Source organism: Chiloscyllium punctatum, chromosome 39, assembly GCF_047496795.1.
Source record: "Chiloscyllium punctatum isolate Juve2018m chromosome 39, sChiPun1.3, whole genome shotgun sequence".
In the NCBI taxonomy this organism is placed as follows: Eukaryota; Metazoa; Chordata; class Chondrichthyes; order Orectolobiformes; family Hemiscylliidae; genus Chiloscyllium; species Chiloscyllium punctatum.
Window position 1 is genome coordinate 35,859,963 of NC_092777.1, and position 1,153,433 is coordinate 37,013,395.

The 1,153,433-nt window shown below is 40.3% G+C and overlaps 4 protein-coding genes and 1 long non-coding RNA gene across 16 annotated transcripts in view; 2 read left to right on the plus strand and 3 right to left on the minus strand.

Annotated features, from left to right (window-relative positions):
* Positions 1 to 73,925: 73,925 nt before the first annotated feature.
* Positions 73,926 to 790,422, plus strand: tnrc6c1 (trinucleotide repeat containing adaptor 6C1). Of its 10 annotated transcripts, none has more exons than XM_072558454.1 (27): positions 73,927 to 74,048; positions 85,539 to 85,893; positions 165,232 to 165,279; positions 215,293 to 215,367; positions 392,745 to 392,809; positions 631,514 to 631,613; positions 631,704 to 631,725; positions 662,246 to 662,596; positions 693,818 to 696,430; positions 711,524 to 711,730; positions 715,971 to 716,158; positions 716,296 to 716,376; positions 727,786 to 727,843; positions 735,215 to 735,360; positions 739,097 to 739,246; positions 746,522 to 746,662; positions 747,169 to 747,288; positions 748,880 to 748,963; positions 754,290 to 754,512; positions 759,126 to 759,293; positions 759,976 to 760,167; positions 762,752 to 762,901; positions 764,945 to 765,061; positions 780,422 to 780,622; positions 781,607 to 781,677; positions 783,253 to 783,392; positions 789,960 to 790,422. In XM_072558454.1, the coding sequence occupies exons 4-27, from the start codon at positions 215,296 to 215,298 to the stop codon at positions 790,318 to 790,320; spliced, it is 6,021 nt and encodes a 2,006-aa protein (XP_072414555.1). In that variant the 5' UTR covers positions 73,927 to 74,048; positions 85,539 to 85,893; positions 165,232 to 165,279; positions 215,293 to 215,295; the 3' UTR covers positions 790,321 to 790,422. The 10 variants fall into 10 exon arrangements, with proteins under 10 accessions (XP_072414559.1, XP_072414555.1, XP_072414554.1 ...); XM_072558453.1 differs by having other exon boundaries at positions 739,073 to 739,246; positions 789,960 to 790,421; XM_072558458.1 differs by lacking the exon at positions 764,945 to 765,061 and having other exon boundaries at positions 73,926 to 74,048.
* On the minus strand, positions 560,650 to 583,639 carry LOC140463956 (uncharacterized). The gene is made up of 3 exons (XR_011954826.1): positions 583,525 to 583,639; positions 574,532 to 574,717; positions 560,650 to 560,894 (listed from the first exon to the last, which is right to left on the minus strand). It is a non-coding gene; the product is annotated as an uncharacterized lncRNA (long non-coding RNA).
* Positions 790,423 to 817,874: 27,452 nt separating the features above from the next.
* On the minus strand, positions 817,875 to 819,460 carry rasd4 (rasd family member 4). Its single transcript, XM_072558464.1, has one exon. The coding sequence runs from the start codon at positions 819,108 to 819,110 to the stop codon at positions 818,484 to 818,486; it is 627 nt and encodes a 208-aa protein (XP_072414565.1). The 5' UTR covers positions 819,111 to 819,460; the 3' UTR covers positions 817,875 to 818,483.
* Positions 819,461 to 1,032,170: 212,710 nt separating this feature from the next.
* LOC140463958 (SEC14-like protein 1) lies at positions 1,032,171 to 1,083,547 on the minus strand. Its single transcript, XM_072558465.1, has 16 exons — positions 1,083,129 to 1,083,547; positions 1,082,817 to 1,082,902; positions 1,054,991 to 1,055,140; positions 1,053,148 to 1,053,279; positions 1,047,940 to 1,048,068; positions 1,046,067 to 1,046,310; positions 1,045,606 to 1,045,715; positions 1,043,471 to 1,043,660; positions 1,042,088 to 1,042,176; positions 1,037,687 to 1,037,757; positions 1,036,989 to 1,037,160; positions 1,036,750 to 1,036,884; positions 1,035,494 to 1,035,628; positions 1,035,081 to 1,035,332; positions 1,034,699 to 1,034,877; positions 1,032,171 to 1,033,100 (listed from the first exon to the last, which is right to left on the minus strand). Exons 2-16 carry the CDS (start codon positions 1,082,877 to 1,082,879, stop codon positions 1,032,995 to 1,032,997), a joined length of 2,157 nt encoding a protein of 718 aa, XP_072414566.1. The 5' UTR covers positions 1,082,880 to 1,082,902; positions 1,083,129 to 1,083,547; the 3' UTR covers positions 1,032,171 to 1,032,994.
* Positions 1,083,548 to 1,146,463: 62,916 nt separating this feature from the next.
* Positions 1,146,464 to 1,153,433, plus strand: part of LOC140463959 (alpha-1,6-mannosylglycoprotein 6-beta-N-acetylglucosaminyltransferase B-like) — an 864,396-nt gene continuing 857,426 nt past the window's right edge. The window contains exons 1-3 of one of the 3 annotated variants that reach the window (XM_072558468.1): positions 1,146,464 to 1,146,550; positions 1,146,789 to 1,146,835; positions 1,149,522 to 1,149,649. In XM_072558468.1, the coding sequence (XP_072414569.1) occupies positions 1,146,545 to 1,146,550; positions 1,146,789 to 1,146,835; positions 1,149,522 to 1,149,649 (181 nt within the window). In that variant the 5' untranslated portion in view covers positions 1,146,464 to 1,146,544. Of the gene's footprint in view, positions 1,146,551 to 1,146,788; positions 1,146,836 to 1,147,010; positions 1,147,677 to 1,149,521; positions 1,149,650 to 1,153,433 lie in introns of those variants that run through there. The other 2 variants (XM_072558467.1, XM_072558466.1) reach the window with 2 other exon arrangements.

The window sequence follows — 1,153,433 nt, forward strand, 5'->3', positions numbered from 1 at the left end:
AAGGCAGGACCATCTGCGCCAGTATATCCTAAATTGCCTGTGGTACAATCCCCACCCCCATATCCTGTAATACAAATGCCACTTATGCATGTTCAAGAAGGGGTGTTAGATGTGCAAGAAGTAGGAACAAGAGAGTATAATGTAGTAAAACAGAGACTAGCAGAAGTTTTAGAAGAAAGTATCAGAAAAGTAGAAAAGTTAACATTAGAAGTTGATCAGAGGGTTAAGGAAGTACAGGAGTCGAATAGGGTGATGATGACGCAGAGTAGAAATAAAGAACAGCCAAAACAGGGGAGATGTTTAGCAGTACAGGAGCCAGAGGCTCATTCGACGCCGTATAGTCCTGAGAATGAGAAGGGAAGGTCACATGATTCAGGTCAGTTATTGGATGATGGGTTTTCAGACAGAAGACGGAGAGATTTGAGGGAAGAACGGGATAGAGAGAGATTGGATGGGGAGGAGTCCAGAAGTAGTATAGATATTGAGGATGAAGAATCCCTGACAGATGATGATCCAAACACCTATCCAGTCACTTTGAAAGGCTCACTCACAATGCATACCGAACATGGCCCTTTACTGAAGTCTCGACCTGAATCAAGTTACAACCTGCATCAAAGGGACACATTACGACAACCTATAAAGTATCAGCACCAAATGCCATTGATTTACAGAGGCTCTTATCTGGGGAATGTTTATCAGCCTTTCACATATACTGATATGAATTGCATCCTGGATAAAATGCCCCCACCCATGGAGGGAGGTGGGCCCTGGATGACTAAATTTTCCCAATATACATTAGGTTACAAGTTAGCTATGGGTGATTGGAGAGCATTGTTGGGTAAGCAATTGAGTATGTGGGAAATACAGCAGATTGAAGTGTCTGCGGGGACCACCTTATTACCTGATTCTGACCCGTTTGCGCAGCATGCTACCTGTGTGGGAAGGGCAATGAGGGAGAGATTCCCGATTCCACCGGGAGCGATGCACTCACTCACCTTCACAAAAAAGGAGGGTGAGGATATGTCGACCTTTTTGACCAGATGTAAGGGCACGTGGACAGATACTGTGGGGAGCCATCCAGGGTCAGGTCAGCTACAGACCACATTATTTAGGAATGCTGTTATGGCAGGGATGCCTAAGGAAGTAAAAGAGGCAATGGAAAGTAATCCCGATATCCCAGGTTGTTCTACAGAACAGTGGGAGAAACATTTGACGCACCACATGAAGTGTTATAAGACGAAACAGGACGAAGATAAACAGAGTAATGAGTCCGCTCAAGTACAGTTGTTGAGGTTACAGCTCGATGAGGCTAGGAGGAAGGCTAGTGATATAAAGAAGGCCTCCCAAAAGACGACTAGTCAGATGGTTCAGCGATCGTCGCCACAAAACAACTTGTCGAGTTCAGACACGACATTTGATTGGGTGTCACCCTACCCCCAATATAGGGGCAGACCTATGGGTGTTCCAGGAGGAATACGTGGTAGAGGAAGGGGCCGTGGGGGATTCAGAGGTCAGCCATCCAACACCTGTTTTGAATGTGGCCAACCCGGGCATTGGAGAAGAAATTGTCCCCTGTTGTGGGGACCACAGGGAGGCCCGGGATTGATTCGGGGACAGTATGTCCGTACAAGTCAGCCTCCTGTCCAACAGGCTGTTCAGCCTTGTCAAGTCCCAAATGCCGCTGTACTCCCGGTGCAAGGACAGTACCCCCAAATGATGCCAGAAGAGCAGGGGTGTGAATATTGACAGGGCCCGAGAACCCAGGGGCATGTGGGGTTGGCAGACCCCTATGTGTCAATGAGGGTAATGGACAAAAATCTGTCTTTTTTGGTGGACACAGGTGCAAGATTTTTCACCATCACTTGTGATATACCTCGGTCCAGCATGTCATCCTCTAGCGTTGAGTTAGTAGGGTTCTCGGGTAAACCAGAAAATCTGCCTTTGACATCGCCACTGATCACATCAGTGGCCGTACAGACTTTTCATCACCAGTATATTTTATCACCTGCATGCCCCGGGAATTTGATGGGACGTGATTTGCTGGTGAGATGTGGGGTCTCGGTTCTGTGCGGACCAGACGGACTGGTGGTGACTTTTCCAAATGGCCATTCTGTCAACTGTTCTATGACAATGACACACACTGGATCCCAAATTATGCTATCGCCGGACATATCACCAATGGCAGAAGGACAGTGGGCAGATATATACTGGGGACTGCTTGAACCTGAAGATGGGCAGAGTAACGGCATACAGTCTTTATACAACCAATGGCGACCCTGGGTTCAGATGCTGCACCCCTATGCTCCTCCTGCAGATCCCCTTCATGTTACCTTATATTATGATCGAGATGAGAATGAAATATATCAATATGCATTTTATCAGCATCTAGAAGGGACTCAATGGGAGATTTTCTCTAGTTGCATTTTGCTCGGAAAAGAAGATGTGGCGGCTGTGGTTGAATTAACCACAGAACAGTTGGAATGGTATGAGATGTCTGAGGAAGCCATACCTCATGTCACATTGGCCGTGCAGGCAGAATATCAGGCCAAGGATCTGGGGCCTATGTGCAAGCGCTTGATGGTGGTGACAGACTGGATGTGGACTCAAGCACCCGGTTTACAATATTCACCATCACAGGAAGCCTATAGAATTATGTGCAGAACAACTGATAAGATACTGCTGGAACATAGGCAGATTGAAAGGCTTCATGGTAGGGAAAAAACAGACCATCCACAGGCTGCAGTGATGCTTGATACTCTACCAGATACCTTGTGGTCAGCAAGTTCAACGGATGTTGGTTACTGCAAATACGTCACACCAATTACGTTTGATTTAATAGACCATACTCCGATTTGGCAGAGACAATATTCACATAAACCAGAGGCTGAAGCTGGCATCGCCGACACAATTGAAGGATTGTTAGCAGCAGGGATGCTGGAACCCTCCCAGTCAGCCTGGAACACTCCTATCTTGCCTGTAGAGAAGCAGCATACAAGCAAATATAGGATGGCGCATGATTTGAGACGGATTAATACTGTCGTTTCTACTCCAACGGTTCCGGTCCCAAACCCTTACACTGCAATGTCTGTGCTGACACCCGACCATAAGTGGTTCTCGTGCATTGATCTGGCCAACGCATTTTTCTGTTTACCCCTAGCCGATCATTTGAGGGACATTTTTTCGTTTACGTACAAAGGCCAACAATTACGTTATACAAGGGTCCCTCAAGGGTTTATTTTGTCACCTGGGGTGTTTAATCAGGTATTGAAACAGCAGCTCAAGAGTCTGACGCTCCCAAAGGGGGTGGTATTGATCCAGTATGTGGATGACATTCTTTTGGCAGCACCCGACCATGTTTCCTGTTTGGAAGCCACAAAGTCGTTGCTGTTTCACCTGTATAGTGTCGGTTTCAAAGTGTCACGGGTTAAATTGCAATGCTGCAGACAAACGGTGTCTTTCTTGGGTAGAATGATTTCTGCTAAGGGAACAGGTGTGTCTCCGTCCCATAGATCCTCCATTCTGCACCATACCAAACCAGTCACTGTAAAAGACATGCTCTCATTTCTTGGGTTGGCAGGGTACAGTAGACAATTCGTTGCATCATATGGGGAGCTCACTTTCCCTCTCAGGGCCATGGTAAATGAGCAAGGCATGAGAAATTTGTCGGCCCATTTGCACTGGACCACGGAGGCAGACGAAAGTTTTATATCTCTTAAACAGGCACTAACGCGGGCTGCTGATTTAGCGGTCCCGGATTATAAAGAGACATTTTTCCTGGATATTTCTGAAAAATTACACACAATAAACGGTGTTCTTTTTCAGAAAAAAGGGGGAGCCAGGCAGGTGCTGATGTATGGAAGTGTTACCCTTGACCCAATAGAGGACAAACACCCACCATTTACAAGACAAGCAGCAGGGGTAGCAAAAATTCTTCAAAAGGTAGCACATATAGTCATGGGCCATACACTAACAGTACTGACAACACACAGTATAATGGCCTATGTGAACGCAACGGCCTTTACGATGACATCACTGCGGCAAACCAGGTTAGAGAAAATTTTGAATGCACCACATATCATTTTTACACATAAAGGAATTCACATAGCTGATAACATGGGAGAAGGAGAGCCACACATGTGTGAGGAAAGGGTACAGAGAGATACCAAAGTTAGGGTAGATTTACAGGCAGTTCCATTAGTAGATCCAGAAGAAGTGCTGTTCACAGATGGTTGTTGCTACAGACATCCAACTGAAGGACTTAAAGCAGCCTATGCAGTGGTGCGATGGACAAGTGAGGGATTTGAGGAAGTGTTGATGGGAAAAGTGACAGGCAAAGAATCAGCTCAGTTGGCTGAATTACAGGCAATGATAGCTGCCTTAGAGTGGTCAGAGGGAAAAAGAGTAAATATTTTTACTGACTCTGCATATGTGGTAGGGGTTATACAGGTAGAACTCAGTCAATGGATCAGGGCAGGATTTTTAACAGCAGCAAAAATCCCAATTAAACATGAAAAAGATATGAAAAGACTAGCGAAGGCCCTAATGAAACCTGCAGAAGTGGCAGTGGTCAAGTGTAGAGGACATGATAAAGCAGACACAGTTGTAGCGAAGGGTAATCAGGAAGCAGACTTAGCAGTAAAGAAAGCAGCAGGATATACAGCACAGTATATAATGATGCAAACAGAGAGAACAGTGTATGACCTGCTGCCTGCCTGTGAGGCGAATGTGTTAATCAAAGAGCAGCAGAAAGCCTCTCCTCAGGAATTGACAGTATGGAGAGAGAGAGGGGCCACAGAGTCAGAAGGGATGTGGAGGTCGCCGGATGGTAGACCAGTCCTACCGCCAGGGTTGATAGCTTCCATGCTCCAGGAAGCTCATGGGTTGACTCATTGTGGAAAAATACAGATGCAGAGGTATCTGACACATTGGTGGCATCCGTTCTTGCCAGCAATGATTGAAAATTATATCAGGGAATGTAGAACATGTACAGAATACAATGTGAGACCAACAGTGAAACCACATGAGGGAAAATTCCCTCTCCCAAGAATGCCAGGTCAGGAAATAGTGATTGACTACACTGACATGATAGAAAGAGTAAACGGATACCGGTACCTTTTGGTAGCAGTGGATGCATATACTGGTTGGCCAGAAGCAATACCTGCAAAAAAGGAAGACCCAAAGACAGTGATTAAATTCTTGATAAACCACTATATTCCAACGCATGGGTTTCCAAAGAGAGTCAGGTCAGATAATGGCACACATTTCAAGAACAAAGACCTGCAAGAAGTTGAAGCAGCTTTAGGACTGAAACATGCGTTTGGAACAGTGTATCATCCTCAGTCACAGGGAAAAGTGGAAAGAATGAATCGGTCCATTAAAGAAAAAATAGGAAAAGTGTGTGCACAAACAAAGTTAAGTTGGGTGGATGCCCTACCTTTAGCTTTAATGTCCATTAGGAGCTCAGTAAGCTCTATCACTGGGTTCACTCCGTATGAGTTAACAACAGGGCAGCAGTTCCCGGGACCAGGAGCGGGAGTACAGATCTTAGAGGGGGGAGGAGCCTCTCTAAGGTACAAACCTTATTATGACCAACTAACAGCTCTGGTGTCAGCTTTCTCCAAACAGGTTGGATCGGAAAAGGGGGAACTACAGACTCAGACACCATCTACTACAGACTGGGTCCTGTTGAAGGTCATCAAACGGAAGTGGTCGGAGCCGAGGTGGACAGGACCTTATAAAGTGGTGGAGAGGACATCGCATGCGGTCAGATTACAGGGGAAAGGAGAAAGCTGGTACCATTGGAGCCAGTGTGCAGCCACGGAACCGCCAACAAGAACTCTGGAACAAATAAGAACAGAAAAAGAGTAGAAGGGTTTTAAACTTTTAATGTTTGTAGGAAGAAGGTTCTGGAAAAAGGAGGGAGAGGTCCTAAAAATTTCTAAGCAAAGTTGTGTGGGGGATATAATGTCTATTTTTGTAACCAGCCCACATTACTTTAGGCTGTGGAGGTTGGGAGTCTTTGTTATTCTTATCTGTATAAGTGTTATGCTACTGTTAATAGGAGTATTAACCACGAGGGACAAACACACAGGCGAGGGAGGAAGGTTCAGGAATAAAAGATCAACAGGACAAGAGGCGGATAAATGTTTAAGGGAGGCGAGGAGCCAGGTACATATCAGACATGATAGGAATCATGGTACCACATACTAGTTTGATTTATGCCAAGTAATTGATTGTGGTCAAGATACAGGGACCTGGAGGGATTATGATGTATATCTTTGCTTCTATGCCATTTATCATGACCTATGCCCATCGTGGGATAATATATTAGCATGGACGGGGGTGGGTTGGACCCCCAAGAGGTCGTCACTTTTAGATAAGAGATGGAACATTCGAGGTCATGTGAGCCTGGCGAAGGGGCAACTAGACCATTCTTCAGAGTTAAGAAATCCACTTTTGTTGACCCTGAAGAAATTTGACATTAATCCTAGTTCAAAAGAGGTACAGATTTACTGTGGGAGTGATGACAGAAGTTTTTATCTTGTAATAGGTATAGATCAGTCTGGTGTGGATACCATGGGATTAGTGAAGGTAACTTTACTGGACCCTCCTATGCGCCAGCCACAAACTGAAAATACAAGCATGGAGGTAGAACCAAGTTCAGGAGTTGTGGTAATAGATCACAACAACCTTACAAGACGGGATATTATTAGATTAGCTACCGGGTATGGGGATAAGAACTTGTGGCTGGACTGGATGACAGCGACAGCAATTTCGATGAATATGAGTAATTAAGTCACGTGTTCTTCAGCAAGACCGACCCTGTTTACTACCCCAGCGCCATTGTTCCCAAATATAGACCCAATAGGATTTTGTTGTATGATGGCCCTCACTATGCAGGCGGACCCTCCAAATTGTACCACATTAAGTGATATTTTTCCACCTGTAAAGAATTCCACGTTACCTCCAGTGTTTACACCAAGGGCCAACAAATATACGTGTTTTGTTCGTAGGTCTAAGATAATCTTGGGAGACATGCCTGCTGACTGGTGTCAGGATATAATTAATATAACCGGCTGGCAGAACGCTAGCACAATGGTTTGGGCCAGAGCCGATCTTTTTTGGTACTGTGGAGGTAGAACACTGCATATTAGTCTACCTCCAGATTGGTCTGGAACCTGTGCAATGGTCAGGTTAGGAGTACCCTTATTTCTTTTAGGAGAACGACGACAGGGAATGAATCTGTATACACGAATGCGTAGGGATTTGTTTCATGTCACATCCGGCTCAACCACTTACATAGATGCAATAGGTGTTCCCCGCGGGGTACCTGATGAATATAAATTGGCAGACCAGATAGCAGCAGGATTTGAGAATCTCCCAATTATCAGTGTTCTGTTCCCAGTTACGCCGAATAAAAACGTTGACCGAATTAATTATATACATTACAATGTACTTAGGCTAGCTAATAGAACTAGAGATGCGGTGGCGGGACTCTCTGAACAATTGGCAGCGATTTCATTGATGACAGTCCAAAATAGGATGGCTTTAGATATGTTGTTAGCAGAGAAGGGGGGAGTGTGCTCTATGTTTGGGGACCAATGCTGTACGTTTATCCCCAATAATACGGCACCTGATGGCTCGGTAACCAGAGCCCTGGAGGGTCTAAGATCTTTGTCTGAAGAAATACATGAACATTCCGGTATTGACAACCCTTTAGGAGGTATTTTTGACTCGTGGTTTGGGAAATGGAAAGGATTAATTGCCTCTGTGTTTATGTCCCTCGGTGGTATGATTATTGTGTTAGTGTTGTGTGGATGTTGTTGTATTCCCTGTATTAGATCTTTGTTGAACAGGGTAATTATCACAGCAATTGAAGGAAAAGCTCCCCCGCCCTATCAGATGTCACAGATGGAGACGGAAACCATGGCTTTGGCGAGAGGGGAAGACTATGCATCGGAGAGCGAATGTGATGAATAGAACTGTTGGGTTGGTTTGTCTCATTTTTATGAGACCAAAAGGGGGACTTGTAAATATATGACTTACATAAAACAAACTGAAGGCTAGCTGCGACTGTGAATCTCTGCAGCAGTCAAAAGCCTGTGAAGACGCTGTTTAATACACGCAGGAGGTAGTCACGTGACATTCCGTGTCGCGCTCGGAAGAATGCGAGGCGGTCACGTGACTTTCTGTTTCGCGCTCGGAAGAGTGCAAGGCGGTCACGTGACGTTCCGTTCCGCGCCCGGAAGAGTGCGGGGCGGTCACGTGACGTTCCGTTTCGCGCCCAGGAAGGGTGCGGGGCGGTCACGTGACGTTCCGTTTCGCGCCCAGGAAGGGTGCGGGGCGGTCACGTGATGATCCGTTTCGCGGGCAAAAGAAGCTCACGTGGGGTCGGACATCCGGGAATGCGAGGAGGCGGGGAATGGAGTCAGATCAACAGCCAATGAGAAGATAATTCTACCTCAGTGTGTGTATGACGTTTTTTATGGTATAAAAGACTGGGGCAGGGACAAAACGAGGTCTTACTTTTTGAACTGCCACACGTGGTAGTTGGTCAGGGAAAAAAGGGTTAGACCCAGAGCTCTGCATGCTTTGTCCACTTACTGTTTAAAATAAATCAAGAGTGTGAGACTGAATATCTTCTCCTAGTGCTTCATTTAAAAGAACACGCAGGACGAGGCTCACACATAGAAGAAAGTAAATTGGTAGATTGAGCCAAAGTCCTACAAGGCATTCTATCTAACATTGATAAACACACTTTTTTTTTATTCTATAAGGGATGAAGATGAGATATCTCTTTAATTGCTTTGTGTTATGTGGATGGCTACACAAAGTGTCAGAGTGGTGTTTGAAGTATATCTTTTTCAAAAAGAGTTTTTGTTTATGATGCAGTGAATGTGTGCTCTCACTTTTGGCCAGAATAACAAAATAAAGATTATAAACAGGCAAGCATTGTTCCAACTCCCTGTATAAGATGCAAACAAATGGAAATTAACCAGATCCACAAGAGCTTCATGGACAGATATTTGTTTAGGTGGCTTGATTCCTCTTGTAAACTGTCCTAGAATATGTAAAATGTGATTTGTTATTTACAAGGAAATAATACTTATTTTTCAAATCTAAAGTAAAAATGGTCTGAAATTAAAAAATAAAAATGGAGGTTATTGATTTGTGTGATAGGGGTTTGAAATGAACTAGAGAGACCGAGAGTATTGATTCTATCCTATATGGTTTTACAAGCAGTAGTATATTCAAACTGCATCTTTGAAACCTTGCTTGTTTCACAGTGAATCAAACGCAAAGTTAAACTCCTAAGAGTATTTTACCCTGAAGCTGAAACCTATTTTAAATATTCTGATTAACATTGTATTGCTATCAAGGGACTGGTAAGATTGAGAGACCCAGTAAACTGGGGCAAAGTGCTGGTGAATAATGCAGTTAAGAATTAGTTTGAGGCAAAAGACCTTGCCTCAAGCTAGTTATTCCCCTAGTGCTTTAGTTAAATAGAAATTCCTGCATCTCTTAAGGGAAGTTTCCTCTCTTCCTTATTTGAGAGAACAATTATGTTGAATGATACCAAAAGAGCTTCTCTGACTGACATTAGTGTTTAAACATTACTCGGTCAAAAACAATGTAAAGGTATAACTTCACCAGATTCATAAACAATCTCTTCTGTTTACATAATGCACTTCTTATCAAATTCATTTTGCCTATTTTTGAACACAATTTTCTCCTAATCTCTCTCAAATGTCGAAATTATTACTGGAAGGAAAATTTAAATTTAAACTGCCAGCTCAAACCATTGGCATGCAGATATTAAATAAATGCAGTTATGTAATATGCAGACAATTAAAGTTATTTTATATATCTTTTATATTATTGTAAATGTTTTCTTCTAGCAAATGCTGGATGCTCTGAGATTGCTAAATGATTGAATGCACAATAACCATGCAGACCACACCTGGAAGTGTAAAATCAGAATGATTTTGGACACCAGAATCTATCCGCATTCACATAATAAATATTAGCATTCTGATAGCAGGTAGTGCTCCATGTACATGTATTGTGATTGTAAATGCACAGATAGCTGTTCAAGTGTAAATGGATGGATAAAATATGTTGGAAGTGTGTATTTGAGTCTGGTGTGATAAACATAAGTAAAGGGACGAAGGTGAAAAAAAACTGGGAAAATGTTGAAACACATGAGAGTAAAAGATTAGTGACAGTCATTTAAGGAATTACTACATAACTCAGCAAAGAGATATTCCAATGTGAAGGAAAAGCTCCGAGTAGGATATACAGTTCTTAGCTAAGTAAGGAAATTAACGATAGTATCAAATTGAATAATAGTGCATGTAATATTATAATATATTGTGTTGTCAGCCAGAAGAATGGGCACTTTATAGAAACTAGCATTGGTTGATTAAAATAAATGGAAAAAAAGGAGCATTGAGGGAAACCTAACAAAATCTCAATTTTAATTAAATCAGGGTAAAACCCTACAATATAACTGAACAGAAATGAAGATTATGACTCTAGATATTAGGTGAAAGTAAGGACTGCAGATGCTGGAGATTAGAGTCAAGAGTGGGGTGCCACAAAAGCACAGCAGGTCAGGCAGCATCTGAGGAGCAGGAGAATCAATGTTTCAGGCAAAAGCCCTTCATCAGGTAATGCCATTGCTGATGAAGGGCTTTTGCCCAAAACGTCAATTCTCCTATTCTTCAGATGCTGCCTGGCCTGCTGTGCTTTTCCAGCACCACACTCTCAAATCTTGACATTAGATGCCCACTTACAATGGCTGAGTCAAGGCAAAGCAGGTAACAATGGATGTTTACTTGCTGGGTAGCATCTTTCTCCATATACATCTACTGCTCATGACGTAACTTACTTCATATTGGCATCCAAATGCCAAATTGATGATTTAGATTTTTTTTAAAAGTAGGTTTTCAACAATATTAGGCTGTTTTTGGTAACCAAAAATACATTAATAACCATAGCCATCACATTAACTATATCAGCCAGTAGATTTGGCTTGATATATTAGTCCATGATATTCTGTAATATCATAAAATGCATTAATCTGCAGAAATGTTTGCCACACTAGAGTTAACCTTCATTCTTAAAACTCTAGAGGTGGTCCTTAATTTGTTATTTGTTGAAAGAATCAATGCAGCTGATTAAGTATTTTGTTGTAACCTATTCAAAGTTCAGTTATCAAATAGAAAAAAACTTCCAATCTCCCGTCCAAATGCTAATTTTGTGTCACCATCTTTGATATCTAAATTTATTTTCAGGTTCTTTAATACACACTTCTCATCCCTTAAGATGTGGAGATGCCGGTGTTGGACTGGGGTGTACAAGTTAAAAATCACACAACACCAGGTTATAGTCCAACAGGTTTAATTGGAAACACACTAGCTTTCGGAGCGACCCGAGAATGCAACTTTAAAAAAAAGGGTTTTGTGATTTACACATGAAAGAAGTGAAACTATCACTGTATTCTAACAGATGAAAGGCTTAACAGACAATCAATTCTTCAATGTATAATTTCAATTGCATCACACTGCAAATTTTTGCTATAAATTCTGTGTTACGATCGAGCCCTCCACTATCACCTGATGAAGGAGCGTCGCTCCGAAAGCTAATGTGCTTCCAATTAAACCTGTTGGACTATATAACCTGGTGTTAGGTGATTTTTAACCTCATCCCTTAAAACATCTATCGTTGTCTTTTTTGCAACTTAATGCAGGTTTAGTTCTGTGTGTCCTGTTTCATGAAACAGAAATCTAAATCCTAGATTCCTTCGTCTCAAACATCAATAATCTCTTCAAGGTCAGGTCAGCATTCCATATGCGAGTTATACAGCGTTAAAGTAACCTGCTTCCAATTGTATTGAAATGCAATCCACTGCTTGATTAACTTTGTTGATAACAGTTTCACATTGACTGGATTTTCTTTTCACCGGTTGATAGTGTTATCCACATCCTTTGTCAATTTAGCTGCAATTCACAGCACTATCTATTCATTGTGTACCCATGTCTTGTGTTTCCTCTCCAAAGTGCATTAACTTTGATTAATCTGCCCTGAAATCCATCTGCCATTCTTCTGTCTATCCACTTGATTAGTCTGCAACCTTTTGAATTTCATCAATCTTTCTCATACTAATTATCTGTCTACATGGCTTTGTTAACAGAGAAACCTTATAAAAACAATGATGAATTTAAAAGTTGTAAATATTTGTGAGGAGGTAATTATTTAATGCTAGAAATATTGCACGAGTTTTATATTTAAAGAATCAGGTTGCATTTATTAGAAGTTATGTAGTCATCATTGAAAGGAATTTGTGTTCACACTCAACCTGAATTTAGCACATCGAGAGTCAGTTTCCTAGCACCTTTTTACATTTTGCCTCATTTTGATCATTAAATATATTATTTCACTAGGTTACAAGACCTTAGAAAACTTAAAGTAGAAAAACGTGCTCCACCCTCTCCGGTTGAATTTTTTTGGCCTGTGATTTGATATTACAATGGGCAATTCATATTGTATTGGATGGTGAAGTAGATTCAACAGGTCACATTGTCTATTCCTATTTATTATGTTCTTACAATAACAACATTATCACCTTTCTTCCTTAAATTTCTTCCATCCAAATCAGTTGCTTTCTCCTGTGGCCCCTCTTCTCCTACAGGCTCAATCATAGACAAAACATCCATGGCTACTTTCTTTATTCCCTCACTACGCTTCATTCTCCCATCTCCTTTTAACTTCATTTCATTCTGTGTCACCTACAAAAAAAATCTCCAATCACATTGAACTGCTCCTTCGAATTCCTAACTTTGATCTTTCATGTACTGTAGTGCTTCTGTGCCTCTTTAATTTTCTCCAGCACTTTCTGATCTTCAATTTTGATGCAATGAATTTCCCCATCTTTGCTTTGTCTACTCCAAGTCTTGCATTAATGAACTGACCTGGTACGCTACCAGTTTAGCCATCCTTCACCAGCTCTGTTTGGATTATATCAAGGTGTATCAGACCACACTCTTCTGACAAATCCATTCAGTAATGTAGAGTATTGAGGAGAGCAAAGATAAACCCACATTTATTTGGCCCACTATTAATCACCATTTTCATTCCTTATTCTTTGCCCTCTCCACTCTCCTCTCCAACATGAGGCAGGGGCTGTTTCTTTGCATTAAGATTGAGACCGTCTATTCAACTGCCTCTGCTGTTATCCCTCCCATGTACTTGGCTGCCCTTGTTCAGGGTTAAAAATCACACAACACTTTGTCCACTCCAGTCCAACACCGGCTCCTCCACACCTGGTTCAGGGTGTGTTTTTTATATGTGTTGTTTCTTACCTATGTGCAGGCTCTGTTTGTCCTCATCCCATTCATGGGATTCACTTCCTGCTCCGTTGACATAATTTTCGCAAAATATTTCACCAGCCAATTCCACTTTCTGGCCTCATGACATTGTAAGTGTTTCCATTCCTTTCAGTTAGATCAATATCACTTAATGACTGCTCAACACAGAGCAACAACAATTTACCTATCCTAGCTTTCCTGCTTGATCTTGCATTTGTTCACCCTTTGTAACTTTAACATCATCAAAACCTCTAGCCCAGGTTTTCTCCAGGACAGCAAGACTTTCCATCTTTATGGAAGTGGCCAGAATTTGCAATTCATGAGAAGGAAAATGAGATTTCCCATTTTTGAAGTGACAGGAATGGGTTGGCTTGGTGTTTATGTATGTGTGATATACTTAGTCATTTGGCAATTTAAATCATCAACAACCTCCAATTCTGCATCATTTTGGTGTGATTGATGGCTTAAAGCTGCAAAATACAGGTTAAACCAGGTAAGAGCAAGTCTGAAACTTGAGGATTAATTTGGATTGCCAGAATACCATGATGGAAAGATAGGTACACATTTGAATATGGTCTTGAAATACATTTGGGAGAGGTGAGGTACGCCTTTGAGAGATGACAGCTGTCTTTTGGGATTGCTAAAAGTAGAAATGCATTTGTGTAAAAGTATATAAGCTGATTGGAACTGTCAGGCTGTCAAAGAACTGTCACGGGACCTGTCAAGACTTTTGAGCATATAAAATGAAAACTCTTTTAATCAACTCAAGCCAGTTTAAAAATGAATGCTTTCTATTTCACTTCCTCTGTTGGCTTTTCCAATACTGCATTAGTGCAATTTGACAGATTATACAAGGATTCACCTTTACAGTAGGATACCTTTCAGTTCATATTTTGATCGACAGTTACAAATTGTTTCGATAACTAATGCATGTTGTACTTGATTCATTAGTTTTTGTGTGTCTTTGGTTGAAGGAATTTAAATATAATTGATTTTTTTTAATGTTTGAGAGTTTTTCTCCCCATCCATGCCAAGTAATGGCACCTCATGGCCTTCACCCACCTTCATGGTACACTCATGCCCTGGAAAATTAAAATCCTTATTTCAGCAACCATATCACAATTCAGTTTTTCTTGTAATTTTTGTCTTGAGTATCTCATCATGATTGGCCTTTTATCTATAGCTAAGACCGGAGTTCACAGGTTAAGCCATCTAAACTCATGGCATTATTAAATTTTATGTTGCTACCTGTACAAGGTTATTCTTATCATATTGATAGTTTCCCCTTTTTACAGGAGAGGTTTTGCAATGGACTTCCTCACCGGTGTAACTGTTAAGACAAATGTTTGAACTGGATCACATTATTGGGAAATTAGCAGCTAATTATGAAAGAGCTACAGTTCCAGGGTTTATGGACAAATTGATGTTTTGTGATACGTTGGTGTGAAATATTAACTAGGGTAAATGTCTGTTTTTTATTGTGAGCTCTGTCATACTGTAGCCTGTAATAGCTTGAAAGATTGGCTCTATCAGTTAAATGCACAAAACACAATGAGTTAATTCAACTCAGAAGAATTATTTAGAGTGCAGTATATAGCCCCTAGATGTTGAGCTCCCCATTTCAACTGCTGGGAATTGCCCACATGCCTCCTGCAATTTCCCATTCTGTCCCTGAGTGGACTAGCAGGTCACATGACTGCTTCTGCAGAGCTCATTCTTAAAGGGGGCCAACAACTACACAGCCTATACCCACAATTTCATCATGAATCTCCTACATTTTCCATTAGTAGACCAAAGTTGCAGTCTCTGAATTGACAAGTAGCAGGTTATATATGTCTGCTCAGTACAATTCCACTTTACCCAATTTGTTGCAAATACCTCATTTGTGGTTCACTACAATATTTTTGAGATAATGACTCGGTTTTCACAATAAGAAATTTGGAAAAATACTGGTTTTAGAGGTTGCAGAGCATCTCAAGATAATCAGCTGCCCTATGTTTGGATGTAGGTTTGTTCGCTGAGCTGGCAGGTTCATTTCCAGACGTTTTGTCACCATACCAGGTAACATCTTCAGTGGGCCTCCAGGCGAAGCGCTGCTAATAATTCCTACTTTCTACTTATATGGTTCGGTTTATTTGGATTGGTTATGTCATTTCCTGTGGTGATGTCGTTTCCTGTTTTTTTTCTCAGGGGTGGTAGTTGGGGTTTAACTCGATGTGTTTGTTGATAGAGTTCTGGTTGGAACTAGTTTTGTGGCTATGGTGTTCATGTATCCTGGTGGCTAGTTTTCTGCCTGGTTGTCCAATGTAGTGTTTGTTACAGTTTGTGCACAGTATTTTGTATATGACATTAGTTTTGCTTGCTGTCTGTATAGGGTCTTTCAAGTTCATTAGCTGCTGTTTAATGTGTTGGCAGGTTTGTGGGCTACCATGATGCCAAGGGGACTGAGTGGTCTGGCAGTCATTTCAAAGATATTTTTGATATAGAGGAGAGTGGCTAGGGTTTCTGGACGTGTTTTGTCTGCTTGTTTGGGTTTGTTGCTGTGAAATCGCCAAACTGTGTTCATTGGGTACCCATTCTTTTTGAATACACAGTTTAGGTGATTTTCCTCTGCTCTGCATAGTTCCTCTGTGCTGCAGTGTGTGTTGGCTCGTTTAAATAATGTTCTGATGCAACTTCATTTGTGGATGATTGCCCTATGTTTGCTCAACAAAGTCAGAATAGAAGAGATGGGACTATTAAAGAGCAACTGGGTTTAGTGAACTAAAAAGCTGAAATGTGATGTCTGCAAATCTTGCAAGAATGAGGGGACCCTAGAGAGATGCTTTTGTTTTGAGAGTTAGAGCTAAATCAATTGAAAACATTCAGTAAATACCAAAAGGTCTTAAAATCTATTTAATTCATCAGATCAAAGAAGGAATTGTAAATGAAGGATAATTAAACGAGAGGTCAGCTCAGACATATTGTGGAGCATTGTGTCCTTACCAAGAAGGGTGGAGTTTAAGAGCATTTTCTGATTTCAATATATCTGAGTGTTTGAAGATAGAGTTAGTTCCACCCTCAAATATTGTGTGAAATTTTCAGCTCATTGAAAGAAGTTAGCCAAAATAAACATTAATTTACGCGACCTGCACTGTAAGTGGAGTAAAAAGTAACTTCATTATTGACCCTGTCAGTTTCATTGAGTTCCTTGAAGGGTTTCTGACAACAAGGCCAAGCGAGATCTCTTGACATATCTGACTAAATGTACCTTGTTAAATTACCTATCATACTCCCATTGTGCGCCTCTCCTTGTCTGATTCTAGCCTGATCTTACCAGGTGCTGTTCACAGAAGAACTCACCACTCACTCGGTATAAAATTGCTGGTGCCCATGCCATATGTAAATGACAGCTGTGCAGTTAGACCAATACAGGCTTTCTGAAGCTGCACTGCTCGCTAGTAGGCATCCATTCAGAAGATGTTGAGGAGTGAAAATAGTGCCAGGTTGTCTGACAGGAATATACCTATTCTGCTGGAGGGATGTCCTTTTCTCAGAGAATGGGTAGAGGCAGCCATGACGTGAGATCCATAGGCTCTGCAGTTTGGAGGATTGGCCAGCAGTGCTGCACAAAGGTCTATGATCTTCACTGCTCTCCCAGGGTAAGTGCCACATTCTTCTCTCTGCAACTGCACCCACGTCCCTTCAAGACTCATGATGTGTCACTCTGCCCATTAGCTGCAACAGCTTCCCTCACTCGCTCTCGTTTGCCTCCAGCCCAGCCTTCCAGGCCATTAAGCCTGCATGCACTGGGTGCTGCCTGCTCACTAACCTGGGATGCCTCACTGCCTATTAACCACCTGTACCAGCACTACCAGATGTGTCATCCACTTTCTTCACAGTCATTCTCATTCTCTAATTTCAGGAGAAGAGAGCCAACAATACGGTTGAAAGGGCTTGGATGGATAGATGGACCTTCACCCCCTAAGCAGAGACTCCTGACCCCTGCTGGGAAGATTAGGAGCATTCCTGTGGGAGGATATTGAGTCCAGTATTACCATCAGCTGGGATCATAATATTTACAAGAGAATTCTTTTAAAGTGAGAAATAAAGTTGAGTGCATAACATATGTAGTTACACACTATGTAGTTAACAAAAATTACAAAAACCACTGGTATAATTAATAAAAGCTTGTGTTTTTTTTTTAAGCACGAGTTGTGAGATTTTGCGGTAGTTCTATTAGTTAATAAACTGTTTGGACTTTTCTTTAAATGTTGCTGGTCCCTAACTAGAAAATAATACCACAGCCTTGCATTTCACCAGTCCCCCTTTTTTGATTCTTGACCTGCCTCTATAAAATGGAATTTCTGTTCAAGAAGCAAGAAATGATTTCCTAGATATAAAAAAGTAATGGAAGAAATGGAATGCCTCAAATATCACTTGGCAAGGAAGAGTCTTGGTTCCATGGCTATAGAGTAAGATGCATGCTTTCATTGTTTCTGCACTTATAGGAGTAAACTTGGAACTGCTAAGACATGGCTACTTCATAGTGTTGTATCAGTAGCATCTAAATTTTATGTATTTTTCATTTAGCTGGAGACACAAGTTGTTAAGTAATACTTAAGATGAGTGATGTATTGGATTAGTAAATCACACATCTCATTGTGCACGTGTTACACACTTTTTTTGGCTTTTCTTTCTATAGCAAAGCATTAACTATGACTAAATAGAACATGGACAAATAACTGACACCAAATTGAATTCAGATCATGAACTTCACCAATTAACGCATCTGTTTGCCTAACATCAGAGCTAGAAAAATTTACACAGTCAACCTAAGCTATTCATGAAATTAACAAGGTATCACAATAGAACTACACAAAATTGCTACTCAAATTGTGGGAGAAAAGCAGACAAATTAAACTGCATGCAGCTTATTCATGTTTTCATTGTGCAATATGGCAATCCACCAACGTGTGAGATAATACGCAAATTAATCTGAGTGATGAATGTCAACAAAAGAGGAAAAACTGCAAATTAACTACAGAATAAAATATCAATGTTAAAATAGATTTCAAGCTAAGCAGCCTTGCAAGTGTATCTGTCAATTGAAACTGAGCAATAATAATTTCAAGGATTTTAATACAGTACAACTTGGTAGAGCACAAATCACAATGGACCATGTTCTGCTCTGAGCCCGGCAGCCTTTTCTTATCACTGCAGAGAAACGTCTTTAGAATTAAAAAGAGTTTATTGAAACTATAAAATATTATTTACAATTAATTGTTATAAACTCTGTGTATTTATTTTAAAATATCACATGCAAATTATTGTCATACCAGATGCAAAAGTATATTCATTTTCCTATTATATATTAATATTACTACAGAACACATACATCTGAAAGATCCTCATGTTTTGCTAAATCTCTACCATATTTTGAGTAGCCATTAATCATCCTACACCTATATTAATCAAACAAAATCAACAGTGAGATAAATTTTGCTATAAGACTATACTGCTGCTTGCATTTATGATCATTCATATCACAAATGTGGGAGCTATTTTGATTCTGATGTTGCTTGACTGCTGGGTTGAATCTATTGTTCTCTTGTAAGGCCTTCATTGTGGTGTTGCACAAGAATAACTTGTATTTTGGACATGCATACAGACTAACTGTAAAATATCCATGCACTGCTGAGAACCTTTGAAATATAACTAAATTCAGGAAAAATAGTAGGCTAATAAATAGGATTCATTGTATTTTGCATGAATATCTTAATGCATTGAGTTAACTAAGCTGCGGCATAGTTCAAGCATTAAGAAATTCCCAAGAGCAATCTGGAATCCTGTGATCCCAGTGATTGATAAGAGATATGGCATTGAAACAGAGTCAAAGTGCCACTGTGAAAGTATACATTGGGTTTCAGATCACAGAGTAGTTGGAGATAAATTTTGAGTTCATATCTCATTAGTTTCAGTGATTGCCAAATATGATAGCATTGTCTTGCTGATGTTACATTGAAGAAGGCACTTAACAATCTCATGACATCTTGCAAAATGAATGATACAAGTCCATTTGTGATTCAGGATGTTAGTGAACAGTTAGGATTAGTTTTGATCAACATGGAACCCTACCTACCACTGAGTATGACCAGAGAGAGGAGAGAACAAAGAGGCCTTGGGTTATTTGTGACATTGCAATCAAAGGATAACAGTGTGATATGACTACAGCTTTAAGAAGTATATTTTATGCTTTATTTGCTGAAGAAAAGTTGAGATCGAGTGACGAGCCAATAAAGTAAGCAGCTTGTGAGGCTCTGGGTTTTTTCTTTTAAGTTGGAACAATAGAAGCACCCTAAACCTATGCCCTCCAGTTTTGGACTCACATACCCTTGTCTATTTACCCTATCCATGCCCCTCATGGTTTTATAAACCTCTATAAGCTCACCCCTCAGCCTCCAACCTCCAGGGAAAACAGCCCCACTCTATTCAGCCTCTCCCTATAGCTCAGCCTCTCCATATAGCTCAAACCCTCCAACCCTGGCAACATCCTTGTAAATCTTTTCTGAACTCTTTAAAGTTTTACAGCGTAGTGTATGAATAAAGTGTAATTTGTTTCAAGTATGATAGTTTAACTGATCGAGTTGCATCAGGAGCACATGCCTTATACTTACCTTTAAAATAAGGAAAAGTTAAGGTCTAGATGATCTTCCTGAGATATTTTGAGGGGGTTTGGTCTGGTCCATAACAACAGAATGATGAAATAGATTAAGATTAAGAGGATGGAGTGATTAGAGGTTGAGGATGCCAAAGATGAGTCGCAGGCCACAATCACAAAGAATATTTCTCAGCAAATATCTCAAAGCCCCTGGATAACTGTTGATATTCTCTGACATTGCCTCTCTCTTGGAAAATGTCTCAAAATACTTGGGTTGCGAAAGTAGTAGCTGGGTTGAAGAAAACAAATATAAACAGAGAGGGAGGGATAAAACTATTCCCAGACAGCCCCAATGAAGCTTTCCTTATTCAGGAATTATCTGTCCTGGGGCCAGGACAACTGACTTTTATGTTATTCATTATATGTTAATATACGTTATTCTTAACATATAGGGGCAAGATGTGAGAGCAAGAGCAGTACTTTTCATAAATGAAAGTTGCACTCATCACAGAGAATGGGGATCATGAGGAAGTTGAGACAGAGGTAGCACATGCAAGAGTGAAGGAGAGAGTTTTTAGATTTACTTAAAAATCCCTGCAATTTCTCTAAAGAGTGCTGTACTAAAGTAGCACTGCTCAGGCAGGCATTCCAATTGCATTTGGGAGTGTCCACCCCATTTAATTTTTACATTATATTTTACCTAATGTGTTTCAAGCAAGTTTGTATGCAGGCTTGCAACATCTTCACCTTGCTAACTGTATTACGGCATATTTTGCTGGCAGCTTCACTTTAAGTTAACGTTTTTAATGTGTGATTACTCATCATACATACATAGTTTTAAAAAAAATTCCCAATGTTTGCAAACAGAAAAGAACAGTCAATCCTGATCAGAGAGGTCAAGGTAATGTTCTTCATTCTGCAAAATACACTTCACCTTCTGTTAAGCAGGAAATAAGATTTAAGATGAGAAGAGCAAACAAGTTCTTCTGAGGCTGAGAGATGTCTTGGCTGAACAAAACTGCTGTTTTAGTTTTATAATATGCTGCCTTGTAATAAGTTTGGTCTGGAATGATGCAGAAACCTGTGCATATCACACAACCTGTCATGTCTGAACAGTTCAGTATACAGAGTATCCTTGTGTGTTACTTCTTTGCAGCATTATATTGAATTGTGGCTCAGTGGTAAGCACTGCTGTCTCATAGTGCCAGGGACCCAGATTCAATTCCAACTTTGGGTGACTGTCTGTGTGGAGTTTGTACATTCTCCCCATGTCTGTGAAGGTTTCTTCTCACAGTCCTAAGATGTGTAGTTTAGGTAGATTAACCATGGGAAATGCAGATTTACAAGGAGAGGATGGGGGGTGGGTGAGGGGGGCGGGGGTTGAGCCTTCTACTATTCTTGTTGGGCTGAATGGCCTGTTTCCACATTGTAAGATTTCTATGAGGAGCAGCTTATTTAAGAATGATAAAAGTGTTCAGTACAAGAGCAAACTTTTGTGGGTGCAGTGATTGTCATTTTTAGCAACAATGTAAACTTGTCCAATGACTGACCACTCACATGTCTTTTGGTTTGTCACATTTGATAATGCTAGGTTCTATAAATTTTACATTTCACATGCAACCACAGAGTTCACAGTTTTGTTGGAGAGTATCAGGGATTTGGATTTAAGATGGGTGAATGGTGTTTTTAAAGGTCACCTATGATGCAGTTGAATAGTGGAGCTGAATATTCTACTCCTGATCATATATAGCAAGCTACTTTAAGAGAATTGTCCATGTATTTTACAGTTCAATGTTACAATGAACTATATTTCACATTGCCTACTTGTTGCCATACAGTTGAATTTGAACTGAACGTAGATGGAGATGCCTACAAATCAACAGGATGCCACGATTTCAAATTTGATACCTGATCCAATTTTAGCAGAAACATCTTTTAGCGGGTAATATGGATTTTATTCAAATATTTGTACTGAGGTGATGCAGCATGAATTGCCAGACCAGACAGGTTTTTAGTTATTCACTTTGTCTGTAACAAATGGCCAATTGTTGAAGTGTGTGGCACCAAGTGTATTTTCTGTATGTTAGATAATGGGTTGCTAATACAGACTTGGATAGGTTGCAACTGCATTAATCAGGCCTTGGTGGATAGTTTCTTCAAGTAGAAACAATGTGATGTAGACTGATTCTGACAGCAGCCTCAGGCTACTTTGGACATGGTAGGGATCGATGCTGAAGGAGTTGCCTGACATCGCCAGAAATACTGCAGTACATGGCATTCTTATTTACTTCACAATAATTATTTGTACTTCTCACACATTTATTCATATCTTATATGCTTTTAAACTATAAGACCATGTTTATTTAAATGCCTTTTTGCTTGTTTCATTTTGTTTCTTTTTACAAGGACGTGTAGTGTTACAAACTGGATATATGTCTTCTGCAAGTTAGGCTTCATGTAATTACTGAGAGTAGTATAAGGTCGTGGATTACTGAAGTTGAATATCTCCCACTGGCAGATCATGACATGATTTTGGTGACAACAATAAAGAAGTCAAAACCGCTCAGAACATCCATAGTCCTGGCAGCAGTAGTTTGCATAATTAGTGGGTTGTGGGAAATAATTTAGGAGAACGCTTGAACAAAAGTTTAAAATTAAAATGTATGCTTAATGAATTTGGAGCACTTTATGATTTTTTTTGTGTGGAGACATCACAAAAATGCTCTTTGTTTTGAGGAATTGGGTCTTGTATTAAACAGACATAAATATTCTTCCAGATGTGAATTCCGAATGGCATTGGAAAGTGAATGAAAAATTTCTCCCTTCTCACTTGAAACTTGCTGTAAAGTTATCAAATTATAAATAGATTTCAAAACATAGTTTACAAGGATGGTACTAGAACTGAGAGGCTATACTTATCAAGAAAGGATAGACAACTTGCCTCTCCGCTTTGTTAAAATGAAAGGCTCAGTGCTGACATAACAGAGGTTACTAAAATTATTAAATATTGTGATAGAATAGACTAGAAGGAAATATTGGCTTTTTAATCCATTGTTATGGACAGAGAGAGATATGGATAATTTTCTATTTTTTTCTGCCTCACAACTGACTGCAACAAATTTAGATTTGAGAAATATATGAATATGTAATGGGACCTCTAGCAGCAGGTAGTGTCAGTGATGGTGGTCCTCGGATGCTGCCTGACCTGCTGTGCTTTTCCAGCACCACTCTCATCTTGACTCAGATCTCCAGCATCTGCAGTCCTCACTTTCACCTGGTGTCAGTGATGGTGGTCATCGAGCAAGGGAGTTGTGCAGTTCTCCAGGATCTCCATCAGGATGTGGTAAAGATAAGCAAGGGCGTCTGAGGTGGTTGAATGAACTCTGAGTGGAAAATGGAGTGTCTTTTGTGGTAAAAACATTGCTGGGAAAGTAGAGCCGACAGAGAAGGGATTTCCTCAGCCCAATGTAACTGACATGATAACCTGGTGCTAATGGAATAAAAACTCACAGCTGACACAAATTAGAAATGAGACAAAAAAACTACAGGTGCTGGAATCCAAAGTGGATAGGCAGGATGCTAGAAAAACAGAGCAAGCCAGGCAGCATCAAGAGGTGCAGAAGTCGACGTTTCAAGTGTAACCTTCTTCAGGACTGGGGGTGGGTGTTGCAGACAAAGGGGGAGGCAGGGGCAGGGTGATGAAGTGTGGATAGGTGAAGACAGGTAGAGGCTATAACCTGGTTGGTCAATGGGAGGAATGGATCTGGTTGGTGGCAGAGAGCATGGAAGCGAATCGGAGGTGCTGAGAAGGGAGTCGGGGGATGGAGAGAGAGGTTTTGAAACTGGAGAACTCAATGTTGAGTCCTCCGGGCTGTAGGGTGCCCAGGCAGCAGATTAAGGCGGTTTCCTCCAACAGGAGCTGTTGGAGGGAACAATCTTTGTGGAAGGCAGAGAGGAGTGAGGAGAGGATGATGTTCTTGGTGATGGGGTCAATTTGGAGTTGGTGGAAGCGTTTGAGGATGATGTGTTGGATGCAGAGACTAATGGGGTGAGAGGTGAGGACAAGGGGACTCTTTTTATTGCTTTGGGAGGGGATTTGGAGCAGTGGAATGGGGAATAGAGGTGGTGCAGCGGAGGACTGTCTGGATGAAGGAAGGAGGAACAGCACGTTGTTCAAAATAGGTGGACATCTGGGATGATTGCGAATGGAATGTCTCCTCCTCTGAGCAGATGTGGCAGAGGTCTAGTCCAGGTAGTAATGGGAGTCTGTGGGTTTGTAGTAAACATCTATCTGGAGACTGTCACCGCAGATGGAAATGGTGAGGTCAAGAAAGGGGAGAGAGGTTTCTGAGATACTGATCCTGATGAATGAATGATACTTCATTCCTGATGAAGGGCTTTTGCCCAAAAAGTTGATTTTCCTGCTCCTCAGATACTGCCTGACCTGCTGTGCTTTTCCAGCACCACTCTAATCTTGACTCTAATCTCCAGCATCTGCAGTACTCACTTTCTCCTAGGTTTCTTAGATAGACCAAGTGAATTTGAGGGCAGGATGGAAGTTGTGGGCAAAGTCAATTAACTCCAGTTCAGCCTGGGTTCAGGAAAGTGCACCAATGCAGTCATTGATGTAACAGCAGAAGAGTTAGGGCACAGTGCCTGTGTAGGTACTGAAGAGAGACTGTTCAATGTAGTTGACAAAAAGGCAGGCATAGCTGGGGCCCATCTGGGTGCCCATGGCTACCCCCTTGATTTGAAGGAGATGGGAGGAGTCAAAGAAAAAGTTATGCAGGATGAGGATAAGTTCAGTGAGGTGGAGGAGGGTGTTGACGTATGAGTCTATTAGACAGGAAGAAGTGGAGGGCCTGGAGGCCATCCTTGTGGGGTGTGGATACGTATAAGGACTGCACAACCTTCCAGTTCCCTGGGCAACAGCATTTCCCTTCACTATGGGCTCTCTGACTCTCAATGTTCCAAGGATGAGCATAAGTTTGGGGGATGGCATCTGCAGTGGACCAGTTGTGCTAGTAGGTGAATTGCAAAGGATCAATACATTTTGGTAGGCTGGAGTTGATGTAAGCTACCACTAAGCTCTCAAAGCACTTATGGAGGTCAAAGACATTCTCTGAATCTATGACGGAATTTTGTGGTAATTCCCATTGTTGACTGATTTGGGCTACTACAAGTCATATGAACATATGACTAAACAAAGTAAGAGCAAAAGCAGGCTATTTACTCCTTTCATGCTGCTTCACCATTTAATAATATCATGGCCAATCTGAATGTAACCATGAAATTGCATTCCTGCCTATCTTTGTTGACAACCCCTTCCATCATTTTGTTGATGGTCGAGAAGAGGCTGATGGTACTACAATTGGCAAGTCTGTATTTATCCTGCTGCTTGTGCACAGGACACTTCTGGGCAATTTTTCATATTGTGGGGTAGATACCAGTGTTACTTGAACAGCTTGGCTATAGCTGCAACCAGCTTGGAATACCAATCTTCAGTCTACCAGCTGACATAGTGTCAGTGCCAACAGTCTTTCCAGTTACCAATGTCTTTGGTTGTTTATGATATTATATGGAGTGAATCAAATTGGACAAAGTCTGGGATATTGAGAATATCAGGAAGAGGTGGTGTTGATCAACTGCTCAACAGAATTGGCTGAAGATGGTCACTAATGCTTTAAGCTTGTCTTTTTCTATTGATTGGTGTGTTGCAATGTTGGTTGGGTCTAGTGTAGCTGGCAGCAATGTGGCAGAGGAGGGTTGGTGGTGCAGATGTTGTTGACGATGAGCTGACTAGGGATGATGAAATGTCTTTAAGCTATATCTCTCTTTTACCCTTATTCTTAAATTATTTAAAATGACACAGAGTCAGGGCAACAAATGAAAGTTTTTCACTGCATTTTATTGCATTCATACATGTGACAATAAAATCATTCATTTATGTGATCTGCTGGGCTCCCACACTGTTATGTATAGGGTTGTTTGTTGATCTTCCATCTCCAGTTAGTTAGTTGTCTATCACCATTCACAACTGAAAGGAGCAAGATTTCTGAGGATTGATATCGGACTGATATGGTTAAGAGGTCCCTTAGATCTACCATTCTCTAATATGCATGTAGTATAGAGTTCTAGTTTCAATGATCTGATATTTAATTGTACAAAATCAAAGAGATCAGAGCAGAGGAAGGCCATTTGGCCCATTGGGTCTGATTCACCATTCAATATGATTGTGACTGCTTTTGAGCTTTAAATCCATTTTCCCATCTATTCCATATCCCTCAATTTTCCAAGACAGCAGAAGTTAGTTTATCCCAAATTTTAATGTATTCGATAATGGTGCATCCAGAGCCTTATGTTGTAAAGAATTCCAAAGATTTGCAACCTTATGAATAAAGAAATTTCTTATCTTAACTAAGAGGAATGCATAGTGCTGCACCTGGTGGTACCCATTCATTTGGGATTAATCTATTGGTTTGATAGTAGTGGTAGAGTGATAGATATTCTCAGCCATAAAGTTATAGATTATGGTTGAATTCTGCTGTTGATGGTCCACAACACCACATGAATCCCCAAATTTGAGCTGCTTGATCTATCCTAATCTAGCCATGATTATGTCAATCAACATAATGGAGACTGTCTTCTGTGTGAAGGCCGGGCATAATTGCCAAATTGACTATGTAGCGATCATTCATTTCAATATTTCTTGAGAAAACTCATTTTGGTTCTTATCCACTTGTCACATGCCCTGCCTGCAGATCCGTCCTTCAGGAATTAGCCAGTTCAGTCAGTGGTGGTGCTATTGAAATAACTCCACAGAGGCCGATATTCCATCACCAAGTCACCTACATTTACACGTGGAAGGCCTTTGACATTGATGCAAAGAGGAGAAAGTGAGGACTGCAGATGCTGGAGATCAGAGCTGAAAATGTGTTGCTGGAAAAGCGCAGCAGGGCAGGCAGCATCCAAGGAGCAGGAGAATCAATGTAGTTGAGGATACTTTTCAGGGTGTGCCTTGGTCATTTCTGCAGCCCAGTTTTATGCTAAGGTGTTCCACGCTATCTCATTCTATTCAATTTTTCTGTAATAATTTGATATGATTCAGTGGCTCAACTGGCCACTGAGGGCTATTTACCAAAGGTCAGGCTGAGTAAGGCCTACTGATTTCCTTCCTTAATGTTTGTTATTGAACCAAATGGGGTTTACAATAACCTTTATCTTAAATATATTCAATGATCTATCCTCCACTGCCTTTTACGGCAATGATTCCCACAGATTCACTACCCTCTGGCTGAAGGCATTTCTCCTCATCTCAGTTCTAAAGGGTCATCCCTTCAATCTGAGGCTTTGCCCTTTGGTCCAAGTCTCTGCTTCTAATGGAAATCTCTCTCTGATTCATTCTATCCAGGACTCTTCTTTGGGACAGAGGCATTTGCTAGCTGTATATCCAGTTGCCTTGTGTTTGTAACATACTCTCGCGACATCCTTCAGCATGTCACAGTCATAGAGATGTGCAGCATGGAAACAGACCCTTCAGTCCAATCCATCCATGCCAACCAGATGTCCCAACCCAATCTAGTCCCACCTGTCAGCACCCGGCCCATATCCCTCCAAATCCTTCCTATTCATGTACCCATCCAAATGCCTCTTAAATGTTGCAATTGTACCAGCCTCTACCTCTTCCTCTGGCAGCTCATTCCATACACATACCACCATCTGTGTGAAAAAGTTGCCCCTTAGGTCTCTTTTATATCTTTCCCCTCTCACCCTAAATCTATGCCCTCTAGTTCTGGACTCCCCAACCCCAGGGAAAAGACTTCGTCTATTTACCCTATCCATGCACCGCATAATTCTGTAAACCTCTATAAGGCCACCCCTCAGTCTCTGACACTCCAGGAAAAACAGTCCCAGCCTGTTCAGCATCTCCCTCTAGCTCAACTCCTCCAACCTTGGCAACATCCTTGTAAATCTTTTCTTAACCCTTTCAAGTTTCACAACATCTTTCCGATAGGAAGGAGACCAGAATTGCATGCAATGTTCCAACAATGGCCTAACCAATGTCCTGTACAGTCGCAACATGTCCTCCCAACTCCTGTACTTAATACTCTGATCAATAAAGGAAAGCATACCAAATGCCTTCTTCACTTTCCCATCTACCTGAGACTCCACTTTCAAGGAGCTATGAACCTGCACTCCAAGGTCTCTTTGTTCAGCAATACTCCCTAGGACCTTACCATTAAGTGTATAGGTCCTGTTAAGACTTGCTTTCCCAAAATGTAGCACCTCGCATTTATCTGAATTAAACTCCATCTGCCACTTCTCAGCCCATTGGCCCATCTGATCAGAATCCTATTGTAATCTGAGGTAACCCGCACCTCCAATTTTGGTATCATCTGCAAACTTACTAACTGTACCTCTTATGCTCGCATCCAAATCATTTATACAATTGACAAAAAGTAGAGGACCCAGCACCGATCCTTGTGGCACTCCACTGGTCACAGGCCTCTAGTCTGAAAAACAACCCTCCCACCACCACCCTCTGTCTTCTACCTTTGAGCCAGCTCTGTATCCAAATGGCTAGTTCTCCCTGTATTTCATGAGATCTAACCTTGCTAATCAGTCTCCCATGGGGAACCTTGTCGAACGCCTTCCTGAAGTCCATATAGATCACATCTACTGCTCTACCCTCATCAATCCTCCTTGTTACTTCTTCAAAAATGATTTCCCATGCACAAAGCCATGTTGACTATGCCTAATCAGACCTTGTCCTTCCAAATACATGTACATCCTGTCACTCAGGATTCCCTCTAACGACTTGCCCACCACCAAGTTCAGGCTCACCGGTCTATAGTTCCCTGGCTTGTCCTTACCACCCTTCTTAAACAGTGGCACCACTTCTGCCAACCTACAGTCTTCCGGCACCTCACCTGTGACTATCGATGATACAAATATCTCAGCAAGAGGCCCAGCAATCAATTCTCTAGCTTCCCGTATAGCACAGACTGGGAAAGCTTCAAATTCTGACCCATATTGGTGATAAGGTGAACTTTATTTGGGTGCTGATGTACTATCATTTTTCTCACACATCGATTTATTTTTAAAAAAAGCTTGCCATGTGAAGCTTTGTTTGAAGGATATCCTTCTGCCAGCAATCTCAAATATGTTCTTCTTCTCCTTTATTTATCCAGGAGCAGGTAACAACAATGGTCAATATGCAAAATGGAATCAGCTATTTTATATTATTAATCTCTAACAATAAAGATATTTAATGAAACATGGGGGGTGACTATGATTAGGTACAGACATAAAAACGGCAGACTCAGTCCAAGATATTCTTAATAGTTAGACTTCAATTTAAATCCAAATTAAAATTCTTGTTAAATATCAATAATTACCACCATAGCCTTGCCCCACCAACTCTTCGAAGTCCTTTCTGCTACCAATAATGCCAGTTCTGATTCTCATCTCTTGTAGTTCCCCCAGTGCTTACTTCACACTTTGTACTGGGACACTTAGTTGATTTCATTTGATCTTTTGGAATTCCCTCTGCAAACTCCATTGCCTCCAATGGGCATTTTTAACAGGTGCCCAAACTTCTAATTCGTATATTCAAAGGACTTAGTTTTCTGTCTGCATGTTTTTATGAGTGATATCAATTTTGATTAAACAATAAGCAACTTGCTTACTGCTGCATCTATTTAACAGAATATGCGCCTGGTTTTCATACAAATACACAGTGAGGAACATAGTATTTTTTTATTGTAAAATTATGTTTTGTCAAAACTCACATTGGTATTGATAATATTAATAAATTATAGGGCATCAAGAGTGCAGCATATAATAAACTCTATTGTGTAATTCAAATGGAATTATGTAACACTGCATTCAGCATTGAGTTTTAAAAATGGTTTCAATCCTCCTAACCTTTCGTATTTATGTCAAAAAATAATGACCTGATCGATGTCACAAATGCTAACATTGAAGCTTCTTATATTGTATATTGCTTGTCAAATACATTGTCAGTATAGATAAAGCAAATAGAAATTAATAATATTTTGAAGTCTCTGACAGCAGGAAGCAAATTCAGGAATAATACACTGGCAAATTCATGTTTCTTATGTCTTTTTTGTAAACTAGGTAGAATCTATTCACTTTTAATTTATAGTAACTGGAATGTATTAGCACATCATTGCACTCATTGTTGCCTCCTGAGTCAAGCTCTGTTTTTCAAGACATGAAAAATGACTACTTAATTGGTGCATTTCCATGTATTTAAATTCACCACCATTCTCTATTTAAGAAACACAATAGAAAGTTGGAGTTTTCACACAAGTTAAATTTGCTAATGCATATTCTAGGTCTTTTAATGACCAAAAGGGATTCATTTGTTTTTGGTTTCTCTTGACCTGTTTTTCTGTTCATGTTTGATGTTGCTTGCATGATGGTGCATTTTAAATAGTATCAGAATTAAATGAAGTATTTCAGAAGAAGTGTCATAGTTAAGTGCAGGTGGTTGCAAGAGCACTGCAACATTATTTCTATTGTGTATTGAGGTCCTTTAAGGGATAACACATCCTTTAGAGTGAGGAAATGACGCAATGTCAGTTTTCATCAATGAAGCATAAGTAAATTTCTCATCCAGATTATTAGCCTCAAGAAGTGCAATACGGATTGCAGTTTCATTTTCTTAGGTGCTACTTTTTGATTTTGTGTATTATTTTGGTTTTAAGATTTGTTTTTTGAGTTGTACTAACTCCTTCATTAGGAGGTACAGTCACTTATTAACCTTACCTTCTGTATTGTTTTGAAATATGAGGGATTTGTATGCTCTTTGAAGCAGAATTCGATTAATTCATCAATATCACCAATAATCATGACTTCTTCATTAAGCTTAAAACTACAACATGCACGAGCAGCATTAGTTTCCAGCACAGAACAATATAATAACTGGCACACCTCTGTATGCAGAAAGCTGTCATCCTAAATACGCACTCCATGGACTGATGAGTGTACAGCTAAACAGTTTTTTTTATTGTCTCTAACACAGCCATTAAACCTCAAGTAATTCATAGTATATGAGACACTTTGTGATATAACACACAGATGCAAATGTTTGAGGTAAAGCTGTTCAACATTCTAATATTGAGGCAGCATTTATTACAAAAGCATCTAGTATATTTTCTTCTATAAATCTACAGGCCCCACATCAATGTGCAAGGAAATCATCACCTTAGTTTTATTTTTTCCAGTTGCTGTGTATTCCTTCATTGAAAAGTTTAAAATTGTTTTCTCCCTTTCTCCCCTTTCAGACTTTCCCATCCTCTGCAGAACCTTTCCACTAGATTCAGATCCTCACCTACCCTTTCCAACTCCTCTATCCCATTCCATTTTATAGGTCCTCTTGTCCTCTCCCACCTGTAGCAGATTCCCACTCACTATTGCATTCTCAGCGATAGCGGAGGTACTAGCCACTGTTAGGAATGTACAGGATTCCTGATACCATATTTAAAGCCCAGATGTTCACCAGTCCCAGCACTGCCAACAATAAGATGTCCTTCACAATGCACATAATGAGAAAGGGACAGAAAAGACATGCTTCTGGGGGGGCATCTGACACACGTGACACTTCATTGCAAATGTAAGTTCACATTTGTAACTGTATTCCTAGTTTACTTGTTATGACACGGGTAAATTCTCCTGCTTAATTTAAAACCAGCAGCACAGAAAAGATTTATCCCATGCAGTAATCTGTAAAAATTCGAGTGGCCAAGAACCATTTAAAGTAAAAATTAACAACCTTTTTCCTAAAGTATAACAGAGAATAATTAACTATCAACTGTTTACAATTCCTTCCTCTAACCTATCTGTTACCTTCCCTTTACAATACTAATCCAATAAAATCCCTAATTAAGGTTTACAAATAAGACTTCTTATCTTAAAATCAGACAACTCTTGGTTCTTCTATTTGGATCTTCCTGTGTCTTCTTTTCTTCTTCTTAGGGATTCTGCTTCACAAGTTAGTGATCGACAAAAGTACTTTTAAGAGAGTTATTTTTTAGGCATCTTTTACATGCTGGGGCTTGGCAGTTCTCCTCCCAATTGTTCAAATTCTCTGCGGTCTTAGACCTCAGAGAATCGGATTGTGTCATTGGCTTTTAAGATTGTCAAGATACTCAATTCAAACTTGATTAGAAATAGGTTGTTTGAGGGGAATAGTTTAAACTGATTGGCCTAATTTGAATCTTTTTTTGTCATTTCTGGGCAACCAGCTACTTCAGTTCCTGGAGCACATGTTACATTGTGTCTTACTGAGAACACTTGGTTCTGTCACTGCCAGCTTTTAACTCTCTTAAGAGGTATAGGTCACCAACATCTTCATAACACATCCCCCCCGCCCCCCCCCCAAGACAAAATGAACCATCATAATGAAAATATGGCTTCATTTTTTCTCTACTTTTAAATATATTACCCTAACTTTAATACAAATACAAATTCACCTTAACTTCTTCCCATCTACCAATCTCACCTAAACTCTATCAATTAAATCTGTGATAATGCATCTGCGATTACATTCTTTTGATCAGCAACATATATGATATTTAAATTCAAATTCAAAGACCCAACAACTTAGTCTCATATTCTTATTGGTAAAATGTTCTAAGAATGTAAGCAGATTGTGGTCAGTGTACACAACTGTCTCCGACACGTTGTTCGTGACATACACATTAAAATGTTGTAAGGCCAGTACCAAACTCAATAGTTCCTTTTTGATTGTGGAGTATTTCCTCTGGTGGATGTTGATTTTCTTTGAAAAGTTACCAACTGGCAGTTCAACCCCATCCTCGTCTTCCTGTCGGAGTACAACTCCAACTCCAATGTCACTAGCATCAATGGCGACTTTAAAAGGTTTTGAAAAGTTTGTTGGAGCTAAAATTGGTTTGGTGGTTAATATTGATTTCAAATGATTGAATGCCTCCTGGCATGGTTCTGTCCACTGAAACTTTGTGTTGTTCTTCAGCAAATCATTTAACGGTGCCACTACACTGCTGAAGTTTGGAGCAAACTTCCAATAGAATCTGCTGAGTCCTAAGAATTGAAGCACCTCTTTCTTCAAGATTGGTCATGGAAATTTCTCGATAGCTTTCGTCTTTGCATTCCGTGGGGTCAACCTTTCATGATCAATGTTATGTGCTTTCGCGAATTCTGTTTTATTTAGGTTTATCACCAATTTTGATTCTCATAGTCATTCAAAGAGGTCTGCCAACTGTACCATGTGATCTTTCCAGGACTTACAATAATCACTACATCGTCCAAATAGACTGCACAGTTAACCCAGCCATAACCCTGTTCATGAGTCTTTGGAATGTGGCAGGTGTGGTCATCATTCCAAAGGGCATCACTTTATATTGATATAGCTCATTTGGGATGACAAATGCAGAAATTTATTTTGCCAGCTCTGATAAAGGTAACTGCCAGTAACCTCGCATTAAATCCAACTTGGTGATATAACTGCCTTGTCCAACTTTCTCTATCCAGTCCTCCAATTGAGGAATTGGATATGAGTCCAATTTTGTAATGGCATTGACCGTCTGATAATCCATGCAAAATCGTTGAGTCCTGTCTAGTTTCGGAACTAAGACGATCAGTGAACTCCATTCGATCCACTCGATGTCCTCATCGAGCAAGGTCTCCATCTCCTTCTGGACCTATCTGGCTTTGAAAGGATTAAGCCAATTGGGGTGTTGTTTTATCAGAGCAGTATTCCCTATGTCGACTTCATGTAGAATAGGATTAGTCCTCCCCCTTCTGATTCTTACACATATCCTTGGACTGCAGTAACAAATCTTTCAACTGTATTCTAGGCTCCTGAGACAGATAGCTTACTAATCTGTCACAGTCCTCAAGAACATTTTCATTTTTTAATCTATTTTGAGGCACCTGAAAACCCACACCATCCGGATTTGATTCCTCATTCTGCGGGGCATAAAGTAACACTTGTTTCTCCAGTTCTTTCTCTCTAATATAATACAATTTTAACATATTCACATGACATAACTCGATACCTTTTTTCTCTATCTGGCATCTTTACTAAATAGTTCACCTGACTCAACTTTTTTTCAATTTGATAGGGACCACTAAACCTGGCTTTGAATGGACCCCCTATCACTGATAACAGTACTAACATATTATCCCTTCGGGAAAACGTCCGAGTCTCAGAGCTTTTATCTGCCACCTGCTTCATTCTATACTGTGCCTCTTTACGTGCGGTTTAGCAAACTCATCTACTTAGTTTAATCTCTCCCTCACCTCTGCTACAGAATCTAGGTGTGAGATCTCCGACTTTGGTCCTGTCAATGTTTGTTTAATTAATTTCAAAGGGCCTCTCACTTCATGACTGAATATTAACTCGAAGGGAGTAAACTGAGTAGCTTCATTTGGGGCATCTCCAATGGCAAACAATACGAATGGGATACCTTTACCCAATCATTCGGGTAACCCTGACAGTATGCTCTCAGCATGGTCTTCAAGGTCTGATGCCACCTTTCAAAAGATCCCTGGGATTCAGGATGATATGCACTGGATTTAAAGCGCTATATACTTAAGCTATCCATAACCTCCTTAAACAGCCTAGCAGTAAACTTTGACCCTTGGTCCGACTGAATCTCTCTGGGTAGGCCTTACGGTGTGAAGAAAGCTACTAACTCCTCTACTACCCTTTTTGCCTTGATACTCTGTAATGGAATTGCCTCCGGAAATCTGGGAGACATATTCATTATGGTTAACAAGTACTGGTTCACACTTTTAGTTCTCAGGACGGGACCTACACAATCAATTATAACCCATGTGAAAGGTTCTTCAAATGCAAGAATTGGCAACAAAAGTGCTGGTTTTATAACCACTTGCGGTTTGCCTATCATTTGGCACGTATGACATGTACGGCAAAAGTTAGCCACATTCTTGTGCATTTCAAGCCCACAGAAATGTTTTTGTACCTTAGCCTGAGTCTTTTATACCCCTAGGTAACCTCCTACAGGTTGTTCATGTGCTACTCATAACATCTCCTGTCTGTATGCTATCAGCAAAACAATCTGGTGCACTTTGGCCCATTTCTCCTCTGCACTAACCTGTCGTGGTCTCCATTTCCATCTTAGGATTCTACCTTTCAGATAGTAACCTTCTGGAATATTCTCTCCTCCCTTTACAGAGTATACATCCACATATATATCTTTTATTGTCTTGTCTTGCTGTTGCAAGTCTCTTAGCCTTTCATGGCTAAGCACTTCTGTCTGACCCTCTGCCTGTTCAGATTTTCCCTGCACTATTGCATCAAACAGGATATCTGCTAACTGAACCTCAACTCCTTCATCTTTCTTTTTACTTTTTGCTTCATGCTGTGACTTATGATAGTGGGATCTGGTTACCACACAGTCAGGGAAAATACCAGGATAGTTCTGTTTTAATACCTCAGCTTCTTGGTTTTCCTTGGGCTTCTCCACAACATGGGTGTCACTCACACCTTGGATCCTGCCAAATCATTCCCAAGGACAAACTGAATTCCTGGAACTAACAATCTGTCAATTATGCCCACTGTAGCTTCCCCAGTTTTAAGTTGGCACTCCAACCTGATGTTACATGGAGGAATGCTAAATTTCTGTCCATCTAACCCACAAGTTACAACAGTCTCGGGTAACATATCAAAAAGAGTGCATATGCGCTCATGTCTTCCTATCAGTGACTGGTTAGATCCTGTATCTGTCAAAATTATAACTTTGTGTCCTTCTTCCCCTATTCTTTCTGAGTAAACTTTACTCACAGAGGCAAATTCTTTATAGAGATCAGGTACTAACTCCAAACCTAGCCCCTGCCTAGGATGCATACTCTCCAGGAGCTCCTCGGCTCTTCTTGGGGTTTCCTTTTCTACCTTCACTAATGCCTCTGGTTTAGCTTCCTTTACCATATCTTTTCCCACAGCGTCTTTCTTTGACAACCAGCACTGTGACTTAATGCGTCTCACTTTACCGCAGTGAAAACACCTGAGGCCTTTCACCTTCTTGCTACCCTCTTGGGCTTCTTTATTATCCTGTGGTAAATTCTTACCAGTGCTCTCTACTCTTGGTTTCGTAGTGTAGGATCTCCCCTTCTCCCATCTTCTATCCTTCACAGGACAAAATACTGGCTGGAAGCTTGTCTTATGCATCAACATGTCCTCATCTGCCCTTCTCACTTCCTGAACTTTCTGTTCCTCCACATGAATTTGTACCATCTCTGAAAGTGAGTTTTTAAACTCCTCCAGCAGAATAACCTCTCTTAGAGCCTCAAATGTCCTATCTATTTTTAAAATGCTGATGTTTAATTCTTTTGAAATCAACATAAGTCTGACCTGGTTCCTTTTTTGTGTTTCTGAACCGCCGTCTATACGCTTCTGGTAATAATTCATAAGCACTTAAAATAGCCTGTTTAACCTCTTCATAGTCTCTTGACCCCCTCATCTGACAGTGAGGCAAATACCTCACTATCTCTGCCTACCAGTTTAGTCTGCAGTTATATTACCCATAAATCATTGGACCACTCCATCTGCCTAGCCAATTTTTCAAATGAAATAAAAAAGGCTTCAACATCTTCCTCATCAAAATGTGGCAGAGTTTTGACATATTTATATGTATACATCTACCTTCTCTTTTCATCTCCATCCTGTTAACTTGACTTTGCTGACTAAGTCGCAACTTCTCAAGTTCAAATTTTCTCTCTTTTTGTCTCTCTCTTTCTCGTTCTTCTCTCTCTCTCTTTCTCTTTCTTTCTCCTTCTCTCTTTCCTCTCTCTCTCTGTTTATCTTCTAACTCCATTTTCCACAATTGTAATTTAAGTTTTTCTACCTCCACTGACTTGTCTGTTTCTCTGACACCTAAGTGTTTGAGTAATCCTTTTACAATTTCAGCTTTATTTTTGTCCCTGGTTAAACCCAAATCAACTTATTCCCTAATTCTAAAAGTTTTCTTTTCTTCTAAACTTTCTTGGCAAATTTGAGAATCATATTCAAATCCCAGAACCTCTTTCGCAATTTTAAGAGCCATTTCTCTCATTATTAATTTAATCAACCTCAAGTCACCAAAATTAAAGAAATTGACACACCTACATTTTATTTAAAGATCTAGGACACTAACCTGCAGGTGCTTAAATCTGCTAGGATTTTTCATACTCCTAAATCTATTCAAATCTGTCTAAATCAGTTCAAACCCGAGACCCCAAACTATTATGACACAGGGCAAACCCTCCTGTTTAATTTAAAATCAGTAATAAAGAAAAGATTTATGCTGTGTAGTAATCTGTAAAAATTCAAATGGCCAAGAATTATTTGAAGTAAAAATTAACAACTTTATTTCTTAAAGTATAACGGTTAGCTCAGATGATTAGAACGTGGTGCTAATAATGTCAAGGTCGTGGGTTCAATCCCCACACTGACCAAGAGTCGTGCTGCGGTTGGCAAGTGTGTGATGTTTGGGGTGGCACGATGGCTCAGTGGTTAGCATTGCTGCCTCACAGCACCAGAGTCCCAGGTTTGATTCCGGCCTCGGGCGACTGTTTATGTGGAGTTTGCACATTGTCTGCGTGGGTTTCCTCCGGGTGCTCCGGTTTCCTCCCACAGTCCAAAGATGTACAGATTAGGTGAATTGGCCATGCTAAGTTGCCCGTAGTGTTAGGTGCATTAGTCAGGGGTAAATGTAGGGGAATGGGTCTGGGTGGGTTGCTCTTCGGAGGGTCAGTGTGGACTTGTTGGGCCAAAGGCCTGTTTCCACACTATAGGGAATCTAATCATAACAGAGAATAATTAACTAACAACTATTTATAACTTCTTCCTCTAACCTATCTTTCACCTTCCTTCTCCAATACTCATCCAATAAAACCCCCAATTAAGATTTACAAAACAAGACTTCTTATCTTGGTTCTTCTATTTGGATCTTCCTGCGTCTTCTTTTTCTTCTTCTTAGGGTTTCTGCTTCACAGGTTACTCATTGAAAAAGGTACTTTTAGGAGAGCTATTTTTCAGGCAGTCTGTTTACATTCTGGGGTTTGGCAGTTCTCCTCCCAATTGTTCAATTTTGCTCGGTCTTATACCCCAGAGCATTGGATTGTGACATTGGCTTTGAAGATTGACAATATACTCAATTCAAACTTGATTGGAAATTGGTATTTTTCAGGGAATAATTTAAACTGATTGGCCTAATTCAAATCTGCTTTTTGTCATTTCCAGGTGACCAGCTACTCCAGTAGCTAGAGCACGTGTACATTGTGTCTTATTGAGAACACTTGGTGCTGTCACTGCTAGGTTTTACTCTCTTAAAAGGTATAGTTCACCCACAACTTCATAATATGCTTCCTCACCTGACTGACTGATATGTCATTGTCACTATTTTGGCCATTCCAAATACTTACAACAATCTCGATAAACACTTCTTTGCAAACAAAAAAGGAAAAGTCTTAAATAGGTTCTTACAGGAGAGATGTCAGAGAGAGGGAGGATCAGCATGGTCCTGCTTCTTTGGGTCCAGCAGTTTCAGAATGACAGCTTGCTAAAACCAAACCAAACCAGACCAGGGAAAAGCTAAGCTGGGAGTAGTGGCCACTCCCCTTTCATTTTTAAAACTTGTAAGCCTTTTTCTTGAGGCGGTATCTGTTAGTTATAATCAAACTTACCTTGTAACCCTTCAAACCTCGACCTTTGAGAATTGCTGCTTTCATGACCTCTCTGAAAATAAAGGCAATGACAGCATAAACTTGTTAAAGGAGCAGCATTGTCACAACTCACAAGTATCAAGCTATACAGGTTCACACTTTCTTGAAGCCCCATCTAAGGGAGCACTGTCATTTCCCTAAAACCCAGCATAGCATGTTCTCCCTGTTCAACGTGGGAGTACCGCATGCTGGAAAACCTTCAACTAGTTAAAAATGTTAACTTTTATCTAAAACCAGCAAAAGCAAGGAGGCAACGAACAAAAATATCTGCATTTGCTTTTGTGAACAAAAAGGCACCACCTGCCTTTCAAACAATAAATTTGCAGTCAATGGAAGCAGAGCCAATCAAGTCCTGTCCCGATTGCTGTATTTGATGCTGCTCAGCATGTTGAAAGTGATGTTCCTCCTTCTCAATGTCATTGTGTTCCATGTTGGAAGACCACCTGATACTCTTGCAACTCTTCAGTATTCATCACATCCCTTTTTTTTGTCTGCTCCAGCTCAGCAGAGCACAGATTACATTGCAGCCTCTGCCTGGAATGCACTTCAAGGCCACTCCTAGACTGGTCCAAACATGATCAGGCCTAACATCTGATCCAGTCTGGCCTCGGTTGAAAGGCAAGCAGTTGTGTAACAGAGTCAACATCCATCGTTGTCAAGAATGGTGTCCCAGTTGTTCTCCTTCTCTGGCATCCGATTCTTGAAATGAAGCAGGAATATGACAGCTCTCAGGACACCTGGTGCAGACTTCAAGCATGTGTACTGATGCTCAGAGGTGACTTGTTCATTGATGTAATGGAAACCATTTCTGTTGATGATCTCTGCTGTGTTATGGTATGGTGCTCCCAATGTGATGTATGAAAAGTCTATGGTGCTGTTCCAATCATGAGAGCTGTGTTGGCAGATCCTACTGCCCTGGGCTGCAGCACTGATCTTGGCATGGGGAAATGAAATGGAGGGGTAGATTGTTAACAGCATTGTTACATTTGTGGATTCAGCATTGGGACACACCTCAAGTCTCCACTGAATCCTTGGAAGCAGCCATTTGCATAGAATAAGAGATTGTTACCAATTCATCAATGTTTTGGCCTGGTATTAGTAAGGAAATTGATCAACTATTCAAGTCATGTGAAACACTTCAATTCTACCAAACTCAACATTTGAAACAATCTCTTTTATTTCACATGAGATTCCTCCTATGTCATGATGCAAAATTGTGGCTCATATTTTCCATGTCCAAGGACAGAAATACTTTCTGGTGACTGATTATTTGACAAATTGCTTTTTATTCAAACACTCACAGATAAAAATGCAATGATTGTTGGCTCATTGACCACGATCATTATGATGGTTGGTATACCTCATCAAATTGTATCTGACAATGGCCTGCAGTTCACGGGAGAGCAATATCTGTGTCCTGATCCCTGACTGCACAGAGAGTTATGCAGCAGGTTAGATACTGTACTTATTGGACTTTAGAGGTTGTAACTACTGCTTTGCCTTCATTGGGGAACTTTCATTTATCTTGTTCAATGTTTAAGATCATGTGGTGTCATTCTAAGTTGCACAGGGAACAGAAGATGTCTGAGGGAAGAAGGAAAGCTGGAGTGTAATGAGCATTGGGCAAGGAGACTGGCCAAGGGTCGAGGTCTGTCTTACTAAGAATCAACATGTTGCTGGGGCAGAGAGTCACGTTGATCAAAGAAGAATCTGAATATGCCATTGCAGTTTTCTACTCTATGTCCCAAGTGATGCTTCTGGCCTGAATACCTTTGCAGATAGCCTTGAAATATGCCACCAGGACTTTTGAGTGGTGTCAACTTTCTACCCATTTACCATGGGATTCCATTGTGCTCCTCAGATATGCATGTAATAAGCTGACAATTGTATAACTATGAGAAAAGCTGACATTTACATGTGGATGTGACTGCTAGTTCCACACCACAGAACAGAGAACCATCGACCTTCAAAAGGTAACTGTATGTTGGAGTAACTATGGAATGTACAATCCAGGGTGAGACACCTAGACTCCAATTAATGATTAGTCTGTAACAATTGCATTTGTTACAATTGAGGGACAGCTTAAAAAAAAGATATGACCAGGTTCTTCATGCTAAGAAGTGTGAATAACCAAAGTGAATTCATTATCTATTGTGCAATGTAAGTGTAAAATTAACCGAGGTGAACACCTAAGTAACTATTACATGGCATGATTAAATATGATTTAAAATATTGCCTTCACCCAATATGGGAGCATAACAGTTATGGACAGCATGGTGGCTCAGTGTTTCGCACTGCTGCCTCACAGCACCAGGGATCCGGGTTCAATTTCAGACTCGAGTGACTGTGTGGAGTTTGCACATTCTCCCTGTGTCTGTGTGGGTTTCCTCCAGGTGCTCCGGATTCCTCCCACAATCCAAAGATATGCAGGTTAGGTGAATTGGCTAAGGTAAATTGCCCTTGGTGTTCAGGGATGTGTAGTTTAGGTGCATTAGTCAGGGTAAATATAGGATAATACAGTAGGGGAATGGGTCTGGGTGGGTTACTCTTTGGAGGGTCGTTGTGGACTTGTTGGGCCGAAGGGCCTGTTTCCACACTGTAGGGATTCTATGATTCTTAAGGACTTGCCAAGTCGTGGAACAATGGTCTGGAGACCTGAGTCCAAATCCTGTCATAATTGTTTTACAATTTAAATTCAATTAATTAATAAATGTAGAATAAAAATGCGCAATCATGGAATTGTTGAACTATCATGAGACTACCATATAACTAACCATAGTTACCTTCACTACAGCTCCTCCCATCCCATGTCCTACAAAGTTTCCATATCATTCTCCCAGTTCCTTCACCTACGTCATATCTATTCAGACAATGCCACCTCCCAAAACAACACTGCTGACATGGCTTTCTTCTTCCATAATTGTGGTTTCCCAACCACGGTGGTTGACAGAGCCCTCAACTGCATCTGACCTATCACCTGTGCTTCCCCTTTTACCCTTTCCCTTCACACACAACAGTGTGATCTTGCCCCCCCTTGTTCTCACTTTTCACCCCACCAGCCTCCACATTTAAAGAACCATTCTCCATCATTTCAGACAACTCTAGTAGAATGTCACCACCAAACACACCATCCCCTCACCCCTCCTGTCTGCATTTCACAGGGATTGTTCCCTCTGGGACACACTATCCCCTTCCTTCACCAGCAACACCACCCCCACTTTCCATGGCACCTTCCCATGTAAAGGCACCTTCTCCCTGCTCACCATCCAAGACCCTAAACAGCCTTTCCAGGTGAAACAGCATTTCACCTGTACCTTCTCCAATCTTGAGTATTGTATTCGCTACACCCAATGTGGCCTACTGTACATTGGAGAAACTAAATGCAAACTATGTGACCTCCAGTCCTTGCACAAGTATAAAATAACCGGTTATTTTAACACACCATCCTGCTCGCATACCCACTTGTCAGTCCTCAGCATGCTGCAGTGTTCCAGTGAATCACAGCGCAAACTGGAAAAACAACATCTCATCTTCAGACTAGGCGCTTTACAGCCTTCTGGGCTCAGCCTTGTATTCCCACCTTCAAATAGTGAACCCATTCCTTCCCTTTCTTTTAGCTTTGTTTGTTACATTCTCCCTTCTCCCTTCTCCCACTCTACTCCTCCTAGTCCAGCAGTTAGACACACCATTGTTCTGCTATTCTCACATTCTGATCACTTAATCTGAACTATCAACATCCTTTCTTCCCCAGCATTCCAACCATCCCTCCACTTTAGCGTGCCCCCCCTCCACACTTCACTTCAGCTTTGAAGATGAGTCATCTAGGCTCAAAACGTTAGCTTGCTTTCTCTCATGGATGTTGCCTGACCCACTGTGATCTTCAACATTTTCATTTTCAGTTCAGATTCCAGCATCTGCAATAATTTGCTCCAATCATAAGACTAGGTTCCTTTAGGGTATGAAGTCTGCAGTCCTACCCAGTCTGACTTATATGTGACTCCTAACTCACAGTAAAGTTGTTGACTATTAACCACCCTCTGAAATGGCCTGCAAAGGTCGTTGTGCCATTAAAGTGATTCACCATCACCTTCCCAATGGCATTTGGGGGTGGACAATACATGCTGGCTTTGTCAGTGTGTGGTGAATGAATTAGAAAATACAAACCTGTTCAGACTCCTAAGACAATGTTATAGTTTCACTCTTGTCAAATTAATGCAGCAAGGTGATGGAACATGCATTTATTCCATATTTCCATAAGCAATTTGTTCAGTGTATTAATGAGGATTTAACAAAAATCAGAATAATTACCTTTCTTCATGATCATATGAATAGATTTGTGGGGTTGGGCATAATATATTTCTTTTAATCATCCATGAGTGTCTGGAGGATTTTCTTTTACTTAACTTGAGAATAGTGAGTCCTTAGGAAAGATATAAAACAGTAATTTGATCAAACTTTTGATCAGAACCATCTTTTGTAACATCAAGACAATTGTTTAGAAACAATTTCCTGGTCAATTTTTCCATGAAAATATATGCAGACTAGATGGTCTATAGTTTTATTTTAATTTGGTTTCTTTGCACTACTTTTTTTCACTAATATTGTTATAGTATTGATTGTTTACTTTGTGCCAATATAGAGTTGATACAGTAGTTCATCACTGGATAGATGGCCAGTATTATATTGGTGTTAAAATAAATCATCTCAAAGGAAAAAATGTTGCTAAAATTTAATTCTAAATTCATAATCTTTTCATAAACTAGTTGCTCTCCTTTGTCTAAAGTGGGGCTTATCGTTTTATGTAGTCAGTATCTCATCATTGAAGTATCTCTAGAACGTATATTACAGTGTACTTTGTTACCTGGCAATAATTAAAGAGGCAAACCTTATTATATTAACAATTGCAGAAATTTATATTAAATTTAGCTATCAGACAGGTGTTTATTTATTTTGAGTACTCGTTAATATTAAAATGAAAAATGAATCTTCTGAATAACCTCAAAATTTAATTTATAGAATTATTTTAATTTGATACCTCATCAATCATCTTAATCACCAGGATTTTATTCAATTTAATAAAAACCCAGTTAGGACATCAATTTAATGAAATGAAACCGTAATCAAAAAGAGCTTTATTTCAGAAATTTAAATATTTGAATAATTATGTTTGTATGTTTTAACATTATTAATATTGAGACCAATTAAACATATTAGAGTTTAAAACAATTGATTAACTAAAGAATAATGATATCAGGAGTGATGACAATAGTGTGACTTAGAAGAGATTTGATCGTAACATTGAAATCATTTCATGATATCTTTTTTTAATGTATCATTTATTGCAATTTAATGCAGAAATCTTATTCCATCTGTTTTTAAGTCAGCGGTTATCATTGCTTTGGAAGCAGCTGTGAGGCATAATACGCAATTAATGTATTATGATTTCAACTCAGCAAGACCAACTTTTGTCATATGATTTGAGTGTGTTTTAACAATGAACATTTGGAAGTTTTGTGTCATTCTGCCAACAAGGTATTCCTCAATAGTGGCATGAGTCAGTGCTGAGAATGTCAGTGACAGTCAAGACGTCACATACAGAGTTTCCAGAGCAATCTGTGAGCTCTTTGCACTGGGAAGGGTGCTAGTCCAGGCAAGCAAAGATGCTGTCCATTTTCTGGATACTTACACAATAGATAGTTTATGATATCAAATAGCCTCTCAAATGAAACTAATACACGTTCAGCAAACCTGGACAGCACAGATCAAGTAAACGCATTGTGCTAACCACTCACAACAACGCTAATATTTGCCTACCTGAGAGACTCCTCCTAATTATCGTTATCGGACAGGCCAGTCATTCTGTTTGCAGATGAGCTGCTTTTGATTAACTGTTGTTCTGTTTGTGAAAGCACTAAGCTGTGTTTTGGAGGAGTTCCAGTGATTTGTTGTATTTGAAAGGAATGTTGAGAACTTGCTGACTAATTTCATCAAGTAATATTGAGATAATGTGGGAAAGTGGAATTAAGGAAGACATGAGCCCTGACCTAATTGAATTGAGGAACAGATATACAAGGATGTTGCCAGGGTTGGAGGATTTGTGCTACAGGAAGAGGCTGAATAGGCTATGAATGTTTTTCTGGACCCTTGGATATTGAGCAGTGACCTTATAGAGGTTTATAAAATCATGAGGGACATGGATAGGATAAATAGACAAAGCATTTTTCCCTGGGTTGGCGGAGTCCAGCACTCGAGGGCATAGGTTTGGGGTGAGAGGGAAAAAGATATAAAAGGGTCCTTAGGGGCAACTTCTTGACATAGAAGGTGGTACGTGTATGGAATGAGCTACCAGAGGAAGTGATGGAGGCTGGTACAATTACAACATTTAAAGGACATCTGGATGGGTATATGAATAGGAAGGGTTTAGAGGGATATGGGCCAAGTGCTGGCAAATGGGACCTAGATTAGGTTAGGATATCTAGTCAGCATGGACAAGTTGAACCAAAGAGTCTGTTTCTGTGCTGTACATCTCTATTGACTCTACGACTCTATGACTGTAACAGGTTCAATGGGCTGAATGGTCTATGTTCCTGTATCTGACAGAATTGAGGACAGAGAGGAATGAGGAGGAGGTAGGGACCCTGCTACAAATCTAAGAACTGAAATAAAATTACAAAAAGAATGCAGGAATGAATTGCGTCAAAATAATTCACCATTGGGAAAATGGACTATTGATCTTTTGGATTTTATCTTAAGACAAGGATTTAACCGAGTTTTAAAGACTGATCTATGAATAGTAAGTAGTGGTTTTTTTCCTCTTACTAGTAATACTTTTCACACTTTTTCTCAGCACTTCAATTTATGCTTATAGCAGAAAAGCAATTTTAATGAACAAACCTAAATAACACCCTACAAACAAATTTTCTGGGAGTGAATATATGACACAAAATTAATTACCCATTAATAATAGTACAATGCACTTAGGGTTACATGCCTGCCTCCAGCATGTTCCTTATTCCAAGTCCAAAAGGTTGTAAATTCAATGCTTTCGGGTGACTGTGTTAAGGCTTAAACTAAGACCGTACCTAATAATTAAATAATTAAATAGTTTTGTTTATTTGTACTAACCTTTTATATTGTACTTCAGAATGAAAGGAGACTGGGCTATGGTGAGTACAAAGATCTAAATGGATTTTGAAAGTGTTCATTTGTACAGTTGTATTCATTATGTTTAGTCCAAAGTACCAACATTATTTTATTCTAAATATAATAAATATGATTGGAAAATTAAACATTAAATGCATTTAATATCATCTGTTATAAATAGATCATGAAAAATTATGTCAGGCCATTGTAAACACTTTTTGGTAGTTTACAAAAATATTGCATTCCAGTTGTGATTTTAAAATAATGGCAGTGTTATTGAAATAAATTAGCTTATTATGTAAGTTTTGCCTAAAATGCTTAATTGTTTAATTATAGGATGATAAATTTTTACTTAAATTAATTTATTTGTTAAACAATGACCAATTTTGTTATATGTAATAACTAAAATTTAAAAGAAAAAAAAATGTGGATTTATTTTTTACCTTTACCTTTAAATGAAATCACAAACATTCCTTTACTCAAATCTACTATAGTAAAAGTACACAGTGAATAGAATTATTCTTTTAAATAATAGTCAATTAGCCATAAGTTACAGGAGAAACAATGAAGAAAAACTGCTGTTTCTATTACTTAGTGAAATAAATGCTTCAGCACATTACATACTGGGAAAGGGCCTTTGAGCTCAGTAAATTATGAAGTGCATATCTCCCAGTCTGTATTATAATGTAAAATGAGCTACAACATTAATTTTACCATACAAGTGTCTTTTATCAGTTTCTACTTCTCTACTGTAGAGTATGCTTATTACTAACAGGACTGTTGGCAGCTACTGCGATGAAATGATATCTTCATTGTAACTTACATCATGTCGGGTACTTTGTTCTGGTGTTTCTGGCAGCTAACTACAACGTTCATGAGAGCAACTGGGGGTGGTTGAGAATACCATTTACAAAACCACAGAATTGTTATTGTGCAGAAGGTGGCTATTTGGCCCATTGTGCCTGCACCAGCTCTATTATGTTGTGTTAAATTTCCCTGCATATTCTCCATATCCCTGCACACTATTTCTATCCAAGTAATCATTCAATGCCCTCTTGAATGCCTCAATTAAAATTGTCTCCACCACATTTTCAGACAGTGCATTTCATAAAATAACCACATGCTGTGAAAAAAAATTCTCACATCATCCTTGCTTCATTTAAATATCACTTTAAATAATACCATCTCATACTTTTTTCTTTAATGAGTGGGAACAGTTTCTCCCTATCTACTGTATCCGACCTGTTCAAAATCTTGTAACCTCTATTAAATTTCCTCTCAGCCTTCCTCTCTCCAAGGAGAACAGTCTTAACATGTTCAATCTATCCTCATAACTGGTTTCTCATTTCTAATCTTGTAAATCACCTCTGCACTCACTCCAATGCACTCAAACGTTCCCCAAAATGTGGCACCACAACCGTACACAAATTTCCAGCTGAGGTCTTAACAAATCTCACACCTCCTTGCTCAAAGCCCTATTAATAAAGTCTAGAACTCTCCATGTGTAATTAACTGCTCTGTCCAAATGTTGTACCACTGTCTTATCTGCATGCATAGATAAACCAGTTCCACTGCTCCTGCACTTCCTTTAGAATTATACTCCTTCAATGTTCTTTGAATTTTTTTTTAAATGTTGTTTCTTGACTGAATTTCAAAAATGTCAATGTGTGGAAGACTTACTTTATAATACTGCTCACCCAATATGTTTCTAGAATTGTAGCTGCATTCTAGATTTCTGGAAGTTATTGTTTGATTTTTTTTTGCAGGTATTAACTGATACGACATGCTGACTAATTAGCCCCATCATCTTCTGCTTTGATAACTTTTTATGCGATATGTGTTTATCTTTCACATTTCATAAACATTTGTCTACATAGTTTTCTTGCCAATAAAGTGATCTTCAGCAGTGATGGTGATGTTAAGTACCAGGCATAGCATAATATAGTTTTTAGGTCTCTTATAAATATAGATTTTATGCTGGAACCATCTGGAATATCCAGCTAGATTTGATACCAATCTTTCTTGTTGGTATTAGTCTAGGCCATTGGTACTATATGGGAAGCCTACACAGTGTGCCGGCAGAGGATAGGCTCATCCTTAATGAACTGTAAATACCTTTATTGCAATTACTTCATCACAAGCTACATGAAATGTGAAAGATATCAGGCTCCACTTAAGCATGAAATTATCTTACAACTCAGAAAGCATTCTCACCATATTGGTAACAAACATAGAGCACTAGTAATTATCTAGAGAGATGGTCAGCCTCTCGCAGGATAGTCCTTATAATTTAACAGACAGACAGACTACATCTCACCATTTCAGATCCAAACAGCCTTATACACAGCTCCACCCACAAGCTTTTATATAATTATTTCAAAGAGGTAAAGTAGGTTTAACACTACCCTATTGTTCCCCCAAGTCTCTGACTTTATATTTGCCTGACAACTTGAAAGTCTGTAGCTGAGGACAATAGATTAAGGTACTGTTCCTTGCCGTACTGGATTCGTGGTGGAACTTTCATTTCAAAAATGTTCTTTGCTCACCATATCTCCTGGGGTCAAAGTCACAGGTTAACATATTTCCTTCTTTGGAAGGTCTTTAGCTTAATGGTTTTTGTTTTTATTCATTCATAGATGTGTGCAGCACTGGCTGGGCCAGCATTTATTGTCCATCCTTAGTGGCCCATGTGAAGGTGGTGTGAGCAGTTGCGAACCCCTGCAGTCCATTTTGTGTAGGTATCCCACAATACCTGAATGAGGGAGTTCCAGAATGTTGACCTAGCGACACTGAAGAAACAGTGATATATTTTCAAGTTAGGATGATGAGTGGAATGGAGGAGAACTTGCAGATGTTCACATGTACCTACTGGCCTTCTAGATGGTTGTGGGTTTAGAAAGTTCTGTCAGAAGAGTTTTAAATATTGTCGGCAATGCCACTTGTAGATGATACCCACCTGCTGCTACTGAGAGTGGAAGGAGTGAACGTTTGTGAATGTAGTGCCAATCAAGCAGGCTACTTTATCCTGGATGGTGTCAAGCTTCTTGAATATTCTTAGAGCGACACTCATTTGTTGAATTGTATAATTCTTTGGACCCATGAAACCAGTGGTATCTTCTGATCTCTTTGTATAAAGAGTATGGGACAGAAATGAAGTCAATGTCAAGTGATTGTGATTCTCTTCCTTGATTCAGAGAACAATCTTCTGAGAAAGTTAGAAGTGCATTGGAAGCAGTTGAGAAGATTCACTAGAATGATACCAGGAATGAATCATAGAATCTCTACAGTGCAGAAAGAGGCCAATCAGTCCATTCAGTCTGTATTGGCTCTCCGAAGAGTATCCCACCCAGACCTGACGCCCCCACCACCATCCTTTCCCCGTAGCCCTGCATTTAGCATGGCTAATCCACCTCGCCTGCACATCTCTGGACACGACAGACAATTTAACATGGTCAATCTGCTTAACTGCCAACCAAAGCACACAGCGGAAAGCCACACAGTCATGGGGAGAACATGCAAACTACACACAGATAGTCACCAAAGACTGGAGTAGAGCTCAGGTTGCTGGTGCTGTGAGGCTGCCGTGCTAGCCACTGTGTCAATGTGCTGCCCTAGGCTTTGTCTGCTGAGGATATGTTGGGTAAGCTGGTCTTGTTTCTACTGGAATGTAGAAGAGAGGGGGTTACATGATTATAAGATTTGACAAGGTTAAAAATCACACAACACCAGGTTATAGTCCAACAGGTTTAATTGGAAGCACTAGTTTTTGGAGCACTGCTCCTTCCTCAGGTGGTTTGCATGTCAAAAACATTTCCTGTTGTGGGTTAGTTCAACACTAGAGGGCGCTGTTTTAAAATTAGGAATCACCCTTTCAGGACAGAGATGAGAATCTTTTCTCTGTTATTTGGAGATGCCGGTGTTGGACTGGGGTGTACAAAGTTAAAAATCACACAACGCCAGGTTATAGTCCAACAGGTTTAATTGGAAGCACACTAGCTTTCGGAGTATCGCTCCAAAAACTACTGTGCTTCCAATTAAACCTGTTGGACTATACCCTGGAGTTGTTTGATTTGTAACTTTTTCTCTGTGGGTTGTGCAACTGTGATGCCTCAGAAGGCAGTGGAGGCAGTGTATTAACTATTTTAAAGGCAGAAGTAAATAGATTCTTGTTAGGCAAGGGAATTCAAGGTGATCAGAGGTAAGTGAAAATGTGAAATTCAAAACACAAACCGATCAGCAGTGGTCTTATTGAGTGATGGAACAGGCTTGCAGGGTCAAATAATCTACTTCTCCAGTTTCTTGTGTTTGGATCCTTTTGTTGAGTAGATTTACACTGATCATTGGGATTCTGAGGTGGTTGAGGTTCTTTAATATACAATAGAATGTTACCAGTGAAGCAAACTTTAGTGCTCAGAAGAAAGAAATTTTTTTTTGATGATGTATATGTGTTCCACAGTGTATTGGTCTCTGCATTTTAAGAGTGCATTCTGCATTTCTTTGCAACTGAGTGGGGATTCATTGGCACCATTCAGTTGGAGCTTCAGTTTCTCAATTATCTTTCTTAGATATAATAATATTGTTTGCCTCAATGTCAAGGTTGAAACCAGTTGCATGACTGTCATCTACTACCCCGAAAAGAAGTTGATTTGTATCCACCATAGGTGACCTATCACCATGTAATGATTCTCCTAATGCAGATATATCTTGGTATTCTGGGTCTTCTTTCTTGTTGCAATGTCATAGCTTCCTTGTGCACATTAGCATTCTTAATTCTGTTGTTCAGTGGTTATTGGGAATCCTGCATATTCTCTGAAAGCGTCCAAATTTCTTTCAAGAAATTTCTTTCAGTTTGTGATTATTTTAAAAATTCCACAGCAGGCGTAGTCACTCCAAAAATCAAAAGATTTAAATTTTTCATTAGTCATCATGTGACATTTTGCTACCTTAGAATTTTGACTAAGCTTGATAAGCTCTTTGAGTGAGGTTGACTTTCTGTTCTCTTTATAAACTTGTGCTGTTTTCAGATTAGAGCTTCTACTATCATCTGAATAGCTCTTCTGATTATGAGGTCTCAATTGATCATAACACTTGACAATAATTGTATCAAATTAACTCTAGTATATCACCATAATCAAAAATTCTGACAGTGTGTTAAAATCACTCGTAAGGTTGTCAACACTTAATGATAAGGTCCTGGGGAGTGTTGCTGAACAAAGAGACCTTGGAGTGCAGGTTCATAATTCCTTAAAAGTGGAGGCGCAGGTAAATAGGATAGTGAAGAAGGCATTTGATATGCTTGCCTTTATTGGCAGTGCATTGAACGTAGGAGTTGGGAGATCATGTTGTGGCTGTACAGGACATTGGTTAGGCTACTTATGGAGTACTGTGTGCAGTTCTGGTCGTCTTGCTGTAGGACAGATGTTGCGAAACTTGTAAGGGTTCAGAAAGGCTTGACAAGCATGTTACCAGGGTCAGAGGGTTTGAGCTAAAGGGAAATGCTGAATAGACTGGGACTATTTGCCCTGGAGTGTCAGAAGCTGAGGGGTTATCTTACAAAGGTTTATAAAATCATGGAAAGCATGCATGGGGTAAATAGACGAGGTCTTTTCCTTGGGATGGGGGAGTCCAAAACTAGAGGCAAAGGTTTAAGGTGAGAAGGGAAAGATTTAAAAGGGATCTAAGGGACAATGTTTTCATGCAGAGGATGGGGTGTATATGGACTGAACTGTCAGAGGAAGTGATGGAGGATGGTACAATTACAACGTTGAGAAGGCATCTGGATGTGTAGATGAAGGGTTAGAGGGATAAGGGCCAAATGCTGGTAAATGGGACTAGATTTATTTCGGTTGGCATGGATGAGTTGGACAGAAGAGTCTGTTTCCATGCTGGATATCTCTATGACTCTAGAACAGGCTCCCTGGTATGTTGTATCTTCTGTTACATTTTGTGCTCTCCAATATATGATTGATATTTGATGTACAGTCATTGTTATTCCGATCAAAGGTAAATTTGCTTACATTTTCTCATTCCAAAATATGACCTGCAACTGATCCCTGAGCAAAGAAATGTATTTATTTGTTTTTCTCTGGGTTTTTTGTAAAATCCTGAAGCAATTCTGTATTGTACAAATTACCTTTTGCATATAGTCTAGTTCAGTTTTCTGTCTAAACAATTTGTGATTATAAACGCTGCCGAGAGATGTAAGATTCTTCTCATTGACTTAACTTTTGACTGCTATCGGCTCCATTATTTAAATGATTTACTTGAAAGTTGTTGGAGGAATTTATTTTTGTAGATAGAATTGACTTTGCTGTTCAGTATTTTTAAATTGCTGAATCACTTTAATTACTATTCAACATTCAGTTCACTTCCGCATGTTTTCTTTAATTACTTGGAAATTAATTAATTAATTGGAAATTAAATACTTTAATTATTTGGAAAGGCAAGGACTGATTAGGAATAGTCAATGTGGCTTTATACATGCGAAATCATGTTTCACAAACTTGATTGAGTTTTTTTGAAGAAGTAACAAAGAGGATTGATGAGGGAAGAGCAGTAGATGTTATCTGTGTGGACTTCAGTAAGGCATTTGACAAGGTTCCCCATGGGAGACTGGTGAGCAAGGTTAGATCTCATGGAATGCAGGGAGAACTTGCCATTTGGATATAGAACTGGCTCAAAGGTAAAAGACAGAGGTGGTGGTGGAGGGTTGTTTTTCAGACTGGAGGCCTGTGACCGGTGGAGTGCCACAAGGATCAGTGCTGGGTCCACTAATTTTCATCATTTATATAAATGATTTGGATGGCAGCATAAGAGGCATAGTTAGTAAGTTCGACACCAAAATTTGAGGTGCAGTGGACAGCGAAGAAGGTTACCTCAGATTACAACGGGATGTTGATCAGATGGGCCACTGGGCTGAGAAGTGGCAGATGGAGTTAAATTTTGATAAATGTGAGGTCCTGCATTTTGGGAAAGCAAATCTTAGCAGGACGTATACACTTAATGATAAGGTCCTAGGGAGTGTTGCTGAACAAAGAGACCTTGGAGTGTAGGTTCATAGCTCCTTGAAAATGGAGTCACAGATAGATAGGATAGTGATGAAGGCATTTGGTATGCTTTCCTTTATTAGCCAGAGTATTGAGTACAGGAGTTGGGAGGTCATGTTGAGGTTTTACAGGACATTGATTAGGCCACTGTTGGAATATTGCGTGCAATTCTGCTCTCCTTCCTATTGGAAAGATGTTGTGAAACTTGAAAGGGTTCAGAAAAGATTTACAAGGATGTTACCAGGTTTGGAGGATTTGAGCAATAGGGAAAGGCTGAATAGGCTGGGACTGTTTTCCCTGGAGCGTTGGAGGCTGAGGGGTGACCTTACAGAGGTTTATAAAATCATGAGGGGCATGGATGGGATAAATCGACAAAGTCTTTTCCCTGGGGTGGGGGAATCCAGAACTAGAGGGTTTAGGGTGAGAGGGGAAAGATATAAAAGAGACTTAAGAGGCAAATTTTTCACTCAGAGGGTGGTACATGTATGGAATCAGCTGCCAGAGGAAGTGGTGGAGGCTGGTACAATTGCAACATTTAAAAGGCATCTGGATGGGTATATGAATAGGAAAGGTTTGGAGGGATATTGGTCGGGTGCTGGCAGGTGGGACTAGATTGAGTTGGGATATCTGATCGACATGGACGAGTTGGACAGAAGGGTCTGTTTCTGTGTTGTACGTCTCTATGACTCTACTTGATAATAGGACTGAATTGCTAGTAAAGCTTTCTCAAGAGCAATTTTAACTTCTATCATCTTAGTTCCCTTTTCAGTTATTTTCCTTAATTTATAATTATTCAGAATTGAAAATGTTCAAAATGTTTCAGAACTATCAGAAAAACTCATTTTCAGGTGTTTAAAGGTCTTTTAATTGCTTTAAATATAAGAAATATAGCACTATAATCTTTTGAAGAAAATTTCTGGAACTGTGTTTGTCACATTGTTTTATGCCTCTTTGGTGACTTTCCTGCACTTTTTAGTGTATAGATCATTTGCACTCTTTTTGCTGCTTATTCAAAATTTTTGTGCTATTTCACATTTGGAAAAAAAGGTGGTGTGCTGATAATGTATTTTTGAGGAATATTTTCACTTGAACATTAAAAATTAGTTTGCTGCTTCAAAACTTTCTTTAATAAACTCATCATCCGCAATCAATTTTTTCACACTCATTCATCAAATTACCTTGCTATTTTCCCAAGTTTCCTAACGAGTGTCATTTTTTAAAAACAAATGCTTTTCTCTGAGCTTTTCCAATTTTAAAAAGTGCTTGTTTATTCATTAAGCATTTTTAGATTTCCTGTATCTTAGATGTTTTTCTTTAAATGCAACACAGTTCACCATTTCTCTAAGACATTGGGTGACCGATATTGGCGACAGTATCCCAGAATTATAATTTAGGCATTTCCCCTTCCAGCTTTGATGAGACGCTACTGGGTCGGCATGAACTTTTTCAATCTTTTCACTGATTCTAGCTGATTTGAATCTTTTTTACAGACAAGCCTAATTCTATCTGTTTCCTTTTTACTGCTGGCTATTGCTTTCACAGAGGTTGTGTGTGTTTCACATTCTGTGTGTGTTTTTAAACCTTTCAATATTTAAAGTTACACTCTCAATTTTCTGATTGAATATTTTTTTCCTTCTTTCTTCTCCATAGGTGGCTGTGGTTTTTGTAGAGCTGAACATTTCTTCAGGCTATCACCACTGCTAGCATATTTTATGAGATAATGGTGCCAACTGCTGCTACTGTCTTGCACAGTACAGCTAAATCAAATCATAAGTTGTCCACCACTATCACCATCATAGGTTCACTGTTTTCTGCTGGAACAATCTGAAATGTACTGGTCAATTCTCTGCCACCTATTCTTTTTGTGAATAATAGTCTAGATTACTGATAGCATTCAGAGATAGATGAAGAGTAGAGATGGAGAATTAGGCAGAATTTATATTGAATTTTGATAAACAGTACATAGGTTAATTACATTTATGTTAAAATTAGTTATATAAGTTGCATGCATCTGTGATGTAACATTTGGGCCACGTGAGAGTCAGCTAATGACCATGTCCATCAAGAGAAAATCCAACAATCACATCTTGATGTGCAATAGCATTACAATCACTGAATGCTCCACTATCAACATCCTGGGTGTTACCATTAACCAGAAACTGAAATGAGCAAGCCATATATGTACTGTGTCTATAATAGCAAGTCAGGGGTTTGAAATTCTCCCATGGGTAGCTCACCTCCTGTCTCCTCAGTGCCTACCAAGCACATAGGTTAAGGTTGTGATAGAATACTCTACTAGATGAATACAGCTCTAAAACAGCCAAGAGGCTTGGTACCAGCTAGGTCAAAGCAACCTCCTTGGTTCACATACGTTTGACTGCCTTCAACATTCCTCTTTCAACCACAAACATACAGTGGCAACAGGGTGTACATCTACAGGATGGACTGCAGTAGCTCACCAAGTCTTCTTTATCAGCATCTTCCAAATCCGTGGATTCTACTACATAGATGGACAAGGGCATCACATGCATGACTATGCTAGGTCAAGTTCAAGTTCTCATCCAACTGCAAGTTCTACTCCAAGTTACATGCCATATTGACCTGGAACTATATTACTGTTCCTTCACTGTCATGGGTCAAAATCCTGGATTCCCTTTCCTTCAGTACTCCAGATGCCCTTAAACTTCAAGGTATAGTTCAAGATGGTAGCTCATCAAGACCTCTTCCAAGGCAATTTGAGCTGGGCAATAAATGTTGGCCGGTACTGTGATACCACGTCCAATTAATTAAAAAATTGAAAATATTATATTGGTTTCTTGCTTGATGTCAGGCTTAACATAGGAGTATGCCCACATTATATTTACTAAAAAAAATCTAATTCAGCACTGGTAACAAGCATACACATCAAATAACTCTCCAAAAAAGTCTATATAATTCTTTGCACATACAAACTGTAGAGGAAAAGGAACTGAGCACACATGCCAGTAAGGTAGATTGGCACTTTTGAGCATTATTTAGGATTGCTACACATGCTTGTGGATCAAAGTCAGTTGTAATGTGTGTTGCACGTCACAGAGGCATCATGCTGAAAATCAAGCCCTGCTAACCTCAGAATCATCATGGAAGATAAAGATTTTAAAATACACAATGTCCCAGTTTACTTGAATTTCAGACACAGATTGACAGAAAGCGCAGATCAGGTACTGTACCTCATAAGAATGACTATTTCTTACAGATAAATACTCTTGCCACAGTTTAGCAATCTGTACTACCGACCAGCCTTGGGCGACTGTCTGTGTGAAGTTTTCACATTCTCCCCGTGTCTGCGTGGGTTTCCTCTGGGTGCTCCGGTTTCCTCCCACAGTCCAAAGATGTGCAGGTTAGGTGAATTAGCCATGCTAAGTTGCCCTTAGTGTTCAGGGATACATAGGCTAGGTGCATTAATCAGGGATAAATATAGGATAATAGGGTATGGGAATGGGTCTTGGTGGGTTACTCTTTGGAGGGTCGGTGTGGACTTGTTGGGCCAAAGGGCCTGTTTCCACACTGTAGGGATTCTATGATACTCGTTAAAACTCAAAGACAGTGTACTCACTTGATATAGGAAATACACAATGCATAACAGACAAATACATCTTCCAACACGCCTAATAATGTATCACTTTCATAGGCCACAGTGGTATGTCAATGCTGCTATATTTGTTGACAAAAGTAGTGTTCTGTCTTTTCGCAGATGCATTTGCAATATATTAAAGTAACATTCCAACCAAATTGTGTTTTTAATTTCTTAATTCAAGAGATGTTAGTATCCTTGGCAAGGTCAACATTTATTGCCCATTTATAATAAAGAAGAAGAGTGTGAACAGTTTTCTTGACCTGTTGCTGTCAATTTCCAGCATTTACCCGACTCACTGCTCTTCTTCCCCCCCTCCCCCCACTCCCAACCACAATAGACAACTTGGAGATGCCAGTATTTCACTTTAACATTCAGCAGTAAAGAAGAGTTTTGGTTCAGTGCTTTCTTTTAGTTAATGCATCAGGTGACAAAACCCTCCTTCAGAATGCTCCCTGAGTAGGAGAAAGAATCGGGTGAGTGGTTATTGTGCTTAATCAAAAGTTGTCAAAGTCATGTCATTTTCATTCTGTTGCAAAACTGAAAACCTGAACATTAACCTTTTCATGCAGTGCGCAATTTCCCTTTATACAGGATTGTGCCACAGGAATTGTACCATCTGCAACCATTTTCTTTGGCCACAGCATTTGTCATGGAGGTAAGGTCTCCCCTATCAACACAGCCAAAGTTCTGGATTTATTTTATCTTTGTTCATTTCTAACTCTATTTTCAAAACCAACTACCATGCCTCTGTTGAAGGCAGTCAATAGTATGCAAACCAAGGAGGTTGCTTTGATCTAGCTGATATCAAGCTTCTTGTCTGTTGTTAGAGTTGTATTCATCTAGGACACTGTTCTATCACAGTCTTAACCTGTGTGCTTGGTAGACATTGAGGAGACAGGAGGTGAATTACCCATTGGAAAATTCCAAAATCCTGAATTCTATTATAGACACAGTACTTCTTTGGCTCGCTCATTTCAGTTTCTGGTTAATGGTAACACCCAGGATGTTGATAGTGGAGGATTCAATGATTGTAATGCTATTGCACATCAAGATGTGATTGTTTGATTCTCTCTTGATGGACATGGTCATTGGCTGACACTTGTGTGGTCCAAATGTTACATCACAGATGCATGCAAGTTATGTAACTAATTATTACATAAATGCAATAAACCTATGTACTGCTTATCAAAATTCAATATAAATTCTGCCTAATTCTCCATCTCTACTCTTCATCTATCTCTGAATGCTATCAGTAATCTAGACTATTATTCACAAAAAGGATAGATGGCAGAGAATTGACCAGTACATTTCAGATTGTTCCAGCAGAAAACAGTAAACCTATGATGGTGATAGTGGTGGACAACTTATGATTTGATTTAGCTGTACTGTGCAAGACAGTAGCAGCGGTTGGCACCATTATCTCATAAAATATGCTAGCAGTGGTGATAGCCTGAAGAAATATTCAGCTCTACAAAAACCACAGCCACCTATGGAGAAGAAAGAAGGAAAAAAATATTCAATCAGAAAATTGAGAGTGTAACTTTAAATATTGAAAGGTTTAAAATACACACAGAACCTATCAACTTCTGCAAAAGCAATAGCCAGTAGTATAAAGGAAATAGATAGAATTAGGCTTGTCTGTAAAAAAGATTCAAATCAGCTAGAATCAGTGAAAAGAAATCACATCCTCCTGCTTGTGTCTCCTCCAGCCACTTGTCTGTAAATTATTAGAAGGTTTGATTCCTGGTTGCAGCAAGCTGTTGTAACGCATATTAATAGTGCAGGTCCCTTCAGAAGCCTGGGTGATAAAGGCTTTTTTCTCATTTCCGAATGAGCTTACGCTCATTTTCATTCTCCTGTTTTTTGAAATGTTGTCCTTTACAAAAAAAAATGTAATGTTTGTTTCATTCACCATAATAACATTATTGATTTAAAAATAACTGAAGTGGGGGATGGGATATTTCAGCTGGTGTTTAATCAAAAAGGAGAAAAGGTTTTTCTTCTTAATCATTAATGATTTTAGGATATTCATAATCAGTCCTGCTGGTGAATACTTTGAAAATGAGTGGAAAGTAAAATGATGAAGTTGAAGATATATTTAATATTTGTATTCATCTCTTTATTAGAGATAGCTTTTGCTGATTCTATTTGCTGTCCTTTCAGGCTGCTTTCCTTCATGTCAATGTAGGTCCTCTTTAAACCTTGATCCTTTCAGCAATAGAGGAGTGGAGAATCCCTTCTTTAATTGTGAATTCTTCATGTCAATACGTAGGTGATATCAGTCATTGGGAGGTTTGCTCATTGAGTGAAAATTATATTTGGAATAAATTATAAATCCTTTGAGCACTCTACAAAGGTTTCCCATTCTATATTTTAAAGTGCAAGTTTCAAAGTGATTCATGAACAATTGTAATCCCATAGCCAATTATGTGGCCTGCAAACATCCTTTCCAAACCCTTTCTCCTATAAAATAAAACAAAAGGAGGATATTACATGTGTGAAATTCAATTTGAAATTATGATTTTGGAAAGAAAAAGGGGAAGAGGATTCATTGTGATGAATATAATAACAAGCAGGAAAATATTAGCAGGGCAAAATATGTTGGAGGGCAAAGAGACTTGGAAGAAAATCCCACAAAAGCACAGGTCAAATATAATTGGAAATATTAATTCATTATTTTAATCAGTAAATCAGATAACATACAAATGTATTTAAAGCAAAGAATGAGCCTAAGATATAAAGTATTCTGAGATATCATTTCCAGCCAGTAACATACCTGCTCCAAACAAGCATAACTAAAACAAAATTAATGACTAACATAATTGAGATTAAAGTGCTAGACTAGTTTAAAGGGCCTATAAATGATAAATCCAGGAAGAGATTATATTTCCCTTGGAGTTCAGAGAGAGACTATAACAGAGGTACACAAGTTCATAAGATATACGAGGATAATTAGGCTATTCAGCCTATTGAGTCTGCTCTGCCATTCGATCATGGCTGATATGCTCCTCACCCCCATCTTCCTGCCTTCTCCCCTTAACCCCTCAACCCACTACCATTTAAAAATCTGTCTAACTCCTCCCTAAATTTATGCTTTGTCCCAGCATCCACCGTACTCTGGGGTAGCAAATTCCACAGATTCACAGCTCTTTGGGAGAAGTAATTTCTCCTCAACTCTGTTTCAAATGAGCTGTCTGTAACCTAAGATAATGCCCTCTCATCCTAGAATACCTCACAAGAGGAAGCATTCACTCTATGTTTATTTTATTCATACCTTTTATTATCATGAATACTTCAACCTGATCTCCACTCATTCTTCTAAATTCCAAGGAGTATATACCTAAGTTGTTCAATCTCTCTTCATGTGACAAACCCCTCTCAACTCTGGGATCAATCTCGTGAACCTCCTCTGAACTGCCTCCAATGCCACTACATCTTTCCTCAAATGAGGGCACCAAAACTATGCACTATACTCTAGGAGTAGTCTCACCAATGCCTTGTATATTTGCAACAATAGTTCCTTACCTTTAAATTCTATTCCTTTAGCTATAAAAGCCAACATTACATCCACTCTCTTTATTATCTGCTGTACCTGGATGCTAGTTTTCTGTGACTCATGTACAAGGACACCCAGATCCCCCTGCACCGGAGCACCCCAAAGTCTGTCCCCATTAAGACAATAGGTCACCTTCCCATTTTTCCAACCAAATTGCATGACCTCACACCTATCCATGTTAAACTCTGTCAGCACATTTTGGCCCATTCTCCTAAACTATTTATATCCATTTGTAAAGTTTTTGTTTCCTTATTGCAATTTACATTCCTAACTATTTTTGTGTCATGCGCAAATTTAGCTATACAGCCTTCTATCTCTGTATCCAATTTGTTAATGTAAATTGTAAGTAGCTGGGACATATGGGGTAGGTATGTATGTCAATGATAATCATCATAGATCTGACTGAATGCTTGAGCAATGCAGTTGACTGAAAACACATTAATGCCATATCCACATTCAAAAGAAGTTGACAAAACATATACATCCACCTAGATTTAATTCTATTAATTTCCATTCAAGATATTTGAGCTGATTATAAAGAGAAAACTGAAGAATATCTGGATGACAGAAGCAAAGAAACTGCCAAGCAAAATTCAAGGAAGGCTTTTGAGTTTGCCACTCCCATTTCCTCTACTGTCTCTTACCCAACATCTCAGACAGTCTTCTCTTTGTAAGGAGTTGACGATTACTGTCTAAATAACATGCGCCCTGTCTACAAGGTGCTTGTTTTGATCACATGATCAGATCTCAGGCAGGCAGGTAGCAAAAGTGCACTGCTTCAAAGGCAAGGCCAAAGGTAGAGAGTACAGATTTAAGAGAATCGCTGAAAGAACCAGAGGCAATAAGAAGAAATATACTTTTTGCAATGAATTACTTTGACCTGAAATCCATTGACTGAAAGCGTGGAGGCAGGTTCACTAGAATTATTCAAAAGAGAATTGGATAAATATTTGACAGGGAAAAATATTAACATCACTGTAGTAAAATAGTGACACCATGGGAATTAATTGGATATTTCCAACAGTCATATTGAGTTAAATGGCTGCCTTCTGTATCATTACATGATTCTATTTTAAAATATCATAAATGTTTATGCCATAGCATAAATGGAGTGTGGAGATAAGTAGTAAGCAAGTGCTTTGTGTTGGCAGCATGTTTGATGTTTATCAGTTTGCAGGTTAAGTGGGGCACAGGACTATTGTACTGTGATGGCAATATTGCAGAGTGCTCCTTTAGAACCTGCTCAGTTACATTGTCCTGTAAAGGTAACATTGAAAATTAAGCTAACGGTGAGACTAGTAAATTTCTTACACCAAGTCTTGTATTGTGCATCAGAAACTCCATGAGATTATCTTAATGAGTTAATCTGGCACTATGTTTTTTATCTTTGGACCAAGATATTGGCTGCAGAAAAAAAGAGATCTTGTTAGAACTTTAAGGAGAAGATTATTTTTAAATGAAAAATTATCAAGACTTAGAATGTGTTCTGGAAAGGACTGAAAGTAAAAATTATAAGGTGTATTGTTAGGGTATGTTGATACAGTGGTCTGTTGTTCTGAAGAAGGGTCGCTGGCTCAAAATGTTGACACTGTTTTCTCTCCACAGATGATGCCAGACCAGTTGTGTTTCTCCAGCAATTTCTGTTTTTGCCTAAAATAGAACTTAGAACTACAGATGCTGTAAATCTGAAACAAAACAGAAATTGTTGGAGAAACTCAGCAGGTCTGGCAGCATCTACACAGACAAAATAGAGTCAACATTTTACATCCAATAACCTTTCTTCAGAACAGGCTACACAAAATGTTGATTCTGCTTTCTCTCCACAGATGCTTCCAGACCTGCTGAGTTAATCCAACAAGTTTGGTTTTTACCTCTGTTTTTGCTTATTGTTCTGGTTGCACCCCAGCAGAGTCCTTATCATATTACTGGGTACCTGACTGAATGTTTTATTGCCCTGTCTCGGACAGAGGTCAAAACTAACTTAGATATTTGCATGGGTAGAACTTTCTTCTGAGATTAATGACTTACATGTTTAAAAGGAATGGTAAATCACCACGTCCACACATTGAAATTAGCATCAGACAGGTTCCTGGAGTCTAACAGGGATCCCCTAAATCTATTAGGTAAAAACAATGACTGCAGATGCTGGAAACCAGATTCTGGATTAGTGGTGCTGGAAGAGCACAGCAGATCAGGCAGCATCCAAGGAGCTTCGAAATCGACGTTTCGGGCAAAAGCCCTTCTGCCCGAAACGTCGATTTCGAAGCTCCTTGGATGCTGCCTGAACTGCTGTGCTCTTTCAGCACCATTCATCCAGAATCCCCTATATCTATTGCAAACTGGATTTAAAATCAATTGGAATTCCATTCAAAAAACAAAATACTGTAGATGCTGAAAATCTGACATAAAAACAGAAAATGCTCAGAATACTCAACAAATTTGGTGGTACCTGTGAAGAGAAAAAGTGGTCATGGACTAAATTTAATAGTTATAACGGTAGTCCCAAAGAGCTTCCCTAACTCCACTGAATCAAAGGAAGTCACGATAGTGATAGACTCTCTACTCCATTTATTTCTCCTGATTATAAACTACTCACCATCTGGCAGGTTCACTAGAATTATTCAAAACAGAATTGGATAAATATTTGACAGGGAAAAATATTAACATCACTATAGTAAAATAGTGACATCATGGGAATTAAATGGATATTTCCAACAGTCATATTGAGTTAAATGGCTGCCTTCTGTATCATTATATGATTCTATTTTAAAATTTTGCCTGATGCAAACATTGAATTCTGCCGAACTTTTCACATTTGTGACCTGAACAAAAGCCAGAACAAAACAGGAGGATGGATTTTCTAGTTTTGGATGTGCTTGGTTATGGGTGGCAGCCTGACCTGGAAGTGCTTGGTTGAATGACCATACAACACAACCACCCACCTGCCAACCCCTCCTCTATTCAGATTGATTTCTGTAGCAAACTGAAGGACTAGAAGTTCTTCAACACAAATTTGTAATTTCATCAAATATGATGCTCACTACAAAACCTATATTTTCCAGTTTGGGAGCATTTTCCAAAGGTGATACTCATCTGGAAACATTGGGAGAATGAAACATTATCTAACTCCTATCAAACCACCTGATGAAGGAGCAGTGTTCTAAAAGCTAGTGCTTCCAACTAAACTTGTTGGACTCTAACCTGGTGTTGTATAATTTTTGACTTTGTACACGCCAGGCCAATACCGGCATCTCCAAATCATTGTGGTAGGTTAAACATTGCCAAATGGATCCATGACAGTAGGTACTGTTTTCAGTAATTAATTCCAGTAATTAATCAAAGAAGTGGCTAGGGTGAGAAAATTAACCACACATTCACTTTTCATTGTACAGAAAATGGTGGAGAAATCAGCAGGTCTGGCAGCAATTGTAGAAAAGAGAAACAAGGTTAGTGTTTTGAGTTCTGGATGACTTGATTCCAAAACAGAGTAACAGCAAACTTAAAACATAAAACTCTGTTTCTCTTTCCACAGATGCACCAGTCCAGTCAAGTGATTTCTGTTTCTATTTCAGAATTCGAGGATCATTCACAGTATTTTGCTTTTATTTAACTTTTTATTATGGTTTTGACAATGTCCACCAACAAACAAGAAAACTCTTGCACGTTTGTGGGTTAATTTTTAATCCCTTCTTCAGACAACTGAAGACTGTTTATTCAATAAGTAGTTTTATATTACACTATGATTCACCATTAATGGTCTGTTTTTATCAGCAAAGATAATTGTAATTCATATTTTATGCATATGCTGCAAATATTATAAGGCTGCATTTGGTGTTGCTGTTAAGCAATTTCTTTTTGAAAAGTGCAATCTCATACTGTTACATTTTGATCCCATGGAAGTGATAATCTCACACACATAGATGCCTGAGGCTGGAAATTCTGTGGTGTTTAACTGTGGTGATAAAACTCCCCAGTGTGTTTCCACCATCTCCAGTACAAGTCAGGAATTTGATAAAATATCTTCCATTTTCCTGAGTGAATGCAGCTCCAACAACTCTCAAGAAACTCTACAGCTTGCAGGAAAAAGCGGCCAACTTGATTGACACGTCATTCACCCACTGTAAACATTCAGTCCCTCCATTACTAGAACACACAGAAACAGCAATGTGTCCACCCTACAAGATACGCTGCAGCACCATCCGTTGCTCCTTTGACAGCACTTTTCAAACATGCAACCTTTACTGCCTAGAAAGGCAAGGGCAAACTTATGTGAACACCACCATCTGAAAGCTACCTTCCAAGGCACATTAAATCATGACTTGGAATTATATCATTGTTCTTTCTCTGTTACTGGAGCAAAATCCTGGAGTTAGCTTTCCAACAATACTGTGAATGTACAGACAATATCTGGTCTCTAATAACTTAGGAAGGCATCTCACCTTCACCTTGTCAAACATAATTAGAAATGGGCAATAGCTTTGCAGTGATAGCCACATATCAGGAAAAATGAATACAATATCAATGTCAATGTGAAAAAGATGGAAGCCAGCTGGGAACATTAGCTATGGGGCTAATAGCTGCAGTGCAAAGGCAGACATATATGTCCAGTGCATTCAAATCAAATGATATGGGGCATATTATAACAAAATGGCAACAGTGAATATAAAAGGACCTATATTGGGAGTGACAGATCCTAACAGCTCTAACATTGGTAGGTGTCTCTTTACCTGCTCTATGCCTGTCTTCTGGAACTCCTTCCCTACTTCTCCCATTTCTCACTCCTCCTTCATGTTTCTTCACATTGACCAAGCTTCTAGTCACACTTTCCTATCTCTCTCTGTTTGAAGGACTTTGGAACATTTCCTATGTTTAAAGAGATATGTGAATGTAACTGTTGCCATTATTAAATAGGTTTAAAATGAACATGAAGCTGGGGAACAGGGTAGAAATGGCCACGGCATTTATCAGTTCAGATTTTAAAAGTCCATTTCATGCCCAGTTAACATACTGTCTGCAGATCCAAAGAATAAATAGTAAAATGAAAAATATAAGTCAATGAGAATAGTGACATGAGAGGAAGAGAAGAGAATACTGTGGGGATAAAAGGAGTATTAGAGTGAGGGTAAGAGAGTCACTGCGAGACCAGCTGAGGTCTCCAAAGAAAGTCAATGTGTGACATCACAGGCAACTGAATTAATGTTTAACTGGTGAGTATTTTGTTTATTTCTATTGAAGTTCAGATATTTGTTTCAAATTAGGAGCTGGAAAATTAAGAATTTTAAAATTAAGAAAATTAAGAAAATAAAAATTAAGAAATTAAATTATGGTTTTCACAATGTCCACCAACATTGTAGTAGCGAGTGAATTAATAAGGTTCAGAGCATATTCAGGTTTTAATTGAAATTAATAATTCACCAGTGGCAACAGCTAGGTTGCTAAAGATGTAACAGAGGGTTTGTTTTTGTATCATGGATGAGAATCAGGTTAGTAGATATGTGGCTATTAGGAATAGCCATTTTAAGAAACATCCAAGCTGGAAAAGGGCAAGGAACAGTTAACTACGGGAAAGTCAAATTCAATTGGATGAAAATGGACAAGATCAACTGAAATAAAAGGCTAGTAGTTTAAAAACAAAAGCAGCAATGGACAGCCTTTAGAGAAAAGATAGTTTGTGTACAGACAAGGTATATTCCCAAGAAGTGGAAAGACAGGCCAAACAAATTCAGAGCTTCCTGCTTGGCAAAAGCGATAGAGATGAAGAAGAAGAAGAAAAAAAATGTGACAGATGTCAGGTGGACAATGTAACCAAAATCCAGGGTGGGAAATAAGAGTTTCAGAGAGGATGTGAAAAAGCAAGTAAAGTAATCACCGAGTATAAGAAGAATACTACGGGTCCTGAGGCAGAATTGAGGCCTGCCAGTGCTGGGCCATGCTCCCCCCACATCGCATCTGAGTGACATGCATCGAGTGGGTGTGGAGTTGGGTTAACTGTTTGCACGCCAAACAACCTTGCTAACGAGAAAAAAATTTTACGAAAAATCGTTTTGATTTCGGACCTTTTTGGATTCGGGATTTTGGATAAAGGTTTGTCTACCTGTACTTCCAAATAAACTTATTGTGTGATTTTTAACATTGTACACCAACCCAACACCGGCACCTTCACGTCACTTGTGCTAAGTGTTGTACTACTTGTTATGGTACACTGTTGGAGCAAGTGGAATTTAAATCTTCTGACTCAGAGGTAGGGATACTGCCACTGCATCACGAGAACAAAGTCTTCTCTAAGCATATATAATAAATGAATAATTAAAGGACAGGGGACAATTAGAGACAATTGAGATTAGGCATGAAGGCAAGGGACACTAATTGTTATTACCTCGGAAGAAAGTTACTGTCCACGATGGAAAATAAGGTAATTCAAACATTGGAAAATTTCAAAATTTATAAGGATGAAATATTGGATAGATAGTTCTGCACTTCAATTTGATAAGGCCTCAAAACCTGAGGGGATGCTTTCAAGCAGACTGAGGGGAGTGAGACTGGAAATTGCAGAGGTATGGGCCATTGATGCAGATGGATATTGTCAGACTGAAGGTTTACAAATATTACACTCTAATTCAAAAGAAAGTATCAAGAGAATTCCAGAAATTACTGTCAAATCAGTTAAAATTTAGTGATGGGGAAGCTTCTAGAAATTATATCTTGGGACAAAATTAATACTAATTTAGACAAATGTGTTTTTATTAAGAAAATCCAGCATGGCTTTATTGTGGAAAATTATGTTAATTAACTTGCTAATGTTTTCGCTGAGATAGCAAAAATGGTTGATGAGCATAGTCCTGCAGATATGGTATACATTGATTTACAGAAGGCAAGCACCTGTTATGAGCACTTGGGTAACATTATGGCTCATGGAATAAAAGGTACAGGAGCAATATGGGTACAAAATTGACTTAATGACAGGAAATAGCAAGTAGTAATTAATGGATGTTTATCAGACCGGAGGAAAGTTTAGAGTTAAAATTCTCCATATGTCAAGTGTTGGTTCTTCTTGATGTACATTAATGACCTAGGCCTGGATAACTGGATTACAGTGTTAAAGCTTGTAGATGATACAAATGTTGTCAACTATGTGGAGGACAGGGTAGACCAAGGTAGCTTGGTAGAATGGACACCCAGGTTGCTGATGGAATTCAATGCAGAGAATTGAGAATTGATTCATCTTGGAAGAAAGAACAATAGAGAAACAACATAAAAATTCCAGAGGAGGTAAAAAAAAGGTAGCGATCCGGACGTATATGTGCATAAGACATTGAAAGTGGCAAGCCAGTTTGAGACAGCAGTTAATAAAGAAAACAGCATACAAGGCTTCATTAGCAGGGACATAGCTCATTCGAACAATGAGGTTGCGCTAAATTTGTACAGACAAGAGTTCTACACAGTGCTCGGTGCCACACTTTAGGAAGCATGTGAAGATTTTAGAGAAGTGCAGAAAATATTCACAGGATTGGTTCAGGAGTGAAGAACATCATTTAACTAGATAGATTAGAGAAGTTGACACCATTTTCCTCGGTGAAGGGAAAGTTGAGAGGAGATTTGATCAGGAATTTTGAAATCGTAGTGATATGCATGGATTAGATATTGGGAATAAGAGGGCAGAGATTGATGAAAGTTGGCAAAAAAGGCAATGGCAACAATAACAAAAAAACTTTGGGGCAGTGGGTTATTAAGATCTGGAATGGACGACCTTGAAAATTTGGTGGAGGTAGAATCATTCAAGGAGTTCAAGAAAGTATTGGACAGTTATTGAAAAGAATGTACAAGGCCATGGGGAGAAGGCTGTTGAGCAGTAATTGGAAAATTGTTCCTATGGAGAACCAGCCTGGACACAAAGGGGCTGAATTACCATCTTCTATGCTGGAGCAATTCTGAGATTCTGGAATTTGCTTAACTACAGGCTCAACTAATTCTTGAGAAATTAAGAACGTGCATCAAAATCTTCTGTATTGTGAAGGTAAGAGACACAATGGAAAATATATTCTGAGATCTTTATTATGTATATAGGGTGTAAGGTAAATCTCACCATTTTCCAAAAGTAACTTTTTGTAATGAATATAAGATACATGAATTTCAAATATTAGACTCTCACTATATTTTTCCCACAAGACAGCTTATATTTATAACATGCTTTTAATAGATCTGAGCACTGAAACCTTTTGTGTGATCTCCTGAGTAACTCCAAATCAAAACAACCTTGTTTGACCTACACGATCACCAGGCAACCATTTCTACAAAGTGAATGTCATCAAAGTTCAACATATAGTCAATTGTGTAGGAAGAAAATGTATTAATGCACCTATTAATTTGCATATAGGCCTTTGGAGTCCACATAAATAACAGAGCAGCAACCTATCTTCCAGAAGCTATTTTGAAGATTAAATGCCAGTACTCTTATTATTGTAATTAGTCCTATGGCATATGGATCCAGTTATTCACAATTTGCTTGATTTCTTTATGTAGAATCATTATTACTACTTTATACTGGTGTTACCTTTGCGTGATTTTAGTTTGTTTTCAAAACTAAAGTTAGGATGACAGACTCTTCCTTCTTTCCTGAGCTTAGCTACTGCTCTAATTAAGTAATGTGAATTGATATTTATCCCTGGGTTGTGAATACATTCCATTCTGGAGTCAATTCACAAGTCAATTGGTACATAATTCAGAACACAATGCAAGACAATACAAAATAATAGTTCATAAGTATGAAGAAACACTCATATTCCATATCTTTAAAACTACGCCCCTGTGTGAGATTGCATTCATAGGTACAAGCATAAGTTGGACATTTGTAATTCAGGGACCCTCTGTACATAGATTAGCAATGCATGTGTCCAACAAACTTGCATTTTATTTTCAGTTATGCACTCACTCCAAAGGTGGAGACAAATGCTGAGTGCAGATTCACAGACACAACAGAACCCTGGGACCTTGCATATAATGTCACATTTGCTCCTTACTTTCAAGCCCTTTGATCACTAAAGGACATGTGTGGATTACTCCAACCATCACAGTTAGGTATCACACTGGTGAAATGCAAATTTAATGTTGCCTACAACATTTTCGGTTGGTGTGTGAACAAACATTCCAAAGAGTTTGTGCCAATATGGGGAGACATTGCAAAAATGTTTGAAATTTACATGCAGGATTATAGTTGACTTTAACACAAGAGTCTTTTGGAGAAGGTGGAAGAATTTGTTAGTATTGCAAATCAATTTAATAATTGTTTTGAACCTTCCCTTGGACATTTTGTTATGGAAATGCACTGAGATAGGTGTCAAGTGAATTTTCTGCACCTTAGTATTGGACCTGGATACAGATGTCTCTAAGTGTATTATCTATTCTGGAGAAGGTTCCTACTGCAAACAGGAAGGAAATGATGAGGAAACTGGCTGGGGACTGATTCATGCTATCTTTCAGGAAGTGTCGACCTTCAACTGAACAAGATTCTATGGGAAACGACATCAGCAGCAGGACAGAAGGGGAGGAGAAAGCACCATTCTGCCATAATAGTGTACCAGTGGTGGGTAATACACTCCCAACAATGTTAGAATGCCAATAGCTGAGGAAACTGTTTCACTTCAAGGGCACTGTCACATTATGGATTGGCTGAGGAGATTGTGTTAGTGGACACTATACATGTGGTGCAGAAGGTCACAATAGCATGCAAGTTTTTGGTGATGTGTTTCTTCGTGGCTGCGTGGTAGCACAGTGGTTAGCACTGCTGCCTCACAGCGCCAGTGACCCAGGTTTGATTCCAGCCTTGGGTGACTGTGTGGAGCTTGCACATTCTCCCTGTTTCTGCGTGGGTTTCCTCTGGGTACTCCAGTTTCCTCCCACAGTCCAAAGATGTGCAGGTCAGTGAATTGGCCATTCTAAATTGCCCGTAGTATTAGATATATTAGTCAGAGGGAAATGGGTCTGGGTGGGTTAATCTTTGGAGGGTCAGTGTGGACCTGTAGGGCTGAAGGGCCTGTTTTCACACTGTAGGAAGCTAATCTCATTATCTGGAGACCTTCCTGGGATCCTGTAGCCAGTAGTTTATAATCACACAAAGGTTTTCATAAATGAAACATTCAAGTGTTTACTTCATTTAGCACTGACAACATGAGTCAAACAAATTGCACCAGAGCCTTTGCTAATATTGTATGGTATCTAAAAATACAAGGAGTCATAGATTACACACGTGTGACAAATAAAACTCCTTTGGGAAAGCCAGGGGCATTCCTGAACAGAACATTCTTCCATTCCATTGATGAGCATCTTGTATGTGATCATGTCAAAAGATGATGCATATGCACTCTCAATATGGTCGTGCCTACATACTGAAATGCTTACAGGTGCCAGGGATATTATTTATTCTGAACTTTTGGTGGCATATGGTGACAAGGGAGATTCCCTGAAGTGATGGTAAATGACTCCAGTTAGAAATCTGTGTACTCAGCCTAATAAAAGTTATAAATATGTAAGGCATACATGAAAGTAGATTTTGATGTTTGGACCAGTCAGATGATGTTCTACAATGTTCTCCCACATGAGTCTCACTTGGGTTGTGGTATGGTGTGCCTTGCACAACTTGATTTTCCCTGTCAGAGTGACGAGTAGAATGAGGCCCATCATTTAATGGGGATCTGAGGATGAGCCAAATAATGAGGAAGCTGAGCCGTGCCAGCTACCTGCACAAACCAGTGCAGATGATGCTTTGCAAGCCAGGGAGATACAATATTCGCTTATAATGCAAACTTTTTTTTAACTCATAATCTATCGTTTGGTCTGTGAAACTATCTTATCTGATTTTCTCTTGGAATTTCCCAGTCATCAACACTAGGACTTCCTGTGCATGTGCGAATTGTGACGGTCAGAGTGGTCCATTTCAGTACAAACTCAAAAGCATACAGTGGATACAAATCAAAATTAACATCTTCAGTTCAATCCCGATCTATTGCCGGCTTGGACGGGGTACAATTTAAACAGCTTTTTGCCCATCAGCCTTCGAGAAGTGAACAGTGACTGAACATTAGGGAAAGAGAATACTCTCCAGATTAAAAAATAAATAATGTGGATGTTTTCTGTCATAACTGCTATTACATTAGTCCACGTTTAATAACCTTTCAGCTATTTCTCTTAAGGTATATGCTTTTTTTCAGTGGAAGACAGTTATAGCAAACAAAAGTTGCAATACTCACCAGTCAATTAACTCATAGCCTTCCTGTAATGTATCAATTTGATTTTGTTATTGCAAGTTTATAAACTCAAATATGTCTCCCACTGTTCTAGCTTCTGTCTTCCTCTCCAAGTAAGTAAAAGTTCCCAAAAGTAGGTTAGTTCCCACTACTCTTGCTTCCTGTCAGTTTGTGCTGCTGACTCTCTCTCTCTCTCCATGCAGTTGGCAATCACCTATCACATAGTAATCACACTCTCAGAGAATAAGTACCCTGAAGAAGTGCTGAGCAGTCTCTCAGTGGCCAGTGCTGGAGCTCTTCAGAGTGACTAATCAAAAGCTTTCCAGCTTGTCAGTTTCACTGAAGGAGGCCTTTGGGCTATGCACTCATCTTGCTGACCCTGCTGAGTTGCTGACAGTTTTAAAAAAACACAGGTTTTACAGTTAGAAATCCAAAACTTGAGGCTTATGCTCCTTATATTTGGTTATTCAATAATTTCAAAAACTTCTTAATTACTTCGCCATCAAATCCAACGGGGTTGCTTACTTTCCATCAATGAGAGCGAGGGGTGGTGTCACATCAGTATCCAAACCCAATGTCAATTTCTGAAACTTTCCCAGTATACCCACTCCAACCTGCCTCCAAAGGCCTGAGGAAACTCTGCCTATTTCATTGACAAATGAAAGAAAAGCACCTGACATGCGACCAAAATTAAGATGCAGCTGTATATATTTTGATACTTTATTGAAAATAGAACCTTATAAATGACAAGATATTTGAGCTTTTGTGAAAAATACAAACTAGATTACTTTGTAAGATCTTTAATGTATGATATAATGGAAGAATAGTTGACAATGGATGACTGTGTAGATGGTACGTTTTATGTAAGGGGCTATGACAAGCTATATGAAACCCACAGATGTAGGGTGTGTGTGTGTGTCTGTGAGTGTGTGTACTAATTTGACAAAATCACGCATAAAGATCTAGTGAGAAGTATTTTGTTTCTTACCAGCTGCTTAATCAGAATATTCATTGGTATGTTTCAATCCATGGAATATGAACTAGTTCTCAATTCTAGAGGAAAAACAATCCATTGTTTTTGTGCAGAGTTGCAGCTGATCTCAGCTGCCTCAACGATTTTTGGAATAAAATTGGCATAAGGTGGTTCATTATTTAAACAGCAGGAACAAGATACCTGTCAGATTCTGAGAATTAGACTGTGCTAATTGTTGAGGTTTGTCAACAGAAAATGGTCATTCTCATGTTCAAGAGAATGGAGGCAAGTATCAGGAATTAGTGAATGAGCTAAGTGGCAAGTATGAGTTAGATTTTTCAGATTTACACACGTCAGGTAATGTGCAAATTTAGAAATAGTGCATGTTCTGAGATATATCAAATGTGATAGGTTGTTTGAATACACTAAATAAATTGACAAAATAACAAATTATAGGTTAATGGCTGGATGCAAATTATTTCATGTTTTTTAGTTATGTATTGAATTACCAATCTGGATCATTTTTTCATTTCAGATTTAGTTTGTTCTTTACCAATTAAGTGTTCCTTTAATATTCCCCCCAGACAAAAGCTCTTAATATTTAAAGTCACAACATGATACTGGAGTAAGAACGGCATGATTGTGTTCCACTCAGGACTTTTTGTAAGTATTTCATTTTTAATTCATTCCATGCAATTGAGATTTGAATCAAAATTGCTTCCTTTCTTAGCAGATTGAAGATCACTGCTATTTTTGTTTGTTTGCCTCCTTCCAATACTGATGTTGTAGAAGTCCTAACATGCACATCATCATTGAAATTTGATTTTTAGAATAACCTTTGCATTGTTTGCATTAAGAACCCTTCATTGTTTAGTGTTATTCTGTTTATAAAATGGCTGCTGCATCTCTCCTCATTTCTGGCTTGACAAAATGAGACGTATGGCATCACGTCTCATTTTGTTCTGTGCACAATCATTAACAGTATCTGCTTGCCTTTAGGTTAGCCACATAGATTTGCCAGGTTTGTACTGTAACTTCCAGTGGGAGAAACAAAAGAGTCCCCTCTCGTTCATTTACAAAGTGGTGCTTTGTAGCTTCATATGATTAATTAACGTACCGTTCAGCACAGTACAAGGCTGGCATACTACAGGTGCACAAATATGCTGCAATACAGAGCGGATTACGCACAAAACACTTTTTCACGGAAGCATAATTTGTCACTGCTGGGAGTAATCAAATCCCGGACATAACTATGGTAATTGCTAATTTGCAAGCAAACAATCATTTTGGACCAAAGTTAGGCAAATTTCCAACTCTCATAGCGGGTCACTAGATTTCCTTGAAAATAGCCGCGTTGGTAACAAAAAGCTTAAGGAGGCAAGGACTTCCCGATGGCACAAAAAATTAAAAGTGTGATAAAATGGCCAACATCATTAGTATTTTCGCAAGTGTGTTTCATCGAATATTTTGATGGTGTGAAGTAAGGATGTGTGCTGTGGCTGCGTCAGCCTGTTTGAGTGTGATGTATTCATTTTGCAGTTGGCTGTTGCAGCCTGTATTGCAGAGCTTATGACCTGCTTTCACATGCAGCAGATTCTCCCATAAATTCTGATTCATATCCAGCAGCTGAATCCTGGGTCTTGCTGGATATTCTTTATTCGCTTTGTTTCGATTTTGTCGCCTTGAGCTGAATAAACTTCACGAAGCTGATGCCTGGCCGATCTGTGAGGTAATTTAGCGCTAATTAATTAGTGATGGTTGTAGAGTGCGCAGGAATTTCAGCCTGGCCTCATTTTTTTTTGTTTTTGTTTGGTCCACTTTTTTTGTACAGTATTTTGCATCTGTACTTCAGTTGGTGATTACTAAATTCCTTCCCGCACGGACAGCAAGTCGAAGATATAGAAAGAATGCAAAAGTGAGAGTTTCAACAGTCTACGCGTGCTTTCGCTTCTAATTTTCCCACCCTTTGTTAATTGTTTCACCGTTTTGAGTGAGGCAGTTTTGCAGCATTCAGCTGTTTCCACATTTTCACCTCAAGGCCCTATGTTTGGCTATTCAGTCGAGCAGTAGGCTCATTGCCAAGTTAGCACAATGAAGAATGGCAGTATGCAGATTTGTCTTGTCTTCATTAATGGCAGCTGTAGAAAAAAAAATTGTTCAAGAGCTGATTACTGATTACTTAGTATAAGACCGTGGGAAAATCGTTGTCTGGTTAACGTATCCTACTGTGTTTGCCATAAGCCTTGCATCCAACATGGCTGACAAGGTTACCCTCCTCAGATGATCTCAATGCTGCTCTTTAAGTAGATTCTGCACTGAGGCTTTTTGTCGCTTTAGTATTTGAGATCCATTAGGTAGGAGCTGGTTGCCTTCTCCATTACAGTACACTGTTGAATAACTGCACGTCTTACTGATGCGAGCTGCTGGCGTGCACTCCACTCGCCTGTTTTGCATGTGTAATGCGACTGCGCTTAATGACTGTGAGTAATTATGCCAATCAAAGTTTGTCTCGCCTGTGATTTTTGAAAGTTAGCCAGTGCTGGGGTTAAGTTGGCACAGCAACTGTTGTTAGGGGAGCAGTGAGCCTCTCACAGCAGCAGCCAGCTGAATTGTAATAAGAGAGTTGGCATCATTCCAGATTCCACAGCATTCAGAGGTATGGTATATTGTGCAGGGGGAACTGGCTAATTAATCTTCCAGCAGGGAAGAGTGTAGCTTCAGACAATTACAAAGCAGAAAGAAAGATTAGAATAGAAACTGCCAGCTAAAGAAATGTTGACAATTTCTTATGATAAAACTGGCATAAATAATGCGTTTGTGTTAATTTAATGCAGCCGTCCTGATGCTGTTCCATGCATTGACAAACTTTATTTTATTATTTTTATAGGCAGCAATCAAAAAGCAGGAAAAGAAAGCATACTCTAAAAACACTCAATCCTTATTTAACCTGGCTTACATGATTAGATTGTTTTAGAACCCAGCACAGGATTGGGATACCACAACAATGTCTGGAGGTGTGTGGGCTTGGTAGAATGACTTGGTCTTCTATACAATCTAAGAAACTTTTTCTAAGAAATTATTCATTAAATAGTGATTGTTAACACTGACGACTGAGATCAGTTTACATACGTGATTATAGACTTTGATAATTTCCCATGGCTAACGAAAATTAAACATAATTTTTAAGTCATTTTCAAAGAGATGATACCGCAGTGATGTGCTGTGAAAAAATACAACAGGCATTCTGAGAATACCTCATTTAATATTTATGTTATTTATTTAAAAGGCAGTGATTATCCATTCCGGTGGCATACAGTAATAAATTAGTATAGTAGGAGGGAACAAGCCTGAATAGGGGATTTGTTTTAACTATGTCAATCAGTGGAGCTCTGTTCAGTTATATGGGGCCCAGCAAAATGGACAGTCTTGCTCCATCATCTTGGTATGTAGAATTCGACAAACTAATTAGCTTGCTTCCAATGTGTAAATATGAAAGTAGATCAGCCTGATCGAACCGCATTTATTTTAAAAGCACATTGGTCTTGCATGTTTTCAATAGTTTGCATGCCTGATATGGAGCCAATTGTTTACAATGTTGTCCTAATTAAGTTGTGTGTGCAGGAATACACATAAGTTTTATCCTGTAGTTTTTCAAAGAAGTATCATTTGTCATAGTTGACGCAAAACCAACCTTTTCAGGTCACAGATTTTCTGATTGCAAAGGGCACAGGGTTGCTAGCAACTTCCTTGAACTATAATTACAGTGAATCAAACTTAATTTGATCTTTCTCACTACTGGTTATGTTTAAACTTATGTAGCAAAAGAACCATGTTCTTTTGATTTAGATATTTTATGTTTGAGAAATGTCATCTATTGAGTCCCTTTATCTTCAAAATTGATGTAATAGAATTCAATATTCAATATATGCCAGATTGAATATTTGCAAGGATAAAATTAGTGATTCCCACTCAATGTGTGTTTTGCAATCATGTGTTTATATATATAATTTATCAATCATATTTTAAGAGATAACATGTGGAAATAAAATGAATGAATGGTGTAATAAATATAGGTGTCACTAAGTATGATTATTTATGGTAAGTAGAAAGTTCATTTAATGTAGGACATGTAATATAAGTTGGCCCTATTAAAGAAGAGATATTAAACTCCATTATACTGCTGAGTAAGTATGGTTATCCTCTTTTCTATTTGTTGCCTTGTTTGATGCGAATATTTTTAAAAGAAAAATTAATTAGCTCCACTGAAGACCTGCTCTGATTCCTGTGACCTGACAGGTGCTGATTGTGAGGAGAAGCTGGCTGATGAAATGAGATGCGTTAATTAATAAGCATCACTGCAGAAAGCATTTACACAGTGCAGTCTTTGTACTCAGAAAAAGTGAATAGATTTGACTTTGAAAACATTTCCGTTTTGGTCTCTTAACTTCTGGGACTGCTATTACACATTCACAAAGAAAATTTCAAGACATGGTGAACAGTACACTTGAATGTTCTTTAGGACTCCTGTGTTAACAAAACTGTAGAGAAACAAACAAGATCAAGGACTTTTCAGAGAAATTTTACACCTCATTGTGTTTGCTTTCTTGATGGAAACAGGAGTTCAAGATCTAATTTAGGCGGCCAACTAGAAAACATATTCAATGCCACTGTGGTTCAGGTGCTCTCGAGTCATCTCTGGCAGCTTCCTAAACAGTTCTTTCCTCCTTTTCACATTCTGATAAGGCTTCTTTTGACAGGAGTAAGAACCCCTTTATGAAACTGGCAAAAGCCTTGGCAAAGCTTTAGACATGCATCCCTCCCTCTTGACAGTATGATCATTGACCTACAAACTATGCTTAGCCAGGCCACAGAAAAACAAGTATTTACTTGTGTCAGAATTGTAAATAGCCCATTTCTAGGAAAGTCAATAAAATTAGTCTTTTATTTTCCTTGCCTTGACCTTTTATGTGAAAAACAGGGTAAGAGAATCAAATGTAGCAAAACACTGAAGTAGCTACTTAATCTTCAAGTTCTGTGTGTGGGAGTCTTTAAAGTTTAATTCTATAATTCTAACCTTTATATCTGAACTCAGCTGGTGAAAATTCAATGCAAATGTCAGTGTGGGTAAATCCTGTAACAGCATACCCTGAGGCATTTTGCATTTTATAGCAAATTTGAATTTTTTCTGGGCATTGATGCATTTATTTTGTGTCAGTGCCAATTAGGTGCCTTTTCCCAATTAATAATTCTATTGTAAATAAGCAGGCAATTTTAAAATTCAATTTATTTACTACAGATTATCAAATATAGCGATAAAGTTACAGAAGTCATTCCTTCCTGCTTCCTTCCTTAAGATCTTTCTTCAGCTTGATTTTATTTTATATGAGCATAGAAGAATCTTCTATGGATTGAAACAGAGTCTGTTTTCTCTGTACTTGCGACCATAGCTTAATTAACCCCACTCCCAGCTCATCATTTGCTGAAGAGTATGTAAGATGCCCACTGAACCTCCTTTCACTCCAGATAATGAGGTTGATTTAATACAAGTTAATGTGCTGTTCCAGATTCATTTGATTTTTCTTTTGTTCTTAGAATGTGTACAATGCTGAAAATTGCCCTTTTGATTGTGGTGGTGGTGGTCTTTCTTTTTGATCAATATCAGTCCGTGTTACAATAATGCTCCAATGATGGTATCAAATCAAAACATTCCAGGTAATTAACTCAGTGTCACCAAAGGAACATTGATACATATCCAGTTGAGGCTGGTAAGTAAATTAGAGAGAAATGTGGAAGTGTTAATATTATCACAAAATCATTGAATTTCTCACCACGCAAGTCCAGGCAATAACCATTTCAAACAAGGAGGAGTCTAATCATTTCTTCTTGACATTCAAGGCCATTACTATGCTGACCACATCCTGTGGTTGCTACTGACTAGAAACTGAACTGAACAGTCATAAAAATTCTGTGGCGACAAGAGTTTGTCAGAAGCTAGCAATTCTGCAATGAGTCACTCATTGCCTGACTTCCCAAAACCTATCCATCACATCCCAAGGCTCAAGTCATGTGTGTGCTGGAATGCTGTATTTTCCTGGACAAGTGTAGCTCTAATAACACATGATAAACTTGTCACCATTCAAGTCAAATTCAAAAAGTGTGGTGTTGGAAAAGCACAGCAGGTCAGCCAGCAGCTGAGGAGCAGGAGAGTCGAGGCTTCGGGCATAAGCTCTTCATCAGCCATTCCTGATGAAGGGCTTAAGCCCAAAACCTCGGCTCTCCTGCTTCTCGGATGCTGCCTAACCTGCTGTGCTTTTCGAGTGCCACACTTCTCGACTCTCCAGCATCTGCAGTCCTCACTTTCTACCATTCAAGTCAAGGCAGGCCATTTGACAAGCACATATCCATCATTCTAAACACTTGCTCCCTCCACTGTGGCAACATCAAATACTATATGCAAGGTTTATTCCAGCAATTCAACAAACATCCTCCAACAATGCCTTCCTAATCTTTACAATTTAGGAAAACAAGAGCAGAGGATGCAGTGGAATACCACCAGCCATGAGTTTCCCTTGAAGCAACCCAACATCGTAACTTGGAACAATATCACAATTCCTTCACTGTCACTGGCTCAAATCCTGGAATTTCCTTCTAGACAGCACTGTGAGTGTCCCGGCGCAAGCAGGAGCACAGTAATTGAAGAAGGCACTTTGCAAGGACAATTAAGGATGGGCAACAAATGCTACATTATCTAGTGAAACAACTTTCATGGAAGGATAAAATAAAGTACTGATAGGTTAAGACATGTTTGAACTTTTGTAGTTAGGACAATTCTGGTCCATTTTCCATATTGTTAAGTAAATGTTTGATTTAAAGCTTTACTGGGCCAGATTCGCTAAGAAAGATCTAGTTCTGGTGCCCAGGTCTTCAACATTGCAGCTATGATATTAGATTTTGGTCTGTAAAGGGAACAAAGGCTAAATAAAGGTAAGCTTTGCATCCAGGTCCTTCTCAACATCTGTGACTCTGTTGATCATGCCATCTTTCTCCAACTTAAATCCTTCTTCCTTGACCACTTCCGTCATTCTTTACGTGGTTCAAAGTCCCACTTTGTTTTATAATTGTCCTCTAAAGTGCATCAGGACATTTTATTCAGTTAAAGGTGCTATATGAATTTAAGCTGTTTTCATTGAGTGCATGCAGCCTTGGCAACTGGCCAATTAGCATCTCACACTCAGCACTTTGGCTGAAAAGGCTTGCAAATATTTAAACCTTATCTCTTGTCCTCGCATGTTGAGCTTTATAATGATTGATAAAGTGGATGATTGTAGAGGCTCCAGTTATTTAGCTGCTTGAATACAGCTATCCTTGACTAGTTGCACTAAGGCAGAATAACTTTGCTGTGAACCATTTGTTGGATGACAGTTTAGCTCTACTTGAGTCTGCGGTTTTTGGTAGTTAGTTGCAATTAATCACTCATGCAGTTTTTGTGGGTTTGGCTATTTCAAATTGTTGTTTGATCAATCTGTGGAATAGATCTTTCAATTTGGCATGAGCCTGCAAATATTGTGATGCAAGTTGCCTAGGTCTGAGTTTAATTGATGCCAATAAATCTATCCAGTTTTGCTGGTATTTTTTAACCTTCCAATTCGCAACTAACTGGTGAATCAAGCCACTTAAGTGGACATGAAGCATGCCATTTATGTTTACTATTTTCTTACTTTGCTTGACATTTAACACTGACAGGTTCTTCTTGAGCTCTCTGAGGTAAACTTAACACTAAATATTGTCACAGACTTACACACAGTGTGGGTCCTGTGCTCCCTCATGTTGCCGTACATTTTACACATAACTAACTGACTATACTAACTCCATTACACAGATTGATAGAAGGCACAGTAGTACGTTTAGCCAGAACATCACGTAGTGTGTTGTCACGTCGCTGTCTTAAAGGAACAGTGCCTGTCTGGACTGCAATCTCTACCATAATTCAAGATGAAACATCAAGCTCATACTGTGGACTGAAGCCATGGACATGCCAGATGAGATGGCATGACAAAGTCCCTTATCTGAAAGACATTCAAGAACCAATTGGATTTTATGACAACCCAGCAGCTTTTATGGTTATATTTTGGAACGATTCCACAAATTATTCAAATTATTGATGTTTTAAAAAATAATGAAATGATATACTCAAGTTAAAAAAGGCATCAGCGACATGATCCAATCCATAAGGCTGCCATTCTTACTGGGTCAAGCATCTAAGATGTTCCTATTATTATCTATTATTGTTATTAAATTAGGGAACATGTATATAATTTGTGACCTCATCCTATTGAAGAGGTCTGGGCACTCTACAAATTTGAGAAACCTTTTGCTGCCATTATTTTCAAAACACTTCAGCAAATCAAAAGTTAACTGTTTTCTCCACTTGACAGCTAATACCTTTTCAAAGCAGAGAAAAATGGAAAGATGCATTTCTATTTGACAAAATACTGCAGTCATTCACATTCTATTTATTCTGCTAACACATAATTCTTTATCAACTAATTGGATGCAGGCAGACAATGCTCTAGACTTTGTGTTGGATATAATGATGAGGCCAACACAGATTGTTGATGTTATGATGTAAATTGAACAGCAACTTCTGGTAACTACACTTGCACAGTTTGACTTGATTGTTGTGCAAGACACCCTATTCTTCCAAAGGCTGCAAATAAGTAGGGGAATAGCATCACATTGAAAAATTCAACATCAATGTACAGAAACAGTGTGAAATTGCTGATGTTACATGATATATACCAACTAAACATACACAAAAAAACAAACTGGGTCTGGTAAGAGTATGTTTACGATGTGCTAAGTCTTGACGTCTGCTAAGTGCCATTCTAGAACTGAAAATTAACTTTGTGTAAAGTTGGATTCCTTCAAATTTTATTTATACTGTTATAAACCTTAAAAAGTATACCATTAAATAGAATAATTTTAATTTACATTTTCTTTGCTTCTTTTACCTCTATCTTAATCAAGTTCCTTTTCCCTATCTTTATTTTGCTTTCTATACCTGATTTGACTTTGGATTAAATATCTTAACAACCATTCTGCCAATGAATAATTCTGATTGGTTAAGGTCTGGCAACATCTGTGGAGAGAACAACAGAGTTCATGTTTTGAGTCCAGTGACCCTTCATTGTAAGAGTTACATAACATCAGAGACATTAACTGTTCTTCTCTCCACAGATGCTGCCAGACCTGCTGAATTTCTCCAGCACTTTCTGTTTTTGTTTCAGATCTCTAGAATCTACGTCTTTGTTTTATTGTACAGTTTCTTTTTACTTGTTCATGTGTCCAAGATATCTGTGGAAAACACTGAGCTTTTCTGATGGTTGGTTGACAAGAATATCTGACACAAAAGCCAATGGAAAATCTATAGGCAAGTGCAAGTATAGCTGATGTCATGTGCTCATGATGACAAAAAGCAGTCCAATGTATACGATTCCATCATTTTGTACATCGTGAAAAGAGAAGTTTCCTTGTATAAAATTAATCAAGATTTCTAGATTTGTAATCTGTTTGTTTCCCAATCTACATCCACATATAATTTTCTGTCTAAACCATCTCTTCCTACTTAACTAACATTTTAATGAGTACTTAATTATAATTTTAATGAGTACTATTAAATGTAGTATCTCTCTTCGTTTGAGTATACATTCTAGTCTCCAAAGGTCATGCCTTATTTGTTTATTATTAGACTAGAACTTCCATGAATAGAATTCTTATCATCTTGTTTCAGTGGTACCATCTTACTCTGACATAGAATCAGATTTTCCTTTAGTGGATAGGAGCCTGATATTAGGATCAAATGCATTGCTGAGTCCACATGCTACTGTGTTTAATTATCAGATACAATTTCCCTTGGAATGATTAATGTATGATCATCATCCAGTTAAGGATTGTGGCCTGGTTTCCAATGCTGGTGACCCAATAGGAAGCATTTCAACACTTAGTTTTCAAGCCTGGCAATGGAGGTGCCATCTCAACACTTTGAATGTTTCAGAAATAAAAATGGCAACAGTATCCATATAGGGGTGTCAGGCAATACTTAAAACTTTATGGATCACTGGTTCTGTAGTCTACCCTGAGTCTGCCTCATTTCAGTCATTGAAAGGGACCCAGTTACCTAATAGGAAAATTCCCACCTGGTGCAGGAAAGGGGCCAATTTGCTTGCCCATTGCTTGTGGCTGGAAAGATGTTTTGCAGCAGACCCACCATACTGCAAACCATTTCTGAAAATATAATATACGTTGTTGTAAATTCAAAGCACACAAAGAAAGTGCTTCAACATGCTGCCTGAATTTTCTTCTCCATTAACTGAGTAAATCATGAGATAGTGTAAAATGTTTATTGATTCAGTATTATTTGTTGATGTACAAAGAATGCTGGATATTACTTAAAAATGAAGGCCACAGTTGATGAAAAAAAGAGCTACCCTCATAGTATTAATATGACACATCTACTTTATTCATGATGCATGAATCACTATTGTAGTGGTTTCATAGAAATCAGTGTTTTTTTTAGATATTAGAATCTAAAATGGTACCAAATGCATTGAACCAAAGAATATGATCAATGGGATCATGTTTAAATTAACTAGTTTCAGGGATTACAATAAGCATTCGTTTGTAATGTTCAAACTCAGATTCCTATGTGAAAAAACATCTGATTTATCACTAATGTGTAAAATGTTGCATTTCTTTCACAATCATTTATACATGTTTAGTAAAATTACTGGAAAGGTTTCCATTCTAAGATTATGTACATAATCTATGAAACCAAAATTGATACCACAGATACTCGTACAATCTATCTCGAAACAGTGACTCATGTATCCTTGCCAGTTTGAAACTCAGTAGGAATTTTGCGCAAGGACAGATGACGGGGGTGGATAAATTGCAAGATAAAATATTAATCTATATGTCGGTGTGTGTTCTGTCAGTTTTATTTTAATGTAATGTCATTCTCCTAGGTGAGTGAGATAAGGTCTAAAGTCACAGTTGATAACTCGAGTATAATTCCCAAATTATGCAGAAGAGACAGATAATGAGAAGACTCCAAGTACATGTTTGACAGTTGAAAAATGATATTCAGAAATTTGCACTTTCCTGTGGGGGAGGGAATATCATAATGTAACTCACAGAAGAATTTTCAGTGTTTGGTTGGATGTTGTATCCTTCATAATTTGGCAATGCACTGCAATACTAATGTTGTCCTGGTGGATGACAACAACAGTAAATGCAAGTTGGAAAAGCAAGGGAATGTGGAGATTCTGGTTATGTAACCTCCGTAGATGTGTAGCAAACTGCTAGGATGGTACGATATCCTATGATTTACTTTTTTTGTCATCCGAGCAGTAATTCATAGTATTGGTCAATCTGGATGCATTACAGTGGGTTCAGCTTGCTCCATTTTCCAGACCCGGGTCAGAAGGCTTTGGGTTCCAGTCCCATTCTCGGACCTAAGCACTTAACCTAAACTGGAATTTTAGCAGAATACCAAGGGAAAGCTGCGTTTTCAGTTGTGCTGTCTTTCAGATGCTACACTCCATTTGCACCCAGCCTGCCAAATAAAAAAAAACGCAAGAACTGCAGAAGGTGACCAAGGAAGTGGACGAGGGTAAAGCAGTAGATGTGGTGTATATGGATTTTAGCAAGGCGTTCGATAAGGTATCCCATGGTAGGCTACTGCAAAAATTACGGAGGTATGGCATTGAGGGTGCATTAGAGGTGTGGATTAGGAATTGGCTGGCTGGAAGGAGACAGAGGGTAGTAGTTGATGGTAAAGGTTCATCTTGGAGTGCAGTTACTAGCGGTGTTCCACAAGGATCTGTTTTGGGACCATTGCTGTTTGTCATTTTTATAAATGACCTGGAGGAGGGGCTTGAAGGCTGGGTGAGCAAGTTTGCGGATGATACGAAAGTCGGTGGAGTGGTGGACATCGAAGAAGGATGTGGCAGGTTACAGCGGGATATAGATAAGTTGCAGAGCTGGGCAGAAAGGTGGCAAATGGAGTTCAATGTAGCTAAGTGTGAAGTCATTCACTTTGGTAGGAGTAACAAGAAGATGGATTACTGGGCTAATGGTAGGCTACTTGGTAGTGTGGATGAGCAGAGGGATCTTGGTGTCCATGTACACAGATCTCTGAAAGTTGCCACCCAGGTAAATAGTGCTGTGAAGAAGGCATTTGGTGTACTGGGCTTTATTGGTAGAGGAATTGAGTTCCGAGTCCTGAGGTCATGTTGCAGTTGTATAAGACTCTGGTGCAGCCTTATCTGGAGTATTGTGTACAGTTTTGGTCGCCATACTATAGGAAGGATGTGGAGGCACTGGAACGGGTGCAGAGGAGGTTTACCAGGATGTTGCCTGGCATGGTAGGAAGATCGTATGAGGAAAGGCTGAGGCACTTGGGGCTGTTCTCATTGGAGAAAAGAAGGTTTAGGGGAGATTTGATAGAGGTGTACAAGATGATTAGGGGTTTAGATAGGGTTGACAGTGAGAACCTTTTTCTGCGTATGGAGTCAGCTGTTACTAGGGGACACAGCTTTAAATTAAGGGGAGGTTGGTATAGGACAGATGTTAGGAGTAGATTCTTTACTCAGCGGGTTGTGAGTTCATGGAATGCCCTGCCAGTATCAGTGGTGGACTCTCCCTCTTTATGGTCATTCAAGCGGGCATTGGATAAGCATATGGAGGTTATTGGGCTAATGTAGGTTCGGTAGGCTTCGGTCGGTGCAACATCGAGGGCCGAAGGGCCTGTACTGCGCTGTATTTTCTATGTTCTATGCTGTAAATCAAAAACAAAACCAGAAATTGCTGGAACAGTTCAGCAGACCTCGCAGGATATGTGAAGAGAAATCAAAATGTTGGTTTATCTGCAGAAGTTCGGGTGGGGGAATAGGTATTGGTAGAGCCCAAGCAGAGAGAAGAACAGTTGGACAAACAAAGGAGTAGATAACAATCTGGCTTGGAGGGTGAATAGCTGTTAACAGAGACTGTTAGTGGTGAGCAATCTGTCCAATTTTTTTCTCTCTCTTAGGGCTCTACCCATACCTACTCCTTACCTCCTCCCCTATCCTATCTTCTGCATATAAAACCGACACTTTCCTAGCTACCATCAGTTTTGAGGAAAGGTCACCAAAATGTTAATTTTGATTTCTCTTCACAGATCCTGCCAGACCTGCTGAGCTGTTCCAGCAACTTCTGTTTTTGTTTCTGCCTCATGAAGATCTGTGGGTACAATTTAACGAAGATAAGGGAATTTTCATGGCAACATTACATACCCCTCTAGAGGTGCAAAGAACTGAGTAATCGATCCTTCACCTTACTGGCTGCGTGTGAGTTTAAAACGTACTTACCCAACAGTGGCTGTACTTCAAAAGAAATCCATATTGGCCATGTGAATTGGAAGAGGTTTTCCGGGACTACACCAGAACTAGCGTGACTGAGTTCAGGAAGACCAGGTCTACGTATAGCCTAACGAGTAGCTATTAAAGGAGCTTCTACATGCCATGACCAAAAAGGTAAAGACAAAATGCTGCCAAATTAAAGATATGTGGACACTGCTAAATATTGATTGACCCATCCACCTTTCTGATAGCTGCTACATTCCTTCACCCTGTTACCCACTCCCTTCAAGGTCTCCACCCTCCAGTATTTTCCCAACCATATTAACTCCTCTTCCTATTGCCCTCTTCTCCCAATCACCCAAATACTTTGTTGTAAGACCAAACTGAATTAAATGTAATATCTCCGAGTTTTCAGATGGCACAAGGTAAGGTAGGACAGTGAGCTGTGAGGAGAATGCAGAGATGGTTTGGTGTGATTTGGATAAGTTGATTGAGTGGGTAAATGCAGATGCAGTATAATATAGATAAATGTGAGATTATCCACTTTGCTAGCAAAAATAGGAACACAGATTATTGTCTGAATGGGAAAAGGGGAGGTGCAACAAGATCTGGATGTCCTTCTACAGCAGCCACTGAGAGTAGGTATGAAGGTGCAGCAAGCGGTGAAGAAGGTAAATGGTATGTTGGATTTCAAACTAAGAGGATTCAAGTTCAGGAACAGCAATGCCTTGCTGTAGTTGTATAGGGCAATGGTAAGTCCACACAGAAAATAGTATGTGCAATTTTGATCTCCTTATTTGAGGAAGGACCTTCTGGTTATGGAGGTGCAACAAAGGTTCACCAGACTGATTCCTGAGATGGCAGGGCTGACATACTAAGAGAGACTAGAATGGTTAGCATGACATTCACTCGAGTTTAGAAGAATGTGGGGAGATCTCATAGAAACCTATAAAATTCAGGACTAAATAGGGTAATGCAGGAAAAATGTTCCTGCTAACTAGTGAGTCCAGAACCATTGGTCACAATCTAAGGATATGAGGTAAGCCTGAAATGAGGAAATATTACTTCACCCAGAGAGTGGTTTGCCTGTGGAATCTTCTGTCACTGAAAGTGGTGAAGCTAAATATTGAATATTTTCAAGAAGGAGTTATATATTGTTCTTATGGTAAAAGGTATGGGGCAAAAGTGGGAATAGGATATTGAGTTGAATGATCAGTCATGATAATATTGAATAGTGAAGCAGTCTCAAAGGGCCAAACAGCATACTCCTGCTCCTAATTACTACATTTACAGGTGCTTTGTTTCAATTCCTTTTCCAGCATCTCTCGAGTTTGTTAGTTGTGGTTTATTGAAGCAAAGGGATGGGTTAGTCACTGGATTGTCATTGTGTACTTGGATTAATGAGCATGCTGGGGACCTCAACACTTGTTCTTCTCTGAGATAAGTTATGGATAGGAAATCGACTGTCTCTCACTCACACAAATGCCTATTCACACTGAGAATGAAAATGTAACAAACTAGGGAAAAAAATTGTCATTAATACAAAACCCTCTGTCGGTCCCCTTGGGTGGGGTCTCACATTGACTAGAGATTACCTGGTTTTATAAAAGAAGCTGTTGGCCTTGTTATCTAACCACAAACAGTTCTTTCTTAAAAATGTATGATTTAATGACATATCTGTCTATATATAATATACAGTGGTTAGACTAATCCATAAAATAGGGGGAAAGGGCTTGAAAAAACTCAAAGATTTTTCTCTGGCAAGAAACACATTTAAGTAAGGAGGCATGTGACAAATTAAAACTTAATAGAATCAGTCAAGTGTTTTATTCTTCTTATAAATCCAGCAGTGGGTGAATGGCAACTATCTTTGATAATAATCTGCTTTTATCTTTTAAAAATTACTAACCCATGTTCAGCTGCCTATTAGATCCATTGCAAAGCTAATAACATTACTGATTGCTTGCAAACCCGAAACTACATATCACACATCTGCCAGAATAATATTTTCATTTAAATTATCCACTCCAAATGAAAAAATAGAAAATATATATTTAGAAGATTTTTAATCCCCAGTGAACATGCAACTGGATAGACTGGAAAATTAACTTGACACTGTCTGCAAAGCTAGTGATTCAGATTTGAAAACATTAATGTGTCCAATATTGTTAGTTGTACCTATTTCTTTATACTATAAAAAAAGACAATGCTAGTTTACGTTGCGCATACACATTTTCTTCAGTAATAACAAACCAGAACACTAAGCTGTCTTGTTCTCCACCCTATGATATTGATCATTTCAGGTAGAAATTCATGACAACAGCTCTAGAATTGCATGAAATGGAAATTCAAAGTTCCTGATCTTTAATTCCTCTTTGTGAAACAAATGAATCATCAGTATTTTGTTTTGAGAAGGTGAAGAACATGCTCATAGCCACAACACTGCTGTTAAACACTGTTGGTATGTGACTGTTGTTCATTGCAGAACATCTGTTGACATTTCATGTTGGATGATACAAGAATGCAACAAAAATTGAAACACCGATGTGATTTTCTAAAGGTTTAAAGGACTTGATTAAAATTGATCACACTTTCCATTCTCATTAGGAACCTCTTCCATACTTGAGAATTCTCACAGATGCAACTTCAGAGTCCCTTTAACAATTGATGCCTTACAAAAGGTTCTTGAGGGTAATGAGAAGGCACCTTTTGTTGAGCAACTTTTAAAAAAAGACATTCCTATTCAGAGCTCAAATGCCCCAGGCCCAGAAAATTTGCAATTCATAAAAAAATTTGGCCTGTCTCAGCTTGTTTGAAGTTACAAATGTGTGAGAACACCTTTATTTCTGTTTGCTGTCTCACCTGACCTGAAAGTCTCCGAACAGCTTCATTAATTCATGTGAAGGGTAGGGATCCCCTCAGTCCTTGCTTATACAGATGTATATATATTCTCATTAAATGTTGACTTTAAGCATTTGCAAAGATGTTACCAACTAGTCTTAAGGGAATACATCCCGCATTGATTAAATCTGATCAAATAGGATTTATATTTTTCAAAATGATGTGTGAATTTATCAAGAAATTCAGCATGGTGAGATTGATGGATTAAGAGCTTTGGTGGTCTCCTTAGATACTGAAATATCTTTTGACCTTGTTCAATGTGAGGTCCTGTTTGCCATGCTGGATGGATTAAGCCAGGAAGACAAATTGCAGAATGTTTACAGAATCAGAGGTCTAAGATATGAACAAATTATTCAAATCTCTTTGAATGCTCAGGGCTAATCTCTGTCTGTAAATACGAGGGGGGACATCGGTATGTGTTGAGTCCATTTTTATGGTTTAATAATGGCACAAAGCTTACCAGTGTGGCACTGGGAAAGACAGCACTCAATCTGTATAGGTGTTGGTCCCAAAGCAAACATGTAAGGGTCACTTTGCCACCCATATCTTGATTTGTCAACTGTTTTTAGGAAGTTAAGCAAGCTTCAGTTCTCAGAACTTATTATACACCTTCCAATTAAATGAAAAGTTATTATTTATAAAAGAAATAAAATTTTGAAGATGCTTGAAATCTGATATTAAAAACACAAAATGCTGGAAAACACTCAGTTGGTTGGGTAGCATCTTTCGAGACAATCTGAATTAAAGTCAAGTCAAGATCCTTTTGTCGAAATAGAGCACAGCTGTCTCATTACTTTAAAGAGAATTACGTCAGGATGAAATGATTTACCTAAGGATATGAAGTGGAAGATATAATGCTCTTTAATAACAACAAGAAAATATAGGTCCAAGTTTACTGTCATCTAAATAGTTAGTGAGAATACCTTAAATATGCTGGGTAAAAGTATTCAAAATGTAGACATGGAATTGAAAAATTGACAACCGTTGGTAAAATAATGTTATGAAAATAATAACTTTACTCTTCATTTTATTTACCTGAGGATGCCAGTAAAAGTACAGCAATTCCTGACATTCACTCATCTTTAAATCATAGAGTCATAGAGAGGTACAGCATGGAAACAGACCCTTCGGTCCCACTTATCCATGCTGACCAGATATCCCAACCTAATCTAGTCCAACTGGCCAGCACCCAGTCTAAATCCTTCCTATTCATATTACCATCCAGAATCCTTTTAAATGTTGCAATTATACCAGCCTCCACCTCTTTCTAAGGCAACTCATTCCAGACACGCACCACCCTCTGTGTGAAAACGTTGTCTCTTAGGTCTCTTTTATATCTTTCCCACTCACCCTAAACCTATGCCTTCCAGTTCTGGACTCCCCCACTCCAGGGAAAAGGCCTTGTCTATTTATCCTATCCATACCCCTCATAATTTTGTAAACCTTTATAAGGTCATTCCTCAGCCTCTGATGCACCAGGGAAAACAGCCTCAACCTATTCAACCTCTCCCAATAGCTCAAATACTCCAACCCTGGCAACATCTTTGTAAATCTTTTCTGAATCCTTTCAAGTTTCACAACATCCTTCCAATAGGAAGGAGACCAGAATTGCACACAATATTCCAAAAGTCGCCTAACCAATGTCCTGTACAGCCGCAACATGACCTCCCAACTCCTGTACTCAATACCCTGACCAATAAGTGAAAGCACACCAAATGCCTTCTTCATTATCCTATCCACCTGCAACTCTACTTTTAATGAGCAATTAATCTGCACTCCAAGGTCTCTTTATTCAGCAACACTCCCTAGGACCTTACCATTAAGTGTATAAATCCTGTTAAGATTTGCTTTCCCAAAATGCATCTCCTCACATTTATCTGAATTAAACTCCATCTGCCACTCCTCAGCCTGTTGACCCATCTGATCAAGATCCCTTTGTAATCTAAGGTAACCTTCTTCGCTGTCCACTGCACATCCAATTTGGTTTCATCTGCAAACTTATTAACTATACCTCCTATGTTCACATCCAATCATTTATACAAATGACGAAAAGTAATGGATCAAGCAGCAATCCTTGTGGCACTCCACCAGTCACAGGCCTCCAGTCTGAAAAACAACCCTCCACCACCACCCTCTGTCTTCTGTCTTCAAGCCAGTTCTGTATCCAAATAGCAAGTTCTCCCTGTATTACATAATATCCTGTAAGCATGCTAACCAGTCTCCCATGGGAAACCTTTTCAAGTGCCTTACTGAAGTCCATTTCAATCACATCTACCACTCTGCCCTCATTAATCTTCTTTATTACTTCTTCAAAAAACTCAATCAAATTTGTGAGACATGATTTCCCATGCACAAAGCCATGTTGACTATTCCTAATAAGTCCTTCCCTTTCCAAATGCAGATACATCCTGTCCCTCAGGATTCCCTCCAACAACTTGCCCACCATCGATGTCAAGCTCACTGGTAGATAGTTCCCTTGTTTGTCCTTACCATCTTTCTTAAATAGTGGTACCACGTTAGCCAACCTCCAATATTCCTGTACCTCACCTATGACTATCAATGATACAAATATCTCAGCAAGGAGCCCAGCAATCACTTCCCTAGCTTTCCACTGAGTTCTTGGGTATACCTGATCAGGTCCTGGGGATTTATCCACCTTTATGTACTTCAAGATATCCAGCACCTCCTCCTCTGTAATATGGACATTTTTCAAGATGTCACCATCTATTTCCCTACATTCTATATCTTCCATATCCTTCTCCACAGTAAACACTGATGCAAAATACTCATTTAGTATCTCCCCCATCTCCTGCGGCTCCACACAAAGGCCGCCTTTATGATCTTTGAGGGGCTCTATTCTCTCACTAGTTACCCTTTTGTCCTTAATGTATTTGTAAAAAACATTTGAATTCTCCTTAACCCTATTTGCCAAAGCTATCACAAGTCCCCTTTTTCCCCTCCTTATTTCCATCTTAAGTATACTCCTACTGCCTTTCTACTTTCTAAGGATTCACTTGATCTATTCCATCTATACCTGACATAGGCTTCCTTCTTTTTCTTAACCAAGCCCTCAATCTTTCTAGTCAGCCAGCATTCCCTGCACCTACCTTACTTTCCTTTCACCCTAACAGGAATAAACTGTCTCTGGGCTTTTGTTATCCCATTTCTGAAAGCTTCCCATTTTCCAGTCATCCGATTACCTGTGAACCTCTGCCCCCAATCAGCTTTTGAACGTTCTTGCCTCATACCATCAAAATTAGCTTTCTCCAATTTAGATATTCAACTTTTAGATCTGGTCTATCCTTTTCCATCACTATTTTAAAACTAATAGAATTATGCTGGCCCCAAAGTGCTCTCCCATTGACACCTCAGTCACCTGCCCTGCCTTATTTCCCAAGAATAGGTCAAGTTTTGCAAGTCAACCATCATGTGAAAATGCTGTAAGAAATTGTATTTAAGTTGACATACTAAAACATTCCTCAGTTGAGGTAGAGACATCATACAGCTAACTCCATCATTCCCAAAACTATTTGCCATGTTTTGGCATACTTTAATTACTTGACAGCATTGAAACTTTTAAGGTTTAGCATAAAATGACTAATTGTCATTTGTGTCCATGTTAGGTTCAGTTGCTAACATGTTAAAGTGCAAAAGAATTGTTTGGACTCGTATGTGCAGTGACTACCAGTCCCTAGAATGCTACATCCCATTTTAGCTAGAATGTAAGAAGCATTGTAGTAAGAAGACAATGTGGCCACAAAGATGGTTCTGTCCAATCTTCAAGGATATTACCAACAGTTGACACAGTGTGAGCCCTACGTATCAGGGCATCAGCTGATCTGAAACTAAGATTCCACTTCATTTCAATGATTATAGTGAGCTGCCAATGCATGTCACTCCTCCTGAGACAGCTTGTGCATTTCCACAAAGCAATTGAGGTCACTTCCACCAGAGGCGCACAAGAAGTGAGTTTTATTTTTGAGTTGGGCACTATGTTGTATGGGGTTGTAGGACTTGAGGTTATAGAATAAAGGAACTTCAATCCAATGCTGAGAATGTGACCATTCTGGTTTCCATGAAACTGCACTCAATGCAGGACACTGAGAACTGGATTCAGCAAGATTTTGTGTGCAACATATTTGCCATTTAAGATGAACTGGAGTTCATAGAAGGATATGGGGTAACAGGCAGGGCTGTACCTTGCGTTTACAATTCAGGTTCGATATATAAAAATGTGAGACTAAACTGCATCAATGGGGAGAGAATATGACAGTGCAATAATGCAGCTGTGCTGTTGGTTTTGAATTAAGGGACCGATTTAATGCTGGACTTGCTTTTGTCTAGTTTGTTTACAATGCAAATCATGGTTAAAAAAATACACTTTGTAGCTGTTGATCTCAAATTTATTATTAACCTTGGTAATGATTAGTTGATGCTCTACATATGTATTATGGACAGGCAGGAAACCTGCCCTTGTTTGCAGATATGCCAGCTGGCTCCAAGCAGATTTACTGATAATACTGTTTCAGTTTTAATGGAGAAGACTTAATTTGAAAATTAAAATTCATTAGCATGAATAAACCATGTAACCGATGAAAGATGTCTAAAAATTGCATGAGTATCGAGGAAAATGCATATGTGGACTGCTGGTCTAAATTGCTTTTGGTTCTGAAACAGCTGTAATTTTAGGCTCTGCTTTTTTTTCCAGATAGAACTTGTTGCGAAAAAGTCAGTTAATTTGAACAGCATCTATGTTTCTTTTTGTTAATTCCTGTCTTCATAAAAACATTTTGAAGCTGATATGGTACCCCATATTCTCCAAATTGCAAGTCATTTGTTTCTTTTAAGTCACATTAAATATATTTTTTCATTCAGTCATAGATTATAAAGAATTGTATAACTGAAAGAACTTGTCTGCTGCCCATTTAAACCTGCCTTTTCTAAAATGAGCAGTTCCACATGTCTTTTGTTTTCTGGAGAGGGTGGCTCTGGTTGTCCATGTCCAGCAATCCTAGATGGGAAGTATGTGCTCCCACAACTATAGCTGGGACCTTCTAAGACTGCTCAACACTTCAGGGCACAAAGGTACTTTCAGTCTGAAGTGGCCCTGCACATTTTGCTACTCAGTCTGAACGATCACTATGTTGGAAACTGGGCACCAACATCTCAGGCCATGCTCCAGGGATACTGCCACATGCACCCCATGCCCACAAACATTGGCATCTGTCATGTAGCAGCGTCTAACAACCCTCATGGCTCATCTCTCATCTACTTAGATGGTGCTTCTGCACTTCAATGTTGCACCTTGGGTTAACATTATTAGCTATCATCGTCATGCTTCTGTGTTCAGGGACATCCACCAAGCTCATGAAGTGAACTTGACTGCATCTGTAGCTTATTTTCTTGCTATCATAGCACTCACTCATTCTAAATTGACCTGAATGCTCACAGCATCCCTGCCTTGTATTGCCTTGCCTTGCATTTTTATGCTTTGCCTCCTGTGCCATAGATACAATGGTGAAAGTACTACTGTATTGCCATGCTGATTAGCAGAGACACAAAGACAGGAAGCTAGTCATGGCCACCAGCAGTTCTCAGTCAAGCCAAGAGAAATCACCTTTAGTCAGGGGGTGCCAGCATGGTAAGTCAAGTGTAGCCTCCAATACCAGTCCCAAGCCTTGGACATGGTCAGTCATCTGCTCAGCATGGTCAGTCAGGATATTCTCCACATAAAGTTGAAGAACCAAACGCCAGTAAGCACACATCCATTTTGATTCTTTCTGCCCCATTGTGAAATATTTTTCTCCTGAAATGAAAGAGATACAGGTATTAAGAGAGTTGAAAGTGGGTGGCAGCTGTTATTTTTGGTGCAGGTGCAGAGGTGTCCCGAGTGAGTGGTGAGGCAGCACAGTGGCTATGCAAGTTTAGTGGTGTCATGGAGTGGGGTAGGTAACAGCAATGATGTTGTAGTCAGTCGTGAAAATGGTACAACTTGAGCCCTGATAGGAGGTGAGTACAGCTGCAGATATGGGGCATGTATGCTGGCAGAGTGGTGATGGTCACTTACCTTTTTCCTACAATTCTCACCAGTGTGAATTAGGTGTGTGTGGGCTGATACAGGTCATGAGCCTGCAACCTGCAATCCTGACATGGTCAGATCCATTTTGGGGATAGGCTTATCTGAGTCCTTCTCAATACTTGAGCTAGATTTTAAATGACACATGGTGCTTGTCCCTTAGTGGTATCGTGAACCACACTCTTGATGAATCAAGCATTTAAAAAGTAAGCGCAAAACAGCTTTCCAATATCCCCATGGCAAACAATGCCACTCCAGTCAGCCCCTTTCTTTTCCTTCATTCATTCACAGGATGAGGGTGTCACGGCTAGGCTCGCATTTATTGTCCTTTCTACTTACCCAGAGGGCAGTTAAGAGTCAATCACATTGCTTTGAGTCTGGAGTCACATGTAGGCCAGACCAGGTAATGAAGGACATTAATGAAACAGATGGGTTTTTCCTGACAATCAACAATGAATTCAACAATCACATCATTAGACTCTTAATTCCAGATTTATTTTTAATCAAATTCAAATTCTACCATCTGTCTTGGCAAGATGCAAACCTGGGTCCCCGGAACATTAGAGCTTAAAAATGTGTTGCTGGAAAAGCGCAGCAGGTCAGGCAGCATCAAAGGAACAGGAGAATCGATGTTTCAGGAGCTTATGCCTGAAATGTCGATTCTCCTGTTCCTTTGATGCTGCCTGACCTGCTGTGCTTTTCCAGCAACACATTTTTAAGCTCTGATCTCCAGTATCTGCAGTCCTCACTTTCTCCCTGGAACATTACTTGAGTGTCTAGATTAACAGTCCAGCAATATTACCATTAGGCCATCTCCTCCCTTTGGTAGCACATATGCTTCATGCCAAGTTGAGGCACATTGATCTCCATTCACCCATTGTAATTCCATGAATGAACCTTATGCTAACGTTAGAATGCACAAAAATCCTTTCAAAAAAAAGTCATTCATTCATAATTTTTTCAAAATACATTTTTTCTACAGCCCTGTGAAAATATCAATCACCTAGACCTCCTAAATTACAAGAATCAGAAACAGCAAGCATTCTACTCTTTTAAATGAAAGCAAAGTATTCTATATATCTCCACATTGTGTAAATAAATATTGTTCCATTCACAAAAAATATCACAGTCCAAGAGCAATCAATGAAGGAATATGTTCCTTGGGATGTAGCTGTTTCTACACCAGTATGAATGTCTGACCTCTGAGCCAAATTTCATTATGCAGTTATGGCTGAGAGTCCAGACATTTACAAGGATGCTGGAACAGCTATGTTCTGAAGAAAATATTGCTTGATTGGATCCTTTTGGTCTGTGATCATTTCTGCCAATGTTCATTTACACAAAATAAAATTAATTAGGTGCTTGCAGTTTCTGCTATCGATATTGAATGATATTGATATTGATATAACATTTTTAAATGTTATAGTAAAAGGAGATACCTTTAAAGAAACATTATATTTTTTAACCAGCCTTTTAAGCAGCCTCTGTGGCTGCCTCCAAACTGTTTCTGGGAGTGATGGACCTGACTTCAGTCACCACCTACCTCTCCCTCAGAACTAAACTCCTGACTTATGAAATTTCCTCTTGAGGCAAGCCAGGACATTTACCGACTCCCATTAACTGTCTCTAGGATAAAAATCCAGCTCACCATTTCCAGCAAGGATCACAAGTGTGTCAATACTGGCCTTTTCTTAAATTACCCCCATCCAGAGTACTGTGGCTAAACATAGATTCAAAGTTGTTAACTGAGCTAACAATGAGACCATCTGGTCTCTCTGACTTGGTACTGAAGTAGCAATGTGTTATAATTTATCCTGCATTACTAAATAGCACTCATGTCACAGCTTACTAACACTGTTTAATGATGATGAAAAAAGAAACTTTTAAACACAATGATGTAGATGTGGCATTCAACATGTTGTCAGTCTGGCATAAACTCACATCTCTATATCTTTGGCTCCTAAATTTTTATCTTCCATGTCCCTGAAGATAAAGTTGTGGCTTGATCAGTGCCAGCAGTATTTTTGGTCATGACCCAGTTTTAACATATGATGTACACTGATTCAGACACCAATTTCAGACAAGTATCTGCAGAATAGCAGCATAATTATTAACTTTTACCAGGCCTTACATTTCTAGCAAGGGGTGTTTCCTTTTTATAGAGTTGGTTTGACATTGATGCAGTTCATGATAAAAATACAATCCTGTGCAAAATGTCGGAGGGATATGCCAACTTATTAAATAGTGTTTTTTTCCTTAAGCCCCAAGGCATTTAATGAATTTGTAGTTATATTCATAAATCCTATGACCAGCATGGCATCTAATTAAAATCTAAATGTCAGATAAACCAGATTTGTTTCATTTGAACTATTTCACAAAAAATAGAGAAAAAGCATGCTTCACTACAATACACAATATGCTAATTTTTCTCTACCATAGGTTATTTGACCCCTTGGGCTATTTTCCCTTTGGATATTATTCCTTTGACATGAAGTAACTCTGTGCCTTTGAAACAAAAATAAAATCAGGATGGACTAGAAAATAGGTTTGCTCTGCTTGCATCTGATATAGGATAAGGATTTATGATACCTTAAATGTGTGCTTCTGTAAGAGGCACTAAGCTAAAAATAGGGGAAATGAAGTTGCCCTCCACATGAATTGTATCATCGGTGAAACACTTGTCTCAATTCAGTCCCAGAGGAGCAATTACCAGAAAGAGAATGAATTCAGCAATAGAATTGTAGGGACTGGGAGGCTCTGACAAATGAGAACAAATAGACAGAAAGAGGGAGAATGAATTTGTGGTCAACATCAAGGTGAGATTCATAGTGGAGGTAATCTTTGTAATGTTGACCCTTCTCTTAGAGAATCTTTAAACTTATTTTCATTTTGCTGGATCAAATCTTAAGGAAGGAGTCAGGGATTGAGGACAATGTTCATCTGCTCACTGTTTCATTCACACTGAAATAAAGGATGCACATTTTTTTAATCCCAATAACTCACCGACCTAGTTACCGAGTAGCATCAAAATGGATAGTCAGATTTCCAGTCAAATGTCTTAACCTAAATATTTTGACTTGGATGCTCTACTGTTTCTGGAGCTCCAAGACAATGTTGATGGAATAATGGGTTAAACAGTAGTGCTCCAGACACAGAGTGGTCTAAGCAGCCATCAATAACAGGAGCTGATTCCCCTAAAGTCAGGATGAACACGTAGCTGTCAATGAACTGTGCGGGGCAAAGATGCATCAGAGCTGCTCCTCCACTGACAAGAATCTTCTTCTCTACTACCAACCTTTCAATAACCTTTGTGGGCAGCATGGTGGCACAGTGGTTAGCACTGCTGCCTCACAGCGCCGGAGACCCGGGTTCAATTCCCGCCTCAGGCGACTGACTGTGTGGAATTTGCACGTTCTCCCCGTGTCTGCGTGGCTTTCCTCCGGGTGCTCCGGTTTCCTCCCACAGTCACAAAGATGTGCAGGTTAGGTGAATTGGCCATGCTAAATTGCCCGTAGTGTTAGGTAAGGGGTAAATGTAGGGGTATGGGTGGGTTGCGCTTCGGCGGGTCGGTGTGGACTTGTTGGGCCGAAGGGCCTGTTTCCACACTGTAAAGTAATCTAATCTAAAACCTCTATCTCATTTCTCGCTATCCCACCCACTAAGCCTCACTATTCCCAAGAAGATCTACTTGCCCTCATTAATGTTTTGCCTCCAGTTCAGGTCTCCTGCAAGAAGAATTTGGCATCACTAGTGGGCAGGAGTTATTGTTATCGCTTTGTTAACCCTCTTTCCGTCAGTCGTGGCAAATTATTTTACTTTTTGCACATCGCAAACACACTTCAATTCAACCAGATCAAAAATAAAGGATAGCCATTGTTGAGGTTTCTTTTGAGTGAATGGGTGAAGTTTTGTTAACTATTATGCATGTAAAAAACATGAATTTGTGACTCTTAACAAATACGCGCAGCACAGCTAATAGCATTTCAAAAAGAAAAGGGTTCAAGAGAAGGGAATCTAACACAGGCAGAGCTGATAGAATGAAAACATACAAAGTTCAGCTGTTTAGCGACTGTCTCATTTCCTCCATATTGGCAACACAATAGATATCTTGAGGTTCTCAATAAATTATTGTTGTTTCAAGTAGCTTTTCATCCATGCATTGTTTTCTGAGAATGAGAGAGAGAGAGAGAGAGAGAGAGACTAGCAGAGTGAGTGTTTTTCATTTCCTATTTATTTACAAGTCCATTTCCCTTCTTCTCTGATCTGTTGCTTAGAGGACACATTTGGGAAAGGTCAATTTATGTATTTCTGAGACTCCTTACTGCCTGTGGAATTTCCAGCTTAGGAAAACAATCTGCCAGCTCAATGCAGTGCTTCCTGAAAGGTACGAATCATTCAGGAGATGGAGATCTGAGTTTCAGTGGCCTTTTATAGCGAAGCTAATTTTAGCTTGGATTAATCCTTGTTTACCAATGATTTCACGAGTTCGCTAAAACTGGTCAGGTGATCATTGCAGCCCCTTTAAGTCTGCATTTGTCCTTTATGCACCCATTTTTATTCCATGTAAGTCAAATGATAAAAGTTGGAGACAGTAAGGAGTGCAGATGCTGGAAGTGAGAGTCAATAGACGTGAGGCTGGAAAAGCACAGCAAGTTAGGCAGTATCGGAGGAGCAGAAAACTCATTTTCCTGCTGACCTCCTGTGCTTTTCCAACGTCATACCTGATAAAAGTTAGACATTAATCATCCACTTTCATGATTGTAACATCATATTTTCCTTACAATATTACAGAGCAGGAGTAGAATATTCAGTCTCTTAGCATATTCCTATGCTATACCTATATTTATTTTATCATCAGCAGTCAGAAATCTTTCAATCTCTGTCTTGAACATATGCAATGGCTGAGTTGCCAGAGCCCTCTGGGGTAGAGAATCCCAAAGATTAGAATTAAAATTAGGATTCTTTTTGACACCTGTACTCAAGTATAGGGATACGGGACGACAGTGAAAGGTGTATAAATTCACCATTCTCTGATGCCATCTTAGGTACAAAGGTACCCAGGTACAAAATCTTTGGCATAAAGTGGAAAAATAAAGTTAGAAGTGAAACATTGCAGTCTTTTTTAAGTGCTTAGCCATGGGCCTGAATGCGGGCTCTTCCACCCTGACACTGAGACGATCACTAGCATGAAGCAATTGGCCAGGCACCCTTCACCCAACACTGCAGAACCATGTCACCATGCTTTGGAGTCATCTTGTCTCAACCGACAATGCCACCGCCATGAGACCATGCTGGTCCCGTCACCTTCTGTCTCTCTCATCATAGACAGTTTCACCATCCAAGGAATCAGTCTAGCAGGCCTCTGCTGTACTTCCTCAGTGACCTTAGCTTAGGGGGCCAGAACTAGCCAGAATACTCTAAATGCTGCTTCAGCAGACTTCTTTAAATCTGAAGGAAGAAGTATTTGCTTCACACTTAAAATCTTCTTGTGATTAAGGCTAACATAGCATTTGCCTTCCAAATTGCTTGCTGCAGCAGTGACTTATGAACAAGAACAACACTTTCCAATCTCATGCCGTTTAAAAAAATACTCTGTTCCTCAGTTCCTCAGTTCCTCCTGCCAAAGTGAATAAATTCACAATTATCCACATTGGATTCCATCTGCCATGTTCTTGACCATACACTTAGCCTGTCCCTGCTTTGCATCCTCTTCATGATTCACATTCTCACCAAATTTTGTATCACCTGCAAATTTAGAAATATTGAAGTTGTCCCCCTCCATCCAAATCATTGATAGAGACTGTGAAAAACGGAGGCCCAAGCACTTATCCTTGAGATACATCACTGGACATAGCTTGGCAACCTGAGAATGATTCATTTATCCTGAGTCTCCGCTTTCTTTCTTTTAACCAATGCTCAATCTATGCTGGTGGGTGGCCCCAGTTCCATACGCTTTAATTTTATTTATTAATCTTCTGTGTGTGTCTTTATCTGAAGCCTTCTGAAAATCCAAATGCACCACGTGCACTGTTTTCCACTTGCCTCTGCCAGTAACAACCTCAAAAAACTTTTTCAGGTTTGTGAAATATGATTTCTTGTTTATCAGCTGATTTTTTACCCTGTCCATTAAGACAAGTGTTTTCTAAATATCTGAATCTAAATATTTCCTTAAAATTGCATCAATTATGATACATCCCAGACTTTGTACTGTTACTGATGTGAGGCAAACAGCTCTGTTGTTTCCTGTTTTCTATTCCCTTCCTGTCTTAAACAATGGGGTTACATTTGCAATGTACTAATCTGTGGGTATTGTTGCAGAATTGATAGAAATTTGAAAGATGATCAACAGTGCATCCACTAATTCTATTACCAACATTTTCAACACTCGAGGGTGAAGGTCATTGGGTCCTAGGAATTAGTCAACTTTCAGTCTCATTACTTTTTTCCAATACTACTATTTACTAATACTAATTTCTTTCATTTCCACACTTCCACTAGACCCTTGGATCTTCATTATTTCAGGGAAACTTCTTATGTCTTCCTTTGTGAAGACAGACACAAAATATTTATTTAGCTTCTCTATTGTTTCTCTATGTCCTGTCACAAATTCTTTTGTCTCTACTTGTAATGGATCCACATTTGTTATTGTTAAACTCCTTTTTATATACATTTGGAAGCTTTACAGAATGTTTTGATGTTTATTGCTACTTTACATTCATATTCTATTCTCTCTTTCTTGATCAATTCCTTTGTTGTCCTTTGTTCAATTTCATAGTCTTCCCAATGTCCAGGCATACATTTTTTTGGCAACTTTACAAGCCTCTTCCTTTAATCTAATACTATCTTTAACTTCCCTTCAGAGTCATGGCTCTCTGGATTTTTGTGTTGGTTATTTTGGCCTCAAAGGATTTAAGCTTTCTGAAAACCAAGTTATTTTTTTAAACTCAGCATTGCCTGTCTATAATGAAAACTTTTAATGTATCTTTTCCAATCAACCATGGCAAACTCCCTCCTCATACCTTACTAATTAGCCCTGTTTAGATTTAAAGCCCTAATTTCAAAGTGAACTACACCTTTGTCAAACCTAATGGAAAATTCTATCATATTATGGCTTAAAGGTTCTTTTACAACAAGATTATTAATTTGCCCTCTATCATTGCTTAATACCAGATCAAAAATAGTTTGTGCCCATATTGGTTCTTCAACATGAAATGGGATAGTTCTGATAATTATGAATGGGATCAGTAGGTGGCACAGCGGTAAGCACTACTGTCTCACAGTGCCAAATGATTTTCTCAGCTTCCAACATGGCAGGCAGGAATTGCATATACTATTCACTACTGGGCCGAGCTACCTGCACTACTAGCCAAATGGTTAAGGAGAATAAACATGCAGTCTTCATGCTTGAAACAAATGTTCAACCGTATACCTATGTGTGAGCATGGGACCTTTTTGAAAACTCCTCTTCCAGTTTGGTTTTCCCTGATGTAAGTTTAAAGGGGCCATCTGATAGCCTGTAATCAACAAGACAAGGTTTCAGAATATATCTTCATTAAAATAAGTAAGTGAATACAGATATCACAGATACAATATTTATGTTTTTGTGTAACCCCACTTTACAAAATTTACTGGAGTTGTAAGTAGCTTATTTTTCCCTCCTAAAGCATTTTATTTTTCAGTTGCATTCAATACAAAACTCCCTTCTCCTTCTGAGATATTTGTTTAGGAATTAAAGATTCCATTTCCCTTACAGGGCAAGTAAGAACTCGGAGTTGAGGCCACTATCAGATCAGCTATGATATAATGAAATGGTGGAACAGGTTCGATGCACTGAATGGTCTGCTTCAATTTACGTGTTCATATGTACTCCACATTTTGGGTTTGCAGTTCTTGTGGCAATTTCTGTCAATCTCTTTGCCCGGGTTAGGATGGTTGTCCATTGTTTAGGATCCACATAAACACCTTGAGCAAATTCACTGTTCCCCTGGCTTGAATGCTTCCAGAGGCACATACATTTTCAGACAGATTTTCAACTTACAAGCTAGGTGTAAAACTGACATTTCAGATCAGCATCTCCTTTATAGAAATCTCACAATTTTCCATTTGTTATTTCTTCAGTCAGAAAAAATACATCACAGACTTGACAGCAACTCCCCATCACTGCCAAGCAAATAGCAATGTAACTAGACATTTTGCTCGCTCCTCAGCACAGATGGTGTTGGTACTATTCAAAAACTGTTAATGTAACACAGGAATAATAAATAGGCCAACATCAGTGGATATAATCAATGAATAACTTAACACACATACTGTCAAAAGAAGAATAATGAGGTCTTTTTGCAATAAGCGGGTGTTGAAAATCAAAGAAATAAGGAGAAAACCGGTTCAGCTACGCAAGATAGAAATTGCAGGCATGTCTTACACATTTTCAAAGAGTAGAATGGACCAATTCAAAGGCATGTTGGAAAAATGCTGAAAATGCAATAAAACCATTTTGGGTGTTCCCAACAACCTTTATTTCTATCAATGACTTTCCACATTATCTCGCGAGCTTGTCTTAAATATTTATGTAAACACATATAAATATAAAACAATTTAAGAGATCCACAAAGAAAATGAAAAAAAAAAGTTATATATGTTAATATTTTGATATCCCATCAGGCTTAACAGAGGAATTGATCTATTTTCCATTGTATTGGCTGGTAAAATTGTGTTGATAGGTTGCATTTAATTTTATGATGGATTACTATTAATTATTGCAGCCAAGTCCTTAAATATTGATCCATATGGATTTTTTTTTTCCTTAGCTTTCTAAACCTGTTGATCCACTTAATTTTGAAAAATTGCTTTTGGGTATCATTCAGTAATTTCTTAAATTTAAATTGGTCCTAAAGTGTTAAAGTCGGATGATGGAGTTAAGTTGTCATTTTCCATCGAGTAGCTGTGCAGGCTCAAGCAATCAAGTAGCCAACTCCTGTTCCCAATGTTTCTACCCTCCTAAATCCTAACATGTGGATTAACATATTACAGCTTCATTTCAACTACCTGGAGCTGATATTGTCTGCATCAAGTGGCATCACATTAACAGGGGTACTGTTGTACAAGAATACACCACAATATAATATAATTGAGAGTCAAGGATTAATTTAATAACGACAGTAACTTACACTTTTCTTAAGTGACCCTAAAATCTAAGGAGGTATTCTTCTTTAATCATGTCTAATCAAACATTATTAAATAATATATGATCAAACAGTGTTAAATTATGGGTGGCCATTGCTCAGCAGTAATGGATTTGACTAAACCTAACTGATCTAACCTTTAGAAAGACTACAAAAAACATGGGCCAACTTTGGAATGTGTTATTCTTCAACATCCCCACATGAAAAAAAGGAAAGAAAATTCCAGGCAATTTAAAGATGTAGGTTTTCTTTCATAAAGTGATCATTTTAGTTTGTAATGGCACCTTCTTTCAAAATGGTTCCAGATTATCGAAAACAAGTCCTCAACCAGCTCTTTTATTGATGCAGACTTGTGTCATTGCAAAGCTGTTCTGGAAAATTCAAGAAACAATGAAGGATTCATGCATGGTTTTAACTAAATAAATTGTCAGTACACCTAATTGTACATGAAATGCAAAGATAAACTCAAAACTGAGTACTGGTGAAAAAAACACATTTTGTCAAAGCATTTGACTTGGCAGGACAAGTTTCACAAGAAATGTAAAGGGGAAGTAGCAGCTATACTGTATTCAAGGAGAGTGCTGAGTGGTTGACAAGTGAACTCTGCTTGGTAGAGTTTTTGCAAAGGGAATGAACCACTTAATGATGACTGGCAGTTAACTATGAAGCTTTGTTTAAATTTTAAACAAGATAGATTGACTCTAATTGCTCAAGGCATCGTCCTGAGAAATGTACCAGAAAATGGCTGTTAGCCACTTGATCATGTTAAATCAGACATAGTGTTTGTGTATGTTCTTTCTGCAAAGAATAGGACACAATATAATCATATATGTAGCTTCCAGTACATGCTGGTATGCCATTCTCTGAACTCAACAGACAATCCTAAATTTTAACAAAATAATTGTTGCATACTCAGGATGATGTGGAAAATATAGTCTAATTCTTGAGTTTCATCTAATGTCAGACATTGTTTTGGGCATTCTGCAAGCACCAATTGATTGGGTATGGCCAGTCTTTTGCCTGTTGTGATATGCTGATTGGTTCCATCTGCCATTGTCTGGCACATAAGGTTTACATTATCTAGCAGAGCAGCTCTGAAAATCATACACAACATTTTTCATTTGTGTGATAGGCAGAAGGACATTTACACTTGATGACAGCATCCTATTAGCGGTGAACATCACTCATGGTGTTACCGCACAGTAACAGCATGAATTAGCTAGAATCACCTATTGCTCAAATCTCTGAGATATCTCTGAGGTAGACTAGACACTTTTCAGGCTGATATGTGACAGTTTTGAGTCCATTCATGATTTTGCAGAATATATGGGAAGAAATTATCTGATCAAGGTAGTCATCATTTTGCAGGCTGGCTTTGATGCACTGTAAAATGTATCCTTTGTTAGCGATACTCAAGATCCATTCTACTAAATGCCTATTTGTAAATTTTAAAAAATGAGATTTCCTAAATTTTGCACAACTGTCTCATGACACTCTTTAATCTTCCACTAAAACTTATCACATTCCTTAGTCTTTTACTAAAACCATGCTGAACTTATTTTGTGCTTTCATCTATGGTAAGCAGAAACTGAGGTCTATTATTTTTATTAATCCTGTTGAAAGAGGAGGCATCTTTATGTTAGATGAATAAATCTTTTCAAAGGGTTTTTGGAGACAATGGAGTGACCAAGTAAAGTTCTAGTTTTACAATATGTTTGGAAAAGAGATATAAATTATTGTCTTTGCATTGTTTATCTTTATTACATTGTCTCTGTTTCCCCTGGATCTGTCCAAATCTATCTGCGGTTATATCTTAGTTTGAAAGTACTCAATCTCTTGAGTTTTTGTGTCAGTGATTGTAAATTATATATCTCTAGGTCGCTAATGGAACCACACAGATTCTTTCTCAGTAACTAACTGAATTTTTTCAGCCAGTATCCTGAGATTGGTAAGAATATAGATATACCTAGGACTGTGTTTAGACCTGAGTATTTCATCTAAAGTCGTGTTGTTTATGGTGCTGTAGGCAAGAGCAGTAAATTTATTACAAAGCAACTTAAACAGTTTATAACAGTTAATCTCATTGTGGACTGCAGATAACACACTGCAACTGCCTTGCAGTACATCTCCAATAAGTAGACTTACGTGGACACAAGTGTCACTGGATATTTTTTTGCAGATTTATAATAATCTCCTTGGCCTTTTATTCAATATTATCATTGATGTTTATTCTTTATTATCTTTCTACAACAGAAAAATAAGACAGAGAATATTTTGCAATTGGCCTTTATTATACATCAATAGCTGATCCAACAGATGGCAGACACTGAGTGTCATGCAGAGATTAATCTTGTTTTTTTAATATGTAGAGATGACTGAGTTCCCTAACTACTCAATCACTAGTTAATCCAACAACAACAATTATTTGCAATTCTATTCTCGTGTATCCCCATATTTTGCCACTGGAATGACTTAATTCAGATCGGATAAATTTTAAGATTTCAGTAACACGACAAAAGTTATTTCGTAATTGGTCATTGCTGTAGGGAACCTCCTCATCAACTGCTGTCACAACAGTGAGAACCTTGCTTATGCTTCGACATAGGATTTCTGCTAATCATCTTCCCACCTTGCAATCACTGATAAGGTGAAAACCCTAAGGAAATTCTAAAGTTGTACCTTTTAACCATGACTGACTGGCCTTTTGAATAGGATGAAGATTTGAAATCTTGTTACCTACAATGTGTACTGGCCTGAAAAAGAACCCAGGAAATTCATTCAGCTAAAGCCAACTGATTCTGCAGCTTGAGATGCATAATTTTGACCTATGAGGCAAGACATTTTGCCACTAAATTATTCAACAACTGACAATTTTCTCAGTTTAGTTGTTCCAATTACCAACATACTCAGAAATGTTTACTAGTAGGATTCTTTAGCAACTGAAAGTTGAGGTTGAGTTGTGAGCAATTTTAACAAATTTCATCACAAAACATGAAGGATAAAAAAAAAATCAGGCATTTGAATAATTGAATTTAAAGAAGTGACATTCAGATAAGTATAAATTGTGGCACAAATTGTGGTTACTTCATAGTCTGTGGATGCCATTTAAATCTTCCAGGCTGCCAGGGATAAACTCTCAAGCAGTTTCTGAGTCTGAATTGATGCAGATTGGTTCGTATTTATGCAAATTTTCTCAACCCAGATCAATTCAGCCTTGGGATGCCGAGTCTTCTAATTCTGTGTAAGTAGAGTGACAGGTGTTGTCACAGATAATGACTGGAGCTATCTGTAAAGCCAACTGCACCATTATGAAATTTACATTGCAATTTAGAAATGCAGAAATTAGAATTCAAACCCGTATTTAAGCGGGTTTTGGTTCTTCCTACAAAGCTACAAGCTACAATCTATTGGTTGCAACTGAGCACTACAGCCCTCAGATCTGGCAGTTTTTATGATTGGCAGGCACCAACATATCATGAGCACCCACATTGCCCAAGAATATTAACTTTGGTTCCATTCATAGAGTATCATTTGAGACTGAGGTGAAATGTTATTGGTCTGTTGATACTCCTCTGAATAAAATGGGGACAATTGAGTTAAATGCTGATAAGACAATGAGAAGGCAGCACTGTGCATGACTTAATTAACACACAACAATGCCACATAATGGAGAATCTTTCAAAAAACAAACAATGACTGTCTCTTAGAGGTGTATTCCTACCGAATTTTCTGGTGTTAGAATTCTGTGCTTTCTTTTGTTCAAATGTGGGACTATGTGCACAGTTAGGGTATACAATACATACTAAGCCAAGTTCTTCCGAGAAAAATAATACCACATTAGTGATGCATGCAGTTATTGATGCACTAATCAGACAGGGAGATTAAGAGACAGACCATGAGTTGTGAATCTCTAGAACTTGGTGGTTGGTTGATGCCATTCTGCCATTTATTTCTCACATATTCAATGCATAATGCTGTGTGTAGTAATTAAGTTCACAGGTATCCAGTTAGTGATTTGTTTGTTGTTCATGCAATACCAATCAAGCTCTCTGATTCAGAAAGGGAATCCTTTAAATTGTTGTGCTTCATTCCTCCACATAAAATGTTTCTACAGAATTTTAAAATTTGTTTCTTATTTATCCTTTCTGTCTTTCTTACTCTCTCTCTCTCTCTTAGCACAAGCCTTCCTTCTCTCTTTTTATTTCTGTACTTCTTTTGACCAATCCAAAAGGAAAACATTGAAAAATCACTTTTCTCCATTATCCCTTTAATATTTTTCTTCAGGTTTTAACTCCTTTTAGTGAAGGAGATGTACAGATGATGCCACTGTTCCCAAATATCAAAGAGCCAATATAGCACGTAATGAGACCATTAACCCCTTGAGGCTATACCATCTCTCAGTTCTAACGCACTTGTCACAAGGTTACAAAATCTCCAGCAGGCTGTGGTGTATGGTGTGTTGAGCTAAATGATGCAAAAATAGTGGGTGGAATCTGATAGGGGTCTGAGCAATAGACCAATGATGAGATGAGTGGCAGAATTGGATGAAAAGTCCATTTCGATGTCGAGATCATTTTGCTCAATCTTTTATATTTTTCACAAGCAGCTTCAAAAACACTCAGCAGCATCAAGATGCTAATTGAATGGTCTAGTACTTGATAAACACCTTGTTAGTATCACAACTTGCATCACTAATACTCAACCTTCTGTTTTAACAAACTCACCAAACAAGTTAGATGTCAGGAAAATTCGACAAACAAACCATAGCGTGTACTTTGTGTATCGAACTCACTGCTTGTTCCAAACAATCTCCTTGTTGTTTATGAGCAAACTGTAACCTCCAGCATAATCAATGAACACCAGCCAAATGCACCCCTCCCCCATGGACACTGGGATCCAGCATCAGCCAAACCCCCACTACCATCTTAGCACTTCCACTATTCACTGGCAGTGACCTCTGGAAGCACAGCAAGTGACATTGAAGACTGCAGTAGAGACACTGCAAACAGACATAAGCAACCAGCCCACAGAGTATCTCAGGGATGCTCACTTGCTTTCTTGGCACTCACAAAATCTACCATTATGCTCACAACATCCTTGTCCTGCCTTGTCTTTCATTGCCTTGCCATGCCTTGCTGTGCTAATTAACAAAGTGACAAAGACAGGCACCTTGCAGTCGTCACTCGAGGGAGTATATATTTTGCTCTACAGCAATGTGTCTCAGTCTGATGATGCAGCAAGCAGCCATGTCTCAAAGTCTTAGGGGAGTAATCCTCACTGAAGGCCATGGAGGCACCCACCCAGTCAGGGGGTCCTGGCATTGTAAGTGAAGGGCATTCTCCGATATCAGTCCAAGAAGTAGACTATAGTCAGTTCATTGGCTCCATATAGGCTAATCTGGAGAGTTAAGGCTGACATGGTTGAGGAGATGTATAAGTCTCTCACTGCCAACATCTTAGGATCCTCTCCTATCTGGGTCCAAGCAGATGCCTTGTCTCCAGCAGTCTTCCACCCACGTCCTTTCTTCCTGGTCCAGCTGTGGAGACATGGCAGTGAAGTGCTCACCAGAATGTGTGCCCACACACACTATGTCTATGGTTTCAGTCCATTCCTGAGGTGTCAGTATCTGCATTGGTCGGAACTGCAGGAGGAAGGGACCTACTTATTCTCATTCCCAGAGTTCGAGGATAGTGCTTCTGGTGGAGCCGATCATTTCCATCCAGAGTTCGTGAGCAGACTGGTGCAACCTGCAAGACCAAAGGGAGACAAGATGTTGTGACCAGTGGTTAGAAGTGGTGGGCAAAGATTGAGCATGACAGTGGGATTATTATGAAAGTTGCAGTGGAATGAATAATGATATTACCTTATTTTGCAGGATGTGGATGTTTCCACATCCCTGCAGGAGCAGTCCTGGTTTCTCCTGTGAGAGCCAGCAGTTCTCCATGTAAAGCATGAAGACACAGATATTAAACACTCTCCCTATAATGGCTCTCTCTGTCCTGTTATGGACTGCCTTCTTCCGTAATGAGCAAAAGGAGCCAATGAATAACATTATAGTTAGGAGCATGGCTGTTAATCCTGTTGAGTATGGGACAGGTTGGTGAAACATGCCAATAGATTCAGGAGACAATACAGAATCATGCAGTGTCAATGGTGGAGAATGTTGGGGTAGAACCTGAGCAAATAAGAGAAGATATAGCAGACAATGGTTGGAGGGGCAGAGCATGAACCTGGGTGTGAGGTGCTGCAGTAGCAGAGATAGGGTAAGTGAAGGGGACAGAGAGAAGAGTGGGGCACTTAGTCTGGCACAGCAGGAAAGGTAATTGATCTTCTTGCTGCATTGATAGCTGTTTATCCATATCTCAGAGAGGATATCAACCTGGGTACTGACATCCAGCAGGCTGGCAAGGAGAGGTGGTGCCAACTCCACTGCCAATCCTTCAAAAAGTGGGCACCGCTATTTTGGACCAGCCTGTCCAGCAGAACCTCCAGGACCCACAGAATCACTGTGCCATCTTCCCTTTCTCTGACTTGTTCAGACTCTGTCTTTGACCAGTCAGGGCAGCTTGGAATATCAGTGCTCAAGCAATGGCAAAACAGGGACCTTGATCAGATGGGCCAATGGGCCAAGGAGTGGAGGATAGAATTTAATTTATAGGAGTTGCATTTTGGTAAGGCAAAACAGGGCAGGACTTAACTGGTTAATGATAGGGCCCTGGGTAGTGTTGCCCAGAGACCTGGAGGTGCAGGTCCATAGTTCCTTGAAAGTAGAGTCAAGGATAGACAGGGTGGTGAAGAAAGCACTTGGTATGCTTGCCTTTACTGGTCAGTGTATTGAGTATAGGAGTTGGGATGTCATGTTATGGCTGTACAGGACATTGATGAGACTGCGTTTAGATTAGAGCATACAAATCTGGTCTCCCTTCTAGAGGGAGGATATTGTTAAACTTTTTTTTTAGAATCGCTACAGTGTGGAAACAGGCCATTTGGCCCAACAAATCCATACCATCCCTCCGAAGGAGTATCCCACCCAGACCCATTCCCTGTTACCCTACATTTTACCCCTGACTAATGCACCTAACCTACACATCCCTCTACATGATGGGCAATTTAGCATGGCCAACTCACCTAATGTACACACCTTTGGACTGTGGGAGAAAACCAGAGCACCTGGAGGAAACCCGAGCAGACTCGGGGATAATGTGCAAATTCCACATAGACGTTCACTGAAGACTGGAATCGAACCCAGGCCCCTGGTGCTGTGAGGCAGCAATGCTCAGAACTGAGCCACCATGCCAGAAATATTTACAACGATGCTGCTGGGACTGGAGGGTTTGAGTTACAGGGAGAAGCTGAATAGGTTGGGGCTTTTTTCCCTGGAGTGTCGGAGTCTGAGGGGTGGACTTACATAATCATTAGGAGCATGGATAAGATGATTAGACACGATCTCTTTCCAAGTGTGTGGATGTCTAAAACTAGAGGGCACAGGTTGAAGGTGAAAGGGGAAAGATTGAAAAAGGACACAAGAAGTAGCATTTTTTACACGGACGATGGTGCGTGTATGGAACGAGCCATCATAGGAAGTAGTGGAGGTGGATATAATTACATTTAAAAGGCATTTGAATGGATATATGAATAGGAAGGGCTTAGAGAGATATGGGCCAATTCCTGCCAAATGATATTGTGTCAGATTGGGATATCTGGTTAGCATGGACGAGTTGGACAGTGTATTGTATTTTTAATGATGCAGTCACTTTACTGTGGAGGAAGAGAAGAGCTCAACCTCGCACATCTTTTCCCACACTGACGTTGTATACAAGAGACAATTTAACATTTCCTAAATGCAGTTGAATATTTTTAATAGGTATTGCATCATTCTGTGAATTTTTTTTTGAAAATGTAATGCTTTATTTCAAACAAAATTCAATTTTGTAAGGATTTCTAAAATTACACATTATTTTAAAGTGATTAAGCAAAGGGGAATTAGGATGACAAGTAGTTGTATATTTATAAATAATAGAAGCTGCAGTAAAACTTGAACTTTTTTATCATGAATGCATTAACATGATTTTAGGCACGTGTAATATACATTTTTCGTATCTCCTGGAAATTTATCAGTGTAAAATCATCTCCCCCACAAAGAAACTCACAGGGAACTACTTTGCAAATTGCTGTTATACTTACATAGTATCTAAGTTTCTTTCCCTAAATACTGTATTTTATTTTAGGCCTCTTCTTTCCCTTATAGAGAAATAGAATGTCAATGAATCTGAGTGAAGCTGTTATCTCTAAGGATGCTGATGTTTACTGTGGATTTTGGCAGGAGATTCAAAGGGGAAAGTGTTTTCAGTTCACCTCTGAGAAAGTCTGCTGTCAGAAGCAGATGGATTCCTTTCTCCTTTGGTATCTTAGTGGTTGCTATGGCGGTTTCCTAGGAAATTAGCTTTTAGAAACTGGAAGCAATTCTGGGGGCAGTCAGAGTTCATCCGCGTCACACGGGCCATTCGAAATAGTCTTATGTTGGCTTTTTATAGATAGTCCGAATCCATTTCATAGAGGTTAATTTTGTTCGATAAATAGAAATAACACATTACTATTCTGCTGGTTTAAAATGGTTGATCAGTGGCTAAGTGAGATGGAATAAAGAAATGCTCAACAATTTTCCATCCACACCCGTTATAAATTTTCATTTACTAAATTATTCCATTTTATTGAGTTTTTGTTGATATTTTTATTCTTAATATTTTATTTACTATATTTCTGATTAATCCAGTTGCTGTTGAAAGAATTGCAATAGTTCATTAACGTACCAAATAACAATAAGTAATGATAAGATAACCAGTGCAACTCTGCACTAGAAATTTATCAATGTTGTTTTGCCCTTGTTCTTTTAGATGTTCAAAATGTTTCTGTGGAAAATGATTCAATGTATGAGCAGATAACATGCAACAGGAGAATCTGAGTAAACACACCAAGCGAATCCATTTTCAGTCAAATTGGCAGATGTAATCTTTAGAGCAGAAGGACTGAGAAAAGAGTACAAAGGAAGTGAATTTAATGTTAAATTGGGCACAGATAAGGAAATAAAGATGGAAAGAAAAATAGCATTAAAAATCAGAGAAAAAAACAACAGAACAAATAATAAAAAAGGGAATGACTTTTACAAGCCTTTAAAATCAATTAAAACTTAAAGGAGTGAGATCCATATTTATGATTATTCAATATCAGTATCAGATCAATATTCTATTGCAAGTTTGGTTTCTACATATTGTACAAATACAGCACCTTCTTGCCATTCGATGCAATTCTAGTTTGTGTCAGACAGAAAGATGTGTTTCTAAGAAAAGTAACATCGATACGTCTGTAACAGCAAGTTTTGAAGTTTTGTATTTTGACTGTGCACCAGCCATGTCTGATGTATTTATATCCTTTATGTGTAAATAATGGTGAGCCCTCTTAGCTGTACTGATATTTTCAGAGAAATTTTTATGCATAACACTCTGACTGATTGAGAGGTACCAAAATCCCTTTTATTCATGAGCATGTAAGAGAGAAAAAGGACAAAGTTTACTTCAAGCAAGAAGGACAGTATAGTTCTTCAGGCATAACTAAAGTTCTTTCTTAGCTAAAGGTAAGGGAAGAAGACTCATAGAAATAAATCAAGTTGGAGTCTTGATAAGCTGGGATCTGGTTGAATAGTGGCTAACTGAATAGGTTCATGAGCCTAAATGGCATACTTTGATTCTTATGTTCAGGTGGTGGTGAGATTGTAGAGGTGGGGATTGATAGTGGACAGTGAGAATTCTGGATAAGGTATCTCTAATGCAGATATATTACCTATGCTGTTTTCATTGGCTGAAACCAAGTACAGTGGCAGAGATATTTAGTGAAGCAAGTGCTAAAATCACTGATTTTCATTATTTTTATTTTTATTCTTCAATCAATTTTGAATTGCAAGCTGGAAATAACTCGTGGACTATGGAACAGCTTGTGGAAAAAGGAAAATAACAGAACAAACAAGCTTTGTTTATTTGTGAGTCTAAGCCTGGAGACTAATTTCAAACTGAGCCTTGATTAAAAAAGGTTCAAACAGGCACAGCAATCCCAGGGAAGAACAATGTTTTTAAACAGATCGCAGAAATTGGCTATTGATGATGAGAATTGGTTCTGGCAAGTCTGGAAGTGATCCACTGTTCAAGCTGATGGTAGTTGTTGAATGGTATTTGAGGCCCAGAAACAATTGATTTGTCAGTCAGGGCAGAACTATACTTCAAGTTTTTTCTAAATTATATTTTTTGAGAGCTCGTTCTGGGCTGTGACTGAGACAGTATGAACATTCAAAGGTTCCCTGTCTCATCTGTTTCTGGAAGTGCCAAGAGACAGAAATATTGCTGCCTTTGTCGGGGTGAAGTGAGGAGATGACCCTGATCAATGATTCAGGAAAACGACCAAGGAATCCACATTTATGCCTGTGAAACGAAGCATCATGAAAGTCATTTAAGTAATCTTCTCAGTTTGTTATTTTCTCTTAACTGTGTTTGTCTATATTTTGTGTGAATTGGCCTGAAAATATATATTTTGCATTTACAACACAGACATTAATCAGCTCACCATGTTGTTTAATTTTCTCTCTGCTAAAGTTTTTGTGTATCTAATAATTGCAATAAATAGTTATGATTTGGAGATGCCGGTGTTGGACTGGGGTGTACAAAGTTAAAAATCACCCAGCACCAGGTTCTCGTCCAACAGGTTTAATTGGAAGCACACTAGCTTTCGGAGCATCGCTCCTTCATGAGGTGGTAGTGAATGGGTTACGATGCCCAACTCATCGACAGCCAGTTCCGACGTGCCACAGCAAGGAACTGTGATGACCTCCTCAGGAGACAGACACGTGCTGCAACCGACAGGGTACCCTTCGTTGTTCAGTATTTCCCAGGAGCTGAAAAACTACGCCATGTTCTTCTTGACCTGCAACACATTATCAATGAGGATGAGCACCTCACCAAGACCTTCCCCACACCTCCACTACTTGCCTTTAAACAACCACCAAACCTCAAACAGATCGTTGTTCGTAGCAAGCTGCCCGGCTCTCAGGACAACTCCATACAATCCTGTCACAGTCGGCACTGCAAGACATGTCAGAGTGTGGGCATAGATACCACTATTACACGTGGGAACACCTCCCACCATGTACATGGCAGGTACTCATGCGACTCAGCCAGCGTTGTCTACCTTATACGTTGCAAGCAAGGTTGCCCTAAGGCATGGTACATTGGGGAAACCGAGCAAAGGCTACGACAACGGATGAATGGGCACCACACAACAATCAACAAACAGAAGTGTTCCCTCCCAGTTGGGGAACACTTCAGTGGTTCAGGACATTCAGCCTCGGATCTTCGGATGACCATCCTCCAAGGTGGACTTCGGGACAGGCAGCAGCAAAAAGTGATTGAGCAGAGGCTGTTGGCTAAATTCAGTACACATAGGGAGAGCCTCAACTGAACCTTGGGTTCATGTCACATTACAGGTGACCACCATTGCACTATACACACACACACAGATACCCCTACACACACACAGGCACTCCTATACACACATACACCCAGACACACATATACACAGAAGTGCACACAGACACCCACACACACCCTTACAGACATACACACTCCCACACTCACACATGCACCCCCTCACAGACTTAAGACATTCTGCACTCACTACACACACACATACGCTTTCTCACACTCACAACCCCCAACCCAGACAGACACACACACATACAGACAGACAAAGACCCACATGCACACATATGTTTTGTGGGGTGAATTTGTACTTTCAGGGTTATTTTGGACTTTGCTCAAAAACTGCATGCATTCATGTAGAACTCTGAGCTCAAAAACTGCGTGAATTCATGTAAAACTCTGTTATCTCAGTTTTTAGATTAGAATCAATCTAAACATCATGGCATCGACAAGAACACAGGGAGCTAACACCTTCAACATATTGTCTAGCTATCACCATTGTTAACAGCTAACCTGAGAATGCAGCTTTTTAAAAAAAGGGTTTGTGATTTACACATGAAAGAAGTGAAACTATCACTGTATTCTAACAGATGAAAGGCTTAACAGACAATCAATTTTTCAATGTATAATTTCAGTTACATCACACTGTAAATTTTTGCTATCAATTCCGTTTGTTAGGATTGAGCCCTCCACTACTACCTGATGAAGGAGCAACGCTCCAAAATCTAGTGTGCTTCCAATTAAACCTGTTGGACTATTACCTGGTGTTGTGTGATTTTTAATAAATAGTTAATCCTTTTTTTCTGGAAATGCAAATCTGGTGTCTGGAAATTAATCATTCACAAAGACTGGGATTGATTAATCAAAAGTCTATTAAGGAAGCATTAGAGAGACTACTTGGGGGGGTTTTTAATAGTTTAGTTTTCTACGTTGTGAATACTCAAGTATAAAGGCTGGTTTGGTTCACTTGTCTTCAGCTCATAATAAAAATAAAATAAAAGCAAATTACTGCGGATGCTGGAATCTGAACCCAGCAAGGAGTGATCATGGAGAGCAGTGTGATCATAGGGAGATTAGGTTTGTCATTCACAGCTCTGAATCTCCCTATAATCTCTCTATGCACTGTCATTATCACCTCTTTAGTGTTACCTTTGCTTCTGGAGCCATGACTCACCTTCTCTCAGCCTAGTATAAATACCTCCCTATTTCTCCCTTTTTTTAGCTTTGACAAAGAGTCAGTTAGACTCGAAACGTCAGCTATTTTCTCTCCTTACAGATGCTGCCAGACCTGCTGAGATTTTCCAGCATTTTCTCTCTTGGAATAAAAATAAGGCTTTGGGATTTCACTTTTGGCTGTTGTATCTGTACCATTGCAGACAAAAGTGAGGACTGCAGATGCTGGAAATCAGAGTCTAGATTAGAGTGGCGCTGGAAAAGCACAGCAGGTCAGGCAGCATCCGAGGAGCAGGCATATCAATGTTTTGGGCAAAAGCCCTTCACCAGCCTTCAATGGTACAGATACAACAGTCAAAAGTGAAATCCCAAAGTTTTATTTTTATTATGAGGTGAAGACAAATGAACCAAACCAGCCTTTATACTTGAGTCAGGAATGATGAAGGGCTTTCGCCCGAAACGTCACTTTTCCTGCTCCTCGGATGTTGCCTGACCTGCTTATGCTTTTCCAACGTCACTCTAATCTAGACTCTGTACCCTTACTTTGTACCCTTGAAGTCCACTTACTAGTACTGCATTACTTTGATATGATCATTAGCAAGTATTGAACTTGTTTGTACTTAACACTGAAATGGTAGTTATTGTAATATTAAAGAAAAGATTTGACACCACAGTAGCAACAATATAATCATAGTAACAATCTACAAAGAATATTCTAAGGTTTATTAGAGCGCAGCTATTATTTATAAATTTCATTGTGAGATTGAAAATCTGACAACTTTATTATAGTAAGAATGAAGAACAGGGTGTATGAGATTAGTAAGTAATTTATTTATTGGGCAGATTCTATTAGTGGTGCTGTTCCATGTGTGATGCTGCTAATCTCATTAACCGTTATTTATGTCATGAGATGTCTGAGCAACAAAGAGTTGACATGTTGTTAGAAACGAATGATTATTGCAAAATTGAGAACTTTAAAAGAAAATTTGACAAAAATAACACTTGAGGATTAGACTACCAATAAAGATGTGTGAAAAGAATGAAAAAAGTATGGGTGTCAAATTGGCTCTGCTGAATTTAATAGGAGGGCCCAATTGAATTTTGTCCAATTGTTTTCCCTGTAATTTTTAATACTTTGCTGTTGCACATGGGTTTGAAAGGATTAATACTGAGGAGCACCACAGCCATTGCCCACGACAATGATGTCATATGGACTTGTGGGGAGACCAGCTTAGGATGGGATGAAGTGAGTGAGACCTAACTTCTAGCCCTAAAGTCTCTGTAACTATGTTCATTGGATCAATGTAACATGTAATTAATTGTTAATGTGAGAAAAAAACTGGATCCTGTTAACTACAAGAGACCTTTTTTTGTTAAGTCAGGAAGCAACTTTCCTTGACCAAAGTTGACTGATGGGGCTGTGCACATTCCTACACTGAAGCAGGATGGTGACTGCAGCCCTCATGATGAGTGATAGCTTGTACAGTGTAGTGAGCCTGCAGGTCCATACAACATTTTTCACACCTCCTGTCACATTCTCTCCCCCTCCCTCCAACCCTAACAAATAGCTTGAGTGACTGATTTGCTATCGGGAAGGTGGGAAATCAAGAAGCAAGAAGTGGACTGGATGTGAGTTGGAAGTAAGGGAGTTGAACATGGATCAATTAGTGAGGGAAGAGCATAAAACATCAGAGGTCAGGTGAGGGAGTTTGGCATTGAATGTTGGGGTCAGGCAGCTGGTGGACAATTTTAAAATTGAGGCATTGTCAGAGCAGAAGCCAATGTAGGTTCAGTGAGCACAGAGATGATGAGTGAATAGGAATTGGTAGGGGGAGGATATGGGCTCCTAGTTTAGGATAAATTCAAGTTTATATAATGCGGAAAATGCTTGGCTGACCAAGGCATGATATGAAGTTAGTTATGCAGTGTACTGAGCACCAGTTTTACCATTGTTACTGAATTTCAGTAATTAAGTGGCCAACTATTGTAAACAAAATATCAATAACAATATAATGTTCCTTAGTGGGAAATCTAATTTGACATTTGCCAAATTAGAAAATGATCCAAATACCTTCTGAACACCTTCACTTGCCAGCTTTGCATTTGTGGAAGATCCAGCTCAAAATTGTGAGAAGAATATGTTTTGCCAAAGGTCCTCAATTAGTACATATATTCAAAGTAGTTTCTCTACATAATGCAGTTGCATTTGCATAAGATATTCTGCTCAAGGTGAGACAGAAATTAAAAGGTGGGGGGGGGGGAGCGGTGTGCTGAAGTGTGGAATTGAGGAAGATGTGTATATGCTGAAAAAGTTGCAAAAATGTTTTAACATAGATAGTGTAACTGCAACAGAAATGCATTAACTAATTTCTGCAATACAGATGAAACTAATAGCTTTGACAGTCTCAGTACCTTTTATCTATAGAGGCTAACAAGTGGCATCTATCAATATTAATCGCATTCTTATATTTCAGTCACTTGGTTGCACAAACTTGAATAATGCTGACAAGAAATAGGTGAGTTGCCAAAAAGGAATTTGGTTTTCATCAAAACAAATGCAAGAATGCCAAACTTGGAAAGATCACAGCAATTTATACTACAGAGGAATAATACTTAGCAAGAGGACTCTGGTTAGTGAAGCATTATCATGGTACTGGGAAATATAGGCTCCCCAAGCCCTAGAATAACTTAAAAAATGCAAGGTTTGAACATATTCCTTTTATTTGCAGAGAATGGGTCCTTGCCAATTTATGCATGTCACTTCCATCAACTGTAAATGAGCTAGATTACAAGGTTAACTGAATAACTGAAACTGGTTATTAGTGTAGCAGTCAGGATTGTTCACCGAGTGTAGCCCAATCATGGAAGCACAGTAGACAATTTGTTTTGGATTTTGCAAGTGCGGATTGGTTAAGTGCAGCCAACACTTTATGTCTTGCAAACAGCCATGGGAATATTCTCTTTGATTTGATCAGGCAATTATTAGGATGTATGGAGCATGTATATGACATCACGCCAGCACTGGAATTTGTATATGATAGTGCCTAATTATGTGATAGGCAGAACATTTCTTTTAACTGAAAGATCCTTAGAGTGATGGAAACATCAATGCATCACCATTGCTTAGAATAGCAGGGAATGGCTTCCTTAAGCTGTTAATAAAATATTCAGATTTGCTCTTTATCATGCACTCTCAAAATTTATCGTCATATTAATATCTGCAAAGTAGAGGTCTACCCCAAATTACCCTGAAAAGACAAAGTATGTAAAAATAAATAATTTAAACTATCATTTCAAGGTTCCTACTATGTATGGTATTTTCACAAACAGGATGCTTATGTCAGTCCAAGACAACAGTCTGCTTACCACACGATTAAACAACATAGTGTTGGATTTTCAGTGCTGGTATTCAAAGACTGGCCCCAGTGATTGGTTGAATCAAAAACATGTTGCTTCAGTTGTGTTTAATATGCAGAGTACTGATCATAATCAATCAGCCCTCATTTGTGAAATCCAATGTATATTGTTAGATGTGATTTCATGATTAGGCAGCACTCACTGAATAATCCTGAGTGCGCTACAGGTTACAACAAATTTAAGATAATCAGTCAATTTCATAATATGAATCACTTATACTTCTTGGAAGTAGCATACATTCACCGGCAAGGGCCCATTCTCTACAAGCAAACGCAGTCTGTTCAAATAAAACCAAATATAGCAAAATGTTCAAGCCTTGTGACATTTTGAGACTTGATTTTATATTTTCAATTCTATCTTTGGCTGCAGCCCTTAATCCAAATATTATCTTTATCCTTAAATAAAGTATTTCCATTGTTCACAAACATCAGCAATAGATGAAATGTAAAAGCTTTTGTGATCCCAGCTCCAGAGTAGCAAGCTCTTGAAGTTTTATTGTGCACCTTGTTTCATTTCTGTTTGGATTGGTGCTCAATCCATCTTCTTCCTCTGTACAGAATTTACTAAGATAATAGTACTCATAGAGTCTGTTTCCATGCTGTAAGAATCTTCGGTCCAACTAGTCCTCACCTACCATGTTCCCAAACCAAACTAGTCCCACTGCCTCTGTTTAGCCCATTTCACTCCAAACCTTTCCTAGTCATGTACTTATCCAAATGTTTTCTAAATGTTGTAACTGTACTTGCATTCACTACTTCCTTTGGCAGGTCATTCCACACATGAACCATTCTCTGTGTAAAAATGTTGCCACTCACTTCCTTTTCCTTTCTCCTCTCAGCTTAAAAACATTCCCCAGTTTTGAATCCCTCCACCTTAGGGAAACATCCTTGCTATTCTATTTTACTACACTCCTAATGATTTTATAAACCTCTATCAGGTCACCCACTTAGTTTTCTGTGCTCTAATGAAAAAAATCCCAGCCTATTCAGCCTATTTTTATAACTCAAACCTTCCATTTCCAGTAACATCCTGCTAAATCTCTTCTGAACCTTCTTCAATTTAATAATATCCTTCCTATAACTGGGCGAACAGAGCCATACATAATAATCACAAAAGGCCCCACCAACATTCTTCTGCAACCTCAACATGAGTAGTTAATATTTACAAGCTAGACAGAGAATATATTACATGGAGCTATGGGGATATGAATCATAACCTATAAATCTTCATCATTATGCCATACTTTAAAAATGAATTAGTAAAGAGGTAAAAAAAACAACAAGGTTTAACAGAGGCATCGTAGTCCTTTGTGAGTTGATTTCAATGCAACTGAAAGGGGCACCAGTGTTAATTAAACTATCACTGTGTGGTATGTGTAATCTGTGCTTGGATCTCTCTTCAGATGAATCTTCAAAGGAAAAGTAGTTCCAGTAACTGGAATGTGGGGTGAGATTATCCATATTTCATGGAAGTAATACCATGTAGAATATAAATTATATAGAGACAATAACAAATGTGAAACCATTACCTGTCAAGAGTGCATTTATTGAAAAAAATACAGTCTTTCTGGGGGATTGGAGAATTCAGGACTCATGTTCGTTATATAATTCATACACCAGTTTTACATTTGTTCTTGTGCATAAAATATAACCATGGCCCATCTAGATTGACCCAGAGGCTTTGTTTTCAGCATAGCAATTTAAGTTTGCTACTTACAACACACATTGCCTACTATTAGAGATCTTGGCCAAGAATTTGGAAACAGATAATTTCTGCATAGGCCTAGAATGTTCGGCAGCTGCAGAACTTGCTTGTATATCACTGATACTGCATCAGTCATGATGGGATTGTGAAATTGGGCAATTGAAGACACCAGATCAGAGCAGCAGATAACTAAAAGAGCAGAAGTCTAGGTAGGTGGGAGGTAGGTGGTTGTCTGGAGTCTGAAAGGGCACTGCTGCAGGTATATATCATATTTTGTCCCTGAAGATACAGACTGGGATTGCTTGCTGGGCTTCTAAGATCACGAAGTCACAATCCAATTTGACAATAGAGTTGAAACAGGCGCAAAGATAGAAACATAAAAAATAAGAACAGAAATTGGCCATTCAACTCCTTGAGCCTGCACCATCATTCAATATGATCACCAATAAACATCCAACTCAGTAACCTGTTTCAGCTTTCTCCTCATATCCTTTGTTCCTGTTAGACTTAAGAACCATATCTAAATCCTTCTTGAAAACATTCAATATTTTGGCCTCAAATGCCTTCTGTCAAAGAATTCCAAAGGCTCACCAGTCTCTGAGTGATGAAATTTCTCCTCACTTCCATTCTCAATGGCCTACCCCACATCCTTTTACACTCAGTTCGTATGTTTGCCACAAGCTTACCCTCATACTTAATCTCCCCTCTTAATTAACCCCTTTTCTTCCTTTGCTGAAATGTGAACTGCTCCCAATCTTCAGAACTAATGCTTTGTTTGGCTAATTTGTGAGCTTCTTCCTTGGATCTGATATTATTCTTAATTTCCCTTGTTAGGCATGGTCACACCACCTTTCCCATTTTATTTTTGTGCCAGACAGGTACGAACCTCTTGCAGTTCCTCCATGTACTCTTTAAATGTTTACCATTGCACTGTCATTGTCATCCTGTTTAGAAATGTTCCTCAATTTGTCAAAGCCAACTCATGCATCAAACAATCACAGTTTCCTTTATTTAGATTCAGGATGTCAGTCTCAGGATCAATCCCATTACTCTCCATCTTAATGAATAATTTTATCACATTATTGTCACTCTTCCCCAAGATGCCTCACACCACTAGATTGCCAATTATTGTGTTCTCATTACACAATAACCAATCTAGGATGGCCTGTTCTCCAGTTCCTGAATGTTTTGATCCAGATATCTGTCCCATATATACTGCAGAAACTCCCCCACTATACTAGTTGGTACAAACTTTATTTGCCCAATCTATATGTAGATTAAAGTCACCCATAATTACATCTACACTTTTATCACCTGGGTCTCTAATTTTCTTGTTAATTCCTTTACTCAAAGATTATCAACATCATGCATGTATAATCCTCACGAAAGTATTCTGCCTCTCTGTGTTTCAAAGCTCTACCCACATAGCTCCCACTAGAGGTAATATCCTCCCTCACTGGGAAGTAAATTTTCTTTAACCAGCAATGCTACCCCACCTCCTTTTCCATTATATCTGACTTTACTTAGATGTTGAGTCCTCCTAGATGGTCATTTTCCACCCTGGTCACTCTGCAGTATCTCCATAATCTGTCATACCCATTTGCGTGACTACTTCATCCACTTTGTAATGAATGATCCGCAGATTAAGACACAAGGCCTTCAGGTTTATCTTTTTAATATTCTTAGTCTCATTTGCATTATTTTGCAATTTGATCCTTTTTGATTCTTGCACCGGAATTCTCTGCCAATCACATTTCTTATTTCACATTCTGTCTTTTCCTATTGCCCTTGTTACAGATATTGTTTAATCAACCTGATCAGCTATGTTATAACACATCTCTGGAGCAGACCCCCTGGCTCAGAGGTAGACACACACTAGCACAGTGCCAGAAGAGTTGTTATTGTTCTTGTTACAGATATATTCTAATCAACCTGTTGAGAGATGTGAAAACATGTTCACACCCAATGAAGTACATTTGAATAGGGAATTGCGGGGCCCACAACACACAATACAGTCTCATGAATGATAATAACTATCTCTACAAATTCTGTGATTTTTTGAGTGTTTTTTGCAATATTTCTTTTTGTTTCAGAATTCCAGCATCTACAGTATTTTGCTTTCATGATCAGGTCACTGTTCATCAAATGATGCTGCAAGTCTTTTAAATCTACCTGATAAAGTAGACGTAAATCCAGGTTTAATAGCTCATCAAAAAGATGCCAACATCAATTTTACTGCACTCCCTCAATATTATACTGGTCTGAGCTCTGATGAAGAGTCAGCAAGACCTGAAATGTTAACTTGCTCTCTTCACGGATGCTGCCTGACCCACTGTGATTTCCAGCATTTTTTTGTCTTAATTCTGGCCTTAACCTAGACTATACTTTCAAGTTTTAGGAATGGGGTTTGAACCTGCAAATTTTCAACTTGGGACAAAGGTCCTAACCTTGAAACAAGACTGACATCATTCATGCTTTAATAAGAGCTAAAATATCCTTGAGGATATGCTTGTTGGAATCTAAAAATTCAAGATCATATTAGTGAACATAGTATATTTCATGAATATAAAGGTTTAGCGATAAGAAGTTTTTTTGTAAACATTTATGCTGTTTGATAAATAGGCAGCATTCCTCACAAAGTTCCCCTGATATTTGGCAGTAATACTGTGATAAATCATTTGTTAACTAATGTTTTAATGATGCAGAATTTTATGGTTCATGAATTACACTCCATTTCACATGTGGAATGAATATCATCGTTATTATCATCGCTGATATGAAACAAAAAAAAATCTCAAACTTTTTTGTCAGGATATATCTGCCTGGGTTTTCTGTCCTTTTACAGCCCCAAAGAAAGCCTCTGTTTACCTGCTACGGCTGAGTGGGTAAGCAGTCTGTCCTCAGGCTTCCATGAGTATCATGACAAACCAAATCCAAGGTAGTCATAAGTGACTTCTGAAGCAGAATCTTTTCAGCCTCTGAACAATGTGGGCAATAACAAGTCAGTTGCTGAAATATGGCAAGATCAGAAAAATAAGATTCTCAATTGCAAGAATAAACTTCCAAATTTCCACCTAAGGTTTTGACACCCCTGGGATTGTGTGCACAAAAGTCACGGGAGTTATCCGGGACCACAATTGTGATAGCAAAGCGGGGTAAATAATCGTTGTGAAGTTTGGACACAGTGTACTGGGATGCAGAGGGGATAAAAATTCTGGAGGGGGGGGCAATTCAACATATAAGGGGGAAGATGAAAAAGCATGGTTAGTAAAGGAGTACTATAGTTGGGGGGGGAGATGTGGGCTGATTGACAGTCAGAACCACCATGGCTTTGATGGGCAGATAATGCACTACTACATCTGGCATGACTACACAGTATGCCTGGAGCAGAGGGCTGAAGTAGGAGATGAACAGTGAAATAGATGGGTTGGATGGGAAAGTGAAGAAGATCAAATCTGATAATATTGACAGTAAGAGCAGAATTTGAAGATTTAGGAGGTTGTTTGGACTGAGAGGCTGAACCCATGACTCCCTTCTTGAAGTGCAACCGTTGTTGCCTTCTGTCGTCACCCAAATTGCAACGGAGATGGAAATGGCTGTTACCATACCTGGAGTGAATGGAGTAAGTGTATCATTTTCCAAGGGAGGAGTGGTCCATTTTTGTCAAAGACATCTGTGATTACAAAATGCTACATAGCTACCGTGTACTATGCCAGCTAAAGGTCCTGACACCAAACACTCTCACCCATATCATACAAGATTAGGAATCAATCCTATTAATGGTTATAAGGCACAAATAATGTTCTGTGGACTAGAATGATTTCTGTTTGTTGCCAAAGTAGCAATCACTTTTCAAGATCCCATCTCTCACATGGGCTGTTCACTTCACATCTTGGAACATAAAACATCCACACCAATATCCCACATGCAGCACTGACTTGATTGTGGACTGTGACATCGTGGGTGGGGGGAAGGGAGTCTTCACTATTGCTGTCACATGTACAATCTGATCCTGTAAGCGCATCAAAAAGTAGCAAATGGCCACATTACTGAAGAATGGTGTTTCAGATATTTCCCATATAGGCTTATTTGAACCGATCCCAATGGATCCAGTAACAGAAGCTGTGGTTAACCCCATGTTGGCTACAATAAGGCTGCTACACAAATGGATGAGGAACGCATTGGTCTGAAGGAGACAGACTGGCAATGCATTCTCTGAGGGATCTGTGGCTTCTGCCTCAGACATGGGGAAGGAAATGTTGCCCAAAGAGGTCTGTTGCTTTTCAGGATGGAGACAATGTAGATGTCACTGAAACCTGCAGGAAAAAAAGCGAAAGAAATAGGTTAGAACTTTCTGCATGTTAAGAATACTTTCAGAGTTGGGGGAGAACCACTGAAGGAAGATGCTGTATGCAACTGCAGCTATAGTAAACTTTGTATCTTGGTGGGAAGTGGAGCCAGTAGCAGAGTTAGTGTGTGTGGCAGCAGAGAGAAGATAGTGGATACTCACCATGGTGCTATGCTGAGGGTCATTAATCTTTCTGTGATGTTACTGGATGTTCCTCCAGACCTTGGATATCTATAAAACTTGGGTGACTATTTTGCACTAGGAATACAAGGTCAGGTGGTCCTGAAGAAAGAAGACAGTCCTCTCCACAAACCCATTTTCCAGAACCTCCAGGTATCTTTCGGGTGAAGTTGGGTGCTGAATTCTCTTTCTCAGCCATGTCCTTCAGAACGCACTGTGAAGAGCAGTTCTTGGCTTGCAGAGCTTGACTTGCTGCAGAGCTTGACTTGCTGCACAGCTGGAATTGAAATACAGTACTGGTGGTGCAAGCCCTGGAAGATAGTAGCTGCTGTGAATTGTTGGTGAACGCATAATAATACAAGAATCTTGTAGTGCATTGGTAGTGTCCCTACCTCAGGGACAGAACACCCAGGTCCAACTCCCATTTGCTCCAGAGATGTTTGAAAATATTTCTAAAAGGTTGATCAGAAAATATCTAACACCAGTTGGATGCCATTGATCTGTGGTGCATACATAATTGAGGTGAGGTGCAGAATATTCGTCAATAATGTTGTGAGCTCATAGAAGGGTACCCTCCATTAAACTTCAAAATGGACAATTTGCTGAATTTTGTAAAATTCAACCCATTTCTCTTTCTTCATAACCAATACCTGCACAAATATTTTGTCTATTGATAGAGGGGTGTACTGTACATTAAAAAAAAACATGCCCACAAGCTTTTACAATGAGTTTGAATGAAAATGTTTTAAATGTTACATTTGAAGAAAAGCTGCAGGCTGCACAGTTGAAACAAGAACTTTTATTAACTGGGTGTTCAGTCTACAAGGCAGCAACCAACAATAAGCACTTTTCCTCCAAATTAGTAGATGACCTCATCATTGTGTCATGTGATTGCACTCTTAAAAGGCCAGTCCAACATACACAAACACTAAACATAAATGAGTTTGTATCGGAATGAATGAGATTTACAGTGAAAGAAGTGAAAGTAACTTTAATGAGATTAAAGTAGCCATCAATGGCTAAGCTTCAAAACATTGCTTCTGCACTCGGTTTTTTTTGTGAGCACTATATAAATAGTAATCAAACTGTTTACCTACGTAGTTCATATCATTTCAGCTCACAGCATACCTCATATCCTTTGAGATGGAGCACCCAACATCCAGGAAGTAATGCAAAACAAAACTTTCTAACAAAGAGGTCAGAAAATGGAGTTCAATTAGACCAATGTCTTGAGATTGTTTGTTGTAGGTTTAAAATCAATATAATTAAATACAAGTACATTCCAATAAATATGTGTCTTTGAGTCTGTGTCAACTCAAGGTAATAATCACAAGGCCTATCCAATCATCCCAGATAGTGAATGTAAGTGAAAACTAATTTTTTTTTATAGAACTGACAATTTAAACTATGTTAAAAATCACACAGCACCAGGTTATAGTCCAATAGATTTATTTGGAAGTTCTAGCTTTCGGAGGGCTGCTCCTTCATGAGGTAAGTCTTGGAGCAGGATCATAAGACACAGAATCTATAGCAAAAGACCGCAGTGTCATGCATGTAACTGATATGATCCTGCTCCAAGGCTACCTGATGAAGGAGCAGCACTCCAAAAGCTAGCATTTCCAAATATGGACGATAACCTGGTGTTGTGTGATTTTTAACTTTGCCCACTCCAATCCAACACCAGCACCTCCACATCCAGTTTAAGTAGCAGAATTGTATTCTTGTTTGCATATATCTGAATGAACTGAACACAACAATATCAAGGATAATTCATGTCAGCACAGAAAGAAATTTGGAGGTTTAATATTTCAGCAAACATAGCTCAATAGAAATTATAATTACTGTTTAAATTAATAACATGATTGTTTTAGGATTGTCATTGGTGAAGAGTAGTTATATGACTAATGTGTTCTTGTTGCAAATGAACATGTGAACAACTTTTATTTTCTCTATTCTGTCTTTGATTAGTAGATCTCTAGTACCAAAGAGACAAAGATTCATGAGTTTCAGTATTATTCATTTCGTGCTCATTGTTCTGGGCATCAGCAGTTTCAATTTATTGTCTTGAGATATGAAAAATTCCTTTCAAAAAGTGCAGATCTGGATTAACAATATAGAATTGATGTACAGTGTAGATAATTTCTCCTCATTATTAAATTAATAGAGATAAATAAGTAAAAGGATCTAAGAAATACCAGAATACAAAAGATACATTTTATAATGCATCAAACATTGCGCACAATTCTCCAGGAAGAATACTGTGGGAAATTGGCCCATTCTGTTGCGCAGATGAGCTTGAATTGTTTGGTATCTCTTGTGCTGATTTCTGGTTTATATAAAACAGAATGCAAAATAATTCCCATCCAGATTTCATGGAGATATTCAACATACAAAAATTGTTGTAATGTTTCTTATGAAAGAGAATCTGTGAGAGAAATAAAACAATTGCAATACTTGGAAAGTCTCAAAACATCACTCTCTGAAAGCGTTCTGCAACCCTTGTAGTAAATCCTTGTGAATAATGAATGAAATGGTGCAGCCTGAGTGAAAACAAAGAATTTTTACGGTTGATTTCGTACAGAGCAAAGATTGTTCCAGTAAATATGTGTTGGCCTGAAGATCCCTCTCTTAATCATCTTTTCTTTGAGGAAAAGCAACTCAGTTCTATAGGTTGTTGAGCTCTAAGGTTTGAAGACATCTTTGTTACTCCTTTCTGAAGTCACTAAAAAGCATCACCATCCTTGCTGTTGGACCTTAAACATTATTTTATTATTCTTTACTCAAGATTTTCGTTACAGCTTTCACTATTTTTTGCCTTCTAATGGGGACAGATCTTCCAGGTGGAACCTTTATCCTAAAGAATCTAATCACTTGCCAAGTTAGGAACAAATGAAGAACCATCTCCACTTTTGGGTTCATGTATCTGATTCTCTTTGTGTTTTCAAAGGTGATAAAATACATAATGTTTAGATTACTTACAGTGTGGAAACAGGCCCTTCGGCCCAACAAGTCCACACCGCCCCGCCGAAGCGTAACCCACCCATACCCCTACATCTACATCTACCCCTTACCTAACACTACGGGCAATTTAGCATGGCCAATTCACCTGATCTGCACATCTTTGGACTGTGGGAGGAAACCGGAGCACCCGGAGGAAGCCCACGCAGACACGGGGAGAACGTGCAAACTCCACACAGTCAGTCGCCTGAGGCGGGAATTGAACCCGGGTCTCCGGCGCTGTGAGGCAGCAGTGCTAACCACTGTGCCACCATGCCGCCTAAATGTTGATTTAGGCTATGGATAATCAAATGTGTGCACATTTAAAGAACTTTTATTTTTAAAATAGATATTGACTAGACATATATGCTAACAAATTTCAGATTAGTTGTCCTTACATTGTATGAATTAGCCTCCCTTTTGGACATCAATCACAGATTAAAATTTAATAACTCTTATTAGTTTAAGCTAGGATAAGATTTCTGTGAATGAATCTGGTTTTAACCCTTCCTTTTTTTGTACCAGAATAAAATTAAATAAGCCAACACCATGAAACACCCTGAACACATTCTTGCCTCATTTTTATCAGCCGTTCTGATGGTAACTATGGTAACCGAACATTGAAAATGACTACTTGGCAATTCTGATTAATGAGCTAGAGGGCAGTGGTGGCCTACATGCTGAGATGTCTGGAAAAAAGAAGTATGGAATAAATTGTGATTAAAACTATCTTCTAGGTTATCTCATCTGGCAGTAGTACTTCTGTCATTACCTAAGTTAATGTGTGAACATGGGAAGGTGGATATGCAAAAGCTGTCAATGAAACCAAATATTCTTTGCATAGAGTGTGACCAAAGGACAGGAATTATCTACCTTTTCTCTTTAATAAGTTATTGGTGTCCACAATTCAGGATGAAAGAGCAAGGCTGCTGCACAGTATAATGAGAACCATAATTAGAATCTAATTCAAATTGGCATGACACGTATTCAAAAATATTTGCAGATGCATGGATTTAATGCAGAGCTAAGGAACTGGAAATTGATTACATTCATTTTTGGGTTGATTTCATCATAGCCAGTTAGCAAATATATTGATATGATCACTTAATCTGAACTATCAACATTTTTTCTCCATCAGGACTGTACACTCACTACCCCCATCCCACCCCCTCCCAAACTTAAAGCATAAATACTGTCCCCATCATATTTCATTTCAGCTCAATAAAGATTAATCCAAACTTGAAATGTGAGCTTGCTCTCTCTCCATAGATGCTGTCTGACCAACTGTAATCTCCAGCATTTGTTGTTTCCAGTACAAATCCATGTACGTCTTTCAGGAGAGATATTTACATTAATGTTTTTATAAAAAGAGACTGCCATAACTAATCAATGATACCTTTCAACTAATATGGTTAAATTGGGATGTCCTTACTTCACCCAGCATCACTGAGGAAAGCAAAAATGGTGCATCAGATTCCTTAGCTAACAAAAAGTAGCCCTTTTGCTACAGAGAACTGCAACCCCCTTAATGCAAATTCTAGCACGCTTCACGCATTGTAAAGAGTACTACAATAGGGAAGAAGAAAATGTCCATTCTGGCATTTCATTCAATAGCTATCTGAGATCCCACAATAGGTCCTAATAGACAGGGAGTTAGAATCATAGAAATCCGACAATGCGGAAGGAGCCCATTTGGCCTCACAAGTCTGCACTGACCGTCCAAAGAGAATCCCATCAGACCCAGGCCCTCCATTCTATCCTCATAACCCTGCATTTCCCATGGCTAACCCAACTAGCTGACACATCCCTGGACACAGTTGGCAATTTAACATGGCCAATCTATCTAACATGCACATCTTTGGACTGAGGAAGGAAACAGGAGTATCGGGAGGAAACCCACACAGACAAGGGGAGAACATGCAAACTCAACACAGACAGTCACCCAAGACTGGGATTAAACCCAGGTCCCTGGCACTATGAGACAGCAGTGTTAACCATTGAGCCATCATGCCAACCTATGGTATATGTTTTATGGTCTGAAGCCACAATCACTCTATGGGTCATCCCTAAACTTATCATCTTTGAGAAATCCAGCCATGTCTGCTGTTGGGTCAATGAAAAAGTGATTTTTTTTATAAATTAAAGTAGTTGGTAGAAGAAGCAAAATCATATCAACAGAAACATTTTCACACAGCACATGGTTTGGGTCTAGAATGCAGTCCCCAAGAGTCTACTGGAGGCAGGTTCAATTTTGGCATTACATGGTTATTTCAAAAGGAAGAATGTATAAGGTTAGAGGGAGAAGGCAGGAGAATGGCACTAGGTAGGATACTCTTTCTGACAGCTAGCACAAACACAGTGAAGTGAATGGCCTCCTTCTGCCCTGTAATAATTGTGATTTTGCATGCTACTTGCTTTCCACAATTCCAGCCAATTAAATAATGGATTGGCACAAACTTCATGAACATTAGTTATTGTTTCCTAGATTAGATGGCATAGTTTTTAAACATGTTCTAGGTGTATTTTTTTTCAAATCTCTGTGAACTAAGAGGTCAGTGTTACTTATGACTGGAGAAGCTTTAAGCTAGGTTGGCAGGGGGGTGAGAACCAGAGTTTCAGGTCAGAAGATGCAGCAGTTGGTGTAAAGGTAGAAGCAACAAGCAGAGAGACTGTGATGAAGGACAGACAAAAATGGCAAAAGGATGGGAGTGCAGGCAGCAAGGCAGAAGGGAGCAATACAAAGACCAGAACAGAAGTTAGAAAAGAAAAAAGTAAAATTGGGTGACAGAACCAAATGCAAAAGACAGGGAGGTTGCTAGATTCTAAAGGGATAATGAATATAAGGGCACTTTATCTGAATGCCCGTAGTATTCAAAACAAAGTCGCAAATCTATTGTGTAAATCAATACAAGGCGGTATAATTTAGTTGCCATTCCAGAAACATGGCTGCAGGGTGGTGATGACTGGGAATTAAATATCTGAGGATATCAGGTAATTCGGAAGGATAGGCAGGAAAGTAAGGGAGGTGGGATCGCGCTTTTAATTAAGGATGAGATTAAGGCGATAGTGAAAGACCATATAGGATCTAAGGAGCAAAATGTTGAATCCATTTGGATGGAGATCAGGAATAGTAAGGAGAAAAGGTCACTGGTGGGAGTAATCTATCAGCCACCCAAAATTAATGCTACAGTGGCACAGGTGAAATATCAAGAAATATCTGACGTATGTAAGAATGGAACAGCAGGAGACATAGGGCACATTGATTGGTCTAACCAAGTCAGAAGAGGAGTCTTAAAAAGGACTTTGTAGAATTCATCCATGATAACTTTCTTAAACAGCATGTTACCAAACCTACAAGGTTAGATCTGGTCCTGTGTAATGAGACATGTAAAATTAATGATCTCGTAGTTAAGCATCCTCTCGGAAAGAGTGATCACAGTATGATTGAATTTCAGATACAAATAGAGAGTGAAATAGTATCATCTAAAACCAGGATGTAATCCTTAAACAAGGGAGACTATAATGGGATGAGGAAGGAGTTGGCAAAATTAGACTTGGAACACAAGTTATATGGTGGAACAGTTGGAGGAACAGTGGAGGACTTTCAAAGAGATTTTTCACAATGCTCAAGGAAAGCATATTTTGGTCAAAAACAAGGATAGCAAGGGTAGGAAAAGCCAGTCTTGGAAAACTAAGGAAATAAAGGAAGGCATCCAATTAAAAGCTCCAGCTTACAAAGTAGCCAAGAGTAGTGGGAAACAGGAAAATTGGGAGAACTTTGAAAAGCAACAAAACAAACCATGAAGCAAGCAATAATGAAAGGAAAGATAGATTATGAATGCAAACTAGCACAGAATATAAAAACAGGTAGAAAACGTTTTTCTAAATATATAAAATGGAAAAAGGTGGCTGAAGTGGACATAGACCCTTTGTAGGATGAGAAAGAGGAATTAATATTGGATAATACTGAAACGGCCAAGGCCTTGAATAACTATTTTTATGTGAGTCTTCACAGTGGAAGATTTCCAGAAAAACACAGCAGGTCAGGCAGCATCTGAGGACCAGGAGAATCAATGTTTCGAGCATAAGCTCTTCATCAGGAATGAAGACCTTATACTCAAAATGTCAACTCTCCTACTCGTCGGATTCTGCCTGACTGGCTGTGTTTTTCCAGAGCCACACTTTTTGACTTTGATCTCCACTATCTGCTGTCCCCATTTTCTCCGCAGTGGAAGATGTGTCTAAAATGCCAAAGAATTATGTTAAGGATATGATGGGAGGTGAGGACCTCAATTCAATTGTTATCGCTAAAGGGTAGTGTTGACCAAACATGAGGGCCTAAAGATAGATAAGTTCCCTGGCCCTAATGGAGTGCATCTCACGGTGCTGAAAGAAATGGTAGAAATTATAATAGATGCATTTAGAGTCATTTACCAAAATTCACTGGACTCCGGGGAGGTTCAGGCAGACTGGAAGACAGCGAATGTCACACCTCTGTTTAAAAAAGGACGTAGGCAAAATACAGGTAACTATAGGCCAGTTAGCTTACCATCTGTAGTCTAGAAAATGCTGGAGGCTATCATTAAAGAAGAAATAATGAGACATTAGATTAGATTAGATTACTTACAGTGTGGAAACAGGCCCTTCGGCCCAACAAGTCCACACCGCCCCACCGAAGCGTAACCCACCCATACCCCTACATCTACATTTACCCCTTACCTAACACTATGGGCAATTTAGCATGGCCAATTCACCTGGCCTGCACATCTTTGGACTGTGGGAGCAAACCGGAGCACCGGGAGGAAACCCACGCAGACACGGGGAGAACGTGCAAACTCCACACAGTCAGTCGCCTGAGGCGGGAATTGAACCCGGGTCTCAGGCGCTGTGAGGCAGCAGTGCTAACCACTGTGCCACCGTGCCGCCCACTAATCTGATGGAAAGGGTTCCATCAGGCAGGTGCAGCATGGATTCAGGAAGGGAAGGTTGTGTTTGACAAACTGGAGTTCTTTGAGGATGTAACAAGTGCGATGAATGGAGGGGAACAAGTGAATGTTGTATACTTGGATTTTCAGAAGGCATTCAATCAAGTGCTGCATAAGAGATTCACCCATAAGGTAAGAATGCACGGAGTTATGGGGAATGTATTTGCATGGATAGAGGACTAGTTAACCAATAGAAGGCAGACACTTGGGATAAATAGGTGTTTCTCTGGTTGGAGATCAGTGGTGAGTGGAGTGTCGCAGGGGTCGGTGTTGGCCCCACAACTGTTCATTATATTCGTAAATGATTTGGAAGAGGAGACCCAGTGTAAGGTATCCAGGTTTGCTGAGTGGAAAGGCAAACTGTGCAGAGGATATGGAGAGTCTGAAGAGAGATTTAGATAGGTTAAGTGAGTGGGCAAGCTTCTGGTAGATGGAGTACAATGTTGGTAAATGTGAGGTTATCCATTTTGGAAGTAAAAATAATAGGACAGAGTATTATTTAAATGGTGAAAAATTGCAGCATGCTGGTGTGCAGAGGGACTTAGGAATCACTAAAAGTTGCAGATGCAACAGATAATCAAGAAGGCAAATGGATACTGGCTTTCATTGTGAGAGGGACTGATTTTAAGAGCAGGAAGGATCTGCTGCAATTGTACAAGGTGTTGGTGAGGCCGCACAGTGCTGGTCTCCTTACTTGAGGAAGGATTTTCTGGCTTTGGAGGCAGTGCAGAGGAGGTTAACCGGGTTGATTCCGAAGATGAGGCAGTTACCCTATGAGGAAAGATCGAGCCATCTGGGACTATACTTGTTAGAATTTAGATGAAATGAGAGGGTACCTCCATAAATACATGGATAGACAAGATATAGGTGGGCAAATCATTTCTGCTGGTGGGACTAGGAATAGTGGACATGGCCTCAAGATTAGGGGGAGTAGATTTAGGACAGAGATGAGGAAGAACTGCTTTGCCCAGAGAATAGTGAATCCATGGAATTGTCTGCCCCAGGAAGTAGTAGAGGCAGCTTCATTAAGTATATTCAAGGCAGAGTTGGCTGGGCTTTTGCATGGTAGGGGAATTAAGGGTTATGGGAATAATGCAGATAGGAGATGAAATGATAGATAGATCAGCCATGATCTTAATGAATGGTGGAGCAGGCTTGCCAGGCCAAATGGCCTACTCCTGATGCAATGATACTAATGACATATTCCATCTCATTGATCACAATTGTTTTATAGTGAATGGGTAGAAGGGCAATGTGGCCAACACTGGGAGCTGTGATCCTGACACTGTTCTCATTGATGGCCGTTAACTACGTAATTTAATGAATACCTTGGAGAAGTTAGAAAGTATTTGGGTTAACACTGGGAAATTAACACAGGCAGGTCTTAATCTTATTACCGAGAAATTACAGTATGTCCACAAATGTAGGGATCTATAAAGTTGTCACAATTTATGCACAAATGTAGTCATTTTGTTAAGTTGCACAAATTAAAGCATCAAGGTACATGCAGAAAAACAATTGCAATGTTAAAACCTTTGAGAAGTGAAGATTTTGTGAGTAATTATTGTCAAAAATACTTTATATTTGTAGTAAGTCATTATGGCTATTTTGAGTCAAAGTTGGAGCAGTAATCTGTAGTTTTCTATTGGAGGGAATCTCAACAACTATTGACACTATCTCAAGGTCATGTCAGCGTTGAAAGGTTCTCAGCGATTCTTGCCTAAATTTTGAAAGGGCTGCTTTACTTGACTTGTCTATTATTGCAGAAAATATTGCTATCCATGAACTCCAAGAGGGCATAATATAACAGTTAACTTCATATGTGTTACAATCCAGTTTGGGATCAACAAACATATGAACAGTGATCACCAAATGAATACAGTCAAAATCAATAAGCAGTAGATTGGTAATTCAATAGCAATCTTGCAACTATTGTCATTTGTTATAAAAACATGTCTAGTTCACTGATGTCCTTTTGGAAAGGAAATCTGCCATCTTTATATGTCTGGCCCACATCTGGCTCCAGATCCACGGAAAAGTAGTCAATTCTTAATTGACTTCAAAGATGGCCTAGATAGCCAATTGATTTAAGGCAATTAGGGATGGACAATAAATGCCAGCCTTCCCAGTGACATCCACATCCTATGTAAGGATAAAGAAGAGATTTCAGCTTTTAGTTGTATTTTGGCAATCAAATCATTGTCAATATGAATCCACATTACACAAAGTATGTTACAAGATCATGCTTTATCCTAAGTTTGCATGCTCATAATTAGAATGCTTTGTAATTACAGCAACTCACAGGCTAACTCTAGAGAACAAGGAAGAAAATGAAACTGTGACTTACCAAAAATGCTGAGGCAAAAGATTTGAATCCCATCATCAATAGTAACTAAGCAAATCTCCTAAAAATATTGCTCAGGTCCAAACCAAACACATCTCTCAAACCAGTACCAGTTGCAGGTGAATGCTGATGTCCACACAAAAACAAGTATCCCAAGCAAACTGGCAATATCACAAACTTATAGAACGCCTGGTGATGATAGCTTTTCTGCAAAAGTAATCAATGTAGAGAAAAGTCTTCAGCATAGCCTTGGAACACTCAATCCAGATACCAGCCCAACTATTAAAACCTATACCTCTGTCTTTATCATTTAAGACAATTGAGAATATTTATTGCAACATAAAAGTACCAGATATTTCAGGCGTGACAGTCTTTCATCCATCTGATACTACACATCAAGCATAAGGTAAAAGGAGATCTATTTACAGCAGGAAAATATCTCTACTAATCTCTGTTGGACTTATTGAATTTAAATTCCCAATTTGTGCATTTACCTAACATGGAGTACGTAGCTTTATAGTGTACTTTCATTACATATAAATAAATGGATAAACCTTTGATGGCACAATGACAGAAATGTGATGACGATCTTTGATTCATTCCTGTACCTACTACGCAAGGGATTCATGTTTGAGAATCTACTTTGTAATGAGAAATTGGTCACAAACAGGGGTCAGCCACAAGGAATGAACATTGTGATAGATCTATGTGAATAGTTACATTTTGATTAACTTGTGCGAGATTTGAATCTTGTGTAAAAGACCTCTGAATGGAAACTGGGAATTGTTGGAAATGAGATTTAAGACAATGAATCCACCTAAAAGTAAATAATGCTAATTGTGGACTGCAAGTATCTGTTCTTCTGGTTAGCCCCTCTGTGAAGTGAAATAGCTTAATATATCCCTATGGGAAATTAGAACATTGCAAGGTCTTATGGGGAGAAACCTGTGTTCCAATTCACAGCAACTGTGAGAAATATTACACGGAATGGCTGAGAGAATAGATTCACTAGATATTGGAAAAATACCATACATATGGCTGTGCATCAATTTCAAGCATTTTTCAATTCAAAGTAAATTAATTCCACATTAAAATGATATGAGAAATTAACATACCAAAAATATAACACAAGTTGCTCATGCTATTAGTTGAAATAGAAGAAGACTATCACAAAATCTGAAAGTGAAATATCACACAAATGTCCATCGAGAATCAACATTACAATTACAGGTGACATCGTGGCTCAATGCAGGTGGGGTGGGGGTGGGGGAGGTGCACAGTGGCTCAGTGGATAGCATTGCTGCCTCACAGCACCAGGGACCTGGGTTCAATTCTACCCTCAGGTGACTGTGTGAAGTTTGCAGATTCTGCCCATGTCTGGGTGAGTTTCCTCTGGGTGGTCCAGTTTCCTCCCACAGTCCAAAATTGTGCAGGTTAGGTGGATTGGCCATGCTAAATTGCCTATAGTGTCCAGGGATGTGTAGTTTAGGTGGATTAGCCATGGGAAATGCAGAGTTACAGTAATGGGGTTGGGCCTGGGTGGGAGGGTCAGTGTGGACTGGATGATCAAATGCTGTTTCCATGCTGTAGGGATTCGCTGGAACACTACAAAAGGTGGATAGGACAGTGAAGAAGATGTTTGGTAAGCTTTCCTTTATTGGACCAAACATTGAGTATAGGAGTTAGGAGGTCATGTTGGATCTGTATATGTTAGGCCACTTTTGGAATATTGCTTGCAATTCTTGTTTCCCTCCTATCGGAATGATGTTGTGAAATTTGAAAGGGTTCAAAACAGATTTTTAAGGATGTTGCCAAGATTGGAGGGTTTGTGCAATGGGGAGAGGTTGAATAAGCTGGGGCTATATTCCCTGGAGCACCAGAGGTTGAGGGGTGACGTTATAGAGGTTTATAAAATCATGAGGGGCATGGATAGGATAAATAGACAAGGTCTTTTCCCTGGGGTGGGGGAGTCCAGAGGGCATCAGTTTAGGGTGAGAGAGGAAAAAATTAAAAGTGATCTAAGAGGCAACGTTTTCACACAGAGGGTGGTATGCGTATGGAATGAGCTGCCAGAGGAAGTGGTGGAGGCTGGTACAACTTCAGCATTTAAAAGGCATCTGGGTGAGTATATGAATAGGGAGGTTTTAGAGGGATACGGGCCAAATGCTGGCAAATGGGACTAGATTAGGTTGGATATCTGGTCAGCATGGATGATTTGGACCGGAAGGTCTGTTTGTGTGCTATACATCTCTATGACTCTATGACAGCAAGCCCAACTGACATGGCGAAGTCCAAGGGAAGAATGTAATGATTGAAAAAATGCTTCTTTTTCCAAGTTATTTCTTTATTTTATAAATGAATGCAATGCTTTAGTGATCTTGACTGGAAAAAATAGGCAAGTGATTTTATGTCAGATCTAACAATGCTATGAAGTTGTGCAATTTAGCCCTACCCACTCCTATTTTGCTTCTAGTAATGTGCTTTTCTTATACTCTTTCAGATAAGTTAGTACTGTGATCACCCCTATCTGACTAATAAGGGAGAAAAATCTATTCCATACATGATACAGTTGCAATGTGTCAGGAGCACAGGGCTGCCTCAAATCTTTTCCTGAATGTTCAGAGGCATTCATTATTGAGCTGATTGTATGCAGAATGCTCATATTATCATCACCTGACCTGAAGATATAAAGGTCACAGACTCCAAATTAACTGGAGCTGTTTGAACACTGACATACATGATGCCACTATTTGTGACAAGGCAGCTTAGCATTAGTCCAGATACATATTGCACATGTCTGCAATATATATATTTATATCAGGAGCTGAAATAAACATCACTTAAATCTTTCAGTACTATGTTACCCATACTTACTTCTCATGTTGTAGTAGTTAATGAGTATTGCCTCATCAGTTACAAATACTCTGCTGGCAGAAAAAGTCCACACAGAGAGTCAGATCACTTAGCAGCAATAAACTAACATCTAATCAGGTGACAGGAGGCAAGTGAATGAAAACTTGCTGAACTTTGTCTGTCTCTGCAACCAAGAAGAAGATTCATCTGGATGTCACATTCTGTGGTATCTTCACAACAGATGCTGCTAGCAATGGATCTGCAGCTCTATTAAAAACTGAAAGATCTGTGGATGCTGTAAGTCAGAAACAAAAACAGAAGTTGTTGGAAAAGCTCAGCAGGTATGGCAGCATCTGCAAAGAGAAATTGGAGTTAACGTTTGGGTTTGGTGACCCTTCTTCAGAACTGAGGAAGGGCTGCCATACCCAAAATGTCAACTCTGATTTCTTTACACAGATGCTGCCAGATGTGCTGAGCTTTTCCAACAACTTCTTTGGATCTATACCTCTACCCTACTACAGGGACATTTGCCACATATTTCAATTTAACAGTTGAATGTAATTTCACCCATTCTTGCCAACTTGACAAAAAACAAAATTTGTAAAATTGCTGACTATGTCCAAATGTTGTTAGCACTAACTACCTCACCCCCTTCCCTGACTGCCAATCTTTCCTGCCTGCTGAAGAAAATAGAATGCTAAAAATTGATCAATATTATGTCACTAATTCACATAGTCACTAAGCATCTTTTCAACAAGAGATATTTTCACTATTCACAACTGGTGGTTTAAAATTATTGCCCAGCTATACAGAAAATTGTAGTCCTTTTTAAAACACAAATATGAGTTTTAATGCTGTAACTTTGCCAAGCTAAAGTAAAATCTGTAATTGAGATTAAACCTTAAAAAGTGTGCTTTCTTTGAACATTGCCTGATTTTAGAACAATTGTTCAACTCATTTATTGCCAGAAACCATAACATAATCTTTGTTGCTGTATTAAGCCTGGCATAAGACAGAACAAAAAGTAAATGCTTTAATTGCAGCATCCATAAATGCACAAAACAAAAGGTTGACAGAATTTTTGAATGCTAATATTTGACTAACTGGATTGAAAAAGTAGTGAATATAAAGTACCTTTGAGTAGGTAGAACTTATGATTGGCTTATAAATTTCCATAGTAGCAAATAATGTTAAAAGGTAAGATGATCAGGAAAAACAGGAAGGTACATATGCAACAAATAAATCTGTACTTTATGATTCTGTATGATCACTGGAAATCCCTTGGTGTGTACAGTACATGGGCCAAATAACAAAGTGGTCCACTGTAATCCAACATTCCAACAAATCATAAGAGAATAACAGATTATTTAGGCTTTGAATTTACCAATATTTTGCTTGTAAATTTTCTCAGGCCAGGTTTTCGTCACTTTAAGAACAACTGCAATGCTATCCTTTGTTCAGAACTGTAACTACACAAGCAATGCAGACCAAGTGGATGGAAATTATGCATTAAAAGAATTAATGGGACTAGTTAAAACCAAAGCTTTCCTTACACAGAACAGTTAAAATGGGAAACTATCTGTCACAAACATTTGTAGAAGTGCAGCCAATAAATATTTAGAAACAAAAAGGGAATTAAAAAGCTGCTAGAAAATGAAAAGTATTAAAATGACTGAGAACCAAATCAGATAGTGAATTATATGATGTGGCTTATGTGGAGAAATAAACATTAGAACATGCCTAATGGATTTTTTTCTGCACAATTCTTGTTTACCATATATTTAATACCACACAGGGACCTTGACTTTTTTTAATGTAAATTATGCTGTCCATGTTTATAACAAAAAGTTGCCATGCTGTAATTTTATTCTCCTGTCAGTGATAATACTGCAGTAAGTCAGTTTTGCATTTCCACCTTCCTAGCCTATCCTGTTGAAAAACACATACGCTGCAACCGATTAGGGCAGACATAATGGTTTAAAAATGGGATCTCAAATATATCAGCTACAAATATGGTGGACCTTTATTTTTTATCAGAGGGAAGATGTTGCAATAATATGGTTCATAGTTTATGGGCTAAATCTCAACCATCGTATTTTTTGCAATGTGTAATTTGAACCAAGTTTCATCGAAGATTTTTCTCCACTCGTCTTCTTGTCTTTCAACCCAAACACACCTCATTAGCTACCTATCAGGCACCTATGGGGTCCATCTCATCTGATGCAATCCAGAATCTCCCACTCAACATAGCCAGAAGCACTCACCGCTACCTGAGTAGCTGGGATCCTGGCACCAGTGCCATCTTCTGCAGCTGATCGAGCACTATCAGCCTGGGGGCGGCGCTGAGTGGTTTGTGACCAATGGCTCCTCTGAGATGCCATAAGGTTCAACACATAGCGCTCAGCATTCACTCACAGGTCACAGCGTTGAGTTCCAGTGCCGGAGATTGCTGCTGCAAGTGAACTTCAGTGGCTTGCACAGCCAGGAAGAAACTTAAAGGACTACTGGTTGTGATATTTGCCCTGGATGTGGCAGATAGAGGGAATTTTGTGGACAGAGAGCTGGATGTCCTCCTGAATGGGGTTGTGGAGGACGGCCATCATTTCTCCTTCCTGGACTGTCACAGGAGGCCGTAACTCCAGACTCTGCCAGGTTGTTACCCAGATAGATGCGATCTCAGCCATCTGGAAGTATGGGGTGTTTGCCTCAGTTTTCTCTCTTCCGGTCCTTCTCCAAATGCCCAATAATCATTCTGCATTTTCTTGGAGATCTTTCTCTGCTTCTTTGCTATGACTCAGTCAGGATCCACAGTTCCTTTTAACTCCTTCTTCTGTTCTGAAAACATCATTTTATGCCTTTCCTTCAGAGTTTCATCCACCCTGCAAGACCTGCACTGTTTTAGCTCACAATTTATAGAGGTCTGACCTAGTTGCAAAGTTAAAAATCACACAACACCACTTTATATTCCAACAGGCTTATTTGGAAGTACAAGCTTTTGAAGTATTGCTTCTTCTCATTTGTATTTGCAGATATATTCTATTTTGTTCAAAAAGCACACAATCTGTAGGCAGTCAAGATTAGAGTGGTGTTGGAAACGTACAGCAGGTCAGACAGCATCGAGGAGCAGGAAAATCAACATTTCAGGCAAAAGCCCTTCATTTCAGGCAAAAGCCCAAAACGTTGATTCTCCTGCTCCTCAGATGCTGCCTGACCTGCTATGCTTTTCTAGCACCACTCTAGGCTTGACTCTTATCTTCAGCATTTGCAGTACCCAATTCCGCCTACAATCTTTAGGCAGTCAATCCATGTGACATTTTATAAATTTCTACTTTGGAAATAGAACCAGTCTGACTCAAGGTTGGAATACAGACAGACTGTAACCTCACACATTTCATGCATCGTCTGAGCTGAGATATCACCTTTTTTTCATAAAACTTTAAATTATCTCGGGAATGTAACTTGAAAGAAATTCTGGGGTTTGCACATTAATGAATCAAAACTTGCAATCACATTCTAAGTGATTAAAGATTTAACAGCAATCTAAGTTTGTTCAATACATCTCATCAGTGTATGGCACTATGATCTTCTGCTATAAATTCTGTATCCTGTGATCCTGCCCCACGAGCTACCTGACAATGGAGCAGTGCTCTGAAAACTTGTACTTTCAAATAAACCTGTTGGATTATAACCTGGTGTTGTGCGATGTTTAACTTTGTCCACCCTAGTCCAACATCAACAATTCAATATCATACTTGCAATGCTTCAGCTTCCTAACCCACCAGCATAGGTCTGCCTCCTCACCCAGTGCCTTCTGTTCCCCTTTGGTCTCTTTACCTCTCACCTGCATCAGTCTGCTGAGCCTAACTCCTCTACTTATGGGTGGTAAATTTAAAACCTACCGCCCATCTGCAGTGTCAATGGTAGCAACATGAATTGAGGTCTTGCAACTATATAAATAATGACTGGAATAGGTTACGATCATTTATTATAGTCCACGAAAGGAGAGCTACTTTAGACAGTCAAAGAGGGTACTCTAAAAGTTGACAAGTGTTCACTCCTTGTGTGTACCTATAATCATTACTCATTCCTACAACTTACAATCACATGCAGAACAGATATCTTTGGCTTCAGTTCCTTATTACAAGGTGTACATGCACCAGGGATTAGATTCCCTATAGTATGGAAATAGGCCCTTTGGCTCAAAAGTCCACACCGACCCTCCGAAGAGTAACCCATGCACCTCTGATTAATGCACCTAACAACTATGGACAATTTAGCATGGCCAATTCACCAGACCGGCACATTTTTGGAATGTGGGAGGAAACCAGAGTACCTGGAGTAAACCCAAACAGACACAGGGAGAATGTGCAAACTCCACACAGACAGATGCCCAAGGCTGGAATCATACCTGGGGCCCTGGTGCTGTGAGGCAGCAGTGCTAACCACTGAGTCACCGTGCCACCCCAGATGGTTATCTTCCATGCTAGGCTTCCCATAACTCAGGATTTAGAGTCTAGGCTGCTCATTTCTCTTATCCTCTCTCTCTGCTTGTACTTTTCATAGAATCCTTACAGTTTAGAAGCATTTGGCCCATCAATTCCACACGAAACCATCCAGAGTCACCACCACCCCCCCTCCACCCCCTCCACCGCCCCCCCCCCCCCCCCCCCCCCCCAAACCTATCTCAGTAATCCTGTACTTCCATGGCTAATCGTCCTAACTTGCACATCTTTTAACTATGGGAGGAAAAATGAGCACCCGTAGAACACCCGTACAGTTTTGGGGAGAACATGCAAACTCCACACAAACAGTTGTCTGAGGGTAGAATCTAACCCAAGTCTCTGGCACTGTGAGGCTGCAGTGCTTAACCATTAAGCCACCATGCTGCCTCTTTGATCATTTTATTCCTTTTTTTGTCGAGAGTACATCTGACAATCTTCTGTTCTGTTCTTTTCTACTTTCATCTTATTTTACTGAAAGACACCTAACTGCAACCATTTAACTCTTTCACTCTTACTATTAGTTTATACTTCATGTGCTCAGGCTTCTACCACTATTGAGCAACTTGTGGTCATTATTTTCTAATGCAGAAACCTGCAAAGCCTTCACTGTATAAAGGCTAGACTTACTCCATTAGCCCCTTCACCATCTCTGAGGATGGGATTCCTGATCTGTCAAAAATGCTCAAACAAGGCTTTCTCCTGCACCTTGCACCAGCTCAGAGACTTTCACCTTGGCGGGTTCTCTATCTAGATCAGATTCAGGGGCACAATCTGGGGTGAGCATTTCAATGCCATGTCTCTGACCTTAGCTGGGGAAGACATACCTTAGTTTGCTCTAGCATTCATGCAGCTGACAGTTTCCACAGACTGGTTGATAACTCCATGGAAAGCCAGGCTCAGCATAATGTTTAGTGACTGTGAGAAATGCATGCAGACCTTTCACAGTCCAGCATACAGTCATAGAGATTTGCAGCACAGAAACAGACCCTTCAGTCCAACGCATCCATGCTGACCAGATATCCTAAATATGTCTAGTCCCATTTATCAGTATTTGGCCTATATCCCTCAAAACCTTTCCTATTCATATACCCATCCAGACACCTTTTAAATATTGTAATTGTACCAGCTTCCACCATTTCCTCTGGCAGCTCATTCCATGCAGGTACCTCTGTTTGAAAATGTTGCCCCTTCGATCCCTTTTAAATCCTTCCTTTCTCACCTTAAGCCAGTACCCTGCTTTAACCCCCCCCCCCCCCCCCCCCCGCCACCAGTGGGAAAAGACCTTGTCTATTTACCTATCCATACCCCTCATGATTTTATAAACCTCTAAGGTCACCCCTCAGCCTCTGACACTCCAGGGAATATAGCCCCAGCCTATTCAACCTCTCCATATAGCACAAACCCTGCAATCATGGCAACGACCTTGGAAATCTTTTCTGAACCCTTTCAGGTTTCATAACATCCTTCCTATCGGAGGGAGACCAGAATTGCACTCAGTATTCCAAAAGTGGCCTAAACAATGTCCTGTACAGCCACAACATGACCTCCCAACTCTTATATTCAATGTACTGACCAATAAAGACAAAGATCACTGTCCTATCTATCTGCAACTCTACTTTCAAGGAACTATGAACCTGCACTGCAAGGTCTCTTTGTTCAGCAACACGCCCGAGGATCTTGCCAAGTATACAAGTCCTGCCCTGATTTGCCTTTCCAAAATGCAGCATCTCATCGTTATCTCAATTAAATTCCATCTGCTATTCCTTGGCCCATCTGATCAAGGTCCATTTGTACTTTAAGGTAACTTCTTTGTTGTCCACTACACCTCCAATTTTGGTGTCATCTGCAAATTTACTAAGCATATGTCATATATTCACATCCAAGTCATTTATATAAATGATGAAAAGTAGTGGACTCAGCATCGATCCTTGTGGCACTTTCTGTCTTCCACCTTCAAGCCAGTTCCATATCCAAATAGCTAGTTCACTCTCTGTTCCATGTGATCTAACCTTGCTAACCAATCTACCAGGAGGAACCTTGTCAGATGCCTTACTGAAGTTCATATAGATCGCGTCCACTGCTGTGCCCTTATCAATCCTGTTTGTTACTCCTTCAAAGAACTTGATCAAGTTAATGAGACACGATTTCTAACACATAAAGCCATGTTGACTATCCCTAATTAGTCTCTGCCTTTCTAAATACACTTAAATCCTATCCCTCAGGTTTCCCTCCGACAACTTGCCCACTACTGATGTCAGGCTCACTGGTCTATAGTTCCCTGACTTTTCCTAACCACCTTTCTTAAATAGTGGTACCACGTTAACTAACCTCTAGCCTTCCGGCACCTCATCAATGGTACTGGCGATACAAATATCTCAGCAAGGGGCCCAACAATTACTTCCCTAGCTTCCCACAGAGATCCAGGGTACACCTGATCAGACCCTGGGGATTTATCCACATTTTTGCATTTTAAGATGTCCAGCACCTCCTCCTCTGTTATATGGGCATTTTTCAAAATGTCGCTATTTGTTTCCCCAAGTTCTCTATCTTCCATATTCTTCTTCACAATAAACACTGATTCAAAATATTTGTTTAGTATTTCACCCATCTGTGGTTCCACACATAGGTGGTCTTTGTTCATCTTTAAGTGGCCCTCTTCTCTCCCTTGTTACCCCTTTGTCATTAATGTATTTGTAGAATCACTTCAGATTCTCCCTAACCCTATTTGCCAAAGCTATTTCATGACCCCTTTTTGCTGTCCTGATTTCCCTCCTACTGTCTTTATACTCTTCTAGAGACTCACCAGATCTCTGCTGTCTATTCCTGACATATGCTTCCTTATTATTCTTAACAAAAAGCTCAATTTCTCTTGTCATCCAGCATTTCCTACACCTACCCATCCTGCACATCAGCCACAGGAGCTCAGCAGCATCATCAAAGACAAGGTGAGGAGGCAACAGGTGGTGAGAATCTCAACTTCATTCGCTTGCGCCCATTCCATACAAGATGACTCACACAGCAAGTCACCACATAGCTCACAGAGGCACTTCCTGTTAGGATACTCCAGAAGTGCTGAGCCCCTTCACCTGCTCCCTGCCTGCTATCCCCAATTCTGCAGAAGTTGCAACTGAGGAGGGAAAGCCTACTTCTGGGCAGAATATTCTCAACAACCCCATGGTCTGAAATCAGATGAGTCCCTCGACTGAATGTCGTGGCATACCTCATTGACATAGTTGATTTGCAGACAGTCATTTAGAGTCATAGAGTCATAGAGATGTACAGCATGGAAACAGACCCTTCGGTCCAACCCATCCATGCCAACCAGATATCCCAACCCAATCTAGTCCCACCTGCCAGCACCTGGCCCATATCCCACCAAACCCTTCCTATTCATATACCCATCCAAATGCCTCTTAAATGTTGCAATTGTACCAGCCTCCACCACATCCTCTGGCAGCTCATTCCATACACATACCACCCTCTGCGTGAACAAGTTGCCCCTGAGATCTCTTTTATATCTTTCCCCTCTCACCCTAAACCTATGCCCTCTATTTCTGGACTTCCCGACCCCAGGGAAAAGACTTTGTCTATTTATCCTATCTATACCCCTCATAATTTTGTAAACCTCTATAAGGTCACCCTTCAGCCTCCAACGCTCCAGGGAAAACAGCCCCAGGCTGTTCAGCCTCTCGCTATAGCTCAAATCCTCCAACCCTGCCAACATCCTTGTAAATCTTTTCTGAACCCTTTCAAGTTTCAGAACATCTTTCTGATAGGAGAACAGAACTGCACGCAGTATTCCAACAGTGGCCTAACCAATGTCCTGTACAGCCGCAACATGACCTCCCAACTCCTGTACTCAATACTCTGACCAATAAAGGAAAGCATACCAAACACCTTCTTCACTATCCTATCGACCTGCGACTCCACTTTCAAGGAGCTACAAACCTGCACTCCAAGGTGTCTTTGTTCAGCAAGACTCCCTAGGACCTTACCCATTAAGTTTATAAGTCCTGCTAAGATTTGCTTTCCGAAAATGCAGCACCTCGCATTTATCTGAATTAAACTCCATGTGCACTTCTCAGCCCATTGGCCCATCTGGTCCAGAACCTGTTGTAATCTGAGGTAACCTTCTTCGCTGTCCACTACACCTCCAATTTTGGTGTCATCTGCAAACTTACTAAATGTACCTCTTATGCTTGCATCCAAATCATTTATGTAAGTGACAAAAAGTAGAGGACCCAGCACCGATTTTTGTGGCACTCCACTGGTCACAGGCCTCCAGTCTGAAAAACAACCCTCCATCACCACCTCTGTCTTCTACCTTTGAGCTAGTTCTGTGTCCAAATGGCTAGTTCTCCCTTTATTCCATGAGATCTAACCTTGCTAATCAGTCTCCCATGGGGAACCTTGTCAAACGTCTTGTTTGAATCATATGCAGAGGTTTAATATGTAAGTTGCTGGCACATGCTGTAGGTGTGACATTGAAACATCACACTGCTGTACAGCAACCTATTTATTCCCATGACTGTTTGGTGTTGGCAACAAGCTGCTTGGTTTTCTGTCCACACTAAGTAACAAGTCAGGCCACCAGATAAACTGTGACCCTGTAAGTTCTCATTGAACTAAATGGCAGGGTAAGCTAGACATCCATGTTGGGTAAAGTGCATGAGTCCACGAAAGTGAGCTAAGAGTTATAAAATACACTTGATGCAAAAGACGTTAATGTTAACCCATCTTGGATTCAACCCAACAAACTTTACCAATTACCAGGCTGAATGAAGCTGAGTTTTCAAGATTCGGCATCATGACGGCAAAGATTAGATGGACGATTTACATCATTTAAAGCTAGAGGAAGAAATCTACATTGGTCCTCATGGAGGCTTATGGTGGAAAGCAGTAAACTTGAGTTGTTAGCTTTCAAAAAATGATACAGAAGCTGTAGAAGCTGAATGCAAAAAAGAAACAGTCGAAGTATATTCATATCAGGGCAAGGAGCTAATAAGTTCAGAATTGTGAGATCTTCATGAAAAGTTTTAGGCTAACTTAGCCAGAAGCAAATGGAATTACCCCCAAGTTATTTCTATCTTGAGGAATAGCTGGAATCCTAAAGAGATTAGAGTCAATTTCATAGGATTATATCATAACTTTTAAGGTTGTTCCAAGGAAACATGAATGGACCTTGAAGTTTTCTTACCATAATGGAAGAAGTAAAAAGTAAAAATGAGTTGATAGCATAAGTTTTATAAGCTGTTAAGTTGCTTTTATTAGATTTTCTTCATATACAGTTTTTTTTTGTTATTCAAAAGAAATGTAAAATTTTGCAGTATACTTCATTTCTGGCTGCTCCAATTTCTTCTTTAAACATTAACCACCTCTATCAGGATTATCACATTGCATTTAGTTCTGTTCTTTCGACCTTGACAAAAAGGATAGACAAGAAAGCTCAGAAGAGCAGCAATTTTGACATTGATGATTAGTTATTAAGAAAAAGCAAATTTCAAGATTTTACGAATTTCAGTAGTTTAGCGTAAACATGAAGCAAAGCAGAGAAGATGCCTGATGTTCACTGAAGTAAAAACAATTTGCCCACCAATGAAGAAGCAGCCGGTGATCTTGATTAACTGATATCAATTATTGGAGGTGTGTTTAACGAGACATCCTCCATGTGACCTTAATGTCCCAACAGAAATTACAGCTGAAAGAATGGCAGACGCAGGTTATCAGGATAAAAGCTGCTATTGGATGTAATCTGAACACTAATTTGCCTTGAAATTGCGCTGTTTTATTTCTGAAACAAAGTTACGATTTAGGTTTCTGACTAAACCTATTTGCATAATCACATGCATAAAGATCTTTCTTGAAGCAGAACAATTACCTCGCGTAATGTAACATAATTGTTTACTAAGTTTACTTAAAGAATATTCATTAAAGTACCCCAGTTAAAATGGATTTGCCATAAAAAATAAGGATTTTTACGAAGTGTCTGTCTTCCGTGCATTAAGTAACATGTAGCCTGCTCACAGGAAACCTCTCGAGGGCCCCAAAGCCACCAAGCGAAGGGGGAAGAGACACCTCCAAGAGGAGGATACAGGCAGCTCCTCCGAGGGTGAGGACGGGCGCAAGAAGGGTCGCCTCCGGAGGAAGAGGCAGAGCGCCGTGGGGAGAAAGGAGGGCAACACCGCCCAAGAAGGAAAAGACGATCCCTCTGAGGGGATGGGTGAAGGCCTCCCCCGACCCGGTGAGAACCAAGGGGTACCCACCGGCCCACAGCTCCAGGGAACTGGGAGCAGCGTCCCAGTGACAGCCCTGATGTCAGATGGAGAACGGGGCGATGCGGACCCTGGGTCTGACACGATGACACCAGAGCGGGGAAATGACTCCAGCGTGGAGCCGGACAACTACCTCAGCCCTGGGAAGGTCCAGCAGTTTGCTGTCACCACGGGGATGCACGCAGCTACCCCACTGGAGCAAGACCAGAAGAAAATGGACACTGGTAACCCCGCAAACTGTTAAAATGGGGTTTAAAATTGCCAGCATAAATGTGCGTAGCATTAAAGCGGCTACGCGATGTGTTTCAACGCTGGCCTTCCTGGCCAACGTCAAAGCCGATGTCCTGTTTCTGCAGGAGTGCGGGATACCGCACCTCAGCAGTTACAGGAGATGGTCGAGCTTGTGGGCCCACGGGCCGTCAGTGTGGTCGGGGGGCAACGATAGCCGCGCCTCCGGCCTGGGTATCCTGTTGCGGGGAGGCAACTTCACCATCTCCGAGGTTAAGGAGGTGGTGGGCGGGCGCCTCCTCGTCGTGGACGTCAAATACAGAAACGCTCCCGTGAGACTAATCAACGTGTACGCCCCAGTGGGTAAGAGTGAACGGTTGGCCGTCCTGCAACAGCTTCCACTGCTGCTGGCTACGTCCAGGCCGGTCATTCTGGCCGGAGACTTCAACTGCATCATTGATGCTGATGGACGATCCGGCGGGGGGGACAGTAAACCGGACGCTACGTCCAGGGCCCTGATGGAAACGGTCAAAGACGCCAAGCTGCACGACGTCTTCAGCGCCCCTGCAGATGGAGCGCAGCGTAGATACACCTGGTCACGGGCAGACGGGTCTATCCGCTCAAGGATAGATTACCTGTTTGTGTCCCGAACGCTCTCGGTCAGATCCACCGACGTCAAGCCGGTGTTCTTCTCTGACCACTGCCTCCTGCTGGCCGACTGTCACCTACAGGACGAACAGCGGGCGGGCAAGGGAACGTGGAAACTGAACACTAAGCTGTTGACCCCGGGAAACATCGAAGAGCTCAAGAGGGATTACGCAGGTTGGAGAACCGTGAAGCCCCTCTTTGAGTCTCCAGCGGACTGGTGGGAAACGGTAAAAGGGAACATCAAGAGGTTCTTTATCCTCAAAGGTGTCCAGGAGGCGAGAGAGAGGCGGGGAAAACTGTCCCAGCTCCAGGAAAGTATGCAGAACCTGCTCCTGCTGCAGACGATGGGGGTGGATGTCACGGAGGACCTCAAGGAGGTGAAGGGCCAGCAAGCCTCGCTCTTTGCCTCGGAGGCCTCCAGGATAATCTTCCGGTCCAGGGTCCGCTCGGTGGAGCAGGACGAGACGTGCTCACATTTCTTCTTCCAGAAGGTGCACAAAGAGAGCTCCGTGCTCAGCAGCCTGAAGAAAGAAGATGGCTCGGTAACGTCATCTCAGGCTGACGTCATGAGGATCAGCAAATCCTTCTACGCCAGCCTGTATGACTCGAAGCCGACCGACAGCGCGGCCTCCCAGTCGTTCCTGTCCTCTATCACGGAGGTCCTAGATGACGGAACACGAGAGAGGCTGGACCAGCCGCTATCTCTGGATGAACTGACCAAGGCCCTCGAGTCCTTCGAAAAGAATAAAACTCCCGGAAGCGACGGCTTACCGGTCGAGGTTTATTCCGCTCTTTGGGACTTGATCGGCCAGGACCTGCTGGAGGTGTATGTCAGTATGCTCCGGGCAGGTACCATGAGTGAATCCATGAGGAAAGGCATCATCACCCTCGTCTACAAGCGGAAGGGGGAGAGGGAGGAAATTAGAAATTGGAGACCGATCTCACTGTTAAATGCAGACTACAAAATCCTGTCAAAGGTCATCGCCAACCGGGTCAGGTCTGCTCTGGGATCGGTGATCCACCCGGACCAAACCTGTGCTGTACCGGGCAGGAAGATCTCTGAGAGTCTCGCACTCCTCAGGGATACGATCGCCTACGTGCAGGACAGGGGGGTGGACACCTGCCTCATCAGCCTTGACCAGGAGAAAGCCTTTGACAGGATATCGCATACATATATGAGGGATGTCCTCTCCAAAATGGGCTTTGGGGAGGGAATCGGAAATTGGATCAGACTGCTCTACACCAACATTGTCAGTGCAGTCTCAATCAATGGGTGGGAATCAGATAGCTTCCCTGTAAGATCTGGAGTCAGGCAGGGATGCCCCCTCTCACCCGCCTTGTTTGTGTGTTGCATAGAGCCATTTGCCGAATCCATCAGGAAGGATGCGAGCCTGAGAGGGGTGACTATTCCTGGCAGCGGGGGCCTGCAGGTTAAGGCCTCCCTGTACATGGATGACGTCGCTGTTTTCTGCTCGGATCCGCTGTCCGTGCACAGACTCGTGTGCATCTGCGACCAGTTCGAACGGGCCTCGGGGGCCAAGGTAAACCGAGGCAAGAGCGAGGCCATGCTCTTCGGGAACTGGGCCGACCAATCCTCTATCCCCTTCACCGTCAGGACTGACCACCTGAAGGTGCTGGGTATTTGGTTCGGGGGGGCTGGGGCGTGCGCCAAGACCTGGGAGGAGCGGATCAGGAAGATGAGACAGAAACTAGGCAGATGGGGGCAACGGTCGCTCTCCATCGCGGGAAAAAACCTGGTCATCAGGTGTGAGGTACTCTCAGTATTGCTATATGTGGCACAGGTCTGGCCTATCCCCAGGACCTGTGCCGCCGCAGTCACCCGGGCCATCTTCCAATTCATTTGGAGATCAAAGATGGACCGGGTCCGAAGAGACTCAATGTACAAAGACCGGTGCAATGGGGGAAAAAACACGCCCAATGCCACCCTCACCCTTATGGCCACCTTTGTGTGTGGCTGCATCAAGCTGTGCGTGGATCCCCGGTACGCAAACACCAAGTGTCACTACGTACTGAGGTTCTACCTGTCCCCGGTGTTGCGAAGGATGGGCCTGGCCTCGCTGCCGCGGAACGCTCCGAGTAGTTGGACCGTTCCGTATCACCTGTCCTTCGTGGAGATATTTATGAGGAAAAACACCTTTGACCACAAGTCCATCAGGAAGTGGTCAGCACGTAGCGTCCTTGAGACCCTTCGGGAAAAGGAGAGGGCGGATCCTGTCGAGCGGTTCCCTGAGCAGACTGTCAAAGCCATTTGGCAGAATGCCTCATCGCCAGAACTTTCCAACAAGCACCAAGACGTGGCTTGGCTGGTGGTGAGAAGGGCTCTGCCTGTGAGATCCTTTATGCACGCCCGGACTCTCTGCCGCACCGCACGCTGCCCTCGAAGTGGCTGCGGGGGGGACGAGACTGTCACACACCTCCTTCTGGAATGTGCCTATGCAGAGGAAGTCTGGAGAGGAATGCAGTGGTGCTTGTCGAGGTTCGTCCCGAGCAGCGCCGTGACGCGGGACTCCGTGCTCTACGGCCTGTTCCCCGGGACTCACACCGAGACGAACATTAACTGCGCCTGGAGGATCATCAACTCGGTGAAGGACGCTCTCTGGGCGGTCCGAAACCTGTTGATCTTCCAGCTGAAGGAGTTGACCCCGACCGAGTGTTGCAGACTGGCACATTCCAAGGTCCAAGACTACGTGTTGAGGGACGCGCTGAAGCTTGGGGCAGCTGCCGCCAAGGCGCGGTGGGGAAAGACCACCGTGTAAGATCGGCCTGCCGAAAGAAAAACAGGGGGCCCATACAGACGTTTTTTTTGGGCTCTGCTGATGCCTCAGCCAAATATATGTATATATACAAGATTGAAAAAATGCACAGGATTGTAAAGGACAAGAATAAAGTCGAATCTGTGTTTGTAAATATTGACATATGTATGGCATGATCCAAATGTACAGACCATCAAATCATTTATGAATAAAGTATATTTTTGAAATAAAAAAACATGTAGCCTGCTCACTGTTAAATGCAGACTACAAAATCCTGTCAAAGGTCATCGCCAACCGGGTCAGGTCTGCTCTGGGATCGGTGATCCGCCCGGACCAAACCTGTGCTGTACCGGGCAGGAAGATCTCTGAGAGTCTCGCACTCCTCAGGGATACGATCGCCTACGTGCAGGACAGGGGGGTGGACACCTGCCTCATCAGCCTTGACCAGGAGAAAGCCTTTGACAGGATATCGCATACATATATGAGGGATGTCCTCTCCAAAATGGGCTTTGGGGAGGGAATCGGAAATTGGATCAGACTGCTCTACACCAACATTGTCAGTGCAGTCTCAATCAATGGGTGGGAATCAGATAGCTTCCCTGTAAGATCTGGAGTCAGGCAGGGATGCCCCCTCTCACCCGCCTTGTTTGTGTGTTGCATAGAGCCATTTGCCGAATCCATCAGGAAGGATGCGAGCCTGAGAGGGGTGACTATTCCTGGCAGCGGGGGCCTGCAGGTTAAGGCCTCCCTGTACATGGATGACGTCGCTGTTTTCTGCTCGGATCCGCTGTCCGTGCACAGACTCGTGTGCATCTGCGACCAGTTCGAACGGGCCTCGGGGGCCAAGGTAAACCGAGGCAAGAGCGAGGCCATGCTCTTCGGGAACTGGGCCGACCAATCCTCTATCCCCTTCACCGTCAGGACTGACCACCTGAAGGTGCTGGGTATTTGGTTCGGGGGGGCTGGGGCGTGCGCCAAGACCTGGGAGGAGCGGATCAGGAAGATGAGACAGAAACTAGGCAGATGGGGGCAACGGTCGCTCTCCATCGCGGGAAAAAACCTGGTCATCAGGTGTGAGGTACTCTCAGTATTGCTATATGTGGCACAGGTCTGGCCTATCCCCAGGACCTGTGCCGCCGCAGTCACCCGGGCCATCTTCCAATTCATTTGGAGATCAAAGATGGACCGGGTCCGAAGAGACTCTATGTACAAAGACCGGTGCAATGGGGGAAAAAACACGCCCAATGCCACCCTCACCCTGATGGCCACCTTTGTGTGTGGCTGCATCAAGCTGTGCGTGGATCCCCGGTACGCAAACACCAAGTGTCACTACGTACTGAGGTTCTACCTGTCCCCGGTGTTGCGAAGGATGGGCCTGGCCTCGCTGCCGCGGAACGCTCCGAGTAGTTGGACCGTTCCGTATCACCTGTCCTTCGTGGAGAAATTTATGAGGAAAAACACCTTTGACCACAAGTCCATCAGGAAGTGGTCAGCACGTAGCGTCCTTGAGACCCTTCGGGAAAAGGAGAGGGCGGATCCTGTCGAGCGGTTCCCTGAGCAGACTGTCAAAGCCATTTGGCAGAATGCCTCATCGCCAGAACTTTCCAACAAGCACCAAGACGTGGCTTGGCTGGTGGTGAGAAGGGCTCTGCCTGTGAGATCCTTTATGCACGCCCGGACTCTCTGCCGCACCGCACGCTGCCCTCGAAGTGGCTGCGGGGGGGACGAGACTGTCACACACCTCCTTCTGGAATGTGCCTATGCAGAGGAAGTCTGGAGAGGAATGCAGTGGTGCTTGTCGAGGTTCGTCCCGAGCAGCGCCGTGACGCGGGACTCCGTGCTCTACGGCCTGTTCCCCGGGACTCACACCGAGACGAACATTAACTGCGCCTGGAGGATCATCAACTCGGTGAAGGACGCTCTCTGGGCGGTCCGAAACCTGTTGATCTTCCAGCTGAAGGAGTTGACCCCGACCGAGTGTTGCAGACTGGCACATTCCAAGGTCCAAGACTACGTGTTGAGGGACGCGCTGAAGCTTGGGGCAGCTGCCGCCAAGGCGCGGTGGGGAAAGACCACTGTGTAAGATCGGCCTGCCGAAAGAAGAACAGGGGGCCCATACAGACGTTTTTTTGGGCTCTGCTGATGTCTCAGCCAAATATATGTATATATACAAGATTGAAAAAATGCACAGGATTGTAAAGGACAAGAATAAAGTCGAATCTGTGTTTGTAAATATGGACATATGTATGGCATGATCCAATGTACAGACCATCAAATCATTTATGAATAAAGTATATTTTGAAATAAAAAAAAACATGTAGCCTGCTCAGTGTTAATCCCATACTGTGTTGGGTTTTGAACACTTTTTCATGACCCACTCAGATCATACTCTGTAATCATGGATGAATATATCATTCTTAAGACAAATGAAGCCTTCAATTCCTACCAACATGTTTGACATTATCCTCTGGACTATCTTTGGTGTTGCAATCAAACGAAGAATAGGTGGTCAATACAATAATATCCAAATGATGAAATGAAGGCTGTTGGAAGATTTGACTATTTATCTCATGATAACTGACAGAATCCACTGTTTGTATCCATTTTTCTAAAGATGGTACTATTTGTATTTTTTGCATTACTGAAACCATTGGGTGTACTTCACACTTGCAATTCAGTCAGGTCAACATAAACTCTGATAAGCTATTTTGTTTGGGAACAGGTATTATAACAGATCCCTACTGCATTTGTCTGTTTATTGATTAAACAACCCCTTGTTGAAACGTTCTATTTTACTTCTCACTTTCTTCTTGGGCATCGGACTTTCCTGGGTGGAAACAGACAAACGTGTTTTGCATTATGTGTGACATAGCACGCAGTTTCCAGTTCAGCCAACATTTTGAAAACATTTGGAAATTTAGTTATGAATTCATCATTTTGGTCCTTTTCACCAATTTTGTCCATTTTATAAATTTAGTTTAGATCTTACATGCACTCCTACTTAACAAAGTGCAACCAGATTCTGGATTCTGTATATGATTTCTAAAATTTCTCTCTTTGCATTTCAGATTTGCAGTTAGTTGTCCTTTGATCTTCAGTGTGTTTCCTCCTGGACCTTATAGACTAATTGATGAAAGTTGCAATGTTATCTGATATGGCTATTCTACTTACTCAGAGAGCACTGAAACTGCTGCTCTCATGTCTGAGTTAAAACTGTTAGTTATTCCATTGACCTCTATATTAGCATTCAACTATTTGCTTTTTAGTTTGTTAGTTTCTCCAAGGAATGTATAAACTTTTCTGGTTTCATAATTTCTTGGAAAATTCTATTCTTTAAAGACTTTCACTCTTATTTGAGGATGAAAAGTTCTCAGTACATCATACAGAATATAAGTGTCTGACTTTAAAACAGGCTTGGTAGTCTGTGGTTCTGGTGAGGCAATTTCTTATTCACCCATGGGAGGTGGGCTTCACTGGCTGGGTCTCTGGTTATTGCCTATCCCTAACTGCTGTTGAGGAGGTGATTGTGAGTCACTTTCTTGGAATGCTGTAGTCCAGTATCTCAGTGCTTGGGCCTCAGTATATAAATGACCTGGATGATGGAACCAAATGTAACTTTTCCAAATTTGCAATGGTACAAAACTGAATGGGGTTGTGAATTATGAGGAGAAAGTAACTTTGAGTTTGATTTTTAAGTTTGATTTTATTGTAATCACATGTACCTAAGTATAGCAAAAAGCACAGGCAGATCATAGCAAACAAGGAGGTACAGATCATAGGGTGGTTAGACAGGGCGAGGAATCCAAGCTTATGGCTGCACAGTAGGTGCACAAAGCAAGATCAACATTATTTGAAGTTAGAGAGGTCCATTCAGCAGTCTAATGGTGGCAGGGAAGAAGCTGTCCTTGAAGCTATTTAGTGCACGTGTTCAAACTTCTGTTGTGACTGCCTACGGAAGAGGTTGTAGGAGAGCATTACCAAGTTGGGTTGAGTCTTCAATGTTGGCAGTCTTTCAGAAGCAACAAGAAGTGTAATTGGAGTTGGACACAACTTTCTGTAGCTTCCTACTGTCCTGGACAGAGCAGTTGCCACACCAGGCCGTTATGCACCTGGATAGAATGCTATGGTGCATCTAGAGATGTTGGCGAGGGTCCTTATGGACTTGCCAAATTTCCTGAGCCACCTGAAGAAGAACAGGTATTGTTGTGCCTTCTTGACCAACACATCTACGTTGGAGGTCCAGGACACGTTGTCAGTTATCGTCACTCCTAGGAACTTAATGCTCTCGACTCACTTCACCTCAGCTCCGTTGATGTAGGTGGGGCATGTTCTCTCCCTTCTTTTGCCAACACTGAGAGAGAACTTGTTACCATTGTACCACACTACCAAGCATTCTACCTCCTTCCCGAATTCTGATTCATCATTGTTTGATATCTGTCCTACCACAGTGCTGTCATCAGTATACTTGTAGATGGCATTCATTTGGAATTTTGTTACACGGTCGTAGTTGTAGAAGGAGTATAGTAGCGGTCTTTGGACGAATCCTTGCAGGACGCCAGTGTTGAGGGTTATCGTGGAGGAGGAGCAGTTGTCTATCTTCACTGATTGCAGTCTGTGGGTCAAGAAGCTGAGGATCCAGCTGCGGAGGCCAGAGCAGAAACCAAGGTCTTAGAGTTTTCAGATTAGTCTGGCAGGGACTATGGTGTTGAAGGAGGAACTGTAGTTGATGAGTAGGAGCCTAGCACGGATGCCCTTGTTATCTAGTTGTTCCAGGGATGAGTGTAGAGTCAGGGAGATGGCACCTGCTGTGCACCTGTTACGCGGTCGGCAAATTATCAGGGATTGAGACAGGCTGGGAGGCTAGAGTTGATGTGGGCCATGACCAGCCTCTCAAAGCACTTCATGATTATTGAGGTCAGAGCCACCGGGCAGTAGTCATTAAGGCATGTGTGTGTGCTTTCTTAGCTACGGGGATGGTGGTGGCCTTCTTGAAGCAGGTGGGGACTTTGCCTTGTCGGAGGGAGAGGTTGAAGATGTCGGTGAATACCTCTGTCAACTGGTCCACCCAGGATCTAAGTGCACAGGCCGGGACTCTGTGTGGGCCTCTCGCTTTCCTTGGGTTGACTCCCAGGAAGACCGATCTGACGTCTGCAGTGGTGACAGAAGGAGCAGGTACATCCAGGCCTGTCAGGGCATGTGACATTACGCCACTGGCATTCTGCTAGAACCGAGCATAGAAAGTATTGGGCGCCACAGGGAGGGATGTGTCTTTGTCCACTATCTTGTTCTGCTTCATTTTGTATCCTGTTATGTTGTGTAGGCCTTGCCACAGGCAGTGGGTGTCCTTAAGGTTGGTCTGGGTCTCTAACTTGGTCTGGTACTGTCACTTGGCATGTCTGATGGCTTTGCAGAGTTCATCTCTGGATTTTCTGAATAGGTTTGGATCATCTGACTTGAATGCTGCCCACTAGGTCTTCAGTAGGCAATGGATTTTCCAGTTCATCCAAGGTTTCTGGTTGGTGAGCACTCAAATTAACTTCTTTGGCGTGCAGTCCTCCATAAACTTGCGAGTGATGTCTGTGACAGTGGTGGCGTATTCGTTCAGGTTGTCCACTGAGTAAGGAGGCTTCAAGGTGATTTAGACAAGTTGAATGAGTGAGCAAACACAAAACAAAAGCAGTATAGCATGGAAGTTATTCAGTTTGGTATGAAAAACAGAAAGGCAGAATATCGTTTAAATAGTGATACGTTTGGAAATGTTGTCCTTGTACACTAGTCAATGAAAGTAGACAGCAGGCAGTTAGGAAAGCCTTTTCGTTAGGAGAATTTCGAGATCAGAATTAAGGGACATCTTACTGCAGTTGTTCAGGGCCTCAGTGAGACCATACTTAGAGTGTTGCATGCAGTTTTAGCCTCCCTACCTAAGAAAGGATATACTTGACATAGAGCGAGTGCAGCAGAGGTTCACTAGGCTGACACCAGGGGTGGCAGAACTATCCTGTGAAGACAGATTGGTTCAACTGGACCTGTATTCACTAGAGTTTCAAAGGGTGAGGGAAGATCTAATGGAAATGTGTAAAAAACCAACAGGACTGGAAAGACTAGATGCAAGAAGGATGTTTTCCCTGTTTGGGAAATCTAAAACCAGGATATGCAGTAGGGCATTTCGGACTGAGAACACATTTCTTCACTCAAAGGATAGTGAATCTGTGAAATTCTGTACCAGAGAAGACAATGGAGGCCAGGTCACTACATTTATTCAAGAAAGAGGTATTTTAGGTATTAAAGCCATCAAGTGTTTTGTGGAGAAAGTTGAAATATGAGGATGAGATAATGGATCACACGTGATTATTTGAATGATAGAGCAGGCTTAAAGGGCTAAATAACCTGCTCTTAGTTGCTGTGTTTGCATGTTTCTGTTTGATGTTGGCAACCCCAAAATGCTATTGGGAGGCACCCAGCAACACTGAAGTAATGGCAATGTATTTCGTGGTCAGGATGGTGAATGGCTTGGACAGGAAACTGGCAGATGATGATGTTCCTATGTATCTACCATGCAAGTCCTTCTAGATGGTAGCAGTCGTGAGTATGCAAAGTGCTGTATAAGGAGGTTTGGTGTATTTCTGCCATGCATCTTGTAAATGTTACACACTGCAATCACTATGCAGCAGTGATGGAGAGAGTGGATGCTTGTGAATGCGATGCCAATCAAGTGGTTTGCTTTGTCCTGGATGGTATTAATATTCTTGAGTTAGTTGGCGCTGTATCTATCCTGGCAAGTGAGGAGTATTCCATCACATTCCTGACTTGTGGCTTGTCGATGGTGAACAGGTTTTGGGGAGTCAAGAGATGAATTACTCATTACAGGATTCCTAGCCTCTGACCTGTGCTTGTAGCTATATTATTTATGTGGCTCAATCTGTTCAGTTTCTGATCAATGTAATGAAATAAATGCTGAGAAGCTGATGTCCCATCACCAAGTCATCCTTTATTTATTTGTGCACAGTACTGTGGCCAGCCAGCTCAGAGTCAGTCTCTGAACTGAAGAGATTCAAATGTCCTGGTTATATACATATTCTAATCTCCTGGTTATTTTTTTTCTCTGGGGAGATTCTTATCTTTATATGGTTTGATTATATTCCCTACAGTATGGAAACAAGACTCTTGGCCCAACAAGTCCACACCAAACCTCCGAAGAGCAACCCACCAGACCCTTCCCTACCCTATATTTACCCCTGACTAATGCACCTAACACTATGGCAATTTAGCATGGCCAGTTCACCTGACCTTCTTTTGGATTGTGGGAGGAATCTGGAGCATTCGGAGGAAACCCAGTTCATATTTTTTCCCAACCCATGTTGTGTGTGTGTGTGTGTGTGTGTGTGTTGGTGTGAAACACAATGAAAGACGACAGATGTACAAATCTTTATTCAATTTCCACCACCAGGAAGAAAGGAAACACCAGGGTGGCCAGTGACAAGCAGTGTCCCTCTCATCAGAGGGCAATGCTGCGTGATCAAAAATGTGAAAGGGAGGGCAGGGTTAAATCAAAATAGAGTTGGAGGGGGAGTCTCCTGGTTTTTTTTTATTATATATAACGCCCCCAAACTACAACCTAACTGAGGTGGTGCTAATATTTTCCCCAGCACCCATGTTGTGTGTGTGTAGGTGTGAGACACAGTGAAAGACACAAGGTGTACAACTCTTTATTAGATTTCCGCCACCAGGAAGAAAGGAAACACCCAAGTGGCCAGTGACAAGCAGTGCCCTCCTTAGAGGGCAATGCTGTGTGATCGAACAGTGAAGGGGAGGGCAGGGATTAAATCAAAATAGAGTTGGAGGGGGAAATAATACACTCCACTCCCTGTGGCGCCCACCTCTCCCTGAACAACTCCAGGGTGTTGGTGGACACCGCGTGCTCCTTCTCCAGAGACACCCGGGGCTCTGACATAACTGCGGAAGAGGGGCAGGCAATCTGCAAGTCTCTTGGTTATTTTTTTTTCTTCTTTTTCCAGCTCCCTCAGAGGCAGCTCTCAGAGTGAGCAGAACATCTGATACTCCTGTTTGTTTTTACCCCCACACTACCACCTTACTGCAGTAGTGCTTATTTTCCCCAGCACCCATGTTGTGTGTGTGCGCAGGTATGAGACACAGTGAAAGACACAAGGTGTACAAATCTTTATTCAATTTCCACCACCAGGAAGAAATGAAACACCCAAGTGGCCAGTGACAAGCAGTGCCCTTCTTAGAGGGCAATGCTGTGTGATCAAACAGTGAAGTGGAGGACAGGCATTAAATCAAAATAGAGTTAGAGGGGGAAATAATACACTCCACTCCCTGTGGCGCCCACCTCTCCCTGAACAACTCAAAGGTGTTGGTGGACACTGTGTGCTCCTTCTCCAGAGACACCCGGGCGTTGACATAACTGCAGAAGAGGGGCAGGCAATCGGCAACTCTCCTGGTTATATTGGTCAGCCAGAAACTTCCTGACTGGCCCAGGTTAACAAATCAATGAGGGTCAACCTTGTCCCAATCATGGCAGGTAACAACCCCTACCCCTGGATTTTGCCAGTGGGGGATTCAGTGATGGTAATGCCATTGAATGCAACGGTTAGATTCTTTCTGGTTAGCAATGGTATTTGCCAGGCACCTGTGTGGTGCAAATGCTACTTGCCACTTACCAGCTCAAGCCTGGATAATGGCCAGGTCTTACTGCATTTCAACATTGACTACTGCAGCATCTGATGAGCCATGAATTGTGCTAAATGGTTCTGTTCTTTTTTTGTCTTTTCCTTCATGTTATTTTCTTTGTCTTCTTTTTTCGTGAAACCAACGAGAATCTCCAGCCTCGGCGCAGACTCCCAATCTCAGTGAGAACTCTCGGCCTCAGAGCAGACTTCTGGCATTTTGCAGACTGCCAGCGTCAGTGCGAGCACCACGCCTCAGTGCGAGCACCTAGTCTCAGTGCAGACACCTAGTATCAGTGCGGACACCTTGCCATACGTGGAATCCCAGCCTCAGCACGGACACCTGGACTCAGTGAAGATACTTGGCCTTAGTGTGGATACCTGGCCTTAGTGCGGATACCTGGCCTTAGTGTGGATACCTGGCCTTAGTGTGGATACCTGGCCTCAGTGCGGATACCTGGCCTTAGTGTGGATACCTGGCCTTAGTGTGGATACCTGGCCTTAGTGTGGATACCTGGCCTCAGTGCAGATACCTGGCCTTAATATGGATACCTGGCCTTAGCATGGACACGTGGCCTCAGTGCAGACACACGACCTCAATGCAGACATCTGGCCTCAGCGCGGACACGTGGCCTCAGTGCAGGCACCTGGCCACAGTGCAGACATCCGGCCTCAGTGCAGACACGTGGCCTCAGCACGGAAACCTGACCTCCGTGCAGAGACCTGACCTCAGTGTGGACACCTGGCTGCAGTGTGGATACCTGGCCTCAGTGCAGACACATAGCCTCAGTGCAGACACACAGCCTCAGTGCAGACACGAGGCCTCAGTGCGGAAACCTGGCCTCCATGCAGAAACCTGGCCTCCGTGCAGAGACCTGGCCTCGGTACGGAATTCCTGGCCTCTGCGGACACCTGGCCTCAGTGTGGACACCTGGTCTCAGCGCAGATACCTGCCCTCAGTGCAGACACCTGGCCTCAGTGAGGAATCCTGGCCTCAATGCGAACACCTGGCCTCAGTGCAGATACCTGGCCTTAGTGTGGATACCTGGCCTCAGCGGAGACACATGGCCTCAGTGCGGACACATGGTCTCAGTGCGGACACCTGGCCTCAGTGTGGATACCTGACCTTAGCGTGAATACCTGGCCTCAGGGCTGACACCTGGCCTTAGTGTGAATACCTGGCTCAGCACGGACACGTGGCCTCCGCACGGACACGTGGCCTCAGCACGGACACCTAACAGCATGGACAACTGGCCTTAAGTGTCTGTGTAAGGCCAGGTATCCATACTGAGGCTGGGGTCCGCATAAGGCCAGGTATCCCAGTAAGGCCAAATGTCCATGTGGAGGCCACGTGTCCGCATAAGGCCAGGTGTCCATACTGAGGCCAGGTGCCCACACTGAGGCCAGGTGTCCGCACTGAGGCCAGGTGTCCGCACTGAGGCCAGGTGTCCACTCAAGGCCAGGTGTCCATGCTGAGACCAGGTGTCAGCTTAAGGCCAGGTGTCCATGCTGAGACCAGGTGTCAGCTTAAGGCCAGGTGTCCATGCATATGCCTGGTGTCCATTTAAGACCAAGTGCCCATGCTGAGGTCAGCCGGCCTCACTTTGGACACCTGGCCTCAGCATGGACACCTGGCCTCGGTATGGACACCTGGCCTCGGTATGGACACCTGGCCTTACGTGGACACCTGGCCTCAGCATGGACTCCTGGCCTTAAGAGCCTCACATGATGTCATTGTGACTCCCGGCCCCAGCACAGACTCCTGGCCTTATAAGCCTCAAGTTGAAGCCAGTGTGGACTCCTGGGCTTAGCTCAGACTCTTGGCCGTGAGGTGATTCCAGAGTAGACTCCCAACATTCCTGGCCTCGAGAGCCCTGACATTAAACCCAGCACGTACTGAAGGGACTGTTATTCTAAATGAATTATTTCTTTATTTCTCAAATATATTTCTATGATTTTTGCTTTTATACCTAAGATGATGTGAAGGTCTGAAATGCTGGACATTTTATTTCTTTATTTTTCTAATTTTTCCCTAAGAATTTGTACTTACAAATCTGTACTTAGGTACATTTGTATCGAAGATGGCGCCATATGTGATGATTGGTAAACTTTTGTCTGTACTCATGTGAAAATAAAGCTAATTTTAATTGTAATTCCAGTTCTAACATTGAGCAATCATCCTACTTTTAACCTATGATGATGGGAAGGTCACTGATTAAGCAGCTGAAGATGGTTGGGCATAGGACAGTATATTAAAGAACTCCTGCAGAGATATCCTGAAGCTAGATGACCTACTTTCAAGAAAGCATGACCATCTTGCCCTGTAAAACATGTGGGGGGTTTGCATTACAGATTAAGGACAATATCACAGCTGTTTAAGAGAAGTCATCTTTGAAGGATCATCCAGCTACCATCTCTCCAGTCCCACTAATGTGTAATACAACTAGTGTTACGTCCAAGAGTACCATTTGAGTAGTCACTGCATTAGAATTTGGCTTTTCATAAATTCACTAAAATAAGTTGAAGCCACTGAATACTACTTTTACTGCTGGAATGGCAACGTCTGTTCTTTTGTGCATTTAAGTGTTATGTAATGTTATTTATGCTTTGCAAAAGCACAAAAGAATTGAGGAAAATATATCGTTCATCTTCCAATCATGGTTTCTTAAAAGTCTATATCAACAATTAGCATTTTAACCATCATGCTTTATTTTTACAGAATTGTAAAAAGAAGGAGACATTTCCAGGAAAGTAATCTGATCTGAAGGTAAGAACACCATTTACTTTTCAACTGGATATAATGCAGAAAATAAACTGTTTACATATTCTAAACAGTAACTGTGAACATATCAAATAAAGCTCTGTAATGTCCATTCATTGCCAACTGAAGAACACTATTCCGATTGGAGAAATGGTATAGTTTGTCAAGATTTAAACATATTTTATCTTGACCTTGCCACTTTTCTGAGAAGCACTACAAGTTGCAAGCTTGTCCTTAATTAAGAAATTGAGAGCTACATTAAATTTTCTTTCGGATCTATCCCAAAGTTTGACAGTTATTGAGTATTTTCTGCGCTTCATGCTTATATGGTATGGTTTTCTACTTAGCCTTTAATAATGACCCTCTTTAAAACCCTGTAGGAATAATATGAAGTGAAACTGGCAAAATGTGAGGTACTTTTAAGAACACAGGTATTAAAATAGGTATAAATTCACTGACTTTCAGAAAACAGAGCTTTCGATTACTTACTTGCCTAAATAGGTTGAAGCTGCTAGAAGCAGAGATTAGAAAGTACGATGAGGCCGTTCAAGCTGCTGTATGCACAGTTTGGAAAATATGATGAGTCAAATGATCTCGGTGATGTGCCACACTGACCAATGTTTTTCTGTGCGATGGAGAAACATTTGAGCAGTTGTAAAATTCAGGATTTTGCCGATTCCTACAAATGCCATTTGCAGAAATAATGTAGAAAAAACTCATGAATTTTATAGAAATCTAACACAACTAGAACAGGGTAGATGCAGAAAGGATGTTCCCAATGGCAGGGAGTCCAGAACCAGAGGTCACAGTCTAAGGATACAGAGTAATCCATTTAGGACTGAGATGCAGAGAAATGTCTTTACCCAGAGAGTGGTGAGTCTGTGGAATTTGCTATCACAGAAAGCAATCAAGGCAAAAACATCATATGATTTCATGAAGGAGTTGGATATAGCACTTGCTGCTAAAATGATCAAAAGATATAGGAGAAAGGGTGGAGCAGGCTACTGAGCTGGATGATCAGTCATGATCATAATGAATTGGGAAGCTGGCTCAAAGTACCAAATGACCTACTCTTGCTCCTAGTTTCTATGTTATGTCCCCCTTATAACTGGCTTACTAATAATATCTACCAATATTTAATACAAACTGCATGGCAAAGTCTTCTGTCTCTATAAATTCCCAATGCTTCATACTTTGTTTTTATTTCTGTCTGAAGCCTTATTAGCAAAATATTGTGGACAGTTGCGCCCAGCTCAATGAATGCAAGTATCATCTGTACGTTCCAAAAGTGATTTCTCTAAATCCAGGTCCTTAACATTGAACAAGATAGTATAACATAGTGAGAGAAAGAGGCAATTACGTTTGGTAAGATACAGCCCAGAATAGTTTCTGAACAATTTCTTAGTCCTGCAAAAACCTGCAAGAATTGTAACTATCATTTGTGAATAATTCACCCTGAGGGATATGGTCCATGTTGTGGGCAGGTCCCACTTCTGGAGTGATTTTTTTCCCCAAACATAAGCTAGCACAATAGACTGCGGAATACAATTTCTCTTAAAATTCTGCAATCTTTTGTGCCAGTTACAGATTTATAAGGTGAATTGTGACAGAAAAAAACCATGCACAATCAAGCAGAAATTCCAGGTCAGTGTGTTTGATAATTGGAGCACACTGTCGTTAGCATACACATGAAGGTAGTTCCACACCTGACTGCAACACACAAATTATTTCCTCATCAGAATTCAACCTCTTTTTCTCAGAAAAATGCATTTATTTGATGCAATCCAGTCAGATTCCTTGCACAGATTGCTTCATGATTTCTCCTAATGCATCAGCGGAGCATAAATATTCATTTAAGAGCAAAACGTTAGCACATCTTCGTAAGCGAGAAATGAAATGTGTTACCTTAAGTCTGTTGGTATTGGAGCCTGATCCAAATGTAATTTACAGCAGTGGTCTTGTACACTTTTCAGGGATAGAAATATGCAGTGTTTATTTAAGTTAATTGGATTCAACGCTTGATTGCAGATTTTCATTTCACAGGTACTCAAGGACAGCTCCTTGGGTTAATAGGTGTCCCACAGGTTTTCAGGGTAACCTTTCCACCCTTAAGTAGTAAGAGTGTGAGCTGTGATTTAATTATTCATGGGGAGCTGTTCCCTTTATCTTGTTCCACGTGAGCTTCCTCTCTTTCTTTGATACTTTTCCCCCTCCTTCTGCAATTGTTTGACTGTTTTCCTGGTAGAATTCAGTTTTTCAAGCCTGTTCCACTTTTCAGTGTTATCAGGACTGATCTTAGCCATGAATTTATGTACTTGCCTTTGTCTCACATTCCTTAACAAAACTCTGTCTCTTTCTCCTAGTTGTGACCAACCTCCCCCAAGAATTCCATCCACCAACAACCCATTTCATGCACACATTGTATAAGATGTTTCATTGTTTTTGAAAACCCTGAGAGCTGGCAATTAGCCTACATATGTTCCTCAGATTTCTCAATGGCTGATGCACTGCACACAACTGCTTCCACAGCCCCAAAATAACTGCGCAAGGTGCATTTAACAACTATGAAAATGATACACAAAACAGGCCAGATATTTCCAGAGCACAGCAAATAACTTGCACTTGAACTTTTAGGTTTTGAAGTATTGCGAGGCAAGTTGTTGTAAGTGCAACGTGATTATTATGCAGTGAGAAAAGGAATTCTTCTGGAAAAATGGCAACTTATACTTACACACAAACCATAATGCAGTAAACATCCTAACCTGCTTTGCAGGAACAATATAAATGAAATATGATAATAAACCACATAAGAAATTAAATCATATGACCAATAGCTTAGTCAGAGAGGGAGATTTTAAGGGCCTTAGTAGCAAGGGGATCCATATAATGTCTTACTGGTTTGCAAATTTAAAGGATAAGGTGCTAAAGGACAAAAGTAACAATACAGGAAATAACAAACAAAGGGTAATAGGATACCAAGCAGATAACTGAAGAATGCACCATCATTTAAAACCAGAGTTGGGAAAATGTTAAAAATGCACAATTAAACGCTCTTTAACTGCATGTGCAAAGTACATATGGATGAATATGGATGAACTAATAGGACCATCCATAATAAATGAGTATAACAAAAGTCATTGCAACATAGTTGCAAGGTGAGCAAATCCTGGACCTGAATATTCAGGATTTGAAGATGCCATTGTTGGACTGGGGTGTACAAATTTAAAAATCACACAAGACCAGGTTATAATCCAACATGTTTAATTGGAAGCATTAGCTTTCAGCGCGCTGCTCCTTCATCAGGTGGTTGTGGAGTACACAACTGTAAGACACAGAATTTATAGTAAAAGTTTACAGTGTGATGTAACTGAAATTATACATTGAAAAATACCTTGATTGTTTGTTGAGTCTCTCATCTGTTAGAATGGCCATGATAGTTTCACTTCTTTCATATGCAAATCACAAAACCTTTTTAAAAAGTTACATTCTCAGGTTAACTTTAACAATTGGTGTCAGCCCAGATTATAATGTTATTGTATTAGCCCCTGGTGTGCTGCTGTCTGTGCCATAATGTTTAGACTGATTCTAATCTAAAAATATAAATTAACAGAATCTTACTTGGATTCATGCAGTTTTTGAGCAAAGTACAATGTAACTCTGCAAGTACAAATTCACCCCACAAAAGTATATACGTATGTGTGCATGTGGACTTGTGTGTGTGTGTGTGTGTGTGTGTATGTGTAGTGGGGGAGAGGTTTGTGAGCATCTGTGAGAGAGAGAGTGTATATGTGTGTGTATGTTGAATCAATAAAGAATACCTAAAAAACAAAATGGATAGGTATTGGGGAAATTTAGCAAGAAATTTAAAGTCAGGCAGTAAAAGCTTCGACAATTCCATAATTAGGAAAAGATTTGCTCAAAATAAATTTGGTACCTTGGAGAATAAGATTGGATATTTAATATTAGGAAACCAGGAAATGGTAGAGATGTGTATGGATGTTTTGTATCTGTCTTCACAGTAGAAGATTAAAAAAAAATGGAAATACAAGGCATGAATGGAGGAAAGAACTTAAAACAATCATAATCATTAGAGAATTAAAAAAAAAGAACTGGATGGAAAGCAAAAATGAAATTGCTGGAATAGCTCAGCAGGTTGTTATGGCCAGATCTGACACCTCAAAACATTTTGAAGTAGGTAGCCCATACCGTAACTTTGCTATTTGTTTTTGAGAAGGGCATAGTGGATATTCCCAGAAAGAATGATCTGGTCCAATAGTCAAGTTATAAACAAACAAAATTCATTCACAAAATTACAGCATGAAGCACAAAGAACAGAAAATAGAATACCCGATAACTTATCCTATACAAACCCAACAAACTATCTCCGACTTAATGATGCTGTTTCAAAGATACTTGCAACAATCCCCATAAATAGTCTCCTGAGCACAAAGATTAAAAATGACACAAACACCTTACAGGTTTCATGTCAGAGAGTTCAGAAACCTTTTTCACACATTCTCTGCTGCAATTAACTCTAATTTAAACAAAGGCTAGCTACACAGCTAGCTGGCCACTGCCCTTTGATTATACCAGTTTTTTTCAAGACACGAAAGGCTTTGGCCAGAGGCATTATCTGTTAGGGGTAAACAAAAAAAAGGCCCCAATAACCCTTTCAAACTGAGCCTTAGGTCATTTAGAAGCTCTCTGAAAAAAGCCAAGGACAATCTAACCTTGTCAAAGGAACAGGTTTGTCACAAGGTCTGGCAGCATCTGAGGAGAGAAATCAAAGTTAATGTTTCAGGTCCAGGAACCCATCCTCAGAATTGGTAATCAGAGGTGATAATCATTAGAGAAATGATATTGGTAAAACTAATGAGACTAATGGCTAACAAATACTCTTTAGGTGATCTTAAATAAGTGTCTATGGAGATAATGAACAAATTGGTTGTAACCTTCCAAAATTTCTTAAACTCTGGAAAAGTCTCAACATATTGGAAGACAATTAACATAAAATCTCCATTTTAGAAAGGAGAGAGACTAAAAGCCTGAAATTATAGGCAGTAAGCTCTATATCTGTCATTAGAAAAATGCTAAAAATCCATTTTAAGGAAGTTAAGCAGTAGATTTAGAAAATTATAGTGCAATCAGGCAGAGCCAACATTATTAAGGGAAATTACATTTGACAAATTTATTATAGTTCTTGGAAGAAATAACAAGCACGGTAGTTAAAGGACATTCAGTTGATGTAGTGTATAAGGATTTTTCAAAGGTATTTGATAAGGGTGTCACATAAAAAGTTAAGGTATCAGATAAGAGCTCATGTTAGCATGGACTGATTAACTAACAGGAAGCAGAGTTGGGAATAAATGGATCAGTTTCAGGCTGAAAAACTGAAATCAACAGAATACTGCAGGAACTCATTTGAGGACCTCAAATATTTATAGTCGATCATAAATGGTTAGATGAAGAGACAAACTTCAGTGTGACCACTCGGGGTAAGTAAGATGTGAGGAAGATACAACAAAGCTTTAAAGGGATGTGGCTAATGTAAGTGAGTCAGAAAAGGTGTAATATATCAAATACGTATGAATTTGTCCACTTTGACTGAAAGAATATTACAGAATGTTGTGATAAAGAGAGATCTAGGTATCCTTGTACATCAAAGTATATCTGTGGAAGCATATACACTCACATGCATGTTATAGCTTGGAGCTATGGATGGTGATGGATAAGGACTCCAACTTTCTTCCTATCACATGGTTGACAAGGAATCTCCCCCACTCCAAATGCATGTGATTAACAGTGTTGAAAGAATTTGCAGGTTGATACTCAACCTGTTCAGCCCATTGTGAAATTACCTTCCTTGAACATTGGTTCTGGCATGGGGCCTGAACCCAGAGCAGTAAAATTATGACACTAGACCACCTAGTGTGGACGTGCAACAGGAAGCAAATGGAATGTTGGACTTTATTGCAAGAGGCATATAGCTTAAATGTAGGAAAGTTTTGCAACAACTAGAGGGCATTAGAACCACAACCTCACAAATACTGTATACAGTTTTGCATTGGACATGCTTTAAAGATGGTTCATGAAGCTTAGCTTTGTAATGAAAGAGTTGCCTTTTGAGAAAAGGTATAATTGAGTTGGCCCTGTACTCATTTGAATTTTTAAAAATAAAAGATGATCTCATGGAAGTAAATAAGATTCTGATGGTGCTTGATTGAGTACTCAGTGTATCCCCATACATCAAAGGTTATGGGAATCAGCAGTAAAATGAATCAGTCAGATCATCCATGAGTGACAGAGCAGGCCTGTGAGACAAAATGGCCTGCTCCTGCCTCTATTTCTCATGATTGTAAGATCTTTGAAGAGGAATGCAAGGTATTGAGGCAGAGAGGTGTACGAAGAGAATTCAAGAGCTCGGGGCAATTAGGCTATGAGGGAAACAACCCACAGTGACAGAGGAGGATGGATTAAAATTCAGGATGCTCAAGAGGTAAGATTTTGACCAATTCAGATTGCTGTGAATTGTGGGTCTGGGTGAGATTATAAAGATGAGGACAAATGAAATGATTTCAAAATATGGTTAAAAATTTTAAAATTGAGATATCACTTGATCGTGAACCAAACTAAGGCAGTGAACGCTGATAGAGGAACGGGACTTTGTGAGAATAAAGACATGAGCAGAAAAGTTTTCAATTATTTCATTTTATTGAGGGCGGAAGGTGGGAGGCCAGCTTGAGGTGCACTAGAAAGATCAAGCCTAGAATTAACAAAGCTATGAGTGAGGGTTTCATCAGCAAATGAGCTGAGACAGGGAAAAAGTCAAATGTAGACATAGACAGTCTTTGTGATGGTTTAAATATGTGGATAGAAACTTTTCTCAGGTGATGAAGGGCTTTTACTTGTAATGTCAATTCTCCTGTTTCTTGGATGCTGGCTGACCTGCTGTGCTTTTCCAGCACCACATTCTCGACTCTAATCTCCAGCATCTGCAGTCCTCACTTTCACCTAGTCAGGTTCAGTTATATCAATTGTGATGACAAATGTAGTTTGGTTTTCAAAATATTGATATACAAGGGCTAGCTACTTTTGTGAAGGGGTGTCTTTAAAAATCAAGATGATAAAGTTCTTCTGGAGTAGTGACTTGCTCTTGTATTTGCCAAATAGCAGTTAACTGCAGACCACTGAAATGTTAATGGAAAGATCTTTATACTGTAGTGTTTAAAAGAAGTGGAATAAACATAAGGCCATTATATTTCATTTCAGTTCAGAAGAATGTAGGGAGTTTTGTTTAAATTCGGTTCAGAGATAGTTTACTTTCGAAGGAATTGTTGTTTCATTTAGAAAACAATTTACCTTCTCTCCTATAAACGGAAGCATTGTTTCTTTCTTCAGAATGTAGGTTCCCACATTATTCACCATCGTTTGAATTTGGAGGCAATGGAAAAGATTATTATTGGACTTCAAGAACTTTCCATCTAAGGTCAGCTTCTGTGCAATGCAATCCAAGTGATACCATTTACCCGATAGCAGACACCTGCCATTGTCAGCCCAGTCTGTCACCTGGTGGGGATGGTGTTGGGGAAATCATCAACAGATTGACATCCTCCTTCCTCCTTCCTTGCTGGTACTCCCTCAGGACTGAGGAGGATTTTCTCCCTGTCTGGAGGGGTGGGTCCTGAGGTGATTGAACACTCTCATACAGGATCCTGAGACCCAGCCACAGGGGGAGTAGGTGATATTTGGTGGCTGAAAATGGGTTATGACTGATAGCAGTCTATGTGATGACTAAGCCACAGCTCACAATACGTCTGCTCTACTCTGGGGAGATCAAGTGCCATCTGTGTAGCTGTTTCACACAACACCTACCTTCTGAACACAAAACAGACAATGAGTTCCCAGTTGCCTGCCATTTCCATGGCCAATATCCCAAGCTGGAAGAACAGCACCTCATTTTCACTTGGGGACCCTGCAGCCTTTGGGATTCAATATCAAGTTCAACAGTTTTCCGGCTTGAGGTAACTTCTCCCATGTCCTTACCCTCACCTCCACACGCCAAGGGCTGCTACCTCTCTAGCTCTGCTGTGAGCCATTAGCAGCTATTCCTTCTCCTTACCCTTTACCTAATCCTTTGTCTGTCCAATCATGTTTCTCTCTCCCTGAGCTCCACCCCTCCCCATCTTCTGCATAAATAGCAACCTTTTCTGAGCTACCATTGGTTCTAAAGTAAGGTCACTGGACCCAAAATGTTAACTCTGTTTCACTCTACAGATGCTGCCAGATTTGCTGAGTTTCTGGTTTTGTTTCTGATTTCCATCGTCTGCTGTTCTTTCAGTACTTTTCCCCCTTTCTGTCCATCCTGTTCATATCCAATCCCCCAGTCTCCTGCTCCAAGAAAAACAACGACAGTATGACCAATCTCTCTTCATAATTAAAACTCTCCAACCTAGCCTAAATCTCTGAAATGTCCTTGAAGTGTTTCATTATCCTGGCACAATGGAAGTTTTATTAATGACTTGGATGAGGGGATTGAAGGATGGGTCAGCAAGTTTGAAGACGACACAAAGGTTGGAGGTGTCGTTGACAGTATAGAAGGCTGTTGTAGGCTGCAGCGGGACATTGACAGGATGCAAAGATGGGCTGAGAGGTGGCAGATGGAGTTCAACCTGGATAAATGTGAGGTGATGCATTTTGGAAGGTTGAATTTGAAAGCTGAGTACAGGATTAAGGATAGGATTCTTGGCAGTGTGGAGGAACAGAGGGATCTTGGTGTGCAGGTACATAGATCCCTTAAAATGGCCACCCAAGTGGACAGGATTGTTAAGAAAGTATATTGTGTTTTGGCTTTCATTAACAGGGGGATTGAGTTTAAGACTTGTGAGATCTTGTTGCAGCTCTATAAAACTTTGGTTAGACCGTACTTGGAATACTGCATCCAGTTCTGGTCGCCCTATTATAGGAAAGATGTGGATGCTTTGGAGAGGGTTCAGAGGAGGTTTACCAGGATGCTGCCTGGACTGGAGAGCTTATCTTATGAAGAGAGGTTGACTGAGCTTGGACTTTTTTCATTGGAGAAAAGGAGGAGGAGAGGGGACCTTATTGAGGTATACAAGATAATGAGAGGCATAGATAGAGTCGATAGCCAGAGACTATTTCCCAGGGCAGAAATGACTAACATGAGGGGTCATAGTTTTAAGCTGTTTGGAGGAAATTATAGAGGGGATGTCAGAGGCGGGTTCTTTACACAGAGAGTTGTGAGAACATGGAATGCATTGCCAGCAGCAGTTGTGGAGGCAGGGTCATTGGGCACATTTAAGAGACTACTGGACATGCATATGGTCACAGAAATTTGAGGGTGCATACATGAGGATCAGTGGTCGTCACAACATCATGGGCTGAAGGGCCTGTTCTGTGCTGTACTGTTCTATGTTCTAAAGAAATACTCAAGATATGATCATCATGACACAAGGAAGTTGAAAGAGCTTTTTAGTGATGCCCATTAATTGAAGGAAATGATTGAAATGATTGAAAATTAGATTGACTCGTTGATAGGGTGGATGCTTTACAGTGACACCACTGGTTATTTGGAAAACTTCAACTGAAAATAGAATGGATCAATCTATCAGTTCTGTAGGTTTTAAACATAATATTTAATTATCACCAATCCATTGTGTAGTTCCTCATATCAATCATCCAGTCAGTAAATGTGAAAAATAAAGCTTATAATTTGTATTCTTATATAAGCATGATTATTTATGCAAGGGAGTGGATCTGTATATCTGCTACAGTTCTTTGGTTGGTTAACTATGCTGCATGGAGCAGGCAGTAATGCAAATAGCCAAACAAATGTGAAATTGATTTTCTCCTTGTGGTTCACAGGAAGAAGGAGGAGAAAAATATGATTTATTTTTTCTCCACATCACTGAATAATGTGTTTTGTTTAGCATTTTGAATTTTGCATCTGCATGCTTGTCAATTCATCAATAAGATTTCAATTAGTTTGGTGAAATAAAAAAAATTGGGCTATGAAAGATCCAATTTTTGCACATTGGTTATTTTGCTAATTGAGAGTACAATCTATAACGCAACTATTCCTTCACAAAATAACATTCCTTTCGTTGTGTAGAAAGCGAGCAGTTTAGAGAAACTTTAAACATTATCAAAAAGAACATAATGGAAAATTCATTATTGAAGAGTATATTTTGTTTTTAAATCTTTACATTCCACCTGCCAGCCTAAGGTTCCAAACAATGCTCGCAACACAAGATCAAATTGTTCACGTGATGGTGGATGCACTTGCATTTCACTGAGCCTATCTGTGTGCAAAATTATGGCTACACTCTGTTACCAGCTTGAAATTAAACACAAACGTTGTTTGTTCTCAATTGTTATTGTGATGATTGGTTATTAGTGGGACAGCACTACTGGCAATTTCAGAAGCAGTGATGTTGAATTAATACAGATAGCTCCTTGCAGTAATAAAATATATTCATCTTTTTAAATGTTTATCAAGAAATCAACAAAATCAAGAGTCTTCTAAATTATAACTACTCAATACAGCTTTATTTTGTTCAGATTTGCTTCCTTTGTAACTATTTCCAATAAATAATGTCTGTGTTTTTATTCTTTTTTTTATAAAACAAACCCCTATTTCTCTCCAGTTCATGTTGCGCACACTGAGAAAGGGAGACAGCCTGTATGTACAGAACAATATCTGAAGGGCAGAGCTTTCGATCAATCTCTGACCTAATCCCTAAGTGAAATATGGCGTGGATACTTTACATTGATACTGATACAAATCAAGAATGTGAAAATGTTCAGGTGCCAGAAACATTAAATAGGATGGAGGAAGCACTGATAACATTGGCTAATCAGCAGGGAACAATTGAAGAAACATAGCCCTTTTTTGTTTTTATATCTTGAAAACATAATTTCACTAGAAAATTATCCATGTGACTTAAAATATACAAGAGAGATGAACAGCCCTCCAGTTTTTGGTGCTGCCTCAGCTCTCCAGTATCTTCGGTGCTTTCTGAGAACATTGATGATTCCAGCTGCCTGCCTTACACAAGGGTAAAACAATCAATTCCTACTGGAGCCCAATCCTATGAAGTTCACATTAGAGTTTCAACGCTTTTACGATGAATTGTTCCACTACCCAGAGGGATTGCGAGAGGACAGTACAGGGCAGTTGTTGAGGATAAAATAACAAAGTAATGCTGGGAGTCTTATTTTAGTTATCTATGCTTAAACAAAATCTGGATAGAAATATAACAACAGGGTGTATGCTTGGTTTCATTTAGATTGACATGTTTTAGACTGTATCACCATGGGAGAATATGCATTGAAAATTAGAATCTGACTGCTCTTCCTTTATTTTAGCGCAGCCAATTGTGTCTTTGAGTTTTGCTGCTCTCCGTTGCCCCCTTCTGTTACTGTGTATGAACTATGAAGCTGTGAGTGTTCATTATTCAGATGAACAGATTGCTTAAATCAAAATAATTTACTGGCAGAGTAATTTATGCCTGTGGAACATAGCAGTTGCCATTACACAACACTTTTTTCTCTTTTGATTTTTCTTTGTTGTCCTTTTACAGCTTTTGAAATAGGCAGCAGGAGCCTATCACATCACTGACAGCAGGTTGCTTTGTTGATGCCACTTATGTTCCGTTACCACAAAAGCCGACCAATTTAACCTGCTTTAAAATAGGATTTTAATCAGAAGCCCTTTTTAAAGGTAAAATATTAAGGTGTCTGAAATGTTGATTTTTCATTAATCAACTTAAGAATGCCTAAGGTTATTGGCTTTTGAACAGTATATCAAATACTTTGAAAGAAAATAGCTTAAATTATTTGGGGGAACATGAGAAAAGTGCTGACAAAAACAGTTTATTTCAGCAGACATATTCATAGTAAAACAACAAAGTGGTTCCTCCTTTTCAATCCAAAAGGCCCTGTCACTAAAAATTCCTAAACCCAAAAGATTATACTTTGAATTTTTTTGTCATAGAGTCATAGAGATGTACAGCATGGAAACAGACCCTTTGGTCCAACCCGTCCATGCCGACAAGTTATCCCAACCCAATCTAGTCCCACCTGCCAGCAACTGGCCCATATCCCTCCAAACTCTTCCTATTCATATACCCATCCAGATGCCTCTTAAATGTTGCAATTGTACAAGTCTCCACCACTTCCTCTGGCAGCTCATTCCATACACAGACCACCTTCTGCATGAAAACGTTGCCCCTTAGATCCCTTTTATATCTTTCCCCACTCACCCTAAACCTGTGCCCTCTAGTTCTGGATTCTCCCAACCCAGGGAAAACGACTTTGTCTATTTATCCTATCCATGCCCCTCTTAATTTTGTAAACCTCTATAAGGCCACCCCTCTGAAGCTCCAGGGAAAACAACCCCACCCTGTTCAGCCTCTCCCGATAGCTCAATTCCTCCAACCCTGGCAACGTGCACGTCAACTCCAATTTTGGTGTCATCTGCAAACTTACTAACTGTACCTCTTATGCTCACATCCAAATCATTTATATAAATGACAAAAAGTAGAGAACCCAGCACCGATCCTTGTGGCATTTCAATGGTCACAGGCCTCCTGTCTGAAAAACAACCCTCCACCACCACCCTCTGTCTTCTATCTTTGAGCCAATTCTGTATCCAATTCGCTAGTTCTCCCTGAATTCTGTGAGATCTAACCTTGCTAATCAGTCTCCCATGGGGAACCTTGTCGAAGGCCTTAATGAAGACTATATAGGTCACATCTACCGCTCTGCCTTCATCAAAAAACTTCTTCAAAAAACTCAATCAAGTTTGTGATACATGATTTCCCACACGTAAGCCATGTTGACTATCCCTAATCAGTCCTTGCCTTTCCAAATACATGTTCATCCTGTCCCTCAGGATTCCCTCCAACAACTTGCCCACCACTGACATCAGGCTCACTGGTCTATAGTTCCCTGGCTTGTCCTTACCACCCTTCGTAAACAGTGGCACCACGTTAGCCAACCTCCAGCCTTCCGGCACCTCACCTGTTACTATCGATGATACAAATATCTCAGCAAGAGGCCCAGCAATCACTTCCCTGGCTTCCCACAGAGTTCTGGGGGTACACCTGATCAGGTCCTGGGGATTTATCCACCTTAATGCATTTCAAGATATCCAGCACTTCCTCCTCTGTAATATGGACATTTTTCAAGGTGTCACCATCTATTTCCCTACATTCTATATCTTCCATATCCTTTTCCACAGTAAATACTGATGCAAAATACTCATTTAGTATCTCTCCCATTTTCTGCGGCTCCACACGAAGGCCACCTTGCTGATCTTTGAGTGGACCTATTCTCTCCCTAGTTACCCTTTTGTCCTTAATGTAGTTGTAAAAACCTTTGGATTCTCCTTAATTCTATTTGCCAAAGATATCTCATGTCCCCTTTTTGCCCTCCTGATTTCCCTCTTAAGTATATTCCCACTTAGGTATACGCCTTCCCTTTCACCCTAAGAGGAATATACTTTCTCTGGATTCTCGTTATCTCATTTCTGAAGGCTTCCCATTTTCCAGCCATCCCTTTACCTGCGAACATGTACCCCAATCCAATTTTGAAAGTTCTTGCCTAATATCAGAAAATTGGCCTTTCTCCAATTTAGAACTTCAACTTTTAGATCTGGTCTATCCTTTTCCATCACTATTTTAAAACTAATGGAATTATGGCCGCTGGCCCCAAAGTGCTCCCCTACTGACACCTCAGTCATCTGCCCTGCCTTGTTTCCCAAGAGTAGGTCAAGTTTTGCACCTTCTCTAGTAGGTACACCTACATACTGAATCAGAAAAGTTTCTTGTACACACTTCATAAATTCCTCTCCATCTAAACCCTGAACACTATGGCAGTCCCAGTCTATATTTGGAAAGTTAAAATCCCCTACCATAACCACCCCATTATTTTTACAGATAACTGAGATCTCCTTACAAATTTGTTTCTCAATTTCCCTCTGACTATTAGGGGGTCTATAATACAATCCCAAAAAGGTGATCATCCCTTTGTTATTTCTCAGTTCCACCCAAATAACTTCCCTGGATGTATTTCCGGGAATATCTCCCTCAGTACAGCTGTAATGCTATCCCTTATCAAAAATGCCACTCCCCCTCCTCTCTTGCCTCCCTTTCTATCCTTCCTGTAGCATTTGTATTCTGAAACATTACACTGCCAGTCCTGCCCATTCTTGAGCCATGTTTATGTAATTGCTATGATATCTCAGTCCCATGTTCCGAACCATGCCCTGAGTTCATCTGCCTCCCCAATTAGGCCTCTTGCATTGAAATAAATGCCATTTAATTTATTAGTCCTACCTTGTCCCTGCCTGCCCTGACTGTTTGACTCGCTTCTGTTCTCAACTGTACCAATCTCATATTGATCTCTTTCCTCACTATCTCCCTGGATCCCACCTCCACCCGCACCCACCACCCCCACCCCCCCCAACCTTACTAGTTTAAATCCTCCCGAGCAGCTCTAGCAAATTTCCCTGCAAGTATATTAATTCCTTTCCAGTTTAGGTGTAATCCATCCTTCTTATACAGATCACTTTTACTCCAAAAGAGATTGCAATGATGCAAAAATATGAATCTTTCTCCAATACACCAGCTCCTCAGCCATGCATTTATCTGCTCTATCCTCCTATTCCTGCCCTCAGTAGCTCGTAGCACCGGGAGTAAACCAAATATTACTACTGTTGAGGACCTCCTTTTTAAATTCCTGCCTAACTGTCTGTTATCTCCCTTCAGAATCTCAACCTTTCCCTTCCTATGTCATTGGTTCCAATTTGGACAATGACCTCTTGCTGGCCTCTCTCCCCGTTGAGAACATTCTGCACCCTCTCTGAGATATCCTTGATCCTGGCACCAGGGAAGCAACATACCATTCTGATATTTTGCTACTGGTCACAGAAACGTCTGTCTGTCCCTCGGACTAGAGAATCCCCTAATAAAATTGATCTCTTGGAACCCGATGTACCCCTCGTTCCAGTAGAGCCAGTCTCAATACCAGAAACTTGGCTGTTTATGCTACGTTCCCCTGTGAATCGATACCCCACCCCCCCAACTACATTTTCCAAAACCGCATACTTTGTTTAAAATGGGGATAACCACAAAAGACTCCTGCACTAACTGCCTACCTCTCTTACCTTTCCTGGAGTTAACCCAACTATGTGACTGTATCTGAGACTTTCTCCCCTTCCTATAACTGCCATCCATCACATACCGTTGCTGTTGCAAAATCCTCATTGCCTCCAATTATCTCTCCAACCAATCCATTCATTCTGATAGGATTTGCAACCAACAGTATTTATTGCAGACATAATCAACAGTAACCCGCAAACTCTCCTTAAACTCCCACATCTGACAAGAAGCGCATATCACTCTACTAAAGGCCATTTTTGCTCCTTCATAATCTACCAGATTATGAAGATAACATCATCTTATTCCTCTACAAAACACTGCTCCAGGTTAAATGAATAGTTATGGCTTATATTTTTAGTTTAATCAAGAGACATATCTCAAAAAATATGTAATCAAGAAAGAACCCACTCGACTCACTACTGCAGACTTTCTGTAGGCCACACTTAAAACCATTCACTTCCCTGATTCTGTCCTGTGACTTCACCCAAGCAGTTCCTCCAAGATTAGTTGTGAATTTCACTGTTTGTTAATTTTCCCAGACGCACTCCGATGTCCAGTGATACATGAATTCAAACAACAAAGGCAGTAACTGTGGTGGTGTCAGTTTCTTTCTTTCTTTCTCTCTCTCTCTCTCTCCCCTGCACTGACCTCACCATATGCTTCCTTCATCCTCTCTTCTTCCTTTTAAAAGTGTTGTTGATTTGACTTTTTTTTTCTAAATTTCCAAAACAATGCAACAGCATATGGAAAAGTAATTGCTGCTCCTGGAATTCAAAAAAATAACCTCCAACATGTAATATACCTCAAAAAAAGGAGCAGCTGTTACAGCCAGAAATTTTTCCCATCCTCCATCTTGGATTACCCTGTTGTTTGCATCAAATTGCCAGGTAATGTCTGCTAAATGTTATGGTTTTATTGTTTCCTTTCATACATTTCTCTTCCAGCCATTTTGCTTGAAGACTAATTTTTTAACTTGCTTCATTGCTTGTAACTTTTTCCAAATGTTTTTCTCCTTGTCTTTAAGAAAAATCAAATCAGCCTCAAACATTTTGCTTGTCTTTCCTATCACTGCAGATGGCAAGAATGGTGTTGTGATATTGCTACTGGTCTAGAGATCTGAATGAATAGTTCTGAGATGTGCATTCTTATGGCAGCCAATAAATGTACTTTCAATGAATTAAATAAATCAGACCTAAAACACTAGTATCGATAATATGAGGAGGCAGTAACCTACTGGTATTATCTCAAGGATATTAATCCAGAGATTCAGTTATGTTCTCGGGACCCATATTTGACTCCTGCCACAGCGGATGGTGGAATTTAAATACAACAGAATTCTGGAATTATGAGTCTAATGATAATACTGAATCCAGTGTCAGGTAAAACCTATCTGGTTCCTCAATGATCTTGAGAAAAGAAACCACTCTCCTTAACTGGTCTGGCTTACATCTGACTACAGATCCACTGCACTTGTAACTGTCCTCTGGGCAATTACAGATGGGCAATAATTCTTGGCCTAGCCAGCGATGCCCATATCCTGTGAATGATTTTTTTAAAAAAGGCATGTAACTATTGGATTGCAATTAAAAACAAACCTATTAAGGTCCTTTAGCAAAAGGAGCTTTCCATTCTTACCTTCCCTAGTCTTGATGTGATTGTTAACTGCTCCCTGAAATGGTCTAAAAGATATCGCCATCTTCTCAAAGTCAATTGGTCAATAAACATTCAGGGCACCTACACCCACATCCATCTCATAAAAGCTTATTTATACTATTGTTTTGTGCCCAGGATAAGAACTAGTTAGGACATGGTGAAAGAAAGAACATGATACAGGTCAAAGAGATAGTCAGTCGGCCAGGTTGAAGGGAGGAGACTGAAAAAGGGAGCAGTTTAGAGAGAAGGAAGAAATTGGGATAAACCTTTTTAATGTTTGAACAGAATTCAGTAATTACCATTCCCACAATAGTGGGTGAAGTCAGAATATACTTTAAATTTAATGACCGAAAGAATTGCTGATGCTGTAAATCAGAAACAAAAACAGAAATGGCTGGAAAAACTCAGCTGGTCTGACAGCATCTGTGGACAAAAATCAGAGTTTATGTTTTGGGTTTAGTGACCAGTTCTGAAGAAGGTTCACTGGACCTGAAACTTTAAATCTGATGCTGCCAGACCTGCTGAGTGTTTCGAGCAATTTTTATTTTCTTTAATACTTTAAATTTAGTCAGATTTTTGAAGGTTATCTGGTGAGAAGAGTTTTCATCACATCCAGCTTGGTCTTTCCTAGTTTTGGATTTTCTCATGAGTTCTATTATATTTTGGGAAGAAAATAATCCAAATTATTTCCCAAACACTTTGGGCACAATTTTCCCCTTCCTGGAGACTGTAAGAAATAATTCGGCGAGTTGGCTCTGGAGAATTCTTCTCACCAGTTCAGCAATTAAATGCTTGGTGAGGAATATCATTTATGACTGTCCTGGTTTGCCAGCAATTGAAGTCGCCTTGTTGTCACTTTAGGTCACACTACCTGTTTCCCAGCAAGTAAGAAAGGTGGCAGGACCACGACACTCTGCCAACTAGGTTAGGCGGGGCCTTCAATTGTCCTAATCTAAGACCAACCCAAAGCAGCCAATCGGAGGCCATGAGGTGGTGCTTAAAAGGTCCCTGCCCTTGTCTCTGACACCTATGTTGACCCTCTTAATTCTAGCCCCCCTCCCCGCCACCTCTCCCCACACACCCCATGAGAAATGAAACAAAATGATTTACATAGGAGATGCTTGATGTCTTAAGACGCATAACTGTGGATAAGTTCCCCTGGATCTGATCAAGTGTACTCCAGAACATTTTGGGAAGCTAGGGAAGTGATTGCTGGGCCCTTTGTTGAGATATTTGTATCATTGATAGCCACCGTTGAGATGCCAGAAGACTGGAGGATGGCTAATGTGGTGCCATTATTTAAGACAGGTGATAAGGAGAAACCGGGGAAGTATTGACCAGTGAGCCTGATGTCAGTGGTGGGTAGGTTATTGAAGAGAATTCTGAGGGACAGAATTTACATGTATTTGGAAAGGCAGGGACTGACTGTGAATAGTCAACGTGGCTTTGTGCATGGGAGGTCATGTCTCAATGACTTGGTTGAGTTTTTTGAAGAAGTGACAAAGAAGGCTGGTGAAGGCAGGGACGTAGACATTATTTATATGGACCTCAGCAAGGCTTTCAACAAGGTTCCACATGATAGCTTGATTAGCAAGGTTAGATCAAATGAAATCCAGGGAGACCTAGTCATTTGGACACAAAATTGACTTGAAGGTAGGCGATAGAGAGTTGTGGTGAAAGGTTGTTGCTATGACAGGAGGAGTAGTGTGCTGCAAGTATCGGTGCTGAGTCCACTTCTTTTTCTCATTTATATAAATGATTTGGATTTGAATATAGGAGGAATGATTAGTAACTTTGCAAATTACACCAAAATTGTTGCGGTAGTGGACAATGAAGAAAGTTATCTCAGAGTACAATGGGACCTTGATCAGATGGGCTGAATTGGCCAATGAAGTTTAATTTCAATAAATGCGAGGTGTTGCATTTTGGAAAGGCAAATCAGAATAGGTCTTATACACTTAATGTTAGGTTCCCGGGGTTGTGTTGCCAAAGAAAGAGATCTTGGGTGCAAGTCCATAGTTCCTTGAAAGTGGAGTTGCAGGTAGATAGATAGTGAAGAAGGCATTTAGTATGCCTGTCTTTATTAGTCAGTGCATTGAGTACAGGAGTTGGGATGTCATGTTGTTCTGCACAGAACATTGGTGAGGCCATATTTGGAATACTGCTTTCAGTTCTGGTCTCCCAGCTATAGGAAAGATATTGTTAAACTGGAAAGAGTGCAGACAAGATTTGCAAAGATGTTGCCGTGGTTGGAGGGTTTGAGCTATAGGGAGAGGTTGAATAGGCTGGAGCTGTTTTCCCTGGAATGTCGAAGGCTGAGAAGTGACATTATAGAGGTTTATAAAATCATGAGGGGCATGGATAGGGTGAATGGTCAAGGTCTTTTTCCCAGGGTATGGAAGTCCAAAACTAGAAGGCGTAGGTTTAAGGTGAGAGGAGAAAGATTTAAAAGGATCTAAGTGGCAATTGTTTTCACATAGAGGGTTATGCATGTCTGGAATGAATTGCCAGAGGAAGCAGTAGAGGCTGGTACAATTACAACATGAAAAAGACATCTGGAAGGTATCTGAATAGGAAGGGTTTAAAGGGATATGGGCCAAATGCTGGCAAATAGGACTAGATTAATTTTGGATATCTGGTCAACAACGATGAGTCGGACCAAAGGGTATGTTTCTGTGCTGTACAACTCTATGCTTCTGTGACTGTATTAACCTCCTTATTGTTTGGTCCCCTGAAGATGATGTCTCCATTACAATGCATAACTCTCAGGTCAGCACTGAACAAAATGATTGCAGCTCCATTCAGCCAACTTTCTTGGTGGTTGATTGGAGAGTCAGTCATTACTGAACACATTTGCCCCTATACACAGGCCACAAAATGGAAAATCTCCACCTTAAGGTCTTTAATGAAGGAAAGACAATCAGTCAGGATAATTTCTTCTTGGGTACCACAAGTTGAATATTCCCAAAATTTGGGTAACTATCTGTCTTGGGATATTTAATGGAGAGTTTCCTTCTGGGGAACTTTTTTCAAACAATTTCATACTACTCAACCATGAAATATACTCTGTGCCTGCATGGTGCTGCACTTCTGCAATCTAGCATTGAAGATCTCATGGTACTCAAACTACCAGTACATTTTAAACCCCAGCTGAGCACCTTTTCAAATGCTACTAGCTTGATTTGAAGTTAGTGCTGTGTCCATGGTCTCAGGATTGTGTAGCTTTGGTGCAAGAAAGTCAATGACCTGCATGTCATAAGGGTAAGTGCCACTATCTCCCCTCTGCTATACCACAATCACTATCTCTGCCATTGCGAGATCCCATCAAGGTTTAGGTTCTATCACGTCCACTATTACATGCAGCATCTTCCCGCAATGGCTGTCACCCATCAGGATCTCCCCAAAACTACTAATGTTTCCTGTCCTCTGAACTTCTGACTCCCTCACTTGTGAAACCCCACCACCTTTCCTGACTGAGCACAGTCCAGCCCTGTGACTGAACATAGCTACCTTCGAGTGGACTAAGGACTACTTCCCTTTAGACTTTCAGACTGGCCATATCATTGAAGTGCAGTCCTAGGGTTGTTCCTGTTCGGGTACTGGCACTTGCAGTTGTGTTCACTGCACCTGCTATAGATGTGACATTGATGGCAAGATGTCTTACACCAGCATGTCTATCCCTTGATCATTCATTGCTGGCAAACTTAACAGCCATGTCTGGCTTTGTCTTTGTATTAAATGACAAGACAAGCAAGTTAGAGATGTTGTGAGCATCTAAGTAAGCACAAAATGAGTGCATGCTAAGTGCATTATGATCCCTAAGACACATTCTGTTCCAAAGTGTAAGTTAGATGCCCCTGCCTGCAAGCAAATCAATCTCACAGCGGCATTTCAGCAGAAGGTGTGGGTGGATGAGCTCCAAAGTGCACTATTCAACTGGAGAGCCGTACTTTACATTAGTCTGAAATGTATCATGATCGTTTGATAGTGCTGGTGCTTTGCTGATATCAACCGCTGTGGACAGAGGGTGCAGGCAGTTGCTGCCCACAGAGTATACTCTGAGATGTTGAACAGTGCTGGTTAAAAGGAGGCCCAAAGGAGACTCTAGCAAGCCGCAGCTAATAACTTTGACTTTTAAGTTGGAAATGGTGCTGTCTAGTGTCTTTCCGGTATCTGGGAAAACAGCAACCTGGATATAAATGAAGCATAATAAGGTTAATAACATGATACTAATTATATGCAAATAGACGCCCCACATCACTAGAGAGATTCTTGACCAGCCATTGAAATCTTAAGTGATAAATTGGGCATTTTTCTCAAAGTCAAAAATATCTTTTATTTAATCAGTCTTACTATATTTTCAGAACTGTTTCACCCATGTCATTCAGAGATTGAGAAAGTTCAGTCCCATGTATAACTGCACTTCTTGCATTCACCTTGTTTATATGTATGACTAAGGGGAAAAAAAATGAAACAAGAAAATCTTTCAAGGTGATGAAATTAAGGTAGATTTCTCCCAGGCCCCTAAAACCAGTTGATTAAAATTGCCGTATATTGCTTTGCATTACAACTTACCCAATGGAAATTTGACAACCATTAATGTCACTTTCATGGCCCTAGCAGTCTAGAAACATCACTGTTGAAGTCAACTATTTGATTATTGATATCTCTTTGTGTTACAGCTTTCAAACTATTCCTCAAACTGTCAAAACAGTATTACTTACATTTGATGAGTGTCAGTTCCACATATCTACCGGTGCAAAAACAAAACTATTCTAATTTGTCCATTTGTTGAGGCTCATTAATTTTTGGTTGTGTCCTCTTCCTCTGTCAGGGATAAAATGAATAATGAATTACCTGTTTACGTTTTTATTATGCATGCTTTTTAGCATTTTGAAGAGTTAGCCATCCCCAATTTTCTCACCAGTATAAACTAGATTAACATAATGAGCTTCATAATTTCAAACCTTTAAATCCTGAATCCTTTTCTTCTCTGAACTCTCTCATGCACCAGGTTGGATCCTAAATTTAGATATGTTCAAATGAAGTGATAATGTTGCATTTCAAAATTAAATAAAATTGTCCTCATTGTGAAAAAAGCTAAGTGTAGCCTTTCTCTGAAGGGCAGAGAGTTGCACGTAAATCTGGTCACTTATCAACCTGTACATTTTTTTAAGCATTGTTTCTATTCTCTGCAGCAGTTTACAACTATTAGCATGAACCATTGGCTGTTAGTCCTCACACTGTGGGTTATGTGGATTCTGTTTCATGAAGGAGGGTGCCTGTCAATACAGTTATGGATAAAGAAGTCTTTGCACTCTTGAGGATGGCTGTGTCATTTCCAGTCCAGGAGCATAATCAGAATAACTATGAAACGCATGGAAAGTCCCAGCACAACTGACTGAACAAATTGATCATTTTGGAGTTTTTAAACTGAAAAGCTGTTGTTGACATAACAGAATTCTAGTTCCTAGATTTAGTTTTGTTGTTGGTGAGTTAAACAGGACTGGTATCCCAGCTGTAGCTAAAATAAGCAAAATATTTTCCTTAGCTGAATTTCAATAGTTCTAGCACCAGCTTAATGTCCTTTTAAATGTAGGACATGAAGGATGAAATAGACTTTAAGGGCTTTCATTTGGAAGGACATTTTTGGGCAAAAATTGTCTTCATGGCAGTTATGTAGCTGCTGACATCTTCCTTACCATCTGCGAAAGGTCTGGATTATAACCTGAGGATTTGGAATTGATACAGTTTCTGTTGAATAATAAGTCAAAACTTACTTCGGTTTGCATCCAGTTGTGAAAGTTCTATGTTCATACCAATCAAGTACATTAGTATGGAAAAGCGAGCATGAACTAAATACAAAATGGTATGTGTCATGCATACTTAAGAACATTAAAAGTTCACCATGCTGTTTTGATTTTATTGTTGTAAGTGCTTTGACCAGGAATCATTATCCATTCACCTTCAAAATTTGCAGAAGTCATTGGAGTTTCACAGAAGAAATAACTAGACTATCCAAAACAGAGAAACCATAAGAAGAAAGAGAAATCTAAGAAGCTATGAAATATATGTGGCTTCTTTTGTTCGGAAATCAGATGTTACAATAGCTCGTCTGAGCTGATGTCAGTAAAACAGATCAGCATTGTAAGCTGACAGTGGCTGCGTTTTGACATTTATGTAGGACCTGGCAAACTGTATTTCAGAACCAAATTGGCTGCTATTAGATGTTTTGAACTGAAAGCAGGGCATTGAAGTACTTTGAAAAACAAAACATCCTTAATGTATGGGCTGCCAAAAGGAAAAAAAGAGACAAGCTTTACATAATATAAAAACAGACAATTGAAGCTTTTCACTATATTTTACTGTATTATTCACTGTAAAATGCAAGTGACAATAAATTATTCAAATTCAAATTCAAAATGAAGTAGGCAGCCACACTGATCTCCTCTTAACATTTGAAAGGGTTTGCGATATGCCCTGAATGATGCAAGTATGATCAAAGAGTATAAAGGCAATAGAAGACATGGTTTTAACTGAAAGGGGTTTAATGTCTTCAAAATTATCTGAGTTTGAGTCTTCTCCATCAACTGATTCATTGCAATTTGCATTTTCGCTGATTGGTCCTTTCTTCATCATGAAATGTACTTCATTTGAAAAGCTGCCAAATGCTGTATTGCTTTATGCCATCCTTTTATAGTGCAACCACCAGGCTGAGACAAGTATATGCAGTATTGGTTCTAGCTTCATTTATCACACCATCTCCAAATGAAATGCTTCTTCCTGAAACAGAGTTGAAATTTTAATGTTTTCCTTGTGTCCGCAGTATTTGAATCACAGTGCTCAATGTGGAAAATAGCAGACTGCCTTCTGCAAGTGAGTCTCAAGCAGCTTTGGCTCAATTACTACTTTATGTAAACGAATGGGTTTCAAGCCAACAAGCATATAAACATACAAATTAGGACATATGAGGAAAATTCAAACCTTGAGCCTGTTTAATAAGATCATGGCTTATCTCATTGCAGCCTCCACTTTCCTGCCTATTGTCTACACTCTTTGAATCCCTCGTCAATCAAGAATCTATCTAACTCAGCCTTAAACATATTCAGTGATCTTGCCTCCACTGCTATCTGGGAAATACAGTTCCATAGGTCTGACCTTTCCAAACTTTTCTCATGAGATAAACCCTTCATCCCAGGAATCAGTTAAGTAAACCTGTGCACAATGCAACTATGCCCTTTCATAAATAAGGAGAGCTAAACTTTATACAGCACTCCAGATTTGGTCTCTCCAACATAATGTGAAAAGAATTCCCAAAATTTATATCCCCTTCTCCTTGCAATAAACAATACCATATCACATGACTTCCTTACTACTTGCTGCACCTTCATATTAAGCTATTGCAATTCATTTGCTATGCTGGGATACCCAGTCCTGAATCTTTCCCTATTTTGGTGAAGTGTCAGTTTGAGGAGTTTTGTGGAATGTTTTTCTAAGTGAACCATAGCAATTTTTCTCACACAATCTTTTGCTGTTATTAATTAAGCTCCTTTACTATACATCCAGGATCACTGCACCCTTCTTATTGAATTATGTAGTTGTGGAGGTGCAAGTGCTGACTGAAGCTGGAATCTTTCAGTATAAAAACTAAGGGTGTCAGGCTTTAAACCTTAGCTGCATACCAAAAAGCCACAAATGTCCATTCCAAGTTTGTGTTTTCATTTTGAAAGGAGGTGGGTGAGGAAGGAAAACCATGATGTGGAGGTGCCGGTGTTGGACTGGGGTGGACAAAGTTAAAAATCATACAACACCAGGTTATAGTCCAACAGGTTTAATTGGAAGTGCAAGCTTTCAGAGCACTGCCGCTTTGTCAGTCAGCTACCTGGACTACAACATGGTGTTGTGTGATTTTTAACTTAAGGATGTGTAGTTAGAATGGACAGGACCTGGAGGTCCTGATCGATGGGATTGTGGAGCGACAGGCCATGATCTCCCTCAGGACCACCAGTGTAGGCAGTGGCATCAAACCCTACCAGCCGGGTCAAAGATAACCCTCAGGTCATTGCCATTTCCAATGATTGGAAGGAGTACATAGCTGTGTCACAAGAAGCTCAATGATTTTCCGTGCTTCACAAGAGTAAATGCGACCATCATCCCTCTGCTACCTGATACTTATTCCAACATTTCTATTACTTGGTAATCAGCAGGTTTCCTAGCCCATGTTTGACCCGATGCCATGAGACTTCATGGTATCTGCAGTCAATGTAGTGAACTCCCAGGTCAACTTTATCCTCTCTGTATTCTCAGCAGAGGTGGTGGCACCGTAATCCAAGATCAAGTTTGATAGCATTGGGAACAGAGGATGGATAATGTCAAATACCCTATTAGCATCCAAACTCTGCTGCTAATTCATTCGTTTCATTGAAGACAGGTTTAAGCACTGATTGTATAATTTCCAGCACCCACAGTATTTTGTCTTCATGCCTGACTATTTACATCAGGAAGCAAGGCAAGACAGAGATTTCTTACCTGCAAGTTCTAAATGAAGTGGCAATGTGCTCAAAGACCAGACAAGGCAGAGGTGTTGACAGCAGGCAAGGAAGCACAAAGCAAGTGTGCATTAATAAAGGAAGCTAAGAGCCTTGGGATGGGTCCATGAGGTGGTTTTGTCCCTGTACATAATGCAATCTGCCAGGGCATTACAATGTAGGGTGTCAGTATGCTTCAAAATGCAGTGCTGAAAAGCTGAGTCCTGAGGTAGTTCAAGATCTGCCATGATAATGCAAGGAGGCTGGTGGTTTGCCAAAGCCAACTTCCTAAGATGAAAGGTGGAAGCAATTGCTACCCATATGGTGTACCACAAAAGAATAATGGCCAACATAGAAGCTTAGAGAAGACATTGGTTAGCTGCAACCATCAGGTAACCAAGGCCCCAGGTGACTGGGGATTGGCACCATTTAGCTTTTCACTGGTACCTGGGAGAATTGTAAACCGCATTTGATTGAGGCAAAACTAGCCAATAATGAGATGCTGATGCATGCAAATAAGGTTCTTGACACATACTAACAAGATTCTTATGTAGTCATTGAAACCTTAAGAGGGAAATCAGACATTTTTCTCTGTGTCAAAATTTCATTTCTTATTCTTGCTACATTCTTCCAAATTTCTCGCCATTACCCATGCCACTCAAAAGCTAGAATAATTGTGCTGCTAGATTCCTCTGTACCTGAGAGTTCTCAGTTTTTATTCCATTTGTATAATAGGCAATTTTTCTATTCTTCCTGCAGAATGGGCAAGTTCAGATTTTACCACCTTATACTTTATACATTACGATGGCACTGGAGATAAGTTCTCTTTGAAATCAGGACTTTGCATATCCACCCAAATAGGAGTTATTCTGTTGTTTGCTTTAATTTTGTCTGGTACAGGCAAGTGCTGTTATAAAGCTAGAGTTGTCATAGTTCTAGCAAATCATAGGACTACTCTCTCATTACAGGGAGATGTCTGGGGGTAGTTTAACCTCAGGCATGATAACCTCAGCTGGAGTGGGAATGGTATGCGTGCTGATGACATCACTCTGCATTGTAAACCAGCCACCCAGCTAACTGAGCTAACCATAGGAGTCAGTTAGGAAAGACCAAATCATGTTTCAGACAATACCGTAAATCACATATTTTAAGTTAGAAGCAGTTATATAAATATATGATTAATTTTGTTTTTAACAGGTACACATAATTTACAGGCATAATTGTTGGCATTTTTAAAATTCACACATGGGACATTGGCATCAGTAGCTCGGCCAGCTTTTATTACCCATTCCAAGTTGCCCTGGAGAACATGATGGTGAGCTGCCTTCAAGAACTACTGCAGTCCATGTGCTGGAGCCTTTAGGTAGGGAATTTCAGGATTTTGAATCAGCAACAGTGCAGTAACAATGATATATTTCGGAACCAGGATGGTGAAAGGCTTGAAGGAAATTTACAGATGGTGCTGTTCCCAGGTTTCTGATGTTCTTTTCCTTCTAGATGAAAGTGGTTGTGGCTTTGGAAGGTGCTGTCTAAAGATCTTTGCTGAATTTCTGCTACTGAACATACATGGTGCAGGGAATGGATGCCTGTGGTTGTGGTGCCAATCAAGTAAGCTGTTTTCTCCTGGATGTTGTCAAGCTTTTTGAGTGTTGTTGGAGCTGCCCCCATCCAGGCAAGTGGGAAGTATTCCATCACACTCATGGCTTGTCCCTTGTAAATGGTGGACAAGCTTAAGGGAATCATAAGATGAGTTACTCACTGCAGTGTTCCTAGCCTCTGACCTGCTCTTTTAGCCATTATATTTATGTGGTGAGTCCAGTGAATTTTCCTCAATGGTAACTCCCAGGATGCTGATCATGATGGATTCAGTGATATTAACACTATTGAATGGCAAGGGGTGTTGGTTAGATTATCTCTTATTGGAACAGATCATTGCCCAGCATTTGAGTGGTGGGAATATGACTTCCCACTTGTCAGCCCCTGGTCTTGTTGCATTTGAGCATGGACTGCTTAAATATCTGAAGAGTTGCAAATTGTGCTGAACATTGTGAAATCATCAGCGAGCATCCCTATTTCTGACCTTATCACTGAGGGAAGGTCATTTATGAAGCAGCTGAAGATAGTTGGGCCTAGTTCACTGCTCTGAGGAACTCCTGCAGAGATGTCCAGGAGTTGAAATAACTGACCTCCAACAGCCACAGCCACTTTCCTATGTGCCAGATATGACTCCAATCAGCAGGAAGTTTATCCCTTGATACACATTGATTCCAATTGTGCTAAGGCTCCTTAATGACACTTTTGGTCAAGGGCTTCCAAGGGCTTCACTCACCTCGCCTCTGGAATTCAGTTCTTTTTTTTTCTATGTTTTGAACCAATACTATAATAACATCAGGAGCTGAGTGACCCTGGAGGAACCCAAACTGGGTGTCACTGAGCTGGTTATTGTGAGCAGGTGCTGCTTGATCACACCTTCCATCATTTCCATCATGATCGAAGAAGACTGATGGGGTGGTAACTGGGTGGGTTGGATTTGTCCTGCTTTTTGTGTACAGGATATACCTGGACAATTTGCTACATTTTCTGGTAGATGCCAATGTTGTGACTGTACTAGAAGAGCTTGGCTAGAGGAGTGTAAGTTCAGTGCTATTGCCAGAATGTTGTCACTGCCCAATACCTTTGCAGTATCCAGTGTCTCTAACTATTCCGTGATATCATAGGGAATGGATCAAATTGGCTCAAGACTGGCATTTGTGATGGATCAATCACTCAGCACTTCTGGTCTAAGATTTCTGCGAATGCATCAGCCTTATCTTTTACACTGATGTACTGGGCTCTTCCATCATTGAAGGTGGGGATATTTGTGGATCAAGTATAATTTGTGCCCTTGGCATCCTCAATGCTTCCTCCAAGAGATGTTTAACATGGAGGAGTATTGATTCATCAGCCGAGGGAGGATAGTATGTGATAATCAGCAGGAGCTTTCCTTGCTCACATTTAACCTGATGCCATGAGACTTCATGGGGCTCAGAATCAATGTTGAGGACTCCTGAGTAGTTCCCTCCTGACTGTATACCACCGTGCGACTACCTCTATTGGGTCTGTCTTGCCAGTGGGACAGGACATATCCAGGGATGGTAATAGTGGTGTCTGGGACATTGTCTGGGAAGGTATGATTCCGTGAATATGACTATGTCAGGCTATTGCTTAACTTATCTTTGAGACAGCTTTCCAAATTTGACCTAGCCCCTAGATGTTAACAGGGGGTTGCAGCATTGACAGGGTTATTTCTACTGTTGTCTTCCTATTGCCAGATGATCTGCCCGCTTTCGTTTTTTTGTTAACACACCATAGCAAATGATACAATTGAATGGCTTGCTCGACCATTTCAAAGGGCAGTTGTGAGTTTGGAGTCACATGTAGGTCAGAACAGGTGAGGATGTCTGATTTTGTTCCCTGGTAAGCTAGTAAGCTAGACATTATAAGCTAGATGTGTTTTTCTGACAATGGTTTCTTGATCATCAGTAGATTTTTGTAGTTTTTTAGTGGTTGTGGATAATAGCAAAGAAATTCTAGCGATGAAATCTTTAATATCTGTTAAAACTTCTGGCTCTATGCTCACTATATCACATGTTAGATTAGTTTCCCCACTGTGTGGAAACAGGCCCTTTGGCCCAACAAGTCCACACTGACCTTCCAAAGAGTAACCCACCCAGACCCATTTCCCTACATTTACCCCTGACTAATGCACCTAACACTTTTGGCAATTTAGCATGGCCAGTTCACCTGACCAGCACATCTTTGGATTGTGGAGGAAACCCACGCAGACATGGGGAGAATGTGCAAACTCCACACAGATAGTCTCTTGAAGAAGGGATCGAACCCAGGTCCCTGTGAGGCAGCAGTGAGCCACCATGCCGTCCGTATATGGCAATGGAGATTCGTTAAACATATGACCTACAGAACATCTGTATGGTATAGTTCAGCCTAATTGCAAAATGTTATCATTTTGACGTTTTCCTCTCATTCAACCAAAGAGAGACTAATTGTAGTCTGATAGAATATTTTACTTAAATACAATGAATTAGTTTCATGATCCAGCACAAAAATGGTGGAATTCAAAGGAAGAAAACTGCTTCAAATCCAATACACCATCGATTGTATTAAGAAAATAAATACTTGATTGTATCTTTAACAAATTGCATATGGAATTGACACTTTCGTAGTTCTGTATGAACATTGCTGCTCTCTGAGCTTTCCAGAAAGAGGAAAAAGACATCCTTTTCAACAAATAAGAAATTGTGTGTGGGAGTACAAAGGGAGGCCTAAGAAGGTAACACAGTAGTATTTTAAATTATGTCATTTAACATAAGTACATTTTAAATACTATGATTTGATTAGCTCTTATCTGTGGTCTCTGACAATGCATTAATTTTAATCATGCTCTTTGACATGGATTCTGCTACTGATTTGTGAAGTAGCAGCAGGTCCTTATCACTGTGGCAATTAGAGCATATGCTGGATCAGGTGTCCTACATGTCAGTTTTCCACGTTCCTAGAAATACATCAGATATGCTGATTAAAAAGAAAGAAATTGTTCAGGTTAACCAAATCTATTATATATGAAATGTTAAAATAAATGACACTTGTACTTGCAGCTATTATGAACAAAACATTGTCGAGGAATTATGTCTATGTAATGTGAACCCACACTCCTGATGTGAACCCTCACTTCAGCAGTGACATGCAGATACATTGGAAATTAATGCCACTTTATGTAATTCATTTAATGTGATATTTGCTGATTGCAGATTGAATTTTCAGTATGTTTTGTGACCAGCTCCATTGGCCCTAAGTCAGACCTGTAGAAAAAGTCCAACTTTTTTTTAACATGTGGTTTAATCTTATTGTTTATCTATTAAAATTCGTTTTCTGAAAAAAAATACTTCTACTGTAAGAAGACAGAGGGTGGTGATTGATGGGAAATATTCATTGTGGAGTTTAGTTACTCGTGATGTACTGCAAGGATCTGTTTTGGGACCACTGGTGTTTGTCATTTTTATAAATGACCTGGGTGAGGACGTAGAAGGATGGTTTAGTAAATTTGTGGATGGCACCAAAGTTGGTGGAGTTGTAGACAGTGCGGAAGGATGTCGCAGGTTTCAGAGGGACATAGATAAGCTGCAGAGCTGGGCTGAGAGGTGGCAATTGGAGTTTAATGTGGAAACGTGTGAGGTGATTCACTTTGGAAGGAGTAACAGAAATACAAAAAACTGGGCTAGTGGTAAGGCTCTTGGTAGTGTGGATGAGCAGAGAGATCTCTGTGTCTATGTGCATAGATCCCTGAAAGTTGCTACCCAAGTTGATAGGGTTTTAAGAAGGTGTACAGTGTGTTAGCTTTTATTGGTAAAGAGATTGAGTCCTAGAGCCATGAGGTCAAGTTGCAGCTGTACAAAACTCTGGTGCGGCCTCGCTTGGAGTATTGCGTACAGTTCTGGTTGCCGCATTACAGGAAGGATTTGGAAGCATTGGAGATGAGATTTACCAAGATGTTGCATGGTATGGAGGGAAGATCTTATGAGGAAAAGCTGAGGGCCTTGAGGCTGTTTTTGTTAGAGAGAAGAAGGTTAATAAGTGACTTAATAGAGGGATACAAGAAGATCAGAGGATTAGAGAGGGTGGACAATGAGAGCCTATTTCCTCAGATGGTGATAGCTAATACAAGAGGACATAGCTTTAAATTGAGGGGTGATAGATAAATTACAGATGTCAGAGATAGGTTCTTTACTCAGAGAGTGGTAAGGGCGTGGAATGCCCTGCCTGCAGCAGTTGGACTTGCCAACATTCAGGGCATTTCGATGGTCATTGGATGAACATATGGATGATAATGGAATAGTGTAGGTAAGGTGAGCTTTAGATTGGTTTCACTGATTGGCACAACATCAAGGGCTGAAGGGCCTGTACAATGCGTAATGTTCTCTGTTCTATATTCTACTGCTGCAGGAAAGAATTGAAACCTCAGGTAGTGAAAGAAACAATGTATATCCGATGTCAAAGCAGCTGAATGTCAGTAAATCAGGGTGCGTTTGGGCAGATAAAATCTGAAGTTATATTTTCTAACTCTACCCCTGCCTCAGTTGAACTATTGATAAAATCTTCATTCAATCTTTTGTTATCTCCAGACATAGTCTTTTGGCCATCCGTCCATTTTCAATGCTCATAAAATTCAACTCACCCCAACCTCTGCTACCTATATCCATACTCGCAACAGCTCTCAGTCACCTATTATGTCTGTGCTCATTATCCTACACAGACTCATGGCCAGAAATTGTTTTAAAACTATCCCTCAAATGATCAACACTCTCCATGGGTTTGTCTCCTCCAGCTCTACTCAGTTCTAGATTTCTGCACTCCTCCGACTCCAACATCTTGCACACTCCCCACATTACTCTATTATTAATAGCCATACCTTCAGCTAAGAGCTGCAGACCCTGCAATTTCCTACCTAAAACTCTTCCTCCTTCAAGACATTCCTTAAAATCCAACTCCACAATCAAGTGTTTTGTCATCTATCTTAATATCATTTCATGTGGCATGAGTCAATATTTTCCAACAATGCTCACTTTATGGACACTTTGCTATATTAAAAGAGCTATTTAAACGCAATTTGTTGTTCTGACCATATGTAGCTTATACTCAAAGTAGGAAATTGTGAAACAAATAAATAAAGTGTTTATTATTAATATATCAGAATGCGAAGCAAATAAACATATTTTATATTTATTAATGTTTCCTTTAACATTATTGCATCATTTCAATTATTATAGGCATTTTCTTCTAATTTTCATTTCTAGATTTTTATTAGCTTCTGGACGAATCATTGCAAGGAAAAAAATGTTATTTCTTATAGAAGACAGTCTGCAGGGTAATAGTACAGCAGCATTGTTTAATGTTTTAATTTTTTCAGCCTGCTGTTTTCTTTTCAGTTATTTATTTTCACTGGAGCATGCTTTGTGGCTTAGATAGACTTGACACATTCACAGTGTTAATCCAAAATTTCAATAGGCTCATATTTTCTTGCGTAAAATGAGTAAACATTTCTCAATAAGTTTAAGCATTGATTAAAAATTATTAAAAACTTACTGAAAGCTCCACGATAGAAAATTTATCCTGTAAACTTATTGTGCTTCATTCAATTAACTGAGTTTGACTAATTAAAGTTGGTTCTTAAGGAGGAATTTGTATTCTCAGAAGTATTTCAGCTTTTTGACATATGAATGAATTTAGGAAAATGGGTTGGGTATCTGGGCATTTTCAATCACTTGAGTGTTCCATCATAATATACAGGAGCTTTAGCAGCTCACTAAGCCCAATCACATTACAGGTCCACGTGTTATGACCCCAGCTAATAGTAATGTTTGACAAATCAAATCCCAGAGTGAAAGTTGGCTTGGTAGGTCTTGAATTTTATTTTTCTTTTGTTTACAATAGAAATTGGTCATTGAATACATTCACAAGAGGCAGTCAATGTATTTTTAACAAAAGAAAAGAAAGTTAAGAAAAACACAAATTACACCACACCACAGAAGAACTAATGGAATAATTTAATTACAGACCTCAGCGAAAACAATTAATTCCTTTTATCTCAGCAATAACCTTACAGACATTTAAACCTCAGTGAACAGTCACCCCTAGCTCCACACTAAGTTTCTTGCTCAGCTTACATGGCTGTGATCAGATTATTTTTGACATATATCTTCACCTATTTAGATGCTATTTTCTTCATGTAATTCAGGTAGTTCTTCAGGTAAGACCTTTAAAACAAGTGGATAACTCAACTCACTATTACTTAACATGGGTTATCTAATCATATATCTTAAACAGTCTTGTAGGATATGTTTCTCTTTGACAACCTTCTGCTTGTAAACATTGCTACCCACTGAATCCTCAGCTATTCAGGACCTGTCCCCAGCTCTTAGTGTATCTCTGTTGTTATGGACCTTTTCTTTCCATATGAACTTGTTTTTGCCAACCCCACTCTTTCCAGCCTCTCAAATCATGTCTTGCTAGTCATTTCGTTAAAATAACATGACTTCCTGAAAATAATGTTTTGAACCCACTATTCAAAATGAATCTCTGACCATTAAAACAGCAAATCGGACCTCAACAGAACTGGAAATTAAAATCCATGGTATGCCTTTGTACATAAAGCACAGAATGTTAACATATAGGTACAGCAAATAATGAAGAAGGCAAATGCAATGACAGCCTTTATTGCAAGGGGATTGGAGTATAAAAGTAGGGATTTCTTGCTATAATTGTACAGGCCACTGAGACACACCTAGAGTACTATGAAGAGGTTTGTTCATCCTAATTAAGGAGGCATATATTTGTATTGAAAGAATTTCAAACAGGTTCTCTAACTGAGGAAATTAGGGCTTCGGATCTTGAGGAAAGGTTGATCAGGTTGAACTGAAATTTGTTGAAGTTTAGAAGAATCTTATTGAAACATGGTTGTTTTGAAAATTTCAAATGAGCCTTTCTTCGATCAGACAAAGTAGATAATGATGCTTAAGTCATTTTCTGTCTCCTGTTCTCTCAGAAGCATTGAATTACCAAACCTTTAGAAGAACCCATTGCGTTGTCCAAGGGTTAATCAAATTCTAAATGTCTCACTTTGTGATTGATACTGGGATAAAACAACAAGAACCAGCCCAACATAAGAAATGGTTGTCGGCTGTGACACCTTGAAAGGAATTTTAAAAACTTAATTTAGGGGTTTTATTTTCCCTTGCTACAGATTTTAAACTGGAAATGTTATTTTAAGTTTGTTTCTTAAAAATTTTCAATATCAGAACTGCATGGTATTGACATTATGCTTCAATGATTAACAAGGGCTTTTGTTTCATGGCCACATTACTTCAATTGCCAGGCAAGGACAGACACAAAGGTACAGAGAGTTTGAATTCACTATTAAGATACTAGAGATGAATTAATCAAGTGTAACATGGTTAGAAACTCTCTTTTCAGTTTGAACCCAAGACTTATAACTAATCACAAATTTGACTTCACTATGGCTTTGGTTCTAAATTGTCATAAATTATCAACATTCCTAAGTTTGACAATTTTGCAGATCCTAGTTAAACTCACAGGATGCATGAAATATTGATGTCTCTTCCAACTAACATCAGCTGCTGTTCACTAATCCTTTACAGATCTTGGAATTCACTTCAGGTTTATATAGTAGTGTGTGATTCTTTTTGTGCCCTGTATGTATTATACACTATATAACAGCAATTCCTACCTGTATAAGACTGCAAGTATCCCATTAGGGAATCATTTAGCAGAACATTTCAAGAAACCAAAATATTTTTATATGTTTGCAAATGTCTGGGAGAGAAGGAGATGACATTTTCTGGAATTGTTGGTATTTATGGTTACCTAATCCCAGCTGCATGAAATTTTTGTTTCATTTTCCCATTCAATTTACCTTGGATGAATGTGCCGTGAAGTTAGCGTTAACATTTTTCATCATACACATTCATGTTTGCAAGCTGCGTCAGGAAGGAGATTTTTTTTTGCATATCACTGCAACTTTATAAGTACTGGTTGCTAGGCAACTGCGATACTATTTTGGGCCGTCAAACTGAGAGGCTTGATAAACATTTTTTTTTATGTGGCATTTGAATATTATGGGAAGAGAAAATTGGAACAGTAGAATGCGTAGAATTTAGTTCAACATTGCAAGTTAACGTATGTTGTTGGATGGTTACAAGTTTAAGACCAGGGACTGAAGGACATTTACTATAATCAGTGTGAGTTTTGATGGGTTCATCTGGGGGCTTTGAGCAGAATGTTTAAATGAAATATCTAGCATTGCTCGGGAGCATGGGATAAAACCTGTCAGAACTGCTCATGTTCCATGCAAATCATGCCTTTGTCAGTCATGTGGGGAGGAACAAAAAACTTATGACCTAGATCAGTCCCCCATAGGGAACTGAAAGGAAACTGGTTTCTTTCTAAATATCAGTCTATAAAGATCATCTTTTGTTTTTATCATTATGTTACTGAGAAAAATCTAACCATTAAGGCTTTTATCGCTTGCTTTTTCCCCACTTTATGGAGCTCTAATAGGCCACCTTCTTGTATTTTTCATCTGTAACTTCTTTTGGGCTACACGATTTGCTCATGATTTATCTGGCAGTCATCACTGAATTCCAATCCTAGAGCTGATGAGAATATATATGTCAGAACAATGAAAAGGACCCTCACAGATTCAGAAAGTTGCTGAATTGGTCCTGGGCCGCTATTTGGTGAGATTATCTTAGTTGATACATCAGTGAGGTTTCGCAGTTGGCCTCCATATTAAACCAGGCAAAAGACCTTCCCAGTGTTCACTATCAATCCAGCACACACCATGATCACTTAGCTTCCTCAAGATTGCTAAATGGTCTCTTGATAGGATTTTGTCCATTTACCAGCCAGTTGTGTTTTCAACACTCTCCAATGCTAAAAAAAAAGACAGAGGGTTGTCTCAAGGTACTTCAGTTCAATTTAAGACTGTTGACCATGTATGCCACCTGTAGACTGATTTTCTTACTGACTGGTCAAGCATGATAGGCCTCATTAGCACAATGCTTTCCACCATTCTTCACCATGGTCTGTTAATGATAATGATCTAACAATCTCATTCATCAATGATTGATTTACTCTATGGGTTAGCTTCTATGAAGAATTGATACGCATTACAAGTTCTAAAGCAGATATTTCAATAAACTAGTTTCTAAGTGTGCAGGGTGTAAATCAACAGCAGACCAACTGCCAGGTAGAGTCGCAACATTGTTTATACACAACACACAAAGTCCTTAATAGCGAACACACTTAAAGATGCACATACAATAGGGAATTGTTTGGTTCAGCCTGAGACATCATATAGAAAACACCAATATGAAAATTCAGTATCATACTGACCTAAGCTGCCAACAATTGCACCCTATGTATCAGAGGAAAGAAGGAATCAGCACTTAGCCATTGTGCTAAGTGCTTAGTAATTACTGAGTAGAGCATGATAATCGTATAATCAGTGTTTTTTTTTTAATGGACTCAATATGAAAATGTTCAAAGGGGTTTAGGTAAACTTCTTTGGTGTATAAATTGTCATTAAAGTGGCATTGTTATGGCTTTGGAAGGCATCTGGAATAAGTATTTGACACATAAGTCCATAATTTTGCATTACTGTACCACAGCTAATGCCTCATTCTCGACATTTCTCTATGTTCCCATATTGACCACATTAGAAATTTACTTTAGTAACCGTAAGCTCTTGAAGTTGTGGAAGGTGTTACACAAATGCAGCTTCTATTTTTTCATTTTTGTCATTTACATCCATTTACCCTTCTAGTATTTTCCTGCAGTGCCACAACTTCATTTGACAATAACATAGAACATCTTTTATTGTCACCTGTATTTAATAGAAAATGCAGTGAAAAGGGTGTACATAGTGGAGATCTCAGGGTTGCAGCTGATTGTACAAAGTTTCTGAGACATTTGGAATATGGAGAGTTCTTAGGCTGTAGGACTATCATCAGTCTTAACAGGGGAGCTAACGTCCTAATGGTATTAATCCAGAGATCCAAGTAATATTTCTGGGACTCAAGTTCAAAACCTGCCATGGCAGAGGGTGGAATTTGGATTTAATTTGAAAAATAATCTGTAAATAAGAGTCTAATGATAACCATGGATGCATTGCCGATTGTCAAGAAAAACCCATCTGGTTCATTAATGCCTTTTAGGGAAGGAAATTCCTCACCTGGGGTACCTTCTATGTGGCTCCAGATCCACAGCAATGTGGTTGACTCTCAACTGCCCCGGTACAGTACTCATTCGTGCTTTTCATAAGATTTTGGCACCACCTTCCCTTTTTCATAGTAACTTAGTGTGATGATCTTGCAGTTACACAGATTTTTTCTTCCATAAGATCGCTGTCGGGATCTTGTTTAGCATGGGGACTTGTTGTGACATTCATTGTATTCTTTCCTCACAGGGCTGGTTGCTGAAGTCACAATGCTGTCTGTCTGACAGTAATCTTCTGTAACACTGCTATTTCTCTGCATTGACGCACTACTGCATTTTCATTGTGTCCTGTTTTTCACAGCAATTTTCATACAACACTTTTATTTCCTACAGTAATATGTCCTGTCTTTCCAGTTTCTCACAGGTGTTGACTCTGATCATAGCTCTGCACCAATTTGGCAAAATGCTATTAGGGATTCATCACAACAGTCTGGTTTCTTAATTCAATTGTGATAATCGCAGTGGTCCTGTCCTTCATTCCCTGCTACATTTCAGTCCCATACAAAGGTTCACCACAAGGCTCTTGTTTCTCATACTGAGTTATAGTTTCTCTGAGATTTACCTCCCGGCTCTTGTTATTGCCAGGCTTGTCACGTTGCTTCTAGTCTCACTGAGAGATTCATTGCTCTGCTTTTGTTTTACACCACAAGGATTCAAAGTGACCCGGTTTCACAAATGACTGAGGATTACCAAGGTGCCGTTGGTCTTTTTATAAATTATATAATTCCGTAGGGCCATTTGCAAAGTACAAATGAAAGAACAAAGCATAGTGTAAGTGTAAGTGACTCACATCATTAGCTACATTGCATGACATTTTCCTGTGAGTTTTGCGTTGACCCTTGCCAAAACAATGCACAGATCATTATCAGAAGTTTGCTTGATTAAACTCCATGGAGATTGCAGGTTTTCTGAATTAACCCTTTTTTTGATCAATCCTGCAACCTAAGCCCATTTACGCTACAATTGTCATTGAGTGTTGCCCATATATCTTTTGCAAAAATTGGATGTATTTTCTTCTTCTGATAGAATAAAAACCTTTGTGCAAACTCACTTCAAGATTCATCGTTATTGTGAAACAAAATGAAGAACTCAGCACACATTCCATAGAATTACAAGCTAAATGCTATCAATTGACATAAATATAAAATTCTTTTTCACCAAATTCCGAGCAATTCGAATATGATAAATTTCTGTTACATACACTCAGTTTTCAAAATTTTGTTTTAAATATTAACAACATTGATCTGAATACAACAACATATGAGTAACTGATATGTGTACATTTGTGAATCCACAGGGAATTCAGTAACTTGGCTGCGGAGGAGGGAGCAGGAATTGAGCAAGTTAGTAAGCAGGTTTGAATTAAGGTTCCATGTATCAAAGATTTGTACCTGTCGACTTTCCATTTATAAGAACATAAGCAGTATACGAAAGTTCTGATCTAATTGACTGCCTTGTTATTCAAAGGTTTGTCTACCTGCCTATCTGGACATTCTGATCGAACAATGAATGCAGTTTTCATTAATGATATCAAAAAATATAAAATTCCAGCTTAGCTGTAAACTGGCAACAAAGCAATATCCTTTCATTGTTCCACACTTGTTCAATGTAAAATTGTTTATTTATTTTAGCAACCAAGTATCAATTTATGAAAGTGATGTAATTATCTTCCCTTTAAATAGGTGAAAAGTGGTAAAGTGTTGTTTCTGCTCAACGCATGAAAATTGTGTCTGCGCTATTCCATGCAATTGTCCCAACAAATCTAGGAAGATGCATTGCACTATTAAATAATTGACAGTTTGCAGCTACTGTTTCTTCTTTGTAATAAGCTAATCAAGTTAAATGCTTCCATTTCACAAACATGTTACTTCAGATAAGATACCTGGTGTCTACATTGTAAGAGAACTGATGTTTATTTCAGAAAAAGCTCAATGTGGGATAAACTGTTAAGTTGTTAATAATTAGTCACAGTAAAGTATATTTTTCAGTTATTTGTGCCAAGTATTTTGGCAGCAGTAATGGAAGTTATGATTTCCGTGAGACACAAAATTATCTTAATCTTATATAGTTAGTGCTGGCTACTGGAAAAATAGCGATAGAAAATGGTAATATTGAGTTATCCCCAGCCTTATATTTACAATTGAAAACTTGCTTTTCAAAACTATAGCCTACAACACAAAGTTATTAAAATCATACTCATTAATTATTTGCCTCATTTGAATTAATTACATGGAAATGTGTAAGTGGAAAGAAATAACACTCAAAGGCTCTGCAAAAACACAGTAACTGAGACCCAATTCAAACTGACCGGCTATTGAAAAGAGGCTCTCCATGGTCAACCACCGTGATGCCATCAGAAAAACCAAAAAGCAGGATAGTTAACTCTTTTTCCCTTTGTACTTTGAACTCTGATCCTCAGACCTTGTTCCCATTTGCTATATTTTCCATCCATGATATATGTGTGTGCTTGGATTTTAAGGGGGCATTATTTTATACAAATAATCTGTTTTTACCATATGTTAGAAGTAAATTTGTTATAATAAATAACTTTATTTCTTGTTCATTGATGAGACCTCATGAGTTTATTTTACCTTCAATCCATCCTTGAGATTAAATTCACATTTGGAATGACCCATGGAATAGCGGGACTTAATTTCCAGTATATTTTCCCCATTCGAATTGTGACAAATGAATGCCGGGAATTGTGAGGTGATCTATTTTGGTGGGAAGAGCATGGAGCTTTAGTATAAAATAAAGGGTGCCAGGCCGGAAAGGATTTGTAGGAGCAGAGAGACCTGGGTATATCTGCATAAGTGAATAAATGGCTTACGGTAATAGGACAGGATCTAGTGATAAATGAATAAACTATACAGTATTCTAAGCTTTACATGGTCATCCTGAACATGTATAAGATGTTAGTTGGATATTGGCTGGAAAGTAGTGTACATTTCTGGGTCCCACTCTTTAGGAAGCATGTGAAAACATTGGAGAGAGTGAAGAAGTGGTTTATGAGAATGGTTCCAGTGATGAGAAATTCAGCTATGAAGTTAGATTAGGGAAGGTGAGACAGTCTTGCTTGCGAAAGGGAAGGCTAAGGAGAGATTTGGTAGAAGTTTACAAAATCATGAGGAGACTGGATAGAGTTGATTAGGAGAAACTGTTCCTTCTTTTAATGGATCAAGAACAAGGTGACATTGATTTAAGTTAACTTGCAAAAGAAGCAAATGTGATATGAGAATAACTTTTTCACCCAGTGAGGGGTTAGGATCTGGAAAAACACTGCTTGCAAATGTGATGGAGATTATTCAATTGAAACATTGGGGAGGACACTAGATTATTATTTAAACATAAACAATGTTCAGGATTACAGGGAAAAGACAGGAGAATGCAAGTAACCAGAATACTCATTCAGTCACCTGGTGAGGACATGATGAGCCAAACAGCCTCATTCTGTACAGTATTAACTCTGCCATCATCAAAAATTATTATATTCTGTAATTTTTAATATTTAAGTGTTGAGTGTTTCAATATTACTGAAAAAACATATGCATTTAATAGGAAGGCTTGAACAAAAGTTATATGTCTGAACGTGTACCACATGATATAGTTTCAAAACTGTACGCATTTGTTAGAATTAATTACTGCCAGTGTAAATGTTTACAGTTATAGTTTGACCCAAGTTTTTATTCAGCATAATGATAATAAAATCTTATGTTTATATTATTCCTTTAATGTAGTAAAACGTTGAAGGGAGCTCTTATCAAAATAAAACTTGGTACAAAGGCCCATAAGTTGATGTTAGGATAGATGATGAAAATGAGGCAAGTTTTTTTTAAAAAAGTTTAAGAAGGAATAAGAAATGATGAGGCAGAAATATGGATAAGGTAATTCCAGAGTTTCAAGCCTTGCTCCTTGCTGACAATAATAGAGCAGCTGAAATTGAGAGTGCTCAAAAGAATAGAATTAAAGCAGTAGAATTATCTGGAAGGATGGAGGAGAGAGAAAGGAGCCCAAGGATCAATTGTAAAACAGGAATCAGAATTCCAAAATTGAGGCATTGCTTAACCAGAGACCAATAAAGATCAGAGACCGCAGGGATACAGGCTGGGAAAGACATGGTTACTCTTCTGTAAGGTCATGGTTCTGAAAGGGTTAATGTTGGAGACTGCGTTAACCTTCACCCAATCTGATATTATAATAACAGCTGAGTAGGAATAAGGTAGAACATCTTTGGATCTTGTGGAATGCAGTCTGAGATCCACAAGTGGTTTTATCATTTTAGTAACTATGCCTAACAAGGTATTATTAATTGTATCTAATTGCTACTATGCAGTAAACTATATTGTGTTAAGACAACACCGTTTCCTTTTGAACACTCAGGAATGGTTTATCGCCTACTGCTATAAATTAAATAGAGTGTGCGACACAGTCAAGGAAGGAGAAATGGTGGCACAAATAGCATGAAAATAAACAGCAAAGTTCTGGGTGACTTCAACTGTACAGATAGTAGGATGTTAGAGGCTAGCCAGGTGTACATTGGAGTAGTCAAGCCTCGAGATAGCTTGGATGATGGTTTCAGGAGAAGAGGGATAAGGTGGTTGAGAATAGGTTGTTGCTATCAAAATGGAAATAGATAGATTTAGTGACTGCACAAGTACATGGTTGGAAGCTTATCTTGGGGTCAGATATGACAATATGTTGGGAATAGCCTGTTTGTGCCTTAAACAGTAGCCAGTGGGAAGATGGAGTCAATGGTCAGGAAATGGAGTTTATGGTTTGAACCAAAAACAATGGCTTCTGTCTTTCCAACATTTAGATGGAAGGCATTTCTGCTTATTCCAGAATATATGTTAATCAAGCAATTTGATAGTGTACAGATGGCAAAGGAGTTACAAGAGGCAGAATTGAAGTCAAGCTAAGTGTTGTTAGTATATTTAGAAAATAATTCATGTCACCAAGGAGCAGCTTCCAGGTGAAAAATAGGGGGAGGCAGCAAGGATAGACCCTTAAGAGAAACCAGGTGAAAATATATGAGTGAATCAAAGTAAACCATTGGACGTGATCTATGGCTATGATTCAATAGATAAAAACATTACAATCAATGGTAGTTTGATGACAGAGGACATAAAAGTTGCTTTAGCCTCAGAAGGCTCCAGTCTTATTAGAGAGAGATGACTGATGATGGTTTAATTTGAGGGTCACCACTCCTCAGGAAAGGAAAGAGGTCGAAAAGGAGAGACCTTCATGATAACCTCAACTAGTGCAGGAATCAAATCCACATTATTGGTGTTACTCTATATTACAAACCAGCCATCCAGACAACTGAGCTACCTAATCCCCTATTTATTGGAGGAGAATAGAGTATTCAACAATATCAAAAGTTGCAGGTATAGCAAGAAGAATGAGAATAAGACTATTGTTCGTCTTTTATATTTACAGCACATGGCTTTAATATGTGCTGCTGTAGTACCTTGGTGCAGAAATTTGACTGCAGGAACTCAAACATCTCCTCATAAAGATGACAATGGATTTGAGAGGTGGCAAATGTTTGAGGACTTTTGAGGGTAAAGAGATTTTGAAGACTTGGCGTTAGTTTGCAAATACAGTTGGGATCTCGGATTTTTTTAAAAAGAAGGGTGATGATGAAAAATTTGATAAAGGAGAGTACAGTGGCAAGAACATAGAAATATTAACAATATCAGCAAATACTGAACCTAGAAAGGTAAGTTGAAGGATTGGTTGAAATATGATTGTCTGAACAGGAGGAGAGTCTGGTGGACCATTTGTTCTTGAAGAGCGAAAAACAGTAGATGGAATAGAATCTAGGGACAAGTGTAAGTCCAGGGCACTGGAGGTAACTTTAGGATGTAGTTTGGCCAGAGAAGGAAGTGGCAGAGGCAGATGAGCTAAATGGCTTTTGATTTTGTGACTCAAAAGGCTATGAGCTTCCTTCACTTGATGGAAGTTAGAATGGAGAGGATGAGAAATGGTGGTTTATAAAGATAGTTTATTGGGAGAATAAGTCACATATGCCTAGATGATCTTTGAAGAGTGAGCAGTTTCAGTGATGGAGAGCAGGACCTTATGATGCTCCGTATGATTAAGTCAGATTGGACTATAGATATTTACACCAATTGACCACCAAAGACATTCAAATCTGCCTTGGACATAAGGCAGCCGAGATGTGGAGTTTATTCCAAGGAAATGACAAGGATTAGAAGTAATGGAATAAGGCATTAGAGGTGGTGGAATGGGAGTTATTCAGTAAATTAATAGCTGCAGAAGTATCATAGAGTCATAGAGTCATACATCAAGGAAACACACCCTTTGGTGCAACCAGTCCATGCTGAACATAATCCAAAACTAAACTAGTGACACCTGCCTGCTCCTGGCCCATATCTCTCCAAACCTTTCCTGTTCATGATGACTTATGGGCCAAGAAAATTGGCAGAGTGCAGAGGTAAGTAACTTGAAGAAGAGGTTTTATTTCCAAGGTAGAAACATAAAAAAAGTGGGTTTGAGACAGAAAGGAGTATTTTGGTGGAAAGTGATGCAAGGAAAGAATCCAAAATTGCCTCACCAGTGACAATAATGATAGGGGTACTGCAACTGCATGTCATGATCAAAGGGGTAGCCATTTATGTGGGTAAGAGAGTTCATATCAAAGGAAAGAATTAGGGAGGAAAGAATAGTAGTAATATTAGGAGAGGGAGAAAAGGTTTAAGAAGGCTATTGAAGTCGCTGTAGATGTGTAGTCAATCAGATATTGAAAGAGGATGATGTTGTTCAATTGCCAAGACACCAGAGATTATAAATGGGTAAAGTATTGATGCCTGCATCTCCAATAGCATAAATATTTCCTGTAGCTATATTAATGCAGCTATTGGTGGGGCCTCTCTAAGAAACCACATAACAACAAAATAGCCACTGGTGTCTGAGGATGAATCTCCTACTGATCAATGCTGATAAATCTAAAAGTTGAAATAATTATGTACCATTGTTTCAATTATTAAACTGAAAACTAAGAAACATTTGAGAAACATCGATATTTCCTATTCATTTAAATTGTTTTTAAAGACCAATATATTACATAATGTAAATTAATTAGTTCCTAGCACCATTGCTTCAGCCCTCAATATGATAGAACCCTTGGTGTAATTCGACAGAGAGGCAGTTTGAAAATGTGTTTTATGTCCTTGAGGGACAGCTTCTTCTGTTTAATCTTCTCCAGAAGAATTGTGACAGCTCGTTGAAATAGACTGAAGCTGTAGGGCGGATGGATGATGTTGGCAATCTCCTCAGTATTTTTTTCAAATGTGGACATTGAAGTGCATATGATTGATGGATGAAGATGTTTCATCCAAAGGATATTCCTGATGTAATATAGCACCGAGCCAGTCCTCTCACAATCCCAGACCTCCCTGTCTCACACCCCACCCACACCCCTTTTAAAGCATTCAGTTTTGCTAGACAGATCCAAGATAATGAACAAGTGTAATGATAGCTGAAAAACACCCTCACAAATCTCTGCAGCCATGTTCATTAGATAACATCTGAAGGTGGTAAGAGTAAGAAAAATGATGGGAGTGGGCAGCACGGTGACTCAGTGGTTAGCACTGCTGCCTTGCAGGGCCAGGGACCTGGGTTCAATTCCACCTTCGGGCAACTGTCCGTGTGGAGTTTGCACATTCTCCTTGCATCTGTGCAGGTTTCATCTGGGTACTCCACTTTCCTCTCACAGTCTAAAAATGTGCAGGTTAAGGTAAATTGGCCATGCTAAATTGCCCACAGTATCCAGGGATGTGCAGGCTAAATGGGTTAGCCATGGAAACTGCAAGGTTACAGGGATAGGGTTGCTCTGGGTGGAACGCTGTTCAGAGGGTCAGTGTAGACCCGATGGTCCAAATGGCCTGCTTCCACACCGTAGGGATTCCATGGAGTTATTGCATGTGTGGGTTTTTTGGAGGTAATATTTAGATATGCAATGTAAGTTTAAAAATTCATAGATCATACTAAACTCAAGGGAGTTGAGGAACTACAGGAGAAAATGCAAGTTGGCTGAACCGTGGCAATGAATTTTAAAACCAATTTGTATTATATTTTAGGTAATGGAAGAAGAAATAGATGATGGATAAATGTTATTAAGCTGGGTACAAGAGAGACCATTTAGAAATGACAGATTTTCCTGGATAGACTTTTCTGAGTCTCAATCTGAGTGCACATGTGACATGGTATAGCTGAAATGTGTTTTTAATTGCATTCCAATAATGAATTTTGGTGTCACTGACATCATAAAAATACATTTTTTTTAATTAAAGTCCAACCAACTCCCTACCACTTTACAGACATCTCCTTTCCCCTACAATGTTCCCAGTACATTCTGGCACTCTTCTGATACAGTTTGCCTTCCAGCCCATTGCCACATTGAACCATTCACATTGACCTACACATTGCTGAACCCAATGTGGCCTGACCATGTTGGCAAATGGAATATGAATGAGATCTTAATTGGCACCATTTCTACCAATAATTAACCTTACTTAGCTGACCAATTTTCCCCACTCATATAATCTATTGATATCCATCTGCACACTCCTTATATCTTCACAATATAGATTCTTGCCAATTGTTGTGCCTTCAACTCATTTATTATCTATGTCTTCACGCCCATCTGGATCCAGACAATTGTCATCCTATCATCCATCAGTTTGCTTAGTACCACTTCCTGGAGATTCTAATTTTGTGAAGTTACTCATTCCTTCCACCATCTGATTTGTAACAATTTCTGGAGTGATTTTGTACCCTCTAGAATGAGGACAGAAGAAAAACATCTGTTTATTTCTTCTTACCCTTTTCCATTTTCAATCACCCTGTCAAAACACCTGCTACAGCTTTCTGCTACTCATAGTTGTTTCATCCTGATTAACCATTTAGTCATTGTCTACCATCTCCACTCTCTCCCATACTCAATGCCTCCTGCTTTTGCTATCCTCTCTTTGTTTCACAGCGGTGCTCCACAGTTACCTGATGAAGGTACAGCGCTCTGAAAGCTAGTAATTCTAAATAAACCTTTTGGGCTATAACCCAGTGTTGTGTGATTTTGTTTTTAGTCAGAAATTACTGACATTGTGAAGCTGTGATGGTGGTATTGAGAAAATTTTGAACTGACACTTCTTGCAATAGTTCAAGGGGTATTAAAAATCCCAAAAATGAGAAAACCGATCAACATTCCTCCCTTAACCAATCATTGTCCCAGTAATGTTTAGGTAGACTTACATTCAGCAAAATTGCTGTTGTGTTCATCTATAATATTTATCCCTCAATTGCTGTCCTTTAAACAAATTATATGATCATTTATGTCACTGTTTGTGGGAGCTTACTGAGTGCAAATTGGTTTCTATGTTTCTTGCATTACTATTACGATAAGTCAAGAAGATACTTTTTTGGATGAAAATCCATTTAGGAGTCTCTGAAGTTGTGAAAAGCAGTATATAAATACAACAATTGCTTTTAAAGCACTTAACTGCATATGGAAACATCTTGAGACTTTTCGAGAGGTACGGTGAAGTACTGTACAAATGTAAATCTATCAGCCTGAGATTCAAACTTTAATCTTTCTTTACCTTAATTCTTAGTTTGAACTCATTTTTCTATTAATTTCTCATTCACTTCTCGCTATTTGTCTATGACCCATTTTCAGAAATTATATTTTTGTTTCTTCTTCAATAAACTTGTTCGAAATTTGGCAGGATCTTAAAATGGCTCCTCATTCAATATCCATATTTCAGTAGTTTAAACAGTGTGCTGATTGGAAATAAAATCTTTAAAATTTAATACTCCCATACACTTTGGACTAAAGGTGCACTTTTAGCCTTTTCACCCCTGCTTTCATATATACTGCGAAGCTTTCACTGTGACAAATTCACATCAGGGCAGAAAATAACTACAGGTTCAACTTTCAAAAAAGAAAGGAAAATCCCATAAAAATGTCTCTTATGCATGTGGCAGAAATTGTGTTATGCTTCAGGGTATCCATTTATCACCACCTGGATTATTCACCTTGACCAGTCACATTTCAGGGGTTATATTTCTACAGTCCCCACAGGATTGACTGCCAAGCTATGTGTGCTGATCGAACCTTCCAGTGCTTTCTTAACCAGTGAATGGAGAGTTGACTGAAGTACAAAGAGATAGCCAAGTGCTTCTGTCAGCTGGTGAACACTTAACTCAGAATGGAGTTTATTGAAGACTGACTGCAGCTATTATTAAATTGCTTCCAGTCCCACTTTCAAATTTAAATTCTGTCGTTAAAATGCAAGGCTTTATCACCTGCTGTCTATCCAGTCAAACTAAAGCAACTGGTATTCATTCTGATTTATAAAGCAAACAGTTTTTAATATATCACGTAATATCATCTCACGTCTCACAGCAACAGAAATAATGGGTTTTCTATTCAGATTGAAGCCTGGTTTTCCATGTGCGTGCATCCATTCCATGTTTGGTAATGTAGTGTGGTCGATGATTGACAGTGGATGTGTTGAGAGATGGTGTGAGCTGGAAGCTTGTGTCTGTGGAAGATTGCGCTGTTTACTGTACAATGTCTTTAAGCTATTTAAGAAGCGTCCTTTATTCACCAGACTGTATGTGAGCCCAAAACCTGCTATAGGAAAGTCATGTTCAAAAAATAATCTCATTATATTTAACAGCAGGTAGGCATTGTAAAATCCTCTGTAGCTTCTCTTGATTTGAATTTCATTGTAAAGGATGTGAGATGGCAAAAACTGGTGTCGGAAATGTAAACTGAAAGACATTGGATGTGGTAACTAATTTGCATTGGTGCCATTCATGAGTTACTGGCCTGTCATTCTGAGTGGTGAGTTTTCCATACACCATTAGCTGCCCAATTTAATTCTTTCTGCACAATATATGAATTTAATATTTTAATTGTTTTCAATTTTTAAAAAAATTGTAGCACAATGATGCCACCTAGGGGCTGTTGCATTAGAAATATTTTCACTGTCCTGTATTACCATGAAATGTTTAGTGGAAATGTAATGCTTTAAATAGCACAATATATTTGTCACTATCACTGACCAACAGCAGATAAAGTGAGATTCTGATAGTTTAAAATGTATGTAGGTTTTAAATTGTTGCCAGAAATTCTCAGCCACCTTGGCAATTTTTTTCAGGGATGAAAAGAAATCTATCCAGAATTTAAACTGTTAATAGACTGTGTAGATATTTCTAGGGTAAATTAAAGGTCATGGTATATCTAATACTTATAATTTGAAGCATCTGAACCACAATAAAGGATTGTGATACCTTGCAACCAGATGTTCTAATGATAATGTGAAAATTATATACTGAATTTTAATTTCCCTCGATGACTGAAGCATTACAATGAACACAGTCATCCACCTATATAGTAATTTGATCTGCTATGAGTTTTCCCCTTTGTGCAACAGTTCAAACATATGGGTCTGTATGGGAGAGCAGGAATGAACGTGGAGAGCATGGAATTTCCTGACACTGGCCAGTATTTTGCTTCCCAGCCATGCTTCCAACTCCAGACCATTATCTATGAGTGGTGGAAAGCTTGTTAACTCAATTATCTGGCTAATAAGGCCACTTTACAGTCAACCTTCTGTGGGGTTAGTAGTATGGCAGATGCCTGGAAGCAACATCCCAGTGGTAGACCAGTGGGCTAGATGCCAAGATAGCTTTTATGCCCACCACAACCAAACCCCACCCTTCCACAGATGCAGCTGACATATTTACTTGGTCTTCCAGCTAAGGGCATTTCTTTTTGGTTCTGTATGATTCTTGGGAAGCTTGACAGTGTAAATACAGAGAAGTTGTTTCCCTTTGCAGGAAAATCTAGGATCAGACAGCATAATCTCAGAGGTTCAGGGATTGCACTTTTAAAACAGGGATGAGGAGAAAGTTCAACTCTGAGGGATCTGAATCTGCAGAATTCTTTACTGCAGTGGACTGATGAAGCTGGGACATTAAGTATAATCAAGGCTGAAATAGACAGATTTTTACTTAGCAAGGGAAGCAAGGGATATAGGGAAAAGGCAGGAGATTGGAGTCGAAAATTACTGAATCAGCAATGATCTCATTGAATGGCAGAGCAGACTCCATGGACTGAATGCTCCTGTGTATTATGGTCTTACTAAGAAATGGTGGAGCCCTGGTTTTTCATTCTTACCTGAAACTGTAGGCCACAGCTCCTTTAGTGCTAGAGAGCTTCTCATTGACCATCCGGCTTCTAAAGCCACCCACCTTCCTTAATTGGACAGCCAGCACACCCTCTGGTCATTAATTTACCAATACCAAAAAAAAAAATCACTGTCAGGTAAGTATTCCTGACATGGTGCGGTTTGGGTCCTGAATTTGAACTCTAGCTCAGGGTCTTGGCCCCTAATCAGAAACTCTGCCCACGGAATCAACAGGACGTAAGTGATATTTAATGCAACTTTATAAGAACAGGAGTAAACTTCTGGACCCTTAACACTGTTCTGCCATTCAGTGCCAGCATGAACTCCATGTTAACTCAATCGTTTCTTCAAGGTTCTTCTTGGTCTTAGCCTACAACATTATGAAAATGTTTCAAATCTGCAAATAACTGATAAATTACATCAGATGGCAACAGTTAATGCAAATCCAAATTGTTTGAGTTGTTTTCATATTCTAAACATGATCTTGTATCATTTAAATGACAAAACATACAAAAAGACCAACTAGTAATATATTTCCTGTTCATGAACATTTTTTGTTAAATTATGCCTTATTATTTGGGACAGGAAATGGAAGAAATTTCACATGATCAAAGGAAAAAGGCCAAAGAAGAGAAGGAATCTGTTGACAAGACAAAAGTGGTAAGAATTTATTTCTCCAACCCAAAAGATTGAAATTGATTTTGTATGTGGTCCACCACTGTTGCTGTGCATTAGGATAATTAGTAAAAAGTAATAATCACGAACAGTCCTGGAGAAAGATCTGCTGCTGGTCAGTTTGCACTCTCAAGAAATTTGTTTTCCTAATTTTCAATGTGGTTCTGAATCTGAATTTTTTTTAAAGTATTTTAATATAAAATATTGACAGTTCAATGTGAGTAAGCGATTTCTTCATTACCAGTTGGAACACTGGGGTAAGCAATGAAAATCTATGCTTTTCGGTACTGTATCTGGCATTTGCTTCATTCTTGATCACAGCACCTCATTGCCATGGAGATATTTTGTTTTATGGTATTTTATTGACAGAGACTAATACATATGCCAATATGAAATTTGGGAGCAATGCATATTAATTTGAGAAACTTGCAAAAATAGGCTGTTCAAACAAGCTTGACAACTTAATGATCTTGAATGACATATACTTATAATGAAAGTACAGTGGGACATTGACTTGAAATGTGAGATATAAGTACACCCAATTTTATTCACCAATACTGGAGGAAATTAAAGGGGTAACACATGCTAAAGGCATTAAAACATATTTTCTAGGATTCTGGAATTTTGCCTGGAAAATACTGGTTTGTATACATTTTCAGGTATTTTGCAGTCTGCAAAGATTGCATGATTATTTTATATGTTAAGGAAATTTAATCAAATCAATTCATTTCAATTCTGTCATAATTTATGAAAGAAATATTTTCTTTATATTGTAAAACTTCTTCCTCTCAGAAACAGGTAATGATATGTTAATGACAGAAGAAAGAATTCATTTTCTTGAAAGTTTCTCTATCACTAACTATGTACTTACAATCTTCCCAGCTTTTGAGTTCAATTTTGAATATTGTAGCCAAGGTTAGAATTATAACGACTTTCAAATATATTTCCCAGCTATCACTCAATTATAAAACCATGTTCCTGTAATACATGTTTAAGGATGTTCAAGAAAATGATTCATCCTAAAAACTTCATGTTTTTTTCATTATGAATGATGCATTATTATTAATTATGAACACAACATGCACAGCTATCAAGTCTTGAAGTGGAACTTGAAACCAGAGCTTCTCACTGCACCACAAGATTACACTCTCAATATCTATCTCATCAAATCTTTTCATTAACTTAAGGATAGTAATCAGGAAACCCTTCAGTGTTCTCTTTTCTTGAGAACACAACCTCAGTCAGATCCATTTTTCCATTTCATTATAAGTTCTCAGATTGTATTATTCTTATAAACCTATTTTGCACTTCCTTCATTTCCTTCAGTTATGGTCTTTAAAGGAGATGTGATAGTATAGGAATTCTGCTTTTCAGTATTGTTGTGCTAGAAATTAATCTCAGTACAATGTTTGGTTTATAGAGTTACAGAGGTCTATAGTACAGAAAAGGCCCTTTGGTCTATTGAGTCTGTGCCAGTCCAAAACAACCATCTAATTATTCTAATCCCATTTTCCGTCACTTGGCCTATAGCCCATGCAGGCAGTGAGTTCCAGAATTCCATCGCCCTCTGGGTTAAAAAGTCTTTCCTCACATCTCCCCTACACCTACTGCCCCTTACCTTAAATGTATGCTCTCATTCATTGATCCCTCCACCTTCCTAGTTAACTGTCTATGCCCCTTATAATTAGACACACCTCAAGCATGTCCCCTCTCCTCTGCTCCAAAGAAAACAACCCCAGTCGATCCAATCTTGCTTCATAACAAAAATGGCCCAAGCAACATCTTGGTATATCCTCTCCTGCACAATCTGTTTGCTCCTATAATGTGAATTCGAGAACTGGCTTAAATAATTTTTTGTCCAGTTCCAGCATTACGTCCCTGCTCTGCAATTCTACAACTCAAGCAATAGAGACATGTATCCCATATGCCTTCTAATTAATCACTTTATCGACTGTTCCCACTACCTTAAGGGACCAGGTAATATTCACACCAAGTTCCTTCTAATCCTCGATGCTTTCCAGGGTCCTACCATTCATCATGTATTCCCTTGCCTTAATTGTCCTGTCCAAGTGCATAATTTCACATTTATCCAAATTGAATTCCATTTGCCATCAATCAGCCCATTTGACCAGCGCATCCAAATCCTCCCATAATTTAAGGCTATGCACCTCACCAAATACTACCCAACAAATTTTCATAACATCCACGAACTTACTAATCAACACTTCTGTGTTTAATATATTTGTATATACCACATTTACATATACCATTTATATTACCACAAACAGCAAAGGTACCCACTCCAATCCCCACAATTTCTTAATGGTCTTATTACCTTGCATTATGAATTTTGATAATTTATCTGTACCCTAGCTCTGTCCATTTTTTAACCATTTTCCATCCATTCATATGATATGGGGGTTGCTAGGAAGGTTTGCATTTGTTAACCATTCCTATTTATCTTTGAGAAGGTTGTGGTGAACTACTTTCTCGAAACCCTGTAAGCTGTGTGATGAAGGTATACATACGATACTGTTAGAGAGAGAATTCCATGAGCTTGAATGAGGATAGAGGAGGTTTAGTGGCATATTTTCAGTCAGAAAGGTGTGTGACTTGAAAGGCAATTTATAGGTGATACCTGTGGCCCTTGTTTTTCTTGTGGCACAGATTATGTGCTTGAAAAGTGTTATGATGTTGAAGGCATATACTGTACCTGTAAGAGAGAATGAATACTGTTTTGCATTGAGAGCATACAATCACAAGTCATATGACTGACTAGCAGTCCCAGAGTGTCCTGGAAAATTGAAAATATGTTGCATTTGGGTATGAAATGGATACCTGAATTGGTTGATGTTCTGGCAATTCAAATTTAGTCAATCAGTTTATATTATGCCCCAGGATACTAATCCAATTGAGTTCGAATTTTTTTTTTGCCAACATTGAACTAATGAAATGACCCAATGTTGGGGATATAATAAAGGCAGGCAGTTTGAAAGTCAGACAGAGCAACTGTCATTGAAAGAGCAACTGCTATTTGAACCCCTCCCTATCAAAGCTACCTTTTCTTTTGAAACATTTTCACAGGAAACACAAAGCAGCTAACCTGTGAAGATCTTCAACTGGAAGAAGAAAGATGCTGAGATGACAGCCACTGTATTGTTTTGAAATTAAGTTGATGTAATTTTAATAAGTGTTTTTTGTAGAGTTGGAGGCAGATAATAAGCAGTTAAGAGAAAGGAAGGCCGAGAGTTGTGCATAGTTGTTCTTTAATGTTCACTTATTTCTTTATTTTCTTTAGACAGTGGAATTTGGGAGTTCTCTGTCACTATATTTTAACCGATTATGAGGTGAGGTGAGCTTTTCTGACTGTTGGTTTAATCAACAGAAGGATTCGCTGCCATGTTGTACAGAAGGAACTTTGGCAAATTGAACCTGTGCAATTTGTTTATGGTTCAAATGATAGTCATGATCAGTGTCTGGCAGAGGCTATGAATGTTTGATTTGAAGTGCATGCCAATCAAGCAGATTGGTATTGAGTTTCATTTGTTTTGATGGAGCTGCACTCATCCATGAAAATGAAAATTATTCCAACATTCTCCTAGTTTGTTCATTGTGGATGATAGTGGGAGACAGGAATTGGGATTGTCTCTGCAGAATTCCCAACATATGAACTTGTTCTTCTAGTCACAGAACTTGTGTGGCAGTTAGGTTTCTTGTCAATGGCACTCTCTAGGATATTGTTCATGTGGTGGATGTGGGAGGAGGATTTAGTGATGGCAATGACATTGAATGTAAGGGGTTCCTTTCTGTATATTTTTTATAAGTGTATGGCCTCCATATGGTTTCTACTTGTGCTAAAGTTAGTGGGCGGCACGGTGGCACAGTGGTTAGCACTGCTGCCGCTGCCTCACAGCGCCAGAGACCCGGGTTCAATTCCCGCCTCAGGCGACTGACTGTGTGGAGTTTGCACATTCTCCCCATGTCTGCGTGAGTTTCCTCCGGGTGCTCCGGTTTCCTCCCACAGTCCAAAGATGTGCAGGTCAGGTGAATTGGCCATGCTGAATTGCCCGTAGTGTTAGGTAAGGAGTAGATGTAGATGTAGGGGTATGGGTGGGTTGCGCTTCGGCGGGGCGATGTGGACTTGTTGGGCCGAAGGGCCTGTTTCCACACTGTAAGTAATCTAATCTAATCTAAAGTTCATGGAATCATACAGTGCAGAAGAGATCCTTTGGCCCATTGAGTTTGCACCAACAAATGAAAAACACCTGACCTTCAACCTAATCCCACTTACTGGCATTTGGCCCATAGCCTGAATGTTACGATGTACTCAGTGCTCATCCCGGTACTTTTAAAGGATGTGAGGCAACGTGTTTCTACTACCTTCCCAGACAATGCATTCCAGACTGTCACCACCATCAAGGTAAAAATGTTTTCCTCAAATTTCCCCAAAACCTCCTGCCCCTCACCTGAACCTATGTCACCTCAGGACTGACCCTTCGACCAAGGGGAGCATCTCCTCCTGATCCACACTATCCATGCTTCTTACAATCTTGTACACCTCAATCAGATTGCCCTCTCAATCTTCCCTGCTTCAAGTAAAACAACACAAGCCTATCTAACCTTTCCACATCACTTAAATTTTCCATCCCAGGCAGCATCCTGGTGATTCTCCTTTTAACCTGTTCCAGTGCAATTGCACCCTTCCTGTAATGACATGACCAGGACTATTTCACAGTTTATTTGTCATTTACTGCAATTTTTATCTATTACTGATGTGTATTTTGTCACAGTTTTCCTCTATCATACCGGCAGCACTCCATCCTCACCCCAACTCTCTATTTGATGCCATTTACAAAATTTTCAATTGAAAATCATTTCTCAAATCTGAATTGCATCTGTAAATAGTCATCAGCAGTGGTCCCAGAACTGATCTTCATGGAATACCAGAGCTTTTAGAATTCACTCATGGAATGTGAGCACAACATTTATTTCCTGTTCCTGGTTGCTCTTGAGAAGGTGATGATGAGCGGCCTTCATGAACTGCTGCAGTCCACCTGCTGTAGGTTGCCCACAATGCCCTTAGGGAGGGAATTCCAGGATTTTGACACAGTGACACTGAAGAAACAGCGATATATTTGCAAGTCGGGATGGTGAATGGCTTGGAGGGAAACTTGCAGGTGGAGATGTTCCCACATATCTGCTGCCCTTATTCCCCAAGATGGAAGTGGTTGTGGATTGGTAGATGCTGTTTAAATTTCTTCAATGCATCTTGTAGATAGTGCACATTGCTGTTACTGAGTGTCATTGGTGGAGGAAATGAATTCTTGGGGGTATGCTGCAAATCAAGAGAGCTGCTTTGTCCTGTAATCCAGCTCAGTGGATTAGCTATCCTAAATTACTCATAGTGTCCAGGGATGTGTCGGCTATGTGGATTAGCCATGACAAATGCAGTGTTAGAGGGACAGGATAGGGAGGTGGGTCTGGATGTGATGCTTGTTGGAGGGTTGGTGTGGAATCAATGTCACGCTATTCAGATTCTATGACTTTGTGATTCTATGAATGCTGTTGGAGGTGTACACATTCAGACAAGTGAGGAGCGTTCAACCACACTCCTGACCTGTGCCTTGTAGATAATGAACTTTGAGAAGTCAGGAAGTGAGTATTCCTAACCTCTGACCTGCTTTTGTAGCCATTGTGTTTATGTGGCAAATCCAATTGAATTTCTGGTCAGTGGTAATTCCAAAGATGTTAATAGTAGGGTTTCAGTAATGGTAATATCATTGAATGTCAAGTGGTAGTGGTTAGATGGTGATTGCTTGGCATTTGTGTAGCATGAATGTTACTTGCTACTTGTCATACCAAACCTGGATATTGTCCTAACCTTCTTGCCTTTCAACATGGATAGCTTCAGTACTTGAGAAGTCTTGAATGATGCTGAACATTATTTAATTATAGGCGAACATCCCCACTTCTGACTTTGATGGAGGGAAGGTCATTGATGATGCAGCTGAGAATGGTTGGACCTAGGCACTACCCTGAAAATCTACTGCAGAGATGTCCTGCAGCTAAGATGACTGACTCCAACAACAATGCCATATTCCTAAGTATCATGTGCAACCCCAACCAGTGGAGAGTTTGCCTTCTGATACCAACAGATTTCAATTTTGCCAAGACTTCTTGATGCCACACTTGGTTGAATGCAGCCTTAATGTCAAAGGATGTCACCTAACTTACCTCTGGAATTACTTTGACCATGTTTAAACTAAGGCTGTAATGAGATGAGCGGCTGAATGGTCCTGATGGAACCAAAACTGGACATCCCTGAGCAAGATACTGCCTAGCAGGTGCTGCTTGATTGCACTGTTCATGATACTTGCATCACTTTACTGATGGTTGTGAGTAGACTGATAAGGCGGTAATTGGCTGAGTTGGATTTGTCCTGGTTTTTGTATACAGGGCATAACTGGCCAATTCTCCATATTGTCAGGTAGATGTCCATGTTGAAACTATACTGGAAGAGCTTAGCAAGGAAAGCAACAAGTTCTGGAATGCAAGTCTTCAATACTGTTGCCAGAATGTTTTCAGGGCCTATAGCCATTGCAGTATCCATTGCCTCCAACCGTTTCTTGAAATATTTTGCCAGTCTGTGTACTTTGAATTCCCACTTCCACTCTGCAGCCAACTTGTAATTCATTCATTAGAAAGGTATTTGTACCTCACTTGGTGGAAGCTGATTGAGAGAATTTTTTTAAGATTAAGATTAAGATTTTTTTTAGAATTTAGAAGTCCAATTCTGATTGACTTTTAATAAGCTCCTCATTATGCTATTCTCTCTAGTAATTTTAAATTCTTGTTGGAGCAATTTTCTAACCAACCTGCTCATAGATGTTATTAATCATTATTAAAATCTCTGAAACAAGTACAACTTGAACCTAGGGTTCCTGGCTCTGAGAGAGGGACTCTATCACTTCATCATAAATGTCCCTTGAACTTCCTGTCCTATTCAACAGCTACTCCAATCCCTTTAACATCTACTGTAGCCCTGTAACAATCTATATAGTAAAACCTGCAAATTGCCATTGGTTTAAGCTTTTCTTTGCCTCAACAGTTTTCTTTGGAGTAACCTTTCCTTCTGATCCAGCCATTACCTTTCATCTTCCTGCATCACCATGATCTTTTTTACATAACATTTATTTCTCCTCATCTTTGAAAATTGATTATATGTAAGAACTGATTTTACAAAATTCCAGCCTTCACAAGAAGCTTTGCCTACCAATATCACGTGAGGGGACTTTATATATTATTTTCACAGTTTTCCATCAGTTAAAGTGAACATAAAGCTTGGTGAAGTAAATTCACAGTTCTCATTCCTTATGGAAAAGGTCTCCTAGAAGAACACGGTTTCAACAAATCATTCTTGTATATACATAACAACCTTGGTTATCCAAATGTCAATAATCTGAATTTCGGATTATCCGATCAAGATCTCAAGGTCCCGTAAAAATGTTATCCGTTATCTGAACAAACAATTATCCAAACAATTAGTTATCCTAACAAAATACACCTCAGATAATCGATGTTGTTCTGTATGTATTTCAGGGCTGTTTTATAAGTCAAATTATTATATTTCGTTCAGAAATGTCTGTTCATTTGAACTAAATAAAATATTATAATGCAGGCTTTTTATCAGAAAATAGGTATGCGGTTTTGATAACTTTCTCCCAATTTCCAAAACACTCTAAAGTGTGTTATTTTTATTCCAATAGTTTTGCTTTTCGTATCTGTAGATATAGAACAAACCAAAAACTGTGCATTTTTCATACCACAATTCATTTTAACAGTTTATCTTTGCTCCATTCCTGGCCAAGTGATCCAGTCAGGGGCTCAGCCAGAGGAATCAGGGATAGTTTCAGTTTCCACATTTGACTCATGCTGCATAAACTGATTTCATCTGAAGCTGTATAATTATTGAGTTTTGAGAAGATTTGTAGCTTATGTTGAGGTTCTGGATGTAGGTTTGCTTGCTAAGCTGGAAGGTTCATTTTCCGACGTTTCATCACCATACTAGGTAACATCTTCAGTGAGCCTCCAGACAAAGCCCTCCTGATGATTCCTGCTTTCTTTTTACATGTTTGGTGATGGCTGGTGATGTCATTTCCTGTAATTATGCCATTTCATGTGGCAATGTCATTTCCAGTTGTTTGCCTTAGAGGATGGTAAGTAGGGTCCAAGTCAATGTGTTTGTTGACAGAGTTTCTGTTGGAATGCCATGCTTTTAGGAATTCTCATGTATGTCTCTGTCTGGCTTGTTCTAGGATGAATGTGTTGTCCCAGTTGAAGTGGTATTCTTCCTTATCTGTATGTAAGGATACTAGTGAGAGAGGGTCATGTCATTTTGTGGCTAGTTGATGTTTATATACCCTGATGGCTAGTTTTCTGCCTGCTTGTCTGAAGTAGTGTTTGTTACAGTTCTTGCACTGTACTTTGTAAATGACATTAGTTTTGCTTGTTGTCTGTATAGGGTCTTTCAAGTTCATTAGCTGTTGTTTTAGTGTGTTGGTGGGTTTGTGGGCTACCATGATGCAAAGGAGTCTGAATAATCTGACAATCATTTCCGAGATGTTTTTGATGTAGGGGAGCGTGGCTAGGGTTTCTGAACGCATTTTGTCTGCTTGTTTGGGTTTGTTGCTGACAAATTAGTGGACTGTGTGCATTGGGTACCCATTCTTTTTGAATACACTTTATAGGTGATTTTCCTCTACACTGCATAGTTCCTCTGTGCTGCAGTGGAAATAATGTTCTGATGCAGCTTCGTTTATGGATGTTGGGATGATTGCTTTTGTAGTTCAATTTTTGGTTCGTATGTGTTGTTTTCCTGTGCTGGTTTGATGTTCCCCATTGGCTGTTCACTCTACTGTGACATCTAGGAATGGCAGTTTGTGTTGTTTTCCTCCTCTTTAGTGAATTTTATGCCCATAAGGGTATTATTGATGATCTTGAAGGGTTCCTCTAAGTTGTTTCAATTAGTGATGACAAAGGTGTAATCCTCATAGCGGAGCCAAAGTTTGGGTTGAATGGTTGGCAGAGCTGTTTGTTCAAGTCTCTGCATTACTATCTCTGCTAAGAACCATAATATCGGAAATCCCATGGGTATTCTGTTGGTTTGTCTGTAGGTTTTGTTGTTGAAGGTGAAGTGGATGGTAAGGCATAGGTCCATTAGTTTGATGACAATGTCCTTGCTGATGAAGTTGGTGGTGTTTGGTGTATGTGTCTTTGGGTCTTTTAATAGCGTAGTCAGTGTTTCTTTGGCCAGGTTGATGTTGATTGATGTGAACAGGGCTGTTACATCAAAGGAGACCATTATTTCATTCTCTTCTGTCTTAGTGTCTTTGATGGTCTTCAGGATTTCTTGGGTGAAGTGGATGGAATGGCAGAAGTCTTCTACTAAGTGTTTTAGTCTTTGGTTCAATTGGCTCCTTGGCCAGTCTGTAAGCTGGCATTCCAGGTAGTGAGACTATGAGTCTGAGGGGGCTCCTGGTTTGTGATTTTTGGGTAATCCATGGAAGAATGGTGTGTTGCATCCGTCTGGTTTCATTTTTTGGATATCAGTCTTATTTACTTCTCAAGATTTCTGAATTTTTTTGAATAGGGCTGTGATTCGGTTCTCTAGTTGTGGGGTCGGCCTATCACCACTTGTTGGTAAGTGTCGGTATCTGCAAATAGTGCGTTCGCTTTTTCAATGTAGTCCCTTTGATTTAAAATGACTGTCAAGCGTCTTTTGTCTGCAGGTGGAATAACAATGTTTTTGTCTTTTTTTAGTCTTTCTAGTGCTTTCCTTTCTTGTATATAGAGTGTGTTTCCATCCTTTTTTTCTGCTTAACTTTGGTGCGACTACCTGTCTGATAGTTTGTTCTGTGAGTTCGTTGTCTTTCAGTGTTGTTTCTAAAACTGCTAAGAAATCTTTCTTGTCTGCATCCTGGAAGTTGTACTTTAATCCTTTTTCAGTGTCTGTTAAGGGTTGGTCCAATAAATTTTTTATCCATGCTTCTGTGTTGTCAGTGTTGTTACTTTGGGTAAGTTTATCTAGGTTTTTCTGCAATTCTAGTTTTTTGTTGTACTGTTTCTGTCCATTCATGGTCTGTTGCATGACTGAGTAAAGATTTTTGGTACAAAATTTCCCAGTTGTATTTACAGAGTATATTTATAATTGTATAATAATAATTGGTGTTGGTTCGGGAAAATTAGATTCCCACCTCTTGATTACCATCCAATAACCCTTGCTGAAATTACACAATGGTGAGGTCAGGAAAGGTTGGGCTTTTGAGATTGCTTAATCCAGCAACATGCCTGGTCTTGCTATTGGTCCATAATGACTGGATACTGGAACACAATCCAGGCTCATGGACTTGTAGCCAACGAGGATCTAAAATCGTCAAAGGAAGACAGAGAATTGGTGGGAGAGGCAATATTTTAGAAAGGTAAACTTTATTGATTTTTTTATAACCGACACAATGATTTTAAAATTCCTAGCAAGCTTCCAGGTAAAGTGAATATTAGTGAAATGTTATAATGAAACTGTCAACATGCTGTGCATTCAATTTGCATGCACTAAACACCTATGATAAGTACAGATGATGCTAATCATATGGTATGGTTAACTGCAAGCAATTGTAATTATTTTAATAAATGAAATATAATGTACTTCTTTCTTTATTAATGTACAGCTGAAAGAAATTTCCTTCTACTGTCAATGTATTTCGAGCTCATAGCATTAAATGTTACTAGCGGGAGATTATCCATTCTAAATTCAATTAAAGTAGCACCTCCTGCGATTTCTTGCTCATTTCGAATCTTCTTTGTAAATGATTTTTCTCATCAAAAATCAGAACAAACCCCCATTAGTAATTTAGATTAATTATTATGACTTAATATGTCCCAGTGGAACCTTTTGAATGAATTCATTATAAACATCAACAAAATAGTGTTAGTTTTCCCCTGTTGGCATTATGACAACATTAAAACTGCAGTAACTCATATTTGAAAAGTTAATTCCAAGAAGATGCCGATATAAAACAATTAATTAAATGGTGAAATAAATTACACATGTTAAAACAGATGGTTTTGAATGAGGCAGCTGTAAGCTGTGAATATAACAAGGGATAAAACTGGGAAAAGTGGTGATTAGATAAAGCGTAATGAAGATCAACATAATTTCATTGAGAAAACTTCAGCATACAAATGCAGTAGAGCATCCATTAAGACAAAAGATTAATTTTGTTTCGGCACCAGTATGTGCAAAGCAATCAGTTGGATAGATGTATTTTTTATTTAAACCACAATCATTGTTTACTTCACCAAGCTGCAGAATATATTGTAATGGCTTTCCTTCATTTAAGCATACTTTTGATATTTATTATATTGTATTTCTTAAATTTGGCTGTCCTCATTGACATCAATTCCTATTAATCATTCACACTGATAGTAGGTTGTCTAAATTTATCCATTTTGATTGCCTTGAAAGGAGGTAGAAACTGTGGGGGAAGGGAATATACAGATGACACCTTTGACTTTCGGAATCACAAAAGTGAGGAAGTAGACATTTTTTGTGAAATGCCGAATAGGTTCTGTGCAGTGCCATTTTTGTAAAAATACAAAATTGATTTAAATTATATTTTGTGCATTATTAGTGGTATTAAGCCTACAGTCAACAGTGTAACTCCTAAAGAAGATTAAGCTCCTATTCTTTGAGCTCCTTACTTAAAACTTTCAACTTGGTTTAACACTTGTCAGTTAAAAAGGCATGCAGATATCTTATGCAGTAATGCCAATTTGTAGCTCTGAACATATATAAGGTGAAATAAACAAGTTCAGGAATAAAATAGCTGTCAAAAACATCAAAGCATAATGTCAAAACATTTAAATGAGTACACCCTTGACATTTAAACAGTTATTAAGTGACACATAAAACACTTTTAAATTGAATTGCTGTTTGTATTGACTCAGTTTGACATTTTCCCCTGAATTACTGAAGAAATGAGCACAAATTCCAAATTAATATCTAGAGTCATATTTATCTTTAAATATCTGTCTGAAAATGAAAAAACTTATAAAAAAGGGAATGTTTTCTAATTTGAATGAGAATGCTTCATTTGCTCGCATACAGCAAATATTTTCAGACATAATTTGCATGTTTTTATGAATGAATCATCTCCATTAGTTCCAGTCTCACATTATGCTATTTTACATAATCCATGTGCATTGGATATGAATATATTATTTCCATGCCAGATTTTTTTTTTTGTGTGGACATGCGTATTTTATGGATCACAGCTTTAAGCTCAGGGGACCAGAGGAGTTGGTTGATGGCGAGTGAATACTCTTCTGAATGCCACCTCTGAACTACCACAACCTCTCTTCGTAAATACAGAGACAATCATTAAAATACGATAATCTAGTAAACCAAGTTTAGAAACGTATGAAATAGTATTATGGCTTCTGTGGCTTCAGTCCAACCCGTCCATGCTGATCAGATATCCCAACCCAATCTAGTCCCACCTGCCAGCACCTGCCCCATATCCCTCCAAACCCTTCCTATTCATATACACATCCAAATGCCTCTTAAATGTTGCAATTGTACCAGCCTCCACCACATCCCCTGGCAGCTCATTCCATACACGTACCATCCTCTGCATGAAAAAGTTGCCTCTTAGGTCTCTTTTGTATCTTTCCCCTCTCGCCCTAAACCTATGCCTTTTAGTTCTTGACTCTCCGAACCCAGGGAAAAGATTTTGTCTATTTATCCTATCTATGCCCCTCATAATTTTGTAAACCTCTATAAGGTCACCCCTCAGCCTCTGACACTCAAGGGAAAACAGGCCCAGCCTGTTCAGCCTCTTCCTGTAACTCAGATCCTCCAACCCTGGCAACATCCTTGCAAATCTTTTCCAAACTCTTTCAAGTTTCACAACATCTTTCCGACAGGAAGGAGACCAGAATTGCACAAAATATTCCAGCAGTGTCCTAACCAATGTCCTGTACAGCCGCAACATGACCTCCCAACTCCTGTACTCAATACTCTGACTGATAAAGGAAAGCATACCAAGCGCCTTCTTCACTATCCTATCTACCTGCGACTCTACTTCATGAGGTTAGGAAAAATTCACATATCAGAATGCACACATGTGGTACCATATGCTGGATTTTCTGGGCCCCATGGATCAGTTCACCACTGATAGTCCAGAGATGGAATTTCTGTTCTTCCATTACAGAGTGTTCTGCATCGAGGAATTGCCCCATTGTTGCTACAGCACCAAATGACAGCAGGCGCCACTGCTTGAACTATAGGAAATGCCCAAGTAAAAATCATCACTAGAGCCAGGCATCAAAGTGAGTGAGATGGAATTTCACTGGAGTCAGACCCTGGCAAGGGGAAGAGAGTGGCTGGAAGCATTATAAAGGGGAAATTATGATTTTTGGATGGAGTGTGGCCCTAAAGGGTGGAAGGACCTGCAAAAGAAGTTGCCTCCTTGTCCAAATGTAGCCAGTGCAACAAGAGCTGCCAAGATCTCCTGGTCTCTGCTACCCTTTATTTTGAGGAAAATAAAGACAGATGATGGATGAAGCCCTTAGATAACTAAATACGCCCAAAGGCATGCAGGCTGTTCAGTACCCCCACCATCCAATGTAAAATTTCATAAAAGTCAGGTCAAGGGTGCAGGCAGGAAAATGGTCAGAAGGCCAGATCCTAGATTTTATGATCCCTGTCCACCTTCAAACACATTAGTGGGCAGTACTAAATCCAGACCACAATCTGGACTGTGAATGTAAGTGAAATAACTCCACAGAGGCTGCTATCCATCACAAAGTCACCCTTTATTTGCACATGCATAGTTCTTGACATTGTTTCAGTTCCCTCAGAGCTAGCTCTCAGAGTTAACAGAACCTCTGGCACTCCTGTTTATAGCTGTCAGCTAGGGTTCCCTGATGGGACCAGACTAACAGCCCAAATCAGGCAACTCATATTCCATGAGGTCCATCCTGGCTGACCTCATTACAATCACCACAGTAAGAATGTAAGATCTTTCACTTTCTCTCTCATGGATTTGTTACTTGAGTCTCCTACAATGGTACCTCCATTCCATACAAGTCCATCAGAGGTGATCCTCACCCAAATGGCACACTTCTGCAGATCCTCCTTAGGTAAATTTACAGGGACCTGCTATCAGAGATGCCCCAAAGACTCCATTCATAAACCCCATTAAATGATCTAATCAACTTGGGCAAAATTGAAGTAGTAGCAATAAAATTGTTCAAATTACAATCCGTGCCCCGTTCAAGTAGATTAAACACACAGACACACACAGGCCTTCTTTCAAATATATCTTCTCTGATCTCTTTTGTTCTTTTCTCAAAACAGACTATTTGTTTGTGTTTTCTGTGTCTGGCCACACAGCTTTGTGAATCTTAACCTAGCTATTCTGCTTCCAGATCATTGGCTGCCAGGTCACATGAAACAAGATTTCTTATCATCGAAGAACTCTTTAAAAATGATGCAAACTCTTGGAAGTCATTTTAAAATTTGTTGAAACAGAAATGTTTTCCACAAATAATTTAATGAAATTTTAAAATCGACAGTACCAGCAGTATGGTACTCTCCACAGAGGTCCAGGATTTGTGTGGACAGAACAAGCAGCAACATATCTCCCCAACCAGTCCCAACTGCAACGTGAAGAGGAGGAAATTAGCCAAACTCCACCCATGGGTCTGGTGATCACAATATATGATTAACCCAGGCACTCAGACAGTTTTGCAGTCAGTACAGTAAACTTGAGCTACCTTCTGTTCTACATGATTTCTTCCTATCCCTTGCATTCTCCATGTTGTTCATTGCCTCCAAACATTAGCATGGAGCCCAATAGTGTAGGTCCTTCGTGTCATTTGTTGTATCATCTATATCTTGTAAGGTTTTTGGCTTAGTGTGTCGATGACAGCCACTTTTTGGAATAAAATCTTGTAGAGTAAACAAGATGAGGTTTATTGCTTCTTTGCAATTATTTACAGGCTATAAGAATCGATTTTAATCAGTATAAGACTATTAGGAGGACCTAGCCTTCAGTCTGTGTTTCACAAAATCCTAGATTTCTCTCCCACCAAGTCTTCATGACATCACCACCTTACTGCATTTAATCAGGTAATAAATATCTCAAACCCTTCAAGATCCAAATGCAATATCACCTTTCTGATGACTGTTTGTCATGCATTTGTTTGATAATTACATTTACCACCCTCCCATCTCCCCTGGTTTTTGACTTTACAAATTCAGATGATCTTGAGGTTTTGTTCTTCTCCCTAAATGTGTTCTCTTCAGACATGGAAGAATAGTAATTTGTTGTGTTGACGGTAGTTGTCTCGGCTGTCTTTCTGATGGCGTGAGGCCTGAAGTTCTCTTCTGAAATGGAGGACCTTTGCTCTCATGTATTTCTTTCATGGAGCAGGGCATCCCTACAACATCAGACACTTTTTTCTTGGCCATATCTTAATCATTAGATATTGATTGTATCTGCTTAGTGCTGTATTCAATAGAATAATATGCAAAGTGGACACCCAATCACTCAACCTCACTAATGTACAGCAGGCCACATTGTGAGCAATGAATATAGTAAAACAAATTAAAATCACTGCTATGTCTGGAAGGAAACTTTAGGCTTTAGATCTTGAGAGAGAGGAGATAGCAAAGCAAAAATTGCACCGTTGTGTTTGAATGGAGAAGTGCCATGGGAAGCAAAGAGGGTGTTGGTGATGTTTGTGGGAAAACCAAGGTATTGTGGAGGGAACAAGCATTGAAAATGTTGACATGGCAGGGTAAAAATTTTGGTTTTGCTTTCAGAAAGTGTTGATCATGATTCAACTATTGACAGTCATTCTTTGCTACAATGTTTACCTTTTTTTCTACAACATCTTTGCCATTTAATCTCTGCTGCCTTCTATGCTAAACCACATCTTTCTTTTTGTTCTTCCTTCTCCTTGACCCCCTTTCAATAATATAAAATCCAACTATTTCCACTTTCTTTTAGATCAAAATAAGAGTCATATTTATCTCAAAATGTTACCTCTGTTTTTCTGTGCATAATTCCTGCCAGACTCACTGAATATTTTCAGCACATTCTGTTTTATTTCTGATTTCAACCTTCTGCTGTATCTATGTTTCTATAAATGGGACTATTGGTGAATGGAAAATTGTAGCTGAGAATTTTCATGTTTTTCCATATCCAAACACACAGCATAAGGCTGCCTCTGAAGTAGCCTTCCTTCTCTCTACTTCCAGATCATATTGTGTTTCCTCATCCTCAGCTTCCTGTTTGATAGGATGTACTGGGTTCTGATTCCTAATAATAGTGAGGTTGTGTAGTATGCAGAATGTTACCACGGAGCATGATAACTGCTCAACTATGAAGGTCTCCTCCATAGTGATCCATTATACACACCAGATATTACTGTCTGATTTACTCCAGAAATAATGATGAACACTAGTATCACACCATTATTTCTAGAGCAAAATCCAGGGCATTAAATTTTTCAGTGTGTTTGCAATGTTCTTAATTTTTACAGCTGAGGGCCTTTGCTTTAGGTACTTGGTTGCGGATATTGACATTTCCATCTAATTAATCACCAGGACTGAACAAGCTAACCTACCAGTGAACATTAGCTGCAGACAATGCATATTGATTAACTGTACTGCAGCCTTAATCTGCAGCTGTAGCTGCCACCTTGCACTGAATTAAAAATGAGATTGACTGGTAAATATGCAGCATTGTTGTAGTCACTGGGTACTGTCAAGCAAGACGTCTGAAATCGAGCCAAACAATAGAGTGAAATTAACCTGGGTCTTTTGCCTGTTATTCCTTCTGTCTTCTCCATTCATTTTTATTCCCCACCCTGCTGATCCTTCTTTCTGAAACGGTTTGACCAGGCTGAAGTGCTTCCCACCATTTCACTATAGGTCAAAGTGATCACAAACCTCATTTTTTCAATTCAGATGGGACAGCTGTTCACCAAGAAGTAAATGCTTTGTTAACACTTTCTGAGTGAAATTCACAAAAGAGCTTAATGCAGCACAAAGCTTACATAACTAATCTCTGAAAACATGGGCAATTTCATGTTAGTTTACTGTAAAATTTTGATGCCTTCTAAGTGACAAAACACAAAACAGATTTTTTAAGTATAGATTACAGGTCACGTTTATCATTAAAGTGATAATAATTTTAAAATATTTGTAGCAAGCAAAGTATTTTTTTTAAATTGTGGTTGTTGGAATCACATGCTATGAATTTCCATTGTTTCAGTACAAGAATATTTGGATGGGAAATTCCTTTTGTCTGTAGCTCAGATATTTAACTGGTTGATTTGAGTTTGTTGTCAAGATCATGCACAATGACCCTGTTGTGCAAATTGCTCATGTTATATCGCTGGACGAGTGATATATAAGGTGATAGTTTTCTTATAATTCTATTAATAAATGACAACTATACCAGAAGCCATTTAACAGAAGAAATAGAATATTATAAACAGAGGAAAGAAACATGTTACTTCTATTTACACAATTTTACTTGACCATGATTAAGACACAGAAATGTGCCAGTCAGATAAATGTATTCCCTCACACTCTCAAAGAATTCAATTGTTTGCACCATTTTCAATGACCATTCATGCCCGCAATTAGGAAGTTACCCTCCATTGGACTTTCTGAATTTCTCACACATCTTAGATACGTTGTTACAACTCCAGACTAGATGGGGAACTTTAGCTCCCAGGTAAGAGGTTTGAGCCATTTGTCCAGGAGTTGCAGTTAGGGTCAGATGTGTTTAATGATCGGCCCTCCTCTGTATCCACCAACAGATTTTCCTCTTCAAGAGGGTAGCCAGAGGCAGCTTTCTGATTTTGAAAGGCATAGAAATGGTTATAGTCATTGGACAGCTGATTGCAAGTTACTGGGGTGGGTGTTTGAGAGGAATTTGTGTGTGGGATGTTAAGAGTAGTACATATATTCCTTGTGGGACCCTGCTACAACAGGTTTTACATTTAACCTCAGAGGAGTCCAACTGGGTATCTTCCAGGTATCTGTAACAGACACCAAGCTGACATTTAAAACACTTTTCATTTTCTGGTAAAAATCCCTTATCTGATAGCCTTAGCCTTCAATAGCACAGTTAGTATGTGACCTCATTCTCACGTGACTGCCATTTAGGGTCATCCTATCTCCCTGCCCTAGCCTCTCTGCACTGCTGCCCAGTCAGCTACATTCTGTAATCTAGCCTGTAAAGTCCACAGGGACTCAATATCTGAACTGCCATTTAAGAGGAACAGATTGAATGGCAGTCATTCTTCTTAAAGGCTGCACTGTTTTCAACCACTGACTCAGGGGCTTCAATTTTCTCTGCATCTGAAACGAAAGTGAGAAATAAGAGTTTGTTTGTGGTGCATAAGGAGAACAGAGAGCGAAATGTAAAAGCAAAATACTCTGGATGCTGGAAATACGAAATAAAAACAGAAAGTGCTGGAGAGACTCAGCAGGTCTGGCAGCACCAATGGAAAGAGAAACAGAATTAATGCTTTGAGTCTGAGATGACTCTTATTTGCAACTCTTTAAAGAGGGAGAAGTATTTGGTGCTTGCTGGATGATTGTGGAGCTCGTCATGCAGAGTTTTTTTGTTTTGAGATTATAGAAAGCTCTGTGAGATCTGAATGATCAGTAATAAAAACATCCTGCATGATATTGCCACCAGTATTGTCAGTCACCACAGCCTTGAAGTTGCCCTGTCAGGATGGCAAGCTGCCTTCCTTAAAGGGAAAAGAGTATGACTGGACAAGCTGTTCCTCCTTCCGTGCCAAGCTGCCAAGAAAGCCAAGAGCATGATCATGTGAATCCTATGACGTGTTTCAGGAACAGAGGCTTTATTGTGAATCACTAATAGCATGTGTTGTGGGTCAGTGAGGACAGTGGTGAATGTGTGAGAAAGAGGACCCAAAACATTAACTCTGTTTACTCTGCTGCCTGACTTGCAGAGATTTTCCAGTAATTTCTGATTTTGTTTGAGAACCAGGTTTATTGAAGTATGCTGCAGTCATTAGGTGAATGAATGTTCCTGGTCTAAGGACAGATACTCTCTAAATTCTTCACCTTATGAGCAGAGTAGCTGCCTACAGGATCTCCTGCTCCCAGAACTAATGAATCCTCCTAGCCATTACCTTCAATGCAGGATCGCTGAAATTTGGTGCCAAAGCTATATAATCAGAACAGATTGCCTGATGTGTGAAGCCAGAATCCATTTCTCCTCTTAAGAGCTCCTGGCTGTCTTTAAGTGCTGTCAGAGAAGTCCCAAGTTCAGTTTAATTCCAGTGAGACATCCTTTCTCCATTTCAAGAAATGTTGGGAGTTCTGTGTCATTTCCATGCAGGAGGCCCAACATAATTTGCATGCACAGCAAGCACTTAACTGGCCAGCTGTATGATTGACAACCCTAGAGGGCGAACATCCCAGGCCCAAGAGATGCTGATTGGTCAGAGGTTGGCAGCTTGCAACTGGTGACAATATTGCTGGAAACAGTGGCTGCTCTGGATAATGATTCATAGCCTTCAGCAGAGTGCCTCTCAGGTGGATAGAATTGGTACTAACAAGACCGAGAGGGTGAATCAAATGCAAGCGCAACTTTCTAGAAGATCCAAATAGGGGTGAGTCCTGTTAATTCTTTGATTCACCACTAAATTTGAGTTGGCTCATTGACAATTGGCTTTTACTATTTCTCATTCACAGGATGAGGCATCACTGGCTAGTCCAACATTTATTGTTTACCCTTATTGCCCAGAGGGCAGATAAGAGTTATTACTTGGGTCTGGAGTTACATGTAGGTCACCCCAGGTAAGTACAGCATCTTCCTTCCTCAAGAATATTAGTGAACAATATGTGTTTTTCTAACAATCAACAATAGATTCTGGTATTCATTAGACTCTTAATTCCAGATTTTAATTAAGTTCAAATTCCACCATTTGCTACTTGAACCCTGGTTTCGAGAACATTAACAGGTCTAGCAATAATACCATTAGGCCTTCGCCTCCCCTAAGTGATTCCTTGATAAGCTTCAAAGACAAAATACTGCAGATGGTCAAAATCTGAAACAAACACAGGGAAAGCTGGAGAATCTCAACAGGTCCAACTCTAGTGGGCTCCACTAAATTCAGGGCATTATATCTCACTTTGCCACATCCCTAATGACCAGCAGTCAATGAGTAGCACATCTGCATGATAAGGATCAAGACTCACCAATATCGCATGTTTGCTACATTGTTATAGTAGGCATGGGCACTTACCCTCCTCAGTCTCTTTGTGGGCATAATTGGAATCCTGAACCATGGTTTTCAGAATTTAAGGCTAAAACAGATGTATTTTAGATGGGATGTTAAAGTTTTGAATTAATGAGGCTGCACCATTAGATTTAACTCTTTCATCATCAGCTGTCTCCTATGTTACAACATGGACAATGAAAGCTGTTTGACACTACATGTCACAGTGTCAAATTTAGCCCTGCTCGCAGTGATAATTCTGTGTGCAGCATTCACCATGAGAGTGCCAACTACACTGTTGAATAATAGGCTTTTAACATCTTTGAAGTGATCAGCGACTGTAATCTCAATTTGCGCAACACTGTCCGAAACTAGTTTCCCATCTTCCAGTATGATTGGATCTCTTCCTTGAAGAAAAAACTCAGTCTGTGCTTTGACTTCTAGCATGAATGGCTGAATAATTAGTAGCAAAGAATTAATCTATACTAAGCAATATTTACTTACGATGTCTATTCACTGAAAAACAGGCATTTGAATGTAAAAATCAGATAATATTTGACCTGTCCCGTGATAATTAAAATAGAAACATCCTCATGAATGTTCATTAATAATTGTGTTCACACTCACTATGGATTTTACGATAGGAAGTGGAGAAGGACTCCTACATGTCTTAGATCAAAGCTTAAAAGATATAGCAGTTGGTAATTTCAAACACTGCTATTTAAGTACACAATGCTGGCATGGGCTTGTGATGGTTGATTAAACATACACATGGAAGAAATTCCTTTAATCTGATTTGTATGAACGTGTGTTAGTCTAGAACTCAGGGGTCACTGTGACAAATCCAGAGCACTTTTATCTTGTTCTGGTCTGGTAGCTGTCATTTTAAATCTGGCACCAATACTTCAGATTTGAACCAGCCATGTGCAGACTCTGATCTCATGGCTACGTTATATTTCAGATTGTTTCCCTAGTAACCAGACTGAGAAGGAATGTAACAGAGTATTTTCAATATTTACTGACTTTTAATTAGTTGATTTTAAAAAATGAGACTGCCAGTTATGCATTTCGGACAAATCTTGAAAACAGGCTGAAAACTGGAAAGAAGAAAATACACAACACTTCTGAGTGCACTTGAATCAAACCGACCGGGAACTTTGGAAAGAATCAGTTGAAACTGAGCTCAATAGATTGCATGAGGCCAGCAGGAGGGGAACTACATGCATATAATATGAGACATGGGTTAGCTTTTCAATTCTTGACTCTGCAATTTCCACCATCAAGGAGATATACATTAAGATTTAGCTTATAATTCAATATTCTTATAAAAAGCACCAAGGGTGTACCTGAACCACATATTACACCACTAATTGCAGCAATTTAAGAAAGCAACCCAACATCACCTCCTCTAGTGCAATTAACGAGGGGCAAAAAAGATTGGTATTGTTAGTAATACTTACGTGCCACGAAAATTGTTTGGAAGTTGCATATTATTGTGTTATTTTCCCAGGTGACCATTCTTAGTACTTGTGGTATATCCCATCTCTACCTGTAGGTGATGTTAGGTAAGGGTTGTTTTGATGTAGTTTGTTGCTAACAATCTTCTTTTGTCCTTTCTTTGTTGTGGGGCTATCTGTGGTTTGTGGTAAGGGATGTTTCACTCTGGAATATTCAAAGGAAAGGAACTGTTCTCAGAGAGAAGATGATTTACTGCAGGCAAATAACTACATTTGTTCATGCATGATTACTTGGACCTTAGGGAGCTGGTGCAGAAAAATCCGATTCCTCCAAAAGCTGAAGTGAAACTCCACCTACACACTGTGTGTGACATCAGTAAAATGGGTAGTGTCAATGTGATGGAAACATCAACACCATCAAAAACATTGGGCTGAATTTTATGAGTTTTGACTCAGCTTCTTCCTCCTCAATGTCTTCCTCCTCCTCAGAGCACTCCAATTTCCTAATTCCTTAGAATCCAGAAAATACCTTGATGTCCACTCCAAATGTGCAGAGCACAACATGATAGGATAATGGGGCATACATTGTCTGGACTACACTGGAGTGCCCTTCTCCACCCAGATCAATCTGAGCAATGGAACCACATCTTCAGCATTTATTGTATCCGTTACTCCCAATGCGGTCTCCTCTACATTGGGGAGACTGGGTGCCTCCTAGCAGAGCGCTTTAGAGAACATCACCGGGACACCCGCACCAATCAACCACACCTCCCCGTGGCCCAACATTTCAACCCCTCCCACCCTGCCAAGGACATGGAGGTCCTGGGCCTCCTTCACCACCGCTCCCTCACCACCAGACGCTTGGAGGAAGAACGCCTCATCTTCCGCCTCAGAACACTTCAACCCCAGGGCATCAATGTGGATTTCAACAGTTTCCTCATTTCCCCTTCCCCCACCTCACCCTAGTTCTAAACTTCCAGCTCAGTAACTGTCCCCATGACTTGTCCGGACTTGACCTACCTGCCTATCTCCTTTTCCACCTATCCACTCCACCCTCTCCTCCCTGACCTATCACCTTCATCCCCTCCCCCACTCACCCATTGTACTCTATGCTACTTTCTCCCCACCCCCACCCTCCTCTAGCTTATCTCTCCACGCTTCAGGCTCACTGCCTTTATTCCTGATGAAGGGCTTTTGCCCGAAACGTCGATTTAGAAGCTACTTGGATGCTGCCTGAACTGCTGTGCTCTTCCAGCACCACTAATCCAGAATCTGGTTTCCAGCATCTGCAGTCATTGTTTTTACCACATCTTCAGTAGGTCTATTGTCTGCTCCGTCACAGCCTTGATCAAAGTATGGGTAGCATTGTATCTGCACTCCACATCAGTCAGGGAGTTGTTCGATGGTATCTTGAGCCATGGTCACAGTGGTAGCCCTTATCCCCCAGTAACCAATCTCATGTGGCACTTGGACTTCCGACACACTCAGCACATGCGAAGGATTCGGGATGTAGAGGGTGTAGCAGTTACCAGGGCACACACCTCTATGAAGTGGTAATGGTGATCACAGATCACCTGGACATTAACTGAATGGAACCTCTTCCTGTTTTTGAATTCTGCAGTGTAGTGACAAGGTCTTCTCAGTGCAACATGTGCAGTCAATGGCACCCTGCACTTGGAACTACCCAGCTACCGAATCCTAAGCTGCAGCACTGACCTTGCCATTTGGGAGTAAAAGAAACCAATGTGACCTTACACAAATAGCATTGGTCAGTAGCCTGTTGTATTGTGGGTGCATGACTTGGGTACAGACCTTAAACAACTTCTACCCAAGCAGCACCACATATTGTTAGAAGTGGGAAATAGTACAGGTACCTGGAGTGGGCATCTGGGAAAATATGGGGTCAAATGTTTGGCTCTGGAAAAGCACAGCAGGTCAGGCAGCATCTAAGGAGCAGGAGAGTTAACATTTCAGGCATAAGCTCATCACAAAGTAAAATATATCTAGAACATGCAGGGAAAACAAATAAAAATCAATAAGTATGCTTATTCCCTTCAAGAACTTCTACTGCCTAACGAAAGGACTGAAACACGATTACAGACAAAAGAGAGACATCAGCAACTGTTGAGGCAGCAAAACAGGTGAGCTCAGCACTCCAAAAACAAAAAAGTGATTCAGTAGCTGGTAAGAAGCATTTGGGCGAAAGTGGAGGCTCAGAAAAGAGAGAGAAGCCAGCTGCACTTAGATGGCCCAAGAACTGAGATAAGGAGGAATTTCTTCAGCCAGAGAGTAGTGATTCAGTGGAACTCATTGCCACAGAAGGCTGTGGACTCCAAGTCATCGATTGTATTGAAACAGAGATAGATAGATAGGTTCTTGCTTAGTCAGGGGATCAAGGATAACAGGAGAAGGCAGGAAAATGGGTTCATAAACATGTCAGTCATGATTGAATGAATGGCAGAGTGGACTTAATGGGCTGAATGGCCTAATACTGCTCCTATGGCTTATCGTCTCATAAGAATATAAGCAATAGATGCAGGTGTAGACTATTTGCCCCTTCAATCCTGCCTTGCCATTTAACAGATTACTGGCTGAACTGCCCCAGGGCTCAGTATAGCTATCAACTCCCTGATATTTCAAAATTCTATCCCCCTCCTCTTTCATCAATCTAATCCCCATACATTTTTGGGGAGAATTCCAAATATTTACGATCCTCTGGGAGAAGAAATTTCTTTGCATCTCAGTTTTAAGTGAATGTCCCTTTATTCCCCCTCACAGCGCAAGAGACCCGGGTTCAATTCCCGCCTCAGGTGACTGACTGTGTGGAGTTTGCACATTCTCCCCGTGTCTGCGTGAGTTTCCTCCGGGTGCTCCGGTTTCCTCCCACAGTCCAAAAATGTGCAGGTTAGGTGAATTGGCCATGCTAAATTGCCCATAGTGTTAGGTTAAGGGGTAAATGTAGGGGAATGAGTCTGGGTGGGTTGCGCTTCGGAGGGTCGGTGTGGACTTGTTGGGCCGAAGTGCCTCTTTCCACACTGTAAGTAATGTAATGTGACATATCCCCCAGTTTGAGATCTCCCCATCAGTGGAAACATCTTCTCAATATCAAACCTGTCAAGTTTCCTCAGAATTTTGTATGTTTCAACTTGGTTGATTGGCAAGTGGATTCTGCTCAGAAAAGGTTTTGCCATGGAGAATGCATTACCTATCTGCTGACAGACAAGGTTTTGTTTAAAGTCAAACCAATAAAAACTGAAAGAACCAAGGATGTTATAAATCAGAGACAAAAATAGATGTTGCTGAAAAAACTCAGCAATTATGGCAGTGTCTGTAGAGAGAAATGAGAGTTAACATTTTGGGTCAAGTGCCCCTTCCTCAGTCAAACCAATGCCTTTTTCTCCCAGACAAAGCTTGGGGATTAGCCACTTGCTGATGCATCCCCAGGTGGATGACACTGTTGGAGCTGTTGTGGAACAGCTTGGACTAGGCTGTTTTGAAAGCACAATTTAGTTTTGAAGAGGATGATGTGGATTGGAAGAGAGGATGGAGGAAATAACAGAAGAACACAGGGTTTACTAACGTTACAGGTCATAACTATTTTTGCTCAGTTGTAATTGTGTTTGAAGAAGCACTTATCACTTACACCAGAGATTGCTGGGGAATTATGCTGAAAGTTGGAAAAGTAGTTGCAGCCCATGTGGACAAGGAGCAGAAAAATATTATCAGTGGCTGCTGAGATTCTGTTAGGCACTGATTCATTCTAGATTAGAGTGGTACTGGAAAAGCACAGCAGTTCAGGCAGCATCCGAGGAGCAGGAAGATCAATATTTTGGGCAAAAGCCCTTCATCAGGAATAGAGGCAGAGTGCCTGCAGGGTGGAGAGATAAATGAGAGGGGGTAGGGGTGGGGAGAAAGTAGCATAAAGTACAATAGGTGAATGGGGGTGGGGATGGAGGTGATAGGTCAGGGAGGAGGGTGGGGGTCGGTAGCAAAGAATACAATGGGTGAACGGGGGGTGGGGATGAAGGTAATAGGTCAGAGAGGAGGGTGGAATGGATAGGTGGAAAGGAAGATAGGCAGGTAGGACAAGTCATGGGGACAGTGCTGAACTGGAAGTTTAGAGCTGGGGTGAGGTGGGGGAAGGGGAAATGAGGAAACTGGTGAAGTCCACATTGATGCCCTGGGATTGAAGTGTTCCGAGGCGGAAGATGACGCGTTCTTCCTCCAGACGTCGGGTGGTGAGGGAGCGGCGGTGAAGGAGGCCCAGGACCTCCATGTACTCAGCTGAGTGGGAGGACGAATTGAAATGTTGGGCCACAGGGTGGTGTGGTTGATTGGTGTGGGTGTCCCAGAGGTGTTCCCTAAAGCACTCTGCTAGGAGGTGTTCAGTTTCCCCAATGCAGAGGAGACCGCATAGGGAGCAACGGATACAATAAATGACATTGGTGGATGTGCATGTAAAACTTGATGGATGTGGAAGGCTCCTTTGGAGCCTTGGATGGGGAGGTGAGGGAGGAGGTGTAGGCGCAGGTTTTGGAATTCCTGTGGTGGCAGGGGAAGGTGCCAGGATTGGAGGGTGGGTTGTTGGGGGGCGTGAACCTGACCAGGTAGTCACAGAGGAAATGTTCTTTGCGGAAGGCAGTAAGGGGTGGGGAGGGAAATATATCCCTGGTGGTGGGGTCCATTTAGAGGTGGCAGAAATGTCGGCGGATGATTTGGTTTATAGGAAGGTTGGTAGGGTGGAAGGTGAACACCTTGGGGGGTTCTATCCTTGTTACGGTTGGAGTGGTGGGGTCTGAGGGTGGAGGTGCGGAATGTGGACGAGATGCATTGGAGGGCATCTTTAACCACGTGTGAAGGGAAATTGCGTTCTCTAAAGAAGGAGGCCATCTGGTGTGTTCTGTGGTGGAATTGGTTCTCCTGGGAGCAGATACAGCAGAGGCAGAGGAATTGGGAATACAGGATGGCATTTTTGCAGGAGGTAGGGTGTGAAGAGGTGTAATCCAGGTAGCTGTGGGAGTCGGTGGGTTTGTAAAAAATGTCGGTATCAAGTCTGTTGTCATTAATGAAGATGGAGAGGTCCAGGAAGGGGAGGGAGGTGTCAGAGATGGTCCAGGTAAATTTAAGGTCAGGGTGGAATGTGTTCGTGAAGTTGATGAATTGCTCAACCTCCTCGCGGGAGCACAAGGTAGTGCCAATGCAGTCATCAATGTAACGGAGGAAGAGGTGGGGACTGGTGCCAGTGTAATTACAGAAGATCAACTGTTCTACATAGCCAACAAAGAGACAGGCATAGCTGGGGCCCATACAGGTGTCCATGGCTACCCCTTTGGTCTGGAGGAAGTGGGAGGATTCGAAGGAGAAATTGTTAAGGATGAGGACCAATTCAGCCAAACGAATGAGAGTGTCGGTGGAAGGGTACTGTTGGAGACGTCGGAAGAGGAAGAAATGGAGAGCTTGGAGGCCCTGGTCATGGCAGATGGAGGTGTAGAGGGATTGGGTATCTATGGTGAAGATGAGGCATTGGGGGCCGAGGAAACAGAAGTCTTGGAGGAGGTGGAGGGCATGTGTGGTGTCTCGAATGTATGTGGGGAGTTCCTGGACTGGGGGCGATAGGGCAGTGTTGAGGTAGGTAGAGATGAGTTCAATGGGGCAGGAGCATGCTGAGACAATGGGTCGGCCAGGGTTGCAATTCCTGTGGTGGCAGAGGAAGGTGCCAGGATGGGAGGGTGGGTTGTTGGGGGGCGTGGACCTGACCAGGTAGTCACAGAGGAAATGGTCTTTGCGGAAGGCGGTAAGGAGTGGGGAGGGAAATATATCCCTGGTGGTGGGGTCCGTTTGGAGGTGGTCAGGCTTGTGGATCTTGGGAAGGAGGTAGAACCGGGTAATGTGGAGTTCCTGGACTATCAGGACCTCCTCCTACCGACCATGACCCCACCCCCACATCACCAAACCATAATCTCTCAGACCATTCAGAACCTCATCACCTCAGGAGATCTAATTTCCCCAGGGCAGGGGCATCCAAACCTTGAGGGCATAGGTTTAAGGTGAGAGGAGAATGATTCAAAAGGGACCCGAGGGGAAACATTATTCCCACAGAAGGTGGTGCGCATGTGGAATGAACTGCTAAAGGAAGTTGTAGAGGCAGGTACAATTACAACATTTAAAAGACATTTGGACAGATAGATGAACAGGAAAGGTTTAGAAGGATATTGTCAAACACAGGCCAATGGGACTCAGTTTGGGAAACCTGGTCAGCATGGAGGAGTTGGGCCCTATGACTCGCTGCTTGTGTGACATGTCAGGGTGGCAGTCAGGTGAGCTTGTATGCTGCAAAGTGGGTGAAGGGGTGGTGTGGCAGACAAGTGTTTTGGGGTTTGATGTTGGGTGTATGAGGGGGGAGGATGGAGCAGGAGGGTGTCAGCTCAGGATGGGTGTTAGGTCACACACTGGGGGAAGGTCAGCTCAGATCGATCAGGCCAGAGCTGTCCAGGTGTTATAGGTCAGGTGTTGGGTTGGGATGGTATCTGGGAGAGTTAAGAGAGTATGGGGGAGAGTGGATGCCTCTGAAGTCACAGAGTTTTTGGTGAGATGATGGAGGAGTTGAACTGTGTGTCAGCTTACCAGTTAACCAGGAATTAGACCAGCTTTTAGTCTCTCTAACCTTTCCTGGGGGGTTGTTGCAGTGAGTACAAACCATGGGAAGTTTCCAACTCTCACTCAGAATTAGAATCTATTTCATGTAATAGCCCATCAGAAGTCCCATAGTGCAGTTTTCAGAATACAATGCCTTGATGACAATCTTCACATCTGAACCCATGGGCCATAGTCACATGTTGCATGTTGGACAAAACTACAGTTCACAAAGACTCATCATTTTCAAGTGCAAATAAAAAGGATGAGGCATTTTTCTCAGAATGTGGGCTACACATCATCTTATAGCATAATGTGATATTCCTGAACTATCTCACCCAAATCTTTGAATAGCTTTGGAAATTCATGTTGCGATCCTCTGCTATATTCACTCTGGAGTGCTGTATCTCTCAAAGACTCCTAGCTGTATTTATGTATTTCCATTCAATAATGAAGAATTCTGACTTTTCAGTGTGTAAAGTGAAATGCTAAGATCTTGTCCTTTGTAACTATGTTTTGTGTTGAATTGGCCCAGCACCTGAAGATCTGTGCCCCATATGTTGAATTTTCATGTTTGCAGGTTAGACTTTCACAATCTTTCACAGGCTTCAACATTGGGAAAATATTAGTTAGTATTGAAACAACTCCTCTAGTGCTGAGTTTAATTTCTGTTTCAAGACCTTGTAGCTTAAGGTGATGGTCCAGAATTTCTGTTGACATTTTCTTAATCACACCTAGAAAAGTTGTCCTAATTTTCTGTTGTTCATCCTTAATTTCTTTAACTTTTTCCTGGTTGTATGGTTTCCACCTTTCTAGAAGTTGTTCTTTTGAGGGACTTTTCCTTTGTTTCTCTGGTAAGGAATGTGCTTTGACTTGAAGATTTACTGAGGTTCATCCAATTGGCTCCATCTAGAGCAGTCAGCTCCCCCTGCTGGACACTCATTATGTTTGTGATCAAAGTTAAAAATCACGCTCCGAAAGCCAGTGCTTCCAAATAAACCTGTTGGACTAAAACCTGGTGTTGCATGATTTTTAACTTTGTCCACCCCAATTCAACACCGACTTCTTCACATTATGTTTGTGATGGTACTTTTACACATGTCTTGAACAACCTAACATGACTGATAACATGGATTCTTATTTTTCTGGCATTTTAGTGGGCTTTTGGGAGGTATTGTTGCCATCTTGGAGCTTACACACCTCACTGTTTCCTTGAGGCACAGAGTGATTTTGAGCACTGATTTCTGCTTGAGCAGCATGTTGGATTGCCAGTTTCCATGTGATGAAAACCTGACATTCAACTATCAATCAGTTTCTATTTCATTAATCCTTTAAGACTAACCTCCCACTAGGCAGTATAAATCCTTCAAAAGTGCCTCAATCAATTCTGCCTGTCACTGAGATTGTTGTTTGAATTTTGCAGTTTCAATTACTAAATTTCTTTCGGGGCTAAAGTACACATCATGTGTTTTAAATGATATGAAATAATCTATGGTAGATGGGTCCATGCCTTGTCTTACTAGAATGTTATCAGCTGTATGGCCTAACGTACATAACAATGTGTTGACCTGGTGTCACTGCTCCTTTACATACATGTCAGATGCAGTATTATAGAACTGAAAGTGCCATTTCCAAAGCTCCTTCATCACCTTTGGTTGTGGTCCCTCACATATCTGAGAAACTGTGACTAGATTAAAGTCTGTACTGGAACTGGCTTCTCAATCAGATGTTGTGCCTTACTGACCAAAGTGAGTCAGTTAATGTGTTCCATTTCTGTCTTTACACTCTCTTGACTATCCCTAATGTTTGACATGGCTTCAAAGTCTCTGGAGATTTTCTTCCACTCTTCAAAGACTTCCTGCTCTGCTACCTTGTGTTCCTCTCTTAATCTTTGGGCTAAGAGTCTTTGGTACATTTTCTGCTTTGTATTCAATATCTTCCGAAGATCTGACCTAACCTTTGGAGTATTCTTGCTTTTGTGGACTGTAACTTAATATCAGATCCTCATTCAGAGGTTTCCTCAGCTGCTACCATGCTTTTTTCTATGCCTTACGCTCATACTTTCATTAGTATAATTGCTTACTACTCTTTATTATCACTGCACGGGGGTTTTTATGCAGACATTCTGCGAGAATTTTGGCACTTTGTCCTAGAGAAAGGCTAATCTACTCCAAATATGGGAAAAAAATGGATTGTGATATACTTTTATTTACATCAATCTATTACTCATTACTCAATATAGCCATCTAGGTAGTGTCTCTTTATACGCTTCTTCTAATCTAAGACTTATTCCAACCTGCTTTACTAATGTCAGGGTGATATCATCAGTTGTATCATCATCATTTGCATATACTAGAACACATCTTATTGTTTACAAATGCATTGTTGCTCCTCTATCACTGTTAGTCTTCTAAAATAGACTCTTAATCTTAAGCTTCTCCATCAAGAGTTTGTTTTTAACTTTCTCACGAGCCACAGATCACTCGTCCTCAACCCTCCCAGTTGCTCTTGATTATTGTTGGTCCATCTAGTTATTTGCCAACTGTCTTGTTGCTCTTGTTGACCCAGGTGTTTATATCTGGGAACTGATAGTCAAATTAACAACTGCAGGTGAAGTTGAAGCAGGAGGTATAACAGCAGTGACTCACCAATGAGAGCAAAACTCAACTGGTAATTCCTTTTTAGGAGGGTTAATTATTGAATGTCAATTTAACCATGTCTAATTTAATAATGTTAATTTAGAATGCTTTGTATGTCTCAAGATTATAACTACTAACTGTAATTATGAATGAACTGTTCAGACATGCTTTTACACATCTCCAGGGCAGGTGGCAGTTGAACCCAGACCTTCTGCCCCAGCAAAATGGACACTACCATTGTAAGCTATCTTTACCATAGCTTGATCCTAGTAGTTTACCTTCTGAATCTAATCTCCCAAGTTCACTTCTGTGTGTCTCCTAAGAGCGTCAAATTGTGTTGATGTTCTCAAGACAACAGTCTGATGCAGTCTATGACTTTACTGAAAATTGGCTACAAGATTTCAATCCAAGAGCCACATTGGTACAATATTATATTTTATCACAAATGAAATGCTTCTTACACTTCTGGATGGTTGAATGTTCCTCGCCTCCCTCAGATATTCTGTGCAACTCATTGTGGGTGACCTTTGTGTTGGACAGATATGATTTCTGCATGAAATTAATTTTATGTAGGTTTGTTAATCCATATCATGGTGCTATTTCTTTCATTGCTGGACAGCAATGATGATCTCCCCCATGATGCTTACCCATCTATTATGTACTCAGGGAAAGCACAATTATGGCTGTATTCCCAGAATCTAGAAAGCTTTTAAGGTCATGTAGGAAACTAATATGTGTATAGGAACAGTTGATGTTCTTGCTATTGTGGAGTCTCGAATTTTTTAAAAATTAGAGCAAGACCTTTCAAGAGTGAAATTAGGAATGCACAGTGGTTTATGACTGGGACTCACTTCAGTGAATGGTAATTCATGCTAGGTCAATTGCAAATTTTATATCTGGAATTGATTAATTTTTGCTCATTCAAGATATTAAGGGGTATCATACAAAGGTGGTTTCATGCTGTTTAAGTCACAGACCATCCATGCTGTCACTGAAGGTTGCATCAGATTCAAGCGGCTAGATGATATCACCCTGTTTTTATGCTCCTACGATGGTATGTTCACAAAGGTATGTGGGCCTTATGCCTGAAATGTCGATTCTCCTACTCCTTGGATGCTGCCTGACCTCTTGTGCTTTTCCAGTGCTACACTTTTCAACAAAGATATGTGTATATATATTGTTGAGTCATTTTTAATATAAGCATCACATTCACTTATTACTGGCATGTAAGGGCAGTTTAAGGGCTTTTGCCTGAAACATTGACTCTCCTGCTCTTCGGATGCTGCCTGACCTGCTGTGCTTTTCCAGCACCACACTCTCGAATCTAATCTCCAGCATCTGCAGTCCTAACTTTCGCCCCAATGCTCACATCTGTCATTCTTTCTTTGCTTCAGAATGAATGACTTTATTGAACATTGTTCAACTGCATTAGGTCATTGAATTATTTTCTATGGCTTGTGGTTTTTAAAGGAGTGGTGAAGGTGGAACCTACTGCTTCAGCCGTCTCCCTCCATAGTATCTGCACAATTCTTTTAACAACCTCCTTGCCTCTCTGACCTTTACGAAAAGTATCTTAACATTATTTCTGTTAGTAGGCAGTCTCCTCCTGCTGCTCAAACTCCCTCTGGCTATGTCTCACGCTGACATTTCCACTGACCGTCCCTTCCTTTTGTTCCATTCCTTTCCATAACCATGCTCCTTTAACAAGCTGCAGCAGCATAACAGTTGTTCTTGTTCTGAACTCTGTATACCTCATACATAATTAAGAATACCATAGGATATTTTGGTAGTTTTCCATTGGTATCACATGGACAGGCAGAAGTCTTGCACAGCCAACTATCAAATAGCCTGAGGTAACATACAGGTTGTGAAAGTATCCTTGGATCACATTATTTGGTTCTAAATAAGTAATATGTTGTTAAAAGAAAGGAATTTTTGTAAAGCAACAGTGAAAGGCATTAACAAATTACAATAATATCACTGGAAAAGGCTTGAGTTTTTTTAACTACTTTCAACATAAGTGTATTTGTAATTACCTGAGGTAATTAATTCTTGGTAAAATGATTAAATCAAATGCAGTATCTTTAACATAACATGTTTGTCACAAAGGGGATTATAATAACTATTATCTGATTTGTCCAATCAGAAACTTGCCTTGACAGTATCAATGGAAGTTATCTCTTAGAGTGTATACATACAGTGAGTTTACAGACTGACGCTCCTGAAAATAAGAACAATTACAAGGTATCATTGGACAAAAGAGTTTCTGAAGCATATTAATGCATTGAGCACTTGAAGACCACTTTGCAGTTTTCTTGTCTCAAGAACAAGTTAAAGATAAATAACTGGTACAATACCTGTGAAAGGATAGCAAGAGATATTTATGACAGACAAATAATATACTCTACATGAATAAAGCTGAAATGAAAAGTATTGTTCTTCAGCATTTGATTTCTACCTCATCACATTAAGGCAAAGGTCAGGGTCAGATTCATGAAATTTTTCCTTAATCCAATAGATATTTATTTGTTGAGTATTTCTGACATTGAGAGTATTAAAATAAAGTTAGGTAACAGATGTGGATGTTCTGCAGAAAGGAAGAAAGCAAAGAAAATTAGAAAATAATTGGAACAAGCATAAGAGAGGACAGAAGTTTCCAGGTTTTGCAGAAGGTAAAAATGTTCGGGGTTTCAGATACTCATGCTGCTCAATGACTGGTCTATCTTTTATTATCTGATTGAGAGAATAAAGAAGGGCAAAAAAGACTTCTGAAAGAGAAATCATGTTTGACAAGTCTATTTTTCTTCAGGATGCAACAACTACGATGGCTAGGAGAAAATCAGTTGTTGCAATGTGTTTGGACTTTCAAGATACATTCTATAAGATACGAGATCAGAGATTATTGCACAAAATAAAGATTAAAGCTTTGGAGATAATATGACAAAATCAGAACTGTTATAACACAGAAGAATCATTTGGAGGTACGGGTGTTGGACTGGGATGGACAAATGAAAAATCACACAACACAAGGTTATAGTCAAACAGGTTTATTTGCAAGCACTAGCTTTTGAGGCACTGCCCCTTAACCACCTGATATTTAACACAGAAAAAGACATTCAGCCAGTCAGGACTGTGTCAGCTCTTAACAGCAGTAATTCACTTAGTGCTACATTACCATCTTCCTCTTATAGCCCTGAATATTCATCCTTTTCAAATAACATGGGATTCATTTCAGATCTATTGATATTGATTAAAGATTGGTTCAGGAGATCAACAATAATTGAATCATCTCCCATTCAGCAGCTCATAATTAGTAAGGTACCACAAGGGGTTTAGATCAGAGCGGTGCTGGAAAAGCACAGCAGGTCAGGCAACATCCGATTTTCCTGCTCCTCGGATGCTGCCTGACCTGCTGTGCTTTTCCAGCACCACTCTGATCTAAACTCTGGTTTCCAGCATCTGCAGTCCTCACTTTTGCTTAGTTGAAGGTACCACAAGGGTCAATACTTGTGTCCCAGCTATTTATATCCGATATCATCAAGTTTGGAAGGGTGAATAAGTTTATTTTCTTCCAACCTTGAGATTGGTTTAAAAGAGTTTGAATATTTAAAAGTATATGATTTGTCAATTCAAGATGGACTTGACAGTGTATAAAGTTAAGAAGAAATGCATCATAAGAAGAAACTTATGAAATTCTGAAGGGATTTGACAATGTACATGTTGAGAAAATATTTGTCCTGGTTGGGGCATCTAGAACATGGAGTCTCAATTTCAGAATGAGGTGTCAGCCATTAAAACAGAAATGAAAAGAAATTTCTTCAATCAAACAATGTGAATCTTTAGAATTCTTTATCCCAAAGGACTTTAGATGCACAGTGAGTACATTCAAGGCTCGGGTTGTTAGATATTTGGGTGCCAAAGGAATTAAGGGATAAAGCGAGTGTGGAAGTTGAGCTAGAAAATCAATCACGATCTTGCTGAAACGTGGACAAGACAAAAAGGACTTAATAGCATAGTCTTATTATTTCTTATTCTATCAAGTATTTGATCCTCTAGATCCATTATAAAATGCTGTCCCCCAGGGGAATAGCCTGCAGAGAAGAATTCACACTTCCTAAAATCTAAATTATTTTATGTAATTCAAACAACTGGGATAAATGACTATGTTAAAATATTGTTCACTGGAAATTCAACATTCACCATTTCCTCTGTCACATCTATCATTTTCACTGATGGTAACCTGAACATTTTAGAAGTTTTGACCTTGATGGAAAGCAATACATTTAAGGCTTATTGAATAATCACACATCACATGCTCAAATATCTAAATTTATATGCCAGGTCATTCACTTTTAACATTAATTGTTATTGATGATTTAGTGGTGTACATAGAAAAATTGAGTTAAAATTTACCTGACATGCAAATGTTTGTAAAATGAGGAGCAAATTTGGGACAAGATTTATTTCATACTTTAAAAGAAGGCATTGCTTTCAAATAACTTGAGATTGAGTTCAAAATAGTTTTTACTATTGTAAATTCTATAGTGTAGCAATTCTTTCAGTAATGAGTGACAGTGGAGGCTGATCAGAAGAATTCTGTAAACAAGTAAATATAATTAACACGGTTTAGTCAATACTCTATGTGAAGAACTTTCTAAGATTAGGCTTACATTTACATTGATTTTGTGCCCTTCTTTCCCTACTTAGCAATTTGATTTAAAATAATCAGGCTTTATCTTTTACATGAATAACCTTGTGTATCTCTTGACATTCGATATCCAGGTTGGAAAGACAATTCTTTTGCAGTCTTAATTTAGACATTTTCCATTAGGAATCAACATTTTTCCTGCACCTTGCCTTCAATGCTTGAGTGTTTGTCTCTTTATATGAGCAGACCTAAAACAAATACTAAGGGACTAGTATTAGAGGTATTTCTGGTTTAATCACAAGTTTCTATGACTGTTTATGCTGTATAACTGAACATTTTATTAGCTGTATTGACTGGTTCTGATTGGACATGTTTAGTTTTATTTGGGTCCTAGATATCATTCAATTGATCCTATGTTCCTTCACTGTCATTAATCATGAATGTAGGTTTGCTCGCTGAGCTGGAAGGTTCATTTTCAGATGTTTCATTACCATACTAAGTAACATCATCAGTGAGCCTCCAGATGAAGCACTGGTGGCATGGCCCACTTTCTATTTATGTATTTAGGTTTCCTTGAGTGGGTGGTGTCATTTCATGTGGTGATGTCATTTCCTGTGGGCTTGCCATTTCCTGTTCTTTTTCTCAGGGGGTGGTAAAAGGGATCCAACTCAATGTGTTTGTTGATAGAGTTCTGGTTGTAATTGCACGTTTCTAGGAATTCTCATGTGTGTCTCTGTTTGGCTTACCCTAGGATGGATGTGTTGTTCCAGTTGAAATGGTGTCCTTCCTCATCTGTATGTAAGGATACCAGTGAGAGTGGCTCATGTCTTTTTGTGATTGGGTGATGTTCATGTATTCTGGTGGCTAGTTTTCAGCCTGTTTGTCCTTTGTAATATTTATTATAGTTCTTGAAACCTACTTTGTAAATGACATTAGTTTTGCTTGTTGTCTGTATAGGGTCTTTCAAGTCCATTAGCTACTGTTTTAGTGTGTTGGTGGGTTTGTGGGCTACCATGATGCAAAGGAGTCTGGATAATCTGACAGTCATTTCCAAGATGTCTTTGATGTAGGGGAGCATGGCTAGGGTTTCTGGACGTGTTTTGTCTGCTTGTTTGGGTTTGTTGCTGAGAAATCGGCGGACTGTGTTTATTGGGTAGCCACTCTTTTTGAATACACTTTATAGGTGATTTTCCTCTGCTCTATTTAGTTCCTCTGTGCTGCAGTGTATGGTGGCTCGTTGAAATAATGTTCTAATGCAGCTTCGTTTGTGAGTGTTGAGATGATTGCTTCTGTAGTTCAGTATTTGGTCAATGTGTGTTGTTTTCCTGTAGACACTGGTTTGAAGTTCTCCATTGGTTGTTCACTCTACTGCGACACCTAAGAATGGCAGTTTGTTGTGTTTTCCTCCTCTTTAGTGAATTTTATGCCAGTAAGGGTATTATTGGTGATCTTGATGGTTTCCTTTAATTTATTTCATTTAATAACAAAGGTGTCATCCATGCAGCGAACCCAAAGTTTGAGTTGGATGGTTGGCAGAACTGTTTCTTTGAGTTTGGCATTACTGCCTCTGCTAAGAATCCTAATATCGGAGATCCCATATGTGTTCCGTTGGTTTGTCTGTAGGTTTTGTTGAAGGTGAAATGGTGGTAAGGCATAGATCCACTAGCTTGACGACAATGTTCCTGCTGATGAAGTTGGTGGTATTTGGTGTATGTGTCTTTGGTTCTTCTAATATTGTAGTCAGTGTTTCCTTGGCCAGGTTAATGTTGATGGATGTGAACAGGGTTGTTACGTCAAAGGAGACCATTATTTCATCCTCTTTATCTCAGTGTCTTTGATGGTCCTCAGAAATTCTTGGGTGGAGTGGATGGAGTGGCATGAGTCTTCTACTAATTGTTTTAGGCTTTGGTGTAGCCCCTTGACCAATCTGTAAGTTGGTGTTCCAGGTAGCCCACAAATCCACCAACACACTAAAACAGCAGCTAATGAACGTGAAAGACCTTATACAGACAACAGGCAAAACTAATGTCATTTATAAAATACTTTTCAAAAACTGTAACAAACATTACATTGGACACACTAGCAGAAAACTAGCCAACAGGATACATGAACATCAATTAACCACAAAAAGACATGACCCACTCTCACTGGTATCCTTACATACAGATGAGGAAGAACACCATTCAACTGGGACAACACATCCATCCTTGGACAAGCCAAACAGAGACACGCATGAGAATTCCTAGAAACGTGGCATTCCAACTGGAACTCTATCGACAAACACATTGAGTTGGATCCTATTTACCACCCCCTGAGAAAAAGAACAAGAAATGACTAGCCCACAGGAAATTACTTCACCACATGAAATGACATCACCCACCTAAGTAAACCTAAACACACATATAGAAAGTGGGCCTTGCCACCAGTACTTCATCCGGAGGCTCACTAACGATATTACCTAGTATGGTGATGAAATGTCTGAAAACGACCCTTCCAGCTCTGCAAGCAAACCTACATCCAGAACCTCAACCTGAGCTACAAATCGACTCAAATCTCGCTAGCCACTAATCATACAGATCATCCATTTTCTTATTTTACATTTAGATGCATTCATTTTCTTCTGTTCTTTTTGTCCAATTACATATTTTGTTGAGCTCATTACGTAAATTCTCCTTCTTTTATTTCCATAGTCCTGTCTAAGTTGATGTCACCTGTAATTTTGTTTATTTTGTAACTGAATTCCTCAATGCAAGCCATTGACATAAGTTAGAAACAGTAGAGCTAAATTCAATCCCTGAGTCACTCCGTTTAGGCATTCCCCTACCTCTCCAATGTAACTGCTCAAATAAGTAGTGATTATTTTTTCCTCTATTGCAAATTCTTTATCTACTTCCAAGATTTATTTTGCATCACCGGTACAGTCAGATTACATAATTGCCATGCTTTCTCAAATTTGGGTGTACCACATTGCAGGGAAAGAGTCTGCAGTGAGCTGTCACTCCCTTAAAGTTGTCAAAGAAAGGCAACATGTGTTGGCGCTTAAACCTGGAATAGCAACCCATTTCTTAAAGGCATTAATATTATCTTATTTTGAAAGCTTTCTTGCATTTTTTTGATAGTTTTCATCATCTATTCCCAAGAATGCATGAATAGTGGATTCAGATCCAAATTTTGACCTTGAGTACCTGTTTCAACCTTTAGGGTTGTCTGTGACTGATTCATATAGGCCTTTGATGGGATTATTTCCATGTTTCCTGTTCATACTGCCTGAGGCATGGAAAAACCTGAAATGCTTCTAAGATTATATGCCTGAATGTTACACAATGTTTAAGAGATATATTAATGAACACTGCCTAGGAACATATTACCGAATGTTTTCATAACATTGTAATGCTTTCTCCCCATTCAACCCTGAATGGCAAAGTATTATGTTTCTATCAAGTTATATTGTTAGTCTTCTCCCCCCATTAATTATTCCTTATCCATGAAAGCTAGTTGATATAGCTGCACAGTTACAAGTGCAAGTATCATATGGCTCAGAGGTGACCTTAAGTGGTGAGTGTGTCCTGAAATTTATTGCAATTTTGTGCAGTGTCTATACGTCTGTACTTCTATTGTGAGCAAAAACTCAGACTTTATCTTTCTCAACTTTCCTAATTCAAGATGCTGGGTAATTATATTGTTGTCCCACACATAAATCATGTAACCTAGTGCAAATTAGTCACTGTACTTTCAGGGCTTTATGGCTTTGTGTTGACGTTAGAAGAATTAAGTGGCAGAGTGCTTCAAGGTCCACTGCAATCAATTTTAGGCTTACAAACAGAAATAGCCATTTGGAAATGTTTCAGTTAGCCTTGCATTGCACGTTGGTCATAATAGCTTGGGTTCAATTCCTGAATCAGCTAAGTTCCCACATTCTCAAATTCACTTCTCACCTGAGGTGTGGTGGTCCTCGGGTTGAACTCACCACCCAGTCGTTATTCTCTCTCAAATAAATCAGCAGCTTATGGTCGTACATCACTCCAATGCATCTGCTCCTGCTTCTCTGTGATCAGCCTGAGAACAGCTGGAATGGATTTAAGTCAAAGAAACATAGAAATAAAATTGTGATTGTTCTTGTATTTTTGAGGATGCTGTAGTCAGTAAATAGAAAACAGCTTTGCAGTCGGAATTTGTTTTTTTTAAAAAAACTATGACTCCTTAGATAGAAACAGAATATGTCTGTCCCTTTTATATCCTTTTAAATTGTAACAAGGAGAAAATACATCAGACTTGCATTTGAATAAAATATTTAGTACCTGAAAGAGTTAACTGACCTTATGCAATAAACTACTTCCATCAGGGTACCACAGAATGATCTTGGAGAGAGCTTCTGGGTTTCTGTATGTGTCGTTCTAAAGCAAAGTCAATGTACCCAACTCTTAGGTTGAGCCTGATAGGCACACAAGGACTGATCATGTATCTCATATATATTGTCATTAGCTATGAAATACTATGAACAAAACCTTTACTGTTTGTTAAAATTGCTGACAGAGGGGTAGATTTTGCCACACATATCAAGTACATCTGTAATGATGACCTCCTGCTGTGACTGTGCTGGCTCACCATAGGAGTAATTTACCTCCTGTCACTCTGCCAGCACCTTACTTAGCCCTGCACATTCTTCTTTTCCACATATTATCAGATATGTTAGCATTGATTTAAAGATAGGTTCATGAAAACACAAGTAAGTTAGTTGTTTTCTGGCTGACAAGTTATAAGTAGCGATGACACAGGCTTTCCACCAACTCATCATCCAATGTGTGGGAGCCTATGTCCTCAAATAAATACTGTTTATGAGCAAAGTCTATATACACAAAAATATTTTTAACATATTCCTAAATTGCAAAGCATGTTTGGCATTATATTTCAGTGAGGTAAACATAATTGGAATGTTCCCAAACCTTGAATGACATGGACATTGGCCCGTCAGTTGGGAAATAGGGTGAGGTAGACAGAAATTTGATTCTCAATATCAAGAGGAAAAAGATCAATTATCCAACCAAGTTATGAACATGGGATGAGTGATACCAGTGAATAACGAGAGGCCTGTTTGCATCCATTTTAATGCTTCAGTATGTTATTCTTATCAAGTCTTGCCTCCATGGTATACAGTTTCCCATTTTCCCAAACACCAGAAAGAAACTAGAAGGTGGTAATTTCCGACATGAAAATCAGAACAAGTACCTGGCAACTCCAGCTTGTCATTTGTTCATCTGGGTCAGCAGTCACAAACATCTCAGCTCACATTCCATGATCAGTGAATGCCCACAACCTTGTCTGCAGATGCTGGCATCAGACATGTCTGAGCCTCACCACAGCCAAATGGCACACTCCAATTCTCTTTCGATAAGGTTCTGCACTTCTGTGTTGCATTTTACAGCACATAGCTCCTACTATTGGAATACTGCTGTCAGGACACTGCATGCAGGGATAAGCAGTCATGTCATGGATTGTACTAGATTGCATCTTGGGACTCTTCACTTACTGTCTTAGCATTCACTCGCTTTAAACCTAGTTAATGCTGACAGCATTTTTGCGTTGCCTTGCCTTTTTGCACTTTTCATTCTCAGCCAAAACCTGAAGGCTTAAAGCACTTCTGTCTTACCTTGCCTTTGAGCACTGACATAAAAGTTTGTTGTGATTGTCAGCAGTGATTTGTCAAAGGGTGAACCTGTTTCTATGCTACATTGGTTTCACATCTACAGTATGTACCACAGCTTAAGCAGCAAACATATTGCACATGCTTCAACCAAATGGTCATGTCTCCAAGTCTCAGAGGAGTAGTCCATAGGCATCTCAAGGTGATAGCTTTCAGTCAGGGGGTCCAGACAAGGGCTCAAATCAAGGGCTTCATTTGCTATCAGTTCAGGGGCTTTGCAATGGTCAGCCAGCTGATTAAGTCAGGAGACACATATGTCTACAGTCCAGGGAGTCAGTCCTGCAGGTCTAGTGCAATCAGTCTAGGGAGTCATCTATAAGTCAGTAGGGAAGCTACACATAGATCAGCCAGAGCTGTCCATCAAGGACAGTCAGGGGAGTGAGCCACAGTCATCTCTGAGGGGGTGGGGCGAGCTCAATGAAAGTCAAGGAGGGGTTTATCAGGGATCACTATTCTGGTAACGAAGTTGGGGAACACAGTTCTGTGGATGGGAGGCAGAAAAATAGGGATTCCAAGGGGACAATAATTGTGAAGGGTGGAGGGCCAACTCAGCATAAAAAGAGGGCAGATGACAATAGTGCATTGCGTTACTGTGAGAATGTATGTCATTGATGCTCACAATAACCCTGGCTTCGACAGGTGGATAGTGCAGGATGACAGTCACCATGATTACATTGTAAGCTACACTGAACAATAATAGCACTCCTCTCAACAATGTTCTAAAGTTCGAGGCTATGGACAAGTAATTAGTGCAGCTTGGTTCTCAAATAGCAATACAGTCATGCATGTACATTTGTGTTCACGATGAATTTTCAGCCATATCACTGCTGTGTCCTGAGAAGTGTTTGCTTTTGGTGCACAGTGAGTAGCAACTCCTGGCTGGCAACTCACGATTTGATGTACAGTTGGGCTTTTAAAATGGCACCAGCAATGGGAATTCTGGGAGTTCAGGGCAGCAGTGAGTATATCTACCTCAGTTCAGTATAAAAATAGGACGACAGCAGTCCCACAGATGCTTAGTGTCGATCTAATGAGGCAAGTTTCGGAAAATAGTATAGCAAATTTTGCCACATATTATACTTCTATTCCATTATCTAAAAGAAATGCTACTATTTATCTGATACACTACAGTTGGGTGCCTTAACATACAGAGAGGAACCCTCCATGAAACTTGACACTTAGCCAATTTCTGGTGCGCATTGTACCTTAAATAGACATGCTCCTGACAGCATTACTACAACATAGCATGTGACCTGAAGATGTAAAAGTCTCAGATTCCATTTTAACTGGGCCACTTGGAGCATCATATGCTGATTAAAACTATAACTTGTAACCAGAAAGCATAATATTAGCCCAAACATTGAAATGTCTGTAATTGTAATATTTGTAAATATCAGGAGTTGCAAAAAGCATCTGTTGAACGTTTACCCATATCCAGTTCTTATGTTATGGGAACTAATCATTAGAGAATAGGCTGTAGGAGCAGAAGTAGGCCATTCAGCCCATAAGGTTTTCTCTGCCATTCAATGAGACTATGACTGATCTGATAACACTCAACTCCATGTTCCTGCCTTTTAGCCAAGTCCTTGATTCCTTTACTGTCTAACTCCACCTTGAATATACTTAATGGCATGGCCACTATAGTCCCCTGTGGTAAAGAATTCTATAGATTCACTGACCTCAGAGAGAAGAAGTTCTTCTTCAGCTCTATCTTAACTTAGCCCTCTGGTCCCAGACCATCACACAAGGGGGAAGAACAACATAAACATTGCCCCATCCAGTACAAATACCCCACCAGATCCAAAACCCACTGCAAAGGCAGTTCACATCATTGCATCCAAAGTGAGAAAATCAACTTAAAAATTGGATACAGAAATAAAAACTGTTACTCCAATTTACAAACACAAGCTACAGATCAGTACATTCAACACAGCTTGTGTTTTCACTCTCTTTTAAGATTCAGTATGATTTAAGTTAATGCTTATTTGATTTATTTAATGTTTGACAATCAGATTCATCTTATAAAATGTAAGAGTTTATTGTTTGAAAGAAAAATAGCAGGACAGTGTACATACTGTAACAGACAAAGTCATCTAAACAAAATATTTAAGGTGCCTTTTGGAGTAAATGTGGATGCTCCTTTTAACCAAAGGCTCTCATATTTCTTTCAAATCTATATGAACACAGATTGTGCTCAGTATAATTCTTAGTTTATAAAGAAATCTTACTCTAGATCTTGCAGATTTTGTCCAAAATAGGGACAATGACAACATTGTGTGAACAGTCTTACAACTTGGAATCAAATTAAAGTTAACACATTGTGTGGACCATTTGTGTTGAGTAATTGAGGGTGTATCCTGTTTAATCTAGACTAACTGATATAAGCTATTTAAGTTCCTATATTAATTAATTTTGTGATTATGAAATATTTTGGATTAAATCTGCATAATTAACAATGAATTATGAATGTTAAGGCACCCAATTGTGGTGTGTCAGATAAATAGATGCATTTCTTTTAGATAATGCAATAGAAGTGTAATGCTATTGTGTTCCCTATGACATGAGTTGACTTCATGTGAATGTTTGAAAAACAACCATTGAGACATATTATTTTCAGAACTATCTGCTGTATTCTTTAGTTTATTTCATGAACCTTATTAATAATGAGAATGAAATAAACCATTTAAAAAGATTCATAGTAAATCTGGTGAATATAGACCCTTTCTACATAGTTATGGAATGTGAAAGGAATTCTTCCTTGAGTACATTACTTAAAAGACTGACAGATTATCATTTTGAAGTTACATTTTGAAACAGCTTTGCCAACTGCTCTAGGCTAACTTGCCATGCTTGGCAACCTGTGAATAATGATGATGCATTCTAAATGGAAAGGAAGAGTTTGCATGACCCACATGACTGACAATATTATGCAGTATGACTGAATGAAAGCTAGGCACATTTTTATATTCAAAGTTACTCCTCAAAGCCATTGAGCAAATTATAAATGTGCTGACCTTGGGGTGGCAAAAATTTGATTGAAGCAGATGTTGAGAATAGTAATGAAAACTCACAAAATATGTAAGCTCAAGTATTTAAGGTTTCTTTTAAATAAAAAGACAGCATATTTGCACAAAGTTTGAACTATCATTGTTGTCTTTACATTCAAATATAATGCAGCAACACTTACAAAGATGCCTGGTAATTGTAGTTGTTCATAGTTGAATGATATATTTCCATTTGTGCACAGATTACACAACCTGTTGTGAATTTTCTTTAAGGTTCACAATATTAAGGGTCTGTTGAAGAAATGTTTTAACAAGGCGTTCAAATTTTCATTTTTAATGCTTACAAATACACATTTGAACTCATTATGAAATACTTCCAGATGTCTGCATTGCTTATCCAATCAAAATTCATTTGGACCAATACACTGGGTGTGTTTGGTCAGTTGTCTGCTAGTGTCCAAACAGTAGAGTGCCAGAAAATATGTGCAAGGCAGTATGTCCAAAACAAGATTATGATTGGTGAATTGCCATTTGGAAAGATCTCAGAAAAATAGGAACTGCTAAAGTGAAAACTCAAAATCTGTATTTAAACCCTTGTGATTCATCAGAAGTTAAGCTGCACAATGCAAATTCTGGCACAAGTAGAATTCTCTTACAAACAATGATAAATGCTCAAAAATTTTTCTTATAAATGCAGAAGTTCTAATTTAAGTATTAGCCATTACTTGCTGAACTGAAATTATGGGACAGTCTGAGACATTGATGAAAGAAAGTTGATGCGATCATCTAACAGGACATGGTCAGATGAGTTCAAAAGGGACATGCAAATATACAAACAAATGAATTAGGAGCAGTGTTTAGTAATTCAACCTCTTGAGCCTACTCTGCCAATCATTGAGACCATTGCTGATTTGACTGTCATCTCCAATCTTCATTCCCACTAATAACCTTTCTCTGCCCTGCTTAACAGAAATCTATCCAACTTTGCCCTTAAAAATAGTCTGCTGCCACCACCTTTTCAGAGTGTTGCAAAGACTCATGACTTTGTAAGAGAAAAAAAACTTGCATCATCTCTGTTCTAGATTCTCCCATCAGAGGTAACATTCTTTTCACATCTATGCTGACAATACTTCTCAGGATCTTATATGTTCCACTCAAGTTGTGTCTTATTCATCTAAACTCCAGCAGAGACAAGCCTAGACATGTAACCTTTTCTCAAGTGACAACTGCCATACCTTTCATCACCCTGTCCCCTTATATTCTGATATATTCGAGTAAATCTTCTCTGAACTGCTGTCATGCATTTACATCTTTCCAGAAATAAGGTGACCAATGATGCACACAGTACTTCAGTTTCACTCTCAACTGTGCCCTGTCTGACTGAAGCATAACCCTCCTCCCTTTGTTTAAATTCACTTTGTGATAAATGTTAACTTTTCCTAATTACTTGCTGTACCTGCATACTATCTATCTTTATGAGATCAGCAAATTTGGTAACTGTACCTTCCATTCTTTCATCTATGTCATTTATATAAATTGAAAATACTTGAAGTAGCAGCACTAATCCCTGTGACAAACCATTGTTACATCTTGATTGCCTGAATAAGGCCCATTTACAGGTACTCTCTGCTTGCAATTAGCTAAGCAATCTTCTAGCCATGCCAGTATCTTACACCTACACCATGAAGTTTATTTTCCACAATAACCTGTCATGTGGCATTTTATCAAATGCCTTCTGGAAATTCAAGTAAAATATATCCAGCAGTCCCCTTAATCCACAGTGTGCATTATTTTGAAAAGATTGGTCAAATATGATTTCCCTTTCACAAAAGCATGATGACTTTTTCTGATTTCCTTGAACTTTTCTGAGTGATTTGCTGTAACTTCTTTAATAACAACGTCTAATATTTTCCTTATGACCAATGTTAAAATAACTGGTTTGTAGTTTCATGCTTTCTTTTCTACAATGTCTAACTACTTTGCTCAAATTTGTTCTAGTATATCAATATAGTCAATCACTATGTTATGTCCACAAGTCTTCAGGAAGATTTTGGGTGACTTTCACACAAAAAAGCCTATTTATAAGACATTCAGACATTCAACATGGAAATGGCAGTGAAGCAAGCGCATAAAATATTGTAGACAAACAGGAGGCTGGAAGAACACAGCAAGCCAGGCAGCATCAAGCATTAAGTAGAGAAGGCAACATTTAGAGTATTAACCTTTCTTCAAGACACCCTTTTTTAAAACCCTTCTTGCAGCCTCCTGTTTGTCTACAATGGATTCTAGCATCTGCAATTGTATTTCTCTAACTACATAAAATACTGTGATGTGTAATAATGAGATCCAATTAAAACGGGCTCTATTTTTTCTAATAATTATATCTACAATGTTGTATTTGGTCCCATCTACCCCTGATAACTCTTGATTCCCTCTCTGATAAAAATCTATCCACCTCTATCACTTCCACTGCCTTCAGAGACAGTGTTTCAAAGTTGTTCAACACTCTGAGAGAAAACAAATTCTCCTCATCTCTGTGTAGAAAGAGCAATTTTAAAATAGTTGTCCTCTAGTTCTGGATTTACCCACAAATGGAAGCACTTCATCCACTTTCACCTTGTCAAGATCATTTGGGATCTTGCACACTTCCATCAAGGCAGTGCTCATGTTTCTAAAATCCAGTAGAAACAAACTCACCCTTTCTCTTCTGGATTGTTGTGATCATTTTGAAATTTTTCATACAAGCAAAATGTAGAATTATTCAGAAAGAAGGGAATAACTGTCAGCCTTGTCCCTGAATTTAGAAAGATGAATTAGAACAATTGACTCTCTTGGGTCTTTGGTTTCTCAAGGAGAGAAGGATAAGGAAAGAAATGTTAAGAATCTTTAAGATCTTCATTAATGTGGAGAACTTGAATACATAAAGGATCATTAATGGGCATTGGACTCATGTATTAAGGAATACAAAGTAAGGTTAAAATGATTGGGAAGAAAATTGAATATTTTGGCACTTTAAATTAAAATTATAAAACAGATTGTCAGTAGGGACAATGGCTTAGAAAGCAATGGCAGAATGAATTTCCATTGGGGCTGGCTCAATCATTTGCTGCTCCATCATGGGTAAAGAAAACTAATGGATGGAAGAGTTAGCTGAATGGATCAATGGTCTTCCTCTGCCTCAAACATTATTGTGTTACTGCAATAATGTGTTAAGTTTTAACACCAATCAGGTGTAAATGTTTTCACACTCTCCGCAATGTAGGATGTCAAAAAAATAAACTTCTCCTTGTTAATTTTTTAATGCATATCTATTCAGTCACATTACATAAAATTTATCAATACTTGCATAGTCTGAAAGTTAACTCTCAGCACTCTCCTCTCATACAGTACACATGATGTTTTCATTTTATTTCAGCAATTCTTGCAAATTATCCTGCTTTTGAATGGTAACTATTCTGTAGAACTGTAGCTATTTAAATGGTCAGCCTTCTGAAAATGGGGGGGGGTGGAAATGCCTGCCAGGGTGTCTGTGAGAATTGAAAGAAAACTGTTCCAGCAATTTCAGTACCAGTTTATTGACATGATTCTGTGACATAATACTTGGCTGCTTTCCACGCACAATCATTATCAGTGAGGGAAGGGTGTAGTGCTGAGTGGCTTGTAAGTTCACAGTTTGATTGAAAGCTCAGTGAGATTGTCAAAAGATTAAAAGCAAAATACTGTGGGGAAAACTCAGCAGATTTTGCTGCATCTGTGAAGAGAGAAACGTTAATGTTTCAAAGTTAGTGTTTAGAGTCCAAACTGATTTCTCTTCTTCCAAGTTGACACCAAGTTGGATTTGGAATTATAAGATGTCATGGGGTTGGGTGGGTGGAGCATGAACTGTCATGGAAGTTTGAGAGGCATCAGGGTGTTGGTAAATGTTTGTATTGGCATGATGGTCATGAGAGGCCATTAGTGGATGTGTACTATGGATTGATGTGAGTTAGCATGTGTGGGCATGATGTGAGGTTAAAGATTGTGATAGATAAGTATCACAGGGACAATGGCCTTTTAAACAGTCCACAACAGCCCTCAGCAGCCTGAATGTCCACCTGCATCTGGATGTGAAGGATCTAATTCCGTCTTTCATATGTATGCAACCCACCTCCATCATTCCCCCACACCTCACCCAGTATCCCCATCCAGATTGACGTTCCTGCAATTCTGGACACTTTGTCCAAAGAGGGTTTGAAAGCTGAAAGAATTCCCAACTCTCTCTGCATGACTTGGGAAAGATATCCAGGCCACAGTATCCGGGATCTGTCAGAGTGTAACTACCATGAATATAGCAGAGAAGCATGATGACTGAGGGAGGAATTAGTTGACATATTTGAGAAATGATGAAAAAAGATTCATCCATGTCGCATGGAATTGCTATTGCCATTGTCAAGTGGCTTGTATGACCAGTGTGTCAGAAGACTCCTGAAATGTGCAGTGCTGCCTCATCCAAATGGTGTCAGGTTGATCAGCCCAACTACAGCAGCATCATTTGAGGCATTTTGCAAGCATTGTGAGCTGACCATTCATCCAGGATGAAAAGACAATGATGTTTGAATGGTCTGTCATCCCTCACTTTTTCCAGGAAAACAGGACCATAAACTGTGGTGATCCTCAGTGATGCCCACTTCTCAATTGTTCTCCTGTGTGAAGATGTCTGATTTCTCAATGATTCCATTGACCACATGCTCTGGCAATCTAAAGGAGACTAAAGTATGGCCATTCAATCTCCTCAGCTCATAGGAATGCTGCTGTCTACGGAGTTAAATACCTGTCACTAGGGTGACACTCATTTATTGAGATCTTATCAGGTCATTCATGACATTGGACGCATATTGTCCTGACCACTCTTCTTTTCCTAGCCTGTGTAGACATACCTATTGATGTCCTTCGGAGTTTCTGAGTAGATTTCATCAACCTGACACAGAGAAAAATAACTCTTGCCTCTCAGCAACTGAATTGGTTATCGCATCAAGAGACCAATGGAGCTTCTGACTGATGGCTGCCCATGTCAATGCTGGGCCTTTGCAAACTCATCTGTGTCATTTTGTTGATGGAAAGTAAATGGTAATGCCAACTGATGAGTTATTGGACAAGTAATCCAGAAATCCAGATTAATATTCTGGGGACATGCATTTGAATTTCAAAATGGCATATGGTGAAATTTGAATTCAGTACAAATGAGGAATTAAAAAATGTTAGCCTCATGATAACCATGAAACCACTATTGATTATTATAAAACCCATCTGGTTCACAATGTCCTTTAGGGAGCGAGATATGCTATCTCTACTTAGTCTCACTACAGCTGATCCCAGACCTACAACAATGTTGTTGACTCTTAACTCCCCTCTGGACAATTAGGAGTGGGCAATAAATGCTGTTCTAATGGGTAATGCCGATATCCCATGAAGGAATAAAACAAAAATAAACCTCCTGACAGATGCTCATCTTTCCAAAAGGCCGTTGATGACTGATGACTGGATGCCACCTCCAGGCTCCACTCCTGGCACTTCTGATCAGGCACCCCTGAGTCACTTAGGCACTATACATTTAAAAATAATGTCATGTAATTAACCCTGATGTGACATAGTGTCAATACCAAGAACTGTTTCCTGTGTCTGTCTCCCAATCCCCTGCTAAAAACCTAATCAAAGTCTGAGTATTGATGTTTATTTTCTATTATCGTTTTATGTCTCAACATCATCATTGGCTCACAGTAGTTGCTAATGACTGGGCTGAAATCAGCATCCTCATGTTCTTACACTGCAAAATCCTTACAGTTTTATTCGACATTTCTACTACAAATTCAAGCTTTTTGTTCATTACTGTTCTGTTTTATTTGCATGTTAAGTTTTTAGGCTAAAATTGATGAAGACAAGAATTTTTCCCCTTTTGTTTAATATCTTTCATGATCTCCCTAGTCAGTTTAAAGGTCTTTAATAGATATAAGCCCTTCAATTCAGAGTCACAGTGACAAGAGGGTCAATGATATTTTGTCTCAGTTTTGCAAAACCATTGATCTTGTCCTCTAGATATTCAGACAGATGCTTTTGTATAATTGAGAAAAAGGGCTGTCTCGCCAGTATCTGTAAATGGAAACTGCTAATAGTACCATACATCCAGACTGATTAGTGAGATTGATGAAGAATTGATGAGTGGAACAGTTCCCTACTTGTACAAATCAGAGCAAGTATAATACCTATTATTAGATTAACATTCACTATTATGCTTGGTTGGGAAATCAGTTATTCTTGAAGTCCTAAATGCTTGATTCAGTCATAATACGTGGACTAAATTTGCACTAAAATTGAAATCATCACAACATGTTAAAAATGACTATTAAACAATCATATCAAATTATTTCTCAGTTTCAGTTTGATTGTGAATTGTATATGGGCTCTATTATCTGGCAACAATGGAAACATTTCTGGTCATTGTTAATCCCAAATGTTGTTATCAATAAAGGCAAAAGGAAATGTGATATTTCAGACTGGATTTCAGTCTGAAAATAAATTTCTCTCAGCAGAAAACTGGTTAAAGAACAATGTTTTTAAGTATACCTCTGGGCATTGAAATTCCCTTGTGTGTTCCTTTTTACCGTTGCGTGTCATTAATCAGTGAGCTGAAAATAACTTGCTAGGTACTGACATGTTAAAAAAATTGACGCAAGGGTAATTGACCAAAATTGTCATTCAAAACAAGAAAAGTTAAATCTGCAACAGTACTCCTTTGAAATTTTGCTGCTTTAAATCTGGAAAATGTGTTTCACTGGAATATCACAGTAAGGCACTCTAACAGAATGGTCAGCTCTTTAGAATCTCTCAATACGTATTGGTTGTTTTGACTGTTCATATTGTCATCCTTTTTCAAATCCAGTGTTTGTTGAAGTAACAGAGTATTTCTACTGATCCACAAAGATTAATCTGTTCACTGAGTTTAGTTTAATAGTTAATATCCATACTTTCCTAACTTTAGAATATAAGCCTGTTGAATTATTGTTCAAATTGATCCAAAATTAACAATATACAAGGCTCCTGATGTAATTTTCTCTCCCATGGTGGTGGTGAGAAGCTAAATAATTGGCTGAGTTGACTCTGGAAAGAAACCTCACCTTTTCTCACCATCTCACTGGTTCATTTCTGGGCATGAATGTCCATGGGTGATCTTCTCAACCTACCACTAGGTAAGACCCTTTAGTAGTCGATTAATGGCCGTATAAGTGCCTCAGCATGCTATTTCCTTGATCACCTAAAAAGTATCTAGATTCCTGACTGGGAGACCAGGGATGCCTGCCAACTGGGTTAAAGGAGGGTTTCAAAATGCCCCAATCCAGAGCAATTGGAGGCACAGATGGAAGGCAAAAGGTCTCTGAAAGCCTAACTCCTGCCCTTTCTTCCCGTCCCCACAAATCATTTTCTATCTCTTCAACAAGTGTATAAAATTATTTAATCTTTGACTGCTGGATCCCTTGAGCAGCAGACATCAACCAGCAGACTTTAGATCCCAGAATGTCCTGACCTTTGATTGGCCAGCAGCTTCTCCTAATCTACAACTCAAGTATTGAGGCCTGTAATTTATTGAGAAACTTATCGATGTTTGCCTGCCATCTCTGAATGAGCTGATTGGTGGGCAATTGGACTAACCTTTGCAGCAATGGGAATGGTGTATTAATGGCCACCTCACCTGCCAACCCCCATACCTCTCAACGACTCTAACGTAAAGGACATTGGACTGAATCTTACATGCTTATTTGACTAAGAATTACTTTTGTCACTATTTGCAGACTGTTTCTCCCCATGAGGCCTAGCAGGTTTATCAAACTCATCTCATTGAATTTGTATTCTGTCCCTCTGGGGCTACTCTTGTCTGATTCTAGCCCCATTCTATCACTCGTCACACTGGGAGAACTTGCCACTGCCAGGATATCACAGGGTGGACTGGCATCCCTAATACTGGCGCCATGTTAAACAGCCATTCTGCACCCAAACAAGCACTGTCAGTCTGGTGCTGCCCTGCACGCTTCCAGTATTTGCCCCAGACATGAAAAAGAAGGAAATCTGTGCCCTGCTATGCAGGCAGAGATCTTGGTGCTGCAGTAGAAGGTATGGTGCAAAGACAGAACGTTCTCTTCCTCACGACCAGACCACAGTATCAGACCACAACAACCTGATCTGAGTTTGCCATCCAGGTCAGTGCACTCTTAGCCATCTCAAGGAGTACGCAGCACTGTAGGAAGAAGGTCGATGACCTCACTCTATCCCTGTTACTGCACTAACCTCCTATCCAAGCCTCAAGCTCTACCACACTTGTGAATGCCTGCAACATCTTCCCCACTCACCATCACCCACACCAAAACGTGACACCACTAACCTTGTCAGCTCTCTATGCTGCCTACTCCCTCACTCATTCAGAATACATCTCCAACAGCAGCAAAAGTAACAGCTGACTCACCCACTTTCATCTCCTGTAATACTTGCCACTCTCATTTCAGAAGGAGCATAATAGAGCAGAAATGTTCGATGGGCTCTCCAGTATTCAGCTTTTCACTCTTTATGAGGAGAGCATCCTGAGTGGCTGATAGACCATGTGCAAGCCCCTGGACAGGTACCTAATGCTACCCTCCACTGTTTTTTGTCAGGTCTGAATGATAAAGTAGTACAGTGAGCCCAGTGCTGAGGGGGAAAAGTGCGAAAAGGAATAGCAAGGCAGGGTTACTGTGAGCATCCAGGTAAGGACAAAGTGAATGAGAGCTTAGAGATCAAGCGACCAGTCTGTGGATACAGACTGGTGCAGTACATGAGCTGGGTGCATCATCCTGCGCACAAAATTTTTAGTGGTGCTTTACATTCTGAGGTTCAGTATTAAAATGCAGATTCATATCATGAGTGGATTGGAGATGTGTCTGAGCACAATTCATAGAATCCCTAACTGCAGAAAAATGGCAATCAGCTCATCCAATGGTACCCTCTGAAGAGCATCCCTTCCAGATCTAGCCCCTGACCCTAACTCTGTATTTCCCATGGCTAATCCACCTAACCTGCACATGCCTGGACATTATGGGCAATTTAGCATGGCCAAGCCACCTAACCTACACAACTTTGGACTTTTGGAGAAAACCTGAATACCCAAAGGAAACCCACTCAAACACAGGGAGAACATGTAGACTCCGCACAAACAGTCATCCAAGACTGGAATCGAACCTGGGTCACCTGGTGCTGAACCACCGTGCCACTCTGGTCAATGTCTATGAATGTGGGTTGTATGAGGTCAATGTTCAAGGATTAACTGTAACTCTGAGATGTTGGTTCCTGAAGGTATGTTCAAGCAATCAGCAAGCAGAATTGTCCTGATACCCACTCTGACCACTAGGTTGAAAATTCTTAGCATCCAGTTTGTTTGCAGCAGACAGTACAATAAAAAGATGCAAATTGATGAGACATGATGTGTAGTTAATAAGCAATAATTCCCCATAACAGACAACTTACCACTGCATCAGCAGTATCTCACCTTGACTTCCAGATGAGTTAAAAGATGGAGCAAGTTGTTTCTGACAATGAGATAGAACGTGAATGAAATCTCCAATGATTCTGACACTTTTAAGAACCTAAAAGTTAGAAACTATTTTGGAAGAGGAGGTGTAAAAAGAGGTTTTGCAGATACTTAATTGATTTGAAATGAATAAGGTGGAAGCAATAGATATAATAGGTAATAGGTTGTATATATATTGGTAAGGCATCAGAATTAGAAGAGATACATCCAGGTATATTAAGGGATATTAGGGTGGAAATTATTAAGTCCTGGACTTAATTTTCCAATCCTCCACACGGATGCTGTCAGAGAACCAGGCATTTACAAATGTTGTACCTTTTGTTCTAGAAAAAGGAAGCAAAGATAAATCCAACAATTAATTTAATTGTGAGATTTTGAAATTTTTACAAATAATAATTTGGAACAAAAGTACTTGGACAAATGAGGGTTAACTAAGGAAAGCACAAGTCATGTTTGACAAACCTCCTTGAGATTTTGGTTAGATGTCAGAGTGGATTGATGATGTTTGTAAAGATCACACCTATTTATTTTCTTTTTTCAGATGGTTGAGCAAGAAGAGAAAAGTGTCAAAAGGTGCGATGCTGCAAAATCACAGCCAGTCAGGCAGCATCCAAGGAGTAGGAGAGTCCATGTTTCGAGCATGAGCTCTTCATCAGGAATGTTTCTGATGAAGAGCTCATGCTTGAAACATCGACTCTCCTGCTCCTCAGATGCTGCCTGACCACCTGTGCTTTTGCAGCACTGCACTTTTTGAGTCTGATCTCCAGTATCTGCAGTCCTCACTTTCTCTAAGATGAGAAAAGCACTGTTTTAAAACAAGAATTGTGCAAAGAGTTGCAACGCTTTTAAAACCAAGTTGCTGGAACTCATTGTGAGTTGTTTTTACTTTGTCCAAGCAGTGTGGGAGGATGTCTGAGATGCCATGATACTGTGAGTATGTGTTAAAAGCGTGCTTCCCTCAGAAACAAGTTAATGATTGGTCTCTGTCTTTCTGTCTCTGTCTCCAGCAGAGTAGCCAAAATCTGGAAGATGGCTAGATATTCTCTTGCTCCATTTAGAGTCATAGAGTCATAGAGATGTACAACATGGAAACAGATCTTTCAGTCCAACTCTTCCATGCCAACCAGTTATCCTAACCGAAGCTAGTCCTATTTGCCAGCACTTGGTCCATATCCATTTAAATCTTCCTATTCATATACCCATCCAGATGCCTTTTAAATGTTGCAATTTTATCAGCCTCCATCACATCCTCTGGCAGCTCATTCCATACATGCACCACCCTCTGCGTGAAAGCGTTGCCCCTCAGATCTCTTTTATATCTTTCCCCTCTCACCCTAAACCTATGCCCTCTAGTGCCGGACTCCCCCACCCAAGAGAAAAGACTTTGTCTTTTACCCCATTCATGCCCTTCATGATTTTATAAACTTCTATAAGGTCAGCCGTCAGCATCCAATGGTCCAGGGAAAACAGCCCCAGCCTATTCAGACTCTCCCTATCGCTCAAATCCTCCAACCTTGGCAACATCTGAATCTTTTCAAGTTTCACAACATCCTTCGGATAGGAAGGAGACCAGAATTGCACACAATATTCCAAAAGTGGTCTAACCAATGTCCTGTACAGCCGCAACATAAACTCCCAACATTCTATGCTCAATACTCTGAACAATAAAGGAAAGCATACCAAACACCTTCTTCACCATCCTATCTACCTGCAATTCTACTTTCAAGGAGCTACGAACCTGCACTCCAAGGTCTCTTTATTCAGCAACACTCCATAGGACCTTACCATTAAGTGTATAAGTACTGCTAAAATTTGCTTTTCCAAAATGCAGCAACTCACATTTATCTAAATTAAACTCCATCTGCCACTCATCAGCCCATTGACTCATCTGATTAAGATCCAGTTGTACTCTGAGGTAACCTTTTTCGCTGTCCACTACACCTCCAATTTGGTGTCATCTGCAAACTTACTAACTATACCTCTTATGCTCACATCCAAAACATTTATATAAATGACAAAAAGTAGTGGACCCAGCACTGATCATTGTGGCACCCTACTGGTCACAGGTCTCCAGTCTGAATAGCAACCCTCCACTATCACCCTCTGTCATCTATCTTGAGCCAGTTCTCCTTGTATTCCATGAGATCTAACCTTGTTAACCAATCTCCCATGGGGAACCTTGTCGAAGGCCTCACTGAAGTTCATATAAATCACGTCCACTACTCTGCCCTCATCTATCTTCATTATTACTTCTTCAAAAAGCTCAATGAAGATTGTGAGACATGATTTTTCACACACAAAACCATGTTGACTATCCCTAATCAGTCCTTGCCTTTCCAAATACCTGTAAGTCTTGTCCTTCAGGATTGCCTCCAACAACTTGTCCACCACCGATGTCAGGCTCAACGACCTATAGTTCCCTGACTTGGCCTTACCACCTTTTTTAAACAGTGGCACCAGGTTAGCCAACCTCCAGTCTTCTGGCACCTCACCTGTGACTATCGATGATACAAATATCTCAGCAGGGGGCCCAGCAATCACTTGTCTAGCTTCCCACAGACTTCGAAGGTACACCTGATCAGGTCCTGGGGATTTATACACATTTATGCATTTCAAGACATCCAGCACTTCCTCTTCTGTAATAAAGACATTTTTCAAGTTGTCACCACCTATATCTTCCATGTCCTTCTCTGCAGTAAACATTAATGCAAAATAGTCTTTTAGTGTCTCCCGCATCTCCTGCAGCTCCACACAAAGGTTGTCTTGCTGATCTTTGAGGGACCATATCCTCTCCCTAGTTACCCTTATGTCCTTAATGTATTTGTAAAAAACCCTTTGGATTCTCCTTAATTCTATTTGCCAAAGCTATCTCATGTCCCTTTTTTTCCCTCCTGATTTCCCTCTTAAATATACTCCTACTATCTTTATACTTGTCTAAAGATTCACTCGATCTATCTTGTCTATACCTGACATATGCCTCCTTCTTTTTAAGCCTCCTTCTCTAGTCATTCAGCATCCCCCACACTTACCAGCCTTTCCTTTCACCGTAACAAGAATATACTGTCTCTGGATTCTTGTTATTTCATTTCTGAAGGCTTCCCATTTTCCAGCCGTCCCTTTACCTGCAAAGATCTGCCCCCACTCTGCTTTTGAAAGTTCTAACCTATACTGTCAAAATTGGCCTTTCTCCAATTTAGAACTTCAATTTTTAGATCTGATCTATCCTTTTCCATCACTATTTTAAAACAAATAGAATTATGGTCACTGGCCCGAAAGTGCTCCCCCACTGACACCTCAGTCACCTGCCCTGCCCTATTTCCCAAGAGTAGGTCAAGTCTTGCATCTTTTCTGATGGGTACATCCACATACTGAATCAGAAAATTTTCTTGTACACACTTAACAAAGTCCTCTCCATCTAAACCTTAGTGGTATGGCAATCCCAGTCTATGTTTGGAAAATTAAAATCCCCAACCATAACCACTCTATTATTCTTACAGGTAACTGAGATCTCCTTAAAAATTATTTCTCAATTTCCCTCTGACTATTAGGGGGTCTGTAATACAATCCCATCAAGGTGATCATCCCTTTCTTATTTCTCATTTCCACCTAAATAACTTTCCTGGATGTATTTCCAGGAATATCCTCTCTCAGTACAACTGTAACGTTATCCCTTATCAAAAATGCTACTCTCCCTCCTATCTTGCCCCCCTTTCTATCCTTCCTGTAGCATTTGTATTCTGGAACATTAAGCTGCCAGTCCTGTCCATCCCTGAGCCATGTTTCTGTAATTGCTATGTTATCCCAGTTTCAATTTCCTAATCATGCCCTGAGTTCATCTGCCTTCCCTCTTGCGTTTAAGTAAATACAGTTTCATTTCTCAGTCTACCTAGTTCTCTGCTTTGTCCCCTGCCTGCCCTGACTGTTTGACTCGCTGCTTTTCCCAACTATTCCAGTCTCAGATTGATTTCTTTCCTCACTGTCTCCCTGGCATCTCCCCCCCACCCCCACCTTGCTAGTTTAAATCCTCCTGAACAGCTCTAGCAAATCTCCCTGCCAGTATATTAGTCCCCTTGTAATTCAGGTGCAATCCATCCTTCTTGTACCGGTCACTACTTTACCCCAGAAGAGATTCCAATGATCCAAGATTGTGAACCCTTCCCCATGCACTAGCTCCTCAGCCATGCATTCATTTGCTCTATCCACCTATTCCTACCCACACTAGCTCATAGCGCCGGGAGTGATCCAAATATTATTATACTAAAGGACCTTCTTTTTAAATTCCTGCCTAACATTTCGTATTGTCCCCTCAGAATCTCATCTTTTTCCCTTCCTATTTGTTTCTGTGTGTACAATGACCTCCTGCTATAACCTGGTACCTCTAGCCACTGACCAAAAGACTGTACAATTAGTGTGCTGACTACCCTATGTCTTCAGCATAGAACTGCAAGTCTCTGGTAGTAAGGAGATTCAAGAACAGAAGGTTTTGGAAGAAGAAAAGCAAACATGTCATTGAATGGTTCTATTGAATTGTGTTTTATCAGTATTGTTTTCTCTACCCATAATATTACAGCCATTTTTTAAAAATTTTTTTGTCTGTGTGTGTCTGTATGTTTGTGAAGGGGTTTAGAAGGGGAAGTTTCATTTAGTGGATCTATGTGTTGAGAATTGATAGTTTTATTTGCCTGCAGTTAGAATTGTTTCTTTGGAAAAAGTAGGAATTTATTTTCAGTCCCTTAATGACATGGTCATAGATAAATCAGCTGGGATCTTATAGTAAATTCAACAGAAATGAGATTCTCAACATCAAAGAAAAAAGTACAATCTGCAAACAAGATTCTCAGTAGATGGAGGTGTAAGGCTTACTTGCATACATTTTTATGTATTGCGTGATCATTACCTAATCTTGCGTTGTTGAAATGCCATTCCCTATTCTCCCACCAGCCAAATAGGAATGAGCTGATGACATTTCCTTGCATGATCATCAAGACAAATACTTGGCAATTCCAGCTCAATGCATGTTTCTCTGGGTCACCACCTTGGCCAGCATTCCCCAACATGTCAAGAAACACTTCAGGGGGCAGCAGCTGCTGACACCCCATGTCAATGGACATTGGCATCAGACATGTACCAGCCTTGCCACAGTTTCATTGCACATCTCAGACCTAATTACCATATCTTACTGCATTCAATGCTGCACTTTGAAGCACCCAGCAACTATCATTGCCATGCTGCTGTGAGAACACTGTGTACATTGGGACTGGTATCAAACTCACGGATTGGACCAGACTGCATCTTAGGGTTCCATGCTTGCTTTCTGAGCACTCTCCAGTTTGCACTTACTTTGATGCTCAAAGAGGGGAGCAGTGGCATGGGGGGGGGAGGGGGGAGGGGGGGGGGTTGGTGTTGGTGAGGGTGGGGGGAGCAGAGCAGCGTGATTGTTAGTATAATTATGCTGTAGGACCATGACACCAGGGTTATGATGGAAGACAAAGTAATAATTTAAAGAGCTGAACAGAAATGTTTGGAAGCTTAATACCGATGGGCTCAACAGGGATGACAAGGAAGAAAGGACCATTATAAGTTTGAGGGTGTCGGGGAGCCTCTTAATTACCGAGCTGACCGTGCACCTCCCTTTGCCAAGTATGAACTATGGTGCCTGCTATCCTCCAGACCAAATGCAAAACGGCTGCAATTACATGCGGAGTGAGCAGAGCAAGTTTTTTCCTCTGTCAGAGCATGCAGCCTCTATTCATAATTGATATGAGGCCATTCAAAGACAATTGCGTTATTCACACACTTTCACAATTTGGATTGACATCATCTGTAATCATGGTACCCTGCGTGTGAAATGCTTGCAGTGTCCAACCATACAGGATACAAATCCTGGTCACAAGCAATCTTCACCATGTCATTGGTCATTACAGGTTGATCATAATCCACAACTTTCAAAAACAACTGAAGATACCATAGGTTGTATAAGGGCACAGGAATGATATCTTCTCATCTTGGTCACCAACTTGCTCTAATGTGCAATGCTGCCTTTCTTGAGTAATGTCAGAGTGGGGGGAAACAAGGAATCAGGTAATTATACAGAACTTTCAATCTCCTTCTGAATCATAAGAATAGGGTCGCACATGTTAAAGATCCGTGTTGAGACAGTCTATGGCCCTTGTTGTTGGAATGCTCCCCGTCCCCCTCTGGAATACGTGCCAAACCATCCTCTGTGCGTGGTGTGAATACTGACTGCTCACATTACTAAGAACCTGTTCCGTTTCCCTCCAAACCATTTATTGGAAAGTGACCAATGGATCCAGCTACTACAGGGGTTATTGTTACTGTTGCTGCAGTGCATAGGGATGGAGAGATTAAGGACAAATAAATGCACCAACAAACCTTCAACCAGCAGCAACCTCCTGCAGTTGCTGAACAGCATGCTACTGAAGCAGACCAACTGAGGGACCCCTCAGGATGCATAGAAGGTACAGGAGGCCCAAAATCTATTGTTCCTGATGCCATTTCTTCCAAATGAGCAAGGCACACTGTCATCCCAGACTGAGGATGTCCCAGGACACTGAATAGCTAAGAAAGTGTTTGCAGTCTTCTGAGGAGGAAGATGGGAACATTGAGCAGGAGGAACATCACCTTCAGCATTTTTGAGCATTGTATTGTCAGGCACAACCAGCCGATCGGAGTTAAAATCAACACCTGGGTCTAATAGATGTGATGTGATGGTGTTGGGATCATTTGACTGTAAATTTGTTGCTGCTCAAAGGAAAATGTCCTTTATGTATTACAAGAGGCAAATTATGCTTTTGTTTCTTTTCCTTTCCTTCTGCATTTGTTAAATAAAGGCTTTCTCGTACGTACTGCTCCTACATTGAACAATCAGAAGATGTTGGACTACGCTTGGCATTGGGGAAAGAGTACAACTTCCTTTTCATGGGGTTCTAAGATGAGATGATGCTAATATATGGTTAACTTGTGTAGCTTGGTTTTGAAATCGCAATAAATTTACACACAACGCAGTGTCATTTGTACCCTGAGAGACATTTCTTTATGGTTCCCCTCATATGTGCTCTGTGAAGGGTGACTCCTGGCTGGCAGTATTTGACCTGATATGTAATTGGGTGTTAAAACAAGCTAATCCCAGCAGATCCTGACCAAAGAGAAGATAGTACACAAGAGGTGGTGTTAGAGTAGTGGTGCTGAGGTAATGAGAGATATTTCAAACAATTGTATGAGAAATCTCACTAGGACTCACAGAAAGAACCTTTCATGAAATGCACCAAAACTGACACTTTCTAGTCAAATTCAGGCCATTGTCATGAAAATGAAAAATATTTTGGGTTAGGGGAAAAAAAAATGAGTGAGTGGCACTTGGTGAATTGTTCTCACAGAAAGCCAGTCCGAATGGGTAGAATGGTCACATTCTGTGCTGTAACTATTTTTTAAGTCTCAGAGTCTATGAGTCAAAGAAAATAGTTGGAAATACTGACCCTAACTTTCAAAGAAGGAACCGCACCAACAAGGCAACAATTTAATCTTTACTTGACCTTTTGGCGAGTTATACTTACATTTTAGGATAATAGATTACGTAGATCTCATTATATTTTTGTACAGAGCGTCCTGTAACCTCATTTTTCATTGAGATGATCTTTGGCTACTCAATAAGTATCAACAATGATACGTTGCTGTCCCAATATTTCTCACCTAATGTTGTCATGTGAACTACAGTTACAAAGCCTGGTCATTGGTTTGTTCTATGGTGGATCACGTAATTCTGATTCCATCTCGTATTTAAAAGAAATACTAGATTGGAGTGGTGGGGAAGTATCAAGTATACTGGAGTAATGGGGAATATCTCTGTTCCTCTTGTCTTCATAGGATTGTTTTTGAATCTTAGATTCAAACCTGACATTTTGATGATAATCACTGTGTTGCTATAGCCTATTCTTCTCATCATAATGTCATTCAGGAGAAGGGTCTAAAACAAGCATTAAGATCATGCTTTATTTATTTAAGGTGTGCAGGAGATCTGTTCTCAAAATTGTCCTTTATTATACTTGTCAAACGGGTATAATGTATCCAATGTTTCCTTTTATATATCTGAAAACCACTGAGCATTAAATCCAGTGATTATTTATAAAATGATATAAACTAACTTAGTATCTCCAAAAGGGCTGAATACAGTGTTTACACATAGTTTGAGTAATCAAACAATTCCGTGTAAGGTAAAACTTTTAATATTACCACATCAGCAATAAAAGAATTAGAAAAGTCACATAATCTGATATGATTGAGCACCTTCTGCTGCATTGCAATATGGAAATATAATATTGACAGTGATTTGAATGTTGCTTTATTCCTTTTATGCATCATTTGCATAAACCTAGAACATTATGTACCATGTACAGGAGAATAATGTATGTGTGTGATAGATGTCATATAGATGCATGAAAGCAGATGTTAAAAATTCATGACTACTTCTTAAATAATAGCATTATTTGTGTCATTTTCAAATAAAATTTGCTTTTAGATGATCTCTCAAAATATTTGATCAGGTATTAAGTGAAAACTCAGCTTTGACTGCTTAAAATGTTGAATTAAAATATTATATGTCAGTGAAACATAAAATGACTTTTCAAGAATGCAGAGGTAATACCGAATTAAAATGTTTATTTTATCTAAAATGATTAGTTCTTAAAGCAAGGTTGCTCAGAGATTTGTTTTTCATAATATGCATGGATATATTATTTTGCTTCTACCTTAGCTGCAGCACTAAACATTGACTGATCTGTTGTGACGATGTTTAATCATTGTGAAGCTGGTCTGTGCTCAGAAACCATGGAGAATGGTTCCCAATTACCAAGCTTTAGATGGCAATGAAGTGCTGAGAATGGTTAATCAATAAATTGAATGGAGACTCGGCTATCCATTCTACCAGGACTTTAATTACATCCCCAGGAATAGAAATGCTGAGATTTGGATTTTTCCATTAAATTAAATTAACCCTATAATTCCCACAGTCTACTGGCTGATAATAAATATTTAGCACAAAGTTCAGTCTATTTCAGTGGATGCTGGAGAATTGGATTACTGGATGATGAATCCAGTGAACCATTTCTTTGTTACTAAGGCATCCATATAAAATGTAAACCTGAGCTGTGTATATTGAACTGAATGTTTTATAGCCCATATAAAATATTTACAGCTCAAGTCATGGTGCTGTACTGGGTGGGATGCTTTCATGCTCATTTCAAGGGCATTGGGAACATTATATTTATTGTCTTACTAAGCAAAGCTGACCTATCCCAAATCTGAAGAAAGAATTTGTCATTTTACGGCATGTGCATTGTTTACCAGTTGTTGTTTGACTTACTGTGGAATCGATATGAACAATAAGGCACCTTAAATAAATATCTTGAGAGAGTTTATTAAAAAATGAAATTCTAATCAAACTTTCAACGTTATGAAGTCTGTAGCCGCTTATTGATTTCTAAATATCTAAATATTAAGGAATAGAATTAGTTTATGTAGAACTTATTATTTTATATCCAACACATATTAATGAATTTCATATATTTGAAATACTGCCAATATATATTGAAAAGGAGATAAAAAATATTTGACAACATAAAGCTGGAATTATGCAGATCATGAAACTTGTACATTCTCCAGTTTATTCGCCTCCAAACTTTCCATTTTTCACCTTCAAATGTCTTTATTTTGCTATATCGTTCCTGCATATATTTCTTTTTTTTATTTTGTTGGTATCTCTGTTACCTACTGTCCTTCTTCATTTGCTATTGCTTTTACCCCTTCCTTTGTTTTCAACCTCTATAGAAGTTACATTTCTGCTATGACATTTTCTGACATATTCTTATATGACATATTCATTCATCCATGAATATAATCTTCTCATAGATCTGCAAGATATCAAAAATTGTAGGTCTGTTTCAAGATAAAAAGGTATACACACCAATTTCATATGCTGACTGGGACCAAGAAAACAGCCACGTGAATGATAAACCCAGACCACTATGTGACCATTTTCAGATGTGATCAACATCTAGGTTACTGGCTTTGTTTAATTCAAAAGATAACAAAGATGGCAATCTTCATACATTATGAAAATAATAAATCACATCATAAACAAAGACTTTTTTCATCAGAGTTATTTGATACCCCGTGGAGTCAAGAGAGGGAGGAAAAATTCCTATAAAACAAATTTGAGTAATGAAATGCAGAACACTAAATTACTGAAGATCACCAGAAGATAGGGTATGAAGATTGTAGACTGATCTGGATTATGATTGTGTTCAACATCTTTGTCTGTTTGATAACAGAGTGCAGGCAGCTAAAATGTTCATTGTCAAGACATTGCAAGCACAGAAGTAAACCCAGCAGGTTTATAGATTGCTGATTCTGATGACATCGAGAAGGTAATTTTCTCCAACCAACCTGGCATTGAGTTGTTATAGGAAAGGCCAATAGAGCAGAAAGTTTGTCACAATTAAAGTCTTGATCATTTGGCCTTTGCTGGTTATCAGTTAATATAGAAGAAAATTATCCCACTTATTTTGTAGTCAAGAAATCAGTTGCTTTTGATTTGAAATTCTGCAAAAGTGATGCCAGAGGCAGTTTACTACTTTAAATATCATGAGGAGTTTTATATAAAAGCTTCTATCAGAGGTGGCTCTGTGCTGGTGAATTGAGTTGAGTATCTAATTAAAACTAAAGCTATCGTAGTCTCTTGGAAAACAGATATCAATAACTCTTATTCCCAAGAAAGGGAAAGATCGCAAGCAATGCTCCTAAGTATTGACTGACTATGCTTTTAAATTATCATCACATTTTTCCATTGGTACTTGCTTGATATGCACCTGGAGACGCTTCCTAAAATAATCAAGCAGATCAAACAGCTTTATTCAGGTTGGGCACTCCATTAATACTGTCAGGAGATTGTTCAATATAATGTATCATTCTGCCCAGGCTAATGATCTAACCTTGGTTCTCTAGATGCTGGAAAAGAATTTATGTGTTGGAATAAGAGATTTTGTTTGCCATTCTCAAAGGACTTTGCATCAGGAACACTTCGATCAAATGAGCTGCTACTTTACATTCAGTGACATGTGCATCATTGCTCACGAAAGCCTTCAAAAAACCCTTCCAAAAATATAACAAGACCCCGGATATTGTTGCCTTCAAATGATGTTACTGTTTGATTGACAACAGTCATTTGCAGATGCTGCATCATTAAATCAACGTGCATATGAGACATTTCCTTCACCTCAACATACGATAGATAATGCTGTGAAGCCTGCAAATCCTACATGGGAAGCTTTCCAGAAATGTGACCTCGAAGAGCATGCTATATGAACCTTTCCTATGCCCTACACAATGTCACCTTGCTGTCTCTTTCCAATTAGTTTTCTTCTGTTGTCAGCACCAATTGCATTCGACATTGGCTTGACGAACAGGACTGAGCAGAACTGGCTGCGTAGCTACAGCACTGCCAGATGATATTCTGCATGAAAATTATTAAGCTCCACTTGCAGTTCTGCTTGACTTTGGCACAAAATAAACCAACTCAATTTCAATTTACCCGATAACTTAGTTTCAGCATGTTCACAGATTATCAGGTTTTCTTCCACCCTGGGGTGATCATGGTCTGTTCCTTGAACATAAATCTGACAGTTTATTTTTTTCAAGATTTCTACCAACATAAGAAAGTATTAACTGGAAAGGTGCCCCACGCGATTCTGTGGGAAATGAAAAGGAAACCAAAGGCTTGTCATCTGATCTATTCCAGTGCTCCATGGCTGGAGATTTTCTAATTGACTAGTTAGGAAGAAAGATGAGTGGCCACTGGGGAGAGCATTGTACAAATTTCAGAGACTTATCTCCAGTACTCCAATATGTCAAAAAAAATCACTTCAACATTTTCTACTGAATTTTTAATGCCCTGTTGCACCTGTAAATTTTATTTCACTCAATGTTCTGGTTTCTTAACTTACACCAAGTCCCAAGAAGGCTCAGTAACCAAGAATACCTAAAGTAGAGATAACCCATATTTTCAGACACTGACCGTTGTGCTTGATGTCCCAGGAGGTTGTACCCTGGAGAAGACCCTCAAGAAATTATATATGCTGTCTCAAATTCAGACTATTTACGAGACTGTCATGGCTCAGTAGTAGATCTCAGAAAGTTGTGTATGTAAGTCCCAGTTGCAATTTGAGAGACAAAATCCAGCCTGACACAATCTGGTGCAGCCTTGAAAGACTGCTGCACAGCTGAAGGAACAATCTTTCAAATGAGAGATTGAACTGAAGCTCTAACTGTCGTCACCACTTCTGTGGTACCATTTCACAGATGAGCAGGGGTATCCTGCATGCAAACTGACTCTGTATTTGAAGACAGTTGAGAATGAAACAATTAGTTGTGCAATGCTCTGGATGCTCTGAGACTTAGAAAAATGCCGTTAAAAAATGCGTGCACTTCCCTTATTTCCTGATTTTTTTGGAGGAAAGTTAAAGAAGAAATTTATCATAAGGCCTACATATGGAATCATGCAGTTATACAGCATGGACACTTCAGTTCAATCAGTCCACACCGACCATGTCCCACACCAAACTCCTCCCACTTGTCTGCATTTGGCCCATAGCCCTCAAGTGTTTCTTGTTCATGTGCTTATCCAAATGGCTTTTAAATGTTATATTTATTTTGGACCATAAAAGTTGCAAACCAAAAAACGTCTCTCCAGAGCCGTCAACACTCAACAAACATGTGGATAGGTATTTCCCACAAAACTCCTTATTTTAAAGCTCCTACCAAGCGTAATCTTAGTCTGCATCTCCAGATGCGCTATTCTGTGAATTTAAGAGCCAGAAAGTCTAGGTGACATGGTGACTCAATGGTTAGTTCTGCTGCCTCACAACGCCAGGGTCCCGGATTCAATTCCTGCCTCGGGCAACTGTTTTTTCACATTCTCCCAGTATTTGTGTGGGTTTCCTCCCACAGTCCAAAGATGTGCAGGCCAGGTGAATTGGCCATGCTAAATTGCCCCTATTGTTAGGTGAATTAGCCGGGGTAAATGTAGGGGAATGGATCTGGTTGGGTTGCTCTTTGCAGGGTTGGTGTGAACTTGTTAGGCCGAAGGGCCTGTTTCCACACTGTAGGGAATCTAATCTAATTTGTTTGCATCTCAGTGCAAATAAGACTGTAAAATGCAAGTTATTATTCTTCCATCTGAAATTGTACACAGGTATCAAAAATTTGGAAATGTGATAAGCTGCATTAAAATTACACATTAAGAGAGTTTTCCACTCTGCTCACCTTGAAGTCTTTGTGTGAGAAATTTATATGACAGATTGAAGTTCATAGAATCCTCTCAGTGTGGAACCAGGCCATTTGGCCCAATGGGTCCATACCAAACAGCATCCCAGCCAGATCAATCCCCTACCCCTGTATTTCCCATGGCTAATCCACCTAGCCAATATAGTCCTGAACACCTCAGGCAATTTAGCATGACCAATCTGCCTAAATTGCACATCTTTGTGCTGTGGGAGGAAACCTGAGCACACAGTGGAAACCTATGCAGACACAGGGAGAACATGTAAATTCCACAAAGATGGTCACCTGAGAGTGGAATTAAACCTGGATCCCTGGCGCTGTGAGGCAGCAGTGCTAACCACTGAACCACTGTGCCGGCCGCTAAAACCATGGGAAATTTGATCTGCTTTTGGAAAGCACGTCACTGGGGTCAACACAAAAGTCTTAGAAAGCAACCAGAAGTGGCTGTCGGGAAGCATTCTTGTTTTGGATAGAATCAGTCATCCAGGTGCAAATTGCATCCAATATTGCTTTTGTTGTTGCAATTTATTTTAATTCTCATGTCTCCACCGAAAGTAGGCACAATACCAAATGCTAAATATGCTATAAATCAGCACAAACATATATATATTGCTTTAAAAGTAAGTCCTTGTCATACTTAAAGGTGTTTTGAAAAATGGGTGTATCACTTTTTGGTCACTTTGTGAACCTGCCACCTGTATGTAACCTGAAGCAAGCTTCATCCTCCTGTGAAAGTCACGGACCAGCCCACCTCCATTTAGCTGGCTCAATCTGAATCCATTAAGCACTCAAGGTAGCACTAACTGGTTTGAGGCAGGCTTTCTGTCTTCAGCTAAGGTAGATATTCTACCTCTGAGAGCTACTGGCTCATCAAATGGCTGCTAGCTCTCTGGTCCCAGTAGTGTCACCAAGACTAGTGGCCAGTTCTGGGACTGCGGGCAGTCCCAATGAGCGAGCTCAGTGATGGAGCTGGGCTTTGAGTTAAGTCTAGCATTTTGCTGAGGCTAGGTTAGACGGAACTAGTGTTGAGGATGGTGGGCTGGAGTGGAAGGGATGGAGATAGGAACAACATGGCTATGAAAACTTTTGGGGGTTGCATTCAAAGGATACAGAGGGATCATAAAGGAAGTATAGCCCCACACCCCAACTCGGCTGGCCTTTGAATTAAACACTGCTGAGTTACAGGCTTGGCGTGGGCACTCCATCCATGGGCTAAATCCCAGTGATGGCTGGTGGAGGCAACTAAGCAGCCATAAATTAGCTATTTCTGACCCTCAGACAAGCAGGGTTACCCAATGTCATTTCCATCGCTGGTATATTTGTAGCAAGGGCAAGCAGATACATGCTAATAATGGTGCCCCAGCACAGTACCCAATGTCTTGGTACATCTCCCCATCTGCCAATCTGTCACTGGAGAGGTCTGTAAAATCCAGTCCCTAATTTAAAGTTTTGATAATATACAGAGTAACTTACCAGTTAGATTGGGGTAAAAAAAATAATCATGAACAAGAAAGTAATACATTGAATATGCACTTTTTTAAACATTTTTTTGGCTTTGTGTTTAAAACAGCCAAATTAATTTTATGGAGCCTTCTTAAATGGGCATAATTAATGTAAGCTCTCAATAGAAATTAATTCAATTCAGCAGCAGGTCTGTCTTGTGGGGACATATGACTCTTGGCTTGCATGTTTTTTTTAAAACTAGCCTGAAAGATTACAAAAACTCAAAATGTGACTGAGGTAACTTTGAGGCAATTTGCAATACAAATTCCAAATTGTTATTGAATTTCAAGCTAAATGTGCCAAATTAAACCATACAACCATACAAAAACACTGGTCAGTGTTTGTCATTATGACTTCTAATATTTGATTCATTCAGTATGAAGGAGTGACACTGGTTTGACTTTGATCCTTATAGATAAGTGCGATGTTTGTATTTTTTTCACATAGATCTGTCTGAAATGGGTAAACGAATGGATTAGTCACTTATAGCACCAAGCTTTAGGATTCTGAGCTCTAGTGTTATTTGGTCCGATATCTTTCCTTAGACAAAGGTTCAGAAGACAAATTTAATCTCTTTGCTTCAACTGATTGAGTTGCTGCATTTAAATGAGACTTGGTTAATTCACCTTAGAGACCAGATTGGTTTGTACTGGATATGAAGTGCAACACCTTCTTTTAATCTGCTGTTATCAAAAAAAGGTCTAGCCCAATATTGAATACAAATTTTAATATCTTTCAGCAATGCTCATTGTTGTCAGGGAACTGATTTAATAATGTACCTATGGTGAGCTACTGATGGCGGGATCTTATTTACTCAAAGTAACAGAGACATGACCAGAAAAGTGAGCAGAGAGAGATGGAGTAGAAGTTAAACAGATGCTGAAAAAAGATTACCAGAGGCAATTTTAAGGATAAGAGAGAGAAAAATCAACTGACCTAATCTTTGTCATCTTAAAAATGCAAGTTTGAAGCAGTAGGTTCTAAGTGTGCATGGGATGGATTGTCGTAAATATCATAGCAGGGATGAGAAAAATGGGTATTTTGCATGGAAATATAGCTAGTCTAAAGCATATAAGGGGACCATTCAGCCCATTACATTTGTATTAGCGATTTTTTAATACTGTTTCTCTGTTGACTGATCTCTCTGCTAAAAGATGTAATTCCTGTCTATTCACTCTTCGTAGACCTGTAATAGTTTATATGTTTAACTGAAACTGCCTTCAATTTTCCCTGCTTTTCAAATTGTTCTTCATAACTAAACATCTCTACTCTAGCCAACATACTCAAACATTTCCTCTGTATCCTCTCTAATGTGATAATATCTTTCTTGTAATGTGGTGACCAGAGTTATAGGCAGAGCCACAGTAGTGATCTAAGTATACTTTTATACAGTTCAACCAAAACCTCCTTGCTCTCATATTCAATGCTTTTGGTAACAAAATAAAGTGATCACATATACCTTCCTGACCACTATATGTATCTATTCCTGCTATCTTCAGAGCTCCAAGTACATGCACTTCTTTTAACAAATCTATGCTGACTGTCTTTGGTTAATCTGTGCCTCACTAAATGACAATTTCTGTGTTACCCTCAGATTTTCTTTCCTTTGCTCACAACCAAGATTAGGGTCACTGAACTATAATTATATGGGCTATCCCCTATTTTGAAAACATTAATGCAGTATTGATAGTCTTCCAGCCCTCCAATGCTATGCCTGCAGCTATTAATTGGAAAATAATGCTGAAAATTTCCAAGATGTCCTCTAGTACCTTGCTTAACAATATCTAAACAGGCACATGAAGTACTGTAACCTACACAACTAAAGGCAAAGAGTTGGAAAATGTAATGAGGCTAGATGGTTCAGCTAACATAGATGTAATCGGCTGAATGTTCTCTTTATGAGATACATTTCATCTGGCCTTTCAGATTTTTGAAGGTGGCATATGCCTTAACATTTCCTACTTCACTATGTTTGTCCCATTCAGTATTTAACACTCCTTCATCTTAACTACAGTGCCTGCTTTACCTCCTCTTTTTGAAGACAGTCACTGAAGTATTTAATAAAAACCACGAGTACATTCTTCCACCTCCCACACACAAGTCATCTTTTTGGTCTCTAATCAGCCCAATTCTTTCCTTGGTTACAGTTTTGTTCTTTTGCATGAGTGAAACAACTTTATGTGTCCTTGACTCTGCTTACCAGAGTATTTTTCACACCCTCCCTTTGCTATCCTAATATTTCTCTTATCACTTAATAATTCTATGATTTAGACTTTCTATAGCATTCCGTTGTCAGTTTCTGACATAAACATGCCTTTCTTATTGCTTTATCTTACACCCCATGTTCTGTTACATCCAAGTGGATCTATATTCAGAAACCCATCCTTTTTGTTTCTGTGAATGTATAATTTAATTCTTCTTTATCTTCCCCTTGAATACTTATTCCTGCTTTGCCACAAATTTATCTTCAAGCATCTGTTTCCAGGTCATTTTGCCAAATCACATCTGTTTAGTAAAGTTGGCCTTCCCCCAATTCGGAACAAACAACTTGAAACAGTTGTACATCAACAAGAAATGAACATGTGGAAAAATCTACTACAGAAAACATACCTTATTTGTGCTACATATAAATTTTGGAGCCATTTTATTGTACAAGCAGACATTGGAAAAAAGACTATTTATGTCCAGTTGTTTTTGACATCTGGCTCTTAAAGTGCAGGATTTGTATTTAACATTTATTTCACAACATTAACTTGTGACATGCTCAACATGTAAATGCTTGGAGGGAAGGACAATAATTATACTGTTACAAATTATTTGATGATTGTTATGAGTGGTTGTTATGAGTGTCATGGTTCTAATACTAATGACAATTTTGAAATTCTGATGCAGGTACTGTACAGCAGTAAAGGTAAAAATGAACTGAGTCAATTATTCAGAGAACAGACCTAATTAAATAAAGCCTAGCTTTCTTCCCAATCTTGATGTTGTTTATTAAATGTGTATTTTAAGGTAAATTTGGACAATACCTTGACCAGAAGTCCAGAGCCAATGGAATTTAAGTGTTAACAGGCAACAAAATATTTCAAATAAATTTGAATGTTGAACAACCAGACCTTTTTTTGTACACAAGTCTTGATTTAAACACTAGTTGGAATATTACATTTTCATTGTTGACACTCCCAGCAAAGAGCTATACATGGCAGGAATGTATTTTGGGGTTTCAGGAATGTAGCCAATGCAGGGTCCTCTCCTATCGCTGTATTAATGAAAATTCACCCCACTACACATACTGTAACTGTAAAATTATTGTGCTTTGGTAAGTGTACATATTGGTAACTAAATAGATACAAAACTTCTGTTAAGAACATTATTTGTCTAATACGAGTATAAATAATTCCCTGTGAATGCAAGACATGTTGCACTCAGGGTAACCCAATTACTTGAGTGACATCGAAGCAACCCTCTCATTGGGATTGTTACAAATTGTGGAAATCCAACATGGAGCTGTATGTTGTTTGTAGATGTCCTCACCTGCTGAGTTGGACATTCTTATTGCTGTCTTTTTTCACTTGGAAAATGGATGCAAAGATGCATAATTTCTATTCCATGTTGGGTTATGCAATAAGCTCTGTAAATCTCCAAATCACCCAAAATCTATGTTCTAATTTCACTGGGGAACAAAAACATCAATTAATTTTGAGATGGGGTTAGTCTTTAAATTAACAAATAGAATCAGACAAACATAGGAATAGAAGCAGAGGTAGAGCATACAGTCCCCTGGGCCTGCTGATCTATTTTAGCATTAAATTCCACATTCCCATCTTACGATAACCATTGATTCCCTAAAAAAAAATCAATGATCCTGCTTCCATCACCTTCTGAGACTGAGAATTCCAAAGTCACCCAACCTTCTGAGAGAAAAGAAAGTTCTCATCATCCCTGTCCTAAAAGAACAAATCTCATTTTAAAATAGAGACCCCCTATTTCTGGATTGACCCACATGTAGAATAATTCTTTCCACACCCATCTTGCAAAGACCATTCAGGATCTTTACATATGTCAATCAAGTCACCCTCACTCTTTTAACCTCCAATGGAAACAAGTCCAAAACTATCCTCATAAGATATCCCTTCCTATCCATATACCCATCCAGATGCCTTTTAAATGTTGTAATTGTACCAGCTTCCACCGCTTCCGCTGGCATCTCATTCCATATGCATACCACCCTCTGGGTGAAAAAGTTGCCCCTTAGGTCCCTTTTAAATTTTTCCCCTCTCACCCTAAACCTATGTCCTCTAGCTCTGGACTCCCCAACCCGAGGGAAAAGAGCTTGTCTATTTACCCTATTCATGCCCCTCATGATTTTATAAACCTCTGTAAGGTCGCCCCTCAGCCTCCAACACATCACCATGGACAAGTTGGATGGAAGAATCTTTTTCCGTGCTATACATTTCTATGATTCTCTAAGACTCAGGTTTCAAACTAGTAAATCTCCTTTGAGCTACCTCTAATGCATTCACATTGTTCCATAAATAAGATTCCTTCAATAAAGATACCAAAAACTACACACTGTGTTTGGGGTGTGGTCTCACAATGCCCTGTAGAAGTGGAGGATAACATTCCTAGTTTTATGTTCAACTACTCTTATGATAAAAGATAACCTTTGACCAGCCATTTTGATTACCTGCAAACTAACATTTTGTGACTTATGCATCAGAACACTTACATACCTCTGTACTTCAGAATTCTGCGCTCGTTCTTGTTTAAGCAATACCCTGCTTTTTTTTTCATTCTTTCTTTCATAATTTCACATATTACCACATTATACTGCTTCTGTCAGTTTTTTTTCCCAATTACTCAACCTATCCATATCAGCCTGCAACTTCCTTTTGTCCTCTTCATCACATACTTCCCCACCCATTTGTCTATCCTCCCTTCACTCTCTCATTGCTGTAAATTGTGAAATGTTGGAGCATAAGTACAGATCCCTCTGGGACTCCACTCATCACACCCTGCGAATCAAAGGAAAAGTGAATGAACTGCAAATGCTGTAAATCTGAAACAAAAACAGAAATTGCTCGAAAAACTCAGCAGGTCTGACAGCATCTGTGGAAAGATATTGGAATTGACATTTCAAGTCGAGTGACCTTTCCTCAGAATTGTTCCAATCAAAGACCTATTTGGGTCAATCAAAGACTCATTAATGCATACTCTCTGTCTTCTGCCACCCAGCCAGCCAATCTTCTATCCATGTTAATATGTTAACCACTATACCATGAACTTTTACATTCCATAGTTACCCTTTTGTGTAACCCTTTAGTACATGCTTCTGGAATCCAAGAATAGTATGTCCACAGGTGCCCCTTTATTCATAGGGCATATTACTCCTTCAAAGAAATCCAATGAATCAATTAAATTTTTCTTCAATGAAGTTGTTACCTCTGTCAAATTATCTTTTTTTTTCTTAAAGGTACATCTGTAATCTCTCTAATCTATTCTAACATCTTTCCCACAACAGATGTCAAACTTACAGGCTGATGGCTTCCTATTTCCTGCCTCCATTCCTTGTGAAGAGATGGGTTCATTTTCTGGTTTCCAACTCACAGGAACTTATCCTCAATCTAGAGAACTTTGGAAAAATAACACCAACTCATCTTGTACCTCATTAGCAACCTCTTCAAAGACCCATCTGGATCTGCAGTCTTTCCAACCCACAACACCACCTCTCTCATTATTTTAAAATAAATCACAAATCACCTTCACTGTTTTCCATTTGCCCCTTCTGCAACTTTCAAATGTGTATTGTGTTTCTTTTTTCCTTGTCTAATTTGCTTCTCAAAGAAAATTCCTGCAGAGAGGAAAGCCTTTCAACCCATCATGATTATACCAGCTCCTCAACTGGTGTTTTGATCCCGTTTCCTAGTTTTTCTGCATCTTCCAACGCCTCCATTCCAAATGTATATTAACTTCAATTTTAAAATATCTGAATGTCTCAACATCAAAAGTTACTTGTGGATGGCATTTTGAAGATGATTTTGGTTCACATCAGTGGAACAAAGCTGGCTGACAGTAAATCAACAGCCTATTTTACGCTGCAATCAATTTTGTTTTCAGTTGAAGTCAACAATTTTAAACTGCTGTCAGCAAGGAATTTTACTCCCTCCATGTTATAATGACCAGCTATGTGCAAATATTTTTCTTATCTCAATAAATGAAATGAACAATCTGTTCTGAAAAGTATTTTGCTTGTCTTATACTATCTATTTTCTAAAAGTCACATATTGTGGATTTCTAAGAAATTTTTCATGCAAAATTAATGATGAAGAGATGGACTGTTCATGTGATGCACCAGTACACTCCAAACTCTTAGCTCACTGTTAGTTATGAGTTCATAGGAAAGGTGACAATAGTGACGGTTAATTGGGCAACCTTGCATAAAGCAGCTAAGATGCAATTGAGTGTCCATAATTGACTTTTCACAGGGCCTGAGTTTCTGATCTAGCAGGATTACTCATCATTATCTGGATATTTAATGCCTGGTAGAATTTAATATTTTTGCAGTTGTGAGATTTAACTTACTTGGCAGAGTCAGGCTGCTAGCATTTTCAAGAACATATGCCTCATTTTTTAAAGAAATTCCATGGATCCTATCCATAAATGCTGCAAATCTGATTAGATAATTTAATGGACCATCAGAAGTTAATAACCACCCATAAGGTGGGGTGAGAGTGACTGCCTTTGACATCATGGCCACATTCACCCAGGTGTGGCATGAAGGAGCTCTATCTAAAGTAGAGTCAATAGGAATTGGGGGGAAAATCTCCATTGGTTAAAGTAATACATGGCACAAAGGAAGATATTTGTGATTGTACACAGTCAGTCATCTTAACTCTAGGACATCACTGTGGGAGTTCTTTAAGGTGATATCTTAGGCCCAAACATCTTCAGTTGCTTTATCATTTATCTTCCCTCCATCATAAAAGTCAGTAGTTGGGATGTCTCAGATGATTGCATAATATTCAATACCATTAATACCTCCTCAATCACTGAAGCAGTCTATGTTCAAATACAGCAAGACCTCAACAATATCCAGGTTTGAGTTGATAAGTGGCATGTAACATTCATGTGCACAAGTGCCAGGTAATGACCATCTCCACAAGAGAATCTAACCATTGCCCCTTGATATTCAATGGTATTACCATCTCTGAATTTCCCACTCTTAACATCTTGGAGATTACATTGTTCAGAAACTGAACTGGACTAGCTATTTAGCTACTATGACTATGAGAGTAGGCCAGAGGCGAGAAATCATGCAACAAGTAATCCATCTCCTGACTTCCCAAAGCTTGTCCACCATCTACAAAGTACAAGAGTTGGATGGAGCATACTCCACTTGCCTGGATGAGTGCAGCTCCAAAAACACTAAGAAGCCTGACACCATCCAGGACAAAGCAGCCCACTTGATTGACACCACATTTGCAAATATTCACTCGCTCCACTGATACTCTGTAGCAGCAATGTCTAACATCTACATTTTACAATACTGCAGAAATTAATAATGCTCCTTAGCACCTTTCCAAACACGTGACTACTCCCACCTGGAAGGACAAAGACAGCAGATACATGTGGAAGAAGAACCCATGCAAGTTCCCCTCCAAGCCATACACCATCCTGACTTGGAAATATGTTGTTGTTCCTTTCATATCATTGGGGTTAAAATCCTGGACTTTGGTCCCTAATGGCATGGTGGGTATACCGACAGCACAGGACTACTGTGGTTCAAGAAGACTGCTAACCACCACCTTCTCAAGGGCCATAGGAATAGATAATAATTGCTGGCTCCGCCAGCAACAGCCAGACTTTATGAGTATAAACTAGTCAAAACATAGGTATGTCCCAATTGTCTATTAATGTCCATTTTTCATTGTCAGGGCTCCTCCTCATTTTAGCAGAGATTTCAATGTCTCTAATGTGGCCTTGAATGGTGTAGCCATCATGACACATGACACATGACCTGCTAGTCACGCAACTGCTAACCAAATGGTCACTGTGTACTATGTGTTGTTGCCAGATGGTGGTTTTGAACAGAGAACTGTATAATGGAAGTTCCAGTTGCAGGTGGTAATGGTGAGGGAGGGAAGCTGGAGCTGTCAAACAGAAATCCCTCTGGAAAGAAAGGTGTCTCTGGGGGTAGTAGGAACAGAAAGACAGAGGAGTCTTTAAATCAATGTAAACCACAAATTTTGTTCCATGTGACTACATCCTGTTTAATCTTAATTTCCTTCCATATTTGTATTGACCTGATTTGTATTGACAATGGAGTAAAACATACCTGCTTAATGATCTTTGAGCCTTCTGAATGTTTAGATCTTATGTCATGTAAGTTTAAACTGAAACTCTAGGGTAAAAAAAACATATTTCAGAATAGATGCATATAAAGCTGGAATTGCTGCTGACTCGAAAAATTTGCAATTTAGACATTTGTACTTACAAATGTGCTAGTGGAACTCAGTAGCACTCTTGCTTCTGAGACATCAGGAGGTTGTAGATTTGAGTCTTTCTCCAGACTTGAGAAATATAACCAGGTAAGAATCTAAAGAATCATTCCAGGAGAAGAGTTTTGTAACCTTTGCAAACTACCATCTAAACCATCCTGAACTATTCAATCCAAGGCACTATTTTGCAGACCTCCATTGTTGCTTGGTCCAAATCCTGGAACTGCCTTCCCATTGGCACTGTGGATGTATATACAATCCAAAGCCTTCAATGGTTCAACAAAGTCAGGTCATCACTGCCTTCTCAAGGCCAATTCGCATCTACAACAAATGTGGGCCCAACCAGTAACATCGACATCCCATTAATGAATAAAGAAAAACTTGGTTTCAGTGCATTTCAGAGTAATTTAAATAATTAAGTTGCATAATAAATCAAACCAAATGGAAAATATTGCAAATGTTTGTGATCTGAAATAAAAATAGAAAATGCTGGAAACATTCAGCAGGTCTGTTAGCAGCTGTTGAGAGAGACACAGAGTTAATTTATCAGTCAAGACCCTTTATCAGAATAGGAATTATATTAGGCAGGCACTTTTGCATAAATATACCGCCTAAACTACTAACATTAAAATGGCAGTGCAATTGGGTCTTGTGTATATCATAATATAGCCAAGGTGATTTGTTCATTGCATACTGGTTGTAAAGCATTTTATTGTTTCACATTTAACCTCTTGTCGGTTAATTTACTGAGGCGGATAAAGCAGTGGAATTTGTTACAGTGTTATTTTTGTACAAAGCTCAGTTATTTTGGTTGGCTTCAGGGATGCAAGAAATTTAATCAGTTTGAAACCAAATACGTTTAAGTATTTGCCCAGGTTTCCATCCTGAAAGGTCTAGCTCATAAAACTGCAGATTAGCCTTTGCTGTAACTTTATTACTGTGTAGCTTTGTAGTGGAGCTCCATAAATAATATACTGATTCTTAGGAGCTGATTAAATTCTGTGTAGTAAAATGTGGAGGAAGTGAGAAGAACCATGACTTAAAAATAAGTACATTAGAGTTCATTTATTAGATAGCAGCCTGTGGCATCGAGCAGATGGGTTCTACCTCATGAAATCTAAACACGAAAATCGAAGCTGCATATATCATCTCATCAAAATAGCAAAAACGAAAAGATGGCTTTTGCAGTACATCTACATTAAATCAAGAAATGTTCACATGGGTTATTTACAATGACATTATTACCATCCTGCTTTCATTATCACATATGCTGAGTAAAGAATTTGTACAGTTTCCAAAAGCTTTTAGAGTTTCTGACACCAGAAGGAGAACACAAAGAACATGAAGATTGCTAAAAATGTTGAACAGTTGTTATGAACAGAAATGAAAGAGCAAGCTGTCTAAATGCTGTCCAAAAGAAGCCACAGTATTTGGAAATTTGGTTGTCTTTTATTTGTAATTCATTCTATTTTTATTCCCCCATTGTTTTTCTGGGTGTGTGACTTGTTCGGCATTTTTGTTGCTTTTCTTCATCTTATACTGACACACTTCTTTCTCTTGAAATCTGTCAAGAGTGCCTTGCCTAGTCTGTTTATTTATGTGAGCCATTGTGTTGTACTGAGAAGAAACTGGCCACGTGACCTGAACAAAGCTAGCAGCCAAGACCAGTACAAAACATTTGTTCTCCTATCTCATTCTATACCTCTCCACTACTGATACCCAACTCATCTGGCTTTTTCTCCATTTTCAATGTGATTTTGGGAATTAAAATTGTTCTCTTCAAATCAAGTACAGTGTTATGGTTGCAGCAAAGGCAGTTCAATGGTCTGTGCTGAATAGGGGATTTTAAAACAAAGAGAATGAATGAGGTAGATGCATATTTCCTCCCAGGAGAGCTGAAAAGAAAAACTGTTAACAAATTTTACTTGAAAATTGGGCAGGATATACGAGGACACACAAATGCTATTTGCCTGAACTGATAAAATTAGCATGCAGGCAAGATAAAGAATGAGGTTCTGTTCACTTAAGCTTTATGTGTTGTGGATTTGGTGCTGGCTAGACTGGGCCATAAGATCTCAAAAGAGCAAGTGACCTGTTACAACCGAGGCTGGAGGAGTTCACGGTTGCTCTAGCCCACTACTTCATCAGCTACTACATAAAATAAAAATCCTCCTTCCACTCACCAAGATGACCATTTATGCTCCTCATCTCAGATTCCAAATGAAATAAACAATCAAAGAAGCTTCTTAGTTATCCATTTATTATCAAAACAAAACTTATTCAATAAAGACGCACACATTGGTCAACCTTTTCCGCAAGACACTCATTGTTTAAAACAGCCCCAGCAGTATCTATAACAAAGTTAGTTATCATCAGTTGTATCATTTTCAGAAAGTTTTCTTCAAACAAACCTCCCATGTGTTTTAAAGAAACCACTCCAGTTATGTCTACTGTACTCGAAATGAATTCTGTTTTTCAATATCTTTCAAAACTTAAGTCCTCCAAGCAATATTAAGCATGAACATAATGTTCCCATACTGGTTCAGGTCCCATCATCTGAACTTCTCCCCTCCCCTGAGGTATGGTGATCCTTAGGTTAAACTCACCACCGGTCGATTGTCTCTAATGAGAGACTGTCTCTGGGTCTATGGCTACTTTACCTTTAGCTATTAAATATAACTTAACTTTGTAACAACCAAAGTTAGAGAGTGCATGGGACTCTGCAAGCAAATGGTTGCAGTAACTAGAAGCCAGAGGCTTTAAACTCTTTTCTTAATTAATAACTTCTTATTTACTTTATTGTAATATTCCATAAATTTCTTGGATGTTCAAGAACTACTCCCTTGAACGATGGCAGGAGTTTGAATTGAAGATTTGTCCTGTTCTCCTCTACTGAAATTTCCCTGTTTTTTTTAATTTAGTGGTGGGACATGAGCATCACTGGTTGGGTAATCAGTTACTGTCATAGTGTCATAGTCCAACCCTTCTGCGCTGATCAGATATCCCAATCTGACCTAGCCCCATTTGCCAGCATTTGTTTAAAGTCTTGGAAGACATCAGACCTTCAAACAAGGGTCCAAATTTAAATCATTGTCTTGATTGACAATTGAAGTCCATTACTGCTGAAACTAAGCTATCATGATGGCAAAGTTAATGGTCACTCAGTGTTGCATCTCTTGGAGAAGAAAATCGAATGTTGTGAAGAGGTTTCCAACATTTTATTGAAAGGAAAAACAAAACAGCAATAAGCTAAAAGTACAAGTTTTGAAAAATGAAACAAGAATTGCTGGGAAAACTCAGCAGGTCTAACAAGGTTTGACAATGATTTGGAGATGCCTGTGTTGGACTGGGGTGTCCAAAGTTAAAAATCACACAACACCAGGTTATAGTCCAACAGGTTTAATTGGAAGCACACTAGCTTTCGGAGCTTCACTCCTTCATTAGGTGATTGTGGAGGGCTCGATCGTAACACAGATTTTTGCTATAAATTCTGTGTTACGATCGAGCCCTCCACAATCACCTGATGAAGGAGCGTTGCTCCGAAAGCTAGTGCTTCCAATTAAACCTGTTGGACTATAACCTGGTGTAGTGTGACTTTTAAGGTTTGAGAAGTTGATCTAACCTGGTAATGAAAAATATTTATTGGCTTTAATTCTTGAGAACTGTCAGCCTAAATAAATTTTATAATATTGTTCCTCTAATTAAATAATTCTTGAGAGTAAGATTATTTTAGTTATTCAGGTCTAAATAAAAAATGGAAGGAAGTAATTTATGGAGTTTATATTTGTGGAACGCAAATAAACTATTTGTACAATAAAGGACATTTGGACACTAATGCAGGATCAATTCTGCTTTCATTGCTTATTTGTTCTCAAGTTTGTGTCAGAGAAATATTTAACTTATTACTGTGATTAATTACTGAAATCAATTGTATTAAGAATATTAAAGAAAAATATTTTTCATCTATATTGAAGTTGTTTTAATGCATCTAAACATTGAAGAGTTTTGGATTAAGTGAACTTTTTATAAAGGTATTGGACAGATACGTATGGACTTTCCTTTGTAACAGCCTAAAACTAATGCTTTTATTTATAGCTAATGAATAAAACATAAGGATAGATCTTCTGACCAAGTGGGATTCATCAAAACAGGTATATGAGAGGCAACTAATGGGGTAGTAGTCCAAAAGATCCTTATGCAGTTTGCAATGGGCTTGAAATAATGGTTGGCTTTTAAGTGAAATTGCACAAAATATTATCATAATCCATGCTTTGTAAAATATTTCTCACTGGACCTTACTGTCCTCTCAGTCCACCCAAATAAAATGAGTTAAAGCAGTATCTCCATGTGTAATGGAACTTTTACAAGAACAAACCTGATGTCAACATGCTTATATTTAAACAAATATAAGTGTACATTGCAGGACAGGTCACAAAAATATCAGTGAAAATGTTTACAAGAGATCAGCACAACACATATTGAGTGAAATTTTATCAGTGGCACACTGTTCCTGATAGCAAAATCAGACATGTGAATCATTTCCACTTTTATTTCTTCCCCATTTCCCAAGCAGTCATAATTAAAACTTGAAGCATCATTGGTGAGCACTGTATCCACTTGTGATGCTGAGGCGAGAGAGGCTTTTAATGTTGAAACTGCTGCCAACTTGCAATGCTGCTATTAAAGAACCTCCCGTCTCCAGCATGGCCAAAACGTGCCTGCCCATTAACATGTGACAGAAGTGTTCTTCAAATTTAAATTTCACTTGTAGATATGTCACATTGGACTGGTTTTACATATTGTTACATGTTGAAATGAGTGGGTGACGCAAATATACTGGCATGCCTCAAAGGTAGTATAAAACGATGGTTATGGGAGTGTGTTTAAGATCATTTCTTCCTGGTGGAAGAAATTTTTTTTTGTTTATTCTTTATTGAATATTCATGATAGAGTCCTATGTTGTACTCACCATTCTATGGGAGATGGCTCAGCTTTCAGGCATGGAGTTTCCCTTCTATATATTGTGAAGGACATCATCTGAGATCACTCTCAGCAGGAATAATAGAAATGTTGCAGGAAGCTCAAACCCTGTAAGAATTCTGATAACAAATGTCCTGGCGTGGATCATCCTTAAATACGTCCACCAACTCCAACTGGACCCCACCATCAAGAACATTTTCCCCTCTCCACCCCTCTCTGCCTTCCCCAAGTGTTTAAGGATGGTGTGTTGGATGTAGAGACTGTGGAGTGGTAGACGAGGACAAGAGGGACTCTGTCTTTATTGCATTTGGGGGGCTGATTTAGAACAGTGGAATGGGGAATGGAGGTGATGTGGTGGAGGACTGTCTGGGTGACAGAGGGGGGGAAAGCACATTGTTTGAAATAGATGGACATCTGGGAGGCTTGGGAGTGGAATGTCTCCTCGTCTGAGCAGATGTGACGGAGGCAAAAGAATTGGGAGAATGGGATAGAGTTCCAAAGTATCATCCTTAAACATTTCTGCCAACTCCAACTAGATCCCACAACCAAGAACATCTTATCCTCTCCACTGCTCTCTGTCTTCCACAAGGACCGTTCCCTTCGACAGTCCTTGGTTTATGCCACTCTCCCCATCATCTCACCCCAAACCCCCAGGGACCTTCCCCTGCAAGTGGAAAAGGTGCAAAACTAGCCGGTACACCAGTCCCCTCACCTCCATCCCGGACCCCAAACAGTCCTTCCAGGTGAGACAGAGGTTCACCTGCCTCTCCTGGAATCTAGTTTACTGCATCCGGTGCTCCCAATGTGGACTTCTCAGTATCAGGGAGCCCAAATGTAAACTTAGAGAAAGGTTCACCGAGCATCACAACTGGGCCTACAAGGGCTGACCACACCTTCCAGTCACCACCCATTTTAATTCCCCTTCCCACTCCTTTTCTGACATGACCATCCTTGGTTTCCTCCATTGCCACAACAAACCAAACCACAAATTGCAGGAACAACATCTCACCCTCCGCCTGAGCTGCCTACAGCCTGGAGGACTCAACATTGAGTTCATCAATTTCAAATGACCTCCCTTCTCATCCCCTGACTCCCTTCCCAGCCCCTGACTCCCTTCCACTCCTCCTTGACACCAATCAGATGCATTCCTCCCATTAACCAACCTGGTCATACCCTCTGCCTGTCTTCACCTATCCCCACTTCACCACCCTGCCCCACCATCCCCTTTATCTGCAGTTCCCCCAACACCCATCCACAGTCCTGAAAATGGGTTACATCCAAAACATCGACTTCTCTACCTTCTGATGCTGCCTGGCTTGCTGGGTTCTTCCAGCCTCCTGCCTGCTTACTTTGGATTCCAGCAGTTTTTTAATCTCTAATTTGATGTGTCAGTCAGTGACTGCAACACCATATCATGCTGTAAGGATGTGACTTGTGACTATTAAAGCCTTTCCAATGCTTGTAGTTACAAGCTGCAAATTAAGAATTCGTCCTCTGAAAGATCTAGAAGTTGCCTGAGGGCCATTACATGGCCCGAAAGTAAATTTGTATCAACTTGACAGAAAGCACTTGACACATATAGTTAGGCTACACTGTTATTGCAAGTCTAACGCTTACCTTAACCACCTAACAAGTGATGAGTGCAAGTTCTGTGCTGTTCCGCTAGCTCTCAAAATTCATTTTGTCTGGTCAATTTGGAAATCATTGATTTTTTTGCCATCTAATAATACTGAACATTCCAGCTCCCCTTCCCCATTATACAGGGTCCATTTGAGATATCAAGTCGAGGCTGGCAGCCTGAATACATAATGAGAGATAACCCACGACAATTCAGCTGGACTATGATGTTTGGTACCATCAGTGTGAATTCCATTGTGCAGCCTCTCAACTTCAGCAATGGAAAATGTATCATCTTGATGCTAAATTAAAAGACCGTACAAATTATAAAACATAAAATTATCAGTAGTCTTGTAAACTAAAAATATCCAACGAAGTTATGGGAAGTTGTTGCTTTGCTGTTAACTGCTATATTGAAAAAGCAATTAAAATGCAATCATCAATGCAGTGTAACACTGTGGCTTTGGATTGCCATTTACAAGATCCCAGCTGGAGGACATGTCCTTAGAATCTCGAAGAGAACAATAATGGATAGGTATGCAATCTCTGAATCCCATTCCTTCTGACTGATATCTGCATAGGTTAATGTTAGTCAGGAATGGTTGAACCATTCCCACACCAGTCCAAAAAAGTCCATGAAGCTAGAATCTCAAGTGTACAGAGTCTCTGTTACCAGCTGTGCCTCTTAAGCCACCCCATTCATTTTGTGAGACTGGACTTTGGGTTCTGCCCAATACAAAGCTGCTCACAAGTATCAGAGACTCCAAAACAACCAGGTCACTGCCATTTTCTCTTGAGTTTTTTGGAAATTATTCCCCAATTCTAAGGAGATTTGCATGGAATTCCCATACATCTTCAGTGGTCTATACCTTTACATTTCTGATACGTTTACACAAAGGAAAACTCAATCATATTTTTCCTGGAGTTGAGCACCAAGATCGGTAATCATGACTGCAATATCTTCGTGGCATCTGTAGCACCTATTTTAAGTAGCAGCTTGTCACATCTTAAAGCAAAATGTCAGCTTGACATCAGAGAATTGCAAGATGGATTGGCAAGAAGCTGGGGACTGATTCCACATGAGGTTTTCTGATAGAACATTGTTAAATTCACAGAAAATTTTAAATGTGTTCTGGCGTGTGATATGTTTTGGAATTGGATTTTGTTTTTACGCACTTTCTTTCTCTGGAGAAATACAATTGAGACCTAATTGCAGTTCCAAAACTGATGGAATTGCAGCCACACAAAATGTTATGTAAATTCTTGCTTTGTGAAAATGCCATGAATCGTAGCATTCATTTCATGCTTTAAGTAATGCACATTTAAGCCAATTTATCTCTCAAATCTTTCACCAAAATTATATTGGCTCTTAAAAAGGTTATTTGCTTTAATCTCTTTATAAATAAGTCATACATTCTTAGGAATGAGTTTCAGAACTTGAATACCTAAATGGAAAAATAATCTCATACGAAGTAAGACACCACTTTCATAATTACTGTTCACATGAACAATATGCTGTAATGAATTTGTTGAAACTGAACTCTTTCAGTGGTAACGTTGCACAAAAGCAGGTTGTTGTCAACTTGAGATGTGCTTAAAAACAATTCCACTTCACTGTTCACAATAGATCAGAAGTGTGAGTATTTTAGTCAAAGTGCGTAGTTTTCTCGGAAGCAAAGTTGTCAATGGTTCTTAACTAGCTTATTCACACTGATCTGGTGTATTGAAATGTAGCATATTTGTGCATTTTATGAGGTTGCGAGCTCTACACATTTGGGGCACATAAATGAGAAAGAATGGAGCAGTGATGTTCAGCAATAGACGTGAAGCAAAGGTCAGAAGCCAGTACAAAATCTTTGGAAGAGCTTGCGGATTTTGATTAATTGAATTGCTATAATTTTGTTGGTTCCCAAAAATTTCATTAATCCTTAAAAAGAAAAGGAGGGAAGCTTAAATAAACCCTTGGAGAAATCAGTAGAATATTGTAATGTTCTATTTTTTCACTTATTATGGCAACAAGCGTGGATTTGTGAATAAATTACTTTCAACTACATTTATGGAGTTGTGTGTTGGGCATCTGACAGCCTTTGGCTGGTTTCCTTGTCTCTTGCTCAGGGACACCTATTGGAGATAACAGAGGGCCCAGACAGTTGCTATGCATGTTGACGGGCCCACTTTCAATTGGGTTAACACCAGTGGCCAAAGGATGAGGCCTTAAGTGGTCATTAATTCAGCCATTTAAGGGATTCAATTGGTGGCAGGCTGACCCAGGGGCATGTAACCTAGAACTGAATTTTAATGGAAGCCTGAAGGCAGAGGCAAATCTGGAGCCAGCAGCTTCTGGGTCCTAAAGTCCAACTGTCATGGTCTACTCCAGCAGCAAAACAGCATGTCCTTTTTATCTTTTTTGCTGGCTGGATCCATAAGGAGAGGGATATTGTTGGGGAGGTATACAGGGGGTTTCATGGGTGGCAAGAGAAGTGGGTGTATTTCATAGGTCACCACCTTGCCTGTCATCTGTGCTTCTAATTGCCCTAGATTGGGACAATTGGATCCCCTCCTCTAACTCAGCAGGCAGGTCACCATGGCTTCAGAAACTTGTCACATTTTGTATCACTAGGGAGGAAGGTGACTGGGAAGGAAGGAAATTGGAGCTGAAGGAGATTGAGGCAGTGACAACATGAAACATTCAAGTGAGTATTAATTGACCATCTAAGGACTTTCACTGCTGATAAGTCAATAAAGCTTTGTGGCACAATGGGTGTGTCCTACCTCTAATCCATGATACCTAGGTTCAAGTGTCATCTGCCCCAGAGATATTATAGTAACAGGTAGATTAGAAAATATCTGAAGTTTACCTTCTCAACTAGCACTTAATTACTGAGCTCAAAGGGGGTGGGTTTCTCTCCAAGGCCAACCTGTCCCATTACTTCCCCTCCAGGGAGGAGAAAACTGCAGGTTTACTGGAGCAGTGAGATTTTATTGTTGTCAATGTTCACCCCAGTAATCCGTGATTCTGTGTGAAAGTGGAAGAGAGCTCTCACAACTTGACCAGTTCATCTTTAAGCATCTGGCTCTGTCAGAAGAGCCTTTAAAAAAATTCCTGGCTGCAAGAAAATTAGCTTTTCATTAACAATGAATGCACCCTGTTCAGAAATTTCTAAATGTATCCTTGAAAAGGCAAGATTTAAGAATTTGTTTCGGTCCTTCCAGTTAGCTTGCTGCAATGCGACAGATTGGAAGCTCATGGAAATTGAGATGCCTGAGTAGACAGAGAGAATCAAAGATACAGTGAGGGGTCTGCTGAGAGGCAAGCAGGTGGACTTGTGGACTATTCAAACCTTGGGAAAGGCCATTGAAGCTGGGGAAGTTGGAATCACCTGCAGTAGCTGAGACTATGTGCAGCTGAGACGATGTGGGCCCAGAATGCTGAGACTTGCAGGAAGTCAGCCAGTCAACACATCATATTGTTTGATTTTTATTGCTGCACGAAAGCAAGTATTTCCTGTTCGTGTGATATCTTCAGGTAATTTCCAATCAAAGTCTTTGAAAGGTAATATTGAGATTGAAATAAATATAAGATTAAAATAATAAACCGTTAACAGCATAATAAACACTCACGTAATTGTTACGTTCCTCTCATTGTCTTCCTCAAAATACAAATAATTTCACATCTTCACATTTGATCTTCATTCATAATCAAACATTCTTTATCTTGAATTTCACTGGGCAACATTTGTAGGGTTATTCTATGTGACAACTACAAAAGTAATGCTGTATGCGATATGTTTGGGGCTGAATATGCATGAAAATAAAAAGTTCAGATTTTAACAATGTTGATTTTTGCAATAATTGGTGAATTGGAGTTTGTATGTTTGGAAGCTGCATAATTGCAGCAGCCATTTGCTTGGAACATTATTACATGTTAATAATTGGAAAATTAAATCACACAAAAGGGTTAGAATTGAAACGATACTCAATTTTATTACAAGCCTGGAAGTTCTGAATGATGTGGGAATGCGCAGAAAAGCAAGGCAAGGCAGAGATCCTATAGTCATCCAAGATGAGCAAGTGCAAAATGAGTAAGCTAAGAACCTTGAGATGCACCCTGTTCTGAAGTGTGGGATGGGTGTCTGTTTCAGTGTCCAAAGTAAGTGATCAGTGGCATTACAGTTAAAGGTGCCAGTGGGCACCAAAGTGCAGATTGAAGTGGTGGAGTATATTCAATGTATTAATGTTCTGTCATGATATGGTGAGACTGGTGCCTATCCAATGCTAAATTCCTTGGATGGGGAGGGTTGTAGGCAGTCACTGTCTATGCAATTTACTCAGAGACGTAGGGGGCATTAGGCCAGACGGAATCTTGGAGAAGCAAGTCATAGAGTCATAAAGGCATACAGCATGGAAACAGACCCTTTGGTTCTAACTCGTCCATGCCGACCAAATATCCAAACCTAATCGAGCCCCATTTACCAGCACTTGATCCATATCCCTCTAAACCCTACCTATTCATATACCAATCCAGATGCCTTTTAAATGCTGCAATTGTACCAGCCTCCACCACTTTCTTTGGCAGCTCATTCCATACACGCACCACCCTCTGCGTGAAAAAGTTGCCCCTCAAGTCCTTTTTATATTTTTCTTCTCTCACTCTAAATCTATGCCCTCTAGTTCTGGACACCCCCCACCAAGGGGAATGTCCTTGTCTATTTATCCTATCCATGTCCCTCATTATTTTATAAACCTCTGTGAGGTCACCTCTCAGCATCTGACGCTCCAGGGAAAACAGCCCCAGCCTATTCAGGCTCTCCCTATAGCTCAAATCCTCCAACCCTGGCAACATCCTTGTAAATCTTTTCTGAACACTTTCAAGTTTTACAACACCCTTCCGATAGAAAAGAGACCAGAAGTGCACTCAATATTCCAAAAGTGGTCTAACCAATTTCCTGTACAGCTGCTACATGGCCTCCCAACTCCGATACTCAATACTCTGACCAATAAGAAAAGCATACTAAACACCTTTTTCACTTTCCTATCTTCCTGCCACTCTATTTCAAGGAACTATGAACCTGCACTCCAAGGTGTCTTTGCTCAGCAACACTCTCCAGAACCTTACCATTAAGTGTATAAGTTCTGCTCTGATTTGCTTTTCCAAAACGCAGCATGTACATTTATCTAAAGCCCATTGGCCCATCTGATCAAGACTGGGTTGTACTCTGAGTTAGCCTTCTTCGCTGCCCACTACACCTCCAATTTTGGCATCATCTGCAAAATGACTAATTATACCTCCTACGTTCATATCCAAATTATTTATATAAAATTCAAAAAGCAGTGGACCCAGCACCGATCCTTGTGGCACACCACTGGTCACAGGCCTCCAGTCTGATAAACAACCCTCCACCACCACCCTCTGTCTTCTACCTTCGAGCCAGTTCTGTATCCAAATGGTTAGTTCTTCCAGTATTCCATGAGATCAAAACTCGCTAATCAGTCTCCCATGGGGAACCTTGCTGAATGCCTTACAGAAGTCCATTTAGATCACGTCTGCCACTCTGCCCTCATCAATTCTCTTCATTATTTCTTCAAAAATCTCAGTCAAGTTTGTGAGACATGATTTCCCACACACAATGCCATGCTGACTATCCCTAATCAGTTCTTGCCTTTCCAAATACATGTAAATCCTGCCCCTCAGGATTCCGTCCATCAACTTGTCGACCACTGATGTCTGACTCAGCGGTCTACAGTTCCCCGGCCTTTCTTTACCACCTTCCTTCAATAGTGGCACCACGTTAGCCAATCTCCACTCTTCCGGCATCTCACCTGTGACTATTAATGATACAAATATCTCAGCAGGGGGCCCAGCAATCACTTTCCTAGCTTCCCACAGAATTCTAGGGTACACCCGCTCAGAGTCGAGGTAATGCCATCAGGTATTGGTTTTGAATTTCACATTGGGAATTGCCACCATCTAGTTTCTCTCCACTATGTGGGAGAATACAAAATTGCATATAAATTAGGTATTGATGGGATGTAAATGCATGCAAATAGGCCTCTCACAACTCGCTAGTGAGATTGCTATTTCACTGTTTAAACCTTGGATGGAAAATCAGACTTATTTTCTTGCTGTCAAGAATCTAATTTTCCAGTCTTGCTTCGTTTTCCCAACTGACTCGCCATCGCATACATTGTTGAGGGGTTGGGAATATTCAACTCTGTGTATCCTAATGCTTCAACTGTCTGAAATGCCAAAAGCTAGATGAATGAAAATCTAAAATGTAGGTGCATTTCAGGGCTTTGTACCTCTCGGATTCTGATGAAATAGTGCAATTGATAGAACTGGAGGCAAGTATAAGCATTGATAAAGACATCATTGACATCAATCCTTAGGAAGAGGAGGTAGCAAGCTGAGCTGGAGTGTCATGCCATATCATTTTTGAAGTGAATAGAATGATTTAATTATAATTGTGGTAGATGTGGTTTTGTGCAAAGCCTTTTAAAATAGGTCACACAAAATTTGTAAGATGAAAACTACTTTCATAAATTAGTGTTGCCTGGGTTGCATACTTTTTGAGTGGGAACAGTTCATTTCAATGCTCTGTTAGCCACATTGATTTGACTTGGAACTAAAACCTAAATCCATAAATATAAAGATTGCTCTGTCAATGAACAGGTTTTTGAATTATTTAGCATGGTTTATGAATATGTTCAACACAGTTGCAAAATTCTTTGGTATTAAATTAAAGATCACACAGTTTAATTTTATTTTGAAAAGCCAATATTCTTCGAAGTTCAACTACACAGGAATATTGTGTGACAGGTTGAAAAAAGAAGTTGCGTAATGTTTTCTTTTAATCACCGAGTAAACCTCGCTGGTGTAGAATTTTGAAGACCCTGTAGAACTTCAATATTTCTATTTGGTACCTATTTGAATTAATAAATATCATAATTGCTGTGCTTTCACTTTGTTTGGGTATTTAAGGACTAGTTAATTAAAACTGAATATTCATAATTAAATATACTTTAAATGTAATGACAAATATCGGTATGAAGGGAAGGGGCACATGTGTAGGTCTAAAAGGATATTTGTATTTTATACAGTGGACATTCTGCTCTAATAAACCACTCAGATTAATAATAACTGTGCACAAATGAAACCTAGCAATATTGAAGTTGTTTTGTTGCATGCAGAATGCCAAGGACTTGTGTAAATCACTGATGCAAAGGACTGTCATATCTAGTACCATCACCTTATATTCTATGAAATGCTACATCATCCATGTTTAAAAATCTCACAACACCAGGTTATAGTCCAACAGGTTTAACTGAAAGAAGTAGCTTTCAGAGCGCTGCTCCTTCATCAGGTGGTTGTGAACCATGTCACTTTATTTCATGACAACTTGATTGTCATTCTTAATTTATCAAAGCTAGGTTTTAAAATTTACCTATATTTATACAGTACCTTTAATGAGCCCAGGAGTTTCAAATTGTTTTTTTTTATTCACTCATGGCACATTGAGTGGTCAGCATTTATTGCACGTCCTTAGTTGCCCTTGAGAAGCTGGTGGTCAGCTGTCTTCTTGAACTATTGCCATGCTCTAGGTTGAGGCGCAATAACCTTAAGGAGGAAATTCTAGGATCTTGACCCAGCGACAGTGAAGGAACGGCAATATATTTCAAAGTCAACATGGTGAATGGCTTCAAGGAGAACTTGAAGGTAGTGGTGTGTCCATGTATCCGCTGCCCTTGTTCTTCCAAGTGGAAGGGTTTATGGGTTTTAAAGATGCTGTGAAGGCATCTTTAGAAAATTTCACAGTGTATCCTGTAGACGGTGCCCATTGCTGCTACTGACCATCAGTGGTGGAGGGAGTGGGTGTTTGTAGATGTGGTACCAATCAAGCAGACTGTTTTGTCCTGGATGGTGTCAAGCTTCTTAAGTGTCGTTGGAGCTCATCCATCCAGGCAAGTGGGGAATATTCCATCACACTCCTGACTTGTGCCTTGTAGATGGTGGACAGGCTTTGGGGAGGCAGGAGGTGACTTACTTGCCACAATATTCAGAACATCTGACCTGCTCTTGTCACCACTGTATTTATATATTGAGTCCAGTTAAATTTCTGGTTAATGGTAACCACAAAATGTTGATAGTGGAAGAAGTTAGTGACAGTTTCACCACTGAATGTGCAGGTGCAGTGGTTAGATTGTCTCTTATTGCAGGTGGTCATCACCCAACATTTGTGAGGTGTGAATGTTACTTGCCACTTGTCAGCCAAAGCATAGGTATTGTCCAGATCTTGTTGCATTTCAGCATGGACTGCTTCAGTATCTGAGGAGTTATGAGTGGTGCTGAACATTGTGCAATCATTGATGACCATGCCCACTTCTGACCTTATAGAAGAAGAAAGGTCATCGATGAAGTAGTTGAAGATGGTTGGGCCAAGGATGATATGCTGAGGAACTCCTGCAGAGATGTCCTGGAGCTGAGGTGACGAACCTCCAACAACAACAACCATCTTCCTCTGTGTCAGGTATGACTCTAATCAACACCCTGATACCCACTGAATTCAATTTTGCGAGGGCTCCTTGACATCACACTCAATCAAATGCAACCTTGATGTCGAGGGCTGACACTCTTGCCTCACCTCTGGAATTCAGCTCAATGGTCCATATTTAAATCAAAGCTGTAATGAGGTCAAGAGCTGAGTATCCCCGATACAACCCAAACTGGGCATCTCTGAGCAGGTTGTTGCTGAGCAGGTGCTGCTTAATAGCAGTGTTGATGACACTTTCCATCACTTTACTGATCATCAACAGTAGACTGATCGGGCATTAATTGGATCGGATTTGTACTGCTTATTGTGTATAGGACAAACTGGCTGATTTTTCACATTGTCAAGTAGTCATCAGTCTTGTAACTGTACTGGAAAAACTTGGCTATACGAACAAGAAGTTCAGGAGCTCAAGTCTTTAGTACTACTGCTGGAGTGTTGTCAGAACACAGCAAGCCAGGCTGCATCAAGAGGTGGGGGAGTCAATGTTTTCGGTGTAACCCTTCTTTAGGGTTACACCCGAAATGTTGACATCTCTACCTCCTGATGCAGCCTGGCTTGCTGTGTTCTCCCAGCCTCCTGCTTGTCTATCTTGGATTCCAACATTTGCAGTTTTTTTTGTCTCTAACTAGGAATGTTGTCAGAACCCATAGCCTTTGCAGTATCCCACGTCTCCAACTATTTCTTGATATCACGTGGAGTGAATCAAATTGGCTGAAGATGGGTATCTGTGATGCTGGGAACCACTGGAGTAGGCTAAGGTGGATCATTCACTCAGCACTTCAGGCTGAAATTGCTGCAAATGCTTCAACCTTACCTTTTGTACTAATGTGCTGGGCACTTCCATCATTAAGGATCAGGATATTTGTGGAGCTTCCTTCTCCAATGAGTTGTTTAATTTTCCACCACCAGTCATGACTGGATGTAACAGGTCTGCAGAGCTTAGACTTGATCCACTCATTGACTGGTTGTTGGGTCACTTAGCTCTGTCTATCAATTGTTGCCTATGCTCTTTGCCACACAAGTAGCCTGTTTAGTAGTTTCACCATGTTGACACCTCATTTTTCGGTATGTATGGTGCTGCTCTTAGTATAACCTCCTGAAAACTCCATTCCCTAGGATGTGGAAGCTCAAAACTAGGGGGCATACTTTTTAAGGTGAGAGGAGAAAGATTAAAAAGGGACCTGAGGGGCAACTTTTTCACACAGACGGTTGTTCATATGTGAAATGAACTGCCAGAGGAAGTGATAGATGCAAGTACAGTTGCAACATTTAAAAGACCTTTGGACAGGTACATGAATAGGAATAGGAAAGGTTAGGTTTGGGAAACTTGGTCAGCATGGACAAGTTGGACCAAAGGATCTGTTTCTGTGCTGTATAACTCGATGGCTCTATAATCTTCTAGTTTGATGGTAAAGTTTGAGTGGGGGAATATGCTGGGAAATGAGATTGCAGATTGTTTGGAGAGAATTCTACTGCTGTTGATGTGCCTCATGTATGCCCAGTCATAAGTTGCTAGTTTTGTTCAAAGTCTGTCTCATTTAGCATTATGATAGTGCCTCACAACACAATGGAGGTTATTTTCAATGTGAAGGTGGGACTGCATCTCCACAAGGACTATGCAGTGGTCACTCTTACTGATAATATCATGGAAAGAAGCACCTGCAACTGGCAGATTGGTAAGGATGTGATTGAGTATGGTTTTTCCCTCACCACCGACTGCAGACCCAGTCTAGCAGTAATGTCCTTTGGGACATAACCAGCTCAGTCAGTGTTGCTGCTGAGCCAGTGTTGGTGGTGGATGTTAAAATTCCTCACCAAGAGCACATGTTGAGTTCTTACTATCTCAGTATTTCTTCAAGCTGAACAAAGAGATCTTGGAGTGCAGGCTCATTGCTCCTTGAAAGTGGAATCGCAAGTAGATAGGATAGTGAAGAAGGTGTTTGGTATGCTTTCCTTTATTGGTCAAAGTATTGCGTACAGGAGTTGGGAGGTCATGTTGCAGCTGTACAGGACATTGGTTAGGCCACTGTTGGACCTTTGCACGCATTTCTGGTCTCCTTCCTATTGGAAAGATGTTGTGAAACTTAAAAGGATTCAGAAAAGATTTATATGGATGTTGCCAGGGTTGGAGAATTTGAGCTATGAGGAGAGACTGAACAGGTTGGGGCTGTTTTCCCTGGAGCGTCAGAGGCTGAGGGGTGACCTTATAGAGGTTTACAAAATTATGAGGGGCATGGATAGGATAAATAGACAAAGTCTTTTCCTTGGGGTAGGGGAGTCCAGAACTAGAGGGCATAGGTTTAGGGTGAGGGGGAAAAGATATAAAAGAGACCTAAGGGGCTACTTTTTCACACAGAGGGTGGTACGTGTATGGAATGAGCTGCCAGAGGAAGTGGTGGAGGCTGGTACAATTACATCATTTAAAAGGCACTTGGATAGGAATAGGAAGGGTTTGGAGGGATATGGGCTGGGTGCTGGCAGGTGGGACTAGATTGGGTTGGGATATCTGGTCAGCATGGATGGGCTAGACTGAAGGGTCTGTTTCCATGCTGTACATCTCTATGACTCTATACCTCTATAAGTGTTGTTCAACATGGGGAGTACAGATTCATCAGCTGAGGGAGGACAGTACATGGTAATTAGCCGGACGTTTCCTTCCCCATGTTTAACCTGAAGCTACGAGACTTCATAAGGTCCAGAGTCAATGTTGAGGACCCCTGGAAAGCTCCCTCCTGACTGTCTACCACTGTGCCTCCACCTCTCCTGGGTCTGTCCTGCAAGTGGGACATGATATATCCAGATATTATCTGTAAAGTATGATTCCATGAGAATGACTATGTCAGCCTGTTGCTTGACTAGTTTGTGAGACAACTCTCTCAATTTTGGCACTAGTCCCCAACTGTCTGTAAGGAGGACTTTGCAGGGTTGACAGTGCTGTGTCTGCCATTGTCTTTTCTGGTGCCTAGGTCAATGCCAGTTGATCTGTCCAGTTTCATTTATTTGTTGAGATTTTGTAGCGATTGATACAACTGAGTGGCTGCTTGGCCATTTCCAAGGGCAGTTGAGAGTCCACCACATTGCTGTAGATCTGGAATCACAAGTGACCACACTAGGTAAAGAGGGCAGATTTCCTTCCCTTAAGGACATTAGTAAGGCAGATGGTTCTTCCAACAATTGACAATGGTTTCATGGTGTTCAATAGATTCTTAATTCCAGATTTTATTTTTTTTGAACTCAAATTCCATGCTCTGCTATGGCAGGATTTGAACCTGGCTCCCATAATATTAGTCCAGTTTCTTAATTAATATTATAGCAATAATGCAGCTATGCAATGCTTCCGCTTTATGGTCAGGGAAGTGTTTTTGAGATCAGTCACTATTCTAGTGTAGAAAATGCAGCAACCAATTTGTACAGAGCAAGGTTTCACAAATAGCAATGTAATGGCCAGATAGATTGTTTTAGTGATGTCATCCAGTGATGAATATTGGTCAGGACACTGGGAGTGGGAGAGGATCTCCCCTGCTCCTCTGCCAGTATAGTACCAGGGGATTTCTTTATATCCTCTGGAGTGGGCAGCTCAAACCTCAGCTTAATGGCACATTTGAAAACATAAGTAATGTAAAATTTAAATCAAGGAATTGTAGCACATCATATTATCAAAGTTCAGAATGCAAAGGTACATTGTTCCAATGAACAAAGGTATGGGTCAAGATTCAATGCTTCATCTCGATAACTCTCTTATTATTGAACTACAGTGTGCTCGCAAATAGTACAGTACTATTCAGTGTCCCTCCAGCATGAAAAAGAATTCAAAAAGGATGATTATCGAACATACAGAATTAAATTCGAGAAATATGGAGATGAGGAATCCATGGAAAAGCATGGACACTAGCACAATATCTTTGTGCAGCAGAAATCAGAAATTTCAAGTGCTGATCCGTTGTTCAACAGCATCTGATGCAGGTGATTCTCCTATAATACGCATTTTGTTAACATGAATTCACTGTAACGCAATTGACAAATTGGGGACACTGTTTCCCAAAGCACAAACTATTAAAATGTATGTTGACTCAAACGTGATTACATTGCCAGCACTTTAAGCATTGTTTCTAAAGCGTGATTTTTCTATAATGTGGGGTTGCACCGTCGCATTGTAGAAGAATTACTTGTACTGTCTATAGAGTCATAGAGTCATAGAGATGTACAGCATCGAAACAAACCCTTTGGTCCAACCTGTCCATGCCGACCAGATATCCCAACCCAATCTAGTCCCACCTGCCAGCACCCGGCCCATATCCCTCCAAACCCTTCCTATTCATATACCCATCCAAATGCCTCTTAAATGTTGCAATTGTACCAGCCTCCACCACATTCTCTGGCAGCTCATTCCATACACGTACCACCCTCTGCATGAAAACGTTGCCCCTTAGGTCTCTTTTATATCTTTCCCCTCTCACCCTAAACTTATGCCCTCTAGTTCTGCACTCCCCGACCCCAGGGAATAGACTTTGTCTATTTATCCTATCCATGCCCCTCATAATTTTGTAAACCCCTATAAGGTCACCCCTCAGCCTCTGACGCTCCAGGGAAAACAGCCCCAGCCTGTTCAGCCTCTCCCTGTAGCTCAGATCCTCCAACCCTGGCAATATCCTTGTAAATCTTTTCTGAACCCTTTCAAGTTTCACAACATCTTTTCGATAGGAAGGAGACCAGAATTGCAAGCAATATTCCAATAGTGGCATAACCAATGTCCTGTACAGCCACAACATGACCTCCCAACTCCTGTACTCAATACTCTGACCAATAAAGGAAAGCATACCAAACCGCCTTCTTCACTATCCTATCTATCTGCGACTCCACTTTCAAGGAGCTATGAACTTGCACTCCAAGGTCTCTTTGTTCAGCAACACTCCCTAGGACCTTACCATTATACATTCGGGTTTGGAAATCTAAGACTGGAAGGAGACCCCAAACATCCTGGATGACTGATGCACAACCATCAAAGATGCCCACTGCTCCATCCCCAGCACACACTGCAGAAAATCAGATCACAGCACTATGTTTCTCCTCCCAGCTTACACCCAGAAACTGAAACGTGAGGACCCTTCACAAAAAGAAGTACAATACTGATCTGAGGCAGCAGAACAGTGTCTCCTAGACTGCTTGGAATTGATGGACTGGTCCGTATTCAAGTACTCAATAGAAAACTGAGATGAGTATGCCACCACTGTCACAGACTTCATTTGCAAATGCGTGGAGGAGTGTGTACCAAAGATGTCAATCTGAGTGTTCCCCAACTGAAAGCCTTGGATGAATCAGCAAATCCATTCCCTACTGAAGTCCAGACTTGCAGCATTCAAGTCAGACAACTTAGACCTATATAGGAGATCCGGGTATGACCCCTGCAAAGCTATCAAAGATGCGGACAAAGGCACATCCCTCCCTGATGCACTGCATGCTTTCTATGCTCAGTTCAAGCTGAGTGCCAGCTGTGAGGTATCACCTGCCCTGACAGCCTCGGACGCACCTGTGCCCACTGTCATCACTGCAGACATCAGATTGGTTTTCCTGGGAATCAATCCAAGGAAAGCCACTGGGCCCAGATGGAATCTCCGGTCAAGCACTTAGGTCCTGTGCAGACCAACTGGCAGAGGTATTCATTGACATTTTCAACCTCTCCCTTCGACAAGCCGAAGTATCGACCTGCTTCAAGAAGACCGTACCGAAGAAAGCACACGCACTATGCCTTAATGACTACAGCCCAGCAGCTCTGATCTCCATAATCATGAAAGATTTCAAGAGGCTGGCCATGGCCCACATCAACTCTGGTCTCCCAACCTGCCTTGACCCCTTACAACTTGCCTACCAATGTAACAAGTCCACAGTGGATGCCATTTTCCTAGCCCTACACTCATCCCTGGAATATCTGGACAACAAGGACACCTATGGCAGATGTCTGCTGATCGACTACTGCTCCGTCTTCAACACCATTCTTCCCTCCAGACTGATCTCAAAACTCTAAGACTTTTGATTTGGCTCCACCCTCTGCAACTGGATCCACAAACCGCAATCAGTGAAGATAGACAAATGCACCTTCTCTATGATAACACTCAACACTGGAGACCCCCAAGGATGCATCCTCACCCTTCTACTGTACTTCCTGTACACCCACAATTATGTTGCAAAATTCCAAACAAACATCATTGACAAGTTAACAGATGACACCACCATGGTAGGATCGATATCAAACAATGATGAGTCAGAATACAGAAAGGAGATAGAGGGCTTGGTGTTATGGTGCAGATACCAACCACACTCTCAATGTTGGCAAAACTAAAGAACTGATCATTGACGTCAGAAAAAAAAAGAAGGACATGCACCCAATTACATCAATGGAGCTGAGGTTGAGAGAATTAAGAGTGGCAGGTTTCTAGGAGTGATGATAACCGACAACCTATCCTGGACTTCCCACATAGATGTGACGGTCAAGAAGGCAGAAAAAGGCCTCTGCTTCCTCAGGCAGTTTACAAATTTTGGCATGTCCATAAGGACCCTCACCAAGTTTTACAGATGCATCATTGAAAGCATGTTATCCAGGTGCATCACAGCCTGGTACAGCAACTGCTCTGCTTAGGACCATAAGAAACTACAGAATGTTGTGTGCACAGCCCAAGCAATCACAGAAGCCAACCTTCCATCCATGGACTTCACCTACATGGCTCACTGCCGCGGAAAGGCTGCCAACGCCATCAAAGAGCCATCGCACCCCAATAATGCTCTCTGACACCCTCTTCCATCAGGCAGAAGATACAGAAGCCTGAACATACACAACAGCAGGTTATAGAGATGAGTCATAGAGATGTACAGCATGGAAACAAACCCTTCTGTCCAACCCGTCAATGCCAACCAGATATCCCAACCCAATCTAGTCCCACCTGCCAGCACCCGGCCCATGTCTCTCCAAACCCTTCCTATTCACATACCCATCAAAATGCCTTTTACATGTTGCAATTGTACCAGCCTCCACCACTTCCTCTGGCAGCTTATTCCATACATGCACCACCCTCTGTGTGAAAAAGTTGCCCCTTAGGTGTCTTTTATATTTTTCCTCTCTAACCCTAAATCTATGCCCTCTAGTTTTGGACTCCCCGACCCCAGGGAAAACACCATGTATATTTACCCTATCCATGCCCCTCATGATTTTATAAACCTCTATAAGATCACCCCTCAACCTCCAACGCTCCAGGAAAAACAGCGCTAGCCTATTCTAACTCTCCCTATAGCGTAAATCCTCCAACCCTGGCAATATCCTAGTAAATCTTTTCTGAATTGTTTTAAGTTTCACAACATCTTTCCGATAGGAAGGAAACCAGAATTGCACACAATATTCCAAAAGTGGCTTAACCAATGTCCTGTACAGCAGCAACATGACCTCCCAACTCCTGTACTCAATACCCTGACCAATAAAGGAAAGCATACCAAATGCCTTCTTCACTATCCTATCTAACTGCGACTCTACTTTCAAGAAGCTATGAACCTGCACTCCAAGGTCTCTTTGTTCAGCAACACTCCCTAGGACCTTATCATTAAGTGTATAAGTACTGCTACAATTTGCTTTGCTAAAATGCAGCACCTCGCATTTATAGAAATTAAACTCCATCTGCCACTTCTTAGCCAATTGGCGCATCTGATCATGATCCCGTTGTAATCTGAGGTAACCTTCTTCGCTGTCCACTACATCTCCAATTTTGGTGTCATCTGCAAATTTACTAACTATACCTCTTATGCTCACATCCAAATTATTTATAAAAATGATGAAAAGTAGTGGACCCAGCACCCATCCTTGTGGCACTCCATTGGTCACAGCCCTCCAGTCTGAAAAATAACCCTCCACCACCACCCTCTGTCTTCTACCTTTGAGCCAGTTCTGTATCCAAATGGCAACTTCTCCCTGTATTACATGAGATCTAACCTTTCTAATCAGTCTCCCATGGGGAACCTTGTTGAACACCTTATTGAAGTCCATAATGATCACATCTACCGCTCTGCCCTCATCAATCCTTTTTGTTGCTTCTTCGAAAAACTCAATCAAGTTTGTGAGATATGATTTCCCACACATAAAACCATGTTGACTATCCCTAATCAGTCCTTGCCTTTCCAAATACATGTACATCCTGTTCCCCAGGATTCCCTCCAACAACTCACCCACCACCAACAGCAGGCTCACTGGTCTATATTTCCCCAGCTGTCCTTACCACCTTTTTTAGATAATGGCACCACATTAGCCAACCTCAAATCTTCCAACACCTCACCTGTGACTATTGATGATACAAATATCTCAGCAAGAGGCCCAGCAATCACTTCCCCAGCTTCCCACAGTGTTCAAGCATACACCGGATCAGGTCCTGGGGATGTATGCACCTTTATGTATTTCAAGACATCCAGCACTTCCTCCTCTGTAATATTATAGAGATTTTGCAAAGTGTCACCATATATTTCCCTGCAGTCTATATCTTCCATATCCTTTTCCACAGTAAATACTAATGCAAAATACTCGTTTAGTATCTCCCCCATTTTCTTTAGTTCCACACAAAATCCGCCTTGCTGACTTTTGAGAGGCATATTCTCTCCCTCATTACCCTTTTGTCCTTAATGTATTTGTAAAAACCTTTTGGATTCTCCATAACTCTATTTGCCAAAGCTATCTCATGTCCCCTTTTTGCCCTCCTGATTTCCCTCTTAAGTATACTCCTACTTCCTTTACGCTCTTCTAAGGATTCACTCGATCTATCCTATCTATACCTTACCTATGCTTCCTTCTTTTTCTTAATCAAACCCTCAATTTCTTTAGTTATCCAGCATTCCCTATACCTACCAGCCTTCCCTTTCTCCCTAACAAGAATATACTTTCTCTGGATTCTCGTTATCTCATTTCTGATGGCTTCCCATTTTCCAGCTGTCCCTTTCCCTGCGAACATCTGCGCCCATTCAGCTTTTGAAAGTTCTAACCTAATACTGTCAAAATTGGCCTTTCTCCAATTTAGAACTTCAACTTTTAGATCTGATCTATCCTTTTCCATCACTATTTTAAAACGAATAGAATTATGGTCGCTGGCCCCAACGTGCTCCCCCACTGAATTCTTAGTCACCTGCCCTGCCTCATTTCCCAAGAGTAGGTTAAGTTTTGCACCTTCTCTAGTAGGTACATCTACATACTGAATCAAAAAATTTTCTAATACACACTTAACAAATTCCCCTCCATTTAAACCCTTAACACTATGGCAGTCCCAGTCTATGTTTGGAAAGTTAAAATCCCCTAAAATAACCACCTTATTATTCTTACAGATAGCTGAGATGTCCTTACAATTTCCCTCTGACTATTAGGGGGCCTGTAATACAATCGCAATAAAGTGATCATCCCTTTCTTATTTCTCAGTTCCACCCAAATAACTTCCCTGGATGTATTTCTCGGAATTTTCTCCCTCAGCACAGCTGTAATGCTATCCCTTATCAAAAATGCCACTCCCCCTCCTCTCTTGCCTCCCTTTCTATCCTTCCTGTAGCATTTGTATCTGGAACATTAAACTGCCAGTCCTGCCCATCCCTGAGCCATGTTTCCATAATTGTTATGATATCCTAGTCCCATGTTCCTAACCATGCTCTGAGTTCATCTGCCTTCTCTGTTAGGCCTCTTGCATTGAAATAAATGTAGTTTAATTTATTAATCCTACCCTGTCCCTGCCTCCCCTGACAATTTGACTTGCTTCTGTTCTCAATTGTACAAGTCTCAGTTTGATCTCTTTTCTCCCTGGGCCCCACCACCGCCCCTGCCCATCACCACCGCCCCCCCCCACCTTACTAGTTTAAATCCTCCTGAGCAGCTCTAGCAAATCTCCCTGCCCGTATATTAGTCCCCTTCCAATTTAGGTGCAATCCGTCCTTCTTGTAGAGGTCACTTCTATCCAAAAGAGATTCCAATGATCCAAAAAAGTGAATCCTTCTCCCATACACAGCTTCTCAGCCATGCTCTATCCTCCTAATCCTGCCCTCACTAGCTCGTAGCACCAGGAGTAATCCAGATATTACTACTCTCGAGAATGTCCTTTTTAAATTCCTGCCTAACTCTCTGTGATCTCTCTTCAGAATCTCAACCTTTTCCCTTCTATGTTGTTGGTTCCAATGTGGACAATGACCTCTTGCTAGCCCCTCTCCCCCTTGAGAACATTCTGCACCCTCTCTGAGACATCCTTGATCCTGGCACCAGGGAAGCAACACACCATTCTGATTTTTTGCTGCTGGTCACAGAAATGTCTGTCTGTCCCTCGGACTAGAGAATCCCCTAACATGATCTCTTGGAACCCGATGTACCCCTCATCGCATTAGAGCCAGAAACTTGGCTGTTAGTGCTACGTTCCCCTGAGAATCCATCATCCCCTACCCTTCCCAAAACAGCATACTTGTTTGAAATGAGTATAGCCACAGAAGACTCTTGCACTAGCTGCCTATCTCTCTTACCTTTCCTGGAGTTACTCCATCTATGTGACTATATCTGAGACTTTCCCTCTTTCCTATAACTGTCATCCATCACATACTGTTACTGCTGCAAATTCTTCCTTGCTTCTAACTGTGTCTCCAACCGATCCATTTGATCTGATAAGATTCGCAACCAACAGCATTTATTGCAGTTATAATCCTCAGTAACCCTTAAACTCTCTTTAAACTCCCACATCTGACAAGAAGAACATATCACTCTACTAAAGCCCATTTTTGCTCCTTCACAATCTACAGACCCACTGTTTGTTAATTTTGCTAGACGCACGATGATGTCCAGCGATACATAAATTCAAACAGCAACGGTAGTAACTGTTCAGGTTCACTGTGGTGTCAGTTTCTTTCTCTCTCTCTCTCTCTCTCTCTCTCTCTCTCCTGCACAGACCTCACCATATGCTTCCTTTCTCTGTTCTTCTCCCTTTTAAAACCACTGTTGTTTTGACATTTTTTTTCCAAAGTTCGAAATCAATGCAACAGCATATAAAACAGTATTTGCTGCTCCTGGAATTCGAGGAAATCACGCCAGCACCTAAAATACCTCAAAAAAGGAGCAGCTGTTACAGCCAGAATTTTTTCCCATCCTCCATCTTGGGTTACCCAGAATCCTTGTTCAGAGAGAACTTCTCCCCTGACGTTATTAGACTGATGAATGGACTCTTTTCTACAAATAATGTTGATCTTGTTAATGTTGATCTTGCATAGTGCACACTGTGCGATGTGCGCCTCTGTCTAAGTTTTTTCTCACCCAATGATTGGTATGTCCTTGCTTACTATGGTCTGCCTGCACTGCTCATAAACAAAGCTTTTCACTATACTTACACACATTTGGCGATACATAAATCAAATCACATTTGCTTTATTTTGAAATTATTTTAAATTTGTGCCCTCTGTTTCTCAATCCTTTAACAATCAGGAAAGGTTTCTCTTATCTACCCTGTCCTGACTTCTCATCATTTTGAAAACTTTTTATTGAATCACCTTCTTTTCCAAGGAAAACAGTCCCAAATCTCCAATCTGACCTCGTAACGAAAGATTATCCTGGTTCTGGATGACACTGGCTTTCAGCCTGTTGGCATCAATCTGAACCTTACACCAAATTTCTCTGATATGGATCTGTCAGTGTTGGACTGGGGTGGACAAAGTTACAAAAACACACTACACCAACTTATAGTCGTGAGTTCATGGAATGCCCTGCCAGTAGCAGTGGTGGACTCTCCCTCTTTATGGGCATTTAAACGGGCATTGGATAGGCTTATGAAGGATAGTGGGCTAGTGTAGGTTAGGTGGGCTTGGATCGGCGCAACATCGAGGGCCAAAGGGCCTCTACTGTGTTGTATTTTTCTATGTTCTATGTTCTATGGTCTATTTGGAAGCACTAGTTTTTGGAGCGCTGCTCTTTCATCAGTTAAAAATCACACAACACCAGGTTATAGTCCAACAGGTTTAATTGGAAGCACACGAGCTTTCGGGGCGGCGCCCCTTCATCAGGTGGTAGTGGAGGGCTCAATCCTAACAAACAGAATTTATAGCAGAAATTTACAGTGTGATGTAACTGAAATTATACATTGAAAACTTCATTGTCTGTTTAGTCTTTCATCTGTTAGAATACAATGATAGTTTCACTTCTTTCATGTGTAAATCACAAAAGCTTTTTTTTAAAAACTTGCATTCTCGAGTTAGCTGTTAACAATGGTGATAGCTAGACAATATGTTGAAGGTGCTGGCCCCCTGTGTTCTCTGGATTAGTGGTGCTGGAAGAGCACAGCAGTTCAGGCAGCATCCAACGAGCAGCGAAATCGACGTTTTGGGCATAAGCCCTTTATCAGGAATAAAGGCAGTGAGCCTGAAGCATGGAGAGATAAGCTAGAGGAGAGTGGGGGTGGGGAGAGAGTAGCATAGAGTACAATGGGTGAGGGGGGGAGGAGATGAAGGTGATAGGTCAAGGAGGAGAGGGTGGAGTGGATAGGTGAAAAAGGAGATAGGCAGGTCGGACAAGTCCGGACAAGTCAAGGAGACAGTGCTGAGCTGGAAGTTTGAAACTAGGATGAGGTGGGGGAAGGGGAAATGAGGAAGCTGTTGAAGCCCACATTGACGCCCTGGGGTTGAATTGTTCTGAGGCGGAAGATGAGGCGTTCTTCCTCCAGGCGTCTGGTGGTGAGGGAGCGGCGGTGAAGGAGGCCCAGGACCTCCATGTCCTTGGCAGAATGGGAGGGGAAGTTGAAATGTTGGGCCACGGGGCGGTTTGGTTGATTGGTGCGGGTGTCTCGGAGATCTTCCGTAATTACACCGGCACCACTCCCCACCTCTTCCTCCACTACATTAATGAGTGCATTGGCGCCACCTCATGCTCCCGCGAGGAGGTTGAGCCATTCATCAACTTCACCAACACATTCCGCCCTGACCTTAACTTTACCTGGACCATCTCTGACACCTCGCTCCCCTTCCTGGACCTCTCCATCTCCATTAGTGACGACCGACTTGACACTGACATTTTTTACAAACCCACCGACTCCCACAGCTACCTGGATTACACCTCTTCCCACCCTATCTCTTGCAAAAATGCCATCCCATATTCCCAATTTCTCCGCCTCCGCCGTATCTGCTCCCAGGAGGACCAGTTCCACCATAGAACACACCAGATGGCCTCCTTCTTTAGAGACCACAATTTCCCTTCCCACATGGTTAAAGATGCCCTCCAACGCATCTCGTCCACATCCCACACCTCCGCCCTCAGACCCCACCCCTCCAACCGTAACAAGGACAGAACGCCCCTGGTGCTCACCTTCCACCCTACAAACCTTCGCATAAACCAAATCATCCGCCGACATTTCCGCCACCTCCAAAAAGACCCCACCACCAGGGATATATTTCCCTCCCCACCCCTTTCCGCCTTCTGCAAAGACCGTTTCCTCCGTGACTACCTGGTTAGGTCCACACCCCCCTACGACCCACCCTCCCATTCTGGCACTTTCCCCTGCCACCGCAGGAACTGTAAAACCTGTGCCCACACCTCCTCCCTCACCTCTATCCAAGGCCCTAAAGGAGCCTTCCACATCCATCAAAGTTTTACCTGCACATTCACTAATATCATTTATTGTATCCGTTGCTCCCGATGTGGTCTCCTCTACATTGGGGAGACTGGACGACTCCTAGCAGAGCGCTTCAGGGAACATCTCCGAGACACCCGCACCAATCAACCAAACCGTCCCGTGGCCCAACATTTCAACTCCCCCTCCCACTCTGCCGAGGACATGGAGGTCCTGGGCCTCCTTCACCGGCGCTCCCTCACCACCAGACGCCTGGAGGAAGAACGCCTCATCTTCCGCCTCGGAACACTTCAACCCCAGGGCGTCAATGTGGACTTCAACAGTTTCCTCATTTCCCCTTCCCCCACCTCATCCTAGTTTCAAACTTCCAGCTCAGTACTGTCTCCTTGACTTGTCCGGACTTGTCCGACCTGCCTATCTTCTTTTCCACCTATCCACTCCACCCTCTCCTCCTTGACCTATCACCTTCATCTCCTCCCCCACTCACCCATTGTACTCTATGCTACTCTCTCCCCATCCCCACCCTCCTCTAGCTTATCTCTCCATGCTTCAGGCTCACTGCCTTTATTCCTGATAAAGGGCTTATGCCCAAAACGTCGATTTCGCTGCTCATTGGATGCTGCCTGAACTGCTGTGCTCTTCCAGCACCACTAATCCAGTATTTGGTTTCCAGCATCTGCAGTCATTGTTTTTACCCCTGTGTTCTCTGTCTATGCCATGATGTTTAGATTGATTCTAATCTAAAAATTGAGATAACGGAGTTTTACATAAATTCATGCAGTTTTTGAGCTCAGAGTTCTACATGGATGCATGCAGGTTTTGAGCAAAGTACAAATTTGTACTTTCAGGGTTACATTGTACTTTGCTCAAAAACTGCATGCATTCATGTAGAACTCTGAGCTCAAAAACTGCATGAATTTATGTAAAACTCCATTATCTCATTTTAAATTAGAATCAATCTAAACACCATGGCATAGACAGAGAACACAGGGGGCCAACACCTTCAACATTTTGTCTAGCTATCACCATTGTTAACAGCTAACCCGAGAATGCAACTTTTTTTTAAAAAAAGGTTTTGTGATTTGCACATGAAATAAGTGAAACTATCACTCTTTTCTAACAGATGAAAGGCTTAACAGACAATCAATTTTTCAATGTATAATTTCAGTTACATCACACTGTAAATTTTTGCTATAAATTCTGTGTTAGGATTGAGCCCTCCACTATCACCTGATGAAGGAGCATCGCTCCAAAAGCTGGTGTTTCCAATTAAATCTGTTGGACTATAACCTGGTGTTGTGTGATTTTTAACTTTGTACACCCCAGTCCAACACCGGCATCTCCAAATCGCTCTTTCATCAGGTAGCTTTGAAAGAAGTCTCTTCCAAAGGACCTACGCTTTGAAAGCTAGTGCTTTCAAATAAACCTGTTGGACTATAACCTGGTACTGCGTGATTTTTAACTTCAACCAAATATTTAGCTGACTGAGTTAACCAATACCACACCTGACCCCAACCCCTGTCCCTGCACAAACATTTATAAAAGAATTTCAATCAAAAATATTGAAATATTTACAACATTATCAAACTGATGCACTTCCATTGCAATTTTATCTAATGCAGTTAGGCAAATTGAATCACCAATTTTTTTTAAACAGTTGAGTGGCAGCAATTTATTATTGGTGTTAAGATTACTAACAATCCACTTAAGCATCACCCCCAACAGGTTATGGCATCAATAGAACCCCTTCCTTGGGATTCTGATGGAATTGCAAATTTAAGTTGAATCACATCATCGAATTTCATTCTTATCCTGTGTTGGGGACAGGGTTTTACTTTCAAGACTGATCACCTCATGCTCAGTGTCTTGAACTGTGTAAATCTGTTTGTAGAGATATCCAATTTGTAACAGTTTTCAAAATTCACATTTGTACCCTGCAAAGGCCGTAATTTCGCTTCCTGCTGTTTTTTTTTCTTTTAAGTGGTTTTCGTTATTTAAATGGTCGAGGGAATAGAATATTTTTTGAAGTACTCAGATGCAGTATTACCCTTAAAAATACTATTCCAGACAGCAGTGCATATCTTAGGACTATAATTATCATAGCATATGCTTAAAATGAATTCTTTGTACACAAAAAAGGCAGCAATCAGCATCTCTATGCTCGAGACTAATGGCTTGGTTTTTATGCAAAACATTTGTAAATAGTTCACAACATGGTCGTTTTAGAAATGTGTGAAAGTAATTAGTGAATTTGTTAAATGTGAAAGAATATTTAATCATTTGAAGTATTAAATTTTAAAATCAGATATGCATGGGCAGAGATGAAGAAAATGATGCTTTGTAAGTGGTAGTGTGGTGCACAAATGTTACCTGAGGATAGCAAGGAAAGCAAAAGAAGGAAAAAGATCAATCATCACAGCTGTAAAAGGCCAACAGGGAATATTGTATGAAAGAAAGGAAATAGTATTCCAGAAAAAAAACTCAAACAAAAGCAGATAAAGCAGTGGATATATATTGTACCATTAGTATTCAGCATACAACATTCACAAGTGATCAGTAATGCTTGCTTATGATATTAGGTTGCATTTAAAATCATTATTCCACAATATGTGAAGAAAAGGATTGGAAATTACTGTGTAACAATATTTGAATTTTGTTTGTTTTTTATGATAATGATAACCAAAGTCTCTCTCCAAATATAACATATATGGCTGTGCTATCTAGGTGAATTTAAAATGCACACTTTCTGTTCCTTTGTGCTGTGAAACAATTTTGTTGAAAATGACAGAAAGAAAGGAAGCTTTCTTACTGCCATGTAGTCATGGCAACTCAGTCAGGGTCTCTGACTTAAACGAGTGGCTACATTGCATGCACTATAAAGCGCATATGTGTTTGGCAGCAGTGAAATAGCATGCTTCATGTTAAATATATGCAATGCCCTACCTACAAAATTAACATGCATTTTTCATCAAACATCCGCTTCACTGACATAGTCAAAGGAATAGTAGGCTCTGTAACAATGCAAAGACTCATTTTGTATTTCACATATATTGTCCAATATAAAGAATACAGATAAATAGTTTTGTGTAAAGGCATCTGGGTTTTTTTTTGCTATGTAATTAATATGATTAAATTTAGATCTTGTAAGTCAGTGTCAGTAAGTGAATAATCAAAGAAACCTCTAATAGTCATGCCTTGCCTCTTTCATTCCCAGCAGCACATATTCCAAATAAAATTGGTTGCACTGAGCTGTGAATAATAGCAGTGCTATGCAATGTTAATGACAATACCTGTGTATGGTTCTCTGTGTGAGTTCAATGGCAGCCTGTTGCTAATTAAATTACTTAAATTATTGTAATAAGGAAGCACAGCTTTGTTATTTTTAGAAGTAATTACATCTATCAATTATTTGGTTCTTATTTAAAGAACATCAATTGTTTCACTAAAAGCAAATGTGTAAAGCAGGAGACTGCAAAAAAGAGTATATTATTAGAGAAGCTATATGATTTTAAATTAGGCAGTTGAATTTTGATCCATGTTTTCTTCATTGTCTTTAAATTCATGTTACATATTGACCATTTTAGTCGTCTTAGTTGAATTATTGGTTAGAGACATGCATCTGCTTATTCTTTTTCCAGTGAACTGAAGTGTTCCCTTTGGAGCATTTATCTGTTATTTTATATTAAATTATTAAATAAAGATTATTCATCACTTTTCATGTTATGAATTTACCTTGTGAAACAGTTTCTAGAATGCAGTGACAATTCTCATAGACCAGTTGAATATAGAGAGTAGCATCAGACTGATTCAGTTACTTAAGGGAAAATAATAAGTGGCAAAAATTAGGTTAAAGATGCAAGGCACTGTAGCAGGACTAGCATTAGAGAAGCCTCACTAGCACTAATAAAGGGACGGAACTGTGTTACTTCTTTTAACATGACTTGGAGCCTCACACCCTGGTGTGAAGTCACAAAGACATTAAAACTCTGAACAAGCCAATCTTTGCAAACAAGAACAATGATGTAGCCAACAACTCAGAGTGTGAGCTCCATCAATGCATCTGGAATTTATGAAGGCCCTGAGTGCCAAGAAGGATGATTACATCATGTTCTCACCGGACAAGGAGGAGTAGGAGTGGTTACATCAATTTGCCTGGTCAATGGGATTGGCTGGAGGAGTAGGACGAGTGGGCAAAACCAATGCAGAGCAACAATCAACAAAACAAGTAGGATGTTTTAATGTTAATAGCAGGCATTGGAGCCTAAAAACAAGATTGGATTAAATATTTTTAATTGTTTTAACTTCTGCGGTTTGTTTTTAAATTGTAAGTCTTGTTCTGTTTAGATCAATGCCACTGTGTCCATGCATATGACAGTATTAATCTTAAGTTTCATGATTGCACTGTGCAAGTGAATCTGTGTTTTGTTTTTACTATGACTTACCAAAAACAGAGCACCATGGGGGCAGCATGGTGGCTCAGTGGTTAGCACTACTACCTCACAGTGCCAAGGACCAAGGTTTGATTTCCACCTCGAGTGGCTGTGTGGAGTTTGCACATTCCCCCTGTGTCAGCCTGGGTTTCCTCCCACAATCCAAAGATGTGCATGCTAAATTGCCCATAGTGTTAAGTGCATTAGTCAGAGTAAATATAGGGTAGGGAATGGGTCTGGGTAGATTAATCTTCAGAGGGTCTGTGTGGACTTGTCAGGCCGAAGGGCCTGTTTCTATACTGTAGGTAACCTAATCAATGTTTCTGCTTTTTCTAGAAGCAACAAATGTTTTTAAAGATTATTTTTATTTTAATACTTAATCAGCTGTAGCAGACTCAAAAATCTTGCAGGAAAAGTATTGATTCTTTTAAGCCAGTATAGAAAATTAATTATATGTTAAAACAGGATTTTATCTCTGAAGCCAAAACCTTTAATAGTTAACGATCTTAGAAAAAATAATTGTACTCTATTTCTTTTTGATGACTTGTGAGAATGTAATGATTATCCATATAATTAAATCAGTGGTCTCTCTTTTCTGAACCTTTAAAATGAGAATACAATGGGATCTCATCCTCTAGAGGTTAACTTGAAAATTATTTTAGTGATTTTTAAAAAAATTAATAGCTTGTCAAACCAAACTTCCCCAATCCAAGCAGTCCTACCTCACTGCCTATCAGTTGAAATGATGCATAAGATAGGTATCACAAAGCGTTTTTCACTGTACCATATGTTGCGTTGGAAATGGGACCAGGGTATGGCTGAATAGAGGGATAAGAAACTGCAACCTGCCTAGCTGATACACATTTAAAATGATGAGTTTGGTGAAATGGGTAGACTGCATTGCTGGCTAAAATTGATCAAAGAAAATAAGCTTTTTAACAGCGTTTAGATTACTTACAGTGTGGAAACAGGCCCTTCGGCTCAACAAGTCCACACCGACCCGCCAAAGCGCAACCCACCCAGACCCATTCCCCTACATTTATCCCTGCACCTAACACTACGGGCAATTTAGCAAGGCCAATTCACCTGACCTGCACATTTTTGGACTGTGGGAGGAAACTGGAGCACCCAGAGGAAACCCACGCAGACACGGGGAGAATGTGCAAAAGCCACACAGCCTGAGGTGGGAATTAAACCCAGGTATCTGGCGCTATGAGGCAACAGTGCTAACCACTGTGCCACCGTGCCGCCCATGGTTTCTAATGAAAACAAAATACAGTGGATGCAGAAAACCTGAGCTCTAAACAGAGGGCTGAAGAAATTCAATAGATCTGGTATCATCTGTGGAGCAAGAAACAGTTAACATTTCAAATCCAAGTTCTGAAGTAGCATAATTGGACTGAAAACATTAAGTCTGTTTCTCTCTCTAAGACCTGCTAAGTTTAAGAGTCTTGATTGAATTGCAATATTGGCAATTTTGCTGCAAACATCCTAATTAAAATACAATGATTCTTTGAAGAAAATAAATATATTGTACTTGGTGCCCTCAAAACAAATGAAGTGATCTTGGTCATTATACAAATTACCTAGTGAACAATTGCACGCTTTAGTCAATTATTAGCTGTAATAGAACAAAGAAAACCCAGTTGAATTGATCCTGACCTGAGTTGTTTTTTTTCTCAGATAACCGTGAATTTGATCTGTGACTGATTTTGTTTTGAAATAAAATTTGCATTAAGTGCTTGTTTTGATTTTCCTGATCTGTGTGGAGTAATCCATTATATTAACCTCTCTTCCTCTGAGACTCTGCTGAGCTGTATAGAAAATTTCAAGGCGGTGGTTGCTTGCATGGCTAGCCTTTTAGGGTTGTTTGTGAACAGTAGGATCTGAGTTGATTAGCATGCCATTCTGCAATGGTTACCATGACAACAAGTATCAAATGGATTTGAGAATAGCAGCACTTTCGGGACACTAGAGATGCCAAGTAGGGCTGGAGTTGGTTGACAAAAAAGGGAATTTTTGCATAAAGATTAACAGAATGTGCTCATTTAATCCAAGTATAAAGCAGATGAGCATGCATTTCTGTCATTCAGATGAGTAATCACGTGATAGTTAAGCTGTTAGTCTTTGTAATTGCAAGATGGGTCAGTGACATTTCTCCCAAAGGCATGAGCTGATGTCTAATCAGTGTTCTTTCAACTTAATGTAAAAGGTTTTAAGTAACCATCAGTATGGCTGCTGGTTCTTAAGGGAAATATATTTGTAAGCATGTACTATCTTTAGTGTGTACTACTTTTCCACGTAGTTTGACTGTAATGCAGACTTCACCTACTGGTTAGTATTAAAAAGACAAACATATTGAGGTGTGGTGAATTACCTGTACATCTGTAAGATTTGAGATTGTAGTTCCTCCCCTTATTGTCAAAAGAATTGATCTGTACGTGCTATAGTACATTATCTATTTGGAATATTGAGGACAACAGGAAAAAGTTCGGCCAATGGATATTTTTCTGCATTAACAGCTACCATTGGTGGAAATTGGTGGCGGAGTGGACAGTGAAGAAGGTTATCTCAGCATCCAAAAGGACTTTGATCAGAAGGTCCAATGGGCTGAGGAGTGATGGATGGAGTTCAGTTTAGATAAATGTGAGGTGCTGCATTTCGAAAGTTAAATCAGAGCAGGACTTATATAATTAAAGGTAGGAATCCTGTGGAGTGTTGCCAAATGAAGAGACCTAGGGGTGCAGATGCATAGTTCCTTGAATGTGAAATCACAAGAAGGCAGGGGGGTGGAGAAGGCATTTAGTATGCTTGCCTTTATTGGTCAATTCACTGAGTATAGGAATTGGGATGTTATGTTGTGGCTGTACAGGACATTGGCGAAGCCACATTTAGAATACTGCATTCAGTTCTGATCTCTCTGATATAGGGAAGATGTCATTAAACTTGAGAGGGTTCAGAAAAGATTTACCTGGATTTCCTGGATCGAATGGTTTGAGCTATAGGGAGAGGCTGAATAGGCTGAGACTATTTTCCCTGGAACATTGGAGGCTGAGGTTTGTAAAATCATGAGGAGCATGAATATGATAAATAGCCAAGGTGTTTTCCCTGGGGTAGAGGAATCCAAACCTAGAGGTTTGGATTCCTCTACCCCATATGTTTAAGGTGAGAGGGGAAAATTTTAAAGGAAACGTGAGGGGTAATTTTCATGCAGAGGATAGTGCATGTATGGAAAATGCTGACAGAAAAAATGATGGAAGCAGGTACATTTACGACATTTAAAAGGCATATGGATGGATACTTGAATAGGAAGGGTTTTGAGGGATATGGACTAAATGCTGGCAAATGTGACTCCAGTATATACTTGTGTATAGGGCAATCTCATGTATACCAGAGGACAAAGCTTAAAAATACGGGGTAGACCATTTAGGACAGAGATGAGGAGAAACTTCTTCACCCAGAGAGTGGTGGCTGTGTGGAATGCTCTTCCCCAGAGGGCAGTGGAGGCCCAGACTCTGGATTCATTTAAGAAAGAGTTGGATAGAGCTCTCAAGGATAGTGGAATCAAGGGTTATGGAGATAAGGCAGGTACAGGATACTGATTAAGGATGATCAGCCATGATCATATTGAATGGTGGTGCAGGCTCGAAGGGCAGAATGGCCTACTCCTGTACCTATTGTCTATTGTCATATGTCACCCTTAATTTTTGGCCAAAAAATCTAGTCTTTTTCATGTACCTCGTGTATAAGTTGACTCTAGCTTTTCACGGGTCACTTCCTGACCATGAATTGTGTGTTGTACAAATACCCCTGCTAGATGGCCTGACCACCTGCTGGTATAGCTAGTAACTTTTGCATATATGTGTCGACCTACTTGCACTTTATGGTACTGGTAACTCAGATTTGGTATGACAGTACCATTCTACTGTAGCAGGCAGAAGAGAGACAGTTATTTTGGAGTTAACTATTCAATAATGGCCATAATTCTTTTTTTATTTTGTTGTTTATTGTTTTATATAGAGATCTGGCACTTTATGACTGTCCACTTTATGACTGATGACAAGCTCGAAAGCAATATCTTATATATAAATTGATCCCCAATTTCAGCTTCAAAAAAATGGTCTTCAAAACTCAACTTATACACAAGTATATATAGTAGGTCAGATTAGGATATCTGGTCGTCATGGACATGGTGGACGGAAAGGTCTGTGTCGCTGCTGTATGACTTTCTGACCTAAAGACTCAAGATGGTGCTGCATGAACAATGTCTTTATCATGTTAGGTTTGGCAACCAGGAAGATGAGATGAATGGAAGTCATTCCTTAAGGTTAATTGCTCTGTTGACTCTTACTTCAGAAAATGAAGACATAATTAAGAGTAGACTAGAACACAGAAATGAACCACATGAAATGTGCTTCATGAAAGGTTGGAAATTGTAATTAATTTTATAACCTTAGCAAAGCATTATAGATTTTACAATTGTGTTATTTCAGTGATATTGTACTTTACAAATTTTAACAGAAAATATTAAGCAAACTTTCAGTCACTTAAGTGCTAGTTAATGGCAGACACATTGGTTTATAATGGCTTAGAGGTTCGCAGAGATTATGTACTTCACCTCAAGCTTGCCTTATGGCATTATGGGAATAGGAAAGATAGTAGAGCCATCAGTCTTTTGAAAAACAAACTGTCGTTATCAGTATGTATTCTCAATAACTCAGGAACTATTACAAGAAAGTAAGAAATAAATGTATTTTGCCATAGTGTTAATAATGTTTATGTGTGTTTGTATGATATACATTTATGGTTTTCCAGAACAAAATTCAATGATGCTCTACTTTTAACTACATCTGACCCCTATCTGAAGTTGTCTTCAAATAATATTACTGTTTCAATTTCAATCTCTCTACATTGTAAACAAATTATGCACAAAAAATGAAGCTGTGATATTGAAAAATAATTAAGCAGAGGCTGAGAAATGAAAATGTCAATGATTAAACATTTATATGACAAAAAAATGAAGAGATAAGGTTATTGTGACAACAACTTACATTTATTTAACATCTTTAAGACTGAAAATTACTCCCAAGAGGTTTCATGGTGAGAAAACTAACTGGCACCTAGCCCATGTAAGACGGTCAGCAAAAGTGACCAAAGCCTTGTTAATACAAAAAAGTTTAAAATTCTTTAGTAATGGTAGAGAACAGGTAGAAAGTTAGAGGAGTTCATGTATAAAAGTCCAGATAATAGCACTGAGATGCTTATTGCCATCAAAAGTAGAGTGAAGGAAGGAAAAGAACATAAGTAGTAAGATTCAGATCAAAGAGCATGGAGGTGAACATAGAGTAGTAATGTCAATGATTGGATGCTATAAGGCATTGGATGGATTTGTAAATAAAAGGAAGCTTTTACATTCATTCACAAAGTATAAGGATGGAAAAATGATGTGCTTATGTAAATTGGCAAGAATGAGGAGAGATAGGCATTGGAATGGAGTGGTGACAGGATTCAGATGCTGAAGATTCTGACAAGTCAGAATTAATGAAAACTAGAGGCTAAAAGACTTATATGAAAGACACTGGAGAAGTCAAATATGAGCTCAACAAGAGCATGGGAATAAGGGCTTCAGAGCAAGGGAGGGTTTAGTATAGGCAAGGAAGAGAAAATTATAAAGATGGAAAAAAAACACAATGGAAGAATAAGAAAAAGGTACAGGAAGAAAATAATTACTTTGTGTTAATAAATCATCTCTGAACAAATGATGCTTTATCCAATGTTCATCATGGCATTAATGCTTGAAGATATATATGGGTACACTTTGTGCATTATTCACAGATGAAGCCAAATATTACTTGAGGCTTGATACTTGCTGTGGAATTTAGTTAGAGTTGAAAGAATTTTTAAAATTTCATTTAGTTTTGTTTGTGGACTGAAATGGGAAACAAACTGTTTTAAAAACCAAGGATTGATGAAGGATTGATGCACTTTTTATAAGCAAGTAACCTGACACTTTACACAATTGCTTGATCAAACGATTGTGGAAGTCTCCTTATATATGAGCTGGAACCAGGAGGGCATGCACAAATGGAGTTTAGCCAGCTGCAAGCCTATGAACAATTGACCAGTTCTTGATGACAGAGGATTCTAATTATATGTTTGGCCCCCAGATAACTGAACAATTTAGGGATGTGAACATTCAGGAGAAGTCACAGCCTTCTGAAAGGAAGGAAGTGTTTTCTGTTCTGCATTAAAAAGCACCTGAAGCCTGAAGACACCCACTTAATTGCCCTCATCAGTTGCTGTAAACTGTGACTTTTAATTAACAAGTCAGATATCTTTATATCTGTGAATTAGTTACCCTGTGCCTTGTGCAAATGATAAAAATATCTGGAGGAGAAAGTTTGAAAAGTAACATTCTGATTAGCAAAAGGATCATCCCTGTGAACTGGGACCATTGAATGCTTTCCCAGTCTTTCCCTCCAACAGTATCATCTTTTTTGTCAGTCTCTGTCTGTATGTCTGGGTAGAGGGGAAATTTATAAGTCTATTAGGGTTTTAACTAGTAGAGTTTTACATTGACCGCTCATAACTGTTGTTACAGTCTATTTATTTGCAACAAATAGCAACTCTTGTTAAGTGCAGAAACCTGGTCTGTACTTTTTATAAATCTGGGTCTAAAAAACAGCTAACTCAAGGAATGTTTTTGTAATTTTATAAAATCTTTAACTTTTGTAATAACTCCAAGAATAATGGGGCTTGATTTCAAGTACATTACCCCCCATTCAGGCATAACAGAAGTAATCAGCTATTAAGTGTTGGTAACATAACATGGATAAGCATTTAAAGAAAAGAATAAAGAAGAGATAGAGGGGGGTAGAATTGTTGCAAGTAATGCACTCCTCACCTCCCTCCCCAGTGGGAAAGTCAGTGGGTAACCAACGGACCTACAAGAATCCTGACTCACTAATGGAATCTGCTGAGAGTGGGTTAAATTGGTGTGACCTTCACCACTTCTGAAAATTGTAGTTGAAGCTGCTTCCAGAAGCATCCTTCAGGTAAAAGTGGCTAACTTTACTAGGTCCACACTCAAGCTGTTCTTTTGAATACATTAGATTAGATACCATACAGCATGGAAACAGACCCTTCAGCCCAACAAGTCCACACCAACCCTCTGAAGGACAACCCACCCAGACCCATTCCCCCACCCTTTATTAACCCTGACTAATGCACCTAACACTATGGGCAATTTAGCATGGCCAGTTCACCTGGCCTGCACAACATTGGATTGTGGGAGGAAAACCATGCAGACACAGGGAGAATGTGCAAACTCCTTGCAGTCACCCAAGGAAGGAATCAACCCCAGGTGCCTGGCGCTGTGAGGCAGCAGTGCTAACCATGAAGCCACTGTACCACATAATACACTTCAGTAAAAACGATGAGCTTTCATATTACGTTTACGATCCTGTGTTGCTGATTGCATTCTCCTAAATAGGAACGTGAAATTTGAGTGCTTGGTGTGTAAATATTCATCTGACAATTAGAAGAAGCTATTGGGATGTGTATGAAATTAAATTCACATTTCTTAATATTTGATCAGAATTAGATTTCAGTCCAATTGCTCTTGGTTTTAAAAAAAAGACCACTATTAAAATTGTTGCCCTAATGGCTCAGTTTTGGTAACATTCCCTATGCAGCAATTTAAATGACCTAAACCCGTTTCACAGAATAAATATACAGAATGAATTTGGTGCTAGCTTGTCACATGCAGCTCTCATCTTTAAAGGTCTATCAGAGTGATTTTCACCCCATTCATGCTCTGTAAGACAGGTAAACAGAGGAACTTAAACCTTCGATGCCTCTATTCCTATTATCATCCAAGGGGGTGGTAAGGATATCTGCCTGACGCCTTCAAGGCCTCAATGACAAAATCTGCTTTAAGCTTCCTTTTAAAATTAGGTAATATCACTGGAGGCCCCACACTCAGCTCAGCCAAATACGTCAATAAAGCTGGAGGCCTCAAAACAGGCCGGTATTAGCCTGCTAAATAATTGCTTCTCAGAATGTGGTCTTCTTCATATTGATGAGACCAAACACAGACTGAGTGATCGCTTTGCAGAGCACCTCTGTTCTGTCGGTAAGAATGACCCTGACCTTCCAGTTGCTTGCCATTTTAACAAACCACCTTGTTCCTGCACTAATGTTTTTCTTTGGCCTACTATTATGTTCCACAGAAGCTCAACAAAAGCTGGAGGAAGTTCACCTTATTTTTTGGTTAGGCACCTTACAGCATCCAAAACTCAAAATTGAGTGGCTGTGTCTTGTTTGTGTCTTATTGGCTTTCTTCTGGGCAAAGTGGACCAGTTTTCTCCTTTTTTCACACTAAAATTTACACCTCATTTTCATATCTCTTTCTCCCCTAACTACCACTATCACTTCCTTTGTCTTTTGCTCTGAGCGCCCTCATAATCTCTTCCACTTGCTCCTCCTTCCTTCTGTCAACAGTTTAAAAAATCCACTATTTTCCAGCTCCTTTCAGCGCTGAAGAAGTCACATCTGACTCAAAACATTAACTTTGTTTCTCTTTCCACAGATACTGGCAGACCTGCTGAGTTTCTCCAATACTGTCAGCTTTGATTTCATTTTTACTGCTGCATGTACAGGCATGCATGACTCAGACAACATTAATCCAGACAGAGGAAAGATTCACGTTCTTCTGGACAGTCGAGCAGTATAGTCAGTAAACGGGGAAATAAGTTAAATGCACAGAAATATGAATTCATACATTTTGGAGAGAAAAATAAAAGGATTGAAAGTATCCACTGAATGAAAAGGTAATGGAAGAAGCAAAGCAACAAAGGTCTAGATATTTAAGTGCAAGAAGTCCCTCAATACAAACTAAAATTCACTTAAATGAATCACAACTTCAGTTTTACAAATAGGGATGGAGAAGTTAAGAGTACAAAAAAAGTCATTGCATCAAAGTTAACTTTTTTAGACTCCCTAATTTAAAAACAATGTTAAGATCATAGACAGGGCACAACACAAGTTCAATGGAATAATGTCAGGAATGAGGAACTATGGTTATGAGGGAAGGCTTAAAAGGCTATTTCCATTTGAGCAGAGCAAACGAAAAGGAGGTTTAATTAATGCTTTTTTTTTCAATCATAAAGGCAAAGTTTAAATAAGGCAAAACAATATCCTGTCGCTAGGGAATCCGCAATGAGGTGTCATCATATTACTTTTTTACTATTTGATCATGGCCTGCAAGCATTTGTTTCCCATTTCTAATTCCCGTTCAAAAGGTAGAGGTGAGCTGTTTTCTTAAACTACTGCAGATCTCTGTAGTGTTGATACACCCAAATGCAACTGGGGAGCAAGCTCCAGGATTTTGACCCAGTGAAGATGAAGGAATGCTGATAAAGGGCAGAATTTTACAGGGACTTTTAAATGGCTGGGGTTGTGGTGAGATTTGCAATGGAATTGCATTAAGAAATGCAATGAAACTTACCCCGAGCAAATCATTGCATCTTTTATGCATCTGCAATGAGGCGAGTTTCTCAATGGGCAGCAGTGAATTACCAGTTAAGGAGGATTGTTGCTTGATAAATGCTCTATTAACACGAGAGCAGAATCAATAATATACATAGAGTCACAGAAATGTACAGCACGGAAACAGGCTAGATAAGATTAGATTACATACAGTGTGGAAACAGGCCCTTCGGCCCAATAAATACACACCGACCCGCCGAAGCACAACCCACCCAGACCCATTCCCCTACATTTACCCCTTCACCTAACACTACGGGCAATTTAGCATGGCCAATTCACCTAACCTGCACATTTTTGGACTGTGGGAAGAAACTGGAGCACCCGGAGGAAACCCACACAGATACGGGGAGAGTGTGCAAACTCCACACGCCTGAGGCGGGAAATGAACCCGGGTCTCTGGCACTGTGAGGCAGCAGTGCTAACCACTGTGCCACCGTGCTGCCCACTGCCACCATGCCAACCCTACGATCCAACTCATTTGTGCCGACAAGATATCCCAACCCGATCTAGTCCCATCTGACAGCACCCGGCCCATATCCCTCCAAACCCTTCCTATTCATATACCCATCCAGATGCCTTTTAAATGTTACAATTGGACTAGCTTCCACCACTTCCTTTGGCAGTTCATTCCACACACACCACCACCCTCTGTCTCTATAATATCTTTCCCATCTCACCCTAGACCTATGCTCTCTAGTTCTGGACTCTCCACCCCAGGGAAAAGACTGTGACTATTTACCCTATCCATGCCCCTCATGATTTTATAAACCTCCATAAGATCACCCCTCAGCCTACAATGCTCCAAGAAAATCAGCCCTAGCCTATTCAAACTCTCCCTATAGCTCAATCTTCCAACCCTGGCAATATCCTTATAAATGTTATCTGAATCCTTTCAAGTTTAACCACATCTTTCCAATAGGAAGGAGACCAGAATTGCACGCAATATTCCAAAGGTAGCCTAACCAATGTCCTATACAGCAGCAACATGACCTCCCAGCTCCTGTACTCAATACCCTGACCAATAAAGGAAAGCATACCAAACGCCTTCTTCACTATCCTATCTACCTGCAAGTCTACTTTCAAGGAGCTATGAACCTGCACTCCAAGGTCTCTTTGTTCAGCAACACTCCCTAGGACCTTACCATTAAGTCCTGCTAAGATTTGCTTTCCTAAAATGCAGCACCTCACATTTATCTGAATTAAACTCCATCTGCCACTTCTCAGCCCATTGGCCTATCTGATCATGATTCCATTGTAATTCAAGGTAACCTTCTTCGCTGTCTACTACATCTCCAATTCTGGTGTCATCTGCAAATTTACTAACTATACCTCTTATACTCACATCCAAATTATTTATAAAAATGACGAAAAACAGTGGACCCAGCACCAATCCTTGTGGCATTTCATTGGTCACAGGCCTCCAGTCTGAAAAACAACCCTCCACCACCACCCTCTGTCTTCTACCTTTGAGCCAGTTCTGTATCCAAATGGTTAGTTCTCCTTGTTTTCCATGAGATGTAACCTTGCTAACCAGTCTCACATTGGGAACCTTGTTGAGCGCCTTATTGAAGTCCATAAAGATCACATCTACCGCTCTGCCCTCATCAATCCTTTTTGTTACTTCTTCAAAAAACTCAATCAAGTTTGTGAGACAGTATTTCTCACACACAAAGCCATGTTGACTATCCCTAATCAGTCTTTGCCTTTCCAAATAGTTGTATATCCTGTCCATCAGGATTCCCTGCAACAACTCGCCCACCACCAACAACAGGCTCACTGGTCTATAGTTCCCTAGCTGTCCTTACCATCCTTTTTAGATAGTGGCACCACATTAGCCAACCTCCAATCTTCCAGCACCTCATCTTTGACTATTGATGATGCAAATATCTCAGCAAGAGGCCCAGCAATTCACTTCCCTAGCTTCCCACAGTGATCGAACGTACACCGGATCAGGTCCCGTGGATTTATCCACTTTTATGCATTTAGAGACATCCAGCACTTCCTCCTCTGTAATATGGACATTTTTCAAAATGTCACCATCTATTTCTCTACATTCTATATCTTCTATGTCCTTATAGTAAACACCAATGCAAAATACTTGTTTAGTATCTCCCCCATTTCTTGCGGCTCCACACAAAGGCAGCCTTGCTGTTCTTTGAGGGACCCAATTTTCTCCCTAGTTACCTTTTTGTCCTGAATGTAAAATCACTTTGGATTCTCCTTAACTCTATCCTCCAAAACTATCTCATGTCCCCTTTTTGCCCTCTTGATTTCCCTCTTAAGTATACTCCTACTGCCTTTATAATCTTCTAAGGATTCACTCGATCTATCCTGTCTATTCCTGACATATGCCTCCTTCTTCTTCTTAACCAAACCCTCAATTTGTTTGGACATCCAGCATTCCCCATACCGACCAGCATTTCCTTTCACCCTAACAGGAAAGTACAGTCTCTGGATTCTAATTGTCACATTTCTGAAAGTTTCCCATTTTCCAAGTGTCCCTTTACCTGCAAAAATCTGCCACCAATCAGCTTTTGAAAGTTCATGCCTAATACTGTAAAAATTGGCCTTTCTCCAATTTAGAACTTCAACTTCTGGATCTGGTCTATCCTTTCCCATCACTATTTTAAAACTAATAGAATTATGGTCGCTGGCCACAAAGTTCTCCCCCACTGAGACCTCAGTCACCTACCCTGCCTTATTTCCCAAGAGTAGGTCAAATTTGCACCTTTTCTAGTAGGTACATCCACATACTGAATCAAAAAATGTTCTTGTGCACATTTAACAAACTCTACTCCACCTAAACCCTTAACACAACCCAGCTTATGTTGGAAAGTTAAAGTCCCCTACCATAACCACCCTATTATTCTTACAGATCACTGAGATCTTACAAATTTGTTTCTCAATTTCCCATTGACTATTAGGAGGTCTATAATACAACCCCAATAAGGTGATCATCCCTTTCTTATTTCTCAGTTCCACCCAAATAACTTGCCTGGAGTATTTCCAGGAATATCCTCCCTCAGTACAGCTGTAATGCTATCCCTTATCAAAAATGGCAGCACCCACCACCCGCTGCCCACCCCCCACCCCCACCCACACTCCCACCCCCCTCCTCTCTTGTTTCCCTTTCTGTCCTTCCTAAAGCATTTGTATCCTGGAACATTAAGCTGCCAGTCCTTACCATCCCTGAGCCATGTTTCTGTAATTGCTATGATATCCCAGTCGCATGTTCCTAACCATGCCCTGAGTTCATCTGCCTTCCCTGTTAGGCCTCTTGCATCAAAATAAATGCAGTTTTATTCATCAGTCCTACCTCGTTCTCTGCTTTGTCCCTGCCTGCCCTGACTGTTTGACTTGTTTCTGTTCTCAACTGTACCACTTTCGAATTGATCTTTTTCCTCATTATCTCTCACCTGTGCCAACCTCTGAGAACTCCTATGACATATTTCTGATTCATGTACAGTATGCTTTCACATTTCATTGCCACACTTTGGCGCTGCATTGGCAACTATCATTGAAATGCTGCAGCAAGGATACTTTGCACTGAGGTATTGAACGCGGACAGTAAGCCACTCAGAACTGTCAGAGTCAGGACATTCCCCATGTAAAGATTGAGGAGCCGAATGTCAGAAAGCCCACCAACAATCCTGGCTAATTCTGGGCTGATATTCTTGGGAATGAGGGAGAGGCTATTATTAAGAGGGATGAAAGTGGCAAGGTGTTATTTTTATTGCAGCTGGGAAAGTGTTGTATAAATGAATCGGCAGCACAGAGGGCATGAAGGGCTGGTGTTGACAGGGCTTGGGATGCCACAGCCAACAGTGAGCATATACAGCATGGTGGGAAGTCCACACAGTAGCAGAGATAGAATGAGTGTGTGGTACTGGAAAGAAGATAGTGGCAGTTATAATGACAAAGTGAAGAAAGTCACTGGCCTTCTGCCTAAATGGCTGCACATTCCTCCAGATGGCTGACACTATACTCATCAGGTGGCAATTTTGGACAGGCTTGCATGACCTGGTGTCATAACACTGATGGTCCTGAGGGAAGAGGACATCCTTCTTTGTGCATACCAATCCAGTAGGACCTTCAAACGATATCCTAAACAAAGCCATAAACCCCATACATTCAATCCAACAGTTACCTGAAAACATGTGACATCCAGTGACTCCAGCTGCTCCCTAGTCCTGCCTCTTTAGTTGGCTTAAAACGTGTTGTTCCTAATAGTTGAACCCGAGAACCATAGAAAAGTTATAGTACCGAAAAGGCCATCAGCCCATTTTCTGTCACTGTGCCAATGGATTTGACTCACCACATTCCCTTATATCCCTTGGGCTTTAGCTTTTCTGACCAGTCTGCTATTTGGAACCTTGCCTAATGCCATCCTTGTCCATCTTTAAGCCAAGTAGCCATTATAGCAATTATATTGCTAATCTGTACCCTCTGCTCTTTGACTTTATTTGCTAATGTCCTTACATGTAAGTATATACCTTTTAAAGCACCAATTTTTTGTACTCTGTCTTTCAGAGTACAAAATTTGCTAAATTTCTGCCTTCCATTCATTGCTCTGAATTTACCCTCAAGTTTCTAACCACTTCCCTAACAGCACCAGCAAATCTTCCTGTAAGAATATTTATCATGTTCCGACTCAACTGTAGCCTGTTCCGCACATACAGGCCCCATTGTCCCCAGAACTGGTTCGAATGCCCGAGAAATCTGATGCCTGACTTCCTGCACTAATTTTCAGCCACATATTTAATCATTCACTGTTCCTATCTTGATGCTCATTAACATGTGGTACTGAGAGCAATCCTGAGATTACTGATTGATGACTCCTACCATTCAATCCTCTAGGTCCCTGAAATCTCCTTTCTGGACTTCAACCCCATTTCTACTCAAGTCAACAGTAATAACATAGACTAGAGCATTTGGCTGATCACCCTCCCCCAGAAGAATGTCCTCCAATCATTCCAGATTTGAATTTGAATATCCTTTATTGTCACATGCATTCAATATAAAATACAGTGAAAAATGTGTACCATTTCTCGTACATAAGCGCCATTCACAGAACAAAATTAAAGAGCATCACTTAAAGAGAGTCCAACTTTTCCTCCTCCGCAGCTACAGCATACTGCTGCCAGACTCCTGCTCTGGGCTTTCCAGCCCACGCTATGCCACCTTTACCCTGGCAACAGTGAAGTAACATGCAATCTTACAGCTACATCGATTATCGCATTAATGTTAGTCTGATCTCCTGACTATGGAATCCCCTATTAGTGTTGCTCTTCCATTCTTCAATCTCCACCTTTGTACAGCTGAGCCACTCATGGTGCTGAACTGAATAGAAATAGAATACTACAGATGCTGGAGATCAGAATCGAGAGTGTAGTGCTGGAAAAGCGCAGCCAGTCAGGCAGCATCCAAGGAGCAGGAAATTGACGTTTCAGGCATAACCTCTTCATCAGGAATGAGGCTTGTGATTGATTGGTTGATTCAGGTTGTCTGGTTTACATGATTGGAATACATTGACACAAATTCAATTTGTGAGGCTTGTGGATTGGAGGGCTGAGAAATAAATGGAAGGGGGGGGTGGGTTGGGGCGTAAGGTAGCTGAGAATGCGATAGGTAGATGAAGGTGAGGGAGAGGTGATAGGTTAGAGCAGAGGGTGGAGTGGATAGATGGGAAAGGTGATGGGCAGGTCAGGAGGGCGGTGCTGAGTTGGAGGCTTGGGACTGAGATGTTGTTGAAGGAAGGGAAATGAGGAAACTGTTCAAATCCACATTGATCCCATGTGGATGCAGGGTCCCAAGGTGGAATATGAGGCATTCTTCCTCCAGGCATCGGATGGTAAGGGTGTGGTGACGGCCGCGGCCCAGGACCTGCATGTCTTTGACGGAGTGGGAGGAGAAGCTGAAGTGTTCAGCCCCGGGGCGGAGGGGTTGGTTGGTGCGGGTGTCCCGGAGATGTTCATTGAAATGATCCACAAGTAGGTGTCCTGTCTCCCCGATGTAGAGGAGACCACATCGGTGCAACAGATACAGTAGATGACATTGGTGAAGGTAGAGGTAAATTTCTGTCAGATGTGGAAGGATCCTTTGGAGCCTTGAACAGAGTTGAGGGGAGTGGTATAGCCACAGGTTTTACGCTTCCCGCGGTGGCAGGGGAAGGTGCTGGGAGTTGGGTGTGGGCTGGTAGGAGGCATGGACCCGACGAGGAGGGAATGGTCTCTCCGGAATGCTATTAGAGGTGGCGAGGGAAATATATCTCTGCTGATGGAGTCCGTAGTGGAAGTGGCGGAGGATGATATGGTGTATGTGGAGGTTGGTGGGGTGGAGAGTGGACCAGCGGGGTTCTGTACTTATTGCATTGGGAGGGGTGGGGCTCAAAGGCAAAGGTGGAGATGCATTGGAGGGCATCATTGACCACATGAGAAGGGAAATTGTGATCTTGGAAGAGGGGGACCATCTGGGATTTTCTCAGGTGGAATTGGTCATCCTGGGAACAGATGCAGCAGAGGTGGAGGTATCTTTATGTTGTCATTGTCTGCAGGAATAGTGTCAGAAGACAGGAGGATAGCAAATGTTGTCCCCGTGTTCAAGAAGGGGAGTAGAGACAACCCTGGTAATTGTAGACTCAGAGAGCCTTACTTCGGTTGTGGGTAAAGTGTTAGAAAGGGTTATAAGAGATAGGATTTATAATCATCTAGAAATGAATAAATTGATTAGGGATAGTCAACACAGTTTTGTGAAGGGTAGGTTGTGTCTCACAAACCTTACTGAGTTCTTTGAGAAGGTGACCAAATAGGTGGATGAGGATAAAGCAGTTGATGTGGTGTGTTTGGATTTGAGTAAGGCACATGATAAGGTTGGCTATTGCAGAAAATACGGAGGCATGGGATTGAGGTGATTTGGTGGTTTGGATCAGAAATTGGCTAGCTGAAAGAAGACAGAGGGTGGTGGTTGATGGGAAATGTTCATCCTGGAGTACAGTTACTAGTGGTGTACCGCAAGGATCTGCTTTGGGGCCACTGCTGTTTGTTATTTTTATAAATGACATGAATGAGGGCATAGAAGGATTAGCAAATTTGCAGATGGCACTAAGGACGGTGGAGTTGTGGATAGTGCCGAAGGATGTTGCAGGTTACAGAAGGGCATAGATAAGCTACAGAACTGGGCAGAGACATGGCAAATGGAGCTTAATGTGGAATTGTGTGAGGTGATTCACTATGAAAGGAGTAACAGGAATGCAGAGTACTGAGCTAATGGTAAGTTTCTTGGTAGTGTAGATGAGCCGAGAGAAATCAGTGTCCATGTATATAGATCCCTGCAAATTGCTATCCAGGTTGATAGGGCTGTTAAGAAGGCATATGGTGTGTTAGTTTTTCTTGGTAGAGGATGTGCAATCAACTTGGCCATGCTGACCTGCCATCCTGTAACTTTGAAAATTAATTCTTACAATTAGAGTAGCAGAAATTTTACCAGTGGTCACCGATCAGCATTTTCCTCTGTATTGAAATATGAACCAACTGCAAGAGGCTGCAAAAGGAGCACCTTTTTCCTCTTCCACACTGAATTCCCTTTAACTCAACACTTTACACACTGTATATCTAATGCAGCATTTAGTACAAATAATCCTAAAACTTGTCCAGGTTTTGATGCATGCAGTTACTGTCTGCGACATTGTCTGACAAGATGCTGTTTGTCAAAAGTTGTCCATTGCCCATAAAGTGTTAAGAAACACCTGATTGTTGTGAAAAGTGTTATATCAATCCAATTTTTTTTCCCTCATCGTGAATGGAATTGGACACTACACAATCATCAGTAAACATTCACATTTCTGACTTTTATGAAGTAGGGAAGGTCATTGATGAAGCAGCTGAAGGTGGCTGGAGTTGGAATCCTGAGGAACTCCTGCAGAGATTTTCTGGAGCTGGGATGGCTGATCTCAAGCAACCACAATCATCTTCCTTTCAGCTAGTTATGACACCAACCAATGGAGAGTTGTTTTTCTTGATTCCCATTGATTTTAACTTTGCTGAATTTCCTGTTGCCGCACTCAGTCAAATGGTGCCTTGATGTCGTAGGCAGTGATTGTCACCTCACTTCTGGAATTCAATTCCTTTGTCCATGTTTGGACCAAATTTATAATGTGGTCTAGAGCCAAGTGATCCTGACAGAAACAAAATTGCTTATTGATGAGTTATTGCTGAGTAAATATTGCTTGATAGTACTATTCACAATGGATTTTAACACTTTCCAGATGAGTTAGACTTGACTTATGGGGCTCGATTGGAATTGAATTTGTCCTTTCTTTTGTGGACAGGACATAATTGTGCAATTTTCCACATTGTCAGCTCGACATCAGTCTAGTAGATTCTAGTTGTTACATTGCAACAGCTTGGAAAGAGCCAAAGTAGTTATGGAGCACAGTGTCCAGGATAGCAGCTGGGAAAATTTCCAAGCTTGCAGCATTCAATGTGGTCACCACTTTCTTGATATCACAATGCGTCTGGATGGGTTACTCTTCGGAGGGTCGGTGTGGACTTGTTGGGCTGAATGGCCTGTTTCCACACTGTAGGGAATCTAATCTAATCTAATCCAATCTAATCTCACTGTTCCTCTACACTGCCAAGGACCCTGTCTTTAACCCTGTATTCAGCATTCAAATTCAGCCTTCCAAAATGGGTGGGGGTCTTGGAGGAGAACTTGCAGAGGGCTTGTGTTCCACATGTATCTGCTTCCCCTCGCATCCCCCTCCCATCCCCTCTCTGGGAGTAGAGGTGAAGGGTTTGGGAAGGTGCTGTCTAAGGAGCCTCACTGCAGTAGGTCTTGTAGATGGTACACCTCGCTGCGACTGAGCACGTCAGGGGGGTGGGGTGGGGGGATGGGGTGTTTGTGGGTGTGGTGCTAATTGAGGGAGGGTGGGGGCGCGGCTTTGTCCCTGGACAGTGACGAGCTGCTCAAGTGTGGCGGAGCTGCCCCCCCCCCCCCACCCCCTACAGGGGCAAGTGGGGAATATTTCCTCACAATCCTGACTTGTGCCTTATCGATGGTGGGACAGGTTTTGGGATGGGGGTGGGGGGAATTACTCGCTGCAGTATTCCCAGCCTCTGACCTGCTCTTGGAGCCGTTGTGTTTATATGGGCTGGGTCCAGTTCAGTTTCTGGTCAATGGGAACACCCAGGATGTTAATAGTGGGGGAAGGGGGGAATTCAGTGATGTTAACACCAGCTATTCTGTATATAAACCACCCCAAACCCCTCGATTAGATTCCAGTCTGTAACTCCCTCCCAGGTATCTGTTATTCTGTATATAAACAGCCCCGAGCCCCTTGAGATGATAACTGCAGTGATTTTCCGTGAAATGATTCTCACTTACAGGAACAGACATTAATCATTATTACCGGCTGACTCAGACAGAAACAAAGTTTAGTTTGGAATTACGGTTGGCATGGACTGGTTGGACCAAAGGGTCTGTTTCTGTGTTGTACATCTGTGACTCTGTGACATGGAGTAAATCGAATTATCTAAAACCTGGCACCTGTGATGTGGGAGGTACAGGAGTGGGTCGAGTTGGATCATCTACTTGTCGTTTTTGGCTGAAGAATGGCTGTTAGTACTTCAAACTTTCTTTTGCACTCACAAGCTGCATTCTACCTTCACTAAGGAGGAGAGTGTTCAGTGCGCCTGCTCCCCAATCTTTCCTTCACCATCATGACATGCAGAACTTTGATCTAATCTATTGGTCATCTGAACCCCTAGCTCTGCAACTGGATCCTTGGCTTCCTGTCCTGCAGATGGCAATCAGTAAGGATAGGCGACAAAGCCTCCTCCACAATAATCTTCAACACAGCTGACCCACAAGGTTGTGTACGCAGCCCCTTACCATACTCTTTATGCAGTAATGACTGTGTGGCCAAATTCAGCTCTATCTCCATTCACACATTTGCTGATGACACCACCATAGTGTGTTGGGTCTCAAATAGCAACAAGAGAGAGTACAGGAAAGAGATAGGCAGTTTAGTGGTTTGCTATAAAGACAACAATCTCTCCCTCAATGTCAGCAAAATGAAGATGCTGATCACTGTCCTCAGGAAGCAAAGTGAAGGATTCGCCCCGGAATGTATCAATGATGCTGAGGTGGAGATGGTTCAGAGCTTCAAGTTCCTAAGAGTTAAAGTCACCAACAATCTATCCTTATCCATCTACGTCAATGCTTCGGTCAAGAAAGCACATCAGCACCTCCACTTCCTCAGAAGGCTAAGAAAATTTGTCATGTCCACAAATACTCCCACTGATTTTTATAGATGCATTACAGAAAGCATCCTATCTGGATGCATTATAGCTTGATACAACAACCACTCTGTCAAAGATGACAAAAAAAATCACAGAGAATTGTTAACACAATCCAGTCCATCACAAAACCAGCCTTCCTTCCATTGATTCTGTCCACACTTGGTGCTGCCTCAGGAAAGCAGCCGACATAATCAAAGACTCCTCCCATCCTGGCTATACTCTCTTCCAACCTCTTCCATTGGACAGAAGATAGAAAAGTTTGAAAACACGTACTAACAGATTCAAGAACAGATACTTCCCCAGTATTTTCGACTTATGAATTGATCTCTCATATATTAGAGTTGATATTTCTCCGCATCTTCTCTGTAGCTGTAACACTATATTCTGCTTTCTGTTCTATTAACCTAATGTACTTATGTAAGGTATGATTTATCTGTTTAGCAAGCAAATTAATACTTTTCACTGTATCTCGGTACATGTGACAATAATAAATCAAATCAAATTATATGTTCTTTTTACTTTTTAGTATATGTGTTCCTATGTTGCAGCTTCACCAGTTTTGAGTAGATCAGGTGCTGCTTTTGGCATGCTCTTTTACATTACCCATTGAATCCGAGTTGGTTTCCAGACTTGATGATGATGTGCAGGGCCATGGGGTTACTGATTGTAGTGGAATGAAGCTCTATTGCATTTGGCTCACAGTGCTTTTTGGATACCTAGTTTTCAGATTTCATAACTGTTCTGAATCTAAATCCATCCCATTTAGCATGGTGCTAGTGGCACACAACATGGTGGAGAGAGTGTTTTCATTGTAAAGATGGGGACTGAAATTTCATAAGAACTATGCAGTGGTCACCACTACTTTTACTGCATAGATGCAGTAGTCAGGTCAAGGTCAAATAGGTTTCTCACTCTTGTTGGTTCTCTGACAAGCTGTCATGGGGCAAATCCAGCAGATAAGTCTCTCAGGACAAAATCAGCCTAATTTGCAGTGATGCTACACAGTGATTCTTCCTCAATAGTATTGAAGTTCTCAGCCAGAATATGTTCATTGCACCACTTCCTTTTCTAAGTAGTGTTCAGTTGGCAATGAGTGGTATGTGGTAATCAGTAGGTGGTTTCTATGCCTCTATGTTTGCCCAGCTTTGATGAGACTTCATAGAATTCAGAATCAAGGCTGAAGAATTGAAGGAGCACTTCTGATTGTATACCACTGTGCACCCACATCTGATGGGTCTGCTCTGCTGTGTGGCAGAGCATACCCAGGGATCATGTTGGAGGAGTACGGATGTTGGCTGAAAGTCATGATTCCATGAATATAACTATATCAGGCTGTTGCTTTACTGGTGTGTAGAATAGTTCTTCCAAATTTTGTACATATCTTCAGATATTAGTTGGCATAATGTCGCCCGAGCAATTGGACAGGGTACATCATTGACATTTCTGATGCCTAGGTTGATGCCTGGTTCTCGTTTTATTTCTTTCAAATTTCCTGAAGAGGTCGATGCAATCGAGTGACTTTCTACCACATTAATGCTAGTGTGGAGTCACATATGAGCTAGGCTTTGTAAGGAAAGCAAATTTCTTTCCCTAAAGGTTATTAATTAACCAGCTATATTTTTATGGCAACCCTGTAGAGAATTTACGGTAACCAGTGGGCGGCACGGTGGCACAGTGGTTAGCACTGCTGCCTCACAGCGCCTGAGACCCGAGTTCAATTCCCGCCTCAGGCGACTGACTGTGTGGAGTTTGCACGTTCTCCCCGTGTCTGCGTGGGTTTCCTCCGGGTGCTCCGGTTTCCTCCCACAGTCCAAAGATGTGCAGGCCAGGTGAATTGGCCATGCTAAATTGCCCATAGTGTTAGGTATGGGGTAAATGTAGATGTAGGGGTATGGGTGGGTTACGCTTCGGCGGGGCGGTGTGGACTTGTTGGGCCGAAGGGCCTGTTTCCACACTGTAAGTAATCTAATCTAATCTAATCAATATTGACACTTGCTCTTATTCCAGATTTATTTAATGAGTTAAATTTAAATTCTCCAGTTGCTGTGAGTGGACTTGAACATTAGTTCAGACTCTTGGATTATTTGTCCAATTATGTAAGCACTATCCTCGTGCAGTTTAAACTTATTGAGAAAATCCACCTAACTCAGACATGTGACATGCTTTGGATCTTACTGCCCAATTCTACTACATATTCTTTCTAACGTTCACTAAAGCTGACTAAGAAAGCCAGACAATAAGTGAGACATTTTTTGCATTAAAGTTTGCTGGTAGAGTGAATACTTTGTCAGAGGAAGTAATTGAGTAAGAGATCATTGCTTCATTTAAGGAAAAAAAGACTGCAGGTCAAGGGAGTACATTATGATTAGTTTTGAATTGTCCTGAGTTGGCACAGACCCTTTCCCATGTTGTAAATTCCTATGGTTCTGCATCTAATGTCAAAATTCACTCATGTACAATCAGATATCATCCCAGTTAAAGTGATGCATAGCACTTTTGCTGTTCCGCTCTTCAAAGAAGCACTTTTTTTCACAGCATTAGAGCTGTTAGGGCCTACAAACAAAAGAAAAACTGTCAGTGAAGTTACACGTTATTAGTCATTCCACCCCACCATGGTTGTTACTAGTTGTGTGGCAACAGGTCATGTCAAGGCAGGACAGTGCAGCAAAAACTACTGCTACTCTGTTTTATTCTGACAGTCATAACCAGAACAAGATTATTATTAAAACAGCAAGTTTGCAGATTTAATAGCAGCAAGAGTTTGATGGTTGCAGTTGTTTACTTCTACTGGTTGAGACCAAACTACAGGCAATAGTTACTAATGACTACCTGTTAATTACATTTGAAATGTTTGCTCAGATTTTAAAAAGTAATTGGTATTTATTTTGTGGTATAAAACTTTGAAATTAGGACACTGAAGAAGAAATAGCAATCAGTAATCAAAACAGAAAACGTGAGAATTATACAACAGGTCTGGCAACATCTGTGGAGAGACAAACAGACTGGAAATGTTAACTGGGTTTCTTTCTCCACAGATGCTTCCAGATCTGCCATGTACTTCCAGCATTTTCAGTTCTTATTCCAAATATTCAGCATATGCCATACTTGTGGTTTGTGAATGAAAGATTTGGTTTGGTAAAGGCTGGGGAAGAAATTAAACAAGAGAAGTAATCACATAAAGTGAGCTAAAGCCACAAATTGATTGCAAATTGATTGTATGCTGAACAGTTTTTCGAAGGGGAAACCTGAACTGAGCAAACATTGTATCTGCAATTCATAACTGAATAACAACAATACCCAACAAAATACAGCCATAAAAGCAAAACTCCATCTGCCTCAGATGTGTGACATGCTACAGTCTATTTTTGCTGCATGTTCTTTCTAATATTTATTAAAGCTTATTACTGCAATTACCTGCCTAAGCTAGTGAGTTATCACTTGCTATTAAACCTTTGGAAACTAATTGCCATCACTGCAGGCAAATGCTTGTATTTGCAAATCTGTGGTCAAATGAGTCTGGCATTCATCTTACATGCAGAAAAATAATTTTCAGGTCAACCATTGTGAGCAGCACATTAATATGCTTTGCAATTTAAATTAGATGTGAATGTGCATTCAAGCATGGATGGCAGCCAGTATGAACAATGCAACTGGGAAAAATAAACATAAGGAATTCTTCTGCTCCAAGTGGACATTGTATGCAATTAGTCGTTCATTTAAAATGATTTGTATCTTTTTCTAAGTTCAGACCTCACATTTTTCTGTTACAATCAGCATGAAAGTTCAATGTGGCATTTGACTCAGTAAGTGGAAGTTAGCATTAAATGGTTCAAAATTCCTCACTTTTCAAAAGTAACTTAGTAAAATCGGATGTATGCTGAAGAGATGGTTTTGACATCTTGATTTGGGTAAAGAATGTTATCGTTGTCCTGACAAAGGAAAGCAAACTGAGTGAGGTTCACCAGATGAATAAAATTCTGCAGTGCCCACACAAAAGTAAGGGTCAACAACTTGCAAGGCATGCACCCCAGATTAAATCCTGGGATGTTCCCACTCACTCATTGACACCACCAAGGTCTGGGGGGTTGGGGATGGTTCCTGGATTTAGCCCAAGAGGGCACCTATACTGCTGGATGTATCCTGGGCTTTAAATGTCTTAAAGGCTCTAAACTGCAGTGAGTGCAATGCAGTTAAGAGACAATGGTGCAGAGGTTTGGGCTGGGGAGGTGAGTGTAAAACATTATGGTCATTATGAAGGTAGAAGGGTGCATGAAGGGCATGTAATTTTTATCCCCAGAATGTTAAAGCACAACTTGGTGTGCAAATCCTCCAGTGACATGAAAAGTTGTACATTTGAGTTCTTAACATAAACTGCTTCCAAATTACCCAGGTTTTTTACTGTTCCTGATATGTATCGTGCTTTCGCACTGATTGAAATCCTTTCGGTGCTAAAAGGGTTAATAATAAGGTGGAACCTGGAGTATTTATATAGCAGCTAAAAAATATTGGTTTCAATTACTACAAAAGTTTTATTTCATTTCTACTTTCTACTAGAGGCAAAGGACTTTAATCAGTGGATTGCAGTCAGTATCTATATTATTATCTGAGTGATCGAATATACCTTCAGGACACCATTTATTCAAGTGCACTGAGCCTCAAAGATACTGGGTATGTTTGGATCAAGTGGAGATGACGTTATGACATGAAATCGGTGATGTATTTCAAATAAGTGACTTGGAGTCATGGTTTATAGAGAGGAGATTCTTTCAGGGCAAACACTCTTCAACTAGCAAAAGAAAGTGAATGCTTTTTACTCTCTCTACTAAATAAAATTCCATTCTCACAAATCATACATTAGCTCCACTTTTTCCATTTGTACAAGTTTATTGATGGATATTAATTATTGAGAAAAGCAGCCAATTGTATATATCAAGAGAAATTTCATTTCCTCAGCATCAAATAAAGAGAAAAGCAAAGTGTGTTGGAAATGTCAATAAAATAAGAAAATATTAAATGCTCAGCAGCTTGTTCTTATCTAAGAGATAAAAGGAAAATCTGATTAGTTCTGATGAAGAATCTCAATTAGCAGTTTTACTTGCAAATACTGATATCTTATATATTACATATTTCCAAAAAAAATCAGATATTTGTTTCAAGTCACTAATTTATTTGTCTTTTCACTAACCTATCAATGTGAGTGTCAAGCAGAAAATAGCAACTTGGATTAACATCTACTTTTTTCACCAAAATCATTAAGTAGAGGAAAATTTACACACAAGAAGTGTTTGGACATCAATCTGAACTAAGGGACACCTGCAAACTTTTGAATAATCAGTGATCCTGTTTGGGCAACATTTCTAGTCAAAATAATGGTTAACAGTAAATTGCTTAGGTACCACCATGCCCAGTTTAAGTCAATGTTTGCCTGAGATCGGAGGTTGTCAGCACTTTCAGGCCAATCTCAAGTCAAAGCTTGGTACTTACAAACCATTTCTATAATCCCTACCTCCTTATTGTTCTTTATATCCTGAAGTGATCTTACACACAATCAACATTTTATCCCCATCACCAAATCACCTGTGGTATCTTTTTGCCATCTATTCACCACCACAAGTAAACACATTTGTTTCCAATTGAATAAATTAAATGCAAAGCCCATTTAGGTGAGAAAGTGTGGAATAGGTCTTCCCAACCCTTATATCACCAGGGCTTATCCTGTTTAGCTGCCAAAATCAAATATACTGCTAACTATTTATCTTTAGCATATATTGCAATTACAAAAATGCCTCTAAAATCATATGAAGTGTATTAACATTTTATTTTTCAGTTCAATAACCACTTAGCATGTACTTACCGATTTAGAAGCCTCACTGATTCTAAGCAAAGTGAGGTCGTCAGGCAGATCCAGTCAGACTGATTCAGCCTGAAGTCTTCATTGTTGTCAGTCCTAACAGCTGGTTGAAGATGCCTGAAGTGTGCGTCAGATGTTCACATTGTTAACAATTACATATATAAGATTACACATCTCCATTCATCAGCATTTCGAATGTAGAAGCCTTCAGGGAGGAAACCTTCAGGGATGATAGTTATTTTATTCAATCCATTAGGAGATGTTAAGCCACACCTCTAGGGTAGGTGTGGCTTGAAGTTGGATCCTCTGGCCCAGAGATAGGGATGCTACCTGGGTACTACAAGAGCCCTTTTTAGGAATGGTATCTTGGCTTTAAAATCCTCTGGGAGAAAATGAGGACTGCAGATGCTGGAGATCAGAGCTGAAAATGTGTTGCTGGAAAAGCACAGCAGGTCAGGCAGCATCCAAGGAGCAGGAGAATCGACGTTTCGGGCATGAGCCCTTCTTCAGGAATGAGGAAAGTGTGTCTAGCAGGCTAAGATAAAAGGTAGGGAGGAGGGACTCGGGGGAGGGGCTTTGGAAATGCGATAGGTGGAAGGAGGTTAAGGTGAGGGTGATAGGCCGGAGTGGGGGTGGGGACGGAGAGGTCAGGAAGAAGATTGCAGGTTAGGAAGTTGGTGCTGAGTTCGAGGGTTGGGACTGAGACAAGGTGGGGGGAGGGGAAATGAGGAAACTGGAGAAATCTGAGTTCATCCCTTGTGGTTGGAGGGTTCCTAAACGGAAGATGAGACACTCTTCCTACAGCCATCGTGTTGCAATGGTCTGGCGATGGAGGAGTGCAAGGACCTGCATGTCCTTGGTGGAGTGGGAGGGGGAGTTGAAGTGTTGAGCCATGGGGTGGTTGGGTTGGTTGGTCCGGGTGTCCCAGTTGGTTGGTCCGGGTGTCCCAGAACACCTCTGGGACACCCGGACCAACCAACCCAACCACCCCGTGGCTCAACACTTCAACTCCCCCTCCCACTCCACCAAGGACATGCAGGCCCTTGGACTCCTCCATCGCCAGACCATAGCAACACAATGGCTGGAGGAAGAGTGCCTCATCTTCCGCCTAGGAACCCTCCAACCAAGAGGGATGAACTCAGATTTCTCCAGTTTCCTCATTTCCCCTCCCTCCACTTTGTCTCAGTCCCAACCCTCGAACTCAGCACCACTTTCCTAACCTGCAATCTTCTTCCTGACCTCTCCGCCCCCACCCCAACTCTGGCCTATCACACTCACCTTAACCTCCTTCCATCCATCACATTTCCAAAGCCCCTCCCCCAAGCCCCTCCTCCCTACCTTTTATCTTAGCCTGCTAGACACACTGTCCTCATTCCTGAAGAAGGGCTCATGCCCGAAACGTCGATTCTCCTGCTCCTTGGATGCTGCCTGACCTGCTGCGCTTTTCCAGCAACACATTTTCAGCTTTAAAATCCTCTGTACATAGTGACAATCACATGAGCACAAAATGTCCATGCTATGCAATGTGGATTGCATTTACCAATGCTTAAAAGGGATATCCCTCAAAGTTATTTCTTTTACTGTACAATGCTGTTGCAAGGCTTAGATATTGCTGCTAATAATTTGTGTTTCCTTTTCTAGCAGCTTCCCAGCTTTTAGAGTCAAACCTGTAACAGTTAATGCCACACCTTACTGTCACAGCATACAAATAGACTTTGAAAACACAATCCAAGTTGGAAAAGTCAAAATCTGTAATTGTTCTGCTTTTCTTCACAATTTCAGAATTCTATACATTTCACATATTTTACACATTCTTTGATGATTATTGTGCTATTTCTATTAATGTTGTGCATTTTCAGATTGTCTCAGTGTTGTGTGCTGACTGGTTAATTTGCTTCTAGACTCTGTAATGTCATCATCAATACGAGTTTATCAGGATAAAAAAAGCAGTAGATTAGGAAAAACAATGAATAAACAGTATATTAGAGAGCAATTCACTGCAGTGTACAGGAGACTAGACCCTAGTGGTGAGGTCATTCCTTCCATTTCATTACACATTCATTTCCCTTCATTTAATTATACACAATTTGCACTTAAATTGTTATTCCAGTATGAATTGTTACAACAGTATTATGTTGCAAATGTAAATCTCTGTGGATTTTGAAAACAGTTTTAAAAGAGACTGAGAAATATATTTCTTCAGACTTGCCTTCAGTATATCCAATGTACGACTCACCAGTGTTGGCTATAAATTACAACCAGATTGCAAAGTGGCACTAAAATGGCATTTTACTTCCTCCAAAATATATGCCCTGTCCTAATATATTTATGAATTGCAATATAAATGTGCATCATTAAAATGTTTTCACCTCTTCCAGAATAGAGTGCATATCATGCATAAATGGGAAATCAGGCACTCACAGTCAGACTAGAATTCCACTGTTAAATGCCATTGTGAACAGGGAAGAATGGAGGGGATAAAATTCAAGGCAGATAAAATTAAGCAAAAGTAGGATGTGTAACTGGAAAAGTTTAAAATCTTTTAATTTGCATTTCCTCCTGCTTATCTGATCTGATCATTACATCAACCAGATCTCTCAATTAGGGGAAAGAGTAACTTATATTTAGAAAACACGCACTGCTGATTATCAGTTACAGTAATAATTATTCTGAACTTTTTTGTCGTCTCACTATTCAACTTACTTTTTCCTCTGAGAGGGTCATGAAGTTCAGATACAGGGGATATTTAACCTCATTTAAAATATCACAGCCAAGCTGTTCCAGTACAGCTACAACAGTAGCATCTACCTGACAATGTAAAAAATGCCCAGATATGTTCTACACACAAAAAGCTGGATAAATTCAACCTGATCAAATAAGACCAGTTAGTTGGCTCCTGAGCTCTTGACAGCTTTGGTTCAAACGTGGGCAAAAGAGCTGAATTCCAGATTGAGGTAAGAGTGACGGCCCTTGACTTCAGGGTCATATTTGTAAAGCCCGAGCAAAACTGGAATCAATGAGAATGAGGGGGCAAACTCTCTGCTGGTTGCAATCATACTTGATACGTAGGAAGCTGGTTGTGGTTGTTGGAGGTCAGTCATCTGACCTTCAGGACATCTCTATAGGAGTTCCTAGGTAGTGCTCTTGGCCCAACAATTTTCATCTGCTTCTTCAATGACCTTCCATCCATCATAGACTCAGAATGGGGATTTTCGCTGATGATTGCACAATGTTCAGCACCATTCACAACTCCATGTTCAAATGAAATAAGATCTGGACAATATCCCGGCTTGGGCTGCTAAGTGTCGAGAGTGTGTTGCTGGAAAAGCAAAGCAGGTCAGGCAGCATCCAAGGAGCAGAAGAATCGACATTTCGGACATAAGCCCTTCATCAGGAATTTCTGATAAGTGGCAAGTAACATTCATACCACACAAATACCAAGCAATGACCATCTCCAATAAGAGATAATCGAACCATCACCCATTGACATTCAATGGTGTTACTATTCGCGAATCCTCTACTATCAATATCCTGGAGGTTGCCATTGTCCAGAAACTCAACTGAACTCACCACATAAACACAGTGATCCAATAGCAGATCAGAGACTAGGAACACTGTAGCAATTAACTCACCTCCTGACTCCCCAAACCTGTCCACCACCTATAAGACACAAGTCAGGAGTGTGATGGAATACTCCCCACTTGGGTGGATAGGTACAGCTCCAACAACACTGAAGAATTGTGACACCATCTAGGACAATGTAGCCCACTTGATTGGCATCACATCCACAAATATCCACTCTCTCTGTCATTGATAGTGAGTAGCAGCAGAATGTACTATCCACAAGATACACAGCAAAAATTCACCAAAGATCATTAGACAGCACCTTCCAAACCCATCTAAAAGCACAGGGCAGCAGATTCTTCCGAACACTACCACCTGCAAGTTCCCTACCAAGCCACACTATTCTGACTTAGAAATACATCACCATTCCTTCATTGTTTTTGGGTCAAAATCTTGGGAATTCCCTCCCGAAGTGTATAATGGATCAACCTCCAGCACATAGACCCCAGCAGTTCAAGATGGCAGCTTCTCAAGGACCACTATGGACAGATAATAAATGCTGGCCAGCCAATGATGCCTACATCCCATGAGTGAATAAATAAGAAAGGTTCACTGTCTTTCATTCTATCTACTTCTTTCTTAAACACCTTCACCGTCAAGGTCCTCAACTACTCTTCCTAACATCAATTCCACTTTCTTGTGACCATAGTGTAAAGAAAGATCTAATGATATCTATTCTGGGCTTGCATTCTTTTTATTCCCTGAGCATGTGTCCACCCACTCTTTCCCAGATATTCTGCTATTGTCAGTTGTTTTCAGTCCAGTTCTGGCAAAATTAAAGTTAGCCTCTCTAATACTCACCAGCTTGTACACGATTCTGGTCATGATACTGCCAATGTTCCTGTTTGAAATCTTAAGCAACGTTACTTTGGATAGAATCTGAAAACGATGCTTGAATTGAAATCTGAGGGTATTAGCTGATTGTTGCTTAGCATATTGAAGCAATCTGTGCAGCAGTAACCAAGACAAACCCAATGTTAAATTGCTGAATAAACTGAGTTTTCAGAAATCATATTGGAAATGTGCATTATTTGTATTCCTACCTGAAAGTTTATAGCTTAGTTCACTAACTGTAATTCTAATTTTAATTATATAATATCTGGGTTTTTTTTAGAGAAAAGCAATTACATTTAAAAAAGGAAATGAGTGGATTATCTAAGTTTGCTCAGTTAAACAATGGTTCTAGATGGTAGTGAAGAGACAAAACTTCTAAATGCATGGCATAACTGTGCATTTCAGCAAAATAAAACATGTAAGTGATGTGCTATTTATTTCGGTTTAAGAAAATTATTCCAGTAAACAGAGCTAGTTTAGTACTGCACTGTTTTAAATTTGTTTTGCTTTTATTTCTATCCAATTTTGTCATGTGTTAGATTCAGATGGCTTTAGCCTATGTTTACATTTTTTCTTAGCATGCTGTTTTTCCAACTATTGCAGAGATCAGGAATAGAAAGTAGACAATGAATAATGTTCCTGGCCTCATGATTGACAAGAAAGTAGATTGTAAAACTATATCCTTCCATTTGAGCAGAAGGTTAAGTTTTGGTTCATTGGAGTTGGAGCTCTGTCATGGAACGCCCCATTGGATTTGAGCTGAGTAAATATTTTTCCTCTGCTTTGACCCAGGTCACCTTACCTGTACCCCTTACTTTCTTCCATTTAAACAATTACAAATCGCATCTACAAATCAGTCTTCACATTTTCTGAAACAAGAACAGAAATTGCTGGAAAAGCTTAGCAGATCTGGCAGTATCTGTGGGAAGGAATTTTGAGTCTAGTGACCCTCCTTCAGAATTTTTTTAAACTTTATTTTGTAAAGATGTGTATTTTCTGGAATTTTTTCAAAGGGTTTTCAGATTCTAGGTAAATTACATCACATAACAACCCCCTTCCAAAAGCCATATCTGACAGGATCCACTCCTTATTGTAAACATGGTTGAAGATGAACAGCATTTAATAAATTATTATGATTCAGGAAGTCTTCAATTTTGATTCCAATGATTGGTTCCAATTACTGAGATTAAACTAATAAATCTGTGGATGAGGATGGGAACAACACTAGCTTGGACCTTGTCTATCAGATGCTCACTGGTGTTTACTAATTCATTCAAAATGACCATTACTTCTTGATGCACCCTTTGGCTTCCTCTGTCAAAGTCACTTTAAAATCAATTTTCTCTATTCTGTGCATTACAGCACCCAGCTGACTGATTTTCTAATGTTACAGAATGCTGAACTCAATACTGGGGGTAGGAGCTCTTAATTACATCAATTCTTCATAATACTTTCGAGGAAAAAAGCACCAGAAGTCCATGAAATAAATTATCGTAACCAAAACAATGAGAAATATTCATTAATTAACTTGTAGAGTAAGAATGTCATGATTGAGAATAGCTTTACAAGTAGAGATTATGGAATTAAATTTCAAAAAAGCTTTTGCTGCATGTATTATCTTGTGAACCATTTAACAATGAAGCATGGCCTCATCTAAGAATAAAACTTACAACAGTTTCTTGACACTACATTTCTTCTAATGAATCCGTGGCAACAATGACTGTCACTTCACTGAAAGAGACACTATCTGAAGCAAAACAACAACGTGTTTCTTTATCATGGTGGTCCTGGGTAAGTAAATCAACACAATGGCACTTTCACAGCATGAAGCAATTTGGCACAAACGGTAGAATCGTGTGCAAGTGTTTTGCAAACAAAGAAAAAGGTTTTCTGAAAACTGTGGGTTATAAGCTGTGCCCCATGGCAAACTCAACAGTTGAAAGCTCAAACTCAGTGTGGAATTCTTTAAAATATCATTGCTATTTGCTCATAATCATTAATTAAAATAATTGATCACAAAAAACACTTCATTATGTGAATTCTAGATGATGCATAATGTCAGGAGCAGATTGTTTTTTACCCAGTGTGTTTTCCCTCTGTGTCATTTAACTGTATGCAATAAGCTCCAGCTGCTGTTCACAGACCATAATCCACAAGGGCAGGTCGACTATTAACCTCAATAATGAGAGAGCCTGTTTGCTCAGTTGATTGGTTGTCAGGTGAAGATAGAATCAAATTAAAATGTGGTCTTGAACTTATTTAGCCTGTTTACAGAGCAGTCACGCATTTGTTCCAAGACAAATGTGTCAGTCATTTCACTTGTGTTTTGGAATGAAATGGGCCAACTGCACTCTGGAAACAAACTCATTTTAATGAGAATTAAGGATCTGTCGAAGTGTGCTTTATTATGAACTTTCATTCTACTGTGGAAGATCAAAGATGTTAAACTTTGATCTCAATAAAACTTCACAAGTCTCAACTTAACAATGTAATGACTACAATAATGTCAGCCAAGGGATTTCATAGAATATGAGTTCCATGATTGGGGCTGTTAATCTGGTCCAATCAGGGAGCCCTGGCTGACAGCTACAAACAGGAGTGTCGGGGGTTCTGTTTACTCTGAGAGCTGGCTCTGAGGGAGCTGGATCAGTGTCAAGGACTATGCACATGTAAACAAAGGGTGACTTATTTCAGTGGTGACAAAAGAAAAGAATACTCCTAAAGAAATTCACTCCCAACAGTCATCTTTCAGTTTGGTAGGTATTTCTAGTATCATGCAGTTATTTGAGATGCATGACTTATTCGATCCTGCCATCAAAGACTGGGTCCAAATTGTTGAAAGAATGTTTTGGTTTTTCTGGGAAATTAACATTGAGGTAAATGAAACGTAGCAAGTAATTCTCCTGACAGCTTGTGAACGCATGGCTTTTTCAATTATTAGGAGCCTAATTTTCCCTGAGATATCAGATACTAAGAACTTTCAAAAATTGACAGATTTAGTTAAGGAATATTATAAGCCTAAGCATCTTCTAATTCTGAGGTGCTGTCGGTTTTACTTGGCAATTTGAAACCCAGGGGAATCTGAATCAGAGGCAGGTGACTTTGGTTTAACCCTTAATGGGATGCTGAGAGACTGTTTGGTACATGGGTTTAATGATGTAACCATGAAAAAGTGCCTACCAGCTAAAGCCCAAGTAGACTTCAAACAGTCACTACAACTGGGTTTAGCACTGGAAAATGAGGCAAGTGGGACACGAGTTGTAGGATATTCCAATAAGTGAACATGCTCGCCGGTTCAACTGAGCTTGGGCAACACCACTAGAGTGAAAGCAATTGCATAACCTCACTCAGGACATATCCTGAACAGAGAGATTCTAAGTGAGCCCACTGAAAAATCCCAAAGCAAAGCCAGGCCTTGGCCAAATGGTTAACATCTTGTCAGTATCTGGGCAAGCAAGTCATTGTAATTGCTGTCAATATGCAGACACGAGACAGCAAAAGAATCCCACAGGACCTGAATTGAGTAAGAGAACTCATCAACCAGTCTCCAGGAGAGTGTACACCCTGGAAAGTCCCCCTACATCTGGTTTAGAGCAGTTAAATAGCAACATCCAAATCAGAACCAATCAAAATAAATGTCTGGTTAATAGTCACCCAGTTCTAAAAGAACTGAGTTACTGTTACTGGTACAACCGCTTCAGTGATTGTAAAACTAGTCTTTAAAAAGATTCGCTCTGGACTCCAATCTTTAAGTTTATGCAAGATCACAGCTAGATTGAGAACCTTCACTCGGAAACTTTTACAGATTAAGGAAACAACTTTGGTTCAGTCTGTTATGAGAAGCAGCTTGTTCAGTTACCACTGATTGTAGTAAAAGGCCTGGGCCTAAGCTTGATGTAACAAAACTAGTTGAAAAAGATTCACCTCAATTGGCTCAACATTTTTCAATCAGAACATGGCTACCTCAGTGCAGTCCTATTTAAATACCCAGAGGTTTTTCAGGAAGGTCAAGGGACTATGATTTTGACCCGGAAGCAAATCCATGATTCTGCAAGGCCCACCCAGTGCCAATTGCCTTATGGGCAAAAGCTGAGGCAGAAATCAGAAGGCCAGAAAGCGAAGCAATCATCAAATCAGTTCAGTTTGCAGAATAGGAAGCACCATTCGTACTGATTGTGAAGCCTGACAAGTCTGTTCACCTTTGTGGGGATTTCAACCAAATGGTAAACTGCTTTTCACAGCTAGATATACACCTAATCCCTCACATAAAGGACTTATGCACAGGGGGACTGTCTATCATGAAGCTGGACATGAGCCATGCTTATATGCAACAATTAATACCCATAAAGGTTTATACCAATATATGAGATTGCCATTTGGGATATTATCAGCCTGTGCAATTTTTCAGCAGACAATGAAGGGCATTTTACAAGGTCTACCCCACGTTGCCATTTATCTAGATGACCTACTAATAACAGGGAATACCAATCAGGAGCACTTTAAAAACTTGGACATAGTCCTTCAACATTTCTCCCAGGTAGGAATATGCATTAGGAGGGAAAAATGAGTGTTCCAGGCACCCCAAGTCACCTACTTGGACCTTAGAGTCAACAAGACCAGGTTACACCCGTTAGAAGATAAGGTGAGGGTGATCCTACTCCCCGGCTCCCATGTCAGTACAAGGGCTTAGAATGATTCTTGAGTTTGTGAACTCTTACGAAAAGTTCATACATAATCTGGCCTCCATCCTGGCAACTTTTCATCAACTCTTGAAAATGGGTCAGCCTCGGAGATGGTTACGTGGCCAAACCATAGCTTTCAGGGAAGTGCAGAAACAGTTTTCATCCTCTAAGGTGTTGGCACACTATGATTCTGAGTAGGATCTGGTATTGACATGGGATGCCATCCCAAACAGTGTGAGGGAAATGTTAATTCATAGGTGCCCCAGTGGAGAGGAGCGCACCATAGCATATGCATCCAGGACTTTGGCTAATGCAACGTGTAAATGTGCCCAGATAAAGAATGAAGGTTTGGCAGTCATATTAGGAGTGAGGAAGCTCCACCAATACCTTTACAGATGCAATTTTATAATAATGACGTTCCACAATCCCCCACTAAAGCTATTTAGAGGGCAGGTCAGTGCCATCCATACTATGACTATTTCAATCTACATTGGATGAATTACAGTTCCTATTTATAAATGCTGTCCAGTTTGGGCAAAAGCTGGACAAAATGCATTTTAAAGTGGTGTATGATTTCAGTGGGGAGTTTCTGGATAAGCTCACTTTCCAGAACAACACAGCACATTGACACCATTATGCTGGCACTTCTCAATTCACACTCCTGTTTGCTGTTATATCTCATCTCAACAAATCGCTCCCTGTTCATTGATCCAAATTTTTTTGAATGAGACGATTATGATAGGCAGATTGACATCACTACTTTGCTTGTCCAAAAAGCTGCCCTTCCAACACGTATTACATAAACCTTTCCCATTATAACGCTACAGGTCTATTGGCATTATGTTTTTTTTATTGGTTTATGCAACCATATTGGAGGCTTTGAATAAGTCAAGAAGGATGAAAGGGTATCATACATTACGGTCACACTCAGAGAGAATATCATTGTTCCTTTGATTGGGGTCTCCTTTGCTCTCATGACAGCATCATGGTTTCTCTAGTATCTTTGGCATCTCCCAGCTCAGACAGTGGGTTCTTATTGGCCTACTTTATTTAGAATCCAAAGGATAGTAAGTGAACTCGCCATCCCTATAAGGATCATGTCAGATAACTGACATCAATGTGATGAGGGATCTTGACCAAAAATGTTGGTCTGGACCCAAACTTAAAGTCCAGGCCCTACTTGGGGTTCTTTATTGGTCATGTTTTAGGTGTGTGTACTTTACAAATTTAAAGATGTTCTCTATTGAAGGTAACATGTTAAACAAAGTTGCCCTGATAATCTGACAAAGTTTATGTGGTATGTATAGCTAAACGCAAAACATTTGATCCCCAGTCATTGCTGAACTAACAATCTGAACCAGGCCCTACTTGGGGTTCTTTATTGGTCATGTTTTAGGTGTGTGTACTTTACAAATTTAAAGATGTTCTCTATTGAAGGTAACATGTTAAACAAAGTTGCCCTGATAATCTGACAAAGTTTATGTGGTATGTATAGCTAAACGCAAAACATTTGATCCCCAGTCATTGCTGAACTAACAATCTGAACCAGGATTCTGTAAAAGTACTATGATAGTTTAGGCAAGATTAGCTCAGGGATTATGGACCTGTTCACCTTGCAGCTGGCAGTGTGCACCTGTGGGCAGAAATAGTCTCCATTGTTAGCATTCATCCTAGAATCTTGATTGAATAAAGATAACATTTAGCATCAAGGACCTTGAAATGTGACTGCCATCTATGGAACTGCAACCCAGCACAGAGTTAACAGCTTCAGCATATCAGGTAGCTGGCAAACATGAACAAATGCTGAAAGCAATTTTATCGCTCGATCTATTATTTTCTGATATGTCCTGCCATCAGGCAAGGACAAAGAAATACACTTTTTGTTACCTTGGAGAGATTTATTATATTGTTATTGTACATCATTGCTGAAAAGTAAAATAAAACCTGAATTTCTTCAAGATGTAGACACCAACAGTTAAGCAATGAAATAATGCCACAGGCCAGCATCATGTTACCAGGTCACCCTTCATTTACATGTGCAGAACACTTAACACTGATCCAGCTCCCTCAGAACCAGTTCTCAGAATGAACAGAACCTCTGACACTCCTGTTTATATCTTTCAGCCAGGGGTCCTTGATTGGACCAGATTAACAGTCCCAATCAGGGAACACATATTCTATGAGGTTGATCTGGCTGACATTGCTACAATCACCACATCTCCTACACCCCTTCCCCCTCTCCCCTTCTAGGTCTGGGAATGTTGGCTTGTTCTTTTAGTTATAGCCTCTCCCAGAGCATTTTTGCACTAGGTCTGGTTTCTCCAAATCAGTCCTGACTACAAGTGGCATGCACCAGACCATAGCCTGCTCCTTGGACCTGGAACGTCTCAAAAGAAACTCATCCTCTTCTTCAGGTGGTAAAGGCATCAAGGCTGTGTTATCTGCTTTGTCCATCTCAGACTCTAAGGTTTCTTTGCTGCTATACAGAGGGAGAGAAGCCATGGGTTCCGACAACCTTTCTAGCTGTTCTGAGGGGTTGGGTGTGTTTTGCTCCTGCCCTATTTGTGAGTTTGCAGTTTCCTTGTGATCCATGTGCTTGTTCAGAACTGCCTCGCCTACCCAGACTTTGTACGTCCTGGGAGCTGACCTCGCATCTAACACGCCTCTGCCAATCATCTTAACCTCGTCCAAAATCCCAACACAAGATTCCCCTGTTTCTTGAATTGCCAAGTAAAACTGATAGCATCTCAGAATTAGACAAGGTGTGGGGTTGGAACTTTTCTTAACTCAATCCGTCAACTCTTGAAAGGTTTTAGTATCTGGTGCCACAGCAAATGTTAGGCTCCTGAGAATCAAAAAGCTGTCGGGAGAATTACTCTTTGCCTTTCATGTGCCCCAATGTCATTTACCTGGAAAAAAAATGGATTATTTCCACACACTGGGCCCAGTCTTCAACGGCAGGATCAAATGGGTCAAGCTTCCCAAAAATGGTACTTTGCCAGAAATGCTTAACCCAACTCAAAAAAGACTGTCGAGAGTGAATTTCGTCAGGAATGTTTTTTTTTCTCTCATCGCCACGGAAGTAACTGCACAGAGGCTGGTATCCTGTCACCAAGTCACCCTTTATTTACACTTGGAGAGACTTTGACACTGTCCAGCTTCCTCAGCACCAGCTCTCAGGGTAAACAGAACCTCTGATGCTGCTGTTAATTTCTGTCAGCCAAGGCTCCCTGATTGAATCAGGTTAACAGCCCGAGTGAGGGAACACATTTTCTATGAGGTCCACCCTGGCTGACCTTGTTATAATCATTACAATAACCTTGCACCATTGCTTCTAGACTGATAAGCAATACAAAATTAACACATTCACTCACTTTTCAAGATCCCCATTCTCAGTAAAAGGGAAACAAAATTGCAAATACTGGAAACATCACTCAGAAGCTTGAAAGATAAAGATAGTTTAACAATTCAGGTCTGAAACCCTTCATCAATCACCAGGGTTGAAAATTAATCGAGAGTTTAGGAATATTAGAAACTGAGAAGGAGCAGCTTGTATTTTTATTTAGGATTAAGGATGATTATATAGTTAAGTATGTGCACTGAACTTCAGTTACACTAATGAATAACAATGGTTCAATAGGTTAAAACATGGCTCTTTAATCTTTGAGACTTGAATAATTTTGAAATGAAGGTGTGTCAGTGGTAAGAGCCGCTTGGAACTGCATTGATGTAATTCGTAGAAAACACAGACTAAAAAGTGATACTCATTTGACAATTTGTCTCAAACATGCCATAAGGAAGGCCAATGTGGGAATGCTGTACTCTGAGACAGAAGAGCAGAGGTCTTCAAATTCCTTTGTGTTCAAGATGCCTAAGGTTTCAAATACCAGAGGGTTTTAGAAATGTGGTTTGCTCTACCAATCACTGCTGTTAGCAATGTGAAAGGAAGATTCTTGACATTTACAGATTGTGGAACTTTGCACTTGCACTCCAGCTACCTTTGTGGTCTGGGCTTGTAATTCCCAACCCCTCTTTAAACCAACGCAGTGGGCCTTTCTTCTTTCTCAGCAATTTCCTGGATGCCCATTCTAAAATGTAGCCTGGAACATTTGTGTAGGTTTCTCCTGTAGGTGTGGCAGTCAGTGGAGTGATTTTGATGAAGCCCACAGCAACGAGATATGTGTGAGATGATTAATTAGGTGAGATAAGAAATCTCAATTCCCAAATAGCCAGTTGAGAAACAGAGATTATTTGCAGCGTGTTGAGACTCACACCAGCCATGAAGTGTTCATATTTTAATACATTTTATTCTAATGACTATTCATGGAAGGAGTTTGATCTGCTTTCCTTTATTGGACAGAGCATTGAGTGTAGGAGTTGGGAGGTTATATTGCGGTTGTACAGGACATTAGTTAAGCCACTTTTGGAATATTGCATGCAATTCTGGTCTCCTTCCCATCAGAAGGATGTTGTAAAACTTGAAAGGATTCAGTAAAGATTTACAAGGATGTTGCCAGGGTTGGAGGATTTGAGCTATAGCGAGAGGCTGAACAGACTGGGACTGTTTTTCCTGGAGCGTTGAAGGCTAAGGGTAGACCTTACAGAAGTCTATAAAATTATGAGGGGCATGGATAGGATAAATAGACAAGGTATTTTTCCCCAGGGCTGGGGAGTCCAGACCGAGAGGGCATAGGTTTAGGGTGAGAGGGGAAAGACTTGAAAGGGTCCTAAGGGACAACCTTTTCATACAGAGGGTGGTGCATGCATGGAATGAGCTGCCAGAGAAAGTGGTGGAGGTTGGCACAATTATAGCATTTAAAAGGCATCTGGTTGGGTATATGAAAAAGAAGGGTTTAGAGGGATAAGGGCCAAGTCCTGGCAAATTGGACTACATTAGGTTAGGATAACTGGTCGGCATGGACTAGTTGAACTGACGAGTCTGTTTCCATGCTGTACATCTCTATGACGCTATGACTCATAGCACGTAACTTTTGAAATATTTTGCTCTAACTTCAAGGTAAAATCAGTGGCACATTTGAATCTCATGGCTCTTCGGTCCCCATTGTTTCAAGGTGGTGTGTATCAGTCAGCTTTGTGCAGACATGTGTACTGTACATAGTTTCCCTATTGAATTCTGCAGCACAAAGAGGGGAGATGATGGCTGAGTGGTATTGTTCAAAGACTGTTAACGCAGATACCCAGATAATGTTCTGTGGAATTGGGTTCAAATCCTGCCACAGCAGATGGTTGAATTTGAATTCAACAAAAATATGGAATTAAGAGTCGACCTATGACTATGAAGCCATTGTCGATTGTTAGAAAAATCCCTTTGGTTTACTGCTGTCTTTTAGAGTCATAGAGATGTACAACATGGAAACAGACCCTTCGGTCCAACCTGTCCATGCCAACCCAATCTAGTCCCTCCTGCCAGCTCCCGGCCCATATCCCTCCAAACCCTTCCTATTCATTTTCAAATGCCTCTTAAATATTGCAATTGTACCAGCCTGCACCACATCCTCTGGCAGCTCATTCCATACACATACCACCCTCTGCGTAAAAAAGTTGCCCCTTAGGTCTCTTTTATGTCTTTCCCCTCGCTCTCTAAATCTATGCCCTCTAGTTCTGAACTCCCTAACCCTAGGGAAACGACTTTGTCCATTTATCCTATCCATGCCCCTCATAATTTTGTAAACTTCTATAAGGTCTCCCCTCAGCCTCTGACACTCCAGGGAAAACAGCCCCAACCTGTTCAGCTCTCCCTATCGCTCAAAGGGAAGGAAATTGGAGTCCTACTTGGTCTGGCCTACATATGACTCCAGATCCACATGAATGTGGTTGACTCTTAACAATTAGGGATGGGCAATAAATGCTGGCCTGGCCAGTAGCCCCCTCATCCTGTGAATGAATGAAGAAATAAAACATGGAAAGGGAGCAAAAGAATAGCATCTTGCACAGAGACTATGGACTGATAGGAGCAGATTAGAAGTGGTGAAGGTTGAGGTGAAGTTGGAAGGTTAGTGTTCAATACATGAAGGAGTAGAAGAAAGATCCAAGGTAGGACAGAAGGTGAGGTCAAGGGCATCGAAGAGTGATGTAGAAAAGATCTGGCATTCTGGATATGGTGCAGGTTACAGGATATGTGAATACACTGTCAAAGTTGGAAATGAGGGATCTAAATGGTCAGTACCATCCAGATGTGGGTCCACCTCAGGATGTTGACTTGCAGAGTCCTAGAGGGCTTTGAGATTATCTACAGCATTTCGATTACCTTTGCTAAGTGTGATCTCAGACAATGTCAATGACAGAACATAGAAGGGAGGGCCAAATAAACCTGCAAGCTCGAGAGGAGTGCACTTGTATGTAAGCTAAAAAAGGCAATCACCTAGAGGAGCAGCAAGGTGAGGACCTTGTGACAGGGAGTCAGCTGTAGGCTAGGATTTGAAGCAACATTGGACCCGCAAACAGACAGCTCAGAGTGGGCAGCTATCAACTGTGGGTGAGACCTTAACTCCCCTGCAACTGTCAATGTGTGCCAACCATGAATCTTGCCAGTACATTTAACTTTCTTAATGAATAAAGTGAAACTGATATAATGTGAAATATTTGTAAGTGAAATTAGTCTTCTCAAGTGTTACATGAATGGCAATGGAGTTGGGCAGGAAGATTTTGGGCATGATGCAGAGCCGCCCGGTTCCTCCAGAAGACACATCTATAACCCTCCTGTAATTATAGCATTGTTGACTAATGGTGGGTTTCACAACTGAAAAGCATCCCCACTGTGGAATTGCATGTCTCTCCTGTGCACATTGCCAGCACATTAAATTTGAACTGTACTCATGTGGGAAACAGGAAAAGTGGTCCTGCCATTGGGAATTGTGTGCCATTGACAAATTCAGCCTGGTGAGTTGAATTAAGTTTGATTTCAGTTTTGTAATTTTTATCATTGACTGTCACATTCATAAACGTGCATAAACCTTGGTTACAAATTATTTACATCATGATCCACTGTTGTTTGTGGTGATAGATATAGGACAGATGTCAGAGGTAGTTTCATTACTCAGAGAGTAGAAGGGGTGTGGAACGCTCTGCCTGCAACAGTAGTAGACTTGTCAACTTTAAGGGCATTTAAATGGTCATTGGATAAACATTTGGATGAAAATGGAATTGTGTAGGATAGATAGACTTCAGATTGGTTCCACAGGTCAGCGCAACATTGAGGGTTGAAGGGCCTGTACTGTGCAGTAATGTTCTAATAACAAGAAAAAACATTCTTCAGCAGTCCTTTGAGATAAAGGATGACTTCTATCCAGCTTGGTCGAATGGATTCTGACATAGCTGCTAATTCCAACATTTAATCCACACATTCTGCTAAAGGCAGGGCAAGGTAATCCTTGAAGAGTGGAATAGATAAGATGTTTGGAGGCTTGTTCACTTTCTTTCATGCCATAACTTTGCCTCTGCATGTTTCTGACAAAGTCTCTCTTGAGACATAAAAGTATTCAAACATCCAGTAATTCCCTACATAACTTCTAAACAACAACATCAATGACTCAAAAGGAAATGGGGTTATGCAGAAAACATAGGCAGCAATGGCCATAAACATGACATTAAATGGACTACAATTCAGAAATTTGAACAAACTTTCATTAATGTAATCTCCTTACATACTGTCACTTAAAAACATTGTCAAGTGGAGCATTTTCTTCTGAGACCGCAAATAAAGCATTTTACATCATATTTGCAATGCAATCAATTAAACATAATTATACTTGAAATAGGTTTCCAAAAAAAAGTCTTATTTAGCCGATTGCTGTACTGTCTTTCGTTTTTTTCCCTTCAAATTCTGCCAGGTAGCTGCTCCAAGTGCTATGCAGATATTGTTTGATCTGGAACTCAGCTGGAACTGATTACAATTTGGGAAGGAAAATCCCATTATTTACAATAATTTAACCAAGTTTTAGAAGTTCTCGACTTAAATATTGTCACAGTGAAATAAGGTCTTTAAATATGACCCCACAATTTACAACACCTAAATGGTTAGTACTTAAAAAATATGCGTAACGTGAATAAATTGCTTTAAGAAGTCATACTGCATACTTTATGAGATAAATATAATTCTTAAAATTCAAACCATAAAACTGCTGCCTGTAGGCCATCATTTAGCATCCTTCACTCCAGGAGTATGTGCTACCGTTTTTTTGTACTGTCAAGATGAGAATTTACTTAGGGAATGGAGCCCTTTCCTACCTCTGGCATCTATTTCACACAGTCTCAAATCAGTTTCAGAACAAACTGAATACTACTTAACATGTTTGCTGCAGGAAGAATGATAGCAGTCCAAAATGAGATGAATTCATGTACTTGAATCTCTGCAGGGAAGAGACAAAAGGACGAAAGTCGAACTCCGGTTTGTGTATTAACCAAATGCAAAGTTTTGTTTCCATCACTGTCCGACAAAGCCAATATACAAACTTTATGTGATGAGTAAACAGGAGCAAATAGCCTAATCTTGAATGTAAGGGGATCATTTTTGAGGAATGATCAACCTTATGAAGTGTAAAGAAAGTAATCAAATGGAAAGTGATTTAATGTCATTATTTTTCTATAAACTTACATTATTGTGGTATGAAGGGTAAACCGTGTCATTACTAGTAGATACAGAGAATTTATGCAAGGGCATATGTCATTATGATGTCAGAATAAGATGGAACCATGCCCTGAGTAGGTAGGGTCATAGACAGGCTTTCTGCTACCTTCCCTCATGAACTGTATTGTCATATTTAATAAAACCTGCCAATGTTCAATCACCTGAGTATCAACTTGATCTCATTACCGAATTTGTTGTTTAAAATTGTGGTTGTATTCCTGAAAAACCCCAACTTTAAGGTTAGATAGATTCCCTACAGTGTGGAAACAGGTCCTTTGGCCCAACCAGTCCACACCGACCCTCCGAAGAGCAACCCATCCAGACCCATTTCCCCTCTGACTAATGCATCTAACACTATGGGCAATTTAGCATGGCCAATTCACCTGCCCTGCACATCTTTGGACTGTGGGAGGAAACCAGACTACCTGGAGGAAAACCACACAGACAAGGGGAGAATGTGCAAACTCCACACAGACAGTCACCCAAGGCTGGAATTGAACCTGGGACCCTGGTGCTGTGAGGCAGCAGTGCTAACCACTGAGTCACTGCGAAATAACTTTCAGTGAAACATTGATGCCTGTAGGAATCAATGTTAAAATTTGAATAAGGTTCCACAGGATCTTCCAGAGTAGAGAAAAGAAATTGAAACCTATTCCTGGACATAAAATTAGAGTGTTTCAAATGGCTAAAATCCTACATTGGCAAATTAAACAGTGATTAACATAAAATATCTTGTTAAAAATATTTTTAAATTTAACATTTTACGTGCAGAAATGCCTGCAGTAGACCCTGCAAGATAGGAACATGACCAGGGTTTACAGTGGGGGGGCCTTTGCTCATCAGGTCTGGGCTATCTGCCAGCACAGGCATTTCTTCCTGGACATGTTGTGGCCGGAGCCTGGAGGCATCTTTCTAGTTCACTGCGTTAGATTTAATGAGTCCTGTTAATGTTCACTCACCTGAGTATAGCCCTGATCTTACCAAAATTATACCTAGACTATCGGTTGACCCATAAATCTAAGTGTAAAATAAACATACAAGCATACAATTTCAAATAACCAGTTCAGGCACAATGGTCTTAGCTGGTCTTCTGTGCTGCATGTTTCCGTCATTCTATGAAAATGAGTGCGTAGTGAGTTCTTTTCTGAAAAGAATTAATTCTGTGAAGCAATATTCAAAATTATTTAAAATGCAGTTAGATTTAGGGTGTAGGTTTGCTCGCTGAGCTATAGGTTTGATATCCAGACGTTTCATTACCTGGCTAGCTAACATCATCAGTGGTGACCTCCAAGTGAAGCAAAGCTGTTGTCTTCTGCTTTCTATTTATATCATTCTCCTGGATGGGGTTCCTGGGGTTTGTGGTGATGTCATTTCCTGTTCGTTTTCTGAGGGGTTGATAGATGGCATCTAGATCTATGTGCTTGTTTATGGCGTTGTGGTTGGAATGCCATGCCTCTAGGAATTCTCTGGCATGTCTTTGCTTAGCCTGTCCCAGGATAGATGTGTTGTCCCAGTCGAAATGGTGGTTTTTTCACCCATGTGTAGGGCTATGAGGGAGGGGGGTCGTGTCTTTTTGTGGCTAGCTGGTGTTCGTGTATCCTGGTGGCTAACTTTCTTCCTGCTTGTCCTACGTAGTGTTTGTGGCAGTCTTTGCATGGAATTTTATAGATGACGTTGGTTTTGTCCATGGGTTGTACTCGGTCTTTTAAGTTTGTTAGTTTTTGTTTGAGAGTGTTGGTGGGTTTGTGTGCTATGAGGATTCCGAGGGGTCTCAGTAGTCTGGCTGTCATTTCTGAAACTTCTTTGATATATGGTAAGGTGGTTAGGGTTTCTGGCTGTGTTTGGTCTGCTTGTCGTGGTTTGTTCTTGAGGAATCTGCGCACTGTGTTTTTTGAGTATCCGTTCTTCTTGAATACGTCATATAGGTGGTTCACCTCTGTTTTTCGAAGTTCATCTGTGCTGCAGTATGTGGTGGCTCGTTGGAATAGTGTTCTGATACAGCTTCGTTCGTGTGTGTTGGGATGGTTGCTGGTGTAAACTACCATCCCAACACACAAACGAAGCTGTATCAGAACACTATTCCAACGAGCCACCACACACTGCAGCACAGACGAACTTCGAAAAACAGAGGAGAACCATCTATACGATGTATTCAAGAAGAACGCTGACTCAAAAAACACAGTGCGCAGATTCCTCAAGAACAAACCACGACAAGCAGACCAAACACAGCCAGAAACCCTAACCACCTTACCATATATCAAAGAAGTTTCAGAAATGACAGCCAGACTACTGAGACCCCTCGGAATCCTCATAGCACACAAACCCACCAACACTCTCAAACAAACACTAACAAACTTAAAAGACCGAGTACAACCCATGGACAAAACCAACGTCATCTATAAAATTCCATGCAAGGACTGCCACAAACACTACGTAGGACAAACAGGAAGAAAGTTAGCCATCAAGATACATGAACACCAGCTAGCCACAAAAAGACACGACCCCCTCTCCCTCATAGCCCTACACACGGATGAAAAACCCACCATTTTGACTGGGACAACACATCTATCCTGGGACAGGCTAAGCAAAGACATGCCAGAGAATTCCTAGAGGCATGGCATTCCAACCACAACGCCGTAAACAAGCACATAGATCTAGATACCATCTATCAACCCCTCAGAAAACGATCAGGAAATGACATCACCACAAACCCCAGGAACCCCATCCAGGAGAAAGATATAAATAGAAAGCAGGAGACAACAGCTTCGCTTCACTTGGAGGTCACCACTGATGATGTTAGCTAGCCAGGTAATGAAACGTCTGGATATCAAACCTACAGCTCAGCGAGCAAACCTACACCCTAAACCTCAACCTGAGCTACAAACCTTCACAAACCTTGTGAAAATGCAATTAGATGTTTTGAGGGATGTGTTTGTAATTCAAAATAAACAATGTTGAGATGCATTTTTATTGCTTCAGTTATGGTTTTAAATTGGTACACAATAGACAATCTCAGTCAAAGCAGATGCAAGCATGTTGGTTTGGGAATTGGAAATGTTGCATTGAACCTCCTGCACTCTTCTGAGCCTGGAATTAAGATAAATTGTTGAGTCGAGGAGCAAGAACTTTATTGTGCATTTTGGTTACAACATACCAAGAACTGAAAAGGTATTTTAAGCTGAAACTTGAGGCCTGACATTACTTGCTCAGGCAGCAAAAAGGATAAACCTCTTTGGCTGCTGAATGACCAACTCTTGAAAAATGGAATCTAGATCTGAAGCACAGGGTGAGGGGAGATTTTATATTCAGCAACATCTCATATGTAGGACTTGGAAGTGCCAATGTTGGACTCGGTGGACAAAGTTAAAAATCACACAACACCAGTTTATCAAGCAACCGGTTTATGTGGAAGCACTAGCCTTCAGAGCGCTGCTCCTTCATCAGGTAGTTGTGGAGGTTAAGATCATGCTCGCAGAATTTATAGGCAAAGGAAACCAATGTCATGGAGATGTGATACAGTAAACAATCTTAGATTAAAACTTTCATCTTTTATAATGGGATATGCTGGTTTCTGTTCTTTGATATGTAAATCTCAGAACTTCTTTCAAATTACATTCTCAAGATAGGTCAGGTTTTTAAACAGTAGGTGTGAAGTCTGTTTGTGTCCTCATGTTATGTCTGTGTGGAGTTTGCACATTCTCCCTGTGTCTATGGGGATTTGCTCTGGTTTCTTCCCACAATCAAAAGATGTGCAGGTCAGGTGAATTAGCTGTGCTAAATTTCCCATAGTGTTCTGGGATGTGTATGTTAGGTACATTTGTCAGGGGTAAATATAGAGGTAGGGGGAATGGATCTGGGTGGGTTACTCTTGGGCTGAAGGGCCTGTTTCCACTCTTGTGGGATTGTAGATTCTAAATGCTTTGTCAGATTGACAAACCCTCTGTATAGTTTTACAGAGTTTTACATGGATTAATGCAGTTTTTGAGCAAAATAAAATGTAATTCTGCAGAAACAAGCACACCCCATAAGCTTATATTCGCACGCATATAGGAGTGACACATTGAGTATGCGCATGTGAGTGTGAGTACACGTGATAGAGTGTGTGTGTTATGTATATATATGTGTGTGTGTAAGCTTGTTTAAGTGTGAGTGTGAGTGTAATGGAATATGTGAGAGGGTGTGTGTGTGTTGGTGTGAGTGCAGGGAGTGCATGTGCGTGCATATGGGAGAGCTTATGTGTGAGGGAGGGTCTGCATGGGTGTGAGTATGTATGTGTATGTGTGTGTGTGTAGTGCAATGGGGTCATCTGTAGTGTGACATGAAACCAAGGTCCCGGTTGAGGCTCTTCCCATGGGTACCAAATTTTGCTATCACTTTCTGCTCAACCACTCTACATTGTTGCTTGTCCCAAAGTTCGCCTTGGAGGATGGTCACCCAAGGTCCGAGGCCAAATGTCCAGGACTGCTGAAGTGTTCCCTGACGGAGAGGGAACCTTCCTGCCTAGTTATTGTTGTGTGGTGTGGATTCACCCGTTGTCATAGCATCTGCTTGGTCTTGCAATTGTACCATGCCCCTGGGCATCCTTGCCTGCAATGTATGCCACAGACTATGTTGGTCGAGTCACATGAGTACTTGCCATGTATATGGTGGGAGGTGTACATGGCGAGTACTCATATGACTCGGCCAACGTGTTGTATCTCATACGCTGGAGGCAAGAATGCCCTGAGGCATGGTACATTGGTGAAGCCAAGCAGACACTACGACAATGGACAAGGCCAATGAACAAGGCACAACAATCACCAGGCAGGAGTGTTCCCTCCCATTTGGCCTCGGACCTTTGGGTGACCATCCTCCAACGCAAACTTTGGGACAAGCAACAATGCAGAGTGGCTGAGCAGAAGCTGATAGTAAAGTTCGCTACCCATCGAAATGGACTCAACTGGGACCTTGGGTTAATGTCACACTACAGGTGACCCCACTGCATCACTCACACACACACACTCATACACGAGCTCTCTCTCATATGCACACACATACTCACAACAACACATGCACCCTCTCACACATACCCCATCACACTCACACACACACACACACACGTAACCAAACTTACATACACATTCTAACACATGCACCCACACCCACACGCACACACAAACATGCATACTCAATGTGTCGCTCCTACATGCGCACACATATAAGCTTATGGGGTGAATTTGTTTTTGCAGAATTACATTTTATTTTGCTCAAAAACTGCATGAATCCATGTAAAACTCTTTAAGACTATACAACGAGTTAGTCAGTCTGACATAGCATTGGGATCCAGACAGCCTTCACACCTATTGTTTAAAAGGCTGACCTAACTTTAGAATGTAATTTGAAAGAAGTTCTGAAATTTACATATCAAAGAACAGAAACCAGTATATCACATTCTAAAAGATGAAAGTTTTAATCTAAGATTTTGTTTACTGTATCACATCTCCATGACACTGGATTTCTCTGCCTATAAATTCTGTTAAAAATCACACAACACCAGGTTATAGCAACAGGTTTAACTGGAAGCACTAGTTTTCAGAGTGCTACTCCTTCATTAGGTGGACCACCTAATGAAGGGAGCAGCGCTCCGAAAGCTAGTGTTTCCAATTAAGCCTGTTGCTATAACCTGGTGTTGTGTGGATTTTAATTTTGTACATCCCAGTCCAATACCGGCATCTCCAAATCATATAAGTTCAGTGGGTGTGATCTTAACCTCCATAACCACCTAATTAAGGAGCAGTGCTCTGAAAGCTAGTGCTCATACAGTGCACTTCTTTACGTATTTAAAGGTGAAACTGTATACCATCAACGGAATTGCAGGATTTCAGAATATTGGTGTAGGGAAATATTGTCATTAGTAATGATGAATCATGACATGTCCAACATATTATAATGTAAGATATTCCTTGCTATGGTAATAGAGAAAGCAAGCTATGTAATGTATTTAAATGTGATATAGGCTCATGCTGTTCAAGATGTGCAAACACAACACCTGGCTCTCAGTAAAGTCTGAGAATTTCAATTTTTGTTCAATATAAATTGGTTATGTTCCCTTGAGTTAACAGACTTGTGAAGAAAAACACTCGAGTTTATTTTATTCTCCTTTATAATTTTGTTTAAAACTCACATTTATTTCCCAGATGTATGAAGAAACATGCAATTTAGAAGTGAGTACTGAAAATGATAATCATTATTTTCAATAACAATTTAATAATGATTATTTTTTCATTGTGCATTTTCCCTTTTAAAAATAACCTACTATTCATACATTAATTTGTATTGTTGCTTTTGTGCAGTTCCTTAGTTACGCTTTTATGTTAAAGTAATCATTCTGAAGAATGGAGACTGAAATCATACCTGATTTTTAGGAATAATGAAACATTGCTGCTTGCATTGATTTTAGTATTGATAATGGTAACATGAACAGATGAGGGAGCTTTATCCATCATTGTGTTGAAATATTGTTACATCCATTGTAATGTGGATTAAAATGACCACATTGATCCCTTTACAACTGAAATCTCCTGATAAATTTCAACTTTCTTTCTACCGTGTAATATATGCAAAGCCTATGGTTTGTACATTTTGGGTGTTGAACATTTTCAGCTAGGAGTTAGTCACAGGCTAGACCTGTTCACTACCCATGTTATAAATCTGCAGAAGAGGTCTTGCATTTGTATTTCTTAACCATTTGTAATGTTCGCAAAGGCCAAGATTATAATGAGGATTACAAATTTATCATAAAAAGTGGGTCAACAACACAGAACATTTGTAAATAAGTAAATATTGTGGCATCAATTATATTGAGAAGATTGGAGTCTTGATTTGCTGGCATCATTCTACAGCCATTAGCGACTGCTGGTGGAATCTGAATTTGGTTTTGAAGCTCTGTGCTCAACAATCTAAAACTAATTTAGCTGCAGAAGCAACATCATGTTTATTAAGTGTTCAGAAAAAAATTAAGATGAACCTACTCATATAATCTTCCACATTTTCAAAAATCTGTCAATTTGTGTATTGCTTTTTTTTAACAGCACACAAGTAGATTATGAAGACACTAGAATTATGTTGAATTGAATTTCTCACTTCTGCACCTGTTCCTCATTGCTCTGAGGGTCTTTATATTTCACAAGCCTAAGTAATATTGACAGACTATTTTAACTTAGCTATTGTGAAGCATTCAGACTTTACTAAGTTGCAACAGTTGCACATTTGCCAGAAACATAGAAACATAAAAATAGGCCTTTCAAGCCTGCACCACCATTCAGTATGATCATGCAATCTCAGTATCGCATTCCCGCTTTCTCTCTATACCCCTTCATCCCTTTAACTGCAAGGGCCACGCCCAGCTCCCTCTTGAATATATCTAATGAGCTGGCCCCAACAGCTTACTGTGGGAGATAATTCCACAGGTTCACAGCTTTCTGAGTGAAGAAATTCTTCAGTCCTGAATGGCTTACCCCTTATTCTTAGACTGTGACCCCAGTTCTGGACTTCCCCAACATCGAGAATGTTCTTCCCACATAGCGGGAACATTCTTCCCACATCTAACCTGTCCAATCCCATCAGCATTTTCTATGTTTCTATGAGATCTGCCCTCGTTCTTCAAAATTTCAGCAAATATAAGCCCAGTCAATCTAGTCTTTCCTCATGTCAGTCCTGCCATCCTGGGAATCTTCGCTGGACACCCTCAATAGAATGAATATCCTTCCTCAGACTAGGTGACCGAATCTGCACGCAAAACTCAATGAGTGGACTCATCAAGGCCCTGTATAACTGCACAAGACATCCTTACTCTGATACTCAAATCCTCTCACTGTGAAGGAGAGCAAGTCATTAGCTTTCCTCACTGCCTGCTGCACCTGCATGTCAACCTTCAGCGACTGTTCCACCATGACACCCAGGTCTCATTGCACCTCACCTTTTCCTAAACTGCCACTATTCAGATAATAGCCTGCCACTTCCTGTTTTTGCAACCAAAGTGGATAACTCCACATTTATCCACATTATATTGCATTTGCCAAATGTTGCCTACTCAGCCAGTTTGTCCAAGTCACCCTGCAGTCTCTTAGCATCCTCCTCACAGCACACACTGCCACCCAACTTAATGTCATCCACAAATTTGAAGATATTGCTTTCAATTCGTTTGTCCAAATCATTAATATATGTCATGAACAGCTGGGGTCCCAGCACCCCTGCAGACGCCACTTGTCACTGCCTGCCACTCTGAAAAGGACCCGTTTATTCCAACTGTCTGCTTCCTGTCTGCCAACCAGTTCTCTATTTATTTCAATAATTACTTCTGATATCATAAGCTTTAATTTTCCGTACAAATCTCTTGTGAAACCTTGTCAAATGCCTTTTGAAATTCCCAATACACATCTACTGATTCACCCTTGTCCACTCTATTGGTCACATCCTCAAAAAGATTTGTCAAGCATGATTTCCCTTTAGTGAAACTATCCTGACGAGGACCGATTCTGTCACCACTTTCAAAATCCTCAGTTATTACATCCTTAATAATTGACTTGCATTTTCCCCACTGCCAATATCAGCATAACCAGCCTAAAATTCCCCATTCTCTCTTCTTCCTTTTTTAAAGAGTGGGGTTATATTAGCTACCTTCCAGTCCATTGGAACTCTTCCAGAGTCTGCAGAATGCTGGAAAATGATCACCAATGTTTCTGCTATTTTTAGGGCCACTTTCCTCAGCACTCTAGGATGTAAAGCATTAGGTCCTAGTCAGTTCCTCTTTCATGCAGAATGATATAGACATGCTGAATTTGATTAGCAGTTGCTTAAACCAAAACTCAACATTCTTATTGGGCTCTTGTTGAGATTGCATGTTGTGGTTTATGTAAAATGGTGAAACCAAGGTCAGGATTTTCTGTTTTGGATCAGGATCCCAACCTCAGGTTCAATTTTCTATGTCAGGACTAGAGGCAGCCATCAGTCAATTTAAGTGGCAAGTGAGATTTCAAAACTGAAAGACCAAAATTGGACATTCCAGCAGAGCTACATCAGTAGCCTTATCATCAGAGTTGTTCGGCACTAATGCTGGAAAAAAAATAGAGGCAATAGCTCACAATGGAGACACCCTCTACAGGTTAGGGATTAGAAAAGGTCACAGCTGTTGGAGCATGATAATGGAGGGTCAACTACTCCACTGAACCAGCCACCTACTCCATCAGCAACACAATCGAATATTTAAGGATTAAGTCTTGCCTGATTCCTCCAATCAGGAGACTGCTATGTTTATCTGATGATGTTTCTATAGTTATGCAAGTACAGGAGCAAGGAAAGTAAGGAATAGAAAGAATGAAAAGGAAGGTATGTGCAAAATGAGCTGTTAAGGGGACAAGTTAAGAAACTAAAGTTGGTCTGGAAGAACTGTAAATGACAATTGCAGCTTCATTGCCATTGCCAACAACTGTTCTTCAAAAAGTTGCATCATTGGTTATGATCTGAAATTATTGATGGTTTCCCCATTGGTCTGTTTAAATGTGAAGATAGGATCTCACTGAATTTAAAGCATAGCCTGTCCATTTCCAGGTCACCTTACCACTTATCCTTTCTTCCATTTGCAGGGACTGGATGGATGGTCCACCCACTCTTGGGCCTATTGAGTCAATTAAAAATGGGTGAGCCACTTATGTACCTCATCCCACCCCCCGCACAAGTTTTCCAACACCAGCCGAGGCCCAAATCAAATGGGTCTCGTCAGCTGCTTTTATGGATAACAGAGATGCTACAGCACAGAGGCCTAACAGCCTATTGTGTGTGCATTAGCTCTTCGAATGATCAATTCACTTAGTTCCATTCTCCTACCTTCTTTCCGTGACATTGCACAATCATACTTTTCAGATAGCAGTCTTGTTCCATTTTATATGTTGAACTTGCCTCCATCACAATCTCTGGAGGTGCATTCTGCAACTTATTATGCATTGCGTGAAAAAAAATTCTCATACACCTTTGCTTCTTTTATGAATTACATTGAGTGTGCACCCTTTCATTCTCAATCCCTCATTAGTGGGAGTAGTTTCTTCTCATTCTCTGTATAGATACCTCATGGTTTTGAATACAAACATTCAATCTCCTCTCAGCCATCTCTTCTTGGATCTCCTTATGTTCTCCAGCTACCTTGCCTCAGTCAAGCCAGTGGGAGCTTCCTTTCGCGTGCCCTTGTGCCTATCAGAGACACCACTCCATCAAGTTTTCGCTCTCCTCCTCAACGAATCAAAGCCAGGCTTTATCAACCCACCCCAACCCCTGGCTGGGTTTTGCCAGACCTGTCTCATTGATATCCCACGCTTAGCTGAAAACTAGTCTCCATTATCTTTTCTTCTTTCAAGACTTCCTCTAGTTACAGGAGTGGCCATTGCTTGAACTTGGTGTTCCTTGGGACTACAGGGTAGCCATGAACTGTCCAAGGTACAGTCTCCTTCCTGGATGGAAGGTCTCATTTTTCTGCTAAACATTACAGAGTTGTAGAAGACTAGTATTAGCAGGGATGTATCCACTGCCTTTGGGTGGCAGGACAATAAAACCTGTCATTATTGAATGCAATGTGCTGGAAAGTGCTGAACTGGAAGGTGAGATATTAGTTGTAAAGTTTCATTGAGTTCATAATAATACTTATCAGCACCTCATCTTTCAACATTACAATTACCTGCATATTTACATTGAAGTTTAAAGATAACTTATTTTGTGTCAGCCAGGTATAGGATTTTTTTTTGGATACCAAATTAAGATTTTAATGCAAGAGAAGTGTGAGAAAATCTTGCCTGCCAATCCCACTTGAGCTGACAACACAGAAAATACTGACAGGTCTTTTTTCTCTGACAATCAACTCTAAGCTAACCTGCCTGTGGACCCACCATAGTTACATGGAGATTATTCTCCCTGGATACAGCACTCCAGCTAATGTGGAATTAGCCTTGGATAACTAATCCTGTTAGCGTGATTCAGTGTTAAATGGATCTTGATTAAATGAGGCTTTATATTGTCACATCAGGCAATGATAAGATGTTGAGTCTGCATCAGAAAGTGACAGGAAATTATTTCCCAAACTACTGAGCACTTCTAAAATCTATTTTATATTATATATATATATATATATATATATATATATATTTATATATAAAGAGCTAAAATGAATGTTTAATGACTGCATTTGGATAAATAAAAATTCAAAGATTATTAATTGATTATGTATGGACAGGGTAGTATCAAACAGTGGGTAAAGCATTAACAGATAAGATTAATTTTTGATTGAAGACTACTGCTATTTAATACATTATTTGAGTAAACTCCCACAAGAAAATTTTAAGTATTAATTTTCTTAAAAGATGCACAGATTATCTAAGAAGTTATTTTATGCATTTGAATTATCTTTAATTCATCTTCATTGGTGTTTTTTCTTTCTTCAGGCTACATACGTATTGGTAAACTTTACAATGAGTCAAGCAGTCTAGGTCAGTTTACATTTCAGTCTTGCTTTTCACTGCCAAAAGGACCAAGTAGTAGTTACTTGAGGCTCATACTTAATTTTAGGAGAAAGTGAGGACGTCAGATGCTGGAGATCAGAGTCGAAAAGTGTGGCGCTGGAAAAGCACAGCAAGTCAGGCATCATCCGAGGAATGGGAGAGTTGATGTTTCGCGCATAAGCCCTTCATCAGGAATGTTGGGTTGGGGCTTGTGTGGGGGGAGCGGTGATAAGTGGGGGGGGAAGGGCACTTAGAGATAAATAGGAGAGTAGGGGTGGGGCTGGGGGCAAGGTAGCTGGGAAAGCAATAGGTAAATGAGGGTGGGAGGTGAAGGTGATAGGTCGGTGGAGAGGGTGAGTGAATAGATGGGAAGGAAACTGGACAGGTTGGGCAGTTCAAGAGGGCAGTGCTGAGTTGAAGGTTGGATCTGGGATAAGGTGGGGGGAAGGATGATGAGGATCTGATGAAATTGACGTTGATGCCATGTGGTGGAAGGGTCTCAAGGCGGAAGATGAGGCGTTCTTCCTCCAGACATTGGGTGACTTGGATTTGTTGGTGGAAAAGGCCCAAGACTTGCATGTCCTTGGCGGAGTGGGAGGGGAGTTGATGTGGTCAGCCGCAGGATGGTGGGGTTGTTTGGTGCATGTGTCCCAGAGATGTTCTCTGAAACGTTTCGCAAGCTGATGTCCTGTTTCCCCAGTGTAGTTAAAAATCACACAACACCAGGTTATATTTTACAGGTTTATTTGGAAGCACTAGCTTTTCAAGCGCCACTCCTTCAGGTGGTTGTGGAGTAGGACCAAAAGACACAGAATTTATAGCAAAATATTACAGTGTCATGCAAGTAAAATAATGTATTTAACAAACCTCGACTGTTGTTAAGTCTCCCTAATATAGAGAAGACCACATCAACAGCAACCGACACAGTAGATTGGCACCGCCCTGTTGAACTGTCCTACCTGTCCATTTTCCTTCCCAGCTCTCTGTTCCAACCTCTCCTCCGATCTATCACCATTACCTCCCACATGCATCTACCTATCACCTTCCCAGCTACCTTCAGCCCAGCCCCACCCCCATCCTCTTATTTTCTCTCAGCTCATTTCCACCTCCACCCTATCCACCCCACATTCCTAATGAAAGGTTTATGCCCGAAACATCGACTATCCTGCTCCTCGGATGCTGCCTGACCTGTTTTCCGGTGCCACATTATTTGACTCATATTTAATTTTGCCTGATTATCTCAGTAGGTGTGCAAAAATATCAATGGTTCATGCCATTTATTTCGATCAGTTTTTAAATATAGTTGTATTTACAATGCCACATCACTATTCATCTCCAGATTTTGTAATAATAGCAGCTCATTTTACCAAATTCCATTGGTGTCTGTATTCAGTCCAATTCACTGCCTCTGGAGAGATTGCCATTGAAGTTTTCATAATAGATATAGCTGAGAAAGGCCATTTGTCCAAAATGAACACAGCCATCAAGAAAAAGAAATTGCTATCCCGTTGCTGTATCCAACTGCTTCTTATACTGTTCCGGAAATTTTGCTTCCATTGTTCTATACAGACATTCATTCCACGTTGATCTTTTTTTGGAAGATTTTTTTACATCAGTTTTAAATTGCCTTTCACTCATTCGAACTATCACTGTTCCAATCGTTATAATATGAAAAATCTTAGGTGATGAGAGGGAAGCCTGCAAGACGTGTGGACCGGACGGTTAACCCTGAAGTTATAGGGAAAAGCTCAGTCTATGTTAAGTGTCTTGCCTCATTAGCATTCCACTTGCCAGCTACCCACCCAACATGAGTGTCAATAGACAGCTAACCTGCTTTGGGCCTGAAGTCTGTGTGGCTGAAAATATGGCAGCCAGGCAAGCTGTGGTGGGGGCTTTCAGGAGGGTGGAGAGGAACAGGGCGATGAAGATAGCAGGGCTTAAACTCTCTTTAGTGGGGTCTGAATGAGCTCCTTCTGAACATACAAAGTTATGTTTAATATTGACCAATGGGTATAGTCACCGTTTTTTACTGTGTTACTTTAAAATTAATTTTAGTTCCTAATTGCATCTTAGGAGCCTGATTTGCTTTTATCCACAAAGTTTTTGGTTGCCTGATTGACCTCAGTAGATACCTTGTATTCAGAAGGCTGCTGGACAAGGAACACACAGCAAGCACATTGCTTGAATTTTAACTCACATTCTGACCAGGATCCGCTTGACAGTCAAAATACCTTCTTTAAGTTTTCAGTCAACTCCTTCATTTGAAATTTCTCCCAGCAACATCAAAACTCACTTGTCTGATGCTGAGCTTCAGATTTGTGAATCTCTCACTGTTGAATGTCTCCTTTGTGTCCCAGTGGCAATTGAAGGATAAAACATTCTGCAGTTTAAAAGCATAACATTCTCTGACATATCCCCCAATGTATTGACCACATTGTAGAATTATGGCTGGAATTTTCCCTTCCCTGGACTGCTATGGGCAAAGGCAACATAGTTGGGAGAATACAGCAAGAAACAAAAAATAAGAATTGCTATGTTGAGAAAAAGTTTTGTGATTTTCCTTAAGTTTTAAATGATGACTTCAGAATCTCACTATTGAGCACCAACAACTTCAATTCATGCAATTGTCTTCATTAATGGAAACTCACCTTATTTCACACCATTTCCAAGTCTCCTTTCATTTAGTGAGAAACTAGATTTTGCAAATTCCTGACCTGAAAATCAGAGCAGTAACCTGACTGCAGTTCACCACTTGCTTGAGCATAAGGACACTATGCTCCATGGACACTATGCTCTACCAGCCTTTATTCAAGCAAGGTGACACTGCCAAAACACCAACCTCATAACATCACTTTCAATACTTCCGTTTGGAGCTCAGAGACAGCTATGATGTGTGTTTCTGCCAGATTGCTTTGTGTGCAACACATGCACACATGTCATGCATCAAGACAGGAAGCATCTCATGGCTTTTGGCTTGCTTTCCTAACTTACAGCATTCTTACCTGGATGTTGCCAGCCTCTGTAACTTACATTTGCTTCTTAGTACAAAGGGCTGGCAAACAGCTTGTCATGATGGGAGTACACAATGTCAACATCACACCAGCAGCATATGCTAACAGAAGACACAGTAACCACGCTTCATGTGTCATGTCTAAATGGCAAGTCTGAAAGTCAAACTGGAGCAGACCTTCGTGGGCTCAAGGAGTCAGTAAGTAGATATCATCACACTCAGTCAAAGTTCATGTTCAATTCCAGTCTGACCATGCAGGGACATTGTGCCGAGTACACAGCTGGAGGATGCCCTGGCCAAGCAAGTGGTGATTTTTGCGCCATGAATTTGCAACATCCAGTTACTCACAGAATGAGAGGAGACCTGAGTTTTTTGTATTAGAAGCACATTCCATTGATAGGACTGGCAGATAATGCTACACAGCTGCTACATCCAGGTACTGAACTGTCAGGATACAAGGACGTGTTCCATGATATACGAGGGTGTAGGAGGAGGTATTATTTAACACCCACTTTTTTTCTGGACTTCAATCGACTCTTATTTACTGTTTTGCCTTGGATCTCGCTCATTGAGTTAGACTGATAATTTTCTTTTATCTGTAAAGCTGTTTAAAACATTTCTGAAATCTTTATATGACACACCACATACAGAGTCTATTTGGTATGTCACTCTCCTAAAAATAGGAGAATGTTGTTTATTATTCTTATGAATCAATGGATGCCTATGATGATGCAAATGATTTTCAAGGTAATATCTAACAATTAATTCCATTATATTTCAAAATTGATATGAAACTGATGAGCCAGGACTTGTTTGGCTCTGCTTCATCACCCTTTACAGCTAATTTATTTCTGGCTGAACTTCCTAGTATTTATCAAATCCTTCAAACTGACTATTAGTGTATCCTAGTTATCCCTATCCTTTAGGCCTTCTGTGACTGATGGGCACCACAGGGGTTGAGGTGGACTCAGGACCCAGTTTCAAGCCCATCAGTGGGGCTCTCTAAACTCCAGCTCCTTTTTACAATGAGGGATGTAAGTGTTAGCATTGTTCCACACTAGAAATCAATCTAAATCATCACAAATATCACAGCATGAGGCCTGGAACACACTGTTTCTGGTGTGTTAGCAGTTGCACCAGCTGGCTCTAGAACTTATTTGGGCTGGTGGAACTGACAACAATTGTGCATGAAAATAATTTGGTGAGACAGCAGGGTGATTTTGACTGTCTTTTTCTGCCAAATATCTGATTTATGTCAAGTGTATATGACAGAGCCAGGCCATTTGGCCCAACCAGTGTATGTCAGTATCTACTCTCCACATATGTGGACTTCATGTAATCATATCATTACATCTTTCTACTCCGTTCACCTGCATGACCTTATGTAGCTCCCCCTCATAGACATTTATATTATTGGCTTCAACTATTCCTTCAAATACTTCCAAACTATCCCCCAATCCATTTGCAATCTCTATCTTCAATTTACTTAAAGACTCAAACTTTTACAGCCCTCTGGGACAAAGAATCCCAAACATTCACCATCCACTGAATGAAAACATTCATCATCTTAGTCCTAAATGCTTGCCTTTTGTTCTGAGCCAAGTCTCTGTGGTGCCGCAAACGTGGCTCTTGCTAGGATTCTCAAATTAATGATTTCTGTAACTGCGATCCAAAACTGAAAACAGATTAATTTGTGAGATAGACTTAGACAGCTCCTGCACTACCTGTCTGATGTATCTAAACTGTCAGGCGGTCACCCATTTCTTCAATGGCTGCATGGTCTTAATCTGTGGTGTGCCCATTCTGTTAATCTTACAATTCATGTGGTTCTCAGCTTCATTGATGCACCAACATGACTCCAACCTCTGCTCAAGTTCATAAGTCCAGAGTTAATGTTTTTGCATCCAATAGTACTGCATCTGTGATCAATCATGCCACAGGGAGCACTTATGGTTCCCCATGGGACACAGGAAGGACATTCCACACAGCTATGCTGTCCTTCCATGCCTTAAGACTCTTTTCAAGCTGTAAAGTTGAACATAAAAAAACCCATCAATGAATCTAACTGTTTGCAAACATGCTTACTTTAGATAGTCACCAGCCAGTCAGCTTACAATTTTGTTGTGAGGTCACTGTTTGTTTACAAAACCAGCATGTACTAACTCTTCTTCTGTTGGATGTAAGTTCCTCCAAACCCTTCAACATCTGTAACACTCACCATTCCAACAAGCAGGCAAACTTCTAACAGTTCTCAGAATACAATTAGTAATCATCTTGGATAAGCTAGATCATGAAAGAGAACTCTGGACACTAATTGGATGTTCTATTAGTGATGTTGCACTTCAGGACTACAATATATACTGACAGCTAGATGTGGGATCCTTAAGAATATTTGTATTTTACTTCCTGACAATTATGATTCTTTTGATGTGTTAGAGAATTGTAATGTGTTTTGATGTGACAAAAGCCTCAAAACATATTAGTGATTAAGATATGAAGATACAAATTCCAAATACCCCTATTGAGAGACAATTTCCATAATTAATTCTTGAATATGCTACCATGTGTTCCACCTGTGTTACAAACAGGCTATGTCTGTTGTACACTAAATGCTTCATCAGTTTACAGGGACTGGCATGGATAATTTTACAGGATAAGCAATAGGTGGTCATCTCCACTGTGAGTGAAGCAGCAAAGTCATTCCAATGCTAACCAGTGTTTGCCAAATTGGAAACTTATGATTTATTATGCTAAAAAAGGTGCATTGGACTGTAGGAATTACAAGTCAATATTTTATCATAAATTGCATTTTTGTGATATTATCCAGATTTGCATCATTAACATTGTGTTAGTTAGTTCATAAAAATATGCTTTACAATTTGTAAATAGATTTATATCTCCATATGAACTATGACTCCTTACCATTTTGTAGTTGTTAAGGTTCAACTCTTAACTTTTTTTTCACAATATTCAATCATTTTGGAAAATAATATGCAAATCAGCCAGCAAGATCAGAAGATTCATTGATGCACCATGTTTCTTGTCCTTAAGCTTCATGTTATTTTTAAGAATTTGCTGGATATGCACGTATTGTCTATTAAACTTATTGCATCAATTTCAGTTCAGGCATCAAGAACACAAGTACAACATCACAAGTACAGCATGAAAATTGTTAGTGCAATGTCAATCAACTTTCCAAGTCATGAAAAGGGAACAATTTAAATGGTTCAATTTCATTCCTGCATGTAGTCAGTTGTTTTTGGAGACTTTATTAGTCTAAAACACTTCTTTACATGTCTACCATTGCATCTCTACTGATCTATCTCTTAACCTAACTTCCCAGTTCAATTTAGCTAACTCTGTGTTCATGCCCTAATAACTGCCCTTGTTAAATTTTAAAATGCTTGTATTACTTTGCTCTTCTCTCCCTCAAAACTCAATCACATTATGACTACATAATCATTTGCCTATTTTCTACAAACTCAGAATTTGATGCATAGGGCTGAATGTTATTCTTGATATTTTTACACTATTGCAAAGTACATACTGTTGAATAATGTACCTTAATATTCATTCCCTGTGCTCCAACATTTCAAGCAATTTTCAGTGAATTATGTTTGAGTGCTTCAAATGAATGTTTGTCCATTGTGCCATTATTTTCAAACTGTGTATTGGAATTAATGATTTGGAAAGATGTAAGATCTCTGTTCTTTTGAAGAAAAGTCTTGTCCTATCTTTGCAGGGAATGATCCTTCTCTCGTTTTGCTGTAGAGGCTGTCACTAAACGATAACTAAAATGATCTTTCACTTCATAAGCCAAATTTTATTGTCTCCTGACATTGGCAGGTGGGAAGGGTTGAAATTTGACATAGTGCCATGGGGCACATTATTTGCTCACCCCAACTCAATTTTACAAATGGCAAGTGAAGCTTTGAACATCCCTCCTGTCTTTGACCGAATGAAACCCTTAAATAATGACCTATTCCTGCCCTGTTCCTGTGGCTGGAGAAGGGAGCCTGCCAGGTAGTGGAAACCCTCTGAAAATTGTAAAATCTTGTCCCAGCAATTTAAGGCACCTTCAATATGATTGAAGTACTGCTGATAGCAAATGATTGCAAGTAGGTTAATTTCACTATTTTTGTTTTAAACTAGCACCGTAGCAAAAAGACAGGACTCATACTATTCTCATACTAACTGTCACATCATATGAAAGACAATGACATCCTTTAAATGACCAATATTGTTACGTGCTAAGTATATATTTTAAGTTCATTAAAGTATTTGTTAAACAAGAATAACTAATATAATGGTTTAGAATGACTTACATGCATTTTGAATGAGGGAACAAAAGGTTGAAAAGGATGATATTTACTTTCATTTTGATTTTGTAATTTGTACGTTAGCTCATATTGGTTTAACAAATGCACATTCCGCCTGAGACCAGCAGTGAGATCCCAACAGAACACAAGGCAGCAACTGGTTACGGCATATCTTTCATCCAACAAGACCTATGAACATATATAGAAAACTTCCAATGTACCAACTTCTCATGGTGATGATGTGAACAGTTGACATGAACAGAAAAGTGACAGATACATCAGTTTCATTCAGAGGGATATGTGAGCTTTTAATGGACAACCAGTGTCACACTTTATTATCCATGTTATTATTAATCTGACAACAGTGTCAGATTAATAAAAGTGGGATTAACAATATGTGGCAGCAGTTCTCCACTAAACAATGTACAGAATAATGCGCTTGATTGTATTAACTTTAATAAACTGTTAACCTTGTTAAAATGACAGCTTCATTTCTGACAAAACTGTTTATTGTAGATCGGGACATATAAATCTATTTGGGGTATAAAATAACCTAATTTGCTTGACCCCAAAAATATATGTTTATGTGCATTTGTGGAGGTGGTGTCATAGTGGTAAAGTTGCTGGACATGTAATCTAAACCCCTAGGTTAATGCTCAGGGGTTTATTGAATCAAATTGTACTGCAGCAGATGGTAAAATGTGGATCCAATTATTAAAAAATCTAGTCTAATGGTGACCATGCAACCAATATCAATTGTCATGAAAACCCATCTGATTCATTAATATCCATCTGAGGAGTAAATCTGCTGTTGTTATCTGACCTACATGTGGGCCCAGACCCACAACAATGTATTTGATTCTTAACTACTTTCTGGGCAAATAGAGGGATGGGCAATAAATTCTGGTATTGCCAGTGACACCCAAATCCCATGAATGAATTTAGGAAAAATGTTTGGTGTATATATTGAATTTCCCATTCAGCCACAGCTTGCTATATCAGTAGTCAACCTCAACGTTTCAATGAACAAATGGAAGTTTTGTTCATTGATGCAAGGGATGAAGCAGGTAATATAGGGTGTTTTGCAAAGATGAGCTGCTGTTTAGGACATGCTCACATTGAGCAGATGCCACGCCAGCAGTTCACTTGTTCACTCAGTGCATAAGACTACCCTTGTTGTCTGGAGGGATTTCTTTCAAGGCATCAATATATGGCAAACAGGTTGAAATCTACAGTAATAAGGTTTACTTTAAATAGTTCCATAAAATTCTATTCGGATAAAATTTTCTATTTCCTGCGATATATTATTTTTGACTAAAGTAAACATTATCCCCATTTTTTTGTTTGGTTCTGGGAACGGGCCCATATTTGATAATACTTTTGGAATAATTTGAATCATGTAAATAAAATATGACCAAATAAGAGGTGCATCTTCATTTCATTCATTTCAGTTCGATATCACTTTGAAAGCAGCATAATTCTGAGATGATTTCTAATATACTTGAGCTTTGACTGGCAAGAGTGTTCAACTGTTCCATGGAGCCCTAATCCACTTACACCATTGAGAAACTGAATCATCATAGATTATGTTAAATTGCTTCCCAAGCACCTTTACCAGATTGCTTCAATTATTGTTATTTTGTAGAGTGCGCAGTAAAACATTATGACATTATCCATTTTGATTTGGAGCAGCAGTTGTTCATCATAAAAACACGGCACTGGACAGAAAGCAGTTCAAAATATTTCCTTAGGCTGTTAAGTATTATGTGAATCCTCCCTCTATGGTTACTGGTTGTGGCCTGCCTGAAGAAGAAAATACAGGACTCAACAAAGTGACATTTCTGTGTGGATTGCAGATCGCATAATCAGGTGTTGGGATTATTACCTGTAGGTACAGTTGAAAATTACATTTTTAATGATTATCTGTGTTTTATTAGTTATCAATGTTGCAGTTTATGGAGTTTTTGTTAAGCATATATTTCCCCATGAAAATAGAATTTATATTTGAAAATCTCATTTTCACTGTCCATTGATATGTATCATAAAAGTTTTGATTATGTGTGTTTCAGGAATAATTTTAATTTGAAGAATATAATTATCTTCAATATTGATACATTTAGATATATCATTGCAACTCTATCAGTTCAAACCTAATTTTTCTTTCAATACAATAATTACTTCAAAGTTGGTACAAAAAACATTAGTAATTTATCAATCGCTATCTACTCACAGCCACGAGCAGACTCTTCAACTTTTTATACAAGCTATGTAATAACAATGTTTATATCAGTTTGAGTCATAGCATGAAATAAGATTGAGATGAAGAATACATCCTCCAAGAAAATCAAACTTTGCCGGTGATGAAATAGTTAACAAGTGACAGTTTTGACAAAATGCCGCCTAAAAACAAAAGTCATGGTTTCAGAAATGGCAAATGCATTTTAGGTTGTTGCCATCATAAAATAATTACTTGAGACTATTTGTGAAGGACATTTGTTTCATAATTTATTTTCCCAGTTGATTAAATTACGTTACTTGATATTCCACAATCTATTTCCACACATAATTGCTTATTAAAACAATAATGTGAAGTGTCTCCCTCAGGATAAACGAGAATAAATCATGAAATCCAAATGCATAAAATATAATATACACATTTCCAGTAACTTTCTCAGGAAATAAAATGCAGTTTAAAAGATAGAAATGGATTGTAAATTCAGCCAAGTCGTAAATATTTCAAACAGAAATCTGCTATATCCAGTGCTGTATGTGGCTTCCAGCAGTTTATTATTCATATTTTCAGAGTTGTTATATTTTAGACTAATCTAAACAACAAAAAAAAAACACATTTTGCATTAATTGAGTTCGGCTCTGAGTAAATGAAAATGTTTACATCTAAGTTATATGCTTATATTAAGCTTTATCAAATTGTCTCTCATTTGACCTATTAATGTAAATGGAAACATGTAATTTGGTAGCTGCTTATTAGCATTAAAATCTTTGTATATGTCAAAATTGCAGGGTTTGTTTTATGTTGCAATTTCTGATAATCCCAAAACAAAATAATTCCAAAATGTTTTGAATGGGAATTATAAGTGTTTTCTTTTCTGTTTTTAGTGATACATTGGTACAAAAACCATGGTATTGTTCATGCAGCATCCGAGGAGCAGGAAAATCGACTTTTCGGGTAGGAGCGCTGCTCCTCGGCTGCTGCCTGACCTGCTGTGATTCGCCATGGTATTGTTCATGATGAGCTATTAACAGTGATGAGCCTTGTGCTGTGCTTAAGTCACCACAAGTTACCTTTAATTCAGCTACTTATTAAGAACTCTTGCAGGCAATCAAGTACTGAAACAATGATTTCAACTTTATTGCATGTAGCAACCTCAAGTAAGCAAGTTAAGCCTCACAACCCAACTTGGCTATCATCTGATTAATGGTGGAACATTGGCCAAAAACACACTAACAGTGGTCTGCCTCTCGCCGTGTCCAAGATTTGATCCTTTGTCCAGAATTCTACTGTCCGATTCTTATAATATTTTGTGCTTTGGTCCACATTGATGATTTTTTTAAAAAGTCCTTTCATTCACATTACTGCAAGTCTACAGCTTGCCTTCATATCAGAAGTAGCTTCATTATTCCTTGTTACATTTGGCTTTAACTGTCGGATTGAAAACAGCTTTCCTGCAGTTAACTCCTTCAATTCTTCTCAGGGCAATCCTTCTCCTTTCTGGCAATAAAGCCTTTAGTTTATCAAGCTTGTGTCAAATCAGTTTTGTTCATGTAGCCTCCACTTTTCCTTTTGCCAGACATGGCTAATTGCTTTCAATTGCCTGTCTAAATTTATCTTTGTCCTTTAATAGTTTATTCCTTGCAGAGTGATTGCTGCTTCTTTTTGTTTATCCTTTGCTGATTCCTTCAATCAAAGAGCAGTTATTAAAATTCTGAAGTCTATAATAGCACACTTTTTGGGTTTGCAAATTGTGGGCACCTTATCCCTTCTTCCAAGGAATGGTATTGTTGTGCAATTTATATTAATGTGGATATATGACTGGAAAATTAAAATAATTCAGCACTTCTGGCAAACAAATCCATATTTCGTACACACACAAAGGATTTCTTTATTCAATAAATTTGATCTGTTTATTCCATTGTGTTTTGTGTAAGATTTTACTTCTATAGGTAATATTCAATAGTCAATAGGTATATATCATTAGTTTTTCCTGCCCTGATTTTTCTTTGCTTATTTGTTTAATAACTACATATGTCTAATATCTTGCAGTTCTAATGTACGGCCATTGACCTGAAATGTGAACTCAGGTTTTCTGTCCACAGATGCTACCTGACCTGCTGAGTGTTTTCTCTTTTTATTTCGGATTTCAAACTTCCACAGTAACTTGTATTTGTTCAACGTAGCACTCTGTCTTTATATCCCATAATGAACATGCTAGGCTTTCATTAAATCATATTCTATGCTTTTGTGTTACAGCAAAAATTAAATGCATATCAAAGTGATGCATGGCAAAAAGCTGTCTTTGAAGAGAGAAAAATAAGGTATGGTTTACAGATTATAAATATTGTTTTACTTTCATAAATTGCTTGTGTGATTTTCTCAGCATGCATTTATTTAACTGCAAAGTTCGAAAGTAACATGGTTTGTTTGAGATTTTTACCATGCTAAAAATACAAGCATTAACTAAAAAATAATTCAAAGTGGATGTAATTAATTAGTAAACAAATTCAATTTTTCTCAGTCACAATATCAAGAAGAGTGTTGATTTGTTGGTTGGGTGAACAGTATAATCAACACAGAATGAAAGTCAAAGAATTACTGTGAATAAATTACTGCATGTATTGTGATGTTTTAATTTTAATGATAATATAAAAATGAACTTTTATTCAAGTATTCAATTTTTTTTTGTCTGTTGTGTTATGATACCATACAAAATCATGAAACGTCTACTCTTAAAGTAAATGTGATACTGAGAACATATTTTAGATGGGTGTCCATCAATAACCATGGGATTTGCTTATAATTATTTACCATATGGTTTCAGATGTGTAATTTTTCACAAACGATGCTGAGTTTTGTAATCTCATTAGCCAGTTGTTTAGTAAGTTACACAACTTATTTTTAATGCTAAATTTCTAGACTAAATTTGAATTATGAAATGATGGCTGAGGAGGGAAAGGGATATGGTCTTATTTTTGGATTGACATTGTCAAGAAATTGGGTACATGAGTATAGACTTGGCTATTTTCCTCCTAATTATCATTTCGAAGCTACTTATTAATTTTGTAATAAGTCAGCACTTGCAATGTATTTTGTTGATGTCTTCATGCAGTCAGAGCTTGTAAAGGTGTCATTTAATTCCGTAGAGAAACTTAATGAAATGTTCTTAATAAATAAGGGACAAAGTGCTGTATATATTTTGCACATTATTCCTGTTATATTAGTTGTTTCAGTATCACGACATGCAAATTGAAATTAGGAGAAGCAATCATTCCTCAGACAAGAAGGTCGTGTCAGGGTTAATGCCAAGACTTTTTAAAAAGTTTAAAAGTACGAAACAAAAATGGATAACTGATACAATTCACAAGATTATAATTCAATCAAGATTTTCTGATGTCCTCATTCACGAAAATATAATTGACGATTTTATGCGTTTATATGGAACCCCCAAAATTGGGTTTCTGCAGCTATACAACATAGACAGCAGCTATATATTCCCTATAAAAAAATTGAATTTGTAACACATATTGTTACAACTATACAGCTCTGCCAATTTTTGCTTTGTGGTAAACTTAATGGCTATGCTGGAGTATGGTTCACAAAATGTGCTGAATGCAATGAGCAAACAAAATAACTTAACATCCCAAGTAGAGGTTTACTATAAGTCTATGCTCACAGCAATTTGTTTGATTCATTTCTTGCATTTTCTTGTTTTATATAACGTGTTGTTTGTACATCTCAATGTATCAGCTGAAGTCACCATATTTCAACTTAAAAACACATTTCATAATGAAGGAGTTAAGGTTAATAATGTGGTAAGAGGTCATGCTAGACCTGATGAACCAAGTGACCATTTTCTCCCTATGCTAAGTTGTTATGCTTATACGATAATATTCAATGAAATGAATAACTTTGCCTCTATGTAGTTTCCTGCTAACATATGCAAAAATGAATGAAGTTCAGGGAGCATGAGAGAGACAGTAAAGCTTAGCAGAGATAATGGTTCTGTATGTCTCATGGACGTGTCAGTGTGGTATGTCCATGACATTCTCATTGTATTACAGCATGTGAAGGGTATGGAGAGTTCAGATTCCATCTCACCCCAGATCACTTGAGCCATGACACTCTACTGTGGAACTAACAACTTAATTTTAGCCAAGACAATTATGTGCCTAAAGAATGTAATATTTCCATTGTAGTTCATGGCAATAAATAGGCTTTAACAGTACATTAAAGGTTTAATTGTCCTTGATTTGGGGTCTGAATAGAAACTTGCTTATTTTTATAAGTTCAGGATTTAAAAGCTTTGAATAGATTTTATAAATGGTAATTTTCCAGTATCAAGTGCATAGGAGTGAGGATTGGATTAAACCATTAAAGTTTGTTTCTTTTCATATCTTCATTGCTCCTGGGGTATGCTCATGATGGATAATGGGTGAGGAGCTATCAATGTGGCATGGAGGATATGAGGTACTGTGGATAGTTGGGGCTAAGTGTTGGCATTCAGTTGATGTGGTAGGTGTGAAAAATTGTGGTGGGAGGTGAGGGGTGGAGTTATGAAGGCTAGAAAGCTGAGTACCTTCCAAAACAGCATGAGAAATTCCCAGCAAATTGAGGCAGGCCTTCCAACCAACATGAACACTCCCCCATGTCAACCTACACCATGTGTCAGGGGTTGGGAGACCTGATGCAACCCTGCAACTTGGGCTGAAAACTGCACAATTCAGGACATGTTGTGTTCAGTGAATCAAGATTCCCATTTGAGTTCCCCACTTTGATTGCCAAAAGCCAGCCCTTGAGTGTAAATTTGAGTGTAAACAAAATCCAGTGCCAACCATTTCTTTCTATTTGTCTCCAGAAGTTGTCTAAGGATTAAGAATCACATATTAGTTTGAAACTGGTATAGGAAAATAAAGTAAATTTTACCCATTGCAATGCACAATATTTTTTAGAACCATAAAATTCCTACAGTGTAAAAGCAGACCATACCAACCCTCCAAATATCATCCCATCCAGACTGCGTTTTCTTTTGACTAACCATCTAGTCTGCACATCCCTGGACACTATGGCAATTTAGCATGGCCGATCCACCTAACCTGCACATCTTAGGGCTATGGGAGGAAACCAGACGAAACCTACACAGACACGAAGAGAATGTGGAAACTCCACACAGACAGTTGCCAGAGGGTGGAATAGAACCAGAGTCCCTAGTATTGTGAGACAGCAGTGCTAACCACTGAGTCACCCATAAAAATAGACAAGGAGTAATGTTATAAATTTGAACTATTCATATTTGGAAATTCATTTCAAGTTCACCTCTCAGTTATATTATTATTATTGATGTCAGCTACAGGGTTTCAAAGCCTCTCCCTCTTGTTGAAATTCTCCCTTATGTATTTTTTTCTTTCACATTTGCTAACATAAGATTTATGTATGCCAACAACTAAGGCAACTATATCTTGCTGTCAGTCTAACAATTAAAAATTCACATATTTGTAAAAATAGCTGCCACCTGTTTCCTGAATCTGGTAAAATGTTTGTATTTAATAACATTCTTAAAGTTTGAATTCTTTGACCTGCTACTCAAGTGGAGTTTATTCTCAGTGCTCAGTTGTGCGTCTTGGACAGCTTCCACTTCCAAAGTTCCAGTTTCAAATATTCAGTCCTTCCACACCCCATCTCTCACTTAGTGTTAATCATACGACTATTTCCTCAACATGATTTATTTCTAGTTCATTTATTCTTAGCGCTCCCATATGCCAGCCTACCCACCTCCTTCCACGGTGCCACACTTCAGCCTTCATTGGTCCCAGTTTTTTGTGAACTGTGTTAATGTGCCCTTGAGTTCCTCAAAGCCAGCATTCCCCGAAACACTTCCACATAATCACTGCCCAGACAAACAATTCATCTCTCCCTTGTGTGTGCATTCTGTCCTAACTTTCAGCTTCTTATTCTGCCTCTCATGATCTCCCTTTTGTTGACTCCTCTCTCAGTGGTTTGCTATCTCTCTGATTGGTTTTCTTTTACTATCATTTCCAATCCAGTCTATTTTACTTTCTGCTTACCATGAAATGTAGATACTCTGTTCATCAGTGAGGAAGTGGCATACCAGGACCTTAGGAATGTATGAAACAAAGGAGAGAAACAGAGTAGATGAAAGGTGGGAGAAAAGCTAGAAAGAATGACAGTTTTCGCAACAACATGGCAACTATAATGAAGAAAGACAACATTCAACATAAGAGAAACTAGAGCATCAAAGCTAAAGCAGAGATTATAAGGTAAATTTTATTAATATGACCCTTTGTGCAGGATTAACTTTAATGAAAAGAGAAAAGAGAAGAAAAGAGAAGCAATGTGCTGACCAGTTTCTGGAGATGAGCAACTAACAGGTTCCATACCTAGATTTAGCATTTGTAAATGGTCAATATAAATTATATTATAATCTATTATATATTGCATGGTGTGTTCATGCCATTATTATGAAATAGCATGCCCTCTAATTCAATAAGAGCAATGGCACAGGAGATCTGTGAATTAACCAAGTGTATGTGGAAGACTGCTTAGACAGTTTAATGAGCACATTATTGTTAGTGCACCTAAACAGTCATTAACTTTTATAGTTTTTACATCACGCTAATAAAAACTGTTGTGTTCCCTGTTATCCTCTACTACTACACTAAGTCTCAGGGTATGAGAAACACAGGGCTACTTACCGCAGTATCTAATAAAATTGCCATTGGTTTCATGATTGGATCAAAACATTCCCACCATGCAAAAGAGACAGGTCATCTACTGAGCATTGCAAGCAGATGACACTAACCTCAGATAATGTAAAGTGAAATTAATCATGGTCATTATCATCACAAAAAGGATTCATTTTATTCCTTCAGGCACAATCAGCATGATCAGTGATTTACTTCAAAACGTTTTACACCTTATAATTATTTCCCACTCCTTTGTGCTAATAGTAAAATTATTCTCCTGCACGCAGGTCAGCTGGCAATGTCATTTCAGTTGACATCGCTTACATTCATGTTCTGTAGCTCACACACTCATTACCTTGTATATTACTATTCCTCTTGACTTAAAATTATTTTCAATTCATAATTATGGATAGATCATTTACCCAAGTATTTTAAGTATGAATGAGCAATTGACAAAAACAATGAGCAGTATTTTGAGTAAAGTAGGTCACCGTAGTTTAAATTCAGGAACATTGATAAATATAAAGTTGAATAAGCAGGTGTGAAGCTTAATTTTATAAATATGTTTATTTATAAAGCAACTGCAATTTCATGTGAAATTATTTATAGAGCATGTTCTTGCTTGTCATGTGGGGTTTGAGATAAAGCTTCTCAGAGCTAAATTTTACAGGACTAATCTGTCATGAGTGCCTGTCATTTAAAACTCGACGCTTAAGCCAGTAGTTGCATTCTCCACTTCAGCCACTGTCTAGACCAATTCGGATTGTAAACAAATACATGTATCCTACCTACTCTTAACTGTGTGGTCAATCACTGTATCATATGCAGCAGATTCAGCTCTGAAGCATTGTCAAGTATTGCATCAACCTTATCACTACCACGATCAACGTTACCTTCACTAACTCCTCTTTGCCAACCTCCTCAGCTTTTATCCTCCATAAGCTTAATTGTATCAAGACCTCGACAGTATCAAGGTTTGAACTGACAAGTACCAAGTAACAGTCAACAGTGCAGCTCCAAAACCCTCTAGAAGCTTGAACCATTCAGGACAAAGAAGCGCACTTGCTTAGGATCATAACCCCATATATTCCAGTACTTCCTCCACTGACACTCAGTAGCAGTAGTGTATGCTATCTACAAGATGCACTACATAAATTTACTAAGTTTGCTTAGACAGCACCTTCCAGAGCTACAACCACCACCATATGGAAGGTCAAGGGCATTAGATACCCGAAAACAGTACTACCTGCAAGATCACCTACCAGCCACTCACCATCCTAACTTGGAAACATATCTAGTTTATTGGGCAAATTTGCATTTGCAGATTTATATTTTTGTTCAAAAAGCGCATAATCTGTAGGCAGTCAGTCCATGTGACTTTTCATAAATTCCTACTTTGGAAATAGAACCAGTCTGACTCAAGGCTGGAATACAGACAGATTCTAACCTCACACCTTTAATGCATTGTCTGAAATGAGATTTTCTTATATAAAACCTAAAGTTATCTCAGAAATGTGACTTCAAAGAAAGTTCTGGGATTTACATATTAATGAATTGAAACCTGCAAGCCATTCTAAGTAATTAAAGACTTAACAGCAATCTAGGTTTGTTCAGTACATTGCATCAGTTGTGTATGACACTTTGAGCCTTTACTATAAGTTCTGTCCCACTAGCTACATGATAAAGGAGCAGTGCTCCTAAAGTTTGTACTTCCAAATAAACCTATTCAACTGTCACCTGGTGTTGTGTGACTTTTAACTTTGTTCACCCCAGTCCAACACCAGCACCTCAATATCATGGAAATATATTATCATTCATTCATTATTGCTGGGTCAAGACCTCAGAAATTCTTCTCTAATGGCATTCTGGGTTTACCTACAACACATACAGCTCACCATGACCTTCTTAACTGTAATTAGGAATGGGCATTAAATGTTGGCCCAGCATGTAACACGAGTGAATTTTTAAAAAGTTGTAATTTTAAGATTGCTTAGAAAACACTTTTTAAAAATTTAGTTATAATGCACAATTATTGTTTAGTCTTCCCCTAAAATAGAATAATAGGGTTACTTTCCAATTTTGTATCACTAGATCTAGTACAACCATAGTGGATACAAAAGCTGGGACAGGGACCTGTCATACTGAAACCTTGCTTATTTTAAAATCTGTGTGACACGCTGTTGTCACTTTCACAAGATAGTGATGTACTTATAGTTATACCTTTACTAATAAAGTTATACTAGCTGCCCTATTTTCCCAAATTATTACCTTAAAATGTTGGGCATATTGCATCCCTCATTAAAACAGACATCCAATATTGTGCAATACTGCATTAAGACAGAATTAATAGTATATAGTCATTGTTAAAATCATACAACACCAGGTCATAGTCCAACAGGTTTATTTGGAAGCACTAGCTTTCAGAGTGCTGTCCCTTCATCAGGTGGTTGTCACCCCAGTCCAACACCAGCACCTCCAAATATATAGTCATCAAAATATATTGAAAAATACTTATTTTTGAAACATTTTTGCTTTTGTTTACTTCTGACAATTGCCATTTTGTCATGACACATTTACTTTTGTCTTTCGCCATCACATTCATAACATTCCTCTCCATTATTAGTCTCCCACTGGCAGCATGACATCTTCCAAGTAATTGAACTCAAGTAGAGAAAGGGAAAAGCAGGATGCACACAGATAAACTCACTTCGACATATGCAGACCCTGTCCTGTTATCACCAGTTGACTAAGTACTGATGCTTATAGAGAATGCAACTTGCAAATGAAGCCATTAATTAGTCAGGCTCCATTCTGCATCTTGATCTACAGCTAACCTTCACCTTTTTTTTTATTTCAAAAATATACTTTATTCATAAAATGATTTGATGATCTGTACATTTGATCATGCCATACATATGTCCACATTTACAACACAGATTCGAATTTATCCTTGTCATTTACAATCCTGTGCATTTTTCAATCTTGTACATATACATATATTTGGCTGAGGCATCAGCAGAGCCCAAAAAAAAACGTCCGCATGGGCCCCCTGTTCTTCTTTCGGCAGGCCGATCTTACACGGTGGTCTTTCCCCACCGCGCCTTGGCGGCAGCTGCCCCAACCTTCAGCGCGTCCCTCAACACGTAGTCTTGGACCTTGGAATGTGCCAGTCTGCAACACTCGGTCGGGGTCAACTCCTTCAGCTGGAAGATCAACAGGTTTCGGACCGCCCAGAGAGCGTCCTTCACCGAGTTGATGATCCTCCAGGCGCAGTTAAAGTTCGTCTCGGTGTGAGTCCCGGGGAACAGGCCGTAGAGCACGGAGTCCTGCGTCACGGCGCTGCTCGGGACGAACCACTGCATTCCTCTCCAGACTTCCTCTGCATAGGCACATTCCAGAAGGAGGTGTGTGACAGTCTCGTCCCCCCCGCAGCCACTTCGAGGGCAGCGTGCGGTGCGGCAGAGAGTCCGGGCGTGCATAAAGGATCTCACAGGCAGAGCCCTTCTCACCACCAGCCAAGCCACGTCTTGGTGCTTGTTGGAAAGTTCTGGCGATGAGGCATTCTGCCAAATGGCTTTGACAGTCTGCTCAGGGAACCACTCAACAAGATCCGCCCTCTCCTTTTCCCGAAGGGTCTCAAGGACGCTACGTGCTGACCACTTCCTGATGGACTTGTGGTCAAAGGTGTTTTTCCTCATAAATTTCTCCACGAAGGACAGGTGATATGGAACGGTCCAACTACTCGGAGCGTTCTGCGGCAGCGAGGCCAGGCCCATCCTTCGCAACACCGGGGACAGGTAGAACCTCAGTACGTAGTGACACTTGGTGTTTGCGTACCGGGGATCCACGCACAGCTTGATGCAGCCACACACAAAGGTGGCCATCAGGGTGAGGGTGGCATTGGGCGTGTTATTTCCCCCATTGCACCGGTCTTTGTACATAGAGTCTCTTCGGACCCGGTCCATCTTTGATCTCCAAATGAATTGGAAGATGGCCCGGGTGACTGCAGCGGCACAGGTCCTGGGGATAGGCCAGACCTGTGCCACATATAGCAATACTGAGAGTACCTCACACCTGATGACCAGGTTTTTTCCCGCGATGGAGAGCGACCGTTGCCCCCATCTGCCTAGTTTCTGTCTCATCTTCCTGATCCGCTCCTCCCAGGTCTTGGTGCACGCCCCAGCCCCCCCGAACCAAATACCCAGCACCTTCAGGTGGTCAGTCCTGACGGTGAAGGGGATGGAGGATTGGTCGGCCCAGTTCCCGAAGAGCATGGCCTCGCTCTTGCCTCGGTTTACCTTGGCCCCCGAGGCCCGTTCAAACTGGTCACAGATGCACACGAGTCTGTGCACGGACAGCGGATCCGAGCAGAAAACAGCGACGTCATCCATGTACAGGGAGGCCTTAACCTGCAGGCCCCCGCTGCCAGGAATAGTCACCCCTCTCAGGCTCGCATCCTTCCTGATGGATTCAGCAAATGGCTCTATGCAACACACAAACAAGGCGGGTGAGAGGGGGCATCCCTGCCTGACTCCAGATCTTACAGGGAAGCTATCTGATTCCCACCCATTGATTGAGATTGCACTGACAATGTTGGTGTAGAGCAGTCTGATCCAATTTCCGGTTCCCTCCCCAAAGCCCATTTTGGAGAGGACATCCCTCATATATGTATGCGATATCCTGTCAAAGGCTTTCTCCTGGTCCAGGCTGATGAGGCAGGTGTCCACCCCCCTGTCCTGCACGTAGGCGATCGTATCCCTGAGGAGTGCGAGACTCTCAGAGATCTTCCTGCCCGGTACAGCACAGGTTTGGTCCGGGTGGATCACCGATCCCAGAGCAGACCTGACCCGGTTGGCGATGACCTTTGACAAGATTTTGTAGTCTGCATTTAACAGTGAGATCGGTCTCAAATTTCTAATTTCCTCCCTCTCCCCCTTCCGCTTGTAGACGAGGGTGATGATGCCTTTCCTCATGGATTCACTCATGGTACCTGCCCGAAGCATACTGACATACACCTCCAGCAGGTCCTGGCCGATCAAGTCCCAAAGAGCGGAATAAACCTCGACCGGTAAGCCATCGCTTCCGGGAGTTTTATTCTTTTCGAAGGACTCGAGCTAACCTTCACCATAAGTCGCATGCTGCCAGTGACAGGTGACTTCTCCACTATGGGGTCATTGCAGATTGCCTCTAAGGTCATCACTAATGTTCTTGCAGTTAGGGTGAGAAATATTTGAACAGAATCAGATCTGGATGTAACATGATGGCAGAGGGGTGGCTACAAGTCCACACTTAAGTTTAGATCCTTCACTTAGCCAGTAACTGGGGAAAGGAACTGCTGAGCAGAACAGGACCCCATTCAGCAGCTGGCCTGAGCGTGAGGGAAAGAAATCCAATCGTGACATAACAGGAAAGTTGTGAGCTGATTTATTGTTGAGCAGCTGCTGTTGGTCTTTAGCACAGATTATGTAGGGTTTAAAGGATAAAAAACAAGATAAGGAATTAAGGTAATGGTCTTTAGAGGTAAATATATAGGGAGTAAATTAAATCATGGAAGGTCAGTTCAGCCACATGGAATGTTTTTCCTGGTAGTGTGAGACATTTCCGGTCTCCAGGGTGATTACATATGTTAGAAATGTCACCAACTCTAAAACCACTTTTTCAGATTTTGGGTAGCAAGATCTTCATGGGTACTGTGCACACTAAGGTGACCAGGTAAAGAGTGCTCAGGCAGAAAGGGAGAGAGTGACCATTGTACAGTGTAAAGGCACTAGGTAGCTAATGCAGGAGTCCCTGTGTCCAACTCCATTTTTTGTTTTTTAGCGGAATGCAATAAAAGCCAATTTCGCACTACCACGAGTGGCCCAATCACAATAGTGGCAGTGGGGAGAGAGAGATAAAGGTTAAGCAATAGTGCCAATGACTTAGAGTAATTGAGTCATACAGATGTATAGCACGGAAAAAGAGCCTTCATTCCAACTCATCCATGCCAACCAGATATCCTAACAATCTAATCCCATTTGGCAGCATTTGGTCCATATCTGTCAAAACTCTTTCTAACCAGGTGCCTTTTAAATGTTGTAATTGTACCAGCCTCCATCACTTCCTCTGGCAGTTAATTCCATACACCCACCACCTTCTGCGTAAATATGTTGTCCCTTAGGTCCCTTTTAAATCATTCCCCTCTCATCTTAAACCTATGCCCTCTAGTTTTGGACTCCCCTACCCTGGGGAAAAGACTTCTATCACAAGGGGAACAGATAGACCTTTCTGTGATCATTGATGTGAGGTCGGGATGGCCTCCTTGGTGTCAGGTTCAAGGATGTCACTCACCAGCTTCAGAACGTTCTGAAATGAGGGAGGATGAACAGCCAGAGGATGTGATCTATGTGAGCACTGATAGCATAGATAAAAAGAGAGGTCAGATCCTGTAAGCAGAATACAGTGCACAAGGAAATAAATTAAAAAGCTCAAGAATTGTAATGTCACGATTACTTGGGATCAAGAATAAGCAAATATGCTGGATGAATGTGTGGCTGGAAGGTTGAGGTATGAGGGAGGGATTCAGATTGCTGAGGCATTAGGGCTGATTCTGAGAAAGATGTGACCTTTTACAAGCTCGATAGCTTTCGCTCCAACAGGATTAAAACTAACATCCTCACAGGAGCATTTGCTCGTACTGTGGGTGAGGATTTAAACTAGAGTGGTAGGGTGGATGGGAACCTGGGTGAGAAGACTCAAGAAAGTGAAAGAAAGATAGCAATAGAAGGTAGAAAAATAGAAAGCAAAGCAGAAGGCGCAGGAAACAAGGACCAGTAACAAAAAAGACCAAAGTAGAAATTGGATGTATAAAAATGTTAAAATGACAAATCTAAAGGTAAAGTAATCTAGTAAAAAGAGCATTTGCAATAACGTAGCAAATTAGCAGGGCAAGCACTTGCAACCAGTATGTTATGATGTGATTACAGAGAAATATTTGCAGGTGTCCAAGGAAGGACATTCAATATTTAAGAAGCAGAAAGGAAAAAGGGTGGGCTGGTGTTGTTGGTGAAGGGTTAAAAGAGTACAAAGTGAGAAAGTTCAGAAAATCTGGGCATAGAATCAGTTTGGTTGGATCCATGAAGCAACAAGGGATGGAAATCATTGTTTCTTTTGGCATCCAAACTCAAGTTGTGAGGTAGGGAATTACATTAAATAAGAAATTAGAAATGCTTACAATAATGGTGTTATTGTATTCGTAGGTTGTTTTTTAACTGCCATATCAATCAGAAGTGGAAATAGCATAGAAATTAAATAATTTTTTTAAGTGTGTCTTCATGGAAGAAGCACAAGTAACTTCCCATAAATGTGAAGGAAACAAGGGTCTCGTGAGAATTTGGAAATGATGGAAATTAACATCAGTAAAAACAAAAAGGCTAGAGAAATTAATTGGACTGAAAGTTGATAATCAACATCCCAGGGTTTAAAATAACGGAGCAATAAAAATAGAGGAGGCATTGATTATCAACTTCCAAAATTCTATAGATTCTGGAACAGACCTCACAGATCAGTCAGTGGCAATTGTTATCGCACGATTAAAAAAAAGGTGGTGGGAGAGACAGATTTACAGATCATAGAGCCTAATGTAAGTAGTGAGAAAATGCTTGCATCTACAATAATTGGTGTATTTGCCGGGCACTAAGAAAATATCAGTGGGATTAGACAAGCTCAACATGGGTTTATGAAAGGAAAATCATATTAATACACTGTTTTGACAATGTAATGAATACATGATAAGGGAGAACTAGTAGATATGGTATATTTGAATTTTCAGAAAGTTTTTGAGAAGTCTCACTTATGAGGTTAATGTGCAAAATTAAAACAAATGGAATTGGGAATAAGATACTGGCATGGATTGAGAATTGATTCATAGACAGGAAATAACATAGGAATAAATGTCTTTTTGGAGTAGAAATTGATGAGAAAGGTCCTAGTAGGATGCTATAGAACTTTGTGCTTGTGCCCCAGCTATATCAAGGATTTGCATAATAAATTGAGTGTAGTATTTATAAGTTTGTTGGTACCACAAAGCTAGGGTGGTATTGTGAGTGGTGAGGATGATGTTAAGAGTTTTCAGAAAAAGTTAGATAAATTAAATGAGTCAATAAATAGATGACAGATGTTGCCTAATGTGGACAAATGTGAAGTTGTTCACTTTGGTAAGTGAAACAGAGTAGCAAAGTATTAAATGGTATTAGGTTGGGAAGTATAGATGCACAAAGGAACTGCAGTTCCTTGTATACATGCACTGAAAGCAAGCATGCAGGTACAGGAAGCAGTTAGGACAGGAACATTGTTTGTTGACTTTTACTGATAGGATTTTAGAATAGGAGCAATGAAGTATTCCTACGGCTGTACAAGACCTTGGAGTGAGCAAATTAGATGCTGGGAATTTTCGACATCTACGTCAAAGTGGGAGCCTGGCAACCTCAGTTCACTGGTGACTGTGAAGAGCCTCCATGTTGGTCACCAAGAAACAGCAACTCAGGCACAATCCATTGGCACCAGATATATATGGAGTATGTCTATGGAGTTTAATATTAAATAATTATCAACCTATCAGGATCCTCATGGCATCTCTCCAATCCACTTGCATGATGCTTAGCTGGTAGACACTTGTATTTCTGGCAGTATCAGCAATGAATGTTGAAAACCTGCTGCAAGGACATTTTGTATGCAGGGACAGCTCACTGATGGGAGTCAGCCCATAAACTAAAAGGCTGAGGATGATGTGGGGCCCAAGGGGATATGATGAAGCATGGTTGGGAACTGGGTAATGCAGGAGGGGGTTCACCCATGGACAGGAGCATCCGAGCCTTATTGTGTGTGCTTGGGGTGTGTTGGGAGTGGAGAGCAAAGAATATGACCACATTCGTCATAGTTACCTGATATTTATGGGGCTGGGGATAAAGGTGGGCAGGTTCAAGTTCATATAAGTGGGTGTTTCAAGCAAGAAAGACGTCCCATCTGCTGGAATGCTCTTCAATGGAAAGAGGGCATCTGAACAGGAGGTCCCTTACAACTGGTAAAAGAATGGAGTAGAGGTGGGTGTGTTACAGGAATGTCACCTGATTTTAACCACTTGGCTACTGTGACAACCAACGTATTTTATTCATTCATGAGATGTGGGCATGACTGGCTAGGCCAGCATTTGTTACCCATCTATGATTGCCCAGAGAGCAATTAAGAGTCAAACACATTGCTGTGGGTCTGGAGTCACACATAAGCAATGCTAGGTAAGAATAGCAGACATCTTTTCTACAAGACATTAATGAACGAGATGAGTTGATATGATCACCATTAGGCTAGCTTTAACTTTCAGATTTTATTGTGTTAAAACTTCACCATCTTCCATGGGATTGGGATTCTGGATTACTAGTCCAGTGACATTATTAAAACATCTTGTTATTGAGTTGGGAACACTGAAAGTCCTAGCCAATAATTCCAGGCTAACTAATTCCTGTGTTTTCATTAGCTGTGTGGCTTCTGTATTACCAGCCATCTTTTCATTGCTCCAGCTGTTTTCCAAGTGAGGTCACCCTCAAGCCTTAACATCCCAAATGCTATTGATAATAAAAACTTAGAGAAATTATAGATTAGCTTCCTGACTGGCAAAAAAGAAAAAAAGAAAATTGTATTCAGTTTGATGTTACATTGTTGAGCTGTTGAACATCCAGAATTCTGTAGGAAACATACCATAGGATTCCCTTCTTTTTATGAACTGCATCTGTTTGTATGTTGCCATTTCCACAATGATGCAAAACAGTTTGTGTGAACATTTATGTCAGGATAACTCAATTCAGCAATCTGATTCCTAAAAGCACAAAACAAAAAGGGGTGCAAATTAATTTCTTGCAGTTACTGCCACACTAGCTTGCCTTTGTAATGCATTTAGTTTGACTTCAGTCCAACATAAAACCACATTTTAAAGCTGCATGCCAATTGTTCTCCACAATGTAGTTGAACTTTAGGGAATTATTTTAGATGCTTCATTATGAGAAAAGCAGCATTCCTACCCATAATCTGAAAGCATTAAAATTAATTGCTCTTGTTTAACTCAGTGGAACTTGCAGCAAGATGCAGCCATCTATGTAACATAATCTACTACTAGCACAACTTGCTGTGCAGAAATTAATCTTAAGCCAGTATTAGGTTAGTGGAATGTTCTCAACCAGAAAAAAGTAACAGAATCACACAGAATAGGTGGCACGTGGCTCAGTGCTCAGCACTGCTGCCTCACAGTGTGAGAGAATCAGGCTCAATTCTGGCTTCAGGTGACTGTGTGGAATTTGCTTGTTCTCTCTGTGTCTGCATGGGTCCCTTCTTGGTTTTCCAGTTTCTTCCCACAATCCAAATATGTGCAGGTTAAATGAATTGGCTATGGCAAATGTGGGGTTACAGCAGTATGTCTGGGTGGGATGCTTTCAGAGGGTCAGTGCAGACTTAATGGGCTGTAAGGATTCTATAAAAATACACTGAAGGTTGTCTGCAACATAAATGGTTATAATCCCACTCCTTAATGGTAAATGCAAAATAGCAGTAGATAAATTGCTTTTCCCACCTAAAACAAACATACCAATTTCACATAGAAGACTGGGAATTCAATTAGGTGCATAGCTTCATTTGGAGATATGAAGCTGTATTCATCAATATCCCGGAGGCTGGTAAACACATTTTGTCCTCATGACTGCACCTTTCATCTATCTGATGATTACATGAATATATGCATCTCCTCCTTTCTGGTGATGCCCCCCCCCCCGAGAATTACATACATGTAAGATCACCCAAGTTGGTTTGAAGTCTACTAAGTGATGGATGCTCTTGTCCTACTCAAGGTTAATGGTGCTGAGTTGATCCTCTTCTTTTAGAAGCTTGCTTCTGGGAAGAAGCAGCTATTGCCCAAATCTCTGTCGCTTGTGAGTGGAGAGCACATGCTGTCTCCTACATGGATGATGATTTACAGGGAATGCCTGATGACTGAAATATACTGTTTTCTGGAGAGATTTCAACTAACTGCATTCTACTTTACGTGGGGGTCCTTCATAATTCTGGAGGATTCAATTTAAGGATTCTGTTGAAACTCCGCACTTCGAGCAAAATATAGTTTTCTTTCAACTCACCACATCAGCTCTTTGGTCCATCTGAGATATCTTATCTCTTCAGCATCAATGCAGGGTAAGGAGAGGGAAGAGTGTAAAAGAAAAGGATTGAAAGAAAGGATACAGATACATAGACACAGAAAGTATTGCAAGAAGAGGACAGGAGAAGCGAAAAGGGCCAAGACTAAAGCGAAAAATGAAAAAGGAGGAGAGATGCACAGAGATGGAGGAATGAAAAACCAGGACAAGGAAAACCTTACCCAGTCTACAGGAGGGTACTGACAAGAGTAATATTTGCTCAAGTTATTTGTGTGGGTAGGTGAGTTGGGAGCGTGTAGTGATTGGGGGGGCAGTGTTGCAATACAGTACTTTTTGATGTCAGTTCAGTTGCACTGAGGAGAGGATCTGACATCATCATAAAAGGCTACATGATATCTTGGGAAATACTCGGAAGATGGAGATTTAAGGCCAAAGGGCTATCTGATCATCAGGGTGAAGGGACAGAGGAATACTTTCAATTAATATTCAGTGAAAAAGAAGTTGGTTTGTGATATAGATAAGATGGTAGGAAAGATAGGCAGTCCCTCCATGCATGGTGGTTTCTCATGAATGCTGTCAATGGGAGGAGGGAGCACGGTATTTAGGGGTGACTGGGTGTGGAGCAGAATAGCTTGTGGAAAAGAGCCTGTTTCTGAGAGCATGAGAAATTAGGAGGAATTTGGCGACGTCGAGAAAATGCTACTAGAGCAAAACTTTGAAACATTACAAGGCTTTGGTTGTTTAAAATTCCATGGGCAACAATCTCAATAGTTAAGCAGGATGGTACTTCCTAGTATCTGCCAGCAGACCCCTATGGAGTTTATAGGATCATCTGACGAACACAACATTTCTAAAAGGTCAGTATTTCTAGTGTGGTTTGAGGCATCTCTTCAAGGAGCATTTTTATTTGTCTTAACCAATTTTGTAACTTTATTTCGTCAGTTTGTGTAAAACTGGCCATATCAGGAATTGGCTTATAGAAATCAAATTTATGTTGTGGCCCATGGAGAAGTGCAACTCAAGAAAGATAATGCATTACTCTCATCTCAGTGTCACCGCTGAGCTTGGATGGCTTTCTGCATCTCTTTGTATAGTTTCGACTGGTTTCACTCGACTCAGAAGTTTTGGTTTCCAAATCTCATTTTCAGTTTTAGCTTCCTTAGAGATTAGGGGATCAATCTCCTTTCCTAGTTTCCTTATCTATTTCCCTTTTCAGTTTGCATTTTTAGTTAGGATCCACCTCAGAAAGTACAAACATTGAAAGCACAGATTCCACTACTCGATTCTGGTAAGATCATTAAACTTTGTCACTACGTACTCATGCACAGGAAGCTGTAGCTGCCAGTCATTGTCTTAACTCCTCCCAGTGGCATTTCTCGAATATATTTTTAGAATGTTTATTGACATTCCATTGGGTTAAAATAGGTAGGGTCCATAAAACAGCTCAGGCTGATACAGCCAAACTCCTTTAATTAGAGTCAATGCTTTGAGGTAATGAGCCATTCCACCACAGTTTACAGATATTTTTACACTTGCTAAAGGTGGAAAAATTTGTTGCATGAGTTCTGCACCTTTGTTTTAAAAAACTCCCCATGGTGAACATGCTTCTTTGAACAATAACAGAACAACTGGTTGTAACAAATCTCTTGTTCCACTGATAATAAAATGACATTTTCCAGCCTGAAGGAAAATGTAAGGAAGACAGTTTAGTTTCCCTGCAGTCAAGTATGTAGCAAGATGGATCCATTGATGTACAGAGAAATCCTGTCATTCATTGGATAAAGTGAAATAAGTTAAATCATCTATGTTTATCGCAAATTAATGTGCAATAACATTGCTTTGAATGCACTTGATGTTTTTCGCTGCTGATGTCCTTTGTAGCTTATGAATAGTGTGTCCTTGCTATATTCAATAAATATTTCAGTGAATCAAATGGATACATTTCTATAATCAAATATTATCAAGTAAAATAAGGGCAATATACAAGCCCTTATGAATTGTGAAATTAAATTTCCCCGTACAAAGATGAATTCGGCAACCAAAATATTATTCACTCCTAAAGCGTTTCAAAAATCCTATTTAGTTCTTCCTATTTTAAGTGAAAATTACTATGAGACATATATGCTAACACAAGCATATAAACATACAAAATAGGAACAGAAGTGGACCATTTGACCCACCATTCAGTAAGATCATTTCTGATAGATTATCTTTCAAATTCCACATTCCCATCTACCCCGATGACCTTCAATTCCCTTAACTAGAAAAAGTCTGTTTACATCTGCCTTAAAAATATTTAATGACACATTTCCACTGCCTTCTGAGACAGAGTTCCAAAAATGCACAACCCTCAGTGAAAATAAAATCACCTTATCTCTGTCCATTTTGCAAATCTGTCAGACACAAGTTCTACCCAATTTTAAGACATTGCTAAATGTTATAGACCTCATGAAAGACTTTGGTAACCAATTTCTTTAGGAGAAGATAGAATAGTCATTAAAAACAAGAACACCATTTTTGTCAACCAGGAGCAAATTCATTTTATTATATTTTAGCGCAAAAAGTAAGCTTTAAAAAAATAGGAAATTTCATTCCACATGCCTGGAACAATTTGATCCAGAAATATATATGTATTTGATCTGACATGAAGATTTCAGAACTTTCATACACATTTCTTAGTTTGTTTTCAGAATGTAGGATGATGCTGGGGGAAGTGCACATCTTCTTTGAACAGTTTCATTCCCTGTGATGACGGTAGATAAGGAGCTTCAGGAGTTTGACCCAGTCAGGATGAGAGACTAGTTTGATCATCTAAGACTTCAAGGAAAATTTGTGGCCGATCATGTTCTGATGATACAGTTGCTTTGATGGGAAATGTCACAAATCTGGGAGGCACCAGCAAAATAAGCATACTAAGTTGCTGCACTGTTTCCTATAGATAAGTATACAATAGATGTGCCTACTGAAGTTACAATGTGGTGGTGCAACCAAGCAGCATAAAATATCAGACATTATGTTGAAATTTCTTTCATATTACATCATCTGAAAAAGTAGTGGATGTTCCATTATGTTCTTGACTTTTAACATTGTCACAGCAGAAAGACATCAAGGGCCAAAGTGAACTACTTATCATTGAATGCCCACTCAGATCACTGTCCTGTAACCATGCTGTTCTGGTGCCTGGTTTTGTTAAGGTTAAAAATCTCACAACACCAGATTATAGTCCACCAGGTTTATTTGAAAGTAAAAGCTTTCAGAGCATTGTTCCTTTGTCAGATAGCCAGCTGGTTGGATTTAGTTGGATTTATGCATTGCTTGGCCTTTATGTGGTATGGTATCTGCTTTTGTCTATAGATAAACCAAAATTGTAATAAGCTTGGCAGGTTGTTCATGTTACTTAATGGAGCTATTGATGACTCCATACCACTTTACTGATAATTGCTCGGAGGTTAATAGCCCAGTAATTGGCTTGATTAGCTTGTTCAGATAAGTTTAGCAAATAAATCCCAGTTTCTAAATTCACAGAAACAGCTTGTGTTGGAGACAGGCTGGTCCTAGTCTCGAACCTTCATTGCTATGGCAATAACACTGGCAGAATGTTAACTTTACTGAGGGCAAATCACATTTTTACAATAATATTATCTGCACTGAATTGGCTGGACTTTAAAACCTCACTAGAAATCCAAGTATGATCATTCATAGAATCTCTACAATGTCAAAGTAGGCCATTCTGCCCAACAAGTCCACATCAATCCTCCAAAGAGCATTGCACCCAGACCCACCCTGTAACCTATCCTATCCCTGTAACCCTGCACATCCCTGAACACTACTGGGCAAATTAATACTGCCAATTCACCTAACATACACATCTTTGGACAGTGGGAGGAAACAGGAACACCCAGAGGATGCCCATGCAGACATGGGGAGAAAGTGCAAACTCCACACAGACAGTTATCAGAAGGTGGAGCCAAACCTGGATCCCTGACACTGTGAGGCAGCAGTGCTAACCACTGAGCCACTCTAAATTTGGTATTCTTACCGTACAGGCACTTGAAAACTTCAGCTTTGTTTCTTATGTTTGAATGCTGGCCCCTGTCATAGCTGGGATAATTCAGCCTTGCACTTTATTGAGTCACATGCCTTGGTCAGATCAATGACTGCACTGAAGAGTTCCTGGTATTCGTTCTTGATATTTTTCTTTGATTTGTCTGGCAACAAAGACAAGGTCAGAGGTTTCAAAGGAAAGTTTAAATCCACATTGGTTATCTGGCAGGATTTTCTCAACTGTCACATGCAGTTTAGGAGAAATTCATATCAGAATGTGCAAGTTAGGTGGATTCACCATGTTAAATTTCCCATAGTGTCCTGGGATGTGTAGGTTAGGTGCATTAGCTATGGGAAATGCAGGGTTACAGGTATAAGGAGGGGGATGGGTCTGGGTGGGATGCTCTTCAGAGGGTCAGTGTGGACTTGTTGGACCAAATGGCTTGTTTCCATACTGTCGAGATTCTATGAACATCTATAATTTTCATGGACAACAAAGGGAAATGCCTCAAGAGCTTTCCACAGAATGAATTACAACTGTGGCATTGCTGCGGACAGTGGAAGGTAAGATAGAGTGTTGTGGGAAAGTTATTTTTCCACTCAAAGCTGGAAGATGATTATGTGGAGTTGTAATGTGAGCAAAAACCCATGAGTCTTGAGGACTTCAGTTGGAATAACATCAGGGCTCCTTTTCATCTGTTCGATTGCTTGTCACAACTCTTGCATAAGACATTACAGAGAGTTCTGAATGCAGCCAGTTCATCACACAAACCGTCCTTCCTTCCATTGACTCCATCTATTCTTCCCACAACCTCAGAAAAAAAGGGAACATAATCAAAGATCCCTCCCAAACTGGTTATACTGACTTGCACCCTATTCCACCAGGCAGATAATACACATACCAAAAGATTCATGAACCGGTTCTTCCTCAATATTATTAGGCTAATGAATGGACCTATCATATATTAAAGTTGATCTTTCTCTGCACTTTCTCTGTGGCTGTAACACTACATTTTGCAATCTGTAGTGTTACCCTGATATACTTACGTGAAGTATGATTTGCCTGGATAGCACCCAAAACAATACTTTTTATTGTGTCTTTGTACATGTGACAATAATAATAAATCAAATCAAATCAAATCAATAGTGTTCCATTCATGAATTCTACTGCAATGTAGCAGGGAAAGCCTGGAGAATGTCAGATCCTTTTGAACTTGAAACCATAGACTTCCGAGACTTGCAGTAATTATGTATGAGCTGTCCTTTCACCATTGATCTATTGTGAGTCTATCTTGCATGTGAGTCAAGGCATACTCAGGGACGAAGATGGACAAATCTATGATGTTGACTGAAAATATGACTGTGTGTATGGATATGTCAACTTAACACTTGCTGAAACTATGGGATACTTCTGACTTTGGGCACCGTTCCCCAGCTTTAATTCCTGTAATTCAGTTTATAGCAATCTCAGCTCTGAACCATAAAGTCTACTCCAGGCCTTGAGCACATCAAAATTGAGGCTAATGCTCTTTTAGCATTGCAGTGTTGGGGGTGCCATCTTTTGGATGAGATATTAAACTGAGGGCCTAGCTGACTTGTTAAAAAAATCATTTCATACAGGTTACCACTTTGTGAATCACATTCAGGGACAAGGTTGTTGGTCTGTCATGTCAACAAAACTAAATGAGAAAAAGAAGAACTTTATTTTTATTAGATGTCTTCTCATTGCTGATATATCTGTTAAACAGTATTCTTGGCTTTTTATGAGGCAGTTGTTCTTTTACAACTGAGTATTGAAAAGATTGTCGGAATTAAGTCTATAATACTTCAGAGGACATTAAGAATCAACCACAAATGGGGTGATAAGAGGTCAGATGTTATCCAATTTGGGAAACAGATGGTAGATTCCTCCACTCTCACATGCAGGTGAATCTGATGGTGTTTTGCAACAAACGGCAGCTTTCTAATACATGACTTGTTGAGTTGATTTTGAGCTTTCAACCTATAAATATCTGCCCACCAGCATAGAGTTCTACATTGATTGACTACAGTGACGTGACTTTTTTAACCAAAGATTATTGAATGTACCATCTACATTTGCGAAGTTCTGGCTATCCAGGCACTGTTTAAAAGTACAACTCACTAATTGAATTATTCTGAAAATGCAACACAACAGGCTGCCATCAAACTCAGAATGAATTGTTTGAAGAAGTTTTAAACGCATAAAAGATTAAAACACCTCAAATTAAAACCAGAAAGACATAGCCTTCTCAAACATCTGCTGATTTACACATTTGTATCCTGAAAATTATTCACAGGTTTATCCAGCTGCTGCCTTGAAAAAGAAATTGATGTATAGGGAGAAGTAAAAATGAGCCCCTCTATGTGAATAGATTTCTATAATAGGTAATTTATTTCGCCAGAATCAAAATTGACCCTCTGTTTTCAACCATGAAAATCCCTGGAGATTATTTTGGCTGCACTGTTCCTTCAAGTAGGAGTCTGCCTTTTGTATCTGAAAGAATTAGACAGTGGTTCATCTCTTCACTGCATTGGAAAGGTCACTGTCTTTATTATGTTTACTAATGTGTTATCATCACAAGCCAGCAATAGGTTTTGCTTTTCCCCCCCTTTATCTGGGCCTCTTTTCAATCAATAACCTTATTTTTGTGTAATAAAGAATGAAGGGATGCTTTTACAATGTAAATCTGAATACACGCAATGTAAAGGGGGAGGGGAGGGGAAAGATTGACAGTTATTTGTTAACTCTTCTCTCTCCAGAAATAGATTAGGAAAGAGGTGTAGATGTTGAATTATCCAAAGTAATCAAGCTATGTTCGATCCCAGATAGTAAAAAGGTCACTGAACATTTATTTAGATATGAGTCAAGCTGTTAAATCTTCAGAAATTTATTGTCTCCATTTGTATCAGATTCAAAGATATTGTAAGATTGATTTAGCAACATGTTTTTCTTTTTTTTTCTGGTTTGAAAATAGTGTAGTAATAGAGCATGAGTACCAAAGATACAATAGCCAATGAAATAAAATACATAAATAGTGTAAAGACTGCAAATAATCACTTCTTCAAGTCATGAAACTTATAAGAAAAGAAAATACTTTGAATTGTTTTATTAAGTTGTCTCTGTGCGTGCATGGCATGGCTTTTTTTTATACTTTTCAGTGTTTCAGGCATATTTAATTCAATTGTACAAATTTGGCAAGAAATATGTTGAGAACAATACATTGAATTATGATTATATTTGCAAGCTCAAATTAATTTTGAATTAGTAAGCACAACTAATAAAAATGTAAGGGATTTAAGTAAGTTGCTGTTTTCGTTCCATCCAATTGTTAAACATAAAAAGGGAGCGTTCATAAGAGAGCAAGTTGGAGCCTTTTGACAATGAACAACTGCAACAGGGAATTTTCAGAATGTTGATTAATACTTAATAGAGGATGTATATTGGCACAACATTAACCAAATATAAAGATATATATGTGTAATAAGTCTGATCATCATTACTTTAAAACCATATTTTAGAGAATAATCACAAATACATCTATAGTGTCATCTTAGTATGATGATGTTAGTTAATTACAGATTTTGAGCCATTTTTTACAATATAATAATGATAAATGATTATTCAACTGTAATCATTATAATGTCGCACATTGACATTTTACCCAGTATTTGAGCAGAATTTCTCTCCCTCTAATTCATTTCTCTCAACATTTCACGATAAGTTCCTTGTTTATCTTGATTTGTTGTGGCATTCCCATTGTCTCACGGGAGTTCACTGCCTTGTTTATTTCTCAAGGCATTGAAAATATCTGAGTCTCTCACAACAATTTACCATAATCTCCTTCTATCCTAGAGGGATTCATTGCTTTACCCAATATTTCTCACTGTACTTTCCTGCCAATTTTTCTTGCAGGATTCAGGACTGCTTGTTCATATTTTCCAGATGCTAAACAAGATTCCACTGCTTTTAGCCATTAAACTGGGTTTTATCTCCTTTTTAAAAAGCAGAAGAGATTTTTCTGCCTGCTCACTAAAAGATTATCTAGCTAATCATCTCTTTGTTCTTTGTGGGAAATTCCTGTGCACACATTGGCTGCCAAGTTTCCTTGAATTCCAACCGTGCTTACATTTCAAAAGTACGTCTTTGATTGTAAAGTTCCGAGATCCTCAACAGAACTGTATGAAGGCAAGTTCTATTATTTTTAATATTTCAATCTTGGAGCAACACAGCCTTCAATGTAAAGAATGACTCAGCTTGTGCAACATAGTCACATCAGTAAAATCTCATGTTTTCCAGAAAGGGAAGGACCATCAGTAAAGAGTAAATTCAAGATGACCACCAGCAACTACCAGTGTCCTCAGGCAGCATGCTTATTACCAGGTTCGAACTGTATTGACCTCAGTGGGGAGCAATGTCTGAAGGGCTGCATCACATGCAGAGATGACATCTATCACTTCCTAGAACCGGCACTTCAATATAGGAACAACATCAGCACAGGACACATTTACACCAGTATTTACCAAGAAGATGGGACAGTTAGATATGACATTGAATGATGAGGTTGGAAATTCGATAAGTGCATTAATAGCAAAAAAAAGGATGTCTTGATGAAACTGATCAAACTCAAAAGGAGTAAAGCATTTGGTCTGGGGGAATTACATCCACATATTGCAAAACCATCTAAGTAATAGCTGAAGTTTTACTATATAGAGATCTAAAAATTAATTAGAAAAGTGTATCATGCCTATTGAAGATGCTTAAATGAGGGGGACAGATAATGTTCAAGGAATTATAAACCAATCAGCTGAACATGAATGTTATGAACAATAACGGAACCTCTGTTAAAGGAGCAAAGAGAATAAATGAAAAATATTGCAATGACTAAACAGCTTGGATCTTAAAGTGAAAAATTTACTGATGAATTTTATTGAATTTTTTGAAGTGGTAGCTCAGTACTTACACATAGTAGTGCATTTGATGTGACTTATTAGGATTTTTGAAAGATCAACAGTGTGTTGGTAAGTTGGATACAAAATTGGCTTGGTCATAGAAGGCAGAGTTGTAGAAGGCTGGAGGTCTGTGACCAGTAGTGTTCCACAAAGATCAATGTTGGGATCTATGTTGTTTGTAATATATATAAATGATTCAGATGAAAATATAGATAATTTGATGAGTAAGTTTGCAGACAACGTGAAAATTACTGAATAGTGGAGAGAAAAGAAGGCTGTCAGAAGGATATAGCAGGATATGGATCAGTTGGAAAGTTAGGCAGAGAAATAATGGAATTTAATCCGGACAAGTGTAAAGTGATGTATTTTGGGAGGTCAACTGAAAGAGGAAAGTGCATAGTTAATGGCAGGACCCTTAGGAGCATTGAGGTAGAGAAAGATCTTGGAATATATGTTCGTGACTCCCTGAAAGTGGCAACAGCAGTGGATAAGATAGTAAAGAAGGTGTACGGCACACTTGCCTTCAGTTGTTAGAGCACTGAGTGTAAACGTTGGCAAGTCATGTTGCAACTGTATAGAACTTTAGTTTGGAGTATTGGAACATTGTGTGCAGTTCTGGTCATCATATTATCAGAAGGATGTGGAGGTTTTGAAGTGGTTTACCAAGATATTGCCAGGATTGGAGGTTTTTAGTAATACGGAGAGGTTGGACAAACTTGAATTGTTTTTGCTGGAGTGTCAGAGGCTTAAAGGAGATGTGAGAGGCAAGTTTTTTACAAAGCAGATGGTTGGTGCCCAGAACCACTGCCAGGCGAGGTGTTAGAAGCAGATACAATAGCAATAATTAAGACACATTTAGACTTACAGATGAACAGGTAGGGAATAGAGGGACACAGACCATGTGCAGGCAAATTGTAGTAGTTCAGAATGGCTTCAAGGTTGGCACAGACATGCTAGATCAAAGGCCTGTTCCTGTGATGTATTGCTCTATATAACCCCATAATGGATTAATCAATAAGGTCAGAGAATTTGGAGTCAGTGGAAAGGTAGCAGCATGGATTGCAAGTTGGCTTCAAAACAGAAAGCAAAGAGTAGAAATAATGGTTAGCTATTCAAAATCACAGAAGCTGAAAATTGATATCCCATAAACATCTTGGTCCATTGCTGTTCAAAATTTATCTTGTGGATTTGAACTTTAGAATCAAAGGCATGATTTATAAATTTGCAAATGACACTAAACTGGAGAGAGAATCAATGCTGAGGAGGAGATCAAGAATTTACAGGAAAACAATTTACCTGTAAAATTGGGAAATAATTGGCAACTGAAGTTCAATACAGATAACGGTGACGTGATGCATTTTGATCAGAAGGATAAGGGTATAGCTTATTACCTGAAAGGCTCAAGTCTAGATGAGGTAGGGAATAAATGAATCTTGGGTTACAAATACACCAATCATAAAACATAAACCATAAGTTAACCAGGCTATAGGTAAGGCAAACCATACACTTAGTTTTATTTTCAAAATAATGCTAAATTGCATTGAAACCTGATTAATCTGAGAATGCTGCATACAGTTCTGATCATCATTTTATAAAACAGATGCAGGGGTATTAAAAAAGGTGCCAAAAAGGTGCAGGATGATATCAGAAATGCATCAGTGTAAGTAACTGGAAAAGATAGAGACGCTGGACAGCTTTACTCTTGAAAATTGAAGGCTAAGTTGTGACGTACTAGAGGTCTTTCAACTTGCAAAAGAATCATGAATTATTGATAGAATAGACAGTAAGTGAATGCTTTCCTCACTGGGGAAGACTATAGCTGTGTATTGTCATAGTTATCAAGAAATCCAAGAGGAAACTTCACAGGATGTAAGCATCACTGACAAGGCTGACATTCATGCCCATCCTTAGTTGTCCCTGAGAAGATGACGCTGCTGCCCACTTTCTTGAACTGCTGCAATTTGTATATGAAGGAACTCCCATGATGCTGTAAAGTGGCACTGCTCCAGTGATGGCAAAGAAATAATGATATCTTACAAAGCCAGTGCTGAGTGTGACTTGGAGGAGATGTTGCAGATGGTGTTATGGAGTTGCTGCTGTTATTCTCCTAAGTACTAGAGGTTGAGGATTTGCAAGACGCCTTGGTGAGTTGTTGTCATGCATCTTGGGGAAGAGAGACAGACTAAACACCACCCACAACCATCCCTCCACACATTTCTTCCCTTGTCTATAACCATGGCAGTTTAATTTTAATAAGGCTGAAATGTGTTCCTACAGACCCATTTGTGTGTAATTAGTTTTTACAATGCCACCACCAGCAAATCCCATGATATTTTAAACGAGGACCATTATGTGTTCACACACATACTTTTCCCAGAACGGTTATTGCTATTATGCACACACCACATACACTCAAGAAAGGTATGACAAGAGAAAGGAGTTTCACTTCAACAACTAAGGATGGGCAATGGATGCTGGAATGGAATAAACAAAAAATGCTGGAAAATTAGAGGAACATATTCATACTGTGGAAGGGTGGTTTAGTTTTGGCAGTGTCCAGGCTATTAGAGCTAGAAAGGAGTCATAAGCAGCTTTAGCATTCTAATTAGATAGAACTATCTACTTAGGGAAAAGCCCTAAGAATGTTTTCCTTCAATGTTAGAGAGCAAACTGGTTTCTGTGTCTGGGAAAGACAGTAATGGGGACAACTACAACGAGGGAATGTACCAAAATGTGTCAAAAACAAAACTCCTTGTGATCTTATCACTTGTGTAAAACATTTTAAAGATAAGAATGATACTAAACTGGGGTTGAGTGTATATAAATTATATATGATTATATAAACTATATAAAACTTTAATTAGAAGAGAAAAGAAAATGAAGATGGGAAGTGAGAAAGAAAATCAAAGAAAAATGTAAAATGACAGAATAGGAAAGAGAATGTAAATCAAAATGTTTGAATAGGAAAAAGGGAAGAAACCAAAGCAAAGAGAAACAGAAAGAGGAGAAAGAAAAAGAAATAACAATAGAAAGGGTAATAGATTTCCAAAAGTTTGAATTGCCAAGACAGAAGGAAATCTGAGAACATGACTTGGCTAGAAGAAAGATTAGTGTAAAAATAGGAAGATGTTGTAGCTGATGGATGATTCTGATTCCAATGAGGGATTTGATTTTATTAGAAATCTGTGTTTATTGCCTAAATGTACAGAGGATGGAGTGGAAAGATATTCAACTCATTTAAAAGGATAGTTGAAAAACTGAAGTGCCCTAAAGATGTTTGGGCCTTTACGATGCTGAATGTCCTGATAGGTACAGCTATGAATGCCACATCAGTTTGTCAGAAGAGCAATCTGCAGACAATGAAATTGTTGAAGAGCATTATACAATACAAATGAGGGTTTTCCTGAAGCTTATCAATTAAAATTTAGGCCTCTCAGAAAGGAAGCTAATCAGATATTTTAGAATTTGCAAGAGAAAAAGAATGCAGAGTGACAATGGTTTTGTTCTCTGAAATTAAAGAAAACTTTTGAGTATGTGAGGGAAATTATAATCATGGAAGAGTTCCAACACAGTGAATTCCGAAGAATTCTGATAACTCTGAAGTCATGTTTCAGTAAGTCATGTTTCAAGCCTCATTCCTGATGAAGGGCTTATGCCTGAAATGTCAATTCTCCTGCTCTTCGGATGCTCCTCGGATGCTGCCTCACCGGCTGCGTTTCCAGCACAATACTCTTCAGCTCTGATCTCCAGTATCTGCAGTCCTCACTTTCTCCAACATTTCAGTAAGTGTCAAGTATGAAAAATTCAAGAAATGGCAATTCTGGTAGTTATCTATATCTCCAATGGACAGTTACTTTAAGGGAAATAGTTATTTGAGAATCAATAGGGAAACTAGAAGAATAGAAAATCTGCAAGTGGAAAAGGAGCAAACTGAATGACATCAAAATAATAAAGGAGAAAGGCTAGAGCCTAAATAAAAATATTAAGAAAATAACATGCTGCTATTGTAATAAAGGTGACACAATAAAGCTAATTGCTGGACATTAAATGAGTGATCAATTACAATAACAGGAATGCTGAAGGGACCCTAGGAAAAGGGGTGCATCAGGAAAGGAAATGGATATTAAAACTGTGGCACTGTAACAAGTGAAGTATGTTTCCTTGGAAAGGAGAATATAAGAGCAGTTTCTTGTGAATATACTTCGAGATTGACCCCCATTGTAACCAAACTGAGGTTTCTCTCTGAGGTCAGATTTGTCCAGTGCTAACATCAGTTGCAGTCGTAACATTGGATAGAGAAGTGCAGGACAGCGAGGCTGTGGATCATTCATTCTGTGTTTTTCAGCCTCTGCCTCTGAGCATATTGAAGTTGAATGATTATTAATTGGATAGGGATCTCAGTGTAAAACAGCATCAAGGGAAGCATTTATGAAAGATGTTGCATATGCAGGTCTCAGGGTTTTCCTGCACAGGCCAGTAGTGCTGCACATTGTTCATTTGTTGTCTGCAGAGACCAAGCACCCACTTTCTCCATTTCATAACTGGTCAGTAGTCAGATCACAATGCAATATCTAAGCATTCCTTAGCAATGTCATATCTTTATTCAGGAACTGTCAGCCACCTCTGCAAGATCAATGTCCAAGAGGTATGGTTCAAGTTCATTTTTTAAAATCACACTTCCCTGGAGTGTATTTCTTTGGACTGGTGTACATGTGAAATTGTGATTCCTTGAGTGCTGGAGTGAGGTTCATTAGTAAGAGAGTTCAAATAGTTGCTACTGTGGTTGTGTCACCTCTGTAACCAGAAGAAAAGGGAACAGTGTACATAATTAAGGCTGTTAAGTTTGCTGTCCAGACAGTACATTGCACTATCCATGGGAAAACACAGTCATTACTTATGCTGAAGCTGATTACACAGAGAATTGATCTGATTATATTTATTCAAATTTGGAGTGTAACACCCATGCTGTATACACCTTTGCAGTTAATTACCCCTGTAGTGGTTTCTTCTGTGACAGGACATTTGGCCAGTTCCCTCGACCCATCTGTACTCTACATATCTGTGTTCCATCCTTTCTGTCAACAATGGCCTTCTCCCATAAGGAGAAAAGTATGCATTGAAGGACAAAATATTTTATGGCTGTATATTTTAGGACTCAAATTACCATAAACATGATTTAATTAAATTACATGTCTGCGGAAAGTTTTAAAAAAGTGATTATTGTAAGCTGTTTTCTCAGAATCTTTTTCAGTCTTCCTATTACTCTTGTGGTGCTGACTCTTATGGTTACATTTACCCCCATTCTAGTTTTTGTTCCACCCACCCAATAACCCTCTCAGACAAACAACATCAGTAAAACACTTTGGCAACTGTGGCTACTGTCACATATAGCAAGATTTCTAAGTTGATGCACTCTAACTTCCACTTTGCCTCTTAGTACTAGGAGCATTCATACAGCAGCTTTCCTGATATCACGGTTCCAAATCAGTGAAGAGCTTTTGAAGTATTACTGATGTAATGTAGGAAACACAAAGATCTGCAAATGGTTCCCATTAACATCAATGTGGTCGTGACCAAATAATATCTTCTTTGTACTGCTGATTCAAAGAATAATATTGACTAAAATATAAAGGAGAATTCCCATGCATTTCTTAGGTATCATGCCAAAGTATCTTTTACTTGTATTGAGAGTGCAGCCTAAGTCTCCATTTAACATCTCATCTAAACACTGTATCTCCAACAATGTGACACACCACCATTGCTGCCCTGGAATATCAACCTCGACCTTTGTGTTCATGAATCTGGAATGGAACTTGAACTCACAAGTTTCTGACTCAAAGATGAGTGTGCTACCAAGTGATCGACATTTGACAGAAGCTCAGCTCAATTTTGGCACTTTCTACTAGATATGAATCCAATGTCTCTTGGTTTGTCACTACATGTTGTCCCCTTAGGGATAATTTTGCAAGCCTGCATTTCAGTGTCACCTGGCCTTGAATAAAACAAGATTACTTCATCTGTTTAATTCTTTATCCAACAGACATTGAAGACTTTGCTCCTCTACACCAAAGACATGTATTACATGTAGTAACATATTCTCAGCCTTAATCTGTAAGTATCCCTTTATGGTTTGGGATTTACCACTTCTCACAGACGTTGTGACCTTCACAGCTGGAATTGGCTGCAGTACATTAATTATACATATAAATTAGCTGTTCAACTAATTCACAGCAGATGCTTGAAGACACAGTTGTGCATTATATTTAAATGAATGTAATGCATCCTTATTTCCAGAAACTGCATGGAATAAAGTCATAGTAATCCTGCAGTATTCTTGAAGAAAAGGGTGCTTACTGTATGATACAATTTAACCTCCAGTATTTTACCTCGTGTGACAATGCTTATGTCATCCCTCACATGCTTGAATGTAGCAGGATTGAAGAATTTGATGAACTTTTATTGCAACCAGTAGTTATGTACAAGCATTTACATCAGTTACATACAGTTACATCAGTGTCTGGGCTAACATTAAGCTATTAAATTATACAGAGCAGCAAGCTTCTTATTAGGCTTCATGTGGGCAGGCAGTGGCATAGCAGTAACATCCCTCCACTCATAACCCAGTGACCCAAGTTGCTGTTCCAGGGGTATGGGCTTGAATCTCACCAAAGCAGCTGGTGAAATTGGAATTCAATCATATCTGGAATTAAAAGATAGCCTCGTGGTAAGCATGTAACACTGTCATTACATTCATGACATAAAGAAAAATCAGAACCACTAATGTCCTTTAGGGAAGTAAATCTGTCAGCTTTACTTGGTATGACCTCCATTCGACTCTAGATCCACAGCAATATGGCTGATTCTTAATTGCCCTCTGGAATGATTTCATAATCCAATCAGTTCAAGGGCAACTAGGGATGGGCAGCAAATACATGTCTTATCAGTGACTTTTAAATCCCATACAGGAATAAAGAAATGCGATTCTAGCATGAGATGGAATATGAGACCTTTGTACCCTCAGGTCACATGCCATGGTACATTGATAATATCATGAGCTTGTCTCCAAAAGTTATACTGATCTACCGGCCTTGAGATGTAACACGGCACTCTGTGTCTGTACAGTAACAATCTTACTTCATGGAGCTTCCCATTCTAATTAAGAATGGTTTATGAACAACTGTTTTGTAAAATGCAGGAACCTTGGAAGAAAGAAAATTGACCATTGTTCCTCTTTCTCATTTTGATCACACCTTTTACTTACCAACTATGCAGGTGGTCTGGTTGTTTGAGAACACTATGAGGGCAGATTCAATATAGAGGTAAAGATTTATGTTCTGTAACTACACTGCTCCTTGACCTCACTGACTACAAATATTATTTTGTGGAAAACAGTTTCAAGCGTAGCAAATACACTTGTGTCAAGTACATATCTTTAAATTCAGATATGCTTTAAATAAAATCCTTGGGATGAAAGGGACATATTTGGCTAGATCCCTATGTTGGCAAAATTAAAACCCTTAGATTTAAAAGCCACTAGTAGCTTGGACATAAAATTAACTGTTGGTCAGAGAGCAGGGAACAATACTGAATAGTTACTTTCTTAAAACGGAGATTAGAAAAATAAATTATGTAGAGAATGGTTAAGGGTTATAAATTCACTGCCTAAGGAAGTGATGTAGATAAATTGATTTGCAGCTTTCCAAATGAAATTTGATAAACACCTGAATAAAAATTTTCAGGGTTAGGAAAAGGACAAAAGAGTGGAACCAACAGAATTATTCTGAGAGAGCTCTGACATAGATTTAATAGATGGAATGACCTTCTTTGGATTGGATGATCCCAAGGGTGTTTCCCAGAATTCCGTAGAAGATACCCTGTTCTTTTTGAAGCATATGAACAACAATGACCTAAGTGCATAACTTCAAAACACAATAACTGTTCAGAAATATAGTAAGCAATGAAAAAATTGTAATAATCTTCAGAAGTCGATAACTGGTGAAGTGAGCAGACATTTGACATACAGAATTTGATAGAGAAGTATGAAGTGATATGTTGTGATAGGAATAATGAGGATAGTAAATACAAATAATATGATGTCATTTTCAAGAGGTTGCATGTTATGAATGAATTGAAATAGAAGTTGAGAAATCTGTTTCAGAAAAGTTCATGACATCTTTATTCTTACAAAAATAAGGATAGAGTATAAAAGCAAGGAAATCATGCTAAACATTATAAGGCACTAGCTAGGCATCTATCTACCATATCCGGTTTTCTTGCACCATGCTTTGATATAGACAGTCCATTACTGTACCTTTAAAGAGTTGAGGATATAAAGATTTCATTTTCCATTTTATCCTAGAATAACTTCAAGATGACATGCTCCTTTCTTTTATGCTTTTCTTTTTGTATGAGATGTAGGTGTCACTGGTAAGACTGGCATTTGTTGTCTATTTGCACTAATCTTCGCTAGGCCATTTCAAAGGGCAGTTAATAGTCAATAGGGCCAGCATTTTTATCTCCATAATGTACATGAATGAACCAGGGTTATGAACAACACTCAACAATGGTTATTATCATCAGGCTAGCTTTTAATTTCTGATTTATTAAATTCATATTCCACTATCTGCCATGTTGGGATTCAAACTCATTTCTCTAGAAAGTTAACCCAGGTTACTAAAAGAGACCCATTACCAATACATCACCACCTCCCATTGGTAGTGAGCTATTCAATTGTACCTTCATGCTTGTGTATAATAGAGAGCTGTGATGTTGAATTCTTTAATACCATGATATCTGTATCCAGTTTCTTATGTGATGAGTATTAAAGTGTTGCTGTATCAGATATAATATCATGCTCACATATTATGTTGTTCACTTCTTAGGAAGGAATATTTCAGAAAGGAAGTCAACCTTAGAACATGGTGCAGATCAGAATTGTTTGAATGATAGCAGGGATGAGGGACTTCAGTCACATGGATAAACTGGAGAAGCTGGTGTTGTGTTCTCTGTAGAACAACAGCAGAGTCTTGGTGAAGGTGTTTGATATCATGAATTTTTTTGATAGAGTAAATAAAGAGAAATTGTCTCCAATAGTAGAGGGTTCAGTAACCAAAGGGGAAAGGCTTTTTTTAACATAGTGCTTAATTATTGTCAGGACAGCAGGAACTGAATGTGTGGTGGTTGCAACTTCAGTAGTAATATTCAAAACAACCTTGCTACAAATACATAAATAAATAAACAAATACTTTTACAGTGCTGAGGGGAAACAGCAGGGGAATGGGATTAAGGAGATAGTTCTTTCAAAGAACCTTTTCATCAATTTGAACTGAATGACCTCCTTCTCTCCATGATTCAATGATATCACCTTAACACAGCATCAGTACGAATGTAGTTATCAGGTGTCGCCACAGGATTGTGTTCATTTTTAACATATTTTTGATAAGATGCATAGTAGCTGGTGAATTATTTTTCTTATGGGAAGTATATTTTCTCTTGTACATTAAATACTTCACTATGTTCAGCTCCAGCTGATGGAAACAAAGTCAAATAGTGGCTTCATGGGTTCAGTCAATCATCAACATTTGTTTAATGTTGGCCTTCCTCATCTACCTGAAGGTACTTCTCATCTGTTCAACATCTGAAGAACCACACATACTGCCAGAAAGATCTGCTGTTTATATTGAGATAATTCATATTATTACAGCACAGAGACCTGTAAACAGATCGATTGAAGATTTAACTTAAGACCTAGGGTATTGTAGATGAGCAAAATTATGTGTCACCATTTTGGAATGATTTATCCTGCATTGACTGGTTAAGAAGTTACTAAATGAGCATAAGTTATAACTTGTTCAGGATCACACACAGATTTGATTTGATTTATTACTGTCACCTGTACCGAGATAGTATTCCTTCTCGCCATCTTGAGATCAGGGAGCATTCAAGGAGCAGGTGAATCGATGTCGCGGGCTTAAGCGCTTCTTCAGGAATGAGGCTTGTGGGTCCGGATGCTGAGAGATAAATGGGAGGGAGAGTGGGGCTGGGAGCAAGATAGCTGGGAATATGATAGATAGATGAAGGTGGGGGGTAGCGGGGATTGGTCGGGGGGAGGGTGGAGCAGATGGGTGGGAAGGAAGGAAGATTTACAGATAGGACTGGTCAAGAGGGTGGTACCAGTTGGAGGCTTGGGACTGGGATAAGATGGTGGGAGAGGAAATTAAGAATATGATGAAATCTATATTGATCCTGTATAGTTGCAGGATCGCAAGGCGGAAGATGAAGCGTTTTTCCTCCAGGCGTCGGGTGGTACGAGTTTGGCAATGGAGGAGGTCCATGACTTGAATGTCTCTGGTGGAGTAAGAGGAGGAGTTAAAATGTTCAGCTACAGGGCAGTGGGGTTGGTTGGTGCAGGTGCCCCATAGATGCCCTCTAAAAAGGTCTGCAAGTTGGTGTCCTGTCACCCCGATGTAAAGGAGACCACATCGAGTGCAACAGATACAGTAGATAATGTGCGTGGAAGTGCAGGTAAATTTCTGTCAGATGTGGAAAGACCTGCACCCACTGCCCCTTCGATCATGACCTCACCTTCCATTACTAAGCCATTATCACCCAGACCATCCATAACCTCATCACCTCAAGGGATCTCCCCACCACAGCTTCCAACATTATAGTCCGAGAAGCCCGCACCACCCGATTCTATCTCCTCAACCCTGACTACCCCGGTCAACCCATTGTCTTAGCCTGCTCCTGCCCCACCGAACTAATCTCTGCATATCTTGACATGGTTCTGTCCCCCTTCGTCCAGGAAGTCCCACCCACGTTTGGGACACCTCCTCCAAGATCTTTGTTTCACCGGTCCCCAATGCCTCATCTTCACCATGGACATCCAGTCCCTGTACACATCTATCCGCCATGATGGCCTCCAAGTCCTCCATTTCTTCCTCTCCTGCTGACCCAATCAGCACCCTTCCACTGACACTCGCATTCTCCTAGCTGAACTGGTCCTCACTTTCAACTACTTCTCTTTCTAATCCTCTCACTTCCTCCAAACCAAAGGGGTAGCCATGGGCACCCACAAGGGTCCCAGCTAGGCCTGTCACTTCTTCAGGTAGATGGAACAGTCCACCTTCTGCAGCTATACCGGCACCATTCACCACCTTTTCCTCCGTTACATCGATGACTGTATCGGCGATACCTCGTGTTCCCACGAGGAGGTTGAACAATTCATCTACTTCACAACCACCTTCCATCCTGGCCTCAAATTCACCTGGACCATCTCAGACATCTCCCTCCCCTTCCTGGACCACTCCATCACCATCTCTAGCAACCGACTTGACACGGACATTTGCTTCAAACCCACCAACTCCCACAGCTACCTAGACTACACCAGCTCCCACCCTACTTCCTGGAAAAATAACATGCCTTATTCCCAATTCCTTTGCCTCCACTGCATTGGCTCCCAGGAGGACCAAATCCACCATAGAACATCCCAGATGGTCTCCTTCTTCAAAGACCACATTTCCCCTCCCAATGGTCGATGATGCCCTCCAGCGCATTTCCTCCACTTCCCGCTCCTCTGCCCTTGAACCCACCCCTTCAATCCCAACAAGGACAGAACCCTTCTTGTCATCACCTTCCACCCTACCAACCTCCACATAAATTGCATTATCCTCCACCACCTGAAAACAGACCCCAACACTGGGGATATATCTACCTCCCACCACTATCTGCATTCCAGAGAGACCATTCCCTCTGTGACTCCTTTGTCAGATCCATGCCCCCCACCAGCCCACTCCTGGCACCTTCCCCTGCCACCGTAGGAAGCGCAAAACCTGCGCACACACCTACCACCTCACCTCTGTCCTAGGCCCCAAAGGATCTTTCCACATCTGACAGAAATTACCTGTACTTCCATGCACATTATCTTCTGTATCCATTGCACCCAATTTGGTCTCCTCTGCATCGGGGAAGTAGGTCATCAAATTGTGGATTGTTTCAGAGGACACCTCTGGGATACATGCACCAGCCAACCCCACTGCCCCATGGCTGAACACTTCAACTCTGCCTCCCACTTGCCAAAGACATGGAAATCCTGGGCCTTCTCCATCGCCAAACCCTTACCACCTGACGCCTGGAGGAAAAACGCCTCATCTTCCGCCCTGCAATCCTTCAACCACACAGGATCAACGTGGATTTCACCAATTTCTTCATTTCTCCTCCCCCCACCTTATCCCAGTCCCAAGCCTCCAACTACAAATTGAATGCCACACCCTTGACCAGTGCTACCTGTCCATCTTCCTTCCTTCCCACCCTTCCGCTCTACCTCCCCTCTGACCTATCACTTCCACCCGCACCTTCTTCTACCTATCACATTCCCAGCTACCTTCCCCCCAGCCTCACCCCATTCCCCCCCAATTATCTCTCAGTCCCTTGGCCCACAAGTCTCATTCCTGATGAAGGGCTTATGCCCAAGACATCAATTCTCCTGCTCCTCCGATGCTGCCTGACCTGCTGTGCTTTTCCAGCACCACACCCTTGACTCTGATCTCCAGCATCTGCAGGCCTCACTTTCTCCCATTGTTTGAGATCTGACCCACAACAGTAATGTTGCCAACAAGCCTGTAAATGGAGTTGGGGCAGAATTTGGTCACACAGTCTTGCATGTATGAGTAGTATCGTAGGGGGCTGACTATGCAGCCTTGCAAAGCACCAGTGTTGAGGATTATCATGGAAGAGGTGTTGTTTCTTATCCTTTCTGGCTGCGACCTGTTGGTCAGGAAGTTGTGAATCCAGTTATGGAGTGGGGTGGTGGGGTGGGGAGCAGTGACCTAGGTCCAGGAGTTTCGAGATGAGTTTGTTTGGAATTATGGTGTTGAAGGCAGAGCTGTCATCAATAGGTATCATTGTTATCGAGAATTTTCAGGGATGAGTGAAGGGCCAAGGAGTTGGCATCTGACATGAAAATGTTACCCCAGTAAGGGATTTGCAAGTGATCAAGGCAATCTGGTGGGTTGGAGTTGACATGAGCCATGACCAACCTCTCAAAGCACTTGATAATTATGGAAGTCAGAGCCACTGGGTGGTTGTCATTGAGGTACACTACATGATCTTTTTGATTAGATTAGATTACTTACAGTGTGGAAACAGGCCCTTCGGCCCAACAAGTCCACACCAACCCCCAACTATGGGATGACAGTGATCTTCTTGAAGCTGCTGGGGGCTTCACCTTTGAATATGGAGAGGTTAAAGATGTTCAATGAATACTCTGCCACTTAGTCTGCATTGGATCTGAGTGCACAGCCAGGGATTCCATCCAGGCCAGTCACTTTCTGTGGATTCGCCCTTAATGTCTGCAGTGATGGCTGAGGGTAGGTGCACCCGAGGCTGATGGGACAGATGTCATCATTTCACTCCCCTTCGCGTAGGGCTGTATTATTGCCCATGATTATGTTAGACTTTATTTTGTAGTCCATTATGTCTTGTGAGCCTTGCCACAAATGACGTGTGTCCATGTGATTACTCTGTGTCTCAAGCTCAATTTGGTATTGCCTCTCGGTGTCCCTGATGACTTGTGAAGGTGGTATGTGGATTTCCTGTAGAGGTCAGAGTCATACAAATTGAATGCCTCAGATGTGGGCTTCAATAGAGAGTAGATGTCCCAGTTCAAACATGGTTTCCAGTTGGGGAACATTCAGATTAACTTTTTTCAGCACACAGTATACATACTTACAAATGAAATCTGTGACAGTGGATTACTTGTTTAGGTTGCCAACTGAATTCTTGAATATGGACCAGTCTACCAACTCTAAGCAGTCCCGTAGAAGCCTGTCCATTGCCTCAGACCAACACTGTACTATTTTCTGTGCTGGGTCCTCATTCTTCAATTTATGTTTGTAAGCCAGAAGGAGGAGCACAGCGTTGTGATCTGATTTTCCAAAATGCAGGTGAGGCTGGAGCGATAATCATCTCTTATGGCTGTGCAGCAATGGTCAAGGATGTTCTGGTGGGATGGGACACGTGCTGGTGGAATTTAAGTAGCACGTTCTTGAGGTTGGCCTGGTTGACGTCACCGGCTATGATGAACAAGTCTTTGAGGTATTCCGCCTCAAGGTTGTTTGTCGCGTTGTACACTTCATCAAGTACACTCTTCATTTCCGTGTGGGTTGAAATGTAAACCGCTGTCAGGATAGTGAAGGTGAACACACGTGGCAGATTGGGTGGACGGCATTTCACTGTTAAATAATCTAGGTCCTGGGAGCAGTGACTGACCAAGGTCATCACATCTGTGCACCAGGAGATTAGGAGGCAGACCACAACGACTGTTGCTTTGCCCGAGGATGCTGAGCTGTCTATTCAGTGAATTGACAAGTCCTCAGGTTGTAAGGCACAGTCAGGTGTAGCAGGAGCAAGCAATGCCTCTGTGAAACGGTGCACACAGCACCCTCTCAATTCCTTGGAAGTTGAGTCTAGCTTTAAGTTCATCCATTTTGTTCTCAATGACTTGGACATTTGTGAGGTGTATGCTATGGAGGAAGGAGTGCTTAAAACTTCATAATTTTAATCTCACCTGTGGCCCAGTGGGTCTCCCACATTTCCTGGGGACATGCCTGCTCCTAATTGATCCCGAGTGCGGTGAGGAAAGTCAACTGCTCCAGAAGGAAAAGGAATGCTCCTGATGGGGTCCTGATCGCCAGTCACAGCCTTGAACACTCCAGACGGTCTTGCATTTGGTCTGGTTGGACCTCCTTGATTTCAGGTCACCATGGGGTTAGATCTTGTTCCCATGGCAGTCGGGCCTTGCTTATGGGTTTCCATGAGGTTGGACCTGCGAGAGGCCAGTAGGCCTCCAATTTCTTTCGGCTTGCAGTTCTAGCCTCGGCAAGGGGGAAGTGGGTCATCCTGATGGGGTCCTGGTACTAGTCACAACTTGCGCATTCCAGAGGATCTTGCAATTGGTCATGTTGCACATCCGATCTTGATCCCATAATGATCAGGCCTCGATTCCAGCATCAGTAATTGCACATCATTAATCAGAGTATCAGACTGCCAAGTAGATTTAAGAGAACATTGTTTGGAATTTTGACACACCTGAGGCAGGCATGTATGGAATACTTCTGGCACTGCTGGTAATTAACCTGCCAGCCAAATTTGATATTGAAATTTGGAAGAGTAACACCTTCTTTCCACATTCTACTGGAAATAACCCAGCCAGTTGAAGCTTATTGGTGAGTAGAATGGAAATAACTACACAGGGGCAATGAATATGGTAGGATATGAGGACAGCAGCGTTAATCTTCCCAATGTACAACTGGATAAAAGTGTGGCCAGTATATTCAGCAACACAGCAAGTAGGAACAGGCAATGGAATCTTGGTGTCGTTATTGTCGATGTGCAAGTTGATTCCAAAATGCACAGATGATTTTTCTTTCCTTTATTCATTCACGGGATGAGGGCATCACTGGCTACGTCGACATTTGTTGCCCATCTGTAATTGCACAGAGGACAATTAAGAATCAACCGCATTGCCTGGGGTTCTGGAGTCACATGTAAGCCTGACCAGGTAAGGTTAGCAGTTTCCTTCCCTAAAGGACATTAATGAACCAGATTAGTTTTTCCAACAATTGACAATGGTCATCATTAGATGCTTAATTTCAGATTGTCTTTTATTGAATTCAAATTCCACTATCTGCCATGGCAGAATTCAAATTGGGTCCCAGAACATTATCTGCATCTCGAGATGAGCAACCCAGCAATAATACCACTAGGCTATCTCCTCTACCCCATTTCCAAAAAGCACCATATAGATAACGCATGAGAGACCTAGGATATATCTTGAAATACATTCTGTGTGCCTTTGAATGATTGCAAAACATGCGCTGAATTGCTGGTTATAATCAACTTGATTCTAAGGACAAGAGTAGACCATTCATTCTTTCATTCTCATTCCACCAGTCAAGAGATGTCTGATTTTCACTCTCTTGTGCTTTCCCCCCTTTTTTTCAACAACCCTGAATTGATACGTTCACATACATTGATCTGTTTTATAAGCAGATTGTGACTTTAAAAAACAAATTGCTCTCTCTGCCCTTGCCTCTTGTCTGTAAGCAGATTAAAGGTTTTATTTTTCACCCTTTAAAAACAGTTGAAGTGGGTAGTGATTTCTCCCTCTCACTTTGCTTGTGGATTTTCAGTTTGTAAGGAATGCAGCCACACTGTTGTAGCATTGAGCCAGAAGTTGAGTTTATTTCACATGTTCTGAGATGGGGCTGGGGTAAGGGCAAATGAACCAACACATCATCTTTGAAATCTCATCATCACTTAATAACACAGGCTTACTCACAAACATTAAAAGGAGAGATCAAATCAAAAAAGCTACGGAGACGATTCAATTAGCCACAATGTATTTACAAGGCAACTGGAGATGCCTGTTTTTAAGATCGAGTCTGATTGAGTTGACAATTGGTTGATTGGCTATCCAGGAGCCAGTGACCATAGAATCGTTCTTCTCTTTAAAAATCTCATGAAAAGTTCTTCTGGGGAATTTGTGGAGAGCACGAAAGCTTTTCCTTTACAGTGATGTTAATTATTTTGATATTATCAATAGATGTTGTATTGACACTTTGGAGTTAACTTCCACATCTACAATAATGACACCAAGATTCCATGCCTAATTCTAATCCGTAATGCCAAATATCCTACCACACTTTTCTGCAGTTATATATTGGGAACATTAATGCTGTTGTCCTCATATCCAACTATATTCAAACTATTTCCAGACCATATGGTAAAAAGGCAGTAGTACTGTGGGAGTAATGTAACCAAGTCTTCTTGGTCACGGGGTAGGGAGTGCTGTGGTAGCAGTTACCATGGAGATAAAGCTCTACATTGCTCTTAACCAATTGTCTATGTCCCATTTCAGAAGCTAAGTGGAAAGCCAATTAACACACAGGATAAGGGAGACTTGCAATTCTATTGTGTTGCCTTTTCTTCTCAGAGGCGACTTTGCTTCTCTAGCAGATTATGGTTAGTATTTCAGACCCATCAGGAGGTGCCTGAAGTGTTGATTGTCTAACTGATATTGGATTCTGAGAAGCTTCTAGAGGGAAACTGCTAAATCCAATCACTTAAATATAGAACAAAGAACAAAGAAAATTTACAGCGCAGGAACAGCCCCTTCGGCTTCCAAGCCTGAGCCGATCCAAATTTACTGTCTAAACCTGTCGCCCAATTCCTAAGCATCTGTATCCCTCTGCTCTTTACCTACTCATGCATCTGTCCAAATGCATCTTAAATGAATCTACCATGCCTGCCTCTAACTACCTCTGCTGGCAATGTATTCCAGACACCTACCACTCTCTGTGTAAAATACTTGCCGCATGTATCCCCCTTAAACCTTTCACCTCTCATCTTGAAAGCATTATTGAATCCTTCACTCTGGGAAAAAGCTGATCTCTATCCACCCTGTCTATACCTTTCATGATTTTGTAGACCTCAATCAGGTCCCCCCTCAATCTCCTTTTTTCTAACAAAAACAAAACTAATCTACTCAACCTCTCTTCATAGCTAGCACCTTCCATACCAGGCAACATCCTTGTAAATCTTCTCTGCACCCTCTCCTTGCAATTACTTTTGTAGGGATGTTTGTTTAATATGCGTTTAAACAATCTCTAAATACACTCATATGTTTTAAAGCTTTTAAAATCCAATTGCCCGACAATCTGTCTTGAAGACAGAGGGACTTCAATTATCCAGCATTCAATTAACCGAACTTTGGATCATCTGAACAAGATCGCAAGGTCCCAATGCATGGCTAACAATGATATCTAGCATTCGATTAACTGAACAAAATACTCCCTGCCTGTGTCCTTCAGATAATCAAGGTTCCTCTGTATTTCAATTGACTCACTATCCTGAGTCTATGGTAAAAACAATAACTGCAGATGCTGGAAACCAAATACTGGATTAGTGGTGCTGGAAGAGCACAGCAGTTCAGGCAGCATCCAACGAGCAGCGAACCTGAGTCTATGTGCAAGTGAATTTTAAATTCCCACTGACTGTGTTTAAAGAATTGCAAACCGATTTAACTCATAAATGTTGTAGCTTAAATGTTAAGATTACAATTGTTCTGGATTCATTCAACAAAAGAAATAGATTCTCTGTATCAACGCTATTGAATCCTTTAATATTTTGATTTAATCAGTTAGATCATTCTCAACCTTCTAAACTCAAGGCGATGCAAGCCAATATTTATGCAATCTGTGATCATGTTTTAACCTTTTAAGCTCAATATCATTTTGTTTTAAATCTTTAATTGACTCTTCCAATGCCATTATTACTTTGTTGAGGTTTGATTGTCATAACTGAATGGAGCAGCCTTTACATGGTGTATAGCCCAACAGTCTGTGTCAGTATAGTTGGGGGCAGTTAGCTGGGTTGCATGGATGGCTTGTTTTCACTGCATAATGAGACCAACAGCATAGGTTCATTTCCCACATTGGATGAGGATTCTCCTTCACAATCTCTCCCCTTGCCTGAGGAGTAGTGACCCTCAGGTTTAACAACAACTAATCATCTCTCCCTTTAACGAGAGAACTGTCCAATGTGATTATGGCCATCTTTACCTTCGCAAGTAAAGTTTCACCTCCCTGATTGAGTTCCATGCTCCTTGAAATAAAAGCTGTCATTCTAATATATCAATGAGATTTGACTTCTTTCACTGATGTTTAGAAGAATTAGAAGTGATCTCATTGAAACGTAAAGAATTCTTAAAGAGTGTTAGTAGATAAATGATGGGAGGATGTTTTTCCTTAGCTGACAGTTGTAGAATTGGTGATCATAGCATTTGAATAAGATGTTAACTATTTAGGACTGAGATGCACAGACATTTTTCAAGCAAAATGATTATGAACCTTTTGATATTTCTACCCCAGACAGTCATGTCTGCTCAGTTGTTAAGTATATTCAACAAAGGAATTGATTTCTGGATATTCAGGGAAACTAGCAATATAGGAATAATGTGGGAAAATGAAGATGAAGTAAAAGATCATCCAAGATTCACAGCAGACATGATGAATTAAATTTGGCGCCATAAGACCTCCATGATTCTGAAATTTTATACAGCCTGCTTGAAGAGCTAAGTGATCTGCTCCTACTCCAGTTTCTTCTTTTCTTGTTCCATAAGCTTTTCTCATTACATTTTGAATGTAACAGATCTGGCAACATCTGTGGAGAAATAAAAAACACAGATGGCATTTAAGGGCAACCTTTTCACACACAGGATGGTTCTAATGTGGAATGAACTGCAGAGAAAATGTTAGATGCAGGTACAGTTAGAACATTGAAAAGAAACTTGGACAAGAAAGGTTTAGAGGGATATGGGCCAAATGCAGGCAAGTGGGGCTAGTTTAGTTTGGGAAATTAGGTCAGCATGGATGAGTTGGACCAAAGGGCCGGTTTCTATGCTGTATGACTCTTTGTAGTTCAAAATTATGTAATTAAAATAGAAAATAATTGTGATGGCCAGAATTTGGAACTTATAATGTATGCAATGCCTTGTTCCGAGGAATGGTCACTGCAACCAAAACATTCTTTCTGATTTGTCTCCACAAATGCTGCCAGACCTGCTGAGCTTTTCCAGCAATTTCTCTTTTTGTTTATGATTCATAGCATCTGCAATTCTTTTGGTTTTTGTTCATTGAAGTCACTCTTTAGAGTTCTAGTCAACCCAATGTGCCAAACATCTCTCAAATCTTTGTTCCCAGTTTAACCCACAGTCAGGTACGTTTGGCTTGAAGATATTGGCACGGTTTATATTATTTCAATATTATGTCTGCTGGATGCATTCATGAGTTCAAAACATTCGTAACATTTATCAGAATTTGCCAACTATCAGTCTTTTAAGTTGATGATCAGAATCTAAACTCACACCTCAGCCTGTCCATGCTATGGAAAAAAGATCTATTAGTCTCTCTTGGGTGAATGGTTGTCAGTATCAGAAGCTCTAATAATTTAGGAAAATGGCACATATGTCAAAACTATGAAAACCAGGTGATGGGTGGAACTGGATCATGGTTAAATCAACAAATTGGATTATTTTAGTTATTAAATAATCTATAATTTGTAGTTACTGATGTGAATATGTGTTTAGTCCCAACAAATACATATGCATTGACTAAATGATAATTGCTGCTATCTGACACACCATTTGTGATATTCCTTTTATGCTTTATGCCTCTCCAAAATGTCCCTGCTTCTGTACATAAAACTTCTTACATATGTAATTTTTCTGTCACTTCTGATCAGATAGTGGTGAAACAATTCATTCTGTTTCTCTTTGCACCTGCTAAGTATTTCCAATACTTTCTGATTTTATTTCAAGTTTCCAGAGTCTGCAGTAATTTGAGTTGCTATTAATATTCAGTATTAAAGCATTTTCAGGGCATAGTTACAGTGGAAGAAGCAGGGAAGAACCCAAAGTATTCACATGAGAACAGTCAATATCCATGGGAGATATGAGTGATATCCACTAATAACAGGATAATGGATTGTAAAACAGAGTTTGAATGTGACAGTACAAGATTCAGCTCATGATGTGCAGGTATGTTTTTGCCATACTTCAGCCTTTTTAGGGATTTTAATCAATAATTACTTTTAATTTCAATATATGAGAATCTCTCTGCTAATCTAGGTTGGAAATTACTCTGGATGGCACAATCAGATTAAATAGAAGAATACCTTATGAGCATTCATCTTGTTTTGTTGTCAGTAGTAATTTCTGGCCTCATGCTTTAAGATTTTAAAAACAGAAAATATTTGAAACACACAGTCATTTAATCATTTCATAAAAGAAGAAAAAAAGCGATGCTTTGTTATGATCTTTCATTGTTATTGATATTTATATGGTATTGTTTTGATGACATCACATTAAGAGCGAGATATGTTAGCAATGTGTTAATTTTGTCTTTCTGTTGTGGAATATACAGCCATTGGGTTTACTGCAGGTATGTGTTGCAGAGGATTCCAGTTCACAAGTTAATATGATGTATAACTGGGATTAGATTCTATTAAGACGAATTGGACCTCAAATGTTGTACAGCATTCCATATCATTATCAGTAGCTGGTGTCGTGCAGCCTAATTAACACGAACCAACAAGAATGGGGCAGGTGATAGTTAGGTCAGAGAGTCAGACTGCAGTTCTGCATATCCAAAAGAGGGAAATGCAGCAACTACTTTCTTCCAGCCTTCAGATTTTCCATTTTTATTTTGTATTCAGGATTCTGTACCCATCAGAACTTTGTTCATTAGCCTGTAGTGATATTGTGCTCAGGATTCTATCAGCACATGTTTTAACCAGCTATATCATTTAATGCTGAATAAAAGGAGAATGTTTGTGCATTCACCTTTTGTTTTCACAATAATCTTTGTAAGTCTGTAGTATTGTTTTAAATATTTAACTGAATGTGCAAGTTTCAATGTAGAAAGAATTATCTTGGTCCATATTCAAATAAATCATCTCCCACTTCCTCAAGAAGATTATTAGCTGTACACAAAGCTGGCTACGTGTTTGAAAATTTGGCATAAATTTAACTGTGCTCATTTATTAATTCAACATCTGTTAATAGTTTTCTGTGCAAATCCACCTTCCATTCTTTTAATGTTTAGCTGATGAATCCCATATGATAAAATAGTTATGCCAAAGATTTCAAATACATATAGTAACACTGTTAGCTCTGCGGCAACAGTCCTACACATGTAGGCAGTGTGTAAAATACTGACATAATTGACTGACGGTGAACTTTAAGAAATAATGAGAATATTCTTTAGCTTTATTGAGTGAGGTATAATTGCCATCACACATTTACTTCATGTGTGAGGCTAATTGTCAATTGGGGTAGTTGGAAGGAAAATTTGATATCATTTGAGTTTAGTGACACTTGACATGGAGGACAATGTGGATTTTAATTGGATGAGTTCCCAGTTATTTAGCTCCGTCAGAATTCAATGACTTTAAACCCTCAAGCTGGTGACTTTCAATAAAGCAAACAGCAACCATGCAAAGTGGTTCACTCACAAATCCACATGATTACGTATATTATTTTATTCATGAGATTTGACAGGCTTTTGCAGAACCATTTCTCCAGGTCCAAATGAATTAAAACACCAACTATTTTCTGTCAATTTTTCACACTACAAATAAAGTACTGAATAAATAATGCTGAAGTTAGCAAACAAAAACAAGAGAAACTTGAAAAACCTAAAGCCATTCAAAGGATGAAAAAATGCTGCAGTATTTTTGAGGTATTTTCTCGACTCTTTTCTTTGGTATTAATCAACATGTGGATGTAAATATCCAACTGATATTCTGATTAAAGAGAGATGTACTCATGTGTGCCCATATCCTTGATTTTTAAATAGATTGTAGAGAGCTTGCAAGGTAACTTTGATAAATAGATGATTGGCTAGAAAATGACATCTCATTCAACCTAGCACCTATTGACCTAGTATTCAGTATTACATACTAATGTTGTTTGTCAGTGGTTCTGAACATTAGACCCATTTTGTAGCTGGGTCTGCCCCTGTAGTATCTGCATAGCTGTTGTAATTGACATCTTCCATTTAACAGGTCTGTGTTCCTGCCTGTCGTTGCCTAGGAGATGAGCACAGGGCCTCAGTCAGGGAGTTCTGGTAATATTGCCTTCCTACATATAATCTTTGTCTTTCAATATGTGCCAAAAAGCTGACTAAATAATATTCTGCTCATTTTTTTTCAGTGTGCAGGCATTTTAGAACAATGAGTTTCAACAAGCTCAGTATAGAAAAAAAGACATGGCAGACACCAAGAAGATTAGATGACAATTCAGACTCAATTATTGAATTGAAATTAAGTGCTATATCTGAGATACTGTTTATTGAATCAAAGCTTGGAACAGTGCCTACATCACTAAGTCCATTTCAAACAGATGTTTCTTTACTTTCCTCAAGGCACTGTGGGACCAAGAAAAAAATGAAACTGATTTCACTCGATGTAGCACTCTCGCCTTGGAAGGCAGGCTTGAATACACAACATATTGACTAAGAGTACTAAAGGAGTGCTGCACTGCCAGAGATGCATTTTCCCAACTGAAATGTTAAACTGAGGCCTGATTTGCTCACTCAAATAGACAGAAAACATGCCATTATTCAAAGAAGAACATTTATTTTCCCAAGTGGTCTGGTCAACATTCAACCCTTCATCACTAAAACAGTTTTATCTAGTCATTTATGTAATTTCTATTTTTTGGAAATTTATTGTTCACAAATTAGCTGTCATATTTACTTACAATATAACAGTGACAACACTTAAAAACCTCCTTGTTTTTGTTTCTTGTTTTGCATTCAATGCAATAATATTCCACAACGTATAGGGAATAATGAAATGAATGTTTCCATCTAAAAGAATTATCTTTCACAGCTGTGCATAGATTAAAGTGTATGATTAGAATTGCAGATTGAGGAAGGCATTCTAAATATAGTTTTGTAACACTTTCTATTCCTCTGCACTGCCTGCATCATTCTCATGATGATCAGGTACATTCATTCATTTCACAGAATTGTAAAGTTTTAAATTTCTCACTGATCACAATTAAATATTACCATCTCAGTGAAGAAAGGCTTTGTCAGATCATTTAAAATTTGTCTTCAGGGATTCACCACAGCAATATAAATAAAACTAAAACAAGATTGTTGCATCATTTGTGCATGAATTCAGTGTTTTCGGAAATTGATTTGCTCATCAAACTGTTCTGAGGACTTAATGATCAATATGTATTGGGTTCCTATTTCTGAAAAATAAGTACATGGTGTGGCTAATATGAAATAAATAATTTATATGCATAATCTCAAAACTAGAATGCCTTATAAAAAGGATTAATACTAAATGTGTGTGCAATATTGGAACAGGAAGGACTGCATTGTTTCATTTATTCATGGGGTGTCACTGGCTAAGCCATTTCTTATTGCCTTAGAGGAGGGGTGGTGAGCCACCTTCTTGGACCATTGCAGCCCATCTGGTGCAGATTCAGCACCGGAGTTTGAGGATTTTTATCCAGCCACAGTGAAGGATGGAGAAGTAGTTCCAAGTCAGAAAGGTGTGTCTTTTGGATGGAAATTGCAAATGGTTACGTTTCCCTGCATCTGTTGTATTTGTTCTTTGAGGTGGTATAGTCCCAGGTTTCAAATGAACTGTGGCAAGGAGCCTTGGTGAATTGTACTGGTTCCCAGTGCACCTTATACATAGTGCACATTTCTGCTTCTCAGTGCCAGCAGCGGAAGGAAAGAATATTTAAAGTGTTGGATGGGGTGCCAATCAAGAAGGCTGCTTTGTCCTAGATTGTGTCAAGCTTCTTGAGTATTGTTAGAGCTGCACTCATCCAAGCAAGTGAAGAGTACTCCATCACTCTCATCATGATTTTTGCATTAGAGATGATGGACAGGCTTTGGAGAGGCGGTGAAAAATTACAGCAAATCGAATGTTCTTACAGTATCGAGGCATTCAGCAATAGACAGTATGTGAAGAAGGAAGGTGCAGTCCACCATATTAAGGATCCCCACAGAAGGGAACTCAACTCAACCAATTTTACAGAGGGTTTTGTATCATAGCTATAGCAGCTCAGAAAATCAAATTTTAAAAAATATGGTCTGCAGGTATCCCAGCAGTAGGAACTTACAAGAGCAAACTAGAAGGAGATCTCACTGCACTAGTGTAGATTCATGAACATTGAAGATTGTGGTGGCCACCCCACTGGCATGTGCAGTATCCAATTATATGCAATTCACCTTGACAATCATGCACAGGGAACATCAACCTGAATTTGAAATATTGAGACAAAAACTCTAAACTCTGAAAATGTCACATCAAGAAGAGATTCAACATTTACAGCAAATAATAAAAAGCTATTCAAGCAAAAGCTGTTTGGGAAGGCAATGGCCTAGTGGTATTATTACTAGACTGTTAATCCCAGATACCCCAGGTAATGTTCTGGGGACCTGGGTTCAAATCCTGCTACAGCAGATGGTGGAATTTGATTTCAATGAAGAAAAAACCTTGAATAAAGGGTCCAATGATTGTCAAAAAAAAACTCACCTGGTTCACTAATGTCCTTTGATGAAGGAAATTGCCATCCTTACCTGGTCTGGTCTACACGTGACTCCCACAGCACTGTGGTTGACTCTTAATTGCCAACAATTAAGGAAGCCTAGCCAGTGACTCCCTCATCCTGTGAAGGAATGAAAAAAAGAGATCCTTAACTGCAATCTGGATCATGCCTATACCATTGACAGTTTCCCATGCTGAAGACTCTTTGGAACAACTTATTGTAAAATATCAAAGGAGTTTGGAAATGTTAAACATAACCAAAAGTTTGTTAGGCCCAATTTACCTTGACAGAACTGCTGAACTGAAAGCTCGACATTGGCTCTCACACAGTGCAATTGAACTTTGCAGAGAGAAAAACAAAAGGATTTCCAAAAAAAAACCTCAACAGAGATAATTGACCCAAGACATTCAGAGCTTAAAGATCACTGGACAATATTATTCTGTTGCAACTGTGACCTTACAGAGGAAATAGAAACTCTTGACAGAGAGAAAAAAAAACCCTCTTCTAATTTTGAAGAAGGTTGTCATAGAGTCATAGAGTAATGCATCATGGAAACAGGCCGTTCAACTCAAACTGGTCCATGCTGACTATGGTGCTCACTCAGCTAGTTCCAATTGTCTGCATTTGGTCCTATCCATCTAAACCATCCATTTCTCTGTCCAAATGTTTTAAAGACGTTGCTACTGTACCTGCCTCAATCACTTTCTCTGGTAGCCCATTTCATAGACACACCACTCTCTGTGTGAAGAAGTTGCCCCTCTTGTCCTTCGTTAATCTTTCCCCTCTCAACTTAAACCTACGCCCTTTAGTTTTCAATTCCCCATCCCTGAGAGAAAAGATGATATGTATTTATCTAATCTACATCCCTCATGATTTTTTCCACCTCAGTGAGGTCATCCTGCATTCTCCTACCTTCCAAGGAATGAAGTCCTATCATGGCCAACCGCTCCCTATAACTTGGGCCTACTAGTCCTGGCACATCCCCGTAAATCTTCATTGCACTCTTTCCTGTTTAACTATTGTTTTTTACTCTAATAGGTTGACCAAAATTGTACACAATACTCCAAGTGCGGCCTCACCAACAACTTATACAACTGTAACAGAATGTCCCAACTCCTGAACTCCATGCCTTAACCAATGAAAGCCAGCATGCTAAATGCCTTCTTCGCCACCCTGCCTACTGTGATGCACTTTCAAAGAACTATGTATTTGTACTCCTAGGTCCCGCTGTTCCACAACACTCCTCAGGATCTTACCATTTACTATAAAACTCCTACAATGATTTTACTTTCCAAAGTTCTAGATCTCACATTTATCTGTATTGAATTGCATTTTCCAATCCTCAGCCCACTTCCCCATCTGATCAAGATCCCTCTGTCATTTTTGATAACTTTCCTCACTATCGATGATACCTCCTCATTTTGTATCATCTGCAAACTTACAAATCATGCCTCATGCATTCACAACCAGATCATTTATGTAAATAATAAATAACAAAAGTCCCAGCACTGACTCTTGTGGCACACCAATAGTCACAGGCCTCCAGTCCAAGAAACAACCTTCAACAATTACCCTCTGCTTCCTACCATCAAGCCGATTTTAAATCCAATTAGCTGTCTCTCCCTGGATCCCATGTGCCCTAATCTTCATGACTAGCCTGCCATGCGGGACCTTTTCAAAGGACTTACTAAAGTCCATATAGACAACATCCATTTTGTCTATCCTCTTTGTTACCTCTTCAAAAAAATCTGAAAGATTTGTTAGACATGACTTCATGGTAAAGCAAATCCTTGTTCAGGATGGAGCTCACCTGCAACATAGAAATATGAGAACCAGTAAATCAAATTGTCATCTAGAACAGTAGATGACAATGTTTCTTATAGATTCTGGTCAGAAGCGTATTTTCGCACACATCAACTTTCTAATGGAATTCCAGAAACACAGTTGTCAGAAGAGAACCAGACATCCCACTCTCAATGGATTGATTGGTCTAATTCTGCTCCTGTATCTTACTGTCTTATCTTACAAGAAGGGCTCTCATGCATCTGTACATGCTCCTTCATGTGCTAATGGGCTTCAGCGTAGTAGGTGATCCATTCATTTGAGAATGAATGATGGTTTCAGTAAGTTGTAATAACAGATCTGCCTTTGATGTGGATTCTGGCTCATTGGCACAAATTAATAGGATTACACATATAAAAATATTTTTCTTTACATGGCAGAATGCATTTTGTTCTCGGTCCTAATGGTATGGAGACCTTCAGTGGGTGGTGAGAGGATCATTCTCTCCCCCAAACAATATAAAATATTTTTCATTGATGCTATATGAAATCCAAGGACCTCAAATACTGCATGAGTAGTACAATGATACAGGTAGAACAAGGAAAGAGTTTCTACTGAGGGAGTATGATCAGCTCAAGGCGAAATCAAAAATCAGAAACGAAAAGGTAATAATCTAATAATTATTGAGTCATGAGCTGATTGGCACAGGATCAATAAAATTAAATATGTAGCTCAAAGATTGGTGTGGAAGAAATTGGTTTGAATTCATGGGATATTGTAACAATGATATGGCTATAAGAGGTACATTTTGTGCTTTTTTTATGAGGAAGGCTTGAGACAAAGGTATCAAGCAGTCTGCTCCAAGGCAATAGCATAAACAGCTTGGAAGGCTTTGGGGATTTTCTTAAAGTTGGAAACAGCCTGAATGGGTGGGGTCAAGCTCCCATAGAATCAGGATTTATTGTTTTAGCTTTCTGTATGCTGGAGTCTTGAAGCTAGACGTGGAAACTTCTATTCTTCTTTCTGCTACAGCTAAAATCTGGGGTTCTCTTCCTGCTGCTACAACTGCATGTGAAACAATCTATTTTACTGAATTAGCCTTTGCTAAGGGTATATTTGTACGAGGTCACTATATTGGAACAGTTAATTAGTACTAGTTAATATACATATATATAACATTGTTAAACATTTCAATAGAGTTACAATTAAGCCAATTCTTTTCTTTTTATTTTGTCTGTATTTTAAAATAAAATATATTTTGTTTAAAGTTGATAGTTTGTCCAATCAAATTGCATCTGGAATGCAATATCTTACACATATCTTTGAAATAAGAAAACTTCAGGGTCTAGACTATCTTCTTAATATTTTTTGAGGGGGTTTGGTCTGGCCTGTAACAATATTGGCATCAATACTGGGGAAGAAATGACCTGTTCCAATGGAATTCGCTCCACCGAATCATGACAGAACCTGGTAAATTGCATAACCAGGTCTGTAGATAGGGCTTTAAACTAAGTCATTGGAGGTAGGGGGACAAGGGTTGAGTTGCATGGACAATTAGAAATCAAAGTTAAAGGAGCTGATAGGAGGTTCAGGTCGGTGATGGGATCATTGTTACCAGAAAATTAAAGGAATGTGCAGAATGTGTGAATATCATTTTGCACCAAGGAAATGTAGTACAGTAGGATATACAACGAACTTAAAGGCTTTGTATCTGAATGCATGAAGCATTTGGAATAAAATTAATGAGTTATCAGATTTCCCGGGTTTCTATTTAATCCATAGAGTGAAAACCAAACTTTAATATTATCCACCTGCCATTAACTTTGAGATCATCAATCATACCTTCTGCACTTGACTAATTTTGTACTCTTCTCCATGAATACTTCCATCTTCCCAGAACCATTCCATCTTCAAACTCACTGACAGAAGTGGCATTAGTTGCAACTGTTCCACTGTCAGTTATTAATGTCCAAGACTAGTTCAGGTCTAGAGCCACATCGAAGAGTCAGAAAGATGATTACCTTCTATATAAAGATCTCAATATCAGCACAGACATCGCAGCTGCAGCAGGCTGTTATCCTTAGGCACCTAAAGGCAGCATTCACAGATTGGATATGGTGTTGGATCCCTGCATCAAATTCAGACTTAAATGAGAGGTGGCTCCCCATTTGGGAGATTGTTTTTGAAAAAATACCTCAGCCAATAACCTACTAAAGCTCATATGACTTCCTGGACCTGAATCTTCAAATGAAATAATTTATGAAGTGTCTTCAGAACAATGTGAAAACCATTGTACTTGCAAGTGTTAGTTTGTTCACAAAGGCTATCATAATCCCAACACTCCACCCTCTGATCTTAGAGATCTGTGAAATCTCCCAGTTTCCTTGTAAAATTTCAACCTAAAATATTACTTGCACTTTCTGCAAAAATGCTTATAAGGTAACCTTTAAAATAATAGAAATGAATTCTCACATAAATTCCAACAGGCATGACAGCATCAGCGGTAAGGACAATTATAGCATTCTAACTACTCTTCAGTTGTGTGCAATATGAAATGATTCTCAAGAAACAATTTGCGGATTCCCCATTCATTATTTTGGGTATTGTGTGTTGTGATCATTTTGAATTTAAAATCTGAAACTGGATAGCTTTCTTTCTTTCAGCGCAGGCCTTGAGCTTTTGTTTTACATCAGGACAAAGTCATATGAAAAGAAATTGGCAGAGAAGGTCTTACAGAGGACAAATAATGTAAAGTCAAATGGCACAACACATGAGATTTGAGCTCAGGAGCAATTTGAAGGCATGAACTGTGCATTGCTTGAGCTGTAAATTACTTGGCTGAGACCCATAATTGCCTGGAAGAGAACTCATATTGAAGAATGAAGACTACAAAGATTTTATTTAAATTCACTGAAAACATCAATGAGCAGAGACCTATGTTGATATTTGAATTCAAAAAAAAATTACCGTTAACCTATTAACTAGCTTTGCCATGGCTTTGTTTTAGATTTTTCAAGATCTTTTGCTTGATCCAACATTGCTGGGAGGACCAGAAATGTCTGTGTTGATCAACCCCTGCAAATAAATAATTTTTTTGATACGTTGTTAAATGTAAATTAGAAGGATTAATAAAATTCTTTGTTGCCCTGTACATGTGACATTTCTGCTCCAGTGTGTATACTCGATGAAACACCAGATGTGTGCACAATTTGGTACACTGCTGGGTTCAATAAACTGTAGTGAGTTCAAAGACTTAATAGTCAAATTATATTGTAATAGGATTGTGCATCACTTGTTATTTACACATTCTGAGCTCATCATCCCTGTTCATGTGTTCAAACATTAACCTTTTGAGATGGACGGTAACATTTTAATATGCCTGTTGCATTATTCTCACAGTACCATTCATTGTGAAAATATATTCATAACAGTGGAATAGAAGAAGGAAAAAGAACTTGAATCAATACAGTTTCACCTGAAAATGTTCACCATATCCAACCTTATCACATTAAGCTGCTCAATTCTAAATTGCTTCTTTAAAGCTTGATGGGTTAAAGGTGATTCATCTTTTAGGAACAATACCTGAATTAAAGTGATAATGCATGCATATAGCAGTATAATCTAACACATGAAATACATGATTAATAATCATTTTTGACACTGCATTTTGTCTACATATGCTAGTTGTATGAATTTAATACACACTCAGCAAATTGCCTGTGATGAGGTGATCAGACCATTTCTTAATGTGGTAATTTTAAGGTAGAATCCTTCTTCAATATGTAACCATCTCGTTGTAAAAGTAACTCATGCAAATTGTTGCACATGAATTTGAAAATAGATTTATTAAGATTATGAATTATGAGTATAAAGATCTTGCAATAAATAACACTACTTAGAAGAAAAGTTATTCATCCTTATAATCGTAAATGTTTCAACAGGATTTCTCATAGATAGCACAATGTGAATTAAAAAATCCTTTTTTTTCAATACTTTCTCCCTTTACTCTTCCATCCATGGATTCCTATAAGAATAAACTTTTCACAAGTGCCCTGACAACAGGGAACCTGGCAGGAAAGTGCTTTTAAAGCAACATGGTAAGATGGGGAGGTTTACCAGTGAATGGTTTCAGCAATATCAAGAGTTCCAGAAATAGGCTGGACTGGCAACTGGCAATACCCCAATTCTGGGAGATTGATCAAGGATATTCAGTTTGTGGGAGGGTCCAGTCAGTGGCAATTCAACGTAATCTTTTTTTTAATACAAGACCACCCTCCAAATATGAATAGTGACTATAGTCTTCCCACAATTTATTTACAGAAACATTAACTGCTTTTGAACTGTGAGAATAAACATAAATTAAAGCATGAGTTATTTATTTTTTGTCTCTATTTTCTCTCTTTATCACAAACTTTCTTTCAGTCCATACCTTAATGGAAAAGTAAACTGGCAGCCAAATAGAATTTGAACATCTATTTTAAATGACTCAATTGATCTAATTGTTCTAAAGAAAAGTCAATGACCCAAAAGGTAGACTCATAGCAAAAGAGAGTCACACAGCACAGAAACAGACCCTTTGGTCCAATTAATCCATCCAACCAAGTTTCCCAAACTAAACTAGTCCTGTTAGTCTATATTTGACCCATATCCCTCTAAACCTTTCATGAAAGATGGAATTTTATGCCGTCTCACATGGTAGATTTGGAGGAGGGAGGATATTTAAACAGACAGAAGGATATCCTCCATCGTTAAGTGCAGGTCAGGAACACCCATTGATGGCTTTCCCAACTACTTACTAATTGAGGCCCTTACTGGGGATTTAACGATGACGGAAGGACCTCATCCCACTGTATCAGCCCAGAATGGGCAGACATGAAACCACACTATTAGTTGCCAAGATGCTCTTTGTTAAAGCAATGACTATAATTAATTGACTGCTGCATTTTCGTACTGATGTAAAATGTGTTTAAATGAATGTTCTTCCATATTGCTATTATAAAACAAGACTTCTTTTCAGAATTGGAAAGGAGTTGCATTAAGTTTAATTAGTTGGTTAATCAACTTTCTTTTTGTGGCAGTCACCAAACAAGTCATTTCTTAACTTGCACATTTAATGCTTTCATTCATATTTGTAACTTGCTAATTGGCACATTGTAAAACCATTTTTTGGAAGTCATGGAGTCATCATCATCAGACTTAAACCCATTACTACAAATGTAAGAATGACAAGTTTCAAATAATCAGAATAATTTATATGACAGAAGAAAATATTACGGTTGCATTGGTAAGTCAACTTCCATTGCCAGTATACACAAACATGTTCAGTTGGGACTTACTACTTTTTCGGAATTTTGAGCCAACTTGATCCAAATAAGACAGAAATTTGATGTTAAAGTAGGACTGAATAATTTTCTGAATGGAACATCTTAATATATGTTAGCTGATAACTCATAGTGTGGCCACAGAAGTCAGATGAATATTTTTTCAAGGAACTGTTGTGAAATGTATCACTTTTGTGTCTGTTATGTCATATGTATTAGGTATCTCATTTATAAGAAAATGAAAATGGCTGCTGAAAGGATTTTTCAAAAAGATTAAAATATTTCGATTAGCTACTTGTTTCTACAGCTACACTTTTCAGTTACAGAACTTCCTTGGTCTATTGTTCATTGTCTGTTTTCATACTGTCAGTTTTTTTCACCCTTTTTTGTCATAGAATCATAGTCATCGAGTTGTAGAGTTGTACAGCATGTAAACAGACCCTTCAATCCAACTCATCCACGTCAACCAGACATTCCAGTCTGACCTAGTCCCATTTGCCAACATTTGGCCCATATTCCTCTAAATTTTTCCTATTCATATATCCATCCAGATGCCTTTTAAATGTTGTATTTGTACCTGCCTCCACCACTTCCTCTGTCAGCTTGTTCACACACATACCACCCTCTAAGTGAAAAGATTACCGCTCAAGTCCTTTTTAAATCTTTCCCATCTCACCTTAAACTTATGCCCTCTAGTTTTGGACACCCCCAACCTAGGAAAAAGACTTTGGCTATTTACCCTTTCCATGCCCCTCATGATTGTATAAACCTCTACAAGGTCACCCCTGATCTTCTGACAATGCAGGGAAAATTGCCCCAGTCTATTTAGCCTCTCCCTCTAAATCAAACCCCCCAGTCCTGGTAACATCCTTGTAAATTTTTTCTTCACCCTCTCAAGTTTAATAATATCCTTCCTATCGAAGGACAACCAGAATTGTATGCAGTATTCGAAAAGTGGCCTCACCTATATCCTCTATAGCCATGAGATGTCCCAACTCGTATATAGTTTTCTAACCAATAAAAGCAAGCCAAATGTCTTCTTTACCACCCTGTCTATTTGTGATTCCATTTTCAAGGAACCTTCACCTCTAGGTCTCTTTGTTCACCAACACTCCCCAGGGCCCTACCATTAACTATATAAGTCCTACCCTGGTTTCCCTTATCAACATTTATCTAAATTAAACTCCATGTTTAACTTGTATGTTACCCACCATATCAACTACATTAAATAAATTAACTGAGCCAATCTTCAGCCAGTTATTGAGGTTAGCATTATTTAAATGCTACTGTTTGGTTAGAGGACTTTGTAAATTGTAATTCAATATTTTTGACACCACAGACAATACAACTAGCATTAAGAACTCTGTTTGCCTTGTTTTTCATCTATCGGTAAGTATGATGTCTAGGACATGAAGTAATTTTGACATGCACATAATTTTCCAGAAAGATGCATACATAATGCTCCATCAGTTAGCTAGGATGTTATAGTGTGTTATTTATTGAACTACATTTAAAGAACTCTAATATAATTTAAAGCATAGTTTTGAGGGTATTTCTACATCTTATTTTAACTTTTCTTCATATCCTACTTAGATAGTCTGAAATTTTAAGTCACATGCTCTGGCACTGTCATCTTCTCAGTTGGACCATGACATCTGGGCAAAGATTTCCCAAATGGAAATCCATTTTATTACGTAAAGATAAAAAAAACTCACCAGGTCAAGTAACAGCTATGGAGGGAGGAAAACAGAATTAACATTAGCAGACGAGGGTCTGGTGAAATATTTTTGGCCTTGAAATGTAAACTCTGTTCCTCTCTCCAAAATGCTACCTGATCTGTTGAATATTTCCAGCATTCATTTCCAGTTTTTATTTCAAATTCTCTCCCTCCGCAGTCATTTGTTTTTGTATCCATTTACTAATGTGTTTTATGAAGGATTAATAACTGGAACAGTGAATGGAGCAGTTCAGCCTGAGACAAAATGCACCACTTTGCCAGGATCTTCCAATTAACAAAGACTGGTCTATCTGCAATGGCTGCACAGAGCTGGATATACAATCTGCAGATCTACAGACATCCAGATACAGACCTGTGATATTTGCTACAGGATATCTAAATTAATATTCATCACTGTTAGGAGTAGTGTCCATTAGTTCTTTCAGCATCAGGAGGAACTGCAGAACAAAATGGCATGGCAAATTAAATGTGGATGTCGACTTTTCATAACCTTGTTTAATACCATTTCCATTTTGTTAGTTAGTAACAGAGAACTCTCCATTCATTGTAGGCATTGACTTTCCATTTAGATTTTGTTTAATTTCAAATCAGATCTTCCAAGTACAGAAATAAATCTTTAAAATATAATCAATCTTCTAGATATACCAATGCTCTTGTTAAGGTGATCTTTATTTTTTGAACTACTTATAAGTAAATTCCCATTCTGTAAATGGCAGGCCTGATATGGGCTGACAGCTCAGAGAGCTCACCCACATTGCTTAAATTACTCTGACCTCGCAAAATCAAGCAGAGTCTGCATACTAATGGCCAGCCAGCCACTAATAATACTCACCCTGACTAGTGTGGAACTGGAGGTCCAATTAGAAAAACTAATTCAAAAAAGCTGAGATTGGTGGACCTATTTTCCATTCCTTTGACCAGTTGGTATATGCAGCATTAAGACATTGGAACAAGTGTAAAATGCAGGACTCAGGAAGTTGAATAACTTAAAACACAAACAATTTTAGTTGCATAGAGTAAACGTGTGAACCACTGGTTTGTTCCACACAACAATTCCAAGCCTTATAAAGTTGTTTTCTTTTCAAAATCAGTTCTGTTTATTCTTTATTAACATGATTTGTAGTATTGATCGTTTCACAAACAATTCAGAAAACTTTCCGCAGGGGCATTCTAGCTTTCCATTTGATTTATCCCTTCTTCCCACAAACGTTTCTCTTGAGAAAGCAGCTCTGAAATTCTATACATTGCTGTGTTCACATAAAATAAAATACTTCAGTTGCACTGGAAGTTAATACTGAGTGCTAAAGCTGCCCACTAAAATAATTCCAGTCTGAATCCCCACTAGTGCAGTAAGTGGTTTTAGTTTTTGGTCCTTCCAGCTTGTTCAGGTTTCCTGAAAGTATAATTAGAGATTGAATTCATTCCTATTGAGGTTGACTGATGTTGGTTGTGTGCAATAAAAGAATGTCTGACTCTTTTAATCAGCATTCTCGAAATGCAGACATGAAAACTTCAGCACAGTAACTGAAAATAAGAGTTTCAGAATTGTTTTATAAAAATGGCAAGGAAATAATTTTCTGCTTGAAAAACAGGTTGCTAATACTCAGAATAAATACGAATAACATTAAGTATGATAAGTCAGGAAAATCAAGTTTATTTTCCAGTAATTAATTATTTAAAGTTGACAGCTAAATTCAAATGGGTAGCTTCATTCTTTCCAACTTTCCACACAAACTCACAACTCCTTCTTTCCACTTGAACAACATTTGAGGTTTTGCTTCCATTACAATAGAAGATGAGTCAAGATATTAATTACTATTTCTATGAAGAAGTGCCTCCTCATAAATCCTGGATATATATTTTAGCAACTTGTATGAATGTCCCCTGATCCTGCAGTTGTGACTTGACTATTCTTTTTTTTAAAGATTAAATTTTCTTTTCAATTTGCACCTTATATATCTCCATAAGATAAACTTTCTTTCCCTTTCAAATATTTTCAAGGTCAAATATTCCCAGATTTTGCTACATGCGAATTTATATGACACTAGGAATCTACCTTGTGGCCATTTGCTTACTTGATACAAAACTGAACTGTTGCCCTTGTATCTCAATAACTTGACAGTATGAAGAATCCAGGCTTAATATGGAATATTATAATAGTCTTATGCTTACCTAGAGTGGATACAGCTGAAGTTTTCCTTGCTTAGTTAATTGTCTGGACAAGGTGCTCAGTCTATCCAGATAAACATCAGTAATGAAATTAGTTTTCCATTTTTTTTCAGCAGATGGCCATGACTGGTAAAATATCCAACTAAAAATCATTCTGTATCCATTAGTTCTATGCTAGTTTCATTCACCTCAGGACATTGTGATTTTGAATCAGAAGTTTATGGTCGACTGCAGGGTACAAGCAAGAATTAACTTGCACTTTTGGAGTAAGTAGTGATACATTGTTGGAAATGCTATTGTTCTTTGCCGAACATTCCTTCTTCAAGTAACAAAAGTAAATTAATTGATCATTCATCTTGTTGTTGTTAATAGGAACTTGCTGCATGAATAATTAGCTTTTGAATTTACTTGTTAAGACAGCAACTTAATATCAAAGTACTCCAGGTTGAGTGCCTTCAGAAATTCCTGAGAGAAGTAGTGGAGTGTCTTACAAAGGTAAGTTTCTTTTTGATTCATCTCGTCTCAAATCTGAACATAAATTATCTAATACCACGTTCCCTACATTCAAGAACATACAAATCAGGAGCACATGTAGACCACTTGGTCACTTCAGCCTGCTCTGCCATTCAATAAGATTATAGATGATCAATCTTTGTATTAAATTCTACATTCCCATCTACGCTGAGAGCTCTCAATTGCCTGCCGAACTAGAATCTATCCAGCTTTGCCTTTAAAATATCCAATGACTCCACCTCCAATGAGACAAATGTCCCAAATGTGCAGAACTCTCTGAGAGAAAACAAATCTCCACACCTGTCACATTTTTAGTAAGACGAACAAGGGCATGACTTACACAGTTAATGGTAAGACCCTGGGGAATATTGTCAAACAGAGAGACCTAGGGGTTCAGGTAGACAGTTCTTTGAAAATCGCATCACAAGTAGACAGGGTGGTAAAGAAGGCATTTGGTATGCTTGCCTTCATTTCTTGGACCAGTGGGCATAGGAGTTGGAACATCATGATGCACTTGTACAGGATGTTGAATAGGCCACTTTTGGAGTACTGTGTACAGTTCTAGCCACTCTGCTATAGGAAAGATATTATTAAATTGGAAAGGGTGCAGAAAAGGTTTACAAGGATATTACTGGGACTGAAGGGCTTGAGTAATAAGGCGAGGTCGGATAGGCAAGGATTTTCACTGGAGCGTGGGGGGGGGGAGGTGTTGAGGGGTGACTTTCTCGAGGTTTATAAAATCATGAGGGACATAGATAAAGTGAATAGCAAAGGTTTTTTTTTCCTTTGGAAGTAAGGGAGTTCAAACCTAGAGGGCACAATTTTAAGATGAGAGGAGAAAGATTGAAAAGGACCTGAGGGGCAAAGTTTTCAAACAGTGGCTGGTTTGTATATGGAATGATCTGGCAGAGGAAATGCTAGATGCAGAATTAAAATATGTTTGGACAGGTACAAGAATAGGACAGGTTCGGAGGAATATGGGCCAGGCAGAGGCAAATGAGACTAATTTAGTTTGGTAAATCTGGTCAGTGTGGACGAGGAGACCAAAAGATCTGTTTCTGTGGTGTATTACTTTCTGACTCTGACTCTCCAATTTGACCATTACTTGTTTAGATTTTTCTTTCCTTGACAGTAACATAATTCATGTCATGACAGGATAGAAAAGTCCAATATCATTCATAGATGCAATCAATCTGATTAATTAAAATACACTCAGTATCAAGTGGCATGATGCTTTAAAAGATGTGATCAGCATCATCTTCAAAACAGAACCAGGATGTGCAATGTTTCTGTTACTAGACTAGCAGTGCACAGGCATGAGTTTAAAATCTCACCACGTCAGTTAGAAAATTTGAATTCATATAAATGAATCTGGATTTTTAAAATTTTACTTATGAGATGTGGCTGTTGATGGCTGGACAGCATTTATTGCTCAACCCAAGTTGCCCTTGAAAAGGTGGCAGTGAATTGCTTTCTTGGACCACTACAGTCCACGTGCTGTGGGTTGACCCACAATTCCTTAGAGAGGGAATTTCAGAATTTTGACCTAGTGACATTGAAGGAAGACAAAATATGTCCAGGTCAGGATGGTGAGAGGCAAGGAGGAGAATTTGCAAGTGATGGTGTTGGCATGGGCGTGCTGCCCTTGTCCTTCAGATGGAAGTGGCCTTGGGTTTGGAATGTGCTACCTAAGGATCTTTGATGAATTTCTGCAGTGCATCTTGTAAGTAGCACACACTGCTGCTACTGAGCATCAGTGGTGGAGGGAGGGGATGCTTGTGGATGTGGTGCTAATCAAGTGGGCTACTTTGTCCTGGATAGTGTTGAGCTTCTTGAGTGTTGTTAGAGCTCTACCCATCAAGGCAATTGGGGAGTATTCCAACACATTCTGACTAAGGCCTTGTAGATGGTGGATAAGCTTAGGGGAGTCAGGAGGTGAGTTACTGGCCACAGTATTCCTAGCCTCTGACCTGCTCTTGTAGCCATTGTGTTTAAGTGGTAAGTCCAGTTGAATTTGGATGATCTCATTCACAAAACAAAACTAAAGCTATTACACTTGTGTAAACAAACTAATATTATTCAAGTTGTTGTCCTTTCACAGCCTGATGTGTATAACATCAGTCCCAAGCCTAACTGTAGCCTGGCACTATCTCCTCAGGGTAATGAAAGATAGCCAAGATATGTTGACTTTGACGGCAATGCCCAGATCCTAAAAGTAAAAGAAAAATCTACCTTCAGGATGCTATAAAATTTTACATGGACTCGAGCAATCATTCTTTCAGCAAACTCAATATTTATTTATTATTCAAAATGAGCAAGGATGAATGAACTAATGTTTTGATCAAAGAAAGTGCATGCAGCTTCAGGAAGGGTTTAGTGTCCAGTTTGATGACCTCACAGCAATGGGAAACCCTGCGAAGATATGTAACTTCAGGGCTGAGATTTACTGTGAGCACGGGGAAATGGTACACCTGGAAAAATGGCAGGGCAAGGTGGGCAGATGTGATGCTCTTCATCTTCTTCCTGCCAATCTGTCGTGTTAGCAGTGCATGGCAGACTTCACTGGAGCCCAGTCAGTCATTTAATGCTCAACTAAGGGCTCATACAATTTGTTATTTTACAAATGATTCTTGGGGCATGCTGCCAGATGAAGAGACCACCAACATAAACTGTAGTGGTCTTGTATTGGGATTCATGGGTTGAAGTGTAGAGATTAAATTTGGATTTCTTTTGGTAATGGTCAGTCCCATGGGTGACATTCCCATAGCCATCCCACCTCTATTACCAGGGCCAGCCTGCTCCCAGCACCCCAGACATGCACACATTAATTTCAGGGTATTACATCAAAAATGCACCCTCTTTCAAGGTTTGCATAAAGATTTCTGGCTCGGGTGCTGGTTGTCGTAGTTGTGGGTATGTTCACTGAGCTGGGAAGTTGATTTACAGATGTTTTGTCTCGTGTTTAGCAGACATCTTCAGTGCTATGGAGCTTCTAGTGAAGTGCTGCTGTACTGTGTCTTCTGGAATTTATTTGGTTCCATTCCTGCTACTTCCGGTTGCCTGTTCCAGTTGTTTCTTATAATGGCTGGTCTACTAAGTCTATGTGTCTGTGCTTGTTGATGGAGTCCATGGATGAGGGTCATGCTTAGAGTCATAGAGTCATAGAGATGTACAAGCGTGGAAACACATGCTTCAGTCCAACCCATCCATGCCAACCAGATATCCCAACCCAATCTAGTCCCAGCTGCCAGCACCCGGCCCATATCCCTCCAAACCCTTCCTATTCATATACCCATCCAAATGCCTCTTAAATGTTGCAATTGTACCAGCCTCCACCACATCCTCTGGCAGCTCATTCCATACATGTACCACCCTCTGCGTGAAAAAGTTGCCCCTTAGGTCTCTTTTATATCTTTCCACTCTCACCCTAAACCTATGCCCTCTAGGTCTGGACTCCCCGACCCCCGGGAAAAGACTTTGTCTATTTATTCTATCCATGCCCCTCATAATTTTGTAAACCTCTATAAGGTCACCCCTCAACCTCTGACGCTCCAGGGGAAACTGCCCCAGCCTGTTCAACCTCTCCCTATAGCTCAAATCCTCCAACCCTGGCAACATCTTCGTAAATCTTTTCTGAACTCTCACAAACTCTCACAAGTTTCACAACATCTTTCCGATAGGAAGGAGATCAGATGTGCAAGCAATATTCCAACAGTGGCCTAACCAATGTCCTATACAGCCACAACATGACCTCCCAACTCCTGTACTCAATACTCTGACCAATAAAGGAAAGCCTACCAAACACCTTCTTCACTATCCTATCAACCTGCGACTCCACTTTCAAGGAGCTATGAACCTGCACTCCAAGGTCTCTTTATTCAGCAACATTCCCTAGGACCTTATCATTAAGTGTATAAGAACTGCTAAGATTTGCTTTCCCAAAATGCAGCACTCGCATTTATCTGAATTAAACTCCATCTGCCACTTCTCAGCTCATTGGCCCATCTGGTCCAGATCCTGTTGTAATCTGAGGTAACCCTCTTTGCTGTCCATTACACCTCCAATTTTGGTGTCATCTGCAAATATACTAACTGTACCTCTTATGCTTGCATCCAAATCATTTATGTAAATGACAAAAAGTAGAGGGCCCAGCACCGATCCTTGTGGCACTCCACTGGTCACAGGCCTCCAGTCTGAAAAACAACCCTCCACCACCACCCTCTGTCTTCTACCTTTGAGCCAGTTCTGTATCCAAATGGCTAGTTCTCCCTGTATTACATGAGATCTAACTCTAGAAATTCTTTGGCTGTCCTCTCTTTGGCTTGTCCTATGATCATTGTGTTGTCCAGTTGAATTTGTGGTCCTTGTCATCTGTGAGTGTGGCTACTAGGGACAGTTGTTCTTGACATTTAGTGGCTAGTTGGTGTTCGTGGATGCAGATTGCTGGTTGTCTTTCTCTTTGTCCTATAAAGTATTATGTGCAGTCTTTGCATGGAATCATGTAAATTATGTTTTTCTTGCACATAATGGGTACAGGGTCTTTTGTCCTGGTGAGTTGTTGTCTGAGCATGGCTGTCAGTTTATTGGCTGTTATTAATCCCAGTGACCAGACAAGTCTGGCTGTCAGTTCCGAAATTTTTTTTATTTGAGGTAGCATTGTTAGTGAGTTAGGTTGTGGCATGTCCTCATCATGTTGTTTGTCTGTTAGGCATCTGCAAGATAAAGTTGCGGGGATATCTGACCTTGGCAAATACTCTGTAAAGGTGCTCTTCCTTTCGTTGGTCAGGAATGCTGCAGTGTTGTAGCCCTTTTGAACAGGGTCCTAATGCAGCTTCTCATTTGTGTGTGTTTGGGTGGTTGCTGATTAGATTAGATTACTTACAGTGTGGAAACAGGCCCTTCAGCCCAACAAGTCCACTCCGCCCCGCCGAAGCACAACCCACCCATACCCCTACATCTACCCCTTACCTAACACTATGGGCAATTTAGCATGGCCAATTCACCTGACATCTTTGGACTGTGGGAGGAAACCGGAGCACCCGGAGGAAACCCACGCAGACACGGGGAGAACGTGCAAACTCCACACAGTCAGTCGCCTGAGGCGGGAATTGAACCCGGGTCTCTGGCGCTGTGAGGCAGCAGTGCTAACCACTGTGCCACCATGCCGCCCACGATGTAGTACAGGACCTGGTTGGTGTGTCTGGCTTTCACATACACTGTTGTGGTGCATTCACCTGTGTTCTTTCTATCATCAGACTCAGGAATGAGAGTTGATTGTTGGTTTCCTCCTCATAAATCTGATCCCTGTGAGTATAGTGTTGGTAACCCGGTGTGTGTCCTCAATTTCTGTTCTCTTCATGATAATAAAAATGTTATCCACTTATCTTATCCAGAGTTTGGGTTGGATTTGTGGAACCAAGCACGGCATACAGTCATCACAGGAATTCCTAGACAACATCACAAACAAAAACATAGACAAGGAAGAAGCAATAGCCTTATTTAATGTCATGGCACTGTTCACTTCAGTTGTCAAAACTCTAGCCATAGAGACAATAGCCCACTTCCTGGACAAGCAGAACAGACAACATGATGGGGAACCTATCAACAAGGAACTGTATGCTCAAATTTCTAGACATGTGCTTGATGACACACTTCACACTCAACAATTAAATATATGAACAGATCAATAGAACACCTGTGGGCTCACCCATCTCTGGGTTTATAGCAGAAACAATGATGCAAAGACTGGGACAAACAGCCCTCCCACAAATCCAACCCAAACTCTGGATCAGATACGTGGACGGCACTTTTGTTGTCATTAGGAAAACAGTAATCAAGAACACACACCGGATTATCAACACCATGCTCACAGAGATCAGATTTACGAGAGAGGAGGAAACCAACAACCAACTCCCATTCCTGAATGTGATGGTAGAAAGAAGACAGAACGGATAATGCACAGCAACAATGTACGGGAAAACCACACACACTGACCAAGTCCTGAACTATAACAGCAATCACCACACACACACACACAGACACACACACAGACACACACACAAAGCTGCATTAGGACCCTGTAAAAAAAGGGCTACAACACACTGCAGCAGTCCCGACCTACGTAGCGAAGAACACCTTTACAGAGTATTCGTCAAGAATGGATATCCCCACAACTTCATCCCGCAGATGCCTAACAGACAAACAATGTAATGAGGACATGCCACGACCTAACTCACTAGCAACAGTACCTTTCATTAAAATCATTACGGAATTCACAGCCAGACATGTCTGGTCACTAGGATTCATGACAGCCCATAAACCGACATCCACATTCAGACAACAACTCACCAGGACAAAAGACCCTGTAGCCATCATGTGCAAGACAAATGTAATTTACAAGATTCCATGCAAAACTACATGAAACACTATATAGGACAAACAGGCTGAAAACTCCAATCTCTCAGCTCTTGGGGGCAAGTCCACTATTCTTTATGAGGATGGCAACTCAGACAGGAGTTCAGATACATTGTTTTTTGAAGGTTGTATCATATGTAGACTGGCTGGTTAAAAAGGCATTTAGAACACTTGTCTTCATTGCTCAGACCATTAAGCATAGGAGTTGAGATGTCATGTTGAAGTTGTACAGGATATTGGTGAGGCCACTTGTGAAGTATTGTGTATGGTTCTGGTTGCCTGGCTATGGGAAGTATTTTATTAAATTGGAGAAGGTTTAGAAAAGATTTGCCATGATGTTGCTGGGACTGGACCGTTTGAGTTATAAGGAAATGCTGGATAGGCTGGGATTGCTTTCACTGGCACGTAGGAGGTTGAAAGATGACCATACGGAAATTTATAAAAATATGAAGGGTAGAGAAAAGGTTAATAGCAAAGATTTTATTCCCAAGGATGGGTGAGTTCAAAACTAGAGGTCATATTTTTAAGATGAGAGGAGAAAGGCTTAAAAAGGACCTGAAGGACAACTCTTTTTGAGGATGGTTTATATGTGGAATGGACTGCTTGAGGAAGTTGTGAATCGAGGTATAGTTACAACATTTAATATACATTTGGATAGGTACATGAATAGGAGAGATTTAGAGGGATATGGGCCAAATGCAGATAAGTGGGACTAGTTTAGTTGGGAAACTCCATGCTGCATGATTTTATGGCTCTATAATTAATTGGGTGCCACGAATATCATGTTACCCTGGGTACTCCTGATCACTGAAGTGGAGATTTCTCCCAACAGCCCTATCCCTATTTTCAGTCCTAATGGGAGGATCCCAAGTTCTGAAGTTAGGGTTGATTATGGAAATTAGAGTAGCTGGCTAGCTATGGTATTCAGTCAAGCAGCAAGGATTTAGAAGGTATAGTTCAATGTTGCAAACTGAGTGTTGACCAAAATCACTGAATAAAGTTCAAATGGTGGTGGTAAAATGCACAATGCATAAATACAGAGACTCCCCAGTCAGCACTTGCTTGTTAATCAAGTCTGTACAGCTATGTGACCTTGAGATTTGACTAATCTATGAATATCACCCTGAGGTGGAAGACCCTCTCAACTGGATAATTTTGTATAACTCAACCTCTCCAACCAGTGGCATAATTTGGCAAATGTAGTCACCATTTGTGTAGAACACCATGTTTCTGTCAGTACTCTATCCATGTAAACCCGTTGCAACTAGTTTAAGGAACTTGATATCAGTCACTTTGTCATATTTTAGTGACTTGTTGGGAGAATAGGTTTCAAAATAGCATGTCAGATGGAGGTACAATATTCCAAAGAATCTCCTTTGGAAATGTGACAAAATTAAATTTCCACATATTTTTCTTATAAAATTTAGCAACTAAAAACCTTACCTCAACTGGAAATAATTTGGATTCACAATTCTGTTGAAAATGTCATCCTCAATAAAAATGAAACACTGTAATTGCATCTGCAATGTTACAGCACTTCTAAAATTCGCACTGCATTTTTTTAAATGGAAAAATTGACCAGATTAATTTTGCTTTGTTCAACATAAATTCAGACTTGAGCGAGAACATCTGTTGACTGCATGTGTTAAACTACAAATTAAGTGAAAAAAATAGAAATTGGGTGGAGTCAGGAAGTAATGCACAGTCAGGGAAAGATCTCAGGCACTGGAAGCAAAGGGTATTGAGTATCCTCACACTGAAACATAGAAGCAATGAGCAGGAGCAGGCCAGTCAGCATTTTGCACCTGCTCCATTGTTCACTAGGACAGGGACACATATTCGGGGAAATGGCTTGGGGTACTGCCTGAGGTGTTGTTTCTTTTGGCGTCTGCCCTACGTCCTCAGAGCACCTTGCAACTAATACATAAGAGGCAACATAGAACACAGAACATTACTGCACAGTGCAGGCCCTTCGTCCCTCAATGTTGCGCCAACCTGTGAAACCAATCTGAAACCCAATCTTTAACCTACACTATTCCATTTTCATCCATATACCTACCCAATGCCCATAAGGTTGGCGAGTCTACTACTGTTGCATGCAGTGTGTTCCACGTCCTTACTACTCTCTGAGTAAAGAAACTACCTTTGACATCTGTCCTATATCTATCACCCCTCAATTTAAAGCTATGTTCCCTCGTGCTAGCCATCACCATCTGAGGAAAATCGCTCTCACTGTCCACCCTATCTAACCCTCTGATTATATTTTGTGTCTCAATTAAGTCACCTCTCAACCTTCTTCTCTCGAACAAAAGCAGCCTCAAGTCCGTCAGCCTTTCCTCGTAAGACCTGCTCTTCGTACTAGGCAACATCCTAATAAATCTCCTCTGAACCCTTTTCCAAAGCCTCCACATCCTTCCTATAATGCAGTGACCAGAACTGTATGCAGTACTCCAAGTGCAATTGCACCAGAGTTTTGCACAGCTGCAACATGATCTCATGGTTCCGAAATCCAATCCCTCTAACAATAAAAACCAGCACAATATGTCTTCTTAACAACCTTATCAACCTGGGTGTCAACTTTCAAGAATCAATGTATCTGAACATAGAGATCTCTCTGCTCATCTACACTACCAAGAATCTTACCATTAGCCCAGTACTCTACATTCCTGTTACTCCTTCCACATTAAGCTCCATTTGCCACCTCTCAGCCCAGCTCTGCAGCTTATCAATGTCACTCTGTAACCTACAACATCCTTCATCACTATCCACAACTCTAGCGACCTTAGTGTCATCTGCAAATTTACTAACCCATCCTTCTATTCCCTCATCCAGGTCATTTATAAAAATAACAAACAGCAGTGGCCCCAAAACAGATCCTTGCGGTATACTACTAATAACTGAACTCCAGGAGGAATATTTCCCATCAACCACCACCCTCTATCTTCTTTTAGCTCACCAATTTCCAATCAAAACCATTAGATGACCCTCAATCCCATGCTTCTGTATTTTGTGCAATAGCCTACTGTGCAGAACTTTATCAAATGCCTTACTTAAATCCATATACACCACATCAACCGCTTTACCCTCATCCACCTGTTTGGCCACCTTCTCAAAGGAGTCAGTAAGGCACGACCTTCCCTTCACGAAACCATGTTGACTATCCCTAAGCAACGTATTCCTTTCTAGATGAATATAAATCCTATCTCTTATAACCCTTTACAACACTTTACCCACAACTAAAGTAAGACTCGCTAGTCTGTAATTACCAGGGTTGTCTCTACTCCCCTTCTTGAACAAGGGAACAACACTTGCTAACCTCCTGTCTTCTGGCACTAATCCTATAGACAATGATGACATAAAGATCAAAGCCAGAAGTTCAGCAATCTCCTCCCTGGTTTCCCAGAGAATCCTAGGGTAAATCTCTTCTGGCCCAGGGGTCTTATCTATTTTTCTACTTTCCAGAATTGCCAACACCTCCTCCTTGTGAATCTCAATCCCATTTAGTCTAGTCGTCTGTATCTGCATATTCTCCTCAACAACATTGTATTTTTCTAGTGTGAATACTGATGAAAAGCATTCATTTATTGCTTCCCCTATCTCCTCTGACTCCACCACATCTTCCCACTCCTATCCTTGATTAGCCCTAATCTTACTCTCATCATTCTTTTATTCTTGATATACCAATAAGAAAGCCTTAGAGTTTTCTTTGATCCTATCCACCAACGAGTTTTTATGCTCCCTCCTGGCTTTTCTTAGTTCTCTCTTTCGATCTTTCCTGGCTAACTGGTAACTCTCAAGTGCCCTAACTGAGCCATTAGATCTCATCCTGACATAAGCCATCTTCTTCCTCCTTAGAGCATGACGATCCTCAGGATGAAGCTCCAGAAATATAAACAGTAATTGTTCCCTCTGTAGGTACTCAGTCCTGCAAGAGAAAGGACAATATAAGTCCAGTGAATCCTACAGTCAAATATCTCTCATGGCATTGGATTTCAGTTTACATCTGGGACAGTATTTGAATGGGAAACTGAAATTGCTAGAGAAGCTTAGCAGGTCTGGCAGCAGCTGTGGAGAGAAAGCAGCATTAGCATTTTGAGTCCAATGACCCTTCTTCAGAATATCTGTTATGAACCCAATCCGCATTATTACCAGATGAGTCAGATTCCAGGCAGGAACCTAACCTGATAAAAACATAACTTCCTTTGTTTTCGTTTTAACAAAGTCGCCTTTCACTGAACCATAAGCAGGCAATGCTGTGAATTTTGTTTTAATAACAAAACAGACATTTATCGCAATAGGAGCAAAGATACAATGGAATAATACAAGCTATCTACTTAAAATTTAAAATTCAAAGATTTTAAATACACTATAAAAGTATAACCTCATTAATACTAAACACATCTTTATAAATTGAAATAAGCAAAACACTTTGTTTAGTGCTTAAACCACGCCTCCTGACACTGTATTCAAAATACCATTAAGACAATATTCACATCATTATCCCTATATCTAACACCTTGATAGTCTAAGTCACTTGGGACGTCAATTTTTAAAACTGGAATTGTGATATCTTCCTCATACAGCTGTCATATATTTGAGCTTCACTGCACTTAGCTTAAATAATCACTTCTATGTTTTTATCTGATCTGGAACAAACTCTAAAGACATTATTTAGTATTGTTTCCTCTTCTCAGTTTTTCAGCATCTCATTTTCCATTTAGGGACCCTGCAGTCTTCTAGGCTCAATATTAAGTTCAATAATTTTAGGCACCTTCTTCCATTTCCTTTACCCATCACCACATCCCAGCCTTATGGGCTGGTTTCAGCATAGCTAAACCATTTTCTCCTACATGGTCCTCATTATCAACTTTTCTATCTCTCTGCTTACTGTTACCCTTATCCTGCTTACCCTTTATCTGCCTAACCATCTTTCTCACTTGCTGGGCTCCGTTTCCACCTATCATTTGTTTTTCTTTATTGCCCCCTCCACCCTGTGTCTTTACCTTATATGCCACCTTTTCCTAGCTACTGTCTTGTTCTGAAGAAGAGCCACTGAATCCAAAATGTTAACTCTGCTTTCTCTGCACAGATTCTGCCAGACCTGCTGAGTTTCTTCAGCAATTTCTGTTTTTGTTTCAGATTTCCAGCATCCACAGTAAGTTGTTTAATTGTGTTGTATACAGCCATCCTGTTCCAAGGTCTTTGCAGGACTAAAACACTACACAAAGTCAAAATGCATCTCGAAGTTTCTCTCACTCCGCCAAGAATGCCTTAAAGCATTAAAAAATCCCAAATTCCAGAATTCTGGAACAGACCTTTGAGGTGCCATTAATTGCTCTGCTGAGTCGCAAACTCTCTAAAATAAGCAAAAGTCCATTAATGCACAAACACATTCACTCTAAAGCCAGGGTTCGAAAACTATAGACAAAATTACCATAGTTACAAAATTATTTGCAAATTAATTATGAACCAGATACACAGAAAGACCCGGCAGTTACTAACGCAATCCTTGAAATCAAAGATTGCAGCAACTAATAAAAAAAGCATATAAATGTCAGTTTGCCTCATAATATCATAGGGAATTTTGATGTGAGGAGAGATTAGGTTGATCTGTGATTACTTTTTGCTTCTTAGTAATGAAAGATATGAGTGTGGACCCTCTGCTGTTCATGAATTTTAATCATAGAGGAAAACATACATATTTTGTGCAGCTTTTACAGTCTAATGATGAAGATTTGAATAGTTATTTCGGGGAAAAAAAGGTCAGATGTAATTACATGTTCTGGGATGAGTCCAGGACTGAAGAATTTGCCATAGATATCTCATTCATTTGAAGATGAAAAATTGGACTTTTGGTAGTAGTCACAAGGATGGACAATTAATGACCACTTGTTATCTCCACCGCTATTTGGGCTGTGGCTGGTGATAGATTTGGAAACCTGGCAGGTAACATTATCCAGGCCAGGCTAAGGAAGTGGATAGGTTTGTCCTTTGCAAGTCACATTTCAAATGGAGACACCGTACTCACAAACTACAATCACCTCTGCAGTTCTCTTGCAGTTGTCCTGTACTCATGCCCAGCTCATCCTGCATGCAGTCCTAGCAGTGGAGCACTGCTCCCAGTGGTGCGGCTGGGGAATGACAGCCATCTGATTGACCAGTAGTTCTTAGCATCAGGGCTTGCTCCCCGGATGACGGTGAAGGTCTTACCTCAAGCTAATAAATGTCTCAACAGATGTTGAGAAATCACAATAGGACATCTAGATTTAACAGGACAGTCTTTATTGCTTTGTCTGCATCCACCCGTGGGACTCACATGCTGGGGGGTACATTCCAGCCTCTCACAATCAGAATGACCATTTACTGGACACTTCAAAATGCTCTCCAGCCGGCAATGTAGGCATTTTGAATGCCAACATTTTGCATGGAATATGTTGAGTATATCTCATATGTAAAACCTTCATGATCTATGAAGGCAATCGAAGCAGTCCTTTTATGACCTCCATAGCTCTATCAATGACCAATCTGATGCCTTGTTGTTATGGTCCTCAGCTTTATCTTTCAAAGGGATCATTCACCCAAAATAACAAGGAATACAATCACCACTACTTAGCCATATATTTATTGACTGACTTTCTTTGACAGCTCGGGGAAGACAGAATTATTGAGGATGGGTACCTCATTACAACTTCCAGTCATGTAGCATTTGTGTGAAGGATTCTTTGCATCTTCAGATCAGAGGTACTACAACTGTGATGGGAGAAATGCATTGGTAATCAAGACCACACCACTACGAGTTACACCATTAGTGTGAATGTTATAACCCAATCCTAAAAATGGCCAATTGTTTCTCTTTTGAATTGCTATCCAGAATAAAATAGTCTTTTATCAGGCTTCTCTAAATGAACTCAAAACAAAAGTTACTTTTAAGAAAAAGGACAAAATTGGTTAACATTTAATAACCAGAATTAAAACTATGCCCCTTTTAATCCCAAAACAGGCAAACTCACAGAACACAAAAGACAACAAAGGCAATACGGAGATTATATTTCAAAAAGGGCAAAAGAAAAATCATTCATACTGAGCAATGTTCTACAAAACCAAGGGTAGAATTTGATCATTTCTCACAAACCATGCTGTATCTTGTTGATGAAATCAGATTGCATCAGTCATGAAATTGTGAAAGAGATTCCAAACATGGCTTTGGTTCAGTTAAAAATCAGGCTGGTCCCATCTCTTTGAATAGTGGTCACAGTTCAGCTTTTCAGGGTTCACAGGATAGTCAAAACACTGAGATTTAGAAATCTTATCAGGTCCCTAAGTACTTCAACTGAAAGTTAATGCAGAAGTTCCTTTTGCTTTACGAAGGAATTTGGTGATTTATTTCCTCTGCCACACATGTTCAGAGACTGTCAGATGTGTATGCCAGTAATGAAATGTTCAAACAAGTACAATGCAGCATCTTTATAAAAATTCATTCATGGGATGTGAGAGTCACTGGTTAGGCCAACATTTATTGCCCATCTTTAATTGCCCAGAGGGCAGTTAAGAATAAACCACAATGCTATGGATGTGGAGCTACGTGTAGTCCAGACCAAGTAAGGATGCCAGTTTCTTTCCCTTTCGGACGTTATTGAACCAGCTTGGTTTTTATGACAATTGACAATGGTTTCATGGTGATTCTCAGACTCTCAATTCCAGATTTTTACTGAATTCAAATTCCATCATCTGCTATGGCAAGATTCAAACTCAAGTTCCCAGAACATTACCTGTGTCTCTGGATTATCAGTCCAGTGATAATTTATTAATAGTTTTGGTCACATACATAATAGCATAGACTATGACAATTGTGCTTTACATAATTAATAAAACTTCCACCTCATATTACATGGCTTCTTTCAGAGGTGCAGTTTCTAGTACAGCAATAATGACATTTCAAGGACACATTCATTCATGTATAGCAGCTGTCCTATGCAAGTGCATCAATAACACTGTAAGGTAACATAACAAGTAGCTTATTTATACCTTTTATATTTTAAACACTGGAAAACTGTTAAAAGAATTCAAAAACTGCCCTGATGTAAAGTCTCTCTGAGACATTTCTATGCATATTCAATCTGCAAAGCATTTATGAATCACCTTTTGTTGGAATTGGAGCCACTCAAAGGTTACGTATGATAAAACAAGTCAACCACATAATGATGCAGGGTAACAAGTTGCCGATCTTAGCATCAAAGACATATAATATTGGCTGTTTACATTTGCCAAGAAATAAAATAACTTAATTGGCATATAGCTCTTGAAATGACGAGCTCAGAATTGAAAATAATATTAACATGCTATGTTGTTTCATAAATGTTACTACTTAGATATCTTCTCTCTATATGATTTGTTTGCTGTACATGTTGAATGGTTTATCTTGTCTATCTGCAACACCCATGATGTTCAGAAGAAAGGACTGAAACATTAATGAAATAGATATGATGTAGGTAGGCACGATCAGAAAGCTAAAAAATAAACAAAATAATGAAGTCCGGCTGTAAGGATAGGTTGTGACAATTGTACTACAGTGGAGATGAATACCTCCCAGTTATTTAATGCTTTGAACAATGACAGGATATGGTTTATCTTATTGTTGTAGCCAGTGCTAGATAGTTGTGCCTTAACCAAGTGCAATCTATTGAGTGAAAACCCATTTCTGCCAATGAATGCTCATAACATGCTCTAAGGAGGAATTTCAAAACTGACTATAATGGAAATGGTTCATGTTCTTCTCTGACTTAATGTTGATGTTTAAAACAGTGGAAGTTCCATAAACCACAGTAACAGATTGAGGTATGTGTTTGCAGTCAAGAGAAAAATCTAGCCCAGCTATCAGCTATATCCCTCGTCGGCCCTCAATCTGCTCCTAAAAGCAATTTGCTAAAGAAAGCCATGTTTAATGAAAATGTCTTTCCCATTTAAAAAAAACTATAACAGTGAGCTGCCTTGCTGACTTGTAATATTTACATTAAAAACCAATGGATTATCTTGGACAAACCTGGTCCAAAAGTCCTCCTTCTAACTTACAATTCTTAATAACTTACTAGTTTATCTACTTCTGTTCCCATTGCTCGTTGTTTCTCTTTCCTGATCCACTGTTCCCTCCTGCCTATCACTTCCCTCTCCCAACTCCCTCGTTCCTGCTTGCAATGTCCTCTTCAGCCCAATTCCATCTCCCTCCCACTTACCATTTCCCTGTGCTGACTCTCTTGCTCCCTCCTATGCTAACCCTGTTACCCATGAAAAGGGTGGCAAATGAAATAATGAGCAGGGAACTGAGAACAAGGTCAGGAGAGTGAAATGGCAAATAGGAGGAAACGAGGGCATTGGGAAGTGGCGAGTAAGAGGGAATGAAGGTATGAGCATAGGCAGAGAGAGTGAGGGGGTCATGATAAGTGAAGAGACGTTTGGCTAGTGGTGAGCAATTTGTTTAGAAACATAATGTGTGTGCACAGTTACAGTGTGGTTCCTGGCACATGCTCAGTTCTCCAGTAAAAGCAGGTTTTATTCAATGCTACTTATTCATAATTTAGAGTCCTAACCTCAGGGTCAACCTTGTTCTCAATGATATCTCCCTAATGCATAATTTTCTTCTGACAGTGAAGATTACGGAGGTAATTTGTAATGTCATCTCAATAATAAACTTTATAATGGGTAAGTTAACCATTTTAACCTGTAAATAAGCATCACATAGTATTTACAACCTACACAGAGGCCAATCAGCCCATTGGGTTCATGTCAACTTTTATGTTCTGTGTGAGAAATTGAGACCATTGATTGATTAATGCTGTATTTTAATAGTTTTCGCATTTGTGAATGAAAAGGTTGGATTTGTAACTGAATCTCCATTTTCATTTATGAATACAAGCTCAAAGAATTACATGTCTTCTGTAAATGTATAAAATTAAGTTAACAACTCTGTCATTTCTGAACTTTTTACATAATGGTTCTACCCATCCGATCTCTGAAAGGTTCATAGCAGCTGTAGTACCAATGAGATACATCGATACATCACAGTTCCAGTATGAGCATACATTAATATATGGCTGTCAGTAATGGTGTTTAATTAGCAATAAAATAAATACATAGTTCAAATAATATATAATTTTTGGAGGCTGGCCAAATAGTTACAACCCAGGGAAGAAACAGGAAGAAAGTACTCGTCAATGAAGTTTGCAAATAGAAGTACAAAAGAATTGTGAATACATGCTTAAATAGGTGGAATATGCAGATAGCAGCAAACCTCAGAGATGACTGGCATTAATGAATTATCAACAATGAAGTTTGAATCTTAGTGTGTGCGACTATATAATGAAAAGCATTACTATTGACCCTACATCCTCCTGCCAATAACTCAGGAAGACATACCTATCGCCAAATTAAGTAACCATGCAATTGCATATTTACACTTAATGTGAATATATACAAAGAGGGATCCCAGCAACAAAAGTATATTTCTATTGTTAGCATTACAGCTATTACAGATGTGAAGCGATGCATTGATGTAGCATAACCCAAGGAGATCTGCTGAAGCACTGATCATAGGCTATTCTTTCTCAGTGAAGTGTAAGATAAAACAAAACAACCCTCCCTGTAATCAATCTGCAATTGAATCAATCATCCAGATGACAGCTATCAGAGTAGAGCTGTTTTAATGCTGTCTCCTTGACTTGCATTACCCTTTTCCTTTGTCATAGCTTTTGGTTTTTGTTACAACAAGGTACAGCATACTGCCATAGTAGTTCCATAATACCATGAGTCCTGTTGTATTTAATGTGCTGTTGCTCTGAAATGCTGAATATTTGAATGGTCATTTACAGTGGCACTGTTCTGTGATGTGTGCTGAACATGATCACCACAAAAGATGAGCAGAAGCTAACTTGAAATGTTGTCATGTCTCAGCATAAAGATACCGCATGTTACTATGAGTTAAAGAGATAGTCAAAAACATAGTTTATAAAACATAGTTTATAAAACTTTGCCATTGTGAACATAGAGGTATATATGGAATTCTTTGCATCTGTATGCCACTGTGAAAATCTCTCTCCTGTGTTGGAAAATCCTGTCTCATATCATGTCAGAGCTTTGGATGTGAATAATATCAGCTTTCCCTCTGGTGATAGCTCCCAATTCTTTTGGAGATACATCTAATTGAAGAGTGACAGATTTCTTTCTATTGAAACTCCCATTTGTCATCATCTCTTTGAGTTTATTGAAACTTCTTTAATGTGACTCTAGCCATCCATACTGGGCAACCTTCTCGCATCAGCTCTTGTAGATTTCTTGTGTGTTCAGATATGTGTGGTATGGAAAACTTATCCATTGGACCAAACTAAATAAATGTCTTATATCTTTTTGTATTTTGGTGCGTTCATCTCAGAGATAGTCAGTGTCAGCACTGGTATGATGTTGTCCTTTACAATGTCTGTTAAAAACTATAAGATTGACATGCATTTACTGACATCATCAAAACTAAGTTAAATTAGGGATGAGACTGATAAGGATGAAGAGTAGCAGCTCTTTCTCTCTGGGACTAATTCCAGTTTTGTTCTCAATCTAATTCAGCATTTATTTTGCTTATTATGCTTGGGTTTTACTCACAAACATCATCCACCACCATATTATGTTTAGAGGTTCCCAGAAATTTGAAACAATTACATTATTTCAAATAAATGCTGTGGCTCTTATTGAGTATTCCTTCCTGATCTTACCATGTACAGAAGAACGATATATTATTTCTTTTGTTGACTCTTGTTATAGAGTAGTAAGTGATGTAAAATTCTTTTCATAAAAGTAAACATATACCTGAACAAACTTATTTGTGAATCATTTCAGAATACTATACCAGTAAGCTAATCATCTACAGAGAAAGTGATCCCTGTGTTGCAAGTTTGCAGCCACAGATTCGGTACAATTTTCTCTTGCTGACCAAGAGTAGGCCAAGGCTGTATGATTCACCCTTGACTGTACTGCACCAAGTTTTCTAAGAATGAGATATAGAAAACTGATCAACCTGACATGCTTTCTTCCATACACTACCACTTTAAACATGACATGTTGCATTTGAGATACTTTGAAAATAACTTAGAAAAAATTTTAAAATCTCAGAAATGTTTCTAAAAAATATTTATTAATGGGAATTTCAAAATGACAGGATGATTGTTTCAATCAATTTAAAAAAGTAAAAATTCAAAGACAATTTCAGAGCTCCTTCACCCATTGGTTGAAAATTGTAGTAAAACAATCTTTTGGACACTAATATACATTTTTCAGTTGCTTAATGCCATTTCAAGTCATTGTGACAGTACATTGGAAGTCAACAACTTCTAATGTGTCAGTTGGCATACATTGGGTACCAGAGGTCCTAACCCAAGACCTGTTTGCTCTTTTATTCATTCAAAAAATGGGTGCAATGAGATCTAATTTCCACCCCTTGAAGCATCTCCGACTCCCATAACAAATGGGTACACCATTGAAAATGCACTATCACAGCACCAACATCATTGAATTGTGCAGTGAAAGTTCATTGTAATATGGATGCTGAGGGCCAAAAAATGAGCTGCATTAAGAAGGAAACTCCTCATTACTCCTTTTAACCAGCAAATTAAGATTTAAGTAAAGATTTACCCCTTTTGAGAACCATGAGACCCCCAGTGCTATAAGCAAATTCGTGGAATATTGAAATATGTTATAATGGACTTTCACTGTATATCTTCATTTAGCTATGTTTGCACCACTCATGGGCATTACAAGAAGCTAATGTTGTATGAGGTAATGAATATGAAGAAGTTAATCTATCAACTAAGCTGGAACTCCATTTACTCTAATGTATATCTGCTGCCTTTCTACTTCAAGATGAGTGTGCTATCAAAGGAACTTTGGTGAATGTCTGGACTGCATCTTGTAGATAGCTCATACTACTACGACTGACCATCGCTGGTGGAGGGAATTGATGTTTGTGGGTGTAGTGCCAATCAAGTAGGCTGATTTGTCATTGATGGTGTCAAGTTTTTTGAGTACTTTTGGAATATAATAATCCAGGCAAGTGGGAAGTATTTCATCACATTCCTGCCTTATGCCTTGCAGATGATGGACAGGCTTTGGGGAGTCAGGATGTGAATTACTCACTGCAGTATTGCTAGTTTCTGATATTCTGTTATAGCCATTGTATTTATATGGTGAGTCTAGGTAAGTTTCTGGTCAATGGTAACCCCCGAGGATGTTAATAATGGGGGATTCAGCAATGGTAATGCCATTGAATGTCAAGGGTTAGTGATTAGATTGTTTCTTATTGGAGATGGTCATTGCTTAGCATTTCTGTAGCATGAATGTTACTTGCCATTTGTCAGCTCAAATTTGGACATTGTCCATCATTTGAGCATGGATTGCTTCACTACCTGAGGAGTTGCGAATATTGCTGAATGTTGGGCAATCATCGGCGGATGTCCCCATTTCTGCCCTTATGACAGATGGAAGGTCATTGGTAAACAGCTGAAGATGTTTGGGCCTAGGACGATGGACGAGGGAGATCCAGTGGATGTAGTGTACCTGGACTTTCAGAAAGCTTTTGATAAAGTCCCACACAAGAGGTTAGTGAGTAAAATTAGGGCGCACGGGATTGGGGGCAAAGTACTAGATTGGATAGAGAATTGGTTGGCTAATAGGAAACAAAGGGTAGTGATTAACGGCTCCATTTCGAAATGGCAGGCAGTGACCAGTGGGGTACCGCAGGGATCCGTGCTGGGACCGCAGCTTTTTACAATATATGTAAATGATATAGAAGATGGTATCAGCAATAACATTAGCAAATTTGTTGATGACACAAAGCTAGGTGGTAGGGTGAAATGTGATGAGGATGTTAGGGGATTACAGGGTGACCTGGACAAGTTAGGTGAGTGGGCAGATGCATGGCAGATGCAGTTTAATGTGGATAAATGTCTGGTTATCCACTTTGGTGGCAAGAACAGGAAGGCAGATTACTACCTCAATGGTATCAAATTAGGTAAAGGGGCTGTTCAGAGAGATCTGGGTGTTCTTGTCCACCAGTCAATGAAGGCAAGCATGCAGGTACAGCAGGTCGTGAAGAAGGCTAATAGCATGCTGGCCTTCATAACAAGAGGGATTGAGTATAGAAGCAAAGAGGTGCTTCTGCAGCTGTACAGGGCCCTGGTGAGACCACACCTGGAGTACTGTGTACAGTTCTGGTCTCCAAATTTGAGGAAAGACATTCTGGCTATTGAGGGAGTGCAGCGTAGGTTCACGAGGTCAATTCCTGGAATGGCAGGATTGCCTTACACGGAAAGACTGAAGCGACTGGGCTTGTATACCCTTGAGTTTAGAAGACTGAGAGGGGATCTGATTGAAACGTATAGGCTTATGAAAGGACTGGACACTCTGGCAGGAGGGAACATATTTCCGTTGATGGGGGAGTGCCGAACCAGAGGACACAACTTAAAAATACGGGGTAGACCATTTAGGACAGAGATGAGGAGAAACTACTTCACCCAGAGAGTGGTGGCTGTGTGGAATGCTCTGCCCCAGAGGGCAGTGGAGGCCCAGTCTCTGGATTCTTTTAAGAAAGAATTGGATAGAGCTCTTAAAGATAGTGGAGTCAAGGGGTATGGAGATAAGGCTGGAACAGGATACTGATTAGGAATGATCAGCCATGATCATATTGAATGGCGGTGCAGGCTCGAAGGGCAGAATGGCCTACTCCTGCATCTATTGTCTATTGTCTATTGACACTACCCTGAGAAACTCCTGCAGAGATGTCCTGGGGCTGAGATGACTGACTTCCAACAACCACAACTATCTTCGTATGTGCCAAGCAGAGTTCCAATTGGTGCAGAATTTGTTCATCATACCCATTGATTCCAGTTTTGCTCAGCTTCTTGATGCCACACAGTCAAATGTGGCCTTGATGTCAAGGGCTGTCACTCTCACCTCACTTGGAATTCAGCTGGTTTTATTTTGTTTATTCATTTAGAGGATGAGGGCATCACTGGCTAGACTGCATTTACTGTCCATCCCTAATTGCCCAGAAGGCAGTTAAAAGTCAACCACGTTGTTGTGGGTCTGGAATGACTTGTAGGCCAGGCCAGGTAAGGATGGAAGTTTCCTTCCCTAAAGTACATCTGTGAATCAGATGGGGTTTTCCCAACGATCGACAATGGATTCATGGTCATCATTAGACTCTTAATTACAGATATTTATTGAATTCAAATTCATCATCTGTTATCGATGGATTCAGGTCTGGGTCCCCAGAACATACCTGTTCAGTGACAATACCACTTGATCATCACTGCATCCTAAACCTCCATGTTTGAACCAAGGCTGTAATGAGATCAGGAGCTGAATGGCCCTGGGAGACTCCCAAACTAGGTGTCACTGACCAGGTTATTGCTGTTTTACATAACTTATTTATTTATTTTTACTTATTGTCCTGTGTGACATTTACATAAAAAGTTTTAGAAGTCACTACACTACAATGCCTATATTAATGACAAATTAGTGTAATTTTAATTTTTTTTTAAAAAGTGAAATCAAGACAAAATTCATTACAGTTCAGTTAACAGGTTCTTGGCTCAGGGAATGCTGTTTAAGGAATGATGGGCTATCCTGAAGATGCAGATGTGATGAGACCACCATTCTGGGACAAGAACACCATGCCAGGCCAAGACAGCCATGCCAGGCTCCTGGAAGCCACCTTGTCACTGGGCCGGGTGATACCTCTTGTTCCCTATCTGACAATCTTCCAGACACTGCCACTGATCTGCCATCAGTCCCTTTTGATGATGTTTCCACTGCTTCAGGTGCCCGGGCCTCGCTGTGGACATGGAGCCTCAGCCCATCCTATACTTCCAGGCTGGGGGAGTCAGCCCAAGGCCAGCTCCTTGCTCAACTTGAGACCCCAATCTGAGGTGAAACAGTTTCTGGCTTGTCCAAGCATTGTTGCCGCTGCCAAAGAGGCCTCTCCTTCATCCGCCACCCTCCAGGCTTTAAAGAAAATGTAGAAAAATGAAAAGAAAAGAAAAGGAGAGGAAGTAAAAAGAAGACAAAAAAGAGAGATAAAACCGACAGGAGCAGACCAGCCCCAAGCTCAGAGTTATTGATGACACAATCCAGCACTTTACTGATGATCAAGACTGATGAGTGGTTATGGGATGAATTGGATTTGTCCTGCTTTTTGTGTACAGGCCAATTTTCCTCATAGTTGGGTGGATGCCAGGGTTGCAACTGCACTGAAACAGGGTGTGGCAAGCTCTGGACCACAAGTCTTCTGTACTTGTGGAATTTTTAAGAAGATTTGTAGCTCAGGTTGATGATAAGTCTGTAAGTTAGCTCACTGAGCTTAAAGGTTTGTTTTCAGGCATTTCATTACCATACTAGGTAATATCATCAGTGAGAGTCTCTGGTGAGGTGCTGGTGGTATGTCCCTCCTCTCTATTTATAGGTCTTGATTTCTTAAGGTGGGTGATATCATTTCCGTTTTTTTTAAATAAATACATTGATTTAGATCCTAGCTACTTCCCATGAAAGAAAGAACCAGAAATGGCATCACCCAACTTAAGAATCCAAGACCAATAAATAGAGAGGCTGGGCATACCACCAGTGCTTCTCAATGATTATGTTACCTAGTATGATGACGAAACGTCTTAAAACAAACCTTCCAGCTCAGCAAGCTAACTTACAGACTTGTGGAATATTGTCAGGGTTCTGCTCCAGAGGATTCTAATAATATTTCTGAACAGGTTTATACACATAAACATCATCCTGTAATCTGAGTTAATAGAGTCTCCTGCTGAGAGGTATTTGTTGTCTATCCTCTACCACATAATAAGGAGGAGGATTGGTGGCAACAGTCTGCCTCAACTACAAACAGTTGGTACCAAGGCATAACATCATTTTATAATAAACTGACACAATGGACTTCTCATCACTGTTACAAAAAGTGCCAGCACTTCAGCTACAAAATGTCAAAGTCTACCTTCCTGCCTGTAATGAAATTTGTTTCAGCTATGCTATTCCGTTTCACCATCTCATCTACCCTGTTGTACATTTGTTTTCCGAGTGACAGCCTGCTGGTCCAGCTTTATTATTCCAATACAGCAAAATTCAAACCAGCATCACAACACAATTCACTGTTGAGGAACTAAAATATGCTGAGCCAACCTTATACAAAATGACAACCTAAAGTATCAGCAGGAATGAACTTTTGTTTACAGCTCACTTTATTTTTTAGCATCATTTATTTATACTTACAATACTATGGCAGGAATGTAATTTGGGAAGCTGCCACCAAAAAAACACCTGCTTTTACATGTCAATCTTGTTGCAAGGGTGTTATACCCCACAACTGTATTGCCAGCTGTAAAGGGGGATCTGGTGAAATTCACTTGATGTTCTCCTGGATTTAACACACACCAGCAGTATATGCTGATGACCAGACTTGGTTGTTGCTGCCTATTTAAACCCAGTGTTGCCTCACTTTTAGATATCACTAAAGAGTCCGGAAAATTTGGAAGTGATTTGGTTTGTGCAATAGTAGCATTAATCGAGTAAAACAAACCACTGCATTTATATTTTAACCATTTAGCATGTAGGGGATCATATTTGTGCATTAATCAAATCACAGTCTAAACATATTTCTGTGGCTTTCTGCGCTGTAAAATCAATAAATTGAGAAAATCAATGCATTAATTTTAATGCCTAACATGAAACCGACAGATATTTATCTTGGATATCGAAAAGATGCTTTTTAATTAAATACGTCTCTATCCTAATACATACATGATTAATCTAACAAGGATTCTGTTTGGATCAGTATTTCAATAAATAAAATAGCCACTCGCAAACCAAATACCATAGTCATTTAATCAAGTGCACAATAATTCAATATTACCACAAATACAGAAAAAAATAATGAAAAATACACTCCACACCATTTTCTGCACTTGCTTGAGGATTTCTGTTTCTGATTGACTGTACTATATTTGCAGGATTTTATTAAATGCCCATGAGACATACTTTATGCATAAATGAAAAGATATCAAAAAAAAAATCACAAATGACCAGAGAGCAGTACACACTCAGACTGTCATTTCTTGGAGCAAGTATCTATTCCATCAATAGTGGCTTGATAGCAATTCCTCAGATTAAGTTAATCCAACTGAGGACAATGATGTTTAAAAGTAGTCTTTTTTATATTCCTATTATTTCTGGATTGAATTTGGAGTCAATAATACTTAATATATTTTAAAGCAACTTAGGATATATTCAGATGATTTGTAACTTGCTGAAATCAGCAAGAACAGGCAATGACCGGCTCAAAATAGGTTTAGTAGAGCCATAGCTTAATTAACCCAGTAATTAGGTCACTGCACCTTCCACAAAGATTACCATTGGGCACCTGCCTGGTTCAAAGTAAAAGGCTGGGTGAAGGAGGATTTCATACCACGTCAGTTATCTGAACCCTACCCTCCTGTTATGTAGTTGTGATTGTCACTCCTGTCCCATTAGCCTTTCTCTTTGCTCACCTAATTGTCATGCAGTCTCTCTTTTACCAGTCATATCTTGCAGCTCTCCCAATGGTCACACCTCACATTTCTCTAGCTTGCTCTACACTATAATTTTCCTGCTGGTCACAACTTGTCATTTTCCGACTGACAAATTCTTGTTGCTGTCCTACTGGCTACTGCTGAATACTTGAAGGCTGATTTTCTTTTACAGTTCCTAACTCACCTCTTCTTGCTTCCTTGCTGGTTATGCTATCCTTGGATAATTGTCCTCATTCTATCCCCTTACAGCAGGACAAAAGGCACTGTCAGTCCCAGTACAGTCTCAGGTTGGCTTATACATCTTGTTTCTCTATTTCATTTTGCTAGATTTTGAAATTTGAGGGCTATTATCCATGCTCATATTAGCACACTTATTATCTTTGGGTAACAGGACAAAGAACCATTCCCAAACCATAAAAATATTAAAAGCCCAGGAGACAAAACATGTAAAGTAAGAAATAAGAGCAACAAATAGTCTGAGATGCCTATACGGTCTGACAAATGTTATGAAGATGCTTCATTGTTAATATTTTTGAAGATTCCTGTTAAGGGTTTGTGGACCGTGGTCCATTTGCAGTGCTGAAGAGATAACTTAATTGTCTGACGAGAATAACATTGGAACTTTTAAACAAAAACACTCTTGGAAGCCATTTGGCTTAAGCTAATAACTTACACTTGTTTACTGAAATCACGTGTTGGCTTTGCTTTGGATGCTGTTTGGGCTTCAGTCAGAATACGGCCTGAAGGTGAATAGAAGCTACCCAACTCATCTTCTCTCTTTCAAGGAAAACCCTTTTGGAGGGTCAAACATAATAACTAGAACATTGATCTAATGATCTATTCTCCTAATAATGCACTGAGAGGGTTATTCTAGGCATTCCCTGAGCAAGTTACATTTCAACCACTGCCTGTGGTTAGTGACATCTGTCCACAATGAAAATCTTTTTATAATACATGTTACCAGATGTATCTCTGTGTGATGTTGTGTAGAAGGGTCAATATTTATACATTAATATTTCCAAGTGCGTGTTAATCAGATTTACATCTTTGCTGAATATATCCTATTTGATAATAAATTAATAATTTTAATTATTAAAGAATTTTTTTCCAATCTAAGTTTAATTTACATAAAGCATACAATTCATCATATTGGTAACTAGATAAAGCATATAAATTTATGTTGTGATTGCTGGAATAGAGAGAGATCGTACTCTTCTCCAACCTCAGTCACAACACAATTTATAAAAGGATGCCAAATCCTGAGGGAACATGTAACGCCAATATTGTAACTTCAAACTTTGAATTACATCTTCAGGCTTCAAGGCAGAATGAGTTCTTTCTGAGAAAGAGGATTGTGACCAATGGTGTGCAACAAGGATCGCTGCTGGGTCTACTGCTTTTCTTCATTTATATAAATGATTTGGATGTGAACATAGGAGGTATACTTAGTAAGTTTGCAGATCACACCAATATTGGAGGTGTAGTGGACAGTTAAGAAGGTTACCTCAAAGTACAATGGGTTCTTGATCAGATGAACCAATGGGCTGAGAAATGGTAAATGGAGTTTAATTTAGATAAATGTGAGGTGCTGCATTTTGGAAAGGCAAATCATAGCAAGACTTTTACACTAAATGGTAAGGTCCTAGGGAGTGTTGCTAAATGAAGAGATCTTGGAGTGCAGGCGCGCAGTTTGTTGAAGATGGAGTTACAGGTAGATAGGATGGTGAAGACGACGTTTGGTATGCTTTCCTTTGTTGGACAGAGCATTGAGTATAGGAATTGGGAGGTCATGCTGCAACTGTACAGGACATTGGTTAGGTTACTTTTGGAATATTGCATGCAATTCTGGTCTCCCTCCTATTGGATGGACGTTGTGAAACTTGAAAGGGTTCAGTAAAGATTGACAAGGATGTTGCCAAGGTTGGAGGATTTGAGCTATAGGGAGACGATGAATAGGCTGGGGCTGTTTTCCCTGATTTAGGGTGGGAGGGGAAAAATTTAAAAGGGACCTAACGGGCAACATTTTCATGCAGAGGGTGATGAGTATATGGAATGAGCTGTCAGAAGAAGTGGTGGAGGCTGATACAGTTACAACATTTAAAAGGCATTTGGATGGGTATATGAATAGGAAGGATTTAGAGGGACATGAGCCAAGTGCTGGCAAATGGGACTAGATTAGGTTAGGATATCTGCTTGGCATGAAGGAGTTGGACCAAGGGGTCTATTTCCGTGTTGGATATCTCTATGACTCTATGACCATTAGAAAGAAGTTGTGAAGTTTAAGTTGCAAAGTCTATGGAACTATTTGTTTGCCCATGTGAATAATTGAAAGCTCTGTCATTATCATTCTCATTGCCATATGGATTGATGAACTTATTGAGTTAGCAAATTCAAAATGGACACTTTTTAAAAAATGGACAATTGATAGTTTTGAACAGAATTGAATTGAGGCGTCTGTGACCATTGCTTTCCTGTGAATATAGATGCAATAACTCAAGGCCCCTGAGCTGATTTTCAAGTCTGGACAAGTCATTAAAATGCAAATTAACTTTTGAGATATATTTTTGATAAGTCGTTAAAATGCATCAGACCTCCCTGAGCTAATGGCTGCCTTTCTCCAAATATTTTTGAGAAAAAGACACACTTTAGAACATAGAATGATACACCGCAGTATAGGCCTTTTGGCCCTCTATGTTGTACCGACCTGTGGAACCAATCAGAACCACCTAACTTACACTATTCCATTTTCATCCATAAGTTTATTCAATGTCCATTTAAATGTCCTTAAAGTTGGCGAGTCTACTACTGTTGCAGGCAGTGTGTTCCACATCCCTACTACTCTCTGAGTAAAGAAACTATCTCTGACATCTGTCCTATATCTATCACCCCTCAATTTAAAGCTATGCCCTCTTGTGCTAGCCATCACCATGTGAGGAAAAAGGCTCTGTTAACCCATTTATATTATATTTCTCTGATTTTATTATATTTCTCAATTAAGTCACCTCTCAATCTTCTTGTCTTGAATTAAAAACAGCCTCAAGTCCCTTGGCCATTCCTCATAAGACCTTCCCTCCGTTCCAGGCAATATATTAGTAAATCTCTGCACCATTTAAGCTTCCACATCCTTCCTATAGAAACTTTTCATCTTGCATTTATCAGGACAATGACAAGAATTTGAAAGAAAGGTAAAACACAAACAGGCTGTAAAAGAGAGTCCTGAGTGCTTGGTTTAGCAAGCTGAATGTTAGATGTGTTTCCATGAGAATGCACTTTTTAAGACATCTGAAAGTTAATTGCCAAGATTTGTTTAATTTTTAAACAAGATCGGATGACTTTGACAGATCAAGACATTGCCTGTTGCATTAGAGCAGGCTTGGTGTATCTATATGTTTCTTTTTCTGTCTGTACAAGGTAGGGCTTTTGTTTATTATTGTTTGTTATCTCCAATACTTGCAAGTGTACCACACTTTGAGTCCAACTGACAATCTTAAATTGGTTGTCAGCATAATTCTTTGCACACTCAGGAATATTCACAAAGGTGATATCTGCTACCTGAGAAATGAAATTCTGGGTAGGAAGAGCTATGGTCTGCCCTCCCAGTCTGCCTCCAATTGGCAAAATATCTGGATTGGTAAAATGCACAGTCTACCTGCCTGGTTGGGAGAGCCTCGATTTGCCCCAATCTAGGATAATCAGTGATACAGCATTTTTTTGGGGGGGGGCGGTGGTTGAGGCGTTGCCTGCTGAGACCCATTCTCTTGCTCTTGTCATTGTCACCCTATGACTCCATCTCCCTGCAATTCTACCTCCCCCCCTAATTCTGATGTCCCTGCAGAAGTCACTTACTTTCCTGCTTTCATGCTGGTGTGATAGCCACAGCCTGAGCCTCTAAAGGAACACTGCTGCTCACAGTGGCTGATGGCCTCTGATTAACCAGCAGCTTCAGGCACTGCTTCACCAGGGAGTAATTGACAGGGAAACATGCCTGAGAACTATTTCAGTGACACTTGTTTGAGCAGGCATTCTCATTGCAGTGGTGAGAGGTTGAATCACTCTCATAGACACTCACCTCAAGTTAAAAGGAGGATTGGCTGTCTGACAGAAGGCAGAGAGTTGGGATAAAAGATTCTTTTTTGGAATGGCAGCCGGTGACAAGCGGTGTCCCGCAGGGTTCAGTGTTGGGGCCGCAGCTGTTCACATTATATATTAATGATCTGGATGAAGGGACTGGGGGCATCTAGCGAAGTTTGCCAATGACACAAAGTTAAGTGGACAGGCAGGTAGTACTGAGGAAGTGGGGAGGCTGCAGAAGGATCTAGACAGTTTGGAAGAGTGGTCCAGGAAATGGCTGATGGAATTCAATGTGAGCAAATGCGAGGTCTTGCACTTTGGAAAAAAGAAAACAAGCATGAACTACTTTCTAAACGGTGAGAAAATTTGTAAAGCCAAAGTACAGAGGGATCTGGGAGTGCTAGTTGAGGATTCTCTAAAGGTAAACATGGAGATTGAGTCCGTGATTAAGAAAGCAAATGCAATGTTGTCAATTATCTAAAGAGGGTTGGAATATAAAAGCACCGTTGTGCTACTGAGATTTTATAAAGTTCTGGTTAGGCCCCATTTGGAGTACTGTGTCCAGTTTTGGTCCCCACACCGCAGGAAGGACATACTGGCACTGGAGTGTGTCCAGCGGAGATTCACATGGATGATCCCAGGAATGGTAGGTCTAACATATGAGGAACAGCTGAGGATCCTGGGATTGTATTCATTGGAGTTTAGAAGATTAAGGGGAGATCTAAGAGAAACTTACAAGATAATACATGGCTTGGAGAGGGTGGACGCTAGGAAATTGTTTCCGTTAGGTGAGGAGACTAGGACTCGTGGACACAGCCTTAGAATTAGAGGGGGTAAATTCAGAACAGAAATGCAGAGACATTTCTTCAGCCAGAGAGTGGTGGGCCTATGGAATTCATTGCCGCAAGGTGCAGTGGAGGCTGGGATGCTAAATGTTTTCAAGGCAGAAATTGATAAATTCTTGATGTCACAAGGAATTAAGGGCTACAGGGAGAATGCGGGTAAGTGGAGTTGAAATGCCCATCAGCCAAGATTGAATGGCGGAGTAGACTTGATGGGCTGAATGGCCTAACTTCCGCTCCTATGTCTTATGGTCTTATACTGGTCTTTGTGGATTTTAGGAAGGCATTTGATAAGGTTCCCCATGATAGGCTTATGTGGAAAGTCAGGAGGCATGGGATAGAGGGAAGTTTGGCCAGTTGGATAGAAAACTGGCTAACCGGTCGAAGTCAGAGAGTGGTGGTAGATGGTAAATATTCAGCCTGGAGCCCAGTTACAAGTGGAGTTCCACAGGGATCAGTTCTGGGTCCTCTGCTGTTTGTAATTTTTATTAATGACTTGGAAGAGGGAGTCGAAGGGTGGGTCAGTAAATTTGCAGATGATACGAAGATTGGTGGAGTTGTGTATAGTGAGGAGGGCTGTTGTCGGCTGCAAAGGGACTTAGATATGATGCAGAGCTGGGCTGAGGAGTGGCAGATGGAGTTCAACCCTGTCAAGTGTGAGGTTGTCCATTTTGGAAGGACAAATAAGAATGCAGAATACAGGGTTAATGGTAGGGTTCTTAGTAAGGTGGAGGAGCAGAGAGATCTTGGGGTCTATGTTCATAGATCTTTGAAAGTTGCCACCCAGGTGGATAGAGCTTGCAAGAAGGCCTATGGTGTATTAGCGTTCATTAGCAGAGGGATTGAATTCAAGAGTCGTGAAGTGATGTTGCAGCTGTACAGGACCTTGGATAGGCCACATTTGGAGTACTGTGTGCAGTTCTGGTCTCCTCACTTTAGGAAAGATATGGAAGCTTTGGAGAGGGTGCAGAGAAGATTTACCAGGATGTTGCCTGGAATGGAGAATAGGTCGTACGAGGATAAGTTGAGAGTGCTAGGCCTTTTCTCATTAGAACGGTGAAGGATGAGGGGTGACTTGATAGAGGTTTATAAGATGATCAGAGGAATAGATAGAGTAGACAGTCAGAAACTTCTTCCCGAGGTACAACAGAGTGTTACAAGGGGACATAAATTTAAGGTGAAGGGTGGAAGGTATAGGGGGGATGTCAGGGGTAGGTTCCTTACCCAGAGAGTGGTGGGGGCATGGAATGCGCTGCCTGTGGGAGTGGCAGAGTCAGAATCATTGGCGACCTTTAAGCGGCATTTGGATAGGTACATGGATGGGTGCTTAAGCTAGGACAAATGTTCGGCACAACATCGTGGGCCGAAGGGCCTGTTCTGTGCTGTATTGTTCTATGTTCTATGAAAAGACCCTTAATAAGAAACATTTTTTGTAACAGAAAGAGAGAAATATCCACATGTAAAATGGAATCCAGCCGAAGAATCATCGCAGGCAGAGAAACTGAATGACCTTTATTCTCTTTTTGAGGAATCAATTGTTTCACAACAAGGATTTGACTGCACCCTGACTGAAGTAGAAACAAACGCAATAAACTGTAGTATTTTCAACTTGTTAAATCAGGAATGCTGTGTAAGAAGTTACCTCTTACATTTCTAAAGTTGCCCCCTTTTATCTTAAACCTATGTGCCCTAGTAATTGACATTTCTACCCTGGGAAGAAGACTCCAACTTCCATTTTATCCATCGCTCCCATAATTTTGTAAATTTCTGTCAGCTCACTCCTCAGACTCTGACGTTCAAGTGAAAATAAATCTAGTTTGTCCAATCTCTGCTCATCTCCTCCAAACCAGGCAATGTCCTGGTAACCATTTTCTGTACCCTCTCCAAAGCCTTCGCATCCTTCTAGTAATGTGGTAACCAGAACTATGTACAATATTGCAAATGTGGCCTATCTAATGTTCTATACAACTGCAACATGACTTGCCAATTTTTATACTCTGTGCCCCAACCAATAAAGGCAAGCATGCCATATGTCTTCTTGGTCATCTTATCCACCTGTTATTTCCAGGGAACTGTAGGCCTGTGTGCCTGGATCCCTCTGTATGTTCATGCTTTTCAGTGTTCTGCCATTTATCGCATACTTCCTTCTTGCATTAGACTTTGCATTTTTCCAGATTAAATGTTTATTTTGAGCTTCCCAGCATGTCTGGATTGCATAACTCTTACGGCAAACAAAAAACAGGCACCTTGACATAGTTGGCAGGACTAAACTATCAATGGGGTGGGCATGTTCCCATACAGCATGGGAGAGGGTGCTTAGGCCCTAAAATTACTCAATCCAGAAGGCTGTAGAGTTCCCAAGCAGAAATTGAGATGCTTTCCTTACAGCTTGCATTGAGCTTCACTGGGGCACTGCAGCAAGCCTGAGACAAAGATTATGGCCAGGGAACACGCTGGTGTTTTGAATTAGCAGACAACAGGAAGCTCAGAGTTATTTTTACATAAGAATATAGGTGTTCCACAAAACGATCACCCAAAATGTGTTTTATCTCCCTCATGTAGAGGAAATCATTCTGTAAGCAGTGAGATCAGTCGACTACATTGAGTGAAGTGAAGATAAATTGCTGCTTTACCTGGAAGGTATGTCCGGGGATTTGGATAGTGTGGAGGAAATAAGTAAAAAGGCAGGTTTCTGTGATTGCTTAGGAAGATGCTGTGGGGGTGCGTGGTGTTGATGGGAGTAGAGGAGGAATGAAACAGGATGACTTAGAGGTAGTAATCCTTGCAGAATTCTGACAAGGGAGGGGAGGGGAATACATGATTGTGGATGACACCAAAATTGATGGCATAGGAGACAATACAGAAAGTTTTCTAAGATTACAAGGGGATCTTGATCAAATGGGTCAATGGGCTGAAAAATAACGGATGGATTTCAATCTGGATAAATGCAAGGTATTGCATTTTGGTACAGCAATCAATGGTATGGCCTTGAGTAGTGTTGTAGAACAGAGGGAGCTAGTGATGCAGGTACATAATTCTTTAAGGTTTCCGTTACATATCGAGAGGGGATAGTTAAAAAGGTGTTTGGCACACTTGCCGTCATTGCTCAGTCCTTCGAGTATAGGAGTTGGGACATTATGGTAAGGTTGTATAGAACATTGGAATACTATGCCCAGTCTGATTGTCCAGTTAAAGGAAAGATATCATTCAAGCTGGAGAGGGTGCGAAAGGGATTTACCAGGATGTTGCCAGGTATGGAAAGTTCGAATTATAAAGAAAGGCTGGATAGGCTGGGACTTTTTCCACTGGAGCATAGGAGGTTGACAGGTGACCTGATAGAGGTTTATAAAATAATGAGAGGTATAGAGAGAGTTAATGGTAGTTGTCTTTTCCCTAAGATTGGGAATTTCAAGACCAGGGTCTCATTTTTAAGGTGAGAGGAGAGAGATTTAAAAAAGACATAAGAGGCTAGCTTTCTACAGATGGTGGTTTGCACATGACATGAACTTCCTGAAGAAGTGGTGCATGTGGGTAATTACAATGTTTAAAAGACATTTGGTTGGATACATGAATAAGAAAGGTTTGGAGGGATATCGGCCAAGAGCAGGCAGGTGGGACTAATTTAGTTTGGGATTATGTTCGGCATGGACCAGTTGGACCAAAGGGTCTGTTTCTGTGCTGTATGACTCTATGTGCCTTGGGTGAGAATCCTGCTGGAGTTGATGAAAATAGTGACTGATGGTCATTTGGATGCAGATGCTGATGGGGTGGTAAGTAAGGACCTAGGGAACTCTATTTTTATTGCGAGAGGGAACAGAAGGGGTGAGGGCAGAAGTGTGGGAAATGGGTCAGATCCAGCTGAGAGTCCTGTCAACTAATGCTGGAGCATGCCTGGTTGAGGAAGAAGGTGGACATTTCAGAGGGATCCTTATAGAGACAGGCATCATTGGAACAGATGCAACAGAGCCGGATAATCTGGAAGAATGGAATAGAGTTTTTTTCTGGGATGCAGGGTGTGAGGATGTATCGTCAAGGTAACTGTGAGAGTCAATTAGGTTATGGTGGATGGTAGCCAGCCTATCCCCAGTAATGGAAACAGAGATGTTGAGGAAGGGAAGAGAGGAGTCAGAGATGGATCAGGTGAAGGTGAGGGCAGCGTGGAAATTAGAAACAAAATTGATAAAATTTTTCAGTTCAGTACCAGCGAGGGAAACAGCATCAATGACATCATTGACATACCAGAGAAAGAGATGTGGGGAGCCAGCCATTAGGACGGGAACAAGGAATATTCCACATACCCCTCAAAGAGACAGGCATAACTGGGACACATGCCCATGGCCACAGCTTGACTTGAAAAAATTGCAGGAGTCAAAAAAGAACTGAGGGTGATCCAAGATGGCAGCAATCCAGTAGGTCTGCCCTACCAGGTTCTGCCCAGAAACCCAGAAAAACTGGTGCATTCACCCTCCCTTTTTTACCTATTGTGGTGTAAATCACTGGTTTTAGATCCTAGAACTGTTATTTATTAGTTTCCGTGCTTATTTTAAAGCAGCAAAAATGACTAAGGGAAAAGGATCACGAGGATCGCAACAAGCGGGGCACACCCCTGCAATACCGGACACACCCGTGGCTGCAGTGTCGGCCCCCACGAACACCCCGGGGCTTACCTGTGGAGCAGAGCCTGGTCTCGGAGTTCATAAAACTCTGACAGAAGATCAATTCAGTGATGGAGGAGACCCGGACCAGGCTGGAATCGATATCTGCCATGCTGCAGAAGCATAACCTGGAGGTCCAACATCTCGGGCGGCACATTGTGGATATGGACCAACAGACCACAGCTTCTGAAACCACAGTGGAATCTTTGGAGGGCCGTGTCCAGGCCCTGGAATGGCAGGTACAGGCCTTAATCGAATAGGTTGACGATCTCGAAAATCGAGGCCACGGACGAATATCCGCCTATCGGGCTGCCGGACCGGGAATAGGGAGGCCAGCTAATCATCTTCTTGGAGCAATGATTCCCACAGTTTTTGAAGGTGGAAATCAGGGCAAACTGGGTACGAGTCAAGTGGGCCCACTGTATCACAGCGAGCAGGCCCAGATTGTACCAGTACCCCCACCCAGTCCTAGTACGAAAGAGACAAACAAACAGTGCTGGAAGCTTTTCGAACACTGGGGAAGAATCCACAGGCTCTGATATATAAAGGATCAAGAATTATGTTCTTTCAAGACTTTTTTGTGGCTGTGATCTGTAAGAGGAAGGCCTTTAATGAAGTAAAACGGAGGCTGAGAGATCTGAATATTCAGTACTCTGTAAAATATCCGGCGATACTATGTTTCAGCCAGGGAGGGTCCCTGTTTAATTTTGACTCATCAGAAAAGGCAAAAGACTTCCTGGACAACTTAAAATAGACTGGCAAGCTCAAATAATGTGGACAATCATGTTCCCTTTGTTTTTTTCTATAGGTTACCTGGTTTTGTCATTTTAATATGAGAGGGTCTTCCCTTTTTCTTCTTTCTCTCTCTTTCTCTCTCCTCTCCCTTCTTTCTCCCCTCCTGTTATCCTTTGTTTTTCTATCATTCCCTTTTTGTTTCTCTTTTTTTTAGCAGGGAGTGATGTTGGGGGTTTGGTGGGGAGTCGTCGTTGTTTTTTTTACCAGGACTGCCTAAGGTCAAAGTATGGATGGGATGGGTTGAATGCCCACTTTGGGCGCCTCAAAGATCAGCAAGGTGGCCTTTGTGTGGAGCCACAGAAAATGGGGGAGATACTAAATTGAGTATTTTGCATCAGTATTTACTGTGGAAAAAGATATGGAAGAAATAGACTGTGGGGAAATAAATGGTGACATCTTGCAAAATGTCCATATTACAGAGGAGGAAGTGCTGGATGTCTTGAAACAAGTAAAGGTGGATAAATCCCCAGGACCTCATCAGGTGTACCCTAGAACTCTGTGGGAAGCTAGAGAAGTGATTGCTGGGCCTCTTGCTGAGATATTTGGATCATCGATAGTCACAGGTGAGGTGCCAGAAGAGTGAAGGTTGGCTAACGTGGTGCCACTGTTTAAGAAGGATGGTAAGGACAAGCCAGGGAACTATAGACCTGTGAGGTTGACATCGATAGTGGGCAAGTTGCTGGAGGGAATCCTGAGGGACAGGATGTACATGTATTTGGAAAGGCACGGAGTAATTAGGAATAATCAATGTGGCTTTGTGCATGGGACATCATGTTTCACAAACTTGATTGAGTTTTTTGAAGAAGTAACAAAGAGGATTGATGAGGGCAGAGGAGTAGAGGTGATCTATATGGACTTCAGTAAGGCATTCGACAAGATTCCCTATAGGACACTGATTAGCAAGGTTAGATCTCACGTAATACAGGGAGAACTAGCCATTTGGATACAGAACTGGCTCAAAGGTAGAGGACAGAGAGTGGTGGTGGAGCGTTGTTTTTCAGACTGGAGGCCTGTGACCAGTGGAGTGCCACAAGGATCGGTGCTGGGTCTTCTACTTTTTGTCATTTACATAAATGGTTTGGATGCAAGTATAAGAGGTACAGTTAGTAAGTTTGCAGATGTCAGCAAAATTGGGGGTGTAGTGGACAGCGAAGAGGGTTACTTCAGATTACAACAGGATCTTGACTAGATGGGCCAATGGGCTGAGAAGTGGCAGATGAAGTTTAATTTAGATTAATGCAAGGTGCTGCATTTTGGGGAAGCAAATCTTAGCAGGACGTATACACTTATGGTGAGGTCCTAGGGAGTGTTGCTGAATAAAGAGACCTTGGAGTGCAGGTTCATAACTCCTTGAAAGTGGAGTCGCAGGTAGATAGGATAGTGAAGAAGGCGTTTGGTATGCTTTCCTTTACTGGTCAGAGTATTGAGTACAGGAGTTGGGAGGTCATGTTGTGGCTGTACAGGACATTGGTTAGGCCACTGTTGGAATATTGCAAGCAATTCTGGTCTCCTTCCTATCGGAAAGATGTTGTGAAACTTGAACGACTTCAGAAAAGATTTACAAGGATGTTGCTAGGGTTGAAGGATTTGAGCTGTAGGGAGAGGCTGAACAGGCTGAGGCTGTTTTCCCTGGAGCACCCTGAGGCGTGACCTTCTAGAGGTTGACAAAATTCTGAGGGGCATGGATAGGATAAATAGGCAAAGTCTTTTCCCTGGGATTGGGGAGTCCAGAACTAGAGGGTATAGGTTTAGGGTGAGAGGGGAAAGATATAAAAGAGTCCTACGGGGCAACCATTTCACACAGAGGGTGGTACGTGTATGGAATGAACTGCCAGAGGAAGTGGTGGAGGTTGGTACAATTGCAACATTTAAGAGGCATTTGGGGTTGGAGGGATATGGGCTGGGTGCTGGCCGTTGGGACTAGATTTGGTTGGGAAATCTGGTCAGCATGGACAGGTTGGACTGAAAGGTCTGTTTCCATGCTGTAAATCTCTATGACTCTATGACTGTAAGATGCATTTGGCTTTTATATGCTTTGTTTTGTCTGCATTTGGGGTGCGTCTTCAACAAGAAGGAGCCATGGGGAAGTTAGTGGGTAGTGTGGGTGCCCATTGTGGGCAAGGGAGAAAGTCTCCTTTTTTGTGTTATTTGTTCGTTCATGATTAGATTAGATTAGATTAGATTCCCTACAGTGTGAAAACAGGCCCTTCGGCCCAACAATTCCACACTGACCCTCCAAAGAGTAACCCACCCTCTGACTAATGTACCTCACACAATGGGCAATTTAGCATGGCCGATTCACCTGACCTACACATCTTTGGACTGTGGGAGGAAACTGGAGCACCCAAAGGAAACCCGTGCAGACATGGGGAGAATGTGCAAACTCCACAAAGACAATCGCCTGAGGTTGGAATCGAACCCAGGTCCCTAGCACTGTGAGGCAGCAATGCTAACCACTGAGCCACTGTGCTGCTCCCTTTTTTTTAATTTTTAAAAATTATTTTTAATTGTAGAAGTACTGGTCAGAAGTTTTGATTTGGTAGGTTAGATCATTGTATTTTCAAGTCTATATGGACTGTTTATTGTTTTCACTCGGTGTGTTATGAGTGGGGTTTTCTCTCCCGGGGGTCACGGACAGTTTCGGACTGCTATGGCTAACTGCTTGTTTAAATGGTGTACCTGGAACATCAAGGGGAGTCATTCAACAATTAAGAGAAAGAAGATACTTCCAAGCCTTAGAAAGGAGAGGGTCAATGTAGCCTTGTTGCAAGAAATACAGCTAACCAATAAGGAGCACTTAAGGTTACAGCAGGGAGGGTTGGGCCAGGTGTTTTTTCATCCTTTAATTTGAAAAGTGGAGGAGTAGCTATATTCTTCAGAAGAATCTACCATTTCAGCTGGTAGACTAAATTAAGGATGAATGTGGGCAGTTTCTGATCCTTAACCCTTTCATACATGGAGAGGAATACAGGATCTTGAATGTACATTGCCTCCCCCACCCACACACCCCCTTAAATTCTTAATGGATGTGCTCTCCAGGTTGACCAGGTTCTGCGATTCCATAACCCAGAGACAAGGAATTGGATCACTGTCAGCCTTGCAGGTGAAGTGCAAATAATCTGAGTATGTCAATGGGCTGTTGAGAAGACAATCCAGGGTTTGCATTGTGCTGTGGCTGTCCTCCCAGTTTAGTCCAGGGTGTCTTGGGGATTTAGGTAATTATCAGTCAGACAGACCAAATCCTGGGAAAAGTTTCAGTCTGAGGCTGGAGTTCATTAGACTCAAGAGAGAAGAATGGGACTTCATTCAATTTCAGACAGAATGGTGAGCTGCAGGAGGAGTGGTTCCCACATTTTTGTGGTGAGAGACTCCAAAACTCCTATGAATATTAGGTCATATGCAGACTCACCCTCCCTGACTGCAATTTCCACAGAGTTAGGAATCTCAGGCATGGTGGAGATGGAGGGGTCTGGCACCTCTGGCATGTCCTGCAAGGAGACTTCTGGGGAGTTGCTAGGGGAAGGCATAAGTGGCTTCTCTGTCTGCCTGCTGGCATCATCCTATCTCCTTGAGTAGAACAGGCTGCTGGTTTAGTCAAGGTCTCTCATCTCCCTCTCAACTTACTGTTCATAGTAAGCAATGATGGCTGCAGCTATGGCATTTTTGACAGCCACTGAATATTTTGCTGATCCAATTTATCAAGTGCCTCAGACGCATCTACCTGCTATTCTTGTGACTGTGCAGTGCATTTTCCTCCAAGTTATTAACTGCTAATAATGTGGGATCGTCCTCTGCTTGGACCTAAGCAAGCACCTGATCTCTGGACCTCCTCTACCAGCAACTTGGAGCATTTCTTGCTTGGTAAGCTACAGGGATATAGCAGTGATGAGCTCACCACCTGTGCTCCTGAATCTAATCTAGAAAGAGAATTGTTTTTTGAGGCATCGGAGAGTGCAAGAGAAGGTCTTACCACTGCATTCCTTTAAGGATTTCTTTCTCAGAGATAGAGAATGAACTCATAGCCTCAGAATGGCATCTTCACTGTACAGTCTGTGAGTGCGTACTGCTGGTGCTTGAGTATGGAAGAGAGGATATTAATTTTGCAATACAGGTAGAAGCTTTAGTACCTAAAGAATAAGTTAACATTGGTGATAATGCATGTGCAGTGCAGCACAGTACTATGATGCTTACTGGGTTGCCTGGATGTGGGGATCTTGGAGTTCCCACATGAGCAAACATGATCATCTCCAGATATCATAGAATCCCTCCAGGCCATTTGGCCCAACAAGTCCACATCGATCCTCAGAAGAGTAACCCAACCAGACCCATTCCTCTAATCTATTACTCTACATTTACACCTGAATAATGCACCTAATCTACACAGCTCACTGAACACTATGGGCATTTAGCATGACCAATACACCTAACCTGCACGTCTTTGGACTGTGGGAGGAAACCGACACAGACATGGGGAGAATGTGCAAACTCCACACAGTTGTCCAAGGCTAGAATTGAACCCAGGTCCCTGACGCTGAGGCAGCAATGCTAACCACTGAGCCACCGTGCCACCTTCAAGTATCTTCTAGTCTCAAGTATCAAATATCTTCTCAGAAGGGGTGACAAGCTGAATGTTGACCACCTGCACTCTCTGCTCATCTTTCTCCTCTCAGCCCTGTGATGATCTAGAGGTATTATCACTGGACTGTTAATCTAGAGACTCATGTAATGTTCTGGGGACTTGGGTTCAAATCCTGCCATGGCAGATGGTGGAATTTGAATTCAACGAGAATCTGGAATTAGGAGTTTAATGATTATCATGAAACCATTGTTGATTGTCGGAAAATTGGTTCACTAATATTTTTTAGGGAAGAAAGCTGCCATCCTTGCCTGGTGTGGCCTACATTTGACTCCAGATTCACAGTAATATGGTTGACTCTTAACTACCGTCTAGGCAATTAGGGATGGACGATAATTGCTGGCCTAGCCAGAGATGCCCACGTTCCATAAATGAATAAAAAAGGTCCTTTACAATGAGACAAAAGGACATAATGAGTGTGACCAAAGTGAATGGAAAAGCTGTTAGTTATGTTGGAGGACCATGAATAAGTAGGAAACCCAAAGGGTAGGAAGACTTAGTCATTTGGGAAGATGAGTTGAGTGGAGATACTGCATGTAGCAGTGACAGGGGTAGGACAGTAGACTTGGCAATCTTACTCTGAGGTGACAAAGTTAGAGTGAGTATCAGATAACAGAAAGAAGATGGTGGCAATTAACTGTGCACAGCACAAAAGATCATTGACCTTCTTCTGGCCCTGCTAGGCATTCCACTTTCCCTGAAAAATGGCAGGAACCTGGGAGCAGTATCTGGGCCCAAACTGGCTGGTTCTGATCGCATGGCCTGCTTTGTCAATGCAGAAAAGAACATGACACTCTTTTCCACTATTCTATCCACTGTTGGGTGCAGGTCACTGTCAGGATATCTGGTTACGTCCCTTTCTGGTTATGTCCAGAGTGATAATGATGGAATATCACAGAGTGACAGCCAGTTCCCGGTTTGCAGAGTTTGATGTGATGTACACCTGGGGTTTAAATATGATATCATCAGCATCAACAGCACAAAATCCTGTCAATGCCACTTCTACATCTGCTACCACATGGTAGCATGTGAAGGGTGCCATAGAGCCCAGATGTGTCATTAATGAGGTGAGTGGAAGATAGCGTGAGTTGCAGCAACAAGACCCACACCATGACACTTACTGAAAATAACACCCTAAACACAGGACAATTGTGCCCTACACGTTTTAATTTTTGTATTTTGGGTACCATGATGTCCAGTCACTGAATAGTGGCACTAGAGGCACCAATGTAATTTTCATAAAAGCACAGCAAAGCTTATTATCCACAAAAGGAAAAACAATACTCGGTGACAATTTGGAAGAATCTTATAAGTAGCAAAAAGAAGGATTCAAGTTTTATCCCCAGCACTCCCTTACCAATGCTCAAGTTTAGTGATGCATCACTTCCATTTAATAGCCTTTTAATTTCTTCCTCAAATGACAAGGTCAAATGCTTCCTTTTGGCAATTTTCTACACTTCGGCCAAATGCAATGGTCTTTGACTACTTTGATGCTACTAAGTAGCACATCTGTTGGTATGGATCTTTTCTTCTAAACTTAACTTTCTCTGGGTCATAATAGCTCAACTTAGTAAATACTTCAGAAATTACTTCACCAAGTAATATCTCTAGTCATTTAGTTGAAATCACATGATTTCTTGGAAATGCAGTTTTGACCCACTGCCAAAAAATGAGCTTCTGACCCCTTGAAAAAAAAATTCATCTTCAGAGTACTAAAAATTAAAAATTCATTAACCTCTGCTTTAGAGCCTGAGTTCACAAATATTATATTATAAACCTTCATCACAGCATAGACAGTGCTGCTTAAATGCATTACATCTTTAATTAATTCTAAAAATACTCCTGTGGTTTTAAAGTATACAATAGTACTAATTTGTTCTACCAGCTGGTGAGCAGTGCCTTTTTTATGTAGGAAGTGATTGCCTATTACCAATATCTTTAGAGCTTGGCCTATATTGAACATAGAGTCGTAGAAACGTACAGCACAGAAACAGACCCTTTGGTCCAACTTGTCCATACCGATCAGATATCCAAAATTAATCTAGTCCCATTTGCCAGCATTTAGTCCATGTCCCTCTAAAATCTTCATATTCATACACCCATCAAGATGCCTTTTAAATGTTGTAATTGTACCAGCCTCCTCCACCACTTCCTTGTGCAGCTCATTTCATAAACACCACACTCTGCATGAAACAAGTTGCTCCCAAGGTCCCTTTTAAATCTTTCCTCTCTCACCTTAAACCTATACCCTCACTAAGTCACGGCACTGGGAATAATCCAAATATCTCTACCCTCAATGTCCTCCTTTTTAAATTTCTGCCTAACTTCCTATATTCTCTCCTCAAACCTTATCATTTTCTCTTTCTATGTGATTAGTTTCAGTGTGTACAATGACCTCCTGCTGGTCCCTCTCCCCTTTGAAAATATTCTGCACTCTAAGATATTCTTGATCCTGGCACCAGGCAAGCAACACAACATTATGATGTCTTGCTGTCAGCTGCTGAAATGTCTGTCTGTACCTCTGATTAGAGAGTCTCCTATGACAATCGATCACTTGGAACCTGATGTACCTCATTACATTGGAGCCAGTCTTGGTATCAGAAACCTGGCTGTCAGTGCTACATTCCCCTGAGAGTCCATCATCCCCAACATTTTCCAAAATATAATACCTGAGTGAGCTGGGGACAGCCACAGGATACTCCTGCATGATCTGCCTCCCTCTCTTACCGGTCCTAGAGGTAAACTATCAACCTGACTGGATCTTTGGATTATCTTCCTTTTTTTAACTGCTACCCATCACAGCTCCTGTAAATTCCTCATTGCCCCTAACTGCCACTCCAACCAATCCACGTGATGCAAAAGGATTTGCAATCAAACAATCAATCAATCAGCATAGATAATCATCAATAACATGGAAACTCTTCCTACTCTCCCACATCTGACAGGAAGAGCACATCACTCTATTAAAGGCCATCTTTGTATCTTAACAATCTACAGACCCAGAATTTTATTGCACTAAAAAAAACTGCTCCAGGCTAACTTAGTATGTAGGTGTTGTATGTTTTTAAAGTTTAACCAAGAGAAGATCTCAGTAAAGATACAATCAAAAAGGGATCCACTCCACTCACTATTGTAGATTTACAAAAAAGCAGTAAGATTTTTAAAAAGCCACTTAGGGGGTCCAAGATAGCAGTGATCTAGGAAGATCACATTGCAGAGCTCTGCACTGCATCGCAAGAGGGATGAAGTCCTATCCTGCCCTACCCAGATCACCACGATATCCAGGGTTTCTGGAAAGACTGTGGAGTCCCAGGAGATAGTCAGAGAGCAACTTGCCTCGGTTTTCACCATCCAGGGATGACGGAGAAGGGAAGATGTATGTCAGAGGCTGGGCTCGAAGCCCAGGCTGCAGGATGCAGGTCCTGGTGAAGGAGCTCACAAAATCTCACAAGATGTTGGGCAAGCAGCTAGAGAGGAAACTAGTCCTGATCTCTATCATGCTCCAGAGGCATGGACAGCAGCTGGGAGACCTGGAGAAAAGGACAGATGAGGTACCACACAGAGTTGCAGTGGTGGGAGCTGGGGAGCTGATACCAGTCCCTCCAAGGATAGGATACAGGCCTTGGAGATGCAGGTCCATAATTTGCTTGACCAGGTTGCTGACCTCAAGAACAGGGGCATGAGTAAAAATATTCAGATCATCAGTCTGCCGGAGGGTAAGGAAGGTGAGCAGCCGGTGGAATTTATTGAGGACTGGTTGCTAAAATTCCTTAAGTTGGAGACTGGAATGAGAGGCTTGAAGATTGAGAGGGCTCACCGGGTCACGGTGTAGAGGTCAAGTCTGGATCAACGTCCTCATCCTATCTTGATGTAGTTTCATCATTATAGAGATAAGGAGAGAATCGTGGAAGCTTCCAGAATCTTGGGGAAGGATCCAAAGGCCCTAGTTCACAAGGGCTCTAAGATCATGTTCTTCCAGGACTTCTCAGTGGCGGTGATCCAGAAAAGAAAATCCTACGCCGGTTCTTGATCTGTTGTCTAAAGCTAATTTTGTTTAATTATTCGACAAAATCAAACAAGACCTTCAAAGATGGGAGGCACTTCCAGTCTCATAGTTAGGTCGGATAGCGCTTATTAAGATGAATATTCTCCCCCGTTTATTGTGCCCTATACAGATGCTCCCCCTTATTTTCGATAAGCAAACCTTTAGGAGACTGAACGGCTGGTTCAGCTCTTTTATTTGGTATCATAAGCAGCCCCTCATCTAATTAGCTAAACTGCTATTGCCTCACAGATTGGGGGAAGTGGATCTCCCAGACATTAAAAGCTATCAAGTAAGCTCACTTTTACCTTATGTGAGTAAATGGGCTCTTTCAATATGGTTAGATATTGAAACCTCTCAGGAAAGGTGCCCCCTTACTAGCTTGCTGTTTTTGGACAAAATGAAAACAGTTGAGGAATATTACCATAACCCAATAGTTAAAAAATACACTTAAAGGATGGAAGAGCAATTTAGCAGAGGGAAGGCAATATTAGCGAAACATCTTTTTTTACACCAAACTTGGGTATGCCGGGCTTTCAACTGGGGATGATAGATTCAATATTCAAACATTGGGCAGCTAGGCATGTGTCTTGCATGGATGATTTATTTAAGGGAGTCATAAAGATGTCCTTTGACAAGTTAGCATGGAAATACAAGCTATCTAACAGGGACCTCTTTCGTTTTCTTCAAGTTAGGGATTTTATTCAAATAAATACGACACTTCTGACTGATCCCTATAAATCCAACATAGAGAGGTGGGTGCTCAGTGCTAACAGTACACATTTTGTCAGCACTTTATGTCTTAAATTGAGGGGGGGGCCCTCAGATAAGTTTGATCGACTTTGCAGGGTGTGGGAGAGAGAGCTAGGCATTGAGGTCTCCTCAGAGGCATTGGAAAATATTTAGGAAGATGCAAGGATATCAATTTGCAATAGGACCTGTGCTTTACAGTTGAAGTTTCTCCACAGGGTCCACTTGGCTCCGGATCATTGGTCAAAATTTAAACGAGGGCTATCTTCAACATGTCCCAAGTGTAAAGTTGGTACGGGCACTCTTACCCATTGTCTCTGCTCCTGTGATAGGCTTCAAACATACTGGATGCTGTGGCGCGTGCAATGGAGGGGATTTTGAGTGTAAGGGTGGAGAAGGACCCGATCTCTCTTCTTCTTGGCCTGCCCAGTGTGTTCCCTGTAGATGCGCTTAAGAAAAAACTTTTCAACATCCTCACTTTCTGCACAAGAAAGAATATCTTGTTATGTTAGGTATTTGGGTCTGTTGGGTTGGCAGAAGATTGTTATGGAACATATCCCCTGAGATTTTCTCACAAGCATGGTACACCACAAGACTGAGAATTTCTGTAAGACATGGCGGCACTTTTTGAAATACCTGGACACAGATTTGTCTGTTTTACGAGTCCAATATCTAGAGAGGGGAAGCTGCGAACGTATGAATAGGTGAATTAATGCTCTCAATATTCAAGAGTTAGTGTTTTGTTTGGCTAAGCCGTATTATTATTATTATTATTTATTAGTTTGTTATTAGTTTTTTTCATTTAGTTAAGTAGTTAGGGTTTTTATTTATGTACATATGTATACATTTGTATATGAGGGCGGTTTGGGTTTTTAAAATTGTTTTTTGGTGTTCTTTCGTTGTATTGTTTTGTATTTGTTGTAATAATAAAAAATCTACTTTTCAATAAAAATATATTTCAAAAAAAACGCTTAGCTGCTCCCCTGCTGTGACCTCTCCCACAGAGGTTTCTCTTATATTAGTTGTGAATTTCATTATTTGTTAATTTTTCTTAGACAACTCTGATGTTCGAGAGATACTTGAAATCAGGCAGCGGAACAGTCAGCTGTGCAGATTCACTGCTGGGTCAGACAGCAGTGCTGGTTTATTTCTCCATTTGCTTCACTTGCCATGTGGTCACCACGTTTGTCTGTTTTCTTCCTTTTTAAAGTGCCATTGTTTTGCTTTTTTTCCCCCAAAGTTCCAAAACAATGCAATAGCTTATAAAACAGTAACTATGGGTCCTAGAATTTAAGGAAATTAGCTCCAACAATGAAAATACCCCCACAAACGAACATCTCTCACAGCAATATTTTTTTCCCATCCTCCATCTTGGATTATTTGAGAAGGATCTACAGTTGAGTAGTTAACTACTAAACTAAATATGTTGACAATTTCCTGTCTAAGTTATTTTTGAATCATCTTTAGGAGGAACAGGCAGAGTTAATATATGCTGTTTAAGAAGAGTAATCCATATATTTCATGCGCTGATGATCTGACTGGAAAATTATGAAAGTGCAAATGGACAATTGGCTTCTTTAGTTGTAAACTGGAGTCCTTCATTCCAAGAGAGGGAGGAAACTCATCCAAACAAATGACTAATTACTGGCAGTATTCAGAAATGCAGGCAAACCTCAGTTGAGTATATATTTGTATAATCAGCTTCATTTATGTGCAACTGAAATGTTTATGTCTAAAGACCAATGCAAGCTCTTTCCAAGTTTCCTCCTTACCTGGCATGGTATAATTCACAGAAAAATTGGAAGTACTGCTTTGCCAGGCAGTTTCTCAAATGCTATTAACAACTGTTCCAAAATATTAAAAAGAATACATTACTTCACAGTGAATTCATAAATTAAAAGAACAATTTCATTAGTCTCTTGTAGAAGGGTATTATTTAATGTTTTGTAATACATTTATCAAATAGGGAGGTCACAACCTGTAATCTGCCCAAATAGTATTACATTTGCTTGATAGAAAAAAGAAGTCATATTTTGTCAAAAGTGGCTTGATCCTAACAATTCTTCTTTTATGTATAAGTAATTGGAAAAGGACTTGAGACACAAAAAAAAATTTGCAGCTTGAATCAGGCATGCTGTTTTTCATGAATTGAGCATGGATTATGCTTTAAAACCTAATTGCTAAAAAAAAACAGAACCTCTAAAAGACCATTACTATTTTGAACCTCAAAGGCTCACACTTTCAATCTTCAGTTTTCATTTTGTCATTTGCTTTGCTTTTTCTTAAATTGGCCTACTTGTTCCATTTAGAAAATGCATGCCATTGTCTTAGCTTCTTAACTTGGTGCTTTCATTTATTATTTCCTGTACTTGCACACAAAGAGACAAGAAATCACTATTAATAGATGGTAGGGGAACCACAGAACAGCACCTGCCATGTGAAGGTTGAAATAATGGCATCTCAGCCCTATTTCGTTCCCCCAGGGGCATAGAATACAATAAAAAAATGCAGTGAAATCGGCACTGCTGCATATGAGCTCAAAGACTACAAAGAGCTGGCTTGGTTTTGCTGTGTATGTTTTAAATATAGCTTTTTACTGAGATATAGATCTTGACCTGGAAACATTGTATTGCTCAAGTGATCTTGAAATGAAATCACATTTATGTGCTGCTTTCTTTTGCTTGAGTGTTGGGGTGAAGCAGCAATAAAAGATAGCTCAGACTGTGTCATTTAGTATATAAGACAGCCAGTAACAGATGCTAATTGTGTTTCACAGCATACACTCCAAGGCTCGAGATAAATGGAAGCTGAGTGAAACTCTGATATGTTTATCTAGCCCAGAAAGAGAGAGACCGTAGATCCAGCCCTATTAAAATACATACTGCTACTGAGAAATAATTAGTGATATGGGAAAATATAGAAGTTAAAGCAAAAGCTTTAATATTGTTGTTTCAAATATTCAGATTCAATTATGCGTTAAAAACACAAAAGCTTTTTGACAAAATGAAACTGCTAGTTTCTTTAATGTAATGTAAAATATTGAAATAGTATTAATACAAAATCTTGACTCAAAATTTGTTAAATACGAACAGTACAATAATGATATAATAATGATATAATAATTTTTTTAAGAAATATAACCATATTCTATGAATGTATGTACTTTACTGAGTCTTATTTTTGGTTTTATGATGAGAGGAGACATGTGGCCAGCCACATTGTTTTTACTAGCTGACATGAGATGAATGAGCCTTAATTAATAACTTCTCACAGCCTTAGACTTGGCAGTCACTGTAAGGGCTGTTGCTTTTTTTTTCATTTTATCAGCCCATTGCTGATAGTGGCAGCCAGCAATAGCCCTGTGGTGCATGCATGAATGATTGTCTGGTTTTCTTTGAAAAATTCATGAGGCTAAATTGTTAGCATGTGTAATCACTGTGTAATAACCAAGGCTTATTCTGCTTTTTGTGCAAATAGGAGAGGGATAGCTGCTTTTAAAGGTGGAGGAGGTTGAGCTTGGCTGAGGGGACGGTGGAAGGAGTGAGGGCGGAATTGGTGACGAGTTCATCAGCACAATTAGCATCTGGTCATTTATCTCACAAAAATATACCTAACCAAACTTTAAATTAAATAAATTATGACTGGCATGGGGAGATGAAGAACCACAGCATGACATGTTACTTGGTTTTATATTTTTATATTGATAACGCGTGCTTTATTTAAACCTACAATGACAAAACAGAACTGCTACTTTTTAAAAATGCTGAACTTGTCACTTTTAATATATAATGTAAAAGAGCAGATAAGGCAATAATTGGGCAATACTGCTTTAAAAAAAGATTGGAAGTAATTTAAGCATTTTGATACTTATAGGGCTATGCCTACTGATAAAAATCATGCAAGATTGGCAGAATCCATTTTCAGAGAGAAAGGCCAGAATGTGCCTGTCAGTTTCTGGTAAAGTTTAATAAATTTCATGTCATTCTAAAGACCAGCTAGTGAAGAATGGCCCAAGGCAAATAAAACATGATGAACCTCTGATACTGTGGTTTAACACACTCACTCATGTGCTTGGTCCAATATCTTTATGAATACTACCTTATATGCTGTCAATGGCTATCACATGGCACATTTTGCTAACCACTCAAAACACATGTTTGCACCTCAGGCAAACTAAACATCAAAATATACGATTATCAGTCATTGGTACTTTAGCATTTTTTTTATATTTAAATACTCATTTCCATCTTGCCACTTTTGTTCTGTTTCTATTCACACTCAAAACCCTTTATCATTGTGGTATGTTTCTTGTAAATGCACAGTTACTTCATAAGCTTCTGACCACAATGTTGAAATATCATACTGAACAATTCATGCATATATTATAGCTTCCCTAAAAGATGCTGTATCGTCAAAGAGCATACTGCTTAGGGTTACGCCTAATGCCTATACAATATCTCCTAATTAGTCATTACAATGTTTAAAGAATGGGTATTTCTGGATATTTGCTAATTAATGGATATTGTATTTTAATTAATCAATCAAAAATCATTGTACCATAAGGGAATACATTGAATTCAAAGCTCAACCCCCTTGTGTCTCCAATTAGTTCAGGTTGTTAAGTGTCTCCTTGAATTTTAATGAGGTACTTCAAAAACAGGTTGCATCAGAGAAAGAAAGGATTTTAACTGGTACCATTGCAAGTAACTATCACATTTAATATAAGAATTGACAGCAAGAGAAGGCATATTGAAACATCTTTACACTAATTTGCAATGAATCCATTGAGGCCTGTCCCACTGTTTATTTAGCGCTATAAGGTCTCTGTGGCATTGATTGTGTTGAGTTAAAGGTTTCTGTTTTGAGGGGGGATGCTGGAGTGTGAAAATTAAAAATCGGTGTACGAGGAAATTATTACTTGCTAAAAGTTCTTAAAAGACGCTAGCTACAGTAAAAAATTTTGATTGGTCATGGAAATAATTAATGTTGACTAAATAACAATTGCAAAATTAAGTATAAATATGAAAAATGTAATTTTAAATTACTAGTATTAATGCATTGCAAAAAATTTTTATAGCTGCTGTAACCATTTTGTGTAAGGAAACAAAGATTTCACTTGTAAATATGACATTGTTATGAGCCTAGATCTCTCTTAATGTATTTTATAAATATCTAAACATTACATACATTTTTTACATATTAGGAGTAAAGGAGCAGCATTCTGAGAAAAGCTGAAGATACTCGCTGGGGAGTCTCTGGGGATTTTAATGTTTCTGGAACAGTGAGAAAGGAATGGTCATCCAGTCAAAATGAAAATTCTGTATTTCTATTGTTGTCACTGACTTGAATCATGGCACCATTGGTTTTGTTTGTTATATGATAAGAATCTCATTACAAACACTTGGGTGGGATGCCAATTTTAGATGTCCATCCATTAAAGATTACAGGCTGGGACTGTTTTCCATGGAGCGTTGGAGGCTAAGGGGTGACCTTATGGAGGTTTACAAAATTATGAGGGGTATGGATAGGATAAATAGACAAAGTATTTTCCCTGGGGTTGGGGAAGTCCAGAACTAGAGGGCATAGGTTTAGGGTGAGAGGGGAAAGATATAAAAGGGACCTAAGGGGCAAACTTTTCACACAGAGGGTAGTACGAATACGGAATCAGCTGCCAGAGGAAGTGGTGGAGGCTAGTACAATTGCAAAATTGAAAAGGCATTTGGATGGGTATATGAATAGAAAGGGTTTGGAGGGATATGGGCCAAGTGCTGGCAGGTGGAACTAGATTAGATTGTGATATCTAGTCTGGGTTAGTGGTGCTGGAAGAGCACAGCAGTTCAGGCAGCATCCAAGTAGCTTCGAAATCGACGTTTTGGGCAAAAGCCCTTCATCAGGAATAAAGGCAGTGAGCCTGAAGCGTGGAGAGATAAGCTAGAGGAGGGTGGGGGTGGGGAGAAAGTAGCATAGAGTACAATGGGTGAGTGGGGGAGGGGATGAAGGTGATAGGTCAAGGAGGAGAGGGTGGAGTGGATAGGTGGAAAAGAAGATCGGCAGGTAGGACAAGTCCGGACAAGTTCGGCCAAACGAATGAGAGTGTCGGTGGAAGGGTACTGTTGGGGACGTCTGGAGAGGGAAAAACGGAGGGTTTGGAGGCCCTGGTCATGGCGGATAGAGGTGTAGAGGGATTGGATATCCATGGTGAAGATGAGGCGTTGGGGGCCAGGGAAACTGAAGTCTTGGAGGAGGTGGAGGGCGTGGGTGGTGTCTCGAACATATGTGGGGAGTTTCTGGACTAGGGGGGATAGGACAGTGTCGTGGTAGGTGGAGATGAGCTCAGTGGGGCAGGAGCATGCTGAGACAATGGGTCGGCCAGGGTGATCAGGCTTGTGGATCTTGGGAAGGAGGTAGAACCGGGCAGTGCGGGGTTTCCGGACTATGAGGTTGGAAGCTGTGGGTGGGAGATCTCCTGAGGTGATGAGGTTCTGTATGGTCTGGGAGATGATGGTTTGGTAATGGGCGGTGGGGTCATGATCGAGGGGTCATGGAAGAGGTGTCCTTGAGTTGACGTTTGGCTTCATCACCAAACCATCATCTCCCAGACCCAACCCCCATTTTTTACAAACTCACCGACTCCCACAGCTACCTGGATTACACCTCTTCCCACCCTACCTCTTGCAAAAATGTCATCCCGTATTCCCAATTCCTCCGCCTCCGCCGTATCTGCTCCCAGGAGGACCAGTTCCACCACAGAACACACCAGATGGCCTCATTCTTTAGAAACCGCAATTTCCCTTCCCACGTGGTTAAAGATGCCCTCCAACGCATCTCGTCTACATCCCGCACCTCCGCCCTCAGACCCCACCCCTCCAACCGTAACAAGGATAGAACGCCCCTGGTGCTCACCTTCCACCCTTACCAACCTTCGCATAAACCAAATCATCCACCGACATTTCCGCCACCTCCAAACAGACTCCACTACCAGGGATATATTTCCCTCCCCACCCCTTTCTGCCTTCCGCAAAGACCGTTCCCGCCGTGACTACCTGGTCAGGTCCACGCCCCCAAACAACCCACCCTCCAATCCTGGAACTTTCCCCTGCGCCCACACCTCCTCCCTCACCTCTATCCAAGGCCCTAAAGGAGCCTTCCACATCCATCAAAGTTTTACTTGCACATCCACTAATATCATTTATTGTATCCGTTGCTCCCGATGCGGTCTCCTCTGCACTGGGGAGACTGGGTGCCTCCTAGCAGAGCGCTTTAGGGAACATCTCCGGGACACGCGCACCAATCAACCACACCGCCCCGTGGCCCAACATTTCAACTCCCCCTCCCACTCTGCCGAGGACATGGAGGTCCTGGGCCTCCTTCACTGCTGCTCCCTCACCACCAGATGCCTGGAGGAAGAACGCCTCAACTTCCGCCTCGGAACACTTCAACCCCAGGGCATCAATGTGGACTTCAACAGTTTCCTCATTTCCCCTTCCCCCACCTCACCCTAGTTCTAAACTTTCAGCTCAGTAACTGTCCCCTTGACTTGTCCGGACTTGTCCTACCTGCCGATCTTCTTTTCCATCTATCCACTCCACCCTCTCCTCCTTGACCTATCACCTTCATCCCTTCCCCCACTCACCCATTGTACTCTCTGCTACTTTCTCCCCACCCCCACCCTCCTCTAGCTTATCTCTCCACGCTTCAGGCTCACTGCCTTTATTCCTGATGAAGGGCTTTTGCCCGAAACATCAATTTCAAAGCCACTTGGATGCTGCCTGAACTGCTGTGCTCTTCCAGCACCACTAATCCAGAATCTGGTTTCCAGCATCTGGAGTCATTGTTTTTAGCTCTGGGATATCTAGTCAGCATGGACGGGTTGGACCGAAGGGTCTGTTTCCATGCTGTACATCTCTATGACTCACTGACTCTATAATTGGAAGAATACTGGTCTCCCCTCCTTTCCAGTTACATAGATCTTGCAATTTTACCCCTGTTTGCTGCCAGAAGCTTTCGTCTTGAATTGGCATCAAGGGTATCAAGTTTTCAATCTCCTTATCTGGCCACTCTGGCTATTCTGCTGGAAATGGCTGAGCAGCTGGCCAGCAACAGCAGCAGCAAAATTAGTCCAGAGAGTTTCAACATCTTCTGAGCATCCCATTCATTCTTCCATAAGGGATTACCTTCTGCAATCTTCTGTTTGTGAAACAGGAAATAAATTTTGGATAGTTTTAACAAATATACATTTCAATATGTTTTTATCATTGTTCCCAACACTGTCCCTGAGCTAGAGGATTACAGATGGCACTGTGACACAGTGATTATTGGATTACCAGGACATCTGGGTTCAATTCCCCAACCTTGGGTGTCTGACTGTGTGGAGTTTGTATATTTTTCTCATATTTGTGTTGATTTTTGCTGAGTGCTCTGGTTTCCTCCTGTTGTCCAAAGGTGTGCATGTTAGGTGGATCGGCCATGCTAAATTGCCCCTTTGTGTCTGGGGATGTGCAGGCGAGGTAGAGTTGTCATGGTTAAAACCCCATGCAGGGTTATAGGGGTAGGGTCTGGGAGCCATGCTGTTCTGAGGTTCAGTGCAGACTCGACAAACTCTTTCTGCATTGTAAGTATTCTGTGATTCTAACAATAATAAATTGTTGATGTAGTTTTGAAGCTTTCATTTTTTAAAAAATCATCACAGAACCTCAGAATTGTTACAGTATAGAAGGATGCCATTCAGTTCATCATGTTTGCACACACCAGATAAGTTTCTGTGCTTTCCTACAAAATTGGATATTTTTGGAGGCTCACAAATATGAAGTCTCCATTTTCTCACCGTTCTTGGATTCCGCAGGGAAGAATCCTTTAACTTGTCCCTGAAGTTAAAATGAAGACAAAAGGTAGCAGACAATGAAAGGAATTAAGACATTTCTAGATAAATGATCAGCAGATGCCCTAACCTAATAATTCAGGCTCCAGGCAATGTCCCATTGGAGCTTCAGGTTCACTGCCTGTAAATGGGCTTCTGGAAAACTTATTTGTAGGGGTTTATGTAATAATAATATAGCCTAAGTAATTTAATAAGCAGGGTTAAGTACTTGAATTTCTTTAATGTTATTAGCATAACTTTTAAAATTCGAGCATTGATCTCAAATTAATTTTGCAACACTTTTCCAGAATTGTGAATCCTCTTCTGTGGTTTTGTTTGTAGGTTTTACCTACTGCCAATTCATAATTTGCAATTTTTATTTAAAGAAATTTTGGTTTGAATCTTCCTGTTTCCAATTTGTGTTTTGTCAACTGAGATTTGTAGTCCCTGGCTCATTGTGACTTCACATGCAACCTACTGCTCTTCACTTCATCAGTCATGTAACTGTGCTGTTTGCACCTTCCTTCTAGAATCACATAATAAAAAAAGCAGAACGGTCTATCATCACCAGGACCTTCTTGCATTTGCATAGCTGACACCAAATTTCTCGCCCAACTGCACAGCATCTTCAACTCTGCAAGACAGGAACTGCCCTTCCCACTTTGGTTCTGGATCAATATGACACAGAAAGGAAGCCTGTATCCTGCACTTGGACAGGAATCTAGTGGACTGGGTGTTGGAGGAGCACAGTCCTATTTCCATCTGACCACCACAGGATGTCACATCACCAAAACCAGCTGGCCTGGACTCAGACAGCCACTTAAGGCAGTACTAGGCTTGGGAGAAGCGGGATGCCCAGTAGTTCAAATAGAAGGGCAAGGATCTTTTGATCGGCAAATTTAAGTGCCACCATTTTCTCTCTGTATTTTACGCTCACAGGCCCTCACTCACTCTCAACTCTCAAACTTTTCATCAAGGTTGATGCAAGGTTGATTCTTATTACTGAATGCAGTATTTCAATTCAGCAGCTTCTGTGTCGGTTTCTGCTGGGTGCTCCAGTTTCCTCCTATGGTTCAAAGTTGTGCAGGTTAGGTCGATTGGTCATGCCAAGTTGCCTCGTACTGTCCAGGGATGTACAAGCTAGGCGGGTTAGTCATGGTAAAGACACCATGCAGGGTTATGCGGGTGGGATCTGGGTGCCATTCTCCCAAATTATTAACCTTTCCTGACCTGTCTGCTTCTGACTCACGGAGACCCTTCTGTTCATGCAGCTGCACTAACTGTCATTCCAACTGCACAATACTCATTTCCCCTCTTTGTTGCAGAAAGATTTGCCCCCATCCCAGACTGATGTCTCCACAGTTGCTCATCTGACTGACCTGCAACTCCTGGATTGGTTGCACTGACCTGCAGGACTGAACGTGACCCAATCCCTGGACTGCAAGGATACAGATTCCCAGACTCTGATAAGACCAAGTGCCTAACTGACCATGGACAACCCCTGGACTAGAATCAGAATATCTTTTGACTCACTGTGGTGGCAACCTCTGACTGACTATACTCTCTGTTGACTCTGCTGAAGACTGGTCATCTTTCATTGACTGTAAATGTTGTGATGCTGCAGAGTCCAGCATCCCTTGACTCATAGCAACTGCAAAGGCAACTTATTGGTTTGATCTTTTTATGCTTTCCCTGTTGTTTAACAAAAGTTAAGGTTATATAATGATGAAAGCATTCACAACATCCTCATTCAACCATGACAGTGTTTGGGTGCTGTGGAAAGGATAGCTATCAGTCAAACTGGGTTTGAACATTATGTGGCACTAAGAATGGCTGATCTCACTACCTTCCTTTTTTGTAGCTGCAGCTACAATGATAGTGACTCACAGAACTGATAATGAAAAGTGAACAAATATTTTAAAATGTGATGATGCATTCACAATTAAACTTCACCCTTGCTACCTATGTGCCCTCAGAATGTTTTCTTTTCCTCCCACTACATCTCCACACATTCCCAGTTTTGGCAGCTGGGGTGACGGGAGTGCTATAGAGGAACCTGGGGGACTTGGAGCGTTGGTGACCTCCATGGCTCTTTGTGCTTTCAGAGCGCACACATGCTGACAATGCCCTCGTTAACTGCAGGCTCACCCTCCTCGGTTTGAACCTCACAAGAAAGGGCACTGCAGGCCAAGTGGAGATGAAGGCCTTGGGGCACCTCTGGACTGACCTGAGAGGTGACTTCTGTGGGGACGGGATGGAGGGACCTGTATGTGGTTCCTCCTTTTGCTGGATGCCGACTGGCAGCATCCTGAGTCCTTGTGAGCATCTGGAGTGAGAGCTTAGTCCCTCAGCTCTGGTTGTGGTACCTTTGATGCTGAACACCAGTACAATGCCGGTCTCTGCATATATCCAGCAGACACTGAGTGTACTGTATCTGGTTTGCCATGGCAGTTTTCAAGCTGTCCATGGAGATAGCCAGACGCTAGCATGCCAGAGCCAGCATGATACAGATAAAATCGGCGACTCTTCCAACCTACGATCCAATTTCCTGAGTCTCCCTCACAAACCGCCTGCTATTCCTGTGTGCATCTGTGCCTTTGAATGAAGTTCTGACTGGATACTCTCCTATGTGGGACTGAGCAGGTGCCTGGCCTCTGGCAATCCTGAGTTCAGTGACCCGGGGCATTCGTTCCTCAGCCAGCTGCATGAATGTAGTCACATCAATGTACTATTGACTCTGATCGAGCTAACATACTCTCCAAAGTGTCACTAACAGATCTGGTGGAGGCTGCAGGAGACAATCTTCTTGGTACTTCCTCTGAGGGATCTATAACTTATTCCTCAGAAGTGAATGAGCAGATGAATGCCCTGAGAGGCTGGTCACTTCAGGGTGGAAACCATGTGAATGCTGCAGGAGTCAAGAGAAATAATGAGTTGTCAAATTGGCATTGAGCCTTAGACATGTTAAGAATCAATTCACAAAGATGCTAATGGGAGAGCTACATAGTACTTGACAACAAATCTTACTTGATTGCTGGGACAAGAAGCCCTACTTGGGCAGTTTTCTTCTGCAATGAGATAAAGAGAGGGATTGAGTGAGATTGAGTGCCTGGGATAGCCGTTACGGCTGATGCAGGTGCAGGGGAAGGAAGGAGGTGAGATGCCTGAATTGGAAACAGAGAGGCCAAGTCAAATTAGTATTATAAAACAAAGATGCTGAAGATCTGAAACAAAAATAGAAATTGTTGGAAAACTCAACAGGTCTGACTCTGCGGTTCAGAGACAGAGTGAGATATGAAAGGGGTAAGTAAACAAGGAAATAATGGAAAGCAGGGCAGAACAGAAGTAAAGCTGAATAAGAAATAATAACATCTACCAGTGGGAACAGGGGTTAGCTGTACTTAATGCAAGACACAAATGTGATAATGGGCTGTAGAGTAAATGGGTAACTGTGCTAAAAGCAACTAAAGTCATAACAGGACAGGGTATGGAGTTGAGTAAAAAAACAGAAGGATGGAATTAGGCTCTAAAGTTATTGAACTCAATGTTAAGTCCTAGAGGCTGCCGGATCCCCAAACTGAAAATGTGATTCTATTATTTGAGCTTCCAGAGGCTTGCTGGAACATTGCAGCAGGACTGAGACAGAAATGTAATGTGGGAACACAGTGGTGTGTTGAAGTGGCAGGCAACAGGAAGCTTGGGGTCATTTTTGCAAACAAAGCACAGATGTTCTGCAAAGCAGTCACCCAATCTCACCAGTGTAGGGGAGAGCACACTGTGAATACAGTAAATGAATTAAGGATGTTGCAGCTATACAGGACATTAGTTAGGCCATTTTTGGAATATTCTGTGCAATTCTGGTCTTCCTCCTATCAGAAAGATGTTACAAAACTTTAAGGGGTTCATAAAATATTTACAAGGATGTTGCCAGGGTTGGAGGATTTGAGCTATAGGGAGAGGTCGAGAAGGTTGGGACTGTTTTCCCTGGAGCATCGGAGGCTGAAGGGTGACCTTTAGTGGTTTATAAATTCATGAGGGGCATGGATAAGGTAAATAGACAAAGTCTTTTCCCTGGGGTAGGGGAATCAGAAGGTTTAGAGTGAGAGGGGAAAGATTTTAAAGGAATCTAAGGGGCAACTTTTTCACACAGAGGATCGTGCGTGTATGGAATGAGCTGCCAGAGGAAGTGGTGGAGGCCGGTAAAATTACAACATTTAAAAGGCATCTGGATGAGTATATGAATAGGAAGAGTTTGGAGGGATATGGACCAAGTACTGGCAAATGGGGCTAGATTAGATTAGGATATCTGGTCGGCATGGACAAGTTGTCCGAAGGGTCTGTTTCGGGACTGTATACCTCTCTGACTTTATGACTCTCTGACAGGTGACTACTGCTTCACCTGGAAGGTGTGTCTGGGGCCTTGGATAGTGAGGAAGGAAACTCACAGATTGCAGGGAAGGTTGTGAGGAGATGTTAGGAGAGAATGGACCCTGCGAAATGCTGACAAGAGAGGGGAGGGGAATATATGTCAGGTGGTGGCATTCCATTGAAGGTAACAGAAGTAGTAACTTACAATCCTTTGGATACAGAGGGTGGTGAGGTGATGTGAGGATGTCCCTATTGTTGTTGTGGGAGGAAGAGTACCAATAGTATACCTTTGACCTGAAGAAAATGAGAGGAGTTAAAGGAAAAGTTGTTCAGAGTGAGAAAGAGCTTGGCCAGGTGGAGGAGGGTGAGTGGATGGGGATGGTTCATGCCTTCTTTCCAGTGCTCAGACCATCCTGATGGGGGGTGGACATGTGGTGAAGAGAAAGTTGCTGGAGCCTGGGAATTGGAAATTCTGAAACTGATGGAAGATGATGCCTTATATGTATATATACATGGATATGTATATATGGGGAGGGGACTGGAGAAGGAAAGAAAAATAGAGTCAAGGTCGAAATAAATAAGTTTATTGGGGCAATAACAGGCAGAAGCAATGTTTATGGATTTTGGGGACAAGGTAGGAGCAGGCTTTATAGGATTGGGAGACTATGAGCTGGGAGGATGTCACAGGGAGATCTCCAGATGAGATGAGATTTGTGATAGTCATTGACATAATGGCTGATGCTCAATGGTACAGTTATGGTCCAGGGAAGATAGGAGGAGGTGTCTGAGACCTGGCGCTCAGCCTCCACAACGCAGAGGTCAGTAAGCCAGAGAATAACAATACTACCTGTCGGCAGGTTTGATTCAGCTCATTGATATAGAGTTATATAGCTGTTCTATGTTCTCAGGACATTGCAAGATTTTCCTTCGCGAATGAAGCACTTTTGATATTTTGTCACTGGAAGCACAGCAGTCCATTTGTACGTGAGCTCCTATATGCAGCTTTCTGATAAAGACTTGATCATTGATTTTTAGTCATATTTATTGTGGGATAAGCATTTGGCAAAAATCTTCATTTCCTTCTAAAAGTTCCACATAGTTTTTTACATGTACCTGGGAAGATTTATACAATGCTTAAAAAATGTGTTGCTGGAAAAGCGCAGCAGGTCAGGTAGCATCAAAGGAACAGGAGAATCGACGTTTCAGGTGTAAGCCCTTCTTCAAGATTCATACAATGCCATAGACTTATTTGAGCGTACGTGATTTTGCTCAATCATGATTCACACATTCACTGCCCATTGTTATGCTGTTAGATAAACATGAAATTTGAACTAATCGAAGTGTGACATTAAAGTCTGAGATCCCAGATTTTAGGACAGAAAAGTGATACAACACAAATCTGTGATCTTTTATCAATATTTAGGTTGGAAACAATCTTTGAAATCACTTACACTCACAATTCACATTTCACATCTATAGTTGGCTACTTGCTTTGTTGCACCAACTTATAGGTTGGTGATACAGGTATTTTCAGCCTTCAGAAAATGATCACAAGAGACCAACATAAAAGATTGAATGTTGTATTCACTTCTGAAACTTGACAGTTGGTGGAGTATATATAAAACTCATAATAAGCTGTGGTTAAATGAATTATTTTGTGGCTACAATAAGTAGCGTTCTCCTTCCATCTGGTTTGTTCAGAAAATCAAACTTCCCTTGAAACACTGCAGGTCACACTTACTGATTAGCTCCAATTAATTTTCATAAAATAGAAACTAACCAGAATTGAATAAGCAAGGAAATTTATGAATCAAATCTAAGCAAAGTGCCTGTTTTCATGCAACTCCATACCCAGAGTGCATTTTAAATATAATTAACCTCCGAAACAAATACCTATGGCTGAGTTAATCTTTGTGTCTTTAATTCACAATGCACAGTATTGTATTTTTATATAGCATTGATTTAGTCTAATAACATAATCTTCTTAAAATTACCCATGGAAAGTCTCACATAGTCAGAGTCCATAGTTTATCATTAATGCATGGCAACTAAAGACAATGAAATGCAGATAAAATTTTTTCCCTGTGAAATTTTATTAAAATGAAGGTATTAATGTTAGTTTTATTTTATTGTGCAATAATGCTTAATTCAAGAATCATCAGCTATCACTCTGTGCATCTTTTTAGATAACTACTAAATATTCAGTTGTCATTCTATTTTCGGGTTTTGCTGTGTACGCAAGAAAGATAACATAAATTGTAATGTCCAATAATATTTTCAACACATCTTGTCAATATTGTTTCCCTTCATCCCTGATAGTTTATACATAGCAAATGATAATTGTACCAAAATTGGTGACAAACAGGTTAAACTATGCTACAAAGGTTATCAATGCTCTTAGAAGAATATTTATTGATGATGTGATGTAATGCTGCTTTTAAAATCAATCTTGTGTGCAACAAAGTCAACACTGGCACTGACTACATCAACTTGTGGTAAGGAATAAAGTGATTTGAGGCTGAGTACAGATTATACACTGCATGTTTCACATGAATGTAGAAGCTGTATGAACAAAGCTAACTGAACAGTAAGATGTATTACAATGATAAATAACAGTACTAATATTGACTATTTCGCTGTGGGGTCACATCTGGGAATATTTTTGGATGTTTTATCTTCAAAATGCATTGGAGGAATTTTAGAAAAGAACAACATGGATAATGATGCAAATAAGGCATTGAGTCAAGAAGAACTTTAGTCCTTAAAATGTAAAGCATAGCTAATGCAAAAATAAGGGGTAGTTCACCTGAACTTGTGAGTGCATGAATTTCAAATCAATGGCGTGGATTTTATGGTTAGTATCAAAGCAGTGGTGCTCCCCATTGAGGTTGTGAAAAGCTGATCACAAAGATCTGCTAACTTCTATGCCGCAGATTTCCCCTTTCCAAAAGAAAATTTAAATCCAGTGCCCACTGATGGGGATTTCTAGGAGTCCAGCAGTAACAATAGTGGAGTAAACAGCTAGCCATGTTGAAGATAACAAAACAGAAAGCCCTGATTTTCCTTCACTTTGAACTTAAAATTATAAGTAATGATATAACTGATTCTGATCAATTAGAGTAAAAGCTAAAATCTCATGAACAAACTTTAAAAATGTAAAATATTTGGAATTGTTTTAATATTGAATAAACTTGATATTCCACAAATATTAAAGTCACTTGTCAGGACTAGTAAGAGTAGTTAGTAATATTTATAAACTTAGTGCATTGCAAAATACCCAGCCTACATCTCATTCAACATGGTGTGATATGTAAGTGTTTTTATAATATTAGTTGTGTAAAAATGGAAGTTTTTGTCACTTAACTGATTGCTCAGGGTTTCTTCTCTGGGCATAACCTTACAGTGTACCATTTGGAGAAGAGTAGAATCACTCACAATCATTTTTGGATTTCCATGCTATTATACAGACTTAAAGTCTTCCAAAATTATTGTAAGTTTTAGTGCAGTAACATAGTTGAACCCTGAAAATTTCTCCATCATCGCCACAGCAAACTTTGGACTATGAAATGTCAGATAACGTAAGAGGTTTTTTTAAATGCATACAGCAATGAATATGTAGAATGAACTCTCAATAAAAAATGAGACAGAAGATTGATTAATTAACTCAAAAACAGATGGATACATTCCTGTATAGAAATATGAAAGAAGATAACTGTGACCAATATGGTTTGAGATTATACATTTGTGTTTCTGTAGCTCGGAAGATAAACGGAAGTTATCTCTCAAAAGCAGAAGCCAGATTTGAATTATATAGATGTAGTAACAGATAAGTAAGCTGAAGTTTACTTGATTACCTTTACAGATCAAAGAATATTTATACAGAAATTTCTCTTTTAATTTTAAACAGAATGGCTGGAATCCAAGATAGGACAGATAGTTAAATTAATGTTTCTTGGAAGGAATGAACTTGATCAAGTAAATGGCTATTTCTCCTTCCATGTTTTATTGTATTTTGTTTTATAATGCACCTGAAAAGAGAGTACAGTGCACTGTTCCACTGACAAAGTATCATCGCAATGCATTCACCAGTAAGACAGCTTCACAGGAAATGGAATGAGCTGCCAGAGGAAGTGGTAGAGGCTGGTACAATTAGAATATTTAAAAGGCATCTGGACAGATATATGAGTAAGAAGGGTTTAGAGGGGTATGGACCAAATGCTGGCAAATGGGAATAGATTAATTTGGGATATCTGGTCGGCATGGACATGTTGGGTCTGTTTGCATGCTGTACATCTCTAAGACTCTAAATGCACGTGTGTATGTGTGTGTGTGTGTGATCAAACTGCAGATTACCATGTCGATCCTTCTCAGCTTTAAATCAGTTGGTTTGCACGAGGATCAGATTAAAATCAACAGCATGAGATTGAATTCCATCTGGCTGAGATAGACTTGGTTCCTGCTCCCTCATTGTGTCCGTAACAGTGGAAGCCTAGTGCGAACCACCACAAAGAAAAAACAACCAAAACACCGATCAGAAAGAAACATTAGCAGACAGTGAGTCAAGGAGTTGCCTTCAGACGCAGCACACACAAACAAATGAATATAAATAGCAGGACATTTGCCTGACTGAATAGAGCACAGTGCTTAATATCTAATCTTGTGTTCACGTTTTCTGTGAATTCTGAATTGGTAACAGTACAACTTCCCACCAAATGCATAGTAATTTTTTTGTTGAAATTGTAATATATGGATCTTGACAACCATTAACAGACTATATGCTAACAGTATTGATTGACAATAATGGAAAATATTCAGTTTTATACAATCGTCTGATGTGCTATTTATCCCTGCCAGAATACAAAATACTAAAATGTTGTGTAAATTGCAAAGCAACTAAACGTATTCTTTACAAACTGAAACAATGTTTTGCACTGATTCAAAAATATGTCAGACAGTGTCAATCAAGATTGTTTTTGTGATCTATTTTACATTATGGCTTGTGTCCTATGCAGAATTTCAATCTGATTCAACAAAATATTATCTTGTCTTCACAATGCTCAGGAAGTTTACAATATACACCAAAAATGACTCCAAGTTCATACTTTTGTCCTTTCACTATTTACTGCAGAGCATATGCCATTTTGATTAAATGTATAACCAATGGACCCAAACAGAATTTTCCCCAGTCTTTTTACAAAGTAAATTAGAGAATGATTTTCATGTTAGCGTCACGATGAGTAAGATAGGTTTTTCAGTATTTATGTGACCTCAAGGTCATCTGAAGGAAAGCAGCATTAATCAAAGTGACACTAGGCAAGAAATCTAAACAGTCCTTATATGTGTAGTGTAATCCAACACTGAAGAACAGTTTATCTTACCTAGTGCTTACTTCACAGCTCCTGTTGTAGGCAGCTAATTTTTACAATTAGACACTGAATGGTCCTATTTCACATAATATTTTTGATGGTGTAAATCAGTGAAATATGTAATACTAAGTTAACATGGTTAAAAACTATCTTTAACACAAGGAAGAAGTACAATATTTAATTTTGCCAATGTTAGGATTTAATGTTTTATTTTTAACATAAGGAAATATGCATTCAAATGCTGCAACATTACATTGAGATAGTGAAAAAGCAAAAGTATAACAGAAAACAACGAACAGAGAAAGTTGTTCTGTTGCAAAATGTCCTCAAATAAAGATGGATCAATATGTAAAGCTTTTTGTCTGGAATGTGGCTTCCCATTCACCCTCTCCTGTGAACTACATTTGTTGATATATTTGGTTTAGCTTCTAATTTGGTTAGATTAGAATGTCCCCTTTCTACAATTAACTAGAAAATATCAAATTAAACAACACTTACCTCAACAAAATTAAATGATTTTATAGTAATTTACTCTTCAGGCTGGGGTATTCTGAACAGTCACTTGTAAATAAATGTTCAATTTCATAAATATAATAAAGTAAAAATATTAAATACATTTATAGCATCATGGGCCTACATTACATTTTTTAATTAGTTTCAGGTTATTTGTGACAATTCCTGTAATGACTAGGTTTGCTGTAAGATGGAATTGCAATTCTCTAAGGGCTGCAGTCTCTCCAACCACTTTATTTCACATCAAGTTTAATAGCCCTGCAACCTATAGTGAGCAGCCTTTGTCAAATTCACCTCAGGCTCAAACAATATGCACTGTACCTCATTTCTTGGCTCACCCAAGACAATTCATGTATATGGAGTGGTTTAGTGCATGCTGTATTTTGAAGAGCACTGCTTTTTTTATTTGCAATCCAATTCCACAGGAATCCAGGAGAAGCAATAAATGTGGTTTGCAAGACGACAGTTCTCTTCAGACATTTTCCTCCACTGCCTATTCACCCAGGAGTTGGCTATTATTAAATAGCTGCACTATTTATTTTGTTGAAGTTACCATTAATTAGCTCACATGCTTCAAAATCTAAGTTGTCTATTACAATTTTACTTTCTTCAATTTAAATTATTCTTGAGTCTTATTCTTCATTCCAGTGCATTCCCACTTGAAACAGCATTACAGGTGAGGATGTTACCTTCTCTCATTAGTTGTCTGTTTATTTAAATGGGAACATGGAAGGGGCTAAATTTAATATATCAATGTCTTGAGTTTATGTGGTGGAATTCTCCTATAGACATGGTACTGGGCTTACTACCTGAGAATAATTCATTTTATTTGATAGCTGGTAGCCTTGGCTATATCATTCTATTTTCAGGCAAAGTGTTTTTCCAGTGAGATTCATGATGTCTGGACACTATGACTCATAGTGACATTTCTCATGCAAATTTATGCTCTTCACCTTATTACTTATGCAGTTGGGCTCAATGATGCCCACCTAATGGAATCACACAGCAGGACAAGTAGAAGTACTTGGCATTGCCTGGACCTACCTGCGTATATGCTATTAGCTTCATATTTAAAATCCAACTGCACAAAACTTCACAAACTGCAAGCAAGGAACTGCCCTTCACACTATGGTGCTCAAGCATCTACATTCAGGACATGGCCTGGAAAGAGAGGTTAGTTCCTCAGTTTACTGACCAGGACTTTGGAGGTGCTGGTAAATGGGGTGGTGGAGTGGACAGCAGTGTTATATCCTGCTGACTGGCATTGGACAGCTAGCCAGCCTAGCCCCAAATATTGACCCTTGTCAGTGCAAGGACCTGGTGAAACACAATGCCTAGTAGTGCACAAAGAAGGTCAATGATTATCTGCACTCTGCAGGATAAGTCCCACTGTCTTCTGCCCACCATCTCAATCTCACTTGGCCACCGCTTGGTCTAAACCTGTCACTGCACATGCCTCTCACCAAGGCTCATCAACCATAACTTCTCTATTGTGTGCAGCACGCCCACTCCACCACTCTCTCTCACCTCATCCTCCCAAACTACTGACCATTCTGATCCACTGCACTTCATAGTCACTCACTGGGCACACCTCGCCAGCTCTCCTGCTCACGCACTACAAATTCCTCATCCATCTACTTCTATCATTCTCAAAACTTCCTTTTGTCTTACTGCAGGAAACATGACTCGTAGCCAGGCTGAGAAGGCCAAACTAGTGAGGAAGTGGCAGATTTAAACCTTTTTTATGGCAGGTGAGACAAAATCCTGGATTTGGCTGAAAAATAACACACAGCTAATCTGGGAATAGGGAGACCTCAATGGGCAACCAACTCAGAAGCTTCATTATGCTGTGCTGCTGTACTCACCCATTATCACTCACATGAACTCATCCATTAACCTGTACAATCTTTTATCCTTCTTACTCAACTAATTCGTTCTCCTCTCTAGTACAAGCATCAGTGGTACCCAAAGAACCCCTACCAAGTGTCAGCCAGTGGTGGAGACTTGTAGCTCCATTTATAAGCCTGAGAGGGACGTAACTGAACTCTCAGAGGATATATCAGCTAGACTTTCGGCTACACCCTCTACAAAATCTGGGTCCAGGCTGCTTAGGTCTGTTATGGCTTCTTCTGCCAGTCAGCAGGATACAGCACTACCTTCCACTCCACCATCCCATCTACAAGCACCTGTCAGTAAACTGAGACAATCAGAAGACATTCAGAGTCCAGGCACCTGCTCAGTCAAGGGGAGGAAGCAATTCCCAGCTATTAATGACTTTATCAAATTGCACAGACAGGCAAAGGAACAGCAGACAGTTAGTAAACTGGATCAAAAGATAAAGGAGTCCACCAACTTCATAGTATTGAATTCTGGATGCATGCATTTGCCAGTTGCCATGAAGATTTTGGAGACTGAATGGAAAACCAGGTCCAGCTTGTTCAGTTTCTGCCATTTTTTCACACAGACCTGCACTCAATATTTGTAGCCATAGCTGCTCAGGATTAATGGCAAGGTGAGAAGGTAATGAGGAAACTCAATCTCCCTCCAGGTACTACTTCATCTCTGGGATCAAGGTTGGGCCAACTCATAGGGAGGAGAGGCCACATTCAGGTACCCCAGAAGCCTCCAGTCTGGATGTAACAAAGGTGCTTGGCTCCTCCATTTCATTCATGCCTCTGATACCAAAGCCTGCAGATGTTCAAGCCGGAAAGAGAGAAGTCTGCATCTGAGCAGGACACTCTCTGTGCCCTCCAGATCCAAATGCCCCCAGGCATGACTGCTCCAGTCTTCCAGACTAAGAAGGGAAACTATAAAGAGGCTCCTTTCTCCCTAGTTCCGGAAGTCAGGACTGCAATTCAGTGAAGTGGGAGGGAAAGGAATCTCGGGGCACACAAACGGCATAGGTGACAATTATTCTGGATAACGTTGCACTTTTGTAAATGTACATGCACTGGTATCTCAAGATGTCTGCTCCAATGTCTTAGTCACTGTCGGATCAGGTTAGGGCAGTGCCTGAATGTGGCATAGGTGACAGGTTCAATCAAGGCATTTAAGAGGGCATTAAATGAATACAGGGTTATGAGGAAAAGGGAGAAGATTAATATGAAGTTAAAATACTCAGACAGCCATTGCAGTTATGATATGCTGAATATGATATCCTTCTGCAGCACAATTCTGTCATTCTGTGAAGTTGCATCCATGTGAGAGATGGAAAAGCACAGCTAGTCAGGCAGCATCCGAGGAGCAGAAGAGTCGACGTTTCGAGCATAAGCTTTTCATCAGGAACTCATGCTCAAAATGTGGATTCTCCTGCTCCTCGGATACTGCCTGACTGGCTGTGTTTTTTCAGCACCACACTTTTCAACTCTGATCTTTAGCATCTGCAGTCCTTACCATGTGAGAGATGACCAGCCACTTCACACTCCTATGGATGAAATAAGTTGTAATGGTCAAGCATTGCCTACCTCTCATAGACTCCTTGACTGCATTTACCTCCAAGTATCATGGATCTTTGAATTGTGAGTTTGATGACAATAGCCAGGCATTGCATTTTAACATGGAACACACTGAAGGGACTGTGTAGAGGGACTGTGCTAAGGCCTGACCACCTCATCATTGAGAGGATGGAATCAGTCATGATTCCACACATCTCTGAGAGGAAATGTTCATTCTATCAGCCAGCTTTCCAAAGGAGTGCCATGCCGTTCAGAATTGGGAGGAATATAAGACAATTCACATGACCACTCTTCCTCAAAACATACTAATCTGCTGAGAAAAGTTGAACCAAGCACTGGCTCTCCCAGGTTAAGTGTTGTCCTACAGGATGCTCAAACATCTCAGGACAATTTAGCAGTCTATGCACAATTTGAAACTTTGAAGGATAATCAATGATGGCTATGTTAAAACAAAGGTGCTCAGGATGCCTTTCAGCCTTTTTTGCAACATGAGATGCACAGCATTTGGATATCATATGCGGACTGAAGTTTCAGTACAATACGATATTTGTGCCCAATCATACTGACTGTTGCTTTCTTGTTAACGGTTAGTTGGTGCTGTAATGTGTCAGTGCTTGAATATGGGATCACCTGAAAGTATCATATATACAAATATTTAGAATCTCAGATGGAAGTGTCTTCATTCTACATCAGCTGAGGGTCTTGGAATGGTGCCATTAACCATTTTTGGAAGAACAGCATCAGCAACCATCCTTTTATGTCCTGAGGACCTAGGAAGGAGGCAGGAACCCATTACCTCTCTGCTAAGTACCCACCATGGTAGCTCTCATGATACCGAGCAAAGACTTTAAAAATCTGGCATCGATGGTCACCTATAATAACCTGAATATTGATGGAGTGGAAGCCTTTTCTGTTGATGAAACTCTGCAGGTTGACAATAGAATGCCCTCAAAGCAACTTGGGTGCAGTCTATCATGCTGTGTCAGAGATTATTGAAAATCCCAGTGCTTGGGCTGTTTGACTCTCTTTATCTCTGGACAATGAAATGAACAGCTATGGTCTGGAGAAAATGGCATTGATGATATCCTGGATGCTTTTGTGGGTTAAGGATTAGGAAATGCCACACAGAAACCAATTGTTTCTTGAAATAAGCCACTGGCTTAAAAATTCAGGACAGCTGTAACCTTGATAGCCACTGCAATGAGTTGGCTACCAGTCCTTCCGTTGGCGAATCATGTCCAGCAGACAATACAGTCAGTGATGATGGCTTAGGACATACTTGATCTGTGCCTGCATTGTATTTCTGTAATCTGTAGAAAATGATATCAGGACCTGTGGATGTGGGATCACATTGCTCCCCTCCTCCCTACTCCCGCCAAAGCCGTGCTGCCCACCTTCCACCGCCCCCCCCAAACTACGGTGGTGTCCATGTCAGATGTATGAACAGTCAAGTTATGGAGAATGTCAGAAAGAGAACACCATTTCAACAACAATATGCCTGAGTTCTCACATCAGTCACAATTAAATATCATGTTATGCCTTGAAACAATATGCCATGGAGGCTTTGCAAGAAAATCAATGTCTTGCCTCAATAAGGAGCTATGAGCATGTAATCCTATCTAAATATATGTTCTACAACCCAATTATTCACACTACATTGTGGAAGTGGAATTCTGGCAGTAGGCCACCTGTGATACCAATGCCCTTAAAAGAAGGCACCCTTGAACATGCCCTTGCACACTTACAGTTCAATGTACAAATGTGGCAGCTCTGAAGCATTATCCTCCAGTGATAGCAACAGCATGGGTTTAAAAGTCTTCTACACAAATAACACTTCTAAATTGGCATCTGATTATATTTACTTAGTTGACATGGGAAGAAAGCAAAGTGAATTGCTGAAAGGTTGCAGTTACACGAGAACTGGACAGAGAACAGACATGATTATATGGTGAGATTGTTGGTTTGACATTGCCAACATGCATGTATGAAGGTTGGAGAACAATGGAGTCATTGGAAGATGCAGGGTCATTGTGATGAATGCAGAGTTGGATGAAAGCCCAGACAAGCAAATAGCAGAGTACCTGCTCTGACTTTTAGGTTGGGAATTGCCACTGTCTAATTTCTTGGAGATGGAGATGATAATTGAAATTGGCACACAAATTAAGTGAGGTGGGCTAATAATGAGATACAAATGCATGCTGCTTAATTGTGATATTCTTAATTTGTATTGAAACGCTAAGAGGGAAATCAGGAAACATATTGTCAACCTCAAAATTATAATCTTTGCATTCTTGCTATAATTTCCCAACTTTCTTGCAGTTGCTCACATGGCTCAAGAGAATAGAAAACTCTGCCCCGTGTTTCAGTCATAGCAACCTCATTTGCAAAATGTAATATATTTCATAATGCAGCTGCTCTAGTCTTCAAAACCAATAAAACTTTAAACTGAACTTCCAAACCAGGTGGATAAACAAAACTAAAATCAGATCCATCTATAGCTGTTGTAATTTCAGTTCTCGAGAATCTTTTCCTACTGTCTTGATTCTTTGAAAAATAACTAAGGTGGTGCAGTGATGAAGAATGTTATGTTTTGAGCTGAGCCCCACAACTCTTTTAAAAGAAAAGTTCACAAGTCTTTTGCATCTACTCTTCCTTCACTAATGACACAACCCCTCAATAATCTTAAGTCATTAATTAAGAGACCACTAGAAAGAAAGTTTGCCATTGTAATGAGTTCTGGTTGGAACTAATTCTATCAGAGAGGTTGGTCACATTTTTTATGTTCATTGTTTAGTTTAAGTAGTTATTTTGTTACAAAAAATGTTTCCACAATAATGCAAGGCTCTTTATCCTTTATTTCTTTCATGTTCTCCCTGGTCAAAAGGCTGGAAAAGAGCACATAAATTAAATGGAGCAATTATTTTTACTTTGAAGACACAGTAATTTTCTCGGTATTTTCTCCAGTTGATACCTCAGTTGAAAGTCAAGGCAATCTTTTCCTCTGTTCAATTTGGAGCACAGCATACTAAAATGTCACCACGCTATCCATAATTTCATTAAATTTTACTTGTCATCAGCTATGGTTAGTTAAAAAAAGTAAAAATGGCAAAATAGATAGCTAACTGCATGTTTTCTTCGGATCACATCACCTTAAATTATCTTAGAAAGCTGAATGAAAAAAAATTAATGAAAAAGAGCCAATTTAACATAAAGGGCCAGACTCAGGGTTAATCTCGAATTAGTGATGTTGAGTAGTGACCTTAATGAAAATAGATGAAGAGATCAATGAATAAAGATTATTGGACCATGACAGCAGGTCATAGAAGAGGATTTCTCTCACCCTGCATCAGACCATGGGGGGCAGTAACCATTGCTACATATCTACTCACATGTGATAAGACAGTCAGACCGGGAGTTATGTGAATCTTTAAAATTTGCTATCATAGTCTTAAGTCATCATCTATGATGATTCACAATCTACAGTAAATACAACGCTTGAATACAATACACATTTATTCCATGTTCATTTTAAAGACAATCTCTCAAGAAGTTTCATTTTACAATTAAAGTTTTCAGCTTTGTAATATGTGAATCCATTCGCTTTGAAAATTTGATACTTTGTTCCTTGGGTCAAATACACCGTTGTGTGACAGTTCTGCTGTCAGTAACATTACCAGAGAAGTTGGCTTCTTTATAGCACTGGTATATCTATTCACTTCATTTATTTTGCTAAGTAGTTAGTAGTTGACAAGAACAGTTACACTGTCTAAAAATTTTCTTTTGGTATTCCTTCAACTAATCGATTCATTAGGTTGCTTTCTTTTTGTTATTAACATATCAAAAATATTTTCCCAGACCTTTACATGCTTTGAAAATAGGTGCCAAATCACCTGCATGTGTCTCTGAAGAATGATATTCATCATTGTTTATCTCTTATACATTACAAAGCATGTTGCATTTACTTTCCAGCCTAATATAGAGTTCCACAAATTAAAATAGTCTTGCTTCTTGGTCATACAGTATGTATTTTCAAACCTAGCATCTCTTAGTCCTGTAATCTGTTCCACATATCGACTAGCAAAGCAGCAGTGAAGAGACTGTTCATAATGTTATGCACAATTTTGGAAATTTGACAAGAACGTCAGTGATTTGTGCCATTGGGTGGAGAGGAGATAGCTATTACTGGGACAGTTATTACAGTTTAAGCATCTACTATGTATACTGAGACCTACAATTATTATCCACTGAATTAGATGTTAGGTTTTTTTCCCCTGAAGATTTTCTGAGAGATTTGAATTAAAAAGCTGTGATATTTAGTGCTTCCCTTAAACCAAACCTTTGAAATAGGTTGGAGTCCTTTTGTAATTTTCAGATACTATAGACCATTACACACAATAGCAGATTTCAAATGTTCAATAGAAGTGTTAGTTCTAGAAATATATACCAAGTAATTTTAGGGTAGGAGAGACACCGAACACAATTATTTCTCCACTATGCACTTTTGCCAGTTAATACCCTGCAAGCAAACTTAGTCTGGAATTGTGGAATAATCCACATCCTTTCATAATAAATGTAGATAATCTAAATAATTGTATTTGCATATATTGTATTCTCCAAGTAAATATTAAGACTATTAATGTACAGTGTATAAGGCAGACATGAAATGATAGCTCTAATTTCATTTACAATGAGGTTGAATGTCTAGATGTTAGAAATTTTGCAAATTGTATATCTCAACCCGGAAATTACAGTGCTATGCAATTAAAGAGTACAAACCCTCAGTGCTAATAATGAATAATAATCATTTTTATTAATTTGGACAGTACACAGTTTCTTCTGTGTTGGGAAAAAAGTCAGTCTCATACTAACAGTGGCTCCATCATGCATCACTGGGCAGCTGCTGTTTTTCTCTTGGTAGCCCCAGACCCGGAGAAAGGTCACGGAAATTCTCTGAGTTCTCTTATCAAGCGATTGCTGACTTGTGATACAGGATTGTCTTAAGGGTACAGCTGAGTGCCCAGGTGTGGGTTCAAAAGTGGACTCTACTTCAATTGTTGGTGAGTCTGGTATGCTGCATTCTGCTCAGCATTCTGGTGACCACATGTAACTTCCTCAAGGCTCTATAGAAAAAGGGAGTGAATCATGTCAATAGTTCCCAGAGCAGATTATCAAAGGAAGAGTGTCTGATTGATGGAACTTCCATGCAAACACCAAAACACAGTTAAGTTCCAAAGATTTTTTGACTTGAAACGTTAACTCTGTTTCTCTTTCCACAGATGCTGCCAGACCTGCTAAGCTTGTCCAGCATTTTCTAATTTCATTGCCAAAACATAATTTGGCTGGTGATCAAAGGGACCCCCTTTGTCAGGTCTTTCCTGTGTGCTCATAATGACAAAATGACAAATTAATATGGCTGTTAGATTCAAAATATCCAAACACAATGCCTGGATTTTATGAACAACAATAAACGGATTTTACTGCCTCCATATTTTCTCTGGTTTTTCTGCACTGGAAAATGTGGGACAGAATCTTTCCAGCCCCTTAATGACAGAGAGTCATAGAGATGTACAGCATGGAAACAGACCCTTCCGTCCAATCCATCCATGCCGACCAGATATCCCAACCCAATGTAGTCTCACCTGCCAGCGCCCGGCCCCTAACCCTCCAAACCCTTCCTATTCATATACCCATTCAGATGTCTTTTAAATGTTGCAATTATACTAGCATCCACCACATCCTCCATGTACCACCCTCTGTGTGAAAAGATTGCCCTGTAGGTCTCTTTTATATCTTTCTCCTCTCACCCTAAACCTATGCACTCTAGTTCTGGACTCCCGACCCCAGGAAAAAGACCTTGTCTATTTACCCTATCCATGCCCCTCATAATTTTGTAAACCTCTATAAGGTCACACCTCAGCCTCCGACACGCCAGGGAAAACAGCCCCAGCCTGTTCAGCCTCTCCCCATAGCTCAAATCCTCCAACCCTGGCAACATCCTTGTAAATCTTTTCTGGCCCACATGGCCATTGGCGAGTTAATTGGGAAAATGTTGTGAGGCAGAAATGAGATTCTCAACATTGAGAAAAAAGAATCCGATTCTCCAATCAAGTTTTGAACAGCGAGATGAGAATCTCGCCAGTAGGTGGCAAGAGTCCTATTTACATGCGTTAGCATTCCATTATTAGCAAACTCTGCCTCATTGATATGCAGATTTTTGTTGTCCCATGGTCTCATAAAATCCATGCAATCACAACAGTGTGGAAACAGGCCTTTCAGCCCAACAAGTCCACACCAACCCTCTGAAGAGTATCCCACTCAAACCCATTCCCCATTACTCTACATTTACTCCTGACTAATCTGCCTAACCCACATATCCCTGAACACTATGAGCAATTTAGCATGGCCAATTCACCTAACCTGCACATCTTTTGATTGTGAGAGGAAACCGGAGCACCTGGAGGAAACCCACGCAGACACAGGGAGAATGTACAAACTCCACACAAAAGTTGCCCAAGGCTGGACTCGAACTCAGGCCCCTGGTGCTGTAAGGCAGCAGTGCTAACCACTGAACCACCATGCTGCTGTTCAATAGAAAACTAAACAGTTATAATTTTCATCGAGAAAGTCAGAGCAGATCCCTGACAATTCCAGCTTTCAGCTTGTTCCTCCATGTTGTACAGCCTTCCTCAACATCTCAAGACACATTCCATGGGCAGTGACTGCCTGCACCTCCCACATACAAAAGCTGGCATCAGACGTGTACCAGCCTCACTGCACCCTCATGCACATCGCTGACCCATGTGAAATACAACAGTCTACTTAATGCTGCTGCCAAGACATTTTGCATGCAGGGAAAAGCACCCAGCTCAAGGTTTTGACCAGTATGTATTTCAGGGCTCTTCACATGCCTTCTTAGCAAGTATTTGGATGCCAACAATAGCTCTGCCTTCCCTTGCTTTTTTATGCTTTGCCCGCTCAGCCACAGCTTAAAGGGTCAGATTACAATGGGATCTTGATCGGATGGGCCAATGGGATGAGAAGTGGCAGATTGAGTTTAATTTAGATTAATGTGAGGTGCTGCATTTTGAGAAAGCAAATCTTGGCAGAACTTACGCACTTAATGGTAAGGTCCTAGGGAGTATTTCTGAATAAAGAGACCTTGGAGTGCAGGTTCATAGCTCCTTGAAAATTGAGTTGCAGGTAGATAGGATAGTGAAGAAGGCGTTTGGTATGCTTTCCTTTATTGGTCAAAATATTGAGTACAGGAGTTGGGAGGTCATGTTGCAGCTGTACAGGACATTGGTTAGGCCACTGTTGGAATATTGCGTGCAATTCTGGTCTCCTTCCTATCGGAAAGATATTGTGAAACTTGAAAGGGTTCAGAAAAGATTTATAAGGATGTTGCCAGGGTTGGAGGATTTGAGCTATAGGGAGAGGCTGAACAGGCTGGGGCTGTTTTCCCTAGAGCGTTGAAGGGTGAGGGGTGACCTTATAGAGGTTTACATGAGGGGCATGGATAGGATAAACAGACAAAGTCTTTTACCTTTGGTGGGAGAGTCCTATGCTCAAGAATACATAGGTTTAGGGTGATTCATTGAGTGCTGAATCATTCGATGGGTCGCTGTAATGAGGGGAGGGTGGGGAAGATATAAAAGAAGCCTAAGGGGCAATGTTTTCACACAGAGGGTGGTACATGTATGGAATAAGCTGCCAGAGGAAGTGGTGGAGGCTAGTACAATTGCAACATTTAAAAGACATCTGGATGGGTATATGTATAGGAAGGGTTTGGAGGGTTATGGGCCGGGTGCTGGCAGGTGGGACTAGATTGGGTTGGGATATCTGGTTGGCATGGACAAGTTGGACCGAAGGGTCTGTTTCCATGCTGTACATCTCTATGACTCTATTTCTGTGTTTCTGAACACAGACACAAAGCCAGGCAGCTTGTCATGGTTGTCAGCAGACATCAGTCAAGGAAGTGGGTTTTGTTGTATGGCACTTTGCTATGTGAAGCTCACACCTGCACCATGTGCCAGCAGCTTATGCAGGAAACATGTTGCATGTGCTTCAGCCAAATGACTATATCTCAAAGTCCTCAGTCAAGCCTGGAGGAACAGTCTTCAGTGAGGGGATCCTAACACAGTAAGTCAATGGCATCATCTGATATTAATGCAAGGGCATAAATGGGATGAGTAGGCCACTTAGGGCAGTCAGGGGTCTATATTGTTACAGAATCAGTGCAACCAATGCAGAGAGGATTGGGAAGTCAGTAAGGGAGCTGCACAGAGATCACATAAAGGTCCAATCGCTCTTCATTGGGAGCTCTTAGTCAAGTCAGCTCGGGGTGGGAAAATCTTCAATCCTTCAGGTCAACTCAATAAAATTAAAAGGGATTATTAGTGTCCACTATTGCAGATTGAAATTGGGAAGTTTGTTGTGGGGATTGGAGGCTGCATGTTGGAATGCTGAGGGGACAATAATTTTGTGGGGGTTGAGGGAATTCAACAGGTCCTAGTCTGTGGCAATATTGCACTGGAGGTCAGGGTTACTGCAGGAGGGGAGATCATCAGTGGTCACACACATTCTGGTTTCAACACTGGAGGGTGGTTCAGCACAATGGCTGACACATCTAAGCTGTAGGGCTAGGCTTCAGTGGGTAATGCTGGGAAATGAAGTCATGATTGAAAGAGGTTTGGAGAAACACGTTAAAGTTTAGTATGGATAGACAGTACAGGATATCTAGGGAAGAAAGGAATGTGGAAGTTTGGGGAACCCTTTGCTTAACAGGCTGCACCTGTAACTGTCAGTACGGTACCAACTGTGACCTGTGAAACCTTTCATACTTACATAATTCGTAAATGCGCACTGGAAATGAAAAATGACTGCAGTCACACCCAGAGTGGGTAGACTGAGTTTTTTTTGATATCTGAATATGCTTGTGAGTAGTGTGAGGTCCTTCACATGAGAAGTTTGCCATGTCCAAATATGTGGGATACAAATCTGGTCACAAGCAATCTTCACCATGTCAGTGATCATTGCAGACTGAAGTTAATCATCTCTGAGAAGCAGAAGTAATCACAGATGACCTTAAAAGAAGTATCTATCGACCACAATTTACAAAGATAATCCAATATAACTATATGCATTCACCAACATGTTCTGAGATGCAATGCTGCCTTTCTTTTAGTAATGTAAGACATGGTGGGACAAGTATTCAATAATCATACAGTACATGTAGTATTTGTGGGACGTGATTTATGCTGCATTTGTTGTAATAAGGTCCTTATATCAATGGTCCATGTAGAGGCATTTCTGAACAGAGGCCTCCATATTCCACTCTATGAAGGATTATGCTAGATCATCAAGGGGCTTATAAAGATTTTACTGGGAAGTGTGGCCTACCTTCTGTAAAATAGATGATGACTCCATTACATAACACATTGACTGAGGCTGAGCCCAGATACAAAGGTGTTCATTCTTCTACAAGCACCAGGATGTTGTAGACAATAGCTTTGCTGAAGATGAGGTTCTGGTCTGGGGCTGCCTTGCAGTATAGTTTGGAGAGAATGTATATGAATTCTTTGATGGTCTTCACAGCTGAGGCAAGTAAAGAGGTGATATGATGAACGCTGAAGAGCTAGGAGAGCGGCAGAAACCTTTGTGCAGGAAGATGAGGGCATTGAGCTGGAGGAACATCATCTTCAGCATGATAGGGCACTGCAGAATCAAGTTCAACAAGCGAGTCTGGACTTAATTGTCATTTGGTTCCAACAAATGTGGGCAGTGATCACTCAGCAATTGTAGATTTGTTACTGCTCAAAACATGCCTGTCTGTTCTCAGAAGAAATTGCAGCTTTTGTTTATTTTTACTTTGCTTTTGGTTGTGCTGAATAATAACAAACCTTTTCAAAAGTGTGAAGGCTTTCCAGCATGTAATGATCCCACGTTAAACAATGGAAAAGTACAGCCAGTCAGGCAGCATCCAAGAAGAAGGAGAATTGACGTTTCAGGCATAAGCCCTTCATCAGACAACTTCATCTTCATGATGAAGGGCTTATGCCTGAAATGTCAATTCTCCTGCTCCTCGGATGCTGCCTCACCTGCTGTGCTTTTCCAGTGCCACACTTTGACTCTGATCTCCAGCATCTGCAGTCTTCACTTTCTCCACATTAAACAATGGCAAAATGTTAGGTTTTACTGGTTCTCGTGGACGTTCAGCATCCCTTACACAATGTTCTAAAATGGGATGGCACTGAGAATGAGTAACCTGTGTTATTTCATTCTTAAGTAGCAATACATTTACAAACGGGCACATTGTGTGTGCAATGAAGTGTCAGCTATGCCACTTAGGTGTCCTCAGAGATTTTTGTTTGGTTCCTCTCTCATTACACGTACTTTGAAGGGCAAAGTCTGGCTGACAGCACTTGACTTTGTGCACAGCTGGTCTTTAAAATGGCACCAGCAGCAGGCAAGGTCCCAGCAGTGGCAAGAGTTTCCACTTCTCATGAGAAGGAAGTGACCTGTAGAAGTATTTGCACAGCTAATGAGATGAGTTGTGGACCATAGCATGAGAAAATGTGTAAGAGCTTACAGAGGGCTTACCCTCCATGAAACTCACCAAAATTGACCCAAATAGGAGTAGATCATTTCTGGTAAAATTCAGCCAGAAATAACAAATTCATTTCAGTGCAATACCTCTTACTGGGGATCTAGAATGTGCGCAAACTGGGGAAGCAATTGTATCTCCTTAACCAACATGACTGACTAATTCTTAATGTGCAGAATCGAAATCAGGAAGCTTGAATTGGAATAGTTAATTCAAAACTGAATCCTGTACAGAAAAGAAAATATGCAGAGAGAAAGAAAGATGGGACTAAGAGATGGAGATATAAGAGATAAACAAAGACTAGGGTTTTTAAAATCTCATACAAAATTAAAACCTGTAGTAATGAAGACTTCACATTTATAAATGTGGTTGGCAATAATCATGCCTTTGAAATTCCAATTACACTGCAGTGGACAAGTCTTAACTTTTTCTGATGGGTTTAGTGGATAACAACCTTATGCAGTTCCTTGCATTCTAATGGTGATTGTCTTGGCAAGATACCAGTGTGGAAAATAGCAGCTTCCTGATTTCTGTATTTAGCTGCAGTATGTGATCACCGGAAGTTGCTTTTTGATTTACACCATCATAATAGTGAACATTGAGAGCTTCACCATTATTTTTACTGCTAAGTCCAGACCATAATTTATTTTCAGACTATTTGATTGACTATGCAAATGTTAGGAAATCAAATTGGATGAACAACTTTTTATCGTTCCACTGCCAGTTTAATTTATTACCTGGCAAATAAGGTGAAGCAAAAGCCGAAAGATTATCTTGAATAATAAATTCCTTACCATTTCTGGAAATTACTTTTAGTTTACTTGAAAAAGAGTCTTCTTTTTACCGTATTGAATCAACGAAGGTTTTATTATTTCAAAAATAAAGTTTTTGCCATCTATGAAAACATAATTGATAAATTTCTGAATCCTGAAAAATAAATCAAAATAATTTTTAAAACTCTTTGGAATACAACATTAAAATATTGTTCTGTACTCACTAGAATGCAAAAATATATTTAGTTGAAATTCATTGCTGTGTAATAATTTTCAGAACAGCAAACAGAATAGAGCATACTATTCAAAATATTAAATCAAAATAAAATCCCTAAAGAGAAAGAACTATGAGTATTAAACATATAATTTTGAGTATGTTTGTTTATGCAGTCAAATACCAAGAAAAATATTCTTCAACTACTTGAGGACTGCTGTGTGTCTAGGTTGCTAGGAGATGTTCTGCACTGGGATTTCCATTTTATCTTCCATTCTATCAAGAGAATTGGAATAAAAACAAAGATAATACATTAGATGTCATTTCTATTGTTAGACATGTAAATTAATAATGAAGAAAAAAGATACTAAAAGTATTATATTTGTATTATGCTTCTCTTCTGAATCACTTGTAATCTAATTTTATTCACACCAATAAATGCTAATCTTACATTAAATATTTTATTTTTCTTTTCAATGTTATCATACTAATCTTTTTCATATAAAAGGATTTATATTTGATAATTTAATTATTCTCCTTAACTTTGTTTCACTTCTATGTGCAATAAAACAGTATTGAAATAGTTATAGGGCTGTGAATAACTAACCAGAAAATAATGCAATTGAATGGAAATAGTTTAATTCAGCTAAAATGTTCGGCTTGTGATGAATTAGAAAAAGATTGTAAAATGTCTGAGGAGCTTCCCATTTATAGTATTATAGCAATTCTCAGAATTTTTGAGGAAGACTTTGAATTCCATATCGACTGTTAAAGATTTTACGACATATAAAAGTACACACAAACATATAAAAATACATGTTAGGAATAGGAGTAGGCCATTTGTCCCCTCGAGCCTACTCTGTCATTTAATAAAGTCACAGCTGATCTCGTGGGATTAAATCTTCTACTATGGCATAGCAATGCTGGAAGTACATATACTGGAAAAGTGAGATATCCCATATCTGCATGGGGCTCCTAAAGCTTAACTGTGGGTCATTACCTCAGATGTTAACAACTATGAGCTTGAAAATATATTAATCACATGCAGGATTATATTTTCCTTGTTAGTTTACACTAGTTTACACAAGTACCAATTGAGTAAGAAATCATTTATTCATTTATTCTCAATTTTTTCGCAAACATTGAGAGTTCAAGACTATAGGGCAAAATGTAATGCCCTGAAAAGTGGACACAGGGACTTGCAGCCATTTATTCAAAGTTTGGTAACTTTGTGTTGCCTTCTTTTTTAGGCATCCAACCAATAACATGAGTAGCTAACACCAAATAAAATGAGCCGGCACTGCTTAAAACTAGCCAAGACCTTTTCATGTAGTGCACTCTGCGTTAGAAGTTGGCCAATAAGTGGATCTCGAAAAGTATGGTGCCGGAAAAGCACTAAAGGTCAAGCAGCATCCGAGGAGCAGAAGAGCATAAGCCCTTCATCAGGAATTCTGAAACGTCGACTCTCCTGCTCCTCAGATGTTGCCTGACCTGCTGTGCTTTTCCAGCACCACACTTTTCAACTCTGACTCTCCAGCATCTGCAGTCCTCACTTTCTCTCAAAAAATAGACATGGCTTGTGAAACATTGAATAATGATAATCACTTGGGAGATGTTTAACGCTGTACTGGATGGAGTTTCTCAAGGAGGTGGTGGAACATGGGAGATGTGTCATGTATCCCCAGACCATGTGACTCCTCTGGTACAGAATCATAGAATCCCTACAGTGCGGAAAGCAACCATTCAGCATAGAGCAGGCATTGGGTCAAAATCCTGGAACTCCCTCCCTAATGGCATTGTGGGTCTATGTGATGATGCTGCTCCTTTAACAAGGTTGTGTTGTCCTTGGTTTTTTTCAAAAGTGTTATACGAAGCAGAGTAGCCAAAATGTTTGGGTTGATCTACTTGAAGAAGCTTTTAAATAAAAAAAACACTTGTACAATGGAAGAGGAGTAGCCAGTTCTTCCAGCTCAGCTTTTCTCTGGTTTGGTTTGGTTTGGGCTTAAGTAGTCTCGCTGTTCAGAGCAAGCAGTCAATTTTTTGATGCTGCTGGTCAAAGAAACAGCTACATGGAAGAAGGTGCTCCGTGCTAAATCTCTCTGTCATCTCTCTATCCTGTAAGACTCTGTGTTTGATTTTACCTTTTTTGCTAAGGGGTGTTTATGGGGATTGTTGCATGAATTTGGAACAGCATCATTAAGTTGCAGTAGAGTCGATTGGATTTTCGAAGAGGCTGTTATTCTATATTCTGTTCTCTTTTGTTTGTGTTTCACTCGGTAATCTTGCAAATAAATTCTGTTAACTGGTTGGGCCAGTTGCATCACTCCTAGAATATCCACTGTACAGTTGCTTAAAACAACTAGCAAAGTTAGGGTCTGGGCTACTTCTTTGAAATATTTTGAGAGGGTCTGGCCTGATCCACAACATCTACATACAGCACGTGGACAGCAATGATTCAAGAAAGCAGTTCATCAACATCTTCTCAAGGATGGACTGAGAATGGACAACAGAGCTGGCGCAGCAAGCAGCACCAACATCTTGAGATAATGTTTTTACAAATGCTCAGAAAGTAATAGGAGCAGTTTGCTGTGGATGTCAATGCCAACAGTTGAGTCGAGAGAACTTGTGCTGCAGACCTTGTGGCAGCACAGTGGCTTAGTGGTTAGCACTGCTGCCTCACAGCACCAGGGTCCCAGGTTTGATTCCAGCCTTGGGCAACTGTCTGTGTGGAGTTTGCACATTCTCCCCGCGTCTGTGTGAGTTTCCTCCGGGTGCTCCGGTTTCCTTCCACAATCCAAACAGGTCAGGTGAATTGGCCATGCTAAATTGCCCATAGTGTTAGGTGCATTAGTCAGAGGGAAATAGGTCTGGGTGGGTTACTCTTCATAGCGTCAGTGTGGACTGGTTGGGCCGAAGGGCCTGTTTCCACACTGTAGGGAATCTAAAAATAAAGTTCTTGACCTCAGATGAGTGGTTAAGGTCAGTGGATGCAAGTTCAAATGATATATCCTGCCAGCCATACAAATGGTCTTGGATACTGTTCAAGTCACCAAATGTCCATCATTCCCTTACTAACAATATCTATCAATCAGGACTCATACCTGGAAACTAAGAGCTCAACCATACGCTTAATACTGCTACAAGATTCAGATTTGTCTCAAAGCATTTTTATTCTTCAACTGTTATTCAACTACATATCATGGGAGCACATTCCACTCCACTCACTGGCACACTTTACAGGATAGGGTGACACTACGAGAAGAGCTAACTGGAACGGGGGGGGTTGGGGGGGGGGGGGGGGGGGGGAATGGGCGGGGGGAGATGGTGGGGAGGAATGACATGTTGGTCTATATGTTCTGACCTCATGAATAAAACAATGTTGGCTATAATTGTGACTCCCATTGCTGAGGCTGTTTCCAGGGAAAGAGCAAGAACTATTAAATTCCCTCTTCTCACATTCCACCTCCCCCTTATCCTATACATTCTCCTGATTTACAAACTGCAGGTAGTAAGCATGAACAGTTCCCCTCAATGCCCAATGTTATCCTGTGCTTGTCCATTTTTAGGTTCTTAATTTCATAATCAGCACTGAGTTGTGCTGTCACACACTTGCTTCCATCTCTTTCTTTGTGTACTTACTTTCTTTCCTTTAAATCTGCATTGTTATCCTTCATTCTCAGTCTGTATATTACAGCTTAATGACACTCTTTCCCTGGATGCCATTTTTAACTCTCTGCTTATGCTTCATCTAAACTGCACTGTACACATTCACAATTGTTGTTCTTAAATTTAGACTGTGCGCAGTTGATTTGATCTGCAGGTAACAATCCTTTACTGCTCACTAACTGCATCTTGTCCAAACGATTCTTTATATGTGTTCACAAGACAATATAAGTTCCCTAAGTAGGTCTCATATGGTCTGAAAGTTATTACCTTTCATTTGCATACATTGGATTAAGATATTATAAGGTTAGCAGATGTTCCATTTAACTCAATATTTTGCACTGCAGGTTATATGGAATACCCATCATGAACTGTTAGTTATCTAGCTAGAAGATGAAACATACCGTAATGTCAGATTGATTTTTTTCTATTTTTATTGAAAGTTTGTTTTAGTATTACATTAAACCAAAACAATACAAATCACAACAATGCAAAAAGATCAGGACTACACTCAAGTACATACATGTAAAAAGAAACAACTAGATAAATAAATAAATAAATAATATGACCCACCGTGACAAAACAAAAACACTCGACTATCGAGAGCACTAACTTGCACATATTCACATGTTCGTAATTCTTCCTTTCAGGGTATTAGATTCACAAGACAAGACCATCATAGCTATATAAAAGCCCTTATTAGCCTGGCAGATAAATCTGTGTCCGGTTAATCCGAAAAGGGCTGCCACGTCTTATAAAAATTCTCAGTTTTTTTGTGTACCATACTTGTAAGAAAATCCAGAGGGATATGCTACATGACTAACTTACGCCAACCCGACGGACCTGGGGGGTTTTCAGGTACTCAACATAGCAAAATGTTTCTCCTTGGGCAAAAAGTCTTTTCCTATGTGCATCGAAAGGAAGTACACTGGGCAGGCCCAGAAGAGAGGCATGGTCCATCTCCAATTCTGTCCCCAAGATCCTCTGTATTGCACTTACCACAGCACTCCAGTATGTCCAGAGCCTGCGGCAGGACCAAAGGCAATGAGTGAGAGGTCCTGTGCTCATTTTGCTGCGTTTGGGACATGTTGAGGATACTTCCATTTTGAATTTTGTTAGGCGATCTGGGGCCAGATGGGCCCTGTGGAGAACCTTCAGCTGTAGGACATGGGTCCTGTTACAAATCAAAACCTTTCTTGCATTTTCCCAAATATTCCTCCCACGTCTCAGAGAAGATCTCGACTCCTAGCTCTCTCTCCCAGACCTTACAAAGCTGCACAACCTAGCCTGAAGGGCCACACCCCCAACAGGCGATAAAGAATGCTGACAGAAAGTGTGTTCTTAGCGCTATGCACCCTCTGCTCTGTGTCAGATCTATAAGGTCAGTTAGAAGTTTCATTCTTTTTTGAATGAAATCCCTGATTTGAAGAAAACAAAAGAGGTCTCTGCTAGGTAGTCTGTACTTCCAAGTCAATTGATCAAAGGACATCATTGTTTCCCCCTCAACGAAGTCACCCAGGCAAGACACACACCTTGTTGCCCAGAGTTTAAACCCAGAATCCATTATACCTGGTTGGAAACCCAGTATACTAATTCACTAGTAAGTCCATCAGGACCGGGCACCTTTCTGCTCTGAAGCTGCTTCCCAGCCTCCTGCACCTCCCGCACTGATAATGGGCTTTAAGGAAAGACTCTTGCTCGGGGGTTACACCTGGAAGATTCAGGTTCTTAAAAAAAAGACTCCATCTTAACCCGCTCATCCTCACCGCATTCAGACTGATATAATTCGGAGTAAAGTCTCCAAAGTGCTGCATAAATCTTTTTAGAATCACAGTATGGGTTGCAGTCCCTTCCCTGATTGAAGGACACTCCTTTTCCTGACAAGCTATGCTAAGTACTTGCCTGGTTTATCATCATGCTCAAACAACCTTTGTTTCAAAAAAGTGAGTTCTTTTTTGGCTGTCCGTGTGAGCACGGAGTTCAGTGTAGATCAAAGTGCTGTGACCCTCTGTAGCTTAACCACTGAGGGTCTATTAAAGTACGCCTCCTTGGCTGCTTTCAACCGTGTTTCAAGCAAGCATTGCTGCTTTCCCTTCTGTTGCTTCTTACTGGTCGAGTAGGAAATAATTATCCCCCGGCATAAGCTTTAGCAGTTTCCCAGAGGATGGATGGGTTACTGGCCTGGTCTGAATTAATGGCTAGAAAAGCTCTGAATTTATTGGAGAAATACTCAATGAACTTACTATCCTTAAGAATAAAGGAATCCATTCGTCAGTATCCCAGATATATTGTTATATTGCCCTTAATCTTAACTAAGAAGTATACTAATGCATAATTAGAGAGGGTAATATTCCATATTGTACAGGATGCCACCGAACCCAGGAGAGCTGCAGGGGTTAGAAAGAGATCAATCCTAGTGTGACACTTGTGTGGGTTGGAGAAGAATGTTAACTCCCTGCTTATGGGGTAGAGACATCCAGCTAGTTCTAGATCTGCACATAAATCAACTAATTGTTGAGATTGTAAAGAAGGTATTGGTGGCCTTTGGGCATTCTGTCTACTATAGGATCCATAAGACAGTTAAGATTCCCCCCCCCCCCATAATAATGTGCTGCAACAAAAGGTTAATCAATTTGGAAAATGCATCTACCAGAAATTTAAGGGGATGAGTAGGGGTACAGTAAACATTTAAAATGCTGTACTCTTCTCCATATATCGTGGCTTTGAGGATTATGAACCTTCCATATACATCTTTAATACAATCCAGTAACTTAAATGGGAGGTTCTTCCTAACAAGTATGGCCACTCCTCTACTCCTAGTATTAAAAGATGAGAAGTAAACCCAATCGAACCTACTCTGTTGTAATTTCAAAAATTCCCAATCATCTACGTGCATATCCTGCACTAGGGCACTATCTACCCTCTTCCTTGAAGACTGGAAACTACCTTTTTCCTCTTGACTGGTGAGTGGCTCTCCTTGGTGTTCCAGGTACACCATTCATGCATGTCATTAGCCATAACAATCTGTAGCAACATTTGGACTCCAGAAAGGAAGAATTCAAATCACAAAATTGCTGAGCCTTGATGAAAGCAAATCCACAAACCATAAAAACTATACAGACTAAATCAGCTACAACTAACAAATCTTCAAAACTTTCAAAAACTATGTACAACAAGAACCAAAAAACAAAACAAAATACAAAGTGCTAATGGCGCTGAGTAGGGGCACTTACCCTCCACCCAAAGGGGGCACTACACATCCCAAAACCTTGTCTTCTGCCCCATTGCCAATATGGCAACCAGGGCAATTGAATACAAAAACCGGGCTTGAACTGCCCGTAGTTAGGCATCTAGCCATTGCAAACGCCTGCCGACCTCCTTCTACCTACAGCTGCACCATAGATACAAGCAAAAAAAGAAAAAATAGTAGTGTTGAGGAAGGAGTTAAAAGTGAGTACTCTGTCCATCCCCAAGTCTAAATTAATGCTGGTTAGTAGCAGAAGAAAATCCAACAAGACTTCCTTTGAAAAGAAAAAAAACATTATTTCCTGTATCTATTAAATCGTTCAGTCTAATTTAAAGTGTCCATAAAGTTTTTGCTTTCCCTGGAGAGTCGAATGAGTAAGCAGATCCATTGAAAGCAAACCTAAGCACTGCTGGGTACTTTAAAGTGTACTGGATCCCAAGATCCCTTAATCATTTCTTGCTATCATCAAAAGATTTTCTTTTCTGGATCCCTGCCGCCAAGAACTCCTGACAAAACATGATCCTGGAGCCCTCGTGAACTAAGGTCTTTGGATCTTTCCCCAGGGTTCTGGAGGCTTCCATGATTCTTTGTTTGTCCCTGAAGCAGTGAAACCGCACGAGGACAGGGTGCGAGCACTGGTTTGAACCTGACTTGCATGCCATAACCTGGTGAGCTCTTTCAATTTTCACCCGCCCTGTTCGACGTCTAAGTTGAGGAATTGCAGCAGCCAGTTCTCAAAATATTTCACTGGCTGACCGCCTTCCATTCCCTCCAGCAGACCAAAGAAATGGACATTTTTCCTCCTGCCCCTGCTCTCGAGATCATCAACTTGATCAATTAAATTATGGACCTGCTTTTCAAGGGCTTGGATCCGATCTTTGGGTGCAACAATCACAGTCTCTGCCATTGTGGTTTGACGCTCGACATCAGGTTCGGCGCTCGAGGTTTTCAAGCTGCCAATAATGTTTTTAAATTATGCAGAGAGCAGGGCCAACTTACTGTTAAACTTTTCTTCGAGCTTTTTGCACAACTTCCTGAGCTCCTCGACAAGGGCCTGGTGAGAAACTGGGTCCACCGAACTGGTGTATGTTGGGGCGTGCGTGTGTGTGGTGCCATAATCGCACCTGCAGACAAACTAGGTGCCTCCAGTAGGTGCCCCACATGTTGGGACATTGTCGATCCTTTTCCGTTGTTTGTCAATTCCACAGAATAAAAGGGGATCAATCGAGATTCTATAATTATTTCAGTGTTGAAATTTAGTGAAATGGTTGAGTGGGGTGGGTTAAAGCACTGCTTTGCTTGTGCTGTGATGCAGAGCCCAGCAAAGCAGTCCATTCAGATTGCTGCCATCTTGGAACCCCTGACAGATTGGTTTAACACTGAAGTTTTGTGTACTTTGAAGTTCTTTGAACTACTACATACTTCTCCACTCCTAACCCCTTTTTTAGGTAAAATGCACAAATATATCTGAGAGTATAGAAGCGAGGAATGGTGGCTAAGTGGTTTTGGATAAATGTGCTGAGTAAAAGAATTGGAACAGGCAACCTCAGAAATCTTCCAGGTCTTGATTTGAAGACTCATTGTTAAACCAGCAATGAACATGGTATAGATTCTTTCCCAAAATTCAGATCACTGCTCAAACTTTGAAGGCATTGGAAGTCAACTATGAAATTCACGCCACTAGCACCACCTCCTCATGATGCTAGTATGTGCTGGACAGAGGGTGCATCCTTCTTTAGGCCCCACTGGAAATCAGCCTCTGATCCTAATCAAAACACACATCTGGAATTTACTATATCTTTCAGATTTTAATTATCCTGCACTCTGTAATTTGCACCAGGAGTACATTGCAAGCCCTAGAAAATACTGCAGTTTATAACTTTGAGACATGACATTAAACTGAAACTTCTGCTCACAGATACAGATGGATGCAAAGGATCACAAACTATTATACAAGGCAGAGAAGAAAGTTCTTGTTATTTCCTTAAATATTCATCCTCAGTAAACACAACCAAAAACAGCTTATTCATGGCTTTTTTTTAAATCTTGCTGTGTGTAAAATTCAACTAGTTAATAAAAAATAATCTTGTAAGTAATCTGTTGGATATAAAATATATTGGGATGTTTTGACACAACAATAACGTACCTTTAAAATGTACTTTTTTTATAAACAGCCGTGATGTTTATTTGCAAAATGTATGTTTTGGAGAAATAAAAGTATGAATGAAATAATTCTTGACCAAAATAAGACTTTAAACTGCCTGAAAACTAATCTTTGTATGAAATTCAAGAAACTTCTCAGTGTCTTTGAACTTAGACTTTGATGTGGATATTTACGACGAGTTCTTCATTCCATGAGTGCTATCTGATTGCCATGTTGTGAAAACAGTTGAAGAAACACAAATAATTTGCATTTACGTATCATTTTTAATGTGGATAAACAAGGCACTTCATATGAGTATTACCAAATAATATTTGTCACAGATTCACAAAAAGAGATAATGGGATGGATCACCAATGCTTACATCAAAGAAATAAGATTAAGGACTAACTGAAAAGGGGAGTAGAAAAATGAAGAGGATTTAGGGTGTTGGTTTGCTCACTGAGCTGTAGGTTTGATATCCAGACGTTTCATTACCTGGCTAGGTAACATCATCAGTGGTGACCTCCAAGTCAAGCTTGACTTGGAGGTCAACACTGATGATGTTACCTAGCCAGGTAACGAAACGTCTGGATATCAAACCTACAGCTCAGCGAACAAACCTACACCCTAAACCTCAACCTGAGCTACAAACCTTCACAAACCTTGTGAAATGAAGAGGAATGGAGGACAATTAAAATTAGGGATGTGGAAAATGACAGGATTTAAAGATAGCTATCTTGGGCATTCTGGGTTTGGAAGAGGTTACAAAGCTAGAAAGTTGGGAGGGCCTGGATGGATTTGAAATCCAGGATGACAATTTTAACATTAAGATATTGCTAGTGCCAGAACCTATTTAGGTATCTGTGTACAAGTGTGAAGGGTGAACAAGATTTGGTGCAAGGTAAGATACAGACAGCAAACGTTTGGATTAATTCAACTTTATGTAGTTGGGGACATGGGAAGAATGTGGGGGCAGTCAAATGTGTAAGTAACAAAAAATGAATGAAGTTGATTAGCCGTGGCAGGTGGTAAATCAGAGATGGAGACAGGTATTCTTGATGGTGAGAAAGGCAATTTCAGAAAATGGAAAAATAATTGCAATAGAAAATGGGAAGCCTTCAAAAATGAGAAAACGAGAGTCCAGATACAGTATATTCCTGTTAGGGTGAAAGGAAAGGCTGGTAGGTGTAGGGAATGCTAGATGACTAGAGAAATTGAGGTATTGGTTGAGAAAAAGAAGGAAGCGAATGACAAGTATAGACAGGAGAGATCAAGAGAATCATTAGAATAGTATAAAGGCAGTAGGAGTATATTTAAGAGAGAAATGAGGAGGGCAAAAAAAGACATAAAAATAGCTTTGGAAAGTAGGGTTAAGGAGAACTCAAAGGGCAAAAGGGTAACTAGGGCGGCAATAGGTCCCCTCAAAGATCAGCAAAGCAGCATATGTGTGGAGCCGCAGGAGATGGGGAGATACTAAATGAGTATTTTGTTTACTATGGAGAATGACATGGGAGGTATAGAATGTGGGGAAATAGATGGTGATATCTTGAACAATGTCTATATTACAAATGAGGTGGTGCTGGATGTCTTGAAATGCATAAAAGTGGATTAATCCCAGGACTTGATCAGGTGTACTCAAGAACTCTGTGGGAAGCAAGTGAAGTGATTGCTAGACCCCTTGCTGAGATATTTGTATCATCGATAGTCACAGGCGAGGTGCCGGAAAACTGGAGGTTGGCTAATGTGGTGCCACTATTTAAGAAAGATAGTAAGGAAAAGCCAAGGAACTATAAACCGGTGAGCCTGACATCAGTGGTGGGCAAGTTGTTGGAAGGAATCCTGAGGGACAGCATTTATATGTATTTGGAAAGGCAAGGGCTGATTAGGGATTGTCAGCATGGCTTTGTGCGTAGGAGGTGATGTCTAATGAGCTTGAATGAGTTTTTTGAAGAAGTAACAAATAGGATTGATAAGGACAGAGCAGTAGATGTGATCTAGACGGACTTCAGTAAGGCGTTCGACAAGTTCCTCATAAGACTCTGGTAAAATCTCATGGGATACAGGGAGAACTGGTTCGAAGATAGAAGACAGAGGGTGGTGGTGGAGGATTGCTTTTCAGACTGGAGGCCTGTGACCAGAGGTGTACCACCAGGATCGGTGCTGAGTCTACTGCTTTTCATCATTCATATAAATGATATAAATATTGGATGTGACCATAGGAGGTATTGTTAGTAAAATTACAGATGACACTAAAATTGGAGATGTAGTGGACAGCGAAGAAGGTTACCTCAGTTTACAACGGGATCTTGATCAGATGGGCCAGTGGGCTGAGGATTAGCAGATAAGTTTAATTTAGATAAATGTGAGATGCTGCATTTTGGAAAAGCAAATCAGAGCAGGACTTTTACATTTAATGGTAAAATCCTATGAAGTGTTGCTGAACAAAGAGACCTTGGAGTGCAGGTTCATATCTCCTTAAAAGTAGAGTCACAAATAGATAGGAAAGTGAAGACGGCATTTGGTATGCTTTCCATTATTGGTCAGAGCATTGAGTATCAGAATTGAGATGTCAAGTTGTGCTGTACAGGGCATTGGTACAGCCGCTTTTGGAATATTGTGTGCAATTCTGGTTTCCTTCCTGTTGGAAGGATGTTGTGAACCTTGAAAGGGTTCAGAAAAGATTGACAAGGTTGTGGCCAGGTTTGGAGAATTTCAGCTACAGGGAGAAGCTGAATAGGCTTGGGCTATTTTCTCTGGAGTGTTGGAGGCTGAGGGATGACCTTATAGAGGTTTGTAAAATTGTAAAGGGCATGGATAGGGTAAAGAGACAAGGTCTTTTTCCTGGAATGGGGGAGTCCAGAACTAGAGGGCATGGTTCAGGGTGAGAGGGGAAAGATATAAAAGAGACCTAAGGGGCAATGTTTTCATGCAGAGGGTGATGAGTGTATGCAATGAGCTGCCTGAGAAAGTGATGGAGGCTGATACAATTGCAACATTTAAAAGGTATCTGGATGGGTAAATAAATAACACGAGTTTATAGGGATATGGGCCAAATGCTGGCAAATGGGACTAAATTTGCTTAGAATATCTGAGCTGCATGGACAAGTTGGACCGAAGTGTCTGTTTCTGTGCTGTATATCTCAATTACTCTAATTGCACCACTACAAGAAAACTGTATGCTCAATCCTGATCATGAGCAGTATTCTCATGCTAGGCATTTAAACAACTTAGGTCGCCCTTGGAACCCACAGCTATCTAGATTGTCTCACTTTCCAGCACAAGACTGTACAATGTGATAACTGTAGATTCTATCATCCTTTTTCCTCTGATGTTGTATAACAGCAATAGATTATTACCGATCTCTGAAATTAGATTTGCGTCATGCCCCTTATTTACATTAAATGCTTTGGAAATCAGCACTTGCTATTATTAAATTAGTTGGATAATTTATCTTTAGTCAGTTAATTTATGGATCTTATTGTACTTACAGTGACTATTATTTACAAATTAAGCAACTAAGTCTGTAAATTATGTGACATTATTTGGCATAATGTGACAGCATACAAAATTACGTAAATAGATTTCAGAGAAGTCAAATTAAAATGCTGTCACTGAATGATTCCCATGTCTAATTATCTGGTTGGAGTGATACAACAATATAACAAAATGCATATATGCCCATGATTCCCTATTACTGGGGTGATTATCCAACATGTCAAATTAAATCAAGTTAATTTGACAGAAGATAATTCAACTGAAAATGCAACATATGGGGATGATGCACGTTAGCAGGATAGTTATATCTTGCCACATGTGACATTATTTAACAGGATGTAGCAAAATAGGAATTTTGACAATTTAGCTAAATGGAAGTGCTTTGTATACTTTCTATCATTAACTAATGTTACCTTTTGAAATATGTATCAAGTGGAAGAATACTGCTTTGTAATCAAGCTGATATTTCAATATCATTGATAAATGAAGAAACCATAGCCTATAGTTTACATCCAATTCCCTTTGACAGCTCTGTGGTCAGAAGATTAGATACTATATTCGACCTGAACTAAACGTAAAAATTCTCAAAATTTACACACCAAATAAACTGAAAAATTCCTCATTTTGCTATCAAATTACACTGTTCCCTTATTACTTTAAGGTATGATACTTGCAGGCTTAATTTTGAATAACTGAACTCAAGTGTTGGACTCACATAATGTTGATGTTGATACTTTTTTTGCACAGGGAGAGGAAATACAACAAAGCAGGACCAAAGGAATATCTGATCTACCACTGTACATGCAAATGTGCTCCAGACATTTATATTCTGTACTAAACTTCTTTAATGTTAGCATTTTTATTTTTGATAAAAAATTTAGGCCAGCTGTGACATATAATTTGCCTTGCTTTATTTTCAAACACTGCACATACAAAATCTACAAAGTTTCTGCTTTTACCTTGAAAAGATCCTTATAAGACAATTAGAAACATATCTATTTTAATGACCAACATCTTCCCCTCTTTGGTGAATTCAGAAAATAGGAGAGTATCCAGGAAAGGAAACTGACAGTCTACAATGAGATAGCTGGATGGATTGTTTCGCAATTAGGCAGCTGATTGGCTGGTGGGCTTTCTGCCGGAATTACGACTTGCTGGCCCATCAGAATCCAACAGTTCCAGATTATGGCATGAGGAGGCAATGCTGCTGTTGGGACAACACGTCACATGCCCTGGATTACTAAGATGGGGATTGTCAATAAGCAGAATAAAAGTTGTTTGAGGGAGTTTCTGCAGTTGAGGGTCAGAAACTAAGACAGAAGAAAATCATGGCTTTCTAAAGCCCAGGCAGAAATAAGCCCTAAATGGTCATTAACTGGTCATATAAGGTCCTCACTTGGCAGCTAGTTGGAAAGGTTTAGGTAGGGCCTTACAGAACTTAAGGAACTTACAGAACTTAATTCGGACAAGGTAGGAATGTGTTTTGGTGTGTCATCACCTCACCTAATTAAGTTCACTTTCTACCTCCTGGCCTGGACAATTATGCTCAATATCTATTAAACCCTTCACAATATCCCAATTAACATCTCATCTGTCTTAAGCTCTAACCTGAATGTATATCTCACTTAGCTTCAAATATTTTGGTACTTTTTCTCTCTCTTCTGCCTGCTTCTGCTTTCTGTTTGTTCTCTACTTTATACATTCCACCTTGCTATTCAAGTTCTTTCAGATGTTTCTTCATTGACTAAGCAATTTGTGCTTTATTATTTTTCTTTTTGAAGAACAATACATGAACTAGATGCTAGATATTGGATAGAGAGTTGAATATGGCAGGAAAGAAGCATGTGAGAGCAACTGCAACATATGTAGCTGAGCAAGAATGACCGGAGACTAGAGCCAGGAAGGAGTGGGTTCTGAGCTAGCAAATGGTAAAATATGATCTACAAGGTTAAGACGCACCTCTCTCATAGGATGTTCTAACAGTTCTTGTCTCAAAGATTTGAGGGGATTGTGGCATATTCTTGCAATTGACTGTATCATCAAATAATCTTAAAGTGGTTTTGATGCAGCAGAAACTACTTGACGTTTTTATAGAGAGGAATTGAGGTGTAAGACATGTCAACAATATAATCATTTTGTCAACAATTTTAACTCATTCAACATTTCTGAATCACAATGTTATTTTCGTTTGTGAATACTCCAATTAGATATAACATTAATTCATGGAAATCATTTTAAAGTATATGTTATTATGAGGAGCAGGAATGGAGAATTGGTTCCTTTTAACTCACCTCTTGGTCGGTCACAAAAAATAATTTGAATTCCTTTTTTTAATGCAAGGAGTATCATATTTCAATTAAATGTAACTAAATAGAACAAAATGAAGGAGCTAAATTTCAAGATTTCCTTTAATTAAGAATGACCAATGTTATTATCTATTAACCTGAAAAACAAAAATACAACATAGAGTCATAGAGTCATAGATATGTACAGCATGGAAACAGACCCTTTGGTCCAACCTGTCCACGCCGACCAGATATTCCAACCTAATTTAGTCCCACCTGCCAGCACCCGGCCCATATCCCTCCAAACCCTTCCTATTCATATACCCATCCAAATGCCTCTTAAATGTTGCAACCAAACTATTTATTTTCTTTGCTGCTTCCTTACAGTTTTGAATAAGTCCCCATCCTCAACATATGTACTGCTACCATATTTAACTTAACCTGGCATCCTCTTCTCTACATGAATCTTTTTTACAGTCATACAAATTAAACTGTTTGCCCATGTTGTGACTCCACTACCATATTTTATTATTCAAAATGTTATGTCTCTTTAACTCTAATACCTATGCCATTCTTGTTTCTCTTTCCTTTTGAGTGTGTGTAATGGGTGACACGATCTAATCTTGTGTTTCTTGCTTTAGCCCTTATAACTGGACCCATTGAGGCAACATGAAACGTAGATATACACACTTTAAAAAAATTACAGACAAGAACAGGCAATCCAGTATTTTTTAAAAACAAAGTCAATAGAGTTTTTGAAGTGTTAAATTTTAAATCTGAGATCATTAGCTTTTGCCTTATATCCTCTGCAGTATCAAAGGTTGCAGCTATCCCTAAGTCCTCAACAAATGATTATTGTCCAAAGTTGCTTTTTAATATGGGCTGACTTTGCAGATAGGTAGGGAAAGAGATTTCCAGTTACTTGTTATCAGTTCACATCTGTCTCTGCTTTGCTGTTCAAAGCAACTGTTAATATAGGACAACTTGTACGTTCCATTGGGTGGAATTTTAGCAAAAACGGACCAAGTGCCAATTTCAGTGAAATTCATGAATGGTTTCTCTCTGTGAGCTCTAGCGCGTTCTCTCGTGCAATTCTGTGCAGTTCACTTCAGTACGCATGCACCACATAATCCATCTAATATACTCCATCTACACTATCAACAATTCAGCCAGACTGGCATTTACTTTCCACTTCCTGACCTCCTGTGATTACCAGCTGTGGCACATTTTAAAGCTCTGCCATGCACCAGGTCAAGCACTGCCTAGCCAGGAGCTTTCCTTCACAGTGATTGTGGTGGGAGGAGAATGATAAAGGAAAGCTTCTGAGGGCACATTAGTGGCAAGAGTGACACTTCATTTGCATACACAGGTGCACATTCATATTTTATTGTATTGCTATTTTACATCATTATTTATCTGATCAATGGTCATGGTAACTGCAGCTGTGACAATCAAAATACACAGGTTACTACCCTTAGCACAATACCATCATCGATACATAAGGGAGTGCTGCTGTTTCCCTCCTGCACAGTATAGCTGAACAGCATCTTATTTGTGAGCATCACATTCGGAAAGCTTTTGTTGATTGAAAAAATATACTTTTATTCAGCAACAGCAAAAAGTGACAAAAAATGCTGCATTTGCTTCTAAGAACAAAGAGGGACTGCTAGCTTCTTGAGCAATAACTACAGTCAATAAGTAAGCACTGCACCCAGTTCATATTTATTGGAACAGAGTATTAAGTAAGTCTTCCTTAAAATTGGCAGTTGATCAGTTTTTGCTAAAATTCTACCCAGTAGAATGTACAAGTTCTCCTATACTAACAGTTGGCCCCTAGTGTCCGACACTGCACTCTACTGAGATGTCCCTCCTGTTCAAAGTCCTCATCTTCCTCCTCAGAAGACCACTGCCACACTCCCAGCTCTTTAGCATCCATCAAAAAATGCACTTTATGATTAAGCTAAATGAAATCTAATTTGAATGTTGGGTAAATTGCAAACTTAGGGCTTACAATTTAATCTTACACATTTTCCTTAAAGTTTCTTGCTATTGTCATCAATATAAGAAGCAAGCAGATAAATTGATAGTATTGTCCAGAATAAGTGACAAAACATAATTATGTCTCAACTACTTGGGTTCCTAAAATAGTTTTTCTTGGTATTATTACCTGATAGTTCAAATAGTTAGACTGGTCCTGAACAAGGGGAATACATTACCATATTAATATGTAATACTCCATTTACAGACTGAAAGTACTACACCAAATTAAGCTGAAATTCTTTCTGTAAAACATATTCAGAAATCTTATTTGTGCATAATTTTTGTTTCCAGAGACAGTAACTATTACTTTGTATTAGATTTTTCATTTGAAAAACATTATAATGGAATCATTGAGTAAATTCATGCAGATTTATCCCACATATACACTACAATTAAATTAATTGAAAGCTCACACTTAAGTATATGAAATGAAAATTGAGAATGAAAGCTTCTTTTGCACCTGTGTATTTGTGATTATGATGTGAGCTTTTAGTGGCCACTTCATAATAAATAACTTGTGCGATTACAAAGAAAGTGTTAAGAATGGCAGGTGAATATGTAAAACACAAGTAATTACATACCCTTATGAATGGTTACCGTAACTTCATGGTGTGACAGCTAAATAGTATTGACATTTACTGTTGTGACAGTGTTACTTAGAATGAATGGTTCATTTCAACACTGTGTTTCACTTGCAACTTATTTTGTTTTACTTTGTGTTTTGTAAGCATTTTCATCTAGAATTTTATCAATCAAGTATTCCACAGATTTTAAAGTTCTGTGACTTCAATGTATTAATTCTTTGGGCTAAATTCAATTGTAATGTATTTCGCAATCCCTCAAAGCTCTGTGCTGTTTAATCTTTTTGAAAGTATGAAGTACAGTGTTGTGTCTCCAAATAATTATTATTAGTTAATTTTGATGCCATTTTACAAGCAGGACCTCCTTATATAAACAATCACTTTAGCATATATTATACATACAAACAGAAAAAAGAGAGAAAAGAATTATCAAGTGTCTTTCCATATTCCACTTCTCTGTAGAAACATTATTTTGTGGTGATGGCAAGAGTAGCATCACCATTTTTCAGGAAGAAATGCGGAGGGATGAAGATACTAAAGCGTTCCTCCCCTTTAGAATGCTTTAATATGTATCAGAACTAAATGCTGCAATACAGTGCAATAATTATACTACCACCTTGAAAAAACAGTAACTATCCAACATTTATACAACTTAAAGCTTAATGCAGCCCTTATCAGTTGTCTGTGCTGGCATAAATTGACCGCTGTTCAATTGGCAAATATCTGGTCAACTCTCATTAGCCGGGCAAATTATACTGACCAATAAAGGTTACAAAGAGTATTACAGCACTGTCAGATACAAAAAAAAACTGCATATTTAAGCTTGTGACCAAAATTCTTTCTCATTTTAACCAAACAAGTTATTTGTGAAGTCAAATTTTGCTCAATCTTCAGATCACAGCTAGGTTCATTGAATTATGGATTCTTTATTCACAAACATCCCATGAATTTATTAACTTTACATGACAATCTCACAATCTTGAATGGTTGGATGTCAGGGTTTACACTGTTTCCTGCAGGCAACTGAATTTAAGATAACTGTTGGCTGTCAATTGAAGATGGCAAGTAGCATGCCTGAGGCAGTAAATGTGTTCTTACAGCCTAGCTCCTACAAGTGCCAGCCCTGACAATATCACTATCTGATTTCTGACATCAACACCAGCCCCCCCCACCCAACTTGTGTACCCATTCTCCCCACTTTATGCACCAACATCAGGACTTCATCACTGCTGGTAAAATGTCAGTTTGTGTCATCCCATGTGGATTTTTAACTTTTAAAGTAGTATATTCATTCACAGATAAGAGTAAAGTTATCATTTATTGGCGACATCTAGTTACTACAATTAAGTGGCTGACTAGCTCATCTCAGAGAGCAGGGAACAGTCAACAATGTTGCAAAGGGACTGGAGTCACACATCAACCAGGTTGATTAGAACAGTATTATCATTCCCTAAAGAAAGTTAGTAATCCAGTTGCACCTTTACAACAAGCTTTATACTTGGTTTTGCTATTAAGAGGTTTTTCTTTCCAGATTTTAAACTTGAAATCAAATTCTCAAGATATCATGATGATATTGAGCTCAATACTTCTGTGGAGGTGATAGTGGAAGCAGCTATTTTAGACTGTACTTCTCCAAACAAGCTCAGGCCAGACATCTACATTTCCTTTAAAAACATTTATTAATAATAGGTACATGATTGTAAGATTTCATATGGAGTTACATGTTCTGAGCTGTACAAATTGCAACCGATTAGCAAAGCTATATCTCTTGCTGACTGAGTTACAGCTATATCATAGCATATGCTTATTTATATAGGGTTTAAAAACCTATCTCTACATATTCTGTCCCCCTCCTCCCTACCCCAACCAAGTACTTTATCAGTATCCAACATTATTAACTAACATTGTTGGTTTGCTCACTGAGCTGGTGAGTTTGTTCTCAGACGTTTCATCACCATGTTAGGTAACATCATCAGAGCTTCCCATAAAACGTTGGTGTTCTGTCCTGCTTGCTACTTGTGTCATGGTTTCTTATGATGGGTGATATCATTTCTGGTTCCATTTCCAAATGGTTGGTAAATGGGGTCCAAATCTATGTTTGTTAATGGAGTTCTGGTTTGAATGCCAGGCCTCTAGGAATTCCCGCACATGTCTTTGTTTGGCCTGTTCCAGGATGGATGCATTTCCCAGTTGAACTAGTGTCCCTCTTTGTATGGATACCAGTAATAGTTTGTCATGTCTTTTCATGGCTAGCTGATGGTCATGTATCCTGGTTTGTGTATTACGTTTGTTCTGCTGACTATGAACATAATACACAAAATACCCTGCAAGAACTGCAACATGACATTGGACAAACCAGCAGGGAACTAGCCACCAGGATACATGAGCACCAACTAGCCACCAAAAGACATGACCAACTATCACTGGTATCCAGATAAAGAGAGACACCATTTCAACTCACAATGCATTCATTCTAGGACCAAACAAAGACATGTGTGGGAATTTCTAGAGGTCAGGCATTCAAACCAGAACTCCATTAACAAACACATAGATTTTGACCCCATTTACTAATCTCTCAGAAACAGAACCTGAAATGATATCACCCACCACAACAAACCAAGTCACATAAATAGCAAGCGGGACAGGACACCAACACTTTACTAGAGGCTGACAAGCATGTTACCTAGCATGGGAGAAAATGTCTGAAAACAGCTCAGTGAGCAAACCGACAACTTGATCCACAACCTGAGCTACAAATCTTCTCCAAGATTTCATTATTAACTAAAATTATTTCCTTAATATTATTGAATGAAATATTCAACTAAAACTATTCCCATTCAACTGCATGTATTTCTGACTCAACTATTTCTCCCAATGGTCCATTGTTCATAGGTTCAAGTGCTGTCAGATCTCACAGTTCTCCTTGATCTGGTCATTCAAAATGATGGAGGGCGATAGCTGGAGGGATGAACTGGAACTATACTTTCAACAGCATAGAGCAAACTGTAGGATTAGGGATGTCATCCCAAATCTTAGTATTGACAGAGCTGATTGCCAGTGGGCTGTTGCATCAGGATGAAGACAGGTGGCTGTTTATCAAGAGGGTATAGATTCTGCTTGACGGGACAGTGATTAGTCTTATCTCTTTAAGGATATCTTCTGTTGAAGAGATGATCTGATAATGAAAGACAATTGAATGGTGAAGTTACACTGTTGAAGGAGAACTGAGAAGTATCACCATGCAAGGTGTATAATGACATCTTGAAGTTTTTGTGTTTTATTCTCAGAATTAGGCTAATTGGAGGATAAATCATTGTGAAGACTGCACAGTGTAGATTCACTTCAAAAACTTTGCGCAAGGTTTGCGAATGATAACCAAAAATCTTTTTAAAACTAGAAGTTTTGCAGTCAAGAATCTTGAGTCCATGTCCATAATTACTACAAGTCATTTTAGATAAAAAGACAATATGACAGGTACAGCAATATTGAATTTTGCCTTTTAATGTTGACAATAGATACATATAAAGAATTTTCTCAACTATAATACAAAAGTAGAACATCAATTTTGTATTTCAGTATTCCTGAAGGACTTTCCTGTATTTGCAAAGTTTGCTGTTCATTGTAATCCTGCACAATCTCATCAGACATGTTCTGTTTGTTATCAATTGAAAGGTCATTGTAACCACTTTTGTCAAGCTGCAGGTACTTTAATTTCTATCACATTTTCAATTGTCAAATGTGCTTTTATGTTAGAGTCATAGAATACAGTCTCTACAGTGTGGAAACAGACCATTTGGCCCGACTGGTACACACTGACTCTCTGAAGAGCATCCCACCCAGACCAATCCCTTACCCAATCCCTCTAACACTAAATTTCCCATGGCAAATCCACCTAACCTGCACAACTCTGAACATTGTGGGCAATTAGACGGCCAATTCACCTAAGTTTCACATCTTTGGGCAGTGGGAGGAAACCGGATCCCTGGTGGAAACCCATGGGGAGAATGTGCAAACTCCACACAGTCACCCAAAGGTTGAGTTGAACCTGGGTCCCTGGCACTGTGAGGCAGCAGTGTTAACCAATGAGCAAACACGCAGCCAAAATTGTTGGTCCCTGAAGCTGGTATTACCATAGAAGGTGAGAAATTCTGCTCATCTGATCTGGAAGAATATTAGAGGGAATTGATGACCCGCACCAAGGAATAAAGTGGTAGGTAACACAGGATGAAAGTGAAGAAAACTGGGCCTGAATAATATGCGATCAAGTTCAAATGCTGGATGTGTCTTCTGTTTAGGAATCTCTGATGAAAGAGGCTCTTTATCTTATAATATCTCTGGAAGAGTATTCAAGACTGATCAAATGCTTGGAAAAATGGAAACATGTCTTCAAATTAAAATCATCAAACATTCTTATGCTAAGGTTTCAATAGGCTGAAAAAACTGCATGAAATTCTCCTTTGATGAGGAGCTCATTTCCTGAAACAGTTTAGGTAATTCATCACAAAATGAGATATAGCCATGATCCTGGATGACCTTGATGGACATACACCTGCTAAATCAACAAGAATTGATTCTGAATCTGTCAGATGTAAACTGACTGTGATATTTTACCATTGTAAAAGGTGTTGCTTGAAAAGGTCCTTTACTAAAAGGATGTGACTTCCCAGACCTTAGATTTTCAGTTTGATGACCAAAAGGCATGCTGTGTGAAGTCATTTTAAATTGTCATGCAACACGGTTATAATTTCTCCTAAATCAAAGATATGTTTAGGATCAAAATTCTTTACTTTCAAATTTCCTGATCAATAATCCTGATCTACATCATCATCTTCTGCTGTAGTGCCAACAAAATCCATTTGATAAAGTCTAATTTCCATCTGAACATATGAATAAAGAGCAGATGTAAGCCATTTAGCATCTTAAACCTGCTCCACCATTTAATAAGATCATGGCTGGTCTGTTTGCTTTCCAAATTCCTTGTTCCCATCTACTCCTGAAAACGTGCCTGACAAAAATTTATCTCCACACTAAAACATTCAATGACACCACCTCTATGCTTCTGAGTCAGTGAGGCTGCTCAGGCCTCTGACAAAAAAAAATTCTCTCCTCTTCGTCATAAAAGGACAATCCCTTATTTTAAAACAGTACTCAAAACCTTTCTTCTTCCTATTGTTGAATTCATTGGATTCTCCTTCATTGGCGAAGTAATCTTTTATATTTGCTTTTAAGAGATTACCTTATATTGCAAATTTCTGAAATGACCACATCTATCACAATGTAAACACTGGACACCCTCTACGAGATAATCTTGTGTGTGATGTTTTCTTGCACCGGAATGCCAAAAAGCTGGTTCCCACTTTTTCCCTGACCTTAATGGACTTTTTGATGGGTACGGTGGACAACCTGAGCCTAGTCAACTAATGAGCTTAGGCTGAGCCTTACAGTTGTGCTGAATCATTCCAATTTTCAGACCCTTTCCCAGTTTTTCTCATGCACTGGACTGCCTGTTCTAGAACCAAACTGTGTTCAGACTGCAACAAACCATGATGTCTGCTGTCAAGAATTTAAAGCTCATTCCTCAATTATGCATTATTGCATGATTTATCCACGTTACATAAGTCCTCAATGGAGTATACTGAGTGCTGGCTGCGAGAAACTCTGTTGAATCAGGCATGTTCATTAACAAGGTTTTCAGAACTAAAATAAGCTTCAAAGTCTGCTAGGATTGACTGAAAAGCAGCTGAGGTTTTAATCACATCCAAGAATGTACTAGGACAGGTGCTACTTAGCTGGTGTGGACATGCTTTGGATACTTTAGTTTGTTGTATTCTGAAAGTCTCCTCAGGATATTTGTTGCAGTGTTCTTCAACCTTGCCTTGCAATTGTTCAAGCTTAACTTGAAGATCTTCAGGTACTTCTGAGAAACCATCATCTACCCTAGAAAGGTGTTTTTACTTGCTGCTACAATGCTTAAGTATGGATTCTTCCGTTCTTCATACAAGTTCGGGGCCAGACTTCCATGTTTTTTTTTAAGCACCATTTATTAACAACATCTACATAGCAAGGCTAGAAAACTCCATGTTCTGACCTATATACAAGTTCTAGTCTTTCTATGTTTTATGTGACATAAGCAGAAATTCCTAGAAAAAATACAGCAAGTCTGGCAATTTCTGTTATGAGAAAAATAGAGTTAATGTTTTGAATCCAGAGACCCTTCTTTGTTCTGAAACACGTTGACAAGTTGTGACAGGAACCTGGGTTTTCATTTTGTCAGTGCCAGTCAGAAGAGACTGGAGTCAGAAAAACCATCCTAGTAAAAGTGGTGGCAGTTCAAGAGCAGTCTCAGTAACACCACTGCTAGCAATGCCCATTGCTGAGCACTTGGAAGGAATAAGGATACATTGAAGACCAGGCAAGTAGGATCAGAGGTTGTCAGGTCCAGTTAGACAAACCCACGTGAGGTGTGTGTGGAGGTGGGTGTTGTTGAGGTCAGGGGACAGCATTGCAGTGGTGTGGCTATTGCCACCTTCATGTCATGTTCAAAAAGGAGTTCTCTCCCTGGAACTCCCTGTGCAGAGTTAAAAAGTGGCCCATAAGCTCCTGTTGGGTACATGCAAAATGGCATGGAAGCAGGAATGTGTCGTGCAGGCCACCAACCCTTTCCAAATTACAAGGCATTTTCTGCACTGTTTTGCCAAATTTAACACCTCCCAGCCCCCAGCCTAAGTCATGAAGGCTAGTAAAATTCAGCCAGTATTCTCCAGACTATTTGGAATAGTACAACAATAACTTGTGCCTTTAATATAGTAAAATATTCCCATATGCTTCCTCATCTGTTTTCTGGTCTAATACTGGTGTATAATGGACAGCTTTCAGGAACCTTATAAGAGACATTTTTTCTCCAGTATTAGGCTGCACCTTTAGAATGAGATATTATTGAAGGATATAAGCAATGTCTTTGTTTAATTTCAATACTTTTGACAAGCTTTTGCAATAAATTTCAAGCTTTTTTGTGTTTTCTATTCAGTAATGGGAATGTTTCAGCACTGCTCGCATTTCCCACTTCACTTGATGGGTGCTCACTTCAAAACAGAAATCTATATTTGACATTTGAAAGAAGAGAAAGTGGAATTTTAGGATGTCAACGAAACAGGAGAACCTCCACCATTACCCAGCAAGCTGAATATATCAACCATAGCACAACTTCAACTTCATAGAGCAGCAATAGTGCACTTATTCAGATTCACTCAACAGCTGAAATCTAATTGTGCTATGTGCTCCACAGGGGATCTCTAGACCTGAGGGGAAACATTGCCTTGCCAGTGAAAGCCAGAAAAACCATGATAACATTTACTTTGGTATTTTCCAAAGACTGCCAGCAGGTTTTGCAATATGCAGGTGCATCAACCTAACATGTTGTTTGTATGACTAGGAGAAAGTGAGGACTGCAGATGCTGGAGATCAGAGCTGAAATTGGGTTGCTGGAAAAGCACAGCAGGTCAGGCAGCATCCAAGGTGTAGGAGAATCGATGTTTTGGGCACGAGCCCTTCTTCAGGAATGAGGAAAGTTTGTCCAGCAGGCTAAGATAAAAAATAGGGAGGAGGGACTTGGGGGAGGGGCGTTCGAAATGCGATAGGTGGAAGGAAGTCAAGGTGAGGGTGATAGGCCGGAGTGGGGGTGGGGAAGGAGAGGTCAGGAAGAAGATTGCAGGTTAGGAAGGCGGTGCTAAGTTCGAGGGATTTGACTGAGACAAGGTGGCGGAAGGGGAAATGAGGAAACTGGAGAAATCTGAGTTCATCCCTTGTGGTTGGAGGGTTCCTAGGCGGAAGATGAGGCGTTGACAAAACAACTAAATTAATTTCTGAGAGAACAACAGCAGTGAGTTATATAATTTTTCCTTCCTCTCACAAAAAAGGACTGGCATGTATATGACCTGCAAGCAATTCCTCTTCATGTTAAGCTTATAATTGATCACTCATATAGATTAATGTGAATGCAAATTTCATCAGCAGTGAATACTGCTGGCTATACTTCATTACATGATGATAATAAAGAAAGTCAAAGGTTGGATTTTGGGAAACTAGAGATATTCAATAAAGCATTGAGTCACGAGTCTTCTCTTGTATTTATGCAATGCAATTGCATGGAGGTGTGCACCCCAACTAGCCCCATAATTTTACCAGAATATGTCCAAGCATCAATGCTGATCAGGTCATGACCATCCTGTGGTGAAGCCAAAACATAATTTCAACAATATCACTATTTGCAGCATTTTCCATTGCTTCATTACTTACAGGTGCAACAACCAGATCAAAAACTCTCTGCATGCCCTGAAAGGAATTTTGGCAAGAGGAAAATCTATTTGATAGTTTCCTGTAGAGGAGACAGAGTCAGAGTCATAGAGATGTACAGCATGGAAACAGACCCTTCAGTCCAACCTGTCCACGCCGACCAGATATCCAAACCTAATCTAGTCCCACCTGCCAGCATCCGGCCCATATCCCTCCAAACCCTTCCTATTCATATACCCATCCAAATGCCTCTTAAATGTTGCAACCAAACTATTTATTTTCTTTGCTGCTTCCTTACAGTTTTGAATAAGTCCCCATCCTCAACATATGTACTGCTACCATATTTAACTTAACCTGGCATCCTCTTCTCTACATGAATCTTTTTTAGTCATACAAATTAAACTGCCCATGTTGTGACTCCACTACCATATTTTATTATTCAAAATGTTATGTCTCTTTAACTCTAATACCTATGCCATTCTTGTTTCTCTTTCCTTTTGAGTGTGTGTAATGGGTGACACGATCTAATCTTGTGTTTCTTGCTATAGCCCTTATAACTGGACCTATTGAGGCAAGTGACAGCTATGTATTTATGAAGTTCAAGGAGCAGAAGAAACTAATTCATAATATATCTTGAAAAATCAATGATATCACACTGAAAATGATATGAAATATATTATGATTAGATTTCTGTGAAAAAATTGGTTTTCCACTTATTTCTAAAACCTGTGCCACAGCATGGACACAAAGAGAAGGATATTTCACGCCCATTGCGGCTGAGGATAGAGGCAGTGGCCAATAAAGTTAGCATTAATGCCTTACTGCATGTTTCAAAGCTCCAACCAACCTTGGTGTCCTTTTCCTTGAGTTGGAATGGGGGCAGGGCAGGGAGCTGTTATCCAGCATGCAGTAGGTAACCAAATGAAGTAATTAAGGTACTGGACTATTGAGGCTTATTGCAAGCGGATACTTGGGATTTTCCAGATGGCTTTCAGGTCCAACTTCTAGTGTGAAAAGTTTGAGACCAGTTTAAGTGGAAGTTCAGAAAAAGAGTCAAACTGGACTTGAGATGATAACTCTGTTTTTCTCTCTCCGCAGGTACTGCCAGACTTGCTGAGTTTCTCCAGCATTCTCTGAGTTTGCATCATAAAACTTAGCCCACTGTAACTAGTTGCTGAGTAATACGTAATAAACCTATTTATTGTTCATTAAGACTGACTTTATCTTCTACTGAAGGGTTCATGTGGGCATCATTCTCCACATGGTAGAACTTAGACTGATACTAGTAAAAAGGATTGGTGCCAATGAACCTAACCGATGATGCTTCCCTACTGGACAGAGGTCAGTTGACTTGGCCAAGATTAGCTGCTGATTATTGCAGTGGCCTGAAAACTTTGAGAACCACAGAGTTCAGTACTGTTATCCAGCATGCAGAACTCAGTGCTGCTGTCATTTGAGTTGACCTACAAGAAACCACTATCTTATGTTGACATCAGGAAGTTGAGTAACTGGCATCATTAACCGATTTTTTTACATAGTAAAAGACTGAAGCCTCGAAAAAATTGCTGAGCTCTGAGACTAAATATGATGCAATGAGTTAATTTGAGCTTATTTGGGAGAAAAGGATACATTCTCTAGTGTGTGGCAAAAATATGCATGATGCTCAACTAAAGGATAAGAGGAATGAATGAATTGTGGTCAATGCTCTATGCTCTCTTTTCTTTAGACCCCACAAGTTTCTCTGGGTAACATTAGCAAACGCTTAAAGCATTTATACAATATTCCAATGTTTGCGATTTTAATACAACCATTCGTCTAACTATTTTGAATGGACAATATGCTGGAGGTAACTTGTAAAACATGTTTCATAACTGAGAGCATTAAAGAAAAAAAAATCACAACAATAACAAGAAAGGTGAAGAACTTTAATTTGGTTCTACAAAGTCTAACATAGCAAATTTTCTGATTTCAGTGATATTGTCAAGTAGATGATAGTTGGTCTGAGAAAGGATAGGAGCGTACATTGCCATGAAGCAGTGTTGTGAGATTGTAAGTGGCCCAATGTCAAAAGCACCAAATACTCAACTGACTGAGGCTTGACAGTATATTTCTTGCTCATCCTTTCAGCTTGGCATGGATACATGATATGAAGAGAGCTAAAACAGAAGAGTAAAAATAATGCCAAAAACATTAGTACAAACAAGCACTTTTTTTCCCAATCCAAAAAAAATTTAGTCTGTGCTAATGTAAATTCTGTCTCTTGATATTGGTCTATTTAAATAAGGAAAAATAAATTGTGGAAAACTACCCATTAAATATAATTCATACACAATGCAATTGACAATTTCACCAGTGTAGGTCATGTACTGTATGCTTACAACTTGTTTGAAACGAACAGCATGACTCAATTTGACTTATTTCAACAAGTAAGACAAGGGAGGGATTTGTGAAATAACAAATTTGAAGATAAAAGAAATAGGAAACAAGACTAAAAGTCAGATTGGTTGCATAAACAATAAATACAGTTTTCAAATAAAAATATAAAAAGGACAATGAGACAAAAAAACTATACTTAGAAAACAATGTACTCTGTATCCAATATTTAACAGGGAAACTAAAGTTAACAATCTGGAATGAAGCATCAAGTATAATTGAAACGTGTATAAAGTTCAGGTCTGGCAGGTATTGCAGTTATAACATAATTTAAGGAAGATTAAAGGGATATGGATCAAGAAAGGAAACAAAAACAATGATGTTGGATAGCTTGAAATTGAAAATAGAACACTTCTTTGAGCAATTGACGCGGAAAGTGCAAGATCAAGAATGTAGAAAGATTAAAAGACGACCTGCCCTCAGGCAGTTCATTGCTACAATGATAAAGAACTATACTGCAGATTTATGACCAGGGTCAGAACATGTGAGGTCAGGAGACAAGGAGCAGAAGGGATAGCAAGCTATGCCTTTAAAATTAAAAAAATGGAGAATCGGGGTCAAACTAGTTTTCAGTTTGGCAACTGTAAGAAGTGATGTTCCAAAATAATCAGTTTGCGATTATTGGTGAGAATATTCACCAGTTTCATAAATGATTTGGACATGAAAATTGGAAGTGTAATTACAAATGTGAACGGGACATCAAATTTGTGGGGTAAAGATAATATAGAAAATGAGAAAATGCAGAAGACATATGGTTGCAGAATGTTTGCTTAATTTGTAATTGAACTTCAAAATAATTAGTGTGACAAGGTACATTTTGGCAAGAATAATAAGGAGCCACATGCTCCTTGGAAAATAAGGCTCTGATATCTTTTGAGGTGAGATTGCTGAGGAAGGACTGAATATTGTTCTGATCTAAATGCCATGGTGTTTTAATTGCACAACATGCATGTTTTAGGATCCTAGGAACAAGAATAGGGCCTTAAGTCCATCAAGCCCACCAGTCAACACGATCATTGCTAATCAAACACTTCAACGCCTTTCACTCACCTCATTCCAATAATCCCATTTTTTTTAGATTAGCTACAGTGTGGAAATAGGCCCTTCGGCCTAACAAGTCCACACCAACCCGCCAAAGCGCAACCCACTCAGACCCATTCTCCTACATTTACCCCTAACATGAAGCTTGGCCAATTCAACTAACCTGCACATTTATGGACTATGGGAGGAAACCGGAGCACCCGGAGGAAACACGCAGACACAGGGAGAATGTGCAAACTCCACAAAGTCAGTCACCTGAGGCGGGAATTGAACCCGGGTCTCTGGCGCTGTGAGGCAGCAGTGCTAACCACTGTTCCACTGTGCTGCCCATACCACTGTGCCGCCCGTCTGCCATTGGTAATAAGAAATCCGTCAATCTCTACCCTAGGCATATTCAAAAACTGAGCCTTCAAAGCTCTCTACAATAGGGAATTCCAAAAGTTCACAACACCCCAATTAAAAACAATTTCTCCTCACTTTGGATTGAAGTGACAATTCCCTAATTTTTACTTGTGTTGTCAGTTCTAGACGCCCCAGCCATGGGAACCAATTTACCTGCATCTTCTCAGTCTATCCTTTTGAGAACTTTATAAAGAGATCATTCTTCAAAACATGAGAATACAGGTCCAATTTGCCCAATCTCTCTTTGTAGGCCTGTCCCACCAATGTGGGAACAGTCATTGCACTCAATCTTTGGCAATAATATCTTTGACTAAATAAGGAAACCAAGACTGCACCAGTACTCAAGGTGCAGTCTAATTAAGCCCTTACAGTGTGGAAGCTTGTGTCCAGTGGCATACTGCAGTGTTCAGTGCTGGGTCATTTGCTGCTTTTCATTTACATTAATAATCTAGACATTAATGTAGGTGGTTTAATCAATAAATTTGCAGGTGACATGAAAATCATTGGTGTAGCAAAGAGTGAGAAGGTATGCCTTACACTACAGGATGATATAAACAGTTTGATCAGATGGGCAGAACAATGACAAATGTATTTTAATCCTGATAAATGTGAGATGATGCATTTAGGAGCGATGTAGCTTAGTAAGGCCAAAAATAAAGAAAACAGCATTAGTGTTCATTTCCAGATGGGTAGAATTAATAAACAGTGCATTTATGTTAGATTAGCACAGTACCTTCATTGGAGAACACTTGGGGTATCGTGTACATTTATGGCTCCATCTTATAAAAAAGGAAATAAGTGCAATAACATGCAAATAGACTTATTAGAATTATACTGGAAAAGTTGTATCTATCAAAAGACGGATTAATTTCTCTGGACAAAAGAAGGCCGAGGTATGAACTGATAGAGATGTTAAAAATTATTAACATTTGATAAGTTGGACAGAGTAATTTCTACCTGACAATGAAACTATAACTATGGTCATAAATATAAGATACTAACTAATAAGTACAACTGGGAATTCAGGAAAAACTTCTTAACAACAGAATTGCTGGAATGTAGAAAATGTGACCACAAAAAAGAAGTTGAGGCAAATTATATCACAGAAAATGAAGTTGAAGCAACTTGCATTGTTGCATTTAAGGGAAAGTTTTAAAGCTCATGAGGGAGAAAGGAATAGAACAGTATGTTGGTTAGGTTATATAAAGAGTGGGAGATGGCTTATGTGGACATAAACAACTGCTTGGACCCGTGAGGCCAACTGGCCTGGTTCTGTACTGTAAATACTTTGCAATATTTTGTATGGGCAATGGGAATATCATGTTTCTCAGCATTTTCCCTATAACTGTCAGGAATGTTGGAGTGGTAGCAGATGTCACAGTGGAAGAAGCTGAAGGCAAGGTTTCAGAGTAGATATTGAGCCAGTAGAATTCTGAGCAGGAGGGACTTGAAATTTTGCTATGACTCCTGCAACTAATAAATCTTTACAGTCAATGTCACATTTCAGCAACAGGTCTATTAATGTTTTGTCATTAACAAGATTGAACATTTTTCATAGTCTGTGAAGCATGTGTAATTGTTCTTGTTTACTTTTAGATAAATATTAAAGATTGTTCTTATGTTAAATACCTGACTCTTGTTCCTAATTCAAGTCTAAATTCAGACAGTGTTTCACCAATGTCTACTGCAAATGTGTTATTATTTCTATTATGAGTTTCAAAATCAGTTTAATGAGATGACTCATTGAGCTTATGGCTCTAAAATTATTGCACTTCATTGCTTTCTTAGGTAACTTAAATAATGAATGTCGTAAGTCACTTGAAATGTACCCTTTAGTATATATTTAATCACAAATTACAGTTTCTGTAAGACCTTTTAGATGGTTTGTTATTTCATCTACTGCTGGAGCTTTTCCTGTACTTATCAATTTCAAAGCATCATTTGCCTCAGTATCTTGAGGACTCCCTTGATGAGGATCATCATACAATTCACTTACATTTCCTGTCCAAATATTTGCTACTGAATTTTCTTCAATTCTCAATAAAATCTAGAAGTAAGCAAGAATGTTTATATATGCTTCATAGATAATGAAATATTGTTTGAAAACGTTTTGTGACTAAAGTCAATAGAAATATTGTTGAAATTTGATAATGACAGTGAAGGTGTGAGATTTGGGACCAACTAATGAGCATCGGGATAGAACAGGAATAATTAGGAATGTTTCAAGTGAAGAGGAGTGCAACAAAATTATTCAATTTATACACAGAACAAATACTCAGTGAAGTAGATACATTTCTTGGGTAAAGATTGGGGGAAAGAACATGACAAATGTGCAAAATGTTGATAACACATTGATACTTGTTAAATCAAAGAGGCTCTACAAAACATTGTAGATCAAGCAAAATCTACAAGTTTAGAATATGAGTTGAATACGAAAACTAAAAAGACCCAAACAATGGTAGTTAGAAGAAATAGATTAGATGTGAAGTTTGAAATGGATGATGTCAGACTGGAACAAATAGATTTGTCTATTTAGGGCTGATGATAAACAGGAAAGATGGCACATGTGATGCCGAAGTTGGAAAGATAAAGATAGCCAGAAGTAATTTTGTAAAGATGAAGGATGTTAACAATAAAACTTAGCTTGCAAAAGAAGTAATTCATAAGATGCTATATTCTATCCACTTCCCTACATGCCTCAGAAACCTAGACAATACATAAAGATCTGCAGAAGAAAATAGAATGCACATTATATATTCCAAATGCAGATAACAAGCAAATGAAGAGCTACTTGAAATTGCAAGAGCAAGCAAGCTCTATAAAGTGACATATGGAAAAGGAAATATCAAAATTTTGACCATTTGATCAGAACTAAAAAAGCCAGAGAAATCTCCTCTTGAGGATAAAGTGGAAAGCTGTTGAAAAAAGGATTGACCTGAACATAATTAGATGATAGGTATCACAAAGTGGTTTCAGATAAGTTATAGTGCATGTGTGAGGTTGACACAAGACAGATGACCGTGGCATACCATGACAGCAGATGTCCTGACAGGAATGGCTACAAACAACAGCATGCACCTGAAGTGGCAGCTCATGAAGTCATGGGTCAAAAGTTGCAAGACAGAAACTGAAGATTAGTCTGATGTTCTGCAAAATCGGTCAGTATGACTGGCTTTGGTCTCAGTTCATTCTTCTTACTGCATATGAAAGCAGTAATAAGTTGAGATTTAATATATTCACAGCCAGATATTGTTTACTCGGTGTAACAAGAAGAAAATTAATCTTAATGTACTTGCATCATACCTGTTCTATGGCTTTCTATTTTAAATAACATGTTTCTGATTTATGAAAATAGTTCTCTATTAGTTTTTCATGCAATTCTTCCAACTTGTATTTCTAAAAAGTTATTTATTGCCTGCAGTTATGAATATTATTTCTATATTTGTAGCTGAAGTGAGAAATGTGTTATAAATCATGTTATACATCATGGCAATGATACTTGTGTCCACTAGAGCTGATAAATTCCTACATATTTTAAAGAATGTCTGTGGTTTAATTTTAATACATTAGACCAAACAACAAATTAATGATCCATACTTTCACCTGGATTAAATTCCAACTATTACCAATGTCATAAATGTTGTTTTATTCCATGAGTTTAGGTGTAACTTTTGCACCAAGTAAACAGGTAAATCATTATTTTGTGTTAATGTAAACGCATAGAAAATAATAAATTTGACATGGATTCATCAAAAGTATTCTACACCTTTCTTTAATAAAGAGGAAGATACTATGAAAAGTGAATGTTAATTTGTTCGAGAGAGATATAATAGTAAACAGGAAAGTATTAAAGAAGTTTGAACAATATAAAGGGACATATTTCAAGGATCTAATGGGATGTGTCCATGGATCTGCAGGGAATACTGGAATAAATTAGGCCAGAAGTGATGGAGGTAATTTATTCTTTAATATTAATGGTAAAATTACTAAATATTTAGATGAAGAGAAATAAATAGAGTTGACAAATAGAGAGGTTTTAGAAGGGAAGATTTGGCTTGACAAAACTGATTGAGTGTGATATTTGGAATGGGAAAATGCTGCAGTTATGATGTATGTGGACTTTCTGAGGGTTTTTGACAAGGTACCATACAGAACTATTGGAAATTATTAAAACTATTAGGATTAAACAATTACTAAGAAAGGAGAAAAGAAACATAAAGAATTGAGTGCAGTTTTTCCAGACTAGTAGGAAGTGGGTAATGTTGACCCATAAAGTTCTAATCTGAGTCCACTGTTGTTCATTGTGTACATCAATGATCTGGCTGTCAGGCTGGAGGGAATTATGACCAAATATGCACATTATGCTAAAATAGGAGGCATAATAAATAATTCTGAAGACTGTAGCAAGCTGTGAGGAGATATTGGTAAGAGAGTGGATTAGACAAAATAGGCATTTGAAAATAATTTTGAAGTATTAATCTAACCTTTCTGATTTTCTCAAAAGAATCCATAATGTTGCAATATTCAACATTACAGGCATAGCTTTCCATTATGAAGTCTGAGTTCAGCCTTGGCTGTGGAAGCATATATGACTTCTGGTGGGAGGCAGATTGGCTTTACTTGTGTGATTACATTATTCTAAGTTCATATGTATGCATGCACAAAGAGTTTAGCGAATTGCGTGCAACAAAGAAACTTTCACACCCCACAAGGACTTTCTGGGATCGAAACTCCTGGTGCAATATTTAACTGTAGTCAGATGGCCCATTGCAAGTCAGGAGCATCCATCAGCATCTATCAGTGCCTCCGCCACCCCCAACATGCTCCGCTTCCCTTGCCACCCAGAGATATCATAGACATGATTGTGAGTGGCTCCACTTTCAGCAATGCTGTAGGTTCTCCTCCAGGCAGATGGGAAAGATGTAAGGAACTATTCCCAGGGAAAGCGACAGGAGGATCAAGGCGCCTGGAGGAGGTTGCAGCCTTGCTCCTGTGGGGCCCACAGAAGACCCCGGCTCCAGTGCCAGCAAAGGATGAATGATCTACTGTGGCACAATACAGTTACAGAAAAGTGACACTCAAAAGGAATCAAGCACTGTAACTACATGAATGCAGAGGGATGTCAGAGAGGAGAATTGTGTGCAAGCTTCATGGAACAGTGCAGAGTGTTACAAGGGGACATAAATTTAAGGTGAAGGGTGGAAGGTATAGGGGAGATGTCAGGGGTGGGTTCTTTACCCAGAGAGTGGTGGGGGCATGGAATGCGCTGCCCGTGGGAGTGGTAGAGTCAGAATCATTGGCAACCTTTAAGCGGCATTTGGATGGGTACATGGATGGGTGCTTAATCTAGGTTAGAAGTTCGGCACAACATCGTGGGCCGAAGAGCCTGTTCTGTGCTGTATTGTTCTATGTTCTATGTGCAGCAAATGTGTAGCAGTCATTTCATGCTGTTAATGTTCTGCCAGTAGCAGGACAAAGCAGTTGCTAATCATTTACTAGGAAAGCTTGAGGAATTGGCAAAGGCATGGGTGCTCATAAAATGCTCATTGACAAATCAGGATGGTACTCAATACTCCTGTCTGTCTGCAAAATAACAGCACTCAGAAAAGGTGGGAGCACCCACAATGGTCCAATGATGCTGGATATTTGGAGCAGGTTGCTATTTCCAGCTAACAGAGCTCTCAGAAACACATTGTCCCTATTTAGAACAGGTATCAGGATGACATGAGTGGATCCAAGTCAACGTAAGGCAGCATATGGTTTTCAATGTATAGTAGTACATATATGAGCCTTCTTGAGCCAAGGCACATAATCATTCTTCAGGAGACAAAGGTCACAGGAGTATGCAATGTTACGCAGGTACCACTGCATGCAATTAGATCAATGCCTATGTCTTTAAAGACTGATTGACTCCTGTAAGAGCGAACATGAAACACTTTTTTTAAGCCAACAAAAACAATGTTAATTAAAATAAACAATAACAGTTTCCACACATAGGAACCCAGAACCTTGGAAATCAGCAGTAACTCAGTCAGACTGAGATCTGTTAGCTCTTAGATTGTGATGGGCCTGTCCACCTCATCTCAGTATTGCCCTGGTTTCCTCATGTCCGTCTGCAAAATCTTGGCCTCTGTCATCTCTATTGCCTTCCCCATGTTGATTGGTGGAAATATCTCGGGTTTCCATCTCTTCCTCTGGAAAAGCATCCTCACTTGTTGTGTGAGTTTTTTTTTACAGGGCATAGTAGTATTTTGATGTGGGACATGATTTATGAGTAACATTGAAATGTTCCACCTTCGCAGCCCAAACATCTGAATCTCATTTTCAGAAGATCAATGTCTACTCAATAGTGGCACTTGTGCAGGCATTATACCTCTTCTGAGTGGCACTTTAAGGCTTCATAACTGGTATAATCAGCCAGGTCTTATTGAGGTATCCCGTATCTCTCAACAGTCCTGCATTCGATGCTGCACATCAGAGATTTGTAACATGTGAAGCAGTGAGGAACTTAAGCATCATTTCAGGTCCTTAGATAGTGTGCACAAATGTGGAGAATTTGTTTTAAGTATCCATGTACCAACTGAACATTCATACAGTAAAAATCTTGTGTAGCTACATTACACAATCTCACTTGATTTTCATCCCCGATGTCTTTACCTATTTAGCAGGGCTCAACTTGCATTTTCCAATTCATTGAGAAAACAACATGGTCCGTTACATGCCTCCACCCATAGAGAAGTAATGTTGTTGTTATGATAAAAGGATAGCAAGCCAGACCAAATCAGACTCACTATCACTGACTTTGCAACACAGTGAAAGTAAAACATCTAAAGAACCTTAAAATTATTCCTAACCAGACCTTAAGAAGATCAGGTGTCTGACACCAAGTTTTAACTTAAAGAGAAAATAACAAATTATTACTAATACGGTAGCCTTAGCAGAACAAAACTAAACCCCATGGCAATCTAATTAATGTCAATGATTTAAACCTAATCTTCTTTGATTGTAACCTCTACTCATGTTCATAGATAGACACTGTTAAGGGATAAATTAATAAAAAACTTGGAATTTGCCAATTCAATAACCATTTCAGTGGGGATTACCACGTTTTAATGGAAGCATTGAATGATGCCTGTAGGAAGAATGTTGTGAAACTTGAAAGGGTTCAGAAAAGATTTACAAGACTGTTGCCAGGGTTAGAGGATTTGAGCTATAGAGAGAGGCTTAACAGGCTGTGGTGTCAGAGGCTGAGAGGTTTTTCCTGGAAAGTCAGAGGCTGAGGGGTGACCTTATAGATGTTTATAAAGTGATGAGGGGCATGGGGGGGGAATAGGATAAATTGACAAGGTATTTTCCCTGGATGGAGGAGTCTAGAACTAGAGGGCATAGGTTTGGGGTGAGAGGGGAAAGATATAAAAGGGACCTAAGGGACAACTTTTTCACACAGAGGGTGGTGCATGTATGGACTGAGCTTCAGAGGAAGTGGTGGAGGCTGGTACAGTTACAGCAATTAAAAGGCATTGGGATGGGTATATGAATAGAAAAGGTTTAGAGGGATCTGAGCCAAGTGCTGGCAAATGGGACTAGATTAGGTTAGGATATCTGGTCAGCATGGACTGGATTAGTGGTGCTGGAAGAGCACAGCAGTTCAGGCAGCATCCAACGAGCAGCGAAATCGACGTTTCGGGCAAAAGCCCTTCATCAGGAATAAAGGCAGTGAGCCTGAAGCGTGGAGAGATAAGCTAGAGGAGGGTGGGGGTGGGGAGTGAGTAGCATAGAGTACAATGGGTGAGTGGGGGAGGAGATGAAGGTGATAGGTCAAGGAGGAGAGGGTGGAGTGGATAGGTGGAAAAGAAGATAGGCAGGTCGGACAAGTCCGGACAAGTCAAGGAGACAGTTACTGAGCTGGAAGTTTGAAACTAGGAAGAGGTGGCGGAAGGGGAAATGAGGAAGCTGTTGAAGTCCACATTGATGCCCTGGGGTTGAAGTGTTCCGAGGCGGAAGATGAGGCGTTCTTCCTCCAGGCGTCTGGTGGTGAGGGAGCGGCGGTGAAGGAGGCCCAGAACCTCCATGTCCTCGGCAGAGTGGGAGGAGGAGTTGAAATGTTGGGCCACGGGGCGGTTTGGTTGATTGGTGCGGGTGTCTCGGAGATGTTCCCTAAAGCGCTCTGCTAGGAGGCGCCCAGTCTCCCCAATGTAGAGGAGACCACATCGGGAGCAACGGATACAATAAATGATATTGGTGGATGTGCAGGTGAAACTTTGATGGATGTGGAAGGCTCCTTTAGGGCCTTGGATAGAGGTGAGGGAGGAGGTGTGGGCACAGGTTTTACAGTTCCTGCGGTGGCAGGGGAAAGTGCCAGAATGGGAGGGTGGGTCGTAGGGGGGTGTGGACCTGACCAGGTAGTCACGGAGGGAACGGTCTTTGCGGAAGGCGGAAAGGGGTGGGGAGGGAAATATATCCCTGGTGGTGGGGTCTTTATGGAGGTGGCGGAAATGTCGGCGGATGATTTGGTTTATGCGAAGGTTTGTAGGGTGGAAGGTGAGCACCAGGGGCGTTCTGTCCTTGTTACGGTTGGAGGGGTGGGGTCTGAGGGCGGAGGTGCGGGATGTGGACGAGATGCGTTGGAGGGCATCTTTAACCACGTGGGAAGGGAAATTGCGGTCTCTAAAGAAGGAGGCCATCTGGTGTGTCCGATGGTGGAACTGGTCCTCCTGGGAGCAGATACGGCGGAGGTGGAGAAATTGGGAATACGGGATGGCATTTTTGCAAGAGATAGGGTGGGAAGAGGTGTAATCCAGGTAGCTATGGGAGTCAGTGGGTTTGTAAAAAATGTCAGTGTCAAGTCGGTCATCACTAATGGAGATGGAGAGGTCCAGGAAGGGGAGCGAGGTGTCAGAGATAGTCCAGGTAAATTTAAGGTCAGGGTGGAATGTGTTGGTGAAGTTGATGAATTGCTCAACCTCCTCCCGGGAGCACGAGGTAGCGCCAATGCAGTCATCAATGTAGCGGAGGAAGAGGTGGGGAGTGGTGCCGGTGTAATTACGGAAGATCAACTGTTCCACATAGCCAACAAAGTGACAGGCATAGCTGGGGCCCATACGTGTGCCCATGGCTACGCCTTTGGTCTGGAGGAAGTGGGAGGATTCAAAGGAGAAATTGTTAAAGGTGAGGACCAGTTAGGCCAAACGAATGAGAGTGTCGGTGGAAGGGTACTGTTGGGGACGTCTGGAGAGGAAAAAACGGAGGGCTTGGAGGCCCTGGTCATGACGAATGGAGGTGTAGATGGATTAGATATCCATGGTGAAGGTAAGGCGTTGGGGCCGGGGAAACGGAAGTCTTGGAGGAGGTGGAGGGCGTGGGTGGTGTCTCGAACGTATGTGGGGAGTTCCTGGACTAGGGGGGAATAGGACAGTGTCAAGGTAGGTAGAGATGAGTTCAGTGGGACAGGAGCATGCTGAGACAATGGGTCGGCCAGAATAGTCAGGCTTGTGGATCTTGGGAAGGAGGTAGAACCGGGCAGTGCGGGGTTCCCGGACTATGAGGTTGGAAGCTCTGGGTGGGAGATCTCCTGAGGTGATGAGGTTCTGTATGGTCTGAGAGATGATGGTTTGGTGATGGGGGGTGGGGTCATGGTCGAGGGAGCAGTAGGAAGAGGTGTCCTCGAGTTGGCGTTTGGCTTCAGCGGTGTAGAGGTCAGTGTGCCAGACTACCACTGCGCCCCCTTTATCCGCTGGCTTAATGGTGAGGTTGAGATTGGAGCAGAGGGATTGGAGGGCTGCGTGTTGTGAGGGTGAGAGGTTGGAGTGGGGGAGGGGGGACCACAGGTTGAGGCGGTTAATGTCCCGGCGGCAGTTGGAAATGAAGAGGTCGAGGGCAGGTAATAGGCCAGCGCGGGGTGTCCAGGTAGATGCAGTGTGTTGGAGGTGGGCGAAGGGGTCCTCGGACGGTGGGCGGGAATCCTGATTGTGAAAGTAAGCTCGGTGGCGGAGGCGACGGAAGAATTGTTCAATGTCACGTCGTGTATTAAATTCATTGATGCGTGGACGGAGGGGGATGAAGGTGAGTCCTTTGCTGAGGACTGATCGTTCGTCCTCAGTGAGGGGGAGGTCTGGAGGGATAGTGAAAACTCGGCAGGGCCGGGAGCTGGGATCTGGTGTGGGGGTGGAGCTGGGAGTGGGGTCGGAGCCAGTATCTGGTCAGCATGGATGAGTTGGACCAAAGCATCTGTTTCCGTGCTGTACATCTCTATGACTATATGTACAGGTATATGGTATTGCATCTTGCTTGAATTCTGAAGTCACCAGTTGAAGCAAGTATCTTCTATCAGACCCTGAGGTATATTGACTTATTTCTTATGACTGGGATGCTTTTCTCAGAGCATTCAATAATTATTTAACTGAATGCAAAACTAGAGAGAGTAAAACACAAACAATGCTTCCAAGTTCAGCAGCTTCCCAGGATACTTCCATCCTTAATTTCCTTGGTTAACCATAATTTGCTTATCTTCTTCTGAGAATCCTTCTTCATCTCAGGAATATGTCTGTGCTTTACTGTTTGTATTTTTTTGTTATTAGTATCTTAAGGCTCATGCTCTACCACTCTCCCTAATGGGGAGAGACACCACTCCATCTGTACCAGAAGTGAAAGCAGTGCCACCCACTATCACTTCCTGTAATACCTTCCACTCTTAGAGTCATACACCTTGGACACAGACCTTTCAGTCCAACCAGTCCATGCTGAACATAATCCCAAACTAAACTAGTCCCACCTGCCTGCTCCTAGCCCATATTCTCCAAATCTTTCCTATTCATGTACGTATCCAAATGTCTTTTAAGTGTTGTAATTGTACCCACATCCACCACTTCCTCAGAAAGTTCATTCTACACGTGAACCAGCCACTGTGAAAATAAATTGCCCCTTGTGTTTTTTTTAAATTTCTTTCCTCACCCTAAAGATTTGCCCTCTGGTCTTGAAATACCCCATTTTAGGGAAAAGACAACAACCATTAACCCTATTTATCCTCCTCGTTATTGTATAAACCTCTGTAAGGTTGCCTCTCAACCTCCTACTCTCCAATGAAAAAGGTCCCAGCTTATTGTGGGCGGCACAGTCGCACAGTGGTTAGCACTGCTGCCTCACAGCACCAGAAACCAGGGTTCAATTCCCACCTCAGGCGACTCTGTGTGGATTTGCATATTCTCCCCGTGTCTGCGTGGGTTTCCTCTGGGTGCTCTGGTTTCCTCTCACAATCCAAAAATGTGCAGGTTAGGTGAATTGGCCATGCTAAATTGCTCGTTGTGTTAGGTGAAGGGGTTAATGTAGGAGAATGGGTCTGGGTGGGTTATGCTTCGGCGGGTCGGTGTGGACTTGTTGGGCCAAAGGGCCTGTTTCCACACTGTAAGTAATCTAATCTAATCTTACCCAGCCTTGCTTTATAACTCAAACCTTTCATACCTGGCAACATCCTGGTAAATATCTTCTGAACCCTTTACAGCTTAATAATAACATTCCTATAACTGGGCAACCAGAACTGGACACAATATTCCAGAAGAGGCCTCACCAATGTCCTGTACAACCTCAACATGACTTCCCAACTCCTATACTCAAAGGACTGAGCAGTAAAGGCAAGTGTGCTAAATGTCTTTTTAACCACCCTGTCTATGTGTGATGCAAACGTCGAAGAATTATGTGCCTGAACATCTAGGTCCTTCTATTCAACAGCACTACCCCAGCCCATTGTTTGTTGTACCATAAATGCAATTCCTTGCATTTATTCAGATTGAACTCCATCTACCACTTTTCAGCACATTGACCCATTTAATCAAGATCCCTTTGTAATCTTAGAAAATCTTCGCTCACAATAGTCCAGAAAGAGTCAAGATAGATGGCAGGCTGGAAAAATTTTATTACTCACCCCTTATGAGGAGAGTATCCTTAATATGGTTGCCTCGAGCTGCTGAATGACTGTGTCCAACTCCTGGATGGTTATAGGAGCTGATTCTTGATTAACTGTGCCAGCACCCATGAGTGAAGACCACCTCCCTTGTGTTAGTTGAGGCCTGTTCGTGATCATGCCGAGCATCCTGGCTTTGTTTCTCTGCTAAATAGCAAGGCAAAACAGAAGTAATGTGAGCCTGGTATCTCTGGCTTCGGGGCAAAGCTCAAAAGGGCACTCATCCAGAAAGACACCGTGTGAGTGACAGCAAGAAAACTGGCTGGAGATGCATGGTCCACGAGAAGAGCTGAGATGTATCTCTGCATGCATAGCAGTCTCACAACAGCATTACAGTGATAGTTGCCGGAGAAGCTCTGAGGCAGAGCATTAAAGTTCAAACACGTATGAGAAGTGGATCGGAGATGTACCATGAGGGTTCTTAGAGGTTGGTACATGGTTGGAGCCAATGTCCATAATGACCTGGATGCGGGAATAGAAAATATTGTAGCCAAATTTGCAAGTGACACTAAAGTAGGTGGGAAAGTGTTACAAGAAGGATTCTATCGAAAAGGAGAGAAACTTCAGAGTGTTTCGGTGCAATGAGATCTAGGTGTTGAACGTAAATCTCAGAAAACTAGTATGCAGTTACAGTAGGTAATAAGGAAGGTAAATTCAATTTTGGCATTTATTGCTAAAAGAATAGAGCAAAAAGTAGGGAAGTGTTGTCTCAACTATACATAACTGAGACCACACCTTGAGTATTGTGTAAGACTTTGGTCCCCTCACTTGGGGAGTTCAGAAGAGATTAACTAGATTGAATCCAGTAATGAGGGGTTTGTTTTACGAAAACAAACTGTGCGGTTTAGGCCTATGCTCTCTGGAATTTAGAAGGATGAGGGGAGATCTAAATTGAGGTATGTAAGATGCTAAAGGTGATTGACAAAGTAGATGGAGAAAGGATATTTCCTTATCTAGAACAAGAGGTCATAGTTTTAGAATAAGGGGGACCACATTTAAAACAGATGAGGAGAAATTACTATTCTTAATAGTAATGAATCTGTGGAATTCACTACCTCAGAGTGTGTTGCATTTCTGGGACATTAAAGGAGGAGATAGACAGATTTTTAATTAGTAATGAGGTGAAGGGTTATGGAGACGGGGCAGGAAACTGAAGTTGAGGCTAAGATGACATTAGCCATGATCATATCAAATGGTGGAGCAGGCTTGAAGGCTGAATTGCCTACTCCAGATCCTGGTTTTCATGTGGGATGCATGTGGCTGTTGCTCATGGACCATGTCCTGAGTGCCCAGTGTCCAACAAAGAGATCCCTCAGAGCAAGTGACAAGCTGAATTTGCCAGGTACTTGCTCTAACTTCCATGTGAAGAATTTTCCACACCTGGTTGTGCAGTGCATTTGATAAGAGCTGAATGTTAACGAGGTGCACTGTTGCATTAACAAGCTATACTTAGCAACTTGCTGCTGCATAAAGGTGCAGTGGGTTGATCCCAATGTTAAGCTAGACCTCATGATATTTCGAGCACAATCCTACCATAGATCTTACCATAGCTGATGTCACTCAAGCCTCTGAATATTTCATCCATAATCTTGAGTCATTATAATGCACAAAACACTATTTGATTCTGAAATTGCAAAATTCTCCAGGTATTTTTAGCTATATAACACAGACCAACTTCATTTTCTGGTTTATAATCTTCCTTGGACTCCTCCAATCCAGTATGGTGAAGGTTATACGGGAGAGCCATAGATGAGTTGTACTTTTGTTCAAACATTCACAAACTTAGAGGTAGTGTGCAGTGACCTGAGTAATAGAAGTTATGTCAATATAACCTTCTTCGTGTATTATTGAGCTTCCAACCGTCACCCTTGAACAAAATCAAGCTAGCTTTGCTGTGTCACTTACACCCTGTGTACCATGAAACTGGAAACTCCAGACCAGGAGATGTTGCCCTCCCCAACCAGATTCCTGAAGATAGAATACTGGGTCCCTTTCTCCTGGATAAAGGGAGCCAGTTCATCCTTCCTTACTGAGGGTACTTGGGGCATCCCAACTGGAACTGTCACAAATTGCAAAATTTTGCCCAGGGTATCATTGTAATACTTTTGCTTCCTTGTCCAGCCTCTGCTCCCAGGCACCTTATCTACCTTATTGAGCATCTGTTCCAACTTCCCTTCCTTGTCTGACCTTTGCACAGTTTAGGGTAACAGCACGTGATCTCAATCAATTTACTGACATTTACAAACAGTCCTTGAAGAGGGCACTACAGCGACTACTTATTTCAAAGTCTAGGAAAAACAATCCATCTTGTCAGGTACACACCTCTTAGATAAAGTTAAGTATCTCAATGCACCTATTTCTTGATTAAGGACTGACTTTAGGCTGCATTTAAACCTTGTTTAATGAACATTGCAAGCCAAGCTGGTTGTAGTCAGGATTGCCAATAACGCAGATGTCCCTAACATCAATGTAGAAAATCGGTGCACTTCCATTCATAACTCGTGTACAATTGGAGGCTTTGAAATCCATTTAGCAGACTGAGAAAACAGAGTAGTAACTTCCAGTTTCAAGACCTAGTATTCGACTCAGGCTGGCAAAAATCAATTTCTAAATTTAGTTTGAGCCTTTAAGGAAAACTACTTGTGAGATGCAGAAGCTTTCCCAGAGGAGAAGGCAGCAAAGTCAGAGGCCAAGTAACCCTAGGCACACTTGTGCTTGTCTTAACAGTTGATTAGAGAAGAACACTGGCAGGAACTGGGGAGCAAACTGTTTAACACCCCTTTGACCAATGAATGCTGTGTGATGTGATGAGGAACTAACTAAGGAAAGCAAAATATAACTCTTAAAAATATATGTATCCTATAAAATCTATAAATTCAGCAATTAGAGAGTTACATGACAAAATTTCACTGATGTGTTCATTATAGATAAACTGCATTTCATTAAAAGACATTTTTTTGTACAATAAAGCCTTTTCTCAGCCATTTCTGAAAAGATAACAGATTTGTTCATCATCAATTTGTGATTATGTTTCATTGCAATTTACTTGTTTTGATTAAGTCAAATATGTTGCCTTTGATTTAGCCTACGTAGTAGGTTTTAGAGTTATCAAAACAGTAGTTGACTTTTTAAGAAATTAATTTCAAATCATAGGTATGAGGTATAAAAAGTGCAAATGACAAGAATTTCACATGCAACAGAAGTGACCCAATGCAGAAATATAAAGGTGAAAATAATTCATTGCAAATAAATGCAGTTTATATCTCAATTTGCAGCAATTACAAAGCTGAATTATTTCAACAGAAAAGAAATGTGTTCAATAAAATAAAATAAGGGGGCTCTTCGATGATGTATGTTTTTAACATAAAGAAAACCATCTCATGCCTGTCAAAGTTCAGTTTTTCACAAAGGATAAAGGAGGTTGTACAACAATTGCTCATATTGCAGGAACATTATCATTGACAGAGTAGTGCATAGAATTGATTTCAATTCTTTCTCATGGGTAACAGTTAAAGTATTCCAGCTGCTGTTTGCTTACATGATCAAGAGTAGAAATGTTTAAATAGAAATAAAAAATGTTTTAAATATAATTTTACAAATGCAATTAATGCAATGTCTATAAAGACAGCTGTTTGTAAATTTTCTGCACTTTAACTGAACCAATAACTACAGTTCATACTTTTAATGCAGCAAAGCTATTACGTTTCATGTTTTATTTAGCTGACTAACAGATGACAATTTATATCACAGACTGCTGGCTGCATTGATTTCTTTATTAAGATGGATAAAAAGTAAAAGGAGTATTGTTATAGTTGAACAATAATCAGACTAATGTATTAAAACATTGGCTTCTTCCTATACCAGACCTGTAACAGCTGTTGTACACTTTAATTATTTGTCTATTTAAAGATTAACATTAAAACATCTGCATTCCAAATGCTGTACTTCTAGGTCATTTTGTTGTGAAGCTATTTCATTTTTAATAGGCTACAATATTTGGCATCCCTGCCTATGTTTACAAACAGCGCCATCATTGTCAATCACTGATATAATTTATGAGATGTTAGGTCCTGGCTCTATCACTGGTGGAGAAACAAAGGAACCGGCACTGCAGTGTTGACATTACCTCGATAACTTGAGCTGCTCTGCTGTTTGGAGACAAAGCCACTCGCTGCAAAATTCTGAGATCGCGTTTTTAAAGCAAAATCATAGTTTGAGTTTAGTACTGAACTTTAAAGTTGAAAATGTTTAATTATACGGTACTTCTGTTTTAAATAAATGCTTTACTTATGCTCCCATTCCTCACAGCTATAATACACTTAAAATGATTTCATCTGCAATATCAGATAGAATTTGTGCTAGTATGGAATACTGAAATGTTACTGTTTGGACCATGCTTAAGGCAGTGGTGAAAATATAAACTGAAAAATATTATTGAATTCTCTATTTGTGATTGAATTTGAATATTTTAAAATTGGGATCTTGACAAAACATTACATTACGACAGCTCTGAAACTCGCTAAAATATTGAACTATACAATTGCATTCATTATAAAAGATTATTGTGAGTTCTTTATCTAGCTCTTATTTTGTACCACTACACGCTGCTTGTTTCTGCAATCTGACATGAACAGTTCATTATTTATTCATTTTTCAGACTCTAGATAGATGGAGTGTAACACTGGAACAAGAATTGCGTTCCTTTTGGAGAAAGCTTTGATGAATTTGTGCTCTACATCTATCTTGGTTTGCCAAATGACAAATACACTGGCCTCTGGGGGTTCATGCAGCCCACCCCCACCTGAGCATTCTGCTGCCTGTATACCATTCACTATTTGTTGCAAGGAAAGCACACAAATACACATTTTGCAGGTATTGATTTTACTGCTTGTTCATTAGTTGCAGATGGAACTGAAGCTGCATTGGTAATCTATATTAGAAAGAGATAGTCATGTGAGAGATGTAGATTATAGTTGAAACATTAGAGAGCTTTATCTTATCAAACTGGCAGTAACCAGCTTGTCTACACTGCACTGGCATTGCTAGATGCCACCTCTTATTTCTGCTAGACAGTTGTTTTCTATTTATGAATGTGTTGATCTCTGTGGAATCCCTGCAGTGCCCTTGGAAGAATTATAAATCAGCTCAGCTAATGCATTCACCCAGTACAATTGAACACAACAAACAATATCTAGCTCAGGAAAGCTACACGTTTGTCTAATTTAGAAATATTATATGAAACCAGATATAATCTAACCTTACTTGGCCACAGAACTCAAGATTCCTTTGCTTTAATTTGTTGAAACTGATATATAAGTTCAATCACTAGTGTTAATTGGTGATATGTCAGAAAATAATGGAAAATTATTTTCAAATCAGATGATTTTTCTCTAGCTCATTCTCTTTAGATAAAAAATTATAGATATTGATATGAGATTTTTAAGTCCCAACAAAACACTGAAAATTTGGTACATAGTAACTTCTAATTTATTTTAAGTATGTATTCTTATCCCTTTGGGTTTGCACTTTTCAATCACATTTTCTTTCAACTGTTCAAAAACAATTTGGAACAAGAACACATTTATATTTTTTGATATCTGTTGCTACTGATAATGAATTATGATAATTATGAGTTTGCCTTTCTAATAATGCAGATGAATTCCATTGTGGGCTTTTACTTATAATTTTCCCATTATTAATTTTTTAAATTCACCCTTTTTAAGGTTTGAATGTGATTTGCATTATTCTGATGAAGAAAACATGCAGCTTGCCATTAAGTGAATACCGGTGCCAATCTTTAAACACCTAACAGTCAAACTCCACCTTTCCCTTCTTCACTGAGAAGAAGTAATTAATTGTATTTGATTCTTTCCAATAATTTTGTGAACAAAATTCATAGGTTTTCTGTGTGGGAATTGAAACTCCATGGAACAGTTAAACTGAATAGAAATGCCTCATATTACCATGTCAGTGCAGCAGCTCATTTTAAAGATGCCCCAAGAGTTTGATATCAGGTTTGCTGTTCTTTGCCATATTCAAAACAGCAATTTAGAAGATCAACTTAAATTATTGCTTTTTTATTTGCTCCCTTTTTGGGTATCTTTCAAAAAACATTTAATTCTCTCTTGTAAAAGCTGAATGATTATAACTCAGCTAATACGAATATTGTGATATCTTGCATTTTAGTAAACAAAATGTGTGCAGATCAAAAACTTTTATGACTCCAATAATTATTTAACATTATATTGAAAACACTAATTAAAAAATTGAATCTTGAATTGAATTTGTAAATTTGATTTTTTTTGGAAATCTATTAGTTTTATTCTCTTTTTCTGAATGAACTTATCCACTAACAATATTTTCTATCATCTTGAACTTTAATTAATAGTAAGTTGTATCAGCAATAAGTGGAATCTACAGAGAGTTTCTCAGAGAATATCATCTAGATTCTGAAATTCGCATTCTTCGATAAAGTGCATTGATGCCATGGTAGCATTCATAATGCTGATAGTGACTCTATGGGAATGCAATTCTATTTGTAAATAAATGACTTCTCTTTTTAATGTATATTATCAGTAAAATTTAACAGCTTGTCACTACAATGTAGTTCATAAAACATTTGTAAGCTATTTTTGTGTATATTACATGTTCATCTTTAGAATGTCAATTACTTAAACTTAAAATAAAAGAACTGCTTTATTATTAAATATAAGTTTTAAGTTTGGGGAAGACGAGTTTTCAAAAACTGTTTCATAATTTTAAAAAAGCATTAAAAGTCATGAAATACTTTTAACAATTAAATTCATGGCTATAAAGATAATAAGGTATCGTTTAGTACAATGAAAATGTAAACAACTTCTACAAATATACTGCATATTATATGTAAAGGTTTTAGTTTTGAATAACAGTAGGTCTCCTCTTTATACCATTGAGTGACATTTCAGTCAAGAAGTGATGAAACAGGTGGACTTCACTGACATTCGTCAAGGGGATTCTCTGGGATTGTGCCCACACACCAGCATTGATCTTAGTGTTCCTTGTCCACTTACACACTGTTCAAAAGACTTTAAAACAAATAGTTACCCATTGAGATTTTACAATGAGTATAATAAATCTCAGCAGGAAAAAAAATTGTAAAATATTTCTCAAGTACTTTACAAACAAACTCTTTTGTAAATCAATGGTGACTAATTGACATACTTTAAAAGAATCCCCTGCTATAGGGAACTTCATTCCAAAGTCAATGAGAAGGTTGCTTGCTCTCCTAATGGAACAGTGTAAATCAAATCTATCAGTTCGCATCTGTGACTCTCACATTGTGTGGTTATGTTTCGTGGTGAGGGATTGCGAGAAAGAGAAAAAAATTGCAGCGTAATCTTAAACTGTTTTCACACACCTTTCAGCAGCTATTTCAGCCTTGGATGTTTTGTGCTCTGTTAGGGAATAAGTCATGATATGGGTGAAACAAAAACCATCATTTTCAAACGTTTTAGTGAAGGCTGTATAATGGCACAATGTATTTACTTTGTGAATGGCTGAACCACACAAAGTAGAAAGATCCTAAATCACCAATATGTGTTTAGCTACATGATCTCTAACCAGAGTGCCAAAACTACTTTGTTTATTTTTGGGTGAAGGACTTGGATTTTCTTACCTGATTGCCATCCATCAATCAATCTTGACTGCAAAGTGGACTTGTACAGTTTTACTCAGGAGCTTTGCTGTGACTGTTCCTGCAATTGTCTTACATTGACTGCTTAGACCTATATGTATAATGATCATTTGTGTGATATCATAGAATCAGTGTGGAATCAGGCCCTTCAGCTCGACAAGTCGACACCGACCCTTTGAAGAGTACCCACCCAGACTCATTCCCCTACCCTATTATTCTACATTTATCCCTGACAAATGCACCTAACTTACACATCCCTGAACACGATGGGCAATTTAGCATGGCCAATTCACCTAACCTGCACATCTTTAGATTGTGAGAGGAAACCCACGCAGACACGGGGAGAATGTGTCCGTGTGGAGTTTGCAGTCGCTCGAGGCTGGAATCAAATCAGAGGCCCTGGAGCTGTGAGGTAGCAGTGCTAACCACCAAGCCACCATGCCGCCCAGTAAATATGTTGGAATAGGATTTGGACCAACAAAACCAATCATAGAATGAATACCTTCTAAACAGGAAGTGAAGGGGTGGCTGAAGATCAGGACAGTAGGTTCAATTTAAAACATTAATTTTTTAAAAAATTGACATTCATATTCTTTTGAAATTCAAAGAACTATAATTATTACTACTGAGTTTTTATTGCTCACGTTCCTGAAATATTTGGCTCAAGAAATCTTATTTTTGTCTGCTGGCACTTTGATCACAAAGGCTTTTACTATGATTGTCACATTAGAAACAAAAAAATCAACAAAGACAACCTGACTCAAAGATAAAAGTTTTCCTACTTTATTGTTTTTGAAAGAAAGACACTATCAATTTTCTAAATGCAAGCTATCAAGTGGTCTGACCAGAGTGGAATGGAGCAGAGGCTGTTTTTCTGAATATTTACTCCTGCTGCTGCACAGTGGCGTGCCAATTCAGCTTTAATATATTTGATTTTGATTGGGTTATTTCACTGGATCAAATTAGATAAGCTCTGCACCTATTAAGTAGATGAAGTCGAGCTGTATCAGATCGTGTACAATTGACAATTACCGGGTCGTTTGTATATGTTGAGGACAGGCTTGTTTGTGATGACTTTTCAAGATGATTGGGGACAGACTGGTTACCGGGGCAACCAGCGAAGAAGGGGACGCGATCACGTGCCGTGAGCGCGTTCACCCGATTGGTTGGATTTGACAAATAGACTGATAGCCGAGGCGGGCCCTATCTGCTTTTGGAAGTTATGTGGCATCATCATTGTTATTATTACCATCAATTCCCTTTCCCGTCCCCGGGTGTTTACCTGTTGGCTGTTTTATTTCTCCCTTCCCTGGTTTGGCGGTTCAGGAACAGCAGGAAAGTCTGACGAGCAGGTCTGAATCCCCGGCCCAAACACACCAAAAAAAACCCCTTTCACCCTCCCCAACCCCCAACAACAACACAAAAAATAAAAAAAAAGTTTGCGGTCTCCGCGGCGGTTACGTGACGTTCTGGCAGCCGTAGTGAGTGACAGGTCGGTGTGGTTGTCGTGGTAACCCGAAGAGGCGGGACGGTTTGGCGCGAGCTCGGGGTAGGGGAGGGTGGTGTGGGGTGGTGAGAGAAAGTGTTCGTTGTGATCACATGTCAGCCAGACAGGGTCAGAGGTCGTTTCCTTAGCACGATTACCCTTCTCTTGTCAGTTACAACAAAATGGCTGCAGTAGCAGCACCGTTACTGATAATTAACTGACGGCGAGAGCGACTAGCTCAACTTTTCCCTTTCTCCAGCCCCCTCCCCTCTCCGACCACCCCACTCTGACGTTGTTTTGTCTACTGTTGGATATTTCCTCCCCCCACCTTCTATTTGCACTTTAAATTGATGAGGTTTGTACCTGTCGGCTGTTGCTAGGGGTGTGTGTGTGTGTTGTGCTGTCTAGAGGCTGCTGCTGGGTTGGGGGAAGAGACTGGGCGGGCGGCGCTGCTGTTGCTGCGAGCTGCTTCTTCCTTTCCCCGAGTGTTTGTGTACAAATAGCCCCCGCTCCCGTCGATCGCCTGAGCGATCCTGACTGCAGCTGTCAGCCCCCGTGCATGTTTTCAGATCTGCCAAATTTATGAGTCTTTTTTTAAAAAGGGCTTTTATTTTCCTCCTGTGTCTCTCCCTCTCCCGCCCCCCGACGCTTTCAGAGACCCCGAGTTTAAAGCTGCCAAAGAGCCTCAGGAAGAAATTAAAAGGTAAGACGGATGATTTGAGTGTTGCTTTTTTTTGTTTTTGTAACGTCGAGTTGTTCACCTTCTGTCTTCTACGCGGGCTTAAATGTTAAAAGAGATTGAATTGTAGATTTGTTTCTCTTTTGAGGAACTGTCAATATAGGGATCATGAAATAGCAAAAGGTTGTGTACTGGTTTTCCGACAGCCAGTGAAATGGAAAGAGGTCAGAGCAGTGAAGGTTGAAATGTAACGTTCTTCGTTTATAAAACCGGCTCAGCTGGTGCAGCGGGGTTTGAAATCGACTGACTGAATAAAACGTGTTTCGATCGCTTTGCAAGTTGGATATAATGACAGCACTATCGCAAAGAGATGTCGTAGCTTTTTCGCAAATGGTAAAACCACTGCAACGTGAAGTAGGACATTTCTGCAGTACTTGTTTGACATTGGGAATACATTCTACTTTTTGCTGCACAATGCAATTTATGGAAAGTTCTCTGCAGTCGTGGTCGTTAAGGAACACTTCTGTTCTTTTGCGTGGTGTTGAGCTTTGAGCTTTGGTGTTGACTGGCTTCTGTTGTATCGTCAAAGCGCTGGCATTTTTGGACCGTTGCCCACGTTGTCTGTCTCCTTGTGCGCACAGTTCTTATACTGTACCTTATCATCCAGATCTCTTTGGATGTGGAATGTATCTTTTGACAACAGCTGCGCTGTGGAGGCTTTTTCTTAGTCTGAAATGTTCTCCTCCAGGAATGCAAACTAGATAATTTTTAAAACATGCAGCAGAATTCGATTCATTTGAGAATCGAAAGATTTTAAGTATTTGAAACGCTGCCTTGTTATGGTAATATATGGAGCATCGAATTACAAGTACAAAAAAGAGTCAATATAACGTGGGCAGGGCATGTCTATAGTTTGTAGGTGTTCCAGGAATATTGTGTAATATAAGTATCCGTATTGGTGTTTTCTTTGTGTGCATTAAAAAATCTATTTTTGAACCTTTGCAGCAAATTATGTCCATGTATTTGGCACCAATCATTTTTACAAACGTCATAGGTATTGCCCTGTTTTGTGAAGTGTTCAGGAAATTAATGCATTCCAGCATTCTGCAATTTACCATCAAGTATACACACTTTACGTTATGTAACCTTCTAAAAAATTATGAACTTATGTTTTTGTATAATTTGCCAAAAATCCAAATAAACTAATTATTTCCTGTAATCAAACATTTTTACAAAAATATGGATGTAGGTTTCCTCACTGAGCTGGAAGAAGCAAACCTACATCTAGAACCTCACCCTGAGCTACAAATCTTCTCAAAACTTGCTTACGAAAATATAATTAGATTTAAGAAAATTATTGGCTGTTTCCTACCCAGAAGTGTAACGTTTGTTATTAAACAATATATCGCATAGTGCTCAGAAGAAACGGAGCAAACTTGTCACGCTTCATGTAAAATCTAAAGTTATTTAAAGAAATTGGATGTACTGCAAAACAGTGTGTGTTCAAGGATTTGTATGGATAGAAATAATGCAAAATGTTTCCCTAATGGACCAGTGAACAGTGCAACTTTAAAGATTTGGAGTATTCAACTTCAAAATTAATTAATGTACTGAGTAAATTGATTTCTTCGGTTGGTTTACTGCAAAGTGCCTTTCACTTGGGGTAAACTAAGAAAATTTGGCCAAGTTGCTTGGTTCATCTCATGTGCAGGTGGGGATTTGATGATTAGAATTATCAGAAGATCTGACAAGAAATAGCTTTTCAACACTATTTTGAGGTTTGGATATGACCAAGCAATTGGATGAGATCCAGGACAGTAAATGGTTGCTATATAATAGTAATCCAACAAGGAGTCAATATGTAAAAAGCAAGGTACTTTTTTTTCCTCAAATGAAAACATACTGTGGCTGCTGTAAATCTGCACGTGCAGAAAAACATGGAAATACTCTCAGAATCCCTGGAGAGAGAAATAATTCATATTTCAGATCAATTACTTTTATTCGGAACGCTAAAGGAAATTCTGAAAAAAGGTCATTGATTTTAAAATTTTAACTCTGTTTCTCTCTCCACAGATGCTACTAGACCTTTTGGGCATTTCTGCACTTTGTTTCCATTTGATATAAAATTATGTTGAGTTGGGCCACACATGCAGGTTTCATGTTAAAACTGTGATGGAGCTGGTAGCAAAAAATATAACGGTTGTTTCTCCCGTTAGCGTTGTTTTAACAACAAATTACTTATCAAAAATAATTCCCCTCTCGTGACATCTGGATCATTGCTGATCTTATGCTGAAGAGTAGCTTTTGCAGTTCACAGCCTTTATGCGGTACATTTTGTTTTTCAGTGTTTCTGCATTGCAACTGTATTGTTGCTATGCTTACAAGTACTGTTCCTGTCATTTTACAAATTTGACCCATGTTGGTATTATGTACTTGGTAACAAATGGAAATTTAGTAATAAAATCCCCACTTTCCATTGACTGGCTTAAATTTTATCCTGGTTCAAAAGAAATAAGAACAGGAGTAGACCATTTACACCTTGATTTAATTGACCTTTTAAAATTGTGATGGAAAAGGACCAGGACCAGATCTAAAAGTTGAAGTTCTAAATTGGAGAAAGGCCAATTTTGATGGTATTAGGCAAGAACTTTCAAAAGCTGATTGGAGGCAGATGTTCGCAGGTAAAGGGACAGCTGGAAAATGGGAAGCCTTCAGAAATGAGATAACAAGAATCCAGAGAAAGTATATTCCTGTTAGGGTGAAAGGGAAGGCTGGTAGGTATAGGGAATGCTGGAAGACTAAAGAAGTTGAGGATTTGGTTAAGAAAAGGAAGGAAGCATATGTCAGGTATAGACAGGATAGATCGAGTGAATCCTTAGAATATAAATGAAGTAGGAGTATACTTAAGAGGGAAATCAGGAGGGCAAAAAGGGGACATGAGATAGCTTTGACAAATAGAATTAAGGAGAATCCAAAGGACTTTTACAAATACATTAAGGACAAAGGGGTAACTAGGCAGAGAATAGGCCCTCTCAAAGATCAGCAAGGCGGCCTTTGTGTGGAGCCACAGAAAACGGTGGAGATACCAAATGAATACTTTACATCAGCAGTATTTACTGTGGAAAAGGATATGGAAGACATAGACTGTAGGGAAATAGGTGGTGACATCTTGCAAAATGTCCAGATTACAGAGGAGGAAGTGCTGGATGTCTTGCAATGGTTAAAGGTGGATAAATCCCCAGGACCTGTTCAGGTGTACCCGAGATCTCTGTGGAAAGCTAGAGAAGTGATATCTGGGCCTCTTGCTGAGATATTTGTATCATCAATAGTCACGTGAGGTACTGGAAGTTGGCAAACGTGGTGCCACTGTTTAAGAAGGGCGGTAAAGAAAAGCCAGGGAACTATAGACCAGTGAGCCTGACCTCGGTGGTGGGCAAGTTGTTGGAGGTAATTCTGAGGGACAGGATGTACATGTATTTGGAAAGGCAAAGACTGATTCGGGATAGTCAACATGGCTTTGTGCATGAGAAATCATGTCTCACAAACTTGATTGAGTTTTTTGAAGAAGTAACAAAGAAGATTGAGGGCAGAGCAGTATATGGACTTCAGTAAGGCGTTTGACAAGGTTCTCCATGGAAGACTGGTTAGCAAGGTTAGATCTCATGGAATAAAGGGAGAATTAGCCATTTGGGTGCAGAACTGGCTCAAAGGTAGAAGACAGAGGGTGATGGTGGAGGATTGTTTTTCAGACTGGAGGTCTGCCACCAGGATTGTTGCTGGGTCCTCTACATTTTGTCATTTACGTAAATTATTTGGATGCAAGCATAAGAGGTACAGTTAGTAAGTTTGCAGATGATACCAGAATTGGAGGTGTAGTAGACGGCGAAGAGGGTTACCTCAAATTACAACAGGATCTGGACCAAATGGGCCAATGGGCTGAGAAGTGGCAGTTGGAGTTTCATTCAGATAAATGCTAGGTGCTGCATTTAGGGAAAGCAAATCTTAGCAGGACTTAGACACTTAATGGTAAGGTCTTTGGGAGTGTTGCTGAACAAGGAGACCTTGGAGTGCAGGTTCATAGCTCCTTGAAAATGGAGTCGCAGGTTGATAGGATAGTGAAGAAGGCGCTTGGTATGCTTTCCTTTATTGGTCAGAGTATTGAGTACAGGAGTTGGGAGGTCATGTTGAGGCTGTACAGGACATTGGTTAGGCCACTGTTGGAATATTGCGTGCAATTCTGGTCTCCTTCCTATCGGAAAGATGTTGTGAAACTTGAAAGGATTCAGAAAAGATTTACAAGGATTTTGCCAAGATTGGAGGGTTTGAGCTATAGGGAGAGGCTGAACAGGCTGGGGCTGTTTTCCCTGGAGCGTTGGAGGCTGAGGGATGATCTTATAGAGGTTTACAAAATTGAGGCGCATGGACAGGGTAAATAGGCAAAGTCTTTTCCCTGGGATTGGGGAGTCCAGAACTAGAGGGCATAGGTTTACGGTGAGAGGGGAAAGATATAAAAGAGACCTAAGGGGCAACTTTTTCACGCAGAGGGTGGTATGTGTATAGAATGAGCTGCCAGAGGATGTGGAGGAGGCTGGTGCAATTGCAACATTTAAGAGGCATTTGGATGGGTATATGAATAGGAAGGGTTTGAAGAGATATGGGCTGGGTGCTGACAGGTGGGACTAGATTGGGTTGGGATATCTGGTCGGTGTGGACAGGTTGGACCCAAGTGTCTTGTTTCCATGCTGTACATCTCTTGACCCTATAGGAATTTACAAAGAGCTATGTAGAGTCACCTTCCAGCAATGTGTTTGTAACTTAATCAGTCTAACGGAGAACAGTAATAGATGAAATTGATACTGGGGAGTTGTTATTGGCTCACACTTGTGAACTAATTTCACCAACACACAATTGCAGGTGATACCTTCTGTTCCAAGTTTGTGAGGACCTTTCACCATTATTTGGGAGGAGTAGAAGAAGAGTTTGGTTATATTTTATTCTGTGGATATGCAGAAATAGGTCTAGGTCTAAATGACTATTCTGGAGTCTATAGTTTATATTCCATTTAATTGATTTTCAAGTTTTCTTTATTGGGACCTTTGGTGAATTGGTGACACTTTTGGGATCCTTGCCTGAAGCATATCACTATTCAAATGAAACAGTGCAGTTGTGAAGTATGTTTTTGCTTATTTGTAGTAGATTAAGCCAACAGACAAACCATAGAAAACCGAAATATCTTGACACTGTGCTGGTGGTTTAGTCCCTCCAATCCTAGGTTGATGGAAAATGTCATTACACACTCTTGGAATGGCCTGAGCCAGAAACTGAATTGGCATGAAGGAAGAGTGGTAGTTGACCTAATGGCTACTTTGAACTTGCTTGTAACATCAACATACAGTTACCATTGTTGTGATGCAGGCTAATACTATTGCCAACTAAGCTCTCACCAAAAATAAGTAGTTGTTTTTCTGTGTGTCGATTATGATCTTTTAATTTTTTTAGTGCAGCAACGAAATTTTTTTTTCAAAAGATCATGTGAATTATTTGTTTCAGTCCTGTTTTATTTAAATTGAGTCCAGTATGTTCACCATATTAATTTTCTTTTTGTTGAGAATACACTAGATAATACTATGTGATCTTTGTTACAACCGGCAAATTTCTTTAACCTTTTTATTTCTTTAATTTTCCTTTTTTAATAGACTAAAGAATTGGGGTGCTGTCTTTTATACTTGGGGAGCCCTACACATAATTAAGCATCCTGTCAGTTACCATGTTTATCATAGTTGCATGTCATTAACTTGATACATTATACTTGTCACTTTAATTAACTACAATTTTACAGTGCAAAGTCTATCCATTTTGAGAACTGTTTACAGATGTAACTAATTGTTGCAACAATTAGGGCATTGACTTAACAAAATTCTTTATAGTGTAATGTAATTTTGGTTTCTCCACAGTTTTTAATTTTTGTTACTTATAACACTTGCTGACTTGTTTAGTAGATATTCCACAGCTAAGTCATAACAGTGAATTTATGTTTTAATCAGGTTATTTACCAGTTGTGACCATTTCTACAAAGCTAGTATATTATTATCATGTAGCAGACTGCGGTGATGAATGGAAAATAATTATCTTGGTTACAAAACATGTTGAGAGTAAATGTTTTTATTCTGTTTTGTTAATCAGTAAATAGTGTATCTTAAATGGAGCAAATTCTATGAATATTGATACACAGGGTATTGCCCAAGGAAAAAGTGGCAAAAATCTGGATACTGAAATTGCTTTTTAAAGGATCTGCTAACATTCGGATGTGGAAAAGACAAATTTAATCTTCACAATATTATGGATGGTTTTATCTGAAATGTTATGGAACATATGGGATTTGTTGCACCTGTCAAAATGTGAATAGAGTTTTCGGAGCAGATTGTTGGATGTGGATTGCCTTGAAGCCTCCTTAGTGAAATTGAAGCTTTCCATAAACTAATTTTATTTTTTCAGCTTTGTAGTTACAGGGCATTTAGTAAGTAGGGAAAAGCCTCAGGAAGTGCGATGTAATATTGAGTTAACACAGCCAGACGAAGGGATGCACTCTACTGAATGCCATTTTTTTTTTGTTCTTGATATGAACAACTGAGTTATGGAGCATTCATTATTGCAGTATTAATATACTGCCTTTGTATGAAACTTCCCAAACTCCCAATTCAAGAGGATGTAAGAGGTCTCATGACAACATTTTGAAGATGAGCAAGAAGTTCTCCTGGTTACTTGGCCAGTGTTCATTCTAAAGTAGTAATATCATAATCATATTAGCTATATCATTGGTATTAATGGGATTTCATGTTTCAATAAAAAGTCTGTATTTTGGTAAACGTTAAGGATGTGAGATCATAAGGTTGTAAGAAATAGGAACAGCACAAGATCAATCAGCAACTTAAGCCTATTCTATCATTAAGATCATGACCGATCCACTTTCCTGACTGTACCCGTTGCCCATGACACATTCCTCTTTTGTGGACCAAATGTTTTTCTAGCTTAACCTGAAATATATTCAATTAATGACCTCAACCTCCACTGCTGTTTGGGGAAGAAAATTCCAAATGTTAATAGACCTATGTTGTGCAAGTTACATTTATTGGAAGGGAATATGTGATTTATAAATGGGGAATAAAATTATGAAGTTATGAGGGGCTTGGATATAGTGGATACGACCAGTTTCCCCAGATAAGGAGATCAATTACAAAGGGGCACAGATGTAGCGGAGGGGACATATGAGAAACATTTTCACCTGAAAAGTGGTGGGCATCTGTAATTTGCTGCCTGGATTTTTGGTTGAGGCAAGGCACTCATTTCATTTCAACTGTACCCAAATCTGCACTTATTTTATGAAAGTCTACAGAGCTTTTTTTTTAATGCATCCATCAATCAGACATAATGGCTGACTGGCCTCTGATACCTATGTTTATTCATATGAGCAATTGAATTCTGAGCAGAATTAGGTCCTTTGTCCTGCTAAGCTGTTCCACCATTCAGTGAGCCCATGGTTGATCTGTTTCTGATAATCTTTAATTTCTTTCCCTAACAAGAATCTTATCTGTGTCCAAATTAAAAATATTCAGTGAGCCTGCCTTCTGAGGTACAGAATTCCAAGGTTGCACACTGAGAACAGAATTCCTTCCTCTCAGATCTAAAAGGGCAATGCCGAAAATTTAAACAGTGGACCCTAGTTCTGTACTCAGCCACAAGAGCAAGCATCTTCTCCAAAACTATCTTGAGGTTGATCAGATTTTGTATAGTTCAATTAAATCATCCTCATTTTCTCACAAACTCCAATGGAAACAAGTCCAGTCTATCCATCCTTTCCTTCAAGGCATTTTCTTCATACTTCCCCAGTATTTGCTATCCTTATGATTTAATATGTTTTTTCACTTTTACTCTAGTTGTTTCTATTATTGGAAAATGTCTCTGCTTCAGTTTAGTGCTGGATTAGAACAGTGTTTTGTTTTAGTTGTGGGACCTGGGCATCACTGGCTAGGCCAGCATTTATTGCTGCCCTTGAGAAGGGAACGTGAGCTGCTTTTTTGAAGTGTGGTGGTCAGTGTGCTATAGATAGACGGATAGTGTCACTGTGGAGGAAATTACAGGATTTTGACCTAACAAAACTGAAGAAATAGTGATATATTTCCAAGTCAGTATCCTAAGTGGCTTGGAGTGGAACTTGCATGCGGTGCTGTTTCTACATCTGTTTGTCATTCTAGATGGTTTTTATTTAATTGATTTACTTTGTGCAGTGAGGGCATTGCTGGGTGGGCCAGCATTTATTGCCTGTCCCTAGTTGCCCTTGAGAAAGTGGTGGTGGTGGTGGTGAGCTATCTTCTTCTACCTTCTGCTGTGGGTTGACCTACAATGCTCTTAGGGAGGGAATTCCAGGATTTTGACCCAGTGACAGTGAAGAAATGCTGATATATTTCCAAGTCAGGATGGTGAGTGAATTGTAGGGAACTTGAAGATGGTGTTCCCATATTTCTGCTTCCTGTGTCCGTCTAGATGGAAGTGGTCGTGGGTTGAGAAGATGCTATCTGAGGATTTTTGTGAATTTCTGCAGTGCATCTTGTAGATGGTACACACTGCTGCTACTGAGTGGTGGTGGAGAGAGTGGATGTCTGTGATGCGGTTCCATTCAAGCAGGCTGCTTTGTCCTGGATGGTATCAAGCTGCTTGAGTTGTTGGGGCTGCACTCATTTAGGCAAGTGGGGAGTATGACTTGTCGATGTGGAAAAGCTTCTGGGAGATAGGAGGTGAGTTACTCGTTGCAATCTTCCCAGCTTCTGACCTGCTCTTGTAGCTACTGCATTTATTTGGTGAGTCCAGTTGAGTTTCTGATCAATGATAACTCCCAGGATGTTGATAGTGGGTGATTCAGTGATGGTAACACCATTGAATGTCAAGAGGCAGTGGTTAGATTGTCTCTTATTGGTGATGGTCATAGCCTTGCCTTTGTATGGCACGAAAGTTACTTGCTACTTGTCAGTTGAAACCTGGGATTTTGTCCAGATCTTGCTGCATTTGGACAAGGACTGCTTTTGTGTCTGAGGAGTCTCAAATGCTACTGAACATTGCACAATCATCAATGAACATGTCAACTTTTGACTTTATGATGGAGGGAAGGTCATTGATGAAGGAGCTAGGACATTACCCTGAGGAGCTCCTACACGAATGTCGTGTAACTGAGATGACTGACCTCCAGCAGCCTCAGCCATCTGCTTATATGTTCGGTATGACTCCAGCTAATAGAGAGGAATCAGCGTGGATACTATCAACTCCAGTTTTGCCAGGTCTCCTTGATCCCACGGTTTGATGTTAAGGAAAAATGACCACAAATCAAGTTCAGTGCTTTATGTAAAATTGTTTCAAATTACAGGATTTCGGATTTGAAGGTTAATGGCAAGATGACTAAAAGTTTTACCTTTTTTTAATATAAAGACTGAGGTAATTGAGTCAACAAACATTGGGTGAGCAGGGTTGCATTCACTTGAACATAAGTAGTGCGAGTTCTAGTTTAAGACTGATTTGTGACAGTCCTTGCTTTAATTATGAATGTACAAAAATGGAAGCTGTTTCAGTTTGTAATTGTTTTTGGTGACCTGAGAAGCTGGGTGGGCCTTGAAGTTACATTTGTTACCTATTTCTATTCACCCTGAGAAAATGATCCAGGGCTGCCCTTTTATCCTTCTGATCATGCTACTCCCTCGGCAGTCAGAATAGTTTCGTAACTTGACTTTGCATCAATGCTCTACGTAGCAGTATATTCATTTATAGAGTCATAGACATGTACAGTCCAGAAATAGACCCTTTGGTCCTCCATCGCCATATGCTGACCAGATACCCTAAATTAATCTCGTCTCGTAGTTCATATCTCTCTCAACCCTTCCTATTCATATACCCATCCAGATGCTATTTAAATATTGTAATTGTCTCCTCCGCCACCTGTAGCAAATCATTCCATGCACTCACCACACAGTTACCCGTTGAGTTCCTTTTTTTAAAAATCTTTTTCCCCTTTCACCATAAACTTAAACCCTCTAGGTTTGGACTCCCCTACTGTGGAGAAAATACCCTGGCTATTCACCCTATTCGCACCCCTCATGATTTTGTAAACTTCTATAAGATCACCCCTCAGCCTCCAACATTCCAGGGAAATTAGCCCAGACTATAAAGCCTCTGCCTATAGTTCGAAGCATCCTTGTAAATCTTCTCTGTACTCTTTCAAGTTTCACACTGTCTTTCCCACCATGGGGAGACCAGACTTGAACACAGTATTCCAAACGTGGCCTAACCAATGGCACAACATGACCTCCCAACTCCTATACTCAGTGCACTGACCAGTAAAGTCAAGCATTTCAAATACTGCCTTCACTACCGTGTCTATCTGTGATTACACTTTCATGGAACTATGAAGGTGTCTTTGTTCAGCAACACTCCCCAGGCCATTACCATGATGTGTATAAGTCCTGCCCCGGAAGTGTTGTTGCATGCCTGAGTACATTGACTAAAATAACTATAACTGACTGCATATATAAACATTGCTTTCACTTTAACATTGTCAAGTTTTCTTTGATTGCTGTCAGTGAGGTGTTGTGTCTTTTGTACATCTATCAAATGTGATGTTCAAAGTAATTAATTCATTGTCCTGTGATATGTCACGTTCTTGGCATATTATTTTGAAATATAAAGTTGTATTCTAAAACAGGAACCTTTTTTTTATCTACTGTGAATGGTTACTAATACCCAGCAGATCATGAACTTACTATTTACTGTGCTGCAGTAGTGTTAGCTCTATTTATGTGATAATTGCAGGTTTAACTCTTCAAGCTGTGACCCACCTTTTTTGCTTTTCTGGAACCTGTAATAAGTGGAAAAAACCACAGTTATGCTTTATTTCAATGTGATATGGGTACAATATATAAACCCAATAATTATGGGTACAGGAATTACTAATTCAAATCTGAATTGAGTAGTTTAAAACTGGAATATTTACCACTTGCTGCATGAAATATGTTCATGAGCATAAATTAGAGCAGAACTTGGCCATTTGACCTCTCATCTCTGTGATTCAATAAGATCATAGCTGTTTTGATTATGCATTTAATTCTACTTTCTTTCCTGTCTCTGATAACCTTTGATTCCCTTGCCCTGCAAAGTCCAACTCAGTTGTGAGTTAGGCAGTGGTGCAATGTAATATCACTGGACTGGTAATCCAATAACTGTCAGGCATCTTCTGGACATGGATTCAAACCTCACCATTGCTGCTGATGGAATTTGAATTAAATTTTTAAAAATTTGGACAGAAGGTTAGTCTAGCGGCAACCATGTAACCACTGTCAATTGTTGTAAAAACCCATCTAGTTTACCACTGTCCTGGTATTTGTGACTTTAGATCCACAGCAGTGTGGTTGATTCTTAACCAGCTTGTGGGCAATTGGAAATGGGTGACAAATGCTGGCCTAGCCAATGATGCCCATATTCCATGAATAATGGCCAAAACTCTACTGCTTGCTAGAGAACAGAATTTCAAACATCAGTCACCCTCAGAAACTAAATTCTTCCCTGTCTCCATATTTTTAGATATTTCAGTTTTAAACTGTGCATCATCCATAGGAGATACTGACTTTGCATAATTGGGCTTTATCATCACTTTTCAAACTTAGTAGCTCCCTTTTTCACTGGTGAAAGACGTGCAGACTTCTAAGTAAAAATTGAAAAAACTGAGTGTTGTAAGTCAAAGACAAAAATAGAAATTGGTTTTATATTAGTATTTTCTGTGCTGATTTCTTCATTGTTTATAAGGGAATGTGAAAGGCAACATTCTAGGATTGTGCGTCTTTCTTAGAATGACGTGCAATGTTCAGCACAGAAACAAGCCATTCAATCCAACCAATTCATGTTGGCATTTATGCTCAATTCTAATTTCTCCAAACTCTTATCAGCAAAATGCTTTATTCCTTTCTGCTTCTTACATTCAACTGGCCTTCCCCTGTTTTATATATCTGTGTGTGTGTGTGTGTGTTATTATTTTCCTTGATGTGCTTCCTCTGGTAACAAATACTACATTTTCACCACAGTTAGTAAAGAAGTTTCTTCTGACCTCACTATTTGTTTTCTGGTGACTGTATCTTTTATTGATTGCCTCTTGTATTGCTCTTCTCTGCAAATAGAAACACTGTCTAGTCTGTCACAACATTTCATAAATTTTAAAACTTGTACTGGATGACACCTCTGTCTTTAATGTTCAGGATCCTGTTCATCCCTTGTGTGATGAATACAACTTTTCTCATTTTTCCCATTTCAGGGAAGGATAACTAGGCTAGCTCTCTGTTTTCTCATGGGGAAAAAAAAACAATTTTATAAATTCAAAATAAACTCCCCTTTTTTGTTTTTATTAAAGGTTCTTGAAGTTTAGTTTTCCGTTATCCTTTTGTGCCTCTGTAACTTGTAATTTTTAAAACATTTGTGTATCTGTATCTCCAGATCTGCTTGCTGTTCTGCTATATTCAGTCATATTTAATAGCCTACTTCTTTGACTATTATTCTATTTATCAAAATTCACAACTTCCTGGACCTAAATGATGAATAGATATCAAGAATCTTACAAAAGATTCTTTAGTTAGACTAACGTTATTCAACCAATCATATATTTGTTCCAACTCTAAACACTCAACCAGACTGTCTCTGACTCTTTCCTGGTGACACCTAAGCCCTTTAACATATGTGTTCTAGCTCTTCAATATACCATGGTTACAAATTTTGTGTATGGTCCTTATTCCTGCACATGCAGTAGTACTAATTGCTCCTATAAAGGAATATTGTATTGAAGACCCAGTGTTTATCTGTAGTTATGTCATTGAGATGTACATATTTGGTTAACTTTATTTGTCTTTGGATAGGGTATGTAGACAAGCTGTTTTCCCTGGGTTCGGGGTGTCCAAAATTTGAGGGCATAGGTTTAAGGTGAGTGTGGAAAGATTAAAAGGGACCTGACAGGCAACTTTTTAATGTAGAAGATGGTGCGTGTATGAAATGAGCTGCAGCAGGTTGTCTTGCTCAATTTAAAACGTTCTTATAAACTACACTGCTACCTATTCCAAACCTATGAGTCTGGATAAAATCATCCTCGATCAAAAACTCCAGTCAGAGTATCTTGGTCTATTTTATTTCCATATATTCACAAAGAATAGAAGCAAAATACTGCAGATGCTGGAATTCTGAAACAAACACAGAAAATATTGGAGAAATTCAGTAGGTCTAACAGCATCTATGGAACGAGAAACAAACAAGATTAAACTTTTGAGTCCAATATGACTCTCCCTCAATTCTGAAGACGTGTTTCGTTGTTCACAGACACTCCCAGATCTGCTGAACTTCTCTAGCATTTTTTTGCATTTGTTTCACAAAGGACCTATTTTAGACCATACCTACTTGAAGACGTAGGAAGACAGTTCAATGGAATTAAGATATTTATTGAATTATCCTGGAAGTTAGTTTATGGTTTATTGTTTCTGGTGTCTGGGGAAGCTGCATCAATTCCTGGTTCGTTAACATTTTAAACCTTTTGTTTCTGAATGGTGCTTTGTAACTTTGTTTCAGGGGGTTGCCTTTGAGTTTCATGCTTCACTTCCTTGTGATATGCATGCGACATGAAGTTCCATTGTTGAACTGAGTGCTACCAAATAAATGGTTAAATAAGGTTGCAAGTTACTTTTTTAGTGCAATAAATTCTGCGTCTGTGAAATCAACATCCATGGGCAAAAATCACATCAGTGCTGTTTTTAACTATATGTTAACTTTTTTTTTAAGCTAGTTCTGCACTCGTGAATTTAATCATTTGTGGGGATTCTTGGGAACTGAACCGTTGTAGATATGTAAGAATGACTACAGTATTGGAATTGGACAGCAGTGCACTTGTATCTGAGATGATTGAGATGATTGAGGTGAAAAGGGAAAGATCATCAGATTATATGGGGACTAACTTTGAGGAAAGTAGCTGTTTTTCTGTTTATCTTTTGTAATCAGGAGTTATCCATATTTTGTGAAATATTCTTTAAGAACTTTTACCCAGCAGATGTAAGCGCCCTACGTACCAGTGCAAAGTACTTTTTATGGGTAAAGTGTCTGAATTTGAAGTTAAATTACTTATGACAGAACCAACATAAGTGAGAGTATCTCAATAGTGCAAGGGAAACCTTGAGTGAAGGGTACATTCAGTCTAATCCGAAGTTCAATGTTCTCCAAAAGCTGTGTTTAACTGAATTGATGAGCTCCTTGTGCTGATGCAAATGACTTAATACAGCCACAACACTTGTTAGGATTGTGTTCGTTCTTAACATTGTTAACCACAAATGAGTCTGATATGCTGTCAATTCAGAGCTGTTCTTTGTCCTTGATTATGGACTAATTACAGATGTATCTGCCCGTGATGGTATTGTTAGGCGTATTTACTGTATTGTCCTCATGGGGTCAAAGTAATGTCTCCATATTGTGAGGCACAGCCACTGTGCTGAATACATCTATTTTGAACAGATCTAGTTACTCCAGACCGGGTTTGCAAGAGGTGTTGTGGCCATCTGCAGATTTATTTGATCTTAATCTGTAACCTCATGGTTTAGCACATCTCCCAATCTATGGATTATTATGGTTGACATACTAGATATAGCTCAAAAAGAGGTGTCAAGGTTGTGATACTATAACACCAGGGCTACTTCTATGTCAAACAACAGAGATGAGAGATGCCAAACTGGCAGATGAAATCATAAGTTCTACAGTTTTGCTACATCTAGCCACAGAAGTAATGTGTGTTAACCCATTGGAGGAGGAAGAGGCTCAACAGAAATTCCCATCTGCAATGAGTGATAGCCCAACACATCAGTGCTAAAGAAGTATTTGTAATCCCCTTCAGCAAAAAGTGCCAAATGTTTCATCTCTGCCTTCTCCTATGAACCCCAGCAACACAGATGTCAATTTTCAGCTAATGGATTTGCTCCATATGATATCAAGAAACCACTCCAGGTATTGGATGCTGTAAAGACCCTGACAACATTTGGCAAAACTACTGAAGGCATGCTGCTGATCCAACTGCGTCGGAGCAATCTGGTCTACTAAAGCTATAGTATAAAGCTATAATAAAGCTATAGCTAAAGCTACACTGGCATCTACAGTCTGTCAGTCCATTCTCAATCAGCAGTGTGATAGAAGGTGTGGTCAAAGTACTACCAAGGGACACTTGCTCAACAATACCTGCTTACTGACACCTGGCTTGGGTTTCACCCTATGTTCTTCCATTTTTTTTTAAAACTTGCTGAGTGGATCTCCATGATCTCTGCTTGTCAGCACCTTCTGAAACTGGAAATCCGTGCATTAGCACACTGGTTGGCATGTGCATGGAATTTCCAAGCAGCTTTGTTTAGAGGGAATGGTAGCTGCACAAGGCCCACTCAGCTCCTAATGTTGAATCAAACATGGAGAAGAGCTGAATTCCAGCTGTGAGGTAAGAGTGACTGTTTTTATATCACTTTAGCATTTGATAGAGTATGGCATCAAGGATCCCTAGCAAAACTGAAGTTTATGGCAGTTGAGGGCAAAGGAAAATAAGTCAAAGGAAAATAATTGCAGTTGTTGGCAGTCAGTTATCTTAGCCTTGGTACATCACTGAAGGAAAACCTCATGGTGTATATTTTCTAATCAACCTGTTGTTCAGAGATGTTATTACACACTTCTGGCGGAGTAGGATTTGAACTTGGGTCTCCTGGCCCAGAGGTAGAAATGCTATCACAGTACTATAACAGCTCCTAAAGCTTCAGGATGGATATTTTGAATCAACCTGTTCATACTTGTTAAAACATACCTCTTGAGCAGTAGGACTTGAATCCAGGCCTCCTTACACAGTGGTGGGGGCACTACCCCTGCACCGCAAGAACAGTTAAAATTTTTAAGCATATTGTCCCAGATCTGACTATATATTCAGCTGCTTCATAAATGACTGTCCTTGCATCAAGAGGTCAAAAAAGCGGATGTTCGCTGCACGATATTCAGTGCTATTAATGACTCCTTCAACACGGAAGCCATTTCTATCCATATGCAGGAAGACCTGAAAGACATTCAGGCTTGTGCTGACTACCAATAACATAGCACTGGCAATAACCAGCTCAAACAAGAGATGTTAGATTCATCTCCCCATGACATTCAATGCATTAGCATCACTGAATCCCCCTCTATCAACATTCTGTAGACTAGAAACTGAACTGAGAAAGTCATATATAGATACTGTGGCTGCAAAAGCAGATCAGAGGCTAGGAATTCTGCAGTTACTCTTTGAAAGATCGTCTGCCACCTTAAAATATCAGTCAGGTGTGTGATGAGGGTTCTCCACTTGCCCTAGCTGAATGCAGCTCCAACAATACTCAAAACTGGAACTGGAAATCCGTGCATTAGCAAATCACATCAAAATTCACTCTGCAGTACAGGGGCGGCAGTATGTGCTATCTACAACAATGGTCTCCAACACACAATCATTTTTTGAATTGAAGTGCAACCTAGGATGTGCCCAGCAGAACATCGAGATTTCTGCTATATTGATCTTCCATAAAGAGCATATCATTTCTTTTTTGGACTGTGTGACACCTATGACTACACATTTCAACCTAAATTTCAAATTACAAGCAGATACATTGCATCAAATGTCCATCTATCAGGCCGGTGTGATATTTGGACTTGATTATCTTTATTTGGGAGAACACTATCTCATAGAGGTATGTGAAGCCAAAGTAAACTTTCACTTGAAAAGCACAAGATGATAAAAGTGAGTCTCCAAAAATTACTGTTCCTTGATGTGACTTTCAGCTCAATATTATTTTGGATTGCTACTAACTCCATATTGACTGCAGTGCTTTTGTAAATCAAATATCTCGTGGGTTTTCATATCCAATGCAGCAATGTCAACTTGAAAGTTTTGAGACAAATGCAACAATTTGATACGTCACATCTAATTTCTGAAATTGCCTGTTGAATTCCTGTGCTAATGTCTTCTAGTGGTAACAGATGTTTTCTAGGTTGAACCATTTTTCTTTGTCATTCTTTTTCAGTATCCAGACTCTAAGTGAGGCTGAAATTTTGTTTTGTGTAAATTGGGAAGACCACAAACCCATTTTCAATTTTAAATGCATTCATCCCACTGATTGCATGTGTTAAGTCTCTGTCCATTCTCTGCAGTTCACAGTTCTGCTTATTCAATTCTGTAGTTACTGAATAATATCCTCTTCAGACAATGATTACACTCATTTTGCTACTGTGGAAACGCCAAATGACATGCTCTGGATTACTGTCATTATTTCTTTGCTTTTCAAGTCTTTGAATAAAGAGTCAGTGGCCACATTAGATTGCTTCTTTAATTGTTAGCCATTTGTGAATGATGTGTTTTGGCAGAATATGGCATATATGAAATGATGCTTTAGTTAAGGCCTCACCTGTTTTGGTGCTAGTTTAGAAGAAGGTGACTGTTGAGTTTTCAGACAGATGTTAGTATGTGAACTTTTTATTTGAAACATGCTGGCCAAGGGAAAACTATCCTTGAGTTTACTGTGCATTGTATGGTATCATTCCAAATTCTCCTTTTTACTTTATTGATATTTAAAGATCTATTTTTGTGGCATATATGGTAAAAGTTATTATCTTTTATAGTTGTGTACAGAAATTCATTTTCCCATTCCTCATCGAAGTTGTACTTTGGTTACATTTTAGATGGTCCAGATTTATCACTTGTCATTATTATTTCATCTTGTAGCTCATGCCATCACTCTGCTGGTCACGTTTCCACTTGGCTTCTGGATCTATAGCTCTAGAACATTCAGAATATTGATGGCTGCTTTCAAGTTTGGGGTTATGGGAGGTACCTTTTTGTGGTTGTGATTTTGTTTTTGAGACAATTGGATATCAGATGTGAAGTGTCATAGCGTTCCCTGTAATTTTTCTTCATCCTAGATGGAACCAGGAGCTGTAGATAAAGTGAGGTCTATGGGCAGAGGTGTGATTTTAACTCAGCTGCTCTTACATATACGCTTGTATGGCTGGAAAGTCGCCTTTGTTTCTAGTACTGTAATGTACTGGCTTCACAGCTCTTAGTATATTCCTTTGCAATGCCACCAAAAAAACTTATTTTACCCTGCAATGATAGTTTGGTTCAGATGGACTGAAACACAATGCAGCAAGCTAATAAAGTCAGTTTAAAAGCATGTAATTTCTCTCGTTGCACTCCTGAAAGCAGAGGTCATGCAGCAGAATGGCAATGGAATGCAAATGATGGCATGATCACCTGTCAGTAATTCTGCAATCGACTAATCTAAGTGTTGAAAACTATGGATTTACAGGATGCACTGTTGTTTTGAGAGCACTACCTCACCTGTGTCCTCTATGACACAGAATTGCAAAAACAGTAGATAGATAGAAACATCACCTGCAAGCTCCCTTCCAAACTGCAGGCTATCTTGAATTGGAAACTTTTCACCATTCCTTTTTGCAGTCACTGCATCAAATCCTGGTAGTCCTGTCCAAACAGCCCTATGGCCTCCCTCCTCTTCCACTGCTCACGACTTTTCTCCAGGGCAATTAGGAGTGGGTAGTAAATTCTGACCAAGCTTGTGATGTCCTCATCCTCTGAAAGAAAGACCGAGTAAATCTGTTTCCGATTTTCGATTCTGATCACTGATATAGTTAATTTTCAGAACTCATTGATATGCAGTTGTGCTGGCATACTGAATTGCTTGTGTTGCTCTCATTGAAATAGCTTTCACTTATTGATTTGTTGTTCAGTTACATAAATGATTACATTTATGCATATCTTGCAGTCAGACCTAATCCATTCCTTGATGTTTTGACGATGAATAGAATTCCCCCTCAAAGTAGCATGTGGGAGGTAATGTTGAGGATTAGGAAATTTGTTTTGACTCAAACTTGTTAACTGAAGCCAGTTAGGTGAACCAACTCTGGTGTTATTCATCCATAAACGTATGCTAGGATGTAAAATTCCATTCTCTGTTAGAGGAAATTAAGTATCTGCACACTTGTCAAATGTGGTGGGAGGTGGTGGCATTGTGGGTTGGCATTCCAGACCCCAAACTAATACTCTAAGGGTACTTGTGATGCAGTAGTAGTGACTGTATCTCTGGGTGAGAAGTCTTGGGTTCAAGTCTCACCTGTTATAATCTGTCTGAACAGTTTGTTTAAAATATCTATTGTTGTTGGGTTACCAAACCCAGATTTCTGTGGTGCTTTTTTTTGTTAAAAATTGTGAATTGACTTTTAAAATGTGGCATTTAAATGTAATTATTTGCCAAAACTATATTTTGCTTACGTTATAAGCATCTCATCAGATGTCTTCTGGAAATCTGAATTTGCAATATCAGTTGGACGTCAATTTGCTCAGAACTTAAATGGTCGAACCTTAAATGGTCAAACCTGACAACTTGATAATCCTCATATCTTTCCAATAGTTAAATAATTTTATTCTACTTTATAATTCAGATCAGAATCAGTTTTTGACAAACTTCTAGTGTCTATAATTTCTTGACTTTTTTGAGTAAGTGTTTAAATTTATCATCTTCCATTCCCTTGGTTTAATTCCCAATGCTTTTACTGGGAATTATGATTTGGCACTTTAGCTATATCCTTGTCAACCTCCTTTAGTATTGTTAGATATGAGATGTATGCAGTTTGGGATTAGTCATCTTTATTTCTCTAGTTTCTGTAGCATGAGACAAACTGATTCTGAATCATTAGTTCCTGTTAGTTCAGACTCAGGACAACAATTCTGAATCCCGTATAGAGTTTATTGATCTAATTGATAGTCAGTCGGTCTGGTCGGTGTGTCGGTCTTAGTGCATTACTCACTGAATGAATGCTTTCTGGATAGTACGGCTCCCGATTACTAGGGCAGCAATCTATAAGTCAGGTACTGACACAGTTCTCTCCTCAAACCAAGTTTTTCTCACTCAGTGCTTGATTCCTAGTCAACAAAGTGCCTTAAGTTGTAAGTTCTCATACTTTGGTGGCTGTGTCTCTACATCCCACTTTGGCCCACTTCAGTACTTCTACATTTTTGTCTTTGCTCGAGCTCTTGTGCATTCCCCATTTCCTTCAACCCATCATTGGCTACATTGGGACAGTAGATGGCTGTTAACAATGTAAAACCTTACTACTTTTGTCTATTCTTAAAATTAGTTTAGAAGCTCTTTTTTTTTGACCAAGATTTTTATTCTCCCCTCCTCTTTCTTGACTCTGTTTTAACAATTGTCTTTTTATGATGTACTTTGGCCATTTATCTACATTTAAGGAATTATGTCAATGCAAAATTTCATAAGACAATAATTTTGAGTCTTTGCTCCAGTTGAAAGCATGCCTACCATGAAGCACATTAGAAATTTGATATGTATTGCATATTTTCTGACCAATAAAACAGATGGTCAATCTCAGGTAAGTATGTCTGAATTCCTCAAATGTTTCTTAGTAAGCTATCAAGAAAACAGATATTTTACTTTGTCCATGTAATATCAATTGGAATTGTAAACAACACTACTCAGTTTTCAACCATTTCGTTTTTGCTGCTTTTCAGATTCTATGTTAGATGAGGACCATAGAATAAGTTGCAACTATTCAACCCAGTCATCATCAATTTGTGGGTATACCATTGAGTTGAATTGAATTTATTGTCACATGTACCGAGGCACAGTGAAAAGCTGTCTTGTGAGCAATTCAGACAGATCAGAGTTAAGTAGCATAGATAAGTAAATAATAGGTAAATAGTGGCAAAAACAGAGGTACAGGCGAATGTTAAGAGTTTGAGTCCATTCAGTATTCTAACAGTAGGGTAGAAACTGTTTCAAAACTGGCTTCTCTACCTTCCCTTCGATGGTAGAGGTTGTAGAAAAACATTGCCAGGGTGGGATGGATCTTTGACAACTCTGGCAGGCTTTCCTCGACAGTGGGCCTGGTAAATGGATTCTGTAGATGGGAGGTTGGCCTTTGTTATTTTCCAGGCCGAGCTCACCACTCTCTGTACTGTGTCCAATGTTGCCATACCAGGTAGTGATGCATCCAGACAGAATGCTCTCCATGGCGCACCTATAAAAGTTGGCAAGGGTATTTGCCATCATGCCACATTTCCTCAGCTGCCTGAGGGAGAAGAGATGTTGTTGGGCCTTTGTAGCCAGTGCATCCACATGAGTCCAAGAAAGCTTTTTGTGGGGATGACCACTCCCAGGAGCTTGACACTCCACTCGTTTCACCGCTATCCTGTTCATGTGTAGGGGGCATAAGCACCGTACTGCTGAAAGTCAATAATGAATTCCTTGGTTTTGCTGGCATTAAGAGAGAGGTTGTTCTCAGTGCACCATTTTTTGCAGGTCTTCCACAGCCTGTCTGTAGTCTGTTTTGTTGCCATCTTGAGATTCGACTGACTATGGCGATGTCATCAGCGAACTTATAAATGGTATTAGGCAAAAGTGAGGACTGAGATGCTGGAAACCAGAGTTTAGATCAGTGGTGCTGGAAAAGCACAGCAGGTCAGGCAGCATCCGAGGAGCAGGAAAATCGACGTTTCGGGCAAAAGCCCTTCATCAGGAATAGAGACAGGAAGCCTCTAGAATGGAGAGATGTGGGGGGGGGGGGGGGCGGCGGTGGAAGCTGGGGAGAAGGTAGCAAAGAGTACAATAGCTGACTGGGGGTAGAGGTGATAGGTTAGAGCGAAGGTGGAGCGGATAGGTGGGAAGGGAGATTGGCAGGTAGGACAGGTCGTGAGGGCAGTGCTGAGCTGGAAGATTGGAACTGGGGTAAGATTGGGGAGGGGAAATGAGGAAACTGGTGAAGTCCACATTGATACCCTGGGATTGAAGTGTTCTGAGGTGGAAGATAAGGCTTTCTTCCTCCAGGTGTCAGGTGGTGAGGGAGCGGCGGTGGAGGAGGCCCAGGACCTGCATGTCCTTGGCAGAGTGGGAGGGGAGTTGAAGTGGTGGGGTTGATTGGTGCGGGTGTCCCGGAGATGTTCCCTGAAGCGCTCTGCGAGGAGACGTTCAGTCTCCCCAATGTAGAGGAGACTGCATTGGGAGCAACAGATACAGTAAATGACATTGGAAAATGTGCAAGTGAAATTTTGATGGATGTGGAAGGCTCCTTTGGGGGCCTTGGATGGAGGTGAGGGAGGAGGTGTGGGCGCAGGTTTTGCAATTTGTGCAGTGGCAGGGGAGGGTGCCAGGATGGGAGGGTGGTTTGTTTGGAGGGCGGTAGCGTGGACCTGACCAGGTAGTCACGGAGGGACAGATGATGTTGGCCCTCTTGAAACGTGCAGGGACAGTGGCCTCCTGCAGGGAGAGGTTGAAGATGTCTGAGAAGACTTTTTTGCCAGTTGATCTGCGCAAGTCCAGAGTGCACAACCTAGTACTCTTTTTGTCCCATTGTTTTCCTTGGAGTCACACAAAGGAAAACTAATCTGACCTCTGATGCAGTGACTGTTGGGATAGGTTCCATGAGGGTATTTCAGAGGTGTTCGTTGTGTGATATAAATGTAAAAACTTCTCATCCTTTTGATTGCATCTATGTGATTCTGAGTAACTTTCAACTGAACCATTTGAAATAATTGTTTCTTCTCATCACTCTTGTCAGCATGTAAAGTTAATAGATATCTTGTTGATTCTCATAATTCCTGCATGCCTCAAGGTCTAACTTGGACAAAGTTAGTTTCTGTTAGGAAGCAACATTGCTATTATCTTATTTATTTTAGACTGTCACAACTTTCCTCCTATGATTAAAGTAGTTGATAAGGCATTAGTTTGCAACAGGTTCAGCTTGTACTGTCTTTGAATTTGCCAGATGTTTTCATCGAAGACCTTGGAAGAGGATATTTGTGAGCTGGGTTTGATCCTGTTGCTCCCTAAATAGGAGCTACCAGGGAGAGCCGTGACATAGACCTGTCAAGCAACAGCCTTATATACTCCTACGCCTCTAATTCTACCTTACTTACCCAGATATTCTGGCACCACTATGACATCAGACATGGGCATGGAAAAGTCCTGCTGATTACCACACACTCCACTCAGCTTGTGAATCAATACTCCTGTACGTTGAATTCTCTACTTGGAGGAAGCGTTGAGGATGGCAAGGGTGTCAAATGTACTCTGAGGGATTTCAGTGTCCGCCAAGAGTAGGTCAGCAGCATCACCACTGATTAAGTTGGTTGAGTCCTAAAGGACATTGCTGGTAGACTGGGTCTACAGTAGGTGGTGGGGGGGACCAACAAGGGGGGAAAAGTATATTTGACCTCAACGTCGTCCTCACCAAATTTGCATGCTGCAGATATATTCTCCCATGATGGGAAGACTGACCATTTACAGCAAAAGTGCTAAATAGGAATGACTTCAAACAGATCTAGCAACTCGATTGGGCATCCATGAGGTGCTGTGAGCCATTAGCAGCAGCAGAATTTTACAGCTATACAATCTGTGACCTCATGGCTCGGCATATCCCTCTCTACCATTACCATCAATATTGGCTTAACGAAGAGCACAGGGGGACTTGCCAGTAAGCGTAGGCAGATCTAAGCAATTCCACAGCCAATGGATCACATCTAAGTTGTGTGCATTCAGTCATGAATGGTGGTGAATGACTAAAATAACTCTGCTGGAGGAGGAAGCTCCATAAACTCGTGTTTCCCACTGTATTGAAGAGCTGTCTGCTTGATCGGTATATTTTATACCGAATGGGAAGTTCATTAATCTAGGCTAAAATCAGTTCGCATAGGACTCCTGGAACCAGCAGAACAGACTTCCAGACTCATTCCAGAGGTAATGGCTAATCATCATGTTGTCTTGGTTCCCTGCCTGCTTTTCCAAAAACAAAACCTCTGGGCTGTTTTATTAACCAGTGTACTGTTCAAATTAATGTGCACAGCTTTGAGTTGCTAATTAACCTATGCAGTGAGTCAGTGTGATTTTGCACTGGTGATTAAATATTTATGAGGATATTGAAATGCCTTTACATTGACTTGACAGCATTTCTTAGGCATATTGAGTTGACCCTGATCCTTGCGCTTCTAAAATATTGAATGTTCATTTCCAAAGGTTCAGAAAACAATGTGTTGTCCTTGTACACTGTTAGGTGCTCCACCAACAAAATGCTAAAATATTGTTGGCAGCATTACATTACTAAAGCATATGGGCCACTCTTAATTTACCTAACTTTATTTATCAATTCTCTTTACTGCATTTTCATCCTTGCTTAATCACTTTAAATTCAATTCAATTCAACAGAATTCATTGTCATGTGTACAGAGGCACAGTGAAAAGCTTTGTCTTGCGAGCAATACAGGCAGATCACATAGTTAAGTAGCATAGGTAAGTAAATGATAAATTGCGACAAAAACATAGGTACAGGCGAATGCTAAGGGTTAGAGTCCATTTCCATTTTTGCTGTTTGGACTTTGTTGGAATGAAACGTAATTGCAGTTTCTCTTGCGGATTCTTAAGTTTGTCAAATTTGTTTCTTATCTGCACTTTCATGGATTTCTTTTACAGTATGTCTCCTATTGGTACACTAGAATAGAAAGTCTGTGCTGTTGACATCATCAATGTGTGTCCAGAAGTGGAAATCCAAACCCACTCAGCCCTTTAGTACTCTAGTCTCCTTTTTAGCATTGCGGTCACTGCCCTGCTTGGTACCTTGTCTGATGTTATAAATTGCTGCCCCGTTTGCCATCCTCTAGGCACTGCAGTAACTACTCCAGACAGTCCCCTGCTCGCTGCCATGATCAGAAAGTTGATCACAGCACTCAAGTGGGGTGGGGCAAATGAATGCAAGTGTTTCTTTGTTTTTATCATTGGTTGTAGATTATTAATGACAATACTGCATTGCAATTTATATTTGCTCATTGATCAATCAGGGAGCAATTTGTAATAGTTTTGGGTATCACTGTTACTGAAATGAGCAGTTGCATTGCTAGCAGTAATGTTGCATATACTTGTGATTGCATGGCAATAAGTACACCCCCTGAAAATTTCATAATGGCAAACGTTACCTTTTGTTTTTAATTATGGTAAATTGAAATTAAATTGTTTGAAACCAAATATATTAACCAGATCCATTTCAGAACTTGAGCACAAAAACCAGTGCAACTCTACACTATCAGAGATGCCACCTTTTAAGACCATAGGACATAGGAGCAGAAATTAGGTCATTCAACCCATCAAGTCTGCCCTGCCTTTCAATCATGGCTGATAAGTTTCTGAACTCCATTTTCTCACTTTCTCCCTGTAACCCTTAATCCCCTCATACTCAAGAACCTCTCTATCTTAGTCTTAAATACAGAGTACTCAATGACCTGACCTCCACAGGTCGAAACGTTGATCTCTCCTTTTTAAGGCTATGCCCTCAGGCCCTAGTCTCTCCTACCAATGAAAACATCTTCTCAGTTGAGGCCATTCAGTATTCTGCATGTTTCAATTGGATCCCCTTCATCCTTCTAAACTCCATCACGTATAAACTCAGAATCTTCAAATGTTCCTCGTATGTTAAGCTTTTCATTCCTGGGACCATTCTCTTGAACCTTTTCTGAACATGCTGCAGGGCCAGTACATCCTTCCTGAGACATGGGGCCCAAAGCTGTGCACACTATATGGTTTGACCAGAGTCTTGTAGAGCCTCAGAAGTACATCTCTGCTTTTATATTCAAGTCCTTTCAAAATAAGTGCCATCATTGCATTTGCTTTCCTAACTACTGACTCAACCTGTAAGTTTACATTGAGAGAATCCTGGACTGGAATTCCCAAGTCTTTTTGCACTTCAGACTTCTAAATTTTTCTCTCCATTGAGAAAATAGTCCACACCTCTATTCTTCCTCACACTTTCCCACATTGTACTCCATCTGCCACTTCTTTGCCCATTCTCCTAACCTTTCCAAATCCTTCTGCAACCTTCCTGCCTCCTCAACCTATCCCTCTACCTATCTTTGTATCATCTGCAAACTTAGCCAGAATGCCCTCCGTTTATTCATGTAAATCACTAATGTATAAAGTGAAAAGTTGTGGTCCCAACCCTGAGTCTTGCAGACCACCACTTGTCACTGGCTGCCATCCTGAGAAGGACCCTTTTATCTCCACTCTCTACTTCCTGCCAGACAGCCAAGCTTGTATTCATGCTATCACCTTGCCTCAACACCATTGGCTCTTCTCTTACTCAGTAGCCTTCTATCAAAGGCTGCCTTGATGTCCAGGTAGATAACATCCATTGGCTCTCCTTGGTCTAACCTGCTTGTTAATTCCTTGGAGAATTCTAGCAGATTTGTCAGGTGTGACAACACCTTGATGAAACCACGTTGACTTTGCCCTAATTTAGCATACACTTCCACGTATTCCGAAATCTCATTCTTCACGATAGATTCCAGGAACTTGCCCACAACCAAGGTTAAGTAAATGGGTCTGTAATTTTCAGTCTTTTGCCTTTAATCCCTTTTTAAACAGGGGTGTCATGTTAGCGATTTTCCAGTCATCTAGGGATCTTCCGTGATTCCAGCAATTCCTGACAGATCATTACTAATGCCTCCACGATCTCTTCAGCCACCTCCCTTAGTCCATCTGATCCATGTATTTATCCATCCTTAGGCCATTGAGTTTTTCTAGTACTTGTTGATGTCCACCATACTCAGCTCTGCCCCTAACTCTTAAAGTTTTGGGACATTACTCATATCTTCCACTTTGAAGACTGACACGAAGTTCCTCAGCCATTTCCTTGTTCCTCACTACTATCTCTCCAGCATAATTTTCAGCAGCCAAATGTCCACTTTTGCCCTTTATATCTAAAGAAACTCTTAGTCTTCCATTATATTACTGGCTAGCTTATGCTCATATTTAATCTTCTCCCTCCTTATTTCTTTTTCTGTTGGTCCTTGTAAATTTCCTAATCCTCAAGTTTCCCACTGTCCTTCACCACATTATATGCTCTCTCTAGTTTTTATGCCATGGTTGCCTCATCCTCCCTGTACCATGCTGCTTTTTCCTCTGGATAATTCTCTGTGTCTCCTGAATTACTCCCTGAAACTCCTGTCATTGCTGTTCCACAGTCTTTTCTGCTAAGCTCGTCTCCCAGTAGTTCTACCCAGCTCCTCCCTCATGACTCTGTAGTTGCCTTTTAGTCAGCTGATTCTATTTTCTCTCTCTCAAATTGCAGAGTATTCAATCATATGATCACTGTCTCCTAAGGTTTCCTTTATCTTAAGCCCCCTTATCAAGTCTGCCTCATTACACAACACTAAATCCAGTATTGTCTGTTCCCTAGTGGGCTCCACCACAAGCTGCTCCAAAAAGCCATCTTTAGATAGTCCACAAGTTCCTTTTCTTGTGAACCATTACCAACCTGATTTTCCCAGTCCTCCTTTACTTTAAAATCCCGCATGATCATTGTAACTTTTTGCCTTTTCTACATAACTTTTCTATCTCTTGGTGTGTCTTGAGCCCCAGCTTCTGACTACTATTTGAAGTCCTGTGCATAATTCCAACTATTGTTTTTTTTACCTTTTTGTGGTTCCTCGATTCTACACCATCTGACCCTACCTCATTTCTTACTATTGATTTTAATTACATTCCTTACTAATAAGGCAACCCAAGCCCCTCTGCCTATCTTTTTCATAGGTTATATATCCTTGAATATTCAGCTCCCAGTCCTGATCCCCTTGCAACCATGTTTCCTTGATGCCCACTACATCATAACTGCCAATTTTTCAATCTATGGCACAGCTTATTTACTTTATTCCTTATACTGCGTGCATTGAGATATAACCCCACCTTCAATCCTGTATTAACTGTCTCTCTTTTCTATGGTCATTTGTTTGTCCAGTGTGCTTGAAGTTTGATTGCTGACTCTTTCCGTGCACTCTGTTCTATTTTTGGGTCTTTGCTGAAGGCTTTAATAACCTTTTCCAGAGGTCTGCATTCTTAGCAGCACCTTTTTTAATTTGGGCTTTCTAATTTTCCCCTATAATGGGACGACCCCCCCCCCCCACTTAGTTTACAGCCCTAGTTATGCAATTTGTAGGACGCTGGTAGCATGGTTCACATGAAGACCATCCCTCCTTCCCCAGTATTAGTGCCAATTTCCCATGAATTCAAACCCACTTCTCCCACATGAAACTTGGAGCCATGCATTTTCCTGCTTAACCTTATTTAAATGAAACTTTAAACTAATGACCTATCTGCGCATTTGGGTAGATGTAAATAAACCTATAACTCCAATATTCTTCTTCAAAATGGTGCATTCTCCTGTGCCCTGGTCAATGTTTACCCCTTCCATGATGAAAATATCTAGCCATTGTGACATTGTTTGTGGGAATTTGCTGTACGCAAACTGGCTACTACATTCCCTACATTGCAAAAATGACTGACTGCATTTCAAAAGTTCTTCATTGGCTTTGAAGCACTTTTCAGACATCTGGTGGATGTGCAGACTTTACTTTTGTTCTCTGTTAAAGTCCCTTTTATGTTCCAAGGGTCCTCCTGATTAAATTTCAAGTTTGTTGATTAAAAATTCACCCGAGTGCTCCCTGCTTGCCTTATTTATTTTACATGCTCAATTTTCAAGATTAGGTACAGATAGCTTCTAATCTTGTTTGTTCAAACTGGGTAAGAAAGTAGTTTTACAGTACATCTTTGAATGTGACCCCAATTTTTCGTTTGCCATACCATTGAACACTTGTGATTGGTGTCCTGATCTTCTATTGAGAAAGTTTGTTCTGTTTTTCTCTCCACCGAGACTACCTGGCCTACTAATTATTTAGAATATTTTATTTTTATGTCAGATTTCCAATATCTGCAGTGTTCAATATTTGACTAAATAATTATCTATTTGTAGTTGAAAATTTATGTACTCATCTGGTACCTTGTATGTTTTTTTTAGCACCAACATCCAATTATTCAAAAATGCAGCAACTTAAGACTATTAATTTGTTGTCTAAATAAAAATTGAAAGAATTGCGGATGCTGTACATCAGACAAAACCAGAAGTTGCTGGAAAAGCTCAGCAGGTTTGGTAGCATCTGTGAAAAAAAATCAAAGTTAACATTTTAGATCTGGTGACCCTTCCTCATAACTGATGGTAACTAGGAAAATGTTGGTTTATGTGCAGAAGATAGGTTGGGGGTAAGGAGTAAACGATAGGTGGGGATAGACCCCAAAGAGAGAAGAACAAGAGTTGGACAGACAAAGGAGTCAATCATGATCTGGTCGGAGAGTGAATAGCTGTTAATGGAGACTGTGTTAATGGCTAACAGCAGGTTGTGTGTAATGACAAACTGTGATAACAAGACCTGGTGTATGGATTTGGTGGCTAAGAAGTGGGAGAGTTCAGCCCCGAAAATTATTGAATTCTATATTGGGTTTGGAGGGCTGCAGGATCCCTAAGTGGAAAAATGAGGTGTTCTTCCAACTTGTGCTGAGTTTTGTTGGAACACTGCAGCAAGCCTGAGACAGAGATGTCTGCCACTTTAAAACTAATGATCTTGCTCCAATTTAGATTGGCCCTTGACTCAAATTCAGTAGTGGGACATATCTTGTGTCTAGTCTATCTTTCTTTCCTTCTGATACAGAATGCGTTGGTTGAAGTGAACCTTCACTGTTAGTTAATTTGTCATTCTTTTTATTATTCTACATTCTCCTTCCACACCCAACACTTTTCACTTGGGGCATGAGTTATTTCTCTTGCTCTTATTGCCTTATCAGCTGATTCTATCTGCCCACATATTTAGAATAAATTACTATTCAGTACAACAGTAATAGAACAAGTCATTAAACTGTTACAATTTTGTGAAATATAAGTACTTGTGGAAGTGCAATATTGCCTCTTGATTTCCATCAAGTATATACCTGGTTCACATTGGTAAAATGGTTGGAGAAATGAAGTTAGTATTCTAACTAAAATTTACTATTGACCAAATGAGTGATTTGACATCACTGATCTTCTGTTAAATGTATGGGTGTCTTACTGATAACAAACAGGAATAGCTCACAATCTCTTGCTCCTTGTTACTTTTAATTTATAGTTTAAGCTCAAATTTTTTTTGTTCTTCTCTCCTTCTGTCCATTTTTCATGGATCCTTGCTTTATTTCAACTTTTTAATACCATCTCATACAGCGCTTTTTGTGCAGTTACAGTTATGACTCCGTTCTGAATCTTAATATTCCCTGTTTGATAACCATATAAGTAATCAAATTTTAGAAATGTCTATATTTCTCAATTTTAATTTCATGACTTTTGTCATCACCATTATCAGCCTACTGCCTCCTTGTACTTTTAAACGATTGGTAAAATGAAATAAAACAACTAAATATTAATGCATAAGGGAATTGTGGAGCACACATTGAGTAAAACGTCAAAACTTTGAATTTAACATCAACCACTTTGCTTTCAACTTACATGCCCAATACCTAAGTGGGGTCTTGTACCTTTTACATGGCTTTCTCCATCTACACTTTAATTATAATGGTCCATGTATTTACACCTTTACAATAGGTAGATTAAGATATCTAGTATTTCAGGGCACAGTTGACATGCCAACTTTGCTCATCAGTGGAATCTGGGATGCTGATGCTGTGCCGAGGACTGTTCCTTTTTTCAAAGAAAGGAGGAACTTTGATTTATCTTGCCTCTTTCACAGTCTCTGGTTGTGCAAATTGAAATGTCCAATCAAGTGTGTTTGAAGTACAGTCACAATTGTAATTTAAATGGCAAGTTTTGCCACAGGAAGTTCCCAGAAACGACAGAGATAACTGATAAATTAAACACTTTGATATTATTCAAGGTAGGTATGTATGATTTACACCAACAGAACTCTCTTATCTTTTGAGTAGTTTTTTTTATTCCCATCTGAGAGCAAATGGGTAAAAAGAACCAAAGATATTCAAGTACTCAACAGATCTAACAGCTCTGTGGGAAGAGAAATAATAAAGTGAACAGCGGTGGAGTAAGGCTGGGTTCTTCACTTTAAAGCAGTGAAGGCTGATAGAGTTGAATGAGATTGAGGGGCATGGATATGGAAAATATAAATTAGCTGTTCCCTGAAGTTGAAGGGTCAGCACCAAGAGACACGATTTTAAGGTTAAAGGCAAGAGGTTTGTAGGGGAGGTGAGAAAAACTATTTTCATCCAGAGGATGGAGTCTGGAACGCCTTGCCAATGAGGGTAGTAGAGGTGATAACTTCACATCCCTTTTAAAAAGTACTTGGATGAGCACAAGAAATGTCATAACTTTGAAGACTATGGGCCAAGTGCTGAAAAGTAGGATTAGTGTAGGTGTGGTGGTGTAAACTCCCTAAAGGCCTTTTCAGTTTTGCATGATTCTACAGAGTACGTCTTCTGATGATAACAGCAACTGGTGTTGTGTTTTAGGTCCATTCAAAAGTCCTTATAGGCTGTACACAAATGTTGTAATTGCCTGAGAAGTTTTTAAAAATATATTTTTATTGAAAGTTTTTTTTAACAAAATCAGAAAGGTCCAAAAGTATGAAAATATAGCATCATAATATCAAATAAGCAATAAACCAACTATTATACTACTCTACAACAGAAATCAAAACTATACTTGTTACACATCAATAAATAAATAATGCTGCTTAACGCAATAAGACCATAGCTCTCAACCTTTGAGACCATCAATTATTAAACCCAGATTTGTTTGAAATTTTCCTCTCATGGCATTAGGTTTATCAGACCAAACAGTCATGCCGAGACAAAAGCTCTAATCAAAATGGCGGACATACTGCTTCCAAATAATGCAAAAAGGGCTCCCGTGTCTTGCAAAAGTTGTCAGTTTTCTGGTGCACCATATTTGTAAGAAATTCTAAAGGGATGTATGCCATAATTAACTTATGTCACCCTGACAAACCTGGAGGAATTCTCAGATACCCAGCACATCAGAACGTTGTCACTTTTTGTGAGAGGAAAAATGTTAAAAAACCTTTTTCCAAGTACATCTAAGGGAGGTAAATTTAGCAAACCCAGGAGCAAAGAGACTCTCCTCGATTGACTTTGGTCCCCAAAGACCCTCTCTATTACTCCTGCCACAGTGCTCCAATGCGCTTGGAGCCTATGGCGGGACCACAGACGATGAGTGAGGATACATGTATTTATTTTACATTTGGGGTACACTGAAGATGCTCCCTGCTTAAATTTTGCAAGATGATCTGGGGCCAGATTGAGCCCTATGAATCTTTAACTGCATACCATGGGTCCTGTTACAGATCAAAATCTTCCTCTCATTATCACAAATGTCCTTCTCACCTTTCTAAAGCGGTCTCAACTCCTAACACTCTCTCCCAGACCCCATGTAGACACTCGATGTCACCCAAGGACCCTCCCCCTAACAAATGCTAGAGAGTACTCACTGAAAGAGTACCCTTAGCCTGAAGCACCCTCTTTTCCATATCAGATCTATAACACTCAGTCAAGTTTATCTTCTTTCAGATAAAATCTCTAATCTGAAAGAAATGGAAGGGGTCCCGAATCGACAATCTTTATTTCAGAGTTATTTGATCAAATGACATCAATCTTTCACACACAAACAGATCACCCAAACAAGAGACTCCCCTATCTGCCCAAAGTTTAAACCCAGGATCTATTGTCCCTGGCCAGAAACCCAGCATGCCAACTATGCAAGGAAGCAAGTGTTTTTTTTTAGACATATTACCCTCCATCTGTCACATCGCCCTCCATGCTTTGACCATGCTTTGCCATAATCTAATTGTGACTATGTTCCGCAACTGTTTTCATTTTGTCTATAAACAACAGGTTGATAAGAGGACACTTCTTCTGGGAGATGTCAATGTCAACCATGTTGACATAGAGTCCCCACAGGCCCAGTCACTTACAAAAGGTAGGAAGAAGCTCAGTTGGTACCTTCTAATTTCTGGGAGATCCACTCTTTCCCCGCCCCCTGCCATTCCCTGGGGCCATTGCAGTTTCACGAGCTTAATAAGGGATTGCTTGTAGCACCAAATGAAAGAACTAAACCAGCCATTCAATTTCCAAAATGTTTGCCGAGGAAAGAGTAAAGGGAGCATCCGAAAAGGGTACAATAGAGTCATAGAGATGTACAGCATGGAAACAGACCCTTCAGTCCAACCTGTCCATGCCGACCAGATATCCCAACCCAATCTAGTCCCACCTGCCAGCTCCCAGCCCATATCCATCCAAACCATTTCTATTCATATACCCATCCAAATGCCTCTTAAATGTTTCAATTGTACCAGCCTCTACCACCTTCCATACACGTACCACCCTCTGCGTGAAAAAGTTGCCCCTTAGGTCTCTTTTATATCTTTTCCCCCTCACCCTAAACCTATGCCCTCTAGTTCTGGACCCCCCGATCCCAGGGAAAAGACTTTGCGTATTTAGTCTATCCATGCCCCTCATAATTTTGTAAACCTCAATAAGGTCACCCCCTCAGCCTCTGCTCCAGGGAAAACAGCCCTAGTTTGTTCAGCCTCTCCCTGTAGCTCAAATCCTCCAACCCTGGCAACATCCTTGTAAATCTTTTCTGAACCCTTTCAAGTTTCACAACATCTTTCCAATAGGAAGGAGACCAGAATTGCACGCAATATTCCAACAGTGGCCTAACCAATGCCCTGTACAGCCGCAACATGACCTCCCAACTCCTGTACTCAATACTCTGACCAATAAAGGAAAGTATACCAAATGCCGCCTTCACCATCCTATCTACCTGCGACTCCACTTTCAAGGAGCTTTGAACCTGTACTCCAAGGTCTCTTTGTTCAGCAACACTCCCTAGGACCTTACCATTAAATATATAAATCCTGCTAATATTTGATTTCCCAAAATGTAGTACCTCGCATTTATCTGAATTAAACTCCATTTGCCACTTCTCAGCCCATTGGCCCATCTGATCAAGATCCTGGTGTAATCTGAGGTAACCCTCTTCGCTGTCCACTGTACCTCCAATTTTGGTGTCATCTGCAAACTTACTGTACCTCTTATGCTTGCATCCAAATAATTTACGTAAATGACAAAAAGTAGAGGGCCCAGCACTGATCCTTGTGGCACTCCACTGGTCACAGGTCTCCAGTCTGAAAAACAACCCTCCACCACCACCACCCTCTGTCTTCTACCTTTGGGCCAGTTCTGTATCCAAACGGCTAGTTCTTCTTGTATTCCATGAGAACAAGCGAAGAAGAACTTTCGTTTTGATAAGAATGACTTGATCCCACCATGATATTGGAAAGGGGCCCCCATCTTTGACGGTCTTGATTAATCCTGTCAAACAAATGAACAAAATTAGCCTTAATAACTGGGAAACAGAGGCCCAAGTAAAGCAAACCTACCTGTGCCCACTTAAAGTGGAACCCACGTTCTTCATCAGGTGTTCCCCTAACGTGCCCCCACCCCCATAGGCATAGCCTCTGAAAAATTGATTTTGTAACCTGAGAAAGAACCAAACAGGGCACCAAGACTGCTGGGTTTGAAAGAAAAATAAGAACATCATCCACATATACTGTCATCTAATACACCTTCACCACCGCCTTTTGGGGCAGCTATATTAGGGTCCCCACGAATGGCCTCTGCCATCGGTCCAGTGAGCAATGTGAAAAGCTCAGGTGAAAGGGGACAGATTTGCCGACTGCCCCTATCAATGTTAAAATTGTCAGACCTTCTACCATTGGTGAGAACTGCTGCCAGAGGATCACCGTAAAGGACCTTTACTCATCTAGTAAACTCTTCACCCAGGCCAAACTGCTCCAGAGTATAAAAGAGAGACAGCTATTCAACCCGATTTAAATGCCTTCTCAGCATCCAAAGAGACCAGCAATCCTTGAACTGATCGTTGCTGACACTTGAATCATGTTAAGCAACCTCCTAACATTAGAGGATCTGTGACCCTTTATAAAGCCCATCTGACCTTCTTTTACAGTTATAGGGCAACACCCTTCCAACCTCAATGCCATTGTCTTCGACAAAGTTTTCTAATCAGAATTTAAGCGCAAGATAGGTCTATGAGAGAAACAATCCTCTGGGGCCTTCTCTCTCTTGAGGGTAAGAGAGATATTAGCATTTCTCAAGAATGGCGGGAGGCATTCGCAATCTGCTGCTGCATGATCAAAGATGGCAATATTCCCAATTGAACAAGATACCACCGAATCTAGAAGAGCCGCAAGAGTTAGGAAAAATCAATCCTCGTATGGTATTTATGAGGATTGGAAAAGAATGTAAAGTCCCTGCTGTGGAGATGTCTCAGAACATCTACGAACCCCAGTTCCCCACACAGATCACCCAACTGTTTAGATTGTGGAGAAAGCTTTGGGAGGCCTTCGGACATTGCGTCCAACACAGGAGCTATAAGGCAATTAAAGCCCCCACCCCAAGAATAATATGACATGATGCAAAGATCATCAGCTTAGATCATGTGTCAGTCAAAGATTTAAGGGGTTGGGCCAGAGGACAATAGATATTCAAAATACCATATTCCTTGCCATGTATTAGGGCCTTGCGGATAACAAACTGACCATATTAATCTTTAACACAATCTATTATATTAAATGGAAGATTACTCTGAACGACTATGGCCAATTCCCCTGCCCGCTGTTAGTGTTAAAAGATGGGAAAAACACCCGATCAAACCCGTCCTTCTGTAACAACAATTAATATCAATGTTCCTTGTCATTAAGTTGAGTCTCCTGTAACAGGGCAACATCCATTTTCTCCTTGTTAAGGCTTGACGACACTGTTTCTTTTTAACTGGTGAATAGATCCTTCTGATATTCCAGGTGTGCCATTTAAGAACACTGCTATCCATGATCCTTTACAACCGTCTTTGACCTGCCGAGAGGAAGAATTCGACATATCGCATGCTGGGCATATTCAAAATAGTCAAATCTATTTACGAAAGCCAAAACACTAAACTAACTACAAAACACAAAAGGCACTTAATGGGGGTCTCTACCCCCTGCCCATAGAGGTCGCTTACATGTCCCAAGCACATCTTCACTCCTCTTTCCAGTTCAACTTGCACCCCAGACTCAAACAATAGAAGGAAATAGACAAAATAATGAGCACCCAGTGCACCCCCGACTTTATACCAACACCAATCCTAATCGGAGGGAAAAAAAACACACCAACAGCAGCTTTAAGAAAAGGTAACATTATAAGAAACGTAGTAAAAGGAAAAAAAAAACCATTATTCTCCAGGGTATAAATCCATCAGAATTATTTTAAAGTGTCCAAGAAAATTGTTTCGAGAAGTCAAATAACCTCACTGTCTTCTCGTGAGTAGTATGAAGCATCGTTGGGTATCTCATCAAATATTGAATACCAAGGTCCCTTAACTTTCTCTTGACCTCTTCAAACTATTTCCTTTTACGGATAGCACCGCAGAAAGTCCTGGAAAAACTGTAGTTTGGTTCCCTGATAAATCAAGGCCTGTGGATCTTTCCCCATCCTTCTAGAACACTCTGCTTGTTGCTGTAGCTTTGAAATCATACCAGGACCAGGCAGGGGTGCCGATCCAGACCGGATCTACACACCACAACCTGGTGAGCTCAGTCAACCTTCACCCTGTCCACCTCCATCCTAGCCAAGAAACTGTGGCAGCCAGTCTTCCAAAAAAAAACTTATCAGCTGCCCACCTTCCACTCTCTCCAGCGGCCCAACGACATGGATATTTTTCCTCCTACCTCGATTTTTCAGATCATCGACCTGTTCAGTCAAGGCCCAGATCTGTTTCTCTGGGGCTTAGATCCCCTGCCGAGGACTCAACCTTGGTCTCTGATGCTGTGGTCAGCTGCTCGACCTCTTGAACTTGCTTCCTGAACCCTTCCAACTCCTTTTCATGCTTTTGTTGCATGACCAAAATCGGCTGCCACTGAGTAAAATGGTCTTCCGTCAAGTGCTTGATCATCTCGTGGATCACCACAAGTTCTTCAGCAACGTTCTGCTGTGCAGGTACCTCTTTCTCAGCTGCTGAGGGAGCTGTGGCTGCATCTACAGTCGCAGCTGTGGGCACGCCTGATGCCTTCAGCGAGTGTCTCGTGTGTTAGGGCTTGGCTGTATGCTTTCCTTTCGTCATCCTCGCTCGTTCAAAAAAGATTTACAGTAGAACCTCGACTATCCAAACATCAACCATCCGAATCCTGGATCATCTGAACAAGATCCCAAGGCCCTGCAGGGATGGCACCAGGCAACCCAGCATTGTGTTATCAGTTAAACGGCATTATTATATGTATAGCTGGATAATTGAGAGATGTTCGATAACCGGTACTCAATCAGCTATAGGCTGACTGGCACTATGGCATTAATTGCCGGCTAATTGAGAGACACTTGGACCACTGACACTCCTGGATTGTCGCTTGTTTCTGGCCACCTGAATTCCCTGCCTGTCTTGCACAGCTAATCAAGGCTCCACTGCAATTGGATTTAAGTGGTTTCACAACTGTTTATTCAGAGAAAATTGATGTTAAAGGTAGGGTGGGGGATTAAAACTGCTAGGCTGGGGTGTAGACCTCAAGGCAGATCGACTCAGATCGCCGCCATCTTGGATCCCCTTACCTGAAAAGTTTGAAGTTCTGATGAGCTGATTCATGTTGCCCTCGATCCTCCACAAATGTCTTTTGCATTGAGTGTCAGGGTTTTGATCAATATATATGCTTCTTACCTGAATACTTTTTCTCGAGTTGAAGCACTGTTAAGTCACTATAACAGTGATTTAACAGTATAACTAAACACAGTGTGCAATGCAAGGTTTGTAGCTCAGGTTGAGGTTTAGGGTTGCTCGCTGAGCTGTAGGTTTGATATCCAGACGTTTCATTACCTGGCTAGGTAACACCATCAGAGCCAATCTCCAAGTGAAGCGAAGCTGTGTCTCCTGCTTTCTATTTATGTTTGTCCTGGATGCGCTCACCACACACTGCAGCACAGACGAACTTCGAAAAACAGAGGAGAACCACCTATACAACGTATTCAAGAAGGACGGATACGCAAAAATATACAGTCCGCAGACTCCTCGAACAAACCACGACAAGCAGACCAAACACAGCCAGAAGCCCTAACCACCTTACTGTACATCAAAGAAGTTTCGGAAATGACAGCTAGACTACTGAGACCCTTCAGAATCCTCGTAGCACACAAGCCCACCAACACACTCAAACAAAAACTAACAAACTTAAAAGACTCTGTACAACCCATGGACAAAACCAACGTCGGCTACAAAATTCCATGCAAGGACTGCCACAAACGCTACGTAGGACAAACAGGAAGAAGGTTAGCCACCAGGATACACGAACACCAGCTAGCCACAAAAAGACACGACCCTCTCTCCCTCGTAGCTCTACACACGGATGAAAAAAACCACCATTTCAGCTGGGACAACACATCTATCCTGGGACAGGCTAAGCAAAGACATGCCAGAGAATTCCTAGAGGCCTGGCACTCCAACCACAACGCCATAAACAAACACACAAATCTAGATACCATCTATCAACCCCTCAGAAAACAAACAGGAAATTACATCACCACAAACCCAGGAACCCCATCCAGGACAAACATATAAATAGAAAGCAGGAGACAACAGCTTTGCTTCACTTGGAGGTCACCACTGATGGTGTTACCTAGCCAGGTAATGAAATGTCTGGATATCAAACCTACAGCTCAGCGAGCAAACCTACACCCTACACCCTATACAGTGTGCAGTATTAGTATGGAAGTTATTCTGTGTGGGTCAGGGTTTCCTAAAATGGGGTCAGGGTCTCAGATGGAGTTGAATTGGAATATTTGGTTCATAGGCACAGAACCAACAATGGCTTTCACAGAGCTCTGCGCAGCCCATCTCCTGTGTGCAAAGTCCTCCTTACTGCTTAGTTCTTAACAGTTGGTCAGAGCAAATATTTAAGCCTTTAAATAGGATGACCGTAGAAATAAGTCTGGGAAGTTCAGGCTCACTGCCTTTATTCCTGATGAAGGGCTTTTGCCCGAAACGTCGATTTTTGCTGCTCGTTGGATGCTGCCTGAACTGCTGTGCTCTTCCAGCACCACTAATCCAGTATAAGCACTAATGTAGGTCCACTGTAATGGAGAAAGCAGGTGACCATTATATAATGTATGAAAACAGAAATTTGAAAAATTTGGGCTCACTGAGGATGCCACTGGGCTTCTGTACTTCAAGCGATTTAAGCCGAAAGTTCCTGGGGTATAAGGTATTTCTTGCTAAGGCGAGGAGGTTTGTGCAAATGCACTTGCATATCAGAGTCCAGTTGTGTACTTAACAGTGCCATTTGTGTGGAGCTGCTAATAGCTGTGTTCATTTAAGTCAGGATTAAATGCATATTATTCATGAGGTATGCATTGGATAGTTTTCATCCTCATTGGGTTAAGTGAGGTCTAAGAGAGCTGCTGGGGTTGTGATAGTTTCAAAATGATATGTCAGATGCTTGAAGCACATTGTGGCCTTTATGGATCAATAACTTCGCGATGGAAGGTGGGTTTTTTCAGTTACTATATATAATTTTAAGAATTTGGAATTTAAATTTGTGGCACACAGTTTTTTTTAATAATTTAATGTTTTTATTAGGAAAAACTGAGTCAGCCACTCCTTCCAGACAAATGATCTAATCCAGTACGTGTCAGGGAATAGGTAACTGTGAACCCCTAGACTTAATTTAAAAATTGTTTGCAGTTTGGTTTATGATAAGTAGAATAAATATTTGAAGATCATTCTCTTGCCTTCAGCTCAGAAAATGAAGGAGTTATTTGGTTTAAGAAGTCCAGATATTGAAATTTGTTATGACTCTTCAGAGGAGACCTGATGAGGGTTAGAAGCAGGCATAGTTTCATTCTTAGAAAAAGGTTGCTTCAAACAAATTAAAGCAAAAGTTGCCTCCGTGGACAAGTCTAGGTTATGCAGCTTCCAGATCAACATTGTTTGTTTGGTTAGAAATCTGCAGGTAAGTTTAAAAACTGAAGCTTTAATCTCTCGATTTGAAATACAATAGAAATGTTACTGCATAAAATGGCCATTCAGCCCATTGGGTCTGCTCTGGCTGGATAAACTCGTCGCCCGTTCTAATTCCTCTTTCTAGAACCTGGTCCATAGTCTTGCAGGTTACAGTGCTTCACTTCAGATCCAGGTTCCTTTTAGATAGTTGAAAGTTTGAGTCAACCACCAAACTGAGCAGCGAATTCCAGCAAAAGGTAAATTTTTCCTCCTGTCCCCTCATCCTTCTGCTGAAATATGCGCCCCCCCCCCCCCAGCCCCTGTAATTGATGTGTCTGCTACTGGTAGACCTGTTTCTGCTGTTCATTGTATGCTTCATTACTTTTAGGAGAAAGTGAGGACTGCAGATGCTGGAGATCAGAACTGAAAATGTGTTGCTGGAAAAGCGCAGCAGGTCAGGCAGCATCCAAGGAACAGGAGAATCGACGTTTCGGGCATGAGCCCTTCTTTTTAAAACTGCAGTTTTTAAACTTACCTGCAGATTTCTAACCAAACAATGTTGATTTGCATAACATAGACTTGTCCACTGAGGCAACTTTTTTCTTTAATTTGCTTTGAGTAACCTTTTTCTAGGAATGAAACTATGCCTGCTTCTAACCCTCATCAGGTTGTCTCTGAAGAGTCATAACAAATTTCAATATCTGGACTTAAACCAAATAACTCCTTCATTTTCTGAACTGAAGGCAAGCGAATGATCTTCAAATATTTATTCTACTTATCATAAACTAAACTGCAAGCAATTTTTAAATTTAAGTTTCGGGGTTCACAGTTACCTATTCCCTGACACGTACTGCAATAGATCACTTGTCTGCAAGAAGGGGTCATGCCTGAAATGTTGATTCTCCTCCTTGGATGCTGCCTGACCTACTGCACTTTTCCAGCAACACATTTTCAGCCCTGCTTCATTATTTTGTACACCTTAATTAAGTTTACCCCCTTGGCCTCCTGTTCTATGGAAAATGATTCAAACCTATCTAGTCTTTCCTCATCCCTGAAGAAGAGTCACTGGATCTGGGACATAAACTCTGCTTTCTCCCTATATATGCTGACAAATCTACTGAGCAATTTCTAATGATTTCTGTTTTTGTTTCCTCATGCCTATGGTTTTCTGGCAGCGTTCTTAAGTGTCCTGTGGACTCTTCCTGTAGCAATTCTGTTCCATTGAACAACCAGAACTATCAACAAGATTCCAGTTGTGGCTCAATTAATATCTTTCATAGTTTTGGAATTTATATCTTTTTCTTATATTCAATATCTTGTCCAGTGAGGGAAGGCAACCATCAGAATCATGTGGCCATGGAGTCCAGTTTCTCTACCATCTCACTTCCTCTACCCTTCATAATACTTTCCTATTTATTTTGTATTCCCCTGATTTATTTATCCTCCTCAAATGCATAACCTTGCACTTCTCCAGGTTAAATTTGTTTTTCACTTTTCTGTCCAATGAATCAAACTATTGATATCTTCCTGTAGTTGACTGGTATCCTCTTCATTATCAATCACTGAGCCAATTTTTGTTAGTTACCAACTTCCCACTCACACCTCCCAAATTCAGTCTAAATACAAACCTCAAACAGCAAGGGTACCAAAACTAAGCAGGAGTAAATTACTGCAGATGCTGGATTCTGCACTGAAAACAGAAAAGGCTGGAAATCACAGCAGGTCAGGCAGCACCCATGGAGAGAGGGCCAGCTAATGTTTCTAGTCTAGGTAACTCAAAGCTAAGTCCTGTGGATATAACTGACATCTCCTTTTCATTTGTAAAACCGTCATCAACCATTATACTTTATTTCCTGTCAGTGAGCCAAGGTTTGGATCCAACTTGTCCCACTCCCTTCTGTCTCAAGACTTGAATTTTTCTGACCAGTCTGCAATGAGTGACCTTGTCAGGTGCCTTACTGAAATCTGTATTGACAATATCCTCTGTACGACTCTCATCGATTCTCCTTATTATTTCAAAAAAAGTTCAAGTAAGTTAGTAAGATAATATTTTCCCTTAAAATGATGCAGATTAATTTGTTCCTTTCCAATTAACAGTCAGTCTTACTGCTCGATATTAATTCTAATAATTTGCCTGTTACTGAGGTCAGATGGACCAGCCTGTTTGGCCTATTTATCACATCCGTTTTTTTAAATAATGGTACATTGTTTGCAGATTTCAATCACCTGGTATTTTGAGAGGATAGGAAAATGATCCTCAGAGTATTTGTTCTTTCCTCCTGGCTTTTCTTAAAAACCACCTCGAGTACAATTATCTGGCCCTTACTGCAGCTAAAATAGTGACAGAAACCGGAGGTTCACAGGACAAACTGGGGAGAATCCATTGATTCAGACTTAAAGATTTGATATAGAAGGGTAATTCCTCTGGATTTGAATCTTTGTAAAATGATGGTTTTGGGCAGTAGGGTGAACACTTTGATTCACTGTGTTTCAAGATCATTCTATGTTTTAGCTTGTTTTTTTTGTTTTCATCTTTTGTGAAGTATGTTGTTAAAGAAACTGTGTGGTCTTTTTATGATTGTGTTAGTGATAACTAAAATTTTTAAAATGATCGATGAAACCAGATTTCATTCTGGTATTATTAGCTAGGATCATAACATTTGTAACTCAACTGTTGAACCAAGCTGATCCACAGAGCTTCAAGATGGTTATGACCAATCAGCTTGTTCACTTTCTGGAGGAGTAGATATATCACTGTAGAAAAGAATTGCAAGGGCAGGATTAATCTTTGAAGGCTCTGTAAAAGGAAATGCTGTAAGCCAATGCCTCACTGGGTTTGATGGGTTTTTTTTACTTATCATCAGAATGAGCCCTCTGGTGGGTATTTAATTTTAGCATTAAAACTTAAGCAGGTAACCATGTACATGTTTTGAGGTCCCTAAATATTGTTTTTGCACAAAAGCTTGGGTAGGTGACCATAGACTGTGCTACTTCAAATACTTCTCCGTTAAAAGAAGCAATAGGACTGATCTGACTAAATTATTTTCTGTAAAGGCGTGCTGAGAATGTATTGTACTCTGTCTGAGCTTTGCCTTGTAAATATTTTACTTTTAAGCTGTGTCTACTCTCTGACACCCAAAACCTCATTTATTTAATTGTACATTTGGGGAGTTAAAGATTTGGTCATCGAAGTCTATTTTGTTCATTTGAAAATATCTATTTCTGTTGTCTTTTCTCTCATTCTTCATATTTTTCCCTCCTACAATAATTGTTACATAATATTCATTTGAGCAACTGTTTTCCTAATTTACTATCTGAAGGACTTCTGTCTGATATCCTTTCTTGTTCTCACTCTTTCCCAGACACACAACTCCATGGGAAGTAACCATCGAGTTTAATTTTAAAATTTACAGTTCTGACTATTAAGAATGCATTGGGTAGTGTTCAGTTCACAACCTGAAATATGTAGGGTTTTTCTTTCTTCCAGATTTGATAACATTCCAAACAGGCATAATATTTTTAACTAACTACCAATCAGAAAATCATCTTTATGTTCATGGTTATTTATTTTGTGATCAAAATGCTTTTTCCACAGTGAAAACGTGAAATGTCCACAGCAATATCAGTATCTTTAATATATTGTGGATAAATGAAACTAGTTTGTTCTGCACCACTCAAAAAGGAGTATTTGGCTGCACTGCTTTATATTCCAGTAAAGTCTCCAAGGTTGCTGTTGTGCAGCTGTACTGCAGTATGTGCCAGATATACTCATGTATTGGTCGATCTCATATATCAGAAGATCCCTTATTTTTGTTCAAAACATCTTTTGTATTTTCCATATATCTTGTATATAAGTCTATCCTACTATATCTTATTATAAACCTCTTACCAAGGAAACTGCATGTTCCCATTACCCACTTAAGAGAAATTGCATGCATTCATTCATTCATTCATAACTGGTAAACTCATCGCTCTTTGTTTATTATACTGCGTCTGTATTTATTCTTTCATTCATTCAAAACTCTACTTACTGCACTTGGTTTACTACAGCACATTTTGATTGATTTCATTCATTCATTCGTTCAGACCGATACTAAGTTCTATTGATTTATTGCACTTTGTTCACTATACATCCAAAAGTTAATATCATTAAAAAGTTAATCATTTTAATTGTGCAATTATATCTGAAAACAAGTGAGATATATTAGCGACATACCAGTATATCTTTAATTCTTTGACAAATTTGTCAATGTTGTTCAGGTTCATAACATACTTGAGAAGAGCTTCTGCGTGAAAGGCCGAATCTCCTCCTCAGATGTTGCCTGACGTGCTGGGAAAGCACAGCCACACACTCTTTTTTGACTCAAATTTAAGTCCAAATTCAGGAGCAGGACTCCATGCTGCAGACATAGCACAACAACAAGGAGGGGAACATTTCCTGGGCACTTTTTCTTTTGTTCCAGGAGCCAGTCACACTCCTTAGATAAATCATTCAAACTTGGTTTGTGATCAAAGACAGGCGGTGGAGTGGGAATGGGAACCCATGAGATGTTTCTTGAGTCCAGCTCCCTGTAATTGTTCAGCGGTTACAAGATCCTTGAGAGCTGTTGGGATGGGGGAGGAGTTGATGGAATATACAGGAGCTGAATCATTTGACCCATATTTAGTTTATTAAATTCAATTGATTTATTGTGTAACCTGTGGCATATAGTACGTTGATTCAGTAATAATCCAAATAAACTGTACATTTTAGTTTTCAATTATCCTGTATCTAACCAATGGTGCATATATATCTCAATTTAAATAGTTACCACAAAATATTCTCCAAAATGGTAACACTAACTCCCCTTGTGTCAGTATGTTGTATTCAAACATGACATTGATTCTTGAAAATTGCAGCTCTCAAGATGCAAAGTATGTTGCTATTAATAATTGCATCAAATTGGTCAAATAGATTTCTGGATTTTGTACTTAAGAAATTATATTCATATGTAGAAATACTCACACAGTTTCTGAAGATGTTATACATAGGTAGTTTTATATTTCTGCATATTTTATGGAAAAATTATGTAATACACTGTACACTCCCATTTTAGGTCATTGTAAAAATCCATGTGTAATTCATGGAAGTCAAGATTTCTTTACATTTTTTTTAGCTCAACTTAAATTAATGCTTCATATTTGCAAGAGGAATGTATCGATATATCATCTGGATTTTTTTTTGGTCTAAATATGCCTGCACTGGAAGCAGTGTGACTTGGAACCAAAATGATTTATGACACAGAAAAAGGCCATTCAGCTCTCTTCATGCTAACATACCTCAAAACACTTTCCCTCCCCCCAATTGCCCAAGAGCCCTGCAAGTTTATTTTCTTCAAGTGCCCATAAATTTTGAAATAATTGTTTATGCTTCTGCCATCTTTTGTGGGCACCAGAGCTCCGCCGGCCTATTGATTATCCTCTTGGATTCTGCCATTGTCATTCTCACACTTCACAGTTCTTTCAAGTTTTGTGTAATTTGCAAATTTTGAAATTGTGCCTTGTAAAATTGAGTCATGCTTGATAAACATGCTCATCAAGAACAGCTGCGGTATTTATTCTGACCCCCTCTGGAATCCTGCTGTATACTTCAATCCAACACACACACAAAAAAAATCACCATTGCTCTCTTTCCTATCACTTGCCAAATTTGAATCCATGTTCCCACTGTGTCTCTTTTATGCAATGGGCTTTAACTTTGCTGGTAAGCCTGTTAAGTGGCAGTTTATCAAACACATCTTGGAGTTTCATATAGACAAGATCAACCCTAATATCATTGATAACCTTCTCTGTTAGCTTAACAGGGATCTGCTTAGTGCTCTTGCTCACCTGCCATTTTCTCATCCACATCCTCTCCTCCATCTCAAGTGTGAGCATGAGATTATTTATGTCATCTTTGGTGTTTGGATTTGGGGCACAAAGAGTCCTGTCAGTAGTGATTGATGTTTCTCTTTACTAATTTCCTGTGCAGAAGTGGGTGGGGGAGGTCAAGCAGTAGTTTGTGTTGTATAACTCTCCAAATATAGATTTTACAGTCCTTTTGGGAATTCCATAGTCCCAAGCAGCACCCAAACTGAAAGGCAGTACAAGTTTTTGTACAGACATAGAAAATAACTGTTGTCTTTTTGAATTGCTGGTCTGGTTATAAACTTGTAAACAGAAGATGGTTGATGTCCACTGTAACTTGTGAATGGATGATTTTATTCGTATCTGTAGCTGATCGTACATTATTTCAATAAAATAGCTGTTTAGAATTAATAGTAAAATGTTTAAAATTGAACTGAAGATATTTGGTGCATGAAATATTATTTTGTAATATGGAGCAAGTGACTCAAAGATACCAGTTGATGTAGAAAATGAAAATTAATAAAAAGCTGGACTCATTTCATCTAATTGCCTCAAATTTAGCACATACAAACAGATGTTTATACTCCCCAGGAGTCTCCAATCACTTGACGTACTTCATCCCTTGTAACCAACATACTGTATACTTCTACTTCTCTCCTGTGTACTTTTCCATTTTCCACTTTGCAATTGTGCTATTTATCTCACCTGCCTTATTTTGTGACTTCCATGTTCTGAACAGAGAGATTTCTGCTTAATTATGACTTCGATTTGTTAATGCTTATTTTACGTGTGGCCCCCAGTTTTAAACTGATGAAGATATTAGACTAAAACAAAATTTTTTACCCAGTGTTTTTTCAGAAAAAAACTTCAAATTTGATGCATCATTCTAGTTAATTTTGAGCATCAATTAGGAGAATTAAATTGCAACAGTGTTGACCCAGACATGTACTGTTGAAATTTCCTGGAAATGTGTGACTTATTATTTTAAAAGTAATATGTTATTCTTAGCAACATTATAGAAACTAAATATGAGTAACAGTTGAAGACTTTGGTGGAGAAGACCAACAGTGCATCTTTGGAACATGATGTGATTTATCTATATTGGTTGTTTAGGTATAGTTTCATTTGCTACAATTCTGGGAGTATGTGTTTGAATTTATTTTACTTTTAGACTTTTAAGGCTCATTTTTTTTCCAATGTCTTTGTTCAATGAAATAGTGAGAAAGAACAAGAAACTAAAGGAGAGGACCGTTTGATGGAAGAAAAGAAAAAGAAAAAGCAAGAAGAGAAGAAAAAGAAGGAAGCTGCTCAAAAAAAGGTACTGCATTTGACATTGGTCATCTCTGCTCATACTTGGTAGAAAATCTATTTTGAACCCATTCTTTTTCTCTTCTGTTTTTTTTTTCAGGCTGCTGAACATAAAACCAAAGGTTAGCTATTATTTACTCCTAATTCTTCATAGAGGTAAACTTCTTTCTGATCACATTATGGGGAAATGACTCAATCATGAAGTATAAGATTATCTCAGTTACTTTCTGTGAGTAGGAGATAAATATATAATATTTGTGTTTTGGTCAAAAGAACTTGCCCAGTTAAAAATTTTTTTTATTAATGAACAGTATAATAAAGGGTTATGTAAAATATTGTTCATCGTTAATTCTGTTTTGGGGTCTGATCTATTGTATGAAATAGTAAACATTAGTTCAGGACACTTTGTTAATTAACAAACCATGCAATTCATAACTGATCTTGGAGAAGTCACCGTACAGAAACAGATATGTGAATCGTTTTAAGTATAGCCTTGCTGTAAATCTACAATAGTGAGTAGAGTGGGTTCTTTCTCGATTTATATTTTATTTGAGATATGTCTCTTGATTAAACTTAAAATAGAAGCGATAAGTATTGAATTAGCCCGGAGCAGTTTTTTTTAAGAGGAATAAGACTGTGCTATTTTCTGGATTTGTAGAATGGAAGAAGCAAACATTGCCCTTAGTACAGTGATATGCTTTTCTTGTCAGCTGTGGGGGTTTGAGAGTTTACGTGTTACTAAGAATTATATCTGCAATAAATGCCATTGGTTGCGAATCCTATCAGATCGAATGGATCATTTGGAGTGACAGTTACAGGTAGTGAGAAATTTACAAGAGCAAGGGGGTATGATGGTAGTTATAGGCACATAGATGGGTTAACTCCAGGAAAGGTAAATGAGGTAGGCAGGTTGTGCAGGAGTCTTCTGTGGCTATCCCCATTTCAAACAAATACACTGTTTTGGAAAATGTAGGGGGTGATGGATTCTCAGGGGAACGTAGCACAAACAGCTGGTATGCTGGTATTGAGTATTGGGACTGGTATCAAGACTGGCTGTAATGCAGTGAGGGGTATGTTGGAGTCCAAGACATCAATTATGTTAGGGGACTCTCTAGTCAGAGGTACAGACAGATGTTTCCGTGACCAGCAACGAAAAATTAATGGTGTTGCTTCCCTGGTGCCAGGATCAAGGACTTCTCAGAGGGTGCAGAATGTTCTCAAGGGGGAGAGGGGCAAGCAGGAGGTCATTGTCCACATTGGAACCAACGACATAGGAAGGGAAAAGGTTGAGATTCTGAAGGGAGAAAGCACAGAGTTAGGCAGGAATTTAAAAAGGAGGTCCTCGAGAGTAGTAATATCTGGATTACTCCTGCTATGAGCTAGTGAGGGCAGGAATAGAAGGATAGGGCAGATGAATACTTGGCTGAGGAGATGGTCTATGGGAGAAGGATTGACATTTCTGGATCATTGGAATCTCTTTTGGGGTAGAAGTGGCCTGTACAAGAAGGACGGATTGCACCTAAATTGGAAGGGGACTAATATACTGACAGGGAAATTTGCTAGAGCTACTCAGGAGGATTTAAACTAGAAAGGTGGGGTGTGTGGAAGAGGACCCAGGAGAAAAGATCAATCTGATACTGGTACTGTTAAGAACAGAAGCTAGTCAAATAGTCAGGGCAAGCAGGGACAAAGCAGAGAATAAGGTCGGACTGATAAATTAAACTGCATTTATTTCAACGCAAGGGGCCTAACAGGGAAGGCAATTGAACTCAGGGCATGGTTAGGAACATGGGACTGGGATATCATAGCAATTACAGAAACATGGCTTAGGGATGGAGAGGGCTGGCAGCTTAATGTTCCAGGGTACAAATGCTACAGGAAGGATAGAAAGGGTGGGAAGAGAGGAGGAGGTGGTGGAATCTTTGATAAGGGAAAGCATTACAGCTGTACTGACAGAGGATATTCCCAGAAATACATCCAGGGAGGTTATTTGGGTGGAACTGAGAAAAAAAGAAAGGGATGATCACCTTATTGGGATTGTATTATAGACCCACCAATAGTCAGAGGGGAATTGAGAAAAAAAACTTGTAAGGAGATCTTAGTTATCTGTAAGAATAATAGGGTGGTTATGGTAGGGAATTTTAACTCTCCAAATGTAGACTGGGACTGCCATAGTGTTAACAGTTTAGATGGAGAGGAATTTAAGTGTGTGCAAGAACATTTTCTGATTCAGTATGTCGATGTACCTACTAGAGAAGGTACAAAACCTGACCTACTCTTGGGAAATAAGACAAGGCAAGTGACTGAGGTGTCAGTGGCGGAGTGCTTTGGGGCCAGCAACTATAATTCTATTAGTTTTAAAATAGCGATGGAAAAGGATAGACCAGAAGAGTTAAAGTTCTAAATTGGAGGAAAGCTAATTTTGGCGGTATTAGGCAAGAACTTCCCAAAGCTGATTGGGGGCAGATGTTCACAGGTAAAGGGACGGCTGAAAAATGGGAAGCCTTCAGAAATGAGATAACGAGAGTCCAGAGACAGTATATTCCTGTTAGGGTGAAAGGCAAGGCTGATAGGTATAGGGAATGCTAGGTGACTAAAGAAATTGAGGGGTTGGTTAAGAAAAAGAAGGAAGCATATATCAGGTATAGACAGGATAGATTGAGTGGATCCTTAGATATAAAGGCAGTAGGAGTATACTTGAGAGAGAAATCAGGAGGGCAAAAAGGGGACATGAGGTAGCTTTGGCAAATAGAGTTAAGGAGAATCTAAAGTATTTTTACAAATACATTTAAGAACAAAAGGATAATTAGGGAGAGAATAGGCCCCCTCAAAGATCAACAAAGCAGCCTTTGTGTGGAGCCGCAGGAGATGGGGAGATACTAAACGAGTAATTTTTATCAATGTTTTCTGTGAAGAAGGACATTGAAGATAAAGAATGTAGGGAAATAGATGGTGACATCTTGAAAATTGTCCATATTGCAGAGGGGGAGGTGCTGGATGTTTTGAAATACATAAAGGTGGATAAATCCCCAGGACCTGATCAGGTGTACGTGAGAACGTGGGAAGCTAGAGAAGTGATTGCTGGGCCCCTTGCTGAGATATTTGTATCATTGATAAGTCACAGCTGAGGTGCTTGAATACTGGAGGTTGGCTACTGTGGTGCCACTGCTTAAGAAGGGTGGTAAGGACAAGCCAGGGAACTATAGACCGGTGAGCCTGACGTTTGGTGGGCAAGTTGTTGGAGGGAATCCTGAGGGATAGGATGTACATGTATTTGGAAAGGCAAGGACTGATGAGGGATAGTTAACATGTCTTTGTGCGTGGGAAATCATGTCTCACAAACTTGATTGAGTTTTTTGAAGAAGTAACAGAGGATTGATAAGGTCAGAGTGGTAGATGTGTTCTATATGGACTTCAGTAAGGCAGTCACAAGGTTCTTCGTGGGAGACTGGTTGGCAAGGTTAGATCTCATGGAATACAGGGAGAACTAGCTATATGGATACAGAACTGGCTCAAAGGTGGAAGACAGAGGGTGGTGGTGGAGGGTTGTTTTTCAGACTGGAGGCCTGTGACCAGTGGAGTGCCACAAGAATCATGTTGGGTCCACTCCTTTTTTGTCATTTATATAAATGATTTTGATGTGACCACAGGAGGTATAGTTAGAAAATTCATAGATGACAGCAAAATTAAAGATGTATTGGACAGCGAAGAAGGTTACCTCCGATTACAATGGAATCTTGATCAGGTGGACCAATGGGCTGAGAGGCAGATGGAATTTACTTTAAATGTGTGGGGTGCTGCATTTTGGGAAAGCAAATCTTAGCAGGACTTGTACACCTTAATGGTAAGGTCCTAGGGAGTGTTGCTGAACAAAGACCTTGGAGTACAGGTTCATAGCTCCTTGAAAGTAGCGTTGCAGGTAGATAGGATAGTGAAGAATATGTTTGGTATGCTTTCCTTTATTAGTCAGAATACTGAGCACAGAAGTTGGGAGATCATGGTACAGCTGTACAGTACATTGATTAGGCCACTTTTGGAATATTGCATGCAGTTCTGGTCTCCTTCCTATTGGAAGGATGTTTGTAAACTTGAAAGGGTTCAGAAAAGATTTACAAGGATGTTGTCAAGTTTGGAGGATTTGAGCTATAGGGAGAGGCTAGGGCTGTTTTCCCCGGAGTGTCGGAGGCTGAGGGGTGACCTTATAGAGGTTTATAAAATTGAGGGGCATGCATATGATAAATAGACAAAGTCTTTTCCATGGGGTGGGGGAGTCCAGAACTCGAGGGCACAGGTTTAGGGTGAGAAGGAAAAGATATGAGAGATCTAAAGGGAAACATTTTCATGCAGAGGGTGGTACGTGTTTGGAATGAGCTGTCAGAAGGCGTGGTGGAGACTAGGACAATTGCAACATTTAAGAGGCATCTGGATGGGTATATGAATAGGAAGGGTTTGGAGGGATATGGGCTGGGTGCTGGCAAGTGGGCCTAGATTAAGTTGGGATATCTGGTCGCCATGGACGGGTTGGACTGAAGCATCTGTTACTGTGCTGTACATGTCAATGACTCTTTGACTCTGACTTGGTGTGGTATCAGCCTGTTTACTATTGAACTATTTCCCTTGAAGTTTAAGTTTAATGAGCAAAGGTACATGACCCCACTTGTAACGTGCATTGTTGACTTAGGTTGAGAGCTCACATTAGCTATGAAATGGCCAGATTGAAAATCGTCGATTTAATTTCAGGGCTGTTGTGGCATCCGTTTGCATTTGGTTTTTTTTAGTATTTTGTGCTTAAAGAAGATTTTGCGGAATTGTGATGCAGTGATGTTAACACGCATGGGTTCAGTCCTGTACTGGCTGAGGTTACCATGAAGAATCCTCATTCTTGTGTGTCGTGACTCTCTGATTAAACCACCACCAGTCGTTTCTTATAAGAGAGCAGCCTTATGATCGCTTGCGACTATGGTGACTTTACTAACTTTGTGCTTCAAATGAAATTTGCCATCAGAAGTTTTGGTATCCTGATAGCACTGGCGTCACTATGTTTATATGGTTGCTTACAAGAACAAGTAATAAGTGTCCTTTGCATGAAAGTTTACAGACTGTGGAAACAGCATATGCTGATTTTATAAATATTGTCTGTCAGTATTTTGCCTTTTTGACAGCATATGTATAAATTTGCAGTTTACGTAGATTTAACATGTAGAAATATTTCGTGACTTTTTTTGAAAATGTGTTTTTTTTTGGTCTTTTCAGATTTGTACGAAATAAATGTTGTAGTTGACATATGTATGACCTATTTGTTGACCTTCAGATCCTTCCTAAAATGTCTTGTAGTCGAGAAATGTTACAAAGTATATATTAAAAAAAATTGGAGAGGGTCTTGATGAAAAAAAATCAGGTTTTTGTGAACTTAATGCAATGAATGTGAATGTTGGAAATGGGATACTATTGTATTCTATACCCAATTATATCAGTAGTTAAACTGGGCGCAGTACAACTTGTTGCAAACTAGAGTTGATCCGTTAATGTGCCTTAGTCTTTGCCTCAAAACCTTTCCATTTGCTTTCTTTTGTTGAGTTATGAATGAGACTTCACAAGATGTGTTTTCAAAGCATTGATTTTTCATAATACTACCCTGCTTATCTAATTTGTAAGCTAAAAGTACACTGTAGTGCTCCTTTTGATAAATACTACAGTGGTTCAGTCTGAAAGGCAATGTTGAATATTTGTGCTATTGACCGCAATAAAGACTTTTATGTAGAAAGTACTGACTTGCATAAAAATAAAATACTACAGATGTTGGAAATCTAAAATATAAAGGGAAAATGCTAGAGAAACGCAGCATCTGTGGAGGGAGAATAAATTAACAGTTTCAGTCCAATATGACTCTTCAGTTCACAACAGTTCTGAAGAAGTCATGTCAGACTTGAATCGTTTACTTTGTTTCTCACTTGCTGTTTTTAGATTAACTGCCCTTGCTTATGGATATGTTGTTGTTAATGCTATTTAACATGGGTTACAGAAAGAAATCATTCAGGCACCTTTCAGAAAAGTTCTGCTCATGCTAGAAGTCTGCAACTTAAAGAGAAGTACACATTGTTTAGGTGATATCTTTGTGAGAGAAATAGTTAACTTTTCAGATCAATCTTTTAGCAAAACTCAAATATTGCAATAGTAACAGTTTTTAAGCAAGTTCAGAGACCGAAAAGGGACAGTGAAGGGAGGAATGTCCTCGCAATGTAGGAAGTAGACATGACGAAAAAACAAAAGAAAAATCTGGTACAAGAGTGGTTTTGGTTCTGGTTTTCACTTATCTTTGACTAAATGGCTGTCTGTGTTTGTTTTTAATATATATTCACTAGATATTTGTTCAGATTTTAAAACTTAATATAGTTTGTCCTTATGGAATTTAGTTTGAGCAACATTTAGCAGATTCTGTAATTTTATGTCCAAGTAGTATTTTGTTTTGGGTTTAGAGAATGACTTATTATAAATGAAAAATACAAACTAACTGCTCAAAACTTAGCAAAAGGGTTTTTGCTCATAAAGATGGACGGACAGTTCATAAGTTCACTTGCAAGAGCGATACTTCCATAAGGGAATGATGATAGAGATGTCCAGATATTCTAAAAAGAAGAAACATTAATCCACATGAGGATTAAAAAGAGGTACTGGTGATAACTGGCAGTGTCAATGAGTGCTGTTACATTCTTACTATACTCATCAGTTTAACAAATAGCCAATGAATAATGTTACTTGGCCAGAGGCAGGTACGTGTATTTGGAGGGACAAAGACACTTATTTGGTTAGAGGTAATGACCGAATGCATTTTACACAAGTAATATTGCTGTCATTTCTAGTGGAATAAACTGGCTTATTTGCGTTGTATTGTGTTCTAGACCATGTCAGGCCACATGTGTCATTGGATTTATTCTGCTTGGAGTCCAAAGAAAGTCTTCAGTTACGATCAGCAAATCTAACTTGTTTGCCAATAATTGGTGTGAAACAATAAGTTGTGGATTTGTTAATTAAATCAATGTTTACCCATTCCTGCTGCCAGATTTTCACAACAATATGCCAAGTATCTGACCAATAATTTTATCTTTCATACTGCACTTGCTTTATCAACTTGGTATACAGTGGAAAATCTGAGCTGTGTGTAGAACCAATTAATCACTGTTTTTTACTGTGGTGTCATTGCTGTTTCTTGAATGGTCATTGCATGTTGCATATTATGTAAACTTTTATCAGCTTGCGAAATAAGAACTGGAAGGTTTGTTTTCAGACGCTTTGTCACCATACGAGGTAACATCAACAGTAAGCCTCCGGTGAAGCGCTGGTGTTATGTCCCACTTTGTGTGTCTTGGTCTCTTGAGGTGGTTGATACCATCATTTCTGGCTCTTTTTTTCTCAGAGGATGGTAGGTGGGGTCTAAATCGATGTGTTTATTGACGGAGTTCCAGTTAAAATACCAGGCCCCTCTGAATTCCTGTGCATGTCTCTGTTTGGTCTGTCCTAGGATGGATATATTGTCCCAGTCAAAGTGGTGTCCTCCTTCATCTGTATGTAAGGATATTAGTGATAGTGGGTCATAGACATAGAGTCAGAGATGTACAGCATGGAAACAGACCCTATGGTCCAACTTGTCCATACCGACCGGATATCCCAACCCATCTAGTCCCATCTGCCAGCACCTGGCTCTTATCTCCCCCCCCCCCCCCCCGCCACCCCTTACTATTCACATATCCATCCAGATGCCTTTGAATGTTGCAATTGTACTAGCCTCCACCACTTCCTCTGGCAGCTCATTCCATACATGTCCCACCCTCTGCTTGAAAAAGTTGCCCCTTAGGTCTCTTTTCCCTCTCACCCTAAACCTATGCCCATAGTTCTGGACTTCCCCCACCCCAGGGAAAAGACTTTGTCTATTTATCCTATCCATGCCCCTCATGATTTTGTAAACCTCCATAAAGTCACCCCTCAGCCTCTGACGCTTCAGGGAAAACAGCCTCCGCCTGTTCAACCTTTCCCTATAGCTCAAATCCTCCAACCCTGCAAATCCTTGTAAATCTTTTCTGAACCCTTTCAAGTTTCACAACATGTTTCCGATAGGAAGGAGACCAGTTGGTGTTCATGTATCCTAGTGGCTAGTTTTCTGCCTGTCTCTGATGTAGTGTTTGTTGCAGTCATTGCATGGTATTTTGTAAATGGCATTCGTTTTGTTTCTTGTTTGTATACGGTCCTTCAGGTTCATCAGCTGCTGTTTAAATTTGTAGGTAGGTTTGTGGGCTACCGTGATGCCAAGGGGTCTGAGTAGTCTTGAAGTCATTTTGGAGTGGTCTTTGATATATGGTAATGTGGCTAGAATTTCAGGGTGCGTTGTCTACTTATTTGAATTTGTTGTTGAGAAATTGGCGGACTTAGGTCGTCTTGAATATGCTGTATGGCTAATTTTCTTCTACTGCTCATAGTTCCTGGGTGCTGCAGTGTGTTGTGGACCACAACTAGAAAACTGTGTCACATTCACATTAAAAACAAAAGACTTCATAAATCAGGACAAATAAGCAAGACAAATATCCAAAAATGAAACCAAATCCAAATGGCTAAATGTCCCTGTATTCCATGTGATCTAACCTTACTAAGTGTTCTCCCATGACGAACCTGTTGAACACCCTACTGAAGTCCATACGGTTCACATTCTGCCCTCATCAATCTTGTTTTGTTATTTCAACACACCCTCCTTTTATGGACTACCTAAAGTACACAAATCAGAGGCCCCCTTCAGACCCATAGTCTTACTACCTGGAACATCGACATACAGACTAGCCATAGAACTCCACTGAAAACTGAACTACCTAGTAGAAGACTTGTGCCTCTCCATTCACTCCACCCAAGAATTCCTGAACAAAGATGCCAAGGTAGAAGAGGACAATATAATGGTCTTCTTTGACATAAGTCTTATTCACATCAATTAACATCAATCTGGCCAAAAAAACACTGACTACACTACTAGAGGACCCAAGGGCACAAATACCAAACAGCACCAACTTCAGCAAGGACAGCATGCTCAAGCTAGTAGACCTGTGTCTCGCCACCCACTTCACCTTCAATGACAAGACTTACAAACAAATCAACGGAACACCCATGGGATCGCCAATATCAGGGTTAAGAGCAGAAGCAGTAATGCAGATACTCTAACAAACAACCCCCTCAACTATCCAACCCAAACTTTGGGTCCCCTAAATGGATGACACCTTTGACATCACAAAATGGAACAAATTAGAGGAAACTTACCACATCGTCATCAATACCCTTACCGGCAAAAATTAACAAAAGTGGAAGAGATCGACGACAGACTCCTTTTCTTAGATGTCACAGTAGAACGAAGTTGAAGAAGAACTTCAAACCAGCGTCTACAGGAAAGCAACACAAACACACCAAATACTTAACTACAGAATCAATCATCCCAACACCCACAAATGGAGCCTGCATCAGGATGTTATTTCAATGGGCTACAACTTACTGCAGTGCCCAGGAGCTACAAACAGCTGAAGAAAAATACTCATATAGCGTATGCAAGAAGAAACGGTACCCAATAAACACAGGCTGCCGATTTCTCAACAAACCCAAACAAGGAGACGCAACGTGCCCAGAAACTTTGGCCACATTGTCATACATCAAAGACCACTCTGAAATGACTTCCAGCTGCTCAGACCCCTTGGCATCACAGTAGCCCACAAACCTACCAGCACAATTAAACAGCGACTGATGAACCTGAAAGACCCTAATACGAACAACCAACAAAAGAAATGTCATTTACAAAATACCATGCAAGGCCTGTAACAAACACTACATCGGACAGACAGGCAGAAAACGAGTCACTAGGATACATGAATACCAACTAGCCACCAAAAGACATGACCCATTATCACTCGTATCCTTACATATGAAAAAGGACACCACTTTGACTGGGACAACATATCCATCCTAGGACAGGCCAAACAGAGACACAAACGGGAATTCAGAGGCCTGCATTCTAAGTGGAACTCCATCAATAAACACACCGATTTAGCTGTCATCTACCATCCTCCGAGAAAAAGAACCGGAAATGATATCACCCACCTTTTTAAGAAACCAAGACACACAAATAGGAAGTGGGACATAGCCTCCGGTGAAGCACTGATGTGCATTGCTGATGTTACCTAGTATGGCAACAAAACGTCTGAAAACAAACTTTCCAGCTCAGCGAGCAAACTTACAACCTCAACCTAAGCCACAAAACTTCTCAAAAATTGCAAATAAGAAATCTTTCATTTACTTTTAATTTTCTGTTATCTTGATCTCCATTTTAGGCAGCTGCAATCCTTCCTATCCTAGTGCATTGAAGCATTGAAACAGTTGACTTGCATCTAGTTAGGCCAACAATGTTATGAATGATCACCATCTCGTCCCACTAACTTGATTTGAGTTTGTTGAAGAAGTAACAAAGAGCATTGATGAGGGCAGTGTGTGATTCATAGGGACATCAGTAAGGCGTTCAACAAGGTTTACATTAGATTTCCTACAGTATGGAAACAGGCCCTTCGGCCCAGCAAGTCCATACTGACCCTCTGACGAGTAACCCACACAGACCCATTCCCCTACCCTATATTTACCCCTGACTAATGCACCTAACACTGGGCAATTTAGTATGGCCAATTCACCTGACCTGCATCTTTTGAATTGTAGAGGAAAGTGGAACACCCGGAGGAAACCCACACAGACACTGGGGGGGGTGGGGGGGAAATGTGCAAACTCTACCAAGAGAATCGCCCGAGGCGGGAATCGAACCCAGGTCCCTGGCACTGAGGCAGCAGTGCTAAGGTTTCTCATGGTCAACTAGTTAATAAGGTTAGATCACATGGAATACAGAGAGAACTAGATATTTGGATTCAGAAGTGGTTCAAATGTAGGAGGCAGAAGGTATTGGTGGAGGCTTGCTTTTCAGAATGGAGGTCTGTGACCAGCAGTGTACCGCGGGGATTGGTGCTGCGTCCACTGCTTTTCGTCATTTATATAAATGTTTTGGATGTCAACATAAGAGGTATGGTTAGTAAGTTTGCAAATGGCACCCAAAATTGGAGGTGTAGTGGACAGCAAAGAAGGTTATCTCTGAGGACAGCGGGATCTTGATCAGATGGGCCAATGGCCGAGGAGTGTGTTACAACACTGGTTAAACTCCTGCTTAATTTAAAACCAGTAACACAGAAAAGATTTATCCTACGCAGTAATCTGTAAAACTTTGAGTGGCCAAAGACTCTTTAAAGTAAAAATTAACAACGAAGTAATATAAAGTATAACAGAGAATAATTAACTAACAACTGTTTACCATTCCTTACTCTAATCTATTTGTTACCATCCCTTCTATAATACTAGACCAATAAAACTCCTAATTTAGATTTACAAATCAAGACTTATTATCTCAAAACCAGGCAGCTTTCGTTCTTCTATTAAGATCTTCTTGTGTCTTTTCTTCTTTGGAATTCTGCTTCACAGTTTACTGATCGGAAAGGTACCTTTTTTAAGAGAGCTATTTTTCAGGCAGTCTGTTTACATGCTGGTGGCTTGTCAGTTCTCCTCTCAACTGTTCAATTTTCCCTGGTCTTCTACCCCCAAAGCCACAGATTGGCTTTTAAGATTGTCGATATACTCAATTTAAACTGGATTGGAGTTTGATACTTTTCGGAGTATAATTTAAACTGATTGGCCGAATTCAAATTGGTTTTTTGTCTCCAGGCAACGAGCTAGTCAAGTTGCTCGATCAAGTGTTACATTGTTGCCTTATTGAGAACACTCGGTGCTGTGTCCGGTAGTTCTGCTGCTTTTAATTCTGTTAAAGTACATGCACATCTTTGTAACAAGTGGGAGATTTAATTTAGATAAATGTGAGGTGCTACATTTTGGAAAGGCAAATCAGGGCAGGATTAATGATAAGGTCCTGGGGAGTGTGCTGAACAAAGAAACCTTGGAGTGGAGGTTCCTAGTCCTTTGAAAGTGGAGTCACTGGTAGACAGGAAAGCGAAGAAGGCATTTGGTATACTTTTATTGATCAGTGCATTGAGTATAGGATTTGGGAGGTCATGTTCTGACTGTACAGGACATTGGGCAACTTTTAGAATATTGCAGGCAACTTCAGTCTCCATGCTGTAAGAAGGATATTGTCAAACTTGAAAAGGTTCAGAAAAGATTCCAACCCTGGCAATATTTTGTGAGGGTTTGAACTATAGCGAGAGGCTGAATCAGCTGGGGTTGTAATCCCCTGGAGCATCAGATGCTGAGGAGGTTTTTAAAATTGAGTACATGGATCGGGCATATAGACAAGATCCTTTCCCTGGTGTGGCGGAATCCAACACTAGAGGGCATAGGTTTAAGGTGAGAGGGGAAAGCTATAAAAGCAACCTAAGAGGCAACGTTCACAGAGGGTGGTGTGTGTATGGATTGAGCTGCTAAATGAAGTGGTAGAGTCTTGTACAATTACAACATTTAAAAGGCATCTGGATGTGCATATGAATGGGAAGAGTTGAGGTATATGGGTCAAATGGAACTCGATTAATTTAGGATATCTGCTCAGCATGGACAAGGTGGACCAGAGGGTCTGCTTCCATGCTGTACGTTTCTATGACTGTCTGAATTGTTGGAAATCTCCCAAGGTTTTTTTTTGAAAGGAAAATATTTTAATCCCCTGGATTCCTTCCACTCTCCTCAACATCCTGAAAGGTTTGGAGGTTTCTCTTGTGGAAGAGACCAGTTGTTACTGTTTAAAGATGAGGAGTTGCACATTAAAAATCAAAGTTAGGAGAAATTATTTTACTTGGGGGATCTCTTCCTCAGGCAGTGGAAGCAGAGTGTTTGAATATTTTTAAGGCAGAGGTCATGGATTCTTGCTAAGGAAAGGGAGAATGGTTAAGAGCAAGTAGGAATGTAGATTAATCACATCAGTTGTGATCTTATTTAATGGTAGCGCAGGCTTGTTGGGTGAATGGCTTCTTCCTAATGCACATACTAGAAACCTTTCAACCAGTGAAAATTAGAGGACTATACAATCAAGCAGCAAGATGGACCACAATCGTAAAGTTGGAAGATAGGACACAGTCCTATAAGGTGCTGATCATTTAAGACGAAGATTTGAAGTAATTCTTTCACTTAAAAGATTGAATCTTTGGAATTTTCTACTCCAATCAGTTGTAGATGCTCCATTGCTGAATATATTTGAGACCCCGAGAGAGAGATTTCTGGTTTCAGGGATTTAAAGGCTAGGGGGAGTGGCTAGTAAAGTAGGGTTGAACCTGAAGATCAGCCATGATCACGCTAGTTGAGCATGCTCAAATACCATAAGGTGATCTCTTATTTCTCATGTTCTTATCCATCTGTTGCATTGGACATTTTGTAAAATTGATATTTTGTGTGGTGTTGGCTAATGACTTAGTTATTAAAAGCTTTCAAATATAAATAGAACACGGTAAGTATATCAGGCACTTAACTGATTTGCTGAGGGATTTCAGTTATTTTTGGAGAACTTTGTTATCTGCGGGTTAAGGGGGAAAATGAGTAAATCTGTACATTTTAGCTTCGCTCTGTGTAATTTCATGGACTGTAGATTTTGACTGACTTTCATCCTTGTATCTTGTTTCCACTACTCATCCCATCCTTCACCATAAAAGCTTGTGGGAGCTAGGTGAACATTGCTTTTTTGAAATGTTTTTGTAAGTTTATTTAGATTAATTGGAGCCAACTGGGCTCTGAGTCTTACTGCAAGGGGAGGTGACTGTTTTGTATGGATGTGTAATGCAGAAACCAGTGTCAGGAAATTTTTTTGTAAATTTGATTGCTGTCATAGAAAGTAATTTGTATTGAAAGAAGTTTCAAATTACCTGTTCAAGGCTGTAAGTAATTTTGAGGGAGAGTACATCTTGTGATGAATTTTGTTTGAAAGTTGAAGTAACGGTGCCTATAAATATTTGTCTTTTCTGGAGTTTATACTTGACAGTCATGAGCCCTTGTAATTTTTAAATTATTAGAATTGTAAATTATCGCATTCATCGTTTCCATTGCCTCTTCACACCAAGGTTGACAAAGCAGCTGTGTTATTTTTACCATTAGAATTAGATAACCGTCAACTTTTTTAGTTCTACAGTGCTTGAAGGCAGACTGTAAAATGACACCAACTTCTACATACTTATAACCCCATTTTCTAATGAGGCCATCTCGGGGAGATTATAGAATGCTGTTTCCTGTATGTTGCTTTTCTTGAGATTTCTCTGGAGACTCCAGCCTTGCTGAACTGAGATCTCCTAGCAAGCTGTCAAAATGGCAGATATAAAAGATCATATGTAGTTATAGTTGTTTCATTAATCATGTAAGTTGAGTTTAAAAGTTTGCCTAAGTTAAATAGAGCACGACTTTAGAAGTGACCAGAAACACACTATTGAAACCAGGCCATTCTACATACTTTCAGATAAGCACTTTGAAGAAATGGAAGGGATGGATCAGCCTTTACAAGCCAGTTGCCTAAGAACACTGATTTAAAGGAAAAAGCTATTCCATTACTTACATAAAAATTTCTAAATAATTGATGAATTTCCTTAAACCAACAGAAAGCAGCAATGATTTGAAACTTTTTCAGTTTATTACTCTCTGCTTATGCATAAGCAAAAACAGCATAGCACCATAATGTGAGATTTGGATAGCAAGTTTTTATACTGTTCATCTATATTGCTGAGATGAAGAGAGAAAGCAATGAAGTTAACTGAAAGTGATGGTAAGGACTATATAGGTTTGGTGCTAGATTCTAAGTGCAGATTTATGTTCAATCAAGTCTGTTGCAAAGATACTTGCACTTCTTGTGGTGAACTCATGTTAATTGTGCTCATATGAATTGTTTTGCTTCAATATAAATTTTGCTGGGAGTCTAGGAACACCTGGGTTTGCATTTATCAGTTATACAGTTACATCTTAAATGGACAGAGTGTATCAAAACTTGTGCCCCAATTTGCCACAAGCCATACCAAAATGTATTAAATTCCAATTTAACCAGCAAGATGACCAAAATGCCTGCCTGACTGCTTTCAGGACAAAAGCAGTTCATACCAGTTTTCATTGTTCACTGAAAAAACCTCTCTCTGTTGTAACACATTTAACTTCAGCGAAAATCAAAGAGAAATGATTTCTAATTTTCTACTATGAAACTTAAAATCGTATAACCTCAACCAACATACCTACGCATTCACTTATTTACGTTTAAGACATAAAAGACGGGCAATTTGATACGTAATATAGGTGAATCAAGGATATAGACACAATAAACAAAATTCTGAAGATCAAAAGTCTAGATTTCAAGGATGGGTTAAATAATCTTTCACACTCCATTTTGATTTTTAGTAATGATAACACGCCGTTGTGTGTAGGATGTTGGTTGTTCTTCAGTTTCATAGTGAGTGGATGAACTTTTATTTTCAGATGTTTTGGTTTTGTTTTTTTCACACATTGGGAGCGATGGCTACATTCTCTCTCTCTCTCTCTCTCTGCTGCTCTGACACTTCCAGCTTTTAACTCCCTGCAGCTCCACCAATGAGAGGACTGTCATCAGGCACAATTTCCTTAACTCAGAAGGCGCTTTGTGCCTTTGAGTTTCCTTTTCTCCCTCTCACTGCTTCAAAAATCAACTTGAATTGCACAGATGAAAAATCTGCACTTGACTTTCAAGTTGTAATGCTATTGTGGTATTTGTTATATAGCAGTCCAACTTACATTTTAATTTATAATCTCATGAAGGAAAAACTGTGGTCCCTTTCAATATACATCAAATGATGATTGGCTGAATCTGCTCCTTTCCTAGCCAATTCAATCAAATTCATCATGTTACGAAGTTGAGCCATAATGTCTTGGCTGCTTGTCATGGCTTTCTCCATCTTGGATATTGATCCACTTTTGAATGCAAAGATCCCAAGCGCACACCCTTCTGGGTTGGAGCCACCTTCAACAGAAGTGGCGACAAAACTTTTTTTAAAAAAAACTAGCTCATCTTTTTGCCCTCAAATCCTAAGTTTGATTAAGTTTAAAATGCATGGACTACACAACCTTTGGGTTTATTTTCACCCTGAGCTCATGCCACTGGAAATTTAGTTGCTACTTGATCAGAATTGTAGTTGCCTTGCTTAATTGCCTTGTTATATAAATCTCTATCAAAGATGTATCGGGATAATAGTTACTACAGATACTTGTCACTGTGTTCAGATCTGTTATGACACATCTAAGATAAGTAAGACTTGAATCCATGCTTCTGGTTCAGAGTCAGATACACTGCCACTGTGCTGCAAGAACCCTTCGTATTTGATGTCACACTGTAACCAGTTTTGAACCACTCCCTACCCTGCTGTTGTCACTGCCTATTTCTAATCTCTTCTGTTATCTCAATGCTCCGAGATATTTTGTTCCTCCAATTTTGGCCTCTTGGGTTTCTCTGATTTTAATTGTTTCATCATTGGAGACCGTGCCTTCAGCTGGTTAATATTTTAGCATGACTGCAGGATCAAAAGGCAGGATAAATGAAGCAATTTAATGTTGGCAAGGTGTGACTGGTGAAGTGCTGTGAAGGTCATTGAGGCCTCTGTTCCTTTCAGTCTACATAAATGACTTTGAAACAGAGACTGAGATTATATACACTTGTTGACGATAGAAGGCTAGCTAAGAATATAAACTATCAGATGGACACAGAGACTATAGACAAGTACTTGCAAAGAGATAAACGCAGATACATGTATGCAACAAGGTGGCAAATGAAGTATAATTGTTATTCACTTTGGTTATCAGAACAGCAAAGTAAAATACTCTTCAAGGTGTGAAACTTGTGTATGTTGAGGTTCAGACAAACTTGCATCACGTGCATGAAGAACATAAACCGTTAACATGCAAATAAAGCAAGTAATTAGGAAAGCGTAGAACATAGAACAATACAGCGCAGATCAGGCTATTCTGCCCTCGATGTTGCGCCGACCTGTGAACTATTCTCAGCTCGTCCCCCTACACTATCCCAAAATCATCCATGTGTTTATCTAAGGATTGTTTAAATCTCCCTAATGTGACTGAGTTGACTACATTATCAGGTAGGGCATTCCACGCCCTTACCACTCTGTGTGAAGAACCTGCCACTGACATCTGTCTTAAATCTATCACCTCTCAATTTGTACATGCCCCCTTGTACATGCTGACGTCATCATCCTAGGAAAAAGGCTTTCACTGTCTACTCTATCTAATCCTCTGATGATCTTGTATGTCTCTGTCAAATCCCCTCTTAGCTGTTACCTTGTCAATCAGAACAGGTTCAAGTCTCTCAGCCTTTCCTCTTAAGATCTTCCCTTTAGACCAGGCAACATCTGGGTAAATCTCCTCTGCACCTTTTCCAATGCTTCCACATCTTTCCCGAAATATAGCGACTGGAACTGTACACAATATTCAAAGTGTGGCCGCACCAACGTTTTTGTATAGTTGCAACAAGATACTACGGCTCCGGAACTCAATCCCTCTACAAATGTAACCTAACACGCCGTATGCCGCCTTAACAGCACTATCCACCTGGGTGGCAACTTTCAGGGATCTATGTACATAGAACAATACAGCACAGAACAGGCCCTTCGGCCCACGATGTTGTGCCGAACTTCTATCCTAGATTAAGCACCCATCCATGTACCTATCCAAATGCCGCTTAAAGGTCGCCAATGAATCTCACTCTACCACTCCCTCGGGCAGCGCATTCCATGCCCCCACCACTCTCTGGGTAAAGAACCCACCCCTGACATCTCCCCTATACCTTCCACCCTTCACCTTAAATTTATGTCCCCTTGTAACACTCTGTTGTACCCGGGGAAAAAGTTTCTGACTGTCTACTCTATCTATTCCTCTGATCATCTTATAAACCTCTATCAAGTCACCCCTCATCCTTCGCCGTTCCAACGAGAAAAGGCCGAGAACTCTCAACCTATCCTCGTACGACCTACTCTCCATTCCAGGCAACATCCTGGTAAATCTTCTCTGCACCCTCTCCAAAGCTTCCACATCTTTCCTAAAGTGAGGCGACCAGAACTGCACACAGTACTCCAAATGTGGCCTAACCAAAGTCCTGTACAGCTGCAACATCACCTCACGACTCTTGAATTCAATCCCTCTGCTAATGAACGATAATACTCCATAGGCCTTCTTACAAACTCTATCCACCTGAGTGGCAACCTTCAAAGATCTATGTACATAGACCCCAAGATCCCTCTGTTCCTCCACCTGACCAAGAACCCTACCATTAACCCTGTATTCCGCATTCTTATTTGTTCTTCCAAAATGGACAACCTCACACTTGGCAGGGTTGAACTCCATCTGCCACTCCTCAGCCCAGCTCTGCATCATATCTACATGGACTCCAAGATCCCTCTGACCATCCACACTACCAAGAATCTTTCCATTGACCCAGTACTCTGCCTTCCTGTTATTCTTCCCAAAGTGCATCACCTCACATTTAGCTGCATTGAATTCCGTTTGTCCCCTTTCAGCCCAATTCTGCAGTTTATCCAAGTCCCCCTGCAACCTGTAACATTCTTCCACACTGTCCACTACTCCACTGACTTTAGTGTCATCTGCAAATTTACTAATCCATCCACCCATGCCTGTGTCTAAGTCATTTATAAAAGTGACAAACAGCAGTGGTCCCAAAACAGATCCTTGTGGCACACCACTGGTAACAGGATTCCAGGCTGAATATTTTCCATCAACCATCACTCGCTGCCTTCTTTCAGAAAGCCAGTTTCTAATCAAAACTGCTAAATCACCCTCAATTTGATGCCTCTGCATTTTCTCCAACAGCCTACCATGTGGAACCTTATCAAAGGCTTTACTGAAGTCCATGTATACCACGCCAACCCTACCCTACATGCTTGTCTCCTTCTCAAAAAAAATACTCAGAGGTTTGTGAGACACAACCTGCCCTTGACGAAACCATGTTGACTATCTGAAATCAAATTGCTTGTTAGATGATTATAAATCTGATCTGTTCTAATCCTTTCTAAAACCTTTTCTACAACAGAAGTAAGGCTCACTAGTCTATAATTTCCTGGGTCATCTCTACTGCCCTTTTTTGAGCAAGGGCAGAATATTTGCAATCCTCCAGTCCTCTGGTACCAAACCTGGAGACAATGATGACTCAAATATCAAAACCAAAGGCTCTGCTGTCTCCCTAGCTTCCCAGAGAATCCTCTGATAAATCCCATCCAGCCCAGGAGACTTGTCTACATTCTAGAATTCTACTCCTTCTAGAATTGATAACACCTGTTCGTAACTAACCTTGATCCTTTCTCATCTAAAATCTCATACCTCATTCTTCTCCTCCACAATATTCTCCTTTTTCTGAGTGAAAACTGATGCAAAATGTTGGTTTAGCATCTCTCTGATCTCCACAGTGTCCACACTCCATTTCCCACTTCTGTCTTTGGCCCTATTCCTACCCTAATCATCCTTTTATTCCTCTCATATCTATAGAAAGCTTTAAAGTTCTCCTTTTATTCTATTTGCTAAAGACAATAGACAATAGATGAGGAGTAGGCCATTCTGCCCTTCGAACCTGCACCACCATTCAATATAATCATGGCTGATTATCCTTAATCAGTATCCTCTTCCTGTCGTATCTCCATAACCCTGATTCCCATATCCTTGAGAGCTCTATCCAGCTCTTTCTTAAATGAATCCAGAGACTGGGCTTCACTGCCCTCTGGGGCAGAGCATTCCACAGCCACCAGTCTCTGGGTGAAGAAGTTTCTCCTCATCTCTGTCCTAAATGGTCTACCCTGTATTTTTAAGCTGTGTCCTCTGGTTCGGCACTCACCCATCAGCGGAAACATGTTTCCTGCTCCAGAGTGTCTAATCCTTTAATAATCTTGTATGTCTCAAATCAGATCCCCTCTCCGTCTTCTAAACTCAAGGGTATACAAGTCCAGTCGCTCCAGTCTTTCAGCGTAAGGTAGTCCTGCCATTCCAGGAATTGACCTCGTGAACCTACGCTGCACTCCCTCAATAGCCAGAATGTCTTTCCTCACATTTGGAGACCAGAACTGCACACCGTACTCGAGGTGTGGTCTCACCAGGGCCCTGTACAGCTGCAGAAGAACCACTTTGCTTCTATACTCACTCCCTCTTGTTATGAAGGCCAGCATGCTATTAGCTGCCTTCACTACCTGCATGCTTACCTTCATTGACTGGTGTACAAGAACACCCAGATCTCTTTGTACTGCCCCTTTACCTAAATTGATTCCATTTAGGTAGTAATCTGCCTTCCTGTTCTTGCCACCATAGTGAATAACCATACATTTATCCACATAAAACTGCATCTGACCACTCACCTAATCTGTCCAAGTCACCCTGTCATCTCGTAACATCCTCCTCACATTTCACCCTGCCACCCAGCTTTGTATCATCAGCAAATTTGCTAATGTTATAACTAATATCATCTTCTATATCTTTAACATATATTGTAAAAAGCTGCGGTCCCACTCTGATCCCTGCGGTACCCCACTGGTCACTGCCTGCCATTCCGAAATGGAGCCGTTTATCACTACCCTTTGTTTCCTATCAGCCAACCAACTTTCAATCCAAGTTAGTACTTTGCCCCCAATATCATGTGCCCTAATTTTGCTCACTAACCTCCTATGTGGGACTTTATCAAAAGCTTTCTGGAAGTCCAGGTACACTACATCTACTGCATCTCCCTCGTCCATCTTCAGAGTTACATCCTCAAAAAATTCCAGAAGATTAGTCAAGCATGATTTTCCCTTCATAAATCCATGCTGACTCTGACCTATCCTGTTAGTACAATCCAGATATATCGTAATTTCATCCTTTTATAATAGACTCCAGCATCTTTCCCACCACTGAGGTCAGACTAACTGGTCTATAATTTCCTGCTTTCTCTCTCTCTCCTTTCTTAAAAAGTGGTACAACATTAGGCACCCTCCAATCCACAGGAACTGATCCTGAATCTATCGAACTCTGGAAAATAATCACCAACGCATCCACGATTTCTCAAGCCACCTCCTTCAGTACCCTGGGATGTAGACCATCAGGCCCCGGGGACTTATCAACCTTCAGACCTAACAGTCTTTCCAACACCAATTCCTGGCAAATATAAATTCCCTTCAGTTCAGGTCCTTCAGCCACTGTTACCTCAGGAGATTGCTTGTGTCTTCCCCAGTGAACACAGATCTGAAGTACCAATTCAACTCTTCTGCCATTTTTGTTCCCCGTAATATATTCCCCTGTTTCTGTCTTCAACGGCCCAATTTTAGTCTTAACCATTTTTTTGCCTTTCACATACCTAAAAAAAGCTTCTACTATCCTCCTTTTATATTTTTGGCCAGTTTAACTTCGTACCTCATTTTTTCTCTGCGTATTTCCTTCTTCGTAATCCTCTGTTCTTAAAAAGCTTCCCAGTTCTCAGTTTTCCCACTTATCTTTGCTATGTTATACTTTTTCTCTTTTAACTTTATATGTTTCTTAACTTCCCTCGTCAGCCACGGCCACCCATGCCTTTTCCTCGGATCTATCTTCCTTTTTGGAATGAACTGATCCTGCATCTTCATTATACACCAGAAATATCTGCCATTGCTCCTCCACTGTCATCCCTGCTAAGGTATTGCACCACTGAACTTTGGCCAGCTCCTCCCTCATAACTCCATAGTTCCCTTTATTCAACAGAAATATTGTCACTTCCGATTGTACCCTCTCCCCTCAAATTGCAGATTGAAGCTTATTGTATTATGGTCACTACTTCCCAATAGCTCCTTCACTTCGAGGTCCCTGATCAATTCTGATTCGTTGCACAATACCTGATCCAGAATTGCTTTCTCCCTGGTACGGTCCAGCATCAGCTGTTGTAAGAATCCAATACTGCTCGTTTCCTCACTTTGGTCGTGCAATTTCTGTTGTAAACCACGGTTCCCTTACCTTATCATTACCTCTCTGCCTGACAGGGACATACCTATCAAGGACACTCTAGCTGTTCCTTAAACCAGCTCCACATTTTGATTGTCTGCATCCCCTGCATTTTGCTACCCCATTCTATGCATCCTAATTCTTGACTAAATGCATTATAATTGCCCTTGCCCCATCAATAACTCTTGACCTGTGGCATGTACCTATCCCTTTCCATTGCTAAACTAAACGTTACTACATTATGGTCACTCTGTCCAAAGTGCTCCCCTACAACTAAATCAAACACCTGGCCTGGTTCATTACCAAGCACCAGATCCAGTGTGGCCTCCCCTCTTGTTGGCCCTTTGACATACTGTCTGGAAACCCTCCTGTACACATTGGACAAAGACTGATCCATCCGATGTACTAGAGTTATAGCATTTCCAGTCAATGTTGGGGAAGTTAAAGTCTCCCGTAATGACCACCCTGTTCCTTTCACTCCTACCCAGAATGATTTTGCTAATCTTCTCTTCCACCTCCCTGGAACTCTGTGGAGGCCTATATATAAAAAAAAACTCCAAGCAGTGTGACTTCTCTCCTATTTCTAACCTCAGCCCACACAACCTCAGTAGATGAGTTCTTATCAAAAGTTCTCCCAGCCACCGTTATACAATCTTTGACTAATAAGGCCACACCTCCCCCTCTTTTACCTCCCTGCCTGTTCTTAATGAAAGATTTAAACCCTGGAAGCTGCAACATCTATTCCTCAGCCTGCTCTATCCCTGTCTCCGAAATGGCCGCAACATCGAAGTCCCTATCCATGCTACAAGCTCACCTACCTTATTTCAGATTTCTGGCGTTGAAGTAGACACACTTCGCAATCTGCCAGCACATTCCTGTGACCCTGAAATCCTGTCCCTGTCCTTCCTACTCCCATCCTCTTGTGCACTGCAACTACACCTCTGGTTCCCATGCAAATAGCATGTTGGCCCTTTATTGCAAGGAGATTGGAATAGAAGAAACAAAGTCTTGCTATAGTTATGGAAGGCTTTTGTGACATCATATCTGGGATACTTTGAGCAGTTTCTTTTTCTCCATAACAACAATAACACTTAACATATTCTGCCTTTTTTCAGGGATGGAACTGTTGGTGGTAAGGCAGTGTGATTGGTGGAGCAATAAGCAGCTAGGAAAGTATGTCCCAGCTGGACGAACTCGGCAGGTCTGCCAGTATCTGTGGAGAGGGGAACAGAGTCAAAGATTCAAATCTGTTATACAACTTCTTCGAACTGAAAGATGTTGGAATTTTTAAATAAAGTTTTGACAGAGGCGGGGGGGTGGAGGGGGGGGGGGGGGGTGGTGGCAGGTGGTAAAGAGGCCCAGTGCAGAAGATAACAGGGGTGCTTAATGATGAAAAAGAAAGAGATGTAAAGTGGGTGTAAATTAAAAGGTGAAGGAACATAATGGGTCCTCTCTCCTCAAGCAAAATAACCCAGACAAGGGCAGGGACGAAAGAACATAGAACAATACAGCGCAGTACAGGCCCTTTGGCCCTCGATGTTGCACCGATCCAAGCCCACCTAACCTACACTAGCCCACTATCCTCCATATGTCTATCCAATGCCTGTTTAAATGCCCATAAAGAGGGAGAGTCCACCATTGCTGCTGGCAGGGCATTCCATGAACTCACGACTCGCTGAGTAAAGAATCTACCCCTAACATCTGTCCTATACCTACCACCTCTTAATTTAAAGCTATGCCCCCTCGTAATAGCTGACTCCATATGTGGAAAAAGGTTCTCATGGTCAACCCTATCTAAACCCCTAATCATCTTGTACACCTCTATCAAGTCACCCCTAAACCTTCTTTTCTCCAATGAAAACAGCCCCAAGTACCTCAGCCTTTCCTCATATGATCTTCCTACCATACCAGGCAACATCATGGTAAACCTCCTCTGCACCCATTCCAGTGCCTCCACATCCTTCCTATAGTATGGCGACCAAAACTGCACACAATACTCCAGATGCGGCCGCACCAGAGTCTTATACAACTGCAACATGACCTCAGGACTCCGGAACTCAGTTCCTCTACCAATAAAAGCCAGTACACCATATGCCTTCTTCACAGCACTATTTACCTGGATGGCAACTTTCAGAGATCTGTGTACATGGACACCAAGATCCCTCTGCTCATCCACACTACCAAGTATCCGACCATTAGCCCAGTACCCCATCTTTTTGTTACTCATACCAAAGTGAATCACTTACCCACATTGAACTCCATTTGCCACCTTTCTGCCCAGCTCTGCAGCTTATCTATATCCCGCTGTAACCTGCCACATCCTTCCTCACTGTCAACAACTCCATCGACTTTTGTATCCTCCGCAAACTTGCTCACCCAACCTTCTAGCCCTTCCTCCAGGTCATTTATAAAAATGACACCGCAATGGTCCCAAAACCGATCCTTGCGGAACACCGCTAGTAACTGCACTCCAAGATGAACCTTTACCATCAACTACTACCCTCTGTTTTCTTCCAGCCAGCCAATTCCTAATCCAAACCTCCAACTCCCCGTCAATGCCATACCTCCGTATTTTATGCAGTAGCCTACCATGGGGAACCTTGTCAAATGCCTTACTAAAATCCATATACACTACATCTACCGCTTTACCCTCGTCCACCTCCTTAGTCACCTTCTCAAAGAATTCAATAATGTTTGTGAGACACGATCTGCCCTTCACAAAACCATGCTGACTATCCTTGATCACATTATTCCTATCCAGATGTTCATAAATCCTATCCCTTACAATTCTCTCCAAGACTTTGCCCACAACAGAAGTGACATTCACTGGCCTATAGTTACTAGGGTTATCCCTACTCCACTTCTTGAGCAAGGGAACCACATTTGCGATCCTAAAGAAAGAATGCAAGAAAAATGGAGAACGTTAATTATGAAGTTATTTTCTGAACTTTTGGAATTCAATATTGAGATCTTGAGGCAGTAAGGTGCCTGAGTGCAAAATGAGGTTTTATTCCTCAAGCTTGCATTGTGCTCCCCTGGAAGTAAGGATAAAGGGAACCCTGTTGTTGTTCTGGGAAAGAGTGGAAGGGGTGGGGCCGGTGCATGAAATGGATTGGACAGCGTTAAAAGCCCTATCAACCACAATTTTGCATAGGGATGCAGGTGGTTATGGCTTGGTTGAAGGAAAAGCAGGTTCTGTTGGAGACAGCAGCAAAGTAGCTGCAGCAAACACCATGAAGTTGGGAATGGAATCCTTATGGGAAATAGGGTGCAAGTAGGTGTAGTTGACGTAACAGAATCTTATAATGGATATTGATAAGCCTAGTAAAGTCAAGGAAGTGAAGGAAAATGTCAGAGATGGGACTATATTAAGGTGAGAAAATGATGACCATTGGAAGCAAAACGTAATTTTCCCGATTCTAGATGAGAGCAGGAAGCACTGCTGAGGATGGCCTGAACATATTGGCAAAAGAATAACGGGTGACATCCTGCAAGTAGAACTGGAATGAGGAATGTTATATATACCCTAGCAGAGATGGGCATAGGTGGGACTCTTGTTGAAGCCTGTTTTTTAACTTATCTAATTTTCTCTAAGTCAAATGAGAAGTTCAAGATACCTTCCCCTTTGAAATAAAGGCCAATGTTCCATTTGCCTTACCTGTTACCTGCTGAATTTTTATGCCAGCTAGAAATTATGTGCTGAATAATTTATCAAAGACCAAATGTACATTTGAGAAGTCTGCTGGTGATACAAAAATATGTCAATGAGTTAGTTGTGAATAGGCATGAAGTTAAATGAATGGGCAACATTTTGGGAGCTGGAGTATAATGTAGGAAAATGTGAACTTGTCCATTTCGATAGAAAGAATAGAAAAGTATCATATTATTTAAATTTGTTTTTTTATAATTATATATATATATATATATATATATTACAGAATTGAGAGGCACTGAGGAATCCTTTCTAGTAAATTACTGTGCAAATGCAGCAAATGATGAAGGAAAAGCAAATGTTTATTGTAAGGGGAATAAGGTGTAAGAGTAGGGAAGTTTTTTTGTGTTGAAACTAATGCTTATGGTTTTGGCCTCTTTAATGAAGAAAGGACAAAATTGTATTAGAAGCAGTTTAGAGAAGTTTCACTCAACTGATTCTTGGGATGCAGAGGTTCTTATTAGGTACAATTAGTCAGATTTGACCTGCTACATTGTAGTTTGGAAGAACGAGAGGTGGTCTTACGATTCATAAGATCCTGAGGGAACTTGACAGGTTTGATGCTGAGAGCATGTTTTTTTCTTGTAAAAAAACTAAAACTAGGTACATAGCTTAAAAATAGGGGATCTCCTATTTAAGATTAATGAGTTTTTTTTCTGAGGGTTGAGAGTCTATGAAATTATCTTTCCCAGAAGGAGTGGAGGCAGTGTTATTCAGTATTTTTAAGGTAGAGGTAGGCAGATACCTCACTAAGAATGAATCAAAGGGTAAAGCAGGAAACTGGAGTTGAAGCAAAAATCAGCCACAATATCATTGTCAGTACAGCAGGCTTGAGGGGCTCAGTATTCTGCCTCTACTCATGCCCTGTATCCATGTGCTTTATACTTGGGTCAAACAATGTTGAAAACTTTTTTTATTAAAAAGTTTTTAAATTAAAATAGCATGACTTGCCTTTTGCAAATGATTGTGAATTTGTACATTTGCCATATCTGAAGCATTTCGATTGACATAGAAAGCCCTCACGATGAAATTCTGTTAGCTTATAGTACAAGGAGTAGATGATACAGATGTAAGGTCTTAGAAATGAGATACTAATGAATATAAGGATGACATTTTTAAACACAGTCGGAATTATCTGGAATTTGCTGACTACAGGGGTGATGGTAATGGAGATGATTAATGATTTCAAAAGGAAATTGGATCTGCACTCTTGTAGGGCCATGGGAATAGAGCTGGGGAATAGGAATGATTGGGTCTATGCCAGTTCTCCATGGTGAAATTCAGTATGCCAAATGTCCACCTGTTCCATATTAACTATTCCATCGTTCCATATTGGTAAAAGTGTGCTTTTAGCATTTGTGAAACAAGTTCCATCTTACTATCCACATTATGCATTTCACTGAACAACTTCAGGTTGCATTTACTTTTTACCATTTTAATGTAGGAAAATATCCAAAGTTGGTTACTTCTGAGATGAAATAGGAAAGATTATGGGCGATTGCTGAAGGCATGATTGAAGAGTTGGGTCTTAAGAGGATTTACAACGATGAGACCAAACACAGTAAGCTGTAGGGGTTAAAAGAAAGGTTTAGGTGGGAAAAAGATCGATCTCGTGCTGTCACTAACTGGAACAAAATAAGGAGGGAATATGCAGCAGATCTGAATTCTAAGCATGAAAGGTGCAAAGCTGAATTGCTCCCATCTTGGAGTAATGGAAGATACATTGGAGGAATCTGCATGCTGAAACATAGGATTTGATGAGGAATAATTTATGGAAAAGATATATTGTTGAGAGTGCTATTCTGCATGATTTTTAGTTTAATGGGCGGCACGGTGGCACAGTGGTTAGCACTGCTGCCTCACAGCGCCGGAGACACGGGTTCAATTCCTGCCTCAGGCGACTGACTGTGTGGAGTTTGCACGTTCTCCCCATGTCTGCGTGGGTTTCCTCCCACAGTCCAAAGATGTGCAGGTCAGGTGAATTGGCCATGCTAAATTGCCCGTAGTGTTAGGTAAGGGGTAGATGTAGGGGTATGGGTGGGTTACGCTTCGGCGGGACGGTGTGGACTTGTTGGGCCGAAGGGCCTGTTTCCACACTGTAAGTAATCTAATCTAATCTAAAATTCAGTAGATATTGAACTCTGTTAAGAACTTTCTTTCCTCCCTGGATGGGGTGAGAAGGACAAAAATGGATAGGTTTGTCCAGCAGAGAAACTTGCCTTCCTGTCTTGCTACCTCTGCAATTCAGTGCGCATAAGAAGTTTCATTCATAACATTCTCAAGTTGTCAGCAATAAAGACCTTTTAAGTGATCAATTAATGGTCATACAAGGGCCTTAATGCATCACTTCCCTGATCACCTGCCTCCCTGGTGGATGCAAATGGCAGATTCCCAGCTGGGATACCACAATGACCTGCATGTTGAACGTTTTGTGGGGTGGGGGGGGGGGGGGGTGGGGAGGAGGGGAGGAGGAGGAGGTGGTGGTGAGGAGAGGGGTCTTCAGTGGCCACAATGAAAAACGTTTGGAGGTATGGAAAGCGGGCAAAGTTGCAGCCTCTGAAAGTCACCCAACTGCCCTTATCTCTGATCCCCAATTGCTACCATGATATCTAGCCTCCGATAAGAAGATGATGAAATGACTTGCTCTGAGATCCCATATAAAATCGGCCTTGTCTAGTGATCTTAGTGAAGAAACTTGCTTCTTGTGCTGCTGCTTATCTCTGAGTTAAGTAGGTAATGGGACATGGACTGTTATTTGCCACCTAGAGTTTAGATCAATGGTGCTGGAAAAGCACAGCAGGTCAGGCAGCACCCGAGGAGCCGGAAAATCAACGTTTCGGGCAAAAGCCCTTCATCAGGAATGGGGGCAGGGAGCCTCCAGGGTGAAGACATAAATGGGGGTGGGGTGGCGCTGGGAAGAAGGTAGCAAATGGGGATGGAGGTGATAGGTAGAGAAGAGGGTGGGGGGAAGATAACAAAGAGTACAGTAGGTGAATGGGGCTGGGGATAGAAGTAATCAGTCAGAGGGGAGGGTGGAGCGGATAGGTGGGAAGGGAGATTGGCAGGTGGGACAGGTCATGAGGACAGTGCTGAGCTGGAAGGTTGGATCTGGGATAAGATGGGGAGAGGGGAAGTGAGGAAACTGGTGGACTTCTCCCTGCCTCCATTCCTGATGAAAGGCTTTTGCCCGAAACATTGATTTTTTTTTTCCCCCCTGCTCCTCAGATGCTGCCTGACCTGCTGTGCTTTTCCAGCACCACTTTGATCTAAACTCTGGTTTCCAGCATCTGCAGTCCTCACTTTTTTGCCTTATTTGCCATCTAGCACGCTTGTCCCTACACTTAGGAAATAATGGAGAAAACTTCAACCGTAGAATTTTAAGGAGGCCCCCATTACATGAAATTTATTTTGATCTTTTTAAATAGCAGCTACTAATTAATTGGACAAAAAAAAACAGAACTTGATCGAATGTTTAGATCTGTCCAACCAAAGAGGGTTTTAGAGCGAAATAATTTTAGACTTTATCCTTCCTAAATGTTTTTTTAGTCCTGTACAGAGCTTTATTGGTTTTCACATCCTCCCTTCCTCTCCACAACCCTTTTTTTTAAAAAAAAGTGTACTGCGTAAATATTGTTGCCATTCAGCTTTGAGCAGGTTCACTACAATGCATAGGTAAACTATGGTACTAGTAAATTCAATAGTTTGAAATGCAAGATTTGCATCGGAGTTGAAAAGGTGCAATGAACAATTGTTCAAACACATTTTTCATCCTGTTCGAGATTTTAAAAAACATTTAGTTGCTGAGTTCATTGGTTGGATTAATCTCTCTTCATTACTGACTAGCCAGTTCAATGGGAAAATGTTCATGACTTGAATTCATGGGATGAAAATCATGACTTTTATAACCAAAAAACAAAATACTATTCTTTTGCCAGTTAGTTTTAAATTATCTTTGCATGGAATTGATGGACTGGTTTTAAGACTTCTTGCTCCAAACTTTCTGTTGAGATATTTCTTAATAGAATCCCTACAGTGTGGAAACAGGCCTATTGGTTCAACAAATCCACGCCTATCCCACCCAAACTCATTATTCTACATTTACTCCTGACTAATGCACCTAACCTACACATCCCTGAACACTGTGGGCAATTTAGCATAGCCAGTTCACCTCCCCTCACCTGCACATCTTTTGGATTATGGGAGGAAACCGGAGCACCTGGAGGAAATCCGTGCAGTCACAGGGAGAATGTGCAAACTCCACACGGTTGCCCAAGGCTGAAATTGAACCCGGGTCTCTGGCACTGTGAGGCAGCCGTGCTAACCACTGAGCCACTGTGCTGCCCCCAGATATAGTGTAACATTTTAAATTGATAGATGAAAAATAACACTTTTTGATTCATTTAGGCAAAGTAGAGGATTCTGCTTTACATCTATCTGATTTCTTAATTTTCACTGACAAAAATGTAGCATTTTCTTTTGAAATAATTGCAGTATCCACCCTTGGATGACTGTACAAACTCCACACAGCCAGTCACTCTGTGTCTGTGAGGGTTTCTTCCAGTTTCCTCCCACATTCCAAAGATGTCCAGGTTAGGTAGATTGGCCATGCTAATTTGCCTATAGCATCCAACGATGTGCAGGCTAGGTGGGTTAGCCATGGGAAATGCAGAGATCGGGTAGGGGGGTGGGTCTGGGCAGGATGCTCTTCAGAAGGTCAGCCTGGACTCGAAGGGTAGAATGGCCTGCTTCCACACTAGTGATTCCAAGTTCATAATAACATGCCCAAAACAACATCTAGCATATATTAACTGTAGTTATAAAGTAAAAGCAAATCATTACTTTGAAATTCTAGAACAAGTCCAGAAAAATGTCTATTTTCTTCCAATGAAATTTTCAAATTACGATGTGGTTTTAATTTTATCTTTCAGTGCCAGAACCTACCAAGACCAGTCAAAGCCAGCCACAGCCTGCCAATTCCTGCAACAGCACTTCCACGACCACCATTACTAACAGTAGTGGAAACAATGGCAAGCGAGCTTCTATCAATTGTCAGCAACAGGCCTTGTCCCGCTACCCACCTCGCGAAGTGCCGCCACGCTTCCGGCATCAAGAACAGAAACAGCTATTGAAAAGGGGTCAGCCACTACCACCTGGGACTGTCATCAGCAATAGTTTAGCACAAGTTACAGGGCAAGTGGCAGCAAATCCTTCTCAGCACAGTGTTCAACAGGCATCAGGTGGGCAACAGCAACTCCAGCATCCCAGCAAAGGACAGACAGGTAAGAGTGCTTGGCAAACTGCACAAATGAGCAAGCAATTAAATAAGAGTTAAGTTCAAGCTAAACCTTTGGGTATTGGGCTTTGGTGATAATGACATTTGTTCATAATTTTTAAGCATACATTTCAAAATTTGTCATTGAATTCTCGATTTGTTATGTGTAGAGTGTTACGTTTTGAATAGTGGTTAAAATGCCAAATTCTTTTTGTTCCCATTTCACTTCTCCTTTTGAGAGGAAAAGTCAGATTTGAATATTTTAAAGCAAGCTTGATTGGCTGCACAATGTTTTTTAGTTGAATACAATACAGGTATCAAGGTTTCTGGCTATATTGTATTGAAATATTTGACATTTAAGATGGCTCAAAGTTTTGAGCATTCCATAGAAGTATCTCTTTCAGTCAATAAGAAACTTAATTTGATTACTTTCTATTTGCTTTGTTACATCAAGCATTATTTTGCCCCTCTCTTCATTTCTTTAATCCTTGTTGAGGATCAGAAATTTTTAGATTAGATTAGATTAGATTACTTAGTGTGGAAACAGGCCCTTCGGCCCAACAAGTCCACACCGCCCCGCCGAAGCGTAACCCACCCATACCCCTACATCTACATCTACCCCTTACCTAACACTACGGGCAATTTAGCATGGCCAAGTCACCTGACCTGCACATCTTTGGACTGTGGGAGGAAACCGGAGCACCCGGAGGAAACCCACGCAGACACGGGGAGAATGTGCAAACTCCACACAGTCAGTCGCCTGAGGCGGGAATTGAACCCGGGACTCTGGCGCTGTGAGGCAGCAGTGCTAACCACTGTGCCACCGTGCTGCCCATGAGTTACTTTCTTGTAACCATTGAAAGCTGTGTAGAAAAAGGGACTTTTGACTAACTAGGTAAAGTGAAGAACAAGTTCTGCAATGATGGCAAAAATAAGTTTTTCTTTTACTTTTTGAGGTTTTTGTAAGTGTTATAGCTTGTTTATTGCTTGTTGTGTGATCTGAAGCATATTTCATCTTGAGGAAGCTTGAAATTGAAGGCTGTTTATCTAAATGATTGCTGCATTCATAACAAAATAGATGAATTGGTAGTATAAATAGAAATAATTGAGTATGTTATGATATGAATCACAAAGGTATAGAAGTGATGGTTAAAACATTTGGTTTGGCCTTAACTAGAATACTGGGTTCAATTCCTGGCATCACAGTTTAGAGATTGTGCTGATGAGATTTATTTGGATGGTACTAAGAGTGTGAGACTAAGGGAGGGAGGTAGAGCCAGGGCTTTTGGAGCAGGCATGATCTGATATTATATACTGGATTAGTAGTGCTGGAAGAGCACAGTAGTTCAGGCAGCATCCAACGAGCAGCGAAATCAACGTTTCGGGCAAAAGCCCTTAATCAGGTCGCTGGCTTGGCACAGTTCCCTTCTGTGCTGTATCTTTCTAATTCCAAACTTGGGCCTGAAGCCTTAGAACTTGAAGTCAATAGTGGACCTCTGATAAATCTTGAAGATTCCATAGTTTTTGTTAGACAAATTATTGCTCCAAATGAGGCTGCGTATGTAGGCTTTAACATAAAGCAATTTGTCTCAACAGTAATTGATATTCTTGTGAAAAGATGGCGATTTCCTGGGGATGTTCAATTTCCCTTAACCAGTAAAGATGTACAATTAGTAATATAATACTCCTCTGTGGGAATGCTTTCAATGAGAATTTTTAAAAATATAATTTTGCTGTTACCAAAGTACCATTTGCAAACATGAGCACTACCACATACCTCAAGGCTATCAGCAAGCCCTACTACTCTCAGCTCCTCAGATTCAGCATCCTTTATATTTCTCCCTTGTTGGTAATACTGGTCTAGCATGCTGCCTTTCCCTTTATGAATCTCCTTTCCCTTACACTCCAGCACAAGACTGTCTTCACCATTGGAATTTATAAAACTCCATGTGCTATTAGATTGGCTTCTTCATAAACTTTGTAACAATAGCTGTTAGCCATTTGCTTACCTTGCAAGCTTGACACAGAAATAAAGTAGGTCAAAGTTATCCTGCAGAATACTGGCTATCTTGACAAGATCATCATTCTCTGTGTGTTGTACAAACTGGCAAATAAGCCAAAGACCATTACTTTCAAATCTCTACAGTTCCCAGTTTGTCCTTTGTCTTGGAAAAACAAGTTGTTTTTAAAAGTTGAGCAACAGATTCAATAAGTAATTTGATGTTGCTATTAAATATCAACTGTGCAAGTGGCATTGTCACTAACAGGATGCTACTGTAAGTTCAAAAAAATCTTTTGCCATTTGAACATTGACACAAATTCATACACACTTCCAGGTATGTATGCTGTACATCACAATGATTGGCTGATTGTACTCTGCCTATTACAAACAACTTGAGGAACATGCTGTTTGAGTCAGCGTGTACTCTACGAGCTTGCCTTGCAAACCCAAACTAAAATGTCTGTTATTTGATGTGATTTTACAATTCTATCAAATTTGCTGAACAGTACTCAATGTGCTTTGTTCATGGGATTTGCGCATTGCAGGCAATATCAATATTTATTGCCTAATCTTAGTTACCCTAGAGGACATGGTGATAAGCTGAATAAGGTGTCAGGGTGCAATTCATGGGGCATAGGGATACCCACAAGGCTATTAGGATGAGAGTTCCAGGATTTTGGCCCAGTGACCATGAAGGTATGCAATATCATTCCAAGTCAGGGTAGTATGCGGCTTGGAGGGGAGCTTGTAGAGGGTTGTGTTCCCGTGCACCTGCTGCCCTTGTGGTCCCAGATTTTGAAGATATTGTCCGAAGAGAATTGCTGAGTTACTGTATTGCATCCTGTACATGGTGCACATGTCTTGTGTCTGTGATGAAGGGAGTAAACGTTGAAGGTTGTGGATGGGGTGCAAATCAAGCGTTGATTTTTTCCTGCATGGTATCAAACTTAAGTGTTGTTGGGCCAGCAGTTGTTCAAGCCAGTGGAGAGTCTTTTTCATCACACTTGTGACACATGTGACGTGGAGAGGCATTGGGGAGGTAGGAAATGAGTTCTCAGTGCAGAATTACAAGCTTTGACGAACATTAATGACCAACCTTAAAAATAAGTATTTGAGTTCATTATATGGCTAGTGTAGACTTGCACAGCTTTGAGTTGGAGAAATCCTAAACTAATCCCAACAAACAACACAACATATCATTCTGTACAGCAGCATATATGTGTAAACCACAAAGGGCATTAAATCCATATTGGCAGATGGATAAACTATTACAAGCTAATCAAACAAATCAGCCTTTTCATTTAGATTAGATTACTTAGTGTGGAACAGGCCCTTCGGCCCAACAGGTCCACACCGACCCTCCGAAGAGCAACCCACCCAGACCCATTCCCGTACATTTACCCCTTCACCGAACACTATGGACAATTTAGCATGGCCAATTCACCCAACCTGCACATTTTTTGGACTGTGGGAGGAAACCGGATCACCTGGAGGAAACCCATGCAGACACTGGGAGAATGTGCAAACTCCACACAGAGGCGGGAATTGAACCAGTGTCTCTGGCACTGTGAGGCAGCAGTGCTAACCACTGTGTCACCGTGCCATACTGATTTCAGTTCATCAGTATTTCTTATTTTACTCGAACTTACTTTCATGAACCTTGCTCAACAATTAGAATTTGCCTATCTTTTCAGTGGATTGTGTGACAATTTTGAGGATAATTTTCATTGGTTCTTTGACAAACAGCTGGTGCTTGGAATAAGAGCTGATGCAAGGGAAATTGAAGTAAGTAACTCAAGAATCATGTGTCCAGTTATGATGACTGCACTGCATAACACCATTGCATAATAAGACTAAAGCAGATTATTGGCTTGGTTAATTAACCATCTGCTCTTGTAAAGAAGCATAAAGTGATCATATAGTAAAATTGGACAGCTCTGCAACGTGTTTCAATTTTATGAACTTAAGTTTAGACTTTTATGTCAGTTTTCTCGCATGTGTTTTTTGCACTTTTTCCAACTTTTCATCTTGTTTACTGAAATGTATTAGTTTCTTGCTTAGCTAGTATTGCAGTTAGTCTAATACTTTGGATATTCAACCATAGAGCTGTGGCAGTAAATACTGGCAGGTCATATGATCTGCACCAGTCGGGGATTTCCACCTAACAACTTGAATCCCATTTTCCTGTGCCTTGGTGCTCTGAGAATGCATTTAGGTACTTTTTTGGATGTTCCTGCCTCTACCACCTATGCAGGGTTCTGGATTTAATGTTCCTTCCTGTCTTTACCCCGATTTAATCTTGGTGCATTTCGATCATGTCCCTTCTCAATCTCCTGTGCTTAAAGGAAATGAGCCCCAGTGAGTCCAATCTTTCTTCATGGCTAAAGCTGTCTGGTCTGGACAACATCCTGGTAAGTTTTCACTATGCAGTCTTTATTGTTGTCACATCCCTCCTGTGATGTGGATTCCAGAACTGCACGCAACAATCTAACTGTGGCCTAACCAACACTTTGTTCATTTCCAGCATAACCTCCCTGCATTTAAACTGGATGCCTTGACTAATATAGGTAAGTATCCTATATGCCTTTTTAACCACTTTATCCACCTATCCTGATACCCTTATACACCACTGTGCTCACCAAGGTCCCTCTGATTTTTGGTGCTTCCCAGGCTTCGACTGTTCATCATGTATTACCTTGTCTTGTTTATCCTGCCAAAATGCATCATCTCACATTTATCCAATTGAAATCCATTTACTACTGATCAGCCTGTCTATATCCTCTTGTTGTTTAAGGTTATCCTCAGCACTCTTTTAAACAGCCTACTAATTTTTGAAGTGTCTGCAAGCTTCCTGAACCTCCTGTATTCACGTCTAAATCAATTATTTAAACAAGAAGTGCCCCAATACTGACCCCCCTGTGGGACTCCACAGGATGCAATCTCCCAGTCTGAAAAACTTCCTTCAACCACTTACTCTGTTTTTTGCCACTTGGCCAATTGTGGGTCCAATTTTCAAAGTTTCTTTGGATTTCATGGGCTGTTACTTTGCTATGAGTGTCTCGTGTGCAACCTTATCAAAAGCCTTGCTGAAGTTCAATTAGACTGCATCAAAAGCATTACCCTCATCCATACACCTGGTCACCTCTTCCAAAAATTAAATCAGTTTGTCAGACATGACCTCCCCTTAGCAAAACAATGTTCACTGTTCTTAATTAATCCCTGTCTCTAAATTACGATGAATTCTGTTGCTCAGAATTGCTTCCAATAATTTCCTCATCACTGACGTTAGAATGACCGACATAAACTTACCTACTTTATCCCTTGCTCCTTTCTTGTGTAACGGTACCATATTGGACGACCTCCAGTCCATTGGCACCTCTCCTGTGACCAAAGAGGAATCAAAAATTTTTGCAAGCGCTCCTGCTATTTCCACTCTTGCCTCACTTAACAACCTGCAATATATTCATCTGGCCTTTGAAGACACATCTACGTCTAAGCTTGTCAGAACATTCAATCTCATCATCATCCAAGGGCCTAAACAGTCTTTCTAGGTGAAGCAGCATTTCATCATCTCCTGCAATCTTATCTATTGCATTTACTGCACCCAGTGTGGCCTTATCTATTTTGCAGAAACCAAATGCAGACTGGGTGACTGCTTTGTAGAACACCTCCAGTCCATGCGCAAGCATGACCCTGACTTTCCCGTAGCTGGTCATTTTAACAACGCATCCTGCTTGCATGCCCACTTGTCTGTCTTTGGCATGCTGCAGTGCTTCAGTAAATCACAGCGCAAGCTGAAGGAACAGCATCCCACCTTCAGACTAGGCACTTTCCAACATTCTGGACTTAATATGAAGGTGCTGAACTCAGTATTATGAACCCATTCCCATTCCTTCCCTTTCTTTTAGCTTTACTTGTTGCATTTTCAATCACCTTGTCCTCTTTCCCCTCCCTTTACTCACTCCATGGGCGTGGGCGGCATGGTGGCACAGTGGTTAGCACTGCTGCCTCACAGCGCCAGAGACCCGGGTTCAATTCCCATCTCAGGCGACTAACTGTGTGGAGTTTGCACATTCTCCCCGTGTCTGCGTGGGTTTCCTCCGGGTGCTCCGGTTTCCTCCCACTGTCCAAAGATGTGCAGGTCAGGTGAATTGGCCATGCTGAATTGCCCGTAGTGTTAGGTAAGGGGTGGATGTAGGGGTATGGGTGGGTTGCGCTTCGGCGGGGCGGTGTGGACTTGTTGGGCCAAAGGGCCTGTTTCCACACTGTAAATAATCTAATCTAATCTAATCCATCTGTTCTTTCCAGTTTGGCAGTTAGGTACACTATTGTTCTGCCATGTTTGCATTCTGCTAAACTAGAAGCCTTTCTCCTCCAGCATTCCACCTCCTCACTATTGCATAAATGCAGCCCCTTCCACATTTCACAACAGCTCTGACGAAGAGTCATCTAGACTCGAAACATTAGCTCTCTCTCTCTCTCTCCATGGATGTTTCCTGACCTGCTGTGATTTTCGGCATTCTTTCTTTCAGTCACTTAGGTTAGAGGGGGAAGTTTAAAGGGGATGTGAGAGAAGTTTTTTTTTAAACAGTGTGGTAGATGCATAGAATATATTGCCAGAGAAGGTGATAGAAGCAGATACATTTAACAGCCATGAACAGACGAGGAATAGAGGGATATGGACCACGAGCAAGCAGTAGGATTAGTTTAGAATGGCATTATGGTCGGTGCAGACATGCTGGATTGAAGGGGTTGTTGCTGTGCTTTGTATTTCTGTTCAATCACCAAACAGCATAGCTTTCATCAGAAATTGCTAATAGTGGTCAGACAATTCTCTTCTTAATGCCAGAGTATTGACAACTCAACTCCTGCCCTGGCAGAGATCAGTGAGTCCACAGTAGAGTCTCGTTTGCTTGGGCAACCTGTTGTGAATGTGGTTTAGTGAATGTCCTGAGCTATCAGAGGTTCTTATACTTGTTTATTTTTCATCAGTACATGACCGATTGCAGCATCTGAAATGGCATTGTGATTTAAGAATGTCAGCCTTGGTTCTGTGGTACCATGTCTCTCTCCGAGTCAGAAGATTTGTAGTTTTAAGGAATCTTATAGAGACTTGAGCCCATCAGTATTCAATGGTCTGAAAGTCCTGAGAATGTGCAAGATGCTATTTAAATGGCTTTTTTTTAATCAAGTGAGCATCCATGAGGCATCCAAAAAGATCTGTGACTGCTTTTGGCATTAAGATAGCATTTGACTAAATGTGCTATCAAGGGGCCGGATTTTACTTCAATCATTGGGAATGGTAGGTATCTTCTTCATGGGCTGGAGTTATACTTAGCACAAAGGGAGGTATTGGTTATTTTAATTCCTCCATGCGAGCTATGCATTGTTTAAAAGTCCGGCATTTGTTGCTGATCTAATTATCTTTAAGAAGGTGTTGGTGATTTGCTGCCTTGATCCATTGCTGTTAGGAGTATCACGAAGAATGGAGTTGATAGTATGGTGAGACAGTTTCTGGCACTGTATGGAATATGAAGGATTTGGAATTGTGTTCCTAACATATAGTTGAGTTAAATTGTGGCTGATCCATAATTTTGATTTTAAGGTCCCCAGACCGATGACTTGTATTTGGATTTTCAGTGACTATCTAGAAGGATCGTGTTAAGATTTCAAGTTTTAAGACTTTTTTTTGGTTAAAAGCAAAGAATAACATTGATATAGCATTTTTTCAATAAGCAATTTATTCTCTCAACCTCAAGAAGCTTTTGCCATTTAACTTTTAAAGTGTTTGGAAATCCTGCCTTAGAGTTGTGCTTTGTATTTTAAGTGGACTTAAGACATTTCATTCTCTAGGAACCAGACCAAAGTTGTATTCTCTCAATAGTAAAGATCAGACTCCCATATTCGAAGAAGCAGGGTCTACCTCTATCTATATCTATCTGCAGCAAAGTAACTCTATCTCAAAACAGTCAATTGTTTTGTCCCACCATTTTCTGTATGCTTTGCCTTGAACCAGTGACTCTGAAACGAAACAATTAATAATCTGTCAAAGAACTGAGAATCTGAAAGAAAGGATTTTGGAAACTGAAGGTCTAGGGAAGAAAAAGGAAATCATCTAAACCTGTAGACTGATTTTATTGAACTGAGTTCATTGTGTTTTTTTCAGTTATCCGTAACACCTTTTGTTTCGCCTGTCTATATATGTGCATAGGGATTTTAAACCGGATTAGAGTTTAACTTGTTATGTGTTAATAGATCATAGCTGTTTATTTGTGGTTAAAATTGACTTGTAATAAACAATGGATCTTGTTAACTACAGGACCTGGTCTGTGCTTTCTGTTAGCCTGATTCTCCAAATAAAGCTAATTTGGGGGTTTGTGACTTTAATTAAGTCATTAACTTTTGTGATGTAGAGCAGCTTGAAATCCGTTCACTTTCATAAGTGGGATATAGCACAATGTCTTGCTTCCTTTTTAAGACCATAAGACATAGGAGTGTAAGTAAGGCCATTCGGCCCATCGAGTCCACTCCGCCATTCAATCATGGCTGATGCGCATTTCAGCTCCACTTACCAGCGTTCTCCCCGTAGCCCTTAATTCCTCTAGACAACAAGAATCTATCAATCTCGGCCTTGAAGACATTTAGCGTCCCGGCTTCCACTGCACTCCGTGGCAATGAATTCCACAGGCCCACCACTCTCTGGCTGAAGAAATGTCTCCGCATTTCTGTTCTGAAATGACCCCCTCTGATTCTAAGGCTGTGTCCACGGGTCCTAGTCTCCTCGTCTAACGGAAACAATTTCCTAGCATCCACCTTTTCCAAGCCATGTATTATTTTGTACGTCTCTATTAAGTCTCCCCTTAATCTTCTAAACTCCAACGAATACAATCCCAGTATCCTCAGCCGTTCCTCATATGCTAGACCTGTCATTCCAGGGATTTTCCCTTTACCAGCAAGGTAACTGACTTCATATTGATGGTCACCATGAAGATTCCACCCTCTAATGGGCACTGGCAAATCTTCCAGCTTGAATTTAAATTCTCAGAACTCCATATGTGTTGTTCTTTGTGTTTCCATTCAGATGCTTTGTGTCCGCTTAACCGCCCCATCCATTATTTGTTCCATCAAATCATCTTGCTCTGTCTTGTTTTCTCGCTTGCTTGTTCCATCTCTCTCTCGCTCTGTCCCTCACTCCCTTCTCCTCTCATTTGTTCCATATAGCTAATTCCCTCCTTCCTTGCTGTCTTTTGGTCTTTCTTACCCTCCTGCTCTCACTTGCTTGTTCCATTTTTCAGTCCATTTTTCTCTTACAGATGAGCCTGTCAATGCATTTCAGGGATATCTAAAGAAAAGTCCTGTAAACTAGAAACACTGATACAGGAGTACACCATTCGACCTGCTCCACCATTCAGCACATCATAATTCCTGATTGAACACTTCAATACTTTTTAACCTATCCCATCTATATAACCCTATATACCACTAATTGTCAGAAATCTATTAATCGCTACCTTTAAACATACTCAAAAAGTAAACTTCCACAGCCTTTCGGGGTAGAGATTGCCAAAGATTCACAACTTAGAGTAAAAAAAGCTCCTCTTCTTGGACCCAAGTGGCATCCTCCTTATTTTAAAATTGTGCGCTCTGGTTCTAGGCTGTCTAACCAGGGGCAATCACCTTACCTGCAGCTGCCCTTTCTATCCCTTTTGGGTATTTTGTAACTTTAAGATCACTTCTTATTCTTCAAAAACTGTGTAGAGAACACAAGCCGAGTTTCGCTAATCTCTCTTCATTGGACAGTCCCACCATCCTGGGAATTGGGGTGTGTTGCCAAACAGACACCTTGGATGCAAATGCATAGTTCCTTGTAAGTGGAGTCGCAGGTAGATAGGGTGGTGAAGGAGGTGTTTGGCATGCTTACCTTCATTGGTCAGTGCACTGAGTATGGGAATTGGGACACCATGTTGTGGTTGTACAGGACACTGGTGAGGCTGCATTTAGAATACTGTGTTCATTTCTGGTCTCTCTGCTATAGGAAAGATGCCATTAAACTTGAAAGGGTTCAGAAAAGATTTACGAAGATGTTCCTGGGATTGTAGGGTTTGAGCTTAGGGAGAAGCTGACTAGGCTGGGGTGTTCTTTTTTTCCCTGGAACGTTGAAGACTGAGGCTGTAAACCTTAGAGGTTTATAAAATCATGAGGGGCATTGATAGGGTGAATAGCCAAGGTTTTTTTCCCCCATTGTGGGGCAGGATAAAATGCGAGGGCATGTGTTTAAGGTGAAAGGGGGGAGAATTTAAAAGGGACCTCAGGGGCAGCATTTTCACGGGGGGGGGGGGGGGGGGGGGGGTGTGGATGGTGATGGTGGTCATGTATGGATCGAGCTGCCACAGGAAGTGGAGGAGGCTGGTACAGTTACGACACTTAAAATGCATCTGGATGGGGACATGGATAGAAAAGGTTTAGAGGGAAATGCTGGCAAATGGGACAAGACAGGTTTAAGGTTGGCGCAGACAAGTTGGACCGAAAGGTCTATTTCCATGCTATATAACTCTTCGACTCTATGGCTCTGCAACAAGTCTGGTGACCCTTTATTGCACTCCCTCTCTGACAGGATTATTTGTGCTCTAACCAAGCTCCTATAAATACAGTGGATAAAATAGTGATGCAAAATGGGAGAATTTCAAAAGGGAGATGAATATGGTGTAAGCTAGGTAAATACCTATGAAAAGTTAATACAGGGAATCCAAAGATGGAGTGCCCTGGATGACTAAGAATATTGATTTTTAAAAAAAGGAAGAAAAGCTAGGTATGTAATGTGTACCAAAATAATAATAGCAGAAATCAAGTATATCTCAAATGCAGGAGAGAAGTTAAGGTTGGAATATGGAAAGCTGAAGTGAAGCATGAGGAATGGATAGCAGGCTTCGCTAAGACAGATAGTAAAATGTCCTTTGATTAGAACCCCTACAGTGTGGAAACAGGCTATTTGGCCCAACAAGTCCACACTGGCCCTCCGAAGAGTAACCTGCCCAGATCCATTTTCCTAACCTATATTTACTCCTGACCAATGCACCTAACACTATGAGCAATTTAAGCATGGCCAATTCACCGTATCTGCACACCTTTGGACTTGTAGGAGGAAACAGAGTGCCCAGAGGAAACCCATGCAGACACTGGGAGAATGTGCAAACTCTACAGACAGACAGTTACCCGAGGCGTGAATCGAACCTGGGTCATTGGCTCCTAGGCAGCAGTGCTAACTACTGAGCCACCGTGCTGCTGCTTCTTCAAACATATTAGTAGTAAAAGGTTAGTGAAAGATATAATGGGTACCAAAAGGAACAAGCAGGGTAAGCTGCTTACTGAAGCAAAGGATATGGCAGATGTATCAAATGAATACTTTGCTTCGGTCTATACCAAATTAGAAGATGGTAACAATGGCCTAGTTGAAAATGTGGGTGTTGAGCAAGAACAGTGTAATGATAAATAAAGAAGAGAAGCTGAAAATGCTGGTAGCACTTCAATTAAAGAGGTTGCCAGGCTGGGATGTGATGTATCCTAGATTGCTGAGAGTGAAGCGAGCAAATTGCACAGACTTCGACAGAAATACTCCAGGTCTTTCTGAACATAGGCCTAGTCCCTGGGAACTGCAGGATTGTAAATGTGACACCATTGTTCAAGAAAGGGGCAAAGGATAACCCAGGAAACTATAGACCTGTCAGTGTGGGGAAACTAATGGAGGCCATAATACGGGATAAGGTAAATATATATTTAGAGCAAGATAAGTTAGTACTCGACAGTCAACATGGCTCAAGGGCAGGTCGTGTCTGACAAAATTGAATTCTTTGACAAGGTGATACAAGCAGTGGATGCGGGTAGTGTTGTAGATCTTGGACTTTTGGAAAACATTTGATATGTTGCCACATGGCAGATTGTTTAGCAAATTAGAAATGTTTGGGACTTGGCAGCATGGATTAAAAGTTGACTAAAAGATAGGAAACAGTTTGGATATAGATGGATATTTCTCAAGGTGGAGACAAATTGAAAGTGGTGTTCCCCATTGATTGCTGTTGGGTCCCTTGCTTTTTCTGATTTATATAAATGATTTGGAGATAGGTGTTCAAATCTCTAAATTTTTAGATGATACTAAGCTGAGGAGAATAGTGAATTGTGAGGATGATGCTGAGTGACTTCAGAGGGACATTGACCAGTTGGCCAAATGTGCAGACATCTGCCAAATGAATTTCAATACAGAGGTATGTGAGGTAATGCGTTTTGGTAGAAGAAACATTAGAGAGGCAATACAAGCTCAGTGGTACAATATTGAGTGGGGTACAGGAGTAGAGGGGCATCGGGGTTCATGTGCATGATTCTCTGAAGGTGGCAAGGCGAATTGCAACCGTTGTTAAGAGGACTTAAAGGATCCTTGAGTTTATAAATAGAGGCCTAGAGTGTAAAAGCAAGGAAGCTGTACCTCTGCAAATCATTGGTCAGCTATTGTTTTCCATTCTGGCCACCTTATTTAAGGAAGGATGGTAAAGCCCTGGAGAGAGAGTGAAGAGCATTTACTAGAATGATACCAGGAATGAAGGATTTTAGATACAAAGAAAGATCACGGAGATTGGGCATATTTACCTTGGAGCAGAATAGGTTGAGTGACCTTATTGAGGTGTTCAAAATTATGAACAATTTTGACAGGCTAAAGAAGCATGTTCTGTTTCCACTAGTTGGTGTGTCAGTAACTTTGGGTCACGGTTTCAAGACTATCAGGAGGACAACTCTGGGTGAGAGGAGGAGAAACTTATGGAATGCACTGCCTGAGTGTGGTGGAGGTAGATTCCTTTTGGAGGGTTCAGAAGAACCTGGATATATGTTTGAAAGTGATTAAATTAGTGGACTGTGGAGAATGGGGCTGGAAAGTGGGACTAGCTGGGTAACTCTTTTGGAAGCCGGTATAGACATGATGGGTTAAATAACCTTCTACGCTGTAAAACCATATGATTCTATACAATTAAGGCCAAGCCTTACTGCTTCTATACTCAAATCCTCTTGCAATAAAGGCAAACCTCCTAGTAGTCTCTCTAATAGGTAGATGTGCCTGCATGTCAACCTTCATTGACTTACTGACAAGGTTGCACATGTCCCTTTGTACATCTACACTTTAAAACTTCTTACTATTTAAAAAGGTTTCTGTACATTGTTCCTCCTAACAGGTGTTGCATTTTCCACAATATATTCCATCTGTATTGTTCTTGCCCATTCACTAACCCGGTCCAAAACCTTCTGAAGCTGCTTTACATCTTCCTTACAGCACACATTCCTATTTAAATTTGCACATACAAAACTAAGATATTACATTTAGCCCCCTGCACCAAATCATTCAGGCCCAAGTACTGATTGTTACAACATCCCACTAGTCACAGCCCGCTTAATGCGAAATGACCCATTTATTCCTACTGTTTTCTGTATATAAGCCAATAATTAATCCATGCCAGTACATTACCTCGTATTGCATATGTTTTAATTTTTCTAATCAACCTTGTGTGGCACTTTATCAAAAGCCTTTTGAAAATCCATGCACTATGTCCATTGACTCTCCTTAAGATGTTTGTCGAGCACTCTTACCCATTCGTATATCCATGCTGATGTTGCCCAATCAGATCATTTTGTATCCAAGCAGGAATAGAAATTGCTGGTGAAATTCAGCAGGTCTGGCAGCATTTTTAACGTGGAAGCAGTGTTAATGTTTAGTCAGAAGGATCATTTGACCTGAAACATGAACTCTGCAGAAATCCTTCCAGAATGTATGGAATTTTCAAATATATTTGCCCCATACAGAAGTTGACACCTTGATGGTTTGATACTCCTCTGAAAGCCCATCTCCATAGCAACTAAGATTTTATAACCTTCTGTCTCCATGCGATTTTCTGCCCTGAAGATCTCCCAAATCCATTTTATCCTAAACTTCAGCAAATCGCTTATAATCATTACAAAATCTGACATTCCCTGTGTTTTGGAGAGCTAACACTATTAACCATCAATGTGACTTTCTTGAACTAATTAATTAACTTTAACTACCTACCTATTTCTCCCTCGTTCATGGGATGTGGGCATCACTGGCTTAGTTCTCCTAATTAGTTGTCTGTCTCTAGTTAACTTTGAGAAGGTGGTGGTGACCTGTCTTCTGGAACCATTGCAGTCCATTTGCGGTTGGTAGGCCCACAATGCTGTTAGGGTGGGAATTCCAAGATTTCGACTCGGTGACACTGAAGGAGTGGCAATATATTTCCAAGCCAGGATGGTGAGTGGCTTGGAGGGGATCTTGCAGGTGATTGTGTTCCCATGTATCTGTTGCTCATTTCTTTCTAGATGAAGTGGTTTGCAAGATGCTGTTTAAGGATCTTTGGCAAATTACTGCAGTAGGTCTTGTAGGTGTTACACAATGCTGTTACTGAGGATCAGAGGTGGAGTGACTGAATGCTTGTGGATGTAGTGCCAGTCAAGCAGACTGTTTTTTCAGTGTTGTTGTAAGTGCCCTCATTAATGTATTCCACCACCCTCCTGACATGCCTTTTTGATGGTGGACAGGTTTTGGGGAGTCAGGAGGTAACTTGCTGCATATATATTGAGTCGTCTTCAATTTGTGGTCAATGGTAATCTCAAGATCCTGATAGTCGGGGATTCAGTGATAATGCCATTGAATGACAAGGGATGATAATATTAACTCTCCAAAACACAGGGAATGTCAGATTTTGTGCAGCATGTATGTTACTTGCTACTTGTCACCCCAAGACTGAAATTTGTCCAGGTTCTGTTGCATTTGAATGTGGACTGCACCTAGACCTGAGGAGTTGTGAATGATGCTGAATGTTGTGTAATCCCTGGCAAACATCCCCACTTTTGATCTTATGATGGAGGGAAAGGTCACTAATGAAGTGGCTAAAGGTGGCTGGGTCTCGGGCACTACCCTGCAGAGAGATCCTGGAGTTAACTGACTGACCTTCAACAACCGCAACTATGTTCCTAAGTTTCACGTATGACTCCAACCATTAAAAAGTTTTCCCCGTGATTTCCATTGACTTCAGTTTTGCTAGGGCTCCTTAATGTCAGATGTGGCCTTGATGCCAAGAGATATCACTCTCTTGTTTCATCTGTGGAACCCAGCTTTTGGAAAGATTCAAACTTAAACTTGTAGTAATAGATGAAACTGGGAGGTAAAAACATTTTCACAAGCATTGAAATGGAAAGCAGGTTTGGAAGCTGAGGTGGAATAGCAGAGAGAATGAGGGTGGCTTTCCTGCAGATGGATGTCAACAGGGGTTTAAAAAGAGAATAATATGCTAAGTCACTGACTCATTTATCATGTGAGCTATTGTCGGGCAAGGAAGAAAGTTTTGTCCACATCCAAGTCCAAGAAGCACTAATCAATGTGACTGTGGAAAGTGCATAAAGGAATATGCAGAACAAACTGCAGAGATATGTGGAATGTTCCTGCATCGGCAATTGAGTTCACGTTGCTGTTCTGAATGTTTGATCATGCAACTGTGTTGAGGTTAATGCATCATGGAAAGTACTGTTCTGAAGTTTTTATATGGGATAGCAATTCGTTCAGATAGAAAAATATTTGAGAACTTTGAGTTAGACCAAAGATTTCTAAACAAAATAAAGGAATTAATATGACTTTGTAAAGTGCAGTGTGTAATTTTCAAAAAACACCATTTGGAGCTCATGCAGTCCATATATAATAAATATATGGACTTCAGTAAGGTGTTCGACAAGGTTCCTCCTAGGAGACTGATTAGCAAGATTAGATCTCATGGAATACAAGGAGAACGAGCCATTTGGATACAGAATTGGCTCAAAGGTAAAAGACAGAGGGTGGTGGTGGTGGAGGGTTGTTTTTCAGACTGGAGGCCTGTGACCAGTGGAGTGCCACAGGGATTGGTGATGGGCCATCTATTTTTTGTCATTTACATAAATGATTTGAATGCGAGCATAAGAGGTACAGTTAGCAAGTTTGCAGATGACACCAAAATTGGAGGTGTAGTGGACAGCGAAGAGGGTTACCTCAGATTACAACAGGATCTGGACCAGATGGGCCAATGGGCTGAGAAGTGGCAGATGTAGTTTAATTCGGATAAATGCGAGGTGCTGCATTTTGGGAAAGCAAATCTTAGCAGGATTTATATACCTTACTGGGAAGGTCCTAGGGAGTGTTGCTGAACAAAGAGACCTTGGAGTGCAGGTTCATAGCTCCTTTGAAAGTGGAGTTGCAGGTAGATAGGATAGTGAGGGTGGTGTTTGGTATGCTTTCCTTTATTGGTCAGAGTATTGAGTACAGGAGTTGGGAGGTCATGTTGCAGCTGGACAGGACATTGGTTAGGCCACTGTTGGAATATTGTGTGCAATTCTGGTCTCCTTCCTATCGGAAAGATGTTGTGAAACTTGAAAGGGTTCAGAAAAGATTTACAAGGATGTTGCCAGCGTTGGAGGATCTGAGCTATAGGGAGAGGCTGAACAGGCTGGGGCTGTTTTCCCTGGAGTGTCGGAGGCTGAGGGGTGACCTTTATAGAGTTTTACAAAATTATGAGGGGCATGGATAGGATAAATAGACAAAGTCTTTTCCCTGGGGTCAGGGAGTCCAGAACTAGAGGACATAGGTTTTGGGTGAGAGGGGAAAGATACAAAAGAGACCTCGGGCAACTTTTTCACGCAGAGGGTGGTACATGTATGGAATGAGCTGCCAGAGCATGTGGTGAAGGCTGGTACAATTGCAACATTTAAGAAGCATTTGGATGGGTATATGAATAGAAAGGGTTTGGAGGGATATGGGCCGGGCGCTGGCAGATGGGACTAGATTGGGTTGGGATATCTGGTCGGCATGGACGGGTTGGACCGAAGGGTCTGTTTCCATGCTGTACATCTCTATGACTTATTATAGGGGCTTTTTGAACATTTTAAATATTTAGCAATTTTTCTTAGTAAGATTCTGGTAAGAAAACTGCTGAAAACAAAGCTTATGGAACACTTTGTTGCTGTGAAATCGAAGTAATAGCCAATTTAGTTTGCATTTTGTATTTGGTATCTCCGGGAGGAATACCAGCTGGAGGGAAAATGGCATTTATTAAATGCAAAGAAATTAGAGAGAAGAAACCAGTTGCAGCCATGCCATCCTGAGCAAAAAATTTTACTGGGGGGATAGTGATGACTCTGAACTAAGTTTTGGGTATTTGAAGGTTCCTGCTGGACGTGAAAGAAATAGGCTGAATTTAATTGGTTTTCTGTTATTTGTAAGGAAACTTTTCAAGTTTTTTCCCCCCTAGTGAAGTATTGTTCACAGTTTTCTTTAAATGAGCATTTCACATTAGAGCATGCTCTTGACCTTTCACTTTCTATCTAATCTATCATAGGAGCAATGTTTGCATTGTCATACATGGTATTTGGACTCTTAAACAAAATCATATGAATTTGTCAATTCCTTTTCAATAATTATGAACTCTCCACTAAACTTAAAGCCACAACAAGCATGGAAAGCATGAATTTCCTCGGTATCTCAGTATTTAAACTGGCACAAGAAAACAAGCATAAGTTAGCAAGAGAAGTTTTTTTTAAAATAACTGGCGCATGCAAACATCCGAGGAGGCAGTGACCTAATGGTAATGTCTCTGGACTAGTAATCCATAGGCTTTGACTAATGCTCTTAGGTTGCAGGTTCAAATTCTGTGATGACATTTAAATTCAATTAATAAATATGAAATGTAAAGGTAATCTAAGTTATAGTGATCATGATAGAACTACAATCAGTTGTCATAAAGTCCATCTGGTTCACTAATTTTTTTGGGAATGAAATCTGCCATCATTGCCTGGTTGGGATTACATGTGACTCCAGACCAACAACGTGGTTCTCGCCAGCTCTTTGAAATAGCATAGTAAGTCATTCAGTTTAAGGACAGTTAGAAATTAGTAACCAGTGCAGCCATATGCCATGAAGTGGAGAGTGAGTGGTGGTGAGTGTCAGATATTATAGTTAGCCAAGTGTTAGAGCAGATTTTAATTCTCTAATTTTTCATGGTTCAATATTAAGGTACTTGTATCAAAATCCCCTGAAGTTTCTGCCTCTAACTCAAATTTGAGGACTTTTAAAAAAAGTTTTGGAACCTTTTAGGCATTAGAACATTGCTATTAAAAGCTTAACTTTTCCAGGCAACTACCACATAGTACTTTAGGACTCTAATGGATTTTTAAGAGGTCTAGATGCACATCTTGCGGGGTATATTTGGTTTCCATCTATCCAGAGAAGATCTTGGCCCTTGTCTTGTACTAACTGCTTATTTGGCATCCTTTTCAATGTCTTTTTGCAATTCCAAGTAATGCTACATATACTGGTTCCCCTTAATTTACTTTCCTAGTTACATTCTGAAAGATAAAAATCCTTCAATAAATTTGTCATACACTTTTTTTTAAACCTACCATAAAACCATCTTGACTTGTTTTAATGTACTATTCTCTAAATACATTGTTGAGCCTTCCTCATCGTAGATTCCTGCACTTTTCTGATTGATGAAGACTAATTGCTCTGAATTTTCCTGTTTTCTCTGTCACTCCTTTTCTGAAGAGTGATGTTATATTTGCTAGTACAATTCCAGAATGCAAGCACTTTTTGGAAAATCATAAAAACTTAGCCTGTCCTCCTTTTGTGAAGACTGAGGACGTTTGATAGGGTTATTCAGAATCATGAGCGGGCTGGATAAATTAGATGGAAATAAATTATTCACATTGATGACAGGTTGGAGAAACAGAGAACCCCACAGATTTATGATTGATAAAGGTGATGTGGGGACTAGTTCATGTGGTCAGTGATTGGTATCTGGAACCTAACTGTGGTAGAGGCAAATTAATTTGTGGCTTTCAAAGGGGAACTGGTCAAGAACTTGAAAAGTGGGGGGGAAAAAAAACACAAGGCTGCAGGGAAAGAGCCTGAAGTGAAACAAACTGAATTGCTCTTGCGAATAGGTGAAATGGATTCATGGGTAGTCTTACTATCACCCAAGTTTGAGCAGTTCTCTAATTCAAGCATGAAACTTGGTTGTCCCAATGTAAATGCATTTTAATGCATTATGCACAGTAGGACAGCAATTAAAATTTGAGGGATTCAAAATGTTTATGGCAGTTAGGTTCATAGAAATGTAAATAATAATTGAGATTTTTAAAAACTGTCAATCCAACCTGTCCCACATGATACCTTGTGTATTATTATATGCTATCCATGCATAAAATCAAATGTTTTCAATTAGCAGTCTATTAGCTATTTCAGTTTTGTTTTCACTTGTACTGTACTGAAATAATTTAATAATGCATATGGACATGGTCATGTAGAATAATGGTGAACAATGTATTTCATAGGATCACAGATATGTTACAACGCAGAAGTGGGCCATTCTGCTCATTGTGCCTGCACCAGCTCGTTACATGAGCATCATAACCTAGTGCCAATTTCCGGCTCTTCCCCCATCCCCTAGCACATTATTTTAATCAAATAATCATCCAATGCTGTCTTGAATGCCTCAACTGAACCTGCCTCCACCACACTTGGAAGTAGTGAATTTCATACCCTAACTACTCGCTGAGTAAATATGTTTTTCCTCCCTTCACCCTTGCTTCCTTTTTGTACAGTATTTTAAATCTATGCTTTCATGTTTTGTTCCTTTTACGAGTGAGAACAGTTTCTCCTTGCATTTATCCAACTTGCTCGTTATTTTGAAAACCTGTTTCAGATAAATCTAAGCCACTTTCTCTCTAAGGAGAACAGACCCAACTTATTCAATTGATTCTCATAACTGAAGTTTCTCAGACTGGAACCATTCTTGTAAACCTTTTTCTTATAGAATCCCTCCAATGTGGAAACTGGTCATTCGGCCCAACAAGTCCACACTAATCCTCCGAAGAGTAACCCAGCCAGACCCATTCCCTCCTATATTTACCCCTGACTAATGCACCTAATGTACACATCCTTGAACACTATGGGCAATTTAGCATGGACAATGCACCTAACCTGCACATCTTTGGATTGTGGGGGGAAACTGGAGCGCCTGGAGGAAACCCACACAGACATGGGGAGAATATGCAAACCCACACAGACGTTGCCTGAGGCTGGACGCTGGGAGACAGCAGTGCAATCCAGAGTCACCATGCATTCAAAACTACAAACAACAGTATTAAAGCTGAAGTCTGAGAAGTGTCTTCTACACGTTTAACATCACTTTCTTGCTCTTATAATCTATGCCACTTTTAATAAAGCAAAAGGTGTGCTAGATCTTATTGCTGTCTCTGTCATGCCTTTTTGTTCAATGATTAGTGCACCTATCTGCCAAGGTACCTCAGTTCCACCCCCCCCCCCTCCCCATTTGAATACCCCTACTTTATATCATTTTTCCCTGTTTTTTTCTGCACTACTATCTCACTACTACGTCAGTACCTACAAACAGTTTTTAATTCTAAATACACTTTAAGCAGAGGTAGAGGAAAATCCTAAGAAGGCAGGAAAATTGTGGGTTATGGTGAAAAGGTGGGGAGTGAAAGTTCTATACATTAAAGAATGCAACACAATGGATGCTAAAAACAAGAGAAAGTTTAAAAAAAATGTAAAGTTGAAGTAAAAGTACAATAGAAATAAAGTCATCCAGAATTTTAAAATAGGCAATATATGTTGGGTTGTACGTGTGGGGTCATAAATAGTGAATAAGTGAAAAACTGCAAAAAAAGATAGCTGGTAGGAGTGGGTGCATGCACAAATTTGAAAAGTGTCCTGAAAATTTAAGTCAACTCCCCATGGCAAACGTAAATTTTCCTGTTCCTCCGATGCTCCCTGTCCTGCTTTTCCAGCGCCACTCTAATCTTGACTCCCAATGGCTTCTATTGTGACCAAGTCAAAAGATTGAAAGAGAAAAGTGAGAATCTTCCACCCCCCCCCGCCATCCTTCCCTGTTTGGTCGTCTTATCATTTCCAGTGCTTTGTGTGGAATGCTTACCAATAAACTAAACTTCGCTGGCTTTGGTATCTCTCTGTAACAAAGTTGACAATTCACAGACAAAGGCAGCAACTCCATCCTAGGTCAGCTTCCATTTGCAACTGTTAACAGCAAATAAATACCAAGATTTTACAGCACTCTGGTGAGTTTGCAAGTCTGACTAAATTTCAAAAGGAAATTGCTTGCCCTCTTAATCGTTTTGAACGTGTTTATCTGAACCTTTTCGCAGCCTCCGTTCCTTCAACACTAGCCTATTGCGCATCCCCCGGTAGTGTCTCCACTAGTCATTTGGGTTGTAAACTTTAATTCCCTCCCTAACCCTCTTTTCCCCCCCCCCCCCCCCCCCTAGTGTCTCATCCTTAAGGTACTACTTAAAACCCATGCTTTTAGTCACTTGTCTTAATATTTTCCTGCTTGGCTGTCACTTCTTATCTGATTTATACTATTTTGAAGTGTTTTTGCTATTTCACTGTTAAAGATATTCTATAAATATAAGTTACTGTTGGGTGGAATATTCTTGTTTGCACTAGTGTACAAATTATTGAGGTGATTCCATACAGCTGAGCGAATGTACCACATTTGACTGCAAATTCCAGAACAACAAAAATTAATCAAAAGTAAAGTAGAAAGACTTCTCATTGTATTCTTTCACCTACGGTTGCTTGAGTCTTGAGTGCAGACATTGTTTTCAGTTTCTTTTGCATTGCTGATTGATGGAGCAGCTGTGAGCTGCTCATACTCTGCAGAACCTGACGGTGCCTAAGCTTCAGGCTTAATTTACACTGCAATCTGGATAACAAGGGGTTGTGACCTAGCAACCACGTTACAAGTCTGTGCTCAATGCTTTTAAAGATAGGCAGCTTTCAATGACTTTCAGCTCACCTTGGCACTTCCACAACATGATTATTTTTTTTCTGCCTGGGTCTTTTTTGCAGAGTCTGATTTAACTTGCAATCAAACAAGCAATAAAGGCATTTTGTTCGTGAGCTGTTGTGCATGGACGTTGGCATATGTTTATGAACTGTAACTAAACCACGCAGCGTCCCTTTCCATCCAGGGACTTGAGAATGATCGTGTGGGTGTGTGCTAACAAATGCTAATCGTAGCAAATAAAATGTGTTTTACAGTGGGCTCTGGCTTTTTTTTCCCTGAGTAATCTTTTCGAACGATAGATGATTTTTAAAATGCTTAGTTGCAGCGTGGACTAGATTAAACAATAAAGCAAGGAACTGGCGCAACGCCCATTTATGTATTAGTTCTATATTGAACCTTAAAGCTGCAGTGGTATGCCAGATTATGTTTTTATAAGGCATACAACCGATCTTATTTGCATGCAGCCAACCAATGAATGCGGTTGTTTTTTTTTGGCTGACTTTCAAAAAAACGGCTAGTGTTAATTGCATTGCCAGGAGAAAATGTTTTGTGACAGTTAAAGAATTTAAAGAAAGGAAGATAGGTTTAATGTCATCAGTAATTAGATAATCAAGCTAGATTCTTTGTCGCTGATATCTTAATATTGAATCCCACCTCAGAAGGGCATTTCCAAGCAGGGGAGGGCTGAGCAAGTGTAGGTTGTCAGCAGCGTACAGTACACAGAGTAGTTTTTCTGGCATGTAGACAAGATGAGGCTTAAACAGTACACAGACGACATATTGAAACAGAGCACAGGCGAGCGTAGGTGCAGACATGAAGGCAACTTTGCACAAAATGTAGCGTTTCCTAGGATGGTTGGGCGTCACCTTCAGTCAGGTATTTTTCACAGCAGTCCCCTGTAGAGCAGAAACATACCAAATAATTGCTGCTTTGTTCTCTAAAAATATTGTATTAAATTAGAAAGCTACTAAATGCAGTCTGAAGTAGCTGTCTGTTAAAACTGAGAAAATGGCGACCTAACACTTGGTTATTTGTGGAAATGATATTTTGCATCTTGCACTTACACAGTAATAAAATGTTAATTCACAAATGTTTTACTTAGGTGCTGCTTCTCGTTTTGAAAATTGCTTATTGTCTCATGAAAAGCTTCTTGTCAATGATTTTAGCGAAAAAAAAGACTTCAGTCAAACTCCGGGTCCCTTTGGACTCTGCCAATCTATCTTTTAAAAATAAATAGCTAAACGAAGGACTGCAGGTTTGGTACTTATTCTCTGAAGGTGATAGTGATGCTTTAAACTATTGGAAAATATGAATATTTGTGTACATTATCATTGGCATTCAATTTTGATATGCTGTTAAATTGTGGTTGCTTTGAATAAAATAATGTAAGTTTGAGTGAAAGTTTTTAACCGGTTGAAATAATTCTGAGCAGCAGTTGTGGTTTTTGTGGACTGACTTATGCACAAAATGATTAATATAGATTTGGAAAATGAACTTTTTCCAGCGTGCAAACCAGAATGTGGTTTAAATTGTTTCCTCAACTTTCATTACAAATTATTTTTGAAATCAAGTACTCTGAAAGAAAAGTATAGCTTTGGTACTGGTCTAAATTAAAGCATAATGTTTCAGGTTCATAGAGTCATAGAGATGTACAGCACAGAAACAGACCCTTTTGGTTCAACCTGTCCATACCAGCCAGATATCCCAACCCAATCTAGTCCCACCTGCCAGCACCTGGCCCATATCCCTCCAAACCCTTCCCATTCATATACCTATCCTGCTGATTGTTGCTGAAGCACTCCGTTATGGAGAGGTGGTGGCATAATGATAAACTCATTCAACTAGCAATCGAACACTTCAGGCTAATGTTCTGCAGACATGAGTTTAGTCCCCACTGTGGCAGATGGTGAAATCTGAAATTAAAGGTAAGTATAATGGCGATATGTGACCACTGTCCATTGTCCTAAAGACCAGTGTTGTTCGGGTAAGGAAATTCACCATCTTTAACAGCATCTGCTCCTTAAAAACATGGGGTCTTGAGCCAAAATTGGGAGAACTGTCCCACAGGTTAGTCAGATAATTGCCTGAGATAATCCTTCTTATTAAGTCGTACCATAATGTCCCCAGACGACACAATCCCCGGAGTGTGTTCTGCCCTCTAAGCGAGTAGATGCATCGGACAGTGGCAGAATGGAAAGAAGATGCACTGGGAGTCCTCAACATTAACTCTGGACCATGTGTAATCTCAGAATCAGGTCAAACATGGAGAATTACGATTGCGAGCCCATACAGATCTGCACACTCCACAAATCCCACACAAAACAACAAACACATGCCCTATGAATCAGTACTTTCCCATATTGAACTGCACATAGAAGAAGTATTTGAAGGTAGCAATGGGCCAGAATATAATCTGCTGCCTCACAGCACCAGAGATCCAGATTCAATTCCCGCCTCAGGTTTCCTCCGGGTGCTCCTGTTTTCTCCCACAGTCCAAAATTGTGCGGGTTCGGTGAATTGGCCATGCTAAATTATCCGTAGTGTTGGGTGAAGAGGTAAATGTAGGGGAATGAATGGGTCTGGGTGAGTTGCTCTTCAGAGGGTCGGTGTGGACTTGTTGGGCCGAAGGGCCTGTTTCCACACTGTAAGTAAGACTGGTGTGGTTAATGATTATTGAGCTACCTGAATCCTGAAGGACAGAACTACCAAGTTGGGACTGTGGGAAGTGATGAGCAAGCCAACGATAGGGAAAAATCTAATAGATTGTTGAGAACAAGGTCTATTTGTCGCAGATGTCACCATCCGTGACTGTCAGTGGGAATGGTCCCTGTAAAGTCCTTGTGACAATGAAGTCTCCTCTTCACATTGAGGATAGCTTTCATTGCGTCATGTGGCATTACCACCGTGCTAAATGGAACAGTCTTCAAACATATATTTAGCAACTCAAAACTGGACATCATGAGATGCTGTGGGGAGTAAACAGCACAATTCTATTCATGCCCAATCTGTTTACCCCAACTTGCCATTGCCATCAAGTCAGGAGATCATCCTGGGTTTGTAAATACTCGGCAGGGCATATCAGAAATAGCACCAGGTACGCCTAAAAATAAGGCATCAACCCCTGGTGAGGCTACAGCATAGTTTACCTGCATGCCAAATAATGTGACATCACCATAGGAAATGACATCACCAACCCAAAGAAACCCAAACATATAAATAGAAAGCAAGAAACATCAGCAGTGCTTCGTCCAGAGGCTCACTGAAGATGTTCCCTAATATAGTGATGAAACATCTGAAAATGAACCTTCCAGCTCAGCGAGCTACAAATCTTCTCTAAAACTCGATAATGTAAGCAATATGCGATAGGCAGGGCTATATGATCCCACGCCTAATGGATCATATCTAAGATCTGCACTCTTACTTCCAGTCATGAATAATGATAGACAATTAAACATCAAAAAGGAGGGGTTGGGTCCACAAACAGTTACTGTTCAATGATAGAGAGGGCCTAGCATATTGGTGCAAAAGATCATACTGAAGGATTTGACTCTGTCTTCAACCTGTATCATCATGTCTGTGATTCATCTTGGCCTCCTTCTGTGGTCCCTCATTTCACAGGTAGAAGTCAGTTCTAAAGGTGTGCTGCATTTTAACCAAACTGTTCCAGTACTGTGTCGAACATTGTGACACTGGAAAAGCATAGCAGGTCAGGCAGCATCCGAGGAACTGGAGTGTCAACATTTCGGGCATTAGCCCTTCATCAGGAATGTCCAGTACTGCTACCTGTGGACTAATATGAACAATGAACTGGCAAAACAAGGGCAGAAGCTGCATGGAAACACCACCTTCAAGTTCCTCTCAAGCTGCACATCACCCATGGGCCACAATTCTGGAACTCTCTCCTGAACAGCACTATGGGTGTTCCAGGTCTCCAAGGACTATAGCTGTTCAAGAAGGTAGCTCTTTGGAGGGTCAGTGTGGACTTGCTGGACCAAATGGCCTGTGCCAACACTGTAAGGATTCTATGATTTCCAGGTCGATATGCTTATTGATTTGAATCTGTGGATGAGTGCCATGCCTCAAGGCATGGCACTCATCCACAGATTCAATTAATAAGCACATCGACCTGGACCCAATATACCGGCCACTGCAGCGGGCAGCTGGAACTGACAACTGGAAGTGGCAGGTACAAATCACTATAAATGCCGGAGGAAAGATCACAGAAGCGCTTCACAGGAGGCTCCCAAGCACTGAGGACGTCACCTAGACAGGGGACGAAACATCTGCAACACAAATTCCCAGCTCGGCGAACAGAACCACAACAACGACATTTAAAATTGAAATAAGAATTTTTTTCAGCCAGAGGATGGTGCATCTGTGGAACTCGTTGCCACGGAGACTGTATTTAATGCAAAGAGAGATTCTTCATTAGTAAGGGATCAAGAGTTATGGAGAAAAGGCAGGAGAATAGGGTTAAGAAACACATCAACCATGATTGAATGTCGGAGCAAGCCCAATGGGTTGAATAGCCTCTTTCCACTTCTGCATCTTATAGTCTTGGCTGAGTCTCTTCTGGTTGATTAGCACATTTTGATAGTGATTATTAATGAGTTCAGAACTAAATGGGTCTCCTGAATCCTGGAGTTATTTTGGGTCTATTGTCCCAATACAATACAATAGTTGAATCATGACTTGGGCTGCTCCCAGCCATGAACCATGCAAACTACCTGCACTAAATTTCAGTAATGATAAAATGATGAGGGCAGCGAGATGGTGTAAATTCCCTTGACTCCCCATCTTATTACCTCCCTCATTGCCCAAGCGAGGTAGTAGTTTGATAAACTATCTGCTTTTTGTAAGTGCACAATTGAGATAGCAGGTAGAGTCAGTGAAAAGGGTTAATTTTGGTTTCTGTACTGTCAATTCATTGTTTACTGAATAGGTGCAATGTCTGTTTCTATTGAGGAGCAGCTGCTTTTTTTCCACTTATGGAATGTTCTGCCTTGTTTTGGAGAAAGCTTGCACTTAGCCTCTGGGAATACAGCATTGAAAAAAATGATCCTGTGAGAGCTGCTTCAATGAGCATTGTATTTGATAGCTTGGAATACTTGAACAGTTGCACCTACTTAGTTTAATCCTGTTTTAAAACATTTCCACATGGAAGAATGGATTTAAGACAACTTTTAAGGTCATGCAAATCAACAGTGTTGTTATTAAGGTGCCTTAATACAATATCTCAGGTTTTTTTTGCACTCGATCCATGGAAACATAGAATTTAATTTGTCTGAATCTTTAAATAATCAATATTAGATTTATGTTCAAAAATCGGTGCTTTGCCCTGGTACTTCTCCTCTGAGAGTTTCAGTTGTGTATGGTCTTTTAGTGGACTTTCTCAACATTTTTCCCCTATAACTTGCTGTGGTTGCTCTTGAAATACTTATTGCAGCAGCATTTGGAAAGGGAAGCAAATCTGGTAGAAAAGAGAAGGGCTAACACTTGAGATTTTCACATTCTGAAAAGACTCCTCTCCAGTTTTCTCCTGGTAGGAATATATTGATATCTAATGTCTATGACATAAAGATTAGACATTTCCCCAATCCTTTTTCCTCCCCTCTCTAAATGGAAGGGAACATTGGCATTATTTAGCTTCTCTGTCACATTACTAAGAAAGCTTGTGTATAATTTTGTTCCAGGATGTTCAGTGTGCTGCTTTTCAATTAGACTGTTACGGGTGTACGAAACTGAGAGACATCTGTAGCTTGCAGGATATTAGCTACTGGTTTGTTTAGTGTATTAGCGAAAGATTAGGGGTTACCTATCGTTAATTAGGCTGCTGCTTTATGTAATGTATAGCTCAAGATTTCAACTTTACCAAACACTTAAATAGTTTTAATTACTTTCCTAATTAAATGTGGGGAGTTCTGAGATTAATAATTTCATAAATAAAAAATCCTTTTGTGAGCAGGAGTGAAGTCACGATGACAGAATTTGAGACAAGTAAGAGTGGTATAATTGAGAGCAGGTGCAGTTACTATGGGCGAGTATAGTTTAGTGGGCCAAAATTGCAATTTATTTACAGGATGAACTACAAGTGGGCAAAAAAAATACTGAACAAAATAACTGGATGACTTTCATGCAAGCGCAGATCTTATTGGACCAGATGCCAAGTAATGACTAAAAAATGCTAGATTTCGAATCACATTTGCACAGAGGGCCACACAACACGGTGGCTCAGTGGTTAGCACTTGCTGTCTCACAGCGCCAGGGGCCACATTCAATTCCCATGTATATGTGGGTGCTCTAGTTTCCTCCCACAATCCAAAGATGTGCAGGTTGATTTGCTTAGCCATACTAAATTACCCATTGTGTCCAGGGATATATACATGCTAGGTGAATTAGCATTGGTACATGTGGGTTTGGGCTGCAGGGGGAGTGCTGATTCTGTTTCTGGTTGGGATGCTCTTCAAAGGGTGTTGCAGACTTTATGAGCCAAATGGCCTCTTTCTGCACTGAAGGGATTCTGTGATTCTAATTGTGAAGTTCAGGGTTAGGTTTATGAAAAACATGCAATTAAAACATTCAGTAATTTGCATTTACATAATGCCATTGACAGAGAAAACAATCCAATGATTCCTTCTTAGACCTATAATTTAGATAAAATTGATGCTGAGCCAAACGAGACATTAAATGAGATAACTGAAACCAAGTCAAATTGCATGTTTTAGGGATAGCCATAAAAAAGCAACATGTTGGAGAGGCTAAGCACAACAATTCCTATGGTTGGGTTCTTGATAGTTCAGGGCATAGTTGTCAATAATAGGCTGAAGGATGTGGAGGTTACTTACAAGCTTGAGATAAAGGCATGCAGTATTTTGGTGAGCTGTAGGAGGTTACAGACATGAAGAGATGAGGCCATACGTTTTAAGTCATTTGAGTGACTTGTGTGTGTCTGTGGGTGGTGGGTGGGGAGTGGAAAATTGGCGCATGTAAGTAGATGCTAGGTGAGATAATCTGAGTGCATTGTGAGCTACGGTCATAGATCTGTGCAGCATGGAAACAGCCTCCATATCCTAAATAAATTTTAATTCCATTTGCTAGCATTTTGCCTGTATCCCTCTAAACCATTGTAATTGTATCAGTCTCCTCCACTTCCTCTGACAACCCATTGCATACTCACCACCCTCTACATGAAAACATTGCTCCTTGGGTACCTTTTTTAAATCTTCTCACCCCCCCCCCCCCCCCCCCCCCCCCCCAAAACTTTGGGCATTAACCGTATCCATGTACCTCATGATGTTATAAACCTTTAAAAGTTTCACACATTCGAGACTAAAGGGAAAATAGCCCCAGTCTATTCAGCCATTCCCTGTAGCTCAAACCTTCCAAACTTGGCATCATCCTTGTAAATCTTTTCAGAGCCCTTTCAAATTTCATAGCATCCTTCCTATAACAGAGAAACCAGAATCGCACGCTCCATTCCAATGTTGGCCTAATCAATGTCCTGTACAACTGTAACATGACTTCCCAACCCCACTTTTCGCCGTACACTGACCAATAAAGGCAAGGATATCAATTGCTGCCTTCACTATACTGTCTACCTGTGATTCCACTTTCTACTTTCAAGGAACTTGCACTCCAAGGTCTCTATTCAGCAGAACTCTCCAGGATCTTACCATTAAGTGTACTGAGAGGAAGTGAAATTTACTGAGAGTGAGGACGGTTGGCCAGGCATTATTAAACTAATCAAGCCTTAAAGTAACAAAAGCATGGAAGAGAGTGTCAGCAGAAATTGAGTTGAGGCAGGGATACAGATCAATGTGGATCATTGTAATATAGATGATTTTAAAAAAGAAAAGCAGATTTGCCGATATATGTCAACTTCTGATGGTTTTCAGAGGCTCAATTTGGATTCTGGGAGGGCACCAAGCTGTGCAGTGTGTCACTGGGAAGGTAGATGTAAGTTTTTTTTTGTCGTCTTCTAAATATTTAATTTAATTGCAGCTCTCAGTACTAGATAGATTTTGTACATGTAGTGTGATAATAGTGAAGTGGAACTGCAAGTTGTCAATATGTTTATTGGTCTTGATGGCAATCACCAAAATAGATTTCAATGAGGAAGAATAACAATTGAGATGGATCTTTTGAGGGCCCTCCAGCAGTGCTTCCCAAACGTTTTTCAACTGTGGCCCAATTTTAGATTAGATTAGATTAGATTACTTACAGTGTGGAAACAGGACCTTCGGCCCAACAAGTTCACACCGCCCCGCCGAAGCGCAACCCACCCATACCCCAACATTTACCCCTTACCTAACACTACGGGCAATTTAGCATGGCCAATTCACCTGACCTGCACATCTTTGTGATTGTGGGAGGAAACCGGAGCACCCGGAGGAAACCCACGCAGACACGGGGAGGACGTGCAAACTCCACACAGTCAGTCGCCTGAGGCGGGAATTGAACCCGGATCTCTGGCGCTGTGAGGCAACAGTGCTAACCACTGTGCCACCGTGCCGCCCACATCTACTAGCTTCTTACTGTATCTGAATAGAATTTTGAGGCTTTAGTATTATCGAGGACCATCAGTAAGAACTGAGACAGTGGAGAGTGTGAGCTGAAAAAGCAGGGGTCTATTACAGCTGGTGTGCAACTGTTTTAACTTGGTCAGAGCTCACAACTCCACTTGGGATTCTGACCCTCACTTTTGAAATGGCTGCCCTAGTGTATTAGAATTCAGCTTCAGTAAGTTTTAATACCTGAACTAAGGAAACTGGACTGACCAATAACATGAGACCAAAACATGTATAGAAAGTTATGTTTGCAATCTTTCACATTGTGCTGCTTGTAACCAAAGGGTGTGTCCATATGCTTTCTCAGATGGGCTAAGGGAAGAGCTGAGACTGAACATTCAAGTCATTCTTGTACATCTACTAGCTTCTTACTGTATCTGAATAGAAACTTTTTACAAACTATCAATCAGAATCATTGTTTTACAGTCCAGTTTCTTTCAGAATTTTAAAGAATTCATCTTAAATGCTTCCATGTATCCAAAACAACTGTTTTTGTCAATCGTTTTTATAATACCTGATTAACAATATTTGAATTATGATCAGTAAATATGTTGCTAATGTTTGTAGCTTTGATCTTGAATTTACTTTTTTCTCCCTTTTTGTCTAGGTTTGTAGTGTTTAGCTTGTGAACTGAACAGAATGAAAAGATGCATTCACAATTTGCTATTACTATAACTTGGTCTGCAGTTGCATTGTGTGATTCTTTATTTTGATTGATACAGTATATTTCTTAACTTTGTTTTGGTCTCTTCTAGATCTTAGCCACAGTGGTCTGGGAACGCAATATGAAAATTCCCACTGGGGCCAGCCCCCCTTTCGGAGTGAACCAAACAGCATCTGGGATAAAGTGATAATAGACGGAAGTGACAAAGAGGCTTGGCCTTCCATTTCTGGAAACGAGACTGAAACTGCCTCAGAATGCACAGACACTGACTCTGCCTCAAATTGTGGCTCAGATAATAATAGCATGGCTACAGGGAGTGCACCAGGCAACTTCAATGGACAAAACAAAAATTGCAATAATGGTGGCAATGGAGCACTTGTCCAAAGCAGTTCAAACCAGAGTGCCATTGGATGCGGAGCAAATGGCGGAAATGGAAATTCATCCAGGGTGTGGGCTGTTGCCCCAGGGTCTGCCCCTGGCGTAGGGCACTGCTCTGCTCCCAGTGGAAGTGGAAAGATTGATAGTATCGTAAGTGTAAATCCAAACTGTTGGGGCACTTCTACACCTACTGCTGGTATTAATCTGAATCTTAATCCCAATGCCAATCCAGCTGCTTGGCCTGTAGTTGGCCAGGAAATTCAAGGAACTGTTGGAGGAGGAAGCACTTCAAATATTTGTAGTCCAAGTAATCCCATTGATCAGAATTATGGTAACCCTAATAATGGTCCAGCAGGTACATTGAATACCTGGGGAAATTTGCTGCAGCCAGAGAGCACAGATACACAAACGTCCACTTCACAGAATGTGTCTTTCAGCATACAACCTCAGAACCTTAACACTGATGGACCAAATAACACTAACCCCATAAACTCTTCACCAAATCCTATCAATGCAATGCAAGCAAATGGATTGCCCAACGTTTCTGTACCAGGAGGCTGGGCAATGACAGTAGGCATGGGTACAATAAACCCATCTCATCTTCAAAACCTTTCTGGTGGTGGTGGGTCATCTGCAGTTTCTCAACTCAGCGGGCGTAATGGCGAAGGAATGAACAGTCCTTCATGCAACTCAGTGTGGGGAGTGCCACATACTAATCCTACAACCACCAACAGTAACTCTGCATTTAGTCAGGGGAATGGAGACACTGTGAATTCTGCATTAAGTTTAAGTGCTAAACAGACATTAGCAAACAATTCCAATAACGCTGTGCAAAAGGATGTTGGAAACAATGCTTGGGACTCCGGTCCCCCGACCAGTCCTAGAGTACTGCCATGGACAAGGGCTGGTACCATTGGGGGCTTGCACTCTGGTCCCAGTAGCATTGGAGCTTGGGGTAACACACCATCTAACAGGAACACTAGCAATGGTGTAAATGGAGAATGGGGCAAACTCTCTAACCAGCATTCCAGTAATGAAGCAAATGGAAATGGGAAAGGGTGGGAGGGTCTTTGTGTTAACAGCCAAACACCTGCCTTGCAGCAAGGTAATGAACAAATTAACTCTTTGGCCAAACCTTCTGATTCAGGTACCACTGGTAGTGAGGGAAGTAATGAAAGTGCTGGCAGCCAACATGAAGGAAGCACCAGCAGAAGTGGAGGAAGACATAGTAGTAGCCGACGAAAGGCTGATAAAGGGATGAATGAACAGCAAGGGCTGGTCCAGAGTGTTATGTCAAAGCCAGATCATGACCCTAGAGTCTTGTGTAATTCTGGATGGGGACAGACACCAGTAAAGCAAAATATTTCCTGGGAAATTCAAGAATCTCCTAGGTCTGAGCGAAAAAATGACAATGGAACTGAGGCCTGGGGTTCTGCTGCTGCCCAGTCTTCAAACTCAGGGGCGAGAAGTGATGGGTCCAGCATAAGCAGTACGAATACCTCTTTAGTATCTGGTTGGGGAAATCTTCCACCAACAGTTATGTCTGATAACGCAGGTTGGGGAGACAAAGTGTCTAATAGCCAGGGGGGATGGGGAGATTCTGCTAATTCTACTACTGCTGCTGCTAAAAGTGGCCATGCCTGGGGTGGGGTTTCTAATCAGGAGGAGAAACCACCATCCTGGGCAGACTCTCAGAAACCCAAGTCTCAAAATTGGGGTGAAGGACAGAAAACCAATCAAGGATGGACATCAGGAGGAGTGGGAGTAGTAGGGAGTGGTGGAGGAGATTGGACTGATACTGCTGCAGGACCTTTAAGTGAGGCAAAAAAAAATGGATCTAGTTGGGAGAATGAAAACAGCCATGCTGGACCCAATTGGAATGAGACAACCAGATCACAGGCTAGTGGATGGAATAGCGGTACCAACAGCAAACCAAGTTCAAATGCAGGCTGGGGAGAGCCTTCAAAGTCAAATGCACCACAGAACTGGGGAAATAAACTTCAGGATAATAATCTTAGCAACTGGGGAGGAGCTGCTTCTGTTAAACAGTCTAATTCGGGTTGGGTTGGTGGATCTTTGCCTACAAAACAGAAGGACAGTGAACCCACTGGCTGGGAAGAACCTTCCCCACCATCTATTCGCCGCAAAATAGAGATTGATGATGGTACCTCTGCTTGGGGAGACCCAACCACTTATAAGAAGACTGTAAACATGTGGGATAGAAACAATCCTGTGAATCAAAGTAGTAGCAACGCTGTGGCTGAACAACCACCTCAGCCCCATCAGTCAAGTGCCACGCAAAACCGGTCCCCCCTACTTGGTCCAGGTAGGATTCACTACCGTTTCAATTTTTTTTTGCAAACATGTAATTAAGTTGATATGTGATGGAAGTCTGAGATTTTCATGAAATTCTGGAAACATAACTGAAATTCCTGAAAGAGAAATTGCAGGATGCACACTGCCATTTGAATCATGATCTTTATGCTTAGGTATGCAATGCTAAAGTAATTTGACCCTCATCTTGATTCCTTTCAAGGTCTGCTGCTTTCTTTTTCTATCTGGCAAAGTGGGAAGGAGGGTGACTTATTACAATCACTTGCTGTTCTAAAATTAATGAGTTTCATATGCATTAGGGCAGCTTAAATTGACTACTGTGTATGTCTGGCAGTCAGTAAATATACAATATAATGGGAACAATTTTCTGAATAGCTTTTCAAAGATGGAGTTTTAGATATTGGGAGTCATAGAGTCATTCAAACATATAAACAGACCTTTCAGCCTACCATGTTTGTGCTGACCAGCGAACACTGTATTATGCTAATCCCGTTTACCTGCATTTGGTCAGTAGCCTATGTGTGGCATTTTAAGCATTCCTCCAGACACTACTAAAATGTTGTGAGCATACCTACCTCAATCACACTCTCAGGCAACATGTTCCATATTTCTACCAACCTCTTTGTGGGGTGGGGGGGGGGGGGGAATTCTCAGATCTTCTCTAAATCGCATACTCCCCTCCTTATGTCCTCTTGTCTTAGATACATTTGCCACAGCACTCCCTCCAGTGTAATCATCTCTCCTGAAATTGAGGCGACTAAATCTACACACAGTATTCCATCTGTGGCCTAACCAATGTTTTATGAAGTTGTAGAAAGACTCTCTTGCCCCTATGTCTATGTCTCGGCTGGTGAAGGCAACCATCCTATATGCCGCCTTCAGTAAAAGACACAGACTAGTTCGCCTTGTTTCATCTTCAAAATGTTCATTTCCAGGCATTACTTATTCTTACTTTCTTTTCCCCCTGTCTGGCAAGCTGTAAAATAATAAATGATATAGTGAATGGCATGCCTTTGAACAAATTAATGTAGGAGAAAGTGAGGATTGCAGATGCTGGAGATCAGAGCTGAAAATGTGTTGCTGGAAAAGCACAGCAGGTCAGGCAGCATCCAAGGAGCAGGAGAATTGATGTTTCGGGCATGAGCCCTTCAGGAATGAGGAAAGCGTGTCCAGCAGGCTAAGATAAAAGGTAGGGAGTAGTGACTTGGGGGAGGGGTGTTGGAAATGTGATAGGTGGAAGGAGGTCAAGGTGAGGGTGATAGGCCGGAGTGGGGGTGGGGGCGGAGAGGTCAGGAAGAAGATTGTAGGTTAGGAAGGCGGTGCTGAGTTCGAGGGATTTGACTGAGACAAGGTGGGGGGAGGGGAAATGAGGGAACTGGAGAAATCTGAGTTCATCCCTTGTGGTTGGAGGGTTCCTAGGCGGAAGATGAGGCGTTGACAAAACAACTAAATTAATTTCCGAGAGAACAACAGCAGCGAGTTATATAATTTTTCCAATTGGCAACATTTCCTTCCTCTCTCAAAAAAGGACTGGCATGTATATGACCTGCAAGCAATTCCTCTTCATGTTAAGCTTATAATTGACCTCCTTCCATCTAATCGCCTTCCTAACCTGCAATCTTTTTCCTGACCTCTCCAGCCTATCACCCTCACCTTGACCTCCTTCCACCTATCGCATTTCCAACGCCCCTCCCCCAAGTCCCTCCTCCCTACCTTTTATCTTAGCCTGCTGGATGCACTTTCCTCATTTCTGAAGAAGGGTTTATGCCCGAAACGTCGATTCTCCTGTTCCTTGAATGCTGCCTGACCTGCTGCGCTTTTCCAGCAACACATTTTCAGAACAAAATAATGTACACAATCGTTGTTCTCTATTGCAGCTGATCTAACATGTACCACATAGAAAAGCCCCCAAGTCAGGATCACCATGTGGCAGGGACTTGCCTGTAGAACAATGACAATTAGTCAGTACATGGACCTGCATCTTCCATACAAAGAACAAAGAAAATTTACAGCCCAGGAACAGGCCCTTTGGCCCTCCAAGCCTGAGCCCATCCAAATGTACTGTCTCAAACTATCGGTTAATTCCTAAGCATCTGTATCCCTCTGCTCCCCATCTACTCATGCATTTGTCCATCCGCATCTTAAATGAATCTACTGTCCCTGCCTCTACCACCTCTGCTGGCAACAAGTTCCAAACGCCCACTTCTGTGTGAAGTATTTACCACGTGTATCCTGCTTAAACTTTCCACCTCTCGCCTTGAAAGCGTGACCTCTCGTTATTGAATCCTTCACCCTGGGAAAAAGCTTGTCTCTATCCACCCTGTCTATACCCTTCATGATTTTGTAAACCTCAGTCAGGTCCCCCTCAATCTCCTTTTTTCTCATGAAAATAAACCTAATCTGCTCAACCTTTCTTCATAGCTAGCACCTTCCATACCCAGGCAACATCCTCGTGAACCTTCTCCGCACCCTCTCCAAAGCGTCCACACCCTTTTGGTAATGTGGCGACCAGAATTGTACACAATATTCTAAATGCGGCCGAACCAATGTCTTGTACAATTTTAACATGACTTGCCAGCCAGCTGTTATACTCAATACTCCGTCCAATGAAGGCAAGCATACTATATGCATTTTTGACCACTCTATCCACCTGTGCAGCAACCTTCAAGGTACAATGGCCTGCACTCCCAGATCTCTCTGCCCATCAACTTTTCCCAAGGCTTTTCTGTTCATTGTATAATTCGCACTAGAATTAGTCTTGTCAAAATGCATCACCTCACATTTGTCTGAAGTGTCTATATCCTGGTTGTCAATCATCACGCCCTTCCTTCACCCAAGTCTCTGTGATTGCAATAATGTCATACTCCCAGGCACCAATCCAAGCCCTAAGTTCATCTGCCTTGCACACTAGATGCATTTCAGGCCGCCAGTTCTTTTGCGCTCATCTGCTCTGCCTACTCTTCCCTTTTATTAGTGCTATCTTCATGATTCTTACAGTCTCCAGTCTCTACCTCGCTGCCTACTTGTTTTCTCTTCTGGTTCCCAGGCCCCTGCCACATTAGTTTAAAACCTCCCCAATAACGTTCATTAATCCTCCTTAAATTGTGGGGAGTAGGCACCAAATTCTAAATTTAACTTCCAGTTGGTAGAATGCTGCACCAGAGCACAAAAATGTGAAAGTACTCTGAATCCAATTTTTATTGATTTTATTGTGGGATACTTGGATAACTGGATGCTAAAATGATGTATGTGTACAATATTCTGTTTGTGAAGTGAGTAACTTATATTATGTGGTCCCCAATCTTTTTAATGCACAACATTATTTCATTCATTTTGAACTGCTTAGTTAGTTGCTGAACAGAAACCATTAAAATAATAACCTAAAATTGAATGCAGTGTGTATTTCCAAAGTTTGGACAGATCATGAGACTCAATTAAGGTAACCATGAGAATAGTAGCAGACTTGAGGCGAACATAAGATTGTTGAGTTATATAGGCACTTGGCAGATTAAGTTAATGCCAAGCATTGATTGTGGGTCTTCTGTATAAGCCAGCAGTTATTGTCCAGTCCTAATTTAGAAGCTGGTGGTAAACCATCAATACTAGTGGTAGAATTTTTTATGAATAGGACAGAGAAATTTGCTGTTTTGTATTGAGCAAAGCTGATTAAGGGAAGATTTAATACAGATGTTTATAGTATTTTGACAAAGCAGGTGGGAAATTGCCTGTTTTCATTTTAAATGGAATAATAGCTAGCGGAGACAAATTTAAGATAATTGCTAAAAGAAACATTTGACTTGTGGCTTAGAGTACTCTGCCTGAATGGGTGATGGAAGCATTTTCAGTGAGTTTGTTCCTAAGGGGAATAGAGTGAATAAATGCATGTAGTCGAAATGTTTGCAGGGTTCTGGGAATGAAAACCGAAATGGGATTAATTGGATAGCTTTTGGGGCATGATAGACAAAGATGTCTCCTTCTGTGCTTTATTATGTAATTCGACGTCAGCTCCCATAGGATGTTGTATTACTGGTGTATTACAGAGGACAATGAATGTATAAATATGGGGATAAGAAAGTTTAACACCAGTTTAGTTAAAGAAACTAGACATTTGGTATACTGTGTCTATATTGTTGGCTTTCAAACCACAAAAAGCATTTTTTTGCAGGTCAACTATTCTTGAACTAATCATTCCAAAAGTAATTAAGTTTAGCACTGGAACTGCTCCCTCCCATCAAGCCATCTCTGTTGGAAAAAAAGGGTTTCTGCCTTGGAGAACTGCAGAAATAATAGTTCCTCTCTTAGGAGGAAGGGAGTTGTAATTGGAGAGTGCAGTCATTAGATTCTGTGTTTTGCTAGAACCTACTTATTTCCACTTAAAATAGCAATTGAAATGTATTGTGTGAACTTAAATTTTGCTGCTTAATTTATGTCTTGCATATATTGATGGATCATATTTTCAATTTCCTTTTGTTTTCTGCATCATTTTTAATTTTCCAAGTTAACTCCTGTTAAAAAAAAATCAGATTTGTGCTATAGAGAGGGTTAATCACCAGTGCAGTTCCAAACCTTGTCAGTATTACCTGGTTGAGAATATGAATACATCCTGGATGGGAGTATGAGAGTTATAAAGTTGCAGTATTGGTATTAAGTAATGACTCTGCAGTGAGCATTTTCACTTGCGGAAGATGGTTCTTGTCCTCAAAGACCTTGAAAAGCTTTACACAACTGCAATATTCTTGAAAGTCTCATTGAAGTATCCAGTGTTGGGGAGGTGCTGTAGACAATTTAAGGGCCCACTGCTTTAAATCATATCTGAACTAGAACCATCTTGATGAATAAAATACAATCCATAGAGTAAGTGTTTCACGATCTCCATTTCCTGAGGGGCATCACTGGTTAGAGCTGACACCTTCCTGATCATGGCCTCTCCTCTGCAGCAGTTGAAGCACCTGTTTCTTGAGCTCGTTAGATAATAAAGGATTAGAAATGAACCTATTAATTTATATCTCCATTTATTTGTGTTTATGGCTGAGAGATTAATCTTGTATTATTCATTTTTAATTGTTACATTCATCCAAGTAAACTTAAGATTCCAAAACATTTATGTAACACAAAACTTCAGTTTGTTTTGGAGGTGATATTTAAAGATACTGACAATTGAGGGTCTGAAATAGCCAATGTATGCAAAATGTAAGTGCACAAGTCTCCAAATCTCTTCAGTATCATGTGCATTTTGTCAACTATTTTTTCTATATGATTTACATGGGGCTTGGAATTTAGCCTAATGTATATTGAAGTAATAATAGAATGGTTTTTTTGTGGTTTTTGGTTTTGATACAGGATTATGTAAAATTGTTTTATTTAGCTACTTTTTCAAATAAAAAGAAAATCTGACCCATTAAAAATACAATTACTTGAAGTCCAGCACTCTTTCATTTGTAAACAAAATGACAGTTGAGTTTTAAATGATTGTCTCATTAATGGAAGAAATGGTAGGACATTCTGTAATGCTTTGTAGTGCATATTGTATCATTGAGGTTTGAAAAGAATTGATTTTTGTCTAAATATCCACATAATGACTGATAAGAACCATTCGTGTACATAATGTGCTGCTGTCTAGCAAAATATATTTATATATTCCTAATGGAAACTGCTATGTTATATGAAGTAAAATATTTGAAAATGTTGTAGTCTCCTAAAATTATTTTAGTTAAGAATATTCTTAGCCAAAAATTGGCCTCCTTGAAAACAGTTGATAATTTAATCAATTGGTCAGACATTTTATTTTACCTTTTTCGTTCAAGAAAATACTTCCTAAAATATAATTTCAGTGACAAATGCTTTCTTTGACTAATTTCTAATGCTTTGTCTGTTATTAAAAAGTAGTGTGTTTTATATTAAGTATGTCCATATTATTTGCTTAGTTACTGCTACATGTTCATACATTGATCTAGATTTGGGCACTTGCCAATTCTAAAGACAGCAACATTAAAGAAGGCAGAACATAATTCTTGAATGAGTGTTCAGGTTACCTAAATTACCTGTAAATAAGTAATCTTTTTAATATTTTTAAGGATGGCATTGGGGCACAGTGGCGGGACTTGAGTTTGTTTCCACCCTTGGGTGACCAGGACCAAGTGATGGTGGAGATCAGAGTCAAAAAGTGTGGCGCTGGAAAAGCACAGCAGCTCAGGCAGCATCTGAGAAGCAGGAGAATTGACATTTCAGGCATAAGCCCTTCATCAGCTATTCCTGATGAAGGGCTTATGCCCAGAACATCGATTGTCCTGCTTCTCGGATGCTGTCTGACCTGCTGTGCTTTTCCAGCACCCTTGGGTGACTGTCTGCATGGTGTTTGCACATTCTCCCCCGTCTGCATGGGTTTATATTGGATGCTCTGGTTTCATCCCACAGTCCCAAGATGTGCAGATTAGGTAGATTGACCATGCTAACATTGCCCTGTAGTGTGCAGGCATAGATTAGCTATAGTAAATGCAGGTTTAGGCAGGGTAGTGTAGTGTAATGAAGTGTGGGTGGGATACTTTTTGGAGGGTTGGTGCAGATTTTGATTGGCCAAATGGCCTCTTCCCGCATTGATTCCATACATTACTCTGCATAAATTAATAGTGTTAAACAATTAAGCATTTGGAAAACTGATTTGCCAAGAGGCTATTTAATGGTATTAAAATAATTTTTAGGTTCAGTGAAATATGCAGTGCGGCCTGTTAGCAAAGGCAATATCATGAATATGTTTCCGTTATGATGTAGCCAATTCTAAAATACTTCGAGGGTTGTTTTTCCAGACTGGAGGCCTTTGACCATTGGTATGCCACAAGGATTGGTGCTGCATCCACTACTTTTGGTCATTTATATAAACAATTTGGATGTGAACATAGGAGGTATAGTTAGTAACTTTGCAGATGACACCAAAATTAGAGGTATGGTGGACAATGAAGAAGGCTCCTGGTAGTTAAACAGGATCTTGATCAGATGGGCCAAAGGGCTGAGGAGTGGTCGATGGGGTTTAATTTAGATAAATGTGAGCTGTTGCATTTTGGAAAGGCAAATCAGGGCAGGGCTTATGCACTGAATGGTAAGGTCCTGGGGAATGTTGCTGAACAAAGATCACGGAGTGCAGGTTCAAAGTTGCTTAAAAGTGGAGTCTCAGGTAGGTCGTATAGTGAAGAGGGTGTTTGGTATGCTCTCCTTTATTGGTCAATGCATTGAGTATGGGAGTTAGGAGGTCATGTTATGGCTGTACAAAACATTGATTAGGCTACTTTTGGGATATTGTATGCAGTTGTGGTCTACCTCCTATCGGAAGGATGGTGTGAAACTTGGAAGGGTTCAGAAACTATTAATAAGGATATTGCAAGAGTTAGTGTTTGAGCTATAGGGAGAGGCTGAATAGGCTAGGGCTGTTTTCCCTGTCAGAATGAAGGGTAACCTTTATAGAGATTTAGAAAATCAAGAGGCGTATGAATAAGAGAAATATACAAGTCTTTTCATTGAGTTGGGCAGAGTCCAGAACCGGAATGTATAGATTTAGAGAGGGGAAAGTTTTAAAAGGGAACTAAGAAGCATAATTTTCACGCAGAAGGTGGTGCGTGCATGGAATGACCAGAGTAAGTGTCAGAGGCTGGTTCAATTACAACATTTTAAAAGGCATCTCAATGTGGTACACGAATAGGAAGAGTTTCGAGGGATATGGGCCAAGTGCTGGTAAATGGGCCTAGGTTAATTTGGGGTGACTGGTCTGCATGGACAAGTTGGACTGAAGGGTCTGTTTCCGTGCTGTATAAATTTATGACCTCTAAGTATTTTGCTGCATTGAAACATGCATTTTCTTTTAGAGGAAAATGTTTTGTTCATTTTTACTGTATTCACATAACCCAGTGTGTCAGTTAGCTTAGTTGACTGGATGGCTGGTTTGCAATGTTCAGTAATGCCAATAGTGTGGGTTCAATTCTGCACTGGCTAAGATTATCATGAAGGATTCTCATTCTCAATCCATCTCCTCACCTAAGGGGTGGTGACCCATTGGTTAAGCCACTACCAGTTCCCTCTCATGAAAGACTACCCTTATGGTCTGATAAAACTATGGTGACTTTGCCTTAAACGTAAGGTCATTGTGCTTCTATGTTCCCAAAAAGAAAGGTCTCCCTTAAAATCTAGTGCAAATGAAATTTGAATCCCAGATTTCAAGGGCATAGTTCCCTCCATCTGCTAATGTATTTTGTACAAAGTTTAAAGGTCAATTTTATGGAAAATAGCTTAAGGAAGATGTGCTGTCTATGACTTATTTAAGAGGTACTTTTGAACAAAGTTGAAGTGCTCTTAATGGTGTTCAAACTTTATAAGTTTGATTAGGAGAGTCTTAATTATTGATGTTCACTGTGCTTAGTTTAGTTAAGTGTGAATGTGGAGGAAAGTAAATTGTAGACCGTGCTAAAACAAAGAACTAGAGTAGTTGTTCGAACCTAAATCTAGAAGCAAGGAGCAAACATTTTAAACATTTTAAACATTGTAGTGAGTAAAAAGTGTTCTCTCCCATCAGCTGTCCACTCTGCAAAACTCCAAGATGCAAAATATACAACATTATTTATTTAGTGGCTGAGTTTGTCTGGATAGCAGTGGTGGTACATTCATGTATTAATTATTACAAATCACCCTTTCAAAGTCACTTCTATGGGATCTAAAATGACTACTAGAGATAGTCAACACTTAATGTTTGAAAGGTTACTTTAAATACATTTTATTAATCAGTTCTTACAGCAGCAAACTATTTTGGGCAAACATCAAAAATGGAAAAGAAACTGCAAATGCTATGGTCAATACGGTACAGTACTAATGACTCATTTACAATAAACTAAATACTGAAAAAAATGGGCTGAGTTGAGCCCATTATGTCTCATAATTTAGGGTTAAGACTGAGTCCTAGAAGATCAAAACAAACCACAACAAAATGGAAGTACTGTATTCATGTTTCAAGAAATCCTTTGCCCCCTGGTGGTTAGCCACTGCTTCTTTAAGTGTGCTTTCATGAAATGTGTTCATTTTGTTTAACATTAATGTCTATATTAAAAGTTTAAGAAATCAGAAATAATAACTTGATTTCAATTGAATGGGCCCTATATTTAAAAGACAATGTAATTTTCTAGCCTTCAAACCTGATTGTGTTTTGTGTTCAATGTATGATAAAATTTAAAGTGCCTTACAACTGTACAGAAGATTGTTTTTGGAATGTTAAATTTTATTTACGTCAATTCTCCAAATATTCTAGCATTAACTATAATTAGGGTTCTTAACTTTATGTAATACGTTTGAGAGCTATTTTGATAATGCTTTCCTGAACTAATGCATTATGAAAATCCTTTTCTGCAACTGCAAACTTATTTGCATAAATTGTTATGGATTTGTACCCTGTCAAAAGACAAATATTATTTTAAATTGCATATTAATATGCATATATGTTGTTATGCCTCATGGAAGTAGCATGCTGATAATCAAGGCCTGCTACAACTTGCGTCCTTGCAAAAGGTAAAGATATTAAAGAGTAGCCAAAATCTCCCAGGGTGCCTTTCTCTTAGATCCAAGTTGAGAAAGCTCAGACCAGGTTTCTGTTGTTAACAAGAATGATTTATTTGTTACATCTAGATTTTAATGACAGGTGAGCAATTATGAACCGTTGATGTTTAACTCTACTAGTTGAAACTCAAACTCACTAATAGACTCCCATTGTACTAAGACACACACTCCAAATAAATGGATGTTATGGGCAGAGGGAAAGACTGGTTAAGCAGTTCAGTGGTTCCTGTCTACAGGATTTGTTGAGAGTATTGTTTTGCTGATCAAAATGCTGCTCAATCTTCCTTCAGGAACATTCATTTCACTTGCAGAAGGCACAATTGACTGGCTCTCACTTCTACAAGTCTCTAGCTTATTAATTAAAATTCACAGCTTACAGCAACTGATGAAAGGAAATAAACTGGTTATCTTCAGGGCGGAAATGCTTTTCTGCAGCTCCTTCCCTTTGAGAGGTCAGATGGCTTCTGCCACAAGCATTCACACCCCAAGCTGTACAGTTATTTGGGAACCGTTCACACAGATGTGGGCAGGGAGGAGGCTTTGTCGTTAATAACTGGTGTTAAGTCTGCAGTGTAATCAGCTACTTGTTGCCAGTCAAATCTCCATTCGTACACAGCCTCTGGCTCCAGCTCATCTGTAACTAGACCTTACCTACTGCTTTCCCAAAAAGCTGTTTAAACAGCACTTGCCATGAATGTCAGGAAATGTCTTTTTAAAGATTTACAGTAATCCTTGGCTTTTAAAATTGTCCTTTTCCCATTTCAGTTCACAGTCAAAAATATAGAAAAATAAAAAAATGTCCTTGTAATCTAATCATGTATATTGGTCCAATTCTTTGTTGTAGAACCTTTTCAGCCCAGTGTGACTATGGTGTTTATGGTCCACTTGAGCCTCCTGCCACCTTTTTTTATCTAAGTCTACCCTTTCAACCGTATAATCTTTACTCCCTGAAATGCTAGTCTAGCTTCCTCTAAAACATATAAATTGTTCACTTCAACCACTCGTAGTATCAAGTTCAACATTCTTATTGCTTTTTGGTGAAGACGTTTCACGTACAATTAATATATTGGGTACAAGCATATACTTCTGTAGGAATTTTAAAAAGTAACATTTCTGTTGGATGTGGAGTTGTCAGCTGCAACAATCTTTGAGGAGAAAGTGAGGACTGCAAATGCTGGAGATCAGAGCTGAAAATGTGTTGCTGGAAAAGCGCAGCAGGTCAGGCAGCATCCAAGGAACAGGCGAATCAACGTTTCAGGCATAAGCCCTTCTTCAGGAATGAGGAAAGTGTGTCCAGCAGGCTAGGATAAAAGGTAGGGAGGAGGGACTTGGAGGAGGGGCGTTGGAGATGCGATAGGTGGAAGGAGGTCAAGGTGAGGGTGATAGGCCGGAGTGGGGTGGGGGCGGAGAGGTCAGGAAGAAGATTGCAGGTTAGGAAGGCGGTGCTGAGTTAAAGGGATTTGACTGAGACGAGGTGGGGGGGAGGGGGAAAATGAGGAAACTGGAGAAATCTGAGTTCATCTCTTGTGGTTGGAGGGTTCCGAGGCGGAAGATGAGGCGCTCTTCCTCCAACCGTCATGTTGCTATGGTCTGGCGATGGAGGTGTCCAAGGACCTGCATGTCCTTGGTGGAGTGGGAGGGGGAGTTGAAGTGTTGAGCCACGGTGTGGTTGGGTTGGTTGGTCCGGGTGTCCCAGAGGTGTTCTCTGAAACGTTCCGCAAGTAGGTGGCCTGTCTCCCCAATATAGAGGAGGCCACATCGGGTGCAGCGGATGCAATAAATGTGTGGAGGTGCAGGCGAATTTGCAGTGGATATGGAAGGATCCCTTGGGGCCTTGGAGGGAAGTAAGGGGGGAGGTGTGGGTGCAAGTTTTGCATTTCTTGCGGTTGCAGGGGAAGGTGCCGGGAATGGAGGTTGGGTTGGTGGGGGGTGTGGACCTGACGAGGATGTCAGAGAGGGAGTGGTCTTTTCAGAACGCTGATAGGGGAGGGGAGGGGAGGGAAATATATCCCTGGTGGTGGGGTCCGTTTGGAGGTGGCGGAAATGACGGCGGATGATACGCTGTATATGGAGGTTGGTGGGGTGGTAGGTGAGGACCAGTGGGGTTCTGTCCTGGTGGCGGTTGGAGGGGTGGGGCTCAGAGTGGAGGAACGGGAAGTGGAGGAGATGCGGTGGAGGGTATCGTCAATCACGTCAATCACCTAGACTGTCTCAGACCCCTCCCTCCCCTTCCTAGACCCCTCCATTTCTATCTCGGGCGACGAATCAACACAGACATTTCCTATAAACCGACCGACTCCCACAGCTACCTAGACTACATCTCCTCCCACCCTACCCCCTGTAAAAACGCCATCCCATATTCCCAATTCCTTCGCCTCCGCTGCATCTGCTCCCAAGAGGACCAGTTCCAATACTGTACAACCCAGATGGCCTCCTTCAAAGACCGCAATTTCCCCCCAGACGTGATCGACGATGCCCTCCACCGCATCTCCTCCTCTTCCCGCTTCTCCGCCCTTGAGCCCCGCCCCTCCAACCACCACCAGGACAGAGCCCCACTGGTCCTCACCTACAACACCACCCACCTCCATATACAGCGTATCATCCGCCGTCATTTCTGCCACCTCCAAACGGACCCCACCACCAGGGATATATTTCCCTCCCCTCCCCTCCCCTCCCCTATCAGCGTTCTGAAAAGACCACTCCCTCTCTGACACCCTCGTCAGGTCCACACCCCCCACCAACCCAACCTCCATTCCCGGCACCTTCCCCTGCAACCGCAAGAAATGCAAAACTTGCACCCACACCTCCCCCCTTACTTCCCTCCAAGGCCCCAAGGGATCCTTCCATATCCACTGCAAATTCGCCTGCACCTCCACACATTTATTGCATCCGCTGCACCCGATGTGGCCTCCTCTATATTGGGGAGACAGGCCACCTACTTGCGGAACGTTTCAGAGAACACCTCTGGGACACCCGGACCAACCAACCCAACCACCCCTTGGCTCAACACTTCAACTTCCCCTCCCACTCCACCAAGGACACCTTGGACACCTCCATCGCCAGACCATAGCAACACGACGGTTGGAGGAAGAGCGCCTCATCTTCCGCCTCGGAACCCTTCAACCACAAGAGATGAACTCAGATTTCTCCAGTTTCCTCATTTTCCCCTCCCCCCCCCCCCCCCCCCCCCCCCCCCCCCCCCCACCTTGTCTCAGTCAAATCCCTCGAACTCAGTACCACCTTCCTAACCTGCAATCTTCTTCCTGACCTCTCCGCCCCCACCCCACTCCGGCCTGTCACCCTCACCTTGACCTCCTTCCACCTATTGCATCTCCAACACCCCTCCCCCAAGTCCCTCCTCCCTACCTTTTATCTTAGCCTGCTGGACACGCTTTCCTCATTCCTGAAGAAGGGCTTATGCCCGAAACGTCGATTCTCCTGTTCCTTGGATGCTGCCTGACCTGCGCTTTTCCAGCAACACATTTTCAGCTGCAACGATCTATATGCTTGTTTATTTCACATTGTTACTCCTGTTCAAGATGTGATGGATAATTGACAAAAGCATTTACTTAAAAATGAACACTTCAATAGTTGTGTTTCATATCGACACTGTTTTGGATCTAATGAAAGTTTCCAAATCACATTTGACCTTGAAGTATCAAATTGCATTAAAATACAAAGTTTATTTCCATGCACAGTTTGTGTAAAATTGGCTTTTATTTCCTTATGTGAAGAAGATTGTGATAATCTTATCAGTATGTTTAAATTCTTAAAAATATTTAAGAAGCTATTTCCTCTGCTGGGAGAGCCCAGTATGAGGGTCACAATGTTAGTTTTGGTACTACATCCTTTTAGAAAAAGAATTAGAAAGCATAATTTTACAAGTGGAGCACCTCCAAACTTTCTGGATCCTGGGACAAATGTCGCTTTCAAAGTGAGATTGATGTTCTTTTTAATTTAGGTAAGGGTTTCAAAACATCAGCGAAGAAATAAATAAAGTTTAGGTACAGGTCAACGATGATCTGATTGATTGTTTGACTCAGTAGCTCAATGATTTAAGTGATCTAATCGTTATATTCATAAACCCAGGGTTGTTAAGCCACAGCAAACCAAACCAAAGCAGCCTCATTATCCTGGATTTGCAACAGAATAAAATTAGACTATTGAACGACCCTCATTTGCTCAATTGTTCATATTCAGACTTTACAAATACCAGGTCTTTGACATAGGCCCAAACTTTTTGATCATAAACCCCTACACTCACACTGGGTGGATATAGTTAAGGAATAATTTTTAAAATAATGAATTTACAATTTCCTCGCTCAATAACCGTTTCAGTGATGAATAACAGACCTTCATGAAATCCTTGGATGATGGGTAGCATCACAGGCACATGGAATTGAATATCTTGCTTCAATTCCAAAATCATCATTTAATGGAAATGACCGCAACAGTCTTCTGTAGATTTGTAATTATTTTCTATAAATCACCATTCTTTTCTGAGACTATTCAACAAGTTGATAACTGGAGAGAAATTAAAGACAGAATTTTCTTTTAAAAAGTATTCCAGAAAAGTCTCCTGCCCCAAAACCCAGTCAGTGCTAGTTCAGTCTTTGTTTTTTCTTTTTTTTTTCAACATTTTTATGGCTGACTAGTCAGCCCCAGTCCTCCCTGGATCAGCCAATTCAATATCCAACGAGATGCTAGTCCCTGAGCAGAGCAACATCTCTGTCAAAATATCTACAGTGTCATTATAGCACTAATTAATTTCCAGGCCGGTCTCAAACTGGCTATGCCTGTGTTTTGTTCCCTCCCCTCTTTAAAATAAATTGCAGTTCAAAGTTCAATTCTCAACTTCAACTTAGTTCCAAATCAAAATTAGAAAAAGAAAAGAAAATTAATGATGAACTCAACAGGGCTCTTGTTTCCCAGGGCCAGCAGGTTCAAGTTCAACTCTCAGCAACCCCATAGATGCTTGAACTGGTTAATTTAAAAATATCCATTCCTAAATTGTATTTTCTTCTCTCTCTTCATCTCCCTTTAACATTTCCCTCCCTCATAGCAAACTTTGTCAATGTACATTGCCAACTGAATGAGATTTACTAAGGCAACAAGAAAAAATAAAAAATCAGTTGGAATTGTGCCTTTGAATTTAATTCAATTCTCAGTACAGGAAAGTCATAGAGAATGCTTGAGAGGATATGAGCAGGGGGCAAACCCATGCAAAACTTTGTGTAATAAGAAAAGAATGCCACGCTGCCCTTACGTATTGAAATTCAGTGGTTCCTAATCAAGTCTTCAACCTTTTAATTATCTTAACTAAAGATACAGAATCTTCAGACTAACCAACTATTTCATATTTAAGCTAAATAATATTCCATTAAATGTAAAGGATGTTAACAGTTTTAATTGCATGGCTAATCTCAAATGGAAGAACCTTTTGAACAATACACGGTCAATTTGGATTCATATGGTGAAGTCTTTAATGTTTTCCCAGGCTGGGGCGAAACACTCAGCGTTCCTACAAAGACTGACAACTCTTGGGGTGAGCCGCCACTTCCATCTACCACGGTCGATAATGGAACTTCAGCATGGGGCAAACCTCCCAATGGCAGCTCAAGTTGGGCAGATAATACTGCAGAGTCAACGGGGAATTTTGGTAGAGGGAATGCTTCAGCTGCTGTCCCGACAATGTGCAAACCAGGTAACAAAATATGAGAGTGTTTCTTTATTTGTGTAGCAGTGTCAGTTGGTGTGGTCACCTGTTTAAATACTTATGCACAAACTTCACCAAAATAAAGTTGTTGAGAGCAGTTTGATACATTACTTCAAAAGGACTATGGATTCACATTATTGGAATAATCCATCATCCATGTCAGTGAACTGACATGGGTGGGAGTAGCATTGTGCTTTGTATAATTTTTATATATAAATCTGCATGTTATCATCCTATAAGGTTTTCATTTATAATTGAGAACTTTGATATTTGCTTGAAGTTTGAGATTGATTCAGGTACCCACTGTTCTCTCAAAATCTTCAACAGTATCTGTTATGAGCAGCTGAGTTGGTGAAATATCCTTCAACCATAGTTGGCATATGAGATAAAATGACTCTTTTATTTTAATTGAGAAATATGTTAAATGCAGAAGTTTTGGGAATAATAATACTACAATAAATAACAATTCCCATATATTGATAATGCATAATCCAATATGAAAGGCAGAATGGGATTATTTTAATCATGATAAATGAAACAAAGTGGGAAGTTTAAAAATATACATGGGAATAAACTACATCATAAAAAATCTAGTAGAAATTATGTAGCACTAAGATAGAGAATCACCAAAATCGTGTCTGTCTTGGCTCTCTGAGCATGAGAGATTAAGATTCTCTATGTAAGGTGATGCAAATGTCATTCTCATTAACTGTGTGCCCACTTTGTTTCATGTGTTAGATTTGAAAATTATTTGATCTTCAAAGTTGTAATAATACAAATTTTAAAAATTCCGGGAGAAGGTACAATCAAAAGAAGAAGAAAAACTCAAGCATTGCAAGTTGTTGCAGTCTTGCGATGCTGTGTTAAAGGCATATGAGAGGTTGTTAAAGATCCTTGCTGGTGAATATCATGTCTCAACGTTTTGGCTTGTAATGTAACAATGGCAATATTTTAAGATGTTGTAACTCATAATTTTGAATAGACTTATTTTAGAATATTAAGCCAACACAAATACTCAACGATAGAAAAAATATCATTGAGACTGTTTCAGTCAGGATGAAATGCAGACATTTAACTTGTGAACAACGCAAAGTCAATGTTTAAAAAAATTTTATTTTCTCTCATTTGAGTGCTATTATGCCTGTGTACCATTAATGTTTTTTTTCATAGGGAAGGGACTGGGGCACTGGGACAGCAAGAGACAATGGAGTTTATATGTATTTAAGAATAGATTTATAAAATGCATCAACCAGGTGTTTAAAATGCCAGGTTTGGATCCAAACAATTTGTTTAATTGGGCTGTGAGCAGGAAGGAATAGAGGACTCAAAAGCAAGTATGGCAAAATGAGTTTGGAATACAATTTCCAATTTTAGAATAGAGGATAATTTATAGTCTGGGCTCCAAATAAAGTTGCGTCAGTTAACACTTCAAATAAATATAAAAATGTTAGGACTTGTTTTGAAGGTTGCAATAATACTGTTTAGATGCAATAGTTTCCAGATTACTGGAATTATGGAAATCTGATGCTTACCAATACAAACAGTCAAAAATTAATCATGCGAATCGTCAGGTTGAATGCATATTGTTGAATACCCATGGACACATGTGCACAGCAATGGATTTTTAAATAGGCCCCCCCTGGATGTGGGTAGGGTTGCGGGAAATCTGAATTATTTCTCTCTCCCAGTTTCCCTTGAAAAGTGTTGATAGGCCACGTTGAATGTTCATTAGTTTTCTTTCCGAGAGTATTAATAATCAGACGTGGGATTAGTGTATGTTTGAGTCAATCAGAATAGCTGTGTCAACTTGCCTTCCTAAAGAATATTAGGGTGCCAGTTGGGTTTTTAACAATGTTATGATTGTATCCTCAATAGTAACCTACAAACTATTGAATTAAGAATGTTTCAAAAAAAAAGGAGCAGGTGTTGATCGTAGCATCGAGTCTACTTTGAATAAAATCATAGCTATTAGGTTTGTGGCGTTAATTCCGCTTTCCTGCATCCACCAACCTACAATGAAGCCTTTACACTATTGTCATCAAAAGATTTTCTCACTCTGCCTTGAAAGGTTGAATGATCCAACCTTCACTCTTCCTGAAGAAGAAAATTCCAAGCACTAATAACGTCTGAGAGAAGAAATTCTTCATTATCTCCATTTTAAACAGGAAAAATGTAACTTTTAAAATTTGCCCCTCATTTCTAGATTTCTCCAGGTAAATAAACATCATCTCAGTGTCTATGCAGTGAAGCCCATTCAGAAGCTTCAGTTTTAATAAGTTTAACTCCCATTCTTCTAGACGCTAATGACTATGCACCCAACCTGATTAACCCTTCAACCCAAGGATCAGCCTAGTGAACTTTGTGTGAACTGTATGCCTCGCCTTATGTAAGGTGATGGAAACTGCTTATGGTCCTCCAGGTATGGTCTCACCAATACATTGTACAGTTGTGGAAAGACTTCCTTACATTTATACTGCTTACTCTTCGTGAAAAGTGTCAGTATTCTTTTTGCCTGTCTAATCACTTGCTGCACTTGCATGATAATACTTTGTGATTCATGTATAAGATGCCCATATATCCTTGTCCTGGAGAATGCTGTAGTTTCTTTCCATTTAAAAAAATAATTTGTTCTCCTATTCTTCCTGCCAAAATGACAACCCCCTGTTTCCATCTGCCCTTGCAGATTTTTAAAGGCTCCTTGCAAATGTCTCTCCATCAGCAAATTTCACTGCAGTACTGTTGGTTCATTCATCAAAGTCATTTAATGTTGATTATAAATAATGAAGACCATAGTACAGTTCCCCGTGAGTCTTCACTAGTTAGATTTTGTCAACCTGAAAATGACCCATTGATCCTCATTTGTTTCTTTTAGTTAGCCAATCCTCTTCTCTATCCATGCTATTATACTCTTTCTTCCCCCCTTCTCCCCCCCCCCCCCCCCAACAATAACAAACTTGAATACATGCATACAATGAGCTCTTACACTGTGTAGTAACCTTTTATGATGGTTGCTTTTGAAGGTCTTTTGAAAATCCAAGCCCATTACATCAATTGCTTGTTACATTCTCTAAGAGCTCTTAACAAATTTGACAAATGTGATTTCCCTTCATTTGGGTTAATAGTACAAATCCTTTTTCAATAAGTTATTTTACTGTTATTACGTGGGATAATAACTGTCATGTCTTCCATCACAAATTAACTGGCCAGGTAAGATTAGCAATACATGTTGCAGAAGGGATCAGTTCAGTGACCCAACTGGCAGCCGTTTGGTGTTAGGTTTATTTTTGTTGATATTTAGATAAATGGTGTTAACCCTATAATATCAAACTTATGTTATTTGCAAAGTAGAATCTAGTGCTATGGATTGGCCTAGATAATAACAAAAGTAGGTTATCTCAAAGGAGAAGTGAAGTTTCAGATAGGTTCTTTTTTCTTTTGACCCCAACATGTTCCTTATCCCAATGTTTTCTTGATTTACTCTTTATGCAGAAACTCTGGAGTAGGACCAGATAGACCCGATCCACAGTTGCTGTGGGTAGGGACATTGGGTCTGAAACCCCATCTCCAATTTCAGTGGTCTTCTTAAATATGAGCATTCATATATAGATGCATGTGCACACACATTGAAATTAGCTCAAATGTTGAGGGGTCAGTACTCCTCCGATCCACAAGCAGGTACTGGAAAGGTATTTATGTTCTCCCCGCATCTATTCTCACCCTGAGGCCAAGGAAATGGGCTTTGTGTTTGAGCAGCTAAACATATAGGTTGGCCATTTAGCCTATAGGTTGCGTCTACAAACCCAGAAGTGAGTCGCTGGTCACTAATGGTACATGGCTAAAGGGGAAGCATTAAGAAGGGGAGGGATGGGTGAGACACCCTGTGGGTGCTGTCTCTACCCCAATCTTTCCATGAAGAATGCCACACTCCCCTCTTCCCTCCCCTTCTGCTTATAATTCCAACTATGGTCTATAACATGGTGAAAGTTCCACTTGCCAGAATTCTTCCAAACATTTTATTTGTGAAATAGTGTTTAACTGTTGTGTAAGTTTGTTGTGCCTTAACTATGAAACTGGTGGAAATGATTAAAAAAAAATACCAAAGTTTTGCATAATTAAAATACATTTTGAACATAGGACAGCAAGGATGTTTAACTGGAATAGGTTGTGAGGTTCATTTTTCCAAAACTGTTTTGATTGACAGCGAAATGATGTTGCTTTTATTATTCAGCCTCCAAATCTATGCAAGAAGGTTGGGTCAGCGGTGGAGATGAAATTGGCCTGACTAGTAGCCATCATCCTAACTGGGAAGAGGACGATGGAGAGATGGGAATGTGGAATAACGCGGCTTCTCAGGAGAGCAACTCTTCCTGCAATTCATCAGGCTGGGGGAATGCCAACAAGAAAGTGCATCCAAAGGTTGCTTCAATTTTATTTTAATTTTGGAAATTTGTAGAAATACTTCATTTGTGTTAATGATGGAAGTCATGAGTTTGACTGCTGTTGATGTTACAGTTTGTGGGAAAAGAAATCTGAACAAGGTGGTTATTTTTCAGGGCATGAAAGCATCAAATAAACAAGAGGAGACTTGGCTTATGAACCGCCTGATTAAACAGTTGACTGATATGGGCTTCCCTGTAAGTACGTTTTTATTAAATCTCTTTATTCTTGCACAAGAAAATCTTGAAAATCAGATCTTTTAATGCAGTTCCAATCACAAGTCAAATTTCAAAATGAAATATTATGTTGGGCTTTCTCAGTCTCTCTCTTTATCAGCAAGTACAACTGTTTTTCACAACTGTTTCATCATGGTTGAGTTAAAGAGAGAGTGACTGACTAGTGGAAAAATATGGCACAGTACTGATAATCAGGTATTGCTGCCGAGTGGCATTATTGTTGGCATATTAATTCAGAGACTCTGGTAAAGTTCTGGGGACTAGTGTTTGAATCTCACCATAGTAGATAGTGGAATTTGAATTCAATAAAAGTCTGGAGGTAACAGTCCAGTGATGACCAGGTCAAATGTCTGGTTCAGTGATGCCCTTTAGGGAAGGAACTTGCCATCCTCACCTGGTCTGGCTTGCATATCACTGCAGACCACAGCAATGTAGTTCACTCTTAACCACCATCTGATGGCATAGCAAGCCACTCAGTTGTAACAACTGCTAGAAGTATTGGGGGAGTAAAAGTTGAACAGGCTACCTGGCCTGACTTAGGTACTGGAAATGACAACATCGAGCGAAGCGGTATTGACAAAGTTCTCCTTCCAAACACGTGGCTGGTGACAAAATTGGGAGAGCTATCTCATAGACAAATCATGCACAGCCTGGCAAAGTCAGACCCATGCAATCATGCTTTGCAGTGTCCCAGACACCACCATAACCATCCCTGTTTGTCTTGTGCCAACAGCACAGACCCACATACAGATGGAAAGAAAGAACCTACTCCTGCGCATGGCCTTTATTGACGTTACAAAGGCCTTAAAAACCATCATTATTTTGATTGCAACATAAAGTTTGTCACCATCCTTCACCTGTTCCACTACAACATGGAAGTCATGGTAAGAACAAATGGCTCCACCATTGACCCATTCCCCGTTTGGACCAGTGTCAAACAGGGCTGTGTTATCGCTCCAGCTACCTTGCTGCAATGCTTCACCTCACCACTGATTAGGCTGTCCGCTGGAGTGAAGCTAACTTGTAGAACTAGCGAGGAATTAATCAACCTCGCTGCCTTCACGCCAAAACCAAAGTCACTCCAACCAGTATCATCAAGCTACAATATGCAGATGAAGCTTGAGTATGTGAAATCTGAGGATCTACTCCAGAACATCATCACCTTTACGGAGGTATCAGAGCATGGATCTCGCCCTGAATTTCTGTTACGGCAAAGGTCCTCCACCAACCTGGTCCAACGTTGTGGAGTGAACCCCTGATCTTCAAGGTCCATGGGAGGCCTTTGAGAATGTTAATCACTTTCAATACCTCGAGTGTCCTGTCAGCCAAAGTAACTATTGAAGAAGAGATCCAGCCCTGCCTCTAATGTGCTAGCATGGCCTTTGGCTGCCTAAGAAAAAGGGTGTTCAAGAGCACCGACATCAGTTCTGACACCAAGAACATGGTTTACAGAGCTGTGATAATTCCTGCCCTCCTGTGTGGCTCTGAAACGTGGACCTCTACAGCAGACACCTCCAAGGCACAGGAGCAGTACCACCAATGCTGCCTGCGCAAGATCCTACTAATTCACTGGAAAGAAAGATGCACTAACACCAGCATCCTCAACCAGGCCAGCATCCCTAGCATCCAGACACTGACCATCCTTGATTAGTTGTGATGAGCTGGGCACATCATCTGCATGACCAACATGAGACTTCCCAAGCAGGTGCTGTATTCCAATTCCCAAACAGCAAGCAAAACCCAGGTGAACAGAAGAAGTACTTCAGTGATACCCCTAAGGCCTCACTGGCAAAGTGCAGCATTCCCCCAGACACCTGGGAATCGTTCAAAGTGGAGGAGGATCATTTAGGAAGGCATCAAGCACCTTGAGACTTGCCATCAGGGGAAAAAGTGGAAGCCAAGTGAAAACAGTGTAAGGAGTGGGCTGCCACACCAGTGTCCCACGCGCCCCTTTCTGCAACCATCTTCTGCCCCAAGTTTAGCAGAAACTGCATCAGTCTGTGCTGCCACCTACAGACTCAACTTGAGAGTGAAAGACAGTCATCCTCATCTGTGAGGGGCTGCCAGTGATGATGATGGTGGGACTTGCCCTGGAAGTCCTCAGCACTGACTTCCAGAATGTTCCTGGTCAAATGTGAGCAAAACATTTCATGCTGATTACAACGTATTGTCCTTCCTCTACTTACTTACTTTGGATACGAACAAAGATGGGTTATCCCGAAGGGGGATTGGAGGTTCAAATTGTTACCTGTGTCTTTTGGCCTTACAGGTTTCTTGTCCCAGAGTTTGCCTGATTTACAGTCTTTATATCCAGACCTTAGAATAGGACCATGTAGGCCTGATCCACAGTTGTGGTGGATGGGAAAGATGGATCTGAACCCCCATCTCCAATTTCAGGAATTTTTTTTAAAGGATCTGGATCAGATGGGCCAATGGGCTGAGAAATGGCAGATGGCGTTTAATTCCGATAAATGCGAGGTGCTGCATTTTGGGAAATCAAATCTTAGCAGGATTTATATACTTAATGGTAAGGTCCTAGGGAGTGTTGCTGAACAAAGAGACCTTGGAGTACAGGTTCATAGCTCCTTTGAAAGTGGAGTCGCAGGTAGATAGGATAGTGAAGATGGTGTTTGGTATGCTTTCTTTTATTGGTCAGAGTATTGAGTACAGGAGTTGGGAGGTCATGTTGCGGCTGTACAGGACATTGGTTAGGCCACTGTTGGACCTTTGCATGCAATTCTAGTCTCCTTCCTATCGGAAAGATGTTGTGAAACTTGAAAGGATTCAGAAAAGATTCACAAGGATGTTGCCAGGATTGGAGGATCTGAGCTACAGGGAGAGGCTGAACAGGCTGGCGCTGTCTGCCTTGGAGCGTCGGAGGCTGAGGGGTGACCTTTATAGAAGTTTACAAAATTGAGGGGCATGTATAGGATAAATAGACAAAGTCTTTTCCCTGGGGTCGGGGAGTCCAGAACTAGAGGGCATAGGTTTAGGGTGAAAGGGGAAAGATATAAAAGAGACCTAAGGGGCAACGTTTTTACGCAGAGGGTGGTTACATGTATGGAATGAGCTGCCAGAGGAAGTGGTGGAGGCTGGTACAATTGCAACATTTAAGAAGCATTTGGATGGGTATATGAATAGGAAGAGTTTGAAGGGATATGGGCCATGTGCTGGCAGGTGGGACTAGATTGGGTTGGGATATCTGGTCGGCATGGACAAGTTGGACTGAAGGGTCTGTTTCCATGCTGTACATCTGACTCTATAAGCATTCATATATTGATACATACGTGCAAACCTTAGAATTAGCTCAGAGAACCAGGGTCAGCAACTCCTTCATGTTGAACAATATTAGGAGAAGGCATTGAGGATGGCAAGAGAACAAAATATACTCTGGGTGGAGAATTTAAGTATCCACCACGAAGAATGGTTTGGCAGCAGGACTACCGATCAAGCAGTTGAATCCTAAAGTATATTGCTGCTTGATTGGACTGCAGGAAGTGGTAAGGGAACAAACAAAGTTGGGGGGAGTGGGAGAGGGGGAAATACTTAATCTCGTCCTTACTAAACTACCTGCTGGCAATGTACCTATCCATGACGGTATCAGTAAGAGGGAACACTGCATAGTCCTGGTGGTAATGAAGTCCCTCTTTCATAATGAGAATACCTTACATTGTAAAAACCAAAAGAACTGCAGATGTTGTAAATCAGAAACAAAAACAGAAGTAACTGGAAAAGCTCACAGGTCTGGTAGCATCTGTGAAACCTCCCATGTCCTAGTCCCCTTCTCCACATACCAGGATTTGTTTTTATACGCACCTTGCCATTAAACATGACCTATTGTTAGTCACTAACAGTCTCCGTTAACAGCCATTCACACTCTTAGCCAGATCATTATCCACTCCTTTGTCTGTCCAACTGTTCTTCTGTCTCTTTCGACTCTAATCCCATCTATAGTTTACTCCTTACTCTTTTCCCCCTACCATATGTTTTGTACATAAACCAATATTTTCCTAGCTGCCTTCAGTTCTGAGGAAGGGTCACCGGATCTGAAATGTTAACTCTGATTTCTCTTCACAGATGATGCCCGACCTGCCGAGCTTTTACAATTATTAGTGTTTATTTGTACCTTAGATTTTTGTTGTGTGACCCTGTCACCGAGCTAAATCAGCCAGACTTTAAACTGTTCTTGCAACTCAAGTTTGGCATCCATGAGACAGAGTTAAGTGGTCCTACGACCAATGGATCAGCTTTAAGCTCTGCAGTCCAGCCCATCCAATGATGAAGGGTGGTGGACAATCAAACAACTCACTGAAGGAGAAGACTGCACAGAAATCTCTAAGCTCGATGATAGGGGAGCCCAGCACTTCCATGTAAAAGATAAGGTGGAAGTTTTTGCAATAATCTTCAGTAAGAAGTGCTCTATCTTGTCTCCAGAGGTCCCCAGCATAACACAAGCCAATCTATTGCAAATACAATTAATTCCATGTGATTGGAGGCATGGGTACTGAAAGGTTTTGGGCCCTGACAACATTTTGGCAATAGTGCTGAGCCCAGCATGGCTGTTTCTGTATATTGGCATCTATCCACCAGTTATCACCTCATTCCTGATGAATGGTTTTTGCCCGAAACGTCGATTTTCCTGCTCCTCGGCTGCTGCCTGACTTGTGCTTTTTCAGCACCACACTCTTGACACTGATTCCCCAAAGACTGTCCACCATCTGCAAGGCATAAGTCAGGAGTGTAATGGAAAACTCCCACTTGTCTGGATGAGTGCAGCCCCAATGCTCAAGAGCCTTGACACATACAGGGCAAAGGAGCCCACTTGATTGGCAGCACATCCACAAACATAGACTTCATTGACCACTGACCCTTTGAGTAGCAGTGCCTGTCAACTAGAAGGACAAGAGCGACAGATTCTTGAGAGCACCACCACCTGCAAGTTTCCTTTCCAAGCCATTCACCATATTGACTTAAAAATTTACCTCCATTCCCTCACTGTCATTTGGTCAAAATCCTCGAATTTGCACCTTAATGACATTAAGGGATTACCTGTAGCACATGGACTGCGGCTGTTCAAGAAGACAGCCCACCACCACCATGTTAAAAATCTCACAACACCAGGTTATAGTCCAACAGGTTTAATTGGAAGCACACTAGCTTTCGGAGCGCCGCTTCTTCATCCGGTGATAGTGGAGGACACAATTCTAAAGCACAGAATTTATAGCAATAATTTACAGTATGATGTAACTAAAATTATACATTGAAAATTTCAGTTACATCACACTGTAAATTTTTGCTATAAATTCTGTGCTTTAGAATTGTGTCCTCCACTATCACCTGATGAAGAAGTGGCGCTCTGAAAGCGAGTGTGCTTCCAATTAAACCTGTTGGACTATAACCTGGTGTTGCATGATTTTTAACTTTGCACACCCCAGTCCAACACTGGCATTTCCAAATCCTCACCACCACCTCAAGGGCAACTAGAGTCACCAGTTTCCAAATCTTCCCTCCCACCTCATCCCAGATCCAACCCTCCAACTCGGCACAGTCTTCTTGACCTGTCCCACCTGTCCATCCTCCTTCCCACCTATCCCACCTAATGACGAGAGTTAAATTAGGGCCAATCAAGGATAATAGTGGGAAGTTTTGTGTGGAGTCAGAGGAGATAGGGGAAGCACTAAATAAATATTTTTTGACAGTGTTCACTATAGAAAATGAAAATGTTGGCGAGTAAGATACAGAGGTACTTCCATCCAGACTAGAAGAGATTGAGGCTCACAAGGGAGAGGTATTAGGAATACTGCAGAGTGTGAAAATAGACAAGTCCCCTGGGCCGGATGGGATCTATCCTAGGATCCTCTGGGAAACAAGGGAAGAGATTGTCGAGCCTTTGGCATTGATCTTCAAATCACCATTGTCTACAGGAATAGTGCCTGAGGACTGGAGGATAGCAAATGTGGTTCCCTTGTTCAAAAAGGGTAGTAGAGACAACCCTGGTAATTACAGACCAGTGAGTCTTATTTTAGTTGTTGGTAAAGTGTTGGAAAAGGTAATAAGAGATAGGATTTATAACCATCTAGAAAAGAATAATCTGATCAGGGACAGTCAGCACAGTTTTGTGAAGGGTAGGTCGTGCCTAATGAATCTTATTGACTTTTTTGACAAAGTGACCAAACAGATGAGAGTAAACCGGTTGATGTGGTGTATATGGATTTCAGCAAGGCGTTCGATAAGGTTCCACACAGTAGTCTACTGTACAAAATGCGGAGGAATGGGATTGTGGGCGACATAGCAGTTTGGATCATTAATTGGCTTGCTGAAAGAAGACAGGGTTGTAGTTGATGGAACATTTTCATCTTGGTGTCCAGTTACTAGCAGCGTACCGCAAGGGTCGGTGTTGGGTCCACTGCTGTTCGTCAGTTTTATAAATGACCTGGATGAGAGCTTAGAAGAGTGGGTTAGTAAATTTGCGGATGACACAAAGGTCGGTGGAGTTGTGGATAGTGACGTAGGATGTAGTAGGTTGCAGAGAGACATAGATAGGATGCAGAGCTGGGCTGAAAGGTGGCAAATGGAGTTTAATGTGGACAAGTGTGACACTTTGGACGGAGTAATCGGAATGCAAAGTACTGGGCTAATGGTAAGAGTCTTGGGAGTGCAGATGAGCAAAGAGATCTCGGTGTCCATGTACACAGATCCCTGAAAGTTGCCACCCAGATTGACAGGGTTGTTAAGAAGGCATACAGTGTTTTGGCCTTTATTAATAGAGGGATTGAGTTCCAGAACCATGAGGTTATGCTGCAGCTGTACAAAGCTCTGGTACGGCCACACTTGAAGTATTGTGTACGGTTCTGGTCACCAGATTATAAGAAGGATGTGGAAGCTTTGGAAAGGGTGCAGAGGAGATTTACTAGGATGTTGCCTGTTATGGAAGGAATGTCTTATGAGGAAAGGCTGAGGGCCTTGAGGCTGTTCTCGTTAGAGAGAAGGTGGTTGAGAGGTGACTTAAGAGAGACATACAAGATAATTGGAGGGCTAGATAGGGTGGACAGGGAGAGCCTTTTCCCAAGTATGGGAACGGCAAACACGAGGGGACACAACTTTAAAGTGAGGGGAGATAGGTATAAGACAGATGTCAGAGGTAATTTCTTTACTCAGAGTAGTAAGGGTATGGAATGCTTTGCCTGCAACGGTAGTAGATTCACCAAGTTTAAGTGCATTTAAGTCGTCATTGGACAGGCATATGGACGTACATGGAATAGTGTAGATGGGATGGGCTTCAGATTAGTATGACAGGGCGGCGCAATATCAAGGGCTGAAGGGCCTGTACAGCGCTGTAATGTTCTATGTTCTATCCGCTCCACCCTCCCCACCAACCTATCACAATCTTCCCCCATGTACCGATCACCTTCCCAGAAAACTTTGCCCCAACACCACCCTCCTATTTATCTCTCAGGCCGCCCCTACACACCCCCCACCCCCCCCCCCCCCCCCCCCCCCCCCCCCCCCCCCCAATTCCTGATGAAGGGCTTGTGCTCGAAACATTAATTCCCCTACTCAGATGCTCCCTGACCTGCTGTGCTTTTCCAGCACCACACTTTTCAACTCTGACTCTCCAGCATCTGCAGTCCTCACTTTCTCCTAGGAACGAGATGCTGGCCCAGCCACTGACACTCCCATCCTGTGAAAGAATTTAAAAAGAAAATTGGCTTTTAAAAAATGAATTAGTGGGAATTTTCAGACTTGAGTCTTGTAAATTATTTGGTTAAGAATATTTTGAGCAAAATCTTGAATTTTGTGGTTGATACCAAATTTGTGTAATAAAGGCAGATTGGGAAATTTGCATTCTTGACTGGCATAGTTGTAGTACGTCATGGACCTTTTGTAAAAATAAAGCTGTTTCGTGATAGCAATATAAAACTGGCAGATGGACTAAAACTGTGGAGAATGATGTGTGAGCCCTCCTCCAAGGAGGTTATTTAACAAAGCCTGGCATGTTCGGTTGAGTTCAGAAGACACTGGAAACTTGAAGCAGCGTTTTGAAAATATGTTTTACAAAGACAGAATGGACCTCTTGCCCACAAGCATAAGAATGAATGCACAACATTTTCTTATGACTCAGTTGAATTTGCAATCCCATAATGTAACTCTTTTTAAGTAGGAAACCTATTTCTGGAGGTATGTGTTAAATTGAGCATTAATGCAAAATACTGAACAGAAAAGAACTCGTGATTATTGCAGAGACACCTATTGAACAGTTAATTAATTGCTGCATTTAAAATGCAAATAAGAATAAACAATTGAAATTATCTAACTATACTTTAGAAAGTATTGAGATGATACTTCACTGGGGAAAGTTAAAAACCAGAGGGGTAAAAGTCAAATTTGGGAAGTTACAATTTGAAAGGAAGTGATAAATATGTGAATTTAATTATTGCAAAACTAAGAATGGTGTTTGTCCTTTTGCCAGCTGCTTAAAATTTCTGGCCTTTTTCCAGTTTAAAAAAATGGAAAACCCTGATCTCTCTTATTCTGTGAAAGAATTTTCTTGCAGATTGAAATAAGGTGACAATCTTGATATTTGCAAAGACTTGTATCAAATCCAATGCCTACCTAATTATTTTCATTATCCAGTTTTTGAGAACTGGATACTCTGAATATTAGTTAATTGGATACTTCATTTTGATTTGTGGAATGTGAGCATCTCTGGCTCAGCCAACACTTATTTTCCATCCCTAACTGTACTTGACAATTAGGTATACTCACAGTACTGTTAGGAAGGGATTTCCAGGATTTTGATCTAGACACAGTAAAGAATAGCCACAAAATTCCAAGACAGGACAGCGTGTGCCTTGGAGTGCACCTTGCAGGTGGTGGAGCGCTCATGTATCTATTGTCTGTTTTAGGTGCATACGCTCCAGATGTTTGTAAGGAGAACCTTGCAAGGTCAACCAAGTTAGTTTTGGAACAAAACGAGACTGAAATATCTATGTATATTCTTCAATAATCAAATGTTATTTAAAATATTGTGTACGATTATAGTTTAAACTGAATGCAGCAAAGGGACAGATCAAAAATAAAACTGGGTGGAATCCTTCCAAGCTCTGAATGAAGTGGGAAGTAATAAGTCAGGGATGAAAATAGAGTTCAATCAGCAGGAGCAAAGTTTGATTCTTTGACCAAGTTTTGAATGGTGAGATGAGAATATCGGTTCCATGGGACAGGAAGTTGATTTGTTCCATTTGCATGAGTTAGCATTCCATTATTACCTATTTTGATCCTTGTCATGCATTATTCCATCCTCCCAAACACTAGATAGAAACTAGGCAGCAACTATTTCCAACGTGAAAATCAGAGCGGTTCCTTGGTGACTCATCCAAGCCATCTGAGCCACCATAGTCAGCATGGACTCTGGCATGCTCCAAAGTCTTCTCCCTTTCATCCTGATGGCAGATCTGCAATCTAATTACAATAATGTTGTCCAGTCGACGCTTTTTCATTATCTTGCTGCTGCTGGAGCACTTTGCTCAGAGATGGGCATCAATTCATGGACTGAACCAGGGTGCGCTTGAGGTTCCTTGCTACCTCTCTTAGCACTTACTCACTTTGCACCTACTTAACTGCTCATGCATCTCTCCTTTGTATTGCTTTTTTTGTGATTTGCTCCCTCATCTGTAAGTTAAAGGCTGACGTATTTCTGCCTTGCATTGCTGTTTAGTACAGAAAGGTCAGTTAGCTTGTTGTGATTTTGAGCATTGTTAAGTCAACTTGCGGATTTAGTCATATCAATCTACACCACCAGAAAAAGGCTTTGTCCTGTCATGTTTGCACTGGTCAAAAACTATCGCCTAACTATTCTAACTCCATTTTCCAACATATTATTGTATGGCACTATGTCTGTCAACCTCATACTTGTATGATGTGCCAGCACAACACACAAAACACTGCATATGGTTCAATTGAATGGCCATGTCTCTCATTCTGTAGGGATTAGTCCTCCATCAGGTCAAAGGTAATAACCAACAGCTAGGTGGTATAGGCAAGGTGAGACAAGAGCAGCATTCACACTCTGTCTAGGGGCTTGGAATGATCAGTTGGCTACTTGGAGCAGTCAGTGTGAAGGTATCTATACCTTTATATTCTGTGGAGTGGGCTATGGTCAGTCCTGCAGGTCCAATACAACCAGTCTAGGATTTCTTGGAACATCAGCCAAGCAGCACTGCACAGATTAATCAGGGGCTTATTCACTTATCACTTTGGGATATCTGCCCAAGTCAGTCAGGGTGGCTTATGGGCACTCCTGGAGATCAGCTTAATCAAAGTTGAGAGGTTATCAGGGGCTACTGTCGTAATAGGGAAGTTGCGATGCATAGAGGTGAATAATTGTCAAGAGAGGAAACACAACATGTAAGAGGAGGAGCTGGTGGTGGATTGGAGGACATGGTTTACTATGGGAATGTGGATCCTTGGTCACAACCATGCTAGCTTTGACAGAGGTGGGGTGGGGGTTACAAGCTACAATGGGTATTGAGGAATGAGTAACTTTCCATTAGACAGGGTTCCAAGATTAATTAGGCTGCAGGTAACATGTATAGCTTGGTTCTTAAATAACGGTAGCTTTGTGAATGTGCACTTGCATTTTCAATGAAGTGTCAGCTATCTGTGTGCCCTGAGAAATGTTTCCTTTTTGTTCCCCTCCCATTATGTATATGGTGAAGAGCAACACCTCGCTGGTACATGACTGCATTTCAAAATGTCACTGACGCTGGGAATCCCAGGAGATTTCAACAGTGGAGAGTGCTTCCTCCTGTGGTCAGAAGGAAGACACCATAAACAGGGTGTTGTAGCAGTGTGTACATAAATAATGAGGCATGTTTTGGAGACTAGTGTAAGAAATCTCATCAGGGCTCAGAGAGAATCCTTCAATAAAACTGGCCAGAAATTACACTTAATTTCGGGTAAAATTTCCTGATGAAGGGCTTTTGCCCAAAACGTCGATTTCGCTGCCCATTGGATGCTGCCTGAACTGCTGTGCTCTTCCAGCACCGCTAATCCAGAATCCAGCCTCATGTCTGAGTCAGACAATACCAAAAAGACAAATTTCAACAATCTTTTGCAAGGGTTAGATTCAGATTTGCTGTGGGTAACTAGAGGGCAAATGCATGTAATTGAAGTTAGTTTTTTAGGAAGAATCAAACTTTGACAGTTGCAATTTACAAGTTATAAATGGTGATATTCTTATGATTTCATGTGTTCCATTCCTGTATTCCACTATGCTGTCCAAATAATTTCATTTATTTTCCTATGATCCAGTTGCATTTCTGATGCCAATGATTAACTAATCTACAATTGCATTTATTTCCCTTACAGAGGGAACCAGCAGAAGAGGCTCTGAAAAGTAATAACCTGAATTTAGATCAAGCTATGGGTAAGTCTTGAGAGAAGAGTGCTGAAGTGGAGCCTGTTCTTACAGTAACTGTGACCCATAAACATGGTCATTAGTCACTTAAATCCTAGTTTACAAATAAAACTTTTTTTACGCTGGGTTTAGGCCTTATTGCCAGACCTGTCAATCCAAACCCAAGAAAACAAATATATTTAATTAAGACTTTCAAACCCAATTATGAAGGCCATGAGTGTTACCATTCCACTCAATTGCTCAGTTTCATTAATTCACTGGCCACAGTGCTCAGACTTGATCTCTTCATAAAACATCCTGTTGAAATCTACAAAAGCTGCTTTAAAAGCTGCTTTATCTTGCATCCTTATAACCATGAATAAAAACTATGCCAACTTTGGGCTCTGCTTCCCTCTGCCTCGTCTGTGGTTTCTACTTAATATCAGGCAATAGGGAAGTGTGATTTAATGGTTGTTCCTTGATCTTGATGGCTTCTCTCAATTAGCATAAGGTTACCTATTTGGTCAATTAGAGGAAAAAAAAGAGCCTGGGTAACTTATCGAGCCATCGAATTGTATATTTAAGTCATTCTCCATTCTGTACTTTGTTCTAAAGACAAGCCCACTTTTGCACTCTCCCTTTAGACCTTGTAGATGTATTTGACCTTCAAATGTAATGGCAAATGGCTTTTCTGTGTTCAGCTGGTGCTTTTGATAACCCACATTTCCGTCAACCTTTTGCATTAGTAAAAGTAAATACTTTTGAAGTCACATTTGTTCACTGTACAGATGACCAATGAATTTGGTTTACAAATTGCCTTTCCAAATGCCCTGATTCCTTGCTTATGTGTATTTCTATGTCCTCTGATTTGGTCATAAATTATAGCTGGTCCATTCAATCATGTTAACTTTTCCTGCTTGGGTTTTTGTTTGAAGTGTTGAACCTTTCCTGATGCTGCTTTTTACCAATCTTCCAAAAAAAAGAAAATGTGACCCTATTAAATTCAGCAACCTACCTTGGCCCTGCAAAACTAATGTAAAATTCAACTCAGCAGACCAGTTGTGTTTGAGTGATCAGCAGAATAATCAACATCGTGCTATTGGATTTTTGTTTCTTGTATGTCACATTGTTTCCATATCACTGTCCAATATGAATTTTAATCTGTGAGTTAAGTTTAACTACTCTATATACTCTTGTAAAAGTTGAATTTTTTTAACTACTTTTTAAGATTAAATATATGGGATCGAGTATTAGGTGGATACTACTTTTGAGGAGCTGAAATTCATGCTACAGTCCAAGATACCCTGTTATAAGCAGAAGGCCAATTGATCACTAAACAACTAAAGAAAAAAAATGAATTACACTAATTACCGGATAAAGACAGTAGAAACAAAAATGAATTAGTAAGCCTTTAATTATGCATACAAAAAGCGAAAGTAGAATATAATATGGCTTTAAATCACAATTACATGTTACATCTTCAATGAAACCTGAAAAAATAAAAAAGTTAATTAAAATCCTGCAAAAATCACACTGTTCAGCATCTTCAGCACCGAATAAAGCTTCATACTCAACAGCAGGATGAATGATATCCTATGAATCCTCTTCATCTTCACTGTGTTCTTCATCATTTATGTCATCCCATCGATAATTGTCCTCTGTACTGCCTAATGCATTTGAAATTTCCACAATTCTTGAATGATTTGAAAATAGTGTCAGCTTTTATTTTCTTCCATGAATCAACGATCCATTCACAGATCAGTGGTAATGATGGAGCTTGCATACTTCCTCCTTTTGTGTATGTTTTTTTTTCTCCATCATGCATCCAGTTATTCCACTTTATTCTCATCATGTCCTTAAATGCCGTTTTAATACCAACATCGGTTGGTTGCAAAACACTTGTAAGTTCTCAGGGAATTACGGCTACGTCAGTGTTTTGTGACCAGATGTAATCAACAGCATTCTTCACCGAGATGTGATCTAAACTGGTCCCACACAAGCAAACTTTTTTTTTCCTTGCATAGTCCAACAGAACATAAATTCTAAACTTCCATTATCCATTTCCTACATCCACCTTCATCCATTCAGACTTGTGGATGCATATAGACAACAACTCCTTTTGGAAATTCGTCTTTTGGCCAAGTTTTTCTCTTAAAAATAGCCATTGGTTTTAACATAGTGCCATTAGCCATACAAGAAAGAACTGAAGTAAACTTACTTTTCTCATGGCCAGTGGTTTTCACCAGTGCAATCTTTTTTCTCCTTTTTGGTTCATTATTCGATTCTCCGGCATGTCGCGAGTAATAGGCTCTTTGTCCATGTTTCCAATGCATGATAACTTGCAGCCTTCCTTCTGCTGATTTCTGATTACAAACTGGTGAAACTGAAATGTCTTATCTTCTAGTTCAGCAGGCAGCTTTTGTGCGATCTTAGTTCTCCGCCGAAGTACTGTCATTCCTTGTTAGTACTCGTGCACCATCCAGCACTTGCCTTAAAATCAGAAATTCTATCTTCCTTTGATTTGTTTCGTGCATGGATTTGGATGGCTTCATGACTTTACAAATTTTCCCTTTTGACAAATTTCAAGTACCCACTCAACACCTTTCTTTCTCCCATTGTGGCCACTTGCTAAGTTTACTTCTGTTGGCACACTTCCATTTTAGCATTATTTAAAGTCAGTTCGCTACCTTTCTCCAGTATGTCTCAAGTTTCTCCGAAACACACCGTTCTTTTGCTGCTACATAATTATTTTGCTTCTCTGCAACTTCAATAGCTTTTCGGTTTAAACGCTACTGTATGATTTTTTTTTTGTTTTCTAGGATTGATTTTTACATGAAAAAATGTATGGGGAAAACTCCAGATTTTTTGGCCCAAAATAGGGTGTCAACTTTTACTTGAGTACATATGGTGTTTATGTGCTGAGTTGTAATTGAGTCATAAAAGGAGTGTGCCATTTGGTTCCTTGAACTTGTTCCACCATTCAGTAAGGTTATGGTTGGTCTTAGCCACAATTCCTTTTTCAAATCTATATCCCATGACTCTTGCCTCCGTTGTCTTTCAAACATTTATGTATCCAAACTTTAAAGATACTCGATGTCTCAGCCTCCATGACTCTGTGAAGTAAGAAATTCCAAAGATGCCTATCCCTTTGAAAAAGTAAACATTTTCTCTCAACCTAAACTGACATTCTGAAACTGTGCTCCTAGTTCTAAATTCTCCCTAGATGAAGGAGAATAAGCGTCTCTCAAACCAACTCAGAATTTGATATTTCATAAGAACACCTTTTATTCTTCTGAATTTGAGTGTTGACTTAACCCATTCAACCTGTCCTCACACTTTTGATTTTTGCAATAAACCTAATGAACCTTCTCTGAATTGCTTCAATGCAAGTAAACCCCTCATTAAATACAGAGACCCAAACTATATGACATTATAGGTTCCATCTCTCCAACTTGATGTACATTTGTAGAAAGCATTCTCTATTTTTATTTTCTATTTTCCTTGCAGTAAAAGCTAACATATAATTAATGTCCTAATTCGTTCCTGGATCTGCACGTTTATATTTTATGTTTGAAGACAGCCAGGTTTTTCTATCATAGCAGTTTATTGCTTTTCTTCATTTAAATTGTACATTGCTTTTCAATTCATCCCATCAAAGAGAATTCTACCTGCCATTTCACTCCATCTGCCAAAAATTTGTCTACTAACTTAACCTTTGAAACTATTTTATAAATTTGGTGCCCTCCGCACAACTTGTGTTCCCATATAGGTTCGTATCATCAACATATTTGACTGCAGTGACCTCAGCCATTTTATCCAAGTCATTAATACTGGTTCTGATGAGTTCAGACCCCAACACAAATCTATGTGATACAGCCTTTGAGTTTATTACCCTGAAAATGACCCATGTGACTGTTCTCTATTAATTAGACAATCCTGTCAACATGCTAATATATTGCAACAGCATGAGCTCTTATCTTGTGCAGTGACTTTTATGTAGCATTTTAACTAATGCCTTTTGGAAAACCAAATGTAGTACATCTGTAGGTTCCTGTTTTTCCACCTTGCTTGTTACATTCTCAAAAATCTAAAATAAGTTTGTTAAGGATGACTTCCCTTTCATAATTCAATATTGACTGTTTGATGTTCTTTGTTTTGTATATTTATGGTTATGACTACTTAAATGTATTCAAGCATTTTACCAGTGGCAGCTTTTTGGCTAACTGGTCTATAGTTTCTTGATTTCTGTCTCATTTATTGAATTGAGGCATGAAACTTGTGACTTTTCAATGTTCCTTGGCATTTCCACAATCTTAGATTTTTGGAAGATTGCAAACAATGCATCCCTTATCTGTGGAGCCACTTCTAAGACTTGAAGTCAGGCCATCCTGTTTCGGGGACTTGTAGCCTTTCATGCATTAGTCTCTAGTAGTCAGGATTTGAACTGCTGCTTGCTCTAAACCTACTGTTTTATACTGTTATTGAGATGCTTTTAGTGTCTTTCACCATAGTCAGATGCAATATCAGTTCAAAGTCTCTGCTATTTCTTTGCTTTCTATTGCTAATTACCTTCATTTGTATCTCTGTCGCTTGTGCTATTTCAGTCTGTTTTTACCTCTATCCCTGAAAGTGGGTAGAGGTAATGTTTTTGCTCCTGTTGTTAGTCTGTTTGCTTGTGATCAGTGTATCTCAAAAACTAGTGGACAGATGTCAACAATGGTACATAGCTTATGGTCCAAGGAAAACCTGATTAGTTTTTGACAACGATGCAAATTCAGATCTGCATCCTCGGTTTCTTTTTAAAGGATCTGTTAACATTATCTCTCAATGTGAACTTACTTTTTTTAAAACAAGTGTTGTGGGTCATTCTATTTGCAAGTTATTGTTTTAGAATGTAGTGGATTGTCTCAGCTGCTATGGTGCAAGTGTCACAACTCTCTTTTGAACTCTTACCTGACGTGAGATCCCGTTTGTAATCCAGTATGTTGTGGGATGTGTCAATTTCTGTCATTTTACTTGGGGTTATGACAATAATCATCCTTTTTATTTTCTCGCCTTGATCGTCATTCCTGTTCTAGCCCCTTTTGTCTTTACGTTTCTTGCTACAACAACCTTTTTCTTCTCGTCTTTAGTTGTCTTCTGTTTCCTGGCAGCCCATCTCCATCATCTATTTCACATTCACAGATATTCAGTCCTCGCACCATGAGATGTTCAGTAATAACAGTGTGTACCATCTACAACATACACTACAAAAATTCACGAAGGTTTCTTAGGCAACACTTGCCAGCCCATGACCACTGCTATCTCTGAGGACAGGGAGGCATTCTACTAGTCTATGCTCGCTTTGTGCAGAAATTTGGTGGAGAGGTAACACCTGTTCCGACAAGTCCTGACAAACCTATCCCAACAGTCACTGCATCAGAGGGAAGATCAGTTTTCCTTCCTGTGAATCCAAGGAAAGCAATGGGACCAGGCAGAGTATCAGGCCGTGCACTCAGAGCTTGCGCAGATCAACTGGCAGAGGTCTTTTCGGACATCTTCAACCAACCTTTCCCTGCAGCAGGCATGTTTCAAGAGGGCCAACATCATCCCTGTGCCTAAGAAGGCTCATGCAGCATGTCTCATGACTACCGCCCAGTGGCCCTAACTTTGGTCATGAAGTGCTTTGAAAGGCTGGTCATGGCATTAATCAATTCCAGCCTCCCCACTACTCTTGACCCACTCCAATTTGCCTATCAGGCCAACAGATCCACGTCAAATGTCATATCACTTGCCCTTCACTCCTCCCTACAACGTCTTGACACCAAGAACAGCTACATAAGATACCTACTCATTGCCTACAATTCAGCCTTCAACACTGTTATCACCTCAAGACTGATTACTAAATTAAGTGATCTAAGACTAGGCCCCACTTTCTGCAACTGGATCCTCAGTTTCCTGACCCACAGGCCACAATCAGTGAAGATTGGGGACAATATTTCATCCTCATTAACACTCAACCCCCCCCCCCCACCCCCGGCAAAAGCAAGGAACTCAGTATTGACTTTCAGGGGGGGATGTTACTCATGCCACCCCTACCTATTAACAGTACTGAGGTGGAACGAGTGGAGAGTGTCAAGCTCCTGGGAGTGGTCATCCACAACAAGCTTTCTTGCACTCTTCATGTGGATACACTGGTTACAAAGGCCCAACAAAGTCTCTTCTTCCTCAGGTATCTGAGGAAATTTCGCATGACGGTGAATACCCTTGCCAATTTTTATAAGTGCGCCATCGAGAGCATTCTGTCTGAATGTATCGCTACCTGGTATGGCATCTGTACCTTTCAAGAGCAGAGACAGTTATAGAGAGTGGCGAACTCAGCCCAGACAGTCAAAGGCCAACCTCCCATCTATAGAATCCCATCTATAGGCCCGCTGTCAAGGAAAGGCCACCAGCGTCCTCAAAGATCCATCCCACCCTGGCAATGTTTTTCTACAACCTCTACCATCGGGGAGAAGGTGCAGAAGCCTGAATACATGCACCAACTTGTTTTGAAACAGTTTCTACCCTACTGTTGTTAGAATACTGAATGGACTCAACTCTTAACATTCGTCTGTACCTGTGTTTTTGCTTTTTGCCGCTATTTACCTATTACTTATCTACGTTACTTGACACTCTAGTCTGCCTGTATTGCTCGCAAGTCAAAGCTTTTCACTGTGCCTCTGTACACGTGACAAATTCAATTCAAATACATGGAACCACCTCTGTACAAATCAGTTTATCAACAAACCAAGTCAAAATTAATTGCTTTATAAGTTTATAGTTTGCTTGTATCATTTTGTTAAAGGCATTTATTATAATTGCCATCTTCATGCCCTGCAGGCTGGGAGAGGTGGCAGAATCCCATTTGCAAAGATTTTCAGAAAATATGGTTTGTGTCCGCTTCAGCAGTGTTTTGAAGTTTGTACCATACTAGATCTTCTGGGTTTTATGCTTAAGAGTTTCACAGACTTTAACTATGAATTCCTTTTCAATATTTATCTTTAGAGTTATTCAGTATCTTCCTGAGGGGCTCCTACAGTTTTGGTTATCACCTTTTGACTTTCCTTCAGTGCTGGGAACTTTTGAGACGTCCTTTATTTTAAAGCTCACCAGATGACCTGGCATATGTTACTGTGATGAATTACGAACATAATCTCAGTTTCTTCCTTCAAAATGCTTCCTACAACCTGACCTTTATGTTGGTTTCTTTTTAGAGATCTAGAGATCGACTGCACAAAACATGTCTCTTCGGCCCATTTTTATATGGACTGTTATTTTACCTACAGTCACCAAGTAATATTTTTAGTTAAAGTTAATGTTTGTCTTCTCTTTTTCTTTCCTTTTTTGTTTTATGTTAAGATGGATTTTCCCCTTTTCCAGGTACACTCTTAGAAAAGAAAGTGGAGATGGACAAACGTGGAATGGGAATGTCAGATTACAATGGAATAGTTTCTAAACCACTTGGCTGCCGACCACCTTCTATCCCCAAAGAGTCTTCCATGGATCGGCCCACCTTTTTTGACAAGGTTTGTTATGAATGAATGACAGAAAATGAACCAAAAATATCTATGCCCTGAAGGCAAGTTCCTTAGACTAAGAGAAAATGAGGACTACAGATGCTGGAGAATCCGAGTTGATAAAGTGTGGTGCTGGAAAAAGCATAGCAGGTCAGGCAACATCCAAGGAGCAAGAGAATCAACATTTCATGCACAACCCTTCTTCAGGACTGGGAATGGGAAAAGGGGGCTGAGAGATTAATGGGGTTGGGGGGGGTGGAGTGGGGCTAGCGGGAAGGTAGGGGGTCTGCTGCTAGGTGGGCAAAGGGAGGAAGTGATGGTGATAAGTTGGTGGGTAGTGTGGAGTGGATAGGTAGGAAGGAAGCTGGACAGGTAGGTCCAGTCAAGAGGATGGATCTGAGTAGGAGGGTCGGATCTCAGTTGGGGTGGGGTAGATGTGGAAACTGGTGAATTCAGTGTTCATGCGATTTGGTTGTAGGTTGCCAAGGTGGCAGATGATGTGTCCCTTTTCTAGTTGCAGGTGACCTTGTGTAGGCTCCTCTACATCAGAGAGACTCAACACAAACTCGTGGAATGGTTCAGCGAGCACCAACTAACTCTGCCTTCCTGTGGCCATCCACTTCAACACCCCCTCCTACTCCCCCGAGGGCATATCCATTCTGAGCCTCCTCCACCACCTGCACAAGGTCACCCGCAAACTGGAGGAGGAATGCCTCATCATCCACCACGGGAACCTACGACCATACTGCCTCAACATTGAATTCGCCAGTTTCAAAATCTCTTCCTCCCCCCTTCCCACCATCCTAGATCCAATCCTCCAACTCCAATCCACTCTCTTGACCTGACCTACCTGTCTGTCTGTCTTTCTCACCTATCCACTCCACGTTTCCCACCGACCTATCACCACCATCTCCTACTTTCACCCACCTATCACCATCTCATCTACCTGTGCCCTAGCTCCACTTCTCCCCCCCACCCCCCTGCTATTTATCTCTCAGTTCCCTTCCCCCTCACCAGTCCTGACGAAGGGTTATGCCTGAAACATTGACTCTCTTGCTCCTTGGATGCAGCTTGACCTGCTGTGCTTTCTCCAGCACCATGCTTTATCATGTTCCTTAAACTACTAAGCAAACCTCCTTCATGTTTTTAAACTTTTGCCAACTCTCTGGATTATAATAGAATATTCATGTACTGTTTTGTACTCAGAAAACTAAACTGGAAAATCCTTGCAATTCTTAGCAATTCAGGCAGCTCTGAGATCTAACAGGGTGGTCTGCAGGAACGAACAACTTCCCTTTCGAAAGTAAAGGTGTAAAGTTTTAAATGGAAATTCTACTTTTAAGCAAATTAATCTAGCAAAGTGGGGAGAATCCAAATACCCTATTTGGTTTATTACTTTTTATAAAACGTTGTGTACTGACAACATGATGGTGTGAAATGAGCCTTTTTTTAAAAAGAAGTAAGTACATGGTCAATGGTGTTTTAACCATTTACAGTATATGTCATTTCTGTTAGTGAAGAGAGCCAGTATTTTTCTGCTCCAGTTTAAAAATCTGAATTTCTTTCTTCATTGGTTTGTAGACTGACCAATATGCTTTTATTGCAGTTTCAAATTGTTGCTACAGAAGGTCAAATGTATTAATAACCAATTTGAGAATAGATGTATTTTGCCATGTTACAACCACTTGCTGCAGTTAAAATATTTATTTGAAAGTGACCCCAGTAGATTTACATTTGTAATTACAGTTTTTAATGTTTTCAGGCTACAGAGAATGCTTTGGTTTGGCAAAGCTGTGGTTACAAAATTGACTAGTTTTTACTGAAGAGTGTGGTGTTTAGCGCCTTAAGCTCTGGAATACAGAAAAATGGGAAAGATGAATGATTATAAGGTGATCAGATTACAGTGTGATTGATATTATTTAGATATTAGTCACACGATGAATCTGTTGCTCTTAATGTTTCAAAGAGAGAATTCAAGTGATTTACTTCAAGAATCTAAAGCGTGCAGGGATGTCATTAGAAACCTCTCGTGTTTACTGCTTCATATATTTTGGGGAAGGTTTCTTTTTTATTCATTCGTAGAAAGTAGGGGTCACTGGATGGATCAGTGTTTATTGGCCATTTCTAATTGCCTTTGCAAAGAAGGTTGTTTGCCGTCTTCTTGAACCACTGTAGTTCTTGGGTTTAGGTACACCCTCAGTGCTGTTAGGAAAGAGCTTCCAAGAATTTGACCACACAAGTTAACGGACTAGTGAAATAGTTCCAAGTGAGGATGGCATATGACTTGGTAGGGGACATGGCTATGGTGTCCCATTGCATCTGCTGCACTTTCCTTTCTCGGTGGTAAAGGTCTGGGTTTGAAAGGTACTGTCAAAAGAGCCTGGGTGAGTTGCTGCAGTGCATCTTGTGCACTGATGCACATTGCTGTCACTGTATGCCTGTGGTGAAGGGAGTGAATGCTGCAGGTGATGGATGGGATGCCAGTCAAGTGAGCTGCTGTGTCTTGGATAGTACCAAGCTTCTTAAATGTTGCTGGCACTACACCTATCCAGGCAAATGAAGAGTATTCCATCTCCATCTGGATCATCTGTTATTTGTTTGGTAATGAACCACACAACTTTCACAGATATCGTACCTTTACTACTCATGATCTGTTTGTTACATTTCCTCACTAAATGATGATTAAATTTGCTTGATTGCACAAATGACCTTTGGTTCCTCTGAATTTTGACATTTAATATACCAATCTTGGGCTTTAATGCATAAACATTTGGATATGTAGCAGATGTGCTATTGCCCTTAATTGGTTCCTACATTAATTAGCATTTGCTCCCTTGTCCAGTACTGTTTATTTTTCCACCTTTTACTTTAAAATGCCAGGGATCTTTTCTATGTTGTAAGCTTTCTGCTGTTACTGTTAATTGCAAAAGGTGATCATTAACAAATTTGGTGTTTTGGTAATAGTTTGTCAGATTTATTAAATTTTGTAAAACTATATCTGTTCATTCACCTGTGGCTTTCTTAGTACATAAACAACAACAGAAATATATGTTTAGTGAAGCATCTCAACCATTCATGTACAATATCTGTCACATTTGCCAATGAAGAACATTTATTACTGTGTGAATGTCTAATGACAAGAATGTTTTGACTTCTCAATAGGATAGTTTGAATGTTGTAGGAGGAATTTCATGAATGGTGTTTTTTCTGGGTTAAAAATCTTTGTATCTACATTTAACATTTACAAGCCTGCATCAAAAGGAATTTTCCAATATTGCAATGTTGGTTGCTATTTAAATAAAGGGGATGTATTTTATGATCAAAAATATTGAAATTATAGCCAGGTTATGAAACTTGTTAGTTTCAGCATAATGCAAATTTCATGAAATAGAGGTTGTGAATTTTCTGTCACTGTTGGTATTTTGTACCTGCAGCTTGATCATTTAATATTGCAGCAATTGTTGCTTTTAATCTTTACATATTCATCTTTAGGATACAAAAGGTTTTTAATCATGCACCTTAACTCTTTTTCTTGTTTTTTTTGTTTCCTTCTCTGTCTCCTTCTCTCTATCTTCCCAACCCACCATCATTTGATATTTTGGAACACACACTTCCATCATCCTTTTTAATCCAATTTTTATTTGAAAACAATGGAATTCCTTTTATGCGCTTGTTGTGACATCCATTGCACTTCCCTTGTGCCGTGGTTGGCACTGCATAGCTCACCCTATCCTTCTCTAATCAGGATGGCGGCCTAGTGGAAGAGTCCCCTACTTCACCATTTTTGCCTTCACCAAGCCTGAAGCTTGCCCTTTCAAATAGTGCACACCCTAATCAGGCCCTTGGTGCCATTGCCTCGGGGCTGGGCATGCAAAACTTGAATTCTTCTAGACAGGTAAGGCTAGCCATTCATGACTTATTGCTTTAACTCACTTAATATTAAAACAGCAAGTTTCTTGAAATTGGAGATAGCAGAAATATTTTGTTCTGTGCAGATATTAAGATTTCATGATACCTGCCATTTTGTGATGGTTACTTGTGCTTTTATTTTGACACTCAAACATAATTGTTTTAATTTTGCATTAACCTTGTAATTTGTTTATCTTGAAGATACATTTCATCCCCCATAATCTTCAAATATAACACATCTTGACCAACTAAAACTGAAATGAACATTTTTTCCAATTTCCTCCTGTCTAGTTGAATTATTTTGTTTATAGATTAATAAAATCATGTTTACAATCTTTCACTTAGAAAATAGCTCCAAAGCAAACTGGATTAAGTAAATATGTCTATAAAATTGGCATGCATCTTGTTTGAATATTTAACAAATACATTTTGGAATCCCTTTAGATTCGTTCTATTTAAGGAATGAATATGTTCTTGCATGGTACTTTAGGTCATATTTGTAAATTTGTATTTATTGTTGCTGCCTAGTATGCACATGTCATTAGTCCCAAGGAGAATTTGCTGTTCAAATGTCCTTGAAGTTCTTATCAAAATGTTTCAGTTCATTTGTTCAGAAAATTTAAAAAGAATCTTCATTTTAAATGAAAATTTCATGCATTTTTTTAAGCATTAGCTGTTTTAAAATTAAATACTAGTAAAGTTTGAGAGAATCAAATGTTTGCAAGCTTACTTATTGTTTTTCTGAATCATGTGTTTTTGATCATGTAGAGAAGTTGCTCTTCTGATATAAAAGCCATCATAAGTGACAATCTTGCAAAATTCTGTACTAATTTTAAAGGATCTGTTATTTCAAAATGTTTTGAGACTTTTCGAGTTCAAGGCTTTCTAATATTTCCAAAATTTGAATTTGTATTGGAGACCATGAAGTTGTGTAAAACCTTTTATAAATTAGAATTGTGTATATAAACTGCATTTACTCTACATCATACATTAATTTTGCACAGTTTCAAGCACTACCTTTTGGGGGCAGATTCCTTATGTACACTAAGGCTGAGATAGATAAATTCTTAGTCAGAGAATCATGACTTATGGCGAAAATGCAGAAAAGTGGTTATGAGAAATGTTGGGTCAGCTGTTATCCTATTGAATGGAAGAGCAGGCTTGAGGGCCTGAACGGCTAAACCTATTCCTATTTCTTGTGGTCTGGTACTTGTAAGACGATTTTTTGTTTGTTAGCAAATATTGAAATAAATCCACAAAGGTGAGTATCCTGTCATGAAGTCACCCTTTATTTACACATGGAGAGTTCTTGACAGAAGAGATGGTGGGAGTGTAAACAATAGCAACACCTGGATGAACATATGATTAGGAATAAAATAAAGGGATACAGATCCTATAAGTGAAGACAGTTTTGGTATGGAAGGGGAAAATGTGTTAGTGCAGGCTTGGAGGGCTGAAGACCCTGTTCTAGTGCTGTCTTGCTTTTTGTTGTTTAACACTAGTTCCACTCCCTCAGAGCCAGCTGACTGAACAGGATGTCTGACATTCCTTTTCTTTTTTTTAAATAACTCCACAGAGGCTGGTATCCCGTCACTGTGTCACCCTTTACTTACACATGGGGAGTCCTTGACACTGATCCAGCTCCCTCAGAGCCAGTTGTTTGTTTTTTACCCCCACACTATTGCCTAAGTGCGGTAGTGCTTATTTTTTCCCCAGCACCCATGGTGTGTGTGTGTGCAGGTGTGAGACACGGTGGAAGACACAAGGTGCACGAATCTTTATTCAAATTTTCACCACCAGAAAGAAAGGAAACACCCAAATGGCCAGTGACAAGCAGTGCCCTTCACATCAAAGGGCAATGCTGTGTGATCAAACAGTGAAGGGGAGGGCAGAGATTAAATAAAAATAGAGTTGGACGGGGGAATAATACACTCCACTCCCTGCGGCACCCACCTCTCCCTGAACAACTCCAGTGTGTTGGTGGACACCACGTACTCCTTTTCCAGAGACACCCGGGCTCTAACGTAACCATGGAAGAGGGGCAGGCAGTCGGCTCTAACGACCCCCTCCACGGCCCACGGCCCACTGCCTCAACCTGTTTATGGCCAGTTTGGCCAGGCCCAGGAGCAGACCCACGAGGAGGTCTTCAGACCTGCCCTCCCTCCTCCGTACTGGATGCCTGAAGATCAGGAGCGTGGGACTGAAGTGCAACCAAAAGCAGAGGAGGAGGTTTTTAAGAAAATCAAAAAGGGAGTGCACACGCCCACACCCAATATGTACATGGTCCACGGGCTCCACAGCGCCACAGAACAAGCAGTTGGGCTGGGAGTCAGTGAACCGCCGCAATCTGCGGTTACCGGGGACCGCTGCATGCAGCACCCTCCACCCCAGATCCCCGAGAGAAAGGGGGAGGACTGCCACGGAGAGAGCCCTCCACTCAGGATCCCCACCGCCCGGTGGCAAATGGGCACGCCAAGGCGTGTCCGGACGGTGGATGAGGGAGAAGAGGTGGATGGTGTGCAGCAGCAGTCGATACAGGGATCGCCTTTTTACGTCCTTAAAAGGGACAAAGTTAAAATTCCGGAGGCGGCTCAGATTATGGGGCACAAGCTCCCGCAGGAAGTACGGGACCTTGGGGTCAATGTGAAATTCCGTCTGGGCAGGGATAACCGCAGACGGGATTCCACCGCACACCTGAGCATCCTCCAACTGGTGCACCATGTCAGGTCCAAGCACCGCCATTTTAAAGCGGGAGGATGGCGGTGACCACGTACCGGACGTCTACCACAGCCCTGCTATGTTTCTTTACTTTTATTTTAGTAAACAATTACAAAAGAGTTTACAGAAAAACAGTTAACATTTATACAACAGCTGTATACAACAGTAATTTTACAAGAGAGAGGAACAGCAAAGCCAGGCCCCAAATCCTACCGTTCAACCAGTTTACAGGGAAATGTGGACAAACCTCAAATCCCAGTTTCAAACATGAAAAGACATCAACAATGACATTTGTACATGAACCACTCCAGTTACATAGAAAAGTGCAGACAATACAGACCCAGCAAGCCCCGTCTCTCCCACCTTCCGGCCACTCTAAGGCAGCCCACCCCTATGCACCATCCAGCTCTCGGTCCACCCCATGTCCCTTCCAGTTCTCTGTCCGCCCTGACACACCTTTTGACCACCTCTAGTACAGCCCGCCCTGGTACCCACCTAGGGTTACAGCGCTGAGGACGGCTACCTGCCTTCTGGCTCTCGGTCTGCCCCTACGTACCATTGGGCTCTCACCGACCCCGATGCGCCATGCGGCCAATGGGCTATCCTGACACATCTATTGGCCACCTCTAGGACAGCCCATCCCCTTCCTCAGAAACGACCGCGTGCAGGGTAGCCCACAAGCCTTCCAGATCCCAGCCTGCCCCTACATGCTTTCTGGTTCTCGGCTGCTCTGACACACCTTTTGACCACCTCTAGGACAGCCTGTCCCGATTACATTCCTTTTTCTTTTTTTTTCCCCTAAATTGAGGAGACCTCTGAATCTCCTGTTTTTTTTTTCCTGTTATAATATTTTATTAAACAAATTACAAAACACAGTTTACAAAAAACAGTTAACATTTACAGCTGTATACAACAGCAATTTTACAAGGGCGAGGAGCAGCAAAGCTAGGCCCCAAACCCTACTGTTTAACCAGTTTACAGGGAGATGAGGACAAACCTCAAATCCCAGTTCCACATATAAAAGATAGCAATAATGGCATTTGTACATGAGACAACCCAGTTACACAAAAAAAAAGTGTAGACAATACAAACCCAGCAAACCCACGTCCCTCCCACCTTCCGGCCACTCTAAGGCAGCCCGTCCCTACCCATCTTCCGGCTCTCGATCCACCCAATGCCGCTTCCAGTTCTCAGTCTTGACACATCTTTTGACCACCTCTAGGACAGTCCGCCCTGGTACCCGCCCGGGGTGACAGCGGTCAGGACGGCCTACCCACCTTCCGGCTTCACTAACCACTCTCAGCACCTTTCGACCACCTCTAGGACAGCCTGTCCCGATTACATTCCTTTTCCTTTTAATTTTAAAAAAAAATTTCCCCCACACTACCGCCTAACTGTGGTAGTGCTTATTTTTCTCCCCAGCACCCATGGTGTGTGTGTGTGCAGGTGTGAGACACAGTGAGAGACACAAGGTGTACAAATCTTTATTCAATTTCCACCACCAGGAAGATAGGAAAACACCTGAGTGGCCAGTGACAAGCACTGCCCTTCACATCAAAAGGCAGTGCAGTGTGATCAAAACAGTGAAGGGGAGGGTAGGGACTAAATCAAAATAGAGTTGGAGGGGGAAATAATGCACTCCACTCCCTGCGGCGCCCACCTCTCCCTGAACAACTCCAGGGTATTGGTGGACAACGCGTGCTCCTTCTCCAAGGACACCCGGGCCCTAATGTAACCACGGAAGAGGGGCAGGTAGTCGGCCCTAACGACCCCCTCCACGGCCCGCTGTCTCGACCTGTTTATGGCCAGTTTGGCCAGGCCCAGGAGCAGACCCACGAAGAGGTCTTCAGACCTGCCCTCCCTCCTTCGTATCAGGTGCCCGAAGATCAGGAGCGTGGGACTGAAGTGCAACCAAAAGCAGGGGAGATGGTTTTTGAGAAAATCAAAAAGAGAGTGCAAACGCCCACACCCAATATACACGTGGTCCATGGACTCCACAGCACCACGGAACAAGCAGTTGGGCTGGGAGTCCGTGAACCACCGCAATCTGCGGTAACATTCCTTTTATTTATTTATTTTTTTTTTTTTTTTTTCACCCGAGTGGCCAGTGACAAGCACTGCCCTTAATTCCCTGTTTATATTTTTTTTTTTTCAAGTGGCCAGTCACAACTCCAGGGTGTTGGTGGACACCGCGTGCTCCTTCTCCAAGGACACCCGGGACCATTCCTTTTATTATCTGTCAGCCAGGGCCTTGAGATTGGACCAGATTAACAGCCACAGTCAAGGAGCTCATTCTGTGACATCCATCTGGCTGGCCTTGTCACAATCGTTACATCCCTTTCCCTCTGTGTCTGAGGACATAGGCATGTTGTTTTTTGTAGCTCCTCCTGGGAAGTTTTAGCACCAGGTCAGGTTCCTCCATCTTCGCCTCTTATACAGACTGCATGTAACGCACAGTAGCTCACCGCTTGCGTCCAGAGTGTCTAAGAAGAAATTCATTCTCTCTTCAGGTGGCAAAGGCAAAAAGGTGGTGACATCTGCCTTGTCCATCTGAGATTCTGAGAGGTCTTCAGCACATGAGAAAGAGGGAGAACCCACAGGTTCCACAACAGTTGGAAAGGCTGTTGAGGATGCAGGCACGTTTTGCTCCAGCACCTTTTGAGAGTTTGCAGTTTCAAATGCTCCACCTGCTTGTTCAAGGCTGTCATGCCTCCCCGAACTGTATATGTCACTGGGCCTGACTTCCTGTCACACCCCACCCCGTGCTAGGTCAGGAAATCCCATTTAACCTGTTGCAGAGTCTTCTCCCGTTTAGCAACGCTGCTGGAGCTATCCCTTAATCAAATAGGAACCAGGAAAGTTTGGTATCTTGTGAAGCTGTAGGCTGTTTCTTTAAGTCTGCCTTCAGTGTTTGGACTGCACTTTCTGCCAGACCATTGGATGGTGGATGCTATTGAGCTGTCTTTATGTTAAATGCCATTTGACTTTAGGAAATGTTCAGTACTCAACCAAAAACGCTATGGATCCACAAGCTGTCAGGAAAATTGCTCCTTGTTTTTCATATGTCTCAATGTTGTTTGCTCGGGGTAAAAGAAAATCGTGCATTCTCTCCACATTACTGGGCCCAGTCCTCAATGGCAAGATTGAACAAGGCATGCTTCCCCAATAATGGCATGATGCCTGAAATGCTTACCCCAACTCAAAGGTGACTGCTGTGAGCAAATTTCTTCAAGATCATGTCTTTCTCACATCACCACTGAAGTAACGCCACAGAGGCTAGTTTCCCATCACCATGTCACCTTTTATTTACATATGGAGAGTCCTTGACACTGATCCAACTTCCTCAGAGCCAGCTCTCAGACTCAACTGTGTGTCTGACACTCCTGTTCTTTGTCAGCCAAGTGTCCCTATTTGGAGCTGTTAATCTGGTCCAGTCAAAGAACTCCCTGAGACATCCACTGGCTGACCTCATTACAATCACTACAACTGAGCTTGAATTTTTATGGGATATTGGTTCAGGCAGAAGTTGAGGAAGATGATAGCCATGACATTTTTGAATGGTGGAACAGTTCTCTCCATCAAGTCAAATGGCCAGCACCAGCTCCTTTTCACTTCTGTTCTTGAATTTGCAATAGTTCACATTCTTTCAGATCATATAGAGTTGAATGTTTGCATAATTCTGGCTAACTTCTGATTCAAAGCTAATTCTGGTAAAAATTATCCTACTCAAACTGTATTATCTCAAAACGTCAACATGTTTGACATTCTCAACCTGCTTAGCTATAGTAATCCAAGATAATTTATCTTCTGGATGTTTGTTTTATATAGTGTTCTGGTACCAGTTTGCAGAAAAACACAGCCGTTATTCTTGCATTTATTGTGTGAGACCCTTTGAAGGAATGAACTTGTGCTCTTTTGCAGTGCATCACCTATACTGTAGCCACACCCAATGCGTGTAAAGTTATTTAAGCTTTGTTTTGGAACACACTTGCTTTCCATATAACTTCTTAAAATTTCTGTTGAGAAGATCTCAATATCTTTTCAAATTTTTTTCCACACACTCTTTTTAAAAAAAAGTTAAAAGTGAGATAAGGAATATTTGTTTCTACATTTGTGTTTTTTATCAAAAATGGAATTTGACATTTAATTCCTACCTTAATTCAGTACACTAGGTGTTGGACATGTTTCCCTCAAGATCATCTATCTGTCTTTACAGTATATATGTTTTAAAAGGTTAAGAAATAAAAAGGTTGTTCGGTTTTTATACTTCTTTGGGTATTTGCTTCTTGTGGTATTGAATTAAACGTGTTAATTTAAATGATTCATGTTGGTTGCAATTCATGAAATGGGCTATACTTTTAAAGCTGTAAAACAAATGACATTTCTTTTTTTTTTTGCAGCCTCCTTTGTTTTTTATCTTAGTAATGTTCCACCAAAAGGCTATTAGAAACGTTCAGATATGTTCAAATCAGACCCAAATGTCCAGTTATTTCCAGTTTGTGACTGTCTGATCAAGTATCATTTTTCTTTTCTCTGTTTGCAGAGTGGCAATCTAGGTATGTTTGGCAATAGTGGAGCAGCACAAGCCAGGACCATGCAGCAGCAACAGCAGCCGCCAGTGCAACCTCTTAACTCGTCCCAGCCTAGTCTTCGTGCTCAAGTGCCTCAGTTTCTATCCCCTCAGGTACATAAAGTTGCTCACCATGAGCAGCTAGCAAATGTGCTCATTTCACATCTACTAAATTTCCAGAATTCTTTAGGACCTTTATGTCACGCTACCTTTTTCAGGCCATGGGAAAAGAGTGGTGTATAGTGCATTGTGTACCTCAATACCAATGTATGACTCATTCTAATTGCTTAATTTTTTATTTCTCATAGTGAATGCACGAGTCTAGCTATGAAGCATATCAATTAGTTCACAATTGAAGTCACAGCAATAAAACTTCAGGGTCATTATCTTTCTGCCAAGATGATTAAACTGCAATATTTGGACTGTGCTAAGGATTTGAAATATCATCTTGTGTAGCATTGTCTCATGATATTTGTAACAAGATTGTAAAAGTTATACAAACAGTTTTCAAGGCTACAGGTTAAGTAATTAACAACTTTTAGGAAAGGCTTTTTTAAAAAGTGCAAAATTTTGGATTGGATATTTCTAAACGCTTAAGTATTTTTCTATATTCATTAAAGGTTCAAGCACAGCTCTTGCAGTTTGCAGCAAAAAACATGGGTCTCAACCCTGCACTATTAGCCTCGCCAATTAATCCTCAACATATGACTATGTTAAACCAACTCTATCAGCTGCAGCTGGTAAGTAATGTTGCTGTTGTCATTTATGTGGATTGAAATAAAATTAATGACAGTGATAATTAAAAGGTAATCAAGACTTCATTGAAACAACAAACATACATATTTTTATATTTGGTTTCTGCAGGATCAATGTAACTTTTAGAATATGTTGTGTGTATTGTCCATGATGCTGTACCAATTGATTCTGTGGACCAGTTTGAATCCTGTTCCATAGCTTCTATACCCATCATACTGCTTTTTAGTTTTAAAAAGAGAAAAACCTCTGAAATCCATACATTCCTATGACACATGTCAATATAATTCCCATTGGCAGAAACGGCATACATTTTAATTGTTACCTTAAGTTCTTTGATTTTATTTTGTTTTTCCTTTTTTATGAGATGAAGTAGTTCTCTAGCTAGTTGCAAAATTGTACTTTCCCAATTTTGAAAGAGTTGAATAGAAGTAGTGTGAACAAGGGAATCAAATTGTGTCTGGTAATGTCTTGGAAGAAGTTAATGCTTGTGTTGCTTTAGCTCTGCACACTCTGCTGATGTCTCTCATAGTCTGTGGTTAAGGACAAGGTATTCCAGTCCAACTTTCAGAGCCAGTAACTAGATCTGTAATACCCTGGTAAGTATAGACCTGCCATTCTTCCAAATTCAAAGTGAGTGCAATCTGAGAAGAGTGAGACATCAAAACTGCTTGCACTGACGAAGGTGGTGAGATGGGTTGATGTACATAATTATATTATATTTACCATAATATAATGGTGTTTTAAGTACTGCTGGGGAGAAAAGCTTTTCAGAAGTGCAAGATATAAGGTATTTGAAGGGTTAATGCTTATATTACACTGGCTCCAGTCATTCCATTGATGTCATAAATAGTTTGTGAGTGGAGACAAGAAGTTCTACTTTAGCTTTTGGAATGAGGTGGATATATCTGAATCAGCTCTCTCAGGTCTTGGTAATTTGGGCTGAACAACTGTAGTTACACTTTTGCTTTCATGCAATAAATTTTCAATGTTTCTCTGTCTACTGTGTGGTGATGTATCCTCTTCCCATTTATCACTAGCCCAGCCCAAGACAAAGGAGGATTGGTGATGGAAAACTACCACAATTGACCCTTCCCCAGTACCACATACTAGTAGAGGTGTCATCACAATGTGCCAGGAGTGATCATTTGGGAAAATACCACACTAATACCACCTAGTACTTGCTGAATTGTCATTATTTATTACGCATTAATATGGCAGCATTAAGTGTGCATTTTAGAAACAAATCATGCTATTTTTAAACAAGTTAATGCAGAAATTGTATAGTTCCTTGTGGAAAGTTGGTGTGAAGAAAGGGACTTAATGTTAATTAAATCAGATTCCAAATAAATTGGAGTATGACTTTAGTGAATCAGACATGCAGTGAGAATTCAGAAAAGAATACTAAAGCTGCAATTTCCGTAGAAAATGATTGTCTAAATCAAGCTGATAGGGTCATTTGTAGTTTTTCCAGATGAACTTAGCATATTTATATCATATTGTTGAAATACTTCCAGAAATCTACTGAACTCTTTCGTTTGAGGCATTATTCATATTCATTTTTCATTGTGTTTGCAGGCCTACCAGCGTTTACTCTTCCAGCAGCAGATGTTACAGGCCCAACGTAATGTTTCTGGAACCATTCGACAACAAGAGCAGCAAGTAGGTATAGCAAGCTTGCAACCCAACTTCAAGATATTCTGCAGTCAGATGACAATAGGGCACAGAAGAGATTCTTCTCATAAAAGCCTCTACCAACAAATGTGCAGTTAGTGATTAGGAAGAAAATATGTGTTCTGTACACATGATTGATTTATCTAATTAATGATTTTTCGAATCATTAAATTACTTTTGTTAATGTCCTATTTGTCCCTTATTTATGTATGTGAGATTATAGTAATCAGCCTGGTCTTTTTCACTGGTTTGGTATTTAAACAGCGATTGTTCTCTGTAGCCGATGATGCAGTACTGTTGACAAGGAATAGTAAAACTTTGGTGTGTGTATTATCACCTTGGTTCAAAACTGTCCAATGCATCTTTTGCATATATTGCTGAAGTTACATAGAAAAGACAGTGTTAAAAACTAGTTTGCACCCAAATTTTATTCCTTTCTTTTCTGCACCCTCAAGAAAACATGTAGAAATACTTTTATCAAGAAAATAGCATGCTTAACCTGTAGGAAATATTATTTCAAAGTATAACATTACCCATCAAATGAGTTGAATTACAAATGGAAGGTTTTAGACTTATTGGTGTAAAAATAATATTGCAAATTCCTGGAAGGCAATTGAATCAAATCTTGGCTAATTTGTGAACTGTTTGCAATATAGTATTGCTTTTCAACCAAACAAAGTCTACTTCATGTCCCAAGGGTTGCTGTTTTTTTTTAAAATGTGGATATACTGATGCTGACTTTGCTGAAATAATTATGGAGGGCTAATTTTACTCTCTGTTGAATGTTTATAAATACAGCACATAAAAGATATTGAGCCAGTTATCTAGTGTTGACAGCAACTCCAAATAAGAATGCAAACCGAGATGAAATCTGCACTTGGTGAAGAACACTGAAATGTGTTACCTGAATCATCCTTTTCAGTAACTTGTGTCCTATAACTAATGGAAGTTTTCCTGGCAGCGTAGCTTTTATGCTTTTGTTTTGGTAAGACCTACTCCAGGAATATCTTAAATTCTCCATACAATTGTTTAGTTCATTTCCATGTCAGATGTTAGAAAAATATTATGGCATTCAAGTACTTTAGCCCACTTGTACATATTTCAAATAATATAGCATTTGTATTTTGTTTATCTGTTGATTTCTTTTCCATATAAGTTTTTATCTGAAACATTTTTGATCAGTTTTTCTGTCTGATCACAAATTGTTCATCCACTATTAAAAGACTATATAAGGTCAACAGATCAGTGCCATGAATTTTACAGTTCCCCATTTGTATGTTTCAAGACCAGCCAGGTTTGCATCAGTGAGGGCAAACAGGAGGCTAACAAAATAAAACAGGTGGCCATCCCACCACTGTCATCCACCTTCTATATGTCTCCTGCATTGGAGTGGATGGGCAATGTGTCAATCAGCTCATCTGCCCTTGGGCCTCTTGGCACTCTTAAAGCTAATTAATGACCACTTAAGTGCCTCATTCCGACTCCTTCACAATTGTAAGTGTGCCTGGGGAAGTAAGGTAAACAAACTAGCAATATTTATTTTGCAAGCTGCTATCAAGCGGAAATTGGAAGGGTTTTTAATGAGACTCATGAGCCTATGGGGAGTTAACACCCTTACGACTGTAATCCTCTTTATCCCTCCAATGCACTCTCTGCCAGACAGGCCTGTGGTGCTGGAAAAGTAAAGCATGTCAGGCAGCATTCAAGGAGCAAGAAAATCAACATTTTCGGGCAAAGCCCTGCATCACAATCCCTGGCTTATATCTGATATCCATTATTATTTCATTTTCAGCATATTTTGCTTTGGAATAGGACTTCTGGTCAGCACGGTGCCAATAGAGCTTTTGTTTTTGGCTGTGTGCATTGGTTGGTTTGTTTTCACTCTAATGTTACTGAAACTAAAATGTATGTTTATTTGGTGTCCAAAGGGCAAATTGTCTAGGCTGAGCTTTCTCTTATCAACTATTTTAAAGCAATGATGAGAAGTGACAACGAAGTACCAAAATCTTATGATGTCTTAACATAATGGTTTTGCCTGTGAGAAATTAGGAGGGAGTGACTTATCCTCAAATGACTGGAGGGTGGCTCATGTTGTACCTTTGTTTAAGAAAGGAGAAACCAGGGAAGCCAGGTTGTGGGTAAGTTGTTAGAGGTGACTATAAAAGATAGGATTTATGAACATTTAGAGAGGCAGCATGGTTTTGTGCGTGCAAAACAGTGTGTCTCAAACTTGATTGATTTTTTTGAGGAAGTTACCAAAAAGGTGGTTGATAGCAGAACAGTATCCGTTGTTAATTTGGATCTTAGTAAAGCCTTTGACAAGGTTCCGCATGGTAGACTAATTAGTAAAGTTAGGTCACATGGGATTCAGGTTGAGCTTGCCAATTGGATAAATAATCAGCGTAATGGTGGAGGGTTGCTTTTTGGACAGAGGCATGTGACCAGCAGTGTTCCACAGGAATTAGTGCTGGGTCCTCTTTTGTTTATCACTTTATAGGTGGTTTGGATGAGAATATGAAAGGCATGGTGAGTAAGTTTGCAGCCGACACTAAAATTGACAGCTTAGTTGTCAGTGAAGAAGGCTTTCAAAGATTAGAGGGATCTTGATCAATGGGCTGAAAAATAGCAGATTGAGTTCAAACTGGATATATGTGAGCTCTTGCATTTTGATAGAACAAACAAGGGTAGGGCTTATACAGTTAATGGTAGGGCCTTGGGTAGTGTTGTAGAACAGAGGGACATATGGGTGCAGGTACATAATTCTTTTCAAGTTTGTGTCACATATACAGGGGAACCTTGATTATCCGAATGAGATGGGCGGCACTATTTTGTTCAGATAATCGATTATTCAGTTAATCGATTAAATGCCTTTTCTCAGGGGCTCGGAGCTTTAAAAGTCTGCTCCCTGTTCAGGAGACTGCAGCAGCACACAGCGCGCGAGCCCCCACCCCATTCAATGTTGTCATTCCCCGTCCAACTCCTCCCCTGCCACTCATCTCCATCCAACTCCGCTCCCTGCCGCTTGTCCCCATCCAACTCTGCCCCTGCTGCCCACCCCTGTACAACTCCGCCCCCGTCGGTTATCCCCATCCAGCGCCGCCAACCATCCCTGTCCACCACCACTCCCCCCCCCCCCCCCCCCCCCCCCCTCTCCACCGTGGCCCATCCCCATCCAACACCGCCCACCCGCTGCCCTTCCTGGTCCGACACCCCCCCCCGCCGCCCTTCCTAGTCCGACACCACCGCCCCCCCCACCATCCTCGTCCAACACTGACCCCCTGCCCAACCCTAGCCCACAACACTGTCCCCCCCGCCACCCCCAAACCTTCTCCAGGGCAGCCAGACTGTACACCCAACAACAAGACTGCTGTGGCTGCTGCTGCCTTTTGGGGGGGGGGGGGGGGTGTCGGACACACCTTTTTACTGCAACCTTTTGACAGGTTCCATGTTTGCCCTGTACAGGGCCATGTTGGAAAGATTATCTGGAGAGGGGGGGGATAGTTGAGGGTAAACCCTCTGTAGAACTCCAGGGAAAGTGTGGGGAGAGAGAGAGGGTGGGAGCTCAGTCATTTGGAGATGGTGCCTGTTTAATTACTGTAAACAAAAGACGCGATGACTGTTGGAAACACGTCTTTGATGTAATGTTTCTAATCAGGACCTCGATCTCCTTCAGATATTCTGATTTTTGAGTAATTGGTATTCGGATATTCGAGTTTCCTCTGTACACAAGATGGTTAAAAAGGCATTTTGCTCAATCCTTTGAGTGTAGGAATTGGGACATTATGTTGAAGTTGTACAGGACATTAGTGGGACCTCTTCTGGAATACTGTGTCCAGTTTTGGTCGGCCAGTTAGCAAAAGGATATTATCAAGCTGGAAATGGTTCAGAAGCCATTTATTAGGATGTTGCCAGGTTAGGAAGGTTTGAGTCACAAAGAAAGGCTGGATAGATTGGGACTTTTTATTTTCTGGAGAGTAGGCGTTGAGAGGTGACCTGATAGAGGGTTTATAAAATAATGAGAGGCATAGATAGAGTTGATGGTGGTTGTCTTTTTCCGAAGCTGGGGAATTTCAAGACTAGGGGGTACATTTTTAAGGTGAAAGGAGAGAAAATCAAAAAAGATTTGGGAGCATATATTTTTACACAGGATGGTTCGAATATGAAATGAACATCCTGAGGAAGTGTTGGATGTGGCTACAATTGCAACATTTAAAAGATATTTGGATGAATACATGACCAGGGAAGGTTTGGAGAGATGTGGGCCAGGAGCAGGCAGGTGGGATTCCTTTAGTTTGGGATTGTGTTCGGCATGGACTGGCTAGACCAAAGAGTCTGTTTCTGTGCTGTATGACTCTATACGTAGATGTGGATATGTGATTAAAGTATGCAACTGCAATAGTTCCTATATCATAAAATGATCTGGCTGGATTATACACTCGATGGGCTCCAAGCACAAGTATATGTTTCAAGAGCAATAAGTGTCTGCATGGCTGAGTGAGAGCCCTTTAATTAATATGGATTGGGGCTTCAGTCAGGCTTTGGGAGTGAGACCTGTCTGATGGAGTTCCTGGACAACTTGAGATCAGCAGTTCTGTGCACATCAAGGTGGTCAGCACAGTTAATACTGCAGGAGTCCTGAGAGAAAATAAAATCATGAATGCCCAAAACTCTGGTAAGTTTGGGATCTCTTCCAGGATAAGTTGGCATACGCTGATGTGGGAGCATGTTGGAAAGACGGTTTATGGGAGACCGGATGTTGGGATACAAACCTGTGAGAGGTGGCCTCTTAACACTGGTTTTGCATTGAGCTGCTGCTTGCAAGGTTAAATCTATCAGGCTACATGTTGGTTGCAGGTATGTCATTCCCTCCGTTTACTTAGATCTGTGGTGGCATGGTACTTTTTAACTGGGTATTAACTGTCCATCTGAGAGCAATGATTTGAGCCACAGATGAGCAGCTCACTCAATACCACTTCCACCTACAGTTAAATCCTGGCAGGTGGGCAGATCTGTCACCAGGAGGAATATAATCTCACCTGTCGATTTCCCTACCCCCATCCCCAGTTCTGCCAGTGTAAATTTCAGCCAAGATACTAAAGAAACTAATTTGTGATCTACTTCACACATCTCATGTAGATGACAGTTCAAAAGAATATGTATGCTATTAGTAAAGATGACGACTCCTGTTGAGTGTTAGTATTTTAGTTTATTCTTAAAACTGAATAATGTGTTATAAGTACATTGGAAGTGAATTCTGTCTTCTGCTCAAACCTACTATTCACAGCATTTCTGAAGACCTTTTGTTTCTTGCTAGGTTGCACGTACAATCAACAACATGCAGCAGCAGATCCAACAACACCAGCGGCAGCTGACCCAGGCCTTGCTTATGAAACAGCAACCTCCACATCCACCATTGCACCCATCTGCAGGCAAAGTAACCATTGATAATCTGAGTCATCACCCATCTCCCAGCCTTTCAGACCTGCAGACCAAAGAGCAGCAAACATCACCCAATTCTTTCCCTGCATATTCCTTGGGTAAGTACATTGCCGGAACAATATTTTAATATTATTTAAGTTTTGCTTTCTTTGAAAAACACACAGCTGTGTAAAGTCTTTGCCATGCTTGTATAAATACCACCTCCAGTAGCATTATGTTTCATAAAAGAAGACTATCTGTTGTGACCACAAATACAGTTTAATGAATATGACTTTATAACCATTACAAAAACATGGTTACAAGGAGATCAAAGCTGGAAACTAAGTATTCAAGGGTATGTTACTTTTCAAAAGGGCAGGCAGGAAGGAAAGGGTGGTGATGTGACATTGTACTTATTTTAATCCATATCAACAATCACAAGAAGCGATTTTGAGTTGGGAGAAATAGAATCCTTATAGGTGGGAATCCGAAATAAAAAGGGAAAAAAGCATTGGTACAGTCCCAAACATCAGCTTTACAGTGGGGTAAAAATAGATCAGGAGATAATGAGGCATGTAACAAAAACAATACATTAATCATGGGTGACTTTAATCTTGAAGTTTGGGATGGTCAGATTGGCAGAAGAAATCGGTGTATATTTGGATATTTTCCAAGAACAATGTAAGACCAGAAGAAATAGGAGTAGGCCATTTGGTCCGTCAAGCCTTGTCTGCCAGATCAAGAATCTATTCATCGCAGCCTTAAATATACGCAACGACTCTGTCCCATACACTGTGGCAAGGGGTTCTAAAGGCACTCAGCTTTCCAAAGGGGGAAAAAATTCCTCCTCATCTCAGTCTTAAATTAGCATCTCTTTATTCTGAGATTATGGTCTTTGATCGTAGACTCTCCCATGAGGCGAAACATCCTCTCAGCATTTACCCTATTTAGCCACTTAAAAATCCTATATGTTTCAATGCAATCACCTCTTATTGTTCTAAATTCCAGTGAGTAGAATCTCAGCCTGTTTAGTCTTTGCTCATAAAATAGTCCCTTCATACCAGGGATCATCCAAGTGAGCCTTCTCTGAACTGCCTCTAATGCAATGATATAGTTCCTTCAATAAGAGGATCAAGACTACTTGGTACTCTAGATGTAGTCTCAGCAGCACTTCTTATCTTATCCTTCAACCCATTGAAATAAGGACCAACATTTCTGATTATCTGCTGCACCAGAATGCTAGCTTTCGGTGTGTTGTTCACAAGTACCCTCAAGTCCCTTTTGTCTTGCAGCTTTTCACAGAATTAAGTAATACTCTGTTATTTTGTTTTCCTTTCCAAAACGAAGTGAAAGCGTTCAGAAAAGATTTACAAGGATGTTGCCAACGTTGGAGGATTTGAGCTATAGGGAGAGGCTAAATAGGCTGGGGCTGTTTTACCTGGAGCGTCAGTGGCTGAAGGGTGACCTTTATAGAGGTATATAAAATCATGAGGGGCATGGATAGGATAAATAGACAAGATCCATTCCCTGGGGTGGAGAGGTCCAGAACTAGAGGGCATAGGTTTAGGGTGAGAGGGGAAAGAGATAAAAGGGTCCTAAAGGGTAACATTTTCACATAGAGGGTGGTGCATGTATGGAATGATCTGCCAGAGGAGGTGGTGGAGGCTGTACAATTACAACATTTAATAGTCATCTGGATGGGTATATGAATAGAAAGAGTTTAGAGAAATGTGGGTCAAGTGCTGGCAAATTGGACTAGATTAGGTTAAGATATCTGGTCAGACCCCAAAAAATAACTGCAGATGCTGGAATCCAAAGTCGACGGGTAGGAGGCTAGACGAACACAGCAAGCTTGGCAGCATCAGGAGACTGAAGTCAACTTTTGAGGAATGAATCCGGTTGGTGATAGGGAGGGGTTAAAGGGAGGAGGACAGGCTAGAATGAAGGTGGTTGGGAGGAGAGGTTATTTGAAATTGGAGAACTCACTGTTGAGTCCTCTGGGCTGCCCTGGTGGAAGGTGAGATGTTGTTCCTCCAGTTTGCAGTTTGGTTCATTGTGGCAATTGAGGAGGCCAAGAATGATCATGTCAGAAAGGGAGTAGGAAAGGGAATTAAAATGGGCGGTGACTGGGAGGTCCGGTTGGTTCATTCCTCCCACTGACCAACCACGTTGTACCCTCTACCTGTCTTCACCTATCTTTACTTCACCACCCTGCCCCCGCCACCCCCTTTATCTGCAGCTCCCCCTACACCCACCCCCAGTACTGAAGAAGGGTTACACCCAAAACATCAACTTAACAACCTCCTGATGCTGTCTAGCTTACTGTGTTCTTCCAGCCTCCTGCCTGTCTACTTAGGATAGCTGGTCAACTTGGGCGAGTTTAACTGAAGGCTCTGTTTCCATGCTGTACATGAATGACATTATATTCCATTTGCCATCTTTCTGCCACTCACTTAATCTATAAATATCTCTCTGTAAAGTGATTATAACCTCTTTGGAACTTGCCTTTCTTACCTATTTTTGTGTTATTTGCAAATTTGGACACAGTGCATTTCCTTCCTACCTTCAAATTATTAATGTATGTTGTAAATACTTACATTCCAGCACTGATCCCTGTGGAACCACACTTGTTCCAGGCTGCCAACCTGAAAACAACCCTTAGCCAGTTCTCTGTGCAAGCAAAATACTATCTCCAACATCATGGCTCTTATGACTTAACCTTTTGTGAGGTACCCTGTTGAATGTCTTCTGGAAGTTCAAATACAGCACATCTCTTGTGTCATCTCTAACCACTCTGGTTGAGACTTCCTCAAAACCTAGTAGGCTAGTGAGACGCTATTTTGCCTTTCATGAAGCCATGCTGACTCTGCTTGATGAGATTATGATTTTCCAAATATGCTTCCTTATTTATTGATTCCAACAATGGACATTAGACTAATCAATGTATAGTTGCACAATTTTTGCCTCCCTCGCATCTTGAATTGGGGTGTCTTATTGGCAGCTTTCCAATCCTTTAGTACCTCTTTAAAATCCAAGAACTTTTGAAAAATTAAAACCAATTCATCCACTATCTACTTAGTATCTAAGGAGCTATTTCTTTTTGGTTTCTGAAATGCAAGCCTTAAAGCCCAGGGGGTTTATCTGCCTTTAGCCTTATTATTTTATCTAATACTACTACTTTAGTGGTGGGGATGGTATATACTACTTGTGGATCCAACTGGGGTTTCAGCTAATTAGGTTCTAGGGATATGTAATGAAGCAGTTTAAATAAATTATATCAGAGTAAAGTGACCATAACATGGTCGAATTTAGCATTCAGTTTGAGAGAGAAGCACTTGGTTTGTGGACAACTGTGCTAAGCTTAAATAAAGGCGATTACAAAGGAATAAGGGCAGAGTTGTGGACTAACTGTAATATTTCCAAATTTGCCGTTGATATGAAGCTAAGCAGGAATGTATGTTGTGAGGAAGATGTAACGCATTTTCAGAAGGATTCAGACAGGCATAGTGATTTGGCAAGAACTTAGCAGATAGAATATAAAGCAAAAAATTGGGAAGTTATCCACTTTTTGATAGGAAGAACAGATGTGCACAGTATTTCCAAAATAGTGAAAGGTTGGGAAGTGTAGATATGCAAAGAGACTTGTGTGTCCTTGTCAGCAAGTCGCTGAAGCCTAACATGCAGGTCCTGAAAGCTATTAGCAATGTTATTGAGAATGTTTGCCTTTATCACAAGAGAATTTGTGTACAGGACTAGTGAAGTCTTGTTTCAATTGTATAGGAGCTTGGTTAGACAATGCCTGGAATACAGTGTGCAGTCTTGATCTCCTTATCTCAGGAAAGATGTGATTACCATAAAGGAAATGTAACAAAAATTCACTAGACTTGTTCGTTGGATGGCAGGGCTGTTCTATGAAGGGAGATTGGGCAAATTAGGCCTATGTTCTCTAAACTTGCAAAGAATGAAGGGGTAATCTCATTGAAATCTATAAAATAGTTAGTGATAAACCGTGTCAGATGTTTCCTGGAGGAAGCAAGAACCAGAGAGCAGAATTTAAAATAAAGGGGAGATCATGATGAGGGGAAATTTCTTTTACTCACAGGGTAGTAAATGCTTGGAATTATCTACCTTCAAGGAGTTGTGGAGCTCAGTCCTTGAGTATTTAAAGCTGTTTATGCCTATCAGTAGCACAAGTGGGATTGTGTGAATGAAGTGTTTGATCAGCCGTGATATTAAATGGCAGAGCAGGCTCAACAAGCTGAATGGCAACTGCAGTTCCTATGAAAATAAACAAATTAGTGTTTGTAGGACCTGTACCACATTTGCTGACGATTAGAAACAAATATGCTTTGCTTCTACGACATTGGGATGTTTTAAGGATGCAAAGCATTGTACAAATAAAAGCACTTGCTCCCTGTTCTATTGTTGATTTTAACATTTATGCCATTTCTCAACAGTTGTAATCTCCATTCTTACTAATGCTTCCTTAGTGATTTTACTTTGGATATTCAAGTTGCATCTCACTTCCTGCTCGCAGCTAGTCATCATTATTGACTTTCCTTAAACCTAAATCTGTATTTTACACAAATAAAAATCTCAACTTTGTGAAGACTTGCCTCAACTTTCTAAGTTGGTTCATCCAAAGTCTGCACGGTTTGTGAAGGCAACCATTTTCATGGGCTGCATGATCCAACTGCTTCTATATGTTTTTTTCTATGTATTTTACTTATAGCTGGATTGATCCCGAATATGAATGTAAGCAACATGGAGCTAAGTGGTGGTATATCCATGAAGGATTCAGCTCAAGCTCAATCTCGATTGAGGCAGTGGACCCACCCAAACTCGATAGAAAATTTAAGCAGTAATACTTTACCGCTGGACCAGAGCCAGAGCAAGCATGGTAAGAGCCCTTAAGGGCAGAGTACTTGCAGGCCAAAATACTTCATTCATCATTTGGTTTTAAGTTCTTGCACAGTCTCAGAAAACTTCTTGGAAAATGCAAGAATGTAATTTGATGCCCATTAATGACTTGGCAAACTGAATAAAAAAAGGTTCTGTTGCTCTTCACTTACCATCTCTGTGTACACATTTAAAATGCTGAGAGCATGCTACGTTATTATTTCCTAAACTTGAATAAAACATTGGTTTTGGCAAACTGACTATTCAGTATCAGCGTCAACACAGCCAGTTCATTTTCTTGTCTTGCACCTTCAGCTAAAACAGAGGACAAACTTGAAAACATGCAATGATGTATTTTAGCCATTTGAGTACCGAATTTTCTCTGCAAATTTCAGTTTGGACAATAGACCACAGAGCATTTCTTCATTTGTGATATTTTCAGAGTTAATTGTAATAAATTGTTTTACTTTTATTTTACCTACAAGACTTATTTAGTGCTGAAGAAATTTAATACTGTAATAAAGGAAACAATAGAACATCAAAGTCTCAATCTGAATTACATCAGCATTTAATAAAACTAACTGGGTCTAATTTAGCTACTGTTGAGATTCAGAGTCAGGTCCATAGAAAAATGTTTTTATATCCATGACCTTGCCTTTCTATCCCACTTGACGCATATTCAGGTGCTATCCCTGGAGGTCTCAATATTGGTCCAACAAGCAAGCCCTCCCTTGAGGACTCCTACAGTCCATATGATCTGATAACCAGCAGTGAGTCACCAGCCAGTCCTCCGGTACCAGTCAGTGATAGCTGGACACGTGCCAAATCCCCTGCCGATAAGATCTCAAATGGCTCCAACATTAACTGGCCACCAGGTAAACCCCAAAGACTGGCAAAAAGAAAATAGGTGTTAAGAATGTTGTGTTTGACTGAGACCTGTATATTTATTACACATTAAGAGAAATTAGTAAATTGAAAACATATGCCAACTGTTTTAAACAAGATTTGCTCATTTAGTGCATATATCACTTAATAATGGAAGCAAAATATTTCATTCATTTGGACCCCCTCAAAATCTTTAGGATTAATCTGCGCCACAGGAGCTTATAAATGCATATTGAAAATTTTTGAAGGGCTTTCTAGAGACAGTTGCACTATATTAGAGGAGTTGGTTTAGTGATACTCAGAGTTAGGTTGTGCTCTTAGATCTAGCTTATGATCTCCCTTGTAATCCACTGCATGCCATCACGTCATTGCATAATCTCACATTTTTTTAAAAAACATTTCTACCTACTGATACAAATCTAGGCATTTGTTGGGGCTTATTTCCAAGGAACAGACTAAATACAGTGTCCACAGCTAGATTGTATTTTCCATGCGCCTATTTGATGCTTCATTTTTCTCAGCAAGTTGACATGCTATTACACCCATTGAGGCATGGGAATTGTGACATAAGTTTGAGGAAACTGAACCAAAGTATACATAAGCATGGTCTGGAAAGTATGTGTGGATCAGGGTTATTTTATGCACTAGCCAGGTAGATTTAGCATCAAATTTAGATTATTTTTTTTGTTTGAGTAGAGTAATCTTGTGTATCATGCTTTGTCTGGGATGGCACAGTGGCTCAGTTGTTAACACTGCTCCCTCACAGCACCAAGAACCCAGGTTCAGTTCCACCATACGGTGTATGTCTGTGTGGAGTTTGCACATTCTCCCCCTCTCTGCGTGTGTTTCCTCCCACAGTGGAAAGGTGTGCAGGTTAGGTGGATTGGCCATGCTAAAATTCCCAAAGCATCTAGGGATGTGCAGGGTAAGTGGATTAGCCATGGGAAATACGGGGATTGGATGGGATGCATTTGAGAGTTGCTGTGGACCCAATGGGCTGATTAGCCTGCTTCCACACTGTATGGATTCTATAGTTCTATGAATGCCTCATTTTAATTATTTCAAACCCAATTTTGGCCTAGGTAATTTTCTTCTGATTAACTTTGTAGAAACAATACTAATAGCTTTTTCAGACTTAAGTATGGAATTTGCTATCATATTAAATAACAAAGTTTTTCTTAACTGAGATGCAAAATAAATAACTTCTGTGAAAATTATTAAATGACTGCAAGGTTATAAACTTGATATTTGAAGTGAGACGTGGTACTGTACCACATAAAAATAGTTGCGTTGTGCACATAAAGGTGGGTGTTCCTACTTTAAAAGGCCACTGTGGTTGAGAATCATTTTGAAGTGCACTATAATAGATAAAAGACTAATTTATTTTCAAACCCCCTGTTGAATATCCCTTCAATGTTTAGCATTGTTAATACTGTATTAGTTAAATATTGCTTCAAGCATGATCGTGTAAAGGGCCGTTATAGGGTACTAGCAATGACATACTTGCTGTTTAATTTGAAAGATGCTCTCAAGTTATCATTTCTTTGATATGAGTAAATGCGAGTGTTTCATTGTGATTATGCAGTATGTTTGGAGAACACTTTCTGGTCTTAAAGCACAAAATTAGCAATGTGTGGCTGTCCTTTTGATTTGCAGTAGATATGATTGTTTCACAATCTTTTTTTGATGAGACATTTCATTGCAAAATAATATAACAATAAATATTGGTAGTGTATTTCAGTAAGTAAATTAAAAAGTTTAAAATGTTGATTAAGTTTACATCAGGATCTCTCTCTCAAGCATGCTGATAGAACAGTACTTGTCAGAAACTGTGGGTCCATAATACCAGAAAAATGGACCAACATCTGTAATCTCATAAGAATTTTAGTTTTAATCTTTTTATCATGTTTAAACTTGTGGGCAAATATTTTAGCAGCCTTTTTCAAATAAAATACCACTGACATTATTTTCTTTGTATATCTAATCAGAATTACATTATGTTGTATTTTAAAACAAGAATATTGGACTGCTCATTCAGCTGAATAAATTTACTTCATCTTTTGAGAAGCTGAGTAATTTTGAGGAAGGTAGTCACAGGTTCAATTACTAGTCTTCGACTTAGCTGATGTGCATCGAGCTGACATTTGGCTTCAGTGTATGAGAAATGGAGAATTCTGAGACAGTTTGTTTAGCTGATCACTATGCAGCAATTTTTGCCTGTAATTTTTATTTTAATCAACATTGACGACCGAATCAGACTTGGCTGTGGTGCCCTTTAGGTTTGAACGATCTGTTAAGGTTTATGTAAATAAGTTTCTTTGCTGAAGGGCAACTGGAGGTTATGGGACCATGTCCCAGCAAGGAGGCAATGCCTTCAAGCAATGTGAGGAAAAAAAAATGCATACAGAGAAACACAAAATACTATATTGTGAAATCAATTTTATTAGTGTAGCATTTCATTTTTAAAACATTAGACAAAACCTATCAATAATAAACTAATAGTTTTAATATGTTTGACTACTTAACTACTAATAGCGATTTACTGTTCTACTGCCTACTTCCTAACTACTAAAGAGTTTCGTCCTGGGGAGCCATGGAAAGGACTACAGAATATCGACCCTGAGACTGATCCTAATGTTACACCTGGAAGTGTCCCCAGTGGACCTTCCATTAATACTACTATCCGGGATGTGGATCGTTACCTGCTCAGGGACAGGAGTGGAGGTAAGACAGAATAGAACTGAAGTGTGGCACACAAAGCAGACTCCGCAAATTCAAGTAATTTGCTCAGAGGTTTTATTTGATTCCTTGAGAAAAGGCTGTGACACCTTTTTTATTTATAAGGGAAAAAGTCTGTAAAATACACAGTAAGCCTTATGTCTGCCTTATGTCTTAATAAATGCCTTTATAAATAAACTTGAAGGTTAACTAAAATATGTAGATGTAATCCATATACAAATACACTAGTATTTAGGCTAGTGTTGTAAGATGAATGTCACTAATTTTTAAATGTGCTGAAGAACCTGGGACTTTAGATTTGATCCTTTTATAAAAATGATACACAATGTCTTAAAGAACAACTCACCAGGTCCTCAATCATGTGACTACTTAGCTGTAAGTTATAGTTTTCTAGATTTATTTATGCTATGAGAAAATAGTCTTGAGAGAGAATGTAAACTAATCTTAGTTCATGACGCAGCAAGCTCAAGAGGTCAGACAACCTTTTTTTTCCTTACATTTTTCTTAAAATGAATCTAGTGACATATTTGTTTATCTTTTAGAATCCAAAAATACAGGTATTTACAAAAAGACAGCTTAAAAACCAACTAAAGTCAAAGAATATAAACACTAAAAGCCATATACTCTTGAGTAGTCAGTTATGTTAAAGATATTAAAAGTACAATGAGTACAGATATTTCTAAACCAAACTTATCTTTTTCTTCGACACATTTCATTTACACTCTCGATAATGGTAAGTCAGATACTTATCAGAAATGTGAAGCCTAGCTTCTCAGCTGGAATACTGTTTAAATATTCAAATATGGTTCAGATTTCTTGACTCAACCTCTGGCTTTCAGAAAGGGTATTTTTTCTGTCTCTTTCTTCTCTCATTCTGCCATTCTCCCTCAGCTTGGCTACCCCGGAACTCTGGGTTCATGGCAACATAGTGGCTGGCAGTGGTTAGCACTGCTGCCTCACAGTGCCAGACACTCTGGTTCAATACCACCCTCTGGCAACTGCGCATGTGGAGTTTGCACCTTTCTCCTCTTGTCTGCGTGGGTTTCTTCCAGATGTTCTGGTTTCCATTCACAGGCCAAACTAGTGCTGGTTAGGTAGATTGGCCATGCAAAATTACCCATAGTGTCCAGGGATGTGTAGATTTGGTGGATTAACTATGGGAAATGCAGGGATAAGGTGGAGGAATGAGTCTGGATGGGATGTTCTTCAAAGGGTTGGTGTGGACTCGATGGGCTGAATGGCCAGCTTCCACACTAGAGGGACTCTGGTTCATTTGAGAATGTTTCTAAATTATTTGAACCACCACACATAAATTCAACTGAAGTCTACTTTAAAGAGATTTTCCTTGCTCTGTAGGTAGTTCATTCTAAACTCAAAAAAATTTGCTTGAAATAGAACCTAAAACTCAATTTACTCACCCTAACTTTTTCTTTAAAAATATAAACCCATTCCTGATACAGGGGTACATTGTCTCTAACGATTGTACACTATAGTGCTTGCCTCATGCACCATTAGTACTCTTCCTATCTTCACTATTTCTATGCTGTTTTGGCTTCAGCTTTGCTCAGTTTTGTAATATTTTCGTGTGACAATAATATCTTAAGTTAAACTTTGCTACTATATTCTTTGCTTTGTACTTTTTTTTATATCTTGGACTATACAGCATTTCAAGTGTCTAGAGTGTATTTTCTACAAACTGGAGTACTTAGAACTATATTTATGTAGTTTTGTACCTGGCAGGCGAAGTGCATAAATAGAGTTTTAGTTGGAATTTAGAGACAGAATGGATTGAGTATTTTATGAACCTAATCTGATATTTTCATAATTATGAAAGAAAATCCAAACATCTTTAAATGTTTCCACTCTGAGGAATCTTGTGAATTTAATTTAAACAATAGTATCATTGAAAGTCATCCTTCTCCATTCCTTTATTTTCTCGTGTCGTTCACGACAAAATATGGTAATCATTTTGAGATTTAATTTAAATCATTTTCCATATCCTTAGTTGCTTTTTTGCTGTTTATACAGGGTCATCCCCAACATCATCTCAGAACGCCACGCTGCCTTCATCTAGTGCCTGGTCCTTCAGTGCCTCTGGCTATACTAGCTCTTTCAGCAGCTCTACATCTGCACCTAATACTGCAGGTAGGGTTCTTTTGCTTCCATTGCTGACCATACTGAACCTCTTCAAAAGGAATGAGCAGGATTGCAACAGTCTCAATGTGGGTTTAAAAGCACAGATCAGAGTACTGCTTCGTGTAGAAAGTAGGCTCATAAAGTGGAATTTAGTATGAAATCAAGCACACAATTTTCAGTGAGTTCATATAATTGGTTCTTTTAAAAATAACCCTTTTACATTAAATTCAAATTTATCTAAATTATTCTAGATTACTGTTTTGATTCAATTCAGCATTAATGCCTTGACATTTGCCAAACAAAGATGGTATTTCTCTCCTCCCATTAGATGTACATCAACATTTTTTCCTTGTACACTCCAGAATAATTGATACCTGAATATGGTTCAACAGACCCTTTGCTATCTTCATGAAAGTGACCTCTTTTCCATGTATCCAGGATGTCCTTACCCAAACTCAAGGTTCCATTCCTAAAAATCGAGATTTTAAGTGAAAGGATTTCGTGAAGCATTGATTCTTGTAGGAGGAGTTAAGTTCACATTAAAACTAGAGTTAGGATCCATAGATTTTCCTTTGCAAAAAAGAATTAAAACATCATACATGTGTCCTTTGAGTTGAAATAAAGTATGTGAAGTGCCTAATTCCTACATTGGTAGATCAAATAACTGTTAAAATAACATTTTTATTACTCATAATTTAAAATTTAACACTCTACTTACAGTGCCTCCTGTAAGTGACTAAGCTGTCACTGACAAATCTCTTGAAGGCATGTTGTTAGCTGATAGCTTCAGCAGGTGTCCTAAGGTGGTGTGGGTGAGATAGGCTGGTGCAGAATAGGGAGAGGGCACAAATTGGAAAGCTTGGAGCAGTTTAAAGTTTGACAGAGTGGGATGAGTCCAAAATGCTGCCAGTATGGCTGGAATACGAATCTCTCAATACTCAATGGGATTTCTGATCCTAACTACAGAACTATGAAGTAAAGTAGCACCAAAGGAGCAACTTGAAAATACAGTCTTCCTGCAAACCTCAATACTAAGAACTCATCTGATTGCAATTGGGTACTCCAGTTTGTACTAGAAAACATTTTTGACATGCTCACTTACAAAAATGTAAATAAATTCTTCTGGAGGTCAGTCATAACTCCCAAAACACTCAAAGCAGTGTTTTACTCAATTCATTAATTGCATAAAAATGTCATTTTACCATTTCTCACACATTCATGCAAGGAACATTAATTTCATTCCACAGTTAGAAACCTTTTCAGTTTATCTTGAAGCATTTGCAACGAGAGTCAAAATGTAAATGTTCGCTAAGTTTAAATGTTCGAAGATTTGATTTCTACTTGTAAGCTATGCAAATTCTACTGAAGACATATATGTTGAAACATAAAATGTGTTGCCTTTTTCTATTGGTTTATTATACTTGATTATCTCTTTGCAAATTATGCAGTTGTCGGTCATTTGATTTTCAGCGTTTGTTCATTTTTAATGGTTCACTGATGCTCATATTTTCTTTTCGTCCCTGCACAAAGTACTTGTGTTTTGTGCTTTCTTCAACCTGACTGAAGCCAGGACAAATCAGTGTACCAGCCTGCCTTACTACCATGCAAAGTTTTTCTTTAGCCCATATATCTTGATTTAACTGTTGAAAAATAATTAGGTCAAAACAATGATTGCAGATGCTGGAAACCAGATTCTGGATTAGTGGTGCTGGAAGAACACAGCAGTTCAGGCAGCATCCAAGGAGCAGTAAAATCGACGTTTTGGGCAAAAGCCCTTCATCAGGAATACAGGTAGAGAGCCTGAAGGGTGGAGAGATAAGTGAGAGGAGGGTGGGGGTGGGGAGAAAGTAGCATAGAGTACAGTAGGTGAGTGGGGGAGGGGATGAAGGTGATAGGTTGGTGGGGGGAGGGTGGAGTGGATAGGTGGAAAAGAAGATAGGCAGGTAGGACAAGTCATGGGGACAGTGCTGAGCTGGAAGTTGGGAACTGGGGTGAGGTGGGGGGGTGGGGGGGAGGAGAAGGGGAAATGAGGAAACTGTTGAAGTCCACATTGATGCTCTGCGGTTGAAGTGTTCCGAGGCGGAGGATGAGGCGTTCTTCCTCCAGGTGTCTGGTGGTGAGGGAGTGGCAGTGAAGGAAACCCAGGACCTCCATGTCCTCGGCAGAGTGTGAGGGGGAGTTGAAATGTTGGGCCACAAGGGCAGTGTAGTTGATTGGTGCGGGTGTCCCTGAGATGTTCCCTAAAGCACTCTGCTAGGAGGCGTCCAGTCTCCCTAAGGTAGCGGAGATCAAATTGGGAGCAATAGATACAAAATTATGTTGGTGGATGTTCAGGTAAAATTTTGGATGTGGAAGGCTTCTTTAGGGCCTTGGATGGAGGTGAGGGAGGAGGTGTGGGCGCAGGTTTTGCAATTCCTGCGGTGGCAGGGGAAGGTGCCAGGATGGGAGGTTGGGTTGTAGGGGGGGTGCGTGGACCTGACCAGGTAGTCACAGAGGGAACGGTCTTTGTGGAAGGCAGAAAGGGGTGGGGTGGGAAATATATCCCTGGTGGTGGCGGAAATGTCGGCGGATGATTTGGTTTATGCGATGGTTGGTAGGGTGGAAGGTGAGCACCACGGGCGTTCTGTCCTTGTTACGGTTGGAGGGGTGGGGTCTGAGGGCAGAGGTGCGGGATGTGGACGAGATGCGTTGGAGGGCATCTTTAATCATGTGTGAAGGGAAATTGCGGTCTCTAAAGAAGGAAGCCATCTGGTGTGTTCTGTGGTGGAATTGGTCCTCCTGGGAGCAGATACGGTGGAGGCGGAGGAATTGGGAATACGGGATTTTTGCAAGAGATAGGGTGGGAAGAGGTGTAATCCAGGTAGCTGTGGGAATCAGTGGGTTTGTAAAACATGTCAGTGTTAAGTCGGTCGTCATTAATGGAGATGGAGAGGTCCAGGAAGGTGAGGGAGGTGTCAGAGATGGTCCAGGTAAATTTAAGGTCAGGGTGGAATGTGTTGGTGAAGTTGATGAATTGCATGTGGGAGCACGAGGTGGCGCCAATGCAGTCCTCAATGTAGCGGAGGAAGAGGTGGGGAGTGGTGCTGGTGTAATTACGAAAGATCGACTGTTCTACGTAGCCAACAAAGAGACAGGCATAGCTGGGGCCCATACGTGTGCCCATGGCTACCCCTTTGGTCTGGAGGAAGTGGGAGGATTCAAAGGAGAAATTTTTAAGGGTGAGGACAGTTCGGCCAAACGAATGAGAGTGTCGGTGGAAGGGTACTGTTGGGGATGTCGGGAGAGGAAGAAACAGAGGGCTTGGAGGCCCTTGTCATGGCGGATGGAGGTGTAGAGGGATTGGATATCCATAGTGAAGATGAGGCTTTGGAGGTCGGGGAAACGGAGGTTTTGGAGGAGGTGGAGGACGTGGGTGGTGTCTCGAACGTATGTGGAGAGTTCCTAGACTGGGGGATAGGACAATGTCGAGGTAGGTAGAAATGAGTTCAGTGTGGCAGGAGCATGCTGAGACAATGGGTTGGCCAGGGTGGTCAGGCTTGTGGATCTTGGGAAGGAGGTAGAACTGGGCAATGCAGGGTTCCCGGACTATGAGGTTGGAAGCTGTGGGTGGGAGATCTCCTGAGGTGATGAAGTTCTGTATGGTCTGGGAGATGATGGTTTGGTGATGGGGGGTGGGGTCATGGTCGAGGGGGCGGTAGGAAGAGGTGTCCTCAAGTTGGCGTTTGGCTTCAGTGGTGTAGAGGTCAGTGTGCCAGACTACCACTGTGCCCCCTTTATCTGCTGGCTTGATGGTGAGTTTGGGATTGGAGGGCTGCGTGTTGTGAGGGTGAGAGGTTGGAGTGGGGGAGAGGGGTAGACAGGTTGAGGCAGTTAATGTCCCAGCGGCAGATGGAGATGAAGAGGTCAAGGGCAGGTAATAGGCCAGCACGGGGTGTCCAGGTGGATACAGTGTGTTGGAGGTGGGCGAAGGGGTCCTCGGAAGGTGGGCGGGAGTCCTGATTGTGAAAGTAAGCTCGGAGCCGGAGGCGGCGGAAGAAGTGTTTGACGTCACGGCATGTATTTAATTCATTGATGCGTGGGCGGAGGGGGATGAAGTTGAGTCCTTTGAAGACTTGATTGTTCATCCTCAGTGAGGGGGAGGTCTGGAGAGCTGGGAGTGGGGGCGGGGCTGGTAACTGGAGTGGGTGTGGTATTGGGGGGAATGAGGGTGGAGTCATGAGCAGGGGTACTGTTCCCTAAGGGTTCTGGGGGGTGGGGATGGTGACAATGGGATCTGTGGAGGGGTGTCAGCAGAATGCAAGTGAGTGATGTTGGTGGGGGTGGAAGTGGTGGCAAACAGAGGTGGGGAGGTGGAAGTCACTGAGCGTGTAACATCAGCGATGATGTGAGGGGTGGAAGTGATGTCACTTGTGGTGCATGAGGAATTGTGAGGGGCGGATGTGGCTGTGGGAGCGGCCATGATGGGGGGGGCGGAAGTGACATCAATCAGCATGGGGTGGCAGCTGCACCAGCCGCATGGCTAATGACATCCGAGCAGTTCCAGAGGCCGGGGGAATCTTCTGGAATGTTTGAGTGGTGCTGGTTATGGAGGTGGGTAGATAAAAGTTTGTTGTACTTGCAGTTTTTGATGTTTGAAATGGAGTTGAAATACTGTTTGTTGAGATTATGAATTCTCCTGAGGATGTAGTACAGAAGGGGTCCTTTGCAATTCTGAGAGTGTGTGACTCTCAGCTGAGGCAGGGCTGAGTGTCGAGAGGTTAGGTGCCGGCGCGTTGCTGTGAGCATGGGGCAGAGAATCCTGAAGGAGAACTGTTGCTGGTGTTTTTGAATCTGTAGTTGTACTGTTTGTCCTGTTCGGTTCCAAACTCTGCTAGTTTAAAGGTGGTCAGGAGTCCGTGTGGGGTGAGTTGGTTATGGAGGCAGGCACTGAGGAAGCAAATGTGGCTGTAGTAGCGAGTTTGTTTCAGGACATGGTTGAAGAGCTTCAGGGCTGAGGAAATTACCTGGGAGTTGCAGTGGGAGAGGGACTCCGAGATCCTTGTAGAGAGAGGAGGAAAACTTCTTCAAGGCAGGCATCCTTGCAAGAGGATTCACAGTAGGGTTAAAATCAACTAGGTAAAAACAATGACTGCAGATGCTGGAAACCAGATTCTGGATTAGTGGTGCTGGAAGAGCACAACAGTTCAGGCAGCATCCGAGGAGCAGTAAAATCGACGTTTCGGGCAAAAAGCCCTTCATCAGGAATACAGGTAGAGAGCCTGAAGGGTGGAGAGATAAGTGAGAGGAGGGTAGGGGTGGGGAGAAAGTAGCATAGCGTACAATAGGTGAGTGGGGGAGGGGATGAAGGTGATAGGTTGGTGGGGGGAGGGTGGAGTGGATAGGTGGAAAAGAAGATAGGCAGGTAGGACAAGTCATGGGGACAGTGCTGAGCTGGAAGTTGGGAACTGGGGTGAGGTGGGGGAAGGGGAAATGAGGAAACTGTTGAAGTCCACATTGATGCCCTGGGGTTGAAGTGTTCCGAGGCGGAAGATGAGGGATTCTTCCTCCAGGCATCTGGTGGTGAGGGAGCAGCGGTGAAGGAAGCCCAGGACCTCCATGTCCTTGGCAGAGTGGGAGGGGGAGTTGAAATGTTGGGCCACGGGGCAGTGTGGTTGATTGGTGCGGGTGTCCCAAAGATGTTCCCTAAAACGCTCTGCTAGGAGGCATCCAGTCTCGTCGATGTAGAGGAGACTGCATTGGGAGCGACGGATACAATAAGTGATATTGGTGGATGTGCAGGTAAAACTTTGGATGAAAAATAATTGTCCATTTGCTAATTTTTACTGATGCAAGATTGGTAAATGCTTTCTTTTGTTATTACTTCTGTTTCGTTTTCATTCAAGGAATAGAACAGAACAGAAGAGAAAAATCATCGGGAATTAATACCCATATAATATATTTTCACCTGAGTTCAAATCCAGTCAGTTTACTGAGTTGAAGGTCTAATTTCTATTTAAAATAATGTTGAGTACTCTCAGCATGGCATCTGTACAAGCTAGGAATTATTCAGCGGACTCTGTTATCTACAATGACTATGTTTGTAAAATAATTACTTGACCAATAAAGAAGGAAAATGAAAAGATAAGTTGTGGATAATCAAAATAAATCTAATGGAATGTACCATTTAATGGAAAAGGTGTAGACCCAATTCGCCTTTTGAAGATAGAGACAAGTAAAATGCAAACACACGAGCAATTCAATCCTGAGAAGAAAATGGTGAAAGCAAGTGCACCATCATTAGTAAGGTTCCTAAAAACACAGAAACAGAAAGGTTTTGGTTAAGTTGTTAAATGTGACTTTCAGGAAGAAATTGCAAAATTGCAAAAAGGGGCATCAGTGTAAAAGTAAAAGATCTGGTCCCCCGTTATTGATTGTTCATGGCATAGAAATTCCTCTTGTGGTTCAGTCTAGAGCAAGGGAGCATAAATATAAGGTAGCTACTAACCAATCAAATAAAATATTTATAGGCAATTCCTTCTCTCAGATTAGTGAGAATATTTATCTTGCACTTTTGTAATGTGGCTGATTAAGTCAAGAAGAAGCTTACTAGGCAGAAGTCGTAAGGGCTAAGATGGAAAAGAGGAGTATGTAGAGCATAGGCAGTGATATACACAAGTTAGGCTTTGTTTTGGCTTTGCTGTAGGTTCTGTTGAAGGCTATAGTGCATGTGATAATTTTTTTATATATGAGGGATGTTGCCATTGCTGGCTAACTCAACATTTATTGCCTCTAATTGCCCAAAGGGTAGCAAAGAATGAATTGTTGAGGATCTGGAGTCACATGCAGGCCAGGTCAGGTAAGATGGTAGATTTCCTTCTGTACAGTGACCTAGGTAGGTTTTGGCAAGAATCGAAAATGGTTGCATGGTCATCATTAGGCTATTGAATTCCAATTTTGATGTTTTCCATGATGGTATTCAAACTTGTGTCACCAAGGGAGGAGAAGGATGAAAGCATGCATTCAGTGGCACACACTGGTTTGAAGAAGGTGAGAATACTGACAAGTCAGGTATCCAGTGTGAATCTGATGATAACTTCCACATTTAACTTTGCATGTTTCATGTGCTGTTGGAAACCCCCAAGGTTTGCAAGAATATCAAATACTGAAACAACAAAGTTGCTTCTTTGCCTTAGTGAAGGATTTTTACTCATAGGACCTACTCTGAGAATGTGTCTTCATTGCTTTGAAGACAATTTGAAATATCTCTGAATATTTTAAGAAAATGATTAAACATATTTCCAAACTGCCAACCTTGGCAACAGCACTTGAGTCACTATTTTGAACTTCTAGTGGAAACATGAGCAGATGGAAGTGAGACCATGAGAACAGGGGAGATATCAGTAGTAACAACTGCTCTCTTCTCAGCCATTTGACGCTCCACAGGTCGCAGTGGATGAACATGCGAAGGTCAGTATTCCCATCTGAGGGTATTCATTGTGGATCATCGTTCTGGACGTGGCAAAGCAAATGTCCCTCTGGAGTCTCAGATCTTCTCAACAGGTCATTGTTGGCATCTGTATCCACACAGATGAAGTGCTGTGTATTTGAACAACCAGACCTGCTTTATCAGGCCAGGCCAGTGGCTATCAAGGTCACATGCTGATGTCTACTTGGCAGGCAAGAGTCAGCAATGAAAATGACTGACCAATGGAGACTTAAAAATTAAGCTTTATAATTCATAAATGTAAAATTTTGACACTAACAGACTTTAATCACTCATTTTTCTCATTGATACTATAAAATGCTTCTTTTCCTTTATATACTTGGCCTTGGAACTTCAACAGGATGAGAGGCAAGCTGCTGGTTATGTTACTCATTTGCTGAGATGCTCTTGGCTGGTGTCCACTAGGTTTTGGAACCTGTGAGGCATTCTACCAAGGATTGTCCATTCTACCCCAATGCAGGAATAGAGTCAGCCATTAAACCAGGACTTAGCACACAGTCTTCTGACAATGTGGAAGATATGGAAGCATCTTGAGGAGAGTCTTCAAATCCATGTGTTCTTTCTCCATCTTGCCACATGTAGCCCAGCTGTACTTCCTGACAAACAAGAGTGGGAGAGAATTTTTCTGCATTTCAGTGAGATGCTGAACAGTCATGGCAGGACTTCCCTCCATCCTGTTTAAGCTGACAAACTTGCTGATGATTTGGAGATGCCGGTGTTGGACTGGGGTGTACAAAGTTAAAAATCACAACACCTGGTGTTGTGTGATTTTAAACTTGCTGATGGCCAACATAAACATCAGATAACTGAGCATATGTAGGTGACTATTCTTCCAATGGTGATGGAAGCATCAATGCAAAGCCTTAGGTACAATAACACTCATGCTAGAGAAAGATTCCTGTATTCCCTATCCAATGAACTGAAGAATATCTAAAATAAATAATGCCTGAATAATTCTTTTGTCAGTGACCCTCTGTAAGATGTAAATGATACAAATTAAAAGCTGATAAAGGTTTAAAATAGTCATTGTGCAGCTGATCTTACAGGTGATAAATCAGTGATTGTTATGGGTCACATTCCTCAATGATGTTTAATTCTGTCAATGGGTATCTAAGGTATCCATCTCTCCATCCCTAATGGGATCTCTATAGGAAGCAGAATGCTGCTACTGCAGGACCAGCCCTCCATTTTCTCCCTCTTTGTACAAAAGTGTAAAAATCTCTACAACAGCACATTAGTCTTTGCTTTGTGACAAATTGTTTGTGATGAGAGGATGAAAGGACAGTATTTGTGGAAAATAAATGTCAGGATGGGTGTGAGATGGCGACAGGATGAGGCTGAATGCCAGTGATAGCTGTTCATATGGAGATTTGAGAAGGTATCTCATTTCAAAAATTGGTGGAACAAAACATTGTGTTCCTCTAAAGTACTGAGCAGAAGAAAACTAGGGAAATCAGAGTCAGGGGATTGGTGCTTTATGTGGCATTTCACTCCACTCCTCTTTCGTGTCTTGATAAGGTTGTTGAACCTCATTCAATACTATATCTATGAATGAAAGCCACACTTCTGCAGCTCATCACTCAGCCACTTTAATCTTATGGTCACGTGAGATTTTACTCCAGTTTTATGGTCAAATGTGAAGTTCCATAACTTTGACTTGGCAATTGTGACATAGGTATATGTAGAAAGTAGCTGAGTTTTATGGAAAAATATATAAGGATTTAGTGAGTGTTTTTTCTGGCTGAAACTTCTTTGTGCTGATTTGAGCCCTGTGCAGAAAATAGTTACAAAGGTGGCATACTTTATTTTGGCTGAGTTTTTTGTCTGAAGTTTAGTGCCATTAACAAACCTTTCTTCTGTTGCATAAAACAAAAAATGTTTTCTTTTGGGAAATTCATGCATTTTATCATTGCAGACATTCTACCATTTCTTTTGTAATTTCTTACTGCCTACAGTGCCACCTACTCCTCCACCTATTCTTTCCTCTTTCTTTCCAACCTCTCAACCCTAGTAAATGTCTGTTATAGAGTCATAAAGATGTACAGCATGGAAACAGATCCTTCAGTCCAACCTGTCCATGCCGACTACATATCCCAACCCAATCTAGTCCCACCTGCCAGCGCCCGGCCCATATCCCTCCAAACCCTTCCTATTCATGCACCCATCCAAATGCCTCTTAAATGTTGCAATTGTACCAGCCTTCACCACATGCTCTGGCAGCTTATTCCATACACGTACCACCCTCTGTGTGAAAAAGTTGCCCCTTAGGTCTCTCTTAATCTTTCCCCCTTCACCCTAAACCTGTGCCCTCTAGTTCTGGACTCCCCGACCCCAGGGAAAAGACTTTGTCTATTTATCCTATCCATGCCCCTCATAATTTTGTAAAACTCTATAAAGGTCACCCCTCAGTCTCCGACACTCCAGGGAAAACAGCCCCAGCCTGTTCAGCCTCTCCCTATAGCTCAGATCCTCCAACGCTGGCAACATCCTTGTAAATCTTTTCTGAATCCTTTCAAGTTTCACAACATCTTTCCAATAGGAAGGAGACCAGAATTGCACGCAATATTCCAACAGTGGCCTAACCAATGTCCTGTACAGCCGCAACATGACTTCCCAACTCCTGTACTCAATACTCTGACCAATAAAGGAAAGCATACCAAACACCACCTTCACTATCCTATCTACCTGCAACTCCACTTTCGAAGGAGCTATGAACCTGCACTCCAAGGTCTCTTTGTTCAGCAACACTCCCTAGGACCTTACCATTAAGGTATATAATTCCTGCTAAGATTTGCTTTCCCAAAATGCAGCACCTTGCATTTATCTGAATTAAACTACATCTGCCACTTCTCAGCCCATTGGCCCATCTGGTCCAGATTCTGTTGTAATCTGAGGTAACCCTCTTCACTGTCCACTGCACCTCCAATTTTGGTGTTCTGCAAACTTGCTAACTGTACCTCTTATGCTCCCATCCAAATCATTTATGTAAGTGACAAAAAGTAGAGGGCCCAGCACCGATCCCTGTGGCACTCCACTGGTCACAGGCCTCCAGTCTGAAAAACAACCCTCCACCACCACCCTCTGTCTTCTACCTTTGAGCCAATTCTGTATCCAAATGGCTAGTTCTCCCTATATTCCATGAGATCCAACCTAGCTAATCAGTCTCCCATGGGGAATCTTGTCGAATGCCTTGCTGAAGTCCATATAGATCACATCTACTGCTCTGCCCTCATCGATCTTCTTTGTTACTTCTTCAAAAAACACAAACCAGTTTGTGAGACATGATTTCCCACGCACAAAGTCATGTTGACTATCCCGAATCAGTCCTTGCCTTTCCAAATACATGTACATCCTGTCCCTTATGGTTCTCTCCAACAACTTGACCACCACTGAGGTCAGGCTCACTGGTCTATAGTTCCCTGGCTTGTCCTTACCACCCTTCTTAAGCAGTGGCACCACGTTTGCCAACCTCCAGTCTTCCGGCACCTCACCTGTGACTATCAATGATACAAATATCTCAGCAAGAGGCCCAGCAATCACTTTTCTAGCTTCCCACACAGTTATCTGGTATACCTGATCAGGTCCTGGGGATTATTCCACCTTTAACCGTTTCAAGACATCCAGCACTTCCTCCTCTCTAATCTGGACATTTTGCAAGATGTCACCGTCCATTTTTCTACAGTCTATATCTTCCATATCCTTTTCCACAGTAAATACGGATGCAAAATATTAATTTAGTATCTCCCCCATTTTCTATGGCTCCACACAAAGGCCGCCTTGCTGATCTTTGAAGGGCCCTATTCTTTCCCTAGTTACCCTTTTGTCCTTAAAATATTTGTGAAACCCCTTTGGATTCCCCTTAATTCTCTTTGCCAAAGCTATCTCGTGTCCCTGTTTTGCCCTCCTGATTTCCCTCTGAAGTATACTCCTACTTTCTTTATAATCTTCTAAGGATTCACTCGATCTGTCCTGTCTGTACCTGACACATGTTTCCTTCTTTTTCTTAACCAAACCCTCAATTTCTTTAGTCATCCAGCATTCCCTATACCTACCAGCCTTCCCTTTCACCCTGACAGGAATATACTTTCTCTGGATTCTTGTTATCTCATTTCTGAAGGCTTCCCATTTTCTAGCCGTCCCTTTACCTGCGAACATCCGTCTCCAATCAGCTTTTGAAAGTTCTTGCCTCATACCATCAAAATTAGCCTTTCTCCAATTTAGAACTTCAACTTTTAGATCTGGTCTATCCTTTTCCATCACTATTTTAAAATGAATAGAATTATGGTCGCTGGCCCCAAAGTGCTCCCCACTGACACCTCATTCACCTGCCCTGCCCTATTTCCCAAGAGTAGGTCAAGTTTTGCACTTTCTCTAGTAGGTACATCCACATACTGAATCAGAAAATTGTCTTGTACACACTTAACAAATTCCTCTCCATCTAAACCGTGAACACTATGGCAGTCCCAGTCGATGTTTAGAAAATTAAAATCCCCTACCATAACTACCCTATTATTCTTACAGATAGCTGAGATCTCCTTTACAAGTTTGTTTCTCAGTTTCCCTCTGATTATTGGGGTGGTCTATAACACAATCCCAATAAGGTGATCATCCCTTTCTTATGTCTCAGTTCCACCCAAATAACTTCCCTGGATATATTTCTGGGAATATCCTCCCTTAGCACAGCTATGATGCTATCCCTTATCAAAAATGCCACTCCCCCTCCTCTTTTGCCTCCCTTTCTATCCTCCCTGTAGCATTTGTATCCTGGAACATTCAGCTGCCAGTCCTGCCCATCCCTGAGCCATGTTTCCGTAATTGCTATGATATCCCAATCCCATGTTCCTAACCATGCCCTGAGTTCATCTGCTTTCCTTGTTAGGCCCCTTGCATTGAAATAAATGCAGTGTAATTTATTAGTCCTACCTTGTCCCTGCCTCCCCTGACTGTTTGACTGACTTCTGTTCTCAACTGTACCCGTCTCAGATTGATCTCTTTCCTCACTATCTCCCTGGGTCCCACACCCCCCACCTTACTAGTTTAAATCCTCCCAAGCAGTTCTAGCAAATTTCCCTGCCAGTATATTAGTCCCCTTCCAATTTACGTGCAATCCGTCCTTCTTGTACAGGTCACTTCTACCCCAAAAGAGACTCCAATGATCCAAACATGTGAATCCTTCTCCCATACACCAGCTGCTCAGCCATGTATTCATCTGCACTATCCTCCTTTTCCTGCCCTCACTAGCTCGTAGCACTGGGAGTAATACAGATATTACTACCCTTGAGGACCTCCTTTTTTTTTAAATTTCTACCTAACTCTGTGTAATCTCCCTTCAGAGTCTCAACCTTTTCTCTTCCAATGTCGTTGGTTCCAATGTGGGCAATGACCTCCTTCTGGCCCCTCTTCCCCCATGAGAACACTCTGCACCCTCTCTGAGACATCCTTGATCCTGGCACCAGGGAAGCAACACACCATTCTGCTTTTTCTCTGCTGGCCACAGAAATGTCTGTATGTACCCCTAACACAACTGATCTCTTGGAAGCCGACGTACCCCTCGTTGCATTCGAGCCAGTCTCAATACCAGAAACTTGGCTGTTTGTGCTGCATTCCCCTGAGAATCCATCACCCCCTACATTTTCCAAAACAGCATACCTGTTTGAAATGGGTTTCTCCACAAAAGGCCCCTGCACTAGCTGCCTACCTCTCTTACCTTTCCTGAAGTTAACCCATCTATGTGACTGTATCTGAGACTTTCCCCCCTTCCTATAACTGCCATCCATCACATACTGTTGCTGTTGCAAGTACCTCATCACTTCTATCTGTCTCTCCAACCGATCCACTTGATCTGATAAGATTTGCATCCGACAGTATTTATGGCAGATATAATCTGCAGTAACCCTTAAACTCTCTTTAAACTCCCACATCTGACAAGAAGTACATATCACTGCAAAGGCCGTTTTTGCTCCTTCACAATCTACAGACCCAGAAAATAACAGTCTTATTCTTCTACAAACACTGCCCCAAGTTAAATTAATAGCTTTGGCTTATATTTTAAGTTTAATCAAGAGACTTTTCTCCAAAAACATAGAATCCACTGTACCCACTACTGCAGCCTCTCTCTTGGACAGACTTAAATTTAACTTATCTGATTCTCTGCTGTGAACTTCGCCCAGCAGTTCCTCCAAGATTAGTTGTGAATTTCACTGTTAATTTTCCTAGATGAACTCTGATGTCCAGCGATACACGAATTCAAACAGCAAAGGCGGTAACTGTGCAGGTTTTCTCTCTCTCTCTCTCCCCCCCGCACTGTCCTCACCATGTGCTTCCTTTGTCTGCTCTTCTCCCTTTAAACTGCTGTTGCTTTGACTTTTTTTTTCCAAAGTTCCAAAACAATGCAACAGCGTATAAAACAGTAATTGCTGCTGCTGGAATTCGAGGAAATCACCTCCAACATCTAAAATACCTCAAAAAAGGAGCAGCTCTAACAGCCAGAAATTTTTCCCGTCCTCCATCTTGGATTATCTTTTGTGCAGTTTCTATCTGAATGCTTGCTGTCTTCCTCCAAGTTTGGGCTCTTTTTCTCATTCTTTTCCTCGCAAATACTATCGTCCCAACATTTTGCTTCATGTACGCCCCTGTATTTTAGTTGTTTTCTCATGGATAAAATTTGTAGAACATTCCATCAGAATGTGTCAAGAAAATTGTTAATTTGAAAAATAAAGGCATTGAAATGCACCAAAATCCTTGCTTCACTTTGAAAAGGACATGAGGACCATCTTTATGAAATTGTGTTGTATGTTGGTGGTTGAATATTTGAGATTTGATTCCATTGTCACTACAATTTGCCATTCATGGGAAGATGTATATGAACTCCTGATATGCACTTTTAGCTAATGAAGCTGTCCATTGAGTACTGGATTGTGTAAAATTAATGTTTTTAAATGTGGTTTTGAAAAGTCCTGTTCAGTGAATCCATTTCTCAACATTCCACAGTCAGTCATTGCCTCGTAGAGTGATGAGAATGCAGGAGTTGTAGTTCACTTGCTTTTATGAACAGAAATGGTACAACCAAAATTTCGAATTGCAGAGAAGTTTGATTTGGTCCATCATTCATTAAAATTTGTATTTTGGACCATTTGGATTTGAGTGACCTGATTTAATGTGAAAACAGGATACATGGACAGAACAACTTAGGAATTTGTATATATATCCCCTTTTCCAGAAGTCTTAGTCATAAGCTGGGTGAATATTTCTGGTTGGGTTTCGGGACTTGTTTGTGTGCCAACCTATATTCTTCTAGATTTTGATGGAGTATTCTCTGAACATTTGCATAAATCTGAAAACTGTGTTTTGGAAGTTGTAACTTATCCTGCCGTATGAAAACATGTACTGTGTGCATTTAGATATTCCCACACCAGAAATATTAAGGAAGACAAATTGTGTTGATAAACTTGTGAATCTTCTGAAAATTTTCAGTTTTTCTTTGATGGTACAGGTCTTGTTAACAATATTGAGAGTTTGAACATTTGAAATGCTTTGCAACAAAAGTCACAGTAAAGTGGGTGCTGCTTTTCTAAAACTTTGAATAATGGTACTATTCTGTATTGTGTGGTAGAATATGTTCTGTGGTTATATGCGTTGCTTCGTGATCTCAAATATAAATAAGCAGACTTAGCAGACACGTTTCTAGAGGGACTTTGAAAGTCCTTTTGAATCTCAAAATACAATGCTCAAAGGGTAAATAGAAAGGGTAAATTCAATGCTCTAAAAATACATGCAGGAATCTATATATTTTGAAGAGCTGTGTACCTGTGATTGAAATCAGATTTCAATTGTGTTTATTAATCAGATTTCATTTGTCTAAAGGAGAATTCTTTTTTGCATTTCAGCTAAACTGACAGATAAATCCACTTGGTCATCTGGACCCATTGCTCAAACTCAACCATCTCTATCGCATGAATTATGGAAAGTGCCGCTAGGATCCAAAAACACTAGGCCACCACCAGGCCTGACAAACACCAAGCCATCACCATCCTGGGGTGTCAGTTCACTCGGACTTGTCTCAAGCTGGCCAAGCTCTTATTCCTCCAGTAAGATGTGCTTTGTTGCAATGCCTCGTGCCTTAGACATTTGAAATTTGCTTATTATCTGAATTTTAATATTTCTGCTGCATTATGACTTTTAAGTTTCCAGGTGTTAAGATTTCCATAATAATAAAATGGTGGTTCAAGTTTCAGTTGACTTAATTATCTTGTGTAATTGCATTTTATTTTGAAACAATTTGAGATCTTGAAATATTAGAGGATCAGATATTTTTCAAGAAATGGCAATTCACAACCAGAAAACTTCCTATATTCTGTACCATGTGTTGTTTGATATTTGATGGCTTAAGGAATCCCGCATATTAGTTTGTGATAATGTTTGTGGTACACATTTGATAGTAGTGAACCAGAGGACTCATGGAGAAAGGTGTTACTTCACCTTAAGAATTGAAATTCCTTATTGAGGGAAATTAGGAAACCCCGTATATACTTGGTTGTGAATTTCCTCTCCTTAAAACACTTCATTTTTTTCTCTTTGCTTTGTAGGTGTATAACTTGAGCTTTCTAATTTTGCAAGTGAATCAAGTTTGCAGAAAGGAAATCTTTAAAAATCCCCATTAGCACAGAAATTTAACTTTGGACCTGAATCTCCCAATTGGAGCAAGGAAATTTACTTTGGTATTGTGCCTTCCTTTCAAATTTAATTCAATCTACCTAGTTTCCTTCGATTCTAGCATTGGAGGTATTGCATTACTATGAAATTAAGTTGCCCTTTATCAGGACCCTTTATGACATTCAGTATAGCAAATTAGTAATCATCAATAGCAATATAGTCATACGTAAGTTCCATATCTGACCTTTACTAACCTGCTCAAAACTGAACAGAGAAACAAATCGCATTCCTTTTCTTAAGATGAAGTGCCACCTTGCTCCATGAGTCCATTGGATACAGAGGAAATCCAAATCTTCCAGAAGAATAGTGTATCGTTTTTCCAATGTTAAAAGTATGTAAAATACCTTTTGCCTTTTCAGATTCTGCTTGGAGTACTGACAGCTCTGGAAGAAACAATAGCTGGCTGGTTCTCCGAAACCTCACACCCCAGGTAACAATTGAACTGAGGAAGATTGTAGCTTTCTTTCACTGTAAACTGAAAATAATTTCACTCGTGCCAATGCCATTGGTTACAATTGAGCTCTAAAATCAGTAATCTAAAATTTCCAAATTCTATTTAACTGAATTTATAGAATTTTGTTTAACATCCAATCAATCACCAAGTTATTCCTTTAAATGTATGTCTCATAATAGCATTATAATCATATTATAACCTACTTCCAAGTTTATGAGGAAGCTTATTTTAAATTATATTTTATAAAATTTAGGTTTATGATACCATTTTGTCTGATAGCTTTCACAACTAGAAATTTTGCAGAATTAGAAGAAAATAAAAAGGTTTTCATCCATTTAGGGTACTATGGATTACACAAAATGGAAAAAAAAATGCGACATGAGCAGCAATGAAAAAATTGCAATGGTAGAGTTTTTTTTAAATTCATTACTCCTTGTAGCAATAATTCTGTCATAACATTCTTGTGTCAGAGTTATGTGTTCAAGCCACAGTCCAAAACCTTAAGGAGGATCTCAAAATCTCTATTTGAATGACTGTCTGAAAAGGAGTTGGGAGTATAGAATTGCTCAGTTTGTTCTGAGAAAACTATTTATTAGGAAAATAGAAAAGTGTTGGCATTGTTTCACGTGATATCCTTAGCTTTTGTAAAACCTCAGGATATAATTGCTGGACCAGGTATTCTTTCCTCTCCATTCTACTCCCATTCCCACAACTAAAAGCTTTTCTCCTTCATAGCCTGCTAGAGCCTTGCGACAATTTATCTAATGGAGCAACTGAAGGCAGTTATATTAAATGGTTTGTTTTTCCTTTCTCATGGGTGCTTTATTTTTCCTGAGTAGGAAAAACTCAGGAGGCCAATCTATTCACATGTGATTAATCACCATAATGTCACTCAACCAATCACTCAGATCCTGTCGGGTGTAGGGTTTGGTCGTTGGTAATTTTAGTTAGCTCGTTTAAATTTCATTAAACATTAAAAATGTCTTTGTTTGTTAAATGACGACTGCTATTTAAGTAATTAACAAATACATAAGTTGCTGGAGAAACTCAGAAGAACCACTGGACCTGAAATATTAGCTCCACTTTCTCTCCACAGATGCTGCTAGTCCTGTGTTTTTCCAGCAATTTCTTTTTGTTGTTTTGGATTTCTAGCTTCTGCAATTCTTTGTTTATGTTTTATTTGTGAATAATTTGTTTTAAATTATAGAGGTCTACAGCACAGCAAAATGCCCTTCACCTCAGAGTCTGAACTGGTCAAGAACAAGAACCTAACTATTTTAATCCAATTTGCCTGTACTTGGCCCATAATCTTGTCTGCCTGGGAATCCAAGTGCACGTCTAAATATTGCTTGAATGTTATGAGGTTTCCTGTCTCTGCCACTTTTATTAGCATTGCGTTCCAGATTCCCACCACTCTGAGTGAAAGAAATATTTCCTGTCACTTCTCTAACTGTAATGTGTGCCAAGCAAACTTGTAAAGTTATGGACATTATTGTCCATGTGAAGATTTCAAAATGATGCAAGTATTGATGGTTCACTTATTTGCTGCAGATTGATGGTTCGACTTTGCGGACTTTATGCATGCAACATGGTCCATTGATAACATTCCATCTGAACCTGACCCAAGGAAATGCTGTGGTTCGCTACAGTTCCAAGGAAGAAGCAGCTAAGGCCCAGAAATCTCTGCACATGTAAGTGTTTTAGATTATTCTAGCAAAAGGTTTTGTCATAATTTGGTTTTCCTTGGGTTTAAATCAGAAACAAGCCTCTTGAAGATTAGGAAAATGCAGATAAAAGTGAAAAGAAAATTTTCAGATGATTCCTACAGCCTGTCATTAGCCCTGATTTAGTGAATTAACTTTAAACTTTCACTCGTGCATTGGTGGCTACCTCACTGCTCCATGCTCATGGGTCAGCCTTTTCTGGTTGTGGTCAAGAATGCACTTCCTATCCTTCCCCTTCGTCCTCTCTTTTTTTTTTCATTTAGCTTCCTCCAGCTATGTACACAATTATAACATACTCCTCAAACATCTCCTTTACTAAATTCCTGTGCACAACTGTTTCTGAACCTGGGATGTTAGTTTATTGATTTTTGCAGGGTCATTCTAGCCAATCTAGGCAAACATTGTGTCTAAAACAGGATCTGATTTTGTATTCTGAAGGGAAAAACCTCCAAGCTAAGTACAGAGGAACCTCAATTATCCTAATATCAATTATCCAAATATCGGATTACCTGAAGAAGATCTCTAGGTTCCGATAGAAATATTACATCAAAGAGCTGTTTCAACCCATCACGTCTTTTGTTTACAGGGATTTAAAAACTATCTTGGCTCATTGAAATGCTGCTGAGACCAGTCCTGGACATCGATAGGAGCCCAGGCTCCATCTCTAAATGACTGACCTGCCACCAACTCTCCCTATCCCCACACTTTCTCTGGAGTTTTACATAGGGGTGAACCCTAAAACACCTTTCCCCATTCTTTCTAACATTGTCCTGTACAGGGCAGAGGTGTAACTTGTCAAAAGGTTGTGTCCATCTGTGTGCGTGCATGTGCACGCGTGTGTATGTCTGCGCACACCCGCTGTTTGGAGACTTAGCACACAAAGGCAGCAGCAGTCTTACTGTTGGTCTACACTCTAACTTCCCCAGAGGGGAGGGTGGCTGATGGGGCTGGCACAGACTGGGATTGGATGGTGGGTGGGAGCGGGCGGAGGGCGGTGTTGGGGTGCAGTGTTGGACGGGGCTGGGGGGGCATGTGGGGGTGGTGTTAGGTGGGGTTGGAGGCAGGGGCTCGCATTCAGTGTGTTGCAGTCTCTTCTGAATGTGGAGTAGACTTAACAGAAAACTCTGAGCTCCAGAGGAGAGGCATTGAATCGATTAACCAAATAATCAATTATTTGAATGAAATAGTGCCTGCCCATCTCGTTCGGATAATCGAGGTTCCTCTGTAGTTGAGACGTCAACATTTAGAAATTCCACCACCAACATCCGTTGATCCCTATGCAGCTGCCAGAACAGTAACTGACTTTAAAAAAAAGTGCAATAATGAATTTTTTTTCAAATTATTAGAACAGTGTTGAATAAAAAATTGATCCATGTGTGCGCTCTCATTCTTGGTCCTTTCATGAGGAGGAGTGTTTTCTCCTGTTTCTTCTGTCCAGAACCTGAATGATTACACATATTTCAACCAGGTCTCCAATCTGCCTTCTCTTCAAGAAGAGCAGTCCAAGGCATCTCCAGTCTATCTTTGTAACTCAGATTCCTCTGGAACCATTTTCATAAATCGTTTTTACAACCCTTCCAACTCCTTCCATCACATCCTTCCTAACTAGTAGTACTTAAGCTGAGGCTGGCCTTGTGTCTTATACAAAATCACCACAGCTTCCTTGGTCTGTATTCTCTGCCTCTATTAGTAGAGCCCTGAGCTACTGTATTTACTGTATTAACTTTCTCAGCTAATCCTGTTACTTTTAATGCCTTAGGCATTCATACATTCAGGTATAAACTGCACCCAGTTTAGAGTTTTCACTTTTTTTATATTGTCGCCCCATATTCTTTCTCCCAAAATATATTACCTCTTTCTTTGCTGCATTGAACTTCATCTGCTGGCTGTACACCCACTCCACCAATTTATTATTATTCTTCCAAAATTCTGCAATAGTTGCCAGTCTCTCTATACTGGATTTTTGCTTTTCTTCTTTCTCCCCAACTCTTCATGTTCACCCTGGGCCTCAATTGTATTTTCTAGTTGATCCTTGTCATGAATTCATTGTAGGAACTCTTTCTGCCTGTAACACTACTGCTACCCAAAGCCCCTGTTATAACTACCTGATGGTTTTCACTCCTCTTTGTAACATCCTTGCAAATTTATTCCTGAACACTGAGCAAAATATATACCAAACAATGTAATGACACCTTTTTTTAATTCATTAACTCCAACTAAATTGATAGATCCTTGGCCCTACTGGGACATTCTCTTTCTCCAGTGCTGTAATGCTATCTTTCATCAAAGTGCCACCTTTATCCATTTTTTAAAAAAAATTTCCTGCATTAATACTGTAATTAATATTTAACTTCCATTCCTGCCCTAAAATACTGCACATTGTTCTTTTTCAAATAGTCTTTTTTGAATGCCTCGATGGAACTTGCCTCACCACACTCTCAGTAGATCCTCGCCATATGCTGCAAAAAAATATATTTCCCTCATACCACTTGCCCTTCTCTTACTAATTACTTTACATGTGTGATCTCTCATTCTTAATCTTTTCATGAGTCAAGTCTCTCTCAAATCTACATCATATTTCCTCTTGACAACATACATCTCCAACTCAGTAATCATATTTACAAACTTTGCATTCACATGCACGCACAGTAGCCCTGATTTAGATTTGATTACTTTCTCCCTTACACTGACCCCACCTATTAACTTACTTTTCTCTACTCTAGTGCTATCTATATGTTCTGGTATTCTGCACATCTTGGTATTCTTGTCCCATACCACAGCCAAGTTAATTTAAACCCTTCCGAGAAGCACCGGCAAAGCATTTAACAAGAAACTCAGTCCTGACTTTGTTCAGGTGCAATGCATTTGGCTAATATAGGTCAGATCTTCCCCCAGGAACCAAGTCTAATGTCCCAAGAATCTAAAACCCTTCCTCCTACACCAACTTCCCAGCCATAATTCATCTGTCTTCTCCTTCCATTTCTATACTCACTCGCATGTGCCACTGGGAACAATCCAGTGATCTTGTGGTCTTTGTTATCTTGCTGTCTAACTCCCTAAATTCTGATTACAGAACCATGTCCATTTTTCAACCGAAGTTGTTGATTCCAACGTGGGCAATAACTTTTAGTTGTTCACCCTCCCTCCCCCAGGGTTGTGTGAAGCATTTTAATGACAACCTTTATCCTGGCACCAAAGAGACAACACACTATCCTTGATTCAAGTCTGCAGCCACAGAAGCCTCTCTGCTTCCTAGCCTATCAAACTGCCTTTCACTGTTGCTCTTCAAATCTTACTTGAAAATTCTCTGTACAGCACTGTAGGCTGATCGGAGAACATGCCCATAGGTCACCCATTGTCTCCTTTCCTACATACTATTGAGCTGCAGAGTCATGCCATCTATAAAATGCTATCCAAATCGCTCTCAGTCTCATATGCATTGTAATGGTGCCAGCTACTGCAACTGATGGCACTTCCCGCATAAATCGTTATCCAGAATATTGGAAACATCCCGGAGTTCACACAAAGCACATGAGGTATGCATGCCTGAGATTAAAGCAGCCTGCCATTCCTTTATTCATTAGGTAACTTGCTACGGCTTGAAAAAATCTGAATAAACATTACAACTTTGAATAAAGCCTTCCTAGTACTGAAAAGTTCAACTGATACCAAATCCATTTTTAAAAATTGCAATAAACCTTCCTTAAGTACTTCTTTCCCACTGCACCAAATTCACTCCAACATTCAATCTACCTCTTGGTCAGGTGTTGTCTGCTGACTGTGCCCCCTGCATACCATTGTGTTTGAAAACCAATGTAAGCAGAATTAGAATGACTTAACACCCTCAATACCATTTTATTAAAAGTCACAAAGCTTAAATCAACTTCCTTCATACAGCAGTATTTAAACTGTCATAGGATAACAAGTCACAAATTTGTTGTAGGCATATAATAAAGAAACTGAAATATGTATACTTATTGCACATAGAAAACTAAAAATTCCAGTTCAAGTTGTACAATAGGTATATTCTATACGTTTAAGATTGTATCTTAATTCCAGTTATCATTTAATTAGAGTCATAGAGATGGACAGCAGAGAAACAGACACTTCGATCCAACTCATTCAGGCTGACCAAATATCCCAACCCAATCTAGTCCCACCTGCCATCACCTGGACCATATCCCTCCAAATCCTTTCTATTCATATACCCATCCAGATGCCTTTTAAATGTTGCAAATGTACCAGCCTCCACTACTTCCTCTGGCAGCTCATTCCATACACGTACCACCCTCTGTGTGAAAAGATTGCTCCTTAGGTCCCTTTTATATCTTTCCCCTCTCACCCTAAACCTATGCTGTCTAGTTCTGGACTCCCTACCCCAGGGAAAAGACTTTGTCTATTTGTCCTATTCGTGTTCCTCATGATTTTATAAACTTCTATAAGGTCACCCTGCAGCCTTGGATGTTGCAGGAAAAACAGCCCCAACCTATTCAACCTCTCCCTACATCTCAAATCCTGCAACCCTGTCAAGATCCTCAAGAAAATTTTCTGATTCCGTATGTGGATGTACCAGCTAGAGAAGGTGCAAAACTTGACCTACTCTTGGGAAATAAGGCAGGGCAGGTGACTGAGGAATCCCTGATGGAGCACTTTGGGGCCAATTACCATAATTCTATTAGTTTTAAAATAACAATAGAAAAGAATAGACCAGATCTAAAAATTGAAGTTCTAAATTGGAGGAATTAGGTATTAGGTAAGAACTTTCAAAAGCTGATTGAGGACAGATGTTCGCATGTGAAGGGACGGCTGGAAAATGGGAGCCTGCAGAAATGAGATAACGCGAGTCCAGAGACAGTATATTCCTGTTAAGGTGAAAGAAAAGGCTGGTAGGTGTAGGGAATGCTGAATGAGTAAAGAAATTGAGGTTTTGGTTAAGAAAACGAAGGAAGCATATGTCAGGTATAGACAGGATAGATCGAGTGGATCCTTAGAGTATAAAGGCAGTAGGAGTATACTTGAGAGAAATCAGGAGGGCAAAAAAAGGAGACATGAGATAGCTTTGGCAAATAGAATTAAGGAGAATCCAAAGGGTTTTTACAAATACATTAAGGACAAAAGGGTAACTAGGGAGAGAATAGGGCCCCTCAAAGATCAGCAAGGCGGCCTTTGTGTGGAGCCACAGAAAACGGGGGAGATACTAAATGAATATTTTGCATCAGTATTTATTGTGGAAAAGGATATGGAAGATATAGAATGTAGGGAAATAGATGGTGACATCTTGAAAAATTTCCATATTAGAGAGGAGGAAGTGCTAGATGTCTTGAAACGGTTAAAGATGGATAAGTCCCCAGGACCTGATCCGTGGGAAGCTAGAGTAATGATTACTGGACTTCTTGCTGAGATATTTGTATCATTGATTAGTCACAGGTGAGGTGCCGGAAGATTGGAGGTTCGCTAACGTGGTGCCACTGTTTAAGAAGTGTGGTAAGGACAAGCCAGGGAACTATAGACCTGTGAGCTTGACATCGATAGTGGGCAAGTTGTTGGAGGGAATCCTGAGGGACAGGATGTACATGTATTTGGAAAGGCACGGAGTAATTAGGAATAATCAATGTGGCTTTGTGCATGGGAAATCATGTTTCACAAACTTGATTGAGCTTTTTGAGGAAGTTACAAAGAGGATTGATGAGGGCAGAGCAGTAGATGTGATCTGTATGGACTTCAGTAAGGTATTTGACAAGGTTCTCCATGAGAGACTGGTTAGCGAGGTTAAATCTCACGGAAAACAGGAAGAGCTAGCCATTTGGACACAGATCTGTCTCAAAGGTAGAAGACAGAGGGTTGTGGTGGTGGAGGGTTGTTTTTCAGACTGGCGGCCTGTGACCAGTGGAGTGCTACAAGGATTGGTGCTGGGTCCTCTACTTTTTGTCATTTACATAAATGATTTGGATGCGAGCATAAGAGGTACAGTTTGTAAGTTTGCAGATGGCACTGAGATTGGAGGTGTAGTGGACAGCAAAGAGGGTTACCTCAGATTACAACAGGATCTTGACCAGATGGGCCAATGGGCTGAGAAGTGGCAGATGGAGTCTAATTCAGATAATTGCAACTTGCTGCATTTTGGGAAAGCAAATCTTAGCAGGACGTATACACCTTAATGGTAAGGTCCTAGGGAGTGTTGTTGAACAAAGAGACCTTGGAGTGCAGGTTCACAGCTCCTTGAAAGTGGAGTCGCAGGTAGATAGGATAGTGAAGAAGGCGTTTGGTATGCTTTACTTTTTTGTTCAGAGTATTGAGTACAGGAGTTGGGAGGTCATGTTGCAGCTGTACAGGACATTGGTTAGGCCACTGTTGGAATATTGCGTGTAATTCTGGTCTCCTTCCTATCGGAAAGATGATGTGTATTTTGAAAGGGGGTTGAGTTATGTAAAACCTGTCTTAAATAAATAAGTCATGAATAGTGTCATTCAAAGTTTTTCAGAAAAGTTAATTCAACTTCGTCTCCCCTGTTCAACTCTCCTTTTTTTCAACCAGGTGCGTTCTGGGAAACACTACCATCCTCGCTGAATTTGCTAGTGACGAGGAAGTTAACCGTTTCTTTGCACAAGGTCAAACACTGACACAGACCTCTAGCTGGCAGTCTAACACAGGAACCAATCAGAGCCGACTTGGGTCAAGCACCAACTCTCACGGATTGGTCCGCAATGATCTGGGTCACTGGAATACTACAAGCCTGAGTGGGAAAGGAGCAAATGACCTTCTATGGAGTGGTGTCCCCCAATACTCCAGCAGCCTCTGGGGGCCTCCAAACAGTGATGATACCAGAGTAATTGGCAGCCCTACGCCTATCAACACCTTGCTCCCTGGTGACCTTCTCAGTGGAGAATCCATGTAGGGAAAACTAACTATCTTGTGGAGCTAACAATCAGCACTAAACAACCCAATTTTGGGCATCATATTGACCCTTGATCCACAACCTTTTTTGGTTGGGTGTGGAGGGTGGGCAGGGAAATGGGAGGGAGGGAAAGGGGCATGGAAAGTCTACTTTTGTGAGCCTGGGTTTAGTATGCACATTACCCTTGCTTTCATTATTTCGTTTGATCCCAAAAACATATCAACACAAATACTTGAATCAAGCAGGCCAATAATGAAATGTGAAAACCGTCTAATTTACACTTCCAAGATGTTGTCATCACAAATAGGCTCAAACAAAAAAAGGTTTGTTTGTGTGTGTGTGTGAGAGAGAGAGAGGATTCAGATGTACGAGTGTGTATGAAATCAGTGTGTTTTTCTTTCTTTATACAGTATATGCTTTTATTTGCTTGTCAGTCAAATTATTAGCTTCTAACTTTGCACTGAGTGTATGCAGCCCCTCCAGCTAATCTTACAAAGGGGGCCAGCAGCAATTCATGTGTAAATGTTTACTCAAGGACGCTCTTAAACAGTGTATGCTCTGGAGATGATGTGTATACCTACCTTTAGTGGCTTTTTTGTGGACTAATGCAAGAGAATTATTACAGGAGTATTGCACCAGTTTTCTTTCAGAGTATAAAATTTTAAAAAAAATTTAAAAATGCTCTAGTTGAACTGTGGCCATAGCTACACAATAGAGCGGACCCAGCCTGCAAGCAGGCAAGGGGAAGCACTTGGACTGCAAATTTTTGTGACTGATTTGGAGGTGCCTATGTCTGGTATCCTCCTGTTTACAAACTTTTCGGAACTTTAGAAAAAGGAAAAATAAAATGAAAAAAGGACAGTTACTCTTCCATCAAAACCTATTTTCAGAATGAAGATGTGCTACTTCAGAACTCTGGGAATGAACAGTGTTGTATTTTTTTGGCCATTGTTGTGTATTTTTTCCTTCGTAAATGTTTGCTCACTTTCTTGCACACAGTGGATGATGTCTCAGGAAGGCCTGAATTTTCTGGGGAGCTACTCCACGCCATTTCATGTATTTTAACCCAACCTCTAGCACTGAAGAAAAGAAGAAAATACCTGTTTATTCTGTAGCAGTTACTTATTTACCAAATAATGGACACAACAATGTTTGAAGAGTGCTTTATGAAATGCTTTATGTTTTAAAAAGAAATCAATGCTTTTGATTGTGTTAAAGACAATGGACTAACATACTGTAAAGTATGTTATTGTAAAGACTCTCCTTGTCCCAGCCTGCTTTGATCAGGTAACTTGTGCATTAACTTTGAATAGGTTTTTATTGGTTTTATCGAGCTGTTGTTGGCAAGTGAAAAGCTGGTTTAGAGGATCATGAACTATGCACAAATGGGTTCAAGACTTTGTTTTTCCTGGATTTTAGTAGAGTGTATTTACTTGTTTCTTCTCAGAAGGTATTTACATCTCATTGCCATTATGTATATTCCAAGCCGAAAATAGTCTTGAGTTGTAGAAAAAGCCTGACTTTAAAGATTTAGGGGGAGGTGGGGTGGGCGACGGGGGTGGGGGGAGGGGGGGGGAGGCGGAGGCGGAAATGGGTATGAACGTCTGTGTTATTTCATTTTTGCCTTTGATTTATAAATGTTGATAATTCAAGTTTTGTTTTTAAAGTTGGTGGCTTTTAACATTTTCTCCTCATAGAATGTGATTGTAAAACATATGCACAGAAGATTGCTTTGTTGGGCTTCTTGAGAACTATCATTTGCAGGTTTTGTTCCCTTGCAGTTGAACAAGATCAATTAATGCATTATCTGTTTGAAATGAAGGATAATTTTCATTCACTTACACTGAGCAGATCCTAAAAAGTCAGTATGTTGTGGTTAAACTGCTTTCCTGTTCTATTCATTGTTTACTCTGAGGTAGCAGATTACCATGACGTAATGCATTAACTGGATATACTCGGTTTACTAAAGAGGTTGCCCCATCAGCTCTATAAAGATGGTGCTCTAAGTGGCTCTGAAACATTAAATGGTGAATACTTAATAAACTACATCAGAAACAAACCTTTTAAACCAATTTAGGAAACCTTGCAAAAGTTTTTTTTCCGAAGTATATAGTGCTATGTTGAAAGTCTATTGACAAAATTCCCCAATTTAAACTAATCATCAAACCATTCCATGAGTTTGACGCCCTGGTCTGGTACCAGTGAGTGTGTGTGTGTGTATGTGTGTGTGTGTGTGTATGTATATATGTGTGTTGGCAATTTATATCCACCCACTTGCTTGTCAAGTGCAGCCTATACAAAACCCTGTGATTAACTGAGATTTAATTTGTAACTGCAAAGTGACACCAGCATTCCAAATTCGTGTGGTCTGATTTGAAGAGGAATTATACTTCTAATACCAGATTGCTATTGGAAGTGTTAATGAAGAATTTTGGCTGCACCTCCTTTTTTGGAAAAAAAAGGTGGCATTTGTTTTGGGTTTCAGTGCACATTGTGAAATTTGACTATCCTAACCTGCCAAATGATTCATGGAGGTTTGCTCACCTTGAAATTTGTTTTTAAGAATTAGATTGCTGTATATAAAAGGCTTTTGTATATAATCTGCTAGGGTTCAAACTCTAATAGAGATATGTTATGTCAAAGCACTGTTGTAATTTGAAATTAGTTACTCACTTTTAAGCAGTTTCAGAGCCCAATGGAAGTGCTCAGTATGGATGTGAGATATCAAATGTCAATGCCACCTCCAGCACTAAGAGGAATTTGTGATTTTGTTAAAAAGTGGAACTTGTTTTTTAAAGAAACTGTCCAAACTTTACTTTGTTGAGATAACAAAGCACAATTAGCTTAATTAAATGACAAATAAAAACAAATGTTTAGAGAAACAAGGATTTTTCAGGTGAAACATTTGGATGTTTAAATGCATTTGAAACTAAAGCTTGATTTGGATTCACCCACATAAGTAAACAAGCTTGATCCATTTTGTTTACTTTAATGGATACCCCTCCCTTTGCATGTTTCCTTATAACAGAACAAGCAACAGAACTGACACAAGCCAGAGCATTGAAAAGTTGTGACAACCATTGTTTGTGCGTGCATACTTTGTGCAGCAAATATTCGTCCAAATCAAGTTTTCACCTTGTAATGTTAAAACATATTTTCATTTTTGCTGGTAGAGTATGTATTATTGAATCAACAATGAATAAAAGATTACGCCTCCATTTACCTCTTCAAGCTATATGCTTTTGCTTGCCACATTTGAGCTATTAACTCCTATAAATTAAGCATTGGATTTTACAGCAGAATTTTTGTTTTTGAACACACAACTGGAATGATGTTTTGCATAGGAAATTCATTATTATCAATAAAACACCAAGCAATGCTGTTTATAAGTATAGTACAAGACCAGAATTCATTTTGAGTTGGCCTCTAAGGATATAAACATACTTAGCCAAATACTCTGGTCCATTGGTTTAAAAAAAAGTTCTCCCTATTTAAAATTGAATGTATTTTAATAATCTTGAAGTAATTAGGCAAGAGGAAATAGGTGCATATGAATAAAATTACAGACGAATGCAGAGTTCTATTTTGAATGATCATTTATAATAGCAAATTAATGCTCAGCATGATTATTGTCATTTAATCAAATTTGGGCAGCAGTGTACAATTTTTTTTAATATGGATATGGTTGGCAAAGTTGTACTGCTATGAGATTTTACAATTATCTTTTCAGTGAAATTGTATTAAATGTAAAATAACAAGGCGTTTTTGCTTAATCCTGTAATAAAATAGGACAAGGAGTTTATGCAACTGTGGGATTGAGAGAAACTATCTATCTGGATTCATTGTACAAATTTTTGTTTTATTCATTCATGGGATGTGGGTGTCACTAGCTAAACTGGCATTTATTGCCAGTCCCTAATTGCCCAGCAGGTAGTTCGAAGTCAACCGCATTGATTTGAGACTGAAGTCACGTAGACGAGACCAAGTAAAGCTAGCAGTTTCCTTTCATTAAGAATATTGGTGAATCATTTGGGTTTTTTCCAACAATCAGCAATAGTTTCATGGTCATCATTAGACAATTAATTCCATATTTCTATTGAATTAAATATTCATTGTCTGCCATTACGTATTTTGAACCGAGGTCCATAGAACCTTACTAGATCTCTGGATTAATAGTCCAGTGTTAATCCCACTACCTAGATAATAGACTAAATTCTGCGGTCAGCAGCCAAGCAATGGTGCTCCCTATGACTTCAAAGAAAACTGCCTCGAAAGATCTGCCATTGTTTTACCCTTTTCTCAACAGCTGTTTAACTCCGGAGCCAAGTCAAAGGAATGTCTTGGATGTAGCTGCAATGGTATCAGCAAATAAGCGAATTAGCAACAAATCATTGCTGAAATATTCAACCTGCCAACTAGGAAACTAAAAATGCTTAGGGCCCAAATTTTTGCTATGCCAGAGAGCATTTCATTGTAGTGAAATGGTGTAGGTTGTTTGAAATCATACATTCCAATCCCAAACACTGCACAGGAGCAGAGGTGTAATCAGGACAGTGTAGGAGCAAATTACTGCCAGGTTGTTTTGTGAATGTATATGGAGGCAGCTAGCCATAGTGGAGTGGAGTAGTGGCATCACTGTTGCATGGAATTCAGTGTGCACATTGAACCTGTGAAAGCTGGTCTGAACTTATCTAATTTGTTTGGATAACCACAGTACCCTTTTGGAGAGAAAAGGTGCCCCTATGGATGTGATCCTGAAGCACTTTTTGTGGGGGAGGTTGGAAAGCAATTACAGTTAAGGTGGTCAGGTATCCTTGGAAAGGAAGAGGTTTTCTCAGGTATACTTGGACATTCTTAGCAATAGAGAAGATTTGTGCCTAAAATATGCCTAAAGACATTGGAGCTTTCAAACCTGATATGCCTTGCAATTTTATCTTTCAGGTTGACAGGCTGAATATTTCAGTCATGTTTGTTTGCTAATTTGCTTGCTTGGTGATACCATTGCAACTACATCCCAAGGCATTCCTTTGACTTGGCTCTCGAGTTAAACAGCTGTTGAGAAATGGGTAAAGCAATGGCAGAGATCACTAGATCTTTGGGGGGCAGTTTTCTTTGAAGCCATAGGGAGCACCATTGCTTGGCAATGACTGCAAAATTTAGTCTATTATCTAGATAGTGGTATTAACACTGGACTATTAATCCAGAGATCTAGTAAGGTTCTATGTAGCTGAGTTCAAAGTATATAATGAAACAGATAATGGGCTTTATGGGCCTTCAGATTCCCTGTTGTTTTGTCAACCCATCGTTCCACCCACCAATCGTTAAATGCCTATTATCAAATTGTACCTATACACACAGGTGATTAAACAAAGCTATATTCTATTTTATAGAATGCATCCAAAAAATCAGGGTCATTATATAAACATCAATGTGCCACAATGGAATAGTAAAACATTGGTTTTAAAGTAACTTGACAATATGGTCCAAGGAAAGTTTGTGCTTAATGCTAAAGAAATCGGGGAGTCAAGGGTTCTTTTAATTGCAGTTTGTTAGTATTGGGCAAGTCAGATCCCAGACAGAAATCTGGCTTGATAAATCATCCTTTTTTAAAATATAGCATGGTGGTCTTTCACTGAAACATAAGAGCACATGGCTTTGGATTGATTTTAACAATAAAACCAGTTTATTACACAAAATAAATTAAATTTGTACATAACAATTTGAACAATTTTGAAATATATGGCAAAACAAAATCCCCAAATTTCCTTTGAAATCTGTAGCTTGAAAAGACAATTATATATAAATCGCATCTTTTGTAATACCTTCCTAAAGAATAGAAATGTGTGCGGCATTTTCAGTTCCCATAAAAATTATGTTCAACACTTCCAATGCAACCTTACAGTAGTTAATACTTAAGTCTGCTCACGTAGCAGCATTCAATTTCCTTCATTGTGCTCTTGATAAGATATCTGTTAGAACATTGACTTTTCCAGACCAATGAAGCATTTTAAAATTGTTGAAGGATTAAACTCCATTGAAATAATTTTAAAAATCAAATGATTGTGGGTTATATCAATAAGTATAATTCACAATTATGTATATTTCAAAATAATGTAGGACCATCAGGGACATGTTGCTGTTGAATATTTCTGTTGGTGTGTTCAGTTTCTTCAAAAATACCTCTGTTTTATTGAGACACGATCAAAAGGAAATCAAAGTTGGAAACTAAATATTTTGGGGTATGTGAGTTTTTGAAAGGACAGGCAGGAAAGAAAGGGTTTTGGTGAAGCATTATTGGTACAGGATGGCATAAGTACAATAGCAAAAAATTATTTTGAATTGGAAGGTGGATCCCTACATAGGCAGCAGAAACCAAAAGGCAGGGAAGCCACTGGTACGTGTAATCTTAAAAGTAGGTATTAGGTGGAACAGAAAATAAATTATAAGATAATGAGGTGATGTAACAAAGGCAGTATATTAATTATAGGTGACTTTAACCTTGTAGATTGGGACAGTCAGATTGGAAGAGGGAGCTAAGAAGAAATCAGTGTATGTTCACACATTTTTCTTGAGCAATATGTTCATCTAGCCAGGGATCAAGCTATTTTGGATTTGTTGATGTGTCATAAAGCAGGTTCAATAAATTGTCAGAGCAAAAGATCTCCCTAGGAAACAGCATGGTCGAATTGAACGTTCAGTTTGAGAGGGAGGAACTTGAGATGAAAATAACTTAAATTGAAATAGCCTAATCACACAAGAATAAGGGAAGAGCTGGCTGGAGTGGACTGGGAAAGGAATTTAGTCATGACGGTTGAGGAACAATGAAGATAGGCAGGAGACTGGAAGAACACAGCAAGCCAGGCAGCATCAGGAGGTGCAGTAGTCGAAGGTTCGGGTGTAACCCTTCTTCAGGACTGGGGTTGAGTGTAGGAGGTGGTGGGGGCAGGTAGTGAAGTGGGGATAGGTGAAGACAGGCAGAGGGTACAACCTGGTTGGTCAGGGAAGAATGAGTCCAGGTGGCTGGGAGGAGTGGAAGGTACAGGGACAGGCTGGGAAGGGAGGCTATTTGAAATTGGCGAACTCGATATTGAGTCCTCTGGGCTGTAGACTGCCTAGGTGGAAGATGAGGTGTTATTCCTCTAATTTGTGGTTTGGTTTGTTGTGGCAATGGAGAAGGCCAAGAATGGTCATGTCAGAAAGGGAGTAGGAAGGGGAATCAAAATGTGTGGTGACTAGGAGGTCCAGTCAGTTCATTCCTCCCGTCGTTTTCTCTACTTCTTAATGCTGGATGGCTTGTTTGCTGTGTTCTTCCAGCCTTCTGCCTGTCTACCTTACATTCTAGCATCTGCAGTTTTTTTTTTGTCTCTACCAGAGGTTGAGGAACAATTGCAGAATTTTAAGAAAATGGTTCATGGCTCCCAGCAAAGATAAGCATTCTCAGAAGGGGGTGAGCCAACAACCGCTAACCAAGCAAGTTAAGAACAGCATCAAGTTGAATGAAAGCCTGTATAACGTGCAAAGGTTAGTGGTAGGCCAGAGCATTGGGAAAGTTTTCAAAAGCAAAAAGGTGACCAAAAAAATAATAGGGGGAGAAGGTAAACTTTGAGGGTAAACTTGAAAGTAATATTAAGATAGGTGGCAAGAAATTCTGTTTTAAGAAAAAGAGTGAAATCAAAGTGAATATAGGCCCCTTAGAGAATGTGGCTAAGGAAATTGCAGTGAGGAACCAAGAAATGGCAGAGGAGTTAAATAAATACTTTTGCATCTTTATGGTAGGGACTACTTAAAGATTCCAAAATTACCAAATCTGCAGCAGGCAAAGGAGGAGAGAAAATAAATACACTATCACTGGAGAAAAAGTGCTAGGGAAGCCAACGGGACTAAAGACTGAAAAGTGCCCTGCATGCAACCTAGGATATGAAAGGATGTAGCTACAGATATAGTGGATGGAATTGTCATAATCATCCAAACATTCAGATACTGGAAACGTCAGAGGATTGAAATGTAACATAGTGTTACATTCATTTTTAAGAAAAGGAGACAAAACATAAAATATATATATGCCAGTCAGTTTGACATCTGTTATTGGCAAAATCCTAGAGTCTAGTATGGTGGCTGTAATAGAGCTTTTAGACATACTTAAGATGATCCAAGCAGAATCAGCATGGCTTCATGAAGGGGAAATCATGCCTGACATATTTATCAGAATTCTTTTGAAGAGGTTGCAAGCAGGTTAGATAAAAGGAGAGCAGTAGTTGTATATTTGGATTTTCAGAAGGTATTTGGGAAGGTACCATAATTAGGCTACTTTAATAAGAGCTCATGGTGTTGGATGTTGTACATTAGCATGGATAGAGGATTAACTAGCAAATAGAAGGCGATGTTCAGATAAGAGGGGTATTTTCAAGGTGGTAAACTGAGAAACCAATACTGGAGCCACAATTATTTATATATTGTGACAATGCTGCTCCTTTAACAAGGTTATGTTGCCCTTCAAAAGGGGTTATAAAACGCAGATGTTCCAATTTGTCTGAGTTTTGGGGTCTATGCTTAATGGCCAACATACTGCCCAAGGTAACAATCAGGTAAAATGCTTTTAGGGTTTTTAAAAACACTTGTACAATAAAAAGGGTGCAGCCAGTTCTCCCAGTTCAGGGTTTTTCTTGTTTGGTTTAGTTTTAGCAGTTAGAGCACTGCTGGTAACAGATGCAGCTACAGTGAAAAGAGGTCTTGCCTGAACTTTCTCTCTGTCATCTATCCTGTTTGTAAGAACCTATGTTTGAATTTAACTTGTGCCAAGGGCTATGTTTATGGGATGTTGCAGGAAATTGGAACAGCTCCTTAATTAAGGTGCAGGGTCAAGTTGGTTGGGTATCCCAATAGTTAGTCTAAATTCTATTTTGTTTGTGTTTCTACCATATGGTGTAATAAATTCTGTTTTACTTGAAGCTGTGTGGTTTGGCCAGTTGCATAACTCCTGGGAAATCCACCTTACATTTGCCTAAAACAAAGTCAGGGTCTGAGCTACATTCTTAAAATATTTTGAGGGGGTCTGGCCTGGTCCATACCAATACTAATTACTTGAATGAGGAAAGTGAATGCATAAAGGCAAGTTTGGGGATTCACAAAAATAGTTGGGAAGGCAAGTGATGAGGATAGCACAACATCTACAGGGCGATATGGACAGAATAAGCAAGTGGGTAAAAACTTGGCAGATGGAATAAAATGTGGGGAAAAAAAGTTCTTGCACTTTAAAAGGAAGAATAGAGGAGTTGAATATTATTTAAATGGGGAAAGACTGCAGAAAGCTACAGAACAGAAGGATTTTGGAGTCCTTGTGCAGGAAGCATAAAAATCTAACATCCAAATTCAGGTAATAGGGAAGGCAAATGATGTTTTTCTCTTTTATTTCAAAGATAGTGGAGTATAAAAGTAGAAGGGTTTTGCAAAAAAATTAGAAAAGTCACAAGTCAGATCACTGCTGATATACTGTGAACATTGTTGGGCCTGTAATCTAAGGATAGATACACTGGCAATGAGGCAGTCCAGTGAAGGTTCACTAGCTGTTAATGGGTACGGAAGGACTGTCTTATGAAGATTGGTTGAGCCTGTGGTCATTGGAATTTAAAAGACTGAGGGGCAACCTTATTGAAATATCAAGATGCTTAGGGAACTTGATGGAGGGAAGTGGTTTCCCCTTTTGGGAAGGTCCAGGACCATAGAGCATCTTCTCAGAAGAAGAATTTGCACACTGAAGACCGAGATGAGGATGAACTTCTGCTGGGGAGTAAATTTGTGGGATTCTTTATTGCTGAGTTCAATCCAGCCTGCATCATTAAATATATTTAAGGCTGAATAGGCTGGGGCTGTTTTCCCTGGATCATTGGAGGTTGAGGGGTAACATTATTGAGGTTTATAAAATCATGAGGGGCATGGATAGGGTAAATAGACAAGGTCTCTTCCCTGGGGTGGGGGAGTCCAGAACTAGAAGGCATAGGTTTGGGGTGAGGAGGAAACATTTAAAAAACCAAAGGGCAACCTTTTCACGCAGAACTGGTGCATGTATGGAATGAGTTGCCAAAGGAAGTGGTGGAGGCTGGTACAATTGCAGCATTTAAAAGGCATCTGGATGGGTATATGAAAAGGAAGGGTTTAGAGGGATATAGGCCAAGTGCTGGCAAATGGGACTAGATTAGGATATCTGGTTGGCATGAATGAGTTAGACCAAAGGGTTTATTTCTGTGCTGTACATCTCTGACTCTGTGGCAGTTTAGAACCACAAAGAGATCTTGATCAATTGAGTCAATGGGATGAAGAATGGCAGATGAGTTTAATTTGGATAAATGAAAGGTATTGCATTTTGAAAAGCAAACAAAAGTAAAGCTTACACAATTAAAAGTAAGGCCATGGGTAGTGTTTAGAACAGAGACAGCTCGGGGGTCAGGTACTTGATTCTTTGAAGTTTGTAAAGAGAGGGTGATTAGGAAGGCATTGAGCATGCTTGCTTTCATTGCTCAGACCATTGAGTACAGGAGTTGCAGTTATTTAGGACATTGATGAGACCTCTTCTGTACTATGGTGTCTAGTTCTGGCCTCCCTGTTTATAAGGATATTAATAAGCTGGAGAGGGTTCAGAAGAGATTTACCAGGATGTTGCCACAAACTAAGGGCTTGAATTCTAAGGAGATGCTGAATAGGTTGTGTCTTTGTTCACTTAAATGTATGAGTTTGAGAGGTTATTTTTATTAGAGGTTGATAAACTAATGAAGGGTATACAACTTTGAATTTTAAATTTCTGATATATTCTCCAGTTTTGTTTTGGTGCTCCCTATTTCTTCCCCACTGCTGACAACGCTCTGCTCCTGACTATCATCGATTATAATATTTCATTAAGGAAAGGAAATGACCTAATCACTGACTCTTTGTCCTGTCTGAAATACTTAGTACATAACTTATTCATTTAGTTTCTTTTTGATTTAAGAACTTTGCTTTCAGTCCTTCCCCAGAGACAAGTAACAATACTAATACCTTTACTCCAGCAACAAATCTTTTAACTTTGGCTGTTTAATCTGCTCTAGTTCTCATTATATTTTGAACTCTTCAAATGCTTATTGACCAACTTATAAACTTTGGTGTGGATCCCGCTGGAACCTGAAACATCAACTGTAAGCTAACGTAGACTCTGAGCTTTGGTTTATCAATTTGTTTAATCAATTTAAGTTTTCCCCTCAACTCATGTTCATATTTCAGTTCCAAAGGATTCGATGCTGTGGATTCATTAGATCGCCAATGATAAACAGTAAGAAGGCAACTCTTTTATCTCAATCATTTGGATATTTTTGACAATAAGCTCAATTATTGTCTTAGTTGTTGTCTTCAAAGTTTGATCCCAGCTTTCTAATGCACCTGGTAAGCAGAAGATGTAAATTATTTCATTTATAAATCAGTCCTATTTTCTTTGAATATTTGAAATGTGAAGTTTTAACACTGAACCAATTGCATTTCTTTGGGTAATCCGTATCTTGTGGGAACTTTTTCAGTACCATGTTTGCATTTTGTTTTCTCTACAAGCAGTGCTCCATAAAATCTTGTTGAAGTATTCATAATAATAGTTTAAAGATGCTGGTTCCCATTCCTGCTTTTAGGTAGGGGTCCTACGCAATCTATTAAGACACTGCTAAGCGGTTCTTCAAAAATTGTTTTTTTTGATTAAAGGCAAGGGCTTAGTCCATTACTGGGGTCATTCATTGTATATGTTGGTCTGTATATGTTGATCTGTCTAATAGGAATGGTCTTTTCTCCCTTCTTAGTGTAATCTAAGAAATCATGTTCTGTTTGAACTTCTGCTCCAGTTTTTCTACCTATTATATTCATTTTATTTCAAATTAGTATTTTATTAAAGCAGCAAGATTAGTCCTCGTGTTGAGTTTTATAAAATATTTATTTGGCTTCCAGTGATTCTTGCTCAGTATTTTGATAGAACATTACAGCGCAGCATAGGCCCTTTGGCCCTCAATGTTGCGCTAACCTGTCATACCAATCTGAAGCCCATCTAACCTACACTATTCCATGTACGTCCATATGCTTATTCAATGACGACTTAAATGTACTTGAACTTGGAGAATCTACTACCGTAGCAAGCAAAGCATTCCATGCCCTTACTTCTCTGAGTAAAGAAACTACCTCTGACATTTGTCCTATATCTATCACCCCTCAATTTAAAGCTATGCCCCCTCGTGCTCGCCATCACCATATTTGGAAAAAGGCTCTCCCTGTCCAGCCTATCTAACCCTCTGATTATCTTATATGTCTCTATTAAGTCACCTCTCAACCTTCTTCTCTCTAACGAAAACAGCCTCAAGTCCCTCAGCCTTTCCTCGTAAGACCTTCCCTCCATATTAGGCAACACCCTAGTAAATCTCCTCTACACCCTTTCCAAAGCTTCCACATCCTTATAATCCGGTGGCCAGACCTGTACACAATAATTCAAGTGCGGCCGCACCAGAGGTTTGTACAGCTGCAGCATAACCTCATGGTTCTGGAACTCAATCCCTCTATTAATAAAAGCTAAAGCACTATGCCTTCTTAACAACCCTGTCAACCTGGGTGGCAACTTTCAAGGATCTGTGTACCTGGATACTGAGATTTCTCTGCTCATCTACACTACCAAGAATCTTACCATTAGCTCAGTACTTTGCATTCCGGTTACTCCGGCCAAAGTGAATTGCCTCACACTTGGCTGCATTAAACTGCATTTGTCATCTCTCAGCCCAGCTCTGCAGCTTATCTATGTCTCTGTAACCTACAACATCTTCGTCACTATCCACAACTCCGCCGACCTTAGTGTCGTCTGCAAATTTACTAACCCACCTTTCTATGCCCTCATCCAGGTCGTTTATAAAAATGACGAACTTCAGTGGACCCAACACCGACCCTTGCGGTATACCACTAGTAACTGGACTCCAGGATGAACATTTCCCATCAACCACTGTCCTCTGTCTTCTTTCAGCAAGCCAATTACTGATCTAAACTGCTATATCTCCCACAATCCCATTCCTCCGCATTTTGTACAATAACCTACTGTGGGGAACCTTATCGAACACCTTGCTGAAATCCATATACAACACATCAACCAGTTTACTCTCCTCTACCTGTTTGGTCACCTTCTCAAAGAACTCAATAAAGTTTGTGAGGCACGACCTACCCTTCACAAAACCGTGCTGACTATCCCTAATCAAATTATTCTTTTCTAGATGATTATAATCCTATCCCTTATAACCTTTTCCAACACTTTACCAACAACTGAAGTAAGGCTCACTGGTCTATAATTACCGGGATTGTCTTTACTCCCCTTCTTGAACAGGGGAACCACATTTGCTAACCTCCAGTCTTCTGGCACTATTCCTGTAGACAATGATGATTTAAAGATCAATGCCAAAGGCTCGGCAATCTCCTCCCTGGCTTCCCAAAGGATCCTAGGATAAATCCCATCTGGCCCAGGGGACTTATCTATTTTCACACTCTGCAGGATTTCTAATACCTCTTCCTTGTGAACCTCAATCCCACCTAGTCTAGTAGCCTGTATCTCAGTATTCTCCTTGACAACATTGTCGTTTTCTAGAGTGAATACTGTCAAAAAATCTTCATTTAGTGCTTCCCCTATCTCCTCTGACTCTCAACTTCCCACTACTATCCTTGATTGGCCCTAATCTTACTCTCATCATTCTTTTGTTCCTTAAAAATCCTATAGAAAGCCTTCGGGTTTACCCTGATCCTATCCACCAACAACTTCTCATGTGTCCTCCTGGCTCTTCTGAGCTTTCTCTTTAGGTCTTTCCTGGCTACCTTGTAACCCTCAGGCACCCTAACTGAGCCTTCACATCTCATCCTAACATAAGCCACCTTCTTCCTCTTGATCAGAGATTCCACTTCCTTCGTAAACATGGCTCCCGTGCTGTACAGCATCCTCCCTGCCTGACAGGTATATACTTTTCTAGGACACACAGGAGCTTTTCCTTGAATAAGCTCCACGTTTCTAATGTGTCCATTCCTTGCAGTTTCCTTCTCCATCCTATGCTTCCTAAATCTTGCCTAATCACATCATAATTGCCTTTTCCCCAGCTGTAACTCTTGCCCAGTGGTATACACCTATCCCTTTCTATCACTAAAGTAAGCATAACAGAATTGTGATTGCTATCGCCAAAGTGCTCCATGTCTAACACCTGGCCGGGCTCATTACCCAGTACCAAATCTAATGTGGCTTTGCCCCTTGTTGGCCTGTCTACATACTGTGTCAGGAAGCCCTCCTGCGCACACTGGACAAAAACGGATACATCTATAGTACTCATACTATAGTGTTCCCAGTCAATATTTGGAAAGTTAAAATCCCCCATGACAACTACCCTGTCTCTCTCACTCCTATCGAGAATCATCTTTGTTATCCATTCCTCTACATCTCTGGAACTATTTGGAGGCCTATAGAAAACTCCCAACAGGGTGACCTCTCCTTTCCTGCTTCTAACCTCAGCCCATACTACCTCAGTTGACGAGTCCCCAAACATCCTTTCTGCAACTGTAATACTGGCCTTGACCAACAATGCCACACCTCCCCCTCTTTTACCATCTTCTGTGTTATTACTGAAACACCTAAATCCTGGAACCTGCAACAACCATTCCTGTCCCTGCTCTATCTATGTCTCCGAAATGGCCACAACATCGAAATCCCAGGTACCAACCCATGCTGCAGGTTCACCCACCTTATTCCGGATGCTCCTGGCGTTGAAGTAGGCACACTTCAAACCAATTTCTTGCTTGCCGGTGCCATCTTTTGTCCCTGAAACTTGATTTTGGACCTCCCTACACTCAACCTTTTCTATACTCGAACTACAATTCTGGTTCCCATCCCCCTGTTGGATTAGTTTAAACCCACCCCCATAGCCTTAGCGAATTCTGCCCCTCCCCTCTTTCCCCCCCCCCCCCCCCCAGGATATTAGTACCCTCTGGTTCAGATAAAGACCATATTATTTGAAGAAATACTCACGAAAAATGAAAGGGGATGTTTTTGTTTGTTTCTGTATAACCAAAAGTATTCAAAATAAATAATTTTGTGTAGGGATAAATTTCAAATAGTATTTTAAGCTGTGGTAATAGCTGAGAGCCTGTATTCATGTTAAGTTCTATTTTCAATATCTGCACCAATTGAACTTCTAAATTAACCATTTATCTTGTCAAGTATCTATTGCTAAGTGTGCTACAGGTAACCAAATCCATATAGACGTCATTTCCTCATCCTTTTTTTTCATAACTGACTTTTGAAAGTAAAATATCTGCATCATCAAATACTAATATATTATCAACGAAGTGTCTTCCAATTTAACAGTAATACTGCTTCAGGAAATCCATTAATTCTATGTAATAATCTAATAGTTACTAAGGATTGGTATCAATATTATATTCTGAAAATTTCCTTGTGCAATATTTATAAACAAGTGATCTGTGAGAATGTGACTTTGTATGTTCGATTAATAACATGTATTTACACGCCCATTATAAATCTGAACCAAATGGAGTGTAATTGGATGCTGTCAGCAAACAGAATAGGAAACAACCCAAAATGTTACACATTTTCAGATAAAATTGTCACACTGCAAATGTAATCTTACAAAGCTAATAAGCATATAAATAGTAAACAATAGTCATTTGTGTATACCTCCATGAAGACAGAAATAAAAGCAGCCCTAATCTGTTCAAGCGATGCTGAGAGAACAAGCTAGGTTTCCTGTCAAGCAAAGCACAAGGATCATGAACACTGTAATCAGTCTGTCAGATACTGCATAGGTTTACATGGACATATCTTTTGAATAGGCAAGCAAGTCTTGTTTGAAAAAGAGACTGTGGAATTTCAAAGTACAGATGTCTTAGAAAGTTGGCTTAAGAGAATTAAAATGGAAGCTGCCTGTCTTTAACTTGCACAAATATTATCCATTGTTGCTGCAATTAATTTGTAATGCCACATGATGACATTCAGCAACAATTGCATTAAACAAAAAACTCCAATAAATTCAAAGCACCAATTCTGGCTGGGGAGGTGATAAAGACACCTATAGTGAATTGAGTTATTTTATGATAACCAGAAGGAAAAAAATCTGATGTTTCAACTTCTGTCCATAGTTTTGCTTCCACCCTCAAACTTTTCGGTTTGCCCACATTTTGTAATAAGATGCTTCATTTCAATAAGCTGGAGACAAAACTAGCTATATGATTTTAAAGTAGGCAACTATACATATGAGGGTCATTTTCAAAATGCAAAGTAAAGAATTATTATGAAGAAATTTCAATGAATATTTATACAAGTGAATAAGTTGTGTTATTGTTTTTTGTATTTTGGTTTATTTGTTAGTATCTGTATGATTTGATTTTTGCTTTGATTATTGATCCTTCTTGTTCTAAAATACTTATGTTCAGTTCTTCAGAGATTTAAGATGTGATTCAAATCTTTCCTCAATATTGCCACTGGCGTTATTAGCTTCAATGTACTTATAAGTCTTCAGTTTATTGGGATGTGTTTCAACAATTTGTTTTCACTGATTTGTTATCACTAGGTAAGTGAATTTACAAACAGCAATTCATTTAAAACAGGTTTTAAGGATTCTTGTCTAAGTGGCTATTGTAAATCATGGCGTCTGTTGATCAGCTTTGACACATTTAGGTCAGATATCATTGGCTATGGGGATTTCTCTTTCATTTGTAAGCTCTTTTTCACTGTTCAGTTTGTAATGCATCTTTAGAATTACATCTCATTGTCATGGGAATCAGGACACTCAAATTAACAGGATTATTCAGCAATAAATTCAGTGCACTCTATAATTTAAAAGTTAAATATTCAAGATGCGGAACATTTGAGATGCAATTTAATGAGTCTTAGTGATGTGACTATCAAGGGATTTTTTTTTTAAACAAAGCATTTCACTGTCAAAAGAGGATGAAATTGCACAGTGATTTAATGAAAGAAAGTAGTTTTAAAACATGCAGAAACACCAAGCAATGAAGATAATCTCTCTTCTGGGAAATGTTCATTAGAGGAATAACTTCAGCATCTATGAAGTGATTTTTAATATGTAAATAGATGTTGGTCATTTAATTAAACAACCATTTCTCTATAAAACAACTGTCCGAACAAATTTCCTTGTACAGATTTTACAAATTCAGTGCTGAATTACATTGAGTCCATGCAAACAGGCTTTAATTCTTTCAGGAATAATGAGTTTGGACCCCAATATTTCAATGCTAATTCTAATCTTGCAACTTTCAAACATATTCTGTAATATTCTCTTCAACCTTTTCATTGAGCAGAATATTTTATATAGAATAAGTCAATACCTGTCAGGTACAATTTATAGTTTTTTAAACTGATTTGTATACACAGATTTGTCCATACATGTCAAAATACCATACAATAATATAAGGATTGCTTTTAAAAATTATTCTTTTATTTTAGAAGATAACATTTCAATAATCCTTCGGGCTGAATTGTCCATTTTACTTTGGCTAAGTACAAATTATGTCAGTTTTGTTGGAGGGTTACTCACCGTATCCTACCAAACTCACTTTATGAACTACCAACCTTCCCATATTGTGCCCCTCGCATCCATTTCAAGACCCATCTTACCATTCTGAGAACAACTCTCCACTCACTGGTATCACGAGCAGGCATGCCATTTTTAAAAGGCTGCTGTGGTCTCGAATAATCGCTGTCATTCCAAAGTTTCCTTGACTCGTTGTGAAGATGTCGGAAAAAGAGAAGATGGCACAGCAATTCTCTGACAGAAACTTTGAGATCCTGTTTGAGAGGGTGGTGCAAAGAGGGACTGACCTGTTTCTGGAGGACCAGAAAGGAAGGCCACGCCCCATTGACCAAGGAAGTACTACTCTTCACTCTATTGCAACTCTTACATTTATCCCTCTGTCAGTGCCACTCATTACACAACACTTTTAACAACTTCCCACAACACCTATTTCTCTCTTGCATTTTAGAGGAATAACTAGTATCTCCTTCGTCCTTTGAGAGACACCCAGCTCCCCCCAGATGTCATATTCACAATCTCTGAAGATGAGAGTTCTGAAGCCTCAGTGGAAACATTGGCATGGTTACATCCTGGCCAGCATACTGCTGCTTGGAAGACTGCTGGACACCAGGGACCTGCTCAGCCCCAGGGAGTGGTTGCAATCAGGAATTTTGTCCACACGCACAGGGACGAACTGGAGTGGCAGACAGGTATGTGGCACACAATGATCCTCATTGCCCAGAAGCTGCATCAGTGCAGTGGGTCATGCAACTGTCTGCTGCCTCCAACATTATAGCAAGGATGTAGAAACTTTGGAAAGGGTGCAGAGGAGATTTGCTTGGATGTTGCCTGGTATGGGAGGAAGGCCTTATGAGGAAAGGCTGAGAGACTTGAGGCTGTTTTCATTAGAAGAAGGTTGAGAGGTGACTTAATTGAGACAGAAGAAAATTGGAGGATTAGATAGGTCGGACAGTGAGAGCCTTTTTCCTCTGGTGATGGCTAGCACAAGGGAACATAGCTTTAAATTGAGGGGTGATAGATATAGGACAGAGGTAGTTTCTTCACTCAGAGTAGTAGGGCCCTGGAATGCCCTGCCTGCAACAGTAGTGGAATCGCCAACCTTAAGGACATTTTAAATGATCAGTGGATAGGTATATGGATGATTTAATATTAAAGGTTAGATAGGCTTCATATTGGTTTCACAAGTCGGCGCAAGATGGTGGCTGCCATGGAAAGCCAGGTCCAGTAACCTCAGTCTGCTGGAGAGACACACAGACCTACAGGGGACATGGGCAACCAGGCGTACACTGTAGGTGCCCCTTCCTCACAGGGAGACGGGGCAATGCCATGAAGCCTCAGCTGGAGGTGGATTGACATGTAGTCTCATCATGACATGACTTCTCAGGATGTTGGGCATGCCCACCTTCACCCTGCTTGCCCATCTCCTGACCCTTGAATTTTGAAACCAAGGATTGAAGACCCTCAGCAGATAAGGGGTAGGCCTTTCAGGGCTGAGATGAGGAAGAATTTCTTTACTCTCCGTTGTGACCATGTAGACTTTTCTCCCCACAGGAAGCTGTTGGGGCCTGCTCATTAGATATATTCAAGAGGGAGCTGGACATGACCCTTGCAGCTAAAGGGATCAAGGGGTATGTGAAGACTGTGGGAATGGGATTCAGAGACTGCATGATCAGTATGTCATATTGAATGGTGGTGTGGACTCGAAGAGCCAAAGGGCCTATTCCTGCACCTGTTTTTCATGTTTGTATGGATCTGGCCTGTCCAAGCACAATTCCTCCAGGGTTGCCCCAACCAAACATACAGTGCAAATAAGCTTCAGTGATGAATAAACACCACCCACCTCAGTTGCAGATCCAGGGGCTACATGGAGAAATAGTGGGTAAAATAAGGAGAACAAAATATATTGAGAGCACATCGATGGCTTGGGTGAAAATCGTTTGTAGTGGATTTTGCACATTTGTATTTTTGCACTTTTTAACCTTGTGTCTAATAATTAGGCTGTGTGTGTAGGCCTAAATGGCAGCATCAGCAATCACTTAAGGGCCACAGATGAAGCTCTATGGATTGAGACCTGTGCTGAGAGTTTACTGCATTCTGGAAGCAAGTGGAACATGGCATGGAGTCATGCTGACATCTTTGCACAAATCCCCATCACTGTATTGTTTTTTTGAAATGCTAGATGAAAGAATATCAGGTGAATATGTACTTTTCCCTCAATGTTAAATGTAATTCTGTGTAAAAAAAAAAAAGCAGCTACAGAAACCTTGGCGTGAAGAAGTATAACTCTGCCACACTTTGTTAGGAATATGCTTCTGTATAGTACATGTCTATGCATGATAACTTCTGTAAAAAAGGCTATTAGAACTTTAATAACTTTTGAGAACCCCAGATATTTTTACCTTTCAACTTGCATTAACATGAGCAACAACTCATGGATTGAAATATTGATTGCTTTGTAATCCATCAATTTAAGTGGCATTCATTGGAGCAGTAGTTAACATGAATCTGCACTTTATTTCCTGTTAACCACATCTGTATCAGAAAGAGGCTGTTAAGACTAAATACATCATCTGCATCATGGTATAATGCAATCTTTCAGTTCTGTTGGATTGTCTAGCATAGATCACAAATGATATATATTGTTATTGCTAGAGATCATGTTCATTACCATCCTATTACCTTACGAGCTATTATGTATCTGTATTGCCATTTCAATTCTTGTAGTACAAGTAATTCACTTATTTTGTCTGCCACTTTGACACAGGATAGCTGCCAAGTACTGTCTAAAGTGCTTCAGGCTGAGTTCACAGTTATTATGCAAGTTACCACAACTGTGGGTATCGTTCATTCAACACAATATTTATTCTGGGTAACACTGGAAAAAAAATCTTGTAGTAGATTCTATTGAGCATTCTGAGTTGAAGCTGTATACTATATTAAAAAAAAGTATGTTGGTAGCTGCTTTGAATAATATTCAAATAACGAATACCATAAATACTTTTTTCCAGTACTATAACCAGGGTAATTATTTATTGCTGATTAATCGCAGTTTAAAGTTACAGTATGGAAGACTATTTGGCCCATTGCGACTGTGTCAGGCACAGAGAAAGAAACTAGCCACCCATTCTCATACCCCATAGCATGTCACTTCAGTTGCAGTTCCTGATACCTTTTAAACAAGTTGAAGGTTTCTCCCTCTAGAACACACTTTTTTTTAATTTCAAAAAATATAGTTAATTCATTTTTAAAAACTTTTATATCCATACATACATCAAGAAGTTCAGTTCTGTTCGGTCTTTGTTTTAATTCAATCACTAGTTTTCTTCAAACCATATTCACAGCATATAGGCATGCAACAACATCATTAGTGTAATTTTACTGGGACTGATACATCTCAAACATGTTAAAAATTGGAAGAGGTGCTTGAAGCATAAGAAATGGGCCTTTGCAGTTCTCACAAATATTTGATAAATCTTTGTTTAGGAAACCAAAAGCTTAGATGCACATTAAGTGGCTAATTGGGACCCAATAACTCTTATAATGCTGGCTGCTAAAAAATGCTAATGTATTGATTGACTCGCAATTATAACTGAATGTTGATTCACACATGTCCTTTCTTAATATCTGCATCAGTTCAAATGCAAATTTTAATAATGGTAATTATAGCTAATGTAATTTGATAAATTCCATTTGATTGACTGTATTGCAATCTTGCAAAATTCAAAAAAGAGCCAGTTCCGCTTGTGCCTTGCAATTAACATGTTTTTCTGACTTTTTATTACTACATCTTTTCTTTATCCATTTTTTGGATGTATTGCAGACCTCAGTGCAGTTAAGAAGTTTAGTCAATTATTATAACTTGCAGCATTCTGTTGGAATATTTGCAAATAGTTGCCTCTGCTGCTGAGGCTGAAAAAATACCTTTACTGCTTTATTGCCTCCAAAATGTCTCCAACATGGCGTTTTTAACTGTTGCACTAATGCTTATGTTTTCATCTGTACCAGAAGCAATTGAGTGTGGGTATCATGTTGGTGAAGAATTCAAAAGGTACCTGTTGCAACTATACTTAAGTTACACTTGTCAGATAGATTAGTATCTGGATCATCATTAGGCTAGTAGTTTACAATAGAGCAGCATACATACAGTAGAGTGTCACACTTCAAGTGACTCACCATAAGATGGAGTGTGAGATCTTTATACTCTCAGGACACATGCTATTATGCAATGATGATATCATGAGCATGTCTACCAAAGGCAAAGTGACATTAAATGTGAGACACAAGACAGTTATGTAACTTGGAAATGGCACTGTAAGACTTACTGCCAAGTTAATTATAATCACTGGCCTCCCTCTCTCATTCTGCCAAATAAGTTTTGCAATTTAGTTTCAAAAAGTGGTCAATAAACAGTTAAGTCCAACCAAGTTTATCATTAACCATCAAACTTGATTTTATTTTACGTAAAATTGAGTGAACAAAGTACAGTTTTCTCATGGAATTCAAACAATTGGTTATAATTTGCTCCTAATATTAGAATAGATTATGCAACTTTACCATTTTGATATGGGTCTAATTGTGTAAGTCTCTAAACTGTGAAGCTAACCTAGACTCCCATGTCTCCTCCCCTTTGCTCTCTGGTGATGATTCACTTACTGAGTTGTCAGTCAAAGTGTTTACCTTAATAAGCACCACATCTTCCAATTTTGTGCCATGCTCTGATGTTTAAGAAAATCCCCAACTACATTTTTGAATGAAACCTATTCAAAGTGCAAATATCATCAATAGATTGGTCTGGTCTCAGTGAAGACCAGTTACTTTAAAAAGAAATTTTAACTCCCAGTTACTAACAGAGCAATGCACCATATGATTTTATTATAAGCATTACAAAGATAACAGATTTAAAAAGTACTAATGGGAGGAAAGATCTTGTAATAGACTTTATCACATGGGACCAAGTATTTGATGAACTAATGGGGCTAAAGGCAGACAAGTCACCAGGACCTGGTATTAAAGGAGTGGTTGCAGAGGTAGTGGAAGAATTGCTTGAAATATTCCAGAACTTGCTGGAATTCAGGAGCGTTCTAGCAGTTTAAAAAAACATTAATGTGACACCCCTGTTCAAGAAAGAAGAGAGATATAAAGCAGGACACTATAGGCCAGTCAACCTAACCTATGTCATTGGGAAAGTGCTATAGTCCATAACAGTCAACGAAATAGTAAGAGGTTTAGAAAAGCTAACATGATCAAACAGTCAAATTGTGAAAGGGAAATCATGTTTGACAAACTTGTTAAAGTTCTTTGAGAATGTAAAGATCAAAGATGATGAACAGGGACTGGTAAATGTTGTGGTTATTATAGCCCTTGTGGACATTTTGTTATTTTTATTTTTATTGTTTTATCACTTTTGATTTGGAGCTGGGGACTGGGAATTGTTTGCTGAAAATTACTTCTGGACTTTGAAATAGCTTGTGGTAAAAGGAAAAGAAGAGACCAAGCAAGCATTGTTTAACTGTAAAGCCAGGCCTGGAAGCTAATTGTGGGCTGAGACTAGTGACCCTGGGATAAGCACTGTGTTTAACCAGATGGCCAAAGTCAACTTTGGCCAAGGTCAGTACTTGGGAATTGATTGTGGCAAGTCTGAAAGAGACCCTGTGTTCAAGCAAATGGCACTTATTGAATGATAATGAGTCCTTAGGAAAGAAGTGAGTTTATTATTTGGGGAAGAACCAGAATTGAAGTGTTTTTTTTAAACTGTGTTTTTCAGAGGAAACGAGCTGATGAGACAGCATGAGATTTGAAAGCTCTCTGCCTAATCTGCCATACCACCTTTTGGTAGTCCAGGGAGTGAAAGCTGAGATAGAAGTATTGCTGCCTTTCCCTGGCTGATTTGAGAGGGTAGCCATGATCAACATCTCTGGAAAAGCATCCAAGGAATATGCATCTATACTTGCATTATTCAAGTCACTTAAGTAATCTGACCAGTTTTGTTAATTTATTTTATTAATCCCTTGACTGTGTATTTGTTTGTCCGTCTGACTTTTGTATGAATGGGTGCTGTAAATAAATGTTTCAGGTTTAATGCATAGACATTAATTAGATCGCTGTTTAATTTTCTCTGTTAAGTTATTGTGTATTTCATAAATAGTTGGCTTTAAGATACAAAATTAATCAAAAGAGTGAAACTAAGTGTGGCCTGGTGCCAATCTATTTTTCTTTCTCTCCTTTTAAACAAACAACACACTTTTTTAAAATGGCTCTTGCTAATTCTTTTCAGAGCAATAGCACATTAAAAGAGCATTACTTTGAAGATTTTTAAAAAACATTAGTTTGCCCATTCATTTCTTGAAGATTCCTAGCTGCACCATGAGTGAGAGACTGAAGTACGCAGTCTTTTTGTGCAGTTATTTGAATCTAACATTAAAACATGTATCCAAATTATAGATTTTTGTTAACTTTCACTTGGGGTACAAAATTCCACCACAACGTAGTTCACCTCCACAGTGGACTCACGGCTGTAATCACATTGCAATGATATACCTTTTTCATGTAAAGTACAACAAAATTACTTATTTGTTGTGTTCAATTATTCAGTGCTTTATTGTGTGTATGCTGACTGCTTGCTGTCCTTGTGTGCTGTTAGTCAAGCCTCTTAACTATGGTTAGAGAAACTGAAACCTGGGTGTTAGCTGGTGGCTGCTAGCATTTTGAAAATATTTGTAATAAAGCTCTTATTCACACTTTGAAGTTGCTGAGAGTCATCTCTGAGTCAGAAAGCACAATATTGTTCAATAGCACTTCCTACAGAAATCTTCTGCAAATCCTTTACTTTCATTCCAATGGTTTGATGTAAAAGAAACACATTAATTTGTTAATATAAGAACAATATTTGTAGTTTACACAGTAGAGAAAATGAGCAATTTCCTTTTACATATATATCAGTCAATGGACCATCATTACATTTTCAGTCTTGGCTAGTTCTTGTGACACATGGGTTTGAACATTGACCTGTCACATGTAGAAACTGAATTAAGCCTATACACATAAAAGGAGAACCTTCCCTTCCTCAGCTGCTTCATGGAATGAATTTGGGAATTCAATTCCTCGAGAAAATAAATCCTCAGCATAAAACTGGCACCTGCATCCTGGCAGCTGAAAGGAGACAAGGACAGTTTTAGAGAGGGGTTTGCCATGCCCTGTTCCCAAACCACTCCCACACCATAGTACACACCACCCTGGGACATTGCATCCCACACCTGCTAAGGTTGGGGATCACCCCCATGCTCTCACTAAGATGCAGCAGTTGGCTGAGGCAGAATGTGGTTAAGGAGAACTCATTACTGCTGGTAATCTATACATAGACCAGCACTTAGACCTTTCTCTGGGACTATTTTGAAGTCTGCATCTAGCCTTTTCGTGGTTGAAGCTTGCTGATGGAAATCAATCCCCTCTGGTCTCAAAGATTGTGGAATTGTGCATAATTGCAAGCAGTATGATATTCTTTGTTCCTAACAAAACAGATAGAAGAGAGCTGTTCAATATGGTATACTTAGATTTTTGATAAAGTTCCCCCCCCCCCCCCCCCCCCTCACCCTGTGGGACACTGGTTAGAAAAAAATGCACATTGGATAGGAGGTAATGTATTGGCATGAATTAATGATTGCAAACATACAGAACATAGTAGGAATAAATGGATTATTCTTCGATTGGCAGCTATGACTAATGGGGTACCACTAGGGTCAGAGCTTAGGCCCCAGCTAATCACAATATATATTAATGATTTGGAGTTGGGGATCAAATGTAATATTTCCAAATTTGCAGATGATGCAAAGCTAATTGTGAATGTGAATTTTGAGGAAGATGTAAAAGTGATTTTATTTCAGGAGGATTTGAATAGCATTAGTGAATGGGCAAGAACAGGCAAATGGAATATGATGTGGGGAAAAAATGAAAGGTAATCCACTTAGGTAGGAGGAACAGATGTGCAGAATAGTTCTTAAATGGTAACAGGTTGGAAAGTATAGATGTATAAAAGGATGTAAGTACCCGTGTCACTGATGAAGCCAATATGCAGGTGCAGCAAGGTGGTAGAAAGGCTATTGGGAATGTTTACCTTTTTCACAAGAGGATTGAGTACAGGACAAGTGAAGTCTTGCTTCAATTGTATAACAACATGGTCAGACTGCACCGAGAGAACTGTGTAATCTTGGTCTTCTTATCTCAGGAAAGATATTACTGCCAAATTGGAGTGCAAAGTTCACTGGAATTATTCCTGGGGTGGTAGACCTGTCCGATGACGAGACATCGGACAAACTGAGTCTGCAGTCTCTACAGTTTCAGAAAAATAAAAAGTGATATCATTGAAATTTACAGAAGACATAAAGGGACAAAAGGATAAATGCGGGTGAGAGGTTTCCCTGTTTGGGGAATCTAGAATAAGACGCACAAGTTCAAAATAAGAGTGATGCTACTTTGGTCTGAAATTAGGATGCGTTTGGCTTTACTCAGAGGCTTGTGAATATTTAAAACTCTATCACACTATGTTTAAGGCAGAGATTATTAGATTTCCGATTACCAGAGGATTACAGGGTTATGGGGACGGGGTGGGTAAAACCCACATAAGTATTAGATTAGCCACGATCACATTGAATGATGGGGCTAGCTGGACAGACCCTTACACAAAGTTCATACCAGAGTCGCCAATCACTGCACTGTCAGGAAAACTCACGCTAAGAATTGTGCAGGGTAAGGCACAGCCGAGTGCAACCTTCAAAGAAATAGCAAACCTCAAATACAATATTGTACATTGTTTGAAAAAGAAACCAAAGGTGGCGCTCTGAAAACATTCGCGATTACTCCATTTAAATAAAACACATCCCGTGCAAATCCGTGATATTCCGCTAGGTGGTGAGAGATTAGAAAATGAATTGAGCAGTCTCAAGGGGACAGAGCACACGATGATTTGGGTAATCTGGGGAAAAGACTGAAGATGGTTTTCAATTTTTTTCCAGACAGTAGTTAATAGTGTGTTACCTGTAGCAAGAAAGCCAAATGGTCTAAACCAGAGTATCGTACCCTACACGTGTATATCTACGCATCAAGGTAACTTCAGTTTCAGGAGTACTTTCGATCCAAGATAATTCAGATAAAGTTGAGGTTAGTTCGAGTTAACTTCAGTTACTTGAACCGATACAATTCGCTGCGCTCCAGTCTAACATGACTGTTAGGTGAAGGAAGGGGAATTCTGTTTGTATAACTGAGTCCCGCAACTTCTTGGATCTCAACTGTCTCGCAACGCAAAAGGTGGGGGCGGGGGGGTTTGGGAGATCCTGGGTAATTCTCCAGTAAGCGACATTAACCTGGTCAAAAACTGTGATTAAACGATTATCCGGCTAAATGTATAAAATCTGCATCTATCAGAGCCTTAGTGTTTGTTTCAAACATAGGCCATGGATCTCCAGAGTAATGAGCTCTCACTGAATCTGAAATCTGCCCCGGGTCGCAGTCTTCACCTGTGCCATTCGCGTTTACGAATTTTGTTCCATTTATCGGTCATTTATACAGATTATGAAAGCTATTTTTATTTAAAATGTATCTATTTTAGTATTTTTTTGTTAAATTAGGAGTTGCGTTAGCATCCCACAAACTCCAAGCACCATGTAGAATTTACTGTAATCGTGGTGTTTGAGTCAGTGCCGGGTTACCGCCTCTTGTATTCTCTTAAAATATGGGCTCTTTCCGTGTAACTCCCGAATTGCTGTTGGGGGCACTCTCCTGCATTTGAGTTTTATTAAGGAGATCCTTTCGTAAAGGCCTCTTGGTCCTGTCTCGAACATAAAATGAATGTGGAAACAATTGTTGAATATGTATGGGTACAGGATATACTATGGGAATCCCCGAGAGGGCAGATAAGGGGAAAAAAAAACATACAGGTATGTCTTAAGCTAGTGGACAACAAAGCCAACAAATTAGTTGGGATAAAGATTTTATTAACAACTTTATAAAATAAATATACAAAAGAATATGCATTCTCGGTAACTCTGACGACACAATCTAATAACAGATGTACAAACAAACGCCAACCCCTTCATTAACAAATAACGATGGTGGATTAGAGAGGTGTTGGATAACGATGGTAGTTTATTTACACTTTGTAAACAAAGTTCCCAGGCCGCACGGCATGTTACAAACCGTACAGGAGATTTCCATCAATGTCGAGACAGTATTACACAACAGGTTCAATGTCAACCCGACATGGTGTTTACCTTAAATGCAAGCGTCAATTGTTCAGTTTACTGAATAAATATCAGCATCTTCAAAATAAAATAAAACTAAAATTCAGCCTAATCAATAGTAGCAATTTTTGAGATACGTGCCGAACGCTCCCGTTCTGTTTTAGCACCGTGACAAGTTCAGTTGCACGATTTTGTCCAGTTTGGAGACGCGCTTTTCCAAACGCGGATCCATTCGGTCTGGTGTCAACCTTCAGCGACGGTAAAGAATTATGTAGGTATTCTGTGTGCTATAAACTTTGATCGGATCAATCGAAACGGAAAGTCCGTCCATTGGGAAACCGGACGTTTAGGAGATGCGGCAGCTGTTGGTTTTGTTCATGGGAGGTCGGGCATGGCTCTCGGTGGGGAAAGTTTCTCGCCTCCTCCTCAGGGCCGGGCTCAGGCGGCTCGGTAAGTTCGCCTGCCGCAGGAGCTCTTGGAAAACTTCCAGCACGTTGGCGTTGTCTTTGGCCGAGGACTCCAGGTGGCGGCTGTTCCATTCCAGCTCCACCAGGGACATGATCTCCTCGCTGGACACTTGCCTGTCGCTCAGGTTGTCCGCCTTGTTGCCGATCACCACAATCGGCGTGTACTTGTCTTCCTTGATGTCGAGGATCTCCTCCCGGAGGCTTCTCACCACTTCGAAGGACTCGGCGTCGTCCACAGCATAGACCAGGGCGAAAGCGTCGCTGCTCTGGATGGAGAGCTTCCTCATGGCTGGGAATGAGTAGCTGCCGCTGGTGTCCATGATCTCGATCGTGACCTTCATGGACCCCAAGTCGTACTCTTTGCGGTGAAGCTCGTCCACCGTCCTCTTGTACTTCGACTCGAAAGTGTCGAGCAGAAACCTCCGGATCAGCGATGTCTTCCCCACCCCAGCCGCCCCGAGGAAGACCAGACGGACCTGGTTTCTTTCCTTCACAGCCAGAGACATGGTGGCGCCGCTTTATTGGTTTGTCTTCGCCTCCAACTTTTCTCTTACTTTGAAAACTCTTCAACTAATGTACGGGTGAAGTTGCTGAGGTGATTTGTTGTGGAGGAAAGCGGTTCAGAAGGGTTGCAGTCTTTCATACACATGTACCAACGACACTACTCCCACCTCACTCTCCGGCAGCACCTCCTGTGCCGCTTCTGTGTCCGCGGCTCGCTCCGCCCTTATAAAGGTAGCGGCCCGGGCGAAGCCGGGCCGCCATGGCAACCGCGCACCAATCAGAGGATCAAAGACAAATGAGCAGCGTGGACACCGCCCCTTTCGGATTGGCCCCACCCCTCATAGTCGAATCCCACTCCCTCATTACGGTTCTTCCTGTACCAGTGTCCTCCATGAACTGAGGCCCCGCCCCCTCATTGTGTGGCTTCCGTACGGTTGGACCCATCCCAACTGAGGCCTCGCCCCCTCATTGTGAGTCTGCCCATTCGTGAGATTCCGCTCCCAGCTGAGGCCCCGCCCGCTCATTGTGTGCCAGCCCCGCCGTGAGACTCCGCCTCCAGCTGAGGCCCCGCCCGCTCATTGTGTGCCAGCCCCGCCGTGAGACTCCGCCCCCAGATGAGGCCCCGCCCCATGCTCGTGGACCCCTCCCCCTCGTGGACACGGGGTTAAGGTTTGGAGTCTGGTGTGAATCCAGGGTTAAGGTGTGAGTGCGATAGTGATTTAACGTTGTTCTCTCAATAAAGAGCTGCGCATGCCGGAAACCTGAAACAAAAATAGAAAGTTGTTGGAGAAACTCGGTAGGTCCGGTAGCATCTGTAATGAGAGAAGCAGTTAATGTTTCGGGTCCGCTTTGTTTTGCTTCAACAGTATCTGGAAAGATTCTGATCTGCAAACCCGCGGTTCCCTTATTCTGACAGATTACAACGTGGACAGGTGGAAAGGTGCCAATTTTATGGAACAGACACTTTTAAAAATCCAGCGCTATCATCTTTTGTTTCTGGAGTATGTTTTAACCGCTGATTGGACTATTATTTATTATTGTTATATGAAGAAGTTAATCATTTTCTCGGTCCCACCATTTTTATTGCGCGTCTCTATCCCATTTATTTGCATTTTTCTATAAACCTTAACTCTCTAAACACATTTTAAAAAATACAATTCCACTCTTCTACATTTTAATTAACCCAGCATTCTCAAACCGTTGAGGAGATAATGCATGATTTCTGCTTGCAACTTCCAATCCTGGCTCCAATTTGTCTTGTTCAATATCCCTCATCAGAGAAAATAATATTTCTTCATTTGACCTATCAATTCTTTTAATCTTTTTAATGAGTTGAGATCATCCCTAATCTTCTATACTCAAGAGAATACGAGCCAATATTATGCAAACTGGTCTCATATTTCAAGTTCAGATTGTCAGTCTCTCGTTTAGATGGAAGTTGGGTGCTTTAATTAAGAGTCTTAAACTGTCCTTAATTGTAATGTAAATTACTTCATCTATTAACCATGAACTGTGCAAGAAGACAGTGAATGTAAAAAATTGGTTCAGTCGAGATTGGAACCTTGAGTATAATTATAATACCAATTTCACATCAGCATGAAACTGTCTCAAGTATCCAGTAATATGAAAATTGATGCATTTTGGAAGATCAAATTCAGGTGTGAATTATACAATAAATGCCAGAACCCTTAGCAGTATTGGCATGCAGAGGGAGCTGAGCTTGCAGATCCATAGATCCCTGAAAGTGGCACCACTGGTGATAATCCCTTTAGTGTGGAAACAGGCCATTTGGCTCTTTGAGTCTGCACCAATCCTCAACTCACCCTGACCCACTCCCCTAACCTATCCCTCTAACACTGTATTTCCTATGGCTAATTCACTTACCCTGTTGATTCCTGGACATAATGGGCAATTTAGCATAGCCCATCCACCCAACCTGCATATCTTTGGACTGTGGGAAGAAAGCTAAAAATATGTTGCTGGCTCATGCCCGAAACATCGATTCTCCTGCTTCTTGGATGCTGCCGGACCTGCTGCGCATTTTCAGCTCTGATCTCCAGCATCTGCAGTCCTCACTTCCTCCGAGAAGACTGTGGGAAGAAACTAGAGCACCAAGGGGAAGCCCATGCAGATACTGAGAACATGCAAACTCCACACAGTCATAGAGTCATTGAGATGTACAGCATGGAAACAGACCCTTCGGTCCAACCCGTCCATGCCGACCAGATATCCCAACCCAATCTAGTCCCACCTGCCAGCACCCAGCCCATATCCCTCCAAACCCTTCCTATTCATATACCCATCCAAATGCCTCTTAAATGTTGCAATTTTACCAGCCTCCACCACACCCTCTGGCAGCTCATTCCATAAACGTCCCACCCTCTGCGTGAAAAAGTTGCCCCTTAGGTCTCTTTTATGTCTTTCCCCTCTCACCCTAAACTTATGCCCTCTAGTTCTGGACTCCCCGAACCCAGGGAAAAGATTTTGTCTATTTATCCTATCCATGCCCCTCATGATTTTGTAAACCTCTATAAACCTCAGCGTCCAATGCTCCAGGGAAAACAGCCCCAGCCTGTTCAGCCTCTCCCTGTAGCTCAGTTCCTCCAACCTTGCCAACATCCTTGTAAATCTTTTCTCAACCCTTTCAAGTTTCACAACATCTTTCCGATAGGAAGGAGACCAGAATTGCACACAATATTCCAACAGTGGCCTAACCAATGTCCCGTACAGCCGCAACATGACCTCCCAACACTTGTACTCAATACTCTGACCAATAAAGGAAAGCATACCAAACACCTTCTTCACTATCCATCTACCTGTGACTCCACTTTCAAGGAGCAATGAACTTGCACTCCAAGGTCTCTTTGTTCAGCAACACTCCCTAGGACCTTACCATTAAGTGTACAAGTCCTGCTAGGATTTGCTTTCCCAAAATGCAGCACCTCGCATTAATCTGAATTAAACTCCATCTGCCACTTCTCAGCCCATTGGCCCATCTGGTCCAGATCCTGTTGTAATCTGAGGTAACCCTCTTCGCTGTCCACTACACTCCAATTTTGGTGTCATCTGCAAACTTACTAACTGTACCTCTTATGCTCGCATCCAAATCATTTAATTAAAACCTGAGTCCCTTGTGTTGTGAGGCAGCAGTGCTAACCAATGAACCACGGTACTCCCCTGATGATGGTCAGAAGACAATACTGCATGCTTGCATTTATTGGCCGGGTTATCGAATATAAAAGTTGACAAGTTATGTGACAGTTATATAGAACTTTAGTTGGGCCACATTTGGAATATTGTATGCAGTTCTGGTCACCACACTAACAGAAGGACATGGATGCTTTGGAGAGGGTACTGAGAAGATTTAGCAGAATATTGCTGGTCCGGAAGGTTTTGGTTATAAGAGATTAGGAAACTTGGATTGTTTTTGCTGGAAAGAGAGGCTGGCAGAGGTCTGAAAAATTGTGAGAGGCATAGATACGGTGCAAAGTCAGAGGCTTTTTTCCAGGTTGGAAAGGTCACTTACAGAAAGGTACAGGTTCAAGGTGAGAGGAAGTAAGTTTACTAGAGAAGTAGAGGGAAAAGTTTTCACATAGAGGGTGGTTGGTGTATGGAACACATTGCTTGGGGAGGTGGTGGAAGCAGGCATATTAGCAGCATATAAGGTATATCTTGATAGATATGTGAATGGGATGCAAACAGGAGATAGAAACTGTATATGGGCAATAAGTAACAGGTCTAAATAAGGATTAAGGATCAACACTAGTTTGTTGGGCTGAAGGGCCTGTTCCTGTGTTAAACTGTAATGTATTATTAAAATGAAAGTGCAACTAAGCAGCACTCGGTACTCTTACTTCCAAGTGTATTGAACCAGGATGTGTAAGAATCCCAGCTAGAAAATTGGAGTTTCCGATATAACCATCACAGGGTGCAAAGATTTTTTTTGATCATCTTATTCAGAGAAGTTATTACACACCTCTGGAGCAAGTGGGACTTGAACCCAGGCCTCTTGCTCGGCGGGACATGTATTACCTACCTTAAAGATTGTGTTCACTATAACCAATTGTGTCCCAAAAAGGGGTAAGTACTAATCAGACATATTTAGTTAAGAGTCTTAACTGTCCTTAATTGTAATGTAAATTACTTTATCAATTAACCAGAATGGTTCATTGTTGTGAATTACACTGAGGTTGGGATACTATTGGGATCTGCAGCAGCAAATAGTAGGTCAAGTTATTTCTGAAGGTGAATGATGAAGGAGGAATCTTCCCTGTTCACTTGAGCTTTGCTAACAGGGGTAACTGTGATTATCTGGACTATGTTGGCCACCCAAAGTCTTGGAACAAACTGGAAGTTGCAGGCAATCTCGTTGGCTGTGAACCAAAAGGTCGTTGGTGGGCAACATGGTAGCTCAGTGGTTAACACTGCTGCCTCACAGGACCTCGGTTCGATTCCAGCCTTGAGTGGTTATCTATGTGGAGCTTGCCTGTACTCCTCATGTCTGTATGAGTTTCCTCTGGGTGCTTCAGTTTCCATAGGATGGGGTCTAGGTGGCATGCGCTTTGCAAGGTCAGTGCAGCTGAAAAGCCTTTTTCCACACTGTAGGGAGTCTGTTATTCTATCCTGAAGGAAACAATAGGAAATGCCAAGTTGCACACTTTGTTCAGCAATTCTTCAGTTAGAGAGCAGTGTAGAGTCACCTGGTCTAAGTTAGACAGGGTTCGGTCTATCTCTGAACAGACTTCCTATTTGTGTCTCGTACTGTCACACTTAGATCCATTGATGTCAAGCTGGAGTTTTTCTCTGGCCATTGCCTTCTCTTGGCTGATGGTCCGCTAAAGGAAGACCAGAGTTGTGGTTGGAGATATGGGAATTGAATGTGAGTCTGCTGACCCCAGCGAATATGGAAAATCTCAAAATGGTCTTTAAAGGTTGGAGAACCATGGTGGGAAATATCAGGGCAAATGTCAAAAGATGCTTCATCCTCAGAAGTGTTCAGAAGGAAAGGGATGGACAAAGGGAAGTGTGTCAACTCCAGAAAGAAGCATTATCGTCCTTGTTGCCAAGTGGAGGAGTGGTGGGGGGGGGGGGGGGGGGGTGGGGGGTGGATGGAAGGAAGGAAACTAGGAAATGACGACTCATGTCACTGCTGCAAGTGGACTTCAAAACCCCAAGACTCCATCACCAATTGGGATAGCTCTGGAATTGTGTAATCCACCCTGACTAGAACTGTGCTGTACTCAGCCAGTAAATCTGAGAGACCTTTGCCCTGGTCTGGGACAAGGTCACTTATGTGTGAGGCATGGGCACCTGCCTCATCAGCCTGGATCAAAAGGAGGTCTTTGCCAGAATGATAGACAACTAAATGATAGACACATTCTCCAAAATGGGGATTAGGGATGGAATCCACAGTTGGATCCAGCTGCTGTACACAAACGTCAATGGCACAGTTTCAATCAATAGAAGGAAACTAAAATCATTCCAATTAAATCTGGAGTTACTCAGGGCTGTCCTTTTTCCTCTGTTCTGTTAATGTGCTGCATAGAAAGCTTTGCCATGACCATCTGGAAGGATGTAGGTAGATGAGAGTGACCATCTCAAGTAACAGAGGCACACAGCTTAAAGCTTCCCTGTACATGGATGATGTCACCATATTCTGTTTGATTCATCATCAGTGCACAGGCTGGTTAGCACCTGTGATCTGTTTGCATTGGTCCGAGATGCCAAAGTAAATCAAAGCAAGCGCAATGCCATGTTCTTTAGGAATAGGGTGACCAATTCTTTATCTCCTTCATAGTCAAGAGAGATTATCTGAAGGTGCTGGGGACTTAGTTTGGATGCACTGGGGTACATGTTAAAAATGGGAAGGTCAAACAAAAACTGGGCATGGAGGAGCAATCCTCCCTGTCCATTGTAGGCAAGAAACTAGTCATCAGGGTCTCAGTATTGCAGTACATGGCATAGGTCTGACCCATCCCTCACTCTTGCATTGTGGTGATTAACTTAGCCATCTTCTACTTTGCCTGGAAGTCAAAAATGACCAGTGTTTGCAGGGGCATGATATACAAACATCTAGATAAAGAGAAAGGAGTCATACTCAACATCACCCTCTTCCTGATGGCCACTGCTGTGTGTGCAGCTGAATCCTTAGTTTGCAAACAAATGTCATCAAATGCTGAGGTTCTATCTGACCCTGCTGATCTGAAGGATTGATCTGGTCATGTTTCTGTGGAGAGATCCAGGGAGTTGGACTATGTTGTACCACTGTCCAACATAGAGAGATTTATTCAGAAATGCACCAAGGCCATCAGGCAGTGGTCACAATGTAATGTCCTCAACATCCTGCAGGAAAAGGAGATGGTAGATCCTGTCAGATGGTTCCCTGAGCAGACTATCAAAGTCATTTGGCTAGAACTTACGAACAAGCACCAAGACATAGAATGTCTGGTGGTGAGAAAGGCTCTTCCTGTCAGATCCGTTCCAGAGTGTCATCTCCTTTGCATGTTGCTCTTGAGGTGGCTGTGGAGTAGAAGAAACTGTTGTCCACTTTCTTGTGAAATGTGCCTTTGCAAAGCAGGTTCTGTAAGGATGCAGTGGTTTTTATTGAGGTTCATCCCAAGCAGTTCCTCCAGGACTCTGTGCTCAAACGACTGTTGCTAGGGAAACATCAAATGCACGTGGAGGCCCATCAACTTGGCAAAAGATGCTGTTTGGTCTGCCTGAAGCCAGCTGATCGTTCCTGTGCAGGGTGTTGTCCTCAACTGACTGGCTTATCTTGGCACAATCCAAGGTCCAAGATTAGTGCTGAGGAACAGACTAAAACCTGGGGAAATTGTTGTCGAGATGCAATGGGGGTAACATTGTAATCTAAGATGTTTAGTAATTGTGTACAGAGGGGCTACAAAGTCAGAAAACCCATCACCTTACAAGAAAGGACATTGTAAAACAAATGTATTGAAAATGTTTTGAGATACAAGTACAGAGGAAAGTATTACTATTTTTGCACTTCCTGAAATAGCCAATTGGATTTGTTTTGTAGACATATTGAGTGGAACATAGCATATGGGGACACTTTGAATATTATGGCAAGACTTCTAAGATTCAAATTAAAATGCTTTTGTATTGCTTATTACAAGTTTTATGATTACAGCATATGATCTTGCTGGGAGGTTTCCAGTCTTATTTTTCAATAACCTATTAAGTTCAAAGCAAGCAGTCCAACCTGTGCTCTCTAAACATGAAAAATACACATCAGAGAACAAGCTTTTCTCCATGCGTCCAAATATACACACAAAGTACTCCTCTGTCACTAACCATTGTATAGCATGCTGCCTGTGGGTGCCCATAGGATGCAGAAATTGCTTAGGAGACTAGGTAGAAGTAATAGAAGGGCATATAGGTATATAGCAGGCTTGGAGGTTAATGTAGGGTGATATTTGCCTGAGGCTTTAAGAGTTAAAGCAAAACATATTAATTGTAAACTAATTTAGAACCTCATATTCATAGAGAAGACATGAGTCATTTAGCTACTCAAATAGATGTAACCATGATAATATATGTAGAAGAAGACCCTCATTAATGGGTGATAAATAAATAATTGCTGTAAGTGGGAGCTTGTTTACATTTTCACCAGAATTTTGATGAGCCTTACGTATTTATCTCAACCGGAAACTAATGCAGCTTTTTAACAAGACATCAGTTCTATAATAGTCATGATTTGGAGATGCCAGTGTTGGTCTGGAGTGTACAAAGTTAAAAATCACACAACACCAGATTATAGTCCAACAGATTTAATTGGAAGCACACTAGCTTTCGGAGCACTGCTCCTTCATCAGGATGAAGGAGCGGCGCTCCGAAAGCTAGTGCTTCCAATTAAATCTGTTGGACTATAATCTGGTGTTGTGTGATTTTTTTACTCATTTCTATAAATATGTTATACTGTGTATCATATGACAAATGATAACTGCAAAGTTTATAAGAATATAAAGGAACCTCCACTTATTGAACAGTCTCTTGAGCTGTATGCATATAATACAATGAGGTCTTTGCCTTGTTTGGATCTCTAATTATTCTCTGGGTCAAATGTCACTTGACACACAACAACAGTGCTAATTAATGTGTAATTTATATGAAAACAAATCATGCTGGAGAAACTCAGCAGGTCTGGCAGCACCTGTAGAGAAATGAAAAGAGCTAAAGTTTTGAGATCTATGACTTTTCTTCAGAACAGATTTATATTAGATCTCTGGGATCCACACTATTTTGTTTTTATAAACTGTACAATGTATGTATACTTTGCTGAGCGTTACGTCATCCAGGTACTTAACCAGAATTTACCTGTAATGTTATCCATTCCTGTTCAAGGATGGATGTAATCTTTGGGTAAGGAAAGTGCTGCTCAATTGTGATGTTCTTCCTCACAATTTCATTACCTTCTGAGATTTGTGTTCTTTGCGATCATAAAGAGATAATACTTGACACGTCAAAGATTGCCAACATAACTTAGAAGCCCAAATAACTTAGAGAAGCACAGGAAAAGAAAGCAGGTGAAGCAGAAAGCAGTATAAATAAACAAAATAGTACACTGTCATTGTCCCTGAACTATGTGTAGTGATCATACCAAAACAATGAGCCACTCTGCATCAACGTGGAACGTGTGCGGATACTGATTGAAAGAAAAAATAACTTTTCTTTCAACGCTGACAATTTGTACAGGTCATCAGAAATAGATTGATCGCTACGTGATTTCTCTGCTACTCACTGCTTAAGTACAATTCATTCAAGAAGCATATCTATGTTAAATAAAAAGAACAATGCTGTCATTAGTACCTTTGTTGTTCTATATGTTTGGTGAGAGAGATGAAGCGCTGTATTCATCCTTGTTTATCTTGTGGTGAGTGAACCACTTCTTTTAGTGAACCCAGTGATGCTGTTAGAACTGATACTCCTCGCTCTCTGTCGTCAGCATTGCAATCACTCAGTAACGAGAATGAATGTCCAACTAGGTGTCCAATTTCGTGTCACTAGTCATAGGCTCTGTGGCTGATGAGCCTGATCCTGGAGCCACATCTCCCACCATACATTTGGTAGGTGTTTCTGGGAGGTAGAAGTGGTCTTTGGTTTTGAGATTGCTAGCATACCTTTCTCTGGTTCCTTTTCTGTACTTCATCTAGTTGACAGATATTCTGAAACAGTTGTGTACCTCTGTAGACCAATATTTGACTTGGGTGTGCTGGTAAATGATAGTTCCGTCTCAGCTCCGACCTCTTCCACCAAGACCTCCAAGAAAGCGTCAGAAGAACTACAAGCAATCCTTTGATCAAGTGCACAAGTCAGAAAGAAACAACACAAATGTCCAGCAAGTATTTTAAATTTTAGAGGAAGATTTGCATGAATAAGATCCTCAGTCACCTCTCAGAGACATAGAGTCATAGAGATGTACAGCATGGAAACAGACCCTTCAGTCCAACTCATCCATGCCGACCAGATATCCCAACCCAATCTAGTCCCACCTGCCAGCACCTGGACCATATCCCTCTAAACCCTTTCTATTCATTTACCCATCTGAATGCCTTTTAAATGTTGCAATTGTACCAGTCTCCACCACTTGCATATACATACCACCCTCTGCATGAAAAAATTGCCTCTTAGGTCTCTTTTATATCTTTCGCCTCTCACCCTAAACCTATGCCATCTAGTTCTGGACTCCCCGACCCCAGGGAAAAGACTTTGTCTGTTTATCCTATCCATGCCCCTCATGATTTTGTAAACCTCTATAAGGTCACCCTTCAGCCTCTAACGCTGCAGGGAAAACAGCCTGTTCAGCCTCTCCCTATAGCTCAAATCCTCAAACCCTAGCAACATCCTTGTAAATTTTTTCTGGACCCTTTCAGGTTTCACAATATCTTTCCGATAGGAAGGAGACCAGAACTGCATGCAATATTCCAACAGTGGCCTAACCAATGTCCTGTATAGCCACAACATGACCTCCCAACTCTTGTACTCAATAATCTGACCAATAAAGGAAAGCATACCAAACACCTTCACTATCCTATCTACCTGCGACTCCACTTTCAAGGAGCTATGAACCTGTACTCCAAGGTATCATTGTTCAGCAACACTCCCTCAGACTTTACCATGAAGTGTATAAGTTCTGCTACGATTTGCTTTCCCAAAATGCAGCACCTCGCACTTATCTGAATTAAACTCCATCTGCCATGTCTCAGCCCATTGGCCCATCTGATCAAGATCCTGTTGTAATCTGAAGTAATCTTCTTCGCTGTCCACTACACCTCCAATTTTGGTGTCACCTGCAAACTTACTAACAATACCACTAATGCTCTCATCCAAATCATTTAAATAAATGACAAAAAAGTAGAGTATCCAGCACCGATCCTTGTAGCACTTCACTGGTCACAGGCTTCCAGTCTGAAAAACAACCCTCCACCACCACCCTCTGTCTTCTACCTTTGAGCCAGTTCTGTATCCAAATGGCTAGTTCTCCCTGTATTTCATGAGACCTAACCTTGTTAACCAGTCTCCCATGGGGAACCTTGGCGAACACCTTACTAAAGTCCATATAGATCACATCTACCGCTCTGCCTTCATCAATTTTCTTTGTTACTTCCTCAAAAAACTCAATCTGGTTTGTGAGACATGATTTCCCATGCACAAAGCCATGTTGACTATCCCTAATCAGTCCTTGCCTTTCCTAATACATGTAATTCCTGCCCCTCAAGATTCCCTCCAACAACTTGCCCACCACTGACATCAGCTCACTGGTCTATAGTTCCCTAACTTGTCCTTACCACCCTTCTTAAACAGTGGCACCACGTTAGCCAACCTCTAGTCTTCCAGCACCTCACCTATGATTATCGATGATGCAAATATCTCAGCAAGGGGCTCAGCAATCACTTCTCTTGCTTCCCACAGAGTTCTAGGGTACACCTGATCAGGTCCGGGAGATTTATCCACCTTTATGCGTTTCAAGACATCCAGCACTTCCTCCTCTCTAATATGGACATTTTTCAAGATGTCACCGTCTATTTCCCTGCATTCTATATCTTCCATGTCCTTTTCCACAGTAAATACTGATGCAAAATACTCGTTTAGTATCCCCCCCATTTTCTGAGGCTCCACACAAAGGCCGCCTTGCTGATCTTTGAGGGGCCATATTCTCTCCCTACTTACCCTTTTGTCCTTAATGTATTTGTAAAAACTGTTTGGATTCTCCTTAATTCTATTTGCCAAAGCTATCTCATGTCCCCTTTTTGCCCTCCTGATTTCCCTCTTAAGTATACTCCTCACTCAATCTATCCTGTCTATACCTGACATATGCTTTCTTCTTTTTCTTAACCAAACCCTCAATTTCTTTAGTCATCCAGCATTCCCTATACCTATCAGCCTTTCCTTTCACCCTAACAAGAATATACTTTCCCTGGATTCTTGTTATCTCCTTTCTGAAGGATTCCCGTTTTCCAGCCGTCCCTTTACCTGCGAACATCTGCCCCCAACCAGCTTTTGAAAGTTTTTGCCTCATACCGTCAAAATTGGCCTTTCTCCAATTTAGAACTTCAACTTTTAGATCTGGTCCATCCTTTTCCATTACTATTTTAAATCTAATAGAATTATGGTCACTGGCCCCAAAGTGCTCCCCTCTGCCCAGTGAATGAGATGATGATTAGATTAGATTAGATTTCATATTTGATGTGCAATAACTTGTTATGTAGGGGAAAATGGGAGTTTAATTATGCAACATTTTATTAATTAATTTGAAATGAAAACTGAGTGTGGAAAATTCAAAAGACCATAATGTCAAAAGATATCTGACATTTCAGCCTTTTGAATTTTAAAGTCTAATATTATTTGCAGTTTGGAAAACAATGCAGCTTGATGTCAATATTTATCTACTGTTCTGCTTGAATGTTGCATAGGTCAAGTGCCCAAAGCCTATTCTTGGTAAACTGAAGTGAATCTGTCTGCCCTTTTGGGTCAATTTCATTAGCTTAACGTTAATTTGCCAATCCAATGAACCTACTGGTCTTGAACCAGTATTGGTAGAGGAAATCCAACAGACCTGAGAAGGGTTAAGACTGTCAGCTGTGGTATTTGTCAAGAAAAAAGTTTTTGATCTTAACAAACTTCCTGCTGGACAAATAGAAATTGCAGCTTTAAAAGTGTTTGCAGCCTTGTTTTCTTCTCTTGGGTCTTTTGATCTGAAGTCAGCTTGTTGAAGGACATCATACCTACTTCAACTAGTATTGTGTGGAGTGAATGTCCATCTGTCAAGACAGAGAACAAATGAAGCACGGCATCGCTGCCCAATCCTCCACCTCATTTGCATATGCTCACTTGTACTCACCTCAGTTGTCAGGACTCCATTCTTCCTTTGCTGCATTACCATAAATGTGGAAACACCACAGGAGATCCAAGGCGTCTCTGACCCGTCTTCTTCTTGTTTGCATGTAGATACTAATTGTTCCTAGGTGTAAACAAGGGGAATATCCGTGCCATATGGAATACTGGTTGGATGTGAATGTGTAAGAAGACTGAAATTTTGGGAGTGATTCTACTGGCAACCTGGTTTCTTTTGTAATTATTTATATGGTCAAAATATATGGATTGAATAACATTGAGTATTTCTGCAAATTAATAAATTATTCCCAAGAAAATATAATTATTTTGCAATCTAATAAATTATTCATTTGCAAGTTCAGATTTGCAAACTAAACTGTTAACAATTTAAAGCCTTTTTTTTCTTATTTATTGCATTCTTTAAATAATAAAACAAAGCCATTTCCCTTACTTTGAAGATGAAATGAAATTATATTGTCAATTAAGGTGGATTTGACTGGCTAGCGAAAGGTACCAAAGCTTCTATTGCATTGCAATGCGATCTCGCCAAGATGTGTGGCAACGTGCATGAGATTATTTTATATCTAAGAGCTTCCATCTTCTTAAATTTAAATATGTACTCAAATTTATTTTGAAACGATCATGAGAATTTTGATTAAATGCCTTACAAAATAATTTTGCAGGCAAGATATGAACTGGATTTTTTCATTGTTCCTGGTACTGGCTCCAACCTGGAACTGTTTTTATTATCTTTTTCTCTGTAATAGGTTGCCTAGGTTACATGACTATCCAGCACTTCACTCTGTTTTATAATCCAAGTGCCATAAAAATTGCATTTATGTCTTTAATATTTTTGAAGTATGTTTCAGAGATTTAAATCTATAATAGATCCTGTTTTTAAAAAATCTACTTATTTTTACTTTAATATTGGACGTATCTGTTGGGAAAATAATGGCACTAGAATCGTATCAGTAAATATGCAATCAGTCATAGAGAACATTGAGTTGCACATTGTTTGGAATAAGTGGATATTTGTGGCTTCCGTCATTAGTCTCACCAAAATGGCAGCTCAATGCCAACCTCCCTGTGAGTTTCAAGCAATTGCTACATTGTTGCTGATGAAAAGAATAAAACCACCTCGGAAAATTTGGACAATTATTTAATGATGTAAGGACCCTTTCCTGATCATGTTTAGGTGCCTGCAATACCATTTAACCCCTCTTGGAGAAAACAAACAATTGGTGGTGTCTCATTCTTGCAGATATTAAATTGAACCCAGAAAATAATCAAGCATGTACAGTTTTCAGTCATACTGCAAACTAATGACCCATATAATCAAGGAACACTTAAATAGGAACAGGAGGGGACCATTCAGCACCTCGAGCCTGTTCTGCCATTTAATGAGACTATGGCTGTGGCTTCACTCCATATACCTGCCTTTGGCCCATATCTCTTAATACCTTTGCTTCAGGGATCCAGGTTCAATTCCCACCTCTGGGCGACTGTCTGTGTGGAGTTTGCACATTCTCCCTATGTCTGGGTGGGTTCCTCCGGGTGCTCCGATTTCCTTCCACAATCCAAAGATGTGCAGGTTAGGTGAATTGGCCATGCTAAATTGCTCATAGTGTTCAGGGATTTGTAGGTTAGGTGCATTAGTCAGGGTAAATATAGGATAATAGGAGGGGAATGGGTCTCGGTGGATTACTCTTCAGAGGGTGGGTGTGTACTTGTTGGACCAAAGGGCCTGTTTCCACACTGTAGAGATTTTTAACAAAAATTTATCTATCTCAGATTTAAAACCAGCAACTGACCTGACATCAAATGCTGTGCAAGAGAGTTCAAAACCTTTACCATTCATAGTGTGTACAAGTGATTCCTAACATCTCTCCTGAACAGTCTGGCCCTAATCTTCAGACTACACCCCCGATTCTAGAATCCCCAACCAGTTGAAATATTTTATCTTTCTCCACCCTATCTTCTCCTGTTAATATCTTAACACTTGATCAGATTGACAAAACATTCTAGAGAAAACAGGCCTAATTTACATAACTCTTTTTGCATAACTTAACCCCTGAAGTCCAGGTATCATTCTTGTAAATCTACCCTCAAGTTCAATATATCTTTTCTATGATGTGTTGCCCAGATCTGCTCACAGTACTCCCAAATCCCTCCAGGTTATCCTGATCTTATTATGTTGCATAAGGGTGTAGCAGTTGGACAAAATCATATAAAACATTTCTTTAGCACACAGAAATATGGAAGCCAAGTGTTCATTAATCAAATAGAAAGTTGAATTTCAATTGGATTTCTCTTTTTCCTTGTTAAGTTTTAAAAAGTACATTCATAGGCTTTTTTCATTTGCCATTCCTAAATTTTGACATTTTTACTTATACTAAGCTTAAACAATTCCTTTTTCGCATTTCACAGTGGGTGATCAATATTAAACAGAGCAAAATATACTCATTTCAGGCTGGAGTAATGCTATGGTAGTATCCCTGCCTCTAGAATAGGAGGACCAGGTTCACGTCCCACATTCTTCAGAGCTGTGTAACGACATCTTAGAAAAGGTTGATTAAAAATATTGACGCTTAATCTCGAGGAGCTCTTGTTGCGTAGTGGCAGTGTCCCTGCCTCTTGTTGAGGAGGTTGAGTGCAATTCCCATTTGCTTCGGAGGTGTATAAAAACATGTCTGAACAGGTTGATTTGGAAAATATCTACATCTAACTTGGAAATGACACCAGCTTCTTTACAGACAAAATATTAATCCTCCACCACGTGCAATGAAAACCAATGCATAAACTTTAAAAGGGACGTTCATTGTTCAGATTGGATCTACACAAATTAAAAATTATTTTTCCATTGTTCAGTAAGTAGTTAAAAAGTGGACTTTAAGTAGTGACCTTGCTTGTATGTTTGTACTGAAGGATTTCTATCCCAATGACAAATGTTCAAATTCAATCTTAACTGTCACTTGGCAGATGACATTCTGCAATTTTTCAGCTTGACAAGGACACAAAGTAAAAGAAAATATCTGTAACCATCCCACTGGCTAAATGCATTAAACATTCACACAATGATAAGAGACATGAACCACTGGATTTTGAGTCATAGAGTTTAGTGCCTCAGATCTGTTATTTGTTTTATATTTCAAGGAAAGTGTTTGTAAACATTAGTATCAGGGATTGGAAGGAAATGATTATGTACCTTGTACGGCGGCAAAATAAAGCCACTGAGTCGTTAAATGGAGGCAATTTGGACTGGGCAATGAAGACCAGCCTACATCCCGGAAATGAATTTTAATAAATGCAGGCTTCCGAGATACTCATATCAACCAATGAAATTCCTTATAAAAAGATGTATTTACTTTAGTTACTTTAGAAATTGTTCCTATTGTGATTTCGTAAGCAGTTAGACTTCAGTGATACTGATATTAACCTATGAAACCCACTAGAAAGCGAGACTTCCTTCAAAACAAAACGATTCAGCTATAAAGGGATAACCCATTAAACCAGTCTCTGCATTATATCATTTGAAATTTTGAATTTTTCCGTGCCATTTTCCCCAAGCCAGCATGATCACCAGCTGCCCCCATATACACAGAAGCTAACTAGATGGATCCAGTAAACAAGCAAAAAACAAATCTGCTGAACATAAAAATCAGAAACTAAAATAGAAATTGCTGGAAAGACTCAGCAGGTCTGGCAGCATCTGTGGAGAGAAAATAGAGTTAACGTTTTGGGTCCTGTGACCCTTCTTCAGAACAGTTCTGTAGAAGTAGGCCTGCAGAAGCATCCATTGATGTTAGCAAGCATTGACAGTGGAAAGACAATTGATACAAATGGGGACATGTGAGTAATAGACTAGTCCAATCCCAGCTAAGGGCTATTAAGTCTCAATACTATTGTTAGTCACATCTGTACTCTGATTACATAATGAGGGCCAAGATAATTTTAGCTATCATTGGAAGAGCTGTTTTACATGTATTAAAATTAGTATTTCAGTCTTGTTGCTTTTAAACATCCTTTTCTCTACCAAGTGCTGCTTTTTACACACCCCTGAATGCTTTTATGATCACCAAATCATGTTTTTAATAAAATTTATCCACCTTCAAATCATCCACGTTTCTAATTAAGCAAGAAATTTGCAAGCATTGCCCAGTAGGGTGAGTGCAATAACAACAGAAGTGAGGAAAGAGAGGGAGGTACAAACTGCAAAGTCCAATGAACATCACCTTCTCCCCATAAATTCTGGAGTTAATCTGCTCGAGTCTGAAAGGGATCTGTAGTTGTAACTCTGACAGTGGTTGGTCAATGACCACGTCCACAAGAGGGTGTCAATGTAATTTTAACAAAAGAATGTGAAAGTTTACAAAACGCAAAGAAACTACACAAACTCTGTACAAGAACTATGTGAAAGGATCGTATTACAACTATCAGCACTAAAGATGCAGCTTTTTTTTATTTTCAACAACATAGGTATTCAAAACTCAGTGAAAGACCAACCCTGGTTCCATTTTAAAACATCTTGGTAGTTGGCATGAATAATCATTTTATTTTTGTTAAATTTCTGAATTCATTCAATGTTATTTTCTTTAATTGATATTTCTTCTTGAGACTCTTAAAGAAAACTGCTAGAACAGCTTACTACTTATTTGACATGAATTCAGAAACTCCTGACCTTCAATAACTTTTGTCTTCTGGTGCGAATGCACGGTAGCTCAGTGGTTAGCACTGCTGCTTCATAGCGCCATGAGCCAGGGTTCAATTCCAGCCTTGGGTGATGTGTGGAGTTTGTACATTCTCCCGGTGTTTGTGTGGGTTTTCTCTAGGTGCTCTGCTTTCCTCCCACAATCCAAAGATGTGTAGGTTAGGTGAATTGGCCATGCTGAATTGCCCATAGTGTTCAAGGATGTGCACATTAGCTGCATTAGTCAGGGAAAATGAAGAATAATAAGGTAGGGGAATGGGTCTGGGTGGGTTACTCTTCAAAGGGTCAGTGTAGACTTGTTGAGCCAAATGGCCTGTTTCCACATTGTAGGGATTCTATAATAAAAACTGTCACTCAAGTGTCATTTTTGGGGTGGCATGGTGGGTCAGTGGTAAACACTGCTGCCTCACAATGCCAGGGACTCGGGTTTGATTCCAGCTTCTGGTGACTGTGTGGCGTTTGCACATTCTCCCCATGTCTGTGTGGGTTGCCTCTGGGTGCTCCAGTTTCGTCCAACAATCCAAAGATATGCAAGTTAGGTGAATTGGCTGTGCTAAATTGTCCGTAGTGTTCAGGGATGTGTAGGTTAGGTGCATTAGTCAGGGGAAATGTAGAGTAATAGGGTAGGGGAAAGAGTCTGGGTGGATTACTGTTCAGAGGGTTGGTGTGGACTTTTTGGGTCAAAGGGACAGTTTCCACACTGTAGGGATTCTGTGATTTTAACAGTACTTCTGCTGTTACAGACCTTTTTTCTCTGAACAAACCCGCACACCCCTAGCTGCAAAATGTTCAAATGTCACCTCCAGGTGGCACAATGAGTATAAAGAAGCTGACATCATTCGGAAGAGATAGACACTATTATAATAGCTGGAATGAATGAAAGATTTTCAAAAGAAATAGGAAACTGACAATTTTTTATCGTCTCTAGGTTTTTGTTTAAGTAAGTTCTTATTGTAATGTCCTGAGATTAATTCCTGAAAGCAAGCAGACCAGCTACAGCACAAAGGGTATATACTGAGATTATGCAGGGAGTTAAATAACTAATTTAAATATACAGTAAGGAGAGAAAACAAAAGATAATAAATTATATGGCACAAGGCACTGCCACCTTGCCTCAGCCCTCCCTGGCCTGAATCATTGTGAGGGGCTGGGTGGGAACACAAAATGAAAGGTTGAGGCAGGACTGTAATTGGTTAATGCTTTTAAAATCAGGTTAATGTGAAATAAAAGTGGGACATGCACTGGCACTGACTTTTTGTGCACAAATGAGATGAAATAATTAACGAATGCACAGCAAAATTGAAGACTCCTTGTTCCTGATTCCCCAACCAAGGAAAATTGATTTTCTTTCATTGACCTCTGCATTAATACCATAATTTTAAAAGTTGATTCCATTGTTTCTGCTCTGGTGAAAGTACTCTCAGTATCTGAATCTCTACAGATCCATTCTTAGTCCAGGGACAGATGGTGCCTCCTCCACATATTAGCAATAGACATCTGCCATCTCCTGGATGGCCACCCACAGAGAACCTGTGACGCAAAAGAGGCTATTGACTTGAGCATGAAGGTTAATATTGTAACTTAAACACCACTGGATCTTTCTAAGTCACTACTAATGGTAAAAATGATCAAACAATATATGAGCTCCATTGAAGCAATGAAGAGGTCTCAGACTGATTAATCCCATATTTTGGCTCAGTGTCCATTTCAGGGAGTTTCAGGGAGGGTTTTGCTCCTTCAGCTCTGTTGATACTTCTCACAAAATCTTACATTGCTCACCTAATTGATTATGCAACTGCCCTCCATGATACCTGTCTCATTGAATCGCAGAGGTAGAAATGCTTACCCCGCAAGGGCCTTCAAGCATAGGCACTGCAGGCACCAATGATTCCTGATGAAGGGCTTTTACCCGAAACTTCGATTTTCCTGCTCCTTAGATGCTGCTTGACCTGCTGTGCTTTTCCAGCACCACTTTGATCTAAATTGCAGGCATCATTTCGAAACCCATCCCCCACACCACCACAAATACTGCAAGACAAAAATAACCATTCCGTACCTTTTGGGACATTGCATTTTCAGAAGAAAATGGATTAGGAGAGGGAATTAGACATCCCAGTTTGCAAAGAGTGCCTTGGAGATCCTGGTGGATAGGGTGGTCCTCTTACTTCAGGAAAGCCAGAAGAGACCATAGCACCAGTCTGGTCAGAAATACCTACTCAGGTCAGTGTGGTGTCTACAATCCAGAGGAACACACAGCAATGCTGCAAGAAGGTTAATAATCTTCAACCCTCTACAAGGATAAGTGCCACTATCTTCTGTCTGAGGCCTCACACTCACTCTGAGTCTGCCACTGCACACATTTCCCACTAAGGCTATGGTCTACCACTCTCACTACAACATGCAGAGTGTTCACTTAATATTTTCACCAAGTTCACCTTCCTAAATTAGTAAGCCATCCTGCCTTCTGCACTTCCCACTCACATAATTGAATCAACTCACCACTTTCTCTACTCCTGCACCGTCACTAATATCTCTTTCAGTTACTTTTCTCTCACTCAATCCTACCCTTTGTCTCATTGCAGAGAAAATGGCCCGCAATAGGCCGAGAGGATAAAGATGGCAGTGGTGGCTCACGTTCCTCTCCTCACCCCATACGAGGAAAAGATTCTAGATTGAGTGGGAGAGGATTGAGACTGCTTAGCTCAGGATGCTGTGACCTCCATGTCCCAGTTGCCAAGCAAACGTCACTGTATGTGCTGTGTACTGCTCCCACATGACTGAACAAACTCATAACATGTTCAATTACAACTCATTCTCCATCTTCTCTTATACAGGCACCAGCAGAGCATGCACGGACTGCACAGTAGTAGACATCACTCTTAAAAGATCAACCCCTTCCAATGCCAGCTCTATCTCTGAGCAAAAAAGCAGATATATCTTCGAGAATAAAAACTGAAAGAACTGCAGATGCTGTAAATCAAAAAGAAAAACAGAAATTGCTGGAAAAGCTCAGGAGGTCTGGCAGCAGCTGTGAAGTGAAATCATAGTTAACATTTCGGGTCCAGTGACCCTTCCTCAGAACCGATGGTAGCTAGGAAAATGTCAGTTTAAATGCAGAAGATGGTGTACGGAGTAAATGATAGATAGGGCTAGGGCCCAAAGAGAGAGAAGAACAGTTAGACAGACAAAGGAATTGTTAACAATTTGGCTGGGAGGGTGAATAGCTGTTAATGGATACTGTTAGTGGCTAACAATAGGTAATATGTAATGGCAGACTATGTGATAACAAGACCTGATGTGTGGGTTAGGGGGCTAGGAAACGGGGGAGTTCAAGCCCCTAACTCTGACTCCAAGTGCATTGTTCAGACTGGGGAAGGATTTTAAATGATAACTGCAGTTGCATAGACTATTTTGATTCTTTTTTGAACTGTGGACTTAAAATGAGAAAAGGTTCTGCTTTAAACAAAGCGACCATGGAGACAGATGTTACAGTTCTCAAAAATATGAGTTATCTGAAGTCATTGTGTGTTGTACCTAGAATGTTGTCTCATTCAAACCGAGAGTTAGACACTTTGGCTCTGTGTATGTGTGTTGAGGGCAGTTTTGCTCAGCGACAGATATTTCATAGCTTTTTCAATCAGGATACATTGTGTGTGGTCAAGAGTACTCAGCATTGTACCAATGTCTTGACTGGTTTCTGGGTGAGTGGCTATAGCCTTATATTTGGACAATACAGCAAACGTCCAGCCTGTGAAGAATAAACTATCTCTATTTTCCTTCCAATAGTGGAGAGGTAAAAGGATATCCTGAGCAGCTAGTTACTCGTTCTGTCTGGAAATTCTCTTCTTGACAGGAAGAAAAGGGGTAAACCACCTTGAGTGACACTAAAATGTTGAATACTCAGCCGGTGAATGAAAGGTTAAGATCAGTTTATCCACAACCTCGTGTCCTCCTCAAAGAATCAAAATGAATTGGCAGAGAGCTGCAGGAAAATATCTGTTCCACCCCTGTAATCTGGACTGGTGCCAGAACTCTGCTTCACTGACTGTTTCATTTCTTCCCCTTGTCTTGTCTCTTTGCATGTCTATTTGTAAATGTATGTTTGTTGTTATTGGGATAGAATTTAAATCATTGGGATTTGTAAGTTAGCAATTCCATTTTTCTCCTGTCATCGGTCAAAAACATCCTGTTTGCAATAAATCGCAGTTTTCTTGTTAAGCCCATAAACCTGATGAGTATTTTCTTTTCATCTGGGTTTGTCAGTCAGGTATATTGGACTTCAGATAGCTTGATTAAATGTTTTCATACTTTGTAACAACTCCAGGAATAGTGGGGCTTGATTTCAGTACAATGCCCAGCCTGTGCCAATCAAATGGTTATGAGCTCCTAGTTTTCTTTTGAAACAGAGACATTCACTCCAGAGAGAGAAAGGGTTGGAGGAGGGGTTTTACGTGGTGGCACTCACTCAGTCACAGCAGATAGTTTAGGAAAGTGCACTGAATCCAGCAGGTAAGAGAACAGACAGCCACCTCCTAAATCTGTCTGACCTCACCTGGATTTATCTATCGGGTTGTCAAGGTGCTCCGTACTTAAGTTTCAAGTCAAGTAATAGAAATTCTGACAATACCATTCCATTGTGTAAAGTGCCAGACCACTTCCTTGGAGCAGGTTAGTTGCTTGCTTACCTTCCCTCTTCAATTAATGCTGCTAGTGGGCAGGTTGGTGATAAGTTTCAATTGCAAGTGAATTTTTAAACATGTTAACTCCAATCCACCTAGAATCTGCCCACTTTTTAATGCTAAGATTTCTGCTACTAACCCACTTTCCTTCTCCACAGATCCTGCCTGATCTGCAGGTTTTTGGCCACTTGCTGTTTTTTTTGAAGTACTTCATTCATTTTGTGACAGAGCCCACTGTGTATAACTAAGACGTTATATTATTTTGCAGATTCATTAAATGCTCCAAATATCATATTATGGAAAGACATTTTTAAAAAATTGAAAGGTAGAAAATTAACATCACAGAATGCAGCCATTTGTCCTACTGGGAAAGATCTATCCATCCTAATTTCTGTACCAGTTCCTGTTCTATAACTCTGTAGGTTATAATACTTTATGTGCATATCCAGCTGTTTTATAAATGTTGTGAGAATGTGTTCCCACCAAAGTTTCTTGCAGAGAATGTCAGACCCCAGTCAATACCCCAATAATACAAATCACCTCAACTCTCTAATGCTTCACCTGATTACATTAAAGATATGCTTTTAATTACTTAACTCTGCTGAGGAAACTTAGTTCTGCATAGCCACTTAAAATTCTCATAAATCCATCCAACTCAATTGGATCTCTCTGCAGCCTTATGTATTCCAAAGAAAACAATTACAGTCTACCCAGTCTTTGCACATAGCTGAAATTCTCTATTCCTGGCAATATCTTGTAAATCTTCTTTGTAGCATCTGTAGTATGATCAAATCATTCCTGTACTGCAGTGACTAATTCACCACTCTTATTTGTTGCCTAACTCATGTCTCATATAGTTCTGCTCTTATATTGTAAGCATTGGCTCGAAAAGGAAAGCATCCGTGTGCTTCCTTACTCACCTTATCTACACAACCTGTTACCTTCAAGGATCTCTGGGCATATAATTTAGGCCCTTCTGTTCCTTTTACACTTTCAGTATCTTGCCAATTATAGTGTATTATAGTTTGCCCTCTCAATATCACACTACTCTGGATTTAATTCCAATTGTCATTTTGCAAACCACCTGTCCAGTCTGTTGATAAATTTATGTAGTCTGTAATCTTTATTACTCATAATCAACATGGCCTATTTTTGTATCATCAGTAAACCTCGTAATCATGTTTGTTGCAGTTACACTTAAAATATTGACATGCACTAGTTAAAGCAAGACATGAAGTTCCTGAGTTCTCTAGAACCCATGGGAATCTGCCATCCAACCACAACAACATTCACTAATCACTGACCATTGCCCTTTGTTTCCTGTTATTGTCCCATTTTTTTTGACCTAACTTGACTTTATCCTTTTGAGTTCCATGAGTTTTTATTTTGTTGACCACTTGCCTCATGGAACATAGTCAATAGCCTTGTTACAATCCATGAAGATAACAGGAAATGTGCTAATCTCATTAGATTGCCTCAAAAAATTCATTCAACTTAGTCAGCAAATGAATACTGACTGTCTTTTATTAATCTATGCCTTCCTAAATAATGGTTTATACTGTCTGTCAAAATGTTTTCCTAACATTTCTTCATCACCAAAGTACTCTGACAGATCTGTAATTATTGAGTATACTTCTTCTTCCTCTGCCAACATGCCTCTGCTCTTTCCTCGAGGCAAATTAATACAATCCACTGGATCAAAGTTGCTGCAGGATGTTCACATCACTGCATGCCCTGGATGATGTTTATGGTTTTGAAAGAAACTGCAGAAACCATATAATTTAACATGAATTTAAAGCTCAGAAATAAATTTGAGACAATGCTTGTAAAAGTTTATTTTGTAACCTATGCTACTTTGGGTAAGTTTTTTAAATTTACAAAATATACATTTGTTAGGCAAAACATCTCAAATTTGTTTAAGAATGGCATTTCTAACTTTATTTGCCTTCAATTCTTTGCAGCGGATTGATATTCAGCGATTTGGTAACAGACAGTGTTTAATAAAATGAAATTCTAATAAACTTTGATCCATCAATGCCACATTTATTAAATAGACACTTACTTTGCAGTTATTTCTCAAGGTGGTTTAGCTTTAAAGATCAAGTTCCTCATTTTAACTCTGACCATCTCATATCTTGAATACAGGTGCTAAAGTAATTATCTTTTAATGGAACACTCTCACAGTTAGCTGTCTGCTCATACAGCATGGAAACAGACCTTTCAGTCCAACCAGTCCATGCTGACCATAATCCCAAACTAAACTAGTCCCACCGCCTGCGTTTGGCCCAGATCCCTCCAAATATTTCTTATTCACAGATTAATCTAAATATCTTTTAAACATTGTAACTGTACCTGCATCCATCACTTTGTCTGGAAGTTTTTTCCACGTGTGAACCATACTGTATTAAAAAAACGCTCCTGTCTTTTTTAAATCTTTCTCTTCTCAAGTTATTGGCACCAGCAAATATTCCAAGATTTGTGAAGATTAGTGAGTCTGAATAAATAAGCTGAACAAAAATGCATTTCCTGCAATGTTTTGAGACAAACTAACAGAAGAATCCTCAACCATTTTGTAATGGTTGCCATTACAATAAAGATAGTGCTAGAAAAGCTGAAAGGTCTTAAAATTGATAAATCTCCTGGCCCCGATGGGCTACATCCTAGAGTTCTGAGGAAGGTGGCTGAGGAAATAGCGGAGGCTTTGGTTGAGATCTTTCAAATGTCACTGGAGTCAGGGAAAGTCCCGGATGATTGGAAGACCGCTGTTGTAACCCCATTGTTCAAGAAAGGATCAAGACAAAAGATGGAAAATGATAGGCCAATTAGCCTAACCTCGGTTGTTGGTAAAATTCTAGAATCCATTGTTAAGGATGAGGTTTCTAAATTCTTGGAAGAGCAGGGTCAGATTAGAACAAGAACATGAATTTAATAAGGGGAGGTCATGCCTGACAAGCCTGTTAGAATTCTTTGAAGAGGTGACAAGTAGTTTAGACCAGGGAAACCCAGTGGATGTGGTCTATCTAGACTTCCAAAAGGCCTTTGATAAGGTGCCACACGAGAAGCTGCCGAGTAAGGTGAGGGCCCATGGTGTTCGAGGTGAGCTACTGGCATGGATTGAGGATTGGCTGTCTGACAGAAGGCAGAGAGTTGGGATAAGAGGTTCTTTTTCGGATTGGCAGCTGGTGACAAGCGGTGTCCCGCAGGGTTCGATATTGGGGCCGCAGCTGTTCACGTTATATATTAATGATCTGGATGAAGGGACTGGGGGCACTCTAGCGAAGTTTGCCGATGATACGAAGTTAGGTGGACAGGCAAGTAGTACTGAGGAAGTGAGGAGGCTGCAGAAGGATCTAGACAGTTTGGGAGAGTGGTCCAGGAAATGGCTGATGAAGTTCAATGTGAGCAAATGCGAGGTCTTGCACTTTGGAAAAAAGAATACAAGCATGGACTACTTTCTAAACAGTGAGAAAGTTCATAAAGCCAAAGTACAAAGGGATCTTGGAGTGCTAGTCGAGGATTCTCTAAAGATAAACATGCAGGTTGAATCCATGATTAAGAAAGCGAATGCAATGTTGTCATTTATCTCAAGAGGGTTGGAATATAAAAGCAGCGATGTGCTACTGACACTTTATAAAGCTGTGGTTAGGTGTCCAGTTTTGGGCCCCACACCTCAGGAGGGACATACTGATACTGGAGCGTGTCCAGCAGAGATTCACAAGGATGATCCCTGGAATGGTAGGTCTAACATATGAGGAACAGCTGAGGATCCTGCGATTGTACTCATTGGAGTTTAGAAGGTTAAGGGGAGATCTAATAGAAACTTACAAGATAATACATGGCTTGGAAAGGGTGGATGCTAAAAAATTGTTTCCGATAGTCGAGGAGACTAGGACCCGTAGGCCCAGCCTTAAAATTAGAGGGGGTCAATTCAGAACAGAAATGCGGAGACATTTCTTCAGCCAGACAGTGGTGGGCCTGTGGAATTCATTGCCATGGAGTGCAGTGGAGGCCGGGACGCTAAATATCTTCAAGGCAGAGATTGATAAATTCTTGATGTCACAAGGAATTAAGGGCTACGGGGAGATTGCGGGTAAGTGGAGTTGAAATGCCCATCAGCCATGATTAAATGGCGGTGTGACTCGATGGGCCGAATGGCCTTCCTTCCACTCCTATGTCTTATGTGGTCTTATGGTGGTTCAGTGGCTAGTACTGCTGCCTCATAGCGCCAGGCACCTGGGTTCAATTCCAGCCTTGGGCAACTCTCTGTGTGGAGTTAACACATTCTCCATGTGTCTGTGTGGGTTTCCTTCGGGTGCTCTGGTGTTTAGGTTAGGGTGGATGGACCATGGGAAATTATCCTTACTGCTCAGGGATGTGAAGGCTAGGTGGGTTATGATGAAGGGCCTATGCCTGAAATGTCGATTCTCCTGCTCCTCAGATGCTGCCTGACCTGCTGTGCTTTTCCAGCACTGCACTCTCGACTCTGCAGTCCTCACTTTCTCATAGGTGGGTTAGCCATGGGAGCATGCAGGGTTATAGGGTAAGGGAGTGGATCTGGGTGGGATGCTCTTTGGAAGGTCAGTGTGGACCCGATGGGCTGAATGGCCTGCTTCCACACTGTAAATAAATTCTATGAAAAATTCTATAAGAAGATACAGATTAGTACACTGAGAAAAAAACTTGAGGCTAATCGAGATGTTTTTTCCACAAACCATGTTAACCATCTCTTACACAAAGTCCTGTCAACTTTCTAAATTATCAGGGAGTGCTGGAAATTTCTGATTTGGCCCAAGAGGTTTGGCTCTGTATGAAATGACACTGCACTGCCTGCATATCTGAAAAGAGTAATGCCATTGAAAGGTGAATTTTGCACCAACACAGTAATGAAAAATGAATGTTTGATCTGTAGTTATTATTCCAAGGCATAAACCTAAGACCAAATGTAAAGTGGAAGATTATTGGGCAAATAATATGAATCACCACCTCCTCAAAGCCAATCAGGCATTTGCAATAAATACTGGTATTAGCAAGGACAAATAAATGTTCCACTTATCGGAATAACAAGTCACAAATAGTCAAATTAAGAACCAACATTCTCATTAGAATGGGTCAAATGGAACCTTCTGAAATATTATCAAATATCCATGTTGCACATGTGCTGATTGTTAAAAATGTGTCCAAATTTAAAGATAGTTTATTGCATTATTAATAAATTTATTGAGTATTAACTTTTCTATGTGATTGTTCAATTGAGCAATATGAATATATATCTAAACTTCTAGCTGCGGTGCCTCTTGGAAAGATTGTTTCACCTAACTTTGGATGGGCAAAACTACTGATGAAATGTTGTTGACCAGAAACATTGAATTAATGATTCTGCAATCCTAGCTAACTTGCTGAATGTTTACAGCATTTTCTTTGTACAACTATCACTGGGTAGAGCAAGCTTTATAAGGTCTTTTGTAAACAGTTTATTATAAAAAATTGACAGTTTCATATTGTCTCTGATGCCATAAATCTCACTAGCATTTAAATGCCAGGGAGAGAAGCTTTGCTTTATGTGTAAGCATGCAAATGAAGAGTTTTGCTTGTCTGCCTAGATGATGATGTGAAGCCAACATTATGACTCAGTGCTGTTAACTTTGAATTGCAATAACAGCTCTATATGGAAGTTTCCACATCTCACTGATTTTGAATAACCAAAGCCATATATTTAATCAGAATTCAAATGAACGTATTCAAATTTTGTAATGCGTTATTTATACACACTGTGATCTATATGTTGACAGAGACGTCGCAAAAGTATTTGCTTGTTGCTACTGTTTCCCAGTGCAAATGCACCAAAATCAGTCAAATAAAAAAACGGTGAAGTTGTAATTGAAATGATATCCAGCACAAATTGACTTTGCATACCTTTCAGCATTAGTTTAATAATAATCATACTAGAAACCAGCCCACCCACAAAACTGGTTGCAGCCTCAGATTGAATTAATTTCGACTATTTTCATGGATATTTTCGACTATTTGTGTCTTTTACAGGTCTTCGAGGAGGTCTAAAATTGTGTTTTTTACACACCCATTTAAAGCTTTTAATTTTAACACATTTATTAAGAAATCTAACTATTGGACACTAGTAAATAATTCTCTTTAATTTTTAAAATTCTTTAAGTTTAACTTATTTAAAATTGGATTAATCACAGGCAATTGCTTAGATACTCTAATTAAAAAGATTTACTTTTTATGGATAAAGCCATTTACAGCTGTCTTGTAATTCTGTATTATGTTTCCACACTTCAATATTATTAGGGATATTTTTTAATGCAACTTACTTTACGACATTACATTTTAAAATGATTGTGCTGTCAGTAAGCCATTTTTCGTTCAGCATTGTGAAACAAAGTTTGGGCAGAATCTTGACCCAATACAGCACTCCTGGAAACTAATCCAGTTTTGAGTGCAACTTGTGCCTAAACTGCTAATTGCTCCCAAGGTAGAAACTTTTAGCCACTGAGTTTTCTTCATGACAGTGCCCAATTTTCATATTAAAAACTTATATTTGGTTAAGAGACTGTTACAGTGATTGGATTGAGGCAATATAAAAAATACTCCAGATGTTCACATGGGGGAAATTATGCTTTTACTTTTTATGAGCTTTGATCTAATTGAAAAGAAGCCAGAAACAGACCACTGATGGTTTACAGATCAGATCAATATATAGTCTGTGCAAGTAGAGTTGTCCAACAGCAGGCTCTCCAGACAAGAGATAATGATTGATCTGACTGGCATCTGTTGTCTCTGTATTACCATCATGTAGCTATCACAAACACTATGCAATTTTCTACTTTAATGGAAATGAAGCAATCCCAATTCTAATGGTTGTGCAGATTGTTTTAAAGCTCATTTTCCATTAAATTGATTTTCTGTAGCTTCTGTGTGCATTTTTCACTCCACTTCTGCAGTCACTGATATAAATCGTGAATTTATCCATATTTTGTTCAAATGTGCAGAAACAAAGCTCCATTAAACCATATTGTGGTATAAATGCCAGATCGATTGTTGCACCATCCTATATGTGTACATGGTTAACTGTGAAAGACAGCATCCATAGGAGTCTATACACGCTGCTGTTAGACTAGCAGCTGATGTTTAATGTGTGAGTGACATTTTTGTTTGATTGATCTTGACCTATGAAATGAAGAGATTTGATTGTCCTACATTCTTGCTTTGCTGGGCTTTTTGTTTATTTGTAGCCCTGAAAGGGTTACTCTAGTATATAGCAAAGTTCAAACAGAATTTCCTTAGTGTGCACATGTACTGCTGAGTAAACACTAATATAAAGTGCAACAGAAAAGCAAACATGCCACGTATGCCATGTAAAATCTTCCACTTCCTTAGTGACATGCACAAATTCAGTTAGAAGGACAGATGATACAGTAATTATATTGTGGCCATTAGTCGCAATGTTTCATTGTGTTGGAGAGGCTGACCTACTGGTTAAGAAAACAGAAACAGATGTTTCTGACTGCATACTCGGAATAGACAGTGCATAATCTATATGCAAGACCAAAGACAAGATTACAACATTGGCCGAGATATTCTGAGGAGAGGTAATCACAGTCATACTATTCATATTTTTTCTGTTGGTACTGAGCTCCTCACTTTCAGCTGTGAATCCCAATCTCGATCTTTCAGAAAGGCACAGCGAAACTTTAATCAATGCAGTTTGTCTGTAGTGCAAGGTAGTCAGGAAAGGTCAAACCATGATCCCTTTTGCAGCAATCAGGGTGGTGTGTTTAAATATCCAGCAGCTCAGCCAGATAAACAGGATGGTCTGCACCTGAACCTGAGGGGCACCAGTATCCTTGGGGGGAGGTTTGCTAGTGCTCTTGGGGGGGGGGTTTAAACTAACTCTGCAGGGGCATGGGAACCCAGACTGGAGCTTTAGGGTGCAGGATCTGGAGTGTAGGGAGGTTAGGAATATGGCATCAATCTTAAAGGAGGGTGCCTGTAAACAGAAGAGTGGCTTGAAGTGTGTATACTTTAATGCCAGAAGTATACGAAATAAGGTAGGTGAACTCGCAGCTTGGTTTGGTACCTGGGACTACGATGTTGTGGCGATTACGGAGACGTGGCTAGATCAGGGACAGGATTGGCTGTTGCAGGTTCCAGGGTTTAAATGTTTTAGTAGGGTCAGAGGTGGGGGTAAAAGGGGGGTGTGTGGCTTTGCTTGTCAAAGATAGTATTACAGCGGTGGAAAGGAAGATGGACGAAGATTTGCCATCTGAGGTAGTTTGGGTTGAGGTTAGGAATAGGAGAGGTGAGGTCACCCTGTTAGGAGTCTTTTACAGGCCTCCTAATAGTCCTAGAATCGTTGAAGAAAGGATTGCGAAGATGATTCAGGAGAAGAGTGACAGTAATAGGGTGATTGTTATGGGAGACTTTAACTTTCCTGATATTGATTGGGAAAGCTATAGCTCAAGTTCGTTAGATGGGTCAGTGTTTGTGCAATGTGTGCAGGAGAATTTCCTGACACAATATGTAGATAAGCCAACAAGAGGTGAGGCCATACTGGATTTGGTTCTGGGTAACGAACCAGGCCAGGTATTAGAACTAGAGGTAGGTGAGCACTTTGGGGACAGTGACCACAATTCGGTGATTTTTACTTTAGTGATGGAGAGGGATAAGTGTGTACTACAGGGCAAGAGTTATAGCTGGGGGCAGGGAAATTATGATGCGTTGAGACATGACTTAGGATGTGTGGATTGGAAAAGTAGATTCCAAGGCAAGAGAGTAATTGATATGTGGAACTTGTTCAAGGAGCAACTATTGAGTGTCCTTGATAAGTACGTACCTATCAGGCAGGGAGGAAAGGGTTGTGTGAGGGAGCCGTGGTTTAATAAGGAGTTGGAATCCCTTGTTAAATGGAAGAGGGCAACCTTTGTAAAGATGAGGCGTGAAGGTTCAATAGGGGCGATTGAGAGTTATAAGGTAGCCCGGAAGGACCTGAAGAGAGAGCTAAGAGCAGCAAGGAGGGGACATGAAAGGTCCTTAGTTGGTAGGATTAGGGAAAACCCTAAGGCTTTCTATAGGTATGTTAGGAATAAAAGAATGACTAGGGTAGGAATAGGTCCAATCAAGGATAGTAATGGGAAGTTGCGTGTGGAGGCTGAAGAGATTGGGGAGGCACTGAATGAATACTTTTCGTCAGTATTCACTCAGGAACAGGACGTTGTTGTCGATATGAATACTGAGGCACGAATAAGTAGAATCGATGGCTTTGAGATATGTAGAGAAGAGGTGTTGGAAATTCTGGCAAGGGTGAAAATAGATAAGTCCCCTGGGCCTGATGGCATTTATCCTAGGATTCTCCGGGAAGCAAGGGAGGAGATTGCAGAGCCATTGGCCTTGATTTTTGTGTCCTCTTTGTCTACAGGAGTAGTGCCAGAGGACTGGAGGCTAGCAAACGTGGTTCCCTTGTTCAAGAAGGGGAGTAGGGATAATCCTAGTAACTATAGGCCAGTGAGTCTCACTTCTGTTGTGGGCAAAGTCTTAGAGAGAATTGTAAGGGATAGGATTTATGCACATCTGGATAAGAATGATGTGATCAAGGATAGTCAGCATGGTTTTGTGAAGGGCAGGTCGTGCCTCACAAACCTTATTGAATTCTTTGAGAAGGTGACTAAGGAGGTAGATGAGGGGAAAGCGGTAGATGTGGTGTATATGGATTTTAGTAAGGCGTTTGATAAGGTCCCCCATGGTAGGCTACTGCAGAAAATACAGAGATATGGCATTGAGCGTGAGTTGGAGGTTTGGATTAGGAATTGGCTGGCTGGAAGAAGATAGAGGGTAGTAGTTGATGGCAAAGGTTCATCGTGGAGTGCCGTCACTAGCGGTGTTCCGCAAGGATCTGTTTTGGGACCATTGCTGTTTGTCATTTTTATAAATGACCTGGAGGAAGGGTTAGAAGGTTGGGTGAGCAAGTTTGCGGATGATACGAAAGTCGGAGGAGTTGTAGACAGTGAGGAAGGATATGGCAGGTTACAGCGGGATATAGAGAAGCTGCAGAGCTGGGAAGAAAGGTGGCAAATGGAGTTCAATGTAGCTAAGTGTGAGGTGATTCACTTTGGTAAGAGTAATAAAAAGATGGATTACTGGGCTAATGGTAGACTACTTGGTAGTGTGGAAGAGCAGAGGGATCTTGGTGTCCATGTACACAGATCTCTGAAAGTTGCCACCCAGGTAAATAGTGCAGTGAAGAAGGCATATGGCGTACTGGCTTTTATTGGTAGAGGAATTGAGTTCCGGAGTCCTGAGGTCATGCTGCAGTTGTATAAGACTCTGGTGCGGCCGCATCTTGAATATTGTGTGCAGTTTTGGTCGCCATACTATAGGAAGGATGTGGAGGCACTGGAACGGGTGCAGAGGAAGTTTACCAGGATGTTGCCTGGTATGGTAGGAAGATCCTATGAGGAAAGGTTGAGGCACTTGGGGTTGTTTTCATTGGAGAAAAGAAGGTTTAGGGGTGACTTGATAGAGGTGTACAAGATGATTAGGGGGTTAGATAGGGTTGACAGTGAGAACCTTTTTCCACGTATGGAGTCAGCGATTACAAGGGGGCATAGCTTTAAATTAAGGGGGGGTAGATATAGGACTGATGTTAGGGGTAGGTTCTTCACTCAGCGAGTCGTAAGTTCATGGAATTCCCTGCCAGTAGCAGTAGTGGACTCTCCCTCTTTATGGGTATTTAAGCGGGCATTGGATAGGTATATGGAGGATAGTGGGTTAGTGTAGGTTAGGTGGGCTTTGATCGGCGCAACATCGAGGGCCGAAGGGCCTGTACTGCGCTGTATTCTTCTATGTTCTATAATCTGACAGCTGCTGTGAAAGGCAAAGAATGTAAGATACAATGTGGGGTTCTTGTGGCTGTTGAGAGTTTAGGATGCTGGTTGAGTCGGAACTCAGGTAAGCCAGATGGTTAGTGTGTCAGGCAGTGATGGAGTGTTTAGGTTTTGTTGGAATGGATTTGTCAGGGTTGGGACTGGTGGGGGAGCAGATGGGGATAGTGGGACCAAGTAGGTGGTTGTTAGGGTGTGCAGGTACAGATCATTGTAAAGGACCAGCTGAAGTGGGGGTTGTTGGGGTTGGTCGTGGGAGAGGGTGTCAGGTCATAGGGTTCAGATCATTGGTGGATGGGCATGATGGGGGGATTTCTGGGTTGGTAGGTGAAGTGTTTCAGGACAAGTGATAAGATTAGTTCAAACCACCAGGATTTAAACCAGCAGCGGGGTGTTTGAGGGGTTCAAACCATCAGGAGAAAGTGAGGACTGCAGATGCTGGAGACCAGAGTTGAAAATGTGTTGCTGGAAAAGCGCAGCAGGTAAGGGAGCATCCAAGGAGCAGGAGAATCAACGTTTCAGGCATATGAGCCCTTCTTCAGGAGGGCTGAAGAAGGGCTCATGCCCGAAACGTCGATTCTCCTGCTCCTTGGATGCTGCCTGACCGGGTTCAGACCTCATTTTAAATAAGCAGGTTGATACCAGCTTGGGAGTGTTAGAGTTAAGTAAAAAAGTGCATCCAGTCTAATAACTTAAATCAGTCCTGAGCATCAGAGTACATAAATTCAGAAGTATTCATTTTGAAGTAAGTATTTATGAAAATAATCAGTAATATTGGAGTAGTCTACAAGACAGATAGCAAAGTGCAAAATGTGAACGGAACAAAAATATGACTACTGCTTCCTTGTGATTCAATGAACCTTAGAAAGAACTTTGATAGACAAGTGACCTTGGAACTTGCCTGAGTATTTTTTGGGAATCAAAGCCAAGTTTATTTTTCCCTACACTGGTCTGTGGATTTGCCATTCCTTTCCATCTCTAAATGGGCAGCTATATTTGGAGTCAAGATTAGAGTGGTGCTGGAAAAGTACAGCAGGTCAGGCAACATCCAAGGAGCAGGAAAATCAATGTTTTGGACAAAACCCCTTCATCCTTTTGCCCGAAACATTGATTTTCCTGCTCCTTTGGTGCTGCCTGACCTGCTGTGCTTTTCCAACACCACTCGAACCTTGACTCTAATCTCCAGCATCTGCAGTACCCACTTCTGCCTAGTTATAGTTGGGGGTTTGAGTGATAATGGTATCCCCATCAAACAACAGTAGAGTTAGAGTTGAGCTCACCTGTTCCAGGCCAGGAACCATAATGTAATTTTGAATAGTTTAGATAATTCTATTGCCTCAGAATTGTGATTTCAAGAGAGAACATTAACCAGGAGAATCCCACCAAAAAGCTACACATTTTAAACAAAAACTTTCTCTGCATAAGTATTAACAAAGAATGTTAACACTAGATTGACACTGTATATTTTATAAATGCTTCGATTTTAGACATATGAATAAACATCAGGACGCTCCTTGTTTTATGTTTATTTCCATTCCAAAGTTACCCTGTATGTCACAAGATATTAGTGTTCCTTTAATTCTCCTTGGAGCAAGCTTAGGAATTTACTTTGATTCTCCTCAATATGTCTCTTACTCTCTGAGATATAAGATATCTTGGTGTCATTCCACAGGCATCGATCTTTCTGCCAGGGAATTTTCCATCGGGAGCATAATTGCAAACCCCCACCTGACCAATCCTTATGACAAGCTCCCGGGGTTGACCAGTCCATTAAAGGCTGAAATGGGGCTGAAGGTGTATTGCCAAACATCAACTCTGCTACTGGGGGGGGGGGGGGGAAGAAGAAAGAAAGAAAGAAGTACCAGCATAAATGGAGCGGTAACAACTGCTACCCTGACACCCCTTCCCCACCTCCCCACACTCAGCATGCTCGCTAGTTTGGGGCATCAAATTCTACTCATGGCATGTGGAAATCATCCTATGATTGTCCATGATAGAGTTGATAATGCAGCTGGTCATTGTTTTGGAATTTTCACATAATCATAAACACAAGATCGCGATACTGATTTTAAGGAAATAAACAAATCTTGAAAATACTATATGGGAATGAGGCTTCTCCATCTCAAATTCTAAATTACACAGTCCAGCATTTAACTACATTTGGAATATTCCTAATGTTATTGATTTGTTTCTTTGTTTTAAACAATTGTTCGAAAGGGTTAGCTCTGTTTAGGTACTATGCATCATATATATTTCTTGCTCCAACTGATGTGGAAGGAGCACTCTGGGATCACCACATGATCTTGATCAGATGGGCCAATGGGCTGAGAAGTGGCAGATGGAGTTTAATTCAGATAAATGCGAGGTGCTGCATTTTGGGAAAGCAAATCTTAGCAGGACTTACACGCATAATAGTAAGGTCCTAGGGAGTGTTGCTGAACAAACAGATCTTGGAGTGCAGGTTCATAGCTCCTTGAAAGTAGTGTCACAGGTAGATAGGATAGTGAAGAAGGCGTTTGGTCTGCTTTCTTTTATTGGTCAGAGTATTGAGTACAGGAGTTGGGGAGGTTATGTTACGGCTATACAGGACATTGGTTAGGCCACTTCTGGAAGATTGCGTGCAATTCTGGTCTCCTTCCCATTGGAAAGATGTTGTGAAACTTGAAAGGGTTCAGAAAAGATTTACAAGGATGTTGACAGGGTTGGAGCATTTGAGCTATAGGGAGAGGTTGAACAGCCTGAGGCTGTTTTCCCTGGAGCATTGGAGGCTGAGGGGTGATCTTATAGAGGTTTACAAAATTATGCGGGGCATGGATAGGGTCAGTAGGCCAAGTCTTTTCCCTGGGGTCGGGGAGTCGAGAACTAGAGGGCATAGGTTTAGGGTGAGAGGGGAAAGATATAAAAGAGACATAAGGGGCAACCTTTTCACACAGATGGTGGTACGTATATGGAATGAGCTGCCAGAGGAAGTGGTGGAGGCTGGTACAATTGCAACATTTAAGAGGCCTTTGGATGGGTATATGAATAGGAAGAGTATGGAGGGATATGGGCCGGGTGCTGGCAGGTGGGACTAGATTGGGTTGGGATATCTGGTCGGCATGGACAAGTTGGACCAAAGGGTCTGTTTCAATGCTGTACATCTCTATTACTCTGTGACCTTAACTATATTTGTTAATGTTTCATATACTATAATAAGCTGCCACCAAATATTTCTCTTTGCACTGTGAAGATTATCCTTTGCCAACCTTTGTTGCATACTGTTTTGATGTTTTGGATCATTAGTGCTGATTTTCTTTTCTGCACCAGATGATTGGGTCTTTACTCAGATGGAAACCTATGAAGAGTAATGACCACTGCAAGTTCTTAAGGTGGAAATTTACTCAATGCCAAAGTTAACAGCAAACTATAGAACCACATTACAATATTTACACTTGCACATTGATAAGTTTTCTCCAGAATTTTCAAGAGAGGATGTGAGTTAATGGAAAAAGTTACTTCTTTGTAACAACCCCACTGAAACATAGTACCACCATTTTTCCATCCAAACATTGTTAGCATTTCATAACAAACTCTAACACACTATACCAAACTACACAGAACTGAAAAAAAATTCACAGGCTATGATAACAAAAGATAAATGGTATGAGAGAGAAAATAACATCACTTATACATTAATTGACTACAAAGCTTGAATATAATGAGCCATAATACTGAATGACAGTGAATTAAAACCAACCATACTCTCCAAAGTACTCTATTCCTGTACAGTTGTATAGATGCACTTATTCAATACTTCATTTTCCAAAGTCTTCCAGTCTAGCCAGACATCATGGTTTGCTTTAGATATGAGTGGATACTTATAAAAGTCAAATAACTGCTTTGGATAGTTTGTACCACTAACCAGAAGTCTGGAAATCTGAGACTTTTTCTGATATCTAAAACTTTTATGTTACACAGTGAGTAAGGTAAGGTAAGCAAGGTTCTACCAAACTAGAGCTGCGCTCTCAATAGAAAGAGGGAGCTGGTGGTAGTGTAACCCGAGAGTCCTTCATGTTAACCTCCGCCAATGTGGGAATTGAACCCATTGGGCACAGTATTGAATACTGATGAATAATCAGATTTTTTGGACTTTGAGAGACACACCTTCATATATGTGAGGCACTCACAGGATAACAGTTTTCATTTTATTGTGAATTTATTGCAATGGCTATAAGATGGCTGCCTGTCATGAATATATTGCATGTCATAGGTCACATGCCTATATCAAGCTAGGAAGGGCATTAATACAGAATTGCATTCCTCTTCATACATGAATAATAACAAAAATTAAAATTTGTATGCATTACGATCTACACTGTAAGCTACCCAAGTTTTCACAGAACTGTTCTCATGAATTAACTGTTTGTTATTCAAGTTAGTTTCATTTTTGTCAACCTCTTTACAAACATACAGATAGTTAACTTTTCATCTAATGTCTGCTGGTTAGAATGATGTGCTCTGTGACTTTGTTCTTGGCTGGCTGCTAATTTACACTGTCAACAATTTGACCTGCAAAACACTATAAATCTCTTCTGAAACATTTGAGCTTTTCACTTGCATCTGCTGATGTGAGTGTCATGTCTAATGTCTGGAATTCCAGACCTTTAGCATTGGACACTCCGACTAATTTGCCCCCTATTGGGGTGTGTATTGCTCTGTCACAGGACCTTAGCTGCAACTTCATGGGTTTTACTTTTACATTGTCATCTGCTATAACTTGACAGAGATCTGTGAAGCTCATAATGTTGCAGGAAGCATCAGAGTCTATCTGACACTTCATCTTTGTTTGGTGCTCTCATTCTGCTGCCTTCATTGCAATTGTTGTCAACCATTTGTTTTGTTTAATCTCCACACTGTCAATGTGCTCTAAGGTGTAAATTAAATAATGTGAAACTTCACTCAACAATGCTCAAGAACCTATGCTTGATTGGTGAAAATTATCATCTGACATTTCTGGTGCAATTGTCTTCATAGGTTTTATCGGCTATTTTGTCTTCCTAACTAAACATTTGAATGCGAAGTGTTTTTGCATTTTGCAATTAAAGATCACTTTTCCCATGCTGGGCATGCTTTCTTTTGCTTTATGACAGCTTTCACTGTATTTGCAACCTATGATTTGTATTTGATCTGTCTGATGGCAATTTTCCCCCTTCTTGGTTATATGCCACTATTAATGCTGGAACAGCTTGGCTAGCAGTGCAGCTGGTTCTGGAGAACAAGTCTTCGGTACCATTACCAGAATATTTTCAGGGCCTGCAGCCTTTGCAGCATTCAGTGTTTTCAACCATTTCTTGGTATCACATGGAGAGAATCTAATTCACCCTGGAATTGAGACAAGCAATCTTATTGCTGCTATGCCCAACAACAGGTAGGGAAGTACAACAAATTCTGGAACTTTTTAATTCCACAGAAACTTGATTGATAATTATTCGGCTGTGATCAGACTAATGTAAGAGAGGATGTGAATTCATAATTGGGATGCCACTGTGTCCCATGAGAGGATAGAACATGGCACTGTACAGCACAGGAACGGGCCCTCGGCTCACAATGTTGTGGTGAGCATCACGCCAAATTAAACTAACTCCTTCTGCCTGTCCTTGGTTCATATTTCTCCATTCCTTGCATATTCATATTTATTTAAAAGTTCCTTAAATGCCCCTATTGTATCTGCCCACCACCACCCTGGCAGTGTGTTCCAACACCTATCACTCTCTGTATATATAAAAAACTTGCCCCTTACATCTCCTTTGAACTTTTCTCTCTCATCTTAAATGCATGCTCCCTAGTCTTAGACATTTTAATTCTGGGAAAAAGATTCTGACTGTCAACCCTATCTATGCATCTCATAATTTTATAGACTTCCATCAATTTTCTCCTCAGTCTCTGCTGCTTCAGAGAAAACAACCCAAGTTTTTCGAGCCTCTCCTTATAGTTCATATCCTCTAATCCAGACAGCATCCTGATAAATCTCTTCTGCACTCTCTCCAAAGCCTCTACATCCTTTGTAGTGTGGCGACCTGAATTGAATGTAATACTCAGTAAGACTGTGGTCTAATCAAAGTCTTATAAAGCTGCAACATGACGTCCTGACTCTTGTACTTAATTCCCTAACCAATAAAGACAGGCATGTCTTATGCTTTCTTTGCCATTCTATCTATTTGTGTGGCCATTTTCAGGGAGCCATGGACTTGAACCCCAAGATCCCTCTATGTCAATGCTGTTCAGGATCCTGCCATTAACTGTTTACTTTTCCTTGCCATTTAATCTCTCAAAGTACAGTACCTCACACTTACTTACCCTGGATTAAACTCCACCTGCCTTTTCTCCACCCATATCTGCAACTGATCAATATCCTGCTGTATTCTTTGACAACATTATATATTATCCACATTGGATACTGTAATGTGAACAAGTATTCGTAAAGGTTAAGAAGATCCTTTCTAGGGCTCCAGCCCTAGGTTTACCCAACTTTAATCGGCCCTTCCATGTACATTTGAGCACCATTGATAATTATTATACCACAGATTACATGATGACGTGAGGATTATAAATGCCTGGCCACATATTATTCAAACAAACAATCGCTAGTAACGAACAGAATGATGAGGTGTGTGCAAGCTGAATGGGTGATTTGGGCCAATGAACTGAGCTAGGCGAGTTGGTGTTATATACTCCATGCACACTGGCACAGATCTGAACACTGGTCACCTCTAATTTGTCTCAGATTCTAAGTAACACAACAGGAGAGTCTATGATTACCCAGGAATGGTAGGATGACCATAGATTGGAACAATTGAATCTGCAGGAGAAGAATGGAGAGTGTAGGAGGAGCCTTTCGATGAGGCAGACATCACATTCTGTGTGGATGGATCCTTTAGAATAACAGACTGAGTTCTGAGAATGGACAGTGGTAGAGGAGAAAGGTGCAGTGTCACATCAGGTTGGTACCAGGTGAGCAATTCACCAAGGTGGCAGAACTTTGGGTGCTGATAAATCTCCCCATTCAGCCTGAAAGTTCAGCTCCCCATAGTACTATTCAAGGTACCACAAAGTAAACTTAAATAAGAGACTGAAATTGACCTGAGGAAATATACAAGAAGCTTTAATCACTTTGATTTATTTGTTCATAGCGCAATACAATTGGCCTTTTAAGGCACAACTTTAGCCGTTAAACACCACAATGATGTTTCGCCAGAACAATACCGCAAGATATTAATTACATCAAAGAAATGTCAACATCAGTAAGTCTAAAACACTTACAAATGAATGTCACAATTAATATGTAAGTAGAAGCACAATAATTGCTTAGTATGCTGTGAAAAGACTAGCTGTAATTTTGAATTTTCTGTTCAGGAGATAAAATTCAATGGTCCTTATGTGGAAATCACAGCTCCACTTAATAACTAAGTTTTTTAATGAACCTGTATCAAGGATAGTGTACTCCAACATTAAAGAAATAGAGTGAAAATACAAGAGCTGAAACTTTATTATTTATTCATTCATGGAATGAGGATATCACTGGATAAGCCATCATGTTTTCTTGAGAGGCAGTTAAGAATCAATCGCATTGATGTTGGCCTGGAGTCACATGAAAGCCTTAATAGATAAAGGTGGCAAATTTCCTTCCCTAAAGGGCATTAGCAAATCAGATGAGTTTTTAAGGCTAGTCTTTAGACTCCCAATGTTCTTTGAATGTGAAATTCACCAACTGTTATGATGAAATTTGAATGTATGTCGCATGTACATTCACCTGGGTCTTCCGGCTTATAGCTTAGTTACATTACCACAACTCCGCTATTTTTCCATTTTTAACATTTTTTAAACAAGTCCAGAGGCTGGGATGTTGGGAAGAGGTGGAAACAATGAAAGGGGAAGTCGTGGATAAGGCAGGGAATGATTAAATGGCAAAAGGGACGGTGGTCATCTTGGAGTCTCAGATATTTGCGGCCAGGAAGGAAGTCATTAGGCTCATCACGGCTGTGACACCCTGTTTGAAAAAACAGTTATGCTTAGAAATGATGTATTTGAGTCAGTCTATAAATTATTTACTGCTCCTTTTTAATACAAAAAAAAACTTCACTGAACTGACCATGCATATCCTTTTTTCACATAATCTTGTACATTCCTCAACCTCAGGTAGCTATTCCATTACCTTTTAAAATTAATTGTTCCATTCTTTCAGATAGAGTTACAGATCCTAAGAACCCAGGGTGTAATTTACCTCATCTCCTCTCTTGATATGTGGGCCATGATTTTCAACCTCTATTTTTCAGCAGAAACAAGTTATTTTTCTCTGCATACTCTATCAAAACTCTATTGTTTTCAAAACTTTTATTTAGTAATCTCTTAACCTTCTCAGATCTAGGGAGATCAGTTGTTTCCTTTCCAATTTCTCATCATAACTGAATTCTCCTCTCTGGCCATATTCTGGTGAACATCCTCTATTACTTTTCGAGTGAATTTAAAACATTCCTACAATAGAGTGTCCAGAAAAATTCACAGTACTCCAGTTGGGGCCAAATCGGTGCTTTCTAAACTTTTAGCATAATATTTTTTCTTTTATACTGTATTCCCTTATTTATAAAAGTAATAGATAGGTTTTCAAATCACCTTATCAAATTGCCCTGCTGTCTCAAGAATTTGTGAATCAGAACATTAAAATCTCTCTGCTCCTCTATGCTTTTCAAAATCACATCATTTATAATGTACAACCTTTCATATTAATTCTCTGAAAGTGAATCATTTCACACTCCTCCACACTGAACTCCATCTGCTATGCTTCTGACCAATTTACCAGTCTACATATGCCATTCTGAAAGCTACAACTACTGCCATTGTGATGAACATGGATAGTATATTATTATCAATTCTGGAATTAGGACTTCTGTGAAATAGAGGCAGATGAGTTTTGGTCAGTTCAGTGAAGATTTTTTTGTATTAAAACGGAGCAGTAAATAATTTGTAGACTGACTTAAATACATTATTCTAAAAGTGTATCTGAATTTAGTCCACTGTTTGACAGAACCCCTGTATTATTAATGGATACAATGTTCATCTGTTGAGTTTGTGACAGAGAGAGTAGCGAAGAAAGGCAATTAATTTTGCTTGGTCTGCAGAACAGAACATTCAAGTTCTCAGTTCATCAGAACCCAAACTTTTGTTCAGAGGAGAACAGCTTTTCTCCTAGTTGGAGATCCAAGTGTTTCAGTTCATTTCAGGGAAAACAGTCACCTCAGCGGAAGTGGTTTCTGGTCTGTGTAGGTTCTAAGCACTCAGCCTTGAATACACTTGACCCACCCTCTGACAGAAGAAAGTCCTGATTATCTCTCTCTTAAATATGTGATCCCTTATTCTGTGATTATGCTGTCTGGTCCTAGATTCTTCTCCGAAGGGAAAACAGCCTTTTCACATCTGGCCTGTCAAGTCCCTGAAGAATCTTGCATGTTTAAATAAGGTTGTATTTTATTCTTCTATATTCGATGAGTATAGGCCGAATCTACTCAATGTCTCCTCAGGAAACAATCCTTCCATACCTGCTATCAGCCGAGTGAACCTTAGCAAGGGAATAAGAGACCCAAAACTGTTCACAGTATTCCAGCTCTGGTCTGACCGGTGCCTTCCTACTTTTATATTCCATCCCCTTTGGAATAAAGGCCAACTTTTCATTTGCTTTCCCTATTATTGCTAAACTTGGAAGTTAGATTCTTGTGGTTCATGGATGAGGATTCACAAATTCTTCTTTTCCATAGCTTCCCGCAGTCTTCCTCCACTTAAGTAATATTCAAATTCTCTATTCTTCCTGCCAAAGTGCATAACTTCACAATATCCCACATTATATTCCATCTGCCAAGCTTATGCCTACTCATTTAACCTGCCTATAATCTTCTGTAGAATCTTTATGTCATTCTCACCACTTTCCTTCTCACCTATTTTTCTGTCATTTGCAAACTTTGCTACAGGACTTTTCTCATGCAAGTCATTATTATGTAAAGTCAATAATTGTGGCCTCAACACTGATCCCTCTGGCATTCCATTAGTTACAGGTTGCTACCCTGCGAATGCACCCCCTTATTCCAACTGCCTTCTATTAGTTAACTAATCCTCATCCATTCTAATTAACTACATTGAACACCATGGACTCTTATCTTATTAAGTGGCCTAATGCATAGTACCCTATTAAATACCTTCTGAAACTTCAAACATATTACATCCACTGCTTGCCTGTATCTTTCTTGCTTATTACCTTCTCAAAGAATTCCAGTAAATGTGTCAGGCATGATTTCCTCTTCATGAAGTTGTGCTAACTGCTAGTCCATATTATGTATTTTTAAATGATCTGCTATTACAATCTTTATAATAGGTTCTAATATTTTTCTAATAATAGACAATGAGCTAACTAGTAGAGAGTTACCGATTAATTTGTCTCCTTTTTTTTGAATATAAAGTGTTACATTGGCCATTTTCAAAATCCCCTGAGACTTTTCCAGAATCTAATGATCGTGGAGGATTACTACCAGTGCATCTATTATCTCTGTAGCTGCTTCCTTTAATGTCCCAGGATACATCCCATCAAGTCAAGAGAACTTATCTGCTTTTAGACCCATTAGTTTGTGTGATAGTGATAGTTTGTGTAGGTTTTTCTCCTCCTCTTTTTGTCCCTTGAATATTTAGTAATTTTGAATTGTTATTTGTTTATTCTATTGTGAAGACTGATTCGGATTATTTAAGTCCTCTGCCATTCCTCCTTTCCCATTATTATTTCTCCAGCCTCATTTTCTAAGGCATCTACACTCACTTTGGTTTGTCACTTCCTTTTTATAGATGTAAAGAAGTTCTTGCTTCTTTGATAATGATAATGTTTACTCTCAAAGCTTACTTTTCGCTTTTTATTCATCACCACAGTAGTGGAAATAACAGAAGTAATTGTCACAATCTTTCATGATTGGTACTCCCAAAACTTATTTAACTAGATCTGTTGACGATGGAAAAATTGTGACTATTTCTTCTGTTATTACTATTCCTTTCAGAAGGATCTATTCCAGCTAGACTTGGTGACTTACCAACTTTCAATAATTCTAATCCTGCCAGTCTACTTTTTCAATCTACCACTATATTTTCCCTTAAAGTTTCACTCCTTTCGTAGTATCACATTACCTGCTTTCATTATGAAGACTAATGTGGAGTGCTAATTATACATCTTAACCATGAATGTGTCCTTTGGTTCCATAACAGATCCAACTATTTTCCTAGCTGTAGGAGTGAACCCCCACCCCCAGGATTCTGGCAGTGGCGGTCTTTATTCTTATTCAAACAATTACCAGTTCATGCAAGGATCTCCCCTGAATCTGGCCTCGACCTATGAGAACACAGTTGTTTCCTTAATCTTCTGCTCAGGTCAGAAAGAGATCAATGACACTCTAGTTTTTACATTGAAATACCATTTTATAAGTTTATGTTACACTCATCACATACAACCTGGTCACTGTGCCCTTCGCCTTATTCTATACATCCAATCCTGTCAAACACCAATGATGGGCACTCCTATGGACATTCCCAGGTTCCCATGATCTCATGGTGTATAACAGACATTGTGATCTCCAGGCCTTGGCATCTTTCTATGCATCCTATTAATTTGCATTCCAAAAGTTACTGGCCTTTGGACATATTCTAGGCTTTCATATCTCGAAGAACTGTTATTCACTGTATTCCATGTGCTATCTCTATCATATTCTGTTATCTCTCTTACATTTATCCATTGTCTCAACTCTTTATAAAAAATATAAAAGGCTGCTATAAGGTTTGTAATATTAATTTCTATTGTAATGTTAATTATAATTAAAGTTTTATAACTACTTCTACTGTTAATACTCTTTAACTAATAAGTTGAGATCAATTTGCATCCCTTTCATGATAAGGAAAAAGTTTCCTGACACTAATTAACTTTCACATCTATGTTTGAAGGTTTTCCCCTAATGCTTTTATTATGTTTTGGTTATATATGTGTATCTATAAATACGTTGAAATCTATCTCTGTGATTATCTGAAGAATCTTTAACCAGAACCAATTTCTTAATATTGTGAATAACTCCAAAGAAACAACTGATTACTACAAAATAACTTCAGCTGCTGTTTTCACAGCTGCATAATGAGTTAGGCGCTAACATTTGGCTGTCTCCTGGAATGAGATTTACACCCCTTGACCGAACTGATGTTCACCTAATGTGACAACATCCTTTCATTAATGAGGCTGAAATCAATTGCTTGTCATAGTTTAATGAACTTGTTTGATCCTTTAAGTTTTTATGAGCCACAATCCCATTTTAAAAAAATTGTGTTTGTGTTTGTCAGAAGTTTTATCATCTTCTTCAATGTTTTAAAAAAATTTTCCAACTGCCTGCTCTTGAACATCCTTTTATCAAACTGTCTTCGATTACTGTTTGTGCAGAGCCTCTCAGTCACCTTGGATTAACCCCTGTTTGAAGGTACCATTGTGTTTCAGTTAAATGCTGGAACAGGCATTTAATTCTTTTTGAATCACTTGTCCTCCATTTTGAGTCTAATTGCTGGAGCAGGCTTTTTAATTCTGTTTATTCCCTTGTTGTCTGTTTTGTCTTTCAAATATTGGTAGCCCTTACACTAGCAAATTACTTACATTCTGATGGTGGTAAAATGCTATATGGTTTAATCCAAAGTTGCTTACCTGCTTTTTTTGCAATCTCTTCAGCTCCCATTTTTTTCCCCAATTCCTTCTGGTGCTTACTACAGCTTTCCTCATTATTCCCTGAATCATGTTCCAGACGTTTTCATGAGCATCTTTTTTATATTTTCTTTTAATTTATACTTTCTTGGTCATCTCGGGTACATTTGTTTAGATATTCCAGCTTTTCCCTTGAAAGAATATAATCAGAAGTCACACAACACCAAGTTGTAGTCAGACTTATTTGAAATCACAAGCTTTCGGAGTTCTGCTGCTTCATCAGGTGGCCTGACAAAGGGGCAGCACTCCGAAGGCTTGTGATTTCAAACAAACCTGTTGGACTATAACCTGGTGTCATGTGACTTCTGACTTTGTCCACCCCAGTCCTACACCAGCTCCTCCACATCTTGAAAGAACATGTTCAACTTTTACCTAAAATATCTCTTCCTTGAATGTCCTCCATTCACCTGTTATTACGTTTCCCCTGAAATCTTTTTAATAATCAGCTTTTCTAATCCACCTGTACCAGGTGCCTTCCTAAAACACCAAAATTTATATTTCCTTAGTTGAGCACTTTTATATTTAATATTTTCCAGTTTCTTTCCAAAAGTAGTTTAAATTTAGTAAAGATATGGTTACTGTTGACAATATGACCCCTTACTATAACATAGTTAAAAATCACACAACACCAGGTTATAGTCCAGACCCTGGCAATGCATGTAAACATCTAAAGACTACTTAAATATAAAGAGTTTCTGACTCGACCTTTCTTCTGGGCAGTGAGTCCCAGATTCTCACCACTCTGAGTGAAAAAGAATCTCTTCAATTCTTCTCTTAACCTTCTTAGACTAAATCTACACCCCTTGATTTTGATCCCTCTATTAATGGAAAATGTACCTTCCTATCCATCAGATCTTTGTCCTCATAACCTTATATATCTCTAACAGTTTTCCCCTCAAACGTTGCTGCTCTAAAGAAAGCAACTTAAGTCTGACCAATCTTTCCATATAGCTCATATCCCCCAGCCCAGGCAGCCTCCTAGGAAATTTTCTCTGCATTTCACAGCCCTCCTATAATGTGGTGACCAAAAAGCACACAGTGCAGTACTCCAGTTTTGGATTAACCAGCATTTTATACAGTTCAGGATGACTTTCCTGCTCCTGTATTCTAAGCCTCAGCTAATAAAGGCAACTATCTCAATTGCTGCCTTAACCACCTCTCTACCTGTCCTGCTCCTTTCAGGGACTATCAGCTCCCTCTGATCTTCAGTAGATTCCTGGGTCCTACCATTCATTCTTGCCTTTTAGCTCTCCCCAAGTGCAATACCTCACACTGTTCATGATACAATCCCATTTTTCACTGTTCTGCCCACCTCGCCAGTACATTGATATTATCTTACAATTTATAGCTACCCTCATCATTAACAACCTACCATTTTTTGTGTTATCTGCAAACATTTTCATCATTTACCCAACATATAAGTCTAAATCATGAATGTGCATGACAAACAACAAGGGGCTCAGCACCGAATGCTATGGAAGCCCACAGAAAACAGACTTCAAGTTACAGAAACATTCCCCTGCCATTACCCCCTGCTTCCTGCCTGCAAAAATTTGGATCAAGCATGCCCTCACTTTAATTTTACCCTTACTCCTACTGAAGTATAGACTTAGAGCAATCTTACTCTCATCTTTGTCCTGAGTCCAATTCAGGTTCACCATTGGTCTATCTGCTTTTGTGCAAGAACCCTCACTTTCATCCACTTCTCTCAATGACGCTGACCGCTTACAGTAGCAATTTGCCCCATTCCTCTCAGTGATGCTGACTGTGGATGATGAAGCTGTGAATCAAAAACAGAAATTGCTGGAGAAACCAGCAGGTCTGGCAGCATCTGTGGGAAGAAAGCAGAATTAACGTTTCAAGTCTGGTAACTCTTCATCAGACAATATTCATATTTTTGTTAAGTGCAATTCAAATTTGCCAACTAGTTTCCTGATCTATCTTCTGCTCTTTGCTTTGATCTCAATTTAAAAAAAAGACATCTGGCAATGCAACAGCTTCCCTTGTCTTAGGAACATTGGACTTAACAAACAGGCAAAGACACTTGACCCTTTTAATCTGTTCCACTGTTCAATAGTATCATGGCTAATCTGATTATGGTCTCATCTTTAGTTTTCTGTCTGCAGCTGATAACCCTTGACTCTCAAGACTGTGCTCTTTGGTAAGTATCTGACGAACTGCCAGAAGAGAGGAAGGTAGAGATTGCTTTGCCAACTAACATGTTCATCTTATCAGCAGGGTTAATGGCAAGGTATGGTTGGCTCTGAGAGGAGAGTGCTGCAAATTAAGATGAAGGTATTTTGGAATGTGGTGAGATGATGCAGTTTGTCATTATACTACAGTTATTTTTCATTTACAATTATACTATGAAAGCTAAATATGGGAAAGAAAACTTACTATGAAAGTTACCCACAGTGGCACAGTGGATAGCACTGCTGCCTCACAGCACTAGAGACCCGGGTTTAATTCCTGCCTCAGGTGACTGTGTGGAGTTTGCACATTCTCCCCGTGTCTGTGTGGGTTTCCTCCGGGTCCTTCGGTTTCCTCCCACAGTCCAAAAATGTGCAGGTTAGGTGAATTGGCCATGCTAAAATTGCTCGTAGTGTTAGGTGAAGGGGTAAATGTAGGGGAATAGGTGGGTTGCACTTCGGCGGGTCGGTGTGGACTTGTTGGGCCAACGGGCCTGTTTCCACACTGTAAGTAATCTAATCTAAAGTAATTTAATCTAATCATAAAAAAAGAACAGAGTTAGTGCATATTCAATATAGACCTTTCATTTCTTTCAAGAACAGGATAAAAATGAAAAACAATGGTGAAGTAAGATGAACCAATTGGATACGTACAAACCGTGATTATGATGCTGACGTAGAAGCTAGGATATGGGTTTAAATTAAAATTTGCTTATGATTGTTCTCAATTAGTTGGCAACATAAAAGAGTTGTTGTTAACCAGAAAACATAATGGCATATTATTATTGTTTAATTGCTCATGGATAAACCCTGTTTCAAGCAAGGTTAAAGCCATATTTGTCCTACTTTTTGGAATATCTCCAGTTCAATTTATTGAGTTTCTATCGAGATAAGAATCTAATCTGTTTTACTTCTACCATAGTCAATGTAGAACAGTCAGGATATAAAAGAATTACAGTAATTTCTCTCAAGCAGTTTATAAAGACTTGATTTGTAGACAACACTGAACTCAAACAGGCAACTACTCAAATACAGATAGGTATTTGGAAGATTGTTGAGGAAACATTCCATTGTAAAGCTTCCAAAAATTCCACGCCAATCTTATAACGTAATTATGGGCTATATTTTGCTATGGCCGATCATCAAATGAAATTTACCATTAGTTAGGAAATATAGCAAATATTAGCAGAGGAAAAGTATACTTTTTCTTTGGCAATTCCTCAAGGTCAAGGATGATTAGCTGCCACTCTGGGGGCTTGGGTTCTGCAGTGGCTGAATAGTTCAATCCTGGAGCTGCAGACTCTGAAATAGGGTGGGGCAGGTGGTGTTTGAGGAAGTGGGTGAGTGGGACATTCTGGAATCTGCACCCTCTTTCTGTTTTCTGTGTCTGGCCTCCACAGGTTACACTCAGTAATATTTGAGGCAGTTGGTGTCTTTAGCATGTGCATTCTTGGCAGACTTCTCCCAGATGTTGATGGAGTTATCACATTCGTTTAGGGAACTTTCAGGAACTTGCATTGTTTACTCTGCCTTCCAATGATTGTTTACCATTGTGGAGCTCAGAGTACTAGACTTGGTAGGGAAGTCTTATATCAGGCATGGCAGACAAGGTGGCCTAACCATTGCAGCATGGGTGACCAGTGCCTTGATACTGACCTGGGAGAAGATGATGAAATGCAATATCAACGACAATTCACTGGCAGGATAGGCATACCAAAGTTAACATTGTATACATCATCCCATAAAGTGATGCAATGTTACAAGATCATGCTGTCTCGTGTGGCAGAACTGTTCTGAAGAAGGGTCACATGACCCGAAACATTAAATCCGCTTTCTTTCTACAGATGCTCATAGGCCTGCTCAGCTTTTTCCAGCAATTTCTGCTTTTGCTTCCGTTTCCCAGCATCCACAGTTGTTTCACTTTTTGTTCCATATTAACAATCACAATGTGGGATATAGGTAAAGTAGTTTTACTTCTGCAATCATAATTACTTGCAAAGTAAATGAACTTGCACCAGTGTATAATTGTTTCAGCCAAGAACTGAGTCAACAAGAATGAAAACTATGTGAAGGAAATACATAATTGTTTTTGTATTAGCTAAAATGTGCATACAAGAATGAAACGTGCCTGCAAATAGATGGTAGATGTTACAAATAGATAAGGTGCTGTGAGGGGAGGGGGTTAAGCTAGATATGCTTGTACAAACAGTAGTTATAAGCATCTATTTCCCACTTCTGCAAAAACAAGAATAAACCACAATCAAGAAGTCATGAGGTCATAAGATCATAACAAGTAAGGGAAACTGATGGTAGTGAAGGAAGATAAACCTAACAATGGACCACAGCAGAATGTGGTCAAATGGCCTTGTGAGGCCAGAAGTAAGCATTTTGTAACAGACAAGGCTGGATAAGGCAAGAGATAAACAAGAGTAATGGGCGCCGGTCTTAGAGAAGAGGGAGATGTAAACAGGGGAGGAGCAATGGGCGGAGAGAAGGGAAACAAATTACATAAATTGTGTACTAGTTGAATTCAGTGTGTGTGTGTGACTGCCTTTGTACACAGTAGACATCACACCCTCTTGCAAGAGCGAAATAAATGACACTACTGATTCAGATCTTGTCTTGGACTGAAACTATTGGAGTGAGTGAGCTTCGTTTCTCACAATAACATTATTAAAGGGGCACTTACATGTCTAATTACTGGACCTAAATGTCTGTGATAGGGTTAGTTTATATCAACCATGCAATTCAGCAGAATCATAACATTCAATGCTAGATGACAATGAGGCAGGCAATAAATTGTAATCTTTCGGAAAGTAACAGTGGAGGGGCATGGAAGATCAAAAAACCTTTGTCATGCCTTTATAGCCTGGTTGAGGAAGCAAAGTGCCAAAAAGGCAAGGCAAATCAGGGATGCGGTAAGGTGAAAAATGACCGAGCATTAAAACAGCAAATGAGCAACCCTAAGATGCAACCTGGTCCAGCCTATGAGCAGGCAGATAAAGTGAGATTAGGTAGTATTGAGGGGGATAATGAGTGAAAATCCCGGTTAATAGGCTTCTCGTTACTCACTAACAGGAATCTCTTCTCAACAAATGCCATGTGACTGGGACTTAGTTGGAAAATTCAACTTGTCAGTCATGATGTCAAGAAAGGCTTCATTGGACATCTCACACAAGTCTCCCAAATTTCTGGCCATAGCCCACCTTATTCAGATATTGCTATAGTTTTAATATTGAACAAGAATTTTTTTAGTAGATCATAAATGTTGGGCGACATGGTGGCTCAGTGGTTAGCACTGCTGCCTCTCAGCACCAGGGTCTCATGTTCGATTCCAGCCTCGGACGACTGTCTGTGTGGAGCTTGCACATTCTCCACGTGTCTGCGTGGGTGTGCTCCGGTTTCCTCCCGCAGGTCAGGTGAATTGGACATGCTAAATTGCCCAGAGTGTTAAGTGCATCAGTCAGAGGAAAATGGGTCTGGGTGGGTTGCTCTTCAGAGGATAGGTGTGGACTGGTTGGGTCAAAGGGCCTGTTTCCACACTGTAAGGAATCTAATCAATGTGCATACAATTTTCTTTTTATGAAATGGGGCATATATCTAATGGACTGGCAGGCTGCCGTAGTTTTGTGACTTCTATCTCTGCTGCAACTTGCTGTCACTCAGCTTTTTGCAGCTGTTAAAACAAATTGTAAGAAAGTGTGAAAAAGATTCCTGGGGTTAATAATTTGAGATATAAAATGAAAAAAAACTTCTTAAAACATTGCATTGTATTTTGAAGTATTATGTTCTGAGCACAACACTTTAGAAAGGATGTGAAGACATTAAAGAGGGCGTAGAAAATCTTTCAGAGAATGGTTCTGGCGTGTGGATCTTCAGTTACATGAATAAACTGGAAATGTTGTTCTTTTCCTTGGATTAAAAACCGGTTGAGCGAATTTTTAATAGAAAAGTTCACAGCCGACAGAGTTCTAGACGATGTGTAGAGAGACAAAAAGCTATCATTGTTAGAAGGGTGACCAGAGGGCACAGATTGAAAGAGAATGGCAAAAGAACTAATGGCAACATTCAGGAAAATATCTTTATGCGTTGAGTGGGCAGGATCTGGAATGCACTGGCCTGGGAGTGTATGGGCAGGTTTTCGAGGTAGGAAAAGAGAAAAAGAATTGGAAGGCTAAGAAGAAATATGGGTAAGTGGGGTAGTGTGACTTGCTGAGTTGCTGTTGTAAAAAGGTTGACATGGACATGGCATGCAAAATAGCCTCCTCCTTTGCTAAAACTATTCTAGGACGATAATTCTACTTCTCATTCCATTAAGTATCAATACTTATAACAACACAATCTGTGCTCATGAGTGCAGAATAATAGCTGTGGTAACGGGGCAAAATAACAACAAGGGCTAATACTGTTTGCATAGCAATTGTTTGTATTGGATACACATTGTATGTAGAACATTATAAATCACAAGTTGTGTGTCTTGTTAGAATATTATAAAACACAACCTGTGTGTTTTGTTACCAGTTTTTTTTGGAATCATATGATAATTACCCTGTAACATTCAATGGTAAAAATACAATGGGGCAAAAAAAAATGTTTTGCCTTCCAGATCTTTTGAAGGGTTGTCTCATCAGATCAGTTATGATCAAATTAACACAGTCTTAAATGCACATAATTCTGAAAAAAAATGATAAGAGCGGAATTGAGGCCAAATATTCCAAAGCTTCAAAAATTGTGATACACTTTGACATTTGCAGACCGAGAAATGAAGGACAAACACAAAAGTAATTTATATCACACGCTAGTTCAGATTTGCTTCTGCATTGAAGAACCCAAATTAGCTTGACAGATATGCAATCTCCTACAAACTGTCATCCTGAATTATTTATCATATGATAGGACTGAAGGTTATAGTGTTGGAGGGAAAATGCTGTCAGTTCTCATTTCTGCAAAGCTGCTCCTTCTGCAGATATAAACTGCTTGTTCTAGAGAATGGGTCTCAGAGACAGTTTTCCTGCAGCATAATACTGGTGTGCTATTTTAGGTGAAAGTGAATCAGTATTGTTCGGAGTGCCATCAAAGGGAAACATAGTTGCTTTTAACCATCCCAAATACAGACTACAATAATATGATGGAGGTTTATGCAAATCAGTTTATAAATAATTTTAATTTGCATGCTCAAATAAAATGAATTTCCAGCAGATTCTCCTTCACATCTGCTTCGATGTGAATGTGGAATCTTAATACATAATGTACGTTAGGGTTGGCCATAGGTCGTATTATTGTAGCCACTTCTCAGAAGTTAATACTTCCCTTTATTTGCCTATTTATCATGTTATGCAGTGGTATATTGCCCATAATATATGATATAATAACAGTAGATGAGGTAAATTTTAAATTGGTTAATAAACCTTCATATGTGTTTAGTTATATATTGAACGTGGATGTCTCTGCCAAGGCCAAAATTTATTGCACATCCCTGATTTCCCTTCAGAAGGTGATGGTGAGCTGCCTTCTTAAACTACTGCAATCTAAGGGAAGGTGCTATATCCACTGTGCTATAAGGAAGGGAGTTCTAGGATTTTTCCTCAGTGACAGGGAAGGTTCTATAATCAGGTTATAGTCCAACACAAGCTTCACCTGACAAAGGAGTAGCACTCTCAAAGCTTGTGATTTCAAATAAACTGTTGGACTATAACCTAGTATCATGTGACTTCTGACCTTGTCCCCCTGAGTCCAACATTGGCACCTCCACATCAGTGAAGGAATTCTGACTTCCCCAACTCTGTCTATTCAATGAGGCTTTTCGGCATGGAACTTGTTGTAACTCCCCTATCCATCACATTTTTCTGATTCTGTCTCCAGCCTTCACATCGTTGGGGACTGAAGGCAGTACCAGAAGTGGCTACCTCTCCCAGTTGGGCTACTGGGACCAGAGAGCCGCCATCCACTTGATTGGTTAGCTGCTCTCAAAGGTTTGGCCGTGACTAACTCTGCAGAATGGGGGTGGGGTTGTTGCCTTGGTGATGGAGACCTTGACACTTAATATAATCCAATCCTGGCTGTTTAGGTGTAGAAGTGAAAGTGCAGTCGGTTAAACCCAGTGGATTATTCCATACCGAGGAAAAGGAGGTCTTCCTAATCTGTTTACTACAAGGGCCCTCCTGAAATTCAGTCCCAGTTCTACTACGCCTCCAGAAGAAAATTCTCCCTCAATGAATGAGCATTCCTGGAGATTTCACTTAGATGTGTGAAATGAGAAAACAAAAGACACAGATAGAGTTAAGGGAAATTGTCCAAGTTTGGAATTAATTTATGTTGTTTGGAACAGTGGAGGGAGTTTGGCTTATTTCTGGATACACACAACAGAGAGTATGATTGATGGCGATCTTGACCGCTGAAATGGGAAGAGTGCCATTTCCAACACTTAAAAGCCATTGCCTAGATCAGTTTAAATTGTTCATTGAAAAATATTTTCTGGAAAATTGTTGAACCTTTCTACCATTTATTAAACATGTCTAAATGTGTTTAACTTGATCAGTATAAAACTATCCTTGACCATACTTGATTAATGGAAGAAATATTCTAATTAGAACACAAAAGCAGGATATTTGATAATGTATAAAGTCTTCTAGGAGAAAGCCCTTCCTGAAGAAGGGCTCATGCCCGAAACGTCAATTCTCCTGCTCCTTGGATGCTGCCTGACCTGCTGCACTTTTCCAGCAACACATTTTCAGCAGTGTATAAAGTCTAACAAATCAGTGTGATGTAGACAAGTCCAGATTGCAGATTGACAATAATTAACTATACATGAGCTGCTAATTACAGTGTACTTGTCAATTCCCAAACATTCTATAGGCAATATACATTATCTCCTCACTGGAATTTCAGGGACAATGCATGCAGCAGTGTAGATTGGAGATGAATGTTGGGACCATAAAGAAGTCTTACTGCAGCTGGCTCTATGGGAATTGCTTTGGAAATTCTTATTGCATTTGGGCAATTACATGGTGCCTGGAACCCTGTGAAAATGTTCCTAACTTTGAGTTAGAATCAGAGATTTCAGAAGGTTCCATCTGACTTATGCTTTACACTTACCAAGGAAAGGGTAGGGGTGTTAGATACCTACTGTGACTTCTGGGTGACTATTAAAACAAACACTCAAACTCACCACTGACACGACTGGAACCAACATCCCCCCACACCCTTCCAATTAGACCTGACACATACCAGCATTCTCCCATCTACCTGATGCCACCCCCAATTTGACTGGCTACATGATCTTCAAACCACAGAATGTGGCACTTACTGCTGAAAAAGATAGCACAATTTCCATATTGACCTATTCAACTCCTGTGAAGTTTCAGAAGAGAAGGTTCCTGGTCAGGAATATCTGAGCAGAAAACTGATGTGAAGGAAAGTGTTTATATTTTTTCTCTGAATTAGAAAATCTGGACCAATTACACTAAGTTACTCAAGTGCCTACCACAATGAATCCCTTCAAAGAACAAAAGTCATTGTTTGAAAGGTGTAATTTCACTGTGACAAGTTATCATTGGTAGTTTCCATTATACAATGTACAATGGAATTTGTAATGAAAAATACATAATTTTAAAATAAAGGCTGAATTATTCCTGTTTATCCTCTTCTCCCAAATTTGCTTCAATCAATTAAATACTGCACTTGGTTTGACTTCCATCTGTGAGCCACAGGAGATGGCACATATTAGTAATATAACACTCAAAGCAGTGACTAACAAACAGCTACAATGCAAAAACATTCACTCAATTGACAGGCAATGATCATCCCCAACAAGAAAGAATCTAATTATTTTCTCTTGACAAGGTATTAGGGGCAAAATACTGAAATTGGTTGGCTGACAGGAAATAAAGAGTAGTGATAAACTGCTCCCTTTCGGAATGGCAGGCGGTGACCAGTGGTGTGCCGCAGGGATCAGTGCTGGGACTGCAGCTTTTTACAATGTATATTGATGATATAGATGAAGGTATTAAAAGTGATATTAGCAAATTTGCTGATGACACAAAGCTGGGTGGCAGGGTGAAATGTGAGGAGGATGTTAGGAGAATACAGGGTGACCTGGACAGGCTAGGTGAGTGGACGGATGCATGGCAGATGCAGTTTAATGTGGATAAATGTATGGTTATCCACTATGGTGGCAAGAACACGAAGGCAGATTACTACCTAAAAGGAGTCAAGTTAGGTAAAGGGGCAGTACAACGATATCTAGATGTTCTTATACGTCAGTCAATTAAATCAAGCATGCAGGTACAGCAGGCAGTGAAGAATGCTAATACCATGCTGGCCTTCATAACAAGAGGAATTGAGTATAGAAGCAAAGAGGTCCTTCTGCAACTGTACAGGGCCCTGGTGAGACTGCACCTGGAATATTGTGCACAGTTTTGGTCTCCAAATTTGAGTAAAGACATTTTGGCTATTGAGGGAGTGCAGCGTAGGTTCACGAGGTCAATTCCCGGAATGGCAGGACTATCTTACGCTTAAAGATTGGAGCAACTGGGCTTGTATACGCTTGAGTTTAGAAGGCTGAGAGGGGATCTGATTGAGACGTGTAAGATTATTAAAGAATTGGACATTCTGGAGGCAGGAAGAATGTTTCCGCTGATGGGTGAGTCCCAAACCAGAGGACACAGTGTAAAAATAAGGGGTGGGCCACTTAGAACAGAGTTGAGGAGAAACTTCTTCACCCAGAGAGTGGTGTGTGTATGGAATGCTCTGCCCCAGAAGGCTGTGGAAGCCAAGTCTCTGGATACTTTCAAGAAAGAGTTGGATAGAGCTCTTAAGGATAGTGGAATCAAGGATTATGGGGATAAGGCAGGAACAGGATACTGATTGAGGATGATCAGCTATGATCATAATGAATGGTGGTGCTGGCTCGAAGGGCAGAATGGCCTACTCCATCTATTGCCTATTGACATTTAGTCGCAAGATAATTGCAGAATTTCCAATATTAACATCCTGGAGATTACCATAAACCAGAAACTGAGCTAGACCAGTTATATAAATACAATGGGTATAAGAGCAGATGAGAGGTTGGAAATTCTGTGGTGAGTAACTCTTCTGATTTCCCAATGCCTGTCCATTATCAACAAGGAACAAGTTAGGAATGTGATGGAATATTCTCCACATGCTTGGATGAGTACAATTCCAAAAGCACTCAAAAAGCTTGACACCATTCAAGATAAAACAGCCCACTTGACTGGCACACCATCTTAAACGTTCACTCTCTTCATTACTGACAGACAATATCAGAGGTCTGTACCATTGATAAGATCCACTGCAGAAATTCACCAATGCTCCTTTAACAGCATCTTCCAAATTCATAACCTTTGCTACCCAGAAGGACAAGAACAGTAAATGCATGAAAACAACACCAACTTAAAGACCCATTCAAGCCACACATCATTCTGATTTTGAACTATAGCACTATTCCCTTACTGCCCAATGGGGTGGAATGACTATATGAATCAGTCTGCATCCAAGTCCAATTCAAGTATCAAAGAGTATATTGTTTTACACCAGTGGGGAGAGAGCCTCTGGGCAGTCCAAGGAGTTATCCAGTGATCAAAGGAAAACATACACTGTTTATACATTTGCTTTAGCCCACTTTGGCTGTTACAAACCAATTATATTATTAATTGATTATATACAAATCCAATCAGGTTAATCATGTGACTGCATAATTAGTCCATTGATAGCTTTAGGTCATCCTGGGATCTCATGATGTTCACCAGATCCCCTTAACAATTATCCTAGGGCCTTCCTAATACATCTTATTCAACCACATTCCTGGCTTAGCTCCTCCACCATATTATATAACTGTCTCCACAAAAGCAGCTTCATCTGCTTCTGTTCCAGAGGGCCTATTGTATGCATTTCACAAGGCTCTGTGTGTGTTATCTTAATCTAGTTGCCTTGGACATCCACCTTCTATGAAGGCAATTAATACACTAGCTTGTAGTTTAACTTCAAACTTCAGACTATGGAAGTTGCTGTTTCAGCTAAATATCTTCCTCAGCCATTTTATGTTAACTGAAAACTATGTTCAGCCATTTTATACTGCTTCAGGCCTGGACAGTCTTAACAATGCTGCTGGGTCAAATTCCTGGTACTTCCTCCCTCTCTGGTACTCCGTCCCTAACAGCACTACACTCTCGACAGTGATTCATGAAGGCAGCTCACCACCACCTTCTCAAGGGAAATCAGGAATGAGCAATAATTGCTGGCTTAGCTAGCAACACCCATCTTCTCTGAAAAAAAATAGAAATATTTTGCTTTCAGATCTTTAGCTTGATAACTTAATTCATTATAACATTATTCTTTACAACAACAATATTATTTTCTTTACAATCTCGCGATAATATTACAAGTTATATTATGTGGTCACATAATTCAGACTTTGCCATTGTGCCAGCTAAAAATGACAAAGAGCTGATTGATAGTTATTGTAATAAGTTGAACAAGTGAAATATTGGACCTAGCATGTGGGAAGGTTACTCAAAATTGGAAGATAGTAAGCAAACAAAACCTTGCCCTCATCAGCTTACCCTTCAGCAGTGATTGCTGTCTATCAATTATTAGTAAGTGATTTCTGCCTTCTCTCACTGTTAGCTCATCGACTGTGATGTCATCACTCAGGCATCTATGACTGTACTGGATCATATAAACTAATTTCGGAGTTCAAACTCCCACCTTCTTTGGAGCTTGTGAGACCATGCTATAAAATGATATTCTGTATACAAAAACATTAGCCAAAAGGTTTTCAAAAGGCTATTACACACTAAAGAGGAGGAACAATGAAAACATTAATGCTCAGTTGCTCATCCTAAGCTTCATATATTGAAATACATTAACGATATAATTAATACTATGGTTGATGGGAGCACCATTTACCAAAGTGCATCAGACAACTATTACTCTTCTACAACAAATAGAAATGGGATAGTTCGGTTGCTTGATTATCACAGCAAAAAGTCAGATCTCCTAAATAAATATCCTATGTGCAGGAATCAGTTGTGTTCAATAGGGAATATCTTCATTTTTGTGTCAGAAATTTATGGGATTAATTTCCACTCCGACATCTGACTAAAATTTAAGCAAGACGAAGAAGCTGTGGGAGTGCTGCACTTTTAGAAATGTCATCTTTCAGGTGAGATGGAAAGTCAGAGGTCCACCTGATGAAATTAAAAGTTCCCATGACATTATTATGAAAGAGGTGAGCTCTTGCCCTGTTTCACAACCATAACTGTGACAAATACAGTATACTGTTGTCACAGGATTTCACAAAAACAACTTGATTGGTTTGTTCTGAACAAAATCACTTTCAGCTTCATTGAATAGGAATGCATTATGATGAGTATTTTGTCAACACAAAAAAAGTTGTCATGCTTCCATTAAAAGCTAATGCACTTAAAGGGACACAGAAATTATTAATAACAATTTTTTTTAAAGTTAATGCTCATGAGTGAAAGAGAATCATTTCCTACTAAGTAATCATTGCGTTAAATGTATTTCACTGAATCTAGTTTCCCATGGAATTCAGCCTGTGAAGATTTTTAAGAAGTAGATTAAGAAAACTATAAGGTATCAGTACTCATAATATCCCCTCTGTAGAGAGGAATGAAATACATTCATTTTCCTGCATAATGAGCAACCTATTATCAAGGTGTCAGAAATTGCACATGTCAAAGACATGCGATCTTACACGTTTGTTGGCTGGATTTACATTAGAGCAATACTTTTCAAAGAGGAATTCTGATGCTTTCATACATTGCTACATAAAATCACATTACCAGGCAAAAACCGGTAAGGTTATGCATGCTAAAGTTGGAAAGTGAAAACTTTAAACTTAGATAACCATAAAGAGCTGCTGGAGGCAATCAATGACTCAATTTAAATGATACCACTTTATGTAACAGATGGTTGTTAAACTCTTCATGGTCCAAATCTTAGGTATTTGCTATTCTGCAATTAAATTCAATTCACTTGTAATATTTAGATAACTTTAAGGAATTTTTGGAATAAAACCCTTTGTGCGACTTTCATTTTGAAATTGAAGCAGTGCATGACCAGGAGAGAATGTTTTTCATGACAGATGAGAGCTGCAACAAAATTCTCAGTGGAATTCTTGTTCCTGAGTATATACTCTTGAATATCTGGAATATGGCTTCATTCCTGGCATCCACTTGCCCTATACATCTGCAAAACTAGTCAGTTGCTCATCATTGGACATGTTTTCCTAGCATCCTTAGTCCCAATGGACATTCCTTTGCCAATACTGTGCAAGGAAACAAATCTAGTTCTTTATATTATGTAAAAACTGTTGCCCAATCTTTCTGTTAGCTTTCTGCTCAAGCCAAACACTGAAGATTAAATTCAATCACAATTCCTATGTTGATATATACAGTTATAACTGATCTTCTCCATTGAGATATTAAAATTTAGTAATTCAAGTTTTATTGTTTAATGCTTCAATTAAAAATATTGTAAAATAAATTAGATTTGATCAGATTACCAGATGGACAACTTGCTGGTTTATGTTTGGAACTTCACACAAATAGACTCAGATGGTGATCTCACGGAATTCAGAAGGAGTCACTGAGTTGTGAAACTTGAACGGGTTCAGAAAAGATTTAAAGGATGTTGCTGGGTTTGGAGGATTTGAGCGAGGGGAGAGGCTGAATAGGCTGGGGTTGTTTTGCCTGGGGTGTCGGAGGCTGAGGGGTAACCTTATAGAGGTTTGTAAAATCATGAGGGGCATGGAGAGGATAAATAGGCAATGTCTTTTCCCTGGGGTAGGGGGAGTCCAGAACTAGAGGGCATAGGGTGATTAGTGGACTCGATGGGCCGAATGGCCTTACTTCCACTCCTATGTCTTATGGTCTAAGGGAAAGGGGCAACCGTTTTCATGCAGAGGGTGGTGCATGTATGGAATGAGCTGCCAGAGGAAGTGGTGGAGTCTGGTACAATTGCAACATTTAAAAGGCATCTAGATGCGTATATAAATAGGAAGGGTTAGGAGTGATATGGGCCAAGTTGGGCAAATTGGACTAGATTAGGTTAGGATATCTGGTCGGCATGGACAGGTTGGACAGAAGGGTCTGTTTCCATGCTATACATCTCTATGATTCTATGGCTCTAATTGCAAGGGTAAAGGGAGGCAGTGCTGCAGGGTATAGCCAGTGAACCAGGAATGCAAAAGTCCAGGTTAATCTCACCATACCAGACAGAGAAATGTGAACTTTTGTGAAAAAAAAGCTTGCTGAGTGGTAATACTTACAACGCCAATGTATTTTAGAATACACTTCCCCTGGTTCATGAGTCTCATCTTAAGAAAGAAATCTGCTGTCCTAATCTGGTCTGATATACATTGAACTCCTCACCCACAACAATGTGGTTGACTTTGAACTGTTGCCAAAAACAGCTCAAGCAAGTCACTCAGATCAAGGGGCAATTAGAGGTGACCAATGACTGCTGGCCCAGCCAGCAACACCCATGTCTCATGAACGAATGAAAAAAACTCCAACAGGCCAATGTATAAAAGACAGTGGCCCAGATAAATAAGCTATTAATGTTTTCAAAAAGCAAAATAATGCAGATGTTGGAAAACTGAAGTGACAACACAAATTGCTGAATCTTAGGTTTTTTTTGCCTAAGTCTGAATTGCGTAGTGTTTTTTGGAGGGATTTTCGCTGCAAAACCCAGTGAGTTCTCTCACTGTACTTTACCATATGCACAGCATTAATTACCCATCATGCTCTTCTGGTGTCCCTCGCGTCCAATTCCAGCTCTGTCTTCCTGCACACCATTCCCAAAACAACGTTCCACTCACTGAAATTTCAAAGCCTCACCAGCCTCCCTTGAATCTGTGCCATCTTTGAAAGCCTATTGAGCAGCCACACAGATGTTGATAGTCTGTAGCTGCCCTGCACTGAACTTGATATTTGCTTAAATTTGGCAGAAAGAAGGAAATCAGTCCATGGTCCTGGAGGTTCCACTGGAAAGAATAATGCAGGTGTTCAACTACCTCTTCCTTCCAGGATCAGCAGTGGAGATCATAGCAGCTGACAGCTGATTTAAAGTAGTCTCCTCCATCTGAAGGAATGCATTTCTTTGTAAGAAGAAGATCAGTGACCTTCTCCACTCCATCAGTATAAATGCCACCATCTTCTCTGTGAAACCCTATACTCACTCTAACTCTACTACCATACCCATTTGCCACCAAGGCTTATGCTCCACCACTCTCGCCATTGCCTGCAACGCTTTCCCTCACTTGCTGTTACCCACCCCAAACCACGGCATCCCTAAGTGCTGCATGATCTCTATGTTACATACTCACTTGGACATTTCCCAACCTCCTCCAAAAATAACAGCTGTGTCACTCACTTTCATGTTCAATAATATCTGCCTCTCTCTCATTCCAGGAGGAAAACAGCCCACAAAAGGGCAAGACAGGTGTTGAGCTGCCTAACACTTGGTTCCTGATTCCTTATGAGGAGAGAATACTGACAGTGGCCATCCTGAGCAGGGCTCTGAACTGGGATTAGAGGCTGCCCATGACTTATTGTATTGGGAACCTCTGAGTGAAACTATTCCCCTCAACGTGACTGAGGCCTTTTGATAAACATGTCAAGTTTTCTTCCTTGTGTCTGTACTAAATGGCAATGAAGCAATAATATAAGCCTGGTATCTCTGGTGGAGGGGGCAAAGTACAAAAAGGCAAGGCAAGGTAAGGGATGCTATGAGCATCCAGATAGACTCAGAGTGAATGAGTGCTAAGGCCATGAGTGAAGAGTCCAGGGATGCAGCCTGGTCCAGACTGTGAGCTAGGTGTGTGTCCCTGACTGGACAGTTTCCTGTGAGAGTGCAGCTGGAGGTGCTGTATTGATGGGCAGAAGCATCCTGTAGATGGCTTGAAGATGTGACATGAAAATTGTTAAAGGCTGGCAAATGTTGGACATCAGGTACATATGACAGCTTTCCATGGACCATGCCCTGCGATAGGGCTCATGCCCGAAACGTCGATTCTCCTGCTCCTTGGATGCTGCCTGACCTGCTGTGCTTTTCCAACAACACATTTTCAGCCCTGAGGTATTAATGCCTGCTGTCCAACTTGGAAGTAAACAATGAACTGAATCCTCCATGCATGGCAAGTTTTCATGGATGTCCCGCTTGTTTGGCTAGTTTTGTATGAAAATTGAGCACTGATAAGGTGAGTTGGGCCATCAGGAAGGTGTTTGACTTGCTATAATTCTCCTTAATTGGCTTTTCACCACTGTCAAATGAGGAACTCACCACATCACTTGTGCAAACATAAAAGACAGCGTAAGAAACTCTTAAAGTCAAGGTGGGCCTCATCAGTCTTTTCGTAGAGTAATAGTGTGGTACAGCATAAAACAGGCCCTTCGACCCATCATATCAAACAAACACCAAATTACACTAATCCCATTTAACCACATTTGGTTCATTCCATATTGTGGATTAGTGATGCTGGAAGAGCACAGCAATTCAGGCAGCATCCAACGAGTAGCGAAATCAGTTGGATGCTGCCTGAACTGCTGTGTTCTTCCAGCATCACTAATCCAGAATCTGGTTTCCAGCATCTGCAGTTATTGTTTTTACCTCATTCCATATTGTGCCCTGTAACTTGAACACGAGTATACCTGCCTTTACCACCCTCTCAGGCAACACCTTCCATATACCTCCCACCCTCTGGGTGGAAACAGTTTTCCTCAGATCTCCTCATCTGATTCTGCCACACTTCTTGCCACAAGCCCACATCACTCAGAAATAAGGTTTTGTCCAGAATGCTGGGAGCAAACAGCATCTCTAGGGACAGCAAAACAGTGACCATCTCTGATCAATGAAACCAATAAAAGGCTATCATCCTGAAATACTGGACTGGTAATTACAGGCATGATGACTGCTACCTCATCGCTGGAAGGAAAATGTGTAATAAATCCGATGGACCAGAAGGAAACCCTCTCCACATCTGTAACGTCTAAATATGGGGCTTCCACTCATCACACGAGGGTTGGCAAGTGGCAAGCTGGCCACCCCAACCCGCATTACATGGCCAAAACACACCTGACAGTGGTATGTCATATCCAGCCTTTTTCTCTTTCATCATCAATGTTTTCCAGACTCTTGGAATGCCATCAAATTCTCTATACCATCATGTAAGACATAGCTTCCCATGTGGGAGAAAGTGAGGAGATAGCTTCCCATGTGTATGCATTGTGAAGGTCCTTCACAGCAGCTACCTTTCAACATTTACCTCCTCCAACTGCCACCTACCCCCTTCCAAACACTTGAGACAACTTCCCTCTTAAATTTTCAGATGCTGAGCTTTACCTCTTACCTCTAGTTGTCCGCCAGTTCTGCTGCATATGGCAGCTTTGGCTCAGTGTGGAGCACTCTCACATCTGAGTCAGAAGGTTGTTGCTACAAGTTCTACTCCCAGACGTAAGCACTGAAGTTGGCTGAGTGCAGTACTGTTGGAGGTGTAGCCTTTCGAACGTGATGGGGCCCCTCTCTTCTGGGTACAAAAAGTCCCTCTGCATTACCTTGATGAAGAGCTGGGATGTTACCTGCAGTTTACTGACCAATATGTATCCCTCAATCAACATTATAAAACCGTATTGTCTGATCATTATCATATTGTTGTTTGTGGGAGCTCAGTACTTTCAAACTGGTTTCCCATATCAAAACAATGGTACTGCAAGAAGTAACTTGTTGGCTGCAAAGTGCTTTGGTTGCCCCGCTATTATGAAAGGTGCTATGTAAATGCAAGTCTTCCTTTTATTCTTTTTGCAACATGAATGATATTATCCAAGTATGATTCATTGTGCTATTCTAGTCAATGTTTTGGTTTCCAGCACAAATACACTGGGGCTGGATCGCTGAATTGCTATGAGCAAATCACTTGCACATGGAGCCGAATTTGACTTATGTGTTGCTTCTGACTAGCCCACGCTTCAGCATATTGCCTGTGGGTTACTGTAGCTCTTACATGAATGCTGGGGAAAGTCTAAAGAGTGAAAAAAAAATTAAACCTATCTAAAAACTGAAAATGATGTTTGCCAGTCATTCAGTCTGGTGAGGGGTAGGAGGGGCCAGCCATAACCAAGGAAAGACAAATCCAGGCCGTTGGGCTGAGAAGTGGCAGATGGAGTGTAATTCAGATAAATGCGAGGTGCTGCATTTTAGTAAAGCAAATCTTAGCAGGACTTATATACACTTAATGGTTAGGTCCTAGAGAGTGTTGCTGAACAAAGAGACCTTGGAGTGCAGGTTCATAGCTCCTTGAAAGTGGAGTCGCAGATAGATTGGATAGTGAAGAGGACATTTGCTATGCTTTCTTTTATTGGTCAGAGTATTGAGTACAGGAGTTGGAAGGTCATGTTGCGGCTGTGCGGGACCTTGGTTAAGCCACTGTTGGAATATTGTGTGCAATTCTGGTCTCCTTCCTGTCGGAAAGATATTGTGAAACTGGAAAGGGTTCAGAAAAGATTTATAAGGATGTTGCCAGGGTTGGAGGATTTGAGCTATAGGGAGAGGCTGAACAGGCTGGGGCTGTTTTCCCTGAAGCGTCAAAGGCTGAGGGGTGACCTTATAGAGGTTTACAAAATTATGAGGGGCATGGATAGGGTAAATAGGCAAAATCTGTTCCCTGGAGTCGGGGAGTCCGGAACTAGAGGGCATAGGTTTAGGGTGAGAGTGGAAAGATATAAAAGAGGCCTACAAGGAAACTTTTTCACACAGAAGGTGGTACATGCATGGAATGAACTGCCAGAGGAAGTGGTGGAGGCTGGTACAATTGCAACATTTAAGAGGCATTTGGATGGGTATATGAATAGGAAGGGTATGGAGGGATATGGGCCGGGTGCTGGCAGGTGAGACTAGGTTGGGTTGGGATATCTGGTCAGCATGGACGGGTTGGATGGATGGGTTTGTTTCCATACTGTACATCGCTATGACTCTATGACTGGTGGAGTACCCACATGCTGTTCAATTGCTGCTGAAGTAAAGTTTTGTAACATGAAGTGGACAAAGAGGGTATCATTCTATCTGATGTTCCAGAATACACTTCCTAGAACACAACAGTGTAGCATGCCTGACAAATCTTTGATAGTATTTCATACACACAGCACACATGCAAGCTAGACTGTAAATCAGAAAGTCTTATGGCATGTCAGTATTTTCCAAGGGATTAACGCATGATTTCATTATAGCACAACCTAACTGAAAAATATGTCAGCATGCCCCCGAATGATAGGGCTCATTGAGGTTTGCATGCAACCTTATCATTGCCCAGATGCTCCTTTGATTTTGAAAGTGCCCGGAGAGATACGGTCATAGAGATGTACTGCACAGAAGCAGACCATGTCCATGCTGACCAGATATTCTACATTAATCTAGTTCCATTGGCCAGCAATTGGCCCACATCCCTCTAAACCGTTCCTCTTCATATACCCATCCAGGGGCCTTTGAAATGTTGTAATTATACCAGCCTCCACCACTTCATCTGGCAGCGCATTCCATAATATACACAAATGTTGTCCACACTACAGGAAGTGTACACAATTCTACAGTTTTCTGTATCAAGGGATCTGATTGGGAAATACTGCCACTGTCACTGATAGATGCACTCTTCCTGCATTACCTGACTGCAGGTAGCACCTGATGTTCCTGCTTCTGTTTGTGTGAGTTCTTGAGGTGAATTTGAAATGTCCTTGTACTACTCAATATGTTTAACAAAGAAATAAGTTGTTTCCACTTGTGTCTTTATATGATTCAATGCAGTGATTATACTGAAATTTCAAAATTGTGTTCATTAAATCACTCTGGGTCTTTACTAATAATCAATGAGCTATCTGAGCGGGGTAAGGGTTTGGAGAAGGTTTTCAACAATTTTATGTTTGCTGCTCACAGCCTTTTCTCCCAGAAATTCTGATCTTCTACACAACCTCTTTAACATCTGAAGCAGATCAACTTGCCAAACTATTTGTGGCCATCGCAAGTTCAGTTCGTCATTGAAATGATGAATATGCATAATACCATACTGGCCGACATTAAAGTGAAGTAATTAACAGACTTAAAAAACATACAAACAAATTACTATGGGTTTATGTTAGCATAAGGATGAGCAAGTCAACACATTTCCAGGTTGTAATGTCAGTGACCTTTAAATTTGCCACTAATTGTGCAGTAATCAAAGTCTCTTTTCAAAAATATGTTATGCTGCATTTGTGCAATACATTCAACTTTGTTTTATTTTGTTTGATATTTTATTTTATTACTATTTATATTGTAGAATGCTTCAGATTCAATACTTTCCTAAGGTGTCAAAATTAATAAATTGCTCCATCACCATTTTTTTCTGTATTCTGTTTCCATTTCAACTTACATCTATTTTCTGCATTCCCTTTTGTAAATGCTTAACTGAATCTTTACATTCCTCTGATCCATTCTCCATTTTTTTCACAGCTTCCAATGTTTCTTCTCCACAATTTTCAATGTAAACTGTATATGTCACAAATCTGCCTATATGCCACACCTTCCTCATAGCTTACCATGTCCCCTAACTTGGTGTGGCCTTCAAATTTTGATACTACTTTTACTCTGCCTCTATTCACATTATTTATGCATATAAAAAACAAGTAAGTTGCCAACACAGAGCCCTGGAGTACACTGTGCTGCCATTCTGCTGATCTAAAAAGATCTGTGGTCTCCCCAGCACCTTTTAACCACACTTCTATTCCTGTCATCTCTTGATGTTAGCAGTATGGAATGGAATGTAATGTTCACATTCACCATTACTTTGACTGGGTCTTTGTCTGATTAAGGACCATTAACCAACTTTTCAGTGGATATCTGTCAAAGTTATGGCAATCAAGCTGGAGAATTCTCATGGAAATTTAACCTCTTAGTCTCTCAGAACATGAGGCAGAATGGTGATCCATGATGAGATTTGTGGCAGAATCAGATCAATGTCGAGAACATCTCGCTCTACCCTTTAGGCTTTGGTTCAGTGGTGCGGCAAGTTTCTCACTGGGCAGTGGCAAAATGCCAATTAAGAAGAATTATAGCTTGTTAAACACCTTGTTCATTGCTCAATGCAATTCAGTGAATTAATATTCAGCTTTTTATCTTGGTGGATTCAGCTTGTCACTTGCTACACAGCACCTCCAGACTGCAGAAGACCAAAGTGCATCTCAGGGCACGATCCATGGGCACGAGCTGCAAGCGCCCTTGTCCATGGACATTGCATCTGACAGTTGCCAACCCCTCAGGATCAGCAGAGCCCCCCTCTGATATACTGGCAGGGCACTCTGAAAGTACAGACTTGCATTGCACAGCATTATGGCAATGACCATTGGAACCCTGCTGGAAGGATACTGTCTGTGCAAGATACGCAGGTAAGGATTGGACCAATCTGCGATCTCAGAGTTGGTTCCTGCTCTCTTAACACTCACGCACGCAGCATTCATGACCTGCCTTGCCAAACTGTGCCATGTATCATGTCTGTTAGTGCATCAGCACTTCAGCCAGCATCAGTATGGACATGCACTTTAGCGTAGACACACAGAAAAGTTGTTTGACATGCTTGTTCGTAGGGATCTGGCTGGGCTTGGGGATGGGAAGTGATTGTCTTCCTGCTCGGAGAATTGAGACATCGTTTGAACACCTTCAGCATGTTCCAGCTGCCTGTGTGACATACTCACTGCATGTTTTCTCCTTGAAAGTGGAGTCGCAGGTAGATAGGATAGTGAAGAAGGTGGTTGGTATGCTTTCCTTTATTGGTCAGAGTATTGAGTACAGGAGTTGGGAGGTCATGTTGCGGCTGTACGGGACATTGGTTAGGCCACTGTTGGAATATTGCATGCAATTCTGGTCTCCTTCCTATCGGAGAGATGTTGTGAAACTTGAAAGGGTTCAGAAAAGATTTACAAGAATGTTGCCAGGATTGGAGAATCTGAGATACAGGGAGAGGCTGAACAGGGTGGGGCTGTTTTCCCTGGAGCGTCGGAGGTTGAGGGGTGACCTTATGGAGGTTTACAAAATTATGAGGGGCATGGATAGGATAAATACACAAAGTCTTTTACCTGGGGTCGGGGAGTCCAGAACTAGAGGGCATAGGTTTAGGGTGAGAGGGGAAAGATATAAAAGAGACCTAAGGGGCAACTTTTTCTTGCAGAGGGTAGTACATGTATGGAATGAGCTGCCAGAGGATGTGGTGTACAATTGCAACATTTAAGATGTATTTGGATGGGTATTTGACGTATAAGACATATATAAGACGTATTTGTGGGCAGCACGGTGGCACAGTGGTTTGCACTGCTGCCTCACAGCGCCAGAGACCCGGGTTCAATTCCCGCCTCAGGCGACTGTGTGGAGTTTGCACGTTCTCCCCGTGTCTGCGTGGGTTTCCTCCGGGTGCTCCGGTTTCCTCCCACAGTCCGAAGATGTGCAGGCCAGGTGCATTGGCCATGCTAAATTGCCCATAGTGTTAGGTAAGGGGTAAATGTAGGGGTATGGGTGGGTTGCGCTTTGGCGGGTCAGTGTGGACTAGTTGGGCCGAAGGGCCTGTTTCCACACTGTAATGTAATGTAATGTAAAAAAAAATGTAATGTAATGTAATGTAATATATATGAATAGGAAGGGTTTGGAGGGATATGGGCCGGATGCTGGCAGGTGGGACTAGACTGGGTTAGGATATCTAGTTGGCATGGACGGGTTGGACCGAAGAGTCTGTTTCCATGCTGTACATCTCTATGACTCTATGATTGCTGTGGGTTTGGAATAGGAAAGGATTTGGAATGCAGCAGGTCGTCCCTTTTATCTCATATGCTGGTCACTCAGATTGTAAGGAAAAGTATACAGCCCTGATCTGGAGGCTATGTCACCACTGAGAATATATTTCCCTCATTGTGTTTTCAACCTAGGTCATTTTTCACCAAAAAGGGAGCTGAAAATGTGTTGCTGGAAAAGCACAGCAGGTCAGGCAGCATCCAAAGAGCAGGAGAATCGACGTTTTGGGCATGATCCCTTCTTTCACCAAGAGGCCTGCGCACAGCCTCTGGTGGGATGCTGATCACTGTGGTTGCCTTCCTAAGAGGATGAAAGCAGATGAAAGAGGACCAGGGCTGTCAGCAGATGTATTCAGGCACTGAAGCAGCCATATCAAAACACTGCACTATTCATCAGTTGGGAGGGGTTCCATTTAATTAATGGCCAGACCTTCTAGAGGTGTATGCCCTCTACTCTGGCACCTGCCACAACTCCTCCATATTGGTGCACTGGTTTGTACATGTTGTGTTTGACAGTGCACTGCCTTAGAGGCCTGGTTACTGAGTGACAAAGGCTAGCCACTGGGATCATGCTCATGACAACATTGCTCAACCATTCTGCTTCTACATGAGAGACGACATAAGCTTGGGCGAGTTTGGCAAGATAAAAAAGAAATTGCGTTGGGTCTTGAAGGAAGATTCCCTCTAAAAAACTCAATGCAACTTGCACTTAGCCAAATAAGTGTAAGATTCGGCCCTCGGTGTTTAGTATACATCCTTTTAAAGGTCATTTATGGAAAACATTAAATGTTTCAGGCCATTGTTTTCAGTCATTGACAAAAGGTCATGACTTGCTCAACAAATTACCTCAGGTGGTGGCGATACCACAACAAACATTATACCTAACTATTGTGAAGATAAAAGTGGGTGATAAACCCAGAGATTCAACTGACAAAGAAAATCAAGGGCAAACAGTAAGAGGGAATGAAAGAGACTGAAAGAATAGAAGTCAATGATTGATGGGGAGTAAGAAAAGAAACTATATTTTTATTTTGGTATCGAAATATATTGAGATTTTATAACTCATAAAATGCATTATTTCATAAGATCCAATTTTGATCATGCTACAAAAACATATTTCTAAAGGTGCTGGTAGGGCTTGAAAAGGGTACATTTCTGAGTTTTGGACCTAACCTAATGTAAGTGGCACACTGCCCCATTGTTTTCTAACAATGTCATATATTTTATGTCCTCTTTTGAAAACTATGCTATGATTACAAACAACCCTGAAAGTCATGACCTCATAATTTTATCTTTTTCATTTATACTTCGCCCTGACAAAATCACTAAAAGAATCTCCTGGCAGGAGATGCCTGCTCCTTTAGTTCATGTTGTATAGGTTCTTTATCCTTCAAGGAAAGCATTTAACTGTCACCACTGTTCATCTCTCTCACATATGGTACAGGCTGCTTAGAATCTTAGGTCATTATACATATTATACAGTGTGCACAATCCTTGCCAAACATTAGACAAAAGGAGACAGAAACATGAGCTGAAGAACCCATTTATTCAAATAAAATCTTACAATAGGTGGTTCAGTTTTATAAAATTGGATTAGTTAATGACAATGTTGAAACTATGTTTAATTCTTATTGCAATTATTCATTAATTGCATACTAATATGTTTCCAAATGAAATACACCAATTACTTCAATTCATATGTAACCTACTTAATTGAGTGTGCCAACATTTAGACGAAAGAGCAATGAGGTCTTCTCCAACTCCATGTTCATGTGTTTGCATTGTAGGATATCAGCTACACTAGTTGCATAAAGCAGGCACAGGCCCAATATTAAATTAGGTGAGCTTGCAATTGCCATGCTTTCCATCCAGTTCCTCAATTTTACCTGGATTTCCAAGCATTGAAATACCTGGACAAATTTCTTTCCAGAGCTTCATTAAATCAATGCAATAATATTGAAATGCCTGCCATATTTCCTGGGTCATATATTTTCTGAATACCAGTGGATTGTTTTCCAGTGGGTAGACAGAATGGTGAAGAGGGCACACTTACCTTGATCGGTCAATGCATTGAATATAGGAGTGGGATGTCATGTTGTGGCCCCAAAAGATATTAGTGAGGTAACTTTTAGAATAATGCTTTCAGTTCTGGACCCCATACTATAGGAAAGATGATGTCAAACTTGAAAGTGTTCAGAAAAGATTTACAAGGATGTCATCAGACTTGGAGGGTTTGAGCGAAAGGGAGAGGCTGACTAGGATGGGGCTAATTTGCCAGGAGCATCTGAGACTGAGGGTGACCTTATAGATGTTTATAAAATCATGCTGGGCATGGATAGGGTAAATAGACAAGGTCTTTTTCCCCAGGTTAGGGGAGTCCAAAACTAGAGGACAAACATTTAATGGGGAAATATTTAAAATGGACCTAAGGAGCAACTTTTTCACGCAGAGGGTTTTACATATATGGAATGCGCTGCCAGATGAAGTGGTGGAAGCTGGTATAATTACAACATTTCAAAGGCATCTGGATGGGTATATGAAGAAGAAGGGTTTAGAGGGATGTGGGCCAAATGCTGGCCAGTAGAACTAGATTAATGTAGAATATCTGGTCAGCATGGACATGGTCTGCTTCTGTGCAGTACATCTCTATGACCGTATCTCTCCGGGCACTTTCAAAATCAAAGGAGCATCTGGGCAATGATAAGGTTGCATGTAAACATCAGTGAGCCCTATCATTCGGGGGCATGCTGACATATTACACAGTTAGGTTGTGCTATAATGAAATCATGCGTTAATCCCTTGGAAAATACTGACATGCCATAAGACTTTCTGATTTACAGTCTAGCTTGCACGTGTGCTGTGTGTATGAAATACTATCGAAGATTTGTCAGGCATGCTACACTGTTGTGTTCTAGGAAGTGTATTCTGGAACATCAGATAGAATGATACCCTCTTTGTCCACTTCACGTTACAAAACTTTACTTCAGCAGCAATTGAACAGCATGTGGGTACTCCACCAGTCATAGAGTCATAGTGATGTACAGTATGGAAACAAACCCTTCCATCAAACCCGTCCATGCCGACCAGATATCCCAACCCAACCTAGTCTCACCTGCCAGCACCTGGCCCATACCCCTCTAAACCCTTCCTATTCATATACCCATCCAAATGCCTCTTAAATGTTGCAATTGTACCAGCCTCCACCACTTCCTCTGGCAGTTCATTCCATGCATGTACCATCTTCTGTGTGAAAAAGTTTCCTTGTAGGCCTCTTTTATATCTTTCCACTCTCACCTAAACCTATGCCCTCTAGTTCCGGACTCCCCGACTCCAGGGAAAAGATTTTGCCTATTTACCCTATCCATGCCCCTCATAATTTTGTAAACCTCTATAAGGTCACCGCTCAGCCTCCGACGCTCCAGGGAAAACAGCCCCACCCTGTTCAGCCTCTCCCTATAGCTCAAATCCTTCAACCCTGGCAACATCCTTGTAAATCTTTTCTGAACCCTTTCAAGTTTCACAATATCTTTCCGACAGGAAGGAGACCAGAATTGCACGCAATATTCCAACAGTGGCCTAACCAATTTCCCGTACAGCCGCAATATGACCTCCCAACTCCTGTACTCAATACTCTGACCAACAAAAGAAAACATACCAAACACCTTCTTCACTATCCTATCTACCTGCGACTCCACTTTCAAGGAGAAAACATGCAGTGAGTATGTCACACAGGCAGCTGTAACATGCTGAAGGTGTTCAAACGATGTCTCAATTCTCCGAGCAGGAAGACAATCCCTTCCCCTCCCCAAGCCCAGCCAGATCCCTACTAACAAGCATGTCAAACAACTTTTCTGTGTGTCTACGCTAAAGTGCATGTCCATACTGATGCTGGCTGAAGTGCTGATGCACTAACAGACATGATACATGGCACAGCTTGGCAAGGCAGGTCATGAATGCTGCGTGCATCCAGATAGGGACTGAGTGAGTGAGTGTTAAGAGAGCAGGGAGCAACTCTGAGATTGCAGATTGGTCCAATCCTTACCTGCCTGTCGTGCACAGACAGTATCCTTCCAGCAGGGTTCCAATGGTCATTGCCATAATGCTGTGCAATGCAAGTCTGTACTTTCAGAGTGCCCTGCCAGTATATCAGAGGGGGGCTCTGCTGATCCTGAGGGGTTGGCAACTTTCAGATGCAATGTCCATGGACAAGGGCGCTTGCAGCTGGTGCCCATGGATCGTGCCCTGAGATGCACTTTGGTCTTCTGCAGTCTGGAGGTGCTGTGTAGCAAGTGACAAGCTGAATCCACCAAGATAAAAAGCTGAATATTAATTCACTGAATTGCATTGAGCTATGAACAAGGTGTTTAACAAGCTATAATTCTTTTTAATTGGCATTTTGCCACTGCCCAGTGAGAAACTTGCCGCACCACTGAACAAAAGCATAAAGGGCAGAGCGAGATGTTCTCGACATTGATCTGATTCTGCCACAAATCTCATCATGGATCACCATTCTGCCTCATGTTCTGAGAGACTAAGAGGTTAAATTTCCATGAGAATTCTCCAGCTTGATTGCCATAACCTTGACAGATATCCACTGAAAAGTTGGATAAATGGTCCTTAATCAGACAAAGACCCAGTCAAAATAATGGTGAATATGAACATTACATTCCATACTGCTAACATCAAGAGATGACAGGAATAGAAGTGTGGTTAAAAGGTGCTGGGGAGACCACAGATCTTTTTAGATCAGCAGAATGGCAGCACAGTATACCCCAGGGCTCTGTGTTGGCAACTTACTTGTTTTTTATATGCATAAATAATGTGAATAGAGGCAAAGTAAAAGTGGTACCAAAATTTGAAGGCCACACCAAGTTAGGGGACATGGTAAGCTCTGAGGAAGGTATGGCATATAGGCAGATTTGTGACATATACAGTTTACATTGAAAATTGTGGAGAAGAAACATTGGAAGCTGTGAAAAAAATGAAGAATGGATCAGAGGAATGTAAAGATTCAGTTAAGCATTTACAAAAGGGAATGCAGAAAATAGATGTAAGTTGAAATGGAAACAGAATACAGAAAAAAATGGTGATGGAGCAATTTATTAATTTTGACACCTTAGGAAAGTATTGAATCTGAAGCATTCTACAATATAAATAGTAATAAAATAAAATATCAAACAAAATAAAACAAAGTTGAATGTATTGCACAAATGCAGCATAACATATTTTTGAAAAGAGACTTTGATTACTGCACAATTAGTGGCAAATTTAAAGGTCACTGACATTACAACCTGGAAATGTGTTGACTTGCTCATCCTTTTGCTAACATAAACCCATAGCAATTTGTTTGTATGTTTTTTAAGTCTGTTAATTACTTCACTTTAATGTCGGCCAGTATGGTATTATGCATATTCATTATTTCAATGACGAACTGAACTTGTGATGGCCACAAATAGTTTGGCAAGTTGATCTGCTTCAGATGTTAAAGAGGTTGTGTAGAAGATCAGAATTTCTGGGAGAAAAGGCTCTGAGCAGCAAACATAAAATTGTTGAAAACCTTCTCCAAACCCATACCCCACTCAGATAGCTCATAGATTATTAGTAAAGACCCAGAGTGATTTAATGAACACAATTTTGAAATTTCAGTATAATCACTGCATTGAATCACATAAAGACACAAGTGGAAACAACTTATTTCTTTGTTAAACATATTGAGTAGTACAAGGACATTTCAAATTCTCCTCAAGAACTCACACAAACAGAAGCAGGAACATCAGGTGCTACCTGCAGTCAGGTAATGCAGGAAGAGTGCATCTATCAGTGACAGTGGCAGTATTTCCCAATCAGATCCCTTGATACAGAAAACTGTAGAATTGTGTACACTTCCTGTCGTGTAGACAACATTTGTGTATATTATGCCTATGCCAGAAGTGGGAAAGGAGAGTACAAAATCTAAGAGCTTCATGGTTTATTGGTGATTCAAATTTGTAAAATCTTAAATTCAATCAGCATTTGAAAAAAAATATAAAATGGAGGTTCGTAAAGCAATGTCAATAGAATGCAAGTTAGAATGCTTATATTCACAGGTCTAATAACAATCATTTATTCTCTGGCTCCAAATAATGGCATCCATAGCTATAGTTTACAAGTATTTATTATTTGTGGTTTGGAGGTGCCTGTGTTGGACTGGGGTGCACAAAGTTATAAATCACACAACACCAGGTTATAGTCCAACAGGTTTAATTGGAAGCACACTAGCTTTTGGAGCACTGCTCCTCACAACCACCTGATGAAGGAGCATCGCTCCAAAAGCTAGTGTGCTTCCAATTAAACCTGTTGGATTATAACCCGGTGTTGTGTGATTTTAAACTTTATTATTTGTTCTATTGAAACAAAAATGAACTCTTCTGGTAAAGTCTTGTTGAACCACAGAAGATTGTCTGCTTTATCTATCTATTTATCTGAAGCAAGAGAATTAATCTTGGATTTGGGCATCTTCTTCAGGGATTGAGCTTTGAAAGGTTTTGTGACAGTTATATTTACTCAGCCAACAGACCATGAATATATCTTTCACAAACTCATGTCCACAAACAATCCTGCAACAAGTAGAAGGCACACAAAATTAAAAAGAGAAAGCAGCTTTAACTAATGTATATCAACACTCTTATCATTCCAAGGATCAGAGAACAGACAGCCCATGACGCAGGTCTTTATTATGTTATGCCATGTCAAGATACTTGTTTACATACAAATAATTCAGATTAAATCAGAGACCCCTGTAGAATCACACAGAAATTTAGTTCATTCGTAACCTATTTTATTAGAGCTTTGCTTTATGAGTACTTTCTTAAATTACATTTCTGGGCCTGAATAATTATACCACAATCATACTCATTAATTTGGGAGACACAACTGAATTTTTGTTGTTAGGATCACAGGAGACTTGCAGATCACCTGGGATTGAGGGGTGGAGTAGATTAAAACCTTTTATGGTCACCATGACAGCGATTGTTGATGTTTCCATTTGTCTTGTTGCATGCTCTGTCACTTAAAAAAAACACTCTTTGCTCTGACTGTGAGTAAATGCTTGTGACATGGTAGCTAAGCCTCAATTAGATCCATCAAAGGTCAGCTAGGAAATTTTTCCCAGTGGTGAGTGTTATTTTGATATTTTCAAATCTGAATCCATTAATCAGTTTTATTTCCCTTCTGTCACCTCTGAATAGTGTGTTACACTAATGATATTTAACAGCATGCAAAAGCAGATTTTATTCCGCTCCATTAGTGTGGTATAGGATTTTTCCACCACTTAGCCGAGAAGAGTTAGAGTGATCGCAGGTTGCTTACAACTGATGAATACCATATGACCTACCTTAGTTCACCCATAGAGAGACCCTATTCTCTCTACATTGTGACACCCATTTGTTTCTTAAATTATTTCAGCAATTCACTTCCACCACCCTATATGCAATGTCTTGATGTGGTACATAAACTGGCTAATAGTATTTAAACTGTTTTGTGCATTAACACGGCCTTAGTCCAAGCTCAATTATCATGCTAGTTTATCATTCCTTTTCCATTGTATGACTTCAGTCTCAAAATATATGACCATAACTGAATGCAAACTTAGATGCTTTACTTCGATACTTGTTATGATTAGATTAGATTAGATTAGATTAGATTACTTACAGTGTGGAAACAGGCCCTTCGGCCCAACAAGTCCACACCGCCCCGCCAAAGCGTAACCCACCCATACCCCGACATCTACATCTACATCTACCCCTTACCTAACACTACGGGCAATTTAGCATGGCCAATTCACCTCACCTGCACATCTTTGGATTGTGGGAGGAAACCGGAGCACCCGGAGGAAACCCACGCAGACACGGGGAGAACGTGCAAACTCCACACAGTCTGTGACAGAACCCCAAATTGCCATGAACATTTTTTCCTTGTAATTTCGAACTGCTTTTTTGAAAAGAGGTTTCATAAGTGGCAACAGATGTCAATTAAATGACCGTCTCGTAGGAAGGAGAAAGATAGAAAGAGAGAGAGAAAGAGAGAGAGAGAGTAAGAGAGGAAGTGATAGAATGTAACACCTAAAGTCACAAAAGAACTTAAACAGACTGGTCTGTGATCTCTTCTGACGAGAAAGATAATGAGGAGCTAACGATCGCCTGCTTAACAACGAGCTACCCTTCATGGATTAGATCTCAAACTGCAGATACATTTTATGTATTTCCTTTTGAAGAATACACAAGGACAGGGGCTAAAAAGCCAGTTTCAACTCTACTGAAGTGGATTAGTGGAACTGAATGCTGGTGTGCATTCTGTGTTCAAAGGTTAGCATGCAGTGAAAGTCAAGAAAAGTCAAAGCATTACCTCCTAGTCACCTCTGCGATGCAGGAAAAGGAGGACTGTTTTTCACTTGGTATGATGCAAACCATCTAAGAAAGGAAATGAGGACAAAGAAATTTCAATCAGCTTAAAAAGTCAAGAATGTCGAACATCATCTGTTCCAACTGGAGGTTAGCTAACGCGGTGCCACTGTTTAAGGAGGGTAGTAAGGACAAGCCAGGGAACTACAGATCAGTGAGCCTGATGTCGGTGGCGGGCAAGTTGTTGGAGTGAATCCTGAGCGACAGGATGTACATGTATTTGGAAAGGCAAGGACTGATTAGGGATAGTCAACATGGCTTTGTGCGTGGGAAATCATGTCCCAGAAACTAGATTGAGTTTTTTTTTGAAGAAGTAACAAAGAGAATTGATGAGGGCAGAGCGGTAGATGTGATCTTTCTGGACTTGAGTAAGGCGTTCGACAAGGTTCCTCATGGGAGACTGGTTAGCAAGGTTAGATCTCACGGAATAAAGGGAGAACGAGCCATTTGGATACAGAACTGGCTCAAAGGTAGAAAACACAGGATGGTGGTGGAGGGTTGTTTTTCAGACTGGAGGCCTGCGACCAGTGGAGTGCCACAAGGATCGGTGCTGGGTCTTCTACTTTTTGACATTTATATAATAATTTGGATGCGAGCATAAGAGGTACAGTTAGTAAGTTTGCAGATGACGCCAAAATTGGCGGTGTAGGGGACAGCGAAGAAAGTTACCTCAGATTACAACAGGATCTTGATCAGATAGGCCATGGGCTGAGAAGTGGCAGATGGAGTTTAATTCAGATAAATGCAAGGTGCTGCATTTTGGGAAACAAATCTTAGTGGGTCTTATACACTTAATGGTAAGGTCCTAGGGAGCGTTGCAGAACAAAGAGATCTTGGAGTGCAGGTTCACATCTTCTTGAAAGTGGAGTCACAGATAGATAGGATAGTGAAGAAGGCATTTGGTATGCTTTCCTTTATTGGTCAGAGTATTGAGTACAGGAGTTGGGAGGTCATGTTGTGGCTGTACAGGACATTGGTTAGGCCAGTGTTGGAATATTGCGTGCAATTCTGGTCTCCTTCCAATTGGAAAGATGTTGTGAAACTTGAAAGGGTTCAGAAAAGATTTACAAGGATGTTGCCAGGGTTGGAGGATCTGAGCTACAGGGAGAGGCTGAACAGGCTGGGGCTGTTTTCCCTGGAGTGTTGGAGGCTGGGGGGTGACCCTATCGAGGTTTACAAAATTATGAGGGGCATGTATAGGATAAAAAGACAAAGCTTTTCCCTGGGGTCAGGGAGTGCAGAACAAGGGGCTATATGTTTAGGGTGAGAGGGGAAAGTTATAAAAGAGACCTAAGGGGCAACCTTTTCTTGCAGAGGGTGGTACATGTGTGGAATGAGCTGCCAGATGAAGTGGTGGAGGCTGGTACAACTGCAACATTTCAATGACATCTGGTTGGGTATATGAGTAGGAAGGGTTTGGAGGGATATGAGCCGGGTGCTGGCAGGTGGGACTAGATTGGGTTGGGATATCTGGTTGGCATGGACGGGTTGGACCGAAGGGCCTGTTTCCATGCTGTACATCTGTACGACTCCATGACTCTATAATGGCTGCAACATTGTCTTATCTGCTCTTCGCAAACAATTCAGAGGATGATCCATATAACCTTTATTTTACTTTGATCTTGTGGACTTACTGCTGATTTCCGATCTGTGTGTGTTGTTGTTACTAATTTTTCTATTGTTTAGTAATGAATAAGCCCACTTTTTTAAGTTAAAAAGAACTGGTTAAATTGATCAACTTAAAAAACAAGTTCATTTGGGTATGGAGAAAGGTATCTACAACAGAAGATGAAATAACATCACAGATGCCAGTAACCCATGACCAAATCACCCTTCGTTTACCTATGGAAAGTTCTTGACACTGATCCAGCTTCCTCAGAGCCAGCTCTTAGATTGAATAGAACCTCTAACAATCTTTTTTATTTTTCTTCTATTGATATTCCACCACCAGGACGAAAGGAAACACCCAAGTGGCCAGTGACAAGCAATACCCTCCTCAAAGGGCAATGCTGCATTATTACTCTTGTTTATTTATTTTTTTCCACACTACCACCTAACTGTGATAGTGCTTATTTTTTCCCCAGCACCCATGGTGTGTGTGTGTGCAGGTGAGACACAGTGAAAGACACAAGGTGCACGAATCTTTATTCAGTTTCCACCACCTGGAAGATAGGAAAACACCCGAGTGGCCAGTGACAAGCACCGCCCTTCACATCAAAGGGGCAATGCTGTGTGATCAAAACAGTGAAGGGGAGGGTCGGGATCAAATCAAAATAGAGTTGGAGAGGGAAATAATGTACTCTACTCCCTGTGGTGCCCTCCTCTCCCTGAACAATTCCAGGGTGTTGGTGGACACCGCATGCTCCTTTTCCAGAGACACCCGGGCTCTTCTCCTGCTTATTTATTTTTTCTTTCTTCTTTCCTTTTTCTCTCTTTTTTTTTCTTTTTTTTCAGGATGTTGGACACTCCTGTTTTTATTATAAACCCCCACACTACCACCTAAGTGCGGTAGTGCTTATTCATTCCCCAGCACCCAAGTTGTGTGTGTGCAGGTGTGGGACACAGTGAGAGACACAAGGTGCACAAATCTTTATTTGGTTTCCACCACCAGGTAGATAGGAAAACACCCAAGTGGCCAGTGACAAGCACTGCCCTTCACAAAAGGCAATGCTGTGTGATCAAACAGTGAAGGGGAGGGCAGGGATTGAATCAAAATAGAGTTGGAGGGGGAAATAATGTACTCTACTCCCTGCGGCGCTCACCTCTCCCTGAACAACTCCAGGGTGTCGGTGGACGCCATGTGCTCCTTTTCCAGAGACACCCGGGCTCGTCTCCTGCTTAATTTTTTTTTTACCAATGGTGCGTGTGAGCAGGTGTGAGACACGGTGAGAGACACAAGGTGCATGAATCTTTATTCAATTTCCACCACCAGATAGATAGGAAAACACCCAAGTGGCCTGTGACAAGCAGTGACCTTCACAAAAGGCAATTCTGTGTGATCAAACAGTGAAGGGGAGGGCAGGGATTAAATCAAAATTGAATTGGAGGGGGAAATAATTCACTTCACTCCCTGTGACGCCCACCTCTCCCTGAATAACTCCAGGGCGTTGGTGGACACCATGTGCTCCCATTTGTCAGCCAGGGCTCCCCGATTAGACAAGATTAACAGCCCCAATCAGGGAATTTACATTCTATGAGGGCCACCTGGCTGACCCTGTTGCAATCACTATAGAAGGGATCCTTTTTAACTTAACCTTAATGTAACCAAACAAAGGGTTGGATTAATAAAGAAGGAAAAATAGTTGATCCATCCTCAGCTAGGAGCTTCGCAGTTTGGGGCAATCTTACTGGAGTCAAAATGAATTGGGGAACCATGTTTCAGGGTCAGGTTCTATCATGAACATCATTTACTGAAGGAAGAATATTTCTCCACCCTTGAGACACATATCCTTGAGATAGTCAATGTGGAACGTAGAGTGGGAGCCCTAAAATGGGATTTAGGATCCATTTCTCATCTGGCATCTGTTTTAATCAAGCACTATGAATGCCTGGTAGTCGTGGATCCCAAGTGGGCAGCCAGAGCATTTCAGTAGAGATGGCATATAAGAAATCACAATCTGAAACGAGTCACCCAGCCCATGTCTTTTGCCGATAAATAGGCACGATGAGGATCAATTTGCTTCTGAATCAATTTCTCTTTTGCTGCTAAGTAAATATGTCAGATTAATTTGAATGCACAAAAATCATACAGATCAGTTTTATTCTAACAGACATTCTGCAGATAGCTCGACCTAATTTAATAATAAATCAGGCATTTGCTTTTCTTTCAGCTTACAAAGCTAGTCGATTGGCAAAAGTGTGCCTACTGGCTCCCTCTAGTGGCTAGTTTTTATTCCTGTATTTTTGCATTTCATTCCCCCAATTAATCTCAGTCATGTATGGAGAAGTCTAAAATTCTGGGGGAAAAAAAATGATCACTGCTTGCGAAATAGCATTCAATAATGGAATATGATTACAAGTGTATGAACTTTTTTAGGAGAAAGTGAGGACTGCAGATGCTGGAGATCAGAGCTGAAAATGTGTTGCTGGAAAAGCACAGCAGGTCAGGCAGCATCCAAGGAGCAGGAGAATCGACGTTTCGGGCATGAGCCCTTCTTCAGGATTCCTGAAGAAGGGCTCATGCCCGAAGCGTCGATTCTCCTGCTCCTTGGATGCTGCCTGACCTGCTGCGCTTTTCCAGCAACACATTTTCAGCGATGAACTTTTTTAAAAGACAGGCCTCCTTCAAATTCTTTCTTTGCAATCACTTTGGTAAATCAGATAAGATTTTCTAGGAGGGTAAGGGATTTAGGCATGATTTTGGACATGCACAATTTGAGACTAAATACTGCAGCCTGTTTAGTGAGTGATCTTGGCCTTTAGAAACCAGGGTGTTTAATTTGGCAGCTTCAAAATTTGAATTACAAATAAAATTCTAATCTCTTCAGTTTCCTGATTCTTGAAAACATTCAAAATAATTTTGTTAGTCTAACACACGTAAACATGTGTCTCCTACTGGGACTCATCCGCAATTAAGTGCATGTTGCAAGGTAAGTGGTTCAAAATCAGCTTCATGAGCCAGGCTGATGACCAAAGGCTTTACAAGAAAGACAACGATTCAATTAGAGTCATAGAATCACTGAGATGTACAGCTTGGAAACAGACCTTTTGGTCCAGCTCGTCCATGCTGACCAGCTATCCTAACCTAATCTAATCCCATTTGCCAGCACATAGCCCATTCCAACAGTGGCCTAACCAATGTCCTATACAGCCACAACATGACCTCCCAACTCCTGTACTCAATATTCTGACCAATAAAGAAAAGCATACCAATTGCCTTCTTCCTATCTACCTGCGACACCACTTTCAAGGAATTATGAACCTGAACGCCAAGGTCTCTTTGTTCAGCAACACTTCCTGGGACCTTACCATTAAGTGTATAAGTCTTGCTCTGATTTGCTTATGCAGAGGATAGGGTGGGGAGGGAGTAAATGTGTGTAATTACACATAACCCATTGTAAGCCACTAATTGTCCCCATTAGCAGCTATTCATTCTTCCAGACTGACTGTTATCCACTCTTTTTTTCTGTTCAATTGTTCTTCTCTCTCTTCGGGCTCTATTTCTGCCTAAGGTTTGCTCCTTGCCCCCACCTTCTGCATTAAAAAAATACTTTTTCCTAGCTACCGTCAGTTCTGAGGAAGCATCACTGGACTTGAAATGTTAACTCTGATTTCTCTCCACCGATGTTACTAGACCTGCTGAACTTTTCCAGCAATTTCTGTTTTTTTTTTATCTCCAGCAACAACAGTTATTTCTGCTTTTGTTCAGTTATATATGACATTTTGTGGTCTCAGGACAGCCAGTTAACTTACTTTGAGATGTAATCACCGTTGTAATGTAGGAAAACGTGGTAACCAATCTCCGCACAGCAAAGTCCCACAAACCGCATCATGATCATGGCTAATGATAGTCTTCTGGTGATGTAGATTGAAGAATAAATATTGGAGGGGCACTTTGCAATAGTACCACATGTTGTTAACACCTTACATTTTATCTGAGGGAGCAGACAGAGCCTTGGTCTAAAAACCCATCCGAAAAATCTAATGTATCTTCAGAGACTGGGAAAATATAAAGAAGGAAACAGAGCAGAATGCTTTCCTGATTCGCTCATTTCAAAGTTTCAATTAATTTACAGGTTTAAAAATGTTAAAACAATTTATTGCTTTATGTGTAAAGTAAAACTTTGAATGTTGGAACACAAAAATAGATTAAGACTACAGTACAATGGTAAAGTAAATGTGTGCATTATGTAGAAACAATGACTGCAGATGCTGGAAACCAGATTCTGAATTAGTGGTGCCTTTTTTTTATTCCTGATGAAGGGCTTTTGCCCGAAACGTCGATTTTACTGCTCCTCGGATGCTGCCTGAACTGCTGTGCTCTTCCAGCACCACTAATCCAGAAACAAATGTGTGCATTGTCTACTGTTGCAATTGGTATTGGAAAATGTCTTGAAATTATTTTTTTCTTCTTGCAATAAATTAGTCAAACTGATAACTTGGTAACTCTGTTTCTAATGAAAGATGTTACAATATACAGCTGAGCCACACATTTCTTCAAAATGGTACTGGGCAGAGTGCTGCTCAGCTCAGTAAACTGCTGGGAAGCACAATTCAGTCAGCTGTTCTGAGGGCGTAATAGTAGTTTCTGAAATTGATGCTTTGTCTTCATGCAGTCTGCACTCCCGGAAAGTCCTTCTTTGACACTGAAGAAGTTAATGTAACAATCTGCAGCAAAATCCATCTCAAACAACTCCTCTACCAACAGAATAGCTGCTCCTTTTTTGAATTCACTCGATCGTGGAAAGCGAGCTAACATTTTCATGCTCGCCTTTGATACCTTCTTTCTGCATCTTTCAATGCCTGCCAGCTTGAAAGGGTTAAAATTAAGCAGAACATCAAAACTCTACCACTTTTTTTTCATGAAAATTAATCTTGCAGTTCCCCTTCTGTTTTCCTTTCAGTTAAGATTCACTCCTGTCGGCATTGCTATGGAGCAGCAGAAAACAGGTCCCAGAAAGAATTGTTGATTCCAGCATTTTGTGGATGTTTTAGGAGGGAGCTTGCAGGTTCACATGGCTTTGCAAGTGATTGATATTTTAAAATTTTAATTATCTAGTTCTACGACTTGAGTTGGATATTTAACGTGCATGTTAACATTATACTAAATATCATTTCACATGGTTTGTAGCAAGAATAAACTCAAACATCACACTTTATTTCATCAGTTTTGTTTTAAATGGGATGAATCGCTAGTCATTTGAAATACCCAGGGTCAGACAAAAATAATGCAATGTCACTGGAAATACGTGAAACCAACTGGTGGACTGATTAAAACATCGAACTCCTCGATTGCTACGTAACTTCAGTTAGCAGGTAACATGATACCATCTGCTTACAGCGACCTCCAAGTGATTTCTCCACAGCAACCAATGACAGCTTTCAGTAAGTAAAATATATCTGCTGTGAAACTAACTCTCACTGTGTGACTAATAGTGTTATTCAACTGGCACAAATTCAGTGCTAGTCGAAAGCCAAAAAAGTTTTGTCCTGAAGCTAACCTTAAAACTGTAAATAGAGGGCTGAGACTCTAGCTGAAACGAAAGTAGACAAGTTCATCTGGCTGATGGAGTTTTGCTTTCAGCAGTGCATTTTACCTAATGCTGCAATGTTAATGTTAATGTTATTCAATGCCATGTAAGAAACTAGTAATAGATATTGCTGTGTTGAAGAATCCAACAAATATTTATTACAGCTCACTCTTATCCACAAACATGACATTTTTCAGGCAATGGGCTGGGCTGATATTAAGCAATTAAGTAACACAGAACAGAATGGTCATTGTAGCATATCATGCCTTAAATGAGATGAGTTAAAATGGATTAGATTAGATTGCTTACAGTTTAGAAACAGGCCCTTCGGCCCAACAAGTCTACACCGATGTGCCGAAGCATAACCCGCTCAGACCCATTCTCCTACATTTACCTAACACTAAGGGCAATTTAGAAGTATGCAAATGTTTTACCTTCAGATCACATACCACAGTGCAGTAGGCTATTTAGGACTGAGATGTGGAGAAATTCCTTCACCCACTTACTGTGATGAGCCTATGGAATTCTCTGCCACAGTTGAGGCCAAAACAGTGTATGTTTTCAAGACAGTGTGAGATACAGTTCTTAGAGCGAAAGGGATATAAGTGTATGCGAAGAATGCGGAAATGGGATGCTGAGTTGGATGATTAGCCATTATCATATTGCATGGTGGAATAAACTTGAAGGGCCAAATGGCCTATTCCTGCCCCTATTTTCAATGTTTCAATGATATTATGAGTATATCTCTTAAAGACACATTAACATACTAATCTTTAAATTTAGAAACAGGATTAGGATTAAGCAATACAACCCATTGAGTTTGTCACCATTCTAGATACAGCTTGTCATCTCCTCAATGCGACTTTCTCACACAATCTCACTACTCTGTAATGTCATTAATCTCCAGAAAGCTATCAATCTTTAACCTACTCAATGAATGAGTTTCCATACCCTTCTGGGATAAGGAATTCAAAGATTCATCACTTATTCCTCCTTTATTTGAGTCTTAAATAATCTGCTCCCTCATCCTGAGATTATTTCCCAATTTTAGAGTCACAAGCCAGTGGAAATATCCATGTCCATCTTATTATGCAACGTAGCTCCACAATCAGTATTGTGTTTGCACGGGACTGGACTGGCTGCATATTCTTGAAACCTTTGCTGTTATCCAAGAATTTATACTTCTAACTTTTACCTTCTGCCCAGTGTATAGTTTTGTTTGTTCTGTACTTGCTCACTCATCATGTATCATTTCCATTCTTTTCTGTTTTTAAAGAAGAGTGTTTTGTGTCTCGGAAAGGTTAGTTAATTGGTTGCTGGGCATGTTCATTCATGCTTTCCTTCAAAATATTGGATTATATTCCCTACAATGTGGAAACAGGCCATTTAGACCAACAAGTCCACATTGACCCTCCAAAATGTAATCCATCCAGACCCATTTCCCTCTGATTAATGCACCTAGCATGGTCAATTCACCTGACCTGCAGATCTTTGGACTGTGGGAAGAAAGTGGAGCACCCAGAGGAAACCCACGCAGAAATGGAGAGAACATGCAAACTCCACACAGTCATCTGAGGCTGGAATTGAACCCGGGTTCCTGGTGCTGTGAGGCTGTAGTGCTAACCACTGAGCTATTGTGCTGGGGATGGTTGTCTATTCTCCATTGGTGCTACATTAAAAAAGAAGCAATACAAAATGAAATCTTCATTTGCTGCTCAATACTTCATGACAATTGATTGGATATTACATACCATTGATGAATTGAGTATGGACAGCGGGATTACAATGTGATGACGGACATTCCTCATTTAGTAAATAGGTCTTGAAATGTTGCTTGTGAACTGTGGTCTGTTGTCAGATATTATCCATCCCAGGTCACTGAATAAACTGAAAATTGCTGTTGTTGTGTTAGCTCCCATCATGCTCCTTATGTTGCTACATTGTTGAATAATGGGAAATTTGGAAAAGTATCCTGTCTCAAGGATATAATTTTCTCCTTGCGTTATGAATAGGTTTATTGCTACATTCATCAAAGGGGTGGATGGAACAAAGAAGCTTCTACAGGAGTTGATACTTTTGGCATGACTTACATGAATCCACAAATCATTGAATCTCCTGATTTATCCCTGGCCAGTTCACAGATTCACATATTAACCTTCTGCTGATTCAATGCCCATGCGTCCCTAATGTGGCGTGGACATGATATATCAACACAAAGCTTCTAATATTAGGACTTATTTACCATTGAAAATGACATACTGAGTTCACCTCTGTATGGCCAAAGTGAACAAATCTTCTCAGGTAGTTCTTTTGTATTGTGGATCTTTTGCAACTCTTGTCAGTGCCTGATTGCTACTTTTCACTCTGCCTCTGGAGAGAGTGTAACAGATCAACCTTGCAAACATCATCAATATCATAGTCTAGAAAATCAATGTTGAAATCAAACAAAGATTACCTTGGTCTTTATGGAGGTTGGGTAATCTGTTCAGAATATCTTCTTAGACTTTGGTGCTGACTGGTCAATGAGAAGCTCTAGTGTTATTTTATCCCGAATCTCTAATAAACATCCAAAATGCACCTATTTCAAAGGCTTGACTGTATCCTACCGATTATTACCTTGAAGCAGATCACCAGCAGTATCACAATTAGGATATCGGAGCTGAATCAAGCATTATTGATCCTGGTTGATTCAATGTGTATGAGACCATAAAATCTGGTCACTGCAGCGAAATAATGTTTCTTTTTATTTCTGCATTGTCTTGTTTGCTGCTTTGTCTTGTTTAGATTTTATGGGATGACAGATTTGTAGAAAAGTTGTCCTTAATAGTATTAATGAAAACTTTCACAATATTGTGCTAATCTAAGAAAACAAAATTTAATCGAGTGGCTCAGTGGTTAGCATGTTGCCTCACACTTTTAGGGACCAGCTTCAGGCAACTGTGTGGAGTTTGCACATTCTCCCTGTGTCTGCGTGTGTTTCCTCTGGGTGCTCCAGTTTCCTCCCACATTCCAAAGATGGGCAGGTTATGTGGATTGGCCATGATGAATTTCCCATAGAGTCCAGGAATCTATAGGCTAGGTGGATTAGCCATGGGGAAATACAAGATTACAGGCAGAGGGTTTGGAAGGTTGATGTGAAGTTGATGTGCAGAATAGCCTGCTTCCACACTGTAGGAATGCTTTGAAAATATTCAGCAGGTCAGGAAGCATTCATGGAGAGAAACAGAGTTCATAGTTAGACCAATAATCTTTAATCAGAATAGTGCATTCTCAGTTTTTCTCCACAGATACTGCCCGCCTGACTGGAATCTTCCAGCAGTTTTCGTTTCTCTTCCCATCTTAACATTGCATCATTGAGATACAAATTCCAAATCAGAATTATTTGATTTAAATTTTATTTGCACTCATCATTGGGTGAAGTCAAAATAGATATACAGTTCTGTTTAAAAATATTTATATGGCAATACCTAATTCTATATTGCACTCTGAATGGAATCTATTTTTAGTGAAATTCCATTGGTATTTGTAATTTGTGTCTGCACCAGCTTTGGCACATATACTGATATGACTACCCCAATGAGAATTTGTTTAATTATATTTTTATTTTAAATGACTTCTATGTGCTTACAGTCACTTTTCATGCAGATAATACTGTGGAGAAACATGATTCAAAAAACGCTTGTCTCATCATATACACAAATATTATTGGCATGAAAACATAAATTTGACAGAAGTAACTGCCTCTGAAAGATAAAGGCCATCAAATAGAAAGAAACTGTTTGGCTGTTTCTTTATCACGCAAGCCTTTGGCTTCAGCCTGGCCTGAAATGCACTGATAGCATTTCTGTGGCGTGTTCATCCTACACTGGATGGATTAAAATAAATCTCTTAGAAGTATCCATTTCCCTTGTATTTATTTTGCCATCAGCTGAAATATGCAAACAGAAATTTTGCATGAATTTCAGATAATCTTCAAAAGGAAAAGTCTGGATTAGTAACCACGCTGTAAAATAGTTCGCAGGGCTTAGATTTTGAAGATGCCATACTTTGTAAAGTTTGTTTCAAAATTAAGTTTTGAGATCCTTCGGAAAACATATGTTATGTAATGATGAATTTATTTTTCTTTTCATTATTTATTCATACTCATGTTAATAAAATTCAAAAAATGTATCTTTAATTAAACACCTTTCTGAAATATTGGGCGGCACGGTGGCACAACAGTTAGCACTGCTGCCTCACAGCGCCAGAGACCCGGGTTCAATTCCCAACTCAGGGGGTGACTGTGTGGAGTTTGCACATTCTCCCCGTGTCTGTGTGGGTTTCCTTCGGGTGCTCCGGTTTCCTCCCACAGTCCAAAGATGTGCAGGTCAGGTGAATTAGACATGCTAAATTGCCCGTAGTGTTAGATTAGGGGTATGGGTGGGTTACGCTTTGGCTGGTCGGTGTGGACTTGTTGGGCCGAAGGGCCTGTTTCCACACTGTAAGTAATCTAACCTAATCATCTAATTTCTGTTTGCTTGTGGTTAATTTACATAAAACTTGCTTCTATTATTACAAGGAAGGAAATTTCCACTTCTATAAGTCAAAGGCAAAACATATGTTTGAGGGTACTTCCCAAACTTCAACTCTGTTATCAATATTTTCGGTACTTAAATACATTTTCAATAGGTTTCTTGTCGTCATGGTCTCTTCTCTCCTCTCCCATGAGGCTTGTAATATTGTTCTACTATTATGCTGCATGGAAGAAATGATATTAAGCCTCAAAGCCACTGATTAACTTTTTAATTTGTACATCAAACATGGATCACTGACATGGAGCCACACAACCAAGTAGTGTCAGCATGTTATAAAATAAAAACAGAAAATGCTGGCAATGCACAGGAGGTTAGTCAACATCTGTGTACAGAGAAACAGACTTAATATTTCAGGTTGATGACTTATTACAATAACAAAATTGTGTGGTTAACATAGGATCGTAGAGAAGTAGACATTAAGCCAATTGGTCCTGTGTTTATAGTCCACTTGAGTGTCTTTACATCCTTATCTACATTTACTATCATAACGCTCAATTCTATTCTCCCTGAGTTACTTGTTTAACTTCCCTTTAAATGCAACTGTCTTCTTCATTTAAGTCAGACCCTGTAGTTATGAGTTCCACATTCTCATCACCCTCTGGGTAAAGACAGTTCTTCTGAATTCCCTGTCAATCATTTCGAGATATGCATACCCACACATTTCTGGTGTCAGCTCTGATGAAAGTTCATTGACCTGAAATGTTAACTCTTTTTCTCTGCATAGATACTCGCTAACCTGCTGAGTATCCCCACATCTTAGTTTTTATTTCAAATTTCTAGTATTTGCAGAATTTTGCTTTTGTGTTAGTGGTAACATATCATTGCGTACATTTCAAACTCTCATAACTATATAGCATATCATGATCATTAAATTGATTCAAGTATTTACAAATGATTTTTCTGTATGGTACTTAACTAATTAGAAAAACACGTATTCATGTAGCATTTTGCATGACCAACGACGCCTTATAGCTGATGAAATACATTTCTAAGGGTACTCACTGTTGTAAAGTAGGAAATACAACAGTAAATTTTGTGCAAAGCATACACTGACAAACAAGAATGTGATAGAGGTCGAGAGTGTGTTGTTGGGAAAGGACAGCAGGTCAGGCAGCATCCGAGGAGCAGGAGAATCGATGTTTTGGGCAGAAGACCTTCATCAGCAATGAGGCTTGTGGGCTGGGGGCTGAGAGATAACTGGGGTGGGGGGGGGGGGGGGGGGGGTTGGTGGTGGGTGGTGGGGTGGTGTTGGGGTAAGGTAGCTGAGAAAGCGATTAGGAGAAGAAGGTGATAGGTCGGGGGGTGGGGCGTGATGGACAGATCAGGAGGGTGCTGCTGAGTTGGTGGCCTGAGACTGGGATAATGTGGGGGGAGGGGAAATAAGGAACCTGTTGAAATCCACATTTATCCCATGTGTTTGCAGGGTGCCAAGACGGAATATGAGGTATTCCTCCTCCAGGGGTCGGGTGGTAATAGTTTGATAAGGGAGGAGGCCCTGGACTGCATGTCCTTGGCAGAGTGGGGAGGGGGAGTTGGAGTGGTCAGCCATAGGCCGGTGGGATTGGTGGGTGCCGGTATCCCAGAGATGTTCTCTGAAATGATCTGCAAGAAAGCGTCCTGTCTCCCCGATGTAGAGCAGACCACATCGGGTGCAACGGATACAGTAGATGACATTAGTAGATTTCTGACAGATGCAGAAGGATTCCTTTGAGGCCTTGGACGGAGGTGAGGGGTGTGGTGTGGGTGCAGGTTTTCCATTTCCTGCCGTGGCAGGGAAAAGTGCCAGGAGTGGGATGGGGGCTGCTGTGGGACGGTTGGTGGGGTGTTTCCTGCTCCTCGGCGCTGCCTGACCTGTTGTGCTTTTCCAGCACTACTCTAATCTTGACTCTAACCACATGGTAAGGGAAGTTGTGATCTTGGAGGAAGGAGGCCATCTGGGACTTTCTGAGATGGAATTGGTTATCCTGGGAACAGATGCGGTGGAGGCGGAGGAATTGGGAATAAGGGATGGAGTATTTACACGAGGTAGGGTGGGAGGAGTTATAGTCTAGGTAGCTGTGGGAGTTAGTGGGCTTGTAGTAGATGTCTGAAGTTAGACAATTGCCGGAGACAGTGATGTAGAGATCAAGGAAGGGTAGGGAAGTGTCCAAGATGGTCCAGAAAGGGGAGGGAGGACTCCAGCATCTGCAGTCCTCACTTTCTCTGAGTTGATTTTAACCTTACTGTGACACCTCTTCCAAAGATGCTGACCTTGAAGTTCTCCTCTCTCTACAAAGATCTTAGTGAGTCCCTCTCTTACTGTACCCCCCAGGTCCTCACCTCTGCCCTGAAGCAGACTCGCATCACAGCCACATCTCCTTCCTCAGTGCCTGTCCACAGAACTGTCTGATCCCATATGAACTCTGGACCACATTCAGACCAGCCCAGTTTGGGCCTGAACAGAATACCCAGTACACACTATAAATCCTGAAACCTTCAACAACGATTTTCTTTCGGGATCCTCTGCTCCATGCTATCAGCCATGCGCCGCCATCTACTCTACCTGCAGTCAGTCCTGCCCCAGCTTAGACACGCAGTCCAGAGCCGCAGCGGACCTCTGCGTTTCTACATCCTCAGAAGGATTCTTGCGTTCAACAAATGGGTTTTTCTCCACCACATCGGACATAAAAGAACCCAAGTTAAATAAACTTTCATGCACTTCCCTCAATACGTGGGTTTCCTCGAACCTTCCAAAACTTCTGCTGGCCTCTGTAACTGCCCAGATGCCATTAGCTATGCGGCTGTTCCTTCCAAGACCACCGGGGTGACCGATTACATCACTTCCACCCCTGCCGCCATTGCACGGACCACAGCCACTGCTGACCATTGCCACCTCCATGATCGCCATCCATCCAACCACCTTTGTGACTACCAGGAAGACTACACCACAGGATTCATTGCCCCCACCACAGACGTGATACCTACCTTGCACAACACTTCCACCCCTGCAGTTGCCACTGCAGCTGCCTCTTCTGCCCCTATAGACATCACTCACCTAGATACTAGAGACTCTATTGCCGACGTCACTTCCGCCGAGAACTTAACTGAAATGTCGTCTGCATCACTCATGATGTTATTTCCACCCCTGCAGTCACTGCTATAAGCCCCACTTCTGCCCCCTTTTGCATCACTTCTGTCGGTGATGTTACTCCTGACCCTATAATCATGCCCACTCAAGTGACTGTCCCCTCCCCCTCCAGCTCCAGCCCACTCCAGGTCCTAGCTCCCAGCCCTGCTGTGTGTACACCATTCCCCCAGACCTCCCCCTCATTGAGGACAAAAGTTTAGTCCACAGTAAATGCCTCACCTTTAACCAAGTCACCTGCCCACCCACCGAGGACCCCTTCACCCACTTCCAACACACTCCATCCACCTGGGCACCCCATGCTGGTTTGTTACCCACCCTTGACCTCTTCATTTCAAACTGCTGCCTCAACCTGTCCACACCCTCACCCACTCCAACCTCTTGCCCTCACAATGTGCAGCCCTCCATTCCTTCAGCTCCAACACCAACCTTGCCATCAAACCAGCAGTCAAGGAGGGCGCAGTAATAGTGTGGCACACTGACCCCGACACCACTGAAGCCAGGTGCCAACTTGCAGACACCTCCTCCTACCGCCCCCTTCATCACAACCTCCCATCACCAAACCATCAACTACCAGACCATCCACAACCTTATCACCTCTGGGGATCTCCCATCTACAGCCTCCAACCTTATTGTCCATGAACCCCATACCGCTCAATTCTAGCTCCTGAAGATTCACAAACCTGACTGCCTATGTCGACCCGTTGTCTCAGCATGCGCCTGTCCCACTGAACTCATCTCTTCCTACCTCGACACCGTCCTGTCCCCTTTGTCCAGGAACTCCTCCCACCCTACCTCCTGTAAAAACTCCATCCCTTTTTCCCAATTCCTCCGCCTCCGCCGCAACTGCTCGCAGGATGACCAATTCCACCTCAGAAAATCCCAGATTGCCTCCTCCTTCCAAGGTCGCAACTTCCCTTCCCACATTGTTGACGATGCCTCCAGGACATCTTCTCCACTTCTTGCACCACCACTGCCCTTGACCCCACCTCTCCCAATGCAACAAGGACAGAACCCCCTCCCCAGTTCTCACCTTCCACCCCACCAATCTCTGCATACATCACATAATCATCTGCCACTTCTGCCACCTCCAAATGGACTCCACCACCAAAGATATATTTCCCTCCCCACCCCTATCAGCGTTCTGGTGAGGCCATTCCCTCTGGGACTTCCTCATCAGGTCCATGCCCCCCACCAGCCCACACCCCACTTCTGGCACCTTTCGATGCCACCACAGGAAGTGCAAAACCTGCGCTCACACCACTTCCCTCACCTCCGTCCAAGGCCCCAAGTGGCCCTTTCACATCCATCAGAAATTTACCTGTACCTCTACCAATGTCATCTACTGCATCTGTTGCACTCAATGTAGTCTCCTCTATATAGGGGGGCCAGGACACCTTCTTGTGGATCATTTCAGAGAACATTTCTGGGACACCCGCAACCACCAACCCCACTGCCCCGTGACTGAACACTTCAACTCCCCTCCCACTCCAACAAGTTCATGCAGGTCCTGGGCCTCCTCCACTACCAAACTGTTACCACCCAATGCCTGGAGGAAGAACGCCTCATATTCTGCCTCGGGACCCTGCAACCACACGGGATAATTATGGATTTCAACAGGTTCCTTATTTCCCCTCCCCCTACATTATCCCAGTCTCAAGCCTCCAACTCAGCACCGCCCTCCTGACCTGTCTATCGTTTCCCCCCTCTGACCTATCACCTTCTCCCTCACATTCATTCACCTATTGCTTTCTCAGCTACCTTCACCCACCCACTCCCCTTCCATTTATCTCTCTCGTTCGTCTTCAGTATAGTATTATGAGATCTCTAGCAGCCACCCATCTGGCAGATGGGGACTTTGGTTTAATGGGCCATCTGAAGGACAGTATTTCCGAATATTCAGCAAATCTCTGATTTTGGTGCTCAAGTTCTGAAACAGAATTTTTAACAAAACTAACTCTTATGATTAGGTTGAGGATATTATGTACTAAGTGATAACAGATACAGTAGGTGGCCGAACCTTAGGTAAGTATTCTGCTTAGATTTCCTTAGCAACTGCACTGTAAGCTATTCGAGTTATGTTAATTTTGTTGTAACAAAACATATTTATAAATATTTGTTTTAATCAAATATTTCTTAGGAAAGTTAATTGGCTGAAAATCAACCCTGACAAACTTTGACAGCCATTTATACTTTAAATATTTTCACAATATGTATCAAAATAAACATTTGAAATTCATCAATTATATTCACTCACTGCAATCAACTCGCTGCAATTAAATCCTTTCTTAGAGCCTTTTTTCTTCTAACTGAAGAAATACAAAAGCTCTTGTTATAGTTTCCAGAAATTTACTGAACAAAATTCATGACTACATAGTTTTGTCATTTCGTTACATTCATTATTGTTTTTGGTTCTACTGATGATAAAAAGAAAGGTTTATTGAATTAATTTCTCAAACTTTGACAGAAATCAATGGTTTTAGTCATAAAACTAATACTTTTCTCTGCAGACTCACTCTTCTTTTGGGTTTCTGATCTCAGTTAGATAGTCTATAAGACATAGTAAAATAGAAAGGTTTTCCGAGAGAGGTGGAAAAATAAATTGAAGAAATAATAGTTTTACCTTCCTAATAGGCAGTCTGAAAATGTAATTTGTGGAGAGATCTGGGTGGAATTTAACAATCATCCCAGAGGCAAGCTGAGTCAGGATCCTGCTGCCTTCCAACCTTTGCAGAGGCTAAGTCTGTGGTGGGAAGGGAAGTGGGTGCTTTTGCATCAATTAATACCCTGGATTATCACTACTGATAATCACCCAGTGACAGGCAGTACTGTCACCACATAGGAAGCGCAGAAAGCAAAACCTGTCAGGGTTGCATATGGGTTTCGGGAATAGTGGAGGCCCCTCATCCAAAAATGTTGAGCATCTAATCGGGTGTCCTGATGCAAGGAAGGTAGTCTCACTGACAGCTACTTCCTATCCTGACTGTTCATGCTCCCTGCTTCCCTCGCATGACACCACCGCCACCCCCTCCCCCAGCTATCCGTCTTGCAAACTAATCCCTCTTCCAGAAGCAAAGACTAATAAAATTGGTGAAAGAGACATATTGGTCCTGTGTAGGAACAGTCTTACAAGCTTCAAAATAGAAATTCAGTTTGACCAGTAAGTTAATTTCCAATTACTTCAGGTTCTATGGAACATAGAACATAGAAAAATACAGCGCAGTACAGGCCCTTTGGCCCTCGATGTTGCACCGATCCAAGCTCACCTAACCTACACTAGCCCACTATCCTCCATATGCCTATCCAATGCCCATTTAAATGCCCATAAAGAGGGAGAGTCCACCACTGCTACTGGCAGGGCATTCCATGAACTCACGACTCGCTGAGTAAAGAATCTACCCCTAACATTTGTCCTATACCTACCACCCCTTAATTTAAAGCTATGCCCCCTCGTAATAGCTGACTCCGTACGTGGAAAAAGGTTCTCATGGTCAACACTATCTAAACCCCTAATCATCTTGTACACCTATATCAAGTCACCCCTAAACCTTCTTTTCTCCAATGAAAACAGCCCCAAGTGCCTCAGCCTTTCCTCATACGATCTTCCTACCATACCAGGCAACATCCTGGTAAACCTCCTCTGCACCCCTTCCAGTGCCTCCACACCCTTCCTATAATATGGCGACCAAAACTGCACACAATGCTCCAGATGCGGCCGCACCAGAGTTTTATACAACTGCAACATGACCTCAGGACTCCGGAACTCAGTTCCTCTACCAATAAAAGCCAGTACACCATATGCCTTCTTCACAGCACTATTTACCTGGATGGCAACTTTCAGAGATCTGTGTACATGGACACCAAGATCCCTCTGCTCATCCACACTACCAAGTATCTGACCATTAGCCCAGTACCCCGTCTTCTTGTTACTCTTACCAAAGTGAATCACTTCACACTTACCTACATTGAACTCCATTTGCCACCTTTCTGCCCAGCTCTGCAGCTTATCTATATCCCGCTGTAACCTGCCACATCCTTCCTCGCTGTCAGCAACTCCACGAACTTTTGTATCATCCGCAAAATTGCTCACCCAACCTTCTAGCCCCTCCTCCAGGTCATTTATAAAAATGACAAACAGCAATGGTCCCAAAACAGATCCTTGCGGAACACCGCTAGTAACTGCACTGCAAGATGAACCTTTACCATCAACTGCTACCCTCTGTCTTCTTCCAGTCAGCCAATTCCTAATCCAAACCTCCAACGCACCCTCAATGACATACCTCTGTATTTTTTTGCAGTAGCCTACCATGGGGAACCTTGTCAAACACCTTACTAAAATCCATATACACCACATCTACTGCTTTACCCTCGTCCACCTCCTTAGTCACCTTCTCAAAGAATTCAATAAGGTTTGTGAGGCACGACCTGCCCTTCACAAAACCATGCTGACTATCCTTGATCACATTATTCCTATCCAGATGTTCATAAATCCTATCCCTTACAATTCTCTCCAAGACTTTGCCCACAACAGAAGTGAGACTCACCGGCCTATAGTTACAAGGGTTATCCCTACTCCCCTTCTTGAACAAGGGAACCACATTTGCTATCCTCCAGTCTTCTGGCACTATTCCTGTAGACAACGAGGACATAAAAATCAAGGCCAATGGCTCTGCAATCTCCTCCCTTTCTTCCCAGAGAATCCTAGGATAAATGCCATCAGGCTCAGGGGACTTATCTATTTTCACCCTTTCCAGAATTTCCAACACCTCTTCCCTACATACCTCAAAGCCATCCATTCTAATTAATTGTGACTCAATATTCACATCGGCAACAATGTCCTGTTCCTGAGTGAATACTGACGAAAAGTATTCATTCAGTGTCTCCCCAATCTCTTCAGCCTCCACACGCAACTTCCCACTTCTATCCTTGACTGGACCTATTCCTACCCTGGTCATTCTTTTATTCCCGACATACCTGTAGAAAGCCTTTGGGTTTTCCCTAATCCTACCAACTAAGGACTTTTCATGTCCCCTCCTTGCTGCTCTTAGCTCTCTCTTCATTGCTGTTCTGTTATTGCTTCTTTCCTCTATTAGAAACCTCTTTAAATTTCTGAAATTCTCAATGACATTATCTCTGCAAGTGGATAGCTTTTGAACAAAGTATTCACATGGTTATAAAATGAACTAAAATTAATAGTGTAAGAAGTAAGTGTAAATAAGGAGGCTGAGGGTGACCTCATAGAAGTTTATAAAATCATGAGGGGCTTGGATAGGGTAAATAGACAAGGTCTTTTCTCCACAGCAGAGTCCAAAACTCGAGACCATAAGTTTATGGTGAAAGGGGAAAGATTTAAAAGGGACCTAACGGGCCACTTTTTCACGCAGAGGTAGTGCATGTATGAACTGAGCTGCCAGTAGAAGTGGTGGTGGCTGGTACAATTACAGTATTAAAAGGCATCTGGATGGGAATTAGATTAGTAAGGGTTTAGAGGGATATGTGCCAAGTGCTGGCAAATGAGACTCGATTAGGTTAGGATGTCTGGTTGGCATAGACAAGTTGGACCGAGGATCTGTTTCTGTGCTGTACATCTCTATGACTCTATGACTCTAAGACTGTATTTGATTATGAAAAGAAACCTGAGATACTAGGCCTATTTCCATTTGAATGAAGAAGGTTAAAATAGATTTAAGGTTGTTTGTTTAAATTATGAAAGCATTTAATTCAGTAATAGAGAAGAACTGTTTATTCCTGTTTTGAATAGATGATGAGATTAGATTCCCTACAGTGTGGAAGCAGGCCCTTCGGCCCAACAAGTCCACACTGATCCTCTGAAGGGTAACGCACCCAGACCTGTTGCCCTCTGACACTAACACTACAGACAATTTAGCATGGCAAATTCACCTGACCTGCACATCTTTGGACTGTGGGAGGAAACCAGTGCACCTGGAGGAAACCCATACAGACACGGGAGTGGAATGTGCAAACTCCACACAGAGAGTCACCCAAGGCTGGAATTGAACCCAGGTCTCTGGTACTGCCCATAATGTAACATAAATATAATTAATTCCCTAACAATGTAGCTGTACTATTGGGTGTGTGCTAAGGAAAAGGCTGTTACTTTCAATTTGAGAAATTGGTTAAATATTTAAAGTAGACACTGATATCAGATTATGAGATGAAATCACAGGAGTAAGGTTTGATCTTGAGTACTTTAGTAAAGAGGGACATATGATTTTATGATAGAAACCCGTGTGAAACTCTTATTTCAAGTGGATCTCAAAACATCTAATGATATTATTTAGTTCTGCTCTATGAACAAACAGCAACTTTTCCACAAATGTATGGGCACATTTCTTGTAAATTGCAAAACATGACCAAAACCTTCCACATTATGTGTTTTGTTTACTCCAATGGTGCATGCCACCATTACAATGCCTGGCTATAGAGTCTTGCCAACAGGTACCAACACCAAAAACAACCACTCACAATAACATCTGGTACCCACTTCATGTGCGGCACTTGGGGCAGAATCTACCTCTCATGGATTGGTTTATTTTGCCTCCTGTTAGCAGTGCACCGTTACAACCTACTCTACTTCACAACAGATTTGATTTCCTGAAATTACAACATTTCATCTCATAGATGTAAGGGTGTTGACAAAAAAAAATCTTCTTTATCAGTGCTACTCTGACCATCTTTTGAACTGGCTGACATATCGGAGCCAAAACTGAAGTCAGTGATATTAAAATACATTTTTGTTTCTAACACCAGTTTAAAGCATTGGTAGTAACTTCAATAGCAATAATTACAGTCTCTAACATGGCATTTCCATTGTTCAAAATGTGTTCAGCTGAGTATTAAGACATACCAAGCAGTATAATTAATTTATTACCATGGATATTTAGGGTAAAATAGTTAACCAGGATTCCTTCTCCTGATGCTTATTCAATGAGCCTTAGTGAACAATGCCTTTGTTTGTGAAATTATAGTGCACTCTATATTAGACTTAAGTATGACACTATCCATAGTTGAACACTATAATAATGCTTTCTGCCAATGGTTGCACATAAAACAGTTGTCAAGTAGACAAGACACTGTTGGCTGTTGGTGCAAATGCAACCATACACCTTTAAGAAACTGGTGGCCATGATATGTCTGTCTAATGTATCCAAGAAATCTGATTCATCAGAAGGATGTGAGCGAAGTGCCTTCACCTATGGTCAATCACGTGAACATGAACATGGGGGACATCCCAGCTTTCGTCCTTCATTTCATGGACAGTTTGACATAGGGAAAATCAATACTGGGGCGTTTGAAAAAGTTGCTTCAGGCCTATCCTTCAAGCCTGTGTTACACTGTTTGCACTACTGTTACTCATTTGCCCTCTATTTCTTTGATGCCTACAGCAGTGAAATGAAGACATAAAGTTGTCCTGTTTTATTCTCACGGGGAAAAAGCTGCTTCTTTCAAAATGCAGCACTGCTTTAACTGTGAGAATACCAGGGACTATTATTACACACCCTAAGAGAAAGAACGGAGGGTCAGAATAGAGAAGTTAGTGGAACGCAGGTCAGAAGGAGGGGTCGAAAGAAAAGGAGAAAAAGCAAGTGTAAAGAACCCATGTGATGACAAACAAACAAATTATACTGACCTGGAAACAAAACAGTTAACCATAAATCCTTAGACAGAGAGTTAAAGTGGACACCAATTTTAGTTCCTCGCTTCAGCAATGTCACCCTGACTATGTTGTCATGAGCTATTACAGAAGCCTGGTAGGTGCCTGCAGCTGAGACAAAGAAGACGTAGCTGAAGGTTGTGGAGGAGGACCACTGGAGTACCTTGGTGCTGTGCTCCTGGCTTTAATGCAACAAGTGATTCAGTGACCTCAGCAGGGCAGGAAACTTGTGAGCATCACATTCCTTGTGTATCTCAACCCAATCTCATCACTCTGCCTTAACATATTTTACTCCAGTTCTTTACTCCTCATGCCATCTTACCCCATCGGGGGCATTATCCTATTCTGTCGATAAACTTCTTCATATACTATTGGTCCATCCGCCGCTAACACTCGCATTCACTCTTATGTAAAATTGTGCCTATCCCTCATAGTGTGTCTATGTGCCTATCCCTCTCAACGTGTGCATAATTCTATTAGTTATAAAATAGTGATGGAAAAAATAGACCAGATCTAAAAGTTGAAGTTCTAAATTGGAGAAAGGCCAATTTTGACTGTATTAGGCAAGAACTTTCAAAAGCTGATTGAGGGCAGATGTCCGCAGGTAAAGGGAAGGCTGAAAAATGGGAAGCTTCCTGTTAGGGTGAAAGGAAAGGCTGATAGGTATAGGGAACGCTGGATGACTAAACAAATTGGGGGTTTGGTTAAGAAAAAGAAGGAAACATATGTCAGGTATAGACAGGATAGATCAAGTGAATCCTTAGAGTACACAGCCTCTGACAGTGCACTGTCACAGCTAGACTGCAGCTTAGATACTTCTGTGGGTGAACATGGTGAGTTGGTTGGGTTTTAGATGGTGACTTGCACTTCAGAAGTAAACAAGAGCTGAAGTGGAGCTAAAAACAGCAGCAAAGATGGAGTCTCTTTGGAGGGCACAGGACACTCTAAGCTCTGGCCAGCTAAACACAGATGTTGTACCTTGAGATGGAAATCAAAGGGACATTTCTTGAAAGCTTTAGTAAATGTGTACTAAGCCAGCAGGCATTCCAATGCTATTGGGAACACATAGAGAAACTTTTTAACTTATCTTATTACCATCTTCTCTGACTTCTCCTACTATCATTCACTTCATAATTTAATTACTGCTACTTCATACACATTGCATAATGTCCCTGAGCTTGGTGCTGCTGTCTTTTTGCCTTGGGAATGGTGATCAAATGCATGGAATGTTGAATACAGCAATCAAACAGCTTGGTGCAGGCTTAAATACTCAGAATACCCACACTAAATAGGATTGATGAAATCCTAACATCTTGGTCTTTCATCACAACACTGATCTGCAGGAAGGTGCTTTCCAATTCATTGCTAACAATAGGGCAATGGATTGCTGCTTTTGATGATAGTGAAAGAGGGCATGAAAGATGTCCTCGGTTCAAAGTGCTGTGCTGGTAACCCAGAGATATGGCTTGGAATCCCACTGCTGCAAGAGAAATGACCTTGGATTTGGTATCTTCTTCAAGGAGTGAGATTTAAAAGGTTTTGTGACAGTTACATTAACTCACCTAACAGACTGTCTGCTACATGGTGGACAAACTCGAATCCACAAACAACACATATCCCCTGTTGCTGGGTGTTATGTGTCATTTATAGCCTCCTGTGAACTACACCTCTCTGCTGAACCCCTCTTTTCTGTGGACCCTATTGATCCGATGGGTAGCAGGTCACTCTTGGTTTTACTAGGAGAAAGTGAGGACTGCAGATGCCGGAGATCAGAGCTGAAAAATGTGTTGCTGGAAAAGCGCAGCAGGTCAGGCAGCATCCAAGGAGCAGGAGAATCGACGTTTTGGGCTTGAGCCCTTCTTCAGGAATGAGGAAAGTGTGCCAAGCAGGCTAAGATAAAAGGTAGGGAGGAGGGACTTGGGGGAGGGGTGTTGGAAATGCAATAGGTGGAAGGAGGTTAAGTAAGGGTGATAAGGTGAGGGTGATAGGCCGGAGTGGGGGTGGGGGCGGAGAGGTCAGGAAGAAGATTGCAGGTTAGGAAGGTGGTGCTGAGTTCGAGGGATTTGACTGAGACAAGGTGGAGGGAGGGGAAATGAGGAAACTGGAGAAATCTGAGTTCATCCCTTATGGTTGGAGGGTTCCTCGGCGGAAGATGAGGCGCTCTTCCTCTAACCGTTGTGTTGCTATGGTATGGCGATGGAGAAGTCCAAGAATCTGCATGTCCTTGGTGGAGTGGGAGGGGGAGTTGAAGTGTTGAGCTTGGGGTGGTTGGGTTGGTTGGCCCGGGTGTCCCAGAGGTGTTCTCTGAAACGTTCCGCAAGTAGGCGGCCTGACTCCCCAATATAGAGGAGGCCACATCGAGTGCAGCAGATGCAGTAAATGATGTGTGTGGAGGTGCAGGTGAATTTGTGGTGGATATGGAAGGATCCCTTGGGGCCTTGGAGGGAAGTAAGGGGGGAGGTGTGGGCGCAAGTTTTGCATTTCTTGCGGTTGCAGGGGAAGGTGCCGGGAGTGGAGGTTGGGTTGGTGGGGGGTGTGGACCTGACGACGGAGTCACAGAGGCAGTGGTCATTTCGGAACGCTGATAGAGGAGGGGAAGGAATATTATCACTGGTTTGGAGGTGGCGGAAATGACGACGGATGGTACGATGTATATGGAGGTTGGTGGGGTGGTAGGTGAGGACCAGTGGGGTTCTGTCCTGGTGGCAATTGGAGGGGCAGGGCTCAAGGGCAGAGGAAATGTGGTGGAGAGCATCGTCGACCACGTCTGGGGGGAAATTGCGGTCTTTGAAGAACGAGGCCTTCTGGGTTGTTCGGTATTGGAACTTGTCCTCCTGGGAGCAGATGCGGCGGAGACGAAGGAATTGGGAATATGGGATGGTGTTTTTACAGGGGGCAGGGTGGAAGGAGGTGTAGTCTAGGTAGCTGTGGGAGTCAGTCTGTTTATAGTAAATGTTCGTGTTGATTCGGTCGCCCGAGATAGAAATGGAGAGGTCTAGGAAGGGGAGGGAGGAGTCTGAGACGGTCCAGGTAAATTTGAGGTCGGGGTGGAAGGTGTTGGTAAAGTGGATGAACTGTTCAACCTCCGTGTGGGAGCATGAGGCAGCACTGATACAGTCATCGATGTAGCGGAGGAAAAGGTGGGGGCGGTGGTGCCAGTGTAGCTGCGGAAGATGGACTGTTCCACATATCCTACGAAGAGGCAGGCATAGCTGGGGCCCATTCCACATCTCCTATGAAGAGGCAGGCATAGCTGGGGCCCATGCGGGTGCCCATGGCTATTTCCACATATCCTACGAAGAGGCAGGCATAGCTGGGGCCCATTAGCTGCGCCACGACATTAACTGCCTCAACCTCTCTACCCCTCTCACCCACTCCAACCTCTCACCCTCCGTTCCAACCCCAACCTCACTATCAAACCGGCAGACAAGGGAGGCGCAGTGGTAGTTTGGCGCACCGATACATCGAACAATTCTTCCGCCACCTTCGCCTCCACACCTACCTCTTCAACCAGGATTCTCGCCCACCCTCTGATGACCCCTTCTCCTGCCTCCAACACACCCCATCCACCTGGACACCCTGTGCTGGCCTCTTACCCGCCCTCGATCTCTTCGTAGCCAACTGCCGCTGCGACATTAACCGCCTCAACCTCTCCATCCCTCTCCCCCACTCCAACCTCTCACCCTCGGAACGTGCAGCCCTCCACTCCCTCCGCTCCAACCCAAACCTCATTATCAAACCGGCAGACAAGGGAGGCGCGGTGGTAGTTTGGCACACCGACCTTTACACCGCTGAGGCTAATCGGCAGCTCGCGGACACCTCCTCCTACTGTCCCCTTCACCATGACCCCACCTCCCACCACCAAACCATCATCTCCCAGACCATCCATAACCTCATCACCTCAGGGGATCTCCCATCCACCACCTCCAACCTCATAGTCCTACAACCCCACACCGCCTGTTTCTACCTCCTGCCCAAAATCCACAAACCTGACTGCCCCGGCCGACCCATTGTCTCAGCATGCTCCTGCCCCACCGAACTCATCTCTGCATACCTCGACACGGTCCTGTCCCTCTTAGTCCAAGAACTCCCCACCTACATTCGGGACACGACCCACGCTCTCCACCTTCTCCATGAGTTTTGCTTCCCCAGTCCCCAACGCCTTATCTTCACCATGGACATCCAGTCTCTGTACACCTCCATCCCCCATTACAAAGGACTCAAAGCCTTCTGCTTCTTCCTTTCTTGCCATACCAACCAGTACCTTTCCACTGAAACACTCCTTTGACTGACTGAACTGGTCCTCACCCTGAACAACTTCTATTTCCAATCCTCCCACTTCCTCCAAACCAAAGGAGTAGCCATGGGCACCCACGTGGGCCCCAGCTACGCCTGCCTCTTTGTAGGATATGTGGAACAGTCCATCTTCCGCAGCTACACTGGCACCACCCCCCACCTTTCCTCCGCTACATCGGCACTGCCTCGTGCTCCCACACGGAGGTTGAACAGTTCATCCACTTTGCTAACATCTTCCACCCTGACCTCAAATTTACCTGGACCGTCTCAGACTCCTCCCTCCCCTTCCTAGACATCTCCATTTCTATCTCAGGTGACCGAATCAATACGGACATTTACTATAAACCGACTGACTCCCACATCTACCTGGACTACACCTCCTTCCATCCTGTCCCCTGTAAAAACGCCATCCCATATTCCCAATTCCTTCATCTCCGCCGCATCTGCTCCCAGGAGGACCAGTTCCAATACCGAACAACCCAGAAGGCCTCCTTCTTCAAAGACCCCAATTTCCCCCCAGACGTGGTCAACGATGCTCTCCACCACATCTCCTCCACTTTCTACACCTTCGCCCTTGAGCCCCACCCCTCCAATTGCCACCAGGACAGAACGCCACTGGTCCTCACCTACCACCCCACCAACCTCCATATACATCGTATCATCCGTCGTCATTTCTGTCACCTCCAAATGGATCCCACCACCAGGAAAAAAATTCCCTCCCCTCCCCTATCAGCGTTCCGAAAAGACCACTCTCTCCGTGACTCCGTCGTCAGGTCCACACACCCCACCAACCCAACCTCCACTCCCGGCACCTTCCCCTGCAACCACAAGAAATGCAAAACTTGCGCCCACAACTCCCCCCTTACTTCCCTCCAAGGCCCCAAGGGATCCTTCCATATCCACCACAAATTCACCTGCACCTCCACACACATCATTTACTGCATCCGCTGCACCTGATGTGGCCTCCTCTATATTGGGGAGACAGGCCGCCTACTTGCGGAATGTTTCAGAGAACATCTCTGGGACACCCAGGCCAACCAACCCAATCACCCCGTGGCTCAATACTTCAACTCCCCCTCCCACTCCTCCAAGGACATGCAGGTCCTTGGACTCCTCCATCGCCAGACCATAGCAACACGACGGCTGGAGGTAGAGCGCCTCATCTTCCGCCTAGGAACCCTCCAACCATAAGGGATGAACTCAGATTTCTCCAGTTTCCTCATTTCCCCTCCCCCTACCTTGTCTCAGTCTCAACCCTCGAACTCAGCACCAATTTCCTAATCTTCAATCTTCTTCCTGACCTCTCCGCCCCCACCCCCACTCCGGCCTATCACCCTCACCGTAACCTCCTTCCACCTATCGCATTTCCAAAACCCCACCCCAAGTCCCTCCTCCCTACCTTTTATCTTAGCCTGCTAGACACACTTTCCTCATTCCTGAAGAAGGGCTCAAGCCCAAAACGTCGATTCTCCTGCTCCTTGGATGCTGCCTGACCCGCTGCGCTTTTCCAGCAATACATTTTCAACTCTTGGTTTTACTGTTTAGATTGCTGCTGCTGCTCTTTGGCTTGATCTGAGGTTTAATCTAACACAGCAACTTCCCTTACTCATCTGGTAGATTGAAGTTCCGAAATCCAACTCCCCTAACCCCACTCATCCTTACCACTTAAAATTCATCGCTTTATCCATGAGTTTCAATTACAATTTTTAAGGCACCACTTAACAAAGGCAATAACTCACAACAAGACATTTTCTATGAAAAATGTAATTTCAGTTTATTTGCTTTGTAGTTTTTATTTGGCATCCTCGACACAATCATGCTTTTGATATATCTAGGCCATTTCTGGTGGTTGCTGTTACCAGAAAACACAAACCTGAAATCTAGAGGTATAGCCTCTGTAATTTTATGTAATGCTTAGTTCCTCTGAAGAAAGTACTGTGGGATTCAATAAATCTCAAAGCCTAGGAAACTGCCGCTAGTTTCTCTTCAGTGGTAGCATTTAATTTACTTATTCACAAGCTAACTCAGCTAGATATTCTCAACCTGCTGCTGTGTTCCAGATTACCATCTTGTTACATTAAATTTTCTCCATTTCACGCAATGCACTGCTCTGTACTCAGGCATCAGTGCATCAATGGATATGTTCAAAACCGTTTATTGTAGACTTAGCACATTGACACCAAATTCCAGCTCAGAAAATTAATACTGTTCAGCTGTCTATTTCTCATAACTCATAATTTATTGGCTTAATCAACATTATTGGTACTAAATTGTTGTATGTCAATTAACCATTAATATTTGCATCTTTGCATCTTTTTTAATTAGACCCTAAAAAATTAGTAGGCGTAAATGAGGACTGCAGATATTGGAGATCAGAGTCTAGATTAGAGTGGTGCTGGAAGAGCACAGCAGGACAGGCAGCATCTGAGGAGCAGGAAGATCGACATTTCAGGCAAAAGCCCTTCATCAGGGCTTCCTGATGAAGGGCTTTTGCCCGAAACATTGATTTTCCTGGACTGTCAGTATCTTAAAGATATACCTCTGCCCTGAAACAAGCAACAAACTTGAGATTTGCAGATATGAAAGTCAGTTCTGAAGGTTTGTGAATGGGAGCAAATTTGTACTCCAAGCAAAGACTAAGATTTCACATCATTTGAAATAAAATTCCATTAATAAAATTCTTTTGCTCATTTTTGTGCTACTTTTTAAAGGATGGATTTTGTGGTCTATGACCTGGCAATTCTGAGAATCGAGCATGAGAAAAAGTGAATTTCAACCCCTCCAAAATGTTAGTGGTGTAAAAGTTGATTGACCTAATTTTATGTTAAAACTTCAGTCTGAGAACTATGATTTTTACAAGAGTATACATAGTACACAATAGGATTCCTCAGGAGTCAATGCTCGGACCATTAATTCGTGACTACCTGGTCAGGTCCACGCCCTCCCAACAGACCACCCTCCCATCCTGGCATCCTCCCCTGCCACCGCAGGAATTGCAAAACCTGCGCTCACACCCCCTCCCTCACCTCCATCCAAGGCCCCAAAGGAGCATCCCACATCCATCAAAGTTTCACCCGCCAATGTCATTTATTGTATCCGTTGCTCCCGATGCAGTCTCCTCTACACTGGGGAGACTGGACGCCTTCTCGCAGAGCGCTTTAGGGAACATCTCCGGGACACCTGCACTAATCAACCCCACCGCCCCGTGGCCCAACATTTCAACTCCCCCTCCCACTCTGCCGAGGACATGCGGATCCTGGGCCTCCTCCACCGCCGCTCCCTCACCACCCGACGCTTGGATGAAGAACGCCTCATCTTCTGCCTCGGAACACTTCAATCCCAGGGCATCAATGTGGACTTCACCAGTTTCCTCATTTCCCCTCCCCCCACCTTACCCCAGTTCCAACCTTCCAGCTCAGCACTGTCCTCATGACCTGTCCTACCTGTCCATCTCCATTCCCACCTATCCGCTCCACCCTCCCCTCTGACCTATCACCTCCATCCCCAACCCCATTCACCCATTGTACTCTTTGCTACACTCTTCCTTAGCCCCCACCCATTTATCTCTCCACCCTGGAGGCTTCCTGCCTCTATTCCTGATGAAGGATTTGTGCCTGAAACGTCGATTTTCCTGCTCCTCGGATGCTGCCTGACTTGCTGTGCTTTTCCAGCACCACTCTGATCTATGTTTTTTGATATATAGTAATGATCTAAATCTAGATATGTAGGACACCATTTAAAGTTTGAAGATGAACCAAAATTTGGGAGCATGCTGAATTGTGAGAAGGATAGTGAGAGACTTTAAGAGGACCTAGATGGACTGATGGAATTTTTAGGCACATGGTAGATGTAGTTTAATGCACAGAAGTGTGAAGTGATGCAGTTCAGTCAGAAAAGTCAGGGCAGCTCAATAGAAAGTAAAGGGTACTATTCAAAGTAGTCTAAATAAGTGTGTTGGAACAGAGAGATCTAAAGTGAAGTGTGTCAAAACATTGAAGATTGCATAAGGTTGAGAAAGTGGTTAATAAGGCATAGGGATCCTGGACACTTTCTAGAGAGGCAGAGAGCATAAATGCAAGTACACCATGGTGAACATTTACAAAGATCCGCTTTGGTATTTCAGCTAGAATCCACTCTCCAACTAAAGGATGTGAGGACTTTAAAGACTGTGTGTATTACCTGCACATCCACCAATGTCATTTATTGGTGATTTATGAGAATAATTCCATAAGACCATAGGTATAGGAGCAGAATTAGGCTATTCAGCCCATCGACTCTGCTGTGCCTTTTGATCATGGCCGATATGTTTCTCAACCTCACTCTCCTGCCTTCTCCCCATAGCCTTGATCCCCTCACGGCACGGTGGCACAGTGGTTAGCACTGCTGCCTCACAGCGCCAGAGACCTGGGTTCAATTCCTGCCTCAGGCGACTGACTGTGTGGAGTTTGCACATTCTCCCCGTGTCTGCGTGGGTTTCCTCCGGGTGCTCCGGTTTCCTCCCACACTCCAAAGATGTGCAGGTCAGGTGAATTGGCCATGCTAAATTGCCCGTAGTGTTAGGTAAGGGGTAGATGTAGGGGTATGGGTGGGTTGCGCTTCGGCGGGGCGGTGTGGACTTGTTGGGCCGAAGGGCCTGTTTCCACACTGTAAGTAATCTAATCTAATCTCACTAATCAAGAGGCTATCAACCTCTGTCTTCAATACACTCTACGACCTGGCTTACATAGCCTTCTGTGGCAATGAGTTCCATAGATTCGCCATCCTCTGGCTAATGAAATTCCTCCTTATCTCACTTCTAAAGTGTCATCCCTTCTCTCTGAGGCCATACCCTCAGGTCCTAGTCTTTCCAAATTGTGGAAACATCTTGTCCATGTCCACTCTATCCAGGCCTGTAAGTATTCTGTAAGTTTCCATGAGATCCCTCCTCAGTCTTCAAACTCCATCAAGTACAGACCCAGAGTTCTCAACTGATCCTCATATGACCAGCCCTTCAACCTAGGATCATTCTTAAATCTCTGCTGGAGCCCGTCCAACATTATTACACCCTTCCTCATATAGAGGGCCCAAAACTGCTAACAATATTCCAAATATAGTTCAAACAGAAATCTGTACAGCCTCAACAGTACATCGCTGCTCTTCTTTTCTAGCCCTCTTGGAATGAATGCTAACATTACGTTCGTTCTCTTGACTGGCTCCTGAGCTGCATGTTAACCTGAATAAAATCCCTGAAATAAGACTTCTAAGTCCCTTTGAGTTTCAGATTTTGGAAGGCTTTCCCCATTTAGAAAATTGTCTATGACCCTACTATTCCTACAAAAATTCACAAACTTACACTTTCCAACATTGTATTCCATCTGTCATTTCTTTGCTTGCTCACCAAGCCTGTCCAACTTCTGCAGCCTTCCACTTTCTCAACACTATCTATTCCTCCAACTATCCTTGTGTCATTTGCAAACTTAGCAACAATGCCCTATATTCTTCATCCAGATCATTGATGTATAACCTGAATAGTTGTGAACCCAATACTGACCCCTGTGGAACTCCATTAGTCACTGGCAGCCATCCTGAAAAAGGCCCCTTTGTCCCCACTCTCTGCCTTCTGCCAATCAGCCAATTCTCTATCTATGTCACTACTTTGCCTCGAAAACTGATATGTTTTACTCCTTCACTTTCCAACTATGATCACATGCTCTTGCTTTCAAAAAAGTGTGTGAACATACATGGGAATAGGACTAGTCCACTTGAAGCATTCAATAAGATTATGGCTGATCTGATTACTCCATATTCTCACGTACTCCAGTGATCTTTCATCCCTTATTTATCTAGGGTCAATCCGTCTTAAAAATATTCAAGGCCTCTGCTTCCACACAGACTTTGGCAAAAGAATTCCAAAGATTCATAAACCTCCCTGAGAGGAAAAAAACTTCCCCATCTCTGTTTTAAATGAATGACCGCTTACTTAGATCTAGGGGTTACGATTCAATGTTCGTCCACAAGAGGAGATATCTCTTTTTACATGCACCTCGTCAAGACCCTTCAGGATTTTCTGTGTTTCACTCCTATTCTTCTTTTAAACTCCAGCTTTGCCTATCAGACCTTTCCACATAAGGTAATGTGCCCTTTTTCAGATATTACTTTAATAAGCATTCTCTGAACTGTTTCTGACATATTTACATCGTTCTTTAAACAAGGACACTAATATTGTACAATACTCCTGCTGTAGTCTCATCAATGCCCTGTGTACCTGAAGCATGACTCTTGTACTCCATTTTCTTCACAATAATCAATAATATGTTATCTTTCCTGATTGGTTGCTTTACATGCGCACAAAGCTTTTGTGATTCATGCACTATGACACCCGGACCCCTCTGTATCCCAGAGCTCTGCAATCTTTAACCATTTTGACAATATGCTTCTTTTTATACTTAATGCCAAAATGGACAATTTCACACTTTCCAGGGTATTACTATATTTCCCAGGTGTTTGCCCAATCTTGTATCTTATTGTTCTCTTCACAACTTTCTTTCACACCTGTCTTTGTGTCACCAATAAATTTAACAACCATACTTTTGGTCTCACCATTCCATTAATTAAATAAAATTTGAGGGTCCTGCCCTAATTCCTGTGGCATGTGCACCACTCTTACATCTTGCCAAGCAGAAGAAAATTACAATAATCTTCTGACTTGGCACACATCTTTGTGCAATTAAAAACTACTACTTTTGTTGTAATACTATCAATCTTTTCTTTAGTTAACTATGGATGGCAATTCTCCCCTCACAATCTGTATTTCTCATTGGATTGTAATAATTCAGGGTATTCTGAAATAACCCCTTAACTGTCTGCTACAGCATCTCTCTTGACTTACCCTTAACCCAATGTGACTGGACACTTTATCGAGCTCTAATTTCATTCCCTTATTATTTTCCCCCCATTTAGATTTAAAATATGAGTATCAGACCCGGTTTAAGTTTAAAAAAACTAGGTCTTAGATCCACATTTATTTGTTGGCATCTGCCAAAGCTGTGCAGCAAGTTTCCTCTCTTCTTTAATAATCTTTTCCAATGTCTAGGTTTTCTCAAGCTGATGCAGATTTATTGTCTGCTGTGCGATCTCAATGATTTTAATATTGAATTGGACTATACATACTGAGCTTAAAAATGTATTGCTGGAAAAGCGCAGCAGGTCAGGCAGCATCAAAGGAGAAGGAGAATCGACGTTTCGGGCATAAGCCCTTGATGCTGCCTGACCTGCTGTGCTTTTCCAGCAACACATTTTTAAGCTCTGATCTCCAGCATCTGCAGTCCTCACTTTCTCCTATACATACTGACCCTTTTTGAGACCATGTTGACAAATGTGAGGGAAAGATTAATGGAAATACAGAAAGCTTCATTCAGATGTTGGTATGTACAGAGACAAGAATCTGCCTTTAATGATATTGTATTCTATTAATTAGATTTGCACTCAGGCAAGTTTGACTTCAGTAGCGAGCAAGTATAAATACAAAGACTTTGGATTTCTAGCTAAAAGCTAGGATTGACTTTTACAACAGATTGACCATTACTTGAAAATCTATGTTGTCCTCCTCCAATCTGATAAACAAACTATCATCAATGCTTTCCTGTCACTCTGATATCTTTGTTCCTATGCTGTCATTGTCTGTTTAATTTCAGTTGCTTTAATTTTGATTGTAAGCCTGTCAACAATGCTCTGGCCTTCCTGCAATGTATTCAAAGTATGTCTATCCTTTAATACAGAAGAATAGAAACATAGATGTTTTCATTCAGAAAAAATATGTTCACTCCTCCTGTTTTTAAGCCACTGCTCTTTGATAGAGCAATCAGGAGATAATCTTAGTGATTTTCACCATGATTGTGTTCTTTGCTTTAAGCTTAAACTTAACCTTTTTACCAAGCTCTCTCATTTTTTGTTGAGAATGTAATGACAATTTTCAATGATTTTTTCAACAGATGAGCTAGACCATTCATATTCCTTACATTAAACTTTGTGTAATTTTAAAATAAGACTCTTTAACCTTCTTTAATTCTGGGCAAGTGAAAATAATCCCAGGAAATAAAGTTGTCCTCATAATCATTCTGATGACTGGATTCATCTTGGACTAACTACATTATATACAACCCATGGCATTAATGACCTTGCCATCATGAGGCATCCAAAACTGCATATGGCAGGATGTGTCCCTAACTGTAGCCTAAGAAATACAGTAATTATTTCTTTATTGTTTTTCTGTGACCCTATTTTTAAAATCAAAAATGCTGTTTGTCTTTTTATTGTCCAACAACTTGCATACATGCCTTCAATCAGAACCCCAAAATTACATAAATATCCTTTTGTATTTTTCCATTACATGGGCTAAAGAGTGGCAGATGGAGTTTAATTTAGATAAATTTGAGGTACTGCATTTTGGAAAGGCAAATCAGAGCAGGGCTTATATACTTAATGGTAGGATCATGGGGAATGTTGCCAAACAAAAAGACCAGGTTCATAGTTCATTGATAGTAGAGTCACAGGGAGACAAGGTAATGAAGAATGCATTTGGTATGCTTGCCTTTATTGGTCAGTGCATTGAATATATGAGTTGGGAGGTCATGTTGTGTCTATACAGGACATTGGTGAGGCCACTTTTGGAATACTGCATTCAGTCCTGGTCTCCCTGCTATAGGAAAGATGCTGTGAAACTTCTAAGTGTTTAGAAAAGATTAACAAGGATGTTGCCAGGGTTTGAGTTATAGCGAGAGGCTGAATAGACTAGGGATATTTTCTTTGGCGTGTTGGAGGCTGAGGGGATTATATAGCGGTTTATAAAATCATGAGTGGCCTGGATGGAGTGAATAGCCGAGGTCTTTTCCACAGGGTGGGGGAGTTCAAAACTATAGAGCATTGGTTTACGGTGAAAGGGAACAGTTTTAAAAGAGACCTGAGGGACAATTTTTTTATGCAAAGGATGGGATGTGTAAGGAATGAGCTACCAGTGGAGGTAGTGAAGGCTGGTATGTTTGCAACATTTAAAAAACATTTGGATGGTAAATGAATAGGAAGGATTGCTAGGGATATCAACCAAATGCTGCCAAACGAGGATTAGATTATTTTAGGATATCTGGTTGGCGTGGATGAGATGGACCGAAGGGTCTGTTTCATGCTTTACATCTGTATGACTATTACTCTATTACATGTATACTTGCAGTCTGATAGTCCTTTCCAAAATATTACCTTCTAAATAATCTACATTAAATTAAGTTTATCATCTTTCTATCCACTTATGAACCCATGTATATTTCCAAAATATTTTATAGCCCTCTGTTCATGCTGAAATGTTGAGGCGAATGGTTTATATAAAATTATTATTTTTTATTTTTTGTGTTCTAAAAGCTCTCACCATTTCCTTTTATATCATCTGCTACTTTGAAAAGTTCGCTTTTAGATTCTTCTAATTTTCCTTTCATTTTTCCAAAATATTTTTGATGTTCCTCATGTATCTCTTATTCTTGAATTCTTTAAGTTTTGGTCAATTTGAAGTTTCCAAAAGTACCAAATTCTATTCTTTAGTATTCTCTCCTCTAGTTTCACACAAACAAAGGTGAAGTCTCTAACATTCAGTGGGAGTGCAAATTTACTGATGGTGGATCAGCTGTTAATTATTTACCTATTCTGTTAAAAATCACACAACACCAGGTTATAGTCCAACAGGTTTAATTGGAAGCACACTAGCTTTCGGAGTGATGCTCCTTCATCAGGTGATAGTGGAGGGCTCAATCCTAACACAGAATTGATAGAAAAAATTTACAGTGTGATGTAACTGAAATTATACATTGAAAAATTGATTGTCTGTTAAGCCTTTCATCTGTTAGAATACAGTGAATAGTTTCACTTCTTTCACGTGTAAATCACAAAACCTTTTTTTAAAAAAAGTTGCATTCTCGGGTTAGCTGTTAACAATGGTGATAGCTAGACAAAATGTTGAAGGTGTTAGCCCCGTGTTCTCTGTCTATGCCATGATGTTTAGATTGATTCTAATCTAAAAAGTGAGATAACTGAGTTTTACATAAATTCATGCAGTTTTTGAGCTCAGAGTTCTACATGAATGCATGCAGTTTTTGAGCAAAGTACAATGTAACCCTGAAAGTACAAATTCACCACACAAAATATATGTGTGCATGTGGGTCTTTGTCTGTCTGTCTGTGTGTGTCTGTCTGGGTTGGGGGTTGTGAGTGTGAGAAAGTGTATGTGTGTGTGTAGTGAGTGCAGAATGTCTTAAGTCTGTGAGGGGGTGCATGTGTGAGTGTGGGAGTGTGTGTGTGTCTGTAAGGGTGTGTGTGGGTGTCTGTGTACGCGCCTGTGTGTATGTGTGTCAATCTAAACATCATGGCATAGACAGAGAACACAGGAGGCCAACACCTTCAACATATTGTCTAGCTATCACCATTGTTAACAGCTAACCAGAGAATGCAACTTTTTAAAAAAAAGGTTTTGTGATTTACACGTGAAAGAAGTGAAACTATCACTGTATTCTAACAGATAAAAGGCTTAACAATCAGTTTTTCAATGTATAATTTCAGTTACATCACACTGTAAATTTTTGCTATCAATTCTGTGTTAGGATTGAGCCCTCCACTATCACCTGATGAAGGAGCATCACTCCGAAAGCTCGTGTGCTTCCAATTAAACCTGTTGGACTATAACCTGGTGTTGTGTGATTTTTAACTTTGTGCACCCCAGTCCAAAACCGGTATCTCCAAATCATTACCTATTCTGATTTTTCTTATCACTGAATTAAGGATACAAAGGGTAATAATGTGTTGTGCCACTGGCTTTACCTAGAATATAAAGTGCAGAAACTGGCCATTTAAAATCACTCATTTGATGCTTAGATGCAGCCTATTGTTAAACTATTTACAATTACTTTCTCTAGTTGATAGATAAAAATACATTTTGCCAACTACTTTTAAGCTCTGCGCATTCATTATAAAAAGAAGAGTACAAAGGTAGTCTTATGCATACAACAGTTTGGACATGTTGGAATTCATTTTGAAAATTGTTGTAAAACCTAATTGATTTTCTGTTGTCACCAAGCTGTTCTTAACTCTGTTTTCAAACAACAGTTTAGTCATAAAATGCCTTGCATTGCATATCAAATACAGAACAAAGCTATTTGAGCACTTGAACAGCTTCCAGTCAGTTATTAGCAAACACCATTTTCTAAATTGCTACTTTCCTAGGGACTGATTAATTTTCTTTTCCTGAAAGTCGTGCCTTTGCCAGACACAATTCTAACCTATCTTTGACATAACAGCTGCTGGTTTCTCTGTTAAAGTATAAAGGCATCCTTCTTCAACATGTCGTAGATCAAATCAATTTCTGAAATAAAACAGAAAAAGCCTGCTGCTCAATAGAGCTTATTGTTGATATGCCTGATTGAAAAATTCTTTGTAATGACATAAAGTAATGTTGGGTATTTTTTTTTAAATTCATAAATGGCTTTTAAATTATAGTGACAATGCAGTGACATTATATTTGGAACAAACCACTTAGTAATGCTTTAAGTGCTGATTATTGTAAACTTGTTCTCCATTTTCATATCATTTAAACTAAGATGACCTCAATTATTTCTATGTATTAATGTGTATGTGTTTTATTGTAAATTATTTACACAGGACATTGGGGAGGCTACTTTTGGAATACTGCATTCAGTCCTGGTCTCCCTGCTATATGAAAGATGCTGTGATATATTTGGAGCTAAGACAGAATAAATGCCTCAAAAATATTGTTACAAGACAAAACAAAAATAGCATCCACAGTTACATAAACTAAGTTCAAATACGGTCGAGGGCAGTATTCTTTCCTAGTATTTGATGTGATGAATGAACAGCGTCCGATTACTTTCCAATGAACCATAAACTATGACATAAATGTACTTTAAATATCCCCAGCGACATCCCACACAACTCGATAGCAGAACATTCAAATAGAAGTATTCTGTGCAAACCTACCCCATTTCTAATTGAAGAACAACATGTATGTCACTGCAGGAACCAGCACAGTATGAACACTAATATAAACCTATTTGATGCAAAAATCGTGCTCCAATTTACTGGATTATTTACAAGTGCTGGAGAAATTTAGCAAGCCTGGCAGCATCTATGGATAGAGAAACTGAGTGAACATTTCGAGTTCAGTACGATACTTTTTCCTCAACCCCTAAGCGGAATGCAAGCTTTCCCCTTCCATGCCATCTCCCCTGTGAAAACAGTCCAGCAAAACTGTGTGGAGGGCAGTTCTTGGCTTGTAGTTTCTGAAGTGACATGCAACTGGGTTCTAAGTACAGCACCAGCAGTATGAATGGTGCAATGTTCCAGCACTGGTGAGCACTACCACCTCTGCCAGAGGCTGTGAGAAGCCCCCGAAATAACAATAAGCCTAAAAATATGCGAATTGAGCTCCTGGTCTCCAACCACAGACTTTCTCTGGCATCAATAGAATTAGTGTAACCAGCGTAATATAAACATTAACCTCCTCAGAACTGTTACCTAATGTAACAACTATAAAAATACATTATTTTGTAAATCAGGTAGCACAGTGTTACTTTGTCTTTGAACACATAGAGGCACGACAAGTTATTGTATGAGTTTTTGGGGTTCCAGGTTTTGGATAGAAGTTTGAGGCTGGCTCCTGATATATCTAATGGAAGACAAGTGATGCACTTGCCTGGGTTACTAACAGTTGGTAATGAAAAATTAATTTAAAATCAGAAAGGATTTTCTCCAAATTAGTTACACAAGTAAAAAAGAAATGACAATGTTGCTTGTGGACATGATGCGGATCTATGGTAAGCCATTTAAAATACACTCGTGTTGATTTATAAATTAAATTTGGTTTCTAGCATTTTGTGCACTTTATTCTCTGTATATTAAGAATTTTTAAAGTGTTAACTTCTGGGACAATTGCATTAATTTACATGTTTTGAATCCAAATGGCCTCTGGGTGAATTCTATTTCCTGCTAAGGGCTCTTGTGGACTGGAACAAATATTTACAATATATAACTCTGAAATTGAATTCTAATTACATTATTTATGTTCTGATCTGAAAATGGAAGGCTGAATATTTTTCTTTGAATAAATGCATCCTAACTAAATCAGCAAATTCATGAGGCAATGTCACCTGCTGAGAATATTTTCAATCCAATTTTGCATATTTCTGGATGTCAACAACTACATGCGAATTAACCTTCCTCCCGAAATAACGTGCAAACTGACTCTCCCAATTTTATCTGATACCGAATCATTTGCCTCTCTTGTTGAAGTTATCAAAGACATGTACGGTTTACTTTATTAAACTGTTAATGCAGGCTGTGATCTGTGGTAACAACTTAGTTACAGCAAATTATGCACATGCAGTGAAATTCTCTCATAAGTAAATCTTCAAACCCACAAAATTTGTTAACCCCCAGAAAATAAGCACAGAGATCACAATGTGCAGTGTGTAAACCTCTAGCTGCTTGTTAATTAAATGACAATAGCACACAACCAGCACTATGTACACTGTTGAATGTCCATGCATCTGAGTGGTAGGGGAGGGGCAAAACTGCGAGAGTCAAGTGCAAGTTTAATCTAACCTGTACCACTTAAATCCAAATAGCTGTTCTTAAAAAGCTGGTAAATTTGGATTAGTGCAGGCACTGGGCAGATTTCTACACTGTTTCTATTCCTAGGAAAGACACAAGTATGACATAACAAAGATTGAGCTTCAAGAATTTCTGACTTTGCCCTGGAAGCTTTGTTGTCGGAGGTGAACAGGAAAAGAGATACCATCTATCTAAAATGGGTAGAAGATCCTCCTGACTAATTTCACAAAGGCAAGCAGAGAAGATAGTCTTGGCAGTCAATACCAATTGTTCAGAATAAAGAACTTGGATGTTTTATCATAAAAAAGATCTTTAAATGTGATACATTATCAACTGCTTTGCTAGCCTCATCCACTATCCATGTATGACAGCCTCTTCACTGATCCACTAATAATCTCTGCTAATCACAATTCACACCCAGCATTCATACTTCCGATGCTACTCTAGGTAGCTGTTCAGTCATCTTTGGAGAATAAGAAAGTGTCAGCAGAGGAGCCACATCCCTTGGGTAACAAGGTGTAACTTATAATATCACAGTGTCTGTGTACAGTTTGCATGAACTCTTAAGCATCTTGACTGCACCTAAAAAGGGATAGAGAAGACACGTTTCTTCTTCCGGAAAGCATGTCAGAATCCAACTGATTTTCCATTCAGAGACTGTGAGTGACTGCTGTACCACTCAAGGATTAACTCATTCAGAACTATTACCTTATACAACACCTTATTCTATCAGTTGTGATGGATGAGGTTTGTATGATGTTTTAGTAAATATTCTCAAGATATGTGTGATTAGTAGTGGCATGCTTAACCCTTTACCCTGATAGAGGGTTGCTGACCTAAAATATTAGTTCTGTTCCTCCCTAGTTACGATCAGATCCGCTGAATGTTGTCACATTTTCTTCAGCTTGATCTAATTAGTGGCATATTTGATTGATGTGTGACATAGCAGCATGCTAAAAGAAATAAAATCATTGATTGTGAATGCTCAATAAGGGGATTAAAGGATGGGAATTGATTCTCTTTCTGATCTGTTCATAACAAGTGTATTTCTCAATATATCTAAGAATAGGAAGTTGGTGCAGTTTGATTAATGCAATGCAAAATGGGTTGATCAGAAGAAATAAGCAGTTATAAATCAGTGTGTAGCCCACTACCTGAATAGGTCCATTATAAATAAATAAAAATGATGGTTCAAACGTTTTCACCGAAAGGGTTGTGGAATCTGGAGCTCACTGCCTGTAGGGGTAGTATAACCTTCATAACATTTAACAAGTATTTTTGATGTGCATTTTACATGCCAAGGCATTCAAAGCTATAGTTTTTGTCAGAGTGGTGCTAGAAAAGCACAGCATCCGAGGAGCAGGAAAATCAATGTTTCGGGCAGCCTTGAGGGTGGAGAGATAAATGGCAGGGGGTGCTGGGGAGCAAGTACTCTGCCTGTATTCCTGATGAAGGGCTTTTGCCTGAAACATCGATTTTCCTGCTCCTCGCATGCTGCCTGACCTGCTGTGCTTTTCCAGCACTACTCTGATCTAAACTCTGGTTTCCAGCATCTGCAGTCCTCATTTTTGCCTATTCAAAGCTATAGGCCAAGTGTTGGAATTTGGGATTAGAAGAAGACCATAAGACATAAGAGCAGAATTTTGACCATTCGATCATGACTGATAGGTTATTCATCCCCATTTTCCTGCTTCCTCCCCACAACCTTTGATCTGCTTGGCAATCAGGAACTTATCTGTCTCTGGTTTAAATATACTCAATGACCTGGCCTCCACAGCCTTCTGTGGCAATGAATTCCACAGATTCACCACTCTCTAGCCAAAGAAGTTTCTCCTTATCTCCGTTCTAAAAGGTCTTCCCTTTTTCTCTAAGGCTGTGCCCTCAGCTTGTCGTCTCAGCTGCCAATGGAAACATCTTCCCAGCATCCACGGGCCAGGATGTTCAGTATTCTGAAAGTTTCAATCAGATCCCCACTCATCCTTCTAAAATCTTGAGTATAGTCCTCAAATGTTCCTCATATGTTAAGCCATTCATTCCTGGGATCATTCTTGGAAACCTCCTCTGGACCTGCTCAGGGCCAATAGTTAGGTGTTTGTTTTTGACAGGTGCAGACCTGATAGGTGAAGGACCTTTTCCTGTGCTCTAGATCTTTATCACTATGACTCAATAAAAAACTATACTGAATCATTTACCAGGTACGTTAATTTACTTACAAATTGCATCTTTTTAAAACATGACTTGGTGGACATAAAAGATGCAAGGTTCGCCTTGATTTCCTTGAGATGATTTCAATTAATGCAAATATGCAAGGATAGTTAATTTGACTTGGGGGTGTGGCTAGGTTTGCAAATGGAGTTTACTTCTCATGTCAATTTAAACTAGCGCAAAAGTTACAGAATGTCAACTTTCAATGAAGATTATTTGTGTTTCAAACTTCATTAATTGTGATAAATAAAGTGGTACAACAGGAACCTATGTCAAGCCATGTCCCAATTCTTGTACGTTTTATTTAAAAACCAAAATAATGCCATAATGAAGTTTAAAAATTCTTTTCCTTTGCTTATTTTAATTTTATAAAACTATTCAATCTTGTTAAATACGTGAGGAAAGTGCTTAATGTTTCTAATAGATTATGTATTAACACTAATTGGGCAGTAGAAAAAATCTTAAATTTGATTGGAAGACAAGAAAATTAATTTAACATCAAATACCAGTAAAATGTTTTAGACTGTGGTTGGGGTGACATGTTTAACTCTTTGATAATAATACCTACTACTGGATATGACTAAATCTGCATTTGATTAATTTGTATCAGGTCAGGATCAACAACTCCTATGGTACTCAAAGAATCACTCAATGCTATTATCACTCATTGATTAGAGTAGGGAAGGGGTGAAACATTTTATGCTTGTAATGACCTTAAGTCCCTAATTTCACATTATTATTGCTGGAAATTAGTACTAGGATCTCTCCAGATTTCAAATAGTCTGAACAATAAAAATTAATTGCAGTAAGATAATGAAGATTAAACAATTACTTTGCAGCAATGGAAGACAGTCCATTGGAAGACAGTCCTGAATAGATATGACACTCATTCTTAAGCACTGGCTGCAAATGTTAACTTTTAGGATTCAGGATACCTGAGATTACCTAGTTAAATATCACACAACACCAGGTTATAGTCCAACAGATATATTTGGAAGCACTAGCTTTCAGAGTGCTGCTCCTTCATCAGGTGGTTGTGGAGTATAAGATCATAAGACACAGAATTTGTAGCAGAAGATTGCAGTATGATGTAACTGAAATTATACTTTGAAAAAGAGTGGATTGTTTGTTAAGTCTCTCATCTTTTAGAATGTACATGTTAGTTTCAGTTCTTTCATATGTAAATCTCAGAACTTTTTATTGTTACATTCTTAAGTGAACTTTAACAATTGGAGAATTGTACTTGCAATTACATTTTGTACTTGCAGAATTACATTTTACTTTGCTCAAAAACTGCATGAATCCATGTAAGATTCTGAAAATCCATTTTTTAGATTAGAATCAGTCTGAACATTGTGGCACAGACAGCGTCACAAAGGGCACCTCACACCTTCAATGCTTTACCTGGGCCTACATGACACTAATTATTAAAGTTCACTTGAGAATGTAACTTTAAAAAAGTTTTGTGACTTGCATATGAAAGAACTGAAACTAACAGTCTTTTTCAATATATAATTTCAGTTATATCACACTGTAAACTTCTGCTATAAATTCTGTGTCCTATGATCTTATACTTCACAATCACCTGATGAAAGAGCAGTGCTCTGAAAGCTACTGCCTTAAAATATACCTGTTGGACTATAACCTGGTGTTGTGTGATTTTTAATTTTGTACACCCCAGTCCAACACTGGCATCTCTAAATCATGAGATTATCTAAGATTTGTAGTTGATTATTTGTAAGTAATTTTCAGATAGTTTATTGAGTTGGTTAAGAAGCAGACTTCAGATATGATACATTAGTTAGGGCTTGAATTAGGACCATAAGACATCGGAGCAGAAGTTATGCCATTCAGCCCATCATTGCTCCACCATTCAATCATGGCTGATAAGTTTCTTATCCCCATTCTCAGACTTTCTCTCCATAACCCTTGATTCCCCTTGATACTCAAGAACCTATCTAACTCAGTCAGTCTTAAGTCTATTCAATGACCTGGCCTTCACAGCCTTTTGCAGCAGTGAACCCCTAGATTCACCACTCTCTGGCTGAAGCAGTTTCTCCTCATCTCCATTCTAAAAGGTCTTCCCTTTACTCTAAGGCCTCAGTCCTGGTCTCTCCTACCAATGGAAATATCTTCGAGGAGAAAGTGAGGAAGGGCTCATTCCCGAAACGTCGATTCTCCTGCTCCTTGGATGCTGCCTGACCTGCTGCGCTTTTCCAGCAACACATTTTCAGAGCTAACTACTGACTCATCCTGCAAGTTTACCTTGAACAAATCCTGGACTAGAACCTCCAAATGCTTAAGACTTCTGGATTCTTTCCTACCATGACATCACACTTTTCCATGTTGTACTCCATCTGCTACTTCTTTGTCCACTCTCCAAATCTGTTGAAATCCTTCTGCAGCCTCCCCATTTCCGCAATGCTACCCTGTCCCTCTACCTATCTTTGTATCATCTGCAAACATAACCAGAACATCCTCAGTTCCTTCATCTAGATCGTTAATGTATAAAGGGATAAGTTGTGGTCCCAGCACTGAGCCTTGCGGAACACTACTTGTCACCAGCTGCTATCCTGAGAAGGACATTTTTATCCCCACTCTCTGCTTCTATCCATGCTAGCACCTTACCTCTAACACCGTGGGCCAGAGGTGGGGAACCTTTTCATGTTGGAAGGCTGCATTATGTTAGTTGTAATCTAATAAGGCCGCATCCAAGAAACTTCAATTATATAAATGTTGATACGGTTAGACTGTGTAACTATTCTCAAATTTCACTTCAAAAGGAAAACCACATGCACTGTTGTTATAAGTTGATAAACACTGGCGTACTGGATACCCACAGGCTCTCACCAACCAGCCTCGGGCGGTAGTGGTGCCAGTCAGGTGGGGAAAATAATCTACATTCTAGAGCCGCATTATAACTAAATGATGAGCATAGCAGGGGTCGAAATAGCACTTATGACTTACCAATTTTTAAAATTGTGGCGGTCAGTCTGTGAGCATTATTTCGTTGAATTTTCTTTTACTCTCTGGTATTTTACATACATTCATTTTAAGATTAAAATAAAAATAATAAAGGACGAAAAAAACATAAAAGATTTGTTCTGCAAAATTTGGATTCATTCAAAAGGCCACACACAATGGCCTAGAAGGCCACAGGTTCCCCACCCCTGACCTGGACCCTTAGGTTCATCTGTGACAATTAAAGATGATTCACCAACACAAGAGAGTGAACGGATACCACAGTGTGTGAAGTTGGCATCCTGCATTCTAGCCAGTGTTAGTTCTTCACCTTGGGTTTTCATTCTCCTCTTCTGGTCCATCTTCCATCTGAAAAAGACAACTGGCTGGGCACTGCCATCTGATGAAGACTGGTACCCAACTTTGAGCATGATACACCCTATTTCTAGACCTGCAAGTCTACATTATGTCAATCACCTAATTCTGTCCTTCTAGCCAATTATACAGGACAGGTAACCAAATGATAAGATGGTATGCTGCCGCAGGATATAGCAAGCAGGGCAGCGGTAGATGTCCGGTATGTGGCCACCGCCATCTGCCGCCTTAAAATGGCGGTGCTCGGACCCGACGTAGTGCACCAGTTGGAGGACGCTCAGGTGTACGGTGGGATTCCGTCCGCGCTCACCCCAGCCCGGACGGAATTTCACATTGGCCCCAAGGACCCGTACTTCCCGCGGGAGCCTGTGCCCCACAACCTGAGCCGCCTCCGGAATTTTAATTTTGTTCCTTTCCAGGGGGTAAAAAGGCAGGCCCTGTATCGACTGCTGCTGCACACCGTCCACCTCTTCTCCCTCATCCACTGTCCAGACACGCCTTGGCGTGCCCATTTGCCACCGGGCAGTGGAGATCCCCAGTGGAGGGCTCTCTACGCGGGAGTCCTCCCCCTTCTCTCGGGGATCTGGGGTGGAGGGTGCTGCACGCAGCAGTCCCCTGTAACCGCAGATTGCGGTGGTTCACGGACTCCCAGCCCAACTGCTTGTTCTGTGGCGCTGTGGAGTCTGTGGACCACGTGTATATTGGGTGTGCATTTGCACTCCCCTTTTGATTTTCTGAAAAACCTCCTCCTCTGCTTTTGGTTGCACTTCAGTCCCACGCTCCTGATCTTTGGGCACCCGGTATGGAGGAGGGAGGGCATGTCTGAAGACCTCCTCGTGGGTCTGCTCCTGGGCCTGGCCAAACTGGCCATCAACAGGTCCAGGCAGCGGGCCATGGAGGGGGTCGTTAGGGCCGACTACCTGCCCCTCTTCCACGGTTACGTTAGAGCCCGGGTGTCCTTGGAGAAGGAGCACGCGGTGTCCACCAACACCCTGGAGTTGTTCAGGGAGAGGTGGGCGTCGCAGGGAGTGGAGTGCATTATTTCCCCCTCCAACTCTATTTTGATTTAGTCCCTGCCCTCTCCTTCACTGTTTTGATCACACAGCATTACCCTTTGATGTGAAGGGCAGTGCTTGTCACTGGCCACCTGGGTGTTTTCCTTTCTTCCTGGTGGTGGAAATTGAATAAAGATTCATACACCTTGTGTCTTTCACTGTGTCTCACACCTGCACACACACACACCATGGGTGCTGCGGAAAAAATAAGCACTACCACAGTTAGGCGGTAGTGTGGGGGAAAAAAGAAATAGGATGGTCACCTTCCTCTTTGCCGAACACCCAGCTCAAGGCCAGTTTCGTTATGTGAGGAACTTCTCTTTTTCAATGCTTGCATAGATAATGCTGCACCAGGTTCCATGTTACTGATTTGGTACATCAACATTGAAGCTTAACCCAGATAGTGTATATGTATTTCAGTGGGAGGAAAGAAATATTTCCTCTGCTGATTTGGCCTTATGTTATATCAATTCTTTTACAGTAACTTTATAAGCTTGGCCATACCTATTCGAAAAAGTGTGAATTAATGATGGTTCAGTTTCTTGCACAAAGGAAGAACATATACACAAATCCAGAGAAGTTCTGAGTTGGCTTTCAATGGACAATAATCTGCAGACATGAATTTCATACTCACAAGTATACAAGACTTCCTACATGAAATCAGGCACATGTTTGCTGTACAAGTCTAATGGGAGCAGGTTGTAACAGTACCCCTCATAACAGTTGAAAACACTTCAAGAGGGATAACCACTTAAAGATTTATTTTCACTATTGCAGAACAGTATAGAATAGAATAGAAATTTATTGCCATGTGTACTTGTACATGAATAACACAGTGAAAAGTTTTATAAGTCGCTCTACCATGGCACCTATATTAAGGACAGAAGTCATGCTTAATATCAAAAACAAGTAAAATTAAGACAAAGATCACGACAGTTCAGTTAATGGCTCCTGGGCTCAGGGAAAGTTGATTAAGTAATGATGGAATATCCAGAACACGCAGTTGGGACGAGACCGCAATTCCTTGATCAGTATACCATGCAGGGTTGAGACCGCCCACCGGGATGCTGGAATACGTGGAAGCTGAGGCTGAAGAAAATCTCCACGCTGAGCCGAGACCTCCACGCTGAGCCGAGACCTCCACGCTGAGCCGAGACCACCACTCTGAGCGGAGACCACCACGCGGAGCCAAGACCGCCATGCTGAGCCAAGACCACCACGCGGAGCCAAGACCACTGCACGGAGCCGAGACCACCATGCTGAGCCAAGACTTCCACACTGAGCCAAGACCACCACGCGGAGCCAAGACCTCTGCACGGAGCCGAGACCACCATGCTGAGCCGAGACCAACAGGCGGAGCCGAGATGTCCACGCAGAGCCGAGACCACCACGTTGAGCCGAGATCTCCACGCGGAGCCAAGATCGCCATGCGGAGTCAAGACTACCACACTGAGCCGAGACCTCCACGCTGAGCCAAGACCACCATGCGGAGCCGAGATCTACACACTGAGCCAAGACCACCATGCTGAGCTGAGACGTCCATGCTGACCTGAGACCACCACACTTAGCCAAGACCTCCACACTGAGCCAAGACCACCACATTGAGCCAAGACCACCACATTGAGCCAAGACCACCACGCTGAGCCAAGACCACCACCCAGAGCTGAGAGCTTCATGCTGACCTGAGACCACCACACTTAGCCAAGACCTCCACGCGGAGCCGAGATCACCACGCTGAGCCGAGACCACCAGGCTGAGCCGAGACCTCCACGCTGACCTGAGACCACCACACTGAGCCGAGACCTCCACGCGGAGCCGAGATCTCCACGCTGAGCCCAGACCACCACTCTGAGCCGAAATCTCCACACTGTGCCGAGACCTCCACACTGAGCCGAGACCACCACGCGGAGCCGAGATCTCGACACTGAGTCGAGACCACCACTCTGAGCCGAGATCTCCACACTGTGCCAAGACCTCCACACTGAGCCGAGACCACCACGTTGAGCCGAGACCTCCACTCTGAGCCGAGACCACCACGCGGAGTCGAGACCTCCATACTGAGCCAAAACCTCCACACCGAACCGAGACCACCACGCGGAACCGAGACCGCCACACTGAGCCGAGACCTCCACACTGAACTGAGACCCCCACGCTGAGCCAAGACCACCACGCTGAGCCGAGACCACCACACTGACCCGAGACCTCCATGCCAAGCCGAGACCACCACGCCGTGCCGAGACCAGTACGTTGAACCGAGACCACCACGCTGAGCTGAGACCTTCACGTGGAGCCAAGACCACCAGACGGAGCCGAGACCTCCACGCTGAGCCGAGACCTCCACACTGAATGGAGACCTCCATGCTGAGCCAAGACCACCACGCGGAGCTGAGACCTCCACGTTGAGCCAAGGTCTCCACTCAGAGCCGAGACCACCACGCTGAACTGAGACCACACACTGAGCCGAGACCTCCACGCTGTGTTGAGACCTCCACGCGGAGCCGAGATCTCCACGCTGATCTGAGACGACCATACTGAGCAAAGACCACCACACTGAGCCGAGACCTCCACGCTGTGTTGAGACCTCCACGCGGAGCCGAGATCTCCACGCTGATCTGAGACGACCATACTGAGCAAAGACCACCAACTGAGCCGAGACCTCCACGCTGTGTTGAGACCTCCACACGGAGCCGAGATCTCCACGCTGATCTGAGATGACCATACTGAGCAAAGACCACCACACTGAGCCGAGACCTCCACGCTGAGCTGAGACCACCACGCAAAGCCAAGACCACCACGCGGAGCTGATAGTTCCACACTGACCCGGGACCACCACACGGTGCTGAGACCTCCACGTGGAACCAAGACCCCCACGCTGAGCCGAGACCTCCATGCTGAGCCGAGACCACCAGGCGGAGCCGAGATCTCCACACGGAGCCAAGATCGCCATGCGGAGCCGAGATCTCCACACTGAGCCAAGACCACCACGCTGAGCTGAGACCTCCACGCTGACCAGAGACCACCATGTGGAGCCGAGACAACCACACTGAGCCGAGACCTCCACACTGAGCTGAGACCATTATGTGGAGCCGAGACCACCAGGCTGAGCCGAGACCACCACGCTGAGCCGAGACCTCCACACTGACCTGAGACCACCACACTGAGCCGAGACCTCCACGCTGAACCGAGACCTCCACACGGATCCGAGACATCCACGCTGACCCTGAGACCTCCACGCTGAGCCGAAACCTCCACCCTGAGCTGAGACCTCCACACGGATCGGAGACCACCACGCGGAGCTGAGACCTCCACGCTGAGCCGAGAACTCCACGCTGAGCCGAGACTTCCATGCGGAGCCGAGACCTCCATGCTGAGCCAAGACCACTGCGCTGTGCCGAGACCACCAGCTGAGCCGAGACCACCACGTGAAGCCGAGATCTCCCATACTGAGCCGAGACCACCACGCTGAGCCAAGACCACCATGCTGAGCTGAGACTTCCACTCTGAACCAAGACCTCCACGTGGAGTCGAGGCCTCCACGCTGATCCGAGATCACCACGTGATGCTGAGATCTCCATGCTGAGCTGAGACCACCACGCTGATCCGAGATCACCACGCGGAGTCGAGACCACCATGTGGAGCCGAGACCTCCACTCTGAGCCGAGACCACCGCGCTGAGCCGAGATTTCCACGCTGAGCAGCGACCACCACACAGAGCCGAGACCACCACGCTGAGCTGAGACCTCCAGGCTGAGCCGAGACCACCACACGGAGCCGAGACCACCACGCGGGGCCGAGACCACCGCGCTGAGCCGAGACCTCCAGGCTGAGCCGAGACCACCACGCGGAGCCGAGATCTCCACGCTGACCTGAGACCTCCACGCTGAGCCGAGACCTCCACGCTGAACCGAGACCTCCACATGGATCCGAGACCACCACGAGGAACTGAGACCACCACATTGAGCCGGGACCTCCACACTGAGCCGAGACCTCCATGCAGAGCCGAGATATCCATGCGGAGCCGAGACCACCACGTGAAGCCGAGATCTCCACTCTGAACCAAGACCTCCACATGGAGCCGAGACCTCCACGCTGATACGAGATCACCGCACTGAGCCGAGACCTCCACGCTGAGCAGCGACCACCACGCGGGGCCGAGACCTCCACACAGAGCCGAGACCACCACGCGGGGCCGAGACCTCCACACGGAGCCGAGACCACCACGCGGAGCCGAGATCTCCGCTCTGAGCCGAGACCACCACGCAGAGCCGAGACCACCACACGGGGCCAAGACCACCACGCGGGGCCGAGACCACCGCGCTGAGCCGAGACCTCCAGGCTGAGCCGAGACCACCACGCTGAGCCGCGATCTCCACGTGGAGCCGAGACCTCCATGCCGATCTGAGACTTCCACGCAGAGCTGAGACCACCACGCGGAGTTGAGACCTCCACACTGACCTGAGACCACCACACATAGCCGTGACATCCACGCTGAGCCAAGACCTCCACGCTGACCTGAGACCTCCACTCTGAACTGAGACCACCACGCTGAGCCAAGACCTCCATGCTGACCTGAGACCACCACACTGAGCCGAGACCACCACGCGGAGCTGAGACCTCCACGCTGAGCCGAGAACTCCACGCTGAGCCGAGACTTCCATGCGGAGCCGAGACCTCCATGCTGAGCCAAGACCACTGCGCTGTGCCGAGACCACCAGCTGAGCCGAGACCACCACGTGAAGCCGAGATCTCCCATACTGAGCCGAGACCACCACGCTGAGCCAAGACCACCATGCTGAGCTGAGACTTCCACTCTGAACCAAGACCTCCACGTGGAGTCGAGGCCTCCACGCTGATCCGAGATCACCACGTGATGCTGAGATCTCCATGCTGAGCTGAGACCACCACGCTGATCCGAGATCACCACGCGGAGTCGAGACCACCATGTGGAGCCGAGACCTCCACTCTGAGCCGAGACCACCGCGCTGAGCCGAGATTTCCACGCTGAGCAGCGACCACCACACAGAGCCGAGACCACCACGCTGAGCTGAGACCTCCAGGCTGAGCCGAGACCACCACACGGAGCCGAGACCACCACGCGGGGCCGAGACCACCGCGCTGAGCCGAGACCTCCAGGCTGAGCCGAGACCACCACGCGGAGCCGAGATCTCCACGCTGACCTGAGACCTCCACGCTGAGCCGAGACCTCCACGCTGAACCGAGACCTCCACATGGATCCGAGACCACCACGAGGAACTGAGACCACCACATTGAGCCGGGACCTCCACACTGAGCCGAGACCTCCATGCAGAGCCGAGATATCCATGCGGAGCCGAGACCACCACGTGAAGCCGAGATCTCCACTCTGAACCAAGACCTCCACATGGAGCCGAGACCTCCACGCTGATACGAGATCACCGCACTGAGCCGAGACCTCCACGCTGAGCAGCGACCACCACGCGGGGCCGAGACCTCCACACAGAGCCGAGACCACCACGCGGGGCCGAGACCTCCACACGGAGCCGAGACCACCACGCGGAGCCGAGATCTCCGCTCTGAGCCGAGACCACCACGCAGAGCCGAGACCACCACACGGGGCCAAGACCACCACGCGGGGCCGAGACCACCGCGCTGAGCCGAGACCTCCAGGCTGAGCCGAGACCACCACGCTGAGCCGCGATCTCCACGTGGAGCCGAGACCTCCATGCCGATCTGAGACTTCCACGCAGAGCTGAGACCACCACGCGGAGTTGAGACCTCCACACTGACCTGAGACCACCACACATAGCCGTGACATCCACGCTGAGCCAAGACCTCCACGCTGACCTGAGACCTCCACTCTGAACTGAGACCACCACGCTGAGCCAAGACCTCCATGCTGACCTGAGACCACCACACTGAGCCGAGACCACCACGCGGAGCCGAGACCACCACGCGGAGCCGAGACCACCACGTGGAGCTGAGACCTCCACTCTGAGCCAAGACCACCACGCGGAGCCGAGACCTCCAGGCTGAGCCGAGACCACCACATGGAGCCAAGACCACCACGCTGAGCTGAGACCACCACGCTGAGCTGAGACCTCCACGTGGAGTCGAGACCTCCGCACTGAGCTGAGACCTCCACATGGAGCCGAGACCACCACACTGAGCCTGAGACCTCCACGTGGAGCCGAGACCACCACGCTGAGCCGAGATCTCTATGCGGCACCGAGACGTTCACGCGGAGCTGAGATCTCCATGCGGAGCCGAGACCACCACGCGGAGCTGAGACCACCACACTGAGCCGAGACCTCCACCCTGTTCTGAGACCTCCACGTGGAGCTGAGACCACCACGCGGAGCCGAGATCTCAATGCGGAGCTGAGACCACCACGCTGAGCCAATACTTCCATGCTGAGTCACAACCACCATGCGGAGCCAAGACCTCCATGCTGACCTGAGACCACCACGCAGAGCCGAGACCTCCACGCTGTCCTGAGACCTTCACGCTGAGTCGAGACCACCATGCAGAGCCGAGACCTCCACACGGAGCCGAGACCACCACGTGGAACTGAGACCACCACACTGAGCTGAGACCACCACGCTGAGCCGAGACCTCCACGCTGACCTGAGAACACCACTCTGACCTGAGACCACCATGCTGAGCTGAGACCACCACGCTGAGCCGAGACCATCACACTGAGCCAAGATCTCCATGCGGAGCCAAGACCACCAAGCTGATCTGAGACCTCCATGCTGAGCCAAGACCACCACGCTGACCTGAGACCACCACGCTGAGCCAAGACCTCCACGCTGAGCCAAAACCACCACGTTGAGCTGAGACCACCAGGCTGAGCCGAGACCACCACGCTGACCTGAGACCACCACGCTGACCTGAGACCACCAGGCTGAGCCGAGACCACCAGGCTGAGCCGAGACCACCACGCTGACCTGAGACCACCAGGCTGAGCCGAGACCACCATGCTGAGCTGAGACCACCACGCTGAGCCGAGACCACCAGGCTGAGCCGAGACCACCACGCTGACCTGAGACCACCAGGCTGAGCCGAGACCACCATGCTGAGCCAAAACCACCACGTTGAGCTGAGACCACCAGGCTGAGCCGAGACCACCACACTGAGCTGAGACCACCACGCGGAGCCGAGACCACCAGGCTGAGCCGAGACCACCACGCTGACCTGAGACCACCACACTGAGCTGAGGCCACCACGCTGAGCCGAGACCTCCACGCTGACCTGAGACCACCATGCTGAGCTGAGACCACCAGGCTGAGCCGAGACCACCACGCTGACCTGAGACCACCACACTGAGCTGAGGCCACCACGCTGAGCCGAGACCTCCACGCTGAGCTGAGACCACCACGCTGAGCCGAGACTTCCACTCGGAGCCGAGACCACCATGTGGAGCCCAGACCTCCACGCTGAGCCGAGACCTCCATGCAGAGCCGAGACCACCACGTGGAGTCGAGACCTCCACTCTGAGCCGATACCACCGCGCTGGGCAGAGACCTCCACACTGAGCCGCGACCATCATGCGGGGCCGAGACCTCCACACTGAGCCGCGACCATCACGCGGGGCCGAGACCACCACGCGGAGCCAAGACCACCATGTGGAGCCGAGACCACCACCTGGGGCCGAGACCACCGCGCTGAGCCGAGACCTCCAGGCTGAGCTGAGACCACCACGCTGAGCCGAGACCACCACGTGGAGCCGAGACCTCCACGCTGACCTGAGACCACCACACTGAGCCGAGACCACCACGTGGAGCCGAGACCACCACGCTGAGCCGCGACCTCCACACGGAGCCGAGACCACCACGTGGAACTGAAACCACTACACTGAGCTGAGACCTCAACGCTGAGCCGAGACCTCCACGCTCACCTGAGACCTCCACGCTGTGCGGAGACCACAACACGGAGCCAAGACCTCTACGCCAATCCGAGACCACCACACCGACCTGAGACCACCATACTGAGCCAAGACCACCTGAGCGAAGACCACCACGCTGAGCTGAGACCTTCATGCTGAGCCGAGACCACCACGCTGACCTGAGACCACTATGCTGAACCGAGACCACCCCACGGAGCCGAGACCTCCATGCTGAGCCGAGATCCCCACGTTGAGCCGAGACCTGCACGCTGATCTGAGACCTCCACGCTGACCTGAGACCACTACACTGAGCCAAGACTTCCATGGTGAGCCAAGACCATCATGCTGAGCGGAGACCACCACGCGGAGCCAAGACCTCTACGCCAAGCTGAGACCACCACGCCGACCTGAGACCACCACGCTGACCTGAGACCACCACGCTGACCTGAGACCACCACGCTGAGCCAAGACCTCTACGCTGAGCCAAGACCACCATGCTGACCTGAGACCACCACACTGAGCCAAGACCACCATGCTGAACCAAGACCACCACGCTTAGCTGAGATCTCCACGCTTAGCTGAGACCTCCACGCTGACCTGAGACCTCCACGGTGAACCAAGATCACAACGCTGAGCTGACACCACCATGCCAGGCTGCTGGAAGCTACCTTGTCATCGAGTTGGGAGAAGGCTTCAACCGAAGCCATTAAAAGAAGGTACATTGAATCTTGATAGTATATATAATAATTGGAAACATTAATAAAAACAGAGAATGAAAACAACACATAAATGCGGATGAAATAGAAGAGCTCCTGGGCTGGTTGGATTCCTGGACCCCAAGATTACAACTTTTTGCCAAATATTTTTGAGTTTTTGTTTGGTTTAAAATAAACATGAAACCAACTGAAATATAAGTTAATATGATAAAATATTTAAAATAATTGTAGTGTATTGTAACAATGATAAAGATGAAAAGTTCTGTGTACCAGGGCTGGGTGAGGTTTAGATTAGATTCCCTACAGTGTGGAAACAGGCCCTTTGGCCCAACAAGTCCACACCGACCCTCCGAAGAGCAACCCACTCAGACCCATTCCCCTACATTTACCCCTGACTAATCCATCTAACACTACGGGCAATTTAGCATGGCCAATTCACCTGACCTGCACATCTTTGGACTGTGGGAGGAAACTGGAGCACCCGGAGGAAATCCACGCAGACACAGGGAGAACATGCAAACTCCATACAGACAGTTGCCCAAGGTGGGAATCGAACCTGGGTCCCCGGCGCTGTGAGACAGCAGTGCTAACCACTGAGCTACTATGCCACCGGTTATGGGTGGTTACTGGCTGTGGGGGAGGGGGGAAGAATGGTGCAGATATGCCTCCCTCTCAGCCACTCTCCCCCGATGATGTGTGCTCCTCCTCTACCTCCTCTGGCTGATGTCCTTGACCTGTTCATCCTCCCGAATACCTATGCCTTTGCTCATGGATTGTTGACAGGAAGAGTAGAGTACCAGAACATGTCGGAAAAATTGTGTCAGCGTTGTTTGTCATGCCCACTGCCAGATATCCTCGAGGAACTTGATGAAGGGGAGACTTGCTGCGTTGACTGCTCTCTTGAACTTTAGGCTCTGTTCAAGTATGGGATCAGATTTTGGCAGTTCCTTGCAGATGGTGTCAATGATGTTAAGCAGGGATAACCGCTTTGTGGAAGTAAGAGGCTTGACCTTGGGGAGATCTTCAATGTTACTGTCATTGTCATTGAACCCCTTATTATCCATCTCATCCAATGCCTCTATTGTTGGTTCTTCAGTTCTTTGTGTCAGCATGTCTTCAACTGCATCCTCGCTCATGTCTTCAAAGCTTTCCCTTCTGTTTTCCTTAGTCAGACGTACTATGTTCTTGCTGACACCATGGGGAAACTTCAAAGTTGGTCACACAGTCAGCGTAGACCTTCTTCCAGATTGTGTGAGCTCCTCCCAAGCAGCGTGGACAAAGCTGATGATATCACAGCTGCTGAGCTGCTTCCAGAAATCCACCATCATCATTAGATTTTTATCTGTAGACAAGGCTTAGCCAGTGGGTTCTGGTACAGGTTCTGGATGTTCAGGTTCCTGAATGCCTTGATGGTCCTCTCATCGAGTGGCTGAATCAATGACAATGTGTTGGGTGGCATGAAAAGAACTTTGATGTTGGGTTGGCTACTCTGTGTCTGATCTTAACAATGAACAGGTGCACTGTTGAGGATGAGAGGAACTTTGAAGGCCATGTCCTTTGACTAGAGATAACTCTCTATTTCTGGGACTAGTTATTAAACCAATCCCCGAAGATTCAAATGGACATCCAGGCCTTGTTAGATCTCCAATGCCCAGGCATACAGTTATTGTTCTTTTCCTTGAGGTCATCAATAGACCATCAGCAGCTTACACTTGAAGTCTCCACTAGAGTTGGCAGCAAGCAATAATGTGGCTCAGTCCTTGAAAACCTTGAATCCAAGCGCTTTGGTGACTTTCATGGTGATGTATATGCAGGATCTCATTTGCCTGAAGATGGGGCTGGTTTTGTCAACATTAAATACTCACGCGCTGCTTGATCCCTTCTCCTCAACCAGCTTGAGGAACATTTGGCATGAAAGTGTCAGTGGTCTCCGAATTGGCAGAACCAGCATCCCCACTCAGCTTATGTTGTGAAGCTATTGTGATTCAAAAACCATCCTAACCCTTACTGGGGGGGGGGGGGTGGTGGGGGGTGGGGGGGAAGGCTTCACATCCTGCACATCTTTCGTCACGTACTCCTGGACACAGTGTTTGCTGTTGCAGTGCATAGCCATACACTACAGACCTCCTCTTCATCGCCATCGTCTTAATTTACAAATTAAGCCTCTTTTCCATCATCTTGTTGTGGGCATCCTGCACCACAGATGTTATCTTAGCTGTTTGATGAGGAGGTTTGTTCACAGCTTTTCTTATTACAGCCTCTTTGCTCCTGATCCATCAACAGTAGAGTCATTGAGGCCAAACTCACAGCCTACAGCAGTAGCCAGCACACCACTTTGCAATTTATCCAACACTCTCACCTTATCATTAAGTTTCATTACCACCTCCTTGTGGTTAGGTACACTCACACTACCACTCCACTAGGGAACCATCACGGCACCAGTGTGACAGTGAGATTGCCATGTAAATGAAAGTGGTCATGGATAGGCAAGGTTTTTCTGTGGATTTTGAATAGTTGGGTTTTATTTGGCATGAATAGGCAAATTCGTGATTGTGAGTTTGCGGATATGGAAGATTGACTATATTTCAAATAACTGATGCTTGCTATAATCCATTAGGTCAGATATTGATAATGGACCCTCTAGGTGGTGTCAGTGAGGAGCTTGAGCACTTGTGCCAGGACCTCCAACAATGGATGATGATCGTGAAGCGGTGGTGGTGGGGGCAGCTGGGAATATTGATCAGACCCTTTCTGGAAAAGTGGGTGGAAGGAGGCCTCATGGGAAGAACGATCAGGCAAAGGATTCTTCAACCCAGTGTAAACAATAAGGTTCATTCCATGTAAATACTTCCTTGTTCAGCCTCAATTTCCCTTCATTTTTGTAATGACCTGATGTCAGTGGAAAGGAGAATTCCTGCTTCATGATCTTTGGACTGTCCATATAATCAAATCTCATGATATACAAAAATTCAACATGATATGCTCATTTTGCTCCAAGCTTGTGCTCAGATGTCTGTTTGTGAGCAAGAGACTTAGTCACTAGCAACAGCCCAGGGAAATTGTTTTGCTCATGCTTGACAACAGTCTTTAGGAAACATAAAATCATTTATACTGTTTTTATAAAATTTTGAACCCTTACAGATGAGCATGTAGAAATAAATGTTGCCAAATTCTCAAAGGTTTTTCTCTCATTAGAGAGATGGCTGATAATGAGTTTAACCTCAGGGTCACTGTGCTTCAAAGGGTGGGATTGAGAAAGCAGAGCCTTCGTGGTGAAATTTAATGAATGATGTTATGTCACTTTCCATCATAAACCAGCTGTCCAACAAACTGACTCCCACATTGTAAGTGAAGCCAATTTCAGTACAATAAGCAAGAATATGCACCTAACTGTTGCACTTCAAACAATGTCATCACCATGTATCTGTCTTTCTCTTTGTGAGGTTATTATCAAGGTTGAGTTTCATATCTGATTATAAGCATTTAATAATGTTCAGGAGGTGACTAAATGTGTTGGTAGCAAACTGGCAGCCAATTTTTCATCGCAATGATTCTTTGCTGAGTTAAATCAAAGCAAAAATAATGTAAGATCGTTTCTCTTTTTATTCTGTGGGATCTATCCATGTTTGAAGGGAAATGAAAGCAGCTTTTAAAACACACTAACTTTCTATTCTGGTACAAATCTAATGACATTATTGGACACTTGAAGCAAGCCATCAGCTTGAAAGTATTAACACTAGATTTGATAGACTTTATGTAAATGACAAAGAGTTGTGAAATGAAGCTTGTATTCATGAAGTCTATTTGTAGACTAAAAGCTTTTCTTTCAAAAACGTTCATTTTGGAAAGAAAATAAGTTTTAAATAATACAAACATATCAGTCTCATATTGAATTTCTAATAGTATGCTAAATGTTTATGTTAGAGTCTGAAATCATCACCAATTTAAACAGCTTTATTGCAAAATATGAGTTTAGATAAATAGAAAGTTCAACTTTCTAGTTGCATTGGACAAAGGAATCTGAGTGTCCTGGTACATCAGACAATGAAAGTAGACAGGAAGGTGCAGAATTAGGAAAGCAAATGTGTATTGGTCTTCATTGGAAGAGGATTTGAATTCAGAAGTAGGGATGTCTTATGATGGTTGTACAGAAACCTTGCATGTAGTTTTGGTCTTCCCACCTAAGAAAGGACATACTAGTCATAGAAGGAGTGTGGTGGAGGTTGACTAGGTTGGTACTGGGAGTGATAGCACTGTCTTATGATGAGAGAGTAATTTGACTAAGGCTGTAGTTACTAGAGTTTAGAAGATACAGAGGAGATCTGATGGAAATGTATGAAATTCTCACAGGGCTAGACAGACTAGATGTGAATAGGATGTTTTCCCTGACTGGGGAATCTGGTATTAGGTGTCACGGTCTCAGGATAACACTTCGGTAATTTTGGACAGAGATGAGGAAAACATCTTCAGTCAAAGTGAACCTGAGAAATTCTCACCCACAGAAGGTTGAGAAGGCCAAGACACTGAATATATCCAAGAAAGAGATGTTTAAAATTTTGCCTTTTAAAAGTATCAAGAGCTATGGGGAAAGAGCAAACAAGGCATTGAGATATAGAATCAGCCATGGTCATATTGAATGATGGATCAGGCTCAAAAGGTCAAATGGTGTGCAACTGCTCCTGGTTTCTATGTTTCTATGACATTCAGAGTGGTGTTGCTTATAAAGCAAAGTTATTAATAGCTTTAAAAATTCCCATGAAAATGAATAGCTTTTTATTTGGAGCATTATATTTTTAATAGTGAGAAATAAAAGATTTGTGGAATGGATTGACAAAAGGCAGATTGATGGCAGAAAAGTGTTAGTTATTACATTTTAGTAGCAAAAATAAGGTTTACAAAGTAAGAAAAGCTTTAAAAGAGACCGCAGAGTGCTTCAGAGATGACAGGGTGAAGTAACAAACCAGTAACAAACATAGGATTTTAGGCTTTACAAATAGGACTATACAATACAAAAGCAAGGATGCTGTACTAAACTTTATGTAAAACGCTCCAAAGACCCCAGCTGGAATATTGTAATTACTTCAGGGCACCAAGCTTCAGGAAGGATGTCAAAACGTTGGAAAGGATATACACCCTCCGGCAATGAGGATTACAGTTGTGGATAGACTATGGAAACTAGGGTTATTCTGTTAGATACAGAAAAGGTTTTATAGAGAAGAGAGTATTTTATAAAGGTGTTATAAATCATGAAAGGTTTAGCTAGAATAACTAGCCTTGGTTCAAACATGGACAAAAGACCTGAATTCCAGAGGTGAGATGAGTGACAGCCTTTGATATCAAGGATGCATTCAACTGAGTGTGGCATCAAGGACCCTAAGCAAAACTGGAATTATTGGGGGCAAACTCTCCACTGGCTGGAGTCATACGTAGCACATAGAAAGATGTTTGTGGTTGTTGGAAGTCAGTCATCTCAGTTCCAGGACATCGCTGCAAGAGTTCTTCAGGGTAGTGTCCTCAACCTAACCATTTTCAGCTGCTTCAATGACCTTCTCTCTATCATAAGGTCAGAATTCAGGATGCTCACTGATGATAGCACAGTGTCCAGCATCATATGTTACACCTATGATACTTATTCATGTTCAAATACGAAAAGATCTGGATAATATCCAGGCTTGGTTTGACAAGTGCCAAGTTACATTCACACCACACAAATGCCAAGCAATGACCATCTCCAGTAAAAGCCAATCTAACCACTGCCCATGGATAATCAGAAAAATAGAAATTACTGGAAAAGCTCAGCAAGTCTGGCAGCATCTGTGAAGAGAAATCAGAGTTAACATTTCAGATCCCATGACCCTTCCTCAGAACTGATGGTAGCTAGGAAAATATTGATTTTTTATGCAGAAGATAGGTTGGGGGAGGGGATGAGTAAATGATAGTTGGGAATAGAGCCTAAAGAAAGAGAAGAACAGTTGGACATACAAAGCAGTGGATTATGATCTAGCTAGGAGGGTGAATAGCTGTTATTGGGGACTGTTAGTGACTAATAGTGGGTTGTGTATAATAGCAGACTATGTGGTTACAAGGTCTGGTGTTTAGGGATAGGGGCTGGGACATAAGAGAGTTCAAGCTCTAAAGTTATTGAACTCAATATTGTGTCTGGAGGGCTGCAGGGTACCCAAGTGGAAAATGAGATCTCTCTCTTCCAGCTTGCGCTGAGCTTCGCTGGAGAGCTGCAGCAAGCCTGAGACAGAGATATTGACCAGGAAACTGGGTGGTGTGTTAAAGTGGCAGGCAACTGGAAGCTCAGGGTATTTGTTGCGAGCGGATCATAGGTGTTCTGTGAAGCGGTTTCCTCAATGGAGAGGAGACGACAACACGAGCAGTGAATACATAGGCTAGATTGTGTGAAGTACAGGTAAAGTTTTGCTTCACCTGGAAGATATGTTTCGGCCCTTGGATACTTAGGAGGGAGAAGGTAAATGGGCAATTGTTGAATGTTCGGCGATTGCAGGGGAAGGTACAGTGGGGCTGTGGAGGGGTATTGGAGTGAAGGAGGAGTGGACCATGGTGTCCCTGAGGGAATGGTCCTTGCGGAAAGCTGACAAGAGTGGAGAGGTGAATATGTGTCTGGTAGTGGCATCTTGCTGGAGGTGGCAGAAATGGTGGCTGATGATCATCTGGATGGTGGATGCTGATAGGAGAACCCTATCGCTGTTGTGGGAAGGAAGAGAGGGGGGTGAGGGAGGAAGTGCGGGAGATGGGTTAGACCCAGTTGAGGTTCCTGTCGGCAACAGTGCTGGGGAATCCTCGGTTGAGGAAGAAGATAGACATTTCAGAGGCTCCCTTGTCAAAGTTGGCATCATCGAACATCTGCAATGGAGACGGAGAAACTGGTAGAATGGAATTAAGTCTTTACAGGTATCAGGATGTGAGGATGTACAGTCCAGGTAACTGTGATAGTTGGTGGGTTGATAGTGGATATTAGGGGCCAGTCTATCCCCAGAAATAAAAGCAGAGGTGCTGAGGAAGGGAAGGGAAGAGTCAGAGATGGATCAGGTGAAAGTGGGGGCAGGGTGGAAATTGGAAGCAAAATCGATAAACCTTTCCAATTTCGGACGAGGGAGGGAAGCAGCACCGATGATATCATCGATATATTGGAGAAAGAGTTGTAGGTGGGGCCCTGAAGACTAGAATAAGGAATGTTTCAGGTTCCCGCAACTCCACTGACCTGAAGAAAATGAGAGGAGTTAAAAGAGAAGTTGTTGAAGCTGAAGATGAGCTTAGCCAGGCAGAGAAGGATGATCGTGGGTGTGGATGGTTTAGGCTGTTGTTCCAGGAAGAAGTGGAGATCCCTGAGACCACCCTGGGGGGTGGGGTGGTGGCGGGGGGGGTGGGAGGGGGCGTGAGGGGAATGGAATTGCAGGTCAAAGGTGAAGAGGAGGCAGCTAGAGACTGCAAACTGGAAATTCCGTAACTGTCATAAAGCGTCAGAGGAATCGCAGAAGTATGTGGGCAGGGACTGGACCAGAGAGAAAAGACTGAGTTGCAGTGGGAAGAGATGAGTTCTGTGGGACAGGAGCAGGGAGAAACAATGGGTATGCCCTGACAGTCCTGTTTGTGGATTTTCAGAAGGAGGTAGAAGCGAGCTGAGTGGGTTTGGGATAATATCAGCTTGGGATACTATCATCAGAAGAAATATGGTTAGTAACCATAATTGATACAATGGCCTGATGTTCCATGATGGGGAGTATGGTCCAGGGGAGATAGGAGGACATTTCTGTGAGCTGGTATTCAACCTCTGCAGTGTAGAGGTCTTTCACACATTCTGAATATTCAATGCTGTTACCATCACTGAATCCCAACTGTCATCATCTTGGGGGTTACCATTGACCAGAAGCTCAACTGGACTTGCTACATAAACATAATGACTATTAGAGCAGGTCAGAGGCTATGAACACCTCCTGACTCTCCAAATCCAGTCCGCTATCTACAAGGCACAAGTTAGGAGTGTCATGGAATGCTCCCCACTTGCTTGGATGGGTGCAGCTCACTAGATTGGCACCATATACACAACCATTCACTCCCTCTACTACAAGGATGCTCAGTAGCAATAGTGTGTACTATCTACAAGATGCACTGCAGAAATTCACAAAGATCCTTAGACAGCACCTTACAAACCTTTAGCCACTCCCACCTGGAAGGACAAGGCCAACAGATACATGGGAACACCACCAACTGAATATTACCCTCCAAGCCATTCACTATCCTGACTTGGAAATACATCATCATTCCTTCACTGTTGTTGGGTCAAAATCTTGAAATTCCCTCCATATTGGCACTGTGGGTCTAATCTGCAGTGGTTCAAGAAGACAGCTTACCACCACCTTCCAAGGACAGCTAGGGATGGGTAATAAATATTGGCCTGCTGGTGATGCTCACATCTCAGCAAGTGAGTAAGAAAATTAAACAAAACTTTTCCTATAAGCTAAAAGATTGAGACTGAGAAGGTGCAGATTTGAGGCTATTGGTCTTAAGAACCAGAAATGAGATAAAGAGAAAATATTTTATGGAGTGAGAGGCTGGAATTTGTAATGTATTGTTTGGTAGGGTGGTGAATACTCATTCAATAATAGTATCAAAAAAGATATGATTAAGTAATTAAATGTCAGGGACAAAGTGAAAGGGGGGAACGATTGGCACTAACCAAATTACGATGTGGAAGAGCTGGCACAGAAATTGATGGACTAAATGGCCTCCTCCTGCCTTTCTCTGATTTTATCATTCAGATACTAAACACATGTTAAAAAAGTGAAATAACTTTTTGAAATGTTTCCACATTTTTAAAAAGGGTGTTTTGATTCTGCTGTCCATTCATTTAAATACTTTACCAACAGTGTTAAAATGATCAAATTCGGAGAACTGAAGAGACTATATTGTACTAATTCAAGTTCCTGAAATTAAAGGCTCATTTTAAGAACTTCTGACAATCCATCATCCCCCTTCAAGACACTGTAACTTTGAAATGAAACTTAACATGATCCTCATAATATTGCTCAATTGTTGACAGCAATTTTTATTATAGTAACCCAATAAAACTAAAGCAAAAACGTGTTGTCTTACAATCACCCAATACTCACAAAGGCCAACTTTCTACTGTCTGACAAATAAAAGCAGGAATGCTGCCTGACATTTATTTATCACCAGCCTAGCTGGTACCATTTGTTCTATCAATTTTCATTTCTTCTGATTCAGCCACAGAAGAAGGACTGAACATGAGACATGTCCAGTTCTGTCATTCTCTACAATAACAACCGTGTTTTCACTTCTTCAGTTTCAAGGAAGCTGACCATTGCAGTTCTTGATTCCATCCAGCAAGGGGTTTATGACATTTCAGTATGTAATGCATGTAAGATGGAAGTTTTCTATTGAGTATCTTCCAACATCATGCATAAAATATATTGGGGTTTATGCTTTTCCTAAGTTTCCTTCTATTCGGTTTGAACTGTCCTTCATAAATTGATTAATTTAGGTTTGATCAAGCCACTATTTGACCATTACTGTTATAACTTGCAATGACCTCAGTGGAAAAGAAAATCAAGTGGGGTGCTTAGTGGGTTGCCAATAGTTTAGTGCCTATCTTGTTTTTCCACTCAGGAAAAATCTATAGACTAATCTAATTTATATCACTCCTCTGTGCAATCAAAGATAATACGATTGTCAAGAAACATGTCAGTAGCTTGATTGAACTGACACTATCCCAATATTGGAAGAATTCAGAGTGATACTAGTTCAGTTTAGGATGAAGGTATCACAAACATTTTCTCTTGAAATCGTGAATCAACGTAACAGGCAGTGATCATAGACTTTATGATTTGAAGAATTAAATTTCTATCAAATAACAATGGAACAGGTACTTCTTTCTTCCACTGTGGCATAGATCATTCTCTGAGATCTACACTATAGCTTATGCTATTAGTAAAGTGTATGAAATTTCTCCATTGAAATATACCAAAGGCTAAACAATGACCATTGTATTATAATTATTCAGACAACTATAATTGAGTTTTGAGAAGATTTGTAGCTCAAGTTGAGGTTCTGGATGTAAATTTGCTCATGGAGTGGGAAGGTTCATTTTCAGATTTTACGTCGCCACACTAGGTCACATCATCAGTGACCCTCCAGTGAAGCACTGGCAGAAGTGACCCACTTTCTATTTATGTGTTCAGGTTTCTTTGGGTTGGTGATATTGTTTCCTGTGGTGAAGCCATTTGCTGTGGTGATTTCATTTCCTGTTGTTTTTTTCTCAGGGTGGTAAATGGGGTCCAAGTCAATGTGTTTATTGATAGAGTTCCAATTGGAATGCCATGATTCTAGGAATTCTTGTGCGTGTGTCTGTTTGGCTTACCTAGGATGGATATGTTATCCCAGTTGAAGTGGTGTCTTTCCTCATCTGTATGTAAGGAAACTAATGAGAGAGGGTCATGTCTCTTTGAGGCTAGTTGATGTTCATGTATCCTGGTTGCTAGTTTTCTGCCTGTTTGTCGAATATAGTGTTTGTTATAGTTCTTGCAAGGTATTTTGTAAATGACATTATCAGATCATAAGACATAGGAGCAGAAATTAGGCCATTCGGCCCATCGAGTCTGCTCTGCCATTTGATCATAGCTGATAGGTTTATTAATCCCATTTTCTGGCTTTCTCCCCATAACTTTTGAATGCCTTGACAATCAAGAACTTATCTATCTCTGTTTTAAATATACTCAATGCCCTGCCCTCCACAGCCTCCTATGTCAATGAAGTCCATACATTCAGCACTCTCTGGCTAAAGAAGTTTCTCCTTATCTCCATTTTAAAGGGTCTTTCCTTTATTGTAAGACTGTGCCGTTGGGTCTTTGTCTCCTGCCAATGAAAACATCTTCCTAACAACCACTCTGTCCAGGCCGTTCAGTATTCTGTAAGTTTCAATCAAATCCCCTCATATATTTCTAATCTCCATTACGCATAGTCCCAGAGTCTTCAAACGTTCCTCATATGTCAAGCCTTTCATTCCTGGGATCATTCTCATGAACCTCCTCGGAATCCGCTTGAGGGCCTTCCTGAGGTATGGGGCCCAAAATTGCTCACAATACACTTAAAGTGGTCTGACCAGAGCTTTATAAAGCCTCAGAATTATATCACTGCTTTTATATTCCAGAAGTCTCGAGATGAATGACAACATCGTATTTGCCTTCCTAACTACAGACTCAATCTGCAAGTTTACCTCAAGACAAACCTGAATTTTGCTTGTTATCTGTATAGGGTGTTTCAAGTTCATTAGCTGCTGTTTTAGTATGTTGGTGGGTTTGTGGGCTACCATCTTGCTAAGAAGTCTGAGTAGTCTGGCAGTCATTTCTGAGATGTCTTTGATGTACGGGAGATGGCTTGAGTTTTTCTTGTCAAGCAAATCTAATGCCATTTACCTTACAAGCACTGTAATAAACACTACATTAGACAAACGGGTAGGAAACTAGCCACCAGGATACATGAACATCAACTAGCCACAAAAAGACATGACCCATTCTCACTAGTATCCTCACTCAGCGTCAAACACAGAAAATTATAAAACTAGACCTGCAGAAAGAAACTAGACAAACTCACATGAAATAGCAATACTGATAACTCCAAAGCATGGATAAAAAGCTTATGTGATCGACCTTTAAGAGACACTGAAAAAGCCATCTTAGTAAGAGGATTAAATTACAACTTCCAGGATGCGGACAAGAAAGATTTCTTAGCAGCTTTAGAAACAACACTGAAAGACAACAAACTCACAGAAGAAATGTAGCAAACCGTTAGTCAAACAGTTGCACCAACATTAAGCAGGAAAAAAGATGGAAACACACTCAATACAAAAGAAAGGAAAGCACTAGAAGGACTCAAAAAAGATTTTAAAAAATTGTTATCCTATGTGCAGACAAAGGATGCTTCACAGTCATTTTAAACCAAACAGACTACATTGAGAAGGCGAATGCAGTGCTTGCAGATACCGACACTTGCAAACAGGTGGCGATAGACCTGACCCCACAACTAGAGAACCGAATCATAATCCTACTTAAAAAACTTCAGAAATCTGGAGAATTAAATAACTTAGACTTCCAAAAAATGAAACCAGACAGATTCCATGCTTCTAAGGATTACCCAAAATTCACAAACCAGGAGCCCCCCTCAGATCCATAGTTTCGCTACCTGGTACATATTAGTGAAGGAGCTACACCAAAGGCTAAAACACTTAGTAGAAGACACACCACTCCATCCACTCCACCCAAACATTCCTGAACACAATCAAAGACACCAAGATAGAAGAGTATAAAATAACGGTTCCCTTTGACATAACAGCCCTGTTCACCTCCATCAACATTAACTTTGTCAAGGAAACACTGACTACACAATTAGAAGAACCAATGACACCTACACCAAACACCACCAACTTCATCAGCAAGGACAACATCATCAAGCTAGTGGACCTATGCCATACCACCTACTTCACTTTCAATAATAAAGCCTACAGACAAACCAACAGACATCCATGATCTCCGATATCAGGATTCTTAGCAGAGGCAATAATGCAATGACTTGAACAAACTCTGCCAACCATCCAACCCAAACTTTGGGTCCGCTATGTGGATGACACCTTTGTTATCACAAAATGAGACAAAATTAGAGGAAAACTTCAGGACCAACAATAATACCCTTACTGGCATAAAATTCACTAAAGAGGTGGAAAACAACAACAAACTGCCATGCCTAGATGCCAGAGTAGAGTGAACAGCCAATGGGGAGCTTCAACCCAGTGTCTACAGAAAAACAACACCTACAGACAAAATACTGAACTATAGAAGCAATCATCCCAACACCCAGGAACAAAGCTGCGTTAGAACATTATTTCAACAAGCCACCACACACTGCAGCACATAGGAACGATGAAGAGCAGAGTAAAATCACCTTTCTAGTGTATTCAAAAAGAACAGGTACCCAATGACACAGTCCACAGATTTCTCAGCAACAAATCCAAACAAGCAGACAAAACATGTCCAGAAACCCTCACCACTCTCCCGTACATAAAATACATTCTGGAAATGTTTGCCAAACTATTCAGACCTCTGGGCATCATGGTAGCCTACAAACCCACCAACATACTAAAACAGAGCTACTGAACTTGAAAAAGCCTATACAGATAGTAAGCAAGATGAATGTCATTTACAAAATACCTTGCAAGAACTGTAACGAATGCTACATTGGACAAACAGGCAGGAAACTACCCACCAGAATACATGAACATCAACTAGCCACAAAAGGGCATGATCCACTCTCACTAGTATCCTTAGACTAGGTGAGGAAGGACACCACTTCGACTGGGACAACACATCCATCCTTGGGCAGGTCAAACAGAGACATTCACAAGAATTCCCAGAAGCATGGTATTCCAACTGGAATTCTATAAACAAACAGATCAACTTGGACCCCATTTACCACCCTCTGAGAAAAACATCAGGAAATGACATTGCCAAACCAAGGAAACCTAAACACATAAATAGAAAGTGGGTCACTAACACCAGTGCTTCACCGGAGGCTCACTGATGATGTGACCTAATATGGTGACAAAACGTCTGAAAATGAATCTTCCAGCACAGCGAGCAAACTTGCATCCAATACAACTATTATTCTGATAGCATCTATGTAATATAATTTTTGGAGAAATACTCTGCAAAGTTACAAATGTTGCACATGCAAAATTCAACAAGATAAATTGTTGTTTCCCCTTGAAATTTTGCATGATTGTGCTTCTGGCTTGATTAATGCAAGCAAATCTTTTTTACAGAATGTTTACTGTTTAATGTTTACAGAAATAATCAGGTTCTGTTGTGAAGTAGGGTTTGTGAGTTACATTTTTTTGTTTGGATTTTTGAATTTTGAATTAGTGATATATACAGATTTTTCAGTGTTTCAGTGTTAATGATTAACTTGTAAGTATTTCTGTAGCCATGGTGATTTATTTAAAGTAGGTTGGAAGCGATAGCCTTCAGGGCTGTTTCTAACATTAGAATAGTTGTGACTGTGGAAGATACACAGTCATACACAGCTGAACAAATGGTTTAATTTTGATTTCAGTTCAGGGGCAGTTCTGCAGAAATATTGGCTAACAATATTGGTGTCAAAGAATGCAATGCTGGAAACGAACAGCTGGTCAGGCAGCATCTGAGGAGCAGGAGAGTCAATGTTTTGGGCATAATTCTCCTAAAGAAATTGGTGTTCACTACTAAGGCAAGGCAATAGGGTGACAAAGGGACTTTGACCTTGATGAGGAGACAAGACAGTGAGAGTAAGGACCCAGTTGGAGGAGGAACCACATATAGGATCCCAGAAATCTCCTCCCAGGAAATCCTCCACCTACTGCCTGCCACCCTCAAACCTGTGAGAGTTCAAACTGAGCAGAATAAACTTACCTAGCAGAACACACTCAGCATGACTGGGTCATCGGCCCAAAACTCCAGAGCTTACATGCTGTTGCCACCTCAGGTGCAGACACTAGGAATGTACCTAAATCTTGTGGCAGAAAGTGAAAGAAGATCTTTTGATGGCACAAAGTGTTAACATCCAATAAGGTCTGAAAGGATGTCTGAGAACTAATGAAATGAAGGAACAGATGATAAATATGTTGATTAAGGGTTAATTGGATATAATTAGTTGTATGAATATGAGGGGGGTGAGAAATCATTAAGGTTAGGGGTTAGAGTTTTATGGACTGTTTCATCTGAAATAAAGCTCTCACTAAAAAGTGTGGACTTGGACTCTGTTCAAAGACATTTATCCTATAATGTATAAGACATAAGTGGCATGGGTAAATGCATTACTTTATAAACATACAATTACGATTGTAAATATATGTTCACTTTACATCATCAGCTATGTGAGTGAGTGTCATTGTTAGAAGAATTAAGGCTAGGCATCCTTAATATAACAGTGTTCTAAACCTGTCTGAATAATAGCTGTTCTTTCCATAGCATCCATACTAGCACAAAATTTTTGTCAGGATTAAATGAAGGAACATTGGATGTTATGAAGGCTTCCATCCATTTGAAACCTGAATTTCTGTTAAACAGCATTAACCACATTGAACAATCCAAATGTTCAGATGCTCATGCTGTTTGGGTTATAGAGAGGTTGCTAGCCTTGGCAGCATCAAAATATTTGCATCAGTCTAAAATAACTTAATGGAACGCAGTTCCACTGCATGATGTTCACAAGGAGTCCTGCTTGTGATGCTTTGCCATGATGCTGTGCTGTATGTTGTTGAAGGTCTTGTTCTATCTGAGGAACATCCTCGTTTCTTACTCAGCACAAGGCTGCATGGATTCCCATTATCCATCCCAGAGTCTTGGTTTGGCCTTTTGATGTTTGGAACAAAGATTCTGAAGATCAAGTGGAATCCTCTCTGTATTGGGTTGGAGCTCAGACGTGATTGAGACAACTGTTACTCAATCCTTTGGATGAACCCAGAGTAGCAGATTGTTCATGTGGCAGCAATCATGAGGTTGTCTCCTCCAATCCCTAATCCCCACAATACCCAAGAGAGGCAGCATTGCATCCCAGATTATACCCGGTGTGGATATTCTATGGCCTAAACTGTGAAGTGAGCAGTTTGTGCACCTTGTGCAGGTGAAAGAGCAATGGAACATGATTGCTACATCGGGAACTGAGCTAAATCTTTCCAGCTCACATGACATTATTTGTGCCTCACAGCCATTAGTGGGATTGATTTGTACTGTTGAATTCATCTGGTGAAGAATGCTCAGAGCCAAGATTTTCCATCGATATGGCTAATCATGTGTCAGGTCCACTTACAGTATTTGAAATAACGCAGGTCCATCACCATGAGGGTGTCTATTTCATAGTATTTCTGTTTGAAGGACCTCATTTTGCATGTAAATAGGCCTCTCTCCACTCAGTAGGAGATAGTGAGAACTGCAGATGCTAGACAGTTAGAGTCAATAAAGTGTGGTGCTGAAAAAGGGACATCAGGTCAAGCAGCATCTGAGAAGCAAGAGAGTTGATGTTTAGGGCATAACGAAGGGTTATTCCCAAAACATCGACTCTCTTGCTCCTCAGATGCTGCCTGACTTGCTGTCTCTTTGCCAGCGCCACACTTTATCGACTCTCTCCACTAGTAGCGAGATTCTTGGCTATCACCAGAACCTAGCTGCAGAATCGGAGTGTTTACCTCAACATGGAAAATCTCATTTTTACGATTTCATCAGATTTTCTCATCAGGGCCCATATTGTTCAGGGCCTGGATCGATTCTGCCCAGAATGACGAGAATAAGTTGTCGAAACAATCAAATATTAATTGTGCAGTAGTATACACGAAGAACCTGGGCACAGAATGTTCTCCTTCTGCATGTTTCTGCTGATTAGCTTTGAACCTGAACACGGAGTGCTTTTTACTGAGCCTAATGTAACAATGAAGCATCCCCATTCAGAGCTTCAATTTCCGAAGGTACTAAATTATTAGCAGAACCTAAGCGCTTTAAAAGTTTCCATAGCAACCACTAGAATATTGCAGGGATCTATAAAACCGAGCGACATTTATTTGTTAGCTTTTGTGTGCTTGCCATGACATTGGTTTAATTATTCTTTATTATACTTAATCACTTAGATTCTATTTGTCTTTGAGTGTTAGTTGCAAAAACAAGACAAAAATATCCCTAAGCACACACTGGAACAACAAAATATCACAAGATTTTGGAAATTGCAACAGCAAGCTACTTGAAATCCTGAAAGCCTTCTTTCATTTTGCAATCATTCACACTAAACGATGAATTGTTAATCCAGGTACGATCCTCCATTTTAACTAACTGAAAAGCTGCAATATTGTGTTTTACTACCTCTTTATGTATTCTCTGTTGTTTCCTGGCAGCAGTGATGTGCTAAGAATCTAAATTTATTTCTTAGAGATTTGATCAAGATTGTCAATATTTGCAAGTAAATCATTCCTAAATAAAAGACTATATTCTATGTAACAACTTGTTTCATCTCTGAATTGTAAGAATTATTTTTCATTCACATCTCTAGCATGTTGTTCATCTATCTGTTACCTATATTTGAAATACTTTTTGTCATTATTGATTCACAGTGGAACTGTCTAGAATCTTTACAGCATGGAAGCATGCTAATCCAATCCTTCAAAGAACATCCCACTCAAACCCATATCCTCTACCCTATCCCTGCATTTCCCATGGCAAAGCCACCTGGCCTGCACATACATGGACACTATGGGCAAATTAACATGGACATTCCACCGAACCTCACACATCTTTGGATTGCAGGCGGAAAGGAGAAAGTGAGGATTGCTGATGCTGGGCATCAGCATTGAAGAGTGTGATGCTGGAAAAGCACAGGCAGTCAGGCAGCATCTGGGGAGCAGGACAACTGACGTTTCAGGCATGAGCCCAATGAATTCATATTCTGATTGATTTTCTAGAGTTTTTACAACCAACATTGATGATAGTAGGCTGTGAAATGGCTTGTCTTGTTGTAAATGCGTCTGATACCTTCCCAATGCAAACAAGGAAATTCAACTTTGTGGTCTGAGAGGTGGAATATTAGTCCATAGGACATGAGGTTGCTTCTAAACTGTTGACTGAACCATAAATTATCTATAAATGATGTGACCTCACTGTGCTATAAGTTGACCATATAAAATGTGCCTTAGTTGTTTAGAGGTTTTGAGTACTTATAATAAGCTTGCTTTAAAATTGTTGCAATTTTGAAAAAAAAGCATATTTATTACAGATATTGCAATTATTACATTTACATGTGCACACAGTTTATGATTTAAATTAAAGTTACTTTTGAAACAAATCTTTTAGCAACCATAGTATCTGAGTATTTCAAAGCTCAATTCTATGTTCTAGTCTGAAGATGGGTTATAACATCTCCCGACAAAACATTTATTTTCTACCAATTGTATATGATTTCAACCTTTTGCCCTGGCCAGAGGACACTATTCAGTCTTACACTATAGTTAAATACAGATATGATACAAGCAGAATGAGCTATCTCTCTATCTTATGAAATAGTAGTCTAAGGTAGAAGTAGAAATGCATCCACTTGGGCTCCAACTACCCAAGAATTACTAAAACTTAACAATGAAAACAGGTTCAATGGAGTAGAAATGAATTTGAGATTGTTTATCTCAAAGCAAGATGCTGATGCTGGAAATCTGAAACAAAAGCAGAATGTTGAAGAAACTCAGCAAGTCTGGCAGCATCTGTGGAAAGAGAAACAGTCAAAGTTTGAGCCCACTATAAATCTTCTTGTCTGTTTGCAGGAGAGAAATGTTCCAAGTGCTTGAGCTACTGGTCTAGTCTGATGCTTCATTAAACTAAGTTATGGCTCATATTTGCATTGATTGTAATTGCATTTTTATATGCACTACTTCGCTGAGTAGCAGTTGTTTGGATTTTGCATAAATAATAGTTTTCTGCCTAGAGACTATTCCACCTATTTCCCAGTTTAATATCAATGAGTTCAAAATAACTTTTCTACTTATGAGTTGATTTTGGCTGTGGCCAACTTCAGGCTGACTTTGAACTTCAAATTAGGAACCCAAAATAGCTAAACAGTCGTGTTCAAACTAATTCTGGCTGTAAAGTATTTTCATGCATTTAATGTTTTGGTGAGTAATGTCCTGAGTTTTTAGCAGGTGGGGATGTAGTGAAATGTAATGCAGTTGAAGTATATGATTAAAGAACGAGGCATACAATTTTTAAACAAAGTATTTTATTTAATCCTCAGATCGGCAAATAAAAGCAACATTTCTAATCTGCAGCTATCTGATTCTTCGTGCTGGCCTTTCTCAGCTTCACATTGCCTTCCTTGGCCTATGAGAAGGCAGGGAGATGTTAATTGATTTCACACAAAGATATCGAGCTCCTAAACAAAGATCATAGCTCAAAGGATCATAATAAAGCAATCGAATCTCTAGGTTGCCTCTTATATTTCCTGATTTATAGGCTAAAAGCAGTCCAGATTAGAAACAAGAAACAACTCTTCCTGCCATCATTAAATATGAATTTATTCAGGAGAAAAAAGTGTCAGGAACATAATGTGTGCTCACATAGCTGACCTCTACTTTTGCTTCAGGCTCTTTGATTGACAGCAACCCAGTAATGAAGAATGCAGATTAGCAGCATAGAGTATGCAAAATGCCAGCTCCTGAAATTGATGTATATTAAAAAATCTTCCATACCTTTATAACAAAATTTTAAGAAAAATAAAACAGAAAGCACTGGTCCACTCCCTGCATATATTGAAGATTGTACGTGGAAATCGCTTTCTTGCTTTTTGTTTACCTATCTCTTGGGATTTAATCATATTTTTCAGAAGACCTTGATACTTCACTCTTGCATACCACATTGCAATTATATTGCAGTGAATTTCTCCTTCAAAACTTGTTAGTTATATTCAGAGTTGTATAATAATTGTTTTTCCATCTCTACTTTGTGACTCATAAAGAAGCTTTCTGCTTCTCTAGTCATTGTCTCCTCACTCTATGTTCACTTGTCCCTGTATAATCTTCTATTTTCCCTGTGAGGCCTGAAGCAAGATTTTATCTCCAACATATAATAAGAGTTTTCATCACGATATGACCATGAATTCTCCCCAGTTTTCAACATTACAAGTGTATATATTCTTTAGCAAAGTACTTTTTCATCACTGCAAAGAACAGTTTGCACTACAAGGGTTAATTCTCACTCAGAGTTTTGTCCTTGGATTACCTTGGACCTGATTCCTTCTGTCTCTTTGTGTTATTCTCATCCTTGTTTATGAGTTACATCATGTCCTGAAGCCACATTTTAGTTCTTAATCTCATCTGTCTCCACCTCGCCTACTCCTTACACTTCCTACATGTTCTGTTTAGATTACATTTCCATTTCTTTTGGATTAAATGTCATGCTTAAATCTTAAACAGATAAACAGTCCAGTTTGCTCATGAGCCACATAATCCATTTATTCTTTCCCAACCGAAGTTAATCTCTTTTTATACATGACTAAAATATTTAAAGGTTGTCTTAAAAAATGAGTTTTAATACTTAATAATGAAGCAGTTTCTATCAAAATTATTTAGTTTCACTATCAAATGCATTTCATTGAGTTTAATTGCATATTTATCAACACAATTATTTAATGAAATACAATTATTTTGTTACGTATTCAAGTTTTAAAATATATATTTTAATGCTAAGACCCGAAGTAGACTGATTGACCCCTCCAGCCTGTTCCACTAGGCTTATTGGTGAAAAAGAGGTAGAAGTGGCTTTGGACTTGCAAAGGTCATATTATTTGTGGACTTTTCTGTTCATAGGAAGTGATGAAACTGAACAATAAAGAGTGAACTTGTGTGAGCTTATCCCATTCTGCTTTGCTTCCAGACAGCTTTTTATATTTTATCATTAGGTATTTTGACATTGGGTCATGTTGTCAATGTAGACTCCTGTGGAGAGTGTGTGGCTAGGATTGTAAATTTGTTGACTGCTTCAAGGTTTTCTTCTTTGGCTTAATACTTGACTTTGCTAACGGTTATGATAATAGTTGATACTATTACTGGACAAATCAAACCTGAGACTAATTCTGCCTTGATAGACAGTTTTTTAAAACTGAAACATAAGAATGCAATGATGCAAGTCTGGTTTTAACAACAGGATAGATGTTTATTAGGCAAAAGAGATGAAGATAAAATAGAATAAACCAAACAATTTGCATGTATTTTGTGAATAAAGATGCCAAGGCACAATATAAATAGATAATCCTACAATCCCAAAAGCACCCTTTTATAATACTTAAACCAGAGTCAATGCCCTTCTTTATCCCACATGCATCTGGCTGTGGCTTTTAATCTTGCTCATGAGGATTTGTCCTCTATCTTTTATTACCTTTGGATAACAAAAATCTACCTAACTCAAAGTTAAGTTTAACTATTTATCTTGAATAAGTTGCTGGTTGAGGAAGGGGATTCTAAGCCTTTATGACTGTTTGCATAGATATACTTTCTAGTTTTATTGTTTCAAAAAAAATGGCTCTACTATCTTGAAAATCTCACTCATATCACCCTTTAACTTGCCATATTTGAAAAAATATACCACTATTTTGTGTAATTTCTTCTCCTAATTTAACATTATTCAGGTATCATTTTAGTAAATCTATGCTGCACTCCTTCAAGGTCAATATATGCATCCTAGGATATGCTACATAAAACTACTCAAAGTATTTCAGGTATAGCCTAACCAAGTCTTTGCATCATTTGAGCATGACCTTTACCCTCTTGTATTCCAATTCTCTAAATATAAAATCAGCATCTCATTAAACCATTTGAAGTTTTCCCTTATACATTATGTTTTCATGATCTTTCATGATCTCTTTGGACCTTCACTGTTTCTAGCTTTTCATCATTTAGAAAGATTTTCTTCCATAATTTTTAGGTCCACAGTGAACACTTTCACATTTACCACTTTGAAATCCATTAGCCACAGATTTGCCCACCTAACCTATCAATGTCTCTGTAATTTCATGTTCTTTTCTATATGTCATTTCTATATGTCATTTCTTTGGGTCACCAAAAAATTTGGATATTTAGTTATGGAATGAGCTGCCAGAGGATGTGGTAGTGGCTGGTACAATTGCAACATTTAAGAGGCATTTGGATGGGTATATGAATAAGAAGGGTTTGGAGGAATATGGGCCGGGTGCTGGCATGTGGAACTAGATTGGATTGGGATATCTGGTCGGCATGGACAGGTTGAACCGAAGGGTCTGTTTCCATGCTGTATGTCTCTATGACTCTATGACTCTACTTCATCGTATAAGTTGTTACTGAATAGTGAATAATTGAGACCCCAATAAAGTTCCTCTTGCGACTCTACTGGTTACATTCAACAAACCAAGGATACCTGCCAATTATTCTTACTGCTTATCTCTTACTGCTCTTCCCAACAATGTCACAGGCACATGAATTTCAACATTAGCTAAATCCAGCACCTTCTGGAAGTTCACACAAAAGAAAGTACCCATTGATACTTACCTGTTCACTTCTTTAATCTTTTAAAGAAAAGTATTAATCTAATTTGTCTGATACAATTTACCATCCAAAACTCGAAGCTGGCTCTCTCTGAAAGGTTTTAAGTCATTTAGTCACTCCTATTCTAGACTCTAGTATTTTCTTGACAACAGATATACTCTTAACAGCTCTTTAATTCGCTGGTTTTCCCTCTTTTTTCAACAGCAATGTTACATATGCAATGTTGTAATTGAATAGATATTACATAATATTTTGGGTGATGCAAATTCTGTTCTGGCCACCTCTACTATTTGAAAAGTATTTGCAAACAATAAAACCCATCAGGTCTGGCAAGCTTCTGCTCTTGTTCTGTGGAGAACTGCTTGCAAGTAAAACACTTATGATAGTGCTTCCCTTGACAACAGGTACCAATTAAAAAGACTACACTACACTAAATTCCCTATCACTACACTATTTTTTGGACTAGAAAGACATTCAAGAACTAATAGAAAATACCAATTAGCTTTTGCAAGCTGAAGGGGGTGTTTCCAATTTATAATAGCTGGGAACAGGAAAGGTGAATATAACTGCATGTTATAGGATGAGTTTGCACATAATTGCAGGTTAGGCTCTTCCTTGCGATTGTTTACTCTCTACTGATTTCCTCAATTAATTTGTTTATCACATCAATCGCATTCACACTACCTTCTCAAGGGTAGCAAGAGATGGTGATCTTTGCCAGCTATGTACAGATTCCTACATTTTATCTTTATTTTAAATTTAGACATGCAGTTGGTTGCTGCCATCAAATCCAATTTCCATAAATAAAAGATTATTTGAAATCATGAACAAGTCAATTAAATTGAGGATTTCAATAGGGCACATTAGAAATTCCACAATGTGTACTGCTTGTTGTAGATCACTTCAAAGTTGAAACATAAATAGACCTAGGATTAAATGATACATTTTTCTTTGAACTTCTAAATCAAATTGTCATCCCAATGGAGTGGTGTAATAGACTTTGCTTGTTCAAATTACTAATTCCTAATATGTTAGTGCCAATAGTTACAGCCATCTTGTAAAAATGAATCACAAAAATTACAAAATTGCTGTGTTGACAAATTAACTGCAAAGGACAGACGGCCACTTCAATGTAGCAGCGAAGGTTCTAAGTACAGATGGCCACTTTCCAGAATGTAATTAAAAACATTGTGCCCTTATTAATTTGAGTTTTCACTAAATCATTGAATACTGAAATCTGACATGTCATTTAATTTATGCCTGTTCAAAGAGAACCAAGATTCTAAAGTTTGGAAGCAACAACCCACTCCATCTTGATTGGAGATTATAAAACTTGAATTATAACAGATAGCTTTTGTTTGGTTTAAATTACAAGAGTGATTTATGAAAATGCCTGATGTTTGACTTGTGTTTGTAATGAAGACCTGTATCCGATGCCCCCACCCAAGAACCACTGCAAATGAGCCTTATAATGCTTCAAGTGACTGTGAGCATGTGTATATTCATTCTCTGGTGAGCATGCATGCACACCAAATTGGTTAGGGCACCCAAAGGTCAAACAGATCAACCAGCTGAAACAGGCATCTGGTCCATTGGGCATGCAAATTGGATTGTCCTCACTTATTTCAGGTCCCTTTCATGAAGGTGGCTCCCATCTGATCAGTCCATATTTCATTCAAGTCAATATACATGAAACATCGTATAACCTGCAACTAACTCACCATCGTGTATTTTATATTATTTTATAACCAAAGTGATAATCAAACTGTCTTGTATTGCAGCACTCATCTTGGTGTACTCTACACAGCATTGTCAAGTTTGCAGGTCAAAGTGGATGATAGGCAGCAGAGCTCCACTGTATTTGTTACCAGTGTGCTTTTATAGATACCAACACATCACAGCCCATGTTACATGAATACAAAATTCCAGGCTAAGACCATAAGACACTGGAGCAAAGCTTAGGTCATTCAGCCCATCGAGTCTGCTCACCATTCAATCATAGTTGATACATTTCTCAACCCCATTCTACAGCTTTCTCCCCATACTCCTTGATTCCCTTCATACTCAAGAACCTATCTATCTTAGTCTTAAATATACTCATTGACCTGGCCCCACAGCCTTCTGTGGCAATGAATTCCATAGATTCACAAGTCTCTGGCTGAAGAGGTTTCTCCTTATCTTTGTTCTAAAAGATCTTCCCTTTACTCTAAGGCTGTGCACTTGGGTCCTTGACTCTCCTACCAATGGAAACATCTTCCCAACATCTACTCTGTCCAGGCCATTCAGTATTCTGTATGTTTCAATTAGAACCCCCTCTCACCCTTTTAAACTCCATCAAGTGTAAACCCAGAGTCCTCAAATGTTCCTCATAGGTTAAGCTTTTCATTTCTGGACCCATTCTCTTGAACCTCCTCTGAACATGCTTCAAAGCCAGTACATCCTTCCTGAGATATAGGGCCCAAAACTACACACAACACACTGGTCCGACCAGAGCCTTATAGATCCTCAGATGTACATCCCTGCTTTTATATTCACATCCTCTCAAGTTAAGTGCTGTCATTGCATTTGCCTTTCTAACTACTGACTCAACCCATAAGTTTACCTTGACAGAATCCTGGACTAGAACTTCCAAGTCTCTTTGTACTTCAGACTTCTGAATTTTCTCCCCATTTTGAAAATAGTCCATGCCTCTATTCTTCCTACCAAAGTGTATGACATCACACTTTTCCACGTTGTATTCCATCTGCCACATCTTTGCCTACTCTCCTCACCTATCTGCAGCCTTCCTGCCTCCTCAACATTACCTGTCCTTCTACCTATCTTTGTATCATCTGCAAACTTAACCAGAATGCCCTCAGTTCTTTCATCTAGCTCATTAATGTACAAAGTGAAAAATTGTCCCAACACTGAGTTCTTGTAGAAAACCACTTGTCACCAGCTGCCATCCTGAGAAGGACCCTTTTATCCCCACTCTCTGCTTCTCGCCAGATAGCCAAGTTTTTATCCATGCTGGCATCTTGCCTCTAAACACATGGGCCCTTACCTTTTTCAGTTGCCTTTGTGCAGCACCCTGTGGAGTTGTAGAACTGGAGGAGGTTACAGATACAGGGCTACTTTGCTGACAAAAGTTACATTGACCTTTAGAATTCAGATTACATCATAAACTCAAGAGCATAAGTCAATGATGATATGAGATTGACATTTTCACTGAACACTTACGTTCGGAATGCTGTTGCTCCAACAATACATATTTCTTTTCACAGTTAATTCACAAAGAATTCACAAGATCAAATCCTAAAACTTTGCATTTTCTTGACCCAATTTATAGTCAATTTCTGGAAGAAGGTTTTCAGCAATTCCTCACATTGGGTTGCTTGTTTTTTTAACATGTCATAAGGAATTACTGTAAAACCGATGGCTTGGCATTTGAGTTCAACAAATACAAGAGCGAATTTTGCTTCTTTTCTAATATATCTTACCGTCATGGTCAATATGACCTGGAGTTTCTTTGCCAAAACTCAGGGGATCTTTCATTACATTCAAAACAATATATGAAGCAAAATCAAATATAACTTAGAAATTTCTGTCATCAATATTGACAGCAATAAGAACTCATTTGCATATTACTTCCACCACAGATCTCTTCATAAAGGTATTATGTGTCAACATTCTACAATCTGCACGAAAAATCAAAATATATTTAGCACCATTTTCTCTCTTTGCGATAGGATTTGAACTTTGGTAACATTTTGTGTCGAGAGCCTAGAGGTTTCTCTTCACAATGCATAAATAGGCAGAATATGATTATTAATGATTTGGAAATGTCGGTGTTGGACTGAGCTGTACAAAGTTAAAAATCACACAGCACCAGGTTATAGTCCAACAGGTTTAATTGGAAGCACTAGCTTTCAGAGCGCTGCTCCTTCAAGTGGTTGTGGAGTACTCAATTGTAAGACACAGAATTTATAGCAAAAGTTTACAGTGTGATGTAACTGAAATTATACATTGAAAAATACCTTGAATGTTTGTTAAGTCTCTCATCTGTTAGAATGACCTTGATAGTTTCACTTCTTTCATATGTAAATCACAAACCATTTTTAAAAGTTGCATTCTCAGGTTAACTGTAACAATTGGTGTCAGCCAGATAAGATGTTGAAGGTGTTAGCCCCCGTGTCCTGTTGTATATGCCATAATGTTTAAACTGATTCTAATCTAAACAATGAGTTAATAGAGTCTTACATGAATCATATTCAATGGCAGAGATGACTGGTGGTCATTTAACTTGAGGGTCACCATACCTCAGATGAGAAGAGAGGTTGAGACAGGGAGTCGTCAGCTAGATCATAGAATCCCTAATATAGAAAGAGGCCATTCAGTTGATGATGACTGTATAGTCCCCTGAACAGCATTCCACCCAGATCCACGCCTTATTTCCTTAGCCCCGCAATTAGCATGGCCAACCCACCTAGCCTACACATTCCTGTACACTATGGGACAATTCAGTATGGCCAATCCACCTATCCTGCATATCTTTGGATTGTGGGTGGAAACTGGAGCACCCAGCAAAAATAGGGAAAATGTGCAAACTCCACACAGTCATCTGAGGCTGGAATCAAATCCAGGTGACTGGCACTGTGGGGCAGCAGTGTTAAACACCGTGCCACCATGCCGGATATGGGAATTAAACCCATACTGTTACAAATCAGTTATTAAAAGAAACTTAGCAGATCTGGCAGCATCTGTGGAGAGAAAGCAGAGTTAATGTTTCAAGTCCTGTGACCCTTCTTCAGAACTGTGAGTGGAAGTATCACCATAGCAACATGGTAGAGAATATTACATTTCTTCCTGTACCATTACTGGTTTTCGGTATTGACATGCTTTGCCAACTCAGACTATCCCTGTGTGATGCATACTTTTCTGATTCAATGGGAAAAGAATATCCTTCTTGTCTTGATTCTGGGGACTAGATTGTTCAGAGCACAATCTGAAAATCAGGAGCTTTCACATTGCACAGTTTATTGCAGGTAACAGAAAGTCTACCTTCAGTTGATTGTCATATGAACACCATTTAAAAGATGCAGGCCTGTCAGAACTTAGATCCAGCTCATCAGTATATTCCTTTAATGGACAAACCATCTGGCTAGCAGTGCTGCTTGCACTGTCATCTTGTTCCACCATATTTCAATGAGGGACAAATCACAAAATATTTTCACAGATGAAATTAAGCTTGACTAGGCTGCACCACCACTTTGCATATATTCTGGATGTAGCTTGACTATCTCTTCAATATCTTCATCAGTTCTATCAGCCATTCTGATTTCTTCTACTGATTTTTTGGCTCTCTTTAAGGGCTACAACTTCACAATCCAAGTATTTCACAGTCTGTTTGTTGTATTTGTAATAGAATTCTAGGAAATGAAGCCAAAATGTTCCACTTTGACGAGCACCTAGTGCGGCTTGGTAATGCCTGTTTGTATGGCTATTGCTCACCCTGACTAATGTTCTGTGAACCATCAGATTTGGAAACGTCAGTTAGGATTCCCATCTCCATAATGGATCTCTCCTTCACACACCTCCTGTTGGTGATTTTAATGTCCAGCATTATGAACTAATGACAGACTTTGTGATGCTCAATGGCATCTGAATATACGCATTCTGAATATACTTGAGTAGGCTGATTCAGCAACCATCCTAAATACAAAGATTTTCATAAAGTCACACAGAAGAGATTGTTCACTAAGGTAGAAGCCCATGGGACTGAGGGCAAATTACTGACATGGCTGGGAAATTGCAGGTGACAGAAAGTAGGGATAATGGATAAAAGCAAATTACTGTGGATGCTGGAATCTGAAACCAAAAGAGAAAATGCTGGAAAATCTCAGCAGGTCTGGCAGCATCTGTAAGGAGAGAAAAGAGCTGACGTTTCAAGTCTAACTGACCCTTTGTCAAAGCTTTGACAAAGGGTCAGTTAGACTCGAAACGTCGGCTCTTTTCTCTCCTTACAGATGCTGCCAGACCAGTAGGGATAATGGGTAGGGGCTCAAATTAGGCACCTCAAGTTACGAAGGACATTTTGACCTTGGAGGGGTACAACACAGATTTACAAGAACGATACCTGGATTTCAGGGGTTAAGTTATGAGGAGATTATATAAATTAGGCTTATTTTCTCTAGAATTTAAAAGCTTAAAGGGTGATCTGATTGAAGTCTTCAAGATGCTAACTGGAAAAGATAGGACAGATAAGGGTACATTATTTCCATTTTTTGGGAATTCTTGAACTCGGGGGCATAGTCCGAAAATTAGGGTCAGACCGTTCAGGAGAGATGTTAGGAAGCATTTATACACACAAAGGATGGTATCTGTTTGGAACTCTCTTCCACAAACAGCAGTGGTTGCTGGATCAGTTGTTAATTTTAAATCTGAGACAGATAAATGTTTGATGAGGGATTAAGGGATATGGGTCAAATATGAAGTTAGATCACAGATCAGCCATGATCTCGTTGAATGGTGGAAAAGGCTCAAAGAACTGAGTGGCCTATCCTGTTCCTATGTCCCTATGAATAAAATGTGAAAACAATGGTCAGTCCCATTTATTCCAGTGTTGGCTTTAATTGTAATGCAGATGCTGCAGAGAATGTGGCCTTTGTTGCTTTAAGGGGTTTCCGTATGCAATTCCAGCAAAAACCACTAGAGGATGATCACTCTATGGAAATCCTGGTCTCAGTGTTTACTGCACTTAGCATTTATCCACTAAATCATTCTAGGAATAATTCACTTCAGTGCTGATTGCTTTTGTAAGGAATGGTAATGTCGATAATGAGGAGAAATGATCACAATTTCTAACAGTTGCATATAGCCTCAATAACTTCAAGACATCAATCACTTGTAGCTTTGGTTGATGGTGAATATCTCATGTTTAATTTTATATGTGGTAATATAATTTCAATTATGTTTATAAAATGCTAATTCAGGATGTTAAGCCGTGAATATTTTTCAGATCCAACCATAAAGAAGTGAATAATACTCAGAGAAAGTCTGACCAATCTCACAACATGAAGGGCTACATGGGGTGGAAATGAAGTGCTTTTAATAATGATGAATTTAGGTGATGATACTGACCCCATGGAAATATTACTGAACTAGCAACCCGGATGCCTAGCCAATGGCTTGGTGATATGAGTTCAAATGCCACAGACAGCTGTTTGAATTTAAGTTCAGTTAATAAATTTGGAATTGGTAGCTAAGCTCAGCAATAGTAATCATCACCCTATCATGATTAAAAAAAGACACACCTGATTCACTAAAATTCTTTAGGGAAGGAAATTTGCCATCCTTACCTAATCTGCCCTACATGCGACTCCCACATGCTATGTGGTTGACTCTTAAGTTGAAAATGACTGAGCAGGAAACTCAGTGCAAGGGCAATTAATGATGGACAATAAATACTAAACTTGCCAGCACTTCCCACATCCCATGAGAGATTGCTCTTTTAAAAACTGCATTATGTTTTACTTTTCATTTAACCAATTCGTGTTCAGGACTGAAAATCCTTTTGCTGTAATTGAGTAGAAAATAATAAACAGTTTGAAAACTACAAAAGGAAATCACTTAAAGCTCAACATGATAGGTGCTTTTAATGGAATAGTTCCTTTTATAGTTTTTAGTTCATTTAAAAAAATACTCATGAGATATTGATGCCCAACACTATTGCCCATCCCTAACTGTCCTTGAGAAAGTGCTGGTGTGTTGCCTTTTGAACTGCAGCAGTCCATATGATGAAGATGCACTCACAAAGCTGCTAGGGAGGGAATTCCAGGATTTCGACTCAACAACAGTGAAGCAATAGTGCTGTATTTCCAAACCAAGGTGATGCGAGTCTTGGAGGGGAACTACAGATGTTGATGTGTTCATGAATCTGCAGCTCTTGTCCTGAATGGTAGAGGTTGTGGGTTTAGAAGGGACTGTCTCAGGGGCCTTGGCAGTTTGTTACATGTGATATCAATAATGAATTTAACCATCAAACTGTTCTAATATTATTTCTGTTCTAGAGTTTAAATTTGAAATACATTTTATGTTGCTTTTGTTGTGGTCATCTTTGAATATTTCTCAATTATTTGTTCCTTAATTTTAAGGGCTAGTGTTTTGATGTATATCAGAACTCTACTGCCACCTATTGCACATAGTTAAACAATTTTTTTGTCCAAATGACTTGGGAAGAAACATAGGATTTTCTCCCAGGCAATAAAACTACTGTAAAAATCTGTGCTCTCGTTATCATTATTCATTAGCTGTTCTGCTTAATAAATGCAGGAGTTTACAGGCTTGGCAGTACCTGATCTTTGCACTCATTGAGTGCTTTTGAGGATCCAAAATGGTTTCCATAGCAGGGACATTTAGTATCTAGCTGCAGCACAAATTAGGCAGATGCCATGATTTAAAACAGTTTTAGAATTCTGAGCTCTAGCAACACCCTCCATTAATCTCACACAATTGTATGAGGATCCCCCATGAGTATAGATAGATTGAAGTTCAATTTTTCTGAAGCTTGCTGCAAAGCTACAATAGACGTACTCCATTGTTGTTTCAGGTTTTTGGTTTCACACTATCCCAGTGACGGTGATAGCATTCTGAGCTGGCTGGTTCACAGGTAAAGAGTAACAGAAAGCACAGGAGAATTTGAACATGATGCTGTCAGTCTGATAGAGAGACAGCAGGGTCTGAATCTTTCTGCCATGACACCTAACAAGGTCTCTAACCCCATCTTACCGTGAGACCCTAAGACCATCAGATATAGGTGCAGAATTGGGCCATTCAGCCCTTTGAGTCTGCTCTACCATTTGATCATGGCAATTATGCTTCTCAATTCCATTATCTTGCCTTTTCCTAATCCCATTACTAATCAAGAACCTATCTATTGCTGCCTTAAATATACTCAATGATTTGGTGACCAGAGCCTTCTATGGCAATGAGTTCCACAGATTCACCACCCTCTGGCTAAAGAAATTCCTCCTCATCTCAGTTCTAACGGGTTGTCCCTTCACTCTGAGGCTATGCCCTTGGGTCCTAGTCTCATCTGCTAACATCTTCTCTATATCCACTTTATCCAGTCCTTGAAGTATTCTGTAAGTTTCAGTTCCCCCTTATCCTTCTAAACTTCACTGACTACAGACCCAGAGTCTTTAAACTCTTCTCATATGACAAGTCCTTCATCCCCAGGATCATTCTTGTAAATGTCCTCTGGACTCTCTCCAATGTCAGCATATCCTTAGACGGTGCCCAAAACTGCTTGCAACATTCCAAATGCAGTCTGACCACAACCTTATAAAATCTCAGCACAACATCTGTGCTCTTGTATTCTAGCCTCTTGAAATAAAATTTATCATTGCATTTGCCTTCCTAACTGCCAAGTCAATCTGCATGTTAACCTCAAGAAAATCCTGAGATAGGATTTCTAAGTCATTTGTGCTTCAGATTTCTGAACCCTTTCTCCATTTAGAAAATAGGCTACACCTGTATTCTTCCTACCAAATGCATAACTGCAAACTTTTCCTGCCCGCTCTCTTACCCTGTCCAAGTCCTTACCAAACTGGTGTTACCTACTTAGCCATCTCCTATAACAGTCCTTGTGCCTAATTCTAATCATACCTGACCAGAATAAGTTGTCACTCACCAGATATCCTCTAAAGGGCCAGAATCCTTGGTGGTCATGCCATATTTTAAATGCCACTGTGCACCCAGATGCCCTAGATATTCTGAAGCTATCCTGCTTGGTGATAAACGTTCAGTCAGAAGATGGTGGAGTAGGGAAGACAGCACCACGATTCACCAACAGGGACCTGGAAACGCTGCAGGAAGAGGTGGTGCAGAGGAGGGAGTATCCTCTTCCTGGAGGACCAGCAGAGAAGGATACAACACTGTTTTGGCCCTATACTCCCAGAATGGCTGCTATGGAGCTACAGGGCAGATTGTGACCCCTCCCAGATTGTAGAGGCACAGACCCCTCTGACGGAAAATACCCCAACCAGACTCCTGACCACAGCCAATCCATGTAACGAAAAGCTACCTTTGACTTCAGGTGCTAAGATTCCAATTGCATATTTCAACAGATGGGCTTCAAGCTTTGGAAAAAGCACTGTGCCACGCTCATGCAAAATGCTCAAATTGAAACAATATCCTCATCTGAAGCCTCTTCAGGAACATCTGCATCCTCAATGTGTGTCTGCAGGCCTTGTGGCCCTCCATGGATACAGGAGATCTTTCTATCTTTCTACCTCCTTTACCAAGCTCTCTAGCACCACGTTGTAGATTCTTTCCTATTCAGCTGCCTTTTTGCTTTTATTACAAATCTCATCAGCAGCTACAGTGCACAACCTCGTTCAGAGGTGAAGGATAGCTTTAAACACGCAGATTAATTCTATGTAGTGCTAGCAATTAATGATTTGGCTGCTGATAGGTGGAACCAATGAATAGCATCGTTCACCTTTTCAGGGCTTATCCTTTAAAAGCACCCCAGAATATCCTTCTTAATGAGATCCAATTATTATGTTGACTCAGTTTTATGCTGAGTCAAGATAACTCAATTATTTTTGATGAGTCAGGACAACTCAGGCAGCCTTTGAAAATGATGGGTAGGTCCGAGATGTAGAAATCCCACCTCCATTTCTGGCAAATTCCATTTTTGCCGCCAGATGAGGAGATGGGGGTATGAATTGTACAAACCAGGAATCCAAACTCAACAGGCCTATTTTGAATTAATGCTGAGAATAAAGAGATCCAATACTCATTGCTTAAATAGTCTTAACCCTCAATGTGGAAAGCATAATTTTATAAAGGAGGTATAGACACTGTGATGGTGGAGTTATGGTCTGTTTCAATGTCATGGTCTAAAGTTCCTAGTTTTCTAAAACTGATTTTTAAAAATTCTACATCTTTGACTTGCTGCTGTAGTGCCTTGTGTTATGACATGGGGTAAACTCTCCTGCTAAATTTAAACCAGCAACACAGAAAAGATTTATCTCGTGCAGTAATCTGTGAAAAAGGGAGAGACCAAGACCTATTTAAACTAAAAATCAGCAACTTTATTTCTTAAAATGTGACAGAGACTAATTAACTGACAACTATTTATGACTCCTTCCTCTAACTTACCTTTAACTTTCCCCTCTACAATGTTGGTCCAATAAAAATCCTGATTATGATTTACGAAACAAAACTTCTTATCTCAAAACCAGGCAGTTTTCGGTTCTTCTCTGTATTCCTGTCTTCTTTTTTTCTTGGAAATTCTGCTTCACAGGTTTCTGATCGATTAAGATATCTTTAAGAGAGTTATCTTTAGGCAGTCTTTACATGTGGGTGGCTTGGCAGTTCTCCTCCCAAATGTTCAATTTTGCCCGGTCTTATACCGCCAAAGCATTGGATTGTGTCATTGGCTTTAACGAATGTCAATATACTAAATTTAAACTCGATTGGAGTATTTTTTGGGATATAATTTAAACTGATTGGCCTAATTTGAATCTGTTTTTGTTTCCAGGCAACCAGCTACATTAACTGCTGGACCAAAAGGTTATATTATATCTTTTTTCAGATAACTTGGTACTGTCAAATAGTTCTGCTGCTTTTAACTGTCTTAAAAGTACACTATAACCATAGCTGCATAACAATTGCTTAGTAAGTCATTGATATAGTTGAGAAAGAAAGAGTCATATCTGAGTTTTAATTTCAGCCATTGTTTAGAATTCCAAAATGTTATTGTTATAATTGAGTCCATTGTGGATGTTTGGTTGAATTTCAAAGATCCAAAACCATTTATCTCTTTAGGGTGGGTCATTCAAAACGTGTTCAGCTTGAAACAGCTGTAAAAGGATTATTTGTTTGTGATATGGTAAGTCACATAGATGTATATTTGTTTTTACAACAAATTGACCATTTGAGGACACTCACATTTTAAAATATATTTCATAAATTACAGTGTTAAGAGTACTTAATGAGATTTCAATTTGATTGATAGAAATTTCACTCTATCAGCTCCATGACAAAGATGTCCCCCCCGAGGTCTTCCCATAGTGGATACAAGGTGAGCAGTTATGGAAGTTACGTGAGGGCTATCTAAACACGTAGAAATTGTGAGAAGTCATATAGAGGGCATTAGAATATGAGCAAGCATCCAGAGAGCATGAGGTAATGAGAAGGCATGGAGATCTGAAGGACCATGAATAACTCTTGAAGGATATGAATGTAGAAGACAAATGGAGAGCAGGGGTTACAAGCATGTATGAGGTTGGTGGCATGTGGTGTGGAAATGAAGATCTAAGTGCCTCCCATTCATGTTTAAAATTATACTTATGTTCTACAGGTTAATCGAGTTGGATCTTCTACATTGCTGGTCTTGTCACCACCTACCTCCATCCCTCCTCAGCTCTGCCTGTGGAGAAGGTGATTTTGTCAGGTTGGCAAGTTTCTCAACTGGTCCTTCCCACCTCCTGCGTGAACATCTGGCCCATTTGCATGCATCATGTCTACTCAGTGGCTCTCACCCACTGCATTCTCCCAAAATGCTAACTTTTCCTACCCTTTACACTTTCTATTCACTCACTGGGACCACCTCACCACATCTCTTGCCCCTGCATCCGCAGTAATGGCTCTTCCATCCACTTTCATTATACCCAATCCTGCCATTTGCCTCATTGCAGGAAAAATTGTCCACATCCTCTAACTCCAGGTTCCAGGTTAATGTTCACAGAACACCCTGATTGACAGACCTGTAATTCCTAAACTGGCCACATTTGACTTGCAGGAGTGGCTAATCCTTAGATATAAGGGCACAGATCCCTGGATTCTGGTTGGACCAGTTGCCTGACTGATCATGGCTAATTTTTGTGATGTGTTTGGCCAACCCTCTTGACTGACATTAGGACCACCCCTGACTGATTGTAGCGTCTCTTCATTCAACTAAGAATTGCTTCCCTTTGATATTCAGCATAAGCAATTACTTGATTCAAGTGTAATGTGTTGGCATATAAACTACTGTCACATGCTCATTAGACACAATGTGTTGAAGGGCCGCTGTCCATGCTGTAAAATTCTATGCTGCAGATCTGACCTTTGCTTACCACGGTACTGCACAGCAACTTGCCTACCCCTTACCTATTTGTTGGATTGACTATGCAGTCCTTCCCAACATAATGTGCTGCCTGCCTCTCCTTTGGTGCTAAAAAGCAATGTAAGTCACAGAAGCTGGCAATGTGTAACTGTACACAGAGAACCTTTGCACGAAGAAAGCAATGCAAGCCATAAAGAGGTTGATAAGAAAACAATATGAAACACACTGACGCTGGCAAGCAGTAAATCAGTTATGAAATCCGCATATCTGTGCTAAGTAAGCAATTTGAAGTATATCGAGACTGGCAGCTTCCATGTAAGTGCAAAGTGAGTGAGTGATAAAAAAGTAAGCTAAGTCCTTTCCTGCAAAATGACCTTGGAGAAACATATAGGTCACGTGATCCTGAGCTCCAAAGTATCCATTGAAGGGTTGAAGTGGTGTAGGAATTAATCCAAGAACAGGCATGAAGTCATGGTGAGGTTAGTTGTTTGTGTGGATGAAGGGTTGAGGAGTAGCCATGGGGCATACTGGGACATTGTTTTGAATAAGCAATTGGATAATGGCCAAGACCAGTGTTTGCAAGCTGTAGCCTTCTTTGATGTACATGTTGAAAATTTACAACCCCTGTTTAGTTCTTGAGGGATGGAGGAAATGTGCAGACAATCCTGGGTTGTGAACAGGTTCCATTCTGGAGTCTGTTTGCAAGTCGATACGTGCGTAGGTTGGAACACAATCATGAGCAATATAACGCAGCTGTTTGTAAATACAAGAAATGTTCGTGAGTCTGACATCTGTAAATTGGGAACCCTCTGTAGAAGTAAGGTGAGTTAGGGTACTAATGAGATGCAAATGCATGGAAATAAGATAGTTGCCACTCAGTGGTAAGACTCTGACTTTGCTATTAATGACTTGAAAAGAATATCAACATTGTTAGGATTGCAGCTGCTGTTACTACTGCTCAAGTCAGATCCCAGATGGAAATCTTGCTTCACAGTTTATATTTTGTATTTTAAAAGATTTTATATGGTTGTATTTCACTGAACCATAAGCATATAATGCCACGTATTTGCTTTAAACAACAAAACAGAAGTTTATTACACAAAGGAAATGAGGGTAAGATAGAACAGACTGAGCTATTTACATATATCAGAATTTGAAAGATTTCAAACACATGGAAAAGCAAAATCTCATCTATCAAATGCTATTTCTTTGCAGTACTCAAATAAAAGAGGAAGAAGTTCTTTAATACATCCAAAAGTTTAACCTAATTGGGTTGCAAGATGGTGGCAGAGTAGGATGCTCCATCCAGAGCTCACCTGCTCTTCTTCTTTTCTTCTTTCTCTTCTCTTTTTCTTTCTCCTAATGTATTTTTTTCTCTTTCTTCTCTTGCTTTTCCCCCTTTGACTCCCAGCCTCCTGCACCAAGGGGCAATTCCTGGCCTGCTGTGATCGATAGTCCCCAGCCTGCTGCAATGATTCCCAACCATGTGCAGCGGCCTTGAGGTGTTGTGTCATCCTGTTCTGGTGTAGTGGCCTCTCACAGCAGCTTCCCAGCATGGCATGGCAATCTCCTAGCCTGTCCCTGGCACAACAGCCTCTTGGCATGGCATGGTGACCTTCCGGCCTCCTGCAGCGGCCTCCCAGCACAGTGTGGAGCCAGGGTCCAGTGTGGACTGGAAGCTAAATGTCAACATGGTCTGCTATACTGAACAATTTTTTGTAATACTAGACATTTTTATTTCTGTCTTTGTATCTAAGTCAGCATTGTAATTGGTGACGTATAAACTTTTCACTATACTCATTGAGTATATGTGACAATAAAGACTATTCTATTCTATGCTATTTCTGTTTTAAATGTTTGTTTTCATTCCTGCTCTTAAGATCTTGATAACTTTTTGTTGATCATTCACACAATTAAGCTTAATTTTTCTTAGCTTCATGTTTCTCACCAAACACCTCTGGTCTGGAACCTTCAAACTAAAACCCTTTCATTGAGGTAATCTATTTCCTGATCATTCTGAACTAAATCCTTTCTCCAGGAAAAATCTGCCTAACAATATAAGATGAAATCATACCATATTCATACCATTAAGATGTGGAAGCCTTTCTCCATTTTGAATATTGTCCCCAGGTAGGTCTTCTGCAAACTGAAATAAAAGCATTTGAATCTATGGGTTTATCCTAAGTATAATCAACTCTTGATTCTTCCAAACTAAAAGTAAATTACTACCTTCAAATGCTTACTCTCTCCAGTTCTGAAACACTCACAACACAAAAACGTTCCCACTTTCATTCCAGGAGGGCTCTAAGTCAGCTGTTGGATTAAAATCATGGCTCCAGATATAATGATGAGTTAATTATTAACTCTCAGTAGCAAGATCAGATATTTTTATTCACAATGAATTTTTCAGACCTTTCTCACCATTACTCAGACCAAGGAGGGGAAAATTCCATCTGAAATCTTTACAGCAACTTCTCTGGAAAGTGAACTCCCTGTGTTTTTTTTTCCTTTGCTACAACTCATATCAAAGAATGTGATAAATCCAACGAATACTCACAGACCCTAAGGAGGGCAATAAGGGTTATGTGGATTAAAAATGCTATGGCAGTTTTATAAATTATTATGTAAATAAATATCACAGAGGTACAAAAATTATACCTGCATATCATTTTGGAGATCTTGAGGTTAATCCTTGCATTTGTAGCATCCTGTAAACTGGCAGATGGAATATTAGTAGCCATCAAAAGGTCAGAAGCCTAATATGTTAGTCAACCTAATTTACACATTGTAGTAATTTCTGGGTCATAGAGACAGATGTAAGCTTCATTATAATGTGAAATCACAGCATATTCATATCATTATGATGTGGAAGCCTTTCTCTGAGCTGAATATTGGAAGTAATCTACTACTTAATTCATTTGAGATAAATAGAGTAATCAGCTTTTGTAGCTTTTTAAATGTCAGGAAATTGTAAAGGGTTCATCAGCAATATGCAGCTGACTTCACATCACTTTTTCTCAGCAATCTTTATTTAGTTCATCATAATGTGCACAAATGGTTTTCTACTGGAGTTATGAAATTGTCCAATTTTGCTAATTCAATACCATTCAGATGAATAAATTAGTTTGTGCTTATCCTGCATACTTATTCTACTGAAAGAGGTGGAGAAAGAAGAAGAATACATGGATATCAAAAGCTGAATACAAGAAGGCTCCCACCTACTGTAATATCGGTTGTATCAAATGACCGTAGCATAATTATTTGTACTTAACGGGATTAAGTTTTGTACTTGTTTTAAGGTGACATCCAGCCAAATCCCAGGGGTTCGTGATCTTGTTAATTGCTATGAGACACTTCAGCTCATGAACATCTTTATCACAGGCTTTTTCCTGGCTGATTGTGGGCATTTCAGCAACTGCAGGCAATGGACAGTTGACAGAGATATAATGATGGTTACTGAGTCATTATTTGAAATACCTATCAAATGTATAATTGCTCCATGTATTAGAAGTGCAGAGGTACCTCGATTATCCAAACAACATGGGCGGGGAGTATTTTGCTCGGATAATTGAATGCTCAGATAATCAAATGCCAGATAACACAGTTTAGCCAAGCATCGGGACCTTGTGAACTTGTCCGGATAATCCGAAATTTGGATAATCGAATGCCGGATAATCAAAGTTCCTCTGTATTAGGATTGAGTGGAAGATTTTGCCAAATGCCAAGATTCCCTAAGCTGAAGAGAAAATACATGTCTCCTTCATAAAGGCAATGTTTGAAATGTACAGATTTCAGCTGTTTCAATGCCTTCAGCTTGATTTGTATTGGTTTATTTACTGACACGGGTACTTAAGTACAGCAAAAAGCTATGTTTGCGAGCAGTACTGGCAGATCATAGTAAGCAAGGACATACAGATTATAAAGGTGAGAAAAAAAACTTACACAGAGGCACACACGTTACATCGCACAAGGCATGCACTGGGCAATATCAACATTAGCAAGGCCAGCATTATTTGAAGTTAACGAGTCAATTCATCAGTCCAATAACGGCAGGGAAGAAGCCTGACGGAAGAGGTTGCAGGAGAGCATTACTGGGGTGTGAAGAGTCTTTGATAATGTGGCAGCCTTTCCACAGCAGTATTCCTGATGAAGGGCTTTGCTCAAAATGTCCATTTTCCTGCTCCTCGGATGCTGCCTGACCTGCTGTGCTTTTCCAGCACCACTCTAATCTAGACAGCCTTTCCACAGCAACAAGCCATGCAAATGGAGTCCATGGCTGCCTAGATCCTAAACTCTGGAACCACTTTGCTAAATCTCCCTCCCTTGGTGTCGGGAGTCCTCACTTAAAGTTGCAGTTGTGTTCTTGAATATCATTACTTTGAGTGAAACCACTTGAAACAAACCATATTTTCCCATTAAAACCAATGCTTATTACAAAATCTGTAGTTAGATTTGTAAAAAAACTTCCTTATCAGAAAATAACGTAAAAAAATTATACGCTGTAAGTTGAAATACTTTACATTGCTAAATTCATATATCTGTAAACAAAAACAACTTTTGGAATAAAATAAATCTTTAAAAATATACTAAAAGAATGTAATAAATTTTACTTACCTCCTGCTTGCCACTGACCCTGAATGTCCACACATCTTGCTATTCTGGTCCCAGCAGGTTCTTCCTTTCTCTGACCCTTCAACTTACAGACGTTCCCACTCCCAAATGGAACCCACAAACTTACAATCTCTGCCACAATGTAACTTGCCCTCTCACCAATCCTTTTCTCATCAATCCTCCCAGTGCTGCTAATCACTTCCATCCTTGTTGTCAGCACAGGAGCTGTAGTGGCATTAGGAACCTGAGGACGAAACTGTATTGAGGACAGTAGTTATAATAGCCCCAGCTCAGCAAATATGCATTTACTGTACTTGAACTTTAACAAACCCAGGACACCATCTTCAGATCAGATATGAACCTCAGACCTTCCTCAAAGGGAATGTAGGTCCCAAACCTGAACTCCAGGCTTGTGGTAGCATGGGTTCTGGCAGTGCAGATGTACTGGGTAGGAACTATTGTTCTCATTGCAGAAATATCCACTGTGTTCTCGTGCCACCTCAGCTCCTATACTCTCTGCAATGGGGTTCAGAGGAGAAGATGACAGATTTGGAGAATGGTGTTCATCAAGGACAATAAGCACCTGGAGGGCCAGTCAGGGAGTGGCTGCAGGTTGAATGGTCAGCAGCAAGAGAGTGGGTTAGGGTGAAGCTTGGGCGACTCCAAGATGGTGCTGATTGGGTCACACAGCCTGACATCACTGAACCTCTCTCTCCTTCTTTAAAATGCTTCTTTAAATGTACCTCTCCACGGGGTTTTTGGTCACATCTATAAATATCTCTTTGAGTCACTTGTTGCCAAACTCTATTGGCAATGTCATGACAAAATGAAGAGGGGACGCCTATTCCCCTCCTTTTGATTTTCTCTTACTGAGTTGAATAAATATTTTCTTTTCAGCATGTAGTTAGCACATTTCAATGTTATTTGCTAAGGATTGAAAGATCCAATGATCAAAGATTTCTTCAGTGAAAGAAAGAGGAATTTAATTCTCACTAACCCCAAGGAAAATATCATAAAAATGCGACAAGAAGCACACACACAAACACACTTAATAAGTTCCCATAAAGGGGGGGGGGGGGGGAGTACGGATGAGACGGTGTGGGGTGGGGATTTGATTAATAAGCTTACACTGAGTTCTTAGAACATTATAGGTGTCAAATGTTAACCTGAGACCACACTTGATTAAATGTTAGCTCACATTTGCAGTTGCAGGAAAGTTTGTAAATAGGGAGATAGGTACAGCAATAGGCCACTCTGCTCATCAAGCCTGTTCCACCCTTCAATGAGATCATGGCTAATCTGTGGTCAAGCTTCATTTACCTGCCTTTGGCCCATATCCCTTAGATCCTTTGCTTATCAAAAATTAATCTATCTTAAATTTAAAATTAACAACTGATCCAGCATCTGCTGCCATTTGTGGAAGAGAGTTCCAAACATCTATCTCACGTTATGTGTACAAGCGCTGCCCAACATCTCTCCTGAACAGTCTGGCCCTAATTCTCAAATATGTCCCCATGTTGTAGAAACCCTAACCAGTGGAAATAGTGTATCATTATCTGCCCTACGTTTTCCTGTTAATATCTTGAAGACTTCAATTATATCACATCTTAACTTTCTAAATTCTGGAGAAAATAGGCCTAACTTGTATGATCTCTCCTCATGTCTTAACCCCTGAAGTCCAGGTTTCATTCTTGTAAATATATGTTGTGTTCCCTCCAAGGTCAATAAATCCTTTCTAAGGTGTGGTGCCCAATCTGTTCACAGTACTCCAAGTGGGGTTTAACTTGGGATAGAGTCATAGAGTCATAGAGATGTACAGCATGGAAACAGACCCTTCGGTCCAACCCATCCATGCCGACCAGATATCTCAACCCAATCTAGTCCCACCTGCCAGCACCAGGCCCATATCCCTCCAAACCCTTCCTATTCATATACCCATCCAAATGCCTCTTAAATGTTGCAATTGTACACCACATCCTCTGGCAGCTCATTTCATACATGTACTACCCTCTGCATGAAAAAGTTGCCCTTTAGGTCTCTTTTATATCTTTCCCCTCTCACCCTAAACCAATACCCTCTAGTTCTGGACTCCCCGACCCCAGGGAAAAGACTTGTCTATTTATCCTATCTATGCCCTGCATAATTTTGTAAACCTCTATAAGGTCACCCCTCAGCCTCCGACGCTCCAGGGAAAACAGCCCTAGCCTGTTCAGCCTCTCCCTGTAGCTTAGCTCCTCCAACCCTGCCAACATCCTTGTAAATCTTTTCTGAACCCTTTCAAATTTCACAACATTTTTCCGATAGGAAGGAGACCAGAATTTCACGCAATATTCCAACAGTTGCCTAACCAATGTCCTGTACAGTCACAATATGACCTCCCAACTCATGTACTCAATACTCTGACCAATAAAGGATAGCATACCAAACGCCTTTTTCACTGTCCTATCTACCTGCGACTCCACTTTCAAGGAGCTGTGAACCTGCACTCCAAGGTTTCTTTGTTCAGCAAAGAAACCCTAGGACCTTACCATTAAGTGTATAAGTCCTGCTAAGATTCGCTTTCCCAAAATGCAGCACCTCGCATTTATCAGAATTAAACTCCAGCTGCCCCTTCTCAGCCCATTGGCCCATCTGGTCAATATCCTGTTGTAATCTGAGGTAACCCTCTTCGCTGTCCACTACACCTCCAATTTTGGTGTCATCTGCAAACTTACTAACTGTACCTCTTATGCTCGCATCCAAACTACAGCATAACGTCTGCAACCTTATATTCCAGTCCTCTAGATATAAAGGCCAGTGTTCTATTAGCCACCTTAATTATTTTCTGCATCTGTTTGTGACATTTTGAAGATCTGTGTACCGAAACCCCCAACTCTGTTTGGACATCCACTCTATTTTACTTCATACCATCTAGTAAGTACACCAATCAATCTGTCCTTTTTGATCCAAAATGGATAACCTCTCACTTGCTTACATTGAAACCCTTCTGTCACAGGTTACCCATTCACTTAGTCTATCAATGTCCCTTTGTAATTTTATGGCTTCACCTATACTGTCTAAAATGCCACTTAACTTCATGTCATCAGCAAATTTGGATATATGACTTTCTATGCCATTATCCAAGTCATTAATAAACAATGTGAATAATTGAGGACCTCATACAGATCCTTGTGGGACACCACTGGTCCCATGCTGTCAATTTGAGTACCTATCCAATAGCCTTACTTTCTGTAACCTGCCACTCAACCAATTTCCCAGCTATGTCAATAATTTGCCCTCAATTCCATTGTTAACCGTAATTAACAATCTCTTATCAAATGTCTTCTGGAAGTCCATACAAACAACATCCATAAACATTAGGCTGTCCAATATTTTAGTCATTTTTTCTAAAAGGTCAATGAGATTTGTCAGGCATGACGTACCTGTCGTGAATTCACACTGGTACTCTCTGAATAACTGAAAATTTAAGGTGTTTAGTTACCCCATCCTTGATGATAATCTCCAACAATTTTCCCACCATAGATGTTAAGTTGAATGGTCTGTAATTTCCTAGTTTTCATCTTTTGCACTTCTTAAAAAGTGGAGGAACATGCAATTTTCCAATCCAGAGGGACAACTCCTATCTCTAGGGAACTCTGAAGGATTAGAGTTAGGGCATCTACAACATGCTTAATGGAAATCATTAGGTCCTTAAATCCATTAATTTCCTCATTGAAATGTTTTACTTATATTAATTTTATTCAGTCCCTGTTCCCCATCCACCAGTAATTTTCTCGGGACTTCCAGCAAACTATTCTCCTTTTCTATTGTTAATGCTGAAGCTAAATAATTATTTGCCATGTCTGCCATTTCCTCATTGTCATTGACAATATCCTCACATTCTGTCTTTCATGGGCTAAAATTGTTCTTGACCATTTACTTTTCCACGATGTAACAATAAAATTTCTTCTTATTGATTTCAATGAACCTGGCAAGATTTCTTTCATAATCCCTTTTAGTAGCTCTTATAAGCTGCTTTGTGACCATTTGCTGGTCTTTGTATCTTGCCCATTCAGCAGGATCTGTGTTGAGTTTTGCATTTTTGTAAGCCCCTTGTGTTTAGTTTTATGGTGTTCCTTATCTCTTTTATTGTCCATGGCTGTTTTATTTCCATGAAGAGGAGTTTTTTCATCTCGAGGTATAAACTGCTTTTTTACATATTAAATATTTCTTAAAACATCCTCCAATGCTCTTCAGTTGTTTTACCCATTCGTGGATTTGCTCAGTTTACTGCAGACAGTCTGTATCTCATCTCATCAACTTCGACTTTACCTATATCTGAAACTCTAGTGGCTGATTCATGCTTTTCACTTTCAAATGCTACATTGAACTCAATTGTGTTATGATCACTATTTGATAAATATTCATGCACAATTAAGTTACTAATTAAATCCAGCTCATTACTCATAATTAAATCCAATGTTGCTTGTCTCCTTGTTGTATCCAGGACATATTGCTGCAGGATACTATCCCAGGCAGACTCCAGAAATTCATTATCTTTATGCCTCTCAAAACCTATGTTAAAGTTGAAATTCCCCATTAATACTACCCTGACTTTGCGACACACTTGCCTAATTTTTGCATTTATACAATCTATCACTTCAGAGCTGCTACCAGGGTGTCTGTACACAACACCTACTACACTTTAAATCCTTTACTGTTAAAATTTCTCAAATGTATATGGTTGTTTTCCCAAATTGGTTTTTCATTGGGCATTGTTTTTCCCAGATGATGAGAGAAATGGGCAAGGAGTGAGAAGTGGCAGATGGAGTACAGCATGGGAAAGTGTGAGGTCATGTACTTTAGTTGGAAGAGTAAAGGCATGGACTATTTTCTAAATGGGGAGAAAATTCAGAAGTCTGAAGTGCAAAGAGAGTTGGAAGTTCTAGTCCAGGATTCTCTCAGTGTAAACGTGCAAATTGAGTCAGTAATTAGGAAGGCAAATACAATGATGGCATTTATTTTGAGAGGACTTGGATATAGAAACAGGGACATACTTCTGAGGCTCCATGAGTCTCTGGTCAGACAATATTTGGAGTATTGTGTGCAGTTTGGGCCCTATATCTCAGGAAGGATGGACTGGCCCTGGAGCGTGTTCAGAGGAGGTTCATGACAATGGTCCCAGGAATGAAAAGCTTAACATATCAGAAGCGTTTGAGGACTCTGGGTTTATACTCGATGGAGTTTAGAAGGATGAGGGGAAATCTAATTGAATCATACAGAATACTGAATGGCCTGGGCAGAATAGATGTTTGGAAGATGTTTCTATTGGTAGGAGACACAAGGATCTGAGGCAGAGCCTTAGACTAAAGGGAAGATGTTTTAGAATGGAGAGAAGGAAAAACTTCTTCAGCCAGAGAGTGGTGGATCAATGAAATCCATTGCCACAAGCAGTTGAGGAGGCCAGATCATTGAATATATTTAAGACTGAGACAGATAGGTTCTTGAGTTTCAAGAGAATCAAGGGTTACGAGGAGAAAGTGGTTGAGAAACTTACCAGCCATGTTTCAATGGCAGAGCAGACCTGCTGGGCTGAATGGCCTCATTTCTGCTCCTATGTCTTACAGTCCTATGATCTAAATCCTTCTAAGTTCTGCTGTTATGAATCATTTTTCTTCTTTTTGCTCTGCTGCTCAATAGCAATCGTTGAAATGCAGTTGTGTGTAGCTCCATTGTCTTTCCAAATTATGTAACTGCCAAGTAATCCCTTTATCTCCTGAAATATGAAATTATCATATCTCTGAAGTAAATGATTCAAATTTCTTGGCATTGACTCAATTGCCTGGCTTTAAAGTCTTCACATCAAATGGTAATTTCAGTGCTTTCTTTATTCTTTATGGGTCTCACAAAAGTTGTTGTGATCGGTGGTCAGGTGACCCTGCAGCCATTTTAGCTCCATGTTTCTTCTTTTTTGCCTGTGAAAGGACTCACACGCACCAACCAGATGATGGAAGTTAAAATTCGATAGTCCACATTTACCACCTTTGCAATAGATTACTCTTGGGATATGTTGCTGCACTGCATCCAGTTATATAAATGCTAAATACTATTGTTTTAAATGCATCATTTAATCAAAATGGAGCTTCTTACCTTCAAAAGAGAATGGATGTCACAGAGTCATACAGCATGGCAACAGGCCCTGAGGCCCAACTTGTCCATGCCGACCAGTTTTCCTAAACTGGGCTAATCCCATTTTCCCATGTTTACCCCATATCCCTTTAAATCTTTCCTATCCATGTATTTGTCCAAATGTCCTTTAAATGTTGGAATTGTCTCTGCCTCTACCACTTCCTCTGGCAGCTTGTTCCATACACACACAATACTCTGCGTGAAAAAGTTGCCCTTTTATATCTTTTCCTACTCACCTTAAACCTATGCTGTCTAGTTTGGAACTCTCCGGCCTTGAAGAAAAGGCATTGGCTACTCATCTTATCTAAGCCCCACGTGATCTTATGAACCTCTCCAAGGTGACGCCTCAGCCTCCTATGCTCCAGAGGAAAAGTCCCAGTTTATCCAGTCTCTCCTTAAAACTCAAACCTTCCACGCTCAGTAACATGCTTGTAGATTTTTTTTGCACCCTTTCCAGTTTAATAACATAATTTCTATAGCAGAGCAACCAGAATTGCACACAATACTCCACCAGGGCCCTGGAAGCACATGTTATTTTTATTTAGGTCACACTCTCATTATTTATCTTCAACAAAAAATGGCAAGGTTAGAATCATGGAAACAGGGATATTCATGGTAGCACTGCCTTTGCAGCTTCTATCGACTTTTAAGATGTGTAGCACATGCCGTTTTTATACTCCAACAGAAAATGTCCTTGAAAACTGTAAACATGTCATAGAAACACAACTGGTTCACCAATGTCTTTCAGAGAAAGGGCCTTGCCACTCCTATTTGCTATATGTGAATCCAGTCCCAAACTGCGTGACTGACTTGAAAACACCTAGCTAGAACAAATAATACCACTCTGCTAATGCTTCTGGCTACAAGAAAATTTGTTTTTGATAAGGAGTTTACCTGTTGTGTAACACTGGTATCCTTTTATCTTAAAAGTGGGTGGATTACTGTCAGTAGGAGGCTGGTGCAGTGCATTACTGGCTTCCTCCAAGGGGATTTTTCAAAAACGCTCCCCTCTACATCCTGTGAATCATCTTAACAGGAAAAGCCTTCCAGTATTACACAAGTACACAAAACCAATATTTAATATACCTTTGCAAACTGTGTTAGGAATAAAATACAAACTTGCATATGCTCTTTTGTGGAAACAAATAGAATACATCATATAAAACCGGCAGCAACTCAAGTGCGAATGACTCAGAGGATGGCAGAAAAATACCAAGAAGGAAGGGAGTTGTTGTTTGGAAGTGAGCATCTTATATAGGGGGACAACCAATGTTTTCTTAAAGAAACAATGTCTAGCAAAACTGTATCTGTGGGTTTTTCATCAATCACTATACATGAAGGAGATTAAAAAGCTCTAAATGCATTATTTAATTCCAAAAGTAAGATTAAAAATCTCTAAAATGTTCAGATTAAAAGTTCCAGTAATTATTTTGGCAAAATATCATTCAAACAATATGTCAATTGATGTCAGTAACTAGTCTATAACATCTCCTTGCTGTTCAAATGATGGACAATCTAATTTGTTTGAGAATAGCATCATGGAACTTAAATAATACTGGAATAAAAGGGAATCATGGGGAATACTGTCCACAGGTTGAAGTCATACTTGACACACATAAAGATTGTTATGGTTGTTGATGGTCATTCCATTTCCAGGATATCTCTGCAGGAGTTCCTCAGGGTAATGCCTTAGTCCCCACCATCTTCAGCTGCTTCTTTAATGATTTACCATCTATCATCAGGGCAGAAGTGGGTATGTTAATTGATAATTACACAACGTTCAACACCATTCCTGACTCCTCTGATATTAAAAATGTCCATGTCCAAATGTAGTCAGAACTGAGCAATACCCAGGTTTGAGTTCACAAGTAACATTCATGCCACACCGAGCACCAGATAATGAACCTCTCCAATCTCAGAGAATCTAACCATCATTCCTTGACATTCAGAGGCATGACCATCACTGAATCCTGGGCTTACCACTGAGCAGAAATTTAACTGGACTAGACATAGAAATATTGTAGCTTTGGGGCTAAGTCAGAGATTTGGATGCCTGAAGTGAATAACTCACCTCGTGACTCCCCAAAGCCTGTTCATAGACACAAGCCAGGGATTTATTGGAATATTCCAAACTGTCTGGGTGCCTGCAGTTCCAACAACACTCAAGAGCTTGACATCAAATAGGACAAAGCAGCTGGCTTGATTGATTCCATATTCACAAACGTTTACTCCTACTATCACCAACACTCAATAGCAATGCAGTATAACATCTACAAGATGCATTGAAGAAACTCACCTAAGACAGCAGCTTTCAAACCCATGACCACTACCATTGAGAAAGACGAGGGCAGCAGGTACAAGGGAACAACACCACCTGCAAGTTATGCTCCAAGCCACTCACCATCCTGACTTGGATATAAACTGCCAATCCTTCAGTGTCACCGGGGCAACATTCTGGAACTCCCTCCCAATAGCATTATGGATCTCCCTGTAACAAATGACCTGCAGTGGTTATAATAGGCTACTACCTTCCCAAAAGATCTTCGAGTCCACATACATCGATCCCTCAAAGTTGCCACCCAAGTGGATAGGGTTGTTAAAAAGCCATATAGTGTTTTGACTTTCATTAATGCAGCTTGTTTTGCTGCAGCTCTATCAAAGCCTGGTTAGACCATACTTGGAATATTGTGTCTAGTTCTGGTCATCTCATTATAAGAAGGATGTAGATGCTTTTGAGAGGGTGCAGAGGATGCTGCCTGGATTGGAGGGCTTGTCTTATGAAGAGAGGTTGTGGGAGCTAGGGCTTTTCACACTGGAGAGAAGAAGGAAGAGAGATGATTTGATAGAGGTGTACAAGGTAATGACAGGCATAGATAGAGTAGATAGCCAGAAACTTTTCCTCAGGGAGGAAATGGCTGTTACGAGGGGTTATAAATTTAAGGTGATTGGAGAAAGGTATAGGGGAGATGTCAAAGGTAGGCTCTTTACGCAGAGAGTGGTGGGTGCATGGAATGGACTGACAGCGGTGGTAATTGTGTCAGACACATTAAGGGCATTTAAGCGACTACTGGACAAGCACATGGATGACAATAAATTGAGGGGTGTGTAGGTTATGTTGATCTTAGATTAAGATAAATGCTCAATGTGGGCTGAACGGCCTGTACTGTTCTATGTTCTATGTAATTAGGGATGGGTGATAAATGCTGACCAAGCTAATGACATCCAAATCCCAGAATGAATTAAAACAAAATATTGTCAGGGTCCTTTGTCATATTTGAATATTTAATGTTACCATGCAAGTAATATCTTAACTGGCCAATCCTATGCTGCTTGTAACCAAAGGATATTTGATTATTCATTTAGTTTAATCTATGGTCAACTGCATTCATTTTTGCAGCAAGACCAATGTATATATAGAATACAACTGTGAACAAAATGGTTAGCTTCTAAAACTTCAATCATTTGAAATGTGGAAATATTGACCAAAAGTTACAAAGGTTTTTCTTTTATTAGTTTCCACTGCAGGTGAAGAGGCTCAACAAAGCTACGTAAACTAGTTATTTCCTTAACATATATTTTAGAGAATAAACTAGGCATTGCTGTTTGATTGTTTACTGAATAAATGTTCAAAGTTTGAAAAGTACACTATTTCCATACTTTATTTTATGTCAACATATAAATACTGATGACCAAGAATCCTATTTATACATAAATTATTCCAACTTCAAGCTGAACTATATCTACTAGATTGATTCAAACCAGATGTGGAAATTTATTCCTTCCTAGTATATTGATATAATAATGTAACTACTACTACCTGTAGTTGAAATTCCACAATAATCAGCTAAATTCTTATTAATTAAATATATTGTACAAATGAAATACAAACTAACCACTTTAAAATTACCTGTATTTTATCTGTAAAATCACAATTAAGTTTTAATTACAAAAAATAATGGCCAAAAAAAGGATCTGTCCAATCTGCAGTGCACATTGAATTAGACCTTAACTTTCCGTTGTGTCTTGCGAACAGAATATTAAATACTGATGCAAAGTTCTTTTTGATTTAAGAGAATTCAGAGCAAAACAGTCACCTGAATTTAAATCTTTCTAAATATCAATTTGCATTAAAAATACAGAAGTGCTGAATCAGTCTTCAGAATTCATTTTAAAGTTGCGTCAACTCAGATTGTGAAATCTAATCAGCTGATGCTGCAGACAACTATTCTGTAACCTTTACATTTAATTTTAACAAGTGAAATATGGGCACAGTGAAATAATAACTTGCTTTAAAGAGCTTTGTTTTTTGTTGTATTGCTTGCTGATAGTCTCAGGAAATAAAAATTATAGTAATTGAATTTGAAATCACACAACTGTCAAGGCAAAATGAGTTTGCATTTAGTTTCAAATCAACCTTTCACACACACACACACACACACACACACACACAGACACACACACGTGCAGACACACACACACGCAAACACAGACACACCTCTAAACCAATATTTTGATGTGGGGTGTATTTCACCATTGTACTCTCTTTAGAACGTTGACAACAAATAGAAGCTGATTTTCTTTCTGCTTACTTGTTTCCATATGTCAGTTTAAATTGTAATATTTTATCATCTTGAGCATTGGCTTGTTTGAGATGCTTAACGTGTTGCAAAATAACTGAATTAACATCCACAGCTAATGTTATTAACTCCAGATACTTCAGCAATTTTGTCACTTCAGTTATGTCTTTTATTCCAAGCTACATTCCCCTTCAAACCCAATCTAATAATCACTAATGGTGCCAAAACATTTTTAAAAATGTCATGATTTGAAAGATGATTATGGCTCGTTGTTTTCAATTGTTTTGTGGAATTCTGACAGTTCTCTTTCTGTTCTTTTGTTTCTAGCTGTTCATAACTTCTGCTGCAGTTGCAAGGGATAGAGATGGGGAAGGTAGAATCAGGATGCTGTCAAGATTGAACGCCAAGAACTCTTGGACCAGGAACTGCTGGGGTTCTGTTCTAATTGTTCAATGTCACCAGTGTCCATTAATGGACAAGAATAACTTATGAGCCCATTTCAAGGAGTACTCATTTCAGAAGAGATGGGATTGGCACAATAATGCCATCCATCAGAATTCTTACCAAGTCTACTTCAATGCCACCAACACTAAATGTACCTGCATGATAGAGACATGCTTCATCCTTGCCTGTCAAGAATTAATCAAGACAGAAGTGAGACAAGAGCAACTTTCCAAAGCATTCCCGAACACAACTTCAAATTGTCAAACATTTTTGTTGCACTTTCAGCATATCCACTTTACATTTGAAACTTAGTTTATGTGTACAAATTAATTTATAGTCACTGTTAGTGGACAAATATTGATGAAGAACTAATGACTTCTAGCACTACAGATAATCCAGTAATTCTTGCATTCAGTCAAATTTTAGCTCATTTCCTATAAATACTGTCAAGTTAAGTGGAGAAATATCAAAAAATAGAATTCCTGCCTTCAATTCTAAAACACCTGGTTTGGAACCATCTACTTTCATCTTGTGCTGATTTCCAGTTTCTGAAGTCTCCATCAGTTAAAAACTTAGAACATTGATTTTATGGGTATAAACTTGCCCTTAGCAAGAAATCAAAATAAAGATATTGTCCAATTTTCCTGTGATGCAAGCAGAAATTCCTTGACCACACAGAGTCTCTAAACGATTAATCTTCCGTCTGATATCTCTCTCTATTTTTCATTTTTCCCAGATGCTTTTGTATCACATCTTAATTGAAGATCTTCATCAGTATCTCATACATTCTTAAACTTCCTTAGGACTTTTAATCTGGTGCCATACTAGTCATATTATTGGACTAGTAATCCAGTTACCTACACTCATGTTATGAAATTTTGAATCTTGGCCTAGCAGATGGTTAAAATTTGCAGTCAAGAAATAAGTCTTTAATTAATAACTATTCTAATGATTGTTATTAAAAACCAACCAGTTTTCCAGTTTAGGGGAGGGTACATGTGACTCTGACCGACATGTGACTCCAGATGTACAATAATGTCGTTAACTCTGAAATGGCCAAGGAAGCCATTCAGTTGTAACAAAGCCTGATAAAAAAGGATTGAAAGACAGACTGTTTGGCACCAACCAAAGCACTGGCAAAGTCCAACTGCTAACATCTCAGGGAATGTGTCAAAGTTGGGCGAGTCATTTCACAAACTACTCAAGGAACAGTCTGACACAGTCATAGCCATGAAATCATACATTTTAGAGAAGGTCCTAGACACTAGTACCACCATCCTGTTATATGTTCTAACTAACTGGTAGGATGGACCATCAAACATTGTGACACAGTGATATAACAGATGGCAGCGAGTTGCCCTGGAAGTCTTCAACATTGACTCCTGAACCCATGATATTTGATTACCACATACCAACCTTCCTCAGCTGGTGAATCAGTACACTTTGAACACCAGCTGGGTGCAAGAACTGAGAGTGGAAAGACCACAGTATGTATTCTGGGTTAGGGAGCTTCAATGTGTGTCAGCAAGACTGTCTTGGTAGCACCATTACTGACTGAGCTGACCAAATCTTAAAGGACATTGCTCATGGACTGGGTCTATAGCAGGCAGTGAGGGAAACAAAAAGGAGCGAATAACTGACTTGACATTCTCCACACTGACCTACCTGTCACAGGTGCAACTAACCATGGCAGTCCCAGTAGGAGTGACCACCACATGGCTCTTGTAGAGAAGCCCCAGCTTCACATTGAGCGTACTCTCAATCAGTCAGACTACCGCTGTGCAAAATTTGATAGACTTTGAACCGATCTAACATCTGAAAGCTGGCTATCCTTGAGACAGTGTGGGCCATCAGCCACAGCAGAATTGTATTTAATCACAGTCTACAACATGGCCTGGAGTATCCCGTCTCTACTATTACCATTAAGCCAGAAGATCAATACTAGTTCAATAAGAGTGCAGGAGGATATGCCAGGTGCAGAATCAGGCATACCTAAAAGTGAGGTGTCAAGATGGCAAAGCTAAAAAATAGGACTACTTTGTATACTAAACAGCAAAAACAGCATGCAATCGAAGGGGTAACTCATCCCGCAAATATCAGATTTATTATACATTTGCAGCCCATCAGTATGCTGTCATAAATGGTGGTGGATAATTAAAAACAATGAAAGAGGGTCTACAAATATTTCCACCCTCAGTGATGGAGTCCTTAGGACATCAGTGCAAAGGACAAGACTAAAGAATTGGCACCCATCTTCAGTCAGATCTGCTGAGTGGTTGATCTATTCCAACCTCCTCCTGAGGTGCACAGCATAACAGAATCCATCTTCGACAATTTCAATTAATTTCGAAGAAATGGCTGAAAACATTGGATACAGCAAATGCGTTGTAAACTGATGACATTCCAGTGGCCCGCACTGAAGACTTGTGCTCTGATATGCCCCAAACCAAGCCGTTTCAGTACAGTCAGAATGAAAAATTGCCCAGATCTGTAATGTCCACAAGAAGCACAACAAATTCAATCCAACTGATGACTGCCATAGCAGTTTATGCCCAATTAGGAGAAAAGATTTGGAAAGGTTTTTGATAGTGCGAACAAGCAGCATTGGCTCAGTAGTAATGTATGTACTTGTTACGCACCTTGCGTTCTGCTAGGGCCACTGGTTTAGTTCAAACAAGGACGAAGAAAACTGAATTCTACAGGTGAAGTGAACCCAACACTGTTTAACGTCAAGACATTTGATCAGGCATGCCATTAAGAAACTCTTGCCAAACTGGAGTCTCTGTGAATTAACAGTAAAGGTGCTAATGCTTGGGGTCACATTTAGGACAACGTAAGATGGTTGTGATTATTGGAACTGCAGGACGTCATTGCAGGAGTTCTTCAGGGTATCGTCCTAGTTACAATCATTTTCAATTGCTTCATTTTAATGAGCTTCCCTCCATCATGGGGTCAGAAATAAGAATGTTTGCTGGGTTTGCGCTATGTTCGCTGAGATTTGCACCATGTTCAGCACCATTTGAGTTTTGAGAAATATCCATTGATAACACTCTGAATGTGGAGATATTGGAGTATGTGAATCCATACATTTTCAACAGTTATTTATGTATCTTTCTATATTTTATTAGCAGAAACAGCCAAATGTTACAAAATCATTGGAACAATTAAAAATCATTGACAATGCAACTTTTTTTTATCTATTTTCCATTTAAAAATTTGTGGCCTTTCTTCTATGCAGTTTCAGTTGCATTGCAACAGTGTTGGCTCCCTATTCAATTATTCTTATTTGAAATTTTCCTATGTGTAATGTCCAATAGACATCACCCAATAGCAGCTGGTACCTGGAACGAAGGCTAATTTCTCCTTCTCTGGTTTGTGACAGTAACCCAAATGATTGTCCTTAAAAATGCTTGGCAGTACATCAATTGACTCAACACAGACTAGGATGCTAAGCATTGCTGCCTGCATAGCTCAGTGTTCTACCATTTGATATCATATAAGCTAACAATGGAATATTATTTGATAAATAGTGAATTTTTGTAACTGTTTTGTTTTTGTTGCTTATGAATACCAATATCAAAACCCCTTCTGCTCTTTATACATCACAATTTATACAGCTAGCAATCGTTCTAAGTCATCTTCAAACACAAAATTTAATGGGTTATAGGGAAAACAGTTCCAACAATATAAAACATATTATTGCATAAACTGCTACCTGCACAGAGCTGATCTAATGATCTCGCATGGAAGTTAAGTGAATGACACAAATTTAGAACTTGTGTGCTGAAAATCACTGGAGACTCATTAAAAGATCGCTTCATTTATACAGATGACCCAGGCAGAAAGTGAAAAGCTTCACTGACTTGCCACAGCATCATGGGAGCTATCAAACATTTCAATATTTTATCAACTTCAGCAAAATTAAAGCATTGTATCCCAGGAGAACGTCAGCAAATGTATTTATAAGTACTGTTAAAGGGAAATGAATTAAACTTGATCTCCAATGCTTATTCAGTGCTGTATCGTGCTATGCATACAGGGGGATTAATGAATATGATGCTCACATTGTGAGTTGCTGTGGTTGTTGAGAGATGAGCTTCAATCTTAAAAATGACAAGGTTCACATCACCAAGTAAACTCAGGTGTTTATGAAACATGTATTGTCTAGTTACATTTACTATGCAGAACGCACAAGACACAAAAATTTAAAAAGCTCAATTGTACAAAGTCTCATTTAAAAAAAATCTGGTTTGGCTATTGAGCCAACAAAAGGTCAAACGTTACATCATTGCATTTGTAAAATTTATATAAATAAAAAAAATCACTTAAAAGGAGAACAAAATATATCTAACAGCACATTTGTTTTAAGAAAACACTCTTTGAAACATAGATTTATTGCATTTATAAGATAGATTTTCCATTACCCTTGAATTCTAAAAGCTTACATTGACAGTTTGCAGCCTGTAGGCAGCTCCAGGTGGATGAATGGTGCCAATCTAATATTTAATGAAAGTTAGAAAACATCATATTTATTACATATCCACAGATCCTTTGTTGTGGAATATGGATAGTTCTGCCTTTTTATTATCTCACATACTGAATGCGAAGGAAAAGTAATAAGATTTTGCAATAATAAGCTTGGTGAAAATCTGTTCAATGCTAATAATTCACATGTTTCAGAGTAGTTGATAGTGTAGTGTTCAATTGCTCTGAGTTTGATTAACTCCCTATGCTTAATTGGTTAAGCTTGTGCATGGACTCAGGGTAGACTCCACAGAAAATTGAGATATGCTTGGGGCGTTGAGGTTACAATTAGATCAGCTAGGATCTTATTAAATAGCAGAGTAGTCTTGAGAAGCCAAATTACTTATGCCTGCTCCTAACTCATATGTTTGTCTGCTCTTAAGAGATAGAATTGTTTCCAAATTAAATACTAATGAACCTAAACAAATTAATACTCTCTATATACAATTGGGAACATAGTTAAGCATGCCATGTTGATCATCATCCTTGACTGGGTATGTGTAATGAGAAAGGAATAATTAATAATCTAGTTGTGTATGGCCCTTTAAAGAATGACCATAACATGCTAGAATTCTTCATGAAAGTAGAGAGTGACATATTTCATTCTGAGACTCGGGTTCTCAACCTAAATAAAGAAAGCTATGATGATATGAGGTGTGAGCTGGCTATGATAACTTGGTGACCATTATGTATAGTGATGATGGTCAGCAGGCAATGGCAAACATTTAAAGAGCACATGGATGAACTGCAAAAATTGTTCATTCCTGCCTGGCACAAAAATAAAATGGGAAATATGGCCCAGCAACATTTAACAAATGAAATGAGGCAGAGTATTGAATCCAAAGAAGGAACATACAAATGGGCCAAAAAAAACCAACAGCAGACATGAGGATTGGGAGCAGTTTAGATTTCAGCAAAGGAGAACAAGGGGATTGATTAAGGAGAGGCATATAGAGAAAAAAGATTAGTGGCAACAAACATGGGAAGTGTTTACAGTCAGAAATAGGAGATGTTATAATGGGGAACAGTTATGAAGGTGTCGAATGTAGGTACCTGCTCGTTGTTAGGGATTTGAACAAGTTCAGACAGATTTGAATAGATTTGGGGGTATGAAAGTCCCAGCAGATTTAAACACTTGCAGGTTTGTGTCCTAGATCTTTAAATAAAACACAGGTGAGACAATTTGTTTGATTTTAATGACTTGTGGTTGATTAAATTAAAAGTGAGAAAAATGGCTCTTAAAGTTGCTTAAGAGGTTCTGGGATTTGAAGATGATTCTCAAATTTGCCAAGAAAGTTTGGGTGGAAAGAAAAAGGCCATACTTTTAGAATCAGCAAATAAGGTAGATTTGGGTTTAATCAAGGACAAAAGTAAAACTGAAATTGTAAGGGAGTTACTCAAGCACTTAGGTATATCAGAGAAACAGACAAGTGCAGCAGAAGTAGAAAAACTTAAATTACAATTGAGGAAAATGGATTGAGAAGATAAACAGAGGTAGAGAGAGAGAGAGAAAAGTGGGGGGGGGGGGGTGGAGAGAAGGTTCTTAGCTGAGCAAAAAGAGAGAGAACAAAGAGAAAGAGAGAGAAGAAAGGGACAGACAAAAAGAGAGAATTTGAACTTAGAAGTTATGACTTACTCAGCAAAGTCAAGTTGACAGGATGGAGATTAAAAGAGAAGGTAGTGATATATATAAATATGTCAAAACTCTGCCACATTTTGATGAGAAAGATGTTGAAGCCTTCTCTATTTCATTTGAAAAATTGGCCAGGCAGATGGTGTGGTCTGAGGATTTTGGATAATGCTATTTCAGACTAAACTGGTAGACAGAGCTAGTGAGGTATTTGCCGCGCTGTCGGATGAGGGGTCAAGAGATTATTAAAAGGCTATTTTAAGTGCTTAGGAATTGGTACCAGAAGCATAGAGACAGTGTTTTAGAAACATAAAGAAGGAACCAAGGCAGACTTATGTTGAGTTCGAAAGAATTAAATTTGGTCACTTTGATAGATCGGTGAGTGCTTTGAAAATAGATAGGACCTCTGAGGCTCTAAGAGATAGTATTTTTCTGGAGAAGTTTAAAAACTCACTTCCAGAGATGATAAGAATTCACGTGGAAGAACGGAAAGTTCAGGAAGTGAGAAGTGCAACAGAATTAGCAGATGAAGTACATGTTGGTGCATAAGACAAGTTTCCAGCCAAAATTTCATCCCGTGGTTGGTGCATAAGACAAGTTTCCAGCCAAAATTTCATCCCGTGAGGGATAGAAGTTGGGAGAAGGGGAGATCCTACACTCTGAAACCAAGAGTAGAAAGCACTGAAAAGAATTTACCACAGGATAAAAAAGAAGCCCAAGCAGGTGGAAAGGAGGTGAAAGGCCTCAGGTGTTTCCGCTAAGGTAAAGTGGGACATGTAAATTCACAGTGTTGGTCATTAAAGAAAGGCACTGTGGGAAAAGCTGTGGCAAAAGAAGCTAAGCCAGAGGTATTAGTAAAGGAGACCCAAAAGAAGAGCTGAGGAACTGCAGGAGAGTGCACAGCCTAGGCAGGGGCTAGGTATGGAGTTAGTACTGATTTTACAAAGAATTCACATGGGAGTAAAGTCTACTCAGAAAGAGCAACTTAAAAAGATACAGATCTAACCAGTCACTGACAGTAAGGGATGACCGAATATACACTCTTTCTGATCTGTTCCCCGAGAGTATGGTAATTTGTGGGATAGATGGACAGAAATTTAGCTTTTCCCTATGTAAGCTCAGTTTGGAGTGCCAATTCAAGACTGGGGAAGTTACAGTGGGAATGATTGACAGAGTGTCAGTTCCAGGAATCCAGTTTGTTCTTGGGAATGATCTGGCAGGATCCAAAGTGGGAGTGACACCCCTTGTTGTGGAGAAACTCAAGGAAGACCAAGAAACTGAGGAGTTAAAACAGAAATATCCTGGTATTTTCCCCAGACTGTGTGGTAACCAGATACCACTATCATAAGTCACAGCAGGAAACAAAATGTAAAGAGAAAGATGAAGGAGTTGAGGTTTAATTAGCGGATATCCTGTTTGATGCAACAGTGCAGGAAAAACCTGAACAGGCAGAGGGTCAAACAGAAGTGTTTAGTCCTGAAGGGCTAAGAGATTTGCAAAAGCAAGACAAGACAATAAAAGATATATATGTGAATGCGTACTCCGAAAAGGTGGCAGAGAATATTCCGGAGGGTTATTATCTGAAAGATAGAATCCTAAGATGGAAATGAAGACCACAGCAGGTTAGTGCAGAGGAGAAATGGGCCGAAGTGCACCAGATTGTGTTGCTAGTAACATACAGACAGGAAGTGTGACAGGTGGCACATGAACAATCTGTAGGAGGTCACCGAGGTGTACGAAAGACTCAGGCTAAGGCACAAAACATTTTTATTGGCCTGGAATGCACAAGGATGTGGTTAACTTTTGCCATACGTGTCATACATTCTAAATGGGAGGTAAGCCACGGGCGGTAATAAAACCAGCACTTTTGTTGCCAATACCCACATTTGAAGAACCTTTCACACAGGTTATAATTGATTGTGTAGGTCCCATCCTGAGAACTAAAAGTGGGAACCAGTACTTGTTAACCATAATGCATATCATCCTGAATCCCAGGGAGCTTTAGAAAAGTGGCATCAGACCTTGAAGACCATGTTGAGAGCATACTGTCAGGATTACCTGAATGATTGAGATAAGAATATCCCATTTGCATTGTTTGCCATTAGAGATGCTCCAAATGAATCTACTCAGTTCACTCTTTAAGTTAATATTCGGGCATGAATTGAGAGATCCTTTAAAATTACTTAAAGAAAAATTGACAATACCAAAGTCAGAGATCTCACACCAAGATTACGTATTAGAGATGAGGGAGAGATTAAATTGAGTCGGCGAGTTAGCTAAACAGCACCTAAAGACGGCATGATATAGAATGAAGCAGGTGGCAGATAAAAGCTCTGAGACGCTGACGTTTTCCCGAAGAGATGACATGTTAGTACTGTTACCAGTGATAGGAGATCCCTCCAAAGCCAGGTTTAGTGGACCCTATCAAATTGAGAAAAAGTTGAATCAAGTGAGCTACCTACCTCACCATCAAGCTAGCAGATAAAGAGGGCGCAGTGGTAGTCTGGCGCACTGACCTCTACGCCGCTGAAGCCAAATGCCAACTCAAGGACACCTCTTCCTACCGCCCCCTCGACCATGCCCCCACCCCCCATCACCAAACCATCATCTCCCAGACCATACAGAACCTCATCACCTCAGGAGATCTCCCACCCACAGCTTCCAACCTCATAGTCTGGGAACCCCGCACTGCCCGGTTCTACCTCCTTCCCAAGATCCACAAGCCTGACCACCCTGGCCGACCCATTGTCTCAGCATGCTCCTGTCCCACTGAACTCATCTCTACCTACTTCGACACTGTCCTATCCCCCCTAGTCCAGAAACTCCCCACATACGTTCGAGACACCACCCATGCCCTCCACCTCCTCCAAGACTTCGGTTTCCCTGGCCCCCAACGCCTCATCTTCACCATGGATATCTAATCCCGCTACACCTCCATCCGCCATGACAAGGGCCTCCAAGCCCTCCGTTTTTTCCTCTCCCGAAGTCTCCAACAGTACCCTTCCACCGACACTCTCATTCGTTTTGCCGAACTGGTCCTCACCCTTTACAATTTCTCCTTCGACTCCTCCCACTTCCTCCAGACCAAAGGGGTAGCCACGGGCACACGTATGGGCCCCAGCTATGCCTGTCTCATTGATGGCTATGTAGAATAGTCGATCTTCCGTAATTATACCAGCACCACACCCCACCTCTTCCTCCGCTACCTTGATGACTGCATTGGCACCACCTCGTGTTCCCGCGAGGAGGTTGAGCAATTCATCAACTTCACCAACACTTTCTACCCTGACCTTAAATTTACCTGGACCATCTCTGACACCTCCCTCCCCTTCCTGGACCTCTCCATCTCCATTAGTGACGACCGACTTGACACTGACATTTTTTACAAACCCACTGACTCACACAGCTACCTGGATTACACCTCTTCTCACCCTATCTCTTGCAAAAATGCCATCCCGTATTCCCAATTCCTCCACTTCCACCGTATCTGCTCCCAGGAGGACCAGTTCAACCACAGAACACACCAGATGGCCTCCTTCTTTCGAGACCGCAATTTCCCTTCCCACGTGGTTAAAGATGTTCTCCAATGCATCTCGTCCACATCCCGCACCTCCGCCCTCAGACCCCACCCCTCCAACCGTAACAAGGACAGAATGCCCCTGGTGCTCACCTTCCACCCTACCAGCCTTCGCATAAACCAAATCATCCGCCGACGTTTCCGCCACCTCCAAACAGACTCCACCACCAGGGATATATTTCCCACCCCACCCCTTTCCACCTTCCGCAAAGACACCCCACCCCACCACTTTCCACCTTTTCCCTCCTTGATTACCTGGTCAGGTCCACACCCCCCCAACAACCCACCCTCCCTCCTTGGCATCTTCCCCTGCCACCGCAGGAACTGCAAAACCTGTGCCCACACTTCCTCTCTCACCTTCATCCAAGGCTCTGAAGGAGCCTTCCACATCCATCAAAGTTTTACCTGCACATCCACTAATATCCATTTATTGTATCCGTTGGTCCCGATGCGGTCTCCTCTACATTGGAAGAATGGACGCCTCCTAGAAGAGCACTTTAGGGAACATCTCCAGGACACCCACAGCAATCAACCCCACCGCCCTGTGGCCCAACATTTCAATTCCCCCTCCCACACTGCCGAAGACATGGAGGTCCTGGGCCTCCTTCACTGCCGCCCCCTCATCACCAGACACCTGGAGGAAGAATGCCTCATCTTTCACCTTGGAACACTTCAACTCCAGGGCATCAATGTGGACTTCAACAGTTTCCTCATTTCCCCCTCCCCCACCTCACCCCAGTTCCAAACTTCCAGTTCAGCATTGTCCCCATGACTTGTCCTACCTGCCTATCTACTTTTCCACCTACCCACTTCACTCTCCCCCCGCTCCCGACCTATCACCTTCATCCCCTCCCCCACTCTCCTATTGTACTCTATGCTACTTTCTCCCCACTCCTACCCTCCTCTACCTTATCTCTCCACGCTTCAGGCTCTCTGCCTTTATTCCTGATGAAGGACTTTTGCCCAAAACGTTGATTTTACTGCTCCTCGGATGCTGCCTGAACTGCTGTGCTCTTCCAGCACCACTAATCCAGAATCTAGTAAAGATGCCAGATAGAAAAAAAGATATTGGGTATGTCATGTGAACATGTTGAAACCGTATTATACCAGAGAGAACGAACTGGAGAAACAGGTGTTAGTTACTGCCCCACAGAATGAGTAATCAAATCCAGATGATGTGGATTTTGAGGCGCCTGAAAATAGATTAAGAAATGAAGTCCTTGAGGAGTGGGATAGGTTAGTAAGCTACCTGTCTCAGGAGCATAGAACGCAGTTGAAAGATTTGTTACCACAGTACAAGGATATCTGTAAGAATCAGATGGTGAGGATGAATGCTATTGTACATGAAATGGACACAAGGAATACTGCTCTGATAAAACAACACTCCTATTGGCTTAATCATTTCAAAGCCAGACAGGTCCAGATAGAGGTGGAGGCCATGTGTGGTGAGGGTATCATTAAACCAAGCCAGAGCAAGTGGAGTTTGCCGATTGTCTTAGTTCCCAAACCAAATGGGACTTAACGATTCTGCCTGGATTATCAGAAAGTCAACGCTGTTTCATAATCAGACTCATATCCAATTCCTAGACTGTATTGAGAAAGTTGGACAAGTCAGTTACATCACCAAGTTGGACTTACTGCGTGGTTAATGGCAGATACCTTTATCAGAGCCGACGAAATAAATTTCTGCACTTGTCACCCCAAATGGCTATATCAGTTTAAAGTGATGCCCTTTGGAAAGGAGAATGCACCCGCCACATTCCAAAGACTCATGAACAGAGTTGTAGCTGGGTTAACAAGCTGTGTATTCTATTTGGACAATGTAGTGATCTTTAGTAAGCCCTGGAAAGATCACATGGTACAGTTGGCAGAGCTTTTTGAAGGACTATGAGAAACTTAAATCAAACTGAATTCGCGAAAACAGAGGTAATGTTCTTAGCACATAACATCGGTCATGGAAGGTTGTCCCCACGGAACGCAAAGACAAAGGCCATCGAGGAATTTCCGTGACCAACCTCGAAGAAACATGTGCTTTGATTCTTGGGATTCAGTGGATTTTATCAGAAGCTTGTTCCAAACTGCAGCAGTGTAGTGGCACTGTTAACCGATTTGCTGAAGAAGAACACAAAGTTTCGTTGGACACAACAATGCCAGGAGGCATTTGACCATTTGAAATCAATATTAACCAACAAACCAGTTTTAGCTATAACAAACCGTGGGCGGCACGGTGGCACAGTGGTTAGCACTACTGCCTCACAGCGCCAGAGACCTGGGTTCACTTCCTGCCTCAGGCGACTGACTGTGTGGAGTTTGCACGTTCTCCCCGTGTCTGCGTGGGTTTTCCTCCGGGTGCTCCGGTTTCCTCCCACAGTCCAAAGATGTGCAGGTCAGGTGAATTGGCCATGCTGAAATTGCCTGTAGTGTTAGGTAAGGGGCAAATGTAGGGGTATGGGTGGGTTGCGCTTCGGCGGGACGGTGTGGACTTGTTGGGCCGAAGGGCCTGTTTCCACACTGTAAGTAAACTAATCTAATCTAAACTTTTCAAAACCTTTTTAATTCACCATTGATGCTAGTGACAGGAGTTGGAGCTGTACCCCTACAGGAAGATGAGGATGGGACTGAACTACCAGTTGGTTACTTTTCAAAGAAGATCAACATCCACCAGAGGAAATACTCTACAATCAAAAAGGAACTATTGAGTTTGGTATTGGCCTTACAACATTTTAATGGGTATGTCACGAACAATGTGTTGGAGACAGCTGTGTACACTGATCACAATCCTGTTACATTCTTAGAACACTTTAAAGACAAGAAAATGAGACTATTTTGTTGGAGTCTTATGTCACAGACTTCCAATTTAAAAATCATTCATGTTGCGGGTCATAAGAATGTAATTACAGATGCGTTATCGTGGATTTAACTGATAAAGTTTATATGAGATTTGTGATTACTTAATGTCTTTAATAAAAACAGGTATAAAGGAAGAAGGTGAGGTGAACCTATATTCAATTTATCTGTATGTTATGGTAATGTGTTAAAAGAATAGGAAAACAAAGCCATCTTTTCATTATGATGGTTCATTTTTCCTTAAGGGGGGAGGCTTTATGAAGGTGTGGAAGTGTAGTATACCTTTAAGAGAGTGAAGGACTTAGCATGCCACAGAGTGCTGGAGAATTTACCATGTAACATTTGGTCCAGCAGCTAGCACTAGCTCAGTTGCTATAAGACACAAAAAAAAAATTCAAATTTGGTCAAACAGTTTAAATTATACCCCAAAATACTAACCTCCAATCAAGGGTGAATTTATTATTATGACAATATTAAAAACTGATGAAACAATCCAATGATTTGGGTATAAACCCCGGAAAAATTGAAAAGTTGAACGGAGAACTGCCAAGCCACCAGCATGTACAGACTGTCAAAAACACAGCTCTCTTAAAAGTACTTTTATCTATCAATGACCTGTGAAACAAAAATCCCTAAGAAGAAGTAAATATACAGAGGAAGATATAAAGGGAAGATTCAATAGCCGCCTGGTTTTGAAATTTGAATTTTTGATAAAGCTTACTCGGGGGTTTTATTGGACTAGTATTATAGAAGGGAAAGTAACAGATAGGTTAGGGGAAGGAATTGTAAATAGTTGTTAGTTAATTATTCTTTGTACTACTTTAAGAATTAAAGTTAATTTTTACTTTCAATAGTTCTTAGCTTCTCGAATTTTCACAGATTACTGCGCAGGATAAATCTTTTCTGTGTTGCTGGTTTATATTAAGCAGGGGGGTTTACCTGTGTCACAACAGGAACAAAGAAATGGTAAACCAATTAACTACATACTGTGGTTCTGTTTTTACGAAAGAGAACACAATATCTCAAAAATGTTGGCACCATAGAGTCTGCTGAAAGGGAGGAACTGAAGGAAATCACTACTTGTAGGGAACCGGTGTTGGGAATATTAATGAGATTAAAGGCCAATAAATCCCCAGAAGTCAATAACCTGCATCCTAGAGTATTTAAGAAAGTAGCCTCAGAAAAAGTGGATGCATTGATGGCCACTCTTCAAGATTCTATAGACTCTGAAACAGTTCCTAAGGATTGAAGGGTAGCTAACCCCACTAACCCCACTAAAAAGGAAGTAGAGAGAAAACAGGAAGTTATAGACCAGTTAGTCTGAGATTGGTAGACAACATGCTAGTGTCCATTATAAAAGATCCACAAGCAGTGGACTTGGAAAACAGGTTTAGACAGAGTCAGCATGGTTATCCACGTTGGTAGCAAAAACAGAGAGGCAGATTATTATCCGAATGGCGATAGATTGAGAAAGTGGGAGATGCATTGAGACCTGTGTGTCCTTGCACATCAGTCACTGAAAGCAAACATGTAGGTACAGCAGGCAGTGAAGAAGGCAAGTGGTATGCTGGCTCTCATATCAACAGCATTAAAATGTTAAGAGCAGGAATGTCTTGCTGCAATTGTACTGGCATTGGTAAGACCAGATCTGGAGAATTCTGTGCACTTTTTTGTCTCCTTATCTGAGGAAGATTTACTAGTCTGATTTCTGGCATAGCAGCATTGGTGTACAAAGACAAACTGGATTGATCAGGACTACAGAAGTGAAATATCATCAAATAGTGTCCCATAGTTGAGGAAACAATGTTTCGAGCCCCCATAGCATTACAACTACATGGTCCAGGAGAGGGAACACTTAAAATTAAGGTAAAAAGTTTTAGCAGTGCTGCAAAAGCTAGTGTTTTCAAATAAGCCTGTTGGACTTTTACCTGGTGTCATGCAATTTTTGACCTTGTCCAATCCAGTCCAACACTGGCACCTTCACTTTAAAGTTCCAGTACAAGCAACTCTGCAACACAACATGTGTTACATTATAGATAACTTAAAAATACTTCATAATGAAAAAAATCGCATAATTTAGTTGAAATCCATTTATTGCCCTCAATCTTCTTCAAATGATCTCAGGAGTAGAACAGCCGAAGATTGAGCTGGAATATTCCTAATTTGTCCTCACATTTACACCCATGAGCCTAGCAAGATGCAGTCCTACCCTAAACAATCGGTTACCCACTGAGTTTGCATAATCTCCCCATGTCTGTGTAGGTTTCCTCGAGGTGTTAAGATTTCCTCCCACAGTCCAAAGATATTCAGGATAGATGGATTGGCCATGTTCAGGCATGTGCAAGATCAGCCATGGGACTTCAGGATTACAAGGATAAGGTAGGGGGTATGGAATGGGTCTGGTGGGATGCTCTTCGGAGAATTGGTGTGGACTTAATAGCCAAATGGCCTGCTATCCACACTCTAGGGATTCTATGGATCCGTGTGACTGTGCAAAATAGTTGTCACATTTGGGCCAAAGGCAACAAATATGGTTATGAACCTTCATAGGAATGGTTCAGTCATTCAAGAGGCAGCAGAGCAGCTGTGATTGTATAGTTTTCACAAACCTCAAAGAGTTGTATGAAGGAACTGGAAGAACCTCCTCCCATCATGGATCAATTGGCTACCAAAGCTTGTTTGGGTCAAACCAAATGAAGAACAGCATAATTTAACTGACTTACAAACCTTACTATCAAGAAATGAATCAAAGATCAATAGACGTCAACCCAGAGACTTACCAATCTTTCCAAGTCTGAAGAGAATGTTTTCTGGGAGAATAGGGGAATCTTTAGACTGCCTGAATTTGTGAAGTCAGTGTTTTTAGGGAGATGGGTTATGACACATGTAGTTCTCCACACAAATGCAGAACATCAATAATAAAGAAAGAAGCTTGGGGGATATGTTGTCTGGGATGTAATGGTTTGAAAGGACTAATGTTCAGTAATGAATTCTATTCTAAATGAATTAGCCTATTCTAAATGAATTAGAGTGGGGAAAATATTTGGATTTCAAAGGATTACGATCTAAAATTGACGTCTCCCTCATAGTCTTGGTAACAATGTTTATCATATCAGCATAATTTGGATATAGGTGCGATCATTCAGTAAAATACATCTTGTTTTAGACAAGAACTTTTTTCTCATTCACCAATTAAGTGGCTTTCCACTACCCCATTAAATCAAGCAGGTCCTGTAGATTCCAACCAGGAAATGGAATGGCCATAGCAAATCCATTATTAGATCTCACATCACAAAAAGCTGTGGTGAGAATTCATCAAACAACACCTGACATCCAACTCCTCACCAACCGTGGGTGGCACGGTGGCACAGTGGTTAGCACTGCTGCCTCACAGCGCCAGAGATCCGGGTTCAATTCCCGCCTCAGGCGACTGACTGTGTGGAGTTTGCATGTTCTCCCCGTGTCTGCGTGGGTTTCCTCCGGGTGCTCAGGTTTCCTCCCACAGTCCAAAGATGTGCAGGTCAGGTGAATTGGCCATGCTAAATTGCCTGCAGTGTTAGGGAAGGGGTAGATGTAGGGGTATGGGTGGGTTGCGCTTCGGCGGGGCGGTGTGGACTTGTTCGGCCGAAGGGCCTGTTTCCACACTGTATCTAATCTAAAAACCTTCCACCCTGCCCCTGACCCACTTGCCATGCTACCTCTTCAGCCACTTGTCAACCTACACCCTTTCCAATTTATTATATACACTTACCTTCTCTCAATAACTGTCAACATGACTTTAGGATATTTAAAACTTGGAACATGGCACCTAGTGTCACAAGAAAGGGTATGGTTTCAATATTATACCACCACATTGCTGGGTGTGCCTGGATCCCTGGTCTGTAAAGATTCCTGGTCCGGAGGCTTGCTTAGGTAACTCCTCCGTGGGGAATCTGTGTATCTTATTTCTGACCCTGATTAGACAAATAAAAAAGGAAGGAAAGTTATTGTGGATCAACAAAGGTATGTATGACTTAGCACAGGACAGGGCATGAGCAACAGAGTTTGAATATGATCAAATTTGTGAATGGTAGACCATAGATAACTACAATGGAAACCATTGGAGACCAGTCGAGTCTGAAGATCTGGAGATTGCTGAACTGGAAATTGGTTCTGGCGGTCGTAAATATTAGAAGCAAAAGTTATGATGGTGAGTAGGATACAGACTCAAACATGATAATAATGCAATTTGGAGAAATGTATCAAGAAATGCCAGCAACCTTCAGAATTGAAACCAAGCATTAAACAATGAGGAAGGGCCACTGGACCCAAAACATTAACTCTGACTTCTCTCCACAGATGCTAAGGATTCTCCACAAATTCTCTCCATCCACTGAGCCTTCCAGCAATTTTTGTTTTTGTTTCTGATTTCCAGCATCGACATTCTTTCTGTTTTCATTAATCAATGAGTGCAGGAGAGGAGATTAAAGGGGAAAAATAGTCCTGCATGTACTAATCCTCAAAAAGGTTGACTTATCAGATTAAATTTACTGTTGTGAAAATGGAAATAGATAATTGTTTAATAAATTAAATAGCACTTGTGTGACATATAGAGTCAATAATAATAAACTTGTGTATAACTTTTAGATTGTGTCATCAGCAATGCAAATGAGTGAATAAACAAGAAAGATACTGAAGGAAATTATAACCTAAGTAGGTTCATTTTGTAGCAGAAACTACAAAAATATCCTGCATTTAATAAAGTTAGCCATAGGAAAGCCATGCAAAATTTCAATTTCTGTTAAGTGTGTCATTTCTTTAGAAAATCTCATTAATCTCACCTAAGTAACTACTGTCAATTCATATATTTTGGAGTCCTTAATTTGTGTTTTAATAAGATGATGGGAGTATGCTCAGTACCATTTCAATGACAGTTTCAAAATGAATGAAGTTCAGTCTGTGGTGGTATAATTAGAAATTTAATGATTCAACAGATTAATTTGACGCTGATGAACTGTGATTTTAGCAATTAAATTAAGGAGCCCCAAACGGATGATATACTTTAAATACAATGAGATGTAAATTTATTGTGCTCAGGTAAATGTGACCAAATTGGAAGGTCATAATGATCTGCATCTGAATGAAAACCTGCCATGCGACATTGTTCAGCTATGTGACACTTCAAGACTTATTATTGCACCACAATCGATTAGGGTGCAAAGATAATTAAATATAACACAAACTAAATTAAATTTTCCAATTTTTCCCATCTGCTTAAGTTTTAGATCATTCAGTGTGTTGTCATTGTCTAACTAATCTATATTCTATTCCTTTGCACATTGTATAACCCTCTATGGTCTATACTACTTTGAACAAACTCAAGGCTGATTTCCCTGTACAGTTACTAGAATCATAGGGTCCTTTCAGTTTGGAAGCAGGTCATTCAGCCCATCGAGTCTACACCAATCCTCCAAAGAGCATCGCACCCAGACCCATCCCGTCTCTATAACCCTGCATTTCCTATGGCTGCACATCCCTGGACACTATGGGCAATTTAACATGGCCAATCCATCTAACCTGCACAACTTTGGATTGTGGGAGGAAACCGGAACACCTGGAGAAAACCCACACAGACACAGGGAGAATGTGCACACAGAGACAGTTGGCCGAGGGTGGATTCGAATCATTACTGCATAACTTAAATTAAGTAAATTAGGTATATTACTATTTATCGTTTTGAGGCATTAGTATACAATGTAAATAGCTGAAGCCCCAGTATTGAACTTGAAAATGCTCTCCCAGTCACATTCTGCCAATTTGCAAATGCTTCATTTCATAGAATCATAGAATCTCTACAGTGTGGAAGCAGGCCATTCAGCCCATTGTGTCCGCACTGACACTCCAAAGACCATCCCACCCAGACCCACTCCCTGTAACCCTGCATTTACCATGGCTAATCCATCTACCTTGCATATCTCTGGATTGTGGGAGGAAACTGGAACACCTGGAGGAAACCCACGCAGACACAGGGTGAATGTGCAAACTCCACACAGTCATCTAAAATTGAACCTGGGTCCCTGGCGCTGTGAAGCAGCAGTGCAAACCACTGAGTGACCGGACTGCCCGAAACTATTGCGTGAAGATAAATTAAGACTTGCCATTTAATACTGAGATGAGGGTGAATTTCTTCACTGACCAGTGAATCTTTCGAGTTCTTCGTCTCAAAGGGCTTTAAAGGCAATTGCTGACTTTGTTCAAGACTGAAATTGATAGCTTTCTACATAGTAAAGATATATGAGACATGGTAATAAGTGCAGAAAAATGGTATTGATATATAAAAGGAGGCATGATCTCAGTGAATACCAACACTAGATTGAAGGGCTGAATGGACTACTCGTGCTCCCATTTCTTATGTTAAAGCAGGGTCTCTGTCAATGAAACTCATTTTTTTTAATATGGTAATTTCTTTATGGAAATCCTATCCAGATTAACTCAAATCTTTCTTTTTCAGAAGCTGACAAGACCTGGTGTTCAATACTATCGTGTCAATTATTGATTTTTCTTGTGAAAATATGCCTCAACAAAATATTGCTGAAACAAAGACGTTTTTTGAAGATTTTTGTCTTGCACTCGTCAGGACAATTCACTAGAAATGCCAACACAAAGAGAAATTGACACTGAAAGGGAACAAATGAGCTTCCTTTCCTTGATGTCCCAGTTGCAAAATTGACCAGGGAGCTGTCTACTTCTGTTTACCTCAATAAACATAGACAGTCTTACGGTGTAATGTTGACCATATCAGCAACCCTATAAATAGGGTGTGAGCCACTTGGTCACTGTGCAAGCTTAATGAAGAAATATGGTTTATCAAAGCTATCCAGCGGGATAATGGAAATCCTGGTCGGATCATTTCACACTGTAAATCACAAGCTCATGAACAGATTTAAGAGTGTCATCTTTGGTCCTAAAAGTGCCCAGATTACCTCAAATTAGCCTGGGGGAGTTAAATATATAAAACTTATGAGCAACAAGGCAAAGTTAGCTGCTTCATGCTGTGATAGTGTTGTAGCAATGTGGGTGGTATTCATCAATAACTAGATACCGCTGTCAAACTAATAAGATATTCTGCGCAATTACACAGATGAGAAATGTGGTAAACAAATATCAGCGCTGGTGTGATGCTTAGTATTTAGGTTGTCCCCTCCAAAAATTGGTAGATTGTAACCAACAGCATATCCCTTTGCCTGTTCTTAACAAAGCGACTGTATCCAATAAAACTATATTTAAAGAATTCAGTGACCAACATTAAACGTGACTCTGACATAGGATTATTTAGTAAATGTTGTCCAAAGTGAAAAGGTTAAGAAAAATCAATTTTGCCAAACAATATTTAATGGCACATAGTTGGCAGCTGCTAACTGTGGATAAGCGCATAAAGACATAAAGCTGTTAGTCGTCAGTACCCAGGGACAGAAACAATGTATGTGAAAATATGTGAGATCTCTATACCATTTACTTCAGGAGCCAACTTGTCTGCAAGATTGTGAAGGAAATGGTAATGATCACAGATCCACAAAGGCTTGTTTATCCATTGAACCTCTGTGCTTAGATAGAAGTCATTAAAAGACCAGAGACATCACACAGGGGAGGATAATTGATAAATAAAACCAGATATAAACTGTCATATTAAAAACAAATTGCACTAATTATATATTACAATTAGATAGGCATATTTATGTTAGTTATGCTCATACTCTATGCATGATGTAAACCTAATCAATGGAAGTGACTGGATTTAGATAACAGTAACACCTCTTAATTGGTAGATGTTAATTACTTGTTGCTGAATCTGAGAGTATAACTGCCTCTGAAATCCTTTGTTCAGGATCTCCAGTGACTAACATGATTGTACTCTGTAGCCCCTTGCGAAAGCAAGCAATGATGATGTTTAAACACTCTGAAGACCTCTGTCTGGTCATTTGCAGTGGATAAGGGTCAGAGGATAGCAGGGCAACAATCAGACTCCAGAAATTTCTGCAACATAAGACTGTGTGAACAATTAGAGACTAAAAAGACTGCAGATGCTGGAATCCAAGGTCGACAAGCAGGAGCTGGAAGAATACAGGTAGCATTAGCAGGTGGAGAAGTCGACGTTTTGGGTGTAAACCTTCTTAAGAATTATACAGACAACATTTTAAGATTATCAGTTGGATCCATAGTGTTGTGTACTTGTATTAATTTACAAGGCCCTGTTCTTTGCAGGCAGGAAGAACACATACATGCACTGTGCTCATTACAATTCACCAAAATAGCTGACAGCCATTCACTGGATCGTTGCTGAAGTCAATGCCTTATCCAATTAGAGTCATAGAAACATAGGCTGTAGGTCATACAGCTTCTAGAATCTGCTCCACCATTCAAGGTCTTAGGCTTGATCATCTACCTCAATGCCACCTCGCAATGTTACCCCCATATCCTTAATATCATCAGTGAGATATGCCATTGCAAACTCCTTCCTTCTGGTAAGGCTATCTATTGTAACAAAGTTGGACGGAGATGTCAGATAAAAAGTAATCCAAAAAATCATCAATGTCCAGACGATCAACTGTGTCTTTAATTGAGTAGAGGACAATCATCAGTTGCAATTACTTTTGACAATCAGACTTGCTGTGTTACAATCGAATTATAGTTGAAGCATGAACTAACCTTGCTTTGATTATATTTGGACAAATGGTTAGTTGATGAATGGACCATGCGATGTGCCATCAAAATCCTCCAAGCTGTAGAGGAAGGAGACTGTGCAAAAACAGGACATCCAAGAGGATGTGTTTTCTCCTTCCACCCTGAAAACTTGAGCCCTGCTTCATTTATCAATTATACGCTGCAAGCTGTATTTTAAGAATCAGCTGCTGTCTCTAGAAGAAAATATATTGATAAGGATTTTGAAAGCTCCTCGATACAAACCTAGAGAACCCCAAGCCCCAGTCTGAAACCGAAATCACCTTGAAGATCTGTATACTGTTGAATTCTGACCTAAAAGAAAATCTTGGCCTGTCTTCCCACTTTGTAACTTCTGTGTGCTTGTGAACCTTCGAATGTTTGTGTGAAAGTTGAAACGTATTTTTCTTATTTCTTTGCTTTTATCAAAGATTTTTTCTTACATTCAAAGCATGCAAACAGCTCATCAATCATAAGGTGTGACAAGGTGCTCTCTTAAAAACTGTTGTAATTAAATGAGGAGTGGGAAAGAGAGAAACTATTCTACTCTGCAGATCTGGGTATAATACTGCATTGTCCAAAATGCCATTTCTCTCACACACATTTAAACAAGACCTACTCTCTCCGTCTCAGTGAGTATAAAAAGAGATCAGTGTCTTGATTTTCAAGTTACTAGCAAATCACAGATTGAGTTGTCATTTTATTTAAATTATTACCTGCAAATTAGCCAAATATGAAGAGAAATCTGCAAGTAATGCAAGCTTGGAGCTGAAAAACCTGTGATACATGTGAACTCAGTACATTCATTTCGTCCATCAAGATGAGCATAAAAACTTTGTGGAAATCTGAATTAAGACTGAATTACACCTCAACCTGTGACGCATGAAAGACAACAGTATCATGTGTGATTTTTTTTTCCCTCTGATGCCTACCTAATTTTGTCAGCTTCCACAGCCAAATTGAGATTTGCTGATGACCAAATTTCAGCATCTTCGATTGACAATTCCATTTCCTTAAGTTACTTTATTAAAGTATGTGATTTGAAGGCATTTAGCACCATCTGGTGGTCATTATTTGACATCACAAAGAAACAAAACAGGTTGACGAGAAAATACTCGTTAAAATAGTGTTACCTCTGTCCACTTCATCTTACAGCAACAAAAAAGTTCACATTATCCATTCACCAGTAGAGTTTCTGAAGGAATGCACATTTAACAATCTCTTCTCAGATTTCTTTTTCAAGAATGTGTTGCTGGAAAAGCACAGCAGGTCAAACAGCATCCAAGGAGCAGGAGAATCGATGTTTTGGGCATTAGCCCTTCATTAGGAATGAAGCTTGTGGGCCAGGGGACTGAGAGACAAATGGGAGGGGAGGGTGGGCTGGAGTGAGGGTAACTGAGACTGCAATAGGTGGGGGAGAAGGTGAGAGGTCAGAGAGGAGGGTGGAGTGGATGGATGGGAAAGACGATGGACAGGTCATCTACCTTTCCCCAAGCTCCCCCCCCCACCCCCCAACTCTTATTTCTCAGCCCCCGGCCCACAAGCCTCATTCCTGATTGCAGGGCTTATGCTCAAAACATCGACTCTCCTGCTCCTTGGATGCTACTTGACTTGCTGTGCTTTTCCAGCACCACACTCTTCAACACTGATCTCCAGCATCTGCAGACCTCACTTCCTCCTAGTTGTTTTCAACCTTACTGTGAAGCCTCTTCCTAGGATTTCTCCTCTCTCTACAAAGATCTCAATGAGTCTCTCTCTCTCACTGCATCCCCCAGGTCATCTCCTCTGCTCTGAAGCTCTCCAGCCACATCCTGAAGCAGACTCGCTACCACAGCCACACCTCCTTCCTCGGTGCCTGCCTATGGAACCTACAGATCCCACATAGACTCTGGACCACATTCAAACCAACACAATTTGGACCAGAACAGGACAACCAGTATATACTACAAATCCAAAACGTTCAGAAACGGTTCTCTTTTGGAATCCTCCACTCCACACTCGCAGCCATGCGCCGCCACTTACTCTCTCTGCAGTCAGCCCTGCCCCAGCTCAGGGCTACATCCTCCCAGACCTGCAATGGACCTCTGCTGTTTTACATCCTGAGAAGAATTCACATGCTCAACAAACATTTTTTCGTCACCATATCAGACAGAAAAGAACGTAAGTTAAACAAACTTTCATGTACTTACCTCAATACCTGAACATTCCAGAAACTTCTCCTGACCTCTGGAACTGCTCGGATGCCATTAGCCAGACAGCTGCTCCAGCCACCACCTGCCACAGTGAGTGATGTCATCACTTCCGCGACTGCCACCCCATAGACCGCAGCCACTGCCGGCTTCACCCCCCCCCGCGCCTCCGTGATCGTAGTCCAGACAACCACGATTGCCCGGAAGAGGACCAGCTCTGCGACCACTGCAGAATCCACCACTGCCATGACCACCACAAGATCCAAAGCTGCTAGTATCGACGCGATTCCTACTCTGCACGTCACTTTCACCCTGCAGTTGGCGCCGCCGCAGCCACTTCCAGCCCCAGAGATACCTCTCACCAGAATACCGATGACTGCATTGCCAACCTCACTCTGCTGCCAGTCACGTTATTCACCGGGACTCAGCTGGCTACGTCGCTGATATCATGCATTACATCATTTCTGCCCCCGTGGGCACCGCCTCTGGCCCCACTTCCTCCCCCGTGGTGAGCATCACTTCCATTGTGACATCATACCTGACCCCATAACCAGGCCAACTCCAGTCGCAGTCTCCGTCCCCATCCTTAGCTCTTGTCCCACTCCAGGTCCTAGCTCCCAGCCCTGCCATGTATTTATTATTTCCCCAGATCTCCCCTTATTGAGATGAATATTCAGTCCGAAGCAAAGGCCTCACCTTCACCCCTCTATGCCAACAGATTAAGAGTTCAACATATGTTGCGTAATTGAACATTTCTTCCGCTGCCTCCAAGTCTGGGCTCACTTTTTAAATCAAGATTCCTGCCCACCCACCGGGGACCCCTTATCCCATCTCCAAAACACCCCATCCACCTGACACCCATGCTGGCTGGTTCTTGACCTCTTCATTTCTAACTGCCACATAGACCGCCTCAACCTGTCCACCCTCCTCATCCACTCCAACCTCCCGCCCTCGCAATGTGCAACCCTTCACATCCTCCGCTCCAACCCCAAGCTTACCATCAAACCAGGAGACAAGGGGGAACTCTGATAGTTTGACACACCGACCTCAACACCATTGAAGCCAGGCAGCAACTTGCAGACACCACCTTCTATTGCCCCCTCGAACACGACCTCACCTCCCATCACCAAACCATCATCTCCCAGACCATCTACAACCTCATCACCTCTGGGTTTCTCCCACCCACAGACTCCAACCTCATCATCCATGAACCCCGCACCACCCGATTCTACACCTTACTGAAAATTCACAAACCTGACTGTCCGGTCGACCCATTGTCTCAGCCTGCTCCTGTCCCACTGAACTCAGCTCTGCATACCTCAACACCGTCCTGTCCCACTTAGTCCAGGAACTCCCCATCTATGTTTGGGACACTACCTATGCCCTTCACCTCCTCCAAGATGTTCGTTTCCCCGCTCCCCCTCCCCCCCCACCATGTCTTCACCATGCACATCCAGTCCCTATACACATCTATCTACCACAACAAAGGCCTTCAAGCCCTCCATTTCTTCCTCTCACACTGTCCCAACCAGTACCCTTCCACTGACACTGTCATCTGCCTGGCTGAACTGGTCCTCATCCTTAACAACTTCTCCTTCCAATCCTCCCACTTCCGCCAAACCAAACGGCCATAACATGGGCCTCCGCTATGCCTGCCTCTTTGTTGGGTATGCGGAACAGTCCATCTTCTGCAACTACACCGGCACCATCGGCACCTTTTCCTCCTTTACATCGATGACTGTATTGGCGATACCGCGTGCTCCCACGAAGAGGTTGAACAGTTCAACTACTTCGCAAACACCTTCCATCCTAACCTCAAATTCGCTTGGACCATCTCTGACACCTCCTCCCCTTCCTGGACCTCTCCATCTCCGACTCCGCGACCGACTAACCACGGACATCTACTAAAAACCCACTATCACAGCTACCTGGACTATACCTCCTCCCACCCTATCTCCTGTAAAAAGACCACGCCTTATTCCCAATTCCTCTGCCACTGTTGCATCTGTTCCCAGGATGACCAATTCCACCATAGAAAATCCCAAATGGCCTCCTTCTTCAAAGGCCACAATGCCGATGATGCCCTCCAGTGCATCTCTTCCAATTCCCGCACCTCTGCCCTTGAACCACATTCTTTCCAATGGAACAAGGACAGAACCCCACTGAGCCTCACCTTCCACCCCACCAACTTCTGTATACATTGCATCATCCTCCACCACTTCCACCACCTAAAAACAGACCCCACCAGTAGGGATATATTTCCCTCCCCACCTCTATCAGTGTTTCGGAGACACCATTCCCTCCGCTACTGCCTTGTCAGATCCATGCCCCCCACCAGCCCTCACCCTACTCCTGGCACCTTCGCCTGCCACCGCAAGAATTGCAAAATCTGTGCCCACATCTACCCCCTCCCCCCCATCTCTGCCAAGGCTGCAAAGGATCCTTCCACATCTGACATAAATTTATCTGAAACTCCACACATCATCTACTGTATCTTTTGTACCTGATGTGGTCTGCTCTACATCGGGGAGACAGAACACCAACTTGCGGATCGTTTCAGAGAATATCTCTGGGACACCAACACCAACCAACCCCACAACCCCATAGCTGATCATTTCAACTCCCCATCCCACTCCACCAAGGACATGCAGGTCCTGTGCCTCTTCATCACCAAACCTTAACTAACTGACACCTGAAAGAACACCTCATCTTCTGCCTTGGGACCCTGCAACCGTATGGGATTAATGAGAATTTCATCAGTTTCCTAATTTCCCCACCCCCTTTCTTATCCCAGTCCCAAGCCTCCAATGCAGCAGCACCCTTTTGACCTGTCCCTTGTCTTTCCTATCTGTCCGCTCCACCCTCTGACCTATCACCTTCATCAACCTATCGCATTGTCAGCTAGCTTGCTCCCAGTCTACCCCCTCCCATTTATCTCTTACTCCCCCTGCCCACAAGTCTCATTCCTGATAAAGGGCTTCTGCCTGAAATGACAATTCTCCTGTTCCTGGGATGTTGCCTGACTTGCTGTGCTTTTCCAGCAACACACTCTCTACTCTGATCTGCTGCCCTCATTTTCTCCTCAGATTTCTCTTTGCCAATTATTGTATTGAGAGCTGCAACTGAATTACGCCACAGGAGGTTTTATATTGGATGTCACATTAACTTGTAATGAAAAAGGTTTAAGGCCTGCCTTAGGCAGGTTTCTTCTTAACAAAACAATGAAAAATGAAAGAACTGACAACCTATTGGCTAAGTTACCAAAAATCAATTTATACATAAATTGTTAGGAATAGTGGAAGAGAAATCCACTGCTCTTTCTGGTCGATTTAGCTCTCCAGTAATTTGACTTCTCCAGTGTCAATTCACGTGGGCTGTCACTTTGTAGCTAGTCCTAACTGTCTATTGACACTGCTGCTCTTTTTTTTTAAAAAAACCTCTTCATAGATATTCTTGTCTCATTGCATTTCCCTATTCTCAGATATTTAAGTCCTTCCAACTCCCTACTTCAACCTGTCAATACCCCTGCCATAACAAAACAACTATGGACATGGAAATCTGAAACAAAAACAGAAATTGCTGGAGAAACTCAGCTGGTCTGGCAGCATCATCTGTGGAGAGAAAACAGAGTTAATATTTTGAGTCGTGACCCTTCTTCAGAAGGTCCTTCAAGGTCAAAGGACTGGAAACTTTAACTGCTTTCTCTTCACAGATAATTCTGCCAGACCAGCTGAGTTTCTCCAGCAATTTGGTTTTATTGCAATAATTTACACTCACCATCCTTTGTATGAAAAGCTTACTTCAACATTTCTTTTAAACTGCATCCCCCCCCTCCCCCATGACACCTTGAACTTGTGTCCCCTAGTAATTGATCCCTCCTCTGTAGGAAAAAAAACCTCATACTTTCCACTCTATCACACCTTTCACAATCTTATAAACTATGAGGTCACCCCTCAACCTTCTGTGTTCCAATGAAAACAAACCCAGTCTAAACAACTTTTCTTCATAGATATAACCCCCATACCAGGCAACATGGTGATAAAGCTTTTTTGTACCCTCTCCAAAGCATCCATGTCCTTCTGGTAGTGTGCTGTCCAGAACTATATGCAATATTCCAAGTGTAACTTAACTGAAGTTCTATAAAGCTGCAGCATAACTTGGCTATCCTTATATTTAATGTTCTTCCAATGAAGGCAAGTATGCCATAGGCTTTTTTTACTGCCTTATCTACCTATGCTGCCACCTTCAGATCCCTCTACTTATCAACACTCCTAAGGGTTCTGCTATTCACTGGATAATTTCCACCTATACTTGACCTTCCAAAATGCATCACCTTTTGTCCAGATTAAACTCCATCTGCCATTTTTCTGCCCATGCCTCCAACTAATCTGTATCATCTGACAATCCTCCTCACTATCCCTAGCTCCACCAATCTTCGTACTGTCTACAAATTTACTGATTAGACCAACCACGTTTTCCTCCAAATCTTTATGTAGACCATGAACAGCAGAGGTCCCAGCATTGATTCCTGTGGAACACCACTAATCACAACCCTCCATTCTCAAAACATCCTTCCACCACTACCTCCTGTCTCCTATCACTAAGCCAGTTCTGTACCCATCTTGCCATCTCACCCCTAATACCATGTGACTTTACCTTTTGTACCAGTCTGCCATGTGGGACCTTGTTAATTGCGTTATGGAAGTCATGTAAACATCAACTGCTTTTCCCTCAATCATCTTTGTCACCTCCTCAAAAAATTTGAACAAGTTAGTGAGGCACAGCCCCTCCTGCAGAAAACTGTGCTGTCTATCACCAGTATGTCCACCTGGCTTCTAAAATGTGCATAGATTAATGGTTAATTGATAGAAACAGTATAGAAATGGTTGAGGAAAATCTGTGGTTACACAAGAACCCAACTCAAACACAAATATAATTGGAATGCAAAATAAGACAGACATTAGTATTTCAGTTTAGTTTATTATTTAAAAAGAGGCTGCTCAAAAGATATTTGAATGATTTATTACCAACCCAGTGGTAACACGTATTGCTCCATAAACAAAGATTGATATGCAATGTATAAAGTACTGGTAGACACAACAGGAATGTTAACACAATGATTTCATGTCATGGGAACATTATTGGCTTCAGGACATTAATACAGATCATTAAATGGTAGAAAGATGTCTTATACAGTTAAACAGCAACTCTTTAACAAAGATGAAATGTTTGGCTATAACTACATTCAAGTAGGTTGCAATAATGGTTTCAAAGTGTGTCACCTCATGTTTCTGAGCAATTTATCCAGTTCAAGTGCAAAAGACACATTTCTATGTCTAGCATGTGCTTGTACTAACTATTTTTTTCAATTACACAACTTCCTTTTCATTTAAGTGTCAAACTGAGAATAAAGATATTTGTTTCTTTGACCTTGTGCTTTTTTCCAATGCATTGTAACAACAATCTTAAGAATTCAGGAAAGATGGTGACATTTCCAGAACAGGTAGGAATTAAAGTTCAGTTCTATCTTTAAAACATATTACAGTCTGTTAGAAAATGCAGTTCTGTAAACATTAACACCTTTATGACATCTGACTAAAACATGAATTAGTACATTTTAAAAGTCTTGATTGCAAACAATGGGTGCACTCATATATATAATGTAAGGAGAAATTGAAGGATATAAAGAAATTGAACTGATTGTACTGTTTGCATTATCAAAGTCAAATACGCATTTTTGTTGCTGCACCATCATTCCAATCAGCTGCCACCAAACAAAAAAAAAGAGTCCTGTTTTGCACTTTTTTTTAATTGCAGGCATTCTGAATCACTACCTGGAGATCATCGAACTGGAGTGTGATTGGCTGGATGATGTTGTAGCAGCACTGAGTTGTGAAAACCCACTGTGACTAGATTCAAGACTAGTCATGGATCCCCTGAAATAAAATTAACAAAGTTTTTTTTTCAGGTTTCAATGCAATACAAACATTCCTTTAAATAAAGTAACTTGCATATTCATTTGGATTTTGCTTATTGCAAATATTTTCTTCAGTATCCAAAACAATATTGTAACATGAAAGTTTACAATCCAAAGCAGTATCAACTTCCCACTGCAGTTATACAGGCTCCTGTTAGCATTATTCACTTAATCGTACATCCTGTCCTTTCCCCACACTCAAATTATGGTCTTTCATGGAGCACCTTGCCATGACAACCTTATATTTAAAAAAAAAATGCCTCTCTACTTTATTCTTCTGTTGACAATGTTCAATTTATAATTTCTAACTCACCTAGGCAGGTTTTTGTCCAAGAATAGCTTTGATTCGTGCATCCATTGAAAATTTGAACTTCTGAATCAGACCTAATCTTTTAAGGGGGTTAGAAACCCCCAATCACTAGTCCATCAATATTTAAAAGCTGATTAAGTATCAAGCAGCTTTCAAATGATACCTAGTCAGATAGTGTAATTATTTTATTATTTTTACATCACATATCAATTTTTTCTCTAATATAAAGCTCATACATATATATGTACATTAAAAGTAGGTGAAACTCTTTAGTGCCTCAACTTGTCCCTGAAGTATCAAATTCAAAATGGTTTTATGGAATTACATATCTAAATCCTTGAAAAAGTAAAGTTTGGTCCAAATTATGGATATTTCAAAATTGATCAAAGCAGTTCAACAAACTTTATCCATGTTTTAGCAAATATCCCTGAGATTAGATAACTGCTCTTCCAATCTAATACAAAAACAGAGTCATAAGGGTCACTCTCACTCACTCACTGGGAGGGGACATCAGAAATACATGTGGGCAGGATACATGTTTGCCCCACATGGCAGATGAGAATTATGTTAAAACAGACTGGTTTGTTTAATGCAATACACTTATATCAGCACTTTTTATTTTAAAAAAAACTGGGCAACATACGAGAACTCATGACATCAGAAGACCTGAAAAGCCTGGACTTAACACGAGCACTGTGGTAAAGTGCAACTCAGCTATTTCCCAGTATGTAATTTTCAAATTGGAATCTGAACTTCCTTTCCTATGCTGGTACAAACCAAAAACAATCAAGCCAACGTGTGACCATGAAACATTATAACTTTGTCAAGTAACCAGGTTACCACCAGTTTTAAACATTAAGTCTCTTCTAACCGAAAATAAATTATCACCACCAAAATACATAAAAATGACAAAACATGGGTTTCCTTCAGTAGAATTTTGCATCTTACTGAGGCAAAGTAGATGGTGATAGTGGTTCTAGTGACATTGTGGGTAGAGGGTTCCATGATCTGCGCAGAAGGAAGGAATTTCAGGAAGATTGTCTGCAGTTCAACTGTACAACTCTTCTCAGTTTTATGAAATACTGGAATAATTCACAACCTGATCCAAAATCAAGGTAGAATCTCCATGGAAAACTGAAGAATGAACAGGTTCATCCATATTCAGTAAAGACTAATTGTACCGAATAAACATCTGAGCATATTTAGACATAGTACTGAATTCTCAATAGTCTTTTTAAATGCTGTACCTGAAATCATCCGATCCTATGACCTCAGTGTAATACATAACTTTACACTTGTGGGAAGAGACCTGCAATGTTGCCAGCACATCATCTACACGAGGCAGGTTAGTTGTAGCACAGGAAGGCATATTGTGAAATTTCCATTGTAGGATATAAAAACCAGGCCATCTTGTTACATGCGAACCCTGTAAGATAAAAACAGGAGAATTGGTTATAACCTTATAATAAAATATTTTTTAATATGTTTTAAAATATGCAAAAACCACTTACACTAAACATTACAGCAAAGATAAATTTTTGGAATGCTTCACACTGGATAGCACAATTAAAAAATTGGACCAGATTACACTGGCCTCTCAATGTTGCCCTCTGGTATTATCAAACTGACCTGCACACTTTCTCCTTCTTTACAGATGAGTGGGGGCTCCACCATACTATAGTCCTTGCCCAGTTGCCATGACTTATCTATAAGCTGCACGTTATTTCCTCCAGGGCCTGTTAACCCATGTGCTCCAAGGGTATCCTTTTTGGGAAGCTGGGGTGCTCGTTTTGAATGGTAGATGTTAAACGCAATATCGCCTTTCACCACATCAAAATCCCAGGTTATCACAGAAGATGCTTCCACCATTTCAATTAATAGCTGGACGCAAATAAAACAAAATATAATGTAATTAATAATATAAAGTGCCCTATTTCATCTTAACCATCAGGGTATGGGGTTTAAAGTTAAAATAGCAACAATACAAACAATATATTAAGGAATAGAAATGTGAACAGCTAAAAGGACAGCACAAATATTACCTCATGTGGTGATCCTTTAAAAACACTTGCTGACTGATAAATAGTTTCAGTCAATAGTCTGATATCATCATTGTCAAGTTCTTCTGCTGTTCTATACATCGATTTGGGGATTAGACCACCCTCTGGAACTTCACACTAAAAAAGGTAAAATAAATCATTAAATAATTTTTAAAAATTCATACACAGTACGCAAAGAGATATTCCTGTAACCTAAAAACTGGATAACTAGGACCCTCTGGTCAGAATGCTTCTAAGTAACGCCTTAACAAATTCTGTCCATTTAAAATACTACAGTAAAAAATGCACTTTGCCAAAATGGTCTTAATTTCCAACAGGTTAAGTTCTCAATCTTAATTGAGCTGTTGGGAAAGTATTTAAATAGCGACATCCCCCTTCTTTGCAGGACAGTAACATGGGGATTACATGACATTGGAAATTCAAGAGAATAGATAAATAGGTCAGGCTTCTGATATTGATAACACTCAAAATTAAAACTATTGCGGTCATTTGATTGTCATGTTATAGAGTACAGCAGTGTTTCAACTCAATACTAATTATAAACTTTGCTACACGTTTGCTTATTTTAAATGGAACACTTTGTTTTGCCATTCACCCCATAATCCTGTTACCTGTAAGAAAATGTGCAAGAATGAAAATTAATACGTCCCTGCAGATCTGCCTTCCAGAAAACACCACTCTAAACAACTTTCCATTATTTGGAATCAAAATACTCCAACAAAGTCAAACAACTTTGCAGAGGTCTTATCAGTTTGAAAAGATATCACACTAAATCAAAATGACTTCTTTGAAATAATTTCATTCATTTTTATCAACAATCCACTCAATTTTCCCTTCAGTAAAGTAATAAGGACTGCAAACTAAGAACGGAAAAAACACATCAAGTCAGACAGTATCTGGAGCAGACATGATTTTCATCACAGCATTCTACAATTCTTTTTCACATTCAACTTTTTGGTATTGGTAGCTCAAAAACACAACTGTTTATATGTAAAACTCAATGAGACATCTACTTCTACTTGTAAGATTCTCATTTCAGACCCTTAATATGGAGGTGCCAGTGTTGGGTTGAGTGGGCAAAGTTAGAAGTCACATGACACCAGATCAGAGTCCAACAGCTTTATTCAAAATCACAAATTTTCAAAATGCTGCTCCTTCATTAGGTGAAGTGACTTAGTTTTGATAAATTATGACTCAGTATCCTCAGAAACAAAGCTGATTGTGTTGTGAATTCTTACCATGCATTCTCCTCCAAGGAAATCAGGGATCACTTCTTTATCTATATAATCAACCAGACCTCCAGGCCCCTGGTAGTCATTTCCTGCATAGATGAGGAATTTCTTTCTTGTATTGTCATCAATGAAAGGACTAACCTGGAATTAAAAAAATAGGGCACTGTATTGCAATTTAAAATGCATGGTGATTTAAACATGAAACAATTCATGATTTATTTCTCAGATGCTGCAACACAACTTACCAATGTCCAAAGAACTGGAAACACTCTAGGTGCTCTAAGGATCAATAGTCGACCCAATGTTTCTGGATAGTTAGCTTCAACAACTTCAATTATTCTCAACAGTGCCTTTACACCAGGTCGCCACAGATGTCTCATGTTCAAGCCTTCTAAATCCACCAAACATGTCCAAGAGCTATTTAAGAAAACCAAATTATTAAGAGCAGAACAATGTGAGATACTGAACTTAAAGATAACATATATAATAATGCAATACATAAATATGACATTGTTTCTTCCAGTCATGTCCTTAATTGCTATATACTTTTTTTTTATTCATTCACAGGATGAGAGTGTCACTGGCTAGACCAGCATTTATTGCCCATCCTTAATTGCATACAGGGTAATTAAGGTCCAACCACATTTCTGTGGGTCTGGAGTCACCTACAGTCCAGACCAGCTAAGGATTGTAGTTTCCTTCCCTAAAGGACATTAATGAACCAGATGGGTTTTCCCAATCAAAAATGGTTTCATGATCACCATTAGACTGTTAATTCCATATTTTTATTGAATTCAAATTCCAACATCTATCATGGCGGGATTTGAACCAAAGTACCCAGAATGTTGCCTGGGTCTCTGGATTAATAGTCTAGTGATAATACCACCACACTGTTTCCTCCTCTACTAATTGATAATGGGACCAAGATTAAACTAGTGATTACCTGATTGGTCTTCCAAACACATTGGTATTTTCCTCACATCGTCTTAATCCTTCTTCATTGATAGATAGAACCTGATTCAGAACAAAAATTTCAACAAAATAAGTTTGTGTAACCCCAATTTAAAAGAAAAAGAACCCCCTTGTTTTCTAAATTGATGTTTTAATTATAAATAACCTCACAAAGCTTCATTTTAAAAAAAAATCCTTTTGTAGCCATTCAACACATTGAGCATCAACTTCTCCTTTCTGCCTTGGTCTTGTAATTCTTAACACCCTTGCCAAATAAAAACTTAGTGAGTTTTGCATTTTTCAATTGACCTAGCCTTACCAGTCTTTTGGAGAAAGGAGCTCCAGATTTCCACTTCTTGCGTGTGAGAAAATGTTTTCTGAAATCACTTCTGAAAAGTGTAGTTTTAATTATAAGGTTATGTTCCCTTGTTCTGTTAACTGTTGTTATGACCACCTTAACATACCTCAACTAGATGCAGACCTGAAACTTGTATATTCAGCAAATAAAACATTTTGCAATCTGTTCTCATACTTTTATACTTTTTACTGCACATGTCACACTGTTGAATCTGCACAGTACATCCTTCCAAGGTTAATACATTCACCTGCAGCTGCCTTGGAATTAATACAGTTTCCAAATGGAGTCTAAACAGATCTCTGTACAGATGTAAGGTTACCTCCACCCTTTTGGCAGAAGCAGATTTGCATCTACTTGGATGAATTTGTCCTTTGGGTTTAAATACTACTGACTATTAATTACCTCTACCCAATGCACTAACTGAAATAGACAATACCAATATTGACGCGGCAAGGACATCAATGGATCAATCCTGTGGTTCAGAGTAATTGCAAAACAGCTATTTGCACCCTGCTCATTTCGACCAGCCACTAGAGACCGTTGTTAAAGAAATTTGTCAATCTCAGGCTACTCCTTTTTTGAAACATAACCTGTGATGTAAAGACTGTCTTTGATCTACTGTTTTGTCAGGTGAACTGTCAAGAGTTATCTGCTTTGACTCCAAAGAGTCTCATCCACAGTCAACTATAGACACCCTGGCTCCAGCAATAGAAAATTTAATAGATGCAGAAAATACTCAATACTTCTGAAAATACACTCATCATTGCTCTCAGAGTACCTGGTTTTCCATTTGTTGTCAGTTTTGTACAACTTCATATAACTTTGACTTTAAATATTTCCCCATCCACCACTATATTTGTTCCTCTCTATCCTGCATGGAACTCGAAGTTTTAGTACCTTGATTGAATGTACACTCTGGCCAACTACGTAGATTTAATTATCCTGCTTTTCTGTCCACACATGCTTTGGCTGCTAATTCAAACCTATGTCCTTTAATTCTGTCTTCATAACATCCATCTCTTGCTCTTTGGAACTTAATAAGCTACTGGCCATTCCATTTTCCTTCCTGGCTCCCATGTTAACTGATATTATTAAAGGCTCTCTTCCCATAGGGCATTGTAATAGTTTCTTCCAAATAACTTTTGTTAGCCCTCTCCTCAAAACAAAAACAAAATTGACGCTGAACCCTCAGTCCTCGGAAGGTACCACATCATTTCCCTTTATTCACAAAATTCCTGAGCATGATTTTGCTTCCCAAATGTATATTGCTCCTTCATCCTCATCGCAAACCATATTTTCTTTGCCACCAACTCCAGTTTTCTCCCTGACAACACTTGAGGCTAACCAAACTGCTTGCAATACTTGTGTCATATTTGTCACACGTACAAATCATTCAGACACTCACCAAGAACCTCTACCAGCACCTCCATAATATCATGTGACTCTATCCTGCCTCAGCTGATATGTTGTTGAAATGGTCATCCATTTCTTTGTGATCTCTAGATTTGGTTATTCCAATGCACTCCTGGCCTCATCCTATGATATGCAAACCTGAGATCTTTCAAAACTCGACCTCTTATATCCTCATTTGCGTCAAATCTTTCTCCCTGTGCTTTTCTTGTCTTCAGCGGCTTCACGTCAACCAAATTCTTGACATAATAATTTCCACATTCATTTTCAAAATCCTCCCTACCTTTATCACCTCCTTTAGCTCTATGATGTGGTCTAATCTCTAGGTTAAATTCTCCAATTCCGGCTTCAAGCATTCCTAAATCGCATTAGTACTAGTTTTGTGCTTTCAACTGTCCAGACCTAAATTCAATAATTCCCCAAGCTGTCCACACCATTTTCCCCTCGTTTAACACCCCCTTTAAAACCGATGTCTTTTGATCATCTGACCTAATACTTATGTAGTCCAGTGTTAAATTTTGTTCTATTACACTCCTTTGGTTGTTTAATGAAAAGGATCATACAGATGGATTCCACAACTGTAGTATATTAAGCACTCCTGCCAACACTTCATTTACCTTTTACAGATTTCTTCATTTGGGCTCCAGAACATCACCACTCCCATACAGTTCCACTTATTATATAGTAAATAGTTTAATCAATCTTGTTATGATCCACAGTGCATTACAATCCACAGTGCATTACAATTTCCCCACAATGAAGGCCAGTTTGTCCCTCAATTTATCAATGCCCCATGGCAAATTTCTGCTCCAAACTACACAATTTATTATGCTACATAGCTTGCTATTTTCAGCAAAAGTAGCTATTGTATTCTCTATTCCTTAATCTAGTCATGTGTACATTGCGAACAGGGGCACAAATACAAATCTCTGAGGCAACAATATCCCTGGCAATTTGAGTGCATACAGAATATTTCAAAAAATTCAACAATGTTTATAAGATGTTATTTAGCCTTTACAAATTATTACTGGCTCTCCCTGATGAGCCCTAATGGATTCCTTAGCACTGATGCTGATTTTCTAGTATAACTCCTCTGCCCTACTTAAATTTGGATTCATGCCAATTTTACACCAAGTAGATTATTTTAAGTCCATTTCTTCAAACAGAAAAAAATGCTCCTTTGTGCACACAAAATGCCATCTTTAAGATTCTTCAAAATGACAGTTGTGGACCGGACGGCCGCTTAAAGTAGTTATAAGCTTAAAGTAGTTAAAATAATTACTTCAATGAAATAGCGTAGGGGTATTCATAAAGATAAAGAAATCAGGGTAAAACTGAAGGTTGCAACAACGTACTGAGACTGCCAGAGAGTAATGATCAATGTCAAGTAGACAATTTCCTGTACAGCACTTTGGTATCATGAATTCCATAATCATATTATTAAAAGCTGCTCACTATTCATCCATAATTGACAAGAGAAATTCTAATGACTCAGATCTACACACTTGGAAATAATCCAAAATGTGGCTCTCTTTTAAACTGATTACATTTGATAAGGTAACAAGTTTATAACGCTAACAAGATTACTTCAAAGGCTTATATAACATGCTCTTTGTGATTACAATAAACTTTGAGAGATTTCAGCCTGGTACAAAAAAGTTTTCAAGTATGTATAATCTCAGAAAATATAAACTGCATGATGAAATGCCACAGAGTTGACAAATAATAGTTGTGCGTGATAAGCTTTCTAATTATTTCCAATTTTATTTTGTTGAAATAATGTCATAGAATGATTGCAGTTAAAAATCTGTGGTGAGCACCTATCTTTCAAAAATTCAGTCAACACAAGTCATGTTATCTGAAGCTAAACAAATGGCACAAATGAAGCCCAATCTTGAATACTGGGATAAAGTAATAAACACACTATTGTGTAATAGGAAAGTATTGAAATCACTGCTTCATTTAAAGTTTAAAAACTCCATCCTTTGTTGCACACAAAGATACATTTATTGCAATCTTTAAATTAAATGAGTGAAACTTCAAATTAATTTGACAGTTTGTCATTTCATTGGCAATACAGATTTCTCTGGTTTACCTAGCATTTAGCAGAATTGGGGAAAAGGATAAAGCTCACTGTGATCATATATGTATGAACATTCTGTAATGGCTTAATAATCATTCAGTCAACTAGGTAAAGTTTTCTGAACTGTCCAACATAAAAATGTTGCGCCAATTAACATTGTGTATTTACTGCTCCTACAATAAAAATACCAGAATATAATTTGTAAAGATTGAATCCAGTTTGGATTTGTAGACAATGTGCACCTCAGGCAACTTTGACGCTGACGCACAGTAAAGAAATAAAATCATCATCCTCTCTGCTCTTCTATCAGATAGAGTTTGATCATTCTCAATCCTCTTCACAACGGCAAAAACCCCAAGTGTGAAAATAACATAATTCTAAATGTTATATAAAGAAAGCACTTTTAATACAGTAATAATTAACTAGAAACTAAAAACAGCATTTTTATTGACTGTAGAGTTTCACAATTTCAGCAGAGAGAATACTGGAAATATACATGAAGTCAATTTAATCAAGAAAGTAAATTATTGAAGTACACTTACGTGCCGCAGCAGTGCTTCCTCTCCAAGTGCTCTGACGAGCCCTTTGGTATCCATCTGCCCAAGTCTTAAGATATACAAGGGTCTTCCATCTGTAAGAAAACAAAACATAATTAAACTGTTTTGCCAGTCTCAACTATAACATGCAAAATACCAAATTAGAAATTAATCTTCCTGAAGAGCTTTCAGGATCCTAATCCTTACAGTATCCAACTGAGATTCTCAAATTAAAATTAAGCTTTCAAGATCTTCCATGATCGTGACCGCTCAATCGCTAATCTCCTCCAAACCAAAACCTCTAAGGTCTCTACTAATTTCTATTCTCTTGAGCATTCCCGATTTTACTCCATGGTGACCATGCCTTCAGCTGCCAAGCCCTTCAGAGAATTTTCTCCCTAAATTTCAATGCCCCGCTATTGTTTTTCCTTCTTTAAGTCATTCCTTTAAACTCTGTCTTTGGCGATCTGCCCTAATATCACTTTGGGTGGCTCAATGTCAATTTTTTCATAATGCTCTAGTTAGACCATTTTCCTAATTTTCCAGCCAATGTTGGAAGTGAGTGTTCAAAATCACTTGAAACTGTCTGGAAGAAGTGCTGCACACTCACCGCCTGCACCCCCAAGCTGTCAATTTAAAACGGAGTGTATAACAAACATGCATTTCCAGCAGTGAGCTCGGCTTAGCTCCTATAACCTCAAATGAATAAAAATCCATAAGCACTCAAAATATCAACATAATCAGCTACACTTTATTCCCTTAGCTTTCATGTTTCTTCTGTTAAAATTAAGGTAGACAAGCAGTAGTTTAATGCCTAAACTTAGCCCAGAAAGTGATTCCTTTTTGCACAAGGCTATTGCTCTGATTTCCTACAAACTAAAATTACTAACTTTGTAGCAAAATATGAGGTAATTCCTCCCCATACACGAGGATTCTGTTTCTGAGAATCCCCGTGAATGATGAAATTTGCGAGTGCAGAGCCCATTAAAACTACAGGTTAAAAAATGTGGATATATTAGCTTGCCCATAGACGCTGAATTCTGTTGCTACCTACTTGTTGGTGCAAAGAGGAAAATTTGCAAGTCGTGAACTCGTGCATACAGTGGATATACCATAACTAAATATTAACAAGGTACTCACACAAACCTCACCTTATATTGTATTTTAAACATTAGAAAGTTTCAGTCATGATTCAAGGCTGAAATTAGCCACTTAAAAGTACTCCTTAAACTACATATACAGTCACCTTTGCATCTGATTAAGAAACATAATGCTATCAATAAGTTTTTAGATGAATAAATTCTAGTTCTGTAAGGAAATAAAATTTATGTAATGCTATCATACTGTTGGTGAAAGTAATATATTGAATATATGGTATTTCTGGCATACCTTTATCATGGTGATGCCAACCTCCTGTGTAATAATCATGCAGCACTTGAGGTGGTGTCCATGTTTCCAAGAGGTAGTCTACTTTGTGTTGTTTGCGCCAAGTCAAAGACTGGCACAGAAGCTCCCTTGCTTTATCCATATTGAAGTCACGTGCTCTTAAGAACCGTAGGATGTGCTCATCTTTGGGGATCTGTTTATATGATAATTAAATTTACTCAATTGAAAGAACAAAGCAATGCTCTGATGGTCTGAATGTAATCAATACCTCCTTTATGGATGTTTACTCGATCAGACTTTTATCCAAGTACCACAGCTTCTCATCCAAATCTCACATTAAAATTGCAGTCTGCTGACTACATTATAAATATTGAATTTCATAAAATACAATTAATAAAATTTTAAAATGGTTCCAAATGCAACAAGATCAGTATTTTATCAGTATTTTAAAAGTCATATTTTATCAGTGCAAGTCAAATAATGAATCGGCAAATTGCCTTCTTCAAACCAAAACTTTTTTAAAAAAGGCACGTATACAGGGCAAGTACAGCGACACATTGGCAGGCGAGAAGTCAAGGGGAGCCACTGCTACTTCACATTCAACACTACTACTCTGTAAAACTTACTGCAATGAGCCCTCTTTATTTTGCGGCATCCACTCCATTCCTCTTACCTTTTAAGTCTTTGACTTATTCAGATTGTTTACAGAATGAAAATTAAGTAAAATCATTTAAGCTTTTTGTGTGGAAGCTGGGAAATGTCAAAATTGTGAAAGATTGTGCTAATGAGATGATAAAAAGCATCCAGTGGTATTGAGCACTCTGGCATTTCAACCCTTGTTATACACAAAGAGCTTCTATCCAAGGTCCACTTCAAACATCAAAACTCCATGAATGTAAATGAAAGTTACCTGACAGGGTCAAGCTTGTGTATGAAAAAATTATTGTAATTTTCAGAAGAAGAAAAAGCACTTGTGATTTTACAATATTTTCTGTTTCAAGTAGTTCCACAAGGATTCTACTGTTAATTACTTTTCAGAAGTAATCATGTTTTTCTGATAAGCTCAATTTAGGGAAAACAAAAATCAGTTGTCAAGCTTTGTGCATTATCAATACTCAACAAAAAAAAAACTTGTAGTCATATTTACTCTCTTTAAATCTTAAAATTAGTAATCAAATAACATTTCCTGTATAATTTCAAAAATCTGCCATTTTGATATATAAAGCCCGAGTTTCGATTTTATCATGAATTAGCTGCACAGAATATTGTTATCTTTATGCTAACACAAAAACAACTAAAACATTTGACCTATTGCACACTGAAAGATGAAAGCACCCTGATAACAAACAGAATTATAGCAAGGTTACACCTCAGAAGGATGATATTCAGCTGGTCACATCTGCACTAGTTCTCCAGAGGCAATACGTCTAATTACATTCCCCTGCCTTTTGCCATAGCCTTGCACATTCTTTCCCAGTAATAATCCAACTCCCTCATGAATGTCTAGATTGAAGGTGCTTCCACCATACACATAGACAATGCATGCCAGATTCTAACTACTTGATATATGAAAAGACTTTTTTTCTCATGTTGCCAAAGCTTCTTTCCTCAATTACCTTGAACCTCTACATTGTCTTTTCTCAATCCTCCCACCAATGAAAGCTTTGCCTAGTTAAATGGTCATGACTCACTTGTGATTTTAAATCTCGATCAAATCCATCTCAATTTTCCCTTGCCAAGGAAGAGTCCCAACCCTGGAATGATTCGCATAGATTCTTTCTGCACTTTTAATCCCTTCACGGTGTTCAGTCATGACCTGTCGATAGTTCACCTGAGTCAGAAGATAGTAGTTTCAAGTCTTACTCAAGGATTTGGGCACAAAGATCAAGGTTCATACTTCAGTAAGGTACTGAGAGTGCACTACACTATCAGAGGTGCTGTTTTTCAAATGGAACATTAAATCAAAGCTCAGCCTGGCCTCTTAGATAGAAGTAAAATATTTTGTGGCACTACTTTGAAGGAGAGTAGGAGTTATCTTCAGTGCCCTGGCCACTATCTATAAAGCAATCAACAAAATAAGGTGAAGTAATTTGTGTCCTTGCTATTTCAGTAGATTATTACATCTATTATTCCCTTACCTTGCCTTTATGTGCTTCTTGAAGCCGCGTTCGAAGTCTAATGAGACAGCTTTCCTGCAGTGGTGTTAGGTCACCCAAATAACGCTCGATATAATCAGCATCCAGTTTATCTAAAAGCATAAGTGCAAAATGATATATCAGTTTATTATTTTAATTCACCTGGAAGCCCATTACCCAGTTAACTACCTAATGTTTATTTTAGATTGATGAAAAGACAAATGTTATTTTCTGAATACTTCACACTAGCTTTTTTATATCTAGGTTAACAAGAACATCTGTTTCAAGGGCACAAAAATAGATATTTTTCAACTTAGCTTTAAATATTTACGGAAAAAGAACAAGTTTTCCCCCAAGAACCTAAATGCAATAAAATTAGCACAGATCATAGTTTCAGACTGTGCAATAGTCCTGTAAATATCAATAAATAAAGGTGCATTTTTATCATTAAAAAAATTATTTACCATCAGGAGTTCCTGAGAGAGAATCAGGTGAATTATTGGAACCAGAAATTGAGTCTTTGTTAACATGTTCTTCCTTTACAGCAGCATCACCTCGGCCAGGTATGGCCACAGCTGGAGAGGAGGTCAATTTCTGAACAAAAACAGTCTTTTCCACATTCGTATTTACTACTGGGTTCCACCGTGGTACGTAAGTTATTCCTTCTTCCTCGAGCTGTTTTAGGTAGTATTCAATTATTTCTTTTCCCTTAAAAAAACATAATTCATAGTTTTTCAATATTAAAATATCACATACAAAACTCCAACAATTAAACATTTTTGTGTTGTGGAATTTAATTCAGTTCAAGTAGAGCTTAGCAAATTTGCAACAATAGAAAGTATATGATATCCACATCACCTTTTATTGATGCCAATATTTTTCTCCACTATTTCATTGATTTAAGAATTAGAGTCCTTTGAGAAGGCCTTTCTGGATAATTAAATCAGAGACAGATTTTTAAGATCTTAAAATGGTCCTAAGAGCCCGAAGAAAAAGGAGAACTTCACTTTGCCCTCTGTGAATCATACATCCAGATCCTGGTTGACCTTCTGCCTAAACTTCCTCTTCATTATACCTTTTGATTTCTTCAGCAAAACAACATCTATAAGCATCTATCTTGAATATACTCTGAGTGAATACATTTTGTGGTTAAGGGTATTCCAATGATTCACAATCCTTTGAGTTAATGATTGTCTCATCTCCATTCTAACTAGTCAATGCCTCACTCTGACAGTGATCCTCTATTCTAGATTCTGCTTATCTTGTCAAGCGCCTCAACCCAGAAAGCAGTTGAGTACAAACTTTCTCTGCACTTCCCATCGCTTACCTTCCCACTTAACTGTGTATCATCAGCAAACCTGGATACATTACATTTATTCTATTTAAATCATTACTATAGATTGCAAACATTGAAATTCAAGTATTGATCCTTGTTGAATCCTGCTTAAGTCCAACCAGAGAATGTGCCATTTATTTCAGCTCCTGTTTTCAATCAATGCTAATACTATTACTCTTAACCTCATGACTCCTAATTATATGTGCTAATCTCTTGAAAATCTGCAGACGACAGTCACTGGCTCCCTCTTATTCAACCTACTGGTTACAGCAAAAGTCTTTTAGCTGTTTTGTCAAAGATGATGTTGGATGTCTATAGCTATCTTAATAGTGAAAGTTATATTTTGTTTTATTGTCCCTTAAGATAGCTAACCAATTGATTAATTCATGACTGTAAAGAAAAATTATTCATAGGAACATGCCAGTCACTTGATGATACAATTGTGGAAAATCACTGAGTAAGAGCTATGAGCCACGAATATGAGCAGCAGGCTACTCTTTTCTCCTTTTCATGGCAATTGGTGGCAGAAGCAGCTACAGGTGTGTTGGGTAATTGTGAAGTGGGATTACTAATGCAGATTTTAAAGTGACTGCAACATAATAGTCTCATATGTCCAAAACTTGGTTCTTACATAGAACACCAACATTAAAATCAAATTAGAATAAGGATGGTCAACAGCAATTATACATCAGCCATTGTACTTGATCCACGCACTAAAAGTTTATTTTGTAAATTAAATCAATAGCATTTCCAATCATCACATTAGCAGAATGACACAGATATTTTACTTAACCTTTCTGAAAATTACCACAAAGCTAAATAAATTTACATGCAATGAACATTCTTGCAGTCATGTGTTTTCTTCTTGACCAGGTAACTCCCGCATTGTGAATACTGATACCGTACTTCTCATCAATACAAACATAACTGCAGTCAGAAAGACAAGGGAGAATTCGTTTGAAGAACATACTTGAAAACCAAATGTCTCTTTATTAATATACCTTTTTGATACTGCTGGCATACTGTTTCATTGCTATTTTTTCAACAGTGCTTTCGAAACCAAAAAATGACTTGATATCAAGACTTGCTGACTGCTCAAAGCAGGTCCAATCTTCATTTTCTTGATGAACCTGACAATAAGCACATAAAATAAGACATGTCAGGAGCAGCTCTGATTTTAAGCAGTTCTTTTCATTTCAACATATAGAAGGGCCGCAAGAGACAGAGCAGTATTTGATGTAATTCTGGGGAGTAAAGCCAGACTGGTGTTTGAGGTAGCAGTAGGAGAGCATTTTAATGATGATGAACACCACCCCATACATTTTAAGTTTGCTGTGGGAAAGGAAAAGGATGGCCTATAAAAAGGGTTTTGGATTGGGGGATGGCAGACATTTAAAAAAAAATGGCAGGATCAGGCCAGGTTCAACAGGAAACAGCTACTTCTGACTAAATCTAAATGGAACTGGAGAGAGTCTACAGAACACTAGATGTCTAGGAATATTCAGGACTGGATGAGAAGAAAAGTTAGTGAGGTACTGTCAGTTCTGCTATAATATGGTAGTTCCATTCTTGTGCAATCCCATGTTGTGAGAAAATCACGTGATAGCAGCACCATTTGAAATAACGGGGCCAGAATCACTATCACTAATACATGCTTCAAATGATTGGTCAACAGAGACATTGTCTGCAATTTATCTATGCGTTATAGTGAATTCGCATTAACGAAACACACGTTATCACAGAACAATGTGCATAGAAAGTGTGTGTGGGGGGGGGAAAAAGAGGTGGACTGACTTAAGAAAGCAACTAGGAGAGCAAGAGGAGGTGTGAAAAAACATTGGTAGCTATGATTAGGGTGGATCCTAACATATGCCATAAATATATCAAGGAGAAGAGAATTACCAGGGAATGAGTAGGGATGATTAGAGACCAATCTTCAAGTGGGGCAAGAGCACATTGTTAGGATGTTAAACACAGTACATCATTATCTGTAATAAAAACTGAAAGAACTGCTAGTGCTATAAATCAGAAACAAAAAGAGAAATTTCTGGAAATTTGTTATCATTTGTTATCACACGGATGATCCCTGGAATGACAGGTCTAGCATATGAGGAACGGCTGAGGATACTGGGATTGTATTTGTTGGAGTTTAGAAGATTAAGGGGAGATCTAATAGAGACGTACAAAATAATACATGGCTTTGAAAAGGTGGATGCTAGAAAATTGTTTCTGTTAGGCGAGGAGACTAGGACCCGTGGACACAGCCTTAGAATTAGAGGGGGTCATTTCAGAACGGAAATGCGGAGACATTTCTTCAGCCAGAGAGTGGTGGGCCTGTGGAATTCATTGCCACGGAGTGCAGTGGAAGCCGGGACGCTAAATGTCTTCAAGGCCGAGATTGATAGGTTCTTGTTGTCTAGAGGAATTAAGGGCTACGGGGAGAACGCTGGCAAGTGGAGCTGAAATGCGCATCAGCCATGATTGAATGGCGGAGTGGACTCGATGGGCCGAATGGCCTTACTTCCACTCCTATGTCTTATGGTCTTATGGTCTAAAAGCTCCACAGGTCTGGCAGGATCTGAGGAGAGTTAACATTTTGGGTTTAGTAACTGAGGAAGGGTCACGAGAACAGACATGTTAACTGATTTCTCTCCACAGATGCTACCAGACATGCTGAGCTTTTCCATCAATTTCTGGTTTTACTTCATTATCTGTCTTCACTTTGGTGGGGGTAGGAGGATCAAAGTACAGAATTCTGGACGAGGAACCAAGAGGCTCTTGAGCAAGTTTGATGTATAGAGTAAAGAGGTATAGTAGGTTTTGGTCAGCTTATAAGTGGACAAATCCTCAGGTCCAGATGAGCTGTATCCCAGGTTGCTGTGAATGATAACAAAGGTAATTTACAGAAGCTCTCACCCAATTTTTTAGTACTTCTATGGCACAGGGGAAAGACAAAGGACTAGTGAGCAGTTAATCCGGTTCCACTTTTCAAAAAGGGTGATACAGATAACCAAGGAAGTACAGGCCAGTGAGTCTCAGATCAGTGAGAAACTGTTGAAAAAAAATTCTGAAGAAAAGAATTATCCCTACTTGGACAGGCAAGGTTTGATTGGGATAGTCAGCATAACTTTGTCAGAAAGGAGGTCATGCCTGACAAATCTGATTGAATTTTTCAAAGCAGTGACCTGGAATGTGGAGGTGAGGGGAATGCAGTTTACATGGATTGCAGCAAAGCCTTTGACCAGGTCCCACATGGGATGCTGATAAAGAATGCAAAAGCATGTCGGATCTAGGGCATTCAAAGTTTGGTAGAAGATTTGTAGCTCGGGTGCTCGTTGTTGTGGTTCTGTTCGCCGAGCTGGGAATTTGTCTTGCAAACGTTTCGTCCCCTGTCTAGGTGACATCCTCAGTGCTTGGGAGCCTCCTGTGAAGTACTTCTGTGCTGTTTCCTCCGGCATTTATAGTGGCCTGTCTCTGCCGCTTCCGGTTGTCAGTTTGAGCTGTCCGCTGTAGTGGCCGGTATATTGGGTCTAGGTCGATGTGTTTGTTGATAAGAGTCTGTGGATGAGTGCCATGCCTCGAGGAATTCCCTGGCTGTTCTCTGTTTGGCTTGCCCTATAATGGTAGTGTTGTCCCAGTCGAATTCATGTTGGTGGTCGTCTGTGTGTGTGGCTACTAAGGATAGCTGGTCGTCTCGTTTCGTGGCTAGTTGGTGTTCGTGTATACGGATCGTTAACTGTCTTCCTGTTTGTCCTATGTAGCGTTTTGTGCAGCTCTTGCATGGGATTTTGTACATTACATTAGTTTTGCTCATGTTGGGTATCGGGTCCTTTGTTCTGGTGAGTTGTTGTCTGAGCGTGGCTGTTGGTTTGTGTGCTGTTATGAGTCCTAGTGGTCGCATTAGTCTGGAATTCGACTGGGACAACACTACCATTATAGAGCAAGCCAAACAAAGAACAGCCAGGGAATTCCTAGAGGCATGGCACTCATCCACAGACTCTATCAACAAACACATCGACCTGGACCCAATATACCGGCCACTACAGCGGATAGCTCGAACTGACAACCGGAAGCGGCAGAGACAGGCCACTATAAATGCAGGAGGAAACAGCACAGAAGCGCTTCACAGGAGGCTCCCAAGCACTGAGGATGTCACCTAGACTGGGGACGAAACGTTTGCAGGATCTAGGGCAATTTGACAAGTTGATCCAAAATTGGCTGAGTGAAGGAGACAGAGGGTGATGGTAGATGGCTGATAGGCACTAGATTCCCTAATATTCACGATTTATTTGAACCATATAGATAATGCTGGGGTGGTGGCAGTGGTAGTGTTGGGGAAGTGGAATAAATAAGCTTGCGGATGACACAAAGATTGGCCACATAGTTGACAGTGCAGAAGAAGGTCTTCAGATACAAGAGGGTATAATCGAATCGGTCAGACATGCAGATCAGTAACAGATGGAATTTAAGCACAAGGTGTTGCACTTTGGAAGAAGTCACAATGAGGGAGTACTCAACAAATGGCAGGACACCATGAAACTCAGGAACAGAGGGATCTTGAGGTGCTTGTCCATAGATCTTTGAATGTGGCAGAACAGGTTAATAGGGTAGTTAAAAAAGCATATCGGACACTTGTCTTTATCAATTGTGCCAAAGATTATAATAGCATGAAGGTTATGTTGGAGTTTTACAGGATTTTGGACAGGTCATAGTCAGGGTGCAGTTCTGATCCCCACACTATCAGAAGAATGTGATTGCACTGCAGCAGGAACAGAGGAGATTTACCAGGATGTTGTTTGCAATAGAGCAGTTTAGCCATGGAGCGGCGCTGGATAAGCTCCGGTTGTTTTCTTTGGAGCAGGAAAGGCCGATTAGAGAACTTGAATGAGATGTATAAGATTATAAGGGTATCAGTTTCATGGATAGAAAACAGTAATTCCTTTCATTGAAGGGTCAATAACAAATAGATGTAATTTTAAGATGAAAAGCAGATGGTTTAAGAGGGGATTTGAAGAAAACTTTTTTCACCCAGAGGACGATGGAAATCTGGAATGTACTGTCTGGGAAGATAGTTCAGAGGCAGGAAGCTCACAATGTTTAAGTATTTGTATGTGTTCTTAAATATTCAAGGTTACATCAAGTGCTGGAAAGTGAAACTTCTGAAGATTTAGAGGTGATTTTTTTTGTTGGTGCAAACTCGATGGACCAAACGGCCTGTTTTGTATTGTATAATTCCATGACTCAGCAAATAGGACAAGTGTTAAACTTTGACATTGTTAAAACCAATCTATATAAACGGGTGTATTTTAGAAATGTGTGCATTAATATCACTATACAAACATTCCCTCAATATAACTGTGATGTGAATATTATTTCAATCTCAGCCTGAAATGAAAAGTTAAAACTGGCCAGAGAGACAATGCTTAATTTCTTTGGAGCCATTAGCAGCAAAAGAGTTAAATACAGTTCAGAATTTCCACAATTTCACTCCCTTTGCACCATTATACAAAAAAAGAAACTTGCAAAATATAACCTACTTATAAAGGGAGATTAAAATTTATTGTTAAAGGTTAGGGCATTCAAAAAGCCAAATTTGCATATCTGCCATGCTATAAGTCATCACAGGGGCCATTGGTGAAAGGATAAAAATTTGGCAGAAATGTTTCATTCCTTTTTCATATTCCAAATGTGCATATTTCACTTTTCTACCCTTATGGTCTGTTGGTTTCCTTAGCCACAGTGTAAAATGAGTTGCAATGGGGGCAACAGTATCTCACTATATTTTTACATTTTCTCTAACACTTTTTGGAACAGATACTGGATGAGTAGCCACAGCATTGGTGCAGAGAATTTGTCTGTGATTTATACATCATGCATTTGTTATCTTAGGTGAAAGAGCTTTGCAAGACAAATAAAGCATGAACATATTTGCTATGGAGTATGATGATAATTACAATTTGAACTTAAATACCAATAGCCAGCCTGAACCTCAGGCCTAATGGAACTGAAAGATCTATACACAAATTGATAAAGTACACAAGGGCACTTTTTTATGGCATTATGTGTCCTCTGTGTGCTATGAAATTTTCACTCTCCTCTTGAATTCTTCAATTGCCCTCTATTTTCCCTCACTTCAAGAGATAAAGTTTCTGGGAGTCCAGATTTTTGTTACATTAATTACATTCAAATTTTTGCAACTGATTACATACAGTGTAACAGCAGAATTCATTGATGACCACTCTGTTAGCAAATGTTTCATTATGGGCTTCTATCTTCAATGTCCTTTCCTGTCTGTTCAAGGAGTTCTTCTGAATGAAGTAGATGTAATCAACACCTGCAATCTGGATAACATTAAACAGCTTTGTCAGATGCATCTGTATAATTGTGAAGTATAATTACTGTATCAAATATCTCAAGGTGATCACAATCAATATTTCATAAATCGGAGCTGATTAACAAAACTAACTTGGATAATTACATTTGCAATAAAGCAGTTGTGCATGTTATGTATTTAGTCGTCCAGCAATTTCAAATGTACAAACAAAACATCAATGATCCTCAAAGCAATCTTCAAGGTCAAGAACAGCCACAAAATATGTTAATAAACACTACCAGAAAACAGCAAGCACCAATCTGTAAATGTGACTGAGTGGAAACATTACAAAACTCAATGCTACAGGCTTTTGTTTGGTATAAGTTTAATGCAATGTTCCTTCTTAGTAATCATGTAAACTTCATTTGTTAAAATAAATTCAATATCTAATGACAGAATAGCACTTTCAAGACTTGATAAAGTCCAAGTAAATCATGGAATCTAATGATAATTGGATCATTAATGTACCACATAATCCACAGCTCACATAATAGCAAATATGATTAAGGATCCTTATGCGATCTAAACTACCCAACAGATACACAAAGATGCCAAAATTACAAAAATAGTTACTCTCCGTACAAGTCTAATCTTTTTTACGCAGCCTATTTGCATGACTTCTTGACAACCTGCCCTACCTAACCTTGGATGTTGACATGGTTAAAGGGAGACACTATTAATGCTGCGAGTTTTGAGAACATTTGCAGCTCAGGTTGAGGTTCTGGATGTAGGTTTGCTCGCTGAGCTGGAAGGTTAGTTTTCAGACATTTCATCACCATATTAGGTAACAAGACATCTGAAGACAAACCTTCCAGCTCAGTGCGCAAACCTACATCCAGAACTATTAATTCAAAATTAAAGTCTACAGCATTAGACCTCTCTGGGCAAAGAAGTTGTCCCTTTAAATCTTTGATATTTTTATTGGACCTTTGTCTTGACACCTCAAATGCTAAAAACAGATGATTGCTTTTCCTCTGCCCTACCATTTTCTAACATTGCTATTTATATTAACCATAGAAGAGTTCTCTCTTAGAAATAAACTATCTTAAGATAACAAAATAATTCCTGAATGAGGAAGTCTATGATAGTCCTTTTTCTCTCAGTAGCAATGGATAAATCTTCCTTGCACAAGGAAGTGGGGGCAGTATAATACATGCAGGGACATATTAGTTATTTGGAGCATGGTTGAAACATTCCAGGTGCCTGAAGCAATTGGACAACTAAACTGCTGATGCTCTACAATGCCAACCAAAGGCACTTGATTTTATTTAGCTCAAAACTGTAGCACTACCTTCCTACAGCAGATGGTGCCGTTTTCAATAACAATTTGTGCCAACCCTTTGTCAGCTAACTTTGGTTCTGCTAGAGAAAGGGGGCTTCGAAAGAAAATGGTCTTGTTTAATATTTTAAAAAAGTTGTAGAAAATTAGAAGCATTATAACATACATCAAAGAAGAACAAGAGTAGAATGTCCACAGCAATGCTGATCATGGTAATTTAGTGCAGATGAAATAAAGTAGATAAATGTTACAAAAATATTTTGTAAGGCATCAATAATGAATAGGCGAGGTTACAGATCATAGTTCAACATCTTAAGGTATCTTCTTATGCCTTTCTTGAGCAGGTTTCTCTACATAATAACTTCTCTTTACTTACTGAACACCTTTCTTATAACCTTACCTTTTTCAATAATCTTGGGGCATCTACATCCAGTTTGCATCGCCTTTCTAAAATGTGAATAGCCCCATCCTCACTCTTGTATTCGCTGGTAATGTCACTTCCAACAAACATAGGGATTAATGGGCATGTTGGGAATCGCCTTTCATAAGCCTAGAGAAAAGGCAATTATATAAAATTATACATATTGAAATATTTACATCTGATGTTAAGTTTCCTGCAAGCTCCAGCAAGTACGTGTGCAAATCACCGACAGGTTGTCAAAGAATATTACTTTTACCAATCCTTCAGCAGAGAATGAAAATAAGTAACATTCTTGCAAACATAAAGAAACTGGAATAAAAGAATGTAGCCACATATTTAAAAGTCAAGAACTTGTAAATTGCCTCATTAATTTTGCTGATTTACATTACCATACACTGCTCTTGGTGATGCCCTTCATAATGAGTATGGCTTAAAGTCCCAATAAAAAGGTAAATAATAATTGAATCGTTACAAATGAATATATTCAAACTTTTTCCAGCTGAAAAGAAAGGTAATTACTTCATTACTGCTCCACTGAGACTCTAGTCAATGCCAGTAATTAAAACAGAATAATTGAATGATACTGCACAGAAATAAAGGCCACTTGATCCAACATGCCTGTGCTGGGTCTTTTGTACAACCATTCAATTAATCCCACATCCCTGCTCTTGCACTTTGATCCCATTTTTTAAAAAAACGGATATATTTGATTCGCTACTGAACATTACAACTGAATCAGTTACCACATTCCTGTTAGGCAACACATTTATACATCAAGTTATTGCGATGTAGAATGAACGCTCTCACATGTCACCTCTTGCTTTTTCACAATCTCTGTAGATTTGTGTTCTCTTGTTATTGGTCCCTTAGCAGATTTTTGACTTATAGGCTATCTTTTAAGTTATCAAATTATATATGCTGTTTTAACAGCCTTTCCAACTTTTTCTGGCACAGTCCTCTTTTCTGTACTCGATTTAAAATTGTAAATTGGTGTCTTTTATTGGCGAGTAAGTCTCCAAATAGCAACACTGCTGCGAATGTCTATTTGGAAATCAGAGTATTCCACTCATCCCATAACTATTATAGCTGTTGCACATAACCTGATAGGACAATTATCAATTCTCTGTAACAAGGAAGTTCTGACCTAATCAGTCATTCCTTTTGTGACATTCATAAATTGAATTCTTTTACTCAATGAATAACTTGGATAAAAGCAAAATCCAACATTAAAATACTGGAAATTTGAAACAAACACAGAATGCTGGAGAAACTCAACAGGTCTGGCTGCTCCTGTGGAGAGAGAATGACTTAACATTTAACGTCTGGTATGACTTTTTCAGAAACTTTAGAACAATTTGGATGCGTCCATTAGAGCTCCTGTTAAGACATAATGGAAGAAAGTCTCCAGCAAGATTTTGCCAGGATATTGATGTCATGGTGAAACAGAGGTCCCAATCCATTCTATAAACTGCAAATTAAAAAAAAATGGCTAAGGTGCCAGATTACCACCACAGAGATGCACCACTAGGAAGGCTACAGCCACATGTGTAACCAGGTCTCGTCCCCATTTAAATTCATTCCAGGTAAGATTTGAGCTCAAGTTTCTGGATTATCAATCCAACAACATTACAACAATGCCACCATCCCCAAAATATACTTGAATCTGCACTAGCACCATTTCTTCTGCTGCAGAACTTCTACTATAGATTCAGTTGCAAATAAAGAAAACACATATTCAAGGTGTAGACTTGATACTTTCAAGGTTTGTTAGACAGAACATTAAAGGCTAATGACAGCTCCGATGCTCCAAAAGTTTGTATATTTGAGGACAAGTGTTAATGCCTCACTGATATTTCCTACATTAAAATGGTCTTTATTCACCGTTTTGGAAGAGGTAAATGTGAGTCATTATAGAAGACATTAGTTGTGGACAGCTCTTAACATTAAAGTTGGGAACATTTTATGCAATGGCAAATCAAGAAAGTGTTATAAAATGCAATACCAATGGCTCAATATTAATATGTCACAACTGAGTTCCCTGGAGAAGAACAACTTCTTGAAGCAGGCCATGACCCACGGCTTAACCTACAATGTAACTAATTATATTCAAAACTCTATGAAATGTGTTTTAAAGGGATTATGATTCATGGCATCACCATCAGCAGCTCTTCGCAATCTTCAGTTAAAGCTGAAGCTAAACATCTTCATTCATACAGTTATCACATTAAGACAGTTCATAAGCAATTACTTTATTCTTGCAAGATGCATTTGGAAACTTGAAGGAATAAAGCTCCTCGTGGCTCATTAAAAAAATGTTTAAACTATTTCCATAAACCCAAGGCCAGATGCAGACCTGTTTTATTCAGAAACTGTAGCTAATCATACTATGTATTCCTGAACCCAGCGAGAAACCCTCTGAGAGGAGAGGCAATGTAAAAAATAAATTTGGGGAAGTGCTTGTATGTGTTACATCATCTGGTGTAAAGATTAAATATTAATGAATTAAAATAATCTATGATTACTTTAATTAGAAATGCGACAATGTTCAATGACTATCAGAAATATTATCTTCTCATTACAGTAATTATACTATACATGTATTAAAATGCAGTGGGGTACAAAAAGTAAAGATAAGTCTCAGAGACCGTAGGAATGCTCTCTCATTAGAGAAACTAGTCTTCTTTTAATCTTAGGGTCACCACACCTCAGGCAAGAGAAGAGGCTGAGGAGACAACTTCAGCTGTGTAGGAATTTATTTAACTCAATTAGCTGGACAGCTGGTTGGAATGCAGATGCCAACTGATGTCAACAGTGTAAGTGCAATACCTGCACCAGCTGAGGTTACCATGAAAGACTGTACTTCAACATCTCTCCTGTCCGGAGGCATGGTGACCCTCAAGTTAAACTACCAGTCATTCCTCTTTAATGAGACAGCAGCACTATCGGGGGGGTGGGGGGGGAAGTAATGCAAAGGCTGCAATCTCAGAAGCAAAAAAAACGAAACTTTCGGTGGAAGCACATTGCACAAATTCATCAAAACACTAATGCAATTATGTCAGAATCTCAGAACAGCTTCTATATGCAAGCCAGAGTTCTGAGACCTGACTCCTTGTGCAAACTATAAACTCAGCATGATCGGCACCCATTACTTGGATGTGGAACTCTATGATCAAAATCACTATACATTCATTTCCAATGTGAATGACCGGGTAAAGGGGAACCTAAATGAATAAAATCATGAAAGACATTACAGTATTAAACTAGATTCCATTTCACATACACCCTCGATGACATGCATCACAATGCAGAATTTCCACAGGCAAAGATCGAGAGAGAGCTGGACTCTGTTTTAGTTGGCATGATTGTTGCTGTTATAATAGTTCCTTGCTCTGTATGCCTTTGAGTAACTGGGGGTACAGGAATTCCTGGAGAACATTTGACGGATAAGCACATCCCTTTTATTTTTTGTGCTTTACTTTATACAATCACTAAAAGTTAATGCAGATTAACTTGATATGGCTGCAATATGTCAGCCATTTCTTTACTTTTAAAAGCGAGATTCAATAAGGGATACAATTTCACCGCTTCGCACAGATCTCGTGACTTGTCTAATGACTAATATCATGGATGTGCCAATTGATAGATTTTAGAAGTGGAGTTCGTAATCCTTCTGTCACTCTTCATTACTCATGCATTTTCAGGAATTTTGAAGGATACTTATTGACATCTGTCTCCAGAAAATTGTATGTAAACCTTGTAGGCACAAGGTTGTGAAATGTAAATTTCAGTAGATTCCAGTTACCTGCTTATTTAACAGAAATCATTGGGGAATCCTGTCACAATACTATTGGCCAATTACATTAATTGAAAGCTAACAACACTTTGATTAATGACTTTCATTTGGCTCATTCTGGTCCCAGTGACTGACATCCATCAATACTGCATCACTCTGAAATGAACCATCAACATTCCATCAAGCAATGACTTCCAAAATCAACAATGCAAAGTATTCTTATTCAACTGTTAGAAAGAAGTAAACCTCCAAATCCTTTTTTCATAAAACTACTGTACTGTTGGCAATAAAAAAGTGTGTGCACCTGTCAGGCTTCCTACTCAGACAGGTATAAAAATGCTCTGTTACTGCTGCACCAAGGCAGCATGACACAAAGCCAATGCAGCTTTATTAAAATAATCTTTACAGTCACACATTTTTTGCATCCACAGAAATGGGTTCCCATACAGTAGCCCAAATAATGGTTATTCTGAATTTAGCATTGGAATTTAAATATGTTGTTGGGATTGCTTTGCCCATAGTCAGGAACAGAGACAAAAATCATTAATATTAGGAGTTTTCAAACCACTGAGAGGGTTCATTGAAAATCTGGCAATTTTCAACCAATTTTTAGTGCGAGCTAGCCTCCAACATTGTGTTTTATCTGATCTGTCAATGCTCAAGTTTTCACCTGTAACATTAGCATCTGGTTATGCATAGCATTACAACTAGTATGTACACATCCTACATTCTTTAGATACATAATAGCTTAATTGGCCAGACACTTATGTCATACCCAGAGCAGTATTCTTCAGTAGTGTCATCCAAGGCAAGATGGAGTCTAAGAACTTTATACCCTCAGAACATGCTATGATACAGTGATGATACCATGAAATGTCACTTAAAGGCATACTGATATATTGACCATTAGGCATACCATAAAGAAAAATCTATGGTGGCAAGTATCCTGGAATGCTCTCTAGTAGAAACATAGCAACTAGGAGAATAGACCATTCAGCCTTTTGACAATGGTCTGTCATTCAATACAATCATGGCTGATCATCTATCGGAATTATACCTTCCACTTTCTCCTGATATCCCTGGATGCCCTCAATATCTTAAAAACTTTCTTGAATGTGTTCTATAACTTAACTTCCACAGCCTTTTGTGATAGAGAATCCCAGATTTATAACTCTTTGCATAAACGGTATTTCCTCATCTCAGTCTGAAATGACCTAACCTGTATCCTGAGACAATGAGCCCTGGTTCTAGGCCCCTCAACCATTAAAAAGCCTGTCCAGACTTGTTAGAATTTTATACACTTCTGAACTCTAGTGAACATAAGACCAATCAAACCAATTTCTTCTCATAGGACAATTCTACAATCCCTGCTATCAGCCCAGTGAACGTTTGTGCACACCCTCTATGGCAAGTATATCCTCTTACGTAGGGAGATGAAAAATACATGCACTACTTCTGGTGTGGTCTCCCAAGCCTCTATACAACTGCTGTCACATATCTCTGCTTCCAAATTCAAATCCTCTTGAAACGAAGCCCGATATTTAATTTTCCTTCCTAAATGCTTGTTGCACTTGCCTGTCTACTTTCACTGCCAGTTGTACAAGGACACCTAGATCTTTTTGTACATCTATGCTGACTGCAATGGGAACTGAATGCAAGAGTACAAAGGTTATGCTTCAGTTATACAAAGCATTAGAGACTATATCTGAAACACTCAATGTAGGACTGGTCACGGTACTTACGGAATGAGAATGGATTGGAAGCAGTTTAGAGATATTTTACAAGACTAACAACCTCAAATGAGCAGAATGCCTTATGACGATAAGCTAGACAGACTGTGCATGAAGTTTAGAAGAGTCAGAGATAACTTAATTGAAGGGAGATCCTAAAGCGTTTGATTGGGTAGATGTCAATAAGATGTTTCCTACTGAGAAAATCTGGAACCTGGGATCATAGTTTAAAAATATAGGGTCTCTTGTTTAAACGAGAGATAAGGAAGTATTCTTTCCCCTCCCCAGAGGCTTGAGTGTCTTTGAAATTTATTTCCTCAGTGGCAGTGGATGAAGAATCTTTGAATATTTTTCAGGCAGAGGTATACAAATTAGTGATTATCAAGGGATGAAAGATAATCAAGGATATGTAGGAAAGTAGAGGTGAAGTTATAATCAGATCAGCCATGCTTTTATTGAATGACAGAGCATGCTCAAAGAATCAAGTGGCTTACTCTTGTTCCTCATTTGTATTTTCCAATTTGTTACCATTTAAATAGTACTGTCTTTTGTGTTTGACATACAAGTATACACCTTCACATTTAGCCATACTGCACTGCTTCTGTCATATGTTTATCCACTCACTCAATTTATCTAAATCATCTCGAAGCCTCCACGCATCCTCCTCACAACTCTCAATCCCACTCAGCTTTGCACCATCTGCAAACTTGGAAATATTGCATTTGGTTCCCTCATACAAGGAGACCCTGCTCAGTTTGACCTCTTGCTTCTAAATTATATATATTTCAAAAAGCTCCTACTATCAGTTCTTACATTACTAGCTAGTTTGCCTTCAATTTATTTTCTTCTTTTTATTTTTATCTTTCATTGACTTTTAAAATTTTTCCTATTCTCTGTTTACTACATTGTAGGTTTTTCTTCCTGTCAACTTGATACTCTTAGCTTCCTTGGTTAACTGTGGTTCTAAGCATAACAAAGAAAACTCATTAAACATTGTCAATTGCAAATTTATAGTGGAACATGTTAGTTCTCCAACTGAACCATTGCTAGGGTCACAAACACACAGGGTGCTATCTTGCACAAAGGCTGAACAAACAACTGAGGGGGCAAGTTCAAAAACAATAAAGCCCTGGTTGAGAGTTGACATCTCAGGTTTTGTGGAAAAGTAAAATGGAGCACCTATAATCATCTGCATAATAAATCAATGAGAAATGTTATTCTAATACATGAACATCTTTGCTTTTTCTATTCTCTCTGCCGACCCCATTACTCATTTTCATCCTTGATCTTCACCATTCTACACATGTTCCTCCAACGTATACATCTACCAGGCAAAATTATCATCTGATTATTAACTGAGCATTGATAGATAATGCTTAATAGAATATTGAGAACATATAAAAATAACTATTGTTACTTTGTAGCACAAACAATGATCCTCACAATTCATTCTAATGAGTTTCAGAACAGGAGGTTTCACGATTAACGAAGTTTGAATAAAATGTAAAATTTTATATCAATACCACGATCAGTTGATGAATACACTCAGGCTGACCTTCGGGACTGAGGATGGCTTGCTTCCATTTTTGTTCAATGGATTCTGTGATGGTTCATAAACCTAATGTGCAATGTACAGTCGCTGCCAAATGTGGGGCCATCTGGTGTTTTAAGCAATTAGGTACATCAAGTTCCCATTTAAGACTCTCAATGTGTTTGGTGACTTCCTGAATAAGTCTTCTCCATTTTGATCAGTTACAAGTTTGAGTCTGAGTCTGTCATGCGTTCAATTGGTACATTTGACCTCTTCAAGAATGTTTTGAGCACATTCTTGACCTAAACTCCAAAGTAGAGGAACCTCGATTATCCAGCAAGATTGCAAGGTCCTGATGCTTAGCTAAACTATGTTATCTGGCATTTAATTATGCAGAATTCGATTAACCGAATGAAATACTCGTGTCCTTCGGATAATCGAGTTTGTCTGTAGTAGGTTTTAAGGAAAAAGGTGAGGCATAGAGCTGCAGAAGGCTAAGAATAGAATTTCAGAGCTTAGAGATCAGACAGCAGAAGTAATGGCCACCAATGTTGGAGTAATTAAAATTTGGCAAACTCAACAGGCCAGATTAGAGAAGCTGTGGATCTGGAAGAGATTAGGGAAATAGGAAGGGGGTGAGGCCATGGAGGAATTTAAAAATAATTGTAGGTTACTAATCTATCTTAAATAGGCTAGCAAATGCATTAATATAGTACAGACAGGAACTTAAGTATACATAAAACGGAAGAATTGTGGATGCTGGAAATCAGAAACAAAAACAAAAACAGAAATTGCTTGAAAAACTCAGCAGGTCTGGCAGCATCTGTGTAGAGAAATCAGATTTAATGTTTTGGGTATAGTGACCCCTCTTCAGAAGCTTCTTCTGTTACCAACAAGAATCACAGCATTCCGACTCAAGTGATTCCTTGAAGATACAAACAAAATGCGAATATACACAAGACACTGAAACTGCAAATCTCTGAAGAGCTTCAGCTGAGTTGACCAATAAATCCAAACTGGCAGACTACAGACACCTAACCACATCTCACCTGACATCCTACGTCATGTCATTGTCAATGTCAGGAAATCTTAGTTTAGTCATGGGGAAAAACAAATCAAAACAAATGCTATTGATACTGGAAATCTGACTCAAGTGAAATAAGGTCAAAAACAGAATAAAGCTCAGGGTGGTCATGCAGCATTTGTCCGGAACAACAGAGTTAATATTTTAAGCTTTCACTATAACAAGAAACAATTTTTTTTTCCCTTTTAGAATAAGTACAGAAGCTGAGAAAGGGAAAAGGAAAGGAAGCCAGAGGAAGTGATGGAGGTTGGTATAATTACAACATTTAGAATACATCTGGATGGGTATATGAATAAGAAGGGTTTAGAGGGATATGGGCCAAGTGCTGGCAAATGGAAGTAGATTAACTTAGGATATCTGGTCGGTATGGACAAGTTGGACCAAAGGGTCCATTTCTGTGCTGGACATTTATATGACTCTAAGGTCTGAGACGGGGTCATAGACAGCTAAGGTAAAGGCCCAGATCTTCTGGTTATTGCAGCAACATAGGCAGGAGGTGCATAGCCAAACCATGTGAAAGTCACCACAGAGCTGACTCTGTGGGAAGTGCAAAGGAAGTTGAAACCTCAATTACCCAACATGTAGAACTCTCCATAAAAGTCCTAAAGCCACAATAGAGCCTGACAGCTCAGGTGGTTCAGATGCACCTGGCTTAACTGTTACCCAAAGTAATTGTTAAGCAGATCCTTACAATTCACCTGACCTCTACCCCACCGTAACCCAATTTTCTTGACTTATCTCTCTGACACCCCTCTGAAATTGAGGGTCCCATCTACCCAATCTTCTTCCTTTCAACCTGGCCTAACTCTACCACCTTTCCCCGTCAGCCTGATATACAAGGATAGCACAGGAAATGGTATTCAAGTGAAAGATCAGACATTGACAATAAATAAATCAATTGTACTAAGTACAGTAAATTTTTGCTTACAAGCAGTACAGGCAGATCATAGTAAGCAAGGATGTACAGAAGTATAAAGGCAACAGTGCACAGAGCATATGAGAGAGATCAACGTTAACAAGATCAGCATTATTTGAAGCTAGACATCCATTCAATAGTCTAATAACAGCCGGGAAGCAGCTGTCCCTGAACATACTGGCGCATGCGTTCAGGCTTCTGTATCTTCAGCCTGGTGGAAGAAGCTGTAGGAGATTATTACCGGAGTGTGAAGTGTCTTTGATGATGTTATCAGCCAATCCGCGGCCGCAAGCCACGTAAGTGGTGTCTGTGGATGGAAGGTTGGCTCCTATGATGGCCTGGGATGTGTACCCCACCTTCTGTATCTTCCAATAATCCTGGGCAGAGCAGTTGCTATACCGTGTCATTATGCACCCAACAGTAGGCTTTCAATTGTGCATCTATAGAAGTTGGTGAGGGTCCTTACTGACATGCCAAATTTCCTGAGCCACCTGAAGAAGAAGAGGCATTGTTATGCCTTCTTGATTGTCACGACTACATGGGAAAACTAGGACTGGCTGTTGGTTATCGTCACTCCGCGGAATTTGCCATTCTCCATCCTTTCGACCTCAGTTCTGTTGATGAAGATGGGGGCACGTTCTCGACCTTTCTTACTAAAGTCAATTGAATGGAAAAGCAGGCTTCAGGGGTTTAATGGCCTAATCCTGCTATTTTGTATGACTTGTTAAGAAAGAGCCATTCCAACAAATCACCAACATCCTCTAATCTGACTTGTCCTAAAATCCCTCACCCACTTAGCCCTTGCCCTACCCACCTTAGAGATTCAGAGCAAAATATATACAACGATAAGTGAGCATTTTTTAAATAATGATTATTGTTGGACAAACCTGTTATAAATGTAATCAAATTCTTGACAAAAAGATGGAAGTTTTCTGGTGCAGGGCAACAGGGGAGGTAATTCAGCAATGAACAAAAAGATAGCTCTAAGAAAGGTGCAAATGGCAATTTCAGAATCAACATCAACAGCAAATCTCTAAAAAAAAACTTGGTTTGTCAAATTTAACAATTTCAGATCATAATCAACGTTGTGTTCTGAAGTTACAAACAATTTAACTGAAGAATTCGGTGCTGTGGAATGGATTCCATAGAGTTTCTACTGAACAATATGTATGAGGCCAGAAAGATGAAAATCAGGAGTTGAATTATAACAGCAGATAACCAGATGTTCAGGACCATGCTTGTGGTCTGTTCAGGCGATTGCTCTGCAGAGCAACACTGACCTACATTTGACCTCTCTACTACTAAAAACACCCCCCACTGTAATCCATGATTATAATATACTAAAAGTACATATCTGTAACACTTGGAAGGAGTACTTGTAGTTATGGATAATAGAAAGGGAGTAGGTAAATATTCAGGGTTTGCATCACCTGTACTTGTGTGAAAGCAGAGAGTGTGACTGACGAATGGGTGAAAACTGCCCCTTTGGTGTGCTCAAGGGAGGGGTATTTGATGGTAGAGTAACACTTAAAGTGACTGTAATGACAGAGACAATAGTTTGAATATTGTGGCTCGTGGGTTAGGGAAACAAGCCCAAAAAGGAACCGTATTGTGTTTGTGGGGGATAGAGAGAGAAGGAAGTAAGAGCAAAAGCAGGAAATGAGACAGAAAGAGTTAAGAGATCAGTCAGTCATGAGACAGGTAAGACACTCATCTAAAGGAAACCATACTGGAAGCAATGATGCGACAAGTAGTATCAGTTTGACTATATATGATTTGGTTGATCGAGCTGAATTTAAGAATGCTGCAAATACCCAGTGCTTTGATGTACATCTGTTGAATTTCTAGGAATTCATATCAGAAATACACTTAAACAAGACTTTTGCAACATCAAACTCATTTTTTAGTAAAACTGTGCAGTGAAGCCAATTTAAGTTCTCTGCTGTTACTCAATTACTACTTCGGCCAAAGTGGGAGGATAAACGCCTTCCTAACATAACAGTGATATTAAGATACACAGATTAAACAAGCTTATTTGACTAACTTAATGTAAAAAGAATGATAAAATATTGCATTAATCAATAAACTCCACAATAAAAATGAATGTTGAGCCAAAATCAGTGAGAGGTTAAGTGGGGTGCCAAAGACTTTGACAAATAGGTAAGTTTCATAATCAATCTTAAAGAGAAGAGAGAAATAAAAAAGGTGGAGAGTGTATTGCTGCAATTAGTGTACTCAGCCTAGAAGGTTGAAATCTTGGCTACCATTTTGAAGAAAAATGTAAGAAAAGACACAATTGACTGAAGTCAAAGGAACTGAGAGTTCATTACATCATTCTCAGAAAGGGTTACAGGAATAGAAATAGGAGCAGAGGAGTTGTTGAACTAAGCACAAGGGAGGGGGCAAGAAACAATATCTGGAGAATAGCTTCAGGATTGGACAGCAGTCCTTAACCACCTGGGAGTTTGTCAGAGTCCTTTGCTGATATTTAATGATAATGAAGTATACAGTAGTGAAAATCTAATAAGAACCGTCTAACCTCACAACTTATTTTAAAACTTTAAACTTATAACATTGCATATCTGGCCATTTGTTAGCATTTTATTAACAAGCATAACTGAAAGCAATAAAATACGTGTGGCCCGACATACCCTGCTCTAAATTAAATTACTGAGTGCTTTTCAAAAGGTAATTTATAGCACTGATTTTACCAAAAGCTTATCAATTCAGCTAGAAAAAATTAAGTTTGGTTAAAAAAATTCTTCAAATCTGTGGGAAAAGCCACTGTGCCAAAAGATTATTTCTATATTTCTACAACAGTAACAGGTTAACATTTGTGGAAGAAACACTGCATTTTTCAACAACATAAGATCTCAGCCAACTGTTCCTTTATGTGCTCCCAGTGTGGTTTTACTACATGTTCGGCCAGCTCTTTCTAAAAGATCCATTGCTGTCTTTGTTTTCCAGCTCCATGATTTTATTAAAGTATTTTTCTAAAGCACTTATGAATTCAATTATTCTAATTTTCAGGAGACTTTAACACAATTTAAAGCAAATGCAATCTGTATGACCTGCCTTTTTATTATCAGATATTAAGAAATTAGTACCTATTTGAGATTGGGTACAGTGCAAACAAACTACTTAACTGGCATTAATACAATCATAGAGATATACAGCATAGAAACAGACCCTTTGGTCCAACTGTCCATACCAACTAGATATCCTAAATTAATCTTGCCCCATTTGCCAGCACTTGGCCCATGCCCCTCTAAACCCTTCCTATTCGTATGTTTTTGTCCCACATGCCTTTTCAATGTTGAATTGTACCAGCCTCCACCACTTCCTCTGGCAGCTCATTCCACACATGCACCACCCTCTGCATGAAAAAGTTGCCCCTTAGGTTCCTTTTAAAATTTCCCCTCTCACCTTAAATTTATGCCTTCGAGTTCTAGACTCTCCCCATCCCAAAGAAAACACTTGTCTATTTACCCTATCCGTGTCCCTCATGATTTTATAAACCTCTAGAAGATCACCCGTCAGCCTCCGACACTCCAGGGAAAACAACTTCAGTCTATTCAGCCTCTCCCTGTAGCTCAAGCCCTTCAAACCTGGCAACGTCCTTGTCAATCTTTTCTGAATCCTTTCAAATTTCATAATATCCTTTCTACAGGAGGGAAACTAGAATTCAATAGTTTAAGAAGAAAACCTTGCATCATGGAGGATGTGAAAAGGTTTGAATTTCTTCACATTATTTAATGGTCTTTTCAAAGTGTTCACTAACATCAATGTTTCGCAAACAGAATGAATGCAAACAATTGAAAAATGATAGACTATTGAATTTTTGTGTGTTACTGGAAAAGTCAGATCCCAGATATGAATTGATTTTATACATTATACCAATGTATAATCTAGCAAAGTGGCCCTTCATTTAAACATAAGTAAGTAAAGCTGCAGATTCTGCTTTAATAATAAAATGGAAGTTTATTAACAAAAGAGCTGGGGTATTTCAAAGCACGTAGTGAATTCACCAAAAATATGATTAGCTCTCTAACATTAATCACAGATGGAATCCCTACTGTGTGGAAACAGATCCTCCAGCCCAACAAGTCTACACTGACCACCCAGACCCATTCCCCAACAGTATTAACTCTACTCTGATGCACCTAACCTAAACATCCCTGAACACTATGGACAATTTAGCATGACCAATTCACCTAACCTGCACATCTTTGGACTGAGAGAGGAAACCGGGGCACCCGGAAGAAGCGCACGCAGACACAAGCAGAATGTGCAAACTCCACACAGACAGTTACCCAAGGCCAGAATCGAACCCTGGTGCTGTAAGGCAGCAGTGCTAACCACTGAGGCACTGTGCCGTCGTCCTCCATTTTGATAAATGTATAAAAATAAACTAATTCTTAGAAAAACTTAGTGAACTGCAAAATAAATCTTTAGATCCAATAAGGACCCAAGCAAATGAGTTGCAAATTACTGCCATATCACTGTGGAAAGCACAGCATAAAGGTCAGGCAGTATCCCATTCGAGGAAAACAGGAAGCATTAAGTCCAGATGAGCATTTCTTGGCAGCTGGTATACCTCTGCATCAGTGGCAGCTTGAGGTCAGACAACCTGGCTATTAACCAAGGGAAAAAAGAACTTTATCCTTATTAACAAAAATCTAAATATTCACACATTAAATATGAAAATGAAATTTTTTAAACCTTGAATTGACTGCTGCTAGATTGCTACATCAAGCCACATAAAATAGTTTTCAGTTACATAGTATACTGTAGAGTGCATTATTGCCTCTGTGCATTAACAGCACTGCTATATCAGTCTATATAATCAACCTGCATATATGGGGCTACACATAAAAACACTGAATATAATACAATACAATATTCCAATATGAAAACTAAATTAGCTGTTTGCCTCCACCTATTATTCATGAAAATCCTGACTCATAGCAACAATAAAATATAATAGTTGCAATAAATATCATAATAAATTATTCAATTTTGGAAAACAAAAAGAAATATGGAGAGATTCTGGATCTGGTGGCAAAATTAAAATTTAAGGATGGTGGAACTCTAGCTCAGACATTTGAAGGGTTGAGAAATGATTGTTAGCAAATAAAGTACAAATATTTTCCAAAGTCATTCCCACCTTGAATCGGAGCAGGATAGCTTGTAAACAGAGAAAAGGGAAACTTACACTTGGCGGGTATGTTATGGAAAATGTACAGCCTCTTCAATTCAACTGATATATGCCAGAATTTACTCTTACTCTGCACTTCTCTCACGTACTACTTTATCCAACCATATGTCCATATGCCTCGATTGCTTTCTCCCACATATACTTATCTAGCTTCCTGTTAAGTGCATTTGTGGTGGTAGCTTCAACTACTGCTTACATTAGAAGATAAAATTTTAAAGATACCAAAAGAATACAAAGAAAGGAAGCTGAAAAACTGAGCACAAATAATCTTAGTTTTGCATCCTATACTGAAGCTTATTTAAGCAATTAGTTCTGTAATTTTCAAAATATTCTCAATACTTGAGTTATTACCAGCATCTACATACAAATTAAAAATATACTAAATCAGTCTGACCTGGAAGACAAGTTTTCCATAAAATTACAAATGCAAATTATGTCATAGCCAGATGAAGAGGGAAGAATTGGATCCCCCTCAAAGTCCTCAGTTAGCCACAAGGATTTAAGCCAGTGTCTTGTCCACTTACTTAGCCCTGAATAAAAGCTCTTTTTAACATTCTCAAATCAACTCCTACACAGTTTTCTGTAAATCAACAAACTTCAAAATCTTATTCTGGTCCCATATCAAAAACATTGATGTGGTGATTGTGAATAGCTCAGGCCCAAGCACTGATCCTTGCAGTACCCCACCAGGCAAGCCTGCCTGCCAGAAAGTGACCCATTTAGTCCTGCTGTCTTTTTCCATCATTAACAGATTTTTAATCATGCCATTTGCAGATGATACAAAGATAGGTGGAGTTGTGGACAGTGAGGAGGGCTGTTGTCGGCTGCAGAGGGACTTAGATATGATGCAGAGCTGGGCTGAGGAGTGGCAGATGGAGTTCAACCCTGCCAAGTGTGAGGTTGTCCATTTTGGAAGAACAAATAAGAATGCGGAATACAGGGTTAATGGTAGGGTTCTTGGTCAGGTGGAGGAACAGAGGGATCTTGGGGTCTATATACATAGATCTTTGAAGGTTGCCACTCAGGTGGATAGAGTTTGTAAGAAGGCCTATGGAGTATTATCGTTCATTAGCAGAGGGATTGAATTCAAGAGTCGTGAAGTGATGTTGCAGCTGTACAGGACTTTGGTTAGGCCACATTTGGAGTACTGTGTGCAGTTCTGGTCGCCTCACTTCAGGAAAGATGTGGAAGCTTTGGAGAGGGTGCAGAGAAGATTTACCAGGATGTTGCCTGGAATGGAGAGTAGGTCGTACGAGGATAGGTTGAGAGTTCTCGGCCTTTTCTCGTTGGAACGGCGAAGAATGAGGGGTGACTTGATAGAGGTTTATAAGATGATCAGAGGAATAGATAGAGTAGACAGTCAGAAACTTTTTCCCCGGGTACAACAGAGTGTTACAAGGGGACATAAATTTAAGGTGAAGGGTGGAAGGTATAGGGGAGATGTCAGGGGTGGGTTCTTTACCCAGAGAGTGGTGGGGGCATGGAATGTGCTGCCCGTGGGAGTGGTAGAGTCAGATTCATTGGCGACCTTTAAGCGGCATTTGGATAGATACATGGATGGGTGCTTAATCTAGGATAGAAGTTCGGCACAACATCGTGGGCTGAAGGGTCTGTTCTGTGCTGTATTGTTCTATGTTCTATTTGACATCCAGTAGTCCTTCTGTGTGTGATCCTATCAAAGACTTCCAAAAATTCAACTATATTACAGCAACTTGGTTTTATCTTATCTATGTACTCAAAATGTTTAGTGAGTTTGTAAGACATGGCTTGCCTTTTAATAAATCCACATCGACTGCCCAATTGGAGCACACTTTTGCAAAGTTTCAATTATCACACCCTTTATAATAGATTCTAGCATTTTGCCTACTACTGATGTCAGGCGAACTAGTAAACAGTTCCTTTCTTCTTCCTTTCTTAAGTAGTGCGGCTTAGAGTTGCAGGAGCTGTTCTAGGATCTATAAAATTTTGGAAAATTGACCAGTATGTCAAACATCTCCACAGCCACTGTGGGCTGCGGATCATCAGATCCAGGATGCATCAATTTTCAGTCCCATCAATTTCTCCAGTACTGTACTACTTGTTTCAGTTCCTCATTCTAACTAGTCTCTTGGTTCTCTAATATATCCAGTGGGCTTTCTGTATCTTCTTCCTCGAGGAGGAATGCAAGCTATGTCCTTACTTCCCATTAACATCTTCCTGTCTCTGTCTGTAATGGGACAACATTTGTCTGTGCTAGTCTTTTTCTTTTTTTTAAGTATGCCAGCAAGTTTTTAAACAAGCCTCTTTTTCTTTATCACTTGCTTACTTGCATATTCTATTTTATCCTCTTTTTCTGAATTATAAAATGATCCAAATGATTCATTTGATTTAACACAATCTTTAACTTCTCTTATTAGCCACATTTAGACCACTGGCTAATGCTAGGTTTGCGTTTCTCAAAGGGAGGTAAGCTGTTGTAAACTATGTATTAATTTTCTAACTGCTAACCATTGCCCACATATCACTGTCCGTTTAAATGTAGTTTCCAAATGCACTACAGCCAAATTTGTCCCTCTTACTTCTGTAGTGTTGTTCATCTAGATTAAATTTTGGAAGCAAATTTTGAAAGCAATGACATCACTTTTAAATTTGATGTAAAATTCCATCACTCGATGTTACTCTTTCCTAAAACTTCCATTAGGATGTCACTTTTAAATTATCTCCTCCTCTGAAACTTTAGCATGATGGGACACAACCAAAGACTAGTCAAGGGACAGGCTGTATACTCACAGGAAGAGACTTACAACATTTGGTCCTCTTTTTCACATTGCTGTTAGTGATGTAGACCAGAGTCAGGAATTAGAAGCAAAACAGCAAACAAAATCAGGAAGCAAGCTAACTCTATGCATGCTAGATAATTTTAAAAATTCATTTATGGGATGTAGGCATCGCTGGCCGGCCAGTATTTATTGCCCGTCCCTTGTTGCCCTTGGGAAGGTGGTGGTGGTGAGATGACTTCTTGAACTGCTGCAGTCCACATGCTGTGGGTTGACTCAATGTCCTTGGTGAGGGAATTGCAGGATTGTGACCCAGTGACAATGAAGGCACGGCAATAAATTTCCAAGTCAGGGTGGTGAGTGACTTAGAGGGGAACTTGCGGGTGTGCATTCCCATGTATCTACTGCCTTTATCCTTCTAGATGGAAATAGTTATGGGTTTTGAAGCTGCTGTCTAAGGATCTTTGGTGAACTTCTGCAGTGCATTTTGGAGATAGGACATACTGCTACTAATGAGTGTCAGTGATGAAGGCAATAAGTACTTGTAGTGTGGTGCCAAACAAGCAGGCTGCATTGTTCTGGATGGGGTCAAGCTTGAGTGCTGTTGAACCTGCACCGATCCAAGCAAGAGGGGAGCATTCCATCGCACTCCTGACTTGCAGGTGATGGACAGGCTTTGGGGATTCAGGAGGAGAGTGACTCATCACAGTATTCCGAGCCTCTCACCTGCTTTTGTTTATGTGGTGAGTCATCGAGTTTCTGGTCAATGGTAACTCCAGGATTTTGATAGTGCTGGTAACACCACTAAATGGCAAGGGATGGTGGTTAGATTGGCTCTTATTGGTGATGGTCATAGCCTGGCATTTCTGTGCTGGAAATATTACTTGTCACTTGTCAGCCCAAGCCTGTACATTATCTAGATCTTGTTGCATTTGGAAAAATGAACTCCTTCAGTCATTGAGAAGCAGCAAATGGTGCTAAACCCCCATTGTACAATAATCAGTGAACATCCTCACTTCCGACCTTATGACGAAAGGAAGGTCATTGATGAAGCAGGTTGGGCCCAGGACACTACCCTGAGGAACTCCTGCAGAGATGTCCTGGAGCCGAGATGACTGATCTTTAACCACCATAACCATCTTCCTATGTGCCAAGTACGATTCCAACCAGCGGAGAGATTCCCCCTAGATACTTATTAATTCCAGTTTTGCTAGGCTTCCGTAATGCTGTCATTCTCACTTTGCCTTTGGAATTCAGCTCTTTTGTCCATGTTTTAACAAATGCTGAAATGAAGTCAGCAGCTGAACGGCCCTCGCAGAACACAAACTGGCTGTCACTGAGCAGGTTACTTCTGGGCAGATCTTGCTTTATGGCACTATTGATGTCACCTTTCAACACTTTACTGATGACGCTTGTGATGACCACAATGGTCTGTTAAACAAACCCACCACTTATTACGATACAGCTTAGAAGTCAGAATGCAGATATATAAATAAACACCACAGAAGTCATCACATGAAGAGGACAGAGGGTTGAGAAAAGGAAAGCTGTTCTTTCAAACGTGTTAAGTGCTCTGAAGCTACTCTTTAAAAAGTTTCCCCAAGACTTTCATCTCCATATACAAGATTTTGCAGAGTGAAAAAAATAATTAATTACTGTGTCATCCGGATTCCAATGCAAATGTATAGACACTATATACAATCAACAGACATTTAATATAATGAAGGGCTTCTGTCTGAAACATCGATTCTCTTGCTCCTCAGATGCTGCCTAACCTGCTGGGCGTTTCCAGCACCATACTCTTGACTCTAATCTTCAGCATCTGCAGAACTCACTTTCACCTATTTAATATAATTAGACCACCATTTAGCCATATAGCATAATACAGGTACACAATCCTTTATCCAAAATCCAAAAAGCTCTGAAATCCAAAGTTTCTCTTGTGAAGTTTTTTTCTCCGTAACAAAGTTATCTGGTGTGCAGTTAACCCAACTCCACACCCACTCAACCCACGTCACTCAGATGTGATGTGGCGGCATGGCCCAGCACTGGCAAGCATCAATTCTGTCTCAGTGCTCATAGTACTCACAGGTTCATCTGCTGTTTGGTAATATTGTTTTTATTTCACTGTGAAACGGTCACTTATTCTGAAATCTGAAAAATTCAGAATTCCGAAAACCAGGTGGCCTCAAGGGTTTCGGATAAAGGACTGCATACCTGTACAACAGGAACAAAGACAGGTTACTATAAAAAGCAACGCAGCATCCAGACAGATTGAGTTTTGCTATCTCTGGCCACTTCCATTAAACAAAGTTGCAACACCATTGTTATGTCTGTAAAATAAGACTAAATTGCAAAACTTGGCAAGAAAAATACAGAAAAAAATCTGGAATTAGGTGACAAAGTTTAACTTAGGTGGAGGAGCAAATGGGCATTACAAAACCAAAGGCATATTATATATCCTGCCCAACTTTTCTTTTATTGTGTATAATATGTACCAATTCACTCTGGCCATTTCACCGCTTTGACATCTTTCTTTGGACATCTTTAACTAAGAATATGATTTATTCAATATGCCTTTAGAATCTGGTAGCAGATCAACACCAAACCAAACTGCATTTGTATTTATTTGACCTGGATAGCATGGTTTTGTTTTATAACTTTAAAATTTTAAAAAATGTCCAACTGCTCCAGAACACCCTGACTTTTCAGTTTGTTAACTGTCTCAGAAATTGCAGCTATGTGCTTCTGACCTCATTTCCTTGTGATTATACAACAGATGTGACGAGGCACACTGTTAGCATGCATGACACAAGATAACTGGTGTGTGAAACTTCTAAAATTTAGAAAGGTAGTGTGAAAAATAAACTAACAAATGGCTCTGAGAAAAGAATAAATTAATTGGACTTGTATTTCTTTTGAAACTTTTCAATATTGAAACAGAGGAAAATAGATGATTTACAAAATTCTTCTTTTCAATTATGCAGCAAAATAATCTGATGCATCAAAATTGGGCCAACTCAATTAGGAATCAAGATTGCAAAATTGACATCACATCCTTGCAATGTTTCTCCTCAGTAAATTCTACCTGACCAGGATTTCTATAATATTCCCCAAAAAGCAAAAAGGCACTTGTCTAGGTAGGTTCAATTAAGAAACTGCAAATGTTATACCCATGATGTAATCACACCCCCCCCCCCCCCGCCACCCCAATAAAAGGTTGAAACATCTTTTTGAAGTCAGAATATTGCAAACAAGTAATACATTTGCCAAGTTTTTCAAGAATTCAGATTAAAAGATTATTTCACAAAATTGTGTTCATGTTATATTTATACTGCAGCAAACAATTAAACTAGCTCTGCTTTCTTTTAGCATTTTTTCTTTCTTCCAGGTCATTTTACTAGAGTTGCTTTTGTAACAAAGGAGTGATTTATAAATTGTAAATCAGCCAACACAATTACTGGAAAAGACAAGCCACAGAAGCTGCTAAATTGCCTGGTTACAGTATTTATAAAACTTGCTTTTAGCTCACAAAAGCTGCTGACCACGACAAAGCAAGCATGTATGCTGCAATCAGCAATCCCATCGTGCATCAGAATACAGCTGAATAAAGTAAACAGCTGTCAGACAATATGTAACTATTTGTCAGCTGACAGTGCAGTCGTGGACACAGTGATAAAAATACACAGTCAATAACATTGGAAAAATATTTATCTTTAGTGGGTGTCAAAGCTAATCAGATTTTGTTGAATTTATTTTCAATAAGTCAACAGAACAAAACAATTTAACTTTTTGCAACAAAGCAACTCAGGCTTTCAGTAAGGCAAACCAATGTTATCATACAATCAAAAAGGGTTGGATTTTATTCACATAGTCATAGAAATGTACAGCACGGAAGCAGATCCTTCGATCCAACTCGTCCATGCTGACCAGATGTCCTAATCTATTCTAGTCCAATTTGCTAGCACTTGGGCCATATCCTACTAAATGCATCCTATCCACATACCCATCCAGATGCCTTTTAAATTTTGTAATTGTACCAGCCTCCACCACTTCCTCTGGCAGCTCATTCCATACATGCATCACCCTCTGTATGAAAAAGCTGCCCTCTTCGTCCCTTTTAAATTTTTCCTCTCTCACCCCAAACCTATGCCCTCTAGCTCTGGATGCCACCCCCCACCCCTACCCCGCCCACCAAGAAAAGATTTTATTTACCCTATCCATACCCCAAATGATTTTATAAACCTCTAAGCTCACCCCTCAGCCTTCTGATGCTCCAGGGAAAACAGCCCCAGCATATTCAGCCTCTCCCTATAGCTCAAATTCTCCAACCTTGGCAACACCCTTGTAAATCTTTTCTGAAAGCATTCAAGTTTCACAACATCCTTCCAACATGCAGTACTGGTTTGGCTTGGTAGGCATACAAACATCTCTGAAGAGGCTGCTTAATGAGATAGCTGAAAACATACCACAATCTTACTAATATTAAAACAATGAACTATGTATGAAAAGATGGAGTTAACTTATTCTGAAACTCAATTAGGCATGCTTATAAAATTAAAATCTGTTGCTATTTTCTTTTGGATAATGAACCATCCCTTTTGGAATGAAGCCATAATAATAGGATATTCCCATTATCTGAGAGAATTCTAAACCTTCCTCCATCACATTTATAATAATTTGCAGCATTTCCCTTTTGGCCTGAAGCACAAAACCTTTTCTGAGATACAATTCCATAAGCTCTAAGTTGTTCTAATCAGCCCCAACAGTAACTAGCAACAAGCTATTTCCATATAAATGGCATCATACTTGAGCATATCCCAATATTGCAATAGCTCTTCCAACAAATTTTACAAATAAGCAATGAAAAGTTGATAGCAGTTCTGTGCTTGACAGGAAACAGAGGCCAATTTAAAAACCTATAGTGTCACTTCAGATTAGATCCAGTCACAGAGAACATCTCAGTTTCTCACCATATATGATCATTGAGCAGTGGAACTGGAGGTGAAGCAGTGGCAGAAAATTAGAACATTCCCAGTTCAATACTCATTCTTTGTTACAACATGCCAGGTGACCTGCAAACTCTTCAGAAATATGCACCCTTTTAACTGAGATCACGACTGCAATGGTATTAAGTGATAATTATGATAATCATGTAATCTTATGATAAATATGCATACACAAGAAAGAACAGCTTCCAAATAAATTGTACCTCAACAGAAGGTGATCCCTTCGGGCATAACATGAAGGATGCACAAAAAGCAAGCACCAGATGACAGTTAGAGTTGGCTGATTAGTTTCAATGTGGGTTCAGATTGCTAAAAACTGTTATTGCCTTCAACGTAGATATTGCAAATTCAGACCATTGAACAGTTATTTGTTTCATATCTAAAATCAAAACCCTACAATACTACATACAATTAAACAAAACCCCAAAAAAGAACTATCTATCCTATTTTTGTCAACCTACTGCCATTTAGTCATGATTTGGAGATGCCGGTGTTGGACTGGGGTGTACAAAGTTAAAAATCACACAACACCAGGTTATAGTCCAACAGGTTTAATTGGAAGCTAGTGTGCTTCCAATTAAACCTGTTGGACTATAACCTGGTGTTGTGTGATTTTTAACTTTCTACTGCCATTTAGCAATGCATAATTTATTTTTAAAAAGTTGTACTATGCTACTTTAGGTCAGTTCTACTCTTCAACACTGATCACAACTCTAAAGATATTCAACTCAACTCAAATTGTGTTTTCACAATATTTTGAGCTAAGCTCTACTTAATTTCATATAGTTCTTGCAACACTTGCTGTAAATTCAAATTACTCAAAAACAACAATTCTGCTACAAACGACTCATGGTCTTCATGCTTAAATTAAAATTCCCAGCACATGTATTTATCGGTGTATCAGAAGTCTGGCTTCTGCATAACTGCAACATTACAGTGCTTACTAACCATGTAGCAGAATCAGAATTCACTGTCTTTTGAACCACTTAAGAGATGTCAGTAACTCTACATTGCCAAATCATCTACCTCATGAATGAATCTGCATAGTCCTATTTCATGACAATGTATCTCGCCCAACATTCCCCAAAGCAATTCTGTTCAAGATATGTTAACATCTCAATTGTGAAAATTTAATGCATTCTTAAGATTCAAAAAGTTCAAAATGATATGTCAATCTTTAAACACCTTTTAAATAGCCAAGGCTTGAATTTGATGACAAGCAGATTCTGATGGCATTAGAGTCAAATCAGTTAAACCTGCATGAGGACATTAGGATCCAGACTGACTGTGGCCCTCCTGTTGGAATGCATCTCGAGGGGAAGGTAATGTTTAGCTGTCTTGGAGGCATCATGAACAACGTTCCAACCTCAGGGTTAGTTTGAAATGGTTGCACTTCCTGTGCCAGGGAGTTAAGCTTAAAAATAGTACAATGCTATGATGACAATTTCTGTGCTTCTTGCAAATAGGAGCTTTTCTGTTTTTTAAAAATGTTCAATTATCCTCCTCAGGATTTCAAAACGCACAGATCTAAGATGATTCACAAGATCCTCAGGGGAAAAAAAAATTTTGCACACAACATGAAAACTGCCAGGAATAATTTCTCTTGGCAACCTACCATTCACACAATGCTGAATATATGGCCCAAACATAGATTATTCAAACAGCAAACTTGAAGAAAGACCTTATTTTACCTCATTTATATACAATTTATTTGTATTCCGCAAACAAAAGAAAGTACTGTATTTACGTAGCACCTTTCACTACCTCAAGATAAAGTCAGAGATGTTCAGCACAGAAACAGACCCTATAGTTCAACTTGTCCATGCTGACCAGATGTCCTAAATTAATCTAATCCTATTTGCCAGCACTTGGGCCATAACCCTCTAAACCTTTCCTATTCATATTCCCATCCAGATACCTTTTCAATATTGTAACTGTACCAGCCTCTACCACTTCCTCTGGCAGTTCATTCCACGTACGCACCACCATCTGCGTGAAACCGTTGCCCCTTAGGTCCCTTTTACTTCTTTCCCCTCTCACCCTAAACCTATGCCCTCTAGTTCTGGACTCCCCTACTCCAGGGGAAAGACCTTGTCTATTTACCCTGTCCATACCCCTCATGATTTTATAAATCTCTAAGGTCATCCCTCAGCCTCCGACACTCCATGGAAAACAGCCCAGCCTATTCAGCCTCCCATTATTGCTCAAATCTTCTAACCTTGGCAACATCCTTGTAAAACTTTTCTGAAGACTTTCAAATTTCATAACAACCTTTCTAGAGGAGGGAGACCAGAATTACATACAATATTCTAAAAATGGTCTAACCAATGTCCCGTACAGCCGCAATATGACCTCCCAACTCCAATACTTGATGCCCTGACCAATAAAAGGATGCATACCAAACACCTTCTTCACTATCCTATCTACCTGCGGCTCTACTTTCAAGGAGCTATAAACCTGTACTCCAAGGTCTCTTTGTTCAACAACACTCCCCAGGACCTTACCATTTAAGTGTATAATTCCTGCCCCAATTTGCCTTTCCAAAATGCAATGCCTCACATTTATCTAAATTGAACTCCGTATGCCACTCCTCGGCCCATTGATCAAGATCCCGGTGTATTCTGAAGTACCCTTCTTCACTGTTCACTCCACCTCCAATTTTCAAATCATCTGCAAACTTACTAACTACATCTCTTATGCTCACAATGAAATCATTCATATAAATGACAAAAAGCAGTGGACCCAGCACTGATCCTGTGGCACACCACTGGACACAGGCCTCCAGTCTGAAAGGCAACTCTCCACCTCAGAGGCAGTGAATTACCATTAAATTGTTATCATGGGTGTGTTGTCACAAAAACAAACATGTAACCACATTTACTGGACTAACCATCTGGAAATGAGAATACCACTCAGACAGTGGGGACACAGTACAGTGTAGTTCTGTGTACCTTCTGGCCCCAGGAAAGACCAGAAAGTCTTGCTTCGCATCTAGTTTATATATATTAGCATGTGGTCAATGAGTAACAAATAAAAAAAACGAACAGTGAAACCCGTTTATGAACTCTTTGTGCTGACGTAGATTAGACAATAAATGAATTTTTTGAAGAAAAATCCATTCAGACCAACCACAAAAAGATACAAAAATATATTCAGTTACCATGCAAATGCACGTCAAAAGCAACAGGCCAGTGTCTCTCAGCCAGTCTCATGACCAGCAAGTGATATTACTAGCTGCCATTATGTACAACTTCTGTTTTGCAAGAGGAAGTATATTTTGTATTAAGAATAATCTCACTGCGTGATCATCAGCAGAAATTGTGCAGTCAAAACTGCACCCTATCCAATCTTGGTCACTATGTATTCAAGATCAGAAAATTATTTTTCAAACAAAATTTTAAAAATTATTATAAAGAAAAGTCACCTACATAAAGTTATATTCTAAAGTAAAGCATAGTGAACCATTCTTAAGTATTAAACTGTATTTTCTCTCAATTTGCTACAGAAAATTTGCTACAGGGCAGCACGGTGGCACAGTGGTTAGCACTGCTGCCTCACAGCGACAGAGACCTGGGTTCAATTCCGGCCTCAGGCAACTGACTGTGTGGAGTTTGCACATTCTCCCCGTGCCTGCGTGGGTTTCCTCCGGGTACTCCGGTTTCCTCCCACAGTCCAAAAATGTGCAGGTTAGGTGAATTGGCCATGCTAAATTGCCCGTAATGTTAGGTGAAGGGGTAAATGTAGGGGAGTGGGTATGGGTGGGTTGCGCTTCGGTGGGTCGGTGTGGACTTGTTGGGCCGAAGGGCCTGTTTCCGCACTGTAAGTAATCTAATCTAAAAAAAAATTCATATATTTCCATACAAGACAACATAAAAATATAAAGATGCTTCTTAACACAAATCTACCGATTTTGTGACCATAACAGTAGAACACTGCACTTTACAAAACCTGAAACAATTATTGATCAACTGAATAATATTGCAAATAGTGAAATTAAAAAGTGTTAACAGTAGAAATATATTTAAAATCTAAAATGATTAAGTATGTGTTCCTTAGGGGCTTAAGACAACTGCACTGAAAGATAATGATTATTCAATGCAAAATCTTGTTACTTCAGGCAGCCAAAATTAGAACAGAGTTAAACTAACACTTCCTTGTTGCCATGTGATGCAACTAAAAAGAAAAAATAAGTGACGACTTAATTTCTGCAAAATAAATGCCAAAATAGATTCTAGATTAGAGTGGTGCTGGAAAAGCACAGCAGTTCAGGTAGCATCCAAGTAGCAGGAAAATCAACGTTTTGGGCAAAAGCCCTTCATCAGGAATAGAGCCTCTATTCCTGATGTAGGGCTTTTGCCTGAAATGCCGATTTTCCTGCTCCTCTGGTGCTGCCTGAACTGCTGTGCTTTTCCAGCACCACTCTAATCTAGAATCTGATTTCCAGCATCTGCAATCCTTGTTTTTAGCTAAGTGCCAAAACATCAAAAATCTATTAGAACATATTTGTCTTCTTAGATTTTAATTCCCAAATTGGTTAAGAAATACCAATCAACTGCAATCAACATATGACTTCTGTAAAAAAACTGAATTATTCCAACTGTTAGTTACATTCAATGCGCAATTTACATAAATATTACTTGTGATCAATGACCCTATTATTTTGTTGTAATCATTGGTTTATGCTGAATATGGAAAGTGGATTATTTTTCTTCTCAGCATTAAAATTTCAATAATTGAAACATTTGGAAGACAGAATCCCTTTCCGTCAACAAAGCTGCCCATTCCATTTCAGATTCCTCCTCTTAATCAGCATTCATTCCTGAACACCATCTGTGAAATTCCTTGACATGTTTTCTAGCTTAAAGCAGCTCTATAAATTCAAGCTGTCAACTAAGTAGCTTACTAAATTTTCACATTTGGAAACTGGATCTTATGTTAATATATATATTCTAACTTTAAGAGTATTTATTGCGATAAATTGTAACTTGGAATTTGTAACTTTCACCCTCAAACCTTTATTAAAATAAATTGTTGGCTTATTTAGATTGTCATTTTAGATTGTTTGAACCACATTTTGGCCCAAAGGATTACTGTTGCGAATATAGTCAGATTATAACCTAAAATCAGAAGAGCATATGAAACCAGTGATTAACCACAGCTCAGAAATTATACTACAATGTGCAAAGATAATGGAAAAAGCTATCAATAGTAAGCAGGTGCGATATTATCTTCTCACTTTTGGTATAAAACGCTCAGTATAACCAGTGCAGCACATTTTGCAGTTCTGCATTGGATTTCTCCACTAGTCTGCAATTAAGATTTCATTTCATGTGCATGCATAGCCAGGTTCGAGGTGGGATTAAACTATTTCAAAATGTTAAAGTCACAACATTGAGGCCCCATGAAAAAGTGGAGCTGGACACCATTTTCCAACAAAAAAATTAAATATTCTAAGTCATACAATCAAGGTGTTTTTGTACAAGTAAACAGCGCAGTTCCTTGGCCGTGAAACAGAATAACACAAATGTGTTTGTTACAGGAGTTTTACGTCCAAATATACGGGTGAATGCATTTTTAAGAGTGAAGAGTTTAAATTTTAAAAAGTACACTTAATCCGAACTTCTTCGGGGGACGTTTTATATTATTTAATGATCGAATGCAAGGATCAATTTTATCTAACTTAAACATGCGAGGGTGAAATTACACTCTTACGTTCGAGTTTCTAAAAAGCCCAAGGTGCGACCCGAAAATAAACACAATCCACTTACTGTCATAACAAGTTCAAAGGGATGTTTGTAAACCCTGACGGGCGACTGGTATTTCTGGACCATGTCTGCGTTTGCATCAAAGGCACCTAAAACAAACAGGAGATGGGAGGAGAGACACAGACATCTGGTTAAGAAACTGCAAGGGCTCGTTTCCTGTGCTGCCGATCAAAACAAAAACAAAAACAAAACCAAAAAGCAAGTCCGCGCTCGCGCGGCTGGAAATACCAGGAGTTAGAAAGTCAGAGCGGAACGAGTTGAGCGCCTGGGAGTCTGAGGAGGGGACGGGCTGGGTTTGGGAATTGATCCTTTTACCTGTGTCCGCTCCAAAGTTATCAGAAACTCGGGGACCTCACAGGCCCTGGGCCGATGGCGGAGGAGGAGGAGGAGGACACCGCCGCCTCCCCGGCTCGACAGGGAACCGCTCTCACTCGATCCCAGCGAGGCCTCCGCTTCTGCAAAGCCCCGGCTCTCGGTAAACAGCGGACCCCCTCCTCTACCCTCTCCTCTCTCTCGGCCTCCGTCACGCAGCGACACCGAGGCCTCCACACCGGATCAACAACCCCCCCACACAGGCCCGGCCCGGGAACGACCCAGCCGCTTCCGATCGTCCGCCGACTCTGACAAGATCCCGCTCCGGGATCGCTGTCCCTTTCTCTATCTCTCTCCGGCTGGAAGTGACTGACGGACGGCTCCGGCTCCGCCCCCGGACTCGGTCCCCGGCCGGCAAGGGGCCGAGCTCACTGCGCCTGCGCACCGCCCCCGCCGGTGTGTGACGTCCAATGAGGGATTTACGTCAGAGCCAGCGCCAGAGAAGGAGGATCAAAAATAAACAGCTGTTACTCACTGTTTGGGAAACAAATATTATCCTGACTGGGCAATAAACAATACTCACCGCCTGGGGAATAAATAATACTCACTGCCTGGGAAACAAGTATTACCCTGACTGGGCAATAAACAATACTCACCGCCTGGGGAATAAATAATACTCACTGCCTGGGAAACAAATATTACCCTGACTGGGCAATAACAATACTCACCGCCTGGGGAATAAATAATACTCACTGCCTGGGAAACAAGTATTACCCTGACTGGGCAATAAACAATACTCACCGCCTGGGGAATAAATAATACTCACTGCCTGGGAAACAAATATTACCCTGACTGGGCAATAACAATACTCACCGCCTGGGGAATAAATAATACTCACTGCCTGGGAAACAAGTATTACCCTGACTGGGCAATAAACAATACTCACCGCCTGGGGAATAAATAATACTCACTGCCTGGGAAACAAATATTACCCTGACTGGGCAATAACAATACTCACCGCCTGGGGAATAAATAATACTCACTGCCTGGGAAACAAATATTACCCTGACTGGGCAATAACAATACTCACCGCCTGGGGAATAAATAATACTCACTGCCTGGGAAACAAATATTACCCTGACTGGGCAATAACAATACTCACCGCCTGGGGAATAAATAATACTCACTGCCTGGGAAACAAGTATTACCCTGACTGGGCAATAAACAATACTCACCGCCTGGGGAATAAATAATACTCACTGCCTGGGAAACAAATATTACCCTGACTGGGCAATAACAATACTCACCGCCTGGGGAATAAATAATACTCACTGCCTGGGAAACAAGTATTACCCTGACTGGGCAATAAACAATACTCACCGCCTGGGGAATAAATAATACTCACTGCCTGGGAAACAAGTATTACCCTGACTGGGCAATAAACAATACTCACCGCCTGGGGAATAAATAATACTCACTGCCTGGGAAACAAGTATTACCCTGACTGGGCAATAAACAATACTCACCGCCTGGGGAATAAATAATACTCACTGCCTGGGAAACAAGTATTACCCTGACTGGGCAATAAACAATACTCACCGCCTGGGGAATAAATAATACTCACTGCCTGGGAAACAAATATTACCCTGACTGGGCAATAACAATACTCACCGCCTGGGGAATAAATAATACTCACTGCCTGGGAAACAAGTATTACCCTGACTGGGCAATAAACAATACTCACCGCCTGGGGAATAAATAATACTCACTGCCTGGGAAACAAATATTACCCTGACTGGGCAATAACAATACTCACCGCCTGGGGAATAAATAATACTCACTGCCTGGGAAACAAGTATTACCCTGACTGGGCAATAAACAATACTCACCGCCTGGGGAATAAATAATACTCACTGCCTGGGAAACAAGTATTACCCTGACTGGGCAATAAACAATACTCACCGCCTGGGGAATAAATAATACTCACTGCCTGGGAAACAAGTATTACCCTGACTGGGCAATAAACAATACTCACCGCCTGGGGAATAAATAATACTCACTGCCTGGGAAACAAGTATTACCCTGACTGGGCAATAAACAATACTCACCGCCTGGGGAATAAATAATACTCACTGCCTGGGAAACAAATATTACCCTGACTGGGCAATAACAATACTCACCGCCTGGGGAATAAATAATACTCACTGCCTGGGAAACAAGTATTACCCTGACTGGGCAATAAACAATACTCACCGCCTGGGGAATAAATAATACTCACTGCCTGGGAAACAAGTATTACTCTGACTGGGCAATAACAATACTCACCGCCTGGGGAATAACCAATACTCACTGCCTGGGAAACAAATATTACCCTGACTGGGCAATAACAATACTCACCGCCTGGGGAATAAATAATACTCACTGCCTGGGAAACAAGTATTACCCTGACTGGGCAATAAACAATACTCACCGCCTGGGGAATAAATAATACTCACTGCCTGGGAAACAAGTATTACTCTGACTGGGCAATAACAATACTCACCGCCTGGGGAATAACCAATACTCACTGCCTGGGAAACAAATATTACCCTGACTGGGCAATAACAATACTCACCGCCTGGGGAATAAATAATAGACACTGCCTGGGAAACAAGTATTACCCTGACTGGGCAATAAACAATACTCACTGCCTGGGGAATAAATAATACTCACTGCCTGGGAAATAAGTATTACTCTGACTGGGCAATAACAATACTCACCGCCTGGGGAATAACTAATACTCACTGCCTGGGAAACAAATATTACTCTGACTGGGCAATAACAATACTCACCGCCTGGGGAATAAATAATAGACACTGCCTGGGAAACAAGTATTACCCTGACTGGGCAATAAACAATACTCACTGCCTGGGGAATAAATAATACTCACTGCCTGGGAAACAAGTATTACTCTGACTGGGCAATAACAATACTCACCGCCTGGGGAATAACTAATACTCACTGCCTGGGAAACAAATATTACCCTGACTGGGCAATAACAATACTCACCGCCTGGGGAATAAATAATAGTCACTGCCTGGGAAACAAGTATTACCCTGACTGGGCAATAAACAATACTCACCGCCTGGGGAATAAATAATACTCACTGCCTGGGAAACAAGTATTACTCTGACTGGGCAATAACAATACTCACCGCCTGGGGAATAAATAATACTCACTGCCTGGGAAACAAGTATTACCCTGACTGGGCAATAAACAATACTCACTGCCTGGGGAATAAATAATACCCACTGCCTGGGAAACAAGTATTACCCTGACTGGGCAATAACAATACTCACCGCCTGGGGAATAAATAATATTCACTGCCTGGGGAATAAATAATAGTCCACCTGGGGAATAAATAATATTCACTGCCTGGGGAATAAATAATACCCCACCTGGGGAATAAATATTATTCACCGCCTGGGGAATAAATAATACCCCACCTGGGGAATAAATAATATTCACTGCCTGGGGAATAAATAATACTCGCCACCTCAGAATAAATAATACTCACTACCTGGGGATTAAATTATACTCTCCACCTAGGAATAAATAATACTCACTGCCTGGATAATAATTAATACCACATGCAGAATAAATAATACTCACTGCCTGGGGAATAAATAATAGTCAACATGGGGAATAAATAATATTCACCACCTGGGGTATAAATTATACTCTCCACCTGGGAATAAATAATATTCACTGCCTGAGGAATAAATAATACTAACTGCCTGGATAATAAATAATACTCACCATCTGGGGAATAAATAATACTCACTGCTTGGTGAATAAATAATACTCTGCCTGGGGAATAAATAGTATTCATTGTCAGGGGAATAAATAATACTCACTGCCTGGATAATAAATAATACTCGCCACCAGGGGAATAAACAGCTCTCACCACCTGAGGAATAAATAATACTCCACCACTGCTTGAGAAACAATATTACTCACTGCCTGGACTAAATGGCAGCAAATACGAACAAATTTGCCTGGGCAAATGCAATTACTTACAGCCTGGGTAGAAAATACTACTCAATATCCAGGAAAAAAGAATTATTCACTTCTTGGGGAATAAATATTACTCACTGCCTGGGCAAAATTGCCACTGGCTATTTAGTAAATAATACTCACTACATTAATATCAGTTATATTCACTGCACATGCAGTAATTACTCACTACCTGGTCAAAATAAATTACACACAGACTGGACAAAAAAAAATCTCAAAATGCATAGCACAATGCCCCTGCAAAACATATCGCTCATTGCCAGGAAAACAAAAATTGATAGCTGTCTAGAAAATAATACTCACTGTTCCCTGGGGAGAAAACCTACTCTCTAAGCAAAATCTTTACTCACTGTTCTAAGATCATTACTCACTGAAGCAGCTCCTGTCTGTATATATCAAGATCTGATCTGCATTTAGGCTTGAGTTGATAAGTAGCAAGTAAAATTTAGACCACAAATGTGCAAGGCACTGGCCATTTCCAATACTAGAGAATCTAACCAAATCTTCTTGGAATTCAACAGTATTACCTTGACTGAACACCCACTGTGATCATCCTGGAGATTATCTTTAGCTAGAAACTAAACTAAATTAGCAGTGTAAATTCCATGGCTACAATAACAACTCAGAGGCTGGGAATTCTGTAATGAATCCAAAGGCTGTCCGCTACTTACACACAACAAGTTTAGAATGTCATGAAATACACTCCACATGCTTGGATGAATGCAACTCCAACAACACTTAAGAATCTTGACACCATTTAGCACCATCAGCATTTGATTGTTACCCTATCCATAACCTTAAACAGTGACTCCTTACACCACTAATGCACAGTAACAGCAGTATAATTTACAAGAGTCATAGCAACAAACTACCAAAGCTCTTTCAGTAGCAACTTCCAAAACTATGAATTCTATCATCTAGAAGGACAAAAGTAATAGATCCATGCAGGTTGCAGGTTATCCTCCAAAACACACACTATCCTGATCTAGAAATATATCACTGATCCTTCGTTATGACTACGTCAAAACCTGAAATTCCCTTCTTAATACTACCATAGGTGCCCCAATGGACTACAATGGTCAAAAAGGTTGCTCATTACCATCTTTTCAAGAAAAATTAGGGATTAATACTAAGTGCTGACCTAGCCAGTGAATCCCATATCTAGTGATTGAATAAAAATAAATGCCTGGATAAAGGATTACCACAAAAAAGTCATCCTGGAGGTAATTCAATCATAGGAGGAATCATAAGCAATCCCTTTGCCTATTTATTGATAGTATTTCTTTAGTACCAATAACAGGAACAAACTATTACATTCTAAAATCACTAGCAGAACCAAAATACTTGTGATTGCTTAGTTAATACTGCAGAGTAAAGGTTCACAGCTGAAAGTCAGATTTTATTGATACTGGTATGAGATATATTATTGACACTATTCAGTAAAATAATGCTGCTGTTGAGTAATGGCTTGCAGCTACCGGGTAATATATTATCTGATATAGATTAGTATATACTGACATATTGAAAATGGTCACTTGACTTGAACAATCATGAATCCAATCTGAACAAGAATCAGCATCTTCAGCAGAGGAAAGGAAATAACACAGAAACAGAGAAAGAATTGCATTTATGTCGTGACTTTCACTACCTCAGGGCATCAAAATTACAGTCAATGATTAACAAAGAAAACTTTGTTAGTTGTAAAATAATATCACAAAGTGGAAATTATAAAGCAATGAATGGATTTTATCCAGGACAAGGGCACAGTCATCTGATTGCGTTAAATTGGATTACAATAAAACAAACAGATAAAGCCATGAGTTCTCAAATTCAACAAATAGTGAATAACTTAATCTGAAGTTCAATGCCTGCAGTTATTGTTGATGCAATTCTTTGGATACACTGAATCCCTATGTTTATGTCATTGTTCTTCAGGTATAGCAAATTATGTAGGTCCATCACAATATATCAGTACATTTCAGGGCCTTCATGAGGCAAATAGGTCTGGTAAGTATAATCTAAAGAGACTAGAAAGTAGGAATGCACATTATAGATTTTACTGTATTACATAACTATAAAGAATGTAGAATGAATACTTCCTACTTGCAACTTGAATGACCAATTACTGCTGTTTACTCAAGAAGTATTAAAGCTGACATTTTGGAATCAATCTATTTGAACAACATGATGTGTGCATTTTTCAGTTTTGTACAAACTGAACTGGTATAAATTAATGCATTGAAGAGAATCTAATTTGTAAATTCATGAGCAACTTGTTTATAAAGGGATAAATAATTATTTGTTAGGAACAACAGACAGGTGAAACAATGGGAAGTATTTAATAGAAGTGATGTTAACCCTACCCACCAGCTAAAGAAATGCAAGAGGTCTTCATATCTTTTTCAGGGAAGGTCTGCCATGTAACATGCTATACTGTCACTTCGCAGGTCTTCACTGGGATCATGGACTACAGGGTTGGAATTTCTGCCCACAAAGAACTCCTGCTTCATCAGAGGCCAATAGTTCTGTAGAACTACGGCTGAGGTAGTGTCTGCAACCAGGAGGACATCAAGCAGAAGCTGAATATTGTTGGTCACAGGCCACAGATAAGTGTTGGTGAGATGTGGGTGAGTGTTGGTGGGATGTGGGTTTGCAGACTGGGAGTTGTGGGCAGGAGTGTTGGCAGCAGGGTGAGCTTTCAGTGAACCTGCCCACCCTTTCTGATGCTAGGTGCCTCCATCAGGTACCAAATAGTTAGAATGAGAAACCCACCCCTGGGAACTCACAGTGAACTCTCACAGCATTTGTTTTGCTTCCTGTATGCTGTACCCACCCTGCACACTATTGGGTTAATATGAGTGGAGGCAGCAAGAGGCCTTAACTTGGGCATATATTGTTCACTTAATGGTTTCAGTTGGTTGTCAGGTAGAAAGGCTACCTTTCCTTCACATGAAAACAGGATTGGACACAGGAAAGCAGCAGGATCCTCATTCACACCCTCCTGCCTGATTAAATGCTCTCCCTATCACGAACTGTGCCATGAGAGGTAAGATATGGGGTTGGGTGGGTGCTCTGTGATTTGGTGTAACATTTCACCCAGTGTTTATTCCAAATAAACTCATAGAGTCATGGAGATGTACAGCACAGAAACACACTCTTCAGTCCAACTTTTCCATGCCAACCAGATATCCTAAATAAATCTAGTCCCATTTGCCAACATTTGGCCCATATCTTTCTAAACCCTTCCTATTCATATATCCATCCTTTTAAATGTTGTAACTGTACCAGCTTTCATCACATCTTCTCACAGCTCATTTCATACACGTACCACCCTCTGCATGAAAAGGTTACCCATTAGGTCCCTTTTAAATCTTTTCCCTCTCACTTTAAACCAATGTTCTCTGGTTCTGGACTCCCCCACCCTGGGGAAAAGACCTTGTCTATCTATCCTATCCTAGCACCTCATGTTTTCAGAAGCCTCTATAACATCACCTCTTGGCCTCCAATGCTCCAAGGGAAATATTCAGCATCTATTCAGTCTTTTCAGCCTCTCCCTATAAGTCAAATCCTGCCACTCTAGCAACACCCTTGTAAATCTTTTGTGGACCCTTTCAAGTTTCACAATATCCTTCCTATTACAGGGAGGCCAGAATAGAACATAATATTCCAAAAGTGGCCTAAGCAGCATACTGTATATCCATAACATGAACTCCCAACTCCTATACTCAATGCTCTGACCAATAAAGGAAAGCATATCAAACACCTTCTTCACTATCCTCTCTACCTGCAATTGCACTTTCAAGGAACTATGAACCTGCACTCCAAGATTGCTTTGTTCAGCAACACTCCTCAGGATCTAATGCTGGCAAAGAATTATTTTCAGAAGGAGGAAAGACAAATAAGTTTACAAAATATTATCTGGAATAGAACTGTTTATGTTCAAATCTGTTTGTGGAGAAATCAGCACAGAACGTACAGTACTTGGCAGTACTGAGCACAATTAGATGTCGCCACATATCACCAGAAACGGAGGTGAATCAATGCATTTTTCCTGTGTGAATACTGGTGTGAATAAAAACATCCTACATGTTTTCCTGGCATGTGAAGCCTCCCTCACGTTCCGTAAGGAAAACAGTTTCTAGCAATTTAAGCATTTATTCTCTCATGGTTGAGTTTCTTTTTGTCCTTCTTTATCATGAAGTATGATTAAACTAAGAACTGAAATTCTTGAGCTAATTTGTCTTTTTCTCAGAAACCAGGCAAAAGATTTACATTTCTGACTTGCCTGGTTTATTTATCTGTGCTTGGAAACTGTTCATGTACATTGCACGTTTGGATAAGGTACAACAGAAATGAATGCTCTGCAGTATTGTAAGATTACATCCATTATGTATCAGACTATTGTACCAAGCAGATAGGAAGTGAAATGTTACTTTGGCACGAATACAGATACAGTCTTATAAGGAAAACAGAAGTAGTAAGAGATAAAAGGTACCACTTGCGGCAATAATGATCCTTTGCAATACTCCAGCTGAAGTTAAATATCAAGGAGGCCCAATAGACCAGAATTAGGAATGCATATTTCACAGAAAGTTGTGGCAGTGTAGGAGATTTCTGAGATAGGAAGGGTAAGATCATAAAACAGTTTGAGAACAAGGATGAGAACTTTAATGAGAAAACATTGACCAGGAGCCAAAATAGATCAGCAAGCATGGGGTTAAAGCGAACAGAACTTAATATGAATTAAGACGCATATAGTAGAGTTTTGAATAATCTAAATTTTACAGAAGGTGGTTATGACTGACAAGCCTAGAGTGCATTGGCTTAGCCCAGTGGTAAAAATAGGTATGAGCCGTGGTTTCAGCAGCACATGAGCTGAAATGGATGAAGTTGAGTAATATCACAATGGTAAAAATAGTCTTAGTGATGACAGGGATTTGATGCTGCAAGCTTGTCTCAATGTAACTATGATGCTAAGATTGTGAACAGAATTGGTGGAAACCTCCCAGACCCTGAATACATGAGAATTAGTGAGCAAGTTGGGAAAATGATGTGAACTAGCCAGCGAGATGTTTCTCAATGTTGACAGCAAAAGGTTCGATTTTCCAACCAAATTTTGAATAGCAAACTGAGATTCTTGCTGGTGAATAATGAGGGGCTTATTTGCACACATTAATATTTTATCATTACTTAATCTCACCTCAATGGTATGCATGTTCCCATTCTCATACTCATTGGATAGAAACTAGATGGTGACAATTCCTAACGATTAAAGTCTAATGATTATCTATAGACTACAGCTCACCACTTGGTCCTCCAGATCTCCATTGTGGACACCAAGTGCCAGCATCTCAGGGCACACTTCACAGGCAGCATCTACATGCACTGGGATTAGCGATCTTGACACCTAGCACATAGCAGCCTCACCATGTCATGGTTCTGGAGATGGGGACTTTGGGTTAAGTAGACTGGAGAAGTTAATGCTGTTTTTCTTGGAGAAGGGAAAGGCTGGGGGGAAATCTGATGAAGGTATTCAAAATCAGTAGAAGTCTGGACAGAGAAGATAGGCAAACGTTATTCTGTCAACGAATTACGAATGAGAGAGGATAGATTTAAGCAATTAACAAAGGAAGCAAAAACAATTTCAGTAAAATCTTTCTCACACAAGAATTTGTTAAGGTCTGCAATGGCTGTCCTGAGAATTTAGTGAAGGCAGGTTCAATCAAAACATTCTATTATTTGAAAATGAACAAGATGCAGGGTTACAGGGAGAAGGTGGGAGGGTAGCACCAAGTGAAGTACTCATGTTGAGAGCAAGAGCAGAAAAAATAGACAGAATGGTCTTCTTCTCAGTTCTAACATCTTGCACTGAGATTTTTCATTTTGCAATTTAAGATTTTTCATAGGATGTGGACATCTCTGGCTGTGCCAGAATTAATTACCTTCCCTAGTTGTCCTTGTGAAAGTTATGGTTAGCAGCCTTCTTGAATTGCTGCAGTCCATGTGCTATAGGTTGACCCACAATGTCATTAGGGGGAATTTCAAGATTTTGACCCAGTGACAAAAAATGAACGGTGATATATTTCTAAATTAGGATGGTGAGTAGCTTGGAGGGGAACTTACTGGTGTTCCCATGTATTTGCTCCCTTGTCCTCCTATTGATAGTGTTATGGGTTTGGAAGGTGCTATCTAAGGATACTTGGCAAATTTTTGCAGTATGTCTTATAGACTGTATACATGCTGCTACTGAGCATTTGTGATGGAGGGAGTGAAGGTTTGTGGATGTAGTGCTTTGCACTGAATGGTCTTGTTGGAGTTGCACCCATCCTGGCACATGAGGAGCAATCCATCACATTTGTGACTTGGCTTTTGTAGATGGTCAACAGGCTTTGGATAATCAGGAGCTGAGTTAGTGGCTGCAGGATCCCTGGCCCTTTACCTATTCTTCTTTCCACAGAACTTATGTGGCTAATCCAGGTCATGGTAACTCCCAGGAGGTTGATGGTAGGGCATTCAGTGATGGTAATGCCATTGAGTATCAAGGAGGAGAAAGTCATAGAGATGTACAGCATAGAAACAGACCCTTCAGTCCAACTTGTTCATGCTGACCAGCTATCCTAAATTAATCTAGTCCCATTTGTCAGCACTTGGCCCATAACACTCTGCATGAAAAAGTTACTCTTTACGTCCCTTTTAAATCTTTCCCTTCTCATCTTAAACCTATGCCCTCTAGTTCTAGACTCTCCCCACTCCAGGGAAAAGACCTTGTCTATTTACCCTATCCATGCCCTCATGATTTCACAAACTTCTATAAGGTCACCTCTTAGCCTCCGAAGGTCTAGGGAAAATAGCACCAGCCACTCAGCCTGTCCTTATAGCTCAAACCCTCCAAACCTGGCAACATCCTTGTAAATCTTTTCCGAACCGTTTCAAGTTTCCCATAGCAGGGAGACCAGAATTGCATGCAGTATTCCAAAAGTGGCTTAACCAATGTCCTGTATAGCTGCAACATGACCTCCCAACATTGTACTGACCAATAAAGGAAAGCAATGTGCACAGTCTGGTCTCCACATTATAGGTTGTATCTATCCTATACTATTCCATTTTCATCCATATGTCTACCCAATGACCATTTAAATGTCCTTAAAGTTAGTGAGTCCACTACTGTTGCAGACAGAGCGTTCCATGCCTCTACTGTTCTCAAAGTAAAGAAACTACCTCTGACATCTGTCCGATATCTATTACCCCTCAATTTAAAGCTATGTCCCCTCATGCTAGTCATCACTATTTGAGGAAAAAGGCTCTCACTTGCCATCCTATCTAACTATCTGATTATCTTATATGTCTCAATTAAGTCACCTCTTAACCTACTCACTAACGAAAACAGCCTCAAGTTCCTCAGCCTTCCCTCATAAGACCTTCCCTCCATACCAAGCAACATCCTATTAAATCTCCTCTGAACCCTTTCCAAAGCTTCCACATCTACCATGAGGAACCTTGTTGCATGCCTTAATGAAGTCCATATAGATCATATCCCTGCCCTCATCAATCCTCCTTGTTACTTCTTCAAAAAACCCAATCAAGTTAATGAGATATGACTTCCCATGCAGAAGGCCATATTGACTATCCCTAATCAGTCCTTGACTTTCCACATACATGTAAATCCTGTCCCTAAGGATTCCATCCAAAACTTGCCCACCACCGATGTCAGGCTCATTAGTCTATGGTTCCCTGGCTTTTCCTTACCACATTTCTTCAATAGTGGCACCACATTAGCCAACCACCAGTCTTCTGGTGCCTCACCTGTCACTAGTGATGATACAGATATCTCAGCAGAGGGCCCAGCAATCACTTCCTTCACTTCACACTGAGTTCTATGGTACACCTGATCAGGTTCTGGGGATTTAATCATCTTTATGCATTTTATGACATTCATCATCTCCTCTTCTGTAATTGCATGTAGATTAGGTCTATATTGTGGCACAATGTTAATTTCCACCTTTCAGCTGAAACCTAGAAGTTTACTGCCTACAGACACAGATTGATTTGGTATCTGAGGAGTTGTGAATGGTGCTAAACATTGTGCAATCAATAACAAGCATCCCCAATTCCAATGTATGATGAAGTGAAGGTCATTGATAAAGTAGCTAAAGATGGTTGGGCCTAGGACACCCATGAGGAACCCTGAGGAACCCCTGCAGAGATGCCCTGTAACTGAGATGGCTGACCTCCAACAATCACAACCGTTTTTCAATGGCTCGAAAGTTATGTCTCTAACTAGCACAGAGCTCCCCACCTGATTCTAATTTTGCTAGGGCCCGCTGATGCTACACTCACTCAAAAGCAGCCTTGGTGTCAAGGAATGTCACTCTCACCTCACATATGGAATTCAACTCTTTTATACCAAGGCTGTCATGAGGTCAGGAGCTGAGTGGCTCTGGCGGAACCCAAACTGGGCATCGCTGTGTAAGTTATTGCTAAGCAGGTGCTGCTTCATAGCATTGTTGATGACAATTTCCATCACTTTACTGATCATTGAGCATAGAGTGATGGGGCAGAAATTGGCCAGGTTGGATTTGTTGTCCTTTTTGTGTACGGGATATACCTAGGAAATCTTCCAATTTGATTGGGTAGAAACCAGTGTTGTAGCTGCATTGGAACAGGTTTACTGGGGTTTTCGAGCATATGTTTTCTGGGCTATTGCTGGAATGCTGTCAGGCACCTTACACTTTGAAGTATCTAATGCCTCTAGCCATTCCTTGATATCATGTGGAACAAGTTGAATTGACTGAGTCTCTCATCAGTGATGCTGGAGATCTCTGGAGGAGAATGACTTGAATCATCCACTTGGCAATTCTTGCTGAAGATTATTGCAAAATGCTCCAGCTGTATCTTTTGAACTATTGTGTTTGTTTTCCATCATGAGGATGGGATAAGTTATTCCTCTGCATGCACGAGGATTCAGTTTCTGAAAATCCCCACAAATGATGAAGTTCACGACTGAAGAGCTTATTAACATTATGGATATGTGGGTTTGGCTGCAGATTTTGAATTTTATTGCCACTTATTTTTTGGCAAGGATAGGTGAATTTGTAAATTGTGAACTTGCGGGTGCAGAGAGATTACTGTATTTGTGGAGCTTCCTCCTCCAGTGAGTTGTTTAATTGTCCACCACCACTCATGATTTGATGTATCAGGACTACAGAGCTTAGATCTGATCTGCTGGTTGTGGGATCACTTAGCCCTTTCTATCACTTATTACTTATGATGTTTAGCAAAGTTAGGCCTTTTCAGAGGGCAGAGTGTGCAGGCGGGGCATGCTTGGTGTGACTGAATCATCGCCCCCTCAATGAGAAAACTCAGAGGATCAATCTTCAAGCTTCAAGCAGAGGTGAGACTTGAGCTTCTGAGTGAATCACAGGGATTAATGTTAAAATCTCAACCCCCAAAACCTATTGGCCAATAGGAACTTGCCAGATCATTGCTGAAAGACCAGTGTTATAGAGTCATAGAGTCATAGAGGTGTACAGCATGGAAACAGACCCTCCGGTCCAACCTGTCCATGCCGACCAGATATCCCAACCCAATCTAGTCCCACCTACCAACACCAGGCCGATATCCCTCCAAACCCTTCCTATTCATATACCCATCCAAATGCCTCTTAAATGTTGCAATTGTGCCAACCTCCACCACATCCTCTGGCAGCTCATTCCATACAAGTACCACCCTCTGCGTGAAAAAGTTGCCCTTAGATCTGTTTTATATCTTTCCCCTCTCACCCTAAACCTATGCCCTCTAGTTCTGGACTCCCCGACCCCAGGGAAAAGCCTTTGTCTATTTGTCCTATCCGTGCTCCTTATAATTTTGTAAACCTCTATAAGGTCACCCCTCTGCCTCCGATGCTCCAGGGAAAACAGCCCCAGCCTGTTCAGCCTCTCCCTATAGCTCAAATCCTGTAACCCTGGCAACATGGTTGTAAATCTTTTCTGAACCCTTTCAAGTTTCACAATATCTTTCCGATAGGAAGGAGACCAGAATTGCACACAATATTCCAACAGTGGCCTAACCAATGTCCTGTACAGCTGCAACATGACCTCCCAACTCCTGTACTCAATACTCTGACCAATAAAGGATAGCATACCAAACGCCTTTTTCACTGTCCTATCTACCTGCGACTCCACTTTCAAGGAGCTATGAACCTGCACTCCAAGGTCTCTTTGTTCAGCAACACCCCCCAGGATCTTACCATTAAATGTATAAGTCCTGCTAAGATTTGCTTTCCCAAAATGCAGCACCTCGCATTTATCGGAATTAAACTCCATCTGCCACTTCTCAGCCCATTGGCCCATCTGGTCAATATCCTGTTGTAATCTGAGATAACCCTCTTCACTGTCCACCACACCTCCAATTTTGGTGTCATCTGTAAACTTACTAACTGTACCTCTTATGCTCGCATCCAAATAATTTATGTAAATGACAAAAAGTAGAGGACCCAGCACCGATCCTTGTGGCACTCCACTGTTCAAAGGCCTCCAGTCTAAAAAGCAACCCTCCACCACCACCCTCTGTCTTCTACCTTTGAGCCAGTTCTGTATCCAAATGGCTAGTTCTCCCTGTATTCCATGAGATCTAAACTTGCTAACCAGTCTCCCATAGGGAACCTTGTCGAATATCTTACTGAAGTCCATATAGATCCATATAGAGCACAAAGCCCTGTTGACTATCCCAAATCAGTCCTTGCCTTTCCAAATACATGTACAGCCTGTCCTTCAGGATTCCCTCCAACAACTTGCCCTCCACTGAGGTTAGGCTCACTGGTCTGTAGTTCCCCGGCTTATCTTTACCATCCTTCTTAAACAGTGGCACTTCGTTTGCCAACCTCCAGTCTTCCGGCACCTCACCTGTGACTATCGATGATACAAATATCTCAGCAAGAGGCCCAGCAATCACTTCTCTAGCTTCCCACAGTGTTCTCGGGTATACCTGATCAGGTCCTGGGGATTTATCCACCTTTAACCATTTCAAGACATCCAGCACTTCCTCCTCTGTAATCTGAACATTTTGCAAGATGTCACCATCTATTTCTCTACAGTCTATATCTTCCATATCCTTTTCCACAGAAAATACTGATGCAAAATATTCATTTAGCATCTCCCCCATTTTCTGTGGCTCCACACAAAGGCCGCCTTGCTGATCTTTGAGGGGCCCTATTCTCTCCATAGTTGGTGGGACTCCAATGGGTAAGTCTTTTTGTTTCATGTCTCATGTAGTTGGGATCATGGGGAGTGGGTGGTTGCGTGAGGTTAGAAATTAGGGCAAAAAGTTAACTGTTAGCATCCACTCTTTTGCCTCATATCTGTGACCCTGATTGGCCCTAGTCTGGGACAATTGGAGACATCCCCAACAAGCCAGTCAGGAAAACAGACACTTTTCTTGCTTACTGGGAAAGCAGTTAATTGTGTTGGTGGTTAGCAGAGACCTTTATGTAGGAATTTGGTCATGGACCTCTTGCCAACCAGTTACCTGCTGAATTGACAAGAAGGGAATTAATATCGCTCTATGGTCAACTTAACAATTATTTTTCTTTCTTGCAGTTCCTCACACCACTGTGGTGGTGGTGTTGGAGTTGAAGGGATGGTTGGGGAGGAGATGAGGTTTGGGGAAGAAGGATTGTGCCCTGTGATTCAATGGAAACATATCTCTTTGACCAAAGTTTCAGTTTTCTGCCTAAATATCTTTTCAAGTGGCTCGGTGCCATGTCTTTGTTTTATAGTTCTCTAGTGAAACCCCTGGGGATTTTCCATTATGTTAAGGGCAAGATGTGAACATAAGTGCTCTTCTTGTCATTCTATTTTTTTCTCACTTCCTAGAATAGAAATAAACCACAATAATTATATTCTAAATTGCCTGTGCGATTTGTAATTAACTGAAGCAACATTAATTAATTACAATGACACAAATACATGCACTTTGGACATTCATTACACAGTTATTTTTTGAAGAAATAAAATATAATCAGAAGATACATTCCAAAGACTGAAATCAGTTAGATAGCAATAGTTACTGCAAATTCCATGGAAATTTCTGTTAATTTTCCTCAGCACTGTTAGAACACCATGATCGACAAACTGCATTGCATGACTTCTTGGAAGTTTATCCTTTTCTTTTTCTCATAAAAAATATTTACAAACTCTTAAGACAGTCCAGGGCAAAAAGGACAAGTGAGCAACCTGCTGTAAGCCATTGATTCATTCCATTCTATTGTTGTATTTTTTCACATTCTTTTGGGAAAACTAAAATCTGCTTGACCTCATTCCTCTGGCATTGAAAGAGCAGAAGTTTACCGAGTTACTGCAGTGTGAAATATCTATAGTTAAGTGTCACCATTGCCTATGGAAATGGCCCATGACCATCAGGATTATTTTGAATTAATGTGGCAAAATAAAATTAATACATTTTATGGAAAGTCTTTAATAATACCAGTTTTGTTTTTAGGTATTGGAGACCGAACGGGAAAGTAAGTTGGGCGCAGGTGGAGGCAAAGATAATTATGATTTTTTTATAGCTGGAGAACAACTTAGCTGCAATGTGACCCCTTCGGCTTAATGGACAGGTGCTATGAGAAAACTTTGAAATTGGGGATTTCAGAGCTGGATGTGAGACAGTATTAATTGATACTGTAGAGATATTAATGATGTATTTTTAAATTGTATTACAATTGACATCAACATCATGAGCTCATCAGGGATCAACAAACTGTCCAGGGAAGTGGAAGCATATTTGCACAGCTTTTCAGATGGATATTTAAACTTATTATTATCCCGTCTGAATAAAACCTCAGTTATTGCAGCTGCTGCCTCAATTCCCTCTGGCAACTGTTTGGCAGAGAGTTCTCATGTGGATTTATTTTTTCCCCAATCTTTGAGGATTAAAACATAACATGATCAAGATGGGAGATGCGTTGGATATGTTTGACAGCACGTCAGCAAAGGAAGACCATCACCTTTTTGGTGTAAGGATATGTCATGGTAGATTCAGCACATGCACAGGAAGGAGTTACGCTCGAGGGGGGTCAAAGTTTCAGGAGACATTATCCAAACTCAGAGTTTATAGACAAAAACTCAGCATCATTGACCTCTTGGTAAATCAGTATTTTCACTCTCAGGTTGTCGTGTCAAGTGATGACAGACATCTTTAATCTCCTACAGCAAAGGCTGGGTCTTGTGGCCAGTCATTACCAATCGTTTTGTTAATGACCACCACTATCAACCTCTTTGCCTGTAGGTCCTGACAGTCTCCCCACCAATGTCAACTATTTAGCAGCACATAACTGTGCAAGGCAAGTCAGGAAACAAAGTTGTATCAACTCCATATGTCTTGTAAATCAAGCAGCACCACAGCACCTAAAACTTCTTACGAGTGCAAGGACAATTTCTCCACCAATAGCCACTGGTATGCAACTAGAAAAAGAAAGGTTGCTAAATCTTTACACTGGGTTCGCTGGGAGATGCTTTCATATGCAGCAATTATTTCATTTCAGGAAGGAGGCATACAAGCAAAGATACAACATAGAAAAAATGCCATTTAGTCCTTTGTGTTCATACTAGGTCTCCATAAGGGCGATTCTGCTATCCAACTCTTCCACCTTTTCTTGTGGCCCTACAAATGTCCTTTTTAGATAATTAGCCAAATCCCCTTTGAAAGTCATAATTCAATCTGCCTCCACCAGATCATCTGGCAGTGTTTTCTGTAATGTAGGTGCTGTGTAAGAGGCAAAGCATATGCAATTCAAAGTTAACTCATATCATCTGTGAGAGATCCCAGCAAAGAAGTGCAGGAGACCCTCAACAAAAGTTGCACAATCACGAGCTGTGTCATTGAGCAAGCCATAGCATCGTTGGAAATCTGCCGTGGGTGTCAACAGAGGCCTGGAGGTGTCTTTCAGTGCTCACTGATAAGGGTGTCCAGAATAATAATTGTGAATTATGTCCAGCTCAAAATTGTACAGCAGGGAGAATAACAAGGTTAAAGCAGATCATCATGACCTTCAGCTGGGCAGCATAAAGGAGATGCGAGAGAAGGTAGATGAAGGCTGATAGAACAGCCCAGAAATGATTTAACATCAGAAAGTTCCACCTACTGCAAATGAAATCCTGCTTCCCACTCCCACCAGCAACAGAAACATACTGTTTCAAGGCCCTCTCTTTACTGTAAACAGTCCTTAACCAATCATCCATTTATCATGCCCATGAGCTTTGAACAATATTAATCTTGAAAAGTGAAATGCTGAGTTTATTGTCAGGATGAAAGATTAGGTAAGATGGTGATGTCCTGCAAATTATTACATACTGTGTGGCACTATGAAGAAAGATCATTACTATCAAATACCAGTGAATCTTCTTAGTGAAGTATGATTTCTTCAACTTCTAATTCTTACAGCTTCACTATGGTGCATCCGGTGCAGCATCAGCAGATGGAGAAATCGTTTCTCACCTCTTGCTCTGACAGCTGAACGTTTTTTTGCTGACACAGCTCTTTGGGTCTTGGAGCCACTGACAGCCCTGAGAGAACCTGTCTCACCTACACCTGCACGATTGGTTAAGACATGGAGGCACTGGCTAATGGGGTTTGGGGGGATCAATTGCTGAGAAATAGAAGCACTTTGAATGGAACTTTCACTTCCATTATTTCCATAAAATAAACAAAGAACTGGGGATGCTGGAAAAAAACAGCAATTGCTGGAAAAACTCTGCATATCTGGCAGAAAGCAGAATTCAGGAACAGAATTGTAGTTCTGAAGCAGGGCGACTGGATTCAAAACATTAAGTCTGCTTTCTCTCCATGATGCTGCCAGACCTGCTGAAATTTTCCACCAATTTTTGTTCTTGTTCCATTTTCTCCATGGCTTTTCATGATTAACTGTGCCATCACGACACTGGCAATTGAGTTCGACCCATCCATCCTTTCTGTTGTTGTACAGAGTGTACACATGCATGTTTGGCATTCTCCTTCTCAATAACAGACTCAGGGTTCAGTATGTCTGTTCATCTGCACAGAGCTGGGAGAGAAGTGCATCTCTTGATAGATATTGTACTGTTGTCCTTGCCACAAAGTGGATCATATGTGGTTGTGACATGTAAATCACTAATTGAAAATGCCACTTACATTTAATTGGAGCCATCTAGGTGTGAATATCTACTTTGTTGCCAATAAACAATGTCTTCTCAGATAATCTGAGTTTCTCTGAGGAACTGTCCTCATGAACATTTTTTGTGATACTTGTCATATATATGAAGGCTCTAGGAGACAAAAGAAAGGTTTTGGTCATGATAAAGCCACAATAATGACAAGCATATACTCAGTCAGTGATGAACTAAAGTCAGCCAATATTTGTCAGAGATATTTGCAATTCTGTCGTCAGCTGTTGGTGAGTTTCTTGCTTCTCCAGCTTTGCGTGGAAAAAATGCAAATGTGCCACTCATCTCCACAGCAACCTCCTGTGTGTTTGTCAGCTGGATTACTTACAATGACCCTATTTCTAGTTCCCTCTCTCTGGCTTTTGTGCTCTTCCCTTATGGGTCCAGAGAAGTTCCAGTGAAGGATATATATTTAGCATTGGATGCAAGGTATTTGCTGAGCGTGACCTTGTGACATAAATATGGAATTGTTTAAGAATTGGGGTGAGTGTCATGGATGAATAAGTGGATGAGAGTAAAATACGTAGGAAATGAAAGCTGGATGCTACTGAGAATTGAATAGATGTGAGAAGAGAGGTCTGGCAAAACCAATTGAATTGTGGTTTAGGCTTAAAGTGCATGAAGTAGTAGGTGCAGTAGGTACCCTATTTACTGACCATATTAGATCAGTAAGTTGTTTTGTACATTGCGCTGGGTCTAGTGCTCCTGCTGCTCCACCTCAGCTCCCACCATAAACACATCTTGGTGAGGACTACAGTGTCTTTTATTCCGTTGCGGGAAATGTATGCTCTTCTTCCTCCTGACTGTGCCTGCAAGAAATTCTAGAAAAGACAATTAAATCGTAGTGTTTTATTGCTCTATGTCCACCTTCAATTCTGAACACCTCCATTTAACTGTTCATTTGAACCTTTAGAAGTTAGGGTATGTGAGTGTGCATCACACCCGCTGAGTAGTTTGGAGGTGAAAAACGCAGGAGGTAAGATTAATTGGTACAATTCAGCTGAGATCACAAATTCCAAATGGCTGAGATAACTTTCAGGTTTCTCCCCTACAGCATGCCACATTCCCCAACACCTCACCTCTATTTCCCCATTCCACCTCGCACCACTGCTAATTGTTCATTGAAGTCATCTTTAGATTAAGGTCAGGGCCGTGGAGTTTGATTTCTGATTATGCCATTTATCTTCTTGAGGCAAGCTCAATTTGTTAATCTTTATGTTAAAGTAAACATTTTGAAGTATGATATCATGTAATTGACATGAATTTCAGGCATCAGTGATGTTGTAAACTCAAGATAAACTATTTATAACACTATTTGGTAAAACCTGTTGAGGACGTAACTCACTTGTTTTTTCCTTGTAAAGATTAAGGTTGGATTTTATGATTTTCTGCCAATGGGATGAGAGATTTTGGGTGCCCCTAAAATGTCGCACATGATCTGCTCATCACCTACCTGCCCACCTCTACTCTTTAACAAATGTAATGATAATCGTGGAAGCACAAGTTGCCTGCCAGCTCTCGGGCAAATTGAGGCCCTAATGTTGCCGGTTAATATTCACTTAAGAGGTTCATTACCTTATTGTTATTTTACCAGTGGTAGATTGAAGCTGTCGTCAAGAAGTTATTAACTGAATGGGGCCTGTATCTGGGCACGCTAACCTGTTCTCAGCGATACCTTGCTCACCCAGAATTCCTCTTATTTTTAATTTATTTGTGGAATGTGGGCTTTGCTGACTAGGTCACAATTTATTGCTCACCCGGAATTGCCTCGACAGTAGTTAAGAGCCAATCATATTGGGTCAGGTGTTACATATAGGCCAGATCAGGTAACAATGGACCTTAATGAACCAGGTTGTTTTTTTTAAACAATTACTGACAGAGGTCACATTGTCACCATTAGACTAGATTTTCATTCCAGATTTTTAATTTCCAAATTTTTCCATCTGCCATGGTGGGATTCAGTTAAAAATCACACCAGGTTATAGTCCAACAGGTTTATTTGAAAGTCAGTAAACATGATTAATTTCAGTATTCTTTTATTGATGGGCCACCTACGTTTTAGTTGGGTATGGGGTGGAGCACAAGGGCCCCTGTAAAGTACATGGTCCAATGTTTTCAATTACTTAAATTATAAACTTTTTTTATCAGAGTGTTATTTTATTGAGATGGAAATACTTCATTCATTTATTTACTCACTTTTTTTAGGAACATAGGGACAGGTGTAGGCCATTGAGCCCTTTGAGTCTGTTCCTTTCAGTTCCAACTTCCTATCTTTGATTCACTTGACTCAAATTATGTTTAATTTTTCTTTCTCCTACTGAAATCAAAACTGCAACTGAAATTAACACTGGCACAGCACTGTGCCAGAAAACCTTTACCCCCTGATGGATCTCCAGCAACTAGCATCCTACATATTTGTTATGCTTTGTGTCCACCAGAGAAATACAGGATACCATAACCAAAGCATATTCTCAGCAAGCCCCTCTGTAGAGCTTCATCCCCGACAGCAACATGTTAGAAATATCTCAAGGAAAACTATTAGTGCTAATTTTTAAAATTCCTTCATCACTACAGTTCACTGAACCAGAAAAAATACTTTTTATTCTTGATGCATACTTGCAAGTTTGAAAAACAACAAAAGCTTACCAGCAGCTTCAAATAAATGCTAACACGGCCTTCAGACAATCTGACAATTTAAAAATAGATATTTTTGCAATTCAGTGTAGAGAACAAAAAAAAACAATGATCCAACTGAAGTTTCTCTTTGTATAATGCAACTGCATCCCACATACAGTATCAACATTCCAAAAGCATTAACATCTATATTTGGACTAGAATTATGAAGAAATGTCTCAGAAATATCCATATTGCATGAAAAATGCATAACACTGATTACATTCAGAACATTGTCAAAGGCAATTTTCAGCAATACCAACATTTCCCAGCATCTTGGCTGACCCCGAAAATATCTTTGAAAAAGAAAACCGGCCTAGAGGTTTTACTTGGACAGCATAATTCTCTCCAAATCTTGGTTTTAACAATAAAACACTTGCAAAGCTACCACCTGCTCTCCCTCCACCAAAAAAAAATCAAGGAATGCCCAGTGCAGTTATATTTAGGGTAAATCTAATTTCTGAAATCTTCTGGTATGAAAACACCACTCTGGATGCTTAAAAAAACTGGCCTTACCCACTAACCAAATTATTTACCCTGATGAGGTTCTGCTAATTACACCCATTTTCAGGTCTTTGAGGTGGCTTAAACAGACGCTAACATGCGTGCTTCAAAAAACATAAATGCTAAAAAATATCACAAGAAACACCAATCTGTTTCCTGGCAAAATTTTCTCCTCTCTGGTGTGGCAAGCATAATGTTGACAAAATTGGTTGAAAATGTAAAAGATCAAATGCTCAAAGACGAGAAAAAGTGTTCTCAATTTTCCCCTCAAGTCTTAAGTGGTGAGTTCATTAATTTCCTTGTGAGCTATTCTACTTTATTTCCATGTAATTCCATACCATTTCATCATTTTGCACCTCACTCCCAATTCAGCTCCCCTTCACTGAGAAGCAGCACAGAACCCTGACAGGTAAAACCAAATGGGATTCCTGAGGCTGCAGCTTGCTGAATGCTTGAGCAGCCCATCATGTCACTGCTTCTTTTGAACAATGTCTCTACGTGCCCCATGGCAACATCCTCCTCAATGTTTCATCCACATAACGTCATACTGGCAAACCATTAACCGCACCACATCGTCGTGCCTTTTCTCGCATCCACCCAAACACCAAATATTTGCAACATTTTGGAATTGACAGACATTTATGTCTTAGTAGTGTGAAGGGAGACTTCTGTCAGTTAGATACTGTCACAGTCAAGGGGATAATCTAATTATAACACAGAGGTTTGGCTCCAGTCAGTCAGACACTTGGTCCGATCAAAGTCTGCAGATCTGTATCCTTGCAGATTGTGGCATTGTTGGTATGAGAATATGGCAGCTGCAAAGTTCTCTCTTCCAGAACTTGAAGTTCCCATTTGTCAACCAAGTTGCATAGCAAGTTCTGAAAGACAAAACTTTGCAGCTGTTATATTTTCATACTGAAACATATATATGCAAGGGGTGAGATGCGTTGATATGGAAGGGAACATTTATTTTTAGGTGTGAATGGTGAAGACAGGATGTCCTGTTCCATCATCACTGATCTATGTAATTTATTGGAGGAAGGCTTGTGCTCAGACTGTGGCCATCCATTCAGGTGGCTGTCAAGATCACAGCTGCCTTGAGTTTTAAAGGCAGTGTCAGATATCACAGAACAACTTTGGACTTGTGTGGCATCTCTTAGTTGTTTCACAGTAGATGCAGCAGGGATGTTATTGATTACATATTTTCATGAAGACAGCTATTTATATTCTTCCTCTTGTGGAGGCAAGAGAAGCATCTCAGTCTGTGGTCATCTCCATCATCATCAGCAGCGTAAAAGACTGCCCTCCTCTCCAACCACTCTGCCCATCAACAGATCCAGATCTCTGTCCCAGAAGTGAGGAGTGAGCTTTACTTTCTGCTGGGACATCAGCTTGGTGATTATGTTCAAAGACCACAGTGTGAGACATAGTTCAACCTTGCAGGGTTTAGGGGTGGGATGCACAGCTGGGCTCTAAATGTGGCAGCAAAGCTATGTAGGTCAAAAGGTCTCACCATTGGTGAGCACTTCTATCTTCTCACCAGACAATTCCCTGAGAAACATGCCCAACGGTTTGGTTGCATAATTGATGAGTCGATAGCACAAGATTGCACAAGATAATTCACTCCAGAAAATGACAGAGCAAAGATTGACACTCATTGGCTGTCACATTTTGACCATAAAACGGGAAAATTTAACCCATTGAGTTCTCTGCCTGAAGGCTAGTCAAGACATTTGTTATCCTATTTTCAGTAATATTACTTGAATTACTTTTAAATACATCAGGAACACTTCTCCTGTCTTTTTTAAAACAAACACTGAAATGTTGCTGGTTTTTGGAAAACTTCCTAATTGGCAATTGACAAAAAGGCTGAAGTGGAATTTGAGTCAGTTTTTCTTGGGCAACTATATGAGGCTGAATAAGATTGTTAACAGCCCTGACTCCAAAATGGGCCTATAATGATCTAACTGCATAACCACTAATATGTTCACAATATAACGTCAGTCAACTTTACCTCTAGCTCAACCAATCTGCTGCTGAAATGCTCAAAAAGGCTTTTGTCACCTCTATACATGACTATTATAAGGGTTTCTTGATCATATTCCTGTATTCCAGCTTCCAGAGATTTTCACACATTTAATTCTCTATTGCCTGTATCCTAAATCCCATTACATCACTCATTATTCTGGTGCGTTTCTGGAATGAGCTGCCAGAGGAAGGTGTAGAGGCAAGTACAATTGCAACATTTAAAGGACATTTGGACAGGTACATGGATAGGAAAGGTTTAGAAGGCTTTGGGCCAAGTGCAGGAAAACGGGACAAATTTAGCTTGGATAAGCTGGCTGGCATGGACAAGTTGGGCCAAAGGGTCTGTTTCCATGCTGCATGACTCAATTCCTCTAAGACACTATGAAATGCTTTGGGATATTTTACCAATTTTGAAGGGTATTACATGAATACAAGTTGTTATTGTAATGGTGGAGCAATTCTGTGGGCTATTTACACTCAGCTTGCCAACAGTGCCAAGTCGGAAACTGTACTCTTCTCAAAAGCTGTTTCTTGCTCATACACATACATTTTCATCCCCTCCAAATTGCTATTGCTTTGTAATTTTATTTTGCTCTGCAGAGATACAAAAGAAACTAATCTTATCTACTTTGTGTGCAAAACAGTTGGCTGCATTGTATCATGCTGTGACTCAAAAGACAATATGAATCTGCCTGCCTGGCAGTCAAAAAGATAAAGAAGAAAGATGTGTGTTTATAGTGCACTTTTCACAATCATGTAACATCCATAACTTCTTTAAAGCCAATTAAATGCTTTTGAAGTATAGTCATTGTTGTAAGTAGAAAGACCAAAATGAACATAGTCAGATCATCTTCTTCAGCTGATAAATGAAGAAGCTGCAATATTTTCTCAATGTGAAACACACTACATATATATGTTGTTGATCAAATGTTTTTTCACAACACTAGCCAGATATTTGCAGGCATCACAGGAAAGAATTATGTGAGCTGAAAGTAATTTGCAACTGAAACAACGTTCCACTTTACGTGTTAAATTCCCACTGAGAATGCAAAATGTTCCATTGCCAGTGTGTAGGCAGAATAATGTCTGGCAAAATGATTAGCTTCAATGGAAAGTGGAGGAAAAAATGTCAGCCTAATAAAAGTGTAGAGTAACTGCAAAGAATTGATTACTTTTGAAATAATATCCAATTGCATGCATATGTAAACCAAACATAGTTTTGTGGTGAAAATATATATTTTTCTTTGTTATACTTACACCTCAACTGCTTTTCCTGTAGTTTTTCCTGCATCTATGTGGACCTCTGCAATCCAATGCATCTTCTGTACAACTGAGCAATTCACAGTTTAGAGAGAATACTGCTCCTCAAACCTTTCAAGTTCTACTAAACTAAATTAACTGCCTTACTATGTCAAAAGAGGAGGCAAACCATTGCGTCAGTCTAGGCACCATTAAAAAATATTGCTACACCTGCTGTAAATTTTCCACCTGTTCAAAAATTAAAGTGAAAATTTTTAACAGAAATATAAAGGACTAAATCTCAATTTGGATTTTTTTTAGATCGTTTCAGTTGCAGCTCATTGGTATTTCCATTTATGTTAATCAATTTTATGAATGCTTTTTAAAACTTCATCTACTTGGAGTTTACTCTTCCAAACATTTTCATAAATGTATTTCACTTTTGGCTGCTATTCAACTCATGGTTCACATCACATATGTTTCCTGTCCAAATTCAATAAGCAAAATTCTCATTCCAAGTATAACACTTACATGAAAAGTTCTGTTCCAAGCAGAAATTGTATTCCAACTATCTAAGTAGGTTAAGTTGGCCACCAAATTTTCCCTGGAGGCCGTAATTCCTTTTAAAACTACAATAATTTTAAGTGAGAACTTTCCTTTATTTTCCTGTTGTTGATGCTAAATTGTTGAAGGAACAATTAAACAAGCTGCTGTATTAAACTGACCATTTTTATTTGAGGTTAATATTTTAGTCATAACTGCGTTATTCTTTAATTAAATTTAAATGTATAAAATAAATGCAGAAAGACATAACTGGCATGTCAGTGATGGAAAGAATTACGAGCTGTTTTTAAACAAAGTAATGAAAACTAGATTTTGCAATAAAAGCATAAGAAATAAAATCAGGAGGGGACCAGGCAACACATAAAGCCTGTTCAGTTATTCGATGTGGTCATGGCTGATGTTACGTCAATTTTTGATGTACTCATGGATGCGAACTAGGCTGCCTGGATGAGCGTTTACTACCCTTTTCTAGTTGCCCTTAAGAAAGTGGTGGTGAGCTGCCTTGTTGAACAACTGCAATCGATTTGGTGTACACAATGCCTTTAAGGAAGCATTTCCAGGATTTTGACTCAGCAGTGCTGAAGAAACTCGTATATTTCCAAGTCAGGATGGTACATGGCCTAGAGAGGAATTTACAGGTTTTACTGTATTTGGTGTCCTGTCCTTCTAGATGGTAGTGTTTGAGTGTATTTCTGCAGTGCATCATGCAGATGGTACACACTACTGCTCCTGTGTGTCTGTGATGGTGGGATTGAACATGTGTGGATGTGATACCAATCAAGTGAGCTGCTTTGTCCTGAATGGGGTCAAGCTGTTGAGTGTTTTTTGCAACTACACCCATTCACGCATGCAAGGAGTATGCCATCATATCCCTCACATGCGCTTTGTAGATGGTGGACAGGCGGTAGGGAGGTGAGCTACTTGCTGCAGATTTCCTAGTCTCTGACCTGTTCTTGTAACCACAGTATTTATATGACCAGTTCAATTCAGTTTTTGATCAATTGTAGCCACAGAATATTGAAAATGGGACATTCAGCGATGGTGATGCCATTGAATGTCAAGGGGGATTGGTTAAATTTTCTTTTGTTTGAGATGGAAATTATCTGGCATTTGTGTGGGACAAATGTTCCTTGCCACTTTTCAGCACAAACATGGACATTTTCCAGGTCTCGTTGGGTCTGACATGGACTGCGTCACAATCTGGGAAGTTGTGAATGGTGATTAGTGAACATTAGTGAACAATCATTAGTGAACATCTCCAGTTATGACTTAATGCTGGAGGGAAAATTATTGAGGAAGCAGCTGAAGATGGTTGGGCCTTGGATGCTACCCTGAGGAACCGCAGAGATGTCCTGGACTAAGATAACTGACCTCCAATAACAAGTATCTTCCTATGTATTAAGTATGACTCCAACCAGCAGAGATTGCCACCTTATTCTTATTGACTCCAATTTTACAAAGGCTCCTTGATGGCACACCCTATAAAAGGTCGTCTGATATTAAGAGCAGTGACTCTCACCTCACCACTACAATTCAACTCTTTTGCCCATGTTTGAATGAAGGTTGTAAGGATATTATGAGTTGAGTGGCCTAGGTGGCATTCAACCTAAATGAGCAGGTTATTGGAAAACTGTTTAAGAAATTTGATAAGGACAAGCCAGGGAACTATAGACCAGTGCGCCTGACCTCAGTGGTGGGCAAGTTGTTGGAGGGAATCCTGAAGGACAGGATGTACATATATTTGGAAAGACAAGGACTGATTAGAGATAGTCAGCATGGCTTTGTGCATGGGAAATCATGTCTCACAAACTTGATTGAGTTTTTTGAAGAAGTAACAAAGAGGATTGATGAGGACAGATTGGTGGATGTGATCTATATGGGCGTCAGTAAAGGCGTTCGACAAGGTTCCCCATGGGAGACTGGTTAGCAAGTTTAGATCTCACGGAATACAGGGAGAACCAGCTATTTGGATACAGAACTGGCTCAAAGGCAGAAGACAGAGGGTGGCGGTGGAGGGTTGTTTTTCAGACTGGAGGCCTGTGACCAGTGGAGTGCCACAAGAATCAGTGCTGGGTCCTCTACTTTTTGTCATTTACATCAATGATTTGGATGTGAGCATAAGAGGTACAGTTAGTAAGTTTGCAGATGACACCAAAATTGGATGTGTAGTGGACAGCAAAGAAGGTTACCTTAGATTACAACAGGATATTGACCAGATGGGCCAATGGGCTGAGAAGTGGCAGATGGAGTTTAATTCAGATAAATGTGAGGTGCTGCAATTTGGGAAAGCAAATCTTAACAGGACTTATACACTTCATGGTAAGGTCCTAGGGAGTTTTGCTGAACAAAGAGACCTTGGAGTTCAGGTTCATAGCTCCTTGAAAGTAGAGTCACAGGTAGATAGGATAGTGAAGAAGGCATTTAGTATGCTTTCGTTTATTAGTCAGAGTATTGAGTACAGGAGTTGGGAGGTCATGTTGTGGCTGTACAGGACATTGGTTAGGCCATTGTTGGAATACTGTACTGTGTGCAATTCTAGTCTCCTTCCCACCAGAAAGATGTTGTGAAACTTGAAAGAGTTCAGAAAAGATTTACAAGGATGTTGCCAGGATTTGAGCTATAGAGAGAGGCTGAACAGGCTGGGGCTATTTTCCCTGGAGGGTCAGAGGTTGACGGGTCAGAGGTTTACAAAATCATGAGGGGCATGGATAGGATAAATACACAAAGTCTTTTCCCTGGGATGGGGGAGCCCAGAACTAGAAGGCATAGGTTTAGGGTGAGAGGAGAAAGATATAAAAGAGACCTAAGGGGCAACTTTTTCACACAGAGGGTGGTACGTGTATAGAATGAGTTGCCAGAGGAAGTGGTGGATGCTAGTACAATTGCAACATTTAAAAGGCATTTGGATGCGTATATGAATAGAAAGGGTTTGGAGGGATATGGGCCGGATGTTGGCAGGTGGAACTAGATTGGGCTCGGATATGGTTGGCATGGATGGGTTGGACCGAAGGGTGTGTTTCCATGCTGTACATCTCTATGACTCTATGACTCTATAAATCCTGTTTGATAACACTGTTAATGCTATCTTCCATAATTTTACTGAAGTTTGAGAGTAGAGTGATGGAGTGATGATTGGCTGGCTGGGTTCCGAGGAGCTGGACCTGAAATGGTAACTCTGATTTCTCTCCACATAGGCTTCCAGACCCGCTGAGCTTTTCCAGCAATTTCTGTTTTTGTTGTTGTTGTTGGTGTTGGTAATTGACTGGGTTGAATTCGTCCTGCTTTTTCTGTTTAGGACATATCTGGGCAATTTTCCACATTGTCAGGCAGATGCCAGTGTTGTAACTGTACCAGAACAGGTACAGCAAGTTCAAGAGGACATGTCTTCAGCACTATAGCCAGAATGTGACAGGGCCCATAGCCTTTGCATTATCCACTGAACCTAACTATTTCTTGAGAGCACATCTGTGAATCTGTGATGCTTATGACCTCTGAAGAAGGGTGAGATGGATCATTCACAACATTATCATAACTGCTCCTGAAATCCCTTGATTCCCTGAGGTATGAAAAAAACAAATGATGGTGCATCCACAACCCACTGGGATAAAGAATTCCATAGTTTTGCAGTCATTTGAATGAAGCAATTTTCACTTACTTCATTCCAAAATGATTGCAGCATTATCCTGAAATGATACAAAACAAAAGAACTGTGGATGTTGTAAATCAGAAACAAAACCAAAAATTGCTGGAAAAGTTCAGCAGGTCTGGCAGTATCTCACTCTTCCTCAGAACTCGGCGGGAAATGTTAATTCTGATTTCTTTCCACAGATGCTGACAGACCTGCTCAACTTCTCTAGCAATTCCAGATTTTATTTCTGATTTACAGCATCTGCAGTTCTTCCAGTTCTGAGTTAATACTAAACTTACTGCCACATCTCTTCTAGGCATGCCTACCTCAAAAACATTCTGCTCCTCTCTCTGACAGGATTTCCATTCCAATCTTTTTTCTTGTCCAACATCTTCCTTGTTGAGTCCTTCACTGGCCTGAAACTATGGATATGTCAGAAGAGTCCTGTTTGTCGATTTTGGGAAGTGGGTTGCATATGTTTGGGGGAGTATGAGGAATGCAAGCTCCAAAAACTCCCAGGGACAGATGCCCCTCTGATTCTTCCTACTTCACTCTTCCCTCTGACTCCATCCCTTCTTGTAATCCACCTTCTAATACCTTCTTTCCAAAATAGTTTCAACTAATCTTTTTTTTTCCTAGTTTGACTCTGTGCAACACCCCTCATCCCCATCCCCACACCTTGCTCCAACTTCCATTTGTGATTCATTTGACGCTTTATGTTGTTTCCACCATTTCCAGTTTCTTGTCCCAAGCCACCTCCTCTTCACAATGGAATATCTCTACACATCCATTCTCAATCATGATAGCATGAAGGCTCTCCATTCTTCTTTGAAAGGGGATTTGAATCATCCCCATCCACCAATATCTTCTGCCTGGCTGAGCTTCTCCTCACATTGAACAATTTCTCCATTAATTCGTCTCCTAGTCCACTGGTCTCTATATTCAAAGGATCATCTTCTACTATTTCTTCCATCTCTAACAAGATGCCATCACTAAATATATCTAACCCTTCCCACCGCTGCCAACATTCTGCAGGGACCATCTCCTGTATGACATCCTCGTCCACTCCTCTACCACTCATAGTATCTGCCCAATCCCTCATGGGCAATTGCAGAAGATATAACACTTGCCCATTCACCTTGACCCTTCTCACTGTCCAAGGCACCAAACATGTCTCCCACATGAAGCAGCATTTTACTTCTACAGTATTTGCTGCTATCAATATGGCTTCCTTTAAATTGGTGAGACCAAACACGGGCTGGATGATGGCTTTGCCCTTAAGAATGAATCCAATCTTCGCGTTCTTGCCTTTCAATAAATCACCATGATCTTCTGCAAATATTTCCATATCTGGGTCTTCTACAGTGCTCCAGCAAAACACAAGCTGGAAGAACATCATCTCTTTTTCTGCTTTGGCAGCCTCTGGGATGAGTTGCACACTTTCAGAGCATGACAACTCTGTTTTTCATTATTCTCAGCATCTCAGCGATGTCTTGTTTATGTCTTGTTAACTTTACTCTCAACAGAGCAAACTCGTTTTCTCCTTTGAACATCTTTATTTACACCCATTTTCTATCTCTTCCTCTTCTTCTTTACCATTAGCAACCTTTTTGACTTTTGTTCTGGGCACCTGAACAATCTGTTCCACTTGCTCCTTTACCCTTCCTCTGGCCATCACCTATATTAGACACAACATTTTCCAACCCCTTTCAGTTTTGAAGAAAGGTCATAGCAGACTCGAACCGTTAACTCTATTTCAGTCTCCATCCGTTCTGCCAGACCAGCTGAGTTTCTGCAACCCTTGAATAAAAGCAAAATACTGTGAATGCTGGCAATCTGAAACAGAGTTCATGTTCAACTCCGTATGACTCTTCTTCAGAATTCCACAGATGCTGCCAGGCCTGCTGAGTTTTCCCAGCATTCTCTGAATTTGTTTCTCCAGCACTTACTTTTTTTATGCCAGGTACTTTTGTTCTTTATTTGAGTAAACCCAGGCCTCTCTTAATCTCAATAGCTACAAAAGTTTCATGTCTTTTCAAAACATATTTCACTTGTATATTCTGATGACTAAAATGTATAACCTCACAATTCTCCACATTATGCACCATTTCCAACCTTGTTACCCACTCACTTATCCTATCCATATCTCTTTGCTGTCCCTTTGTGTCCCAGCCACTGCTTTCATTATTACATAACTTTGCATTGTCAGCAATTAGATACATTATCCTCTGTCTTTTTGTCTAAGTCATTAGTATACAATTTAAATAGATGAGGCCCCAGCACTGTACTTTGCAACACTCTACCACATTCTGCCAATTTGCAAATGCTTTATTTCATATAATCATAGAAGCCCTATAGTATGGAAGCAGAATGTTCTGCCCATCGAGTCCACACTGACCCTTTGAAGAGTAACCCACCCAGACCTACCCCATCCCTGTAACCCCACATTTCCCGTGGCCAATCCACCTAAATGTGCGTAAATTTGGACTGTGGGAGGAAATCGGAGCACCTTGAGAAAATCAACGCAGACACAAGGAGAATGTGTAAACTCCACAGAGACAGTGGCCAGAAGCTGGAATAAAACCTGGGTTCTTGGTGCCGTGAGGCGCTGTTAACCACTGAGCCACCATGTTGTCAAAAATTTATCCTTCCTCTCTGCTTCCCACCAGTTAACCAATCCTCTCTATCTGTGCCAAAATAAGATCCCAAAATCTATGAGCTTTTATCTTGTGTATTAACCTTTTGTGGGCATCTCATTGAATGTGTCTTACATCTACCAATCCCTGTTTATAGTTTCTACTTGTTTTATGCTCAAAGTTGCCATTAAATTTGTCAAAGAAGACTTCCCTTTTGAGAAACCATGTTGGTTTGTGCGAATCATACTCTTCCTTTTAAGTGCACTGTTAAGACCTCTTCCCAAGAACTGATGTCAGCTTCTTCTATTCTTGAAATAGCAGTGTTACCTTTGCTGGGGAAATGGTTTACTGGTAATGTCAGTGGACTAATAATTCAGGAACTAATGATCTGGATGCATAGCTTTAAATCCCACTCTCATATCTGATGGCTTTTAAATCCAAAAAATTTAGAGATGGAAGATAATAGTCATATTAATAGTCACATTGATGGGATATTTTGGTTTCATGTGATACCTCTCTTCTCTGCTGAAAAGGTGGCAAGACACCAGAGTTGATTTTTCAAATAAAATCGGCCTGGCACAGCAGGCTCGAAGGCTGACTTGTTCTCCTTTTATCATTTTTTTCCTAGGTTTATCACCCTTCCATCAAGCAGCTGGAGGACAGCAGTGTACTTTTCTGAGAGAACAGGCCCCCAAGATTGGAAGTTCTGCACAGCAGCAGCAATATCATTAAGAAGACTTGATGCTGTTGAACCAAGTTGTCATTTTTGGTGTGAGTGGGGTCATGAGAAATTTGGATACAAGGACAGAGGGGTGTTTCATTGTGGTCAAGCTTCTTCCTTTTTTCCAATCTGGCATTCATACACAAATAAATGCAAATCAAGGGATCGATCTCATTGAGAGCCTGTCTACACTGGTTTGCTAGTTGTGTGGACCTTTCTTTAGTTCCATCTGGAGTTGAGATCATTGCAGTCTATATTGGAATAAGTCCTTAATTGGTGATTAGTTGACCAATTAAGAATCTCAATCAGTGGTGCGATGAAGGTGGAGCTTGGCTTTTCCTGCCCAGAACTTAGTTGAGGTCAATGTGGGTATGTAGTAGGGATCTGGGACATCACACACCATCTGATTAAGTTGCACTCTTGGCTTCAGAATCAGAAATTATTTTCAGTTGTCATATAGATACTTTCTTCATTCTTCAAACAAAATGTAATGGAAATCTGGGTTTTTTTTATCATTCTGTTTAGATGTGTTAAGGCACAACCCTGGAGTAGACGGGTTTTTATTCCAGGCATTCTGGCTCAGTGGCAATGACACTAGAACTGCACCACAAAAGCCTTTCAATTGTCATATAGCCCCAGGTGGTTCACTAACGTCATTCAGGGAAGAAAATGTAACATCCTTACCTGGTCTGGCCTACATAATACTCTTAGCACTGTGGTTAACTTCTAACTGTCCTCTGCAAGCAACTAGAAGCCACTCAGCTGAAGAACAATTAGAGATGAATAATAAATGCTGACTTTGCCAGTGATACCCACATCTCATGAAGGAATTTTAAGAAAGCTTGTAATCTTTTGTGATCATTTCAAAATATAGAAATTTGAACAGTAGATCTATTACCTCCGGAACTTATTCTTTTAGAGCTCTGGAATTCTCTGTTGATATTAATTACCTTGATTTCTAAATTTGTATTTGCTCCTTGTCTAAACCCTATTTCTAGTATTTTACTGGTGTCTTCTGCTGTGAAGACAGACATCAAATGATTTGTTCAAAAGCTCTGTCATTTCTTTATTCCTATAAAATTCTCTCTTGTCTTTATTAAGAAGGGCTAATATTTACTTTAACATCTCTTTTCCTTTTCTTATATCTGTAAAAGCTCTTAAGTATTTTCCATATTACTGGCTAAATTTCCTCGAATTTATCCTTTTCTCTTTTCATCAACATTATGATGATCCTTTCCTGGTTTCGAAAAGTGCTCCCAATCCTTAGACACAATTGTATTCTTTGCAACAAAATACATTTTTTCAAAATCTAATACTAACTTTATCCTCCTTAGTAAGACAGAAATCAATCTAGTTCAATGATTTGGCTTCTTAATGGAATGTATTTAACTGGAATATTTTTATTTGTTTCTTTATATGTTTCCCCTGTTTACTTACTGCAATACCTTGTAGTCCATTTAGACAGTCAAACTTAGCAAACCTTCCCCTCATGTAATTGGCTTTGTTCAAGCCAAAATTTTTTTTATGATTGAGTAAATTTAATGCGGAATTAAATTGTATTATGATTGTATTTTCCCACTGGATCATTTGCATGACATTGCTCCAAGAAACCGTTAATAAAGCATTCTATAAACTCACCTTCTAGATCAACTTAGCCAATTTATTTGGTCTAGCCTGAATGAAGATTAACATGCTACACAATTATTACATTTCATTTATTTTGAGCTCCAAATATTCTGTCCAATGATATAACTACCATTGAAGAATCTATCAGACCTACTCCCATGAGAAATTTCTGATTCTTTCTGTTCCCTAAGCCTACCCATAATGATTCCATTCCAGGATGCAAAGAGTTACACCATGTTTCACTTGAAACAAAATTATAACTTAGTACAACTATGCTTACAATTTTCTTCTGATTAGTACAGAAGGAATGTAAATATTCCCAAGTGCTCCTCTGTCAGCTCTCTGGACTCTCACATACAAATAGCATGGAGAAATAAAAGGAGTGGAGAAATAGGGTCATCAGTCAAGAATAGTCATCAACTATCTCCTTGCTCAAGTCATGTATCCTCTATCTCATTATGGAATCTATTCCAAGCATACAAATCCAAATAAGAATATGTGCCATTTCTTCTTGATATTAAATAGTCTTGTTCAACACAAACGTATTTGACAAATTTTAATCTAATTATGTTATAATAACAAAATTATATGCAAATACAAGGTCAAATGACCACAAATACCTGATGATTAGAATGTCAAAAGTGAACCCTCTTAAATTACCATCCTGAAGTTTCCATTCATACTCATTTATTTATTTATGAATTGTCTATTTGAGGAGATGAAAGTAAATCTACAATTATTAATAGCATTTACCTGTATAAATAGCTTCTTTTATATTACATATTAATCAGTGTGGTAGAGGTAACAATAATTTTAACAGAGTAGTCCTGGTGAAAGCAGCAAACCAATGTAAATGGTGCAAAAATGCACTGTAATTTGTGTCAAATATAAACTGTGTTCTTGCGATCTTTGACCCTTCTGAAAAAATATTTTGCACAAAGCTCATACTCTACACAAATCTTTACAATGAGAATAGTGCTTTCTGTAAGTTGCATCCATTTGTTTAAGGAAGGTGTAGCCACAAAGAATCATAGAGCTGCACAGCATGGAATCAGACTCATCTATGCTGACCAGATATCTTAAATTAATCTAGTCCCATTTGCCAGCACTTGGTCCACACACCTCTATTCTCTTCCCATTCATGTACCCATCAGATGCCTTTTAAATGTTGCAATTGTACCAGCCTCCACCACTTCCTCTGGCAGCTCATTCAATACATGCAACACCCTCTGCGTGAAAACATTAACCCTCAGGTCTTTTTTAAATCTTTCCCCTCTCACCTTAAACCTATGCACTCCAATTTTGGACACCCCCTACCCTAGGAAAAATAACATTGACTATTCACCCTATCATTGCCTCTCATGATTTTATAAACCTCTATAACAATCTCCCCGTGTTGTGTCTGCATGGGTTTCCTCCAGGTGCTCCGGTTTCCTCCCACAGTCCAAAGATGCGCAGGTTAGGTGAATTGGCCATGCTAATTTGCCCATAGTGTTGGGTGAAGGGGTAAACATAGGGGAATGTGTCTGGGTGGGTTGCCCTTCGGAGGGTCGTTGTGGACTTGTTGGGTCGAAGGGCTTTTTTACACACTGTAAGTAATCTAATCTAATCATAACATCATCCCTCAGCTTCTAACAATCCAGGAAATAGCTCCAGTCTATTCAGCCTTCCCAATATCTCAAACCCTCCAACTCTGGCAATATACTTGTAAGTCTTTTCTGAAACCCCTTTAAGTTTCATGACATCTTTCCTATAACAGGGAGAATAGAGTTGTACGCAGTATTCCAAAAGTCGCTTAACCAATGTTCTGAAGTCAATGGTTTGGGTGAAAGCCTTCTTCACGATCCGAACCCAAGACATTGATTTCTCCACCTCCTGATGCCACCTGGCATGCTGTGTTCTTGCAGCCTCCTGCTTGTCTACCTTGAATTCCAGCACCTGCAGTTTCTTTTGTCTCTGATCAATGTCCTGAACAGCTGCAATATGATCACTAACCCTTATATTCAAATGCACTGACTAATAAAGGCAGGTGTACCAACACCTTCATCACTGTCCTGCGACTCCACTTTCAAGGAACTATGAAGCTGTACCCCAGGTTCTCTTTGTTTAGCACCACTCCCCAGGAACTTACCATTAAGGGTATAAGTCCTGCCCTGATTTGCCTTTCAAAATGCAGAACCTCACATTCATAGAGTCATAGAGATGTACAGCACGGAAACAGACCCTTCGGTCCAACTTGTACATGCCAACCAGATACCCCAACCCAATCTAGTCCCATCTGACAGCACCTGGTCCATATCCCTCCAAACCCTTTCTATTCACATAACCATCCAAATGCCTTTTAAATGTTGCAATTGTACTAGTCTCCACCACTTCCTCTGGCAGCTCATTTGATACACGTACCTCCCTCCGAGTGAAAATGATGTCCCTTAGGTCTCTTTTATATCTTTCCTCTCTCACCCTAAACTTATGCCCTCTAACTCTGGACGCCTCACCCCATGGAAACAACCTTGTCTATTTATCCTATCCACGCCCCTCCTAATTTTGGAAACCTCTATAAGGTCACCCCTCAGCTCTGATGCTCCAAGGAAAACAGCCCTAGCCTATTCAGCTTCTCCCTACAGCTCAAATCCTCCAACCCTGGCAACATCCTTGTAATCTTTTCTGAACCCGTTCAAGTTCTACAACATCTTTCCAATGGGAAGGAGACCAGAATTGCACGCAATATTCCAACAGTGGCCTAACCAATGCCCTGTACAGGCACAACATGACCTCCCAACTCCTGTACTCAATACTCTGACCAATAAAGGAAAGCATACCAAATGCCTTCTTCACTATCCTATCTACCTCTGACTCCACTTTCAAGGAGCTATGAACTTGCACTCCAAGGTCTCCTTGTTCAGCAACACTCCCTAGAACCTTACCATTAAGTGTATAAATCCTGCTAAGTTTGCTTTCCTAAAATGCAGCACCTCACATTTATCTGAATTAAACTCCATCTGCCACTTCTCAGCGTATTGGCCCATCTAATCAAGATCCTGTTGTAATCTAAGGTAACCTTCTTCGCTGCCCACTACACCTCTAATTTTGGTGTCATCTGCAAACTTACTAACCATTCCTCTTATATTCATGTCCAAATCTTTTATATAAATGATGAAAGCAGTGAACACAGCACCAATCCATCTGGTGCACTGTTGGTCACAGGCCTCGAGTCTGAAAAACAACACTTCACACCACCCTCTGTCTCCTGCCTTCAAGCTAATTTTCTACCTAAATGGCTCTCATTCCCTGGATTCCACGTGATCGCACCTTGCTAACCAGTCTACTATGCAGAACCTTTTCGGACGCCTTGCTGAAGTCCACATAGACAATATTTACTGCTCCGTCTTCATCAATCTTTGTCACTTATTCAAAAATCGCAATCAAGTTAGTGATACACAATTTCTCATACACAAAGCCATTAATCAGTCCTTGCCTTTCCAAATAAATGTAAATCCTATCCGTCAGAATCCTTTCCAACAACTTGCTCATCACTGATGTCAGCTTCACTGGTCTATAGTTCCCAGGCTTTTCGATCCAGCCTGTCTTAAATAATGGCACCGTATTAGCCAACCTCCAGTATTTCGGCACTTCATCGGTGACTATTGATGGTACAAATATCTCTGCACTGGCCCAGCAATCACTTCCCTAGCTTCCCACAAAGTTCTTGCATATACCTGATAAATCATTGAGGATTTATCCACCTTTAAGCATTTTAAGACATCCAACACCTCCTTCTCTGTTATATGGACAATTTTCAAGCAATCACTATTTATTTCTCCAAGTTCTCTGTCTTCCTTATCCTTCTCCACAGTAAATACTGATGCAAAAAACTTGTTTAGTATCTCACCCATCTCCTGCATTTCCATATGTAGTCAGTCTTTTGAACTTTAAAGGAAACTTTCCTCTCCCTCATTGCTTGTTTGCCTTCAATATATTTGTAGAATCTCTTTGGATTCTCCTTAACCCTCTTTGCCCTCCTAATTTCCCTCTTGAGTATATTCCTACTGCCCATATACTCCTTGAGAGACTCACCCAATCCCAGCTATCTATACCTGCCACATGCCTCCTACTTTTTCTTGACCAGAGCCTCAATTTCTCTAGTCATCCAGTATTCCCTACACTTACCAGCCTCGCTGTTCACATAATTAGGAACATACTGCCTCTGGACTCTGATTATCTCATTCTTAAAGTCCTCCTACTTCCCAAACATCCCCTTACCTACGTGTAGCCTCTCCCAATCAACTTTTGAAAGTTCTAGCCTAATGCCATCAAAATTGGTTTGACTCCAATTTAGAAGTTTAATTTTTAGATCTAAACTATCCCTTTCCATCATTATTTTAAAATAAATAGAACTATAATTATTGGCTCCTAAATGCTCCCCCACTGACACCTCTGTCACTTGTCCTGCCTTATTTCACAAGAGTAGATCAAGTTTTATTCCTTCACCAAGTCGGTTCATTCACATACTGAATAAGAAAACTGTCTTGTACACACTTACCAAATTCCTCTCCATTTATCTCCAAGTCCTTAACACGTGGCAGCCCCACTCTATGTTTAGAGAGTTAAAATCCCTTATCATTATATTATAAAAGCTTGTGCATATTAAAAACAACCCATTTAATATAGTCACAAGCAGATCAATTTACACCAGAAAAACTGATTAGTGCATACTGCTTCATTATTGCTCTTCAAAAAAATAATTCTGGTAATTTAAAATCACAGGTTTTGACTTTACTCTTAAAGGTACTTATTTTTCTGATAAACTCATTTTCAAGTATATTAATAAAACCACAACAAACTATCTCTCTTTAAAACATAAATTGCAACATTGCAAGAGTAAAAAAAATGTCCCATTCCAGTTTATTTTGCTGACTAATTGCTAAGATTCATGGAAGGTTTTACATTTGTGGTTGCATCATACACTTGTGTGGAAAACATTACCCATAACTTCACTTCAGAATACAGAGACAAGGAAATGAAGCAGAGATAACAAAAGCAAACTCTATGATGGGTTGGACAGCAGGAGATATTAAATCATTGTATTTATTTATAATAGAATTTGAAGAGAAGAGCCATGGTAAAAATAAGAACTTTTCATAAAGTACGATTAATCTTTAAAAAATGAGCTTTCTTTCCACTTCTTACAGCTAAAATGTCAATGTTTGTTCTAATATTGAAAGGAAGAATGGTCCTTTAGAAAATTTATTTTTAAACTTCTATGTTGTTTCCCAACCATGATTTAAATATGTCGAAGTTTGCATATGCTACTATCTTTGCCGGTCATCTCCATTTATAGTCAAGTTTCTCCTGACTAGTGTTCCTTTTAAATGTAGGGCAGAATTTTGTAGAGATAGTGAGGCTGCATGTGGCAGGACAGAAATCTGTGAGATTTTCATTATGGGATGGGACAGCTGGCCATGTGCTGTGAAATGGCAGTCAGCCAATTATTTCTCTGTACGTGAGGAGCATGGTGAATCATAGGTTACTTTATGGGCTTTAAGGTCCAGGAGCCATATGTGACACTCTGGATCTCTGAGTGGAATTCTTGATATTACTTTAGTAACACTGCCTGATCTTTACTGGATACCTTCATTTTCTAAATTATTATTCAGGAATGATGTTTCAGACAACCAATGATTGGCCTCCTGCTTCAGTGCCACCCTGCTGCAGTTTTTCTTCCTGGCAGACAGGAATGTTAGGGGGTCCTGTTTCTGAGGGATGGCAGTAGAAGGCCCTCCTGCTAAATGAAGGCAACCTGAATGATAGCCTGAGGGCTACCAATGTGGGGTAGATGTGCTACTCTGCCAAGGATGAAAACTCGAAGATTCCTGATTACTGGTCATGACTGATACAGGAATGGGTGGAACTTAACTAAGTGCAAGTGTTGAACTGAGGCATTAGGGCATGGGAGGGAAGATTAATAGTGATTGAAAGCAAAAGTGAGATACATAAGAAAGTTCCAATCAGAGTATTTGGAAAATAGCACTGTAAATCCTCTATGGTCTTATCCAATTTTTATCCACCAAACAACATCACATAAAATGATCAATCTTTTATTTCTGCCTTGTTTAGGTTTTTATTTTGGCACGGGGTGAATGTTTTATTTCCTTACCTTACAAAATGACTTCATTGTGTGTGGTTTTAAAACTGTTAGGGAACTACAGACAAGTTTCATTATTACAATGGAGTTCCTTATTATATATGATCTCATCATCAGTTACCATAGAATCGCAAACCAATGTATTTCTTTGTCAACATGCGATTGTCTGAATGCAAGGATTGTAAGTTATAGGAGATTGCTAAATGTATGCAGTCATTAAACTGTCACTTAAAACTGATAAAAAAGCCTTTTCTTTTTATTCGAGAATCATTGGGTTAATAAAATGCAGAAATGTTATTTTTTTTAATAACACTAGGCTAAGCCAACTGTAACCGAAAAATGAAACTAAATCTAACGTGTTTCCATAAAGCAAAAACATCCATGGACTAGAGAATTGGAGGATTTTTATTTATTAAAAAATGATGTCTTACATAACCTGATATAGAGTAACTGCATTGTGATTTATGTTGGGTAATTGTAAGTGTATTATATTATGAACATTTTTCCAAAGAAAACAGTGTGTTGGCAGCTAAGCTGAAGGCAAATAAGAATTATTGAATTAAACAATATTAAATGTATGAGGATATATCATTAAATAACAAGAGAAGGTGGAACAAATAGGACAAAGAATAAACCCGAATTAATAAGGTTTGAATAAAACAGTAGTTAAAGGAAATATTTGAAACTCAGCAAAATGAGGGCCATGCAAAAATAAACTACTGAAAAGACAAAACACAGAAATTTTATTTTCTTTCCCATAGGTTGTTTACTGGAATTTATGAAAAGGAAGAATATTATCTCAAGAATTATTGTACATGCAAAGTCTCCAAATGCATAATTTATGAATATGGATTTAAAGTGATTGAGGGAGTTAAGAGGTGTTGAGGAAAAATCTTTTGATTAAAGGATAGGAAGGGTCTGGAACTCCCTGCCTGAGAGGGCAGGAGAGGCAGAAACCCTCAACTCATTTAAAAGAGGTCTGGATACACACTTCTAGAACAGTAATCTGCAGAGCTATGGACCAAGTGCTGGAAATTGGGTGCAAGTTTGGCTAGGCGACTCACTTGCCAACAAGCAGACATATGGTGGGCTAAAGGGCCCATTTCTGAACGGCAAATTATTCCATGGTCCACAATAATGTTCTGGGAATTAAATACCTACCAGTTCCATTTTTGAGAAAGCTATATCAAGTGGTTTGGTAAGTGTTGTATCAAATTACAAAATATGGATTTTAGGATGTGCAGACACTCAACTGTTGTGCTCAAGAAAGGTCAACTAACATTTTCTTTCGAGGTGAAATGAAGAAAATGCTGCCTCACTAAGGCTGTCAGCTGAGAACTTTCACTGGGCATAGAAAAAAGATCAGTGATAATAATATGGACATTAAGATGTTTTATTACACAGAACAACATAACTTAATTTTTTTAAACCATTGGTTTGCAAGTGTTCTTCACTTGTGAACAAGAATAAGCATTTCAGTAATATTTGGGTTGAGACTATTTCTAAATGTCTGGGACCACACCATGACTCTTCAATAGAAAGGGATTTTATAGTGTCCCAAGATACTTCATCCTGATATAAAAAGATATAAATTTCAAATGAGAACCATTTTCTTACTCATTCACTGATGTGAACATCTCTGGCTTGGCTCGCACTTATTGCTCGTCAATAACTGGCCTTTGAAAATATAGTGGTGAGCTGCCAACTTCAGCAACTGTAATCTGTTTGGTGTTGTTGCACCTACAATAATGTTAAGGAGCCAGTTCCAGATTTTGGCCCAGTAACAGTGAAGCAACAGTAATATGTTTCCAAGTCAAGATGGTGCGTGATTTGGAGGGAAAGTTGTTTTTGGTAATAGTATTCCCTTGAATCTCTTGGCCTTGTCTTTTGGCAGAGGTCACAGGTTTAGAAGTGCTGTCAAAGGAGCCTTGTTAAGTTGTTTCAATGCAACTTGTACGTAATACATGCTGGAGAGAGTGAGAGTTGAATGGGATGCCTATCAAGCGAGCTGATTTATCCTGATATTGAGCTTCTTGAGTGTCATTCAAGTTGCACTCATCTAACCAAATGGACAGTATTCCCTCATCTCCTGACTTGTGCCTTCTAGATTATGGAGAGGCATTGAGGAGCCAAGAAGTGAGTTACTTGCCATAGAATAACCTCAACATCTTTTCTGATTCAAACTCACTTTTCCTGTTTGGAAATATGCCTGTGTTATGAAGCATTTCCCCACACTTCCGAGCGTGTAAAATAAAGTCTGTTTCTGATATAGAATTATAGTAGTGTTGTTGCAGTCCTTAAAAAGTCAGGGACAAAGATAGAAGGAGTGGGTTTAATAAAGGGAGGGACAATTAAATTGAAATCTGCTTACAGCCATCTGGTAAGAATAGGGAGAGAATGAAACTTGTAATCAATTCTTAATACTTGGCATTTTTCTTGGCAAGAATGTTTGCCACTAATCAGGACAAGCCTGAATGTTGTCCAGGTTTTATCACATTTATATATGGAAAGCTTCACTATCTGAAGAGTTGGTGCTGGGCATTGCACAACCAGCATTGAACCTCCCCATTTTTGACTTTATGATGGAGGGTAGAACCTGTGCAGGCACGATAGGCTGAATGGTCTCCTTCTGCATTGTAACAATTATTTGATTCTGGCTACGTCTTTGATGAAGCAGCTGAAGTTGCTCGGGCTGGAATACAAATCTGAGGAACTCCTGCCGAGATATCCTATGACTGGGATGATTGACTTCAAGCAATCACAATCATTATCCTTTGTATTAGGTCTCCAACCAGAGGAGAAATTTTCTGATTCCTATTGATTTCAGTTTTGCTGGGACTCCTTGATGCCACACCTAGACAAATACTGCTTTATGTCAAGGTAACCCTAATTTTCTGCCTTGCGTTCTACTTTTTTGACCTTGTTTGGATCAAGGCTGCAATGAGGTTAGTTGCTAAGTGGGCCTGGTAGAACCTATGCTGAGCATTAGAGAACAGGCTAATCTTAAGTGCAGCTTGAAAGCGTGGCCAATGATGATTCTGAGACTAATAAGGCAGTAATTGGCTGGATTGTATTTGTCCTGCTCATTCGTGGACATACATGGACAATTTTCCACATTAATGGGTAGATACCATTGCTGTAATTGTACTGGAACAGCTTGGCTAAGGGCAGAACTAATCTTAGCTTACAGGTTTTCAGCACTATTGCCATAATGTTGTCAGGGCCCAAAGACTTTGCAGTGCTTAGTGCCGACAGCAGTTTCTTGATATCATGTTGAATGAATCAAATTGCCTTAAAACCAACATCTGTGATTCTGGGGAATTGTCCAATGGAACTTTTAGCTGAAGACATGTGCAATTGCTTCAGCTTTGAAGTATTAAGATTAGCCAGTTAAGTATTCTTATATCATGGAGTTTATGAAATATTTCTCCGAATTAATGCAATTTATATTTACATTTTTTTGTTATCGATGGATCTGGATCCAAATGCAGTCCCCAGATTTCTGTTACAGTCACATGAGAAATGATAGACTGGCTCCCCTCTCTTTTCACTTCTCATTTGACTGCAAAAGGCATTTTTATGAAAAATATGCTCATCAATTCAATGACTGATTAACTATTCAAGTGCTGTGACTCTAAAGGTAACACAGAAAAAAGATTTTCTTGTAAGCTTTCAAAGAAAAGTATAGTACTTATTGGATTTAAGACCCAATCTAAATGAAGATAATTAAAATATATTTTAATTCTCATACTTTATAAAGTGAGATTAGAGGTGAGCTAGCTAAGAGCCAAAGTCAGTTGATTGGTAGATTAGTGCCTTCATTGGTTTCAGACTGGGCTCAGTGCTCCTTCCAATTTCTGCATCTATTTAAAGACACTGATGGACAATACAAATGTATTCTTATGGACTCAACAGATTGTGGGCATCTTCTAATTGTGGATTCCCTGACTAAACACCCATTTTGGACAGCTTGTCCATCATGTATGTGTGCAATATTCTGCCTAAGGCTTTCTTTTGGCTCGGGCTGGTGAGGAATATCTCCAGTTCCCTGTCACTGTCCTGTAGATAGACAATCACATCCCTGATGTGCAGGCACTCAGGGAGATTACTACTAGGCACCATGTAATACTGATCAGGGTGGATCACCCACTCCAAAGCAAACTTAACCAAACTGGCAATGACCTTGGATAACATTTTGAAATCCACATGAAAAGGTGAAATAGACCACCAATATCTGATTTCTTTCTCCCTCCTCCGTACCACCAGCTTCTGTTTCAAGGTGGACCCACTGAAGATTTTATTCATGGTTTCATACTTGCTACTGGCCACAATCATACTCCCTCCCACCTTCCGCTGGGCTGGACAGACCCACTCCCACAGAGCTAAACAGTCACTTCTAGGAATGTTATAAAGCACTAGATAGCCATTGTCAGCTCGGCCAGCGTGACAGAGCACCCTTTGGCAATGACAAAACATGAAGTTGTCATCTGCACAGACTGCAAAGATGATTTGTTTACACAACTGTATCAACAATCTTTTTTCCTCCAGGGATAGCTCCACAGTGTAAGAAGCTACCAAAGGAAATAGTCACAGCCACTTCTCTTGAAATTTTCAAGACCATTTCTGAGTTACTGTTGCTTCTAAATATTTCATTATCAGGACTAAGAAATCAGCATATCATGACTGTTTTAACTCATGTAACCATATAAATATTGGCAGAAAATGGTTGTCAGAATGTGGTTGTGATACTAATGCACCCAAAACAGAAGCAGGAGCAGAAGCCTCTCCTCACATGGTTTGGGCTCTTATCGAGCCCACAATGTTGTACTAATGGGTCATTAACAGGTAAATGTATAATTGATCTTTTTCTGCACGGCTCAAACTCTGCTGGACTAAAGTCAAGGTGAGATTTCCTGCCATTCTGCTTGGCAGCCATTTGTTGTCCTGGCTCCATTTTAGACCCATTTTGGGCTCACAGAATCAGGCCTAATGCCACTACTTTTATAAAGTGCAAGATCCCCGATACTTTATTATTTGCTTTGCTAAGTTGCCCTTGTATCTTCAAAGATGTGCGAAGAGATAACTTCAAGTCTCATCTCTTTTGCACCTCATTTAAAATTGTGCTGTTTAATATGCATTATCCCTCTATATTCTTCCTACCAAAGCATTTCACCTCTCAATTTCTTGCATTCTGTCACATTTGTCATGTGTACAAACATTTCATCAGCCTGTCCATGTCCTCCTAAAGTCTATCAGTATCTTACTCACAGTTTTCTTCACTTTAAAACTTCATACCATCTCCAAATTTTAAAATTCGTCCTTGTACCCACAATTCCAAGTCACCGATATATGTATATCATAGGCAGTTGGTGTTCTTTTTGTTGAACCCTGAGGAGCACAGCTATTTGGTATGCTTTCCTTTATCGGTCAGAGTATTGAGTACAGGGGTTGGCAGGTCATGTTGCGGCTGTACAGGACATTGGTTAAGCCAATTTTGGAATATTGTGTGCAATTCTGGGCTCCTTTCTATTGGAAGGATGTTGTGAAACTTGAAAGAGTCCAGAAAAGATTTACAAGGATGTTGCCAGAGTTGGAGGATTTGAATAGGCTAGGACTGTTTTCCCTGGAGCATTGGAGGCTGCGGCATGAGGTTTATAAAATCATGAGAGGCAGGGATAGGATAAATAGACAAGTCTTTTCCCTGGGGTGGGGGAGTCCAGAACTAGAGGGTATAGGTTTAGGGTGAGACGGGAAAGATATAAAAGAGACCTAAGGGGCAACATTTTCATGCAGAGGGTGGTGTGTATGTGGAATGGGCTGCCAGAGAAAGTGGTGGAGGCTGGTACAATTGCAACATTTAAAAGGCATCTGGATGGGTATATGAATAGGAAGGATTTGGAGGGATATGGGCCGGGTGCTGGAAAGTGGGACTCGATCGGGTTGGGATATCTGGTCAGCATGGATGAGTTGGAATGAAGGATCTGTTTCCGTGCTGTACATCTCTATGACTCTATATACTTCCTGAAAGCTTGAGAAAATAGTCATTTATTGCAAATACTTCCTATCACTCAGCCAACTGAGTAAAAGCTGAGGCACTTGGGGCTGTTTTCATTGGAGAAAAGAGGGTTTAGGGGTGACTTGATAGAGGTGTACAAGATGATTAGGGGTTTAGATAGGGTTGACCATGAGAACCTTTTTCCACGTATGGAGTCAGCTATTACGAGAGGGCATAGCTTTAAATTAAGGGGTGGTAGGTATAGGACAGATGTTAGGGGTAGATTCTTTACTCAGCGAGTCGTGAGTTCATGGAATGCCCTGCCAGTAGCAGTGGTAGATTCTCCCTCTTTATGGGCATTTAAACGGGCATTGGATAGGCATATGGAGGATAGTGGGCTAGTGTAGGTTAGGTGGGCTTGGACTCGGCGCAACATCGAGGGCCAAAGGGCCTGTACTGCGCTGTATTTTTCTATGTTCTATGTTCTAACTCTATATCCATGCTATATTTTCAATTTTTATTCCATGAGGTTCAATTATGCTAACAAGGCTACTTTGCGATTGTTAGTCAAATGTGTTTTGCAAGTCAATATAATCATAACCAACTGTATTTCCTTCTTCCATCTTCTCCTTTACTTCACCAGCAAAATCAAAGAAGTTAGTCAAACATAATTTATTCTTATTAAATTCATGCTGACTCTTCTTATTAGTCCATTTTTTAAAAAAAGTTAACACAATATCTGCCTCATCTCTAGATTCTGGCAGTCCATTCACATCAGAAACACTTGTTACTTAAAACAAAGGTGTTTCCTATTCTCTATTCTAATCTCATATTTATTCTTATACTTTTTTTTTGAATCACATGTTAAGCTCCTGGAACAATTCTTTATCTAGAATGTTGTTTTTTTTTAAATGCATGTGACTGGACAATAGATTGAGATTTGTAACTTATAAAATGGAGTAGCCTCATTCATGCTAGGAATCTAGATGTCACCTGATTCAGAGGCAAATTTTGCAAATGTCTGTAGCAGGCAAAGGAATATAGGAAACTTCGTGATATTGTTCACAACATAATTTTTGACTTATGAATGGAAGGATCATGTTCCATTTTCTACTCTTACTTTGTATGTAGCATTGTACATAAACATTCCAAATTCTTACAAGGCCTGGTACTGCTCTGATCAAGCTATATTAATCTAGGTCAAGGACAAAACTGCTGAGTACATGATAAAACCCAGCTGTAAATACTCAAAGCCAAATTAATGGGCAACAGTACTGGGACTGTGCATCAGATCTTAAGATTACATTCAAATCTGGATCAGCTCTTTGTGTTTATTGATATAAAGGGATGGATCTTAGAACGTTTGTTGCATTAGAATCTGTCAAATATTTCTAAAAAATAGAAGTCAATTAAAAATTTCATAATGTAATGCCAATCTGGAAACATTGTATTCAAAAGTTCTACTCTCCAACAGTGAAACAGATCAGAAAACTACAAGTCAAAGAATTACTCAGGGTTGAATTTTTTTTAATCAGGGCTGGGAACTGGAAATGGGGTCAATTTTGGATCTTAACACTGCATGACATGCTTTAGATAGAATTGATCTAAACATTAATGCTCCCAGGTAATTAAAGTCAGTGAGGTGGCTTGCCAATCAAATTTGTTAGGTGGTCTCCCGATGGTAGACAGCCAATGTGAGGCCTACCATCGCCAGGAGATCAGCAGCCTCACTTGCTGAGCTGGGAGCTGCCGATCTGAGCTTGGAGAATGCATGGGACATGCAAAAGATGCTTGAAAAAGCCACAGCTGCCAAGTACCAGTCCAATAGGTTTGGAGCCATTAGCTATTATTATGCTTCTCTGATCCCAACCCCAAGTCATTTAAAATTCTTGCCCATAGACTGTGTGCTAACACTTATACACAGAATAATGTGTTGGCTTTGGATCTGTGGATTGGTTGGGTACCGAGTGGACCAGTTCCATCTGACACCCATTGAGGGAGTGAGGTTGCTCAGGTTTCCATTGAGGGGAGGAGGGGTGAAATGTGGGCAATCATTTGAATTTGGGTTAGCGGGCAGAATAGCTCGGTGTTCATGGATTAAGGATGTGTTAATTGGGTGCCAGTGAAGTTTGGGGAAGAAGGGGTCAGGACCAGGGATTGGAGGGATTCAGTGGTGAGCTATGGCAGCAGTTTTATAGTTAGTCAGGAATTAGAGCAGGTTTTAATCCCTCTTCATGTAATCATTTGTGCCAGCATGACGTGCTTCTGGTTTTCTGTATGTTACACCACCTAAGCATAATCCTCAGAGAGTTGGATTCATATTGAGTTAGTTTCCTGGAAGTTATTAACAAGTGGTGCTTTTATTCAAACATGCTGAATAAGCCAGATATCGAGAATTCTTGAAATGCAAGTCAGAATGGGAATCTGGCCTCTTCAGCTCTGAACAAATTCCATGTTGGATACTGGGCACCATTATCTCAGGGCACGCTCCGTGAGCACTGGCCACATGCACCCACGCTCACAGACATTGGCATCTGACATGTGCCAGCCTTGAAGAACTGACATGGCACAGCCTTTCTGCATTGCAAGGCTGCAAAGGTGACTATGATTGCAATGTTGCTGCGAGTACTCTGTGCATTCAGAGACCCACACCCAAATCATGGATTGGACCAGGCAGCAGCTCCAGACAGTTCATTTGGAAAGGCAAGGACTGATTAGGGATAGTCAACATGGCTTTGTGCATGGGAAATCATGTCTCACCAACTTGATTGAGTTTTTTGAGGAAATAACAAAGAGGATTGACGAGGGCAGAGCGATAGATGAGATCTATATGGACTTCAGTAAGGCATTCGACAAGGTTCCCCATGGGATACTGATTAGCAAGGTTAGATCTCACGGAATACAGAGAGAACTAGTCAATTGGATACAGAACTGGCTCAAAGGTAGAAGACGGAGGGTGGTAGGGGAGGGTTATTTTTCAGACTGGAGGCCTGTGACCAGTGGAGTGCCACAAAGATCGGTGCTAGGTCCACTACTTTTTGTCATTTACATAAATTATTTGGATGCGAGCATAAGTGGTACAGTTAGTACGTTTGCAGATGACATCAAAATTGGTGGTGTAGTGGATAGTGAAGGGGGTTACCTCAGATTACAACAGGATCTTGACCAGATGGGCTAATGGGCTGAGAAGTGGCAGATGGAGTTTAATTCAGATAAATGCAAGGTGCTGCATTTTGGGAAAACAAATCTTAGCAGGACTTATACACTTAATGGTAAGGTCCTAGAGAGAGTTGTTGAACAAAGAGACCTTGGAGCGCAGGTTCATAGCTCCTTGAAAGTGGAGTCAGAGGTAGATAGGATAGAGAAGGAGGCATTTGGTATGCTTTCTTTTATTGGTCAGAGTATTGAGTACAGGAGTTGGGAGGTCATGTTGCGGCTGTACAGGACATTGATTAGGCCACTGTTGGAATTTTGCATGCAATTCTGGTCTCCTTCCTATTGGAAAGATGTTGTGAAACTTGGAAGGGTTCAGAAAAGATTTACAAGGATGTTGCCAGGGTTGGAGGATTTGAGCGAAAGGGAGAGGCTGAACAGGCTGGGGCTGTTTTCCCTGGAGCATCGGAGGCTGAGGGGTGTCCTTATAGAGGTTTACAAAATTATGTGGGGCATGGATAGGGTAAACAGGCAAAGTCTTTTCCCTGGGGTCGGGAAGTCCAGAACTAGAGGGCATGGGTTTAGGGTGAGAGGGGAAAGATATAAAAAAGACCTAATGGGCAACTTTTTCATGCAGAGGGTGGTACGGTATGAAATGACCTGCCAGAGGATGTGGTGGAGGCTGGTACAATTGCAACTTTAAGAGGCAGTTGGATGGGTACATGAATAGGAAGGGTTTGGAAGGATATGGACCAGGTGCTGGCAGGTGGGACTAGATTGGGTTGGGATATCTGGTCAGCATGGACAGGTTGGACCAAAGGGTCTGTTTCCATGCTGTACATTTCTATGACTCTATTTGGTCTCATAATGCTCACTCACGCTAATCCTACATGGACGCTCACAGCATCCCTGCCTTGCATCACCTTACTTCCTGTTTGTGTTTTGCCTCAGGTAAAGTTAACAGGTTCACAGTACTGCTGTATTGCCTTGCTTTGGCGCAGACAGAAAGACAGGTAGCTTATCATGGTTGAAAGCAGGCCTCAGTCAAGTCAAGAGAGCATGTCAACAGGCAGGGGATCCCAATTCAGCAAGTCAAAGGCAGCCTCTGAAACCAGTCCAGGGACTTGGACAGAGTCAGTCAGTCAGTCAGCTGCTCAAGGTGGCCAGAGTCAGGATGCTGTCCATGAAACATGAGGGTGAAGGGCTGCATGTTAGAGAACCGACTACTTGCCTTGACTCTCTGTTGTGAGCCGTTTTCCTCCAGGAATGAGGCAGGCAGGTTTTAAGGACAATGCAAGTGAGTGGCACAACTGTTACTCTTGGTGCAGGTGGGAGGTGCCCCTCACTGAGTAGGTAGGCAGTACAGAAGGCATGTGAGTGCAGAAAGATATTACAGGCAAATGGTGAGAGTGGCACAGCATCAGTCTTGGCAGGAATTGGTGCAGTAGCAGAGATACAATGACTGTGAGGTATCAGAAGGAAGATGGTGCGACTTGCCTTTGTGGATTGGCGAAGGACATTAACCTTCATTGTACAGTGCTGTGCCTTCCTCCATCAACTGTGACTGCTTTAGCTCAGATAGCAGCCTCCCAACTGGCTGGCATGATCAGGTATCTGATCTGGTACCATGGCTGTCATGAGGAAGATGAAGTCCTGCCTCTGCATCACCCCATTAAAGCAGGACGTTCAGATCCCAGCCTGCAAAGCAGGGCACCAGATTTCCCCCCGTCCACCAGATCTGGGGCAACTGTCAGGAAGCATTCAGGGTGGCTCTTTTCTGAAGAAGTGTCACTGCACTGAGAAACATCAACTATGTTTTCATCCCACAGATACTGCCAGACTTGCTAAGTCTCTAAAGCAGTTTCCGTTTTCATTTCGGACTGACATTGCTTGTCCAGGTGGACAGCAGTCTTTTAAAGATGACCAAGGTGCCAGGGATGCTGACAATTCTGTGATATCTGGGTTTTTCTGCAAACAGCTTATAATAAGCTGGGGCTAGAATGGATGTGAAGGACTTCATATAGTCAGGGTAGCTTGTTAATGAGACAAGTGGTCCTGCCTCCAGCAAACTGACCTAGGGGTAGCTCAGTGCCCACAAATTGGTACACTCGCCAGCAGTATGATGTTTTATATCCACCTGCTTTCATTTTTGCCCTCAAATGAGGGCGACAATTCTGTCATGTAGCATTTCAGTACCTGTAGCGGTGTCAAGAGTTGTTTGCAAACATGTTTGTTCTTCATCTATAGGACGATAGCAAAGATGTAGGAACTAATAACCAGCTTTATATAGAAAGTGAGAGACATGGCTGTAAGCATCAAAAGATGTCATGATATATTTAACTCACAATCAAGATCTGTTTAAAATTACAAATGAGTAACATGACCACTGCAGTATATGTAAATGGAAAGTAATTTAACACAATAAATAAAAACTAGCTGTAAAAAACAGGGGGGAAATGTGTGCACAGTACTATATAGAGAGTGGGAACACCCTATCTTTGTAAAGAAATAATTGCTGCAAGCAATAGGGTAGAAAACTGCTTTAAAACAGACATGATCATTGCGGAATGTGGAATGTGAAGGAATTTATTAGCTTTATAAAGAATATGATCACTGTTGAATATGTTAACCAGAAACTTGTCTAACTTCACAAGGAATTAGAAAGTACTGTGATAGTTTTGAGTAGCTTGTGACATTAAGGACGCCTAAATAACTGACATGATTGCAGAGTCTGTCATGTGTAAAACAAACTGAAAGCTGTCTCCTACATGTGCACACTTGAATAATAAAAGCCCGCTGTCTTGTTCAGACCTTCAATTATCTCCATTTCTAATGTCACTTCAACAGTACAACAACTTATGTAAGACATAAAACGTTTCTCTGCTGTACCTTCACTGAGAGGGCATGTGCAGAAAATATCAAATCCTTTTTATTGCACTCTTGCACACAATGGAAGAAGGAGAATATAATCACATTGAGTTAGAATATCACCTTGTACAGAGCAATTCCAATATCTTCTTAGATAGAGCATTACTTGAAAAAAACAACATACCAGGTCTTTTGCAATTTTATTCTCACCTGGGAGGCAAGGTATTTATTTGAGAGTTGCTGTTGTGTGTCTTCTGTGTTCTGCTTACAAGCCAATACCATAACCATAGAGAGAACAAGAGCGCAGGGAAGGGAAAGGGTCCAGCTATCACATGGTTGCAACCTTCACAACAGCCAGCATTCTCCAGAATAAGGCATGGTGTTTCCAGCTGCTGCTAACACCTGGAGAAAACTTCTCTTTAAATTTACCACAGCAGTTGTGTCAACCTGTAAGCCCCAAAATGGCAAAGCCAACAATGCCACTGGCTGTTGTTGCAAAAATAGCCTTCAACTCAGTGATGTCACCTCATAAATGCCAGGACCTGCTGTGCATCTGGTGTTGGCAGGAGAGGAGGAAGAAAAGACGGTGGGAGGGAGATGGAGCCAAAGCAGCTAAGTGTTTGCAGTATTATTAATAGTTGGTTCAACTTCATTGTGTCATTGTCAGCTATTAGTGAAATGAAAGCTCATTGCACCTCTCCTCTTTTAGAAAACTTCCCCCCTTCATTTTCTTTATTTCCCATCCTTGGTTTTTGTTCCCAGCTGGCCTCTTGGTCCCTGGAATACCTCCCACAACTGCTGGCACGAAACCACAAAAATATTCAAATATTTTGGCTGAGTATGGTAGATGTCAGGTGATAATGTCACATGATCATTTACCATGTGATCAAACTTCAGTGCCTCCTCTCCAAATCCAACAGTCCTATGATATTGTGAAGCAGCAGTCATCATGCACTTCAGATACATTTATATTAATAAAGACAAGATAAAACAAGTTTTATGTAATAAATGATGTCATTCCAATCTTGGATTTCAATTTCATTTTAGAAGATGGAAAAGTGGGTGCATTGCTAAAACCAACCACCAATTTTGAATGATCTTCTGGTTTTCAAATGATTTTCATGTCCATCTGTCTTTTCATTTTTATTAGGGGGTTGAATAAAATTCCGATCCAACTAGTCAAATTGAACAAGCTGACAATGAATTGCGTTGAATTTTCAGACACCATTTCAGAGCATGCACAAGGCTGCTATCAAATCTTGTTTTGTAAAAAAATGATGTCCAAAATGACTTTTAAGTTCTTCAGCATGTTTCCTTATTTTAAAAATAGCATGCAGTTCTCCCTTTCCTAAATATGCTTGTTAAAAGTCAGCAACGTGCATGAAGTTTGAGCCTGAAGCTAGTTACTAGAATAAAAGTGACAGTGATCTGGTGTGACTCACTTGTTTTTCATTCTTCCCTGTGACAAACCACTCTGCTTGTTGCCTTCCTTTGCCAGTCAAGATGTTTGCTGTTTTATGCAGGCTTATTACTCATTGTGGGTAATCTTAGACAAACTCTGGAATTCGACTGTGAGATGTTTTGTGACAAAGCTTTTGAATGTCACACAGCTTTGAATGTAATAAATTCAATTATGTAACTGCAGACTGAAAGACTTAACAATTATACATTAGAAACAAACTCTAGGGTCCAGAAAACATATTTATAAGCAGAATAGCTCTTGATATGAAATGCAAATTTTAGGATATCAGATTTTTAATAGTAATTAATTTCCATACAAGGATTGTAACTTTGTGCATCAACATCTGTGATTGGTATGGTACACTCAATAACTCATCCTTGTTAGATGCATGGCATTACAAGGCTTATAGTTGAATATACATAAACCGGCTCCATTATAGAAAGCTTTTTTTAGATTAGATTACTTACCGTGTGGAAACAGGCCAACAAGTCCACACCGACCCGCCGAAGCGCAACCCACCCATACCCCTACATTTACCCCTTACCTAACACTATGGGCAATTTAGCATGGCCAATTCACCTGACCTGCACATCTTTGGACTGTGGGAGGAAACCGGAGCACCCGGAGGAAACCCACGCAGACACGGGGAGAATGTGTAAACTCCACATTACATTACAATAGTTCAGAACAAATTTATAATTGCCATTAAATTCAGCCACTGCATTACTTATGCATGCTTTTGTGACCCAAAAACTTGACTCTTCTAATAGTCTCCTTCCCAACCTCCAACATTCTATCTATTAAGCTCATCGAAAATGTTATGGCTGATATCACATGAAGTCCTGATCACTCACTATCCCACTGCTTGCTGATTGATCTTAATCTGCTCATGTGTCAATTTTAAAATCCTATTTCCAGTATTTCAGGGCCTCAGCCCTCCATATCTCTATAAATTCCCCACCAAGACCACTAAGTTCCTCTAATTCTAGGCCATGCTACAATCCAAATTTTGCTTGTTCCTTATTTTTAAGCACACCTTCAGTGGCTTAAGTTATAGAGTTCCCTCTCTGAAACTAGTACCTCACTACATTCTTCTCTTCTACCTTAACACCTATATCATTGGCGAATATTTGATAACCCGTCCTGTTATCTATTTATGATAGTGTCAAATTATGTCTAAAACCACTTACATGTAGTGCATTCAAAAGTTATTATTTCATTAAAAGGTATTTTGCAAATTAATTTGCTATTGCTGTCCAAACAAAATAGTTTCCTCTGTATTTTGCTGAAAACCATTATTTCACCAAAGGAAAACTACTCCAATTCTCAACTTTCCTTAATATCCTGACAACAGCATTTTTTTATGGACAAAAGCATATTTAGCATTTTGATAGTAAGTGGGCAAACATAACCTTTGAGGCTTTGTTTAACTGCGTACTTAGATGCAATGATAAAAACATTTATTGTCAGAAACTTGACACCGGAGGAGTCGCGTGGGTGGAATTTATCCTTATGCATGACGGAGGAAGGAAACATTTCAATTGCAAATTGAGCATTCTTTAGAATCTCAAAAAGTTCAATTTTAATTAAAAATTGCAATAATACAGACGCATTACTGTTCTGTAAATGCAACAGTTAGTTCAAATAGGTTAATAAGCCATATAGTTCATTGTTATCCATAGCGCTGAATTTTTCTAGCCTCAAATGCCTCACAACAATGATGTGTCAGTTGGGAAAATATGGCAAGATTAGAAAGGTGAGAACTAAAAAGTTGAGAAAAAGTAATCTGATTCTGCAAACAAGTTTCGAACAAGGTGTGAATCTCATTAGTAAGCAATGGGCATGTTTTACATTTCATTAGTACTTAATACCACCTCATTTAAATGTATTTTCCTATACTCCCATGCACCAGAGTGATACAAGTCAGTAATAATTCCCAAAATGAAAGTAAGACAATATTCCTGACAACTGCAGCTTGTCACTTGCTACTTTTGGGCCACTATCTTGGACAATACTCCCCAAAACTTCCATTGGCAGCAGTCACCTGCGCAAACCCACCCCAGAAGCTGGCATTGGACATGCACCAACCTTACTATATCATCATGACCCATGTCCAACCCAGTTTCAGTGCATTTCTCCACTTCAATGCTGCCCTTTGGAGTGCATAGCACTTTCCATTCAAACACTGCTGCCAGGACACTTTGTGCACAGGGACAGGCACCCAACTCTTAGTTGGGCAAAAATTGGGGACCTCCATGTTTGGAGAATGCTGTTCAAATGTTGTGTGTGTCTGCTGCTGAATGATCCCATTACAGAAGAGCTGCTTTGTTTCTGATACTGCCCACATAGGCAGAGAAGCTGTAAGCTGTGGGTTGTCCCTACGTCTGCTGCAAAAATGGATGCAGAACAAGTGACTCAGAAAGTCTAGAACCGACATCAAAGTTCACCTGATGTGGAGCTGAGTACTAGTTTGGAGCTTGTGGCTAAAGGTAGCTTCATGATACAGCAAAAAATGCAGGAAGGCCACAGTTGCTTATCTGCCATGGAATGCTGTGCAGAATAAGAGAGCGGCAGCAGCATATAATCAGAACTGGAGATCGGAATGTCATATTGTGTTGTCCAGTGTATTAGCCTTGGCCACTGAGGCCCACATCTGACATCTTCGTAGGTCACATCCGTGGCTTCGGTAATGTACCATCCAGATAGCAGTTGTCACTTGAATCAGAATCTCTTTTGGGTAATCCAAGATGGAGGATGGGAAACATTTCTGGCTGTAACAGCTGCTCCTTTTTTTGATGTATTTTAGGTGTTGGAGGTGATTTCTATGAATTCCAGGAGCAGCAGTTACTGTTTTATATGCTGTTGCATTGTTTTGAAACTTTGCGGAAAAAAAGTCAAAACAACAGCAGTTTTAAAAGGGAGAAGTACAGACAAAGGAAGTACATGGTGAGGTCAGTGCAGGAGAGAGTGTGTAAGAAACTGACACCACAGTGTACCTGCACAGTTACTGCCTTTACTGTTTGAATTCATGTATCGCTGGACATCGGAGAGCGTTTGGGAAAATTAACAAACAGTGAAATTCACAACTAATCTTGGAGGAACTGTTTGGGCGAAGTTCACAGCACAGAAGCAGATAAGTGAATTGTTTTAAGTGTGGCCTACAGAAAGTCTGCAGTAGTGAGTAGAGTGGGTTCTTTCTTGATTTTTTTTTGAGATTTGTCTCTTGATTAAATTTAAAATATAAGCCATAACTATTAATTTAACCTGGGGCAGTGTTTTGTAGAGGAATAGGATGGTGTTATTTTCTGGGTCTGTAGATTGTGAAGGAGCAAACAAATGGCCTTTAGTGGAGTGATATGCGCTTATTGTCAGATGTGAGAGTTTAAAGAGAGTTTAAGGGTTACTGCAGATTATATCTGCAATAAATGCTGTTGGTTGTGAATCCTATCAGATCAAATGGATCGGTTGGAGAGACAGTTAGAGGAAATGAGAAATTTGCAACAGCAACAGTATGTGATGGATGGCAGTTATAGGAAGGGGGGTAAGTCTCAGATACAGTCACATAGATGGGTTAACTCCAGGAAAGGTAAGAGAGGTAGGCTGCTAGTGCAGGAGTCTTCTGTGGCTATCCCCATTTTGCTGTTTTGGAAAATGCAGACGATGATCGCTTCACAGGGGAACGTAGCACAAACAGCCAAGGGATGTGCAGGACTGGCAGCTTAATGTTACAGGATACAAATGCTACAGGAAGGATAGAAACGGAGGCAAGAGATGAGGGAGAGGGGCGTTTTTGATAAGGGATAACATTACAGCTGTACTGAGGGAGAATATTCCTGGAAATACATCCAGGGAAGTTATTTGGATGGAATTGACAAATAAGAAAGGGATGATCACCTTACTGGGATTGTATTTTAGACCCCCTAATAGTCAGAGGAAAATTGAGAAACAAACTTGTAAGGAGATCTCAGCTATCTGTAAGAATAGTAGGATGGTTCTGATAGGGGATCTTAAGTTTTCAAACAGAGACTGGGACTATCATAGTGTTTAGATGGAGAGGAATTTGTTAAGTGTGTGCAAGAACATTTTCTGATTCAACATGTGAATATACCTATGAGAGAAGGTACAAAACCTGACCTACTCTTGGGAAATCAGGCAGGGCAGGTGACTGAGGTGTTGGTGGGGAGCACTTTGGGGCCAGCGACCATAATTCTATTAGATTTAAAATAGTGATGGAAAAGGATAGACCAGATCTAAAAGCTGAAGTTCTAAACTGGAGAAAGGCCAATTTTGATGGTATTAGGCAAGAACGTTCGAAAGCTGATTGGGGGCAAATGTTCACAGGTAAAGGGACAGATGGAAAATGGGAAGACTTCAGAAATGAGATAATGAGAATCCAGAGAATGTACATTCCTGTTAGGGTGAAAGGAAAGGCTGGTAGGTATAGGGAATGCTGGATGACAAAAGAAATTGAGGCTTTGGTTAAGAAAAAGAAGGAAGCATATGTCAGGTATAAACAGGATGGATCGAGTGAATCCTTAGAAGAGTATAAAGGAAGTAGGAGTATATTTAAGAGGGAAATCAGGAGGGCAAAAAGGGGACATGAGATAGCTTTGGCAAATAGAGTTAAGGAGAAACCAGAGGGTTTTTACAAATACATTAAGGACAAAAGGGTAACTAGGGAGAGAATAGGCCACTCACGGTCAGCAAGGGGGCCTTTGTGTGGAGCCACAGAAAATGGGGGAGATACTAAGTGAGTATATTGCATCAGTATTTACTGTGAAAAAGGAAATGGAAGATATAGACTGTAGGGAAATGGAAGGTGACACCTTGCAAAATGTCCATATTAGAGGAGGAAGTACTGGATGTCTTGATACACATAAAGATGGATAAATCCCCAGGACCTGATCAGGTGTACCCTAGAACTCTGTGGGAAGCTAGAGAAGTGATTGCTGGGCCTCTTGCTGAGATATTTGTAACAGCGATAGTCACAGGTGAGGTGCCGAAAGACTGGAGGTTGGCTAACGTGGTGCCACTCTTTAAGAAGGATGGAAAGGACAAGCCAGGGTAGACCTGTAAGCCTGATGTCATTGGTGGGCAATTTGTTGGAGGGAGTCCCGAGGGACAGGATGTACATGTATTTGCAAAGGCAAGGACTGATTAGGGATAGTCAACGTGGCTTTGTGCATGGGAAATCATATCTCACGCAGTTGATTGAGCTTTTTGAAGAAGTAACAAAGAGGATTGATGAGGACAGAGTGTTAGATGTGATCAATATGAACTTCAGTAAGGCATTCGACAAGGTTCCCATGGGAGACTGGTTAGCAAGGTTAGATCTCACGGAATACAGGGAGAACTATTGAGTATTGAGTACAGGTGTTGGGAGGTCATGTTGCAGCTGTACAGGACATTGGTTAGGCCACTGTTGGAATATTGCATGCAATTCTGGTCTCCTTCCTATTGGAAAGATGTTGTGAAACTTGAAAAGGTTCAGAAAAGATTTACAAGGATGTTGCCAGGGTTGGGGGATTTGAGCTAAAGGGAGAGGCTGAACAGGCTGGGGCTGTTTTCCCTGGAGCGTCAGAGGCTGATGGGTGACCTTATAGAGGTTTATAAAATTATGAGGGGCATAGATAGGGTAAATAGGCAAAGTCTTTTCCCTGGGGTGGGGGAGTCCAGAACTAGAGGGCATAGGTTTAGGGTGAGAGGGGAAAGATATAAAAGAGACCTAAGGGGCAACATTTTCACACAGAGGGTGGTGCATGTATGGAATGACCTGCCAGAGGAAGTGGTGGAGGCTGGTACAATTGCAACAGTTAAAAGACATTTGGATGTGTATATGAATAGGAAGGGTTTGAAGAGATACAGGCCAGGTGCTGACAGGTGGGACGAGATTGAGATGGGATAACTGGTCGGCATTGACGGGTTGGTCCAAAGGTTCTGTTTCCATGCTGTACATCTCTATGACTCTATGACTCTGCTTCGGATTTCTGGAGGGTGTACTGAGACTATGGGATGAATGACAGAGATCCATGAGAGCTACAGAATTGTGCCGAGTGAGAACACTGGGGCATTTCCTAGATGGAACTGCACTTTCAGCATCATACAGCACAGAAGCATCATCCAAATCAATGTGAGCAGGATCTCCTTTGTGAACTTTGTTGGACTCTAACATGGTGTTGTGTGATTTTTTTAGTTTTGTCCACCCAGTCCAACACTGGCACCTCCACATCTTTGTGAACCTTGTTCAATAAAACAGAGCTGCACAAAGTCATCTTTCACTGACTGCAAATAATTTGATGCTGCTGGGCTGCTATCCTCTGTATAATCATAACTGTAAGTGCAGCTTAAAGCTAATTTCTTTCTGGATGTAGGTTTGCTCGCTGAGCTGAAAAATGTGATGCTGGAAAAACACAGCAGGCCAGGCAGCATCCAAGGAGCAGGAGAATCGATGTTTCAGGCATAAGCCCTTTTTCAGGATTCCTGAAGAAGGGCTTATGCCCGAAACGTTGATTCTCCTGCTCCTTGGATGCTGCCTGGCCTGCTGTGTTTTTCCAGCATCACATTTTTCAACTCTGGTCTCCAGCATCTGCAGGCCTCACTTTCTTCTTGCTCGCTGAGCTGGAAGGTTCATTTTCAGATGTTTCGTTCCCATACTAGGTAACATCTTCAGCAAGCCACAGAATGAAGCCTCCCAAAACACACCACTTCTATGGATTACCCAAATGCACAAACCAGGAGCCCCCCTCAGACCCATAGTTTCACTAACTGGAATACCAACTTACAGAATGGCCAAGGAGCTACACTAAAGACTAAAATGTTTAGTAGAAGACACATTCCACTCTATCCACTCCACCCAAGAATTCCTAAAGACGATTAAAGGCACCAAGATAGACGAGAAACATCTGAAAATTAACCTTGCAGCTCAGCAAGCAAACCTACATTCAGAACATCAACCTGAGCTACAAATCTTCTCAAAACTTGCTAATTTCTTTCCATGTGGCTCATGCTGTTTAATAGAAGTTAAGGTTAAAAATAAATGGAAGCCTTCACAACATCCGATGTTCCCTGACAAAGTTATTTGTAATTGTGGGAGCTATGGAAAGGACAGCTATCATTTAAAGATCGTTAGAATATCTTGAGGTGCTAAGGCTGGCTAATTTCTCTACCATGATTCTTGTAGCTGCATCTAAAATGCCATTGGCTCACACAGCTGATAATAAAAATTAAACAACACATAAAAGGCATCTAGATAGAAGTATGAATGGGAAGGATTTAAAGGGATATTGACCAAATGCTGGCAAATTGGACTCGGTCAGATTGGGATTTCTGGTCAGCACAGACGAGTTGGACCAAAAGGTCTGTTTCTGTGCTTTAGGATTCTATGCCTTTACACTCAGTTCTGATATAATGTGATTGTTCTGCTCTCATGCGATCTCGCGTTATAAGAAAATCATGCAATTGCCATTTAAACTAATGGGGCCAGAATTGCATTATAGCCAAAACAGGTAAGGAAAGTTTGCGTTCTACAAATAACAGTCTAAATTCTTCACTTGTGTTAAAGCCAATACGCATTGAATAAACATGGGTTATAGCAGTTATATTATTTATAGTATTATACAAATAGTATTATATATGGTGGGTTAAAGTATTTACAAATATGATAATGTATTTATGATAAATATCATTCATGCCACCCATGTGACCCCATAGGTCTTCTTCCTTTCACTTCCCAAGTTTAGATACAGGCCTGATGTCTGAAGCTATGGTGAAGCAATGACCACTTCTTCCACAGTAACCCAAATCTTTGAATGCACTATTATCTCTATTCCTTGTATATTAAAAAAGGCCTCCTCCTTTTTTAAAGACCGCAATGTCTCCTCCCATGTGGTTGATGTTGCCCACCAACTGAGATGGGTGCCAATCCCTCTGCTCTGAGACAGTATTACTTTGGAGTGCAGAACCGTACTGTAAGTGGTTTACTGTACATGTGTCATGCTGATGCGAAAAGACTGGTATGTGACTGATGCCAACCTCTTTGAATGGGGCATGTGGGCAGTCATGGAGCATGCCCTGAAATGTTGGTGACTGCTTTCAAGATGGTCGCCTGGAGGAGCATGCAGAGAGTTGGTGATGCCAGGTACCAGCTCTGACTTTCATGTCAGGCATTGTCAGTGTCTAGTTTATATTCAGCATATAGGAGAATAGGAAAATGCATATCAATGTGGTAAGATTAGGTCTGATAACATGCTATTGCATATGAACAGACCTCTTGCTGCTCACTAATGTAATTCTTGTCTTGCTGGTCAAAACCTGATTGCAGAATCTGACTCCTTCTCAACGTTGAGAAATTCTGCAGATCTCACCGTATTTTCTCAATTGAGTTGCTATTGTTCACATTGTTGGGGAGTTGGGAAGCATAATACCTATATTATAATATTACAACCAAAATAAGTTGATTGGATTGCACAAAATTAAGTCTTGGCATCAAAGTTCGAAGTGTTTCTCGGTGAATAAAGAAGTTTCACTCACTGACATCATTTTCATGAGTGTTGATGTGACAGTCACATATATAAAGTATAAAATTGAAACTTTGCCACCAATAAAATGTAAAACCTGACTGGTCAATTATTTCACTAAAAGTGTGCCTTTAAAATTGAAACTGAAAAAAAGGTGTGTTTCTGCTTCCTCATTCAGCCTATGTAAGAAGAGCTTTACATCAGTTTAACAATTCAATGGCTGAACATTACTGCCACCTACAGTCTTCTCAGCAACATTGGCAGTTGACAATATAATTTCGAATACAATAGGCTAGCTACGGAGTCTACCATTCCAGCTGTCCCATGATTATGCGATTGTGGAGTATGAACAATTATTTGAAGGATCATTTTCTTTTTCCCAACTTCAAGTCAGGTCACCATTGAGGTAGCATGAGGGTAAGTAAGATAAGTGATTCAAAATATGATGAAGTACATGTATGGTGGGATTATTCCTTTAAAAAACTGAAAATAATGCTTTGTTTTCAGTTATGGGAAGGCATTTATGATTGTATAATTATTACCTAAAACATTAGGATTATATAAAAAATAATATTAATGGCAATTTCAGATGTTTTCTCCTCTTGAAATTGTTGCTGTGAACATTTATGGCTTTCTGTTTTCTTGTCTTTTTCAGAATCTTAGTACGGTTCGTAACATAGAAAACACACAGCACCTGTTTAGGTAAGAATCTATTGAGTTAAAATACAAAGTGAATTAATGTAGGAACAAACTATCCCCAGAACACTAGGGGATGCTCTAGCACTGTTGTTGTATCAAGATAATGTAACATCTCAAGCTTTGTGAAGGAAATAAAGCAGCTATGATAGAGAGGCTGATGCATTCCAGCTATCCTGGTTGGATTGTGATCTGTCAGTCAGCCTCTTATCCCCAACCCTAATCATTTGTCCAAAGGGTTGAATGCCGAGGTTGTTGGTGGCTGCTTGTACTAGATCTGGCGGCTGAGCAAAAATCAGTATGAATCTCACCCGGGGGACTATGAGGATGCCCTGCCTAAGTGTGTCAATGCAATAGTCATATGGATGTGAATAACAGCAAGCTCTGATCATGAGAGGAGGAAACCTTCAAGCAACTAAAGTGCTTTTTTTACCTGCAGTCTCCTTGACTCTTATTTAACTGTTAATTTTGGATTATCTTCGGCATCTCGTATTCATCACTTCTTCCTGAACAAGTCACCATCAAGCCAGGAGCAGCATCACTTCAGCTTGAACAGGGACTCACTCTGGAGATGGGAAGCCTGGCAGATTTGTTTTAAAATCAGCAAATCAAAAGTTGTGAATGGATTTTATTTGCTCTGACCTGAAAAATCACCTGATAAGTACAAATTCTGTTCTATGGACAATGTTAAATATTGAATAATTAACTATCTTCAAATTGAACAAGTTTATGTTAGATAATATTTATGATTCACAGAGAGGAAGATGTTTTTGCTTTCAAAGAATTCTACAAATTCAGATGGTAAAATAATGGTGAGAAGGTTTCTTGTAACCTTAAGGCCTTTCAGGTAAGTTTATCATGAAGTTTTTTTTCCAATTACATCTATGAAATAATTTAGCAGTGACTATGATTAATATGATTCATGTGGAGCACTTGCATTCAATGTTTGTGTCAAGCAAAACTTGCACTCTTTAATTTCACTGTAACTGCTGCTGGTCTAGATTGCATGGTTACGAATCTCAGCTAATGTTCTTCATTTTATAATAAAGACAGGTTTCCATGCTAGCAACACCTACAGTGTTTATGTTAGTAAAGCTCTGGGATCACTGACTCAAATGGTGCTTCCTATTCAATACAACAATTGAGCTTGAGCTGAATCCAAGAGAGGCTCTCCATACCATATTCTCTGTTTTTCATTCATAGAAAGTTACATTTAAAACATAGAGGGTAAGGTGTGAAGTTATAGCTGAAGGGTGGGGGCAGCAGGAGATAGCTAGTCACATTGAAATCACTCACCTTCCCACTATGAGATGCTACTTTGCTTTGGAATCTATTCTGGAGTGATTGATCTTGTTTCTGTATGCTATTTTCATAGTATTAAATACATGACCAAGGATGTGGCTGGGGTGGGATTGGGGGCGGGTTTGTGGGTGCAATGGGTGGAGCTTGCTGCTTACTCAATAAAAACAATTAAAAATACAAATCTATAAAATATCAATGTATGAAATGCAATATAAATATGTGAACTGATAGTCTTGCAAAATCATTAAAGTTGAATTTCAAAAAGGGGACATCTTAAAATATTGGTCATAATTACATTGATATTGATTAGTAATTTGTATGGCAAAACTAGAATGTTTTCTTAAATTGGGGTGAACTTCATGAAGCGATTGATTATTTCTGTATTATATATTCACTGCATACAGCTTGGGAACATATTTAAAAAGTATGCTCTAGAATGTTATTTTTAATGTTTAACAGACCTTTCACTTTGTGTGCTGATCTGAAATCTAAGGTGACCTGTTTAACAATATCCAAACTGTAGATAAAAAGGCATATATTTCATGTTGAGAAAAATGCAGAAGTAAAGCTGATTATTAATACTGGAAATTTAAAGTTGTAGTGTCAGGAATTCATGGTTTTTAGGAAAAGTATTTCTAAGAAGAAAAATATACCAATAAGAGAATGTTTCTATACCTTTCCATGACACTCAGCTTCAGGTACTTAATACCTACATATTCTTTAGGAGCTGGACTTGATCTAATTTCATTGTCAACATGTAGTACAGTGACAAAAGTAATTGGATCACTATTATACCAGAGTCATTGTAGGGTAGGCATAGAAACAGATGTATGTCAGAATAAATAATTTGTCAATGCACTTCTACACAATCCTGCTCAAGTTTTAAATTATTCACCTCCTCCATCTCTTGCCCAAAAACCAACAATGAAATGAAGGGCTAGTCTAGAATGAAACTAAACCCAAGTATTGATTAAACAAATAATACCGTTCATTTTATGCTTTGTATCAAACATAAAATAAGTGTTTTCTTAAGATACATTAGAAATAAGTTTGCATCTCAGATACATCTTTAATATTTAGTATAAGTGCATAGACAGCAAAAGTATATGTCTGTTGTTCTTAGTACAATATACTGCTTAGCATGTGATACAGTACATCTATGCTATTGCATCCTATTACTTATTACTAAGTTAAATGAAGTATGTCGTGCATTTAAGAGCATATTCAAAGTGTACAAATGAAAAAAGCAAAACCGTAAATTGACAACTGTATACATGCAACCAATTATACAACTCAGAACTCAGTATATTTCTAGTATTCATATGTACTGGATAACCATAAGGCCTAAACTTGTACTTTAGTCTGATATATGCTTTCTGCTTGGTTCTAGGTTATTTGTGGCTGGGATTGGATTCTTCACCCTATGTTTTATAATGACCTCCTTTGGCGGACAGTTTTCAGGCAAGAGAGTGGGAGACTCTCCTTTTGGCATTAGACAATTAGGTATCAAATCTGAAGGTAAATGCAAATTTATGCTTAGTGCCATTACATTAAGCAGTTCACTGCAATCCATTTCTGATAAAGTTAAAGGATACTGGGCATACACTAACAAATTTGTCAAACATGATTTCCCTGTAACAAAACTTTGTTGCACCTGTTTTATTGCATGAAATTTTCCTAAATGTCTTGCCATTTCTTCTTTAATAACAGACTAACATTTTCCCAATAACAAACATTAGGCAAACTTGAATGTAGTTTGCTATCTTTTTTCCAGGAATTGGGGGGAAAATTCCAGCTTAGAGCCACTGATACTTTTGCCATTAACGATAGATATGAACAACTTAAACCTCTTCCCAGCAAAACAGCATTGTTTCCCCTTTGTAAAGGATGATCGTTTGCCCGATACACAAGTAATGCTTTAAGAGTCCGGCATCTTGATCAAAATGAACAATTTTTATTCAAACACAAGGATGCAAAAAGAGGTCCAATTTTCCCAAATGATCATTGGGGTTCTATGGTACTGAGAAAATAGGAGCAGGAATAGGCCATTGTACTCTTGGAGCCAGTTCCACCATTCATTATGATCATAGCTGATCACCACTTAATTATCTATTCCACTTTTCCTGCATCCTTTGATTCCTTTAAGTCCAAGTGCTATATCCAACTCCCTCTTGAAATCATACAACATTTTGGCCTTGACTGCTTTCTGTAGTACAAATTCTACAGGCTCATCACTCTGGGTGAAGAAATTGGTCCTCATCCCAGTCCTAAATAATTTACCTTATAAGTCTGCTCCATTATTCAATGCAATCATGGTTGATCATCAAGCTCAATATCCCAGTCCTACCCTCTCCCTATGCAATTTGATCCCTTTAGCCACAAGAGCTTTATCTGCCTCCTTGAAAATATGTAACATTTTGGCCTTATAGTGAATTCCACAGGCTCACTAGTCTGAGTTGAAATATTTTCTCCCAAGTCGTAAAAGGTTTAGCCCTTGACCTTAAACTGTGACCATTATTTCTGGATTCCCCCACCATCAGGAGCATCTTTTCTACATTGACCTAGTCTCGTCCTCTTAGACGTTTATAGGTTTATACGAGATCCCCTCCTCATTTTTCTGAACTCCAATGAATATAATCCCAACCAATTCAACCACTCCTCAAAAGCCAGTCCTGCCATCCCAGGAATCAGTCTGGTAAAACTTTGCTGCACTCCCTCCAAAGTAAGAACATACCAAAACCAAAACCAAAACCAAAACCAAGTGGCTTTATCAACACCTTGTGTAATTGCAGCAAGATATTCCTGTTCCTGTACAATGTTTGAGCAGTCACTTTATACAATTCTAGAGGTTTATTTGTCAAGCTGGTTCTTTAATTACATCATCTCCCCAATTTACTCTCTCCCCTGATCTGCTACTTTTTAATTAGATTGTTCATGTGATTCTTTGTGTCTAACAGGCAAGCTGTCAGCTGCTCTAAGTTTTGTACTAGGTGTCACATGTTTCTCATTTATCAGCATCCCTTTCACTCTTTAACCTTTAAAAAACAACCACCCAGGATAGTTGGAGGGCAGAATTCAGAAGAGTTGTTTCTTCATTTCTTGATTTTACCAGAAATTAAAGTCCCATAACATAACACTCTTATACTTTTTGCATTTGAAACATGATATTGGAAAATATTTTTTAATTTTTTTGACAATGGTGACATTGGTCAGAATATAATAGCCAGCAAGTTCAATGATAGAAATTACAACTCTAGCTTAAAATAAACTAAAATTTTTGCAAAGTTTGTAGCTCAGGTTGAGGTTTAGGGTGTAGGTTTGCTCGCTGAGCTGTAGGTTTGATATCCAGACATTTCATTACCTGGCTAGGTAACATCATCAGTGGTGACCTCCAAGTGAAGCGAAGCTCTTGTCTCCTGCTTTCTATTTATATGTTTATCCTGGATGGGGTTCCTGGGGTTTGTGGGGATGTCATTTCCTGTTTGTTTTCTGAGGGGTTGATAGATGATATCTAGATCTATGTGTTTGTTTATGACGTTGTGGTTGGAGTGCCAGGCCTCTGGGAATTCTCTGGCATGTCTTCGCTTAGCCTGTCCCAGGATAGATGTGTTGTCCCAGTCGAAATGGTGGTTTTTTTCCTCCATATGTGGGGCTACGAGGGAGAGAGGGTCGTGTCTTTTTGTGGCTAGCTGGTGTTCGTGTATCCTGGTGGCTAACTTTCTTCCTGTTTGTCCTACGTAGTGTTTGTGGCAGTCCTTGTATGGAATTTTGTAGACGACACTGGGACAGGCTAAGCGAAGACATGCCAGAGAATTCCTAGAGGCCTGGCACTCCAACCACAATGCCATAAACAAACACATAGATCTAGATACCATCTGTCAACCCCTCAGAAAACAAACCGGAAATGACATCCCCACAAACCCCAGGAACCCCATCCAGGACAAACATACAAATAGAAAGCAGGAGACAACAGCATCACTTCACTTGGAGGTCGCCACTGATGATGTTACCTAGCCAGGTAATGAAACGTCTGGATATCAAATCTGTAGCTCAGCGAGCAAACCTACACCCTAAAAAGCTAAAATATTGCTCGTGCAGGAAATGGAAGTAGTATATTGTACATTACAAAATTTGGACAACTAATTGCATGAAGGAATTGAAATTGTTAAGAATAGAACATTTAGTGTGTACAGTTTTCATATTGCCTGCTGAAAATAAAAACTGTAATGTTGGCATAAAAAAGGAAAGCAAATTATGCAAAATAAATATAGTGCCATTCTTGGTCCCTGCAACACCATTTTAAGATTGAGGCAAAGATTTTCTGTTACATTTAGTGTGAAAGTATATCCATTCATTGTTACATTGCTTACAATTTGATTGGAAAAAACCATGCAGACGTGGAAGAATGACAAAGTAAATAGCACATCCTGGTTTTCTGCATGTTCTGCAGTATGCAAGTGCCCTGGGATAAATGCCTGCGCACTGCTTTAGTCTCATCAGTACTGCATGTCAAATTGCCAAGGTGTGTGGTAATTTGAATAATTGGTGTTGGTGACCTGGGTATGGAAAACTGCAACAAGCTCAGCTCATCCTACTCTGTCAAAAGTCATATGACACCACATTATAGTCCAACAGGTTATTTGAAATCATGAGATTTTGGAGCACTGCCTGTTCATCACCTGATGAAGGGGCAGTACTCTGAAAGCTTGTGATTTCAAATAAACCTGTTGGATTATAACTTGGTGTTGTCTGACTTCTGACCTTGTCCATCCCAGTCCAATACCGCCACCTCTCTGTCTGGAAGCTTGGAGCTCTCTGATGCATTGAACACAAGCTTTAATGTGGTCAAAGTTTTACATTAACACATTTATAAAATGTACCTTTCCTTTCATTTCATAGCACAAAGTTGATGAATGCATTCAAAAACATCTGAATAAATACACTTGATTTTGCGCTGTGATTTGATATCAATGCCAATTCTTAAGAAGTAATTCAGGCTGTTCCCATAGGTTAGTGTACACTCTCTGTACTTCAAAGAATACTTTTGCTTTCCCAAACATCTGGGAAAAATAGTGGTATGGCCAATAATTGTTTTAACTTTATTGTTAGGCAGCTATCTTTAGACATGTGATTAATCACAATTAAATTAAACATAATTTTCTTTGTCTTGGGAATTTGGCAAAAGTCTTAAGTGTTTTAGTTGTTTTACTTAAATTTCTGAAATCACTAACAAAAAGTAGTTACATTTCTTTAAATTTCCCCAGTAGTTCAACAAATCTGTTTCCCAAATCTTACAATTTTA

Bases quoted from the DNA above. Each gene is read 5' to 3' on its own strand.
- tnrc6c1 (XM_072558453.1), top strand. From the start codon at position 215,296: ATGGAAGAAATTTCACATGATCAAAGGAAAAAGGCCAAAGAAGAGAAG. The intron at 631,726-662,245 runs GTTAGCTATTAT...TTTATCTTTCAG, and splicing joins TGCTGAACATAAAACCAAAG to TGCCAGAACCTACCAAGACC. The intron at 781,678-783,252 runs GTAACAATTGAA...TATTTGCTGCAG, and splicing joins TCCGAAACCTCACACCCCAG to ATTGATGGTTCGACTTTGCG.
- rasd4 (XM_072558464.1), bottom strand. From the start codon at position 819,110: ATGTCTCTGGCTGTGAAGGAAAGAAACCAGGTCCGTCTGGTCTTCCTC.
- LOC140463958 (XM_072558465.1), bottom strand. From the start codon at position 1,082,879: ATGGTCCAGAAATACCAGTCGCCCGTCAGGGTTTACAAACATCCCTTT. The intron at 1,045,716-1,046,066 runs GTAAATAATTTT...TTATGCTTTTAG, and splicing joins TCTCTCAGGAACTCCTGATG to ATAAACTGGATGCTGATTAT. The intron at 1,034,878-1,035,080 runs GTCAGTTTGATA...TTTATCTTACAG, and splicing joins AAGAAGGAGAAAGTGTGCAG to GGTTCGCATGTAACAAGATG.